The 938,561-nt window shown below is 41.6% G+C and overlaps 1 protein-coding gene and 1 pseudogene across 3 annotated transcripts; both read left to right on the top strand.

Annotated features, from left to right (window-relative positions):
• Nucleotides 1-363,033: 363,033 nt before the first annotated feature.
• LOC126297651 (proto-oncogene tyrosine-protein kinase ROS) lies at nt 363,034-877,047 on the top strand. Of its 3 annotated transcripts, none has more exons than XM_049988732.1 (38): nt 363,034-363,294; nt 521,161-521,217; nt 652,356-652,415; nt 657,161-657,251; nt 672,084-672,310; nt 678,298-678,537; nt 696,710-696,857; nt 700,722-700,847; nt 705,929-706,235; nt 706,415-706,624; nt 730,540-730,856; nt 734,282-734,601; nt 737,003-737,203; nt 737,295-737,484; nt 750,780-750,941; nt 757,496-757,657; nt 757,738-757,898; nt 758,155-758,364; nt 758,441-758,629; nt 758,785-759,054; nt 769,109-769,314; nt 773,477-773,587; nt 773,726-773,919; nt 778,134-778,328; nt 781,251-781,465; nt 786,522-786,669; nt 795,303-795,550; nt 795,739-795,887; nt 808,033-808,238; nt 814,428-814,649; nt 828,921-829,148; nt 829,812-830,122; nt 831,009-831,203; nt 837,380-837,618; nt 839,316-839,507; nt 852,727-852,878; nt 855,524-855,577; nt 875,186-877,047. In XM_049988732.1, exons 1-38 carry the CDS (start codon nt 363,163-363,165, stop codon nt 875,974-875,976), a joined length of 7,836 nt encoding a protein of 2,611 aa, XP_049844689.1. In that variant the 5' UTR covers nt 363,034-363,162; the 3' UTR covers nt 875,977-877,047. The 3 variants fall into 3 exon arrangements, with proteins under 3 accessions (XP_049844689.1, XP_049844691.1, XP_049844690.1); XM_049988734.1 differs by having other exon boundaries at nt 363,129-363,294; nt 678,298-678,408; XM_049988733.1 differs by lacking the exon at nt 855,524-855,577 and having other exon boundaries at nt 363,129-363,294.
• LOC126299640 (5S ribosomal RNA) lies at nt 421,567-421,684 on the top strand (annotated as a pseudogene).
• Nucleotides 877,048-938,561: the final 61,514 nt, after the last annotated feature.

Here is a 938,561-nt window from a genome sequence, read left to right as displayed (position 1 = left end):
GCCTCTCGTTCCAGGTTTCGCCACTGTAACAAGCTCATATACTATTTACGTGTTTCCCCAAACCTGTTCTCTTAAACTGCCTGGACTCGCATTCGGGAGGACGACGGTTCAATTCCGTGTGCGGCCATCCTGATTTACGTTTTCCGTGATTTCCCTAAATTGCTCCAGGCAAATGCTGGGATGGTTCCTTCGAAAGGGCACGGCTAACATCCTTCCCCATCCTTTCTTAATCCGATGAGACCGATGACCTCGCTGTAGGGTCCCCCCCCCCCCCCACACACCCGCACCCCCCTACTCCCAAAATAAACAACCCAATCTAACTTAAACTGCAGCATCCGAGTCACATTAATACTTTACTGGCCATTAAAATTGCTACACCAAGAAGAAATGCAGATGATAAACGGGTACTCATTGCACTAATTTATTATACTAGAACTGACATGCTATTACATTTTCACGTAATTTGGGTGCATAGATCCTGATGAATCAGTACCCAGAACAACCACCTCTCGCCGTAATAACGGCCTTGATACGCCTGGGCATTGAGTCAAACAGAGCTTGGATGGCGTGTACATGCACAGCTACCCATGCAGCTTCAACACGATACCACAGTTCATCAAGAGTAGTGACGCGTATTGTGACGAGCCAGTTGCTCGGCCACCATTGACCAGACGTATTCAATTGGTGATATATCTGGAGAATGCGCTGGCCAAGGCAGCAGTCGAACATTTTCTGTATTCAGGAAGGCCAGAACAGGACCTGCAAAATGCGGTCCTGCATTATCCTGCTGAAATGTAGGCTTTCGCATAGTTCGAATGAAGGGTAGAGCCACGAGTTGTAACACATCTGAAATGTAACGTCCACTGTTCAAAGTGCCGTCAGTGCGAACAAGAGGTGACCGACACGTGTAACCATTGGCACCCCATACCATCACGTCGGGCGATACGCCAATAGGGCCATGACGAATACACACTTCCAATATTCGTTCACCGCGATGTCACCAAACACGGATGCGACCATCATGATGCTGTAAACAGAACCAGGATTCGTCCGAAAAAATGACGCTTTGCCAGGTTCGTCGTTGAGTACACCATCGCAGGCGCTCCTGTCTGTGATGCAGTGGAGGATACATAACGCGTGTGGTGGGGACGCGCACAAAAGTGTAGTCGTTGTCGGAATGCGGAACGGAGCGATTTATCTGACGTCTGAAAGGGAGTATCAGTGGCTTTCGGGCCAAGGATGGAAGCATTTCCGAAACAGCTACTTTGTAAACTGTTCTCCCGTCGTCGCGATTAAAATATACTGCGCATGATAAAATGGCACTACCCAAAAGCGGTGATGTTTGCAACAGTGGTGCAGGCCGGCCGCTGTGGCCGACGGTTCTAGGCGCTTCAGTCGAGAACCGCGCTGCTGCTACGGTTGCAGGCTCGAATGCTCCCTCGGGCATTGATGTGTGTGATGTCCTTAGATTAGTTAGGTTTAAGTAGTTCTAAGTCTAGGGGACTGATGACATCAGATGTTAAGTCCCATACTGCTTAGAGCCATTTTTTAACAGTGGTGCACCACGGGCCATAGACGACTGGGTCGAACGACGGCTGCAAATAGACGTGCAACGGTTCAGCAACTGACCGACCACATGAACTAAGGGATTACCAGCAGTGTCTCCTCAACGGCCGTTCAGCTCACGTTGCTGCTTATGGGCCTCTGATGCAGGCGCCTGGCTCATGCACCCATGCTGACTGTTGTTCATCGGCGACGAAGGCTGGGATCTGCACGCCAGTATGCAACTGGACGTTCACTGAGCGGTGACAGGTGGCCTTACCGATTAATCACTTTTTATACTCGTGTCAGAAGTAGTTTACCTTGTAGTGAAATTGAAGTACAAAAGTTCGTGTGAATTAGTATGGGTAGAGTTTATACTTGACAACCGGAATAAATTAATAGCTAGCTCCTTCTAACCGACTCCCGGTGATTTCAATCTGCCCTCGATATTTTGACGAAAATAAATGTTTAAAGGCGGTGGTTGGCATAAATAATCGTCTGAAATCGTACTGAATGCCTCCTCTGAAAATTGCTGTAAGCAACTAGTTCAGGAGCCCACTCGAAGTGTACATTGTTGCGAAAACATACTTGATCCGTTAGTAACAAACAATCCTAGCCAAATAAGGAGCATCATGACAGATTCACAAGGATTAGCGTAACATCCAAACCCACCAAAAATAAACGCAAAATAATCTATTAAAAAAAGCAGATAAAAATCCGCTTGGCACCTTCCTAAGAGACAGTCTCTACTTCTCCCAGTCTGACTATGTAAGCGTAGCCTAGATGTGGTGTAAATTCAAAGAAATAATATCGACGGCAGTTGAGAGACAGATACCAAATAAATTAAAAAGAGATGATACTGATCTCCCATGGTGCACAAAACAGGTCATAACACAACTGTAGAAGCAATGAAAAAAGCACGCTAAATTTAAAAGAACAAAAAATCCCCAAGATTGGTGTAGTTATAAAGAAGCTCGAAATTTAGCGCGAACTTCAATGCGAGATACAATAGGTTGCACAACGAATTGCTGTCTCGAAATCTGGCAGAAAACTCGAAGAGATACTGGTCGTATGTATAGTACATCAGTGGGAAGACGCAGCCAATACCTTCACTGCGCGATAACAATGGAGATGTTATTGATGACTGCCACCAAAGAAGAGTTACTATACACGATTTTCTGAAATTCATTTACAAAAGAAGACGAAGAAAATAGCCCAGAATTCGAATCAAGAACAATTGCCAACATGAGTAACTTAGAAGTAGACATCCTCGGTGAAGCGAAGCAGAAACACTTAAGAAGGCAAGGCGTCCGGTCCAGATCGTGTATCAGTCACGTTCCTTTTAGAGTATGCTGATACTATAGCTCCATACATAGCAATCATACAGAAGCGCGCGCTCGTATGAAGATCAGTACCCAGAGACTGAAAAGTTGCACAAGTCACACCAATAGCCAGGGAAGGAAATAAGAGTAATCTGCTAAATTACAAACCGATATCACTAACATCGGTTTGTTGTAGCATTTTGGAACATATATTGTGCTCTTACATTATAAATCATTTCAAAAATAAAATTATTGACACGGATAAGGAAAATATCGTTCTTGTGAAAAACAACTAGCTCTTTACTCTCACGAAGTAATGAGTACTATCGACAGGGGATGTCACATTAATTCCAAATTTTTAGAGTTCCGGAAGGCTTTTGACACCGTCCTCACAAGCGACTTCTAATTAAATTTCGTGTCTATGGGGTAGCATCTCAATTGTGTGACTGGGTCGTCATTCTCAGTCAGAAAGGTCACATTTCGCGGTAACTGACGGAGGGTCATCGAGCAGAACGGAAGTAATATCTGGCTTTTCCCAAGGAAGTATTACTGGCCCTCTGTTGTTCCTGATCTACATAAAAGATTTAGGAGACAATCTGAGCAGTCCGCTTAGAATGTTTGCAGATGATTATGACGTTTACCGTCATGTAAAGTCATCAGATGATCAAAACAAACTGCAAAATGATTTAAACAGGGTATCTGCATGGTGCAAAAATGTCAATTGACTCTAAATCATGAAAAGTGTGGAATCATCCGCATGAGCACTAAATGAATCATCTAAATTTCAATTACACGATAAATCACACAAATATAGAGGCTATAAACTCAACTAAATACTAAGGGATTACAGCTATGAATAACTTAAACTGGAACAGTCATATATATAATATTGGGAAATCAAACCAAAGACTGCGATTTCTTGACCACTTAGAAAAAGTAATACGTTTATTAACACAGTGCTTATACTACTCTCGACCTCCCTCCTCTGGGGTATTGCTGTACCGTGTGGGATCCTCACTAGCTGGCTTTGATTAAGGACATCGAAAAAATTCGAAGAAGGGCAGATCGTTTTGTATTATCGCGAAACAGGAGAGAGAATGCACGGATATGCTACGCAAATCGCGGTGGCATTCATTGAAACAAAGGCATTTCTGGCTGCGGCACGACTTTCTCACGAAATTTAAATCACTAACTTTCTGCTCAGAATGTGAACATATTTTGTTGGCGACCACCTACGTAGCATGCAATGATCATCACAATAAAATAAGAGAAATCAGAGCTCGTGCAGAAAGATTTAACTGTTCGTTTTTCTCGCGCGCTGTTCGTGAGTACTAAGGTAGAGAAGAAGCTTAAAGATGGTTTGATGATCCCTCTAGAGGCACTTAATTGTGAACTCCAGAGTAATCACGTAGATGTAGATGTATATCGGACAGATGGCCGTTGGCGTATACCACCCAGCAACAAACATCGGAAGTTCCCAGGCCAGCGGAGGAGGCGTTATGGAATGTTTTGTGGCATTCCCTGCGTGATCTTGTTATTCTGAAAGACACATGCCCTTGGAGACCATGTCCACTGCCACATGCAGTTTGTTTTCCGTCGGCTCGGTGGCATCTATCCGTAGGACAATGGAACGTGTCGTACTTCTCCTGTTGTATGTGGTGGTTTGAAGAGCGCCGGAATGAGTTACCGTACCCCCATCTCTGCCAATCTTTTCGGATTTAAACCCAATCGAGAGTATGTGGGACACCTCGATCGGTCTGTTCGCACCAGGGATCTTCAAGCGAGAAACTTGGTACAGCTGTCGACGGAAGTGAAGTCAGGATGGCTCCAATCCCTCTCGGTACCTTCCAGAACCTCACTGACTCTCTTCCCCCACGTCTTACAGCGGTTCTCGCTGCAGATGGTGGTTAGTCAGGCTTTCGACAGGGGATCATATTAATGTTACTAGACACTGTACATTTGAAATAGTTTTCCTAAACGTCTTCGGATACGTTAGAAGTTAGGATACAGCGACTTTCACAACAATCGTAGTTGACCCTGTATCTATGTCGTATAAAATCTTAGTAGCATGGACCCATTTTCTTGCTGCAAATAACGATGGGACTTTGCATGAGAACTGCACTTGGCGGTAATTTACACTGCAGTTAGGCGACTTCAGTAGCCTTGCCTTTCAACTTTAGCACTATTTTCTGATACTTCTGCGAAAATTTTCAATGCCAACAGTAACAAACGTTGTAACATCTTATTCGTGTTTTCTTAAAAAAGCATTACATTCCATCTTAAATATATATACTTGCTTCATGGTATTAGTTTATGCAAGACTCGATCATACTTGCCACGCAACTCTACCTATCATCGAATGACGAAAACATCGTCTGGACATCTTGAAGCGTTCATGAAATGAAACAGGGCATGGTTTAGGTCGTCCACACTGTAGGCCTAGATTTACATTTGCATTTCACAAGCCATCGTACGGTGTCTGGTGGAAAGTACATAGTTTTCCAGAATGATTTCCCTCCCTTCCCCCTCCTTCCTATTCCCTTCACAAGTGGTACACAGGAAGAGCAGCAGTCTGTGCCCCTCATCGTAAGTTTGATTTTCCCTGATTTTACCGTCCCGATCATGTATGTTGGTCGAAATAATGTATAGAATTTTTTGATGGCGTAAATCAGCAACCAGCTACAAAATGGTTTTAGGTTACTTTATTGAAAATGTACCGTTAGCGCCTTCCATTTGATACAATCCACCATCATACGACTTGCATGCTTTCTGTAGCGCAACCATCATTATTACACCATTGTAACTGTGAACTATTGTTCATCGTAGGTCAGCTCACCAGTAAACCAAAATAACATGAGTTTTGACAAAGGCAAGTAAGCCGTTAGATGACGAATTGATTAGTTCGAAACCGGTATTTCCAATATAGAAACCGAAAACAAATTTGTGGCTTGTTGCTGCTTTAGCCATCAACAGTTTGCATCACGTAACAGCTACGGTCTCATATCATGTCTTTATTTGACAAAATCGCTTGAAGTAATGTACAGGGCTACCCAAAAGTCTATTCACAGTTGAGAATGCATTTATTCACGGAACAATGTGGGTAGAGAGGCAAAACTTGGAGCACATGCCTGAAATGACATGGCGTTTCATTGAAACCATAAACGAGTGCAAAAACCGGCCAAGAGATGGCGCTGTATAGCGGGCTGTGTTAGCAGACACAAAAATTATGTAACTCATTGTCGTAAGAGCAGACGTTCGTTGATTTTTTAAAACATATTTGCACTCTTCCGATTTTGGTCTTTTAAATATTTGGAGGGTTGTATCAGGCATGAAATTGTAATGTGGAAAACAGTAATTTCTGTTATAAAAAGTTTTAATACGATCGTAAATGGCTATAAACATTAAACTAAAGTTAAGTATGAGTTGTGCATCTAAGTGATAAGTTTATACGTCGGGGTAAAGTTGACTCAAATAAGAAAAGTTTGACACAAAAGTTATTAAGTTAAAGTTTTGAACAAAATATTAGGTTCATCCTCAGTGAAAACTTTTCGCACCTACAGTAAAGTCTTCTCAGCTCTACATTGGCATAATTCTTTTGGTCCCACCACCACAGATGTGGCATTGAATCCAGTCTTCTTCGAAGGTTTCATTGATCGTGCAATATTGGTTCCAGTTCATCATTAAATAGTCTCGGAAAAGGCTTGTTATAGCCACCTCTTCTTCGAAGTTTTCATTGATCGTACGATATTGGTTCAAGTTCATCATTAAATGTTCTCGGAAAAGTCTTGTTATGCCATCCCTTGATTTTCACGTAAAACGTTACGTCTACCACTTAATGTGCTTTTTGGAACAGAATAATACTCACTCACTTTCTTGATTTTCACTTCAACAAAATACGACGTCACAAAATGTCAGTCGCTATTTATACTGGAACGAGTCAACTCAGTTGCGACGTAACGGAAAGTCACTGCTATCTTCCCTGAACGAGAAAGTTGGAACAAAATATGACAGCTTGGTGAGGGCAATGCACGACCTAAAAATTTAGTATGGCTCGCTGAAGTCAATCGGGGATGGCCATGCATCTTCACTATTAAACTCAAATCATAGCACAATGAAGTGTCCCTAAAACATTTTATTAGCAGAAATAAGGATGAAACAGTTAAATTAGATCCCATAGGATAATACTGTGGGCTAAACCAGGTGGTTTAAAGTTGGAGAAAAACGTTTATTTGGGAGAAATGCACACAAATTTATTTGAATCGTGGCCTTACGTAGCCACAATTGGTAAAACGGTTGAACAATAGTGAATCCAGAACTGCAAAACGTAGTTATATAGTGCATGTAGAGAATTTACAAACAGTAACATGCGCAAAATAAGTACAAACAGCCGCTCATTAGCTCACGGAAAAACACTAGCAAAATCGTAAAGTCTAGCAGCGGAAAATATAAATAACATTCATACTGAAAGCTAAAGTTCATTAATCTCCAATTATATTAAGACAGACAGCTAAAAAGTGCGACACCCAGTTACAAATAATAGAATGTAACTAAAATATTAAAGTTCGCAATTGCCTTAAACTGTTTAAGCAACGATAACTTTCGCGTGGTCCCAAATGAGCAGTCTCTGAAAGCGACACGAAAATCGCTAAGTCGCAACAGAATCCAAATTCCAGAGCTCACTCTCACGAAATATTTCCCAGTTTTTAACTGGTGACCAACAGAAATTTACTGAGGCCCTTGAACACTGTCTTAAGTCATGCAGCACTCTGTCCACCCAAGTCCGACTCACGCATCTTACCACACTCACCACTCGGCAACGAAAGACCACGAGTTTGACTACGCACACTCTTTCAAGCGTTTAGTCCCGTGACTATTAACAGCTCAATCCATGTATTCGTAAATGACCACCGTTAAATTTTTAAACATTAATTTCACGTATATACACATACTACAAAATTCGGTAAATACTCAATGTCAGTTTGTGATCTCATATTAAAACATTTGTAAAATGTTCTAGTATCTATGAGTACATTTGCAAATATCTCGCCACATTCACCGCCTACAAGTGTTTAGATTTAAATTATAATCTACACAGAAGTTTTAAACACCGAATTATGATTAGTTAAACACAACAATTTGTTGGATAATGGACTAGGATACTGGGTGATCTCATACTATGCCTTCATGTGGAGAAAATTTAGTTATGGTACAATTTACAGGTGTAAAGTTTAGTAAACAGTTTATGTTTCTGTTTGACTGTGAAAGTAACCTGTTATAATAATCATTGGCGTCGTCAGCTTCGATCTGTATATTCCAGGAGTTCTGGGAACTGGTCTTCAGAAATATGTATACTGCATGATTGGTTCATTTGTTACATTTCCACTAAACTATAATAGAAAGAGCAATAATTTTTTAAGTTATGAGGTTTAGTCAGTTGTAAGTTTGCAGTGAGCTCATCCCTTTGCTTAGGACTCATCTACGGCTTTCTTCATGATATTTCCATCTCATTTGTATCGTGACTTCTCCATATTTTCTTCTTAAAAGAAAGCGACCGTAAAAATTTTTAATGTCCCTGGTTTTTTGGTCAAAACCAAAAAATTACTTTACTCGGCACCACCCGAACGTACCGCTGTGCTAGTTTAACATTTGTGTAGTTATCACTTGGGCAAGACAATGTCGCAGACTGCACCAAGAGAAAATTACACATATAAAAAAGTTTTCATCACACTGGTTCCCAGAACTCCTGAATAAAGACGTTGACTGTGGATATTGGATCACAGACACAGTCCCTTTGACTGTTCGGAGACGTCACTAAACCCGCCCAAAGATGTAAACAACCATACATGAGCAGCATCTATTAGACGAAGGGGGTCCGACAGCCGATCAGTTCCAGTCATTCCACCCGTAAGGAGTTTGACGACTTGTCTACAGTTCAACCATGCCTAGACGATCAATACAGCGGTTCAATCGCGTCCGCATTGTTACTTTGTGCCAGGTACAGCTCTCAACAAGGGAAGTGTCCGGGCGTCTCGGAGAGAACCAAAGCTATGTTGTTCGGACGTGGAGGAGATACAGAGAGACAGGAACTGTCGATGACATGCCTCGCTCAGGCTGCCCAAGGCCTACTACTGCAGTGGACAACAGCTACCTATAGCTTATGTCTCGGAGGAACCCTGACAGCAACGCCACCATGTTGAATAATGCTTTACGGCCAGCCACAAAATGTCGTGTTTCGACTCAAACAGTTCGCAATAGGCTGCATGATGCGCAACTTCACTCCCGACGTCCATGGCAAGGACCAGCTTTGCAACCACGACATCATGCAGCGCGGTACAGATGGGGCCCAACAACATGCGGAATGGACCGCGCACAATTTGCATTACGTTCTCTTCATCGATGAGTGTCGCATATGCCTTCAACCAGACAATCGCCGGAGACGTGTTTGGAGGCATCCCGGTCAGACTGAACACCTTAGACACACTGTCCAGTGAGTGCAGCAAGGTGGAGGTTCCCTGCAGTTCTTGGATGGCATTATGTGGCGCCGACGTACGCCGCTGGTGGTCATGGAAGGTGCCGTAATGGCTGTACGATACATGAATGCCATCCTCCGACCGATAGTGCAGCCATGTCGGCAGCATATTGGCAAGGAATTTGTCTTCAAGGACGACAATTCAAGCCCCCATTATGCACATCTTGAGAATGACTTCCCCCAGGATAACGACATCGCTCGACTAGAGTGGTCAGCATGTTCCCCAGACATGAACCCTATAGAACATGCCTGGGATAGATTGAAAAGGGCTGTTTATGGACAAGGTGACCCACCTACAACTCTGAGGGACCTACGCCGAATCGCCGTTGAGGAGTGGGACGATCTGGACCAATAGTGCCTTGATGAACTTGTGGATAGCATGTCACGACGAATACAGGCATGCATCAATGCAAGAGGACGTGCTATTGGGTATTAGAGATGCCGGTGAGTACAACAGTCTTGACCACCACCTCTGAAGATCTCACTGTATGGTGGTACAACATGAAATGTGTGGTTTTCATGTGCAATAAAAAGGGCGGAAATGATGTTTATATTGATCTGTATTTCAATTTCCTGTACAGTTTCCGGAACTCTCCGGACCGAGGTGATGCAAAACTTTTTTTGATGTGTGTATTAGTCGTATCTAAAGATGAAATAAAAATATTATATTACTTATTTCCAAAGGAAGCACAACAATCCAAAGTTAAAATCATGCACCTAAAACTCACAGTAAGTAAATAACTTGTTGCCATTATTAAACGCTCTAACGTTTCGATGCAGAATTGCGTTAGCGGTATTGTTCCTCTATAGTTAAAACTGCAGTGGGGCTTTTGGGGCGTCCATTAGCGCTAGGATCTATGGCGGACAGAGATTTTACACGATACTACACAATCTTTTCCCACGCGTCTCTGACTCACACCGGACCCTGTCTTCACGACCGACAATGACTTCGCTGCTTCAGTCCAGACGCCTATCTGTAACACAAGCATTTATACTTGAGTGGCTTACAGAAATCGCGGAAATCTGAATCAAGTTGCTTGATGACTATTTGAATATGATTACGCATCACGAAAACTGCCACATTATGTACTCAGACAATGCAAGACAGTTATCGCTGTGCTCTAAGCTGTATCTGGTTCCCATGAGAGTACAGCTGAGATATGTATCTCGTATCATCCATCGATCCATATATTACGAGCACCCATTTCCAGGAGAAAAAATCGAGTACAGACACTACAAGAAGTATTCGAAGTCTTCGATATTTCGAGACTGAAGCAGTAGGGAGACCAATCTTAAAATTAAGAGACTCACTGGTTGGAAATATGACATGCCGTGATGTTTATTTCTTATCAAACGTACAAAAAATTAAGGGAAGAACACATACACTGGTGTGCAAAACGTAAGGACGAAAGTGTAACGGCCGAGAAAAATAGCTCGGTGAAACTTGGACCATATATAGAAAGAACTGCTACAGTACAGTACAGCATGAAACTGAAAGAAATAGGCAATGACACGAACAGAAACAGCACTTTTATTCAAAGAAAATAATTACACTGACGTCGACGTGATTCATTATGGTCCTCTGGCCAATACAAAAGACGTGATATCTTTCGTGATGGGGTGTGTGATCACGACGGACAGCAATGCATGCTTTGCATCGTGCTTCTTCACTGGCTCTCTTCCTGCACGTCCGCGCTACGAAAGGTAGTTATTCGGGCTCTTGACAGGTGATCACATAAATGTGACTGAACCCGGTAGTTACCTGATGTAAGTTTTAAAATATCTCTGTCTTAGTAGTTGCTGTTCAGAGTGTTTCAATATGTAGTAGACAAAGTCGCATGTTACTCAATGCAATTTCTAACCAAAATACACCACTGGGCATTTAAATTGCTACACCACGAGGATGACGTGACAGTCGCGAAATTTAACCGACAGGAAAGAGATGCTGTGATATGCAAATGATTAGCTTTTCAGAGCAGTCGCACAAGGTTGGCGCCGGTGGCGACACATACAACGTGCTGACATGAGCAAAGTTTCCAAACGATTTCTTATACACAAACAACAGTTGACCGGCGTTGTCTGGTGAAACGTTGTTGTGATGCCTCGTGTAAGGAGGAGAAATGCGTACCATCACGTTTCCAAATTTGATAAAGATCGGATTGTAGCCTATCACGATTGCGGTTAATCGTATCGCGACATTGCTGCTCGCGTTGGTCGAGATCCAATGACTGTCAGCAGAATATGGAATCGGTGGGCTCAGGAGAGTAATACGGAACGCCGTGTGTCCGCAGCTCGTGGTCGTGCGGTAGCGTTCTCGTTTCCCGCGCCCGGGTTCCCGGGTTCGATTCCCGGCGGGGTTATCGATTTTCTCTGCCTCGTGATGACTGGGTGTTGTGTGATGTCCTTAGGTTAGTTACGTTTAAGTAGTTCTAAGTTCTAGGGGACTGATGACCATAGATGTTAAGTCTCATAGTGCTCAGAGCCATTTGGAACGCCGTGCTGGATCCCAACGGCCTCGAATCACTAGCAGTCGAGATGACAGGCATCTTATCCGCGTGGCTGTAACGGATCGTGCAGCCACGTCTCGATCCCTGAGTCAACAGATGGGGACCTTTGCAAGACAACAACCAAGACATACATGAACAGTTCTACGACGTTTGCAGCAGCATGGACTAGCTCGGGGACCATGGCTACGATTACCCTTGATGCTGCATCACAGACAGGAGTGCCTGCGATGGTGTACTCAACGATGAACCTGAGTGCACGAATGGCAAAACGTCATTTTTTCGGATGAATTCAGGTTCTTTTTACAGCATCATGATGGTCGCAGCCGTGTTTGGCGACATCGCGGTGAACGCACATTGGAAGCGTGTATTCGTCATCGCCGTAATGGCGTATCCCCCGGCGTGATGGTATGGGGTGCCGTTGGTTACACGTGTCTGTCACCTCTTGTTCGCATTGACGGCACTTTAAACAGTAGACGTTACATTTCAAATGTTTTACGACCCGTGGCTCTACCCTTCATTCGATCCCTGCGAAACCCTAGATTTCAGAAGGATAACGCACGACGACATCTTGCAGGTCCTGTACGGACCTTTTTGAATACGGGAAATGTTCTACTGCTGCCCTGGCCAGCACATTCTCCAGATCTCTTGCCATCTGAAAACGTCTGGTCAATGGTGGCCGAGCAACTGGCTCGTTACAATACGCTAGTCATTACTCTTGAGGGCCGGGCACGGTGGCCGAGCGGTTGTAGGCATTTCAGTCCGTAACCGCGCGACTGCTATGGTCGCAGGTTCGAGTCCTGCCTCGGGCATGGATGTGTGTGATGTCCTTAGGTTAGCTAGGTTTAAGTAGTTCTAAGTTCTAGGGGACTGATGACCTCAGATGTTATCCCATAGTGCTCAGAGCCATTTGAACCATTTTACTCTTGAGGAACTATGCTATCGTGTTGAAGCTGCATGGGCAGTTGTACCTGTACACGCCAAGCTCTGTTTGACTCAATACCCAGGCGTATCAAGGCCATTATTACGGCCAGAGGTGGTTGTTCTGGGTACTGATTTCTCAGGATCTATGCGCCCAAATTGCGTGAAAATGTTATCACATGTCAGTTCTAGTATAATATACTTGTCCAATGAATACCAGTTTATCATCTGCATTTTTTTCTTGGTGTAGAAATTTTAATAGCCTGTAGTGTACTTCCCACCCGTCCTCTGTACCGCTGAGCAAAACAGGCTGCGGATTGTGATCACCATGGTTGCATGTAACGCCTATCTGTGAGTCACTGTTGTACTAGTAATTTTATACATCCATGGATGACTTTGACGAACAGACTGGACATGCATTGGCATTATACATTAAGAACGAAAAACGTAGTCTTCATATAGATGCACTTACATACTTACAAGTCTAGTTCGACAAGGATTGGAGGTCGTGGCCTCGTGGTAGGAACCATCCTGGCATTTGCCTGAATTAATTTAGGAGAGTTACGGAAAATCTAATTCAGGATGGCTGGATGGGAAATAGAGCGTCCAGAATACAAGGCTAGTCTATTAACAATAGGACGACGTCGTTAGACTTACCCCAACACACAAGTTTGTTTCTTTCATATATACTTGAACAAAAATAATTTCATAATGTAAAAGCGAGTACTACACTGTTCTTTCATTTCACAATACTAGTCGCTGCACTTACTGTACACACTGTCAGAAGACATCGGGACCACGACGATGATTTTTTGTTTCCATTTTGTGCATCGCAACTTCGCACATGCTTGCCTGAAATACTGAGTCAGCAACTTTTCGTAATGACTCAGATGGCAAGTGCAGAAAGAGCATTAGATTTTAGCATTATACATTCCAGATCTTCAGTGTACGGGTTTCCAGAAAAAAATCTGTGTAGTGAAAAGTGTGTAGTTTAATGCCAGACGTGTTTTAACATCATTTACTTATGTTACACTGTTTTACCAAACAGCTAATCTGTGATGTCTAAGTATTCCTTTACTGCATAGAATGTATTGCTAAGCAGTGCGTTTTAACTGTCTTTTAAAATAAGTTTGCTTTAGTAATCTCTTTGTTCTCCCTAGGCAATTTTATCCTCTGGTAGAAAAATACTGTTTTGAATTTTTTTGTTCATTCTTTCTTGTCGGTATATTGTTCCATGGTCATAAATATAGCTATTTGCTCAGTAATTATCAGGCTTTTTTATAAATGTATTTAAATGATTAGTAAATAATTGTACTCACATGGTCCAGTTAAAACTCCCAATTTTTGAACAATTCTTTATAATGTGCGGCACTACTTATTTTCATTATTATTCTTACAGCTACTTTTCATACTTCGTAAACTATGACCACATTTTGTCCATTTGTACAGCAAAACTGAGTTCCGTAGCCATAAAATGAATGTACTTACGTATAGTAGGCAACTAAAAAGCAACTCTAAGGCCATACCATGCCGATGAAATCCTGTTTGCAAGTTCATTTGTCAATATCACTTCAATTTGATAAGCTTTCCTGCCTGTACAGTGTATACTCCAGCAGTAATACCCTGAAGATATTACCCTTCTTGTACAAAACTTTAACCCACGAATGAAAAAAGTGTTTATTACTAAGGGACCAAACTGCTGAGGTCATCGATCCCTAGTCTTACACACTACTTTAAACTAACTTATGCTAAGAACAACACACACACCCATGCCCGAGGGAGGACTCGAACCTCCGGGGGGAGGGGTCGCGCAATCAGTGACATTGCGCCTGTAACCACGCGGCCACACCACGCGGCCACACCACCCCGATCCGACTACTGTTAATGAAATATTAGTTACTAAACACACGCTATTAGCGCAACGGAATATATGAATGGGTCTTTAACATGTATTAAAGCAATGCAAAATTATAACCAAGACGTTCAATAATTGTAGCACAACACATAAGTGTAGCTGCGTCTTCTCTTGTAGAGAAAATGTGTGCAATGCCAATGTAAACTGTAGCTTGTACTAACTACACCTATTAGCAATATGCATGGATCACAAAAGTACGAACTTTCGATGTAGTCTGGACTGCAGCATGTGTCTCAGAGTCCTCTGCAGCTCATACCTACCTTATATTGACTGAAAATTGCATGTAAAGAAGAAAATATTCTGTCTGTTGAAAATCGCATATAATACAGGGTGTTTGCAAAATAACTCCCTAGTTTTAAGTATAAACTCAATGAGGAAATCAATGATAAATTACATCAATGAGTACATATCATGATAGAGAATTCCTTCAAGTTTTGTTTAATGTATGTTAGTTGACGTCTACGTGGGATACATTTGTTGCCCTGCACACGTCGAGACGATATTCCACTTCCCGCCACATATTCATCAACATTTCACGTTTGACTGTCCCAACCGCCGCGACGATTCTTTCCCGTTAATGATTAATGTCTCTGATCTTTTCACTGTACAACACATTTTTTATGTGGCCCCAATACCAAAAGTCCAAAGGGGTTAAGTCTGGACTTTGTGGTGGTCAAGGTTTTTGGCAAGCCCTGCTTATCCACCTTCCTGGAAAGCGAGTGGGAAGAGCCGGATGCAAATGCTTACTGTAATGAGGTGGAGCGCCATCTTGTTGGAAAAACACAAGCCCCCTTTCCGCCTCAATATCGTCCATTTGGGGATAGACAAACTCTGTCAACATATCGCAGTAAATGTCCCCTTTTATTGTTTTTTCTACAAAAATGAAAGGACCAATCACATAATCTTCCATCAAACCGCACCAGGCATTAACTTTGGCAGAGCCACGTTTACATTGAATAGCTTGATGTGGTTGCTCTACCCCCCAATTTCTGCAGTTATGACCATTACCTGTTCCACTAACATGTAATGTAGCCTCATTAGAAAAGAGCTGCTGTGCTCTGCATTGCACACACGCGTGGACTGAGCTGAGGGAACAGAGGAACAAAACAGCACTGGTGCCGTCTCAAGGTCAAACAGACCTGCCAACTGCAGGGGAGCCAATCTTGGAGCAGTAATGAATCAAACACCACAAACTAGAATTGTGTATGTCACTTTGTACAGATTCTAAGACACATTAAAATCAGGGAGTTCTTTTTCAAACACACTGTACTATTAATTCCGCTGAAGATTGCTATTTTTCCAATAAGCAGTGGTGCTATTGGCTTCTGAAGTTAATGAAGGATAAAAATGCACTTACAGATTGACCATAAGAGTTGCAAAAGTGAGAAATGGTTTCATGAGAGAAATAATTATAGAGACACCTGAGATTAATATCAATTATTATTCAATATACAAGCAAGAAGCATCACAGACAGTAGATAGGACATATTGTCTCCAAGGAACCACGAGGAAGTACAATACCACATGTTCTCAAAAACAGAAAATTTACTCCATATGCCTTTGAGTCCTGATAATACCATTTATTGAGAAAGAAATAAACCTGAAAATGACTGATATCTGGAGATGGCTCAAACAAAAGTTGGTACTAATCCTCATTATGTCAGACAGACGGTTACAAAGGTCTAATCCTGCTCATACTGAAAACACATGCATAGCTGAAAAATCATGTAATACACAATGACACCAATGCAATGCTAGCAGGCAACACTCTCACCATTAATCCAACTTACAAGGGAAACTTCCCTTCGCACCCCCTCAGCTTTAGTGATAAGAAGGCACAGCGGACAGTCCATCAGAAACTAAACACAGATCGAAAACAGGAAGAAGATCTAAGGAACTGTGAAAAAAAATCAAGACAGAAACAATTAACGGTCCAAGAACAGAAGTGCAATATAGAATGTCATGCAACAGCAATGGCGTCGTGGTTAAGTGGTCACGGTGTAGGACTGACAAGCGAACGAGCCTTTTTTTTTTGCGCTGTTCGCTGTATTCAAATTTGTGTCTGTGTCGTGGTGTAACGTCCGTTTGCAACAGCGAGGTGTAAAGTAGGGACCTATAAGGACAGTTGATTCTGCACAACTACTCTATTAGCAGCCGAAAGGAAGTGGCTTTCGAGTGGGAACCGCAAACGTTTGATGACAAGGAGACAAGTCAACCGAATCATCCACTGGAAAAAACGTCTGGTGTGTCATACACGGCATTAGTGACAGTAAGTTTGTCATGTGAGAGGAATCTCTTACAGACAGTTTGTACAACTTGTAAGCGAGGGAGATATATCTCCTTGCCTGGTTAAGATGTTCGTATGAATGTGAATGTGGTCACTCCCAAGGAAATGATGAAATCATAATAGTTTGTCACATAAGCTGCAACAAATGAACGCAACAGTTTTACAATTGCACAGTTTCTCTGTGCTCTGTCAAAGCATATGTTTTAGCGTTTTTAAAGTTGTGTTCTGTTTTGGAAGCTTTGACTTTCGAATTCCTTTGTTGTAACATACTTCACACCCTTTTATTTGCTGTTTTTTTATATCTAGAGACACCTATGAAGTGTCTCGCCTGCTCTCCGTATTTACTTGCGATGGTAACGTATTTTTACCACGTGACTCATATTGTATAACCAAAGTGATGTATGACAAGTGCCAAAACTACATAAAGAGAACAAACATTTCAATGACTAGACGTACAATTGATAATTATGTGGAAAAAATCAAAGTAAATGGCACGAGAGAGGTTTTAATACAGCAGGACCGAATGGCAGTCCAACACAGTGACTATTTAGCCACGACGCCGTTAATATTTTGGGGTTCAAAAATGGTTCAAATGGCTCTGAGCACTATAGGACTTAACATCAGAGATCATCAGTCTCCTAGAACTTAGAACTACTTAAACTTAACTAACCTAAGGACATCACACACATCCATGACCGAGGCAGGGTTCGCACCATATCGGTCGCGCGGTTCCAGACTGAAGCGCCTAGAACCGCTAGGCCACTCCATCCGGCAATATTTTAAGGATTTTTGTATTGCACTTCCTGTTCTTGGACCGTTCACTGTTTCTATTTTGAATTTTTTCACAGTTCAGTACAACTTCTTCCTGTTTTCATGCTTGATCTGTATTCAGTTTTTGACGGGTTATCCGGGCCATCTTACCACTAAATCTGAGGGGGGGGGGGGGGATTTCCCCTGTTAGAAGTAATACAAAAGCCAATTATGTCTGAGCTTAACAAGTACTACCCTACCACGACATTATTGCATTTGACCTCCTGTGGTCGTTATCAGAAACGCAGGGTGATATTACAGTAAACAAAAATTTTTTAAACAGTCGTATACCGAATAGCTTCAAGAACAATTTGTTTGGTCGTTATAATGGCAGAAAACATTCTGATTGGTTTCAAGCACACAGGAAAACATACGAGTCTACCGAAGCGCCCTCATTCCCGGCTGCAGTAATATTGTGGTCGACTAACGGACGATATTAGCTGCTGCACGCGACGACCACTGGATGAAGCAGAGCAGGAGACTTCGCCACGTGGCTCTGTTAGAACTGAATCTAACCGACTAGCCACCTGATTGGAAATGTGCTTTAAGCCGTGTCCTCACATTTGAGCCAACGTTGGCGCCAACAGTGTTTGCCCAATGTGTGGATCGATGAAACAGCATGGCACCAACGTTGGTCTCAGTGACGGTACGACAGCGTTGCCTGTCGGTATTTCGACCAAACATCGAAAGAACGTTATGTCAGTATCGATATATCGACCACACATTCGCGCGAACGTTATTTGCCTTCTGTATTTACTGTTTCGAAACCGAGTTTGTCTGTTCATTCTTTCGATCGTCGTCGCCGTCATATTTATTTCCAAGTTTAATTTTTCAAATGTGTCAGGAAGAGTGGAGCAATATTATTCACATTTAAGCAGCAAATGCAACGGCCGTGATCTGTGCGTCAGGCATGTTTACGCTGTCTCTATACGAATTCAACTGAATGTTGTCCCCCTCCCCAGTGTCTGTCCACTGTCCCTTAAATATTGGAAAGTGTTAGCTGCAGCGTTGGCGATATCGTGTGGACGAAGGGTTACCACAGAGCCAAAGATGTGAATTCCGCAGCAGACGAGTGCATTGAGAAGCTAGTCTTTGAGCCACCCAAGTGACTCGCAGTTCGCGTATGAAAGGCGTTTCTAACGGACGGCGTTCAGACAGTCAGACAATATTTATCTCGAGAAATTTTCTGTTCGTTACCCAAACTGTAGAGGTACCATCTACATTCATTTCACAGTATCGTTTTTCTCTTTCTCAAATTGAAATTCATATCACTTGTTTTCTTCATGTTTGATGTAAAATTATTAACCAGTTTTAAACTATTTTTCAGAGACTGCAGTGTTGCTGTCTTGAAAAGAAGCTTTATTTCTTGGCTAATACTGTTGAGAAAGTCACTGACGCATAACAATAAATGTACCAACCATAAAGTGCTATTCTTGGGTGTAACAAAGAAGGAAGGAAGGAAGATTAGGGTTTAACGTCGCGTCTGCATCGAGTACATTAGAGACGGAACACAAGCTCGGATTATTTCAAGGATGGGGAAGGAAATCTGTTGTGCACTTTGAAAGGAACCATCACGGTAATTTCCCGGAGCGAAGATCTAAATCTGGATGTCATGACGAGTACCTGAACCACCGTCCTGGCGAATGCGAGTCCCGTGTGGTATCCACTGCGCCAACTCACTCCCTTGTATTGAAGAGGAACTCGTCCGAAAACATTACACCTGTAGCTCATCACAGCAGTCACAGTTCTCATTTGCTTGTTGCAGTAAGAGGAGCTAGTGGTTTCTGGACAACAGTGTAATGTGTGCCGCTGCAGGGCTCCAAAGGGGAGCTCACATGTACGAAACCGTTACTGTCATGCCGACATGTTGTTATCTTATGCTATGGTCACATTGTGTACTACAGTGACTGCAAATTTCCATTCACTTATTTCACACATACAGCTGTCGAAGCAGCATATCCTGTACAGTCTGAAACAATTAAGCAAGTATTGGATGTTACTAAGGTATTCAGAATTACAAAGGTTATTTTACTTTCGATATCAGAATATTATTTTCAAGAGACGCATTATTCTGACCCATTGAATCTCGCTTGCACAGTAAAATTTTCTTCGTGGAGGCATACTGGCATTGCTTTCATGTTACCACGTCGTTTAACGGATTTTCATCGACTGTGCTTGGCAGCTTGCAATAGCACAAGAGAGAACGTATGCGGACATAAGTGTACGTCATACATCCGCAATCTTAATGGCAGTAATGCATTACTAGTGGAAGCATAGCCCAAATTAAACGATTAGAGCGATCCAAAATAGAGGGTGCCAGACGATGAGTCAATCCAGTTCCGACGTAGTGTGACAGCCCGGATTCCTCAAACATGTGCGTGCTAGAAACATCATACTGAATACACTACCGTCCCGACATTGTGGTCAAATACGTTGAGCCCAAAACTTCCTTCCATTTCTTTTGAAAACGTCCACTTTCGATTCATGACTGCCGAAGTAGAGAAGAATTATTCAACCTCACCAAAAAGGCGTACAGCCTATGTGACAAAACGATTCAGTGCGGAAAGTACGTCATTTATATTCGCTGGGAGAGTGCGTTTAAGAACTTACTTTTACGGGGCCCGCAGACTTAACGTGGCGTCACTGTTAAGGCCATGGCACAAGGCCAACGCGTCGTCTGTGCACGTTCATGGCGCTATTGAGGGCTAGGTCAGACTATAAAAACGTTTCGAGTTGGAAACAGTACTGCTAAGCGCAAACCGTCACTCATCCTGGGTTTGTACCAGGAACTGTTCTGACTCATGACAGTGACCTAAATTTCTCCTCTTTTTCCTCCAGTTGTGTGATGGTTCCACTGATTTTCCTACGTCGTCAACCTATGGTCACGCTATGAAAGGACTTTTAATGAGGATTTGCACAATTTAACGATGGGCCATTCTAGTCCGGTGATCGACAACTGTTTATAGAGCAATGAATGTCTACACTTTGATTTTTTGTAGAATGGGAAACAATGACCGCAATGTTTTCTGGGTATGAATCAATTTTAGCTTTCTGAAACATCTGGTCGTACTCAGATTCTTGCTCTACAGATGTGAGGGAGGTATGGTGAAAAATTAAAGCAGCATTTCCAAAACGCGGCGAATGTGATTTTAGTTTTGATAGAGACCAAGAGACTTGAAGAAAAAGTAACATCTGACAAAGATAAATGTCACAACAAATGAGGCGATTACTTTTGACATGATAAATCTTCAGTGAAACGTTATGGTGATTGAACTGTTCTTCCATGTCTGCCCTTAATATATTCGGGTGTGTTTTTATATCACACCACGTGCAGGTTAACCTATAAACCTTTTGTATCTATAATAAGGCAGTATTTAAATAATATGATGATAGCAACAGAACACATCCCCGAAACATTGTTCAATTTAGACACCAACAGCCGACAGTACAGCCGTGGAGTGTTTCGTTATCAAATATCCCGAAGAAAGAAGACCCAGAGAACTCACGTTACTAAGAACTCCAAAAAAATAAGAGTGAAAAAGTAAAGAATGATCTTAAGTTTGGAATTAAATTTTTTACGAAAAAGGCCAGGCCCCGAAATTTAATGTACGGAATATTCCTGGACTGCTGTTTCTCAAAATACTTATTAACTTCATTACAGTAACTCACTCGAAACTTTTCACTTATCGTCGATTACATACTACTAAAAAGCTTGATGTATAATCAGTTGGAGAAGTACGAGTACGTAGCAACTGTTTACTGTCTTTTATTGCAATCTACTGCGGCACTTTTTTTACAATACCCATTGACCATTTTACGCAAAAAATTTTACTTGGTTTATAATAATAATAATAATAATTATTATTATTATTATTATTTTCTGTTTTCTTCTCTTTGGGCGTTTGCTGAAATTTCTGTTTTACGATTTTTTCGTCTGAATTTTTTCCTTCCTGTCATGTCTTCTGTGGAGATAGTTTCTTGAGGTCTTCCATGGTTTTCTTTAAACAGTTTTCACTGTATTAGTCATCACCATATTGAAAATATTCTTGGGCAGTCCGTTTTCGTTCATCCTATCCTTGTATCCGTAGAACTTTCCCTGATGTTTTTTTATCGCTTCTGTCTGTTACTACAGCTTTTTGTCGATCTCTTTATCCAGATCCCCTGTTTCTGGACCGGCTCGTAGATCTCCCTCAGTATTTTCCTATCTTGTTTTTTCATCCCTTTGATTTTCATTCTTCCCTTGATTACGGTTGTTTGAACGCCTCCAACAAGACTACTGTATTATAGTGTCTTACTCTGACATTCTTGGAAATATTTCTTTTTTTGTAATGGTTCTATGTACACAGATCAGCCATAAAATTACGACAACCTACCTACTATCGATATAAGCCCGTCCAGGCGACAGCAGCGTCTCCTGGCGAGGAATGGCTGCTAGTCAGACACACGCACGGCGCATGTAGCAACAGTGAGCGTGCTGTCCTTGTATACAATGTGGAAGGCACGCGATCTACATGAGTTTGACCAAGGACTGATTCTGATGACCCGGAGGCTCGGCACGGGCATCTCGAAAACTGCACGACTTCTCGGGTGTTCAAGGACTGCTGTGTCTTCAGGACGTGACGAAACCAAGGTGAAACCACGTCCAGCTGTCGTGATGTCGGGCGGCCACCCCTCAGTACAGATGTCGGACGTCCTACGTTTGGCCGCTGCTAAAACGGGCCAAGCGGTGAACTGTGGCGGAACGAGCATCAGACTTTGATGCTGGACAAGTGTGTCTGAAATACAGTGCACTGAACACGCCTAACGATGAGTCTTCTCAAGCGACGATCCACATGTGCCATGTTAACACCCCGACAGCGGCAACTACGGCTGAAATTGGCACGTGACAATCGGCACTGGACGTTGGTGCAGTGGCAGAGCGTGGCACGGTCTGATGAATGTCGATACCTTCTTCATTACGCAGATGGGAGGGCGCGAATCCGTCTTCTTCCAGGGGTACAGCTCCTTGCGGGACGGAGACAACCTGGCATCGGCTCCATTATGCACTGGAGCATATTCACGTGGGCGTCGGTGGGTCCAATGGAGCTCGTGCAACGCACTGTGATGGCTAAGGAGTATCGTACACTGGTTGCAGACCACGGACACCCCTTCATGACGATCATGTTTCCCGACGGCAGTAGCATTTTTCAACAAGGTAATGCACCATGTCACAAGGCCAGCATTGTGATCGAGTAGTTCGAGGACCATAGTGGAGATTTCTAATTGATGTGCTGGCCCTCCAGCTCGCCAGATTCCCACCCTATCGAACGTATCTGGGACCTGATTGAACGTGGCGTCAGAGCTCATTGCCCCCTCCCCGGCGATTTCGGGAATTGGGTGACTTGTGTGCGCAGGTGTGGTGTCAAATACCTCCAGCGACTTACCAAGACCTCATTGCTTCCATGCCACGACGTGTCGCCGCTGTTGTCCATGCCAAAGGAGGACGTACCAGCCATCAGGTAGGTGGTCATAATGTTCTGGCTGATCAGTGTAAGTCTGTAAGCGTTTTTTAATTTTCTGATCCCTTCATGCATGTCGGGTTCAGTCATGTTTTCTGTATTACCTCTCACAGGTTTCTGAAAGTTTCTACTAGTGTAATCTTTCCATACTTTGTTACCATTATTGTCTGTCTGTGGATTTTGTGTCCATGTACTGTGTTTTTCCATATGAGATTTGTAGTCTTGTTTTGACAGAGATTTCGTGTAGTGTCTGTAAAGTTCATTTGGCTTCTTTTCTGTTATTTGTTATGATGGCAATATCATCAGCAAAGGCAATACATTTTATGTTGATTGTTGAAACTTTATGTCTTCCTCTCCTTACTCAATTGACTCGTTTGTCCCATTTCCTGGTTCAAATGGCTCCGTGCACTATGGGGACTTAACATTTGAGGTCATCAGACTAACCTAAGGACATCACACACATCCATGCACGAGGCAGGATTCGAACCTGCGACCGTAGCGGTCGCGCTGTTCCAGACTGAAGCGCCTAGAACCTCTCGGCCACACCGGCCGGCTCCCATGTCCTGATTATTTTCTCCAAAGCTGAGTTAAATAGAATGAATGATAGGCCATCACCCAGTCTCACACCTGTCTGTCCAATGAACTTCCTGTTGGGTGTTGTATTTGTTAATGTTTCCTGGATTGGTTTTCTGGTCTTATTGTCCAACTTAATTTCTTATAGTGTGTTAGAGAGTGTTACTCTATCTATGGAGTCTTACGCCTTGTTGAAGTCGACGAATGTTGCTATGGGGTTCCTGGACTTTGTCATTGTTAATTTTGTTCTCAGGCACCTGATCTGTTCACTGCATGGTTTCCTCTTTCTGAATTCAAAAATGGTTCAAATGGCTCTGAGCAATATGGGACTTAACATCTGAGGTCATCAGTCCCCTAAAACATAGAACTACTTAAACCTAACTAACCTAAGGGCATGCCCATGCCCGAGGCAGGATTCGAACCTGCGACCGTAGCGGTCACACAGTTCCAAACTGAAGCGCCTAGAACCGCTCGGACACATCGGCCGGATCTTTCTGAATTCCCCATGGTATTCTCCTATCTCTGAATCTATATGAGGCTCTCGCTGATTTCACAGGGTGTTGGAAAGGATTTTTTAGGTCACAGGCAATAGTGAAATTTATCTATAGTTATTAGGGTCTGTTTGTCTCCTTCCTTGTGGAGGAGATGTATTAGAGCTGACTTCCTTTCTTCTGGTAAGTTGTCTGTTTGCCAGATATTTCCGATGATTCAGTGTAATTGGTGTGTAATGTTTTGATTGTTTAATTTCCAGATTTCCGAAATCTATCCATCTTTTACAGGCGCTCTGTATAATTTTTCAATGATTTTACTTGATTTATATTTTGTAAGGAATTTAACTTCAGAACACATGCAAGCAGATTATGTAAAATAGAATTTCCAAACCACGGGTTATTGTGATTTTTATCAACAGAAAATCAGTCAAAAATGAATGTTTCTAACCTTAAAAAAGAGTGATGACTACGCACTACAGAGATACGTAGTTTCCTTTTCGAGAACTAATTCTGTCTAAAGAAGTGTTTGCAGAATTATGATACTATGCAATTCGCATCTAACCCTGGCTTTCCGAGGGAACAATGTAATGTTACGAAAAGATAAATGGTATGCACATGCATTTCTGGCTTCGCGCTGCGTTCAATACCGTCTTAGATGATGCAGAGAAATGTTCTGCGTACGGAAAAATCCTTGAGTTACAACCGATCACTAAAGACGCTGCTCTTAGGTAAAAGAACAATGAACGATATATAGAAATCGGTGGCGGTAGCGAGTACGTTCAGAGCGAGCGGGCGGTATTGGAACGAGATTGTTGGGTTGGCGCCATATGTAGGACGCGACGCGACGCGCCGCTGACCTTTAGAGAACAAAGAGCACGTGGGAGGCGGCCAGTGCGTTTTGCACAGCGGCCGTGGCAGGGCCACACGTGTGCCGGCTCCAGAAGAGAACGGACAGCTTTCCAACATTCTACTAGCAAGCATTCAACGGTAGCAATACTGAATGTCAACGCGTATACTGGTTTCGTCCAGGTTCACCCTTTAAGTGACAAATTGTTTCTTTCAAGCATAACAATGAAATACATGTTAGCATGTGCTCTTTGGGAATAGCAGTCAATAAAACCGTTCAATTTATTATTCAGTTATTAGCCCATTATGAAGTATGCGATGATAAAAATTCATACCACTGAAATAGGAGAAAAAAACGTTGTATATGGTAGATACATAGTAGTTCCAGTGATATATATCTTTAACAGTGTCAATTGTAGGCTACATACCGTAGAGTCTTGATATCCGACCTAAACCGGCCGCGGAAAGGTCGGATAACACGGGAAATAACACAAAAAAGCCACAAAAATTAAACTAAAGTAGGCCAAAAGAGTTAAACATTTAATACAATACAAATCAAATTAGACTGAATAGATACTTACTGTGTGAAGAATTTAGTAATTGTCTTTTGTTTTTCTGCTGTTTGCCGTTTTTTTGCCGCTAAATCGCGTAGTCTCTTAAGAAGTAAAACCTCGGTAGACGATGTTTCCTCCAGTTGCTCTACATGTTTTAAAGCAGTTTCTAAGGCCTTGTGGCCTTCGTTGTGAGAAATCTTGGGCGCACATTCCTCCACTACATCCGCTTCTTCGTCTTCTTCTTTTTCGTTTACCATGTTGACTATTTCTTCAGCTGTCACTTCAAATTCTTCATTTTGGACAACCCATTCATTTATGTCATCTTCTGTGGCGTCAGCACATCCGGGAACTTCTCGTAACCATGAAAGCAGGGTAGTATTTTCTGGTTCGGTCTGCTGCTGTAGATTTTCATCATCTGGAGAATTTTCTTGATTTTCCTGCATTAAAATTTTCCAGGATTTTGCAATTGTATTTGCTCCAACACTCTTCGCAGATTGGGTCATGTTATAAGCTACGTCTTTCAGATTAATACGGCGCAACTGCTCTAGCATGTCTTCTCCCTTGTCCATAGCATTAATTAAAGAGGAAAGCAAGTTTCTGCGGTAGTTTCGCTTCAGTGTCCCTTGGTCCATAGGCTGACATAACGATGTGACATTTGGAGGCAAAAACATGGCCTTTATATCTTTATCTTGAAGTTCATCTTCATTAGGATGACAAGTAGCATTGTCTAGAAGCAACAGTGATTTGCGGGTAAGTTTTTGGCTTTCAAAAACTTTCCAGTTTGTGGCACGAATTCGTTAAAAAACCATTCTTTAAAAATTTCTGGGCTCATCGAAGCATTTTTTGGTTGTAATATTTCACCGGTAAAGCATTTTTAGATACATTTTTAAATGCTCTCGGTTTTTTTTGCTTAGTTATCATAGAAAATTTCATTTTCAAATTTACTGTGGCGCTACTGCATGCAAAAATTGTCACTCTTTCTTTGCTACGTTTGTAGCCTAGCGCTGCCTTTCCGGCCTTTGCCGCTAATGTTTTTTTCCGATAAAATTTTGTAATTGAGACCAGTCTCGTCGCAGTTAAAAATTTGATCGCCTGTTAAGTTTTCCTTGTCCAGTACCTTGCGAAGTTTATTCCTAAACAATTGAACAGCTTCAAAATTTGCAGAAAGCTTTTCACCACAGACATTAAGTTGCCGAATTCCGTATATTTTCTTCCATCTATCGAGCCAGCTTACACTAGCTGTGAAATCAGGTTCATCTTCATTAAGTTCGTTACGAAACGTTAAGGCTTTTTCCTGCAAAATAGGTCCCGACATGGGTACACGTTTATGTCTATGTTGAGAAAACCATAGGAACAAAGCTTCATTTACTTTTTCATAATCACATTTTTTCATGGATTTCCGATCTTCCAGCCGGCCGGTGTGGCCGTGCGGTTCTAGGCGCTTTAGTCTGGAACCGTGTGACCGCTACGGTCGCAGGTTCGAATCCTGCCTCGGGCATGGATGTGTGTGATGTCGTTAGGTTATTTAGGTTTAAGTAGTTCTAAGTTCTAGGGGACTGATGACCACAGATGTTAAGTCCCATAGTGCTCAGAGCCATTTGAACCGATCTTCCAAAACAGCCTAGGTTGCTCGCTGAGAATACCACTTCTCAATTTCATTGTGGTTCCTTTTCCAGTCTCCAACTGCTGTTTTCCCGACGTTATAATCTAGCGCCACTTTTAATAAAGTTTCACGATTGTCTATTCTTTTTAAAGCTTTAAGTTTTTCTTCCATTGAAACGACCATCTTTTTCCATTTTGAAGCTATCGCCACAAATTTTTACAATAAAGAAAGTGCAACACGTCCACTCCACTACAGATCTAAGTTAGCCCTGAGGAGTGAGGAGTAGCAGACGGCGACAGTGAACTGAGTATCAACAAACAACACGTTAGTCACTGACCTGTCGTCGGCCAGCGCACGGCCGGCGCGGTGAAAGCGTCGGATAACACAGAAGGTCGGATAACGGAAGATCGGATAATCGAGACTCTACTGTACAACACAGAGACCGCAGCAGAGACGTGTATCCCAGTTTGAAACAGTAGAGTTTATAACAACACAACTCTGTGGATGATCATACATTTTCTACGTGTATTACGAAGTTCGTTTTATTGCATTGCATTGTATTGTATGTTAACCGGGGACCTAGATACGACGGAGAGGCTCCGTCCCCGCCGCAGCCGCAGTGGTCCACAATCCCACGACAACTACCGCAGTCCACTTCATCCCTCCGCCGCCCCACACCGAACCCAGGGTTATTGTGCGGTTCGGCCCCGGTGGACCCCCCAGGGAACGTCTCACACCAGACGAGTGTAACCCCTATGTTTGCGAGGTAGAGTGGTGTACGCGTACGTGGAGAACTTGTTTGCGCAGCAATCGCCGACATAGTGTAACTGAGGCGAAATAAGGGGAACCAGCCCGAATTCGCCGAGGCAGATGGGAAACCGCCTAAAAACCATCCACAGACTGGCCGGTTCACCGGACCTCGACACAAATCCGCAGGGCAGATTCGTGCCGGGGACCAGGCGTTCCTTCCCGCCTGGAAAACCGTGCGTTAGCCCGCACAGCCAAACGGATGGGCCAGTTGGTTTTATTAGTTGTTCTGAATATTATTCTTGTAAATACGTTGTCAAGTTACAAATGCTGATTGTTGTTCAAGAAAGAGAATACGCACGGACTGTTAACATTTTGTAAGTAGACACGCTGGCCTAGTCAGGGAAAAGCTATTGTCAAAGAGTGTGATAAGTTGTAAATGCATTATCGCTGGACGTGCGAGCGCGCCAAAAAAGTAGCAGTTCAGAGTCACGAGGAGACGATTAGTGACGTTGGTTTTGTGTATTCGCCAGTGTGCTATGCAATAGTGTGGAGGTAAAAAGTCTGTTTCCGAAGTGTGGAGCAGTGAAAACTGAAGTGGCATATTGGCGGATGTTTAATATGGACAAGCTATCGGTATGGCATTTATTGGGCACAGTACAAATGCAGCAAGAGTAATTCACATAACATCAAGAGTAATGTGGACCCCTGTTATTGGCTATGATATGGCAAGAAGATCAACCTGTGCCCTATTTTACCGCTAAATGGAGACGCTCGACAAACCAACGGCATCGTGAAGTGAAGGAACATCTACACATTTTATAATTAGAATTGTCATAGGCTGACAAGCGTAGTTGGAATTTTATTGCTTAAATGACATTGTTTTCGTGCATATTGTCACTTAAATAATTTTCCTAAGTCATTATCCAAGTAGTATGCATCCTATCTCTTTGTACGAAACGAGTTAATCAGAACACGAACTGAAAATGAAGTGCACATTAATTTATTAGATTATAAAAACATAATTTTTCCCGGTGGGGTCAGGAATTTTCTCTGCCTCGTGATGACTGGGTGTTGTGTGATGTCCTTAGGTTCGTTAGTTCTAAGTTAGTAATTCTAAGTTCTAGGGGACTGATGACCATAGATGTTAAGTCCCATAGTGCTCAGAGCCATTTGAACCATAATTTTTCCAACTTTTGGACAATTACGTAATCATGAAACCTAAAGAAAGTTGGTGGTAAAACTTTACGTAATTTGGACACCGAATTTCTCTGTCAAAGCAGAGTTCTAATTTATAGATTGTGGCATAATTTATAGCTTTTATTACAAAGAAATATCAGAGTAACTGCTAAGTAAATGACAGTTCTTACCACTCAGTAAATTCAAACAATCTTTCTGCTTGCTAAAATTACGGCAGTCAGTATTACAGTGAGTAAAACAACAACAAGTTTCTGTCCACAGCCAGTAGCCGCACGGTCTAAGGCGCCTTGTCTCGGTCCGTGACGCTCCCCCGTCGGAGGTTCGAGTCCTCCCTCGGGCATGGATGTGTGTGTTGTCCTCAGGACTAAGTTAGTTTAAGTTAGATTAAGTAGTGTGTACGTTTAGGGACCGATGACCTCAGAAGTTTGGTCATATAAGACCTTACCACAATTTTCTTCCACAGCCAATAAACAATCTTACTTAAATTGACCTTTAAAAATTAATGTAATATGTTGTATGTAACCGCTATTTGGTTATTATTTGACTACTGTGACATGTGTGGTATGCGTTGCGTACTGTTCCTACGTTATGACGCCAATAACTATTCTTACGTAAGATTGCTTACGAGTATAAACTTCAGTTTCAATTTAATTGGGGAACTGGCGACCGTTGGTTATTTTCATTAATGACACACTCTGAAAACCTTTTTTCCAAATTTTGCACTAACTACTGCTAATTAAAAATTAGTTTACGGAATAAAAATGTATAAAGATAACCGAACTTCGTTTTTAATCGTCATTGCTAAGGTACTGAGCAATGACGATTCGGTTATAACTTCATCTACTTCTCTCGATTTTGCATTATTCTTCGGAGTAGGTGCCTTTTCCCCACAGGTTAGGGACTTTGGGTACACGGTCATATAGAAAAGCCTAATTAGATGGAGAGGTGGGAGGGTTTTTGTTGTTTAGTTCAGAAGAGTAGGACATGACTTCCTGAACTAATATACCACGTGCAGCATCTACGTCCATACTGCGGAAGCCACCTTATATTATGGAGTGTGGCAATGGGTATTTTGTGTACCTTTGTGACTTTCTCCCTTTTCTGTCTCAGTCCGAATATTGCGCACAGAGGATGACCGTTGTAAGCCTGTCTGTGAGCTCGAATCTCCCTTATCTTACTTTTGTGCTATTTCCGCGAGAAATAAGTAGAAGGAAGGAATACGAGTATATCGGTTGCCTCTTCTCGGAACGCATGCTCTCCGAATTTTAACATTCAACGTCTTTTTTGTAGCATGTGTCGCTGGAGTTGAATGAGTATCTCCGTAGCACTTTCGCGCTTATGAAATGAACCTGTAGCGAAACGACCGGCTCTTCTTTGGGTCCTTTCTATATCCTCTATTAATCTCATCTGGTACGAAACTCGGACTGACGAGCAATATTAAAGGATTGGTCGAACAAGGCTATTGTGGGTGGCCTCATTTGTGGGTGGACTACACTTCCAATGAATCTCAGCCTGGTGTTTACCCTAGCTGCAATTAGTTTTATTTTTTATTGTCTTTCCACTTAAAATCGCTCTGTAAGCATGCTCCTAAATATTTTATGGATGTGACTGCTTCGGGTGATTGTTCTACAATTCGACTCCTTTCTTTCGTTTAATGTCAAAGACTCATTATCTCGTTATTCAGTTTTCTCTCTAACTACAGTAGTGAATTTTTGATTTGGTAGTAGTCAATACTTGTCACAATGAACTGTAAAGAACATTTACAAAAACACTGTAATAAAAATGCAAAATAACTGTTTTATTCTTCCTCATACCTCATTATTTGCAAAACTGCTGCCGCAAACAACCTCTGAAAACTACAAGAAATTGGGCCCTGATCATGCTAGTCAAGCATCTCATGCCTTATCACGTACCACTTACCTTTACCCTGATTTCTTCAGTCAGTTTATAAGAGAAAATTTCCCCTTTCTTGTTTTTTTTCCAAATATGAACAATTTATATGGTAGACTTTTCCCAATGTAGGTCCTAAAGCTTGTTAATATGATGAGCTTGTGATCAAAAGTATCCGGACACCTGGCTGAAAACGACTTACAAGTTCGTGGCGCCCTCCATCGGTAACGCTGGAATTCAATACGGTGTTGGCCCACCCTTAGCCTTGATGACAGTTTGCACTCTGGCAGGCATACATTCAATCAGGTGCTGAAAAGTTTCTTGGGGAATGGCAGCCCATTCTTCACGGAGTGCTGTACTGAAGAGAGGTATCGATGTCGATCGGTGAAGCCTGGCGCGAAGTCGGCGTTCCAAAACATCCCGAAGGTATTCTAATTCAGGCCAGGACTCAGTGCAGGCCAGTCCATTACAGTGATGTTATTGTCGGGTAAACACTCCGCTACACACCGTGCATTATGAACAGGTGCTCGATCGTGCTCAAAGATGCAATAGCCATCCCCGACTTACTCTTCAACAGTGGGAAGCAAGAAAGTGCTTAAAACATCAACGTAGGCCTGTTCTCTGATAGTTCCATGCAAAACAACAAGGTTGCAAGCCCCCTCCATGAAAAACACGACCTCACAATAACACCACCGCTTCCGAATTTTGCTGTTGGCACTACACACGCTGGCAGATGATGTTCATCGGGTATTCGAAGTACCCACACTCTGCCATAGGATCGCTACATTGTGTACCGTGATTCCTCACTCCACACAATGTTTTTCCACTGTTCAATAGTTCAATGTTTACGCTCCTTACAACAAGCGAGGCGTCGTTTGGCATTTACTGGCGTGATGAGTGGTTTATGAGCAGCCGCTCGGCCATGAAACCCAAGTTTTCTCACCTCCTGCCTAACTGTCTTAGTGCTTGCAGTGGATCATGATGCAGTTTGGAATTCGTGTGTGGTCGTCTGGACAGATGTCTGGCTATTACGCATTACGACCCTCTTCAACTGTCGGCGGTAACTGTCAGTCAACAGACGAGGTCGGCCTGTACGCTTTTGTGCTGTACGTGTCCCTTCACGTTTCCACTTCACTATCACATCGGAAACAGTGGACCTAGGGATGTTTAGGAGTGTAGAAACCTCGCGTACAGACGTATGGCACATGTAACTCTCTATCACCTGACCGCGTTCGAAGTCCCTGAGTTCCGCGGAGCGCCCCGTTGTGCCCTCTGATGATGTCTAATGGCTTCGGAAATTTGTGGTGAGGTCTTATGCGACGAAACTGCAGAGGTCACCGGTCCCTAAGCCGACACACTACTTAATCTAACTTAAACTAACTTACACCATGGACAACTTACAAACCCATGCCCGAGGGAGGACTCGAACCTCCGACGGGGGTGTCTAATGACTACTGTGGTCGCTGATGTTGAGTACCTGGCAGCAGGTACGAGCACAATGCACCTAATATGAAAAACGTACGTTTTTGGTGATGTCCGGATACTTTTGATCACATAGTGTATTCAACTTGATTTATCATTACTTACAAAATTCAATAGTTAAAACATTTAAGTTTGATCTGCCACATAAAACCTTGTCACCCCAACAAATCATACATTACTGGCCATGAAAATTGCTACACCACGAAGATGACGTCCTACAGACGCGAAATTTAATCGACAGGAAGAAGATGCTGTGATATGCAAATGATTAACTTCTCAGAGCATTCACACAACGTTGGCGCCGGTGGCGACACCTACAACGTGCTTACACGAGGAAAGTTTCCAACCGGTTTCGCATACACAAACAGCAGTTGACCGGCGTTGCCTGGTGAAACGTTGTTGTGATGCCTCGTGTAAGGAGGCGAAATGCGTACCATTACGTTTCCGACTTTGATAGAGGTCGGATTGTAGCCTATCGCGATTGCGATTTATCGTATCGCGACATTGCTGCTCGAATTGGTCGAGATCCAATAATAGTTAACAGAATATGGAATCGGTGGGTTCAGGAGGGTAATACGGAACGAGATCCAATAATAGTTAACAGAATATGGAATCGGTGGGTTCAGGAGGGTGATACGGAACGCAGTGCTGGATCCCAACGGCCTCGTATCACTAGCAGTCGAGATGACAGGTATCTTATTCCCATGGCTGTAACGGATCGTGTAGCCACTTCTCGATCCCTGAGTCAACAGATGGTTCTAGTATAATATTTTTGTCCTTATGAATACCCGTTTATCATCTGCATTTCGTCTTGGTGTAACAATTTTAATGGCCAGTAGTGTACAAAGTGACATCAGCTGGAACTTGGACGTTCTTCTATACCGGCTGTTTCTCCACAGACTACAGCAGGAGTACGTCCTACTTGTGAAAAAAGGCAGACAAAACCTTGTCACACTAAGAGTTCAATTTCTTCGATTTTGCCTGTTGAAACCTTGTCATTCCAAAGGATCGAATTGTGACATTATACAATAATGAGTTTTACTTCTACTTACGCACAATACGTTAAATTTGTTTACGTTGAGAATCATCTGCTAATCTCTGCACCATGCGACGAGCCTCTGCAGGTGTTCCTGAATATCGCTACAGTTTTCTATCATTGCCACTTCCCTATAAAATGAGGTGACAAAAAGCCACGGGACAGCGTCATGCACGGATACAGATGGCGGCAGAATCGCGTACATAAGGTATAAAAGGACAGCCTTCTGACGGAGCTGTCATTTGTACTCAGGTGATTTCCGTGAAAAGGTTTCTGACGTGATTATGGCAGCACGACTGGAATTGGTTCAAATGACTCTGAGCACTATGGGACTAACATCTTAGGTCATCAGTCCCCTAGAACTTAGAACTACGTAAACCTAACTAACCTAAAGACATCACACACATCCATCCCCGAGGCAGGATTCGAACCTGCGACCGCAACAGTCCCGCGGTTCCGGACTGCAGCGCCCAGAACCGCACGGCCACCGCGGCCGGCACGACTGGAATTAATACACTTTGAACGTAGAATGGTAGATGGAGCTATACACATGGACCATTCCATTTCGGAAGTCGTTAGGGAATACAGTGTTCCGAGATCCACAGTGTCAAGAGTGTGCCGAGAATAGCAAATTCAGTCATTACCTCTCACCACGGACAACTCAGTAGCCGACGGCCTTATTTTCACGACCGAGAACAGCGACGATTGCGTAGAGTTGTCGGTGGTAGCGGACAAGCAACACTGTGTGATATAACAGCAGAAATCAATGTGGGACGTACGACGAATGTATCCGTTGTGAAAGTGCGACGAATCTAGCGTTAATGAACTACGGCAGCAGACGACCGACGAGAGTGTCTTTGCTAATAACACGGCATCGCCTGCAGTGCCTCTCCTTGTTAAGAGCTGATGGTAGGGTTAGAGTGTGGCGCCGACCACAGGAAGCCATGGACCCAGGCTATCAACCAGGGACTGCGCAAGATGGTGGTCGCTGCATAATGGAATGGATTGTGTTTTTGCGTGGAATGGACTTTGTCCTCTGGTCCAGCTGAACCGATCATTGACTGTAAATGCTTATGTTGGGTTTCTTGCAGTCATTCGTGGACTTGATGTACCCAAGCAACGATGGAATTTTAATCGATGACAATGCGCCATGTCACTGGGCCATTGTTTGCGATTAGTTTGAAGAACATTCTGGCCAATTAGAGCGAATGATCTGGCTACAATCGAACATTTATGGGACATAATAGAGAGGTAATTTCGTGTACAAAATCCTGCACCGGAAACACTTTCGCAATTATAGATGGCAATAGAGGCAGCATGCCTCAATATTTCTGCAACGGACTTCCAGCGACTTGTTGAGTCCATGCGACGTCGAATAGCTGCACTATGCCGGGCAAAAGGAGGTCCGACACGACATTAGGTCGTATCCCATGACTTTAGTCAGCCCACTGCATTATAGCGTCATCCGCGAAAAGTTCTTGGGACTTCTGATGTTAAGTCGTTATATGTATTGTGAAGGTATAGTCCTATAACAATCCTATTAGTACCTCCGAAGATACTTTCACATCTGAAGATTTCCCTCCGTTAAGAATAATATGCTGTGTTCTGCTTCCTAAAAACTCTACAGTCCAAACACAAAGCTGCTCTGATATTCTGATTGTCATAAAGAGACTGCACCCAGAAAGATCCACCGTACCCATTTCAAACTGAGTGGGTATGTTGCACGCCATCAGATCTGCCAATGACTATTTTTGCACGGCCGGCCGCGGACTAGGGGAGCGTGGGTGGGCCGTGAAGTCGTGCCCATTGGTTGATGTAAGAGGGTCGCAACCGGCCGTACCGCCAGAGTGACAGCAGGATAGCGTCACTAGAGCATCATCTGAAATTGCATTATGCCCATGCACGGCACGTAGGATAAGGACGTCCGACACGCACCACAAGGAGGGAGGACTGACGGATTGTCCGCGAAAAGAACAGATGGCTACGATATGGGTCATTCAGCATGTTGGCCTGCATTCTATGCATTGTTAGGGACGAGTTCGGCTTCTGCCTTGGAAGTGACGACCACCGGGTCCTTGTGTGGAGGCGCATCGGAGAGCGCCACTCGGAGTGATTTGTGATCTCCCATGGCACGTCCTTTCAGCCTGGTGTAATGGTATCGGGAGCAATACCCCGTGGCGCCCGTTCACCGTTAGTGCTCGTAACAGGCTCAGTGACAACCTTAGTGTACGAGCGTGAGGTCCTGCCCCTGCCACCTACCGAGCACGCCTTGTGGTTGTAAATACTCTGCCATGGCCAGTTGCATCTCTCGACCTCTCCCCAGTTGAGAATGTGTACGGTGCCATCACGACTCCACCTCCGTCCACCAATTTGCTAAAACTGCGGGCTCAGGTGCAAGCCGCATTCGATGGAGTATCACAGGACTACATCTGAGACGTGTATAACTCCTTGCCGTGACGACTGGACGCTTGTATTCACAAACATAGAGGCTCGACACCATAATAACACGTACGTTCTGTAGTTGTGTAGCGCAATAAATGCTTGTCCTTCAAAGATGATGATGTAATGATTTCGTATACGTGGTGTCATCTATCTCTCTTATCGCAATCTGCCTTTACCTTCTGGGTGAAGCTCCTTTTATGAAGATCAATGTATTTTATGCAATAGGCAACAGTGCGAATCTGTCTCGAACGCTTTCTGTGGGGCAAATACACTCCTGGAAATGGAAACAAGAACACATTGACACCGGTATGTCAGACCCACCATACTTGCTCCGGACACTGCGAGAGGGCTGTACAAGCAATGATCACACGCACGGCACAGCGGACACACCAGGAACCGCGGTGTTGGCCGTCGAATGGCGCTAGCTGCGCAGCATTTGTGCACCGCCGCCGTCAGTGTCAGCCAGTTTGCCGTGGCATACGGAGCTCCATCGCAGTCTTCAACACTGGTAGCATGCCGCGACAGCGTGGACGTGAACCGTATGTGCTGTTGACGGACTTTGAGCGAGGGCGTATAGTGGGCATGCGGGAGGCCGGGTGGACGTACCGCCGAATTGCTCAACACGTGGGGCGTGAGGTCTCCACAGTACATCGATGTTGTCGCCAGTGGTCGGCGGAAGGTGCATGTGCCCGTCGACCTGGGACCGGACCGCAGCGACGCACGGATGCACGCCAAGACCGTAGGATCCTACGCAGTGCCGTAGGGGACCGCACCGCCACTTCCCAGCAAATTAGGGACACTGTTGCTCCTGGGGTATCGGCGAGGACCATTCGCAACCGTCTCCATGAAGCTGGGCTACGGTCGCGCACACCGTTAGGCCGTCTTCCGCTCACGCCCCAACATCGTGCTGCCCGCCTCCAGTGGTGTCGCGACAGGCGTGAATGGAGGGACGAATGGAGACGTGTCGTCTTCAGCGATGAGAGTCGCTTCTGCGTTGGTGCCAATGATGGTCGTATGCGTGTTTGGCACCGTGCAGGTGAGCGCCACAATCAGGACTGCATACGACCGAGGCACACAGGGCCAACACCCGGCATGATGATGTGGGGAGCGATCTCCTACACTGGCCGTACACCTCTGGTGATCGTCGAGGGGACACTGAATAGTGCACGGTACATCCAAACCGTCATCGAACCCATCGTTCTACCATTCCTAGACCGGCAAGGGAACTTGCTGTTCCAACAGGACAATGCACGTCCGCATGTATCCCGTGCCACCCAACGTGCTCTAGAAGGTGTAAGTCAACCAACCTGGCCAGCAAGATCTCCGCATCTGTCCCCCATTGAGCATGTTTGGGACTGGATGAAGCGTCGTCTCACGCGGTCTGCACGTCCAGCACCAACGCTGGTCCAGCTGAGGCGCCAGGTGGAAATGGCATGGCAAGCCGTTCCACAGGACTACATCCAGCATCTCTACGATCGTCTCCATGGGAGAATAGCAGCCTGCATTGCTGCGAAAGGTGGATATACACTGTATTAGTGCCGACATTGTGCATGCTCTGTTGCCTGTGTCTATGTGCCTGTGGTTCTGTCAGTGTGATCATGTGATGTATCTGACCCCAGGAATGTGTCAATAAAGTTTCCCCTTCCTGGGACAATGAATTCACGGTGTTCTTATTTCAATTTCCAGGAGTGTATTAATCGTTGGCCGCGGAATATCGTCTATCTTCCACGCGACATGTGCTGCCATCTTCTAGATACGTGTAACCGCGAAATTTATAAAAATATGCCGTATCCTGGCGTTTTTGACTTGTTTATTGACTCACCATCGTATTTAACCTTCCTTCACGATTCTTAAACCAAGTGCTGGAAATAATTAAATCGTAGTTTATGCGCAGTTGTACTAGGCGGCTTCTGCCTTTCATTCCTGTCCTCCGTTCCATGTTGTTCTATTTTTCCTTCTCTTCCCTTCCCCACTACCGCAGGTCTACTAAAGAGACTGCTTACACCACGCTTGTCCGCCCCATTATGGAGTATTGCTGTGCGGTGTGGGGTCCGCAGCAGGTGGAACTGACGGATGACATCGAAAAAGTACAAAGAAGGGCAGCTCGTTTTGTATTGTCGCGAAATACGGGAGGTAGTGTCACAGACATGATACGTGAATTGGAGTGGCAATCATTAAAACAAAGGCGTTTTCGTTGCGACGAGATCTTCTCGTGAAATTTCAATCAGCAGTTTTCTCCTCCGATTGCGAAAACATTCTGTTGGCTCCAACCTACACAGGGAGAAATGATCATCACGATAAAATAAGAGAAATCAGGGCTCGCACAGAAAAAGTTAAGTGCTCGTTTTTCTCGCGTGCCGTTTAAGAGTGGAACGGTACAGAGACAGCTTGAAGGTGGTTCATTTAACCCTCTGCCGGCCACTTTATTGTGAATAGCAGAGTAATCACGTACATGTAGATGTAGATGGGCACATCTCTCACTGTTGTCGCATCAAGGGAACCCGCATCAATGCTTGCCGAGCTGACAAGCAGCTGTGTTCCAGAAGTCATTACGCTGTCTCTGTGGATCAATATCTTGCTACAAACAAGCCCATTTCCTGACATACCTGCTCAAGCCTGCACAGCCTACCAAATAATATGTCTGTCCCCTCGAGAGCTAGACGAACTGGGCTATTGAGATCCTATATGGCGTTCAGTATGGTTCTCCTGAATCTATCGATTCCACATTTGCATGACAGCCGTGGTTTCCCGAATAACGGAAGCCCAGTATACCACAACAATAAATCGCAGTCTCGATAGGCCAGGATGCTGGCTCTGCCCTTTTTCGACATGTGCTGGTAGACATTTCTCCTTTTTACGCAAGCTATAAAACAACTATCTTACAAATAAACAACAACGCGAAACCCATTATGTAATATTTCCTTATATGCAGGAGATTAATGGGTTACTCCTACCGACGTACGGTTGCGCTGAAAATCAGATCATCTACATACACAAACATGTAGTACACTTCATACAAGTTTAACTTTTTTAGCATCCTACCTTCACCGTGTTGCTGTTTTAATGGCAAGCAGTGTAGAAGCTTCACCAGGGAAAAATGTCATAATTTCAGAAGTCACAATTCTTATAAATATTTAACTAAAAATAAATTTTTAACACGAGACTTTTTCAATCAGTCTAAAATGTGTGAAACAATTTCTCGTTGCCCAGTACAAATTTCTAATGCTATACATATAGTCCTGAAAATGTGTGCTTGCGAATTTTTAATAGCTATGACCATACTTGCAGGATTTGTAACGGAAAACGTGCACAGCAAGTAATATGTAATTCATGTATGAATAGTTCACCTCCTGACTATTATCTTCTGCATGCTCCCTACATTTCTCGTGATAAATCTTAAAAGTATTGTCATACCTATTAAAGATTCACAATCATAAATTTTCAGGAATTTCACACTTTTGAGTCACACTTAAAAATATGTTATATTAAAAATTTCTTTTCAGTCTTGTGTGTATGAAACTTCTCAATGGATTTCGAACATTTTGATGAAATTATATGTCTTATTTAAATAATAATAGCATGTTACCCACAGCTTTGTCTAAGTACCTGTATGTCACATATGCAGCACACATCTCCTCCTCTCCCTCTCTCTCTGTACTTCTCCAATTAGCCTTCTCTCAACCGCGCGGAATGGCCGCCTGGTTAGAGGCGCCATGTCACGGATTGCGCGGCCGCTCCCGCCGGAAGTTCGAGTCCACCCTCGGGCATGGGCATGTGTGTGTGTGTGTGTGTGTGTGTGTGTGTGTTGTTCTTAGCATAAGTTAGTGTAAGTTAGTTTAAGTAGTGTGTAAGTCTAGGAACCGATGACCACAGCAGTTTGGTCCCTTAGGAATTCACACCCACACATTACCCTCTCTCTGCTCAGCTGTGTCCCTCCGCCAGCATGCTTCCTGAAACTCCATTCCAATACTACGTGCGCAACACCCCGTTTCTGTAGGGCTCCTGACATGTCAGGCGTTACCAAACTTTTTCACCTTCACATCCTTCTCTACTGAACAAACCGACAAGAAAGCGATTTAATATTTGCAGTGTCATGCAGTTCTAAGCCATGTTTAATTTCAAGTCTATGGCTCACTAGGAAGTTATTTTAAAACCAACAGCAAAACTTGTACCAATCAGACAGACAAGAAAGTCGCCCAACAAAAACCCAAGCATAAGCTCTCGTAGAACGCAAATGAACTTCTCTCCGGTTCAGAGTATCGTACAGTACCATGCGCGTCTACCGGTTTTACGTGTGAATCTGCTGGACGTTGCAGTGGAAGAGATGCATGCAAAAAAGTAGAACACGTACTCGGTGCTGGAGTCACAACTGGGAAACAAATAAAGAAATTGTGTCCTTAACCCTTTGACTACCAATTTTATTTAAATAACGAACACTTACATCTTTTCGTACGAGCTCTGATTTCTCTTATTTTATTATGATGATCATATCTCCATGTATAGGTGGGCACAAACAAACTATTTTCACCCTCTGAAGAGGAAGTTGATGATTGAAATTTCATGAGAAAGTCCTTCCGCAGCGAAAAACGCCTTTGTTTTAATGACTGCCCACCCCAATTCGTGTACCATGTCCGAGGCACTCTCCTCCCTATTTCGCGATAATACAAAATGAGACGCCCTTCTCTGAACTTTTTCAATGTCTTCCATCAATCCCATCTGATGCGTATTCCACACTACACAGCTATGCTACAGAAGAAGGCAGATAATAACAGTGTAGTCTCTTTAGTAAACCTGTTATATCTTCTAAGTGTTCTGCCAATAAAGCGCAGTCTTTGGTTTGCTTTCCCCACAACATTATTTATGTGACTGTTCCAATTTAAGTTATTCGTAGCTGTAATCCCTAAGTATTTAGTTGAGTTTATAGCCTTTAGGTTTGTGTGACTTATGGTGTAACTGAAATATAGCGGATTCTTTTTAGTGTTCATGTGGATGACTTCACACTTTTCATGATAGAGTCAATTGCCACTCTTTACACCATACAGATATTTGTATAAATCATCTTCTAATTCATTTTGATCAGCCGATGACTTTACACGACGGTAAATGACAGCATCATATGCAAACAATCTAAGAGGACTGTTCGGAATGTCTCCCAAATCGTTTATGTAGATCAAAAACAACAGAGGGCCTATGAAACTTCCTTGGGGAACGCCAGATATTACTTCTGTTTTACTCAATGACTTTCCGTCAACTATTACGAGCTGAGACTTTTCTGACAGGAAATCATGAATACAGTCACACAACTGAGACAACACTCCATAGGCACGTAATCTGATTAGACGTTGCTTGTGAGGAACGGTGTCAAAATATATGGAAGCAATTTGACATCCCCTGTCAATAGCACTCATTACTGAGTGTGACAATAAAGAGCTAGTGATGTTTCACAAGAACGATATTTTCTGAAGCCCTGTTGACCATTTGCTCAAAAAATCTCTTTCTCCGATGTGCTTCATAATGTTCGAGCGCAGTATACACTATGTGATCAAAAATGTCCGGACACCCCCAGAAACATACGTTTTTCATATTAGGTGCATTATACTGCCACCTATTGCCAAGTACTCCATATCAGCGACCTCAGTAGTCATTAGACATCGCGAGAGAGCAGAATGGGGCGCTCCGCGGTACACAAGGACTTCGAACGTGGTCAGGTGATTGGGTGTCACTTATCATACGTCCGTACACGAGATTTCCACACTCCTAAATATTCTTAGGTCCACTGTTTCCGACGTGATAGTGAAGTGGAAACGTGAAGGGACACGTACAGCACAAAAGCGTACAGTCCGACCTCGTCTGTTGACTGACAGAGACCGCCGGCAGTTAAGAGGGTCGTAATGTGTAATAGGCAGACATCTATCCAGACCATCACACACGAATTCCAAACTAAATCAGGATCCACAGCAAATACCATGACAGTTAGGCGGGAGGATTTCATAGTCGAGCGGCTGATCATAGGACACACATCACGCTGGTAAATGCCAAGCGACGCCTCGCTTGGTGTAAGGAGCGTAAACATTGGACGATTGAACAGTGGAAAAACGTTGTGTGGAGTGATCACGGTACACAACGTGGCGACCCGATGGCAGGGTTTGGGTATGGCGAATGCACGGTGAACATCATCTGTCAGCGTGTGCAGTGCCAAGAATAAAATTCGGAGGCGGTGATGTTATGGTCTGGTCGTGTTTTTCGTGGACGAGGCTTGCATCCGTTGTTGTTCTGCGTGGCACTATCACATCACATGCCTACAATGATGTTTTAAGCACCTTCTTGTTTCTCACTGTTCAAGAGCAAGTCGGGGATGGCGATTGCATCTTTCAACACCATCGAGCACCAGTTCGTCATGCACGGCCTGTGGCGGAACGGTTACACGACATTGAGTCCTGACCTGAATCCTACGAACACGTTTGAGATGTTTTAGAACGCCGACTTCGTGCCAGGCCTCACCATCCGACATCGATACCTCTGTTCAGTGCAGCACTCCCTGAAGAATGGTCTGCCATTCCCCAAGAATCCTTCCAGCTCCTGATTGAACGTATGCCTGTGAGAGTAAACGCTGTCATCAATGCTAAGGGTGGGTCAACACCATATTGAATTCCAGCAGTACCGATGGAGGGCGCCACGAACTTGTAAGTCATTTGCAGCCAGGTGTTCGGATGCTTTTGGTCACGTAGTGTATGTTCCAAAATCCCACTTTAAATCGACTTTAGTGATATGGGCCTGTAAACAAGCGGATTATTCCTATTTCCTTTCTGGGTATTGGTTCAAATGGCTCTGAGCAGTATGGGACTTAACATTTGAGGTCATCAGCCCCTAGAACTTAGAACTACTTAAATCTAAATAATCTAAGGACATCGCACACATCCATGCCAGAGGCAGGACTCGAACCTGCGACCGTAGCTGTCGCGCGGTTCCAGACTGAAGCGCCTAGAACCGCTCGGCCACACCGGCCGACCTTGGGTATTGGTGTGACTTGTGCAAGTCTCTGGGTACAGATCTTTCTACGAGCGAGCACTTGTATATGATTGCTATGTATGGAGCTATACTATCAGCATACTCTGAAAGGAAACTAACTGGCATACAATCTGGAACAGAATCCTTTGCGTTTCTGAAGTGTTTTCAGCTGATTAATTAAACCAAGAATGTCTACTTCTAAGTCACTCATGTTGGCAGTCCTTATTGATTCGAATTCTGGAATGTTTCCCTCGTCTTGTTTTGTGAAAGGTTTTCGGAAAATTGTGATAGTTACTCTGCTTTTAGTAGCGCTATCATCAATAACATCATCAGTGTTCTCGCGCAGTGATGGTTTTGATTTCGTCTTGCCACTGATGTACTTTATAAACTCTTAGAGTTTTTTGCCAGAGTTCGAGACTAAATTTCACTGTGGAAACTATTAAAATATCTCGCATTGAAGTTCGCTTTAAATTTCGAGCTTCCGTAAAACTTAACCAATCTTGGGGATTTCTTTTTTTAAAATTAAGCATGCTTTTTTCGTTGCTCCTGCAGTAGTGTTCTGACCTGTTTTGTGTATCATGCGCTATCACTACTATCTCTTATTAATGTATTTGGTACATATCTCTCAATTGCCGTCGTTACTCTTTCTTTAACTTAAAACCACATTTGGTCTATGCTTACGTAGGCAGACTGGAAGGAGTGGAGACTGTCTCTTAGGCACGTGTCAAGCGAATTTGTATCTGATTTTTTAAATAGATGTATTTCGCGTTTATTTTTGGTGGGTTTGGATGTTACAGTATTCAGTCTTACAGTAACACACGGTGCATATTTTTCGTACCTGGACAGAATGCAGCGACAGTGTAGAGGTATCTGTGATACTAAATGCATTGTCATTTCACTAAAAAACGTTAGGGAGTGTACCAATACTCATATATCAAGAAAGGAATCTCTTGTAAAATATAACAGTTTATCTGACACGAAGGAATGATCATTTATCCATATAATGACAAATATAACATAGGCAGAGGACTACAAGTGTATATGTCCCAAGTATGAATGAGCAGCAGTCCAGGAGATGAGACTAGTGACTTACGGCTGCGCCACTTCGCTCGGTAGTAACTTTTAGCACTACGTATTTATTTGTCGGGTTCCGTGCCATCATACGAGCCAAAACTACTTGGACTTGGACAGAATAAAAAATACTGATTTGAAAATGTATGGACAAAGAACTGAATAATTAATAAAACAAGAAAGAGAGTGTATAAAAAATAATTCTTTACAAAGAAAAATTCTCAACTACTGCATGGAAATCAAGTAAAGAATGGGAGCAGTGTGCCACAAGGAAACGCTTCGTCTAGGGCTTGAATATTTTTTTCATTCTATTTTTTTTCTCTCTTGCAGGAAGAAAGTTGAAAATTAAATCTGCTGAATTGTGTATATCGTCCTCTACAGTGCTTAAAGCAATGTTATCCAAGAGAATTTCGTTTTTCCGTCCAGTGTTCACTGAATGAATGTTGCAGTTTCTTGTGAATGAGTCAGCGTTGTCAACAATAAATGCCATGTACAGAGATGACAAAGTTACAATTCCCAGACACTTGAACAACAGCCTATACGAAGTTTGCGAGCTGACCCTGCAGTTCAGCCTGACTGCCCACTTCTGGTCTGAGAAGCTAACAACAGAAAATAAAGTTAACAATATATATTTAACAATCTAATATAATATGTTAATTTACAGAAACGTAGCTTGTTGTATAGAATGATAGATTTTAACGTCCCATCGATGATGAGTTCATCAGAGAAGGTGCATCAGCTCGTATTGGAGAAAGATGAGGAACGAAATCGGCTGTGCCCTGTCAAAGGAACCATCCTACCATTCCATGTTAAAGAAAGTAATTTTCAAATGATTGTGTAGTAATATGCTCCATTACTACTGTTCAAAAAAACCCTTTCAGTCAAGTTTTTAAATAAGAACTCCGACCAACCCCTTACGCTTCTTCTATTGTGTAATATGATAAGTGCGTGGACTCTAACCCAAGCATGTCCATTATGAATGATTACAATAAATAATCATTTGAAAATGTGTTCACAGCTGAAAATGTGCAATCATTGTGTCAGAATCTTATCGTTCAAACAGTCTAATGTTATATGACGCCGCTGTCTCGGGGTCCAACGAACGGGACTCTACAGACACTATCATGGATCGGAAATTGTTAGATTAGTTGATGCGTCTTCTAACGGCTACATTGTGAACGGAGTTTGTCATGAAGGTATAAAATGACTAATTCGGTCCAGCAATTACGGATATCAGTTTGTAAGTTCATGAATGTAATGCTTGTTCCACGAGTCGTCTTGGCAGCAGTCTAATCAACTGAATGGAAATGATAACGAACCACACATTTATTGAGAAACATCGTTGAAATTGTGTGCATTTTCGTTTTCTGGGTTGTTGACGTTGTCACAAACTACAGCAGTTTCATCAACGAAAGGAATTAATGGAACGATTAACAATTAGCTACAGGCAAAATTGCGGTCATTTAGCTTCACCGTCTTCGTGAAGTCCTTGTAGCACTACTGATCAAAAGAATTGAGGTCAGGCTAACATGATGAGCGCCACAGTTTTGTGTGTTGAAATGTTTGGTGCGCTTCTCGCAAGACTTATAGCCCTCTATGCATTCCCAGGTAGTTCATTTATACGCTCAGAACCAACATGCTTGCAGATAACTATATCAGACCCACAAAGCTTAACGAGCCTTTGAAACAGAAAACCGCTACAGCACAATTTCCAAGTAGCAATAGCAATGTCTTAATCAGCCCGTAAATTTAATTTCGAATTACGCTATATGTGTATAAATGTGCGGCGTTGTTAGTCATCTATAACACTGTCACCTTCGTAAACGTGTAACGTGAGCATATAGATAATTATAAAAATAAATAATTATTTAAATAAAAATTAATTTTTAATATTCCACGTTTTTAAATCGGATTAAAAGGAACGAATAGTTTATACTAGCCCTGTACAGAGCCCTAGCCCAATACAGACAGTCCTGAAAATGAGTCACTGTGAATTTTTTTATAGCTATGAAAATACTTCTAAGATTTAAAACGAGAAACGTGGTGCGTATGGAACAGATAATAGTAGGGAGGCGAGCTATTCATGCATCAGTTAGTAAGTAGTGTAACAGTAAAGAAGTGATCTATTCATCCGTGAACTATGTATTGCATGCACCATTTTTTTTTCGTTTTAAATCTTACAAGTATTTTTACAGCTATTAAAAATGCACAATCACAAATGTTCCGAAGTCTGTGTGTAAGGTTAGGAATTTGTATGGGGCTAGGAGACATTATTTTATAATTTTTAGTCCGACTTTAAAACTTAGTACATTAATAATTTATTTTTATTTAAATAATTATTTTCTGCTTTTTAATATTGTGTGTGTAAAACGATTTCAAACATTTTAATGAAGTTACAACAGAGACATGTAGTAAATTTGGGGTTCATTTGTTTCTCTTCGCATGTAAAAATTTCTTGGAGACCTCTTGGATGCAGACAAGTTTATTTATTGTGACACGTTTCGATACATCATCTACAGAAAACTCTGGCAATAAAAGAAAATGTAAGAGTCATAATCCTAATCTTTATTGTTATTTGGTGGACTGTCAGGGGATGCAATTTGTTTCTTTTCATCCACATGAGAGCGAAAATTTTAAAAAGCATTGTATAAAAACTGCACATTGCGGATGACAAAAATGAATGTTTTACACACTAAAAAGACAGATCGTCAGTTGCATAAGTTAAAATATAAAAGGCTGTTTTGTTGATTAATTAAAATATAGACAAAGATGAATGGAAAATGAGTTTTGCACACGAATATATAAAAATAGGTAGATAGTTACATAAGGTAAAACATAGAAGACCGAGGCAGTGGCTGTTGAAAATAGATACATAGATGAGCGAAGTGACTGGCAGGGATAAGGACGTCATGGGAACGTAACATTCAAGGGTACTGTTTAGGAGGTGCTTTGTGTGGATGGATGTTTTGAGGAGGGATCTGGGAAGAGCGAAGAGCGATGTGGTTCCGAACCAAGATTTAGGAAACGGGTGGACAGGTGTGGAGGAGAAGGGAGCCCTGACAAGAGGAGGGTGGTACGGATTTCCTAGATCTGGTAGGTCGGGTATACATCAGGATGGATTTCATGGTCGAGTAAGAGAAGGCGATTAAAGTTTTGTTGAGACAGGACGTAGAGGGTGTGTCGGTGTAGCGTCGGAAGAATGTAGTGGTAGAGGCGTAGCAGAGCACCAGGATCGGTAAGTACGGGGATAAACTTTAGGGTGGATAGTGTCGAGTTTACAGGTGACGTAGGATATTCAGAGGTGTTCAAGACGGAAGAGTTGGGTGGGGAATTTTATAAGTTGGTACAGGATGTAGGTGAGGGAGGCCAATCGGATCCAAAAGGCTAGGTGGTGTGCATGGCGTTCGAGGATCTGTAGGTCGTAATAAAAGGAGGGAGGAGCGGAAGTCAATGCCACATTTATATAGCAGAGTAAGCATCAGATCAGGGCTTTGTATGTGTGGAGGACTGTGAAAGGGTGCCATCCTCTCATTCAGCCGGTTAGCAGTTTTAGTAATTTTAGTATATTGTGGGCTTCTGTTGAATGGTTAGTAGATGGGGCTTCCATGTTTGACGGCGATCAGATGTTAGTCCGAGGTATTTTAGTGTATGAGTTAACTAGATAGGAAGGTCGTAAATGGCAAGGTAAAAGTCGTGGGGGCAAAAGCTCCGGGTGGAATGGCTTATAATTATTGCCTGCTATTTTGTAGGTTTGATTTTGAGGAGCCACTGGTTGCTCCAGAAGGTGAACTGATTGAAATGAAACTCGAGGGATCGTTGGGATTTCTGGTGCGTACAGCAGAGGGCGAGAAGGGTGGTATCATCGGCATACTGGAGATGGACAAGAGGAGAGAGCTTTGGAATATCGACGGTGTAGAGGACATACAAGCCAGGAGAGAGAACAGAACCTTGGAGCACACCTGCAGTCGGAGGAAAGATACAGGAGTTTGCGTTGTTGATGGTGACATAAGACAGGCAGTTAGAGAAAAAGTATGCAATGAGGATGACACCATTTATGGGAAGTGCATAGGTCTGGAGCTTAAGGAGGCTGAAATTCCGTAAACAGTCATATGCTCTTTCGAGACCAATGGATACAAAAATGGGGGATTTGAGGTTGTTGATTTGGTGGGATAGGAGACGAGTAAAGTATACAAGTTGGTCATTGGAGCACAACTTGGGAAGAAAGCCACATTGATGGACAGGAATGGGCAGGTGTTTATGCATATGCTGGGTTAGAATGGCCTGAAAAGCCTTGCTAAGCAGGGAGGCAAGGCTGATGGGACGGTAGGAGGTCGCGTCAGTGGCAGCTTTGTTAGGTTTGAGGGAGAAAGGATTCGAGAGGTTTTCCATGGATCAGGATAGAAACCAGTGTGAAAGACTATTTTGTAAATGGTGGTCAGGATTTCTAGGAAGGAGAGGCAGCATTCTTTCAGGTGTCTGACTGACAGCAGTGTTGTTTTTGTTATGGAGTATCTGTTGAATATCTTGTGTTGTTAGTGGAGCATTGTGTTCTGTCTGTGGGATTTTGTTGAGCTACTGGATGGCTGGATGGTAGCAGTGAGGGGTGAGAGGGAGGTATTGGTGTGCTCAAAGACTGTCGGGAATAAGGAGTAACAGAAGTGGGGGACGTCTGTGATGGTGAAGATGTCAGAGAGATAGAATGCTAAGTGGTTGGTTTTGCTTAGGTTGTGGAGGAGACAGAAGGGGGTATGAGGGAGCATGTTTGCTTCCAGAAAGATGGTGAAATGTCTTCTAGTACGTGGAAGAGTTTATGGGCAGTGGCAGCTTTGAGGTTTGTACATGTTTGTCGCCAAACACAGCATTTATTTGCGTTCAGCAGATATCATATGTGTTGTTGCAGTTGTTGGTGGTGTGAAGTGTGTCTCAGTCACAGATCTGCAGGAAATATTAGGAAAGGCGATGGGATTGACAGAGGAGTAGGAGAGCAAGTGGAGGTAGTGTGGGATGGTGTGGGTAGGTGGACTTCATCGGAATGTGGTGAGACATAGCATCGGATAAGGTCTGTTGCAAGAAGCTGGCAGCATGGTGATGTCACCAACGTGTTGGATGGATGAGGGATGGCTTCCGAGTTCGATAGCAGTGAATTCCCTGTAGACATCCCAGCTGATACAGGAGTATTCCTGGATGTGTTTGGGAGAGGCAGGAGGAGGGAGTGCACTGGTAGGGTGCTTGGTGTAAGGGATGGTGTGTAGGACAGGGAAATAGTCACTTCCAATGAGGTCGAGGGCTGCTATAGTAATGCGCCCGTGGAGGTTAGGAGATATGAGGATAACATCAGGACTGAAATTGCTTTCAGAGTGGGTACGCAGTGGAAGAGGTATTATATCCACAGGGAGGGAGTCAATAAACCAACGCCACCACTTGAATTCAGCAGCTACTGATGTAAAGGTTAGTGGCAATAACAGATGTCGAAAAGATATGGTCTATGTAGCTGAGAATTTTTATGGGATTGGATGACGTCTTTGGATATAGATAGTGACATAGGCAAAGGTTATGGTTTTGAGGAAGAGAGAGACAGAATAAGATGTTCATTAGGACTATTGTAGAGTGGTTGTAACAGAACAGGGCTGTTCTTGTGAGGGCTAATAGCAACTCTGTCTTGGGCAATGGAGAGTGGGTTATCTGTTTGGTGGAGGATGAATGGAGAAGTACGGATGAGAGTGGAGGAAGGTGTCATTAAGGATGAAAGCATCAGTGTGGTGTTGGAATATGGTGTGCATTAAGACGTGTTTGTCGACTGAAATGGAGCAGGTATTGTGGAATAGGATATTATATTGCTGCTGTGCCATGGTTTGGGGAGAGGTGTGGTGTGGGTGGGTGGCTGGAGTGGGTTTATACTAGAGTGTCAAGATGGATGAGAGGGCAGTATACCGGTTTTTGCAGAAGTTGGTGGCTTGTGTGTTGAGCTGGAAGACAGAGGGGGCAGCAAGGGAAATTTGGTACACATTGAGTTTTCTATGGAAAAGGTAAATGTTTTAAAGAACTATGGCTATTGTTGGGGTAGATGAGCTAGTCAGTAGGTTTGATGGGAACTCTCAGCTCAGGAACAAAATTCATATTTTTTTCCTTTATTGTAATTTCATGCCCCTGCCCCACATGTACAGGGGAGGGCTGGCAGCGGCACAGTCCATCACTCTTCAGCCAAGTGGCTTTACAAAAAATATAAAATGGGGAACTCACACATAAAAAGGGTGAAAAGAAGGGGGATATAGTATCACAGTGGATTCCATTTTACTGAGACTGCTTGTGTGCACTGGTCTCAATACTCCACTGCATTATTTAATGAACCTGACAACCCCATGCTATCAGTAACAGAGACAAAATACTTGTTTAAATGGTTTGCAACACAACATGCGTTTGTTACCAGGGTTTCATTTATTTTTAGAGCTATTTGTTCCTCCTAATTTCTGGTCCTACCTGTCTCTGACTTAACTATATCCCATATTGTAATTTATTTTATTGCTGGATGTATTTATCTTCTTCTCATAATACAGGTGTTTAGATTTCTGGATAACCTTCTTCAATATTTTGCAGTAATTTTTGTAATGAGCTATAATGCTAGTATAAAATGTGTCCCTACATATCAGTTTCCTTTTTGTCTCACATGATACCTTTATCCCTTGTGTGATCCATGGTTTCTTATTAGACTTCTGCTTAATTTGAGTTACCTTCAGGGGAAAACAATTTTCAAATAAGGTGCTAACATTATTAATGAATGTTTTGAATTTTCCATTTGTGTCTTGGATGCTGTAAACATTTATCCAATTAATTTCTTTGAGCAATCTCCTAAATTTCTCAGTTTTTGACTTTTTTATTGGCCTTCTGTACTTAGTTCTTATGTTTTACCCTCACTATTTTCAAAATTTAGTGGCTGGTGTTGCATGTCATGGTCAGACAGACCATTTACATTTTGACTGACAATGTAACTGTTTTCAGTACTGGTTCACTGACAGTGTTTTTCAGGACATCTATATTAAAATCACCAGCAATCACTAGGTCTTTGTTTTTTTAAATTTTAGATGAGATAATAAGTTTCAAGACCGTTTATAAACAGGTTGAAATTTCCTGAAGGTACTCTGTATATGGCTACTATTTTAAAGGACCTATTATGAAATTCTATCTCTGTTGCACATGCTTCTAAGTGCTGCTCTAAGCAAAATTTATTAACGTCAATATTCTTAAATTTAAAACTATTTTTAACAAATGTGGCAACTCCTCCTTTCTCCATATTTTGTCTGCAGAAGTAAGAGGCTAAATTAAATTATGTAAGGTTTAACATATCTATACCAGTGACCACATGATGTTCAGAGAGGTAGATTATATTAACTGGGTTTGATGACTCTAATTCATTAACGCACATAAGTAGTTCATTAATTTTACTCCTAAGCCCTCAAATATTTTATGCACTAAAGGCAGTTGACATTTCACATTTACCAAGATGAAATCTGGTGGAAATAAAATTTCTGCTGACTGCTGCAAATTTTTAACCAACAGCTGTGTTCGCTGATCCAATGTTCCAAGATTATGCTGTTTGATTTCTTTCTCAAACTGAAGGTTTGTTTCAATCTTTACTTCTCTCAGAACTTGTCCTCGTTCTGTCCTACCTATACTAAAAGGTGCTGCTCCAACATCTATGACCACCTATTACCACTCATGGCAGTGCCTGCCCCCTTTACATTTCCTGCTATTAGCCAAGCCAGTTTATCCTTCCCTTTCCTGTTGAGATGTAGGCCATGTCTAGTATAATCCCACCTACTGAGAGAATCAACAGGAACCAAACCAATATGTGACCCTACACCTGACCCAAGTAGCCGTTCCAACCCCAAATTAACTCTCCCGACAGATGAGTTTATATGAAGTCGGTCATGGCGTCTCAGAACAGACACAGACTCAACACTGGTATGTCTCGTAGCTGATGCAATCTTTGCCAGGCCACACTCTATATTGTACCCAGGATCTCTTTCATTACTATTGTCCGGCCCACCCACAATAACCACGGTGTATTCCGTGGTTGAATCTTTACAGAGTGAACTTAAATTCTCTGTCACCTGACCCAGACCAGCACTAGGTTTAAAAAAATCAGTGACCTGGTATTCTGACCCTAACTGGTCCTGCAGAAGTTGACCTACTCCTCTGGCATGTGAACAATCTAACAACAAAACTTTCTTTCTGTTTGCTGACTTCCCTACATTATTATTCACTTTTCTACTGAAAGTTTGTTGTGCCCTATCTACACCTACCTCTGTCTGAGGCTCATCAGTTTCTAACTGAAGCAACAGGTCAAACTTATTCTTCACATTCACCACAAAGCTGTCTGACAAAATTCTAGGTCTGTTCCTCCTGTTATCTGTTGCCACTTCCCACCTCCCTTTACCCTTCTCCCTCCTTAACCTGTTCAGGTCTTCCCTAGCCTGCTCCAACTGTGCCTGAATGGCAGCAATTTTCCCCTCCTGTTCCACTATTTTCCTATCTCTACTGCATATCCTACAGAACCACTGATGAGTCTGATCCACTTCCCCATTTCCCACGCCGCTACAGTCACCCCAATAGACAAACCTATTGCAGCCATCACACCAAACCCCGGAGCTAACATTTCTACGACACGTCAGCACTTTTCACTCATGGTAAAAATCTTACATTAGCGAGAATAAGTCAAATTAAATTACTGAAAAACAAGAAAACACGATTGCAAAAAATTACGTCTAGTCTGAATCGTGTATAAACAAACTTACTTTAGTGACAATAAGATTATAAAAAAGAGGAAAAACACGTTTACAAAAATTAGACCTAGTCGCAACTGTATGTGAACAAAGCTACTACCCAGAATGAGATTTTCACTCTGCAGCGGAGTGTGCGGTGATATGAAACTTCCTGGCAGATTAAAACTGTGTGCCCGACCGAGACTCGAACTCGGGACCTTTGCCTTTCGCGGGCAAGTGCTCTACCATCTGAGTTACCGAAGCACGACTCACGCTCGGTACTCACAGCTTTACTTCTGCCAGTATCTCGTCTCCTACCTTCCAAACTTTACAGAAGCTCTCCTGCGAACCTGCAAGTTCGAGTCTCGGTCGGGCACACAGTTTTAATCTGCCAGGAAGTTTCAAAGCTACTACCGTATGTGCAAAGTTTCCAGATACCGAAACTTAAAATTTACCCTGTGTAGAGTTTAACAACAAAGTGATACGCTTTTCTTAACTTGCTGGAATGGAACAGAATAATTAAATGAGATTCTATCAGTTCTACTGCGCTACAATGTACGCAGGAATACGATTGTAACACTATTTTATGTTCCTTTCGCGTTTTCTGGAATAATACGCAAAGAGAAGTGAAACCTTTAATAGTAAGCCATTATTGCTTCTTACAACTCTCATAGGCTTTTTGTAGACGAAAAATGCGAAGTTGCGTGAATTGAAGTCCACGTGTAACTGTAGGCCCCCTATAGCTGACTGCAAACATCACTTCGAAGGTCGGAAGGCTTAATTTCAAAAATGGTTCAAATGGCTCTGAGCACTATGGGACTTAGCATCTGAGGTCATCAGTCACCTAGAACTGAGAACTACTAAAGAACCTAACTAACCTGAGGACATCACACACATCCATGCCCGAGGCAGTATGCGAACCTGCGACCGTAGCAGTCGAGCCGTTCCGGACTGAAACGCCTTAAACCGCTCGGTCACCGCGGCCGGCGCATAACTTCTCATAGTAAAGTCCTAGTTTTCAAACAAACCTTCACGATGAGGACTGTTATACTTTTGTATAAGTTTCGGCAAATGTAACAGTAGCGATTGAACCACTATGCACTGAAATATGGCCGGAAAACGAAGCAGTGGCTGAGAGGGACGTTGTATGCGTCGGTCTGGGGCTGCGTAGCATTTCAGTTTCACGCTCTGAGACACACCAGACGCTATTTGGCGCCCGATCGCAGTCATTAACCCGTGTGTCTTGCAATTGCCCCCAGTTATGCGGCGACCACTCTTCGATTGGCAGACAGAACAGCTGCCTCTTCTTGATCCGCACAACATGCCGATCCGATGACGTCACAATTCTGAGGCAGCCCCGGTTGCACCATTCGTCGCTGGATACACAATGCGTCCGTGCCAGCTGAACAGCGCATTAATAGAAGACGTGCTGCAGCGCTTAGAGAGCATCCGACTAGTGTTCGGCAGTAGCCAGGTTCAAATCCAGCTATAGGTTATACGTGGTTTCCTTAAATTCTGGCGTATGCCAGGACAGTTGCTTCAACAGGCCAATCCCTTCTCTCCTTTTCCATAGGAACGAACACTGCGCATCTCATGACCTCGTTAGTGACGAGAAGCTAAACTCTAAGTTTTATTTCCACTGTCTTTCAGATGAACAAACATATGTATTGGCCTTCTGCAGGTGTCAGCTCTAACGGCCTATTTCACACGCCGTTCCCGCTTCTAAAGTCATGACAGTATCACATTTGACTCGCATGTCTTTCTTCACAACAGTAAATATTTCTACTTGAACAAGGCATTGGCACCTGACAAGAATTCACGTTTAGCAGAACTGACATATTTTACACATCAAAAATGGTTCAAATGGCTCTGAGTCCTATGGGACTTAACTTCTTAGGTCATCAGTCCCCTAGAACTTAGAACTACTGAAACCTAACTAACCTAAGTACACAACACACATCCATGCCGAAGGCAGGATTCGTACCTGCGACCGTAGCAGTCGCGCGGTTCCAGATTGTAGCGCCTAGAACCGCTTCGCCACCCCGGCCGGCTTCTACACATCGACCACATTCTTTGAAAGTTCAGGAATTCTATCTCGAGAACGTGCTATTTACTTCTAGATTCAAACTAATTCAATATTTTTTTTTCAATCCGTGTAGCATTTCGTATTTTCAGCTCCTCTCACTTTTTCTGCACGATGATAATTCTCCAGTTCTGAAAAGAGGCAGTTTGCAATTTTGTAGGAAATCAACACATTTGATGATCTATTAGTCTGATAACAGCGAGTAAAAATGGAGATACAAACATGCGCTAGTTTCCACGTAGGAGTTACGGATTATGCAGGGCTAAGAAAACCCTTAATTTTTAGAGTGCACCAAAGTCGCCACAACTGATATCACCAGTACGACGAAACAACAGAAACCATCGCTGAGAGGTATTTTTAGCAATGCTTTTATGAAAATGTAAGTGGTGACAGCAAATATATAACTCTTATAACGAAATGGGTAAAAGTGCAATGTGCACAGACATAGCCCAAGGGGGGCTTTACAATGTCACTGGGAGCTGTTTCTCTGCTGCAGCTATGGACACGTTCTTTCAGCATGACGTGGCCCTGTAGAGATTCGTTGTGCGATGATTCGCTGGACGAATATAGCATTGCTTGAATCACGGGCAGCTGCCACTGTCACAGTCATTGACCGAGCTTCCACGGCGAAATTTCTGCGTATAGTAATGAATGCAAAGCAAGTGTTGACACGAGACATTAATTTGTCCTCAAGATTACGATCATGACTGTGTTCTTATAAGATCTACTGCAAAGAATGCTACAATTGTATTTACGCACTTTGTTATAGTTAATTAAAACCGCTATGTCATTTGAAATTGTATCAATAAGTCACTTGTGCGACCCTTAGTAAGTCTTATTGTAGGGGTAACACTGAAACAACTATGTCTCTATACTGTAACTTCTGTTAAATACGAACATCTTCACTCTGAATTTTCCTGACTGTTACCAATCAATATTTACTCTTCTTACAGTACTGATTTCATACATGACGGACTTGCTTCTCGTGTGATTCACTATCATATTGCTTATAAACTGGTAAATATTTAATTAATTCCCTACGCAACCACTAAACTGCGTTTTTCGAATCAGAATTCGTGTGACTTTCATGCAGATGAAACATCGTCAGTGACTTTATTTGTATCGCCTTTTTCTCACCTACACAGGGATCCACGCGTGTTTACGTTCTACTTACCGCATTTTCCTCGCTTTTATTATTTTTTTAATTTGCAGCACTACACATTTCCAAGACGTTGCACACCTTTCAGTGTTGTATATCTTGCGCAAATGACATGTTGCCGTTTATTTTTGAACGAGATGCTTACAGAGACCAACGATTTCAGTAGTAGCGTACACAGTATCAGTAACAAAAAAATCTTACTGAACACCAACTATTACTGTGGACACAAAAAACTTTAGCAGCAATAAATAAGGAAATGGATTATGCGTACTATAATAAACGAAAGCAAATAAAATTACAGTGCAAAAATAACTATCACATAGACAGTAAATGTCTGAAACTGAAGCGAAGTGTAAGTTGGAAGAGTTTTTATTGTGGTGCATATTTGCTGTGGCTACAGGTCTCGTGAGAATGGGTAAAGATTTGCCATACCTTCTGCGTGAGCCTCAGTTCACAGTTTCCTTCATAGTTGTGATCCTAAAGTAAATTTGGACATAATTTAATCAAATGAGGAGTTATTTTATTTTATTTGTGCTTTTACTTCACCTGGCAAGATTAGGGCCTTACATAATAAGGGGTAGTTGAATGTTCTGGACCAAAATAGGTCATGTGCTAATTACCCGCACGTACTTTCTGTAGCAGCATAGATCACAGTCGGCAGAGTTACGGGCACCCACTGTTGTAAGTCTAAGATCTATGCTGATGGAAGCACCCTTTGCTGAGCAGCCTCCTCCGTGGCGTCTATTTCCGCGAGGCAACAGCTGAATCCAGGACACTGACCAACCCTCAGGACGCTTCTACACTTCGACTCACTAATGCTTGGAAACCGCTGGACCTAACTCGCCGACTCCTGTACGAGACGCTACTGGGTGATATAGAAACGGGACTTCGTCCGCACGGTCAGCGTTCAAAATCTGTATTTAAATCACTGAAGCCAGTCTGTTATCATTGGTACAGCTGGGCCATGTTATGGCGCTCAGCTTGCGCCAGTTGACGCCAATTCACGATGTAGCTACCACCACCGTCATCGGAACGCAAACTACTGACTGTTGGCTGATCGCACTGAGAGCCAGCGATCCGCCGCCGCTCTCCATCCTGCCGCTCCATATTCATCACCGTGGCAGTCCCACTGGCCGAACCTGACTAACTCCGGCTAATAGTCAAGGCGCCGCAGCTCTGCCATCCTGACTTAGTAATAGCCACTCACCCCGTGTGTGTTACCGTTCACTACGATCATCTGCGTCGATGCACCCGTGCCTGCACGCTGGGATCCGCGGGTCATCGCCTGTCGCCTGTTGTCTGTCTGCTGCAGACACACTCTTCTACGTTTATTTATGATGTAAGTAGGCTGTTTAGGTTTTCATGTTGGTAATGACTGTGTACGAAAATCGCTGACTGCGCTGTGTGCAGTCTGTGGCTGATTGGACTCATTGTTGGAATATTCGCTTGTGAAGTGTTCGGCAGTTGGATGTGAATAGTGCGTAGCGTTGGGCAGTTGTAGGTGAGCCGCTGGATGTTGGGAGAAAGATGCCAGAGTTTTGAGCGGACGATCTGGACGTGTGTCCGTCAGAAAAAGGATATATATATATATATATATATATATATATATATATATATATATATATATATATATCCTTTTATTTAGCTCACAGTATTGTCGCTCGCTGTATTGCAGTAGTTCGAGTAACGAAGATTGTTGTGAGGTAAGTGATTCATGAAAGGTATAGGTTATTGTCAGTCAGGGCCATTCTTTTGTAGGGATTATTGAAAGTCAGATTGCGTTGCACTAAAAAATATTGTGTGTCAGTTTAGTGATGATCAGAATAAGTAAAGAGAAAACTGTATGAGTACGTTGAGTTTTGCTCAGCTCTTTCTGCATCAAATAACGTCAGAGTTTTTCCAGCACTGTCATTCATAATTTTTCAAAGGGGACGTTTCATAATGATGGCAAATAATCGTTTTTAGCAACAGATTTGCTCCCTTCACCTCCATCCACCTCCAGCAGTGAAGAGGTGACAATCCAGGAAACGATTAACATTTTCTGGATCTGGTAGCTAGGGCTGAAGCAGATAAGGAAATTTTTCATACGGAAATTGATCGCTGATAGGGTGAAAGAAGGGAACGGTCATCTCCTAGCGTATTCTGCCCACGCTTGATGCTCGTATGACCTCACAGGCAGCCCCAATTTTCCGATGAATCATAGTCCCTCCTTCCACGCCAGACTGTATGAGCGCGAGAAGGGGGAAGAAGATAAAACTGCATGCTACTTTGTTTTATATTTCGTATTTCTCAGCAACATAGGACATAAACAAAACATATTTTCAGTAGTATTTAATCGTTTTTGACGCTCTAAAGACGTAATATAATATTTATCTATTATAATCCTTCGGCTTACGGAGAGACGCAGGCAATTTCACAGGTTCCTCACTCAAGTTGTCAGCAATCACGACTTATTTAGTTTCATAGTCGAAAAAAGGTCTTTCACACAAATATATCGAACGAAATATTGTAGCACTTTTGCAGCCTCGTCATGGAGACTTGGAAACACTACTTGAGGAAAGAAATCTATACTCCCTGGACAGTTTCAGTTCCAAAGCAAAAATATTTGTCATTAAAACTGCAATTACCTTGCAGGTCAGTCAGTTACGTCTGCACATGCACAGTGGCGCTTCCAACTGAAACGACAAACGCTCTCGAAAACAGCTCGGAAGCTGTTGTACGATTGATAGTGTCCCCAAAATCTTTATAAAACTACCCTTGTAATTCTTCCGAGGCCACAATGAGTTCCTTAAACCTCGCGTTTTCTTTAACGCCAGTTAGCTTATGGAACTGGACGGTCTCTGTCGGAGTGTGTCCTTTCTACAACGCGATTTTCATTTTAAATGCACCCCCATCAAATCAAAAAGAAATTACCTTTCACTGTCTTACCGTGAGCAGTTTGGAGTCAAGTCCACTTAAAATTCGAAGCCTACACTCCATTCAGGATGTTCTAATATTCGTTCTTTCACTCCTTTGTCCTTCATAAATGCAACAATAGCGAGTTTTAAATCGAAAAATCGTTCCAGGCATTTCCCTTGGCTTAAACAACATATTTTGCATACTAGATTTCCAGAAGGCTTTTGATACCGTTCCTCACAAGCGTCTATTAATCATATTGTGTGCATATGAAGTATCGTCTCAGTTGTGGGACTGGACTCGTGATCTCCTCTCAGAGAGGTCACAGTTCGTAGTGATGGACGGTAAATCATCGAGCAGAACAGAAGTGATATCTGGCGTTCCGCAAAGGTAGTATCATAGGCCTTTTGCTGTTCCTGATTTACATAAATGATCTAGGTGATAATCTGAGCAGCCCCCTTAGATTGTTTGCAGATGATACCGTCTAGTAAAATCATCAGACGATCAATTCCAACTACAAAATGATCTAGAGAGAATTTCTGCATGGTGCGAAAAGTGGCAATTGACACTAAACAAAGAAAAGTGCTACGTTATCTACATGGGTACTAAAAGAAATTCGATAAATTCTGGGTACACGATAAATCGCACAAATCTAAGGGCTGTCAATTCGACTAAATACCTAGGAATTACAAATACGAGCAACTAAAATTGGAAAGAGCACATAGATAATATTGTGGGGAAGGCGAAACAAAGACTGCGCTTTGTTGGCAGAACACTTAGAAGCCTACATTACACCTGTCCGTCCTCTGCTGGAATATTGTTACGCGGTGTGGGATCCTTACCAGTTAGGATTGACGGAGGTCATCGAAAAAGTGCAAAGAAGGGCAGCTCGTTTCTTGTTATCGCGCAATAGGGGTGAGAGTGTCAGTGATATGATACGTGATTTGGGGTGGCAGTCACTGAAAGAAAGGCGGTTTTGTTTGCGGCGAGAACTGTTTACGCAATTTCAACCACCAACTTTCTCCTCCGAATGCGAAAATATTTTGTTGACACTCGCCTACGTAGGGAGAAATGATCATCATAATAAAATAAGAGATATCAGAGCTCGAACGGAAAGATTTAGGTGTACCTTTTTCCCACGCGCCATTCGAGAGTGGGATGGTAGAGAAGTAGTATGAAAGTGGTTCGATGAACCCTCTGCCAGGCACTTAAGTGTGAATTGCAGAGTAACCATGTAGATGTAGATGTGGAATATATGAAATATCCATATTCTTCGTTCAGTTCCATTGAAAACTGTTGCAGCTGATAGTGGCATACTGCATGCAAAGTCAGAAATTTTACTGTTTCTTCGCGCTCTCCAGGCATGCAAATTTCGCTCAAACGGTTTTTTGCTGTACAGAACAATGAATCCAGTTTGACGATAGTTGTAATTTTTTGCTCTTTCATAGTCAACTAAATCATGAAATTCATTCTGCGTGTTATTGTAAAGTCATTTCACAACAAATATGTAGTACCTGTCGTTTATGCGAATTGAGAATTCTCATCCCTCTCTTCTGACGTTCCCATTCATTTTAAAGGTTTATGAAGACAGATTGCCAGACTGCCTCTTTTTGTGCAAACAAACGCTGCACCTATGAACGTCCTTCACACCGTGAACAAACAGCGAAGGGTAAACAGCGCCGACGGTACGATTCTACCGAAATCAGGGAGTTTTACCGGCCGAAAAATGCCGCATTGCAATGCTAAATGGAACGTGGCGCTGTTCCGTGTGCTTCCGAGGAGGGCCGAACAAAGCCGAGTGACAGCCCAGGCTTTGGCTGAAGTGAGACTGAAAATTTTAACCAAGGCCAGGATTCGAACCCAGGTGTCCTGCCCACTATCCAGATACTGTAGCCACTACACCACCCTGGCCCAGCGGCTTTGCATAACTGCTTGGACTTCCCTAGCATGCCTCTCTCATCAGTCCGAATTCCCATTCACGCCTCGTCCCACTTGGTATTCCCCCTAAACTATTCCACCTAAACTATTTTAAAACAAAAGAAAGTAGCAAGAAACACGAGACAGAAGAACCGGTACAACATTGCAGAGACTGTACTGTACCAGTCAATGGCTCTGAGCACTATGGGACTTAATTTCTGAGGTCATCAGTCCCCTAGAACTTAGAACTACTTAAATCTTACTAACCTAAGGACAATACACACATCCATGACCGAGGCAGGATTCGAACCTGCGACCGTAGCGGTCGCGCAGCTCCAGAATACAGCGCCTAGAACCGCTCGGCCGCTCTGCCCGGCTATACCTGTCACTCCCGGATCTACGATATTTCTGAACCGTTCTGAACCGGGGCAAAAACTTGATAGTGGCGTACAATGCGTTTTCCGCGCTATTCTGAGAATAGAGCTTCAGCTGCTTCTAACCGGGAACTGTACAACTGGCGCTTTGTACTACAGTGATCTGGCAAAAATTCTGTCAAAATTTCATTTTCTTGGATACACCAAGAAGATAATATGTAATCTTTCTTACTTATTACTCCTGTTAGTCGTTTATTTCCACTCTGGTAGTTTGAATCTATGGATTTCGCTAATAATTATAACAATGCTTATCATTCGCACACCCTGTCAACCATATAACTAAAAACAGCGATTGGTATCCACCCGTCCGGGTTTATTCGGCTCAGTTCATATAGCCCCGTCCCCTTTGGTCTGCGAGAAAGTTATTTATTGCTTGATCCGAAGGGGATTCCCCTGGTAGAGACATCACGTACACTATGCACGCTTTCAAAAACCAACTTATAATTCCTTCAGAATCAACTTCTTGTGTGTTCAAAAAAGTTCAAAAACCAAGAGGGATGCGTTTCAAAATCATATGAATGATCTTAGACCAACGTGCGCTGCATGCTACGTGCTTTGTGAAACAAGTTTTTTCTTCAAGACTATGAATTTGGCACCCCCTGAAATTGCCTCCCGGAGCACATATCCCGGTTTGCCTCGCCCTACATCCGGGCCTAGCATCTGTTGCCGTGTGACATGGCCAATGAAACGGTATAACTATTTGAAACATGGAAGAGTTGACCTAATCCGGCCAATATGGCAGTTTCTCGCCGTCGACCTGTGGCATCTACGGTATTGCAGAATGGTACCATACCTACTTTTGATATATTTTACGAAGTCAGGTAGTAATTAAGTATAACGCTCCATTTCCTTTGAAAGATTAAAAACGGGAGAAGATACAACAAACTTGGGACATCGTATAAGTAGCAATCATCATATCCACATTGTCCGAATTGTGAAATGATTTGGGTGAAGGTCACGGTTAAAGCAGGCTCAGACATGGTAATTGGATGTCTCTATAGGCCCCCGGGCTCAGCAACTGTTGTGGCTCAGCACCTGAAGAATAATTTGGATAATATTTCGAGTAGATTTCCCTACCATGTTATAGTTCTGGGTGGAGATTTTAATTTGCCGGATATAGACTGGGAGACTCAAACGTTCATAACGGGTGGCAGGGACAAAGAATCCAGTGAAATATTTTTAAGTGCTTTATCTGAAAACTACCTTCAGCAGTTAAACAGAAAACCAACTCGTGGCGATAACATATTAGACCTTCTGGTGACAAACAGACCCAAACTATTTGAATCAGTTAATGCAGAACAGGGAATCAGCGATCATAAAGCGGTTACTGCATCCATGATTTCAGGCGTAAATAGAAAGATTAAAAAAGGTAGGAAGATTTTTCTGTTTAGCAAAAGTGACAAAAAGCAGATTACAGAGTACCTGACGGCTCAACACAAAAGTTTTGTCTCAAGTGCAGATAGTGTTGAGGATCAGTGGACAAAGTTCAAAACCATGGTACAATATGCGTTAGATGAGTATGTGCCAAGCAAGATCGTAAGAGATGGGAAAGAGCCACCGTGGTACAACAACCAAGTTAGAAAACTGCTGCGGAAACAAAGGGAACTTCACAGCAAACATGAACATAGCCAAAGCCTTGCAGACAAACAAAAATTACGCGAAGCGAAATGCAGTGTGAGGAGGGCTATGCGAGAGGGTTTCAATGAATTCGAAAGTAAAGTTCTATGTACTGACTTGGCAGAAAATCCTAAGAAATTTTGGTCCTATGTCAAAGCGGTAGGTGGATCAGAACAAAATGTCCAGACACTCTGTGACCAAAATGGTACTGAAACAGAGGATGACAGACTAAAGGCCGAAATACTAAATGTCTTCTTCCAAAGCTGTTTCACAGAGGAAGACTGCACTGTGCTTCCTTCTCTAGATTGTCGCACAGTTGACAAAATGGTAGATATCGAAGTAGACGACAAAGGGATAGAGAAATAATTAAAATCGCTCAAAAGAGGAAAGGCCGCTGGTCCTGATGGGATACCAGTTCGATTTTACACAGAGTACGCGAAGGAACTTGCCCCCCTTCTTGCAGCTGTGTACCGTAGGTCTCTAGAAGAGCGAAGCGTTCCAAAGGATTGGAAAAGGGCACAGGTCATCCCCGTTTTCAAGAAGGGACGTCGAACAGATGAGCAGAACTATAGACCTATATCTCTAACGTCGATCAGTTGTAGAATTTTGGAACACGTATTATTTTCGAGTATAATGTCTTTTCTGGAGACTAGAAATCTACTCTGTAGGAATCAGCAGTAGTTTCGAAAAAGACGGTCGTGTGAAACCCAGCTCGCGCTATTCGTCCACGAGACTCAGAGGGCCTTAGACACGGGTTCACAGGTAGATGCCGTGTTTCTTGACTTCCGCAAGGCGTTTGACACAGTTCCCCACAGTCGTTTAATGAACAAAGTAAGAGCATACGGACTATCAGATCATTTGTGTGATTGGATTGAGGAGTTCCTAGATAACAGAACGCAGCATGTCATTCTCAATGGAGAGAAGTCTTCCGAAGTAAGAGTGATTTCAGGTGTGCCGCAGGGGAGTGTCGTAGGACCGTTGCTATTCACAATATACATAAATGACCTGGTGGATGACATCGGAAGTTCACTGAGGCTTTTTGCGGATGATGCTGTGGTGTATCGAGAGGTTGCAACAATGGAAAATTGTACTGAAATGCAGGAGGATCTGCAGCGAATTGACGCATGGTGCACGGAATAGCAATTGAATCTCAATGTAGACAAGTGTAATGTGATGCGAATACATAGAAAGATAGGTCCCTTATCATTTAGCTACAAAATAGCAGGTCAGCAACTGGAAGCAGTTAATTCCATAAATTATCTGGGAGTACGGATTAGGAGTGATTTAAAATGGAATGATCATATAAAGTTGATCGTCGGTAAAGCAGATGCCAGACTGAGATTCATTGGAAGAATCCTAAGGAAATGCAATCCGACAACAAAGGAAGTAGGTTACAGTACGCTTGTTCGCCCAATGCTTGAATACTGCTCAGCAGTGTGGGATCCGCACCAGGTAGGGTTGATAGAAGAGATAGAGAAGATCCAACGGAGAGCAGCGCGCTTCGTTACAGGATCATTTAGTAATTGCGAAAGCGTTACGGAGATGATAGATAAACTCCAGTGGAAGACTCTGCAGGAGAGACGCTCAGTAGCTCGGTACGGGCTTTTGTTAAAGTTTCGAGAACATACCTTCACCGAAGAGTCAAGCAGTATATTGCTCCCTCCTACGTATATCTCGCGAAGAGACCATGAGGATAAAATCAGAGAGATTAGAGCCCACACAGAAGCATACCGACAATCCTTCTTTCCACGTACAATACGAGACTGGAATAGAAGGGAGAACCGATAGAGGTACTCAGGGTACCCTCCGCCACACACCGTCAGGTGGCTTGCGGAGTATGGATGTAGATGTAGATGTAGATGTAGATGTAGATGTTCATTGGAAGAAAAGGTAAATTTGATTGCTATACCTATAATTTTATTGAAGTGCTATACATTTTGTGTAATAAATCAACTCTTAATTTTTTGATTGCGTCAGAGTGAAAAATTGATGCCATCCATAAGTGACGATGCAGAGAAGTCATCAACTTTTGAACTTTCGCTCTCGCTGTTGGTGCACTTGTCTCCTTTACCTTGACCGTCTTTGCAGGAGACAATGAGACCGATTTCTGCACAGCCCCAACCCCATATCGATCGTGATCTCCTACTGCTTTACCTTCATTAGAAATTTTCAATCTTTGTTCGAAGTGTACGTTTACTACTGGAAGTAACAGCAATAAAAAAGCGGAAGATCAAATGGTTCTGAGCACTATGGGACTCAACTGCTAAGGTCATCAGTCCCCCTAGAACTTATAACTACTTAAACCTAACTAACGTAAGGACATCACACACAGCCGTGCCCGAGGCAGGATTCGAACCTGCGACCGTAGCAGTCGCAAGGTTCCGGACTGCGCGCCTAGAACCGCGAGACCACCGCGGCCGGCCGGAAGATCAGTTATTTCAAAAAATGGTTATTTAGAGCGAATTTTACTGTCAGGTTAAAGTGGAGACGAAAAGAAGCGGCGTAACAGGTTGTTTCAGCGATAACCGCCATTCCTGCTTCGTGATGCTACATGAGGAGGTACTCGCTCGAGGAATAGCGGCTCCACGGTCTGGAAAGTCTTCAAAGCAGCCAGCATGCCTCCATACCAGTGATGCAACAAACGACTGGTTTTAAAAACTTAATGTCCAGTCGACTGTTTTTCCATTCATTCGGCTTTTTCATTTGAATGAAACTAGTCTCTGCGGCCACGGCAGCTGTATGAATGTCTTTCACTCACTCTCGATGTCTGAGTGGTTTCACTCGATGTGAGACAACCGACTGACTCATGTCTGTGACGGGTACGTCGGCCATATGGAATGTTTCCACTCAGTCTCTGGGTTTGAGTGATTTCACTTACATACTTTTTCAGTATTTTCGGTTACACATGAACCATGACTAGGGTTACCAACTTTTTTTAGAGACAAATAACGAATATAATTACAAGGAGAGGTGAATAAAACGAAAAATTCTAAAAATATTAATTTTCTGGGGGAAGCGTTTTTCAGTTTAAGAAACTCTCACCAGAAAATTATTGGACAGTGTACAAGCTGTAAACGGCAACAGATGTGCTGAGAGCCACTTCAAATGAGCTGAAGGGTATTACTGCTATTAAGATTGTTAGTAATTGCAACCATTTTCCTCACTTTCTAACTTCAATTGTGTTATCATAAAGATAATTAAAATTCCGTCTTTTGCTACTGAATTTATTTCTGTGTTCCAAAGATGTTACACATCTTGAGTGATCCATATAATATACAGGGTGATACTCGAAGATATGCAAATATTTTAATATGTTATTCTAAAAGTAAAACTAAAGGAAAAATTCATACAATCATAGGTCCGCATATGTTTAGTTACAGAGTTACGACTAATATAACATTTTACCTGAAATTTAGCAACTTCGTTAATATGTGCCCATCGCAAAACTGTACGAGGTTAAAGTAAAGCACGATTTCCATTTATTTGGTTGTTTTTGGTCTGCTGAATCTAATAAAACATGTCCCAGCCCTGTATCTGCAGTAGCTTTCCGGAACATCCAGAGAAGCAAAGATTATTATACAAGTAAAGACGGAATTAAGAACAACCCCGTGAAACTGAAACGAGCAACAAAATCTGTTCATACACGTGCAGCTAAATGCATTGACTTAGGATGGAGACATTTTTGAACATTTATTGTAAATGTTGTGAAATTGTATGTACACCGTACAACTTCCTTAACACTGCGTACAACTTCCTTAACACTGAGCGTTGTGTTTTTTCGGTTTAACATGGATTCACGTGTGCTTTGGTATTAGTACAGGTAAAAGCAGAATATCACACACATTCAAACAGTTTCAGTTAACGTTATTACTATAATTTTTCCAAAATTAAATTCTCTACAACTTCTGTTGAAAACTTTGAGCAATTGTCTGGAATTTAAAAAACAAATTGGGCCAAGTAATTAATAAATCAAAAATTTTACGAAATTACGTTTTTTTTTCTTCTCTGGATGTTCTGGAAAACTGCTGCAGATACACGTGTGGGACATGTTTTATTAGATTCACCAGATCAATAACAACAAAATAAATGGAAATCGTGCTTTACTTTAACCTCGTACAGTTTTGCGATAGCTTCATTTTAGCGAAGTTGCTGAATTTCTGACAAAATATTTTATCAGCCGTAACTCCGTAACTAAACATTTGCGGACCTATGTTTATATGAATTTTTCCTTAAGTTTTTACTTTTAGAATAACATATTAAAAAATATTTGCTACCTTCGTGAATCACCATGTATAAAAAGATTATCAAATCACACATTTCTTGTGATTCTTTGGTAGATTTTTTTTCAAATCTAACTCTTTCTGTTCGTAACTAAATGGAATATAAGTAAAAAACACAGCTATATGGAATGTAAGTAAAAAACGCAACCATGTAGTTATAAACAGAGAAATAGCAAGATTTAAACAAAACAGCCAAAGAATCACCACAATTCTCATCATCAAGCAAGGTACGTATAATTAAATGACCTTATAGACGACTGGAGATGCCTGACATAAATATGCGTACCATGTCTGTGTGGTAAACAGAAACAAATTGAGCTGCAAAAGACAGAAATTATTACGTAGGGGCAACGACGCGAAACCAACCTTCATGTCGGCCAGGCAAGCAGCCGGCAGCAGCAAGTATCGGCTAGCGAGCGGCTGTTACTGTTAACAGGGGGCTCCAGCTAGCGAACGCAGGCGCTACCTCTTCGCTGCGCCTGCTGCCCTGGGCGGCAGCGTACGTGACGTAACAAGTCCCTTCCAGCAGTCCATAGCGTTGGCAAGACTGTGAAGGCTAAAAAGTGAAGTAGCGGTATATCAATGATAATAACAGTTCTTCTTTGTACCCGTGGAACACTACACCTGCTACTTTTTAAAGGCTGTAAAATGTAAACAGGTTTGGTGCGTGCACGTACGTCGTCGATAAAGTAATTCTTCTGCACAATATATTTACTTACCTCCCACACAAATAAATGGCTCAGTAAGCATTTAACTCTTTCGTGAGCCGTGGGAAACATGCTTCCCACTACAATGAACTCGTTCCTAGTCCCGTGGGATTCACAGTTCCCACCTCTGTACGGTGCTACCACCTAGTGAACAGTATAGGGTACTACTTCCAATCGGTAGTTACCGCCGTTTTTGCTGTACCTTCGCGCAGAGGCACTGTATAGCTGAGTGTTGCTCTGTAGAGGAGTCTTTCAGTGGTGTTTGCGTGACATTTTGCGATTTTTTTTCTTGAAAGTTATAGTATAAGGTAAATACTTTTGATTTACCCATATTTATGAAGGAAAATGTAAAATTGAAACGAGGAAAAGTCCAGTTTGAAACAAAAGGAGCCATTTCTGCAGTGAAATGAATGTATAACCGTCCAGTCACTTTCCTGTCCTCAATTCATGACCCATGAGAAACAGCCACAGTGAAAAGGAAAAACAACGATGGTACTAGTACACAGATTTCTTGTCCTGAAGTTGTGGCAGAATACAACAAAATAATGGGTGGTGTCGATAAGTTTGATCAGTTACGAGAATGGTATGCTATTGGGAGACGTTCTGTAAAATGGTGGCACAGAATATTTTATTCCCTTGTGGACATTGCTGCAGTGAACAGTTTTATCCTGTGGAAAATATATAAAAGAGAAAGTGGACAGCATGATCAGCTCACATACAGGATCCATCTAGCCAAACAATTGATCGCTTGCTTCTCATTCCAAAAAAAGGCGTGGACAAAAACCTGTCTTTCTGGCAAAAAAGGGTAAAGTACCTGAAGATTTTCGTCATGTGGCTGTAGGGGAGCATCAACCCATTTTAGGAGAAACCTTACTGGACGCGCCGTCATTGTAGTAAGAAAGCTGCGGAAAAGAGCACTCGCTGTGTTTGTACATATTGTCAAATGCTACTTTGCATAGACCCATGTTTCAGAAAATTTCATGGCAAGTAATTGTGAACAATCATCGTGACAAGAGAAGTAAATTTATCAAATAAATATGACATTTATTGAAAATGTTGTTTTTATCATTTAACTCAAAGGAAGGGCAGTTGGAAGAATACTTCCCACCTTGTTGTGTGACCTCACTTTCACAGTTGAAGCAAATTTGATATTATGTATGATAAATATACCTATCTGTTAACTACTATCTGCTCTCCATTCATTAAAAAAAACTGCTCAATAATTTTGCCCACGAAAGGGTTAAGGGTAACATTCACATCGTTTTAATTAATGGACATCATCAAATCTTTTCAGTAAAACTGAATGTAAACAATCGCTAATATTTGGTAATGTTTCTTCGTCACGTACCTCTTAGCGACTTTTATGCTCAACTTTCTAGCCCCATCAGCTTAATTAGTTACATGTTAATTGCATCTGGATCATTTTAATCCACAACAACGTATCAATCTGATATAAATGATGAAAAGAAGAATTAGTCCGCGTAGTAAATAGTTAAATGAACCCCCAGGGGGTATGTGTACCCCAGTTGTATAACACTGCTTAAGTTCAACTAATCAAAGTGCTACAGACTGGTTTGATTCATAAGAATCAATGGGTGAATCAGTCAGCTAAAACACTAAAACGTCGTTCGACCTGAAAGAACCAAAGAAATTATGGTTCGACGGACAGAAAATCTAGAATGAATAATTCAGTCAGTATGCAAAACCACAACGCGCTGTGACGACTGTTTTCATTCAGTTGCTCCAAAAGACTGGTTTCACTCAAAAGAATGAATGAATAGCGCAAACGAGTGAATCGACTGTTCTCATTCTGTTGTCACCATCCCTGGGGGTTCATTTAACTATTTACTACGCATGACGCCGCAAAGCAGAGGACAAGGTGGCCTTCACGTCCTGGAGCTCGTTTTTTATGTATGAGGAGAGACAAGACTGTCCACGAATTCCTCTAGCCATCTGTCAGCTGTCGGCATCTGGTTTACATTACGAGCAATAGCTTCTAAGTTTACTTAGACACTTTCAGACAGAAATATTGGAACTCTTATCGAACAGACTTACAAGAATTTTTGGACGTTGTGATGACATGTTGGCTTCTTCCTCTGCTTCTGATATAGTTTATTTGGGTTGGATATATCCTGTGGCCTGTGAACGCTGATCTCCGTGCAGCTATCCTATAGATCTACATCTACATCTACATGACTACTCTGCAATTCACATTTAAGTGCTTGGCAGAGGGTTCATCGAACCACAATCATACTATCTCTCTACTATTCCACTCCCGAACAGCGAGCGGGAAAAACGAACACCTAAACCTTTCTGTTCGAGCTCTGATTTCTCTTATTTTATTTTGATGATCATTCCTACCTATGTAGGTTGGGCTCAACAAAATATTTTCGCATTCGGAAGAGAAAGTTGGTGACTGAAATTTCGTAAAAAGCTCTCGCCGCGACGAAAAACGTCTATGCTGTAATGACTTCCATCCCAACTCGTGTATCATATCTGCCACACTCTCTCCTCTATAACGCGATAATACAAAACGAGCTGCCCTTCTTTGCACCCTCTCGATGTCCTCCGTCAATCCCACCTGGTAAGGATCCCACACCGCGCAGCAATATTCTAACAGAGGACGAACGAGTGTAGTGTAAGCTGTCTCTTTAGTGGACTTGTTGCATCTGCTAAGTGTCCTGCCAATGAAACGCAACCTTTGGCTCGCCTTCCCGACAATATTATCTATGTGGTCCTTCCAACTGAAGTTGTTCGTAATTTTAACACCCAGGTACTTAGTTGAATTGACAGCCTTGAGAATTGTACTATTTATCGAGTAATCGAATTCCAACGGAATTTTTTTGGAACTCATGTGGATCATCTCACACTTTTCGTTATTTAGCGTCAACTGCCACCTGCCACACCATACAGCAATCTTTTCTAAATCGCTTTGCAGCTGATACTGGTCTTCGTATGACCTTACTAGACGGTAAATTACAGCATCATCTGCGAACAGTCTAAGAGAACTGTTCAGATTGTCACCCAGGTCATTTATATAGATCAGGAACAGTAGAGGTCCCAGGACGCTTCCCTGGGGAACACCTGATATCACTTCAGTTTTACTCGATGATTTGCCGTCTATTACTACGAACTGCGACCTTCCTGACAGGAAATCACGAATCCAGTCGCACAACTGAGACGATACCCCATAGCTCCGCAGCTTGATTAGAAGTCGCTTGTGAGGAACGGTGTCAAAAGCTTTCCGGAAATCTAGAAATACGGAATCAACTTGAGATTCCCTGTCGATAGCGGCCATTACTTCGTGCGAATAAAGAGCTAGCTGCGTTGCACAAGAGCGAAGTTTTCTGAAGTCATGCTGATTACGTGTCAATAGATCGTTCTCTTCGAGGTGATTCATAATGTTTGAATACAGTATATGCTCCAAAACCCTACTGCAAACCGACGTCAATGATATAGGTCTGTAGTTAAATTCCTGCAGCCTAACAGAGGAGTCTCTCTGGCACGTTATAGAACATTTCTTTTGTACTGGTGTACGAGTAGGTAGCTCATCCCTAAATGATTCGATTAATATTCATATGTTTTCTGCGGGTTTGTCGATATTACAATGTTGCGAATCTCTGTACGTGTAATTTGGCGATACATGTTTCACAGTGCTTTACTGATTTCTAAACATGGTTTGTTATTCCTCCTTGGCGAGCGAGATAATTGATGGTATCGTTGGCAAATGGTGAGAGCCAAGTTAATCTGGTATAACTGCCAGATAGTAGTGTTAGCAATTCTGGTAGAAACGAGCTGTCAATGTCGAGGCCCAAACTCCTTACACAACAGTCATTTTCATCTGTTGTGGTAAACAGATTGTCACCATTTCTGTCTGTAAGAAAATCCCCCAGATTTTACGAGACGCACAGAAACCTATGTACCTATAGTACTAACATATAGTGAAAGAGTTTATTTGCAATTGGTTAGTGACCTGTACTAATTAAATTAAGGACAATTACGTAAGGGATACCTCTCGGGGGTAAATTAGCCACAAAACCGTTTCCATAAGCTCTGTCGGATCTTCTAACATCAATTGTTGATCGCACTTACTGTACTATATTTCACACAGACAAGCTACTGTTCTATTTCGGCTATATACTTTCTTTCTTAACATTCCGAGTAGGATCCAGCATTCCACCACAGTGCTACAGTCCAATTAATAATTAAATCCACTGCATCTACCTAATTATCAGCAACCTTCGGTTTAGTTACCATCACAGAAGACGTTTCGCTGTTTTTATTTATTCAATGATTATCGGAATAAATTAAAATATGCCGTCTGATAATTATTGGAGAGGAAACTCAGCTAACCCTATTTGGAAAACATTTCGAGGTATGTTGGGGTAACTGTGTTTGCAGTTAAGGGGAATTAATCGTCAGCTGGAGTACCGTATTTCAAACAGATTTCTGCACAGCTGTGTTCAGTTATTCGAGATATCTGTTTAATATTGGATTGAGTTTGCATGCTGCTAAGAACAGCAGTTACAGAATTTTCTGTAATTGTAGCAATACTGTTATGGGCGTATATAACACATTTTATTTAGGCAACACTTCAAACTGACTTGTTGATAAATTTAAATTGTGGATGGTTATGTTCATGAATCCAAAGGCCAATAATACAGGGAAGAAAAAAAAAGATTGTGGAACGTCACGTAAATCACGTTAACGTATAACCCTTTTTACTTCTATCGTTCACTTCACTTCTCGGCAATGAAATAAAATTTACATAACGCTGAAGGCACTGAAGGACTTCGACAAATTAGCGTGATCTGCAGTATGATTTAAATAAATGCTGTGACTGTTGATTACCGAATGTGTAACAAAATCCTTAAAAGAGCACTTGGATTGAGTAATAGATAGTGGTCTCTGCATAAATTCCTAACACTCAATACTCGAAGGCAGCGGCAATTTTCTTATACAGTGCTAAAAACTGATAGTAGCGCCTCTAGTGTTGGAAGACGACGTCCTGCAACTCCGTAGCAGTACATGTAGCCTCTGCCAGAGGGCAGAGAACGCCGGCGTCTGTGATGTTCGGATACCAAACACATCCGGGAGAGGGCATCCAATACACGTTACAGTGCTGCTCACATTTTACGGGCGGCAGTCCGCTCGCCAAACCGTAATTGGAAGGTCAGACGGCGTCTTTGTATCGAATGTTCCAGGGATGTACATTATAGATAATTTTTTCACTGACTGTGTCTGTTAACTGTTACCATTACAGTCAAGCAGGAACTTGAGACGCACAGCTGCAAATACGTCTTTATAGCTATTATAATTAGTTGTTCAATTAATCTTACTTTGTCCATAATGAAAGCCTGCGACTGTGAAAACAACGGGATTGTTTATAACTAACTTTTTTGCTACCAGTCTAGCTTTTCTTTTATTTATATTTTACACGACGCGTTACGGGAAGTGATTCATATTTTCAAGTGCGCTTTGCTCTGTGTACTATGTGATAAATACGCAAAACTGGCATAATACACGAAGAAAAACGCATTTCAAAATGGGAATCATTTCCCGAAACACGTCGTGTAAAATATAAATAGAAAATCGTGACTGCTAGCAGGAAAGGTATTTATAAACAAATCCATCGTTCAATTAAACCCTTATGTAACCGAGTTCCTTGTGTCAGTACTAAGCACACGTCACCTAATTGCCGTAAATGCCGGGGAAGAGTTCGGTGAGCTGTGACGCGAAGTTCAATCATATCCCAGATGTGTTCGATCGGGTTCAGATCTGGCGAGATGGGGGGCCAGCACACCAACTGGAACTCGCCATTGTGTTCCTCGAACCATTTCATCACACTCCTGGGCTTGTGACAGGGCGCATTATCTTGCTGAAAAATGCCACTGCCGTCAGGAAACACGATCATCATGAAGCGGTGTACGTGGTCGGCAACCAAGAGCTCCACTGGACCCATGGATGCCAATGTGAATGTTCCGCAGAGCATAATAGGGCCGTCGGCAGCTTGTCTCCGTCCCGCAAGGGCTGTTCTCCTGAAAGGCGACGGATTCGCGCCGTCCCATCGGCATGATGAAGAAGGTATCAGGATTCATCGGATGATACAACGCCCTGCCACTGTACCAACTTCCAACGCCGATGATCACGTGCCCATTTCAGGCGCAGATGCCCATGTGATGCTAACATTGGCACATGCATGTGTCTTTGGCTGCGGCGGCCCATCGTTAAGAGTGTTCGGTGCACTGTGTGTTCAGACACATTTGTACTCTGCCCGGCATTAACGTCTGATGTTACCTGTTCATACCAATTACGAGGAAGAGCGCCGGCCACGCGAAAAATCGGCACATTTGGAAAGCTGATATTTTCTGAATATTTCCAGATAGAGGTTAGGAAGGGAGCCATTCTGGGATTATTTTCTACAAACTTGCAGAACATGGAGGCATGCCGTATTTCAAGAACTCTTCCTTCTTTCTATTGTTGTTGGTAACAAGCGGATGCGATGCGAGTGAGTCGCAGAGAAACATTCGATATCTACAGGAGTAACTTTTCAACATATATCGCACGCAGAGGGGCACGCTCAAAATCTCCGTGATATTTTATTTAAAAAACAGCAATCATGAATTTTTTGAACAGCATTAACTTTTAATTAATACTATCACACTAAAGCATCACTTAGAATTTATTTTACATTTTTCTACCATTGTAAATATAAACGACCAAGTACTGTTTCACATGTTCGGTTCTAATATTGTGTCTTCGATCACTCAAAACATTTTTATAAGCAGAAAAGGACCGTTCTAGATCAACTAAGGTTACTTGGCAGTATTTGAATTTGAGTTCTATGTTGGCACGTATTGTTTCTGGTAAAAGTTCACCTTTCCCAGTAATAAAACAATTAATTTGGCACAAGTGTTCAAAGCCTGGGTTACTGTTTAAAGTGTTTTCAAACCTATCTTTAAGTTTTATTGTGACTACTTCCGGCAACAAGGAGTTCACTAGAATAATGTTATTCATTAACTGAATAGATTCATTCAACGCCAAACCACGAGTTTCCAGCTTTTTAATAGTTGCAGGTATATGGGAGTAATGAGTGCTAATCAAAGCAATGTCTTTTTTAGTACCGGAATCATTACAAGCTTCCTTGCACTCGCACTATCGAAGTCGTTTACTATCCCTCTAATGGCCTTGAAATGTTCATTGTAAAACAACACAGCTTCGACCCACGTACTCCAACGAGTTACCACTGGTACGGAAGGTAAAGGCACATTTGGTAGTTTTTCTTTATAGGTCTTGATGCTAGCAGGAGCCTTTAGAAACACTTTCTTTGAGGAAGAATTCAGTTTATTTACATTCAGAAACGTAGAACATACTTCTTCAGCAAGGCGATGTACTCCATGAGCAAAACATGTCACATGAATCAAACTGGTGTAAAATACTCGAAGGGCTTTTCCTGCTTTCATCATATAGGGAGCAGCGTCTGAAATAAACACAAACACTGTTTCATTTACAGAAGATTCTGGAAACATTTTTCTAATACCCTCATTCACAAATCTGGCGATCGCAGAATGATTTACTTTTTCACGTTCTTTGCAGGCCGCTAAATAGGAACAAGAAGGCTCTTTTTTTAAAGCGCCAACAATTTAATTTGCAATGTAACGGCAACAAGTGTCTGTAGTATCGTCAACTGAAATCCAGATAATGCTGTCCTTGAGTACATTGCGTATTGCTTCCAGAGCTTTTATGTAAATTGTCAGTATGGAATTTTTACGCAATATTGATTCATCTGCTATATTTTGATTCGTGCATTATTTGAGAAGGAAGCCTTTGAGGACAGGTTTTGTAAGTTTGTGAACAGGAATATTGCTTGGAATGAATGCTTCACAAAGATCCATGTTAAACCGACTTTTCTGGTTACCTTTCGACAAATTCCTGATACTGCAACTTGCTGTTGTCAGAAGTTGTTGTCGCGTCCTTTCTTCTACACCCTTGCGGTATGAAGACTTGTCTTCACATGCTGGTCTATTTGAAATGCTTTTTTTTCACGAAACGTTTTCCTCGCAAACTCGACAATATAAAACAGTTCCGTCATATGTAAAGGTTCCGGGATGGTCAGCTATCCACGAAACGACGTTTCTTTTTTCGGGCGGCATGGCGCACAACACGTTTCACACTATGCTTAGTAAACACGTTCAGCTGTGTACAGGTAAATAGAAAGCTAAACTGAAACAATGGACGTGCGACTAACGGCCTGCGTAGTTTAATTTAATTGTTGCCGACGCGTACGGTATGACAGCGGAGCGGTCTTAGGAGCATTGACTGTCTGCCTGTTCCTCTTCTGTGACGATTTCGCTAGGCTGTGGCCTCTCGGTTAGCGATTACACGCAGTTCTAGGTCTCGGTCAATCTGTGAAACGTCAAAACTAGATCGAGCTAGAGACCTCCCGTCTAAATTTTTAAAATACTGCAAGCATAGAGCGAAAATACGCATCTCACTAGTTTCTAGTTAAAATAAGCAATAAAGCGTGAAAAGGAGCCAAATACGCAAATGCATATGCAACGTGCAAATGCATTTAATTCGGTCTCTATTTATCACATGTGTGGTAAACTTATAGGGCATTTTTTTAAAAAATTCGTTGAAACATGTTTTTCCGTACTTAGAGCATCTATTTTCGTACCAGACAGGAATTTTATTATGTTGTAGATGGAAAATGAAAGAGAAGCAGTGGTTGGGAAGGGGGTAAGACAGGGTTGTAGCCTATCCCCGATGTTATTCAATCTGTTTATTGAGTAGGCAGTAAAGGAAACAAAATAAAAATTCGGAGTAGGAATTAAAAACCATGGAGAAGAAATAAAAACTTTGAGGTTCGCAGATGACATTGTAATTCTGTCAGAGACAGCAATAGACCTGGAAGAGCAGCTGAACGAAATGAACAGTGTCTTGAAAGGAGGATTTAAGATGAACATCAACAAAAGCAAAACGAGGATAATGGAATGTAGTCGAATTAAATCGGGTGATGCTGAGGGAATTAGATTAGGAAATGAGACGTTTAAGGTAGTAAATGAGTTTTGCTAAAAAAAAAAAAGAAAAAAAAGTTCAAATCGCTCTGAGCACTATGGGACTTAACATCTGAGGTCATCAGTCCCCTAGAACTTAAAACTACTTAAACCTAACTAACCTAAGGACATCACACACATCCACGCCCGAGGCATAATTCGAACCTGCGGTCGTAGCGGTCGAGCGGTTCCAGACTGAAGTGCCTACAATCGCTCGGCCACATCGGCCGGCTGACTTTTGCTATTTGGAGAGCAAAATAAACTCCTGGAAATGGAAAAAAGAACACATTGACACCGGTGTGTCAGACCCACCATACTTGCTCCGGACACTGCGAGAGGGCTGTACAAGCAATGATCACACGCACGGCACAGCGGACACACCAGGAACCGCGGTGTTGGCCGTCGAATGGCGCTAGCTGCGCAGCATTTGTGCACCGCCGCCGTCAGTGTCAGCCAGTTTGCCGTGGCATACGGAGCTCCATCGCAGTCTTTAACACTGGTAGCATGCCACGACAGCGTGGACGTGAACCGTATGTGCAGTTGATGGACTTTGAGCGAGGGCGTATAGTGGGCATGCGGGAGGCCGGGTGGACGTACCGCCGAATTGCTCAACACGTGGGGCGTGAGGTCTCCACAGTACATCGATGTTGTCGCCAGTGGTCGGCGGAAGGTGCACGTGCCCGTCGACCTGGGACCGGACCGCAGCGACGCACGGATGCACGCCAAGACCGTAGGATCCTACGCAGTGCCGTAGGGGACCGCACCGCCACTTCCCAGCAAATTAGGGACACTGTTGCTCCTGGGGTATCGGCGAGGACCATTCGCAACCGTCTCCATGAAGCTGGGCTACGGTCCCGCACACCGTTAGGCCGTCTTCCGCTCACGCCCCAACATCGTGCAGCCCGCCTCCAGTGGTGTCGCGACAGGCGTGAATGGAGGGACGAATGGAGACGTGTCGTCTTCAGCGATGAGAGTCGCTTCTGCCTTGGTGCCAATGATGGTCGTATGCGTGTTTGGCGCCGTGCAGGTGAGCGCCACAATCAGGACTGCATACGACCGAGGCACACAGGGCCAACACCCGGCATCATGGTGTGGGGAGCGATCTCCTACACTGGCCGTACACCTCTGGTGATCGTCGAGGGGACACTGAATAGTGCACGGTACATCCAAACCGTCATCGAAACCATAGTTCTACCATTCCTAGACCGGCAAGGGAACTTGCTGTTCCAAGAGGACAATGCACGTCCGCATGTATCCCGTGCCACCCAACGTGCTCTAGAAGGTGTAAGTCAACTACCCTGGCCAGCAAGATCTCCGGATCTGTCCCCCATTGAGCATGTTTGGGACTGGATGAAGCGTCGTCTCACGCGGTCTGCACGTCCAGCACGAACGCTGGTCCAACTGAGGCGCCAGGTGGAAATGGCATGGCAAGCCGTTCCACAGGACTACATCCAGCATCTCTACGATCGTCTCAATGGGAGAATAGCAGCCTGCATTGCTGCGAAAGGTGGATATACACTGTACTAGTGCCGACATTGTGCATGCTCTGTTGCCTGTGTCTATGTGCCTGTGGTTCTGTCAGTGTGATCATGTGATGTATCTGACCCCAGGAAAGTGTCAATAAAGTTTCCCCTTCCTGGGACAATGAATTGACGGTGTTCTTATTTCAATTTCCAGGAGCGTAACTGATGATGGTCGAAGTAGGGAGGATATAAAATGTAGATTGGTAATGGCAAGAAAATCGTTTCTGAGGAAGAGAAATTTGTTAACATCGAGTATAGATTTAAGTGTCAAGAAGTCGTTTCTGAAGGTATTTGTTTGGAGCGTAGCCATGTGTGGAAGTGAATCGTGGACGATAAATAGTTTAGACAACAAGAGAATAGAAGCTTTCGAAATGTGGTGCTACAGACGAATGCTGAAGATTAGATAGGTAGATCAGATAACTAATGAGAAGATTTGGGGAGAAGAGAAATTTGTGGTACAACTTGACTAGAAAAAGGGATCGGTTGGTAGGACATATTCTGAGGCATCAACGGATCACCAATTTAGTATTGGAGGACAGCGTGGAGGGTAAAAATCGTAGAGGGAGACCAAGAGATGAATACACTAAGCAGATTCGGAAGGATGTAGGTTGCAGTAGGTACTAGGAGATGAAGAAGCTTGCACAGGATAGAGTTGCATGGAGAGCTACATCAAACCAGTCTCTTGACTGAAGACCACAACAACAACATATGGAAAATCGAGGAAATTCCTAAATATTGATACTGCTGTTACTATTGCTAAATTCAAATTCTGTAAACGACTGTGAAGGGCATGGCACAGTGTACTTCCTATTGTACAACAACAAAAAATGTTCAAATATGTGTGAAATCTTATGGGACTTAACTGCTAAGGTCATACACACTACTTAACCTAAATTATCCTACGGACAAACACACACACCCATGCCCAAGGGAGGACTCGAACCTCCGCCGGGACCTGCCGCGCAGTCCATGACTGCAGCGCCCAAGAGCGCTCGGCTAATCCTGCGCGGCGATATTGTAAATCAAATTAGCTCTTTTTTCCCCATTCCATTCGCACATGGAATGCGAGAAGAAGTATTTCTTAAAATCGCAACACAAAAAATATTAATGAAGAGTAATGAAATTTCGTTAATACATTCATCTAGGTGATGTATTTAAGTGATTAACATTCCGAGATCACAAGTTAATGTAAACACGAGATAAGTCACTGCAAAAGTGAAATGCTGGTACAGTAATAACAGAGGAAACTGCCAGAATGTTGAATGCAAGCATGCAGACGTGCATGCATTGTGTTGCACAGGTGCCAGATATCAGGTTGTGCAATGGCGTTCCATGCCTGTTGCACTTGGTGCGTCAATACAGGGAGCCTTAATGCTGTTTGTGGATGAGGCTGGAGATGTCGTCCGATAATGTCCCATATGTGCTCGATTGCAGACGGATTTGGTTATCGAGCTGAGCAAGGCAACATTTCATCACTCTGTAGATCATGTTGGGTCACAAATGCGGAGTGTGGACGAGTGTTATGCTGCTAGAAAAAGCCACATGGATTGCTGTTCATGAACAGCAGTACAACATGTATAATCTGACGTGCAAATTTGCAGTATGAGTGCGTGGGATAACCACGAGGGTACTCCTGCTATCATACGAAATCGCACCCCAGACTGTAACTCCAGGTATAGCGCCAGTGCGTCTAGGCTGCAGGCAGATTGGTTGCAGGTCCCCTCAACTGGCCTGCTTCTAACCTACAAACGGCCATCACTGGCACCGAGGCACAACCAGCTTTCATCAGAAAACATAAAACGCTCTAGCCTGCCCTCGAGCTCTCACTTGACGCCAATGTATCTACATCTATACTCCGCTAGCCACCAAGCGGTGTGTGGCGGAGGGCACAATTCGCGCCAACGTCATATTTCCCCCACTCTGTTCCACTCGCGGATCGCGAGAGGGAAAAACGACTGCCTGAACGCCTCAGTACGAGCTCTTATTTCCCTTATCTTTGAATGATGATCGTTGCGCGATTTGAAAGTTGGTGGCAATAATATATGCTCTACATCCTCGGTGAAGATTGGATTTCGGAATTTAGTGAGCAGACCCTTCTGTTTAGCGCGTCGTCTATCTGCAAGTGTGTCCCACTTCAAACTTTCTATGAGATTTGTAACGCTCTCGCGATGGCTAAATGTACCAGTCACGAATCTTGCTGCTCTTCTTTGGACCTTCTCAGTCTCATGAATCAGACCCAACTGGTAATGGTCCATACAGACGAACAATATTCCAAGACTGGACGACCTAACGTATTGTAAACTATCTCCTTTGCTGAAGGACTGCATCGCAACAGGATTCTACCAATAAAGCGCAATCTAGATTTCGCCTTACCCGTTACTTGTGTAATCTCATCATTCCATTTGAGATCATTTCGAATAGCCACACCCAGATACGCCGGCCGGAGTGGCCGAGTGGTTCTAGGCGCTTCAGTCTGGAACCGCGCGACCGCTACGGTCGCAGGCTCGAATCCTGCCTCGGGCGTGGATGTGTGTGATCTCCTTAGGTTAGTAAAGTTTAGGTAGTTCTAAGTTCTAGGGGACTGATGACCTCAGATGTTAAGTCCCATAGTGCTCATAGCCATTTGAACACCCAGATACTTGACTGATGTTAACACTTCCAAAGACTGATCATTTATTTTGTACTCGTACATTAATGGAGATTTTCGCCTTGTTATACGCAGTAGGTTACACTTACTAATATTGAGAGATAACTGCCAGTCATTACACCACGCATTTATTTTCTACAAATCCTCATTGATTTGTTCACAACTATCGTGTGATACTACTTTCCTGCAGACTACAGCATCATCTGCAAACAGTCTAGGGCCGCTGTGAATACCATCAACCAGATCGTTTATGTAAATCGTAAACAGTAGAGGACCTATTACGCTGCCCTGGGGGACACCGGAAGTTACTCTTGTTTGTGTTGAAGTTACCCCGTTCAGGACGACATACTGCTCCCTGTCTGTTAGGAAACTTTCTATCCAACCGCATATGTCATTGGATAGACCGCAAGCGCGCACTTTTTGTAGCAAGCGACAGTGCGGAACTGAGTCGAACGCCTTTTGAAAGTCGAGAAATATGGCATCAACCTGGGAGCCGGTATCTAGAGCCTGTTGTATATCATTAATGAAGAGGGCCAGCTGTGTCTCGCATGACCGCTGTTTCCTAAAACCGTGCTGCTTTCTGCAGATGAGCTTCTCAGAGTCTAGAAAGGTAGTCGGAAATGGCGGTGGTTTGGGGTCAGTGGTCCGTCTGGCTCTGAGTTGTGCTTGAAGTAGCCGATTTGCAACATTTCGTTATGTCGCTGTAGTGCCGTACGATTCGTCAGAGCCGTACGTCGACCACGACCGTCTTCCCTCTCGGTGGTGCCACGCGACGGTCCGGGGCGCGGTCTTCTTGCAACCGAATATTCTCGTGACTACCGCTGCCAGAAATCATGTACAGTGGCTATACTCCTGCCACGTCTTTCTGAAATATCGCAAAAGAAATATCCAGCCTCTTGTAGCCCTACTACACAGCCTCGTTCTAGATCAGTGCGATGTTAATGATGGGTCATCGTCTCGTTGAAGGCATTCTTCACTAACATCAACTCACCACGCCCCACCTCAGAGGTAACTAGTGCTGGCCGAGCGGTTTTAGGCGCTTCAGTCTGGAACCGCGCGACCACTACGGTCGCAGGTTCGAATCCTACCTTCGGCATGCATGTGTGTGATGTCCTTAGGTTAGTTAGGTTTAGGTAGTTCTAAGTTCCAGGGGACTGATGACCTCAGATGTTAAGTCCCATAGTGCTCAGATCAAAGACGTAACTAGCACTCACGACCTGTTTTAGTGGCGCTTCTCTTACGCGACTGGTGCGAAATTTGAACAGTTGTCATCTTTCAGATGTATAAACACGCCTACCAACTTTCGTTTGTGTCGCACATCTCCTTCTTGGTGTTGCGGTTCTTCTCCGTCGGTGTGTAACGTACCAGAAGAAATAAAGAAAGAAAGACAGAAAGAAAAATTTCTTGAGACTACGGGGTCTTGTAAACGATCGAAACGAACAGGTCGGCTCCCTTTCCAATCACCAGAAAGGCAGCCGTGTACTTATGTTGTTGCTGGAATAAGGGAGCACACTACGTTTCCGACGTCGGTGTCCCGGTTAATCTATGTTGAGGTGCGAGGGCTATTCGTTTGTTAAAGTATGTAAGTAGGCTGTTTAGGTTTTTATATTGGTAACGCTACGTAGCGCTCTGTATGAATTTCACTGGCTGTGCTGTGTGCCGTCTGTGGCTGGGTGGCATTGTTGTAATATTCTCTATTGTAGTCTTGGGCTGTTGGCTGTTAACAGCGCGTAGCGTTGCGCAGTTGGAGGTGAGCCGCCAGCAGTGGTGGATATGGGGAAGTGAGATGACGGATTTTTGAGAGCGGATGATCTGTACGTGTGTCCATCAGAAACAGTACATTTGTAAGAATGGATGTGATGAACTGCTATATATATTATGACTTTTGAACACTATTAAGGTAAATACATTGTTTGTTCTCTATCAAAATCTTTCATTTGCCAACTATGCCTATCAGTAGTTAGTGCCTTCAGTAGTTTGAATCTTTTATTTAGCTGGCAGTAGTGGCGCTCGCTGTATTGCAGTAGTTCGAGTAACGAATATTTTTGTGAGGTAAGTGATTCATGAAAGGTATAGGTTATTGTTAGTCAAGGCCATTCTTCTGTAGCGATTATTAAAAGTCAGACTGCGTTGCGCTAAAAATATTGTGTGTCAGTTTAGTGTCGATCAGAATAGGTAAAGAGTGTACGTTCAGTTCTGCTCAGCTGTCTGAAAATCAAATAATGTAAGAGATTTATCAGCACAGTAATTCATTAATTTTTTTAGGGGGAAGTTTCAAGTATTAAAGTCCAATGGGTCGTGAAATAGAAACCGCAGTGAAAATTCTATGAAGCCTTGCACAGATATAATGGACAGTGTCTAGTATGGTCATCGATCACATCAAGTCGCTCTTCTCAAAAGAAAAAAAAATGGTTCAGACGACTCTGAGCACTATGGGACTTAACATCTGAGGTCATCACTGCCCTAGACTTAGAACTGTTCAAAAATGTGTGTGAAATCTTATGGGACTTAAATGCTACGGTCATCACTCCCTAAGCTTACACACAACTTAACCTAAATTATCCTAAGGACAAACACACAAGCCCATGCCCGAGGGAGGACTCGGACCTCTGCCAGGACCAGCCGCACAGTCCATGACTGCAGCGCCTTAGACCGCTCGAGACTTAGAACTACTTAAACCTAACTAACCTAAGGACATCACACACACATCCATGCCCGAGACAGGATTTGAACCTGCGACCGTAGCAGCAGCGCGGTTCCGGACTGAAACGCATAGAATCGCTCGGTCACAGCGGCCGGCCTCGCTCTTTTCAGTTTTGATCGCACAGTGAGCACGAAAAGATGCCTAGAAACTAATGTATGCCGCTAAGTATGAGTCTCTGCTGAGAGATTTCGCCTGATTTCATTCAGTCAGCATAACGTAACTGTTATGCATTTTCTTCTTCATGACAATTCTCAGCCATAAAATGCAGGAGCAATGAAGACGTTCCTGTCGCGTTTTCCATGGGAAAACAGGCCGGACTTGGCTCCCACTAAAATTTTGGCACAGACAACGAGTTGCCTACCAGCGTAGAAAACTGGCGGAAAACACAGGGCCGGCCGGGGTGGCCGGGCGGTTCTAGGCGCTACAGTCTGGAACCGTGCGACCGCTACGGTCGCAGGTTCGAATCCTGCCTCGGGCTTAGATGTGTGTGATGCCCTTAGTTTAGTTGGGTTTAAGTAGTTCTAAGTTCTAGGGGACTGATGACCTCTGAAGTTAAGTCCCATAGTGCTCAGAGCCATTTGAACCATTTTGAAAACACAGGTGGTATCTTCCTTTGCACGCTTTTTGATTCTTTAGTGGACATAGGAGTAAGGAACAGATTCGCTTCGTGGACAGAGACTTCAGATATTAATCTATTCTACATTAATATCATGTAGTAAAAGTAATACATAGCTACGTTTTCTGTAGTTGCAGCGTCGGTTGCTAACAGATTTGAATATTGAAATATACACAGATACAAAGATTTACAATTCAGTCACTCTTCAATACGAGGTGCATTCAATTTCTAAGGCCACCGATTTTTTTTCTCCGGACTGGAAAGAGATAGAAACATGCGCATTGTTTTAAAATGAGGCCGCGTTCATTGTCAATACGTCCCAGAGATGGGAGCACCGTACGGCAGATGGAATTTTACCGCCAGAGGCGAGAATGAGAACTGTTTTAAATACTTAAAATGGCGACGTTTTCCTTACTTGAACGGCGTGCAATCATTCGTTTTCTGAATTTGCGTGGTGTGAAACCAATTGAAATTCATCGACAGTTGAAGGAGACATGTGGTGATGGAGTTATGGATGTGTCGAAAGTGTGTTCGTGGGTGCGACGGTTTAACGAAGGCAGAACATCGTGTGACAACAAACCGAAACAATCTCGGGCTCGCACAAGCCGGTCTGACGACATGATCGAGAAAGTGAAGAGAATTGTTTTGGGGGATCGCCGAATGGCTGTTGAACAGATCGCCTCCAGAGTTGGCATTTCTGTGGATTCTGTGCACACAATCCTGCATGACGACCTGAAAATGCGAAAAGTGTCATCCAGGTGGGTGCCACGAATGCTGACGAACGATCACATGGCTGCCCGTGTGGCATGTTGCCAGGCAATGTTGACGCGCAACGATAGCATGAATGGGACTTTCTTTTCGTCGGTTGTGACAATGGATGAGACGTGGATGCCATTTTTCAATCCAGAAACAAAGCGCCAGTCAGCTCAATGGAAGCACACAGATTCACCGCCACCAAAAAAATTTCGGGTAACCGTCAGTGCTGAAAAAATGATAGTGTCCATGTTCTGGGACAGCGAGAGCGTAATCCTTACCCATTGCGTTCCAAAGGGCACTACGGTAACAGGTGCATCCTACGAAAATGTTTTGAAGAACAAATTCCTTCCTGCACTGCAACAAAAATGTCCGGGAAGGGCTACGCGTATGCTGTTTGACCAAGACAACGCACCCGCACATCGAGCTAACGTTACGCAACAGTTTCTTCGTGATAACAACTTTGAAGTGATTCCTCATGCTCCCTACTCACCTGACCTGGCTCCTAGTGACTTTTGGCTTTTTCCAACAATGAAAGACACTCTCCGTGGCCGCACGCCGCACATTCACCAGCCGTGCTGCTATTGCCTCAGCGATTTTCCAGTGGTCAAAACAGACCCCTAAAGAAGCCTTCGCCGCTGCCATGGAATCATGGCGTCAGCGTTGTGAAAAATGTGTTCGTCTGCAGGGCGATTACGTCGAGAAGTAACGCCAGTTTCATCGATGTCGGGTGAGTAGTTAATTAGAAAAAAAAAATCGGAGGCCTTAGAACTTGAATGCACCTCGTACAATGACTATTCCGTAGGTTGCGTGCGTTGACAGCTATAAAGTCTGTAAATACTATGAAATGGCAAACACACAAAAAGGGCTCTGTGCATCGATGTTTGACCTAAAGTTGCTCGGCAGCTGGAGCTCCGGAGAAGGCATGCTTGCATTATCATTGGCATCAGCGTAAGCTATAGCGAGAGAGTGGCCAACCGGACGATACGGCGGTCATTTTTCTGCCAAACTGCGGGCGGGACTTTTGAATGGCCAGTAGTGGAGTAGTGGAGTACACACTAACCGAATCAAAAGCACAAGAAAATATGGCGAAATCATTCGTTAAATGCCTCTTTACAGCGCTATAATATACTCATAGTAGCCTACTACGTACAGCACAGGAAAATTTGATACAGTGGCTATAAAAATTATTCGTTACTAGCATTTATCTCCTTTAAAGTTCGTTTACTAGACATATTACAATCAAAGTAACGTAAATAAAAAACATAGTGTATAGCATTTGTTTTGTATCGGAAGTGCATAACGCTAAAGATTTAACGTACCTGTATTACGTCATATGAATGAAAGTCGTAAGCAGTTGTTTACTTGTGACATGCAAAAAGTGTGACACGTATTAGTACTTCTTGACACGTCTTCAAACTTTTTGCATGTCACAAGTAAACAACTGCTTACGACTTACTGAATACCTCTCGTAGATAACAAACGAAAAAGATTACAAAAATCAGGTAATGTTGAATGTAGGCTACTGTAATGACGACCAAATATAACAAGAAAACTACCGTATCCCTTTTACCCCACAGTAGGTAGGCCTATTAAAAACTGTCTTCAAGAGTACCTAAAATTATTTACTACGAATAATGTTTCAGCAACCACAACAACTGCGGAAAACGTGCTTAGAACTTGCCTGCAATAATACTGAAACCAAAATAATGCCTAGTGTTCTGATTCGGAACGAAATAAAGTTTGACGCTATGAAGTCGAATGAGCTTGGCACAACAAGTACAGGAAGTTTTCGTTTCCAGCAATGACTGTCAGATATTGGCTTCAGAAAAGCTTGTGATGCTACCAGTATGCACGAAGTGTTAGAGAAATAAGAACTTGAAATGCAGTAAATTGTAATAGGCCTACTTGTTTTGCGTGACTATTTAAGATCGCAAACGATAATTACGTACTAAAAACGATATACAACTAAATCGAACATACATGCACAATGCATAAGTCTCTCAATAATTCAAATACCGTTTAATCATTTCCAACAGCCCTCTGAACTTCAATTCAATTCAAAAGCACGGCGAGCACAAGAAGCACTTGAGAAGTTTGGCAGAAAAATGGCGCCAAAGCTAATCAACCAATCGCGGGCAACTTCACCTATGGCCACTATCGCATAAGCAAGCGCTCTAGTAGCGCCCTCATGTCGCGGTGGCGGCTGTAGGAAACGCGGCGGCGAGGCTGGCGGCGCGCGTGGAGAGCGATCACGCACCATTCTCACCGAAGTAGACCTCAAAGGCTCAATAATATCGATATCTGGTGACAGTGGTGGCCAGGGGCAATACGACGATTCATCCTCGTGCTCAGAAAACCACTACTGGACAATGCGAGCTATGTGAACAGCGGCCCAGTCGCCTTGGAATACAGAATCACCATTGGGCAACAAACGTTGTACCATGGGATGGACCTGATTAACCTAAATGGTCACACATCCCTTGACAGTAACGTTGTTCTGCGGAGTAACCAGGGGACCCATGGAATACCACGATATGGTTGTTCAAATCATCGAACGTTTCGCTCTTGGAAAATTGGAAACAGCGTGAAAAGAACTCATCCGACCAAATGACATTCAAAAATGGTTCAAATGGCTCTGAGCACTATGGGACTTAACTGCTGAGGTCATTAGTCCCTTAGAACTTAGAACTACTTGAACCTAACTAACATAAGAAAATTACACACATCCATGCCCGAGACAGGATTCGAACCTGCGACCATAGCGGTCGCGCGGTTCCAGACTGTAGCGCCTAGAACCGCTCGGTCACCCCGGCCATCAAATGACATTCATCCATTGGTCCATGGTCCAGGTTTCATGGCTTTGGCACCACGTTTTCCTGTTAGGGGCGTATGAATCACTGATGGGTGGTTTTTTAACTCCAGCTCGCCCTGTTTACGGGGCTCCTTTCGTGTTGTTCTGTCACTGGTAGGGTTCGCTAGTGCGACATTCAGTTCTGCAATGACTTTTGCAGCTATCGTTCTCTTATCTTTCGTCACAGTCCCCTTCAATAACCGTCCGTGTCCCTCACGGTAGCTGTGTGGACAGCGCGCCAGCTTGTCATGCGTGAGTAGGCCCGGGTTCGATTCCCGGCTGGGTTGGAGATTTTCTCGGTTCAGGGACTGGTTTTTGTGTCGTCTTCCTCATAATCATTTCATCCTCATCGACGCGCAAGTCGCCGAAGTGGCGTGACCTCAAAAGACTTGCACCATGCGATCAGGTTTACCCGCCGGGACGTCCTCGCCACATAGAATTTCATTTCTACATCTGTCACGATCACTCAGCACATAGTTTCGTCCACCTTGTTGCTTAGGCCTGTATTACACTATCAAATTTCTTTGTCAAAGATTTGATTAAAGATGTGATCAAATATTCGTCAAATATATTTCACAAAGATTTTTGACGTGCCGCTAAAAAGGGGTATTACACTGTCTTCATGTTTTTCGTCAAAGTTCAAGATGGCTGACAACAACTTGTTATTAACCTCAGCAGTTGTATGTACCACAATTGCACTGTGTGCACATGCGGAAGAGAAGCGGGGGAAAGAAAGGAAACGTACCTAGGTGAAGCCAAGGGTTTTACGACGACACGATAAAAGCACTCAACAAAACTTGTTACGTGAGCTTATAGTGGAGGACGTCATGTCGTACATCAGTTACTTAAGAATGGATGAGCATACATTTCTGTATGTGCTCAGTGAAGTGTATCCTCATATCACAAAGCGCAATACTCACTTAAGAACTGCAAAAGACAGGCTCACTGTGACACTCTGATTCCTTGCTACAGGAGAGGGTTAGGTTAGGTTAGGTTAGGTTAGGTTAGGTTAGGTCAGGTTAGGTTAGGTCACCAGTGTTCTTAACCTACTTGTGTATTCAGGGTGCCTCATGTTGTAAAGCACCTCATCAGCTTCATACATCCCTATTAATTTTGTAGTTGTCGGTATACACCAATTGTATTTAGTGGCAATGTTTATAAAAACATTACAGATGACAGAACGGTGCAGCGATGCTAGCGCTGCACATGGTAACATGTCACATTGCAGTGAACAGAAGACAAGTGACTTCTTAGATAAATCTACAGCGAAACCCTACATTTGATCAAATAGTTGACAATATTTGACAAAGTTCCCTATTACACCATCAAATTTCCTTGACAAAGATATTAGACAAAGACACTGGACAAAGAAATTTGATACCGTAATACCGGCTTTAGCGGATGATGTTTTTCTGCTTTCTTCGTATGCAGTATAAATCTTCTATATGGTGCCAATTGAGACAACATACACTTCGGCTATTTGGTTACGGAAGCACCCAACATACGAGCTCCAACAATTCCTACGACACAACGCACTCACAAATACACAGGACACTGTTCTGACCATGACTGACACTTGCAACGTTGAGGACATTGCACAGATGCCGTTCGTGGTCAAATACAACAGCGCAACCTGCAAGCGTGAGTGGCATCTGTGTTTATGTTCGAGGATGCATTTTTCACTCTGTTTCCATTTTTTGTCCAGTCCTGTGTTGTCGCTAATATAAGGTCCCTCAAAGAATTCTGCTAATAACCTCTATCTAGTCTGAAGAAGACATCACTGCTGTTGATTCCTACAGACTCATTGCGTACACCGTCCAAACAAGGGTCCGCTTTCCATAGTAATCTAGACCTTTGGACGCTGAATGAACGTCCTTTGTGTAGCCTGTTGGTTTGTTCTCCTAAAGTTGCAAGTGTCAGACGTGTTTTACCAGTGCTAGCTCCCCATTGTACCGCAGCTCATAAGCACACTTGATGTGACACACAGTGTAAGGTGGCTATAATTTTGCACGTTACAAGCACTCATCCGCATACTTTGCCATGATCTACAACAACATTAGGCATTATTTGATAGGTTCAAAATGGCTCTGAGCACTATGGGACTCAACTGCTGTGGTCATCAGTCCCCTAGAACTTAGAACTACTTAAACCTAACTAACCTAAGAACATCAGACACATCCATGCCCGAGGCAGGATTCGAACCTGCGACCGTAGCAGTCGCACGGTTCTGGCCTGCGCGCCTAGAACCGCGAGACCACCGCGGCCGGCAATTGATTATCAGGAAAATGGTAAACCGAAATATGACGATATACAAGAGATGGACAAAAACACTGGTAGGAATGCATGTTTGTACAAAAGTTCAGATGTTAGTCAGGACTGCAGTAGACACTGTTCTATTTGACCACAAAAGGCACCTGTAAAACTTACTCAATATGTTGCAGGTGTCAGTCGTGGTTCAAAAATGGCTCTGAGCACTATGGGACTCAACTGCTGTGGTCATCAGTCCCCTAGAACTTAGAACTACTTAAACCTAACTAACCTAAGGACATCACACAAATCCATGCCCGAGGCAGGATTCGAACCTGCGACCGTAGCATTCGCACGGTTCCGGACTGCGCGCCTAGAACCGCGAGACCACCGCGGCCGGCATTTGATAGGTAGTACATCGTTTATATATGAATAGTTAAAGGACACTGACATTGTCATGTACACATTGTAAATAATTGTTAACGCTTATTGCACGATAGGTGACGGAGTGTCTATTATAAAAACGGCGTAATGAATGATTGCCCATACTAGTAGCACCTAAGCACTGGAGCACACTGGAGCACAATAGAATCGCGATCAACCGGTGTTGTAGCCGAACTGGAAGGATTATACTTCGGAAACGCTGAAAATCTTGGACGCAAGTGAGAGGAACGAAGAAGCGGCACCTCGAAAACCACGCAGGCTTGGTCATTACCAAGGATTTTTATTCAGAAGCGTACCATTGTACGGGTATAGGTTATTCCTCACAAACTTTCCGTCAGTTCGGAAGAATCTGTAGAGAGGGAGAATATTCCGTGGTTTCATAAAAACGATTAATTTCGGAATTACGAGGGTTGGCGAGCCAAGCCTTGCTGGGAAACCAGCGCTGGAGAGACGCGGGCTTCCATTGTGAGTGCCCGTGTGTGACGGTCGGCCAATATCAGCTTTTGTTGGTACAGACGGACTTGCTGTCTTTGCTCTCAGTAGAGTTTATAGTTAGAACAGATAGGAACTGTACTTTTGAGAACCAATACGATTTTGGACTTCACCTCCGGGTTGGAAGTCGTCGTTGAGTACGCAGCGTTCAGTAACTGAGAGGAATTCCTCTGCCTATACTTACGTTGAGACGTTACCTGAACGTCGTCATTGTGGTTGGGAGTTCACGTTTCTCGTCTGTAGAACACAGAGAGGAGAAGAGAGTATTAGAGTATGTTAGTCAGAGGACCGCCTTCTGCCGGCCGAGTGTTTGAAAGAATTTATTTGTGGCTGGAGTTCTTCCATCGTCGCAGACGAGTACGAGAACCATCACTTCGACGCACCGGACGCAAAACATACGGTGATATCGCAAATTGCTTCGGCTTACTAGGGCTATAAAAGCTAAACAGCTTTGATCGCGTTAGTTTATTTCCACTGAGGTTCCACACCACTGCAGATCATCTTTGAAAGTAGTGTCTTCTAGTGTTTGGTACGTAGATGATGGCAGTCATTTCGCGTTATTGATATTAGACCGCGCAGTCATAATAAGGGGCAGAGTTGGACAATTGATTAGTAATTTTACTTAGGAAATGTAACATTTGTAATATAAAGGTATTTTTTTAAATCTACAATAAATATATAAGCAGGAACAACGTATATCATTTAGTAGGATTAGTGGCCTTCATCATTCATTTATGTTAGGTTGTAATTTATAGAATTAAGAGATCCTGAGATCTGTTTCAGGGGGTGGTCAGACAGGCCAAATCTTCATTTCAGCGGTTATTATTCTCCGTTGCGCACTTTCATTTTACATCCGCCAGGAGTAGCATCTTGGAACACGAGCACGAGCAGTCTACTGAAATACTTCACCGAGTCGGTTCGGTGCTTTATGTCCAGTTAAAAGGCAAATTCTTTGCTACTCAATAGTGAACCAGCTTCTGGCATGAGTGCAGCCTTCTGTTCGTCCCGGCACTAAGAGGGGGAGGGTAATGAGCCCATCGTCCCGGTTCCTATTCATCACCGGAAACGATCCCCAGTTTCGATTCGATAGCAGGCTGAGTAGACCTGGGGCCGTCATGGAGCGACTGGAATGAGAGAAATTCTCCGCTCCTACTCGAGTGTAACGCGGAACCGGCAGGACTGGATTCCAGCACTCTATCCACTTATGTCCAGCAACGGGCCCAAAATCGCCTCGACGAGATTCTTCGGAACTTGGCACGCTAATTAGTCCTACGTTCGGTCCTGAGACGGTTCTGTTGTGCGCTTCTGAGCACCAACGTTTGGTACATCCACTGCTAGAAGACTGCCAGAATGACGTAACAGCGACTACGATGAGAAAGATCACTTTTCTACAGAAGAGCTTGAGTAGGCCTCAGAAAGTGTGAAACAATTGTGTACTTTTGTTCCAAAAGATTTGCAAGTACAGTGTAGTGTATACCGGGGCCGTCTGACGATTTCAACTTTTATTTTTGAAACAGATGTATTTTCTTTGCATTTATTAATAGAGTGAAGTTTTAGTCTACTGTACATATTTGTATATATTCTTATTTTAAACATTCACAGTTATTTTGGCGATTTCACAAACTAATACAATAAAATGGAATAAATATTTGTTGTTGGAGAGTATATGACGGAACATTAATTAATGAAACGCTGTTATCTATTTCTATTGTACAGTATATAACGAAAGGATTATTTTGTGGAAATGAAAATTAATTTAAGTTAAGAGCAGCGTTTTCATTAAGAAAATTGCCTCGTTCAAAGTATGAGAAATCTTCAAGCCACCATGTGTGAAATTTGCAGGGCTCTAGCCACTTTCCTGGTGGACTGTCACAAATGACTTCGTTACATGGGGGACGCTGCTCTACACTATCTTTGAAAGTCTTTTCTTTTTATTTTATTTAAACGTTATTGCTCCTCATTGTGTGCTTTCTTATCAGCCAACATCTATTTCATAGGTGAACTTGTCAAAACACTTGCAGGTTGTGTACTGTGACGTTTCTGTTTTTTCGCACATGATTCCTTTAGGCAATAGTTTAAAATCAAAGTTACTTCGGCAGTATTTTAGTTCCATAGGAACAGAATTTATTGAATGTCCTGGTCTACCTGATATTCATCAGGATATTCATTAGGAGTTTCTGTGGACTGGCGTTAGGCGCTGTATCCTGAAAAGCAGCATTTTGTGCTTCGGTATGGCCCATTAAAAGATCACCTGGTTTTTGTTGCAGCAAAATCATGTTCGTTAAAAACGATGGAACAATAAAGCTCGATCCTATTTTTTTAAAATCGATCATCTAAATTACCGTCTGAAATTGCTTTGAAATAATTAGTGATCGATAGATGACGAAGTCATCGACTTGCCCCCATAGCTCTGATAAAAAAAAAAGATTTTTTTCTAGGAGTGACAGAACCAAAACATGTGTAAATAATGACACTGAAACATGTACTACGTAATGTAGCCATGTATAGCAAAGCATAACCAAATACACTGACGGATAGAAAAATCTCAGCACCAAGAAATAAGAAACGTAGAGTAATGAAGTTTCGGGAATACACATCTCTAGGTAACATATTTAAGTAATTGCAAGATCATAGGCTGATGTAGAAGCGAGAAAAGCCATTGCAAGTGCGAAATGCTGATACATTAATAACTTCTGTAACGGCCAGAATGTTGAGTGCAAGCATGCAAATGTGCACGCACTGCGTCGTACGGGTGCAGGATATCAATTTGTAAAATGGAATTCCATGCTTGTTACACTTGGGCGGTCCCATACTTGCTGGATGGGGGACAGATCTGGTGCTCGAGCAGGCCCAGGTAACGTTGCGAAGCTCTGTAGAGAATGTTGGGTTACAACAGCGGAATGTGGGCGTACGTTATCGTGTTGGAAAACACGCCCTGGAACGCTGTTCGCCTGCCGGAGTGGCCGAGCGGTTCTAGGCGCTTCAGTCTGGAACCGCGCGACCGCTACAGTCGCAAGTTCGAATCCTGCCTCGGGCATGGATGTGTGCGTCGTCCTCAGGTTAGTTAGGTTTAAGTAGTTCTAAGTTCTAGGGGACTGATGACCTCCGATGTTAAGTGCCATAGTGCTCACAGCCATTTTTTGAACGCTGTTCATGAACGGCAGCAAGTCAAATCAGCTGAACTAACCTACAAATTTGCAGTCAGGTTGCATGGGATAGCCACTAGAGTGTTCCTGCTGTCATATGAAATCGGATCCCAGGTGCAGGTCCAGTACGTCTAAGCTGCAGACAGGTAGGTTAGAGGTGTTCATCTGGCCTCCTTCTAACCAACACACGGACATTATTGGCACCGAGGCGGAGCCAGCTTTCAACACAACAGACCTCCACCCTGCCCTCCAATGAGCTCTCGCTTGACCACTTCAATCGCAAGTGGCGACAGCTTGTTGGTCAGTGGAATGCACACTAGAAGGCGTCTGTCTCGGAGCTGTCCTTGAAGTAATCGATTTGTAACAGTTCGTTGCGTCACGGTGGTGGCAACTGTTGTTCAGACTGCTGCTGCAGGTACAATACGATGCGTCAGAGCCATACGCCGAACACGATGGTCTTCCCTCTCAGTAGTGCCACGTGGCTTTCTGGAGCCCGGTCTTCCAGCAGCCGTACATTTTCGTGACTAACCGCTGCCAGTAATCATGTACAGTGGCTACATTCCTACCAAGTCTTTTTGCAATGCCGCAGGAGGAAAATTCAGCTTCTCGTAACCCTATTAATTGACGTCGTTCAAACTCAGTGAGGCCTTGATAATGGCGTCTTTGTCGTCTTAAAGGAATTCTTGAGTGAGATCAACCCTCCATATCCAATTTTAAAGGTAACTAAATCTCAGGACCGTTGCAGCACATACTTAAAGCAAGCTTGGTTTGCATCCTCATGGCAGCGCTACTAGCGACATTAAGACGTCATCTTTCAGATGTAGGAATATTCCTGTCAACTTTCATTTATCTTGCACATCTCTTCTTGGTGTTCGGATTTTATTTTCAGGCAATGTATCTAAAAAATGGTTCAAATGCACTATGGGACTTTACACCTGAGGTCATGAGTCCACTAGAACTAAGAACTACTTAACCCCAACTAACCTAAGGACATCACACACATCCATGCCCTAGGCAGGATTCGAAACTGCGACCGTAGTGGTCGCGCGGTTCGAGACTTAAGCGCCTAGAACCGCTCGGCCACACAGAATGTATCTAACCTGTTATTCCACAAAAACTTACGTTGAAGTCAGGCAACGTACATAACAACTGCCTAACACATACTGTGGCTTCGCTGTGAGAACTTTTAGTGTCACCGTGTGCAGCGTTAACTGTATCCATAGGATGGTGCTGCCTAGAAGAATGAACTTAAAATAAGGGATTTAAAAAAAAAAAGATCTGGCTGAGTTATTTTCTTATCTTCATTTACTCGAGTGTCGTTCGATTTTCGTTACCGTTACTGTCAGGATGTTTAAGGCTATGAAGTGTGGGACTCCTTTATCATTTTTTCATGACATCTTCTATTCAATGAGGGTGGAGTTTTTGCGACCATATCGACGGAATCACCATAGGGTTTTCTTTGGATCCAGGAAGTGAAAACCTTTATATAGAATGCTTTTAAGCTATATCTATTGAAACTGCCCAGCTGAAACTTTAACAGCTCATACATAAGTACAGGGGGGTGTCCCCCCAGTATCGTGTCTGCATGACTGTGTTGTTTATGTTGTTTATTACGTACGCATTAGATGCGTGCTCCTCGCGCACAAGAAGCCAGCCGTCGCCGAACGTACACAGTCCACTCACATTAATGTGTCCACTTCCAACGTTCGACATCACCGTGGAATAACGAGTTGCACACGGCAGGTAGCAGCACTAGCTAGGGGGGGTACAGAATGCGTGTCAGCGGTGAGGGGGGGGGGGGGGGGGGGGGGGGAGGCGGAGCGATTAACACACTGACTGCCACGTGAGCCAATGTTGGCTCACAGTTACACGGGTTGTGACGCCACGTGAGCCAATATTTCTGGCTCATGTATACATTGTACTGTGGGCCGCGTGTGCCATAACTGTCTCACATGCAGGGTTGTGTTTAGAGGCCTCATGGGCCTCATAGGGCTCTCAGAAAACCCGTTTCAACGTTAGGTTTAAAATTGGTGGCTCCACTGAAGACATTAATGTTCGTAGCACTCAATATTTTGTGCAGTTGGTAGCCATGATGATTCCTAATTTGGCCTACAGTTAAATGGTACAGAAAGATCGTTTTTGAAATCCTTTTTGGAACATTTGTTGTAAATGCTCAAGTGCTGTACAACTTGGAAAACAAAGGATCCACGTCTTGCATAGAAATAATTCCTTTCAGGGAGCGCTTGACTCTACTGCTATTGAATGCCAACGATCCACAACCACGAGCACATCTTTAACCATTCCACGAAGATAACAGCCATCGCGTTGTGACAGTAGAGGGATCAAAGCAGAGCAGCCAGAGATGTTTGGGCTGTTATAAGCTCCTGCGAAGAACAAAAGACAGAAAGGATGCTGTAAGAAAGTGAAGAGAGTGTGTACTAAATGCAATAAATGTGACAGTTTTATGTGCAACGAGTGCTTTAGAGGCAAGGAAAGGGTTTCTGAAGAAGAGAAATGTGGCACAACTCGACAAGAAGAAGGGACCGGTTGGTAGGACACGTTCTGAGACATCAAGGGATCACAAATTTATCATTGGAGGGCAGCGTGGAGGGTAAAAATCGTAGAGGGAGACCAAGAGATGAATACACTAAGCAGATTCAGAAGGATGTAGGTTGCAGTAGGTACTGGAAGATGAAGCAGCTTGCACAGGACAGAGTAGCATGGAGAGCTGCATCAAACCAGTCTCAGGACTGAAGACCACAGCAACAACGAGTGTTTTAGTGGCATTCACAGTGTTCTGTTGAAGAAGTAGAATATTCTAAGGTCTTTATTCATAAACATTGTAAGACCAAGCAAACAAATCGTAAATAATATTATATGTAGCTAATATAATCAAATAAACTAAGTGTTTGAATCATTTTTTGAAAAACGATTTTTAATACCTTTTGTGGTTTTAAATCATGTGAGCCACGTGCGGCTCATGTGGCCACAGATCATGATAATGTTATTGTTGGGTCACGTGAGCCATATGTGGCTCACACTTGTTATCAGTCCAGATCAGCCATAAATTGACTTTTTATCAAGTAACGTAATTCTACATGTTCAAAAGAAGACATCTGATGAAAAAAGTCAATTTGACTTTAGAAGTAATATTCGTGATTGCAATGCGGCAAAGCAATGCATGGTGTAAATTTCATCATGGCAGTCAATGTGTTAATCTGACATTCCAAAAGGATATGATCACTGGCTTTCGGAACAAGGGTGGAAGCATTTCTGAAACGGCTAAGTCTGTAAACTGTTCTGCCGCCATGGTTAAAGTATACCGTGCATGGAAAAATGGCGCCATCCAAAACCGGCGCCGAGGTAACTGCGATGCACCACGGGCCATAGGTGGCAGGGGTGAACGACGGTTGCGGAGACGTGTACGGGCGAATAGACGTGCAACTGTTCAGCAACCGACCGACCACATGAACCAAGGGGCTAAAAACAGTGGCTTCTCAGCGACTGTTCAGTGAACATTTCTGCATACGGGCCTCTGGGCAGACACCTGGTTCATGCACCCATTTGGTTTGATTTGGTTTGGTTGTTTGGGGAAGGAGACCAGACAGCGTGGTCATCGGCCTCATCGGATTAGGGAAGGATGGGGAAGGAAGTCGCCCGTGCCCTTTCAGAGGAACCATCCCGGCATTTGCCTGGAGTGATTTAGGGAACTCACGGAAAACCTAAATCAGGATGGCCGGACGCGGGATTGAACCGTCGTCCTCCCGAATGCGAGTCCAGTGTCTAACCACTGCGCCATGCACCCATTTGACTGCTGTTCATTGGCGACGAAGGCTGCAATTTGCACACCACTACCGCAATTGGACTTCCAGTGAGTAGCGACAGGTAATATTTTCCGATGAATAAATTTTTATGCTCCATCGGACAGGTGGCAAACACATTGCAGCAATTATTGGAATGGTCCAGGCCGGAAGAGGAGGCGTTAAGGTCTGGGGATTGCTTTCATGTCATTCCTGCGTGATCTCGTCATTCTGGAAGGCACAGCGCATCAACACAAGTACGCATCTATCCTTGGGGGCCATGTCCACCCTTACATCATAAGTGCTGACATTAATTCCAGATAGACCCTCTGGAACTCAGACAGAACAGATGACAGGAGACGCATAGTCACCGACCTAATACAAGAAACACAATTACATGTTATGAACACGGAAGGACCTATACCAACATATGCAGGGTTCGATGGTACGAGCAGCAATATCGACTTTACGCCAGCAAATAATACAGTAATGTCAGACGTGGCAAACTTAACTGTACACGACAAAATAACCAGTAGTGATCACAGTGTCATAAAATACACACTAACTCACACTCGGAACACAACGACCAAATCACGCACCAGACACTTTTTGTTCCACAAAGCAGACTGGAACAAATTAACGGAAATTATCCGACAACACGATCCAGAAAACATCAATGTAGGTATGGATTATAGATCACACAAGTTAACAGAAGTAATACAACATTCACAAAACACATCGTTATCGACAGCAAAGGACACAAAACGCTCACCAGTACCATGGACCAAGGAACTCACGAGACTCAAACATGATGCCAGACGCAAATGAAAATTATATCAAAGGGCGACAGTAGATAGGGACAGACGCATAATACTTGAAGCATGTAGGGATACACAAGACTTCTACAGACAGGCCCTATACAACACGCTTAGAGAACAGTAGGAGCTATTTATGACAAAACAAACACAGCAAAATATATGGGGGAAACCATAGAAAATACTGACAGAGAAGATAAAAACCTCACTAGTTCCCGGAACTTCAAGGCAGGATGACGGCACGATGACGAGGGGATGGAGGAATACAGCGGAGTTACTGCTGTATAAACTGCTCCCTGACGACGTTATCGATACAGACACACAATATCAAACAACACTAAGAGAAAACCTACACACACCATACAACACTGCATTTGTCACCTGTCCTTTTGCGCAAGGTTGCGCTAGAAATCTCAGAGATCAAAAACAAGAAAGCACCTGGACCAGATGGTATCCACTCGGAAACACTGAAAAAACTAGCACCAGAGATCACCCCTTCCCTAACAACATTACTGAACGATGCTTTACTGCTGGGCAGGGTACCTACAGTATGAAAAACCTCCAAAGCAGTCATTATTAAGAAATTAGCGGACTGGTATCCTTCAGACCCAAAGACTTACAGGCCAATATGCCTAATAAATACCCTATCAAAGATTCAGAAGAAGCTACTGTGTAAGCGCCTGCAAACACACAGAGCTCTCAGAGGTATGTGCCAACACTAATTCGGCTTCAGATCTGGCAGGTCAATAGATGATGCCATCAACCAGGCCCTACACATAGTTAGTACTACAAAAGAGAAATACGCTATGGCAATAATGATTGACATTGCTGGATCATTCGATAATATCTGGTGGCCCGTACTGTTTCAGAGGTTAAGACATCTGGAGGTACCACAGTCACTGTACAACAGTTTCCTAGACTACTGTAAGGACCGAGTTGTCGAATGACAGATGGACAGCCGGAAAGTAATTAAAAGAATTACCTAAGGCTGTCCTTAAGGGTCGATCTGCGGCTCCATCTTCTGGGACATAACAAACGAACCCCTCCTGCAACTTCTGGATGGGGATGACAGGCCAGACGAAATTGTCGCCTACGCAGATGACCTATTAGTCCTAGTCACTGCAAACAGCAGAGCCCAGTATTAAGAAAATGCCAGTGGAATACTACAAACAATTACACAATGGTGTCGCAACAATAAATTCAGGATAGCCGAAAACAAAACACATACACATTACTCATAGGATCACTCCAAAGCAATTCTTTGGTTGAAATTGGAGACATAAACATCAAACGAGCACGTTACGCACTATCTTGGGGTACACATACATGAAAAATTGAATTTCCACTAACACATAAGGCTAATAACAGACAAAGCAGAAAAAATATTACACAAACTGTTGAGGCTAAATTAAAAACAGTACATATTACCTCTACAAGTCATACGGGCAGACTACTGTGCGCTCTTCGCAACTAGCACATGGGCACATAGACTGAACGTGGTCACCAACAAAGCATCGGTCAGACGAGGACAGAGAAGTGTCCTACTTAGGCTATCGGGAGTCTTCGGCACCATCTCAGCGGATGCACTGTGCGTGGTGCTCGGAATATGCCCCAAGATATCACGATCAAATACAGAGCTGTAAGGTACTGGTTAAAGGTGGGGAGACTAGATAAAGTACACACAATAACTGGTGTGCCAATAGAGACGATACATCTCTTAAAAGTTGGCGTTTGGATGCATGGCAAGGTGAGCGGGATGTAAGTGATAAGGGACGTAGGCTGCACGACTTCCTCCCTCGCATAAGGGAGCGGTTGAGAATGAAACATGCCGATCCCAACCGCTGTATGGTACATTTCTTAACCGGGCACGGACTTCATCCCACGCACTTAAACCGCGTGAGTCTGAGGCAGACACCTACATGCACATACGGGGAAGAAGGTTTCCCAGAACACACTGTCTTTTTCTACGGGCAATACGCGAACAATAGACATACACTACACTTAGACTACACAGATATAGAGGTAGATACATACACAGCAATAAGAGACGAAGAACAATGGGCACAGTTAAACGTACTGACAAACAGTATTTCAAAAACAACACATGAAGAGTACATGCGGACACGACATAACAGACATGCCTATGTGCAACGTAACAACAATCTCCAGAGGGTTAACAGCGATACCCACAGTGACAGCGAAAACAGTGACAATGGGGAGGAACAGGACAAGGAAACCGAGATGTGACAGTAAATAGGCATAAGGTGCTGGCGATCTAGCCAAGAAATCACCAAAAAGATGTTCAAATATTTGAATTCCTAAGGGACCAAACTGCTTTGGTCATCAGTGCCTAGGCTTACACACTACTTAAAGTAAGTTATGCTGAGAACAACACGCAAACCCATGCCCGAGGGAGAACCCGAACCTCTGGCGGGAGGGGCCGCGCAGTCCGTGACATGACGCCCTAAACCAGGCGGCCACTCCGCGCGTCTAAGAAATCAACAAATGCTGCTCACGGATGGGCACCTAAAGTTAAAACATGGGATTAGTAATAAAAAGGATAAGCAATATTATTTATCTACTAACAACTATTTGTGTGTGTGTGTGTGTGTGTGTGTGTGTGTGTGTGTGTGTGTGTGTGTGTGTGTATGTGCGCGTGTGTTTCTGTGTATGTGTGACTGGCGGTCAACGACTCGAAGAAATCATTCCGAGATATTCACCGTCAGTCACATTCGGTGATGGTACTAACAAATCTCTCCACTATCCTATCATCTTTTTGTATTCTTCTTGAAAAACAACAAAATTTTGTTTATATTTCAACCTAAAATTATTATTATTTTGAAAAGTATAATTCTCTGTAAATGTTGTTGGTAAAACAAAAGAAAAGAAAACTGAAAAAAGATAAAAAACTAAAATTTTAAGATGGACGACCTGTTTTAAAAATCAGGTAACACGTCTACAATTTGGCAATAAATAAATAATACATATGTGAAACCAAACATATAAATTTCTGTGCAGCTTACGAAATTCTTCCTTCGACAAATTATGGTAGAATTCGAGCAAACAATCCTTTGATGTAAAATAAATTCGTTTGGTGATCATCAGTTTGCAAATCGATCAGTTCGAAATGTAAATTGGGAGGCGCACTTTCAGTTGCTATCGAAAAGGCCTTAGAAACACATCAGGTATTGGCTGCAAGTTATTAATTTAGTGTAACAAAAACAAAACCAGATTAAGCGACAAAGTAGTTAAAGACATTAGCTGCCAGTGGGCTAAGTTTGAAAATTTGTGCTGGACCAGGATCGAACCCAGCTCCTGCTTACTAGGTAAATACACTGCCCACTACGCCATCCGGGCACACTGGTCAAAACAACTGTGCGAACTACCTCAGCACACTTCCCATCAGTCTCAAATTCTCAACTTACCACCACACACTACTGCATATTAGCCTCAGTATTCGCGGCATCTCGCAGATTCCCGTAAATGTTCGACCTTAGTGTGCATCCGCACTGAAGAGATCATTCATGTAGACAGAAACAAATGTTAATAAATGAAAATAATGTGTAAAGTTACTTTGAAGTACTGAAAGGCGATGTTTTCAGAAACAGGTACTGTGAACAACTGTTTTCAATTAAATGTTGCTCTTGTACTGCTAACAAATCCGACTTTATTTTGCTGTTAGTGACGTACCGGTACCTTACCTGGAACCGGTCGCCAAACTCATTTTCAAGGGAAATAACATCTCGGCGTATTTTTTAAAGTGCGCTCCTCCCACACAGGTGCTCTTAAACAAAACCATAACACCGTTCTGAGTAAAGCATTTTTTTAAAATCTGAATGCCTTATTAAAATTAAGATTTATATTTCGCTACCTAACTCAGGAAAGTGTTGCGTACCTTTCTCTGAAAGGATGTTTTCGAGGAGCTGAAGTATTCATTGGAAAGCATTTACTTTGTAGACCATATCGTTTTCTTTCTGAAGTTTCAGACTTACATGGTTTAAAAGAACCATCATATCTGCTAAAAATCCTAGATCAACTACACATTAAAGGTCATGTAAAGGGGCTCCGGACATCATTTGTCAAAAAATGGTTCACGTGGCTCTGAGCACTACGGGACTTAACTTCTGAGGTCATCAGTCCCTTAGAACTACTTAAACCTAACTAACCTTAGGACATCACACACATCCATGCCAGAGGCAGGATTTGAACCTGCGACCGTAGCGGTCGCGCGGTTCCAGACTGTAGCGCCTAGAACCGGTCGTCCACTATGGCCGGCGACATCCTTTGTCCTCCAAAAACTGAGCCGCGGTGTGGCGTAGTCAAAGCTCTGGATATCATTTTTCCTTCGCTCGACTAGCGTACTTCATCATGGTAGGAGATTTCTGAATATTCCTCTTCATATGATATCAAAAATTCTTCGGACTGGCAATGAATGAGCCCTTGAGAACTGTAGATCACGATAGGCATCACTACTTTCATCAAGGCTTGAAGACCCACAACTTTTGCAAATAACAAAACAATGAACGGAAGTTAAATTCGGCATGTTAATATTTGCAGTATGCCGATAAACCCTTTTATTTTACCGCGCATTGCTGGAGCCCGGTCTGCGGTTACGGCAAACAGCTTTTCGCAAGTAAATCCTATTCCTTCAGCTGCCATTTCGAGCGCTTCTAAAATATCCCTTGCAAAACATATCCAGGCGATCTTCCATTACATGTAGGTCGTCGCCCACACCACGCAAAAAAAAAAAAAAAAAAAAAAAAAAAAAAAAATGGCTTACTGAGCCGTGTCGCTAATATCCGCGGACTCATCAAGTGCGCTGCATTACGCTAGGTGGTTTTCAATTTCGGCCAACAATTGTTCATGGAAATTACCGGAATGTCGCTGATTCACCAGGATATTGTCATACTGGAAGGTGGTATTCTGCTGTTATGTGAGAGCTAATGTGGGACTGATTGTCTCTATTACGTCCAACAAAATATTCTTTATTAATGGCCCTCCTATAAACGGATTCCTAGCTCTTGCTAAACGTAGAGAAACTTTATAACTAGCTCTAAGAGTCCTTTCGCAGCACCCTTCATCTTCTTCGTCTTAAATTAGAGATAAAAGATTGTGTTAAGCGAAAACGAAAACGAATACAAGTTTGAGAGGAATGTAAGCAATCTTCAGTTCGTTTCGCAGTAGCTTTAACCAAAATAAAAGTGCTAAAGTACTGGTATAAACCAACTTTGTGGATACAGAATTCTCTACTGCAAGAGTTTGTAACTTCCTTAATTCTTCCTCTCCGGCTTCCCCTATGATTTCACTATTCCTTTTTTGAATGCAGTTTGCCATAATGTCCTTCAACAGCCGCTTTTCTTAAGCACGTAATTACTCACCCGCAGATTAGAAGTTTGGCTTCATGGTCACAACTAACAAAAAAATAACAACATTCCCACTCCGGTTTAAGTGGACTTTCGGAAATCTTTGCTTTTTTCGGAGTAGGTTGTCTCATTATGCTAGTAACTTGTGTTTATCTATTTCAGTGTTGAATAAGTGGTCTATGAATGCACTCGGCACCGCATAACGACGGCTTCACCATCCAAGCCGAGTGCAGGCGAAATGAGCCGAGAGTTAGAACGATGCACTGTGCAAACACTCTCTGCATCTCGCTTTGCACGAGAGCGATTTTTCGTGTGTGAGAGGTCCTATCTTAGAGTGTTCATCATCATATGATTAAATACAGGCTATCCAACGAGTTATGAAATAAAGCTAGAGCATGTGTAAAAAAAAAAATCGAATAAATTTAGGTTGGAGCAAATAATTAAAAAACTTAATAAGAAAAAATTAGAACAATCGAGGAAATCCATTTAGATATCAAGAAAAGTGCTGCATTAACACTCCTCGATGACAAGAAACAGGGTATTAACTTTAGAAACACTTTTCCCGCTTTGATGGTGCCTATAACACTTAGTTCTCCTACAAAACTTCATACCTGATCTCGTTACTGAATTTATTGCATTAATTCCATGCATTCCATTTCTTAATATTGACTGGAATAACTGAAGTTGAACGAAATGTGTTTTGAAAGCTACGTAAAGTGTAACTCAGCGCCAGTATAGGGGTGGACCTAGCTAGGTGGCGCAGTGGTTAGCTCACTGGTATCGCATTCTAGTGGACGACGGTTACAATGCACGCCCGACCGGTCAGATTGTTCCGAGATTGTTCTCCATCTATAATGACCTCGTCGTGGACGAGACGTTAAGCCCTGATCTTCCTTCCTTCCTTACGACTGTATGCACAAAGCTACCTCAAATTTGCCGGCGATTGTGCATGAAGTGTAGATGCACACACCTACAGTGTAGCATCACCATTTTCGCCAGAGCCTATTACAAATAGCGCAAATCCAAGGGGTCCCAGTGTTGGTGACCACACTTCGAAAAAAAAGAGGTGTATATGTATTCACAAAAGTGTCAGTTTCCAAATTTTGCGAGTAATTTTCAGAGAATAAAGCAGCATGAAGAAAACAGGTACGTTTAACACTTTTCAACCGCTTGCGCGAGGATGTGCCCACTTGGATGAGCTTGTACGAGAGTGTGTTGAAAAGTAATGCCTCCGAATTTTATATATGAAACTCTTAAAGCTATTTAAATAAAATAAAGGTTATTTGAATTATATATCTTTACTGTTTATGTCACCCCTTGGTTTGAGGAGGTTCGAGTCCTGTCTCGGGCATGGGTGTGTGTGTGTGTGTTGTTCTTAGCATAAGTTATTTTAAGTAGAGTGTTAGTCTAGGAACCGATGACAAAAACAGTTTGGTCCCTCAGGAATTCACACACATTTGAACATTTTTTATTGTTTATGTCTATATATTTATTTCTCTGCGTACTCCCTCTGACGACGATCACATTTCTCCCAACTAGAGACCAGTTTGTTATTACCGTCACTGTAAAACGTTTGACTTTGCTGATAAAGCCACCGCCTCACCTTTGCTTGCACCGCTTCATCAGTATCAATGAGAAGTCCTCGAAGGTGTTCTCTAAGTTTTGGAAACATATGAATATGGGATGTGGTCAAGTCGGGATTAAATGGAGGATGATCAATGACAGTGAACCCAAGGCGTCGGGTTGTTGCAGATGTCGCAGCGCTCGTGTGTCGCCTTGCACTGTCATGCCGAAGGAGAGGGTGCTTTTAGTTTTCTGAGCGTCCCGCAGTACCTTTCAGAGTTTGTGGTGGTGCCTTTAGGCGTGAATTCCAAATAAATCACATCTTGACATCTCAGACCACTGTAAGCATAACTTTGACTACTAATAGCTTGGTCTTGACCGTTTTTGGTGTTAGCGGACCTTTGTGGCGGAACCCCACTGATGCTCTCCTGTTTTCGGAGTCAAAACGGTGAATCCAGCTTTCAACACCTGTTGCATTGTTATTAAGGAACCAATCACCTTCACGCTCAAAACGCAAAAGAAGTTTTTGACAGATGTCCATTCTCCTCTGTTCGTTGTCAGGAGTGAGCATTTGAAGCAGCTACCGTGCAGTTTTCTTTACCGCACCACCGTTTCGTTCATTACGAGCATGAACAACACAACGACGCTTCTTGCAGATGTTGATGCACTCATCACCGTAAACAGCTTTCATTCTTGTATGGATTTCAATTCGAGGCACATTTTCTGCTGTTAGAAACACAATTACGGTACGTTGTTTCCCACTCGTTCACATAGTTACGTTGCACACCGCCATGTTACACGCTACAATTTGGAGCCCTCTGGCGGCAGAAGGTTGCAACTTGCGTCAGCGAAGCGAGAATTTCGGTCGAGTAATATCCCACCATGAACCATGGACGTTGCCGTTGGTGGGGAGGCTTGCGTGCCTCAACGATACAGATAGCCGTACCGTAGGTGCAACCACAACGGAGGGGTATCTTTTGAGAGGCCAGACAAACGTGTGGTTCCTAAAGAGGGGCAGCAGCCTTTTCAGTAGTTGCAGGGGAAACAGTCTGGATGATTGACTGATGTGGCCTTGTAACATTAACCAAAATGGCCTTGCTTTTCTGGTACTGCGAACGGCTGAAAGCAAGGGGAAACTACAGCCCTCATTTTTCCCGAGGGCATGCAGCTTTACTGTATGATTAAATGATGATGGCGTCCTCTTGGGTAAAATATTCAGGAGGTAAAATAGTCCCCCATTCGCATCTCCAGGCGGGGACTACTCAAGAGGACGTTGTTATCAGGAGAAAGAAAACTGGCGTTCTACGGATCGGAGCGTGTAATGTCAGATCCCTTAATCAGGCAGGTAGGTTAGAAAATTTAAAAAGGGAACTGGATAGGTTAAAGTTAGATATAGTGGGAATTAGTGAAGTTCGGTGGCAGGATGAACAAGACTTTTGGTCAGGTGAATACAGAGTTATAAATAAAAAATCAAATAGGGGTAATGCAGGAGTAGGTTTAATAATGAATAAAAAATAGGAGTACGGGTAAGCCACTACAAGCAGCATAGTGAACGCATAATTGTGGACAAGATAGACACGAAGCCCACGCCTACTACAGTAGTACAAGTTTATATGCGAACTAGCTCTGCAGATGACGATGAAATTGATGAAATGTATAATGAGATAAAAGAAATTATTCAGGTAGTGAAGGGAGACGAAAATTTAATAGTCATGGGTGACTGGAATTCGAGAGTAGGAAAACGGAGAAAAGGAAACATAGTAGGTGAATATGGATTGGGGCTAAGAAATGAAAGAGGAAGCCGCCTGGTAGAATTTTGCACAGAGCATAACTTATTCATAGCTAAAACTTGGTTCAAGAATCATGAAAGAAGGTTGTATACATGAAAGAACCTTGGAGATACTAAAAGGTATCAGATAGATTATATAATGGTAAGACAGAGATGTAGGAACCAGGTTTTAAATTGTAAGTCAGTTCTTGGAGCAGATGTGGACTCTGGCCACAATCTGTTGGTTATGAACTGTAGATTAAAACTGAAGAAACTGCAAAAAGGTGGGAATTTAAGGAGATGGGACATGAACAAACTGAAAGAACCAGAGGTTGTACAGAGTTTCAGGGAGAGCATAAGGGAACAATTGACAGGAATGGGGAAAAGAAATAAAGTAGAAGAAGAATGGGTAGCTTTGAGAGATGAAATAGTGAAGGTAGCAGAGGATCAAGTAGGTGAAAAGACGAAGACTAATGGAAATCCTTGGATAACAGAAGAGATATTCAATTTAATTGATGAAGGGAAAAAATATAAAAATGCAGCAAATGAAGCAGGCAAATAGGAATACAAACGTCTCAAAAATGAGATCGACAGGAAGGGCAAAATGGCTAAGCAGGACTGGCTAGAGGATAAAGTAAGGATGTAGAGGCTTATATCACTAGGGGTAAGATAGGTACTGCCCACAGGAAAATTAAAGAGGCCTTTGAAGAAAGAAGAACCACTTGCATGAATATCAAGAGCTTTGATGCAAACAGAAAGGTGGAAGGAGTATATAGAGGGTCTATACAAGGGCGATGTACTTGAGGACAATATTATGGAAATGGAAGAGGATGTAGATGAAGATGAAATGGGAGATATGATATTGCGTGAAGAGTTTGACAGAACACTGAAAGACCTGAGTCGAAACAAGACCCCCGGAGTAGACAACATTCCGTTAGAACTGCTGATGGCCTTGGGAGAGCCAGTCCTGACAAAACTATACCATCTGGTGAGCAAGATGTATGAGACAGCGAAATACCCTCAGACTTCAAGAAGAATACAATAATCCCAATCCCAAAGGAAGCAGGTGTTGACAGATGTGAAAATTACCGAACTATCAGTTTAATAAGTGACAGCTGCAAAATACTAACGCGAATTCTTTACAGACGAATGGAAAAACTGATAGAAGCCGATCTCGGGGAAGGTAAGTTTGGATTCCGCAGAAATGTTGGAACACGTGACCTTACGACTTATCTTAGAAGAAAGATTAAGGAAAGGCAAATCTACGTTTCTAGCATTTGTAGACTTAGAGAAAGCTTTTGACAATGTTGATTGGAATACTCTCTTTCAGATTATGAAGGTGGCAGGGGTAAAATACTGAGAGAGAAAGGCTATTTACGATTTGTACAGAAACCAGATGGCAGTTATAAGAGTCGAGGGGTATGAAAGGGAAGATGTGGTTGGGAAGGGAGTGAGACAGGGTTGTAGCCTATCCCCGATGTTATTTAATCTGTATATTGAGCAAGCAATAAAGGAAACAAAAGAGAAGTTCGGAGTAGGTATTAAAATCCATGGAGAAGAAATAAAAACTTTGAGGTTCGCCGATGACAATGTAATTCTGTCAGAGACAGCAAAGGACTTGGAAGAGCAGTTGAACGGAATCGACAGTGTCTTGAAAGGAGGGTACAAGATGAACATCAACAACAGCAAAACGAGGATAATGGAATGTAGTTGAATTAAGTCGGGTGATGCTGAGGGAATTAGATTAGGAAATGAGACACTTAAAGTAGTAAACGAGTTATGCTATTTGGGGAGCAAAATAACTGATGACGGTCGAAGTAGAGAGGATATAAAATGTAGACGGGCAATGGCAAGGAAAGCGTTTCTGAAGAAGAAAAATTTGTTAACATCGAGTATAGATTTAAATGTCAGGAAGTCCTATCTGAAAGTATTTGTATGGAGTGTAGCCATGTATGGAAGTGTAACGTGAACGATAAATATCTTAGACAAGAAGAGAATAGAAGCTTTCGAAATGTGGTGCTACAGAAGAATGCTGAAGATTAGATGGGTAGATCACAAATCTAATGAGGCGGTATTGAAGAGAATTGGGGAGAAGAGGAGATTGTGGCACAACTTGACTAGAAGAAGGAATCGGTTGGTAGGACATGTTCTGAGATATCGAGGGATGACCAATTTAGTATAGGAGGGCAGCGTGGAGGGTAAAAATCGTAGAGGGAGACCAAGAGATGAATACACTAAGCTGATTCAGAAGGATGTAGGTTGCAGTAGGTACTGGGAGATGAAGAATCTTGCACAGGATATAGTAGCATGGAGAGTTGCATCAAACCAGTCTCAGGACTGAAGACCACAACAATAACAAGAACAATCCCCCACTGCCAACAAAAATCCGACATTGTTCTTGAATGTACCAGCAGAATTGGCACAGCACTGAAACTGAAGTAAGAGAAGGCAGAAAGACTTTACACCACGCAAAAGAAGAAACAGGCAGACGGGATTCCTTAATTTAGGTAGAAACGACTGACAGAATCTACATTCCCCTCGTTTACACGTTCGCATAGCAAGAGTGTGCAGAGTTGTATTCATAATTTTCCACTCAGTCATATAAACGTGAATGCATACTTCGATTTTTAAGTTGTAAGAGTTTTGCTTTCGTGATTCTTAAAGTGATTGCACGAGATATGTACGTCTCAAATGTTCGGGTGGATGCTTTTCAGCTCTCTCTGAACTGCAGTTTATTGGATGTTATGCTAAATCAATGTACTGAGCACTAATGCAGGCAAATTATTATTATTATATTAAAGTATTTTATTATTATTATTAAAATCGTAGACATCCGTATCACGTAAGAAGTTGAGGTGACAGTAAGTTATATTTGATGTTTGGGAGCGGGGACGGGGGAGAAAGCAACAAAAGGGTAAAACTTTTTTTTTCCAGAATGAATACTTCAATATTTAATTTCTACCGCAAAACTGTGCAGCTTTGTGACTGATATAGCTTTTTATGCTTAAATGCTGAAAGTCGGGTCAACATTCAACATGTAGCTCTGCTGCAGTTAGTTCTTGCACAGTACTGCCATTAGTAATGGAAGCAACAATTACGTCCATTACACTTGAGGTGGTTGCGAAGTTCAGGTGGTAAAACGAGCCTTTTGATTTCTTAAAAACTTTCTGCTACTGCCCATAACTTCGAAGAACTGACTGACTGAAAGTAAGGTGACAAAAATAAGCTATATATGATGACCGTTCTGCAACAGAGCTACGTTTCCCAAAAATTTTCTTCACCCATTGGACAGCAAAAAAGTTATTACCATAGACTATTGGGGCAACTTTTTGACAGTACACATACCTCCAGAAAAAAAAGTGACAGATGAAATTGTATAAAACAAGTCTCAATTAAGTCAGAGATATTTGTGAAAGGTTACGTATAATAACTTTGTCTCTAAATATGAAATACAGTTGCTCAGCATTTTGTGTTAAATGTGTCATGACTTTGTTTTTTCTCATACCGCAGAACTTGTAAGTGTCTAACAGTTTGAGTTATGCAAGTGTTGCGCCTTTGTTTTTTTTTCTTTTTTTTTCGCGCCACGCGCTTCCGCTGAATAGTGAGAAGAAGTTTTGTTCAATGACCTTGCTTAGTGCAATTTACTTTTTTCTTACTTTTATTTTGTTGCAATGAGGATAGATCTATAATTATTTGGATTTTAAGAAAATTAGAAAATCTTAAGAAATGGGAAAGCTTTTTGAGAAATGCTCGGAGTATGGATAAAACAAAACTTATAATACTGGGCCGATTTGTAACAAACTTATACCTGTGTGTCGTTAAGAAACCTTTCCCACAGACGAATTTAACTCTACTTTCCCTGTCTTAGACTTCATGTCACAATGTTGTTAATCACATAGGGAGTAACTTTGTGACAATTAATATTCCATATTCCGAATGTCGCAATTCATATAAAACTTTATTTCTTTCAAAATTTAAGGATAAAGCTTATAAAATTCCATAAACGTGGAAATTACACATCGAAATATACATATTTGTATTACGTTTTGTAACAAAAAGTACTAAAAGTATCACAGAGTTGCTCCTTTTGCGGTACTTGATAGAAAAACAGAATGTAGAAAGACACATCAATAGCCGGCCGCGGTGGTCTCGCGGTTCTAGGCGCACAGTCCGGAACCGTGCGACTGCTACGGTCGCAGGTTCGAATCCTGCCTCGGGCATGATGTCCTTAGGTTAGTTAGGTTTAAGTAGTTCTAAGTTCTAGGGGACTGATAACCACAGCAGTTGAGTCCCATAGTGCTCAGAGCCATTTGAACCATTTTTTTGAGTCTCAATACTGAAGTACATTATCAAAGTTGCATAGCATGCATTACAATTTCTGACTTGAAATGTCCACAAAAATAAAATATAACTCTACTCAGAACAATAAATAACTGTTGGGGACTACCTTCACCGTTCACTGTAAATTAATCTGCTTACTAAGCACATCACCGGACAATTCTGACTGCGAACTGTTTCCTCGTAAGAATGCAAAGTGAGATCTGCCCTGAAGGAAAGTAACTTACCTCATGCGCAGCATGTTGTTTTCTTTGCTGTGTACTGACGTTCTCAAAAGCAAATAGAAATCAGCAGTTGCAGCAGCTGAAGAAAAAAAATACTGTCTGCAACATTCGTTTTTTGCTTGTCAGAAATAAAATGGAGCTTCGTGGGGCGTAAGGGGGAATGCACACATGAGAAAGTAATCAAAACTTTACTAAGAATGATGGAGGAGGGTTTTACTTTAAAGAAAGTCGCTCTTGAAAAAATAACAGTGGTTATTGTCGAAAAATACTGTGTAACATAAGAAGACACTATCAATTACGAAATTCTCTCAATACAAAAATTACAGACATTCCAAGCAATTGCATTATTTGTGACATAATAAAAACAAAGAGACCAAGTTTCCACTAATCATGGCTGTTTCTAGTTACCTGAGGGACAAAGATTTTCTTCAACTAATAGTTCTGACAAACAAACATTTCATTCTTACACATGCATTGGTTTCCTTGTAAAATTCCTCCAAAAAGCTTCTCCATCAACAGAATCAATAACAAACGTTTACAAACAAGTTTTCATCTCAATAATATAGTATTCCAAATAATTTCTCTCAGCTTTACAAACATCAAATCTCTTCCTCTAAAAATTAAACTGGTTGCTATTACGCCTCAAGCGTTGCACATCTAACAGGCGAGCAAGCGCACCACAGATCCAATTAAACACAGAGTCAAAACTGCAACTCCTGAGGCTCGTGATTTTTCTTTCAACAGCAGCAGCCATATCTGTCTTGAGCAGCATAGTAAACAGCATCAGTTCGTCACCTATGGTTTCTTCCAAATCATCTGGGTAAGCACTGACGATAATTGTAATTCTTCTCAAGATATCTTATGCTGTGAAAGACTTAAATTGCTGAAATACTTCAAATAAACTAGTCATTTGAGGATATTCTTGCATGCTTTTAGGTAATGCAGAGAGCGCGTTACAAGTTATGACAGTAAACAAATGAATTTAAAAATTTTGTTTGTCTCAGGTGTTTTCTCCAACTTCATCGACACCAAATAGCCATCATGCTCTCCCAACACTTATCATCTGTAGGAATTAATTTTATCGCACTGAAAATGAGCTCTCATAAGGATGAAATTTTAATCATAATATCTTAAAGGCCTAGAAATGTCGGTTTATCGGTTTGTTAACGTTCGTTTATGGTGTTCGTGGCGGAACGCTTTTCCTTTCCCTCAGTGAACATCTGAAACTTTCTTCGCAAAAGGCTTTTGAGGTACGAGCGCCTATGCAACAGAGGTGAAAGTAAACGTGTAGTGGGAGCGTGTTAGTCCTCTGTACGCTGTTCAATCGGTCTACATGCACAGAATCGTCATTTCAATCATAGACCATGTGCACTTTGCCACTTTGCAGCAACAAGGATTTCAAACACGGGAAGTTGTCCGCCGAATTGGCGAACTCCAACGTGACGTCGTTTCAACATTCAGGCGCTTTCGTGAGACACAAAACGGCGAAGATCATCGTCATAGTGGTCGTACAGTGCAAAAAACACCAGCTAATAATGACTGCTACCTAAAAATTATGGCGCATAGGTTCTGCGAGGAGAATACAACAGAACAGCGTTCTGCCCTTTTGAACGCAGCTGGGAGGACTTTGCCGACGAAGCCAGTAGGTAACCCTATCCTCTGGGTATTTTTTTTCTTGCCTCTAGGCTACCAAAACGACAACAATACAGACGAACCATGATTTTGGAGAACGAAGAAGTGGGGCAGGGGAACACCTGGAGTGGAACTGGGATCATTGGTGTTGAGTTCTCTTTACCTAAGAGTGTAGAATTTGTTAGATGCCTGATGACCCTCGTAGAAGGATTTAAATCTCATGCACGCAGACCTATGGGTTCAGAATGCAGGTGAGACATGCTTTTTATCTGATCATACAACGATTCGGACGCCTCTCATCGCAGTCGATGGTAATTTTAAGTCCGAGCGTTATTAGGACAGGATCCTCTAACATGTTATCCACCTTTACAGGAAACATTTAGACTATGCGTGTATCCTTTTAGACGATAATGCACAAACACATCGCGTCCACCACGTGATCACAACGCCTCCAGGAAAGAGGACTGAACCGAATTGCGATTGGACATGCTTGGGATTTTTAGCATGTCGTCGCAGGAATCCTCTTCGCATATTTGATAATTTCTTGACGATGCCGTTTCATAAGGCTTATTCACTCTTTCCCTCCCGCCTCCTCCTCACACACTTGAATCCGAGCAAAAATTTCACTTGCGATTTTCATATTAGCAAAAATCAATAAAGTTTGAAGTTATTTAGAAAAATACTGAAGTTCTAACTTCACATCACCGTTAAGGCGCAACCGGTCACGACGCTGAATCAACTCGACAAAACTCATTCGAGTAGCACAAGTTTCGGAAGCTGTTCTTGTGAGGCTTCTGTTGAAGTCATTCGCTTTATCGCTATCCAGGCTGTTACTAGCCTGACTGACTACCTCTACACGATACTCCACTGAAAAGTCTACGTGCAGTGGCCCGATATTCTCCATTAACTGGCTGAACCCAGGACTGTATTTTATTACATTAGGGGCTCGGTACTCATTTTCTAGCATTTCCTGTAACTGACAGTCTATACCAAGCCCATGGGGAAAATCTATCAGCAAAACATTCTCCTTTCTGACATTTCTCGCTGTCCCAGTTTTCTCTCTATTTAGAACTGAAGACCTCGGTCGTGAACAATGGCAAGGGACAGTCTATGAAAAACAGAGTTATTGTATGTAAAACATGGGTGATTAAGATGATGTGCTTTATTCATATTAGTTGACATTTCCATGATAAATCGAGAAATTTTAGCTTCACTAATGGCACCTGCGTCAGGATGTTGCACGTAAACAGTAATAAGTGCCAGAAACGTGGCTGCCAGTAGTAGTATGTTTGTAGTGTTCGTGCCAGGAAAATGGTTTTCAGGGAAGATCTGTTCAAAACCGAGGATGATGTGCATAGCTACGACTCAGAGAAATATCTTGAGTATGTTAGTTAACGCAAATGCGCTTCAAAGATCCTTGCTAATCAGGTAAATGAGAATAATTGTTTAAGCAAGTAAACGATGGTAAGTTATGTCCTCTACCATGGTTTACGTGAATTTATGTGACAGTGCGATGGCAAAAATGTTAAGTGCTATCGTTAACACTGTTTACGTGCTGTAGTAAGGCGACAATAAAATTAATTTAATTTTATATTGTGCTGAACAATGAATTAGTTTTTGAAGTTGTTATACTTTTTAACTCAAAAAATCGGTAATGCAAATATTAGTATCATAAACTGAAACAATTTGGACCTTTTAAATTTGTATTTTTGAGGCGTTTACATTAAAGCTTCTTTAACTCACCCAGCAAGAAAACAGTGGTAAGTCAATGTTAAGCCATATTAAGTGCACTCAGTTTGCAAGTAAACAATGTTAAGTACCCACTGACGTATTTTTAAGAATAAAACTTTAGACAAAATTTATGATTTTAAAAATATGTCGTTACTCTAGAAACATTCGAAAACAATTACTTACCTGAATAAAAAAATCATAACTGATGTACTTGAAATCTCTTATTTATCAGTTATTATTGCTGCGCAATTTCTCAAATCAGCCATTCATTGTTGACAGACGAGTTCTTCAATTCTGTTTCACTTTTATTACGCTGCTGTGCACTCCACTAGGACACCTGGCGACCCTATTACTCGTCTATCATATGAGTCTATCTGCATATGTTCTATTTCTACCGGCTGTTAGTTCCTTGTACTCTTCTTCTCTCGCTAACTTTCGAATTATATCTAATTATGTGTTGACATCCTATAACTATGCTTGAAGGGCACATGTCTTCACTCTGTACTCTATTGGCCTGTTCCTGCTGCAAAGTCAGCAAAACCAGGAGAGGAGCTTAGTGATATCCTCACTACATCACTTCAACCTCCTCCCTTATATGAATCCTCAGCATCACAATCCAAAAATTGGGGCAGCACTTTCTCTGGCAAAGATAAGTACACTGGTTTCAAACTTCTTACTCCATATAGGAAATGAAGTACTCATCCCTTAAATACAAAAAAATGTACTCTGTAATTCTACAGTTGTGCAAGGTGGATGACACTACGCTTAAGACACCGGGTTGATCACAGTTATACGGAAGTTTCTCTCTTCGCTTAGTGAATCAGGCGTCCCCAAACAGAAACGGAACATATCTGACGGAGTGGTTCCTGTATGTGGCGTCTGCTCTAACATTCAGACGAGATACATACTTGATGTCACTTCTGAGATGACTTTGGCACATTCTGTATGTGGCGTCTGCTCTAATATTCAGACGAGATACATACTTGATGTCACTTCTGAGATGACTTTGTCACATTCTGTTAACCAATGAGGTTCATCAAGGGGGCTGATTACATGAATTATTCATAGATTATTTCGCTGCGACCGTTGTATCTGGCATTAGTTTTAAAATCTTCTCAGAAGTTGTTGGTAAGAGAAATAAACTCCTAGTATGAGTCCACGATCAAAAAAAACTCTACTAGTAATACCGTATGTATCGTTTAGTAGTATTACATTATTACTTTATTTCATGTACACGTTTCTGCTGGTGCCATTAACAGATCCAATTTTGGAACTTCCGAAGTAATGTGTTTATTAATATACAGTGCAGCCTCTGCCAAAGAGGACTGGCATATTGATTCGGCATAGGATTTACTGTATATCGGCATTAAGCAATACAGACGGCATTACTCGTTAAATCATCTCAATGATACTAACAAATGAAACTTACGACCTACTATGGCAACAAAAATAAGTCATAATTTACATCTGAATAATTCCACGAATTTTGCGCCCGACGTACTAATACGCTGTGCTCTAAAATAAAATGAACGACGAGATAAAAGGGAAGTAACCAAAGGATGACATGGATGCTGGTGACCAGAAAGACCCATCTTACGGCATTACTGCTCACCATAATCCTAACTTGCTTCAAGCGACCAGCTGTAATAGTTATGTAACCTGAGTTTTACAACTTTTCAGTGGACAAGAAACTTTTCTACACATCGCGCACAGTACCTGAGAAAGCAGCAAATAAGCGATGATACAGGCATAGAAGATGGAACAAATTTTACCGTGGTACACAAATATAGCAAAATTTGTCCTTTGCTAATATAATACTGGAACACCAGGAGCCATAAGTAAACATAAAATTTGGTCTATTTTCTAAATAGATTAGATCACTCACGAAGAAAGGTATAAAATTATGTATATTGTGCTCGACCTATACCTGGGGAAATGTCAGTATACATTTGAGCAGACGACGGAGATAATGATTCTGATGCATCTGGAAGAAAGGACGAGCATTGTGAATTCACGGTCAGGTAGATCACCTGTTCCTTTTAACAAATTTGAAAGTCCAAAAGACACGCAAGAAAAGATACATATCAAAGGACACAAAAGAAAAGATACATATCAGATACGTATGTAAATTTCGATGTTATCGTGTGAACATGGTTTATGTATGTATTCCAGCCCGTTCGGAGAATCACAGTAACTATTAGTAACAGTCAAATGCTAAGGCGTCACCCCGCGTAGAATTAACGGCCCGAAAACCACCATCTGTTGACGATACTGAAAACACGGAGAACAAAAGACGCATAGTCACCAATTCCCAGATCGTCTGTTTTCTTTACTAACCGGTAATCAGATTTGCGATGCGTGTATTCATCTGACATCAGATGTGTGCGTGATTAAAGCGGGGGAGAGAAATGTTGTTCGTTTTTTGACAGCAAAAGTTGTTAGAGGGCTAGAAATCTGTCTTCGCATATTTTTTGTATATCGCAATGAATTGCACAGAATAGTCTTTTTGAGCTGTTGTCTCTAATATTGCCACAAAGCTCGATACTCCTGTCTAGGAACACCGAAGGGGTTCAGTGCATAACTCCTGGTTGCGGTGGGCATAAGTCATGATTATATGCCTACTGTCAATAACGTAAAATTTCCAGTCTGTACTGATAAAATGGTATGTACTGAGTAGCACATCATTTTACGGAGACACAAATACACCAAAGAATGACTGTAAATTTGGATCATTTATAACCATAACACACTGAGGCACATATATTTACGAAGTCAGCAGCAGAAGCACAGAGATTCTCTCCGTAGAAAATATCAAGCTTTGTGTATAAACTTCAGAAGAATTTAGTTTTCATTTGCACGCATCCACTTCTTGGCGACAGCAATGAATGACAAAGACACTGTCGATATGGAAGTTAATTTGCATGTCAATTATAAAATAAGCGATTTAAATCTCTATGACCATTTTCGAATTTGTGGCAATCACGAAGTATTCTGTTACAGTACGGCAGAAATAGGTTACCTGATAATACACGTGCAAAAAAGTTTGCTGATATCGCTGGACAAGTGTTCCTTAACACTGCGGAAACCTAAGCTCACTAGTATGCTCTTCGTCAGCACTATCTTCCTACATCACAACAATCATCCACACATTTAGAAACTTGTGTCTGTACCGGGAAATACGTTAACATCCGCCCAACTATCTCGATATTCAGCCATGTTGATAAGTGACTGTCATGAAACTGGCTGTATTTGCTCGGTATTTTGTGACAGTGTCAGCTCTTTGTTGAGCTAAACTCGCAGAAAGCAAAGAAACACAAAGCTAACTGTGATAGTCTCCGATAGTACCTGTTCTGTTGAAAACTTAAGGTTTCGGACGGCGAGCTAGAGTTGACTGACTGACGAATGTTCTCGGATGGAATCGCAGAACCACTTTGTCCAACGCTGGTCATAGATAAAGACTGGGCGATTGTTTATTTCGGTGTGATAGTCTCTTGTCTGATGGCCATCTTTGTAAGGCCATTATTAAGTAACACATCAGTAATATTCACGTCGGTGGCTTTGAAGTAATTGTTTTCTTGACTCATAGCTTCCTTTACCTTAAGAGGAGATTAACTATCTTTTGGTTCAAAAAATCGATTTTTTTAAAACTGCATTTTTTGGATCGGTAAAAGTGTTTAGAATCCACCCCTGAAACAGCTTTTCCGAATACGGAACGGAAATGTTTGTTATTCGCTGTTGAAAACAAAATTGCACCTGTCTGAAATCGGCCTTTTTCACGCACCAGTTTTTTTTCATTCGAAGGACGAGTTATTGTACCAGTGCTTGGGAGGAAACACACAAAATTCAAATGAAAGTTTCAACGCGTGTGTTTGGAAGTTAGTCCCCTAGCACTTGCATTCTGGTGCGAAGACTGTGGAGATTGCGACTTTCCTGGCAGTGAGCAGCTTCAACGAAGGGTATTCAGCAATTCTGAAGACCATGACAACGATGGACTATTCGACACAGTTCGCCACCGGATTCAAGTGGCCGAAAACCGCTTGTCACCAGCCGTACGAGCGGCTCTGGAGCAGCGCAGGATGTTCTAGATCGAGCAGAACGCCCCCTGTGAGGAAGAGGAAGGACTAGTTTATGGACCCGGAATAGCAGATTGAACGTAAGTTGCATAATATTGCATTTATATGTAGTCAAAACTTAAAACGCGTTTTTCTCGAAATGAGTTTTTTTTTATCGCGCGGTATGGTAACTTCAAATCTACTGAACCAATTGGCATGATTCTTTGTTTTCGACGAAACTAACTAAATTGTCTATGAGTTGTACCACTTTTATTCCGACCCATCAAGTATAAATATTTTTACTTGGCCGACGAAGTCGAAAAATCGATGAAAAAAAGCTATTTTTTTTCAAATGGTCGCCATTTTGTTACCTGTGGTCCAAATAACTTAAGGGAGGTACAGCTTCTACAGAATCTTATATACTTCGCTAACGTCTACTCAGTTTTGATTTCAGACGAGACAGCTGACCTGTGACATACCGCGCGTGGAGGTCTACATCGAAATATTGTTTCGTTCCGACGGCACTTCCGCCTTTGTTCTTCGACATTTCCGGTAGAAAAACTTCCAGTTTGTAGAGGAAGTATCAATAAACATTTTGACCAAATTTGACTTTGATATCTATAACACATCCCGAGAAAAAAAATCTCAATGTACATGCTTCTTTCGGGCCAAAGATAGTTACCGGCCTTTAATATTTTCCCAGGATAGGATAATAAATTATTCAGTTACTAACTAAAGAATTGACTTTCGTTCCTAACTGTTGAATAGAAGAAGGCAAAAGGTCTCACAGAAAAACATTATCCAGACACTGGTATGTAGTGGGGCATTGACCACTATACGTCACGAGACGCGGAGCCGCCAGTGTAAAAGGACGTGTGGTGTATTGCGTTGTCAGTAGGGAAGCCGTAAGAACAGAATGGCTCGGTCTGGACGGATCAGTGACTTCCAACGTGGGTTAGTGACAGATGACTCCTCAGTAACAAATCCATGAGTGACGTTTCAACCCTTGTATAGCTGCCCAAGTCGACTATTGATGATTTGACTGTGAAGTGCAAACTGAATGAACAACGCCGGCCGGAGTGGCCGTGCGGTTCTGGGCGCTACAGTCTGGAACCGAGCAACCGCTACGGTCGCAGGTTCGAATCCTGCCTCGGGCATGGATGTGTGTGATGTCCTTAGGTTAGTTAGGCTTAATTAGTTCTACGTTCTAGGCGACTGATGACCTCAGAAGTTAAGTCGCATAGTGCTCAGAGCCATTTTTTTGAATGAACAACCACAGCTAAAGCGAGACCAGGCCGACCTCATGTACTGGCAGAGACCGCCGAGCATTATGGAGGGGGGTTGTAAAACATTGCGTGAAATAGGCGGCGTGAATCATTCGTGAGTTTGAGTGCTGCCAGCGGTCCAACCAGCGCAGTGACTGTCAATGGGGAGTTCAAAAGGATGGAGTGCAATAAACCAAACGTTTCTGTTGTCAGGGCTAAGCGACGCTTGAGGTGGTGTAAGGAGCGACGCCATTGGACAGTGGATGACTGGAATTGAGAGATGTGGAGAGAAAAATCACATTATATTCTGTAGCCATCTGTTGGAAGGGTTTAGGATTGGCAAAGGCCTGTAAAATGACACCTACGATCAGGTGTACTACTGCGGCGGCGCTATTTCTTTCGTCCATTACCTGCACCTGGCCGACCGCTGTGACCAAGCGGTTTCTAGGCACTTCAGTCCGGTACCGTGCTGCTGCTACGGTCGCAGGTTCGAATCCTGCCTCGGGCATTGATGTGTGTGATGTCTGTAGGTTAGTTAGGTTTAAGTAGTTCTAAGTCTAGGGGACTGATGATCTCAGATGTTAAGTCCCATAGTGCTTAGAGCCATCTGAACCATCAGCACTTTCAGCTTCCAGACTGTAGCGCCTAGAACCGCTAGGCCACCTGTGCTGGCACAACGTAACTATTACAAGAATCGGGTAAAGGTCTTAATTTTGAATGAAAGGTGGAAATACGGGGAAAACGTCAGTATATTCTGAACTTTGATAATGTACACATTCACTGCCAAGCCCGAGCTAATCTTAACACAGTCACGCACAAACCTCTGCATTCACATCAGCGAGTTTATGGTGACGTATTTCCCGAAATCTGAACAGCTACTAAGCACGGATTGTTCTTAAATGAAAATTCTCGCCATACTATTAAGCTTATCGTTGTCTTATGCACTCAAGTTTTTAGTGACAGATCTGCTCAATATGTCACGCGGAATGACTGACTTTTCTCATACACAGAATTCCTTGAAAATTCCGTACTTTCTAAAAAAAAACACACCGGAATAAGTATGTATTCGCTTTAAAACACTTGAAAGATGTAGCGCAACTAAAACTGGCAAATTATAACTTCCTTCGGAGATGATGCTACACACCACCGTACCATTGAAAGGCTGAGCTTCTTAGACTGCTGTAAGCATTCTGTATCGCCTAGAGAGAAGACGCGCGAAGAATACTCCGCTCTAATTGGTCAGTTTTCTTTAAGGCCAATAGAAAAACATCATTTTCCCGCTTTAGTCCGCACTTTTCGCGACTAAGCAATCAACATATAACACAATTTCAAACTGTACTTTTTCCCGAACCTTCTGATAATTTGTTTATGCTTTGCGTTATTAACTATTTTCATTTGCACTCGAATTAACTTTCCTTTTACCATAAACTTATTTAACACATTATGATACAAAATCCTCCGTCGTCTGCATCAAACTATCTTAAAAGTTTCTCACACTAGTTCGTACAGCTTTCATCAGTAGCACAGTGATCTACATATTCACTTTAGACCACATTCACGCATCGTTCACACTACTAAAAGCATATAAAAAACTGTATAACATAAATAAACAAAAAAGCCTTCGGGAAATAAACAGAACAATTCGCAAAAGCATTCCCTTGACCTGTTTCTTGAATGTCTCTGTGCACTACTGCCCTCTAGCAGATGAAAATTAGAACTACGTACTCGACTAAACCCACTTCAGACCACCTATCACTGTGCACGCAAGAGTCATTCTCCCGATGCACATGCTCTAGACAGGCGCAATGTAAGGTGTCGCTCCCCACTGCCAACAGTAAAGTATGGAAGAAGAGGTGTCATGGAATGGAGGTGTTTTTCTGTGGTTAGGGTGTGAGCTCCTTACTGTGGTTAAGAAAACGCTAAATGTGAAAGGACATGAACACATTTTACATATTGTGTACTGAGTACACTGGAAAAACAGTTCGGGAACTTGGTTGATTGTATCAGCATGACAATGCCCTCTGTCGTAAAACAACACTAGTTAGGTAATGGTTTGTAGACAGTAACATTCTCAAAATGGACTTGCCCAGAGTCTTGATTAGACCCGAATGAAACACCTTTGAGATGAGTTAGAATGCCGACTAATCTCCTGACCCCAGCTTCCAGCACCATTACGTTCTCTGGTTTCGACTCATGAGGAAGAGGAATGGCCTCCCATCCGCCACAGACATTCAAACACCTAACTGGAAGTGTTTCCAGCAGGCATGGAAGTGTGTGATGTGCTTAGGTTAGTTAGGTTTAAGTAGTTCTAAGTCTAGGGGACTGATGACCTCAGATGCTAAGTCCCATAGTGCTCAGAGCCATTTGAACCATTTTCTTGTCTCCAGCAGACTTCAGACTGTCATAAAAGCGAAGTGTGAGCACATCCCATATTAATGTCCATTAACATCTGTGCAGATATTTTTGATAAAATCTTACCGAAATTACAATGGTACATATCCACAAACTGTTAACAGTTCTGAAAAGTTGTGTGTTTCCCAGTTACTGTAAAAAATGAAAACAATTTTTAAACCTGCTACTCAGAAGTGACGTCATCGAGATCTAACTGCTTACCGACTTTTACAGTCATTAAAGAAGTGCACGGTGTTTGCGGCAAAAACAATCACACTGCTCCCGATAAAAGCTTCATACGAGATGAAAGTTCCGAATAACTACAACAATCGTTAAAAACTTACAGGCTCTTAGGGAGATGAAAAAACGTACTACCATGGAAAATTAGCTTCATCGAGACCAAAGACCCCTCAAACAAATTTGAGCATAGGAAGTTCTGTTACACAGGTTCTAAATGGTATTCATCGGACGAAACTGGCCGTTTAGAGTAAATGATATCGACGTTTTATCTCAGCACTTTTGTATAAAATGTTTTTAAATGTATAAAAGATTCAGTTTCTCGAGATTCCCCATCAGGTGTACTTCCCACTCATTATGAACAAACTGCTGTAAAGCGACTATATCCTTGGACTCCTCTGTTGCCATCCCACATTTTTATTATGGAACAGATGATTATAATTCTTTGTAGTTAAATGAAGAATCGCATTTGTCCCTGAACTCAGTGCTCCTATGATGTAGTTATTTGGTTTCAAAGTATCGCAGAGAAAAAGAATTAGTCAGAAGAGTACTGTGCTCCTCTTACGATCACTTGCAAGTAGCATATTTTGTTCCTTTGCTGCTGCCAATCCCTGTGTGCTGTTCACATGACGACAGTGTGGAATGTAGGGATGCCACGTCATTGTGTGTCGGAAGGTAGCAGTGAGAGGACGGACCTGAATATGGATATTGTGAGAGTATGTGCGAAGAACTCTTAAAACTGACATTTGGGATAGGATGTCGGCGGTACACGAAAGATGCAAGTATTAGCAGCAAAATAATAAAACAAGTATCGAAGCTATTTCAGTGCCTAACTTGACTCATCAAGATTGTGCAATCGCTACTAGCTTTGTAGGATAACAGTTTGTGCTGAGAAGCAAAGTGAAGAATAATAATTCGAAACTCAGGAAAACGACTGATTGTCGGTTTCTTCTTTAGTTTAATCATCTTCCCACAAAAATTACTGCAACGAAAATTTAAAGTGACATCATCATGGAAGAGTGACGCCAAGGTTATTAAAAAGAACGTTGGGCTCGAAGCAATACGGACTTGGCTGGCGCAGTGACGTCACTGTTGGAGCAATTCGAAGTTGCGGCTGGCGGGGTGAGCACAAATAACTACTTATAACTGCAATTAGTTCTCCTGAAATGATTTAAAAAAAATTTCTTTGCCAGTTTAGATGTTAATAGTGGATAAAGCGTACCACTGCCAGGATTTTCGCTTCTGTGCTCCTGCCGCATTTTGAATTTCAGGCCGGCCGCTGTGGCCGAGCGGTTCTAGGCGCTTCAGTCCGGAACCGCACGGGTGCTCCGGTCGCAGGTTCGAATCCTGCCACGGGCATGGATGTGTGTGATGTCCTTAGGTTAGTTAGGTTTAAGTAGTTCTAAGTCTAGGGGACTGATGACTTCAGATGTTAAGTCCCATAGTGCTTAGAGTCATCTGAACCATCAGCACTTTCAGCTTCATATTAAGGAAGCGCATACAGTTTGATGACTTATGGTGAAACAAATCAGCATATTTAATTTGGACAGATTGTTTGTACTACATTTCTTTCCACCGAAATACTTTCTAAACAGCATAAGTCATTAAAAATATGTTCAAACTGTGACACCTTATGTAGACAATTATCTGTCGGAACTGTAAGTCTACTGCGAGATAGGACTTCAATCCAGCTAAAATGTTCCACAGCTGTTGCAGGAGGACTTAAAATATCAATAGACAGAGTTCCCAGTGTGTCATCATACTTCTTCGCACATTATGCGATGTATCGGAATCTTTCTGCAGAGCAGTCAGGTCCCTCTCAGACAGCTGACTCTTCTGGTGCAGGTTGAAGAGTAAAGTTAATATCTGGCATTTCTCTTTCATCATCTACCATATCCTGTGCTTCTATCATGTCGGGCAAAATTTCGTGGGACAAATGTGACGTCATCTGCCTCTACCGAAGTTTTATTTCATAGAAGAATATCATGAGCATTGCGCCTCAAGAGTAGCAGCCGTAATCGATGTTTCATTTCTGTTGGAGAATGTTTCAAGTGAAAATGACCTAGTCCTCATATCTCTGAGAAAATATTCTCCAGTGCATCTTGGTTCAATCGTGCAGGTGGTATATATTTCATTTGCAGTGACTGATGGCCTGAAAATAGTCTAAATAACAACTGAATAGTTGTCATGATGCCTTTCTGGAATGGGAAGATCTGTCATGCCTACGCGCATTTTTTCCGCACATATGTACAGTTCCCTTAACATTATTTTCTGTACATTCTTGTGTATCCCATAACCACAGCATAACGTATTCTTGTCGTTTTATCTTCGGGCATTCAGGATGTCAAATGAGTCGCTTGCAAGCTGAAAAGAATTTGCCGCTTCCTCTTCTTCGGGCATGAGATATCCTATGGCTTTAATCGTCGTAATCGAAAAACGTTGCATAGCTAATGAACCCTTTGACGTTCTCTGCTCTTGACAATGAGGTGAATTTGTGACAGTTTAGGACACAACTTCGTTTCACTCCTATCTAACACGAGTAGTTTTTCTGCAACAGGTTTGTTAACAGTTTTCCCACCTGGAAGACCGAGCGAGGTAGCGGTGTCGTTAACACAGTGGACTCGCATCCGGGGGGACGACGGTTCAAACCCGCGTCCAGCCATCCTGGTTTAGGTTTTCCGTGATTTCCCTAAATAGCTTCAGACAAATGCCGGGATGGTTCCATTGAAACGGTAAGAGCGACTTCCTTCCCTATCCCTCCCTAATCCGATGGGACCGACAATCTCGCTGTCTCGTCCTCTCCCCAAAACTAACCAACCAACCAACCACCTGGAGGTCTTATTCTGTCATCCAGAAATAACTGTAGAACATATGAAAACATCCAGATTCGTTTATTTTCATATTGCGGATTTGGAAAGCAGGAATTTGTCTCTGTCACTTTAAGACCTTTCCACACAGATCGATCTTTTGTTCGGAGGTCACACACTACCACAACAACGTTGTAGCCAACATCTTGTACGGAGCATATGACAGTGTTTAACTGATCAGCTGTTATTTGTGCGTCAAAATCGTAGTAGACCGTTTGCTTCCATCCTGGAAACAAACGGCCTACCACAACAAATAACACATTAGTGTGCGGTCCTACAACACGATCTTCAACAGAATCGTATGTAACCCTTCTGTCAACATTCATTTCGTCGAATGGGAGCACACATACACGTTATACTTTTGACAGTACAGATCACTGGGGTTTCATTAGTTGTAAAACATCTGTAAGCATACCAGGAAAGAATCTGAAAGAGCTTGTGTCCATATTTTCAGTGTTGATAGTCCTGAAAGTGGGAAACCAACCTGATTCCTTAAAAACAAATAACACTTCCTAGTTACGGCACGAAGCGTAATTGCCTTTACAAATGTCTTCTCTTTGCTCAAGTGCACTTTGCATTAGCTTCCTTGCCTGCAATCTGTCTGTCCTATTTGCAGAAACGGCATTATCTGCACTCGCATTACAACTTACTCTGGGAACACTTCCTGGTATACTTACACTCGGTACGGCGTCTGTTTTAAGAACTTTCCGAGATGGTAGATTAAGAAGTTCTGCTCGGAAGTCACGGTCGTAATCATCAAGCCTGAAATGTAAAGAACACACTGTTGATGTCGTAACGCTGAAGTGATCCTTTCGATGGCACTTCGTAATCAAAAATTTCTGCAACCGAATGTCTTTTGGGAACGAATGAGAGATTACATCCGAGTCTTTAATCTTCCTACTGTACAAGAGGCATCCCCTTACAGCACAGCCAGGCATTTTAAAACAAAACTTTTATCAAATACCGTAAAAACAAAAGCAAACAACACAACTCTCGTAATCGCCCCGATACGCAATGGAGCTGCGCACTCCCACGTGCTCCTATGATGACGATATGCGCGGAACGACAAACTGTTCAGCGATCTGCGCATCCCATTTGGGCTCACCCTGAGTGGCGCACTCAACCAGGGTTTTCCAACATGATGCAGGTAAAACAGAGCAAATTATTGGTAGACTCCAGAAACCATCCTCCAATTGCTGAAGGAGGATCAAAAAACACTTCGACATTAAGACTATGGGATTCAGTGCTCAACGGTAGATATTGCATGTTGCGGATTCTTTCACTAACATTTCCTTTTGCAGTCAGATTATGTAATGCAAATAAAAGGTTAAAATGATATTTGCAGGGTTTTAAATATTAACAGACAGTCCTTAAGCAATAGAATATCTATTCGAAGGTGATGAAATTAATTAATTATACACAAATCACAGTAATAACTCCACAATACTGAACCTCAGTCGAAGTATGCCGCTTTCTACACTTTAATGCTATTACATTCAAGGTATGCTTCCAGCCTGGCGAGCCAATATTCACTCTCGATCTAATATCCCATTCTGCCATCTGGATCGCTAGCTGCTGCGGTTCTAGGCGCGCAGTCCGGAACCGTGCGACTGCTATGGTCGCAGGTTCGAATCCTGCCTCGGGCATGGATGTGTGTGATGTCCTTAGTTTCGTTAGGTTTAAGTAGTTCTAAGTTCTAGGGGACTGATGACCACAGCAGTTGAGTCTTATAGTGCTCAGAGCCATTTGAACCATTTTTTCCCTAGCTGCTACCGCTTAGCCATGTGGACGGCAACCACATCCACTGTGGTTCCTATGTGAAATCGCCCTCAACAAACGTATGAAGCCTACCGCCCTAATGAAGGGACAAAACACGTAAGGAGAAGAAATGAATGATGTGACTGTGCACATCCAATGATTGAGTATTTTGAGGTAAACGAAGCGAAGTAAGAAGGTGTTAGAGAAATTTTTGCAAATAAACTTTTGTTACATGACAAACTGATAAAATATTGTCAAAGGAAAACAAAATTACAACATACATTTAACTGGGAAAAAATAACAAGGTAAATTCATAAAAGAACTCTAGAATCAACAGAATCGAACTCTATTATGAATTTATTACAGAATTATTTCCAATACACTTGACGACACTGGGAAACACATTCACTGAAAAGATTTGTAGAGTCCAGAAACTTAAGTAAAAAACACACCGTTTAAGCAAGTCGTAGGGAATCAGTTTTAGTTCAGGAGAAATTGCTCTTAACAACGGAGGCAGACGTGGAAGTAATGTTAGTGAGCAACTGAAACCACAGGGACTTTGCTCTCGGTAATGACAGTAAATTTGACTCAGGTAGGAAGGTAATCAGCAGCGCACTTAAATACTACTGAATACGGCAGATAACGACAAGAAAAAGAGCGCAAAACAAACAAAGTAGATGTAGTAGCAGATCAGACATTAAGGCAAGGACAAGGCTAAACATTATAATTCAAAACTGACTGAATGGCCACATAAAATGATTACTTTGCATTAGTGCATCGGGGAGCCGTAGGAACGGATACATTTAAAAACATAATCAACAATAAGGCAGAATGATTCAGCACAGACTAACTTTGGCCTTGAGCTAAGGGGAAAAAATCAGTAATTCATCCACTGAACAAGCTCCATCATACATTTCAGTTCGAACTGGTGATATGGCCATTGCACATCTACAAATGGTAGAACAGTTCCTTTAGCTATCACTAGCAGTAAAGTTGAAAGTTGCCAGTTATTACTGTCAACATCACAATCATTATGTTTCACATTTCCATTATCTCGAAAAAATAGTTTTTGCTATAGGATATGTGTCCGCTAGTCGACATATATGTTGGCACTACTGAGGCTGAGGAGATGATTCGTCTTAACTAGGGTGTTTGGGGCGAGAAATCAAGGTGGCCAGAGAGACATTATGGCCTATTGTTTTGAACAAGAACAAAGATGTCTATTCTGTTGTAGCAGTCTTCGTTTCTCATAATTACGTGATGTAGTGTGGAAAGAGACGTGTGTGCTCGGAAATATACTGAGAGGGAAGCAGATTGATGTGTAACTACAGCCTGGGTTTGTACATGTGGTAATATGATGAGAATTACAAACAGCATTTTCTCTGTGGATGAGTCGCAGTAAACGTGGTCATATTTGCTGCAACTGCACGCTTAGTGAGCCACGCTGAAATATTGTGTTATTGGTAGCGTCGATCCATTATGAATAAGAAGGTCATATTTGCAATTTCGGTTCATGTGGTCCAGTTCTCATGTCTTCTGTACGGCATATTTGATTTGGAAACGATCTGAGCAAAGAGGTTCTCATTCACCTAGCAATTAAATGAATTTTCGATGGTTTCCATAATATTTTATAAACTAAGTCTTTGTTTTCCGTCATGTAACCAACGTAACACTGGTTCTGGTAATTCATATAAAGTAACTGTATTAAATTGGTTCCAATAATTATCATGTTATTCAACATTCCTTACATTAACTTACTTACGTTCCTTTCCTTGAGAATATATGGTTTTATAATAATTGAGGAGCCATGATCCTATGCACTTGCACATTGGTCAGTAATTCTAATCGATTGTCATTTTGTGCCTTCAGCACTAACACTACTTCACTGAGAATTACTTTTCATATTTTATAGGCTTTTTGAGAGTGTGAGATTACTTGTCGATTTCTCAATAGATTCCTTTGAGGTCCCCGAAAGTAAGTTATCATATAAATAATTAGACTAGTAGTTACTATGTCATGTTCCATCCAATTTTGTACGAACATTCAATATGATCCTGTTCTCTGTAGAAAAGTGTTCTGTATGACTGTTATGAGCCAAGCTTGATCATCACACTTATTTTACCTATAAGGCGAGGCATGTAAAACTTGTCAAATTAAGTGTAAGTTCCTTTATTACGGACTTAATTATTACAGATAATTTATAAGTGTAGAGACCCAATTTATCCATCGCTCCAAGTGAGCTTGCCTATGTCAGCTTGTTCATGAAGTCAGACTGCGTTGTAATACTCTGCTGTGCAAAACTTAAGGATAAAACTAACTTTGTCATGATGTGTCACTGCCTAGTAAGAGCACGATGAAACTTCTAATCCCATTTTTCATATGCTTCACAGCTTTACAAATTTCTTGTGAAGTTTTGTATCATGTACAGGGATATTCGTCTTCTTTCGTAAAATTTAATATTCTATGTATATATTACTTTCTCTTCTCTGGGAGCAAGGCTATATAATAACGCAAAATTTTAGTAGTTCTGAGTTTAGCAATCCTGCATGATTCTTTGAACATATGTTGTTGAAAAATCAATTTCTATAAAATCCTTACAGTCCTGCCGGGCTGATTCGTATCTATCTTATGGAACTTCATTCATATTTCTGTCAAACTATTCTGGGTGGTCGAGTGTAAAATGACCTGGAAGGTTTCAAAGCTTATTATAGGAGTTAGAGTATGACAGCAGTGACGACAATAGTCACGGTATGAGTAGTAATCAGTTTGTTGATCCATACCCGAGGCCACAAAGGAGAAGGAATTGCGACTTTGAGTGGCATGATTCTCAATACAATGGATATGGTAATTGTAGGTGGAGGCCTTGGGATGAAAGAACCAACTGCAGTGAGAATGATGATTATAAGAGAGATTGAGGCAGTTGGACTAGTAGCCGTTTCGGTCACAACAGAAGTACCAGGGGTAACAGCGGCGGTAGTCACTGTAATAATGGAGTTTCAGGTCCATGCCTAGTCTAAGTGTAACCAGCTGATCCAAGGATAACGTGTATGCGGGGAGCCCACAGCCACGTTATTGACAAATACAGTCTATAGTCAAATCATTGGCTGTGAATGTGATGAACATTACCTATGAACAATTGGATATTTTGACTTTTGAAGATATGATGGAAATTTTGCTTGGCGAGAACAGGAAAGCGCAAATTTTTTTGTGAATCCAGTGCTTAAAAAGATATTAAAGGGACTAGTTTAGCTTGTGTTCTTGATGTGGATATCCTGGTGTCTGTGTTGAATGAGGCTGCATTTCAGAGGTGGAAGGTGTAGGTTCATGGCCTATTATTTCTTTACGGTGTACCAAGGTCAAAGGAGCAGTCCTTGGAAAAATTGTAGAGGTGAAGAGATAAGTGACTACAGAATTTCTTTGACAGGGTAACAAGTTCCCCGCAAAATTTGTTTTTGTGTCGAAGTTAGGAACTAATGCAATGTTAAGAGTTTATTTTTTGTCTAACCAGCAAACATTAAAGGATTTGGGTTGTGGTAAGTGTTGCTGAAGTGAAATGAGTCGACAGTGAAGTTAAGTTTTGATGAATGTGCATTTAGGGTGAAGAGTTTTAACAACTCATTAAACTTCTTACGAGATCTGCCTTATTCTTGACGTGAAAGCCTGCTGTGAGTGAAAACAGTGCAATGTAGATGTGTTACTAGACTGCCAACGAGGGTTTTGTACCTTACAGCAGATATGCAGATACGATGACTGCATTGAGAAAATATATGAAGTACTGAAAGAGAATTTGTTTGGTGCAGTTAGATGTTATTCACTGGTATTTTCTGTGCATCCCGGTATAATTAAGGATTTTTCCTATCACTGTAGGGTTATAGAGGATAAGAGAGATCTTGTCACGCCATATTCTGTCTCACTGCGTTATAAAGAAAGAATTGATGCTGAGGCTGAAATGGTTCAAATGGTTCAAATGACTCTGAGCACTATGGGACTTAACATCTTAGGTCATCAGTTCCTTAGAACTTAGAACTACTTAAATCTAACTAACCTAAGGACATCACGCACATCCATGCCCGAGGCAGGAGTCGAACCTGCGACCGTAGCAGTCCCGCGGTTCCGGACTGAAGCGCCTAGAACCGCACGGCCACCACGGCCGGCTGAAATGTTCAACAAGGGCTGTGAGTTCTTATCATACACTCTAAGACAGAAAAGAAAAAAAAACGACGCACCATGAATAAGTTATGTACATAGGGCGTTCAAAAAGCTTTGCACAGTCGTCTCTAATTTTTTTATTTCTTCCAGGAGGAGAATGACATTTTTTGTGAACATACTTGGGACATTTAGCTATACATTGAGCCTACTCAGTGTAGCCTTCATCAGCTGTGACGCATCTGGCGCCACGTTCTTTCCATGATGTAAATGCACTTTGGTAAAATTCTGGGGATTGACTTCTACAACATCGCTTGACACTTGAAATAAGGTCTTTCTGACTATCAGATGTTTTACCGCACAGGTGAGCCTTCAGACACCCAAATAGGTAAAAATCAGACGGAGCCAAGCCCGGACTGTAGGGAGGAAACGGAAAAATTTTCCAACCCGTTTTCCTGATTTTCTCCTGCATTTTAAGGGCTGTATGGGGTTTGGCATTGTCATGGTGTAGTCTGCTGAGCTGACCCTGAAGCTGTTGTCTGTGGATATTGATGGCACGTTTCAGCTTCAGCAGTGACAAACAGTAACGGTCCCGGTTAACTGTGGAGTCTGGTTCCAAAAAGTCAACGAAAATGACACCACACTCATCCCAGAAGAAGGAGGCTATCATCTTTCGGTCTGCTGTTCGTGAAAGCCTTGGTTTCTTCTTCCGAGAAGAACCCGGATGACGCCACTCCATGGACTGGGTTTTGCTCTCAGGTTCAGACAAAAACAACCATGTTTAATCCTCGGTAATGACGCAGTCAAAACAACGTTTGCACTCTTCAGTAAAGGTCTTCATGAGACCCTTGCACACATTCTCCCTCATCGTTTTGATTTCTCTTGTCAATAATCTAGGCACACAACGTGCACAGATTTTTCTGTACAATAGTGACTGTACCAGTGATACCACACTACCCAATGGCAAACGAGTCATTTCAGCAAGCTGTCGTGTCGTCACACATCTGTCATTTTGAATGATTTGATCAATGGTTTCCTTATTCACATCACTGACTTCCGTGGATGGTCTACCGCATCGTGGATTCTCCAGTAGAGAGAAATCGCCTTCTTTAAACCTCTGCAACCACCGCTGGATACTGCTGCGATCCACTGTGTCCTCCACTTAAACAAGAAGCAACTTCCTGTGAATTGATGTGGCGGAGTCATCGCCAGTCTTGAAGTGGAACTTCATCACCGACCGTTGTCGCAACCTGACATATATTTCACGGTCCATTATCGCTCACCTGTAAATAAAAGAAAATACTTTTATATACCAACTTATAGCTAAATGTTCCAAGTATGTTCACAAAAAATTTAATTCTCCTCCTGCAAAAAAAAAAAAAACAAAAAAGAACTGTGCAAAACTTTTTAACGCCCTTTGTAGATTGGTCACAAATTGGTATTCATACAGGTATCAGTGGAAAACGCAAAATTGCAAAATTGTAAACTTTGGATGAATGTGTGACGCTGCAATGCCATTTCACCACGCAGCTGGCAAGCATAGTAAGCAGGGGCATGTCGATACCAAGGCATAAAGGTATTGCGAATTTGCTTCCATGTATTCACTAACATGCCTCGCAGACAGGTGTGTGAACAATATATGCAGGCACCCACATTTGAGAGAGGATATGCAGTTGGACTCAAAGACGCTTATTGCAGTGATTGGCGAATTGTCCTATATTTGAATAGGAGCAATGCCACTATTTGACGATGTTGGCAGGAATGGGTGAACCATGGCCGAACACAGTGTTAAAAAGGAAGCAGTCGACCTACAGAGACGACAGAAACCAAGAGAGACGTCAGAACGTGAGAATCGAGCAGTCGTCAGAGAGGCGCCCAGAGCCACATAGCCATCATTATCATCGATCAAACGTGCAGCTAGTGTTTCAGTGACCACAAAGTGCACTAACAGGTAGCTCACAGAAAGGGGACTGAGCTCACGGCACGCCTTGCACTGACTATCGATGACCTCTGCACACCACCAATCATATTTGTAGCGGTTTCTGGCTCATTTGGCCTGGCATCTCATTTACTGCAATAGAAATGTCTTCAGTGACATGTCCCACTTGGAAATGAGCTCTGGTGGCAGCTAAGACGTCTTTGGAGACGACCCAAACAGTGATGGTATGGGGTGCGATTTCATTGCATCGCATGACCCATTTGGCTGTCATCCATGGTAGTCTTATAGCACAGCGGTGTATCGACGAATTCTACGGCCTATTTCGTTGCTCTTCATGGCAAGCCACCCTGGACTTACATTTCAGCAAGATAATACCCGTCCATCCAAGGTGAGGGTGTCTACTGCTTGTCTTTGTGCTTGCGAACTCCTACCTTGGCACAGAAAGGTCGCTAGACCTCTCGCCAGTCGAGATAGTTTGGAGCATTAATGGCACGGACCTCCAAACAGATCAGGATTTTGACGATCTAACGCGCTACTTGTACAGAATTTGGCACAAGATCCCTCAGGAGGAAATCTGGCAACTCTGTCAATCAGTGCTAAGCCGAATAACTGTTTGCATAAGGACCAGTGGTGGCCATTGCGTAACTTCCTTGCGAAGCACTTTATCTTGAATAAATGACCCAATTCTTCTGATTTAAGATATAATGAACAGTCAAGATCGCAATAATATTCGTTTATTTACCGGTTTCGGCTTATGTAAAAGCCATCTTCAGAATTTTCGGCCCCACACTCAATCGTAGTATTACGAGACAACCAAGGACCCACCAGCACCAGCCATAGAGGGCCAAAAATTCTGATGATGGCTTTTACGTAAGCCGAAACCGGTAAAGAAACGATTATTATTGCGATATTTACTGCTCATTCTAACTTAAATATAGCATCAGATCGCTGTTCTCCGTCGACAATGTTGTCTAAATTTATGAACAATTCTTCTGAAACTGTTTGTCAGTACACGTACGTCACATCTATCTATTTCCATTCCATTTGGATAATTCCTTTGTGGTGCGCTCTTTTTGTAGTGTCGATGTGTCGATAGTGATGACGAAGGAAGGAGATAGAATTCGATTTGTGTTGGATTCCACATAAATTAATACAGTATTCAACCAGAAACTGACAGACCATCCACATTAGATGCGTTATTGCGAAAATTTCGTGGTATCGAGGTCCTGTCTTCTGTTGACTTATAAGAGAGCTACTGGCAGACTGAACTGCATTTTTCATGTCGGAAGCCAACAGCATTCTTGTGTTATGCCTGTGGCCTTTCAGGCTCAATGTCAGATCATCTGCATTTATCAGAGAGATCAGAGAGCCTTTAATAACATTATTCCACAGGTTTGAGAAAGGGGTTAACTACCTATGTTGATAATGTGTAGATTGCACAACTGAGTTGAGAAAAGCAGAATGAGGTTTTTGATAGGTTGCCGAGCCTTTTCAAAAAGCTAGGTGTCATTGTTCCTTAAACATAGACTCAGATTAGAGATTTATGGGATTAATTTTTTTAAAAGTTTATTAATGTAAATATTTCGGCTATGCCATGATTGAGCCTATTGATGGGAAAGAAAAACTCCCTGGGGTTGGGATGCCAAGGTGCAGGCAGAAATTGAATATGTCGAACAGGCTCGTTTGAGAGCACCAATTCTGTCACATCCAGACTTCAGTAAAATTTTTGTCTAAATTAATGTAGTTCTGAGACTGGTATAGGTGTTGATCTCTCCCAAGAATTTGAAGTAGATGAAGTGTCATACTATTGATTTTGTGAGGCAGTTGCTCACTAAGTGTAAACACAGTTATTCAGTCACTGAGCTTGTAGCTCTAGCTATGGCGTGGTGTTCCATAAATTTCAGATGTTATTTGTGTGGCATTACTGAAGCTCTTAATGAGTACGAAGTTCATTCATGGTCATTTAGCCACATGGATGTGGTATCTCCAAGAGTCCGATATCGAAATTGTGTATATTGGTGCAAAAGATAAAGTCCTTGCCGATGCTCTTTAAAAATCTGCTCTTGGATTGGGTTATGAGACTGTGGATGGCAGTGTGAAAAAATTTCAGTGTCATGTTGTAACACTATTATCGATAGTCTTGTACCCTATGTGAAAAGTAGGTTTTCTGCATCGAGAAAAGTCATCCGAAATAGTTAAACTTCGTTGTGAACAGTGCTAGTACTTAGTACAACTTCACCTAATTGAGCTGGTGACAGTTTTCTTTTGCACAATTGCAGTTTACTTTGTACCTAACAGAACATTGATTCCAATCCAGTTATATTACTGCTTCCTTTCATTAGAGTTCATTCGAGACATGAAATTTAGTTCGATGCCTTGTCCATTACACATGATAACAGTCATTTCAAATTCCTTTCATAGAAGTAAAATAATGGACTATAATTAATTTAGTAAGTGCCAGTAGTATTATAATATGTTTATAGAATGTTCCTTTCAGTCATTCCATTGTGTGTGCACTTGAAACTATTTCTAGGTAACAAAACATAGATCCAGGATGGAAGGAGGTTAAGGAGGAGTGGAGTGATCGAGACGATGTTGCAAATAGACAGTTTTATTTGTAGCACATGGTATTTTGTTTAAGAAAAAAAGTGAGTTGAGTTGTATGAACTGTCCTGAAAATGACATGCACTACATGGATACACTTTCCTATCAATGTTGGTCCATTTAATGTGAGAAGTGTGACATACACATAGGGAATAGGACCAGAAACATTAAGAACCAGAAATCATGTTTGAAATGTGAAAGCGTTGTGTGAAAAATCGTATTAGGATGTGTAATGGAGACTTCATAGTACCTAAAAAGACTTTGAAGTATCATTGATATTTATGTTTTGTATAATGAAATAATTATATACAATTAAATTTTAGGATATAAGCAACTCCTATTGAATCCCAGTTTATTATAAGAGTGGTTGGAAACAAGAAAAAGAGAAACCTTGGCGAAAAGGAATGGTCTACTAAGGGCAAATTGTGAAGGTGTCTGGGACAATTTAATATCTGAAGAGGAAGACAATAGTCGGGGAGTGAATTCTGTAGTGAACTAATAGTACTGGCCAGTGTGAGAGGTGACTGTGATTATGTCAGAGATTTGATTTTGTTTTAATTAGTGAGTGGTTTTCCACTGTATTTTTGATCTGTGTGTTACTATGCGATGCCCGCATCTCGTGGTCGTGCGGTAACGTTCTCGCTTCCCACGCCCGGGTTCCCGGGTTCGATTCCCGGCGGGGTCAGGGATTTTCTCTGCCTCGTGATGGCTGGGTGTTGTGTGATGTCCTTAGGTTAGTTAGGTTTAAGTAGTTCTAAGTTCTAGGGGACTGATGACCATAGCTGTTAAGTCCCATAGTGCTCAGAGCCTACTATGCGATTATTCCATTTACGTGTTCTAAAATATGTCTAACTGCTTGTCTCTGGGACAAAAGGCCAATCAAAGAAGTGAATTAATAACGATTAATATTTTACAGGGACATAAATATTAGTGATTAACCAGTTAAGTTGTATGCTTCTTATTTGTTGGAACAAAGGATGTAGGCTTGATAACAGATGAAGTGAGAGTGTGAAAGATTTTGAAACTATATATCCTTTTTTAGAATTTACTGTGTGTTTTCTATACTTTTGAGTGTCTTATGGACATTTTCTCCGCAGGAATAGGGCGATTCGTCACATGATGTTGACAATGATAGGAATAATTTCTCTATAACATTGTAAATCATTCCAGATGAGTTCATTTCCTTTAGGTGGAGCAGATTTTTTTCTTGTGTGAGCATTTGACTATTTTCTGTACAGATGTAACTATTTTGAGTGTGAGAGGAAAGAATTAAACATTGCTAAGAATGTTATGGTAGGAGGACTGGTAAGAGGTTGATGACGTATTTGATGTTAGAAAGTAGTATGGATTATGTAGTTAGATGTACTGAGGAGTTATAGATAATGTAATGGGGTTCAGTATGGTGCACTGGTTGGTAGTAATCTGGCTAGTACTGATGGGATGTGATAAGAATTCGAGCTACCTATGAACAAATACTGCACTAGAGGAATTAAGCACGGAACGTGTATGCAAATATATTAAAATTATGGTAAAATATATTGAGACATATGAATGTCTAGAAACTGAGTGAATATGTCTTAATATATATATATATATATATATATATATATATATATATATATATATATATATATATAGCGTGTTACAAAAAGGTACGGCCAAACTTTCAGAAACATTCCTCACACACAAATAAAGAAAAGATGTTATGTCGACATGTGTCCGGAAACGCTTTATTTCCAGTTAGAGCTCATTTTAGTTTCGTCAGTATATGCTGTACTTCCTCGATTCACCGCCAGTTGGCCCAATTGAAGGAAGGTATTGTTGACTTCGGTGCTTGTGTTGACATGCGACTCATTGCTCTACAGTACTAGAATCAAGCACATCAGTACGTAGCATCAACAGGTTTGTGTTCATCACGAAAGTGGTTTTGCAGTCAGTGCAATGTTTACAAATGCAAAGTTGGCAGATGCCCATTTGATGTATTGATTAACATGGGGCAATAGCTGTGGTGCTGTACGTTTGTATCGAGACAGATTTCCAGAACGTAGGTTTCCCGACAGGAAGCGTTCGAAGCAATTGATCGGCGTCTTAGGGAGCACGTAACATTCCAGCCTACGACTCGCGACTGGGGAAGACCTAGAACGACGAGGACACCTGCAATGGAAGAGGCAATTCTTCGTGCAGTTGACGATAACCCTAATGTCAGCGTCAGAGAAGTTGCTGCTGTACAAGGTAACGTTGACCACTTCACTGTATGGAGAGTGCTACGGGAGAACCAGTTGTTTCCGTACCATGTACAGCGTGTGCAGGCACTATCAGCAGCTGATTGGCCTCCACGGGTACACTTCTGCGAATGGTTCATCCAACAATTTGTCAATCCTCATTTCAGTGCAAATGTTCTCTTTACCGATGAGGCTTCATTCCAAAGTGATCAAATTGTAAATTTTCACAATCAACATGTGTGGGCTGACGAGAATCCGCACGCAATTGTGCAATCACGTCATCAACACAGATTTTCTGTGAACGTTTGGGCAGGCATTGTTGATGATTTCTTGATTGGGCCCCATGTTCTTCCACCTACGCTCAATGGAGCACGTTATCATGATTTCATACAGGATACTCTACCTGTGCTGCTAGAACATGTGCCTTTACAAGCACGACACAACATGTGGTTCATTCACGATGGAGCTCCTGCACATTTCAGTCGAAGTGTTCGTACGCTTCTCAACAACAGATTCGGTGACCGATGCTTGTCTACGAACCCCGGTATCAAATGTAGAGACTCTTCGTGCTCGTATTGTGGACGGCTGTGATACAATACGCCATTCTCCAGGGCTGCATCAGCGCATCAGGGATTCCATGCGACGGAGGGTGGATGCATGTATCCTCGCTAACGGAGGACATTTTGAACATTTCCTGTAACAAAGTGTTTGAATGAAGTCACGCTCGTACGTTCTGTCGCTATGTGTTTCCATTCAATGATTAATGTGATTTCAAGAGAAGTAATAAAATGAGCTCTAACATGGAAAGTAAGAGTTTCCGGACACATGTCCACATAACATATTTTCTTTCTTTGTGTGTGAGGAATGTTTCCTGAAAGTTTGGCCGTACCTTTTTGTAACACCCTGTATATATGAACAAAGGTCACTGAATAGGGATAAGTAATAACTTATTGGACCAATTTTCTCACTATATAAGATAAGGGGAACTCCCTGGGAATGGGAGATAATGTAATGTTGTGATTGAAAATGCTGGTAACCAATTTTCTTATTATTTCAATATGTTGCATGTAAAACCACTTGACAGAGGAGGTGAGTAATTGAAGCAAAGGGAAGGCACATAAGAGGATAAGACAATTCACTTCCAACAGGTTGTTGATCCAATGTATATACTGGACCATTATGGATGAGGATCCACTAACATACTGAGGCCGAAACAAGTTACAGCTGGGTATCGAGGTAATATCTATCGGGCCGGCCGATGTAGCCGAGCGGTTCTAGGCGCTCAGTCCGGAACCGCGCGACTGCTACGGTCGCAGGTTCGAATCCTGCCTCGGGCATGGATGTTTGTGATGTCCTTAGGTTAGTTAGGTTTAAGTAGTTCTAAGTTCTAGGAGACGGATGACCTCAGCAGTTAAGTCCCATAGCGATCAGAGCCATTTGAACCATTTTTGAATATCTATCTTTAGTCAACTTCACCAAGAATACACATACTATGCTACATTCTGCTCTTGTGTCCTCCAAACTAAGCATGTAAGATCATTGATGACATGTCAATCAGCGATACAATAATGATTGAATATGTCATTTTAAATCCATTTGTGTGTTGCCATATTATGAAAACATTAGTGGAACTTCATCTCATCACATTAGGAAGCCCAATGGACGAACGATTTTGTCGTTGAGAACAGTTTCAATAAATTAGTTGACTGTGAAATCGTTTTCCTTCAGTTGCAAGGTAAATTTTTTGTATGTAATATTTTACTGTTAAGTAAAGTTTTATAAGAGTTTGGTCATTGAACATTCAAGTCCTTAATTTTCATTATAACGTTTATGTAAAGTATGACACAACTGCTTATATGTTCTTTGATAAGTTAATAAGATTATGGGGCAAAAACATTTCATTTTTTGTAATTGATCAACAAGAATTTGCTTTTACTGTACATCGTCATCTCAGTGCCTTATCTTGGGCTGTAAATGTGTTATTTGATTGTTTTGTGTATGTGCTAAGACATTTAGAAGTTGTGAGTACTTCATTCACTTTCAGTGAGGTCATAGTGAGGACATTTATAGATAACATTAATGTATACTTTGCTAGAGCTTTTTTTATATTATATGAGGATGTTTCCGCTGAAGTGTGTGTTTGTTGAGGTTATAGTGAGGTCATTTATGGATTTTTATAATGAATACTTTGCTGGAGCGTTTTGTGTGTTACATGAGCATGTTTATACACAACTGTGTGTTCACTGAGGGTACATTGACGCCACATTAAAATACTTTTCGACATTAATACTTATGTGACTTTTGTACAGTCATACATAAGCATATAACCATCAGACCACATCATGTACGGCAAACCTCAAAATTTTCTTTCTTCTCCCTAGACTTAATTTTCTTTCGGTTCATTTACTGCTTGCTCAATGTACAAATTGAATAAAATCGACGATAGGCTACAAACCTGTCTCACTACCTTATCAACAAACGCTTCCCTTTCATGGATGGCCCTCGACTCATAACTGACGTCTGGTTTCTGTACAAGTTGTAAATAGCCATCCACTCGCTGTATTTTATCCCCGCTACCTTCCGATTATCGAAGAGTATATTCCAGTCAAAATTATCAAAAGCTTTCTCTCAGTGTATAAATGCTATAAAAGTAGGTTTGCTTTTACTTCACCTATCTTCTAAGATACTTTCAGTACTGCCTCGCGTGTTTCTAAATTTCTCCGGAACCCAAACTAATCTTCCAAGAGGTCGGCATCCATCAGTTCTTTCATCTGTAAATAATTCGCGTTTGTAATATCCAACCATGCCCTATTAAACTGACAGTTCTGCAATATTCAGACATGTACGGCCTTGAGTTCTTTGGAATTAGACTTATTACATTCTTGTTGAAGTCTGAGAGTGTTTCGCCTGTTTCAGACATCTTGCCGACCAGATGAAAGAGTTTTGTCATGGCTGGGTCTCCAAAGGCTGTCAGTAGTTCTGACTTAATGTCGTCTACTCCTGCGGTCTTATTTCGACTTAGATCTTTCCGTGCTCTGTCTAATTCTTCTCGCAATATCATATATCCCACCTCATCTTCCTCTACGCCCTCTTCCATTTCTATAATACTGCCTTCAAGTTCAATTTCCTTGTACAGACCCATGCCTTTCACCTTTCAGCTTTTCCTTCTTTGCTTAGGACCAGTTTTCCATTTGAGCTCCTGATATTCATACAGCTGCTTCTCTTTTCTCCAGAGGCCTGCAGGCGGTATCTATCATTCCCCCACGAAAATGTGGTTTTAAATCCTTACATTTGTCCTCTAGCCATTTTGCGCTTCCTGTCAATCTCATTCTTAGACGTTTGTATTCCCTTTCGCGTGCTTCCTTTGCAGCTCTTTTATATTTATCCTCGATCAATTAAATTCAGTATCTCTTGCGTTATCCGAGGATTTCTACTAGACCTTATCTTTTTATCTGTTTGATCTTCTTCTGCTTTCACTATTTCATCTCTCAAAGCGACCCATTAGTCTCTTACCGTATTTCTTTCCTGTGTTCTAGTCAATCATTGCGTAGTGCTCCCCCTGAAATTCCCAACAACCCTTGGTTCTCTCAACTTATCCGGGTTCCATCTCCTTAATTTTCTATCTTTTTGCAGTTTCTTCCATTCTAATCTACAGTTCATTACCAATAAATTGTGGTCGGAATCTACATCTGCCCCTGGAAATGACTTACAATTTAAAATCTGGTCCCGAAATCTCTGTCTTACCATTACATAATCAGTCTGAAGCCTTAGGATGTCTCTAGGTCTCTTCCAAGTCAGCAACCTTCTTTCATGAGACTTAAACCAAGTGTTAGAGATGTAAAATTCACCCAGTCGGCTTTCTCTTTCATTCCTTTCCTTCAGTCAATATCCACCTACAAATTTTCCTTCACTTCTTTTTCCTACCATCCAATTCCAGTATCCCATCATAATTAAATTTTTGTCTCCCTTACCTATCTGAATAATTTCTTTTATTTCATCACACATTTCATCAGTCTCTACATTATCTGCGGAGCTAGTTGGCATATAAACTTGTACCACCGTAGTAGACGTCGACTTTATGTTTAACATGGGTACTATAATGCGTGAACTATGCTGTTCATTGTAGCTTACCTGCATTCCTACATTTTTATTCATTATTAAACCATACCTTTGATTACCAACATTTCGTTTTGTATTTATAGCCCTGTATAAGAAGTCCTCCTGCCACCGAACTTCACTAATTTCCGTTATGTCTAACTTCAGTCTGCCCATTTCCCGTACTAAATTTTGAAACCCACTTGTGCGATTAAGGGAGCTAATATTCTACGCTCCGTTTCACAGAACACCAGTTTTGTTTCTCCTGATGACGACATCCTAATGAGTATTCCCCACCCGGAGATACGAATGGGGGACTATTTTACCTCTGGAATATTTTACCCAAAAAGATGCTATCAACATTTAACCATACAGTAGGGCTGCATGCCCTCGGGAGAAGTTGTGGTTCTAGTTTCCTTTTGCTTTCAGCCGTTTGCAGTACCAGCACAGCAACGCCGGTTTGGTTGATGTTAAAACGCCACATCAGTCAAGACTGTTGTCCCTGCAACGATTGAAAAGGCCGCTGCCGCTCTTCAGGAATCACACGTTTGTGTAGCCTTAATTCACGAATACCCCTCGTTGTGGTTGCACACGCAATACAGCTATATGTATCACTGAGAAGCGCAAACCACCCCACATAAAGCAAGGTCCATGATTCATGAAGGGTAAATTGTTAGGAAATCTTATTACAAGGTATTTGGGTGTTGTGTAGCACTATACGCAAATGAAACATGGATGATAAGCAGTTGAGACAAGGAGATAATAGAAGCTTTTGTTTTGGCGTTACAGGAAAATGCTCAATATTATTTGTCGGGTGGATCGGATTACTAATGAGGAAGTATTGAAGCGAATTGGCGAGAAGACAAAATTTGTTGTACAACGTGACTAAAAGATAGGATCGGATGGTTTCGGAATAGAAGGAACTGTAAGGGGGTAAGAATAGTTAGACAAAAAATGAAAGATCAAAACAAATTTCTAAACCATTTAGAAATATACCAGTATGGCGCGACTATTGGCCCTAAATAACGAAAAGTGTGAGGTCATTGACGTGAGCGCTAAAAGGACTCCGTTAAACTTCGGTTACACGACAAATCAGTCAGATCTAAAGGCCGTAAATTCAACTAAATACCTAGGGATTACAATTACGAACAACTTAAATTGGAAGGAACACACAGAAAGGGAAGGCTAACCAAAGGCTACTTTTTATTGGCAGGACGCTTAGAAAATGCAACAGATCTACTAAGAAGACTGCCTCCATTACGCTTGTCCGTCCTCTTTTCGAATACTGCTGCGTGGTGTGGGATCCTTACCGCATATGATTGACAGAGTACATCGGAAAAGTCCAAAGAAGGGCAGCACGTTTTGCATTATCGCGACATAGGGGAGAGAGTCTCACTGAAATGATACAAGATTTGAGATGGACATCATTTAAGCAAAGGAGTTTTTCGTTGCGGAGCAATCTTCTCACGAAATTCCAATTACCAACTTTCTCCTCCGATTGCGAAAATATTTTGTTGACGCTGACCTGCATAGGGAGAAACGATTACCATGATAAAATAAGGGAGATCAGTGCTCGTACGGAAAGATAAAGGTGTTTGTTCTTTCCGCATGCTATACGAGATTTGAATAATAGAGAATTGTGAGGGTGGTTCGATGTTCCCTCTGCCAGACACTTATGTGATTTGCAGAGTATCCATGTAAATGTAGATGTCAATTTATTTGGAACCAAATTCATCGTCGAGAGCTCCTAAAATCTGTAAGATAAAAAAAAAACAAAAAAGCATTGTAGTGTTATCAGAAAAGGTATCACTGTCGAAGTCGCAATCTGAAATGGTCAGTTTTAAACAGAGAAAATAAGCCTTCTATAGAAATAAAATAAATTGATTTTTATTAGTTTTGAAAGTGAGTTTCACACGATTTCCTCCCATAAAAACATCCCTTCAATCCGACACTAAACTTAGATACTAAGTAGAAATTTAAAAATGTGAATTTTATTTTAGAAAATTTCAATCAACAAGAAGTATTTAATTTTTGATGCCTTTTGAATAAACATTAAGAGTAATTAACCAGCCCTCCATTTTTTAATTTATCAGAAATGAAAACGTTAAAACATTTTTAAAATAAACAAATTTTTTGACGTTTCACTTGTAAATCAACAGTAACAGACCTCTCATGAAGAAATAACAATAACGGTTTTCTGTTTCAAATTTCAATTTTTTTTCAGACAGGAGTAACTCTTTTTGATATACAGAAAAACCGGTAGACCTAAAAAATGTTCAAATGTGTGTGAAATCTTATGGGACTTAACTGCTAAGGTCATCAGTCCCTAAGCTTACATACTACTTTACCTAAATTATCCTAAGGACAAACACACACACCCATGCCCGAGGGAGGCCTCCAACCTCCGTCGGGACCAGCCGCAAGGTAGACCTAAAATACCGATATTTTACCACAGATACATTGTTAACATCAAGATCATTCAACCGGTTGACTGAAAAGTCGATATGTAGAAACTTCAGAAAGTTTTACTACTGGGTTGAAAATCACCGTATGTTCATTCAGATTTAAGTGTGCCGTGATTTGCGAGACTAATTGAAGGTGAACAGCGAGTTTTTCTTAACATGTCAAGGGTAATTTCCTTCCCCATCCTTAACCAATCAGACCTTATGTTCCGTCTCTAAAGACCTCCGGCTCCAGTGATTTTCTCTAGTTTGTGTTTCTTGTTGAAATAAGTCGCCTTGTACGGGGGATGTTCAATAAATAATGCAACTTTTTTTTCTCAGCCAAATTCAGTTTAAGAAGTGAGGAATTGTTTGTCAGACATCGTGCAATATTCCTGCTTCAGCTTCTATAGATTCATGAAGGTCCGATAGGGGGCACAGTTACACGGAGCCTTCAAAATGGCATCTGTGAAGGACGTGCGTTCCACGCAGAGAGCTACCACAGAGTTTTTTTTTTCTCGCGAAAAACTAAGGAATCGCAGATATTCAGAGGCCCTTGCGAATGTCTAAAGCGACCTGGAAGTGAACAAAAGCATGGTGAGTCGTTAGGCCAGGCATCTGTCATCATCACAATAAGATCACGCAAGCGTGTCCGACCTCCCGCGTGCCGGCCGGCAGTTGTGACTCCCGCACTGTTGGAACGTGCGGACACTCTCATTCGAGGTGATCGACGGATCGAAATCAAACACCTCACTGGACCTCTCTGTACACTCTTCCACCAATTGGGGTATTCAAAGGTGTGTGTTCGCTGGGTCCCTTGCCGCCCAACAGAAAACCATAAAGATCAACGAAGGAATGTTTTGGTCGAACATAGTCACAGGCGATGAAACATGGGTTCATCAATTCGAACAGGAAAGAAAACGGCGCCACACCGTCACCTCCGAAGAAAATGTTATAGCCGCGCCCTCAGCCGGTAAAATCATGGCGACGGTGTTGGTGGGACTCTGAAGAGTCTATTCTGTTTGATATCTGCCCTCATGGTGCAACGACGAACACTGAATTGTGTTGTGCTACACTCAGGAAATTGAAGAAACGACTGCAGAATGTTCGTCGCCACAAAAATGCAAACGAACTTCTCCGTGACAAAGCAAGACCTCACTGAAGTCTGCGCACCCGAAAGGAGCTCACTAAATTTCATTGGACTGTTCTTCCTCATCCAACCTACAGCCCGGATCTCGCACACTCCGACTTCCATCTGTTTGGCCGAATGAAGCATACACTCCGTGGGAAGCAGTACGTGGATGATGGGGAGGTTATTGATGCGACAAGACGTCGGCTCCGACGCCGACCAGTAGAATGGTACGTTGCGGGCATACAGGCCCACCCAGTAAGATGGCGTAAGACTGTCGCGTTGAACGGGGATTATCTTGAAAAGTAAGGTTTTGTAGTCAAAAGAGTGCCGAATAACATGCTGTATTGGAATCTTGAAGAAACCAAAATAATTTCATAAAAAAATGTGTTTCATTACTTACTGGAGCCCCACATTTTGCCGCGCGGTTAGAGGCGACATGTCACTAATTGCGCGGCCCCTCCCGCCGGAGGTTCGAGTCCTCCCTCGGGCATGGGTGTGTGTGCTGCCTTCAGCGTCAGTTAGTTTAAGTAGTGTGATAGTCTAGGGACCGTTGACCTAAGCAGTTTGGTCCCCTAGAAATTACACACACAGCACCACGTATTATGATTATCAGATAAATCTATTTAAATCTGCATATTCGCATATACTGTGATAATGATTTTATTGAACTTCATGGCCACGGTCTTAAGAAATTTCGCCTGAGTTCAGCTTTAAATATCTCAGTGGTACAGCCAATATGTTGTAAATTTCCAATATGAAGCAACATTTCACAGCACAGTCTGAAATTTGGGCATTAAATCTTTGAGTGCCAGTGGTTTCTGCCTGATACCACCATTTTAGTATTTTTTTTTAAGTACCAGTGCCTTTCGCATAAAACCATCACTGATACCGCTGGACACAGAGATCTGAGGTGCTTACGTGAATGTACTGCATTGTAGCAGTCACTTACAGCGTTCAAACCAAGAATCGGTGTGCACATTATGCTACCTGATTGCAAGAGACTGACACTTTTTTTATGATCATATAGAGGAGATCGTTGGCAGTGAAAATAAGTGTACTGCAGCGTACATCAAGAGTTTGCACTACTGGCTTTCGAAATGAAAGCACTGGGCAGAATGTACTTTTGATAGAAATTTATTAAATTTTAGGCCCATTTTTTTGCTTGCTGTTTAGGACTGTAATCTGTTGCAGGCATTATAAGTCCAGGAACTTTCAAGATGTGGGATTGTGTCTAGGATAAATGCTAAATTATTTTCAAATATGTCTGATGAAATCACGTGCCGTTAAAAAACAATATGTCCCGCTGCTTTCATAGTGAAACCTCCGCCTTAATACAATTGATTGTTTACTTTTTGCCAACTTCTCGTAATCGTTGCTTGCTACGATAATATGAGTTAATTTTGAGAAAAATTTTGACGTTATATTCCTGAGTGAAACCATCTTCTAAGAACATTTTTTGTTTACTTTTTGCCAGTTTCTTCTTGTATTCGTTTCTTACTATGACGATAAAAGTCAATTACGTACAAAATTTTAAAATTAAATTATGTTTATATTATTGGGACTCAAAGGGTTAATATATATCTTTTCCGCTTCATTTCTCGTCTCTACTTCATTTTCGTTTAATAGAGGATTTCAAAAAGTGATTTACACATTCTTATGACAGACCAAATAACTTTCATGGAATGCTGTGCTACACCTCAAACTTACACAGATTAATGACACTATTTTTCAGCATAGTTACCAAGTATCTGTAAACAACGTTCGGAACGTTCTACCAACCGTTCATTTCCTTCACTAATTTGCTTGTCCGCCATTATTACCATTTTTTCAAACATTCTTTGCAGCTATTTCCCTTTCTCAGGGTTTTTGACATTCGTTGTCTACTATAATGCATCAGCCGAACAGCAACTACGCTATTTCAGTTCCTATTCCTTGCAAGAGTTGCAGATGGTCACTAAAATAATTACTAAAATAATGCAACAACTCTGGTCAAGAACACAACATTTTTTTGATGTAATGCTGTCATTTTCATAAAATGTTCAAGGAAATCTGTACTCTGCTGAAGAGTAAAAAACTATCATCTCAGTAACATACTTGAGGCTACAATTAGGTGGTATTAAATATTCTATCCCAGGAGTTGTGGCATCGCAGCATCGTATGGAAGTCTATGTGCAGCTTGGGAAGGTATGTAGCGCAGTCAGTGGCAGGTCGAATCTTTGAGGCAGTCTACGAGATGGCTCCGACAGTGCACTTCGTAATGCACAGCTCGTCAAGTGCAGGAATTCTGCTTCAGATCCGTATTATGCGCACTGTTTTATCTAAAGGTGAAATAATTACTCCTGTTCCTTACAGAAATCAGAGCCATTTCACTCGGATGGCTTAGCGATAGGACTTTTGCCACTGACTTTCTCTGTTTCCATCAGTTTTGTCACATTTGATACCGGAACTGACTTTCCTTTAGTTCTAGGCAAATATCGCCTCATCTACTGAGGGAAATTATCTGCACGTATGTATTTCATGTTGTATAGTTCCAGGGTGTCTAAGACCATGAGAGACAATGCAATGCTGAGTTCTTTACGAACAAAAAAAAGAAACAAATAAATAATAAAGAATAGAAAAGAACTTGGCAAGTACATAGGAGCCTCCGCGCCAAAATTCTACAGGTATAAAGATAATGTAGTTTATCGGTATGTAATGGTGATATATTACTTTTGCACAGATGTCCTTCGTATCTTTTGGGTATGTTACTGATAATGATAAAACGCATTTTATGTAGTATTGGTGTAATACTACACCTTCAGACTGCACCGACTTAAACTGAAAAATGTACATGTTTTACTTCAATTGTTTTAATGTCCTACACCATTTCAGCACTTAACGTAGTTTTGGCTTCCAGTCACAATCGCATTTATACTTTTAAATTCCTTGTTTCAACCGTCAGAAACGATCGTCTAGAGATCAATGTGCAGGACAAAAGCTTAACCTCATGGAGTACTATGCACTCGACCTTTATTATGTTAACAACTATAGTAGGTAAAAATATCGTACTTCACAAGACTTCAGCTCTAGATATAAGCTCTGCTGACCAATATTTGTGGTGTTAAGTGTACCACTACCAACAGCCGACATTTTTTCCCACTTGGAAGTACATTGACAACCACAACATTGTTCTGTTGTTACGGCCGTTCTAGCTATTGCAAAGACAGCAGTCTCGAAATTGTCTCTTCTATCTTCGATAAACAATCTCATCGTTATGTGCTGGATGTATAGCTTCCATGGAGAAACTCACTCTGTTTTAAATTATGCCTTTCAGCCGACTCTCAGTACAATCTGCGTGGTCAGCAGAAGTCGCGTAGCCATGGTTACTACGTCAGAACCATGAAAGGGGCGTCACAAAGAGCCACTTGAACGCTCTGAGCTATTCTAGTCGTCTTTTTCATGCTCTCCGGACGCACGTCAGTAGCCCGTTATAAGAGCAATCATTGGCAGTTCACCAAGGACAGTTTAAACTATCACACTGTGGGTCAAGAATGACAGGTGGGGATGCACACTGGAGGTTGTCGCAAATTCGTGTCATTAATGAAATCCGATGGGGAACGCTAATTTAATTAACACAGATAATGATCTATGTTTGCCATGTAAAAACATTAATATGTTTACAAATTTTTAAAAGTATGATCATCAATAACAGGCAGAAATAAATGGGGGAAAATCACGTGCCGTGTTATGTTATTTTGTTACGTATCATGATCTTATTTTTATCTGGCGCTTTTCATACTACAAGAAAGTGCGGTTTGGTTGGTACTTGGCTTTGTAAGTGAGTTGTAGATTTCTGAAGGAATTCCTTCCTTATATCGTGTTGCTTTCGTCAGTAATACTACGAAGCAGACTGACTTTATGCCAATCGACTTACGTCTCTTCCTTCGTGAAAATACCCTTAAACAAAGTTATGCTGTCAAAAAGGCGTATTCCAGTTTACACTGCAAACAAAATAAACTTCGCAAGCTCATCATGAAGGTGTGATTATATGTCTCATTGAACGAACAGAGGTGCAAATGAACGATTAATGTGTCAGACCAACACAAAAAAGTGTTTCATAACATCCTTCTGAACTGGAGTAAGGCCTCCTTTACTTCAACCTATCAAATCAGAGAGATATTCGATGTGTTTCAATTGTATCGTCTACTGGGATGTTCGATTAGTACCTAAAGCGCTTTAAGAGTTACCAAATGACCACATCCCATTCATAAATTTTTAACTCGTTACGTGTCAGACCAGGCAGAAAGATTCACGCAAATATACTGCAGGGTACAATCGGGCTTTTCCACTCACGGGGCTAATCCATCTGAAATAAGAAATGTTACAACAAGGCAGTAGTTCCTCACAGAGTCAAGGTCAATAAGCCTTCAGTGTGTGTCATATGCCTGTGTCGCCACATGTGGTTGTAGCAGGGGTGTTTTCAGTTATGTTATTGACAGGACAGAAGAACAAACTCTAGAGTTCAGCGAATTGTGATGGATTATTGCCATAGTTAAAGAATACAACGTAACAAATTAATTTGTACCATCCACAATAACGTGAAATTTTAAGCTCTTATTGGCACTTGTATAAGAACACAGGTTATCAAGTGTGTGAATCAAAAAATATTGCTGGCTTTTTTCACAATGGTCTAATTTGCCACATCTTTCGAAATGTCTGCACGTTGGTCTGTTCCCCCCCCCCCCCCCCCCCAAACATGTGGGGCTATTCCTGCTCATTCAAATTATCGGTGTAACAGATGTTTTACTGAGAATTTCTACAGAACATGTTTTCTTGGTTTCTTTTCAGATTGTCGCTACATAGAAAACGAAAAAGCCAGGTACTTCATGGTCCTAGGAAGATGTGAAACAAGCAGTAAGAAGTGTTATAGGCAGCTATTCTGGATAAAGTGCCAGCAATGTGTTCATGGTTCCAGAAAGTGTGTGTGGGTGTAAAAGGACTAAAAAGGTGATTCTGACACTGAAAGACACTGGAATAGCTCAACTATTTTTATATCTTGTGATTTCAGCCTTCTTCAGACGTTTGTATAATACTGTGTTCCTTTAAAGAAATTTCGACCTTTTATGCATTGGAACACATTCACAGTTAACATAACATAATTCTATCACAAGGACAGATTTTTAAAAAAGTTTTATTTCATATTACATAGAGCTCACAGTTAAAATAAGCGAACTAACTCTGCTGTACCCTGAGAGGAGTCGAGTTGAAAGGGAGACTGGATGTAATGTACCTAATATATCACACATATGTGAAACCGTCTAAAGGAAAAAAACCTACATCTACATCCATACTCCGCAAGTGTGGCGGAGGGTACCTTGAGTACCTCTATCGGTTCTCGCTTCTATTCCAGTCTCGTATTTTTCGTGGAAAGAAAGATTGTCGGTATGCCTCTGTGTGGGCTCTAATCTCTCTGATTTTATCCTCATGGTCTCTTCGCGAGATATACGTAGACGGCGGGTGCAGTTATAACCACATTTTACGGGACTGCAAGACACGCAATCTCACGCTCTACAGAGGCACGGCAACTGCACGGAGGGGGACTCTTTGCCGACGACCTGCACTCTGTGTTCCATTGACACCGCACATCGGTGGCACAGTTTGCGGAGGTGCCAAGAACATAAGAACTGGACCACCGATGAGTTGGGTCGTGTGCTCTTTTCAGATGAGAGCAGATTCAGTCTGAGTAGTGATTCTGGACGTACGTTCATATGACGAGAGGTGGGAACAAGTAATGCACCGAGGTGCGTCGTGCAATATGATCGTTTCGGTGGTCCAGGCGTTGTGCTGTAGGCACAGACGCACTGACTTGCAGATCATTGAACACGGTACACCGACCGGTATTCCTTATCCGTGTGCATTTTTTGAGGAGTGCATTTTGCCCTGACTTCATTTTTACGGATTACAAAGCGCGAAAGCTTCGAATAGCACAGATGGAGAAGCTCTTGGAACGAGAGGATATTCGGTGAATGGATTGGCGTGCCCGTTCCACGGACTTAAATTGTATGGAGCATGTGTAGGATGAGTTAGGGGACGTATTGCGGCACGTCTACATGAGCCAACAACCGTCCAGCAGTCGACAACCGCGGTGGTGGAGAAATGGAACGCCGAACCACAACTCCTCGCCAATCTTGTGGCCAGCATAGCACCACGTTTCAGAGCATACAATGCTGTCAAAGGTGATCACACATCCTATTAAGAACCATACCTGACTGTGATTTCAAAGTAATTATTATCTTGGAATAAAAATTTTAATTCTTGCCTTCTCACTGCGTATTTTTTAAATTTACCTTCTTTACTATATTGTGCCAGTGTTTTGCATGTATGACCGAGGACTACAACAAAGGCAGGCCGCGGCGCGTAAGTCACGAAGGTAGTCCTGCGCTCGCTCTATCGCTCGCTCGCTCAAATCGGCAGACAAACTACGTTTCTACACCTGTTGACTCGTAACAAGGCGTGTCCGTACAAACTAAAACCGAATCTTCTACTGGAATCCACTATTGTGGAATCTTACTGTTATTAGTCATATAATGATGGGAAGTCCATGGGCCTACTTATAATTTGTTACGACGATACTGGCGTACAATAAAATAAAATCATGCTAAAATGATTGTCAGTTGTATAAGGCACCACTCCCAGCATGTACCGAGTACTGTTAAGCGGAAGAGACTAAATGCTAGAAACACGCCGTTATACCGTTTATGCCGGCCGGAATGGCCGAGCGGTTCTAGGCGCTTCAGTCTGGAACCGCGCGACCACTACGCTCGCAGGTTCCACTCCTGCCTCGGCCATGGACGTGTGTGATGTCCTTAGGTTAGTTAGGTTTATGTAGTTCTAAGTTCTAGGGGACTGATGACCTCAGATGTTAAGTCCCATAGTGCTCAGAGCCATTTTTACACCGTTTATATCGCGTATTGATCTTAAATTGAGTTTTGCCGTAGTACTGTTAATCAGTAAGACTTCATAATAGCAGATTCCAGTGGAAGATGCAATTCTCGTTAGTACTTACGCGCCCAGCTGCGAGTTAACAGGTTTAGATGCGCATTTTGTCTGCTGTGCTTATCGAGCGAACGAGTTCAGGACTACCTTCGTGACGTACGCGCCGCGGCCTGTCTTTCTCGTGGACCTCGGTATGGCACAAGTTTCATCGAGCTATGTTACTTGTCAGTGACATCATGCGAAAGTTACTTTCGTCCCTAGGTTTTGCATACCAGTGCATACAAGTTGATTCCGTGATGTTGTTACAAACTATCAGGGGAGAAGGGTAAATGTATCAACTTTAGTTAAGGAACCCTGGTCCTGGAACGACTGAGTCGAAACATACAAGCGAAAATCGTTCTCATACTTCTGACAGTTTAATACATGCACCGGTACTATTGTTGCTAAGACTGTAGGGAAGGCAACTTTCAGAGGCGGTGGTATGGAACAAAACAAGGAAAAAAGTGCACTAAATATGGGTTCTAAAATGCGTACTTTAAGATGTATGGGCATTTGTTCAATGGAAGAGATGTGTTCCACAGTTACGAAGAAAAACAAGTGCTTGTAGCTCTTAAGGTAGGTATTTGAGATACCACGTTTATGAGGCATTTTTTCCTTGTTTTGCTCCATTCTACCACCTCTGAAAGTTGCCTACCACTCAGTCTTAGAAACAACAGTATCGGTACATGTATTCCATTGTCGGAGGTATCAGAACGATTTTCGCTTATAAATTTCGACTAGATCGTTTCCGGACCTGGGTCCCTTGTCTCATACCGATACATTTACCCTTCTCCATCACCCTGGAAGTTTGTAATATCATCACGTAACCACCCTGTATAAAGGAAAATGAGTGAATGAACGAATGTTTGGTTATGAGGCAAAGAGGGAAGGTTATGCATTTATTTTTATTAGTTTCTCACAAACATTGATGTGAGAAAAGTCGTGGGATACCTCCTAATATCGTGTCAGACCTCCTTTTGACCGGTGTAGTGCAGTAGCTTGGCGTGGCTTGTATTCAGCAAGTCTTTGAAATATTGAGCCTCTTTAGTCGTTCATTGCGAAAGCGTGCCGGTGCAGGACTTTGTGCACAAACTGATTATGCCCCATGACTGTTCGAGTAATGTCGGGCGATCATGGTGGGCAAATCATTCGCACGAATTGTCCACAATGCTCTTCAAACCAATCGCGAATAACTGCGACCTGGTGAGATAGCACATCGCCACCCATGAAATGGTTCAAATGGCTCTGAGCACTATGGGACTTAACATCTGAGCTTATCAGTCCCCTAGAACTTAGAACTACTTAAACCTAACTAACCTAAGGACATCACACACATCCATACCCGAGGCAGGATTCGAACCTGCGACCGTAGCAGTCGCACGGTTCCAGACTGAAGCGCCTAGAACCGCTCGGCCACACCTGCCGGCAGTAGCCACCCATGAAAATGAAGTCAATGAATGGCTGCAAATGGTCTCCATGTAGCGGAATATAATCATTTCCAGTCAGTGATCGGTTCAGTTGGACCAGAGGAACCAGTCCATTCCACGTAAACATAGCCCACACCAGCTTGCACATCGTCTTGTTGACAACTTGGATCCATAGTTTCGTGGGGTCTACGCCATACTTGATCCCTACCAACAAGTCTTACCAACTGAAAGAAGGAGAGGCGCTACAGGCAATGTCAAACTGCAGCAAAGACTCCTCGGTCGTCTGCTGCCGTAGCCGATTAACGGCAAATTTCACCGCACTGTCCTAACGGACACGTTCGTCGTACGTCCCACATTGATTTCTGCTGTTACTCCACGCAGTGTTGCTTGCCTTTTAGCACTGACAGCTCCACACAAACGCTGCAGCTCTGATCCATAGTGAGGGGCAATGCCTACAATTTGGTAGTTTCGGCACACTCTTGACACTGTGGACCTCGGAATATCTACAATTATCATTCCGCGTTCAAAATCTGTTAATTTCTGTCGTGCGGCCATAATCACGTGGGAAATCTTTTCGCATGAATCGCCAGAGTACAAATGAAAGCTCCACCAATGCACTGTCATTTTATACCGCCATCTGTATGTGTACATGTTGGTATACCATGGCTTTTGTCACATTAGTGTATAGCAACAACTGTTTGAAGTATCTCTAACTTTTAATATCCTAGACCGACAAAAAGTCGAACACATACGGAAGAATCCAAATGACACTACAAAATTTAAATGAAAACAAAAAGACTTTTCCCTTCATGCGCTATCTGGTCTGGTGGTTTAGCGGTAAAGCGCGTGCCTCGAAACCAAAAGGTCGCGGTATAGAGTCGCGGTCAGGGAACGGATGTCTTCAGTCTGCCTTTAACGTAGCATTCTCCTCACAAAAAAGATTCGCCAAACACGATTCGTGATTCGGTTTCCACGTTACACTGTAGCTTCCCTTTCCCCGATTTCATAGCTGGGCTAGGTCAGGGATACCAAAGTCGCCGACATGGCGTCCAATTGAAAGACACACACCAGACTACTGAGCCACACGAAATTATTATTATTACATACTATTGATTGTATTTATACCCCCTTTTTTTCTGGAAAAATCTATGTCATCTTAAAATTTGGTGCTTATACTGAACAACGACGTATTGTATGATCCTACGAAGGAGCATAGAATATCACAGCCACTTAATAACAAGACTCCCAAAGCCATTTTGCCTAGAACATAGAACTACCGACAAGAGTAGACTGGTCGCTTTGAGTTAGAACTGATACCTGATAATCAAATGACCCTCCATAGTAGACGTCAGACATGGCAGTGGAGTGGTACACCTTTTGATCAAAAATATCCGGACACCCCCAAAAACATACGTTTTTCAAATTAGGTGCATTGTGCTGCCACCTCCTGCCAGATACTCCATATGAGCGACCTCAGTAGTCATTAGACATCGTGAGAGAGCAGAATGGGGCGCTCCGCGGAGCTCTCTGACTTCGAACGTGGTCAGGTGATTGGGTGCCACTTGCGTCATACGTCGGTACACGAGGTTTCCACTCTCCTAAACACCCCTAGGCCCACTGTTTCCGATGTGATAGTGAAGTGGAAACGTGAAGGGACACGTACAGTACAAAAGCGTACAGGCCGACCTTCGTCTGTTCACTGACAGAGACAGCTGACAGTTGAAGAGGGTCGTAATGTGTAATAGGCAGAGATCTATCCAGACCATCACACAGGAATTTCAAACTGCATCAGGATCCACTACAAGTTCTATGACAGCTAGGTGGGAGGTGAGAAAACTTGGATTTCCTTGTCGAGCGGCTACTCATAAGCCACACATCACGCCGTTAAAGGCCAAAAGACGACTCGCTTGGTGTAAGGAGCGTAAACATTGGATGACTGAACAGCGTAAAAACGTTGTGTGGAGTGACAAATCACGGTACACAATGTGGCGATCCGATGGCAGGGTGTGGGTATGGCGAATATCCGGTGAACGTCATCTGCCAGCATGTGTAGTGCCAACAGTAAAATTTGGAGCGCTGGTGCTATGGTATGTTCGTATTTTTCATGGAAGAGGCTTGCACCCCTTGTTGTTTTGCTTGGCACAATCGCAGCACAGGCCTTCATTAATGTTTTAAGCACCTTCTTGCTTCCCACTGTTGACGAGCAATTCGGGGATGGCGATTGCATCTTTCAGCACGATCGAGCACCTGTTTATAATACAGGGCCTGTCGCGGAGTGGTTATACGACAATAACATCCTTGTAATGGACTCGCCTGCACAGAGTCTTTACCCGAATCCTACAGAACACATTTTGGAAGTTTTGGATAGCCGGATTCGTGCCAGGCCTCACCGACCGATATCGATATCTCTCCTCAGTGCAGTATCCTGTGTAGAATTGGTTACCATTCACCAAGAAACCTTGCAGCATCTGATTGAGCGTATGCCTGCGAGAGTGGAAGCTGTCATCAAGGCTAAGGGTGGGCCAAAATCATATTGGATCCCAGCACTACCAATGGAGGACGCCACGAACTTATACGTCATTTCCAGCCAAGTGTCCGGGTACTTTTGATCAGATGGTGTATGTATGTGGCAGTTGGTTGTATGAAATGAGTACAGTTTGATGGCTTGACCTGCAGACGAGTGCCACGTGTTTTCATTGACTGTCGCTTTCAAACCTGAAAGGAATTATTGCTTTCAGTAACGCACGTCCTTCTCATTCAGTTTCCGATCGAACTTTGCGAAGCAATCTGCATGTAATGGACATTTGGGGTCGGATACCTCACCAAGGATCATCGCTCACTGTCTTCAATGTATCAATGAACCTAACACAGAAAGTGAAACTTTCGGGAAGATGTAACTCCTATTTTACCTTCCAAATCGTACACTTCTCCTGTATACCTTGAAGGCCTAAAACCGCTGGAAGAAAGGATATTGCGGAGAAATGGTTTAGCCACAGCCTAGGGGATTGTTTGCAGAAGTAGGGCAGTGGAGCACTTCGCAAAAGGCCAAGGTCCCGTTTACGCTTGCCGAAAATTTTTCCCAGAGTTAGGTCAACTGAGCACTTTCCCGCGTTAGGTCAAGGCACCATTTTCACTTGCCGAAAATTAAGGCCTGCGATATAATTCTTTAAAGGACGGTGGTGCTTAAGAAACAGCCTAACTGAAATTTACAGCACGTTTCACTTAGGCCGTGCGTTAAGGCATCTTTTCATCTTCTAAAAATATTTCAACCCTTGGAGGATATATATCACAGTCCTTAATTCACGGTAAGTGGGAACGGTGAGCCACAGCCCGTGCGCGATGCCCTACTTTCGTTTAAACATCGTCGTCGCTACTGTGTTATGAGTATCCAGATCTCTTACATTAAGCATACTTGTACTTACTGAATGTAATACCCAATTATTCCCTCGTACGGTGCCTAGCACAAATGTCAAATGTGGACCACTTCTGATCGATTTTTGCTTCTGAGTTAGATATTCCAACGAGTATTCTGAAGACCGTATCCACTACCACATTATTTCTTCTTCTTTGTGTGTTGTTTATTTGAAATTAGTTTTCCTCTAATATTAAAGCTTCTGTGATTAATTTACAGTTCTGTAGAAATAACAGAACTTTATAGACTATGTAGACCATTTCTTTCCTACTTATCAAAAAGCACTGAAGCCGTTGAAACTCCTAGGTTACCGCAAGAGCCTCTTTTAGCCCGATGGATAATTGTTTCTTGCATTAATCAACGTTCTACAGTCAAACATTACTGTACAATATACCTTATGTTGCCTTTTCTTCTAACAGTTCGTCTTCCAGCCCATAAGTTAACCAATTAATAGTTTTGTCAAAGTGTTCATAAAAACAGTATGAGTTAGCTTAATAGCGTAACACTTACTATAATTTTTCTTGTGTTGGTATTTGAGTACTCCCCATACAGCCATCTACGTAATTAAATCATAATGATATACGGTTGGTGTAGATATGAAACAAATTCATAAAAATTAGCACCAATGATGATGCATAAAACAAAGGTAAATGCATCTTGAAGTAACTTACTGAAATTACACAAAGTTATTTAGTTTATGCGAGCTGTGAAGTCTGCGGTTGCCAGTATTGTTGACACAGATGTCCGTAGCTGTGTTTCTTCCACACAACATTCCTTAGCTACATTGATGTGAGATCCTACCGGTTGATGCATCCAGAAAATCTAGATTTGTGTCTTCCGCTTTACCACAGTCACAAAGTGAAGATGGTGCTGTGCATATCGACAGCGGTCGGACTGCAGCCACGCGATCACAACTGCAGATTTCCGTGGCCACTTAAGACCATGGCACCAAGGCTTGGATGGTAGCATTGGTGTTATTTGCGTGTCGTATTTTCGTTTAGTTGTCTGGGAAGCTTGTCATTCTTTGGCCCACGCAGACAGAATCATCTCCTTGTAAATTGGTAATAGATCCACCGCTGGAATGTGATCTGACGTCACTGCCTCCTTCGCAAGAGTGGTAGTGGTATCGTTGCCCAGGTCGCTGATGTGCACTCTAGCGTACGGAGATCCTGCGGCCGTTCCATTCCAGTTGTTTTACGAATGATATTATCGAGTGAAATATCGAGCGGTTTTTATGCTCTCGACGATGGCCTATACTTGACTATGTTACATTCTGCCCCATCCTTTTCCGTCCAAATACACAGCTGCTATTTCCCGCTAATATCTCTCTCTGCGGGCTTTTTCGGCATCTGCCCAAATGAAAACTTGCGATAAGAGCTACTCGAGTCAAAAAAGCCTTTTACTTGCCTTTTTTTCTTCGGATGCAGAAAGTCTTGTATTGCTTTTAGGTACTCTGAGTTCGAACGAATATGTCCAAAAATTTGATTTCCAACTGCCTGAAGATAGATTTAAGCCAGTTTGCCGTAACGTCGTACAGAGTCACTTCAGATCTCAGTTCTTCCTCTACGTTGTCGTACAACTTCTAAGTGAACGCCCATATTGGAATATGTATCACCGATGTAAGCACATTGAGTTTCGTGAGAACGTGAATAGAGGCGATCTCCTGTATTCATACCAAAAGCCCTCGACTACAAGTATGTTGTAGCAAATTTTACTTTCTTCGAATTTCTTCAGGAACTCTTTCTTCTCTTATTATTAAGGGACTCTTAAAAGAACTACAGAGATCGCCTGAAAAGCTGCAAGGTGGATAGCGACCACTGTTTGCAGACAGGTAGAAATACGAAATGATTACGCTTTCAACTTTTAAAGGCAAATATTTACTGTGCGACACAGCTACAAAACGTACGTGTTAGTATGGGGTCTGGCCCATACGGTTGTGAATAGAAGCACACAGCACCACCATTCTCTGGGCGAATAAACCACGTCTGTTCAGTCGTCTGTAGACTGTGTGTCTGGAGACAACTGTTCCAGTGGCTGCGGTAAGGTCCTGAGCAAGGCTATCTGCAGTACTCCGTGGCCGTCTGCGGACACTGATGGTGAAATATCGGTCTTCGTGTGGTGTTGTACACTGTGGACGTCCCGTACTGTACCGCCTGGACACGTTTTCCGTCTGCTGGAATCGTTGCCATAATCTTGAGATCACACTTTGTGACACACGGAGGGCCCGTGCTACGACTTGCTGTGTTTGACCAGCCTCCAGTCGCCCTAGAATTCTACCCCTCACAACGTCATCAATATGTGTTCTTTGAGCCATTTTCAACACACAGTGACCATTAGCACGTCTGAAAACGTCTGCACACTTACTCTCTGCACCGTACTCTGACATGCACCAACACACCTCTGCGTATGTGGACTGCTGCCAACACCACCGCGCGACGACCGCAGGTCAAATGCACCGCATGGTCATACCCCGAGATGATTTAAACCCGCAAACCTCTCAGTAGAGCGTTGTTTCACCATGTATCAGCATTATCCTTAATTTATGAGCACGAGTGTATATGTCGTGTATACGTGCCTTCCTGCATCAGTGTCCGCCAACAACGAGTAATGGTGGTATCCGAACGACCGGTGCGGCGCGCATTTCGACGCTACGACCACCCAGCCTCCCGCAGACTCACGATGCGGCCCGTTCTCGGGATTGTATAACTGGGTGCTCGCATCTGTCGCGTCGCATGGGCAGAAGGCACGTTCGCGTGATGCTCTGGAGTCGCTACCCGTTGCCGTATTGGTTTGCAAGGCCGTTTGGGGCCCTCTCATAGCAACCGATGGGCACGATGTTACCGCCCCACCCACGCTCCCTGAGAGCGCGGCCAAACGTGCAAAAGTGATCATTGGCATAACTGATGGTGGGCAACACACCCAACCTGTTTGCAGTGAATCGGTGGGATCCATCTGGGTGCAGCTCTTTTTAAGACTATCAGTGTATAAGATGTCTCTTTTACTACTCATTGATCGCTTTTCAGATGATTCCCTCTTTGTCCAAGGTATTGGTAGGGCTTGGTTTTTAACAGTTTGCCCGTCTTTACTTTAACCTGTCATTGTCCCCTCTTCATTATCCCCTGTCTCCGACCAAAACAACTGAAAAATACACAACATTTTTTTTCACTTTTCGGTAATATTGCTGTAGCAGCAACTTCCTTCTAACAGTTGTTTTTGTCCCTTTGATCTTCTACAGCCAAATTTTATCTTTCCTTACCTTCATTCGGAATTCTCTCTCAAAATTCTGACTAGGCATTGTACTTGATCATCTCCCATACATAGGCCAGTTTCAAGTGCAGCCAGGTACCTTGTCACTTCGTCGCAGGATGCTGGATTTCGCAATGTCACGATAGGAGACGTGCTTGGAGACAGCAAAGAAACTTTAGCTCCTATCGCGCCTGCACCAGTCTGGACTTCATAGGTACACGGCCTGGTGGTGATGGCGCTTTAGGACCGGAGCAGTTTGCTACACGACGGACGGATCGTACCTGGGGTTTTTACTACATGTGATGGGGAGAGTGGCGCACCGTAGGGAAGTATGGCGATTTAGCAGTAATTGTCTTAGTGTGTGGTGCGTCGCCGGACTGGCCCTATACTCTGGGCTGCAGGTCTTGATACGCCTAGGCATTGTATCATTGCATCGCTACTAGTTCGTGTCGTACCGTCCTGTTTCTCTTCTAAAATGTACCAACAGTTTAGATAGCATGATTTCTATTTCATGAGTGGGTTTTCTAAAAACTTATCCCGCTCGTAGTCTTCTTCAAGGAAACTACCGGAGTTCGAATTACTGCTTTCCTCTAAACTTCCAGGAGCAGATACAGGGTGTTCAGAAGTTCTCATTACAGACTTCTAGGACTGGTAGAGGAGAGTGAGTACATAATATTCTGAATAGGAGCCCATGTCGGGGAACGTACCGTTCTAAGACGGTTTCAATTCACATGTGTGACGCTTCCTCGTCTACTTCCATTCAAACTAACTGGTCCTGCATACTTGATCTTCCTGCAAAACGTACCGGACCCGTTCTTGGGAGCTGTGCCACTGAATGTCCAGTAGGAAATGTGGTTTCAGCGTGATGGTGCACCACCTCACTTCTGACGTGCCGTTCGGGGACATCTCAACAGACAATAAGGGGAAAGTAGGATTGGCCGAGATAGTGCAGTCGCGTGGCAGCCGCGATCGCCGAATTTAACTCCTATGGGCTAGTTCTTGTGGGATCATATGCAAAGTTTAGTTTACGAGATTTCTTTAGAGCCAGCGGAAGATCTGCTATCACGACTTCTGGCTGCTGCACTAGAAACCGAAGAGCCACCAGGTGGGATGGAGAGCGTGAGCCAGAAAATGCTTCGTAGATACAATGACCGTAACAACGTGGTGTCACCACAATGAGCCGCTGTTGCACTGCATCAGTACAGTTCTGTACGTATAGTATGTTGTTTTTTTGTTTTGTTTTGGAATAATGTAATGTTTAATTATTAATACAAACAAACGTGCTTAAGTGATAAATGGATGTTTCGTTATATTCCCTCTTGAAATATACAGCGTCACGCCTAATTCAATTCCTCAAGCAGAAGTGAATGAGTCAACATCTGAACTGAAACCGTAGTAGAACAGAAACGATACGTTTCCGGACATGGGTTCGTATGTGATATACACTCCTGGAAATTGAAATAAGAACACCGTGAATTCATTGTCCCAGGAAGGGGAAACTTTATTGACACATTCCTGAGGTCAGATACATCACATGATCACACTGACAGAACCACAGGCACATAGACACAGGCAACAGAGCATGCACAATGTCGGCACTAGTACAGTGTATATCCACCTTTCGCAGCAATGCAGGCTGCTATTCTCCCATGGAGACGATCGTAGAGATGCTGGATGTAGTCCTGTGGAACGGCTTGCCATGCCATTTCCACCTGGCGCCTCAGTTGGACCAGCGTTCGTGCTGGACGTGCAGACCGCGTGAGACGACGCTTCATCCAGTCCCAAACATGCTCTATGGGGGACAGATCCGGAGATCTTGCTGGCCAGGGTAGTTGACTTACACCTTCTAGAGCACGTTGGGTGGCACGGGAGATGTGCGGACGTGCATTGTCCTGTTGGAACAGCAAGTTCCCTTGCCGGTCTAGGAATGGTAGAACGATGGGTTCGATGACGGTTTGGATGTACCATGCACTATTCAGTGTCCCCTCGACGATCACCAGATGTGTACGGCCAGTGTAGGAGATCGCTCCCCACACCATGATGCCGGGTGTTGGCCCTGTGTGCCTCGGTCGTATGCAGTCCTGATTGTGGCGCTCACCTGCACGGCGCCAAACACCCATACGACCATCATTGGCACCAAGGCAGAAGCGACTCTCATCGCTGAAGACGACACGTCTCCATTCGTCCCTCCATTCACGCCTGTCGCGACACCACTGGAGGCGGGCTGCACGATGTTGGGGCGTGAGCGGAAGACGGCCTAACGGTGTGCGGGACCGCAGCCCAGCTTCATGGAGACGGTTGCGAATGGTCCTCGCCGATACCCCAGGAGCAACTGCGTAGGATCCTACGGTCTTGGCGTGCGGTCCGGTCCCAGGTCGACGGTCACGTGCACCTTCCGCCGACCACTGGCGACAACATCGATGTACTGTGGAGACCTCACGCCCCACGTGTTGAGCAATTCGGCGGTACGTCCACCCGGCCTCCCGCATGCCCACTATACGCCCTCGCTCAAAGTCCGTCAACTGCACATACGGTTCACGTCCACGCTGTCGCGGCATGCTACCAGTGTTGAAGACTGCGATGGAGCTCCGTATGCCACGGCAAACTGGCTGACACTGACGGCGGCGGTGCACAAATGCTGAGCAGCTAGCGCCATTCGACGGCCAACACCGCGGTTCCTGGTGTGTCTGCTGTGCCGTGCGTGTGATCATTGCTTGTACAGTCCTCTAGCAGTGTCCGGAGCAAGTATGGTGGGTCTGACACACCGGTGTCAATGTGTTCTTTTTTCCATTTCCAGGAGTGTATTATGTACTCACTCCCCTCTACAAATCCTAGATGTTTGTAACGGGAATTCCGTACACCCTGTATACCATTTCCGACATTGAAGTGGGCGCTCCTGGATCACTGGTTCTTCGAAAGAGCCGCCATTAGTTCTTCCACCTTCTGTCAGTCTTTTCCAGCCATCGATTCCCAAGACATTGCCTCCCTTTTTAAGCTGCTTGAAACAAAGCATATCTTAACACCTACTGTGAGTCTTTCTATAAAAATCCCTCAAGATATTATCAAAACTGTCAACAGTACATACACGCACATTATAAGAAAAGTGCAAATTTACTGATTTCCTCGAGCCTTTCACAACAACCACGACCTTCTTCACGACGTATCAGTTGTAACAGCTCTAACCATATGACGTACGTGTTTGCGACTCACTCACGTCCTACATTTAGTCGCCACCCAAATCCCGGTGCACACTGCCAAACCTGACTCTGAGTCTCCTCATATTTCCATTAGAATATTTGGCCATATTGTACAACGTCACGCCTAATACAAGTCTTCAATCAGAAGTGGATTAGTCAACATCTGAACTGAAACCGTAGTGGAACGGAAACGGTACGTTTCTGGACATGGGTTCCTGATGTCGAGAAACAGAGGATCTACAATGAACTACCATCTAGAAAAAGCTGGGTAGCTATTTAGTCAGGTCTTGATAAAATTGAAAAACCCTTGTGGATTGGCAGGTCTAGATTGGGTGCCACGTCAACGCATTTCTGAAATGTAAATCTGTGTGACGTAACGTCCTAGCCAGCCGTTGTGACCGAGCGGTTCTAGGCGCTTCAGTCCGGAACCGCGGTGCTGCTATGGTCGCAGGTTCGAATCCTGCCTCGGGCATGGATGTGTGTGATGTCCTTAGGTTAGTTAGGGGACTGATGACCTCAGATATCAAGTCCGATAGCGCTTAGAGCCATTTGAACCATTTTGTAACGTCTTATGATCACAACAGTGAGTCACAACTGGAGTCAGCCTACTCGTACAGACACATTCCAAGAAAAGAAAAGAATTAAAAAAACCGAGACACCACGTAGGAGTTATATAATTTGGTCACAAATTGTTATTCATGCAGGTATCTACGGAAAATTCAAAACTGTAAACTTCGACAGCTCATGGATTTTTGTGTGATGCTGCACGGTAGTTTCACGGCGCAGCTGATATGAATAGTATTCATTTTACCCCTCAGGGAGTAATTACCCCCAGGTTGGGAACCACTGTACTAGAGCGAACACGTCACAAGAGCACCGACTGAACGAGCGCAACCACACTGTTCAAACGAGAGAGTAGTATCGTTGGGTATACTCCTGCATTCTTATAATAACAGTATTTGATTTGACCAGTATTTTATTTACTTTATTACAACTTACGTGTTTCGGCGTTTCGCCATTTTCAAATGATCTACAAAGAAATAGGTATTCATGAGAAATATGCGATAACATCCAAAATAGTAAGTGCACTATGGCAAGAGAAGGAAACTTAACACTTACCCAAAAATGTAGCACATTTTTTCTTGCATAACAAACAGCAGACTGAATCTGTCTAACATATGCAGATACACAATACCTCGTTATCCTTAATATCATGACACGTAGGTGCAAACTGATTAGAATGCACGCCTACTCAAGAAAGCTTCAAGAAAAGAAGCCGCCAGGTGATACTTCACGCATAGCCGCTACGACATATAATATTATTGCAGTACAAAAGTAATTTGCATTACGTTTTCATCATATAATAATGAACAACAAATGTTCATGCATCAACTTTTTAATAATATGAATTAAAAAATATTGGTTAAAGGTAACTCTGAAAGGTTAGATGCGTATGTTCAAAACTAGATAGTGCTGATTATCTCAAATGGTTCAAATGGCTCTGAGCACTATGGGACTCAACTGCTGTGGTCATTAGTCCCCTAGAACTACTTAAACCTAACTAACCTAAGGACATCACACACATCCACGCCCGAGGCAGGATTCGAACCTGCGACCGTAGCAGTCGCACGGTTCCGGACTGCGCGCCTAGAACCGCTAGACCACCGCGGCCGGCGCTGATTATCTCTACACTGTTAGTGAATACAGCGTTTGGAAAGTTTTGACAATTACAGATCATACACCAAAGCAGACACTGAGGAATACACAGGTATAGATGTGGTCAAACATGATTTGTACTGCACATGAAATTGCAAAGTTATATTTGTAAAGTTGTACGTTGGAGTGTGAGGAATGAACGTACTGTCTGAGGTGTATCGGCTGCTGGTGGCTAGTACTAAAGAGATAAGAACAGAACAGTAGTAATACATGTGCCATTGAAATCTGATTACCTCCACACAGCGCCATGAAATAACCCACTTAAAGACACGAATAATACATTGGACATAAAATCCACAAGCAGATTTACATAATCATTCCTGTTTACATACCAATAGTATTGGAGAAATTAAAAACAAGAAATAAAAGAGAGAATAGCTGTAACCTTATGACTGAGCCACTGAACTGTTTAAAGTGGAAACACCTTTGCAAATAGTCAACTTAAGGACTACTGATAAATGCGAGTATTGATTATTGGCCTCTGCGTCATATACATAGCATATAACTATCCAATACATTCAACCTGTTATGGAAATAGATTCCCGATGTGAATCTGTTTCTTGTCGTTTGACAACCAACGTACGAAACTAGGGTTACATTTTTGCAACATATACCATACATCCTCCTGTGTTAACGAGTTCATTGTTGTCCGATTGGTACCAACTTCTCCACGAATAAGATTTAAAGACATGTTATCTAATCTTCACCTTTTATTTTAACAGAATTCCGTGATTTCTCTTATTCTGTTGCTAGTGTGTGATTATGAGGATCCTCCAAACTTGAAAATAATTTTCCGTTGCCTCCAGTAAATAAGAGTATGGCGAATTCTTAACACAGCATCTTCAGAGTACTTGAAATTCTAGGACGCTTCACATTTAAAATTAAATGTACGTTACCATTATTACTAAAACGGCTGCAAAACCTACCTCTCTCAAAATTTTGCTTTTCGTGACTAACTTAAATTACAGAAAGAAACATTATGTATCCTTCCGCAGCTGGCTAACCAGTGGAGGGACCGTCCTGCTACCTGAAGACAAAGTTTTTCATTTTCTGTATAAATCTTGGGGTGCTATCCAGAACAGTAATCAATATATGCTTTTTATTTAGTGAAAATGTGATCCTTATTACTGCAGTTATTTCATGAACTCGTACCTGCACAAAAAAGTCATTAGGGTTTTCTGGGTTTTTTTCGCGAAATTTTGCAGAACTATTAAGACTTTGTACAGATAGCTCTAGAACTACAGAATATCTGTCAAAAACTATGGAAAAAAATGTGTATTTCTTAAAAGATCATGATCGCATATTTTCCTCGAAATTGTATAGTGTTATTCAGATTTTGTACAAAGAATTGTAGAACTATAGCATTTCTGTCAAGCACTCTGGAAAAATATATATTTCTCGAAAGTCAATTGCCAACTTTACCAGACCCTGGGCTTTCACCGGCGTGGCGTGGCAAATGACGTCACATGCACCGTGCCAGATGCGTGACACTGGTGTGGCACACCAGTACAAGTGAGCACCACGCCTTCTTCGGACGATAAAGGTATTCTGATTTTAGTCAACTTAATTAATGTAAATAAACAAGAGTCTAAAATAGATTGTTGGGTACAGTTTTACTGGAGACTAATGTGAACGAACGTTTTCGACAGAGCAAATGAAAAGCATTTACATTGAGGAAAGTGACAACTGATTATAATTTTCCACTTTGTTAATGATGAACAAAAAATTACATTCAGCTACGCGGTGTTCTCCAACAGATACGTTATTTGAAATCTGATTTTCCCTCTGTTGGAGATTTCACAGGTAAATATTCATAAAAAGGAAGTTGTCGGTATTGGAAATACTTAATATCCTTGCCGAAAGTGATTGTTCACTTGTGCTGTTCAGATGAAGCACTGATGACTGTCATTACCAAGATTTTAGCGCCACTTACTCCTGTTTATGCCTCTACAGCCGTCAATAAGAGCGAAAGTGTTGCCGGTGCAGGATTTTGTACGCGAACTGATCTCTCGATTATGTTCAATGGGATCCATGTCGGACGATCTTGGAGGTCAAATGATTCACTCGAATTGTCCAGAATGTTCTTCAAACCAAACGCTAACAATTATGGCACAGTGACATGCCGAATTGTCATCCATAAAATTTCAGTCTCTGACTAGCTGCATATGGTCTCCAAGTAGTCGAACATATAATTTACAATCAATAATCGGTTCATTCTGACCGGAGGGGCCAGTCCATTCCATCTAAACACAGCCACCATCGGCGTGCACAGTGCCTTGTTGACAACTTGGGTACATGGCTGCATGGGGTCTAAGCCACACTCGAATCCTACCAACAGCTCTAACCAGCTGAAATCGGCACTCATCCGATCAGGCCATGGTTATCCAGTCGTCTGAGGTCAAACACATACGGCCACGAGCCCAAGAGAGGCGCTGAAAGCGATGTCGTGCTGTTAACAAAGCCACTCGCGTAGGTCGTCTGCTACCACAGTCTATTAAAGCCAAATTTCACAGCACTGTCCTAACGGATACGTTCGTCGCATGTCCCACATTGGTTCATATGGTTATTTCACGCGGTGTTAGTTGTCTGTTAGCACTGACAACTCTGCGCAAACGCTTCTGCTGTCGGTCGGTAAGTGAAGGCCGTCAGCCAATTCGTTGTCCGTGGTGAGTGGTAATGCCTGAAGTTTGGTATACTCTTGACACTGTGGATTTCGGAATATTGCATTCCCTAACAATTTCCGAAATGGAATGTGCCCTGCGTCTAGCTCCAACCACCATTCTGCGTCCAAAGTTTTTTAATTCCCGCCGTGAGGCCATAATCACGTCTGAAACATTTTCACGTGAATAACCTGTCCTTTATACCTCGTGTAAGCTTTACTACCGCGATCTGCATACGTGAATACCCCTAATCCATGGCGTTTGTCATCTCAGTGTATATTTCGGTGACAAACATAAAAGTCACGCAGATATAATTACCATTAGGTGCAAGTGCAGAAGTAGACATATAGCACGATGCTGAATATTTGTGGGCGATAACGAAAAACTACATTTTTTATCTATAGAAAAGCAAGTACTGATAGGATATGTCGAGCAACAGGCATAATCTGTGGTTATGAAGTTTCTAATAGCATACAAATAATCATTTTGCTTTGTCACCAATAGAAAAAAGCCACTATGATACACAATGGTAACAAGACTACAGAATTCAATTAACAAGTCAAAGGTACGGTGCACCATAAAACACACATAGTAAACCTCTGGTATGTTGATCCGTGTCAGACAGATTCACTATCTTCAGTTGCCCTAACGTAATCCATAAATGCCCCCACATTTGAGAATGAGTGAGATCCCTCTAATACTTCGGAACAGTTGTCAGGAATGAACGTCAAGTGTGGCCTTAATAATTGATACATTACTTATACAGGGTGTTACAAAAAGGTACGGCCAAACTTTCAGGAAATATTCCTCACTCACAAATAAATAAAAGACTTTATGTCGACATGTGTCCGGAAACGCTTAATTTCCATGATAGAGCTCATTTTAGTTTCGTCAGTATGTACTGTACTTCCTCGATTCACCGCCAGTTGGCCCAATTGAAGGAAGGTAATGTCGACTTCGGTGCTTGTCTTGACGTGCGACTCATTTCTCTACAGTACTAGAATCAAGTACGTAGCATCAGCAGGTTAGTGTTCATCTCGAACGTGGTTTTGCAGTCAGTGCAATGTTTACAAATGCGGAGTTGGCAGATGCCCATTTGATGTATGGATTAACACGGGGCAATAGCCCTGGCGCTGTACGTTTGTATCGAGACAGATTTCCAGAACGAAGGTGTCCCGACAGGAAGACGTTCGAAGCAATTGATCGGCGTCTTAGGGAGCACGGAACATTCCAGCCTACGACTCGCGACTGGGGAAGACCTAGAACGACGAGGACACCTGCAATGGACGAGGCAATTCTTCGTGCAGTTGACGATAACCCTAATGTCAGCGTCAGAGAAGTTGCTGCTGTACAAGGTAACGTTGACGACGTCACTGTATGGAGAGTGCTACGGGAGAACCAGTTGTTTCCGTACGCTGTACAGCGTGTGCAGGCATTATCAGCAGCTGATTGGCCTCCACGGGTACACTTCTGCGAATGGTTCATCCAACAATTTGTCAATCCTCATTTCAGTGCAAATGTTCTCTTTACAGATGAGGCTTCATTCCAAAGTGATCAAATTGTAAATTTTCACAATCAACATGTGTGGGCCGACGAGAATCCGCACACAATTGTGCAATCACGTCATCAACACAGATTTTCTGTGAACGTTTGGGCAGGCATTGTTGGTGATGTCTTGATTGGGCCCCATGTTCTTCCACCTACGCTCAATGGAGCACGTTATCATGATTTCATACGGGATACTCTACCTGTGCTGCTAGAACATGTGCCTTTACAAGTACGACACAACATGTGGTTCATGCACGATGGAGCTCCTGCACATTTCAGTCGAAGTGTTCGTACACTTCTCAACAACAGATTCGGTGACCGATGGATTGGTAGAGGCGGACCAATTCCATGGCCTCCACGCTCTCCTGACCTCAACCCTCTTGACTTTCATTTATTGGGGCATTTTAAAGCTCTTGTCTACGAACCCCGGTACCAAATGTAGAGACTCTTCGTGTTCGTATTGTGGACGGCTGTGATACAATACGCCATTCTCCAGGGCTGCATCAGCGCATCAGGGATTCCATGCGACGGAGGGTGGATGCATGTATCCTCGTTAACGGAGGACATTTTGAACATTTCCTGTAACAAAGTGTTTGAAGTGACGCTGGTACGTTCTGTTGCTGTGTGTTTCCATTCCATGATTAATGTGATTTGAAGAGAAGTAATAAAATGAGCTCTAACATGGAAAGTAAGAGTTTCCGGACACATGTCCACATAACATATTTTCTTTCTTTGTGTGTGGGGAATGTTTCCTGAAAGTTTGGCAGTACCTTTTTGTAACACGCTGTGTACAATGTTTACACTTGTAATAGTTTTCTTTATACTATAAAAGTGAGAGGAAGGTGCTTCACATACACCTGCGGTAAAGAGGACAACGCAAAAGTCCAGTAAGCATATCTATGGGGTTTATGTAGCTGATGTGCAGTTATATTAACGGCTAGACATCATACAAGGGCAAAAGAATAGATATAGCTAATCACTTAAAAACGCGATAAAGTACCTCATGGTGTAACAGTCCTTCGAAACATGGCCTACTCAGATACTTAGGAACACGTAATGAAGGATACACAATAATGTCTTACACTTAGATGAAACAATAAGCTCCATTAGCAATTCATTATATGAAAAGACAAAAAAAAATAGTAATAAATGAATAATCTATAAAATAGTACCAGATTTATGGTAGAGGAAATTAACACATGACACGTGTAAAAATGCTAATGAGATCTCAAAACTCTGCTGTAGTAGGGCTGCGCTGTAGCAATAGAGAGAATATAAGAAACCTCAATACGAATCCTTGGAATCCTTAGCCTACCTCAGGCCATTCATTAATTCAGCACCTCAAGTTCCTTTCGCAACAAAATACATGAAGAGTGTTTAACACAAGCAGTTCCATATATCTGTTCAACATAAATCGCAGATAAAAGTGAATCAAGGATCCTCCTATAATTATCAATAGTACACAGTCTCTAGAAAGGGTAAGTAAAATGTCAGTGTACCCAACAAGAACGAAAAAGATTTCTGCTACCCGTGAATGATGCACTGAAGTGTCAAAAGGAAATCTAGATAAACTTTTACATTTATAGTCTGCAGAGCACTGTGAAATGCACGGCAGAGGGTACGTCCCATTGTATCAGTTATTAGGGTTTTCCGGCTCCATTCACCTATGGACCGCGAGAAGAATGGTTGTTCAAATGTCTCCGTGCATGCTGTAATTAATATAATGTTTTCCTCACGATCTTTACTGGAGCTATATGTAGAAGGTTGTAGTATATTCCTACACACACATTTGAAGCTTTGTAAGTAGGCTTTCTCTGAATAGTTTATGTACATCTTCAAGAGCCTGTCAGTTCAGTTTCTTCAGCACCTCTGTGGCACTCTCCAAAAGAACAAACAAACCTGTGATCATTCATGCTGCCCTTCTCTGTATACGTTCAATACTCTCTGTTAGTTCTGTTTGGTGCGTTTTCTACACACCTGAGCAGTATTATAGGATGGGTCACACGAGTGGCCTGTAAGCGATCTCCTTTGTAGACTGACTGAACGTCGCCAGTATTCTACCAATAACCTGATGTCTACCATCTGATTTATTCACGACTGAGCATATGTCCTCATTGTATTTCATATCCCTACAAAGTTTTGCATACAGCTATTTGTATAAGTTAAACGAATCCAGCTGCGGCTCATTGATATTGCAGTTACAAGGTACTACGTTTTTTTCGTTTTGTGGAGTACATAGTTTTACATCTCTGAACATTTAAAACAAGCTGCCAATCTGTACACCGTTTGAAATCATATGAAGATGTGAGTGGATATTTATGCAGCTTGCTTCAGACACTACTTCGTCACATAGCTGCATCATCTGTCAAAGTCCGAGGTTACTATTAATATCGTCCGCAAAGTCATTAATATATAAAATGGACATCAAGGGTCCCAAAACACCAGCTTTGGGCATACCTGAAGCTACTTCTAAGTCTGTTGATGACTCTCCATCTAAGATAACTTGTTGCGTCCTCCATATCAAAAACTCCTCACTCCAGTTACAAATTTCACCTGATACCCCATGCAATCGTACTTTTGATAATAAGCGTAGATGTCGTACGGAATCAAGTGGTTTTTGGAAATCAGTAAATACAGAGTCTACTTGACTGCCTTCAAAGTCATGGTGGATGTCATGGTTCAAATGCTTCAAATGGCTCCAAGCACTATGGGACTTAACATCTGAAGTCATCAGTCCCCTAGACTAACAACTACTTAAATCTAAGGACAACGCACACATCCATGGCCGAGGCAGGATTCGAACCTGTGACCGCAACAGCAGTGCGGTTCCGGACTGAAGCGCCTAGAACCGCTTGGCCACAGGGGCCGGCTGGATGTCATGGGGGAGGTAGTTCTGTCCGAGATTTTTCATTATGTAGGAGCTCAGAATATGTTCAAAGATTCTACAACACATCTGCGTCAGTGATATTGGACGGTGGCTTCATGGATACTTCTACAATCCTCCTTGTAAATGGGTGTGACCTATAGTGGGCACAGTTTTTTGACTTGGCACCATCCGACTTTCATCTGGTTCCAAATTTTAAAAAGCACCTTCCAGGACTTCACTTTGATAGTGAGGAAGCAGTGCAAAAAGAGGTGACGTGGCTCCATCAACCAAGTCAAACATTTTTTGATGCTAGTAACAAACTGGACTCTCATTGACAGAAATTTGTTTATCTCCAAGGTGAATATGTTGAGAAATAAATATTTAAACATGAAAAATAAAGATGTAGAATGTTAATAACGTTTATTTTACTTAAAAATCTTTCAGAGTTTTCACAAAAAATCAGAGACATTACTTTTCAGCACAGCCACGTATACAAGTTAGATCTACCATCAGAACGTCACAAAGTTACATTAAATGTGCAACACGTGACGTGAATCAATACCAATGTTTACAATATGAATACGAAGGTACCACACTAAGAACACTAGCCTTGACACTCTTTTCAACAGCGTAATATACAAAGTGTTCAGTATATAGGGTGGTCAGAAACACTCTAAAAAGTTTGTAACGGTTTTGCAGGGTAGGTTGTTCTAAGAAATAACTGTTAAGAAAAAATTCGATACTTTGCGTCATTTCCGAGTTAGTTAGTTTTGAAGTTAGTCAATCAAGCCGTCGCGAGCGCAAATTCAATGGCCCTACAGATACAGTTAGTGTAAGTTGTTCCCGTAGTGTAGACGATAGTGCACTAGACACCTCAGCCTTCGGCTCCGCTTCGATGCTTAGGATCAGCCCATGCCTAAATTTTGTATCGCTCTCTTGTTCAGTTTGAGGAAACCAAACGAGGAACACGTTTAGCGCCACAGTCTCTGGCGGACCATTTGAATATGCGCGTGCAGCAGCCTGACTGGCTAACCTCAGTGCTAATTAACTATGAAACGGCGCAACGCATCGAATTTTTTCTTTAACAGTTCTTTCTTAAAAGGGAGATTCTCATCGCACTCCACTCAGATTTAGTGGTAAGATAATCCAGCGGGCCGGTCTGTGTGGCCGAGCGGTTCTAGGCGCGTCAATCTGGATCCGCGCGACCGCTACGGTCGCAGGTTCGAATCCTGCCTCGGGCATGGATGTGTGTGATGTCCTTAGGTTAGTTAGGTTTAAGTAGTTCTAAGTTCTAGGCGACTGATGACCTCAGTTGTTAAGTCCCATAGTGCTCAGAACCATTTGAACCATTTTTGATCCAGTGGATAGCCCGTCAAAAATTGAAAACAGATCCAGCATGAAAACAGGAAGGTGTACAGGCTGCCTTTGGCTATGGTGAGGCGCACACGACTTGTTTGCGCCTCACCTGTTGTGCTGCTTGCTAGCGAGCGCTCGTTTGTTTACATCCGCGTAGAGGCTTGTTTCCGAGTCCGACTTCATTGATCATCATGGCGTTTTTCACCACCAAGCGACAATTAAATTAACTTTTCGGTTAAATCACGAACGACAGAAGGCGTATGAGGTCGAACGTTTTATACGGGAAGAAATGCGTCAACCGCCACAAGATGTTCTCGGAACACATTTTTCGATCCTCAGTACTACGGTGTACATAAAGCTGGCGAATGACGAGCTGTGCGCTACCGCCCCCTTCCCGACAACCTCAGTAATGCCAACCATTTCGCTTCCAACCATTCCGAGGTCTTCTCCGTCCTTGATGATCTGCACTTTGATTATTCTCTTTTCCCTCCGTCATGGAACGCGCCGATACATCGGTCGCTCCACTGCTCCCAGTCTGCAGTACTTGGGGCAGTTGACTCCCTCCGACATGAACACTCCAATCACAGCACAAGACATTACACTTATCCTCCGGTCAAAACGCAACACGGCCCCCAGTCACGTCTGCGTCACCTACCGCCACCTTAGAGAATGCCCCTTCATCATCCTGACTGTCCTTGCCAATCTCTACAACATCATCCTCTCTACCGGCTTCTACCCCGACCTGTGGAAGACTTCTCGCATCCTATTACTCCCCAAACCCAATAAACCCCCTTCCGTCGCCGGCCGAAGTAGCCAAGCGGTTCTAGGTGCTGCAGTCTGGAACCGCGCGACCGCTACGGTCGCACATTCGAATCCTGCCTCGGGCATAGATGTGTATGATGTCCTTAGGTTAGTTAGGTTTAAGTAGTTCTAAGTTCTAGGGGACTGATTACCTCTGATGTTAAGTCCCATAGTACTCAGAGACATTTGAACATTTTGTCGCCCTCCACGACGCCAACTCCTGTATCTTTTATCCCACTGATGGCCTCCCCCAGGGCACCGTCCTCTCCCCCCCTCCTCTATCTCCTGTACAGCACAGATATGACCAAGCCATCCCAACCTGTCCACCTCCTTCAATATTCTGATGACACCACCTTCCAGGCTCTCTATCCTACCCTTCAATTGTCCCAACTCACCCTCCAAACCCACCTTGACCAGTTCATCACTTTTTGTAACCAATGGTTCCTTCATATCAACCCCTCCAAAACCCAGGCAATTATCATAAGCTGCACCATCCTCAGCTTCTGTCTCAATGATTTCTATCTCACCATTTATGGTCATTCCATCCAGCTCACCCACACCCTGAGATACCTTGGCCCCACTCTCGACAATCACCACACCTGGACCCCTTATCTCCTGACCATCCAGCAGAAAGTCCATTCCTACCTCCACTTCCGGAAACTCCTGTCTGGCTGGATATGGGGTTTGAATCCTTCCACAATCCTCCACACCTACAAATCCCTCATCTGCCCTATCCTATGTTATGCCACTGTTGCCTGGATCTCCGCCCCCTCCCACTTTTATAAGGCCCTCCAAATTCTAAAACGCCATGTGCTCTGTCTTGCCTTCCTTATCCGCATTCCTTCCCCCACATGACTCCTGTATGATCTCATCCGCTTCCCCCACCTTCTCATTTTCCTCCAACATCTCTGTATCCTTTACACTGTCTGCAGGCTTGATCCCCGCCACCCCCTGGTTTCCTCCTTCCTCTTCACCCTCCGCCTATTGCCACCCTCCCTCCACCTCCACACCCTCCAACACCTTCATCAGGGAAATTTCCAGCACCTCCCCCTCCCAGATGTTTAACTTCGCCATGACATCTATCCTTCCTACCAACAGTAGCCTGGCCTTGTTCCCCCCTCCCCAGGACCTCCCTTTTCCTCTCCCCTCCTTTTCCCAGAGTGGATTTCCCTCCTTCCACCTGAGTCCATGCATCCCCTCCTCAGCTGTTTTCCTCTCCCTTACCTTCCCTCCCCAGCTCTCCTTCAGTATGCCCCCCAACTTATCCCCCTTCCTCTCCCCTACTTCTCTCCTCCTTTTCCCTTCTCTCCCACCCGTGTCTGATGTGATAGCCTCATTTTCTTTGTCTGAAGCTACCTATGGGCGCACCTACGGTAATGTTCCACTAAACCTATCCAGTGAAACGTCTGTCTCCTGGGCGGACGACGTCCATCCTGAGGGTGGACATTATGGAAGTGTACAGAACGATGGCCCACCCTTGGTGGGGTCAGCTCCCTCCCCATCACAGTGATGTGCCTTTCGCCGTGTTTGAATCGCCTGCCCTCCTGGCGATGGTAGCCTTCCAAACTTATTGCATAGCCACGGTCTCTGTCAACACTATTTGCATATGCCACAAACTGGCTTTATTTAATGACGTTGCTGTAGCTCTCCTTCAGGAGTTGCATGTTGCAACTCTCTGTGATACCCATGGTTTTACAGCACGTCTCTCATAATTCCCCTACTGGTAGTGTAGTGACGATCATCGTACGTGACAGTATCCTCGCTGATGCAGTTGTCTATCTCCCTGTGGCCAGAGGTATGGCTCTCACGTTTAGTGGCGTCAGGATCGTCAATGTCTATGCGCCATCTGGATTGGGTCGCTGCTGTGTACGTTCCTTGATTGGATACGGAAGGGAGGTTGCGGCGTGGAGGTGACGGACTCAGGAATTCTATTTCGCCATTCTCCGGGAATGTACTATGATGCCGTATTGGTCAGAGCGACAGGCGATGGTGAATCGTACTGAGGCACTGCTCACGTCGCTCTCTCGCCGCCACCTTGAAGGAGTCATGGTCAGAGCACAAGAGCGTCCATGTATGTATCATGTCATAGCGGAACGACGCTACTGTTGGAGGAATCTGATTAATGTTGTTACGACTGATGACAGGCAGCGTTTTGATACCCAAAGAGATATCGGGTACTCTGAACAACGTAACTGCTCTGTATACATTAAGGTGGTCTCCAGACTCTCCTTTGGCTCGATTCCCGTCGATTCGTTGATGGATCTGATAGATAACGTCACGGAGGACGAAGTTCATGACGCTATCCAGGCGGGTTCTATGAACAGGTCGCCTGGACCTAATGGCCTCCCACTGGAGTTTTATCGGACATTTTGTCCGCTTCTGGTGCCAAGTGCCAGTGAGACCCGAAATTTGTCAAGACCTTATGTCACCTTTCCTTGATGGTTTCCTCATTCCCACCCACAAGCCTCGGGATACCTCACAGATATGCGATTACCACCCCTCGACGTTACTTAACAACGATACAAAGATCTTTACTCGGCTGTTGACTGCGCAGCTTAAACGGACAGATCGGTACATGGCTTCCTCCGATCAAAATTCGATTGGGCGGTGCCAATAACATCCGCACTACTCTCTGCCGCTATCGGGACATAATTGCTCTTCTACATCTACATCTACATTCATACTCCGCAAGCCACCTGACGGTGTGTGGGGGAGGGTACCCTGAGTACCTCTATCGGTTCTCCCTTCTATTCCAGTCTCGTATTGTTCGTGGAAAGAAGGATTGTCGGTATGCTTCTGTGTGGGCTCTAATCTCTCTGATTTTATCCTCATGGTCTCTTCGCCAGATATACGTAGGAGGAAGCAATATACTGCTTGACTCCTCGGTGAAGATACGTTCTCGAAACTTTAACAAAAGCCCGTACCGAGCTAATGAGCGTGTCTTCTGCAGAGTCTTACACTGGAGTTTATCTATCATCCCCGTAACGCTTTCGCGATTACTTAATGATCCTGTAACGAAGCGCGCTGCTCTCCGTTGGATCTTCTCTATCTCTTCTATCGACCCTATGTGGCACGGATCCCACACTGCTGAGCAGTATTCAAGCAGTGGGCGAACAAGCGTACTGTAACCTACTACCTTTGTTTTCGGATTGCATTTCCTTAGGATTCTTCCAATGAATCTCAGTCTGGCATCTGCTTTACTGACGATCAGCTTTATATGATCTTTCCATTTTAAATCACTCCTAATGCGTACTCCCAGGTAATTTATGGAATTAAATGCTTCCAGATGCTGACCTGCTGTTTTGTAGTTAAATGATAAGAGATCTATCTTTCCATGTATTCGCAGCACATTACACTTGTCTACATTGAGACGTTAAGGCAGCTACCAGATGCTACGCCGTTGGTGGTAACCCATGCCAGTGACTCCCTGGCCTCAGCACCGCTGCGAAGAACGATGACGAGATCCTCTGTGTACGAAGTGCTGCTGAATACATGGCCACCGAGAGACATTCCAGAGAAGCGTTGATGAAGGTCGCACAGCAACGGTCCCACGGCGAATGCATACAACAGTGCAGAGAGCGGGCAGCCATGACGCACTGACAGACAGATCGAGATGGGAGGAGTAAGATGGCCATTGTAGGGTACACGTGACTTAGCTCCACGTAGGAGAAACATTACGACATCGACGGTAGCATCAGGGTAGCCCACACTGCGAAGCATCCCTTCCAGGAAGTCGTGATCGACTCGTTCGAACGCCTGACTGAAGTCAAGAGCTGCCAAAAGTCCAGGCATAGGACGAGCGTGAGCAAGTTGTAGAATTTTGGAACACGTATTATGTTCGAGTATAATGACTTTTCTGGAGACTAGAAATCTACTCTGTAGGAATCAGCATGGGTTTCGAAAAAGACGATCGTGTGAAACCCAGCTCGCGCTATTCGTCCACGAGACACAGAGGGCCATAGACACGGGTTCACAGGTAGATGCCGTGTTTCTTAACTTCCGCAAGGCGTTCGATACAGTTCCCCACAGTCGTTTAATGAAAAAGGTAAGTGCATATGGACTATCAGACCAATTGTGTGATTGGATTGAAGAGTTCCTAGATAACATAACGCAGCATGTCATTTTCAATGGAGAGAAATCTTCCAAAGTAAGAGTGATTTCAGGTGTGCCGCAGGGGAGTGTCATAGGACCGTTGCTATTCACAATATACATAAATTACCTTGTGGATGACATCGGAAGTTCACTGAGGCTTTTTGCGGTTGATGCTGTGGTATATCGAGAGGTTGTAACAACGGAAAATTGTACTGAAATGCAGGAGGATCTGCAGCGAATTGACGCATGGTGCAGGGAATGGCAATTGAATCTCAATGTAGACAATTGTAATGTGCTGCGAATACATAGGAAGAAAGATTCATTATCATTTAGCTACAAAATAGCAGGTCAGCAACTGGAAGCAGTTAATTCCATAAATTATCTGGGAGTACGCGTTAGGAGTGATTTAAAATGGCATGATCATATAAAGCTGATCGTCGGTAAAGCAGATGCCAGACTGAGATTCATTGGAAGAATCCTAAGGAAATGCAATCCGAAAACAAAGGAAGTAGGTTACAGTACGCTTGTTCGCCCACTGCTTGAATACTGCTCAGCAGTGTGGGATCCGTACCAGATAGGGTTGATAGAAGAGATAGAGAAGATCCAACGGAGAGCAGCGCGCTTCGTTACAGTATCATTTAGTAATCGCGAAAGCGTTACGGAGATGATAGATAAACTCCAGTGGAAGACTCTGCAGGAGAGATGCTCAGTAGCTCGGTAAGGGCTTTTGTTAAAGTTTCGAGACCATTCCTTCACCGAGGAGTCAAGCAGTATATTACCCCCTCCTACGTATATCTCGCGAAGAGACCGTGAGGATAAAATCAGAGAGATTAGAGCCCACACAGAGGCATACCGACAATCCATTTTTGCACGAACAATACGAGACTGGAATAGAAGGGAGAACCGATAGAGGTACTCAAGGTACCCGCCCCCACACACCGTCAGGTGGCTTGCGGAGAATGGATTTAGATGTCGATGTAGAACTGAGCTACGTCCGTACTGTGATACTGCTCGCACAACTGACATCCACAAAGGCGATCTATGGTTTCCTTCAGCAGCACACGTCAGCGAATGTGGTTGAAGGGAAGCTTCCCCAAATCGACTGGCATGCCGTTTGGTGATCGATGTGCGCTCCTTACCTCGTCCAATCTGCATCTTACTTAACTGTCCATGGGAAGCAAGTATGTCGGTTAGGCCTTCACAGGATTCACTACGCAGACACCCCGTTGTGTGTCGACTGTGATGTCATGGACACAGACGAGCACCGCCCGGTGTGCAGATCGGCGAGAGGTGTCTGGTTCTTGGTGCAACAGATGTTGTCCCTCATTACCCGTACGACTCCTCATCTGATACCAACCCAGCTTCTCCTCTTTCCGGACGCGGGATACTTGCCGCAAGCGAAAACGAACTCTGGGAGGTGGATTTGTGGGCACGCAGCACACTATTTGTTTGCTGAGGGCGAGAAAAGTATATTTGACTTTTGGCAGTTTCTTAATGAACGCAATGCAGTTGTCCGCAATCCAAAATACAGACAATTTTTCTCCAATTTCCTCTTCAGTGACTTCTTTAAATCAGCCCAGAGCTGGTGTGTTCCTATCATGAAGAGTTGATCCCTGGATCTTCCACACTTAGAACCGTAGTAATAGACGGCAAATCATCGAGTAAAACTGAAGTGATATCAGGTGTTCCCCAGGGAAGCGTCCTGGGACCTCTACTGTTCCTGATCTATATAAATGACCTGGGCGACAATCTGAGCAGTTCTCTTAGACTGTTCGCAGATGATGCTGTAATTTACCGTCTAGTAAGGTCATCCGAAGACCAGTATCAGCTCCAAAGCGATTTAGAAAAGATTGCTGTATGGTGTGTCAGGTGGCAGTTGACGCTAAATAACGAAAAGTGTGAGATGATCCACATGAGTTCCAAAAGAAATCCGTTGGAATTCGATTACTCGATAAATAGTACAATTCTCAAGGCTGTCAATTCAACTAAGTACCTGGGTGTTAAAATTACGAACAACTTCAGTTGGAAGGACCACATAGATAATATTGTCGGGAAGGCGAGCCAAAGGTTGCGTTTCATTGGCAGGACACTTAGAAGATGCAACAAGTCCACTAAAGAGACAGCTTACACTACACTCGTTCGTCCTCTGTTAGAATAATGCTGCGCGGTGTGGGATCCTTGCCAGGTGGGATTGACGGAGGACAACGAAAGGGTGCAAAAAAGGGCAGCTCGTTTTGTATTATCGCGTTATAGGGGAGAGAGTGTGGCAGATATGATACACGAGTTGGGATGGAAGTCATTACAGCATAGACGTTTTTCGTCGCGGCGAGACCTTTTTACGAAATTTCAGTCACCAACTTTCTCTTCCGAATGCGAAAATATTTTGTTGAGCCCAACCTACATAGGTAGGAATGATCATCAAAATAAAATAAGAGAAATCAGAGCTCGAACAGAAAGGTTTAGGTGTTCGTTTTTCCCGCTCGCTGTTCGGGAGTGGAATAGTAGACAGACAGTATGATTGTGGTTCGATGAACCCTCTGCCAAGCACTTAAATGTGAAATGCAGAGTAGTCATGTAGATGTAGATGTAGATATATTCACTAAAGATCGGAATATTCATCTCGGAAAACTACATGTTTGATAGTCTTAATTAGTCTGACGCCTTGCTGCGTCCTCCTCCTCGCGTGACGCCTATTTCTTGTTATTCTCGGATGTATTAATGACAAATAAATAAAAAATATAAATATAAAAGAACGAAAAGAAAAATAAGTAAATAAACGATGTTCATTGCACCTCTACCCCACGTTCCCTATGCTTTCCTTGTTTCCTGGAGGGTGGGAACGGGACATAGTGGCCAGGCCTCGGATTGCGATCCCTGCTCACGTTGCCCCCACACCTACCTTTGCTACCTTTGGGAGCCGGAAAGTTCCTTTAAAAAAAATAATAAAAAAAGTGTTAATGGTGTTGGACTACGAAGCGGGCGAGTAGTGTTTAATAGTCTCTCGTGCCACTATTTTTCTCACAACGTTATGTTCTGCCCATCCGGCTACTGAAATGTTTGTTCTTCTTCTTTAGTCTTGGCAGGTGTCGTACTGTACATTGGTTGTAGAATATGAGTCATGTAAGAATACGTTTCCTTCTCAAGTAAATGTGATGAATAGTGACAGCACGCGAGATACCATATAGAGGTCCCACAGAAAAGAAAGCAACAAATAAAAGGGTGTGAACTATGTTACAACAAGGGAATTCAAGCGTCAAGACTTCCGAAACAGAACGCAACTTCCAAACCGTTAAAAACATACGTTTTTACAGAGAACAGAGAAACTGTGTGATTGTGAAACTGATGGGTTCATTTGGTGCAGCTTGTGTGACAAACTATTAAGTTTCCATAATTTCCTTGGAAATGATCACATTCACATTCGTATGAACACCTATGTCGGGCAAGGAGGCATATCTCACACACTTACCAATCATACAAATTAGGTGCATCGATAAGATGGTTCAAATGGCCCTGAGCACTATGGGACTTAACTTCTGATGTCATCAGTCCCCTAGAACTTAAAACTACTTAATCCTAACTAACGTAAGGACATCACACACATCCATACCCGAGGCAGGATTCGAACCTGCGGTTCCAGACTGTAGCGCCCAGAATCGCTCGGCCACTCCGGCCGGCCGTCGATAAGAGATTCCTATCATATTACACATGTAATGTCACTAATACCGTGTATAACAGACCAGACGTATCTTGCAGTGGAGGAATCGGTTGACTTGTCGCCTTGTCATCAAACGTTTGTGGTTTCCATTTGAAAGTCACTTACTTTCGGCTGCTATTAGAGTAGTCTTGCAGAAACCACTGTCATTATAGGTTCCCTACATTGCACCTCGCAGTTAAAAACCAACGTTAAGCCACGATACAGCCACGAATTTAAATAAAGCAAAGAGCGAAAAAAAAATCGGCACGGGAGAGGTTTGCACACGGCTCGGGTGCTTGACAGTCCAATACCATAACCACTTACCAGCAACGCCGATTTCTCTTCCCGCCTTCTCTTTATTGCGCTCTTTTTTCTTGGACCTTTCACTTTTGCAATTTTGCGTCTTTTTTTCATAGTCCAGTTCACTTTTTCCTGTTTCCATGTTTGATCTGTGTTTAGTTTTTGACGGGCTGTCCACTGGGGCCGGCCGAAGTGGCCGAGCGGTTCTAGGCGCTACAGTCAGGAACCGCATGACCGCTACGGTCGCAGGTTCGAATCCTGCCTAGGGCAGGGATGTGTGTCCTTAGGTTAGTTAGGTTTACGTAGTTTTACGTTCTAGAGGACTGATGACCTCAGTGCTTAAGTCCCATAGTGCTCAGAGCCATTTGAACCATTTTTTGTCCACTGGGCCCTCTTACGATTAAATCTGAGGGGCGTGCGGTGGGGAGTTTTCCGTGTTAGCACAACCTACCCTGCAGCATCATCACAAGCTTTTCAGACAGTTTCTGACCACCCTATATTACTGCCAAAATGTAGAAATGTACACTCCTGGAAATTGAAATAAGAACACCGTGAATTCATTGTCCCAGGAAGGGGAAACTTTATTGACACATTCCTGGGGTCAGATACATCACATGATCACACTGACAGAACCATAGGCACATAGACACAGGCAACAGAGCATGCACAATGTCGGCACTAGTACAGTGTATATCCACCTTTCGCAGCAATGCAGGCTGCTATTCTCCCATGGAGACGATCGTAGAGATGCTGGATGTAGTCCTGTGGAACGGCTTGCCATGCTATTTCCACCTGGTGCCTCAGTTGGACCAGCGTTCGTGCTGGACGTGCAGACCGCGTGAGACGACGCTTCATCCAGTCCCAAACATGCTCAATGGGGGACAGATCCGGAGATCTTGCTGGCCAGGGTAGTTGACTTACACCTTCTAGAGCACGTTGGGTGGCACGGGATACATGCGGACGTGCATTGTCCTGTTGGAACAGCAAGTTCCCTTGCCGGTCTAGGAATGGTAGAACGATGGGTTCGATGACGGTTTGGATGTACCGTGCACTATTCAGTGTCCCCTGGACGATCACCAGAGGTGTTCGGCCAGTGTAGGAGATCGCTCCCCACACCATGATGCCGGGTGTTGGCCCTGTGTACCTCGGTCGTATGCAGTCCTGATTGTGGCGCTCACCTGCACGGCGCCAAACACGCATACGACCATCATTGGCACCAAGGCAGAAGCGACTCTCATCGCTGAAGACGACACGTCTCCATTCGTCCCTCCATTCACGCCTGTCGTGACACCACTGGAGGCGGGCTGCACGATGTTGGGGCGTGAGCGGAAGACGGCCTAACGGTGTACGGGACCGTAGCCCAGCTTCTTGGAGACGGTTGCGAATGGTCCTCGCCGATACCCCAGGAGCAACGGTGTCCCTAATTTGCTGGGAAGTGGCGGTGCGGTCCCCTACGGCACTGCGTAGGATCCTACAGTCTTGGCGTGCATCCGTGCGTCGCTGCGGTCCGGTCCCAGGTCGACGGGCACGTGCACCTTCCGCCGACCACTGGCGACAACATCGATGTACTGTGGAGACCTCACGCCCCACGTGTTGAGCAATTCGGCGGTACGTCCACCCGGCCTCCCGCATGCCCACTATACTCTCTCGCTCAAAGTCCGTCAACTGCACATACGGTTCACGTCCACGCTGTCGCGGCATGCTACCAGTGTTAAAGACTGCGATGGAGCTCCGTATGCCACGGCAAACTGACTGACACTGACGGCGGCGGTGCACAAATGCTGCGCAGCTAGCGCCATTCGACGGCCAACACCGCGGTTCCTGGTGTGTCCGCTGTGTCGTGCGTGTGATCATTGCTTGTACAGCCCTCTCGCAGTGTCCGGAGCAAGTATGGTGGGTCTGACACACCGGTGTCAATGTGTTCTTTTTTCCATTTCCAGGAGTGTATATTAAGTACTACAAGCATTCTTACAGTTCTAATAGCAGACCAAGGCAAAGGAAGAATGCATTGAGAACAACAACAAAATGTCCAAAATTACGACTCGGAATGGTACGGGTGCATGCACGTTATGTAAACAAAACGTCAAACTGACAAGAGGCGACCCCGGGGGTGATGTGGTAGGTCACGATGACAAGCGAAAGAATAATGGCCGCTTTATTAAGTTGATGTGAGGAGGATATATCCTGGGATGTGTGAGGGGTAGGCACTGTTAGGCCCTCGAGGTGGGGAAGGGCGGGAGGAGATGTGGCTCTGTTACGGACAAAGAGGATGCGCGGAGGGTGGAGGATTGGTTCAAAACGCTCTGAGCACTATGGGACTTAACTTCTTTGGTCATCAGTTCCAATAGAACTTAGAACTACTTGATCCTAACTAACCTAAGGACATCACACACATCCATGGCCGAGGCAGGATTCGAACCTGCGAACGTAGCGGTCCCGCAGTTCCAAACTGTAGCGCCTAGAACCGCTCGGCCACTTCGGCCGGAGGGGTGGAGGAAAGGTACGTTGTTACTAGAACTGTGAGGGTGGAGAAGGGAGAGAGTGCAAAAGGGAGAGGGACAATGGACAAAGCGTCCCTATAGGCTACAGACGTAGGTATGTTGGCCAAAATGGCCTTAAGATCATACGTACACGTAGGAGCGCATGGTAACACTAAATGATTGACAACTGACAGAATGACACCAATTTTGTACCTGAATTAAAGAATTTTAATTTGTATAGGACAGAAGAGCAAACATTGGTGTCAGTTTGTGCAGGTGTACTCGAAAACTAGAATAAGACAGCACAGTAGCATCAATTCGAAATAGGTAATGTTAGGAATAAGGTGACGTATTGCAACTCTGTTTTAAGATTTTTGTCTTCTCTTAGAGCATCTCTATGTTGAATTTCGTGAATACAAGTTTCCAAAAACTTTGGTCACCCATTTTTGAAATCTGTTGCCCCCATAAAAGCCATAGTGGAAATGCGCCTAGTTGAGAAAACATCGGTATGAGAAGAACTAGGGAAATGTGAGAGATTATAAGAACTTAGGTACGACATTAAATTCCGCAAAGTGAAGCAATCGAGAAGGAACAGAGTACATACACAAGCTAAGTAGGTTTTACAAAGAGGCGCAGAAGGATAACAACCGCTTCAGTGAAACAGTTAAATTGTAAACATGCGCAATTACCTCTAACTCTTATGCACGATGCGTTGAAGGAAAGAGCAGAAACAGATGTTTGGAAACATGAGACAGACGTAGTCATTTGCATAGCGGCATACTATTACGTATAGAGTGTTGATCATCGCTGCAGAGGAGAATAATTAGTACGAAGAATACGACTTTCTAGGACGGTTAGTCAGTATCGAAAAACTGGCTTCAGCAAACTCAATTACGACAAGAGGATAACGCTTGGTACAGGGGAAATAAAATCATTATACTTGAAACAGAAACCCTTATGACTTTTACATTAAACATCTACAGCAACCACTGCTTCCCAGTAATGTAAAGAAATGGTTGCAGAACCAGGAGAAAAGTGAATAGAGTATGCGAAAAAATGCTTTGTCTCCAACTTCACGGGTAATAAATGCCGTAACGTTATCGAAAAGAGGCAAGTTGAGGAATATTGTGCAGAAGACAATTAAATTTCAAACAGGGTTGTGGATGCTGCACTTGTGACATAAGGTATATAATAATATTTTGAAGGATTACCTCTTTACTATTAAAAATTGTTTGGCTGCTTAACAGAAACGTCTCACCATATTCTGTGTTACATACGGAAAGGTCTACTTAGGAAAAAGAGAAACAGGTTCTTTCCAAACAGGAAACAAACTCTACTAAACAGTTGAGCAGTGTAACATTGGTTCCAAGGATTTGATTGAAAGTTCTGGATACAACGAGCCATTAAAAATACACAGTCAACCATGCAGAACTGTAAACACTAGCCCTGTAGGAAAACTCTGATAGCAAGGCAGGCTTAATACATTCTTTCAGTTCCAAGGAGTACATAAGACTAATTTGAATGTCTAATGCGTACTCTTCCTCCCTACAAGGCAGTGTACTAAAACCGTTTATTATGATAAAATGACACTCTAATTTATCCCATACAATAAACGAGTGAGCCGGCCGGTGTGGGCGTGCGGTTCTAGGCGCTACAGTCTGGAACCGAGCGACCGCTACGGTCGCAGGTTCGAATCCTGCCTCGGGCATGGATGTGTGTGATGTCCTTAGGTTAGTTAGGTTTAATTAGTTCTAAGTTCTAGGCGACTGATGACCTCAGATGCTAAGTCGCATAGTGCTCAGAGCCATTTGAACCATTTGAGCCAATAAACGAGTGAGGATTCCTTTGAACACCTAAAAATCTTCGGGAATACAAAGCTCAATTAAATAGATACACACCTGGACAGTTCTTCTCACGAAGGCTACTAATGTTTAAAAGCCATTAAAACTTACGCAAAATATAAGGGTACACATGGAATATGAGCTAAAAGTATTTAGTACTTCTGCAAAATATAGGAGTGAATTAAATGCAACGACGAAAGCCTGAGAAGCTGAAAGGTGCACACAGAATTAACTTCTTACAAAATTAAATAAAAAACATGTAATCAAACTTAATTAAAAGGTCATCACTTCGAATCCAGCTTCTATCACTACACCAAAACCAACTTTCAAAGCGTAAGCTGCTTAATATAATAAAATGACAAAACCGATGATCGCTCAAAGCCCACACACAATGCAAAAGCCGGCTAAGTAGATATAAACATGAAAAATCTTTCTTAGGAAATTACGGTAAAGTTACGAAACTACAGCTCAACACAGACCGAGTATAAAGATTTAAAACCTTAGCTATTAATAACTCATCATCTACGTTACCACAAGGTCATTACAACCTACTTCAGCATAGTAAATAAAAGTTCGTAAGGTGAGCTCCTCGGTTCTGCGGACTTTCTTGAAGATTAAGGATGGTGTAACTGTGACAGGATGACTCGACCTAAACATCAGGATCAGAAGACTGAATGCTGTGATACAATGCTTGTTAACTCACAGGGAAAAGCGATGAGCAGTAGGGCAGGCAGCGCACTCCGCTTGGGTGGCTTATCGCCAGGCGACACCTGTGTGGCTCCCCACGTGTTCTCACCACGCGGTCCGCTGCTTCAGAGCAAGCATTCACAGCTGGCAGAGGTTGTGAAGTGCGTAAAGCAACTCCAAAGGTAAGCCGTTGCTTCAACAGGAAACTCAGTGCGCGGGAAGGTAAAACATATCTCTACCATGATACGGTATAAACGCTTTTACTTTTCCACAATAACAACAATATTAATTTCTTCGTAACCTGTAGGTACACTTCAGTCTTTAAACATATTTCCCTCGGTATACTTCATACCATCCTCATAATATTTATCATACTATTTACCTCCTCAAATCGATATCCCACAAACATTGGTTGTCATATAAACACAACAGAACATGTGTTGCGTTAACCACCTTTATTTTATTAGATTCAGCAGTGGGTTCTTCCTGAAACATTTATTGTGTTAACTGCATGAACCATTTTTTTCGCCTTGTTTCACAAATTTTATTATTATTGTACGACCTAGATTTCGCGTTACAGGCCCAGTTTCTAGTGTATTACTGATCTTAAAGATGAGCACCACGCTAATATAAATATGTTCACTTCTTATTTTTTCGATTCTTGACTTAAACTGTAAAAGTTATCTGTGTTAATAATTGTGATGGAGTTACATATGGAGCCACAAAATTAATTTGGATAACATTTACAACAACAATGATTAAATATACTTTGTAGGAGAGCTTTGCGCACCAATGTGGAGTTTTTGTCATTATCTACTTAGAAAAAGGCACCAAAGTGCTTCTCCCATGTATACCTTGTAACGTTGTCTAAAGGGGGTGAATAATTGAATCTAGTTTACTCATTCAATAATAAATGTGGGGATACAACGTCTGTCTCTTAATTTCTAATAGCTCTTACTAAGAGAGTTTTGCACCCATTCCCTCTATGCGAAGGATTTGTATATGTATTAGTTGTTGTAGGAAGATTCTGGTAGAATGTAAAAACTTTTGTATTTAGGGAGACCACAACCAAACAGGAGAAGCATTGATTAATGGATAGGCACCCACCCACTCACCCTCCCCCCCCCCCCCCCCCACTCACACACACACACACACACGCACACACACACACACACATAACTTGCTAGCTTGCAGATTAATCCTTTTTCGAACTAGAGGAAAATATACACACACACACACACGCTAGCATATACATGCCAGCTCGGTATCTGGAGTAGTTTGTGGGGGTTGTGTGAGGTGGAGGGGGGAGGAGTACAGGAGGAGAGAGGTGGGAGGCAGGGAAAGGTATTTGAGGTGGGTGGCTAACGATTCAGAGGGAAGCATCTGGTTTGCCGACTGGGAATGCAGAAGAAAGGAGTGGTAGGTACATGAGCAAGGCATGTGATACACAGATGTCATAGCTGATGGGAAACAGCGCATGCTGAAGGTGAAGTGGGAGCGTGTACTTTGGTGTGGATTGACAGGACAGAGGAAGGGGAAGCTATTGAGTAGGGACTGAGGAGACAGTGGGTTATCAGTAACTGAAGCCAGAACGATTACGGGAGCGAAAGAGGTGTTGCAAATATAACTCCAATATACATAGTTCAGAGGAGATGGTGGTTGAGGGAAGGATCCAGATGGGCTGGGTTGTGAAGTAGCCATTGAAACACAGCATGTTGTCCTCAGCTACACATTGTGCCGTCGTATATTCAAATCTGTTCTTGACAACAGTCCTGGCGGAAAACTCGTTTTTCTTCGTACCGACATAAAAAGCTGCACATTGCAATAAAGTAGGTATATTACAAGGGTGGTTTAGCAAGTTTGGTAAATTTCCATGAAAGAAGGGAACATCCTTGTTGTGCCTTCATGGTTAGTAAGCTAGATTGCTCCAAGAATCGTATAAAGAATTTCAGCAAAATACTGTGTACAGTTCGTTGTTGGGTCATTTGAATTGGTCAATGTGCCCACTGCAATTTAAAATGAAAAAAGAAAACGAGTTTTGTGGTTTCATTGAACATTTTCATTTGACGGGCTGGAGTGCCACACAGATCAAAATAGAACTGGATGAGGTTCATGCGGACTCGGTACCATCATTGAACACCCTTTACGTTTGGATTAATGATTTTAAACGTGGTCGGACAATTACTGAAGACGAAGCGCGTTACGGATGTCCAGCTGAGGTCAGCATAAGGGAAACCATTGACAAAATCCCTGATATGATAATGCAAGACCGCCGAATAAATATTTATGAGATTGCTCAGACAGCAGGCATCTCAACTGAGCCTGTGCATAATACTCGTATCTTGCACCGAGAATTGATTATTAAGAAGTTCTGTGCGAGGTGGGTTCCGCTACTGCCCGCAGTCGATCAAACGCGCATGCGGCACAACACTTCAACACAGTGTCTGACGATGTTTAATCTCAATCCACAAGACTTTTTTCACCGATCTGTGACTAGTGATGAAACCTGGATCCATCATTACACACCACTGCTAAAACGGCAGTCAAAACAATGAACAAAGACTTGTGAAAGTACACCAGAGAAGGTAAAGAACATTTGTCAGCTGGTCAGATGATGGCCACTGGTTTTGGGGACTACAAATGAATAATTATTCTCATAGATACTTGGAAAAATGCAGAATCGTAACTGGACTCTAGTTTGCTTCACTGTTGGATCGTCTGGCTGGTACGCAACAAAATTGTGTGTCCAACATAACAGCACTGACACTCTTGCCAGATAATCTTACATACCCCACTTTTCATGATAGTTGGTTGTTTCCTCTATTCAGAAGGTAAAGAAACGAGCACATACCCCTGTCTCCTAAATAGACTACAATCGTTCGTAAAATGTTGAGATCTGATGGCTGTGGTGGCCAGGGGATTTGCGACTGTTTATCCTCGCGCCCACAAAACAAGTCCTGGATGATGCGCGCTGTGTGATAAGCGGTGCTGTCGCCTTGCAACACAGCATCGCCATTGGGGAACAAACAGTATACCATGGGATGAATCAGATGAGCCAAAAAGGTCTCACAGTCCTTGACAGCAATGCTATTTTGTGGAGTTGGCAGGGGACCCATGGAATACCACGATATGTTTGCCTAAATCACCACTGAACCCCGCCAGGTTTCTCTCTTGGGAAGTAAACTCGGCTAGAAGTGAAACAGTCTGAAACAAGACTCATCCGACCCAATGATATTCTTCCATTGCTCCATAGTCCAGGGTTTATGGCTTCTGCACCACGTTTTCCTATTACAGCACTGATAAGCGGTTTTGGAATTCCAGTTTGTCCTGAAATCCCCAGATCACTGACTCCCTCTGTGTTGTTTTGGTGTTAAACACACACACACACACACACACACACACACACACACACACACACACACACACACACACACACACACACGCAGACACAGCACACGCACACTTACACGCACAAAAAGAAAACTTGCTAGCTTGCAGATTAATCCTTTGTCGAACTAGAGGAAAATACAAAGAGAAAACTCACTCACATGCACACACACACACACACACACACACACACACACACACACACACACACACACACACACAAGCAAGCATATACATGCCTGTTCCCCTACATCATGTCAGCTGGTGTAACAGTGCCATTGCTGCTTTCACAAGTGTTACATTAAGTTTTGTAGTGATTTTAGCAGCTGTCGTCCTCTTATTTTTCGTCGCAATCCTCTTTAACGACTGTCACTCTCACTCAACACACACTTTCGTCCACCTTGTGACTTAGTGGATGATGTTTTTTCTGCTTTACCCTCTTAAAACACCAAACACGTCAGCTCCCCTAGTTACAGAAGTACTCACCTTACGAGCACCAACAATTTGCCTACGTTTGAATTCATGTAACTCCGACATAATGCATTCACAACTACACAAAATACTGTTCTGACTGCGATTGATACTTCACACATTTTATAGGCACCGTTTGTGGTCAAATGCAACAGCGCAATCTGCAGGTTTAGCTAGCTTCTGCATTTATGTTGAAGCGTGCATTTCTCGCAGTTTTCCCATATTTTTGTCCAGCCCCTGTATAAGTGAGGGATGAGTTACATAACAGTGTCAAGGATACAGCAGCTCTGTGACGAATACGGGGTGACAATAGAACTAATGACTTCCTTAGCAAAATTTGACATAACTAATCAGTATTTTCAGTACACTCAGGAGATAACATTCGGGAAACTTAAAAAACATCAACAGTACTGAGTAGACACGACGGACACGTTTTCGTAGTGGGCACAAACGCGAAATCAACATTGTGGCATAGCAGAGTAACGGATGCAAAAAAACTATGCCTTCAGGACAATATAGAAGAATTTGGCCTTCATGTCATAAATACTCCTCTCAACCAACATACTTTCCAAAATCGTGCAGGTGCGGCAACAATTATAGATACCACCCTCGCAGACTCGAAAGTAAGTGATCACTTTGCAAACTGGAAGTTCTGTAATGGACTTACAACTTCTCATTTACTTAACAATCACAAACGCAGGTAATGACTTAGACGCTGACATTCAGCCCGAGCGACTGCACAATCTACGCACAGCAAATTGAGAACTTCTAAAGGCAGAATTCGAGTTACAAACCACTACAGGCGGATTTGATTTTGATGCCAAAGCAGACGACTTGGTGCGAACGGTCCAGACGGCGCAAGACAAGGTGATCCCAGCATTTGTTAGGAAGTCAGAAGGGCCTAAAATTCCCAGGAGCTGTGCCCTACAGTCCTTAAGACGCACAGAAAGGCAGGCGAGAAGACATTACCAAAGATCCTTAGGGGAAACAAAACGACAAAAAAGGCTGAGTTTCTATCGAACAGTCAAACAACAATATCAGTAACTACTACAGCAAACAAGAGTAGAAAAACTGGAGGCGTACCTTAAGGACCAACTGGTAACAGATGTTTGGATATTTCCATAAAAACTTGGAATAAACACAGTTCGATTACCCACTGTGTTATCAACCCTGCGACGACTCTACGGCTCGATGACGACAGATTGGGAGACATATGTACATTACCTAAGCAGAACTTCGTTGCCGGACGATACAACGATGGACGACATAGAGTACCATCAGCGTTATCACTCTGAATTACTAGAGCTGGGTGAATAACAGTGTTTTATTTACATTTGCCCAGGTGACAGTGAAATGGTTCAAATGTCTCTGAGCACTATGCGACTTAACATATGAGGTCATCAGTAGCCTAGAACTAAGAACTAATTAAACCTAACTAACCTAACGACATCACACACATCCATGCCCGAGGCAGGATTCGGACCTGCGACCGTAGGGTCGCTCGGCTCCAGACTGCAGCGCCTAAAACCGCACGGCCACTCCGGCCGGCGGTGACAGTGAGACTGGCAATAATTAAGTTAAAGAAGAACAAAGCACCAGGACCTGATAGAATCCAGACAGAAGTGTTGCATCAGCTAGTGGACCAAATTGTGCCATATATAACACTGTCATTAAACGAATGTCTTTTGTATGGTCAGTTGCTCAGAAATGGGAAAATCCCGAATATCATTATACTAAAGAAAGGGAAAGACAAAGACCCAAGAGAATCTAAAACTTACATGGTGATTTGTTTGGTAAATGCTCTTGCCAAAGTGCACCACATGCAGGAAAAGCTTCTGTGCTGCCGCCTAAGGGACCACAGACAGGTAGTAGCCGTGAACTCCTTGCAGTACGGATTCAGGAAAGGGAAATCCACCGAAGATGCGATAAATCACGCAATGAATATTGTGAACACCTCAGACGACAAGTATATTATAGGCATAATGATTTATATAGCTCGGGCGTTTGACCATTTGTTGAGGCCTGTCCTGTTCAAAAGACTGAGACAAATGAACTATCCCAGGTGTCTCTGTAACAGTCTACGAGATTATTGCACAGACAGGCAGGTGCAATTAGAACGTCCTAGAAAGAAAATAATGAAAGACATCAGAAAAGGCTGCCCTCACAGTGGTCCAGATTTCTGAGACGCTGGCATAGACCCATTATCGAACCAGCTTCAGAGTATAACAAACAGTAGAGGCTGTATCGTTTATGCATACGATCTGCTAATTATAGTATCTGCTAACACAAGGGCTACATTATATGAAAACAGGAGAGTAGTTGTTCAAAGACTAAGTAACTGGTGCATTGAAAACAAACTAACGATAGCAGCGCGCAAAACGGTTTATATGTTACTAAAGGGAATATTATCAAGAACGAGATATCACACAATCAGAATAAATGACCATCCTGTGAAAAGAATAGCAGTATTTAGGCACCTTGTAATTAACGTCTACGAAAAGCAAAACTTTCATGCACATGTGGAAATTGTCGGTCAGGGAGGGATTAAAATCCTAAATAAAAGATCAACAATTGCGCAAAGAAGTTTTCAGCTGCCGCTAAGTGCAGTAAGAACATACCACAAAGCAGTCTTACTTTCTATTGTAGTCTACAGGTCGAACGTTTGGGCTCAAAGAGCCAGAAAGGTGAGGACAGCACAGCCTCTACGGTGAGCACAGAGAAGTGTACTCTTGTGCCTAACATGTGCGTATACAACAACACTGACTGAGGCGCTGCTTGTGATATTAGGCTTACTACCTCTAAACATAGCAGTAAAAAAGAGAGGTGTACAATATTTACTCAAAAAGTTCGAATATAATACGTTACATAAGGCACTGGACACAAGAGCCATCTCGAATAAGGAAATAAAGGCATGCAGTAATAGAGAATAGGAAGAAATCTAGGACAGGGCGGAACAGGAAGGAGAACCTACCAAGAAAGACCTACTTCCTTCCGATCGAGGGAGATATACAGTTCCTGTCGGGACATGGTCTGTATCACAGCTACTTACTAAAAATACGACAGCGCACCACAGACGTTTGTGAACGTGGAGCAATCGGCACCCCGAATCACATCGTCTGGGAATGGGTCATTAGACAAGATGCTATAGACCAGGACAATAACGCATTTGAAAATGCAACAATCTACACTCCTGGAAATGGAAAAAAGAACACATTGACACCGGTGTGTCAGACCCACCATACTTGCTCCGGACACTGCGAGAGGGCTGTACAAGCAATTATCACACGCATGGCACAGCGGACACACCAGGAACCGCGGTGTTGGCCGTCGAATGGCGCTAGCTGCGCAGCATTTGTGCACCGCCGCCGTCAGTGTCAGCCAGTTTGCCGTGGCATACGGAGCTCCATCGCAGTCTTTAACACTGGTAGCATGCCGCGACAGCGTGGACGTGAACCGTATGTGCAGTTGACGGACTTAGAGCGAGGGCGTATAGTGGGCATGCGGGAGGCCGGGTGGACGTACCGCCGAATTGCTCAACACGTGGGGCGTGAGGTCTCCACAGTACATCGATGTTGTCGCCAGTGGTCGGCGGAAGGTGCACGTGCCCGTCGACCTGGGACCGGACCGCAGCGACGCACGGATGCACGCCAAGACTGTAGGATCCTACGCAGTGCCGTAGGGGACCGCACCGCCACTTCCCAGCAAATTAGGGACACCGTTGCTCCTGGGGTATCGGCGAGGACCATTCGCAACCGTCTCCAAGAAGCTGGGCTACGGTCCCGTACACCGTTAGGCCGTCTTCCGCTCACGCCCCAACATCGTGCAGCCCGCCTCCAGTGGTGTCACGACAGGCGTGAATGGATGGACGAATGGAGACGTGTCGTCTTCAGCGATGAGAGTCGCTTCTGCCTTGGTGCCAATGATGGTCGTATGCGTGTTTGGCGCCGTGCAGGTGAGCGCCACAATCAGGACTGCATACGACCGAGGCACACAGGGCCAACACCCGGCATCATGGTGTGGGGAGCGATCTCCTACACTGGCCGAACACCTCTGGTGATCGTCGAGGGGACACTGAATAGTGCACGGTATATGCAAACCGTCATCGAACCCATCGTTCTATCATTCCTAGACCGGCAAGGGAACTTGCTGTTCCAACAGGACAATGCACTTCCGCATGTATCCCGTGCCACCCAACGTGCTCTAGAAGGTGTAAGTCAACTACCCTGGCCAGCAAGATCTCCGGATCTGTCCCCCATTGAGCATGTTTGGGACTGGATGAAGCGTCGTCTCACGCGGTCTGCACGTCCAGCACGAACGCTGGTCCAACTGAGGCGCCAGGTGGAAATGGCATGGCAAGCCGTTCCACAGGACTACATCCAGCATCTCTACGATCGTCTCCATGGGAGAATAGCAGCCTGCATTGCTGCGAAAGGTGGATATACACTGTACTAGTGACGACATTGTGCATGCTCTGTTGCCTGTGTCTATGTGCCTATGGTTCTGTCAGTGTGATCATGTGATGTATCTGACCCCAGGAATGTGTCAATAAAGTTTCCCCTTCCTGGGACAATGAATTCACGGTGTTCTTATTTCAATTTCCAGGAGTGTAAAATATAATAAGAAATGAGGAATTGTGGCATAAGCTGAACTCGCTGACAGCTAAAATATTAGTTTATGAGCTGCAAGCCCAAATGGCTGAGAGACAGCCAAGAATAGACCATATAGTATCACAATAAGGTGACGCGCCGTGGCAGAACATCCACCTATAACAGTCAGGAGGAGTGAGGAGATGAGCCACAGGAAGGTCCAGGAAGTATTTCCTGAGATCCTGACAGCCGTCTCCCAGTCTCCACAGCTTGGATGGAACTGCAGCGCAGCTCCTATGAAACCTTAGTTGCACCTCAGTAGGCCGGGACCTAACCATCTTAACAAATGATAAATCTAGCTCGGTTCTGATATCAAGTACCGTAATACAGTGGAGTGGTGTGCAGTGTAGTGCTGTGTAATGTGGTTTGTCTAACAGTGTACTCCAGAACGGTGTAATAAGACTAGCAGCGTGTACCTTCTGGATTTCGGATGAACAGATATCTGTACGCTACATGGGAAAATGGTAGTATGTAAACTTTCTTTAATGTGGATATCCTTTGTATATTTTCCCCGCTTAAACGGCATAATGCTTAGTTTTTACTAACGCATTTGAAATTATATTAAAATATTGTGAGCTATGTTCATGGCAAATCATGTCCAACATGCGGTCTGTTCTTTTCTACAGATAACAAATTAAATAAAATAGCATAAAAATATAAATAATAATGAGATTCTGAATCACTTTATTTTAAAACATAATTTTGGATATACTCTGATTCGTTGTAGCGAACAAAATATGTGAGCTTAGAAATCGTGTATGCACAAAAAAATCCTTACTGGTTTCTCATCTCTGCAATAAGAATGGGCAGAAAAACCACTAAAATCTGTGCCAAGTACTCTCCACCGTGTACAGGATGGATACACTTTTGGAAGACTGCCAAACTGTGATTTAACAATGACAAAGACAAATGCTGACGAGAATAAGAAAATTTGCATTTTAAAATCAGGAGCATGAAATCGCCTGTATATCTCGAAGGCAACAGTTTTAATGACGAGAATATGAAGAAAGGCAGGTTAATAGTTCTCCAGAGCAATTATCAATTAAGCCTTGCTGCTACCCCTTCAATTATATTTTGCTTATTACAGCACCCACAGGTCGGCATTAATTTGTACAGTAACAGTTTCCCATAAGATGGTAACACAGAATGCAGAGCTGCTGTAACTGTAGGGAAAGATTCATTGGTTTAATACATGCATCCTAAATTTTTACCATGTCCCATTCGATAGTGTAATAAATTCGATATCGAATTTCAGATGGGATAGTGTGCATCTTAGTCCCACATGGACACATTACGTGAGTGAACTCGTCGCCCTGATAGTGCACTGCGTGATCCACATTCTGCCTATGCTATCTGATCAAAAGTATCTAGATACCTACTGGCGGACATCCACACTATCCAGTCACATCAATGTGACAACTTGTCAAAAGACTTAATAACCACATTTTGCAGTGAAGACAGCTGCGAAATGTTCTCGAAGAGAGTCAGTGAGATCCTGGAAGGTACCGTCAGGGATGTGGAGCCATGCCGACTACGGTGTTGTGGCCAGCTGAACTACGTTTTATTGATTGGTTCGCAGGAGAGCTTCTGTAAAGTTTGGAAGGTAGATGACGAGGTACTGGCAGAAGTAAAGCTGTGAGGACGGGTCGTGAGTCGTGCTTGGGTAGCTCGGTTGGTAGAGCACTTGCCCGCGAAAGGCAAAGGCCCCGAGTTCGAGTCTCCGTCCGGCACACAGTTTTAATCTGCCAGGAAGTTTCAGTGTGAAATTAGTTTGATGAAATCTCTGCCACGCACCTCAGTGTGAACTGCGGAGTAGTCAAGTAGATTTAGATGTAGACAGCCTCTTTCTGTACACGAGAGAAAGTGACGACATACACCGTGTGGCACACAACTGCCAGCAATCGGTCTGACATCAGAGAATGACAAGTTTTAGTATATTGCACAACTGATGTAAAAATGGTAACTGTACAGGTCTTGCTACAAAAAATATATTATAATGATGGAATGTTAATAACACATGTGGAGGTGGATGTTTATTTTTGTTATTTCAGGAATGGCACTACTGGTCAACTATGGTGTTTCCTCCTTAGATGTGAGATCACCATGATTACAAAGCACTGGAGCATGCAGTTCAGTAGTGACTGGGAATGGGCGCTGGGCCATAATGGTGTGAGTGGTGGTGGGCTATGGGAGGGGCCTTCCCACATTTTGTTTGTTTGTAATAACGTGCATTCCTCTCGCGCTCCAGTCCTGCTATGATACATGGCAATGTGGTAGTTTCAAAAAATGGCTCTGAGCACTATGGGACTCAACTGCTGTGGTCATTAGTCCCCTAGAACATAGAACTACTTAAACCTAACTAATTTAGGACATCACACACATCCATGCCCGAGGCAGGATTCGAACCTGCGACCGTAGCAGTCGCCCGGTTCCGGACTGCGCGCCTAGAACCGCGAGACCACCGCGGCCGGCAATGTGGTAGTTTGACAGCCAGTGAAGGATACAGTTTTTAAACGTGTGGCGATTTTCTTTTGTACGAGTCTACAGTAATGTCATGGCGTCAGACCCCTCTGAGATGGCCTGATAGTGAAGTGACAGTGTGTCAATAACTGTCTTCAACCCACCAATAATGCAAAAACAAGTTCCTTACAGTGAAACATTCCTACATAAATAGACTTGATACATTTCAAGAGTGTATTTATTTAAGTCATGCAGGGGTGACGCCAGCGGATTTGACCAATTTCTACATAGCAAAAGTATATTTGTCTAAATATCGCACTGTGGTAACTTTTAACGCTAAAGGTCCCGTATTTGTGACTGTGAATGACAGTATTGAAAAATAGTTGAAAGCAGTGGGTATTTGGAATATTGGTAGAAAATCAACTAAAAATTGTTACGAATTGCTTCGAAATTGTAACAAATTGCTCCAAAACATTAAATAGCAATGTAATGTGGTCATGCATTGCAGTGCCAATTTTGAAGTGCATGAGCAGCCAAGGCGTCACATTATAGTAATTCAGTCAATAAGATAATACCACTTTGAATTTCCAGTGTATACTCCAATATCAAAGTTTCTTGGCAGCCTTGACACCATTTTTTGGGTCATAAGTTATAGTAATTAAGATATTGTTAAAAGCATATGGGCATAAACTGTAGTTACGTAAACATAACTAGAGCACGAGTGAATGGGTTGTTTACATTAGTATAAGAGCGTAAGTAGACTACTTGGAGAGGAGGAGGGATGGGGGAAGGCAGCCAGTATGGATCATAAATTATTGTAACTAAAATAATCTGAGATTTTAATTTAAACTTACGTAAATATAACTTAAAAGCACACGTGAGCAGTTTGTTTACATTAGAGTCATAAATTAGCTTAAATAAAAAATGCAGTCGCTTGTAGGTGTGCTGTTTCATTTAATAGGGAGACTAGACAAAGTGTGCAGTTTGTTTATATAAGGTGAACAATGGATCCAATGATGCAGAGATGGTACAAGAGAGGGGGACGACCTTGAAAATGACAGGTAGTGTTTGTTTAATGATCACAGAGCAGTGGGGCAACTTCCCTGCTAACAAAGGATTCGTAAATACATGAATGAAAACACGACTTCCACCCCAGAGGATACATGACTTACACATACCACGAGGGCTACTGGTTGACTCCTCAATTTCGTCAAATCCAGCCCGTACTATGAAATAATTTAAGAAATTGGCCTTTCAGCCAATCTGAATTAGCAGCAGAATGTAGGCATACTCGTTGGCTATTTCCTGCTCCTGCTTACAGCATTTCTGTAGGGTGCTGTCTCCAGACAGGACATCAAGAACTTTCTCTACAACAGATGTTGGAAACACCAGTAATCTTGAGGAAAATACTTGCTCTTAAAATCAGCTCAGTCAGCGCCATTCAGCACCATTTATGAAGACTAGAAAAAGCCCAGTCCATCATCTTCAGCCAAACAACATCCCTCTTTCTTCTGCAAATGGAAATCCCCCCCCCCCCCCTCCCAAGGCGACTTGTATAACAAAATAGGGCTAGCCCATATGAGTCGATGGGAAACGATATGTTACCTTCATTTCTGAGGTAACTTTTATTGCATGTATACTCATATGCATGTTTCAATACACTGATGTTTTGACAGCTAGAAGGCACTCGTGCTTTTTTTTAATTTTTATATTGGTACACGGAAAACGTTGTACAATACTCATGTTACTGTTAGTGCTAATTTCTAATAGCTCTCCAAATATGTCTCAGCCTGGGCTCGTTATGCACCTACCCGCTTTTTCCTGCACCACCAGATTCACCTTACAATTTTTTTCCTAGTTGTTTTGTTTCTCTAATTGTCTCTTTTCAGTTGTTCTTCCACAGAATTACGATCCTGTACCAATGTTCTATTGTTGCCCGCTCACCTTGTGGCTAAATCGAGCATATGAACTAACAGAACTTGTTAAATCTGATAATGTTAACTTCAATGACAGCAAAGAAGATGGCAGCCGAAGTTACAGTGGTATGGCAAGCACATCACGCATATGCACACTGCAGATTCCAAATTAAAGTCAGTGTGCGAGTCAGCATGTAACATTTGTATGGCCATAGATGGCTTTCACTTGGTTGCGTCGCTAGGTGCGAAGGTATCGGTCATCTTTGGCACCTTCCACCAAGATACGCAAAGTTTATTCGCCCTCCCTCTTGCACACCGCAGCCACGTGTAGCCCACTCAGATGGGCCACACTCCTGCTGGTCTGTAGTTTACAGGTCGTATAATTTCCATACACAGTCCCGACAAAAGATGTAATGTATAACAGCTTCATCAGTTCTGCTTTGCTCCGCTCAAGTCGGTGTTTCTTCCAGCACACACTTAGCAAAGCTGGTAAGCTGGTACTGCACTGAGCAGTCACACTTGATTCCAAGTGTGGCCAAAAAGGTTGTGTTGTCTCCTATAGTGAAGCATGGGTTCTATGGTGGAAAACATAGAATGAGACTCAGAGCTACAGTAAAGAAAAAGTCGTTTAATTAATATCAGTGCGTTGCAGAACACAAGTGCAGTCAGATCTGAAGTACAGTCCAGGTAGTCCAAGTCCATAGCCAAGTCCATAATACACTGTAATCACTGAGAGAAGGCGTATTACATGTGACACAAAGAGGGCTGATGGAAACTTACAGCAGCCTCTTATACACTTTGAGAGCGGCACTTCTACGGCAGCCAAGGAGGGAGTGTCCGTGCAGTGGTTCTTGGTTCACAGCCATGGTGGTTGTGAAGCTGTCTCTGTATTTGGAATGTCTGGTGCCAAGCTATGAATTACGAACTGACACACTCAGCGTGGTGTCTGTGGCGAACAACACTGCATTCTCCCCCCCCCCCCCCCCCCTCCGCCTTCCCACCCTTCCCCAAACCTATTTTATTTACACGTCAAGGACCAAATTGAGGAGCAAATCTCTAAGGTCATGGAACGTGTCAGTACATGAAATTACAACGTTGAAGCAATAACATATAAAAATGAAATGTTTATGAACCCGAAAAAAGGGGAGCCATAAGTTTAAGTAAACGCAGTTAACAATACAAGAATCAGCTTAATTTTTCAAGAAACTACTTGACAGAACAGAAGGAAAGGCCCATGAGGAAACTCTTCGGTTTCGATTTGAAAGCGCGTGGATTACGGGTAAGATTTTTTAATTCTAGTGGTAGCTTATTGAAAATGGATGCAGCAGTATACTGCACACCCTTCTGCACAAGAGTTAAGGAAGTCCCATCCTAATGCAGGTTTCATTTCCGCCGAGTATTAACTGAATGAAAGCTGCTTATTATTGGGAATGAGCTAATATTATTAACAAGAAATGACAGTAAGGAATATATATGAGCTGGTCGGGGGAACAAAATGGTAAGCGCCAAAATCACAGTTTCGAGATACAGCGCAACTAAAGTTGCAAATCTGAATAATTTTTTTTGAACAGTCCTTTTATTCTTTAGTGATTTTAACATCTATCATCTACTATACAGACATAAATGAAACTCAGAACTGACTAAAACAAATGAAATATACAAAAATTATTACATTACCATACACCATTAACAACACATAGTCATAGAACATTATATATTAAATTTTACAGTAAGTCTTCAACACTTTACTAAAACTGCAAAATCATTCATCACTCTCATTACTAATGTCTTTTTCATCTAAAACTGTTAGCTTTAGTGACAGGAAAAATCCATTGTGGGCAGGAGGTATGTAATTTAGAAGCGACAGGACGTCAGAAACTTTCTTCTTTTCAATAAGCCTTGGTCCATTGTATTTAAGTCGAAGAATAGGAACTGGTCCTTGCCTTCCACGTTTTCTGAAGTTTATTTCATGCCAAATGTCATGACAAAATGTCTCGCTGATGAATAAAGATGATTGATTCTCGGAGGTCACCTTCCATCTACATATTTTCCTCAGGTTGATATCACGATCATCAACTGTCTTCTTTCTGAAGACAAAGGCTTCTTGAGAGTGCCGTATTTGATAGAAATCCTCTCTTTTCATATTATATACAAGCCGACTTCTTGATGATTTCGCCCCACTGATCTGGACTGTACACATCTTGTACTCGTCGGCGAACGTAATTTTCAATTGTACTTCAGGAACATAATGGTATGTACATGCACTTACCATTATGTTCGTGAAACGTACTAAAGACAGTATATTTACAAAATAACATACCTCTGAGACATCTGAATCGTTAGGAATGTTTTCTCGATCCCTCTCGAAGATATTAGTATCATTCGAAGTATATTCCTCGTCTTCTGCCATGTTCACTGTTGCCATAATCTAGGAGATGTTTTTACTTGCCGCCATTCTCCCTGTCACTTACTTTTATGTTTCCGCAACAGACGGACAGTGGCGTTTACCATTTAGCTCCTCCCTGACATCTGTTGAGTGAATTTGGAACTACTAGTAAGTTTACTGCATTGTGCATCCCACTGGTGGTGACATTAGCCATCTACCGCCAAATACAGGGCGATGGCGCTTACCACTGTGTTCCCCCGAGCAGCTCGTATATTGATAGTCCAATGTCAAAGTACCCTGACTCGTGAACAGCGGTCGACAAGAGGTTCGTGAACTTACACCACTTATTGTCCGATCCGCCTGTTTATGAACAAAAATATCTTTTTAGAACGGGAAGAGTTACCCCAAAATATAATACCATACGACATAAGCGAATGAAAATAAGCAAAATAGACTAATTTTCGTGTCGAACGATCCCTCACTTCACACACCGTTCGAATAGTAAAAATGGCAGCATTAAGTCTTTGAACAAGATCCTGAACGTGGGCTTTCCACGACAGTTTACTATCTATCTGAACACACAGAAATTTGAACTGTTCAATTTCACTAATCATATTCCCATTCAGTGAAATTAAAACGCCGGGTTTTGTTGAATTATGTGTTATAAACTGTAAAACCTGAGCCTTACTGTGATTTAGCGTCAGTTTATTTACTACATGCCATGAACTTATGCCATGAACTGCATTATTTGAAACCAAGCCAATGTTGCACACCACATCCTTTACTACCAAGCTAGTGTCATCAGCAAACAGAAATATTTCAGAGTTACCCGTAATACTAGAGAGGATGTCATTTATGTAAATAAGGCACAGGAGTGGCCCCAACACTGATCGCTTGAACACACCGCACTTCACTGTAACCCACTCAGACCCCATATCACAGCCATTCTCAACATTGTGAATAATGACCATTCGCTGTCTGTTGCTAAAGTGAGGTGGTGAACCAATTGTGAGCTACTCGCCATATTCTGTAATGGGCCAATTTCTGGAGCAATATTTTGTGATCAACACACTCAAACACCTTAGTTAAATAAAAAAAAAATATGCCTAGCGTTCGAAGCCTTTTGTTTAACCCATCCAGTACTTCACAGAGAAAAGAGAATATAGCATTTTCAGTTGTTAAACGACTTCTAAAGCCGAATTGTACATTTGATAGCAAATCGTGTGATATAAAATGATCGATTATCCTGAAATACACAGCCTTTCCAATAACCTTAGCAAACACTGGTGACATAGAAGTAGGTCTAAAATTGTCTACATCATCCCTTTCTCTTTTTATGAAGAGACTTTACTACTGAGTACTTTAATCGTTCAGGAAACTGACCATTCCTAAAGGAAAAATTACATCTATGGCTAAATACAGGGCTAACATGTGCCCACAATACTTTAATATTCTGCTAGGCTCTCCATCATATCCATGAGAGTCCTTAGTCTTCAGTGATTTAATTATTGACTCAATCTCACCTTTGTCTGTATTACAGAGGGTATTTCAGACATCAATTTCGGAAAGGCATTCTCCAAGAGACTTATATGATTCCCTGTAAAAACTAAGTTTTTATTTAATTCACCAGCAATACTCAGAAAATGATTGTTAAATACTGTACATATATCTGATTTATGTGTAACAGAAATATTTTTACTACGAACTGACTTTATATCGTCGACCTTGTGCTGCCCACCAGACACTTCCTTCACAACTGACAATATGATTTTAATTTTATCCTGTGAATTAGCGATTCTATTTGCATACCACATACTCTTTGCCTTCCTAATAACATTTTTAAACACCTTACAGTACTGTTTGTAAGGGGCTACTGTAGTTTGATTGTGACTGCTTCTAACATTTTTATGTAATTCCTGCTTTGTTCTACATGATATCCTTAACCCAAAGCCACGGGGGCTCCCGTTTACTGCTAGTACCCCATTTAAACGTTCTAATGGAAAACAACTCCCAAAGAGCATGATAAATATGTTGAGGAAAGCATTATATTTGGCATCTGTGTTATCGGCAGATCTGGACAGGTCTGGACGCGGGAATATCTGAGGAACCAAGAGCTAGAACGGTGGCTTGTGTTAAGCTCCTTCCCGCACCCCGACAGTCGCTGGTGAATGACCGGGATAGCAGCTGCAAAATGGTCGTAGGGTGCACACCCGTGTTTAGGAATAGGGTGTCGTCTGCAACTGCTGAAAACGTAGTGGCGACTGGCGGGTCCTCAGAGATGCGCTGAAGAGCGTCAGGGCACACTAGAGGAGTCCTCTGCAGCAGAGGCTGCTGAATCTGCGATGACGTCTGTGGCGCTGTAGCGACTTCCATGGCCACTCCGTCCGACGCCGGTGGCATGGAACTCGAGAGCAGTACTATTGGCCACAGACTGACAACCCGCCGCAACCCGCTGTGTGAAGGTTGGCCCACCCCATGCAGGCTGGCCTCTCGCTGACCCCCAACCCACTTCAGTCAGGCTGATCTCATGCTGACACTGGGCCGTGGCCTGCCCAGCCCGCCCACCTGTTGCTAGCGACCTGCGGCCAGGTCCAGGCCGCAACGCTCACTCCGTAAGCTACGTCTGCAGCGCTCAACTCATCCACATCTTTCAAGGTCACAAAGTTTCATATTACCTATCTAAGTGTGTAGGATATCTAAGGCTGGAAGAGCTGTTCTGCTAAAGCAAAAACAATCGGGTCTTTTATATTCCCATACAAGGGATTTAATGAAATATAATTGAAAAAGTGCATCCATATTAAATTTAGCTACCACAAAAATATATATCATCCTGAAGATGCAAGAAGCAGGGATCAGGAAGCTCGTTTTTATCATAAGGCCTCTGTATCTGGTTCAGCCTGAAAAAGAAATTAAAAACCTATTTCTTCATCCTATACTTACATGAAAGAAAACCATGAAATTTTACAGTACACAATTTTGGTAAGAATCTTACCGAATAATTGTGTATAAGTGTAATGTAATTCACGTTTTGAGCACTTATTGTACTCCTTTTTTGGGAAACAACGAGACCTGTGAGACTAAAATTGCGTTCTTCCGAGGTGCTGATGGCAGGAATGGCGAAAATCATGCATGCCAGTCTACAGAGGTTTGCAATGCAGTGCTGCCATAATTTCCAACAAGAAAGAAACATGTCTGACTCTTCGTTGCTTGGATTACCTGTCGTTAGGTAGAGCATCATCTCGTTCTCAGAACACATATTGACATACTCAGGTGTGTTATTGTCAGAAGCCCCGTCTCCACAACTGCTCTTTGATGACAGGCTTTTATTCTATTATGTACTTTTATCTTTCACATTTAAGAAAAGAAGAAGAGGCATATATTTACACGAAATCACTGTTAAATGGCTATTAAAGTAATTAAAATGTCAAATTGTTTCCAAAATTGCAAACTGTGTTCGACTAATAGAATAAACTTGTCACGGCACCGATAACATCTAGATGTTTTCCGTTCAGTGGCGTGCTCCTAAGTCGGAACTTACGAATAATCTTACCTTCTTTTAGCGAATGCAGGAGATCACGCACATGTTAAGCTTCTTCAAATGTCTTGTTAGGCCACAGGCAAGCCGCAACCAAATGTTCTCCCCTAATTTCCTATTTATCTGACACGAATGATTTCGCTCGTTCTATCAGGAAATGTTTCCTGCAAATGGATGTCATAGATCATGTTTCTAAATTTTACGTCTTTTACAAAAACTTAAAGAACCAGATGGTCAAATCTGCATCCACCTGAGATTCTAACGTATGTTCAGAGTAATGGGTAAATAGTTTATGGTAACGTATGAGCACAAACTGGAGAGTTGGATGGTTGCTGGGTTGTAGCTCTTCATAAACTTGCCGAAATTTAGACGGAAATGCAACCTAGTGTGTAACCAACTCTCCGTCCCAGCCATGTAAGCGATGTATTTCCCTCGCTCAAGTAGTTATCTGCTGATTTCTTCTCTCAGATTTGCAACTGATTCGATCATGCCAACAACTGTGTTACATTGCGTCTCCACTGTCAGTTTCACTGTATTTTCAAGTAATTTAGTCAAGCCACTTCTTATTAAATCTTCAGTCAAGTTTGTGCACGTTGCAGAAGATTTAGCACCCGTGGAGCCCTCTCTCTGAAAAACTTCTCCTCGTCTAGCGTGTGACGTAAAACAGTTGTAGGAATATGTGCAACGCAAGATAGGCGTCTAGGACTTGACAGAGTAAGTTTCATATTTGATGCCTGGTTGGTAACAAACGCAGTATTTTGTAAGTCATCTGTAGTAATATCATATTTCTCTTATTCTACAAGGATCTGTCTTTTAATATTTAGTCCTGTTTTTGCCTCCACACAAAGAAAATAGGTTGTATATAAAATTCCAGTCTTCATTTCGAAATCCTCGCTTATGTAATGAGTAGTTGCTGTCAAATAATGGCTTTTGGTGAATTTTCTCACCATAAACCAGCTTCAAAAGCACACGCTCCGTCAGTGAGGGTGCAAATTCAGTCTTCAGCTCAACAAATTCAGAAACATTTCTGGATATTGTTAATGGATGGGGCTGAATGTTACTACTCTACTCTTGAATGTTGGGCACCGTCGTCAAGGAGTTGCTAAGCTAGCTGGTGGAACCCGGCTCTGGACCTAGGATCTTACGATTTTGCACGAGACAAGGTGTAGCAACCACATTACACGAGAAAACGCGAGAAGTGTTAATTTTTAGCAATCGTTTGGATGTATCAAAAAAAATGGTTCAAGTGGCTCTGAGCACTATTGGACTTAACATCTGTGGTCATCAGTCCCCTAGAACTTAGAACTACTTAAACCTAACTAACCTGAGAACATCACACACATCCATGCCTGAGGCAGGATTCGAACCTGCAACAGTAGCGGTCACGCGGTTCCAGACTGAAGCGCCTAGAACCGCACTGCCACACCGGCCGGCATGTATCAACAACTGAGAGTATTTTACAGTGTACTTATAACTTCCAAATGAGTTTTGCATAGTTTTGTAATTATGTTAGTAAACGAATTGATCTTCTAAAAACTATCAAATCATCTGAGAAGTATGAGTGGTTCATAAAATAATCTATGTAAAAATTGTGTATGTAAGTTACTTATACTTTGTTATTCGCAAATATATTTATAGGAGTATATAGTCAGTAGTGACCCATAGGTTAACTTTTTCAGGCGTTTGAAGTCCCTCCTCACCCTCATCTTATGACTGGATTTATTTTGATTTCGTCCCATTTTTAGTACTAACATTTGTTGAAACTCTAAGCCTGACAGAAATGCGCTCGTAGTGATCATGTACGTGTCTTCCGGACCTCCAGCAGCACGTGCAGCTATCGGGCCCGCGGCGCATTTCATCCCTAGTAATGACCGACTGCTGGAAGCGCGCAGCACTCAACACGTGGACAGCTTACGCAATGTTTCGCTAATGGAGACTGATAGCATAACTGAAAATATCACTCCTACTTTAATGGAGCTTGGCTATTCTAATTTGACTACATCACTACGAGAAGAAGAAGTTAAAATTGTGTGGCAAGAATAAAAGTTACACAAAGTTGATTGCAATTGAAAGGTTTAGTGGAAGAAAAACGAATGACAGAGAGAACATAAGGACAAGAGACTGATGGATAGGTCGGTATGGCTCTTGCCGGGGTCCAAGAACAATAGGAAGCGACAATGCTCAGAAATGGAAATGATATAAGCATACTGACAAAGTCGATGTTTTATGCCATAGTACATGGCCTCCAGTTACCGAACCCAGCCACATCAACAAAATAATAAAGCCAAAAGAACTTCAATTTGACACCAGCGTCTTCCACGTATAGCATCATTTCTCTATGAATTCTTTCGCAACTGAGTTCTTAGGTAAAAATTACTCCGTTAATTTGCCCATTGGGATAAGACGACAAGCTTCCAATTTTGTAAGCTTTCGAAAGCCGGGATAATTTAGTCCAGTCCATAAATATCTCTTCCTCCTGAGGTAGTTCATCCGAATATTCTTTTCTTCGAATATCTAAATATTCACGACTTGACCCAATAACATACTCCGTAATTTCCTCTTCTTTTATTTGTGATAGAAAGGTGTTAACAGCGTTCGTACTTTACTCCTTAGTATAGTCTCTTTCTCTAGATTATGTCCACCTCAAAGCAGGCCAACTTAAATAACACTAATTAAAAATACGCAATGAATGTCGGTTCCCTCAGTTCAGTGGTACTAAATTCAAAATTGTAATGGTAGATACCCTTTTCTTTATCTATCAGATTTTTCATCTGACATCGATAAATAGTCTGTGAATGTGTTGTTTTCTCTGTGGGTAAAGGCATATCACTTCCACCAACTTCCTGGGATGATGATTGGAGCATCCATGCTGGACCAAGTAACAATTTTATATCCCAAGCCCGAAATGTTCTCCTTGTTGTTTCTGCAACCCATGCTTGCACGGTTAGTCACTCCATGTAAACAATGTTTATAAAAATTGTTAGTTTATTTTTCAAACAATTGATTTGGATATCCACAACAACTATGTTTACCAGATAATTACATCTTGTGTTACATCTACATCTACATCCATACTTCGCAAGCCACCTGACGGTGTGTGGCGGAGGGTACTTTGAGTACATGTATCGCTTCTCCCTTCTATTCCAGTCTCATATTGTTCGTGGAAAGAAAGATTGTCGATATACCACTGTGTGGGCTCTCATCTCTCTGATTTTATCCTCATGGTCTCTTCGCGAGATATACGTAGGAGGGAGCAATACACTGCTTGACTCCTCGGTGAAGGTATGTTCTCGAAACTTCAACAAAAGCCCGTACCGAGCTACTGAGCGCCTCTCCTGCAGATTCTTCCACTGGAGTTTATCATTTCCGTAACGCTTTCGTGATTATTAAATGACCCTGTGACGAAGCGCGCTGCTCTCCGTTGGATCTCCTCTATCTCTTCTGTCAACCCTATCTGGTACGGATCCCACACTGGTGAGTAATATTCAAGCAGTGGGCGAACAAGTGTACTGTAACCTACTTCCTTTGTTTTCGGGTTGTATTTCCTTAGGATTCTTCCAATTAATCTCAGTCTGGCATCTTCTTAACCGACGATTAATTTTATATGGTCATTCCATTTTAAATCACTGTAATGCCTACTCCCAGATTTATTCATGGAATTAACTGCTTCCAGTTACTGACCTGCTATATTGTAGCTAAATGATAAAGGAACTTTCTTTCTATGTATTCACAGCACATTACACTTGTGTACATTGAGCCCGCTTTCGATTCCCTGCGGGGTCAGGGATTTTCTCTGCCTCGTGATGGCTGGGTGTTGTGTGCTGTCTTTAGGTTAGTTAGGTTTAACTAGTTCTAAGTTCTAGGGGACTGATGACCATAGATGTTAAGTCCCATAGTGCTCAGAGCCATTTGAACCATCTACATTGAGATTCAATTGCCATTCCCTGCACCATGCGTCAATTCGTTGCAGACCCTCCTGCATTTCAGTAAAATTTTCCATTGTTAGAACCTCTCGATATACCACAGCACCATCTGCAAAAAGCCTCAGTGAACTTCCGATGTTATCCACAAGGTCATTTATGTATATTGTGAGTAGAAACGGTCCTACGACACTCCCTTCGGCACACCTGAAATCACTCCTACTTCGGAAGACTTCTCTCCATTGAGAATGACATGGTGCGTACTGATATCTAGGAACTTTTCAATCCATTCACACAATCGGTCTGATAGTCCATATGCTCTTACTTTGTTCATTAAACGACTGTGAGGAACTATATCGAACGCCCTGCGGAAGTCAAGAAACACGGCATCTACCTGGGAACCCGTGTCTATGGCCCTCTGAGTCTCGTGGACGAATAGCGCGAGCTGGGTTTCACACGATGGTCTTGTTCGAAACCCATGCTGATTCCTATAGAGTAAATGTTAGGTGCAAATGTTTCCCCTAGAGACGGAAAATAGAACGAAATATTCGCTGGATTGCAACAACCTCCGCAAAACGGTGAATGACAACAGTTTATTGTCAAAAAACAAAAGAAAACCATCTTTCATGATCAGTAATTTATATTTATTTGCTCAATTGAGTGACACTTCGAGGCAGCGCACACATAAGCGGACAGCCCATCCGGTGATGATGGGTGGCATTGGCTCTGTAGGCTAGCGAGTCACTCGGCGAGTTCAGCCGACTCTGCGACACGTGAGGTGAGCCGGGTAGGGAGGGCACAGCCGCACAGGATGAACGAGCGCCGGCAAACCGGACGGGCTGAGCACACGACCCCTACGTGAGTGGGTTAGCACGGGCTGCCAGCGCGCGATACCAACACCGACTCACAGGAAGGCCTCGGCGCTTGTTCGTGACGTCACGTCAGCTAGGCACGGCGAACGCCAGGTCTGTTGCGGGCATACTCATAATGGTGGTGTCTCCCTCTCTGACACAGGAAAATGTGAAACTATTGACCGACACACATTGTTCAGAGAGATTTCTGAAATCAATTAATTGTGCAATTCATTACCCTTCTTAAAATTAGTGTACTCCTGAACTTAAATTTCCACCTGTTTTAAGGATTGATATACAAACACAACTTCATGGTCCAACAGCAACAGAATTTGTGCTTCTTTACCTTATTTATAAATCTGAGGAAGTTACCTTTATAGTGGGTTGCTTTTACAATAAACTGAACATATTGTTGCTCTTCTTTAGGTATCTTGGTTGACTATGGGGGCCGGCCGGAGTGGCCGAACTGTTCTAGGCGCTTCAGTCTGGAACCGCGCGACCGCTACGGTCGCAGGTTCGAATTCTGCCTCAGGCATGGATGTGTGTGATGTCCTTAGGTTAGTTAGGTTTAAATAGTTCTAAGTTCTAGGGGACTGCTGGCCTTAGAAGTTAAGTCCCATAGTGCTCAGAACCATTTGAACCATTTGACTATGGGGTGAGGAGCAATGAATGTTAATGAAATATCTTGCGATTGTACACGTTGGTGGAGAGGGTGGAGGACAGAAGAAGAGGTAAAAGAGAGATACTTGTTTTATCAAATAAAATTATTTTATCTTGTAAAGTTTCTCCTTCCAGTTGCAAGAGGGAATATTTATCTTTTCTAATCTGCATGTTTAAAAAAGTTTAAGTTCAGCAGTATTTTTGATGTATGAAGCTATTTTTTTCCTGTTTAGAATTCCTTTCGTTGAAAACGACTGTAATCTAATGACAGGCAACAGTTGGACATTAATACATGTAAATTAGTTCACATTTCCAGTGACGATGTCAAAGGAAAATAAATAAATAATAGAGAAACGATTTCATTGTCAGGGGGTTGGGGTAAGTTTCGATAGCAAAATGGATCAAGTAAATATAGTTTCTAGAATGTAAAATTTCCGAAGCTTGCACTGGGGCAAAGCATCTTCTCATATTGATCTACGTTTGTTTCGTCAGAATTCAGTAATACATCGTCATTTGTAGCTCTACGACATTAAGAAAATCTTTCATCTAAATAAAACTGCTGAATCCAAAACAATACAAAACAGTTTGTCCAAAAATAAGAGATTTATAGTGATAAGCACGCCCAGGCGTTTCTGCCTGCAACAGACCTGGCGTTCGCCCTGCCTAGCTGAAGTGACGTCACCAACAAGCGCCGAGGCCTTCCTTTGAGTCGGTGTTGGCGATACATGCCATTGCCCGAGGGAGGCGAAGGTGGCTGGGGCTCCATCTCTGAAGCAGAGAAATCTGTGGCAGGATCACACAGCCGACAAAAGTGGAGCTAATTGTGATGCCGCCTGTGCAGTCCGGACGAACCCTACACGATGATGATGAGGTTTGGTTTGTGAGGGCACAACTGCGCGGCCATTAGCGCCCGCGCAAAGTCCCAATTTGTACACAGTCCAATTATTACGCAATACAATCTAGTCACGAATGGTGGTGATGAAATGATGAGGACAAGGTAATCACGCAGTCCCCGGGTAGAGAAAAATCCCCAACTCGGCAGGGAATCGAACCCGGGACCCCGTGATACCTACGCGAGGTAGAGTGGCCCGAGACTTGAATGAGAGTGCTCGTTTCCTGGCATCTGTTTATGCCAAACACTCGGAAAAACACTTAATCGTACACATTAAAGTTTGTGAACTGCGGAGGAAGAGCTAATCAGTTTGGTGAAGTCAGGAGATGCAGTAGTGTCCCGTGCCTGCGAACGTGCGACTTGTCGCTGGGTGGTAGGGAACGGTGTGAAGGCAAAGAGCTTGCTCGTATGTGTAGGAGGTATACAACTTGTCCATTTGCTTCTTTAATGTTCTCATAAGGTATTCTGTTTCACCATTATATTGCGTGTGAAGTGGTGGACTTGTTACATGATGAATGATACATCTAAATGTACATGGATACTCTGCAAATCACATTTAAGTGCCTGGCAGAGGTTTCATCGAACCACCTTCACGATTCTCTATTATTCCACTCTCCTATAGCGCGCGGAAAGAATGAACATCTATATCTCTCCGTACGAGCTCTGATTTCCATTATTTTATCGTGGTGATTGTTCCTCCCAATGTAGGTCGGTGTCAACAAAATATTTTCGCATTCGGAGGAAAAAGTCGGTGATTGGAATTTCGTGAGAAGATTCCGTCGCAACGAAAAACGCCTCTCTTTTAATGATGTCCAGCCAAAATCCTGTATCATTTCTGTGACATGTGACACTCTCCCCCATATTTCGTGATAATACAGAACGTGCTGCCCTTCTTTGAACTTTTTCAATGTACTCCGTCAGTCCTATCTGGTAAGGATCCCACACCGCGCAGCAGTAGTCTAAAAGAGGACGGACAAGCGTAGTGTAGGCAGTCTCCTTAGTAGGTCTGTTACATTTTCTAAGCGTCCTGCCAATAAATCGCAGTCTTTGGTTAGCCTTCACCACAACATTTTCTGTGTGTTCCTTCCAATTTAAGTTGTTCATAATTGTAATACCTAGGTATTTCGTTGAATTTACGGCTTTTAGATTAGACTGATTTTTCGTGTAACCGAAGTTTAACGAGTTCCTTTTAGCACTCATGTGGATGACCTCCAACTTTTCGTTATTTAGGGTCAACTGCCACTTTTCGCACCATTCAGATATTTTTTCTAAAGCGTTTTGTACTTTGTTTTGATCTTCTGATGACTTTATTAGTCGATAAACAATAGCGTCATCTGTAAACTACCGAAGACGGATGCTCAGATTTTCTACTAAATCGTTTATATACATAAGGAACAGCCTAGGTCCTGTAACACTACCTTGAGGAACGCCAGAAATCACTTCTGTTTTACTCGATGACTTACCGTCAATTACTACGAACTGTGACCTCTCTGACAGGAAATCACAAATCCAATCACATAACTGGGACGATATTGCATAAGCACGCAATTTCACTACGAGCCGATTGTGTGGTACAGTGTCAAAAGCCTTCCGAAAATCCAGAAATACGGAATCGATCTGGAATCCCATGCTTTACGAAACTACTTGAAGTAGTACTAACAATGAGACGTCACATTTTGGGAGCCCATCCCGACCCATGTACAGTGGTGTCAGGCAAGGTACTTTATATACACTGTGCCCTAAAGGTCTTGATGCAAAAGACGAAGAACTTCCTTTTGTAGAGACTGTGGAACTATCACACACAATTGATCGCTATCCACGTGAAGCAGAATGACACCCTGTTGTACAGACAAACCATGCTGAAGCGCAAATTATCAGCAACCCAATCGATCTCGAACAGCTGTGACAGTATGTGGTCAATCATGCACGTGTACTGCAGCAGAACTTGTAGATTTGGATCCGCAGGTGTTACCTGAGCAATCCCACAATTATTCATGAGGAATCCATCGAGATTTTCATGGTCCTGCATATCAAAATGCTAAAAACAGTCTTCAGATGCATCTAACGCTGCACTGCCGTCAACTGCTAAACGAAAGAGGATGTCAGCTTTGGAATGTTTCGCTCTCAGCCTATACATGATTTCATACTGGTAATTGGACAATACCAAAGAGTAGCATTACAGTTTCTGTACTGCACGTGGTAGGACTGTCATGGAAGGATTGAATAACAACGCCAGTCGCCTGTGATTGTCACCAGTTAAAATTCCCTTCTGTAAAGATACTGGTGGAATTTTGTCACACCATAGCTAATTACAAGAGCGTCCTTCTCTAGTTGAGAATAATTTTATGGACCCTTGGCCAGGTGCTTCGGTGTAAAAGCAATCAGTCTGTCCATAAGGCCAATTCTGTGTGAAAACACTGCGCCATTCCCATATAAGGAAGTGCTAACTGCTAGTACGACTGGTTTAGCGGGATCAAAATGCATTAAACATCTATCACTCAGCAATGCTTCCTTCATTCATGAAAAGGAGTTTGACATGCCCGAGACCATACTAAATGAGCATTTTCCCTGCGTAATCTGCGTAATGGAGCCGCAATTTTCGTTGCATTAGGAATGGAACGAATGTAGCAACTGAGTTTTCTTAGAACAGCGAGTTCACTTACATTGCAAGGTACTGTGAGGTCATGAACTTCAGTCACATGCCGGCCGCTGTGGCCGAGCGGTTCTAGGCTTTTCAGTCCGGAACCGCGCTGTTGCTACGGTAGCAGCTTCGTATCCTGCCTCGGGCATCGATGTGTGTGATGTCCTTAGGTTAGTTACGTTTAAAGAAGTTCTAAGTCTAGGGGACTGATGACCTCAGATGTTAAGTCCCATAGTATTTAGAGCCATATGAACCATTTGCAGTAAAATGAGACTGCGAAAAGTGGATGCTGATGACATGATGTAAGTACTCGATTTCAGTTTGAAGAAAAGAAGATTTGTCTTTGTTACACTTAAGCCCAGCAGCAGAGAGAACTTTAAATAAACTACTCAGATTATTGAGATGTTCTTTGGAAGTATGGCTCAAAATCACAATATCATCCAAATAATTGACGTACGAAGGCATTGCAGCAGTCAGCTGTTCAAGGTATCTCTAAAAAAATTGCATGCGCTGTAGTACTGCCGAAGGGCAAACGCAAAAACTTGAATAACCCCATGTTTGTGTTGATCAGAAAGAATTTCTGAGACTAATCGGCCAATGGAATCTGCAAACATGCATCCTGTAAGACAAATAGAAACTGACCACTCATTGCTTACCCATCAGCTCATCAGGCCGTGGTAATCGAAATGAGTGAATCACTATCCGAAGATTCACCATTGACTTAAAATCACCGCACACTCTTAATTTGCCAGAGGGCTGTATGGTCACTGAAGGAGGGGATGCCCACTGACTAGCTGCTACTATACTGGTTATGCCTCTATCCTGCCAGGTTAACAACTGTTCGCAGTTTCACCACTAATTACCTGAGGAATGGGCCATACGCATAAAAACCGAGGTTGTGCATTTCCGTTCGCTTTAATGTAAGCCTCAAAACTGTTTTGCTTAGGCTGTCCTGCAAAAGTTTACTGAATTCTGCACAAAGCTCTGACCACTGTACTGAGGCATAGAAAAATTCACAGAAAGTACATTGTCCTGAATTTGCAACCCAAGAAGACCGAATGAATCAATTCCAAAAATATTTTGACTGTCCTTTGAACACAACACTGCGAATGAAGCTGTCTTTATAAATTGTGAAAAGTGACAAGGAGGCTAGAAACACTAATAAATGGGGTATCATTACCGTTATAAGCAAAGAAACATGAATGTCACTTGTATAATTTGCAAGAAATGTACCCGCAATTGTAAATATGATCAGACTCCTGCTGCACAAGCACAATATATTGGTGACAATGAAAGTTTGTGCCGGTTGAGAAGGGTTGATTTGGGGAGGAGACCGAAGTACGAGGTCTCAAACCCACGTTTCCCGCTTTACACGAGTGGTTACCTTAACCACCATTTTTTCCATCCCTCACTTTCCCGATTTTAAAGGGAGCTACAAGAAAAGAGTCTATTGGCAACCACTCCTAAGGAAGTTGCAAAAATATTTCCTGTGTTTTGGATTATGGACAATGGCGCAATGTCTTTCATTCGCGGAAGTCCAAAAATCTAGAATTCTCTTCTCGCCAGTGGCAAAGAAATATTGAACTGAAAGGTCGTGGGGCCGTCCGGAGTGGCCGAGCGGTTCTAGGCGCTACAGTGTGGAACCGCAAGAGCACTACGGTCGCAGGTTCGAATCCTGCCTCGGCATGGATGTGTGTGATGTCCTTAGGTTAGTTAGGTTTAAGTAGTTCTAAGTTCTAGGGGACCGATGACCTAAGAAGTTAAGTACCATAGTGCTCAGAGCTATTTTTTTGGAAGGTCGTGGAATCAATTCACAGAGGGAGTCTCCATCTGCGGGTAGTACACGTCATACGGGGACAATATCGCGTGCATTGTTATTCGGTCGGGAGTGGCATGTATGAGAAAGACCAGAGTTCGTTCGCTGAACCATGCGCCAGACGTCTACTGCCGGGCCACAAACGAAACGATGGCCGTCCGTGTCTGGCACCCGGCACGCGACTCAGAGAGGAGAGTCAGTGGAGTGAACTCGGTGGAGACGAGAACGATTTGGTTGTTTCCCGATGATGGTGACATGCCACGTGGAGGGTGTACCAGTGTCAAGAAAAGGGGAGCTCACAGCCCGCCATATACTGCGCCATCTGTAGTGTGGGAGCTTCCGTACTGTGAAGTTGGGGGCAGTGGTCAGTTGCGTCTCAGTGCGTACTGCCTTCATCGACAATAAGCACACAGGCGGCAAAGAGGCAGAAAGGTAGCTGTGTTCCATAAACGAAGAGTCCGATGTCATAGAAGGACGCTGGGATCTCTGAAAACGTCATCAGTGGGGTCAAAGAGGTCGGGACATATACATTAGCATTAAGCTCGTAAGGCACATCAGGAAACACTGCCACACCATCGGCTGTGAGCTGAAAAAATGGGCCTTTATCTGGAACATCAGGAACCCAGACCCACTCAAGCCTGGGGAAGAGTGAAGGCTCGTATTGGACTTTGAAGATCATCCCCTGGCTAACAAAGGAACCCATTGCAGCTAACATGCGGCGAGCTAGGATGTGCGGGACCGGAAGCGTTTGCACCACGTGAGGGATCCGTGGTGCTGTGTGGGTATTGACATAGCGTGTACGTTGCAGAACGTCAGGGAAGTGGAGCTATGTTCAACAAGTTCAAACCTGATCTGCTGCAGCAGCTGTCTGCAGTTGAAGGCTGCAGGTTTGCTGTAAAATTGATGTCAATGCAGCTTAAAGTATGGCTCACACTGAGTCGGTCAACACTCCCTTCAGGTAGCCTGTGCCGAATGCCGTAGCTCGCGATTTACTTACATTAAGGGAGCCTGACATCTCACCGCAGGTTGCCACTCACGTAAGTGCCACCCAGGTATCGTGGGCACTTTGAAGGCAGAGGACCACATCGTGCGTATACGCAGTACAGCAGATGGATATCCATCTAGTGACCTTCCGGTCAGTCGATGCCGTAAGCCGCATAGCAATGGTTCAAAATTGAAAGCGTACAGCAGCGTCAACAAAGGGCACCCCTGTCGCACCGAGTGGCTGATCAGGATCGGTTGTGTAAGCTTACCATTATGCACCAGGGATTTCGTGCACCGCTGGAGACGTATGATCACTCCGACAATAGTTTCTGGGGGACTCCAAAGCTGTGGGCAATTGATAAGCTCGAGCGAAGGCAATCAGATCCCTGTAGAAGCAGAGAGCTGTCCGAATGTTGTACACTCTACCAAGCAATGAATGATCTTATGGCACGACATGGCAGGCCGTCCTCTTAAGTCGCGCTGTCAACAGACATGTAAAGATCTTCATGTCACTGTTTAGTAGGGTGAATGGACGATAGTCACTGATTTGTGGGCCCAGGTGGAGTTTATGAATAGGGACAATGAGGCCCTCTTGAAAGGCATCAGAGATTCTCACCAAGAGGGACATCAGTTCTCTGTAGATAACAGTCCACGAGGTCGCTGACGTCGGAAGGGGCGATAAAATTCAAGGAGGATGCTTTCAGCGCCAGATGATTTGTTAAAATCTCCCACTCGGATAGTATCGAGGAGTTTGAGACTTCTTCAATGACAGCCACTGAATGAGGGTTGTTATCGTACAACCTAGCACAAGGGGATGAGGGTCATGTCCAATGTCGTACTGGGTGTCAGGTTACCTGCCTTCATCATCAGTGATGACTCGAATCAGGCCCTGGTACCATCGCCACCTGTCTGCTAGAAGGTGGTACCGAACTTCCAAACCAATATGGCCACAAGTGCTGGCTTACACCACCGTCCCTTCAACGTAGCGGCGTGTCAGAGCTGTGATCTGTGCTTTGGCGCGGTTCACTATTGTACAGGGTGAATCAATAAGGACGTTACAACTTTATAGCGATAAAGACATTTATTAAAATAACTTAGAGAATCGGTAGATGTATCATTTTGTAGCAAAGAACCTCAACTTTGATTCACATAGTGCATCAGTACGCCATTCTGCCATCTGGAGCGCCAGCAAAGGGCTCGTTTAAAGTGGCTACTTTCACAGGTGCGGAGCATGTTAGCTGTGTGTTTTGGCTTCATGAAACGCACTCTGCAACAAAAGCTTGGCGTGAATTTCGCACCGAATACGCTAAAGCACCACCAAGCAGGCCTGCAGTTTATTCTTGGCACAAGAACTTTGTTGAGATGAATTGTTCATGCGACATGATAAATCACCACGTCGCCCACGTGTTGATAATTATGTCTACATCTACATCGATACCCCGCAAGTCACCGTACGGTGCGTGACGGAGGGTACCCTGTACCACTCCTAGTCATTTCCTTTCGTGTTCCACTGGGAAACAGAGGGAGGGAAAAACGACTGTATGTGCCTCCGGTTTTTTTTTTTTTTTTTTTTTTTTTTTTTTTTTTTTTTTGTCATCAGTCTACTGACTGGTTTGATGCGGCCCGCCACGAATTCCTTTCCTGTGCTAACCTCTTCATCTCAGAGTAGCACTTGCAACCAACGTCCTCAATTATTTTCTTGACGTATTCCAATCTCTGTCTTCCTCTACAGTTTTTGCCCTCTACAGCTCCCTCTAGTACCATGGAAGTCATTCCCTCATGTCTTAGCAGATGTCCTATCATCCTGTCCCTTCTCCTTATCAGTGTTTTCCACATATTCCTTTCCTCTCCGATTCTGCGTAGAGCCTCCTCATTCCTTACCTTATCAGTCCACCTAATTTTCAACATTCGTCTATAGCACCACATCTGAAATGCTTCGATTCTCTTCTGTTCCGGTTTTCCCACAGTCCATGTTTCACTACCATACATTGCTGTACTCCAGACGTACTTCCTCAGAAATTTCTTCCTCAAATTAAGGCCGATATTTGATATTAGTAGACTTCTCTTGGCCAGAAATGCCTTTTTTGCCATAGCGAGTCTGCTTTTGATGTCCTCCTTGCTCCGTCCGTCATTGGTTATTTTACTTCCTAGGTAGCAGAATTCCTTAACTTCAATGAGTTCGTGACCATCAATCCTGATGTTAAGTTTCTCGCTGTTCTCATTTCTACTACTTCTCATTACCTTCGTCTTTCTCCGATTTCCTCTCAAACCATACTGTGTACTCATTAGACTGTTCATTCCGTTCAGCAGATCATTTAATTCTTCTTCACTTTCACTCAGGATAGTAATGTCATCAGCGAATCGTATCATTGATATCCTTTCAACTAGTATTTTAATTCCACTCCTGAACCTTTCTTTTATTTCCATCATTGCTTCCTCGATGTACAGATTGAAGAGTAGGGGCGAAAGGATACAGCCTTGTCTTACTCCCTTCTTAATACGGGCACTTCGTTCTTGATCGTCCACTCTTATTATTCCCTCTTGGTTGTTGTACACATTGTATATGACCTGTCTCTCCCTATAGCTTACCCCTACTTTTTTCAGAATCTTGAACAGCTTGCACCATTTTATATTGTCGAAAGCTTTTTCCAGGTCGACAAATCCTATGAATGTGTCTTGATTTTTCTTTAGCCTTGCTTCCATTATTAGCCGCAACGTCAGAATTGCCTCTCTCGTGCCTTTACTTTTCCTAAAGCCAAACTGATCGTCACCTAGCTCATTCTTAATTTTCTTTTCCATTCTTCTGTATATTATTCTTGTAAGCAGCTTCGATGCATGAGCTGTTAAGCTGATTGTGCGATAATTCTCGCACTTGTCAGCTCTTGCCGTCTTCGGAATTGTGTGGATGATACTTTTCCGAAAGTCAGGTGGTATGTCGCCAGACTCATATATTCTACACACCAACGGGAACAGTCGTTTTGTTGCCACTTCCCCTAATGATTTTAGAAATTCTGATGGAATGTTATCTGTCCCTTCTGCCTTATTTGACCGTAAGTCCTCCAAAGCTCTTTTAAATTTCGATTCTAATACTCGATTCCCTATCTCTTCTAAATCGACTCCTGTTTCTTCTTCCATCACATCAGACAAATCTTCACCCTCATAGAGGCTTTCAATGTATTCTTTCCACCTATCTGCTCTCTCCTCTGCATTTAACAGTGGAATTCCCGTTGCACTCTTAATGTTACCACCGTTGCTTTTAATGTCACCAAAGGTTGTTTTGACTTTCCTGTATGCTGAGTCTGTCCTTCCGACAATCATATCTTTTTCGATGTCTTCACATTTTTCCTGCAGCCATTTCGTCTTAGCTTCCCTGCACTTCCTGTTTATTTCATTCCTCAGCGACTTGTATTTCTGTATTCCTGATTTTCCCGGAACATGTTTGTACTTCCTCCTTTCATCAATCAACTGAAGTATTTCTTCTGTTACCCATGGTTTCTTCGCAGCTACCTTCTTTGTACCTATGTTTTCCTTCCCAATTTCTGTGATGGCCCTTTTTAGAGACGTCCATTCCTCTTCAACTGTGTTGCCTACTGCGCTATTCCTTATTGCAGTATCTACAGCGTTAGAGAACTTCAAACGTAACTCGTCATTCCTTAGAACTTCCGTATCCCACTTCTTAGCGTATTGATTCTTCCTGCCTCCGTATGAGCCCGAATTTCTCGTATCTCACCTTCGTCGTCCTTACGCGCAATGAATGTTGGCGGTCGTAGAAGCGTCTGGCAGTCAGCTTCTAATGCTGGTTCTCCAAATTTGTATACTGTATACTGCGGCGCCTACCGTTGCCAAGAAATGTGGTTTTGTGTCCACATCTTTAGTACGATGAGCAATGAAGTGGCGACGAGCTGATGACGATTTTCCAAATGCCCAGATAGGCGGTGCTTATTGCGGTGCTGTTTGGGATTCTGACATTGACGCCGACATAGTCGTTTGGAATTGCATCAGTTTCGTCATTCCTTCCATAAGTTGTTGAATGCTGAGCCTGCAACCAAGTAAGAGGGATTACAGTCGTTTTCCGCGGTACGTTGGCCATGATTCAGTACATAAGAGACAACAAACAGAAACAAAATGTAAACACTGTTGCTGTAAGAATGTCTCTATTAGAAGTTATAGACAATAATATGCAGAAAAACATCAGTCTCTGTAACAGAAAACAAAGAAAACAGCAAGTTCCAGGTCGGAATTTCATGGAACACAAACAAAGTGAGTACACAAGCAATGCAGCGGGTAAACATGGTGTTTCTCAAAGAACTGGCGAGAAACACACACCAACTTCTTTGCCGTAGTGCAGCTGTCACAGCAGGACAGAGATCCATCAAATAAGAGGCAGACAAAGGACCAGTCTTTTCGCAAATATTGTATCCTGTAGTGAAGTGTAGCTTCTAAAGCAGAAAGCAGAGGCCGAGAGACACAGAAATAGTTATTGTAAAGTCCGTGGGCTGCTGAACACTAGTACAGTCAGGTCCGAAGTGCACTTTAATCACACAGAGAGGCTGAGTATTCGCAGGCCTGTAACACAAGACTCAGAGGGGGCTGATAATAGCTTATAGTGGCCTCATAGACTTCGCTAGCGCCGCTGTCTGCACCGGCCAAAGTGGGCGTTTCCGTGCAGGGCCTCGTTTGGCGGCCACGGTTGCTGTATAGCCACCTCTGGTGGCGGTAATCGGAATGTCTGGCGCCAGCCTATGAATAAAGGAATTGTATTGCCCGGCGTGATGTCTGTGGCAAACGACACCACAAGTTGGACACAGAGCTTTTCTTATTCCCTTTTTAGTTGAAAGGTCTGCTTTTCTCGTTAGAGAAGTAGCATTGGATTACAGTGCTGATGTAAGCAGAAGGAACTATAGTGCAGGAACTATAAAGTGGCGTTCGGCTGCGAGAGTAAACAAACAAGAACTTAGACTGCCTGAGGCAAGAGGAGCAGTGTGTGTGTGTGTTTGGGGGGGGGGGGGGGGGACGAGCCTCGCTTCCACATACCTCTCATTGGTCTAGCAGTCCACACCTCTGTAGAAGCAGAACTGACACATTGTCATAGGGTTCGCCGATATCTTTCGGTGTCGTGAGTGTCGTAATCACACCTGGTGATGGATCAGGATTAGTATCTTCACTAATTCCAATATACGAAAACAAAATAAAGAACAATGCACGACCCAAAGCATAGTGGAATACAAAAAACATTTGTAATGGCTACTGCACAATTATCTGCTTAGATCGGCAGTGTCATAAACATGGTACCTCAAGCGGCATCTTACGCAACCATAGTTCAAGACATGCCGCCAAATAAAACAGTCACTGACTGCAAAAAGCATCGTTTTGCTTCAGACGTGAACAGGTGCAGGAGAAGAGATGTCTGGCAGCGGTCCTTAGCGCCACACCTGTGGGTCACTGCTCGGTACACTTGCCCTGGTAATGGCAGACTTTTTGTGTCATTCATACATCGGCAACCTGATATATTCAGGCCAGCTTTGGGATGTTGAAGTACATTCGTTTTAAGTCTTACCATGCTGATTCTAGACAGAAATGTAACTATACTAATAACAGGTTTATGCTCTATGAATTTACGCAAGGGGCGTTCAATAGGTAATGCAACACATTCTTCTCTCCGACATTTTCTGTTCAAAACATGTTGAATTTATTGTGGGACATCGTGGAGTATACCTGCTTCAGCCCCTATAGTTTTGTGAAGTTCCGACAGGTGGAGGCGCTATATGTAACTCTCAAACTGGCGTCTGTAACGGAGATGCGTTCCAGACACAGAGCTAACATCGAGTTTCTTTCGACGGAAAGCTAGAGCATCGCAGATCTCCATAGGCGTTTGCAGAACGTCTACGGAGTCCTAGCAGTGAACAAAAGCACGGTGAGTCGTTGGGCGTGGCCTCTTGACATCATGGCAACAAGGTCGCGCATTCCTGTCCGACCCCACGCATAGAAGCCGGCCGCACATAGCCTGCAGTGTTGGACTTCAGCCTGTTCGTCGCCACAGAAATGAAATTCTCTTTCTCCATGGCAACGCAAGGCTTCACCAAGTCTGCGCACCCGAGAGGAGCTCACAGAAGTTCATTGGACTGATCTTCCTCGTCCACCCTACAGACGGTATCTCGCACCTTCCGACTTCCATCTGTTTGACCCCTTGAAGGATGCAGTGATGGCGGTATTCTATTCAACTTCTGATCCTCCATCAGGCTGTGGAGAACCCACCGCGCACAGATTTCCCAGAACTTCAGATGCTCCGTAATGATGGCGTGAACTGTGCCGTGACTGATGCCCAACATGAGCCGAATGTCTTCCACCATCATCGTCTTTCATTTCTGATAAGAGCATCCACCCTTGCAATGACACAAAGAACTACTTCTGACCGAATGCTGCCTTTCAATGACACCAGACTTTCTCGAAATCGTTTATTCCACACGAAGACACGTGCTCACGATATACTGTGTCCTCCATACACAACAAACGTTTGGACATTAATTTCACCTCCTGACCCTCCTTCCGCAGTCAAAAACCGCACTACACCTAGCTGTTCCTCTTTCCCGCCTTCCGCAGTGAAGTCGGTCGTACACACGACTCGCTGACCTCACGTCGAGTACGTCTAAAGGTCCTTTAAGACTGCCATATCATCTTTCAGTTCAGTTTCAGTTTCAGTTCTCGTTTCATTCCAGTTCGACTGTAATTTTGTTCTCACACGATCCTTTCAGTTCTGACACTGTTCTCAGTCGTTTCAGTTCTTTGTACCCCTGAACGGAGTGTACACGTGTTTCACTTTAATTATGCTTGTTTTAAGTAAGTGTACATATGCGGTACTATCACTCATGGATGAAGACTGTCTCGTTGCAACAAAAAAAAAAACCTTAACTTTTCCCGAACAGGCCATAAATGCCCAAAAGTATCAAAAGGCCGCCGTGTCATCCTCAGTCCACAGACGTCACTGGATGCGGATATGGAGGGGCATGTGGTCAGCACACAGCTCTCCCGGCCGTATGTCAGTTTCTGAAACCGGAGCCGCAATTTCTCAATCAAGTAGCTCCTCAGTTTGCCTCACAAGGACTGAGTGCACCCCACTTGTCAACAGCGCTCGGCAGACCGGATGGTCACCCATCCAAGTGCTAGTCACCCCGACAGCGCTTAACTTCGGTGTTCTGACGGGAACCAGTGTTACAACTATGCCAAGTCCGTTGGCTTTTCTCGTTGCAATAGCCTTAGCTTTAGTGCTGAAGAAAGAGCAGAAGAAAAAAAGCAAACGGATTAAAGGTTGTTGTTGTTGTTGTTGTTGTTGTTGTCTTCAGTCCTGAGACTGGTTTGATACTGCTCTCCATGCTACTCTATCCTGTGCAAGCTGCTTCATCTCCCAGTCCGTACTGCAGCCTACATCCTTCTGAATCTGCTTAGTGTATTCATCTCTTGGTCTCCCTCTACGATTTTTACCCTCCACGCTGCCCTCCAATACTAAACTGGTGATCACTTGATGCCTCAGAACATGTCCCACCAACCGGTTCCTCCTTCTAGTCAAGTTGTGCTACAAACTCCTCTTTTCCCCAATTCTATTCAATACATTCGCATAAGTTATGTGATCTACCCATTTAATCTTCAGCATTCTTCTGTAGCACCACATTCCGAAAGCTTCTATTCTCTTCTTGTCTAAACTATTTAGCAGCCATGTTTCACTTCCATACATGGCTACACTCCATACAAATACTCTCAGAAACGACTTCCTGACACTTAAATCTATACTCGATGTTAACAAATTTCTTTTCTTCAGAAACGCTTTCCTTGCCATTGCCGGTCTACATTTTATATCCTCTCTACTTCCACCATCATCAGTTATTTTGCTCCCCAAATAGCAAAACTCCTTTACTACTTTAAGTGTCTCATTTCCTAATCTAATTCCCTCAGCATCACCCGACTTAATTCGACTACATTCCATTATCCTTGTTTGGCTTTTGTTGATGTTCATCTCATATCCTCCTTTCAAGACACTGTCCATTCCGTTCAACTGCTCTTCCAAGTCATTTGCTGACATTTTCATAATTACAATGTCATCGGCGAACCTTAAATTTTTTATTTCTTCTTCATGGATTTTAATACCAACTCCTAATTTTTCTTTCTTTCCTTTATTGCTTGCTCAATATACAGATTGAATAACATCGGGGAGAGGCTACAACCCTGTCTCACTCCCTTCCCAACCACTGATTTTATTTCATGCCATCGACTCTTATAACTACCATCTGGTTTCTGTACAAATTGTAAATAGCCTTTCGCTCCCAGTATTTTACCCCTGCCATCTTCACAATTTGAAAGAGAGTATTCGAGTCAACATTGTCAAAAGCTTTCTCTAAGTTCACAAATGCTAGAAAAGTAGGTTTGCCTTTTCTTAATCTAGTTTCTAAAATAAGTCATAGGGTAAGTATTGCCTCACGTGTTCCAATATTTCTACGGAATCTAAACTGATCCTCCCCGAGGTCGGCTTCTACCAGTTTTTCCATTCGTCTGTAAAGAATTCGCGTTAGTATTTTGCAGCCGTGTCTTATTAAACTGATAGTTCGGTACTTTTCACATCTGTCAACACCTCCTTTCTTTGGGATTGGAATTATTATAGTCTTCTTGAAGTCTGAGAATATTTCGCCGTCTCATACATTTTGCTTACCAGATGGTAGAGTTTTGTCAGGACTGGCTCTCCCAAGGCTGTCAGTATTTCTAATGGAAAGTTTCCTACTCCCGGGGTCTTGTTTCGTCTTAGGTCTTTTAGTGCTCTGTCAAACTCCTCACGCAGTATCATATCTCCCATTTCATCTTTATCTACGTCCTCTTGCTCTTCCATTACCATATCATCGCCCTCAAGTACATCGCCCTTGTATAGACCCTCTATATACTCCTTCCACCTTTCTGCTTTCCCTTCTTTGCTTAGAACTGGGTTTCCATCTGAGCTCTTGATATTCATGCAAGTGGTTCTCTTTTCTCAAAAGGTCTCTTTAATTTTCCTGTAGGCAGTATCTATCTTACCCCTAGTGAGATAACCCTCTACATCCTTACATTTGTCCTCTAGCCATGCCTGCTTAGCCATTTTGCACTTCCTGTCGATCTCATTTTTTGCGACATTTGTATTCCTTTTTGCTTGCTTCATTTACTGCATTTTTATATTTTTCCTTTCATCAATTAAATTCAATATTTCTTTTGCCACCCAAGAATTTCTACTAGCCCACGTCTTTTTACCTACTTGATACCCTGCTGCTTTCACTACTTGATCCCTCAAAGCTATCCATTCTTCTTCTACTGTATTTCTTTCCCCCATTCTTGTCAATTGTTCCCTTATGCTCTCCCTGAAACTCTGTAAAACTTCTGGTTTAGTCAGTTTATCCAGGTCCCATCTCCTTAAATTCCCACCTTTTTGCAGTTTCTTCAGTTTTAATATACAGTTCATAACCAATATATTGTGGCCAGAGTCTACATCTTCCTCTGGAAATGTCTTACAATTTTATACCTGGTTCCTAAATCTCTGTATAACCATTATATAATCTATCTGAAACCTGTCAGTATCTCCAGGCTTCTTCCGTGTATACAACCTTCTTTTATGATTCTTAAACCAAGTGTTAGCTATGATTAAGTTATGCTCTGTGCAAAATTCTACCACGCGGCTTCCTCTTTCATTTCTTACCCCGAATCCATATTCACCTACTACATTTTCTTCTCTTCGTTTTCCTACTATCGAATTCCAGTCACCCATGACTATTAAATTTTCGTCTCCCTTCACTATCTGAATAATTTCTTTTATTTGATCATACATTTCTTCAATTTCTTCATCTGCAGTGCTAGTTGGCATATACACTTGTACTACTGTAACAGGCGTGGGTTTCGTGTCCATCTTGGCCACAGTAATGCGTTCACTATGCTGTATGTAGTAGCTTCTCCGCGCTCCTATTTTTAGTTCATTATTAAACCTACTCCTGCGTTACCCCTATTTGATCTTGTATTTATAACATTGTATTCACCTGACCAAAAAATCTTGTTCCTCCTACCACCGAACTTCACTAATTCCCACTATATCTAACTTTAACCATATCCATTTCCCTTTTTAAATTTTCTAACCTACCTGTCCAATTAAGGGATCTGACCTTCCACGCTGCGATCCGTAGAACGCCAGATTTCTTTCTCCTGATAACGACGTCCTCTTGAGTAGTCCCTGCCAGGAGATACAAATAGGGGACTATTTTACCTCCGGAATATTTTACCCAAGAGGACGCCATCATCATTTAACCATACAGTAAAGCTTAGCTTCTTAAAGGAAATTCATTGTCGCATGTAAATTTAATGAAGGAATTTCGCTAAGATCCATATGATTGGTTGAATTATTTACGCATGAATGAGGACGCATATCTCCTGTTATTTTGCCTTGCGACGCCTATTATACAAAAGCAGGATATCAGTATGAGGGAGACTATTACTCCTCATGAAATGCTAAGAGCGACATCGAGATTTTTAGGAAGTGAACTCAACGAAGTCTTAGTTTTCATGAAATGAAATCAACTGCAAGTCTAAGTAAAATGATACCAGAAGCTTGTAGTGCCATTATGCGGTACTAAAGGATTACATAAAGCTAAGTAATGACAAATGGCACAACTGTGAACTCACTGTTTCTTCCTGACTCTCAATAGAGGGCACTTCTGTACACACCTACCTGCGTTACCAAGATCAGCGCCATGCTCGTTATGTAGTCTGTCTCACTGTCATTTAGCTGCCCCTTATACAATAAGCAGCCCAGTGAGGGGGGGGGGGGGGGCTTGTTCGATTCCCAGTACTGCCAGGGGTTTTCCTGGGTGGGAGGACTGGACCGGGGTGCACTCAGTCTCGTGATGTCAGCTGAGAAGCTACATGATTGAGATGTAGCGGCTCCAACGTCGGAAAGTCGAGAACGGCTGGGAATGCTGACCCCATCCTCCTCCATACTGCATCCGATGATGAATTGCTGAGGCTGACAAGACAATCGGTCGACTATCACATAGTCTTCAGGGATTGATCGCGGTTTTCTTTTATATATGCAATACAGCTTATTACATCATTACCAGTATAAAACAAGACAATTACAAAGAAAAAATGAGAAAGATTGGTTTAGTAATGCAGTTCCACACAGTCTGCAGGCGACAGGAACAGAAATTGAGAAATGCGAAAGAGATTAAATTGTAAACTTTAAAAGAGGCTTGTTAAGAGAATTAAATAACCTCCTTGCGGTACGAGGCACACTGTATTTGTGTGAGAAACACTGGGACTCTAGCCTCGTGCCACGGGTCTTAGAATCTCTCCTGCGCGCTGTCAGTCGTAGAGCAGAGAGGGGTTAACAGCAGCATCAGAACCAATAGTACATCGTTCATATGCATCATTTAGTTTTCTTACGTGCACCTGAGAAGAAGTGAACAGTAACGGTTTATTTTTCCGTTTTAATAGTGCCGGGGGCTGTGGTCGAGCGGTTCTAGGCGATTCAGTCTGGAACCGCGCTGTTGCTAAGGGCGCAGGTTCAAAACCTGCCTCGGGCATGGATGTCCTTAGGTTAGTTAGGTTTAAGTAGTTCTAGACTGATGACCTCAGATGTTAAGTCCCATAGTGCTTACATCCATTTGAACCATTTTTTAAATAGTATTATTTATTTGTTCTAAAAGTTTGCATGTATTGAAATCTTTGGAAATGTGTAAGCTAACTTTCTACGGCTGAATTTAATGCTATTTTTTATTTTTCTCGTTTATATACTTTATTAACATCGAAATTTTAGTACATGTTCATGTGCATCTACATAGATACTGCGCAGGCCACCATACGGTGCGTGACGGAGGGTATCCTCTACCACTACTAATCATTTCCCTTTCTGCTCCACTCGCAAATAAAACGAGGGAAAAACGACTGCCTGTATGCCTCCGTACAAACCCTAACTTCCCGAATCTTATCTTCTTGGCCCTTGTCTGTTGGTGGCAGTAGACTCGTTCGGCAGTAATTATTATGTGTTGTTCGAACCTACCGGTAACAAATCTAGAAGCCCTCCTCTGAACTGATTCGATCTCTTCCTTCAATCCGACCTGGTACGGATCCCAAACACTCGAGCAGTACTCAAGAATGGGTCGCACGAGCACCCTGTACGTAGTCTCCTTAACAGCTGAACCACTCTTTCCTAAGGTTCTTCCAATAAACTGAAGTCGACCATTCACCTTCCCTACCACAGTTCTCACATGCTCTTTCTATCTCATATCGCTTAGCAACGCTACGCCCACATATTTAAACGACTTGACTGTGTCAAGCTGGACACTAGTAATACTGTAACCGAACATTAAAGGTCTATTCTTCCCACTCATCGGCATGAACTTATATTTTTCCACATTTAGAGCTAGCTCCATTCATCACACCAACTACTGCGTTAGCCGGCCGGTGTGGTCGAGTGGTTCTAGGCGCTTCAGTCTGGAACCGCGCAACCGCTACGGTCGCAGGTTCGAATCCTACCTCGGGCATGGATGTGTGTGATGTCCTTAGATTAATTAGGTTTAAGTAGTTCCAAGTTCTAACGGACTGATGACTTCAGAAGTTAGGTCCCATAGTGCTCAGAGCCATTTGAACCAAACAATCATCGTCTCTAAACTGTACGTGTGGCCGGCAGACGACACTGGACACGGTAGTTAACAGGCAGTGATTGAGTATAGTTTACGTAGCGGTGTGTTCTACAATATTTAAATATTTGTGGTTAAAAGTGGTGCAGTTTATGGAAGAAGCTGACGACTAGTATGTCTTGCAGTAGCAAGTCGTCTCAAATAAACTGTAGCCATGGCTGCAAGATCTTTGCAGGCAAAATTCGATGCTGTAAGAACTGCACTTTAGTTACATCAAGAACGGTTCCAAAATAAAGACAACATCGTATGTTTGTCCTCCTATACAATACGAGACGTGAAGATACTAAAAAAGCATATTTGCACTATACTGTCAACTACAATGCGTCTAAAAGAAAAGCTACCGACATTTTATGTCGTAACTATTATGTGTGCAAGAGAAACAGACATTTTAAAAATTGTGGTTTTGGGAAGTATATAGCAACAACTGGTGTTATGTTCTTTCACAAACACTTTATAATCATTTTTTCTTAGATTCTATGAAAATACTGTTTGTTAAATACAAAAGAGATTGGAGTTAACGTAATATTTGGCGTGGTAAATTTTCATAGGAAAGTGCTGAAGTTGTAATGGAACTATTCAGTGCTGCTAAATTTTTGACAGAAACTGGAGGATAGTGACATTAACTGATGGCATTACGCAATGGAATCAAAATCGTAACATTATATTTGTTGGAATTCAGAATAATATAACTAAAGTAACCTTACATTTTAAAAATAGAAATAATACGCAAACTGACATCAGATTTATTGTTGAGAAAACATAATTTTTTCGTGTTTCAAATTAAATTTGAAACTGTAATGATATTTGAAATTATCAGTGTCATTCTACAATTTGTTCTGCATAACAATTTAACAATATCTGTGAAGAAGTACTTGATGGTGTATTAATGCCTCTGGATGTAAATCAATATTGTTTAACATCGTTTTACTGCGGCTTCTTGTATCTTTGTACTTCGCGTCGAGTTAGTAGTAATTGTTATGTAGCTGTCATGGAATATTAGCTGTTGTTGTGGAGCTGGCACGAGACATAGTTATGGATAAGTTGATATGAAGTTGTTATGTTCAAATGGATGAACTGTACCAGGAAGGAGACCGAATTCTGAAATTATACTGAAATATGAAATGAAGAAAATAAAATGAATAATGAAGAAATTTAATCATGCAGTGTCCAAAATATCAAACTTAAAAGAAACTAACCAACCATACCACCTTGACATTGTTTTCAGCGATCCAAGTTTTCACGTGGTCATAATATCGACAAGAAGCTACAAGAAACAGACAGTTTATTTTAATTACTATTTTGAGCCTCCATCTCCCTTCAAATGACTGCACTGACTTAGTGTTACCATGCTTTAAAAAAAAGTACACTTGAGCAGTAACTGGTTTTTAGAAGTAATGGAGGGCTGTCCGTAATAACGTACAAATTTGATGAGTCGTATTGTAAAAGTACTCGATTAATTTATCGAGCTTAGTATGTCAAGACGAAAGTAAATCCAATCAGATAATGATAAGTAACCTAATTTTTATTTGAAAAATTTCGTAAAATTAATGGCTAAGAGACTGATGCTGAATGTCTTGTGAGTGTATATCCATTTGGTGACGTAGTCAGGAATGGAAAGCGTGTGGGTTTGTAATATACGGCACTCATGTTCAGAGAAAGAAACAATGTCATTTCATTTGTTCAAGGAGATTACATGGTGAGGACTGCCCTAAAACCATCTCGGAGGAGATGCAAGGGTAAAGAAGAATAAGCCACGTAGTGTCTGCTCTGGCCGCGGCTCGGAACAGAAGAGAGACGATTTTCGGCCGCGGCTCCGAGCGCCCCAGTCTCATAAGTCAGGGGATCCTAGTGAGTGATTTGATTGGCGGAGCGGCTTTGCTTGGCCTTGTGCCGCGTGGGACGGTCGATTGTTGTTGCATCAGCTGAAAGGTGACGGACGGAAAGACGGCCTCTTTGAAAAATTTAAATAATAAAAATTTCTCGCATTTGGGACCTGGGGGAACCACGTACACCTCATACCTTGTCCCTGAAAGAATTCATCACTGGTGAATTCGATAACCTCAATGATACCTTAAGGCTAGAGATAATAATATTTTAATTTAGTTTAACAATTAAAATCGTGAAATGTGAGTACAGTTGTCACGTTACCGTCACCGTGCAGTGAGTATAGTTTGCGACACGGGACTGAGTGATTGCGCTACAAAGGTAGCCCACGCTGGTTTCTGAAACGGTTTTAAGGAGTACAAGCAATTGAAACTTTCGGACGACAGATGTGAGAACGTAATGTGAAAGTAATCAAAACATGTTTACAGGTTGGTGTTTAATGTTAATGGAGAAACTAAATGACTGACTTCTAGCATTATTAGAGGAGGTAATGGGCTCGGTGTGATTTGCAATAGGCACCAGGGTGACACGATACGGTTGTCAACCTGACGATCAGGCATGTCGAAATCAAAAGCAGAATTTTCAGACAAATCACGTCGTTCAAACTGTGATTAAAGAGAATATACTTGGTTGGATTTATTTTACACTGAAGTTATAATGTGTTGGTGCAGGCTGAGAACAAGTGGCGAGACTGTGATTCTGTTTCCCCAAACACGCCGGAGCAGCAGTACTATAGCCCTTTCGCGATGTGTAACGCTGTCTTAGGTGCAAGCGCCTGCAGAGTAGCGATGGGCAGCGCTTGTAATTCGTTATCGCGGGTACGAAATGTTCCGAGTTGCGACTGGTGATCTGCTAGATGGATAGCAGTTACTCTCTAATGGAGCCCTGAAATCTCGTCAGATTCCAACGTGTGACACTCCGTTCGCAGGTCATACTGTGGTCTACTTTGACTCACTTATACGGCAGTGCGCACAAGGAGATTAAGCGCCAAGGCAGCAGACCTGACACGAATATGACTGACCTCAGCACAGCGAATTTTCTGAGTTGATTTACGTCTAAACTGTCGGTACAGCTAAGTCCTCACCACAGACTCCCCAGTCAAGACCAATGCCAGTACTAAGTCACTCTCAGTACGAGCATCCCAACTGCAACCCACTCATTACAAGGGTCAAAGCCAGAATCCTCTCCATATTAGAGTCTGAATCAGAAGACCTTGTTTCTCGACTCCTCACTCTTCATCAAACCTCGGTAAACTCCACAAAAGCACTCACTCAGCTGCCCCTATAAGGGCTTTGTGTCAGTCATAAGACTCCACGAACACCATGTCTCCCCTCTAACTCGTCTTTTCTACCCATCAACTAATCTTAATCAAAGTTAACAATATTCTTCCCTTTTCTGGAGAAGCAGCCATTTCCTGACTCGTAAATTCCTATGCAGAGAGGAGAAGTCATTGCTTTTTCCCACAGCCACTTTAGCCAGCATGTTTTGAGTTTCTGGTTAACCCTAAACTGAGCAACACATTTATCGCGCCGAACGCTACAGCGTGTATGACCAGGTGACTCGACTAAAGTAAGAGAAGTGCTTATGTGTCCCAACACAGACCATTTCATGGCCGCCATAAATGTTGCATTCCATTTTAAAATTCTTTCGAAGGCCTGAAGCTTCCAAAAAACTCAGCAGAGAGACGATATCACCTTATGTCTCCCTCGACAGCGTCCAGTCCACTTCCAAATTTTCGTGGCCGCCATCCCTGTTCAGAAAGGGCGTTTACAACATTGTCTAAACGCCTAGGCCGAGCGATTAAATTCCTCTTGCATTCCTGCCCCTGCAGAGGATAGAGGCGCCTAACAGGTAGATCCAAATAGGCAGTTTTTACGTCTCTTCCACAGAAAAGCACTGTCTGCACACCAGTGGGAGGAGTTCTTGGGATGAGCGTTCTGTCCCCAGTGAGTGCTTCGAGATGTTCCTTTCCCCAAACAGCTGCGCGTGGCTTCCAAGCCCCAAATGTCCATTACTAGATTTACTGTTAAGTGACCAAATTGCCTGTTTCTTCTCAACTCCACAAAATACTGTTCAAAGTACTCTAAAGATCCTACATGCATTTCCTGTTATCTCACAGAAATGATGTCTTGAGTGTAAAATCAACATTAAAGAGTAGCCTTGAATACGAAAAATAGTGAGAGAGTGGCTCGTCCTCTCTCAACTGAATGGGAGAGCTGTAGAAACAGAACACGATGATAAAACATCAGATGAACAAATAAGCACAATAATAAAAGGTTATTGATTGAAACAGTTTCATAAGCAAGCAGTACGTAGCAAATATGCAATACTTCTAATTAATGAAAACAGTCCTAGGAGGGATTAAAAAATTACAGTTAATGACAGTAGAAAAATAAAAGTTGTCATTACCTACGCACTTCACCTCGTTACAACCTTAGGGAACTAGGAAAAGACACGTGATCAGCTGGAGAGTTTATATGCGTTCTGCTACATAATTTGTAGGAGTTAACAGCAGTATACAGGGTGAGTTTTTTTATCTTGAGACAACGAAATATCTGAAAAGTTGTGAATCCGATTAAAAAACGGAAAAAAATACCTGTTCAGTATTTTTTAAAATGCCGTAGAGGAGTGTCCAGTTTTTATAGTGGATTTCGACTGCATGTCTATATGTAACATTTCTTTCATTGTGTGATAGATGGCGCTGTAACGATAAAAAACAAAATTGACTAAAACAACGGCACTGGCTCAAGAAAAGCGCATTGTTTCAAAAAAAGAAAACTAGACGTTTTCAGTAGTTGTGAATAAAGCTTGTTTGAGGTGTGTCCTCCGACCGCTCACCAACGGGTTACTCGTTTAAGACGTGTCCTCTCACATTTCACCAACGAAGTGCTTGTTTACAACAACTGTTCCACAGTAATTGTTGAAAAACGTCACCGCTCACTTCGATGTCGTACACTGAATAATTCGACACGGCTGAGAAGAATTTCCGTCGTAATCTTCTGATCTGCATTGGTGATACGCTGGGTCATTCTATCGTGCGTTGGTGGTGCATCGTTATAAATTTTACTCTTCAAGTAACCCCACAAACAAAAGTCAGGCGAAGTAAGATTTGGCAATCTTGCAGACCAAACACTGGACCGTCTCTTTCGAGCTACCGACGATTATATACGCAATCCAATACTTCCCGTGTGTTAGAGAATAATGTGCTGGACAACAATCATGTTGAAACCACATTGTCGTCCAAGGGAAGGTCTGCAAGCAATACTGAAAGATCGTCCTCCAATAATGTTTGATATTTATCATCATTTAAGGTTCCATCGACAAAAAAATGCACCAATGAGATTGTCAACAATTATTCCACACCAAACGTTCACATTCCAAAGACACGAATGTTCAACTTGGTGTAGTAACCAATGTCGATTCTCCAGCTTCCAATATCGCATGCAATGTCGATTAACCATACTGTGGTTCGTGTCTGTCAATTAACCATACTGTGGTTCGCGAAGACTGACTCGTCAGAGAACAACACTCGAGCAAAGAAATTGGGGTATCTCTGTATTTGTTAAAGCGACTACTGGCAAAATGTTACTCTGTTCTGAAAATCAATGCCATGAAGTTCATGATGAAGAGAAATATGAAACGAATGACATTTTCTACGTTTCAGAATTCGACGAACAGTAGTCTGTCTAATTCCTGATTTATGACGTCCTGATGTGGGGATTATGATACACTGCAGTGAATATCGCAGTTTCGTTATTCTCTCCGGCAACTGTTCTCCGACGGTTCGTTTTTCGTGGCTGTAAAGGACCCCGATGTATAGGTGTCGACTAACCCAACAGAAAGAAGCGCGTGATTACAACGTTCAGCATAAAGGTTCCAGCATTATCGACAATGCTGCCACTTTCCCCAGAAATGTAAAGCATTTCAGTTTCCTCTTCTCTAATAGCCTGCATTCTAACCAATAATGCACTCAATGGAAAAACGTATTTAAGAAATAAGATCAAGTCAAATAATTAATTAATTCATGTTTCAAAACAGTTAAATGGAGAAAAAACCGAAACAGTCGTTTGCTCACGTCTATTTTTGTATGTTTGATCCAATGCATTTTTTCGAGTTATGATTTTCGAACTCAATTGCGTTTTTTGCCGATTAAAGCGCTATGTATAACGCAAGTGCAAAAGTGTTGCACACTGAAGTTTCGTATTTTTTCCCATCGAACTATAAACATGGGATGTTCCTATTTAAGATTTCGTACTTACCCTCCACCCCACTGCTTGAGGCTGTCTCAAGATAAAAATCCTCAGCTTATATAGTCATGCTCAGTATCAGAACAGCAAGCAGGGCGAAAGTCACTGCACGATAGTTATGTTACTGACTGAAATATTGTGCTGGTGGAATGTCGTAATAGGGCGCCAGCTCGATCCAGCGTGATTTGTTACTGGTACTGTGCCATCAGCTGATCCAAGGACTTGAACAATTCGGTATTGACAGTAATACAGAATGTGTACTGAGAGAGAACTCAGATTGCGGAATGCATAACAAAAACTGTTAGATAGTGGAGTTAAAGGTTCTTTCATCTGTGTGGAGAACCGAAATGCAGGTACCAGGATATCACAATGGGATGCATTGAATAGAAGTCTGCTATTGTTCAGCGATACTCGATATGTATGTGGAGTCAAACTCCAATCGTAACACACGTGGAAACAGAATGCGGTATGGTACGGCGTATAACTGGCTGATTCTTCTGTGGCAGAACAGAGGTGGCGTTAACTCGACGGTTGTTTAGTTTTTGCTAATAATAGAGAAATCTCACATACAGAAGTGTTGACGTACAAAGTTAAATCGACACAAATATAGTCTGAACCACAATGGCAGTTTTTATCTCTCCAGTAGACAAAACTGAATGCGTCGTTCGATGGCGGCTGACTATTAATTGCCGCGCGCATTAAGCGCGCGGTCTCGGCGTCTTGTCACGGTTCGCGCGGCTCCCCTCGTTGGAGGTTCGAGTCCTCCCTCGAGCATAGGTGTGTGTGTGTGTGTGTGTGTGTGTGTGTGTGTGTGTGTGTGTGTGTGTGTGTGTGTGTGTGTTGTCCTTAGCGTAAGTCAGTTTAAGTTATATTAAGTAGTGTGTAAGCCTAGGGACCGATGACCTCTGCAGTTTGGTCCCATAGGAACTTACCACAAAAAATTTTACTATTAAATAGCCTTATGTTTTCCATACCATGTACTTGAGAGTAAATTTGCAGAGAATCGAGAAGACGTATAGCGTATATCCTTAAAGTTAGCAACATACAGAAGATGGTTGTAAGTGAAAAGTAATTCCGAATCAACTTCAGAGTAGTATAGGTATAATACAGTGGTATAAAACTGGAAGTGAGGAGACACATCATTTGAAGAGCGGGCTGTAGATGTGTTGGGATATTCATAAGGATATGAAGAAAAGGTTCGAGAGAAATTAAAATCGAACTGAGCTCTTTTGTAGGCCAGTCTGTATGGCCGACGCTAGTATATTCCCCAGGGCATGATCGGAGTTTATGTTATAACACATCGTTGATAGTACACGGGATATCGCTGAAGTTGTAATTATGTTGTTAAGTTGGTTTCGAATAGCTTCTACATTTTGATTTGTTATGTGGTGATGGCCTCCCATAATCCATGGACCTTGTCGCTGGTGGGGAGGCTTGCTTGCCTCAGCGATACAGATAGCCGTACCGTAGGTGCAACCACGATTGAGGGGTATTTGTTGAGAGGCCAGACAAACGTGTGGTTCCTGAAGAAGGGCAGCAGCCTTTTCAGTAGTTGACTGATCTGGCCTTGTAACACTAACCAAAACGGCCTTGCTGTGCTGGTACTGCGAACGGCTGAAAGTAAGGGGAAACTACAGCCGTAATTTTTCCTGAGGGCATGCCGCTTTACTGTATGGTTAAATGATGATGGCGTCCTCTTGGGTAAAATATTCCGGAGGTATAATAGTACCCCATTGGGATCTCCGGGCGAGGACAACTCAGGAGGTCGTGGTTATCAGGAGGAACAGAACTGGCGTTCTACGGATCGGAACGTGGAAAGTCAGATCCCTTAATAGGGCAGGTAGGTTAGAAAATTTAAAAAGGGAAATGGATAGGTTAAAGTTAGATATAGTGGGAATTAGTGAAGTTCGGTGGCAGGAGGAACAAGACTTCTGGTCAGGTAAATACAGGGTTATAAATACAAAATCAAATAGGAGTAATACTGGAGTATGTTTGGTAATGAATAAAAAAGTAGGAGCACGGGTAAGCTACTACGAACAGCATAGTGAAATCATTATTGTAGCCAAGACAGACACGAAACCCACGCCTACCACAGTAATAAAAGTTTATATGCCAACTAGCTCCGTAGACGACGAAGAAATTGAAGAAATGTATGATGCGATAAAAGAAATTCAGATAGTTTAGGGAGACGAAAATTTAATAGTCGTGGGGGACTGGAATTCGATAGTAGCAAAAGGAACAGAAGGAAAAGTTGTAGGTGAATATGGAATGGGTGTAAGAAATGGTAGAGAAAGTCACCTGGCAGAATTTTGCACAGAGCATAATTTAATCATAGGTTACATTTGGTTTTAAAATAATGAAAGAAGGTTGTATACGTGGAGGAGGCCTGGAGACACTGAAAGGTTTCATGTAGATTATATATAACACTCTCAAATCCAATGAAACATAACCTAAACTATTTACATGATCTCCTTTCTCAATAAATAGATCCTCATGATTTCCAAGTTTCCCTCCTCGAAGCACTAGTAGGCGTGTCCTTTTCGTGTGTCTGTGAAACATTTATTTCAAGATCAGCGCTGGATTCAGATCAAGTCGTATGCTGATTTCCATGGAAACGTCGCTTCTTAAAAGAACTCTTTCTTTTCATCATGTTGAAAAGAGGTATAAGAACATGTAATACAGTAGTACACCAAACCAGTATGTTTACAGTTCAACACCTATAAAACACTACACCCACAAAGTAAATCCACAAGATGCATGTGCAATCCTGCCATTTCTGTTTATACAGTGTATCCAACCTCTTCACACGAATTCAAGGAATAAACAGCTGAAAACCACAGCCTTGTATATTGAATAGTTCCAGAGATAGCAAGTCAATGCAGACAGACGGGATTTTTTACACTTGCACTATTAAATTTGAAATGTTAAAAGTACACTTCCAATTGGAATTAATCGACAAGCGACACATATAATTATTCAGGAGAGATCAAATAATATTAACAGACAATAACAAGAAAATGGCATTTTGACCAATTTTACCATACGTACTCCCCTTAAGGGACCTTCGTAGATATGTGTTCTCCGCCCAGAGTTGCTCCATCCTAGTTTGCAGTTCTGTATCAGTTTCCAGCTGTCCATGTGACCTGTCTGTGGCCATCCCTACAAACTACACTTCCAAAACAAACAAAAAGTATTTGTTGTCAGCACTTGGCGACGTCTCCTGGAGCATCGCCCTGGTGGCGTTTTCTCCCTAAAAGTGTAGGTGGTGACTTAACATTTTCTGATCGAGGAATGGCGTGGCAGTGTCGGGCAGCAATATGGCGATAGTGCCCGGTGTCGGGGTTGTGATCAGTTAGTGTACCCATGACGTGACCCTGCGCGGAAGAGGCAGACGTGGCGGGCGAGTTCAGACGGACTTTGTAAGTAGGCTGTTTAGGTTTTCTTATTGGTAACGCCACGTAGCGCTCTGTATGAAAATCACTGGCTGTGCTGTGTGCAGTCTGTGGCTGGTTTGCATTGCTGTTTGCCATTGTAGTGTTGGGCAGCGGCAGCTGGATGCTAACAGCGCATAGCGTTGCGCAGTTGGAGGTGAGCCGCCAGCAGTGGTGGACGTGGGTAGAGAGATGGCGGAGTTTTGAAATTTGTAAGAATTGGTGTCACGAACTGATATATATATTATGACTATTAAGGTAAATACATTGTTTGTTCTGTATTAAAATCTTTCATTTGCTAACTATGCCTATCAGTAGTTAGTGCCTTCAGTAGTTTGAATCTTTTATTTAGCTGGCAGTAGTGGCGCTCGCTGTATTGCAGTAGCTTGAGTAACGAAGATTTTTGTGAGGTAAGTGATTTGTGAAACGTATAGGTTAATGTTAATCAGGGCCATTCTTTCGTAGCGATTTTTGGAAGTCAGATTGCGTTGCGCTAAAAATATTGTGTGTCAGCTTAAGCACAGTCGTGTATAAATTGTTCTAAGGGGACGTTTCATATGTCGACCCTTACCCAAGGATACCTCACTGGAATCTTCTGATTTTTTCTTGTAGTTTGTGTAGTTAGTGTAGCCTTTGTTTATTGCTAGCGCGTAATCATAGAGAGAATTTCCTTTGTAGTTGCAGTCTTTCATTGTTGTACAGTAAAACAGTTGTGGCATGCATGTAGATTTGCACCAAGTATTTCGCAGCTTCGCTTGCAATTAACTAGATATTATTTTCAGTGCTATGTTAATGTGTTCTCTTATTTTTTGCTCTTCAAATTGTGCTTTTATGTGTTATCGTGTGAAATATTGTGACAATAATGGCGTGTGAAACACGTAGCACTAGGCTCCAAAGTAAACTGAGAAATAATAGTGACGACGAGCGTCGCTTATCAGCACCAATGTGTAGTGAATTAACAGACATTCGAAGTAGTAATTTGGTAATTGTGCATAGGGAAATGGAGCGGGCGGCAAATAATGGTGTAGACAATGAAACAAGTAGTGAACAGGGAACAATTATCGATCGATCAGTCGGCAACAGCTCGCCTCAGGAATCCGAAATGACAGAACACAATATTGCAAATACTGTAGACTTAGGTTATGGGTCCTCACAGTTTTCTCAATTGAGTGAAGACACATTTTTTGCCTGTCAAAATGTAAATGTTGCTGGTGAAAATGCACTGCCAAAAAGCATAGAAAAACAGATTCCAGACACTAATACATTATTATTGCAATTAATGCAACAAATGGAACAAAATCAGAAACAAATGGGGCAAAATCTTCAAAAGTTAGACACAATGGAACAAAATCAGAGACAAACACAGCAAAAGCTTCAAAAGTTAGACACAATGGAACAAAATCTTCGGAAGTTAGACACTACACTTGAAAAAACACGTGAAGATTTAACTACTGAGTTACATAACATTGAATCGAAATGTCAAAAAATCTGTAATGACGTAAAAACAAAAATTTGTGAGCATTTTCAACCTATTTTTTCGTGGCATGAAAACGCATTACAGAGTCACGAAACAGCCATAAAAGAATTGCAAACTGTTGTTCGTGAAAATCACGACACCTTGCAAGCTAAAATGGACTCAGTTGCATCCACCGATTCGGTTACGCAACTTGCAAGAACTCAGGAGAACTTAAAGGACACAGTAGATTCGATTTCAACACAAATGGACACTCTGAAACTTGGTTCAGAAAAACACACTGAGGAAATGTGTTCACTATCGGAGAAAGTAGCCGAACTTTCGGATCAGTTCACTAATTTATCTACGAAGGTAGATGATAATCTGAATGACACAAAACCGGTAGTCTTTAATGACACAGAAGAGTGGGAACAAATTAGGAAATTCAAACAAAGTCTGAATCAAATTAGTACGCAACACCAAAGAGAAATCCGGGAAGTACAAGATCAGCTGACACAGGCAATACAACAATTACGTATTTCAGAGGACACTCGCGCTCCAATACGGGAAGAGGGACATAGAAATACGGAACAGGGCACTTCGGAAATTATGGAAGACATTGGCAAGGTACACCGAATTTTGAGATGGAACCGCCGACACGACGTAACAGTGACCGACATGCGACTCGCCGACATGATGATTTTGACTATAAGCTGTTCATTACTACACGTAAATTCAAAACATTTAAGAATTCTGGCAACGACATTCATCCACAAGCGTGGCTTCATCAATTCTCTCATTGTTTTCCTCCCAACTGGTCATTAGAACACAGATTAGAATTTATGTGTGGCTACTTGGAGAATGAACCAGCTGTAAGAATGCGATCGGTCATTCACGATTGTCACAGTGAAGGAGAATTTTATCATGCTTTCCTCTCAGCATATTGGTCTCAAGCTACACAAGACAGAGTAAAACATAGCATAATGATGATGAAACACTTTGAACAATCTGAATTTTCCAGTCTTGTCAAATATTTTGAAGACATGTTGCATAAGAACCAATATCTTTCAAACCCATATAGCCCTTCAGAACTCATCCGCATTTGCATAATGAAATTGCCTGAACATTTAAGGAATATTATTTTGGCAGGGCGTTGCAAAGACGACATTGAAGCTTTTCAGGGACTCTTACAAGAATTAGAAATTGACACAGACAGTCGCGGGATGCGAAAACAGGAAAACAATCGCTACAGTTCACATCCGTCACAATTCCGTGACGACAGAAACAATAACTGGACACGACAAGTCTATTCTTACAACGCAAATCGTGACCAAAACAGACACCACCCATATGACAACCACTGGCGGAGTAATAATAGTTACACAGAAAGATCGCATTTCCGTAGTAATGACTATCACAGAGACAATCAGAGAAACAGACAATATGGAAACCAAAATAATTATTATCAAGGGAGACAGAATAACTTAAGACGCAACGGTCCAGCGCGCAGTTACGATTCAGGGAGAAATTCTCCACCACGTGACCGACAAGAAAGAAACTATGGAATCTACCGACATGACGACAGACGATATTATCGTAACGACAGACCTGAATTGCAGCAGAACTGGCGGGATTCAAACAGAGCAGGGCCCTCTCGACAAGGTGAATTTGTAGAAGTTAGGTCACCAAATCCCAATAACGACGCGCGCCAACAAAGACACAATAGGCAATGACTCATACCGCTGGCCGCCACAAAACGTACGCATGAAACTGACGACTCAGCTGCCGTAGCTAGTGATTACGTAAAAATGGAAGACATTAGGGACATCTTACTCCAGGAACACGACGTAAAACATAACAACATTGCATATCCTGTGATTCACATTACTGTAAATGACGTAAAATTTACGGCAGTACTTGACTCAGGCAGTCCCATTTCAGTAATTAGTGAAACAGAATTTAGCAAATGCAACAAATCGAACGATTGCCCCACGCTTCCATTACGCAAGATTAAATTACAAGGCGCGGTCATGGGAAAAAGTGTAGATGTACGTCAACAAACCAACTTAGAATTCTTTTGTCAAAGCCACAGCTTCCCTATGAACTTTCTTATTGTTCCATTATTGTCGACGGAAATTATACTGAGAGTAGACTTTTTGAATGAATACAAAGCAATCTTAAACTTTCACGATGCTGAAATAAGTTTAGGGAAAGAAGGTAAGTCAATAGCTTTGAAATTTGAAGATTGGCTCTCAAACCATGACGAGGAAATTAATCGGCTTTACCTTCTGTTAGACAACAGTTCGGAATTTTCTACGGAACTAGACACTAATAATCACTCTGCAAGTACTGACAGAGATGATATCGACGGCATATTTGAAACTAATGAGTTAATTCAGAATAAAATTCAAACAATTGTGAATTGTAATGACACTGATAGGCAGGACCTTTTTGAGATTTTACAAGCACATTCCACAGTTTTTACACACAATACAGGAACAATCAAGGGATTTCAGTACCAATTTCGTGTTCGTGAGCATACTAAATTTTGTGTTAGACCATATGTAATTCCAGCACATTATAGGGACCGTGTTAGAACAGAAATACAATCTATGCTTGACGAGGGCATTATTGAGCCTGCAGTAAGCTCATACAACAATCAATTACATGTTGTTGAGAAGAAAAATGGATTGATCAGGCTTGTATTAGATTCGAGACAAATCAATACTATCATTATTCCTGAAACAGACAGGCCGCAAACGTTGGAAGAACTACTTCAAAATTTTAATGGTGTAAAAGTGTTGTCTTCCATTGATCTCAGATCCAGCTTTTATCAGATCGAACTTCACCCAGAATGTAGAAAATACACAGCTTTCCTTTGTTTCGGTGTTTGTTATCAGTTTCGGAAACTTCCTTTTGGTTTGAACATTTCTTCGGCAGCATTCATTCGCGGGCTAAATTCCATATTACCTGAGTTCTTAAAACGTCACATCACCTTATATGTGGACGATATTCTGATAGCAGAAGCCTCATGGGAACAACATAATCGCATCCTCAACAGCGTGTTACATATTTTTGCAAAATCTGGAATTACAGTTAACTTGGAAAAGTCTGAATTCGGTAGGACAAAGGTGAAGTTTTTGGGACATATTATTTCTTCTGAAGGCATTCAGCCGGATCCTGAAAAGTTAGAAGCAATCAGAGCCATTCCAGTTCCATCCACAAAAAAACAAGTCCGCAGTTTTCTAGGCCTCGTAAATTTTTACCGTCGTTTTCTGAATATGCAAATTCTAGTTACACCAAAACTTTGTTCTCTCGCTGGAAAAAATACTATTTGGAACTGGGACGAACAAGCACAGTTGGAATTCAATTCTTTGAAAGAATCGTTACTTAACGCGCCAATACTAGCTCATCCAGATCTCTCACAAGATTTTTGCCTTAGCACGGATTCTTCTAAAGTCGGTCTTGGTGCCCATTTATTTCAAGAAGCCACAGAAAATGAAATTACTGTTCAGAAAACCATTTCTTTTGCTAGCGGAGTGCTAACAAAATCTGAAAAAATTATTCCGTTACTGAATTAGAAGCTTTAGCTATCGTTTGGGCATTTAACAAATTTCGTTTCTTTCTTTATGGTAAGCACGTAAAAGTATACAGTGACCATCGTTCATTACAATTTCTTATGTCTTCAAAATTAAATCATGAGAGGTTAAAACGTTGGGCATTGTTTCTGCAAGAATTCCACTTCACAATAGTCTACATTCCCGGCAAGGAGAACATTGTTGCGGACGCACTGTCACGCGCACCGGCTGGGCTCGAGAAAAGTAACACAGAAAGCAACCTCGATAAAAATTTCAGTATTCTTTACATTCAGAAAGTCGCCTTTGAAAATTTCATCACCACATCTTTAAAGGACATTGCTCATGAACAAGATAAAGATCCGATTTGGAAAGACATCAAAAGTAAATGGCATGAAAAGACACACACACAGATTCGGCATTATTATCTAGTTAGGAACAACATACTGTTCAAACGCTGCACTGTTGATGACAAGCTATGGGTACTTTGTATTCCAGACGATTTCGTTAATAAGCTGATTTGGTACATTCATTTCAGCTATGCACATTTTGGTCCACGAATATGTTATCATATTCTTCGAACGACTTGTCATTTTAACAATATGGAAAAGAGAATTCGAAGAGTCTTGTCTATTTGTAAACTTTGCCAAATGCGAAACCATCTACTGTCTCGCATCGTGCTCCATTGTTTCCTATCATTCCTTCTAAATTAAAAGAATTTGCTGCTGTTGATCTCTTGGGACCGCTTGTCAGAACATCGAATGGATTTTCGTACGTTCTAGTCGCTGTTGAACTTACTTCAAAATTTGTTTCTTTCACTCCGTTACGTAAAGCCACTGGACGGTCTATATCCAACGCCTTTGTTAAAAATTTCTTACGTGAAGTTGGACACGTTAGTAAAGTAATTTCAGATAACGGACCGCAATTCAGATCTGCTGTTTGGTCACGCATGCTTCGTAACCATAAAATCAAATCTGTTTTTATTTCATTGTACTCACCACATTGTAACCCGTCTGAACGGATTATGAAAGAAATCAATAAGCTTTGCAGACTTTATTGTCATAGAAAGCATCAGCATTGGGACAGATATTTACACTTATTTCAAAACGTGCTGAATGAAATGCCTCATAACTCCACTGCTTTACCACCTGTTCTTGTACTGAAGAATAAAGAACCACCGAACAGAATCAGAGAGCTTGTACCTTTTCCGAATACACGTAAACTTCGACACAAAGACATAATTGATTTGGCTATTAAAAATATAAATTCTGCTGCAGACAAAAGGAGAAAATTACACGGTAAAGCAAATGCAAAGAAATTATATATTGGTCAGAAAGTTCTCATTAAAGCTCATTCATTGTCACATAAGAAGAAACACTTGAGTCACAAATTCTTTCTAGTTTACAATGGACCTTACAGAATTCGACGTATACCACATGATAATTGCATTGAAGTTGAAACTCTGCGTACTAGGAAGAGTAAAGGTTTACACCACATTTCACATGTAAAACCGTTTGTTGAAAGATAATCTGCTTTTTAACTTTGTCTTTGCCATAAAATTTTTCACTTCACGCTACTAGTACAATTTGTCAGACTTAGAATCTGTTAACATGCAAACCATGTTTGAAGTTAAATATCCAGTCAAGAACCAAGAGAACTTATTTAAACAGAAATTACGAATGCATTGTTATAGTGAACAGACGTCACAGTGTTATTGTGCAAGTACATTCTTGCTTGTTAGTTGCACGATTACGTAACGACTATAAGGCTGACATATTTAGAACAGTTACAAGTACTGCTAATGAGATTTTAATGCAACATTTTGGTTTACTTGAAAATACATTCTGGATTTAAAGTACTTTCTGTGAGATACCAGATGACACAGTGGTTAGTTTATGTGACAGCTACACGATTTTATCACGACGCTACTAATGAGTGACAATTTACAATGTTGCTTTTGCAGTTTATCTGTTTTATATCTGTACAGTTTTTCTGAATTTTTCTGGAAAGTAAAACATGTTTTAGTAGTAACTTTGTGGTATAGCTGCAATGAGACAGCCTTTTCTGTAGCACAACAATACGTTACAGTACAGTACTTACTTCATCACGGCAATAAGCGTAGTAACTACGATATCTATACGCAAAGCATTTCACTTTTGTTTATCATGAGGTAAGTACATTGACTTCTGTAGAACTTATGATTTCGGAGGACGATAACTACGACACTTCCACAGAGATTATCTTACAACACGACGCACAGTTTAGCGCTACAGTACGCGTATTTGAGTGACTAATTTTGTACTTAAAGCATTTATTTTTAAAGATATTTGAAAAACAATGATACAAAGGTTTTCCGTGATACATTTCATTCCATTGCTGTAATCTGTAACATCTGAGCATATAATTACATTAATCCTCAGGGGGGTACACCCTTACTTTGTGTACCATGTGTGTGGCAAGCACAAGGAGCCCTAGCTACTATGGTATTTGCTTATACAACTTTACACATCGGTACCATATTTCTCCAACACAAAAATTACACAGAGATCTGATTATTTAACAGCGAAACTAACATCTTTTTACTATGTCAGTGACACATGTTTACGTAATTACACCGTTGGATAACTTCACACTTCCGAAATGGTATTTTATCTGTACTTTGTCAACTGTTCAAATATTTTTCGGAACCATTGTGATACTATGAGAGCTTTGAATGATGTATTTGGTATGGGATCATGATTTTTAAAGTACGTTTGAGGTAGATGACACTTTTGACATGAGCAGAGAATTTTTTTTAGGTTTTGACATTATTGCAGAAAGGTACGACGTTTTTGAGAGTTGACTGACTATGTGTATTATGCTGCTGAGGTATGTTTATGATCAATAAGCTGATGCTAAATGAGGAATTTGATTATGCTACTTATTTGTTATGATGAAATATTGAATAAGCGTCGACGAATATGCATATATGTAATAAGGTAAGGAACAATGAGTAGTGGTTAGGGACTCTGGTTTGTGAAAAAGGTTGTTGGAAACCAAGAATCGTACTTTAAGAGTTATGAAATGTGTGTATATGCTTGAATGTATCACTTTGCTGGCGAAAATTTTTTGGTCACTATTATATTTAAAGGATTTTGTTTCTACAGATTTGTAACGCAAATTCTCAACCTGTGAAAATATTTTTATATGAGATTGTCACTGTAGCGGAAACTGCTGTCGTAATTTTTTCAGTAAGAAAGGTAAGTGACCACCTGCACGTAATGCGTCGTGGGCACCCAGCTGTGCGACAGACGCCTGGAAAAAAGTCATTAGTGTGTGCCTTTCAGAGGCACAGGTGGAGAAAAAAGGAGGCCATTAACCTCGCTATTGACATTCCTTTGTAGAAAGCATCGCAAATACGACGCCAATACCATTATTTCTACAAGGACTGCACTGGGTCTGCACCTCTGGTGGCCCACCAATACCGTAATCTCTACCAGGACTACAATGGGTCTACTCTGTGACGACCTACCTACCAATATTCTTTAAAACTTCGACTGACTCTGCTGTGGGTTTGCTCTGTTGTGGCCCATTACCTGTCTGCATGTCAAGAGTCAGCACTCTTTCCGTTGAAAGGACAACACTACTTCTTCAAGACTACATGGAAATCCACTACTTCCGTGTGCATTTTCTTTTACTACTCAGACTTTGAGAAAAACACTGCAATTTTACTTTGATGAATGATCAGGACTGTCTTTATGGACTGTGAGAAAATTTTAGCTTTTGACCAACATTGTATCGATAAGTGTGTGCATTTCATTTCTTTGTCATTGTAATTATGAAAAAAATTTTTCAAATCTGTATTGGCCACTGCCCAAAACAATTTGTAAATTTTTTTTGTGGGGAGCATGGGGGCTATGTAAGTAGGCTGCTTAGGTTTTCTTATTGGTAACGCGACGTAGCGCTCTTATGAAAATCACTGGCTGTGCTGTGTGCAGTCTGTGGCTGGTTTGCATTGTTGTCTGCCATTGTAGTGTTGGGCAGCGGCAGCTGGATGCTAACAGCGCGTAGCGTTGCGCAGTTGGAGGTGAGCCGCCAGCAGTGGTGGACGTGGGTAGAGAGATGGCGGAGTTTTGAAATTTGTAAGAATTGGTGTCACGAACTGATATATATATTATGACTATTAAGTTAAATACATTGTTTGTTCTGTATTAAAATCTTTCATTTGCTAACTATGCCTATCAGTAGTTAGTTCCTTCAGTAGTTTGAATCTTTTATTTAGCTGGCAGTAGTGACGCTCGCTGTATTGCAGTAGCTTGAGTAACGAAGATTTTTGTGAGGTAAGTGATTTGTGAAACGTATAGGTTAATGTTAATCAGGGCCATTCTTTCGTAGCGATTTTTGGAAGTCAGATTGCGTGGCGCTAAAAATATTGTGTGTCAGCTTAAGCACAGTCGTGTATAAATTGTTCTAAGGGGACGTTTCAACTTGTACATCAGCAGCAATGGCGGCGGCGGTGGCGAAGGCGTTAGTGGCGCTGGGTGGACTGCGGCAGCCAGCCCGGCCCGACTACCCTACGCGCTCATCCGCTGCACCACAGCAGAGAACCGGACAGCCCCACACGGCGGTTTAACTCATCTGCTCGTAGCTTACAACGGGCATCTGCGACCTCGAACGCTCGGAACCGCACGAAACCACGTTTAGACTAACACTCGACTATAAATACAACAGCGGTCTGTTGTCCTCGACGAACATGTAAAAAGCAAAAAGAGCCTACTGCTGCGTGTTTCCTTGTCAGCTCATGCAGATCGCACGCTTCTAGATGCATGTTTTCCAGTCAAATATGTAGTGTTGAAAGTTGTTTCAAAACAGAACGACCCCCCCCCCCCCCCAAAAAAAAACAAAAGTACCACTAAGTACTTGAGAATGATTACGACTGCCTTAATAATAGTCAAACAGGTTTACTCGAGGTTAACCCTTGTAAAATAGCTTAGTTTAAGTAAAGGCAGTTTTTGAAGAGGATTTGTTAATCATTTTTTCGAGTGCATAGTTAGACTCTACAAAACCACTCAAGGTTGTTGCAAGGGAGCATAGTTGAACAGGCGCGACCAGCCACCCGTAATCACAGACGATACAATTTCACAACTTCCGCAGCGTTGTCGAAACAACCATGGCAATATGTAAGCGGGAATTATTATTCCACTACGCTGACGAAGTTTCGCTGGGAAGCCCTCACACATCCTCCATTCAGTCCGGTTCCTTACTCCTTCCAATTTCCATGTTTTTGTTGCCCTGAAGAGACATTCGTGGCCGTCGATTTACTTCGAACAAAGACGTGCACGCGTGGGTACAATTATGGTTCCGTAGGCAACCACAAACATTTTTCCATGATGGTACTGACCTACTTGTGTCGCAATAGGATAGATATTTTAACAGTTTCGGCGATTACTTTTGAAATAATAAAGAGTTTACTTACTATTTTCCAATCTGTCTCATTCTCAATTGAATACTAACAAGACAATGAATAGTCGTGCATTCAGTTACTAAGTTTCACAATGAAACTTTGTCTCGAAACGTGCCAGAAAATCCAAAGAGATTCTGATCGTATGTGAAGTATGTTAGCGGCAAGTAACAATCAATGCCTTCTCTGCACGTTAGCAGTGGAGATACTATCCAAGACAGTGCTGCCAAAGCAGAGGTTACTAAACACAGCCTTCCGAAATGCATTCACAAAATAGGACGAAGTAAATATTCCAGAATTCGAATCGAGAACAGCTGCCAACATGAGTAACGTAGAAGTAAATATCCTCGGAGTAGTGAAGCAACTTAAATCACTTAATAAAAGCAAGTCTTCTGGTCCAGACTGTGTACCAATTAGTTTCCTTTCGGAGTATGCTGATGCATTAGCTCCATACTTAACAATCATATACAATCGTTCGCTCGACGAAAGATCCGTACCCAAAGAGTGGAAATTTGCACAGGTCACACCAATAATACTCAAGAAATGTAGTAGGAGTAATCCACTAAATTACAGGCCCATATCGTTAACGTCGATATGCAGCAGGATTTTAGAACATAAATTGTATTCGAATATTATGAATTATCTCGAAGAAAACACGTCTATTGACACACAGTCAACATGGGTTTAGAAAACATCGTTCCTGTGGAACACAACTAGCTCTTTATTCACATGGCTTGTTGAGTGCTATTGAAAAGGGATTTCAGATCGATTCCGCATTTCTGGATTTCTATAAGGCTTTTGACACTGTACCACACACGCGGCTCGCAGTAAAATTGCGTGCTTATGGAATATCGTCTCAGTTCGTGACTGGATTTGTGATTTCCTGTCAGAGAGGTCGCAGTTCGTAGTAATTGACGGAAAGTCATCCAGTAAAACAGAAGTGATTTCTGGCGTTCCCCAAGGTAGTGTTATAGGCCCTTTGCTGTTCCATATGTATATAAACGATTTGGGAGACAATCTGAGCAGCCGTCTTCGATTGTTTGCAGATGACGCTATCGTTTATCGACTAATTAGTCATCAGAAGATCAAAACAAACTGCCAAACGGTTTAGAAGAAATATCGGAATGGTGGGAAAAGTGGCAGTTGATCTTAAATAACGAAAAGTGTGAGGTCATCTACATGAGTGCTAAAAGGAACTCGTTAAACTTCGGTTGCACGATTAATCAGTCTAATCTAAAAGCCGTAAATTCAACTAAATACCGAGGTATTACAATTACGAACAACTTACATTGGAAGGAACACATAGAAAATGTTGCGGGGAAGGCTAACCAAAGGCTGCGTTTTATTGGCAGGACACTTAGAAAATGTAACAGACCTACTAAGAAGACCGCCTACAGTACGCTTGTCCGTCCTCTTTTAGAATACTGCTGCGCGGTGTGGGATGCTTACCGGATAGGACTGACGGAGTACATCGAAAGTTCAAAGAAAGGCAACACGTTTCGTATTATCACGAAACATGGGAGAGAGTGTCACAGAAATGATACAGGATTTGACATGGACATCATTAAAAGAATAGCACTTTTCGTTGCTACGGAATCTTCTCACAAAATTCCAATCACCAACTTTCTCCTCCGAATGTGAAAATATTTTGTTGACGCCGATTTAAATAGGGTGGAACGATGACCGAGATAAAATAAGGGAAATCAGAGCTCGTACGGAAGGATACAGGTGTTCATTCTTTCCGCGCGCTATACGAGATTGGGATAATAGAGAATTGTGAAAGTGGTTCGATGAACCCTCTGCCAGGCACTTAAATGTGATTTGCAGAGTATCCATGTAGATGTAGGTGTAGATGTAGACTTAATAGCATAGGAACCGAGTTTCCATCCACTTTGTTATCATTGTCGTTGTTATAGTTTTGAATCCGGAGATTAGTTGAATACAACTCTTCACGATAATCAGTTCTGTGTAAGCCTCATATCTCTTCCTATTCAGGGTGTCTCTCCTAAGAGTCGTCAGGCGCGTTTGCTCTGGTGTTTCAACAGCTATTTGCAGTTTCGTTTTTTCATTGCGTCGCTGAATACAGGCCAAAAAAATAGTGCTCATCACATCTTTCGTGCGATGCCCAGTGTCGACGAAAAACATCGGTTTGTTTTCTGTTACAAACAAAATGATTTTTAAAGTTCACTTTATGTTCCCATTCGATAGAGCGATCCCAGATTAGTCTAGCGTCATATTTGCTTTATCGATACGTATTAACAGGGGCAGTAAAACTAGAAGAATAACGAGCACTCCAGCAGCTACAGTACTACCTAGGCCCGCGATGACTACTGCCGCCAAAAATGCAGCGTTACTGAGTCCCTGCTGGATTGCTGTTTATTCTTCCTCTTTTACGTTGCCTGTTAATACATATCGGTAAAAAGAATAGTGCACTAGACTAATTTGGGAGCACACCATCGAATGGGCACGTAAAATTCTGATTTACGAATCATTTTGTTTGTAACGGGAAACAAATTGACACTTTCTGTTGAGACTGGGAGTCACATGAAAGAAGTGAGGAACCATAATTGCGTGAGCTGACTCTAGCTGGACAGTGTAAAAACTAAATTGCAAATATCTGCCGAAACACCACAGAAAATTTGCCTGGCAGCTCTTAGGAGAGAGACCCGGTATACAGCAGCCTACATTTGAAACTGCTTCCCGTAATCCAGCCTTGGTCTTCCTCTACAATTTTTGCCCGCCGTGTTTCCCTCCATTACCAAAGAGACGACAGAACAAGATCTCAGATCTCTCACGACCAACGTAAGCAGCAGCGAAAGGAAAGATCACAGACAAAAAGTACTGGACGAGTTGACTATATTTTGCAGACTAGTGTAGAAGTATTGATAAGAGACGGTAATCTGAGAAAATTCCAGGTCAACTGGATGACAACTCAGCGGTCGGATGCTAGATTACAGAATATAAAACGATCTTAGTGCTCCTCTCAGATATCCATGGTTCCACAACAAATGTAAAATACAGCACCTTAGCACTTAATATTACATTGAAGTAACTTGCAAGATAATTAATGATGCAGATGTACCTATGATAAAACTCAAAAGCCTGACTGTTACATCAGCCAGCAAACCACCTAACATAAAGTGGTCATCAGCAGTCTTACCCACAGCCACTAGGCCAAGCGAATATGTGGGAGATTTTAACAGCCAATACATAACATGCAAATACATAAATATAGACGAAAATAGAAGAAGACTATTCGAAATGTTCGACGCACAAGAACTGTATCTCATCTACTACATCAAGGGATTTAAAACGTTCCGATAAGAGAGATGGCAAACCGATAGAATCCCTGATGTATCCAAATTCTCCATCGATTAGAACACTCTACCACTGGACCAAGCAAACTACTAAAACCTCTTTGGAAGAAGCCAGCACTGCCCCACTTAATATCAACATTGGTTTTGAAATATCAGGTACAAAATACACCAATAAACGCAAATGGAACTTTAAGAAAGGTAACTGGACACAATATACTCTGAAAGTGGACAGCAGGCTGTGCTGGGTGACTCCAAAGGCAGAAACCTACAAAAGTTTTTTGGGAATTATCTTAGGTGCAGCTAAACGGAATATCTCACGTGGAGTAAGAAAATATGATGTTCCAGACTGGCATTAAACTACCCAAACCCTCTGTAAAGAATACCAAGAGACAGCCAATTCCGAAATCGGTAAACAGATATTGGAAGAATTGACAACGGCCGAATACGGAAAGAGGTGACTTCCCAACTGAACTTTACTCATTAGGGTAGAAAAGCTTGGACACTTCTAAGGAAACTGGCTACATCAGTCTACACTGCAATCTGGAGCCGAGAATAACTCCCTCAGAAACGACATTACACATTAAATTTCATGCTGAAAAAAGTCCACTTTCAGTGCGATACCGAAAAACATACCAAGCTAAACCAAATCGATAAAGACCTACAGGATAACACCACCATATTACATCCCTTCAGTGAACAGGAGATAAACGACACCATAAAAACTCTAAAAACTAGAAAAGCAACAGGAAAGTATGACATATTTCCAGAATTTATGAAACATAAAGGAAAATAGGGAAGGACTTGGCAAGGAGAATCTTATCCAAATGCCTTGCACAGGGGGAAAATTCTTCGACAATTTAAAATCAGACGCACATTATCAATCTGTAAAGACGGGAAGCCTCTGGAAAAAGTTTCTATTGATCGTCCGATCTCACAGCCGAGTGTCAGCTTCAAAATAACGGAATGCTTACTTCTGAACAGGATTTGGGATATAATAAACAAATCAGCTCCTATGTTTTAGGCCGGCTAAGCAGTTACTGACTTAAACATGCTACTTAGAGGATGAATTACAAAAGAACTAAAAACATCTCTAGTTCTTGTCGAACTGACGACACGGTGCAGCTAGAAATGGCTCTGAGCACTATGAGACTTAACATCTGAGGTCATCAGTCCCCTAGAACTTAGGACTACTTAAACTTAACTAACCTAAGGACATCACACACATCCATGCCCGAGGCAGGATTTGAACCTGCGACCGTAGCGGTCGCGCGGTGTCAGACTGAAGCGCCAAGTACCGCTCGGTCACAACGGCCGGCGACAACACTTGTTAAAAACATGTTAATTATCGGGTGCTTTCAAGTTGCCATCGGATATAGAATGAACTGATCTTTCCCCATAAATAATGGATTTGTTAAAGGCTTTGTATTGGCCCCAGTACTCTGCAGTTTGTACACCAGTGACCTTCAAAATACAAGAAGCCATAAATGTTGCCATGCAGACGACTTAGCAATAGCCATCCAAGCGAAAACAGTGGAAGAAGGAGACGTTATTCTTTCCAGTGGCTAGAAACACTGAATCTAAATTATAAAAAGTGGAGCGTCTGCCAAAAATCGATCTAAGAGGAAAGCATGGACGTACCATTTAAATAACCGAATAGTTACCCAACTGCTCAACATCATATTTTGCTAAAAAAGTGTGAGACACAATTTGTACCCTAAATACCTCAGCATCACACAGACTGTTCATTCACTTACATAAAGCACTTGGAAAATACGAGCCAGAAAGACAAGACTCGTAATAGTATCGGAAGGAAACTTGCTGGGACCGCATGGGGAGCAGATGCGTCCACCCTTCACACTGCGACTTCGGCCATGGTATACGCAGTGGCCGAATGTTGCGCCCTTGTACGGCAAGGAGACAGATGTCCAGCTGAACGACTGTGTGAGAATCATTACTGTTGCACAGAAATCCACATTCATTCCTTGCCGTATGGCATTGTTGCTTGGGATATCCCACAGGGTAGGTTCAGCTGCCTTTCGAACAGAGTGATCTTCCTTCACGCACATTGGCTCCGTTCCTTACAGATATTTGATAGTTGTGTCGTGTGTGTATTTGAAGAGTGTCAGTGAGTGTAATGAATGCATGTATAGTGTAGTGATTTCGTGTTGTATTATGATGATAATCAGAGAAGAGGGAGGGCGCAACCAGGTTCCGGCACATAGGCTAGTCCTCTCGAATAGCACGAACCCATCCAAGAGACTAATACCGCCAACAATGTCACATGCCCTCACTTTCTGAGACACTGTGGAGAAGTATGGAATTTAATCCAGGACAAGAGCGCAAAAACTGTCGCTCAGGAACTTTACACCATCACCTCTCCTATGTTTGCCTTTTGACAGTAAATAAGTTTCATCCACCAGCAGGGTTCGAACCAGCATACTTCCGAGTCAAGCGTCACCGCACAGCTTGCGACCTCGGCTATGGAGGTGGAAATTTTTTTGAATAAATATAGCCTCATCGAGTGATGCCTAGAACGAAATCCCTCAGAGAAATAAATACATATCAGACAAAATGCAGCAATCCAGAAACAGCTCTCACAAAAGCTAGTACCACTCGTTTCATCCTTTTTAAAGCGCAGAATATCACACTGGGAACAAAAAGCCTTTCACGTCAGCGTGGCAGACCGGATGAAGGAATAAATTCGGGTCCAGCGAGCCTGCCGCGAGAAAGACCGCCGGTGGGTTTTCACATTCGTCTGACCGGATGTTTGTCAACTTCCTCTTGCCTCCCTAATTAGACGTGCCAAGTCACAAAACAACGCCATAAACTCTGCTGCCAGTGACAATATTTACTAACAGTGTCTCACTTTACGATTCTCAGTTAGCTAAATGATGGTTACAGACGCTGAAAACTGCCCACAAAAAACATACACTGTTTTAGAAAAAAGTGAGCTCAGGAAATGTGAACAAGTTTCTGGTAGGCCTGAAAGGCGTAGCATAACTAATAATACTGCAGGGCCATATTTGTATCAGATTTCAACATTTGTGATAGTGCTGAGTAATGGAAGCCTCCAGAAACATTAAACAGGTCACAACCTTGTGTAGGATTCCTAAGAATAGCTTCTAGCAAGCTGAAGCTGTCCACAGTAGAAACGAAATCACACCGTCGTAGTTGCTCAAGCGCCAGACTTTTTTGTTAGATTGACATGCTTACTCCCGCAAACGAATAAAACTTACCTATACACTATGTGCTGAAGAACAGAACAACATCAAACAAAATTCTTCAGAGGAAACAATGTCTTCCGAATCCAGTCCCCTCCAATCTGAATACAAAAATAAAAACTATGGTTACTGTTTAACGCTGATGAGAAATATCACAGATGGAAGCGTTGCAAAGCCTCGTAGAAGCTGCAAATATTAGTGCCAAACAGTTCAAATGGTCAATTGTTCATACATATTTTATTGTTTATGAAGTACTGTTGACAAGCAAAACTTCTGTAAAGAGTCGCTTCATTTAACAAATGAAGAAAGATTAGTGTTTAACACCCGGTCTACGTCGAGGGCAGTAGAAATGGTTTGGGTGAGGATGAGAAAGTTTATCTGATGAGTTCTTTTTACAACAGCCATCTCAGCATTTGACTTAAACAATTAAGGAAAACAACGAAAAATCTAAATCTAGATGGCCAGATAAGAATTTTAACAAACAACTGTTCACCTGAACTTCAATATACAGACAGTCAGAACATTGTGTAATGACTAACAGTAGACTATGTATAATGCAAAAATAATGCGATTTATATAAGTGTTCATACATATTTAACTGTTTACGCCATGAAAGGGAAGCTGCGGTTGGAAAGGGAGTGAGACAGGGTTGTAGCCTGTCCCCGATGTTATTCAATCTGTATGTTGAGCAAGCAGTAAAGGAAACAAAAGAAAAATTCTGAGTAGGTCCATAGAGAAGAAATAAAAACTAAGAAGTTCGCCGATGACATGGTAATTCTGTCAGAGACAGCAAAGGACTTGGAAGAGCAGTTGAACGGAATGGACAGTGTCTTGAAAGGAGGATATAAGATGAACATCAACAAAAGCAAAACAAGGATAATGGAATGTAGTCGAATTAACTCGGGTGATGCTGAGGGAATTAGATTAGCAAATGAGACACTTAAAGTAGTAAAGGAGTTTTGCTATTTGGGGAGCAAAATAACTGATGATGTTCGAAGTAGAGAGGATATAAAATGTAGACTGGCAATGGCAAGGAAAGCGTTTCTGAAGAAGAGAAATTTGTTAACATCGAGTATAGATTTAAGTGTCAGGAAGTCGGTTTTGAAAGCATTTGTATGGAGTGTAGCCATGTATGGAAGTGAAACATGGACGATAAATAGTTTGGACAAGAAGAGAATAGAAGCTTTCGAAATGTGGTGCTACAGAAGAATGCTGAAGATTAGATGGGTGGATCACATAACTAATGAGGAGGTATTGAATAGAGTTGGGGAGAAGAGGAGTTTGTGGCACAACTTGACAAGAAGAAGGGACCGGTTGGTAAGACATGTTCTTAGGCATCAACGGATCACAAATTTAGCCTTGGAGGGCAGCATGGAGGGTAAAAATCGTAGAGGGAGACCGAGAGATGAATACAGTAAGCAGATTCAGAAGGATGTAGGTTGCAGTAGGTACTGGGAGATGAAGAAGCTTGCACAGGATAGAGTAGCATGGAGAGCTGCATCAAACCAGTCTCAGGACTGAAGACCACAATAACAACAACATGTAAGTGGACTACAAACGCCTGTATATTTCGCTTAGCACGCGGTTGATAGTTCATTTTGGTTACTGCCCCTCCTAGATCGGATATAGAAACGATTTTAATAGGTTCTACTAAGAGGTAACACAGTTATATTTCAAATTAAAACAGAAATAAAGCGGTTATTATTCTATAAGTTGATTTAAATGCCACAGAGATTTACTAAGACAGTCTGCCAACTCTTTTTTAGAAATTCATTACCACTTTACCCTTTTGAAACAAACCCGTAACTATTATCCCGTTCCTTCTTTATATGTGATCGATGTCATTTGTAGCGCTAATCTATATGTTGCACATACTCGAACAGCATTCCTGTATTGTTCGTTAAATGGTTTAATCAGCAATATTTTTCTGGAGCGAAGTTCAGTTCCTGTAATCACAGTAATTAATCGAATTCTGCCACTTGTCTTTCGCACTACTAAGCTTTTATAGGCATATCACTGAATAACTCCAGTACTGTTACTGCGTGGTATTTGTATAATATGACTATTTGCGACTCATTACTTCTGAAGCCAACTTTTAGCACTTTGTTTCGTTCTGTGACAAGCACAGCTTTGCATTTATTAAATTTAGTGTCTGAATTTTCTAGTTACATACTGGGTTTCCAGTCCCCACTTTCAGTTCCAAAGCCATGGAATCACGGGCGATGCTATAAGAGGTACGGCGCATCGTATGGGAGACAAATCTCAAAGACTTTACATATACAGCGTTTACATTTTGCTTCATGCAACTCACGAATAGCCCAACACTTACAGAGCTCAAATTAATGGCTTTTAGGCATGTACAGAAATGTAAAGAGGCCATTTTTATGGTGTATGGTTTGCGAATCGAACTCTAACGCAGCCCTGCGGTGCTGTACGCAGAATTCACCAGCAGTTGGTAGACGAGACGCGACATTTAGCGATATATATTCCCTCAAAAGAACGGAAGTTGCCGTAGCGTAGTCTCTCTTGCAGTCGAGAGCGCTGGAGACGATTACGGAGAAAAGTTTCCCTATCCACTGCAGTGGACAAAGAAAATGTGTACTAGTCATGGCCCTGTGGGACATGTGAAAGATGTCGCGATTGTTAAAAAAAATATAAGAAGTTTAGTGAGCACAAACTGAATAGTTGCTTAACAAAGACAGCTGCTACGTCACGATACTACTGCAGTTAATAATGCTCACACGTAGTCATCTGGCTATAAAGATATGAAAGTACGAAAATGGGGGATAGATTTATACTAGGCATAGTTTGGAAAACTTTTCTATCTTTGGATCCACATTTTCTGAGTTCTTCTCATTATTCTCGGATCACCTTCTCATGGAAACAACTGATAAAATTGGGGACTGACCACTGCCATATCTAACACCTGTTCGCATCCCGAAAGCTTCAGATATCTGTCCAAAAATTTTAACTTTAGATTTTGTGTCTGTTAGTGTTTGCCGAAATACATTTATTGCTTTATCACCCGCACTAAACTCTTCTAATACTGGAAACAGAGATATTTTGTCAGCAGAGTCGTATGCATTTTTGAAGTCCACAAACGTATCAAAATAGGGCATACAACTTTATGTTCTGGCTTCGAGTATCAGCTTAACTTAGGATCTGCTCCATACATGATATTTCCTTCCTGAATCCACATTGATACTCCTCCATCTTGTGGTCTACCTGCTTCTCTAGCCTACTAAGTAGCGCAAAAATGGTTCGAATGGCTCTAAGCACTATGGGACTTAACATCTGAGGTTATCAGTCCCCTAGGCTTAGAACTACGTAAATATAACTAACCTAAGGAACTGTTAAGAGTAGACAAAGCTTCGCTATACCCTGAGTCCACTGAGTGCAATGTCGTGTGAAATCCTTAAAAGAATATGGCTCATTAAATTACATTCTAAAACATAAAAAACGACGCACCACGAAGGAATTATCCGAATGGGGCGGAAATTGCTTGATGTGATGTACATGTACAGGCAAACAAATGATAATTTCAGAAGAATTGGACGACTCATTCAAGAGGAAGAGTTTCACAAATCGAGCAAGTCAATGCGAGCGGGCGTTATCTTAGCGAAACGTAAACCCAGGATGGCTTACCAAAAAGGGAAACAAAACTGAGCGTAGAATATCGTTGACGTACAGCTGTGCTGTAAGGCTGCGGCGGATGACAACCAAAAGGGTCCTGCTATGAAAAGAAATGACACCCCAGACCATCAATATTGGTAGACATCAAATGAAATCGCAATTCAGAATAAGGACTACCATCGGCTGTAGAATGGAATGATGACAATGAAAATGTGTGCCGGAGAGCGACTCGAACCCAAATGTTCCGCATATCGCGAGTGGTCGCCTTACCATTTGGCTATCCGATGTGTTCCAGTGGGTACAGATCAGGCATATTTACTGGCCAAAACATCAATTTCAGTTAATTAGTATGCCACTCAAACCATTGTAGGACGATTCTCAAGTTGCGAAACGGACAATTATCCTGCTGGAAGATATCGCTGTAGTGCACAGCGGACGGGAGCACCTAGAACATCTAGTGCTCCCGTCCGGGATAACGCTCCGCTGGCAGGCTGAAATATTCTAAGTCCGACTCAAGGTCACGCGTTATCGGACTTCTATATAAGCGAGCGAGCGCCACGTAGCGGCTCAGTCGCGCTGCTGCTGCTGCTGCACAGGCAACTGCATTGAACGCTGCCAAGATGCCGTACAGAAGATACCGTCGCCGTTCTAAACAGATAGTGTACAAAATCATCGAGAACATCGAATTTCCTACAACAGCTGGAGACAAGAAGAACCGTATTCCAGTCAAGTCTGTCGCTACTCAAGCCCTTTTGGATGGCCCTTCTGTTTTCTGTAGTTGCAGACTTAATTTTAGTTTAGATATAAATGATTCATTTGGTCATGGTAACTTCAAGCACGAGGCGATGCACGTGGTTCTCGCAATAACTTCCACATAGCTCACTGCTGTCATTATGCCTTCGTTTACTACCACAGATCCAACGGAAGCCCAAATAAATGTACCCCTTAGTATAATTCTGCCCTCACCGGCCTGCATCTTTGGTGCGATGCGTGTTTCGTGCAGCCGTTCGTCTGGATGACGGCGTGTAAGGACCCAAACATCGACCTAGTGTAACAAAACATGCGATTTATTTGACAGGCGACACGTTTCTGTTGATCCACGATATAAACTCATATGCCGTGCCCAATGTAATCATAACTGAAGATGTCGTTGGCTCAACGAAGGAACACGTAATGGTCGTGTGATGTGGAGCTCAGTGTGCAACAATGGCCTTTGAACGGTGTGCGCCGAAACACTTGTGCCTGCATCACCACTGTACTTTGTCGTCAGATCTGGTACAGATCGCTGCCTATCCTGGATTGCACGGTGGGGGATTCTCGGACCTTTACGTTTTGTGATGAGACGTGCTCGTCTAGTACCATACGGCCTACTCGTTATTTCGCTATCCTTCGACCACTTTCCATAGGTGCTGGCGACAGCAGTATGCCAACAGGTGACCGGCTTCACAGTTTCAGAAATTCACGTTCCCAGCCGCAGCGCCACAACAATGTGCCTTTTATCAATACCGCTTATAGAGGTGGATTTTCGCATCTGCGGCCCGTTTCTTCGCTATAATGACTGCTCATTCGTCTCTGTTCCGCTCACATTGTTTCATTACTGTGCCACGAGTCCGCAAGATCACCAGGAGGCATTCAACCTCACTGTGGGCGGTTGTAATAACGTTTTGGTTCATCAGTGTATATCAGTGTAGTCAGTAAACGATTGCAAATCTTATAGGGATCGCGCAAATCCTGTACCAATTTCCTACTTAAATATCCTCAAGAATATAGGCTCCACTGCAGTGACAAATCAAGACAATGCTTGGTTAAACATAACGCCACCTTTATGGGCTGTAAAGAGCATGTCTCACCCATAGTAGAGGCAGCGGCAGATTACCTTAAAATGAAACAGAAAGACCTCCAATATTTGACTGGATTACAACTAGGTACCTGGCAAGTAAATCTTACGTCACGTTCCCCCCCCCCCCCTAATTCTACCACCTGTTCCCCCTCTCTTTATCAGTTTACTCCTTCCCCTCTCCCTGTCCATGTTCTTCTGCCCTCTCTCTCTATCCATCTCTTCCTCTTCGCTCTCCCTGTTCATCTTCTCCCCTTTCCTTCCTGTGTCCATCTCCTCCTCTCCCTTCTCTCCGTCCATCTTCTCGTCTGCCCTTTCTCTGTCCATTTCCTTCTCTCCCTCTGTCTGTTCATCTTCCATGACAAGTCGATGAAGAGTTTCTGCATGTGGGTGGTCTGTTGCATGGACCAATTGTTTAAGGTGTCTCCAGAGATAATAATCCTAAGGCCTGAGGTTGGGGGAAAGTGCAGGCTATGAAACTGGCCTTCCTCTACCTATCCATCTGTCATAATACATACTAGCTGGTGCATCTCCAGCATCGAGACTGAAATGTGCTGGAGTTCCATCATGCATAAACCACATGTTTCTTCTTATTTACAGTGGCACATCTTCTAGCAGGTCTTGGAGAGTGTTCTGAATAAAGTTCCTGTATAAAGTGCATGTAAGATGTGCTGCGAGAATGCACGACCCTGCAATCCAGTCAGCACCAACTCCAGCCCACACATTAATCTTAAATTAAAGCTGATCTGACCTGTAATGTAACATAAGAATTGTAATCGGCTCATACGTGTTGGCTAAGGAAATTTGTTAACCCATCTCTTCCAGACATTGCCTTGTGTGTATACAAAACTGAAGAGACAAACAACATGTGATGTCACCGCCACATATCGCTGAGCGATATTTAATTAATTTTCTTCTCATTTCTTGGCTATTTTTTTAGGAGAGTACAAGGCTTGCTAAAGCAGGAAGAAGGCTTCAGATTATTTGTTAAGAAACTAGAGGCTCCAGGTGTTCATCCTGTGGTCTGGCTTGACCACAGGAGGTAAGTAACGTAGGTTCTAGGGAAGCGAACTGTATCACCAGTGCACTGCAATAGCAGAAACGGTTAGCATAAGCACATGCTCTGTGCATTAGTGGCGAATGTGGTTTCCTCCTTCGAAGGCAGCTGCCGCTAAGTGGTGGTTGTTGGGATGTTTAAGGGGGACTAAACACGCTGCCGCTAAGCCACTGCACGTGCGTAGAGTAAAACTGTGCTTCACGAATTCACCTCCCGTGGGCCGCCATGGCGCTGCCGAGCCACCGTGAGAAATTTCGTTGCGTTTTCCTCCAAATCTTGTTATCCAATCAACTGAGACTTGCGTGCCACTTTCCTTAGCCACGAATGGCTCAACCCACGAGTAAAACATGGCTGTATCTACATCTACAGCATAATCCGCAATGGTGTGTGGTGGAGGGTACTTTCGATACCACTACCTGTTCTCTCCAACCTTGTTACACTCTCGTATAGTGCGTGGGAAGAAAGATTATCGTTAAGCCTCTGTATTGCCTCTAATTTCTCGATTTTTCTCCTCGTGGTCAATGCGCGAAACGTATGTGGGGAGAAGTAACATGTCAGACTCCTCCTGAAAAGTGCTGTCCCGAAATTTCAATACTAATTTTCTCTCCGTGATGCACAACGCCTCTCTTGTAACATCTGCCAGTGGAGTTTGTTTAGCATCTCCGTAACGCTCTCTCGCCAGCTAAACGATCCCGTGACGAAACACGCCGCTCTTCATTAGATCTTCTCTATCTCCTCTATCAGTCCTATCTGATAGGTATCCCAGATAGATGAACAATACTCAAGAATCGGGCGAATGAGCGCCTTGTAAGCCACTTCTTTCGTGGATGAGTTACATTTCCTTAAGATTCTTCCGATGAATCTGAGTCTGGTATCTGCTTTGCCCACTATTTGTTTTATGTCGTCATTCCACTTAAGGTCGCTCTGGATAGTTACGCATAGGTATTTTACGGCAGACGCTCTCTCCAGCTGTTTGTCATCAATATTGTAGGTGTACGGTACTGCATTCTTTTCCTGTGTATGCACAATATGTTACATTTATTTATGTTCAGGGTCAACTGCCAGAGCCTGCACCATTCATAAATTCTCTGCAGGTCGTTCTGCAAACTCTTACTCTCTTCTGGCGTTGCTACTTTGGTATAGACAACTGTATCATCTGCGAATAGCCTTAAAGAGCATCCGACGAATTCTACTAGATCATTTGTATGTAATGTGAACAGCAACGGTCTTATCACACTTCGCTGTGGTACTCCGGATATTACCTTTACATCTGTCGATTTTGTTCCATTAAGAGGGGCGTGTTGAGTTCCATCTGCAAGAAAGTCTTGAATACAATCGCAAGTCTGCTCCGATACTCCGTAAGCTCGTATTTTTTCACTAAGCGGCAATTCGGGACGGTGTCAAATGCATTACTGAAATCAAGGAACACGGCATCAACCTGAGCGCCGTTGTCCACTGTGCTGTGAATTTCATGGAGGAGCAGAGCGAGCTGAGTTTCCCAGGATCTCTATTTGCGAAATCCATGTTGATTTTTATAGTGGAGATGTTCATTTTCCAAAAACGTCATAATTCTTGAGCGTAAAATATGTTCCATTATTCTACAACTGATTGACGTCAACGATATAGGTCCTTAAATGTGTGTATCTGTCTTACGGTCATTCTTAAAGACTGGAGTGACCTGCACTTTTTTCCAGTCGTTAATTACCTTTTGTTGCTCAAGCGATCTACGATAAATTACTGCTAGAAGGGGAACAAGCAATTTGGCATAATCTTTATAGAATCTTATAGGTATCTCATCTGGTCCTGACGCCTTTCCACTACTAAGCGATTGTAGCTGCTTTTCAGTTCCGCGATCGGTTGTCTCAGTATCTGTCATTTCGATGTTCGTACGACGATTGAAATGAGACAGCGTTACGATCTTCCGTGGTGAAACAACTTCGGAAGATCGAATTCAGTATTTCAGCTTTCTCTCTGTTAACTTCCGTTTCGGTGCCGGCGTGGTCGCTGAGAGAATGAATAGATGATTTTGACCCACTTACTGATTTTACATACGACCAAAATCTCTTAGAGTTTTTACTCAAGTCGGTTGACAATGTCTTACTTTCAAAATCATCGGACGTTTCTCTCATTGGCTTTCACAAGGCCCGTTAATCAAGAGTGATACGATATAGCAGTGCCTATGTTGTTCTGATTACGATGCAAAGTTCCTTTGGACAGGCATACATGACCGAAGGAACAGACATTGCGGTGACCACAGCCGTTAAGAAACACATCAAATGAATACGCAATTGCGAATAAGGACTACCATCGGCTGTAGAATGGAATGACGACATTAAGAAATTGTGCCGGAACGGGACTAGAACCCGGATTTCCCGCTTACCACCTGGCCTTGGGTTGTGGGTAATATATTTAAGTGATTTAGATCGCAAGATCACAGGTTAATGTAAGCGCGCGATAAGCTATCCCAAATGTGAAATGTTGGTACATTAATAATAGGTGTAACTGACAGAAGGTTCAAATGGAAGCATGCAAACTTGCTTGCATTGTGTTGCCGGATATCAGTTTGTGAGATAGAGTTCCTTGCCTGTTATACTTGGTCTCTCAATACACAGGAGGTTCAAATGGCTTTAAGTACTATGGGACTTAACATCTGAGGTCATCAGTCCCCTAGACTTAAAACTAAGTAAACCTAATTAACCTAAGGACATCACACACATCCATACCGGAGGCAGGATTCGAACCTGCGACTGTAGCAGCCGCGTGTTCCGGATTGAAGCGCCTAGAAACGCTCGGTCACAGCGGCCGGCCGATACACGGAAGGCTCTTCCTGTTTGTGGATGACGCTGGAGTAGTCATCCAGTGATGTCCCATATGTTCTCAATTAGAGACAGATCGGGAGATCGAGCAGGCCAAGGCAACATGTCGACCCTCAACAGAGCGTGCTGCGTTAGAACAGCGGTATGTGGGCGAGCGTCATCTTGTTGGAAAACACTCACTGGAAAGCTGTTCATGAAAGGCATCACAAGTCGAATCACCAGATGGAAGTACGAATTTGCAGTAAGGGTGCGTCGAAGAATCAAGAGAGTGTTTCTGCTGACAGACGAAATCGCACACTAAACCATAACTCCAGGCGTATGTCCAGTGTGTCTAAAAATCATACAGGCTGGTTACAGGCCCTCAACTGGCCTCCTAACAAACACACAGGCATGACTTTCACCGGGGTAGTACCAGCTTCCATCCGAAAACACAGCACACTTCAACCCTACCCTCAAATGAGTTGTCGCTTGGCACCACCGAAATCACAAATGGTGAACTGCACGCTGCACGGAATCTGGCTCAGAGCCATCCTTCAAGTAAACGATTTGTAACAGTTCGTCATGTCACTGTGGTGCCAACCGTCAACAGCATTGCTGCTGCAGATGCAGTACGATGCGGCAGAGCCATACGCCGCACACGATGGTCTTCCCTCTCGGTAGTTCCATATGGTCGTCCCGGAACACTGTTTCATTGCGACCGTACATTCTCGTGACCACCGCTGCTAGCAATCTTGTACAGTGGCTACATTCCTTCTACGTTTTTCTGGAATATCGCAGAAGGAACACACAGCTTCTCGTAGCCCTATTACACGATCTCGTTCAAACTCAATGAAGTGTTGATAATGGCGTCTTTGTCGCCTTAAAGGCATTCCTGACATCAACTCACCACGTCCCGTCTCAAAGGTAACTAACGCTCACGACCGTTACAGGGTGTAATTAAAGGAAATATGATTTGCATTCTCATATTGGCGCTACTAAAGCCACTCTTACGCGACTGACGTAAAATGTGAATAGACATCACCTTTCCGATGTAGAAACACACCTTATATCACCCAAGTCCTTCCTGGTGGTGCGATTCTTTCCGTCAGTGTTTTCCATTTATGTGCTTCGAACGGTTAGATTCCGTGAAGGAGCAGGATGGATGCGTATCGATGAAGATTATAAAGTAGGGAAGTGTCTCCACGAAGCAGTGGATAAAAATGATGATGGTGTGATGATGACTGTGTTCAACACTGAGATGTTACGTGATATGGAAGGGTTGTCCAGAAAGTGAGTTCCGATCGGTCGCGAAATGGAAAACAGTGAAAACCAGAAACGTTTTATTTGCAACAGTTTGGTACACCTTCCACATACTTCTCTACATAGTCGCCGCTCCAACTTCGAGTGTTGTAGTGTTGCATCAACTTTCCAATATCCTCGTCATAGAAAGCAGCCGCTTGTGCTTTCGGCCAGTTTTGTCTTCATAGCCAGCGGTTCTTGTGAGCAGAGATGAGGCTCAGGGGGAGCCAATTACGGACTGTATTGTGGGTGATCAAACACTTCTCATCGGAAACGCTGCAGGAGCGTTATCATTGCTCCTGCAGTGTGCGGCTGAGAAATTGCATGAAGAAGGAACTGCTCGACAGTTGTGATATGTGGGCTGCATGACACAGGCGAAATCTCTAACCAGGCGTTCATACTTGGCGGGAGACGCTATTCCCTACACATCTTTACGTGCTCACTGTTCACTCAAAACTGCAAAGAGCGACGCGACGCGATCGACGGGAATACTAGAGACACTGCCCAACACATCTGTGCAAAGCTTTACCGGATTTTCCCAGTGGTTTCCATTTCACAATCGATCAGAACTTACTTTCTGGACAACCCTCGTATCTGCGTTATTGGACATGGATGCGGATAATTGTATTACTATCTCACTGATTAATTAAGATACATAATCATTGAAAAAGGAGCTTCAAAGCACTTAAGTCCAGTTTTTCTTCCGTTATTACTAACGAATGCTACAGAAGTACTGAGGTGTCTTACCGGATGAGTAATAAATAGTTTTAATTTTATAGAGATTCGTCCTAAGCATGTATTCACTGCCTAGGCATAGAGAGGAAAATAGAAATTATGGGTTTATAATTTGGCAGAATGTGTGATTAGAGCAATATTTTCACTATTGCTCCTCTAAAGAAGAAGGCAGGCTACCTAAGGAACTGAAGTGCCACAGAACAATAGGCATTGCATAGTGGAGTCACGTTTTTAAATGCAGTACGCAACAGACAGGTCGAGTGCCAACAAGGAAGAACCACTGATGTTGACTATTTAGTTCGTTACACGTTCAATAGCTGATCTGAACGATTCTTTCACTGAAATGATGTGGAACGAATCAGTTTACAGCATAAGTGTGCATGATTAGTCATGTTGCATTTAATACGACCGCAATGCAGAGTTAATTGATACACACCGTAAGAACTCTGTGCCTTAGGTGTCAGTGCAGCATGATGACATCATAGGGAGAGAGGGATACTGTCTTTGTGATGACCATAGAGAATGGGGTAAGAAGGCATAAGTGTCCTCAAGACTTTGACACTGGCTCTTCAAAATACGTCCACCACCTCTCCTGACAGGCAAAATTAAGACACGTTTCTGCTGGAACCAGGTGGCCAAGGGTGCTCGTAATGAATATGTCTGTTCTGGACTGCCACGTCTCATTTTTGTAAATATATATTTTTAACTCACTGTCAGATCTGAGATATTCGGGTAGGGATTAAATGATTCAGTGCTGATTATGTACTACCTCAGTGGTTGTGACAATTAAGTTACTAAATGGTTCAAATGGCTCTGAGCACTATGGGACTTAACTTCTGAGGTCATCAGTCCCCTAGAACTTAGAACTACTTAAACCTATTTAACCTAAAGACATCACACACATCCATGGCCCTGGCAGGATTCGAACCTGAGACCGTAGCGATCGCGCGGCTCCAGACTGCAGCACCTAGAACTGCATTAAGTCATTACTTCCCGTTTTTATTTTGCCTACTTTTTGGGTAGCTTTGAAAATTTCTGTAACTGTGTGCATCTGGGAGGCGTAATGAGCTCAGGAATCGGTGACTCTAAGATAGTTCCTAGGGGGGATATCCATCTCGTTCTCAGAGGATTGCTTCTGCTGGTTATCGGGACACGTACAAGGTACGTAGGCAGCCAGTCTATTTTGTTGGCCTGGTTCCTACATCCAGGGGTTATAGTTTCTTTCCTTGAATACACTGACAAGCGCAGAATTAGGGTGCATCATCTCTACCTCAAAACGGCAGTATAATAAGCCGTGACGAAAAGCTTAGGCCTGTGCAGGAAATTGTCCATTTTTAAAGCCGAAGCTATGCAGTCAGGCACCGGTCTATAAAATTTGTTTGCTGTGGGTGAGCAGCCTTCTTAGAAAGTAAGAGACAGGGACACTGCCCACAGATAAAGAGCACTGGCTTTTTCATGTGAAACGAAACAGCAGAGTTCGTTTTAGATGCCGTCACTAGATGTGGTGTCCTGAAAGAGTGAATGTTCCCCCGATCTGTGGAAAGTGCAGGATAGAACTTGGCAGTCTTAAAAAAATACTAGAGAGTCTAACATAGCAGCCCATTTTCAGAGCACTATAGTTATGAGAGGACCGCAGAAGGACTAAAATGTTTACATACATGTAGAAAGAGGATTTGACACTTAACTTCTAGAAACTGTGCTCGCAGAGACACTAGCCATTGGGTCGCTGGTAAATATTTCCTAAGAGGGGTGTTTTAGCAATTAGATTGCGAACAGTTTGGTTCGTCAGAAACTGACAGAATCTTTGCATTAATGGGGAAAGTTTTAGGAGAATTTTAGAGAGAGCAGGAGCACAGAGAATTATGCTGATGCAGTCGTGGGTCCGCCCGCTGTGGCCAAGCGGTTCTAGGCGCTTCAGTCTGGAACCGTGCCACCGCTACGGTCGCAGGTTCGAATCCTGCCTCGGACATGGATGTGTGTGATATCCTTAGGTTAGTTAGCTTTAAGTAGTTCTAAGTTCTAGGGGACTCATGACCTCAGATGTTAAGTCCCATAGAGCTCAGAGGTGTTTTTTTTTTTTTTTTTTTTTTTTTTTTTGCAGTCATAGGTGCAGCAAGGACTCAATTGCACCGAGGGGGTCTGATTCGACAGCTCAGAGAAAAGGGGTGCCAGTGTAACATCCCCTTAGAAAAATTTATGAATGACTGTGCTGGTAAACCTCTTACGTTATTTGGTTTTCAAACAGATGAGCAAAACTGAACGTACTCAGACATTTCTCTCTTTACTTATTCTGATCATCACTAAACTGACACACAATATATTTTTTTAGCGCAACGCAATCTGACTTTCAATAACCCCTACAAAAGAATGGCCCTGACTAACAATAACCTATACCTTTCATGAATCACTTACCTCACAAAAATCTTCGTTACGCAAACTACTGCAATAAAGCGAGCGCCAATACCGCCAGCTAAATAAAAGATTATAACTACTGAAGGCACTAACTACTGATAGACATAGTTAGCAAAATGAAAGAATTTGATAAAGAACAAACAATGTATTTACCTTAATAATATTCAAAAGTCATCATATATATATATCAGTTCATGATATACAGTATTACAAATTTACTCTTTCTGATGGAAACACGTCCAGATCGTCCGTTCAAAATTCTGCCATCTCTCTCCCCACATCCACCACTGCTGGCGGCTCACCTCCAATTGCGCAACGCTACGCGGTGTTCACATCCAACTGCCCTACACTACAATAGCGAATATTCCAACAATGCCAACCAGCCACAGACTGCACACAGCACAGCCAGTGATTTTCATACAGAGCACTACTTGGCGTTGCCAACATAAAAACCTAAACAGCCTACTTACACCTGTTACCAGTCTGTCGACGGGGGCTCATATCAATCCAGCTTGCAGTTTATATCATAGAGAGAAGCTGTGGCACAGGAGAAAGAGAATGAAAGTTTCAATCGTATGCTAATCTCGTCACTTCGATAAGTTAAATATCGGAAATTTTATGGTCTTGGGTAGCCTTACTCTGCTCATCAGCGCTTCAGTAACATACGGTAGTAGCGTGTGACATCGTATGCCTTGTGACAAAATCGAAGCAGCCGCGCATTGGGGCGCTGCTGTCGTTTGTTTTATCAATGATGCGTAAGAAACAAATGGTTCTGAGCATTATGGGACTTAACATCTATGGTCGTCAGTCCCCTAGAACTTAGAACTACTTAAACCTAACTAACCTAAGGACATCACACAACACCCAGTCATCACGAGGCAGAGAAAATCCCTGACCCCGCCGGGAATCGAACCCGGGAACCCGGGCACGGGAAGCGAGAACGCTACCGCATGACCACGAGCTGCGGACAGCGTAACAAACGTTTATTGTTTCATTACCATTCAGCCAGGAAGTTGGACATAAGTGGGTCTATCTCCTGTCCGTCTGCCTGTCTACAGTATCTCATGTAGCAGTTCCACCTGGGGACGCAACCGCCCTGAGCCGCAGCGCCGCCATCTGAGACTGATGGGCCTTGCGGTGCTCTAACCAGTGGATTCATGCTCTGTAATCATGGAGGCGTGCAGCTGCTGCCGCCCTCCTCCTCTTCCTGCGAGCAGTCTTCGATACTGCCGGCCATTCTCCTGTCGGCTGGCCGCAGCTTGACTCTGCACGACTACACACACTGCGCGCAGAACTATCGGTTGTGGGCTTTCAAATAAGTAAAATTAAATGTTGTGGTGGTGTTATGTGGCCCTCAACTACGTACCCTCCGACTCAGAGTTGAAATATTAAAAGTTTTGGCTGGTTTCGTTGTCTAGGGGCTGGGATTCGTAGTTGCCGCATTACAAGCCAAATACTGTTAGTCTACAGTACACAATATCAATATACACATGAATCGAATGGTCGAAGGCTCTTATCACTCGGCAATTGCGAATTTTGAACGTAATATCGACGTTTATAAATGAAAGATTGCAATTAAATAAAATCTGCAGGTACCCTATTTTAACGATTTTAAATGATGAGTAGAAGTATTTTTGAGAATGCGGTATATATCTGCAAAACACTTATTGGTGTCGATGGTCCGGCAATTAAATTAAATATAAGTTGAATAACAGGGAAACAATAGGTGCCTACTGCACGTAATTAGTCATGAACAACAACATAGCTGGCGAGATATTCCCTTCCAAACGCACACTACGTCTTCACGGTAGAAGCCACGAAAATCTCACAAGTGTACAAGTCGGCACTCCGAAGTATTTCTATCTGCCGCAACCACGCGCAAACCGCTCCAGAACGTCCAAGTCTCTGCCGCAACCGTGCGTCCGTCCCGCCGTCACGTCCCGCACTCCCTCCGTGTCCTGTGCGACCGTCCCTCGCGCCGCACTCTTCCGCACTCCCCTCCATTCACTTCGGTAGTCGCTTCCCTTAGACTGATGACCTCAGATGTTAAGTCCCATAGTGTTTAGAGCCGTTTGAACTACTTGATTTATTATGAGTAATGTAAAGTATATATTCTTTAATGTGTAATGTCTTTGCTCTACTGTAAAGAAATGTGAAGGCTTTGTGACATGTTTACTCTTTGCAAGTCAAACTCCTTGTATTATTTGGAGAAGAATAGCGTTTAATTATGTTTATTTGTGTTGACTTCTTAATATGCTTAAATGATGAGATTTTTTATAATATGTTTATTGGTAACTACATTGTAACTGGTTCATACATAGGGACTTTGCATTATATAAAGAAAAATCCAATGTAGTTCCCTCTGCAACGGAAGCGAGTTGGCGCGCTAGGAAAAGGTGGATGTGGCGCTCGTCTGGGCGCCAAATGAGAGAGCGCAGTAGTCAGTCGACAGCAAGTATACTACTGTCAATTAAAATTGCTACACCACGAAGATGGCATGCTACAGACGCGAAATTTAACCGATAGGAAGAAGATGGTGTATTATGCAAATCATTAGCTTTTCAGAGCATTCACACAAGGTTGGAGCGGGTGGCGACACCTACAACGTGCTGACATTAGGAACGTTTCCAACCGATTTCTCATACACAAACAACAGTTGATCGGCTTTGGCTGGTGAAACGTTGTTGTGATGCCTCGAGTAAGGAGGAGAAATGCATACCATCACGTCTCCGACTTTGATAAAGGTCGGATTGTAGCCTATCGCGATTGCGGTTTATCGTATCGCGACATTGCTGCTCGCGTTGGTCGAGATCCAATGACTGTTAGCAGAATATGGAATCGGTGTGTTCAGGAGGGTAATACGGAACGCCGTGCTGGATCCCATGGGCCTCGTATCACTAGCAGTCGAGATGACAGGCAACTTATCCGCATGGCTGTAACGGGTCGTGCAGCCACGTCTCGATCCCTGAGTCAACAGATGGGGACGTTTGCAAGACAACGACCATCTGCACCAACAGTTCGATGACGTTTGCAGCAGCATGGACTATCAGCTCGGAGGCCATGGCTTTGGTTACCCTTGACGCTACACCACACACAGGAGCGCCTGCGATGGTGTACTCAACGACGAACCTGGGTTGGTTGGTTGGTTGGTTGATTGGGGTTGAAGGGACCAAACAGCAAGATCATCAGTCCCTTGTTACAAAGGCGGTCAGTTCCGACAGAGGGACAGCTCAGAAGAGTCAAAAACGATAAAAGGTAAAAGGTAAAAGGTAAAAGGCTAAAAAAGTGCAGTTGTGTCGTCAATGATAAAAACACAAGGAGGGAAGTCAGTAAATGGGCAACCTCAAGAGAGGAAATATCCCACCTGTGATGCAGTACAAGCAAGACCACATGCTATTTAAAAGCGTTCAACCGCCAGAGTGTAAAGGGCGGATTGTAGAAGGGATTAAACAAACCTAAAAGGCGATAAAAACAGTAAAAGGGAAAAAAGAAGGAACATGGCCAGGGAGGGGAGTCAGGAATCTCCAAGCACAGCCTACAGTGGGAGACATCCGAACCCTCACCGCCCTGCCCCTACTCCAGAGGGAGATGAAAATCCTTAAAACTGAGAATAAAAACCACTTTCACGGAGGAAACTGAGAACCAGTTCAACCATCCGGGAATCGTCTGCTAATATTAAGGGTAAAGTGCAGGGAAGTCTGTACTTAGTATGCAGAGCTAAAAGAAGGGGGCATTCCACCAAAATGTGGGCCACTGACTGGAAAGCTCCACAACCACAAAGTGGGGGTGGCTCACCACGCAAAAGAAAACCATGGGTCAGCCTGGTATGGCCGATGCGAAGACGACAGAGGGTGGTTGAGTCCTTTCGCGAGAGGCGTAAGGAAGAACGCCATGGGACAAGTGTCACCTTAATCGCACGAAGTTTATTAGACAAGGAGGTAGCCTCCCAGGATGTGGCCCATGATTGCGTAAAAGTGGGATTTGAGATGAAGCCGTAAATCCGCCACAGGAGGGGTGACAGGGAATGGGGGATAAGTGACTGCTCCCCCAGCCAAACGATCAGCAAGCTCATTTCCCTGGATGCCCACATGGCCAGGGACCCAAAGGAAGCTAACAGAACAAGCAGCATGGTGGAGATCAGCGAGATGGTCATGGATGGAGGAGACCAAGGGATGACGGGAGAAACACTGGTCAAGTGCCTGAAGGCCACTCATTGAGTCTGTACATAACAAAACGCGATTGAGCTTGGACTGTTTAATAAAGGCCAGGGCCCGGGAGACCGCCATCAATTCCGCAGTGAACACCCCACATGCATTTGGCAGGAGATGATTTTCCATGCCTACAGAGGAGGTGAAGGCATAGCCCACACGATCAGCAGATTTAGAGCCATCAGTGTAAAAAACAACAGCATCCCGAAACTCAGATAAAATGCGGCGGAAAAAACAACGGAACACCATCGGGGGAACGGAATCTTTCGGACCTCGGCAGAGATCCATCCGAACTCGGGGCCGAGGAACTAACCAAGGAGGTGTGTTGGGGAGGGAACGTGGGATACAGGAAAAGGAAGGAAGCTGAAAATCACGGCGAAGAGACGCTAGGCGGAGCCCAACCGGTAAACCCGCCCGAGGACGGGAGTCAGGTGGGTGACTTCCTTGGGCAGGGAACAGGACAGAATAGGAAGGATGAGTGGGAGAGGAACGGACAGCGATTGCATACGAAACCAGAAGCTGGGAGCGCCGAACGGAAAGGGGGGGGGGATCCCAGCCTCAACCAGGAGACTATCAACAGGGCTAGCCGGGAAGGCACCGATGGCCAAACGGATACCACGATGGTGGACCGGATCCAAGAGGCGCAATGTAGAAGGGGCAGCTGAACCGTAAACTTGACAACCATAGTCCAAGCGAGACAACACTAAGGCCCGATAAAGGTGGAGGAGAGTGGAACGGTCAGCACCCCAAGAGGTGTGGGCAAGGAAGCGAAGGACGTTTAGTTTACGGAAACATCCTATCTTCAGGCGTCTGATATGAGGCAGCCAAGTGAGCTTGTTGTCGAAAAGAAGGCCAAGGAAACGAAACTGTGGGACCACAGGTAATCGTTGTGCATTGAGATAGAGCTCTGGATCGGGGTGGACTGTCACACGGCGACAAAAGTGGACCACTCGCGATTTTAAAGGAGAGAACTGAAATCCGTGTGAGATGGTCCATGCAGAGGCACGCCGTATAGCACCCTGGAGCTGCCGCTCTGCAGCGGCCATCGAAGAGGAACTAACCCAAATGCAGAAATCATCCACATACAGAGCAGGAGTGACCAAAGGACCGACGGAGGCCACAAGTCCATCTATAGCAATGAGGAACAGAAGTACACTCAATACGGAACCCTGAGGGATGCCATTCTCCTGGGTTCGCGGAGAACTTAAAACTGTACCAACCCTAACCCTAAACGAACGATGAAACAAGAACTGGCGGATAAAAATCGGGAGTGGGCCCCGAAGACCCCACTCATGAAGTGTAAGTAAGATATGATGGCGCCAAGCCGTATCATAGGCCTTGCGAAGGTCGAAAAATACAGCAACCAAATGGCGGCGCTAGGAAAAGGCCTGCCGAACTGCGGATTCCAAGCGAAGTAAATGATCGATCGGAGACCGTCCCTCTCGGAAGCCACACTGGTAAGGGGACAACAGACGCCGAGATTCGAGGACCCAAGTGAGCCGACGGGCTACCATCCGTTCAAGTAACTTACAAACAACGTTCGTCAGACTAATTGGCCGATAGCTGTCGACGAACAGAGGGTTCTTACCGGGCTTAATGACGGGAACCACGATGCTATCCCTCCATTGAGAAGGGAAGTCACCCTGGAGCCAAATACGGTTTAATACCCAGAGAAGATGTCGCTGTTGTGGAGCACTGAGATGTTGAAGCAGTTGGTTATGAATGGAGTCTGGGCCAGGGGCCGTATCATGAGAAGAGGAGAGTGCGGAAAGAAGTTCCCATTCAGTAAAAGCGTCGTTGTATGATTCTGACTGGCTGGGGGTAAAACATAAGGCGGAAGCTTCGGCCCGCTGTTTCTGGCGAAGGAAAGCAGCCGGATAGGAGGCTGATGCCGACGCTGTTGCAAAATGGGTCGCAAGGTGTTCCGCGAGAATCAACGGGTCCGTGCAAAGGCCATCCGGGAGGTGAAGACCAGGGAGGGTAGACTGCCGATGGCAACCTTGGAGAGAGCGAAGTGTAGCCCATACCCGCGACAGGGGGACAGCAGAACCGAGGGAAGAAACAAAGCGTTCCCAACACATCCGTTTGCTCCGTTTGATTAAGTAACGGGCTTTTGCGCGAAGGCGTTTAAAGGTAATAAGATTGGCAACGGATGGATGCCTCTTAAGGTGTTGCAAAGCTCGACGGCGATCACGGATGGCAACGGCAATGTCCGAACTCCACCAAGGGACCTGCCGGCGGCGAAATGGTCCAGATGAGCGCGGGATAGCAAGGCTAGCAGCGTGAACAATCGCGTCAGACATGTCACGTATGACATCATCAATACCATCCGACAATGAGGGAGAAAAAACGACCTGTGCAGTATACAGAGGCCAATTGGCACGTTGGAAGGACCAACGAGGTGATCTGTCCATGGGGGAGCGGGAAGGGAGCGAGAGAATCAACGGGAAGTGGTCACTATCGCAAAGGTCGTCGTGCGGTGACCATTTTAGGGAAGGGAGGAGGGAGGGAGAAGAGAGAGAAAGATCAATGGCAGAAAAGCTACCATGACCGGCACTGAAATGGGTAGGGGAGCCATCGTTAAGAAGGCACAAGTCGTGGTCGGTAATAAACTGGTCAATGAGATGACCCCGACTAGATGGAAATGCACTGCCCCACAAGGGATGATGTGCATTAAAATCGCCAAGTATAAGGAAGGGAGGAGGAAGTTGCTGAAGGAGGGCACTTAAGGAGGCAGGTGTAGGAGTTCTGTCAGGAGGGAGATACAGATTGCAAATTGTGACCCCAGAGTCCAGGTGGATCCTAACAGCAACTGCTTCCAATGTAGTTTGGAGAGGAATCCACGTGCTGGCAATGTCCGTTCGGACCAACGTGCAAACTCCGCCAGACGCCCGTAGGGGGCCGACCCGATTTCGACAGAAAGCACGGAAGCCACGGAGGGTTGGTGAGTGACCACCAGTAAAATGAGTTTCTTGGAGAACCACACAAGCCGCAGGGTAAAACGAAAGAAGGGATTGCAACTCCGGTAGGTGACGGTAATAGCCATTACAGTTCCATTGGATAGCCAAAGAACGATGAGTCAATTGGGGGGTGAACAGGCTAATGTCAGTCATGCCGGTGGGTCACCACCCGTCACCGACAAGGAGGGGGCGACATCCATGAATAACAGGTCAGAGTCAGGTTGTGAAGATGGGGACGAGACCTCTGGCGACACCAGAGACTCCTTGTCCCAGGACTTGTGCTTCTTCTTTCATTTTGTTTGGGATCGTGGAGGGCTGTGCAACAAAATGGAGCCAGCCACAGCAAGATCGGGAACAGAAAGAGAGCGGGCGATCTGGGGGCCCGCAGACCGTGGTTCTGGTGGTGGCCGCGTGGCAGCAGACCTTTGGCCAGGAAGGTGCCGGGAAGGGGGATCCCGCGAGGGGCGCCCATGACCGGCAGACGCCGAAGAAGCAGGACACTTCTCCAGCCGGGGAGAGGAAGCGGTGCCCGGAGAGGATGGTGTGGGAACCGCAGGGGGAGGGGGGAGGAAAGGGGTTCGGGACTGGGGTAAGGAATGAGGAGGATGGGGTGAAGATACTACTGAAGCATAACTAGTTGTCAGGGTCACTGGATGAAGGCGTGTATACTTTTTACGGGCCTCGGTATAGGTGAGACGATCAAGAGTCTTATACTCCTGTATCTTTTTCTCTTTCTGATACACTGGGCAATCCAGTGACCGTGAAGAATGATTCCCACGACAATTTACGCACACAGGAGGGGGAACACAGGAACTTCCCTCATGGAACGGATGTCCACAGTCACCACAGACGGGGGCCTGCGAACAGCGCGAAGACATGTGGCCAAAACGCAAACACTTGAAACATCGCATAGGTGGTGGGATGTATGGCTTCACGTCACACCGATAGACCATAATCTTGACCTTCTCAGGGAGGGTGTCCCCTTCAAAGGCCAAGATAAAGGCACCAGTGTCAACGCGGTTGTCCTTCGGACCCCTCTGAACCCGCCGAACAAAGTGAACCCCCCGCCGGCTTAGATTGTTCCGAAGTTCCTCATCAGATTGAAGGAGGAGGTCTCTATGGAAAATTACACCTTGCACCATATTCAAGGACTGGTGTGGGGTAATTGACACAGGAATCGTACCAAGATGGGTACAGGCACGGAGAGCTGCAGACTGGGTAGCTGAAGCAGTTTTAATCAACAGCGACCCAGACCGCATCTTGCTGATAGAGTCCACCTCGCCAAACTTGTCTTCGATGTGTTCAACAAAAAACATAGGTTTCGTATGAGTAAAAGTATCCCCATCAGTTCTGGCGCAAACCAGATAGCGAGGGAAAGGTTTCGCCCCCAGCCGACGAGCCTGGCCCTCCTCCCAGGGGGTAGCCACGGAAGGGAAGGCGGAAGGGGCAGAGGAAGCAGCACGTGAAGAATCTTTTCCAGTCAAAGAGACGGCCGGAGAACGGCCAGAGTTGTGGACTCTTATGCGTTTCATGAGCATAGTGTCCGCCCTGATACCACCCACTCCGATCAGGGGCTCTCCTCATAGGCGCCACCCAGCCACAGCAAGGGCCGTCTGGCACGGCGGCCATTGCTGGGAGTTCCGATGCTCCAGGACGACAAGCAACCACTCCTAGGCTTACATGAGGAGGTCACAGCTCAGGTATCAGACGTGTGATCCCTGTGTTTTCAGGGGGCTCAACCAAAAGGGTACATAGCGACCCCACCACACGGGCTGGCTACCGTGCTGGCTATGGACCCTAGCGTCAAACAACGACGTAAAGGAAACGATGGAATCAATGATGATGGCACACGCCGGAGACACTAGGTAAGGTGCTCTTCCCCAAATGGCTCACACTACGGAAGAAAATTTAGTGATGGAGGTCAAACCCCAGAGGGGACCAGAGAATACCAAAAGGATGAAGGAATTACAGAACAAGGCCGAATTGCAAGGTCAACAGAACCAGGAGAATAGCAGGGCCAACATAAGGAGGGACACCATAAGTAGGGACACCAAGAGAGGGAGAGGAGAGGTCGGAGGGAAGGATGACGGACAGGAAAGGAGGGGAAGGGAAAGGAAATGCAGCCCGGAAAAAGAAGGAAGGCTGCAATAGCTCGGGGCCCCGTGCTCGCCACGCACGTACTCACGAAAGGACCGCGAGCCCCCTGGGGGCGACGAACCTGGGTGCACGAATGGCAAAACGTCATTTTTTCGGATGAATCCAGGTTCTGTTTACAGCATCATGATGGTCGCATCCCTGTGTTTCGACATCGCGGTGAACGCACAATGGAAGCGTGTATTCGTCATCGCCATACTGGCGTATCACCTGGCGTGATGGTATGGGGTGCCATTGGTAACACGTCTCGGGCACTTCTTGTTCGCATTGACGGCACTTTGAACAGTGGACGTTACATTTCAGATGTGTTACGACCCGTGGCTCTACCCTTCATTCGATCCCTGCAAAATCCTACATTTCAGCAGGATAATGCACGACCGCATTTTTCAGGTCCTGTACGGGCCTTTCTAGATACAGAAAATGTTCTACTGCTGCCCTGGTCCGCACATTCTCCAGACCTCTCACCAACTGAAAACGTCTGGTCAATGGTGGCCTAGCAACTGGCTCGTCACAATACGCCAGTCACTACTCATGATGAACTGTGGTATCGTGTTGAAGTTGCATGGGCAGCTGTACCTGTACACGCCATCTAAGCTCTGTTTGACTCAATGCCCAGGCGTATCAAGGCCGTTATTAAGGCCATAGGTGGTTGTTCTGGGTACTGATTTCTCAGGATCTGTGCACCCAAAGTGCAAGAAAATGTAATCACATGTCAGTTCTAGTATAATATATTTGTCCAATGAATACCAGTTACTCATCTGCATTTCTTCTTGGTGTAGCAATTTTAATGGGCAGTAGTGTAACTGACGAGCAAACAGCGCAGGTGCCGAGTGAGGATGGGATGGAATGGCCTCGGATTTAAGATGCGGCTGTAAAATGGTGCTCTAGATTTGGGAAAAGGCTAACATTATTAATAACATCGCCAAGAAGAGGTAAATAGAGCTTATTATTGTCCATAGAAAGACCACCTAGCGGCCATAGACTCGCCACCTCGATTGCGCAACCACTTCGTCACACTCACGAAAGGTCAGAAATGTATTAATGTGTGAACCAGTAATGTTGTGTTTGTTTCTATGGAAATATAATCCTAACGTTCAAAAATGTTTTTGAATAATGTGTCCATCCTACGCACTTTTCCAAGTAGGATCCTCTCCGTTAAGTAATGAAATCCGAGAATGTCCTTCGCATAAAGAGTATTAACAATCCTAAAGTGCATTTTTTTAATGTGTGATACAGTTTTATGTCAGTGCTCTTAATGTGCTGGGCAAGAATTACTTATTTCTCATACATATAACAGTCACTGTTCATGTTTGAATGTTTTGAAACTTAACTAGAAAATGAACTTAAAAATCAGTTTAGGAGATGAGGGTAGTAATGTTTATTGATTTAAAATTGTTTCCAAAACTTACTTGTTTCACAAATGGTACTATAAACATTTTGTCCAGAGGTTGGTTGAAGTAAAATTTTACTGGAAATTGTCTCTGTTTTGTAGATGTTATTGTCTGGCTAAAGAGTGTTATAATAGTTGATGATCTCAGTTTGAAAGAATAATCCAATCCTACCTCAATGCTACATAAATGTGAAAGTGTATACAATTTTGTTGTTACCACGAAAGGGCTAGTTTGTGGGATCACCTTTCTTTTCTATCATAACAAAAGGAATAAATCAGCTTAGTGGGTTTCTAGCTAATGATTCTGGAAGTAACTACTGAGAAACAAAGGTAGAAGGTTTTGTATACTGTGTTTTTTTTCAGTGAATGTGTGTATAAATTATACTTGGCTATTATTATGTGCTATCTGGTCTTGTGTGGTTAGTGAAGGGCAGGTTTAAGTCGTATCAGTTAAAGACAAAAGTAATAATTAGAGAACACAAGAAAAGGGATCATTTGCAAATGTAGTTCGTTGCACTTCATAGAACAGTATTTAATGAAAGTTCGCTTTGAAGTAGTAGGTTCTTTATGAATAATGATTTTACATTATTATGGCTAATTAGGCTGGCGACCGAATAGCTATTTCAGTTACTTTTACTCCTTGAAAAATTATTTCTTTCTTTCATCTACCTACAGCTATCCTTACGAAATTAAGGTTCGATTCCAATTTTCCGTTAGGTGAACTCGGTCAAATTTCTAAATTCCTCTCAGAGGGTAACACTCACTGTGAGTTATAAACCATATTTGATAATTAATAGCACACGCGCAGGGCCAGTAAGCGTTGTGCAAGAAAGTTTTGTGTTCTCTTGAAGAGAAACGCTACTGAAACCCACGACGATGTGTAGAGAGTTGATGGGGACTCTGCAATACTCGTCGAGTTTGTTTCCATTGGCATCGCGCTTTCCAAAATGGCCGGGAAAATGCTGAATTGCAAGGAGGAACAGGTGCACCTTTTACTGCTATGACAAAAACAACTATCAAAATTTCAGGTGCCATTATTTGTGACGACTAACGTCCCAATGTGAGTCCAGATTTGGCTCTATGTGATCTTTATCTTAACCTGACAGCCAAAAAGTAACTTAAGGGACGTCGTTTCGACAACAAGACCAACACAGTCAAAGATTTAGAGTCGACCCTGATGAAGATGTCAAGGAGTGGCTTTCAGATATGGCGCAGTAGGTGGAACAAGTGGATTGTGTTCGGGGGAAGGAGGCGGAGTATTTTGATGGAGGCGAAGGTCTGTATGAGCTATTTGTTACAACAAATTGTTGTATAAGCATTAGTGCCACTCTTTATTGAACATTCCTCGTATGAAGCATGGAGAGATGAATCAGGCTTAGTAACATTAACAAGAATGAATATGCAAACTGCATTTTAAGTGACACTGTCCATTCTATGCTTTAAAAGAGAAGTAGGCTTAAAATGTTATCCTGGAAGAAAATTATGTGCCAACCAAAAGAAAGAGTATTCTGATTTTGAAGCCGTTCTTCCACATCCCCATGCATACTCCGCAAGCTACTGTAGAGTGCATGACAGAGGGTACATCCTATCAACTCGTCGATGCTCTCTCCAGTTCCACTCACGTACTGAGCGAGGAAAAATAACTGTCCGTACGCTTCTTTAAAGGCCCTAATCTCCCTTATCTTATGCTCATGATCCCTACGCGAGACGCACGTTGGTGGCAGCAGAATCGTCACATACACATCTTCGAATGCGGGTTCTATAAATTTCCACTGTGAATTTTCTCGACAACTGCCTCATCTTCCTTCCAAGGATTCTCCGAGCATTTCTGCTACACTTTCGTAATGAATATACCGACTTACGATTCTAGCAGCACGTTTCTAAACTCCTTTCATATCTGATATCATGTCTTGAATATTTTATGCCAACATGGCGAAGGCTGGCACCCTTTACCAACGAAGTATTAAGGAAAGCTATTTTGTTCATTGTATCAAACTATGTAATATTTCAGAGAATGATCACAGATTGTTTTGTATTCCATCTTTCTTGACTAAGGAAGGTTGAGGTAAACGACTTGGGACCAGTAATAACGCCCAGAAAAAAAAGAAAAAAATGATTCGCGAATCCAGTGAAATTCAAAAAGTAAAACACTTATATTATATGAAATACATTAAGTGCACAAATTTAGTAGGAGACGATTCCAACAAGTATAGAAACACCGAAGAACAGAATGCAGGTATTAGTGTTGTTCTTTCTTATATATGGCGAGGGCCTAATCGACCCTACTGTTCACTCAAGAGCCTGAATAACTACATTTTGCGGCGCGTAGTGCTACGGGAAGGAAGAAAGTATGTGAGGTTCTGGAAGGTACCGACAGGGATTGGAGCCATGATGACTCCAGTGCGCCCGTAGCAGCAGCCCGGTTCCGGATTGAAGCGCCTAGAACCGCTCGGCCAAAACGGCCGGCTATCTTCGGAAGACAACGGTGGGTTTCATAAGGGAAAACATTATGTAGAATAGTTTGCTTGCAGTATCACTCGTGATTTCTGAGGAAAGAGCAGCTACGATACCTGAATAAAAATAGTAAATGACAAAAGCATTACTTGAAAAACTGCCATGGAAAATATCGTACAGTTCTCACGGTAAGGTAGGTATATCAAAAGAGACCCGGTTTTAGATAAGGCCCACTGCTCGAAATTCTGAAAGTATGGACGACATGTGGAAGTTGGCAGCAGTTACTGAACCTTCCGCTAATAAGCACTCGATCTCGCTAGTAACGTGTTTCAGCTGTGATTCTTTACCCCCATTTTATTTATTTATTTTATTTTATTTATTTATTTATTGTTCCGTGGGACTAAATTAAGGAGAAGTCTCCATGGTCGTGGAACGAGTCAATACATGAAATTATAACACGATAGTAGAAACAGATAAAATGAAATATAAGAAACATATTCAGGCGACAATACGTAAATTTAAATAAAGAAAAAATCAACAATGTAACACTGGAATTTGCTTAATTTTTCAGATCTTCCAGGAGGTCCTCGACAGAATAGAAGGAGTGGACCATGAGGAAACTCTTCAGTTTAGACTTAAAAGTGTTTGGGCTACTGCTAATATTTTTGAGTTCTTGTGGTAGCTTATTGCAAATGGATGCAGCAGAATATTGCACTCCTTTCTGCATAAGAGTCAAGGAAATGCATTCCACATGCAGATTTGATTTGTGCCTAGTATTAACTGAATGAAAGCTGCTAACTCTTGGGAATAGGCTAATATTGCTAACAACAAACGACATTAAAGAAAATATCTACTGTGAGGGCAGTGTCAGAATTCCCAGAATATTGAATAGGGGTTGTTGTTTTCGAGTTCTCCGTTTGACCAGCTTCGGAGTGTGTTAGTTTTTCAGATATACGGAGTAATTTCTAAGTAATGTTCCGTGAATTATATATGAGTAGAAACCTCGTTTATTCATCTTTAAAACTGTATTTTTACAGTTACGAAACTGTTATTGACATGGAAATAGTCAATAACTGGACGAGGAAGAGTGGGAGGTCTGTAATAAAGCACGATTCAGCCTTTTAATAATAATAAGAGTGATAAGTTATGTTCACATCATACTGTCCTCTGCCGTAATTAATTCTTCCTTCTATGGGCAACTATGAACACTTCAGACAGGGAAGGTATTACGAAGAGTAGAGTTGACGATTTTAGTTTATATTCGTAAAATAAATGAGTCTACATTAATGAGTGTTTTTTCCTGCTTTGAGGAAAAAATTACTAAGGAAAAAGAAAAACACGACGCAACGAGATAAAGAAGATCCAAAGAAGAGCGGCGCGTTTCGTCACAGGGTTATTTGGTAAGCGTGATAGCGTTACGGAGATGTTTAGCAAACTCAAGTGGCAGACTCTGCAAGAGAGGCGCTCTACATCGTGGTGTAGCTTGCTCGCCAGGTTTCGAGACGGTGCGTTTCTGGATGAGGTATCGAATATATTGCTTCCCCCTACTTATACCTCCCGAGGAGATCACGAATGTAAAATTAGAGAGATTCGAGCGCGCTCGGAGGCTTTCCGACAGTCGTTCTTCCCGCGAACCATACGCGACTGGAACAGAAAAGGGAGGTAATGACAGTGACACGTGAAGTGCCCTCCGCCACACACCGTTGGGTGGCTTGCGGAGTATGAATGTAGATGTAGATGTAGATGAACACCATCGAATTATCCAAATGCGGCAGAAATCGGCAGATGCGGCCACCAAGGTCGCTGGATCTCTTGCTGAACGTTTGGCGCATTGTGGGCAGGGTCCTCCAACCATCTTGGGATTTTGACGATCTACTGCGACAATTGGACAGAGCCTAACACGATATACCTGTGTAGGACATCCAACAACTCCGTCAGTCAACTGCCTGCATAAAGCCCAGAGACATGTTCATTTTGTGAAGCTCCCCCTCTTGAATAAATCATCCAGTTTTTCGAAGACCGTAATCATTTGTATGTCTGTAAAGCGAAATGTGAGCACCGTGGTCACAAGAGGTATTACGTAGAGCGTTAGATGCAATTGCAGATGGAATGAGTGTGACAGCCATTGCTAAGAAGTTCACAGTCCTTCGAAAAAGTCTTTCTTTGCAGAATAAACATTACTGGTTCAGACCAAAGACAGAAAGATGTGCAAAGGGCAAAATAAAACTTCTCAACCTAAAGAAGTAAACTACTTGGAAATCTTGGCAGGCTAGGTGATACTCAAAAGGCAAAAGAAACAAAGGAATCATGACATTGGAAAGTCTGTCGAAAAGATCTGGTTATAGATGAAGATGTTGAACATTTTATACGTCTCGATTATGAAGATGATTTGTAACGTGGCAACTGAATATTTCACTAGCAGTTTAACTGGAATTTTCATTCTTGATTTAGACTTTCTTTTTTTCCATAAATTTTTCTGTTTGTAAATGCCAGCTGGTTCCTTTTATTCATGAGCACTACGACTTTTGTACCAACATGAGTCATTTACGATATTAGATTACTTTCATACAACAGTATAACAACATTTAATCTGGTGCTGTCTTTTATTTTCTACTTCTATAATAATTCATGACCACGAAATTTATCAAATACGCCCACAAAGCCTTATTTGGCGCCCGTAGTTTTAATAAGGTCCTCTTAATTACTTAAGAGAGTAAAAATTATAAAATTCTTAATATCTCTTTTTTCCCAGTAGAGAAACTAACCGACTTTCTAATATTGTAGACAGAATTTCCCTGAGTGTCCGAAGTAAATCACAGAAGCTGCCGAACCTTAAGCGGGTACACCTAGCTTACAATATTTACGAGCCAAGAGAGACTAAAGTTTTTAGCAGGTGTCAAGTCAGTACCTACTTTTTCCCAAAAGAAGCTGAAGTATTTTTATCTACCAGTTGCCCGTACTTCTTTATTTGTATGTATTAACAGTATTAATAGTTTTAATTCTCTAATAGAAAATGCAACACGCGCTCTCATAAATCCAACAAAATGGATGAACGTGTGTACGTACACTGGTGTCCAAAATTACACCAAAAAACCGTTATTTCCCGGTCCTGTGTCTAATTCACGATATAACCATACAAACTGTCGACCATCCGTAAGTATGATCGTGTTCTGCATGGAAGACGGCATTCCGATCAACGTACAAACATGCCAACAATCGGAGTACCTATGAAACGCGGTAATGCTTGCCGGGTAGCCCACATCCACAATCGCTCTATACACAGTCACAGATGGTGCAGTATGGCACAGAGAAGATGCCTACCAGACGCCCTGCGGTGGAGGGCCATAGAAACGGAAGCAGGGAAGTCGTAAACTGATGTGGCCCGATGGCTTAGTGTGAATTTTTCTGTTGTTTCTCGAATGTGGCGACAGTTAATAGAGACCGAAACCGCCTTGGTACTGCATGGCAACTGTCATGTGAGCTCAGAGCATCCACTGGATGTGCTGTATTGAGACAAACGGTATGCAGAGGGCTTCTACAGAGTGGCCTTTATTCTCGGAGACCTGTTGTATGTCTACCTCTGACGCGCCTTCACAGGAGAGAACGCCTAGAGTAGAGTCACCAACATGCCACACGGGCGGTCGGAAAGTGGGCCTATGTTGTTTTGACAAATGAGTCCAGATTTAGTGTGGAAGGTGACTTTTGATGGATTCGCATCTGGAGGGAACGTGGAACATTATTTCTTGACCCAAACGTTGTGGCAAGAGACCGATATCGAGGAGGATCTCTAATGGTATGGCCAGGAATTATGTCTACTACCCGAACCCCCCTATTCATGAAATTGTACGGGTGAATTGGCAAGGTTTAACTGCTGTCAGGTATCCTGACGAGATCTTGGGACCTCATGTGCGGTTGTTGCGAGGTGTTATGGGCCCAGACCGTGTTGATGGACGATAATGATCGACATTATAGAGCACAGGTGATTGATAATTTCTTGGAAACAGAAGATATTGCGGGCATGGCCTGCTCCGTCTCACGATTTGAATCCCATAGAGCATGTCTGGGATGTATTAGGGAGAAGGCTTGTATCACGTCAGCATCCACCAAACCCGCTCCAAGTAAGACCGCGAGCAGCTCTGCAGGAAGAATGAGCGTTATTTTCTCAACATGAGACTGATCACATCATTCACAGCATGCCCGATCGTTGTCAGGACTGTATTGCGACGAGAGAGGGTAACACCTCATACTGAGGACATTAACCAGTTGTCGGAATGTGTTAAGTTAGAAAAAACTAAGTACATTTTTGTCTACCGTTATGCATGTTGCAGTTGTTTACGTTCTGAATTCTCTTCATTGTTTCTACTTTACTATTACCTGTTTATATGGTTTTTTGACGAAATAAACACGATGTTGCAAATTTTCCATTGACGCTTTAATTTTGGGCACCAGTGTATATCTATATACACTCCTGGAAATTGAAATAAGAACACCGTGAATTCATTGTCCCAGGAAGGGGAAACTTTATTGACACATTCCTGGGGTCAGATACATCACATGATCACACTGACAGAACCACAGGCACATAGACACAGGCAACAGAGCATGCACAATGTCGGCACTAGTACAGTGTATATCCACCTTTCGCAGCAATGCAGGCTGCTATTCTCCCATGGAGACGATCGTAGAGATGCTGGATGTAGTCCTGTGGAACGGCTTGCCATGCTATTTCCACCTGGCGCCTCAGTTGGACCAGTGTTCGTGCTGGACGTGCAGACCGCCTGAGACGACGCTTCATCCAGTCCGAAACATGCTCAATGGGGGACAGATCCGGAGATCTTGCTGGCCAGGGTAGTTGACTTACACCTTCTAGAGCACGTTGGGTGGCACGGGATACATGCGGACGTGCATTGTCCTGTTGGAACATCAAGTTCCCTTGCCGGTCTAGGAATGGTAGAACGATGGGTTCGATGACGGTTTGGATGTACCGTGCACTATTCAGTGTCCCCTCGACGATCACCAGAGGTGTACGGCCAGTGGAGGAGATCGCTCCCCACACCATGATGCCGGGTGTTGGCCCTGTGTGCCTCGGTCGTATGCAGTCCTGATTGTGGCGCTCACCTGCACGGCGCCAAACACTCATACGACCATCATTGGCACCAAGGCAGAAGCGACTCTCATCGCTGAAGACGACACGTCTCCATTCGTCCCTCCATTCACGCCTGTCGCGACACCCCTGGAGGCGGGCTGCACGATGTTGGGGCGTGAGCGGAAGACGGCCTAACGGTGTGCGGGACCGTAGCCCAGCTTCATGGAGACGGTTGCGAATGGTCCTCGCCGATACCCCAGGAGCAACAGTGTCCCTAATTTGTTGGGAAGTGTCGGTGCGGTCCCCTACGGCACTGCGTAGGATCCTACGGTCTTGGCGTGCATCCGTGCGTCGCGGCGGTCTGGTCCCAGGTCGACGGGCACGTGCACCTTCCGCCGACCACTGGCGACAACATCGAAGTACTGTGGAGACCTCACGCCCCACGTGTTGAGCAATTCGGCGGTACGTCCACCCGGCCTCCCGCATGCCCACTATACGCCCTCGCTCAAAGTCCGTCAACTGCACATACGGTTCACGTCCACGCTGTCGCGGCATGCTACCAGTGTTAAAGACTGCGATGGAGCTCCGTATGCCACGACAAACTGGCTGACACTGACGGCGGCGGTGCACAAATGCTGCGCAGCTAGCGCCATTCGACGGCCAACACCGCAGTTCCTGGTGTGTCCGCTGTGCCGTGCGTGTGATCATTGCTTGTACAGCCCTCTCGCAGTGTCCGGAGCAAGTATGGTGGGTCTGACACACCGGTGTCAATGTGTTCTTTTTTCCATTTCCAGGAGTGTATGTGCATGTATGTTTCCCATCTTCTCCTAAACAACTGGACTGATTTCAGCCAAACTTGTTACCCATATCATTTAGAGTCTGTAAATAATGACTGTTGATGTAATGACCACCCACCTATCAAAGGGATTGGTGTGGGGGTGTAAAAACAGTGTAGCCCAAGATCCAAGAAGAATATCCATACTTTAGTCAGCGAGTATTTGAGAGTGATAGCACTTAGAGTCTTGCAACAAACTTTACACATAATTCCAGACCTTTACGGAATTTTTTCTTACTGACGTCCCCCAAAAATCTATGAAATGAAAAAAAGTTTCTCGCTCACTACATTTTCGCTGTTCATGCATTGAAACTGCCGCACGAAGCATGACGTATTAATTTATTACTTCATTGCGCTGCTGCTACTGTCGCAGGTTCGAAGCCTGCCTCGGGCATGGATGTGTGTGATGTCCATAGGTTTAAGTAGTTTTTAGCCTAGGGAACTAATGACCTCAGATGTTAAGTCCCATAGTGCTTAGACCCATTTGAACCATTTTTGATATTGTGGAGAAAGATGGGAGGACGAGGGAGAAGGAAAAGATAGGCACATGTAGGAGAAGAAAGAGATGGACAGAGATAGGGGACGGGGAAATGGAGATGGAGAGGAGGAGGATGCGATGGATAGAGAAGGGAAAGAGAAGGAGATGGTCAGAGAGAGGAGGAGGATGTAATAGGCAGAGAGATGGGAAGGAGAAGGATCAACAGACAGTGGGAGAGGAGTAAATCGACAGAGAAAGGAAAGAGGAGGAGATGAACAGAGAGGGGAGAGGAGGAGATGGACACATAAAGGGAAGGAGTGGAGATGAACTGGGAGTGGGGGAGGAGTAGATGGACAGACAGAAGGGAAGGAGGAGGCTGACAAAGAGGTGGGAAGGAAGAGATAGAGTTAGAGGTGGAGGAGGAGATGGCCAGAGGAAGAAGGAGCAGGTGGACGGGGGGGGGGGGGGTGGCGTGGAGAGGGGATGAGCAGATTGACAGAGAGAGGGGTAGGAGAAGACGGACAGAGAGTAGAGGGTGGAGAATATGGACAGAGAGACGGTGTGGAGGAGATGGACAGAGAGAGTGGGGAAGAGGAGCTGGACTAGTAGAAAACCGGAACAAATGCATATCTGAGCTATACTGGGTATTCAGATAGTAAGTCATAAATCTAAGCAAATCAGAGTACACCGTTGTTGATTCTTTGGTGTATGAGCTCTAGAGATAATGAAAACTATTATTAAAGAACAACAGTAGCATGGATTATGTCTTTACCGAAATACAGTAAAAACTCCAAATAATGGCATGTAAGTGAGAAAAATATATTCTGAGCACAAGAAAAGTTAGAGTGTTACGTGTATTGAAGACAACGCATATAGAACACATGTGCAGCCCATTTTTGAGCGCTGCTCGAGTGTTTGGGATCCGCACAGGGTCATATTAAAAGAAGGCATGGAAGCAATTCAGAGGCATGCTGTTAGATTTATTACTGATTCATTTAATTAACACGCGAGATTGATGGAAATGCTACGTGATCTCTAATGGTAATCCTTGGAGCGGAGAAGGCGTTCTTTACGCGAATGACTATTGAGAAAATTTAGAGAAGCAGAATTTGCGACGCACTACGTACTGTCACCGACGTGCACCTCGCTTAAGGACAGCGGAAACAAAGAGACATTAGGTCTCGAACGGAAGCATATGGACAGATAAAAATATGTGCCTCTAGACAGTAGTTTTTCCCTCGCTCCATTTTCGAGTTGAATAGGAAAGGGAATGACTAGCGGTCGTACAAGGTACCTTGCCCCTTGCACTGTTTGGTGGCTTGCGTCTGTTTGTATATGTAAATGACTGAGGTGGAACACTAGCTCAGCTGGGAGAATGTGAGGAAGGAAAAAGTCATGGTGTTGACGAAAAAAATCTTCCGCTATTCACCTGGCGGACTTAAGGAAACCACGACAGAAGCACAGTCGTGTAAAGCAAAATGCGGGCTTTGATTGTTTTAGCAAGATGCTGGGAAATGACAATTTCCCTTCTAAAAGGATAGCTTACGAAACATATTTTCGTCCCGCACTGGAATAATGATCGAACGCTTGAGATCCCTATCAGGTCCGACTAACACAGGAAGTCGAGCATACGCAAAAGAGCGCTGCAAATGTTCACGAGACCGTTTAACTGGCGGAAGAGAGCAGCAGAAAAGCTGAAAAATTGTAACTAGTAGACACGCGGGAAAACGCTACATATACCTAGTGAAAACTAGTTTAGAACACTGCAAGAATCAGTTTAGAGGAACCAGAAATGCGAATATTCTTCAGCGCCCTAATAACCAGTCTCGCAGAGACCGAATAGATAAATAAAGACTACCAATATCTCGCTCATAAGTAATCAGGATATCATTTCTCTCGTGGTTCCGTGAATGAACAGAGGAGAAATCTTTATATATCAACATCATATATATTATTTCTCAAGTCAACATCGCTTTTTCTCAACACATACTAATCGTACAGGGCTCAATGAGGTATTGTTAGAAAGGTATTTTAACCGGATTATGGCATTGCATGCCGATTTCGAACTAAAACTTACTGTTGGTGGGAAATTTTAACGTAAAAGAGACTTAACTATCTTAGACAAAAGAGCATGATGATTGCCCAGCTTCATACCTTTGTTTTACGAAGCTAACTTATTAATCACGAATAAGAGAATCCCTTTCATTTCGTCTTATTATTAGGCTTGTGCAAAAGTTCGCAACGTTTTTACATAATTTTATAAACACAACATATCACAGAGAATTTAGTCATCAATAATATATTCTCCTTCTCTACGTACAACAGTCTGCCAACGCTGGGGTAACTTTTCGGTTCCGTGACTGTAGAAATCACGTGGTTTTGAGGCGAAAAACTCGTCGGACCATGTTCGGAGCGCAGGTCATTATACGTGGAGTTGCTCCTTTGTTTGGGCTCAACCATTCCTTTCTTTTCCGTAGTTTAGTATTTAGATGCCTCTTCTCGTCACCTGTAACGATAGAGGATAAGAAGATCGGTGTTGTTCACGAGTCAACTGATGAGCAAACGGCCATCTGCTGATTTTTGTGATTTTAGCTTAGAGCATTCGGTAGCCGTACACCGGATTTTTGAACCTTCAGCATTGCATGCAAATATCGCACTGTGGTGGAATAATCGCAGTTCATCACATTTCCCAGTTCTAGAGTGACTTATTCCTAGTTCTGGCGTGACTTATTGCAGATTAATGCATTTCAAAGATTTCATCAAACCCCGAAAGCCTTCCTGAACTTGGAGACCATTGATTTCAAAAGGATGCTCCTTAAAATGGGAAAACCACTTTCGTGCAGTGCTCTGTCCACTGGCACTATTCCCATACACGGCACAAATGTTTCTGGTTGCTGTCACCCCTCTATTGAACTCAAACAGAAGAATAGGTCGGAAATGTTCCGATTTCTCTATCTGGCACACCATTGTCTAGCGTCCACATTTCCACTATCTCCAAATGACAAAATAACAATATGTCAACTCAGATAGCAACATTGAACTACAAATAACTGACAATCGATAAATTAACCCATAGGAACCGAAATACCAACATGCAAAATCAAAACGCTAAGAACTGATGCACCAATCTAATACAAGTACCATTTTACTTGTATTAAAGTACTTATTAACTGAATAATTTATGTACAGCGTTGTCATGGAAAATAACAGTGACCACCGCGGTAGTCTATTATCTCTGCCGGTCGTCCAAGCTGATTTTTCTAAACGAATATACTTTCCGAAACGCCGGCCGCGGTGGTCTCGCGGTTCTAGGCGCGCAGTCCGGAACCGTGCGACTGCTACGGTCGCAGGTTCGAATCCTGCCTCGGGCATGGATGTGTGTGATATCCTTAGGTTATTTAGGTTTAAGTAGTTCTACCTCCCCTCATGAACCATGGACCTTGCCGTTGGTGGGGAGGCTTGCGTGCCTCAGCGATACAGATGGCCGTACCGTAGGTGCAACCACAACGGAGGGGTATCTGTTGAGAGGCCAGACAAACGTGTGGTTCCTGAAGAGGGGCAGCAGCCTTTTCAGTAGTTGCAGGGGCAACAGTCTGGATGATTGACTGATCTGGCCTTGCAACATTAACCAAAACGGCCTTGCTGTGCTGGTACTGCGAACGGCTGAAAGCAAGGGGAAACTACAGCCGTAATTTTTCCCGAGGACATGCAGCTTTACTGTATGATTAAATGATGATGGCATCCTCTTGGGTAAAATATTCCGGAGGTAAAATAGTCCCCCATTCGGATCTCCGGGCGGGGACTACTCAGAAGGATGTCATTATCAGGAGAAAGAAAACTGGCATTCTACGGATCGGAGTGTGGAATGTCAGATCCCTTAATCGGGCAGGTAGGTTAGAAAATTTAAAAAGGGAAATGGATAGGTTAAAGTTAGATATAGTGGGAATTAGTGAGGTTCGGTGGCAGGAGGAACAAGACTTCTGGTCAGGTGACTACAGGGTTATAAACACAAAATCAAAAAGGGGTAATGCAGGAGTAGGTTTAATAATGAATAGGAAAATAGGAATGCGGGTAAGCTACTACAAACAGCATAGTGAACGCATTATTGTGGCCAAGATAGATACGAAGCCCACACCTACTACAGTAGTACAAGTTTATATGCCAACTAGCTCTGCAGATGATGAAGAAATTGAAGAAATGTACGATGAAATAAAAGAAATTATTCAGATAGTGAAGGGAGACGAAAATTTAATAGTAATGGGTGACTGGAATTCGAGTGTAGGAAAAGGGAGAGAAGGAAACATAGTAGGTGAATATGGATTGGGGCTAAGAAATGAAAGAGGAAGCCGCGTAGTAGAATTTTGCACAGAGCACAACTTAATCATAGCTAACACTTGGTTTAAGAATCATGAAAGAAGGTTGTATACGTGGAAGAACCCTGGAGATACTAAAAGGTATCAGATAGATTATGTAATGGTAAGACAGAGATTTAGGAACCAGGTTTTAAGTTGTAAGACATTTCCAGGGGCAGATGTGGACTCTGACCACAATCTATTGGTTATGACCTGTAGATTAAAACTGAAGAAACTGCAAAAATGTGAGAAATTAAGGAGATGGGACCTGGATAAACTGAAAGAACCAGAGGTTGTACAGAGTTTCAGAGAGAGCATAAGGAAACAATTGACAGGAATAGGGGAAAGAAATACAGTAGAAGAAGAATGGGTAGCTCTGAGGGATGTAGTAGTGAAGGCAGCAGAGGATAAAGTAGGTACAAAGACAAGGGATGCTAGAAATCCTTGGGTAACAGAAGAAATATTGAATTTAATTGATGAAAGGAGAAAATATAAAAATGCAGTAAATGAAGCAGGCAAAAAGGAATACAAACGTCTCAAAAATGAGATCGACAGGAAGTGCAAAATGGCTAGGCAGGGATGGCTAGAGGACAAATGTAAGGATGTAGAGGCTTATCTCACTAGGGGTAAGATAGATACTGCCTACAGGAAAATTAAAGAGACCTTTGGAGAGAAGAGAACCACGTGTATGAATATCAAGAGCTCAGATGGCAGCCCAGTTCTAAGCAAAGAAGGGAAGGCAGAAAGGTGGAAGGAGTATATAGAAGGCTTATACAAGGGCGATGTACTTGAGGACAATATTATGGAAATAGAAGAGGATGTAGATGAAGACGAAATGGGAGATACGATACTGCGTGAAGAGTTTGACAGAGGACTGAAAGACCTGAGTCGAAACAAGGCCCCCGGAGTAGACAACATTCCGTTAGAACTACTGACGGCCTTGGGAGAGCCAGTCATGAAAAAATTCTACCAGCTGGTGAGCAAGATGTATGAGACAGGCGAAATACCCTCAGACTTCAAGAAGAGTATAATAATTCCAATCCCAAAGAAAGCAGGTGCTGACAGATGTGAAAATTACCGAACTATCAGTTTAATAAGCCACGGCTGCAAAATACTAACACGAATTCTTTACAGACGAATGGAAAAACTGGTAGATGCAGACCTCGGGGAGGATCAGTTTGGATTCCGTCGAAATGTTGGAACACGTGAGGCAATACTGACCTTACGACTTATCTTAGAAGAAAGATTAAGAAAAGGCAAACCTACGTTTCTAGCATTTGTAGACTTAGAGAAAGCTTTTGACAATGTTGACTGGAATACTCTTTTTCAAATTCTAAAGGTGGCAGGGGTAAAATACAGGGAGCGAAAGGCTATTTATAATTTGTACAGAAACCAGATAGCAGTAATAAGAGTCGAGGGACATGAAAGGGAAGCAGTGGTTGGGAAAGGAGTGAGACAGGGTTGTAGCCTCTCCCCGATGTTATTCAATCTGTATATTGAGCAAGCAGTAAAGGAAACAAAAGAAAAATTTGGAGTAGGTATTAAAATTCATGGAGACGAAGTAAAAACTTTGAGGTTCGCCGATGACATTGTAATTCTGTCAGAGACGGCAAAGGACTTGGAAGAGCAGTTGAACGGAATGGACAGTGTCTTGAAAGGAGGATATAAGATGAACATTAACAAAAGCAAAACGAGGATAATGGAATGTAGTCAAATTAAATCGGGTGATGCTGAGGGAATTAGATTAGGAAATGAGACACTTAAAGTAGTTAAGGAGTTTTGCTATTTAGGAAGTAAAATAACTGATGATGGTCGAAGTAGAGAGGATATAAAATGTAGACTGGCAGTGGCAAGGAAAGCGTTTCTGAAGAAGAGAAATTTGTTAACATCGAATATAGATTTATGTATCAGGAAGTCGTTTCTGAAAGTATTTGTTTGGAGTGTAGCCATGTATGGAAGTGAAACATGGACGATAACTAGTTTGGACAAGAAGAGAATAGAAGCTTTCGAAATGTGGTGCTACAGAAGAATACTGAAGATAAGGTGGATAGATCACATAACTAATGAGGAGGTATTGAATAGGATTGGGGAGAAGAGAAGTTTGTGGCACAACTTGACTAGAAGAAGGGATCGGTTGGTAGGACATGTTTTGAGGCATCAAGGGATCACAAATTTAGCATTGGAGGGCAGCGTGGAGGGTAAAAATCGTAGAGGGAGACCGAGAGATGAGTACACTAAGCAGATTCAGAAGGATGTAGGTTGCAGTAGGTACTGGGAGATGAAGCAGCTTGCACAGGATAGAGTAGCATGGAGAGCTGCATCAAACCAGTCTCAGGACTGAAGACAACAACAACAACAACAAGTAGTTCTAAGTTCTAGGGGACTAATGACCACAGCAGTTGAGTCCCATAGTGCTCAGAGCCATTTGAACTATCTTTCCGAAACGACAAACGTATTTGTCTTTGTCGCCTTGAATTGTGATTTAGCTATTGCTACTATTGCCTAACGTGTTTACATAAAGTACGAAGTACAAATTAAATTCTCAGAATACAGTTAGATGTTATGTGCATGGAAATGCATATACAGTTCATTTTTAAAGATGTTATCATTCCGATAGCTAACCTTATCCCAACGACTTCACTTTGTCCAAACACTGTAATTATTTAAAACTACAAAAGTGCGACAGTTTGACTCGAGGCCCCTGTTGCCTCACGAAGCTTTAGGTGTAGACGTTGTCGCTGGATCGCGTGACGGCGCTGTCTTGCGTCACCGGCAGCCTCGCCCCTGCGCTACCGAGCAGTCAGCGAGCCCTAACTTCATTGGCGCCTGAATTTCCCGAACGTTGGGTAAATCCGGCCAATAAGCGGCGCCGTTGCCAACCACCTGTGGAAACGCGGCGACGTGGGGAATTCACTTTGCCTCCTCCGTAACTGTCGCTGCTACAAATTCAATTTTTACGGAGTAATACAGTGGAGAAAACACGCTTATGGCTATGAAAATTACAACACCACGAATACGTCATGCAACAAATTTAAACTGGCGTACAGTGTACCGGAAAATGCGAATTATTAGCATTTCAGTGCAGCCACACAAAGTAGGTAGGAGTAACATTATCTGCACTGTGCATATAAGGGAAGATTATGATGGCTCTCGCTCTTCCACCATAATAGAGTCCATCAACATGAGGTGGCAAATATGAGGTAGCAAAGGAGGTGGAAACGTGGGTTCTACTATGCCAAGACAGCCTGCTAGCTACAACAGGAAAATACAATTAATTAGCAGGAGTAGAAAATAAGAAAGTATTTATTACTTAACTTTGCTGTAGTCCACGATCAGTTGGTCGACAATTATAGAAGACGCGACTAGACTAAGCGTCTGTAGGATGACATAATTTACATGTCACAAATCTTGTAGTGACTAATTAATCTCTCGCAATCTTGAATGCCCCCGGAGTAGACAACATTCCATTAGAACTACTTACATTCTTGGGAGAGCCAGTCCTGACAAAAATCTACCGTGTAGTGAGCAAGATGTATGAGACAGGCGAAATAAATGGCTCTGAGCACTATGGGACTTAACATCTATGGTCATCAGTCCCCTAGAAGTTAGAACTACTTAAACATAACTAACCTAAGGACATTAGACAACACCCAGTCATCACGAAGCAGAGAAAATCCCTGACCCCCAGGCGAAATACCCTCAGACTTCAAGAAGAATATAATTCAAATCCCAAAGAAAGCAGGTGTTGACAGATGTGAAAATTACCGAACTATCAGTTTAATAAGTCACAGCTGCAAAATACTAACACGAATTCTTTACAGACGAATGGAAAAACTGGTAGAAGCCGACCTCGGGGAAGATCAGTTTGGATTCTGTAGAAATGTTGGAACACGTGAGGCAATACTGACCCTGCGACTTATCTTAGAAGAAAGATTAAGGAAAGGCAAACCTACGTTTCTAGCATTTGTAGACATAGAGAAAGCTTTTGACAATGTTGACTGGAATACTCTCTTTCAAATTCTAAAGGTGGCAGGGGTAAAATACAGGGAGCGAAAGGCTATTTACAATTTTTACAGAAACCAGATGGCAGTTATAAGAGTCGAGGGACATGAAAGGGAACCAGTGGTTGGGAAGGGAGTGAGACAGTGTTGTAGCCTCTCCCCGATGTTATTCAATCTGTATATTGAGCAAGCAATAAAGGAAACAAAAGAAAAATTCGGAGTAGGTGTAAAAATTCATGAAGAAGAAATAAAACTTTGAGGTTCGCCGATGACATTGTAATTCTGTCAGAGACAGCAAAGGACTTGGAAGAGCAGTTGAACGAAATGGATAGTGTCTTGAAAGGAGGATATAAGATGAACATCAACAAAAGCAAAACGAGGATAATGGAAAGTAGTCGAATTAAGTCGGGTGATGCTGAGGGAATTAGATTGGCAAATGAGACACTTAAAGTAGTAAAGAAGTTTTGCTATTTGGGGAGCAAAATAACTGATGATGGTCAAAGTAGAGAGGATATAAAATGTAGACTGGCAATGGCAAGGTAAGTGTTTCTGAAGAAAAATTTGTTAACATCGAATATAGATTTAAATGTCAGGATGTCGTTTCTTAAAGTATTTGTATGGAGTGTAGCCATGTATGGAAGTGAAACGTGGACGATAAATAGTTTGGACAAGAAGAGAATAGAAGCTTTCGAAATGTAGTGTTACAGAATAATGCTGCAGATTAGATGGGTAGATCACATAACTAATGAGGAGGTATTGAATAGAATTGGGGAGAAGAGGAGTTTGTGGCACAACTTGACTAGAAGAAGGGATCGGTTGGTAGAACATGTTCTGAGACATCGAGGTATCACCAATGTAGTATTGGAGGGCAGCGTGGAGGGTCAAAATCATAGATGGAGACCACAAGAACAACAATCTTGAATGTCGAATCCGGTGAATTTGAAGACTAACTTAGAACGGAGCTACAAAGAGTTGATGCCAGCAATGACTGAGCTGTAGACGATGACTAACATCGGCGCTAGCTGTCCACTGAGCGCGTCTATGTACTGTTGACTGGCACAACTGCTCTACTCTCCTGTTGCACATGAAGTGGGCTATCGGCGCCTCCCGGCGAGCATAAGTACTGCGACTGGCTGTGTACTCTGGCTAACACACCCTTTCTTCTGTTCCGTTAATCGAGAGAATCGCATCCTGCGGATCGATCTCTAAGGTGGCGGTGTGGTCGCATGACTGACGATATCACAGATTATGTAACGACTTCCTCATTCATAAATTACATTTGAATGTTGTTTGACTCGTGTAAACCAAACGTCCCCCAGCACGTCTTGGAAGCCGGCAGTGGCAGGATCGTGTCCTATCCAGGCTGTGGTTTATTATTCAGCGACATTGCTGCTGGCGTTGATAAGAAGACTGTCATGGATTCAAGTGGGTCATACTTAACACCATGCAGGATCTCAATTGACCTATGTGACTAGCGCCCGACAGGACATAGTGTTCATCCGTCCGTATAGGATAGTGTAGCAACGTTACAAACCTTGAATGAGAAAACCAGCTTCTTGTGAGTAAGGAAAGTATTCACACAGACGTGGTGATGATGTTTGATTTGTAAAGCGCTCAACTGCATGGTCATCAGCGCCCGTAAAAGTCCCAATTTTTACACAGTCCAGTTTTTTTACACAGTCCAATCTAGTCACTGTGACGAAATGATGATGATGATATGATGAGGACAACACAGCCACCCAGTCACCAGGTAGAGAAAATCCCCAACCCGGCCGGAAATCGAACCCGGGACCCCGTGATCCAGAGGCAGTAACGCTAGCCACAAGACAATGAGCTGCGGACACACCCAGACGTCTGGAGCGCCACGGACTATCAACATGGCGGCTATTGTTTTCTACTCTTGACTAGAGCTATAAAAGTAACGATTAAATTTTGTACCGTATGTATTCGGTGTTGTCGAGAAATAAGCCCATTATAAAATTACTCTTTGCTCGTTACTTTCGTTACTGAAAGTCATTACTGATGTATCTATTACTCATGTAACCATTACATGCAAATACTTTTTTCTTGGTATAACCATGATCTTTAATGTGCCGTTTCAGTGGGTTCTTTCTCCTGCACAGATGCGTCTCATCAATATAGTGAAGAATAGTCACCATGACAGTACTGGCATTAACGATAATTGCTGAAACTGTAAGTGTACTGTCATCCAAAGAGGGAGATACCATGGCAAGGGTGGCACTTCACAATGGAACCACACAAAACAACAGTCGCTGAACGCCATACCAAGGAATGAACAACGCCGGCGTAGGCACGCCACAAAGAACATCCATCCCCAAAGTGGGGGCGCAACGGGTAATAGAGGTGGGCGCTGGCTTTCATTGAAAGATTTATGTTTGATATTATGTGAGAAAAAGACTTCCGGTGAATAAACTGCTAGCGTTCTGATTTTCACTTCCATGAACCAAGTTAGGAAGCTCCCTCATCATTAATTTTCTACCTTATTTCATAAGAACTGACCAGTACAGATCATGTCAGCAGCAATGCTGAGAAAAGTCGCGAGTAATATTTCATCACACAACTCCTGTCACCGATAATTATCAGTGTTAGCTACTTACCAAACATTTAGCAGCCACTAATGACAATAAGCGAACATTTTGCGCAATGGCATTAATCAAGACACAGTTGGAAAGGGGTCTGCGAGTCGCTGTTTCAAAAATCCATGCAATCTGCATTCTTCTTAAATTCAAGCACACGCATCACACAAAATGTGCAAAAGTCAGAAAATTTAAGATTTTTAAACCGTGTAAATTTTTACTCTTGTTTATTTCCATTTTGGATGATCAGTTTGAATGTTACACGTTTTAAACTGGCATTTAAATGTTGGCTATTGTGCTGTCGTCATTCGCATATTAAAACATTCACAATTAAAACATTATAAATGGACTAAAATCAATATAGATGGAAATAATTTGTGAACTAATTTGTAAAAAGATATGTAGGAAACGCACGTATTTGCTCAGTTACAATAAACATACATAAAGCTGTCGGTATTTATGAACTAGTTGTAATTGTTGACTTCCACCACCTTCGAGAAATAGTAATGTATGATAATTTTTTTAAAGAATATTTAGCGATGATGTGATCGAAAGACACTCTCTAATTCTCGATAATGTTGTAACTAATAGTTGCAATAATTAGAGCTGTATGGATTTTCAGCCGTTTTTGTGCCAAGTATGAGAAGTACTGAGAAAGGAAAGAATAAGTGGGTGGGGGGGGGGGGGGGGGGGATGGTGAAAAATAATTTATGTTCCACAAGGGAGGCGAAACGGGAAAAGCTTGACAACCAGTGTCCTAGAGTTTCGCTACGCCACCGCAATCGATGTTCCGCTTATGGCTGATTACAGGAACGCTAGCCCAGTTCACAGTTACCGCCCGAGATGACAGCATTGTCTTCGACTGGGCAGCCAGTGTATTCTGTGTCTTATGTAGGACTATTTGTGAACATTGTCAGTCTACTTCAAGAGAAGAGACTTGTAAATTGTCCGTGTCTGGTGACACGTTAATATTTAGAAACACTTGCGAATACTCGTAATATTCCTGTGGAAATGTATTGTACAAAGTTAAGTAAATCTTCTTATTATTGTTGTAATAAAGTGAACTAATATTTTATGCGTTCTATAGATTTCACTGGATCTTCTCCCACAACAAATTGAAGAACCTACCGTTGTACCGGAAAGCGCATCTTCGTCCGGTGTAAGAATAAGGTTTAACTTATCGTCATGTCAAAATAACTGTAACAGATTAAGTTATAAGTGTTGAACTCACTGTCATAGCAAAATACACTGAAGAGCCAAACAAACTGGTACACCTGCTTGATGTCGTGTAGGGTCCCTGCAAACACGCAGAAGTACTGCAACACGACGTGGCGTGGGCTCGACTAGTGTCTGCAGTAGTGCTGGAGGGCATTGACACCATGGATCCTCCAGGGCTCTCCATAAATCTGTAATGTTACGAGGGGGTGGAGATCTCTTCTGAACAGCACGTTGCAAGACATAGCAGATATGATCAATGTTCATGTCTGGGGAGTCTGGTGGCCAGTGAAACTGTTTGAACTCAGAAGAATGTTCCTGTATCCACTATGTAGCAATTCTGGACTTGTGGGGTGTCACATTTGTCCTTCTGGAATTGCCAAGTCCGTCAGAATGCACAATGGACATAAATTGATGCAGGTGATCAGACAGGATGCTTACGTTCATGTCACCTGTCAGAGCCGTACCTAGACATATCATGGGACCTGTATCACTACACCTGCACACGTCCCACACCATTACAGAGCCTCCACCAGCTTGAACAGTCCCTTGCAAACATGTCGGGTCCATGGTTTCATGAGCTTGTCTCTATACACGTACATGCCCATCCGCTGGATACAGTTTGAAACGAGACCAGGCAACATGTTTCCAGTTATCGACAGACCAGCGTCAGAGTTGACGGCCGCAGGAGAAGGCATAAAGCTATGTTTCGTGCACTCATCAAGGGTACACGAGTCGGCCTATGACTCCGGAAGTCCTTATCGATGATGTTTCGTTGAATGGTTCGCACGCTGACACTTGTTGATGGCCCAGCATTGAAATCTGCAGCAGCTTGGGGAAGGTTTGTACTTTTGTCACGTTGAAGGATTCTGTTCATTCGTTGTTGGTCACGTTATTGTAGGATCTTTTTCTGGCCACAGTGATGTCGCCATTTTGATGTTTTATCGGAATCCTGATATTCGCAGTACACTCGTGAAATGGTTGTATAGGGAAATGATCACTTCATCACTACCTCGGAGATACTGTGTCCCATCTCTCGTGCGCCAACTACAAAACCACGTTCAAACTCACTTAAATCTTGATAAAATGGCTCTGAGCACTATGGGACTTAACATCTGAGGTCATCAGTCCCCTAGAACTTAGAACTACTTAAACCTAACTAACCTAAGGACATCACATACATCCATGCCCGAGGCAGGATTCGAACCTGCGACCATAGTAGTCGCGCGGTTCCGGACTGAGCGCCTAGAACCGCGTGGCCACCCCGACCGGCTACCCTGCCATTCCAGAATCAGTGACCGATCTACAACTGCGCCATTTTTTTCTTTATTGTTTCATTCCCCTGTCCCATATGGGCAGGGGAGGGCTGGCAGCGACACAATCCGCCGCTCTTCAGCTGAGTGAAAAAATTTCCAAATTTGTGGTAGGTTCCTATGGGATCAAACTGCTGAAGTCTTTGGTCCCTACGCTTACACAGTACTTAATCTAACGTAAACTATCTTACGCTAAGGACCACACACATACCCATGCCTGGAGGAGGACTCAAACCTCCGATGGGGGGAGCCGAGTGAACCGTGGCAAGGCGGCTACCCGGTATGGCTTAGCCGAGTGACATTACATTGAAGTAAAAGAGGGAACAATACATAAAAAGAGCGGAAAAAGAGGCATATACAAACAAAATAAATGGAAACAAAGGGGGTTAAAATATCCAGACCCTGGGACGTTCACTGTGGATCGACTGCGCCAGACACTTGTCTTAAGGCCGGTTCCCACTAGAGCGCGGCAGCGGCAGCGGCAAGCGTTTTCCGCTTTGACGCGGCGGCTCGCGGAATTGGCGTTCCCATCTGGAAGCGGCTGATGCTTGCGGTAGCCAATGACGGACAGCTACTGAGGTACGGGGCGTTTAATTAACTATATCTTACACCTACATGAAGGAAAGGCGAAGTTGGGTGAAGACATACCAATTTTTCATTTTCTCTACAATGTACTCTTTCACATATTTAATTATTCGTGTTTTCTCATTTCACCATAAACAGTTTTCATGACAAAAGTTCATGATTGTTCACTATCAACTAACACACTGAAACAATGTACGATAAAAGAGATTATTCAGATAGTTAAGCGAGACAAAATTTAAAATGTGATACCTGGTAGCAGGTACAGGAAAACAGTACGAACACAAAGGTTTGGGGGGTGGGATGACAGTGGAAGCCACAGAGCATAATGTAATCATCGCCAACACCTTGCTTAAGAATCATGAAAGAATAATACATATTTGGAACAGAGTTTTCGAAAGCAGATTTTAAATTGTGAAACATTTCACGGTGCAGACTCAACCTGACAATAATCTATTGGTTACGAACAGGAGTTTACAACTAAAGAGACAGTAAACGGTAGCAAATTAAGGAGATGGAACTTGAATAAGTCAAGACGCACAGTTTTTCGATAATCTTAAAGTTACGTAATGCAACGACTGACTGAAACCGAGGCAGGAGTCCACTACAATACGAGTGGATATCAGAGAAAAAGTGGTGAATGCAGCAGAGTATGTGAACGGGAAAAAGGTACAGTAGAAATCGTTGGAAAAAACGTGATATATTGAATTTGATTGACAAGGGGAAAACATAAAAATGCAGCAAATAAAATAGGTCATGGGAAATAAAAATGTCTAAATATGACGTTGACAGAGAGTCCAAAATCGCAACGCAATTTTGCACTTGGAAAACATAGGAGAATGAAAATGAGAAAGACGAAAGAAAACTTTGCTCAAAGGAGAAGCAACTGTAAAGAACTCATTTGGCAAGCCAGAGCTAAACAAATAAGAGAAGGCTAGAAAGTGGAAGGAATATGTAGAGAGGAGAGGGCGAGGAGTTATACAAACTAACATAAGCACAATGTTAGATTCCAATGAAATGTCTGAACACGCAAGGCAAGTGATCCTACCACTTAGCCAAGTAGACCGACTGACGAACTGCAAAACTGTGTTTATAGAATTTGCATGTTTAGAGAAAGGTTTTGACAATCTTAATTGGAAAACATTCTTTGAAGCTATGGAGATGTCATCGATAACACACAGGGACACAAGATTATGTACAATTTGTACAGAAACCAAACTGCATTTCTAAGACTGCAATCACTTGAAAGGGAAGCAGTAATTGAGAAGGCAGAAGTACAGAAGATATAAAATGAAGACTGTCAATAGCAAGAAAAGCGTTCTGAAAGAGAAAATTTGTTCAAATTGAATATAAATTTTAATGGTTGGGTACTATTTTTCAAAGGTATTTGTGGGGAGTGTAGCCTTGTATGTAAGTGAAACGTGGACGATGAACATTTCTGTCAAGAAGACAATAGACGCTTTCAAAATGTGGTGATAAATAACAATTCTGAGGATTGGATACAAGAATCGTGTAACTAAAGAAAAGGTACTGAATGAAATAGAGGAGGAAGAGGAAATTACGGCACAACTTGACTACAAGAGGAGTTAGTTGACAGGAAATATTATGAGGCATCAAAGAATCGTCAGTTTGGTAATGGAGGCTAAATGGCAGAGTGAGACCAAGGCTTACCAACGGTAAGCAGATTAGAATGGATGTAGTTATGTAGAGATGAAGAGGCCTACAGAGGACAGGCTACTGTGGAACACTATATCAACACACAGACGAATTGTGTTTCTTGCTAATGCAGCCAAACAACAAATAACATCACTTTTCATTAGGTGGTTACTTGCGTATTTATTGCTAGAATATTTGTTTAACGTAGCCCCTAGCACATACATTTGTGATGTATTTGTGTATACCTCTCCATTAGTCTCTGCAAACAGCGTTATGTTACGACAAAGCTACAACTTGAATGCAGTTTTCTTTTGGCGACTGTCAGCAAATGATGAAGTTTAATGACTGTTAAGGCCACTCTGCCATCTGTAGCATTTTCCATAAGACATGTATTCCTTCATGAAACAACATCCATTGACTTGTTACGTATTATTCATGACTTTCGAATAAACTGGCAGTCCTCTAACTGTGTAGAAATCATCAGAGGCAAATGTATCGTAATGCACTTTTACATATGCTGCCATACGTTTTTTGTGCAATAGAGGCTTTTCCGCTGACGTCAGATATCATGTGTCCATTCTCAGACATGTTAGAGGATGGTTCAATAGCTCTGAGTACTATGGGACTTAACATCTGTGGTCATCAGTCCCCTAGAACTTAGAACTACTTAAACCTAACTAACCTAAGAACATCACACACATCCATTCCCTAGGCAGGATTCGAACCTGCGACCGTAGCGGTCAAGCGGATCCAGACTGAAGCACCTAGAACCGCACGGCCACACTGGCCGGCTGTTAAAGGATGAACGAACGTCGTATGAAACTATTTTACAATCACCTTTTTTGTCGGGGAAAGCAGGTTAATCAAAAAATAAATAAGGTATTTTGGCAACCGAATATGGAATCGGCAATTGGATTATAACGCCTAAAGTGGTAACTGTGAAAGCGATTATTATGACTGGTCTTTCATAACTACTTGCAAGACTGATCAGTGAGACTTTACGGATATTGAAAACAATTCACATAACATTATATTTGGTGCTTTATGCCAAGGTGTTTGACACAAAGATTCGATCAGGGATGTAAAATCTTCGGTAAAAGAAATCGAGTTATCAAAGACTATACATCTAACTGTAAAGACTGTTTTAGTGGTTCTGGAAAGAGTAATTGGCAATCAGGTGTTTTTACATGTAATTATAAAGGATTCTAAACGTTGGAAATAAACAAAATATCTTAAGGCAAAACGAAATAATAAGAAATTTGTTTACGTGGCCATCACCTGCAGCAAGCACAGAAATATTCGTTTCGTATATAACAAACGCCATTTTCTTCCTGTGACATTTTATTTGTTCTACACGCTTTCCGCCTTTTACTTTAAGGCAGTTACAGTGGAACCTTTGTGTTATTTGTAGATTATGAAACAGTTCAAGTCGTAATTTTTTACGTGAATAAGTGATTACTGACAGTTAATCGAATATTTTGCTGGCGTCTGCGTCTCCTCTCATTTGGTCGCAAGCTGTAGGTAGCACTATAAAATCACTTACGAGACGTAAGCACATTAATGTCAAGTTAAAAACTTTTTTCCTTCTCAATTTTATGTTCTTTGCGCTAATTGGTGTGGAGCACAATTATTCTTCTGTCACTAGCTGCGAATATTTTACCGAAAACTGATTTAGAGTCTTAACTATTTGGTGCTCAATTTATGTATCTTATTTGGTTTGTGTATATACACGTTGCCAACCTAACGAAGCATATGCTGAAAACTAAAGTCTGTTCATTCTGTTTTCTTTATATCTGTTTGTGTGTGCGTGTAGTTAGTCAGGCTGAGCTGAAGAAATTGCATGTGAATGTGATATATGCCAGAGCGTTGTTGAAAGTTTTCGTGTTCTTCTGATTTGAACTGTCTGAAAATTACTGCATTCACTTTCAACTTTCAATAACTCTCACTGGCTAGCCATACACGCACACAGATATAAGGAGAACAGAAACAAACAAACGTTAGTTTTCAGCATATAATTCTTTAGGTTGGCAACGTGTACATAAACAAACCGAACAGGAAGGGACATGAGGTGAATACACTGTGGTTACGACTTTAAATCAGAGTTTCCGGTAAAATGTCTACAGCTAGTAACAGAAGAAAAAAGAGCGAACATGAAAACGTGCTTATGTTCCATAAGCTGAGATTTAGTTCAAACTTCAGCATGTGACCAGGTGAGGGGAAACGCAGATGTCCGCCAAAAACTCGATCAACTGTAAGTAATCAGTTATTCACGTAAAAAAAGTTATGCGAACTGTTTTATAATCTTCAAGTATCACATATCAAAACAAAACTGAATCATTCTAGATTCCACCAAAGATACCTTAAAGTAGAAGACGAAATGCGTCTTGAACAAATAAATTACACTGGAGCAAGAAAAAAACGTTTATTACTTACCATAGGAAATAATCAATAGCTGTAGAAACTTACATCTTATAACATACCAGCAAATTAGTTTCAGTTTAATTTCTATAAGTCTATATACAATATTGTAAATGTTAAAGTGTCCCATGTCTCTGTAATTCTCAATCCACATGCTATTAAATGCCGTTTAAAAAAATCATCGATCCATTCTGAAAAACTGTAGTTACTTTCTTATCTCGGTAGATAAATAGATTTTGGATATTTATCATACGAGGAAATACATGACATTTTACAAGTTATCATTTGCGAAAAAACACGTTTCGATTTCTTGAACCGTTTACGAAATTTGCAGTTGATACAACCCCATGGTTTACTACGAGCACGACGAAGTATCGGTGTCATCGCAAGAGACCCAAGCGCGTCCATCGCACAGCCCGTCCGCCGACATATCATTCTATATCTCGAGAACGGTGATAGCTATCGTTCTACTCTCAGCTTTAAAAACAGTTTCGATATGTTGACTAAATTTCATACCAATAATGTATTACCTAAAATGAACTGTATGCAAAGTCCACGCAATGCGTTTTTAGCTCTGCACACTCATTAAAATTTCGTGTAATGGATTACGTAAATGCGATAGAGCAGGTAACCACGACGAACAACGAAAAGAAATTAGGTCCTTTATCGGGAGAAGCTATCAGGCTGTAACACGCATAAGAATCAAATTTTTCTACCGAATAGTTTTCTAGAAATCGGATGATAAGTATTTCATAACTGTCGCCGCGGAAGTTCGTGTGGCCCGGGGTTCCGTACCTGACGTCACGATCAGCACCTTCTGTGATAGCAGGCGCAGACCCGCAGCGCAACAGGCGGCAGCGGTTCGACATGAGCAAACCGCGACGCAGACGCCGCTATGCCTTGCCGCTAACGGCGTTTCCATGGCAACCACGGGCCTTACGTGCGGTTTTGCCGCGCGGCAGCGCTAGTGGGAACCGGCCTTTATATAGGCGTAGCCGACCGCAGCGCCGTATTCTGCCTGTTTACATATATCTGTATTTGGATACCCATGCCTATACCAGTTTCTTTGGCGCTTCAGTGTAAGTACAAGCAGACATAACAGATCCACCATAGGGCGACAGGCATCGGTAGTGGCTAGGCACGGCAACAAGTATGCGTTCGCCGGACGGCAGTAGCTCTGATCCGACAACTTTCTGTAACTCTGATACAACTCTGTTAGAAACCGTGTTATATCGCAAAACCGGCGCTTCCACGTCTACATCTACATACATATTACGCTAACCACCATACGGTGCATGGCGGAGGGTATCCTATACCAGTACTAGTCATTTTCTTTCCCGTTCCGCTCGCAAATGTAGAGAGAGAAAAAGACTATCAATATGCCACCGTACGGGCCTAATATTTCTAATGTTATCTTCGTGTCCTAGCGCGAAATATGCATTGGCAGCAGTAGAATCGTTCTGCAGTCATACTTAAAAGCCAGTTCTCTAAATTTCCTCAGTGGTGCTCCTGAAAAAGAATGTCGCCTTTCTTCCAGTGATTCCCATTTCAGTTCACGAAGCATCTCCATAATAGTTGCGTGCTGCTCGAACCTACTGGTAACAAATCTAGTAGCCCGCCTCTGATTTGCTTTGATGTCTTCCTGTAATCGGACAGTAGTAGGGTAGTGGCGGCCTTGGTGCAATTTTGATATCAAATTGGTACGCAAATTAAATTGACCCCGCCCCCGACCACGCCCCCCAGCCCCCCTCCCTGGGAGGACGTCACGTATTTTCCCAGCTGCACGTGTGCCCCAGACCCCTCCTCCCCTTCCCCACCCTCCCCCCAGCCTACCCTAATGGCAGAAATTTTGAATTTTGGCCTGAATTTCGAATTTTGGTGGGAATTTCTTTGTCCTAGGGCTGTCCTGATGTGCCCTCCCCACGCCCCACCTAGGGATTGGTGGGAAATTAAAATTGGCAGTACCCTTTCTGGGTTTTGAACCCTGGTCCTCCTGGGGAGAAAGCCCAAGTGTACCCCCCTAATACGGCGCTTGGAACTGGCGAGAAATTAAAAACTGCGGTGACCTTTCTGGAACTCTAACCCTGATTCTACTGGATGGAAAGCCTAAGTGCCCCCCAAACACATGGAAACTGTCCAGATGCGGGAGAGGAAGGTTAGGTTCGTGTACTTTATTAATTTTGTTTGGGAAGCTGACTCAAAGATCGATCCTAATTACGTAATTAATCACAAATGTAGGTCTTAATTACACAACTATAAGCATAGCGTTGCACAAGGACGGCATCAAATCGCAATACAGCACAAAAACTTGCCATACCATACAACTCGTCTTATCCTGCTGGGGAAAATTTCGCAATACCACTCGCAACTGACCCAAATGGTATGTGTCCCCTTTAATACGACCTTGCACAATCCATATAAAAACTATTCTCAGGACGGGAAACGGGATGGCGAATCATGGTTGGTAGTCGTACTATGATTTACTCATACTTCTTTTATTAACATAAGGTTCCTGCAGATCATTCCCACAATCTTCACTACAAGGAGCAGTTCCTTAGTGTACGTTCTTGTTAAAGTAAAACAAGTATAACCCTGAAATGCATGTAAAACAGTTCAGAAACAACTAGCAAACCCAGCATTGCCGTGGATTCGCCAGACTTAACAAAAGCTTACAACTAACAGTACAGTTCTTATCAGAGCGGACCAGTCACTTAACTGCATTTAAATACTACATGCCCAAACAACACTTAAATCTTATGTCATTAACCGCAATTCACTAGAACATAGATATGAAACAGAAGCAAGAAAGATTGCCATGAAACAAACCCAGATTACACTTAGTTGCTGGTCTATCTATATGTAACACAAAAAACATTTGTTTGAACACCAGAAAATCACAAATTACAAAATTCGTTTTACCCGCCTTGGCGGAAGGAAAGATAAACTAATCTTTTGTAAGGGGTCTTCACCCAAAGCAATCCAGCAGTAGCAGGATTACCTACACACAGCAGGACCTAGGCTGCGGGTTACACCTCACTCCCCGCCAAGGCGTTGGCGCTTACAGTAACTTTTGACAAACACAGGACAATTGCAACTCTCTGAAACACACACAAAATACAAGGCAGAATCCTTGCATCAGACATACGTGCATCAGTCTATAAAATGTTCCATCCACAGTTATCACAGCACTTTAAATTGAAACAATTTAAGGACGGTTCACCAATAATAATGATATTACTTACGTGCAGTTTTCAATCACTTAATACAGTTATAGCTAAAACTTCACTGTGAAGCCAACATTTAACCAGATCACACGGGGCTCATCCACATACTTTTCGATTAACGGCTGTGTAAGTTCCACAATCATCTAGCGAGTGAAACACCTCTCAACGCGTCACTCAGCCACATACACTAACGGCCAACTTACTTGATGTTTGCACACAGCACAACTCAGCGGCTCAAACAGCTTAACCACATTCCTTCAGGGATAGAAATCAATAAACTTGGATCGCCGAGCTGCCCCAAAACACAGACTTGCCGGCCAATACAATTGCGCGGTATATAACGCTGATAGGGCACTACCGGTCGCAGTCGACAGTCCTTTCTCTGGAGACGTCCCACGTCTCTCTATGTTTTCCTTTTGAAAACCAACGGCCGACTCTTCAGGCCCGCCAACCAGGAAGAAAGCCACACGATATGCAAAGACCTCATATACCCTCCACAATCGATTGCAACGATATAACGAGCGTACCCGGTGCTGGTGCCAGTCCGCCACGGCTCACCAAATATCGATGTTAATTACGTATGCATAGCGCTACACAAGCACGGCAAAAAGCGCAATACGCCGAAAAAACTGACGGTACCATAAAACTGGTGATATCCTGCTGGGAAAAAAATTTGAAATACCACTCGAAATCAGCGACAGAAACATTCAAACCCTACCCTACACCTAGAAGCTGGCGGGAGAAAGGCTGAGGCGTGGTGATAGACGGCAAATCATCGAGTAAAGCTGAAGTGATATCAGTTGTTCCCCAGGGAAGCGTCCTGGGACCTCTGCTGTTCCTGATCTATATAAATGACCTGGGTGACAATCTGTGCAGTTCTCTTAGGTTGTTCGCAGATGATGCTGTAATTTACCGTCTAGTAAGGTCATCCGAAGACCAGTATCAGTTGCAAAGCGATTTAGAAAAGATTGCTGTATGGTGTGGCAGGCGGCAGTTGACGCTAAATAACGAAAAGTGTGAGGTGATCCACATGAGTTCCAAAAGAAATCCGTTGGAATTCGATTACTCGATAAATAGTACAATTCTCAAGGCTGTCAATTGAACTAAGTACCTGGGTGTTAAATTTACGAACAACTTCAGTTGGAAAGACCACATACATAATATTGTGGGGAAGGCGAGCCAAAGCTTGCGTTTTATAGGCAGGACACTTAGAAGATGCAACAAGTCCACTAAAGAGACAGCTCACACTACACTCGTTCGTCCTCTGTTAGAATATTGCTGCGCGGTGTGGGGTCCTTACCAGGTGGGATTGACGGAGGACATCGAAAGGGTGCAAAAAAGGGCAGCTCGTTTTGTATTATCACGTAATAGGGGAGAGAGTGTGACAGATATGATACGCGAGTTGGGATGGAAGTCATTAAAGCAAAGACGTTTTCCGTCGCGGCGAGATCTATTTACGAAATTTCAGTCACCAACTTTCTCTTCCGAATGTGAAAATATTTTGTTGAGCCCAACCTACATAGGTAGGAATGATCATCAAAATAAAATAAGAGAAATCAGAGCTCGAACAGAAAGGTTAAGTTGTTCTTTTTCCCCGCGCGCTGTTCGGGATTGGAATGGTAGAGAGATAGTATGATTGTTGTTCGATGAACCCTCTGCGAAGTACTTTAATGTGAATTGCAGAGTAATTATGTAGATGCAGATGTAGACTATCTTTATTCTTTTTGGTGAGAAATATGTACAACTGACTAGATGCTGGTGTTGGACATAGAGGAGCTAAAAAGCGAACTACCTGCAAGCATACAGTATCTATCGTTGTTTGACGTCAGAGTTCGCTACAGATGCCTACTAAAAATCACCCTACAGCCCAGCTAACTGAAGCCAATTCACGCTATCGCAGCTGATGGAAAAAATGCGTCATAGTTTTCATTACACTTCGAAATTGTCGTTAAAAAAACGAGCACTTGTATTGAGTGGGTCATAATGCAGCACATATGCTGGGGAAAATCGTCGTCCTGTAAGACTGCAAACATTCACGACGATAATAAATGTCCTCTTTCCATGAAAATAGACAAAGTCCATTTTCATTTAGTTTTGTGAGCAAAATCGGTATAGTTTCTTACGTTCGGCTGCACTCGCATCTCATTATTTTGTGACGCCCAGCAAATTGTACAGTCATCGATCACAAATGACCAGCAGAAACATAAAGCTACCGATCACCACAGAATCTCCTCATTATTTCGAAATTAAATTAATCATGATAGTCACTTTGCATGGTGAGTCCTTTTTTTCCGTAGTCGGATTACACTCACCAGGTAAGTCAAATGGGAATCCGTCGAGGGAACACGATGTTCTTTTTGAGGAACACTATTGAGAAATGACATCTGAAGCTGACCGCAGAGGATTTCTACAGCCCACAACATATATTTCGCGTAAGGACCGTGCTATTAAAAACGAGATCGGAGGGACCACGTTACCGCCACCCTGCATAAAAAGTGGTCTTCAGTCTACAGTTGCACACACAAGTCGCTGATAGTGTTACGCTTTGTGGTAGAAATGCTGTCAGCGATTTTGCATCAAGTCTATCCATTCAACCACTTACTTGCGTTGGATCCTGTAGAGACATGTTTTAATGATTACAGACACTAGTGAATCATATTCGTGGCACTTTCGTATCTCGAAATGAGTCACCATTTTCGAAACTACTTGCTAAGGACGCCATACAACAGAAACTCCAGCGCTGTTTTTTAGACAGTCCCTGTGCATCTTGCAACTGCACCTATGTCTATACCCCCGCCATCTATGCAGCTTAATCTATGTGATCGCACCAATTTAAGTCTGACCTGTACGGAATTCGGAGAGCGCTATATCTAAAACCTTCTGCATCCTGTATGGAAACAGGACGTGCTGAGTTAATGCGACGGGAGCGCGTGTTGACCACTCGGTAGGAATGAGACCATGATGACATATCTCCGCCAACCGTGTACAGTGTGTAAGTCCAACGGCAAACGAAACTTTCCCCTGCAGCACGAGGTAGTAGGAGAGGTAGTACGAGCAGTTACCGTGGTGTTTCTTGTTGGGAAAATTAGGAAGACTACACATCATTCATGGCATGGAGGAAGGATGAAGATTTTGCGACACATCTCCAAACTACATACAGCTAGTCAGCAGGAGATTTGTGTCTCTCAGTGTGCATTCATGTCCGTCACCCAAACGTATGTGGCGATCCTATTAAATATACAGGTATTGGTTCACTGGAGCAGGTGGTTCGTGATCGAAGTCGCTTCCACAGACCTGTGTAAAGCTTCATAACCTGTGGTGTAGGATGGCCATATCCAATAGACTATCAATCACACGAGAGGGTTCAGTTATTGCTCCTTCATAAGCAGTTTAATACATTGTTTTGTTTTTTTGTTGTAACACATCCATTCAGTGTACACTGCCATACACTTAGTTTTTTCTACCATGACTTAGGGACCCATGTCAGCTGCTGCTAAACCGACATTAACACGTTTCGATCCTCTGGCACCCACAGAAAACCGAACATCGCATGGCATCTGTACAGCTACCATACCACAGGCTGGTTAGAAATAAAACACAGATGTGATGTTTCTCGTTAACAAAAATGTGGAAGACATCGCAACATGTGGAAACTGGAAGAGTCTGTGGTATTGTAGAGCATTTCCAACTATTCGAAGGTGATTACTTGAACAATTAATCTCATCTTCCCATGGAAAGGGTAGCGGATGTCTCGGTGCTCCATTGTTCCTTCATTTTGCATTCATGTACAAGATTACTGTTCCAGTGCTGACCATCACCGGAAGGTGCTGTTCACAACACGCATTTTGTAGTACAAATAAAAAGAGGTACTGTTATATTATTGGCGAAAAACATAAAAATAAAAACATGTGTAGGGTATCACAGCATATCTAAATAGGACGAGTCTGTAGCAGTGAGGAACGCTTCCAAACAACTGTGTTAAGGTGATGGCCGCTACATTTAATCCCTTGTTCCACAGCGACAAGTACCAGATATCCAGTATTCCGTCAAGGTTCCTTCCTTTAAATGCGAACATTTTAGGTTAGGCTTTACCGTGGCTGTTATTGACATTCAATGAAACAACAAGTTAACTGTTACCAGTCACCGTTTTTATTTATTTCCACGACGCGTTTCAAAGGTATAAACCTCCATCATCGGGTGGACTTACATTAGTTAGAATGACATTTGTGTGTGTGTTGTGTTACGCTTTTTTGGAGGAAATTGTGGCACTTCCTAGTGGAGGAACAAGACACTATTTCAGAACATGGTTTTGGATTTATTCTGACAAAAACTTAAACTGATATCTAATGGTAAACCTGAAATAAGTAAACTAGAGTACCTCCAGTGGTCACAGGTTTCTTTCGCTGTCGTAACACAACACATATAACTGTCACATTTGTAAACAAATATGGCGTCTAGAATCTGCTGGGTGCAAGGTTCGTATGGCAGAAGAGAAGACATAATCGCAAAGTGCAAAGAATATACAACGTAACAACATTATTACAGAATAATTGTTTAAAGCATTTGGAGGTGTTTGTTTTAAGATGTCGAATATGTAAATGTTTTCTCTCATATAATCACTCTTTCCACCCTCTCTGTATCTCTCTCTCTCTCTCTCTCTCTCTCTCTCTCTCTCTCTCTCTCTCTCTCTCTCTCTCTCTCTCTCTCCCTCTCCATTTGCCTCCAGCTTCTCACATCTGGCTATTAATCCCAATCAAATAGTGTCATCTATGTATGATTTTACTGCTGTAGCCAATATGATTATTGTACTTCAAGTCTATAGCATTTCACCTGATTGTTATTAACAATTATGAGGTTCAAGCCATTTTAACATTTCACCTGATTGTATAAACGAGCACGAATGTTAAGCAGTTTTAATTTCTCAAAATTGGATTTATATGCCACCTGAAGTACACACACATATATTTGACTACTTCCCTGGCTCCTTGGCTTCTATGTCGAATTTATCTAGGATTCCTCTTGCTGTCGCATGCTTTTTCACATGTAAAAGGATTGTTCTGCGCCAACCAGAAAACACGCAATCACTTCCTCAATTTCCCCGCATTTCAGCGTATTTTCCCTCAATTTATACGTATTTCCCAACATTTTTCACAATTCTATCGATTGCAGCTGGGAAAACACGTGACGTCATCCAGGGGAAGGGGGTGGGCGTGGTCGGGGCGGGGCGGGGGTGATTAATTGATCAATTCAATTAATTTGCATATCAATTTGATATCAGAATTGCACTGAGGCCGCCACTACCCACTACTTCCGACCTGGTGCGGATGCCAAACACTCGAACAGTACCCAACAATAGGTTGCAGTACTGTCTTGTATATTATCTCCTTCAACATGTGCCACGCTTTCCTAAATTCTCCCAATAAACCAAAGTCGATCATTCGCTTTCCCTACTGCAATTCTTACGTGATCTTTCCATTTCATGTTGCTTTGAAATGTTATACCTAGATGTGTCATCGACGTGACTGTGTAACGCAAACCACTACCAATGCTGAACTGGGACATTACGGGTGTTCCTTCTCATGTGCATTAACTCTGTCGTACAGCGGGAACTGTAGTGTGTAACAGGAAGTAACTGGAGGACTACGAATACCGCTGTCGCGTCAAGTGTTGAGTTGTTTTCATATTGTATGGAGCAGTACTTGTCCAGACGAGCATGTATGTGGTGCACGTAATCGGCGAAAGTTGCATGGCAACATTGTAAGTAGGCTGTTTAAGTATTTTTATTGGTAACGCCAACGCCACGTAGCGCTCTGTAAGAAAATCACTGGCTGTGCTGTGTGCAGTCTGTGTTTAGTTTGCATTGTTGTCTGCCATTGTAGTGTTGAGCAGCGGCAGCTGGATGCTAACAGCGCGTAGCGTTGCGCAGTTGGAGGTGAGCCGCCAGCAGTGGTGGACGTGGGGAGAGAGATGGAGGAGTTTTGAAATTTGTAAGAATTGGTGTCATGAACTGCTATATATATTATGACTAGTGAGGTAAATACATTGTTTTTTCTCTATTAAAATCTTTCATTTGCTAACTATGCCTATCAGTAGTTAGTGCCTTCAGTAGTTTGAATCTTTTATTTAGCTGGCGGTAGTGGCGCTTGCTATATTGCAGTAGATCGAGTAACGAAGATATTTTTGTGAGGTAAGTGATTTGTGAAACGTATAGGTTAATGTTAGTCAGGGCCATTCTTTTGTAGGGATTATTGAAAGTCAGATTGCGTTGCGCCAAAAATATTGTGTGTCAGTTTAAGACCAGTCGTGTACAATTTTTCTAAGAGGACGTTTCATATGTCGACCCTTACCCGAGGATACCTCACTGGAATCTTCTGATTTTTTCCTTGTAGTTTGTGTAATTAGTGTAGCTTTTGTTTATTGCTAGCGCGTAATCATAGAGAGAATTTCCTTTGTAGTTGCAGTCTTTCATTGTTGTACAGTAAAATAGTTGTGGCATGCATGTAGTTTTGCACGAAGTATTTCGCAGCTGCGCTTGCAATTAACTAGATATTATTTTCAGTGCTATGTTAATTTGTTCTCTTATTTTTGTTCTTCAAATTGTGTTTTTCTGTGTTGTCGTGTGAAAAATTGTGACAATAACGGCGTGTGAAAAACGTAATACTAGGCTCCAAAGTAAACTGAGAAATGACAGTGAAGACGAAAGCAGTGTGTTAGCGCCACCATGTAATGAATTAACTAATGTTCAAAGTAGTAATTTGGTAATTGTGTGTAGGGAAATGGAGCGGGTTGCAAATAATGGTGTAGGCAGTGAAACAATTAGTGAACAGGGAAGCGTTATCGATCGATCGGTCGGCAACAGCTCGCCTCAGGATTCTGAAATGACAGGACACAATCTTGCAAATACTGTAGATTCAGATTTTGCGTTCTCACCGTTTTCTCAAATAAATCAAGACACATTTTCTGCTTTTCAAAATGCGAATATTGCCGGTTCAAATGCACTGCCGAAAAGCACTGAGGAACATGTTTCAGACACCAGTGCACTGTTATTACAGTTAATGCAACAAATGGGACAAAAGCTTCAAAAGTTAGACACAATGGAACAAAATCTTAAAAAGTTAGACAAAATGGAACAAAATCAGAGACAAACACAGCCAAAGTTAGACACAATTGAACAAAATCAGAGACAAACAGGGCAAAAGTTAGACGCAATGGAGCAAAAGCTTCAAAAGTTAGACTCAGTGGAACATACGCTTGAACAAACACGTGAAGATTTAACTACTGAATTACATGAAATCGAATCGAAATGTCAAAAAGTCTGTAATGACATAAAAACACAAATTTGTGAGCATTTCCAACCTATTGTTTCGCGGCATGAAAATGCATTACAGAATCACGAAGCAGCCATAAAAGAACTGCAAACAATTGTTCATGAAAATCATGAGACCTTGCAAGCGAAAATTGACTCAGTTGCATCTACCGATTCGGTTACGCAACTTGCAAAAACTCAAGAAAACTTAAAGGACACAGTAGATACTCTGAAAATTGGTTCAGAAAGACACATGAAGGACATTAGTTCATTATCAGAGAAAGTAGTTGAACTTTCGGATCAGCTAAATAATTTATCTACGAAGGTAGATGATAATCTGAATGACACAAAACCGGTAGTCTTTAATGACACAGAAGAGTGCGAACAAATTAGGAAATTCAAACAAAGTCTGAATCAAATTAGTACGCAACACCAAAGAGAAATCCGGGAAGTACAAGATCAGCTGACACAGGTAATACAACAATTACGTATTTCAGAGGACACTCGCGCTCCAATACGGGAAGAGCGACATAGAAATACGGAACAGCCACAAAATAATAACACAGGGCACTTCGGAAATTATGAAAGAAATTGGCAAAGTACACCGAATTCTGAGATGGAACCGCCGACACGACGTAACAATGACCGATATGCTACCCGCCGAGACGATGATTTTGGCTATAAGCTGTTCATTACTACACGTAAATTCAAAACATTTAAGAATTCTGGCAACGACATTCATCCACAAGCGTGGCTCCATCAATTCTCTCATTGTTTTCCTCCCAACTGGTCACTAGAGCACAGATTACAATTTATGTGTGGCTACTTAGAGAATGAACCAGCTGTAAGAATGCGATCGGTCATTCACGATTGCCACAGTGAAGGAGAATTTTACCATGCCTTCCTCTCAGCATATTGGTCCCAAGCCACACAAGACCGAGTAAAACATGGCATCATGATGATGAAACATTTCGAACAATCTGAATTTTCCAGTCTTGTGAAATATTTTGAAGACATGTTGCACAAGAATCAGTACCTGTCAAACCCATACAGCCCGTCAGAACTCATCCGCATTTGCTTAATCAAATTGCCTTAACATTTACGGCATATTATTTTTGCAGGCCGTTGCAAAGACGACATTGAAGCTTTTCAGGGACTCTTACAAGAATTAGAAATTGACACTGACAATCGCGGAACGCGAAAACAGGAACACAACAATTACAGGTCACATCCGTCGCAATTCCGCGATGAAATAAATAATAACTGGACACGACAAGGCTATTCTCACAACACAAATCGTGACCAAAACAGACACCACCCGTATGACAACCGTTGGCCGAGTAGTAATAATTACAGGGAAAGGTCACCTCTCCGCGGTAATGACTATCACAGAGACAATCAGAGAAACAGACAATATGGGAACCAAAATAATTACTATCAAGGGAGACAGAATAACTTTAGACGCAACGGTACAGCGCGCAGTTACGATTCAGAGAGAAATTCTCCACCACGTGACCGACAAGAAAGAAACTATGGAATCTACCGACATGACGACAGACGATGTGATCGTAACGACAGACCTGAATTGCAGCAGAACTGGCGGGAATCAAACAGAGCAGGGCCCTCTCGACAAGGTGAATTTGTAGAAGTTAGGTCTCCTAATCCCATTAACGACGCGCGCCAACAAAGAAACGGACAATGACTCGCACCGCAGGCAGCCGCGTGCGCCGGCTGGCTCAGAGAAAAATAACATAAGCTAAACTTGAGCAAAATTCCAGTGTTCCTTACCGACGTAACCACATGATAATTGCTTTTCAGTTGACAGTCTGCGTACTAGGAAGAGTAAAGGCTTGCACCACATCTCACATGTGCAACCGTTTATTGAAAAATAATCTGTTTTTTAACTTTGTCTTTGCCATAAAACATTTCACTTCACATTTCTAGTATGCTTTGTCACACTTAGAAACTGTTAACATGCAACAATGTTTTGAAGTTCACTATCCAGTCTAGAACCTACGGAACATATTTAGACAGTATTTACGAGTGCATTGTTATAGTGAACAGACATCACTGTGTTATTTCGTGTGTACATTCTTGCTTGTTAGTTGCACGATTACGTAACGATTATAAGGCTCACATACTTAGAACATTTACCAGTATTGCTAATGAGATTTTAATGCAACATTTTGGTTTACTTGAAAATACATTCTGCATTTAAAGTACTTTCTGTGAGATACCAGATGACACAGTGGTTAGTTTATGTGACAGCTACACGATTTTATCACGACGCTACTAATGAGTGACAATTTACAATGTTGCTTTTGCAGTTTATCTGTTTTATATCTGTACAGTTTTTCTGAATTTTTCTGGAAAGTAAAACATGTTTTAGTAGTAACTTTGTGGTATAGCTACAATGAGACAGCCTTTTCTGTAGCACAACAATTCGTACAGTACAGTACTTACTTCATCACGGCAATAAGCGTAGTAACTAAGATATCTATACGCAAAGCATTTCAATTTCGTTTATCATGAGGTAAGTACATTGACTTCTGCAGAACTTAGCTTTCGGAGGACAATAACTACGACACTTCCACAGAGATTGTCTTACAGCAAGACGCACATTTAGCGCTACAGGACACGCATTAAACTATTTATTTTTCAACATATTTGAATTACAAAGAAAGTTTTCCGTGATACATTTCATTCCATTGCTGTAATCTGTAACACCTGAGGATATAATTACATTAATCCTCAGGGGGGTACACGCCTACTTTGTGTACCATGTGTTTGGCAAGCACAAGGAGCTCTAGCTAATATGGTATTTGCTTATACAACTTTACACATCGGTACCATATTTCTCTAACACATAAATTACACAGCTCTCTGATAATGTAACTCAGAGAGACAAACATTTTATTACTACGTCAGTGACAGATGTTTACGTAATTACACCATTGGATAACTTCACACTTACGAAGTTGTATTTTGTCTGTACTTTGTGAACTGTTCATATTTTTTCGGAACCATTGTGATACTATGAGAGCTTTGAATGACATATTTGGTATGGGATCATGATTTTTAAAGTACGTTTGAGGTAGATGACACTTTTGACATGAGCAGAGAATTTTTTTAGGTTTTGAAATTATTAGAGGAAGCTACGACGATTTTGAGAATTTGACTGAGGTGTTATGATGTTATTATTACGATGACGATGTGTATTATGCTGTTGTGGCATGTTTATGACCAATAAGCTGATGCTATATGAGGAATTTGATTATGCTACTTATTTGTTATGATGAAATATTGAAGAAGTGTGGACGAATATGTATACGTGTAATAAGGTAAGGAATAATGAGTAGTGGTTAGGGACTCTGGTTTGTGAAAAAGGTGGTTGGAAACCAAGAATCGTACTTTAAGGGATGAAATGTATGTAAATGCGTGAATGTACCACAATGCCGCCGAAAATTTTTTTGGACACTGTTATATTTACAGGATTTTGTTTCTACAGATTTGTAACGCAAGTTCTTGACCTGTGAAATTTTATTATATGAGACTGCCACTGTAGCGGAAACTGGTGTCGTAAATATTTCGGTAAGACAGTTAAGAGACCACCTGCGCGTAATGCGTCGTGGGCACCCAGCTGGGCGACAGCCACCGGAAACAAGCCATTAGTGTGTGCCTTTCAGAGGCACAGGTGGAGAAAAAAATAAAGAGGCCATTACCCTCGCTATTGAAATTCCTTTGTAGAAAGCATCGCAAAAACGACACGTTCATTACTTGGAAAGATATTTTCTTACATATGCATACCTGACAATGACAAGCGTCTTTCTACGAGAGTTGAGAGAATTTGTACTAACTTATGAAATGTCACGTGACTATTGAATGATATTTTTATGCTTTGCCTTTCATAGTTGCTTGATTCATTTGATATCTGTTTTCCAGCTGTGTTACAGCATTGGTTTTATAAAATAAAAGTAAATGCATTTGCTAATGTGAAAACTTTCTGTCAACAGATCTGTTAAATAATAATTTTATGATCCACATTCTTAAAAAAAAAGGAGCACTTGGAAAGGAAAGAACAATAAGAAGGGACTAGTAACAGGAACTGCATACATAATTTTCTTTTCAAGTACTTGGTAATTTATTTAATAGAATAAGTTGTGGTGCACCACTTTAATTACATAGTCATTAAGATGTGATTATAACTTTCCCTTATCTGCATTGTTGTCTTTAGTGTACTATTTTTTCTGCTTGTGGGTTTGTCATGTTTAGGTATAAGTTATTACATTTATTGCTGCTTGCTATGCTTACTTGCATTTTTTATTCATTGCTGTTTGTGTTAATCGTTTTGTGCTGCTGCATTGCGTCGTCCCTTAGTTTAGCATCTGAGCTCAGTAGATTTTAAGTTAGCTTAAGAGGGGGTAGACTATATAAGAAACTAACTATGATGAATTGGAAGAGAAGCATTGAGAAGCTATATGAAAATGATTTGGCAAAAAAAAGTAGTGTATAGTGGAGAAAAACTATTTTTGAAAGAGGATGAGAAAAGTACAGAAAGCAGGTATAGATAGGACTTTTTGGAAATAATGAAGAAGGAAGGGAGATCTCCGAGAAGTAAAGAAAGTTTTGTTTGCAAAATACTGCAGTAAAACAAACCCTGCCCTTTCCTTGTGTTATCCCACTATGTGTTTGTGTACCCTTGTGTATTTATGTTCTTCCTGTCTTTAAATGTTTATCTGATAAGACTTATGTTGCAGAATTTTTCTAATACTAAGCTACATTCACTATGATGAGGGATACTGTTATCCTCAAATATAATTTGCATTAATAACATGCTATTTACTTTGTAAAGATGTTTACACATTATTTATTCTGTTTTGTTCTAATGCTCATGTGTGAAGTTGATGTTTCAAAAGTTATTCTGATCTTTTATGTATGTACTTATGTCATAATTTTTGTAACACTGATGTATTTGCTATTTCGATTCTATTGTAAAGCCTGTACTACAGCAAATGATATCTGTAGTCTTATGTTCTTTAAAGATGTATTTTGCACCTTTGTTATTGCATTCTTATGTTATAAAATTGTAATTGACACCAGTTCATCAAATTAAGTAACTTGTAAATTACATTTCACTGCACACGTTTCTGTTGGTCATAGTATATGGACAATATGTGAGAAGTAGGGACTGATAGTGTTTGCACTTGTGTTAATAATTCAGTAAGGGACTGGATAACAGCATTGCTGGTTGTAAGGACATTTCAAAAACAATTTTTGTGAGTGCACAAGTGGTGGTTATGGACTTGCTATATTATCCGCAAGACTCTTCAATGGTGATTGTGCACCTGCACAGTCAAACAGCTGGCTGCTGGCCATCTCTACAAGGACTACAGTGGGTCTACACCTTTGACGACCCACCGATACCATTATTCCTACAAGGACTGCAGTGGGTCTGCACCTCTGGTAGCCCACCAATACCGTAATCTCTACCAGGACTACAATGGGTCTACTCTGTGACGACCTACCTACCAATATTCTTGAAAACTTCGACTGACTCTGTTGTGGGTTTGCTCTGTTGTGGCCCATTACCTGTCTGCATGTCAAGAGTCAGCACAGTCTTTCCGTTGGAAGGACAACACTACTTCTTCAAGACTGCTTAGAAATCCACTACTTCCAAGTGCAATTTCTTTTATTGCTCAGACTCTGAGAAAAACACTGCAATTTTACTGTGATGAACGATCAGGACTGTCTTTATGGACTGTGAGAAAATTTTAGCTTTTGACCAACATTGTATCAATAAGCGTGTGCATTTGATATCTTTGTTATTGTAATTATGAAAAAATTTTTAAAAACTGTATTGGCCACTGCCCAAAACAATTTGTAAATTTTTTTGTGGGGAGCATGGGGGCTATGTAAGTAGGCTGTTTAAGTATTTTTATTGGTAACGCCAACGCCACGTAGCGCTCTCTAAGAAAATCACTGGCTGTGCTGTGTACAGTCTGTGTTTAGTTTGCATTGTTGTCTGCCATTGTAGTGTTGAGCAGCGGCAGCTGGATGCTAACAGCGCGTAGCGTTGCGCAGTTGGAGGTGAGCCGCCAACAGTGGTGGACGTGGGAAGAGAGATGGAGGAGTTTTGAAATTTGTAAGAATTGGTGTCATGAACTGCTATTTATATTATGACTAGGGAGGTAAATACATTGTTTTTTCTCTATTAAAATCTTTCATTTGCTAACTATGCCTATCAGTAGTTAGTGCCTTCAGTAGTTTGAATCTTTTATTTAGCTGGCGGTAGTGGCGCTTGCTGTATTGCAGTAGATCGAGTAACGAAGATATTTTTGTGAGGTAAGTGATTTGTGAAACGTATAGGTTAATGTTAGTCAGGGCCATTCTTTTGTAGGGATTATTGAAAGTCAGATTGCGTTGCGCCAAAAATATTGTGTGTCAGTTTAAGACCAGTCGTGTACAATTTTTCTAAGGGGACGTTTCAACATGATTGCAAAATAGTACTTTTATTAATGACATGCTGATTGGTTCTGATCTACCTGCAGGTAGATCTTATACACTCCTGGAAATGGAAAAAAGAAAACATTGACACCGGTGTGTCAGACCCGCCAAACTTGCTCCGGACACTGCGAGAGGGCTGTACAAACAATGATCACACGCATGGCACAGCGGACACACCAGGAACCGCGGTGTTGGCCGTCGAATGGCGCTAGCTGCGCAGCATTTGTGCACCGCCGCCGTCTGTGTCAGCCAGTTTGCCGTGGCATACGGAGCTCCATCGCAGTCTTTAACACTGGTAGCATGCCGCGACAGCGTGGACGTGAACCGTATGTGCAGTTGATGGACTTTGAGCGAGGGCGTATAGTGGGCATGCGGGAGGCCGGGTGGACGTACCACCGAATTGCTCAGCACGTGGGGCGTGAGGTCTCCACAGTACATCGATGTTGTCGCCAGTGGGCGGCGGAAGGTGCACGTGCCCGTCGACCTGGGACCAGACCGCAGCGACGCACGGATGCACGCCAAGACCGTAGGATCCTACGCAGTGCCGTAGGGGACCGCACCTCCACTTCCCAGCAAATTAGGGGCACTGTTGCTCCTGGGGTATCGGCGAGGACCATTCGCAACCGTCTCCATGAAGCTGGGCTACGGTCCCGCACACCGTTAGGCCGTCTTCCACTCACGCCCCAACATCGTGCAGCCCGCCTCCAGTGGTGTCGCGACAGGCGTGAATGGAGGGACGAATGGAGATGTGTCGTCTTCAGCGATGAGAGTCGCTTCTGCCTTGGTGCCAATGATGGTCATATGCGTGTTTGGCGCCGTGCAGGTGAGCGCCACAATCAGGACTGGTGGGGAGCGATCTCCTACACTAGCCGTACAGCTCTGGTGATCGTCGAGGGGACACTGAATAGTGCACGGTACATCCAAACCGTCATCGATCCCATCGTTCTACCATTTCTAGACCGGCAAGGGAACGTGCTGTTCCAACAGGACAATGCACGTCCGCATGTATCCTGTGCCACCCAACGTGCTCTAGAAGGTGTAAGTCAACTACCCTGGCCAGCAAGATCTCCGGATCTGTCCCCCATTGAGCATGTTTGGGACTGGATGAAGCGTCGTCTCACGCGGTCTGCACGTCCAGCACGAACGCTGGTCCAACTGAGGCGCCAGGTGGAAATGGCATGGCAAGCCGTTCCACAGGACTACATGCAGCATCTCTACGATCGTCTCCATGGGAGAATAGCACTCTGCATTGCTGCGAAAGGTGGATATACACTGTACTAGTGCCGACTTTGTGCATGCTCTGTTGCCTGTGTCTATGTGCCTGTGGTTCTGTCAGTGTGATCATGTGATGTATCTGACCCCAGGAATGTGTCAATAAAGTTTCCCCTTCCTGGGACAATGAATTCACGGTGTTCTTATTTCAATTTCCAGGAGTGTATTTCCAAACCATATAAATTTCTACATTGCCAAAATACATGGCATAATTTTGAAATAGATGAGATCCGAAGATTACAGCAAAGCACTATTGAAACCTGTCATCAAGTAAAAATAAATATTTAAATGAGATAAAGTATTTCCTCAAATATTACAAGTTTCAGATCGCTCCCTGACCAGGATGTCTGTAATATATAACAAAGTCTAGGAACGAATCTTGCTCGTAAATGACTGATAATCTTATCTGTATTAATGACCATTACTTTTTTTCGTTTAATTTTAAACGTCAGAACTTTCGTTTTGCAAAACTTAGCCGTGATTTTCAAGAAATTTTGTAAAAACACAGTTTGCACAGGTGAAAATCACGTGACATGAGCTATGACTGGCTTACAAAACTCATCGCAATCTCGATTTCAATGCTTCGGAAAGTAACATGCGCTGTTCGGTGGAATTCGAATTTATACTTTCGTAACACGAAAATATGCAACATACATGTCACTGCACATCAAAGATCTTTCCAAAACGTTTTTTCCCCCTGTGATTTGTTTTCTAAAGCGCCGGGAAATTCTACACCCCTGTATAAAACCATAACCAAAGGATGGATAAGTTATACAGTTCCGAGAGAAAATGTACTGTCAATGGTTCAAATGGCTCTGAGCACTATGGGACTTAACTGCTGAGGTCATCAGTCCCCTAGAACTTAGAACTACGTTAACCTAATTAACCTAAGGACATCACACACATCCATGCCTGATGTAGTATTCGAACCTGCGACCGTAGCGGTCGAACGGTTTTAGACTGTAGCGCCTAGAACCGCAGGGCCACTCTGGCCGGCCTTTCACCTGGGAGAAAATGTATTTTTAACCGGGAAATCCAGGACAAATCCGAGATTTTTTTCCTTTGTCCGCGTATACACCCTGAGAAACACTAGACCACAAAAGCACTAATTTGTGTGGAACGCTCATCTGTCCCTAGTGACGAGATACGCCTGACGCAGGCGAAGTGGCGGTAGGTGTCGCCGGTGTGCGAGCATGGAGAAGACTGCTCAGACTCGCGTAACAGGCGTGCGAGAATTTGTCCGCAAAGCCTGCTAGTGGAGACTAAGTGTGACAGAAGGGAGCTGCGTCCGCCCCCGCTTCACGCAGCCCGGCCACGTGCCATCATCACGACTCCTTCCGCTTCCTCCATTCACTCTCGCTGACAGCCCCCGCCTGCCTCTGCTACGCGGCATAACACTGATACAACCGCGTCGACTTTTACTACACACTTAATATTTCTTTCATGCTTTTTTCAGTGTCTCTTATAAAATCGATTACAATTTGCTTATTCTTCTCATCTTACTGAAGCACACAAATGATTATCATCAAATAAAATCAATTAGCTAAACGGGGAAAGATTTAAAAAGAAAATGAAATCAGTGATACGAAGTGATTACATCAGAAACATTGCAGCGCCTTTCGTGGGGTATGCCGGCACGCCCGTTTCTCAGTGTGAAAGTGGAATAAAACATCGAAATATGCTGGCATCGAAACACATTAGTACCTAAATTGTTCATTTGTAACAGCAACTAAATGTACGATCTAAACATATTTCACGTGTCAGAAATAAGATTTCTTATTTTTCAGATAATTTCGTTGTGTGATTTGTTCCTTCTCTTAAACTCCTTTGATGCAAGAGACTGAACTGTTCAAAACAGATGGTAGACACTGATCCAATTTTTTCTAAAAGGTAAGCTCAAAGGGATTTAAGTCGGAAGAATGATCTGACACTCCGTTTACAGAACTGTAGCTGTTCAGCGCAATCATCCACAAAACTATCTCTGTCTATGTCTACATACACATACATACCCTGCAAGACACCATCTACGGGATGGTGGAGTGTACCATCCCCTTTCCTGCTGCACTCGCAAATGGAGCGAGGAACGAACGACTGTCTATATGCCTCCGTCCGTGCCCTAATGTATCTTCTCTTTTCTTCGTGGACCTTACGCGAAATAAAACATTGGTGGCAGTAGAATAGCTCTGCAGCAGGGATGGCGGTCATAGCTCAAACAACCGGTTTTCGGTTATATCGGATTTACCTGATTGTTAAAATCGCTCAAAATAATCGGTTTCTGAAATAACCGTTTTTTCAGTCTTTTATCCCTGTAATTTCCTGCAATAAACGCAGAAATCGAACAAAGATTGAAAAATTTTGACTGCTTCAGTTTCAATAGACATAGAATCAAAATATTAAATTAAATAAACAAATAAAAGAGAACTTAGTCCATAATCGTGGCTCATACCACTATTAGGACCTTACGAATCGTCAGTCCTTAAGGGTGAAAACTGAGGTTGACGAACTCTATATTTCGCGTTAATTTGTCCGTTTTCATGGGCTACAAGCAGATAAAGGTGTGTTATGTAGACACAGGCAGTAGATCAACTGCTTTCCATTTTTATTGTAAAATATGAATGAACAGTTAAACTAATTTTTCTTCTCATATGATGTCGCAAATTTGGCTCCTACTGTTTTTAATCTTTTAAATCAAATGGGGCACTATACTTCATTGCTGCTGCACTTCGCAAAATACTCCAAAACTAGGGATAGTGCCATTCTGTAATACATCTTATGTCCGAAGACGATAGCGCGAAACTACCATATAGATCAGATGCACGCGTAGCGTACCATCTAATAGGCCATGCCACACAGCAGCGGGTACATTTTTGTCTCAGCAGTGCTGTACTAGCGCCGGCCAGAGTGGCCGAGCGGTTCTAGGCGCTACAGTCTGTAACCGCGCTACCGCTACGGTCGCAGGTTGGAATCCTGCTTCGGGCATGAATGTGTGTGTTGTCTTTAGGTTACTTAGGTTTAAGTAGGTCCAAGTTCTAGGGGACTGATGACCTCAGAAGTTAAGTTCCATTAGCTCAGAGCCATGTGAGTGCTATACGAGCTCTTATGTCACGTGTTTGTTGATCGTTTGTGTCGGCGTTGTTATTTAACTAGCACTGCTTTGTTTCCCATTTTCTATAATAACGCAATATTTCAAAGCAATGCAAATCTTACGAATAAGAATATTAAATTATGTATATATGATGACTTTTGAACATTATTGAGGTAAATACATTGTTTGTTCTCTATCAAATTCTTTCATTTTGCTAACTGTCTATCAGTAGTTAATGCCTTCAGTAGTTATAATCTTTTATTTAGCTGGCAGTATTTGCGCTCGCTGTATTGCGGTAGTTCGAGTAACGAAGATTTTTGTGAGGTAAGTGATTCATGAAAAGTATAGGTTATTGTTAGTCAGGGCCATTCTTTTGTAGGTATTATTGAAAGTCACATTGCGTTGCCCTAAAAATATTGTGTGTCAGTTTAGTGTTGATCAGAATAAGTAAAGAGAGAAATGCCTGAGTACGTTCAGTTCTGCTCAGCTGTTTGAAAATCAAATAACGTAGAGGTTTTCCAACACAGTAAAATATAATTTTTTCCAAGGGGAGGTTTCAATCGTAATCGATGACAAGCTTGGTCAAATTGGGAACACGTACAGGTCCCCTGCTGCAGAGTCTCCTGTTGAACAACGTGCGTTGAATGGTGGGCAATGAAACACTTACGCTTGCACCAGCAATGCACTTTGTCCGTTAGAACTGTCATAGATCGCCACCTTTACTGCTCTACAGGTCGGGTAAACTGCTGGTCTCCGCGTTCTCTGATGGATCGTGGACGTTCACCACTCGTGGTATACCGGCCTTCAGCCTCTTTCCATGTTAGCAGCCAACCAGTTCACTGTTTCCGAGACACACGCTTCCTGGCGCCGGGCCATAACAGTCTGCGTGGCATGCCAGCAATGGCATCAGATGGTATCTCATCTCGCAGTGGACAGTGATTCTATTTTTTGCTCATCAGTGGGATTACTCGCTGGCACGTTGTCCTTGGTTGTTCTTATATAAATCTTCTTTTCTTTAGCTGTGATATTACCGAAACTATAGAGCCCTATTTTTAACAAATTGTCACGAATATTGATTGCATTGTCCATAAGGTAACAGGATCGCCAACATTTCACCACCAGCTCACTTCTGTTTGAGTGTGTCTGCGAAATCTGTTGCGAATAGATTTCGCAACAAAGAAGCAATAAATTAAAGCGTTATGCCTGATGCGGCTGTTTTACTAAAGGAACAGCGAAAATTCCGTAAGCAATAAACTCTTTCCCTTTTATCGTTTCTTGGGGATTGTCAGAGAGAAAAAGTTTCGTTAATGTTTAAAATTATATGTAAAGTTTGTTGCAAATTTCAATGTGCTCTGGTTCTCAAATACTGGATGAATAAATCGAGTATTCGCTCGTCGTTGGCACTTCTTTTTCAACTCCCACCGCTTTGGTATCTAGCTAGTTCTTATCTCCACAGTGATTCCTTCCAGACGGTAAGCGATATGTGTACCAACTTTAGATACAGTCGGTCCAGTGATTTAGCGAGAGATATGGAACATACATACATACATTTTTATTATATTATGGATTTGCTATTTTAGTCATACTTGAAACTCGTTATTGTTTTCAGAATCTTTGTTTTGAAAGAGCATCTCCTTTGTGGGGAAACACATGTGTGTTATTTCTGTCATATATCCAGTGCCATATCGAAAGTGAGACTGATGTCCGAAAGGTTTGCTCCACGAGACAGCGGCGTTACCCTCAAATTACTTATGCTAGTTTTGAACAAGTAATGGTGAGTATTGCCCACCCAGAACATTTGCACCGTCGCCGAGCAACAGTATGTTGACATCAGTGAGACATTTCACACGTAACGACAGATGTTTGGAATCCGTTCCTGATGAAATGAACGTAGGCCTTTCCAGAGAGACTACTCAATGAAAAAATGCAGTACCGAGGTAAACTTGAGTAGTTCTAGTCTAGATAAAATTGTTCGACCAGTCTGTTCCAGACTGTAGCGCCTAGAACCGATCGGCCACCCCGGCCAGCTGCTGATTTTCTTTCCAATTGTAAAATAGAAACTCGTTACCACTTTGGCTTATACGTTTTAGTTTTTAATAAATCCATGCGATCAAGACGAATTAATGTTTTAATTATCTATCAGGTCGCTGTTAATTTGCATTAATGAGTTCAAAAGTCATCTCTGACAGTAGTTTCGAGAAAAAAAGTGGAGAGAAAAACTGTTATTTTGTGCTATCAAATAATTTCAACTTTGCTTCTTTGTTATACTGTTGTAACTCGTCGTCTTAGTTGCACTTTTAGATTTTCCCAAAGCACGCTGTATCCTAATTTCCTTAACAGGATGTCTACATTTCTGATTGTGTTAGTTTTATGATAGCAATTTCAAGAAAACTTAATTTCAGAGAATATTATCAAAGCACGATAATTTCCCTAAATAAACTACAAAACATAATTGTTAATTACTATTCTGTTTCAGGCCGTCACGTTAATTTGATGGACGTTTGTATCACCATTCGTACAGTCAAATAGTTCTAAACGCAGTTCTTTCAAAGATCAGTAAATAGCTGTGTGAATTACTTGGGAATCACAGGTCTTTTACAGAGTCCACATGGAGACGGAGGTAAATATTCAGCAGCTTACAGAAAATTCCTCATTAGTTTCAAGGAACTTCAGATGCAAATCCTGTTTGGTAAGCAACACAACTGAAGCCACGTCCGCGGTACAAAAAGAACTTTTTTATTGCGCTCCCAGCAGTAATCCACGCACTCCTTCATCTCATCGAAACAAAGTCAATATCCTCGTGCGGTTTCGCAGGGCGTGGTAGGCTTAGGCGGGCGGTATTCACACGTGGAGCTCCTGGGTTTCTAGGGCACAAGTCCAGAACTTGACCTGTGCTCTCTGTTGCGGATAAACTGGGCCCAGTGCGTGCCGGCACCCCCAACGCCAGCCATAAGACGCATTTGTATTCGGCAGGCGTCGGCCGTCCACACCGCTACAGTCGCAGAGTCTCCAGAAAATGTTGTGGCGGCTCCGGGCCTGGGGCTGGCTGACGTCACACACATCAGCCTCAGGGCGCCGAAGTAGGTCAGTGGACGTGACCTCACCCCTCACTTCGCCTTCGGCCGGCCAGGCGTCCGGCTGACAGAAAGCGCCACTCTCTCTTCGTGGGGATCAACACTGACTGTAAGCCACAGGTCGCCCTAATCCCTGACAGATGGACCTCAGGTCCCAAAAATAGTACTAACTCCATTATATTTGTCAAAATTGTAAAACTGAGAAGGATAAATGTCACTAGGACGAAGTATATACCTCAAATGAGGTATTTAACAGTAACAATATGGGAAGAAATGGAGTCTGAATATATTCGTGGAGAATATCCATCCACGTGATTTGTGTGAATGTCCATAAAGCATAAACAGTTGTTATTGCAGAACCGTGACTACCTGACAGGAATCAGTGGTAAATGTGCCCGCAGTTCTTTGTGCAAGGCTTATACATTTTTTCGATGCATGTGGTAAGAACTGACACGTGAAATTGTCTGTAGAAGTAACAAATCCCTCACGTAACGGTAGCTGTTCAGACTCTACTCAATATGTAGGAATCAAGATCGCATGCCGTATCCAATGGCGCTGCAAACCACAATAATGGCTTTTCAGTGTTAGCCGCTCTCTAATGTATATTGCCCGATTATAGTCACCATGTCAGATACTTAACACATATATGGCCATCACTGTAGGATAGAATGATCCGAATACTCAGCATTGCCTTATCAGCGCTGACTGGCCACTAATAGTAAGATTCAACTTGTTGTGTAAACTTGTTTTCTTTATGCGTTTCGGGCACGGCTCATCAACAAAATACATATCTGCATAAAACATCACATTCCTTTGGCCTGAGGTGGTTAAAGATATACCCGATCAAACAGTGGCATTCTCCCTTTCTCTGTTCACTTAGCCGGCCGGAGTGGCCGTGCGGTTCTAGGCGCTACAGTCTGGAACCGAGCGACCGCTACGGTCGCAGGTTCGAATCCTGCCTCGGGCAAGGATATGTGTGATGTCCTTAGGTTAGTTAGGTTTAATTGGTTCTAAGTATCTAGGCGACTGATGACCTCAGAAGTTGAGTCACATAGTGCTCAGAGCCATTTGAACCATTTGTTCACTTAAATACCGTTTTCTGTTTTTTACACAAATAATGATGACTAACTCCTTGTGTTTATAGCCCTTGAATTACTAGTGAAATGTTATGTGCTTCTGCGTATTCATCTAAACATGAAATTGTTTGAAATGTTAGCATTATTTAATGGTATTTGTAAACGCATGTCATTTCCCTATGTTTATCTAATGTGAAATAGAAGTCCTCTCATAAGGCCTATTTAACATTATTGCTCTTTTTCATTGCTTCTGCGTGATTTATAATTATTTTTAGAATTAGTTCAAAAAGGGTTCAAATGGCTCTGAGCACTATGGGACTTAACTTCTGAGGTCATCAGTACCCTAGAACTTAGAACTACTTAAGCCTAACTAACCTAAGGACATCACACACATCCATGCCTGAGGCAGGATTCGAACCTGCGACTGTAGCTGTCGGGCGGTTGCAGACTGTAGCGCCTAGAACCTCTCGGCCACACCGGCCGGCAATTAGTTATTATATGTGATTTTTTAGTGCTGTGGCATGATTAGTCAATAAAATATTCCCCCTGTACCCTCCCTCCGAACGCTCTGGTGCATACTCGCCCATGACCCTAGCCCTACATTAAAGAAATGTCATTTTTATCAAGCGTACGTGGTGGTACAATAATAGACTTATAGTGGGTATTTCCTCTTCAGCTATAGGTTTGCCAACGCTGTATGTGACTGGCTATCAGTCGCATGAGTTAGGATTGTTTCATGCCCATCCCAACATCTCCCTTCTTTTCTCGTTTCATTACCGTCCCAAAATACTTTCGCTCAAATCACAAGATTTAGCATGTACTTTTGATTGCACGCTTTCAATTGCTATTCTTATTTTTTCTAAAAGGACGTATTCATATTTTATATTTTTACGCTTGTGTCTTGTACTTGTTTTGTTAACAATTTTGCACCGGCTTTCATGCGGTGTCCCACCTCCAATAGAGCCATGCCAAGAGTGCACGTTATGAAGTTATTTTCGTAACGGCAATACGTAGTCAGCTGAGCATCACTGTTAATACAGATATAACTTTACAAGGTATTCTGTATTAAATTCTTTCGTTTACGTAAAATTGTTTCTCAATGAATTTCAGTAATTTATTAATTGACGTGTCAATCAGAGTTTCAAATAATATTTCCATTAGTAACTCATTTCGAACCCTTTCGTTCATTCTTAAACCATAGTCTGCATTGGAAAGTAAAATGTTACAAATAAAACATGAAACACAAAATTTTGAAACATTTTGTATGCACAGATTACAACAGTGCAGTAAACCTTTATGACATATATGTATTTGCAATGTTTGACTGTACGTAATACATCTGTTTTTACGTCAGCTCCATGTGACAAATGTTATTTGACTGCTTTGCGATTATCTTGGTACATTTAAAACTCGATAGGCATGTTTAGTTGTTTATACATAAAAATTTGACAGGTATATTCAGTTTCTCAGTGGGTGTTGATATGCTCTTTCTCTCAAGAGATCGTAATGTTGCAACTAAATACATAGATGCTGTATTTATAAACGTCTCAGACATTATCAGATTATTTTACTAATTACTAATATGTCAGCAGCAAACTGTTTTACTGAATCGGGAACCATTTTTGAAAAGAGCACAAAAAATTTGTTTTAAATTCGGACTGTTCGTTCATCAGTTTGTCCTGCTCCTTTGTCGTCCGTTTATACGTATATTTTCCATTCTTCAAGTACGAGGAGCATTCAGTAAGTAATGCAAAACATTTTTTTTCTCGGCGAGTTTCGGTTGAGAAAAGGCAGAATTTGTTGAGGGACATTGTGGAATATTCCAGCTTCAGTCCGTATAGTTTCATGAAGTTCCAGTAGTAGGTGGTGACTCCATACGTAACCTTAAAAATGGCGTCTGTAACGGAGGTGCACTCCAAGCAGAGAGCTGTGACTGAGCTCCTTTGACGGAAAATTAAAGCATCACAGGTATTCAAAGGCGCCTGCAGAATACCTACGGAGACCTGGCAGTGAACAAAAGCGCGGCGAGTCGTTGGGCGAGGCATCTGTCATCATCGCAAAAAGGTAGCGCAGATCTGTTTGATCTCCCGCGTGCCGGCCGGCCGCACGCAGCTGTGGCTCCTGCAATCTTGGAACGTGCGAACAGTCTCATTCGAGGTGACCGACGCCTCGCAATCGCGTTCCGCGCTCCTTAACTGCATGCAAGGTCTCACAGAAGTCTGCGCACCCGAGAAACGCTCCCAAAACTTCGTTTTACTGTTCTCGCTCATCCACTCCACAGTTCGGATCTAGCACCTTCCATCTCTTTAGCGTGATGAATCAATGAAGGATACACACCGCGGGAAGTAGTACTTGGATGATGGGGAGGTTATCATGCAGCAAGATGTTGACTATGGCGTCGACCAGTAGAGTGGTACCATGCGGGCAAACAGGCCCTTCCAGTAAGGTGGCGTAAGGCCATCACATTGAACGGAGAATGTGATGAAAAATAGGGTTTTGTAACCAAAAGTGTGGGAAATAACACAGTGTACTGGACTCCTCAATAAAACCAACCCGCTAGCAGAAAAAATGTGTTGCTGTATTGAACGCCCCCTCCCCTCGTATGTCTAACTTCATTCCTTTAGGTGCTACGTGTAAACGTTTCATAACAGTAATTGCTATACGTATTGTAGTTCGAAAATGATAGCCAGAAGCTATCGTTTTGTTTCGGCTGATATGTTCCTAGCGTCTAGTTATAAAATTCTGACCAGTTTGGCTTTCGTAAAAACGATGACACGTTCCACATTGGAATCTATACACAGCATATGGGTAATACTTTTATTCATATTTACAATTTTATGTCCTATTTTAAACTTTAATTGACCTACTATTCTAAATGCTATTCTGTACTGCTTAAGGAAAGCGTTCACTAACTTTTCCGAGTTGCTGATCCTGATACCAGCACAATCTTCTAATTATTTAAAATGGATTTAAATTTATTTGCTCTTAATAGGTTACCTATAATTTGTATTTTCATGATAACTATAATGGTTTTGCAGATATTCTGGTGATGAGCCAGCTAGAAAGTAGCGAATAAACCAAGTTTTAGCAACTAATGGACTCTTGATCCTAGCGAGCAATAACCAGTGATAAGGACGCGCTCAGCATTCATGTACAGGTTGCTGGCCTCCTGTGCGACTTAGTATGTCAAGTTGAGCTACACTCGTCGGAAAACACTACATCGTTGCTCTCAACACTCCAGCGACAATTGAATGAGACGGAAGAACGTGCGTGCCACCAGTCCAGCACATAGCATATGGCATGTATTTGTAGTTCTATATCTCACAGACAGCACTAGGGACGATGCTGCAGAGCAGTGTCGACCTGCTGTGCTGTGGTCATATTGCGTGTCCAGTAGCCGCATACCAAGTTGATGATGATGATGAGTCTCATACTTCTTTACAGAGCGTAGGGGAGCGACGCGGGAGACCCGCGCCGCCTTACTAGGCAAGGTCGTAGTGGAGGTGGTTTGCCATTACCTTCCCCCGACCTACCGCGAGACAACGAGCTATAGTCATACCAAGTTACTTATTATTATTATTATTATTATTATTATTATTATTATTATTATTTTGTTTCAGTTTATTGGATTTAGGGCATTCAGCCGTGTCAGTATTGGAGACGATTTTCATATCAGTTACGAATCTACGAAGAGAGGCAAACACAACACTCAGTTCCCGAGCAGCGAAAATCTCCGACCTATTCGGAAATCGAAGCCAGACCCCTGCGGTTATCAATGTGCCGCACTGACCGCGCAGCTACCGAGCCGGACGTTCGAGGTTCTGGCGCAGTTGCCCCACTATTTACCCACCATTCAGGTTGGTTTCATTTGGGCCAATTTTGCTTGGTATAGCAACTTACATAAAAGATAGCTCAGTTCTGGTATCTCTTTAGTTTTATGGCATCCTCTCTCACTTTTCCTCTTTTCCAGCTTATTCGACCGCATGGGATGTGCTGCTAATATCGGCCACACACGTAAAAAAAAGCTGTCACACGTGAAGCGTGCTAAAAACAACAAGAATTTTTTTGATCGAATTTTATTTATTCCTCAATTTTATCCCCAATAGATATTTTACACATATTCTAGCTTTTTTTCCAATCCCAGAAAAACTTCTTACACTCATTTTTTCGAGCAGCTTTTCCCTCACTCAGTGAGGCGTTTTAATCTCATATATGATTGTAAAATCACGAACCTTTAAGGATTTCTTCATTTTTATGAAAAGAAAAAAAACACATGGAGCTATTTCTAAGGAATATGGGGTATCATAAAGGTATTGTTTTTGGGCATAGACTCATTCAGAAGGTAAATTATCGTTGTGTAAAAGCCATGATCTGTATCTTCACAAATCAGAGCGTTTTTCCCATTGCTTCTCGCAGACGGCGTTGATCTTGTGAGTAGTACTCGTTATTGATTATAGCGCCTTGCTCTAGACCGTCAAAATCGAAGAACACAGGGAGTATAACTTTTAAATTTGACGGCACTCTGTCGAGCTATTTTTGGTTTTGGCGATTCATAATAATTCCACTACGACGATTGACCCTTAGTTTCAACGTCATATCCGTAAAATCATGTTCCATTTCCCCTTATGGCACGTTTCAGGAGTTCGCCATCATTCTTGGCTATTTTTAATTTGTTGGCTTTCGGGTCGCTTATGGCGATACCAATGTAAGAATAAAACAACACCCACTCCCTAAGTAGAGAAAATATCCGATTCCGAAATTCAGTCATTTTGGACCACCTGGTATTTGAGCATCATTAGTGGCTTCAAATGGTTCAAATGGCTCTCAGCATAATGGCACTTTACATCTGAGGTCATCAGTCCCCTAGAACTTAGAACTACTTAAACCTAACTAACCTAAGGACATCACACACATCCATGCCCGAGGCAGGATTCAACCCTGCGACCGCTGCGGTCGCGCGGGTCCAGACTGTAGTGCCTAGAACTGCTCGGCCACTACGGCAGTGCTACGGTCGCAGGTTCGAATCCTGCCTCGGGCATGGATGTGTGTGATGTCCTTAGGTTAGTTAGGTTTAAGTAGTTCTAAGTTCTAGGGGACTGATGACCACAGTAGTTAAGTCCCATAGTGCTCAGAGCCATTTGAACCACTACGGCAGGCTGAAGGTAAAATCTGTTTAGTCAGTTAGTTAGCTAGTTATGTGTTCCTTTGATCAGTCTCATGCAAACCGTTATGATATGGAATGTGTCAAGTGCATAAGAAATGCACACTTGAATCATGGTTTTTCTTTTAAGCTTAAAATTTTTGTTACCTAACCCATTCTCTTAAATAGCACAAAATGCGTAAATTATACTATAGATTTATTTACTCCTATTTAAGAATTCATCTATGGCACGGAAGGAGTTGTCAAGGAGATAAGATTTCAATTTATTTATGAAACTATTCCTGCTGTTTCTCTAATATTTTATTTCATCTGGTAATTTACCGAAAAGTTATACAGCAGCGTCTTTTACCCCTTTCTGTGCCAAAGATAGGTTAAGAAGAGTAGAGTGTAAGTCTTTCTTTCCTCTGGTAGTATAAGCATGAATGTCAATGTTGTTTTTAAATTGGTCCATGTTGTTGAGAACAAATTTCAACATTGAGTAAATGTACTATGAGGCTGTTGTAAGAAATTCTAACCTTTTAAACAGATACCTACAAGATGTGCGACTATGAACCCCACTGCCCGCTCGGCTAGCCGCGCGGTCTAACGCGCTGCTTCCCGAGCGGACCAGTCCCCAGCGCGAATCCGCCCGGCGGATTTGTGTCGAGGTCCGGTGTGTCGGCCAGCCTGTGGATGGTTTTTAATGCGGTTTTCCATCTGCCTAAACGATGCGGGCTGGTTTCCCTTATTCCGCCATTCCTCCTCCATGCAAACATTTGGGGTTACACTCCTCTGGTATGAGATGTTCCCGATGTTCCAAGGGGGGAGGGGGGGGGGGGGGAGCGGCGGCCACTGGGGGCCGAACCGCACAATAACGCTGGGTTCGGTGCGGGGCGGTGGAGGGGTGGGTGGACTGCTGTGGTCTGTTGTGGGGTTGTGGACCACTGAGGGCTGCGGCGGAACGAAGCCTCTCCGTCCATTCTAGGTCCCCAGTTCAGTACACAATACAATACACAATGAGCCCCACACATTATCCTAACCAATTTCTTTTGAACAGTGAATACTTTTTGCGTAAGTGTTGAGTTACCCCAAAATATTATTCCGTATGACATCAGAGAGTGAAAGTATGCAAGGTATGTTTGCTTGATAATTTTTATATCCTCAAAATTAGCAGTTATTCTGATTGCAAAAGATTCTGAACCTAGTCACTTTAGGACATCCAAAATTTGAATTTTCCAATTAAGATTCTCATCTATATGCACACCCAATAACTTAGTATGCTCTACCCTGGCTACTGACTCCTTTTCATGTGTTATATTTATTGAAGAAATTGTACTCCTTGCAGTAGACAATTGGATGTACTGGGCGAAGGAAGTACATATAATGACGGTAGAACAGAGGAGACAGTTCTTGTGTGTTGGCTATAGTGTGATAATGACTCATTACGTCTTGATGAAACAGAGCATTATAATTAACTACCTATGTCTAGGAAAACAAACTGAATTCTTATAACTTGCAATTTTCCTTGTTATTTGTATGTGACCCGTAGTAGACAGTACCATATACCCACGTCTGAATCGAGACATTTAGGTAGATTACGAGAATGTAGCCAATGACGGAGTCAGAACGTTTAATGCCTATGTTGAAATTAGTTTTTCATTTATGACAAGGTGTAATTTTGTCTTCTGAGTATACGCAGCTGCGATTAACACTTAGTTGCCCGTACCTAAGCCACGTACGTGGTTTGCTGTGCTTTGAAAGTCGATAGTTGCATGTGCCTGGCGTCCTGGGCGATATTTGTGTAGTAGAGTAGTTGAAGTTTTTTACTAGTAATCTTACGAAACAAACAAAATTTGCCACCGCCACTGATGCAGCGCAGGCTGAAAGAACGATTGAATAGTTACACTTATGGGATTTGATGTCCACTGCAAAATAATTAACTCCGTAAAAGTATGAAAAAAAAGCTGGTATAAATAGACCTTGTCAATGTTTCGGGAGTGGTCGTCATTTCAGAGGGGCCATTGCATTCATTTCACTTGAGATCAGTTCTCAGTTTCGAGGACGAATATCTGTTGCTCATAATGCATTTTGTTAAAAATAAAATACTGCCTTAATCCATTAAGGTTACATAATCTGTGAGGTCACGTTAGCATGAGGAAACGCGATAATTTGTTTACTTAATTTCTTCATACTGAAAGGACATTACCAAACCCACACCCACCGTTTGAGCTGGAATGACATCTTCTTCATAGAGGTGTTATACACTGAAATCCCATTCCATGTTTGATTCTTCCCTTTTCTACAGACAAGCGATGTGCTTACTACGAATGTATGACAGAACCAAAATATTGGCACGGATCGTTGTGTGGTAGGCATGCAGAATTGGTTGACCTCTAAACACAGGATTAATGTGGTGTTAGATACGAAACCAGTTAAAAATCGTCACAGAAAGTTGTCAACAAAGGGCAGTGTCGCTGGCTCGTGGAGATCGGAAAAATCGTCAACCTCTAGAACAGGCGTATCGTTGTTACCATCACTAAGATTCAGCGAGAATCCACTGAAATAAAGTGTATTGCGAAAGTGAGCAAACTGTGATGGTAAAATCAATCTTAAAAACTATCTGTGCACCAATAAACGTCCAACAATACTATTCTCCAAACACTGTGACCACGGAATGCGTTATACCAGCTCAAAACGGTTTAGAGAACTGAGTTTCCGGAACTGCTTCGGAATTTGCGACTTTGTCGACAAAACTATTATAATTAGACCAATTGAAAATGTGTAGGAATGGCCGCAGGTACCTGCGTGGCTCAGGATTACTCCATTTTCAGTTGTTGTTTCTATCCCTCTCCACCTACAAAAATACTGTTGGAAGATATGTGGAAAAGTCGCAAGACCTTGTGCGACCGCTACCTGGTCAGTGAGACAGCAGGGCTCTTCTTCATTTTATGCAAGAGTAATTCATCGCCAGATTTAACAATGGACGTCCGCAAATGTTTTCGTGATCATTTCCGAGGCTATTAAACTGGCAGGCGCGCCTACAGGAATGACCGGCTCGCCATGTAGATTTGTGACAGTGACATGCTTCTTTGCGGATGTAAAAAGGAAGAGGCGTACAGAGTATCTCCCAACCCATGAACTATTTGGAGAAATAAACACATATGGTATCTCTAATATTACACACTGCATGATGAGGACGGAAGTTGCAATCTTAGCAAACCTGTTATGCGGACATAATAAAGTTGAGACACTAGTACACGAGTGACTTCCTTGTTTCCATCAACTAATAATGGCCAGTGAATCTACTGCAGGATCCCTGACGTTTTTGTTGACACGTCGCGCGCCAAAATTGCGTGTATTGTGAGAGCTGTCTTCTGTGCTGTTGACACCCGAACTGTAAAATTGAGGTTATTAGGGACCACCCTTCAAAATCGAAATAGTGTAACAGAACTAAGGAACGAACAATGAAAATACAGTTTAATTAAGACATGTGAATGTTCTTAATAAACGTCATATATTATATCGTCCACATTGCTGGCAACTGAAAAATAGGAAAAGTGTAGTCACATCTTAAAACATCAGAAATTATGTGATCGAGAAAATACCAGGTTTTTATAATTAAAGTGTAGCTACTCTCAAAGGTCCAGAGTGGACTGTAAACAAGTGAGAGCGGCATAACGTTGATATTATTATTAACCGCCGCTTACACAATGTGTTCAGTGTGACTGCCGGAGACGCTGACGAGATGCATCCGTAAAACGACATGACCAGTAGTTGCTCGCACCATTTCGGATGAAATCTGTGCAACGTGTTCCTGTATACTGGCCTTCAGAACGGGTAGAGACCGATCGTGCCCCAGGTAAACGCCGGAGTGGCCGAGCGGTTCTAGCCGCAACAGTTTGGAACCGCGAGACCGCTACGGACGCAGGTTCAAATCTTGCCTCGGGTATGGATGTGTCTGATGTCCTTAGGTTTAAGTAGTTCTAAGTTCTAGGGGACTGATGACCTCAGCAGTTAAATCCCATAGTGCTCAGAGCCATTTGAACCATTTAGTTGCCCCAAAGCCAAAAATGACATGGATTCATATCAGGTGATCTTGCAGGCCATACCGCTGGAAAACCTATGGAGATAACACGTTCGTGGAAGTTTGCGTTAAGCAGATCTTTCACTGGGAAATCATGGGAACCCTCACAGTTGCGCTCTTCCACAGCAGGAATCACGTGCTGTACAAGGAGGCCTCGATAATGTCCAGACGTCACGGTACACTTGACAGGCCCTATGAGTGTACTCTGTTCAAAGAAAAACTGACTGAGAATGAAGGTGCTTGTAAATGCACACCACACAATCACATACGGCGAAATGACTCTTCCTGCACTACACACAGTTTCACAGTAACCCAAATTCGGCAGTTCTGTGTATTCACTACACCTTGTAACGTAAAATATGCCTCGTCTCTCCATTGATTATTGCCCGGTCACATGTCAACATCTTCGATCCGTGCCAAAACCAATGAGCAAATTCAGAACGTTGCTGCGTATCATAAAGTTTCAGTTGCTGTACTGTCTGGATCTTATACGGGTACCAGTGTAAAATAGACAGCAAAATTTTCCGTATGCTGACCGTGTGATGGACAATTCTCGTGACACTACACTACCACTGGAACGTGCTCTATGGTCAGTTACAGCAACATCATCATCGTAAATAACTTCCATCGGTATAGGACGCCTTCCTCTTTCAGGTGCCACATCAAGAACACAAGTGTTTTCGAATTTCATAATCATTTTCTTTAAACCATTTCACAATATCGGGGCTCTTCTCAGACCTTTCAGTCGGCGATGCCCTCTCAATGCAACACAGTAATTGCTGCCGTTCACATAAAGCAGTTTCGCTAACAGCGCACTCTCCCTCTTCTCGATAGTCGTACTGTTCACTCACGTTATGGCTTCTCAAATGACAGCGTGGATGTCGTACCGCCATACAAACAGTGTGCAGCGCCAAATCTGCACCTGGTTGCCAAAACCGAAACTAATTTTCTCCAGAGTAAATAAATTCCGCATTAACGCAATAGTACATTTACCAAGTTTCTCTACCATACGATAATTACCCCCCCCGCCCCCGGCCAATGAACGATGGACCTTGCCGTTGGTGGGGAGGCTTGCGTGCCTCAGCGATACAGATAGCCTTTACCGTAGGTGCAACCACAACGGAGGGGTATCTTTTGAGAGGCCAGACAAACGTGTGGTTCCTGAAGACGGGCAGCAGAATTTCAGTTGTTGCAAGGGCAACAGTCTGGATGATTGACTGATCTGGCCTTGTAACAATAACCAAAACGGCCTGGCTGTGCTGGCACTGCGAACGGATGAAAGCAAGGGAAACTACGGCCGTAATTTTTCCCGAGGGCATGCAGCTTTACTGTATGATTAAATGATGATGGCGTCCTCTTGGGTAAAATATTCCGGAGCTAAAATAGTCCCCCATTCTGATCTCCGGGCGGGGACTACTCAAGATGATGTCGTTATCAGGAGAAAGAAAACTGGTGTTCTACGGATCGGAGCGTGGAATGTCAGATCCCTTAATCGGGCAGGTAGGTTAGAAAATTTAAAAAGAGAAATGGATAGGTTAAAGTTAGATATAGTGGGAATTAGTGAAGTTCGGTGGCAGGAGGAATCATAATAAAAATTTAAACTTTTTACTCGAGGGAATACTTGAACCAAGGACCTCTCATTCCGCCGCTGCTCACGTTAACCACGGGACCACGGCGCTCCTGAGTTCACACTATCCATGATGTTGCCTATCTTGCCCATGGACTACTCAGTTTGTATATTTTGCTTATTTTTTTCATAGTTCCACACAACTTATTCCTGTTTTCTCGATATATCTGTGTTCAGGTTTTCAAGGCCTATCCACTGTGCCAACTTCTAACTAAATCTGAGGGGATTGCGATGGGGAGGTTCCCTTGTTAGGATAATTTTGGTGAAGTAGTGTGTAAGCTTAGGGACTGATAACCTTAGTAGTTAAGTCCCATAATATTTCATACACATTTGAATATTTTTGCGGAAGTTTTACGATACTGATGAATACGATAAAAGCTCTCTAGTATTGTCTACCAATACTGGGTTCGAGTCATAATTTTTTCTTCCTTAGAAACTTGTATCGCTCCAACAAAGCATATTTCTTCTGAAGAGAACAACAATAGTAATGATTATCATAGTGGCACGTTCGTTCTGAGGTATATATTCGAGGCGTAATAATTAACCATCACGAAATGAACCTTTATTTACAAATGCATTGATACGTGTATTGTAAATATACTGTACATTAATCAAAGCAACTACAGCCGCATACGACGTCACTGCGATACCCTTATGAATGTATCCATCAGTAAATATTCGTTTCGCCGCTATGAGTGTACCACAACAAATACCGTTATTATTATTTATGACAGCAACCGTGGTCACTATGCTGGATTTCGTTGTTTTTTTTTCTCACGCGGTCCAGTGACATTAATGTGACCACACCCTGTGTTCGACGGACGTCAACGTCCAATAACCACTCATAGACGACAGGTAGCAGAGGAGAGTGTATAAAGCGTGTCGGGGAAAGGTGACAACACTGCAGTCGTTATCGTAACGCGGAAACGAAAGGATCTATCTCACGTCAGAAAGAGCATGTGCATTGGCTTTCGTGTGAAGGGTGGAAGCATTTTGGAAACGGCTAAGTCTGTCGCCGTGGCTAAAGTATACCGTGGATAGCAAAATTGCACTATCCAGAACGGGACTGTATAAAGGATGTGTAAGCGTTTCCCAGCGAAACTTGTGCAGCGTAGTCCAAACAATCTGCCGGCTAAATGTCCGCCCACATGTTGCCAAGTTTATTTCGAGTACGCTACAGAAGTTTCTCCGGGAAGTCGTTTAACATCCCCCATACAGTCCCAATCTCTCCCCGTGCGATTCCCATAGTTTTGCTGCGCTGAAGAAATACGGTCCCGGCCATCGATTTGGTTCGTGCGAAGAGGTCTACGTCTGGGTACAATCATGGTTCTGTAGACAACAGCAAACATTTTTCCGTTAAGCCATTGACAGTCTTGTCTCATAGTGGAATAAATATTTTGACAGTTCCGGCATTTACCTTTGAAATAACAACAGCTTAATTACTTTTTTCCATGTGCCTCGTTTTCATTTGACTGCCCCTTGTAGTTGGCAGATAACTATTTTATCAGTGTCAATGGTTTCAAGTGCCCACTGAGATATATTAAAACTACATCCAGAGTGGCAGAACCACTGGGACCACTTCCACTGAGAGACGCTGTAGTTCGATTATCAAGTCCTCGTATCTTGCAAGTTTTTCAAGTTGTTTCTCGTCGATTCTGCTGACGCTTGGAATTCCAGTGTCCCTTATACACAATTTCTTTTCTCATCAAGTGAAACGTCTGGTGTATTGTATTCCTGCGTTCGATCTGTCTGAAGTTGGAACAATAATTAGGCATGTTCGTTTTTGACAACTTTTTCTGGATGGGTCCCACCAGTTCCGTGTCAACAGCACATGGTATCTTTGCCCTATGTTTCAGTGTATCACATCATTGTTCCCCTTCTTGTAGCCGGCTGTTGTGGCCGAGAGGTTCTAGGCGCTTCAGTCTGGAACCGCGCTACCGCTACGGTCGCAGGTTCGAATCCTGCCTCGTACTTGGATGTGTGTGATGTCCTTCGGTTAGTTAGGTTTAAGTAGTTCTAAGTTCTAGGGGCTGATGACCTCAGATGTTAAGTCCTATAGTACTCAGAGCCATTTGAACCGTTTCTAAAAAATTTAAATGGCTCTGAGCACTATGGGACTTAACTTCTGAGGTCATCAGTCCCCTAGAACTTAGAACTACTTAAACCTAACTAACCTAAGAACATCACACACATCCATGCCCGAGGCAGGATTCGAACCTGCGACCGTAGCGGTCGCGTGGTTCCAGACTGAAGCGCCAGAACCGCTCGGCGACTCCGGCCGGCGGACCATTTCTTCTTGTAATTAGTCTGAGCCTATCGTTTTGAACAGCTCAAGACCTGGACGACTGTTTTGTCAGCTTCTTTGCTGAGTCTGCACTTCCAGTCTGTTGCTGTTTTCTCGGTTGTGACTTCGATGTCACTAGTTTTATTGTCTCGTTTCTGTGAAGCAAAAATCAGTTTTTTTCAGTTTCGTTCTTTACGGTTGCGTTAGTCAGCCAAGACCTGGTAATGTCTTTATTTTTCTTGAATATTCTCAACAAAAAAAAAAAAAATCCCCATTGAATGTCTCATTGCGCTGGCTCTCAGTACATCATTGGAGTAGAGGTTTATGGTATTGATTCTTGGTTTGATGTACCTTCATAAGATTTCTGTTGTTGACTATAATCAGAGCTGATTCTTTGCTATCTTTCACGTAATCCTGATCATATTGAACACCACAGCTGACACTAACTCTAATGATTAATAAAATACAGCAGGGATACTTTTTCTTTATCATTAAAGTTTCATATAATTTGCCAATGCAAGCTTCTTTCCTTCCACTGATTGTCTTACTTACTTGCAAGAGTCCTCTACCACCAGCTTTGTGGGCCAGTACAGCCTGTCGGCATCATTGCGAGGAAGGAATGCATGGTGAATTGTAATGAGTTTTCTTGTTTATTAATATTGTTATTGTCATTATTATTGTTGCTGGGGTCGTTTCCAGAATAAACCTGGTTTGTTGTAAAGATACGCCGGCCAGAGTGGCCGAGCGGTTTTAGGCGCTACAGTCTGGAACCGCGCGACAGCTACGGTCGCAGGTTCGAATCCTCCCTCGGGCATGGATGTGTGTGATGTCCTTAGGTTAATTAGGTTTAAGTAGTTCTAAGTCTAGGGGACTGATGACCTCAGATGTTAAGTTCCACATCGCTCAGAGCCTTTTTTTTTTTTTTTTTGTAGAGCTACAAGTGTTTGCTGGAAGATTAAAGAGGTAAAAATAGAAAATGACATGATTCTAAGGTAGTAAAGGCTGACCTCAATTATGTCATCTTACTTGGAGAAATGCATGATAACACACCTGGAAATTGAAATAAGAACACCGTGAATTCATTGTCCCAGGAAGGGGAAACTTTATTGACACATTCCTGGGGTCAGATACATCACATGATCACACTGACAGAACTACAGGCACATAGACACAGGCAACAGAGCATGCACAATGTCGGCACTAGTACAGTGTATATCCACCTTTCGCAGCAATGCAGGCTGCTATTCTCCCATGGAGACGATCGTAGAGATGCTGCATGTAGTCCTGTGGAACGGCTTGCCATGCCATTTCCACCTGGCGCCTCAGTTGGACCAGCGTTCGTGATGGACGTGCAGACCGCGTGATACGACACTTCATCCAGTCTCAAACATGCTCAATGGTGGACAGATCCGGAGATCTTGCTGGCCAGGGTACTTGACTTACACCTTCTAGAGCACGTTGGGTGGCACAGGATACATGGGGACGTGCATTGTCCTGTTGGAACAGCAAGTTCCCTTGCCGGTCTAGGAATGGTAGAATGATGGGTTCGATGACGGTTTGGATGTACCGTGCACTATTCAGTGTCCCCTCGACGATCACCAGAGGTGTACGGCCGGTGTAGGAGATCGCTCCCCACACCATGATGCCGGGTGTTGGCCCTGTGTGCCTCGGTCGTATGCAGTCCTGATTGTGGCGCTCACCTGCACGGCGCCAAACACACGCATACGACCATCATTGGCACCAAGGCAGAAGCGACACGTCTCCATTCGTCCCTCCATTCACGCCTGTCGCGACACCACTGGAGGCGGGCTGCACGATGTTGGGGCGTGAGTGGAAGACGGCCTAACAGTGTGCGGGACCGTAGCCCAGCTTCATGGAGACGGTTGCGAATGGTCCTCGCCGATACCCCAGGAGCAACAGTGTCCCTAATTTGCTGGCAAGTGGCGGTGCGGTCCCCTACGGCACTGCGTAGGATCCTACGGTCTTGGCGTGCATCGGTGCGTCGCTGCGGTCCGGTCCCAGGTCGACGGGCACGTGCACCTTCCGCCGCCCACTGGCGACAACATCGATGTACTGTGGAGACCTCACGCCCCACGTGTTGAGCAATTCGGCGGTATGTCCACCCGGCCTCCCGCATGCCCACTATACGCCCTGGCTCAAAGTCCGGCAACTGCACATACGGTTCACGTCCACGCTGTCGCGGCATGCTACCAGTGTTAAAGACTGCGATGGAGCTCCGTATGCCACGGCAAACTGGCTGACACTGATGGCGGCGGTGCACAAATGCTGCGCAGCTAGCGCCATTCGACGACCAACACCGCGGTTCTTGATGTGTCCGCTGTGCCGTGCGTGTGATCATTGCTTATACAGCCCTCTCGCAGTGTCCGGAGCAAGTATGGTGGGTCTGACACACCAGTGTCAATGTGTTCTTTTTTCCATTTCCAGGAGTGTATATTTATTTACTACCTGTTTCGATCGAGGACCAACTTCGCAGTGGAAAAATATATATTGCATCAACTTCACGCGTCATACATGCTATTTAAATAGAAAAGTAAACTCCACTGCTGACTTGAAAATATTAAAATCGTACTTAACGCCATAATACCGGCTTCAGCAAGCAGTTCCTGTTTTCATTGTTTTTCTGTTCGCTTAACCCGGTATTTAGGCGTTAAGTATCATTTTAACGTTTTCAGGTCAGCAATGGTGTATACTTTTCTGGTTAATTAGCATGTATGACATGTGAAGTTGACACAATAGATATTTTTCCGCTGTGAAGATGGTCCATGATCGAAACCTATAGCGAATAAATACATTGTAAGATAGCACAGTGTGCTATCATGCATTTTTCCAGGTACATTGATGCTGTTGACAGTCAGCTGAAAAAAAACCTTTTCTTGTCGCCTTAGATGGTTGTGATAACGCCAGTGATCGACGGCTGGTGCTCTCGTATGGTATATAGGAGGCATATGTAACTTAACCTCGATTTCTCAAAAAGGCTTGAGAAGCGCATCGTACTAGAGCAACATCCATTACATCTAAAGATATATTACAACCATGCGAAACATGAGCAAAATCGGGACCTATCGGGTGTATGCTTCCCTAGCGCGGATTGCAGACAGATGGGGTCATGTGGGCCAAGACTATCCTCCGCCCGCAAAGAACATTTTAGTAAAAGCGCTATATTTTTCCGCTCACTGATTATTAAAAAAAATTCGAATAACATTCGGAGAATATAGTAGCACGAAAACTTTGAGTCTCGAAAATTCATTGTAATAAGTTATAAGCTTCGTTTAACACAGGATACTTTTCAGATACTTTCCTATGGGCCTGCCTGTGTTGATCGGTTACTGCCGCAAAAGGTTGATACCACCTGCTGCCAACAACAAATCTGAAACTACGGATCAGTCCGCAGGGAGAACCAGCAAACCACAGGAAGCTGTCTGAGGCATATTTAATACTGAATAACAAGTACGCTGTTTTCGTTCTACTGATTTTTGTTTATTTCAAATTAGTTTGTCATCATAGCCATAAACCTGTAATAATGTAAGATTGTGTGTTTTAATTATTGTGTATCGTTTCTCAGCCAATGTAGAGACCTCACAAACTTCATCATTATAATCATTTAATCTGTAACATTGTGTAGTTTAATTATTTATTGTGCTTAATATTGTCCGTTGTGTAAAGCGTACTTTCAACGTTAAGAAACAGTTTGAGAAGTGCAAGTGGAATGAATCTTTGGTTACAATGTTTGGTTACACGGTAAATCAGTCTAATTTAAAAGCCGTAAATTCAACTAAATACCTAGGAGTTACAATTACGAACAACTTAAATTGGAAGAAACACACAGAAAATGTTGAGGGGAAGACTAACCAAAGACTGCGTTTTATTGGCAGGACACTTAGAAAATGTAACAGACCTACTAAGAAGACTGCCTACACTACGCTTGTCTGTCCTCTTTTAGAATACTGCTGCACGGTGTGGGATCCTTACCAGATAGGACTGACGGAGTGCATCTAAATAGTTAAAGAAAGGCGACACGTTCTGTGTTATTACGAAATATGAGAGAGAGTGTCATAGAAATGATACAGGATTCGGACTGGAAATCATTAAAAGAAAGGCGTTTTTCGTTGCAACGGAATCTTCTCACGAAATTCCAATCGCCAAGTTTCTCTTCCGAATACGAAAATATTTTGTTGACGAAAACCTACATAGGGAGGAACGATCACCACGATAAAATAAGGGAAATCAGAGCTCGTACGGAAAGATATTGGTGTTCATTTTTTTTCGCGCGCTATACGAGATTGGAAGAATAGAGAATTGTGAAAGTGGTTCGATGAATTCTCTACCAGGCAGTTAAATGTGATTTGCAGAGTATCCATGTAGATGTAGAGGTAGATGTTACCTAAGAATTAGTGTCCCTTTCAGGCACTAGTCAGCTGTTTCCTCAAGATGGCCCAGTAACCCGAAAACTAGATTGAAATAAACAAAAATCAGTACGAGTGAAACAGTATACTTGCCATTCAACATTAAATTGCATTACACATAGACGACAAAGTTTCGGACGAATTCGTTTCAAATGTTGTATTTCTCTAAATTGCAATTTTTTGGTAGTTACACGTAAATAAATTGTTAAAGTATTTATTATTATAATAGTAAATAGTTTACATAGTGCATTGTTGCAATCCTAGTCATCAGTGATACGTTAAAAGCGGTGATGGCGTTAAGTTAGGTACTTACACACTGCCCAGCAGAATTAAAGGATGACTTTTTCGAAAACCCATAATTGCTATCCATTCCGACGCATAAGTTTGAAATTTTGCTCAGAGGTGCGTAATAACTTCCTCTGTAATGGCACAAAATTGTGGCGCCATGCGACATCACCCACAAACTCAGTGGCGTTTCCAAAGGCAAGGCGTCGACAAAAGAAAAAAAAATAGCAGTGCTCAGAAATACACCAAGTTTCACTAAAATTCTGCCCCTCGCAATCGTGGACGTGACACTCGATAGAAAAGTCGTCACATCGCCTCTTACCAAAATTTCACCGCCTCTGCGACGGTGGCCAGAACCGCGACACCCAGAGTTGAAATCACATGGTTTTCTTACGGGTGATAGAGGGAAACATTTCAGACACATCGCCGCTCAGGGGAGGAATAAAGGGCGTCAATGCAGCGACCCATTCCGTTGAGACGTTAATTCCCACACATTTCGCCGTCGAAAACGGCAGTTCGCTGTGCGGTGAGCAACAGGTCGACACTGCTGCCACCCCCTGGGAATTTCAACCCTACTCTAAGGACACCGTGTATCTGCAACCCCACTGAACGTGATCTCACCCCTTTGGAGTGTTGTGAGACCGCAATTTAATGCTCTGGTACACAAGATGGAATTACTAGGGACTGCTCAAAACCACTCGACGAAATTTGAAGGCGATCCGAAGCAGCAAATGGGTTCTATGCTTTTTCAGCGCTTCTGTTTCGCTCTCTTCTGTGACGTGATCACGGAGGTGGAGGTAGGCGGAGGTTGCTACGTTATCATGTGCATGAATAAAACGCTCCGGTCGCAGGTTCGAATCCTGCCTCGGGCATGGATGTGTGTGATGTCCTTAGGTTAGTTAGGTTTAAGTAGTTCTAAGTTCTAGGGGACTGATGACCTTAGATGTTAAGCCCCATAGTGCCCAGAGCCATTTGAACCATGAATAAAACGGTAAAGGGTCTCTCTAAGGACCCTCAATTCGGCACACCCTCGGTGGCTCCCACATACCTTGGTTGAGCACTTTAAAACGTGTATCGAGCGGGGTTGAGCAGTGGTTAGCACACTGGACTCGCAATCGGGAGAACGACGGTTCAAACCCGCCTCTGGCCATCCTGATTTAGATACATGAAATGAATTCTCATTTGCGAAGATGGACAACCATCAGCTGTATAACAGAATGATGACAATGAGAATTTTGCCGGACGGGGACTGGAAGCCCTATTTCCCGCTTATCGTGAACGGTCTTTTTACCATATGGCTATCCGAGCACGACAGACGCCACACCCAAACTTCCATATGTCGTCAGCCATGTGTCTGCAATCTGTACGCGTACATCCATTATGTATATTCCCGTACTGGGGAGACATTTTACTTGAAAAGTCGCTTGCCCGGTGTCGTCGGATAAATAGGATATTGCAGTGTAGTCCAGTATCGGGGTACTTTTTGCTTGCAAGAACCGACGTAGAAGATTTTACGTTTTATCCTGTGCCTACTATTGAGAGTATGTTGAGTCCAAGTTTTCGACCACCAGAGCCCTCGGGACAACATTTGTGGCAAAAAAAGAAATTTTTGAATTTTTTTCGCCTATTACTCGGAAACTATGCATCCCACTGAAAATGTTATCATTACCAAAATGAAAGAGCATCAAGTTGCGCGTCGAATGACCCACTCAGATATCAAAATTGGTGTAGCCGTTTAGCCACAGTCAGTTGTCAAAATTCGGCCACTTTTATCAGCTTGGTTATAAAGTCGGCTCCAACGCCTGTAACTCAAAAAGTATTACTCCTGATGGAAAACCTCAAGCTATCAAAGTTGTAGAGCATGGAATTTCATTTTACAAAAAGCATTTATTTTTTTCAGTTTTAGGTATTATTAAGCGTTCATACACTTGAAAGCCAAAGTGATTCCAATTGTTTTTCTTTTACTTTTCTTTTTTTTAAAGTCAAAGTCTTTCAATGAAATGAAATTTCCAGTGGGGAGCCAGCTCTCTAATGAGCAAATATGTGTTTTCCATGTATATCTTCCTAATTTTCTTCATTCACGTCTATTTTTATTCATTTTTATCTATGCCTTGATCTGTGAGAGTGGGTTGCTAAAATGAAAATCAAGTACACAGTAATTGCTTATGGAAACGAGCGTCTGGCGTAATTGGCCGGGAGGCCCCTTGCGGTGCAGGTTCGGCCGCCTTCGTGCAGGTCTTACTACTACATTCGACGCCACATTGGAAGACCTGCACGCCGCATGGGCATGAAAAGACGATGAAGACGACACAACACCCACTCCCTGAGCAGAGAAAAATCTCTGACCCAGCCGGGAAGCGAACCCGGGCCCGTAGGACAGCAATCCGTCACGCTGTCCACTATTTTGTTCTTTTTCGTTCGTTGTATCTGCTCGATGCGGACGGACGTCGCAAGACACCCGTTTCAGTTCGTCGTTGATCCATTAACTTTTTTTTTTATTTCGGGCAGCTGACCCCCTGACCAAACACGCTGAGTTACCGTGCCGGCCCACTCGGCTACCGTGGAGGACAGCAATGGTTCAAATGGCTCTGAGCACTATGGGACTTAACATCTATGGTCATCAATCCCCTAGAACTTAGAACTACTGAAACCTAACTAACCTAAGGACAGCACACAACACCCAGTCATCACGAGGCAGAAAAAGTCCCTGACCCCGCCGGGAATCGAACCCTGGAAGACAGCAATGGCTACTGTGTATTTACGTATGAGAAATATAAAAATTTGTGCAAATGAACAAATAAAAGGCATGACAATATTTAAAAGAAACATAATTAAAATATCAAAGGTTAACATTTCAATTCCATCGAGGTCGTTTGAGAGACTGCGGCGGGTACCGGCCCAGCATCTGATCTTCAGGATCCATTGCGGCCCCTTCACCAACTTACTCGCCCTGAAATGTATCTTATATCTCTTCCTCATCCTCGTCGAATTCAACTTCTGCGACGTTCTCGCAGCATAAGCCACAACAGCGTTTGCACATCGAGGAGCACTTCAGTCCACGTACTGCTGTGCATCCTGCGGTGCCGCATCTTTCTTCATCGTCACGGGAAACAAGCCTTATAGGGTTTTCTTCCAGCCCCACTGCCGGCCGTTGTGGCCGAGCGGTTCTAGGCGCTTCAGTCTGGAACCGCGCTGCTGCTACGGTCGCAGGTACGAATCCTGCCTCGGGCATGGATGCGTGTGATGTCCTTAGGTTAGTTAGGTTTAAGTAGTTGTAAGTTCTAGGAGACTGATGACCTCAGATGTTAAGTCCCATAGCGCTCAGAGCCATTTGAACCGCTTTGAACCAGCCCCACTGCCATGAATCAGTTTTCTTTCCAGCCGAGATTGCACCTGATTGCAGGCTCGCAATGAGTACCACCTTGCGGCGCCCGATGTTGGCGGTAGCCTTTTGAGTTTGACAGATTTTCTCGGGGCAGACTTTACAAAATACTCCTACTTCATCTCGTGCAAAATTGCAGTGTTAACATTAGCCGTTCTCCTGGCTCTGCTACTACATCTTGAGAGACTGAGGGTTTAACAAATTCAGCAGTTTGCCCTTTGAGGTGTGGCTGTTGCTCTATAAAGTTTAGTAATTACCCTTTTCCTTTGCCCAAAAAAAAAAAAAGATTATGTGCTATCACATTATGTGAAGCAATGGTTGAAAAGACATAATCCAGAATCGAAACTGAAAGAAAAACTGGAGTACCACGTTCCTGCTGATTTCCCTCTTCCCGGTTTATGGAAGTACAATCGGTTCTAGTTGTATCCTCGACCCATTAGGAGAACAAGCACATAAATGTCCTCGCTCACGATTGCCACACCGTCAGACTCAGCGACTTGGAAAATGACTGTTCCCATAATTAATTAATCCGCATCTTCTTCTGCCTGTAGGGACTGAATACCTCCATCCTCAAATTTCCGTATGAGCATCAAAATCAAAAGTTTCTCTTTGCCCTCGTTTGCGAGAAACTTCTCCTGTGCGACTGCAGCATTTGTATCTTCATCAAAAATGATATCTGATGAAGGACCTGGTGTCTTTAAAAGATGATATTTCAGAAGACGTTGCTCCCTTACGTGAAACATTACTTGGGTAGCCATCGAGTATTACTGTGATTTTGGATCCGTAGTGCTTTATCAAATAGGTTTCATATTCCATAAAGATGACTCCAAACTTTTCCCTGATGTGCCAAACAACCTCATGGAGCAGGTAACGACAGTCCACCACAAAGATTTTTATTTGGGGTACTTCATCCTGTCGGAGAGGTGTGAATGTATCATAGAGAGATAATTTTGTACTCTTATTGCGACCGTCTTCTGTGAACAACAACATGGGGTGAGGGAAAGTTAAAATGAGGAACAGAATTTCAAGTCTGTATCACATTGCTTGGTAACACACGGTCTGTGAAACAATGTTAATGGGTTTATGGTAGGAATCCTTTTCTTCCGCATCCTGACATCCGTCGTGCAGGATGCAAGTGTTGTTACTTTGCGGTTGCGTTGAAATTAGACGTTTTTAAAGTTCTCTCGTTTAATTCGGTGATCCCCTTAATTCCTTCTACTAATGCCTCATTACAGTTTAGCAGTTCATCACCAATTACTCCACTGCTTACTGACATAAGCACATGACATCTTGGAAAAGGTGGAGGTTTTACAGCCAATCATTCAATTTGTCACTGTCTGCTGCATTTCAAACTCTGCGTTGTAGCTCTTAAATCCACACGCAGCTCGCTTGTTCCTGACGACATACCACAGTATCCTTCAATTTTTTGGCAAACATCCTATTAGGATGTCATTCCTGAAGACTACTTTGTAATCACTGAACCTGAAAACCCACGTTCGTGAGTTAAACCACCTTTCGTTTTCGTTGTCTTCATTAAAGCTTGCACTGTTGTAATTTCAGACCATATGCCACACCAAAATTTATCTCTTAGCCTAATTGTGAAGTAGCCTTCAGTTGTAAATTTGTTGAAATCAGCAGTGTCCATTCGGTCTTCCAGTGCCAGCAGATCTTGAAATTAGAGGTGAGCGCTTTTAGCATGCTAGAAATGACCAGCAACATGAAAGTATGGGGCATTTTCTTAATGTGTTTCAATGCAGATTCCATTTTCCAGTACGCTCAGCCTCAGCGAACTGTTTTGTGAGTGTAGCCATGTGATAATATTACACCCGTTAAATTGTAAAACTAGATGCTTTTGTAACATGAAATTTCAACCTATCCAACTTTGTTGACTTGACATTTTTCACTTGGAGTAGCCGGTTTTGAGTCTCTAAGACGACGTTTTAACCAATTTGGTAAAAATGACCGAGCTTTGAAAACAGATTGAGCCCAAATGACTGCACCAATTTTGACATGTAGGTAGGTCATTCGAAGCAAAATTTAATGCTCTTTCGTTCTGGTAAGGGTATTATTTTCAATGGAATGCATAGTTTCCGAGTAGTAGGCGAAAATATGAAAAAAGTGCCAAAATTTCGTGTTTTTGTTGCCACAAAAAGTAGTCCCGAGGGTTTTGAAGGCCGAATACTTGGATTCTACATATCCTCAACTACACACAGAAAATAAAAAAATGAAATCTTCTACCTCATTTTTTGCAAACAAAGGGCCTTTTTTGTGACGCCGTTACTGTGTCATTCCGAATTACAATGCAATGCAAGCCATCCTTGAAGCCTTTTCTTGTCGATTCCGAGTGGCGATGTCTCTGTAATTTTTTCATCTGCCACCGATAAGAAAATTGCGTTATTTCAACCCTAGGTGTCGCGGTTCTAACCTCCATTGCAGAGGCAGAGAAATAAGGGGTGAAATGTGGGTAAGGGGCTGTGACGATCTTGCTATCGTGTGACATGCCCATAGTGGCGTTGGGCAGAATTGTGGTGAAAATGTGACATCATTAACCCACCTTAAATCTCACATAAACTTCTGAGCTATGGTCTTTTCGTTTTTTCAAATTTGAAGATTCCTTGCTGAGTCCTAGGGTGACTTCGCAGGGCGCCACACTTTTGCACCACTGCAGAGGAACGTGTAGGCACCGTTGAGTCAAATTTCAAACTTAGGCCTCGGAATGAGATTTAGAAAATTTTGTTGTTGTTGTGGTCTTCAGTCCTGAGATTGGTTTGATGCCGCTCTCCATGCTACCCTATCCTGTGCAAGCTTCTTCATCTCACAGTACTTTCTGCAACCTACATCCTTCTGAATCTGCTTAGTGTATTCATCTCTTGGTCTCCCTCTACGATTTTTACCCTCCACGATGCCCTCCAATACTAAATTGGTGATCCCTTGATGCCTCAGAACATGTTCTACCAAGCGGTCCCTTCTTCTTGTCAAATTGTGCCACAAACTCCTCTTCTCTCCAATTCTATTCAATACCTCCTCATTAGTTATGTGATCTACCCATCTAAACTTCAGCATTCTTCTGTAGCACCACACTTCGAAAGCTTCTATTCTCTTCTTGTCCAAACTATTTATTGTCCATATTTCACTTCCATACATGGCTACACTCCATACAAATACTTTCAGAAACGACTTCCCGACACTTAAATCTACACTCGATGTTAACAAATTTCTCTTCTTCAGAAACGCTTTCCTTGGTATTGCCAGTCTACATTTTATATCCTCTCTACTTCGATCATCATCAGTTATTTTGCTCCCCAAATAGCAAAACTCCTTTACTACTTTAAGTGTCTCATTTCCTAATCTAATTCCCTCAGCATCGCCCGCCTTAATTCGACTACATTCCATTATCTTCGTTTTGCTTTTGTTGATATCATCTTATATCCTCCTTTCAAGACACTGTCCATTCCGTTCAACTGCTCCTTCAAGTCCTTTGCTGTCTCTGACAGAATTACCATGTCATCGGTGAACCTCAAAGTTTTATTTCTTCTTCATGAATTTTTACACCTACTCCGATTTTTTCTTTTGTTTCCTTTACTGCTTGCTCAATATACAGATTGAATAACATCGGGGTAGGGTACAACCCTGTCTTACTCCCTTCCCGACCACTGCTTCCCTTTCATGTCCCTCGACTCTTATAACTGCCATCTGGTTTCTGTAAAAATTGTAAATAGCCTTTCGCTCACTGTATTTTACCCCTGCCACCTTCAGAATTTGAAGGACAGTATTCCAGTCAACATTGTCAAAAGCTTTCTCTAAGTCTACAAGTGCTAGAAACGTAGGTTTGCCTTTCCTTAATCTTCCTTCTAAGATAAGTCATAGGGTCAGTATTGCCTCACGTGTTCCAATATTTCTACGGAATCCAAACTGATCTTCCCCGAGGTCGGCTTCTACCAGTTTTTCCATGCGTCTGTAAAGAATTCGTGTTAGTATTTTGCAGCTGTGACTTATTAAACTGATAGTTCGGTAATTTTCACATCTGTCAACAGCTGCTTTCTTTGTGATTGGAAATTCGAAAAACTGATCTTTAAAAAGTGATCCTTTAATTTTGTTGTGCAGTGTATTTGGAAGACGGAAGGTTAGTGTTTACGTCCCATGGACGTCGAAATCGTTAGAGACGGAAGACTCGCTCGGATTAAGGGGGGTAGGACGTCAAACAGGCCGACTTCGAGAAGGAGAGGCACCACAGCACATTTTAATTTGAACTGTCTATACTTTTATAAATAAATTCATAAAACTTTGTCAGCATGGCCAGGAAGGATTCAGGATTCACACTCCTAGCAGTGTAAGTTCAAAAACACGAAAAAATAATATTTTTTAAATGTGAAATTTCATGTTTTTTTTTCACTTACTGTTGGCTGCATTTATTGTTATAGGTACACTTTTCTTCATAAGTAAGAGAGATTCTTCGATGAATTTTGCACAGCTTACAAACCATACTTACAGGTGTATGAAACTCTAGAATTTATTTAATCTATCGAAAAATGAATGGGCTGTTACGTTTTTAACTTCGTGTTTAGAGAAAACTCTAATTTTATAGTTAATTGTCTCAATTTTTGCCACAGTTTTTAACAGATTTGGTAATTTCTAGAGTGTCATACACCTGTAAGTATGAAACTTCCTGGCAGATTAAAAATGTGTGCCGGACCGATACTCGAACTCGGGACCTTGGCTTTTCGCGGGCAAGTGCACTACCGACTAAGCTACCCAAGCACAACTCACGCCCCGTCCTCACAGCTTTAATTCCGCCAGTACATCGTGTCCTACCTTCCAAACTTCACAGAAACTCTCCTGCGAACCTTGCAGAACTAGCACTCCTGGAAGAAAGGATATTGCGGAGACATGGCTTAGCCACAGCCTGGGGATGCTTCTAGAATGAAATTTTCACTCTACAGGGGAGTGTGCGCTGATATGAAACAGGTAGAGCACTTGCCCGCGAAAGGCACAGGTCCCGAGTTCGAGTCTCGGTCCGGACACAGTTTTAATCTGCCAGGAAGTTTCATATCGGCGCACACTCCGCTGTAGAGTGAAAATTTCATTCTACCTGTAAGTATGGTTTGTATGCTGTGAAAAGTTCATCGAAGAATCTCTCTTACTTATGAAGAAAAGTGTACCTACAGCAACAAATGCAGCTAATACCAAGTGAAAAACTGATGAAATTTCACATGTAAAAAAATTTGTTTTGCTATGTTTTTGAACTTCCTCTGCTATGAGTGCGAATTCTGAATCCTTCCTGGTCATGCTAACAAAGTTTTATCAATTTATTTGTAAACGTACTGACAGTGTAAATTAAAATGTGTTGTGGTGTCTCTCCTGCTCCAAGTCGGCCCGTTTCACGTCCTACACCCCTTAAGTGAGGATGGAGAAAGAAATGGGCAGCGTTGTTTGAAAGGGAACCATCCCGAAATTTGCCTTAAGCGATTTAGGGGAATCGCGGAAAACCTAAATCTGAACGGCCGGACAGGGATTTGAACCATCACAGTGTATTTGGGCGGTTGGTGAGGGGAAGGGTGGGGCGGGGAGGGGTGGGGGAATAGTAATATCTGAGACTCCCCTCAGAACTGAGCCTGGATTTCGCTGTATCTTCCAACAGGCTCAGGAGCAGTGTGTAGTGTGTTTGTGTAGCGTGCCGGTAGGGGCGCTGCGGTGCGCGGAGCCTCCAGAGGCGCGCAGCGGCAGCGGCTAGTGGGCAGCCAGTTGCGGGACGGCCGTCGCTGTGGCAGTCCAGGCCATGGCGCTGCTGCTGGCGCTCCTGCTGTTGCTGCTGCGCGTGGGTCCCGCCCACGCCGCCGCCGTGCGTCTCGCCGCCGCTCACCGCGAAGACAACATTGCGCTCGCCTGCAGCCTCGCTTGCCCACTACAGGTAAGTCGTCTCCACATTTCTGATGTGAATAATTTGCACTGCTAGTTCCAGATGTAGTACACAGTGACAGTAGCTCTTACTCTGTAATCACCTTCCTGGTAGCAAATTTCCGTGTACTTCGCTCACATAATTGAGAATATTTCTCACTTGCACTGCATTGCATTTTCGAGACAGTTGAAAAAATATCCTGCGTTCGTGCGTTAGTGAGATTACCTATGATACCAGCAGCTATAACCTTTGTCACTCACGCTGACTCCAGTTTCTTTCATATTAGGAGGTAGTTAATAAATTAGAACTTCGTATATTGTTCAAAGTGACACAACTTCGGAAGCCTACGGTTAGAAGTGTCATTCTAGAAAGTACGCAATACGCTGGAAGTCGGCAACTATTGTTGTATCAAATGTTGTCTAAATTCCAGACGAAAGAATCATCGTTGTCTGAGACTAAGGACTCATATAGTCATCTTTGTTCTTTTACGGGGATCACTGTATGAGGTCAAGGACAACACTTTACAGCGTAAACATAAAGAACTGTGTTTCTTAGGTCAGTTACAGTTGTACCCCCCAGTCAGATCAATGTAATTTGTCCAACTTTTTATAGCGTGCAGGTTCCAAGCCGGACGTTCGATTCTGGTATGTTCGCCATTTTCACTGGACCAAAAGTCGTAGTTGGTGTTATTTACTTACACTGTCCCTATACAAACTCAAATCGCTACAGTGCTATTTCTCTTATTAAAATTGTTATTTCTTATAAAACAAGTATTGTATGTAGAAAACCTAGTCCGTTGTAATAGGTCCCGATGGTCGTAATTGGATCGAGTTAAATAAATAAATACATAAAAAAATAATAAAAACGTTTGTAAATCACAAATGTATTTAGCTGTGATACGAGGTGTAAGTCATAATGGCCAAATGTGGGAAACAGGGTAGATACTCCAACAATTCGCACTCCATATGCCGCGGTTACAGTGTTGCGAAAACACCTGCTGGGGCAGGTGCAGTGTGATTTCTTTTTAATTTTGCAATCGATACATTTTTTCACATATTCTTTCCTTAATTTCCTCAACAAATTTGCATATTATTCACCACTTATCCTTTTACCCTTTGCAGTGGTAGCATTCAACATCTGTGGCACTCGTCCAGCACTGATGTTTCTCACAGTTAACTTTGCGTGCGAAATGTAATGCACTCTTTCTTCTCAAATGTCATTATGTTCAGCTGTTTCGGTACATCTTTCGTCTTCGATCGTACGATACCTTATCGTGTCCTTCCTCAAAGTTTTCATCTGTGGTAGAGGTTTCGGTATGTCTTCGGCATCTTCGAGAGACTTACGAAATTGCTGAACTCCGAAGTCCATTTCTTGATTGTTGAAAATAAAGTAGCAGTCTTCTTATAAACATCCATCAATCTTAATGCAGTTCCGTTGGTTATAAAGCAACAGATCTAAGGAATTATTAGCATCCACTTATTCCATATTATTCATTACACATAAAAAAACCTGTTCGATAGGTCTAGTTGACACAGCACTTAGATTATTGCGCTACATCGACCATTAAATAAACTTATAGCAGAAGACTACGCTTTTCTCAACTCACCATTTAAAGTTCAATCAAATCAAGATATAGTTAAAGAAAGAACACCGCTCGATATAATCTCCGTAACGGTACTTATTGAAAAAAAGGACAGTGCTGGATGTAATCTGTGTAACAATACTCATGGTTACTACCTCTCATACAACAGCTGACAATGAAAATCGAGGGTCATTTTTATGTTAACTTTGTCGCATTGACTTACAATCAACTTTTTAAAAGAGTGTTCGAAAACTGATAAAAAAATTTCGACGTTTTATTTGTGTTCTGGTTTGGGTCCGTGTATATGAACTACTGTTTTGACTGTTACCGAATATTTTTATTATTATTAAAATTCTAGGTATCTGTGGCATGTTAAATGTGGATGTGACATAAGTTATATTTTTTAGTGGATGGAGGGCGAGGGTAGGAGGGGATAGGTGCCACAGACTCTTACTGTTCCTCCCTGCCGCACTTCCCCCTACCCCCCCCCCCCCAAAAAAATGTAACTTACCGTCATTGGGTACCGGAGGGGGGGGGGGGGAGGGGGTGGTGATAGGGCGGAACAGCGAAGGGACCAACACACGAGCGCAGCGATTCGTCGCATGGGCGACTGATCACTTCGTAGCTCGGACGTGTGTGGGCAAATCTCGGAGGGAGGTCGCTGATCACCGATTTGATCGCATGGAAATCCCAGGCGATCTGATCGATAGCATATTATTGGTTCTTGCAGTATTGCTGCCTGGCTGGATAGCAGCGATGTGTGGCAAAATGACCGCCACTCGTTTCTCTGGTTATGAAGCGTAGTTGTGCAGCTCTGATTCGTTTCGCTTTGCCAACATTGAGCAAGAACTTTACATTAGAATTTATAATTATTCAGGGATCACGATTATTCAGGGATCACGAACTATTACAATTAATGAAGTGGAGGCTGGAGTTGCCATTTATATTAAGAAGTAATAGTACACCCTCCGATTTTCCAGTGGTTAGCATTTTGAAGGTTGTGCTATAGAAGTAGAATTGATGGGAAGTTCATAGTGATAGTTGTGATACGGTGGTCTCCACAGGGTGATCTGGAGTTATTTATGAAAAAATTACAGCGTTATTAAAATTTTAAACTTCTAAACAGAACGAGTAGTATGTTAAAAGTCATTTTAATTTAAATGTCAAGGGTAGATCTATTACAAAGCTACACTCAAGTAACTTGTCACTTCATATAATCTAACTCTCCCTCATGCAATTTATAACAGGAGTAATGATAATCAGTGGGAATGCTGTTGACAATGTCTCTATAGACGTGTCGAGGTTGCAAACAAATTGTGTAAATACTTGCAGTTAAACTATAAGACTAATAAATAAAAAATAGGAATCGAGGACTAATCTACATCTACATTTATACTCCGTAAGCCACACAACTGTGTGTGGCGGAGGGCACTTTACGTGCCACTGTCATTACCTCCCTTTTCTGTTGCAGTCGCGTATGGTTCGCGGGAAGAACGACAGTCTGAAAGCCTACGTGCGCGCTCGAATCTATCTAATTTTACATTCGCGATCTCCTCGGGAGGTATAAGTAGGGGGAACCAATATATTCGATACCTCATCCAGAAACGCACCCTCTCGAAACCTGGCGAGCGAGCTACACTGCGATGCAGAGCACCTCTCTTGCTATCACGCTTACCAAATAACCCTGTGACGAAAAGCGCCGCTCTTCTTTGGATCTTATCTATCTCCACCGTCAACCCGATCTGGTACGGATCCCACACTGATGAGCAATACTCAAGTATAGGTCGAACGAGTGTTTCGTAAGCCACCTCCTCTGTTGATGGACTACATTTTCTAAGGACTCTCCCAACGAATCTCAACCTGGTACCCGCCTTACCAACAATTAATTTTATATGATCATTCCACTTCAAATCGTTCCGCACGCATACTCCCAGATATTTTACAGAAGTAACTGCTACCAGTGTTTGTTCCGCTATTATATAATCATACAATAAAGGACCTTTCTTTCTATGTATTCGCAATACATTACATTTGTCTATGTTAATGGTCAGTTGCCAATCCCTGCACCAAGAACCTATCCGCTGCAGATCTTCCTGCATTTCGCTACTAATAAAGAAAAACAGATTATATTAGCACACTGGAAAGATGTACACAATCCACTTTGTGTCAGTGAAAAATTAAATATATATTCTTTAAAGTAAACCACAGTTCCCAAGAAAAGTGTTTCAAAAAAAGTTTAACAAATTACAGTTCCAGTTCCTTTACTTATTTTTTGCAAGTATTCGTAGGGATACGGAGATGAACTGCAACAGCTGCTAAAAGCAGTTCATTTTCCACTGCAGATCTTGACCCCACCGTACTGCTCGCAATGCAGGTTAAGATTGTTCGGCAAATCACCCGTGTATGGCGCGGTGGAGTCGAGAGATCAATTGCAGCGATATCGCATTCGACGTATCGCTGTCACCCGTCTCATGTGTGGGGTCCTTAACAGAATGCACCCCTCCCCCCTCTTGCCATCCTCCCTTCCCTCCTCTTAGACATAACCCTGGATCCGCACCTACCTGCAACGTTGTCAGTACTTGATGTACTTGACATTAGTTCTGAATTTCTATTTCGCTGTTTGCACATCGTAAATTGCGTGTTCTTCTTTTAGACTGCAGATATGTTTAAGTACACACTCGACTCTGTCTGACACTTGACATTTCGTTGTAACTAACTTCAACTTGCTATCAGATCTAAATTCTTCTTGGGGACCGCTGTTGAGGAGGCTAACGAAGAGCCTTTATTTCGAACGTTTCGCCTTCGCACAGCGAAACAAGTCCAAAACACTCGTAGTGACTCGATACAGCTGGTCAATATTTCACCCCAGAACATGAGATAATATCGTCTCAACTATCAGAAACAGTGTGCGTACTCCACATGCAGGCTCCTTCCGAGTACCCGCTCGAGACGCGTCGGAGTAATTACAAATGATTAGGAGAGGGCTGACGCAGCGTGCTGAAGCGTAGGCCCCTCCGTGGAAAGCACGCACTCTCCCACAGTCTTCATCTGCCACACACAACTCCACCACATTTAATCAATTACTTAACGGCATTGTACACACTGCAACTGTCGTGTAGCTGTAATCAGTTACCGTTTGCGAAAAAAACAGAGCAGAAACTGAACAGCCCACATCTCGTGGTCGTGCGGTAGCGTTCTCGCTTCCCACGCTCGGGTTCCCGGGTTCTATTCCCGGCGGGGTCAGGAATTTTCTCTGCCTCGTGATAGTTGGGTGTTGTGTGATGTCCTTAGGTTAGTTAGCTTTAAGTAGTTCTAGGTTCTAGGGGACTAAGGACCTAAGATGTTAAGTCCCATAGTGCTCAGAGCCATTTGAACCATTTTTTAGAAACTGAACACTACTTTCATATACACTCCTGGAAATTGAAATAAGAACACCGTGAATTCATTGTCCCAGGAAGGGGAAACTTTATTGACACATTCCTGGGGTCAGATACATCACATGATCACACTGACAGAACCACAGGCACATAGACACAGGCAACAGAGCATGCACAATGTCGGCACTAGTACAGTGTATATCCACCTTTCGCAGCAGTGCAGGCTGCTATTCTCCCATGGAGACAATCGTAGAGATGCTGGATGTAGTCCTGTGGAACGGCTTGCCATGCCATTTCCACCTGGCGCCTCAGTTGGACCAGCGTTCGTGCTGGACGTGCAGACCGCGTGAGACGACGCTTCATCCAGTCTCAAACATGCTCAATGGGGGACAGATCCGGAGATCTTGCTGGCCAGGGTAGTTGACTTACACCTTCTAGAGTACGTTGGGTGGCACACGATACATGCGGACGTGCATTGTCCTGTTGGAACAGCAAGTTCCCTTGCCGGTCTAGGAATGGTAGAATGATAGGTTCGATGACGGTTTGGATGTACCGTGCACTATTCAGGGACCCCTCGACGATCACCAGAGGTGTACGGCCAGTGTAGGAGATCGCTCCCCACACCATGATGCCGGGTGTTGGCCCTGTGTGCCTCGGTCGTATGCAGTCCTGATTGTGGCGCTCACCTGCACGGCGCCAAACACGCATACGACCGTCATTGGCACCAAGGCAGAAGCGACTCTCATCGCTGAAGACGACACGTCTCCATTTGTCCCTCCATTCACGCCTGTCGCGACACCACTGGAGCTGGGCTGCACGATGTTGGGGCGTGAGTGGAAGACGGCCTAACGGTGTGCGGGACCGTAGCCCAGCTTCATGGAGACGGTAGCGAATGGTCCTCGCCGATACCCCAGGATCAACAGTGTCCCTAATTTGCTGGGAAGTGCGGTGCTGTCCCCTACGGCACTGCGTAGGATCCTACGGTCTTGGCGTGCATCGGTGCGTCGCTGCGGTCCGGTCCCAGGTCGACGGGCACGTGCACCTTCCGCCGACCACTGGCGACAACATCGATGTACTGTGGAGACCTCACGCCCCACGTGCTGATCAATTCGGCGGTACGTCCACCCGGCCTCCCGCATGCCCACTATACGCCCTAGCTCAAAGTCCGTCAACTGCACATACGGTTCACGTCCACGCTGTCGCGGCATGCTACCAGTGTTAAAGACTGCGATGGAGCTCCGTATGCCACGGCAAACTGGCTGACACTGACGGCGGCGGTGCACAAATGCTGCGCAGCTAGCGCCATTCGACGGCCAACACCGCGGTTCCTGGTGTGTCCGCTGTGCCGTACGTGTGATCATTGCTTGTACAGCCCTCTCGCAGTGTCCGGAGCAAGTATGGTGGGTCTGACACACCGATGTCAATGTGTTCTTTTTTCCATTTCCAGGAGTGTATAATTATCACGTTCGCTGGTGGCTGTATACTAAAGCAAAGCTGGAGCTTTGAAACATATTGACATTGCGAACAACGGAAAACATAAGAATACAAGAAGGCCACAATAGGATCGTAGGCGTAGCAGAGGAGACAATGTGGACTCTCTCGATACGATATGAATATCGATGAGAAACTGTGGATGACTGAGGCTATTTCCTGATGTCATTCCTTGTGGGCCTTCACGCCTATTCCGTGCCAGGGTGAAATCCTCTTCCTCAAGACGATCGCAAGACAGTTCGGCGAATCTCTTCCCCGACGTCTCTTGCCTAAAGTTTGGAGCTCGAAAGTTACTTACTGTCCCCTTTTAAATGCCTCCGATGTCTTTATCTTTCTTTATTATATTGAAAACGACATATCGTACGGCACTGTCAAAGCACTTTATTAGTGGAATTAAAGAAAGGTATAAATCCTAAAATGTAAATAAGGGAACGAACAACTCTGCATGGGTACTTCGCAAGTTACCGTAAGGTTTGCGGTGGATAGTGTATGGTGTAAAAGAGTCATTTTACTACTTTTTGTCCTATTTCTTGGATAGTGTGGCAGAAGAAAGGATGACCACACCTCTCTGCATAAGCCAGAGTTTCTGTAATTTTATTGTTATTGTCGTCAAGAAAGGGGACGTACATTCTAGGAAGTAATAAGTTTCTTGCCTGGGACTAGAATGCCGACTATCATAATTTTGAGTATAAGGTTCTCCGTGGTGCATAACGTTTTTCTTATACCGTGTCGTAATGCAGTTCGTTTAACTTTTGTGTGACGATAAAAACCCATGGCAAACCTTTCAGTTCTTCTTTGCATCTTCTTTGTGCCTCCGTTTAATCCACATGGTAAAGGCTCCAGATCTATTAACAACATTAAAGAAGATTCCGACCACTTTCGTGGGTGAATTATATCTCCTTATGGTTGGTTGGTGGTTAGTGTTTAACGTCCAGTCGACAACGTGGTCATTAGAGACGGAGCGCAAGCTCGGGTTAGGGAAGGATTGGGAAGGAAATCGGCCGTGCCGTTTCAAAGGAACCATCCCAGCATTTGCCTGAAACGATTTAGCGAAATCACGGAAAACCTAAATCAGGATGGCCGGAGACGGGATTAAACCGTCGTCCTCCCAAATGCGAGTCCAGTGTGCTAACCACTGCGCCACCTCGCTCGGTTCTCCTTATGGTTCTTACAATAGGTTTCACGCTGTCATCTGCCTGAAACAGTGTATTTAATTACATTACGGGCAAGATTTGGGGCACGTTATAAATATGTGAATCACAATTATATTAACGTGGCAGACGAATTTTAATACTCCTGTTTGAGCTGACGAAAAGAAAACCAACTAATATATACCAAATACAGGCGTACACTGGACAAAATAGCTCCTACGAACCATTAGATGACTCGAGAGAGGTCTAAATCATGATCAAAATAAGTAGGGGACCAGTCAAGATATCCTGTTGTATCAAAGGAACATATAGTATATGTGAGGTTCTCACTCTGCAGCGGAGTGTGCGCTGATATTAAACTTCCTGAGAGATTAAAATTGTGTGCCGGACCGAGTTCGAGTCTCGGTCTGGCACACAGTTCTAATCTGTCAGGAAGTTTTATATAGTATATGTGGTTGCCTGGAGTCCAGATGCTTATTACAACCATTACGACAATAAAAATAACACGCATTGCGGCATAGTTGCAATAAGGTTCTCCAGAGTTCCAGGAACTGTTTATTCTATTTTATTATAAATCCATTCCAGTTACAGACCACAAATGTTTCTCAATCAGGATATTAATTTCGGTCAACGATGAGCATCTACATATCTGAGTAAATCCAGTACACTACACAGTTCGTGTCAGTGCATATTTTTGTGGTATAGTCACGTTAGTTGGCCATACAAGTAATTCTGTGATGAAGTTTGTGTGGCTAATTAATGTGACTGTACCATCAAAATGCACAGTGACACGAATTGTGAAGAGTAATGCATTTACTCAGATCTGAAGAGGGTCATCGTTCACCGAAATTGATAATCTGATTTATAAACATTTGTGGCCTATGACTGGCTTTATAATAATATAAAATAACCAACAATAACGATAACAACTGCTGCTACTACTACGACGACGACTACGACCACACGAAGAAAAAAAGTAACATTACCCTTACGGAGACAGGTGAATGGGAAGCAGGTCAGTTTTCAGGTACTGGAACCACACAGATTACTAAGACTCGGTGTTATTGTTCACTTCGGTACAACTAGAGACGGTGCTATGTGTTAAAAACACAATACATCGCAATCAGTGGCATAGGGGACTGGTGACCATAGCTGTTAAGTCCCATAGTGCTCAGAGCCAGCGGCATAATGAGGCAGTAGTATAAAAAAAGTTGCTTAGACATAACATGAGAAAGGGAATGTGTTTAGAATGTCCCTACAGTGTAATTTCACTACTATGGACTAGTCATCTGGAAACAGGTGTTATTACAATAAGACAAGAATAGAGCCGTTCGTGAGGAACTCTGCTTAGAGATGATAGTGAACTTTAACACACAAATGGTCAAAACAGACAGCAGCAATAGAAAGCAGAATGTCAGCGCTAGACTGCTCGTAGACGTCTTCGTGAAAATGGCTTCTACTTACTTCGAGCGATGGTGAATGTCCTGGTGATATAACGATAAGATACTGTCCGTCTACATCGAGTGACAGAACTTCTTGAAATATTATGCTGATAGTTTCATGGTCTTCCTAGAAATAAGTGCAGACATACTGATCTTCAAAAATTCTTATTTATATTCTCGAAGGTATAGGGATGGAATCGATCAACATTAATTTTTTACATTTGTGCTGTTGTCTGGTGCAATCGTAGTTTCTTTCTTTTTTTAAATGCAGATGTTCGTCATCACAGAAGGTAGCATTGGTAAGGAAAAAATATAAATGAATGTGCGGGACAGAAACCTAGTGCCGCTGACTTCTCTTTGTTTTTTTGTATGTTTGTTTGTTTGTTTTGCACGTAATTAGAACCGCACTTCGTTCAGTGTTAGTCCACCGTGTATTTTATATCCTTACAAAATATAAACTGAATTTTATAAGTAATAAAAATTAGTTGATTGCGTAACATCTGCGCTTTCAGGTAACCAAAGCGCTTACTTCTGATGCAAGTATAGTTTACACGCACGAACATAAAAATGTATAGAAATATTGTTTACTCATTAGAACGTTCTTCATCATGATCAAAAGCAAGAGTTTCCTGTTATTATTAAGAAGTACTAAAGTTGCTTGTGAATAACAGAAACGTATTTTATATAAGCTCGACATTGCGTTGAAGCGATGCTTGATATGTTTCCGTTTTGTGTATTTTTTAATTTCATCTTTTTTGTTTAAATTTGCTTCTTCTATAGCTTTATGAAATACGTGTATTATATATTTTTTTTTATATTTTTGCTACTACACCCCTTAGTTTCACGTAACAAATCAACAATTTTCGAATAAAACCTGAATTAAACATTGAGATTCTCAATTTAGCTTTTTCAAGTAACAGACAGCAAGATAACTATATGGAGCACAAATGTTCTTTGGGTTACATGGCCCTTTATATATCCTCACTCAGTTTCTAGAAGGCTCACCGCTTCCGGTCTCTAGGGGAATCTAGTATGACACTGATCGCATACACATACAAAGCGATCGAAACGAGGCAATGCCCGATAGGTGTGCAGCATACCTAACGTACAGGTACCGCGGTTGCGAAATTAACTGATCAAAGCTACCAGGAAAACTACCGCAGTCTACGGGTACTTACGACGGTCTACCGAAGTCCACGGTAGTTTTACAACCCTACACGGAGCACAAGCTGTGTCTGGGGGAGGAAATCTGCTGTGTTCTTTTCAAAGGAACTATAGTGACATTTGCATTAAGCGAATTTGGGAAACCACAGAAAACCTAAATCTGGATAGCGGGACGGAGATTTTAACCGCCTCCCTTCCAAATGCGAGTCCATTGTCTTAGCTATGAGCAGCCTCGTTCGGTTGTCGTCACTGAGTTCAGCATGTTACAAGCTGAGAGTATCAGTTCAATGTCGCGGCCAGCGTGCTGCCCGGCCTTGTACACGTATCTGGGGATTCCACGGGCACACGAACTGTAGCTAGGTCAGCACCTCACTGCTGTTCCACGATGGAGTCTAACAGCAAAATGTTCCTCAGTTACTCATCGATTCCGTTCACTCGGATATGTGCAAGCGTGAATAAGCGATGGTTACTGCAGTGAGCACACATCATATTGCGGAATAAGCATTATTGTTTGGGAAAATTAAAGCTGAAAGCTCCACGAACGACATGATCAGGAAGAATATCAGTGATGGAGAGGCTAAATCTAGATACCGGGCATGCCTTTGCACTTGGCTGTTCCCAGTCCAATCTCTTAATCTCTGTGTCATCTCATTCGATACTTATAATAACTTGCCCTGTTTCTGATCAACACACTGTTACACAAATCGTGTGTCGTGAAGGCAATAATTACAGAGCATCCACATCCATACATTCAGGCACATCATACAAAGATAAACTGTTAGACGTACCGCAGACATCAAGCTTATTAGAGATCAGGCCCTCGCTCTGATGGAAAGTATGAAAGGAACTATTTAGGGAACCAGGCTGGCATCCGTCACAAATAATTTATGGAACCAACAAAAATTTTATTAAATGAGAATTGTCGGATGGAGATTTCATATTTTATTGTCACTTACACGAGACCAGTGCTTTAAATAATGTGCATCCTCACTCGGTCTATATATCTTATGCGATATTATGAAACGTAACCTCATACGTATGAGATCTGGCAGAAGTATAACTTTAGCGCGTCATCAGGTGGAATATATTCCGCAATCCTCTGTTGTAACCGTTGTGTTTGCAAGATATACAAATAAATAATCAGTCTTCGTCCTTACTGCTCGTATCTGCGGAACACTTGAGCAAATCAGTCTTACGTCCTGTTGGTCCTCGCTGAATGCCAATCAGTCGAAATGTGTAATCACGTGACATGACACAGTAGTTAAGACATCCGACTTGTTTGCACGAGACGCCGAATCCAAATACCCGTTTGGCCATTCTGATGCAGGTTTCGTAGTTCCCATAAATAAGTAATGCCAGGAGGATTCCTTCAGCTGGTCATCGAAGATTCTCTCCTTTTTCTTCCCGCTTCCCTCTCCATCAGAACTGTGCTTCGGCTCTAATGACGTTAATATTGTCGAGGTGTTAATCATTAACATGTCTTTCTTCCCGGCTTAACTGAAGAGAGAAAAGAACGAATGTTGTTGAGATAGTGACTTGTTCTATGTAACCCTAGCAGTTAACTTAGTGCAAAGCACACGAAACGTCAATTTGCAGGAGGTTTTCCTACTAAAGGATGAAAATCTGTGATTCTACGTGTTATGCTATGTATCAGTGAGAGTTAGGTACACAGAAGTGGCAATACTGTTTAAAAAGAAGACATTTAATTAAGATATTGAAGAATTAACGTTACTTATACAGTGTCAGTCTGCCTCCATAGCTGAGTGTTTAGCGTAGATGACTGCTATGTGGAGGACTCGGGTTCGATTCCCAGTACTGCCAAGGATTTTTACTTGGTTAGAGGACTGATATGGGATGCGCTCATCCTCGTGATGCCAGATGAGGAACTACTTGACCGAATAGTAGCGGTTCCACGGTCTTGAGAGTTTGAAAGACGGCGGGAATAGCGGTGTGCTGACCACATGCCCCTCTATACCGCATCTACATTATGCAAAAAAAAAAAAGTTCAAATGTGTGTGAAATCTTATGGGACTTAACTGCTAAGGTCATCAGTCCCTAAGCTTACACACTACTTAACCTAAATTATCCTAAGGACAAACACACACACCCATGCCCGAGGGAGGACTCGAACCTCGTCGGGACCAGCGGCACAGTCCATGACTGCAGCGCCGCAGACCGCTCGCTACATTATGCCGCAAGGCAGAAGATGTCACGGAGGCTTGTACACATTCCTTGGGCTCTTCGAGAGCTGGTGAGGAGCTCTCGTTATTATCCAGCGTAAGCCTATCATTACTGTCTACAAGCTGCAATTTTTTCATTACGCATTTGGAAATGAGGATCTCTCAAAAAGCTGTATTCCTTTCCTTACATTCCCTTTTCTTAGTTTCACTAGCTAATGTTTTGTGACACTGCATAGGTACCAGTCCGGTATTCACCTAGTAGGATGCGGGAAACCACCTAAAAGCCACATCCAGGCTGGCCGGCACACCGTCCCTCGCCTTTAACCCGCCGGGAGGCTTCGATCTGGGGCCGGCGCACCCCCCTGTCCCGGAAGCGGCGCTTTAACACCCGCGCCTATCCGGGCGGTTCACCATCTTTATCTTACCCTGCGTTGAAGAAAATTATTTTTTGGATAACTGCAAAACCAAGCGTTCACGTCCGGCAACGTCTTAGAAGAAATTTAAAGAATACAGCTCTCCAGCTACTAATGTGAGACAATGTGACAAACACCTCAAGGACAGCAGAGCTGATCGTCTGAAGTAGCAGAGAGCACATGCGTAAGTCTGCTCCATTTTGCCGTGCCTACGATGCCAAGTCGACGCGCAGACGCTCCACAACATATGGAGTGATAAGGTATCAGTCTGACCCCAGGTCTCGAACTGTCACCCGCTTCTTTGGCACTTACACACAAAATCGCACGGCAACGTACACTCGCTGCCCTCGTTAACTTACGTGTCTGCAGCATGCACAAATGATGATTACAGATCGTACTTTATCAAAATCATAAGCCAAGAGGACCATAATGTGAAGGTCAGAGACCTGACAAGGTAGCAGATGATCCTGTTTGTCTTTTGGACCTGGAAATCACACAGCCCTTCCAATGCATCGGCCTCAAAGTACATACTGCACAATACATAGTATGTAAAATTAGCGTTTGTGAAGTTGTAAGAACGAAAAAAATAACCCTACTCAATGCAAACTCGGAGGGCAAGTAGAATAGTGAACCAGCAGTTTATTTTATTCTCGAGTCAGAAACATACAAATTTACAGTAGCCACACACACACACACACACACACACACACACGTGCCCAGTACTTTGCAACCTCCAAGGCGCTTGGAGTGGCTTGCAGATCAATCTTCGTGCAGGATGTAGGGCACAAATGGCACTGGAGCATGTGACTTGTGGTTTTGTTCTTGTCAACAATCACAGGACGTATCTTCTGTTATCATCTCTTCAGATTGTCTCTGGATCATCCAACTCCTGATGGTAATCTGTTTAAAGATTTCCACACCAGCCAGCTCTCGTTGTGCCCAGGTGGTAGTTCTTCAGCTTCTGGCGTCTGCAGGTGAGGCGTCGACTTCTTCCATAACTCCAGCCTTGCCTTCTCTGGTGAAATGATGAGCTTCTCGGATGTTCTCAGGAAGCTCTTTCGCGATCTCAGCCGTTGCTGTAGTGGATTATGTCCGTGCAGTGGATGGGCACTGTCCTGTTCCACTTTCAGTCTCTCCTTGTTGGCAGCCACTGTTCTGCGTACCCATGTTGGCGCTATTCCAGCCAGGCTGTAGAGCTTATCAGCTGGGGTAGGTCTTAGGCAACCTGTGATCAACCTGCAGGTTTCGTTGAGAGCAATGTCTACTTCTCTGGCATGAAATGATCTGTACCAGACTGGAGAAGCATATTCAGCAGTAGAAAAGCACAGTGCCATTGCAGAACAGCGAATAGTTTGTGGATGTGATCCCCACTGTGTCCCCGTTAGTTTGCGAGTTAGGTTGCTTCAGAGATTTTCATTTTGGTGTTCTTGCAGTGAGTTCTGAATGTCAGTTCTATCGAGAGTGACTCTTAAGTATTTAGGTCCGTGATGATGCTGGAGTTGGATGCCTGATCATGCAATATGTAGCTCACGATTAGCTTCCCTGTTCCGTAAATGAAAGTCACATACTTGTGTCTCCGAAGGGCTTGGTCTGAGTTGGTTCCGACTGTAGTAGCTTGACAGTGTTCTAAGTGCTGTTGTCAGGTTCCTTTCCTCTCTTTCAAAGCATGAGCTCTGCGTAGCAAGGGCTAGGTCATCTGCATATAAGAATCTCTTTGTGCCTAGGGTCAATGGCTTGTCGTTGGCATAAATGTTAAAGAGAAGTGGAGCCAAGACGGTTCCCTGAGGCAGACCATCTGTAAGGAGTTAGGACGGAAGGCCTGTGTATGGGCTCTGCAGTGACCTGACCTCGCCATTGTAACGGCAAGCTCAGTGACGATCCGAAGGATGCCTGTATGTCCCCTTGAAGTCAAAATCCGCAGAGCTATAACGGGGCAGAATGATCTGCCTCGGAAAATGAGTTTCTTACACCATGACAGTTCGTCCGCTATAGGAAGTAATGTTTCTATATTGATGTGTGCGTGTGAAACCATAACACGGGGTAAAACTTCCCATCCGATTAACACTGTGTGCTGGACCGGAAGTCGAACTCAGAACCTTGCCTTTGGTGGAAGACGCTGTACCGACTGAGCTTTCCAAGCCCGACTAACTGCCCATGAAAGGCAAGATCCTGGGTTCAAATCCTGGTCCGGCACACAGTTCTAATGTACCAGGGAGTTTCTACTCATCGCGCACACCGCAAAAGAATGAAAGATTGAGCCGGCCAGAGTGGCCGAGCGGTTCTAGAGGCTTCAGTCTGGAACCGCACGACCGCTACGGTCGCAGGTTCGAATCCTGCCTCGGGCATGGACGTGTGTGATGTCCTTAGGTTAGTCAGGTTTAAGTAGTTCTAAGTTCTAGGGGACTGATGACCTCCGATGTTAAGTCCCATAGTGCTCAAAGCCATTTGAACCATTTTTGAAAGATTGATTCTGGACACAACACGGAACGACTGCCATTTACTTTTTATGGTGGAAACGCACCAGAAAGTGTCGTTAAAAGTGTTGGCTCGACGCTGGGGCATTGCAAAAGCAGTGTACTTGGCTGCCTTAACGTTTTAGGGCTGTCTGTTGCCGGCTGAACTGTTGCATCGCATGCCATTGCATCTGTTCGTAAGGACGAAAACACACTTCTGACAACAAAGCCACATGATTAGCGTCACTCACGATCTGGTTGGTAAAGATGTAGGTGTCGGAAGTACAACCCTCATCACAGAACGTGGTGATCGGAGGCTTTTCCGCTCTGTAACGCGGGACAGACGGCGGTGTGTGGTGGATTTGATGGCAGAATACAATGCTGGTGCAGGCAAAAGTGTTTAAGAGGACACTGTTTATCGGACACTATAGTCCATGGGGGTCCGAAGCGGACGATCCGCACATGTTCAAATGTTGACCAACGACATCGTCAGTTACGACTGCATTAGGCACGAGGTCATCGAGACCGGACCGTGGAACAATGGAAACGCGTTGCCTGGTCGCACGAATAACGTTTCTTGTTGCACCTGGTCGACGGTTGCGTCCGGATACGCCGCCATCCAGGCGAACGGCTAGTCGGAACATGCACCGTGCCACGAACGCAGGCCCGTGGAGGCAGTATTATGCTATGAGAGTCATTCACATGAGCTCCCTTGGAACCTTCGGTAGTAATCGAAGGCAGTATGAGAGCTGTGAATTATGTGAACTTTGTTGCACACCATCAACAGCTACATGTCTCCCGCAGCGGCGGCCGCGTCTACCAGCAGGATAACTGTAAATTTCACAAACCAATAACCGTGCTACAGTGGTTTGAAGAACATGATAGTGAACTTACTTTGATGTCTTGGACATCATATTCTCCTAATTTGAACCCGGTGGGACGCAATCGGCCGCCAGTTCCGCACGCACTAATACTGGCACTTAGTTTATGGGAATAGCGTGATCTGTGCAAATAAATCTGATGGCACATACCTCCGGAAACCTACTTAGCCATGCGACACAGAACCGCTGCTATATTGCGTTCCAAACGCGGAAGAGTACGCTGCTAAGCAGATGGTCATAATGTCTTGGCTCATGTTGGACGCTATCGTGGAGACTACAGTCCTGTAGCCTGCACTGTCGTCACATTGTACAACACTAAGAATGATAGCCGTGCGCACCACTGGCTAAGAGGGATGGGAAAGTTTTCTTCCTAGAACAACGGGACTATCGCTTCTCATCTTACGTATACGGGATAAGGTGATGTGTAACTTTTCCTCAGGATGCTTCAGGAACTACTGCCGATGTTTTGAGGTTTAGTATAAAAATCTCGTGGACGGAGAAACGAATTTTCCTAAGTACTTTTCCAAGTTCTCTTTGTTTTCGTCCCACTACATTATGCAACTCTGATTGCAGCATGTAGGGCTACACACCATCCCATATTTTTAAAGTCAAAAATGATTTATAGGTCGGTGATTGCAGTCATTAATGTATTCTCATGTATCTAATCTGTGCTATTCATTTTAATCACGTGTATTTTTCGGTGTAGCAGTTTTCACAGACTTGAGTGTATATGGCAGAGAGCACTACTTTTGCTCTTACTCTTTCTATTTCACACACGGCTCCTGCGCAATGAAAATTATTTCATGTGTTACTTCTTTCTATGTCTAAATTTATCTAATTTTATCTGGTAAAATTATTTATGTTGTGAGACTCCCTTATTCTGAGAGGTTCTTGTAAGTCGTCACTTTCATAAAATATGTTGCAGAACTTGAGCAGAATAAATAGGTGATAGGCCTTTTCACGGAACCATTCTGGATTTTGCTTAACACTTTCACGCCGGCGTGCACCACTGGTGACCGACTCTAGATTCTCCCATTGAAAGGTGTGTACCAGCGGTGGTTTACGGTCGACTCTACCAGTTAAGCCACCAGCAATACAATAACGTGTGATGTGAACTACCTATCACCCAGGCGCAGCTTTTTGAACAAATAAGACATCACACGATTTGAAGTTAATTTAGTGTAAAATTATTTTATGTGATCTCCCGTGGTTTTAAAAATAAAAGTTCAATACATTAAAATAGTTGCGTAGGGCGTTTGAATACGACCGCCGTCCCACGGCGAGAAACACGAAAAGTATCACCGCCAGACAGAGGAAAGCATGAATACGCGCGCCGCCCCACAGCGAGGGAAATGCAATTCACAGCGCCAGCCTGAACGTGTTAAAGTGATCGACGAAATCCCGAATCAGGATGGCCGCGCAGGGCTTTGAGCACCGCTTCTTTCGCATATGAGTCCACTGCGAACCCTCACTCTTGTTCTTCTGGTGGAGTTCGTTGTGTGTTTATATAGCGACCTTGTGCCGAAAACAAACCTACCCTAGGTCGCGTAGATGATCCATGAAACTTTCATTTTCTGCGGCCGTTCCTCCTTGAAGAGTATCGTAGACAGAGAATAATATTGAAGGATAGCTTCCATAAGTTGCCTTTTAACTCATGCTTCCTTAGAAAGCTACAGATGAATAAGAATCCGGTATTTATTTTCCTGACCGTGCCCTTGCCAATCCACTTCCAATAAGATACGTGGGGTCGCTCCGTTTAGTATAATATAGTGATTTATTCATCCAGGGATAATTCTACAATGATATATAACTTGTAAGCTAAATAAAAGCAAGTAATACATACAGACATAGAAATACACTACTGGCCATTAAAATTGCTACACCACGAAGATGACGTGCTACAGGCGCGAAATTTAACCGACACTGTGATATGCAAATGATTAGCTTTTCAGAGCATTCACACAAGGTTGGCGCCGGTGGCGACACCTACAACGTGCTGACATGGTGAACGTTTCCAACCGATTTCTCATACACAAAGAGCAGTTGACCAGCGTTGCCTGGTGAAACGTTGTTGTGATGCCTCGTGTAAGGAGGAAAACTGGGTACCATCACGTTTTCGACTTTGATAAAGGTCGGATTGTAGGCTATCGCGATTGCGGTTTATCGTATCGCGACATTGTTGCTCGCGTTGGTCGAGATTAAAAATGGCTCTGAGCACTATGCGACTTAAATTCTGAGGTCATCAGTCGTCTAGAACTTAGAACTAATTAAACCTAACTAACCTAAGGACATGACACACATCCATGCCCGAGGCAAGATTCGAACCTGCGACCGTAGAGGTCGCTCGGTTCCAGACTGTAGGCCACTCCGGCCGGCTGGTCGAGATCCAGTGACAGGGTGCACGAATGGCAAAACGTCATTTTTTCGGATGAATCCAGGTTCTGTTTACAGCATCATGATGGTCTCATCCGTGTTTGGCGACATCGCGGTGAACGCACATTGGAAGCGTGCAATCGTCATCGCCATACTGGCGTATCACCCGGCGTGATGGTATGGCGTGCCATTGGTCACATCTTGTTCGCATTGTCAGCACTTTCAACAGTGGATGTTATATTTCAGATGTGTTACGACCCGTGGCTCTACCCTTCATTCGATCCCTGCGAAACATTACATTCGAGCAGGATAATGCACGACCGCATGTTGCAGGTCCTGTACGGGCCTTTCTGGATACAGGAAATGTTCGACTGCTGCCCTGGCCAGCACATTCTCCAGATCTCTCACCAATTGAAAACGTCTGGTCAATGGTGGCCTAGCAACTGGCTCGTCACAATACGCCAGTCACTACTCTTGATGAACTGTGGTATCGTGTTGAAGCTGCGTGGGCAACTGTACCTGTACACGCGATCCAAGCTCTATTTGACTCAATGCCCAGGCGTATCAAGGCCATTATTACGGCCAGAGGTGGTTGTTCTGTGTACTGTTTTCTCAGGATCTATGCACCCAAATTGCGTGAAAATGTAATCACATGTCAGTTCTAATATAATATATTTGTCCAATGAATACCCGTTTATCATCTGCATATCGTCTTGATGTAGCAATTTTAATGGCCAGTAGTGTATATACAGCTAACGTTGTCTGGGCGAGATCTATGAAGCACCTCTGCTGGGAGGATACACACGTCAGGCGTGTCTTTGTTGAAGAAACCATCACCGGAATAATTTCGGAAAACCACAGGAAATCTAAACCAGAATATCAGGACACAGCATGAATGCCTGTTTTCCAGAATCTGAGGCTAGTATAGTAACAAAGGCGCTGCCTCTTTCGATTTATACGTAGCGCATCACGCCGTATTGATTATAAATACTTGAAACAAATAAGTTCGCTAACATAAAAAATATCTGTACATTGTTCATTGAGTCTTTCAAAATTTATCACTGCACGCGCCGCACACACTTTCAGATGACTTCAGGACTACAGCCAAGCTGCCTCGCGCTTGTTACATCTCCAAATCTTCCCTTCTGCCTGTCTGAAAAACTGATTCAGAATCCCCCTTTACCGACTGTGATGTTAAGCTCACAAAGACGGTGAGATATTAATATAGTGCAGTACAGGCCTTAGGTTTATGATTTTCCTGTTAAAAAACGAGAACGAAGATTGTAATGTGAGATTATTTTCTTTAATAATGCAATAGGCATCATTTAAGAGGTACTTTTTTACTGCCTTTTTATATGAATGTAATTTAGTTATTTATAAGGGTCGATCAAACAGTTTCCGTTCGAAGGTCGTACTTAACCCCTTGTCTATATGTCGGTGCTTATATACCCGCATCGAACTCAAGATGAATTGCATATACGCTGCATCAATGCCCTCTAACGGGAACATTTTGATCGCTCCTTACATATTATTTCCTCCGGTAATTTATTACACAATTTCAGTCCCTGATATAAAATGCTAGTTAGAGTTTTTCACTTTGTTTCTCCTTTAAACGTTATAAATAGTAACGTCAACGTATCTTTTGCTGCACATATGAATGCTATGGCTTATGACTGATGCTACACACAGAAAGTATTGTCATCCTTTATTACTCTTTTCACAAAGTGAGTCCGTTAACTAACGTTATGCAAATGTACCGTAATGTCTCCAAAGTTTTCGTCAGAGACAAACTCTATGTAAATACAGCATCATGCGTGAATAATGCCCTCTCGTAGTTGTTTTTTATTCATTTCTTGTTTTACAATAATAATACTTAGCTGATTCCAGCCTGTTGTAAGATACTTTGCATCGTTGTGTGTCAATTTCGCGATTTGGTTTATCAAGCAGCTGCTCATGTAGCCTCATGAAGTTGAGTGGATCCCGATCCAGAACTGTAGTGGTCACAGGAAGTCGAGCCTCGTCAGGATCTAGCAATGTTTGCCGGTACACTACGGAGGAGTGGTGCTTTCTTTTTATTCAGGCCGATGATCCTGTTTGATTGGAACAATTGTATTTTTGAACATAAAGTTTGAACTACTTTCCCCCCTGGTTGCTACACCTCTAAAAAGGAATCAGTAACAACTTTGGGCAAAATTTCCAAAGGTTGTCTTCCTTCCCAACGTCGCGTTTCCGAGTGACTGGGGAGCCTGGATGTCGGATGCGGCAGGGACAAAGCTGGCGCTACGCGACAACGCCTCTCGCCTGCTTCTTTGTCAGCCAGCTCCTATGCAAATGTACCAATACAGTCACACTGACGCTGCCGGAGGTGTATTTCCTGTGACATGTTTACACGCCCAGCTGCCAAACATTTACAACGACTGCCGTTCATTTGCTCATTCTTCCAGATCGAAAAAAAGTGTGGTTAATTGTATCTCTCCCTTTGATTTATGACGTTGAAATTAGAATTTCAAGTTGTTTCTAAGGTATTTATTATTTCTCGGGTCCGGTTAGAAGCTGACAGTTGTTACAGTTACAGAATGACCTGTCGAATATGGAACTGGAAGTTCATAGTCGTAACTAGCCTTTTACTAGCTTTATATATATTAAGAAAGCTGGAAGCTGATTGTTGCAACACCTACAGCGCCCTCTATTAGTAGAAAGTGGCCTGATGTAATTCGTAAGAAATGATCCTAAGTACAGTATAAAGCACTGATAAGGAATTTAATAGCATTAACATACTTTAAAATAACTTTATAAAACAATTGTCAAAATACTTTTTTAAATATTTACAGGAGTCCTAACTGGTGTAAAGTTGGTAGCGCTCAAAGGTGCCCTTTGTGGACTAATGTAATACCTAAAAAATGTTCCTAAATGCAACAAATGAAACATCGACGAGGACATTATTATTATTATTATTATTATTATTAAAAACTTCGAAAGAGCTTTTCAGCACAGTAGGTACTGCGTCAGTAAGATTTCTAAAAAAGAAGAAAACCTGCAGCAGGCTAGTGTTTTGCTAGTTATAACAGTGAACTTTCAGTTCCACAGTCGACAGGCTGCTCTGTAACTGTAAGAAATTGTATCTTGCACAAATTTGTACTGTAACCAATTTCTTAAGAACCTTGTAGCTTTCCAAGCTTAAATTTTAAACATTTTGTAATTTGAACCAATTGTAATTAGAAAAAAAATTGTAATAGATCTGAAGATAGGCAGCTGGCCCGACACCGCTCAATGGATGTAAAGGATAGCGATCTGGAGATTGAATTTTGACACTTTTTTATAAGTAACGATCGCAGTAAGTCCATGAAGACGGATACGTCTGATTTTGATATAGATGATAGATGTGTAGACATTGTGGACAAGCGAAATGGACTGTTAGGACGCCTTACGGACACTGCAGCCCTCAAATAGTGAAGCAGGGATGCGGTAAGACATGTAATGAAACACGGCCTCCTGAGCGTACAAAAGTGTATTAATGTTGATTGTAAATCTTTAAAATATACTTTTTACTGTCCCTAATTGATTGTAAACTGTTTTAAATTTATTGTTCGCTGCTGAAAATATATTGTGCACTGCTGTTAACGTATTGTTAACTGTATAAATGTTTTGTAAACGTAGGATCTGCCAAAGGAATAAAATAACAGTCACATAAAAGGAAATTACTAAAAAAAATAATTTCGTAGTGATAAAAAGTAGCAAGTGATTTTATCGGGAACTTTTCGTTTAGAGCTTCTGTCCATACGAGCTACTTTTTTTTTAATGAGCATTACTGGAACCTCCCTGAATAGTGTCCTTTACTTGAGGAATATCCTGTATACAGTTACATCCTGCATGATTTGAAAATCCCGATTCAGGTAGTAACGTAAACGCCTCAAAATAAAAGCGTTGCACCTCCTCGTGACTGACATCATTTGTGTTTCTTTTTTTGTTTTCTCATTTTGTTCGTTTTCGTTCATTGCATCTGCTCAGGGCGGACATCGTAAGATATCCGTTGAAGTTCGTCGTTGATCCATTAACTCAGTCCTTAGGTTTTGCACACCTGCGTAATTTCATGAGACTTTGTCGTTCATTCCCCTAGCTCACGCACATTAGCCAGAGAGGCAGGTGGTGCAGAACTTTTTTGAACAGTTTATTTACATCGCACTTTTATTCTCTGAATAAATTTGATGTAATTTCCCAATAAAATCGCTAGTTAAATTTCTCAGTCTGTTGATAAATAAAAGGGATTAGTGCAGTATCCTTAATAAAGTAAACGATGCTTTTTAAATATCATTTTTTTAATCCTGGCTGCACAGTCAGGGGAGCCGAAGGATTTCCGAAACGTTGTGCCGTGACGTGGTACCTCTGTGAAGCTGAATATTTTGTCCTCCAAAGTTGCAGCAAATTATTTCCGACCCTCGATTACCAACTCTTCTTACACCTCCAGAACTGACTCGCTTCTCAAAGTTTTCGAGACAGAGAAAGATCGATTCTGAAAAATTTGGAAATTTGTGGTAAGGTCTTATGAGACCAGACTGCTGAGGTCATCGGTCCCTAAGCTTACGCACTAATGAAACTAACTTACGCTAAGGACAACACACAACCCATGCCCGAGGGAGGGCTCGAACCTCCGACGGGGGGAGCTGCGCGGACCGTGACAAGGCACCCCAGACCGATCGGCTACCCCGCGGGGCAGATCGATTCTGGACAGACTGGAATGCCATCTGGCAGAAATATAAAAGGGGTAGAAGAAAATTTCTGATTTCAGTATGAATGAGTATCGATTGCCTTCATATTTTGTGATTTTTTTTATCAAATAGACAAGGAAACCCACTGCCCTTCAGTGGGTCCGTCTACGTCTAAAAATAATATGGACCCCTCTAAAGAAAGACGGATATAGGACACATCCACATCACCGTGTCAGCACGTATTCATTGCTGCCATAATGATATGAGTATGTCCCGCAGTCCATTCTGACACATGCAGCCGCACCGAGAAGGATGACACCTCGGTTGACGGAGTGGCCGTGCGGTTCTAGGAGCTACAGTCTGGAACCGCGAGACCACTACGGTCGCAGGTTCGAATCCTGCCTCGGGCATGGATGTGTGTGAGGTCCTTAGGTTAGTTAGGTTTAAGTAGTTCTAAGTTCTAGGCGACTGATGACCTCAGATGTTAAGTCCCATAGTGCTCACAGCCATTTGAACGAATACGGTATACGAAGTCGGAACGTAAGTGCGAACCATTTGAACCTCGGTTGAGACGGTGGACTCTTACTTGGAACAAACGTGGATAATATCCCAGTGCGGCCCTCTAAATTTCCTATGCTTTCTGTGTCACCTCAGGTATCTGCCGTGGTGGCTCTTGCATGCAAAACGACGGCAGATTAATTCTACCCTTAGGGTCCAAACAAGAAACTATACCATCTCTGATATTTACATCGATGGTACGTTATAACCAATCCTTCTCATCCTCTTGTTATACAGCGTTGCCGGAACACTTAAGTTCTTCGTACTAAAATTTCTGCTTCCTGGTGTGTCTTTTCCCTGTTTGCGTGTCGTACTTACGATTTTGTTTGAACCCTTTGTATAAACCATAATAAAACTTTTTCCGAAAGCGTAAAATATATTTTGGAAATACATAGGTAAGCCTAAAATAAAATAACATAGAAATGAAATGTCGAGTAAGTATGTTTCAATCTCTAGAAGCTTGATGGTGGTACCGTACATTATTTGTCAGCTTCCTTTTATTTCCGCTCATCTGCGAAACATTCACGATCACAAGGTCATTTGCAAAAAAGTTAGTAGTGATAAAAAAGTCTAAAGATTTAGCTGTATCCAAATAAGATAATTGTGGGTTACGTAGTCCTTTCGACACTCCTTTGGCTTATCGCTAAACTGGCAAAACAACATTCCGTTCGTAGGGAGCGTATTCTACGCTAGAGAAATCCTTTGCACTAGCACTAGTAAACGTCTGGTTCAAAAATGGTTCAAATGACTCTGAGCACTATGCGACTTAACGTCTGAGGTCATCAGTCCCCTAGAACTTACAACTACTTAAACCTAACTATCCTAAGGACATCACACACATCCATGACCGAGGCAGGATTCGAACCTGCGACCGTAGCAGTCCCGCGGTTCCGGACTGTAGCGCCTAGAACCGCACGGCCACCGCGGCCGTCTAAACGTCTGGTATTGCAGGAAAAAATACACTGTGAGGTGATGAGATGACTGAGCGTGCAAACGCGTGGTTAAGTATTGTTTTCACTTCCTTCCTTATTTACATTTTTTCTCACACAGCCGCCAATTACTTTTACTAGAATCAGAACATCTGCTTCTTTGTATTTTGAATTTATAAGTAAGAAATAGTAGCTAAAAATTAATTATAATTCACAATACGGTTACTAACATTCAACACTACAACAATACGCACTCCATTTTTTTTTTTTTTTTTTTGGAAGCATAAGAAATTAGTATCTGATGGTGATGTTACATGGTGCTATCACAGATGAGTTAATTATTTGGAGGACCTAGTGAGATGCCTCGTGATGACTGGGTGTTGTGTGATGTCCTTAGGTAAGTTAGGTTTAAGTAGTTCTAAGTTCTAGTGGACTGATGGCCATAGATATTAAGTCCCATAGTGCTCAGAGCCATTTGAACCGATTTGAACCTAGTGAGAGATGTATTTTTCATTTTATGACTGGCCTTCAAAATTTGGCCCGGTGTAAAACAACCAAGTGATCGCCTGATCCGGTCGTGGTAGCTGTGTTTACATTCCAAGTACAAAATCAGTAACAGTCTTGCTTTGAAACCATGTACTCAATGTTCACTGTGAAATATATACTCAAGTTTGGTGTGCAGGATACGTGTTTAAGCGACTAAACGAATTGCTTGATTTTTATTTAACTTATTAACGGATTGTCTGAGCGCTACGGGCGACCTACTTTATTTCAATTAGCCATTAAGCACAGGAAGTGCCCAGGAGTTCGTTAAAAAAAAAAAAGGTACAGTCGCATAGCGTACGGTACCACGCCAGGCCTTCTTAGTCCAAAATTCGTGCATATAATCCCAGCAAGTTCTCAAATAGCAGTGCATCTATTTAAAATCACTGAAAGTTTGACATCGAAGAGGTTGAAAAAGATGCGCGCAATTCGTCACCGTTTGCTTAGTCAGAGTGAATGTGGCACAGAAACGTTCCAGTACGAGACGTTAAAAAGCGAGATGCGCCCGGAGAGGGCCTCACTTTCAAAATGCCGACAGCCTACCTTCCAACGAGTCAGCAAGCTTATTGCTTGAGTAATGACCCCAACGATGAAATTAGAAAAATTCTATCTCATATAGAGTATTGTCAACAACAGTTCTTCCCGCGTAAAGGCTAAATCTGCCCTCAACCCGATAGTTGGTTTGAATACCGTAGTTCTTTAATTTCTGGGCCCTATGGGATATGTCACACCCTTTCCTCGCCCTGATCATCGAGCTTCATTACGACCTTTACTATAAACAGGGTGCACACCTTCTCATCGCTGTCTCAGCAACATGTTCTGTACGAACCAAAACGTCTCGCAGTTACTGTTTACCACCCTCATGCTGATGCCCACATTGACATTGACACAGACGAGGCCGAATGGCACTTTCAAGTTTGCTCTTCACTGAACAGCGCTTCAATAAGTGAGACAGGCGTGACACTGACCTTTTACTTCACGCAGGAGGAGAGACACCGTGCTAGGTGGACGCGTGGCAACATTTTCTGCAGTGTGTTGTCACCTTTCGCGGGTACACTGTTACGCTCATCTATTGAGACGTATTTTCACTATTCCAACTAATTTTTTTTCAACTTTCAAAAGCATTAGTGCAAAATTAATATGATGTATTCCTCATATTATCCTTTTCCCAAGGCTCTGGGACAACTGTTTGCCATTTACCTGTGTTTACGATTTGATAGTCGCGTAAGATTGTAGTGTTCATGCCACGTGATTAATACTCCTCACCTGTACTGCTGTGCCCGGTCGTTGTGAATAAAAGCGGAAATTAGAAAAAAGCGAGATTGTATTGGTATATAAGCAATATTCCAACCATCCAAAGAATGTTAGAAGTATAAACAGTGTCTCGAGCCTTCACTCTGTATAATACTACTGACAGGTTATCAATTCTGTAATACTTCTGAGATGTTGGCAATTTATTGCAGGCCGTTGGTGAAACTGTGTGCTATTAAATCCTTCTTAAATTAACGACGAAATCATTTCTTTTTTACAAAACTAGATTTTGGACCAACTACCTGCAGTTCGCATCACCGTAGCAAACTTGCCGTGACCTAGCATAACTAATGCTTCAAACTGACACAGCGTGTGCTAAAGGTCCTATAGTACATTTAATGAAGTTTCCTCTTTCGTACATGGAAAGTATTGACGGTTATCTTAACTCATTTCTCTTTCCCTTGTGTCTTTGTCCCACATCTGCACAGGGCCGGTATGGTTATTAACGGACTTGGCATGGTAAATTCTTCGGGTGGCCGGATGCCCTTCCTGCCGACACTCCGTTACCCCCCAGGACGGAATGTGTGTATCCCAACTGTCTGCATGTAGTGTGATTGATGTGAAAGCGTGCGAAAGTTTCCATAAATATTTGAGAATCGTGTAACTGAGGTGGGACTTGGGTACCAGCCCGGTATTCACCTAGTCGGATGTGGGTAACCGCCTAAGAACCACATCAAGGCTGGCCGGCACACCGCCCCTCCTCGTTAAGCTGTCGGGCGGATCTGACCTGGGGCCGGCGCATCTCCCCATCCTGGAAGTGGCGCTTTAACGTGTACAGGTATTCGGGCTGTTTTTCTTAATCTTTCTTCACTTAAAACTATAATTATTACACGCTACATTTCATCACATAGAAATACACCGAGGTTTTTTCACAGACGCTTTCAGGCTGTTGTGCATGTAAAAATCTCTTCCTTCGATCGTTTCAGGAGTTCCATTGAGATTTCCTTTGTTCACGAGGCAAGGATCTTTCGTGGCCTGCGGAAGTTTGAGGAACTTCGCACTTACAATGAGCTTTTGGGCTGCCATTTAATTTCAGAGTTATGTGCTTTGTAGATCATCATATTAGCTTCCTATTACTCAATGATTAAGGTACCAGCAACACCCAGACCACTGAAGGTAAACTACGATAAATTAGATGTGTCTTACAGTAGTTCACCTTAGGCAAGAAAGTATTCGCAGTTCGACTAATTGATGGTACGTATGATCGTAATTCTGTTGACAGCGCACTAGTTAGGTACAAAACATTTCTAAAGAAAGATTGAGAATGGTCAGGAATAGTGCCACGCCCAGGTATTTTCATCGAATGATTGAGCTAAGTTTTACCAAATCGCTATTGTTTCTGTTCTTTTCGTGTTATTTCTAACATTTGTGGTGCTACAACCACAAACTTTGTCAGACTACATTGTGATATTTTACACAGCATGCCAAACGCCTTTAAAGCGTATTTATATATTTATATTTTTACCACAACACCATTGTTTATCATTAGTATTGTTATATTGTTGCTATATCTTTTAATTTAAATTAACCAAACCTGTTGTTCAGTATTTTAAATATATGTCAATCAATAGCGGACCTCAAAAGCATTTTGTTAAACTTGTGTGTGTATACTCTCATATTATGTTATCAACTTCTGTTTTGTACTGTACGTTAATCATTTACTTTTTAGCTGACTAAATGGTAGTTAGATGCCTATGGCCAAATAAATAATAATAGGTTTTTATCAAGACAGCAGGAACGGGTCAGCAACTTCGGTGCTTCCAGATATGAGTCCTGCCAATGCAGTGCGTAGGTGTACGAGTTTGGAGACAAGTCTTACGTGCAAAGTCTGACTGACATTTGAGACCTCCTAGTCTCGGTTGTTCCGCAAATAATACTCGCTTAGAACGGTACAAGCTGTACAGAGATCGAGTAAGTCCCATCAGTTTGTTTCATATTAAGTACAGTGTTAAAGGTGATACTTTTATTTATACATGCGTAGATACGTACATAGCATGAATGTGTGTGTGTGTGTGTGTGTGTGTGTGTGTGTGTGTGTGTGTGTGTGCGTGAGAGAGAGAGAGAGAGAGAGGGAGAGAGAGAGAGTGAGGATGTGGGCCATGATCGGTACTACATTGTTGGTATAACATTCACTATATCTAGATGTTCCGAGAGTAGACAAGACAGAAGTCATACTTCTTTCCCTTGAATTCAACTGGGTGTTTTTTTTTAGGAAATTTAACACCTTTTTTCGCACTCGGTTGCTATTATCAAATGATGACATCTTCAGTCAACGCTTAGTTTCGACCTCAAAAACAGATTCTTTCATTGTATTTAATACAAATTTTGATTTCGTCATATTGCCTCAGATAAATCGAATGTGACTCTGCCTTATGCTCACTATTCGACAATAGCTTGGCCGAATCGAAGCTATTTTATAAGCATGTGATTGCTACTAAATGTGACATATTCCTTGTCTCCAATAGGAGTCCGAAGTTTGAGATACATCTTCTTTAATCGTATTATTTCAACGTAAGCAGCGGCATCTGCTAATCTCCTAATATTTTTTAGTTCTACCCATAAGGAAACTGATTTATGAATGTGACAGTACGCGATATTTTCGATGCACTCTTTTTGTTAACAAGCCATCTTCTGGTATTTCTGTACCCAACAGTGAACCCCATAAATGAAATGGCTAATGTTGAAAGTATTTGTCTGGCCTCGATACAGCTTTATTAATTGTTGAACACATCATATTATAGCGACTGAAACGTTCTCAAGAGAAGTAGCCCAGTTGTTACAGCTTCTGGAAACTCTTTCTGTACGCGAACAGTGTCGAATTGTGGCGCGTTAAACCGTAGGCACGAATTATCTCTCTCATTAACGCAAGCACCATCTCAAGCGTCACGTGTAAGAAAGCTCAAAGCCTTCGGCCAGTTATTTCGGAATTTTGACGTTGTTATTTTCCACATTTCTAAAGGTCTTTATATTTCCCTCTGATTCCTTGTAAGATTACGGCAGTACTGTTCAACTGTGCACGTTCAGACATAAGTTTAAATCTTTATCTTTAGCTTCCAGTGCAAACAGTGTTAAGATCAAACGTGAGATTTGCTTGGTGTATAAATTCAAGTATTACGCTGAAGTAACAGGTATCTTATGATGGAAATAAATCAGAAACGCGTCCAATAAGCAGTTTGAGTAATAAAGCCATTTTACACCGGCTGTACTTTTTTTAAAGCGACCTATTCAGCTTCAGTACAGTACTACGTTATGATCGCCTGCCTCGTACGACACTTCATGTCTCAACTGTATTTCTGACACGAAGACTGCCTTCACTTCCTTTCAGCGAGCAACTCGTTTATGCAATTTTACATCGCACTTATGCAGTTACGCTCCGGAAACCTGTCGCAGAGGAGGAAGCGGCGCCGGTGCGATCAGATTTTCTGGAAATAGCGGCCGCGGCAAACATAGTGAGCGACCACTGGCGGCGCCAAATTAGCGACATCCTGTTCAGCCGGCCGGCCTTTCTACTTACTCAAAGCGGACGTTATCATTTGCGAGAGCTGTCTGCTGGCCGGCTCGCCGCCTCATCTCCCACGACACGTACGCCAGCGAACAGAACGTCTGTCGCCAGGTAACGCCGCGGCCACAGCAACTCTCACGCCATCGCTCCTCCTCACGCTTTTGTTTTCTTCGTTCAGAACTAAAAAAAAAAAAAATTACTCTACTAACATCCGGAGAGATACTATGTACAGCCCACCGCCGAGAATAACGGGTAACGTTCTTCCAAAGTCTTTGGACACGCATTTTTCTCTGCAAAAATGGAGCACGGCTGTTGCTGACGCAGTAAACAGCAGCCAAATCTAGCTTCAGGCTTCCCCGCTTGAATGAAACAATTGAAGCCACTGTGTTTCGGATTTAGACGCCCCAAACACAGCAAAACGGAAAACATGCCTCGAGTCAGTCGTCCACCTTGATATGTGGTAAAAGAGAGCACTGCTCTCCGCTACCGAGCGACTTGACACAGGGCTACCACATATGGAAGGAGTGAGTTTCTAATCTTCGTCCAACGATCCACTTTTAGGTTTCCCCTGGGTTTCTTAATACCATACGTGTTGCAAAACTTACACTGAGGTGACAAAAGTCATTTGATACCTCCTAATATCGCGTCGGAGTTCCTTTTTCCCTTTTGCAGCTCGACGTGGCATGGACTCAAGAAGTCTTTGGAAGTCCACTGCATAAATATTGTCCTTTGCTGGCTCAATAGCCGTCCATAATTGCAAAAGTGTTAGCGGTGCAGCATGTTGTGCACGACCAGACCTCTCGATTATGTCCGTAAATGCCCGAGGGGATTCATGTCGAGCGATCTAAGTGGTCACATCATTCGCTCGAATTGTCCAAAATGTTCTTCAAACCAATCGCGGACAGTTGTGGCCCAGGGGCATGGCGTATTGTCAACCGTAAAAATTCCATCCATGAATGGCTGCAAATGGTTTCCAAGTAACCGAACATAACCATTTCCAGTCAATGATATGTTCAGTTGGACCAGATCACCCAGTCCATTAGATGTAAACACAGCCCACACCATTACTGAGCAACCACCAGCTCACAGAGTGCCTTGGTGACAACCTGAATCCTTGGCTTCATGGGATCTGCCCCACACTCAAGCTCTTAGCACCAAAGTTCGCCTCCCTGTCCTAATGGAAAAGTTCGTCGTACGTCCCACATTGACTTCTGCGGTTATTTCAAGCAGTGTTGCTTGTCTGTTAGCACTGACAGCTCAACGCAAAGGCCGCTGCCCTCAGTCGTTAAGTGAAGGCCGTCGGCCACTGCGTTGTCCGCGGTGACAGGTAATACCTGAAATTTGATATTCTCGGCAGACTCTCGACACTGTAGACCGGGAAGAATGAATTCCCTAATGATTTCCGAAAAGGAACATCCCATGCATCTAGCTCCAACTGCCATTCCGAATTCGAAGTCCCGTCGTGCGTCCGTAATCACATAGGAAACCTTTTCACATGAATTACCTGAGTACAAATGACATCTCCGCCAATGCACTGCCCTTTTATACCCTGTACACGCGACACTACCGCCATCTGTATACTTTCATATCGCTATCCGATTACTTTTCTCACCTCAGTGTAATAACAAAATTCGTCTATTATCTTTCCAATAGTCTTTTTTCCATGACAATGCAAATTTAGAAGACACTAGTTCGTCATCAGGGCTATGGACGCTATGTGAGTATATTCGTAAAGGTGTCAACCCATCAGGAAAAACATATTTCTTTGAGATATAGCAATTTAATAATGCTGTTAATTGTAATGTGCGGAACTGTGGTGGAGTATACTCACACTTACAGAAGCATAAATGGTACTTTAGTTAGCACATCTTACTCCTATTCGGGAAAACGGTTGTTCTATTCCCCGTCCGACCATCCATATTTAGGTTTTCCGTGATATCCCTAAATCACATAAGCACTTTGAAAGGGCACTGCCGATTTCCGTCCTCATTCTTCTCTAATCTGAGTTTGTGCTTCATCACTAATGACTTCGTCGTCGTCGACGGGACGGTGAACGCAAATGGCTCAAATGGCTCTGAGCACTATGGGACTTAACATCTTAGGTCATCAGTCCCCTAGAACTTAGAACTACTTAAACCTAACTAACCTAAGGACATCACACACATCCATGCCCAAGGCAGGATTCGAACCTGCGACTGCAGCAGTCCCGCTGTTCCGGACTGCAGCGCCTAGAACCACACGGCCACCGCGATCGGCTGAACGCAAATCTCCACTCCTTTTGTTCTCGGGTACTTACATTGTTGGTTTCTCTTGTATTCGTAGGAATTTGTAAGTTTAATATATATATATATATATTCTTCACTTGTGTGTACTCCAATTTATATTTTGTTAAAGCCATAATAAGCATTAACCTCCGATGGACTGAGACGCGGGGGATTAGCCGAGCGCTCTTAGGACTGTGCGGCTGGTCCCGGCGGAGGTTCGAGTCCTCCCTCGGGCATGGATGTTCTTAGGATAGTTTAGATTAAGTAGTGTGTAAGATTAGGGACTGATGCCCTTAGCAGTTAAGTCCCATAAGTTTTCAGACACATTTTCCGATGGACTGTATGTCGATTTCGATCTTGTAGCGGCCTGAAAGGAACATTTCCTGTCTTGGCACCGTCACCAAACCACATTTTGCGGCAGCTTCATCGCAGCTGAGACTGCGATCTGCGTTTTAAAAGTTATCTACATCTATATCTACATGACTATTGTACAAGTCACACTTAAGTATTTGGCAATACACTATCAGACTCTCTCTAATAGCATGTGTGAAAAAAAACACCTAAATCTTTCCATGCGAGATCTGATTTTTCTTATTTTATTATGACACTTATTTCTTCCTATGTACGTAATGGTCAACACAATATCCTCCCACTCGGAGGAGAAAGTTTGCGACTGAAATTTCCTGGAAAGATCTCGCCGCAATGAAAAACATTTTTGTTTTACTGATTACCGCCCCCAGATCTCGTTTTGTCCCCTTAACATTCTCTCTCCTATTTCAAGATAATCTAAAATGAGCTGCCATTCTCTACACTTTTTTCGATGTTTAGCGTCAATATCATTTGGTAAGTGTCCCATACCGTGCAGCAATGCTCCAGAAGAGGACGAACAAGCGATGTGTAGGCATTCCCTTTAGCAGATTTGTTGTACCTTAGGAGTGTTATACCAGTAAGCCGTAGTCTTTGGTTCTCCTTCCCTACCATATTTTCTTTGTGATGGTACTAGTTAATACTTAGTTACGGGCTCCTGGGTGTTAACATAGCTTCTTTTATCTACGATGCTAGATCGCATTCTATTTCTCTATCATTTATCGTTTGAACCATACTGTCTCCATTTATGTAAAATTTGACTGGTATGCTATTTGGATCAGGGAATTCGTTATTGAGACCTAACAACAGGCAGCTAGCGTGCCAGCATCAATCCTGAAGTTTTCCAAGAAGAGTCTAATGAGATGTTCTGCGTTTTTCTTTCTTTTTCAAGCATCTACCACTTATGACTTCTCAACATTTCTTGTGCACTCTCTCACCAGACAAAAAAAAAAAAAAGAAGCTTGACGTCTACATCTACATACATATTCAGTAAGCCACTACACAGTGAGTGGCTAAGGGTACTTGGTGCCCATATTATTGGCTGTCTGTGCCAGTCTGATGTGGATTGTGGATCCCATACACAGGGACAATATTCAAATAAGCCCAGTCAAGAGTTTTGTATGCAATCGCTTTCGTAGACAAATTTCTGTTTCCCCATTATCCTACAGATGAATCGCAGATTGCCATGTGTTTTGGCTACAACTGTGCCTATACGGCCATTACAGTTCATACACTGATGAGATATAACATTTTGGCCCCTGATCAGCACTTCCTGGTTGCTCTGCGTTCACGTGACGATGAAAGGAAGGTGTAAGGTAACGGTGGAATATCATCTGCGAATCCGGCTCCAACCGAGAAACTGTAAATATGAGTGAGACTTTATGGTAGTAACCCAATGCTTCTGAGAATACCTGAATTATATACGTTCTCGAAAGAAAAGAGCACTATTACGTATAACGCAATTCCGATTTGTTGGAAAATCATAATTATAGTTTATAGCAATCATTCAATTTTCCTCTTCCTTTTTTCCTCCTTTTGGGACTATGCCTAACGTTTGGGCTTCAGTTTTTACTAAAAACGATACCATATAATTTAATCGTCGATAGCCGTATTTGTGTCTGTCATAGACTACAAAGAAACACCTCCCTCCCTACACCTGTCAAGGACTTCTGTAGTATACTATAACGTTTCAGATCCCTTAGCAAAGAAGGGAATCACGAAAGCAATATACGCCATATCTGGAACGTCATGAAGCAATTGTTTAGCTATGATGTTCATCAACATGTGGCTGCATAACCAAGTGTTCTCGCGTATTCATAGTGTGCGGCCGCTGTGGTCTAACGATCCTAGGCGCCTCAGTCCGGAACCGCGCTGCTGATACGGTCGCAGGTTCGAATCCTTCCTCGGGCATGGATGTGTGTGATGTCCTTAGGTTAGTTAGGTTTAATTAGTTCTAAGTCTAGGGGACTGATGACCTCAGATGTTGAGTCCCATTGTGCTTAGAGCCATTTGAACCATTTTTTTACTTCTAAATAATATACTTCAGCTATCAGTCGTCCTTTTGAAATTTTATTGGCAGATCAAGATTTCAGCTAGAAACAAGCCATTCTCAATGCACCATCATTTTTGATCAATGCATGTAGTACCTGTTGGTCGGGCTTCATCCACAGTTCATTGAAGCCTGACCAACAGGCATTACATCCACTGATCAAAAATGATGGTGCATTGAAATGGCTAGATTCTAGCTGAAATCTAGATCTGCCAATAAAATTTCAAAAGGACAACTGATAGCTGAAATCAATTAGTTACAAGTCAATATAACAGTCACTGCGCGCAACAGCATCCTGAATGGAAGGTAACCTGACCATTTTTTTATTCATCGTGTGCGGGAAATGAGTGATTTACTGTTCACCTGTGTTAATATCTTCAGCTATGGTTCCTATGGCTCTGACCACTGTGGGATTCAACTTCTGAGGTCATTAGTCGCCTAGAACTACTTAAACCTACATAACCTAAGGACATCACACACATCCATGCCCGAGGCAGGATTGGAACCAGCGACTGTAGCGGTCCCGCGGTTCCAGACTGTAGCGCCTAGAACCGCTCGACCACCCCTGCTGGCTCTTCAGCTATGACTTTCGCAGAAAAAGAATAATATTCGATGATGTTTCCGAGAACAGGTTCGTCCATTGAATGTTTGCAATAGTGTTGTATCACTGAGAAGATTCTCGTCCATAGAATTCAGCTTTTTGGCTTTATCACTGAGGTAGCTAATTTCTCTTTGGCCACTAAATTATGGAAACTAAATTAATCTTTGTGGCATGGAGTTTGCTGGAGGTCGTGTTTGTAACACTAGTACTAAAGACCTTTGACACGACACCACCGCCACGAGAGTAAAAGAAAAAGGAAGAGATAAATTTGATAAAAAATTTCTAGATGCGCGCGAAGCTCAGGGATCTGCAAAAATAGATTGGTACGCTAACACGACTGTTGAGATATATTTAATTAGACAGTTGCGTCAGAAATCTTTGATAAGTAGATCGACACTGCAAAACGTGTCACACGTCTCCGCTCTGCGTGAATTATTCTTGACAACAGTAGCTGCTAATTTCTGTGCCTCTGTATTAGCTCTTATAGATACGAGCGAGTTGCTTCAGATGGTGTAGATGGAAGATGTAACTATTTTGTTCGATAACCGTTGCTTTCTTCATGCATTCGGCGGAACAGGATCTTCAGATGTTTCGCAGAACTTTCTGCAGGGACGACAGTGAAGTGTCCAGTGAAGATTATGATTACCCATATTCGATCGCAAAAAAGAACATCTTAAAAGCTGATACGATACGTCGAATTCACAAAACATTTAACTTCCATATGGAATGTGGAGAAACATTTTTCGGATATGACAACTAAACCACTTCGAGCCAAATTTTTACTGTTTTTCTCTATCACACTACATTTGCTAACTATTTACAACCTCAATATTCTTTTTGTTGACGGAAATTATCAAGTAAATCACCGTGAAGAAAGGAAATAAGTGTATTCCTGTCATTGTTCCCCTGTTAATGCTCTCATTATATGCGTAAGAACAGACGACTCATTTTGTATTTACCACCTACAGAAGTTTGAAACAGATACTTTTGAAGTGTATTAATATTACGAGATCACTGTCTGTCTCGAAAATTATGAACTACACATTATCTGATCATAAATATCTGGACACCTATTAGTGGACATTAATTTGGTGTGTGTCCATCCTTCGCCTTTATGACCGGCTGAACCCTGCTACGGAAACATTCAGTGAGGTGCCTGAATGTCTATGGAGGATAACAGTCTATTCTTCCTAAACAGCCGAAACCACAGAAGGTAGTGTTGTTGGACGCTGGGGTCTGGAGAGAAGTCGACGTTCTTATTCATTCCGATGATGTTCTACATCTACATCTACATCCCTACTCCATAAGACACCTGACGGTGTGCGGCGGAAGGTACTTTCAGTACCTCTATCCGCTCTCCATTCTATTCCAGTCTCGTATTGTTCGTGGAAAGAAAGATTGTGGGTATGCCTCTGCGTGGGCTCTAACCTCTCTGATTTTATCCTCATGGTCTTTTCGCGGGATATACGTAGGAGGGAGCAATATACTGCTTGACTCCTCTGTGAAGGTATGTTCTCGAAACTTCAACAAAAGCCCGTACCGACCTACAGAGCGTCTCTCCTGCAGAGTCTTCCACTGCAATTTATCTATCATCTCCGTAACGCTTTCCCGATTACTAAATGATACTGTAACGAAGCGCGCTGCTCTCCGTTCGATCTTCTTTATTTCTTCTATGAACCCTATCTGGTACGGATCCCACACTGGTGAGCAATATTCAAGCAGTGGGCGAATAAGTGTACTGTAACCTACTTCCTTTGTTTTCAAATAGCACTTCCTTAGGATTCTTGTAATGAATCTCAATCTGGCATCTGCTTTACCGAAAATTAATTTTATATGGTTATTCCATTTTAAATCACTCCTAATGGCTACTCCCAGATAATTTATGGAATTAACTGCTTCCAGTTGCTGACCTGCTTTATTGTAGCTAAATGATAAAGGTTATTTCTTTCTGTGTATTCGCAACACATTACACTTGTCTACATTAAGATTCAATTGCAATTCCCCGCACCATGCGTCAATTCGTTGCAGATCCTCCGTTGGTTTCAAATCAGTACTCTGAACCGGCAAGTCCATTTCGGTTATGTTATTATCCACAAACCACTGTGTCACAGATGATGTTTTATGACAGGGTGCATTGTCATGCTGATACAGTCGCCGTTTCTGAACTGTTCCTCTACGGAACGCATTTAAAGTATTCTCTCCTTTCTCACCTATCGTTATCTTAAGTGCAATAAAGGGCACACCACCTAACCACGGAAAAGACCCCACACCGTAACCACATCCGTACTCACTGCTGGCGCAACTCATGATGGCAGGTAACGTTCCATTGGCCTAACCCAGACCCTTCCATCGAATTGCCAGTGTATAGAGTGATTCATCACTCCAAGTCACTCGCTTTCAGTCACCCACTGCCCAATGACGTCGCTGTTTACACCACATGAAGGTTGGCTAGCGCTGACTGCAGAAGTGTGTCTCTTATAAGGAGCTGCTCGACCATTGTACCCACTCTTTTTAACTGCCTATGCACAGTCATTGTGCTAGCTCGATTCCTGGTAGCATTTTGGAACTCAGGAGTGACTCTTTCCACTGATTTCATGTGGTTTTCATGGCCACCCTCCGCAATGCTTGACGGTCGCTGTTCGTCAGTACACGAGGTCTGCCTGGTCTTGGTTTAGCTGTGATTATTCTCTCGCGTTTCCATTCCACAATCAGATCGGCAACAGCTGACTTCAGCAACTTCAAAAGGGTTGAAACGTCCCCAATGGATCTGTTAGTCTGGTGACACACAAAAATTAGTACACGCTCGAATTCAGTGCGTTCAGCTGCCTGTTCTCCTGTTACTATATCTCTACTGTCAACACAGCCTCATTTTATACTGGCGCTTCAGCCTCTCTTGACATCTACTGGTCAGTTCCGCATTACGTACGGGTATTCGCATACTTTTGATCAGATAGTGTACGTGTATGTACACTCACGACCAATCGAATTGGAGATAACTGATATGTTGAAGAGAGAATACTCCCGCCGCAACGGTGAATGAGTTAATTCTGAGTGCCTCGTTTTTGGGACGTTGTCAAACCTTGTGCTGTCTGTTGGTGTGTCAGTAGAGCTTAGGACGGGCAAGAGTTGACGCGGTGCCAGCGCATTTAACCGCTGCCACATCGCAGATTCCCGGGAATGGGACATTCCATCTCCGAGGTTGCGTAGGCGCTGAGCTTTTGCGGTGCACCGTGTGAAGTATCAAGGGAAACTGTGTCAGAACGGGGTACTTAATGTTCAACAGTCATTTGAGGTACAAGAAAATTTTAATCAGCCGTTTTTGCCGATGATGCAGTAGTACAATGGAAAATTGCACTGAAATGCAGGAGGATCTGCAACGAATTGGCGCATGGTGCAGGGAATGGTAGTTGAATCTCAATGTAGGCAAGTGTGATGTGCTGCCAATACATAGAAAGAAAGATCCTTTATCATTTAGCTACAATATAACAGGTCAGCAACTGGAAGCATATAATTCAATAAATTATCTGGGAGTAGGCATTAGGAGTGACTTAAAATGGAATGATCATATTAAGTTGATCGTCGGCCAAGCAGATGCCAGACTGAGATTCATTGGAAGAATCCTAAGGAAATGCAATCCGAAAACAAAGTGAGTAGGTTACAGTACACTGCTTGAATATTGCCCACCAGTGTGGCATCCATGCCAGATATTGTTTATAGAAGAGATAGAGAAGATCGACGGAGAGCAGCGCGCTTCGTTACAGGATCATTTAGTAATCGCGAAAGCGTTACGGAGATGATAGATAAACTCCAGTGGAAGACTCTGCAGGAGAGACGCTCAGTAGCTCGGTACGGGCTTTTGTTAAAGTTTTGAGAACATACCTTCACCGATGAGTCAAGCAGTGTATTGCTCCATCCTACGTACATCTCGCGAAGAGACCATGAGGATAAAATCAGAGAGATTAGAGCCCACAGTGAGGCATACCGACAATCTTTCTTTCCACGAACAATACGAGACTGGAATAGAAGGGAGAACCGATAGAGGTACTCAAAGTACCCTCCGCCACACACCGCCAGGTGGCTTGCGGAGTATGGATGTAGCTGTAGATGTAGAAATTGATTCAAACCTCGTTGTTATACACTGAGATGACAGAAGTCATGTGATACCTCCTAATGTCGTGTCGGAACTCCTTTTTCCCTTTTGCAGCTCGAAGTGGCATGGACTCAAGAAGTCATTGGATGTCCACTGCAGAAATATTGACCTATACTGCCTCGATAGTCGTCCATAATTGCGAAAGTGTCGCCAGTGCAACATGTTTTGCACGACCTGACCTCTGTATTATGTCCAAAAATGTCCGACGGGATTCATGTCTGGCAGTCTAAGTGGACATTCGCTCGAATTGTCCAAAATTAATGGCAACAGTTGTGGCCCGGTGACATGGTATATTTTAATCTGTAAAAATTCAATCCATGAATGGCTGCAAATGGTCTCAAGTAGCCAAACATAAGAATTTCCTGTCAATGGACATTTCAGTTGGATCAGAGCACCCAGTTCACTGGATGTAAATACAGCCCACCCCATTACGGAGCAACCACCACATCACACAGTGCCTTGGTGATCCATGGCTTCATGGGGTCTGTGCCACACTCAAGCCCCTATCATCAGCTCTTACCAATTGAAATCAGGACTCATCTGACCACGCCACGATTTTCCAGTCGTCTAGGACGCAACCGATATGGTCACGAGCCCAGAAGAGACGCTGCAGACGATGTCGTGATGTTAGCAAAGGTACTCCCGTCGGTCGTCTGCTACTGTAGCCCTTAACACCAAATTTCGCCTCCCTGTCGTCATACAAAAGTTCGTTGTATGTCCCACATTAACTTCTCCCGTACTTCACGCAGTGCTGCTTGTCTGTTAGCGCTGACAACTCTACACAAACACCGCTGCTCTCGGTCGTTAAGTGAAGGCCACTGCGTCGTCCGCGGTGACAGGTAATGCCTGAAATTTGGTATTCTCGGCAGATTCTCGACACTGTGGATCTCGAAAGACTGAATATCCTAACGATTTCCAAAATGGAATATCCCATGCGTCTAGCTCCAACTGTCATTCTGCGTTCAAAGTTTGCTAATTCCCGTCGTGCGGCCATAATCACGTCGGAAACCTTTTCTGATGAATCTCCTTAGCACAGATGATAACTCCACTTATGCACTGCCCTTTTATACCTTTTGTACGCGAAACTACCGCCACGCCATCTGTTTATGTACATATCGCTATCCAATGACTTTTGCCACCTTAGTGTAATACTGGCTTTTAAAAATTACACCATATCAAAATTTAACTACCTAGCTTCCCATTTTTATTGAAAACTTTGAAAATTCTAATTTTATTGCGCCAGTGGTGGGGCAAAATGGGGAATAATGCTTGACATACTAAAATTAGTCATAAATGAGAATGATAACAGATTATGTATCGTTAACATACAAAAACTATTTATAAATGGCATGTAAGCTATAAACGTTTATGCTTCACATACAGTGCATAAATTGATATCCTGGTCTTCAATGTCAGCTTCCGTACATGAATTGTGAGCCAACTTGAGGCATAGCTACATCGAATCCAACCGTCGTCAGAGTAGTAAAAAGTAGTAAATGCTTTCAGCGGCTTCTTCTAATTCACCACTATCAATGGACGAATGCGGCTACTTTAGTTTTGAGGATGTTTTGGAACTTAAAGTACTCTTCTTAGTAATTTTCGCCGGCCGGAGTGGCCGTGCAGTTCTAGGCGCTACAGACTGGAACCGAGCGACTGCTACGGTCGCAGGTTCGAATCCTACCTCGGGCATGGATGTGTGTGACGTCCTTAGGTTAGTTAGGTTTAATTAGTTCTAAGTTCTAGGCGACTGCTGACCTCAGATGTTAAATCGCATAGTGCTCAGAGCCATTTTTTAGTAATTTTCGATCCAGATGTAGCTTCATTTTTTGCGTATTTCAGACTTTTTTTTGGACTTGTGGACTAATTCGAGGCATCTTTTTGCAGATTTAGGACTACATGGCTTGATTTTCTTCTTTGTTTCTTTTTCTCCACGCTAATTAGCTCGGTCTCATAAGGAGAAGGGATCAAAATATCTGTTTTGCGTCTATTTCTGTTACTGAAGTTCGCTTCGGTGTTTGCAACTAAATATCAGTGCTTGTTGTTGGTAAGAAATATTCAGTTCCAGAGACTTTCTTGTCAACAGTTCAAATTCCAGATTTTCTAAAGGCGTTAAGAGCATATACCCCATTCTGCCGCGAGACCACACTTTCAGGTAGGTAACATTCAGTGACCACCATGAAACATAATTAATATTTAATCTACAATCAGGAGCATGTTAACGATTTTGTTTAGCTGCAACAAACCAAAGTTTATTTCCATTTGGGACATTAAGCTCTGAATTTTGCAGAAATGTGTAGGAAAAGCACCTCGACACAGGAAAAAGGAAGAACACAGCACTTAATTGCGTCGATGCATTGCTAGATACTTCGTCTCGACCCTTGAAGATAGTTCTAACAGTATTCGAGAGATGGCAGCACACAGAAGGCAAAAAAACACCATTATCACGTTCTGCCACACCACCCCGTTCTGCCCCAAGTTCCACTACCGTGAGTACCTCCAGTTGGGGCAGATCACCGTCGGCCGAGCTAATTGCCATCTCGATAACATCGTCTATAGCGGATTGTAACACTTGTTTATTTATCTGTTGCTTTCGTTAGACCCACTGCCTCTGTTCATGTAATAGGTCGTGTTTTTAACATATTTGTGAAGTTGTTGCATATTGTAACCGATTACGAAGCTATGTCGCGCACAATAACAATAACAGTAATAATGATCGAGTAATATTTCCAGAATGAAATTTTCACACTGTAGCGGAGTGTGCGTTGGTATGAAACTTAGTGGCAGATTAAAACTGAATGCCGGACCGAGACTCGAACTCGAGAGCTTTGCCTTTCGCGGGCAAGTGCTCTACCGAGATACCCAGCACAACTCACGACCCGTCCTCACAGCATCAATTCTGCCAGTACTTCGGCTCCTACCTTCCAAACTTCACAGGGGCTCTTATGCGAAGTATTGTAAAAAATGTTATGTAATAGTAGCAATATTAGTTGAAAAAATTTATGCAAATATATTTGCTAAAAAACGAAAGCCGCGTGGGGTAGTACGTAGTTCTCGAAGGCGAGTGTTCATCAAAGACAAGCGTATGGTCGGGAGTTTCCCAGGGTAGTGTGGTAGGACTGCTATTATTCTTCGTGTAAATAAATGATATGCGGGTCAGGGTGAGCAGAAATCTGCGCCTGTTTTCTGAAGATGCTGTTGTGTACCGGGAGGTGTCGTCACTGAGTGACTGTGGGAGGGTACAAGATGACAGACAAAATTTCTAGTTGGTGTGATGAAAGGCAGGTAGCTTTACATTTAGAAAAATGTAATCTGATTAGGAAAAACAATCTCTTAATGTTCGAATAAGAATTAGTAGTGTGGTGCTTCACACAGTCACTTCGATTAAATACTTGGCGCAAAGTTGCAAAGTGATGTGAAATGGAACGAGCATGTAAGGATTGCCTTAGGGAAAGCGAATGGTCCACTTCGGTTTATTGGGTGAATTTTAGGAATGTTTTGATCATCTGTAAAGGCGAGTACGACCAATTCTTGAGTACTGCTCGAGTGTTTGGGATCCGCACCAGCTCGGATTAAAGGAAGACATCGAAGCATTTCAAAGGCGGGCTGCTAGGTTTGTTACCGGTAGGTTCGATCAACACGCAGTTATTACGAAGATGCTTCGGTAACTCAAATGGGAATCCCTGGAGGCGACGTTGCTTTCCAGGAACTCTATTGAGACAATTTAGAGAACCAGATGTGAAGTTGACTGTAGAACTATTCTACTTCCACCAACGTGCCTTTAGCGTAATGATCACAAAGATAAGGTAAGGGCACTTAGGGCTCTATTTGCGAGTGGAACAGGAAAGGCAAAGACTGGTAATGGTACAAGGTGCCCTCCGCCACGTGAATTACGGTGGCTTGCGGAGTATCTATGTAGATGTAGATATACAAACAAGATGAATGATTTTGTGGCTTACAGAGAGAAATGGCGACCTGATATGGAGAGCAAACGGCAATTGCTTCGACGTCCCTTACCTCTGAAGTCGGGGTCACCTTTGGAGACAAAATGTGTCCCTCGCAGTTGAATAGGAATGGTCCGTCCCAGCGGCGACGGCTATCGTCGCGACCCATCTGCCTCCTCTTTACGCCGCTAAAGGTCCTGACACGTGGTAATCTGTCGTAACCGAGGCCCTTACTGAATAAACATAACAGCCGGCGCCGCCTCTGAGGCCCTGACGTAAACCTCAGGTTGTCGCCTTATTTCAGAGAGTATTTTATTTGGAGCGTGATAAATGCAGAGCAGATTGTTACTAGCGTACCTGTGCGGGTTCTTTTTTTGTCGTTTTCGTCTAAAGGTTTAAAAAATTCTTAAGGCTCGCTTGACAAATATCTGCTGCACTGAATAAAACAAAAGCGAAACCAACTGAAATATCCCTTTTCATTAGCACTGTAGGCGAGGAACACTGGCTGCCGTCCTAGACGAGGCGAGGCCCCACGGTCAAGATTCTACTATCCAACGTAATTATCCGGTGGCATTCACTTTTTAAATAAGCATCGCTAACCTCGCTTTGAACCACGAGACAGGATTAATTATCTCAGGTCATGTTCTGCTGATGTTAACTTGTTGCTGTCTGACTGCTCTCAAAAAACCACTCATACGACCGCTATATCGATAGAGCTTCGCTTGCTAAACACTTAACCACATACAGTACTGGGTCTACATCTTCGATTCTCTGGATAGAACAGTCTTAGAATAATAATTCAAAAGATAAAAGACCACTATTCCATATATATAAACACGTTGGTTACTACAAGTGCAAGTGTTTTGTAACTATTATCAAATGTTGCCAAGTTCGTTCTTTCGACCGAAGCCTTCTTCCAGGTAACTATCAAATGTACAATTTGACAGATGATTACCGTCCGAAGGGACTGAGCACTATGGGACTTAACTTCTGAGGTCATCAGTTCCCTAGAACTTAGAACTACTTAAACCTAAGGACATCACACACATCCATGCCTGAGGCAGGATTCGGACCTGCGACCGTAGCGGTCACGCGGTTCCAAACTGAAGCGCTTAGAACCGCACTGCCACACCGGCAGGCCTTCACGTACTCAGCCCTGCAGTTACCCACTGATTATCGTAACCAACTTTCTAAAGATTTCTATCCCGTTTCCCCCATATACTTACATTAACTGCTGCCTCCTCGTAGGGCCCTCGTTACTATTATTTCAAATGTTTGACTCGTACCGTACTGTCCGCCCCGGTAGCTGCATGGTCAGCGTGACGGATTGTCAATCCTCTGGGCCCGGGTTCTCCTCCCAGGGGCTGGGTTTTGTGATGTCCTCGTCATCATCCTATCATCCTCATCGACTGCAGGTCGCCGAAGTGGCGTCAAATTGAAAGACCGACACCCGGCAAATGGCCTGCTCGACGGGGTCCTAGCCATACGATTAAATAAAATAAATAAATCATAGCGTACTGTGAAATTTTGATAACGGCATGACAAACTCCTGATACTTATGTCACGCCGGAAAATTCTCCGAAAGCATTCATTTATCTTTAGTTAGTATTCGTCGCATAAGCCAACTGCTGAAGAAGGAAGGCGAACTGCTTTTGAGCTACACAACGTACAAGTACCAAATGAAACCTCGCCCACCAAAATCAATATACGTAAAATTTACCTTGAACTGCTACTTCCTGACACACTACAAACGAATTCAGGTTATCCTGAATCTCGTAAAATTTTCTCATGACGCCGTACTTACCTTTACAGTCAGTTTAGATGCAAGTGTGTGGACGTTCAAAATTCAGCAGGTGATATCTATCCAAACATTCCACAGGATGCAGTCAGAATAAGCATCTCCGGTGCCCACAGAACAACGTCACTAGAATGAATCTTAGTGATACTTGAAACATATCCGACTGAGTTGCAGCTCAGGAGGTCGGATACCGAATATTGACTCCTAGAAGGCAAACTTGAAAAATTAAGGGGAACAAATGTTCTGAATAGGTCACCAAGTACTTATGCCATGAAATATTTATATAAATATGTGAATCTTCAGGCAGGAAGAGAACGTGAAGTTTGATTATGACCGACAGGACTGTCTCACTGAAGACCCAGCTACAGAAGAGATAGTGTAATGGCATACAGCAAATGTGACAGGCATATTGCTTTTAGGAGGTATCAAGAGTTTCCACTCCGGAGTTCATGAAAATGATCATCGTTTCGTGCCTGGTGTGCATTCCAAGACGAGAATTTATGCAATGTATTCCACCGAAAGAGAAAAGAAAGACAGCGCGTCAGCAGGGTCTAAAGTGAAGGACAACGTAGAGGACGACCGAAACAGTCTAAAAAAACTGTAGACCGACGTGGACATTTGTCAGAATGAAAGCGGTCACATTTTCAGTGCCACGCTGAGTTTCGAGCGTTCCGGATGTGGAATCATGAGCAGATGTGGCGGCTTGCCCTGTATCATCTGCAGACAGTACCATGTACACAAATTATGTGTAACATTGTCGCATTAATGTCTTTATATCTTTTTTGTAATGTTTATTCTCTGTAATATGATTATTTAGTTTGGCTCATTCTGCTCCTTTTTCTTACTGTATTCCCAAAACTTCTTCATCCTCTCACTATGGGGTTTTCTTCTTTCCAGCCTCTATGCGTTTTTTGAGTTTGAGATTACCGTCTGTCAGTTGTTTGGACGTGAACTTAACGAGAGCAGCTATTCTGGCAGTATATAGACTGTTAGTTGCGAATCGGTCAACAGCGACTTCTTTGACACACTTTTCGGTGTCAGACAGACGTCTTACTTTGGTTTCTCGGATCCAGTTTATGCTGTAGACGATTTCCTATGATTTGGGAGAATCATCCATTTCTGATAATATACCCCTAAAATTTAGGACGTTTTTCGTACAGTGGATCTATATACTTCCGTCAGGGACGTAGGTGATCTGAGTTTTTGCAGTTATCGCCTTAGACCCTGGCTCCGAATACCGAATACTTTTCTACATCTACATCTACATCCGTACTCCGCAAGCCACCTGACGGTGTGTGGCGGAGGGTACTTTGAGTACCTCTATCGGTTCCCCATTCTATTCCAGTCTCTTATTATTCGTAGAAAGAAAGATTGTCGGTATGCCTCAATGTGGGCTCTAATCTCTCTGATTTCATCCTCATGGTCTCTTCGCGAGATATACGTAGCAGGGAGCAATATACTGCTTTACTCCTCGTTGAAGGTTTGTTCTTGACACATTAATAAAAGCCCGTACCGAGCTACTGAGCGTCTCCCTTACAGAGTCTTCCACTGGAGTTTATCTACCATCTCCGTAACGCTTTCGCGATTACTAAATGATCCTGTAACGAAGCGCGCTGCTCTCCATTGGAACTCCTCTATCTCTTCTATTAACCCTATCTGGTACGGATCCCACACCGGTGAGCAGTATTCAAGCAGTGAGCGAACGAGTGTACTGTAACCTACTTGCTTTGTTTTCGGATTTCATTTCCTTAGGATTCTTCCAATGAGTCTCACTCTGGCACCTGCTTTACCGACGATTAATTTTATATGGTCATTCCATTTTAAATCCCTCCTAATGCCTACTCCCAGATAAGTTATGGAATTAACTGCTTCCAGTTGCTGACCTGTTATATTGTAGCTAAATGATAAAGGATCTTTCTTTCTATGTATTCGCAACACATTACACTTGTCCACATTGAGATTCATTTGCCATTCGCTGCACCATGCGTGAATTCGTTGCAGATTCTCCTGCATTTCAGTAGAATTTTCCATTGTTACAACCTCTCTATATACTACAGCATCATCCTCAAAAAGCTTCAGTGAATTTCCGATGCTATCCACAAGGTCATTTATGTATATTGTGAATAGCAACGGTCCTTCGACACTCCCCTTTTCTCAGTATCCGTCGTTCTATTTTCTGACGGAACTGGTGTTAGTTAAATACAATGTCTCAGCTGCCTAGAGTGCTTCTGGTAAACGACTGGCCGAAAGGGATTGCTTATTACATATATTCAAAGTGATTGTACAGACTTTGCACAATTCTTCTACACGAGTTTTGTTTGTCATTCATTCTTCCTCAATGTTCGTGATAATTTCATGTTAAATATTTCGAGTGTTTCCCCTGTATGATTTTTCCATATGTCGTCGTGACGGATACCAGGTCTGTATGCTTGGAACCTTTGTTGTCTCATCATCCACAGGATATTAATGTAGGGCATTAAAGAGTATGGTATGATTAGTTGCCGCGCAGGATTAACCGAGTGGTCTAGGCGCTGCAGTCATGGACTGTGTGACTGATTCCGGCGGAGGTTCGAGTCCTCCCTCGGGCATGGGTGTGTGTGTTTGTGCTTAGGATGGTTTAGGTTAAGTAGTGTGTAAGCTTAGGGACTGATGACCTTAGCAGTTAAGTCCCATAAGATTTCACACACCTTTGAACCTTCATGATCAGTTGGGCCAAAAGCTTTTTAAAAATTACCAAACATGACTTCTGTGCGAAACGACTGGCGGCGCTTAATTGGTTTTGATGTTTGGTTCTATATTTCTAAAACATTATGCTAGTTCTCTGAACTTTTGTGGCTATTCAAAATTTTGGGAACGTATGGAAGTGAAAGTAGAAGAATCCATCAAATACAGACAACTATCAGAATAATGGAATCCTCTAAAACATCGCTGTTTACATGGAGTTTCACAGCCTTTAATCTTTCTTGTCAGGTTTTAACCTTTCGTACATTAGTGGTACTGGTGTGCTACTTGCAGAGTACCTTCTGCATCCACATCTACATACATACTCCAAAAGCGACCGCACGGTACGTGGCGGAGGGTATCTCTGCTAATCTTTTCCCTTCCTGTTCCATTTGCAAATAGAGCGAGAGAAAACGGCTCTCTATATTCCTGTGTACGAGCTCTAATATCTCTTACATTATCTGCGTGGCCCTTAAGCGAACTGTACGTGGGCGACAGTAAAATCGTTCTGCAGACAGCTTCAAATGCCGGTTCTCTGAATTTTCTCAGTGAATGTCGCCTTCCGTCCACCGATTCCCACTCGAGTTTCCGAAGCATCTCCGTATTGCTTGCGTGTGGATCGAACCCACCGGTAACAAACCTAGCAGCCTGTGTCTGAACTGCTACGATGTCTCTGAGTCGAACTAGTGTTCTATACGCGGTCTCCATTACAGATGAACCACACTTTCCTAAAATTCTCCCAATAAGCCGAAGTCGACTATTCGACTTCCTAACTAAAATCTTTTCATGCTCATTCTTTTTCACATCGCCTTGAAACGTTACGCCTAGACATTTAATCGACTTGACTGTACCAGGTACCACACTACTAACGCTGTATTCGAACATTACAGGATTGTTTTTCGTACTCATCTGCATTAACTTAGTTTTTTCTACATTCAGAATCACATCAATTTTGTCTAAGGTATCCTATATCCTCCTATAGTCAGTCAACGACGGCACCTTTCCGTACACCACAGTATCATCAGCAATTAGCCGCAGATTGCTGCTCACCCTGTCCTTAAACTGTGTAGCACCTAGTCCGTCAGCTACGTTGTGGAATAAATTTGCACTATCTTTTCTGCTCTAAAATCGAAATTTATTCTCATAACAATTAACGCATGCCTATATAGAACTGACAGTGTGAATAGTAGCATAGTTGTCTACTATTTGTAGTGGAGTAGCATCTGTATCGATAGAGTGGGTGGCCTGAAATGCGAATATAGGAGAACCACAGATAGTGTGGGATACTTGCGTTTCTCGGGTTTGGCGCAAAACAGCGGACGCATGCAGTGCTTGGAATACAGTGCAGACATCACTCCGTAATTTGTTATATCTTGAGTGATGTAGATATTGAGTTTGTGTCACAAGTAAATTTTATTTGTCTCTGAGTGTCAACAGTGGTGAACAGTGTAAATGTAAGAAGTAACACTGTCATGCTAGTATTAACATTTAAGTATTTTGATGTAGATTTATCGTAATAATGAAATTCTTCTCACTCAAGCCGGTTTCCGTTTCTGCCATGCTTTAATGTGCAATGTGTCAGGCAGTACTGACTACACTAAAGTCGCGTAGTATGGGCCCTATAAGCAGTGTTTGTTTTTAAAACACGATGCCAAGGTGGAAGATGAAACGTGCCCGTGAGAATCGAGTGGAGTGATCCGAGACTGGAATGAAGCAAGCTATTTCAAGTGTTTTTGAATACAAAATGGCCGATAGTTTTAATGTTCTAGAACTACACTGCAAAGGAGATTAATAAAATCATTCTAGAGAATCTGTGGTACCCCATATGGGCTTTTCAAAACCAACATTTGAAGGAAATTACGAAGAAGTGTTTGTAGCACACACGAGAAATTTAGATTCCAGATATCGCTCGATGAGATTGAGTTTCAAAAGTTGACTTAAATTTGGCACAAATTTTAAAACTCCCTCGCAGATTTAACAGAGAAAAGAAATTGGCAGGTGACGATTTCTATAAAAACTTTATGAAAAAGAATCCAGAATTGTCACGTGGAAGTGCTCAGTCCACAAGTTCAGTGCCCTGTGTCACGTTCAGTAGAAAAGTTCAAACCAACTGCCTTTTTTTATCTTGTTATTTGGCTACCTAAACAGGTTAATTTGTCTTTAACCACAAAACACCTTGTTTATTTAAAAAAATTATGTTTTGTTCTATGGCCCTTGGCACCAGACACTTTTCCTAACATATCGTTTTGTAAGTCTTAGAAAATATTTTCTTGCTTTGTGTCTTTTTGGTTCGAAATCTTTTTTCTTTTAGTATTTACATCAAAACAAATGTTCAAGGACAGGTTTTATGCCACTATACTTTGTTTCAAAACAATAACAACTTTTTTTGCCAGATTTGACTTAAGGGTACCACATTAGCCGCCGTTCCCGTAATTCTTGTCCATAATCCGACATTAGAGAGCAACGAGAAGATCAATGAAATATCGTGAAATCGTGGTTCTCAGAAACGCATTTGTTACCTTCACGAAGCATTTCTTTCAAAGCATCAGCTTTCTTGGGGATGTGTCTAAACCACAGCATGGCAATAGCGTTGTGTGGAGTGGAATACGGACCATGATGAAATGAAAATGAAACGAGAAATTCAATGCAAATTACTGACGCAGGCAAAGATTATAATGTGTAACGTAGATTATCGAGGCTGTTTTTTATGGTAGTAGCAGATATATAGTAAAAAAAAATATTGACATACTATAATAAGAAATGGAGAGCAGGGGGAAACCATTCAAAACTGAGATATTGAAAGAAAGGAAACGAGAACAAATTTCCATTTCTCTATTTTTTTAGCCAGTTGCCAGTTATTGCACCAGGAGGAAATCTTCCGTAGTTCAGAATGGGGACTTCAGTAGGTGCTAGGATCACAAACCTCGTCTGTGAACAGTCTGAGCTTAGAGACAAAATTATTTACCAAGTAGTTTAGACATACTACTTAAGGTAGTGGCTATTTTCTATTTCCGAGAGGCGCACAAGAAGTTATGTACATCTTCCCCAGCAAATCATCTTCTGTTCTAAAGGTAGGGTTGTTATCAATCCAAAGGTTGTTTCTAACATCCGATTGCTTTATTATGCGTGGACCTACTGGAGGATGGTCTGTGGTACAGTAGAAGGTACTATCACAGCTGTGGAGTATATGAACATTACTGTGACCAACAGCATCCCATCATGCTTGATGTCATCCCCGACGCCAGCGACATCTTGCAGCAGAATAACTGTATGTGTAACAAAACCAGAATTGTGCTCCAGTGATTTGAGAAATTTTACAGTGAACGTATGTTGATGTGTAGGCCATCATATTCGCCTGATCTGAGCCCAGTGGGACACATCTTGAACGCTATCGGGCGGCAGCTACGTGTCCCCAAAAACGGGCCCCTAATGTGCGGGAACTGCGTGACTCTGGCAGAGACATCTGGTGCCACATACCTCCGGAAACCTACCAAGAACTTGCCGAATCCATACCACAAAGAATCGCGACTGTACTGCGTCCCAAAAGTGGAGCAGTACACTATTAAGCAGATCACAATCAGTTTTCTGCTATATTGCCAGGTCCTTTACGTCTCGATTTCATGCGATCCATTACTTCCTTCTCAATACCGGTGCATGTGCTGCCGTCCGTCACATCATTCAGAATCTGAAATCTCTTCCTCCTTCGCCACCTCTTTCCTTCCACATACCTTCTTAAGTTTGTCTTGTAAGCCTCTTCTTCATTCTTAATAGATGTCCAATCCAGTTTCGTTTCCTTCTATCACATCCAGTAATTGTTTTTGCTCTCCCAATCTTCTCATTACCTCTACAGTTTTCACTCTATCCATCCAAATTATTCTTTCAATCCTCCGCCATGTCGAAGTTTCAAAAACCTCAATCCTTGTTCCGTGTTTTTTCCTCAGTTTCCACGTTTCATACAGGAGGACACTCCTTACAAAACATTGTATTAGCCTTTTCCTTAAATGTAAAATAATGTAGTCTCCATTTCATATTAAGCTTTTATTCTCATCAGTTGTACCCTGATTAGTTTGTGCAATGTCGAGTAAAGTGTTGGTACGTAAACCATGAAGAACTGACGATTTCGGTAATCTCTAATAAATTTTCTTGATAGACTGCATTCTCCACTTTTAGTTTAGGACCGCGAAATCTTTTTATATGAGCTGTGAGCCACCTTATCACATGCAGCAAATGACCCACGCTTTTAGGTGAACGTGACATTCGTGCCTAAGTTGTTGGTGTACCTGCTCTAAATTTTATTTGTAGAGCACATTTTTAGGCAGAAATGATTCAGCCGAAGCAGTTCCAATTTTCGACAAATAATTATTTCATAACAGTAACCCAGAATAAAATGTGAGTCAGTTAAACAATATGAGTGAGAGAAGACAGCGACCGTTGTAAATCGATTCCTCTTACTCGACAGTTTATTGGTGCTAAAGCGAGAGGAACAGAAATGTGATTTAGAGCATGAGCTTCAAGGGAAGTGACTTAGCAGTGGGCGATCTGTTAGCTTACGCAATGGCAGCTGAAATGGACGCTTTGCGCTGCCATCGCGAGTTCCGTGCCACTTGTGGCCGCTGCCAGCTCCAACAGCGCAGTTCTGCTGACCGCACTAGATTCCTTCTCTGAACTTCTACCTTATTATTTCTGCCTGATGCTTTTATCTCGCACGAGACTGTTCGATTCGTCAAACCTACCCATTAAATCTAAGAAAATTACAATTATTCATCAGACGTTCGGATTGCATTTATGCATAATAACCTCTTCCATAGATTCTGTATTGATCTAAATGTAAGCGTAAGTCCCTTAGAATATACCGAGAATCGTCTCTTGACACGAGAGGAACAATCCATTCGAAACTCTTGGCGGCTGTATGTATTGTGATGTGGGCTCTAGTGTTCAATGCACAAGTTTTTCACTTCATATTTCATGTTGAATGTGAGCAGCAAATAAATTTTACTTGTCTGAGACAGTACCATAGCCTAACATATCACAAAAAATTTCCGTAAGAGGTGCCTCCTATAAATCCTAATGGTTACGTTTTCCTTCGGATGTTGCTCACAAAATTATTTAAAAATATCGTGCTGCATTTGCGAGTGTTTGATCTGCCTGGACATCGAGGCATTTGCCTCGGTTATTTTGCAAGTTGAGCCTCTGCGTTGCACGATCGAAAATAATAATTTAAACTGGTAATTTGATTCAGTAGTTGCATTAAATCTCTATCATTTCTGAGCACAGAGCAGGCCCATCCGTGAACTTCTTTTTACTCTCCGCTAGCTTCTTTCACCTGTAAAATGAATGTCTCTTCAACTTTTACTTCCTTCTCATCCAATACGATTTATATGTAGGGTAGTAATTTCCTGTTTGTTGTATGTTCGCACTTACGTTCCGACTTCGTATACCGTATTCGTTCAAATGGCTCTGAGCACTATGGGACTTAACATCTGAGGTCATAAGTCCCCTATAACTTAGAACTACTTAAACCTAACTAACCTAAGGATATGACACACATCCATGCCCGAGGCAGGATTCGAACCTGCGACCGTAGCGGTCGCGCGGTTCCAGACTTAAGCGCCTAGAACCGCTCGGCCACTCCAGCCGGCACCGTATTCGTAAGCAGGGAGAACAGATCGCTGTTTTCCTCTAAAAAGTCCCACTCCAATGAATGTTTCAAGTATTTAGAACATCCAAAAATAAACTATGTGTTTTACTTATTTTCTTGCTACTCCTGAACGTAACTCCGTTAGTTGGTTGTCTGAAGCCGTTATTTGCTCTAAACTGCACTGTTCGCTTCAGATGTTCCATCGGTAGTGAAGAATATTTACCGGACTCGTTCAAGGTACAAGACTTGACCTCGTGTAAAGTGCTGCTGAGGTATTTGTTCTGCCCTTTCATTACACATCTATTTTAGTGCATAACTTTTTTACGTTTTCGAATGGTTTTGCGTAGTTGTCATTTTGCTCTTTTTTGTAAATTGTCAGGATAACGCTGTAGGAATACCCCTGCCGCTTCATAACATTGAAAATTAAGCTATCACTAACATTCTAATTTCCGACCTGATTTTACTGATTTTCACTGCATATCATTGATTCCCTCCTTAATTTTTCATAATTGCCATTGCCTTCTAGTAGAGGCAATTGAAAGTTTCGTTCCGGGAAAGAGAGGGAAGGGCAGAAGAAGGCTACAGATTCTAGATGATGTCAGCAGGCTACAAAGAGGGTACCAAAGAATGAAGAGGAACGCAGATGAATGGAAGGCTATGCAGTCAAAACCTGCCGCAAGGTAGACGACCCAATGATGATGACGGTCTAAAAGAGAGGTCAAATTTGTGTTATAGGAGTCGCGCAAGATTTTTGCTCCTAACCTTTTCATCTGTCGTAATACTCAGGAGTAATTCTGCGAGGTATAAACTTACACGATTATCAGTCTGTTATTTCTTTTGTACTTAACTGAGGATGGTCAGTGACACCCAAACGGCGCCCCGTAACAGTCCATCCGCTCTCAGCGAGCACGGCGCACGATGAAACGTGACCCCAGACGGTCGGCGGGACAGGCTACAATGAGACCACGGACACAGACAATGGCCGGCGGTCGTTTCTCGGACGATCCACGTTTCAGCTTTGACTGCAGTAATAGATGCACTCGATACGGTAGCGGGTCTCATGTTCCGGCAAGCAGTATGAAGGGCCGTGCAAGATTGTCGTGTCGGGTATCATCGAGTGCCGGGGATAACGATCCCGGCAGGATCGATGCCTGGAACCTGTATGCCTCGACCACTAAATACGAAAAGTTATAAGAAGCCAATTTTTTACTGTTCTTCCCCCAAGTTAAGGCCACCTAATTCCATCAGTCAGCGTTCGTTCACTTGTTGACCGTAACACCAAAGCCTCGGTCACTGTTCAGCAGACATCGACCGTCGGTTGGCTTGTGCGGTCGCCGGATTATCACGTGTGGGATTTTGCGTTTGAGACATCAGTGTCATACAGGTGTCTGCTAGTTAGACAGTGCCCGAATCCAGTATACAGCAGTACAGTGGGTGATATGTTTCGGAACGGAATGACCAACCGATTTCAATCTCCGAAGAATAACCTCTGGCCCTTTATGAAAATAAAGTACACAGACATTGAAATCATTGTGATAGGACGGGAGATTACCCGATGGTACTATAATTACCATTAATGAAACCTTTATTACAATGAAAGATATTTGTAATTGTAATCGTAGTAAAAGCACAAGTGTAAGTAATTTTGCTGTATACAATCACAACAGTACAAATAGCTAAGTAGTAGTAGTAGTAGTAGTGGTAGTAGTAGCAGTAGCAGTTGTTCAGAACATGTAAGCTAAAATAGTAAACTATTAGTTCGAACGGTAATAAATTCTAACTGGTAATGATGTTGAACAAGGTACAAGAACTAAGGACAGTAGTAGAATACTGCCCAGGTAGAAACGTATGCCTCTTTTTCTGCAACAGGTAAGAAGATTGGAACGTGAATGAAAGTCCATGGAAAAGATAAGTGGTGCACCGAGTTAGAACATTTTTATTTTTATCATACTAAAAATTGGAGTAGATAAAAAAAATTTGAAATTTAAAATACAGTTTTCTGTCTAATAAATGTAAACTAAGTGTAATCTGTAACGGTCAATTTTAGCCATGTGGATAAATGATAAACTGGAAATAAGTGCACCCGAAGGTGATACATGAACTGCGTGTCTGATTTGCTGACAGGACGTACAATACCTCTTAATGCTACGCATGGTGAGTGGTGAGTTTCCACAATAGTTCTTTCATGCCAGTGAAAGAGCTTGAAACTTTATCGGCTTAGGCTTACATCACTGTTCGTCATCGTGTGATACTATTTTCTGTTAGTCAGTTAATTAATTTTATGCTCCGCGGAAAGACTCTGTTCACAGTCTGCATGTACATGCTTGCTTGTGTGGCTACATGCTGACCATCTACAGATCAAGAAACACAACAATGGCCAAAAGTCAGTTAAAGTGAGCGTATTAATCTTCGAGAGAATTCATGGCTACTTAAGTTTAGCAACAAATTAAATATCTTTCTACTTTATACTGCTCATGCTCGTAGTTATTATTTTAAATTAGTCCATAAAAAGAGAGAGTCGTTGAGAAGAAACTATTTGATATCAGATTTCAAATTTACCTTGTCGCCTGCCAATCATTTATTTTATTGAATAAATGACTGAAGATGTTTGTGACTGTATACTGAACACCTTTCTGAGCGCCTGGTAACTATAATCAAGGGTACTGGAGATAATTTTTTCATCTGATAATGTGGCGGTGGATATACTATTCACAATTATTCATGAATTGTAATAAATTAGAAGCACAATGTGGTGGATATTCTACAGTACTCATTTATTACGGTAAACTGTTTTGGACTCACAAGGCCTTCATCTGACTTTAACTGACTATCATCGCCAAAGAGTGTAGAATACTAGTGAACTACACAGAGAAAGAAAAACAACTGAAAACGATATTAGACAGAGAGCGGTGCAAACACATAGTCAGTGCACTCTCGATATGTATCATCTTTTTCAGTGTTGTTCACTATATTGCACACCCATTTGACGACGACAGTCACTTAAAATCTGATGATGACCTTGTACGCCGAAAATCGGCTTTCGAAATAACATAGTTACTCAATACTGTGCTTTTGATATATAATTATGTAGTTTTAGTACCAAGAAGCGACCGAAGGATCAGTTAACACGTGATGAATTATGCCTAACAGAGTCCTCGCTTTTATGCAAACAACCTGTTTTACAGTTATGAATTATCTCAAAAAACTACGACGTAAGACGTTAATGAGTGGAAATGTGGAACACCTATAAAATGTTTACTTTTCATAACTAGCATATTACACACAGAGAAAAAAATTGCTTAAATCAGTTATCTAGAGGCTCAATAATGCTTTTCCTCCCATTTAAAATGGTCCTCAAAAAGTATATTCAAACATCTACAACAGTCTACCCCAGTCATTCATACCTATTCGTGTGCTATGTTAACTGCCACTGTCGTTCTATCTCATGTGCAAAACTTAATATACTATGTTTCTTTTAACTAAAGGAAAGCCTATTTGTACTTTACAATACTTAAAAATTAGCAGTTTCGGCTGTTGCTGTCTTTTTAAAATGAGTAGTTATAACTCTGTGTCTCCTACAAACATTATCAACTGTTCCTGACGTTAAATGTTTATTCAGTCGCGACGTTTGTGTGTAATTATCAACTAACAGTAACAAATAACATGCAGCTGTGCCGGAAATGACGTAATTTCGCCCGGAACAGTGACTTCTTGTTTCCATGGATTGTAGTTAAAACGCCTCATAGATAGCTATGTAAAAATAAGCCCTAGAAAAATTTCTGCGCCTGGGGCACTGCGACTTTAATTCTCACGGCGCGAAAATGTCATCTGCATCTCCTACGCATATAGTGTGTTTCAGAACGAGGTTTAAAAAAAATTGCGGACAGGTTTCACGCACCAAAACAAGAAAATATGTCCAGTAAACATGAGCTCTAAAATGCAAACCTTAAGGACTATGAGCACTTGTTCATACTCCATACCACGAACCGCATCTCTTCTACTGCAAGCTCTTTGCTTTCCATATTTTGGGAGGAGGTAGTATGGACCAAAACAAGAAAAAGATGTTCAGGAAACATTGGCTTTAAAACGCTTACATTGGGAGTTACTAGCACTTGTTCAGCTTCTCTACAGTGAAACACATCTCATCTACTGAACAAGAGCTCATAGTCTTTAACGTATGCATTTTAAAGCCCATGTCTATAGGGCTTTCTCTTGTTTGGTGCAAGGAACGTGCCCTCAGATTTTTAAAACTTCATTTTCAAACACCCTGTAGACGGACATAGCATGCTGTCTACTGATTATGGCTCTGTAAATTTTAATCTGCTGCTTGTTGCAGATCTAATCATACTCTATGCTTTTTTATACTAACAAATCTAATTCTTTTAGACTTTCCACAAACAGTAGTACCTGAACTTTCCAACCATAACGTATGATAAGTCAATCTCTTATAAATAGTGCGTGTGTGAGTTTTCCTTTTATTTGTCGGTGGAAATTTAATGTTGTTGCCATCAAGTGTATATGCATTTATACGAATTAAATAAACCTATACTCACAAGTAATCTAAACGTAATAATTTTCGAAGTAGTTACATTTTGAGATATCTTGACGGAAACACATAGATGCTGTGTATTATAATAAGTGTTTATCGATGGAATTCAGAAATATTATTATCATTTTCTTCTTACTGTATAATACTTTTGCCAACGGCCTTGTCGCAGTTATAACACCGGTTCCCATCAGATCACCGAAGTTAAGCGCTGCCGGGCTGGGCTAGCACTTGTTTGGGTGACCATCTGGTCTTCCGAGCGCCGTTGGCAAGCGGGGTGCACTCAGCCCTTGTGAGGCAAACTGAGGAGCTACTTGACTGAGAAGTAGCGGCTCCGGTCTCGTAAACTGACATACGGCAGGCAGAGCAGTGTGCTGACCACAGGTCCCTTCATATCCGCATCCAGTGACGCTTGTGGATGACACGGCGGCTGGTAGGTACCGTTGGTCCTGCATGGCCTGTTCAGGCGGTGTTTAGTTTTTTATAACACTTTTATCATCATCATCATCATCATCATCATTTAAGACTGAAAATGCCTTTCAGCGTTCAGTCTGGAGCATAGTCCCCCTTATAAACTTCCTCCATGATCCCCTGTTCAGTGCTAACATTGGTGCCTCTTCTGATGTTAAGCCTATTACTTCAAAATCATTCTTAACCGAATCCAGATACCTTCTCCTTGCTCTACCCCGACTCCTCCTACCCTCTACTGCTGAACCCATGAGTCTCTTGGGTAACCTTGCTTCTCCCATGCGTGTAACATGACCCCATCATCTAAGCCTGTTCGCCCTGACTGCTACATCTATAGAGTTCATTCCCAGTTTTTCTTTGGTTTCCTCATTGTGGACACCCTCCTGCCATTGTTCCCATCTACTAGTACCTGCAATCATCGTAGCTACTTTTATATCCGTAACCTCGACCTTATTGATAAGGTAACCTGAATCCACCCAGCTTTCGCTCCCATACAACAAAGTTGGTCGAAAGATTAAACGGTGCACAGATAACTTAGTTTTGGTACTGACTTCCTTCTTGCAGAAGAGAGTAGACCATAGCTGAGCGCTCACTGCATCAGCTTTGCTACACCTCGCTTCCAGTTCTTTCACTATGTTGCCATCCTGTGAAAATATGCATCCTAAGTACTTGAAACCGTCCACCTGTTCTAACTTTGTTCTTCCTATTTGGCACTCAGTCCGTTTATATGTCTTTCCCATTGACATTACTTTCGTTTTGGAGATGCTAATCTTCATACCATAGTCCTTACATTTCTAATATAGCTCTGAAATATTACTTTGCAAACTTTCAGTCGAATCTACCATCACAACTAAGTCATCCGCATATGCGAGACTGCTTATTTTGTGTCCACTTATCTTAATCTCACCCAGTCAGTCTATTGTTTTCAACATATGATCCATAAATAATATGAACAACAGTGGAGACAGGTTACAGCTTTGTCTTACCCCTGAAACTACTCTGAACCATGAACTCAATTTACCGTCAACTCTAACTGCTGCCTGACTATCTATGTAAAACCTTTAATTGCTTGCAAAAGTTTGCCTCCTATTCCATAATCTAGTAGAACAGACAATAACTTCCTCCTAGGAACCCTGTCTTATGCCTTTTCTAGATCTATAAAGCATAGATACAATTCCTCGTTCCACTCGCAACACTTTTCCATTATTTGCCGTAAGCTAAAGATCTAGTCCTGACAACCTCTAAGAGGCCTAAACCCACACTGATTTTCATCCAATTTGTCCTCAACTAATACTCGCACTTTCCTTGCAACAATATCTGAGAAAATTTTACCCACAACGCTGATTAAAGAGATACCTCTGTAGTTGTTACAATCTTTTCTGTTTCCATGTTTAAAGATTGGTGTGATTACTGCTTTTGTCCAGTCTGATGGAACCTGTCCCGACTCCCAGGCCATTTCAATTATCCTGTGTAGCCATTTAAGACCTGACGTTCCACTGTATTTGATGAATTCCGACTTAAGTTCATCCACCCCAGCCGCTTTATAGCACTGCAATCTATCGACCATTTTCTCCACTTCCGCAAATGTGATCCTATTTCCAGCATAATTCCTATCCCATTGTACATCGAAATCTAAAAACATTACTGATTGTATTTTCACCTACATTGACCAACTCTTCAAAATATTTCCTCCATCTGCCCAAGGCATCAACAGGATTCACCGGCAGTTTTCCTGACCTGTCCAAAGTTTCCTTCTTACCTCCCTTTCGAAGAACGCTAATTACTCTCCAGAATGGTTTTCCAGCAGCTTGACCCAAAGTCTCCAAGCTGTTTCCAAAGTCTTCCCAAGATTTCTTCTTGGATGCTGCAATTATCTGTTTGGCTTTGTTCTTTCTTCAACATAACTTTCTCTGTCTACCCGAGTTCTAGTATTTAACAGTGTTTCATAATTTTAGCAACACACTCACTAACCCCAGGATTGTCGTCGTTTGTAGTATATCAGTCTTTATCTTTCTTCTGAATACAACGTAGAAAGTCGCATTTTGATACTCTTAATGAGAGAACTTAATGTGCTGTTGCATTCTGACGTTGATTGACCGTAATCACAGTATCCGACTAGGGCCCAATTCCGTCTCGTTATCTACATTGTGATTGCCTTTGTAAACGATTTTGCTCATTGGTATAAACCTTAGCTGTAATACGTCTTTATTTAATAATGAGAAAGAAACTTTAAAAAAGAACTTCTTTCGATTACTCTATATTATAAAATGGTATACCCGTCTGCCGTTGATATGACTAGAGCAATCATCAACTGCAAGGTGCTGAAGATGTTTTACGAACATGGTAGAAATAATAGTCACTATAAAGATCTTCGGCATTGACATTTTTTCTCCAGTATCGTGAGACAAGCTAGTCATATCCGCCTGACACTAAAAATAATAAAGTCTCTGAAATGCTTGGCTCAGCCAAAAACATGTATACAGTCATGGACTCAAGCTATTCGTGTCACACTTCAACTCATCGTCAAGTCACCATTCAGGATAAATTTTTATACTAAGTTTAATCCAATTTAATACTTCTTCACCTCTAAATTTAGATTAAATTACGTGCAGCAGATTATTAATTCATTCTGAATGACATATCGAAATGTGAATTAAGTTTAGGGTAAAAAAGTGTTCTCACCGTCGCCAGACGATGAGCTGAGCCTCGAAAGTGGTAGCGACATGTTAAACATGTTTACAAAAAGCTCACCGCATAAATTTATGAATCTTTTGTGACGATTGCTTGCACTGTAAACACACAATTTTCATTGTACAATCCTGTATTCTCTATAACCTAACATGGCAGCAGATAGGCTCAGTTTTCTGTAATGATTGTTACAATCATTAGTTAAAAAATGGAAAAGATAGCAGATTTCTATCCGAACTTACATGCAGAAATGCAGAAATTAGAAGAAAAGATTAGGACCCTTAGACATGGTTGCTCGGAGATCAGAACTCGGCTACGAATGCGTCGCCTCGCTCAGTAGAGAAATTTGTGGAACTTCCTGTTATCACTATAGCATCTTTGTAATGTTAAACACACAGTTATCATATCAGTAGGATAATCGAATATCAAAAACATGGACTAGTAGAATATTACCAGTTTTCCTGGTAATCAGCTTATAAATCACGTACAAGAGAAGTAACGAATAGCTGAGAGCATGCGGTTTGCCAAAGCACTGCACGAGATCACAGAGATGAACGCGATGTGTTGATGTGACTGCAGAGTCAATAACGTGATGTACACTTCCGCAGCATTGGCAAATTCAGTTACTTTTGTTCTACATACCCGTCTGCGGTTGGTTTCCGGGGAGCACGGATGTAGTTTCAAAACGTTTTTGTGCTAACTGCTGCGTTTGGGGATTGAGAGATACATGAACAGAAAAAGAGAAATCACAAAACAAAGATTAATACGGTAACCCTGTTGCCGTACAGTACAGTGAACTAAATAATTGTACAGAAGTAGCTTCTTATATCTACGCTTCAAAATTACGATATCCGGGAAAAAAATTAGTCTGCAAGTAGCATAGGGCATCTTGCATAAAATGCTCATGAAACAGCACTGGTCAATTTGGTTTTTAGGCAAAAGTGTGGACTTATGCCGGCCGGCGTGACCGAGCGGTTCTAGGCGCTACAGTCTGGAACCGCGCGACCACTAAGGTCGCAGGTTCGAATCCTGCCTCGGGCATGGATGTATGTGATGTCCTTACGTTAGTTAGGTTGAAATAGTTCTAAGTTCTATGGGACTGATGACCTCAGCAGTTAAGTACCATAGCGCTCAGAGCCATTTGAACCATTTTTTACATATACAGTTACAAGGTCTGGGCTCGACCCCTGCTTTCTTCAGTACACACTGATTGGCCTCCCATGAGTACCATATTCTTACGGCGCGCTTGCTCATGTCCTCCGATCTGCAAGTTCCACAGTTTACGCGGAAACCATTTGGCCTCCTGAGCGTGGAAAATATCTGATTACTGCATATGCCTCGCTGTCTTCCGGAACCGGAAATTGCATTGAGGCTTTCATTTTTCCTCTAACATAGTTCTAAACCGAGTACCTTCACAGCACTGTCGCTGCGCAGGTGTAGAAGCGAATATATAAGTTGTAAGAACCTAGCTGTTGAGTGCACTATACACACTCACGCACATGCACGCGCACACACACACACACACACACACACACACACACACACACACACACACACACACTCATGTACGCAAACTCATATCACCTGTTCAAATCTACATTGTTCATTCTGGCCATCAACACTACTCTCGGATACCATCGAAATTTGCCTCTCCCCTTCTACGAGGGCATGCTGATAAGTAATGCCTCCAAACTTTCTATGTGAAAACTCTTAAAGATTTTTAATTAAAACAAGCGTTATAAACAGTCTACACCTTTATTCTTGATAAGCACATATTTGCAGCCTCCTTCCGCTAGAGGACTCCGAACTATAGCGTGTAACATGGCAGTGTGTAACGTAATTATGTCGGTGCATCAGAAACTGTGTGCTGTAATCGAATTTCGAATTCCAAGAGTTCGTCCACACATGGGGGGATCGTCGGCCGCGGTGGCCGTGCGGTTCTAGGGGCTGCAGTCCGGAACCGCGGGACTACTACGGTCACAGGTTCGAATCCTGCCTCGGGCATGGATATGTGTGATGTCCTTGGGTTAGTTAGGTTTAAGCAGTTCTAAGTTCTAGGGGACTGATGACCTAAGATGTTAAGTCCCATAGTGCTCAGAGTCATTTGAACCATTTGAAGCACATGAGGGACTCTCTCTTTCAGCATGACAATGCCAGGCCACACACGAGCGCTGCGATATCTTCAACAATCCGACGTCTTGGGTCAACTGTCATCGATCATTCTCTATAAGTCCCGACTTGGCACCATCCGAGTTTCATCTTTTTCCACAGCTTAAAAACGCCTTGAAAACTTCATTTTAACAGTGATGAAGAGGCGCAAGCTGAGGTGCTGTTGTGGCTCCTCAAGAAAGTCAAACATTCTACTGTATCAATATCAACAAACTGGTCTCTCCTTGGAAGAAATGTGTTCGTCGCCAGGACGACTATGTTGAGAAAAAAATACGTAGACATGAATAATGTAGAATATAAATAGTGTTTATTTTATTTAAAAATCTATAAGAGTTTCCACATAAAAAATTCGGAGGCATTACTTTTCAGCACACATTCCCCTGTTTCACTTAAGACGTACCACAAAGTCGATGTATTAGTCAAGAGACAGACAGAGTCGCTGATTTTATTGTCTACATTTTTCCTAGCTTCCCTTGGCCGCTGGAACTGATCTCTTTAACACTCTGCTTTTTCTGCAGCGGTTTTTTTTTTCTTTCTAACAGCGTTGTCACTGGCTGTTCATTTATTTGTCCAGTAGCATGTCATTTAATATATCCTGGAGAGGAAGATCGTGTGCGCCATTTGTCTCTCAACCGTGGAACGCCCTTTTCTGTGTACTACTTCTGATTTTTTGTGACTTTATCAAGTGTACCCTGACGATTTTATAGGCACCTGTATTGGAAGCAGCAAGGATACGTGTAACTCAAATGTCCTTTGCCTATTATCTAAAAGATAATACGCAACTTCTTAGGCTTACAGAACTGTAAACGATCTCTAAGTTTTCGTACGAGGGTGAGTCGAATGAAAACCTTAAATATTTTTAAATATTATTTATTGTGCAGTAGTGGTACAAGGGTGTATCATTTTTCAACATAATCTCCCCCACGCTCAATGTAAGTCCTCCAGCAATTACAAAGTGCATAAATTCCTTTAGAAAAAAATTCTTTTGGTAGTCCGCGCAACCACTCATGCACCGCGTGGCTTACCTCTTCATCAGAACGGAAATTCTTTCCTCCCACTGAGTCTTTGAGTGGTCCAAACATATAGGAATCACTCGGGGCAAGGCCTGGTGCCTGGTGAGTATGGTGGATGAGGAAGACACTCAAAATGCCGGTCTGTGATTGTTGCAACTGTTGTACGAGCAGTGTGGGGCCTACCATTGTCATGTTCCAAAAGGACACCTGTTGACAGGAATCCGCGTCGCTTTGATTTGATTGCAGGCCGCAGATGATTTTTTAGGAGATCTGTGTATGATGCACTGGTGACAGTGGTCCCTCTAAGCATGTAATGCTACAAAAAGACGCCTTTTCGTACCAAAAGAGAGTCAGCATAACCTTCCCTGCTGATGGTTCTGTTCGAAACTTCTTTGGTTTTCGTGATGAGGAATGGCGCTCGCTCTCTTCGTTTCCGGTTGGTGTAAGTGAACCCAGATTTCGTCCCCAGTAACGATTCTTGCAAGGAAGCCATCAACTTCTCGTTCAAAGCGCCGAAGAAGTTGTTCACAAGCGTCAACACGTCGTTCTCTCATTTCAGGAGTCAGCTGCCGTGGCACCCATGTTGCAGACACTTTGTGAAACTGGAGCACATTATGCACAATGTGGTGTGCTGACCCATGACTAATTCGTAAACATGCTGCAGTGTCATTCAGTGTCACTCGGCGGTTTCCCTTCACTATGGCTTCAACTGCTGCAATGTTCTGCGGAGTCACAACTCGTTGAGCCTGACCTGGACGAGGAGCATCTTGCACTGAAGTCACACCATTTGCGAACTTCCTACTCCATTCGTAGACTTGCTGCTGTGACAAACATGCATCACCGTACTGAAACTTCATTCGTCCATGAATTTCATAGGTTTCACACTTTCACTACGCAAAAACCGAATAACAGAACGCTGTTCTTCCCTGGTGCAAGTCGCAAGTGGGGCGGTCATCTTTATACGGACACTGCGACGGTATGTGTGCATCTGCACTATGCTGCCACCTACATGCCATTCTGCACGCTGTTTGTAGCACGCTTACCAACTTACAGGATAACGGCGCGAAATTTCGATTTGTTATTACAAATTTAAGGTTTTCATTTGACTCACCCTCGTATTAACTATGATGCGAAATCCACTCATACTGCGATCACAGCCTTTAAGCGTAGTAATATGGAATCAAAGAGCAGCAGGAAAATCTCTCTCTGTGTGGTTTGTATTTGAGACCACAAAGCATCAGTCGTGATTATTGGAGGAGTGTAGTGAAAAGTTAGCGAACAGCCACATCCCAGACGCATATGATGGGTGATGTGCTGAGCAAAGAGGCACTGTTAGTCGTCACATTTCGAAGAAGACTCGCATATTCTTTGCCTCACGCAGCCAGGTACTTCCCAATAGAAATGTGGCTTGTGAAGTTGCCTGAATATGGTACAGTTCCTTGGGCTGTAAATCATCGACGATGTAGAAGTATTATTCATATTTCCTACCACACAAAGAAGTCAACATTACGTTTGAATTAAACATTTTGTCTTCTCATTTCACCCTTATGTCAATCAACAATCCATGCTAACAGATGGCTGTTGCCATAGTAGCGCCTAACATAGATTAAAGCGGAGACGTCTCTCCATTGATAACAACATGCTGTGTTCTGTTTGCTAAAAACAGCCACACAGCTGGTCTGATATTCCGTAGGCTCTGACTTTGTTTATCAGGCGACAGTGCGGAACTGTGTCGGACGCCTTCCGGAAGTCAAGAAAAATAGCATCTACCTGGGAGCCTGTATCTAATATTTTCTGGGTCTCATGAACAAATAAAGCGAGTTGGGTCTCACACGATCGCTGTTTCCGGAATCCATGTTGATTCATACAGAGTAGATTCTGGGTTTACAAAAACGACATGATACTCGAGCAAAAAACATGTTCTAAAATTCTACAACAGATCGACGTCAGAGATATAGGTCTATAGTTTTGCGCATCTGCTCTACGACCCTTCTTGAAGACTGGGACTACCTGTGCTCTTTTCGAATCATTTGTAACCTTCCGTTCCTCTAGAGACTTGACGTACACGGCTGTTAGAAGGGAGGCAAGTTATTTCGCGTACTCTGTGTAGAATCGTCTGCAGTTGACTGGAGTGAAAACAACCGTTTTGATAGTTGACGTCTTTTGGCGTGACAATCATCGAACACTCGTCTTCCAGAGCGCCCACGGTGAGCACACAGTGGCGTTTTGCCCTTCTCCTTCCAAATTTTGTTCTTCTTCGGGGAGTTTTACTTGGTGGAGCAATTGGTTGCACCTGCGTGGGTCTGGTGCTGGGTTGTCGTTTGGCGGTGGCTGCGTAAGTCCTAGTTCAACGAGTCCACTCTTCACGGCGTGTTCGACTGGTTTTCTATTACCCATTGGCATATATGGTTGACGTTCAAGTCTGCTATCTCTCGTGTATCGATCCGACATTTCTGACTGCCATATACTGCTGTACCTCTTCTTTTACTATTTGGCGTATGAGAGACGCGAGCTTATGGTGGTCTTCTCCAACTGTCACACAGACCACATTCGGCAGTCGTCATAACCAGAGACCGGATTTTAATGCAAATGCACATTTTTTTCTATTACTCGAGAAGTATGTTCTTTGTGTAATATCTTCTAATGACTTCTTTTCTTACGTTTAAGGCACTGTTTTATAGCGTACACAAAATCATATTTTTCCCGTTTTTTCAATAAGCATATTTTCGAAAATCTTTAGTCGTACTTCATATTTTGCGTGTTTTTTCAATTAAAATACTTATTAAGACACAAAGGAATTATAGACACTAGTTGCGAGCGGGCATTGATTGAAATCAATGGAAAAGGCTAAATATTTGCGCCGGACCGGGATTCTAACCCATATCTCTTGCTCACTAGACAGTTAGGCTGACCACACACTAATAAAGTAGTGCCCCTTGCCCATTGCCCATTGACCATCATCCTCACTACTCGTGGCATTTCGCCGATTCCCATACAAGTACGAGCCTAGTGTGCATCTGCACTTAAGTGATCATTAGTCGTCTCGCCTTAATTATATCTGTATATGTGGTGTCTGTTTTTTCGGATATGTCCTAAACAACATTTTATGCGAACTGTTTACCTACATATTTTATGTGCATATTTTAGATATTTTAAAGCATGTATGCACACATATTTAAGGGATTATTACTGCATAAAATCCGGTAGCTAGTCATAACTCTTTCGTCCGACTCCTTTCTTTCCAATTTCACGATTACACGGCACTACTTGATATATTCTTATGCCATTGTGACATCTTTCACCAGAACGTTTTGGTACATATCTTGTGCGACCTCTCGATTTTGTTGGCTACTATTATCTTAGTATTCACGATATGACGTAGGGCCAAAACATTGTGTCTATATGACTGTGTCGTTTCCCCATGACGTTGGGCCCTGTTTTTCAATGGTTGTTCCACTAAGCGCACCTGTTCCTGATTCTCGCCAAGTGTTTTCTTCATTTCGGACCGGAATTTGTCCCAGCTAATGACCTTCCCTTCGTTGTTCTCGAACGACTGTTGCGCTGTGCCGTCCAAATAAAAGTACGTACTTGCGAAGAATATCACACCGTCCCGCCTGTTGTTTTTGTCGGCTCGGTCGAAACCTTTCTGCCATTTCGTTGACTCCTGGCCAGATTTTTCGGAGAATGAATGCCTGATGTGCGGCTGACTTGCTGCTGTTTTGGAATCCATCCGTCTCCTGAACATACGGGTCTTAGAAACGATGCCTGCTTGTATTCCGGTTCCTATCCGTTTAGGTGACGGCTCTTATGTTGCCTAATTTGACCCACCGTAATACAAATCTTTTGAAGTACGTGGCGTCTCCACCAAACCAGCACGTCTAAAATGTAGCTGTAGTTTACTTCCTGCCTCAACAGCAAATTTTATGTTGGGGTAGAGCCTGTTCAAAACTCTTTGGAAGTCATCGAGCTGTTCCTAGCCGTAGTTCCATACGATGAATATGTCATCGACCTGTCAGCACCACCTAAGGTTTAATGACACTTCTTATGCAACTGATGGAGTATCCATTACTTCTCAGAACGGATTCCAGGTGCTGCATCAAGTCTCCGATGTGCTGCGGCAAGTATGTCCACGAGACCATCGTCGTGTGGAGTTGTGATGAGAAACAGTTCCGTGACTTCCCTAGTCTCCAGTCCAACATAAAATCTACTATGGAGGTAGAAAACAACTAGCAGTTGCCGTTTCTATAGTCCGATTACAATTTCTTGATAGTTGACACTCCGGGCGTTGTAGCTGGTTTCTTCCAATTAGAGCGCTCTACGTAACATCCGAACGGTTCGCCGTTGCCAAACTGTCACAATAATTAGTTCACTTCCAATTTCTTGTCCACCTTTCTTTCATGAAACGTTTGGATCGATCCCGAATCCTGGCTCTGGCTCTTTCATTTTGCATTTCATCACACATGATAACCACGTTAAAAACAACACAAACACATATACACAACGATGATAAGGAAATACACACGTTTCACACACAGCACTGTCCAAACACTACTGGGCCCTTCTGTACAAGACGCGATTCAGCGTCTCATATACAGTTATTATAATCACAGAGATCTGCTTACGTTAGAGAAGCTTCGCACGACATTGTGTGACGTCGAAGTTTTGAAGGCGTCAATTAAGCGGTGCTATTGGGACAGCGGTGTCATAAACAGAACAGCCTTTTGCACTGTAATGTTACAGCGTAGTTGTTAGCGTACAAACCTCACGTGGAGAAAGTCGACAGTTCGAATCACAAATGCAGCGGATCTTCTTATTTTTCTAAACCTAACCAAAAGATTTTGATTATCATTTTTATTCAGTTAATTGGTTTAAATGTAATTTTTTATTTCTAATACTTTGCCACGATATTTTCGTATTGACTTTTTTATTTGCTCTTATTTTTCTTCCTATCTTTTTTTTCGTTTGAAATCTCTTTGTGTCGCCTATAATCTGTAACCATGTGCCAACCAGGACTGCTCACCGGTTGGTAACGCGGCATCCTGTGTTGCCAGTATAAGGATAGTTTCAAGCAATCAATGACAGCGAGAAATTACTGTTTGCTTTTACCGCTAAAACTGAAAATTTTCTGTAGAAGATGGCTATGCAAGCAAAAATATTATGAAAATTTTCTGTCTTGAGTTTGCTTTTAGAGGTTAGCCGTAATCACTGTGAACAATGCGATCGAGATTTTAGTTCTGCCGCAGATTGTTATCGCCATTTTCTCTGTGTGCACATCACGAGGTTGTTCTTAGATTAGGACATGAGTTAAAATTCAGGACCTCAAAACGCCTCGTCCGACGCAGTTCAGTCATTGGTTACTTAAAATCAGCTGTTACACATTAAAAGCATTTGTGAAGCGACCCGCCGTGTTTGTGTCGTCTATTATGCGAGCGGTAGCCGGCAGCGAATGCGGCAACACAGTGGCAGCAAGCGACAGACTATCAACTATCAAGTAATTTTGATCGGACTATAGGTAGTTTGGATACGAGGAATGGTGAGAAACGTGGCCACAGTGTGTGTCGAACATCGAAAACACGCCGATAAGAGCGCAAACAGTCGTCATCGGAGCCAGAAAAGACTAATGATTAATGCGCTCGTAACGCCCGCGATACGAATATTTGAGCCTTAGCGCATCGGACGCGAAGTGCGACACCTGGAATCCGTTTTGAAAAGCAATGAATACTCCACCAGTTGTGTAAGAAGTTTCACGAAACCCAACATTCGGCGAACTGACACGCCAGAAGAACAGGTGTGGGATACGGCCTTACAATCCCGGGGCGACGGACAGACTGGGAAGTGTATTACGCAAACACGGAGTAAAGACTATTTACAAACCGACCATATAGATCAAAGATTTTCTTAGATCGGCAAAAGGCAAAACAGACCCACTCACAATTTCGGAAAAAAGCTCCATACTGTGTACGAGGGGAAAGTCTACTTTGGAAAGACTGGACGATTCATTTGTATCAGGATCAACGGACATAAACGGCATTTCACTTTGGGAAAGGTGAAAAAATCTGCCGTGGCGGAGCACTTGCTGTGTGAGACCGATCACATAATAAAATTCGCCGACACTGAGGTTCTCTCTGTGGAGAAGGGGAGCCATAGAAAGTTACAAATGACACAGTAGTTTCAACAAGAAGGAAGAAAGTCGCAAAGTGAACGGATCTTGGATTCTCGTGCTGCAGCGAAGGAGGGTTGCGAGTGTCAAGGGGAGACCTACAGCGGTAACGACCAGGAAAAAGCTCTCACAGGTTAGGCCGACAGCTGTATTTAATATCCGGCCGATGGCTCGACTTCAGTCCTCCACCGGCAACGGAGGGTGAACCTTCGCCAATACTAGCCAATCACGCTCGTGAAACGCCAGAAGAAATCTCGGGCTAAGATTCGATGTGAAAAGCCAAGAGGCAATACGTCACAGGTGACAAGTAAAGCTACAACAATTTTCAGCACATTTTGTTATAAAAACTTAAGTTTTGCAAAATTAATGTTATAACTAAGAAATGGCTCTCATCATACTTAAAAAGAATACAGATTGTCGTGCTATATACTTCATATTTTTCTTTCTATGGGAAAATCATTAGTGGAGTTCCGAATGGTTTAACATTGGGTACACTGTCATTTCCCATATATGAATATCACCTTGTATTTGATACATAGAAATCAGAATTAATTCCTTTTGTAGATGACACAGGTATTATAATGAGTCCCAACAGACAAACAGCAACAGAGGAAATTGTCGACAATGTACTAGGCGTCTGCCAATGGTTTCCCTCATTAGTAAAAATAAAAACAAGAATTTTTAGTTCTACATATGAAAGCAAACAAGAGCAATTATAAAACCTGGGCAAGATTTAATAATTAAGATAGAATCAGTAAAATTTTAGGCTCTACCTTTTACGAGAAACTGAAAAAAGAATTATGGTTCATCTATAGTTGCACATGTCACTGGAATTGCTGGAGAGAAACAGTCAGAAAGTGAACATACTTTATTTATTTTCGCTCAGTATAGCTTATGAAATAACGTCATATGGTAAGTCATCTTTAAGAAAGGAAGTTTTTATTGCATAATAAAATGCCATAAGAATAATATCTGGCCCTCAATCTCATTGATAGTGCAGTCAACTATTAGAATAATCAGATACAACACCATGGATTATCGTATTCACCCATAAAATTTGTAGTAAATACACTGAGCAACAGTATCAAATGATCATTTTTCTAACCCCGGTAATTTTCTTCCCTTTACGACGCAGAAGTCTGAAATTTGGCTCAAAGGCGCCAACAAATTTCTTCCGTAATGGTGCAGAAGCGTGGTACCGAAGTCACCCTCAGACTCGACGACGATTCAGTCAACAAGATGTCGTCGACACATGCGAAAAAAGGCTCACGGCTCAGAAGTTTATGCGATGTGTAAGATGGGTTAATGATCTCACATCGGTACCAAATTTCGCCACAATCCTGCCCGACGCCACCGTATGCGTGTTACGCGACGGGCAGGTCTCCACAGCCACCTTCGTATACACATTACAGGTCTTCTTTTAACGCCTCTGAGATGTAGGTCAGTGTTGTGTCTCTGAAATGTTTTCCGCGGCCATTCATAAGAAAACCGCGTGATTTCAACTTCGCTCGTCGCGTTTCTGACTACCATCGCAAAAGGGGTGAAATGTGAGTAAACGATGCTGTGAGACTTTCTCACCGTGTGAAACATTCACGGTGACGTTGGGCAGAATTATGGTGAAATTTGCTACCAATGTGACATCACTAACCCACCTTACACGTCACTTTTACTTCGGAGCTGTGGCCTTTTTCTCGCATGTTTCGATTCCTTACTGGTTGACGAGTCCTCGAATACGAAGATGACGTCGCAACAGAGGAAGCTTCTACACACCTTTGAGCCAAATTTCACACTTCTGCGTCGCAGGGAGAGACAAGTTACGGAGGTTCGAAAAGTGATCCTTTAATTATGTTACTCCGAGTAGCTCAACAGAGTTCGAACAGACTTACGATGTACATAACAACAGTACTAGAAGAAAAACAACCTTCACTACTCTTCAGCAAAACTCAATTCAGTTCAAGAACAATCGAATAATCCTTTTGCCAAAATCTTTGATGACTTACCGAAATGGAAGATAGCAAAACGAAATTTGAAAATAATATATGAAGTATTAGGCAATTACTTTTATTAAAAATAAACATCTCTATTTGGAGACTTGTAACTTCTGTAGTGCAAAAATACCACTTACTTCTATTGTCAAAATCAAAATTTTGCCTTTTTATGTGAACTGGTCAGTGGGCAAAGACATTTAAATATAAATTAATTTACTAGCTTGGATATTGGCTCCTTCCACGTCACTACAACATATGGTACAAATGACCTGTGGAACATGTAACCAACCAGGTTCTTCAGACTGTGTACGCTTTATCACCTATGTTACAATTCCGTATTTCGTCCAGTAATTAGCGATCATCAGAAGTCCATTTATCCCCAGAGTATTAAAAGTATGCACACCAACATTAGTGGTCTTTAAAAATAACTAGTCCCTCGGCCTCGTCTTGATGAAATTCGCATACGCATAAATCGTCTTGCTGTGGAAAGAACATCACGAAAAAATGTCTGTAAGTTACGTAGATCAAATGGGAAACGACTACATCTTCCACCAAAATTCATTTAGGAATTTTTATTTACAATTTGAAAAATTGTGCTTATTGTTTAAACGATTAGTTTAGGCACTACACTTTTAATCCGTTCGACTAATGAGTGGAAGAATGGTTTCTACAACGGCACCACGACTGATTTGCTCTGCCATATTTCTCCAACTGAGAACTGTTTTAACGATCTCGACGTCGGAGGGATATAGAAATTTAATTATATTTTAGTGTTCCCATCGAAAAGTCTGAGTTGCAGTATTTATACATAACATGTATAAGCTGTATAAAATAATACGACACAAGTTTCTGTATCCGCAACCTTTTCTCAGTTACGTGGTAACACGTCACCTAGACTGCCTTCTGTTATATTTTATTTATTTAAATATAAATTGCACTTTTCGTTTGTTCCTTGTTTTAAGATAGGCGGTGGGGTCAGACAGAACTTTTCTCTGGTAGAATTGTTTGTTACATTTACAGGATGTCCAGCGAATGACTCCCTGATTTCAAAATCAAGTATCTCGAAAGCTAAGATCGATAGACGAGTGTAACAAAAGGTACGTTTATTGAGAAAGCTGTGAGAATTTTATACAGAAATTATGCAAAAGATTAGATGCAAACAGATTTCGCTGAAATCTGCGCAGCTTGTACAGCAGACCTGACAAAGTGTCACTCGCGAATCATTCCCCTCCAGTAGGTGCTTCTCCCTCCAACTCGACCCGTACGTTGCTGTCACGGCTTCGCGGCAGCCACAGCCACGCCGGCCAAGTGCAACGACGACAGTCAGTCATCCCGGATTGCGAGCTGTACCTACTCGCTATAAGCAAACATAAATTCAAATTATTCAGCTGATCCGTAACATTTGTTAGAAATGCTAATCCTGAAAAAAAAGTGAACCCTTCACTTTGTTTTCAAGTTCCGAAGTATCCGATTTTACCTTATTATTCAAAAACTTGAAAACGTCTAAGGGAGAAATAAAGAACTAAACTGTTTCCTGCATTCAACCAACGATTATCAGAATGTAGAAATCTATCCCCATATACTGCGTCGTCTTCTAGTAAAAGTTGCTTAAACTTTCGATGAAATAGTAATGGATTTCCTCAGCGTATTATATCTGTAATTTTCGTTGCATTTTTCATTGCGGACAGCATTCTGACACTTTCCTCAGGCAGTGTTTCATGATGAATAACGCACTGAAAATTTAAATAATTTATTCAATTTTTTCATAACTGAGCATCGGAGATATTTATTACGCTATCGATCATATCTGGTACACTATCAGCACAAAATGCAGATCATTTTTGAAAACCATCAACTTTGTCGCCGAAATTTTTAAGTGTGTTAAAAACATCCAAACCTTGAGAAGAAAGCGCTGCCCCTCTCGACTGCAGATAAACAAGCGCCTCGTGAATAAAAATTAATTGTTGACTGAGATCTGTTCGATCAGTACTGTCTACCGACCGTTTGCAATTAAAGTCTTTAGCTTCCTGCTATGAACCATATGAAGAAGCACACTTTTTGTAGTGCTACGTTACATAGCAGCTATTCTTAAATATTAGTGACATCGTCGTAAACAAATGCTTTTGCAATATCTATCAGACATTCGTTTACGAGTATGCCATTACCGAAACATTTCTGATATTTTCCGAAAATTAAGCGTATCGCATAAGAATTGATGATTTAGGTAACATTTGTATTTGTTTTTAACTTATCCACTAAACCTTTTCGTTCGTCATGAGAGTGACACCTGTGTGTCCTTTCATGAAGCGAAGAGAAATTAGCAAGATTACCACCTTTCTTCTGACTTAAGCATTTTTTACATATCAAACGTTCTGATTTTTCATCGGAATTGTGTGCAAAAAAACTTAATGCCCCACTCCTCACTGAAACACGGTTATCAGTTTTTTTTTTCTTCTCGGCATTCTCAAAAATAGTAACAACCATTGAAACAACCAGAATCGAAACCAGAATAATAGCCACAATAGCAAATGAAATGACAACCTGAGCTGTAGAGAAGTGTTACGGAGTATAAATTTGAATAAGTTGCGGAGAGCAACCGACGGCTGTCAAGGTGCGAGAGCGTGTGCTTCGATGAAGCATTCGAAAAGAGATGTTGCCCCTCCCGACTGCAGAATAAACGAGACCGTCGTATGCTGCGGCGTGGCCGTGACCGTACAATACGAGTAGCCCTCGCTGAAGGCGAATGGCTTTCAAGCCAAGCTTTGACAGGCCTCTCGTACAGAATCAGTGTGCACGATTTAACTCATCCTCTGCAAGCTGTCTCTGTAATCACATGCAGTGTTTGGAGAAACAATGGAAAATAGACAAAATGTTAAAATAATAACAGATCCAAGAAGTTCATATGAAGAAAATAAAAATAATGTTTAGTAAGGCAATTTATATTGGAATGAGTATCCTAGGTATTTTGAAAATTAAAATGCATGATTTTCATTATAAAGATATGAAACCAAAATATGATGAAAATATTGATTTATGTTTTATGGTTATTGATGCTTTCATTTGTGACATAAGAACTGAAAATTTTTGTAAACATATGAAACCAATGATTGATTACTATGATACAAGTAGTTATCCACAAGGTAGCATTTATGTACTTCCACAAGTAAATAGGGAAGTTTTAGGAAAAAGGAAAGACGAAAATTGTGGAAAAATTATTTGAGAACATGTTCGTTTAAGATCAAAAGTGAATGCATTTAAATCGGTGATACAGGAGAGTAAAAAATCTAAAGGAGTTAAGAAATCGGTTGTGAAAAATGAAATTACTTTTGATGATTATAAAAAATATTTAACTGTAAAAATAAAACACTAGAAAAATTAGTTGTATAGATCATTTAAACACGAATTGTGTACAGTTGAATGTAATGAAATTTTTTTGAGTTCTGACGATGATAAACCTGCTGTGTTAAAATATGAAATCGATACATTACCATATGGTCATTATAAATTAAACCCAAATAAAATAAAAGATGATAAAATGGTTTCTTAAAAGAATTAAACAGTTACACAGAAGATTAGATAAAAATAAAAGAATGAATTAGTTTTCAATATTCTTTCATGATATGGTAATTTTTGATATTTACAAACAAATTTTCCACGAATATATCCAACTTTTTGATGGTCTCTTTCTTTATTTTTTTGATTTTTAAAGCCAATTTCCCATCTTCTGAGTGATCACACTTATGAATATACTTACAAGGATTTTTAACGTTCTTTCCGCATTTTTCACAAATAAATGTTTTAAAATGTCAATTACGAAGAAGTGTTTTTTGTTTATTTCTTTTGCAATCATTACAACCTGATTCTGAAGGTAAATTCTTTCTTGATATATTAATTTCCTTATAAATTTCTTTTTCTTGATTGAACAATGGACAAATCATTTCATTTTCATTTTCCGTTTATAAGGAAAAATTTATTGGAATTAATAAATAAAAATATATTAAATTTTTATATATAAGTGACGTCACTTGTGAATCTAAAAAGTAACAATAAACGTAGCGGTGAGCTACTACATGTGTCCTAGATAGAGGATCATTCCTTTCTTGAGATGTAATCATTTCTTCATTGCCATTCAATTAACCATCACTATCGATTTATTGAAGGAACTGGGATACTTTCAGAGCATGGTAGTGGTCTTTGTGTAGAAGGTAGATCCAGATAAACAATGTGTTTCTGTGATATCTTGCTTGTAAAACACCCAATATTTGTCAAACACATATATAAAAATCTGAGGTATGATCTTTTGGTTTTCTCTACACCATAGGTACAGCAAATAACTCTGCGTTTTCTTTTCATTTCCACCAGTTAATTAATTCTCAACAACAAGTCATGCAACATATATGTAGCGCCCATTCTTTATCCTGAGCTCCAACGGGTATTCCAAAATAATATTTGTAAGCCTTCTTTATAAAGGATGAAATTATCTCTCTATTTCTTGCAAATGTTATTTCCCCACAAATGTAAACCAAATTGTCGGGAGTACATCGACAGCGACGCCGACGAGGCATTTTCTTAGAAGAATCAAAAATATATCAGTATACTCATTAACTAATACTATATAAAGACATTCGTATTTACTTCCTTCTTCCTTATTAACTTACTTGATAACATGTTTTATTGAAAAGAAAAAAAATCAAAATTCATCACTTCAAATTAAGTAACACTTTAGGCCTTCTGACTGTGACTAAGAGTTTAGGTTGGATGAAATTCCCGTTTATGGTGGTACACAATGGAGGTGGGGTACCAATACCTGAATACTAAAACAGTTGTTATAAATAATGAAGTTAATATTGCCAAGAATTTCTTTACACTTTTTTCTTAGTTTACTGCAAATCATGGCTTTCTTATTATACAAATGTTCAGATTACTGGAAAACTATCGCTGCTAGCGAAATTCAAATTTCAGAACTGAATTTCTCATTAAAAATTGAAGTGGAATCACGTACGTTTATCCCAGAAATAGAACTTTTGAAGAACAGTGTTACTGATGATTAATCTTCAGTCGCGCGTTAACTTCTTCTGCATTGCCCGTAAATCGAAGTAGTTCATATGTGGACAATAGGGGAGCTGTGCGCTGTCCACATCGAGCACTTGAACTTCTGACTGCGTGTTTTCCCACCGTGCAGCAGAGGGACTAGATGACGCAGGTCCGCGCAAATTGGTGACGGCAACTCTTATTCCGCTTATTGCAGCTCAGCTGCAGCATCACTCCTTTTTTAACATGATGAACACCATTACTCCACAATATTTAGCATGCAAGCAGCACTGCAACTATCTTCCAGCTGCTATATAGGAAACAACACAAAACTATTTTCTGTGCACTGCACCGCCTTACACCGCCGAACTACAAACAGGTATAGATCTGGTTACAGCTTCTGTCTTGTCGTTTGTAAGCATTCTTTAGTTATGTGTTGTAGTTAAGGCAGTTACGTAGTGCGGCCATCAGTATGTAGTATTTTGTAGGGAGCACATTGTGCTCATGTGGGAGCGATCTAAATGGTTGTAACACAATAAACTGGTAGCCAAGATCGCAGGAATTCTTTTTATTCCATGATTACCGGCTTCGGCGAAACTAATGCCGCTATCAACGGATCTTAGGTCACATACAGGTTACAACATCAACCTGTAAGTGTCCTAAGATCCGATGATGGCGGCTTTAGTTTCGCCGAAACCGGTAATCATGGCTACCAGTTTATTGTGTTACATCAGTATGTAGCTTGTCTTTTGTTTATTTCTTCTTTGAACTTTCTACCATTTAAATGTTGGTGTTTCCAAACAGAGATTCTACTACATGTGGATATTCGCATGTCAATTGATAAGGTTATTTACCTCATCCTCTACTTAAACTGAATTATTCAAAAGTATACGGAATATTATTTTTGCTGGTAGATAGCTCTTTGCAGTTCTTCTGGCTACCTTTGTACCTACGTTACAAACTAATTTCCTTTGCTTACGGATATTGTGAGGTATTGACGTAGTCCACAGTGCCCAACTACCAGAAGCATGTCGAAACATACGCAGGTTAAAGAACTCCTGCTCATGCCTCAGCTTTGTAAGGTCTACAACAATGCCTTTCGTACCAGGAGCTCCACTGTGTCACAATTTTGATGTCCTTCCCAATACGAAGATTTCGAAATTGGCACGCTATGGTGGTGCGAAGGATGTCCGCTGTGGTCCATCCTGTCGTATTTTATGGTTGTAGTGGGATATGTAAGCAATTTTATCAGGGAAAATTAAGGAGTGAGGGCTGAATTGTTTTGTAATGTCACCTTCGTGACAACTGGCATGTCTAGAACCTCTGTATCCACTCCTGGAACGCCTGGGTCTTTACTGCGTGTTCTTTAACCCAAAGCATCTGGGCTGGCCTGCAGTCACACTAGGTTTCTACAGATGATGTACCAGCTCACTATGTGAAATATTGGCGTGATAGATTGTTATCTATTACACACGTTTAAGTTGGCATCCGCACTGTTAAATTATGGTAAGTACAACAAGTGTATGGTGATTTACTTTGTTGCCCAAATACAATGTTTTAATTTTTACAAATCAATCAGTGAAGACATTAAGCGTGTTAATTACAGGGAAAAGGAGGAAGATAGAAAGGTCCTAAGGCTTCTTGTGAAATCAGACACACGGTTCGAACTGGAATTTCTAGTCTTTACAGAATTGGTAACTCGTTTTTCGAATCCTTGACTGGTGACCAGGCACGTAAGCGAGCCACCAAGCCACATCTATAACGGAAACAGCGAGCGCGGTTGGATCTTTACACGAGTGGAAGCAAGAAAGTATTGTAGCTGAGGAAGGCGTAAGCACGAAGAAAATGTGAATCGCATACACAAATTCATGGAGTATAATCGGAACTCGATAGGCCTTGGAATTCCTGTGCGAAATTTATGAGCAATATGACAGTAGCGTCCTTCTTTAACCCCTGTCTTGACTGGTACAACGTACATAACTCGATTGAATAGAAGTGGAATCGGCGTCTGGCATGTCTTCCGGGGTCCTTATTGATCATACGTTTGCGTACAAACACACTGCAAGGTTTACATCACATTTTCTGCAAAAATCAGTTGTGGGTCAGTTTTGTGCTGATCCTTCCCGTGTCTGCGCTGCAATGGATATATTCGGTTGCATGAATTGGCTCAACTTTCGCAGTTTAATAGACATGAGAGCAGAAACGATTTCATTCAGTTGACGCCTGTGTTTCGATATCTGTATTCTAATACCCTAAGTTTACTTTTAGTCTTTGCCACCTTTCAGGATCTTCCCGCTTCTTCGGGTCCACTCGCCGTGGTCGCAAGCACCACCTAGGCATAGTGTTATTATGCTTCCATGGCCGGATGCAATTCTTGTAGACACATTTTTACTTTAAACTAAAACGCGAAGAAGAAAAAAAAGGGAAAATTACAGTTTAACGTCCTGTCGAAGATAACGTCTTTAGAAACCGACCAGAGCCTCGAATTAGAGGAGGATGGGGAAGGAAATTGCCCGTGCTTTGTTCAAAGGAACCATTCCAACATGTGCCTTAAGCGATTTACGAAACTCATGGATATCCTAAATCTGGATAGCTAGACGGGGATTTGAACCGTCGTCCTCCCGAATGCGAGTCCAGTGTGCTAACCACTGCACCACCTGGGACGAAAAGTGCGGCTGGTGAAAATTTCGATCTTTTGGGTTGTTTGTTTAACAATTTGTGTTTCGTGCTTGTGAGAAGGACACAGGGATTCGCCTGAAATGCGAAACCAAGACTGGCCATTATACCACAACAGCTTTTTTCATCCGAAAGCACTCAAAGGAAGCATAGTTTCGAACCTGTTCGAGACCAATAAATTATCCACTGATTAAAGAAAACATAACACTGAATTAAAGACACTAAGAAGAATAGCAAAAAGCAATGGCTACAACCCCCATTGTAGCCGACAAAATTTATACCTGAAAACTACATACAAATGAAAAGAAGATAAAAGACAACATTACCTTAACAGCCATAAATTATAGAAAAATTACACAGTTCACTATCACACCATAGTGGGGAAGATTTTCAGATAAAATCAGACTTGCACTTCAGAAAACCACCCGAAAAATAGGTCTCAGAACACAACACAGTGCGATCATAAATTTGTCTTACCGTAGAATATCGTATAAATATGCACATTCAGTTGTTTATAAGTTAAAATGAAAACTTTACGTAGAAAAAACTGGACGACATTTCAGAATAGTTTTTAAAGAATATCTGAACTTGATTGACATTTAAAACACAGTTAAAAGAACAAAACCACACAGCCAGTGACATGACACAATTCCTGTCATACGTATGCACATACGTCGTAAAAGCCAGCTTACTAAATGCAGGGAGGTCAGAACCTGTCTGAAAACTTTGTAGGGGTGTAGCAGGGAAGTGTGCTGAGAAATATTTATTAAGAAAAAAAATTGATACTTTCCACCGTTTCCGAGTTAATTAGCATTGAAGTTAGCAAATCAGGCTATTGAGCGCGCAAATTCAAGATGTCTGACGGATAGAATTAGTGTTAGTTGTTCTCATAGCGTAGATGATAACACAAGAGACAGCTCAGCATTTGGATCTGGTTCGATCATTAGTACCGTCCCATGAGCAATTAATTTTTGTATTCTCTTTTGTTCGGTTTTAGGAAACATAACTGAGGACACGTTTGGTGACAGTCTTTGGCGGACCGCTTGAATTTGCTCGAGCAACGGCCTGATTGCCTAACTTCAATGCTAATTAACTCGGAAACGGCACAACGTATAGAATTTTTTTTCTAAAAAGGTTGTTTCTCTGTACAATCTATCTTACACCGAGCTTACAAGCTTTTCACAATGTTCCTGATCACCCTGTATATTGGAAGAAGTAGAAATTTTCACTTATAGACAACGAGCCATCCTGACATTATTTTAAATGAATAGACCGATATGAAAAACAAACTTTCGTCGAACTTTTCACTAGTATTGTTTACTGAAAACACATTTTCTTCTTCTGCTAACAGAGATATTACAAATTAGACGGAAAAAAATCATAATCTTTGCGTTTATAGCAACTGCCAATGACAGCTTCGCGTATTTTTGTAAAAAAAAAAAACCTTCTGCTGATTGCATACTAAATATTCAAAACAGTTAAAATTCACGGATACACCAGGAATATGTGAACCAGCAAGGTAAAAACTTTTTTGAAAAGCGGATGCATAATGGCCACGAAATTAAAAATTATCCGTTACTCTTTGATCACACCTCGTATGTGAACATATATATCGTATAATCATATTATTAACCGTTGTTACCAAATATCGTCAGTGACCTACGCCAAGAAGAACTACGTAAAAAGCAAGTCACGTTAGACTGATATGAAAAATCACATACACATAAAACACTACTGTATATACATATACAATAAGTAAAATATTATAAGAAACCAGTAAACCCACGATCCGTTAAAGAATCGAACTCCCATGTATAAAATACATTCAACCGTGTGATCACTTTACAAATGAGCTAATGTGTTAAATATTTTAGGTCAAGCATGTAAGCGATAAAGACTTTGGAGGAAGGTTTAAATTACGCCACTTTTCGTTGGAAGTCGCTAAGGGCTCTTGTTCTCAAATACTGAATGAATAAAGTTCTGGCATTTACACGCTGTCAGTTACGTTGTCTCGAGGCAAACACACAGTTTCTAACTGTAATATTTGCCTTATTGTATTATTTTAACACAAGAGTTTACCCCCTGATGAGTAGCTTACGACAGCATTTAAAATCTTAAATTCTGTCTATAGTCACACGAAACATTGAAAATCGAATTTTTATTGGTCCTGTAAGCCGTTAGATATATAAACTGCAACTGGTTTTTGGTTCCGGGTTCCAGTACAGTCGTTTAGTAATATAGATATGTGTCTTTTGCAATACAGATACCGCCGCCGACGGGTGAAAGCCCGAAACTAGTCCGGTAAAATAAACTACTACCAACAAGCAGTTTACGTCAAACAATTATTTAGTAATAGGTTAGCAAAATTTTGTACATGGCTGCACGTTCAAAGACCGTGAATAGTTACAATTGAAAGAAAATCAGCCCTCGGTCACTATTTTTAACAAATTAACCTGGTTTCGACACTGCTAGGAGTGTCTTCCTCAGAATTTAAAACAAAGAATGGTCTATATTCTATAACATGGTCATAATTCTGTGACCATGTTATAGAACGTAGACCAATCTTTACAAGCTGCAGAGGATCAAATGTACAAGACACCAGTTCTCGTTAACGTGGCGCGTGGATTCGGTCAGAATTTAGCTCACCGTTTTCCAAATCGGCACATAAGCTTTTCATAACAGAAACATTCTTTTCCACGATCTCAGCATGCCCACGCATGAGGAAAACAATGTAAAAAAATTTTAAGTTGAAGAGTGTTTATTATACTTCCCGTGTATTGAATACAGTATCGTACACATCTGTTAATTATGCGTAAATGGTTTGTAAAGACTTACCAAATTAGCCGCAACATTCTCAGCAAATCTAAGTACAATATAGTGTCACTAGATCCTTCAACTGAACTGTGCATTGCTTACGGTAGATGGATATTTGACAATTCTGATCTACAAGTGACTGTCATCTCTGTTTAGTGGTTACCACAAATTCTTGCAAGAGCACGTTACTTAGGAAGCCATACTGTGAGCCAGTTGCTGCGCAGTCTTTACCAACGGCAGCTGATGCTGGGTACGCGTCATCTAGAAAAGAGCAACGGCCGAAAGGCGTGTGCCGTGGCGATGCATGCGTGCACGCATAGGCGGAAGCCAGCAATTGAGCGCCATTGGCTGCGCTGTGTACTCAGGATGCGCCCGAGGGAGACTCATACAAATGTATTCCTGCCACCTCCCTCTGGCCACGTGGTACTTTCAGGAAGCTTCAGAAACAAACGGACGACACTTCTTAGTTCAGAACCTGTAAGCATCCATTTTTAGAATGTGTTTCCTGTAGCAAAAGTCAAAAGTTTAATTATTCCTGCGTTATAGCTCCTCTTTGCTACACGAAATCGAATAAGAAATTAGTTTCCGCAAAATACTGAGTCTCTCCGCGAGCAGATGGATGTCCCTTTTGTACATTATCTGATCAAAAGTTTCCGGACAAGCCTGTGTAATCCAAAACGGACCACTACGTGGCAGGGGAACAGGCCCGCCAGTAAAAAAGGAAGTGAGGAGTGTTGTATTGTAAGTATAGAAGCCGTAGCCACAGAATGGATTGTTCAGGAAAAGCTACTTCGAAAAGTGGACTGGTCATATTGACGGACAGGGTCCGTCGAGCAATGCGGTAGGTTGTTGTAAAAATCGTATGAAATTAGTGGAAGGAATCACTCTTGCGTTCCAATGTGTTACCAGCAGTGCAGCTAGCACAATAAATATGCGTAGGGAATTAAAAAGAGTGGGGGTCGAGCAGGTCTTCAGAACTCACAGGTTTCTGAAGTCAATGCTAAACGACACTTGAGACTGGCGTAAGGAGCGTCACCAATAGGTAGTGGATGACTGGAAACGAATGATTTGGAATGATGAATGACGCTATACCCTTTGACATTCCGATGGGTAGATATGACTTTGAAGAATATTTGAAGTACGCCATCATGCGTAGTGCCAACAGTGAAGTACGGATGAAGTTGTGTTCCGGTACGGAGGTGTCTTTCGTGGTTAGGATATGGTCCTCTTATTGCGCTGGAGGAAACGCTGAATACGGAACGAAATGGATACATTTGCAAGAATCATGTGCTGCGTACAGTAGGGAACAATTCGGAGATTATGGATGTATCGGAATCACAATGCACCCTTTTATAGAGCAACATCTGTGACACAGTGGTCTATGGACAATAACATTCCCGAAATGGACTGGCCTGCTCAGAGCTCTGACCTGAAAGCAATGGAACACCACTGGGATGATTTAAAACGACGTTTTCGCTCCAGATCCCATCGCCCAATAAAACTAAACGTCTCTGGTCTTTGCTCTTGAGGAAGAATGGGTGCCATTCCTTTACACGCATTCAAACACCTCACCGGAAGTGTCGCTAGTGAAACTTCCCCTTTGAATGTAAAGAATAACTGTGCTGGTAAACTTCTACGTTATTTGATACTGAATCAGCTGAGTAAAACTGAACGTACTCAGACAGTTTTCTCTTTACTTATTCTGACCATTTCCAAACTGACGCACAATATTTTAGCGCAACGCCATCTGACTTTTAATAATCCCTACAAAAGAATAGCCCTGACTGACAATAACCTATACCCTTCATGAATCACTTACCTCACCAACATCTTCGTTACTCGAACTACTGCAATACAGCGAGAGCCAATACTGCCAGCTAAATAAAATATTCTAACTACTAAAGACACTAACTACTGATAGGCATATAGTTAGCAAATGAAAGATTTTGATAGGGAACAAACAATGTATTTACTTTAATAATGTTCAAAAGTCGCATGCAGTTTGACAAACTTCCTTTTTCTCACGTCCAGATCGTCCGCTCATATTAACATCTCAAAACTCTGGCATCTCTCTCCCCACATCCAAACCATCACTGCTGGCGGCTCACCTTCAACTGCCCAACGCTACGGTCTGTTCACATCCAACTGCCTAACACTACACTAACGAATAATCCAACAATGAGTCCAGCCAGCCACAGACTGCACACAGCGCAGTCAGTGATTTTAATACAGAGCGCTATGCGTCGTCACCAGCATAAAAACCTAACAGCCTACTTACACCAGCAGAGTTCAGACCATCATAAATACGAAGGGTGGACATACCATTTATTAATGTTCACTAGCACGTGTCTTGCCTCAGAGGTAACACTGGTTCCCGTCAGATCACCGAAGTTAAGCGCTGTCGACCTGGGCTAGTACTTCGATGGGTGACCGTCCGATCTGCCGAGCGCTGTTAGCAAGCGGGCTGCCCTTGTGAGGCAAACTGAGGAGCTACTTGACTGAGAAGTAGCGGCGCCGGTCTTGTAAACTGACACACGGCCGGGAGAGCGGTGTACTGACCACATGGCCCCCTCCATATCCGCATCCATTGACGCCTGTGGGTTGAGGATGACACAGCGGCCGGTCGGTACCATTGGGCCTTCCGTGGCCTGAGCTTTCGGAGTTTAGTTTTTAGTAGGTGTCTGGATACTTTCGACTAGATACTATATGTGGACGCTCTAACATGATAGTATGCGGTATCGAGACCGTTCTGTACACTCATACAGGACCATTCTCGGATACTATCGCCTTTCCTGACCACAAGCAGGTGCATGTAAAAATCTCTCAGATGAGGGTGCGCAACATTGACGTTCGGAGAGGTGCACGAAACCATTCGCTGTGGACTAGGCAGTCGTGGGACACAACGGCCTTTTCCGATGAGACCCGCTCCACTCACCACCCAGAATATACTGACAGTCGTGTTTGGAAGCAAGAGGCCAAAGTTTACACTCTAACATAATCGTAAACAGCCACCCTCATCGAGGTGGTTCTACCACGTTGACTACTCCTATAGGATCAAGAACTGATTACATGTAATGATACTGTTAGATTTTCCTTACGCGGTCGGCCTGGGTGGCCGAGCGGTTCTAGGAGCTACAATCTGGAACCGCGCGACCGCTACGGTCGCAGGTTTGAATCCTGCCTCGGGTATGGTTGTGTGTGATCTCCTTAGGTTAGTTAGGTTTAAGTAGTTCTAAGTTCTAGGGGACTGATGACCTCAGAAGTTAAGTCCCATAGTGCTCAGAGCCATTTGAACCACTTTCCTTACGAGTTCCAACGTCGATACGGAATATTTTCTAAAACACGTGTATGGCTAAAATAGTTTTTTCGTCGATGCAACCTGTTTCGTTATAGTGGTTCACTGAAGGGCGAATGTTAAAAAAAAATGAAAATAGCCTCTAGTATTTCCTAATGAAGTGTAATACAACGCTAGTGTTGACAATAAGCAACGTTCTTACAAGTGTACAGCGCCTACTCGTAATCACAGGCTTCGCCCAGCTTTACAGTATACGCAGATCTTGCCCAGAAATGAAAGTGGTAGAAGCGAGAGGTCCAGATGGCCAAGCGTTGAGAAAAACAAGCATTTTCGTCGCTGCTCGGTCGAGGCATGAGCCACGTATGTTAGCGTAGCTTACAGACAGCGGTTAGCGCAGCGGATAGTGTACAGGCTGGCTCTCTGCCGGTTGTAGGGTCAAGTATCTAGGCCGAAAGTTTATTTTTTCACCTTCATTTTTTACGTTACTTAACTGCAAATAAACCGAAACAATGATCAGTATATTGTATTTACTAATGTCTTCACAAAAGGCATTAATAGGAAAGGCAATGGAAAATGCTGGGGTGACATACATCGTACAAACAGGGGAAGCAGGAATTTTCTCGGCATCTTGCACGCATTATCAACGCAAAATTTCTACAGTTCCATGGTTGTTTTAAAGTTTTTGTAGAAAAACGACATTCTCGATAAATTCACGTTTCTCGATCGAGAGCTAGCAAGTAAATGAGCTCCGTAGCCGTAGCTAGCGTTGTCCAAAACGGCCGACCGGACGATCCTACCTGCACCAGAAACATATTGTGCATGCAGCTGCCGCCGACGACGACGACTGCTCGAAGGTCAAAATGAAACTAACGGAATACGAAGCCCTATACGCATTAATTACAATCTCTTCTTGGAAAGTTATTTGGAGAGCCCTCTTCCGTTTGATATCTATTTGAAATTCTAAATTTTCCTTATCATTCTTCTTCTTCACACCTTTTGCGAAAATATTAATAAATACAATCCATTTGCGGTATTAGTAAAGTAAAAATCGCAAAATTTAAAAAAAGTTTCCAGGTAGGAACTCCGATTACTGTTCTTTACACTTTCTGCTGCACCGACCACTCCCTAGGTACTATGTTAACATAAATGGCCCATGACGCGCCCAATCCGCGCCATAAGCGATATACACTGAAGAGCAAAGAAACTAATATCGTATAGGGCCCCCGCGAGCACGTAGACGTGCCACAACACGACGTGGCATGGACTCGACTAATATCTGAAGTTGTGCTGGAGGGGATGGACACCATGTATCCTGCAGAGTCCCTGCCTCACAGCCATAACATGCCACTCTCCAAATATATGCTTTGAAAACCTTCTCTTCATTTCAAGACTGGTGCTTTTGGAAGTTAATAACTTGTTCTTCTTGTCAATTTTTACTTGAGACGTGACTTCTGCTTTACTCTCTCCATCCCCACTGATCTCACTTTTTAGGCAGATAAACGAGTCAAATTGCTGAAACAGCTCAATCTTACCCATGACCTAATCCATTTTAATTAACAACGCTTCAATGTCTTCTGTACTTTCAGACAGTATGTCTTAGCATACCTGTTCTTTTTCGGTGTATTAGCATACCGGTCTCTGACTTTTCTCTGACTTTTCAAGTCCCTCTTTTATAGATATTGTAATATAAATTGGTTACATATTCTCATGTATTGCATTTAATTGTTATGCAAAAATATGTGTGTCCATTTGTGCGAGGAAAATTCTTTCCTCCGTGCCACATGTATGTTCATACTATACGTTTTTGTAGTAGGGACACACATTTTTTGCGTAACAATTAAAGACAATATAAGAGAATATGTAAGCAATTTGTATTACGATAAGTCCCTAATCTCGACAGCGTAAACAAACGAATAAAGACACAAATAAGGTGCCTGTTTCCACTAGCAATGACATTATGCTGAAAATAATCTTAATTTAGCAGCTGGTATGTTGCTTTAATGTAGATTTATGGGGTTGGAAGATATTGTCCTGCGAATGTCGACGTTCGGAAAGGCTGGCCATTGTGGCGGAGTTACTGGCGTGGGAACGGCTAGTAACTTGATAGCAACCTGAACCGGTATCCGGGCGTGCGCTTAGCTCCACTGCCACCCAGCGATCTACCACTCAAACAAGAAACCTCTGAAGTCACAGACATGCGCAACAAATCGGTATAATAAACATTCAGTTTTGTAAGTCAAAAATACTGTACAACAGTTGGCTTAAAGCCGCGAACGTTGTTCATACGAACTCAATTTACAGAAGTCGCTTAAGGCAAACATTTAGTTGTGATCTTTTTAAAAAATTAAATTTAAGGTCGTTGGTATATAATTATTAATCAGAAAAAGTGAAAAAGAAGCGAAAATATTTTTGTATCAGTCGTGAACATTGCAATAGACAAAACGTGTGAGCACTCCGTTCATGCGAGAAAGGCCCTTTCCTCCGTGAGAAATAAAATGTATCGCGCTGCAGCTGTGCAAGTGGGTGTGCACGAAGATGTCCTGATTTGTGACGCTGCATAAAGAGATGGATTCTCGCAGCAGCACAGTATGAGAGCTCTTCCCATTCACGCGTAAAGGTGATGCGCGAGTGCAAAGACCAGAGAGTCCCGTTGCAAAGACCAGTAGATTTGTTTCCTCTGTTAAACGCAGTACGTTGGGAATTCTCCTATTAGCGGACCCATGCGAGGCCTCACAACTGTTAATACTGGAGGGGACGGGGTGCAAGACAGATGAAAATTTATCGTGATTTCCGTTAGTTGTGATTCCGAAGTACAGTGATCAAAATAAATGTTGCACAGTGCTTTATTATCAATACTGGACATAATATGAAACCAAAACTGATTTCTTTCTGTCAGGTACAGTCATAAGACAATAAAAATAAAAAAGATAAACACGTTTCCACTTGTTATTCTTGAGTTTCTCCCGGCGTATTTGATAATCAAAATATCCACGGGTGTACTGCCGGTCTTTAGTGTCCAATGGGCACAATATTTCGGCGATCAAACATGTCGCTATCATCAGGTGAACGATCACGGCGGACAGAGCCATCACACTGACGTCATCTCAGACGCCGTCGCAATCTGTTCCACCGCGATACCGTGGCGCGGGGCGCGGACGGCGGAGGGAGCGCGCCGCGGGCGGAGGGTATTTAAATCGGCCGCCGCCGCGACCGAACCCAGTTCCCCCTGAGCAGCCATAGCGTACGGATCTCCGTGCCGGCACGTTCACAGGAGCTCAGTCCGTCAGTTCACCTGATGATGGCGACATATTTGATCGCCGAAATATTGTGCCCGTTGGACACTATAGACCGGCAGTACACCCATGGATATTTTGATTACGTTTCCACTTGATAAACATAAACAAAACGTGTACACCTTACAAACTGTCCAGGTAAGCCTGTGGAATATTGTCTCTTTTCTTCTCAGTGATTTCCCATTATGCACAGCGGCCTCTATGATGCCCTGTGATATCTCTGGTGGGACACGACGATTACAGACTGCTCGTTTTAGAAAGGCCCGTTCGTTATCAGTGCAGCTGAGATCTGGAGAATATGGAGGCCATTCCATCCGACTGACCCTATGCTCTACTAGGAATGCATTCACAACATTGTGACGATGGGAGAGTGCATTGTCATCCATTAGCGTGAATCCCGCTCCAGCGTGTTGACCAACTGGTGTCACAATATGTGCAAGGATATCGTCCCGATACTTCATTTCAGGCATCCTGCCATGTTTTGGCATAAGGGGTATCCTGTGGCCATACATATTTCCACTTCAAAACGTGGTAGAACCACCTCGATGAGGGTGGCTGTTTACGATTATGTTAGAGTGTAAACTTTGGCCTCTTGCTTCCAAACACGACTGTCAGTGTTTTCTGGGTGGTGAGTGGGGCGGGTCTCATCGGAAAAGGCCGTTGTGTCCCACTACTGCCCGAATGGTTTCGTGCACCTCTCCGAACCCGATTTAAAGGAGGAGCCTTTAGAAGTCTTCTGACACGCAATCCTTGCTCGTGGAGCCTACTTGGTATCGTTTGTGTTGACACCAGCGCTTCTGTAGCTGTCTGTAACTGCCACCGTAGACGTGTAGCATTATGTTGAGGGTTTTTGCTTGCTGTTATTCGCAGTAGGTTGTTGATCGAAAGCAGACTGCAAGAAGGAAATGTCGGACCCTGGTGCAAACAAATAGAGGAGCCTTCTTCAGAGTCTGCCACGTCTCTACGGCAGCTGAGAAGTTAATAAATTGCTTAACTTTGATCTATGTCTGTGGCAGTGGAGCGGGAGTAAACGGCGGAACATGACTCGGATGTAGTGCTCTACTTATCAGTTAAATGTCACTCACTCTTTCAGAGTTAGGACAATGACTAACTGACTAAGCAACTGCGTTTTTAGCTACTCGACGGCTATTTTTGTGACTGTTAAACGTACTAGTTGCGATTGCCGTGTTGTGTTACGTAAGGTTTGACACCCGTTGTGTGGACTGTGATGTTATGGACACAGACGAGTACGCCTGGTGCGCAGATCGGCGAGAGGTATCTGGTTCTTGGTGTTGTCCCTCATTACCCGTATGACTCCTCATCAGATACCAACCCAGCTGCTCCTCTTTCCGGACGCGGGATACTTCCCGCAAGCGAAGCCGAACTCTGTGAGGTGGATTTGTGGACACGCACGGTGGCCGAGCGGTTGTAGGCGCTATAGTCTGGAACCGTGCAACCTCTGCGATCGCAGGTTCGAATCCTGCCTCGGGCATGGATGTGTGTGATGTCCTTAGGTTAGTTAGGTTTAAGTAGTTCTAAGTACTAGGGGACTGATGACCTTAGAAGTTAAGTCCCAGAGTGCTCAGAGCCATTTGAACCATTTTTTTGGACACGCAGCACACACCACTTGTTTGCTGATGGCGAGAAAAGTATACTCAACTTTTGTCAGTTCCTTAGTGAACGCCATTGTGCAGTTGCCCGCAATCCAAAATCAAGTCAATTTTTCTCCAGTTTCCTCTGCAGTGACCTCCTTAACCCACCCCAGAGCTGGGGCGTTCCTGTTATGAAGAGTTGATCCCCGCCTCTTCGACACTTAGAACCGATATATTCACTGGTAATCTTTATGTTCTTTCGTATATATATATATATATATATATATATATATATATATATATATATGTGGCTCTGCCTACTTTGCCCCCACCCCTCCCTTTGGGCGCTGGGAAGAAAAGAAAAGGGAGGTTAAGACTAAGGCAACCGTTCTAGAGAAGCGGAGCATCCGGTCCGCTTCTCGGTTGTTACCGTGCCTCAATAATCCGCGCGCGCGCCTGCACACTCACACACACACACACACACACACACACACACACTCACACACACACACATTTTATAAAATACAGGCATATGCAAAACCCATAATACTATTACCCAACCAGGATGGGTTTTTAGCAGACATTTAGTAACACGCATGTACAACAAGAAACCAGCTCTGGAGTATAAGTAGAGTTTAATTTCCGGTCCACTGGTCATAGCTTGGAATATGCGTCAGTCAGATGTTTAACGTGCATCATATTGGTAGTGTCACAGTTGCTGCTGTTTAACCTCGTTCCGGCAGTCGATGTGAGGCTGGCAGGCACATAATTACACTTCTGGCCGTAAAAACAACACCACAAATAGTTTAGTGTGTTTAGTGCATAAACAACAGCGTAGGAAGAATACGTGGCAGGCAAGAACATGACCATCGCCTATTAGACAGCGTATAGTGAAACGCGGCGATGTTCAGACTAGGTCTTATGAGGATGATTATATTGTTTATCTTCGAACTTCGCTGCTTGCTCGACCAGCTAGATCTGGCGGTAACTACTTGAAATTGGCGCGAAGGTCATCGAAACGGCGCCATTACGGAAGATCTACACAAGACAGATGAAAGACATTTCACACTGCCGTTATTAAATTCCACCACATAGTACATGTAACATTCAGATGTTTTGGTTCATTTCGAATAACAGCGGAGAGGGAAAAAGTGTTACAAGTTCGAATTTAAACTCTCGACGACACGGAGGTAATTAGAAACGAAGTGATAGCTCAGTTAGAGAAGATGAGTAAAGGAATCGGTGTGGCCTATTGAAGAAACAATTCCACTATTCACCTGCGCCGGTCTGAAGTTTGAACAAAGCATGGAAATCCAAAATCTGGAGGGAGGATTTTCTTGCTGGGTGATTTTTTTTTCAACCTGTGTCCACAGTTGCTTTGAATCTTTTTAACGATTCAGGGCTGCCTGCTATAATTAATTGTTGGTTTATTTTCGTACTACTGTACAATTTCGTCTTTGAGCCACTTTAAAGTACACTATCTTTTTACTAAAAATATTATACCTTTAGTACATCATTTTTAGTCAATGTTAAAAGCAGTTACTAAATAGAATATAAGTTTCTCTAGATACAATGACTTACTCGATATATTTGTTATCAAAATGTTTGTGATGCCAACGGTACACTTCCAAATATCATATACACATGTCATTGGTATTCTATATCTGTCTAATAGCGTGCATATAGGTTTAGGAGCAGAGGGCAAATTGAGTGAAATTTCGAGTATAGCAGTGTATAAATACCAGTTAAAATCAAACAAAAAATATGGAAATATTTTACACCTGCATATTAAAATCACAGTCTCACGATTCAGGTATCGTAAAGCTCGCCGGCATTATCTTGGCGACACACGACAAATGTAGACGCAGTACTTACGATTACGAATACACCTGAATCCTATGATGGTTGTTTTAATAAGTAGTTATAAAATAGTACAATGTTTCATTATTTTCCTGTAACAGGTATATTATACATTCTTATAGTTGAAACACCATTAAATTAACCACCTGCTCCTAGCCATATATGCACCCTGTTAGAAGGAGAGGAAGGAACAAATATCGTCATTGGTCTAAATATGGACTAGGAGACCTGGGGCCCAGTAAATCATGCTACCTGCCTGGAGAATATGTGTATCTAATCCCCACTACCTCCGAGGATACCTGTAAACAGTTGATTGACTCTATATTGTTTGGGTGCAGAGAATTTTTACGCCTTAAAAACTCGATTCTGCGGACTACAGTCTGTCGAAAGGTATGTATCTAAACGTTTCCTTTAGATTTTGACTTAATTCTGCATGAAATGCGTTCTTAGAACTGTGTTGCTAACATGTTAAACTAGCTGTTACCCAGTTTCCGTACTTCCATCTGCATTTCGCAACGACTATCGTGGCCATTTTGTGGGACTCATAGTATGCGCCAAATATGGGCTACCCGGACGGATCTGTTTATTGGTTAGCCTGTATTTGTACCAGTATACATTCCTATAACTTGTGCTGAAAGCTACTCCAGATTTGTAGTTTCAGGACGCCACGTAACTAGTGTGTGTGTGTGTGTGTGTGTGTGTGTGTGTGTGTGTGTGTGTGTGTGTGTGTGTGTGTTGTCTATTTTCGACGAAGGCCTTGCTGACAGAAAGCCCACTTTCTGACAGTCTTTTTGTTGTGTCTATCTACCACTCAGAATCTCCGCTATGAAGAGAGTAGCAACTATTCTTTTCGTAATATTGTTAAAATCCAAAGACAAAGCGAAGATATGGGACCCTTTGAGGATGACTAATACCATCACTTCAGCAATGTCCAAGAAAATCGGGAATTTAAAGGCTGCAACAGTGTATAATGTACCCAACTGTAACTTGCAAACTTAAAGCAAGAAAACAGATCTTACTCGAACTGCTGCTGCCAGTATAAACATTGTAAACCTTCTGTTTTAGGACAACGTCTGGTAGAAGAGTTTATTCCTTACTCCTTGCTCATGGAATAAAAGCTTTTTGCTTTCACGTTGTCCGATCTAAAGTGAATAACGTTTGTTTTAGCTGAGAGCAATGGCATTAACGCACCTGTCAGCACTAACGAATCTGGTAGAGGTTGGACAGATCGGTTTCTGAGTCGCGATTCATCTCGCCTATCAGTTTGTAAGTCCTGTGGCATTTCTTTTCCAAGAACATCGGGTATCAACAAAGAAAAGTCACAGCTTCTTAAGAGCTATTAGGAGAGGCTAACAATGAACACCTTTACCCACCAGATCACATATATAACGTTGATGAGACAGGTTTGAATATTGTGCAGAGTAAACTGTCTAAACTAATCAGGAGAAAAAGAAAGAATCAAATTGCACCCCTTACATCTGCAGAAAGAGCTTCGACTGCCATATTCATAGCTTGTATGAGTGCATCAGAAGAATTTGTTGCTCCATATATTATTTTTCACAGGCCTAGCATGTCAGACTAATTGATGAATGGAGCCCCTCCAGCAAATGTCGGCAGAGTCCGCCTAACTGGTTGCGTTCGGACCCATTTGTTTACAGAGTGGCTCGACCACTTCATGGAAACAATCAAGCCAAATGAAGATTCACCAGTTCTCTTGTTTTGGACGGCCACTACAGCCACATTTGAAGCCCTCAGGTGATTGTTAAGGCCAGGATGAACCACCTACGCGTAACTTCTCTAACACCTCACTCAACACGCAAGCTCCAGCCCATTGATAAGACTTTTATGGGACGATTTAAGGCTTATTACAGTGAACAAACGAGACAGTACATGTTGCATACTCAGAAACCTATTATACCATATGAGGTATTGGAACTGTTCAGGAAAGCTTATCTACAAGTTCAAATTGGTCACACCACAGTAAATAGCTTTAAAGCTACAGTAAGTAGGCAGGTTAATTCTTGTATACCCTTCGAAAAGCATCTCTTCACTGACGTCGATTTTCTAGTTGTTCGGCAGGAAGCTCAAAAATCTTGAAACTACACTCCTGGAAATTGAAATAAGAACACCGTGAATTCATTGTCCCAGGAAGGGGAAACTTTATTGACACATTCCTGGGGTCAGATACATCACATGATCACACTGACAGAACCACAGGCACATAGACACAGGCAACAGAGCATGCACAATGTCGGCACTAGTACATTGTATATCCACCTTTCGCAGCAATGCAGGCTGCTATTCTCCCATGGAGACGATCGTAGAGATGCTGGATGTAGTCCTGTGGAACGGCTTGCCATGCCATTTCCACCTGGCGCCTCAGTTGGACCAGCGTACGTGCTGGACGTGCAGACCGCGTGAGACGTCGCTTCATCCAGTCCCAAACATGCTCAATGGGGGACAGATCTGGAGATCTTGCTGGCCAGGGTAGTTGACTTACACCTTCTAGAGCACGTTGGGTGGCAGGGGATACATGCGGACGTGCATTGTCCTGTTGGAACAGCAAGTTCCCTTGTCGGTCTAGGAATGGTAGTACGATGGGTTCGATGACGGTTTGGATGTACCGTGCACTATTCAGTGTCCCCTCGACGATCGCCAGAGGTGTACGGCCAGTGTAGGAGATCGCTCCCCACACCATGATGCCGGGTGTTGGCCCTGTGTGCCTCGGTCGTATGCAGTCCTGATTGTGGCGCTCACCTGCACGGCGCCAAACACGCATACGACCATCATTGGCACCAAGGCAGAAGCGACTCTCATCGCTGAAGACGACACGTCTCCATTCGTCCCTCCATTCACGCCTGTCGCGACACCACTGGAGGCGGACTGCACGATGTTGGGGCGTGAGCGGAAGACGGCCTAACGGTGTGCGGGACCGTAGCCCAGCTTCATGGAGACGGTTGCAAATGGTCCTCGCCGATACCCCAGGAGCAACAGTGTCCCTAATTTGCTGGGAAGTGGCGGTGCGGTCCCCTACGGCACTGCGTAGGATCCTACGGTCTTGGCGTGCATCCGTGCGTCGCTGCGGTCCGGTCCCAGGTCGACGGGCACGTGCACCTTCCGCCGACCACTGGCGACAACATCGATGTACTGTGGAGACCTCACGCCCCACGTGTTGAGCAATTCGGCGGTACGTCCACCCGGCCTCCCGCATGCCCACTATACGCCCTCGCTCAAAGTCCGTCAACTGCACATACGGTTCACGTCCACGCTGTCGCGGCATGCTACCAGTGTTAAAGACTGCGATGGAGCTCCGTATGCCACGGCAAACTGGCTGACACTGACGGCGGCGGTGCACAAATGCTGCGCAGCTAGCGCCATTCGACGGCCAACACCGCGGTTCCTGGTGTGTCCGCTGTGCCGTGCGTGTGATCATTGCTTGTACAGCCCTCTCGCAGTGTCCGGAGCAAGTATGGTGGGTCTGACACACCGGTGTCAATGTCTTCTTTTTTCCATTTCCAGGAGTGTATGAAGTTGGTTTGTGGGGCGCTCAACATCGTGCTCATCAGCGCCCTTACAAATTCCAAGTATTTCCATTTCCAGTCTCAGCACTTCCTAAATAATAATGTGTTCTTTACAACTTATTTCAAAACTACTGACTGTCTGTCCATTGTAAAATTTTGGGCATGTATCGCATCTGAGTTTGTATATTCCTGATTTACGGTAGGGACTCTTGGAGGTATTTACATCATGCCCAAAATTCTACATTATACAGACAGGCAGAAGTTTTGAAATTAGATATAAAGAACACATTGATGCTTTAAGACTTGGTAACTTGAACAAATCCGCATTTGCAGCCCATATTGCTGAAGAAAACCATTCAGTGGGAAACATTGAGGACAACTTAAAAATTTTACATCTAGCAGAAAAAGGAGCCACTATGAAGATATTAGAAGAAATAGAAATACACACACACAAAAACAGCACCCCAGACTATATCCTTAATGAAAAAACGGAGTTAGCTAACACTCCTTTCCTGAAAAATTTCCAAAAATTATTTTCCAACCTCCAAAGCAAATAATATTAGATCCCCTATCTGCAGATCAAGTAGTAAATTTATATGTTACTATAACTCTCATGATGCTAAATGTAATTAAATAATGTACTATTTTACCTATGAACTTTATAACTAATGTAACAACATCAACTCAAAAACTCAATGTCTCTGTACCAGTGCAAAAGGCATTACAGTTGCGTAAATGAATATATGATCTTTTACAAACATAGAACATCATCGTCAAATGTTACGATATATCATAGCATCTTTGATACTCATATGTTTGTAAGCTCTTTGTATGTATCAAAACATGTGGTGCTTGATAGAAATCTTCTCAGTGACAAATCTAAAGTGTTCAGTGAGAAAAATTTACGTGTGCAACAATAAGAATGCAGTGGGAATGTATTCACATCTGTTGGACGAATCTTATGAAAACAAACACTCCAAAGCGACATTTCACGTAAGTAATATGCAACGAAAATCTGTAACGCAAACATCTGTGTGTGGCATGTTTATAATTATGTATTATTTATATTTTAGGACAATTAATCTATAAAAAACACACCACATGTCATAAAGAAAGCGTGTAAACCGTATGAGGATGAATCACTACGATTCGAAACCGGTAACGGTACCCTTTGAATAAAGGAACTGAAAGTAAATTTGTGGCTGGTTGCTGTCCTAACACTATCAACATTTGTCTCAAACAACAGCCACGGTCTCCATCATGTCATCATACGACAAAATTGCAAATTGAAGGAACACCAGTGTGTGTATGTAATTGCATGTGTGTGCTCGAATGCGATTCAGGCTGAGTTCAGAGCATATAGGAAACAGTTATTTGCACTGTACAGTATGAAAAAACTGAATGATTGTGCGATGATGAATACATATACGTAAATAAAAAAGAATAATATAAAAAATTATTCGTTTTGTTCACCCACCATATGATTCAAATCCATCCATAACATAGCACAGCTGTGCAGTCGACTGATTTCCTTGTATTATTTATGCTGATGAAGAAAAGATGCACATTGTAAATAGTAATAATTACAAATGTTTTTCAAATGATTTTTGGACTTTTTTTTGTAAATAATAAAAGGGATATAACAACAAGTAACAGTATTCTGTCCTGGAGCAACAATGATATAAGCATTAACACCATGAATTCTCTTTCTTACTGACTCATAATACCATAAATAAATATTGATTGATGATCATGCCTTCAGTGACTTGACAACTGCTCTGTTATGGAAGTGTTGTGATCCTCTTTCCACCTTGTGTCACGGCTGCCATTCGTTGGTAATGCTTATATTGGTGATAAGGAATAGGTTCTAATATAGATAATCACACAAGTGAAGGGAAGATGTACTGTGGGCCCCATGTAGCATAGTTAAAATGTGTGCAAAAAATGGTTCAAATGGCTCTGAGCACTATGGGACTCAACTGCTGTGGTCATTAGTCCCCTAGAACTTAGAACTACTTAAACCTAACTAACCTAAGGACATCACACACATCCATGCCCGAGGCAGGATTCGAACCTGCGACCGTAGCAGTCGCACGGTTCCGGACTGCGCGTCTAGAACCGCGAGACCACCGCGGCCGGCAAAATGTGCGCAAGTTTAATATATATGTGCAATGCCACATGTGTACGGTGAGGCTATGAACAATAGATGCCATCACAAACTCATGCACGAGAGGTGCGTAGAGTAGCTGCAGTGCCAATGCCCACGTTGACACTAGCATTAACTCTGGCATCGACACTGCATCGCAAGTGGTGATGTCATTACAACACTTTCCTCTGATCGATCATATGATTTTTAAATAATTATATGTTAAAAAAATGACCGAAGGGTCCTCGCACAACAGAGCACAGAACTTGAATGATTCGTATTGGATGGGTGAAATATAGGTGGGGGGGGGGGGGGGGGGTTGGAGCTCAGTTCACACTGGATGACATACCCCTGTCCCTCCCCACCCTTCTCTCCCCTCCCTTGGATGACCTTGCAACGTGCCGACAGTGATCTTCAATATGACATGCAAAGCTGTAATGGAACACCATTCAAAAACTGCTGACATATGTTGAGCCAGCGATCTGGGCTGGAATGGACACTGCCCATCTACCTCTAGTAGCTCATTATACATATCGGAACTTATATTCTGTGACTCTTCAGTTTCTCTCGGCGGATTCGTTGATCGAACAGTCAAGTAGTGTACTGCAGGTTCATGGTGTCCAGAGGGTCGCCATCGTCAGGTGTGTAACATGGAGAAAAAAAAATCGTCTTGTGGCCGCCCAGTATAATACAGGTGTTACAGGAGAGCGTGAAAGATGAAGGGTGGGGTATACCAGATTGAGTGGCAGCGTGGCAAGAAATATATTGGACAAACAGTGCGCATCATCGAAGAAAGTTGTCGAGGGCACCAGCTGTACATTCGATTAATGCACCCTAAGAATTCAGTGATCGCAAAGCACTGTTTGTCCGAGACGTTCACACGATGAAATAGCAACACAGCACGATTTTAGTGCATCGAAATACTGGGACAGCGTCGTTAAGAGAGGTCATCGAGATACGCACCAGGGACAATCTTATAAAGCGGGACGGCGACTGTAGTCTCAGCAAAGTTAGGGGAATAGCACTGGGTCAATTTAAGGAGACACTCAGCAAGTGAGCTGTCAGCCAGGCGGTCGGAGTTCCTACATTGATGGTGGCGCAGCCGAGGCGCCTCGCCGGACTTTGCCGTCCACAGCCGCCCACGCAATCGCCTTCTCTGCCGCCGACGCGCGCCTCGGGCGCGGACTGCCTACGGAGCGGCCCGCGGGAAGAGGAGATGTACTTGTAAGTCAGTCTTGCGCCCCCAGGAGAATCCTATCTGGCAAATATCAACTGTAGAGTCCATGAATCAACAGAATTATCTGACGCATTGGCTCTTCAAGTAGTTGTTCCACAAGGAGGAATACTATACCCACCATTGTACGTGTTGTACACTGCTGATATACCAGCCACAACACCTGACGAGACAGTCGCGCTATACGTAGATGGCACTGCGTGTTGTTGCACTGCTACCAGCACAACGACAAGACAAAGAAAGACAGACACTTACCTAAGAAAATTAGAAGACCCGATAGCTAAGTGGAAAATTAAAACGAAACGCAACAAGTCCAGACATAGATAGCTGACCAAAAAGAGAGAGAAAAAGACTATACTGACATACAGCTCACTCTATGGAACACGCCACTGGCGCTTAATCACATTACTATATATCTAGCCCTGTTCCTAAACAAACATATGAACTGGAAAACGCATATAACATACCTGCTAGACAGGACAAGACAAGGACAAAATTTAATCAGGCAATACAAGGACACTTCCAGGGCTGCAATACTGCGGCAGCAATTATCGCTTGTAAAACTTTCATTAGACCTGTATTTGAGTACGTAACCACCCCACTAGCAAGATTATCACGGAAAGACAATGCAACGCAGAACGATGACTGCTCCGTAGTATAGCAAAACTCCCGAATTTGACACGCAGTAACGACGTATACGTCATCAGAAATGAACCAATGCAAATAAGAATGACAAAACTACGTGCCAACTACAGATTACATAGTATAACGAAACGTCCGAACGTGTATGAACTACTAACAAATAAGAAGTGAATAAACAGACGACCAAAATTAGATGCACTTATCCTCGGCGCGTACAGAGGCGCAAGGCATCTTTAGAATATCCCCCAACATCGCGCCCATCGTGAAACTACTGAAACTGAAGTCATTTCAACTGTATACCAGACAATAAAACACACGCGCACACATATCGAACTACAATGCCGAATTCAGCAACGAAAGTCACTAACCAAAAGCATAACAGTATAACAATTATAAATTTAACTAACACCTAGTCAATGATCCCTAATTTCACAACTATGTTCTGATTCCCTCGCTGTCAACAACCAAATCCTTATAATATATCCCTCGCAGCAAATACCCTATTGCTTGTAATAACAATTGTCTTCATTCTCATTTCTTATGTTTATCTGTATTCTTCCCTCGTAATTGCAACAACAATTCTACAACAAAAATTACATGTCAGTCTTTGTAATAACTAACGTAATTAAAAAACATATAACCTGTTTCTGATCTGTCCCCTGTAATGATTGCTACATTCTCCACCCTTGCAAACCGTACACTAAAGATTGCTCTAATACAGCTCAGACTAAACTCCACCGTCTGGTGAGTAACATGTATGAGACAGGCGAAATACCCTCAGACTTCAAGAAGAATATAATAATTCCAATCCCAAGGACTGCAGGCGTTAACAGGTGTGAAACTTACCGAACTATCAGTTTAACAAGTCACGACTGCAAAATACTAACACGAATTCTTTACAGACGAATGGAAAAACTGGTAGAAGCCGACCTCGGGGAAGATCAGTATGGATTCCGTAGAAATGTTCGAACACGTGAGGCAATACTGACCCTACGACTTATCTTATAAGACAGACTGAGGAAAGGCAAACCTTCGTTTCTAGCACTTGTAGACTTAGAGAAAGCTTTTGATAATGTTGACTGGAATACTCTCTTTCAAATTCTGAAGTTGGCAGGGGTCAAATGCAGGGAGCGGAAGGCTATTTACAATTTTTACAGAATCCAGATGGCAGTTACATGAGTCAAGGGGCACGAAAGGGAAGCAGTGATTGGGAAGGAAGTGAGACAGGGTTGTACCCTGCCCCGATGTTATTCAATCTGTATATTGAACAATCAGTAAAGGAAACAAAAGAAAAATTCGGAGCAGGAATTAAAATCCATGGAGAAGAAATAAAAACTTCGAGGTTTGCCAATGACACTGTAATTCTGTCAGAGACAGCAAATGACCTGAAAGAGCAGTTGAACGGAATGGACAGTGTCTTGAAAAGAGGATATAAGATCAACTTCAACAAAAGCAAAACGAGGATAATGGAATGTAGTCGGATTAAATCGGGTGATGCTGAGCGAATTAGATTAGGAAATGAGACACTTAAACTAGTAAATGAGTTTTGCTATTTGGGGAGCAAGATAACTGACGATGGTCGAAGTAGAGAGGATATAAAATGTAGACTGGCAATGGTAAGGAAAGCGTTTCTGAAGAAGAGAAATTTGTTAACATCGAGTATAGATTTAAGTGTCAGGAAATAATTTCTCAGAGTATTTGTATGGAGTGTAACCATCTATGGAAGTGAAACGTGGACAGTAAATAGTTGACACAAGACGAGAATAGAAGCTTTCAAAATGTGGTGCTACAGAAGAATGCTGAAGATTAGATTGGTAGTTCACATAACTAATGAGGAGGTATTGAACAGAATTGGGAAGAAGAGAAATTTGTGGCACAACTTGACTAGAAGAAGGGATCGGTTGGTAGGACATGTTCTGAGGCATCAAGGGATCACCATTTTAGTATTGGAGGGCAGCGTGGAGGGTAAAAATCGCAGAGAGAGACCACGAGATGAATAAACTAAGCAGATTCAGAAGGATGTAGGTTGCAGTAGGTACTGGGAGATGAAGAAGCTTGCACAGGATAGAGTAGCATGGAGAGCTGCATCAAAATTGTCTCTGGACTGCAGATCACAACAACAACACAAGGTGTGCCAGGAGGAATGGTCAATATTGAGGGATATGACAGGAGCGATCATCTGAAGCAGAAAGGTCTCGTAAATATTAGCTCTAAAATGCATACCTTAAGAGTTATGAGCACTTCTTCGTCTTCGATGCTGTGAAACAAATCTCTTCTACTGCAAGCACTTTGCGTTCCATATTTTGAGAGGTGGTGGTATGGACTTAACCAAGAAAAAATTTGCAGTAAACATAAGCTGTGAAGTACATACCTTTACAGCTATGAGCACGTGTTCGTCTTTACTAAGTGATGCAGATCTCATCTACTGTACAAATGCTCATAACTCTGAAGGAATGCACGTCAAAGCTCATGTTCACTAAACAATTTTTATTATTATTTAATCCTAGGACCTGCTTCCAACATATGGAAAGCAAAGAGTTTGAAGTAGAATAGATTTGTTTCACAGTATCGAAGATGAAGACTTTCACATAGCTCATAAGATATGCATTTTAGAGCCCATGTTTACTACACTTTTTTGCTTAGAACGACTCCGTCATAAATTTGAATATTAACCCTTTCTTCTGGGACACCCTGTATATGATTTATAATTTGTCCCACGTAATTATACCAATATCCTTTACCCCTACAAAGCCTATACCAAATACCAAATCCGTTATTATAATTGTATTATTTGTCTTTTGTTATGTTCCGTAGCAGTAATTTTACTTTCATTGCTAGAAACTATTTGTATGAAATTACTGCCAAATTCAACCAAATATTTCGTATGATATATTAACAAAGTGACTAAAAAGCACTTCATTGCAACCAATATGTAAACATTAGATAAAAATTAAATGTTGAAATAATAAAAATAGGCCACTCTTTCATCCTCGGGAGAAGGAACTCAAACATGCTAAAGGAAAAAAAAGAAGCACGAAGTCAGTTCCTCAGCGTACCCATTGATGGTGATGTCTGATTGCCGAAATATTGTCCCCGCCGTATAACATGAACCGGCTGTACTCCTGTGAACTCTTCGATCAACTTACATTCTGTTTAGTCATTTCCTATAGCTTTATTTGACGTATTATGCGCTGAAGAACTAATATTGTTTTATTTAGAAAAGCCTTTAATAAGGCGCTTTAGAGCGGCCTAGGGCCGAAATTGTACAATAGTACGAAAATAAAACTTTAGAGTTGCAGGCAGCATGGGATCCATACATATTACAAAAATGATGTACATATTTCTTATGCATGTATGTTCGACATCTCCTCCTAAGCTACTGGACCGATTTCAACAAAAACTTCGTACGTATCAGTTACTATCTGGAAACAACCACTGTCGCGGTGAGAAGCACCTACCTGTCAAAGGATCTGGGATGGGTGTGAAAAAGTAGCGTAGCTCACTACGCGTAACAGCCACACTACATTCATCCAGTATTTGAGAACGAGAGCACTTAGCGACTTACAACAACTTTACGCATAATTTCAAACCTCTGCGAAACTTTCTCTCGCTGACAGCCCCCACAAAGTGATGAAAGGAGGAAAGTTTATCGCTTACTACATTTTAGCTGTTCATGCTGTAAAATTGTTGTATCAGGCATGACGTTTTTATTTATTACTTCTTTGCTGTTAACTATATTCGTGACATATTTTGCAGACAGCATTCACATATAGCACTGAATGTTGTAGCAAAATTATATCATTGTATGACATTTAGTTCAGGAAAAATGACGCCTTAAACTCTGAGATGCGCGACAAACTGCTGTATCATTAATGACTTTTAAATTTATTACATCTTTGCTACTAATTCTATTCACAATACATTCCGCATACGGTATCCACATATTTACTATAGCCGACATACGTATTCGTCTCGTGATAGTAAGCAACATATTTAAGATAATTACCGTGTATTGTTGGCCAACGACCTTGCCAAGGTGGTAAAAGCGGTTTCCGTCTGATGACCAAAGTTAAGCGCTGTCGGGCTTGGCTAGCACTTGGACTGATTACCGTCTGGGTCTGCCGAGTGCTATAGGAAAGCGGGATGCATTCAGCCTTGTGAGGCTAATTGACCAGCTGCTTAATTGAGAATTAGCGGCACCGGTCACGAAAACTGACAACGCCGGGGAGAGTGGTGTGCTACCCACATGCCGCTCCGTATCCGCATCCGGTGGCGCCTAAGGGCTGAGGATGACACGACGGCCGGTCGGTACCTTAAGCGCCTGTTCGTACTGTATTTGCTGTTTCGTTTATTGTTGAGCCTCAGTTGCACAGTTTTTAGGCTGGGGTGCAGACTGTCTACCGTACATACAGCAAAACTGCAACCAACTAGAAGCAAATGCAATTGACCATAACAGTCACGCCATGTTCCCTGCAACTTAAGTTGCTGCACATAGTTTCACTTTCATAATTTATTGTTTTATACTTTTTACCATTTTATAATTTCAATGATTTTTTAAAATTTGTAATATTTAATGACACTTCATGCAGTTCTAGTTCCTTTACGTAATTCCACTCTTGTAAGTTCAAGAGTTCTACCTCTTTCACTGTTTATTCATCCAGTGTTCTAGGCCCGTGTGTTAACATTTTATCAAATAAGTTTATACAATTTTATTTTTTATACTTTCAGGATAAGACCTAATAGTTTTTTACTTTCCATGTTTCATACTTTTAGTACCTTAAGACACTAATGCAGTTTTAGCTAGTTTATTTCCAATTTTATAATCTACTATTTTATCACCTTTTACAGTTTTATACAACCCATTGGTTGACGCTTCTGGTATTTTAACAGAAGGCTTTTACATAACTGACTTTTTGCAATTTTAGTATAACTCCCTCTCTTATTAGAACTATAGCACCCCTGCCTGACACTATCCGTCCCTCCCCTATCCCTTGCATTCTTTCCCCGCTATCAATCCCCTCAGTAATTTTATAATTTTACTGTTTAATGCCTTTAATGTCCTTTACATTTTACAATACATACCCGTTGCTCTACACTATTAGTATTTTAACGAAAGTTTTTACATAATTATGCCTTCTAAAAACTGCCATTTTACGACATATAGTTCAGGAGATATGACGTTAAATACTGACCACCATAACTGTTACTACATTTATTGCATTGTGAGTAAAGACGGTCAGAGCCTTCATGGAAAAATGTTTGCTGTAGCCTACGGAACCATGATTGTTCCCAGCCGCACACCTCCTCGCACGAAGCAAATCGACGGCACCTAATGTTTTACTTCAGGTCTCTAAAAACATGGAAATCGCTTCCCAGAGGAACTTCTGCAGCGTACTCGAAACAACGTTGGCACCATGTGGGTGGGCCCATGCTGCAAAAGTGTCGCTGGGAAGCACCTAGACATCGTCTATACAGTTCCGATTTCTGCTCATGAGATTTCCATATTTTTAGAGACCTGAAGAAATACATTCGTGGCCGTCGATTTGCATGGGTACAACCATGCATGGTTCTGTATGCAACCGCAAACATTTTTCCGCGAAGGCATTGACCGCCCTCTCTCAAGGTGGCATAAATGTTTTAACAGTTACTTTTGAAATAAACAATTTAGTTACTTTTTCCAATTTTTCTCGTTTTCATTTGACTGGCCCTTGTAGAAGCATATTTCCTTACGACCTGCTGCACAAACAGATTGTCTTTGGATCTGCACACAGGCTATATCTGATAACAGACTCGTCAACCAAAGTATTAGAAACGAAGAAAATGACTAGAGTTACCTTGCGGAATGATTCTAACTTTGATGGGCGTATACTAAAGCAGTACGTGGAAATTTATGATAGTTGGTGGACTGTGAACACTTATGCACTGCTTTTGTGCATAACTGTTACGTTATAGTCATTTAGGTAGACAAAAATCTATGTTACATATGTAGCAACAGTCACTGTAATGTATGTATCAAATGAGATAAACTGCATTTACTCTAACTACACTACGCAACGAGACCAGTGATTTTGTGTTCAAAGTAATATCTCAAGTAAAGAAGCATTGGAACTATTGGATTAAAATATCTGACGCCAATATCGTTACACTTCGAATTAACTACGCACCCATATTAACAATAAGTTTGCTCGTTAGAGCTGCGAAAGGAATGTTTTCACTTATCAAGGCAAAATGAAACCACCGTTAACAACCAGAACAGGGACAGGATACGAGAAGCCGGATCGTGTGTGTGTAAATGAATGATGCAAACTGTATCAGACGCAGGCTGAGACCTAGCACACGTCTAATTACCTACGAGGTAACTCGCGGACGAACAAGTGGACTTGTGCTACCCTTTGGCACCCCGGATCCAGCGAAGCAGAACGTCCACACGAAGTTGATGGCTAATACGCAGTTGCACACTGTTTTTGCGCGTTGGATATACCCCTACACTACTACATTTACTTAGGCCATAACACGTCTGCTTGTGGCTGAGACAACTCTTTTCTAATATCTACGAAGGTTGATCTTTAAAAATGTTGTATTACTGACTTTAAAGCAAAAGAAATGACCATTGAAAATAACAGATTGGATAGAATTGATTTAAAGTAAAAAGGATAGCACTTGCGTCGCCACAAGCGAGATATTATTGGGAAATTCCATTAGTTCACTGAAGGTGACCAATGTAACATAAAACGCCACATGAATTTATAATAGTTGGCAATGAGAAAGTTATAAAAAACAAAATGAAAAACATAGTAAAAATACAATGAAAACAAGGCAAAAATCAGAGACAAAACCTAAATAAATTAGAATCGACAGACCGAAAGAGTCCTACGAAACATAACTGAAAGGTCGCAAGTTCCGTCTAAATTACACGACAAGGTGAGTGACCAAGTGAAAAATTACGCAACGAAAAAGGATGTAGTAACTTGTATGAGCGATGCCCCTTCCTCTCACACATCTGGGATGAGTGACAAAGTGAAGTCTGCCTACTTGACCTAACGAAGCTATTAGAACGATCAGCGCTATTCCTAACATTGCACTGCTGTCTTACAAAACACTCGCGTAATGCTCGTGGCAGCAGAGCTGATGTGCACCATGCCTCCGCCAAATTCATCTAAGTCCCAGAACTCGGAACCCAGTGCAAGAGAGGCACCAGCTCCAGACCAAGGAGTGTTGACTGTTACAACCATAGAACAAGAGACTGTTATCTGAAATGAAGTCTGAACCCAAAATGTCTTTTCCAATCTCCCTTAACTTCCCTCATGAACTTTGTTGAGGCTCTCTCTCTCTCTCTCTGCCACTACGACCAATCGTAGGGCATGGCTCGATTCCTCAAATGACAGAATTATAAGAGTAAAACTTTGCTCCCGCCAAGTTCGTAAAATCTGAGCCGGCCAATCGCCAGGCTAGTGTGACAGTATTGCTATATTCTCTATATACATAAATGATCTGATGGACAGGTTGAGCAGTGGTCTATGGCTATTTGTTGATAATATTGTGGTGGACGGGAAGGTGTGGTCGTTTGAGTAACTGTGGGAGGATACAAGATAACTTAGACAAATTTTCTAGTTGGTGTGATGAACGACAGCAAGCTATAAATGTACAAATATGTTAATGCAGATGAATAGGAAAAGCAATCCCGTAATGCTCGTAGTGTGCTGCTTGCATCGAGGTATAGCGTTGCAAAGCGATATGAAATGGAACGAGCAAGTAAGGACTCTAGTAGAAAAGGCGAATGGTCGACTTTGGTTTATTGTGAGCTTTTTAGGAAATTGTGGTTCATCTGTATAAAGGCGACCACATATAGAACACAAGTGTGACCCTTTATTGAGTACTGCTCGAGTGTTTGGGATTCCGACCATGTCGGATTGAAGGAAGACGCTGAATCAATTCAGAGGCGGGCTTCTAGACTTGTTACCATTTGGTTCGATCAACACGCAAGTATTGCGGAGATCCTAATCACTATTGAGAAAACTTATAGAACCGGCATTTGAAGCTGACTGCAGAAAGTATCTACTGCCGCCAATATACACTTCGCGCAAGGACCACGACGAACAGATAAGAGAAATTAGGGCTTGTAAGGAGGCACATAGACAATCGTTTTTCCGCACTCTATTTGCGAGTGGAACAGAAAAGGAAATGACTAGTACTGCTACCGGGTGCTTTCCACCACTCACCTTACCATAGCTCACGGAATCAATGTAAATTTAGTAGTATACATATTACACCACTATGCGAGAGTTTCGAGGAAGCTACCACAAAGCCCACTAGGAACCAATCCGTACCAGTTATAACTTACACCAAGAGAGGGCACTGGGAGAGAGAATAGCTTTGTACATGGTCCATTCACGTTAATGTGACCACGGCCAGTATTAGACATCAACATGCAATAACCACTCACAGATGGCAGCATCAGAAGTGGAGGGTGTATAATGCGTATGGTTCAAATGGCTCTAACAAGGGAACCTCCCCATCGCACTCACCTCAGATTTAGTTGTATGTTGGCGCAGTGGCTAGGCCTTGAAAAACTGAACACAGGTCAATCGAGGAAACAGGAAGAAGTTGTGTGGAGCTATGAAAAAAATAAGAAAATATACAAACTGAGTGGTCTATGCGCAAGATAAACAACATCAAAGAGAGTGTGGGCTCAGGAGCGCCGTGGTCCCGTGGTTAGCGTGAGCAGCTGCGGCCTGAGAGGTCCTTGGTTCGAGTCGTCGCTCGTATGAAAAGTCTACTTTTTTATTTTCGCCAAGTTACGATCTGTCAGTTCGTTCATTGACGTCTCTGTTCACTGTTCACTGTAACCGTGCGATTAGTAGACGGAAGGACGTGCCTTTCCAATGGGAACCGAAAACTTTTGAGCGCAAGGTCATAGGTCAACTGATTCCTTCACAGTAAAACACATCTGATATTTTCTATACGACACTGGTGTCGGCATGTGCGTCACATGACAGGAATATTTTGTCGACCCACCTAACTTGTACACTTGGCGAATGGGTAAAAAGATTCTTTTACTTTGCCCGATTTAGGTTTTCTTGTCGATGTGTTAATCACTCCCAAAAAAAGCGATGAAAACATAAGAGTTTGTCAGATAATAATCGTCTGAACATAAAAAATTAAAATTTTCACTCGAGGGAAGATTTGAACCAAGGACCTCCAGTTCCACGGTTGCTCACGCTAACCACGAGCCCATGACGAGCCTGATCTCAGACTATCATTGATGTTGCCTGTGTTGCGCATAGATCACTCAGTTTGTATATTTTCTTATTTTTTTCATAGCTCCATACAACTTCTTCCCGTTTCCTCGATTGATCTGTGTTAAGTTTTTCAAGGCCTATCCACTGTGCCAACTTATAACTAAATCTGAGGGGGATGCGATGGGGAGGTTCCCTTGTAAGCACTATGGAACTTAACATCTGAGGTCATCACTTCCCTAGACTTAGAACTACTTAAACTTAACTAACCTAAGGACATAACACACATCCATGCCCGAGGCAGCATTCGAACCTGCGACCGCAGCAGCATCACGGTTCCGGACTGAAGCGCCTAGAACTGTTCGGCCACAGCGGCCGGCTATAATGCGTATGGGGAAACGCGGAAGACAGTGCAGTCATTGTGACAATCCGGAAAAGGAGCGATTTATCTGACATCCAAAACGGCAAATGATAACATCAAACATGTGGCACTGAAGGAATCAGTGTTGATAAAGCTACACAGCTTCTCTTTGCATGCAGAGACGGGCAAGAAAATGTTGTACAAAATGGACGACACTAAAGTAATTCTGGGAGACTTCAATCACACCACCTGGCTTTGAGGTTTAAACGACCGACTAGAGACGGCCTGCTGCTGGATTGAACCAATGATGATAATTTAGTAGCGCCGAATTGCGGCTTGGTGATTCGCTTCAGTATTCCTAATCAAGCAAAGCTCGTAGCTGATCTAGCCTTTGCTTCCGTCGGACTGGCTTATGTCATGACTTGCGACATACTACAAGATCCAGTAGGATCGTATCACTTGCGAGTTCTAAGGCTCCTGTAAACTGTTTTAACTATTCCTTAGTTGTTTCCCACGTATATGATTCTTACAACGTCTAATACCAATGACGGAAGAACGTTCATGTCGGCAAATCGACCGTGATATATCCAGAGAAGTGTTTCAAGTCCATGGAATGATGTGGAATATCATGACTAGAGAACTGCGCATGGAGGTGAAACAAGGAAGGCAGTGGGGGAGAACGGGAGAGGTTGCCACGATGTAAGAGTTTTAATGTTTCAGGAGGCAGTATTTGCACTTCCCCTTTCTAGCATTAGTGTATCTCGTAGTACGTCTCATAGGATATATTTTTCCCACAGTTTTAAGGCTACTGAAGCATGTTCCACACTTAACACTCGCCGTTACCAAAACTATGTATTATGTATACAAACCTTCCTCGTGACCTAGTCTATCTATTAATGAAAACCGTGTCAAAATTCCTACAGTTGTTCCTGACATTAGCCTTCACATACAGAAAGAAACGTGGCGACAGAATTCCGTTTATGATGTGTATCGGTATAAATAGTAACATAGTATAATATGGCCCTCAAAGCTTTAACCAGTGCGCTACCTCACAACATATCACTGACAAACAAAATGATCTTGTTGCTCTAAATTCTTTACTACATAGCGACAGAATATTGTCCAACATATTACGACTGTGATTGCGGTTTTTACAGCGTTTATATTTCGTTTATAATTCCTGTAGAATGGAAGGGATTGTGGTTGTTCAGTTATCTTGCTTGTGCTATAAAAAAAGAGTGTTAGATGTCGGGTGTTCCGTCGCCTCAAATGGCCTTGCCACTTGTGCTATCAGGGAGGACACTGCCTGGCTGGGAAGATATTTCAACGCGCGACGTCGCGATTTTGTGTCCACCGTGGTGGCCGTCGAATCTGTCTCTTTAACCTATCCCTAATAGGTTCAAATCTTATTTCTGATGTGATGAGTGACGCGTTCATCATATTTCGTTCAATGATAAATACTGTGTCCGTGAGAAATAATGCCTTCACTTCGCACTCTTATTACATCATGATGCCTTGAACTTATTGAATCAATTTTTACCTTGAAATGGAGTTTCTGAATGTAAAATTTCCTCTCCGCTTACTAGACTGCTTTGCTAGAATGCGTCAAAAATAGTTCAGCGGCGGTTTCCTCGCTGCAAGTTAATTACACCTAGAGATGTGGACCGTGTAACATAATCGCAGTTTGTCTGGTTCCCAGACATGCATGTTTCGTGTGTCCTATTACACGATCGCGTTTCTGGGCTTTTCTTCTTCGTAGAGAACACCGTAAAAGGAGACCTTTGTCTCGATGTGCTGAAAATTTGTTTTCCTGCAAGCTGAAAGTTTGGGAGCTATAAATGGAGATTATATTTTGTTAGTGCAGGACAGAGTTCCTCCAGATTTAGTAAAATTTATGTGCAAACATGTGTTTAACAATAAGTGTAAAACAATTTTATAATGCCGGTACCCTTTTTCGATGATCTGCATTAATTAGCTAACGCGAAATGAAAATCGTGGTTACAAGTGGCATAGTTAGAGCTGGGATCCACTGAAGAAAGAAACAAAACCTCAGTGGAGGGCCATCTCTTTTTGTATCTAACCACTGAATTCGAGGAACGGTGACTTGCTCCTACTGAGTGAATTCGATGTGTATTTTTGAAAAGCTCCAAATTATATTTACGAGCAACAGGATTCCGCATTCTGAGTTCAGAATGGACTCTTTCATTTCACTATGTAGCGAAATGTGCGCCCTCGAATGAACATTTCTAGCGCATGATAACTTTGTGTTGGATGCAGGTTAGATTCCTGGACGTGGCTCCCGCAGTAATGTTATAACAGATAAGACATAGCAGAGTACCATCAGCTACAGCAACTGTCGTATTTAAGCTGGTCGCGCAAAGGCTCCGCTGTTCACCTCATTGGACATTACGTTTCTCTGTGATACTGCATTAGATCGGCAAAATATGTCACAAAACGTCCGTGGTGGGCAGATACGATATTCATCGTTAACGTGTTTTGAAGTGTGGTGGTAAATTCCTATGGGACCAAACTTCTGAGGTCATCGGTCCCTAGGCTTACACACTACTTAATCTAACTTAAACGAACTTACGCTAAGGACAACACACACATCCATGCCCGAGGGAGGACTCGAACCTCCGACGGGAGGAGCAGCGAGAACCGTGGCAAGGCTGTTTCGAAGTGTGTCTTAACACACTGAGCGAGGTGGCGCAGTGGTTAGCACACTGGACTCGCATTCGGGAGGACGACGGTTCAATCCCGTCTCCGGCCATCCTGATTTAGGTTTTCCGTGATTTCCCTAAATCGTTTCAGGCAAATGCCGGGATGGTTCATTTGAAAGGGCACGGCCGATTTCCTTCCCAATCCTTCCCTAACCCGAGCTTGCGCTCCGTCTCTAATGACCTCGTTGTCAACGGGACGTTAAACACTACCCACCACCACACCATGTGTCTTAACACTAAAATGGTATGGATATGAGGCCACTAAGCGTATTCTTGTATCCTGTCACACTGGTTAATCGTGTTACTTTATATAACTGTGTTTCTATTGGAATATTATACTAGGTCACAAATCTAGGTGACATCGCACAACCATACCGAGTAGTACACTCTACACTCCTTTTATTTATTCTCTTTACCTACGTGATAAACGTTTCTTCTTCTATTAGGAATTCCCAATTACTTGCACCAAAACTAATTAAACAGAAGATGTGTAGAGAGAGATGATACCACAGAAATCGCTGGTCAGTTGGGGATTGCTCGACAATGGGCCAGGGTTGCGCAGTAGATACGCCGTGGCGCCGTCAGCAGATAACCTCGGCCGCGACACAACGGTCTGGCCACATCTACGGAGCGCTCTCTCTCTCCCGCTCTGTTGCTGTACTCAGAACATCCTCCCTCAGTTTCAATTTAAACTAAACTTATTGACGTTATATCAAGATTTTGCTACCGCAGCCAGTGGGATATATTTCTCTCGGTTACATCTAATGCCAAAAGGCTTTTATCAAAAGATACTATTCGGTTTTTACGCCTGATCTTTTCCGTGGCATAGAATCAAGGGTCTTCTCCTTATTTACAAGGCTAGGTGAAGTCCCATATCGAAGCAAATGTGACAATTGATTCCATTTCACGTGAGGTCGGGCGATATTTCTTCTTCCTTTGGCTTGGGACAAGTAAACTTCTCATGGAATTTTGTCGTGGTTTATCGTATCTCGATATGAGCGTCATTGCTGTTGGCAGCTCCCTATATTTTCAGAGACGTTGTTGGATTTCGGTGCATCTAATTTATTTTACTGTAAAATTCTCTGAATCTATGATTCAAACAATAAAGTTGATAGGCCTCAACTACACCTTACCAACTGATTCACTACTGTAAAGTCGTTCCTCTTAATGACTATAAACATTAAGCCTCTTTGATCCAATTAATATCTGATAGAGTTGATTATATTAGTTTGTGCATGATACGAGAGCGTGCTGAAAAGTACTGCCTCCGAATTTTTGTATTCTATTCTCAATATCGTTTGAGATATTACATGTCAAGCTTATTACTCGGTCGACTTTGCCGCTACGGTGAGGCATATTGCAACGCTCTGCCGCTAGATAGCTACAGATTGTAGCCACCGCAGCCGACTCAGCTTCACTCCAGGCATAGAAATACAAGAGACTAATAGGAGACAGTCAAGAAATGCGAAACACACAAAAGCATGACAACAACGCCGAAGACAAGAGGACATACATGCGCCGGAGTGGCCGTGCGGGTCTAGGCGCTGCAGTCTGGAGCCGAGCGACCGCTAAGATCGTAGGTTCGAATCCTGACTCGGGCATGGATGTGTGTGATGTCCTTAGGTTAGCTAGGTTTAATTAGTTCTAAGTTCTAGGCGACTGATGACCTCAGAAGTTAAGTCGCATAGTGCTCAGAGCCTTTGAACCATTTTGTAGCGCCTAGAACCGCTCGGCCACTCCGGCCTGCCTCGATTTGCTGGAATGGGTCTTTCAGTACTGCAATGGTCAGTTCTTTTCTTCCTGGCTGATCTCCCATGCTAGTAGTCGACGCTGACTCTAAACTCCCTTTCTTTAGTCGCTTGTCTTCCGCTTGCGTTTTAGGTGTCACAAATAAAAGACCTGTATCTCTTCTCTAGTAAATACTTTTCTACCCATTTCTAGCCTACTTCTTCTGTTTTTAAGACACTGTTCGAACACAGTAATTAAATAAGGTAGCAGGAAATCCACACATCAAGAAAAAGAGGCCGACTGGAGTGGCCGAGCGGTTCTAGGTGCTTCAGTCTGGAACCACGCGACCGCTACGGTCGCAGGTTCGAATCCTGCCTCGGGCATGGATGTGTGTGATGTCCTTAGGTTAGTTAGGTTTAAGTAGTTCTAAGTTCTAGTGGACTGATGACCTCCGATGTTAAGTCCCTTAGTGCTCAGAGCCATTTGAACCATTTTTTTTTTAAAGAAAAAGAGACAGTTTTTGTGAGCGGAATCACAGCGTCTTAATGCAAAAAAGGTAAATTTTCCTGGAAGACGTTAAGATTTCGCATCGCCGAGTCATGTAGACTACCGCCATTTCCATTTCTTGGGCAACATTCCTTACTATTTCATCACGTAATGCGGCATCTCCACGTCGTGGTCAATATTCAGGAACACGGCAACATGTGTTCTGATTTACACGGTTTGGAAGTCGAATGTCTCTGGATTGTAAGAAAAAATTCTCATCTCATGGCTTGGCATTCACAAGATACTGTCATTGGTTATACTTCCGATAAATCTTTCACCATTTCATGTTATCTAAGTTAGAGATTTCCGAACATACAACTACTTCTTATGAGTGAGGTATATTTTGCAGTGGTGAAAGCTTGAATAACGGTTCTTTAACTATCCCTACCCATTACATTTAAACCCAAAGATTAACCTATCATTAAACGAACGCCTTGGCTCTAACCGCTAAGTCTCTGTGTAGTAAATTACAAAGAGCGTAACGCAGGACAAAAATTGGCAAGTTCAGACGTAAATTGCAAAGGTTTACCCAAATGTTAGTTGCGATAGCCTTTTGAATACAATTTTTGCAATAGATCAACTTTTTTAGTGTTCTACAGGATCAGCTGTTCTTGTTAGATTCCTAGAAAGCAGTTGTCTTTTATATTAAAGTTCTTTGTGTCTTTGTTTTTCGAGCGTAACTTCCGATCGACTCGAAGGGGTTAAGTTCAAAGCCGTAGCTGTTAAGGAAAGAATCTAGCTTCGTCCCCTTGTAGGCCAATAACATTATATTCCTACTTCGTTAGACAACATTCAAATTACGAACGCAAAACGAGATTTACAGCCATTGTCCTACCGTTTCGAAAGCAAGCGTGAGATTTTACCGCTGTTTGTGAAATAAATGAATATTTTTGTGTCAATGGAATCGCCGTATCGTCTACGCCTAAATGCTACTGCAAGAACTTCTAAGTGTATTGCATGATATGTGGACGTGTTTCTAACGTAGTTAGAGATCGAAGTTGATGAAACCAAATGTAATTTGTAAGTTAGTAAACTCTTATCATCTAGCTGTTCTGGCTGATAAAATCTTTTTAGCAACATCAGAGTCACAATAAATTGCTTCATTTAATTTTGGAGTATAATCCATTGATCTGTAGCTAAAATGATGCCTAACATTATGGAATATTAATGCTCCATCTCCAGCAAGAACTCTGTGGCTTATAGCAGAAGTAGATTGTTGTTGCTGAAATAATATCTCTATCCTAGACATTGAACTGGAAGCCTGAAGGTTTTTCTTATGCTTCTGAGTGGCAATCTGATGTTCAAGATCTTGGCCACCTGTTCAAGAAATTTAACGTTTCAGTGACAAAGCAACATGCATTTCGTTTTACAGCGATCAGGTAGCCAATAAGATTGCGTGTTTCTGCCGGGAATTAAAACTAGTTGTCAGCTGTTGCTGATGGTCAGGTGGTGGTTAACTGAGCAGTATAAAAAAATTAAAAACATTGATTGTGGTGACAGTGTGGCGTCAATTGTTTTGTTATGTCAACAACACGGAATTGTTTACAAAGCGAAAAACGTAAGACCATTCACCTCGCTTCATTCGACGCACCGCTACCAATATTTACAATTCAAGCAGCAGCTGACGACATATAAACTGCACTTTAACCTTCCGAATACAAATAAATTGAATGACTATGAAACATTGAAATAAAACCATGACAGTTAAGGTATTTCTTACCTTTATTGGCCACTGAGACATACGTCCCAGCTGCACAAATATTACATTCCGCTTCAAATTCATTACTCCCTTTCTTGAAAGCCGGATATTTGCAGGAAAGAACATCAGAAAATGTACACTTTCGTTTAGGCATAGCCAAATATTTTACGTAACTCACTCGGTTAAAAATTACACTCATAAATAACACGTGCCCTACAGGAAGCCAAGCCGATACAAAACGAATATACGAAACGAAAATTTTAAATAATCGATATTTGCATTCGCTTATAGGTCGATCAAAGATAACATCGACGATCCTGGTGCCACCTACTAACACCGCCTTCGTGCGTGTTTATCACGAAGGCTGTGCCAATAGTTAAAGTATTTAAGAAAAGAGCAATAGAACGGTACGAATTGTAAATTTAACTGTATTACGCTCAACTTTGCGAAAAAGCCGGACACTGTATTAATCCGCCCGGACCCTGGACAAAGAGCTAAAAAGGAGGACATGTTCGGATTAATCCAGACGTCTGGCCTCCCTACCCAAATACGATGCTAACGTCTTACCCACTCAGCCACCTCGTCGATGTTATCATTGACATTCCCTTCAGGGAGTTCGTCCTCTGCCATGACAGTGCGTTGCAAGTTATGCGTTATGTAATAGACGACGTCAGTGTCATGTGCATTATACATATGGCGGTATCTCTGTCTCTGGTTAGCGTTGTTGTTTCGTACATGGAGGTCGTGTCTGCCTTAGGACATGTGCTTCCTCTAAATACATTGAAGGTCGTAAAAATGCACCACAAAGGATTTACGTACCGAAATGAACTATATGCGACTAAGTAAATGAACGGTAATACACAAATGAGCTGTATAACAGAACTACACATCACTGAGAATTACGTACGATGTGAAGCCACTACTACTGTAATCGTTGGAAATGGAATCAAAGAGGATCTCGATATGTTGCTCATGAACCGCTTTCCATGTGGTCTGCACGTTACTCTCGAACATAACAATACATGCTGCGACCGCGAAGAGAAAATTACCAACCATTCATATCCCAGACATGTTCAATGGTGACCGAGCGAGGTAGAGCAGTGACTAGCACACAAGACTCGCATTCGGGAGCACGCCTGTTCAAATGCCCGTCCAGCAATTCTGATTTAGGTTTTCCGTGATTTCCCTAAACAGCTTAAGGCAAATTTCAGGATAGTACCTTTTAAAGGGTACGGCCGACTTCATTTGCGTTCTCCGTCTCTATTGACCTCAATGTCGTTGAGGCGTTAAACGCTAATTTTATTTTATTTATTTATTTTTTGTAACTGTTGATTAGCTATTCCTTTATATGCAGGAGTTGGAACTTCAGGTTGAATCCAACAGCATCCCTCACTATTCCACTTGATGTTTGTCGGCTCTAAGGCTCTACAATTCAGGATGCCCGGCTGCAGTCCCAACACCTGTAACGCGTATCCCACCATCACTGAAGGACAGAATGAAGGAGGAACTGGCCAAGAACATAACATTTTGCCACTCATTACGCTAGAGACGGTGTTCGTTTGTCCATTGCATCTTATATGTTTGTGGTTTCCGTGTAATGCAAACCAACATGAAGCCATCTGTTTCACCAGTGAAGATCGTAACAGACGGCTTTCGACGGTCGACGCACGTCGGTGCACTCTCGTTACAGAGCGGTATAATCGGGCCACAACTGTGGACGAAGCTGTACAGTCCAGTACTGTTGTGCTGCGGTCTCCATGAGTGATCCAGTCCCCGATCGAAACTGCCATGACCGTTTTCTACCCACTGATTTCGCACCCATCACACTGTCGTAGCAACTTTACGAACGAAAATGTTGCAGTATGTCTAAGACATTCCCAGAGATTGACTACTCAATTCTGTCTGAACTCACACATATTCTGATACACTCCTGTTTGAAACCGACGATGCGCACTGGCACTTTTATGTTTTTAATGCATTTGACGACTCTTCACTGACCGAGCTCGGTGTGTCGCTGACCTTTCCGGACTCAACAGAGGGCGGTGCTTAGCATACGTGTGCGTCTTCTCATTGCTGACCTATTGTTTGCCCACTGTTCTATCGATCCTCTGAGTTTTAAACCTTTCAGGTAATTCATTCTAGCTGTTGCCGTTTTCATGATGGTCAGCGTTTGTTGTCAGTCAATTAACAGAATACACTGAAGTAGAATCTAATGTGCTGTGTCCTCTAAACACATGACGAAGTAATTCGTAGAATACATTTGATTCGAACTTAAATTTTTAAAGACTGAGCAGAAATGTTCTGAGGCCAAATTTATAAAAAGTAACAAAAAACCAGGAAGCCTTGGTATTTGTTATGAGCAGCGAGCGAGATAGCACGGGAGTATTCCAGCACGACTCAGTGATAAGTGGGCCCCCCGTACAGTGGCCTGGATGTGAAAAAAAGTGGCCAACAATCGAAAAAAAGTGATAGTCACCGAATAAGTTGACTACTGTAGAATCTTGTTGAGTAGACTTTGGTGCATGTTGCTACGAAAGGAAAGTGGGATATCTTTGATATCTGAGTCGCTATGTTAGTTCGAAGTTAACTGTTCTCTGCATAGCGTTAACGACGTGTAGGAGCTCTGAAATATCACTGTTATTGAAAGCGCGTACAACTTTTTACTCGAGCGTCCTATTTCAGTTCTGTTTGGTGAAGGGTATTAAGGAAGGTACGTAGAATATTAGCATATATAATGTTTTCATTAATTTACACTGTTGTGTGTTATAAATCAATGTCAAAAATGTGTTTACATAATGGTTTTCCTTGTAAACATTTTTACCGAAAATTAGCCAATAAGTTATGTATTCGGCGTTATTTAGTAATTTCCGAGATGGGGCATATGTCTTATGGCGGTGGTCTCGCGGTTCTAGGCGCGCAGTCCGGAACCGCGCGACTGCTACGGTCGCAGGTTCGAATCCTGCCCCGGGCATGGATGTATGTGATGTCCTTAGATTAGTTCTGTTTAAGTAGTTCTAAGTTCTAGGGGACTAATGACCACAGCAGTTGAGTCCCATAGTGCTCAGAGCCATATGTCTTATGATGTTTTGTAATAAAACGTTAAAAGAAAATTCTGGCGTCTCCGCCCCTGTACTTTTGAGATTGCAAATAAACGACACCTAGAGACGCTGGGCATCTATTTGTTGCCCTTTTTTATAATTTTAATGTATATAACGGGTGTCTTACTTTAATGAATTATCGAATTTTTATCATTAGTGTAACTAATAATTCTAATGGAGATTATGTTGCAAATATGGAAGCATGTTCGTTATATGGAAACGTGTAGTATCTTCCCTCTAGAGGGCTGCACTCCAGCGGGATTTGCAGGAAATAGTTGTAATGGTTCCTATTTTTCACACTAGAAAGCAGTTAGTAAAATTAAATTGCATTATGTCTGCAGTTTTTATTCGCATATTAATAAAATAATCTACAGTCGTCGAGAACTGTTCGAGGTTGTGCCGTACAGAACAATTTCAACTCGAACTTAGACACGCATCTTAAATGTTTAGAGCTACACTTTGCGACAAAGATGAAAAACTGTTGCCAAATACTTGACGAGGATAGACAGTCTTTGCGGGTGTTGTTACCCATAGGTGGAAACAATTTCAAAGAACACTTGAACGTTTTCAAAAGACTGCCTTTCTTCTTACGTGATTATTAAGGTGAATATTGAAATTGAATACAGAAAAATGGAAATTTAATTCTAACTAGTGCAAAAACTTAAAATAAGATCAAATTCCACCCAATAATTCCACTATGTACTCTACAGATTGTGTCGACGACTAACGGAATACCTGCGTATTCGAGTACAGCGACAACTAGTACATCGAAATCAAAACCCACGAGATCCAAGAAGCGTAGTCGGCCAAGGATGCAGTTTGAGAAACTTCACAGTAAATGCTAACAGCCAAACAGTTGCAGGATAATGATTTATTAAAATCCTTCACCACGGTTTCGGTGTATCTAAATATACCTTCTGATGAAGAATTTCAACAGTTGCTGTTTCAGACATGTTTAAAATTTTGGAGTTCGAGAAAGCAAATGATCGAAGTAAAATAAGAAAATCCGATGATTTACGTAACACAGTAAGCAAATTGGAATTATCGTTGGCCTCTAGAATGAGCCTTCGTTCTTCTGGTACCCCTACTGCTGTCAGTGTCACGGACAGAAATTATAAAAAAGTAGCCATCACGAATTAATTAATACAGAGCAGCGCTAAAATGATCAGCAGCTGACTTAGTCATTAAAATATTACCTGATAGTGCATTGTCTGATGTGAGTGAAGGAATTTTTAAAATCTCAGTAATTTTTTATTAGAAATTCAACGAAAAATTACAATGCTCTTATCTATCGGGCTTACGAGAAAGTAGTAGAAGCCAAAGGTAGCTGTTACCTATCAGATATACACATAACTGAGACTTGCGCAGAAGTCAGTGCACAAGCACTCTTAAGTCACACATCAGAAAGAATTGTGCATGTTGAAACGAACGCTATGTAAACGTTACATACAGAAACTATAAAAATTTCAAGTCTGATACTATAATGAAGTTCTGATAGCTCTTTGGGGCACAGTGAGTACAAAAAAACGGCTCTGAGCACTATGGGACTTAACTTCTGAGGTCATCAGCCCCCTAGAACGTAGAACTATTTAAACCTAACTAACCTAAGGACATCACACACATCCATGCCCGAGGCAGGATTCGAACCTGCGACCGTAGCGGTCGCGCGGCTCCAGACTGTAGTGCCTAGAACCGCTCGGCCACTCCTGCCGCCACAGTGAGTACAAATAAAAGTTTAATAATGTAAGTGATTCGGATGCTAATGTTTTTATCACTTCATTGCTTCTATTGCAACTAGTATCCACAGATAATCTCTTACAAAAAGAAGTAGTGATATGGGAAAACCCTCCGTCTTTATCACCTCGTTTTGGTAGACCTATAATGCTACAATTTTTACATGAAAATGTAAAGTCCAATTTAAACGAGAAGAAATATATCGACGACCATATTGCGTTTCTACGACCTTTTCAAACTGTTGGGGAAAGAAAAGAAACAATAAAACATTTTGAAATGTTTTTCACAATGACTGATGGAAAGGTCTGTAACGCTGTAACATCTACATCTTTGCATTGCTACTTGTGCGAAGCAACGTCAAAACAATTTTCAAATTTCGATTTTGTAAGAAATATAGTGATTAATGTTTCCAGTTTACGTTACCGATGATCAACGTTACACGCATGGGTTTGTTGCTTTTAGTATTTACTTCACCTTGGATATAAAATGGAAAATAAAAAATGGCAGTCGCGATCAACGAAAGAGAAAAATCGTTTTGACATCAGCAGAAAAAAAATTCAGAAGGAGTTTCAAACTCAACTAGGGCCTCTTGTTTGTCGACCAAAAGTTGGATGCGACGACTCAAATGATTCCAATACAGCTCGTTGTTTTTGAAAAGTCGTCAGTGTCTGCTGAAGATCTGGGGCTGGACGAAGATTCCATTCATCGATTTCAAGTAATCTTGCAGATCATGCCATGTAGCTATAACGTGAACATCGAAAAATTTTGAAAATATTTTCAAGACTCTCTGGTATTACACTGCATAAAGTGTTAATGCACGGTGTTCAGATTATAGAATCAGCAATATTACCAATACGTCAGTTATCACAAGATCGTCTGGAAGCCAGAAATAAAGATTTCAAAACATATGGTGAAGAATGTTCCAGAAAAAGCTCAGGCACAAATACAATGGAAGATGTATTCCATTGGCTCCTGATATCTTGGGAGCAACTTATTTCGTGCCTCGGAATACTGAAACACAGGAAAACTAAAAATTTGTCAATCGGCACCTTAGAACTTTTACTTTTTCCTGATCAAAGAACAATAAACTGTTTTTTATTTCGCGATTATAATGTTATAATCGTTATTTATCTGTTTAATTTTGAAGTTACACTCCTGGAAATGGAAAAAAGAACACATTGACACCGGTGTGTCAGACCCACCATACTTGCTCCGGACACTGCGAGAGGGCTGTACAAGCAATGATCACACACACGGCACAGCGGACACACCAGGAACCGCGGTGTTGGCTGTCGAATGGCGCTAGCTGCGCAGCATTTGTGCACCGCCGCCGTCAGTGTCAGCCAGTTTGCCGTGGCATACGGAGCTCCATCGCAGTCTTTAACACTGGTAGCATGCAGTGACAGCGTGGACGTGAACCGTATGTGCAGTTGACGGATTTTGAGCGAGGGCGTATAGTGGGCATGCGGGAGGCCGGGTGGACGTACCGCCGAATTGCTCAACACGTGGGGCGTGAGGTCTCCACAGTACATCGATGTTGTCGCCAGTGGTCGGCGGAAGGTGCACGTGCCCGTCGACCTGGGACCGGACCGCAGCGACGCACGGATGCACGCCAAGACCGTAGGATCCTACGCAGTGCCGTAGGGGACCGCACCGCCACTTCCCAGCAAATTAGGGACACTGTTGCTCCTGGGGTATCGGCGAGGACCATTCGCAACCGTCTCCATGAAGCTGGGCTACGGTCCCGCACACCGTTAGGCCGTATTCCGCTCACGCCCCAACATCGTTCTGCCCGCCTCCAGTGGTGTCGCGACAGGCGTGAATGGAGGGACGAATGGAGAAGTGTCGTCTTCAGCGATGAGAGTCGCTTCTGCCTTGGTGCCAATGATAGTCGTATGCGTGTTTGGCGCCGTGCAGGTGAGCGCCACAATCAGGACTGCATACGACCGAGACACACAGGGCCAACACCCGGCATCATGGTGTGGGGAGCGATCTCCTAAACTGGCCGTACACCTCTGGTGATCGTCGAGGGGACACTGAATAGTGCACGGTACATCCAAACCGTCATCGAACCCATCGTTCTACCATTCCTAGACCGGCAAGGGAACTTGCTGTTCCAACAGGACAATGCACGTCCGCATGTATCCCGTGCCACGCAACGTGCTCTAGAAGGTGTAAGTCAACTACCCTGGCCAGCAAGACCTCTGGATCTGTCCCCCATTGAGCATGTTTGGGACTGGATGAAGCGTCGTCTCACGAGGTCTGCACGTCCAGCACGAACGCTGGTCCAACTGAGGCGCCAGGTGGAAAAGGCATGGCAAGCCGTTCCACAGGACTACATCCAGCATCTCTACGATCGTCTCCATGGGAGAATAGCAACCTGCAGTGCTGCGAAAGGTGGATATACACTGTACTAGTGCCGACATTGTGCATGCTCTGTTGCCTGTGTCTATGTGCCTGTGGTTCTGTCAGTGTGATCATCTGATGTATCTGACCCCAGGAATGTGTCAATAAAGTTTCCCCTTCCTGGGACAATGAATTCACGGTGTTCTTATTTCAATTTCCAGGAGTGTATAATATGGAATTCCTTTTCAGCAACCTCAAAAACCATTACATACTAATTTTAATGAAAATCGGAAGAATTTTGCATGAAGTGAATATTGGATCTGCTAGTCGAATTTTGGAACTATAATATTAAATTCGTTATCAGCGACCTCTGTAAGCCTTTTGTACCTATTTACGTTTAAATCTAAAGCTTTTTTCTATTTTTGGCCAACTTTCCTAAGACCCAAACCACTATGGGCTGTCATTGGGAATTAAAGCTTGAATCTTCTCTCGCGTGTTCTGTAATCATCATATGATGGCTTTTTATCATTGTCTCTTATAAATTGATCTAATAAGTAGCTTAATGTTTATGGCATAATCTTCAGGTAAAATTTCAGTGGAAATATTGAATTCTTCGTTAATTCCTTAACATTTGTGCTTTCGTCAGTGATCAAAATCACTCATTTAACTGGAAATTTTGTCTCACTTTGTGGTCTTATAGCACCAAGCAGCCTGTGGAGGTACCTTCTTCGTTCGAGGAGTTACTTTATAGCTTAAAACAGATCCAAAGATGCACATACAGGGCCGAAACCCTTCATTGGAATAAAGATATGTATATTGTCTTCGTAGTTGAAAATGAGATTGTTTTCAAATAAACCACATTTGATTAATGTCCGACTCAGAGCCATCAGAGCTGTTCTTGTTTATTTCTTTCTTCCACTCTGGTACAGGACATTGGCCTGTTTCTATTCGTAACTTTACCAGCAACCATTGAAAAAGTCCGTCCAGTTGCGATGATCACCGTGTGCAGATGGCGCACTGATTAGCGGATGCGCCTCGTAAGCAGGACACCCAGGTTCGAAAACCGGTTCGACACAAATTTTCAACTTTCCCCATTGATTTAAATAAATGTCCACTGGCAGCTAATGTCATTAATTCCTTTTTGTCTTCAATGATTCATAATGACTTCGGGATCAAAATTGTCTCTTTTCTTTTGGGCACGTCCGAAGGAACAGACACCACATATTGAAAAAGTCTGCACATGTATCACGTCTTTCATTTACACAATTGGAATAAATTTGTGGAACTAGCTGGCATTTTGCGAGTTTACTGAGGGTCGCCTGACACACACACACACACACACACACACACACACAACGTTGGTGTTAGTAATGCCAAATGAATGTCACCGCAGCAAGTGAATTTTCAGACATTTTGTGGATAAGTTCTACTCAACTTGACTCTTATGGATTTCTTTAGTAGATCGATAGGTATTTTGCTATTATGGCACAAATATGAGAAGTTGAATACCCGTTGCTAGCAGAATATTTTATATATCATGCCACATGATCTACCTGTACATTTTTTTGTGTTGGAAAAATATCAAGCGGCGGAACGGTTCAAGTTTCACATTACCTGTAGAGTCACCTATTACTGGCTGTGTTCGGTTGCTGTCTTGTCGGAGAAAGATAAATGTCTATCATCTCAAATAGGGCCAAGTCCAGAGAGTACATTTTTAATCTGATAATGATGATTACATAACTTATTAGTGTCATACAGTGCCGGTGTGTCAGTACTACTTCATTCCATTTTTGACTAGTCAAGGGGAATGAGAATCATTTACGTGTCGACGAATTTTCTACCTCTTGCAATTTTTGTCAGTTAATTTCACGAATTACTTTACCGGCCTTAACCTGCAGTAGTGATGTCCTGCTTCTACTTCTTAAGTTGTTCTTAATTTTTATCCTTTAAAATATTCTTCTCGAACCTATTACGACACATTAAATGTATACTTCGAGTTATTATTCTTTCTTCCAAGGTTTTAATCAACATCCTTTTCTCAGTAACTTCCTTCAGTACTTTAATGAGAAAAATACAGTGCTTAACTTCATAAAATAGGTTAGGGTCTAAGTAAATGCACACTAAGTTCATCATAACAGCTCCCTGAGGAACATCGTAGTACAAATTATTTACTTGACATACAGAAACAAATGTCTTGTCCATATAGTGGTTTATTAAAATTTATAAATGGTTTTGGCTCTGCGGCCACCATCAAATCTAACGAGTAGAGCAGCGACATGTCAGTATATATCAACTACACGCTTTCATATCGCTGCTGCTCTCCGTGGATCTGATGATATCTGCAAAACCGAAAACACACAATCAAGATACTGCTTTCTATTTATTAATCCGTTGCAAAAGTCACTGTCTTGTCCAAGAGGCCTAACTTCGCAGCTTTGGACCATAATTAAGTATTACTTGTAATCAAGATAACTTTTGCTGTCATGTGCAATATCGTCAGGTAATTGGCTGCCACTGTTTATTGCAAAGCCAGGGCGACGAAGCCAACGCGTCGAGCCAGGCCAGCCAGGCAAACAAAAAATTCTCGTCTCGCCAGAACAGACAAGGCTACTTTAAGACACTTAATTCTTCTCCTGGCTGGAGAAATTCTTGCAGACAGGCTTTCTGCCACTTGAGAAGCGCGTCGCGTAGGAGGCGCCAGTGTCATCGTCGGCGCTCTCCCCTAGCATCAACATGTTTAACAAAAGCCACTTGTAGTCGCCGATATATCATACTAGTCTGGGTATGCTTTACGTACGCTTGCTTACCTTTACTCGAATCTCCTTCGCTCTCAAAATGTATCCGTTTTTCGTGAAATGATCGTATTTGTTCTCGTTATGGTACATGTTTGTTCACACTTCATTACGTAGTTTGTGCCTTCTGCTTCGACTTTTTATCGGAACTTGAGGAATGCTGTGAATTTTAAGCTGGGTATAACATATTCCTACTGATTACGAAGTATTTTTTCATACGAAATTCGAATACAATTCTTACAACCTTCTAGGAGATAACAAGCCACGTCCCAGACCATTAGAATTTATGTATCTGTAAAGTGTTCCAGTAGATCATCATCATTAACGACCACACATACGTTGGTATCATTTGGCTACAGGATAGCAGTCCAGTCATCGTAGTCGGGAGTCGAAACTTGGAGCTGTAACTCACGAGGCTGTGAGGTTGTGCTAACAGGTGATTTCCTTGTGCTGTACCAGCTCAGCCGTGCGAGGCCCACCTTCCTCTCCAGGAACAACACGCAGTGCCCTTGTCTTTCTAGACAACGAGACGAGAATTGCAGATTTTCGCTCAGCTATTTCGACCCCGTTGACTGCAATGATGCGCTGTGACTTATTTACAGATTTACATCTCCTAGCCCATAACTTGTCCTGCTCAGAACAACGTAACTACAGAATGTTACGCCATCGGTGGCACTATTACACTGAAGAGCCAAAGAAACTGGTAAACCTGCCTAATATAGTGTAGGGCACACGTGAGCACGCAGAAATGCCCCAATACGACGCGCATGGTCTCTACTGATGTCTAAAATAATGTTGTAGGGAACTGACACCATGAATCCTGCAGGGCTGTCAATAAATCCGTAAGAGTACGAGGGGGTGGAGGTCTCTTCTGAACAGCACGTTGCAAGGCATCCCAGATGTGCTCAATAATGTTCACGTCTGGGGAGTTTGGTGGCCAGCAGAAGTGTTTAAACTCAGAAGAACGTTCCTGGAGCCATTGTGTAGCATTTATGGACGTGTGGGGTGTCGCATTGTCCTGGTGGAATTGCCCAAGTCCGTCAGTGTCCACAATTGACATGAATGGATGCAGGTGATCAGACAGGATGCTTACGTACGTGTCACCTCTCAGAGTCGTATATAGACGTATCGGTGGTCCCATATCATTCCAACTGCGCACGCCCCACACCATTACAGAACACCCACCAGCTTTACGAGTCCGCTGCTGACATGCAGGGTCCATGGATTCATGAGGTTGTCTCCATACCCGTACACACAATCCTCTCGATACAATTTGAAACGAGACTCGTCCGACCAGGCAACATGTTTTCAGTCATCAACAGTTCAATGTCGGTGTTGACGGGTCCAGACAAGGCGTAAACCTTTGTGTCGTGTTGTCATCAAGGGTACACGAGTGGGCCTTCGGTCCCGAAAGCCTATATCGATGATGTTTCGTTGAATGGTTCACACGCTGACACTTGTTGATGGCCCAGCATTAAAATCTGAAGCAATTTGCGGAAGCGTTGCACTTATGTCAAACTGAATGATTCTCTTCAGTCGTCGTTGGTCCCGGTCTTGCAGGATCTTTTACCAACCGCAGCGACGTCGGAGATTTGATGTTTTACCAGATTCCTGATATTCACTGTATTCGTGAAATGGTCGTACGGGAAAATCCTCACTTCATCGCTACCTCGGAGATGCTGTGTCCCATCGTTCGTGCGCCCACTATAACACTACGTTCGAGCTCACTTGAATCTTGATAACCTGTCATTGTAGCAACAGTAACCGATTTAACAACTGCCCCAGAAACTTGTTGTCTTATATAGGCGTTATCGATCGCAGGGCAGTATTCTGCCTGTTAACGTATATCTGTATTTGAATACGCATGCCTATACCAGTTTCTTTGACGCTTCAATGTATAAATCATTTGACTCGTAATTCCCTAGGTCTTTCATCGAGTTAAGATTGTTATTTTTTGTGATACTTCTAAATCTCTTATCACTTCGCCTTAACAAAATAAGGAAGTTAAGTTTTACATTATCTTCCTGTAAGCCAGCTGTTAGGCTACGGTAGAGGTCAATGGTTTTCTCCGAAAACTTTGGGTTATGTCTTAAACGCATCTGCATCTTACTGCACCTCTTTTGTGTAAGCCGTAAGAAGAGCCATCAGATGTGGTTATCTACTATCCTGTTAGTATATCAGAACTCTAAAAACCTAGAAATCTATGGATTTTGACATTTACTTTTAGTTTTTGGTTGTGGTTAACCAAAAACATGTTTGTTCTAACCGAGTAAATATGCACTGCCACATTCATACTGCTGGGAGAACATTGAGGATTTATTTTGAGACAAACGTTCGACTGAAAACACTTCTCCGCCTACACAGTAGCACAACCAACCATTCTGTCTAATCCAGAATTCCAGTACTGCGGGACGCAGCAAAAGGTGAACTCTCGTCATTGTCTATAGTTCATTCCTACTTCTGGGAATCCAGCTTTAGCAACATCAGTTCCACACTTTATTCGATGTGAAAGTTAACATCCTTGCCAAGTCTATACTACACGAACATGACCAAATGGTTCACTGTTTTGTTTTGTTCGGCTACAAGTTCATTTAGGCTTTTCGCCCTTTTTCATTGTAGAGACCTAAATGCCAATGGTCAAGCACAATTTAAATTGGAATGCAATCATACATAGTATGCTCCTTTCTATTATTTTAATTCCGTCTATGTAATGACATATACTGAGGTAACAAAAGTCATGGGATACCTCCTAATATCGTGTCAGACTTCCTTTTGTCCTGCGTAGCGTAGCAACTCAACAAGTCGCTGGGAATCCCCTTCAGAAATATTGAGCCATGCTACCTCTATAGACGTTCATGATTGGGAAAGTGTTGCAGAGGCAGGATTTTGTGCACGAACTGGCCTCCTGATTATGCCCCATAAATATTCGATGGGCTTCATGTCGGACGATCAGGGTGACCAAATGATTCGCTCGAATTGTCCAGAATGTTCTTCAAGACAATCACGAACAATTGTGTCCCGGTGACATGGCGGATTGTCATCCATAAAAATTCCATCGTTGTTTAGAAACATGACGTCCGTGAATGGATGCAAATGGTCTCCAAGTAACCAAACATAACCATTTCCAGTCATCGATCTGTTCAGTTGGATCCATGTAAACACAGCCCACACCATTATAAAACCACCACCAGCTTGCCTTGTCGACAACTTGGGTCCGCCGGCCGCAGTGACCGAGCGGTTGTAGGCGCTTCAGTCTGGAACCGCGCGACCGCTACGGTCGCAGGTTCGAATCCTGCCTCGGGCATGGATGTGTGTGTTGTCCTTAGGTTTGTTAGGTTTAAGTATATCTAAGTTCTAGGGGACTGATGACTTCAGATATTAAGTCCCATAGTGCTCAGAGCCATTTGAACCATTTGAACAACTTGGGTCCATGACTTTGTGGGGCCTGCGAAACACTCGAAACCTACCATCAGCGCTTAGCACCTGAAACCTGGACTCCTCTGAACAGACCACAGTTTCCCCATCGTCTCGGTTCCAACCGATATACTCACGAGGCCAGAGAAGCGCTGCAGACGATATCGTGCCGTAAGCAAAGCCACTCGCGTCGGTCGCCAAATTTCGCTGCCTTGTCCTAACTTATACGTTATTCGAACGTCTCACGTCGGTTTCTCCGTTTATTCCAAGCAGTGGTGCCTGTCTTTTAGCACTGACACAGTCGTCAAGTGAAGGCTGTCGGCCACTGCGTTGTCCGTGGTAAGAGGTAATGCGTGAAATTTGGTATTCTCAATGTGGGTCTCGGAATATTGAATTCCCCCATTTCCGAAACGGAAAGCGCCATACGTCTAGCTCCAAGTACCAGTCCGCGTTCAAATTCTGTTACTTCCCGTCGAGCGGTCATACTCATGCCCGAAACAATTTCACATTAGTAGCCTGAGTAAAAATAAGAGCTCCGCCAGCACACTGCCCATTTATACCTTGTGTACACGACATTACCGCCACATATATATGTCCATATCGCTATCCTGAATTTTGTTACCTCTGTGTATTTAAAAACCCATGCCAAATCCCGAGATGGGATTCTTAAGATACTGTCTCCGGTTTTCGCGAATGCAACTTTATATATATATATAGTTTTAGTACGAAAACACGCACGGCTTTTGTACCAATAGGCGTATATATGCAGATCTCGCTTTAGGGTTGTTCTCCTTGTCTGTGTGTTAAATTACATTAGTTTTCTCTGCCTCAATCCTGCACTTTTAGTTTATTTGTTTAGTGTACATTTACTCATGCTGTGAACATGTTTTTGTTGTTGTGGTCTTCAGTCCTGAGACTGGTTTGATGCAGCTCTCCATGCTACTCTACCCTGTGCAAGCTTCTTCATCTCCCAGTATCTACTGCAACCTACATCCTTCTGAATCTGCTTAGTGTATTCATCTCTTGGCCTCCCTCTACGATTTTTACCCTCCACGCTGCCCTCCAACACTAAATTGGTGATCCCTTGATGCCTCAGAACATGTCCTACCAACCGACCCCTTCTTCTAGTCATGTTGTGCCACAAACTTCTCTTCTTCCCAGTCCTATTCGATACCTCCTCATTAGTTATGTGATTTACCCATCTCATCTTCAGCATTCTTCTGTAGCACCATATTTCGAAAGCTTCTATTCTCTTCTTGTCCAAACTGTTTATCGTCCATGTTTCATTTCCATACTTGGCTACACTCCAGACAAATACTTTCAGAAACGACTTCCTGACACTTAAATCTATACTCGATGTTAACAAATTTCTCTTCTTCAGAAACGCTTTCCTTGCCATTGCCAGTCTACATTTTATATCCTCTCTACTTCGACCATCATCAGTTATTTTGCTCCCCAAATAGCAAAACTCCTTTACTACTTTAAGTGTTTCATTTTCTAATCTAATTCCCTCAGCATCACCCGACTTAATTAGACTACATTCCATTATCCTCGTTTTGCTTTTGTTGATGTTCCTCTTATATCCCCCTTTCAAGACACTATCCATTCCGTTCAACTGCTCTTCCAAGTACTTTGCTGTCTCTGACAGAATTACAATGTCATCGGCAAACCTCAAAGTTTTTATTTCTTCTCCATGGAGTTTAATACCTACTCCGAATTTTTCTTTTGTTTCCTTCACTGCTTGCTCAATATATAGATTGAATAACATCGGTGAGAGGCTACAACCCTGTCTCGCTCCCTTCCCAACCACTGCTTCCCTTTCATGTCCCTCGACTCTTATAACTGCCATCTGGTTTCTGTACAATTTGTAAATAGCGGTGCACATATAGATGTTGTATGAATTCTATGACTCGTGTATTGATGAATCTTAATTTATGGTGTAGAGAATATCGTTTTCATGTAACGTTGAACTGTCAGCTGCTTTCGAAAGGAGCAGGGTGATAGTTAGTACCGGAAATTACCCTCTTCCATAACCATCAACAACACAAACACGATACGACACTATAAATGCACACACTATAGTCACCTGCATGAGACGGATACACTTAAGAAACCTCACGTGCAAGTCACCGAAGAGTCGTCGTTTAGAAAAGGCTTATACGAGGCCGTGTGCCATACAAATTCATTCAGTAAAGTTTTCCTACATATTTGTGAGAGAAATGAGCAGACTCACCGTTTCGGTTAGTGCCACGTTTAGCAAAAGCATGAAGATGAGCGAAGGACGCGGCTGCGGCGTGTGATTGCGGGGGCACCTGTTGAACGCCGGAAGCAGCAGGTGGCCACTCCACCCACTTCAATGAAAGCCAAGCTGCCCTGTTAACTCTGGCTGTGCTGCACGAGCCCCGCTTACCCGCAAGTAGCAGGCGGCGACGTTATTTCCCGCCAACTTTATTTTCATCTTATTTCGTTAGAGCGTTCCCTTCCACCGTCGTTGCATTGCTGTGAACATCACGGTTGACTAAACGTGACACGCATCCCGCGTGGCGAAAGACTTAATCAGATTCTAAGAACTGTGCATGCGTATGAGCAACCTCTCTCAGGAGATTTAGCCAAGCGGTTCCCTGCGTCAACTTCTGCACAATGTCTGTGGACAGTATGTGCGGAGAAATTTCATAGATAACACGAATGCAAATCGACTTATCATTTGTTTTTGTTTTTTTTTTTTTTTAATCTGTGTAACGAGGAGTAAGAGTAAGTGCATAACATTTTATGATTGAGACAGTATTTGTAACACGTTGGAATTTAAAGTCTTAAGTAGAAAATGCAATTTTTCAGTCTCACACAAGTACTATCTGTATTCTGTAAACTGAAAGTTCAGGAAGCAAAGAGAACAATATTAAGACTGAGAGGACAGTGAGACTTAGCTTGAACAGGGACCCATGGATGAATATGAATTTCACTTTTAAGGAAAAAAATTTACAACGAAATATTTGACAGAAGTCTAGTACAAATACACGAAAGATTTGTTTCGTTAGAATATTTGTTATATGCTTTCCCCTTAGATCCCTCGTAGTATGAAATACAGACAGCAACTTTTCTGTCGCTGTGTATGATAATCTGTCATAAAAACATAAAGCTACCCTAGATTTTGTCCGACTAAAGAGCGCACTTGTGCTACGTTCATTTGAAGAATTCGTTGAAAAACTCTCCACCACTTAGCGGCTTTTAAATAGAACAAATATTACTAATAGTTTACATCTTTATTCTTCAAGTCTACATATTTATTTCTTCACATGGTCACTTTGAATATGTACACATTTCTCCCAACGTGAGACCAGTTTGTTGATACCGTCACTGTAGAATATTTGATTTTGTTGACGGAGCCACAACTCCACCACTGTTTGCACCGCTTCATCACTATCAAAGTGAAGTCCTAGAACGTGTTCTTTATGTTATGAAAACAGATTAAAATCGGATGGTGCCAAGTTGGGACTGTAAGGGGGATGATCGATGACAGTGAAGCTAAGGCGTCGGGTTGTTGCAGATGTCGAAGCGCTCGTGTGTGTTCTGGCATTGTCATGCTAAAGGAGAATATGTCCCATGTGTGGACGAATTCTTCAAATTCGAAACTCTATTACAATATGCTGTGTCTCAAATGTTTGTGAATTCCTAAGAGACCAAATTGCTGAGATCCCTAGGCTTGCACACTACGTAAACTAACTTACACTAGCTTACGCTAAAGACAAGACACACACCCATGCCCGGGGGAGGTCGCGAACCTCCAGCGGGAGGAGCTGCACAATCCGTGACGTGGCGCCTCAAACCGCGCGGCCACTCCGCGCTGCACCCTGTTTCTCAGGTGCCGACACAGTCACATACACACCGCCATGCTACACGCTACAATTCAGTGCTCTCTAGCGGCAGAAGGCTGCAAATGTGTAGACGTGAAGAATGAAGAATGTTAATAACATTTGTTTTATTTGAAAAGTTCCACATGAAAAGATCGGAGACATTACTTTTCAGCATGTCCTCGTAGGTAGTCACGCAAGAGCATTATATCATCAACCGTATTACATTGTGTAGTGCGACACTATTAGAAGTAATTCAGTTTTTTCTGTAACCCATTTGAATTTGAAAGGGGTAGCTCTGCTAGTCTCTCCTGTTGCCCTACAATGTCTACGGTACTCCTTGTTTCATGTTAGCGGTATGTAGGCAACTTCACTACATTTCTTATCACTTCCATCTATCCAGCTATGTCTCAGTTACAATTAGTACCCTTTGACGTATTTTGGCCAAACTAATGTTTCCATGTACTGTGCAAAACAGGCAACACATTATCTCGGCAGCACATTGCACTCCTTGTTCCGTAACTTCTACGTGCGGTATGAAGTGGTTCTTATGTGCAGCAATTCTTCTTTGGTCGTCCCATTGCAGTATCAAAAATTCTCACCTTTAATATATAAAATGAGTACAGCTACTGTCTCTAACTCTCAGAATGCAGACGCATCATTTCCGCACTCCTGTGTCCAAGTGACCATCGCCGAGAACAACTCAGCAAGTCAAGCAAAGCAGGGTTGTTACAAGTAAGAGTCAAAAAGCAGGAAAAAATACGTGAATTGTACAAACAGTGAAGCAAACTAACTCGCTGTGTGCCCACTAAGTGCACTATTTGATTTAAATTACCCGGACACCAATTATTGGACATTACTGTGGGGTATATCCGTCCTTCACCTTTATGACGGCTTGAACTACTGGAGACACTTTCAGTGAGGTGCCTGTGGAGGAATGGCACCTGATTATTCCTGAAGAGCTGAAACCAGAGAAGTTAGTGATGTTGGACGCTGTGGTCTGGAGCGAAATCGACTTTCTAACTCGTCCCAAAGGCGCTCCAGTGCACTCCGGTCGACATTCTGCGCAGGCCAGTCCATTTCAGGATTGTTATTGTCGGCAAACCATTGCCTCACAGATGCTGCTTTACGAAAGAGTTGCAGTGTCATGCTGACACAAACAATCAGCGCGAACTTTCCTCTACTGTATGCAGTACATAATGCTGTAAAATAAGCGGAATAAGGAGACAACATCCTAACCAAGAAAAACATCCTCATACCGTAACATCACCTCTTCTGCACTTCACTGCTGGTGTTACACGTGGTGGCAGATGACGTTCTCCAGGTATTTGCCAAATCAAAACCCTTCCAGCGAATTGCCACAGAGTATGGCGTGCTTCATTTCAAATCATTCGTTGCCAGTCATTTCTGAGCTTCGGACGCACAGGCCACTCCATGAGATGTGACTAATTTTCAGCAGTATCTCGGGTCCTAAGGAGCGCATCGCTTCGCATTTGCCTCAGTCTTTCACATCGCCGGGCACGTTGCTTGTTATTCGGGCCTATAAACGATCAGTGTATCCGTGACATTTCCAAATAATCGCGTTTTCCGAAAGAGATGATGAGAAAATCACGTGCTCTACAGCTTCTCTTCCCACCTATTTCTGTTTCACTACCACCACTGAAAGCTATTTGTAAACAGTAAGCATATTTTTGCAAAGATTCTGACACTTCAGGTTAATGCACCACTGAACAACATCTTTGTTGGCACAAAGCGAGTTTGCTTAGTATAACGCGTCTCATTGCACGTTACATAGCGTGCATTATTTCGTGTACTTTTCTTAATGTCTGTTTATGTTGACCGACAACACTCTACAAGCAGTCGCTGACGGATATGTGATACAATACATCGAAGTTTAAGATTCGGGAGGAATAATAGGAGAGACGATCATAGTTTAATGTATTGTTTGTGTTGAGTCATTCGGCGACGGGACATTGACTTAGTCGATGAAGAATGAAGAATAAAATCGGTAATGACATTGCTGAAGGAACCATTCCGCTACTAGCCGAAAGTTCTTCAGGGAAAACTTCAGTCAGCATGCTCGGGGCGCTATTTGAATGCTGCTAATCAGTAATATGTCAACCTGCTCAGCTGTCAGTGTGTCAAAAAGCAGGACCAGTGTTCAGTTCCCCGAATTTCCAATAATTGACTGAAAAGGCTTTCACTCAGTCTTCTGAGGAAGCCGGCATTAACTGCCGGAACAGAAGCGTGTTTACCACATGCTCCTCACTGCTAACGCTAAAAACCTACAGTTTTCGAGGATGATATAACGCCGAAGATGCACGATGTCGACAAATGACCTAGTCGTAGACTTATGTAATCTTATAAACTCAAATATGAATCTTCTTAGGTTTCTGATGAGTAAGTGTGATTAACTTCTTGCTATAAACGTCGATGAAAAGAGTACAAATAATATTACAGCAATAAATGTCTCTCTGTTCGATGAAGTACAGATATTTACGCCAAGAACGTACTTAAATAAATAACCCCATTGTGAATTATACATTCATACATGGATACATTCCATACAAATACTTTGAGAAAAGACTTCCTGACACTTAAATCTACACTCGATGTTAACAAATTTCTCTTCTTCAGAAACGCTTTTCTTGCCATTGGCAGTCTACATTTTTTATCCCCCCTTCTTCGACAATCATCGGTTATTTTGCTCCCCAAATAGCAAAACTCATCTACTACTTTAACTGTCTCATTTCCTAATATAATTCCTTCAGCATCACCTGATTTAATTCGACTGCATTCCATTATCCTCGTTTTGCTTTCGTTGATGTTGATCTTATGGCCTCCTTTCAAGATATCTCTTATAACTGCCGTATGGTTTCTGTAAAAATTGTAAATAGCCTTTCGCTCCCTGTATTTTACTCCTGCCACCTTCAGAATTTGAAAGAGAGTATTCCAGTCAACATTGTTAAAAGCTTTCTCTAAGTCTACAAATGCTAGTAACGTAGGTTTGACTTTCCTTAATCTATCTCCTAAGATAAGTCGTTGGGTCAGTGTTGCCTCACGGGTTCCCACATTTCTACGGAATCCATACTGATCTTCCCCAAGGTAGCTTCTAGCAGTTTTTCTATTCGTCTGTAAAGAATTCGTGTCAGTATTTTGCAGTCGTGACTTGTTAAACTAATAGTTCGGTAATTTTCACACCCGACAACTCCTGCTGTCCATGGGATTGGAATTATTATACTCTTCTTGAAGTCTGAGGATATTTCGCCTGTCTCGTACATGTTGCTCACCAGACGGTGGCGTTTTATCTGAGCTGGCTCTCCCAAGGCTATCAGTAGCTCTAATGGAATGTTGTCTAGTCCCGGGGCCTTGTTTCGACTTTGGTCTTTCAGTGCTCTGTGAAATTCTTCACGCAGTATCATATCTCCCATTTCATCTTCACCTACGTCCTCTTCCATTTACATAACATTGCCCTCAAGTATATCGCCCTTGTATAGACTCTCTATATACTCCTTTCTCTTTTCTGCTTTCCCTTCTTTGCTGAGAACTGGTTTTCCATCTGAGCTCTTGATATTCATACAAGTGGCTCTCTTTTCCCCGAAGGTCTCTTTAATTTTCCTGTAGGCAGTATCTATCTTACCCATAGAGATATATGCCTTACATCCTTCCATTTGTCCTCTAGCCATCCCTGCTTAACCATTTTGCACTTCCTGTCGATCTCTCTTTTGAGACGTTATTATTTCTTTTTGCCTGCTTCATTTACTGTATTTTTATATTTTGTCCTTTAATCAATTAAATTCAATATCTTTTATGTTAACCAAGGCTTCCTACTAGCCCTCGTCTTTTTGCCTAATTTATCTTTCTCTGCCTTCACTATTTCATCTCTCAAAGCTACCCATTCTTCTTCTACTGTATTTCTTTCCCCCATTCTTGTCAATCATTCCCTAATGCTCTCTCTGAAACTCTCTACAACCTCTGTTTCTTTCAGTTTATCTATGTCCCATCTCCTTAAATTCCCGCCTTTTTGCAGCTTCCTCAGTTGTAATCCACAGTTCACAACCAATTGATTCTGGTCAGAATCCACATGTGCACCTGGAAATGTCTAACAATTTAAAACATGGTTCCCAAATCTCTGTTTTACCATTATATAATCTATCTGAAACCGTCCATTGTCTCCCGCCCTCTTCCACCTATACAATCTTCTTTCATGATTCTTAAACCAAGTGTTAGCTATGATTAAGTTATGCTCTGTGCAAAATTTTACCTGGCGGCGTCCTCTTTCATTCCTTTTCCCCCATTCCATATTCACCTACTACATTTCCTTCTCTTCCTTTTCCTACTATCAAATTCCAGTCCCCCATGACTATCAAATTTTCGTCTCCCTTCATTATCTGAATAATTTCTTTTATCTCATCATACTTTTCATCAATCTATTCGTCATCTGCGGAGCTAGTTGGCATAAAAACTTTTACTACTGTGGTAGGCATGGGCTTCATGTCAATCTTGGCTACAATAATGTGTCCACTATGCTGTTCGTAGAAGTTTACCCACGCTCCTACTTTTTTATTCATTATTAAACCTACTGATGCATTACCCCTATTTGACTTTGTATTTATAACCCTGTATTCACCTGACCCGAAATCTTGTTCCTCCTGCCACCGAATTTCACTAATTCCCACTATATCTAACTTTAACCCATCCATTTCCCTTTTTAAATTTTCTAACCTACCTGTCCGATTAAGGGACCTGACATTCCACGCTCCAATCTGTTGAACGACAGTATGGTTTCTCCTGATAACGACGTCCTCCTGAGCAGTCCCCGCCCGGAGATCCGAATGGGAGACTATTATACTCCGGAATGTTTTACCCAAGAGGACGCCATCATCGTCTAACCATACAGTAAAGCTGCATGCTCTCGGGAAAAATTACGGCTGTTGTTTCCCCTTGCTTTCAGCCTTTCGCAGTACCAGCACATCAAGGCCGTTTTGGTTAATGTTATATGCCCAGATCTGTCAATCATCCAGACTGTTAGCCCTGCAACTACTGAAAAGACTGCTGCCCGTCTTCAGGAACCACAAGTTTGTCTGGTCTCTCAACAGATACCCCTCCGTTGTGGTTGTGCCTACGGTACGGCTATTTGTATCGCTGAGGCACGCAAGCCTCCTCACCAACGGCAAGATCCATAATTTCTGGGAGGTCTAAAGTAATGTAACCGAAATAATCCCTTGTGTTGATACCTCTAGTACCTTCTGTACCGTTATTTGAAAACAAAGATACAAAGGCGGGGTTACGTTCCAAGGCTACAGTTGTATACAAAGCGACTGTGAGGTTGAATCGGTCAAGTCTACCAGTGGTAGTGCTCGGGCCTACCTGCGCTCGAGGCTGTACCCAATGTGCACTCGGTTCTATGCTCATAGAATCTAAACTGTTGCGATTTTCGCTTTGAAATTTTGACAGCGTATTCTTGGATAGCTAACTAACGATTTATGCAACAAAAATCGGATTTTTAAACTTCTTAATGTGATTTCCCCCCTTAAGTTAATGGTAACTCCCGCTACGAAAGCTGCAGTTACAAGTTTCGCAATGCTAAAAATACACCACGCATTACACAGCAAGTTCTGAGGTGCGGCATGTTGAAACTTAACCTTTTTCGCAGAAAATGTCGGAAAATTAGCTTAATCCTGGTGGTGAAGTTTACCCTTCGTTCTAATAAATGTTTTTAATCTCTTATTTATTTCTTCCTTATTCTTTCGGTTTATTGATCCATTATTTATGTGTTTCACTATGATAATTATAGTATGTCTTGATATGATGGGATCTATTCGCGGTCTCTATTTTGTCTGCGTATGGCCGGTTTTCCTTTGCAATTCAACGAGTATTCGCGATACAATACAAGTTGACGGTTACCTGGTTTAATCACATTTCTTATATATATATATATATATATATATATATATATATATATATATATATATATATATATATATATATCTGAGAAAGAGGGTGCAAATACTCGAAACGCCCGTAGGTATTAACCAAAAGATGTGTAACACACGCAGGTAATTATTGTAATTTTTCTTATATGTGGTCATGTGGTCATTTCACTTTATACTATAAATGAGGAACAGACGCGGAATTAACTAACTTTGGTAAGATTACATACGTTAGTTGCCTTTCAATTACCAGTTATGCACCATAAATTCTTATACCTTTAATGTAGTAAAAAACATCCAGTTTACTTCATATGGCGAAAACACGATCCATAAGGAGGGAGAACGTGTAAGCATTTATAAAATGAAATAAGTATTTACCTGACTCAGATACTGCAAACCTGTAGCACAGAACAAATCTGTAACATCAGCAGAAGCGCCGAGGGGATTACTTACCCGTCTCTCTGACGCCTGCCTGAAGGGATTTGTGTACTGTTTCAGTTCAGTGATCAGTAATCTGTTACCATATTACAAGATTCTTTAGCGCAGTGAGAAACAATAATTTTGATAGCGACTTATGTGCGAAATAAGCAGTAGCAGTTTTAGGTACGAAGCTCATCCACCTCATGGGAAGATATAACCGCCATTTGACTGTATGATTTGGTTTATTACACGATCTAGATTTCAGCCTTAGGTCATTTTCACGTATTACAATTGGAATAAATAAATACACAATAAAAGAACAAATAGCTGAAAAGTAGGGCAAAAATATAAGTAATGTACATGTTACATAATTTGCTTTCTTACTTATTTTTAGCCCAGTTTTCTAAAATAATAGAACTATAACTTCTGTATGAAACATTATTTAAAAAGTGGAGATTGTCCTTTATATTTTATTATTTTTTAAAATAATGAAAGTCGGTCGTTGTGGCCGAGCGGTTCTAGGCGCTTCCGTCTGGAACCGCGCAACCGTTACGGTAACAGGTTCGAATCCTGCCTCGGGCATGGGTGTGTGTGTGCTGTCCTTAGATTACTTAGGTTTAAGTAGTTCTAAGTTCTAGGGGACTGATGACCTCAGATGTTAAGTCCCATAGTTCTCAGAGTCATTTGAACCATTTGAACCAAAATAATGAAACAGTTGGTGTTTCGTACTACATTACTATATTTATAAATGAAGGATTGTCCATACATTTTATGCTTTCAATTTTAGTACATTTGTTAACTGTCATACAGTACGATCTTTACCTTTTATATTAAGCACATGCCTAAATAATATTGTACTACAGATTGAATACATGGATAACACCGTGAACATTGCGTACATTGGTTTCCTCCTTTCTCCCCCTCCTTTTCTTCACCTGTTGTATCAGACAACCCCACTTTACTCCTTCCACCCCTTCTCCATTCCTTACTTTCTATGATTCATTTCTGCTAACTTCAATCTGCACTTTAACCTCACCCGCTATGCCCCCTCCTCCCTAATTTTTTTCCCTATTGTCTTATTGAATGTTTGATCTTTTATGAGAATCTTTAGAGATTTCTTGTAAAAGGGACTGTAACTTTTAACGACGTTTATAATCATTTACTTTATATTATAGACATCTATCAAACATGCTCTTATGTAAGGTAGTTGTAATCCTTAACGATGTTTGCAATTATTTATTTTTATAACGGACCATGTGTCATATATTTAACGATCTCACAAGGCTGAGCATCTGTGCCTCTTAAATTACAATGGTGTAAGTCGCGACCTTGACATGCACACTGTGAAGTTCGTTCTACATGCCATATCATGTAAATACTGGTATCTTGTACCTATTGCAAAGTTAATGTAACCAGCCTGTAAAATAAACAGCTCCACTGCCTCGTTCCCTGGCATAACATAGATCGCACAGTGCAGACTGTAATGTCTCTGTGATGATCTTTCATGATCGTTTTACTTATGGTTATGTTATATGCTGCTTAGACACAGCGAAACAAATTGTAAACCTGCTATTTGATCACCCGTTTTATTTCACAGCCTTATCCTGCTAATAAGTCATGCAAGTCACCAGCCAATTAACATATCGCAAAAATGTTCTTACTTTTACTTATGAAACATGAGATTTATATAGCCGAAGGTACATATCATAACGATGACTTGTACACCATGCAAGTCGGATGAATTTTGACAAACTTGACTAGAAGGAATCGGTGAGTAGGACATGTTCTGAGGCATCAACGGATCACAAATTAAGTATTGGAGGGCAGAGTGGAGGGTAAAAATTGTAGAGGGAGACCAAGACATGAATACACTAAGCAGATTCAGAAGGATGTTGGTTGCAGTAGGTACTGGGAGATAAAGAAGCTTGCACAGGATAGAGTAGCATGGAGAGCTGCATCAAACCAGTCTCTGGACTGACGACCACAGCAACAATAAGTAAGAAAACAAATCATATGATAGACACATTAATTATATATTTGCGCTACTTTTCTGCTATTTGTACTATTGTTTTGTATTAATTTATTCCGGTTGTAACACTTGAAAATGGCCTAAGGCTGAAATATAGATCGTGTAATAAATACATACAGTCAAATGGCGGCTATATATTTTCGTAAGTTTTATATGACTGTGGCTCCACATGAAGGAAAAATCATCTGCTACGTCACTTTCTTCAATATCGCCAACGTCTGAAATTCATACTCAAATGACAAATGTCCACGTTTCTCATCTTGTCTTTCCATATGAAACGTTCGACTGATCTCAATAACCTCATTTTCTCATTCTGGATTCTGCTTTGGTCCTCTCTTTTAATAGCCACTGCTTACTCCCGTACAAGGAGCACATTACGATTTTTTTTTTGTAGAGTTACATTATTCTCTCTTTCCTCGTTGTTTCGTCCAATGTTAGACTAAGGATTACACACGTATAATTCAGCTTTCGTGGCTTACATTCAGTTCCATATCTTGTATAAACTATATCCGCCAACCTATAAACGAGTGTCCTTTGGTATTGATTCAAAATATTTACTTCCATCATATTGATGAGGATCTTCTGAAGGGCATTACTTTGGTTGCAGATATAGAACGTTTTTGCAATGATTACGCAGGTAATTCGAAAAGCCCTGGTAAAATTTGTTCCTGGTTTGATATAGTTTAATCACCTACAAACATAAAGGTGAAAATAAAGTTATTTGCAATTATTGCCACATTAAAATTTTAATCTTTGTGTTTGCTCTTCTATCTTGAGACGACATTGCGAAAATACGACTAAAAAAGAGTGGGTGACGAACTGCAGAACTACCTTCTCCACGTTGTCAAAGGCGGTCAGATAACCTATGAATAGAATTTGCTTCGCATTATTAAGCTCTATCTCTATTCCGTGAGTTGCCTTAGAATGAAGACGTTATTTTCAAGGATCGTTCTTTAGCGAAATCCTTTGCTCTCTCAATATTATATCTTCTATAATGTGTTTCAATCCAACAGTTATAATCTTAGCATATAATTTTCACCCTATATGTACTAGAATATACAGAGCTATCGACATTCTACCGATACGCTACATTTTAACATATACTGATCCAGAAATGTAAATTTAGCTTCTGCTTCAGCACTTTTAAAAAGGTCATTAATCGAGTTATCCATACCTTGATAATCTCTCCCTTTACATTTATTTAATGCTTGATGTCGACACCAGCCTGCAAAAGTTTCTGTTTCATTATAGCCTTTGATTTCAATATTATCTTAAATATTCTAACAAGTTTTCTTCGTCGATTATTTTTATACCGACACTGTGGATTCTGTCTCACGTAAATTACTAATTTACGCGTTAGGCTAATTTGTATGCGTATCATTTGCAGTATATGTTTTCTCTCATCATTTGGAGCACGTTTCCCCATTTAATAGTTAATTAGACTGTCAGACAGGGAGACAGACGATGGTGCGAGACAAGGTGTTTCGTGTTACTGGACAGGAAGTCGCAGAATGAGTGAAGGCGGCAAGTCTCGGCGCACGGCTCCTCAAGCACACATATTTTTTCGCTGAGTCACACCACGCTCTCTGCTAGTAGGCGTAAACGCAAGCCGCGTTTCTTTGTTTATTGCCGATTAAGATAAACCACATAAACATTAATTTTATTCAATAACTACAATCAAAGCGTATAAATAGCAAAAATAATAATAAAAGAAAAATTATACCGTACTGCAAAAGTAAATAGGCAAACTGTTGGTAACCTTACTTTCGTAGCTGAATAAAGGACCTGTGGTGGAAGTCAATTTATCAAATATAGGCTGTGTAAGCTGTCGCAGCTTCTGCCTTTATAAACTGTGCCAAATTCTACTCCCTTTCTCAGATGAGAGGATTGCAAGTAGTGTTAATTATGACAGCAAATGGAGAAAAAAGAGAGGGAATTCCCTTTCATAATCTTTTAATAGAAGAAAATTATATAATGGCGGATGAGCAAGGTATAAAATGATACAACAGACATATGGTGTTAAAATCCTCTCTCTCTCTCTCTCTCTCTCTCTCTCTCTCTCTCTCTCTCTCTCTTCTTTCTCTCTCTCTCTCACCTCCCTCTCCCTAAGTGACACATCCACAGACACACGAGTCAGCAAAACAGCACCTGGTGATGTCGATGGCAACGATGGTTAACAATAGCCGAATTTCGATGTGAGAAGCAGTAAAAACAATGCTATTATTTTCCTATAAAAAGAAATTTTCTTTCCTACTAAAATCCTCTTCTCGGAAAAATTTGGGAATTTGTGGTAAGGTTCTATGGTACCAAGCTGCTGAGGTCATCGGTCCCTAGGCTTAGACACTAATTAAACTAACTTACTCTAAGGCCAACACATACACCCATGTCCGATGGAGGACTCGAACCTCCGACAGGGGGAGGGGGGGGGGGAGAACCGCGCGGACCTTGACAAGGGGCCATAGACCGCATAGCTACCCCGCGCGGCCCTCTTCTCAGAAAAAAGAACCTTTATGTGCACTCATATATTGCAGTTGGACAGTTTAATGCTTATAAACTACTTCTTTCACCGAATCACGGAACTTCACACAACAAATCTGTTAAGCAGAGTTTGCTTCTCATCTTCGTTAACCCTTGTAAGTACCGTAAAGCATCTATAACTATCAGTGTGATAACAGTAACAATAATATTAAACATAATCTTTCAAAATTCCCTGTTCCATGTCTGTAAAAGCATGCATACTACATAGCAAATAACTGTTATCACTGGCGAGAGCAAAAAGATTTAAAGCAACATCAGTAGGTATCATTCGATAATAACTGGAGTGATAACGATTGAATGTGACAGTGGAGTGTTATAGCAGACGTAACCAAGAGAGTAACCACACTTCGGAAGAAAAGAAGATTGACGAGAAGTCGATTGTTATGATAGGAGCAGGACCACATAGTATCTTGTAAAGCTAAAGTATGTGGACGAATGAGAGTACAGATTCCAGCCACAGAGGGAGATGTTGACAAAACGGTTGTGTGATGCAGTTATACTATGTGAGGTGAGCAAGGGTTCTGGAATATTTTCTGTTGCGGAGCTCAGACTGTATTTCAGTAAATGCTACAACATGTTCCGTATGGAAAAATTATAAATAAATGTCACGTCACTGATGATTGGAAAATGAGTCATTCACGATTTACGAGGAAGTCACAGATAGTAAATATGTTACAGGAACCGGTTAGGCCTTGCCATTTACTGTATCTTACCAGCAGTTCACAACACCTCATGCTGAAGTGTTCAGTGCCTGCACAGGAGCTTCCCATTGTTGCCGCAGTGAGTTGTAAACACGTTTGAATACGTCCGAAACATTGATTACTCCCTTACATGCATCGACAAATCGTGCAGACAGAAATGTTTCGTCAATGAGAGGTGCTATCTAGACAGTCGACTTGAGAAAACCTCACATAAAAAGTCCTATGAGTTTAAGTTAACTGAGCGTGGAGGTCAAGGAGTTGGTCCGGCTGTGCCGACCCACCGGCCACCGTAAGGTGCACGAAAATACGCTCGGTTAGGCACACTGTAATGTAATTAGCCAATGCTATGACCAAGAAATTTTCGTTTTTCTCTGCTGTAACCCTATTTGACATGATGTAGTACTGCACTGAAGCTTGCAAGAACCCCCACTCGTACTAAACCTCCAGAAATGTCTCAGTCAGTAGATGGTGGTGAATTCGTAGATGGTGGTATAATAGGCTTACAATATAACTGACCACACTTTCCCACCCGAGTTTTGCGATAATTATGCCAGTCCGTCCTTGAAATGACTTAGTGAATCGAAGCGTAGGAATTCTTCCTACCTGTTGTGTGGAAATGCTCTCGTAGTTTTATGTCCCATTACAGAGCCGTAGCAGCGCCGTAGGATTCTGAAAGTGCAATACTAGTTTTATGTCTAATGAAGCGGCAAGAAGTTTTCTGTGCAAATAATTTTTACACAGAATGCCATTATGGTGCGTTTATTTAAGAAACGCATTAAAATGAACTTGTTCACACCGATTATAAGCCAACTACTAGGGTCGTCCACAAAGTTCCGTTTCTATTTCTATACGCGGCAGAGCTACGATCGCAGTTCCGAGCATGAGCGGCAGTTACTCTGACTCAAGGAGGAGACATGTATGCCATTTTCAGATCGCTGTTGCCGACGTGTGCCTTTAAGTCCTTCTTTATAATGTCAGCCGTAATTGAACATGCCGTCGCGTGTGGAATCAGATCTGTGATTGGTTTTTTAAATGAAAAGAAAGCTAAACCAAAGGAAATTCATCTGCAAATCTGCGAGGTTTACGGACAAAATGCTGTGAGTGATTCAATTGTTAGAAGATGGGTCAGACTGTTCAATGACGGACGTGGTCAAGTGTACGATGAAGAACGAAGTGGACGCCCGTCTGTGGTTACTGACGAACTGGTTCACACAGCTGAAGAGAAGATTAAGCACAACCGTAAGTTTACACTTAGTGCCCTTGCTATGGAAGTTTCGCAAGTCTCACGATCACTAATTCATGAAATTGTTACTGAAAAACTGAAATTTCGAAAACTTTGCTCACGTTGGGTACCCAAAATTCTTACTGAACAACACAAAAAACAACGGATGGGCAGTGCACTTCAGTTTTTGACACGCTACAATGAAGAAGGCGATGGTTTTCTTTCTCGGATAGTCACGGGGGATGAAACTGGATTGGAGGCACACTTCATCCTCTACGAAGGTTAAGCCTAAGCAAATCTTGACACCTCGAAAAGTCATACGCACCGTTTTTTGGGACAGAAAAAGCATTTTGCTGATTGATTTCTTACCACGAGGCCAAACAATCAATGCACATGGTTACTGCGAGACCATTAAGAAATTGCCCCGCGCAATACAGAGCAAGCGCCGAGGATTACTGTCAAAAGATGTTGTTTTTTACACACGGCGATTGTGACCAAACAACTGTTACGGGAATTTCATTGGGGCGCGTTTGAGCATCCTCCGTACAGCCCGCACCTAGCTCCTAGCGACTTTCATCTCTTCTTATACCTAAAATCGATCCTTGGTGGTCAACACTTCAACGATAATGACGATCTGAAAGAACATGTTACCACATGGTTGAATACACAGGCGGCAACCTTCTCTGAAGAAGGCATACAAAAACTTGTGCCAGGCTATGACAAGTGCCTACAAAATTTCGGAAGCTATGTAAAAAAGTAGTTTAACTGTTGTAGATTTTTGTACAATATATATTTTTTTCTGTATCTGTACACGTTTGTTTTATATAACCAAACGGAACTTACTTTGTGGACATACCTCGTATTAACGATACGAGAGCATGCTGTACCACATGCGTAGACCGAAAGGCATCCTATCGACGAGTGTCGACTTGAGCGTTCACTCGGTATAAGATCGTACGTCTTCGGTTATGCCAATGTTATTCATTTATTAATTAATATAAACATTTCCTGGCATTGTAAAATTACTGAAATGTTGTGTTTATGACCCGCAGACACCTCCTAATGTCTGAGTGGCAAAACACAACTTTTGTTAGCAAATATTTATTAATAACAATTACTTGATTCGCGCCGGAATAAATGTACTTTCCCTACAATTCTCTTTGCTGACGTCATGAACGATTTCTGCCTCGCCAACTCATTCCACTGTCTCTGAAAGCGCCAAATGACCAACCGTTTCTGCTAGCGACCGTGGGAACCTACAAATCTACAAATAAGTGATACCTTACAAACTGAATAGGTCGCTTTAAAAAAGTCATACAGCAGGTGAAAAATCGATTTATTACTAAGATGGCTGATTTTTCACCGGTGGTATCACTTTTTGAAGTGACTTATTCAGCTACAATACAGTACTAAATTGTAGTGTAATCATTGTGGCCTGCGTCTTCCGAGATTTCGTTCCTCAACCATAAATTTATTTGACATTACTTGATGTCCCAACGAGTGATAACCAACAATGATATGCCCACATGTAGATTGAGAATTTCTGTTGATGTTAAGTTCATGCAGTTGCTTTGGGAATTAACTGTGCCAGTTATGGGGATTCTATATTCCTTGTGACATGGAAATGGAATAGTAGCCGTAGAAATTTTCAATGCTATTCAAGATCGGGATCTTAAGAATACGCTGTAAAAATTACAGCCATTTGCAATGCAAAGCCATCTCTGAATCCGCGGCTGGGTTTTGGTACCCAAAAAACAAGTTTCTGGGGTGTTTCTAGATAACGGATACAGACTTTTGAAAATGGGGAGTTTGTACTTCTAGAAAAAAGCCTAGAGAAAGTGCCGCTAAAATTTGAGCTATTTGCTACGGTTATTTATTCTTTAAATTTCGCCTCATACCGGATTTTACATGTAGAAGTCGGGTAACTTTGAATCTCTGTATCTTGGAAATGGATGAAGATATCAAGAAAATTTTAAAAGTTGTACGAGAGTGCGATCTTAGGAATATATCGCAAAAATATCAACCATTTGCTATGCATGGTCTTCTTGGAATCCTCGGCTGAGTTTTGGTCCGCTGGTGACGGTGAAAATGTCGCAAAAAGGAAGTCAATTTGTGGGGCTTTCCGAGGAACCACCCGTGAACTATTGTTGCCTCCATGACTACCGTCAAGCCCACCGTAGGCCATATCAAATGCCAAAATAACCAACCGATTTGCTGTCGCATGCATACCGATAAGATTTCTAGGTGAGAAACCCGTCGCGTAATCCGTCCTTATCTCCTTTGTGCGGTTGGGAGAACATCCTGATCATTTGTAATCTAAGCCAGTTTGACGCTTGTTGCATGCCGCCTTGTTGGCCTGTATTGAGAACGACGTGTGAGGAAGTGAAACGTGGCTCGCATTGTCGGCACGTGCAGCGCAGCGAGGCCCGGCTCGCGCCCCCTATAAGCAACACCACGGCGGATAATTGAGCTCGCCGCTAACAACCAATTGAGCGCGCCGCCATCAGCGGCGTCGGGTTCGTCGAGACGGAATTCTATTAAGGCAGGCCACGGACACGGACACGGTTCTCCGGAAACCGGACAATACTTATTTCCTCTACAGGTTTATCGTTTACCTCACTCGTTAGCAGACCCAATACGTCCCTCAATGAAGTTTAAGTGATTATAACACGAATTTAGTTTATACGTTTCGTTAGATATTTCCCGTCCTTGTATTTAAAAAAAAAATAATGGGACTTAACTTCTAAGGTCATCAGTCCCCTAGAACTTACAACTACTTAAACCTAACTAACGCAAGAACATCACACACGTCCATGCCCGAGGCAGGATTCGACCCTGTGACCGTAGCGGTCTCGTGGCTCCAGACTGTAGCGCCTAGAACCGCTCGGCCACTACGGCCGGCCCTTGTATTTCAAAGCTCCCATTTCTTAAGCCCTCATCCGAATATCCTGTTATAGTCATATAGCCGTTGAAGGACACGGTCTTTGAAGGATAACTGTCACCGTGTTAATACACTCTTTCGTCGTTATTTATTCAAACAGTTTCTTTTCAGAAATAAAAAATAAAATCATTACTGTTCTGATGCAAACACACCCATTGCTTCCGTTGTCACGTCATATTATCTTCTCCGAGGCAGCAACAACGTATTACTCTCATATTTTGCTTCTTTGGTGCTAAATTACCACCGCTTTTATGTAATATAATTTCTTAAAACAGGGACATAAAGATAGCAGATAGTAGATAACATGCCTATCTTGTTGTTTCAGACAAAGCTTCGGGGGGGGGGGATCAATATCCTTTGGAGAGAAAATGTTCATATTCACAATATGCTCCAGTACGAAGAGTTTACGACGTAGAACACATTTTATCTACGCTGGATCTTTCGTTACTGGTGCGATTCCTGTTGTGTCCATTTATCTTCTTTCATTTATTTGAAAATAGTTTACATGAAACACTAGATGATAACGCGTTGGCAGAATATTTCCAGCTTGACAATTTCCCATCTTATGCTTGCACACGGGCGAAATAACATTTCAACTACATTTTCCCTATTCAATGCATTGGTGATGGTAACGTCGTTCATTATTTGGCCACCGCGATCAAGAGAACAATGACCGTGAAATTTTTGTTTATGGAATCTAATGAAGATAGGAGTGTACTGAAGAGCTGTAGACACGTGAAGTTAACTGGTGAGTCATTTCAAGAACACTGCTGCACTCAAAGTGGAACTTACAGATACACTAAGACGATCGTTAGAACATGGTCTCATGAGAGTATAAAACTGCAACGAATTTGATGAAAGATTTTTTGAAATTTTGTGGCGAGCTTTTTAAAACTGATTATGAACAGTTGAAAATTTACTGTGGAATGTCGAAAATGTGCCTTGAATTGTTGTAAACTTATCTGCAAATGTCGAAAATGTTTCATGAACCGTAACAAATATGTAACCTGAAGTGACTGGAACAGATAAATAAACCAAAAAATAAAACCATTTCATAATGGTAAAGATACAGAAGCCTTTGCATCGGGAGGCATTCTAAATAGAGCGTATGTCTGTACGAAACTGATGCTTCAAATGACATTTGACTTATTGCAATATTCACCTTTCATCTTGAAAGATCCTATATTACATATCATAATGGCGTGCCATGAAAGAATACAAAATAAAGTAATAGACTAATCAGTAATTCATTCATAAAACAGAAAACAATCACTTTTTTCAAATAGTGTTACACATGCCAGTCCTGCATTACTTCACTTCTATGCGGATTTCGGTGATAACTACATTTTGTGTGCTGCAGCTCCTTTTCAGCGTTTTTAGCGAGTATTGTCACGTATATGAAGAAACAGCAACCATACTGTTTTTATCATTCAGTATGTTCCTATCTCTTCTAAATTAATAGATGTTTCACTTTCAATGTAATTATACAGCTTGACACCATTTTTACACGTCATTTTAGGTATGTAAATATCTTTCAGTTTCACAGAAATAGTGTAACTTGACACAATTTTTATGCATCGGTATTATGCCAGAGGTCTGTATGTGTACACAAATATCCCAGACTTTCAAGGAAATAATGCCTGTCTTCGACTTTCAATTGAGAGTTATACAATTTTCTAGTGCATATCTGGCGCCTTCTTACGTAGCATTTTTGTACTACGTCCTGGTTGGCTATAGATGAGGTAGGACGGTGGTGTGGCTTGAAACATGATAGAAAATAGGGGCCGTGGCTTGTATCATGATGAGTAAGAGGGGGCGTGGCTGTCACTGAGCCGCCGGGTCACGTGATGTAAACCAAGTGGGTCAGAACACGCAACGTATACAAAGTGCACTGGAATCCTCACAGATATGCTACTCACAATTAATCCTGCAGACAAGAGACCACACCAGACTTATGCTCTTCGTAGATAAACATGCCGCCGCGCGGGATTAGCCGGGCGGTCTAGGGCGCTGCAGTCATGGACTGTGCGGCTGGTCCCGGCGAGGGTTCGAGTCCTCCCTCAGGCATAGGTGTGTGTGTCTGTCCTTAGCATAATTTAGGTTAAATAGTATGTAAGCTTAGGGACTGATGACCTTAGCTTAAGTCCCATAAGATTTCACACAAATTTGAAGATTTGAACATTTGATAAACATGCCATTCTACTGTTACGTACGGATTTTAGTTAGCCAAGTACTCGTTGTCATTTCAGTTAATTGTGTCTTTATGTTTGAAAGTCGCTTCATCAGACCAAAGAATTAGATGTTGGAAACGTTCACCATCTTCACATATGTTGATGAGCCAATCACAAAATTCAATTCGCCTATTGGGTTCCTTCTCGTTCTGAGTGTAGAGAAGTGTCAGAATGTAATCTTTCCAATTACCAGTCCACAGACCTCTGTAAACACTGGTTTTGCTGATCCCAGTCTCACGAGGACACTGCCTCGTAGAGTTTCCCGATGTGTGTGTGTGTGTGTGTGTAGTCTGTGTGAGTGTTTGTGTGTGTGCGTGAGTGTACGTCTGAAGCGCTTCGCCGGCCGCTGTGGCCGAGCGGTTCTAGAAACTTCAATCCGGAACAGCGCGACTGCTATGGTCGCAGGTTCGAATCCTACCTCGGGCATGAGTGTGTGTGTGTGTTTAAGTAGTTCTAAGTTCTAAGGGATTGATGACGTCAGATGTTAAGTCCCATAGTGCTGAGAGCCATTTGAACCATCACACACATCCATGCCCGAGGCAGGATTCGATCCTGCGAACGTAGCGTTCACGCGGTTCCGAACTGAAACGCCTAGAACCGCTCGGCCACACTGGCCAGCTACCACGCACAAAAATTATTTTTATCTGTTTTAATAAAGGAGAGATTCAGTTTCAAAATATACATACATTATTATGGGACACCCCGTAGTAAGCCGATTTCAAACGCAACTTGGCTAAAAGGGAAGGAGACTCCGGGAAGGCTGCTAAACACCGGTGCATGAGGTAGACAGGTTTGCAGCCATGGTGGATAGGTGGACAGAGTTGCAGTATCTGCGAACAGCGATTTATTTCCGTCCGTACAACACACGGCAAAGTTGGCGTGGGGCGCGCCTGAACGCCTGCTTCCGGCGTTCCGGGCTGAAGCGGGCACGTGCCGTCGTTCCGCCTGCCTCAACACAGGCTTCCTCTCGCCATGGGCTTCCAACAGGTTATAGCCAAACAGTTTCGTGTTTCTTTGCGACTCGCGATTTTCAGAAAACAAACGTCATCTGCTATCATTAACTATGTGGACGTGCTGAAAAGTACTGCCTTCGAGTTTTTAACCCTACAATACCAACGCGTAATACAAAAAAAGGGGGGGGGGGGGGGGAGGACTTTGCGCTCACCATCAAACAAAACCTAAGGAAAACTAATTTAGTTAATTTTTTCAAACTTTTATTAATAACGTAATTTATAAATAAGTACTGATGTGTAAGTGGAGTAGAGAAACTGCAAATATCTTTTAGCACAATCTTAGCAACACCAGACTATTTACCGTAATGTTGCACCGAGTGAGATGCTACTTTACAACCACCACAAAAATTTAAAACAAGTACAAATTTCGTTAATTTTCACTCGCAACATACCTTTTAAAGTTATGTAGATGCGTAATAAGGATTCCGAACTGAAAATATGAATATGACATTTTGTTGCGAAAAGTAACATTCACTATTAAGACTTGAATTTTTGGGTAAGCTTTGCTGAATAATTTAGTTACGGAATCTGAAATAATATACCGGTACCATTAAAAACAATTTTTTTATCAAAATTTTAAAATACAAAGTATCAGACTAGACTACGGTAATTTCAAAAGGTATTGCGAGGGTTAGTAGGGCCCTGATTTTATGTAATACCACATTACGAAATATGTATATAAAATCCAAAATGTTATTATTTTGCTAGAAAATGTAAGTTCAAAGGTAGATTAGTCAAATACCTATGTCAATTTTTAATTAGTTCACTTCTGTTACAAAGTACTAAAATGCAAGAGTCTCCTATTCAAGTATTAAAGACACTCTGGGACGAGTGCCTAGTCAATCATGATATCTTTCCGAATGTTCTGTTGCCATCACAGTATTCTATCAGACAATATGTTCTTATAAATAGAGGAAGATACCTCAACTTCACAAGACATCAACGGTGCATATTTATAAAGAGGAATTGCGCTAGAATTGATATTCTCAGAGTGATGTACAATTTCACCATTAAATAGGCGAGACAAAATAACAAGATTAGAGTATTCCCGGTTCTTATACAGCATAGATTGCAATTTTCTGGAAACTATACCACCCGCTTCATCTGATACCACGTTGACCTTCAGAACTGCATCTTCCATTATTCTCACAGCCTCTTGGAGACGCATACTTGAAGTCTTCAATTTCTTGTTACTGTCGGAAAGCGAGCTAAAGTGACTTGTGGTGTATGAAACTGAAATGATCTCTTTAGAGCTGTTGAATGCTGACAAGACTTGTCACAAGCGCTGCCGGATCATAAGAAAAGTTCCCCATCACTGACTTCACAGCTCAAAGTGCTTACTGTAAAAAATCATGGCTTCATTCCATGTTGCTCCCCTTGATATCATTGGCTTCCGGAGGCAGAGGTGCATCAGGTAGGTGCTAATTGTTGCGTTGTGCACGATGAAGGCATTTCAACAAAACCTTCTTCATTGCTGGTATCAGCGTATTTACTCCTGCGGACTGATGTCTACTTCGTTTTAATGCATCAGCCTTACATATAATATGCACTAAATTGGGATAAAATTCATTAATCGATTTTCCCAGATCAACGTGTATCCAGCAGCATCTGTGCAGGCCAATAGGACCATCTCTTCTTTTTTCCATTCGGCCATAGTACCTAAGTCCATCATTAATGAATCTAGAAAGTGTTGACCTATTTGTTGGCTCCAAAGTTTTACAATGAATTAAATAGGGTTTAGATGCAACCTCAGATTCCACCTTGCCCACAGTTAAGATTAGCGATGGAACGGCCTGTAGCATCCGTTGTCTCATCAGCAGAAGTTCACATAGAGTATTTGCCAATGTCAACCCTGATTTTTCTATGTCAACATAGCAAGAATCCAGGTAATTCTTCCTGACAGTGGACTCGTCGGGAATGTTGCGGATGGAGTATTTAAGTAACAAATGTTTAAATTCTGGTACCTGAAGTTTGTTCGAGGCTATGTTCAGTGCAACCAACGAAAAACACTGTTCTTTGTAAAATTTATTGTTAGATGATGTAGGCTGTTACTGCAACTGTGTAAGTAGAACCTGTTTATTTGAAGAAATACGTTGTTTATTCCTAATATGTAGATTCCTTCGTAAATTTCGATCAGTTTGGGATTTCATCGGACATTCTATACGTCTGGCAGAGGACTATTTCACCATCTCTGGTTAAAGCACTGTCGACAGAAATCCATGCTTTCAGCTTTGCTGATAACAAAGATGTAGCTGGTGCCATGGTTAATTTAAACACAACTGGCTGTTACACATTGTGAAGCGTTTGAGAACAAGAAAGGAAAGTATTTAAAATAAGTCATTGTTGTCCGCATCGAACTTCCGCCGTCCAGTTTTGAGTACAACTGCGTTGGCGACATTATGAGAAACACAACAATAAAATTTTTTTTCCTTTTTTGCTATGCAACGAAAATGTTTGGGACTTAAGAAAATGTATAATAATTCCTCAATAATATTAAAATATGTAAATTATACTCTCTTATAACTACACATAAAAGAACAGAAAATGTAATTATATAAAATTCGGGCTCTAGTCAGTCTACATCTTTATTTCTCTTGTCTACGTATTTATTTCTAAACATAGTCATCCTTGCGACGAACACAGTTCTCTCAACGATAGACCAGTTTGGTGATACTGTCACCGTAGAAGGTTTGACTTTTTTATTGGAACCACAGCCTCATCTCTGTGGTGTTCTTTAAGTTTTGGAAACAGATGAAAATCGTGCGGGACCAAGTCGGGATTGTGTGGAGAACGATCGACGACGGTGAACCCAACGCGTCAGATTGTTGCAGCTGTCATAGCGCTCGTGTGTGGTCTGGCATTTTCATGCTGAAGGAGTGGTTGCTTTATCTGTGGACGAACGCTTCGAATTCGAAACTCGATTACAACACGCTGTTTCTCACACACCGACATAGTTACTTTACACACCGTCATGTTACACACTACAATTCGGAGCCCTCTAGCAGCAGGGGGTTACAAATATGTAGACATGAAGAATAAAAATGTAGAAGGTTAATAACATTTGTTTTAATTATAAAACTTTAAGAGTGTCTACATAAAAAATTCGGAGGCATTACTTTTCAGCACGTCCTCGTATTTGTTGTCTTGCAGTCATCAGTTGCGTGTAATATTATGTTGATAATTATTGCTTTAGATCCGTCTAATTATAACTGAATAAAACAATTTTTCTTACCATACGTGCTTCGCCTTTATTATTTGAAAGGCATTTTCAGTGGTCTGGAGTACACACGGAAAAAACACAATAAAATACAATTTTTGCATAATCACCTACTCATACTGAAACACACACACACACACACACACACACACACACACACACACACACACACACACATACACACGCACGCATAGAACACTAACATCACAAAGACACGTTCAACAATTGGTAATAAAATTCAACCCCATCCAAAACATTAACATAAAATACACAAACGTTCATTTCCTAGTGCTGTGAAAACTAAACTTCTTATGGCGGAAAACAGGAAAATGTGCGCATGTAGACAAGCATCTACGAAATTTTTAAGTAGAAATTTATAGTATCACTACATAAGATAAGCAGAAAGAGCCAGAACCGTTTCTAACCTCAATACATAATTCCAAAGATGAAATCAAAATAGTTTAAACACAAATATGTATGTATTCCAGGCCACTGAAGATGCCTTGCAATAAATAAAGATGAAACACGTATGACAAGAGAAATTTCTTTCATTCGGTTGTGACTGTACTGATCTTAAGTAATAGTTATCATTATAGCAGTTTGCTGTTTTCGTCTGCATGGCTACACTAAAAACTCTTTATGTAAGTATTATATTAACCTCCCTCGCCATTTTACTATTCTACTGTGATCCTGAAATATTTTGGGGACGCTGTTTTGAACAAAATAGCCAAGTTTTATTGTTTTTCAGTGTTTTAACCATCATCAACTGGTTCATCTTAATTACTGTAGAAAGTAACCTGTACTGACAAACAAGTACTAAACTCCTGGCCACTGTCCTCAGTTACATTGACTCTTTTTTTTTTAAATTGTTGAACATTAGATTGACATTAGATTGTTTTATGGCTCTCTGCTTCGCAGCTGCACACTATCTCCATTTTGCCATCAGTAACTAATAGGCCCAGTACTTTTAATTTAGCACACTTTATGTGGTGAGATTTAAACTCAAAAAAATATTACAATTTCATTATTTGAATTTAATGTGCACATTTTGTGTTATATTTTATAACTTAACCTTCCCTGAAACGTCTTTCAAAATGCTGTCTACATGTTCTCAGACGTCCATTCATGTCTTAGGTTGCCCGATCGTTTGCGAGAGTGTTCCTGAAGTATTATTTACGTTCACATTTGTAATTTTTGCGACTAATAACGGAGGTGTTCATATTTTGCTAGAACGTTCAGTGAACTTGACGGAAGCAACCAACAAATCGACTAATTGTCATGTTTTTAGGACAGGTTTCGGCGATGTGTTGTGTAATTACAGCATTGTGCATTAAATAGTGTTATAGTTCAAATCATACTATATTTCAGCTCATTGTTCGTTCTGTTGCAGAATGATACTGAAGGAGATTTCGATGTTGGATGCGGGAGTATATGCAAAATAGAACAGGTACTGTATCGTAAGTAATTAGTTTCATTACTTTCCTGAATACAGGAAACTTAAAGAAACTAACAGTAGATTATGCTTAACATATCACGTGTCTGTTATATTTACTAAACTAACAGTAGGCTATGCTTAATATATCATGCGTCTGTTATATTTTCTTAGTATACCTGCATTGTTTCTATGTTTTTCGTTTTTTCTCCTTGTTCGTTTTTTTTCCCTTTTGGGTTTAACGTAAACTATTACTTCCCTTTCTTGCTTCGTAAAATGAAGGTAAGGAAGATACAGAACACTAGCTACAAATTTGAAAAGTTATGTGGAGGAATGACCCAGTTGAAGAGCCCAGCTCAGTATTCAGGTGAAATGTTCAAGGACATTACTGGCAGATATGATCAGATCGGTATTTCAACCAAGGTCCTCAGAAACGATCCAGCATTTCTCCTCTGTGATATTTGTCTCGTATCATCGTTTAACCACAAGCTGGTTCAGTACTACATATCGCTGCTTGTTAGTGTCTGCCCTAACGTCATCTGCGGTGGGAAAATTTACGAAGAGCAATATGCTCTGTCTCTCACTTAACAGTGTTTTGAAGGGTACAACATTAGTGTAAGCTCTGGATAGCAGTTTTTGGTTCTTATGAGTGTATACGCTACCCACTTTCATCCTCAAATTGTGCTGACCCGGATAGCAAGCATAACTTCAGAGTAAGTATTACACTTGTAACAGTAACATTTCGGCACATGCTGTGAAATTTTCAGCTTTACTCCTCCGTCGTCGAAGAAATGAGCATGCAATCAAGTGCTCACTGGGTATCGACACTCGAAAGCATTTTTTTAGCGAGAACTTCAATTTAGCTCTCATCATGACACAGCACAACGTGCTTCACTTTTATGTCCTAGAGGATCAAGCAGCTGAGGCAACTTGGACTGCGTCATTTGCACACAAAAATTTCAAATGCAAGTCACCTCAGAATGCTGCAACAAATTCAAGAAACAAATGAACACCGTACTTGATTTTTCCTTAGTATAGCATGTCGTTTCAGACAAACAGCTGTGGAGCCGCAGGCACGAGAGAACAACACGAGGTAAGTTATATTTCACCATAGGAAGCTGTGCGTAAATTTAAGAAGTACCTTTAATCGGGAAGGCTTCACAAAACTATAAACGGAGGAGACCCAACTCCCCATCCCTACGTCACAGCAGGTAAAAACAGGATTCCGCAAACACCGCCTCCTCTCTGGCGAAAATAGAGATAATATTCGACCTTCCTACGTGCTCACACACTACGTACTACTGAATCGTAACAAAAAGACAACAGTCACTGCTTCCTGATAGGGAAGTATGGGAAGAAGTACAGTTCAAGTATTTTCGTTTAGAGTAAGCTATTAACGAAATGAAATTTGGCAATCAGTTTGCAGTATCACTCCTGGATACTCGTAATTGTGTAATACTTAAACATCTACATCTATATCCACATGTATACTCTGAAAATCACACTTAAGTGCCTGGAACTTTCACAATAATTCCCTATTGTCACAATCTCAAACATCGCGTGGAAAAAAGGAACATCTGTATCTTTCCGTGCCAGCTTTATCTAATTTCCCTTGTTTTATTATGATGATCGTCTCTCCCTGTGTAGATCAGCGTGAACAAAATATTTTCGCATTCTGAGGAGAGAGTTGGTGACTGATATTCTGTGAGAAGATTCCGCCGAAACGAAAAACGACTTTAATGATATGCACCCCAAATCCCGTATCATGTCCGGGTTCCGCTTAACAGGTCAGAAGTCCACTGCACACAGGAAGCGGCTACACGGGTAGCGGGGCCTGTGTGGAAGGGACTAGGCGGTTTTTTAGGTTAGAGGGATCTCAGGAAACAACAGGAAGGGCGTCCGTGTAAAAGGGGGCAGGTAAAACACAGTAATCTAGTTGTAGAAACGATCGGTATTGTAGTTGTAAATTGTCGTAGCTGTGAACCGTAGCCGCTGCACTATGCTCGCTGGCCGAAACAGCGGTAACATTGCAGATATAGAAGATGCGCATAAATAACACTTCGACATCGATTTTCCCGGAAACTGAAAAGCCGATAGCTAATTTCTCACTACAGGTCTTTCTACAACATGTCTAAGACCCATCAAAATCCGTGATTAACAGGTCTCATGGTCCCCTTGTAAGATTTTCCTGCGAAACTGAATTGAGCTATCTTTATAGAAAATACGTTCTTCCCTAAGCGAATGGGTATATGTGTAAAGATTATAAAGACCGGTGCATTATATCCCCAGTTGTTTCAGTTGTACCATCAAAGAACGGAGGAATTTGATTTCCACAGATCAATTTCTGCCTTCGCACATTCATCTGAAACTAAAGTAGTAGCCGATACAATGACAAGGGAATTTTGAAAAGCGACCAGTTTGGTGGTGGTGGTGGTGGTGGTGGTGGTGGTGGTCGTGGTCGTGGTCGTGGCGGGCTTCTGGTCTGGGAAAGAGTCAAACTGTTGCAGCTTAACATCTTCATTGGTTGTCTGGGGAATATTGTTAAGGCTCACACGTACAGAGATAGGTAGGCCTACTACAGCCACATACATATATGACTTATCTCTAGTGCAGTTGATCCAGACTTTCTATACAGAGAAGTTACTTCCCATTCGTGTCAAGTCGTTCTGGCGAATGAATTTCCTACAAATGACGATATTCACGGCGTGGACTAGCCAGCGTAGCCTCATCGTCGGGAATCCACAATAGCCTCTATTACCGAAAACTTGACCTTAATCTTGCGAAGGAAAGAGCGAAGAATCCAGCCATTAAAATAACTGACCACCTCCTTTGTGACTGAAAGTGCTCTCAAACAACGAAACTCTTCAAAAGAAATAGATATCATTGCTGCTTGACAGCTCCTCTTACGCCATACATTAGTTTATGAACAGATAATATCTTTGGTCGGATTACATTTCTGGGATCTTATTGCAGCTTAAAGTAAATATCCATTAATCTAAATAACCAACTGAAGCCATGTTTTTGGGCAGAAAATGCATCTCATTTGTAGCCTTCTGATACGTTCCTTATTGCAGCGTGGCGTCGCAAATACGATCCACGGAACATGCAAATAAATAACTACCCCTCACACACGGCATGGCGGACGATTTTCACAGAAACAAACCTCTTTCCTCCCAGAGCATTAGAGATACGAAAATCAGCTGAGGCGAGGTGGGATGGCTGTTTTGTATAAGCAAAGCACTCAAACACAGCTTGTAGAAGCTGGAAAGTATTGCTTGGCTGTACAGAGCCTTGTACAGTCTTCTTGCGAAACGTATACCAAAAGTCAAAATATTCTTCACTGGAAACTGATCGCTCCATGACTCTCAGACAGATTGTTCTCGTTGTCTAATTCGAAACAAGGGCGACGACACGGAGCCCGCACTTGTCCAGTACAAGTAGTTGTGGTAATTGGGTGAAGTGACTCGGCAAGGGGAACTAACGAAGCACCCTTCAACAGAAGGGAGCTAAACTCGTAGGCGCAGACTTCGTGCTTTCTTTTTCAGCTTCTGACCCGTGCATTTCCTTTGTCTTAATCAAGTGTGCGAAGAAATTCTTAATACACGAATGAGATACCTTACTGAATTTGCTGTACATAATGCACGCCGTCCTCTCAATTTCCGCTTTAGCCGACAGTGAGCTGTGAAACGCCGTTTTTCGCGTTTTTCATGGTCGAGAGTTCTATTCCCTCCCTTCTGCAGCTATTCATAGCACCTGATCCGTAATCACTATAATTACTCCCGTACAAACTGCGTTAAACGCCTTCAAAAATTATATGTGAAGTAGTAAGGTTGGCCAGAGATAACTCACACGTAGTGCTGCCGTTTACATGAAAGTGACTCATTGCAAGTGTCTGGTAGAACGGCTTCCAGCTGAATCAAAGCATCAACAAATGTCCTGTGAACTTCCTCCATATTATTTGAGTATAATATCAGCGATATTTGACTAGCTGTGAAATCGTTCAGTTAACTGGGACCGTCTTTCGAAATGATACGAAGTTGAAAAAGCCCAAAAATCTTATACACACCACTTTATCCCGGGTGTCGCAGGAGTGTCCGCCTCTGTAGCCCTGTTGCAATATCTGCAGAACACAAAGCGAACGTGAAGTAAAATGCAGCGGTGGTCGATACACAGCTTTAGTGCAAGAAGGTATTCCAGGACAGCTAAATAAAATATACAGATATGAAACAATTCATACCTTCTGGAACAGCTGCGCTTTGGAATTGCTATAATAAACAAAGAAGGCATTAAAGTGACGCAACTTAAATTGCCTGACAATGGTCGCGGCATATTTTGTGTGATGACAGGAATACGCACCGACAATGTATACGCGCCACCCGTAAATCAAAACAGGGAACCACGGAAACACTTCGATAAAACTGAAACAATCAGACCTTATTATAGCAGGAGATTTCAACTGTGTTTTGTCACCGGAAGATCAGTCCCGAATTGCGACCGTAGCGAAAAATTTGACTACCTCATTTTCAATTAAGATTTAGGGATACCTAGGAAATACGTCACGACGGCATCCCGGGTAAACATCAGTAACAGACCAATCAGCCTGCAAGCTAGACCGCATGTACATGTCCCGCAACATACCGTCTAAACTGACTGGAGCAGAAATTTGGCTACTATGTTTTTCGGATCACAGCACTTACCACTGTAAAATAAATCTAAATCGCCAGAATATTTATAGCGGTCAAATCTTCGGGAAATTCAGCACATCGGTCTCAAAAACAAGCGAAAACACTTCGATAAAACTGAAACACTCATCATACTAGCATCGCCTTATGATGACCTTTTATAGCAGGAAATTTCAACTGTGTTTTGCTGATGGAAGACCAGACCCGAACTGCAAGCGTAGTGAAAAATTTGGCAACCTCATTTACAATAAAGGTTTAGTGATACCTAGGAGGTATGTCACGACGGTTATCTCTATGAGGTACAGCGTCACTGGTAATAACGCAGAAGGCAGATGGAAAGCTACGCAAATATTACACAATAGTGGATAAAATACGCGAAACCAAAAATCAGAAGAACATTAATGCATTCCGCTCGAACTATACGTGAATACGAAAACAGTAAAACAGAATTTCTGTTCCACGCCCTGAGAGACTTATACAAGAAAAATGACGTCACTAAATATTCGAAAGATATTCTGAAAATAAAGGCGAAACTAGTCAAACTTATAGGGAAAGAAATGTTTGGATACCAAGTGAGTGCTAGAGAATATTCTATGATACAAGCCCAAACTTCTACTTACAACGACGTTCAAGAAAGGCGTAACGCGAAGAGAAAATTGATATCCGAAATAAAAATATCTGATGGAAGAAGTGTCACGACCCAGTGAGAAATACTGAAGACAATGGCAGAAGATCTGTCAAAATTATACGTAGAATAACTGACAGACGAGACTGAAGCCAAAAAGATGATAAACTTCCTTTAAGGAAGGTGTCAGAGATGATGAAAATGCATCCTTGGAGCAAATCACCGAACAAGAGGTGTTCGACGTCATCAAAAGGAGCTCCAACAACAAGACACTTGCTCCTGACGGTCTACACATAGAATTCGGTGTGGAATATTGGGGTATACTGAAAAATCTACGTACAGAAATGTGTAACGAGATGCTGCATACGAGTCACGTTCCTGCTGAAATTCAAGAAGGACTTATAGCCACGATTCCTAAAGAGGCTGAAAAGGAAAACATCGAAAAATATAGACCATTAACTCCAGTTAATTCTGATTTTAAGATATCTGCGGGAAGAATAAAACCCTTATCAAAAGAACTTTTCGCCAAATATCGGACCTGTGTTGGGATCAAACGTTCTATCATTCATGCACTACCATTCAGAGTTGCGGTAGCAGTTTTGCATGCTGCTAACGTTAAATCGGCAATTCTGTCGCTTTATTTTCACAAAATATTTGATCGTATAAACCATAATTACCTAAGTAAAGTCTCTGAAAAAATGGGTTTATTTGAAGAATTATGCAATGTAATTCTCGCTTGTGCTATAGAGTCGTTACTTGCAACTATTCACCTAGAAACTATTTAGCTGCCATATCAAGGAGAAAAATCAACTGAGTGTGCTTACGCTGATGATGTCAGCCTATCAGCAACACAAGACGAAGATATTGCAAATATCCGGGAACTATTTGGCAGCTTCTGCAAAGGCTCTATTGCAACATTAAAACATACAAAAATCTCAAATTATGAATATAGGGTCTGAAGCAAATTACATTATAACTGACTGGATAGAAGCCTCTAGCACTATGGAGATACTAGGCCCGCATTTCACAACAACAACAACAACAAAAAATGGCTCTGAGCACTATGGGACTTAACTTCTGAGGTCATCAGTCCCCTAGAACTTAGAACTACTTAAACTTAACTAATCTCAGGACATGACACACATCCATGCCCGAGCCATGGCAAGTGCTTCTCAGCGCAGCACTCCGTGAAGAATGGGCTGTCATTCCCCAAGAAACCTTCCATCACCTTATTGAACGTATGCCTGCGAGAGTGGAAGCTATCATCAAGGGTGGGCCAACATCATATTGAACTCCAGCATTACCGATGGAGGGCGCCACGAACTTGTTAAGTCATTTTCAGCCAGGTGTCCGGATACATTTTATCTCATAGTGTATATGGGTCCACCACTTCACGCTATAGACGAAACAACAGTCTAAATGAAGGGTAGGTAGAGGTGCTCTGCATAAAAAAAGGCGACGTCTATTTCATCTGTTGATAAATGTATGGGCAGTCTATTACGGAAGGCAAAATTAATTCCTCTCTTTGATTATCATGCAAAGAATAAAACAATAACTCATAAATTTAGACAACATTATCTGTGGAGCGCAGCGATCTGGTGCTAACTATGAATGCTATGCCAGTATTTTAGATAAGGTGGATGAAAAAATACCTCAGTGCAGAAACAAATTACAAAAGGAAAAGAAAGAACACTTTCATCTGGGCAGTGCAGCTGGCCACAAGGAGTAAACCTGAGGAATTACGAACAGAGGAATTTGGAATACGAATTGTTGGTACATCCACACCATTCATCAGATTTGGCATCCTCTGACGTCCCTTGTAGCGGGAAAACATTTTGACGTTTTGAATCCACTGAAAAAGTTATGGCAGCCGCCGCTGGGTATTATGCAAACCATCCAGAATTGCACTCCATGGATGGAGTCAATCCACTGGAATTTAATGTGCCAGTTCTGTTGACCTTGATGTCGGCAAGAGTTTAAATTCCCTATTCTTATGTGAAGTCTCAACATATAAATATCTTATGCATCATTTGTAATGTTCTGTATGAATAAGGTTACTTCAATAAATTAAATTAACATAACTCTGAATTTCATGATTTTGTGGAAAAATATCCCTATATAGATCTTCCAGCGTTTTCCTACAACCTCTTACAGTTAAATGTACCGTCTTTGTAATAAAACTGATGTCCAAAACTTGATGTTAGGTATTAGCAATGTAATAGGAACATGGAACTTCGCTGGATGCGGAACACTATGATTAATATTTCGGATGCGTGTGCATAGATTAATGATAGCAGCGGAATATACACTACTGGAAAAAAAATAGTGCACCTGGAAAGACGACGTTGATTTTGATCCGATGACGGCAAATGCCACTTACAGGATAGTAGATGTACTGATGATGGTTACAAAGTCGTCCGCGAGAAAGAGATAGCGTAGTGGCATAGCTACCAGAACGCCATCTGTGTCTATCATTTAGCAGGGAATACTCAGCGCCAAAAGGCTCAGTGTGGTGCAAGCGTCTGAGGCAGACAGGTTACCATGTCACAGAGACGCACTCGTGCTTCCTAAAGCCAATTGTGGCCTTACGAGTGGCGGGATAGTCCTTTCGGAGAGCTGCCACACAAGATGGACGTGCTGCTCCAGTTGTGCAACGATGCTGGTATTGAACATTCTCACGCCCGTAGCCGAGGTTCTGGACCCACGCAGCACAGACGTCCGCAAGGATCGTCGTATTCTAAGGGCAGCATTGGCAGATCATACAGCTTCCACAGGACAGATAAGAGGGCTTTAGCGTATACGAGTCAACACGAATTGTTGCAAAGCGGCTATTAGCAGTGAGACTACGAGCACAGATAAGTCTAGCTCCTCCTCCATTCACGCCTCAGCATCGACATTCGCGGCTCGAGTGGTGCCGTCAGAGGATCACTTGCAAGATGGAATGACGCGTCGTGGTCTTCAGAGATGAAAACAGATTCTTCCTGCATGAAAGTGATGGTTGTTATGACGTAGACATGGTGAGGGCTGAATTGTAGAGTGCATTCGTCCAAGATACATTGGCCTCATCCCAGGCTCTTGGTCTGGAGTGCGATAAGCTACAACTCTCGTTCACATTTGGTGTTTCTGGAGGGGACGCTAACCAGCGCTCGGTACGTGAAGAATGCTGTTGGACCCGTTATTTTGCCGTTCTTGCAACAGAAAGATGATGCATTGTTCCAACAGGATAATGCTCGTCCTCACACTGTCCGTGAAACTCAACTGCTCTGCAAGACGTGCAGCAACTTCCTTGGCAAGCACGATCTCAGGACTTGTCTCCAATTGAGCACATGTGGCACAACAAGTCTTACAGAAATACATGAACAGGTCGAGCAGGCCCGGAATAACGTCTCACAGGACAGTACTCGCCATCTGTACTATCAACTGGGTGCCAGAGTCAGCTCCGACATTGCCACAAGTGGAGGTTACACTACGTACAAATACGGGTGTTTCGGAATGGGTCGATACCTGTTACGTCAGAACCGCTTGTGCTATTTACCTGTAAATTTAATTATTTTATGTACTCCATATGCAAAACTGCAACAATAAATCATGAGTGGATTGGAAACCTCTAAAAGACTGTCCTTTCTTTCGGCAGTGCAGTATGAAACACATTTACAGTTATTAAAGCCTACAGACACGGTGAAGTGCCGAAATTTTTGAAGATTTAGCAAATGTAAAGTCCTGTTACTTTCATTCTACATTTCTAAGATCGTCTGACAATCGCTCATAGGTAGAAATACCTCCGTCCGATTAACCGCACTTAGGTTTTTTGTGATTTATCTAAATGGATAAAATCGAAGGTCAAAATACCTATAAAAAGGCTAAGCCTGATTCCTTTTTAATCTTTGTCCAGTCCGAGCTTGTCTTTACTTTTAATTACCGTTCTCTTCCGTCATTGAGAGCTAGGTGTGATAAGCACCATCACAGCTTCATCACGGTGAAACAGATGACCGGACAGGAATCCTTTCAGGGGTCAGGAAAGAAAGAAAACGCTAAGATAAAATAAGTACTCTAAGCTAGATGGCTGAATACCTGTAAAAAATCAGTTGAGCTCTGAGCCGAAAGTGGCCGAGGATTTGCGTAGATTAGCACTATACATGCTTCGAGCGTTCAGCGTCTCGTGCCATGGAAATTTGGAAATTTGTGGTAAGTTCCTGTGAGACCAAACTGCTGAGGTCATCGGTCCCTAGGCTTACACACTACTTAACCTAGCTTAATAACTTACGCCAAGGACAACACACACACCCATGCCCAAAGGAGGACTCGAACCTCCGACGGGGTAGCCGCGCCAAACGTGGCAAGGCGCCTTAGAACACGCGACTACCTCGCCTTTTGCCATGAATGGCTCTTTGCTGTCTACAACATCAAAATATCTCCTGGAAGTGACTGCTTGAATTCCAAAATCGTAAGGCTACCGTTGGCCATGTGATGTATCTCACTAATGAGGAACTGCAGCGCGCTGCGCTCTTCATATAGAACACTTCCAAGACCTTCAGAGAACCTCCTGCAGCCTCAGTGACGCAGCATACGTACACCCAACAGAGATAACGCTGAAATCTGATTGGCGCTCCATTCTGTATGTTTGGAAAGTTATACATCTATGAGGCGCGATAAACAATCAAAGAAGCCCTTTTCGGTCGCTAAAACGGCGATACTTTAGCGTTGGAAAGTGCAAATTGTCACATACAGTAGCAACGTACTTCATCTCTCAAATATGCGCGCTTGTTTCCTAGTATACAATTATCTGTCAACAGTCGCAAACACCGTCTGGAGGACCGAAGTGTGCAGTTTTTTTTTTTACATATTAACAGTTTAATCATTTTATCTAAGTACGGTATTCAAACCACCTATCGTGTTGCCTCTGTACGAGTCAGTAATGTTCATTTCCGACTGCCTTATTTATATTCTCTTCAAAAGGACTGCTGTCGTCTCTGACTGATAGTTGCGTAGCCAACAAGTCGGCGGAACTTAGATGTCGAGTATAATTAGCCGCAACGAGAAATGTACGATGGATAGAGGCAACAGCTACACTACACAAATACTCCGTGTCCATCCAGGAAGACTAATGCAGTGGCTGACAGCGCTGACATCGAAGCTCCATTGGACAGACAATGACCAACGACGATCAGTTGTAAGAATGTAGAAACGTGTGCCTGTATTAAGAGCATAATTTACTGCGGAGCTCTATCAGCAGAAAGACGGCCAGATACTGCAGTCAGTTGAGACTGGACTTTGTGTGCCGTGTTATGCGACGGCTTATCTCTCTGGGTCCCTCAGCTTTAAGAGGACAACAGCTCGTAGACGGCACAAGCGGACGATTTCGATTCCTTGCCAGTTACATGTACTATACTGCGAAGATGTCAAGCTGCAAACGTTAGTCACAAATCACAGCTTGTCGTAAACGTTTGGAACAGTTTCAAAATTGTCCAATTACTACTTGTCATTTGGTCGTTCTGTCTTCTTATCTTTTCTTGGTATATTCTGCAGGAGCTTGTCACAGAATATATCCTTTCTTAAATATCTAGAGCGAACGAAACTGACTTGGTTCCATTGTCTTTTAGCCACCAGTTTTTGTTGGGATTCCGAAAAGCTCCACTGAGAAAAGTTTTGCAATTACATTTCTCTCATCTCTCATTGACAGTAAAAGTAGGCGTTTCCATCGGCGTCGGGCTGTAGGAGGACAGGCACTCCTTTTCTAGGAACGATGCGTGGCAAAGGGGTCTTGGGGTATCATAGTAATTTTCTCCTCTTTCCTATACCTAAAGTCGTCGATAAGTGCGAAAAAAGAAAGTAGGTATCTATCTGTGTAAGTCCCCCGTTCTCTCATTTTATCATCACTGTCATTATTCCAGATGTTTTTTGGACTCCTCGACTGGTATTCGAACGAGGTTACTCGGATTTTTGAGAGTAATAGTCTCCACGATGCGCAATATACTTCTTGTTGCGTATCGCACAATAATTTTTTTGAGTACACTAGCGATCCAGTGCGGCTCAGGAAGATATACAGATTTCCATACGGAATACCAGTCCTCGGACATTTTAGGCATCCTCGCGAGATAGTCGACATCTTTCCCCCAGAGTCGCCTGTTACGAGTTGTCAGAATTTTCGTTAGATACTACTGCTAGGCAAACATCTTCTCGTCGATCTTCGTCGTATACGCTCAATATGCCCTGTTAGATCCAATATGAATCACCACATTTAAGTATTGTTCCACTATAGACTATACAAGCGTTCTAGAAGAAATTGCTTTCGCAGACCCTCTGTCGTTTCCTAGTATCCTACCAACGAATGGAAGCTTGTCATACGCTTTAGCAGCAACTCAGTGACAGCTACCTTGTACCCCAACACGTTCGCAGGTCTATATATGACATGAGTGACTGACTGCAGCTGTATCTCATCAATACTGTAGCCAAAGGCTACGACATTTCATAAAAGAGACAACTTCACATTAGGACTGACTACCGGTCTACGAACAGATCATCGACACTCAAGTGCATTTCCTGAAACTAATAAATACTCCGGCCAGCCGCGTGAGGTAGCCGCGCGGTCTGAGGCGTCTTGAAACGGTCCGCGCGGCTCCCCCCGTCGGAGGTTCGAGTCCTCCCTCGGGCAGGGATGTGTGTGTCGTCCTTAGCGTAAGTTAGTTAAGTTAGGTTAAGTAGTGTTTAAGCTCAGGGATCGATGGCCTCAGCAGTTTGGTCCCATAAGACCTTACCACAAATTTCCAAATTTTTTACTCCTGCCAAATGGAGATGGAACCACAAACTAATAAATCTTTATCATGAAAATTAAGTTACCAAAATACACGAATCTTTCCCGTAGAAAGCTGCATATCGACATATTTCGTGAGATACTCTCTTCCATGCCTCTTGGTCATACCTATGGCAAGTTAAGTGGACCAACACAGCCAACTTTACCGGCTTTTCTGGCATATAATCGAAAGGTCATTAGCAGGCTAAAGGAATATAGTTATTTAAATTCTTGTGGCTCAACGGCATGGTGCAAATCTTTCAATTAGGCGCCACTTCGGTGACTTGCGTGTCCCTAACCTACTCCAGTTACCCAACCGTGGAAAGGAGATCGACTGTTTAACGTAGAATTCGCACCACGTTTCGTTTCTAGCGAATCTACATCTACATCACCATAGTTATTCCACAAGTCACAGCTGAGTGCCTGTCAGAGGGTCCATCGAACCACGTTCAAGCTATTTCTATCTAAAACGAGCACTTAAATGTTTCTGTGCGAGCTCTGATTTCCCTTATTTCATCATGACGATCGTTTCTCCCACTGCAGGTGGGCGTCAACAGAATATCTTCTCAGTCGGTGGAGAAAGTTCGTGATTGAAATTTCACGAGAAAATTCTTCCGCAACGAGGAACGCTTTTATTTTAATGATTGCCACATCAGTTCACGTATCATGTTCGTGGCACTCTGTCCACTATTTTGCGAGCTGCCATTCTTTGAACTTTTTCGATACCCTCCGTCAGTCCAATTTGATGCGAATCACACACCGCACAGCAGTACTCCAGAAGACAGTGGAAAAGTATGGTGTAAGTAGTCTCTTTAGTAGACCTGTTGCACTTTCTAAGTGTTCTGCCAATAAATCATAATCTTTGGTTTGCTTTCCCCACAACATTATCTATGTGGTCGTTCCATACCCTCCGTCAGTCCAATTTGATGCGAATCACACACCGCACAGCAGTACTCCAGAAGACAGTGGAAAAGTATGGTGTAAGTAGTCTCTTTAGTAGACCTGTTGCACTTTCTAAGTGTTCTGCCAATAAATCATAATCTTTGGTTTGCTTTCCCCACAACATTATCTATGTGGTCGTTCCATTTTAAATTAGTCGTCATTGTAATCCCTCAGTAATTAGTAGAATCTGCAGCCTTTATGTTGTGTCTAGGAATCCTTCATATTTGGTTCGCTAGACAAACAATCAGACAACTCGTATTAATGAGTGACTAAACTTGACGCTGCTCAGCTCCACAAGTCGGGTGCGGTGCTTACGTTGTGTGTGAAATCTTATGGGACTTAACTGCTAAGGTCATCAGTCCCTAAGCTTACACACCACTTAACCTAAATTATCCTAAGGACCAACACAGACACCCATGCCCGAGGGAGGACTCGAACCTCCGCCGGGACCAGCCGCACAATACACGACCGCAGCGCCCTAGACAGCTCGGCCAATCCCGCGAGGCGATGCTTATGTTCTCTTCATCTAGGGGCCACAACTGTCGCGTTGTCGTCTTGGAGGGAAGTCGATCAGCGTGTGGCTGAACTCTTCCCACAACCGTCTCTTCTCTATCGTTCCCGACATGCGTTCCGGCGCTGACTTTACGCCATAACACTTTCTATTTGCGTAACTTGTCGTGTAAACGAAATTTAGCGGATTTCTTATAGTACCCATGTGAATGACTTCACACTTTTCATTATTCAGAGCCAGCGCTGTGGCCGAGCGGTTCTAAGCGCTTCAGTCCGGAACCGCTCTGCTGCTACGGTCGCACGTTCGAATCCTGCATCGGGCATGGATGTATGTGATTTGCTTAGGTTAGTTAGGTTTAAGTAGTTCTACGTTCTAGGGGACTGATGACCTCAGATGTTAAGTTCCAAAGTGCTCAGAGACATTTGAACCATTTTTTTGAGGGACTACACTCCTGGAAATGGAAAAAAGAACACATTGACACCGGTGTGTCAGACCCACCATACTTGCTCTGGACACTGCGAGAGGGCTGTACAAGCAATGATCACACGCACGGCACAGCGGACACACCAGGAACCGCGGTGTTGGCTGTCGAATGGCGCAAGCTGCGCAGCATTTGTGCACCGCCGCCGTCAGTGTCAGCCAGTTTGCCGTGGCATACGGAGCTCCATCGCAGTCTTTAACACTGGTAGCATGCCGCGACAGCGTGGACGTGAACCGTATGTGCAGTTGACGGACTTTGAGCGAGGGCGTATAGTGGGCATGCGGGAGGCCGGGTGGACGTACCGCCGAATTGCTCAACACGTGGGGCGTGAGGTCTCCACAGTACATCGATGTTGTCACCAGTGGGCGGCGGAAGGTGCACGTGCCCGTCGACCTGGGACCGGACCGCAGCGACGCACGGATGCACGCCAAGACCGTAGGATCCTACGCAGTGCCGTAGGGGACCGCACCGCCACTTCCCAGCAAATTAGGGACACTGTTGCTCCTGGGGTATCGGCGAGGACCATTCGCAACCGTCTCCATGAAGCTGGGCTACGGTCCCGCACACCGTTAGGCCGTCTTCCGCTCACGCCCCAACATCGTGCAGCCCGCCTCCAATGGTGTCGCGACAGGTGTGAATGGAGGGACAAATGGAGACGTGTCGTCTTCAGCGATGAGAGTCGCTTCTGCCTTGGTGCCAATGATGGTCGTATGCGTGTGTTTGGCGCCGTGCAGGTCAGTGCCACAATCAGGACTGCATACGACCGAGGCACACAGGGCCAACACCCGGCATCATGGTGTGGGGAGCGATCTCCTACACTGGCCGTACACCTCTGGTGATCGTCGAGGGGACACTGAATAGTGCACGGTACATCCAAACCGTCATCGAACCCATCGTTCTACCATTCCTAGACCGGCAAGGGAACTTGCTGTTCCAACAGGACAATGCACGTCCGCATGTATCCCGTGACACCCAACGTGCTCTAGAAGGTGTAAGACAACTATCCTGGCCAGCAAGATCTCCGGATCTGTCCTCCATTGAGCATGTTTGGGACTGGGTGAAGCGCGTCGTCTCACGCGGTCTGCACGTCCAGCACGAACGCTGGTCCAACTGAGGCGCCAGGTGGAAATGGCATGGCAAGCCGTTCCACAGGACTACATCCAGCATCTCTACGATCGTCTCCATGGGAGAATAGCAGCCTGCATTGCTGCGAAAGGTGGATATATACTGTACTAGTGCCGACATTGTGCATGCTCTGTTGCCTGTGTCTACGTGCCTGTGGTTCTGTCAGTGTGATCATGTGATGTATCTGACCCCAGGAATGTGTCAATAAAGTTTCCCCTTCCTGGGACAATGAATTCACAGTGTTCTTATTTCAATTTCCAGGAGTGTATATCGAAACCGTCTGGAAATTCAAAAATATGGAATGAGTTTGACGTCCACTGTCGATAGCACTCATTACTTTGTATGGATACAGAAAAAAAAGTTCAAATGTATGTGTAATCTTATGGGACTTAACTGCTGAGGTCATCAGTCCCTAAGCTTACACACTACTTAATCTAAATTATCCTAAGGACGAACACACACACACCCATGCCCGAAGGAGGACTCGAACCTCCGCCGGGACCAGCCGCTATGAATAAAGAGCTAGTTGTGTTTCACAAGAACGATATTCTCTGAATCAGTGCTATCTGTCAATAAATCGTTTTCTTCGCGGTATTCATTATGTTCGACCACAGCATGTATTCCAAAATCGTACTGCGAATCGACGTTAGTGATATGGGTCTGTAACTCGGCGGGCTACTCCTGTTTCCTTGCTTGGATACTGGAGTGACTTTTGCAACTTTCCAGTCCTATGTACCGATCTTTCGACAATCGAGCGGTTGTCTATGATTGCTAAGTCTGGCGCTATTGTATCAGCATATTCTGAAAGGAACCTGACTGGTTTGCAAACTGGACCGGAGGCCTTGCCTTTATTAAGTTATTTAAGCTGCTTCGCTACAGCGAGGACATCTAATTTTAATTTACTCATGTTGGCAGTTGTTACAGATTCGAATTCCGGAACATTTACGTCATTAAGAGGTGAATTCTACGTTAAAAAGCAGCCTGAAAAATCCGTGGTTCGAGCGGGATTGCAGCCCACAACTTTTCAGTTTCCAGCAGGTGCTTTCCCGCCATTATTTTTTCAATTTTTTAATTTATTTATCGCTAGACCACCAGGTCCAGGAATTGTTCGATTGCGATACCCCGGTGCGGAAAACGCGAGCGTGTTGTCAGGATTTGTAATGGAGGGGTTTTCGGAGGATCCTGTGATTAGAAGCGGTGTGGAATGCGACGGGCAGGTAGAGCCGACGTGGCTGGCTTCGCATCAGCCATCAGTGCGCGCAGCTCAGCGTGGTTCCGCTTCCTGCCGCCTCGCACCTCCCACCCCCTGCCTTCCGCGCGCCGCCCCGGAAGCTGCAGTCTGAAGCCGCGTCCTTCCCATTGCTACGGTTTCCAATACGTACGCTTGTTCACGCTTCTCTTCATACGCGGATGACACGTACCTCTGCGGCGATCACCCTCTCGAATAATTCATAATAACGAACACTGAGTTGACAAAAGTCACTGGTTAGCGATATGCACACGTGCAGACGGCGGTGGAAACGCGTACACGAGGTATTAAAGGGCAGTCCATTGGCGGAGTTGTCATTTGTTCTCAGGTGATTCATATGAAAAGGATTCCGACGTGATTGTGGCCGCAAACGGGAATTAACTGACTCTGAACGCGGAATACTTGTTCGATCTAGACGCATGGGTTATTTCATTTCGGAAATCGTTAGGGAATTCAATATTCCGAAATCCACAGTGTCAAGAGTGTGCCGAGAATACCAAATTTCAGGCATCACCTCTCACCACGGCAGTGGCCAGCGGCCTTCATTTAACGACCGACAACAATGGCATTTGAGTAGACTTGTCAGTCCTAACAGGCAAGCAGTTCTACCTGAAATAACCGCAGAAATCAATGTGGAACGTACGACGAATTAGGACAGTACAGCGACATTTGGTGTTAATTGGCTATGACATAGATGACCGACGCGTATGCCTTTGCTAACAGCACATCACCTTCAGTGCCTCAAGTGGGCTCGGTTGGAACTGGTCAGATCAGTCCCGATTTCAGTTGGTAAGAGCTGACGGTACGATTCGAGTGAGGCATAAACCTCACGAAGCCATGGATCCAGGTTGTCAACAAGTCACTTCTCAAGCTAGCGGTGGGTTCAGAATGGTGTGGGCTGTGTTTACGTGGAATGAACTGAGTCCCCTGATCTAACTGAACCGATCATTGACTGGAAATGGTTGTGTCGGCTACTTGGAGACCATCTGCAGACATTCACGGACATCATGTTCCCAAACAACGATGGAATTCTTATGGATGACAATGCGTCATGTCGCTGGGCTACAGTTGTTCGCGATTGGTTTGAAGAACATTCTGGACATTTAGAGTGAATGCCTTGGACACACAGATCGTCCGACATGAATCCCATCGAACATTTATGGGACATAATCGAGAGGTGAGTTCGCGCAGAAAATTCTGCACCGGAAACACTTTCGCAGTTATTGGCGACTATGGAGGCAACATGACTCAGTATTGCTGCAGAAGACTTCCAAAGATTTGCTGAGTCAACGCCACGGCAAGTTGCTGCAGAATACCGACAAAAGGCTGTCTGACACTATATTAGGAGGTGTCCGATGACTTTTGTCACCTCAGTATGCATTAATGCTAAATAGTGTTGAGGGATGGAATTTTTATTCTCTGCAAATGAATGTGCACGGTTCTTTACTTATTCTTTTGCTTATATGCATACTGGAAGGTAACTGCGTCCTGCAATAAGATCCAAACAGAGGTCAACTCCAGACGGTCTGGACTCGACCTACATTCCTGTCGGATATACGTTACCAGCGCACCACACGATCACATTACCTCTTCCTACGGACTAGTATCCCGATTACGTACGTTCTGAAGGCGTGATCACCACGCACTTCGCTTGTATCGTTGGATCCTCATTAATCACAATCCCATTTAAGTTCGCCTCGAATACAGCATTCCCACGTTACCATCGCTCACGGGACACTTGATTTTTGTATTCTAAATTACTTCCAGCCTCCTCTCCATGCTAGTATCCCTTTTCCATTCCAAGCACTCGACTATTAAATAAGCAGTCTCTGAACATTAGCTGCGTCTTGGACACGTTTCGTCTCCCTGCCTTATTTTTCTCTCCGTCTTTTTGTCTTCTGTTTTCTCGTTCTCCTTTCCTTATTGAGAAAAGTTTTGATGTTTCTATTACTGTCTTTACATTATAAGTAACACAGTTATTATATTACAAACTAGTTGAGAAACCCTGCGTTATCAGGAAATTTATTTATAGCTGTGCATCCACGCCCTTCCCACGCAGCGTCTGGCCTTGTCCTTAATGTTTGTGAAGTCGTCTCTCCTGAAATGTGTGTTGTAAAATGATATAATTTTATAAGAGCATTAAACGGCATATGCGGATACTGTCTGCAAAATATACATTTTTTCAGGGTTCTCATTGTCTATGACATCATATCTCTTGAACTTAATGTAGTACTATGATATAATTTTGCACTTACATTCAGTGGTATATGTGCATACTGCCTGTAAAATGTGTCGTGGATACAGTTAGTAGTAAAGAATTACTAAATTATAACATCATGCCTCATGTGGTACCTTTACTGCACGAAAAGCGGAAAAGTAATAAGTGACGAACATTTTCCCTATAATTATCTTGTAGGGGTTGTCACCGATAATTTTTTTTTGTGAAGGTTTGAAATTATACAAGTCGCTAAGTGTTCTCATTCTTAAATCGTGGACGAATAAGCTCTGAAAATCCACCTTTCATGGCCACGCTGTCCGCAGCTCGTGGTCTTGCGGTAGCGTTCTCGCTTCCCGCGCACGGGGCCCCGGGTTCGATTCCCGGCTGGGTTGGGGATTTTCTCTGCCTCTTGATGACTGGGTGTGGTGTGTCTTTCATCATTATTGACTCGCAAGTCGCCGAAGTGGCGTTAAAGGACTTGCGATACGGCGGCCAAACTTCCCCGCATGGGGCCTCCCGGCCAACAATGCCATACGCTCATTTCATTTCATGGCTACGCTTCTATTTTACCCCCTCCCTCCCCTTTCATAGGTGGTGATTCTTATCCCTACATTAATCTCCACCTGACATTAAAGTACATGTGTATCAAGTTCGGTTGAAATCGGCCCAGTGGTTTGGGAGGAGATGTGGAAAACACACACACAATTCCTCCTCTTGTATGTTTGGGCATTATCAAAACTGTAAATTAAACCACTTTTTATTAATAAGTACGCTAAGTACACTTTACACACTTTTCACACATCATTTTCGATTTATATTCATTCACTGTATCACTTTGACTGTTCACACTTCACTGTCGTTTTTATTCATTCGCTGCACTACTTTTTCGGTTCCTGACGTACGAACCCACGACGTATCTTGCTTTATATACCCCTGCAAATGACTAGCCCTACTAGTGGCGAATTCCAGAACGAACCAAAATGGCTTAGAATGGTCCACAATATTCCGGAATATTGCACAACATTAGAAAGTTTTCTGGAATGTAACCAAAATGATGTTGGATGTCCTGGGACGTTTCCAAACATTCTGGAATCTCCCCGGATGTTCCAGACTATCCCTGAACATTCCAGTACATCATGGATCTTTGTGGAACATTTTGGAATGTCGTGGAATGCTCTCAAATACTCTCGGGATGTTCTAGAAATTTCTAGAGGGCGGAACTTCTCAACCCTTGTATCTTCAAAGACGCCCTTCAGGTAAAAACGGGAACCCTTTTCATGGGCGGGGGACGGAGAACTGCCACACCATATGAATCCCTGGATCGTACTGGGACACTTTCTGAGTTTTAGAAGCACTCACGTCGTAAACTTTCTTTTATAATGGATATTGATTAATTACATTCTATCGTGGGTTGCTATAATTATAGCATAGAATTATGTATGTCTACAGTGTAGTCCGTAGGGTGTGTAGTCTTCCATAATACATGTGGTCAGGTTAAGTAAATAAATGAGCAAGTGGAATAAACAAACCTGTATATGAGGAAACCAAATGGTGTGGGTCCCGAATTTTGTCTAGTGTTGGACTTTTGCGCTTTATATCATTACCTGCTAGGAAGACACGGAAGCATCTAAAAATAAAATGAATGAAAATGATGAAATTTTAATCCTGAATCTATCGGTAGCAGCGAACTCTGGTCTTCTAATAATTCTCTATGAGTGCTCGGCCACAATTTACCGGACGTTATCAATTGGTGAGAGATCTGGAGAATGTGCTGGCCAGGGCGGCAGTCGAACATTTCTGTATCCAGAAAGGCCCGTACAGGATCCGCAACATGCGGTCGTGCATTATCCTGCTGGAATGTAGGGTTTCGCAGGGATCAAATGAAGGGTGGAGCCACGGGTCGTAACACAGCTGAAATGTTCAAAGTGCCGTCAGTGCGAACAAGAGGTGACCGAGACGTGTAACCAATGGCACCCCATACCATCACGCCGGGTGCTACGCCAGTATGGCGATGACGAATACACGCATCCAGTGTGCGTTCACCGCGATGTCGTCAAACGCGGATGCGACCATCATGATGCTGTAAACAGAACCTGTATTCATCCGAAAAAATGACGTTTTGCCATTCGTACACCCAGGTTCGTCGTTGAGTACACCATCGCAGGCGCTCCTGTCTGTGATGCAGCGTCAAGGGTAACCGCAACCTTGGTCTTCGAGCTGATAGTCCATGCTTTTTTTGCAGATTGTTGTTGTCTTGCAAACGTCCCCATCTGTTGACTCAGGGATCCAGACGTGGTTGCACGAACCGTTCCAGCCGTGCTGATAAAAATGTTCAAATGTGTGTGAAATCTTATGGGACTTAACTCAGTCCCTGAGCTTACACACTACTTAACCTAAATTATCCTAAGGACAAACACACACACCCTTGCCCGAGGGAGGACTCGAACCTCCGCCAGGACCAGCCGCACAGTCCATGACTGCAGCGCCTTTGACCGCTCTTCTAATCTCGCACGGCATGCTGATAAGATGCCTGTCATCTCGACTGCTAGTGATGCGAGGCCGTTGGGATCCAGCACGGCGTTCCGTATTACCCTCCTGAACCCACCGGTTCTATAATCTGCTAACAGTCATTGGACCTCGACCAACGCGAGCAGCAGTGTCGCGATACGATAAACCACAATTGCGATAGGCTACAATCCGACCTTTATCAAAGTCGGAAACGTGATGGTACGCATTTCTCCTCCTTACACGAGGCATCACAACAACGTTTCACCAGACAACGCTTGTCAACTGCTGTTTGTGTATGAGAAATCGGTTGGACACTTTCCTCATTTCAGCACGTTGTAGGTGTCGCCACCGACGCCAACCTTGTGTGAATACTCTGAAAAGCTAATCATTTGCATATCACAGCATCTTCTTCCTGTCGGTTAAATTTCGCGTCTGTAGCACGTCATCTTCGTGGTGTAGCTATTTGAATGGCCAGTAGTGTACATCTCCTAGCGGTGGACAGTGTAACACGCTGATCCTCAACGTTGGCCCAAGTTCGCTGTCGGGAATCACCGCTTTCTCGATAGCCAGTGGCGACAGTACCTTCCAAAGTCCTATTCGGCAGGACGCTGGTTCAAATATCTGCGTTTAGGTTTTCCTCGAATTCCCTAATACGCCTAAGCCATAGCTGGATTAATTCTTTTGAAAATGGCGGCTGATTTCTTTCTTTGCTCTCTGCTAATCAGAGCTTGTGCGTCGTCTTTACTGAGCTCGTCATCAGAGTGTGGCGAGATCTGGCGCCCTTTCCTCGCATCGCTCCGCTGCTAGCCTCACGTAATAGACACACCGCGCGTTTCGTCTTGAGCGGGTTGCCAGCCCCCCGCAGGTGACTGTTTCCTCCCAACACGTGCCACGCTCGATGAGCGCAAACAGGTGGCCGTTGCAGAGCTGTAAGCCTTCCGGCTGCAAGCAAGTACCTGCGCAGTTGGCGCTGCGCTTCCGACCGTGACGGTCGCATCCTACTATACAATACGAACAACTCGCAGAAGATTAAAACCAATACAGCTAACAGCCGCCACTCGCTTGTAAAATATTTGCTTATTTCCGTTCACTAGTTTGCGAAACTATTCAGCTTCATCTTCAGATTACGCTTGCAGAGGTTACATATTCACATTTGTACCGTACTGCTGCGCACAAGAGGTTGCTTCTCTGTGACAAGAAGATGAAAACAATTTCATCTGTCACCTTATATGTTAGTTATATGACAAGTTTTGCCGGCCGGGGTGGCCGGGTGGTTCTAGGCGCTACAGTCTGGAACCGCGCGACCGCTACGGTCGCAGGTTCGAATCCTGCCTCGGGCATGGATGTGTGTGATGTCCTTAGGTTAGTTAGCTTTAAGTAGTTCGAAGTTCTAGGGGACTGATGACCTCAGAAGTTAAATCCCATAGTACTCAGAGCCATTTGAACCACTTTGACAAGTTTTGTCTAACGACCAATTTCTTCACTTGCAGCGACAGAATGGGCGTTATTAGGATATTATTACATCCAACTGGTAGCTTCCGTTTTCATTACCATCAAGCACTATTCACTATAAACACTGACTATCCAAAAAAATAATAATAATAATCTGCCAGCACACAGCATGCGCTGTACAACCAATATATACTACAAAGACCTCAGTTCAGAATTGGAACATTCGTCGCTTGGAAACAACCTAACTACACCTTGTATACATATAGTTTACACCTTAAGTATTTGTATATCAAGTTAAATGTTCTCTCTCTCTCTCTTTCTCTCTCTCTCTCTCTCTCTCTCTCTCTCTCTCAGATAATGCATGTGAAGACAGCTGTCCAGCGTCGAGTCAAAATTATGATGAGGTGTTCCTGTAAAAAAATTGAATCTGACACAGTAGACATGGTTTGTTCCTGATCCCCCGAATAGATATTGCTGTATTTCCACCAAAATGGACAGAGCACAAAATGCAGTAGCAAGCAATACGATATTACATGCTGTAAAAACAATTGAAAATTAATGTTCAAAAAGGCGCAAGGAAACAGACCCAACAGGGGAAGGGTCATTTGGCAGTTGACAGTCAAGCTATGAACCCCGTATGCAATTCATTGCATAAATAAAGTGAAATTTTGTAAGCAGATGAGAAGCAACGAAGTTTTAAACGTAATAAATCTCTCAGGGGCCTAGTAATAATATACTGTGAAGAAATATGACGGGAGTGCAAGAAATAACCTATACATTGTTATGGCAGGTCACGTACCTTTCGTTGAATGCTTACTTTTCATAGTGACACACATTATTTTTCAACTTAGTCACGAAGTCTCTGCAAACAACGACCAGAGTGTGCTACCAATCGGTCTATTCCTTTATGACAGAAACCCACTTCTTGGACATGGAGCCATTCAAGAATCACGTTGTGAACATCTTCATAATTGGAAAATCTCTTTCCCCTTAGATGTCCTGGCAGCTTACCATAAAGGTGGAAATTACATGGTGCAATATCTCGATTTCCCGGTCATTATCAGCCACATCTGCGCAGCCCTGGTCAATTGTTTGCAGAATTTCACTGCGGTTGTATGTGACATTGCATTTGGTCCTTGTAACGCCAGAATTCCACGGTGAATCTGTGAGCCATTTAGACGTTTTGTCAACAATAAACGTACAGCCCCGCGTACTTCACCGTTGGAGTATGTTTACAATTGCCGGTCGTTTCACTGCCACACTGTGATGCACCTGTTATCCGTACCGTAACAGAACTGTATACGCAGGAAACCTGGAGTATGCGCTCTCTTGTCTCAATGTGCCACTCCTGTTGAGCAGTGGTCTCGGCGTGGGACAGGCTAAACATCGGTACATTGAGAAACTTCCAGTCATGGACAGTGCGGCTGATCCCGGCGGAGGTTCGAGTCCTCCCTCGGGCATGGGTGTTTGTGTTTGTCCTTAGGATAATTTAGGTTAAGTAGTGTGTAAGCTTAGGGACTGATGACCTTAGCAGTTAAGTCCCATAAGATTTCACACACAATTTTTTTTTTTTTGAGAAACTTTGTCGAGAAGCAACTTACTTTTATATGAAGTATTGCATATCAGTGTTAACAAGTTAGTCCTGTTCTTGTCTCTTTTGCTGCGTGTTTTACACCACGCTAGAGCATAGGCCCCTCCAGAAGATGAAGTCAGAGCCTTGTTAACTAAGTGGCGGGCCGCCATCCTTCAGGGTGTGCGTGGAAGATTATTAGTTAGCAACTGGAGCAATAAGCTGAGTCACTGGCCACGTCATCTAAAGCGAGCCGTCTTACAGCACGATCGAACGACGTCGCACTGTTGGTAAGAGCCTGGACCCGCGTTCCATTTCAGAGGTGTTCACATCCCCGTCCGTCTATTCAGGTTTAAGTTTCCGTAAATCGCCGTAAGGCACTTGCCGGGATGGCTCCTTTCAAAAGAACACGCTCGATATCCCTCTTCATGTTTCCGCAATCCAAGCATGTGCTATATCTCAAATGAGTTAATAATTGATGGATCATTAACCCATACTCTCCCTTACTTCGTCTTCTTCTCCTTACAGCATAAGTGGATCTGAGATGTATGACAGTTATCTGTACTGCCGGCCGGGGTGGCCGAACGGTTCTAGGCGCTACCGTCTGGAGCCGCGCGACCGCTACGGTCGCAGGTTCGAATCCTGCCTCGGGCATGGATGTGTGTGATGTCCTTAAGTTAGTTAGGTTTAAGTTGTTCTAAGTTCTAGGGGACTGGTGACCTCAGAAGTTAAGTCCCATAGTGCTCAGAGCCATTTGAAGTTAACTCTACACAAACGCGAAAGGAATAAATAAAGCGGTAAGGTAAAACGAAAGTTACCTTTAGAAGAAAAACCTACGTGAGAGGGCGGGAAGGTATAGGTGGGAAATAACGTCTGTTACACACTGAGAGTAACTACGTTGGCTATGTTTGAATTGATAAATATACCACCCGCATGCTTCAGAATCCATGGCTAGTTTACGCCGAGGAAAAAAAAGGAAGTCCAGTAACTTATTCTGGTTATGCAGAGCTGTGCAAGGTAAACATGAGAGGATTAGAGGGTGCTTTTTCTCCTTTGGTTGTGTGCGCAAGCAATCGAACACATCGAATGCACACTTACGTGCTAGCTAATTATCAAACGTCCATAAGCGGCGCCAGAAAACACTATCACTATGAACCAGCTTAATTCCCTTTGTTTGGTCGATATGATGATTATTTTTCTGAAAGTAGTGTAATCCTTAACCGTAGAATACTAAATCCTCGTAAAATTTACGATTGCTGTAGGGTATAAAACAGGACATTATGTACTTAGTTTGGTATTAATATATCATTGGAGGCATAGTAATTGTAATTAATTAAAGCGTAACCTATAAATTATTACCTCCTTTGGATAAAAGTTGGGGTAATACACTTAATGACAGTTTAGTAGCGATATCATATTTCCCCCCTTCAGTGTTCTAGGGTCAAACACGTGGTTGTCGGATAGACTTACGTTTACGTTTATCCTGATATGTTTCCACACTGCTGTGGCATTGGCGATGGAGTCTTATTATTTATTCTCAAATTTTTAAAATTTTTCAAAACTTTTACGTTATTTCATTTATATTCCCTAGTATTATTCTTTCTTCTTCATGCCCGTAAGTAAGATTTAAGCTGTCACGAGAGATTTTCGGAGCTGTAATTTTTACACGTACAACTGCAGCGCTTATCTACAAACACGTAAGTAGGATTTAAGCTGTCACGAGAGATTTTCAGAGCTGTAATTTTTACACGTACAACTGCAGCGCTTATCTACAAACACGTATATTTTTATGAAAGCTGTCTAAAGTTTACTATAGTTACTCTTACATGAAAGTCGTAACAATTATATGAAACAAATACAGGTATGAAATCGGCTTGAATATAACGTTATATCGCAATCATGATGATGAACCACTTAATGACGTTCCGATAGTATGCAAAATTTCTGATGCTGGTAAAATGAACTAAATACAAGTTACGCTCTTATAAATCATGTGACAGCTCTCGATTTTCTGGATTGGGCTCTTTATCCTCATCTTCAGTTCATTTTCGGTAGAACGAGCTAGCTAGAGCGGTGATTAATACGCTGGAACCAAATTCTGGAGTAGCTGGGTTCAAACCCAGTGCAGTCACCTAATTTTAAATTCCCTCAGTCTTCCTGAATTGTTTAAGCTGAATGCCAGGATGGTTTCTGAAAGAGACCATGGCCAGTTTCTACCCCAAATCTGATTTTGGCTCTATATGTAATGATCTCGTCGCCTACGATGCGTTAAACTTTAATTTTCCTTCCTTTACAATTTTATTTGATGTAGAAATTATAATATCCAGCTCAAGATTGTGAATAGGTAGAAGTGATACTTGCTTTCCCTCGTCGTACTGCTAAACAGGCGACATACAAGACTGGGATGGCCAATTTAATCACTTTTGTATTTTTCTTTGTTCTTCGGCTTTGATCCCACCTGTGGCGGGTCCGCTAATGTTGAGCGAACGCCTATTCACGATTACCTAATATTTTTATTTTTATGTTAACTCTGTATCTGAATGCTCTTTCTGTTGCCACAAATGTCAACTCTTGTGCGCCACCAGTCAGTAAGCTTTGTTCAATGTTTCAATGTGTGTGTGCGTGTGTGTGTGTGTGTGTGTGTGTGTGTGTGTGTGTGTGTGAGAGAGAGAGAGAGAGAGAGAGAGAGAGAGAGACATAGAGGGGGGGAGGAAAGGGAGAGAGAATTCCTCAGTTACGTATCCGTGATTTGTGTTTGGAAGGAGTTGACAGGGAACTTCGCTGCCGTGTAGAACGGCGTATAAAAAAGGCCTGACAAGACCGACGGCCGGTAATCCGGCACGCGATGTCTGGCTGTCTTTTCTCGCCAGCTCACTAGCCAGGGGACATGTTTACCCAAAAGTGCAGCTAAAATGTCCAACAGATTTCATAAAGCATGTACTCGTTCGTAAAGTACTGTAGATGTAGTAACAAGAGTGGGTAGCACTTGCACTGAAAATATATTTTTTATTTGTTTGGCCTTCTGAGAACCATACAAAATCACTTCTGTCTTCTTTCCTGTAGTTTTTAGTTCTTCTGTCCATATTCCGCATGACGTTTTTTTTTTTTTCGTTTTCCCCTGGATGCCCTTGAAAACTTTTACTTGTCATCTGAACTTTTGTTATTTCTTCTTCCGATATTTCCATTTCCCTCAGGAATTGCGCACATTTCACATTCCATTCATTACAATAACTGTGTTTTACGTTAATGTAATCTGGAATACAACATACAGAAATTACTATAGCGCTGAAAAACACAGTTTACGTTCATTCATGAGACGCATAACAGTAAATAGTCCGCCATCGGTGCTGGGGGTTCAGGGGCGGCTGATCCTTGTGGAGGATCCACGTTCGATCCCCGGTACTGCCTATTGTAAATTCCTTTGCACGCTTTGTGGTTCTTTAGCGGATACAGGAGCGAGGAACAGATGCGGTTCGTGGACAGAGAATTCAGATACTAATTTATTCTGCATTTAATATCAAACAGTTAAAGTAACGAGTAACTTTGTTTACTGTAGTTGCAGCGTCAGTTGCTAACAGTACATTTAAATGCTAAAATATGTACAGATACAAGAGGATTACAATTCAGTCAGTCTTCAGTAGAATAACTATTCCTTAGATGACGAGTCATGACCGCTATGAAAGTCAGCAAATGTTATGAAATGGCAAACACACAAAAATGCGCTCTGTGCATCGATGTTTGAACTTACTGGACCCGCCGCTGGAGCTCCGGGGAGGGGATGCTTGCATCTCATTGGCAGCGGCGCAAGCGTTCGTGGCAGCGCCGTCATCACGTGGTGGTGGCTGTAGGAAACGCGCGTACAAAAAAAGTTCGCCTGACCGGTTGGCGGCCAATTCCGCACTACCAAATAGACATGTCCGTTAAGGGTTACTACGCGGATGGTTTTTATCTAGTTGGGAGATAAAAGAGCGTTCTATTGACTGTAAAATTACAACGGGTTTCAAAATAGTGTCATACATTTATTATACAAGATGCAGCGAAATTCGCGCACTCGGGCTTCGCAGCGCGACTTCTTACATGCCAGCGATAAAAAAAAATGTCTCTCACAAACTTTTGTCGGGTGAGTATATCCTGCAGAAGAAGGATGTTAAAGAGTGGCAATCTGGCAACACTGTAACCACATGTACGGTAATTACCTCTGTCAGGGGAAGTTATTTCTGCTGTACAGTTAGTGCAGTGGTTAGAGTTTTGGGTTAGCATGCAGGAGGTCAATGGGTCGATCCTGGTTTGAGGCATATGATTTCAATTTGGTAAATGTAGTCCAGGCGGTAGGGTACCTGGTATCTTAATCGGCATCGACTGCAGCGGGTCCCCTAGAAAACATTTGCGCTTACAAAATACAATCGTAGAAATGGGAGATTGGTCAACTTTTAAAACAGCCCTTTCCACGTCGTGGGCATGAATTTATTCGCACCACCTCATTTACTAGATGCGAAACCTGTTTTCTTTGTATCCTTCTCCAATGGTACCATAAATTGGTACCAAGTATTATTCTTGCCTTGTTCAGGTCCATTACATTTCGTTAGAGCCTTACGTCACCAGCAGGACTGGTTGGCTCTGAGCACTATGGGACTTAACATCTGAGGTCATCAGTCCCCTAGAACTTTGAACTACTTTAACCTAACTAACCTAAGGACATCACATACATCCATGCCCGAGGTAGGATTCGAAACTGCGACCGTAGCAGTCGCGCGGTTCCGGACTGAAGCGCCTAGTACCGCTCGGACACCGCGGCCGGCTACCAGCAGGACTAGCAACGTGCTTTGCGAATACTGTGAATGGTTCCAACAAGAACAGGAAGCCAACGACGACTTCATGAACACCATAATATGGCCGGATGAAGCAGCATTCACTCTTGAGGTTGTCTTCAATACGCCCAATGCCTACCATTGGTGTGAATTTAACCTGTACATCACCTGAAACCGTGGATATCAAGTTCGCTTTGGTATCAACGTCTGAGCCGGGATATTGGGCGACAGGTGTTTGGGCCCTACATATTGCCTGACCGACTGACTGCACGAAAGAATCATGCATTCCTCTCAAACTATCTGCCTGATGCGCTGGAAGATGTTCCACTACATGTTTGGCACAGGATATGGTTCCAACATGATGGTACCCCTCGACACTCTGAAAATAAGGTGCGACAGTATGCGGACAGAACATTTCCAGGGAAATGGCTCGGACGTGGAGATCCAGTTGTATGGCCACCGCATTCACCTGACCTAAATACCCTGGATTTCTTCCTGTGGGGACACATGAAGGAGAACGTGTACTCTACTCCGCCAACGAATATGGAAGAATTCGTAGTGCGTCTTCATGCTCCTCTTTTTACTGTGGATGCAGATTTTATGCGAAGGGCCCAGAGCTGTCTGATCCGGCGGGTTGCGCAGCGGTTGGACGTACAGGGAGGTCGCCTTGAGCATCTGTTGTTCTGAGGACTAAATATTCTGTTGTGAAGGTCATGCGGTCATTAATTTGGACATTAATACCGTCACTGGTTGCTAATATGCGAAATCTGAGCGCTCATATTATATGTAGTATATATGACAAGTAGATGTTGTGTTATTGTACTCTGCTGTCCTCTTTAGCATCTCGAAATTGATATTGTTTTTGTAGTTATTCTGTCCTATGACAGGTCATTTGTTTCAACTGTCTATGTCTTATTTGTCTAAACACGTATTTGTTATATTCAACATTACAAAATGGTGGAAGTTTAGGATCATGTAACCCAAGAAACGGTGTATATTATAGTATGAAATGTCAGAATGAAATTAGCAAATAATAAAAAAAAAAATCCCCCCAACACAGGGCCGAACCCTCGACCTCCTGTATGCTAACCCATAACTGTACAGCACGACTAACATGTGCTGACAGATATTGTTACCAAACATATTGTTACAGTATTGCCAGATTGCCACTCTTTAACGTCCGTTTTCTGCCGGATGTACTCACCGGACGAAATTTTGTGACAGACATTTTTTTTATCGCTGCCATGTAAGGAGTCGTGCTGCGAAGCCCGATGCGCGAATTTCGCTTCACCCTGTATAATATATGTGTGTATGCTTACAATTTTTTTAAAAATTGTAGTGTTCTTATAATTCATTCTCATATTAATTCTTATATGTTATTCTTATGTTTATCCTTCGTCCCTTGGATGAGCCGGCCGTGGTGGCCGAGCGGTTCTCGTCCCTTGGATGAGCCGGCCGTGGTGGACGAGCGGTTCTAGGCGCTCTAGTCTGGAACCGAGCTACCGCTACGGTCGCAGGTTCGAATCCTGCCTCGGCCATGGGTGTGTGTGATGTCCTTAGGTTAGTTAGGTTTAAGTAGTTCTATGTTCTAGGGGACTGATGACCTCAGACGTTAAGTCCCATAGTGCTCCGAGCCATTTGAACCCTTGGATGATAGCGATCGGAGAAACATTCGAAACACAGAAATTCCGAAAACCACGAGCATCGCACAAATGCAGGTTTGCCATAGTAACACTTCTTCGAATGAATATCACTCGAAAAAGGAACGTCGTCGATATTGCTAAAGATTTCAAGCGTTGGAAATAATTTCGCAGCAAGCCATGCATAACGGATCACTCTACCGAAAACTGGCGCTTGCAAACGATTATGAATCAATACACGCTTCAGGAATTACACCGAAAAACATTTAGAATAATTTTCTCACTTATTTATTTATTTTAAAGTCATTCACCAGACATAGAAGTGATATGAATAAGGACAACGTTATTTCAATATACATTGAAAAACATTCGTGTAGTAACCTTCTACGGACACGGGTAGATAAATGAAAAACAAAAATTAAAGTAATAATCGGATTTCGAACACTGGGTGCAAAAGTGAGAAATCGCGACACTAGCCACTGTGTCATCGCTTCCTTCAAATTATTTGTTCTCCACAAGACACATAAAGTACCACGAAAACTTTGACTGTCGTTTTCCCAGAAACGGTCGAGTAGACTGCGGATAAACCGAGATGCGTGTTCGCTTATTTTGATCTCTCTTACAAGTTTCTGGGGAACTGGGTTACGGCATCTGCCCACCCTCCCCGTCAGTTGCAATGAAAATGAGCTAAAAGTAAAGCTACAGTCTGTATTTAGTTCTCAGTACTGATTAATAAAAGAAAAAGTGCACCTGTGCTCGACCCTTAGGTTAGTTTGAGCATCACAGTGGCTTACTGGATATGATCCTGCTGGAAGGGTCACGCCCCTGCATTCCTCCAATCTGCGAACTGACTTACACAGCCAATTACTGGGGGACCAAAAGTTTAGCATGAAAAATTAATAATTAACTACGCTGCAGTATCAAAAATTGGTTCAAATGGCTCTGAGCACTATGGGACTTAACATCTGACGTCATCAGTCCCCTAGAACTTAGAACTACTTAAACCTAACTAACCTAAATACATCACACACATCCATGCCCGCGGCAGGATTCGAACCTGCAACCGTAGAGGTAGCGCGGTTCCACACTGATGCACCTAGAACCGCTCGGCCACACCAGCCGGCACTGCAGCATCCAGGCATCTTAAACGCAAACAGAGCATTTTAGGAGGTGGAAAAAAGGCAACTGACGGAAGAAGACATTGACAGAGCGAGAATCGACTGAGCACCTTGGGCTCTTTGGCCTGACAGTTCCCTACTCACATCCGCGTCGTCGGAAATTGGCGGGATTCCCGCGCGCCGTCCGAAAGGAAAGCGACGACGGCTTCCGTTGTAGAGGCCATTGTTTGCTGTGAAATCCGTGCGGGTGAGGGTGCTGACTGTTGACACGGCGGTCTTCCCTGACTGCCGCAGCCACAGGTGGTTGGCGGGGGCGCGTGGAGCGCAGGGCACAGGGAAGCCCGGCGAATGCACGCATCCGCCGGATGTGCGCAATGAAGGCACGGCAGCGCCGCGCCGCGCCGCGCCGTTCGTGGGAACCCCACGGCGTAAAGTCCGGCCACGCCTCTTCTGAGCGCCGCTCATCCTAGCGTCCCGGCCCCGGACGTCCGTCGGCCAGCGGAAACGCAGCCTAGCACTCGTTTTTCAGGCTCAGCTTCCCGCACACTGAGGTCACAGCCAGTGCATCACTTGTCGGTCACACGTCGCGACAAGGTGCCGCACGTAGTAGTGGACTGCCTTCTTCTCATCCCGTGTCCGAATTATTATTTTTTTTTAATTCATCCATCATTCAGTGTTACAGCCTAGTAACTGGATAGATAAAATAGACGATACAACCCACATACTTGTGTGTTTTTAAAGGCATATATAATTATTATTAGTAACTGCTAGGTGGCCCCGAACCGCTACAAACATGTTTTCGAAAAATTAACTGTGGTATCGTAGCCAGTCGATACCACACAGCGGGCAATGGTTCCGAACACGGAGGTTGTCCCTGGAGGTTGCGCTGTTGTCCGACAGCGGCAGCACCGCTCAACCGCTGGTCGCACATGTGCCACGCCCCCTGAGCTGAGGCGCCAAGGATCACGTGGGAAACAGACCGGTTGGCTGCAGCTCTAGTCAGTTCTAGGCGCCAAGGATCACGTGGGTAACAGGCCGGTTGGCTGCAGCTCTAGCCAGTTCTAGCCCAGTTCTTGCTGCGTTGTTACCCAGTAGTGGAGCAGCTCCAGTTAGCAGCAGGCGAGGATCGTCATAGTGCAGTCGCAACTTTCTCTACGAAAGTAGTGCATCAGAACTGGCCTCAAGACTTATGTTTATTTCTATCTAGTTAACTGTTAAAGTGTTTAAATTATACTGCCTTTGCCAAGGACTTGCAGATGGACTTCTAAAAGGACCCTCTGTCCCACAGTTGAGTATAATACAATATTTCTCTTATTCTTTTCGTTTCTGACCCAGAACCCAAGGACCGTCCGGGCGTGAAAAAAATGGCTCTGAGCACTATGGGACTTAACATCTGTGGTCATCAGTCCCCTAGAACATAGAACTACTTAAACCTAACTAACCTAAGGACATCACACACATCCACGCCCGAGGCAGGATTCGAACCTGCGACCGTAGCGGTCACGCGGTTCCAGACTGAAGCGCCTAGAACCGCACGGCCACACCGGTCAGCCTCCCGGCGTGACATTGCGCTTTTGGAGACGAGACACTCTTGCTCACTTCATTAACAAAGTTCAAAAATATAAATGTCTTGGACAAATCATTCAGAGCAGTGGACTGACAAAAGAAATAATCAAATCCATATTCCAGAAGACTGGGAAGGCGTTTCAACTCTCCACGGACACCTAAAATTTAAGAAACAATCTGTCTCCATCATCGAAAAAAATAGACACTATGAAACAATTATAAAACCACTGGCGCTCTATGCTGCCGAGTGGATCATCACAGTTAACGTACGAGTAATAGAAAAAATAGAGAAAAAGATAGAAAAATTCTGGGATCCACCATAGATGAAAATGCCAACTACAGATTAATAAGTAACGATGGACCCTGTTAAAAAATTCCCAAACTCTCATATACTAGCCGGAGAGGGCGGGTCAGTTTCTTCGGACATATGAAAAGAGAGGTGGACATAAGATTAACAATAATAATCTTATAATATTCAGAAAAAAAAGAACGAAAATCAGTTGATCGAAGTAACTGAAAATAGATGTGTCAGGTAGTATGGGCCACACAACAAAACATAGAATTTTAAATAAGAAAAGGTGTTTTTCTCACACACAAACTAATTTAATCTGTTTATATATCAAAAGTAAAGTATGATAAAAAAAATTAAAATAAAAACTGGAACGTAAATTTTACTATGGGAAACAATCTTTTGGTTCTTTCACGTGATGCAAGTTAGTTTTCTTCGAAAAATTCCCCACAAACCCTGCTGGTTGGAAAGACCCCATCTGAGGTGTCATAGATGTCTGTTGATTCCATTCAGTGATTTTAATCTTCATGTAGCGTAGTTCCAGGAACATTAAAACGTTCGACAGCAGCCCTTTCGGTCACTTCGCCTTCCGAAGCGCTTGAAACCGCTTGCTCCATTGCAATCTCAGACCACTCTACTCGACCCTCACTGCCAAACTTCTTGTAACTTACAATCGTGCTCCAAAAACAAAGAAAAGATTTACTTACGTGGTCTCTACCACCCGACTTCGGTGTGGTCCATACTAACCGGCTGACACTGCACATTAAAACATGGCGTGAACAGAAACCGGCTGGACCGAGCGGTATTTCATTATTACAATACGGTATACATTATACTTCCTAAATATGAACAGTATAGCGGTTGTCACGAAAATATGCACCTAAAGGTCATCTCATAGTCCTGCAGTATTGCCAGTTACTGATAATTTCAAATATTAGTAAAAATTCAGAAAAAAATATGTGATGCCTCTATTTTTACTCTAGTTATGGGGTCGTTTCCAGAAGAAAGCTTGCTACGATAAAAACATAATGTTTCAAGAATTTTGAAGAAAAATATTTTTTTACTTCAACCTGTGGAAAAAAACAGAATCACTGACATATTTGGACTGAGAATAACATATGAACATTCCCAAAGTTTATAGATGCGTGTGATACTTGTCATACTCTGAGATAAAAAATAAAATAGCGTAACAGGCGTGAAACAGTTCCATCTGTGTAACGAAAAATCTCATCGCTGAGCAATTTATGTTCTTTTGGACTTTGTAGAAACAACCTGCTATAAAGTTGTAAAGAAAACTAAAAATTTAATTTTTGTAACATCTGAAACGTCAGTATGGTATCGTGTCACGTATGAACGCATTTCATTTAAGAGTGAATCCTTGCGCGGCTGTCCCCAAGTGCTCGTTTGCCGCCGCCAGGATTTTACTACGACGGGCCGCCGTAATGCGACCGAGAATACTCCCTACCTCCCGAAAGTTTCTTGTTTGCCCCTCTTACACACATTTTGTCACCGTACCCATCACCAGAATCGTCGATATACTCTATATGCCTGAGTGATGTCCGCTTCAATCGAAGGACTCCATGCGTCCACTGTCTAACGGCACGCCAGCCGCGGTGGTCTCGCGGTTCTAGGCGCGCAGTCTGGAATCATGCGACTGCTGCGGTCGCAGGTTCGAATCCTGCCTCGGGCATGGATGTGTGTGATGTCCTTAGGTTAGTTAGGTTTAAGTGGTTCTAAGTTCTAGGGGACTGACGACCACAGCAGTTGAGTCCCATAGTGCTCAGAGCAATTTTTTTTCTAACGGCACATCTCAGAAGGACCAAGTGGTCCATACTTCTTGCGAGCCCATACTAACCGCTGTTATACTACGTGGTAAACCAAACTGAAGACGTGTCCTATGCCGCAGCAGCGTCGGATTTACATGGGGTAGAGGAAATAAAAAATGGCTCTGAGCACTATGGGACTTAACTTCTGAGATCATAAGTCCCCTAGAACTTAGAAATACTTAAACCTAATTAACCTAAGGACATCACACACATCCCTGCCCGAGGCAGGAGGCTGTAGCGCCTAGAACCGCTCGGCCACACCGGCCGGCGGTAGAGGAAATAATATAGTTGTTGTTGTTGTTGTTCTGGTCTTCATTCCTGAGGCTGGTTTGATGCAGCTCTCCATGCTACACAGTCCAGTATTCTTACAAGCCAAGCGTTGACATATGCTACACTTCCGCACGCCACTGCCCTGCATAGCCCAACAATTAAACACTGATCGGCACTCTTGTTTGACATTACCGCACACCATGACAGGGTCAAGTGCAACATGTATGAATCCACGTGTCGTCAGAATAAACTAATTTTATTTTGATGCTTATTTTTTCGTAAACAATTAATGTAATATGCTCTCTTTGAAGCAATGTCGTCTCATTCGCACACGTGACCACTCCTTTATTCTTGCACATTTCAAAACCGAATCTCAGATTTTACTCGATAGTCAGTTCTGTGCGATAAAAGAAGAGAACTTTTCATAAAGTTGACATTTCTTTGTATTGCACATAATACTGTACCACAGAAATTGCTGCCCAATAACTATATCATCAACTGGACATTTATTGTGTGCACTTTACTTCTTCTTCTTTGGGGTAGTTACTTGAATACCACCCCACACTCGCGCACCTGTCCGCGGTTTTCTCTTTTTGGTGTTTTGTTTTTCACTACGGCTCACTGTTAAAAGATTTGCCTTTGTGTTACAACTTAGGCCAAGTGATCTACGGAGAAACACCTGAAATCTGAAGAATATTATTGTGAATTCCCTTTTTTGATGTCGGTAGTCTCGTGGATTAAGAAAGAGGAGTGAAAGAACATGACTGTTAACAGTTCACAAAAAAAGGACGGACTGGAAGCACCAAAGGCAAACTTAAATAAAATAAACAGCCTCTGTTCGTATTTGAAACGAATACATGTTGAAGAAGAGGAACGATTCTGTGGCTCTTCACGTGCCGTAGCCGTCCTGGTTCCTTTATGAGCCACTTAGATTCATAAATAGTTTGCATCTAAGAAAGTAAGTAATGAACACTGAAATTCTTTCCACGGTTGTGTTGGTACTGCAGGACAACATGTTTGTTGACGAAGTGCTGGAAATTTCCATCTCACTTCAAAACATTCAGCTGTTCCTCTGTATGGCTTGGAGGTTGGAGGTAAAGACAAAAAAAAAAAAAACTAAATAATCTAATTAAATGCTTTTGACAAAATAAGAGCCTCCCCCCCCCCCCACAAACATGAACACATGTGCATATTCAGGAACTAACACATATTCACATATTTTGGGGCTATTGACTGTAAACGGAAAGTACGAAATAAACGTTTCGTTTTCCAGAGAAACAAACGTGAAGTGGTCATCAGCGTACCTTAATGTAACTTGTCAGGGTTTTCCCCGGACCTTGGCAAACTTCTGGGATGATTTTAGATTTGTATGCGGTAGACTCATTGAACTAGACTTCAAACTGGGGTAATTGTCCACGGTAGCCAGAATTCGAAGTGTCTACATCTACATCTACATCTACATCCGTACTCCGCAAGCCACCAGACGGTGTGTGGCGGAGGGTACCCTGAGTACCTCTATCGGTTCTCCCTTCTATTCCAGTCTCGTATTGTACGTGGAAAGAAGGATTGTCGGTATGCTTCTGTGTGGGCTCTAATCTCTCTGATTTTATCCTCATGGTCTCTTCGCGAGATATACGTAGGAGGGAGCAATATACTGCTTGACTCTTCGGTGAAGGTATGTTCTCGAAACTTTAACAAAAGCCCGTACCGAGCTACTGAGCGTCTCTCCTGCAGAGTCTTCCACTGGAGTTTATCTATCATCTCCGTAACGCTTTCGCAATTACTAAATGATCCTGTAACGAAGCGCGCTGCTCTCCGTTGGATCTTCTCTATCTCTTCTATCAACCCTACCTGGTGCGGATCCCACACTGCTGAGCAGTATTCAAGCATTGGGCGAACAAGCGTACTGTAACCTACTTCCTTTGTTGTCGGATTGCATTTCCTTAGGATTCTTCCAATGAATCTCAGTCTGGCATCTGCTTTACCGACGATCAACTTCATATGATCATTCCATTTTAAATCACTCCTAATGCGTACTCCCAGATAATTTATGGAATTAACTGCTTCCAGTTGCTGACCTGCTATTTTGTAGCTAAATGATAAGGGACCTATCTTTCTATGTATTCGCATCACATTACACTTCGCTACATTGAGATTCAATTGCCATTCCGTGTCAGAGCTAACCTTGTCGCCGCTGCTATATGTCTCTTTATTTCCCGTTCCCCTTCCTTGTCAGTGGTCCGCCGTAGTAGAGGGATAATAGCAAGGAAATTATACGCCATATGTTGGAAAGCAACAAACCAACGTTTACTCTTGGAAAAGATACGATGAAAAGCATTGCTAAAAATTTTCAGGGTTGTGTAAGACACAGAGTAACTGATACCATAGTCTAAATCACACACCCTGCAAATGCGGTGCCTTTACACTGCTGCGCTCATGGAACCAAAGTTTCGAGAACGGTGATCACCTTACTTCCTTTGGGGAATATATTTCTGAAAAAATTATAAACCTTGGCAGCACATGTTTCCAGTCTCTAGCAGAAGTGCGCGTCCATAAAGTAATTTTCGATTTGCAACTGGACTCGGAAACCGAACATCTAATGTGTGACATTTCGTCATTAGTCGCCAGCCTGTCCTATGTTGCAAATCCATATGAGTCTACTGGAGAAACTGTTCCTCTCCGTGCTTCATAAATTTCAACCCCCGAGGTATCTTGCTTAGCTAGCGAATCTACATCTACGTGATTACTCTGCATTCACAATTAAGTGCCTGGCAGAGGGTTCAATGAACCACCCTCAAGCTGCCTCTATACCGTTCCCCTCTTGAACGGCGAACGGGAAGAACTAGTACTTAATTTTTTCTGTGCGAGCCTTAATTTCTCTTATTTTATCGTGATGATAATTTCTCTCTATGTAGTTGGCTACCAACAAAATGTTTTCGCAATCGGAGGAGAAAACTGGTGATTGAAATTGCATGAGAAGATCCCGTCGCAACGAAAAACGCCTTTCTTTTAATGATTGCCACTCCAATTTACGTATCATGTCTGTGACACTATCTCCCCTATTTCGCGATAATACAAAACAAGCTGCTGTGTTCTTTGAACTTTTTCGATGTCATCCGCCAATCTCACCTGATGCGGATCCCACACCGCACAGCAATACTCCAAAATAGGACAGACAAGCGTGGTGTAAGCAGTCTCTTTAGTAGATCTGTTGCACCTTCTAAATGTACTGCCAATGAATCGCAGTTCTTGGTTTGCTGTACCCACAACATTATCTATGTGATGGTTCCAGTTTAGTTATTTGTAATTGTAATACCTAAGTATTTAGTTGAATTTAAAGCCTTAAGATTTGTGTGACTTACCGCATAATCGATTTTATTAAAGCCAAAACAAAGTGCCCAGACGTTTAATTCTTTCTAATGCTTCAGTCTATGGGCTCTCCAAGCGAAGAAAACATATATGTTCATGATAGACGTTTAAGGACTACACAATCATGTTAACTTGAAAACTGTTACTTTTTTGCTTAATATAAAGTTTTCTCATATTTAGAACTCATTAGTTAGCTCATACGTTTTGTGGGCTTAAGTAAAATACACGTACTTGCCTATTCTTGACCTGTTCGTTGTAAATGTTAAGAACCTAGCAAATGTTTTGTTCCTCAAAGAAGTGATGATAGGTTGTTTTCAGTCTGCCTTTACAGGACATGTTTATGCTGCAGCCTCGTTGATGTACGTCGTTGGTACACCAGGCTGGTTCTGATAAACAAACACAGTGCCCACTGCCCAGCTACACAGGGGCATTTAACCTGTAGCTGCAGCTGCAGCTTGACCACTGTAGTAGCGTGCATGCTACTCTCTAGGTATGAATGGCGTCACTCATGAATACATGTTGAGAAAGGGGGTCATCACCTACACTCATACGTCGACTTGCGTGTGGGCCAAGTAGAGGCGCAAGGCGACTATGCGCAAAGTTCACAAGTATAAAATCAAAATGGCTCTGAGCACTATGGGACTGAACATCTGAGGTCATCAGTCCCATAGGACTTAGAACTACTTAAACCTAACTAACCTAACGACATCACACACATCCATGCCCGAGGCAGGATTCGAAACTGAGACTGTAGTGGTTGCGCGGTTCCAGACTGAAGCGCCTAGAACTGCTCAGCTATAAAAGCAACTTTAGAATGTAAAGATATAGTTTCTGGTGAGTACTGACGCTGTGTGAAAGCTGTAATTGATTGAAAATATGTGGAGCTTTCATTGTAGAGGAATCGATGTTGCAAACAAAAGTGTGTTAATCGTAGTTCCGGACTGTGCACAGTCAGGAAGGGTTAATGTGATCGTACAGAATCACACGCCTCTGGAGCTGCTCTATAGGTGGAAAAAGTAAGTAAGAGTAATACCTGAGAAACATGATACGAAAGATTTCCTCTCGAAATATTAAATGTGCTTCGTAAGCGACTCTCTAAAGACAAGCTGAGTGATGGACGTGCAAAAATATTGACTTGGAGGAGACAAAGATCAGCCAGGCCCTTTGAAGGGCGCTGCGTTTGTTGGCTTCATAAACGCCGCGAAATGGAAACATGGCTGGGCAAGTGGAAGGGAAGCGACAGGCAGGTGGCATTGTAGCATGACCTTGCCTTCCTAGTTCACGCATCGCCTACCTTGCCCTGCCGCAGGGCCATGCCGTCCTCTGCTCAAGTTGGCGCTCTCGCCCTTTTCCTTTCACAGTTATGGCATTCTTTTAATACGAGCAGATGGATAACACTTACTGGATACACGACTACCGTACGCTGATCACTCTTCCCGAGAGACATTTCGCAGTGAGAGAGCGCGACATTTTGCTTCGTGTCCCTGATTGCTCTAGTTGCTCGTTATCATATCACGTCGATCTTCATCTACATTTACACTCTGAAAATCACTATAAGGCCAGTAGCAGAGGGTAGTTTTGATTTCACTGAACTTGAGAATATCCTCACGATTGTATTATGTTCGGAGCGTCTGCAGAATTATTGTTTGCACGTATCTGTGCGAGCTGTTGTTAGTCTTATTTTATCGTCCAGATCTCCAAGAGGCTGATAAATAAGTGGGCTTACAATATATCCGGGATTAGCCTGGACTGTTCTGGTTTTTAGTGCCGTCCGGGGTAATGTCTTGGTTTGCAAAAATGTCGGTGGTTTGAGAGCTTTATAACTGATGAGATGTTTTTTTTAATTTTCGGCTTGTATGTTCGACAAATAAAAACTTTGAAGTTCGCCGATGACATTGTAATTCTGTAAGAGACAGCAAAGGACCTGGAAGAGCAGCTGAACGGAGTGGACATGGTCTTGAAAGGAGGATATAAGATGAACATCAACAAAAGCAAAACGAGAGTAATGCAATGTAGTCGAATTAAATCGGGTGATGCTGTGGGAATTACATTAAGAAATGAGACACTTAAAGTAGTAAATGAGTATTGTTATTTGGGGAGCAAAGTAACTGATGATGGTTGAAGTAGAGAGGATATAAAATGTAGACTGGAAATGACAAGGAAAGCATTTCTGAAGAAGATAAATTTGTTAACATCGAGTATAGATTTAAGTGTCAGGAAGTCGTTTCTGAAAGTATTTGTATGGAGCGTAACCATGTATGGAAGTGAAACACGGACGATAAACAGTTTGGACAAGAAGAGAATAGAAACTTTCGAAATGTGGTGCTACAGAAGAATGCTGAAGATTAGATGGGTAGATCACATAACTAATGGGGAGGTACTGAATAGAATTGGGGAGAAGAGAAATATGTGGCACAATTTGACTAGAAGAAGGGATCGGTTGGTAGGGCATATTCTGAGGCATCAAGGGATCACCAATGTAGTATTGGAGGGCGGCGTGGAGGGTAAAAATCGCAGAGGGAGACCAAGAGATAAATACACTAAAACAGATTCAGAAGGATGTAGGTTGCAGTAGGTACTGGGATATGAAGAACCTTGCACAGGGTAAAGTAGCGTGGAGAGTTACATCAAACCAGTCTCAGGACTGAAGACCACAACAACAACATGTTCGACATCGTGTTTTTAAAGTTATCTTACTTCCGTGAATTTCTCAGCCGACCTCGGAGCAAACACTGACATCGATGACTTAAAGTTATTTGGCAACACAACAGGGGCAATCTGTTAATGTTGTTCTCGTGCGAAGTAAATCTCGTCTACTCGTTTTCGGTCATATCTGTTCGTATTTTCTCTTATCGTTTAGCAATGGGTGAAAGAAATTGTGTGCTAATGTCAACATGCAACAGTAGTGCAAATTTTTGAAATTGAATAATAAGAGTAAAAATGAACGTGTTTATTGTACACTACGCACTAAAGAATTGTCTGTTACACGTGAAGGACAGGGTGATATTATCCACGTGAAAACATATTACCATAGCAGAGCTACATTAGAGACCTTTTTAAAGCTGATAATGAGAATAACACTGATTCGCAGTGTGCTACTAAAGACGTTTTATTTTCAAACCATACTGCTGACACATAACATCAGGCTGCACATTTAAACTAGTTAAAAGTTATATGATCCGAATTCTCACCAGCTAGAACCAAAACCGGGGCGATTTGCGAAACACAGCTTGGTCTTTTCTCACATGACGTAGCTGTGAACTATGTATTGTGTTGTATTGTATGGAACTGGAGACCTAGAAACTACAGAGAGGCTTCGTCCCCGCCGTGGCCCTCTGTGGTTGACAACCCCACAACAGGCTTCAGCTCACCGCCGCCCCACACCGAACCCAGAGTTATACTCCCCCCCCCCCACCTCCCCCCTCCCCCCCGGGAACGTCACACACCAGACGAGTGTAGCCCCTATGTTTGCGTGGTAATTATGGTGTACGCGTACGTAGAGAAAGTGTTTGCGCAGCAATTGCCCACATAGTGTAACTGAGGCGGAATAAGGGGAACCAGCCCGCATTCACCGAGGCAGATGGAAAACCGCCTTAAAAACCATCCAAAGACTGGCCGGCACAGCGGACCTCGACATTAATCCTGCGGGCGGATTCGTGCCGGGGACCGGCACATCTTCCTGCCCTGAAAGCAGTGCGTTAGACCGAACGGTTAACAGGGCGGGCGAACAATGCATGAATGGCAACAAGCAGAGTCCTTATTTCTAGATTTACGGAAAGCGTTTGGCACGGTGCCCCATTGCAGGCTGTTAACGAAGGTACGAGCATATGAAATAGATTAAAGGATATATGAGGGACTCAAAGACTTCTTAAGTTACAGAACCCAGCATGTTGTCCTCGACGGCGAGTCTTTAGCACGGACGAAGGTATCGTCAGGAGTGCCCTAAGGAAGTGTCATAGGACCGCTATTATTTTCTATATACATAATTCGTATGGCGGACAGGGTGGGTAGCAATCTGCGATTGTTTATTGATTATACTGTGGTGTACTGTATGCTGTCGAAGTTGAGTGACTGTAGAAGGACTTAGATAAAATTTCTGGTTGGTGTGATGAATGACAGCTAGCTCTAAATGTAGAAAAACGTAGGTTAATGCGTATCATTGGGGACAACAAACCCTTAATGCTCGGATACAGCATTAATAGTGTCCTGCTTGACACAGTCACCCCATTTAAATATCTGGGCATAACGTTGCAAAGCGATGTGAAATGCAACGAGCATGTGAGGATTGTGGTACGGAAATCGAATGGCCGATTTTTTTTTATTTGGGGAATTCTAGGAAAGTGTAGTTCGCCTGTGAAGGAGAAAGCATATAGGGCGTTAGTACGACCTATTCTTGAGTACTGCTCGAGTGTTTGGGATCCTTAGCAGGTCGGATTAAAGGAATACATCGAAGCAGTTCACAGGTGGACTGCTAGATTTGTTCGAACAACGCTCAAGTGTTACGGAGATGCCTAATGAACTCAAATGGGAATCCCTGGAGGGAAGGCCTCATTCTTTTCGAGGAACACTGTTGAGAAAATTTAGAGAACCAGCGTTTGAAGCTGACTGCAGAACGATTCTGCTGCCTCCAACATATATTACATGTAATGACCACAAAGATAAGATACGAGAAAATACGGCTTTCACAGAGGCGTATAGATAGTCATTTTTCTCTCGTTCTATGTGCGAGTGTAACTGGAAAGGAAATGACTATTACCTTCTGTACGGGCTACCTTCTGCAACGCGCCGCGCGGTGGATTGCGGAATGTCGATGCGGCTGTAGATGTAGAATTAGTGTTATGTCTAGTGAAAAACTGAATAAATGAAGTTCAATGTTTCAGTAAACTGTTAAGACTTTAAAGTAATTTCAAAAATACACGACGGAAAGAAACATCGCACACCAAGAAGTAGTTATCCAATATAAACGAAAGTTGGAAGGCGTGTTTCTACATCTGATAGAGGTTGTCTATTTAAATTTCGCGCAGGATGCATAAGAGCCTCTGAACTGCTTCGATGTATTTCTTTAATCCGACCTGCTAAGGATTCGAAACACTCGAGCAGTACTCAAGAATAGGTCGTACTAACGTCCTATATGCTTTCTCCTTCACAGACGAACTACACTCTCCTAGAATTCCCCCAATAAAACAAAATCGACCATTCGGTTTCCGTACTCGTTGCATTTCACATCGCTTTGCAACGTTATGCCCAGATATTGAAATGGGGTGACTGTGTCAAGCAGGACACTATTAATGCTGTATCCGAGCATTAAGGCTTTGTTTTCCCCAATGATACGCATTAACCTACGTTTTTCTACATTTAGAGCTAGCTGTCATTCATCACACCAACCAGAAATTTTATCTAAGTCCTTCTACAGTCACTCAACTTCGACAGCATACAGTACACCACAGTATAATCAATAAACAATCGCAGATTGCTACCCACCCTGTCCGCCATACGAATTATGTATATAGAAAATAATAGGATGCAAATCAGGTATGCTTTAAATAGGCGCTGTAACGGTCGTGAGCGTTAGTTACTTTTGAGATTGGACGTGCTGGGTTGTGATAGTCAAGGCGACAAAGACGCCATTATCAACGCGTCACTCAGTTTGAACGAGATTGTGTGACAGGGCTACGAGAAGTTGGATGCTCCATCTGCGATATTGCAAAAAGGACTTGGCAGGAATGTAGTCACCGTGCTGGTAGTGGTGAATCACGAGAATGTACGGTCGCAAGAAGACCGGGCTTCGAAGGGCCACGTGGCACTACCGAGAGGGTTCAAAAATGGCTCTGAGCGCTATGGGACTTAACTTCTCAGGTCATCAGTCCCCTAGAACTTAGAACTAATTAAACCTAACTAACCTAAGGACATCACACACATCCATGCCCGAGGCAGGATTCGAACCTGCGACCGTAGCGGTAGCGCGGTTCCAGACAGTAGCGCCTAGAATCGCTCGGCCACACCGGTCGGCCTCCCGGCGTGACATTGCACTTTTGGCGACGAGACACTCTTGTTCACTTGATTAACAAAGGGGGAAGATCATCGTTTTCGGTGCACGGCTCTGGCGCGTCGATCTGCTTTTGCAACAGCAATGTGAGTAGCAGTTATCGCCACGGTGACCCAACGAACTGTTACAAATCGGTTACTTCAAGGACAACTCCGAGTTAGACGCCCCGTAGCGTGTATTCCACTGAATCTAATCCCCACCATTTGCGACTTCAATGGTATCAAGCGATAGCTTATTTGAGAGCAGGGTGGAGGTCTTGTGTTTTCTGATGAAAACTGGATCAGCTTAGGCGCCAGTGATGGTCGTGTGTTGGTTAGAAGGAGGTCAGTTGAGGACTTACAACCCATCTCTCTGCGTGCTAGACACACTGGGCCTACACCTAGAGATATGGTCTGGGGTGCGATGTCGTGTGACACCAGGGGCTTTCTAGTAGTTATCACACGCACCCTAGCTGCAAATTTGTACGTCGGTCTGGTGAATCGACCTGTAGTGCTGCCATTCATGAACGGTATTCCAGGGGGTGTTTTCCAACAGGTTACGCTCGCCCACGTACCACTTTTGTAACCCAATATGCTGTTTAGACTGTCGACAAATTGCCTTGGCCTGCTCGATCACTACATCTTTCTGTAATCAAATGGTTCAAATGGTTCAAAAATGGCTCTGAGCACTATGGGGCTTAACATCTATGGTCATCAGTCCCCTATAACTTAGAACTACTTAAACCTAACTAACCTAAGGACACCACACAACACTCAGTCATCACGGGTTCAAATCGCTCTGAGCACCATGGGACTTAACTACTGAGGCCATCAGTCCCCTAGAACTTAGAACTACTTAAACCTAACTAACCTAAGGACATCACGCACATCCATGCCCGAGGCAGGATTCGAACCTGCGACCGTAGCGGTCGCGTGGTTCCAGACTGTAGGGCCTAGAATCGCTCGGCCACTCGGCCGGTTGTCTGTAATCGAGCACAAATGGGATATCATCGGACGACAACTCCAGCGTCATCAGTAACCATTACTAACTGTCCTGTATTGACCGACCAAGTGCAACAGGCATGGAACTCCATCTCACGACCTGACATCCGTGACTTGAACAACACAATGCGTACACATTTTTAAGCCTGCTTTCAACATTCTGACGGTTACACCGGTTATTAATGTACCAGCATTTCACATTTGCAATGCTTTCTTCGCGCTTACATTAACCTGTGATCTTGCAATGTCAATCATTTAAATATGTTGCCTGGACAGATGTATTCCCGAAATTTCATTACCCTACATTAGTTATTTTTTGGTTTTGCGACTTTTTTTCGTCAATGTTTATCCTAGGTTGTATCCAAAATAACATGATGATATGTCCTGGGCTGCATCCAAACAATTATGGTAAGCCTATACATAAGCTGCTGAAGAACATTCTTAACTTGCACCTTTAAAGCCGTGATATACGGCGTCTCTCTTCGAATGTTTGCCAATTAAGATTTTATCATACTTCTACTGATCCCTCGACAATCAAACGAAGCTATGACTATTCAGGTTGCCCCGAACTCCCTTTACAAGGGTTAGTCATACAGTTTTGATTATCGCCTCAAAAAATTAAGACACATAATTAATTTTGCTTTCAAGTGCATGTCTGCAGTCCCGGTACCCAATGAAATCCCGGGGCCGTATTTCCGGAGTATGCCGCTAGAGAAGCTAAAGCAAAATGGGAGAGACCATTTACAAAGTTTTCAGCAGAGGCGGAAATGTTGCATCTGTGTCAGATCAATCCAGACGGCTAAAGAAGTGATATCGATTGGCTTAACGCAGCTGCAACGTTTCCGCTTATACTGTACCAAAAACGAAGCACTGCACGGTAGCACATTTTACGTAGGGACGCTTTTTTTCAATTCACTGGCTTTCGGCCCGTTCTCATTCAGCCATCTCAGTAATGGCTCTGAGCACTATGGGACTTAACTTCTCAGGTCATCAGTCCCCTAGAACTTAGAACTAATTAAACCTAACTAACCTAAGGACATCAGTAATGAGGTTAATGACGACGATAAGAGCGTAAAGATGTCACAACACCCACTCCCAGAGCAGAGATAAATCTCCAATTCGGACGAGCATCGAACCTGGGCCCTTTCGCTTAGTAACCAGCCGCACTGACGGCACTTCTACTGAGGCGGACAACATAAGGATTTCATAATATAAATTACACATGTCATCCCCCGCAACAAGAGTGGCGCACTATCCGAGTTTGCAGCAGGCATAGTTCTGCTGTCGTATGGATAAAAGGTGCGTCACAGCCTGCGGCTGAAATGGCGCGACAGCCTGAAACGTAGTCCAATGCTGAAGCACGCGGGACAGTACGATTCTTGTGAACAAAAGTCTAAACTGCACACAGATTCACCGTAAAATTCTGGCGACTAAATGCAATGTCAAGTCCAGCCGTAGTGAAATGATGCCAACAATTTGACCAAAGCCACCCAACGTGGGTGATGGTGATGAGAAGATCCATCTCTTCTGCAAGTTGAAAGAACATCTTGGGGGCGAAATAGATTTTCCAGCGATGAGAATCGCTAGATGATAAGGAGTGGATTTCTGTCGTCGAGGAATTCAAAAAGTGGCAGAACGTCGCGACCGTTGTTTAAAGAGACTTGGTGACTGTGTTGAAAAATAGCGTCATTTATCTGTGTCACTTTGAAGTATAATGCAGCATTCAGTAAAGAATACTGGATCCGCCATAATAATGTGTACCTTACTTTTTGAAGTTCCCCCATATAAATGGGGTGCACCATTATATTTTAGCTCCCCTGACGGCGTATTACGGCACTGTGGCGCGGAAATTTCATTGCGTACGGAGACTGCAAACATGCACCTGCAACCAAACAAAAAATCAATTACGTAACTTTATTCTTTCGACATAATTAAAACTTTAAAACTACACCACGTATTTGTGTACTGTCAATGTCCGCTGTTGGCTCTACCTGACACGAATCCCACTCACCTGATCAGTTCTTTAGTGAGGGCCCAATGTAAGTCTACTAGAAACTACACTCCTGGAAATGGAAAAAAGAACACATTGACACCGGTGTGTCAGACCCACCATACATGCTCCGGACACTGCGAGAGGGCTGTACAAGCAATGATCACACGCACGCCACAGCGGACACACCAGGAACCGCAGTGTTGGCCGTCGAATGGCGCTAGCTGCGCAGCATTTGTGCACCGCCGCCGTCAGTGTCAGCCAGTTTGCCGTGGCACACGGAGCTCCGTCGCAGTCTTTAACACTGGTAGCATGCCGCGACAGCGTGGACGTGAACCGTATGTGCAGTTGACGGACTTTGAGCGAGGGCGTATAGTGGGCATGCGGGAGGCCGGGTGGACGTACTGCCGAATTGCTCAACACGTGGGGCGTGAGGTCTCCACAGTACATCGATGTTGTCGCCAGTGGTCGGCGGAAGGTGCACGTGCCCGTCGACCTGGGACCGGACCGCAGCGACGCACGGATTCACGCCAAGACCGTAGGATCCTACGCAGTGCCGTAGGGGACCGCACCGCCACTTCCCACCAAATTAGGGACACTGTTGCTCCTGGGGTATCGGCGAGGACCATTCGCAACCGTCTCCATGAAGCTGGTCTACAGTCCCGCACACCGTTAGGCCGTCTTCCGCTCACGCCCCAACATCGTGCAGCCCGCCTCCAGTGGTGTCGCGACAGGCCTGAATGGAGGGACGAATGGAGACGTGTCGTCTTCAGCGATGAGAGTCGCTTCTGCCTTGGTGCCAATGATGGTCGTATGCGTGTTTGGCGCCGTGCAGGTATGCGCCACAATCAGGACTGCATACGACCGAGGCACACAGGGCCAACACCCGGCATCATGGTGTGGGGAGCGATCTCCTACACTGGCCGTACACCTCTGGTGATCGTCGAGGTGACACTGAATAGTGCACGGTACGTCCAAACCGTCATCGAACCCATCGTTCTACCATTCCTAGACCGGCAAGGGAACTTGCTGTTCCAACAGGACAATGCACGTCCGCATGTAACCCGTGCCACCCAACGTTCTCTAGAAGGTGTAAGTCAACTACCCTGGCCAGCAAGATCTCCGGATCTGTCCCCCATTGAGCATGTTTGGGACTGGATGAAGCGTCGTCTCACGCGGTCTGCACGTCCAGCACGAACGCTGGTCCAACTGAGGCGCCAGGTGGAAATGGCATGGCAAGCCGTTCCACAGGACTACATCCAGCGTTTCTACGATCGTCTCCATGGGAGAATAGCAGCCTGAATTGCTGCGAAAGGTGGATATACACTGTACTAGTGCCGACATTGTGCATGCTCTGTTGCCTGTGTCTATGTGCCTGTGGTTCTGTCAGTGTGATCATGTGATGTATCTGACCCCAGGAATGTGTCAATAAAGTTTCCCCTTCCTGGGACAATGAATTCACGGTGTTCTTATTTCAATTTCCAGGAGTGTATTTCTTTCGTTGGACATCTGCAGTTTCACAGTATCGTAATGTATCGGAGTGTACCATCCACATTGCCTACAAATGAGCCTGTGTAACCGTTCCCCTTAATATCTCTGCAAATTATGACTTCCTGATTTTCATTCGACTCTATAAGTCCTGAGTCTTCGACTAATGTCAATTCGCAATGGTCTTCATGCTATGTTGTACAAGTATCTAAAATATGTTAATTATATGTGTAGTTCATATGTTCACACTAAATGTAACGGTAACGGTAAAATGGGAACATATTTTTTAAAATTTGAAACATGTATCTCATAAGTATAACTGGCGGCTCGCCTCCCCCATCTGTCCTCCGCCAGGTTTTAAGTACACTGAGGCGACGAAAGTCGTGGGATATCGATATGCACATACACAGCTGGCGGTAGTATCGAGTACACAGGGTATAAAAGGGCAGTGCATCGGCGGATCTATCATTTCTACTTAGGTGATCCATATGAAAAATTTCCCGACGTGATTATGGCCGCACGATGGGAATTAACAGACTTTCAACCCGGACTCGTATTTGGAGCTAGACACATGGGACACTCCATTTAGGAAATTGTGTCAGGGGTGTGCCGAGGATATCAAAATGAAGTCACTAACTCTCATCACGGGCAACGGTCTTCACTTAACGGCCGAGAGCAGCTGCATTTGCGTAGTGTTGTCTTTGCTAACAGACAAGCAGTACTGTCTGAAATAACCGCAGAAATCAGTGTTGAACGTGCGAGGAACGCGTCTCGTAGAACAGTACAGCGAAATTTGGCGTTAATGGGCTATGACAGCAGACGACCAACACGAGTGCTTTTGCTAACAGCACATCACCTGCAGCGTCTCTCCTGGGCTCGAGACTCTACCCGTGGGATCGTAGACGACTGGAAAACCGTGGCCTGGTCAGTTCCGATATCATTTGGTAAGAGCTGATGATACGGCTTGAGTGTGGCGCAGACCTCACGAAGCCAAGGACCCAAGTTTTCAACAAGGGATTTGCAAGCTGATGGTGGCTTCAAACTGTGTGGGATGCGTTTACGTGCAATGGACTGAGTCCTCTGGTCCAAATGAACAGATCATCGACTGAAAATCTCTATGCTCGGTTACTAGACACCATTTACAGCCATTTGTGGACCCCATGATACCAAACAACGATGTCATGTCACCAGGCAACAATAGCTCGCGATCGGTTTGGGGAACATTCTGGATAATTCGAGTGAATTATTTGGCCATCCATCGAACGTACATGAAACATAATCGAGAGGTCAGTTCGTGCACAAGATCTGGCCCCGGCAACACTTTCGCAAATATGGACGGGGCTATAGAGGTAATATGGTTAAATATTTTTGCAGGGGACTTCAAACGACTTGTTGAGTCCATGTCATATCGAGCTGCTGCACTGCGCCGAGCAAAAGGAGGGACCACACAATATTAGGAGGCATTTTTTAATTTTTATGAAATTTGTTATTTTTTCACTTTTGCTAAACATTGAGTTGTTATACACACGTGTTACAGCAGCCGTTCTGGCGCCGTTCTCGTGGGTTCGATTTCTGACCATTTAACTTTGCCTTAAATGTAGAGGATTAAAAGTACTCTGCAAGTTTGCCATGGGTTACCATATTTTTCTCTTAATCGATTTAGTAAGATAACTCAGGCACTGAATGATGGGCTGCAGTAGAAGATTTCTTTATTAAATAAAATTGAAGCAAGTTGCATATTCCACTGAAACAGCTCGCCTGCTTAGGCGTACAATTCTTAACATCCTATAAACTATTATTATCAGTCCTAGAGATAATTTTCACAACCTTAAACTTGGAAAATGGGAAGGAATGCGTGTGAATGGAACATATCCGACACAACTTCGTTTTGGTGATGACTTTCTGTTTGCCTCCAGTATAGATAAACTTCAACAACTAATTAGAGAGCTTCGTAGAGAAAGTCTGAAAGTAGGCTTGAAAATCAATAAACTAATTTATAAGCTTCGGAAAGAAAATAGTATGAATTCACATGAAATTCGTAGAACCCTTGGATGAGTATTCCTACATACATGGCTATAGAAAACAAAGAGTGAATGGGCTGAAATAAAAATAAACGAAAGAGTAATACTTCATTGGAGTGCTTTTGATAAAATGAATAGAGTTTTGAAAATTAAGTTTTCGATGTGTTTGGATAGAAAAATTTACGTACAGTGCGCAGTGCTGGTATTGGCTTATGGCATTGTGATATGGGCATACAGTGAGTGTACCTGTGCAAAACCTGATTGTTCCTCGGGGAGCAATGGGGATGAACGATGTAAACTGCTAGGAAATCAGATAAATGGATCAAGGAAGAGCCTGAAATGGAAGGCGTAATCATGACCGTAACAAGAATGAAGGTAAAATGAACATAGTCGGGACACGCAACCAGGCGACTGGAAGACGGATGGACCTACCAAGTTTTAAGCTGGAACCCAAGACACGGACGACGATGTAATAGAGGTGGCTAGATGACATAAGAAACATGGATGTATGGAGCTGAAGTCACCTCAGAAGGATGTGTCAGTAGACAGGCATATTCTCTCCACTTGTGAGACGCGTTTGCCTATGTTTCAGTAGCAGGACATATTCTTCTCGTTTGTGAGACTCTTCTCATATGTGAGACTCTTCGCATTTGTGGACTTCTCATTTTTTATTCACGTTTTCCCATGTTTCAGTAGCGGGGCATATTCTTCTCGTTTGTGAGACACGTTTGCTTGAAGCGTTGATCGGAACGTAGAACATTTATCTGTGTTTCCTTTTGTAGTATGACGTATTGAGATTAGTCCCCAAGTGGTGCTTTGTAGAGATAACCCGTGCAACTGTCACTTATTTACGGGTGAGCTGATAGTGTACGGAGCTCATTATGCGACAAAAAGAGAAGAATAAGAAATATCAGCAGCATTTGACGAGATTTATGCGTACTCCGTGTGTACCACACAGTAGCTGAGCATGAAACAATCGGAGAGGTGATTCTTCAGTTCGATAGGAAGACACAGATGCTGAGATTTGATATCGAACATGACCTACTTTCTTGCATAACCAGACGCATTAACACGTGAAAGACAACGACTCCGATATCGCCCAATACTCAGTGTGAATGACTGTAAATGTAAATCTATATGTGTCTGCAAAAATTTACTAATTATTCTCCTACAAAAGAGGACTGTTTGGTGACGCAGCGTGGATACCTGTCACCCTGTGCAAATCCTAATTTACCCTCCTCCCCCTCAATTTCGCAGCTGAATAGAGATCTTTGAGAATACGTAGCAACAGTTGGTTAAAGCGTAGCAAAAGAAGAGACGAATGTTGTCATTTATTTTCCCTGTATAATGTATTGCGCCTCTTCTATACTTATCTTTATGCAGAACAAATCGTTTTCGAGGATTATTTACATAACCTATTTGTGTGAGTTGTCCGTAACTGCAAAGAAAAACTTCATATATTTAAGACAGTTATAAAAAAGAAAACGTATACATTCATGCATTGAGAAGTAAGTAATTTGTAACCTACACTGACGGACAAAAAATAACCACACCAAGAGCGAATCGTGCGACATAAACGAAAGCTAGTAGGCATGTTTCTACATCTGAAAGACGATGTTTACTTAAATTTCGCGCCAGTCGCGTAAGAGTGGCGCTAGGAAACTCCACTATGAGGATGCAAATTAGGTTTGCTTTAAATATACTCTGTAACGGTCGTTAGCATTAGTTACCTTTGAGATCTGACGTGCTGAGTAGTGCGAGTCGTCCTTAAAGCGACAAAGACATTATCAACACCTCACTGAGTGTGAACGAGGTCGTTTAATGGGGCTACGAGAAACTGAATATTTCTTCTGCGGTATTGCAGAAAAACTTGTCAGGACTGTAGCCACTGTGCATGCTTGCTGGCAGTGATGGTTACGAAAATGTACGGTCGGAAGAAGACCCGGGCTCCGGACGGCCACGTGCCATTACCGAGAGGCAAGACCATCATGTTCGACGTATGACTGTCACATCGTAACTGCATCTGCAACAGCAATTTGAAGAGCAGTGACAGAGCGGACTGTCACAAATCGATTACTTCAAGGACAGCTCTGAGCCAGACGGCCTGTAGCGTGCATTACGCTGACCCTAAACCAACGCCATTTCCGACTTCAGTGGTGTCAAGCGAAAACTCATTGGAAGCCAGGGTGAAGGTCCTTTGTGTTTTCTGATGAAAGCTAGTTCTCCCTGTGTAAAACTGATAGCCGTTTGTTGGTTAGGAGACCAGTTGGGGGTCTGCAACCAACCTGTCCGCGTGTTGGATACGCTGGACCTACACCTGGAGTTACAGTCAGGAGTGCAACAGCAGGAGCACTTTCGTCGTTATTTCACGCACTCAAATTGCAAATTTGTACGTCAGTCTGGTGATTCGACCTGTTGAGCTGATAGTCGTGATCAGCATTCCAGCAGGTGTTTTCCAACAGGATAATGCTCGGCCACATAGTGCTGTAGTAACCCAACATGCTCTACAGAGTGTCGACATGTTGCCTTGGCCTGCTCACTAGATCTGTCTCCATTCGAGCACATATGAGTCATCATCGGACGACAACTCCAGTGTCATTCACAAACTGCATTAACCGTACCTGTATTGACGGACCAAGTGCAAAAGGCATGCAACTCCATACCACAAACTGACATTCGGCACTTGTACGACATAATGCATGCACGTTTGCATACTTGCATTCAAAATTCTGGTGATTTACTCGTTATTAATGTACCAGCATTTAATATTTTTAATGGCTTATCCCGCGCTGTCATTAACCTGCGAACATACAATGTTAATTACTTAGATACTCTGCTAGCCATTAAAATTGCTACACCAAGAAGAAATGCAGATGATAAACGGGTATTCAATGGACAAATATATTACACTAGAACTGACATGTGATTACATTTTCACGCAATTTTGGTGCATAGATCTTGAGAAATCAGTACCCAGAACAACCACCTCAGGCCGTAATAACGGCCTTGATATGCCTGGGCGTAAAAAAAAAGGTTCAAATGGCTCTGAGCACTATGCGGCTTAACTTCTGAGGTCATCAGTCGCCTAGAACTTAGAACTAATTAAAGCTAATTAACCTAAGGACATCACACACATCCATGGCCGAGGCAGGATTCGAACCTGAGACCGTAGCGGTTGCTTGGCTCCAGACTGAACCGCACGTCCACTCCGGCCGGCCATTGAGTCAAACGGAGCTTGGGTGGCGTGTATAGGTACAGCTGCCCATGCAGTTTCAATACGATACCACAGTTCATCAAGAGTAGTGACGCGTATTGTCATGAGGCAGTTGCTCGACCACCATTGACCAGACGTTTTCAGTTGGTGAGAGATCTGGAGAATGTGCTAGCCAGGGCAACAGTCGAACATTTTCGGTATTCAGAAAGGCCCGTACCGGACCTGCAACATGCGGTCGTGCATTATAGTGCTGAAATGTAGGGTTTCGCAGGGATCGAATGAAGGGTAGAACCACGGGTCGTAACACATCTGAAATGTAACGTCCACTGTTCAAAGTGCCGTCAATGCGAACAAGAAATGACAGAGACGTATAACCAATGGCACCCCATACCACCATGCCGGGTGATACGCCACTATGGCGATGACGAATACACGCTTCCAATGTGCGTTCACCGCGATGTCGCCAAACACGGATGCGACCATCATGATGCTGTAAACAGAACCTGGATTCATCCGAAATATGACGTTTCGCCATTCGTGCACCCGGGTTCGTCGTTGAGTACACCATCGCAGGCGCTCCTGTCTGTGACGCAGCGTCAATGGTAACCGCAGCCATGGTCTCCGAGCTGATAGACCATGCTGCTGCAAACGTCGTCGAACTGTTCGTGCAGATGATTGTTGTCTTGCAAACGTCCCCGTCTGTTGACTCAGGGATCGAGACGTGGCTGCACGATCCGTTACAGCCATGCGGATAAGGTGCCTGTCATCTCGACTGCTACTGATACGAGGCCGTTGGGATCCAGCACGGCGTTCCGTATTACCCTCCTGAACCCACCGATTCTATATTCTGCCAACAGTCATTGGACGTCGCGATACGATAAATCGCAATCGCGATAGGTTACAATCCGACCTTTATTAATGCGGGGAACGTGATGGTACGCATTTCTCCTCCTTACACGAGGCATCACAACAACGTTTCACCAGACAACGTCGGTCAACTTCTGTTTGTGTATTAGAAATCGGCTGGAAACTTTCCTCATGTCAGCACGTCGTAGGTGTCGCCACCAGCGCTAACCTTGTGCGAATGCTCTGAAAAGCTAATCATTTGCGTATCACAGCATCTTCTTCCTGTCGTTTAAATTTGGCGAATGTAGCACGTCATCTCCGTGGTGTAGTAATTTTAATGGCCAGTAGTGTATTTTACCTAGCCAAATGTACTCCCGAAATTTCATTACTCTATATTAAATATTTTTTGGTGTTGCCATATTTTCCCTTCTGTGTATAGTTTTTGAGCCTGCAGGATATGGGCTTTAACAGTAAATTACGCTACTCTCATTTATGTTTGGGGAGTAATTTTACGTGTATTTAGTGTACAATAATTCCTTGTCAGTATGTGCTCAGTGGGCATTTCGAGTGCTCGTTACACGAGGTGCATGGGCAGTCATGCTCCATTTGTTGGCTTATCACAACCTGATGGGGTGGACTCAGTTTAACCAGGCTTTGTTGGGTTCATGAGAATTCCACCACTCATAAAAGCTTACCTTGCAGGTATAAAATTTTCAATTTTTCGTAGCGTTGGGATGTAAATAATAGGAACGAGTGGTTATTCTACGAAGCGTCCGCAGGGAGGAAAGTGCTAGCAGCATGAAGGAGAGCACTAACAGCAGGAGAAGGGGACGAGCCAATAGGAATGCTTCTGCAGGGTCAGAAGTCAGTCATCCTTCTACCACAACACTTGTTGGCTGAAACATTGAATCTAAAATGAATCTACTTCAGACTAGAGATTTAGAGGACCTAATAAGAAAGGCCTGCGGAGTCTTGTGCACAAGTACGGATCCTGCAAGGTACAGGGAACAGATGGTAGATTTTTTGACACCTCTGATTTTCGAGGGTGAGTACTTATGTATTAACTTTAATATGTTCGGTACCTTATGGTGGCAGCCATATGTTTGACTGTGGAGCTAAATAGTTAGTTGAAGGCTTCTGAAAGAGAGAATGGACTGTCCTATAGCTAAGGCTAAAAACAATGGCAATCGTCTACGGAATTAAAGCGAATCTTTAAGTATTTCTAGAACAGTCGATAAAAATTTAAGTACGTTTCCTTCAGCGATGGTGATGTAGTTAAGGTTACATAGCGTAACGAAACAAAATGCGTCTCATGTCACCTGGAGCATGCGTCTCATGTCACCTGGAGCACAGGAATGAGGTCAGCGGACTTTCTCACGGACGTCGCGAAAACAAGAGAAAGAACGTTACAATTTTACTACGTTTTGGATTCGATCCAGGAGTCTTATCAGAGAACAACGAATTCAAATAAAGCTGCATTATTATCATGAAACTTAAGAACACTTACTCCACAGCATCGACGTGCTCGACTCGACTGGTGCCGTCAGTGGATCACTTGGAAGACGGAATGGCGCGTCGCTGTCTCCAGCGATGGAAGCAGTTTCTGCCTGCACGCAAGTGACAGTCGTTTGGGCGTACGACCTAGACCTGGTGAGCGCTGCCCAGCAGAGGGCATCGTTCATGGAACGAAAAGTGCCTCGTGCGACTCGTCAACCAACAGCTCTTACAGAAGTGCGTGAGCGGGTCGAGCAGGCATGGAATAACGTATCCAAGGATAGTGCTCGCCATCTGTACAGACGACTGGATTCCAGAGTCAGCACCTGAATTGCCGCCCGTGGAGGCTATGCTTCATCATAGGTCGATAACCGGTGCCTCAGAACCGCTTATGCTATTGATCCGTAAAAGTAACCATTTCATTTACTCCATATGTACCGTTGCAACAACAAACCTCGAGTGAATTGGAAACCTCTAAAAAGGTGTACTATTTTTTATCCAGCAGTGCAATTAAGATGAGATATGGAATGTTTTTGTCGTGCCACAATACTGCGTCGGACGTGCTAACAGCGCAAGTTGTTCTTCGAAAAATGTAGGGGGTGCAGGGCTACGTCGAGTAATTCGTGAAAAAACCGCTATCATTTTCCCCAAATCGTCTCCTAACATAGGGTGGTAGTGGAATGCTTACCTCTTATCTTGTGTATTTGTCTTGTTACCCCATTGGATTTCTTCTTCGTCGGTCGGAGGTTCGGACTTGCATTCATTTAATAGTGAATCTTTTCTGTACTGTATGGGAATATTCAATACAATGGTAATGAAAGTTCAAAATATTCGGATGCCACCTGAATTTTGTTATTTTTTTATCGCAAAATCAGGAAACGAAATATACTGTTCAATTTTATGAGCCAGTCTAGCATCAAAATTTGCATAATAAATCGTGGTATCTAATTACCACTTATCGAGCACCGTAATAAAATGTTGCAAAAGTTCACAAAATGGTCATGGAGGATCGCCAATTGAAAGTGCGTGAAATTGCTCACACGAGCTTGTCGAGATGTTGTAACCACACAAGAACGTTCCTGAGGCAATTTAAACAAATAACTCAGTTTTTTTCCTAACTATCATAACATCCTCTGCACACACGTACTACCTCTCGTAATCCTTGTCGCAGATTATTTTCACAAACGTGTTCCGGGGCTCGTTTAAACTTTATTTCGTTTTTAAGTACGTGGTATTAGAACTTGTAATGCAAACATACCATGAAAACTAGACACGAACTCTTTAATAAGCTACATTCTCTGCACATACATACTGCCTGCCATAAAGCTTATTCTAGACTGCCTAAGTGAGTTAGCCTTCATTTTTGCACGTGCGCACTCAAGGTGCACACACGATTCATCAGTTCAACCCACTAATGACAAATGAGATTAATTAAAACCCCTAACTAATTTTGGAGTGTGAAATTAGAGTTACTGAAATCGTAATTAGAAACTCAGCAGCTTGGATAAAATCATAGCCCAATTGGAAATCTACAGAAATATTTGAACAGTAAATATAAGTGATTAAAGTTTCGCGCTTGTAGCCAGTGCTAATGGGTGAATCACAGCTTCCTCTGTGTATGCTTCAGTGCGACACAGACTCGTTCTCCCGCTCTCCGGCCATCTGTCATTTGTGGGATTGGGTACTCTACTGACTTCGCCTGGTTGCTAACTCTCAACAGTGTGAGCCTTTATGCACTGTATGATAAAAAATAACATATGGGCTCAAATGATGCATAAATGTCAGAAGATATCATCCTCAGTCTCTCTCTCTAAAACAACTAACACACTGAAGTGGGTACATACTAACGTACCAACGATCATACGAGGGTAGTTTGAAAAGTTCTCGGAATCACCACGAGAGGTCAGCGCTAACGCAACGAATTGTTCACGTGGTATTCATTGGACTGTTGCCTGTGAACATGTGCCACGTCAGTGCTCTTGGAAGAGAGCTGCGCCAGTGACGCGTTTCTGTTGTTGTTCCCGTATAGTGATTTGCGAAGATGGAAAAAAATAGAGATTTGAGCAGTGATTAAGTACTTCGTAAAGAAAGGTATGAAAACAGAGGACATTCATGCCCATTTCCAGAATACACCGGCGGACTCTGCTCCCTCATATCCAACTGCTGCCAAGTGGACAAATGAATTTAAATTTTGTCAGGAGAGCTTAGATGATGATCCGCGCAGTGGTCGGCCAAGATGTGTCACTATTCCATAAATCATTGCAAAAGTTCACAAAATAGTCATGGAGTATCGCCAATTGAAAGTACATGAAATTGCTCACACTTGCCAGAAGTCATCTGAAAGGGTATATCACATTTTAACTGAAGAATTAGAAATGAAAAAATTATTTGCAATATGGGTGCCGCGACTCTTGACGCTGGATCAATAACGCGTGAGAATGAACATGTCGGAACAATGTTTGGCCCGTTTTCGAAAAAAGAACAAGATTTTTGCGCCGTTTTGAGAGCACAGGTGAAACTTGGGTGCACTACTATACCCCAGAGACAAAACAACAGTGAAGTCAGTGGAAACATGCTGATTCACCGCGTCCAAAGAAAGCAAAGACAATTCCTTGAGCGGGAAAGGTCATGGCATCAGTGTTCTGGGATGCGAAGGGGATTTTGTTTGTAGATTATCTTTTCACTGGGACAACAATTACTGGAAAATACTATGCTAACCTCCTGGACAAATTGCAACAAAAGATACGCGAAAAAATACCAGGTTTAGCAAGGAAGGAAGTCATCTTCCATCAAGACAATGCCACCTGCACACATGTGCCATCGCCATGGCAAAATTACACGGACTAAGGTATGAATTGTTGCCACATCCGCCTTATTCACCTGGTATGGCTCCATCACCAGTCCATCTCTTCCCAAAACGGAAGGCCGGCCGGGATGGCCGAGCGGTTCTAGGCGCTACAGTTTGGAACCGCGCGACCGCTACGGTCGCAGGTTGGAATCCTGCCTCGGGCATGGATGTGTGTGATGTCCTTAGGTTAGTTAGGTTTAAGTAGTTCTAAGTTCTAGGGGACTGATGACCTCAGAAGTTAAGTCCCAGAGTACTAAGAGCCATTTGAACCAAAACGGAAAATTTTTCTTTGTGGACGAAGAGTCACTTCAAACGAAGATTTGATAGGCGAAGTTGACAACTAGTTTGCAGGCCTGCAGGAAACTCATTTTCGAGATGGGCTCAAGGCACTGCAACATCGTTGGACCAAGTGCATTAATCTGAAAGGAGACTACATTGAAAAATAAAGTTTCAGTAATGTAAGTACTTTTTTCCTATTTCGTTTAGAGAACTTTTCTAACCACACTCATAATATCTAAACTTACACCCCTATTACCATATATCTATTATTAGTACTTGTGAAGTTTACTGTTCATGTGCCGGATTTGGTTCCCCAGCAGCGACTGAACAGTATTACTGCATGGAGAGAGAGAGAGAGAGAGAGAGAGAGAGAGAGAGAGAGAGAGAGCAGCAGCATTTATGTACGTATATATGTATGTCTGGGATCTCCTCCTGAACTCCTCAATTGATTTCAAGCAAATTTGGCACACAAACAGCAAACTTCACATCAGTACTATGGGATTTGGTAGCTCCAACCTCCAATAGGTATGGGGATACAAGCAAAAACGTGCTTTTCATCTGCCTGCTATACAGGCTGCTCTGCATGACAGCTATATTGTGTGGGAATAATATCGGCCTCCCTTGTCTTTCAAAATGGTTCATATGGCTCTGAGCACTATGGGACTTAACATCTGAGGTCATCAGTCCCCTAGAACTTAGAACTACTTAAACCTAACTAACCTAAGGACACCACACACATCCATGCCCTAGGCAGGATTCGAACCTGCTACCGTAGCAGTAGCGCGATTTCGGATTGAAGCGCCAAGAACCGCTCGGCCACCGTGGCCGGCTCCCTTATCGTCCTGCTTTGCATGGCAGCCTACAAATCAGATGAGAAAAGTGTTTGAAGGTGCCGACATGTGAGTTGCTCTGCAAAACAAGCATATTGTGTCAGAGATTGGCCTACTTTATAGAGCTGCTTTGCATGCCAACTTGCATGTCAGGAATAAAAAAGGACAGGATGGTTAGTGAGAGTGGGGAAGGAAGAGGTAGTCATAGAGAATGGAGAGAAGAGAGTGTCAAAGAGTAGAGGAAGGATAGATGGTCAGAATGATGTGGAGTAGGAGATGCACAGAGATAGGAGAAGGATTGGAGAGACAGGCAGAAGGAGATGAACAGAGAGAGGGGGAGGATGAGATGGTCAGGGAGACAAGAGGAGGATGAGATGAGATGGATAGATAGAGAGGGGAGGAGGAAGTTGTGTGGATACTATCAGTACTATCAACATGCCATACAGGCACTACATATGCAGAGGGATATTGATGATAAGCAGAGACAAAGGAGAAGATGGGCTGTGAGGGAGGGAAGGACGAGGTAGACAGAGAAAGGTGGGAAGAGAAGATGGGCAGGTAAGGGGGGAGGAATAGATGGACAGAGAAAATGTATAGGAGGATATGGACAGAGAGAGTCAGGGTTGGAGAATATAGGCTGAGTGTGGGGAGTAGGAGTTGGGAAGAAGGGGAAGCTGAGATGGACATAGAGAAGGGCAATATGAGATGGAAATAGACATGTAGGGGTGGAGAAGATGGACAGAGAGCAAGGCCAGTTTTAAGACCTAAGCGACACAATCAAAAGGCGCCACAGCCTCAAGATTTACATACAGGACATATCGCAATTAGTAGCAGTCACTTAGGCCTTCGCACTGATAGGCACACCAAAATGCAAAGTTCAAATGCAGTGCAGATCACTATCAGAAGCGAAAACTGACATGGGTGAAAATGTATGAGGGAAAAGGGGGCGCCAAATGATTAGTTGCCTGTGTGAAAAATTATTCTTGAATCAGCCCTTACAGACACAGTGGTGAGGAGGAAACAAACAGTAATCTTCACAAATATCAGCACTGTGAATTTTATAGCCTACTTGTTCCAATAAGGGCAGAGATATAGGGAAAAACAGCTATTTTTTTGGGGCTACTATCAGCCTCCTTTATCGACCTGATTTCCAAGTTGGCGTACTCGTCAAAGCTAAGAAACAGTTTTCCAGCCCCCAATGTGTTGGCTACCCTGCACAACAGGTATGTTGTGGGAGTAGTATCGGCCTGCTTTATTGACCTGTTTTGCAGGCAATAGACAGTGAGATGGGCACTGCTGGAGGAAAATTGAGATGGAGGGAGGAGAGGATGGACAGTGGGAAGGGACAGTAGGGGATGGATAGGGGCAGAGGGCGACAGGAGGGGATTGATATGGAGATGGTAGGAGGGTATAGACAGAGGGAGATGGAGGTAGATATGGTAGGGGAGAGGAAAGACAGGAGCAGGACAAAGAGAGGGGGAGGAAGAGGTGACCAGACAGAAGGAGGCGGGAGAATGAGGTGGGTGTAGAGACTGGGGAGGAAGACGTTGACACAGAGAGGGGTGAGGAGGACATGTGTGCAATATATGTGCTGAACGTGTACGCGAGTGAAGCTGCAAGGAAGAGGCAAGTACATTTCGATAAAATTTCGCACTAGAGTAATTTGGGCACGTAAAATTATGCTTAAAAAATCATTTAGCTAGGAACGGGAAACTAACCGACGCTTTCCGTCAACACTGGGCATCGCATGGAAGATTCGATGAGCAGTATTTGTCTGGGGTGACTCCACTACACACTGTAAAAACGAAATTGCAAATATTTGCCGAAACACCAGAGAAACTGCGTCTAACGACTCTTAGGACAAACATCCTAAAGAATGGTAAAGCAGTAGCTAACCCAAAGGTTGGTTTCAACGCCGCATTGCTGTACATAGTCCTTCATCCAGTTTGGGAAAAAATCATCTTTTTACTTATGGGGGAACTTAAAGTTTAGAGTTCGAATTGAGACCCTTATTGCAGATTTCTTTAACGATACTGGACGCTAGTGGCTCCGTGGGTACATATCAAGTTTCAAATCAAAACGTTCTTGATACGACCCAAGCCGAAGCTTTTTCCTGGATGCTGTCCTTAGTTTCCACTATGTCAGTACTTTTTATGTGTGAAAAATGGCAACTTAAGCCACGATTTAGTTTCGACGTTAAGTTACAGATCATCCTATTTCTTTCCAGATAAGTTGGTTGCAACATCGATCTGACATCGCAAGTGGACCACTTGCAGCAGGATCACGCAACTAAAGCGTTGTCGTTCTTAAGGCAACCAATCCTGATGACCTCATTTTTAATTCTTTGAAAGTAATTCACAAGTGTCGCGGATAAGCCTATGATAAACAACGTAACGAACAACCTTAGAATTAGTAACCCACGTAGCTGGAGTATAAAATTATTTTATAACATCGTTCTTTTACTGAAATGTACGACCTACGAAATCTGAGTACAAAAGTAAATTATTTCTAAGACAGATTTTTGGTACGGAGAGAGCTTCATGCGTGAAACCTCTGAACAATTAATTTCGTGTTGTAAGACAGGATGTTGAGCTCTATTCTTCCAAAACTCGTTTTTTATGCGCTGTGATGGATTCATCAAAGGCATAGTTGCTGTGAATGAAAAAAAAATTCAAAATGACTGTCAGGTTCTGGAAAATTTAACACCATTAAGAATGACTGGTCTCACCATTCACATAATCCAGAATAACATTTGTTGAGTTGACTGTGTCGTAGCCCATCTTACAAGAAAATAGTGACCGACGAATTAACTGTCGAACCTGGGCTTGAGTCCCGCTCCGTACATCTGTTTGACACTTTTGTTCCATTTCAGCCACGCCTCACGAACGCCAAAATTCCCTGGGACGAACACCTCCTTCTGGAAAACATTACTGAGTGGCTACTGAAACACAAAATTTGACTGATTGATAAGGCTACGTGAGTTTGCTGCGCATGGAACTTATAGATTCGGTTTATGTATTAGACCAGTACTTGAACTCTGTTTCTATGGCTAGTACTCTTCCTGTCGAGCCATAAGAGGACGCTTCGCGGACTGACAGGAACTTCGATCTGCATAATTTATGTCAGTTTCATACTTAACTGAGGCTTTTCCACGATACTTAACTAATAGAAACTTCAAGAGTAAGAAGTAAATCCTAGTCAGTTTGGGATTAAGATGGTATCTTCCCCTCGCTAGTGCAGTGAAACTATTAGGTGGGGGCATGACTGCAGCCCAGCTCACTACCCTGGAGGAGTTTTCAGTAACAGAAGATGAGCAGTGGCAGACTGAAGCTTGCTGTCGATCCGTGAATCATGCCGCTCCGGAAAGGCAGGGGCGCAGCTTATAGTCCCAGTACAATCTTTATGAAAGAGGCAGCGTAATTTATGTGACTAGACAACTTTCTTGGATTGTTTCACGCTCTAAGGACAGCCTTCTCATGTAATCTGAAATCGAATCTGACGGTATCGTTGGATCAACAAGAACAGACTTGCGGATTGTCAACTACGGAGGCTGTAAAGACCCACGTGCAATGTGCGATGAAAAGTATGGTTTTAGTTTAACGCCTCTTCAACGAAGCGATCATTAGAGGAGGAGCTTCGCTCAGATTGGACAATAATAGGAAAGCAAACCAGCCATATTATTTTTGAAGGCATCACATCGATATTTGTCTTAAACGATTTTGGCACACGACGGAAAAAGTAAGTACGTATGGAAGCCCTGGTAATTGAACCGCATTGCTCCACTATACAAGCCCAGCGCCTTAACGGCTGCCTCGGTATGTGCAGTGAAACGTGTGCTTTCTCGCAGTGCTCTTCAGCTTCTGCCCGTCCTGATCAGCGCCCGGGGCTGAGATTAGGATGTCTGTCGGCGGTTTCATCATCATTCATCCACTTGTGAGCGATCCTAATGAGGGCAGCCCACGAGTGTCGCCACTTCCATTGCACTCGTTCTCAGCAGCCGGGCTATCAGAAGCGTCTATAACGTAGTCGGCCGCCGAATGCTTTGGCTCTAAGGGTGGCACTTTCAGTAGTGCATGCTTGTTCCCATGAAGGAAGCTGACCAAAATGCACGGTGTTAAGAGTGACGACTGTCGCTTCCATTCCATTTACCTCTCTCTCACCTCGTGATGACCTGAATATTGAGATCATGACCCTCCACCACCACCAAAGCCCATTAAATAAAAAAGTTTAGTGTGTCTGGTAAACTCGTAGAATCCATTAAAAAGCCCTAGCAGGATAATGGGTACCGTCCGATCGCCGTGTCATCCCCTGCTAATGACGTTATTGGATGCGGTATGAAGGGGCGTGGAGCCAGCGCACCGTTCTCCCAGTCAACTTTCGTGATCTGGAGCCGCTACCACTCTGTCAAGTAGCTTCCTGATTGGCCTCACGTGTCTGACTGAACCTCCTTCCAGTCCTCCCAACGAAGAAAATTCCCTGGCAGTGACGGGTCCGTCGAATATCAGTCAGCCAAGCTGATTACTCAGATACGCAATCGGAGGTTTGTTTTTATACATACGAGGGTTGGAACTTTAATAGCGGCAACTATTTATTTATAGCTCGTACAAAATAGATACGAGTTTCAAAGTTTTACTGACCTTCAGAGTAGTCACCAGCATTGTGTGTAACCCGTTGCCAGCGACGTGGAAGTCGTACGATACTCTTAGCAGAGCCAATTGTGTTGACAGTTCGAGCAGAGGGGTCTATTGCCCGACGAGTTTGTAGCAGTTCTGAAGCGAATGCCGTGAAGTGTTTCCTTCAGTTTAGAAATCGTGTTGAACTTACGAGGGCTTAAGTGAGGGTAGTGCAGTAGGTGGCATAGCACTTAGCAGCCCTATCAGTTAAACAAATCAGTAACAGCTTGCACTGTAAGTGCTTGAGCATTGTCCTGCAAAATGGTGGTCAGGTCCTGCAGAAAGTGTCATCACTTCTGTGTCTAAGTTGGTCGTAGGTTGTGTTCCAAAAATGAACAGCATAGAGACAGAAGTGATGACACTTTCTGCAGGACCTGACCATCATTTTGTAGGACAATGCTCATGCTCAAGCATGTACAGTGCAAGCTGTTACTGATTTGTTTGACTGATGGCGATGCTAAGTGCTATACCACCTACTGCACTCCCGTGACTTAAGCCCTCGTAAGTTCAACTGGATTTCTACACTGAAGGAAACACTTCACGGCATTCGCTTCAGAACTGCTGCAAATTCGCCGGGCAATAGACCGCGCCGTTCGAACGGTCAACACAACTGGCACTGCTAAGAGTATGTTACGACTTGAGGGTTGACGGGGGAGAGAAGATCCAAAGAAGAGCGGCGCGTTTCGTCACAGGGTTATTTGGTAACCGTGATAGCGTTACGGAGATGTTTAGCAAACTCAAGTGGCAGACTCTGCAAGAGAGGCGCTCTGCATCGCGGTGTAGCTTTCTCGCCAGGTTTCGAGAGGGTGCGTTTCTGGATGACGTATCGAATATATTGCTTCCCCGTACTTATACCTCCAGAGGAGATAACGAATGTAAAATTAGAGAGATTCGAGCGTGCACGGAGGCTTTCAGACAGTCGTTCTTCCCGCGAACCTCACGCGACTGTAACAGAAAAGGGAGGTAATGACAGTGGCACGTAAAGTGCCCTCCGCCACACTCCGTTGGGTGGCTTGCGGAGTATAAATGTAGATGTAGACTTCCACATCGCTGGCAACGGATTATACACAATGCTAGTGACTACTTTGAAGGTCAGTAAAACTTTGAAACACGTATCTATTTTGTATGACTTGTAAATAAATAGTTGCCAGTATTAAAGTTCCAACCCTCGTATATCAATTTACAGGTTTCGCAGGCACATTTCGGAGACTAAAGCAACATGAAATCTAAGCTCACTGCACAAAAAATTGCCAGTCCAGGAGACATAATTAAACGCATCATTTAATACTGTATAATTCGCCCCTAGAATTGATAACCGCCTGGATTCGTATAGGAAGTGAGGCCACAAGGTTGTGCAAGTACGTCGCAACCAGGTTAAGCCACTCGTTGAGGATTTAATTGTGCAATTCCACCGAACTGCGTTTTGCTGATGCCTGATTTTTATCCGCTGTTCCAATATGCCCCACAGATTTTCTATGGGGTTCAAGACAGATGATTCCGCAGACCAGTCGAAATGTAATAGGGTGGGGGAGTGTTCAGAAACCGTGTCATATATTATTCCTGCCCAATGAACTCACCTGTTGTCGTCTTGAAAAATAGGTGTATCAATAGCATACTCATCATGCAGAGTTTGTCTGAAAGGCAACACCTGATCATTGAGAAAGTTTAAATAGATACGAAAAACACCCCCAAAACATCACAGATCACCTCCGGCTTGGAGCTGATCATGCACGCATTCAGGATGAAATGCTTCATTTGGTGTTCAGTGTACTCGAACACTTGCGTCATTTGAATATAGGGAAAAACGTAATTCGTCAGAATACTTTGCGTTCCGGCCACTCACCTGCTGTTCACGTTCTATGATAACTAGTCCATTGAAGACGCGCAGCTTTATGCGCCCGTGTGAGCAATGGCCTCCGGCGACATGATCGACTCCAAATGTTCATTGCCCGCATTTGTCGTCGCAAAGTTCTCCCGCTAACTGGTTGGGAAGGACGCTCATTCACAGCCTGCAGCAATTCCTGTCGGGTTTGGAAGCCATTTTAACTCAAAAGCTGTGAAACGAGTCTGTGGTCCCTCTCAGTCACGATCTTTTTCCGGCCATAATTCTAATGTCGCGTTTCGTGGCCACGTGTGTTACACCTCTGCTTGTTGAAAATTCCGCCGCGAAACCCCAACAAATCCGGCAACTTTACACAACTTACGGGTATGGGCACGGTCAAATACGATTGTCCCTCGTTGCCACTCTCTCACGTCATTATACATATTCCCATGTTTACGTACAATGTCCGCTTGAAACATAAATGTCTCACTGATCGCTACTTCCTTATGTCCATGTAGTGGCAGTGTGCGCCCGGTTGAGCACGCCATTCAATCTCTGCGCCATCTACAAAGACGTAACGATTCACCCGTTCGGGTCCACTGGGGTGCCTAATTCTTTATCCAGTGAGCTTATTAGACTCTCGAAAATAGCTAGCTGTTCTAGAAAATTACGAGCTTTATTTAACACAGGACACTTCTGAGTCGCTTGCGCGAGGGCTACCCGACGTGGATGAACTTGCGGCACGGCCGGCTGCAGAAACACTCCAGCCAATAAAAGCTGCCAGTCACAGGTTGACGACAGCTGCTGCAAACATAAAATCCGACAGGGTCTGAGCCTGTCCACAAATAGAATCGGCAAATCACTAGAATTACGTATAAGAGAGAGAAATATCTACATGTATATCTATATACATACTTCGGAAGCCACCGTGTCCTGCGTGAAGAAGACTACCCTGTACCACTACTAGTCATTTCCATCCCTGTTACGCTCGCAAAAAGAGCGAAGGAAAGACGACTGTCTACACTGACGGTAAAAAAGCAACACAAAAAATATATAATGTAGAGTAACAAAATTTCGGGAATATATTCATCTAGGTAACATACTTAAGTGACTAACATGGCAAGATCACAGTTAATATAACCTCGAGATAAGCTATAGCAAATCTGAAATGCTGGCGCATTAAAAAATAACCTGTGTAATGGTAGAATGTTGACTGCAACCAGCCAACGTGCACGCATTGTGCCGTACAAGTGCCTAATGTCAGCTTGTGGCATGGTGTGCCATGCCTATTGCACTTGATCGGTCAGTATCAGGGACAGTAATGCTGTTTGTGAATTAAGTTGGAGTTGTTGTCCGATGATGACCCATATGTGGTCGATTGGACACAGATTTTGTGAGTAGGCGAAGGCAAGATGTCGACACTCTGTAGGGCAGGCTTACAACAGTAGTATGTCGGTGACAGTTATCCTGTTCTAAAACACTCCCTGGAATGCTGTTCATGAGTGGCAGTACAAAAGATCGAATCACCAGACTGTCGTATAAATTTGCTGTCAGAGTGCTTGGGATAACCATTAGAGAGCTCTTGCTGTCATACGAAATCACATCTCAGACCAAACTCCAGCTGTGAGTCCACTGTATCTAGCACGCAGGCAGAATGGATGCAGGTCTTCAACTGGCCTCCCTCTAACCAACACACGACCATCAATGGCACCAAGGCAGAACCATCTACATCAGAAAACACAACAGACCTCCACCGTGCACTCCAATGTGCTCTCGCTTGACACCACTGAAGTCGCAAATGTTGGTGGTTTGGGGTCAATGGGATACACGCTACGAGGCGTCTAGCTCGGAGCTGTCCTTGAAGTAACCGATTTGTAACAGTTCGTTGTGTCACTGTGATGACGACTGCTGCTCACATCGCTGCTGCAGATGCAGTACGATACGCAGACCCACATGCCGAACACGGTGGTCTGCGCTCTCTTTAGTGCCAACTGGCCGTCCGGAGCCCGGCCTTCTTGTGTGGCCATCGCTGTCATCAGCTATGTACAGTGGCTACTTTCATGCCAAGACTTTCTGCAATATCGCAGACGGAACATCCAGCTTCTCGTAGCCCTGTTGCACGACATCGTTCAAATTCAGTGAGGTGGTGATAGTGGCGTCTTTGTCGCCCTTAAGGCATTCTTGACTAACATCAACTCACCATGTCCAATCTCAAAGGCAACAAACGCTCACGATCTTACAGCGCGTTCTTAAAACAAACTTAATTTGTATACTCATAGAGGCTCCACTAGCGCCACTCTTATGTGACTGGTGCGAAATACACACCTGGAAATTGAAATAAGAACACCGTGAATTCTACATCACATGATCACACTGACAGAACCACAGGCACATAGACACAGGCAACAGAGCATGCACAATGTCGGCACTAGTACAGTGTATATCCACCTTTCGCAGCAATTCAGGCTGCTATTCTCCCATGGAGACGATCGTAGAGATGCTGGATGTAGTCCTGTGGAACGGCTTGCCATGCCATTTCCACCTGGCGCCTCAGTTGGACCAGCGTTCGTGCTGGACGTGCAGACCGCGTGAGACGACGCTTCATCCAGTCCCAAACATGCTCAATGGGGGACAGATCCGGAGATCTTGCTGGCCAGGGTAGTTGACTTACACCTTCTAGAGCACGTTGGGTGGCACGGGATACCTGCGGACGTGCATTGTCCTGTTGGAACAGCAAGTTCCCTTGCCGGTCTAGGAATGGTAGAACGATGGGTTCGATGACGGTTTGGATGTACCGTGCACTATTCAGTGTCCCCTCGACGATCACCAGAGGTGTACGGCCAGTGTAGGAGATCGCTCCCCACACCGTAATGCCGGGTGTTGGCCCTGTGTGCCTCGGTCGTATGCAGTCCTGATTGTGGCGCTCACCTGCACGGCGCCAAACACGCATACGACCATCATTGGCACCAAGGCAGAAGCGACTCTCATCGCTGAAGACGACACGTCTCCATTCGTCCCTCCATTCACGCCTGTCGCGACACCACTGGAGGCGGGCTGCACGATGTTGGGGCGTGAGCGGAAGACGGCCTAACGGTGTGCGTGACCGTAGCCCAGCTTCATGGAGACGGTTGCGAATGGTCCTCGCCGATACCCCAGGAGCAACAGTGTCCCTAATTTGCTGGGAAGTGGCGGTGCGGTCCCCTACTGCACTGCGTAGGATCCTACGGTCTTGGCGTGCATCCGTGCGTCGCTGCGGTCCGGTCCCAGGTCGACGGGCACGTGCACCTTCCGCCGACCACTGGCGACAACATCGATGTACTGTGGAGACCTCACGCCCCACGTGTTGAGCAATTCGGCGGTACGTCCACCCGGCCTCCCGCATGCCCACTATACGCCCTCGCTCAAAGTCCGTCAACTGCACATACGGTACACGTCCACGCTGTCGCGGCATACTACCAGTGTTAAAGACTGCGATGGAGCTCCGTATGCCACGGCAAACTGGCTGACACTGACGGCGGCGGTGCACAAATGCTGCGCAGCTAGCGCCATTCGACGGCCAACACCGCGGTTCCTGGTGTGTCCGCTGTGCCGTGCGTGTGATCATTGCTTGTACAGCCCTCTCGTTCTTTTTTCCATTTCCAGGAGTGTATGAATAGATATCAATCATCTTTTAGATGTAAGAACACGCCTACTAAATTTCTTCTATGTATTACAATTCCTACTCGGTATGACGATTCTTCTTGCCGTCACTGTATATGCCTCCGTATGAGCCCTAATCTCTCTAATCTTATCTTCGTCGTCCTCACGCGAAATGTACATTGGCGGCAGTAAAATCATTCTGCAGTCAGCCTCAAATGCCGGTTCTCTAAATTTTCTCAATAGTGCTTCTCGAAAAGAACGTCACCTTCCCTCCAGTAACTCCCATTTGAGTTTCCAAAACATCTCTGGAATACTTGCGTGTTTTTCGAACCTACCGGTAACAAATATAACAGCCCACCCCTAAATTGATTCGATGTCTTCTCTTAATCCGACCTGGTGTGGATCCCAAACACGCGAACAGAACTCAGCAACTGGTCGCATTAATGTCTTATCGCTCTACTAAGAAAAAAAAACCATAAAAACTGATTCTTCGGACCCTATGAAGAAATGATCATCATTCTCCCCATTTACGGGCTTGAGTAGTCCTCAAGTTCTGACCTATTTTCACAGTGAGAGAGGGAAGAGTGTTAATCTGGAGGCTAGTGCACCGAAAACATGTTCCCTGGTCGGTGTTGCAATGTAGTGACCGATTTTAGAATCACTTGCAGGAATGCGCACTACAGAGCGCAATAAGCAGTTTCCAGCATGTTCATCTGTTTTTGTTGTTGTGAGTCATAAAGTTGTGTTTCGTGCAGCATTTGTAAACATTTCGTCTTTGACGCATGTAAGTTCTGTATAATTTATTAAAGTTGTTTGGAAGATACTGTTAATTCTTCAGTTAAAGAATTTAATTGTGAGTGAAATTCTTTATAATTTCAAAATTAGTTTTGTAACGTATGGACGGTTAAGCCATACTTCGTGTCGTGCGTCATCTTCTACCTTGAAACGTAAAAGGATCGTCTACCGTGGAATAGGTGATACTTGCAAATAAACTGAGGTTGTATGATTATTTAACAATTTTACCAGCCTTGAAAAATGAAATATGCTTTACTCCGCAATAGATAATACATAAAAATGTATTCAACTTTTAACTGGTTTTTGATAATATTTTTGATAATTTGATTTCATTTACCGGTTATTGATGCGTAGTAGAGAAATTATGTAACAGAGAGACTATTAAAAACAGTATTGACAAGATTTTCACGACTGTAACACATTTAAATTTCTATGGAATATATGTTCCTAGGTACATGACCTCGTTGCACCGTGGAACATATTTCACATCACAAAAAAAAACCTTAATTTTCTCAGGTAATGTTTGTAATTTCACAGAAAGACTGCAACACACAAAAAGTGAATGGTATCATTTAAGAATGGAATAAAAAAATACGTTGAACTCTTATTGGCCTGGTTAGAGGTGATGGTCTGAAAAGTGTTCAATAGTACAGCACACTTCCTTACAGATAACAGTGCGTGCACGTTTGAGTTTACATCGCTTATTGTATGACGTTGTCAAAAATGTAAAAGAATTCTTAATTCAGCTTCATGGTACATGAACTTCGCAGATTTTCGGAGAAATCTTTTAAAATGATATTTTTTCTGCATTACACTGTACAGCAAGTTATACTGAAGCAATGTACTAAGTACTAATGTAAACAAACAACTATTATATTTAAACATTTTATAAACGTATTTTACTGTTATTATAATTACTGAAATCGTAGGCATCTGTGGCTTGTTAAAATTTGCAGTGGCAACAAATTATTTTGGGGAGGATGGAGGGAAAGGGAGGGGGGAGAGAAAGTAATAGGCTATGACCACTCTCTTCTACGGCACCCAACTGTTTCGGTCTCAGTCTCCGTAGCTGTTCGTACTGTGGTACAACGCGTCTTCTGCTCGTACTTATCTCTCGAATAAAACACTTGGCATGTGTTTTGCGTATCATATCAGGTTTTCCGTTCTGTTTCCTACTGTTTATGTAAGCTACAACGGAGCATCTGCACCGCCCCGTTAGACAGATCCTTGTTCGTCGCACACGAGATGGATACTTTACATGTTTTCCATAAGTGCAGCTACTAATCGTACCTAAGGCGTGTCGAGAGATTTTCCGAGTGTGTGCAAACAGACCACAGTTTCTCCCTTCTCAAATATACAAGTAAATGTGTGTAAAGGAGACTTTCTAAGAATAGCAAGAAGAGATTGTACTATTACAGAGTAATAGCTTCAAAAATATTAATTCTGGAGATGTATGTCTCGGTTCACACCCATTATGCATCATCGAGGAGTACAAAACTGAAGAAATTTGCTTAATGTCATCTTTCGTCAACATTTACTCTTCTGTAGAAACATAATGAACGTATACTACAATGTAAAGCAGGAATGGAGATGTACTGTGTCTCTGCCCGAAATGGCTTTAGGCGAAGCACTATTTCTATGGTGCTCATTCGAGGGGAAGTTTCAATGAAACGTTAAAAATATATTAAAAGACGCTGGTAGCGAAAATGGTGGCTCCTCATATGGAATTGGTAACGTTACAATGCATTGCTGCGAATAGTATGTCATCCGCTGTTGTTGTTATGACCTATTTTGTATTAAGTATTTCAGAAATGTGTCTGGTGATGGTTGTTATACAATCGAAAGCGATAACCACCAGAAAAAATTAAAATTAATGTGATTTGGCCTGGAAGTTCTTATTCACGTGAGGTACAATTGTCAATGTTCCAGCAAGATCTCAGTTATCCTTTTTATTAAATAAAGTAAGGTGCTGATTCCACTTCTTGTCTGTATTATTCTGCATTCACCATACGTGCAACAAGTCCTACATTCTCGACGTAGAAATTGACCACTTGTGATGATAACACGTCAGCCAAGCCATCGTGGTTTGCTACGTAGAAACTGGCGAAAGCACGGAAACTGAAATCTGGTCTGTATTGTGCGCGAGAAAATCCTTCACTACGAAGAGTTGCGGTTGTTCTGTTGTGGGCGAACATTTTAGTGAAGTTGACGAACACCGTGGTAAGCACGCCAAGTGCTTTGTTGAGGCTTGTCCTGTCCACCTTACAGATCTGACGAAGATAGTACATTCAAAAAATCGAATCTTTGCTCGAATTCCACATGCGGCTGCTGTTTGGAATTTGTTTCTCTGCATACAAACGCGCCATCATTCGTTAACACCACAGAGTGGGAAAAATGAAAGCTTAAATCTTTACTTACGAAATCTGATTTCTCATATTTTATTGTCATGATCATTTCTTTCTGTGTAGGCTGACGTCAATAACATATTTTCGCATTCAGAAGAGAAAGTCGGTGATTAAATTTCGCCGCAACGAAAAACGCCTTAGTTTTAATGGCTGCCACCCCAGCTTACTTATTATATCTGCGACACTCTCTCCGGTATTTCGGGATACCACGAAACGCGCTGCCCTTTTTTGGACTTCCTCGATGTCCTCCGTCAATCCTACCTGGTAACGATCGCATACCGCTCAGCAGTACTCCAGGGGGGTCAGACAAGCGTATGCCAGGCAGTCTCTTTCGAAGTGTTCTGTCAATAAATCGTAGTGTTTCCTTTGCTTCCCCCAAAACAACAGTTTAAGTTGTTCGTAATTGTACTTCCGGAGTATTTAGTTGAATTCACAGCCTTTAGATTTGTGTGGTTTATCGTTAACTGAAATTTAATGGATTTCTTTTAGTACTACCATTAAAGTTTTCCAGTCCCTGATATAAATCACATTATTTCCATATCAACAGAGGAAGCATAACAACGCGTGCTGAGACCAGCAGTGGCTAACTGAAGGTTGTGTCCGTCTGCCCATACATACCAAGGATTCGAGTTACAGACAGCTTTTTAACTGGCACTAAGGTTGACAACTGTCAATATTTGAAAATTTGCAACTAAAATACAGAACGTCGTGATTCATATTCGTACGTGTGCGCTTGAACTATCGGCATGGAACAGCTGGCATCAGCTCACCGGCTCGACAATAGTGGAGTGTCGTCAGTGTGCAACAACCACGGTATACCTCAGGTATTTTTCGTTCGCCGGTTTTCTTTTCCATTGTCACAAGACAAGATTCAGTTTCAAGTGATTTTGCTCTGGCGCACAAATTATATTAATTATTTTACAATTTTTCCTCAGTAGCTTGAGAATTCTCATCAAGTAAAATAGTTTCATTTTTTTTATTTTTTACATCACTCTGCAATTCTATTCAAGACGAGCAAAAGTCTACAATTAAAAAATAAGACAAGAAAAGCCAATGCCGTAGTGAGCTTAAATCGCCTGGTACCACCACCTGGAACTATCGATTGATCCTCTTTGCTATTGATCTGAAAGACGAGGGGACGATTTTATACTATGTTAGAATGTAAAAAGCCTCAACAAGCGATATTGGAAGTAATCTATTTGCCTGCTGTAGAGACATATTTCTTTTTTGTGCTATGACGCTGTTTGTTAGTATTTTTATTTTTATTCTGTGGCAATAAGCTTGTCTTTTCGCCACCAGCATCATTGATCTCAATGGGAGAAATAGGGTGCACTATCTGACTGTGTAATTTTTACACTTTTTGCGTGTTTTTTTTTTTATTTTAACTGATTATACCTGATTTTCTGAGGTGGTCAGGGGGATCATCGCAGCAGTTATCAATACAAGTGTGGAGAGCTACGTAAAAGTCACATTCAGGTTAAACTGTGTGCCACACCAAAGATCGTTCATCCGACGTGCAGATTCGATCGTGTCTGGCTTACCTCCCTGTCGCGAAAATCAGCGCACTGTGCATTACGCTTCAAGACCAGGTCCTTCGCTAGCTATTTCAGAACTGCTTAATTTCGTTCTAAGCTGGATCAGCTGACAATCCTACATTACATATGTGAAAAGATTCTGATATCTCTGCTTGCTGTAGAACGATCTCAATCTGGAATTGAGAAAGGATGTGGAAGGAAATCGGCCGCGTCCAGCCCGGATTAACCACGGAAAACTTCAAGTTGGGTCGTCTGGCTGGGATCTTAGCACAGCTGCTCCGGAATGCAGCTCCTGTGCCTAGAACCGCTGCGGCAAATCAGCCAGTAACATCAGTGGTGAACTATTACAATGTCACACCATTACAGTTAATTTACAGCCACAAAATCATAATCAGAATAACTTCCGAAACTATCTGCTTTTGAAATTCTTAATCAGTGGAAGCATGAATTGTAGTTTCAGACACAAGATACTCGGATGAACACAACTGGCGGTTATTTATGTAACACACGTATTCACTGATGAGATGTACGTGTCTTAAGAAAGAAAGGAAAGGAGATTTTGAATTAAAGCGTCATCAACGGCTAGGTCATTAGAGATAGAGCCTATCCTACATCTACATACATACTCCCCAAGCCACCATACTGTGCAGGACAGAGTGCACCACGTATCGCTACTAGTTACTTTCTTTCCGGTTCTGTTAGCAGAAGGAGAGAGGGATAAACAACTGTCTATATGCCTCTGTAGGAGCCCGTATTTCTCTTGTATTCCCGGTACTTACGCGGAATGTACTTCTCTGACAATGGAATCGTTCAGTAGTCTGTTTATCGATTCGTGAAAAGAACGTCTTCTCTCCTCCAAGGATTCCCGTTTGAGTTCACGGAGCATTTCCGTAGTACTCTCGTGTTGACTGAACCCACCGGTAGCAAATCTAGCAGCATGCAACTGAAGTGCTTCAATATCTTCCGATTTGGTGAGCATCCCAAACATTCTAGCATTACTCAAGAATGGCTCGCACAAATTTTACTTACGCCGCCTCCTTTATGGGTGCAACATTTTCCTAGAATTCCTCCAATATGCCGAAGACGACTATTCACCTTCCCTAATACTGACCTGATGAGATTTTTCCATTTCTTGTTGCTTTTCAAGGGAACTGTGTCAACATTTGCCTTAAGGAATTAGGGGAAACCACGGATAACTTAAAACTGGGGACCTGAACTGACGACCTCCAGAATGCGGCACCAGTGTTTTGCTACTGCACCACCTCGTTCAGTTTTTAAAATGTGAGTCAACCACAGGAGCACCAATATTATAGTCACATTTGCATTTAGCCTTCGTTATCGGAGAAATTTTTGAAGGGTTTCGTGGAAAGAGGCATCGGCGCCAGCTGCTTATCGAGTTATGCAGGACATTACTGCGGGGCTCGTAATCAGTGGCGCAGAGGGCAAGCTGCGCGCGGTGACACGGGCACTGCTATCGCAGTTACAGCAGGGGCCTCAGTAGTGCGCGCAACACAGGCGACGCATCAACAACGTTATCTCCCAACTGCGGGGCATCTTCCTAATAGTCCGGCGTATACATTTAGATCTGCAGAAATCATCCCAACACTGACGGATTGTACTATAAACGTGTGGTGTCCAACAGGTACCACACACGTATGGTGTATCTGTAAGATTGACTGCTACGAATTATCAATTGGGATGCACAGTATGGTCCGAACATTTTGCGGGAATGTGGGAAACAATGAGCACAAATGAGATAAGTGGTCAGGGATGCTACTTCGTAGTATGTGGCAAGATGAGAATATGGATCGGCCGGTAAGCGTGCTCGGATAGCCGAAACGGTTAAGACGACATAAAGCGGGAAAGGGTGGTCCGGCACAAATTTTCAACTTTCGTCATTGTGTTTTTTTTTTCAGTGCCCATTTACGGCTGTTGACCGTACACTCCAGAAACGCTAACGGATAGTCTCAAAAGCAGATATCTGACAACAGAAATGCAACAGGTACCATTACTGTTTCTATTCTGCCAATGCCAGCAGTGCCAAACTAGGTAGCGGAGTCAGGACGCTCAGCTGTTATCCGCAAGGGTCGGGAACCGACTCCTAGTTAAGCTAGTTAAGTCACATTGCTCCGCACAGCTCTCTCTTTTTTTCTTTTTTTAAAAAAAATAAAATCGATTGCCAGTATAGCTCAAGAACTACCCGACAGGGAGCATTCCACATATCTGGCAACCAGGTGTAGCAGCTAGGTGTAACAACAGCCGCTGTTAACTGCTTTCATATTGTGAAAGAGAGTTTGCGTGTTTTAACCTTATTGAAATGTGTTCTTTGGTATCAGAACTTTTCTGATTACACGTTTTGGATGCTGTTGTGTAGTAAATTTGTTGAGATTAAGCTTCACATATTTCTGTAATGCTTCTGATACCTTGTTCGGGAAATACGCTTTCGTTTTTCGAACTGTGCTTAGCTTTCGAACTCTAATTTATGCTCTGGATCTTCTCAACAAAGACTGGTATACCACAATGTCAAGCATCTGGACTGCTGTATCTTCATCGTTATGCTGTCACACTTCATCATCTCGTATAACTGTTAACTCATTTTGATAAATAGGGTTAGGCTTCATGTTCTACATTTGCATAGACCTGTAATATACATTCCGTAGCAGCCTAACATTTTCTAAAATGTATTTCCTGCAGTATAGCACATTTATAATGTCCCTATCACGTCTTTCACGGCGCTAAACAAAGGAAAAAAGCACGATGTTCGAATCATTAGCGACTGGGTAGTAGCGTCATTGAAAATGGTAAGGGAATAAGCTGTCCGTGATATTGCTGAAAGAACAATTCCGGCTCTTGCCTGAAGCGATGTAGGAAACGAGACAAACCTAAATCTGGATAGTCTAATGGTGTTTGAACTCTGCCCCTTCGGAACGCTGATACAAAGTTGCAACACTGCACTACCTCCCTCATTAAGAGCAAAATGAATGTTTTCTTTGACAAAACAAGTAGAAATTGGCTATAGCTGAACGTAAAATTATGTGTATGTTCGTAATATGATGTCTAGTTACTTTATAAAATAACAGTTGAAGAGTGCTAGAAATTTTAGCGTTTTACCTTTCTGTGGTTGCAGTATCACTCGGGCAGTTGTTTACAGAGAGCTGTGGAACATTAACCTCGGGCTAAATCCTGTAAAAAATTTCGCAAAAGAAAAGTCAGATGGTGTCATCGGAAACGACCCTCCAGATACTATGTATCAACGGGTCCGCCACTTCTCTGTGATGGCAGACACTGAGCTCCTTGCTGTTTTCGAGCTAGCAAACCTTTATAAATTTTTAAACACACAACAGGGAACAACATTACTACACAAGCAGGATGTGGCCGCTATCGGAAACACGTGGTGACCTTACAGTAAACAAGTGCACTGATGAGTAAGGAAAAGAAATCGCGCTGTCAATGCTTTTAGGTCAGCTGTGCGTATAATATCAAGAGATTCAGCGCATCCTCATGAAATATCGCGATAAAAACTCACGATAAGCTTACCGAAGCGCCTGCACTACTAGGTGCAATATTGTGGTCGACTAGTGAGTTGTGGGACAACTTTTACGTACAGTAAGTGTTATTATGAACTTCACAGTAAACAACTACTACGTACGGCTCATCCAGCCGATACTGCGGGCGAGCTCTAAATCGAAAGGGCGTAGTGGAGTTCGATCAGGGGATGGCGGATAGCTGCGTGCTGGCAGAATGTGGTTGGACCGGGAGATGAAAAGAGTAACCAAGGGTTTGACGACGAGGATAGTAGAGGCAGAGCGGAAACTCGGGTTAAATAAGATGTTGAATGTTGTCAGGATGGTCGATTGGGGATTTGGCCCAGTTCCCTCCGAATGTTTGCTATTCAAGAGGCAGTGTTTTGAACGCCTCCCGGCTAACGTAGCTTATACACTCCTGGAAATGGAAAAAAGAACACATTGACACCGGTGTGTCAGACCCACCATACTTGCTCCGGACACTGCGAGAGGGCTGTACAAGCAATGATCACACGCACGGCACAGCGGACACTCCAGGAACCGCGGTGTTGGCCGTCGAATGGCGCTAGCTGCGCAGCATTTGTGCACCGCCGCCGTCAGTGTCAGCCAGTTTGCCGTGGCAGACGGAGCTCCATCGCAGTCTTTAACACTGGTAGCATGCCGCGACAGCGTGGACGTGAACCGTATGTGCAGTTGACGGACTTTGAGCGAGGGCGTATAGTGGGCATGCGGGAGGCCGGGTGGACGTACTGCCGAATTGCTCAACACGTGGGGCGTGAGGTCTCCACAGTACATCGATGTTGTCGCCAGTGGTCGGCGGAAGGTGCACGTGCCCGTCGACCTGGGACCGGACCGCAGCGACGCACGGATTCACGCCAAGACCGTAGGATCCTACGCAGTGCCGTAGGGGACCGCACCGCCACTTCCCAGCAAATTAGGGACACTGTTGCTCCTGGGGTATCGGCGAGGACCATTCGCAACCGTCTCCATGAAGCTGGGCTACGGTCCCGCACACCATTAGGCCGTCTTCCGCTCACGCCCCAACATCGTGCGGCCCGCCTCCAGTGGTGTCGCGACAGGCATGATTGGAGGGACGAATGGTGACGTGTCGTCTTCAGCGATGAGAGTCGCTTCTGCCTTGGTGCCAATGATGGTCGTATGCGTGTTTGGCGCCGTGCAGGTGAGCGCCACAATCAGGACTGCATACGACCGAGGCACACAGGGCCAACACCCGGCATCATGGTGTGGGGAGCGATCTCCTACACTGGCCGTACACCTCTGGTGATCGTCGAGGGGACACTGAATAGTGCACGGTACATCCAAACCGTCATCGAACCCATCATTCTACCATTCCTAGACCGGCAAGGGAACTTGCTGTTCCAACAGGACAATGCACGTCCGCAGGTATCCCGTGCCACCCAACGTGCTCTAGAAGGTGTAAGTCAACTACCCTGGCCAGCAAGATCTCCGGATCTGTCCCCCATTGAGCATGTTTGGGACTGGATGAAGCGGTCTGCACGTCCAGCACGAACGCTGGTCCAACTGAGGCGCCAGGTGGAAATGGCATGGCAAGCCGTTCCACAGGACTACATCCAGCATCTCTACGATCGTCTCCATGGGAGAATAGCAGCTTGCATTGCTGCGAAAGGTGGATATACACTGTACTAGTGCCGACATTGTGCAAGCTCTGTTGCCTGTGTCTATGTGCCTGTGGTTCTGTCAGTGTGATCATGTGATGTATCTGACCCCAGGAATGTGTCAATAAAGTTTCCCCTTCCTGGGACAATGAATTCACGGTGTTCTTATTTCAATTTACAGGAGTGTAGATGCGTTGCAGAGAGGGGTTCCCTCGCTCTGGGGCATTTGTCATCTGCCCTGTGCTAGGCAGCGCGACATTTGATTACGAACAGCGTGAAATGCTACAAAAACATCCAGCTTTCTTCTTTTTTTATATCTCTTTCTATAATCATCAGAAAAAGATGAAATTTTAGACAGACTTTCTGATTAAAACAGCTTTTTGAATACGAAGTTTGAGAACTATAAGTTCAAAAGTATTCCGGTTGTACAAATTTACCCGAAGCAGTAAATTTTAAGCTTTGGAGTAATATCCAGATTTTCATACTTGGTAACTTATTAAATATGACCTATAGAAGGAATTATCTTGTGTAGCTTTTCTATAAATAATCTAATTCAGACAAAAAAACAATAGAGTTAGCTTGTAATATAGATACATTTGATCAACTTTTCACTTTCATTTGATATGGGTTTTTGTTAATAGTGCTTAATATTTTGGATGTCAAAGTAAATGAGTGAGTGAATGATTAGTGTATGTGGGTATCTACTGAACTTATCGGGATAAGTGCACCAATTACGAGGGTTTTTCGCCAAATAATGCCCCCAAAATTTTTTTTCACAACATATTTATTCCCAAGAATTAGGATTTGGTGACAATATAAGTCAATTCTCCTTTTCATGTAGTGTTTTTCTACAGAGTCTCCGTCACGTTATGTGGCCTCTCATCAGCGTTCTGTAAGCTCTTGTATTAGCTGTGGGTTAAAGCTCTTGTCCTGTGTTCTTAGACGCCTGCTGTGGCCGAGCGGTTCTAGGCGCTACAGTCTGGAACCGCGTAACCGCTGCGGTCGCAGGTTCGAATCCTGCCTCGGGCATGGATGTGTGTGATATCCTTAGGTTAGTTAGGTTTAAGTAGTTCTAAGTTCTAGGGGACTGATGACCTCAGATGTTAAGTCCCATAGTGCTCAGAGCCATTTGAACCATTTGTGTTCTTAGCCATGCTTTGACTGCATGAGCTACATTCTCATCGTCTACCAAGCGAGTCCCACGCAGGGAATACTTAAATGGCCCAAATAAATGGAAGTCAGAGGGCGCCAGGTTGGGCTATTAGTTGGGTGAGGCAATGATGTCTAATTCGATTTGCAGAGGTGTTCCTGGTTTCTGATACTTGTGTGTGTTCATGTTAGGATAAGATTTATTTTGGATTCTTGTGGGACAGAATATGTCACAAACGGTTGATGTGTTTGTTCAGAGTCTTCACATATGCCACTGAATTAATGGTTGATCCTTTTGTCAACACATTTACGAGAATGGCATCATCACTGTCCCAAAAGGACACGACTTTTCCAGAAGAGGGTGCTACCTTGAATTTCCTCTTTTGTGGTGTGTGAGCCGCTCCAGTAATTACCGTTTTGTTTCCAGCTGAAAGTGATGCACCCAAATTTCGTTATTTTTAGCGGCTTCTCCACTGGCATGAAACTGCTCCAACAGTTCAGAAGAAATGAATTTACTTTGAATCTTGAGGCCTGTTGTGAACATTCGTGGAACCATCTTCAAAAAAATGGTTCAAATGGCTTTGAGCACTATGGGACTTAACATCTGTGGTCATCAATCCCCTAGAACTTAGAACTACTTAAACTTAATTAACCTAAGGACATCACACACATCCATGCCCGAGGTAGGGGAACCATCTTGAGCACACCTTTGAATACCTAAGAGTCTCGATCGCTGTAATGCACTTCTAATGCCCTACGATAGCTGTAACGCTAGCCGTCGAGTTGTAATGTCCGGTCACCACGAATAATGGCATCCGCGTGATTCACCATGTCGAAGCAGTGGCTGTGTCAGAACGTCCCGAACATGGCCGATGATGGAGCTCTGTTTCTCTGTTTCCTGATACTTTAGCTCTCATTACCCATCGCCCAACAGTATTCCTATCAATTGCATCATTATCATACACTGCAAGCAAACGATTATGGATGTTAGCCACAGTTTCTTATTCCTCAACCATGAATTCAGTTTTCAGAGCGTTACTTGTAACGAGCCCCTGCGTAGGCGCCATTTTGATCATTCAGTACAGCTCTGCTATGCGTTGTAATTGTTCTAAACTTCTCACTCGGGCGAAAGAAACGTCAAACTTGAAGCACGTAAAAGGGCGTTTTCCTGTACACATTCACTAACGGAAAAATATCTCAACACAAAAACATAACTAATGAAGTGTAATGAAATTTAGGAAATATGTTTGTCTAGGTGAACTATTTAGCTGATTAACATTGCAAGTTCACAGGTTAATGCAAGCGCGAGATACGCCATTGCAAATGTGAAATGATGGTACATTTATAACCAGTGTAACAGCCAGGATGTTGAATGCAAGCATGCAGACGTGAATGCACTGTGTTGCTGGTGTGAGTTTGTGGGATACAGTTGCATGCCTGTTATACTTTGCGGTCAATACAGGGACCGTTAACGCTGGCTGTAGGTGATGGAGTTGTCTTCCGTTGATGTTCCATATGTGCTCGACTGAAAACAGATCTGGTGATCGAGCAGGCCAAAGCAACATGTCGTCACACTGTAGAGCATGTTGGGATACAGCAGCGGTATGTCGGTGAGCCTTATACTCCCTGGAATGCTGTTTATGAATGGCAGCACAGCAAGTCGAATCACCAAGCTGACGTACAAATTTGCAGTCAGACCATAACTCTAAGTATAGGTCCAGTGTGTCTAGTAGGCAGATAGATTGGTTGCAGACCCCCCAACTGGCCTACTTTTAACCAACACAGACCATCACTGGCGCCTAGGCAGCTCCAGCTTGCATCAGAAAACACAACAGACCTCCACACTGCCCTCCAATGAGCTCTCGCCTGACACCAACACCACTGAAGTCACAAATGGCGGTGGTTTAGGTTCAGCGCTACAGGGCGTCTGACTCGGAGCCGTTCTTGAAGTAGCCGTTTATAAAAATTCGTTGTGTCACGGTGGTGGCAACTGTTGCTCATATGGCTGCTGCAGATGCAGAACGATGCGCCAGAGTCATACGCCGAACACGATGGTCTTCCATCTCGGTAGTGCCACGCGGCCGTCCGGAGCCCGATTTCTTGTGACCGTGTATTTTTGTGACCACCGTTGCTAGCAGTCATGTACAGTGGCTACATAGCTGCTAAGTCTTTCTGCAGTATCGCAGAACCAACATTCCGCTTCTCGTAGCCCTATTACTCAGCCTCGTGCAAACTCAGTGAGGTGTTGATAATGGCGTCTTTGTCGCCTTAAAGACATTCTTGACTAATATCAACTCACCACGTGGAGTCTTGAGCGTAACAAACGCTCACGACCGTTACAGCGTGTATTTAGAGCAAATCTGATTTTCATCCTCATAGTGGCGCCACTTTTATGCGACTGGCACAAAATTTGAATAGACCTCATCTTTCGTTCAATTGGGAGGATTATTTATAGAAACAACCTTACAGTAGGCGGTACAGTTGACATGCAGACAATAGGACGCGAAGAGATGCGCAATGCCGCAAGTGCGCTCCTTGCCGTCACTCAACGTTATACAGAGACTGATTTTTCATTGAGGGCGTTTGGCCGCCATCACCAACACCACCACTAACATCGCGAACACTAATGCCACCATCTATGTCAACCTCTAGTTGATATGGCAGTGTGGGCTGCGAAGATATCTTAGGAGTACAATAATACTTTACTGGCGTGATTATCTTTTGCCGTTAGGTCAGACGATAGAAATGCCACGTGCACGCTTAGAGTAGCAGATTGACGGTGACCAACTTTAAAAAGAACTTGATTAATTTTCACACATATTTATTAAAATAATAAAAAGAATAGATATTACGTAACTTGATTCTGGATGATGTTTACAATTGACAATCTGAAGTTCCTTTGGTTTTGGTACGTTAATCTCATTCTCACATATCTCTGATACTTGACAAAGCGTCTATTCATTTATCTTCATGGCTATGTACAGGAATATGGTAATCTTATTAGGCGCAGACTGAAACTTGACTGCAGACGAATGCAGACTGATGCAGACTGACTAATCGGAGGTCTGTACACTCGTTATAATACTTCGCGTGTTCATGTATCACTGCGCGAGTGTGATTCGCGAGGAGAAAAGGTTCTACGTTAGCAGCAATCTCATTGGCTGCGTTACATATTAATACGCGGATCGGCGGAAGCAGAATTTGGTCCGTCTCTAAAGACAGCACCATCTCGTAGTGCGGAGACGGACGAGCGCTGCGCCTGCGTTGTTGTGCTTAGCGGGGCGCGTTCTAGTGGGAAAGTTGTGTACGCGCTGACTATGCGGAACTATATATACAACAGTTTTCTGAGCTTTTGATATGGCGTGTATAATTGTGTCTGTTCTTGTTGGCTTTCTGTAAATATCAAATCTTTGTGTATTTTCATCTCTCTTTATTGTTGTGTGCAAGAAGTGCATTTATTTTTTGTTTCTTTTTCTGTGGCGAACTGGTATTTATATGTGTACTGTTTACATACACATGAAGTTGATTTATTTTATCTGTTGGTTCACCTACCATGCAGATTTTATCATTCACAAATCTGTACAAGTAAACAGTTTGGTATCCGTTCATTGATATTACTACTATTATTATTATTATGTGCGATTAGACCCTCTTGGATCGCGCAAAGCTTCTTGATTCTATTTCCTTTTCTTCCACACTGCTCTCAGTTTTTCTGCATGGGCTCTCTTCCTTCCCTCTGTCCATTTTGTTCCTGCTTTCTTCGGAGCTCCGTTTTCTGACTTAACTTCCCATAATGTCAACTTTCTGCTTAAATACCTTTCTGTCCAAAATATCTGAATAATTTATCTGAGCTTTTTGTAGGTCCTTTTTGACCGCTTGTACCCAGGGGGAAGCCTAGAGACGTGCCCATAAAATTTTAATTGCCTTTTTCTGATGCCTACTGCAAGGTTGGACAATTTCTCAGTTTACGATAATGGTCGAAGCATAAGAATTTCTATTGTTAAAGTTATATTTATTTCTCAACAAAGTCCAAATCGAATACTTTAAATAAATGCAATTCTCGCACCAAAAAATACTTGCGTACAATCCCACGGGCTAATTTGTTCACGAATGGGTCCACAGCCTCAAGCCGGCCGTGGTGGTCTCGCGGTTCTAGGCGCGCAGTCCGGAACCGTGCGTCTGCTACGGTCGCAGGTTCGAATCCTGCCTCGGGCATGGATGTGTGTGATGTCCTTAGGTTAGTTAGGTTTAAGTAGTTCTAAGTTCTAGGGGACTAATGACCACAGCAGTTGAGTCCCATAGTGCTCAGAGCCATTTTTGAACCACAGCCTCAATGTAACTTCTCAATGACGAAACCATTTTGAAAATCCACTATAAGCTGTGTTTTATTAATTCCCACATGCGTTCAATATCCAGCTTTCAGCTTCTTCGGTATATTTACCACTTCAGTTCTGTATCCATTTAAATATTTTATATTTATTCTTTTCACAGTTTGTTATTTATTAAAAAGTCTTCTTTTGGGACAAGTAGACTATTCATCAGTACCGTCAGTTGACGACCATCCGCACTTCTTTCCAATCTCTTTTTCCTTGAGTGTCTGCAGAAGGTTTACATTCATTTGGTGATTTCATAACTACTTTCACCCTATCATGTAGGCTTCTTTTCAAATAAGTATGACAACTCTTACAGTTCCGTGCACATAATATCTGTCCAATATGTAATATTTTCACTTGTTATAGTTGACATCCTACTTGCCAGTGAGTCTAGTCTGTCTTTTCAGTACACGTACTAAGTCTTGTTAAGGGTTTTGTTGCTTTCAGCTTCGTGTTCGCCAAGTTTTCGACGAGTAATAATACATGAGTTATATTTTCTTTCTATGCGAGAGATGAATTCTGAAATTTTGTCGAAACTGTTGTAATGTTGTCGCTTTAATTTGTTATGTGAAAGCGGTGCTGATAGACAATAAAAGAGGGTTAAAAGCTGTGAGCTATCTGAGGAAGTTAACGTTGCATTACTGAGCAACTGTTTCACCAGGTATCCAATCTAGCTTACCAAATTTCCAACCAGACTAACATTAATTATACTCTTTTAATAGTCATACGAAAACCGGTGATACATATATAAAAAAGAGAATTTAAATAAAAATAAATAAATCTGTTTATATTTGGAAATTTATTTTAACATTGATCATTGAAATTTCAGCATATTAAACTTGAGTCATAACTAAGCTGGTGCCTTATTTTGGATTGTGAAAATGTGAGTTTGTAATCTTACGGAACACATCAAATAGGGAGCCAAGATTGGGAGACTGCATACAACACTACATTCATAAAATAACACACGAAGAACATTGAAACATATGTAAGAGGAAATTAACCACAACCAACCGATTCAATTTTCACCCAAAGAAGTAACGTTCGTAACGCAATCCTGTCCGTCATGTAATTACCACACCCTGGTATACTAAATTCATACTAACTCTCTGTGAAATTTTCCCGAAAAGAATAGCTGAGAGCTACTTTGATGATTACACCACATGCTTCACGTGGTTAACTTGCTTCACACAAAGAGTGTAATGCCACAATAATTTTGATAATTAAAATAAATTAGATCGAAAAGCAATTTACAAAAGAAAGACCTCGAAATGGTTACTATCGTCTTACTATTAACCTGATGGGTCAAATAATTGTATAAGCACGTGGTACTGGTCTCACGAAGTACACCCCACGTGGATTGAACATAAAGAAAAGTTGCTATATTGAAAAATATTGTTAAGGTGAGACGTTATAATCTCACGCACATTCGCATTTAAGATTGATGATCTTAGTTAGAGTTACTGATCAACACGTGGTTCCACTTTACTCACAAACTAGTGACAAAGCAACTACTGTAAAATAATCTGAAGTTCGCACTCGAAATACACTGCGTTGCAACTTAAGATAACATTAGATATTTTAGAGCTAAACCTGAAATAAAGTTGATTAAATTTTCAGTTAGGCTGAACTTAAGAAATCCATTGTCCTGCGGACTTAGCAGACACACGCTTAGCCGGAGATCTTACCACTTCTGACGCTCGCCGCGGACAGACTGACCTGCGCTCCTACCGAGCGTGATTCCCGATACAAAACGGAAGTGACCAGAGGGGCAGCTTCCTATACCAACATGACAAGGGACGGACAGAACCATACTAAGGATAGAAACCTCTTTGCTTTTAGAAAGCATAGCTACCTGTTCCGACGTTGGTCCTACTGTTCTCTAGCAGACAGGCTTGTCTGTTACCCTCAAGCATGCAACTAGAAATACATTTGCTCATTCATCCTCTCACACAGAAGGGAAGGGGGATGACAGTATCTTATCATACACAGTACATAAAAGAAAGCGGATGTAGGTTCCGTATGAGACTGTGTGACATGAATTGCATATAAACTGTGTTTTAAAGTGTAGCAGTGTGACAGATCGTTCTTGTTTATATGGAAAAGTAACACTGCTCAGTCTCCTCCCAGATAGTCAGAAACACCACAGTGAATTTAGAAGAGGAATTTGTGCCGTACATGGCCACAGATTTAAGAAATTAACATGAAAGGAATCCAACAGAGACCTTTCACTGTCAATCTGGTAACTACGTGGGTAAATCAATTATTATCCGCAATTTACTTATATTTTTGTTTATTTTGGTAGTACTGACGTTTTACGTTGACGTCGCATACTTTGTGAGTTATTAAATTTTTGCATTTTTCTAGCTGCTAGGTTAGCTTTGTTATCGCTGCCATGCTGTTGTTAATCATGGCTGCACCAAATAAGAGCAACCATCAGTGATCCGTTTTTTGTGGTAGGAAGGCGAATCAGGGGCCGAAATTCATCGAAGACTTTTGGTACAGTACGTGAGCAGTGTTTTGTCACAACGGAGTGTCTACGAATGGATTGAAAAATTCCGAAATGGTCGCACAAGTGTTATGCACGATGAAGGAGCTGGACGACCGTTTACCGCCATAAATGAAGAAACCATGTAGCGTTCACGCGAAATGATTCTCTTAGACAAACGATTAACTATAGACGAAGTGGCACATCGTCTGCCAATTAGTCACTGTTCTGCCTACGAAATCATCCACAACAGACTTGGGTTTCATAAAGTCTATGCAAGATGGTTCCCAAAACAACTCACACAGTTGCATGAACAGATGAGCTCGGACATCTGCAAAAAAACAAATGGTGACGAAGCATGGATCCATCATTACGAACCGGAGAGTAAACGCAGAGTATGGAATGGAAACATCCGAATTCGCCGTGCAAAAAAATGTTCAAGACCCAATCGTCCGCAGGGAAACTGATGCTTACGGTTTTTTGGGACTCACAAGGTCCAGTACTGGAACATTATGGGGAAAGGGGCACAACAATGAACAGTTTACGTTACAGTGAGACGCCTACTGCCCTTTTAAAGTCTGCAATTCGAAGCAAACGCTGTCAAAAGGTGTTGTGTTGTTGCACGACAATGCCGGTTCGCATACTGCTGCCCACACTGCTGAAACGCTCCAGAAACCCAAATTTGAAGTACTGGATCATCCTCCATACAGTCCAGATCTGCCTCTTCTGAGTTTCACTTGTTTGGTCCACTCAAACAGTCATTAAGGCGCCGTCAGTTAGCCTCGTGAAAGCAGTGAAAGAAGCGCTGCATTCCTGGTTCGCAGCTCAACCGAGAACCTTCTTTTATGAGGGCGTCAGGAAGCTTGTACAACGATGGACCAAATGCTTTAAAACGCATGGAGAGTATGTCAAAAAATTATGTTCTTTCAAGTTTCCTATTTGATTACAATAAAATTTTATAACTACTTTGCGAATAATAATTGACTTATCCTCGTACATATTGTTTGATGCGTTTTCAAGTACTTATTTTCTAGAGCAAATAAATGTATATGTTCTGAAATGTTTGAATGGCACCATTCCTACTCTTTCAGGTCTCAGGAGTGTGAAGAATTTACCTCACAACCTTTGACAAGAACTTCCACTATGAATTCTGCTTTGGGCATTAATACACTGCTGTACAAAATTAAAGCAACAAACCGCTATTTCCTCCGTTCTGTGTCTAATTCACGATATAATCATAGAAACTCTCAACGATCTTGTTCTGCATGAAAGATGACATTCCGGTCAACGGACAACCATGCCAACGGTGGCGTCATGGTACCTATCAAACAGGATAGTGTGTACCGTGTAGTCCCACATCCACTAACCTAAGGACATCACGCACATCCATGCCCGAGACAGAATTCGAACCTGCGAGCGTAGCGGTCGCGTGGTTCCAGACTGAAGCGCCTAGAACCTCTCGACCACCACGGCCGGCTGGCCGTAAGGGCACGACGGTACCGCCTTAGTACCGCAAGGCCACTGCCATCTGACTGCAGCATCCACTGGACGTGTTGTATCGAGGCAAATGATGTCCAGAAGGCTTTGGTAGAGTGGTGTTTATTGTCAGATTCCTACTGTATGTGTACCACTGACGCTTCTTCACAGAAGGGTACGTTTAGAGAGGAGTCGTCAATATGCCACCTAGACAGTCGAACAGTGGGCCAATGTTCTTTTCACAGGTGAGTCTCGATTTCGTCGGGAGAGTGATTCTCGGAGGATTCAGGTCTGATGGAACACATAGTGGAAAGAGGCCGATAACGAGGAGGATCCCAAATGGCGTGGGCAGGGATTATGTTGACAGTTCGAACACCCCTTCGTGAAATTGTACGGGGTAATTGGCAAGGTTTAACTGCTGTCAGATGTTGTGACGAGATCTTCGGACCTCATGTGCGGTTTTCACGAGGTGCTGTGGGCCCAGACTTCGTACTGATGGACTATAATGCACAGCATCATAGAGCACGGGTGGCTGATTTTTTCTTGAAAGCGGGAGATGCCGCACGCATGGCGTGGCCCGCTCGCTCTCCCAATTTGAATTCACCAACCGTTCTCTAAGACTTGCAAGCAGTTCCGCACGAACAATGGGCGTTGTTGCCTCAACATGAGATTGATGACATCATTCACAGTATGTCCTGCCGTTGTCAAGCCTGTATAGCTGGTAAAGGTCACGACCCGTACTGAGCACATTAAACAGTTGTCAGAATTTGCGTACAAATCCGTAAAATTGGAGAAAAACGAAGAATGTTTTTGTCTACCGTTATGCATGTTGCAGTTGTTCATATCCTGTATTCTTCACATTGTTTCTACTTTACTACCACATCTTTATTCTGTTTTGTGGCAAAATAAACGCAACCTTGCAAAATTTCCGCCTGTTGCTTTAATTTTGGACACCAGTGTAAACTCTATTGCCATTGCTTGTTTCTACGTTTTGTTACTATATTTCGACTTTTATATAAAAAGTATAGTCCCTCATAACGTCAGTTCACCATTCAAATGCCAAACTGCACAGTAGACAGCTCTCACAACACCGACAGTTTCGGCGCTCACGTGTAAACGGAAATGACCGCTCAAAACAGACAAGACTCAGTATGGGAATAAAACGGCAGGAGCTAGCAGCACGTGGTCTAGTGGCTAGCGTTGCTATCTCTGGATGAAGGGGCCCTGGATTCGATTCCCGGCAGCGTCGGGGATTTTCTTTGCCCGGGGACTGGGTGTTTGTGCTGCCCCCATAATAATTCGGGAAGTGGCGAGATGGGAACTGGAAAGATTGGGAATTTGTACGGACACTGATGACCACGAAGTTTAGCTCCCCACAAACCAACTTCATTATCATCATCAAAACGACAGGGACGCTACAGTATACATAATTGTCTCGAACAGTCAGTTGTGATAAGAAAGTCGATCGTGTACCCCAGTCCTGCACGCAGATCCCGACTGCCTCCACTGACAGCACAGCGTCGGCTGGTGCGTGACGTGAAGGCCGGTTCCCACTAACTAGGGCTACCGTGCGTAAGGCCCGTGGTTGCCATGGAAATACCGTTATAGCGTCTCGGCATTGCGGTCTCTGCGTCGCGGTTTGGCCCATGTCGAGCTGCTGTCGCTGCCGAGTGACGCGCTGCAGGTCCGCGCCGCCAATCACAGAACGCGCTGCGCGTGACGTCAGGTACGGAACCCCGGGCCACACGAACTTCCGCCGAACCGCTGGCGCGGACGCGGCGGCAGCTATGAAACACTTATCACCCGGTTTCAAGGAAGCATTTCGTAGAAAAATTTGATTCTTGTGCATGTTACAGCCTGATATCTTCTCTCGATAAATGACCGAATTTATTTTCGTTATTCGTCGTGGTTACTTGCTGTATCGCATTTACGTAAACCATTACACGAAATTTTAATGTCTGTGCAGAGGTAAGAACGTATTGCATGAACTTTGCGTACAGTTCGTTTTAGGTAATACATTATTGCTTATGAAATTTAGTCAACATATCGAAATTGTTTTTAAAGATAAGAGCAGAACTATAGCTATCACCGTTCTCGAGATATTCAGCAGCACGTAGCGGTCGCGCGGTTGTAGACTGAAGCGCCTAGAACCGCTCGACCACCAGCGGCCGGCGTATAATCTACTCCAAAGTACTAAAAACAGTGTGTTCAGGCACAGAGAACATGCCTTTATTTCCTATTTTGCAACTGACAGAGCACTGACATTTCGCAGTGACGTCGCTGGCCTAATGAAAGTGTTGAATTTCACCTATATTTAACAGGAGAGGAGACTTTTCATAGATGTGTCGGAAACTAGTCTCAAGGGCATTTTGCTCCATAACAGAAATAAAATACCCTCTGTTCCAATAGCTTACGCTAGTTTGACCAAAGAGAATTACGAATTCGTACAAAGGATGCTAAATTCATTACAATACAATGAATACAAATGGAAAATATGTGCAGATTTCTAAGTAATTGCTTTGGTACTGGGAATGCAACAAGGCTACAAGAAGTATGCCTGGCCTGTTTTCTTTGAGAGTTGGATAGTCGAGACATAAATTCTCACTACGTGACATGAAATGGCCTAGACAGAGATGGAAAATGGGCGAAAAGAATGTACAACGTGAAAGTCTAGTCGCTCCTGAAAACATACTACTTCCACCGCTTCACATCAAACTTGGCCTAATGAAACAATTCGTAAAGGCCATGGATCCAGCTGGCAGTGGGTTTGCATATCTAGGTAACAGATTCCCCCGTATTTCAGGTGCAAAAATAAAGGAAGATGTATTTGTAGGCCCACAAATCAAGGAGCTGCAGAAAGATGCAAATTTTAAGCACATTTAACTGACAAAGAAAAGTCAGGATGGGACTGTTTGAAGATGGTGTCACAACTTCCTCGGAAGAAGAGCTACTAACTACAAAGCAATAGTGAATGACATGATCAAAGAATATCAAGGTCTGGGGTGCAATATGTCTTTGAAGTTACATATGATGGACTCTCATTTGGACTACTTCACAGAGAGTTGTAGTGACGTATCGGATGAACATGGCGAAAGATTCCATAAAGATATTTCTACCATAGGAAGCAGTTTTGAAGGGAAGTGGGTACCTTCTATGTTAGGAGATTATTTCTACTATATCATTCGAGAGAAGAAAGATTCACAATACAAGAGAAAAAGTGATGTGCATTACAATAGAGAGGCTTTTTTTTTTAATAGTGTTACGGAGTGAACAGAGATTGGGTTAGTGTCTTACCTGACGCAACTGGGATATACATTTTCTTTTTGAAGATGGTCACCAAGGAAGAAGTTATTCTGATGTTTTTCGATTCACTGAGACTCATGCAGGAACCGCTATAGAAACTTGCTGAAACGATGCGTCATTATGACTTACAAGGGTGTTCAGCAAGTAACACAAAGCATTTTTCTTCTCGACCAGTTTCGGTTGGAAAAATGCGGAATTTGTTGTGGGACATCATGGAATAATCCTACTTCAGCACCTATTGTTTCATGAAGCTGCTATAGGTGGCAGCTTTATACGTATCCTTCAAAATGGCGTCTGTAACAGAGATGCATACCAAGCGGAGAGCTGTCATTGAGTTTCTTTTGGTGGAAAACCCGAGCATCGCTGATATTCATAGGCACTTGCAAAATGTCTACAGATACCTGGCAGTGAACAAAAGCAAGGTAAGTCGTTGAGCGAGGCGTCTGTCATCATTGCAACAGTGTCGCGCAAAACTGTCCGATCCCCTGCGTGCCCGCTGGCTGCACACAGCTGTGACTCCTGCAATGTTGGAACGTGCGGACACTCTCATTCGAGGTGATCGACAGATCTCAATCGAACACCTCACTGCTCAACTGGACGTCTGCTGCTAGTGCTGACACACTCATCCACCAGTTGGGGTACTCAACGGTGTGTGCCCACTGAGTAGCTAACAGAAAATTGTAAAGAGCAACGAAGAACCATCTGTGTGGAACTGCTTGCATAGTACGAGGCTGGTCGTGGCAGTTTTTTTGTTGAACATCGTCACAGGCCAAGAAAAAATGGTTCAAATGACTGAGCACTATGGGACTTAATATCTATGGTCATCAGTCCCCTAGAACTTAGAACTACTTAAATTTGACTAACCTAAGGACAGCACACAACACCCAGTCATCACGAGGCAGTGAAAATCCCTAACAGGCCACGAAACAAGGGTTTGCCTTCGAAATGGAAACAAAATAACAATCCACGTAGTGGCGCCACATCACGTCTCCTGCAAAGAAAAGAGTTTAAGGAGAGACGGAAGGCAATTATTATCCCTGTTCTGCCAATGCTATTTTACCCTTTGAATAGGTACACTTTTCAAAAGAACTATAAGTGATAAAACAATGAAATTTTTACTGCACATATATAAACATATATGCTTCAATTTACAAGTAAAATGAACATAATGCCTCTTATAGTTTTGAAGAAAAAAAATTTATTCTTTCACCAGTAAAATTTAACTTTTTCTGTACATTAATTATTATAAAGCAGTTTCTGATTGTTTGGTGGTTCTCAATTTATTTGTAATAACTTATTACCATCTGCAGTACAAATTGACCAAATTTCATGTTTCTAACCCCATTAGTTTATCAAATAATGGTACCTGAAAGCAAAAAGATGTACTTTTGAGAAAATCCATTTAAAGTTCAATATTGCAATTCTAGTATAGTTACAATGAAATGAACGCCCTTAGCTACTTACAGGCGTTGACATACGTCAACGGGGACAGATGAAAATGTGAGCCCCGACCGGGACTCGAACCCGGGATCTCCTGTCAGACGCTCTATCCATCTTTGTTTTTATCTAATTTTGTTCGTTGCATCTGCTCGGGGCGGACGTCGCAAGACATCTGTTTCAGTTCGTCGATGATCCATTAACTCAGGTTTTTTTTTTTTTGTTACAGAGGGCAGCTAACCCTCTGACCGAACACGCTGAGCTACCGTGCCGGCTCCCATCTGAACCACCGAGGACACAGAGGATAGAGCGACTGCAGGGATTTATCTCTGGCACGCGTCCCGCGAAACCCACATTCTCAACGTATTGTCCCGCACTACATTCGTAGTGCTCCCGCCCATTATACTCATTACTCGCGGCCCGTTGCCGATTCCCGTAAGAGTTCGGGCACTGTTTGTGCATTCGCACAGAAGAAGAAGATGGTCAAGTGGCCAGTGAGCCTTAACTATATATATACTAAGATGGTATCTAGTATAGTTATTGATGGGAATTATTTACCACTAATATTTTACTGCACCATACTGAGCATCGTCTTAATCATACTGATCTTCTTTTCTTCTCTTGGTCCGTCTTCTTTTCTGTCTGGCTTCTTTTGTGCAATTTAAATGAGCAATATCTGCTTTGCGGATTCTCTCTTTATCTATTTACTCCAAGTATTTTGCAGCATTTCCACTAGTTTTTATGCCCAATAATTCCAAAACATCCAGTTTTCTAATTACACCATCATTTAAGCATAAAATAGCATCGTAAACACCAAATTTGAGGCTTGTAATCTGAACAAATACAGTTTTCGGTAGCCGATTCCAAATGTCAGATTTCACACATTCATTTAAATTTTGGGCTTTCCCATGAAGACATTCCTTCAACAAGGTATCTTCACAAAGGTCTCTAAATACGGGTTTAATTTCGTTCATTACTGATGCAGGTAAAGAATGTTTCTGGTCATATCTGGCACTTCTCTTGTCCTTGCACCAAGTGTCAGGATAATTCAGGCAAAGACCGTGCACTGGATTTTCATTTGTGGAAAGCTTATGGAAAAAGATAGCCCATACAGCTTTTTTCATGTTTTCTAAATTCCCTGCATTTCTTCTTATAGCCAAGCCAAAATAATTCTGTAATTATCTACTTCAACATTTGTCAGACGACTTTTACCACCTATCTTCTTACCATCTTCCAATACTATTTTTGACTTTTCTTTCAATAATCTTCTCAACCTGGACCCCATTCTCTTCTGAAATTGCCCAATGCACTCTAATTTAGAAATTGTGACATTAGGACCATTGGGTTGTTCTGCACAAAACCGGTCATAATCCTTGCTGTCACTGTCCCCAGGTTGCACAGACCGTCAGGAAAACCATCATATCTCATGAAAAAATTGTCGTATTTATGTAAAACAAAAACTGTTTTACGCAGGAAAGACCAGGCATTTCAAATATGCTAAAATCTAAAGTTAGAATTTTTGAAGCCCACTTGCTTTCCGTCTCCCCTTAAAGCTGCACCCTACGCCGGTAAAATTCTGTTTGATGTCCTCCTTCATGTTGCCACGATTAACAGTGAATTGTATTGTGCTACATTCAGGAAATTGAAGAAACGACTTAAGCGTGTTCGTCGCCACAAACATGCGAATGAACCTCTCCTTCTCCGTGACATCAGAAAGCCTCACACAAGCCTGCACACCTGAGAGGAGCTCACTAAACTTCACTGGGCTGTTCTTCCTCATCCACCCTACAGCCCGGACCTCGAACCTTGCGGCTTCCATCTGTCTAGCCTAATGAAGGATGCATTCTGCAGGAAGCAGTAAGTGGATGAACAGAAGGTTATTGATGGAGCAAATCGTTGGCTCCGACGACGACAAGTAGAGTTGTACCATGCGGGTGTACAGGCGCTCCCAGAAGGTGGCATCTCGTACTGCAAGAAAGGAAGAATCAATTGATTGTTGATGTTAATAACTATCATCCTCCATTACCTCCTCTGCATTACTGCAGATGACGTCTCACTGATCACATTTGTTCTGTGCACGCAATACAAGTGAGGCGCCTAGTTGTTTCTACTGCACTGTGTGGAATACGAAGGTTCTGTTATAGTTCACTAACCTGCTGTCTTCAAGTTGATATCCCCAGTGCAGAAAACAGCACGCACGTCGGAGGTTCTGTATCTTGAGGCTGAAACTGATTTTTAGCGAAGTTCTGTTCTGAAATAATGTATCACTTCTTTGGGATGCCACTCGCGTATTTTAATACAGCCACACTAGAAGACTACATGATCTTAATACAACACCCTCTGATACAGCAAAGTACATGATCAAACACAATGTTTACGAAAATGTATCTTTACACTATTTGTGGAGCCGGCCAGTGTGGCCGAGCTGTTCTAGGCGCTTCAGTCTGGAACCGAGCGACCGCTACGGTCGCAGGTTCGAATCCTGCCTCGGGCATGGGTGTGTGTGATGTCCTTAGGTTAGTTAGGTTTAAGTAGTTCTAAGTTCTAGGGGACTGATGACCTCAGATGTTAAGTCCCATAGTGCTCAGAGCCATTTTGAACTATTTGTGGCAGGTGTCTGTGCGTCGTGACTGCCGGAGTGAATCTTTTAATACTGAATACTGGCAAACACATCCTGCGACAGACAACATGTCTGTCCTTCTCGACTGCCTAATCCAGAGTGACGAACAGCCCGAAACACTTTGCGCGCCATACCAGAAAAGGCGTGACCCGAACGCTTCCGAAGTGCTTCGTCTGCAATTTCCTGTCTTTTGTTTTTGATTTAATTTTTTTTAATAATTCAGAAATGACAGATTGATAGTCAGCTGTTGAGAGATATTTATATTAAAAAGTGAAGTCATTCCAATGAGTAGTTTAACTAATAATAATAATTATACTTTAACGTTTTGGCGCCCTTGCTCCGAACACAGCAGCCAATGACAGAGCCGTAGCATTATGCAGGCGGTCTTTCTCACGGCAATGGTACCGAATCTAACATCTGCCACAGGTACCGCACACCACATTTCGTCATCTATATACTTCTTGCATCTCTACTGCTCTGGGAACAGCTTCATGGAGCCTAATATGATTGCTGACTAAGCCAGAAATATTACAGCATAAGGCCGTCACACTGAACAGAGATTCTGTTGAATAATAGGTTTTGTATACAAAACAGTGGGGAATAATATGGTGTATTGGCTTATGAATAAAAGCAACCTGCTTCCAGAAAAAAATACGTTGCATTAACTATCGAACACCCCTCGTACATCTCATTCGAGCTGCATTTTCCAATGGTGCTAACAAAGTATACGAATATCTGGATTCGTGGGAGAAACTCAACGAAATTACACTCCACAACATAACCGTATCCTCCAGCAAATTTTCAAGCACTGCCATATTGGGTGTAGTGTATGAGCTTGCGGTGAGTTCAAGCACTGCTACATTGGGTGCAGTGTGTGAGCTTGCTGTAGATGTACGGCAGGAGTTCGACATCCCTAATTTGAAGAAATATGCGAAGCTTTATATGGACGCAGAAGTACACTTACTTGCAGATATTTGCGAACGATTCCGAAATATATGCATGGATAAATACGAACAAGACCCTGCCTATTACTGCACCACTGCCTGTCATGGGACACTATGTTGAAAAGGGCATGTGTCAAAATTGAACTCTTGTCTGATATTGACATTCCGTTGTTTTTAAAACAAGGGATTGACGGCGAACTTTGTCATTTTGTCCATAGGCACAGCAAGGCAAACAACATGTAAATCCATGAACAAGTCGATGCATCTGGTGATTTAAGTAACATCATGTTCTTGGATGTACACAATTTATGCGGGCAAGCCATGCAGAAATCTCTACCTGTTGAAGGGTTTTGATGGCTGCGTAATAAGCCATGCTCCAGGTTAGGTAAAAACTTCAAACGTGTGCGAGCAGATTCCGAATCATGGTACGTTTCAGAGATAGACTTAACGTATACTATTAGTTTGCATGACGAGCACAGCAATTTACTATTGTGACCAGAGCACCAAGTTCTGGGAAGCAGTTCCCACAAGCTGATGGCAACGCTGAAGGGAAAACAGGTACATACGACGTTTATCATAATCTCCAGCAATCTCTCAAGTTGGGGTTCAAACTGAATAGTCATCCGAATTATTTCCATCAAGCAACATCCATCATTGAAGGAATATATTGATTTAAACAGAAAATAGGGCTCTTGTGACGTGAATATTTGAGAAAGATTTTTGCAAATTTACGAATATTGGAATTTTCGGCAAAGCTATGCAAAATTTCAGAGAACATCGCGAAATTCACTTAGTTATGTGTAGGAAGAAGCGATATGGCGCAGCATATTATATCGCCAGGCCAAATTTTAAATGGGCCACAATCTTAAACAAAGATTTCGTTTCCAGATTGAGATTTTCACTTTGCAGTGGGAGTGTGCGCTGATACGAAACTTCCTGGCAGATTAAAACTGTGTGCCGGAGCGATACTCGAACTCGGGACCTTTGCCTGTCGCATGCAAATGCTCTACCATCTAAGCTACCCAAGCACGACTCACGCCCCATCCTGATCTCGTCTCCTACCTTCCAAGCTTCACAGAAGCTTTCCTGCTAAGCCATGTCCCCGCAATATCCTTTCTTCCAGGAGTGCTAGTTCTGGAAGGTTCGCAGGAAAGCTTCTGTGAAGCTGAGAAGGTAGGAGACGAGATACTGGCAGAAGTAAAGCTGTGAGGACGGGGCGTGAGTCGTGCTTGGGTAGCTCAGATGGCAGAGCACATGCCCGCGAAAGGCAAAGGTCTCGAGTTCGAGTCTTGGTCCGACACACGGTTTTAATCTACCATGAAGTTTTAAAGATTTCGTTGCTCTGGAGATGGCTAAGGTTTCGATAGAGTTCATGAAATCTGTTTGTGTGGGTATGTATATATTAGACTCCACATGTGCCAGTTACATTATACGATTGCAAAAATTCATTTTGTAAATCCAACGTCACTTTTTGACGATACCGACAGTTTCATCTATTGGGTGAATTGTTGTGATATGTATGAAGTAATAAGGTGCTACCCCAACACATTCGACAAGCCTTGATATGCGGCCGATAATCCTCGTGGCATTACACCTGGCAACAATAAGGTTATTGGTTTGATGAAAGACGAGGCAGATGGGTCGCCGATTGTGGAGTGTGTGCCGCGCGGGATTAGCCGAGCGGTATCAGGCGCTGCAGTCATGGACGGTGCGGCTGGTCCCGGCGGAGGTTCAGGTCCTCCCTCGGCATGGGTGTATGTGTTTGTCCTTCGGATAATTTAGGTTAAGTAGTGTGTAAGCTTAGGGACTGATGGTTTTAGCAGTTCAGTCCTATAAGATTTAACACACATTTGAACATTTTTGTGGAGTGTGTAGGTCACCGCTCGTAAGTGTATGCATACTGTACAGGGACAGGTATCAAACTTAGATGGGCTAAGGGTGTGCAGGTGCAAGTCATTTGTGCTGACGGGATCAAAATCCTACTGTATGCACACTATTCACTTGGCTGATAATGTGTGGGGTGTTACATGTATTATGACAAATCTGTGTGTGTACTTTGTTTTGCTGTACACCGTGTGTCTATTATCTGTACAGTAGGTTAAATTTGACTGCTGCTGGCTATACCAAATGATATCGCATTTAGTTTAGTGTTATGTCTCACAGGGGAGTGCTGTAAATAAGTATTCCATGTCAAGTGTTGTTAAAATATAGGAGTCTTTCAACTGTAATTAAATGTTTTATGTCAAGTGTGGTTAAAATGTGTAAGTCTGTCAACTCCACTATGAGTACTCCAAGCTGCTGGAAGAATAAAAATGGGTCAACTGTACGTAAACTGTGAGAGATGCTTGAAAAAAGAGGAGAACATAACCTGTGAGACTTATTTTGTAGATGTATTCCAGTAAATCGTTAAGTTACTTTTTGTAAATATTGCATACAGTTTTTGTACCTTGTTTTCCTATGTATTATGTAAATGTGAGGCATATCCTTTAACTGTCTTCAACATCATGTAAAAAAAATGGAATAGTGCAACATGTGGGACATATTTTTTTGTAAGAAAACATATTAACTGGAATTTCTTTTCATCATATTTTTTTCTATTCAGAACAAATACATTACATGAAACAAATGAAGTAATCGAATATGTTGAACATATTTTTGTAAGAAAAAACGTATTACCTGCAATTTATTTTCATGAAAAAAAATCTATTTGTTAAGCTCCTGTCACTTGTTTTCTTTCATTCTGCCCTGTCATATGTATACAGAACTGTTTACAGTGTGCAGTTGCGTTTGCATTGCACGTGTCCTTTCTATAACGGGGATGCATTTACACCTCAATTTAGATAGACACATAAAGTGTTAAATTTCTTTTTACAGTAGGCAGAGACATCTGCATTGCATGCACCCTTTCTATGACAAGAGATGCATTAGAACTGTTAAAATATGAAAACATACACCTAAGCATCATAGTGACAAAGCGAGTCGCCGGTGAATTGGCCGGCTGAGGTGGGGCAGCAGCTGCTGCCGGCTGAAGCGCCCGCGTCCCGGCGGCAGTAGCGGTCGTTGTTGCTTCACAGCTGGCCCGGCCCCGGAGTGGCACGGAGACACAAGGTGGCATGGTGCATTTGGGGGCGGAGGCAGTGCGGGGCCCTCTCCCTTCCCCCCACCCCCACCCTAGACGTGATATTAAAAAAACACACAACTGTACCTATTACACAGTATACAGTTTCGATTTTAACTTATGATGCTGTATGACATTGTGTACTGACCAAACATAAACAACTGTTCAGGCTAGGAGAAATGCTTAATTTAGGATGGAATTACACAGTGATTTCACGGCTATAAATAACCCTACAAGTCTCTATAGGGAAGTTACTTCACTTCGTCCTGGCATCTCGGATTCTGATATCATAATAGAGCTGCGCCAGTATTTGAGGCCTCGGATTCTGACGTCAGTCATACTAAGGCTGCACCAGTATCCCAGATATCGGTTTCTGATGTCATAGAGCTATGTCAGCATTCCTTGGTAGCCATGTTGGATTGTCATATTGTGTTCTAGGTCAAGCCATCTTGAATTCTGACATCGTACTAAGTCTACATCAGTATCTCATGTCTCGGATTTTGACGTCATAGATCTGTGGCAGTATTCCAGGTCAGCCAGCATGACAATGCAGTATCCTCGATTTTTAATTTCTCGCTTATTTATACTTAGGACAACCTGCTTACACATTAGTAGGGGAAAACACTGCCAATCCGCCTTTATCAGATGGTGGAGGGGGAGGGGGGAAAATACCATGACTCATCGATGAAATCACCAATGACGTCAAACCAGAAAAGCACGCCAGAATCAGCACAGCATACCTACTCTCCGAAATTTGACATGTCTTATGTCACTGTGGCTCACAGAATATTCTTCATTTTTCTCCATTGTGCTAAACGATCTTTCATCCTCACCCACAGAATGCAAAATAGTCTTAGAGTAACGCAAACGTTTGGGAAAATGTAGCTCAGGGATTATACTTTTAAGTTGAAGTCAAATCAATCACCGTAGTTGAACTATAAATTGCTTTCAAGTGATTCCTTCATTCCACTGCATAATCTCACATGCCTCTTACATATCAGACCATATTTTGGTCTTATTATCAAGATCTGCTGTTGATAAGCTAGGATACAGGCACAAGAAACTGTACTTGTTGTTCACACCATGCACAACCATATAGCGGTCCGTGAGGTAGCGGTTTGTGAGGCTGACATTAACACAGTCCAGAACAACGTAATCTTACCATGGGACACCGTCTTATCGCAGACACCTTTATTATTGGTCGGGAGTCTTTGTGTGAGTAGGGCCACCGAAGCTGGACAGATGAGTGTGTCCCACATCATAGAGCTCTAAAGTCGAAGAGAAGCCAACTCCTCCAGGACCGGGGTTGGGCGTGGGACAAATAACACCACAGTGAAAAAGAGAGAGAGAGAGAGAGAGAGAGAGAGAGAGAGAGAGAGAGAGAGAGGTCATTTTACGGAACCACGACAAGAGCCTCGGATAATGGGTGGGAGATACAGAACACGACTCCAGCAAAAGAAAAGGACTAAAGATTTAGCAATAATAACTTGAAATATAAACAATGTAAAGCGCCCAGATAGCTGCGCCCGTTAGAACACCGCTTCCGGGATTCGAGGAGATGCCCCGGCCTCGGAATAAGGACGAGGTCCAGTGTGCTGGCCAGCTTGGATGAGGTTTTAGGCGGTTTCCCACATCCTACTAGGTGAATAACGAGCTGGCACTGACGTCCCGCCTCAGTTACACGATTTGCAAACATTTAGAACTCGTTCTCACACTTTCACATGGGATAGCACTAGATGCAAACATAGTGTACACAAATCCCCTCCTGCGAAGGGGTTCGGGAGGGGGGGGGGGGGGGAGGTGGCGACATGAATTGCGACCGGCCACCTCACCCTCGACCACTGATAGTGTCAAATCAAAAACAAACATGTCGACTCCGTGAAGACACAGAATAAAGCCAGAAACAAGAATAATAATAATAAGAGGAAGAATATGCAAACAATGTCGAAACATGGAGAAATGAAAGAAACAGTTGAAGGAATCATGAATTTTAAATGCACTATACTGGCAAAATACAAGAGATGAAGAAGAGCAGGTCTATTTGGAACAGGATTTGTAATAATAAATGGATTAGGAGAATTGTTTTGGATTTTTAACCTATAAACAAGAGACTCGGCAGACTGAAAATAAAAGGGAAATTTAGGCGTGTAACGATAATAACAGCATACACACCAACATAGGAAGCAGAAGGAGGAATAAAAGAACAATTTTGTGAAGACTTTTAAAGTACATGCAGTGAAGTTCAAAACTACGACCTATTGCTAGTTCTGGGAAACTTTAATGCAAAGATAGAGAGAAATTACTGTGGGAAAATATCAGGGAAATACACTTCACATACAGAAAATAATGAGATTGGAGCTATGTTATGTCAGTTTGCTGGTAGAAATAATCTACTAATCAAGAGTGTCTGTTTTCCACACAAAAGAATAGACCCTGGAAAATGTAAATCTAGTGTTAGTGAAGTAGTTTAACCACTTAGATCAAAATGCTAGTATAAGTACGATATGCCTCGTCAATTATGGATGTACAAAGCTGCAGAGCTTCAGACTGTTCTTGAGATCTGTAGTGAGAGAGAAGTTAGCTACAACACACAAAACTGGAATGAATGCCGAAACTATAAAAACATATCAAATAAAAATTAAAGATCAAATAACTAACGGGAATGCAGCCGGGCGACGCCTTCGACAACCGTCGTTATTTCCACAGGAGTACGTGCTGCCATTTTCAAGGCATAACTGTTGCAATTAAGTGCTGTGGAAGGGATTTGGAATTTAGTACCTCGGTTTTCAGAGAAACTCCGACGATCTCTCTCTCTCTCTCTCTCTCTCTATATATATATATATATATCACACACACACATACACAAACCGTAACGCCATCACAAACCAAAGATGACCGACGCCAGAAGTTATCCATAGCGAAATTAATAATCAACGGTTGAGATAGCATTAGCACTGTTCCTCCGTATTTTGACAAGGGAGAGAGTAGGATTCCATGCATAATTTAAACAAAAACCACCATCTCTAGTTATAAGGTTACTTGTTAATTGAATTTCAACTGCTTTCTTAATAACACTATCCCAAAAGCTGGAAGTGGATGTCAGAATCCCCATGTTGTTACAAGAAATAGGATGACCAGTGCCAAGACAATGTTCTGCAATGGCGGATTTGTTCTGCTGTTGCAAGCATCTGTAACACTTATACTCAGTACATTGGTTCTACACAGTTCTGATAGTCTGACCTTATAGATGACAGCAAATCCATGAGAGGTAGAGGGTTGGAGACTAGGATACAACCATGATATACAAGAGCTTATACAGGGGAAATATATAGTAAAATTTATTAAATGTCAAATAATACGCTTTTTGTGATATATGGAGAGCATGGCAGATGACATGATGTCCAGACTGTATTGCACCAGAATGTCGGGCCGACCAAAAGCTAGATGGCTTGACAGTGTGTTGGCTGACTTTACCAAGATAGAGATCCAAGGATGAAAGAGAGAAGCAGGGAACAGAGATGTATAAAGGCAGACTGTTGACGAAGCCAAACACCATCAAGCGCTGTAGTGTCAAAGAAGAAGAACGACACAACGTAAACACAATTCGTTGTAATACACCCTGTAACCAAGCTGACAACCATATGTGGGTAAAGACAATAAAATGAGACTGCAACTGCAAGACACGGAAGAACGTTTTTTTTTGGTTTCATTGTTTCCTGTGCGGGAGAATGGCTCGCAAATGAAGGAAACACAGTGCTACTCTTTCCCACTATTTTCTAAAAGAAAATATGGTACTCTTATCGCCATAAATTCACACCTCTTTAAATTGAACTCGCCGTTCTTACATTCACACAGTTTTGCAGATAGACCTTTCCATCAGTCAGGGCTCCGAGCATAGACTCTCCCCCCTCCCACACACACACACACACACACACACACACACACACACACATACTTCGTAGGGCCTGGCCGTCGGCCACCATCGCGGATTTCCTGAACGAAATTGCAGACCAAGTTCTTTCAACTGCTTCCAGAAATGAACTATTAACACGGGACTTTCAGTGATTGTGTTACTGCCTGGCTGAATCACGAAATGACTACATGGTAGGAGAAAGACGAGTTAAACTGGTGGTGAGATACGACAAATACCTGGCTGTCCGAGGCGAGTATTTTAAGAAGCAGACGAAGATAAGTCACAAGTGGCATGCACCACATTTTCCTGGTATGAGGCACTTTTATATTTTTACATGTATCAATTTCCAGATTTCATAGCTAAATTTCGTACAATAAAGTAACACAAAAACCAAGAGTCTCGAAACTGCAAGGAATCCCAGAACTTACAAGCTACGTGTAACACAGAATACTTTCCACTTGCTGATGTGAGGACCTGTGCGGTTTTACGGCCTGACCGCTAACATTCCAGCCAGGCTAAGGTGCATGAGCAGAGTCTTACCTAACAGCTATTAACAAAAAATCTAACAAGGTTCATAAATCCACTGTTAGAACCACCAAACCATTGGAAACTGAGTAACGGCAGACAGAAAGTAAAGATCCTCCTCTAGGACAGAAAAAAAAGAAAAACGAAAAACTCGCTTGCCGAATGACTGAAAGAAACAGGATTCGCCTCATTTACATGTTCGGATACCCATAGTTTATTGAGCACCGTTTAAAGTATAGTGCATGGTGAAACACTGATTACTGTTTATACAAGCTGCGATTTTACGAGGGCATGCTGAAAAGTGATGCCTCTGATTTTTTTATGTGAAAATGCTTAGAGCTTTTTAAATAAACATTATTAACATTCTACATCTTTATTAATCATGTCTACGTATTTATTCCTCAACTTATTCAGCCTGGCGAGGAACACAGTTCTCACAACGTGAGATCAGCTCGTTGATACCGTCACTGTTGAATGTTTGACTTTGTTGACGTAGCCATAAATGGTTTAAATGTCTTTGAGCACTATGGGACTTAACAGCGGAGGTCATCAGTCCCTTAGAATTTAGAAATACTTAAACCTAACTAACCTAAGGACATCACACACATCCATGCCCTAGGCGGGATTCGAACCTGCGACCGTAGCGGTCGCGCGGTTCCAGACTGAAGCGCCTAGAACCGCTCGGCCACACCGGCCGGCCGCAGCCATAACATGACCTCTGCTTGCACAGCTTCATCACTATTACAGTAAAAAGTGTTCTTTAAGTTTTGGAAACAGATGAAAATCAGGGGGCCAAGTCGAGACTGTATGGAGGATGATCGATGACAGTGAACCCAATGCTTCAGATTGTTGCAAATACCGCAGCGCTCGTATGTGGTCTGGCGTTCTCATGCTGAAAGAGAGATTGCTCCATCTGTGGGCGAACTCTTCGAATTCGAAACTCGATTACAGCGCGCTGTTTCTCAAGCACCGACATAGATAGGTTACACACCGCCATGTTACACGCTACAGTTCGGAGCCCTCTAGCGGCAGAGGACTTCAAATATACTGGGTGGTCCATTGATAGTGAACGTGCCAAATATCTCATGAAATAAGCGTCAAAAGAAAAAACTACAAAAAAACGAAACTTGTCTAGTTTGAAGGGGGAAACCAGATGGCGCTATGGTTGTCCCACTAGATGGCGCTGCCATAGGTCAAACGTATATCAACTGCTTTTTTTTTTAATAGGAACCCCCATTTTTATTACACATTCGTGTAGTACGTAAAGAAATATGAATGTTTTAGTTGGACCACTTTTTTCGCTTTGTGATAGATGGCGCTGTAATAGTCACAAACATATGGCTCATAATTTTAGACGAACATTTGGGAACAGATTGGTATTTTAAATTAAAATACAGAACGTAGGTACATTTGAACATTTTATTTCGGCTGTTCCAGTTTGATACATGTACCTTTGTGAACTTATCATTTCTGAGAACGCATGCTGTTACAGCGTGATTACCCATAAATACCACATTAATACAAAAAATGCTCAAAATGATGTCCGTCAACCTCAATGCATTTGGCAATACGTGTAACGACATTCCTCTCAACAGCGAGTAGTTCGCCTTCTGTAATGTTCGCACATGCTTTGACAATGCGCTGACGCATGTTGTCAGGCATTGTTGGTGGATCACGATAGGAAATATCCTTCAACTTTCCCCACAGAAAGATATCCTGGGACGTCAGATCCTGTGAACGTGCTGCCATGGTATGGTGCTTCGACGACCAATCCACTTGTCATGAAATATGCTAATCTCTACCGCTTCAACCGTACGCGAGCTATATGCCGGATATCCAACATGTTGGAAGTACATCGCCATTCTGTGATGCAGTGAAACATCTTGTAGTAACATCGGTAGAACATTACGTAGGAAATCAGCAGACATTGCACCATTTAGATTGTCGTCGATAAAATGGGACCCATTTATCCTTCCTCCCATAATGCCACACCATACATTAACCCGCCATGTCGCTGATTTTCCACTTATCGCAGCCATCGTGGATTTTCCGTTGCCCAATAGTGCATATTATGCCGGTTTACGTTACCGCTGTTGGTGAATGATGCTTCGTCGCTAAATAGAACGCGTGCAAAAAATCTGTCATCGTCCCGTAATTTCTCTTTTGCCCAGTGGCAGAACTGTACACGACGTTCAAAGTCGTCGCCATGCAATTCCTGGCGCATAGAAATATGGTACGGGTGCAATCGATGCTGATGTAGCATTCTCAACACCGACGTTTTTGAGATTCCCGATTCTCGCGCAGTTTGTCTGCTACTGATGTGCGAATTAGCCGCGGCAGCAGCTAAAACACCTACTTGGGCATCATCATTTGTTGCAGGTCGTGGTTGACATTTCACGTGTGGCTGAACACTTCCTGTTTCTTTAAATAACGTAACTATCCGGCGAACGGTCCGGACACCTGGGCGATGTCGTCCAGGATACCGAGCAGCGTACATAGCACACGCCCGTTGGGCATTTTGATCACAATAGCCATACATCAACACGATATCGACCTTTTCCGCAGTTGGTAAACGGTCCATTTTAACACGGGTAATGTATCACGAAGCAAATACCGTCCACACTGACGGAATGTTACGTGATACCACGTACTTATACGTTTGTGACTATTACAGCGCCATCTGTCACAAAGCGAAAAAAGTGGCCCAACTAAAACATACATATTTCTTTACGTACTACACGAATATGTAATAAAAAAATGGAGGTTCCTGTTTAAACAAAACACAGTTGATATCAGTTTGATCAATGACAGCGCCATCTAGCGGCCCAATCATAGCGCCATCTGGTTTCCCCCTTGAAGCTAGACGAGTTTCGTTCTTTGTACTTTTTTTCGTTTGATGCTTATTTCGTGAGATGTTTGGCCCGCTCACTATCAATGGACCGCCCTGTATAGACATGGCGAATAAAGATTTATAATGTTAATAACGCTTGTTTTATTTTAAAAACACTTTGTAAATTTCTACATAAAAAGTTCGGAGTAATTGCTTTCCAGCATGCCCTCTTATGATGCGCAACTTATAACTTAATCGAAGTGGTGAGAGTTTGTTTATACTATATTTCTTGAATTAATTCTGTGATACATGTTAATCTCATACTTTCGGGCCGGTCGGTGTGGCCGAGCGGTTCTAGGCGCTTCAGTCTGGAACCACGCGACCGCTACGGTCGCAGGTTAGAATCCTGTCTCGGGCATGGATGTGTGTGTTGTCCTTAGGTTAGTTAGTTTTAAGTAGATCTAAGTTCTAGGGGACTGATAACCTCAGATGTTAAGTTCCATAGTGCTCAGAGTCATTTGAACCATACTTTCGGAAATATGCTTTTCAATGGTATTTACCCGATTTCCAATTTCTTGAACTTTACGCCAAAGCTATATACTTATCCGTGACACGTTAAGAGTGGTAGTGGTGAGGGTGGGGACAGAGGGGGTCGAGGAGACAGAGGCAGTAAGAAAGAGTGCTCTCCCCCCCCCCCCCCCCACACACACACACACACACTCTTCCCGCTCCTGGTACCAGTACCCAACCACGGATCCGCGCCTGTATTATAATATACAGCCTGAGGTAATTTACAATGCGTTAATCATAGTTACTGAAATACGTGGTATTTGTGGCCAGTATGAAGAAGTTGCGTAGGATACGTCTTTGCAAGTTTTAAAGTGGCTGCGACAGAGAGACCATTAGAGGAAAATTCGCCCTGGAGACAGATATTAGGAGCTGGACGCTGAGGTACAGAGAACTGAACGATCTTTTCTTATATATATATATATATATGCTTATAAAGAGTGTGCTAACGGATTGCCCCGTTTCTAATTAAAAATTCTGTGTGTCGTCAGGATTAAAATCGCCGAGGAGTCTGCAAATCTCAGAACAGCGATGCAGTATACCAAGAATGCGAAGTGTATACATTGTGAGTAACTCGGACTACGAAAAGATTTTCTTTCATTGCTTTCAAAAACTGAAGCAGCTGGACGGAGATGTCTGCCGGCAGCCGGGCGGACCGCGGCTAATTCCCCACTTCCTTATTAGCGAGGAGCGCTGGCGCCTCACACCAACACAGCACCGCTTTCACCTCACTCCCATCTGCTCAGCCACAGCAGGTCCATTGTCACTTATATCGATGACAATGAACACTCTAGACTCAAAGCAGACATCAACTCCAAAAAACATCGAGCAAGTTAAATACGCGGTGCAGTCACACTGATGTGTCATCCCCTATTTTCGATGTCAACGTGCAAGAATCACTTATAGATGGCAGGTCGGCAGGTGGTAGCACTAGCAGAGAAGGGTATACCGGGTGTTACAAAAAGGTACGGCCAAACTTTCAGGAAACATTCCTCACACACAAAGAAAGAAAATATGTTATGTGGACATGTGTCCGGAAACGCTTACTTTCCATGTTAGAGCTCATTTTATTACTTCTCTTCAAATCACATTAATCATGGAATGGAAACACACAGCAACAGAACGTACCAGCGTGACTCCAAACACTTTGTTACAGGAAATGCTCAAAATGTCCTCCGTTAGCGAAGATACATGCATCCACGCTCCGTCGCATGGAATCCCTGATGCGCTGATGCAGCCCTGGAGAATGGCGTATTGTATCACAGCCGTCCACAATACGAGCACGAAGAGTCTCTACATTTGGTACCGGGGTTGCGTAGACAAGAGCTTTCAAATGCTCCCATAAATGAAAGTCAAGAGGGTTGAGGTCAGGAGCGCGTGGAGGCCATGGAATTGGTCTGCCTCTACCAATCCATCGGTCACCGAATCTGTTGTTGAGAAGCGTACGAACACTTCGACTGAAATGTGCAGGAGCTCAATCGTGCATGAACCATATGTTGTGTCGTACTTGTAAAGGCACATGTTCTAGCAGCACAGGTAGAGTATCCCGTATGAAATCATGATAACGTGCTCCTTTGAGCGTAGGTTAAAGAACATTTTGCCCAATCGAGACATCACCAACAATGCCTGCCCAAACGTTCACAGAAAATCTGTGTTGATGACGTGATTGCACAATTGCTTGCGGATTCTCGTCAGCCCACACATGTTGATTGTGAAAATTTGCAATTTGATCACGTTGGAATGAAGCCTCATCCGTAAAGAGAACATTTGCACTGAAATGAGGATTGACACATTGTTGGATGAACCATTCGCAGAAGTGTACCCGTGGAGGCCAATCAGCTGCTGATAGTGCCTGCACGCGCTGTACATGGTACGGAAACAACTGGTTCTCCCGTAGCACTCTCCTACAGTGACGTGGTCAACGTTATCTTGTACAGCAGCAACTTCTCTGACGCTGACATTAGCGTTATCGTCAACTGCACGAAGAATTGCCTCGTCCATTGCAGGTGTCCTCGTCGTTCTAGGTCTTCCCCAGTCGCGAGTCATAGGGTGGCATGTTCCGTGCTCCCTAAGACGCTGATCAATTGCTTCGAACGTCTTCCTGTCGGTACACCTTCGTTCTGGAAATCTGTCTCGATAAAAACGTACCGCGCCACGGTTATTACCCCGTGCTAATCAATACATCAAATGAGCATCTGCCAACTCCACATTTGTAAACATTGCACTGACTGCAAAACCACGTTCGTGATGAACACTAACCTCTTGATGCTACGTACTGATGTGCTTGATGCTAGTAGTGTAGAGCAATGAGTCGCATGTCAACACAAACACCGAAGTTAACATTACCTTCCTTCAATTGGGCCAGCTGGCGGTGAATCGAGGAAGTACAGTACATACTGACGAAACTAAAATGAGCTCTAACATGGAAATTAAGCGTTTCCGGACACATGTCCACAAAACATCTTTTCTTTATTTTTGTGTGAGGAATGTTTCCTGAAAGTTTGGCCGTACCTTTTTGTAACACCCTGTATAATGCGTGTCCGGGGAGGGGGGGGGGCGGAAAACAGTGCAGTCGTGGTCGTTATTCGGAAACGGAGCAATTCATCCGACGTCCAAACGGGCATGATCATTAGCTTTCAGGCCAAGGGTGGAAGCATTTCCGAAACGGCTAAGTCTGTAAACAGTTCGCGCGCCGTCGTGTTTAACGTGTACTGTGCGTGGCAAAATGGCGCTATCCAGAAACTGGCGCCAAGGCAAATGCGATGGAACGCAGACCATAGATGACATGGGTGAACCACGCCAGGAGAGATGTGTATTGGCGAATAGACATGCAACTGTTCAGCAACAAACCGCCCAGATGAACCAAGGGGCTACCAACAGTCTCTCCTCAACGACCGTTCAGTGAACATTGCTGCATATGGGTTCCACAGCAAGCACATGGTTCATACACCCAAGCTGACTGCTGTTCACCTTCGACGAAGGCTGGTATTTGCACGCAATTACAGTAAGTGGACGTCCACTAAGAGGCGACAGGCGGCCTTTTCAGTTCAAACACCTTTTATTCTCCATCGGGCAGATGGGAGTTGGTGTGTTCTGCGAGGAACCTCTGCCGGTCGCTGGCCGAGCGGTTGTAGGAGCTACAGTCTGCCTCGGGCGTGGATGTGTGTGACGCCTTTAGGTTAGTTATATTTAATTAGTTCTAAGTTATAGGGGACTGATGACTTCATAAGTTAAGTCCCATAGTGCTCAGAGCCATTTGAACCATTTGAGGAACGTCTGAATGCAAACACACTGCAACCAGGAGGGAGCGTCGTGTTCTGGGGAATGTTTCCGTAGCATTCCCTGGGTGATCTCGTCATTCTGGAAGGCGCAACGGATCAAGACAAGTATGCATCTATTCTTGGGGATCATGTCCATCCTACATACAGTTCGTTTTTTCCTCGGCATGATGGCATCTACCAGCAGGACAATGCAACGTGTCACAAAGCTCGAAATGTACGTACGTGGTTTGAAGAGCAACAGGATGAGTGTCCCGTACTCCACTGGCCGCCAAACTAACCATATTTAAACCCCATCGAGAATGTGTGGGACCAGCTCGATCGGACTGCTCTACATCTACACTACACAGCTCTCCACAAGCCACGTTACGGCGCGTGGCGGAAGGTGCGCTGTACCACTACTAGCCATTAGGGCGAGGGAAAAACGAGTGTCTATATACATCCGTATGAGCCCTAATTTCTCGTATCTTATCTCCATGGTACACACGCGCAATGTATATTGGTAGCAGCAGAATTTTTCGGCAGTCAGCACCAAATAAACTTTCTCAGTACTGTTCCTCGACAAGAAAGTCGAATTCCCTCCAGGGATTCTGAATTGAGTTTCCGAATCATCTCCGTAACACTTACATGTTGTTAGAACCTACCGCTAACAAACCTGGCAGCCCGCCTCTGAATTTTTTCGGTGTCTTCCTTTAATCCGACCTTGCACGGATCCCAAACACTCAGGTCGCACCAGTGTTTCCTTTACAGATGAACCACACTTTCCTAAAATTCTCCCTATAAATCGAAGTCGACCATTCGTCTTCCCCACCACGATCCTGACACGCTCGTTCCATTTCATACCGCTTTGCAACGTTACGCCCAGATATTAAAACGACGTGACTGTGTCAAACAGGACACAACTTTTCCCATTTTTCTCACACTATTTTTCCCACTTATCCTCATTATCTTACAGTTTTCACACACTTAGAGGTAGCTGCCATTCCTGCATCCTCCTACAGTCACTCAACTTCAAGACTATACTGCACACTACAGCATCATCAGTAAGCAACCGCAAACTGCTACCCACTCTGTCCGCCAAATCATTTATGGATATAGAGAACAACAGACGTCCTACTACACTTCTCTGGGACACTCATGACGATACCCTTGTCTCTGCTGAACACTCGCCGTCGAGGGCAACATACTCTGTTGTACTTAAAAGGTCTTCGAGCCACTCACTTATCTGCGATCCTATTCCATATGCTTGTACTTTTCTGTATATCACGTGAGAGAAGTGCAAGCTGAGTTTCCCTCGAGTGATGCTTCCTAAAACTATGCTAATTCATGGACATAAGATTCTCAATCTTAGAAAATATATTATATTCGAACTGAGCATATGCATGAGGATTCTGGAGCAAACTGAAGTTAGGGATATCGGTCTCTAATTCTGCCGGTCCCTTCTGTTACCCTTCTTATATACGTAAGTTATCTGCGCTCTTTTCCAGTCGCTTGGGACTTTGCGCTGGACGAGAGATCTGGACCTCAGACTACTCTTTGTAAAAACCGAATTGGGTTTCCATGCGGACCTGATAACTTATTTGTTTTCAATTCCTTCAGTTGTTTCTCTAGGCTAGGGTTGCTTATTACTAAGTCGCCCAGATGGGAACCTGTTCAATGACCAAATAACGGTATGTTTTTACTATTTTCCTGCGTGGACACTTTCGTTTTGCTACCTTTAACTGCCACACCAGACTGGTCAACAAGTGACTGGATGGTAGCCTTAGACCCGGTTAGCGATTTCACATAGGACCAGAATTTTCTCGGGTTCTCTGTCAGATCTTTTGCTAAGGTATGGTGGTGGTGGTTCTTCCATGCTTTTCACGTAGATCTTTTCTCAGATGCACGAATCTCTACTAACATTTGCTTGTTGTCATTTGTGCATATTCTTTTGAACCGAGAGAGCAACAGCCTCTGCTTCCTCAGCATTTTACGAATTTCTTTATCCAGTTACTAAGCACATAACTATTCAGCAATGATTTACAAACTGCTTTAACTTTGAACATAATTCTTCTACGCCCATCTTAACGGAACTAAGCGACGTCAGTTCACTGCCTGCTCTGTCTAGCAGAAACGTTGTCCTAGCCTTCTTGACTGATTTATGAGCTTTTAATTTCCTTTATAATGACATCATGATCGCTAATTGACGTTTCTATACTGACGCAGTCAAGGCCCGACGCATTTGCAGCCACAGGGTTTAAGAGATTTCCATTACATGTGGGCTGCCAAATAGCTGCTCAGAACAGTTTTCAGAAAACGTGTTCAAAAGTATTTCGCACGACTGTCTGTCTGCACCCCCCACAATGAATGATGCATGGGCTGTTCGCGCTGTGCATCCTGAACCCAGAAACCTCGCGCAGCTGCCCTTGGCATTGGAGTCTGCGTGGCTCCACATCCCTGACGGCACCTCCCAGAAACTCACTGATTCTCTTCTTGTACGTCCGCGCAGCAAACGGTGGTTATTGAGGCTTTTGTGACAGGTGGTCACTCTAATGTGACTGGACCGTATAAAATACAGCACAAGAAAATAATGAACCTGCGAAGAGAGAAACAATAATGAAATAGATAGAAAAACAACTGCCTTAAATTTAATAGTTAGCATATTGGACTCGCATTCAGGCGGACGACGGTTCAATCTCGCGTCCGGCCATCCTGATTTAGGTTTTCCGTGATTTCCCTAAATCGCTCCAGGCAAATGCCGAGATGGCTCCTTTGAAAGAGCACGGCCGACTTCCTTCCCCATCCTTCACTAATTCGATATCACCGACGACCTCACTGTTTGGTCTCTTCCCCCAAACAACCTAACCCAACCTTTAAATTTATATTGGCTACAGCAGTCCTCGCCGTAAATTACGAGTGGTGTGGAATAAACTTAGTAATACCCACACTGATGAGCCAAAACTTCATGATCGCTGCTAACTACGAGATTGGATGCCGCCTTGTAGCGTTGCGGGCACGTGATGCGAAGAGGAAAGTATATAAGCTGAGACGAGTAGGAATCATTCTAGAGACGATACGGGACGCAAATGGGAAAAAGCACTGACATAAGCGACTTTGACAAAGGGGAAGTTGTTATGCCCGACATCTGGGAACGAGCATCTCGGAAACGGAGAAGCTGGCCTGCTGTTCACATGCTACTGTCATGACCATATATGGAAAGCGGCTGAAGGATGGTGAATCCACGAACAAAAGACAAGCTGTTGGACGTCCATACTTGATCACAGAATGTGTGCGCACTCTGAACAGCAGGACAGACCCCGATCTGTGGCGGATTTGACGATAGTCTACAATGCTAGTGCAGACATAAGTGTTTCGGAGCACACCGTTCAGGGCACACTGTTGGACATGAGTCTCCGCAGCAACCCCTAAGTGTCCCCATGTTGACCCATGACTCGTCAGTTACGATTACAGTGGGTACGGGATAGTCAGGATTGGGTTGTGGATCTATGAAAACTTGTTGCCTGCTGGGATGAACCACGTTTTTTGTTATGCCAGGACGATGGTCAAGTCTGGATATGTCCAGGGACGACGAGATATACACTACTGGCTATTAAAATTGCTACACCACGAAGATGACGTGCTGCATACGCGAAATTTAACCGACAGGAAGAAGATGCTGTGATATGCAAAAGATTAGCTTTTCAGAGCATTCACACAAGGTTGGTGCCGGTGGCGACACCTACAACGTGCTCACATGAGGAAAGTTTCCGACCGATTTCTCATACACAAACAGCAGTTGACGGGCGTTGCCTGGTGAAACGTTGTTGCGATGCCTCGTGTAAGGAGGAGAAATGCGTACAATCACGTTTCCGACTTTGATAAAGGTCGGATTGTAGCCTATCGCGATTGCGGTTTATCATATCGCGACATTGCTGCTCGCGTTGGTCGAGATCCAATGACTGTCAGCAGAATATGGAATCGGTGGGTTCAGGAGGGTAATACGGAACGCCGTGCTGGATCCCAACGGCCTCGCATCACTAGCAGTCGAGATGACAGGCATCTTATCTGCATGGTTGTAATGGATCGTGCAGCCACCTCTCGATCCCTGAGTCAACAGATGGGGGCGTTTGCAAGACAACAACAATCTGCACGAACAGTTCTACGACGTTTGCAGCAGCACGGACTATCAGTTCGGCGACCAGGGCTGCGGTTATCCTTGAGTCTTGACGCTGCATCACAGACAGGAGTGCCTGCGATGGTGTACTCAACGACAAACCTGGGTGCACTAATGGCAAAATGTCATTTTTTTCGGATGAATCCAGGTTCTAGAATGAGATTTTCACTCTGCAGCGGAGTGTGCGCTGATATGAAACTTCCTGGCAGATTAAAACTGTGTGCCCGACCGAGACTCGAACTCGGGACCTTTGCCTTTCGCGGGCAAGTGCTCTACCAACTGAGCTACCGAAGCACGACTCACGTCCGGTACTCACAGCTTCACTTCTGCCAGTATCCGTCTCCTACCTTCCAAACTTTACAGAAGCTCTTCTGCGAACCTTGCAGAACTAGCACTCCTGAAAGAAAGGATACTGCGGAGACATGGGTTAGCCACAGCCTGGGGGATGTTTCCAGAATGAGATTTTCACTCTGCAGCGGAGTGTGCGCTGATATGAAACTTCCTGGCAGATTAAAACTGTGTGCCCGACCGAGACTCGAACTCGGGACCTTTGCCTTTCGCGGGCAAGTGCTCTACCAACTGAGCTACCGAAGCACGACTCACGTCCGGTACTCACAGCTTCACTTCTGCCAGTATCCGTCTCCTACCTTCCAAACTTTACAGAAGCTCTTCGCAGAAGAGCTTCTGTAAAGTTTGGAAGGTAGGAGACGGATACTGGCAGAAGTGAAGCTGTGAGTACCGGACGTGAGTCGTGCTTCGGTAGCTCAGTTGGTAGAGCACTTGCCCGCGAAAGGCAAAGGTCCCGAGTTCGAGTCTCGGTCGGGCACACAGTTTTAATCTGCCAGGAAGTTTCAATCCAGGTTCTGTTTACAACATCATGATGGTCGCTTCCGTGTTTGGCGAAATCGCGGTGAACGCACATTGGAAGCGTGTATTTGTCATCGCCATACTGGCGTATCACCCGGCGTGATGGTATGGGGTGCCACTGGTTACACGTCTCGCTCACCTCTTGTTCACATTGACAGCACTTTGAACAGTGGACGTTACATTTCAGTTGTGTTACGACCCGTGGCTCTGCCCTTCATTCGATCCCTGCGAAACCCTACATTTCAGCGGGATAATGCACAACCGCAAATTGCAGGTCCTGTACGGGCCTTTCTGGATACAGAAAATATTCGACTACGGCCGTGGCCAGCACATTCTCCAGATCTCTCACCAACTGAGAACGTCTGGTCAATGGTGGCCGAGCAACTGGCTCGTCACAATACGCCAGTCACTACTCTTGATGAACTGTGGTATCGTGTTGAAGCTGCATGGGCAGCTGTACCTGTACACGCCATCCACGATATGTTTGACTCAATGTCCAGGCGTAACAAGGCCGTTATTAAGGCCAGAGGTGGTTGTTCTGGGTACTGATTTCTCAGGATCTATGTACCCAAATTGCGCGAAAATGAAATCACATGTCAGTTGTAGTATAATATATTTGTCCAGTGACTACCTGTTTATCATCTGCATTTCTTCTTGGTGTAGCAATTTTAATGGCCAGTAGTGTAGATATATAACAGATTGATTAGCGAGAACTACGCTGGTTAATTTCTCTGAAAACAAGCACTTAACAAAGTATGCAAAGCTTACTCATTGGTAAATTAATTTGAACACAATGTTATGTGAAACACAAATAACAAGGCTGATGAGGCTGAAAAAGCTGCTAAACAATGAAATACGAAGTATAATAATTTTTAGAGAATCTACTACACATATAATTGAAAAGTACTTAATTTGGAGTCGATCTGTAGCACAGACACATATAACATATACCTGTTAATCTGAATTACCTGTACTGACAAAATGATACCATGTAGATAGTTTTTCACGAAAAATGTATTTTTGAAAACAACTAACACGCAGAGGATGATTTTTATGGATTTTAAGCCGATGTAGGTATGTCACTTAAATTCGCTCATTTTTTACTGTCACTTATTTTCAAAACACGGTAATCTTTCATGATTCCACAGTTGGAGAACGTGCTGCAACCCAAGGTTGACTGGCCAAGCATTAGACGACGGGATGTTAAACTCTAATCTTCCTTCTTTTATAAGCATTGTTTGTGTCTTGTGTGGAGGGCAGCACTGTGCTAAATTCTGTTGTGTCGGTGATTTAGCATATTACTGGGAGATTAAATGTGTCTATTAAAAGAATTAGTTGGCAACTTAATGGCTATTTTCTTTTACTTGAATGCAAATAAAACGAATGTAAAACATTCCCTCTTGGGACATCACTGTGAACGATCCAGCTGAATATACGAATTTCCCTGTCATTCTCATTGCTGATGTTGCATTATTTCGTGATATAACAAAATATGACACTACTGGCAAAAAAATAAAATCTACTCCCTTCTTACTTGCACTGGTCTTGCATTCCTTCATGCTGCAGTAACAGTCCATTCCAATCCTCACTGTCATCACCTATTCAGCTGACCCAACACCTAATAGTTGTACGTGCTCAGGTAGAGAAGGAGCTGTGGAGTATCGATTATGATTAGTACACTTTGGAATCAATACAACAATGAGATGTGGGCGACAAAAATTTTTCTATTTGCGTGAGATATTGCACCGATGTAAAAGGGTTTGTAACTGTAGACTTTCTTGGGGTAATAGAGTTTGAGAAAGCAACGGCAGTGATTTGCTATAGGGCACTTAAGCAGTATTTGCAGAAGTTATTGGATGCAAATAAAATGGGAGGGATGGGAACAGATGGTGGTAGCAGTTTATGTGGGGTATTGAATTCAGTTTTTGCTCTGCTCAGAAAAGATAATGCTAAAACCCAATTCATTTGGTGTATTCCTCATTCAACTGGCAATGCTGTATCACAGGCTTCTGAAGTACTTCCTGCAAACCTAGATTTAATGTGGACGAAAATTTACAATTTGTTCCATTACAGCCCATTATGAGAATTAGAATACCAAAGGTCATTTAAAATTCTCAGTAATTATGAGAAAACATTTCAAAATTTTGAATGGATAAGCATAGCTGGATGGTTATATAGATGTAATGTTATAAACATAACATTAGAACAGTATGAATAACTAAAAGTTCAGTTTCATACTGTCGTAGACAAAGAAAAATGCTTTATGGCAAGGATACTGAATGAGATGATGCAAGATGATGCCAACAATATATATTTAACAGTTTTGAAACCCATTATTTTTGGGCTAAATAAAGTCAGTCTAATGTTTCAGCACACAAATGTTGAAACTGGACCTGAATATGATGATCTTAAAATGTTGATCATGTTACTAGAACTGTTTTCAAACCCATTTTTGTGCAAAATGATTTGCAAGAAATAATTTATTCTATTGATAACGATCTGGCATACATAGATAATAAAGACATTGACCTATATTCAAAATGTTATCATGCATTGTCAAAAATGAAGCTCAAAGAAGTTAAGTTGCTTCAGTTGCAGATAAGAGCAAAGCAGTATATCAGGATATTAATCTACCAACTCCCAAAAAGATAGCCCGTAAATTTGACTCGTTTTTAGAATCCCCAGAACTTTGATTCTAAAGCCTGTCACAAGCCTCAGAAGTGAATTTCAAAGATTTGTCATTCACTGTTATTTACATAACAAAATAAATGGATATTATTGAGAAATAACAAACTCTGTTGGTCAAGTTAGCTGGGCTGGGTTTTAATGCATGCAACTTTTTGACTAGTTCGTACAGATGCTAAGCAAAAGTTTTACACTACAAAAATGTTGAAGGCACTTGACATTTGAAACAGTTAGCTGCATTCACATCATTAATGATGTCACTACATATTTATAATGCCATAGTGAAGACAGTGTTCATCATTATGGATGTAATAAAACCAAAGGTCATAAATATAATGTAAACAGAAATGCTTTTAGTAATATATTGTTACAAACTGAAGTCCATCTCAACCATAAGTGTTGTAATGATTTTGTGTATACTAAAGAAATGTTTGAAAGATTTTTGAAGAAAATGAAAGTGATTGTGTGTATTCAAAGGTATGTTTGAGAATATTGCTTGTATAAGTGTGGAATAATGATTCATGAACCACTTTATTTATAAGTGCAATAAGTTCTAAAATTAATAAATATGATACTTAAACGTAGCTGATAGGAATTTAGTGGCTGCTGTATCTTCTAAATTCCCCTTACTGCACTTACAATATGATTATATTTTGGCTGGCTTCATAGCTCAGTCGGTAGTGTGCCTGTGTTCAGTTCCTGTCGACTCAAGAAATGTTTGGTTGTAGGAGAAGATTCCACAGTATATCCAGTCTAGTGTGTGTAAATGGGAGCGAACTGGAGTGTATGTTACTAGTTATTGAACAACCAGCCATCCTGTATTAACCCAAAGCACACAAATAAGAAAATCAGAAATTTTTGACAAGAAAATATAGAAATGTTCGTCTATAAAATCAGCCTCATCTCATGGCCGTTTACTGCTAAGTCCTCAACAAATGAGAATTTCAATAACTTTCTGGAGGCCTTCTTGATGGTGTTCAATGAATGCTTCCCTTTTGTAACTATAAAAACGACACACCTAAGAAGGGTTCATGGATAACAAGGGGTTTTCAGATTTCAAGCATGAGGAGAAGAGAACTTCATGTGGAGGCGAAAGTGAATTGGGACCAAAAATTCTTAAATTATGTAAGACAATATAAGAAAATATTTGATAACAGACAATCCAAAAAATTGGCGAATAATAATTACATTTCAAACGCTAAAAATAAGTCTAAAGCAATATGGACCATTGTAAAGAATGAAATAGGTATAAAAAAGGCAGACAACAGAAATTTGAATTGGTGCTTGAAGGTGAGACTGTTTGGGACCCTACACAAATATGTGAATAATTTAAAAGCCACTTCATAAATTCATGTAAAACTGATGAACTTCTACTGCCAAATGTGTACTCTGTTTCCAGTTAATGTAACCCCACTAAATTTAAATTCACCCATATATCCTATTCTGAAGCAGTTGATACCATAAAGTCCTTGAAGATTTTAAATTCTGTAGGCTGGGATGAAATCCCTACAAAAATTATAAAGGCAGTCACACATAGTATTGCACATCCTCTGTCACTTATAATGACTCAATCTTTTGAGGAAGGATGTTTTCCCAATAGACTGAAGTATGCTGAAATACGACCCATTTAAAAAAAGGCAGACACGATGAAGTGAGTAATTATTGACCAATCTTATTGTTATCAATGTTTTCCAAAATATTTGAAAGAGCTGCATTTAACCATTCAGTTAACTATAATAATCTGTGTAATATTATCCAGAACAATCAGCATGGTTTCCAAAGAGTATACTGCACCGTGCAAGCCATTAATGAACTTATTACAAAAATTAGTAGTAGTGTAAATAAAAATATGAATGTATTCGTCATATTTTGCGACCTAAGTGAAGCCTTTGACACCATATATCACAAACTACTACTTTGCAGGCTACAAGCATATGGTTTTAAAGAAAATTCGCTGAGATGTATGTCATTTTACCTATCAATCAGGTAATGAAGAATAGTAATAGAAGAAACTAATAAGAGATTCTTCTCAGTTTGAAAAAAGACAGAGCAAGGTGTGCCACAAGAATCTATTCTTGGGCCAATATTGTTCTTGTATTATATAAAAGACAACATAAATTCAGACACTATTCTTTATGCAGATGACTATAGCAATAGTCCGTTGCAAGAAAAGTGAAAATTTAATTAGTCATCTTCAGCAGTCTCTGGCTGAAGTCAAGGCCTGTGTGAGAAATAATGGTCTGAAATTAAATCTAACAAAGCTGTACAGGAAATACCACAATACAAGCTGTACAGGAAATACTAGAAATACCGTATGAGGACAATCAGCTTGCCACCACAAACTTAGCTGGCCGCTGAGGCCGAGCGGTTCTAGGTGCTACAGTCTAGAACCGTGCAACCGCTACGGTTGCAGGTTCGAATCCTGCCTCAGGCATGGACGTGTGTGATGTCCTTAGGTTAGTTAGGTTTTTGGTAGTTCTAAGTTCTAGGGGACTGATGACCTTAGATGCTATGTCCCATATTGCTCAGAGCCATTTGAACCACAAACTGAAACAAATTTCGAGGTGTAATACTGAACAAGAATTTATTATGGACAGACTGTATAGATGCCATGTGTCACTGTCTAAATAGTCTTAATATTTGCAATGAATGTTATAAGCAGTATAATAGAAACACCGGTCAAAAAAGTTATATATCATGCATGTCTTGTATCTGTGATTAGATATGTCATAATTTTGGGGGGATCAGAGGAAACAAACTTACAGAGAGTCTTTAGGCTACAGAAAAAATCATTAGAGCGATGGCAGGTGCAGAAAAAAGACAATCCTGCAGATCTCTGTTCAAGGCCCTTGATCTTATGACTGTTCCTGGCCTCTATATCTATGAAACAATTAAGTTTTCTAAACAAAACCCACAACTTTTGAGGATAACCTGTTTAAGCATGAAACAAGAAACAAATATCAGTATTAGTTACCAACTCATAGGCTAGAACAGCTGGAGAAGACACCTTGCTATATGGATATGAGGCTGGGAAATAAAACCTGTGAAAAATTTAAAAGTTACGAACCAGAAGAATTTGGACATCATTTAAAAAAAATACCTAGCAAGTAAACATTACCACAGCGTAGAATAAGTTTTAACCGACTGTCACAAATAACTGTGCTTGGCGTTACATTTTTATTCTATCATGCTACTTTATTTTCAACATGATTATTTTAAATCATTTTGTGGTACTTAAAATTACAAAATAACTGTAATTATTCTGTATACTTACAATTACAAGTAGCTTTAAACTGACGAGTCACCTATGTCCCAATCATCTGACTGTATATGTCATGTTATGTGACAATAAAGTTTCTATTCTATTTTCATTTTCAGGATTGTTGCTGTGAAGTCACTTGACTAGAATTAGGACAATTAAAGCTGAGTTCACATGTGCAACTTACGTGACACCACAGATTGTAGTTTTTGCAGGGACACCTTGAGCTAACGTTCACACAGGATGCCACGAGTTCTATGCAGGTGCAGAGCTTTCAGTATGGTGTCAATTGAAATCATATAGGCGTGTATCAGTGTTATAGTACAGGTTATGATACAAGATATGTGACAAGGGTTAAGTACAAGGTAGACAAAACCCAAATGTTGGATCTGAAAATAGATTTCACATAGGGATAAGTCAAGAGACACAAACGCTTTTTTAAAATAAATAACTATTGGAGACGAAAATGCTGTCTTATATGCTAAACTAACCAGCAGCTTGCGTGTAAATGCCATCTGCAGACACACCACTCTTCCAATGTATTCGTTGGTGTAGGCATTTTGAATAACTAATTTCTTGTTTAACAGCATCACATCACAGCACACATCACACTTGCATGTAAACCACAATTTACACACACACACACACACACACACACACACACACACACAGTCTGCTTCAGAAAATCAAACATACATTTTGTTCTTGTTCTTCCAGAAGCTACGAAAGTGTACCTGCTGACATCTGTTTTCACTTTTTTCGGTAATAAAATGAAAACACAATTAAACTGAATGGAGAACAGCAGCAATTATTCCAGTATAGCTGCGACAGAATGTTCGTGTTTGAAAATAAATCCACCAGGCATCAGTGGTGGAAGGAAAGTAGCGTAACAAAGTACAACCAAGCTGAATTTTTTTGTGGCATGACAGAAGTTGCGCCTCTGAAGTTGTGCCACTAACTACTGGGAGCTCACAGTTGGAACTGCAGTATGCCACTAGTTGTTCACAGAAGTTGCGTTTCGTAAGTAGCACAACTATAAACTGGAGCCCACAGATGAAACTACAGTATGTCATTAATTGTGGCGACACTTTTGTTTCGCGTGTGAACGTGGCTTAAATTAACCGACTAAAAATGGCAATATTTTGGCTGGTTTCATCAGTAGAAATGTGGCAATATTTTGGGTATTTTTTGTTCATCAGTTGGCTGCAGAAGAAAGAATAAATCCTGTCAACCATGTTGGCATACTCAACAAAGCATCATGATTGTCGACATATTGTTGAAGTGGTTGACGTATGACATGTATACTAGCCTGAACCGTGATAGAGAGAGAACTCAATATACGACTTACGACCTTTCTTTTCTGTAAAAGTGTGTCCTGTGTTGATAAAATTAGGCTAATAACAAAGAGCGAGAGTTTGTAAGTTGCTAAAGTAATTGAGATGAATTGTCAAGGAAACTGAAATGTATATTTTATTTATTTATTTGGTAGAATTACGTAATGGAGCCCTCTTTTATTTTACGCATTTTATCTACCGATATGGCAAATTATATGTTTCAAATTTCTTGTGAAGAGTTGTACGGTACATTATCTATTATAGGATGTCAAAATTTATCTAGCAGTTTTAGCTTTGATAGGGAAAAGCCCTTTAAACACAGGCCTAGACATTATGGTACGCTACAGATCAGTCTGTTATCACGAGCAGTTATTTCAGAGTCACATTCGTTGGCTTTGCCTAAACTCAGCTAAATTATCACAAGCCCACATAACGTAGTTTAAGGATCTCACAGCGAAAGATTGTTTATCATCACATTCCAGATGCTAGGGGAGAGGGAGAGGGGCTAGCCTTCGTTGTTCTTTAACCGTTTAACAAAATATTGTAGGACGTGACATTACATCCCGTATAAATAGCAACAGAAAGCCACTGCAAATGAAATATTTTCACATTTCGTTCCAGTTTCTGAGTAATGATTGGCGATAATCAGTTTTATAAATTATATGCCGGTAGCTTCACAATAAAATTATTTTCTCACACACCCTAAGCACATGCCTTACTTCAGTACTGTAATAGGCTATAACCCTCAACAATTCTGTATGTGAATTTGTATCCTGCGCATCTGCCTATGCTTTTTTCCCCCATTTGGTCCAGTGTCATTGAGATAATTATGGAGGTTGTAAAATAGTTCCTTTGAAAGTGCCCACTTCTTGTCACTACTGTAGTCTATTAGAGACTGATAGTATATCACAGACTCTTTATGTATTTATAAGGTCCATGTGAATTTATGTGAAGAATTTCCTGATAATGTTTCTTAAGAACCAGATATCCAGCTGCATTCAAACTTAATTAGGCTAAACTTGAATTTTGGTTTATTTATAGTATGTTAAGTTTTTCATATTATTGTCTATCACTTTATCAGATTTACATGATGGTTTTTCAACGAAGACTGTGTCCAAACTTTTTCCCATTCTTGTCATAATGTGTATAGTGTCTTATCTCCCTTGATTTTGCCACTGAAAAAATAAAATAAAATAAAAAAACGTAGTTGTGTTTATGTTTTCCAAATTGAAATTGCACTGAAATGGTGTTTATCAATTCCATTTCACACCGAAATTTTCCTTTCTCATATCTCCATTGCTTGTGTAACTTCTGTGCTCTGTGTGACTAGTACGTTAATAATTCTGTGGTTGGTATAAAGAATATTTATTGACCTCTGAACATGTTTACATGCGATCAGTCTTATCATATGCAATTTATATACACTTATAGTTACAACATTACAGTGATTTTACTTGAATCCTTACCTAATTATGTTACAACAAGGCTTTTAAATAACAACTACTTTAGAAAAGTACACTATTTTTGCATTGAACTAACACACATGCAATAATGAGTCAGCATATCACACTAATATATTTGTATCTATGTAATATGTAAGTAATTATAATCATCATAAACTTTATCTCTGTATTACCTTACAGCACAGTGAATCAATATACCACACTGGTAGCTTTGTAAAATTTTACAATTTGTAATTTTGTATAGGCCTATTCCCATTTCAGAACTCCAAGTCACCTATGTACATTCTTCAAATTCCTTCACTGTATAGAAGGCTTTACTTCTTACCCACTTTGTTATTGCACTTTTAAATTCATTCAGGGACACTGAGTGGGCATTTTTACCTAGTGTGTTAAAATATGCGAGACTAAGATATTTATAGCTGTTGTAGATTTTTGCTAGTCGGGCATGTGGCTTGTCAATTGTATGTCTATGTCTAGTGTTATGATGGTGTATTCACATCTGAAAGTCAAAATTATTCAGGTTTTCTTTGGTGTGTACTAGGCAACTATAAATATATAAGCTAGGTACTGTCATAATATTCGTTTCCTTGAAGTGGTGTCTACACGAGTCTCGTGGTGTGAGTCCCACAATGCATCTAATGGCCTTTTTTAACCATTTAAATATAGTCTTAAATCTAGGTGAGTCTCCTTATTGAAAAGTTCAGTACAGTAGCAGAGTTTCAGTTACACAGCCTCTCAGCTTATGTAGCAGATAAATCACTTTTACGAATCTGGAGCATAACTTATCCATATGTGTATCCCAGCTTAGACTTTGATCAATATGGTATCCAAGAAGTTTCACTGATTTATTTTCATTATTGGAGTCATTCAGATTAAATACAATGTTTTCTGTTTTGCTGCTATATATGTGTAATGCATTAGCTTGAAACCAGGAGGTTCACTTATCTATTCCTATTGCTACATTCAGTTGTAACTCATCCGTGTTGTTATTCTGATCAATTAATGTGGTGTCATCTGCAAACAGTACATCATGTCATTTATGTATGTAATGAACAGAAAGGGCCCAAGGATGGAGCTCTGTGACACTCCTTTTTTTAACAGGTTAAGGATCTGATTTTTGGTTATTTACACTCACTAACTATTTTCTATTGCACAGGTATGACTGCAATAGGAGAAGAGCTTTCTTCCCTAATCCTAGCATTGTAGCTTTCTTATTAGGATAGAATGGAACACAGTATCAAAGGCTTTCCTTAAATCCAGTCATGTCGCACAACTTATTGACTGATTCTCAAAGCAGTCATATAATTTTGTTATGATCCTGTCAGCTACTTTCCTGGTGGAGGGTAGATGTAAAGCCATACTGTGCAGGATGGGTTATGTTATTATATTCAAAATATTGTTTTATCTGCTAATGTAAAGAGTGCTCTGTTATTTTATAAATAATTGGTACCAGTGAAATGGGTCGGCAGTCACCACACGATGGATACACTCTCACTGTTAATATTTTGTTAATAACATTATTATCTTTTTTGTATTTGTTTAGTAATAAAATTAGAAAAGCCGTATTGTTTCTCTGTTTGGGAATTACTGTATTTAACTATTGCTTCACTGACATGTTGGCAAGTTAAGTGACTCCATTCAAAACGTTCAGTTGCTGTAGTGGGTAATGGCTGATGTAGTGCTTCTGCATTGCTCACATCATTTTGATGTTGATTTCTGATACAGGATGGGCAAAGTATTTACTTAGTGCATTGGAAGGAACTGGGACACTGTAATCTTTCTTTTGATAATTTATTTCAGTCTTAATGACTGTCCGTGTGCTTTACATTTATTTGATGAGTTAAGAATATGTCTGTCATTTGGATTGCATTTTTCTGTCTTGATTGCAGATCTGTAGTGCTTTTTATGACCTTGAATTGATTCTTATATGCTGTACTGTGCTGTGATCTATCACAATACAGAAGCATCAAGATTCTTAAACTATTTAGTTGTGATTTGTACCAGTGTTTTAAACTTCCTGGTTTGGAATGAGGATTAAGCTTGTAATGTTTCTTATAATGTATATGACATATTTGTTCAAAGATTTCAGTTACCAATTCAAAAAAATCTTTTGATTGTCTCACTAGCATCCATATCATGTGTAAGTAGTCCTTTCCAGTCTATTAATTTTAATCTCAGTTTCAGTTTGTTCAGAATGTGCTAATTTGTGGACCTGATGATTCTTTCATGACACGTATCTGTTTTATGATCCAGATGAATTCTAATCCAGAGCTCGTCATCGTAAAAAAATACTTAGTTTGATTGTATTAAACTGATATCTGCTCATGTGAAAATTACAGATAATGTTATCCAGGCATACAATCAGTCTGATGGGCTTGTCATTTATATAGTACTGACCTTAATATATCGAGTAAATTGCCACAGTTCTACTACTAAACTTATGTCTATATTAATGTCACCAAATATTAAAACTCTGCAAGTTTTATACATGAAAAGTAAGACTATAAGTTTCTGAACACTTTCTATAAACAAATCTTCATAATGATTGGGAGGGCGATGTACAGACACTGCTGCAATTTCCGGTCTTGGCAACAGTATTGCTGCAACTTCAAAGATAGATTCTATACAAAGTTCACTTACATACATAATTTCATAATTTAGCTTTAGTGTTTTGTTAATTTAGTTAGACATGCCACCATGTTTCACATTTGTTCTGCAGTAACCTGTAACTAATTCATAACCATTTGATACACTTAACTCTAATTCTGTATCTGATAACCAGTTTTCATTTATCATATGAATGCTGCAGTTGAATTTTTCCAGCCACTATTTTAGTTCCAGAAGTTTATTTTTTAATGACTGTACATTTACATGAAGGAACATAAGTCTTTTTTCATAGAAAGCTGTTGTTAATAAGTCTACATTAGAATTCTCAGGATCACTTAGTCTACTTGTTGGTTCTAGCTCTACATTATTTTCTTCTAAAACAGAGGAATATAAAGTTGCAGATGACTTTATCATTCATTGTAGTTGTTGTTGATGAAACACTGCTGTAATGTTTCTTTTCTCTGAAAAAGCTTCATGATTATAACATATGGCAATTGGTTCCTTCCTCTTGCTGAATAGGGCGCAGCGACCATTTATTTTGTCCACTAACCTTATTATGCCTTTCATGTTCATGTGAAGTGTGTGCTGTGTGTGTTCATCCTCATTGAGTTTGCTGATATCTACTAAGTGTACATAGCCGAATATTTTCACAAGGCCACTCTGAGAGGTTGCACCATACTGATAAGCTAGTTTTGACAACATTGGTGTGGTAAAACTGTGGCAATAACATTTTGTTACTTTGCAGTGCTGATTTGCCTTAATTTCTGTATATGTAACTTGCACCTTTTATGATCAAAGTACAGCCATCTTTGTTCAGTTTGTTTGTTTCTATGGTTAAATTTTCTATCGCAGAATTAAATGTAGCACCAGGTTCAACCTTAGCAAACACAGAAAAAATAGAACTTTGTTGGATGTCTTGCTGTGTATTGTTTTGTCTATGCTGGCAGATTTTTTGACTCCTAAATTTTGAAGTGGATAGTTAGATAACACAGGTGGAGGGATGAGACTTACTTGTTCTGATTGCTTGTGCATTTTCTTTGGTAAACTGCACTTCTGCTGTGATGAGTGAACACTTTTAGCTTCACTTTCTTGGGAATAACTGATGAAGTGTACATGCTACTCTTCCAGTCCAGTGCCTGTTTTTTGTCCTTCCTTACTGAAGGATCCAATTTTCAGCATTGGAAATGGAACTTTTTATTGCATTGATTACAAGTAAAACCAGTTTTCACTGTTTTCATGCATTTCTTACATAGCCGATCTTCTACAGTACCTGTAGCAGTCTTGAAAATGCAGTGGACACTGTAATGCTCTGTATTATACACTTATTTTGCAAATTAAATTCACACTCTTGTTTTCCTGTAGTATAGTTTCATATTTAGTTCCAGCCCATAATCTTATTTAGTAACACACTGATTGCTTCTTGTTCATTTCAGTTCTAACAGTGTCACAAAATGACACAATGATATGTATTTCCTGTTAAACTTGTGTGCAATGTGTGATGATCAGTAAGCTAAAAAAGCTATTAGTAATGTATTTTAGTGTTTATAGCTAGTGTTATGGACAGATTATATGATATATGTGTATTGAATTTTAGAGGACGTGCAGTATGGCTTTCAGAATGCTTCAGGAATTTAGTCAAGTTGATCTTGTATCTTTCAGTGTTCAAGAGGATGCTCATCATGGCAACAGGCTCTCGAATCATCCTGTCAGACCATTTGTGTGAGTAACACATTAGTTCTTGGCTTAATAATGTGACCTGCGTAAGTAAGAATAATAAAATCACATGACTATTTATATGTCAGCATTTAAACTATTTGTCTTAATACTAGGTGTAATCAATCAGTGATTGCTGAATATACTTAGTCAGTGGTCCAAACCTGAATCTTTATTCCCATTCTCAGGGACCTGCAAGATCCTGTGGAGAGGTTTGAAATTTAATCTATTATATTCGCACACACATTGATGATTATGAACTTTATGCCACTATGTCTCTTACAACTTCCAAACAAGTATTGGTTGTGGAAATTTTTTCCATCAGAATTTGTAACCTCAACAACTTTGGTTGATGAACAGCAGAGACACAGAAAAAAGATTACTAGTATTCATGAAAACAAATATGTTAGAGTGGAGTATCTAAAATTTTATGAAGGTGGTCCTTTAGCCTCACTTCTGAATGAGTTTACAGTTGTGAAGTAAGGAGGTGTATACATAATAGAACTCATGGCATTTTAACTTTCTATTTAACAGTCCTTTCAGTAGTTTTTATGAGTAAATACTACTGTTTTGGAAACATATCTCTGTTCTCTGCAGAACAAAAATCTGTTTACTCCCTGTAAATAAAACTGTCACCTTCCAACCAATTGTAGACTTGGGGTTACACTACAGATTAGTCTGTCAGCACAACTAAGACTTTCTGTTCATGTTCGTTCCACTCACCAACCGACCACCAAACTGTCACTTTCCAACCTAACCTAGAGCGTGGTCTATGCTACAGATTAACCTGTGCAAACTCACTAGTGATCAATCAGGTTTTTTTAAATAATCTGCACCTTAGGCTATATTACTGCTATGTCTGTTACCAAAAACCAAAATTTTGTATTTGATACAAAAGCAATTCACCCTACTTATCCAAAAAAACATTGCATTTTTTATTTATTTATTTATTTTTGCTTGAGATTGTCTGCTTGGACTTCACTTTCTTTGGTGGTGATCAGTTCCTTGTATTGATTTGTCAATTCTGGTGCAGCGTGAGCTACACGTGTCTTACTATACTGCTCATGGAAATTGAGAGCACTGGATGCTCAATTGGTTTTGTGCACTACTGTCAGCATTTTAAGTACCCCTTGTGATCACAGTTCCTGGTATTTTCAGTGGTCTGTAAGATTTTCATAAAGAACATTTCTTGAAAGTTAAGGAAACTTAGTACGTAAGGATGAAATGATGAAGTATGTGTTTTATTAAACTTTTGCGTAAACTTCCACTACCAAAAATTCAGTTATGACAAATGGTCAGCCACTTCACACTTCATCATATAATGGGCGTCTTTAAATGTTCTAACCCATTTTTGTTCCATTCTGCCTCTCATAATATTTTCTCCATTAAATTCACTTTTCCATTTATGAATTTCAACTTTTTTCATATCTTTTGCATGTACAGAAAAAGAATCAATGTGTATCTTTCACACTCATCAAGATTTCACATTAAATAAACAGGCACAAAAATGTAAATTCACATGAATATTTCAATTATTGCACTTTTTAGTAACCAATAGATGAAGATGATATGGTTTGCAGATCACTGGCAATACAGTTCCAGCATCCAAATTTAAAAACAGTGCTTTAGACACATGCGTTTTATATTATAGTATGGCGATCCACTATGGAATTTAAGCACTGTTCCATGATATCTTTACTTACTGAGTTTGCCAGATAATATTGCCTTCACTGTGCAATCAGTGCTGATGAAGGGGTGGTATTAAAATTTTCCACAGGAGTCTACTGGCCTCACATCACCAACACCTGTTCAGGATCAAGTACTCTTGCCAAGTACCTGAATCTAAATCATATAAATCTAATCATCCTGTCTCCTTGAGTGTTTCACTATCATCACATATTCAATTTAGTGTTATGACACTGATCTATCTGATGTGGTTTCTCCACACTTTAGAAACCTGAGCTTGTCTCTATGATTAATTGTCTTGCACTCATGCAGACTCCACTGGGCCTCCAATTAACAGCCCAGAATCTAATGTCTCCATAAGTAAGAAGCTGTTTATTATGCACAGTAGTCATAGGAAGCTGACAAAGGCAGTGCAATAGTGCCGCTATGATCAGTCAATTACTGACATAAGATTGAGATGCTGTTACAAGATTCAGCTCACAAACCAGTACATAAGGATCATACACCAACCATGAATAGGAACATCATCTCACTCCTAAACAACTCAGGTATGGACAAAGGTATGCTCTGAAGACTGTACCCTAGAGCACTTATACCACTGTGCAAATATAGTGTCCCAAAATAATGCAAGAAGGAAGCTCCAATATGTCCAGTGTGGACATGATAAATTCACCAACGTATGAAATAGCTAAACACTTGGTGCAGTCACTAAATCCTCTTGGGGGTCACTGAACACATCTTGTCAGAAACTCAGCTGGGTTTGTAAAGGTACATTAGGGGATACATCTGGACAAGGGTAATCTCCTGGTCAGTTTTGATGTCACGTCTCTCTTCATACAAGTACTGCTGAAGGATTCCTTGACATTTTAGGGAGCCACTTTGATGAAGACACTGTGGAACTATTCTGCCATGTGTTCACTACCACAAACTTCCAGTGTGCTGGAAAGTTCTAGCAGCAGTTACATGGAGTCGCTATGGGATCCATCTTGCACCAGGCATCAAAATCCCGTACATGGAACACTTTGATGGAATGGTTATCAGAATGGTGTGTTTGAAGCCAAAGACATTCTGCCGATATGTGAATGACACATTCGTGCTGTGCTGGCAGGGATAAGAAAACCTAAAGCAATTTCTTGACCACCTTAATATATAGTTCACCATGGAGGTAGAAGAAAATAGATGCCTGCATTTCCTCTATATGCTGATAATGAATGAAACTGATGGCACACTGGGACATTCTGTCTATAGAAAAGAAAGACACACGTAAACCTGTACCTAAATGCCAGTAGCTGCCACCATCCAGCATAGTGCAAATCTATGCTCACCACCCTGATGCTCAGAGCATGAGACATATGTGACAAGGAGAGTCTACCCACCAAGTTTTAGCATCTGAGGGAAATCTTCACAAGAACAGCTACTTGGAAGCACAGGTAAGAGACACCCTCCAACCGAGTGAGAAGAAGAAAGAAGATGATACAGAAGAAGACATAAATTGCCCGAGTTCCTTCCGTATGTTGGCCTGCCCATGCCATAGATTTCCAGGATATTGGAGAAGAACAGCATTAAAACCATTTTCCACTCATTGGCTAAAATCAAAAATATGCTTGGCTCAATGGAAGAGAAACTAGGACTAAAGACACCTGGAGTCTCCAGCATTAGTTGTGGATGTGACAAGCAGTATATTGGCCAGAAGCAATGGTGTATTTCACAGAGAATGCGCCTTGGACAAATGGGCAAATCTGCAGTGGTAGAGCACAGCCTCAATGAAGGTCATATGTTTTATTTTGAACAGACAACAGCGGTGTTGTGCTGGACGAATAATTTCTGTCACTCGATCATCAAATGTGGCAGAGGTGATACAGGTCTATGATGATCTTCTCAACCAGGATAGTGCTTTCCATCCGCACTCTGCATGATATGTAGTGCTAGAAAGAATACATCAAGAGTGTTCTGATGTGAAAGCAGCAAAGACAGGGGAAAGAACGGACAGGCAACACCAGGATGCGATGCCAGGACCCTATAACACACCGGGGGTAATCTGCTCTACTTCTGCTGGTAGCAGGTTAAAAAGACACTTTCTGATTGTAGAGTTTGATATGAAATGATTATTTTTCATTCATTTTGAATTTATAGAGGAAGATAATTTCATTATAACTGAAAATCCCCTTTCCGGGCTGTTTTTATTTCATGGAGTGAAATAGCATGCATTAAACTATCATCTATCTGCAGATCCCTACTACCACCATCTGTGAAACCCCTTCCAGAGGTGCACGGTTGGCCCAGTCACTGCAGACAAGGAGGAGGAGCGAGCATCCAGCATCTGTAAAGACACAAACTGGATATAAACCTAACGCCTCACCTGAAGTTGAATAATGAATAAGAAACTTGTTGAACTGTTGGCACAGAATTATGCCTTGACTCAGCAGATAAATATTTTTTGGAAAGACTTATGGGTGTGATAAAGGGCAAGACTGAGACCCTTGGCATGATAATTAATGACACAACTATGTAAATTTTCATTTATTTTCTAGCACTAGACTGTGGGACACTAATGTACATAAATCTAATTTTGAGATTGCTATTTTACTTCTAGTAATCTGCTCTACTTCGGCTGTAGCAGGTTAAAAAAGACACTTTCTGATTGTAGAGTTTGAAATGAAATGATTATTTTTCATTCATTTGGAAGTTATAGAGGAAGATAAGATAATTTCATTATACCTGAAAATCACCTTTCTGGGCTGTTCTTATTTAATGGTGTGAAATAGCAATCATTAAACTATCATCCACAAATTATTTTGAAGTATTATATTTGATTCTTCCGAAAACTGTTAGACTGTTAACTTTGCTTGTCGAAGTGATTCCAAGTGACCAATGACTCATTTCGTAATTTCTCTGTCAACATTGAGTATAGTTCCACGTACACCAGTAATGTCGTTCATGTTGATAAAGTTTCCTGTGCATGTTGTACTGCACCTTTAGTCCTCCCAGTTGTATGATATTGGTAATACTGATTTTCAAAACTTATGCAAATGAAATTAATTGTGTCACACTATTCTTTGTTGTAGAATGGCACTCAGACCTTGTTGCCACCAAAGCAGCTTTACTGTTTCATTGGCTGCAATGATGCGCTTAGTCGCTATTTTCAGTTATTAAAAGGTAAGTACTGTTATGAGGCAATTATTTCCTGAATTAACTTAACAGTAAAGTGCTTATCATGAACCATTCACCTGTAACCTTTTTCTTATATTTTTCATTTCACTGATCAGTATAATGCTTTTTATAAATAGAGTTACTGTTTTTATTGCAATCTGTGTTATTTCACCCACATAAATAAAAATTCAAAATCTGGTAGTTTATGAGCTCTTTCTCTATTTCATTTTTTTATTAATGACCCATAAAATCATAAGTTCCAATTACAGAAGGTGCAGAAAATCATGGCTGGACCATGGAACAAAGATAGAAGTTGCTTCATCATATGATTGAAGCCTCCTATTAGTTTCCTTCAGTGTTTGTGGCAGGGGTACTCCATCTTCCAGGAGAATACACACTCAGAACACCCACAGTGACTTGGATGCAAGCCAGTAGTGAGCTCATTATACTATAGGACCATGTAGATATGTCTGCCTTGGACATGTGTTTATTATAGGTGCCACCATGAAAATTTTGTACCATGTCAGTAGTACTGCTAATGTCTTCCTCACCAACCATTGGAGTTTCAAACAAAATGGTTTGCTTGTAGTATAACTCTGGAATTAGGCAAGTGTGGCCTGATGAGTGCGGTAATATCCTGACACATTATGCGGTGCCTATAAGTACTGCTAAACAGTTATTGAATGCCAGTTCAAAGCTTACAAATGACATTCTCATAATATATATGAATTGGTGGTACGTGCTTGGTCATCTGGTCATAGTTACCTGTAGCCATGTGCTAAAAACTGTTAGAACCCAAATCCCAAATAATTGCAACAGTTTTTGTGCAAATAGTGAATTACCTTAATACTAGTTTGATGGTCATAATGTTGTAACTGATCGGTATACTTCCATTAGTTATAATATTCATATAATAATGTATTATATTGGGATCACTTAATAATTATAATGTTTACATTACTGGTTTTGGCATTTTGGCAGTTAGTTGCCATTATCAGATGTGATTAATCCACTGAAAGCTTCATCATGATACACATATAAAAATTCCAGTTATGCTCTTTGAACATCGTCATATAAAATATGTCAGTGAGTTATACACCATGTCATCACATATTAAAAGACTCTTAAATATGTGATGACATGATGCTGATTTATTGACATATTTAATACTATTGCATGATTTTCAGAGTGAATAGTTGGATTTTTTATCATGCTGAAGCCGTTAATGGATTAATCACATCTGAAGATGTCAATTAGTTGCCGAAACTGGTAGTGTGAAAATTATGAGGTTCATTCAAATGAACGCTGGTCAGTGTGTTTATATTTGCCTTACACGTAAGGTGGCATCATGTAACTGCGGGTATGGTGGCACCATCTATTGGTAGAGAGACTGACACATGCACACTGTTTGATGTTACCAGTCTGGTTTCATGCCGAAGAAAAGGTGGTCACACAAGTTATCGTCCACTACCAAACATGCAGGCAAGTAAGCAGGAACAACAAGGAGTGATTCAATTTCTGGTGGCGAAGGGAGGTGGAGGCTGTGAAATATATCAACGGATGAAGGTTGTGTATGATGAGTACAGTCTGAGTCGTTCAAGTGTTGTGGAATGGTGCAAATGATTCCTTGAGGGGCGGGCATCACTGGAAGACGATACTCGTCCTGGACAGGCTCACCATGTCATCACACAAGAAATGGTTGCGAAAGTGAATGCTTTAGTCTTGGACAACCGCAGAATCACCATGGACAAGATCCGTTGGTTACTGGATATTAGCTTGGGCACTGCCCACACCATAATGTACCAACACTTGAACTTTCGAAAAATCTGTGTGCAGTGGGTTCACCACCAACTGACCACCGAATAGCATACTACTCGAATGGCGCTGTCTTTGAGTCATCTGCAACATTATCATGAGGAGGAATATGGCTTTCTGACATGTATTGTCACACACAATGAAACATGGTGTCTCTATTTTGAACTGGAAAGCAAGCATCAGAGCAAGCAGTGGAAATGTACGGCTTCACCACCTCCAAAGAAATCAAAGGCCATGCTCACCTGTTCTGGTAAGGTCATGATGTCCTTCTTTTTTAACCACAAACTGCTTGTCAAGTTTCTGGAACAGGGAACCTCCATCAATGCCAAGTGCTATCAGTCCACTTTACAGAACCTTAGACAAGCCATCAAATTGAAAAGCCAAGGCATGTTGTCCAATGGCATTATCCTCCTGCATGATAATGCCCACCCACATATGGCCAAGCCGATGAAGACGACATTGCAACAGTTTCAGTGGGAAATGCTGGAACATCCATCGTACAGTCCCAACCCTTCACCTTGTGACTTTCATGTGTTTGGACCACTAAAACAAGCTATTCACGGACATGGGTTCGCAGTGGATAACAAAGTGTGTGACCAGGTCCAGGCCTGGATCCGACAGCAGCCTACTAGCTTCTTCATGGATGGAATCGACCGGCTAGTGTCTCAATGCAATAAATATGCCAACAGTTTTGGCCGCTGTTTTTGAGTATGTATACTGTGTATAACTAAATTTTTGAGTTAATAAAATCATTACCATTACTTTACACTAATCACTGGGTTTCATTTGAATGCCCCTTATATAATTATTGAGCATTCTTTACGAAAAAAATTATTATTAAAACATTTAAAAGGTCACGTACATCCATTTGGCAACACATCAGTTTCTAAAAAGTTGTATCATTTTTCCTTCTCATATATTACTTTTTCGTTTTGATATAGGAACTGCTAATATTAAAATTCAAGATTCATTGCCTTTGATCTCATCTATTATCATAGCTACTAAAATTGTTCCAGTTATGGCATTTTTCAGTGAAATTATCTTCTTCCCTGTATCATATTTTTAGTTCTTATCATTACTTTTGTTTTTTGGTTCTCTTAAGTTCACCATGTCCATTGCAGTAAGAGTAAATGTTATAACTTATGTCGAATTAAAGTGAGTACTTCTGCGACAAAGTGAAATTACTTTTCAACATAGTGTTTAAAAATGTGTCCCATATTGTACAGGACATGTTCAGTGTGGTTGATAATCTCACACATCCTTAATGCTATTCCTCAAAGAATCACAAACTCACATGGATACACCTGATAGCCACCTGAGTTGGGCACATATGTGTCATATACACCCGTGTGCAATGTGTGCATTGTCAATGCATGTGAAATACACCACTGCACTAAATTATCCTATGGCCAGAAATCTAAAGGATTAAGGCCAGGTGAATGGGATTGCCATTCGACTGGACTTTTTTGATCAGTCTATCACTAATGCAATGTTTGTGTTGGGCACTGTCATATTACGTGTAAAGAAGTGGGTTAAGCCCCTTTGTCCATAAATCACATCAGTTGTCTTTCTGCATAGATAACATACTCCAATAGTGTAGGTAATTTGTTGCACTGAAACTATTTGTCTGGTAAAGTTTATGGTCCTATGAGTCGGTCACCCACAATTACTGCCCGAACATTATACTTAAGTGCACCTAACGTCTTCCCTCTATAATTGCTCTAGGCTTTGCATCTGCCCACATGTGTTTAATGTAGTAATTTATTATCCAATTTTATGTGAATACTGCCTCATCCTTAAATAAAATGCAAGCTGTGAACTGTATATCTTCAGTGTTTCGTCATATAGTCTGTTGGCAGAATTGTAATCTAACTTAGTGGCGTTTTGGTATAAGAACTTGGTCACACAGTAGTTGATGTGGATAAAATAACTGTTGATGCAGACTTGACAATGCAAATGTATAGTTTGTGCCTTTGGCAGCTCATATTTTGAGTACATATTATCAGTTTCGTCTTTACTTGTTGCATCACTAATTCTTTCATGTCACACGTACAAATTGGGCAAGGCTTTTTGCAATTGCTTGTCCTTGTTGTGAATGATCCTTTTGCCTTCAAATCATTTGAATAACCTGATGAACATTTTTTCTGATGGAGTATGGCGTTGAGAACACTGTTCCGTGTACATATACATAAGTGTCATTTAACACCTCTGACTAAACAGTAGCAGCTTATGATATCTACCATTTACCAAGTGAAATAAGATGCTATCATATCAGTGTTTACATTATTCACAGTCCATGGATTATATAATCTTGTTCTGATGTCAGCACAACTTCAAAATTATACATATGGGATGGCTGTCTGACAACAACATTACAGTCAGAGGAGTAAGTACAGAGACAAACACAACCAAAAATAAATGAGCAGTAAATATCTATAGAGGGACAGCCTTCACCTCGGATTATTGACTATTCTTTATGCAAGAAAAATGGCCCATATCTTAAAAATTACTTGTTTCCAGACATATGTTTTGTGGATTTGTTTCCTACTTTTGATCACTACTATCTCCTGTAAGAATATGAGACACTTTTTAAAAACACCCTGTTGAAAAAAAGACACTGAAAATATAAGTGAATAAAATCTGCCAAAATAAACCAATCTAATCCAAAACAGCATGTACTGCACAGGTGCTAGATATAAGAAATTAGAGAGAACAACTGAAAAAACTGGCATAGAATGCACACATAGTGTTTAAAATGGGGAGGGGAAGCATTCAGTGATAAAAAATCTGTATTTCTTTTATTTATAAACCAATCAATGCTCTTATTAAAGCCCAAGTGTGTGGCTGGACAGCTTCTGTGCTGTACAGCTATTAAATAAGTTTTGTATATCTGTCCCTTGATTCACTCAGTTCATGAGTTGTTGAGCTGGTCAGCTGGATAGAAATATACCACGGTTAAGAACTGCAAAAAATACTTTAACTTAAGATTTAATAAGATATAAGTGTAATCTAAATTACATAGGGTGAACTCGAGCCCCACTGACAAAATTTAGGATGTTTTCAGGTATATTTTCTGAGTAACTGATAATAACAGACCCATGGTCTGCAGTTGCTTGTTACACAGTAATTGCATTTTTTCTTACCCCATTTTTTATCTACACTGTCGAGTCACATTAATGTGACCACCTGTCAAAAGCCTGAACAACCACTAGATATGCGGGAAGAGAACCAGTGAGGTTCTGGAAGGTACTGACAGGGATGTGGAGCTATGCTGATTCCAGTGCCATGTTTCTTGGTCGAGGATCCCTGATGCGTGCCGCCTGATTGAGGTGATGGTAAACTCATTCTGGTGCTCATCAAACAACACACGTACACTATGAGCTGTGTGACATGTTGCATTGTCCTGCTGGTAGATGCCATTGTGCTGAAGATAAGCAAACTGCATGTATGGTTGGACATGGTCCCCAAGGATAGATGCACAATTGTGTTGATCCATTGTGCCTTCCAGAATGATGGGGTGACCCAGGGAATTCATCCCCTAGACCATAACACATGCAGTGTGTTTGGTTTCAGACTTTCCGCATCATAGATGCCAATGGCCCTCCGTCTGATGGAGCGTAAAATGTGATTCATCTGAAAGGCCACCTGTTACCATTCAGTGGATGTCCAGTTGCTGCATTGCCATGCAAATTGAAGCCTTCATTGCCAAAGAACAGTGACCAGTATGGGTGTGTGAACCAGGTGCCTGCTGTGGAGGCCCATTTGCAGCAATGATTGCTGAATGGTCGTTGACAAGAGACATTGGAAGCCCCTTGGTTCATCTGGGCATCAGTAGTTCAACAGTCGCACGTCTATTTGCCTGTACTCATCTCTGCAAGCCTCTTTCACCCCTGCCGTCCATGGCCTGTGGTTCACAAAAGCTGATGGTGCCATTTTTCCATGCTTGGTGTACTTTAATCACAGTGGCATGTGAACAATTTACAGACTTAGCCGTTTCGGATCACTCCATTTCCATGTTACAACAATGACTGCTCCATTTTCTGCATCCACTCGATGCACATTATATACCCTCCATTACCAGTGCTGCTGCCTGCCATCTGTGAGTGGTTATTGCACATTGATGTGGAACATAGGTGGTGGTCAAATTGATGTGACTCCGTCTATAGTGCACTGAAAATATCAGTGTAGCAGTGAAAATATTAACAGTATACGCTCTGTGTCATCTGTGTGAATGAACTTGTTCCATCAACTCACAGTACTTGTTGTAAATGCCCACCTTACTCTTTGCCCTCAGGCTTGTGTTCTGTACTGCTCAGTTTTGCCCATGTTTGTTTTTCTAGCAGTGTTTGTTGTATGTTAACAATGATACACATATGTTTTGTTGATTGAGTATTACAGGCATTTTGACTGTTGTGAAGGTATTATAGCTGATCCTCGGGATGGTGGCATGGCAACATGGTCAGAAGGTTGAACAGCTGGGTGGTGGGATGATGACATCCCAGAGATAAGCAGCTATCAAAATAAATAATTCATTTTCTATTTGTACATCAGCACTGTGCCGAAATGGGTAGACAACACCACCATTGTCCCAAGTAATGAGAGCTGGCAGCAGGACAGGTGGCTGCTAGTGATGAGCCAGCTAGCTGAAACATGTGCTCCTGCATTGAGTTCTGATGCCTGCACTCAGGCACATGCCCCTGTTGCACGAGCCACAGCCCCAATGCCAGTGGCACTTTGAGAAATACAGGAATCTTGCAGAAGTAGCCAACTCCACAATGAATGATTGCACATGGGCAGCTGAAGTGTGCAGTGAGGTGACATGCCCCCCATACTGTTGGAAGGGAGCTGCTGTGCCCGGTGTGTAACCCGCTCCTCCTGGGCAGGATGCTGGCTGATGCTGGAGTGAGCTGGGAAGAATCACCACGCTGTGGCACCAAGTCCAGAGGATGGACTTAGTGCTGGAAGCTGGTACTACAATGGAGACTTGAACCCATGGCTGCTTATGGTGGCTCCATGTCGCCTCCTCGTTTTACAGAGCCCCTTCGTCCTAGTAAACTGCGGGGCTGCCAATGACTTCGTTACAAAATCAGCAGCTGCTTATTTCAGATAGCAGCTTACCTGTTTTGCCAATTCACCATTTCTTGTCATGTATGTGGCAACACCACCGAAACCCTGATGGTATAGGAATCCTCTTGCCTCTGCCATGCATTACTGCTGTGCTGGCACATTACAAAAAATGAGCCTAGCAGCTACCGATGGCTAATGCAGTATTCCATTGCACCTTCTCAGAGATTGCTGTTACAGTAGCCTACAGAAACCAGTTCATAGATTTGCGACTGGAGTTCATCCCCTCAGCGTCAGTTAAGGCCTGAAGATGGTGTATTGAGTCACCTAAATGGGTAGCTACATAATAAATAGCATCAAAATGCTGGCTGCAGGTATTCCATTTTATTACATAACATATTAATTCACCATTAATATATTACAATTTGATACTTAGCTCATAGTACTCTAAATATTCTCTCTCTCTCTCTCTCTCTCTCTCTCTCTCTCTCTCTCTCTCTCTCTCTCTCTCTCTCTCCCTCTCCCTCTCTCTCTCTCTCTCCCCCTCTCTCTCTTATACACGCACACAAACACACACACACACATACAAAATAAAATAAAAATAAAAATAAAGAAAGAAAGAAACTACTATTTCCTATTATTGCATTTGTCGCTTCTTGAACAGGTTCACCTATGCTTTCACATGTACCCTTCTGCTTCTTGCTTTTTGCCTCTTTCTCTGGCTCTGCAGTGACTACCCAGAGGGTCAACTCCACAGCACCTCTGAACTGTCACAGGTCGACTTTGTTGGCAACTGTAGCCTAACGTTGACTGCTGACATAGTTTCTATCACTTGGGAGAGTCCACGGTACCTTTTGACAAATTGCTTTGTCTCAACCTTCAGTGTGTTAGGGCTCAATAACATCCCTCACTGCCCTACTGTAGAATGCAATAAGCTCCCTTTCCATTTCACAACATCTGCCTGTTTCTTTAGTGCCTTTCTGTTTGAATTACTTGCTTCCACACCTCTCTCACTATTCTTGCGAATCCACAGATCGATTCTCCATCCTTGCCTTATTTCACAGATCAATTCTCCATCCTTGCCTTATTTCACCTTAATCATATCAAATGGTGACAGCACTTTCCCTCCATATACCATCTTGTTCGGAGACAACCCTGTACTGATGTGCATCTTTAAACTTCTGTGGCAGTGACTAATGAAAGATATATATCCTAATCATTATGGAATGAGTTCACATAGTAATTTCACATCTTTCCAATTGTCCCGTACACCTATTCTGTCCAACTATTTAACTCTAGGTGGAGCGGACTCGTTCTTAATTTCTTCATATGTAACAAGTGACATAATACCTTCATCAGATATGTCATGAAGTTTGTCCCTTGATCTGTAATCATCATCTCTGGTACCCCAAACTTTTGTTTCCACCTATTGACCATTGATTGTGTCACTGCAACTGCTTGTTGGTTTGGCATAAGAATCATCTCTGCACAGTGAGAGAAGTGATCTGTTAACATCAGCACAAAACGATTCTGCACTGGAGTTGAGTTAAGTGGTCCTAACATGCCGCCCCCCCCCCCCCCTTCCCCAATCATTTGAGACTGCTTTGACACTTCTGGCAGTCTCTGGAATGGTACTCATTTGTGACTCAAATCTGCATGCTGTGCACACTGCACACAATTACCTACATACTGAACTAAATGTCCCTTTAACTTAGCTGGCACCACCACCTGCGATCCTACCTTAATTACCGTACACAACAGACTGTTACACATTTTGAACTGTGGTTACATCTTGTACAGTTTGCAGTGACTGTCGCACTCTGCCCTGCTCGCCATTCAACAAGGCCCTGACCCAGTGCTTGCACAACTGCTACCTTTCTGTGTAATGCATCTAGATTTCCATGTTTCTTTCCTATCTTGTGAAGCACTCTGTAGTCAAACTCACTGAGTCTCAATGCCCACCTTGTTAGTCTGCTGGACAGGATTTACGACCCTAACAACCATTTTAGGGCAACATGATCGGTCACTACTTTAAAGTTCTTCTCATAAAAGTAACATCAAAAACACATCATTCCATATATGAGGCTAAGCATTTCCTTATCTGTTACCAAATAGTTTACATGGCTCAACTAAGCTGTCTTGATGCAAAAGTCAAAGGATGTTGCTCACCATTAAACTCTTGGCCTAGGACCCTAGAGTGTGATTGTATGCATTGCAAGATTCAGTTCCTCAAATGCATCCTGGAATTCCTCTGTAGTTCCTCAAACACATCCTGAAATTCCTCTGTTTGTACAAACTTTGCACCATTTTTCAACAGTTGTGTAAGTGGTCATGCTATATCAGCGAACCCTCTCACAAATTTGCTATAGTAGTTTGAGAGTCCCAAGAATGATTGTAGGTTTTTACTCATCTTTGACAAGATAAAGTCTTGTACTGCCTCCACCAGTCTTGGACTCATTCTGACCCCTTCTTTACTGATCACGTGTTCTAAGTAGCCTACTTCCTCCAACACAGAATGACCCTTATCCACACTCAACATCAGAAGTGCAGCCCAAAACCTCTTAAATATCTCACTCAATCATTATCTATGTTCTTCCATGTCTCTTAAGAACACTATTATATCATCCAGGTAAATTAGATACTGCCAAGGCTTCGACCCCCTCAGTATTCTGTTTGGCAAATGCTCAAACATCACAGGGGCATTCTTCAGCTCAAAAGGCATTCTGATGAAGGCCCCAGGATAATGAAAAATCTGTCTTTGTTCAGTCTTGTGGAACCAGCTCCATCTGATGGTATCCAATTCTTAAATCCATGGTATAGAAATACCAGTACTGCCACAGGTCTCTGTGCTGTTGTGTATAGGGTATGCATCTGCTACAGTATTAGTATTAAAATGACAATACTCACAGTAGATTATGTATTTCTTCGAACCATCTATAGGCTTCTTTGGCACAATCACAATTCCTGCCCCCCCATGCACTGTTTGCCAAACTCCAGAATCAGCTGTAACGCACGCCCATTGACACATCAGTCTCTTCATATTCTGTCACTAATGTAGCAGCTGAATGGAGATCCTTAAGTGATCCTGTGTACACTCTTCTAGACATATGTGGTGACAAGCCTCTTAATAAAGCATTACACATCTTCTGCCAAAACTTCATTTGCTTCATCACTCTTACCTAGCTTATACATACATGTGTCCATTTTCCTTATTTGATTTGGAAGCTGTGATCCAGAAATCACACTGCATGTACGATGCACCCTCTGATTCCCACTCAAGATGATGCCACCACTTCTGAAATCAATTTATAGCTGATCCTGGATGTGATGGGATGAATACATAGTCAGGATGTCAAATGGCTAAGGGTTGGGGCTGGGTGGCTAGCCAGTGAAGGCTCAGAGAGGAGTGATTGTCAAAATAAATAATTTATTTTCTATTTCTACAGCAGCATTATGTCAATATGGGGAGGCAACCACAACCCTTCCCCACAGAAAGAAGACCGGCAGCAGTCCATGCCCCTCCTCATCTTGCATAGTCCGTTCAGCCGTTAGACTGCTGGGCTGCGAATGCCTGCTACAAAATCAACAGCTGTTTATGCCAGACAGTAGCACAGCTGTTATGCCAGTGCTCTGCTTTTGGTCACATATTTGGTAACATCACAAAAAACTGAGTGATGGAGTAACCCCATTGCTTGTGCCATGCATTACTGATGTGCTGTGCTGTGCTGGGAGATTGGGGTTTACACTGTATATTTTAATGAAGTTCATCTTGTTCAAAAAAACTGCTGTTGTCAATATGGAAAAGAGCCTTAAAACTATACTAAAGAGTGTTAAGTCATTTTTATGTGGTTTCTTTTAAATTTGCCACTAGAGGTTTGCCATAGTGCGACTTGTGCCAAATTCAAATGAAGATGGCTTATATTGTTGGAATCTGCAGGAGAACTACAGCCATCATCACTGTCAACATATTGTCATTAGAAGTACATGCACAACCATGCACTGTGGGTTTATGAACCATATTATGTAGCAAGGTAAATAAAAGTTAAACTACACAATAATTCCACGTTAGAAATAGTGTAGGTTGTAGTCTGTTTGACACACCTGCTTGGGAAGCAAGTGTGACAATTGTGTGCCAGGTGATGGCCTGAGAGTGGTACTATGTCCTGAAATTGCGACTATAGACCAAAACTTATATTATTTCTGAAGGGAACTGGTCCCTGTTCCAACAGACAGTATATAAACAATGTGTAATAATCCCACCATTGAAATCAGGCTGGAGGATAAAATGAGAATCACCAAAAATTTGCCCGTCACAGGAATGTCTTGTATTTGTTCTGCCAGCAGTTTTAGGCTTATGGGCAGAACTAAAGGTCTTAAGGAAACTTACTGACTGAACAGTCTCCAGATTAACCAAAAATGACAATACAGTACCATAGTCTGCAAAAGAAGGAATATGCCCCCCTTGCAAAAACATTTACTTATCAAGCATAAGCTTAGCAAACTTGATTATTTCATAAGTCGTATAGATGATAAAACTGTGTCCTGGGCTTCTTCACTTAATTGCTTCAGGACAGAATACAGACAGCTGCATTTTTAAAAAGAAAAGGAGGAATTCAAACAGTGGAATTAGTATAGGCAATTTCTTAACACATAGCGGAAGTGTTGAGCAGTGAATAGGCCCATAAACAGGAACCCGAACACAGTAACTTCAAATTGTGTGCATATGTGTGTGTGTGTGTGTGTGTGTGTGTGTGTGTGTGTGTGTGTGTGTGTGAATGCACTGAAAAAGAGTGCAGGTTTTTGTGTATGTGCCTATCCACTGCTCAGCTACCTGGCAAATTGGTTATTATTGAGTATTCTTCCATTTGTATTTCACACAGGATTTAGGATGAGGAACATAATCTGTAAACAATGACAATGCTTGAGTTTTCTCAATATTAGTAAACACATTTTTGCAAAAATTCTGCTGTCATTTTATTGTTCCCATCCCATCAACCATTGCTCTTGGGTTAATAGAAATAAAATTAAGGCAGTGCTAGAGAAACATTCAGGCTGGATCATACTCTGTTTCTTCATATAGATAACACTATTCAGAAGACTACCATCATCAGATCTTTTATTTGGTACACAAGGGATAAACATGGTATTCACTTGGTTTGCCTTATAACAGATCTGATAAGAGCAGTGTGCTGAAATGCATTTACCTATATGAAGAAAAAAAGGCAATTCAGACAGACAATTTTGTGTAAGTGCATCACAGTTGTAGACCTCTAGAAAGACTTCTTGTCTCCCATTATTCTAGAATGGTCATGATGGGCAGTTATCAACACATTAGAAACACATTTCAAGTAGATGAAATTTTACCTCCCTAGCATTAGGCCAAAGTTGCTGTAATGTAAGCTACAAGAAGTGTACCCATTTCACTGTACATTGATACAAAAGAAAAATACAACAGTGTTAATTAGTGAGATGGGATATAATATACACTGAAGTGCCAAAGAAACTGGTACAGGCACGCGTATTCAAATACAGAGATATGTAAACAGGCAGAATATGGCGTTGCAGTCGGCAGTGCCTGTATAAGAAAATAAGTGTCTGGTGCTGTTGTCAGATTGGTTACTGTTGCTACAATGGCAGATTATCAAGATTTAAGTCAGTTTGAACGTTGTGTTATAGTCGGCACACAAGCGATGAGACACAGCATTTCCAAGGTAGCGATGAATTGGGGATTTTCCCTTATGACCATTTCACAAGTGTACCGTGAATATCAGGAATTCGATAAATAGCAAATCTCCAACATCGCTGAAGCCGGAAAAAGATCCTGCAAGAACACTGCAATGACGACTGAAGAGAATTGTTTAACATGTCAGAAGTGCAACCCTTCCACAAATTGCTGTAGATTTCAACACTGGGCCATCAACAAGTATCAGCACGTGAACCATTCAATGAAACATCATCAATATGGGCTTTTGGAGCCGAAGCCCCACTCATGTACCCATGATGATTGTAGAACACAAAGCTTTAGTTCTTGCCTGGCCCTGTCAACACTAACATTGGACTGTTGATGACTAGAAACATGTTGCCTCATTGGACGAGTCTTGTTTCAAATTATATCGAATGGACGGAGCAGGTATGGAGACAACCTCATGAATCCGTGGACCCTGCATGTCAGCAGGGGACTGTTCAATCTGGTGGAGGCTCTATAATGGTATGGGGCGTGTGTGCAGTTGGAGTGATATGGGACCCCTGATATGTCTGGATATGACTCTGACAGGTGATATGTATGTAAGCATCCTGTCTGATCACCTGCATCGATTCATGTCCATTGTGGATTCCGACGGACTTGAGCAATTCCAGAAGGACAATGCAACACCTCACTCATCCAGAATTGCTACAGAGTGGCACCAGCTACACTCTTCTGAGTTTAAACACTTCCACTGGCCACCAAACTCCCCAAACATGAACATTATTGAGCATATTTGGGATGCCTTGCAACGTGCTGTTCAGAAGAAATGTCTACCCCCTTGTACTCTTACGGTTTTATGTACAGTCCTGCAGGATTTGTGGTGTCAGTTCCCTCCAGCACTACTTCAGAAATTAGTCAAGTTAATGGCACATTGAGTTGTGGCATTTGTGCGTGCTCGTGGGGCCGTACTTGATGTTAGGAAGGTGTACCAGTTTCTTTGCCTCTTCAGTGTAATTTCTTAATCTAAGATAGCTAAAAGACTCAGGAGATCAGTGTTTGAATAGGTGCTGTATTTCTAACTCACATGAAACTTTTGATATACCTAAGCATGATCAATGAGGAGGTATAATACATTAGGAATATTTGACCACATTATTATACTTGGATTGATACATTTTTGAGTAACACAACTTAGTGTGTAAATCTGACAGGAAAATGTCATTTTGGATTTGAGATCTACATTTGCCTTTCATGGGACTTGAGTGGATTCTTTATAGTGTACAGCATGTAAATGATCTTCAACTGTCGTCAGTTCCCTGTGACAATAGTCAGAATATCTGTGACAGTAGCCACTAAAGTTGTTTTCTATGAGGTATAATTCTGTGAAAAATGTTCCAAAACTAGAAAATTAGCACTTTGCATAATATCTGTGAGCTCAACCTGAACTTAATTATAAGAAAATTTAACTTACTGTACATGAACACATCAAAAGCACCACATTTCTTTGATTATTGCATACGGAATGAAACAGTAGTCAGTCATGTAGGTTAGATGTACAGTAATAAATGTTGACAGCTATGGAAAATATTGTATCCATTAGAAGGAAAGGCAGGTCCAGACTGTGGTCAACTGAGAGTTTTGTGGATGTGCAGAAATTCACTTGCAAATTAACTCGTGTGACTAGTTCTTGGGTTTTTATCAGGTCAGAATGAAAAAATAAATTGCCAAAGTATTAAAAAAAACCACACACTTAACTGTCAGTTTGTCAGAATTTTATACACACTCAGTAAACACACAAGAAAAGCACTATATCCAGTATGAAGAGTGGCAGTGAAAACACTCCAGAGTTAAGTCTGAGTGTATATTATTCCCTTATACATAAATGATATAATAGTTGTCATTTATTGGGTACTATCTATATATCATATAGGAAGGGGCTAGGTGATGAGAAGATGAAGTATTCTATATTATAAATTACATAGCAGTATGCAGAGTATAAATGCATGTACACTTTCAAATGTGCATTTTGCTCAGATGAGGATGTTGCCTGTGTCTTCTGCCTTTCAAGGCAGCCAATATGTCAATCAGCTGTACTAGTGTGTCAGCATGTGTAGTTTTCAAACAGTACCAATTTTTATCAAGTATGATGTACGTGCAATGCCATTTTATGTTATTATGTGGTTTGTATTATATCAAAAATTATTGGAAACATTTGTTGATACTTAATGCTGAATTCAGATAGTAATGTTCTTTCTTTGTGTGGTAACTTGTAGAGAATTTGGGACAATTGCCTGCTCCTGCCCTTGTGGCAGACTCACTAACTGCAACATCCCTGCGGCTTGATTGGGATGGTCCACAGCCTCCAAATGCAAGTATCTTCGTGCAGTCGTTTATTGAGGGCTCTCCAGCTCTGCAGTCCTGGCACTACTGTCAGAATCAGACGTGGATCTCTCCCTCTACCATCTCAGTAGAAGGCCTCACACCATACACCAAATACAGAGTGAGCTACTAAACATTTTCTAATTTTTATGTTTCCTTTCTTTGGTAGCTTCAATGCATGATAACAGTATATATAAATTAGGAAACAAATAACTGAGAAATATTGTGTTATTTTTAAGAGTATCAGTTTGTTGGTTGCAGTTTCTTTATCTTATTTGTATGATGATGGAAAAAACCAGGATAGGATAGTTCTTTACTCACTAGACTGAGAATGCATTTAAAACAGAACACATGGATCATTCCATGTAAACTCACCTAGGCCTCCTGCTGAACCGTCTCAGATTTCATTGAAATTTTATGTGAACATTTGCGCATATCCCCAATGAAAATTGGTAAATTTAAACGTTCATCAAAGTAATACAGACCAAGATATAGTCATTTGTTTGACTCCATGCATGACTTTGCATAGAGTGAGCATGAATTTCTGTCAGCATTGAGCTGCTATATCTTGGGCAATACTTTGTTCAAAGGATTTAATTTGGGCTGTTTTGCGGAACTTAATGTTTTCTCTCAAGAATAATAATGAAAAGAATTTTACAAGCAATGTACAGCCAGAAAACTTTAGGCAAAATAACCTGAAAACATGTCAAAGTTTGGCTTCTTGTCTCTCATTTCATTCACGTCTAACTTTCCAGTACTGAATAAATTAAGCGCTAAGTTGAAAATTTTGTAAAAACATAAAAATGCAGTATTTTCAACATGATTTTGCAAAAAACTATATTCTATAAAACTCTCCATACTGGTCTCATTGAAAGACCACGGTTTCAACTGCTAAACAAAGTGTATTAGATTGTCCAATGATTGTCCAATGTGGGCTAACAATGCTAGATAATTTTAATCAAAATTAGTGTGAAAATCATGCCATGAAGAAAATGTGATCTTTGGGTGCTTATATCTCATAGAGTAAATGCATGCTGAACATTAAACTTAATATGAAATGGCTTGGTAGCATGAGGATGTGGAATATAAAATTTCATTCATGAAAAGAAGGTATATTTGACCTTTTCTTTTTGCAAATACTGTCTTGTATTAATGCTTCAAAACCAGTCTCATTCGAAACAACACGTTTTAAGCCCCTAACCCCCCACCCTCCCCCACCCCCCTAGAACAGTGGGTTTAATTTCCAGTGTGGGCTAAGAAAGTTACATAAATTGTGTCAAAGCAGCCAGGAAAATGATGCTGTGAATGAAGTTTTAAATTTTAAACTTTCCTGGCAGATTAAAATGGTGTGCCGGACCGAGACTTCAACTTAGGACCTTTGCCTTTCATGGGCAAGTGCTCTACCTACTGAGCTATCCAAGCTTGGAAAGGCAAAGGTCCCGAGTTCGAGTCTCGGTCCAGCACACAGTTTTAATCTGCCAGGAAAGTTTCATATCAGCGTACACTCCGCTGCAGAGTGCAAGTTTTAAATTTGGTTTCTCATATCTCATTGTCAGTGTTTCAGTGCATGTGGTTTCTGTTTTTAAATTGGCAGATAATATCTCACTATATTTTAGTGGGCCATGGTGACATTGTCATGACCTGTTCAAGATCATGAATTGGCAACCCCTTCGTCATAGGGGTCATACAATACCAGACACGAGTTTCATCCAGGTTTCCAAGCCAATAACGCTGTTTTTTAATTTAGCTTCCAAAGCCCTGTTCTGGTACCTGTCTTGCAAAACCATTTGCTAAGTAGCTTATCTCTGATCATCAAATCTGTACGAGTATCTCACATAGGTGTCAAACAAAAAGTAATATCGGTTTTTATTTTCAGCTACTTAACATTATGGTTTACATTTTTCAAAATTTTTGAGCTACTTTCTGCCATTAATTATATGGAAATTGTTACAGTTGGTCAGGATGATGTTGAAGGAAAAGAGTGTGCGAAAATGAGTTGTTGTTCTGGTACTCTGCAAGCATCTTGTTTTTTGGACCATTAAAATGAATGAGCTGAGGACCGAGAACGCGTAAATTTTATCAGAGCCTCATTTTGGTCCATTGATATGTCAATAATATTGCTATTGCATTATTCACTATCATACATAGAGGCAGCGTAACAGCCTGGTAACTATGCTGTCAGCTTGAGGCTTAGCATGGCTGCTGACAACAAAATTTATTGTTAACAACAAAATTTATTTTGTCATTAAAAACTTTTCTGATATAAGTTGAGCCTGGGTCAGGTGGTACAAATTGGTGATGTTCTCTCATATGGAAAACCATGCTGCTTTCTTGCCATCTTATTTCTCGAAAATTTCTTAGATTTCTTGTTTTGGAATGTATGTATATTTGATGCTGTGTACACTTTGCCACAAAAATTGAACAGATCTTCTGGTGTCAATATTTGATTCGATGGGGCCTCTGTAGGCTTGTGTTGAGTAGCCAATTGCCTGGTTGTGCTACCAGTCCTATCACACAGAAATTTCTGTGACTGGTACTAAAAATGTTACCTTCCATATCGACACTGAAACTGTTTTTGTTGCTACACATATTTAAAAAATTCTTTTAATTTTTACAGTGTGCAGCTGAGATGCAACAGAAATAATATATTTTATTGATTTTTGTTTGAGTTGACAAAAAAACGTTCAATTTTCAAATAAACACATGTACAGTTACTGTATCATGTCGTCAGCAATCTGAAATAATCTAACAATTAACACTTCACATCATTCTCTCGTTGACATAATAACCTACAAAAGGATGTAATGTAGCTTGTGAATTTTCACAAAGAAACCCCTGAGCAGTGTCTTGAACAACAAACTAATAATTTTTAATAAGTCTTTGGAATCTAAATTAAAAGACCATATCACAGGCTTTGGAACCTGAATAAAGAAACCCACTTGCTGCTAGTACTGCATGACACTTTGGGAGTGGGGTTGCCAATTAATGTTCTTGAACAGGTAGTGACAATGTCACCATGGACCACTACAATATTGTGAGATATTACTTGTCAGTTTCAAAACAGAAACCATATGCAATGAAATGCAGAAAACATGCTGATGCAATGTAGCCTGTTGCTGTGGTAAATTCTCAAAATTTGTCCATCATTATCTGGTACTGTTAGCATACATATGAAAACAGAAAGTGATTGTATAGGTACTTGAAAAACTTTCCAGTTGTGATCAGTTTCGAATCAGTTGTAGAAAACAAATTTTCTATTTTTGTAATTTTTATGGAAATCCAAAATGAACTGATTTTGTACAAGTGTGGAAAGCAGTACATGAATAATATTTTATATTGGAAAACCTTACACTGCTAAGTTGTTCCAAAATTTCATGTTTATCATGTATTTAGTCAAGGACATGCAAGAAGCCAAAGATAAAACTTTATTCACAGTGCAATTTTTCCAGCTACTTTGTCACAATTTATGTGACATTGTTAGCCCATGTTAGAAATTAAACCCACTGTTCCAGGAGGGAGATGGTGGGCTCAAAACACGTTATTTAAAATGAGACTGGTTTTGCAGCAGTAAAATAAAATGGTTTGTGTAAAAGACATGTGAAATACATCCTATTGTGTATTAAGTTTAATGCTTATTTTACTCTACAAGATATTTGAATCCGAAGTTTACATTTTTTCCTGTGCCCTTTTAGCGTTCAACTTTGATTCAAATTATCTATCATTGTTAGCCCACATTAATTAATCAAATGAACTTTGTTTTGCAGTTAAAACCAAGGTCTTTCTAATGAGTGCAGTTTGTATAGTTTTACAGAACATAGTTTCTTGCAAAATCAGGTTGAAAATACCTCATTGTCGATGTTTTTACAAAATCTTCAAATTTGTACTTATTTTATTCTGTGTAGGAAAGTGATATGTAAATGAAACTTTGTATTTGAGGACCTTGTATTGTTAGGTCACTACATGCCAAGTTTAATGTTCATCATACATTTAGTCCCCGAAATATAATAATCTAAATTTTGACATTTTTTGGGTCCCAACATTTTTGGGAGATTTTGCCTAAAATCTTCTGGCTGAATATCACTTGTAAAATTGTTTTCATTATTATTCTTAAGAGAATGCATTAAGTTGCACAAGATGGTGAAATTTCATTTCTTTCAGCAGAATAGTGCCCAAAATATAACAGCTGAGTTGCCAGAAATTCACGTTCGCTCATTACAAAGATACACATACTCAAACAAATGACTATGTCAGCCAGTATTGCTTTGATGAATGTTAAACTTTACCAATGTGTTTGGGGACATGTGAGAATGTGCACATAAAATTTCATTGCAATCCTTGATGGTCAAACAGGAAAATGTTCTGAAATTAGTGATTTGACATGGAATAATCTGCATGTATGTGTAAAGGATGTTTACTAGCGGGGCTGTTTGACAAAATCCTCATTTAGACAGTCACCTCTCTCTCTCTCTCTCTCTCTCTCTCTCTCTCTCTCTCTCTCTCTCTCTCTCTCTCTCTCTCTCTCTCTTTGTGGGGGGGGGGGGGGGGGGGGGGGGAGGGAGGGTCAGTGGGTGGGTGTGCATCCGTGCGTGCCAGCCTGCCTGTGTGCTTTTCGAAGAAGGACCAAGAAATAAAGCTAGGTGATGGTTGTCCTTTCATACAGTGTGTTAACTGTAAGTTGGCAGGTTTCAGAAGGGGGGAGTGGATAGTGAGGAGCGGAGAAAGCAAGCTTGGCCCCCATTTAGACTACCATGGGATGAGGAGCCATGTGGGGTGAACAAGCCACACCTGACCCCTGCATTGCTGGCACCATAAACTGCACTTCATGCTTCTGTGAACACAGAAGTTATGCATGGATTTAAAAAAAGCCATTTAAGTGTTTTTCATAAACAAAAATGAAATCTAATAATTTTTTCATAATGCGGGGCCACAGTCATAATATATTTCTTTAAAGTCAGTACTGCCATTAAACTGTTGTGTATTTACAGTGTTACATTTACACTTACACAATGATTTCGGCTTTGAAGTGCCATTATCTGTTTTAAGTGTAAAATACGGTAGTATACCATCATAGGCAATTTATAACACTTAAAACACTTGATAATGGCACTTTGAAGCTGAAATCATGATTGTGTAAGTGTAAATGTAACACTGTAAATAAACAACAGTCTAGTGGCAGTACTGACTTAAAAAAAATTGACATGTTTAATAAAAATTATAACTGCAGGAGTTACATATTCATATTGCAAGGAAAGGAAACAGTATGAAATACAGTGAAGTACATAAAAGTAACACAGCATATAATGGTGGCTACCTTACACAATACTGTCAGCTAGCTAAGGTTGTCTGCAGCCAAAAACAAAATACTATTGGTCAAAGCCTTCTGACTTCTACCATTTCAGGGGTAGGGAGTGGGTCAACCAATTTAAAGTTAGCACATTGTGTGTGCCTTTCTACTGCTCTATGTCTCCTCAGTTTGAGAACTACTGGTATTTTTAATTTATTTATTATGTACAGTGATGAAGCTGATAATTGTAGGTTACTTATGTTGCAATAGAGAAACATATTTTATGAAATATTGTGACAATTACTGTAAATGGTTTTTGTTAATTACAAGTAATTTAGTACTATTAATATCTGAATAATGTTGTAAATTAGTCTGTGCATAAGCTTTCAGTTATTTACAAGACTTCCTATGATAAGCTTATAAAGTTGAAAAATTATAATACACCTTTAATAAAATTGGCAGAAGTAGCAAACCAGCACAGTAAGAAGCTTAATAAATGTATTTGGAAGCTGTCAACCTATGTCCTTTGAAAATTTGGTTTCACTTTGCCTATCTCTTTCCTGTTCATGAGCAGCGCCGAATTTTTTGTCAGTGGTTCCTCTTATCAGACACTTAAACTTGATTTAATACAACATCAAGTTCCAATGACTTTTTCAAGAATTATGAGATTGTACCTCTCAGTTAATCTTGTTATATGATTGGAACATAATTAAATTGAAAGTAATTTCAAAATAATTTAACAAAGAAATTACAAATTCTGTGCATGTTCTGTATTGCTTGAGTTGAAGTGGAAGTAACAGAATTTTTAAAATTTTTTGTTACAGTTTCGGATTGCACTTCTTCTATCACCTCACTTTAGTGAGCCAGTGACATCAGAACCAAGTGTGGTCATCAGTACACTCCCAGCTGGTGTACCATCATCACCACCACAAATTGTGAGAGCAACAGCTGTTGACAGTAGCCGCATCTCTGTGTCATGGCAGCCTGGTCCCTTTCCCAATGGACCTGTCTTGTCTTATGTGTTACATATCAGCGAAGTGCTAGGGGGCTATTCTGCCCTCAAGGTGAGGTGAAGAGGACCACAAAAGCATGCACACAAGATCTCCTGCACGACAGCGTTTCTTCACTGTTTGAGAAGAATAAACTTTTCTGGCACATTTCCAATCTATTACTTCCACTAACTCTAATCTCTCCTGCAGCCATTGGACTGAGAGAAAAATTGTGTTACTAAAGTATAAAGGTTTAATTGCAAAATGCTGGACATAGAATTACCTTGTGTGAGAGCATTCCTAAGCTATGTGAAACAGATTATAAATAACCTGAAGGAGCAACAGTGGTTAGTGACTTAGTCATGCAACAGATAGTTTAGAAAATGTACTGTGGCCATATGCCAATAGTAATCAGGGGAGAATATTTTGTCATACTCATGAGAATTGATATCATAGGGGTACAGACCATTGAAGACAATGAGATATCAAGCTGGAGAAGTGTTTCAAACTGCAGTCTAATGGGAAAAAGAATTGAAGTAGAAATGGAAAGAGAAATGTGAGGAAAGCAGTGATCTGTAAATGTAATGTCATTGACATGCATGAAGGGAATGTGGGGCCAAAGTGAAGCAGAAAAATTTCACCTTCTTCAAGCAGATTATTAATATTGGAAATGTTTTAGAAGTTTCTCAAGGAAAAGTGATTTACACGATATATCTGTACGGTGTAAAAGTGGCAATTGGCTCTCAAAAGTGTGAAGTCATCCACATAAGTACTAAATGGAATCCATTAAATTTTGGTTATGTGGTAAATCACACAAATGTAAAGGCTGTAAATTCAACTGAATACTTAGAGATTACAGTTATGAATAACGTAAATTGGAGTGATCACATAAATAATGTTGTGGGGAAAGGAAACCAAAGACCCGCATCAGATAGGAATGACAGAGGACATAAAAAAAAATTCATAGAAGGGCAACTCATTTTCTATTATTGCAAAATAAGGGAAAGAATTCCGCAGATATGATACATGAACTGGAGTGGGAATCATTAAAACAAAGACGATTGTCGTTGCAGCAGGATCTTCTCATGAAATTTCAATGACCAACTTTCCCCTCTGAGTATGAAAATATTTTTTTAGCAGTCACCAACATAGGGAGAAATTATCATCATAATAAAATAAGAGAAATTAGAGCTCACAAGGAAAGATCTAATTGTTCATTTTTCCCACACGCTGTTCGAGAGTGGAACAGTAGCTTGAAGGTGGCTCGATGAAACTGCTCCTAGACACTTAATTGTGAATTCAATTTTAAGAATGCACCATTGGAAAATATTATTTAATTGTGTGCAATATTTATAAGCTGTAACAGTTACCTATTTCTTTGAGACAGACAAGAACCAGCTTCTGAAACAGGGGCAATTCTCTCTCTCTCTCTCTCTCTCTCTCTCTCTCTCTCTCTCTCTCTCTTATCTCTGTCTGTCTAAGTATCTATCTCCCCCATCTTTGTCTAACACACACAAAAATTATGGGGCCACTCATATTAGTAAAACCATTGAATAAAAAAGCATTATTAGAGATTTGTGGGTGCTGACATGTATGTTGTAGGGTATGACTGGATGAAAACTGAAGGTTCCAAATTGAAGGTAATAAAACTGAACTGCCAAAAATTGATAGGTCAAAAATAAATGTTGAACTTACTTTAAGGTGCCAAATGGAAAAAATAGCAAATGTAGTGAAAAACAGAAAAATATTAAAAGAATATGGGTGTGGGAAATGCATAGAAAATAAAGAAAGAAGGAACACATAAAAAAAGAAGACATGTTCTCATATAGCAGCTAAGAGAGAATACAGATTGTAAATACAAAAGGGGAAGAAGAAAGACTTTGGAGGAGGTTTGAAGAAGTTCAGAGGGAATAAAAAGGCAGGTGGGTGGTACAAGGAGTAAAAATGCAGATGGATGGTAAGAATTGAGATTTGGGGTCTACCTCTAATATCTGGAGTTCAGAAGTTCCAATGTAAAAGACTCAGTCTATGTTTTTCAATTGATGAAATAGATATGTGAATCCCTACCCGCTCTGTAAAAGGATTTTAAATGTTCCAGGTGTAGAAAGGGTGCATTTGTCATTACTGAGAGCTTGTCCTTATAATGAATTGGAAGTACTTACAAATCAATTTGAGGATCATGTGTTCTTCTTGCTCACATGTTTTCATCTCCCAGATTATGTTTATTTTTCTAGTGATGAAGATGAATTGTGTGGTATTGGCAGGGTACTTAAGGTAGTTTTACAATGGGACCACACCAAGCGAGGTGGCGCAGTGGTTAGCACACTGGACTCGCATTCGGGAGGACGACGGTTCAATCCCGTCTCCGGCCATCCTGATTTAGGTTTTCTGTGATTTCCCTAAATCGTTTCAGGCAAATGCTGGGATGGTTCCTTTGAAAGGGCACGGCCGATTTCCTTCCCAATCCTTCCCTAACCTGAGCTTGCACTCCGTCTCCAATGACCTCATTGTCGACGGGACGTTAAACACTAACCACCACCACCACCACCACCACCACCACCACTACCACCACCACCACAATGGGACCACTCATATGAGTAAAGGCATTGGATAAAAAGGCATTATTAGGGATTTTTCGGTTGTGGCAAGTGGTTTGCAGGGCATTGCTGGATGGAAAATGGATATTTTTGGAAAGTAGGGAGAATTCTTCTCATTTTGGCTTCAGGAGATGACTAAAGGGGTCCCAACCTTAACAAAAACAGCTATCAATATATTATACTCTGGGATGCTCATATGTACGAGGTGCATTCAAGTTCTAAGGCCTCCAATTTTTTTTCTAATTAACTACTCACATGAAATCGATGAAACTGGTGTTACTTCTCGGCGTAATCACCCTGCAGACGTACACATTTTTCACAATGCTGATGCCATGATTTCATGGCAGCGGCGAAGGCTTCTTTAGGAGTCTGTTTTGACCACTGGAAAATCGCTGAGGCAATAGCAGCACGGCTGGCAAATGTGCGGCCACAGAGAGTGTCTTTCATTGTTGGAAAAAGCCAAAAGTCACTAGGAGCCAGGTCAGGTGAGTAGGGAGCATGAGGAATCACTTCAGAGTTGATATCATGAAGAAACTGTTGCTTAACGTTAGTTCGATGTGTGGGTGCGTTGTCTTGGTGAAACAGCACACGCGCAGGCCTTCCCGGATGTTTTTGTTGCAGTGCAGGAAGGAATTTGTTCTTCAAAACATTTTCATAGGATACACCTGTTACCATAGTGCCCTTTGGAACGCAATGGGTAAGGATTATGCCCTCACTGTCCCAGAACATGGACACCATCATTTTTTCAGCACTGGCAGTTACCCAAAATTTTTTTGGTGGCGGTGAATCTGTGTGCTTCCATTGAGCTGACTGGCACTTTGTTTCTGGATTGAAAAATGGAATCCACATCTCATCCATTGTCACAACCGATGAAAAGAAAGTCCCATTCATGCTGTCATTGCGCATCAACATTGCTTGGCAACATGCCACACGGACAGCCATGTGGTCGTCCGTCAGCATTCGTGGCACTCACCTAGATGACACTTTTCGCATTTTCAGGTCGTCATGCAGGATTGTGTGCACAGAACCCACAGAAATGCCAACTCTGGAGGCGATCTACTCAACAGTCATTCGGCGATCCCCCAAAACAATGCTCTCCACTTTCTCGATCATGTCGTCAGACCGGCCTGTGCAAGCTCAAGGTTGTTTCAGTTTGATGTCACACGATGTTCTGCCTTCATTAAACTGTCGCACCCACGAATGCACTTTCAACACATCCATAACTCCATCACCACATGTCTCCTTAAACTGTCGATGAATGTCAATTGGTTTCACACCACGCAAATTCAGAAAACGAATGATTGCACGCTGTTCAAGTAAGGAAAACATCGCCATTTTAAGTATTTAAAACAGTTCTCATTCTCACCGCTGGCGGTAAAATTCCATCTGCCGTACAGTGCTGCCATTTCTGGGATGTATTGACAATGAACGTGGCTTCATTTTAAAACAATGCGCATGTTTCTATCTCTTTCCAGTCCAGAGAAAAAAATCGGAGGCCTTAGAACTTGAATGCACCTCGTACTGTATAGCTTGGGTTTAGCCATTCTAATTTGAGGAATATACTCACAGAACAGTTCTCTTGGATAGTTCCAGAACTCCAGAGTATTCATGAAGTTGCTGGTGTACTTATAGAGAAGGCCAGAATCATAATAGATATGTCTCCTCTGTTATTTTTATGCATTTAGAGTTAGCTCTCATATTTGACATAAGGGTTTTTCATTCTCATTATTTATACTTCAGAATGTTACTCTCTGCTGCTAGATCATTGTTACTTCCAATATGATTCCATGTTCTTCCTTCATCCAAAACTCAAATTAACTTTCATACTACGGTAACTGTCAGCGCACAAAAACACAGATCTACTGCTTGATTTTCTGCGAGAGAATACTTGAGGGACCATCAATTTGGTGATAGCGAGTGGCAGTTTGGAAAGTTATTCCTAGCTTCCAGTTGGTGTTCAAGATGTCAGAGTCTAAAGAAACAAATGTGTAGTAATGCTGTAGGTAATCAAACCTCGAGATGATAAGGATTACAACCAGTGAGCTGCAGTGTTTTACTTCCTTTCAAGAGATAGACTCTTGTGGAAGGCATTGACAAGGAAGACAGTCTGAGATGCTTGCATTTTTTAAAGTCATGTGGCATCTGGAAATAGTGTGAATGAGGAAAAACATTGTTTTGTGAGTAGTGGAGGAATGTAGGTATTATCAAACTTGTGGTAGAAGTTCTTGGATTTTGCAGTGGAAGTACCACCTGTGGTGGTTGTCCTTAGATCTGTTGTAGATCAAACTGCTTCCTTTTGCTTGTCAAGCATGACATGACCCTCTACTCTTCGTGTTGACATTTGGAACCTGAAACAATGTTAGATTGTAGCCACGTGAGAAAAAATATTATTTCACTCTTTAGGTGAAACAGAATGTATCATTGAATTTTCCTATTTTACTGATGTTTTGTTCTCGTGACAAAGAAGCTTTTTAAAAGTTTCAAAAGCAAGAGATTTAACTGTTTCTTTTAGAAAATACATCTTTTAGCACTGCACTGGTAGTTCCTGTTTCAGTAGCTGTTAAATAAATAGCTGTCTTCAAATAATGTTAGCATTTGTCAGATGTTTTCACCAAGTGGTTTCATATTTTTTTCATTAAAAGCTGAGTAAGCTTGTTAACTTCAATTAAGCTGTTTGGTATATTTGTTATGGAGGCTGGGAAGGGGATAGAGAATTTTTAACTTATTCTCTTAACGTATGATTTATTGTAACATTCTTGTCTAATAACTGCTCTTATTGGTATTATATTCTTTATTTGTTTAGCCAGTGCACGATGCCAACTTCCTTCACTATGATTATGGTCACTCATTACTCCCTTTGTTTTTTAAAAAAATTGCTGCTTTTGATTGAGTTAATAGTTTAGTTTGAATGGAGTTCAACTGAAATGGATAAATTACATAAAATAAAATTTAGCAAGCTACACTGTTAAGGACGTTTAACAGAACACCAGAACAGAGCTTAAAAAAGGGACAGAAATCATCAGAACTTCTCCACTTTCAATAAAATGCTGAAATTCACGCCATGTTCACGCACTGTTCTAGTGACTTGTACACTTCTGAGTAGATTGTGAAAAAGATTATTTGTGCAGTGTACCCACAAACATGTACAGAAAGACACTGCTGTAAGTTTCAGCACCTCATCAAAAAAACTGGGGAATAGTAGGATAGATCACACTCAGAGAATCATTTTTGCCAAGGAATAAACCATTACCATCTTGTCATTGAGGCATTATGTGCATGATTTTAATACCTTGGGTATTGTTTGCACTGCAACATAGCCAATGTGTAGTTAGTTATTGAGTTGTTTCTAATCCTTCACTGTGCCTTACTAGTTGTTTACAGGTGAGATTCTGGTTCCATCATCGAGTATAAATTGTTTGAATTCATTGATGTGACTGTATAGGTTAGGTGATAATGGAGGGGATGCATGTCATATCTATGAGCAGGTTTAGAAATAGGCTATATCCACAGAAAGTCTGGTAAGCTATTTATGCCTTCAAGAAACAGAGTCTCCATACTGAGCATGTGGGCTGTGGAAGGCATGATATTAGAACAATGGGTGTTAAAGACCTCAAAGGTTTAGTAGCACAGTTGCAACCTATATGTGTGCGTATGCTATTGACATGGGCCATGTAACCATTTGGAGAGTATTTCAGCAGTATGTGTGTGTACAATCTTCATGAGATGTAGACACTAGGACTACACAATATTCCATATCATATATAATTTGTGCAGTGGTTTCTTCATTGAAATGTTAATGATACTGCCTTCCATACACATATTATTGAAATATAAGATTTACTTTACACATGAACGCTATTTGAAGAGGCAGAATAGTCCTTAAACTATAAGAACCCACCTGATACTGCTGTGTTATCAGCCTTATAAAGTATGTCTAAAGAATCTATAGTCTCCTCAGTGGCTTCACAGTGTGTGTCTGCCACCTGCTTTCAGCTGTATCAGTGCTGATGCAGTGGAACTGGTGCCTTTCAAATCTTCTTTGTAGAGTACCCTTGCAGTCAGGTTACCATTACTAAAATCCTCTATTCTGATACCTAATGTCACTTTGGTCCTGAACAGTGGCTCGTCTTTGAATAGACTTGAGTTCCTAGCAAAATCATCTCCCGAAATATTTCCTGATTGTGTGGTTTGTATCTAAATATTGGTACATGTCACAATCCATTTGAAAGATTATTGAAGTCATTCAAGAAAACAGACTTCAGTAACATGAAGACATTGATCCATCCTAATTTACAAAGGATTTGATGCTATCATTCCAGGTAATAGCTTTCTAGAAAACTGTAGCAGCCTGGTCTCAACGGATCTGTTATTTTACTTTCAATTTCGTTACCTCTCCTCAACTTACACCATGCCTTAGTTGCCAGTAATATGACTTTCATCTATGTTTCTGGATATCTAGTCCAAGATTGCTTTGTGTACATTGTCTCTATTTCCTCCCTTGTGTAGATCCCACCATCAGTGTCATGTAATTTGACATCCTCTGATCACTAACAGGAAGAGGACACAGATGTTTCCTTAGTTTACAGGTATATTATGAAGAATGGCTCCTAGCCATCCTTCACAAAGGGTGCCAAATGTGGTTCTTTTCTTCTCCAGTATCCATTCAGTTCACATAGTGCAGCAAACACATTAAATAACAATCTTTCATGGAATTCCAAGTCCTAAGTGACGTTTTAGCTCCATACGATCTGAAACTGACTGCGTGTAGCAACTTTCTGGTGTCATGCAGCCATTAGTCATCCAATTTGAAGTCTCTGATCACTGGGATATTCAAGTACCATAGTGCCTAATAAAATACCATTGGATTCATCATGACTTGGTACACAGGTGTCAAACCAGTGATACTCATGCTTGACACTCAGTATAAAATTTTGGTTTTCATAACATACTGCTTCTAAGGTACACAGTAACAAAAAGTCCAGCTCTTCCATTATTATTCTTGTACTGCATCGTGAAATATTTGGTCTATATTTTATAACAATCTCATATGTCCACTGAATTGATTATTCAACCAGAATGACACATAAAACGGATGCCATTCCTCTTACATGCTGCACAGTAACAGCCTATACTTGGTGACAATGACTTGTAGTATAACAATCACCTCACATCAAAGACAACATATTCTAGATGAAATCAGGGAAATGAGTTTGAAAGCAGACAACATGCATTGTGTCACTATTTCAAAATTGTGCTATAGTTCCTGAATTTCCTTATCACACTTTTAATAAAGTGCTTGGTTTTAATGAGAACAGCACGTACAACAAAATACTGAAAAGTAGATACAAAAACTACTGTGAGTATTTTTGAGTTCTTACTTTTATATCTTATTTTATTGAGTAGTCCTAGTTTTTTAGATGTGAGAGAGAACATCATGCTTCATTGGTGGAAAAATCGTGTATGGAAAGCAGGTGGGGTCTGTTGCTGTTGAATATTTATAGTTTCCAAAGGATGAGTAAATGATGAAACTATGAAGATAATCCACTGAAGAGAGGAAATAAACCAACTTAGTTAGCTTCTTCTTGGGATGCGGAAAAGTTTTGAAAAAGATTGCATGATAATAACAGTAAGATGCAGTTGCCAACACAGCAGCATTGTATTGGAAAAAAGCAAGAAGGAGAAAAATATATGCAGAAAGAGAACTGTTGTAAGGACTGGGAGAACCTTGTTTATGTGAATCAGTTGAGAAAACAGTGTTGATTAGATATTCATATGATACATTACTGCTGACGATATATAACCGGTATTGAGTGGCAGACTGTCACTAGAAAAGAACAATTACAGCTAATCTATAAGAAAAAGTTCTTCAGAGAGCTAATAACACACACACACACACACACACACACACACACACACACACACACACACACACACACACATGAAGAACAGTCACTGTTGTTTCCTGTCACTGTAGCTTGACTGGGTCAAGTAGTGCACCTAAAACCTGCCACAAAGGGACATTATCTCGCTATTTGGTATCATTCATCACTGGAACAACTGAACCACTCATTCACATCAGGGCTTTGACTACCTCTCACCATGTGCTGCAATGACAAATATAGTTTCCTTCGCAAGTGGAAGTAAACTGGTAATTTTAAAACTAAGGCAGCCATAGCTGAAGTAATTATACATGCTTCATTGAACAATTTGTACAGCATAACAGATGTTAAGATATGGGCGTTAAAACTATTAAAATATTGAACTGAATGAAAAGTACAATAGTCCACTTTAGGTGTATTTATTTAAGTCCATTAGAGACCCAGACAACCAGTTTCACAGATTTTAAGTTGTATCTTCTGGTGTATATAATGCTATGTCCTATGTTATTGCGAGTTATTATAGAATGCCACAGAGTAACGGCTGGCATGGCTAGGCGAAGATAAAAACCATCATCAGTGATGAATATCTAGTCTGTATTAAAATCATGAACTATTATCACTTTACCAATTAAAATGTGTTCCTGTGTGCATATGTCAAGCAACAGACGATGCCTCTCATAAATGTTATCCAGGAAAATATTGAGTCTGGAAGCCAACATGCTTTTGACACCCATAACTTGTGTTGTCAGCTGCTGTGACAAATATATTTAAGGGTGTCAGCTTCCTGAACCAATATTTTACTGGATAACATTTATGAGGGGCATTGTCTGTTGCTTGACATAAGGCTCTGAGCACTATGGGACTTAACTTCTGAGGTCATCAGTCCATAAGCCCTCAGGAACATTTTTTAATCAGTAAAGTCATGACAATTTGTGATTTTAGTACAGGCTAGACATTCATCATTGATGATGGTTTTTACCAGTGGAAGAAGGCTGGGAACTGTGCCTAGCCATACCAGCTGTTACACTGTGGCATTCTGTAATAACTCCCTATACCCTATGACATAGCATTATATACACCAGAAGATGCAACTTAAAAGTTGCAAAACTGGTTTGTGAGTCTCTATTCGACTTAAATAAATATAACTACAGTGAACTGGATTTTTGGAGGAAGAAATGAGGTGGAAACAGGGCTAAAGTACTGTGAACAAGTAAATATTATGCAGAAATCACTAGGGCTAACCTTCAAACATGAAAATAAACAGATTATGAGCAGGTATTATAATCTACTATCTGCTGCAACCTATCTCCACAATGCATGAACAGTGGTGATTTGCTTTAATGAGTATGAAGGTTCTTTCACACACACACACACACACACACACACACACACACACACACACACAAACAAACAAACACACCTGCTGTACCACCTCAGTTACTAGCCTCCTGAACCATGAATCACATCCCTGTGGAAGACCTATTCAATTTTTGTGTGTGTTTCTGATAATGTTCGATTCACAATACTACATAAAATGAGGCTTATTCTGCAACATTCATAATCTGCTTTTATGTAATGGAATGATTAACGTAAAAACTTTGCTTAAATTACTGCTTGTTCTAAAAATTTACAAATTTAACTCTACTAATTTGATTCCTTGCCATTTACATGGAATGTAACTATATTTGTGAAGCACCAATGAAAGTTGTGGTGTTCTCAAGAATTAACGTTGCTGAAAACTTGTACATATAATGTGTTGTTGGTACTGTAATCATATGTTGTTATGGACTCCAAAGAGTGGAGTCACATAAGGAAAAATTGGTTTACCTTGATGTTTAGTGTACTCCTCACATCTGATTGAATGTAGGCTAGCATAAAAAAAACCACACAAACTGAAATCATTTTTTGTTTGTAGACTGCACTTTAGAAGCAGTTTTCATTGGTAAAGAGGAAATAAATGCAAAAAAGACAGCAGCTTATTTATGTTGATTAGAATATGTGTGCTATGTGTAATTGAGTTTCTTTGTAATCCAATGATGATATTTTATGGTTTTTATGTTTGTGAGAGATCACAGGGAGAGTAATAAATAAATACAGATGTTGAAGACTAACTACAGGATTTAATTTGTAGGTGTGTCTCTCCAATTGTTTTTAGCCATGTGTGGTGTAGCAAAAAGTGCAGCAAGGCTGTATCAAAGGGTATTTATTGTGCAGACAACTATGTGTTCATTAGAAAACAGAAAAACTTCAGAAATGAAATATTTAAAAAATTGCAGTATTAATAATAATATAAAATGAAGCATAAAGTTAGGAACTATGGGAAATACTTGAATGGAAATTCCCATGTCAACTTATCAACTCAGTGAACTGCCATAGAAAATTAGTATGTTATCTCCAAACCAACATATTAAAAAAAATTACAAAATTATCAGACATGCGATCAAATCCGACAGTTAATTCAGGGAATGGCTTCAAAATCTATGAGGCATCAAAGCGCTTTGCAGTTCTTCCTACTGTACATATGTGAAATGATAAACTGGGAGAGTGTGGAACACGTGTGCTTTTTGTCATATCCTTTTTCTAAAATTTGAACGTGTTGAGAATATAGACACAGTGGGACTCAGTCACACTGACTGTGCTGCAGAATTCGTAAACACTTCCTCAGTTCAAATATAATACATTTCCTTGAGACAGGAAACCTTCTGTCCACAAATCATCATGTCTTAGAAAGCATCACTTGTGTGAAATTCAACTGGCTCTTTTCTAACACGTTACTACTTGGTTGAAGGGCAACTGATGGATTCCATATTCCTAGATTTCCAAAACATATTTGATTCAGTGTCCCACAGCAGACTGTTAATGAAGGTGTGAGCATATGAGATAGATAAAGCAAGTGACAACCATTTGTTCATTGCTGACATTAGAGTTGCACTCTACCAAAACTAGTTCATCTACCAAAACTATAGTTTGGTAGCTTTGGTACAGTACATTAAGTGATATAGTAAATGGTAGGATTATCAATAGTTTTGGTAGCATTGCTAGGGAATGAAACACAAACAAATGTGTGAAGAGAAACTGGAAGCCGATGAATTTTCTTTGTTGTTTATTTCTTTTGCACATAATTAGAACTGCACATCATTGAGTGTTAATCCATTGTGTATTTTATATCCTTGTAAAATATCAGTTGCATTTTACAAGCAATAAAAATTAGTAGATCATGTAACTTTTGCACATTTAGGTAATCAAGGCAGTTACTTTTGCTGCAAGTACAGTTTACATCCACAAACATAAAAAGCTATATAATTATTGTTGTTATTTTGACCTCAATAGAACAGCAAGGCTAGAGTTTCCTGTTATTGTTGATAAGTACAGAAATTGTTTATGAATAACAGAAACATGTTTTATATTTTTTCATGGGAGTACTAAAGTGATGTTTTTTTTTCTTTTTTATCTGTTTTGTTTTTGAGAAAATTACATTTTCTAGTGCTATATGATAAGCCTGTATTTTTTATTTTTACCAGAACAACACTCTGTTTCATGTTAGAAATCAACAATTTTTGAATAAAACCTGAATCAAACATTAACAGTTTCAGTTTTGCTATAAATACCATTATTTTTAATTAACAGGCAGGAGGATAGCAATGTAGAACAAAAATGTTCCATGGGTTACATATGCATATACATATCTATACTCAGTTTCGAGATAGTTCAAAGCTTCTGTTGATGGTTCACCATTTCCGGTTTCTAGGGGAATCTAGTAAGACACTGATTGCATATGCAGATAAAGAGATCAAACTGAGGGAACACCTGATTAGTATGCAACAAACCTAACATACAGGTAATGCAGTTATGACCTTAACTGATGAAAGGTACTTGCAAAACTACCACAGTCTGCACCTACTTATGTTAGTGTATGGTATTCCATGGTAGCATCTTTACGGAGATTGTGCTCAAGTATGCAAGATCAGTGACAAGTAGGGTTCACAGAGAACATTGAACATTTACAAAGGAGCAACGTGAATGCTGGTAGACCTGTATGATTCCCAACAGGGTGTCATGGAAAGACAGAAAAATTTTGACTGACAGATATTCTAACAAGATCTAATAATAACTTGTGAAAACTTTGTCAGAAAACCCAAGAGCCAATTTTTAAATTGGACTTTGCTAGTATCTTCAGCCCCCCATATATGACTATAGTAGGGATCAAAATATAAAATTAGGTCACAAAGGGTAAAATGGGTAATCATCCTTCTGACCATCTACCTGTTAAAGGAACAGGAAGAAATTTTGATGCTGCACAATAAAAAATATTAAAACATCCTGTTGCTACAGAAGTTGCCTTCTTATTGTACAGTCTAATACCCTGTTCAAAAAAGTTAAAAAAGTAAGACATGCAACAAGGTTTGAAGTCATGCATACTGTGAAAAACATATGGGCTACCAAAATCGGTGAGGCATGTCTTTTGTGAACATTAATCAATAATTGAATTATGAAAGAAACATAGCATTTCACATAATGATGTTAATTCAAAATTTCTGTAATCCACAAAACACCTTTATGACAATGGAAACAATCAATTATTGATAAAATTAATTCGATGGATAAAAATATACTCACCAAGTGCAGCAATACACTCACATAAAAGCCTGTTGTGATTGGCAAGCTTACGGAGCCAGTGGCTCCTTCAGGCAGAAGGGTTGAAGGGGAAGGAAGAAGGGTAAAGGAAAAGAAAGGATTGGAGAGGTCTAGCAAAAGGGGTAGAATTTGGAAAAGTCACCCAGAATTGTAAGTGAGATGACACTTACCGCATGGTATGTGGAAGAAAGACATTGTCGGGGACTGCATTGGATGAGGTTTGAAAACCTGAGAGCTTAAAGGTGGAAGACAGGATAATATGCAAGACAGAGATTACTACTAAAACATCATGAATGAGTTAATAAGAGTGAGAAGCTAAGTGCATTGTACATAACAGAGGTGGGAGGGGGCAGTGAAAACATACAGAAAAGACAATGAAAGATGTAGAAAACTAAAATGGAGTGAAACAAAGAGTAGTTACAGTGAAGAAAAGCTGAGATGGAAGAAATTAACGTAAATTAAGGCCAGGTGGGTGGCAAGAACAAGGACATGTTGTAGTGCTAGTTCCCTTGCAGAGTTCTGAGAAACTGGTGTCTGGGGGAAGAATCCAGATGGCGCGCATTGTGAAACAGGTGTTGAGGTCACGAATGTTATGTTGAAGAGCATGCTCTCCAACAAGATATTGCAAGTTGCCAGTATATACCCTCTGCCTGTGCCCATTCATCCTAATTGATAATTTGGTGGTAGTCATGCTGATGTAGATGGCTGAACAGTGTTTACATAATAGCTAGTATATAACATGTTGTTTCGCAGGTGGCGTAACATGTACTGTCAAAGGTGAGCCACCTGTGAGACAACACGTCATATACAAGCTATTATGTAAACACAGTTCAGCCTTCTACGTTGGCATGACTACCACCATCTTATCAATTAGGATGAATGGGCATAGGCAGAGGGTATATACTGGCAACTTGCAATATCTTGTTGCAGAGTGCTCTACAACATGTCATTCGTGACCTCGGCACCTGTTTCACAACACGCGCCATCTGGATTCTTCCCCCAGACACCAGTCTCTTATAACTCCGCAAGGGAACTAGCACTACAACATGTCCTTGGTTCTCGCCACACTACTGGCCTTAATTTACATTAATTTCTTCTGTCTCAGATTTTCTGACCTGTAATTACTCTTTGCTTCACTCCGTTTTAGTTTTCTACCTCTTTCGTTGTCTTTCCTGTCTATTTTTCATCGCCCCCTCCCACCTGTGTCATGTACACTGCACTTAGCTTCTCACTCTTATTAACTCGTACATGATGTTTTAGTAGTATTCTCTGTCTTGCATATTACCCTGTCTTCCACCTTTAAGCTCTCAGGTTTTCAAATCTCTTTGGATGCAGTCCCCAACAATCAGTCTTTCCTTCTCACCCCATATGGTAAGTGTCCCCTGACCTGCTGTTCTGGGTGACTTTTCCAAAATCTACCCCTTTTCCTAGATCTCTCCAGTCCTTTTCCTTCACCCTTCTTCCTTCCCCATCAACCCTTCTGCCTGAAGAAGGAGCCACTGGTTCCAAAAGCTTGCCAATCACAACAGTCTTTTATATCTGTGACAAAATAGTTTTAGTTACTTATTACAGACTGAAAAATGAAAAGAGTAAGAATATAGTTGAAAACGAAATAGCAAGCATTTGCATCGTAAACAAGTAATAATGATAAAGCTTAGGGTGCCAGGTAGGCTGTGAATCAGTAGTGCGGAAAAAATACTGACATCAAAAAGTTTTGCATCACCTCAGTTCTCAGAGATCCGGAACCTGTACAGAAAATTGGAATAGAGATCAACATAAACATTATTTGCACCCTTTTTATTGTTTATGAGAACCACACATTCCATGTTTTAGCACCATACAGCGAGACCTTCGGTGGTGGAGGTCCAGATTACTGAACACAGCAGTACCTCTAGTACCCAGTAGCACATCCTCTTGCATTGATGCATGCCTGTATTCATCGTGGCATACTCTCCACAAGTTCATCAAGGCACTGTTTTTCCAGATTGTCCCACTCCTTAACAGCAATTCGGCATGGATCCCTCAGAGTGGTTGGTAGGGCATGTCATCCATAAACAGACCTTTTCAATCTATCTCAGATGTGTTTGATAGGGTTCATGTCTGGAGAACATGCTGGACACTCTAGTCAAATGATGTTGTTATCCTGAAGGAAGTCATTCACAAGATGTGCATGATGGGGGCATAAATTATCATCCATGAAGACGAATGCCTTGACAATATGCTGCTGATACGGTTTCACTATTGATCGGAAGATGGCATTCATGTATTGTACAGCCATTACAGCACCTTCCATGACCACCAGTGTCGTACATCGGCCCCACATAATGCCACCCCAAAAGAGCAGGTAACCTACCCCTTGCTGCAATCACTGGACAGTGTGTCTAAGGCATTGAGCCTGACTGGGTTGCCTCCAAACACATTTCCGATGATTGTGTGACACTCATTGGTGAAGAGATTGTGATGCCAATCCTGAGCAGTCCATTCGGCATATTGCTGGGTTCATCTGTACACCACTGCATGGTGTCGTGGTTGCAAAGATGGACCTCACTATGGATGTCAGGAGTGAAGTTGCGCATCATGCAGCCTATTGCGCACAGTTTGAGTCATAACATGATGTCCTGTGGTTGCACGAAAACCATTATTCAACATGACAGTATTGCTGTCAGGGTTTCTCCGAGCCATAATCCGTAGATAGCGGTCATCCACTGCAGTAGTAGCCCTTGGGCGGCCTGAACGAGATGTGTCATTGACAGTTCCTGTTTCTCTGTATCTCCTTCATGTTCAAACATCACTTTGGTTCACTCAAACCACCTGGACACTTCCCTTGTTGAGAGCCCTTCCTGGCACAAAGTAATAATGCGGATGCGATCGTACTGCGGTGTTGACCGTCTAGGCGTGGTTGAACTACAGACAACACGAGCCGTGTACCTCCTTCCTGGTGGAATGACTGGAACTGGTTGGCTGTCAGACCCCATCCATTTAATAGGTGCTCATGCATGGTTGTTTACTTCTTTGACCAAGTTTAGTGACATCACTGAACAGTCAAAGGGACTGTGTCTGCCATACAATATCCACAGCCAACATCTATCTTCAGGAGTTCTGGAAACCAGGGCGATGCAAAACTATTTTTGATGCGTGTAGAAAAAAATGGGTTTTTGCAATCTAAATAAATGAAGCTTAAAATAATGTACGGGAATCATAAGCAATTATTTTTATGTAAATTTATCTTGTTATGGTTATGCTGCAGTGATTTTTCTGGTACAGAATTTTCCACTGTGAGGTACTTTTAGTTCTTAACTGTGAACATGTTTTAGTCGTCCTCTTCAACTTATACACGAGAGTGTTATTTTCACTTATGATTGTGTTTCCTGACAGTGAAGAATATTACTAACCCATGATAGATTCCATGTTTATGCTGCTGCCTGCGCTATGTGTAAAACATTATTTGTTCCACTTTCTGACTTTATAACTACCATTCTTCATTCATTTAGCACCTGTCTCTAATGCATGCCTCTTTCCTTCTCTAATAAGCAGCTTGAAAAACTAACATCATTCAAATAATTATACACACTGAGGTGACAAAGGACACGGAATAGTAATATATTACATATACAGACAGTGGTAGTGTCACGTACACACAGTATAAATGAGCAGTGCATTGTCGGATCTGTCATTTGTACTTAGGTGATTCATGTGAAAAGTTTTCCACCATGATTATGGCCTCATGACAGGAATTAACAGACTTTGAATGGGGAATGGTAGCTGGAGCTAGATGCATGGGGCATTCCATTTCAGAAATGGTTAGGAAATTCAATATTTCAAGATCCAAAGTGCCAAGAATGTGCCCAGAATACCAGATTTCAGGCATTACGTCTCACCGCGAACAATGCAGTGGCCAACAGCTTCACTTTATGACCAAGAGCAGGAGCATTTGCATAGAGTTGTCAGTGCTAACAGACAAGCAGCACTGCATGAAATAACCACAGAAATCCATGTGAGACATACAACGAATGTATCTGTTATGACAGTGAGGCAGAATTTGGCATTAATGGCCTATGGCAGCAGATGACCAATGCAAGTGCTTTGCTAACATCTTGACATCACCTGCAGCAGCTCTTCTGGGCTCCTGACCATATTGGTTGGACCCTAGATGACTGGGAAACTGTGGTTTGGCCAGATGATTCCTGATTTCAGTTGGCAAGAGTTGATGGTGGGGTTCGACTGTGGTGCAGCTCACACAATGCTGTGGTCCCAAGTTGTCAACAAGGCACTGCACAAGCTGGTGGTGGTTCCATAATTGTGTTGGCTGAATTTACACGGAATGGACTGGGTCCTCTGGTCCAACTGAACTGATTATTGACTTGAAATAGTTATGTTCGGCAATTTGGAGACCATTTGCAACAATTCATGAACATGTCACCAGGCCACAATTGCTCGCAATTCATTTGAAGAACGTTCTGGACAGTTTGAGATAATGATTGACCTCCCAGATTGCCTAACATGAATCCCATCTAACATATCTGGGACATAATCAAGAGGTCAGTTTGTGCACAAAATCTGGCTGTAGAGCCCCATGTCTCAATATTTCTGCATGGGACCACTAACGGCGTGTTGAGTCCATGCCAAATCAAATCGCTCCTCTATGCTGATCTGTGCTGGACAAAAGGAGGTCCAGCACAATATTAGGAGGTATCCCATGACTTTTGTCACCTCAGTGTGTGTGTGTGTGTGTGTGTGTGTGTGTGTGTGTGTGTATCTGTGTGCATGTGTTTATATATATGTACTTTATTTTTCTGTTTTCAGTGGTTGCATGAAATGTCTACTATAATATGACTATCATTTAATGCAAGTGTAAGGATCTATGTTACAGTTTCAGTGTTGTGAAGTACATAAAGAAAATGAAAGTAGGACATAAAATGGGAGGGGGCAGAGAGAGAGAGGGTCAAATGAAGAGAGAGAGAGAGAGAGAGAGAGAGAGAGAGAGAGAGAGAGAGAGAGAGAGAGATATGTTTATTCTCCTTCATTCTATGTTAACATGTTATATATTTCTCATTTTGGGCTTCCGTTAATTAGTATTTTGGAAACCTTTGTATTATGTGTCTTAAAGTTTCTAGTGCTTACTGCCTGTTTCTATAGGATGTGCCTGCATCAGAACAGACTGGATCATATATGTTTACAAACGTGGAGGCAAACAAGACATATAGTTTATCTGTTGCAATGAGAAACTCTGTTGGTCAAGGACCTTCAGTTTCCACTTTTGTAACGACTCCTCCGGAGCAGAAAGGTATGTGAATTTTGTTACTGACAAAAAAGATTAGAGAGCTCCTGTATATGAAGGCATGGTGAAAAGTAATGCCTTTGAATTTTTTATGTGAAAATGCTTAAAGATTTTTAAATGAGACAAAGGCTACTAACATTCTACATTTTTATACTTCATATTTTTTGCAGCCCTCTGCCACTAAAGGGCTCCGAATTGTAGTGTGTAACATGGTGGTGTGTAACGTAACTCTGTTGGTGCATGAGAAACAGATTGTTGTAATCAGGTTTCAAGTTCAGAAAGTTCCTCCATACATGGAGCATTCTCTCCTTCAGCATGACAATGCCAGATCACACATGAGTGCTGCAACATCTGCAATAATCTGATGCCTTGGGTTCACTGTCATCAAAACTTAATGAACATCTTCGAGGATTTCACTTTGATAGTGACGAAGCAGTGCAAGCAGAGATGAAGATGTGTCTCTGTCAACAGAGTCAAACATGCTACAGTGTTCCAACAAACTAGTCTCTTGTCGGAAGAAATGTGTTCGTCCCTGGGAGACTGTGTTGAGAAATAAATTTCCAGACATGAGGAATAAAGATGTAGAATTTTCATAACATCTGTTTTATTTAAAGAGCCTTAAGACGTTTTACATAAAAAATTCTGTGGCATTACTTTTAAGCACACGCTCGTACATTTTGGATTGCTTAATATCGTCATAATGGTTAATATTTGTATATGCTTCTAGATTTTTAAATTGTTTTGACTAACGGAGTGTTTTGTGTGTGTGTGTGTGTGTGTGTGTGTGTGTGTGTGTGTGTGTGTGTGTGTGTGTATGTGTGTGTTTATAAGCAAGCCTAATGAAACACTGTGTTTGGAGTTTGAACCAATTGCAGGGAGCTATAACAATTATGATTAAGGGGGATGGATATAGCCAGTACAATGAGATGATTTTATTGAAGGAATGTCTGGGGTTTCCCTTCCTAATCAGATTAATTCATTGAAAATTTTTTAACACAGTTATGCTTGGATAATGTAACAGTTAGTCATTTATAGTCAGCAGTACATCCATAAGTACAAAAATAATGGGTACTGAAGGCGTGAATAAGATTGTTTAAAATGAAGCAAATAGGTATCACTTTGCCTTTCCATGCATTCTAAGCAACATAATGTGTACTGATTACCAAGTATGACTGGTTATAAAAGTGTGTTACATTTCAAGGATCTGTCACTTTTGTTTCTGTAGTCACTGCAGCAGCCAATTTGGAAATATGATATGATTTGATCATTTCGATGAGATCTGAGGTACCCAGAGAGATCGTACCCTGGGAGTGAAGACTGGAACAGTCAATAGATCGTAAATTTGCTGGTATCTCCATTCTCAGAAAACCAAATGTAAATGAGATCCCCAGTGAATTATCCTGTGTTCAGTTACACCACTACCTGATGTCCACGATGGTAACACTCCACTTTATGACAACTTTCTCCTTATTTGCATACCAGTTTCAGCAAGGTTATGTACAATGATACATAAGAGATTCAAATGCAGATGCATGCTATTAGTGTAAGCCAGCCAGTAGGTAATCCTTGTTCTGTAAGTGTTGAGTGGACCACAGGACCTGTGTGCAGAAGAATCGTAACCTGCACACTTATTTTTTAGGCACTATACAGTTTAAAGGACCACTGATTAGATTAGATTACATTTACCTTCATTCCAATTGATCCGTAGTGAGGAGGTCCTCCAGGGTGTGGAAGATGTCAGAAAGCCGCGCGGCATTAGCCGAGTGGTCTAAGGCGCTGCAGTCATGGACTGTGCGGCTGGTCCCGGTGGAGGTTCGAATCCTCCCTTGGGCATGGGTGTGTGTGTTTGTTCTTAGGATAATTTAGGTTAAGTAGTGTGTAAGCTTAGGGACTGATGACCTTAACAGTTAAGTCCCATAAGATTTCACACACACTTGAACATGTCAGACAAACAATAATACATGACAAATATTTACAACTAAAACAAATAAGCTAATGTACCTTCCACATCTCCCAAGTGGAATTATCATCATTTTTTTTAAATGAACACTATATGAAAGGAACATTTTAACATTTTACAACACTCATTCACTAAGACTGCATTAATGCACTGAAATTAAAATTTAAGAAAAAATGTTTCTCTTATTTGTAAGGTAATAAACATATAATAGAACTACTACAATACTTATTTACAATGAACACATTATTTCACTGAAATGGTGCAAAAGTTAGATGGTAGTGTGTGTATTGGTTCTACTGAGAAATTCATCAATTGAGTAGTAGGAGTTGGCCACCAATAAATCCTTAAGGCTTCTCTTAAACTGAATTTCATTGGTTGTTAAGCTTTTTATGGCTGCCGGCAAGTTATTGAAAATGTGTGTTCTTGAATAATGACACCTTTTTTTTTACAAGAGTAAGTGACTTTAAATCCTTGTGCAGATTATTCTTATTTATAGTATTAATTCCATGAACTGAGCTGCTCATTTGAAAAATTGATATATTTTAATGACAAATTTCATTAAGGAATAATATATTGGGAAGCAATAGTTAGTATCCCTAGTTCCCTAAACAGGCCTCTGCAAAATGGTTGGTTGGTTGGTTTGGGGAAGGAGACCAGACAGCGTGGTTATCGGTCTCATCGGAGTAGGGAAGGATGGGGAAGGAAGTCGGCCGTGCCCTTTTAGAGGAACCATCCCGGCATTTGCCTGGGTTGATTTAGGGAAATCACAGAAAACCTAAATCAGGATGGCCGGACGCGGGATTGAACCGTCGTCCTCCCGAATGCGATTCCAGTGTCTAACCACTGCGCCACCTCGCTCGGTCTCTGCAGAATGTTCTTGAGTTCACATCACATATAACTCTTATTGCACATTTTTATGCCCAGAAAACTTTAATTTGGCTTGATGAATTGCCTTGATGAATTATATCAAGAGACTGAATGCAGATCATAGAAACTATCCTATTAGTCGCAGTGTCACAAAATATCTTCCTTGTAGAACGTGTATGGTGAGTTTGTATATAGCCAACAGAAACACTTCTGTATGTGGGAACTATGGGTGGTGATCCAAACTGTCTCAGATAAATTATCAGAGCATTTCATCACACACATGTATGAATCCATCTTGAAATGTCCAGTAAGCAGTTTGCAAAATGAAGTGGGCAGTGTGAGAGGTTTTCATGTATTGTGCACAAATATTGCAGAGTGATCACTTAAATTGTCATAATTCCATATCACTGTTATTGTGTTCTTCAATCACAAAATTCACTGCATTTGGATTCAATGTTCTGGGTACAATTACAGTCTGTACAGTGAAAGTAATTCCAAGCAGTTTAACCGATCTTGGCATGGCTGCTTCATGCTTCTGCAGCAGCCAGTCATATACAGAAATTTTGTATATGTCTCTTTGGAAAAAAACTCAGTTTTGACACAGTTCAATAGATGACTTTAACACACCAACTGCCTCTTGAGATTCACAGTTTAAAACTGACAACAGTGTTACCAGCTGTCAGGGATTTTCTTTTGCCATATGGAGTATAATTTTCCTTCCTGTTTTGTCACTAATTGTATTTTCTGAACCGCACGCTTATTAGTCTGACCAGCAGTTTGATGGCTAAAAAACCTTGTATAAATATGCTTGAGTATGAAACATAATCAAGAGCAGAATATGTAGAAACAATATCACATGTGAAAGCAAACAGATAGTTAAAAGGGTTCTGTTTGCCTGTGAAAAGAAAGAAATATTATCCCATTGGGTGATATGTTTTCCTATTTTTAAAAGGTTATTTATATTTTGTTGCCCATTTTCCAGAGACATTTAATGAATTTTATGTATAGTTATTCATATTTCTTTATTTTCAATTTTTTTTCAGTAAATGACAGCAGCACAACAGTGCAGCCAGTACTTATTCTTGCAGCTGAAGATGCTATTATAAGGCAGTCAAGGGATATGGTGGATGAACCTGTTGTCATTTATAAGACAAAAGAGAAAATTAAGGGTAAATCAACAGTGAATGTGAAATAATGTACCTTACTTGCCTTCTGTTGTTATGCATTTTTATTAATAGAAGTAAGCAGAATCTATGAATCACAGTTCTAAAACAGTTATTACACAGTTACTTGCTTATAGGATGATCAAAGGAAAAGTAAATTGTTATATGCCTTGTGTATGCATGAGGTTCACCAACAAAAATTTTAAAATAAAATAATTATTTTATATTTTGAATGCTTAGTGTACTTACAACTCCCCATCATGTAGAAATTTTCAGTCAATTATTTTACTTGCTCTACTCTATTAATAATATAAGCTCAATTGTTACTCAGATTTTTGTTGTTGTGAAAACAAAAATTACAGTTACGCAATACAAAATCATGATATGAAACATTTAATGTGGCATTAACAAGCATAAAAATGTTACATGGGTTGACGTTCAGAGTTATTCTAGAGTGAGTAGATGCATTATGCTATTGTTCCAATTCTTCTTCCACTAAAGCCATCAATAGTAGTGAGAGTGTCTCTTAAAATCTGTTATTCTTGTTGTCTAAAGACTACAAGAAAGTATAAAGAATGTATGTCTGAGATTATTATTGATTAAGGCCAATGTCTGTGTTTTGGATCACATTGTGTTGTGAATTTTATGATATACCTCAGCAAATAATTTTGAAAGTCTCGAGTGTGTTGGATAAATTATGTACCATTTTCAGTTATAGCTCAACGTAGAAATTTATCTGCCATGATCAGTCTTTTTCTTAGGTTTCTTGTAATAATCTTTATTCTCAGTGCCCCTACTTCTCTTGAGTATTAAACATACACACTTCACTTCTTAATGTTGCGCACTGTCTCTGGTAGTTCGCTTGAGATCTTGATGTGTGGTAGTTCCATTGAGACCTCAGCGCATATCAGAGATATCAGCCATTAGCAGTATTTGGATTTCAACCATTGGTCTCAGGCCCATCATAAATTTCTCTATAACATTGCAAGTCATAAAAATATGTATTTAGAATTAATATTTATGATGATACATACGATTCTTCTATTCCTATTTTACTCAATTGTACAGACCCATTAATTAAAGGTTATTCATACCATCAGTCATTTGCTACTCAGTAATGCCTTCTAACATTCTCCCTCAATAACCTCAATCCTGACATGAACATTTAGCCAATTTTACTCCATATGTGTGAAACTGTGTGGGTGGAAGCAGTTCCATGTGTTGTTTTGTGTAAGCCCTCAAATACTTCTTTCTCCTATACATATATTCTGTGGTTATGTTTAGTCTTGGCCACAACCATTAGTACGTTGTGTTTTCATAATTGCTTTAATTAAATTAAATTAAAAATTGAATGTTGGAAGGATTAGGGGGGGAAAAACAAGGGACAGGAAAGAGTGGATAATAGGAAGTTTATTGGATAGAATGGATGAACACAGCAATTAAAAAAATGACAATTTGGATTAAGGCAGAAGCCAGTATAGAAAACTGAACAATAAACTAAGAAGGTTAACTTACCAGTCTAGAGAGGATTGAATGAGGGAACACTGTGAGCAATTAGAAGAATTGGAAAACAACTGTAAATTGGAAGAAATTCACAGAAAAATGAAATCTTTAACAAAAAGAGAAGTATGGTGGGTTAGTTAGTACCCCTATTGGGCGCTTCCTGGGTGGCGGATAGGGGAAAGTCTCCTAGATTTAAGTGGTACTGGGGAAATGAAATACCCAGGGCAGACCAAAAACTAATAAACATCACAAACCCACTGGCATCTGTTTGGGATCCAACAGCCACTGGTCAGCGTCTGTTCCTCTAGTTGAGGCAGCTGCACTAAAGTCTTCTCAAACTCAATAATCGAGTCATATACATGTGATCTCAGTCGAGATCACCACAAAAACTGAAATTCTACTTGAATTCATGATGGAAAAAGACAATCATTGAACCACTACTCCAGGCACTAGTCGATAGACTGGACTCACCTGATCATCAGATTCTGGAGGGGGAGGGGGGGGGGGGGGGTCAGAGACTCAGAGACACCATGCAGGAAAGAATAGGAGCTCCTCAAGAACTCTGAACTCCCTCAAGGCTAAACATAAGAATTTTATTGGCACAATTAATGTAAACACTCTTACCAAAACAGGCAAATTAGATTCACTAACACCCTCCAAAAATTTGACAAAAAAATCACTGCATGCTAAGAGACTAGATTTACTGACAAAGTACATTTCAACACAGAGAAATTCAGAATCTACAAGGGTAAGCCTGCTATAAAAGTTAGAAACAAACTACAAACTACCACTCCTGGGAACTGGATTCACCGTACACGACTCAGCACTTGACTCAGTTATTGACTTCACCTCTCCCAATGAAAGAATCTCATTACTGTCAGTGAAATCAGATAATAAGGCTTAAACACTAATCAATGTACATAACAAACTGATCCTGAAGCCGTGGATAATTTCTGGGAAACTCTGGAGGAAGAAACCAACAAAATACCAAGGCCCCATGTGAAAATCCTATTGGGCAATTTTAATATACAGCTAGGAAAAGAGAGAAAATTCAGAGATGTAACAGGCCCTTATACCTGACACAAATGTACCAACAAGAACAGTGAGAAACTAATTAACTTCTGCAGGAACTTTGGATTTAAAGTTAAGAGCACCCAATTCCAAAAACCTACACACAAGCTAACCACATGGAGATCTCCCAATCTGAAGCAGTGTGAATACCAAATTGATTGATTTGTGATTTCCAAGGAAAATATGAAAGAAATTCTAAGTGTCAGGCCTTGTAAAGGTGCTTTTGAATCAGAACATTATCTCCTACAAATAAAGACAAATTTTCAACCAAATAGAAGGAAAAAATATCCACCCAAAAACACAAAGCCAGATCCAGAATTTCTGAAACTCAACAAAGCACACATCATCAAACAAATTAATCAGGAAAAATCAATAGACTGGAAGAAACTAACAAGGAAAATTCAGGAAGCCATGAAACTAGGACAACCCCCTCGCATCAGAAAACACCACTGGTGGAACAGAGTTTTGATCAGGCAGTAGACAACCGAATAACAGCCTGGAAAAAATTCAACAGCCACAAAACCAAGGAAAACTGGGACATCTTTCTTAGAACTTGAAAACAGACTGCAATAGTGATTCGAAAAGAAAAATGAGGATATGACAACAATAGACTCCATGAAATCCAATAGGATTTTGACAAAAATAATACAAGAAATTTCTACATGACATTTAGAGAAAATCTTCAGGAATACCAAGCACCCAGTCGGTGCTTCAAAAGACCGACAGCTTGTTGGAAACCAACTCAAAAAGAACTGCAAAACATTAGCACAGTGTTTCTGCTCCCTTCGTAACTGTGAACCACCACAGGAAAAATTTGACTTCATACCCCTGGTATTCACACACCTGGACTCGAAAGCCCCACATCATACATAAATTACGGCGATAATCAAGCAGCTCAAGAACAGCAAAGCACCAGGAGAAGATGGGATTATCACAGAACTCTACACTGACACAGAAACTTCATCACCTAATCTCAGATATATGGGAGACAGAGGAAATACCAGAAGACAGAAATGTACTCTGATGCATCCGTTACACAAAAAGGGTGACAAGATTGACACCAACAACTACAGAGGAATCTCTCTGCTCCCAGTGGTGTACAAAATTCTAAACAGAATAGAGCCCCAGGAGAATCCAGTACTTGGTGCATACCAGGCTAGATTCAGAAAAGAGTGATCATGTATGGAACAGATTTGGAGCCTAAAGATGATACTACAAATGAGAAAATGCAAGGATATAGTAACTACATTCATTGATTACTAGAAAGCTTATGACTTAATAGATGTTGAAACCCTCTTTAAAACCATGGAGAATTCAGAATCAACCGAAAGACCCAGAAAATCATAGAACTTACAAGAACAACTTCCAAAGTGAAATTCATCAGTGAGATATTGGAACCCTTTGAAATTAGAATGGGAGTATGGTAGGGGATATGGATTGTCTCTGATTCTTTTCAATATTGTTCTAGAAAAGATCATTAGAGAATGGGAACCTCATGTAAAAGGTGTCCAAATTGGTTTCAGAAAAGAAAACTGTACTAAAGTAAAATGCCTTGCCTTCACAAACAATATTGCTATTATCAGAAAAAAACAGGAAAGAAGTGATTCATGCAGTTAAAAAACTACACGAAATTGCACAGAAAACGGGATTTCATATGAAAAAACCTAATATGAAAAGATGGCCAGAAAATAAGTCCCCACTAATCACGAAACACGGTAACATCACACAATTCACTGGAAATTTTAATATTACTTGTCCAGTGTAACATGCATGGATGATATCTTATCTTTCTCTTATGTGAATATATTTGTGTGGCCAGTGCTGTCATATGGTGATATAAATTACTCAGGGTTGCTTTTCTGCTGATATGTATCATATTTGCAGAAAGCAATACTATCTAGTGTATTTCTTCAGTTTCTTTCAACCATGTAGGATAATGGGTGACTTGTTTAGTATGTTTTTTTCTTCCCAGTACCTGTTCATTCCCTTGCTCCACCAGGTTTTCTTTGCATCAGTGATCTTAATTTTGATTATGGCATCAGTCCACCTATGACCTGTAGCTGGATGTATTGTACACTCATGCATATGGATTTTTTTTGCTTACTCCAATTTTCTCTTATCCCTCCCTCACTTCTTTCATCTGTTTTTCACTGTTAAGCTTGTTGTATTCCATATGGTCTTGGTCAACATGTGCTCCATCCTCATGGTGTGCCCAGCAAACCTCAGTCTTCTCTTCTGTGTCATGCCTGAAACTGCTTCAACAGTCTTATACATTTCCTGCCTTGATCTATGTATCCAGACTTCACCTTATTTTTTGTATTCCAGATGTCTCTCAGGATCTTTTATTCCTCCACTGGATGCAGGCTGTCTTACCCAAGACCGTCATCTCTGTTGCACACAGTGCAGTTTTTCTGGTTGTTGACTTGTAATTCATGTCTAATTAGGCCTACATATAAACTAATTTATTTCATGTCAGTTATTTTTGCTACAATGATAATGTTTTCTTTATACAGGGATAGCAGTTCACACATGGAAGAGACTGCTGTTTGTGTCTGATTCTGAAGGCTATGTTTTGAGGACATCAATTTCTCATTATGATTCACCAGTTACGATTCTAACTCATGCTCATACAGGCTTTATGCCGTGGGATCTGAGTGTGGACTGGCTAAATGATCAGTTGTACATGCTAGCAGAGATATCAGACTCACCAAGAAAACGATGGCAAATTGCACGGTGCAGTTTGGATGGTCGAAGCCTTACCATTGCAGTTGCTGGCTTTTTTACTAAACCACATCATATTGAAGTTGATCCTTACAATGGGTACGTGTCCATGTCAGGAAATTACAAATAAAATTTTACAATTAATAAAAACCCTAGTGTAAATTATTAACAGTGTGCATTACATGTGGTAAATCAAGAATTTGTTCAATTTTTTTAAATTTTTCGAGTGATTTCCGTGTTTTACAATAAATTATATTATGTCTGTTTTAACTTTCCAGATATTTATTCTGGGTGATAAAAGGTACTTCAAAATCTGGATTGTACCGATTAGATCTTGCTAATATCAGCAATGGAGTTAAACATGAAACACGGCCTGACATTATTCTAGAGGATCATTACTTGGGGGCTTTCACAGTTGACCACACTAATTTCCATTTGTTGGTGGCAAATAAAACTCAAAACACAGTTACATCTGTAAGGATAGACGGGTAAGTTTAAGATACACAAGTAAGTAAACTCAGGCATCATGGATGTACTATGAAGTGAAGGTCAGTCAAATCCAGGGATGTATTGACACTGACACGATATAACATAAAAAAGTTTTTCAGGCATGAAATACATGTTTGGCAAAAATAATTTTTAAAATCTATAGTTAAGTAAATGTACAAGTGAAGTAATTATTCCACTCTATTGCTTGAAATAGTATGACTCATTAGGGAAATCTGTCAGAGGGAGGACAGTAATAAGCATCTTACACACGAAATAAATTTTTTGTGTATGTTTGTGTGTGCATGGGGGGCAGGAAACAGGAGGCAGAGGTGTGGTAAGCACACATGTGCACACACGACGTGTGTGTGTGTGTGTGTGTGTGTAAGAGAGAGAGAGAGAGAGAGAGAGAGAGAGAGAGAGAGAGAGAGAGAGAGAGAGGGGGGGGGGGGAGGGAGGGGGGGAGGGAAGGAGAGACTTTGTATGTATGCTGAGATTGTATGGAATCATTAACAATCTGACATAAAAATTAAAAAACAGATACAGCATTAGGACATTTAACCTATTTGCTCTTCCATCTTGTATTTTATGTGAATTTGACTTGTTACCTTTCTTGTCTCAAACAAAGTAAAACACATTGATGTGTTACAAGAGAAAATAACGATGGTTCAAACTCTAACCAACAATGTACTAAGTGGAAACTGGTATCAGGAAGCTGTAGTCTAACAACAGTGTGTAGATCTAATACATAGCACACCCACCTTTTTGGTTATGCATCTTCGAACTGCAACTGCACCATCCACACCTGTGAAACATACATGATCTTACAGGACAGCTAAGAGCATTTTGCACATGTACATATGAACTCTGAGAATGAATGTGGGACAAAAATAATACTCTTGGAAAGCTGTTACACTCTTCAATAAATCACAGACAAATCTGGTAAAAGCTTAATATATTGTCATGCCCTAGTGTCATCTAATTTACTAAAAGTGCATTCACTACAGCAGCTACGCAAAGTTGCAGGTGCTTCGATCAGAATTCACAGTGCCCTCAGGAACATAACTTATGACTCTCAACCTGACACTAACAATACACAAGAAAAAGTTACTTGCTTCAGAAAACACAATACTAATCTACTACAGTTTTGCTGTGCTTTGAAGCCTGTGCCTGCCACACATGTCTGAAAATTATAAAGCTCATCCTCAGTTGGGAAAGGGAGCAAAGATGTAACGGTTGAAGCATACTGCAGAAGTCAAGAAATCTCTCCTCTCAGGTCCTTTTGATTATTATATTAACACTATAGTCCCTGACAGCATTTATGGCCACTGGGCCACAGGTGCACAATAGACAGCTGCACATCTAGCCAGTCAGTGCTCAGTCTGTTTCTACTTTCCATACTATGTAAATTTCCATCATATTTGAACATTCTGTTGTGTTTTATGTGCACAGAACTATGATTGACTAATTTCCATGGTAGCCTGTGTGTTCTGAGAGCTTCCTCATAATGGCTGAAACACCTGGAAGGTGCCAAGTGTTTCACAAACAAACAAGGGATGTGATTTTTAAAATGTACTCATTCTTCAGATGTGAGGCAGATTCAGATGAGCTAGTCTGTGACATTGCCAAGATGCAGGGCTATAATGTAGTTCCTGTCTATTCACTTTCAGCAAAGTTGACAATACAGCATTCTTGTGAGCTGTACAGCCAGGGCCACGGATGCATGTGAAATAGTGCAGTGAGGTTTCATTTAAGGTGGCAAATTATGCAACAAAGTAACTGTAAATGAGTGAATAATTAGCCATAAAGAAATGATATGAGTGCAGTTCAATGTATTAGTCTAAGTTTAGACTAGAGATATTTTATAATACGTCAACTCGTAAAGGAGATGGAAAAGCCAGACTAAGAAGCTGTAATATATAGAACAATATTTAGGGCAAAAAAAAAAAAAAAAAAAAAAAGGATGAAAATGAATTTTATCTACATAATTGCATTATCACAAAAGGATGAGAATGTAAGTATTGTTATTTTAAAATTTGTGGAAGGTTAAGTCCACTGTTCATACAATTTTACTCCTTGTCTGTAATCAGATAAATAAATAAAGAAAGAAAGAAAGAACTGAGGAAGTATAGGTACATTGAGCTGTAAAGAGAATTTTATTAGAAAACTTGTGATGAAAACCACAATGTGGTAGAGCACTTGCCCACTAAAGGCAAACGTCCCAGGTTCAAGTCCTGATCAGGCACATGTTTGTAGTCTGAGCTGTAAAGAGAATTTTATTAGAAAACTTGTGATGAAAACCACAATGTGGTAGAGCACTTGCCCACTAAAGGCAAACGTCCCAGGTTCAAGTCCTGATCAGGCACATGTTTGTAGTCAGCTAGCAAGTTTCAGCAGCAAAACATTTTGCCTATCTGGCTTTACCTCTGGAGCCAACTGTTTCTCACTGTCATCTGCCATTCGTTGTGAATCATCAATGCCTGCTAGCAGTGAATCACTTAAATTAATTACCAGTGGTTCCATTTTCACTTCTGCGAACTCTACAATATTTGGAGTTTCTAAGCCCATTTCCTCTTCATCTAAAATTCTTGTTATAGTTCTTTATTAATCTGATCCATGTCAATTATACCTTCTATTTCCCCTATTGATGTGGATTTTGCTGGATCTGTCAGAACCAAAGATAACATTGTTCAGTGGTCCTATCTGCTTCAGCCAAAATGCCTGACCTGTTACTACACTAATCCTTTCCTCACCACAAGCCAGATGCCTTTCTAGCTTCACATACTACTCCTCAGTGTTAGTGTGCCTCTTTTTACTCTACCGTCTTGTAAAACTTTCTTGCTACTTCCTCAGTAATAATGCATATCCTTTTAACAATACAACACATTATTTTGAAATTGTATTTTACTATCTCTTCAGCAATATTCAAACCATTTCCTGGCTACTTATGCACCACTTCGTAATATAATCACTCTTCCATCTTGTATTTTATGTGGATTTGACTTGTCACCTTTCTTCCGTCAAACAAAATAATACACATTGGTATGCTAGGAGGGAAAATAATGATATTACAAGCTCCAACTGACAGTGTACCACATGTAAACTGCCTGTATTAAGAAGCTGTGGTCTAACTGATGTACATGGATCTAGTGCATAGTGCACCCACCTATTTGGTTCTGCATCTTTGAAGTCCATCTCAACCATCCACACCTGTAAAACTTACCTGCTCCTATGTACAGGACAGTGAACAGCACATTGCACACCAGCATATGAATTCTGAGAATGAATGTGCTGTGGAAAAAAAATTACTCTAGGGAAGTTGTTACACCTGTAAATGAATCACAGACAAATCTTATAAAATCTTAATATATTGTTACAGCCCTGTGTCCTCCAAACTCATAGGTGTACATTCTTTACAGCAATTGCATGAAGTTCCAGATGCTTCAATCAGAATTCATAGTGCTCTTGTGAATGTAACTTTTGACTATCTGCTTGGCACTGTTGTTACTGACACCAGAAGGCACTATAGGGAGTGTGCAAACTGCTAGTGCTACACTCTAGTGGATATCCTTGCAACAGTTGTGAAGGAGTAAATGGCTATGCAAAAAGCAGTGTGCTAGTGTAATGATATCTGATTTAGACCTTAAGACTGTAGGAAGGGTAGTTGTATTTGTTGTGTCATTGGTTGTAACTTCACAGATCGCAATTCTCCACCTAAAGTGAAGTTGTTTTCCTTTCCAAATGAAAAGCAAAACACAACTAGACAGAAAGCTTGGACCACAGCACTGAAAAGGAATAAAGCTGATTGTAAGCAGTAGATTCTTGCAAAACATTCTCATGTTTGTAATTGTTGTTTCATCAGTGGTGTGCCCACAAGAGAACCTGACAGCTCAGATATATGTACCACGATTGCACATGACATCAAAATTATCTTGGCTAGAGGTTGTAACAAATGATATTACTGTGAGGTAAAAATGAAGAAAAGGGAGACACAGCAGGGAAGAAGAATCTGTTGGGAACGACAACGATGTACTTTTTTGTGAGTCTGAAACGTCCTAAGCAAGTAATCCAGATGGAGTAGAGTAATATAAATCCTTCTAATAGCATAAATACATTCTTTTCAAGATTGAATGGTGACTATGGGGCAGAAATTCAAACAAATTTGCAATTGCAACAAGTGAATAAGCAATGAATTGTTGAGTGTTGCCTAAAGACCAGTTGTGGTGTTCAAGCTGAGTTAGTAAATCCTGACACATTTCAAGGTTACATGTCTATAAAAAATAGTGAAGAAAATCTCACTGCTGCACCTGGTGTAAAATTAGTGTCTGATATTTTATCTTCATTGTTACTGTGTTTTCATCCAGATTGCATATCAAGCAAAGAGAATATGCTTCTCCCCTTTCTAATAAAAATTAAATGAGGAATTAGTTGTGCAGCTCTTTCATTTTTTTAACTGTCATAGGATAACAGTGCCTTCTAGTTTCAGATTTATTCTGTATCACTTATATGAAAAACCTAAGGTGTGGATATTTGGGTCAGAAAAAGTCTTACGATACACAGCACTATGCCAAACTCATTGAAAAAGCATTTTGAAAATGATGATTGTATAATAGACTGCAGCAAAATTAACTGTGAAAACCCCACAACTGTACGACAACACATCTTAATGTTCTCTCTCTTCAGGAGCATTTTCACAATAAACTTCCCTGTTGCTACCATACCATCAGGATTTCTATGTCTTCTTTCAAGATGTTACAGTGCTAGGGCCACGGACAGTTATATAATCATTTATTATAGTATTCTGAAGTAAATATTAATGAAGTAGCAAACTGCAGAAATATGTAATCAGTGTCCCCACAGGTCTGATTTACACTTGCATTCATTTAGGAATACCTTTCTGTCACAGCCTATCTTGGGGGAAAAAGTGAGCTACTGCAGATGCCACTTATTAACATTACACATATAACATTCATATATTACACAATTTCAATAAATATATTTAAGCAAAATAATTCGATTTTAACCACATAAGATTGCTGATTAACACTAGTTTCTGTTAAACACTTGTGTGCTTCCTTCCCCAATATTTTCTTCACTTCAGAAACATGGCTACTGTTTTGAAGGTCTATATGTTTCTTCATAGTGGAAGACCTGAAGTACAATTAGTCCCATTTTACATTCTGAACTTAAATTAGGCTCATAGTAATGGACGCCATACTCGTGATATGCACTGGAATGTAGCTGATTTTTTGGTCTCTCATTCAAACAGTTTTCCTCTCATGATACTAGAGGTACTCACAGTCACAAATGCTGCATTCACATGATCCATATTCTAATCTTCCTTAATTGTACTATGCTTTGAAACCTGTATCTGCCACATGGGTCTTGCTACCACACCACCTGGATAGTTTAAAAGATGCTTCCACTTTCTCAGTAAACTCAAAATAACTGAATTCTCTCCCTGTTGCAAACAAATGGTCATCAGTGAGGATAAATGCACAACACTGAGGCATTCCCGACATTATCAAGCTCTTCTTTTCCTGTGACTTTTTATGTCCCTGTGGACTGTTCCACCCACTCTGAAAACAGGGGTGTCTCCCACTGCAAATTAGCAGCATTTTTGTCTAGGACCCAGTCCATACGCATCTGCCAACCTTTGAAACTTTCCAGATGCCGCGGCTTCTCCCACACTCTGATGACCAGTGTTATCTCAGCTGATACTGCCCCATCTGTGACAATGGCAGAGCCCACTCACTACTGGCACTTATAAATTTTGATCACTCAGCTAAATTAATGCTTGAATATCTCATTATTCATTATTCATATCAGGCTGTGGTTTTCATCATAATTATTCTAATAAAATTCTCTATACAGCTAGACTTGCTTATACTTGATCAGTTCTTTCATTATTTTAATATTTCCAATTACGGATGATGAGTACAAAGAGTGGACAGACATAACACTTCCACATCTCAGACTGTCTGTAGAGAAAAGCATGAAGGAGAAAAATTATTTCCAACTTCCCAGAAAAATCAGTAAAAACCTAAACATTTCAGCACCAGTCATATTAAGTAGATTATTTGACTCAAAACAGTATGAGAGATAACCATAAAGTTGTAATTATCTCCCGGAATAAATGATGCTGTGACCATGAATGTTGGCTATAGTGTTACCCTTCCTCTACATATTCACCATTATGTGCAACACATTTTACTCAGTGATGGATGACTTTGCACAGACTATGGTTGAGAAGTATGTATTGTGGCTGTTCAGGAAATTTTCCACCTCAAACATCACCTCGTCATCATTTTGAAAATGCCTGTCGCCCAATGGTTTCTTCATCCAAGGAAAGAGGAATAAGTTACTGGGTACCATGTCAGGAGAATACGGGGGTAACACAGAATTTGATAACCCAAAGATGAAGCATGTGGGACTATGTCCCATGCAGAATGAGCTGGGTGGTTGTTGTGGAGCAGAAACTCCTCCTTGGATGACTTACTGTAATGCTTCATCTTTATAGCCTCCTGCAGCCTCATCAGAAAATTTTGATAGCATCCTCCTGTGATTGTTTGACTCTTATGAGCACACTCTGTTAGCATCTGTGGTGCTGAATCCACATGTTTCAAATGTGTGCTTTGCTCCTTTGTCTCGGGTGATAGTGATATGTCCAGCCCTCATCTATGGTGAAAAATGCTACCGAAGAATTCCAGAAATATACCAATGATTACTGAATGAAGAGAGCTAAGAAGCTATAAGAAACTGCATAAGTATATTCAGTTGAGAGATGAACTATCTTCTCAAGGGGTTTCATCTTGAGAGTTGACAAAGTTATAGTGTCACAGGCAGACCAAGTGAAGTTTCTTGAAACTGTGTATAAAGGATACCCAGGAAACAAAAAGTATTAGAAGAAGCAAGAAAATTTGTTTATTGCTACTTGACAACCTAATATGTGCTTCATATGAGATGTGTTAGTGGAAAATTTAGGTCACAATATTGTCATCCCAGCTCTAAGTGAAACAGTGAAATATGGTGCAAATATACAGAGGGACCAAGATCAGGCCAGTGAAAGTAGCTCTAACAATTTTATTATTTTTCGCCAAAATACCAAAGATCTCAAAAATAAATTAGGTTTTTTATCAACAGTTGTAGGTGAAATGGATCCATGCACATATTTTATGTCTCACTGAGTACTGTATGACAATTGTAATTTAGGGGCTGTAGCTTGATGGTTATCATTTAGGTATTCTTATGATTTATATTGACAAGAAAATTATTTATAAACCTTTATACTGAAACAAATATTGTACAGATCAATATTTCGAAGTCTGTGCAATAGAAATTACTGCAAAAGACACATTGGTTACGGTCAATATGATTTCCACAGGAAATGTTAGAATTCTTCTAAATAAGTTAGCATCTTTTTTACCTTTTTTTTTCAAAATCAGGAGTTTAATGGTTACAGCAGACTTTAACATTAACTTTGTAACTAATAATAATTGTAAGACTGATTTATAGCATTTAATGAATTCATACAACTTGGCTACTATGGCTAGCTTCCCCACTAGTGCAACAAAATTTCTTATGCCTATCAGTCCTTTAGATGTGTAAATACTGAAACTCTTTCTTCCTTTAATTGCCATTTGTCACAAACAGATTGTATATAGTAGAACTAATGTAAACAATAAATTTAACATTTTCTTAAATGAATTCATCTTTACATTTGAAATGACTTTTCAAAAAAGAGCTGGCAGGGAGAACATTGAGGTTTGTTCCAGTAAACCAAGGTTATTGAAGGAATTAAAATTTGTTACTGGAATAAGAGTGAATTACATTGCTCATTTATAAAATCAAATGATCCTCTTGAAATATATTATTATAAATTGTACTGTAAAGTTTTAAAAACAGTGATAAAACAGTCCTGAAGTTTATATATTAAATCTAAAATTGATAACTCTAAGAACAAAATAAAAACAGTTTTGATTGTCATAAAGGAAGAGTGTGGTTAGAGCTATAAGAATGATAATACCATAGAGATGACCTGCGATGAGACAAGGTTGTACATACTATATTATGTTTTTAACTTCACTAATAGTGACTGAATATATATAAAACAAAAATACCACAGGTATTGACAACATTTCATCTAAAGTTTTGAAACATTGTAGTTATTATATATGTCGAGTCCTGTGCTGTATTTTCAATGAATCTTTGCAGGAAGATGCTTTCCCAGAGAGATTAAAGTGTGCTATTGTGAAATCACTTTTCACAAAGGGTTAAGAAACTAATTTGTCCAACTATGTCCAATATGCCTGCTAAGTTTCTTCTCAAAAATTTTAGAGCAACTAATGTGTAAAAGAATTGTAGACCTCCTCAATATTCACCAACATCTTCCATAGAGACCAGTTTGATTTCCAAAGAAATGGATCTTCAGAGTAGGCAATTTTCTCTCTTACAAATGAAATTATTGTGTCAATAAATAACAAAATGTCACTTATTGGAACTTTCTGTGACTTCTCAAACACCTTTGACTGCGTAGATCACAACATTCTCTTAAGGAAGGTCAATTTTTATTGTTTGAATGGTAGAACCAGTAGGTGGATTGAATCATATCTACACAATAGAAAGCAGAAGGTAATTCTTAATGGTATTGATGGCTGTCCTATTTATCTGACTGGAGCTCATTTAAGTGTGGGGGGCCTTTACTGTTTCTTATCTTCATCAGTTATCTCCCACTTTGTGCAAACATTGAGAACAAATTTACTCTTTTTGTTGCTGGTGCTACTATTCTGCTTGAAAGCCGAACAATGAGAGAACTAGAAAATAAATGTTGTGCTGCACTTGTAGACATCTTACATGATGGAAGTCCAATCAATTAACTCTAAATATTGAAAGAAACTCAATATATACAATTTTATGCATATCAGGAAGAAAATGAAGTAATCCACTTGAACTTTGATAACCAAAATATTTTACATTGTGAATCTTCTGAGTTCCTGGGCACTAATTGGTGACAAGCTAGACTGGTCTGGCCATGTTATCATTAAAAAAGACTCACTGTGGCAACTACGCCCTGCATGGAATTACCTCTGTTGTTAATGCCAAAAATACTTTTATTGCACAAAAGAGAACAATTAGAAACATGTGTGGTGTTCATCTAAGACATTCTTACATAAACATGTTCGCATTGCCCAAAAAATCTCAATACTTATTTTCTTTGATGATTTTTGTCTGTAATAACTATTCTCTTTTTACATTTAATTGTAAATACCATGATCACAATACAAGGTGTAAAAATGATTTACATGGGGATCTAAAATATATAAGTCTTGTACAAAAAGTATTCATTATTCTGCCATTAATGTCCTGCCTACTTTTAAATTTAAATTAATAAAATACCTGCTGATTGATAAATCCATCTATTCTCTTGATGGGTACCTGCAGAAAAATAAGTGCTTGCATTTGTAAAATTGTATTTTCCTTTATATTTATGTCTTGAGACTTTCCAATTAAATGTGTTAGCTGTAATTTGTCTTCCTTGTTTATGATGTATAAATATTTTATTTTTTTTGTTGCCAAAGTTATTTCAGTAGGTTATGTCATGGTTACTTAAACTTCAACCTTCATGCTTATTAATCAATTGCCTACATTTTTGTTATTGTTCTTATGTTTATTGTATCTGTATAAAAATGTAAACCTGATTTTCTCCACATTCTTGTGATTCAACATGATATGGGTCCATGGAATTTGAAATAAATGAAATATCAAAGGACATCTCTGAAAGCTAGCTGAGTTTTCTTTCTTTTGTGTATGCCTGTTGACAACTCAACACTTCAACTTTTCGTTGAATGGTCTCATTTAATCCAAAAGTGTTTATAAAATACACTAAAACATTCATTGAAGATGAATCCAGGGTACAGCAAATATAGAAAAATCCCTGTTCGTGTTATCAGTCATTTTTAGTTACAATATGGGTTTCATATGATTTCGGAGATGTTACAGCATATTATTAAGTGAAAATAACAGCAAGTGTGTTGGTTCAACACTATAAGAAATGAGCAATTCAGGGCTGTGTGACAGGATGGTACGGAGAATGTTCTGTGGTGACACTTTCAAACATTTGTCAATTAATTTCATTTAATAGATTAAAAAGGTAAAGCAGTAAAATAATACTTTCATGTGAGCAATCAATAGTAAGTTATATTAGATAGCCATACATTTAGAGACAATTCCTTTTCAGTAGATGAGCAGCTGGCTTGCTGATAAGATATGACAAACAATTTCTACTAGGCCACTCAGTACACATGTGAACAATAGTTTGACGTGAGGCTTTTGTGACCATAGTATATCACTTTAGTTTCAGATCGGCCTCTAAATACAACTTATATGCTGATAGAGTCTGCTCATCTGAAACGAGAACAATACTGCCCTTTGGCAAAACAACAAATTACACCACCTAGAACCAATTTGATGAAATGATCCTCAATTTCTTACTATATGGCTACCCAAGGCAGGACTTTCAGGTTAACATGAACGTAAATTCCCTAGTAACCTTAAATAAATGACAGCCTTATTACACAAGATACTCCTTACAGAGTAGTATACACATCTTATAAGAAAACTCAGTTTAGAACCCAGTGTCTCATTTAAAATTCCTTAAGGGGGTTGCCCACCCTTTTTGAATGCGACAGATAGGTGATTTTTCATAATTTTTTTTTATCAGCCAAATTAAAAAGTAATGCTAAATCTTATGATATGCTGTTATTTCTTAGACTTTTTTGTTTAAGAAATCATTTTCGTGTCCACGTCGAACAAACCCTGTCACCATTGCACCAAGTGGAAGGACGCCTTGCAGCATGAACAGTGTCATTGAAGGGAATTCACAAAGCCTTCTAATTGGATCTGTAACATGCTAGTTTTGTATAGATCATTTTCAATATATTTTCTGTCAGCATATATAGGGCAATTGAAAATATTAAGTTAAAACAAAATTGTGACATGCTGAAACAAATGTCATGTTTTTTGCCCAAACCATAGAGACAAAAGCGTGAAGTGGAAATCGACTTTTGAAGTTATCATAAGATGGCTATGTATGCTCATAGAGAACTCAATTTAGAATTCCAGCATTAAATTCAAATCAAAATCATATGTACCATTCTCAAGTTACATTTCTTATCTAGTTGAAATTTATGGTTGAGAGAGAAACATGTTTAAAATTTTGGATTACATTTTTTGTAGTTAAATTAAACATACCTTGAGCCAGTGACCCCAAAACCATACTGTAACCCTTCCAGATCTAAAGGAGGTCCTCCTCCATGTTCTTCTTGACCACAGTGATCCTGCAGCCCTCTATGGCAGCTTGTGTTGTCTGCTGCGCTTGCTTGATACACTTTTTATTCACTTTTGTGCAGAAGTTGTAACAGGCTAGTCCAGTCTCAAGTTTGAGCACATTCATATACCTGTAAGGCCATCATTGAAGTTACATGAAGCCACATTGTCTGTGATGTCAACTGTTTTCTCCCCCATTGTAAATGATTTTTGGATATACTTTTTCACAAACTCAATAATGAAGTTTCTGGCAAACTTGGGATGAACACCACAATAAAATAGACATCCCAGAGAACATTTTGAGCAAGAGCAATATATAATCAATTACAGTACTGTCCCTGACAACCAGCACAGCAAATACAATAGACAGTAACCTTAATAATGTCATGTATACACACATGGGAGGCACCATATTACTAAATGCTACCACAATGTCAGCTGTATGTTACAGAACCTGCTGTAATTAGTTATGAGTGCAATGCAATCAGTAGACTAAACACAACTTCATTCCTTGGAAGCATTATCAACTTGAACACAGTATTTAAGTAACACAAAAAGTAGTAGCAGTACTTATAGAGAACTGAGGCAGAGTGTATCTAGCCTTAAATAGACTGGGATCCATGGTGGGCTCCCCACACATCACTGCATTCCTCCTCTCTTAGGGAGATCATGGATTCTTGGGGCGTCCATGTTGTCCTCCTCAACTACATTCTGCACCCACCCATGTCAAACCATACGGCAACACTGGGACTGTTTCAATGTCAACGCGAGGCATTGGCTATGGTGATGGTGCTTGCAGTGCAGATGATACCGATATCAACAGCTGCTCAGGAATAGGTGACAGAATCGCTGATGATGGTGTCAGAAGCAATTCAGGAAATTCTGGTATGGCCACAGAGGACAGATGCTCTCGCCCGCACAGGAGTGGAGAATGGGCAGCAGCAGGTGATGTAACACCTGATGTGGTAGGGCTTGGAGGTGATGGTGTGATATCAGGGGGCACCCAGCCATCCATGTGAAGGTGAAGCTGATCATGGTGCCTCAAGCAGAGACAGTTCTCCACGTGTCACAGAGATACCGCCCCCCAACATCTGGCAAAGACAGCTGGAGTCCATTTAGGGCGATGTCCAAAACCATGCATTTAGACAGCTACATCCAGCTGGAAGAGGCGCAATGGCTGCACAGATTGATGTCCAGGTGGAGGATGCAGGAGGTGTAGCAGTGTTCCTGACTGCCACCCATGGAGTAGCTCTGCCGAGCTCTTCAAGCTGAACGGTGTGAAATAGTATGAAGAGAGAAACCAAACTAAGGCAACGTTGAATGAAGAGTTGGCAACATACTTCTTCATCTGAGTTTTGAGTATACTCTCTGGGCTTCCACCTCACTATTACATTCTAGATGGAATGGTGGGGTGAGAGTGTGATGGATACCATGGGAATCGCAAAATGCTTCAAACTCTTGCGATGAAAATTGGCGACCACTATCGAACACTAACATCATGGGCAAGCATTTGGGTGAAAAAAATTTAGAACAAGGTTACAACAGTGGCAGTTGTGGATGTGGAAACACAATGAATGGCACACAGAAAATGAGAATGTGCATCAACAACCAACAGCCAATAAGCATTGCGAAAGGGAGCAGCAAAATCCACGTGTATACAGTCCTATGCATGAGACGGCATCGTCCAAGGAGACAGTGATGTCTGGGGAGCTGCTGGATTCATCGCACACTGTGGGCAGGAGGCAACCAGGCAAGTAATATTACTGTCTAAGCTGGACCAAAGCATATGTTGACAGGCCAATGCTTTTGTGCATGGTACACCCCAATGGTTTGCATGTAATAAATGGAGAATCTCCGAATGAAGTACTGAGGGGATTACTGCCAGATGGGCCATGTGATCCTTGTCTGAAAGCAGAACACCATTCACAACAGAGAATCGATGCAAAGGATGTAATAATTATGGAGGGGGTTGGACACACGAGAAAGTAGTGAATCCAGCCAGTGATGTTATACAAATGTTATGACCTTTCAGAAAAGTGGGATCCGAAGCTACAGCCTTCACAAGCCATGGGATAATTAGGAAAACCATCAAATGTCTGCTGTGTGGTGACATCACTGTGAAAACAGAGCAATTCATCCTGATCAGATTCCAGGTCTGGACGGGCCAGCAGGTGAGACAAAGCATCGGCATTTGCATGGCCTTAAGGGTGGAAAACGCGGTTTCACAAACCAGCGACCAGCAAAACTGATTCCCTCTGTGCAGCAGCACATGTAACGGGCTACTACCATAACGGTGGTGGCTGGTAGTAGGTGTTTCTGCCTAGAAAAACCTGAAGTGCTTTGACTGATGTAGGAAAGCAACAGAATAGCTGAAACATCTTGATATAGTGGTTTGAGACCCTCACAAGGAACTTCAAACACAAGACAAATCATAGAAGAATGAAAAAAATTGACATTTTTCTGAATTATCTTTCAAGCTGGCTGCTGGGAGTGCAGAAGAAAGAGTACAGAGAATTTGTAAATGTTCCTGAGTGATTCTCCAGAAACTACAATGTCATCCAATTAGTTTGCACAACAAGGCACAGATGCTGTAAGTTCTACCAAATGAAGCTGAAAAATAGCGAGAGTGCTGGTAACACAAAAAGGCAACTGCAAGTATTGGTATAGTCCAAAAGGGGTATTGACAACTGACATACGTTGTTACTCTGCATCTCGAGGGAGTTGCAAATAGGCACCTGACAAGTCAGTTTTTGAGGAATATTAAGCACTTGATAACTTTGTAAAGAGTTTGTCTGGCTGCAATATAGGGTATGTATCTGCTATAGATTGTACATTCTCAAAAACTTTAAAATTATCACAGAGGCGTAACCAGCCCAACACATTCTTTACTATAACTAATGGGCTAGACCATTCACTTGATGCAATAGGCTGAACAATGCCGGATTCCATGAGGTGATCTAATTCTTCTTTCCCTTGTTCTCTGAGTGCTACTGGAACTGGATGGACCCAGAAGAAACAAGGCTGAGCACAAGGTTTCATGGTAAGGTGTGCTTGAAAATTGTTGGCACACCCCAGTCAAGGAGAGAACAAAGAGGAAAACTAAGAACATAATGAATCTAACTGTGTATGTGTCACTGAATTCACTTCATCTGAAATGGTAAGACCAAACAACTTAAAAGCATCTAATCCAAAAAGATTCTGTGTATGCATGTTATCTACAGTGAGAAATGTAAGAGACCGGACTACTGATTTGTAGGTACCTGGGGAAGAGAATTGGCTGAGAACAGGAATACCTGTTTATTGTAATTTACTAACATTCATGACACAGAGAAAAGTGACTGGGAGCCAAAGTAAGTTTGTGAGTTTAACACGGTTATCGCAGCTCCTGTATCCACTTGCATGTGCAGAACCTTACAAAAAACCATAACATCAATAAAAAGCAAGTTTGGCATGACAGAAATAGCTGATAGAATGTTTAAGTTCATATCTGCATCAGGATCATTGTTCTGAAGCAATGCGACCTTTTTTGTTACAATTATGACAGGTAAACCCAGCGTTTCGGGCTGTTGGGTGCTCATTGTTAATGAAACAATAAGGGCAGGATGGGTGTGAGGAAGATGTATATTGCTGTTCACTGGCTTTGTTGGTGTGGCTGCTGCTGGGACTGAGGCCAGCTGCCTTGACGCTGTGATCTGATTGTGTGTGGACTACTGTGACCTTATTTTCCCCCTACGAACTGTCTGAAGCTTAGTGTGGAGGAGAGGGTTGGGTTTCTGATACCTTATACCATGACTCAGTCTGGTTACCTGCTGCTCACAATATGTTGAATGACTGTGCAATAGTTAAGGGGATGGATTTTCAAATTGGAGGGCACACTCTTGCATCACATCATTTAGAGCTAAAAGAATGATAGCATCTATCACCATCTGATCAGCATACAGCTCTTTATGCACATCAGAAATGAAGTGACAATGATGACTGAACCCCTGGATGTCAGCCACCCATGCTTGATAGAATTGATGTGGTTGCTTTGGACAACTGTAAAACTCAACCCGGGATGCATTAACATGGGTGCACTTACAGAAGTATTTTGAAAGAAGCTCACACATTAGATGAAATGTTAAATAAGGTGACCTGAAGATGGCAAAATAAACTGCTGAAACTGGTTACTTTCAGAATAAAATAAAATATCTTAAAGTGCACAGCTGTTGGTAAAGTTTATTTACATTGAAAAGATCATGCAAAGCGATGAGTTGACATAGGACATGATACATGCTTGGCGATATCCATGAAAGTTTTGTTGTGAACATGTCTCATATGCATCCCATTCCTCAGTGGATGCATCATATGTAGGAAAGAGGGTCAGATAAATCATGGAGGCTGCAGAGGGCAAAACAGCAGTCAACACAGGCTGAGGAACATGCTGCCTACACAAAACAGAAGCCAGTGATTGAAGTACCTGAGTTTGATTGTCCAGCATATGTGATCAGTGGTTCAGCGCTGTGGTGAATGGTTCTTGCTGTTTGACCAACCAACATAAAATATTCTCTATAACACCCTCAGCTATTGTGAGAATAAATGGAGGACCAACCAGAGTAGAAATTTGAATGGAGAGCAGAACCACACTCATCTCTAATTATGTTGTAATTGGGTATACATGCAACATGACCACTATACAGAACACAACTTTATTCCATGGAAGCATTAACAACTTGAACATAGTATACAAGTAACATTCAGAACCAAGTACATACACAAAGAGCTGTAGCAATACACATAGAGATCTGATACTGAGTGTACCTTGGCTAGCCTGAAATAGACTGGGGCCTGTGGCGGGCTCTGACAGTGATTACGCACATGCGTGCGCGCGCATATGAGTGCGCGCACATGCGCACGCGCGCGCGCACACACACACACACACACACACACACACACACACACACACACACATTCCTCTGCAGATAACATAGCACTGCTGCATTGCACTGCACTGCAGAACCAACTTAATGTCTCTCTAGGAAGCATAACACTAGAGCCATTCAAGTCATTATCTACAAGATGAAAATATTATTCTAGTTAACTGAGCCACACCATTTCAGACATAACAATGAAAGCTCAAATGGTTCAAATGTCTCAAAGCACTATGGGACTTAACATCTGAGGTCATCAGTCCCCTAGACTTAGAACTACTTAAACCCAACTAACCTAAGGGCATCACACACATCTATGCCCGAGGCAGGATTCAAACCTGCAGCCATAGCGGTAGCGTGGTTCTGGACTGAAGCGTGTAGAACCACTCAGCCACAGCGACTGGCTCAATGAGTGTTAATGTGAAACTTCAATCATGTAAGGTTCTACAGTGTTGTTTAAGTATATACAATTATTTGTTCTCCTTACAGTTCAGCCTTCAAATTCAATTTCCATCAGTCACCAACAAATGAAGTCCATTTAAGTTTGGTGTTAATCCAAATTCCAATGCCATCATGAAATGGAACACCCAACACAGTCCATCTCAAACTCTTTGTTCGCAAGTGGTAATTTGAAGTGTAATAATGTCTACTACGGAACATACCCATTGGACAAACTAGCCAACCACAGGTGACGCTAACTGTGACCTCGAGTCAGTGCTTGTTCATCAGCTCACGCCAACTGACAGGCTCACATGTTCCATGCCCAGCACCCAGGTGCCATTCACAGGTGACACCCGTGTCACAGCAACGATGCACTGCTAGCAAGATGTGCTGTTTAGTGCCACAATGCTGTATTCTGATCTGAGTAATTTGATTTCAAGTGGTAATTTAAAATTTTAAAATGTTACTGAGCGAGTTGGCGCAGTGGTTAGCACACTGCACTTGCATTCGGGAGGATGTTGGTTCAAACCCACATCCAGCCATCCTGATTTAGGTCTTCCATGATTTCTCTAAAACACTTCAGGCAAATGCCAAGATGGTTGCTTTGAAAGGGCATGGCCGACTTTCTTCCCATTCCTTCCCTAATCTGATAGGACCAATGATCTTGCTGTTGGGACCCATCCCCCAAATCAACCAACCAGTCTTAAAATGTCAAAGATATTGAACAGTATTGGATTATAGTATGAAGGCAAGGTAAAATGACTATTGAAGACATGCAAGCTTAACAGGAGGGATCAGTAACTTTACTTCTTTAAACTTGCATGTCTTTAGAATGTCCTGACACTTGAGGATTGCCCAGATATTATCTTCAACAATTCTTTATTGCATATAGTGGGAATTACACACACAAAAGAATGGTGTTTCATGTGGACACCCTGTTTTTCCACGTAATCTCCATCACATTCTATGGCCTTCCTCCAGCTTGAAACAAGGGCATGTATTCCATGTCAGTACCAATCCCTGTCCTGGTGGCAGAGCCAGTGTTTCACTATGTGAATCACCTCCTCATTGTCCTCAAAATGTCTTCCATGAATGGCATCCTTTAATGGCCCAAACAAGTGGAAGTCTAAGGAGGCTAGGTCAGGGCTGTAGTGTGGTTGGGGTAACACTGTCCAACCCTGTTTTGCGATGTGTTGAGCAGTCCTCAGACTTGTGTGGGGCTGAGCATTATCATGTTGCAGCAAGACATCTCCTTGGGTTGCTGTGGCACTGAAGTTGCCAGAAGTGAGTCTGTAGCTTTCTTAATGTGTTGACATATGCTTCTGAATTAATGGTACCACCTCTTAGCATCATATCAATGAGAATAACACCTTCACAGTCCCAGAACATGGAGATGATGAACTTACCGGTGGATAGTTGCTTCTATTTTTTTTTTTTTGGGGGGGGGGGGGGAGGGGGGGAGGGACTGGAAATTCCAACAGTCATTTTGTTTTGGGCTCAGAATGGTGAACCGAACTTTCATCACCTGTCACAGTCTGGGATAAGAAGGCTTCCCCCTCAACTTCAAAACTTTGTAACAAGTCAAGACAAATTTTTGATCCACTGTTAACCCATCTTGTGCACTCTTTTGAATATCCAAGAGAGCAGATAATTGTACCCACACTTCCTTTGCTGATTGACAGATGCAGCGCCAACTGCCAAATCATAATCCATATGATCTTGTGAATGACATCAGCTCGCTGCAACATGTCGGGTGTGACAGCCGTGGATGCTCTCCCTGAGTGCTGAAAATCATGGATCTCTGCTGAACCACCTTCTGATGACCCCACCCTCCATGCCCAATGACTAACTGTACTTCTGTTGACAGCAGATGCTCCATAGACTTTGCGCAAGCGAGTGTGAATATTCCCCACAGTTTCCTTCTCTGCAGTGAGAAATTCAATGACGGCATGTTGTTTGTAATGTGCATCACCTACAGAGGCCATTTTGAAACTGTCCTGCAGCTACATTATCTGTTGTAAGTGAGACTTTAAGGAGACTTCAAACAATACATAGATAATGTTTTGCATTCGTAGCATTGTTTTTGGCTGAGAAAAAGAATGTGATGCATTACTTTCTGGGCAACCCTTGTATATTCACATCAGTGGTGAAACTCGTTGAAACAAAAACAAAAATTTCCTTGGTAGTTACAGGTAATTTGTTAACAAGAAACCCAACTCATTACTGTATTGGAAAGTCTAATTCCATGTTTCCAAGTCATTACATAAGACATCACAACTGCCATGGTAGGCCAAGGTAAGCAGTTCTGCTATGCGGGCAAAAAAGATGCTATTGCTACAAGGATCAGACAAAAAGTAATGTCTTTTTTTCTCCTTAAATAAAATTTGTTGAGCCCATTGCAGTAGTTTCATTCTGCATCAACAAATACCAGTACTTGCCGTTGCTTGCAAAATGACTGACGTTGATGTTCATATTAGACAGCATTCTGTAATAGAATTCTTGAACGCAGAAGGTGAAATGACTATTCACATTTATGAAAGACTGAAAAATGTGTATGATGATGCAACAGTAGATATCAGCACTCAGCACTGTTAGATGATGGGTTCGTCACTGTAACTAAGCTGAAGGGCAAACCCCACTGGCTGCTGAAGTGGGGAGTGGCAGGCTAGTGACTGCAGTGACTCCATACAATGCGAGACAACGGCATCATGTGGTGACCGTTAGGTGACTGTAGATGATTTGTGTCACATTCCCTCCTTCAGCAAAGGCAGTGTGATGACAATTATTCAATAGCTGAGATACTCAAAGGTTTTTGCAACTTGGGTAGCAAGAACATTAATCAACCAGAATAAAGAGACAAGAAAAACAATTACCTCCCAACTCCTGCAGCACTTCCATTTGGAAGGAGAGGAGTTTCGAGAAATAATTGTGACCAGAGATGAAATGTGGATTTATTCTTTTGAACCAGAATCAAAGAGGCAGTCAGTGGAATGGCATCACAGAAACTCACCAAAGAAGAAAAAGTTCAAAACTGTGTGATTTGCAGTACAGTATTCTGCAATGCAGAGGGTGTGATTATGGTTGATTTTTTGGAGCAGGAATACACAATACATTCAGTCCAATACATCAGAACCCTCTAACAGCTTAAAGCACATCTTCAGTGAGTTCACCCAACAAAAGTGAAGGTGGAGGTTCTTCTTTTGGGTGATAATACAAGACCACACAACAGTTGTCACACCACTGAAGAGACTGTGAAAATGGGATGGAAAGTTTTGCCTCATGCCCCTACAGACCTGCCCTGGCCCCATCAGAGTCCCATCTTATGAGGCCAGTAAAAGGAGCTCACCATGGGATTCACTTTGAAAATGTGGAGCCATGAAAACGTCCATTTGTCAGTGGCTTTGGAAGCAGGGCCTTGTGTTTTACCAGACTGGAATACATTCCCTTGTTAGAAGATGGACTGAAACTGGAGAATGAATGGAGATTATGTTGAAAACTCATAAATTAATTGAAAATATTGTGATTTTCAAACTAAGTAGTTGCAAGTTGTATAGGTTAATTAGTGTCTTTTGCAACTGTAATGAAAGTCTTATTAAGGCCAGACAGGGTTTGCTTTATTTTAAATCACCTTCAATGGTGAGATCTTTTGTTGTTTACTGTACTCTTCTTCTTCTTCTTCTTCTTCTTTGTCTTCCAAGTATATGTGTTGGGTTTTTGCACACAGCACTTTCACTGCACAAAATATGTTCATATTTTTGTGTTGGGAAGCGTAACTGTGTTTTGTTTTGCTATGAAATGGTGAGAGGACAGTGGTGAACTAAATATATCCACATTTCTCTGTTGGAAGCATCACTGTCATCTCACCATTTCATGTGTTTTGTTTTACTATAAAATGGCAAGAAGACAGTGATATTTTCCAACACAGAAATGTAAATATATTTAGTGCAGTGAAAGTGCTGTATGCAAAAGCCCAGCACATACACAGTGAAGTAGTAGAAGAAGAAGTAGAAGAAGAATGCAGTAAACAACAAAAAACTTGACCACTGACAATGCCTTAGAATAAAGTGAAATGCTTCTTGTCTTAATATGACTTTCATTACAGTTGCAAAATACGGTAACTAATCTATGCAACTTGTATATTTGCAACTGCAGAAAAAAGAGGTTGGAAAACAAATAAGACAAAATGTACATATACACATTTGATATCCTTGACAAATAAAAATATAAATAAACGAATAAAAAAAAGTAGGGGCACTTCTTTTTGACTGACTCTTGTATTTACTGATAGTATATGATTTTACTTTTTTATGTTGTAATTCATGTAATTCACTGTTAATGTTCCATATTAGCTAGTAGCCTCCTTTTTGAAAATTTATGCCTTGGATGCTATGGTCTATTTATGTAATTTACCTATCAGCATTAGAAACACCATCCCTAATGAAACTTTTGCCTCTGTACCTCAGAGGCAGGTGAGATTTTGTTTTTACCTGCCTTTGCAGAATCCCAGGATGCTGTGATGCATGTATACCAACACATAAGTGCAATGTCATGTTACAAGATAGTATGCCTGTATGGCTGTCTCGCTAGATGTGTGGTGACAATTTAATCAATAAATCACTTAAATGTGAGCTAATTTAGGATGCCTGGAGATCATGTTGCGCTCTCTCTCTCTCTCTCTCTCTCTCTCTCTCTCTCTCTCTCTCTCTCTTTCTCCCTCTCACTCTCCCTCTCCCTCCCTCTCTCAGGAAAACTGATCAGTCATTGTTTCTTATTACAGACGTATGACTCACTCTTTCCTAGCATGCACCTACAGTACAGCATCCACTGGTTTTCATCATTTGGTAAATTTGTTTTATCGTTTTCCTGACATCACACTTGGTCAGTTAACGTAAGAGAGATAAGTCATCTGCTCCACCTGTATGTATAATGTGTAAACATTTTAAATAACCTTTTAACTCTTTGTGTATAGTGTTTTCTGAGGTGAAGATTGGTGACTAGCCTAGCATTAGCTTAAATGGGTCAGGAAAAATGACTGAAAACCACACACAGACTGTCTTGATAACAGCATACAAAACTAGCTTTTACATTACTGTGAGTTGGTGCACTGCTAAAGTAACATTAATGTTTGTGTAACATTAACGTTTCAAGGTTTTTAAATAAAAAAATATTATTAATGTTCTAAATCCTTATTTTTCATGCCTATATATTTATTTCTCAACATAACCACCTTGGTAACGAACAAATTCCTCCCAGTGAGAGCCAGTTTATTGATACCGTTACTACAGAATGTTTGGTTTGGTTGACAGTGCTACCACCTCACCTCTGCTTGCACTGCTTCATTACTATCAAAATGAAGTCCTAAAAGATGTTCCTTAAGCTTTGGAAACAGGTGAAAATCAAATGGGGCCAAGTCAGGGATGTATCGAGGATGTTCAGTGACAAAGAACCCATTGCATCAGTTTGTTGCAGATGTCCCAATGCTCATATGCGGTCTGGCATTGTCATGCTGAAGGAGAAGATGCTTCATGTGTGGGTGCACTCTTCAAATTCGAAACTTGATTACAGCATTCTGTTTCTCACTCATTGACATAGTTATGTTACACGCCACCTTGTTACATGCTAGAATTCAGAGCCATCTAGCAGCAGAGAGCTGCAGATATGTAGACATGGAGAACGAAGATGTAGAATCTTAATAATGTTTGTTTTATTTAAAAATCTTTAAGGGTTTTCACATAAAAAATTTGAGGGCATTCCTTTTCAGCACGCCCTCATTTAAAGCTTCCATAACCTTTGTTACACATGGAAAATGCTGTTTTCTTTGTATTCTCTCCTAATCTGAAACAAAGATACACAGTTGCAGTACATTAAATTAACTATGACCCTTGTAAGTCTTCATGAGTAGCTGCAACTTTGTATGTGATTGTCCAAATAAACAGCACACAGAATCAGTTATCCTGAGAGAGATCTGCTAAGACTTCAAAACAAATGTCACAAGAATGAGACAAAAAATTGTTTGCTGCACAAAATTTATTCAGGGTAAATGGCTACACGACTCACCTGTGAAGGTGTTGTCCATCCTTATTGCATATGAAAGCAGCTCATCTTGTAATCATTTTTCTGAAGAATCTAAGAGGTTGAAGCACTCAAAATCCACAAGCACAAGTATCACAGCAGTTTCAAATATTTCCCTAAAATATGCTGACACCACTAAAGTGTTTGACAATTTTCTGTACAAAATTGCATTAAAGTAGTCTCTCCAGTTTAGTAATGGGCTCACCAATTTCAACTGAAGATTGTCAGAAGTTTGATGAACACAGTTGTGACACACATATTCTGCTGATGGGGTGGGTTAGGCTGTGAAGGAGAATGAGTGAACTCCAAAATATGTGACACAGTTGTCAAAACAGATGGTAAACTGTTGAAAATCTTACAACACAAGACACATAGAATGTAGATATGATGAAAAAATGGTCTACTGAAACTTCAATTCATTTAGACACCAGTAATAGGAATGGACATTGCAAAGGAAAGAGATGAAGTGAAAACATAACTGATTTGGGAAATAATAGCTAGTACTCTGGCCAAAGGAGCAGCAGCTATTACATTTTGAGACATCTGCAACAGAATAAGAGTAAATTTTTTGATAATACCAGAAACATGTTAAAATTAGTAGCAAAAGTAACCTTTAGATATTTTTTAAATTGATTCCTTGATGTATAACATTGTATTGTCATTTTATTTATCTGGTTTTTGACGTTAGAATTGTTTTACTGTCATGGCAGACAGCCAAGTTCATTAGCAATGATGTCTCATTTGTTATGAATTAAAACACTCAGTGGTATTTACTGTGTTTAGTTCTGTAATATAATTCATCTAGTTATGAATCATTATTGTGTTGCCAACTGTTTTGGTAAATCAGAGACATTGTGTGCAAAACATTATTCCTCATGCATGGCTAGAGTGATTTCTTTGAAAGACCTTGTCTAACTCAGACAGAAATACTTCATGTCTGTTTATATTTGTGTGAATTGTTAAGCAGTAACAGTTAGTCAGTAATGGTCCAACTAACTGTAGCATCATTATCAGCAATAATTACAGTGATATTTGCTATAAAAAGTCCACAGATTCCTCACACTGATTGTTAAACAACGTTTTTTAAAATTTTCTTAAGGCACTAATATTCCATTTAAAAATGTTATGTTCTATGCCATAATATATGATATGGATTTTTGGTTCAATAGGCATGAAGTGTACGATTTTCGCTACAACACCCAACAGCCAATGTTTCAAGATGTGGTGTCACTTGCTCGGGCAAATGGCTTATTCTACTGGACCAATGGAGTCCAAATATTTTCTGAAGAGTATCATAGAGAGACAAATAGTTATTATCATTTTGCATTTCCTGAAGTGGATCACAGATATGTTGCCGTCTGTGTAGACTTACCATCTACACAACCAATGCCAGTTCCAGTAAATCCACCAACAAATGTTCAAGCCGTTTTAGGTACAGATATTGCAAAAGTGTCCTGGCAGGCACCACATCTGCTTGGAGGGCAAGGTAAATATGTCTGTATATATATTTTTTTGCAGTTATTAATTTCACAGGAAGTCTGTTTGTCTGTATCTCCATTAAATTGTGTCACACATAAACATCACATTATTGTCATGATGTACTTGTTGTAAATTAAGGAAAGCAAGTAAAATATGCATTATAAAGTAAATTTTGTTTCATGTGGTACCTATATAACTGGATTTGTATTGTCAGTAGACAGTTTACCTATGAAAATATTGAAATAAAATAAAATTTTCACATATCAGTAATACAAACTGAAAATGTTCAATTTCAGCTCTAATAATTAATATAATCACTCTGAAGACCAATACAAATCTCATGGTGAGACCATGTTCTGTTGGGAACTGTTTTTGTTGATGTCTATGATTATAGTCTTGTCAGAGCATTTTACAACTCTTGTAAAGTTCACAGACAGGGACAGCGTTAGCCAGACATCAATAATAATATTCTACAAGTGTTAAATAGGATGGTTATCTGAAGCCAAAGCTGGCCACTTCATGTTTTAAGTTCCTCAGAGAAAAGCCACCCCAAATAATTACACTTGTACCTTGTGCATATTGAATAGGTGGTAATGTATTCTGGATTTGTTCCAGGTCACTTTCTTCAAGAACATATTTGTAGAAAAACTGAAATTCATTTACAAGCATGATTAAGTGGCACTGCAGTTTAATACTGTGTGCCAACCAGGCCTCAAACTAAGAACCTTGCCTTTAATGTGCAAATTCTCATAAGTTGATCACTACAAGTTCTAAGTTTGACTCCTGATTTGGTAGACAGTTTTAATGTGGCAGGAAATTTCAAATCAGCACACATTCTGCTGGGGAGTTAAAATTCCTTCTGGGAAATGACACTGCATTTGGATCTAATACAGATCTGATCAAGCCTATTTTATTATAGCTGATAATGGGAATCACAGTTTGTTCATGAGACACATTACCTTAACTGATTCATATTTCTGGTGTACAAATGATCATGGAATGAGCACTTATCAGTTTTGCAGCTTCCTATGTTTGTGGCCTGGTTACAGCTTTCAAATTGCATTCTGCAACAGGTCATTGCTGCCTGCTAGTTATCAGTTGTGTTTTTGTTCACTGTTGCACTACATAAGCACTCTGAGACAAGTCTTGGCTGTGTAAACAGCCAATCTCATTATTCCAACATATGTGCTAGCACACCAGTTCCACAACTGCTAAACTGCTTGACTTTGGAATGTGTCCCCATATTTTAGTTTATATTAGTTTGAAGTGGTTGCTTTCCTTCTGGATAATTTAAAATGTATTTAACATTTTCTTTTCATTCCTTAAAATACGACAAACAAAGGAAGATTTTCATAGGTAAACAACATTATCATATATCAAAATGATATTGGAAAATCCTGAGAGGAATGAGTAAAATGGGTTCATCATATTGTTGTGGTCCTGAGCAGTCAGTGAGAGAATAATCTTGAACTTGATCATTTTAGCTCAGATGTAATGTTCAAATTCCTGGTTATATACCTATCAAGCATGTGAAGAGTAAGCTACATTTATGACTCCCCTGATTGAACTGACTAAATTGTTTAAAGATATTTACACTACTGCTCTGAAATCATTTCACAAAAGCTGGAATATTCTGATATCCTTTGAAATTTATGTAGATGTTTTGATATGTTTCAATTTTTGTTTATTTTACTGGAACAGAAACTGTCAAGCACCAAGTTTAATTTTATCTGATTAACAGAAGTTCATCTCATAAAATGAGTGTAATAAAGTTCAGATTTTTGTATTTTCTATTTTAAATGTATAGGTGTATACACTCCTGGAAATTGAAATAAGAACACCGTGAATTCATTGTCCCAGGAAGGGGAAACTTTATTGACACATTCCTGGGGTCAGATACATCACATGATCACACTGACATAACCACAGGCACATAGACACAGGCAACAGAGCATGCACAATGTCGGCACTAGTACAGTGTATATCCACCTTTCGCAGCAATGCAGGCTGCTGTTCTCCCATGGAGACGATCGTAGAGATGCTGGATGTAGTCATGTGGAACGGCTTACCATGCCATTTCCACCTGGCGCCTCAGTTGGACCAGCGTTCGTGCTGGACGTGCAGACCGCGTGAGATGACGCTTCATCCAGTCCCAAACATGCCCAATGGGGGACAGATCCGGAGATCTTGCTGGCCAGGGTAGTTGACTTACACCTTCTAGAGCACGTTGGGTGGCACGGGATACATGCGGACGTGCATTGTCCTGTTGGAACAGCAAGTTCCCTTGCCGGTCTAGGAATGGTAGAACGATGGGTTCGATGACGGTTTGGATGTACCGTGCACTATTCAGTGTCCCCTCGACGATCACCAGAGGTGTACGGCCAGTGTAGGAGATCGCTCCCCACACAATGATGCCGGTTGTTGGCCCTGTGTGCCTCGATCGTATGCAGTCCTGATTGTGGCGCTCACCTGCACGGCGCCAAACACGCATACGACCATCATTGGCACCAAGGCAGAAGCGACTCTCATCGCTGAAGACGACACGTCTCCATTTGTCCCTACATTCACGCCTGTCGCGACACCACTGGAGGCTAGCTGCACATGTTGGGGCGTGAGCGGAAGACGGCCTAACAGTGTGCGGGACCGTAGCCCAGTTTCATGGAGACGGTTGCGAATGGTCCTCGCCGATACCCCAGGAGCAACAGTGTCCCTAATTTGCTGGGAAGTGGCGGTGCGGTCCCCTATGCCACTGCGTAGGATCCTACGGTCTTGGCGTGCATCCGTGCGTCGCTGCGGTCCGGTCCCAGGTCGACGGGCATGTGCACCTTCCGCCGATCACTGGCGACAACATCGATGTACTGTGGAGACCTCACGCCCCACGTGTTGAGCAATTCGGCGGTACGTCCACCCGGCCTCCCGCATGCCCACTATACGCCCTCGCTCAAAGTCCGTCAACTGCACATACGGTTCACGTTCACGCTGTCGCGGCATGCTACCAGTGTTAAAGACTGCGATGGAGCTCCGTATATCACGGCAAACTGGCTGACACTGACGGCGGCGGTGCACAAATGCTGCGCAGCTAGCGCCATTCGACGGCCAACGCCGCAGTTCCTGGTGTGTCCGCTGTGCCGTGCGTGTGATCATTGCTTGTACAGCCCTCTCGCAGTGTCCGGAGCAAGTATGGTGGGTCTGACACACCGGTGTCAATGTGTTCTTTTTTCCATTTCCAGGAGTGTAGAAATTTTTCTTGTTTTGTTATCATATTTTATGTTTGTGATGATTTCATTCACTGTAACAAGTTATCCTTGAAGAGAACAGTTATAAATATATGTTTTCTGTACTCGTATTTTATTTAGAGGTGATGTTAGTTTTACCTTCCCTGAGGAAAATAGAAAACTAAATGTTTTATTGTTCTGCAATGGTTGTTTACAGGGAAAGGAGCATGGCAGAACTGGTCATATGAACTCCATATTGAAGATGTAATCCGTAATGTGACAATATTCAAGCAAGGAATTAACACTACTTCCTGTACTGTTCAAAATTTAGTGGGAAATAGCAAATACATCATCAAAACTGCAGCCTACACTAGTGCTGGAAAAGGTCCTTGGTCATCAGAGTTTAAAGGGAAGACACTGAAATCTCGCACTGATGGGAAATACCCATCAGTAATCTGGTCTGCTGCAGAGGGCTTGCTAAAATCAGATATTATGGGTGAAAATGTAGAGACTTTGGTACACAAATCAAATTTGAAGGTAAAACTTACTTCAGTGCTCTTTTACAATAAAAGATTTCCTTAGTCATTGTATTTATTATTTCTTTACATGTGTTATCAATATGAAGAAGTTTATATCACACATTTTCAGTGGCTGCAAATCTCATTTTGTATCTATATCACTGTGTCCCAGCAAGTTGTGATTAAGTGAAGTTGTGTGTTTGAAACCCTACCTCTTTCCTGTGCTCAACTACTTGACATCCATCCATAAACAACTAAACTTCATTGAAAAATGTAACTCATCAGTTCTGCAAATTTTTCTTCTTCAAACAGAGCAAATAAATAATAGTTTCTTGCTACGACAAATTATCATCTACACACATCAAAAAATGTTTTGCGTCACCCTGGTTCCCAGAACTCCTGAAGATAGACATTGACTGTGGACATGTTATCACAGACACAGTCCCTTTGACTGTTGAGAGATGTCACTGAATCTGCCCAAAGATGTAAACAACCATGCATGAGTAGTGACTATTAGATGGAGGGGGTCCAACAGCCGATCAGTTCCAGCCTTTCCACCAGGAAGAAGACACACTGCTCATGTTGTCTGTAGTTCAACCATGCCTAGACGGCCAATACCGCGGTTTGATTGTGTCCACATTGTTACTTTGTGCCAGGAAGGGCTTTCAACAAGGGAAGTGTCCAGGCATCTCAGAGTGAACCAAAGCGATGTTCTTCAGACATGGAAGAGATACAGAGAGACAGGAACTGTTGATGACATGCCTTGCTCGGGAAGCCCAAGGGCTACTACTGCAGTGGATGACTGCTACCTACAGATTATGGCTCAGAGGAACCCTGACGGCAACACCACCATGTTGAATAATGCTTTTTGTGCAGCCACAGGACATCATGTTATGACTCAAACTGTGCGCAATAGGCTGCATGATGCGCAACTTCGCTCCCGACGTCCATGACGAGGTCCACCTTTGTAACCCCGACACCATGGAGTGCAGTACAGATGGACCCAATGACATGCCGAAGGCACCACTCAGGACTGGCGTCACATTCTCTTCACCGATGAGTGTCACATATGTCTCCACCCAGACAATCGTCAGAGACGTGTTTGCAGGCAACCCGGTCAGGCTGAATGCCTTAGATGCACTGTCCAGCGAGTGCAACAAGGTGGAGGTTCCCTGCTGTTTTGGGGTGGCATTATGTGGGGCTGACGTATGACACTGGTGGTCATGGAAGGTGCTGTAACAGCTGTATGATACAAGAATACCATCCTCCAACTGATAGTGCAACCATATCGGCAGCATATTGGTGAGGCGTTCATCTTCATGGACAACAATTCATTCCCTGACCATGCACTTCATTCCCTGACCATGCACTTCATTCAGGATAACGACATCACTCGATTAGAGTGTCCAGCATGTTCTCCAGACATGAACCCTATCAAACATACCTGGGATAGATTGAAAAGGGCTGTTTATGTACAACGTGACCCACCAACCATTCTGAGGGATCTATGCCAAATAACCGTTGAGGAATGGGACAATCTGGATCAACAGTGCCATAATGAACTTGTGGATAGTATGCCACAATGAATATAGGTATGCATCAATGCCAGAGGATGTGTTAATGGGTATTAGAGGTATCGGTGTGTATGGCAGTTTGGACCACCACCTCTAAAGGTCTCGCTGTATGGTGGTACAACATGCAATGTGCGGTTTTCGTGAGCAATAAAAAGGGCAGAAATGATGTTTATGTTGATCTCTATTCCAGTTTTCTGTATAAGTTCCGGAACTCTCAGAACTGATATGATGCAAAATTTTTTTTGATGTGTGTAATTGATTTACTATAAGAATCTGATACCAACAGTCTTCCCTTTGTGTATCATAGTGTGTATTCTAGTGGTATTATGTGTGCTGTGTGATTAGAATTCCACCGTGAAGCAAAGAAATTATACAGAGAAGGAACAATATAACATACTAGACAGTTGTTGGTGGAGTGTAAATAATGCAAGGCATGAAGGTAATGACTTACCATATAACTGAAACACTGAGTGATTAATGGACACACAAATAAGTCTGAAAACAATCTTCAGCTTTTGAAAATTGTTCTTCTTCATAGTTAACTAATACAAAACACACACATAGAAATGCATGGCTACATTGACCCATTAGACTACGATGTCTAGGTGCTGCAACACCTTTATCAACTATCTCTGAAGAAGGACATTGTCTGAAAGCTCAGCAACATTTCAATCACATGTTTTTATGTGCCTGTCAACCATGCATCACCTCAACTATACAGCGAGTGTTTACTCCCTTCATTAGTAGAAAAATATAAACAATATACTACTTCACACACATGTGTTCTATTTTTATAGAATTATTTTGGCATGATTTACATTGTTTAAAACTTTTTCATGGTTTCAGGATGAACATGGTGAATATCACATCACAGACATTGCTTGGTATGATGATAAACTGTACTTAGTTACAAATACAACTCATGTTTATTGGTTCAATTTAACAAGTCATAAGAGAGGAAAAATAAAGGAAATTGATTCCGTTGGGAGTATTGCTGTAGACTGGTTGGGAAAAAAGTTATATTGGTCCAGTCCTAAACAGCAGTTGGTAAGTGTTAGAGAGTCACTGAATTCGTTTTGAGCAACAAGGTTTGACAAAGATATCATTAATATGTGACAATGCATACATTATATTTCAGATCATTAGAGGAAACCTGAATGGTACTCACCAGGAACCATTACGAATTCTTACAGTAGCAAAGGAACTAAATATTGATTCTGTTCATGCTTACATTTATTGGTCAACAGGTCATTCTGTTGAATGTTCCAGGCTCAATGGTGAAGACAGGCATTCATACTATCCTGCAGAACTCTTTTCTGGAAAACAAGGTATCCTCTGTATTCTTATGCTGCTGTTATTAGTGTAGGATACAATCCACATACAGTCTCTGTAATTAAAATAAGTAATGATATATTCCTTTGTGTAGTGTGTTGGCAGTGTAAACAGTTTAGTTGCTGACAGTTCCCTGTGATAACTGCTGTTATAAACCCAGTGAAGCCGGCATATGACAAAGGGGATGTTAAGTGTACAGTATTAAATGTGAATGTTGTATGTTTTGTTTGCCCTTTAGTATTGGTCACTGTTACCATATTATATGGTTTTGTATGTAATAATTATCAACATTACAGTGAATACCATTACTGTTTTACGCAGTTACAGGGGAGAGTGGACTACATTATTTGATACTGTAGCACAAAACAATGTTTCTGCTCATGAATTTCTGTGAAACGGATATCTGGTATAACCAGAATATGACTCAGAGAGTTTAGTGGCAACTTAGTAATACTCTGTGTAGTGACTGACAGCTTCTATTTTAAAAGCTCTGAGCTGACAAATAGCAGAATATGCAGACATGGTGTATCTGGTGATACCTTGAGTAGGTTTCTGTCATGCTACAACCATCTGTTATACATTCAATGACTGCTAACCTTTCCTCTTTAGTACGGTGAATGGTAATGTGTATTGATATTCATTAAAAGTATTAAAAAATGGCTGAGTATGTCAGTTAGCAGGTTAGAGGAAGGCAATGGCATACCATCTCCAATAGGACATTGTAGTAAAGCACTGTGGTCCTCAAACCAACCTTTGGGTTGAGGACAGCTTTACTTTTTAACACACTTTGGTGTCTCATTCACTTCTATTGCCTGACACCAATACTCACTGCTCTAATTATGATATTAATACCAGCCTCAGAGGAACAAAGCCTATCTGCCAAGTATAACACTGTACTATGTTTGTGTTTTATCCAGATACTGCTCAAGTTGTTGGGATGGTTTTTCCAGCACAGTAATTAAAACCTTTATATACCTCAACAGTTGTTGCATCAGACAAGGTATGTGTTTCCCAGTGTTCTGAAGAGGATCGTTTTTAGCCCAATACATAAAAAAAGATCAAAGGAGGAAGGATTTTTGAGTCAGTGGTGCTGGTACAGCTTAGTGCATTTTTCACAGAAAACAATTTCCTTGCAGGACTTCAACATGGATTTTGAAAAGGCTGCAACACCACAATTTGCCTCAGAGTTTTTGCATAAGTAGGTATCTGACGGAAGGACAGAATAGTGTGGGCATAGTTTTAGATCTCAAAAAATCTTTTGATGTGGCCAAACATGCACACCTTTTGCAGAAACTGAGAGCATACAATGCAGTATCGCAGACACATCTCTTGAACACCTTTCCATGCACCTAAAAAGCCATAAACAATGCAAAGATAAAAATTATCAAAATGGAGTGAGAATAATCAACATTCAGTCTATGACTGAAACAGTACTGCAATACTGGAACCATTTCTTTTTCTTGTGTATGTAAATGATATTTTACAGTCTTCTAATTCTCATATAATTGCTTATGCTATGACAGCTTTGAGCTGTTTTATAGGGACAGTGAGGAATATGTAACATTTTTCATCACATGGTGCATCAAAAGTGACTAAATATTTAGTAACCAAGACCTGGAACTCTGTATTACAAAATCACAGGAAGCAGGTGACACACATCACAGATGCGTAGAAAATATTTGTGGAATTTCAAATACAGGCAAAGAAGGTTGAGATGTACCTGGATAACAAATTTTGATAGAAAATCCATGTATGCAGGAGAATAAGCAGTCATTGCATTTGCTTAGCCAACTGTCCAAAACTGAGTGTAATAAAATGCTGAAAACAGGATACTGTGGGACAGTTTTCCCATTTACAAGTTATGGAATAGAGCTGTGAATGTATGCCACTGATGTGCAGTTGAACAGAATGCTGGTGCTACAAAAGAGCACTGTTAGACAAATAGACAAAGACCTGTTGTGATGCTCTTGTCAAAAATAAATAACTCTCTGTATACTCATTGTGTATATAGTGACTTATAGTATTTTTTTCCAGCCACCATAGTGACACATACAAATGTTGTGATGTATATAACCTCAACAAAAGAAATAAGCACAGTTTTTACAGAAAAAGAACCAAATTAAAAGTAACATACCTCAATGAGGTACAACAAATTGCCAGAATCCAAAATAGCTCATACTGGGTATCAGTTTAAAACAGAATTAAAATGTTTTCATATAAATGTCTGTACTGACCAAAAGAACTCTTTTTTTTGTACACATATAGTGGTATTTACTATACCCTTGTAAACAATATGGCATGTGCAATAGTTATCGTGTGACAACTATACACAGAAAGAAATGTAAATAAATAAACAATTAAATTCTGTTAAGAAATATATCATTTCTGTGTGGTTTGCAAAACAATGCCTCATAAACTACTGTGGCAATATGCAAGCACAGACCGAGCATTTGAATGAAGAATATCAGGACTTGCTGGATAAAACACAGAAACCACTGAAAGTTAAGTTAATGTGGCTTTATTCAACTTAAGAGCCCAATAGAACTAAATCAAATCATATTATGCTGTATATGTATTCACTGTCATTTGCACCACACAAACATGCAAATGGAACCAATTGTTTGCAGCTTTGACAGTCCTTTTCTAACCTAATCTTCTCAAACTTTAGTAGATAATATTATCTCCAACTACTGTCAAAGAGCTTGTAAATTACCTGAATGTTATGTTTCACTACTTACATCATAATAAATAAATAAAACTTTGAAATCTCAGTATGTACCCCTGTGTTGTATTGCAGATTCAGATTTTCTGAAAAAAAACTAACTATGGTGTTTTAACATTTTTTCATTGTGTGATAGATGGTGCTGTAATTGACAGAAACCAAAAAGGGTTAAAAACCATTGAAAGATGGTAATATCTCAAGCAAAATACATTAGATTAGGAACTCCAGAGGTAGAAAGGAAGTTATTCTAAAATGATTATTGAGGAATCCATTTTTTATTGCAGAAAACTTGATTCTACAGAATGTAATATACTATTTTGTCCACATTATTAGCATAATTTCTCTTACAGATAATACTTGACTTTCAATAACCAGTGCGGATTCTCCACTGACTAATAATGCACATTCTGCCAATTCAATTGATTATTGGTGTTGTATCCAATTGCAAAAATTCAAGCAGTTTTGTAAGATGTCCCCATGTACGTCTTGACACAATAATAAGTGATGTGGATGGAATTCATGTTCATGTGCCATGCACAGAACACTTACTCATGGGTTCCCTGAATCTCATGCAATGTGTCAAGGAACAATATATTGCGTGTTTAAAAAAACAGTTTCTCACTAAAGAATTTAGAATAACTTTATTTCTTACCTCCTAGGATCCTAATCTGTTGCACATTTATTGAGTATTATCATATGAACAGATACTCATCTGCATTGAGCTTCTTCCTTCTTCTTGTAGACAGAGTAAACAGCTTGTCTGTCACCAAAGTCCCATAACGAACTTCAGCAAGGAGTCCAGTACTCTCTGGTATACTCCATGTATTCCAACCCAAGATGTTAGCATTTGGAAAAGCTTCAAGCTCACCATAGTCTGCGTGGTTGACCCATACAACTGCCAAGATAAGCCGTGTACTGCCTCCAAAAACCGCTTGAACATCAGAAGTGAGCTGCTTTCATAGTCCATGAAACACATTTGGACTTCCCATCAGTTGCCCGTGAAAGGTAAAGGTCCAGAGTTGAGTCTTGGTCTGGCACACAGTTACAATTTGCCAGGAAGTTTCATATGGTCACATAATTCTTGGAAGTAATGGTACTTTACAGAGCAACCATGGGACTGTTGGAATACTACAATATGCCCAAATAATCACCAAACCCATGCCAGGTTTCGCTCTTTAGATGTCAACTTTGCCAGAAGCTGGAAACAATGTCAAACAAGATTCATCTGACCAAATGACTTTGTTCCAATGCTCCATAGCTCAGGTTTTATGGCTTTGGCACCATGTTTTGTGAAGTAATGCAGATACACTTGAAAGCTGTGTGCATCAGCTGTGTGTTGTCATCCGAGAGAGTGAGCCATGAAAGAGGAATACTGTGGGCTTCCACAGTGGCTGCCTCCACTTGCGAGTTCCTATTTAAGCCCTGCCGTGCTACAGTTGCACTCAGTTATCATATTATTAGTGCTCGCATACCTTTGCCTTATTTTATTATGTTCAGCGTATGTTATGGTGGTTGACGTAAATGCCACAGTCTAATAAAGTTTTACTAAAATTCTTTATTGTGTTGTGTGTCCAATTTACAACACCAGTGACTAAAAGTCTGGGATTGCTCTCTGCACACTTTTCTTTCTCTGGTTGATCCTCCATTGCATCGACAATGTTTGATGGTGCTACTGATGAGTTTTTACGCCAGTTGGTTGATCAGCAAGGGGTTCTTACTGTGACATTGCATCATCTCAGTCAACAGGAGGAGGCGTTCACGATAGCATGACACATTCAGACCCAGGTACTGCAAACGCATTCCTCTGTTTTGCCCAGTTTGGGTCTGTCTCAATCTACATCGCCTGCCTCATCACCCCTTGTAACTCCTGTTTTCCGTTTGCTACCCTGGACATTTAACCTGCCCATTCTGGCTTACAATGAGTCTTTCGAAGAATGGGAAGCCTAAGAAAAACAGTTGCAGCTGCATTTTCGTGTGTTTGGTTTGACTGCTGTTTCCTTATGTCATGCTTTCTTTTTTTTCTCAGTTATCACCTAGTATGTATCAACTCCTTTGCCAACTGTGCCCCCTGGAGGTTCTATCTTTACCCCCTTAGTCACTTTCAAGAATCTGTTGGGATGGTTAAGCCTGTGTGGTGATTTCAAAGTTTCTGTCAATGCTCAGTCTATCATTGACATGTATCCCTTGTTGCGCCCTGATGAATTTCCAAATATCAACCTCTCTGATGACTAGTTGTAGCATTCCGTTGATGCTGACTCTCAATGGCTCTTGGTCATTACCATGCCTTTTGGCTTGTATCTATGCTTGCATTTAGTATTCGGCATGGCCAGTGCCCTTGTTATTTTTCAGTGGCTTCTTGAACAACTCATGAGGTGTATGCCTGGCTGTGCTAACTCTCTTGATGGTATTGTGGTCTCCAGCTCCTCCACTTCTGAATATCTCAACAACATACATACACTCTGTTTGGTGTTTCAGGCCGCCAGTTTAAAATGCAATTGGGAAAGAGCCACTTCTTTCAGGCTCTATTGTTTAATTTGTGTTTGAGGTCTCCAGCACTGGAATCAGTCCCCTTCATCAGAATGTCCCTGCCATTGTTGCTTTTCTGCATCCTATGTTGGCCAAGGAACTCCAGGTTTTTTGGGTAAGATTGATTATTATGATCAGTTTTTGTGGGGTATGTGTTGGTTGCACAACTGTTACATGTCTTGGTGCAAAAGGGGACATCTTTCCACTGGCCGCAGGCAGATAATAATAATGCAATGTGGCTAGGTCCTCCTGTCGGGTAGACCGTTCGCCTGGTGCAAGTCTTTCGAGTTGACGCCACTTCAGCGACTTGCGTGTCAATGGGAATGAAATGATGATGATAAGGACAACACAACACCCAGTCCCTGAGCGGAGAAAATCTCTGACCCAGCCGGGAATCAAACCCGGGCTGTTAGGTATGACATTGCATCGCACTGACCACTCAGCTACGAGGGGCGGACTTCAGGCAGGTGAAATGGTGTGTTCCAAACAGAAGTCCATGCTACAATCTGCACTTTGCCTTGTTTGCCTTGTAACCTACCAACAGGGTCGTCATTTAGTATTGGCAACAGGTGAGTCCCAGCTTGGGCTGGGAGTGATATTGGCTCATAAATATTCTGATGGCTCCAAGCAACCTGTTGCATACGTGTCAAAGACATTTAATCTGGCTCAGACTAAATATTCACAAATAGAGAAGGAAGCCCTCACCATTGTTTATGCCTTAAAGAAGTTTTATTTTTTCCTGTGTGGTTTAAAATTCCATCTCATCTTGGGTCACAGGTCATTAATTTTGCTGTTTAACTCCTCAATATAATTGCCAGACAGACCAGCACATTGCCTTCAACGTTGGCACTGTTCCTCTCTCATTACAACTATGAGATTCTCTTCTCCCCATGGCTAAACATGTGAATGCTGTCCTGTCTTCCAGTTGGTCCAGATCTAGTTTTTGATTGGGAGTAGTTACTCTGTTTCTATGTTGATGCATGTGCTCAATGAACTTTCGATGGTTTTCCAATCACTAGTGCTCAGGTAATGCAGGCTAATGCTACTGATCTGATGTTAGGGAAAGTGATTCATTGTGTGCAACATGGCTGGCCTGAGGAGCCTCCATTGTGGGCATCTGACCCCCTCCATAACTACTAAGTGTTTCGGCATCATTTCTCTGTCATGATGGTGTTCTGTTTCTTGATACGGACTATTCAGCTCCTTGTGTTGTGGTTCCCATCCTGAGATCCTGCTATTGGTACACGCCAATCACTGGGGGTGGGGTGTCATTTTTTTGTGTGAGTTGGTTTGGATGCCAACATCACTCATTTGGTAACGTCATGTTCTCAATGCACATTGCAGCAAGCTGCCCTGCAGGCAATGTTGTCTCCATGGCCACAACCGTTGCAGGCCTGGGCCGTCTCCACATCAGTTTCGCGGGCCCTTTTCTTAATGCATACTGACTAATAGTAATTGAAGCATTCTCTTGGTTCCCATATGTTGTTCATTGCCCGTCAGCTTTGTCCTCTGCCACTGTGGCAGTCCTGTCGAAATATTTTTCCATCAAAGGGCTTCCGGCAATGTTGGTCTCTGATAACAGCCCTCAGTTTGTGTCGCAGGATTTTCCCTCCTTCTGCAATGCCCATGGGATTCACCTTGTTTTTGCCCTGATGTTCCATCAGCAGTTCAATGGTGAGGCCAAAAGGTTAATTTGAATATTCAAAATGCAAATGAAGAAGTATGTGATTCAATTGCTATCTGACATTGCCTTGGATCAATTTCTGTCTTCTTATTGGTTTATGATGTTCGGTAACAACAGTCCTGCTGAACTACTCTATGGGAATCAATCCTGGATACTCCTGCATCTCCTGTGGCCTGGACAGGACTGCCAACCCTACAGCTGTCATCCCATTTTAAGCCCAGTGGTGTCCTTCTGGGAATGCAGGTTTATTTGTTGCCCACAGTGAATTCTCGCTTTCATCTCCCAGTGCTGCAGCCACTGTCTCTGTGACATCTGTAAGGAGGAGGGCCTCTTTGCATGTCATTACGACCAGTTCCACCTTCACTTGGTCAACTGTACAATCCTGACCGAGACACCAATTTTGCCATACATGTCTGTGTCACTTGATGAATCACCTGATGCAGCTGGGTCTCTGCTACAACATATGAGGAGTCCCCATCACCGGTGGATGAACCAGGTACAGCTTCTCCAATACCGCTACCATTACCAATGCAGCCATCATCCACACTGGAGCCATCTCCTCCATCTCAGCCACCAACTGTGGGGGCACCACCACCACCACCACCACCACCACCACCACCACTACCAAGCCCTGGACCTGATGTGGATGTGGGGCTTGTGCCGACTTCATACATCCCGCCATATGGGTTGACATAAGAAGGAGGACTGCAATGCTGTCCATGCCCCAAGTACCTCTGACAATATGCCCCAGTATCAGCACGTCATCTCAGTCAGAGCCTCACAGAGGTAGATGCCATGGACATCTCACAAATCTGAGCTATTCCCCAAGGAAAGAGGGATGAAGTAATGTGCACACACTTAAAAGCCATGTGCGGTAGCAGTGTTGTCATCCATGAGAGTGCGTCACAAAAGAGCAATGCTGCGAACTTCAGATAGAGCCTGCCACGGGCCGTTGCCTATTTAAACCCTGCCATGCTATGCTCAACCTCAGTTCTACATCTACATCTACATCTACATTTATACTCCGCAAGCCACCCAACGATGTGTGGTGGAGGGCACTTTACGTACCACTGTCATTACCTCCCTTTTCTGTTCCAGTCGCATATGGTTCTCGGGAAGAACGACTGTCTGAAAGCCTCCGTGCTCTCTGATTTTATATTCGTGATCTACTTGGGAGGTATAAGTAGGGGGAAGTAATATATTTGATACCTCATCCAGAAACGCACCCTCTCGAAACCAGGCGAGCAAGCTACACCGCGATGCAGCATGCCTCTCTTGCAGAGTCTGCTAAACATCTCTGTAACGCTATCACAGTTACCAAATAACCCTGTGACGAAACGCACCTCTCTTCTTTGGATCTTCTCTATCTCCTCCGTCAACCCAATCTGGTACGGATCCCACACTGATGAGCAATACTCAAGTACAGGCCGAATGAGTGTCTTGTAAGCCACCTCCTTTGTTGATGGACTACATTTTCTAAGGACTCTCCCAATGAATCTCAACCTGGTACCCACCTTACCAACAAATAATTTTATGTGATCATTCCGCTTCAGATCGTTCCACACGCATACTCCCAGATATTTTACAGAAGTAACTGCTACCAGTGTTTGTTCTGCTATCATATAATCATACAATAAAGGACCCTTCTTTGTATTTATTCGCAATACATTACATTTATCTGTGTTAAGGGTCAGTTGCCACTCCCTGCACCAAGTGCCTATCTGCTGCAGATCTTCCTGCATTTCACTGCAATTTTCTAATTCTGCAACTTCTCTGTATACTACAGCATCATCTGCGAAAAGCCGCATTGAACTTCTGACATTATCTACTATGTCATTTATATACATCGTGAAAAGCAGTGGTCTCATAACACTCCCCTGTGGCACTCCAGAGGTTACCTTAACGTCTGTAGATGTCTCTCCATTGATAACAACATGCTATGTTCTGTTTGCTAAAAACTCTTCAATCCAGCCACACAGCTGATCTCATATTCCGTAGGCTCTTACTTTGTTTATCAGGCGTCAGTGCGGAACTGTATCTAATGCCTTCCGGAAGTCAAGGAAAATAGCATCTACCTGGGAGCCTGTATCTAATATTTTCTGGGTCTCATGAACAAATAAAGCGAGTTGGGTCTCACACGATCGCTGTTTCCAGAATCCATGTTGATTCCTACAGAGTAGATTCTGGGTTTCCAAAAACGACATCATACGCGAGCAAAAAACATGTTCTACAATTCTACAACAGATCGACGTCAGAGATGTAGGTCTATAGTTATGCACATCTGCTTGATGACCCTTCTTGAAGACTGGGACTACCTGTGCTCTTTTCCAATCATTTGGAACCTTCCGTTCCTCTAGAGACTTGCAGCACACGGCTGTTAGAAGGGGGGCCAAGTTCTTTTGCGTACTCTGTGTAGAATCGAATTGGTATCCCATTAGGTCCAGTGGACTTTCCCTTGTTGAGTGATTCCAGTTGCTTTTCTATTCCTTGGACACTTATTTCCATGTCAGCGATTTTTTCGTTTGTGCGAGGATTTAGAGGAGGAACTGCAGTGTGGTCTTTCTCTGTGAAACAGCTTTGGAAAAAGGTGTTTAGTATTTCAGCTTTACGCGTGTCATCCTCTGTTTCAATACCATCCTCATCCTGGAGTGTCTGGATATGCTGTTTTGAGCCACTTCCTAGGATTTTCTGTCAAGTCGGTACATAGAATTTTACTTTCGAATTCACTGAACGCTTCACGCATAACCCTCCTTACGCTAACTTTGACATCATTTAGCTTCTGTTTGTCTGAGAGGTTTTGGCTGCATTTAAAGTTGGAGTGAAGCTCTCTTAGCTTTTGCAGTAGTTTCCTAACTTTGTTGTTGAACCATGGTAGGTTTTTCCCGTTCCTCACAGTTTTACTAAGCACGTACCTGTCTCAAATGCATTTTACGATTTCCTTGAACTTTTTCCGTCAACACTCAACATTGTCAGTGGCGGAACAGAAATTTTCATTTTGATCTGTTAGCTAGTCTGAAATCTGCCTTCTATTACTCTTGCTAAACAGATAAACCTTCCTCCCTTTTTTCATATTGCTATTAACTTCCATATTCAGGGATGCTGCAACAGCCTTATGATCACTGATTCCCTGTTCTGCACTTACAGAGTCAAAAAGTTCAGGTCTGTTTGTTATCAGTAGGTCCAAGATGTTATCTCAACGAGTCAGTTCTCTGTTTAATTGCTCACGGTAATTTTTGGATAGTGCAGTATAATGTCACCCGATGCTCTGTCCCTACCACCCGTCCTAAACATCTGAGTGTCCCAGTCTATATCTGGTAAATTGAAATCTCCACCTAAGACTATAACATGCTGAGAAAATTTATGTTGAATGTATTCCAAATTTTCTTTCAGTTGTTCTGCCACTAATGCTGCTGAGTTGGGAGATCGGTAAAAGGAGCCAACTATTAACCTAGCTCGGTTGTTGAGTGTAACCTCCGCCCATAATAATTCACAGGAACTATCCACTTCTACTTCGCTACAGGATAAACTATTACTAAAAGTGAGAAACACGTGACCACCGGTTGCATGAAGTCTATCCTTTCTAAACACCATATGAGCCTTTGTAAAAATTTTGGCAGAATTTATCTCTGCCTTCAGCAAGCTTTCTGTACCTATAACGATTTCAGCTTCGGCGCTTTCTATCAGCGCTTGAAGTTCCGATGCTTTACCAATGCAGCTTCAACAGTTTACAATTACAATACCGATTGCTGCTTGGTCCCCACATGTCCTGACTTTGCTCCGCACCCTTTGAGGTTGTTGCCCTTTCTGTACTTGCCTATGGCCATCTAACCTAAAAAACTGCCCAGTCCACGCCACACAACCCCTGCTACCCGTGTAGCTGCTTGCTGCGTGTAGTGGACTCCTGACCTATCCAGCGGAACCCGAAACCCCACGACCCTATGACGCAAGTTGAGTAATCTGCAGCCCACACGGTCGCAGATCCATCTCAGCCTCTGATTCAGACCCTCCACTCGGCTCTGTACCAAAGATCCGCAGTCAGTCCTGTCAATGATGCTGCAGATGGTGAGCTCTGCTTTCATCCTGCTAGCGAGACTGGCAGTCTTCACCAAATCAGATAGCCGCCAGAAGCCAGAGAGGATTTCCTCTAATCCATAGAGACACACATCATTGGTACCGACGTGAGCGACCACCTGCAGATGGGTGCACCCTGTACCCTTCATGGCATCCGAAAGGACCCTTTCCACATGTGGAATGACTCCCCCCGGTATGCACACGGAGTGCACATTGGTTTTCATCCCCTCTCTTGCTGCCATATCCCTAAAGGGCCCCATTATGCGCCTGACGTTTGAGCTCCCAACCAGCAGTAAGCCCACCCTCTGCGACCGCCCGGATCTTGCAGACTGAGGGGCAACCTCTGGAACAGAACAAGCAACCATGTCCGGCCAAAGATCAGTATCAGCCTGAGACAGAGCCTGAAACTGGTTCGTCAGACAAACTGGAGAGGCCTTCCGTTCAGCCCTCCGGAATGTCTTTCGCCCCCTGCCACACCTCGAGATGACCTCCCACTCTACCACAGGTGAGGGATCAGCCTCAATGTGGGCAGTATCCCTGGCAGCCACAGTCGTAGTCAGATCAGGGGATGCATGGGACGAGCTGGCCGTCCCCGACAAACCCCCATCCGGACCCCCACAGTGATGGCCATTGGCAACAGCCTCAAGTTGTGTGACCAAAGCCAACACTGCCTGAAGCTGGGAGAAAAGGGATACCAACTCAGCCTGCATCTGAACACAGCAGTTGCAGTCCCTATCCATGCAAAAAAACTGTTATTACTGCTTGCATGCATTTGTCTTATCTTATTGTGTTCATTGTATGTTATTGTGATCGCCGTACATGCCACAGTCTAATAAAGTTGTACTAATATTCTTGTTTATGTTGTGTGTCCAAGTTATGACATTTGCATCACTGATGAGTGATGTTGATATTCATGCTCACTCTGCATTTTCCTGCTCATGGATTTCCATGTATGTTGTTTTGTTGTTGACAGGATTCGTGAGTTTTGCAGTGACTTTTGCAGCTGTCATGCTCTCATTTTTTGTCATAGTCATCTTCAGTGACTCTCATGATCACTCAACACACACTTTTGTCCACATTGTTACTTAGCAGTTGATGTTTTTCCACTTGTTTGTATGTGGTATAGATCTTTGATGTAGTGCCTCTTGAAACAGCAAGCACTTCAACTACCCAGCTGCCCTCTTTATGGAAGCACCTACCATACAAGCACCAACAATTTGCCCACATTCAAGTTCATTTAGCTCTGACATAATGAACTCACAGCTATACAATACACTTTTCTAACCATGACTGGCACTGACACGTGCAGTGTATTGGGCATTGCACAGGAGCCATTCATGATCAAATACAATAGCACCAGCAGCTGCACTTATGTTCAAATCATATATTGTTCATAGAGTTTCAGTATTTTTGTTCAACTCCTATATACTGCAGTCTCATTGATTTTTGGCTTCAAAAGCCATTTCTTTATGACCCTGTTAGGAATGCTTACAATGGTTACTGTGTGTTTATTTTTATTTCATTCATAGCTTTCGCTGTTTTCAGTCTGGGTACGTAGGTAACAAACACTGAATGGTGTTTTTGTTTTTCCAACTATTTGCATGTTTTTGTTGAAATGTTCATGCGTATTGTATACAATGCAAGAAAATTCTAACAAATCAGTTGAAGCTCTGTGATCCAGAAGTAGTTGAACAGCTTTACGTATTTGTACAAAAGGTCTTTCACAAGAAAGAAACTCTTTGAATCACTGCCATCACACATAAAAAAGTTAAGAAAATGATCAGGTTTTATAAAATACTTCTAGAAAATAAGATGTGATTGGCAGGAAACGCTATAATATTTCTACAAAAATAGCAAGGCTATCAAGAGAGTTTCTTTGTGGCACACATTTTAACAAAGGAAAGCCACTGCTCAGAAACTGGCATTCCCCCCACCCTCACCCCTCCCTAAAGAATTTCATCTTACATATATGAATTAGTCAAGTCATTTGGCTGTGCCCCCTACTGACAGGCATGCATTCCTAAGATGCACTACAGCTGTTGATGCACTTATTCCACAAAATTTACACATTAATTTAAGATGTATTACATATGACCATTATTTTTTCACTTTACAATACAAGATATTTGTGGTAAAATGCTTTTGAAAACTTTGTTGCTGATGTTTCATTGAAGAAATACAGAATTTTCATAAAATATGAAAATACTTTCGAAAAACAGATTCCAGCAACTTTGATTCAGTGTTGAGATACGATAATAATTGGTATTGTTTGTTTATCTTTTTTGTAGTTATGGGCTTAACTCTGGATATGGATCAGCAATTGGTGTTTTGGATAGTGAGAAGCTATGAAGGTTCAAAATTGTTTCAAGCTCCAATGGCAAGTGATTTAAGGACTAATATTGATAGCTTGGAAATTGTGACATCAGAGTTACAACATCCAAATATGCAGGGTAAGTAAAAATATATTTGTTCAAAAGACGTACAAAGTATCTTACAAGATGTTAGTTGTAGGGTAGTTTTTGTGTAACCTTGATGACACCATTGAACCACATTGCTATAACTACCTCCACATTTGATGCAGTGAAATAAAGCCTACTGTCTACAGCAAATGTCCTGAACTGATATGGTAGAAATATGAGGTATACTTCTACATCTACATGCATACTCCATTAACTAGTATACGGTGCATGGTGGAGGGTATCTTGTATCATTAGTACTCCCTTCCTCTCCTGTTCCACTCACAAAGTGAGTGAAAGAAAAATGACTGTCTAAAAGTCTCCTTATGAGCCCTAATTTCTTGCATCTTATCTCCATGGTCTTATGCAAAATGTACATTGGCGGCAGTAGAATCATTCTGCAGTCAGCCTCAAATGCCAGTAGTCTAAATCTGCACAAAAGTGTCTCACAGAAAGAGCATCATCTTCCTTCCAGCAATTCCAATTTCATTTCACAAAGCATCGCCATAATACTATTGTGGTGATAAAATCTACCTGTAACAAATGTAGGGTTTGCCTCTGAATTGCCTCAGTGTCATCCTTTAATCTGACCTGGTGCGGATCCCAGACACTCAAACAGTACTCAAGAATTGTTCGCATTAGTATTCTGTATGCAGTCTCCTTTATGGCTGAGCTACACTTTCCCAAAATTCTCCCAATAAAATGAACTCAAGAATTTGTCTTCTCTACTATGAACCTGACATGCTCATTCCATTTCATATCGCTTTGCAACATTAAGCCTAGATATTTAATTGAAGTGACTGTGTCAGCCTGCACCCTTCTAATGCTATGATTGAATATTACAAAACTGTTTTCCTACACATCGACATTAACTTGCATTTTCCTACATTTAGAGCAAGTTGCCATTCATCATATCAACTAGAAATTTTGTCTAAGTTATCTTGTATACTCCTACAGTAACTCAATGATGACGCCTTTCCATACACCATTGTGTCATGAGCACACAGCCATAAATTGCTGCTCACACTGCCTGTGATACTTCCTGGCCAGTCCTGGTGATATGCTTGTCTCTGATGAACAGTCATACATCCTGGACACTGTCTCTGATGAACACTTGTCATCAAGGACCGCGTACTGCATTCTACTACTTATTAAGTCTCTGAGACAGTCACATATCTGGGAACCTAAACCATAAGCTTGGACTTTTGTCAACAACCTGCAGTGGAGCACCGTTCCAAATGTTTTCGGGATATCTAGGAATATGGAATTTGCCTGTTGCCTTCTGTCCATGGCTTGTAGGATATCATGTGAGAAATGGGCAAGAAACTTTATGATATCTGAACCAAGAATGTGTTCAAGAATTGTGCAGCAAGCCAATGTTAAGGATCTTTTTCTTCTTCCTGGCTCTGCAGCTCTTGAAAGGCCTTGGTCTGCTCTAGGACATAATTCCACTTTTTTTGGGGATCTCATGTTCTATGCAAAAAAACATGGCCAATCCATGTCAGTTTACTTTAATGAACTTTGTTATTTCAAGATCTTTGTATAATGTGTAATGTTCAAAATTATATCGCCTATGCTCTGCTCCATCTTTTGTATGACACCTATCATTCAAAACATCTTATTCATTCTTCACACTGGCGTGTCAGTGCCCAGGATTGTGAGTCATATGTTAATAGTAGACATTTTAAAGTTTTATACAGTTGACAATTTGTTCTTCTAGACAGATTTATGGAAATAAGTTGTGGGGCCAACTCATAATAGCATTTATTACCTAGGTCGAGATGGTGCTTTATTTCCATACTAGTATCATTCTGTGATGTTACCAGTGTTCCCAGATAGACAAATTCACTAACAGATTTTATTTGTGCCTGATCAATTTATAACATTGTATTTATTTCAGACTGTATTGTTTGCATGTATTTGGTTTTATTAATGTTCACTTCCAGGCCCATTTCTGTTGCTGCTTCCACCAGTGCCCTATATGTTTCTTTAGCAGCTAGTTCTTTTTGTTGCAATAATATTCATATCACCTGTATAGACCAGCTCCTGAACCATTCTATTGTATATTGTACATAAGTTGCTTTACGCTGTCCTTATTACTTTCTCTAGTACTACGTTAAAAAGTATCCGTTGCCTCAGTCCATCATTAGTTTCAAAACTTGGTATTAAAATTGTATCCCTACTTTACATACTATTTTTCCCATAGTCAAACTTATAAGACATATTAAATGTTGTGGTATGCCCAGTTCATTCACAGCTTCAATAAGCCTATTTCTTTTTATAGTATCATATGCTGCTTTAAAAGCAGCAATTATAGTATGTGTTTCTCTACTTTATTCTCTTGTTTTTGCAATATCTGTCTCAGGGTGGATATTTTGTCACTAGTTGATTAACCAGACCTGAAGTCTGCCTGATATCTCACAATTTCTGCTTCATCTACATCTATATCCATACTCCGCAAGCCACCTGACGGGTGTGTGGCAGAGGGTACCTTGAGTACCTCTATCGGTTCTCCCTTCTATTCCAGTCTCATATTGTTCGTGGAAAGAAGGATTGTCGGTATGCCCCTGTGTGGGCTCTAATCTCTCTGATTTTATCCTCATGGTCTCTTCGCGAGATATACGTAGGAGGGAGCAATATACTGCTTGACTCTTCAGTGAAGGTATGTTCTCGAAGCTTCAATAAAAGCCCGTACCGGGCTACTGAGCATCTCTCCTGCAGAGTCTTCCACTGGAGTTTATCTATCATCTCCGTAACGCTTTTGTGATTACTAAATGATCCTGTAACGAAGCGCACTGCTCTCTGTTGGATCTTCTCTCAACCCTGTCTGGTACGGATTCCACACTGCTGAGCAGTATTCAAGCAGTGGGCGAACAAGCGTACTGCAACCTACTTTCTTTGTTTTCGGATTGCATTTCCTTAGGATTCTTCCAATGAATTTCAGTCTGGCATCTGCTTTACCGACAATCAACTTTATATGATCATTCCATTTTTAAATCACTCCTAATGTGTACTTCCAGATGATTTATGGAATTAACTGCTTCCAGTTGCTGACCTGCTATATTGTAGCTCAATGGTAAGGGATCTTTCTTTCAGTGTATTCACAGCACATTACACTTGTCTACATTGAGATTCAATTTCCATTCCCTGCACCATGTGTCAATTCGCTGCAGATCCTCCTGCATTTCAGTACAATTTTCCATTGTTACAACCTCTCGATATACCACAGCATCATCCGCAAAAAGCCTCAGTGAACTTCTGATATCATCGACAAGGTCATTTATGTATATTGTGAATAGAATTGTTTTACATGGGAACAAAACAGGGAGGAAAATATTTTATATGGGGTGTTCACTAATGTCCCCTGTAGTTTGTAAATTTCAGGATACCCCCTTTCTTATGCACAGCACATATTACACCAGTATTCCAATCATCTGGGATGACTTTGTGTTAATATATCTGAGATCGTAGTATGCATGCAGCTAACTAGATGTTCTCCACCACACTTAATAAGCTCAGCTGGCAGGTTGTCATTGCCAGGTGACTTATTGTTGGCTAGTTTCTGTATTGCTAGTTGAATTTCTTGCATCAAGGACATCCCATTTTCCTCTTCTTCCACTTGTTGGTTATCAGTTAGTTCTTGAGCTTCAGCATTCTCTGAGTATAATAATTCCCTAAAGTACACTGCACAGCAATGTAACACTCTTTTGTGTTGTTTTTGGTTGAAATTCTTTTCTTAGATTATTGACCTTCCTGTAGAATTTTCCGCTCTCATTAATATTATTCAGTGATTCAATGTCCTGAAAATGTCTTTTGAAAAAGCTTCTCTTCTTTGCTTTCAGAATCCACTTTTCTGCACACCTTTTTTCTCTATAGTCATCTACTAGCATTCTTGGTGTTCTGGCCTACATCTTTCTTTATGCTTCATTCTCCTCCCCTCTCCCTCTCGGTCCATATCCTCCTCCCCCCTTTCTCTCTGTTTATCTCATGCTCTCCCCTCTTCCTTTCCATCATGTCATTACACTGTGTTCACCTCCTGCTCTGCTCTCTCTCTGTCCTCCTCCAACAGTCTCTCTGTCCTCCTCTTGCCCCCTTCCCCTATACATCTCCTCCTGGCCCTCTCTCCCTATATGTTCTCTTCCCCATCTCACTCTATTCATCTCCTCTGTCACCCTCTCCCCATGGATCTCTTTCACCCCCTCACCACATCCATTTCCTCCTCCTCCTCCTCCTCTTCTTCCTGTCTCTGTCCTTCCTTCTAACCTTCTCACCCTCCCCTCCTGCCTCCCTCTCTCCCTCTCTCTCTACCCATCCCCTCCCCCCTGTCCCCTCTCTCCTTGTGCCGTGCCTCTTCTTCCCTGGAGCTTCACTTGCATATATCTGTCTCACATATAATGTGCACATCTCTTGGTTCATCTCCTCTTCTCCTCTCTCTCTCCTTATCACTTTCTTGCCTCATTATCTGTCCATCCCATCCTCTCACCTCTGTCCATCCCCTCCCATTTTTCTGTCCTTTTTATCCTCCACTCTTTCTCCCTGTCCATTTCTTCCTCCTCTCCCTCTTTGTCTTGAAATTTCCTCCTGCTGCCACTCTCTCTTTCCATTCCCTCCTACCACCTTCTCTCACTATCCATCCCCTCATGCCTCCCCCCCACCTCTCTTCTCCATCTTCTCATCTATCTATCGCAGCCTGGCTCTCTGGAACTCCAATTAAAGAATTAACCTTGTCATCATGAACTGTATCAATTTTGGTGTCATCGTTTCCACTATTATGAACAGAATAAGCACCACTTTGTTCATTCTCAGATGTGTTGAGAATATCATCAACAGCACTGTCATGGTCTGACTCTGATACATAATCTTCTTCAGGAACATAAGAATCGTATGAACGATAGCCATTATCACTCTCGTTGAACTGCTCTAAAGGCAGTTGCACCATTCTTTTGCTACTTTGTGGCACATGAGGTATCCCACCACTAGCAGGCATCCAGAAATAATGAGATATTTGAAAAGTCACCCATGGAGAAAAAATCTTACCTTTACAGTAACATCCACCTGTGAGACAAAGTGGCTGATGTGTGTCGCAAATAAAACAACACTATCACAAAAATGAAACAGTCAATCAATAACAAGTTTAACTCACAGGTGATGTGTATCTGAAGTATCGGATCAAATTAACAATGCGTGGGTGCCAACTGTATGTTGAGAAATTTTATACCCGTCCATGAGACAGGTGTTACAAACTGAGAGTTTGTACATTGTCATACTCTCTTTTGAATGTTTGATGTTCTCCTATGGAAGGGGACTGCTGCAATTGTTGGTACTTGTTCCTTTTACTATGTTCTGGCTAGATGTGTCTTTTCATTTTGATCCAATTTTTTTCTTTTTTCTTTTAAGTGTGGCAGGTTTGTTAGTCGATAATAATGATGTCTTGAGTGTAGTCTAAAGTCAGCATGCTGCAGGGAACTGCGCCCTGCTGGAATACCAGCTTGCAGAACTTTTGTGAGAACTAAAAGACACATGGTTTGATTCTATCACAGGGCTGTCAGTGTTGATGGCTGTACAATTAGAAGGCCTTGGAAATAATGCAGACTGATACTTTTCACCATGAAACCATCTGCTTTTGAAGACTGATGCTTCAAAATAAACATTTGGTTTTCATGTTGTGACATCTTTATTTATAAACTTATGTCCAAATGCAACTGTAATTTGTTCTTGATAACTCCTCTATGCCATTCCACACATGGAAAACATTTATTAGCTCCCATGAAAAACTATAGTGCTGTTTCCAATGACAGGAAGAAAAAATACAGATAATTTAAAAAGAATCATGTGGAAGTGGACTATATATATGTTTATTTATTAGTACATATATGTAAGTATATTTTGTCTATGGATCCAATAAATAAATAAATAAAATCTGCAATAACCACTCGCAGCAAAAATACTGATGAATCCGTCCTTGTTCTGATGTTGATTTAGAGCAATACAATTGACATCAAGAGTAGTAATATCATTTTGCATACTAAGATAATATTAACACAGAACTGTTCATTGATGACATAGTGTTTCTCCAGATGGTGGACATAAATGACTAGGAATCAAAAGGCATTTGACAGTAAGTGAGAACTTCCTCTTGTATCATTGTCTGTTACAGGCCTCCAGAGGATACCTCATTATTTCCACTGATTGTAATGCACTAAGTAGTCAGAAAAATGTAAGTAGTGACCTGCTGATATACATCCTCAGGCTGTGTCCCTGATCCCAGCACTGTGATCTCATTCAGAAAGGTCTACCTGTCCAGAACATTATCAAATGCTATTTTGTGGCATGATGCATACCTGTTCTTCTTCCCTCTGCTTATTCACAATGATTAGACTTCCTTGTAGATGACCAAAAGGCAATTGGTTGTATAAATATGTATAGAAATATTATGTCATGTTTTACAGTACTTTTTCAACATATTTTTCCTTTGTTCTCCCACGTTATTTTGAAATATACTTTGGAATAGGTAGAATATGTAGATTGTTCTTTTTTTCTAATTGCAGGACCACTTTGTTACTTTAGTAATCGACTTTTGTGGCTTCAAGATGATAGAAATGCAGTTATTGGTGATATGAATGGTCAAAATGCTGCTGTAATTAGAGGAATGAGTATTTCTGGACTCAACATGGTGGCTGTATTTGATCCTTCTTTGCATTATTATCCTGGTATGTTCGTTATTCACAGAAATATCTGATAAGCTTAGCTAATATTTGTGATTTTATTTCATGTGCATAATTTGTTCCAGATCTTGACTGTTGTGATGAAGTAACAGTGATTCCATCACCTATAAATACATCATCAATAAGAATTAATGGCACATGGAAGTCATTTGCCATAGTTTGGGATCATGTTTCAAATGTGAACTATGGAAAGGTCTTCTATGAAATTAAAATCAATGATTTCATTGTAAGTCATTTAATTTTACACATGATTTTCATTTCTGAAGAATGAATATTCCTACACAAGATGATGTTATTGTATTAAAGACATGTTTTAAATCGAATTAAAGTAGATTTGCTTCTTGTCCATTAAATTTTTTCTCCACATGTGGTTGAGAATTTGTCTTCAACTGAAAGACTTATGAGAATTTGCATGGTATAAGAAAATTCACATTTTAAAATGTTCTCAACTTGTGGATTTATGGCTCATATTTTTTTTCCAGAAAGTTGTAGATGTCCCATACCTTATGTATGAGATACCTGAACTTCTGGCACCATATTCTCAACTGTTTATTGTGATCAATGCCTTCACATATTGGGGAACATCTCCTCGAGCTGAGAAGAGGCTATACTCACCACCATCAGTTCCATCAGTTCCAACAAATCCTCGTGTGTTTGTGATGTATGAGAGAAATCCTGTAAAAGTGAATCATGTAAGTGGCTTTCCAGTTGTTACTGAAGCTGGTATGAATTTTATCATAAGAGTTTGTAATTGAAATCTTGTTACAGAATTTTATGGCAGTTTTCCGTTGGGATCCTCCAGAAAATCCAAATGGCATCATACAAGGCTACATTATACGGGCATGGTACATATTGGATAATTCTTCAACCCACACATTTATGTCAACAGAAGTGGGGTCCAAAGTAGGAGAATATAAGGTTTACAATCTCCTGAAACACACAACATATTACTTTCAGGTATGCTGATTCTGACTAAATATATTAATTTCTTCGGGTGCTTTTATATGGAAGCACTTCTTTCATTTCATTGAAAAATTGTAATTGTGTATAATTTTCGATTATAATGCTTATGTAATTTTAAATGTCAGTGCAATTGAGTACTTTCAATGCAGGTAGAAGCTTATACAGAGGTAGGCAATGGAATTGCAACGGATCCTGTGAAAGCTGATGGTGACATAGAGACGCCAGTTCCTAAATTGTTGTTGTCAACTGTGGATGCTGTAAAAATATCTGACTGTGATAAACATGAAAATGAGACCCTTTCAAGGAGTGGTGGCCCACCTATTGATTTAGCATTTATTAGCAATGAAAACAAAATATTTTGGTTGAATGAAATTCAAGAGCTCTACTGGTCAACAGCTGAAGGAAAAAATAGAACAAAGGTATGTAATTAACAAAAATTAAAGACATTGATGCTCTAAATGAAAAGTTAGCTAAAAAATAAATTTTATGTTTAGAAGTGTAGTTCAGTATTTTGTGTGCATTTTTATATAGTACAAGCAAAGAATGTTTTGTGGAGACAGAAAAGATAAATATATTTCAGGAAATCTCAGTGAGAATTACCTTTAAAATGAAAATATTTATGATCAAATGCATATTTCTAATTATAAGACACAAACTTGGTTTGTAATTGTATGGAAGGCTGTATGGTAGAATGGAAAGTTTAAAAAAAATACAGAAACTGTATTAATTCATGAATTATCAGTACCATCATAGGCTAGGATGTGTATTTTCATGGGGAACTTCTTTTTCTATTTATCAATTTACATGCTGCTTTCCTAATGAGTCAATCATCATTATCATTTTCTATGAAATAACAGATCATCTAGAAATCTGCTACCAGAGATACAGTACATACATGCTGTATGTTATTGAACTTGAGCTTACAATTCACTCTAATTCCAAAGAGTAACAACTAAATAGTTGACTGTGACTACGATATATTGTGGGAGGTTGCTGCTACCTTCATCTGAGGCTATACACATATAAACTCCCACTTTTTGTTTTCTTTTGTTGATTATCTTCTGATGTACAGTATTTCCATCAGATTTTTCCTTTTGTGGATATTGTCTTCAAAATGTGAGTTGAAGTATGAAGTAGTAAATTTAAACGTCATGTATGATGTAGCAGTGTTTCACGCACCTCAGTGTTTACGATGTCATATCTTCTGAACTGTGTACTGTACAATGATATAATTTTGTAGGTATATTCAGCGGAATATGTGGATGCTGTCTCAGAAATTTATTGTAGCTAGTGTTAGTAGCAAATAAGTAATAGTTTTAAACATAATGAACAGCGAAGATGTAGTAAATGATAAACTTCTTTATTTTCATAATTTTGTAGGGGTTGTGAGTGAGAAAAAGTTTCATAAAGGTTTGAAATTATGTATAAAGTTTCTTTTAACTCACCAAGTGCTCTCATTATCAAGTACTAAATTCTGTGTATTCACGTGTCATGAGCAACACTTCTCTTTCACTCCCATCCCTTCCCCTTTGATATGTAGGTGGCACTTAACCACCACAGCGATTCTTTCCAGACAGTAAGTGATATATGTACAAAGTTTGGTTGAAATCAGCCCAGTGATTTAGGCAGAGATGCGAAACAAACATACATGCAAATGTACACACAGTACAAACATACATACATTTGTATAATATGGATTAATGCATCTAGGAGGACTGGAATATGTCTCAATCTCCCTTTTGCAATAAACTGTCACTATCAAGTTCATATAATGTTGTCCATTTTTGGTGGTATAATTATGATGATTGATAAATTTATGCATTATATGTCTAAGCAATATTGGGGATGGCACGGGGGCAAACTGGAAAACTGCCTAGAGTGAAGAACTTAGTAAGAGAGTTTATTCTTACAAAGACTTCTATGAGCTATTTATGCTTTTGTCAGATCTGAAGAAGATAAGTCCACTTGATATCCAGGAAGTGTCCAGGCTTTAGCAAGTCTACAGTTCAGATCTAGAAGACTCAACATTTGGACTTGAATGTTTACACTTCAAAAGCTACGTCTCTGTCGTAAAGACTGAAAATGATTCATACTATTTTCCAGAACTGTGCAAGATGCTAAATGGCTCTGAGCACTATGGGACTTAATTTCTGAGGTCATCAGTACCCTAGAACTTAGAACTACTTAAACCTAACAAACCTAAGGACATCACACATATCCATGCCAGAGGCAGGATTCGAACCTGCAACCGTAGCAGTCGCGTGGTTCCAGACTGAAGCGCCTAGAACCGCTTGGCCACTCTGGCCACTCTTGAACATAGCTCTTCAAATATATTTGAGTAGTCCTGCTTCCTGTTGCTCAACAGGAAGGTCATTTTATGTTGTTACATGTATAAATAATTATTTAAGGACATCACAAAAGTGGGATCATCTAAGTTATCCTGGTGGTCCTTGCTCCTGAATCAGACTTGAGAGTGAGACTGGACTATGAAAAAGTCATAAACTTATATGCCAGTCATAGTGCAAGGAAAAACCCTTCTTATTTAAATAACCATTTTTTTGTCCCCTAGTATGTTTCTAAATATAATGTAAGTTTTTTTTGTTTATATTTAATTTTACTAAAAGCTCAATTATAATGTTTGCATTTATATTTATTGTGTGACACTTTACTAAATATTTCTAGTTGTAGTTTTTATAAGCACAATTTTAGGTTTGCAGTCCATAGTTAAGTATTACACAGACAAGAAACAAGCCCCACACAGTAGACAAACTTTGATAAATATCAGTCTTTCAAGTTGGGTGATGGGTGGGTGGGGGCCACCAGAGATAGGAGTGCTGAATACAGGCCCATGTCTCTCTGTCTACATGCAAATCAGTTTTTAATTACGATTAGTATCACCCACATACTTAATTTAAATATTGTTGTGATAGTGCCACGACATTTAACAGTGCCGCCACGACAGTACGCACAAACGGCGATAGAGGCGCTCCGCAAATCAGATGAGCGCGGGAGCGCCACCTAGCTACGAACGGCACCGGCCGCATGTCACGGCACAGCAGTCGAATACGAGAGACTGAGTTGTAATCATGTGATCAGCTATTGTTTCTAAGAGAGAGTGTGAAAGTCCACGCAATTATTGTGATTAAAGGTTATAACACTTTTTGGCGACGAGGTCGGGATATTTTCACCGCGTTGTGGATTTGCGTGTTCGTGACGGGGCAGACACGGAACAGCTTATGCAAGCGCTCATTGAACAACAAACACAGCTGACGGCAGCGATTCAGGCGTTGTCGACGTCGCTTACTCATCGTCTGTCTTCCTCTTCTCCGCCTCCATTCCCTCCTTACGACGAGGCCGCTGAAGACTGGGAGAATTATGAGAAGCGTTTGCGGCAACACTTCTTGGCTTTCGGCGTTGTCGACGCTCCTATGTGTAAGTCGTTATTTCTATCTTGGATTTCCCCTCGGGTCTATCAGCTGCTATCTCAGTTAGCCCCTCTGCGGGAACCAGCCTCCCTGTCCTTCCAAGAAATGTGTGACTTATTGTCTGCCTATTATCGAACAAACACCCACGTCGTTGCCACCCGCGTGGCGTTCTACCGGTGTCGTAAACAGCCCCATCAATCTTACCAGGCTTGGGCGGCGGAACTACATGGCCTGAGTAGGAAATGTCAGTTTGTCACGGACACTCATCACGAGTCTTATGCGGATTCAATGGTTAGGGATGCTATTCTACGGCTTGCTCCTGATAAAGAAGTTCGGCAACGTGCCCTACAACTGCCAAACCCGTCGTTGTCGGAAGTTCTAAGCATCGCTCAATCCTTTGAAGTGTCTCACGCTGCTGGCGCATCTCCACGGGTCGTGGTGCCAGCCTCTCTTCGCAAAGATGTTCTCAAACTGTTGCACGGAGGCCATTGGGGTATTTCTCGGACTAAGTCCCTGGCCCGCAGGCACGTTTATTGGCCCGGCATTGATTCGGACATCGCCCATATGGTTGCTGCATGTGGCCAGTGTGCTCAACAACTGGCGGCACCTCGTACAATGCCCTCTCCGTGGCCTGATCCAGCTCAGCCATGGGAACGGGTGCACGCCGACTTTGCTGGCCCCTTCCTCGGTACTTATTGGCTACTGTTGATTGACGCCTTCTCGAAGTTTCCATTTGTTGTTAGATGTCCGTCGCCCACCACTGCGGCGACGACGCTGGCTTTGTCCAAAATCTTTGCGCTAGAAGGTCTTCCCTCCACGATCGTCACGGACAATGGCCCTCAGTTCTCTTCGCAGGCCTTCCGTGATTTTTGTACTGGACAAGGGATTCATCATGTTACCGCACCTCCCTTCCATCCGCAATCGAATGGGGAGGTCGAGCGCCTTGTCCGCACTTTCAAATGCCAGATGAAAAAATTCCTTAGTGATTTTTCCACAGATGACACCCTGCTGCAATTTCTGAGTTCTTATCGCTTCACGCCTCTGGGTGATCACAGCCCTGCCGAACTCTTGCATGGCCGCCAACCGCGCACTCTACTGCACCTGCTTCACCCTGTCAGGCCTTGTACTGTGTCCCCTAGTGCGGGAAAATACTCGGTGGGCGCCGACGTGTGGGCACGAGGGTATGGATCTCGCCCTAAATGGATTCCAGGGGTGGTCAAGGCTCTTCGTGGCCGCCGACTTTGTGAAATCCGTACGGGCGACGGCACGGTTGTTCGCCATTACGACCAGATGCGCCCACGAGTGGTGGCCACGCCTGTGCCACCGCCCCATCCTTCGCCTCCACCAGCTCGAGACGCCAGTCCTGTCGCTGCTGCCGATCTACCGTCCGTGTTGATGCAGCCGCCGTCGCTGCCGCTTCCAAGTACTCCGGAACCGGCCCCAGTCGCGACGCCGCCTTCTCCGGGACCCATCTCGCTGGAGCACACTCCCAGGTCAATGACACCTATGGATGCTGCTCCGGAGTTGTCACCCATCATCTCATCCAGGAGACACGTTCCTCGCACGAGCTTCCGTCCTGGACATTTTCGACCATACTCCCGTGTCTCTGTGCGGGATCTCCTCGGGGCCTCACAAGAGGCCATGGATGTCTCTGCGCTGTCCATGTCTCCAAGGAAGTGAGTGTTTATTTTTTTCAAGGGGGGAAAAGTGTTGTGATAGTGCCACGACATTTAACAGTGCCGCCACGACAGTACGCACAAACGGCGATAGAGGCGCTCCGCAAATCAGATGAGCGCGGGAGCGCCACCTAGCTACGAACGGCACCGGCCGCATGTCACGGCACAGCAGTCGAATACGAGAGACTGAGTTGTAATCATGTGATCAGCTATTGTTTCTAAGAGAGAGTGTGAAAATCCACGCAATTATTGTGATTAAAGGTTATAACAAATATAATCATACAAAACAGTGAATATAAACTACTTGCATTTCTGCTTTAACTTACAGTGTAGAGTGAACTGAAATCTGTAGCTGGAAATTAAAAAGAGAGACAGAGAGATCTGAACCACGTAACATCTCACACCCCTTGCAATCAAACTGAGAATAAATTAGTAGCAGAAGGGTCCAGAAGTGTGGAGTGAATATCTGTGTTATAGATCTGAAGAACAGCTTCATGGCTTATAATTGTTCACAAACTTTAGAGATCGCTTCATTCACATTGCAAAAATGTAGGCCATTAGACCACAAGTCTTAAACAGTATAATAATTATAATTATAATGAAGATGTCACATACTTCACAATTGGACATCTTTGTTGGTAATATAATCAGCTGCATTTGGTGTCAACAGAAAATCATTTCGTGTCCTCCGTATGCCCTCAGGTTGCAGTGTTGTGTGATATGACAAATCATCTGTTTCTCAGCTCCACGGATACACTACAATGTAGGTATTATATGCATCAGCACACCTGCCACTATTGCTCCTCATCCATTTGAGGGTTGATCATGTCTTATGTGCTATTGGAGGATCCTCATATAGTTTTTTAATGATGTTATTTCTTATTTGGAGTTTGTGGAAATGTTTGTTGTATTTTGTTCAAAGGACAGACTCCTAAGCAGTTTAGACATTGATTGTAGATATAACAGAAGTAATTTCCTAGGATGTTCAAGTAATCTGTTAGTGTTTTCTCCATGCTTCCGTTGCTTTGCTTCTGGTTGTTGCAGCCCAACCAGTAGGGTAGCCAAATTTTCTGAATCTTATTACTGTCATATCGGCAGTGTTACAACCAAAGAGGAGTGGAATTAAAATAGCCTTGAGGAAGGCCATTATCGAGTTTTTTTCCAATTGCTCAGGATCATTTAATAATTGTGAAAGCGTTATGGAGATGATAGATAAACTGCAGTGGAAGACTCTGCAGGAGAGACACTCAGTAGCTCGGTACGGGCTTTTGTTGAAGTTTCGAGAATATACCTTCACCGAAGAGTCAAGCAGTATATTGCTCCCTCCTACGTATATCTCGCGAAGAGATCATGAGGATAAAATCAGAGAGATTAGAGCCCACACAGAAGCATACCGACAACCCTTCTTTCCACGAACAATACAAGACGGGACTAGAAGGGAGAACCGATACAGGTACTCAAGGTACCCTCTGCCACACACCATCAGGTGGCTTGCGGAGTATGGTTGTAGATGTAGGTCATCTATGACTTATTAATATAGGAGATAAATTCCCTGTATGAGGCCACAGTCACTGTGAATATTTTGTGAATAAAACTGTCTAGATGATGTAATTAATTTCTTTATTTACTATGCCATTTTGGTTACTGCCATCATAAGATATAAAAAAAACTGGGAACTTCCAAAATGAGGTATGCCTAATCAGGATGCTCCAATGTGGCAAAGGCTTGAATGAAGTAAGGAGCTACTTTATGTTTATTTATTCGCTATGTGTTGAATGAACCCATATACTGATTATTTGCCCAGGATGAGAAATGTATCAAAATGGTGACACCTTTGTAAACTACAGTTATTTATGTTTAATGTTATTCTTTTTGTGTAGATTTATTCTATTGTTATTTATGTTTTTCTGTTGCTTTTATTTCACTTACTGAATGATTTATAATGACATATATAGTGCTGCAGTGATGTTCATCAGTGTGACAAGGTTTTTGTTTTAATGTTACATCTGCTGTGAAAATTGAATTTGGGGCTAGGATGAAAGGAGGAGGTACTTTACATAATAATATACTGTATTTATTTTGTTTATTTATTGAATATGTGTCTCATGGATCCGTGTAGTGATTATTTGTTCAGGATGAGAAATATACCAAAGTGATATGTATTTATTTACACACCAGCATTCATAATTATACCTGCAGTTGACTTCTACAGAAATTCTGTTTTACATAAAAAATTATGTAGAGTAATAAAACAGATACTTGTTAAACATTAACCAGCTGGAAAAGAAAGACAATTTTTGAGAAATAACATTAATACATGATGTGTACAAACCAATATTATCCTTAAATGGTAACAGTCATATATACACAGTGTTTATGGCAACAGTCTAAAAATAAGAGCTGCATCTGATGTTAAATTACCTATTAAACTAATATTTAGAAACTTGTCAACAGGTTAGAAAGAACAATTTAGAAAAGAGGGATTTCTGTTTTGCTAAGCTTTTGAGCCCTGTGGGTAGGAATTGAATATTTTGTTGTCAGCACAGTTGACACCTTAAGAGACCTTGGAATATGTGCTGGTTACTCATCAATTCATAATGACCTGCAATACTATCAGTATTTCATGTGTCTGTGTGGGAAGCAAATAAGTCACACCTCTAAATATTGTCTTTGTTTTATGTATTTGGGTGTACAGTAAATATCGTACTCATGTACAAAAATGTAGTATACATACATGTCATTACTGACACAATGGAGACAATAGAGGATGAGTAGAGATGAAGCAAAACTGTTCTTTAAACCCAACAAAATGTCATAAATATATTTAATTCTGCTTTTTGAATGTCATTTCAGCAGTTATTGGTAACCGATAACCTGTGGCATTAACTGATTTGAATCACATTTTAACTTCAAAGCAAGTATTAATTCTTCCTGGACAATGTTCAAAGATGTAGAACACTCCATTGTAAGTATTTTCTTTTCGCACATCAAGGTTGTGAATGACTCATCTTATCTCCCACTACAAACATATTCCTGCAGAAGGAGAAACCTGCGTATGAAAGCTTTAGAATGTTTAGCATTCTTTTATCTCAAAGGAACAAGTGCATTATTAAATTTGAGTGTGAAAACTGGACAAATCATGCCAAACAGTAATCAAAGGTTATCTGGTGTATAAAACAGAGGAAAAAATGAAAATAAGACTTTATTTTTAATAGAAAAATTAATAATATATGTATTAATAATATATGTGAATCCTTCATTGGCACAAAACCTCTAACTGACATAAATTTGTGTCTGAAAACATTGCCAATATGCACATGCATTATTGCCCATGCAGGCAAAGTCTCAGCTGAATAAATAAGGATAATAATACATCCTATATGGCTACAAATTCCTTCCTGATGTAGTCCTTGCATAAGAAATTCTCTGTTGACTTGCAGTGTTAAATTCAATTACAATCCCAAACTTTCACTGACTGCCTCTGTCATTCTCAAGAGGAGTATAGTTTTCAGCAGTAATGAAGGGGGCACTCATTAGAAACGTAGTATTTTACCCAAAATTGAAGGGGCCAGTTAACCAAAAACTTTTTATCCTGCAGCATATCTTGGAGTACTACATGCCTTTAAGTATAGCCAGTAAAAGTACCTCCAGAGATATTACCACCATTAAATTGATTTGTTTCCACAATGTTCCTGAAATTAAATCATGTTCCAGGTTCTCAAATGAATATACAAGATAAATCCTTGGAAAACTGAGTCTCGATGCATCAGTGAACTGCATTGTACTGGATTTATTCACCATCCAAATTTGATAGCACTGTCTTGAATGTAAAGATACCATTGTGTGCACTGGAGAACCTGGGGGAAACATAATTGGATATCTGATCCAGAGACCATATTTCTTGGAAAGCTCAAACTGATATAAGGGTTACAAGCTTGATTGGCAGTTGAGTTACAATAAACAATAGGTTTAATTGGGCAGTAAAGCCATATAGTGGTGCTGCATAGGATTTGTTGCTTTTGAAAGATGTTGCACTACCTTTGAGAAATGTGTCAGAAGCCTTGGAATTGTTGTGGAGGTGACTTGCTTGCAGTCATCCAGTAGTTAATTCCTTAAAATAATGCTGTATCTAATACCTGATACCCATTCATACTGTACAAAAATATTATTTCAAGAAATAGGCTTCTGATTGCAGTGAGTGAAAGGTACACAATGAGACATTTTCAGTGTCAGGTGTTGCCATTTATCTTTTTTCAAAAGGGTTATGTAATACTGGCAGTATTCAAACCTGTAAATTGCTTTCTATGCTTGAAAGATGAGCTATGTTCCTTAAATGTTTATAATGATCATGCAGTGCTGTCTTCTTCACAGCAGTACTTTTTTTAGTATAGTTATCTATTCAATATTTTTTCATGTTAGTATAACAATGTTTAAGTTTCATTGACATTCTCATAATCTTAAAAATGATGAATTTAGGTCTGCTGACAATTTCTCCTTTTCTGTCATTTACTTTCTCTGTAATAAAGGAAATTTTCCAGAATCAAACTATGGAAAATCCAGGTTGGAATATCAACAATGCAAGAAGTGATAGATTGTTGCTTATTGTAAGGCCAACACATTAAGTCGCAGACAGATACAGTCAAAAGACACGTACGCACAAACTTTTGGCCACAGCCTTCATCATAAAAGTGAAGAGAAACACACACCATTCATTCACACAAGCAAACACACCTCACGCACATGTGATTGCCATCTCCTGCAGCTCAGACCAGATGCCAAATTTGTAGAACATTATTAAAAATTGTAATTTATTTAACTCAGTCTCAATTATTTCACTTTTGTAAGTTAATATAACATTCTTCATTAATGGATGAATTATATTCTGTTTGTTATTGTAAAAGCTGCTTTCTTCTGTAGAATGTGACTTCCTTTTTAGGGAAACTATTCATGTTAAATTCCTTATTTGAATTGCACAATACAAATTAAAATAAGTCAAAAATATTAGGCTACATACTAACCACATGATACAATGATACATTGCTGTAAATGGAATTAAAAACTAGACAGTCTCATTAAAAACATAGTTGTTCAGAGAGGTAGGAAATGGAAGAGTGTTGAAGATATGTTGCAGCTCTTAACTTTACAGACATACCCTGTATCTCTAAGAGTTAAGTGTGTGTTTATTTTCTGTTACTTGAAAAAGGTGGTTTCTGTACTTGTGCATCTACTGGAATTCCCTAATTTGAAGTGAATTCTGAGGAGCTTGTGGTTTACTGTTTGTGTTTAGTAATTAAGGAAAACTCTGCTAAAGTTCTATGTGACTGAATGAAAAATATTTTCCTTTAAAAATCTGTTTTGTACATAATTTTCAGCTTCTGATGCTAAATGGAACTGGTACAAGTATTACCATTGACTGGGTTTCACGACATCTCTACTGGTCAGAGATAGACGATAAGAATATTGGATCTTCAATATATAGCTTAGACCTGAATCAGGTTGAGAAAGGTATTGTCCAACCAAGAAGAGTTGTAAGAAGGCAGAGAATTGTGCTGAAGATTGATGTTCTACCATCAAAAAGGTAACTGTAAACTGAAAATGAACTAAATAAATAAAAGAAAGTAATTCAAAATAGGACTAGCTGTGTAGTTGAGGTAAATATTGTCTGTAACAGATGTACAGTTGTCCCCAGAAGGACATTTTCCTCTTTCAGAGATACACTGTGTTGACAAAAGTCATGGGACACCTCCTAATATCATGCTGGACCTCCTTTTGCCCAATGTAGTGCAGCATCTCAACATAGCATGGACTCAAGAAGTCGTTGGAAGTGCCCTGCAGAAATATTGACCCAAGTTACCTCTGTAGCTATCCATAATTGCAAAAGTGTTACCAGTGCTGGATTTTGTTCACAAACTGATCTCTCAGATGTGTCCCATAAATGTTTGAAAGGATTCATGTCGGGTGATGTGGTGTGGCCAGACCATTCACTTGAATTTTCCAGAATGTTCTGACATGGCACACTGTCATCCATGGAAATTCCATCATTTTTTGGGAACATCAAGCCCATAAATGGCTGGAAGTGGTCTTCAACTAGCTGAACATATCCATTTACAGCCAATGACCAGTTCAGTTTGACCAGAGGACCCAGTTCATTCCATGTAAGCACAGCCCACAAAATTACAGAGCCCCTACCAGCTTTCACAGTGCCTTGTTGACAACTTGTATCCATGGTTTTGTAGTGTCATATGACCAGGTCATGGTTTTCCAGTCATTTAGGGTCCAACTGATATGGTCACATGCCCAGGACAATCACTGCAGTAGATTTCATGCTGTCAGCAAAGGCACTCGTGATGGTCGTCTGCTGCCATAGTCCAATGAAATTAAATTTCACCACACTGTCATAACTGATATGTTTTTTGTTGTCCCACACTGATTTCCCCAGTAATTTCATACAGTGTTGCTTTTTTGTTAGCACTAACAACTCTAAGAAAATGCTGCTGCTTTCCGTGATTAAGTGCTGGCTGATATCCACTGCATTGTCCATGGTGAGAGGTAATACCTGAAATTTGCTATTCTTGGCTCACTCTTGACACCGTAGGTCTTGGAACATTGAATTCCCTTATGATTTCCAAAATGGAATGTCCCATGCATCTAGCACAAACTAACATTCCACATTCAAATTCTATTAATTTTCACCGTGTGGCCATAATCACATTGGACATCTTTTCACATGAATCACCTAAGTAAAAATATCAGTTCCACCAATGCACTGCCCTTTTATACCTTGTGTACACAATACTACTGCCATATGTATATGTGCATATTGCTATCCCACCTCAGTGTAGTTTGCATAGTGCTGTGCTATGAATTCATACATTTACTTGATAACATTCAGGAACTGCAGCTTGACTCACAGTTTACAGTTATGGAACATTGTGGGACAGAGGTGTGCTGGATAAGGCATATACATAATTTTATTCTGTAAAATTTCTGTGAGGAGAAACCAGGTATTTCTGCAGGCAGTGGGATAGTGTCTAAAGGCTACAGCCAATCCCTTGATACAGTAGCTATTTTGTGTGTGTGTGTGTGTGTGTGTGTGTGTGTGTGTGTGTGTGTCATCCTACTGAAATTCTGTAGCAGGGAACAAGGCCAGGAAGTATAGGAAGTCTGGCTACTTGATCCCTTCATTGTACATGCATGCATTTTAAGTCTCCTGAAACAAATACAAGAACTTAATTTGCATTGTATACAATCACATCCCACACTCTAACATCTTATTTTCAAGTAGTTCATTGCATGTCTTATACGTTTTCACTTCTCAGTGAACAGGGCACTTTCACAGATGAATTTTCTTGTCTTCTTCATGTAAGAGGAAGTGGTATTGATTGATGAGCACCTGGTGCACTTATCTGTATCTTTCTAACATGATATATTTTCATAGTTTACTGAAATTAGTGGGCAATATGAACAGTCCAACTAATGTTTCATAATGTGTTTCTGTTTTGATACAGACACCCTGCCTGTCTCTTGCATGTGCTAACATAAATGGTATAAGGTTGCCAGTATTTAGGAGGAGGAGATTAGTGTTAAATGTTCTGTTGACAATGAGGTCATTGGAGATGGAGCACAAACTTGGATTTGGGAAGAATGGAGAAGGAAAGCATCTGTGCCCTTTTTGTGGAACCATCCTGGCATTTGCCTTAAATGATTTAGGAAAGTCAAAGAAAACCTAAATCAGGATGGCCTGACTCGGGTCTGAACTGTCATCCTCCCGAATGTGTGTCTAGGATAATCTTTAGGCAGGCAGTTGGTACTGATGACAGCTTCATTTCATCAGAGTGGTAGGCCTATTTGTATGTGTGTATGCTGTCTCATACATAGTAGGTGAGCATTGGGATTCTGTAAGCAGTTGCAGGATAGGTGGTTTTGTTACAAGGAAATATCATTACTCTGTCAAATATAATATGAAGCAATACTGAAGAGCTCCATGACTTGGATTTGATAACTTAATGCATCACTTCCAAATGAACAGACTATCAACTGAATTTGTGTATGCAATTGGGTTTCAGAAAATAATTTGTGAAATACTTAGTATTTGACATTGCACTCTATTAATTTCTGGGAACTTATGGCCTTGGAAATAAGGCTTATGTGATTATATCTCAGAAGTGGTGAAAAATTTGTACTGCTCTTCGCTGTCACCTATGTTGATGTGGTAGTAATGTCTCCTGATCATTCCAAAAAGTCAAGATGTTAAAACCATTATGCACAGACCTTATACATAAATCCACTTTGTAACAATCATAATAGGTTGGCATCCAATCCCTCCATGAGGAAGCATCCTTTAATGCTCCACATTTATTTTCACTGGGAAGTAAGAATCTATTCTCAATTCCAGAAGACTCATGCTTTACCTGCGGTTCTGTTGTTACCATTTCTCTATCTCTCTGATGTATCAGTCATACTTATGTCTGTAAATATGATATCATTACTTTGATGTCATAACTTTGCTTTAAATGTGTCTCATTTTCAGACAATCCTTCAATAAGAGCGACTGGTCGTTCTTATGTCATACTTCCTCTTTTCACTCCACCAATCAGTTGCACATTCTTGTTAGACTGACATGGACAGATTCTACAATTTCCTGTACAGGAACTGTGGCATATATAATCAAGAATTTGATATAATGTCAATCGTGTGGCTATCTTATCACAGTAATCATACTCAGACATTAAATGGAGGACATAGATGGGCAATGTTCAATATATAAAATATCTTACCAAGATTTGTTCAAGAGAGTTTTATCAAATGTCTCACTATATGTATATACTTGCAAAATGTTGTTACATCTCATGAATTCAGTACCTCTTGTGTTGTGCAATGGTCTTAGCATGGGATGACATGTGTTACTTACTTCCTGTTCTTTCTGAAAAATTCATATCTTACACGGCTGCTGCTGTAGTCTTCGGCCCACACAGACAATTGAATATAAATGGTGACTATATTAGTGATCAATGTAAACAGTAAAACCTTTCTCTAAATGTTCAAAAGTGCTGTGAAACTATATCTTTTGTCATAGCATGCCCTTAATCTCAGTTTGTACTGTTTATTTTATTCAGATGGAAGTGAGCAATCAATCATATATTGTCTCCACAAAATCAGTTTTACTGAACAGAGTAAAATAGAGAAAAGTAGTCATCAATACATCATATGAGTTCTGAATCTGCAGTTCTATGTTTCTTATGCAGTAATGGTGGTTATGTAGACAGCTCAACAAACTATCCCATATCATTTTCCCTGCTTACAAGAATGTATTCATGTAATTTACAGAAAAATAGCTTTTTTAGAGTAAATTACATGATGATCTGGATAATAACTGAGAATGCTAAATCCACAACATTGTGGGCATGTCTTCATTAATAAATAATTCATAAATTTGATAATGGATATCTAAATTCTGTAGAATGATATAGCCTTATGTTAATAAGAGATGAATACTTTTCACTTGGCTACATCTACAGTTTTGCATCTACAAAGTTGAGTAGAACCACAGATAAAGCCAAATACGTTTAAGATGTTTTGAAAGAGAGACTAAAAGGTATTCTCACTAATTGCAGTGGCTAAGAAACTTACTTATTTAACCAGAAGGTACTGATAGTTTGGTGTAGTTATTTCTTACTTATTATTAATACAACTTAATAGACATTGTGCACAGTACTTATTACACTTTCTTCTGTTGGCAGTTCACTCTACTGGATTGAGATTAACAGGAGTTCTATCAGCAGTCTCATGAGAAGTCGAGTAGATGGAACCCATGTTGAACCATTCTTTTCAGTGAATAAAAAGAGAAGGAGGTTAGAAGAACTATAATATATGAAATTCTCATATTGTAATCTGGACCTATTCAAGCTCTCAAAATAACTATCATTAAATTTGCTATGCATCCTTCATTTATTGCTACAACATGAGTTGTTTATTCATTTTACTTGCAGGAGGCAGAATTTTCGGAGTGATTACTGTAACTGTTCTGGTAATCCTATTTTGGGGAAAGCAATGACAGTTGATCCAGCAGACTTCATAAATCCAAAAATCTTTTGGGTGGATGGTTGGCAAAACCAGATATTTACATCAGATATTGATGGCTGTAATTGCACAGTAATTGTGAATGCCACACATGGAAAAGCAGGTATGTCTTTTTTTCCTTATTTTCTTAGCAGAACAGCTAACACTAATGTAAAAATTATGTGTGCAACACTCCATAAGTGGTGCCTGGACACAAGGAAATGTAATTTGTTCATTTCATTGTATAAAATTTTCAAATTCTTTGACTTGTACAGGAGACATCTCATGATAGACACTGATATATTTTTATCAGAGCTATACAAAAATTTTACAAACCTTATTGTGATACAGCTCCACATGGTCTACAATTTCAAACTGTGAAATTTTCATCCATGAATTCTTCAAAAAAGTAACAGCACTTTTCTACTAGAGGAGTGGAGAACAATCTTTTCAGTCAATCAAGCTGCATGTTGTAATGAGCATGGATAAGCCAAATTGTTATGACCATTGCCTACCTCAAGACTGAATGACACCTGGTGACAGTTTGGGCATGTTACATGATAAGGGAAGTACATAACACACAGCAGAGATGAATGGGGAGTAATTCTGGGAATGTAATAGCTGCAAATAGATTAATCCACTGAAATAAGCAACTTTGAGAGTTGGTATTTTTTTTTGGTCTGGCAACTTGGAATGACTGTTTTGGAAGTAGCAGAGCTGGTCAGCAGTTCAGGCGTTACTATTGTGAACATCTATGGAAAGTGGTTACAGGATGGTGAAACCACAAGTTCTTGACAAAGTGTTGGATGTCAAGACCTCATCAGAGAACATGGAGGTCAAAGGCTTGTGTGCCCTGTAAAACTGGGTAGATGGTGATCAGTGACAGATCTAATTATGGTATAGAATTCTAGAGGAGGCATAAGTGGTTTTGAGCAAACCATTCAGTGCAAATTGGTGAACATGGGACTCTGCAGCAGATGATGTGTAAATGTTCCCATGTTGATCCAATAACATCAGCCTTTAAAATTGCAGTGAACATGGGATCATCAAATTTGGTCCATGGATCAATGGAAATGTGTTAATTGTTGGGTGACTCTTGTTTGTTGTTACATGGGGTCAAGTGGTTGTGTCTAGATATGCCATCATCCAGACAAAGAGCTGCTTGAAACATGCACTTTGCCACATTTTCAGGCTGGTGAAGGCTGTGTTATGGTGTGAGGGATGTTCACCTGGGCTTCTTTGTGACCAATGATAGTAATTGAAGACACCTTGACAGCAGTGGACTACATGAAAATTATTGCAGTCCATCTGCTTCCCTTCATGCGTTATGTCTCCCAAGATGGTGATGGAATCTTCTAGCAGGATAACTGCCACATCACAAGACCAGAAACATGCTACAGTGGTTTGAGGAGCATGACAGTGAATTCACATTGACATCTTGACCGTAACATTTGCCTCAAATGAACCTTGTGAAATATATTTGGGACACTATCGACTGCCAGCTCCGTGCCCGCAAACCACCAGCCCATAATTTATGGGAATTTTGCGGAACCACTCGGAACTTTAATCTTGATGGTAGAATGAGGATTTATATCTGGGACACTGTCAGATGTCAACTCCATGCCTATATACCACCAGCCCATAATTTACAGGAATGTTGAGGAAGGATGGGAGGAGGGGGATTTAAACTTCATTATTCTTGAAACAAGTCCAGTGCCTTCACTATTGCATCTCCTTATTAGGTATAATTTAGAAGAAGAGGAATGAACTTTCATGTTCATTTCAACTTTTGGACTATACTTACGTGTCCTTTATAAAGATCAACAATAGGACAGTCAGTGATTGCTTGCTTAACATCATGGATTGCTTTACTCATTCATTTGTTGCTGTACTACCACACAATGATACCCAACCGAAATTTTTGTATAATTCTTAATTTGGTATCAGTTTCAGCTTTTTCTTTTTTTCAAATTTAAACAAAACTGCAAATACTCTTCTCGGGTTTGCCGCCGGATTGTATTGCGTAACTCGCACAATATTTCGTCGATGCAACTGCTCGACATCATCAGGTGGAGGTAGCTGCTGTTATCACTGCTACAAGGTGCTACTGATGATAATCGCACGGCGGCGACGGAATTTATCATGCCGGGAGCAGGCAATACGCGTGCGCGGGAAGACGCTCGTAGTTGGAGGAAAGCGGCGCTCCTGGTGCCCCCTGCTGGGAGCCGCAGAAAGGACATCCGTGCGTGCGCTGTGGGCAATGACTGTGCTGTCGGACGCTCCTGTGTTTAAAGTCCGAACTAAACCTCAGTTGCGTGTTTCGTCACTTGACGGATCGGAAGTTCTTGTTTCCCTTTTCTTCGATTTAATGGCCAAACATCTTGCTACACTGTTGGGTCCTCTCGTAGGCAAGTGTGATCACCACATCCGGAATTCAGAGGACTTCATAGAACGCCTGAAGTCACTTAAGCTACAAGCGTCGGATATTTTAGTTAGTTTTGACGTTATATCTTTGTTTACGAAAGTGCCTCTGCAGGAATCGTTAGAGCTTATCAGCAACCAGTTTGAGAGAGACATGGTGGCATTATTTAAACATGTGCTTACCTCAACCTATTTCTCATTCAATGACCAGTACTTTTAACAAGTGGACGGTGTTGCCATGGGAAGTTCTCTATCTCCCATGGTGGCCAACTATTTTATGGAAGACTTCGAGGAAAAAGCACTGCAGTCAGCAAGTCTCAAACCTTCTTGTTTCTGGCGGTATGTAGACGATACCTTTGTGGTGTGGCCCCACGGAATGGAAACAGTACCTGTGTTTCTCCGGCATCTGAATTCGCTCCATCCCAACATTCAGTTCACCATGGAAGTGGAAAGGGATGGCACCTTACCATTCCTCGATGTTTTAGTCAGGAGAAAAGCGGATGGTACACTGGGACACAGCGTCTACCGCAAATCAACTCATACGGAGCTATATTTGCAGGCGACAAGTTGCCATCACCCTGCGCAACGCGGTAGTGTCCTACGCTCTTTGGTGCATAGAGCACATGTAGTCTCAGATGCCGACAGTCTACCTGGTGAGCTACAACACCTGAGAACGGTATTCCAACAGAATGGCTATTCCAATAGGCAGGTACGCCACGCATTCCGTTCCAAGCAAATTCGAAGCAGGGATGTAAATGAAGATGAGGAGGCACCCACTGCAACAGCGTTCTTGCCCTATTTTGGCGGCATGTCTTCGAGAATAGAAAGAATCCTCAAAAAGCACGATATCAAGTGTGTATTTCGGCCACCAGCAAAATTGAGGAATTTATTGTGCTCGGTCAAAGACGATCTTGGCCTTAGGAAACGTGGTGTGTATAAAATCCCATGCCAATGTGGAAAATCTTACATTGGACAGACATGCCGAACCGTGCAAGAACGTTGCGTCGAACACCATCGTCACACATGCCTGGGGCAACCTGATAAATCAGCGGTAGCGGAGCATTGCCTGGACACGGGACATCGTATGCTGTACAAACAGACGGAAATTTTATCCCCAGCGTCATCTTTCTGGGACTGTGTTGTTAAGGAGGCCATACATATCCGAACAGCTGACAATCTTATCAACAGGGATGCAGGGTTCCAGCTAAGTGCCACCTGGAATCCAGCACTGGCTGCCATTAAATCGAAGAAAAGGGAAACAAGAACTTCCGATCCGTCAAGTGACGAAACACGCAACTGAGGTTTAGTTCGGACTTTAACTACAGGAGCGTCCGGCAGCACAGTCATTGCCCACAGCGCACGCACGGATGTCCTTTCTGCGGCTCCCAGCAGGGGGCACCAGGAGCGCCGCTTTCCTCCAACTACGAGCGTCTTCCCGCGCACGCGTATTGCCTGCTCCCGGCATGATAAATTCCGTCGCCGCCGTGCGATTATCATCAGTAGCACCTTGTAGCAGTGATAACAGCAGCTACCACCACCTGATGATGTCGAGCAGTTGCATCGACGAAATATTGTGCGAGTTACACAATACAATCCGGCGGCAAACCCGAGAAGAGTATTTGCAGCAGATCCGTCGGGAAAGCATGAAAAGTCACAACTTAAACAAAACTGTTTGCATATCCATTTTTCCACAGCTTCAGACATTTCAAAATTTTCAAAAATAGTAAGTACAGTGTAAGAATAGCAGTAAAAAGTAATAAGAAATTCACGTAATTGGAATGCTGCTATGTTACAAATACTTGTTGGAATACTCAACAAGAGGCACCTTGTGTAAAGTGTATAACTCATTTTGCAAGTAGTTTGACCATGCTACTTATCTAATAAACATGTTTTTTTTTCATTTTCCTCAATGAAAAGGACTGCCACCAACATCATTGACTGTGGATCATAAGTTTGTATACTGGTCTAATGCAACTGAAGGGCGAGTGTACTCTGCTGTTAAAGATTTGGATGATTTGACAAGGGCAGCTACAACTGACAAAGTAAAATCAGTTGATATGTTTGGTGTCCAGCAAATAATTGCCCTTGGATCTCATTTGCAACCATTTCCATGTAAGTACAACAAAAAGAACACTTAATTTTCATACTTTGCATTGATTATGATTTGGTTTAAATACACTGCTTGACACAAAAAGTAAAGAACTCAAAAGGGAGAAAGAAATCGAATGAAGCTTCATAAGTTGAGAGGGAATGTGATGTTATTTTAGTGATTTTAAAACTGTATTAAATTTATGAAGAACCTGGCAGTATGAGCCCACTTATCACTATGAAATTGCACACCTTGGTCTAGATGCATGCACTGATTCAGTTGGGATGGGTATCATAAATCCATTGTATAATCTTCTGAGGTTAGCTGGCCCACAACTGTTGTAACTGGTTCTTGAAATCCTGGACGCTGTCACTGAGATGAAGCTTACATCAGGGACATATCTGGGGATCTTGCTGGCTTCAGCAGTACCTCAACATACTGCACACAGTTCATAGACACAGATGTCTTGTGGACAAGCACTGTCCTGTTGAAAAATGGCATCACAATACTGTCACATGGATGACACGTGATGACACAAGATGTCCATGACATACTGCTGTGCCGTCAGAGTTCCCTCAAGCACTACCAGTAATGACTTGAATTTGTACCTGATGGCTTCCCACACTATGACACCTGAAGTAACACCACTATGCTTCTCCAAAGCATACTGGCACCTCTCCCCAGCTCACTCCCATGCTTGCCAACAACAGACATCTGTGGGGTAGTGCAGAATGATGATTCATCACTGATGCCATTCATCAGCAATCCATGCTTCCCAGTCATGGTACCACTGCAAATACAGTCATTTGTGTTGCGGTGTTAACGTCAACCTACACGTGGGATGGTAATTCCCTAGTCCAGCTTCTTCTATTATCTGACTAATGGTTCAGGGTGTTACAGAATGTTATAGGGAGTCCATTACTTGTGAACAGATTATGATGTTCTTCTTTCTATGCAGTCCAACATTGGGCCACTGTCACATCCAAATGCTCCACAGATCTAGATACTGTGCAATTTGACCTGTGAACAAAATGGAGATCCACAATGAGGCCCCTTTCAAATTCTGTCAGGTGCTGGAAATATTGACTCATATGAGTACACGGCATCTCCACATCCTTCACAATGACTACTGAGCATCTGACACACTAATGTGCCCTGGTGCCCATCATTGACATATGCACCAGTGGTGTGTATGTATATGAAGTGACATTGACATCTGAACACATCTTCTGTGTGCTTCACTTTTGCTGTCAGGCATTGTAATTACATTGTAGACCATTTGAAAAATAACAACTAACTATTTCTCTTATATGGCACTGATATTACATGTAGAGTTGCAGTATAAACATCCAAATTGTTATTAAAGTCGTTACCAACATTTACATGTGTAACTGGTTCACACAGAGTAAATAGATGTAACTATGTTTGGTTCATGTGGCGTAAGTAGATATAACTATGTTGATGAATATGAGTCCTTGAAATGCATTCACAATGTACCACAGAAGAAACAGTAAGTATGAGTATAAAAATTGTACAGAATCATAAAGAAAATTAGCAAATGAACCAGTCTATAGCCATACAGACTGGACAAGTGTTAGAAGTTAGCTAAAATGAATAGGAAAGGGAAGGAAAAGAACTTACCTGTTAGAAGCCCCATACAAGGCATTTATCATATAAAATGTTGCAATATAAAATAATAAGCAATTTGAGGGAAAGGAGACTTGTACAAGATGCTTCAGACATTGCCACTAGGAGGCAAGTTATGTCTCTGTGACAAGAAAAAACTATGGAAAACTAGTGATAAGAGTCTGAAGAATGTGAAGGGGGCTGACTGAAATGTGCTAAATGTGACACTAAACAAAATGTGTTGGAAAGTGCTGCATATGGACAAATGGACAGGATGCAACATAGGAATGTGAGACAAAACATTTGGCCATGAAAGCTGTGGTATTAGGGATGGGTCGCAGTAGGCTGCTTGATAAAGGATTTATCCTACATATCTGTTTGAATGTATTACTAAACTTGCTTACTTTCGTCATCAATGTGCAGTCATTATATTTTATGTAAAATTTTGGGAAACAAGTCAACTACCTTATCAGCTAAGTAACCAGTGTAGTTTCATATGTAAATGTACTATCTTCTGGACTCCAGATCATATAACATACAATGTACTGTATGTACGTGAAAAACTACTCTCTCCCTCACATTTGGGAACTAAGGGGGTGCATAAGTTAGAACAAATTTGCGATTGCAAAACCAAGGTTGACACCAAGTTGATTGTCAAAATCACAGTAGTAATGGAGAATTATGACACAAGTAACGTGAGCCTAAATTAGTATAGATGAAAAAAGCCATAATTGGCTTACACAGTAACATGCACACCAACAATGTTCCAAAATCAAAATGCAGGTACAAAAAGTGCTGTAGTGGCTGCTTTTGAGTCTTGGTGAACCTATGGTTTCAGTAAAAAAATATCAACTGGTTGATATGTCTGCCATGCTGGATAACTATTTCTGATAAAGGACTGACTTCCATCCCCATAACATTGCCATACACCCTATAGTTGCAATGCCAAAACCAAAAATAGGAGCCATACAAATTCCCTGAGTCTGTCTTCATATTGCTGGAGTGCCAGAATATTAGAGTTTATGCAGTCTGAACTGAGGAATGTGTATCATGTGGGGATGTTGTGACCTGTGCAGTGTTCCCTGTATAATTCTGTTGTAAATTACACTTGTGCTAAATTCATTCTCTATGTTATCCCAGAATGTAAAATTTGTGTATTGGATTCACATAACATATGATTATGTTGCTGTGAATAGCTGATATATTCATCTAGCACTTTAAAAAATCTAATTAAGGAGTTATTTTAATAGCCCATTATTGTCATTATCAAACTGTATGACATGTATTTCAGTTAACATTGTTGTGTTTATATCTCGCAGCTCCAGAATGTTTAGTTCCCATGCAAACAATGCACATGGTGAAGTTAATTAATAGTACAGATAAAACACTGAAGTTAGAACTCCCAAAGCCAGACAGATACCCTCACTGTGAAAATACCTCTCTGGCAACAATTGAATACACAGTGTACTATGGACTGGTGACTGATGACGGAACCTCCGATTGCAGAAAACATTTATCTCGTTGTTGGAAAGTGGTATGTATAACTATTGCACATAAGTTATTTCTGTAAAGTTTCTTAATGAAATGTATGGTGCATGACATGTCTTGTAATGCCATAGAACTCAAGTCAGTTTACACTGATGAGCCAAAATAATACACTTACTGCTCACCACAGGATTGAATGTATACCACCTGGTAGCATTGCAGGAACTTGATGCAGCAAGGAAAGTATACAGGGTAGTCCATTGATAGTGACTGGGCCAAATATCTGATGAAATAAGCATAAAATGAAAAAAACTATGAAACTCATCTAGCTTGAAGGGGGAAAGCAGATGGTGCTATGGTTGGCCCGCTAGATGGCGCTGCCATAGGTCAAACGGATATCAAATGCATTTTTTAAAAATAGGAACCCCCATTTTTTATAACATATTCATGTAGTAAGTAAATAAATATGAATGTTTTAGTTGGAACACTTTTTTCGCTTTGTGGTAGATGGCGCTGTAATAGTCACAAATGTATAAGTACGTGGTATCACATAACATTCTGCCAGTGCGGACGGTATTTAGTGATACATTACTCATGTTAAAATGGACTGTTTACCAATTATGGAAAAGATTGATATTGTGTTGATGTATGGCTATTGTGATCAAAATGACCAACGGGCATGTGCTATGTATGCTGCTCGGTATCCTGGACGACATCATCCAAGTGTCCTGACCGTTCGCTGGATAGTTACATTATTTAAGGAAACAGGACATGTTCAGCCACATGTGAAACGTCAACCATGACCTGCAACAAATGATGATGCCCAAGTAGGTGTTTAATTTTGTCATGGCTAATCCGCACATCAGTAGCAGACAAATTACATGAGAATCAGGAATCTGAAAAACGTCGGTGCTGAGAATCGATTGCACCTGTGCCATGTTTCTATGCACCAGGAATTGCATGGTGATGACTTTGAATCTCGTGTACAGGTCTGACACTGGGCACAAGAGAAATTACGGGACGATGGCAGATTTTTTGCACATGTTCTATTTAGCGACGAAGCATCATTCACCAACAGGGGTAATGTTGACTGGCATAATATGCACTACTGGGCAATGGAAAATCCATGATGGTTGTGACAAGTGGAACATCAGTGACCTTGGCAGGTTAATGTATGGTGCAGCATTATGGGAGGAAAGATAATTGGCCCCCATTTTATTCATGGCAATCTAAATGGTGCAATGTATGCTGATTTCCTGCGTAATGTTCTACTGATGTTACTACAAGATGTTTACTGCATGACAGAATGGCAATGTACTTCCAACATGATGGATGTCCGGCACATAGCTCGTGTATGGTTGAAGTGGTATTGAACAGCATATTTCATGACAGGTGGATTGGTTGTCAAAGCACCATACCATGGCCCACACGTTCATCAGATCTGACATCCCCGGATTTCTTTCTTTGGGGAAAGTTGAAGGATATTTGACCCGGTCACGATCAATGGACCACCCTGTATATAAGCATAGCAGAGGCGAATGGGGAATCATTCAAGTGCTGCTAAAGGCCACAAATGAGAGATTCCCTTGATGTAAGTGGCTTTTACAAAGGGCTTATGGCCCAGCACCTGTGAATGAAGGAAGTGGGAAAGCTGGTTGGCTGTTCATGTGCTATTAATATGATAATCTGCAAAAAGTGGTTGAAAGATGGTGAAACTCTGAGGAGGTGGCAAGGTGTTAGATGTTCGTGCCTCATCATGCAACAGGGAAGTCAGAGGCTTGCCTGTTCTGTAAAAAAAGGTTAAGTGATAATCTGTAGCAGATCTCACAAAACACAGTGCAGTTGCAGGCACAAGTGTTTTGTTACACACCATTCATTATACAGTTTTGAACATGAGGCTCCACTGCAGGTGACTCCTGCATGTTCCTATGTTGACCCCATGACATTGTCAACTAAGATTGCAGTGAGCGATGGATAATTTAGATTGGACTTTGGATCAATGGAAATGTGTTGCACAGACAAATGAATTGCATGTTGCAGAAGGTCGATGGTTGTGTCCGAATACACCATCATGCAGATGAACAGTTGCTCAAACAATGCACTGTTTCACAGATACAGGCTGCTGGGGACAATATTACACTATGAGGACATTCATCTGTGCATGTTTTGGACTTGTGGTAGTAATCCAAGGCAGCAGGACATGACGTCTTTCCCATCAGTGGAAGCATCTCCCACCAAGGTAACTGCCCATATTACAAGGCAAAATTGTGCTATAATGGCTTGTGCAACATTAAAGTGAAGTCATGTTGGTGCCTTGGTCACAAAATTTGCCTAATCTGAACTTGATGGAGCACATCTGGGATGATAGCAGGCATCAGCTTCTTCACCAAAAACTGTCATCCTGTAATTTAGAGGAATTGCATCACCTGTCCATAGACATTTAATGCCACATACCTCCAGAAAGTTACTATCAACTTGTCCAATCCAAAGAGGAACCAACTTGCAGGTGATCGTAATGTTTTTGTTCATAAGTGTGTTTTCACCTTCATCCATAATGCATCCCCCCCCCTCCCCAAATATATAGTCCAGTGATCAATGTAGCCATGTCACAAGCAAAGATTTCTGTTTTACTCCAAAAATCCTTCCTGAATTTTGCTTGCTAGGAATTTAGTCTCATTAGATAAACTGATAAACTGCTTGTGCAAAGAAATGATGTAGAAATGTTGTGTGTACTAAATGATAAATCTGACAATAGATGAAAATAACTCAGAAGTGGTTTGTGTCCCCCTCTCAGTTAATAGTCACTGAACACTTGCAGATTTAATTTAGTGCATTCAGAATACAGTGTAATTTGAGAAACATACAGATAATTTGTTGACACATGCACAGATTATTTGGAGATTAGGAAACAGGGTTGTCTTCATTTTCACATTATATCTGTGGCTATAATGGAAATATTGAAAGCTATTGCTTTAATAATATATACCTTTCATCACACACTTTACAGTGAACCATCAAATTTGGGTATGTGGAATTGACAGAAAATGCTCTAAAGAAATTAACAGAAAATACTGTAATGAGCCACTGTGGTTACTATGTCATATTGCATGTAAATACAAAACTGGCATTCTTAAACACCATAAAATGAAGTGAATATGGACAATGCTTATCAATAATGACCATACATATGAAAAGAAATTGATTCTTATGAATGATAGTAGCACTTGTCCAGTTCTTATTTAATTGCTGGTATCAATGAGATTTGTATATTTATTCCGCCAGAAACAGAACTGAAAATAAATATTTGTTATCAAGATTAAGCTGCAAATGATTATGTTCACTGATTCACAAGGAAGGAAACATTTACTAGCAGAAAATTATGTAAAAGAAACAGCAGCTCATCTTTGCATATATTTAGGTGTTTAGACACATTTGCACTAAAGACCTAGATGTTTAATGACAAAAACAAATCATATCTTCATCGTCATCATCATGAACATATTACTTAAAGTTTGCAGTGCCAAAAAGTATACATATTACTTAAATGAGCTTTATTCTACAGATCAGGTACCAGTACATGATAAGACACAAATTAAGATGGCAGAACTGTTGATTTTATCTTTGACTCTGAGGGTTCAGCTCTATATTTTATGAAGCCCCCACATGAAGAAATCAAAGCCTAAAAATTGTAATAGCCTCATGTTTGGCTTTATAAATCTTTATTTCCAATCCAAATTTTGTCAGACATTGGTGATGTAAAAATAAAGAAGCTGGCACACTTTGCTTACTTTCATTCCTCTGTCTCATGTGACACAATTTTTTGGGGTAACTTATCACCAATGCAAATTTTTTTTTTTTGACTGAAGCAAGCACAATGGATTATTTATGATTTGAATGCAAGAATGTACTGCAGAAACTTGTTGAGAGAACTGCTTGTCCTCAGTACTGCTTCTCACTGTCTTTGTCTATTAATGAAATTTATAGTAAATAATATAACTCTCTTTCACGCTTAGTTCACATAATCAGTACCGTGTATAAGAACAATATACATAAAGACCAAAAACTGTGTACTTTGGTCAAAAAATTGTCCATTATTCAGGAGCAAACGTTTTCAATAGCTTTCCAGAAACAATAACAAGTTTGGCTACTAATGAAGTATAGTTTAAGAGGAGCATTCCACTCCATGGACTTGTTTATCAACCAATCAATTTCCAAATTATTAAGAATATCACATAACATGAATCAGACTTCTGCACCTCTTCAGTGGCATATTGTGATATGTGTAAGCAAGCACTGTTATTTTCACAATGCTGGGATATGATAAACAAGAAATTATCTCTTTATTTTAGTATGTGTGCATTTAAATGCCTGTGGTAAGTTTTGTAATAATTTCCAATTGAAAACTTTACAACTTTTGAGACCATTTCAGTTAGAATCTCTGAAAGGAACAATTGCACGAGTTTTTTTTTAAATATACATTTTTAGATTTTCTTACATGTTCAACAGTCACAAGGATTTCTGAATAATAGGCCCACAGACTGACAATATAGCTGATCTGATGTAAATCATTTTGTAATGCAGAATTATTTAGCCCCCCCCCCCCTTTTTTTTTTTTTTTTTTTTTTTTTTTTAAGTGCAGATTTTATGTGCGGAAATAGGAGAGAATGTTGCTGGTTGTCAGTCATGTTTGGGAAAGGGGGAGGGGGCAAATATTTGAAGGATAATGTAGTAATATGGTCTCCAAAGGCAGGATTAGGCTGCTGCACAAATGTTATGAAGTTGTTGCCTGCTTAGAGTATGGAATCAGTTGTAGTAATATTTCCTAGAGAAACATGAAGTTTGTGGCACAAATTGAGGTATATACTATAGACTAAAGGAGCAAAATACTAATTATTCTGAGACAGATGTAATTTTCTTTTATACATGAAGTGTGGTTTACATTTACAGTGTGTCTTACTGTCATATAAGACTGTTAATAATTATATTTGTTGTAAAGCTGTCAAAATTACACTTCTTAGTTTTGTATATCTTTTTATAATATATATAATCTAATTTTTTGAGAATTGCTATGTTACTAAATATGAGGTAACTTGATTTAATTACAGGTCACTTTTAACAGAATAATAACAATTTCAAATCTGAAGCCATACTCCAAATATGTTTTTATATTAGAACTGAAGAACTACTACAGTGAAATGGAAGGAGTTAATCATATAGTAGGTGCACCAAAAGAACTGAGAACAGCTGCAGGTGGTAAGTTGGCAAAAATTCTGTTTATGTTGTTTATTGACATTTTGAGTTTCTTCTTAATTACAGGATGTAGCTTTTTTTATCAAATATTAAAACAAGGGGTTCCTGAAGAAGCCAATCAGATTGTATATCTAGACCAATGTTTGAGCTTCACATTTAAGAACAGAAAAGATATGTTTTAATTTTATGAAATTTAGAATGGTCTTAGAAAGTAACCAAACAGTCTTCTTTATGTTATCAAGGACATTATAATAGCTAAATTCTCATTGGTACAGAATTCATCCTAAAGGTAGAGCTGCAGGATAAATTCACTTACAACTGAAACAGCTATTAGTTGAACAATGTACTGCAGTTTGGACAATTTTTTAGATATTAAAAAACACTTGTTTATTATCTTTGATAATAAAGTCAGAAGCATCATATTTAAAAAGGATGAACTTTCCATATCCATACAGGAAAATGATATGGCAGATAGAATGACAGTAGATTTGTTGTACTTACTCAACATCACATGGAAACCACTGAAATTTGCACACATATGTGTTGATGCCTTTGTACTTACCCAAAAATCACATGGGAACCACTGAAATTGCACACATATTTGTTGATGCCTTTGTGAGTGGTTATTATTTCGTAATAATAGCCTGTCTAAGAATGTGGTTGGTTCTCCAGTATGGTTGTCTGACCCATCATTGGCTGGATAACAGGCACAGGAAAGGAAGTAAGAACGTGTTAAATAACTGGGCTAGCAGTTCATAAAATCTGTGTGTCACACTACTTTGTGATGCATACTCACATTGACACTTATACAAACAGATGCAAATTCAAAACACAAAGGCATGTCTTGGTGATTTTTTGATGTGATACTTTGTTCAAATCCTAAGGCTGTCTGTCAGTTCCACTAATTTCACCAAAACCTGACCACAATAGTTGGCAATTATGATGTCCATATTTGCATTCTGGCTGCTTTTCATGAAATCATGAATTTGTGCTCTGTAACCAGAGGATGCTCTCTTGGGATGAGCAGTCATGTATTCTGGCCAACAGGCATATGTCAACTCATTTCAGGTGAAGTGGCTGATCATATGCAATAAAAGTAGGGTTCCATTTAAGGACACCAATGAAATGAACTCACATAATATAAAAATTGCAACACCATACAGAACAATAGTGATGTTGGCTCATAAAGACATGTCTCTACAGCCAGTGTTGTAGTTAGTTAGTTAGTTAGTTATATTACTTGTTCCATGGATCATGAACACGATTCTTTCGTAATGATGTGGAACCTGTCAAAGTACAAAAGATTCATTTATCCCAAATAATCTTTGTTAGTCTTATATACGGTACAATTGTTAATACTTACTGTATTTCTTTAGCCTATGTCTAAAAATTCATCTATGGAGTAGAAGGAGTTGTCATTCAGGAATTCCCTCAACTTACTTTTGAATGCTGATTGGTTGTCTGTCAGACTTTTGATATTGTTTGGCAAGTGACCAAAAATCTTTGTGGCAGTATAATTCACCCCCTTTTGTGCCAATGTCAAATTCAATGAGCGGTAGTGAAGGTCACCCTGTCTCCTAGTATTGTAGCTGTGGACTGTGCTATTAATTCTGAAGTGATCTGGGTTACTAACAACAAATTTCATTAGGCTGTATATATATTGTGAAGCTACTGGCAATATCCCTAATTCTTTAAATAATTGTCTACAAGATGATCTTGGTTGAGCCCCAGACATTATTCTGATAACACGTTTTTGTGCAATAAATACATTCTTTCTTAGTGATGAATTGCCCCAAAAGATGATTCCGTAAGAGAGCAACGAATGAAAATATGCATGGTAAGCTAACTTACTGATATGCTTGTCTCCAAAATTTGCAATGACACTAATAGCATAGGTAGCTGAGCTCAATCGTTTCAGTAGATTGTCAATGTGTGTCTTCCAGTTTAAATTCTGATCAATACAGACACCCAGAAATTTTGAACAATCTGCTTTAGCTAAAGATTTTCCCCCACACTCTATATTTATTTCCGGTGTTATGCCTTTCCCTGTACTGAACTGTATGTACAGTGTTTTTTCAAAGTTCAATGAAAGTCCATTTGCGGAAAACCACCTAATAACTCTTTGAAAAACATTATTTGCATTTTCCTCAGCTGATTCTTGCTTTTTAGGCTTGATTACAATACTTGTGTCATCTTCAAAGAGAACCAAGTTTGCATCTTCATGAATATAATTAGGCAAGTCATTAACATATATTAAAAACAATAACGGCCCCAAGACAGAACCCTGTGGTACCCCATTCTTGATACATCCCCAGTCTGAATAATCTGATGCCCTTTGTGTACTATGTGGGTTTACTGTTTCAACCTTCTGCATTCTACCAGTTAAATATGAAGTGAACCATCTGTGTACTGAACCATTCATTCCATAGTACTTCAGCTTATCTAAGAGGATTTCATGATCCACACAATCAAAAGCCTTAGAGAGATCACAGAAAATCCCAATTGGTGATGTTCTACTATCCAGAGCATTTAAAATTTGATCAGTGAAAGCATGTATAGCACTATCTGTTGAAACACCTTTCTGAAAACCGAACTGACATTTTGTTAAAACGTTATTCCCACTGATGTGTGAAGTTACTCTTGAGTACATTACTTTTTCAAACACTTTTGAGAAGGATGTCAGAAGTGAAATAGGATGATAATTGTTGACGTCTGCCTTGTCACCTTTTTTATACAAAGGTTTAACTATGGCATATTTCAATCTGTCAGGAAATATTCCCTGATTCAATGAGCTATTACATATGTGGCTAAGAACTCGACTTATCAGGTGTGGACAAGATTTTAGTATTCTATTGGAGATACCATCAGTTCCACGTGAGTTTTTATTCTTAAGTGAATTTATTATTTTCTTAATTTGAGACGGTGAGGTGGGTAGGATTTCAATTTCATTTGTTTGCACCGGGAATGCCTCTTTCATATAGAGTTCTGCCCTATCTGGTGAGCAGCTAGTGCCTATATTTTCCACTACATTTATGAAATGATTATTAAAAATATTTTCAACCTGTGATTTTTCATTTATAAGCTTTTCATTGTGCTTAACAGTAATACTGTTGTCCTGTGACCTTGGTTGCCCTGTTTCCCTTTTAACGATATTCCATATTGTTTTAACTTTGTCATCAGAGGTGCTATTCTCAGACTTGATACACATACTTCTGGATTTTTTTATAACTTTCTCTTCTACTGAACAAGTGCTCACAGCTCTTAAGACATGCATTTTACAACCCAAGTTTACTGGACTTTTTTTTCTTGCTTTGGTCCATACTACCTCCTCCCAAAATATGGACAACAAAGAGCTTGCAGTAGAAGAGATGTATTTCACAGCATTGAGGAAGAACAAATGCTCATAAGTCTTGAGGTATATATTTTAGATCCCATTTTTACCAGACACTATTTCTTGTTTTGGTGTAAGGAACCTGTCCTAGGGTTTTCTAAAAGCATTTTTCAAAAACTTCATTGTGCTTAACAGTAATACTGTTGTCCTGTGACCTTGGTTGCCCTGTTTCCCTTTTAACGATATTCCATATTGTTTTAACTTTGTCATCAGAGGTGCTATTCTCAGACTTGATACACATACTTCTGGATTTTTTTATAACTTTCCTTAGTATATTACAATACTTCTTATAATGGTTGAGCTTTTCTTCATCTCGACTTATTCTAGTGTCATGGTATAGTTCCCATTTCCGGCTACAAGAAATTTTAATCCCTTTAGTCAGCCATGTTTTTTTATCAAGTTTATTTGAGTTATGATTCACTAATTTCTTAGGAAAACTGCTTTCAAATATACCCACAAGTTTATCATGGAATAAGTTAAATTTAACATTTGCATCAGGTTCCCGATAAACATCCTCCCAGTCTACCCGTTTTAAGTAGTGACTATACCACAACAATGAAGTGTGTTTTATACAAGTTTTTGAAAAATGCTTTTAGAAAACCCTAGGACAGGTTCCTTACACCAAAACAAGAAATAGTGTCTGGTAAATATGGGATCTAAAATATATACCTCAAGACTTATGAGCATTTGTTCTTCCTCAATGCTGTGAAATACATCTCTTTTACTGCAAGCTCTTTGTTGTCCATATTTTGGGAGGAGGTAGTATGGACCAAAGCAAGAAAAAAAGTCCAGTAAACTTGGGTTGTAAAATGCATGTCTTAAGAGCTGTGAGCACTTGTTCAGTAGAAGAGATGTGTTTCACTGTACTGAAAAGGAACATGTGCTCATTGTGGTTACCACCTAGATCACACTGGCACCTGGATGTATGTTAGGTCAACAGGATACGAGATGCAGTACTGTCATGTATTAATTCAACTAGCCCACACTTATGCAAGATGGCTAAATTTCATCACCAGTGACTTTGCTTGGAAATCTGTAACATGTTATGTTATATAATCCTGCAGTAGATTGGTTTTTCTCTAATTGTGTGATGATTTATATGCTTGTTAACTTTGCTCCACTCATGGAACACAGTATGTCGTACAGGTACATAGCTGGCTATGTAAAGGGATGATGTATTGAATGTGTTCATGATGTCAGCATTAAAGTGACTGCATATTTTTTGGTGTACTTGTGGGTGTTACTACTCATAGCTTTTAAGGTATGAAGTTTGAAGCCCATGTTTACTGGATATTTTTTCCTCATTTCTGTCTCTACTACATCCTGCCAATACATGGAGAGCAAAGAGTTTGTAGTAGAAGAGATGTGTTTCACAGTATTGAAGATGAATAAGTGCTCATTGCTATTAAGACATACATTTTAGAGCCCATATTTACTAGACCTTTTTTGTTTTGGTGTAAGGAGCCTGTCCCCAAAGTTGGTAAAACTATTTTGAAACACCATGTATATGCTGCCATCTCATGGCATGCATAATTCAAACATTGCTGTATTGCATGTAAATCTTTATTTGCTGTACATCAGTTCTGGTTATTGATATTTCCAAGCCTTTCCAGTCACCTCTCACTATCAATCAGCATGACATTAATACTAATAATAAAAGTGGTTTATAGTGTGCACAGCTCTTGTGACAGCAGTGCAACCACTGATTTTCTGTTTGAAACTGATTGAAAGATAACTAAATATTTGTTGAGAAATATGAGGGTGGTTTAATTATTTTGGTAAAAAAGGAAGAAAAAATGTTTGTTTCATAAACAACTCACCTTACTTCTCGTCAAATAGTCTCCTTTGTGGGATATACACTTGGTGCAGTGATCCTCCAGCTTTTTCATTGCATCAGAAAAGTCGGTTCTATCAAACTCTGCAAAATGCTCATTAACTGCAACTCTGACTTCCTCATTTGATGAAATTTCTTCCCAGCAAACCAGAGTTTCAAGTTTGAGAACAGGAATAAGTCACTTGGCGCTAATTCTGGTGAATAGAGTGGATGAGGAATCAATTCAAAGCTCAATTCATGCACTTATGCTGTTATTATCACTGATGTGTGGGATGCTGCATTATCCTGGTGTAAGAGCATTTTCTTGCGTGCCAACATACCATCTACCAAATGGTCTTTGCCTTCTTCAGTGCACTTTCACCAGCCTTTTGTCTAATTTTTTGACTGCCATGTTGTCTCTGGTGTGTAATGATGGACATTGTGATGAAACGTGCCGGATGCACTTGTGGTCAACTGTGAACAATCACAGTGCCCACCTTGCACTCAGCTTCTACGTAGCCAATTCTCTGTGCAGTTCATGTTATGTACTCACACAGTTGAGATGCCTAAAATGTCAGCAAGCCCATAAATTTTTATTTGGTGGTCTTTCATTACCATATGATGGATTTTTTCAGTGGTTTCCATTGTGGTAGTCTCCGTTGGATGGCCAGAGCGTGCTTTGTTTCTGGTACTTGTCTGACCACTTTTAAATTCATTAATCCAAAAGTAAATGGTCTTTACTGATGGTTTGGAGTCCATGTAAACTTCATCCAACTCTGTTTTGATATGTGCAGCAGTCCAGCCCTTCAAATGAAAATGTTGTAGAACAGCACTGGTTTTCTCCATTTTCAATCACTGTCCCATTCAGATGGCAGTCAACAATGAAATGTACACTGTAAATTATCAAAATTCTTTATACAGTACTTGGAATAATTAAGCTTACCAACCATGAAGTTGCAACAAACATGTTCCATTCTTTCAGGAAATTTACCAGACTTACCGAACCTTCCAAACTGGTATCAAGTGTTTACACATAATTATGAAATTAGTTTTATTTCTACTGTTGCAAAAATATGTAATACTGATACAGTGTTCCAAACACACACACTCTTTTTTTTTTACATCATGCACCTTAAAGTTAAGTATGACAATTGACAGCTCTGTGGGTGACAGACAGGCTTAGACATTTTTGCAGAAAACTGGACCATAGTTAGGAATGGGTCCTGTCTTATACTGATATATTTTGAAAAGTGATGCAGATTTAATTAGACTTTTAAAATGAGAAAAGAGAAGAAGTAGTATACTATGACTGCAGCTTAAGAAACCTTTTACAGTGGTGAACTTAAAACTGCAGTGATCTGTCCATAATAATTTTCTGTGTTAAATTTGTATAAAATGCATTCCACAGATGGTACAATTCTTGCTCTGCAGTTGAAATACATTAATCAAATCAGATTGAATTTGAAGTATATGGATGTATTTGTCAGTGTGAGTTCAAGAAGTGGCTGACAGTGATGCAGAATTTTTATGACTTAACCAAGAATTGTGAAGGGATTTGTTCTCACAAAACAGAAGAAAAGTGTGATGTGTGGAAACTGTAAAATTTTCCTTTTCCATTTCGCCAGACTTTGATGTGTCTGCCACAAGATTTCCTCAACTAAACATAGCTCTTTTCATATGTAGTGCAAAGCTTCCAGATGATTATTGAAAACAAACAAATAAGATAAGTAGCAATCTACCATCTAGCTGATTATGGGCATTATTGTGTATGACTGGGTGTGTGGGAAAATGTGCTCTTCAGTTATCTTTGTATGTTTTTCATCTTTGAATGAAAGCAGTCTTTTACCCTACATTTCATTTTCAAAATTAGGCCGATCTACAATTTACACACAAGATTCCCCAAACCAGCAGTTTTATTTTTTATATATGTAACAACCACTTTAGTTCACTGTTTTATCTTTATCTAACATGGTAATTTTATTTTTGGACTTTTCTTTTGGAGGTAATTATTAATTAAATGTGACAATATTAACCCATTGACAAATTCTTCTGGAATATAACTATCTTAAGTATCATCAGCACCAGCAGATTTGCTGTTTGCAACATTAACTGCTTCAGTTATTCCTAACCATATGTATACAAAGCCATGAACTGAGATTTCTCTTGAAAGAATGCTGTTCCACCTGGCTGCAGTTCTCTCATCATGCTCACTACCTACCTAAACAACCGATAGTGATATGCGGAGGTGTTCAACTTGTCATAAATGCCAAGCCCAAAAAACCATGGTTATCACAATTTTTAAGTATTTTCTATGTGTATCATCTGCATTCTAAGTTGTATTAACAACTAGTTGCAAAAGAAGTACATCAGGTTTCAATATGACATGATTGTCCAATCCCTTATTAGATGATTGTTTGAACACCCAGATTGTGTTCCTGTTTTCAGTAGTCAGAGCAAAGAAAACTTTTCTGAAGTGGCAGTAAATGTTACAACTTTCCTCTTAATTTATGTAACATGCCATGCTGGATGATGAGTGTCCAAAAAAAAAAAAAAAAATCAAATAAGTACAATCAGCAAATTTGTAGGTTGTAAATGGATAGAGATTAAGGTATTTTTATACATGTAGTTAGGTAGTGATGTCATATAGGTCAGTGCCTATAAGTACAAAACTAAACCACAGCTTATATATCTGTTTGTTTATCAACAATGAGATATAACTATAAAATATCAAACAGTATTTATGGATAAGGAGGCACCTTTTGAATGTCTCGTATTTGAAACAGATGGTGCCCACTGATGCTCATTTACAAATTGTATTGTTAAAGCACCTTGACATATATACATTTTTTAAAATGAAAAAAAAATACATTTTTACAAAGATTCTTGATCACAAAAATCTTCAGACTGCTGTTTAGTGTAGAAATAGAGGGTTATAAATATGAAAGCAAAGATCTCCAGGTTCCCTAAATAGCCAATACACCTTTCCTCTTCCCAGGTTTGACTTTTTAATATTATTAATGAGCACTAAACATACCAACATAGAACAACAGCAGAGGGAATTACTGCCTCTGTGCTTTCCATTTGCCTGGGATCCCCACTGGTACAAATCCGATCAGGCCAGGAGGCCAACTGATTTAGTGATCAACAAAGAAAAAGTTTTGTATCTGTAAAACACTAAAAGTTGTTGATTTGTCTTTCATTGTAAGTTTTTTGAGTAACCTTATATTTTTGCTGCCCACCTTTGCAGAATAAATACTTTATTGATTCTTGCTGCATCTCTCCAGAAAATTATCCAATGGGACTACAGGGAACAAAAGAAATCTCTTTTTTTCACCAATTCAGCACAATGAGTTGTATATTGAAGTTTCTTCAAAGTAAAAAGCATAGAAATAAAAATTTTGCAAGAAATACATCATTATTTTAAATTTTCAGCTCCATCTCCACCACAGAATGTTACAGTCATTGTTATAAATCCAACAAAGGTTAAGGTGCAATGGCTATCACCAAAAGAACTGAATGGCCAGTATGTTTTGTATGAACTGCACTGGCGAACAGAAGGTATGGTCGCAGGAGTCCGACCCAAAGCACAACCAGTTCGTGGAAATAAACAGCATGAGTCAACAGAATTTCATTCAGCTGATTTAGCTTCACTTTTACCAGGACACAGTTACATTGTTTGGGTAAAATATGTTTTATTCATTGGATTTCATGTTAACAGTATTGTTGAACGTCATCTTCTTAATTACATATTGATCACATTAATTGTATTAGTTTATTGTGCATCGTCTTAAAGTGTTATCCATATTAAACTGAGGTGTACGTTTTTCTCATCTTTAACAACTCACCTGTTGGGGTCACATTACCACAGGTTCGTGCTTACTCAACAAGTGCGCTGTCATACAGTGAGAGTGATACCACAGAAGTGAGAATGTTCCCAGAACCTGACAATATTACACTTATTGATCGAAGTCCGTATCATCTGAACTTATCATGGAGTTCCACAAGTGATATCACCAGGTAAGATTTATTCCCATGGCAGTTTACTTATAGTTTCTGTTAAACTTCTTCTCTTTTTTCTTTTATGTTAAAAGGCTAAAATGTGAAATGTGAATGGCATTAAAATTTACTTTGAACCTGTCTAAATAATTGTGGAAGCAATATAATTGCAGTAGAAAGGTAATTGTAAACAACAAACCAAATATCGCAAGAATACTGAGCTTTCGGTGGTAAAAGATGCAACATCTACTGTAACACTGCCTTCTATTGCTACTGTTTGAACTAAGATTTTGTTGTAAGCTAGGGATTTGTTTCTTGTTTAAAGAATATATTAACCTTTCCATGTAGTGTCATATGATTAGATGGAAGAAATTTTCATGGCAATTTGCTGACACCTTTGTAAATTACTTAACAAATTATGTAACAACACACCATGCCACTTTATATGACACCAAGTAATAAATATTTATAGCTTCCAAAATCCCTGTACGAAGTATTAAATGTGTGAAGATGTATCTCAACATGGATGTGGAATGTTATATATTCAAAGTATAAAGAAAAATGAGTATTCTATACTTCATAAAAGCTGTACATAATACACTACTAGCCATTAAAATTGCTACACCACGAAGATGACGTGCTACAGACGCAAAATTTAACCAACAGGAAGAAGATGCTGTGATATGAAAATGATTAGCTTTTCAGAGCATTCACACAAGGGTAGAGCCACAGGTCATTGCAAGACAACAACCATCTGCACGGACAGTTTGACGACATTTGCAGCAGCATGCACTGTCAGCTCGGAGACCATGGCTGGGGTTACCCTTGACGCTGCATCACAGACAGAAGCGCCTGCGATGGTGTACTCAATAATGAACTTGACTGCACGAATGGCAAAACGTCATTTTTTCAGATGAATCCAGGTTCTGTTTACAGTATCATGATGGTCGCATCTGTGTTTGGCGACATCATAGTAAATGCACGCTGGAAGTGAGTATTCGTCATCGCCGTACTTGCGTATCACCCGGTGTGATGCTATGGGGTGCCATTGGTCACACGTCTCGGTCACCTCTTGTTCGCATTGACGGCACTTTGAACAGTGGATGTTACATTTCAGATGTTTCACGACCTGTGGCTCTACCCTTCATTCGATTCCTGCGAAACCCTACATTTCAGCAGGATAATGCACGACCGCATGTTGCAGGTCCTGTATGGGCCTTTCTGGATACAGAAAACGTTCGACTGCTGCCCTGGCCAGCATATTCTCCAGATCTCTCACCAATTGAAAACGTCTGGTCAATGGCGGCTGAGCAACTGGCTTGTCACACTACGCCAGTCACTACACTTGATGAACTGTGGTATCGTGTTGAAGCTGCATGGGCAGCTGCCCCTGTACACACCATCCAAGCTCTGTTTGACTCAATGCCCAGGCGTATCAAGGCTGCTATTATGGCCACAGGTGGTTGTTCTGGGTACTGATTTCTCAGGATCTATGCATTAAAATTGCGTGTAAATGTAATCACATGTCAGTTCTAGTATAATATATTTGTTCAATGAATACCGGTTTATCATCTGCATTTCTTCTTGAAGTAGCAATTTTAATTGCCAGTAGTGTATAACATGAGAACACATCTGTAAATCCTTAGGTATGAAGATATCCAAGCTCATGTGCCAGGGTGCCAGAGATGGAGAAAATTTATAGATGCAGTTCTTGAGTTGTTGCTATAGGGTTGGAGGGTCTCACGCCATTAGATCATGTTGCTGTTCACAAAATTGCAAAGTAAGTCTTAGTGGTTCACCACTCCACTGCAGAAGCTCCTATATTGGGTTTAGTTGCAACACATAGTCCCAGTAACATTAGTTGTAGGACAGATAGCCATGAAGATCCATGGTGTATAAGGGGAAATTTTAAAGTATGATGCCACTTTTCTGCCACCTTGTTACTTGGCTGGTGAAAGCCGGTGGTGTCTTTGGTCAGTTATGAGACTGGTGTGACATCTGAATCAAGAGATAAAAGTGTTTAGGAAATTATGTGCCACTGTTTCTGTTGAAATGTCCATAATAGGAACTGGTTACACCCAGGGGGTAGAGCTGTCATTAGCCACAAGAATGTATCTAAAACCTTGTACAGGAGTGAGAGATCCTGCCAGTTGATGTGGTGTGTCAAAAATGCTGTGTAGGCTCATTGAAAGAACGCACAGGTTTTTGGACATAGTGCCCCACAGTAGCCATTTGACAAATCAAACAATTCTTCACCTGTGATCTACAGTTATGCTTGGCACCTGGCCATACATATCTATCAGTCACTATTAGTATTGTGCAGTTGGCTCCAGAATGTGTGTGTCTGTGGATATAACCAGTAACTTGTTTCCCAAAAACCAGCAGAACAAGAGGATGAGTTAGGTTTTGGGAAGTGTCATACCACACTAGGGACTTGTGCATTGGAAGTTTATTTAGCTGTAGCCCAGTAGTTTTTTTTATGACAACCTTCTGTAATTCCACATCAGAGTCATATGCCATTGCCAACCACTTTAAGTTGCTGTCCATAGAAACTGCATTAATTTTAGAAAAATAGTCAGTCACAACGTTATCAGCCCCATACACTGCAGATGTCGGTAGTAAATTGACTGATGAATTCCAATTGGCAGAACTGTTTTGGCAAGAAGGATTCATGTGGTGCTTTGAACACAAAAGAAATACCTTGTGATCAATGAAAAGTGAGAAGATAAGTGCCACCACATGCGCTCTGAAATGCGTAATGGATGCTATCATAGTGCAATGTTGTCATTACTGTGAGCTCTTCCTACATAAATAATGTTTACTCACTTTGTGATTTTTTTCTTCTGCAATCTAGTTCACATGACTTTCCTGTTAAAAAGGAATGATATTCATCTACTGGAAAAGCTATAGTAGAACCAGTAGCATTATATGAATCTAGCAGGTGCAACAAATGCTTTTCAGTATCAGATTAACTGAGTGATTAATTGAAATATAGTTTGTGTGTGAAAACTTAGATATATTGGCACTTGTTTGACACAAAAACCCTGGAAAGCCTGTGCTAACCTTCAGTTCTAGTTTGAACCCTCACATTCAACTATAGTCACTTGTAACAGCCAGTTTATTGTTACCAAAGGTATTATCAAATGAATTATCTGTGAGAGAATGCTCGCTCAAATATTACACAGTTTTTCCACTACAAATTTTCAGTTTGTCCTCATGGCATGTACGACATACCACACAGATTTTGGTTTTTCAAAAGTTACAGTTTACATATTAAAGCTGGAATTTCATGTGTTCATTTTTCTAACAAGTTTGCATTCACTTTGTGGCACTTCATGGTCAAGTTATAATCATTATTCTGCAAAATTATCACATGTATTCAGAGCGCCTTATATCCGAACCTGAACTTGCTGATGGCTGAGCTTCAAACAGATTCTTTAGACTTAACAAAGCAATCCTTTAACCCAGAAAAGATGTGCAAATGTACTGTCCTCTGGCTGATACACATCATAGCAAATTCAAGGTTAGTATTAAATTGCGCAGTCCTATATCTTTTACATTTTACCAATCACTACTTAATAGTTTTTATGAAAAATTTGCTAAATGAACAATTTTAGAAATTCCAGCAATATCAGACTAACTCCTTCTTTAAGTCATTATCATAAAATGTTTCTTGTTTTCCCAGTCCCATGAACTGGCTAGTTGTACATTATAAAATTCCTCTGAAAGTATAATTTACTTTCTCTGTATGATCACATTTCTCTTACTAACTTGTACTCAGTTAATAGATGTAACAATATTCATTTAATATCTTACTTTCCAGTCACACCACCATTCACATTAATAAACAAATTAGCAATAAGTAATGGAATTCATGATAACCACAATAACTACAATTGTGTTTCGAAAACATGTTTTAACTACTTCATAATTTCATAGTCCATAAGAAGCTGACACCTTAAGGCCACAGTCATAATTACTTACATCTAGCTACTGGATCAGAGTACATCTATCATGTGATAAACATGCCTTCTTGTCTAAAGCTCTGCCTGCTAACATATCTTACTTAATGTAGGCACAATATGAAGTACTACGCCTCAGTAGGAGCACCTTAGTTTGCGACTGGAATAGTTTAAGAAAAAGAAAAACAGCTAAAATGCTGCCATGCACCTCATATTTGCCACCCCTATCACTGCTGGGCTAACATCTACTAAAATGGCAAGAGGCACAGAATGGACAGGGTGGGCTAAAAGGATGTTGTCACTTAAACTGGATTTGACACTGCCAAATGCCTGCAACATTTTTTTAAGTCCAAGTCATGAGGTTTTCTCTTGACTTTGCTTCTGACAGTGAGGCCACTGCTGAGGAAGATTGCACCTATAGAAGCTCACCATGCCAACAAAATGGTGTAGCTGTTTGAAGGTATCTAGAATAAGTAGACTGAATTATTTCAGCTTTATGCTGCAAAAATGTGATGCCACAAGAGGTAGCCAAACAGCCTAAGAATTCCATCTCTCTCTTCCTGAGAACACATTTGTTCATTTGGAACCTATTCTTTGAATGTCTATCAAAAATCATTTGTAGATGTCTGTCATGTTCTGATGTCAATTTTGAGAAAACTGACTAATGTCATCCAAATACACAAAACAACAGGGCAGACCACTGAACACTTCATCGTTGAAATGCTACAACTTCTGGGCAGCATTCTGGAGTTCAAATGGTGTGATCACAGCCGGTTTTTATATGTCTACAGGTGTCACGGGAAACTGGTGGTAGCCCTTCTTGAAATCAGACACATAGAATATATGTGCACCTACTAATGCTCCTGTAAAGTCCTTTATGTGGGAAACTGGGACCAACATGAGGTCACCAGAGTTATATCACATAAAACTTTCACCAGATGTATCAAGTAAACAGTTTTGTTTTTGCAACCCAAGAAATAAACTCACAGATTTGGGATTAACACAATAACTAATGTCTCAAGAACAAAAATAGAAACTTTCATAACTTAGTGAATGCTTAATAAGTTCCAAAAATTAACAGTCACATGTTGTGTAGGAGAAGTAGCAAAACAGAATAACAAGTCCTCTCCACTCAGCAGTGTCTGTTGGCCAGTCCCACTTCACGGAGAAGACAAAGAGTAGAAGAGCTGGTCATGGTAAAGTGTTGTCCAGGCAAGATCTTCCCCAATAAGTAGTCATCTCATGAAATAACACTTCTGTTTGATTGACTCAAACTTATTTTTGATGGAGGTAGGAAATAGTTCAACATGCGCATACTGATTGGAGTTGCATGTGCACCTCAGAGCTTCTGCTGGCAAGGCTATTGGTGTTGTCCTCCGTTGATCTGCTAGTAAGCTGGTTGGCATGAGTTTCTGCGCTGCACGAACTGGAGTACCACTGCTGTAATGTATGTTGTGGGAGCTGCTGTTGGTGCCTGTTGCACTTGTTGCAACAGCAACCAGGATCCATCCTTTTTCTTTACCAAGTATATGAGAGACATTCATGGGCTGCCAGAGTGGTAGATAACACCTATGGTTAATAATTCTTTGAATTCTTTTTTTGCTGCAGCATATTTTTCTGGCACTAATGTGCAAGTTTTGAAGGCAACTGGTTGTCCTGAAGTAGTGGGAATGTGGTAGCTGTTTTGTATGTGGCACCAGCGATGGGTTCAGATTGCTGTTTATTGACTGCCTAGGTAGCTGAACAGACAGAAGACGGAGAAATGTTTCCACTTAAGCTCTGAATTTCAGCTTGAACCTTCTCCAGGTCTCTGATTCTTTCATGATAATTTGTTGTAAGTGCACGCTGTTGTATGAAGTTCCTCTCTCAAAAAATCTTTAGTGTTAAGAACAGAACCCCTCAAAATCTAATTCAGTTGTCACTGCACCTGAAGCAGAGGTGTGATTCAGTGCATCAGGGCTCCTGGAAGAACCCATAGTCCATAAACAGTCTCGCCATTCATGTGGATTTGAGCTTTCTGGGTAGGACACATTGTTGTGTGGCAAGAATGGGCTCAGTGACATCAGCAACTAGGAAAGTCCCCTTAATTGTGTCTTGAAACCCACCTTCACCACTTCAATACATTTTCCAAAAGTAGGAACTTTTAGTGTTAGCTGTAGTGAGTAAGGAAGTAATTGAAAATTTATTTGCTAGTCTTACTGGTGGAATAGACAGCTGGCTAGTGTAGCCAAACGGTTCTAGGCATTACAGTCTGGAACCGTGCGACCACTACGGTCACAGGTTCGAATCCTGCCTCGGGCATGGATGTGTGTGATGTCCTTAGGTTAGTTAGGTTTAAGTAGTTCTAAGTTCTAGGGGACTGATGACCTCAGCAGTTAAGTCCCATAGTACTCAGAGGCATTTGAACCATTTTTTTTTTGGAATAGACCTCTGATCCTGAATCGATTAAATATGTTTATGAAACAAGTGCCCTGGACATACAAGTGACATGGTCTACTGAGACTGCTAGTAACAGACTGTTGATTTGGCATTTGTGAGACACTCACATTGCCAATACTGAGAAGGAATCTGTCATCTGGAGTTAATTCGGCAGAAGTTGGCTCCACGTCATATGAAGCAGTAGACCGGTGTGTACTTTGAGTGTGGTTGTTAGGCACTTCAGTTCAAAGTGACTGATCATGCCTGTTCGTAGTTGCTGTTGTTTGGATAGCTGCAAGGACTTGCAAGGACTTGTGCCTCAGGTGTTGTGCTCTGGATTTTCATGAGTTGCTGCTTTCTCTGTAACTTGCTTGTACTGTTGCTGGATAGTGCTCAAGTCATGCTGGAGTGAGCTGATTCATTTAGGTAGTGGGAGCTGCTACCCTCTAGCAGTGCCTGCAGTAACTAAACCTATGATGCCATTACCATTTTATGCGGCCCCCACCATGTCATCATATGCATTTGGTCTGCTACCAGCAATCAAAAATCCAAGTCCATGGTGTTATTTGAAATCACAGCACTTTTAACCCTTTTGCTGCTGTGGGCTACACCATTCCCCAGGAGTTGTGGGACATGTATATGCACACCAATTGGTTTTTCCTACATGCTATGGATGTCTGAAAGTGCCCTGACCTGCTGACCTCTCATTACTGTGGACAAGTTGCTTCTATATCTCAGTGAATAAAAACATTTTGAGCATTTATCATATGACATAGGTGCCTCATTGTGGTCTATCATTTGCTGAAAATATCATTTAAGTATCTCGAATCATTTATAAGGTATGATTATCGTTGTGACCACATGATGTGCAATGTGTAAGGACATGAGAGGGCATGTCACACACAAGTGCCGTTCAGATATGATCTCCAATACCTTGAGAAAGACATGAGATATCCTTCTGCTCTCAATTTTAAATTAAATTTTGGTGTCTTGCATACATTTCATTCACTGCAGTTTTTCAGCTAACATGAACCATATGCCAAATTTACACACTGCGTATCTTATCTACATTTCATTCACTGCAATGTACAAGCTAAAATTAACCATGTGCGAAGTTTACACAAGGAGTTTTTCCCTCTGTGAACTCTTTAAAATTTTGTGCAATGTTTTACTTAATTTGATGCAGCACAGTAAGTGTGATGGATAATGGAAAGGAATTCAGTTCTTTATTGAATGGATATGTCAGACTGTAAGATGTGCAAAAATCAATTTTATCATATTAGCCACGATGCTGTCTCTCAGCACCAGCACCAGCATTAATGTGAGCAGTACAGCCATAACAAAAACCATTTCAGAACAGAATGCAAAGAGCATGTCAATAACAGTGAAAGGACTAATAGCGAGTTTTAATGTTGCCTTGGAAACTTCAGGTTCTGTGACTAGTGATCTTAGCTGATACCAGAACTCCAGATGGAACTTTTTCACCTATAACCTCACTTTTAAAAATTTGCTGAACACTAGGTCTCTTGATTTGTCAACACTATGAACACGTAATCTTTAAAGTGTGCATACATGCACACATAGGCTGTGTAATGGATAATGTCTGATGGTAACAAAGTAGTCTGAGTGTCTATAGCACTGATGGTCAGGACAAATTGTAGACTGTCATCACGTACACCACAGGCAGAAAATAAAATTTCCACTGGTTTGAACCACAGGTCTGGCTGCTATGGCATGTGCAGCAGAACAACGATTGTGCTTTCCGATGTAGAGAACATGATGAAATTAACTGATGAATTGTCCATGGGCTACATATCATGCAAATTATCAGGCAATCGTCCATCATTTGGGACCACTGGAAGAATAGGAGCTACAACCACTTCCTCCAAGTTGCACAATAACTGCTCTGATGAGATGGCATCCATTGTAGCTGGCATAGTATGTTCACACTTACTGTGTTTCTCATGATACATGGCTTTCTGTGAGGTCACCATTTGTGGGAAACATCAATGCACAATATGTACAGTGTGTACTAGTTGATATTAAAGCCACACACTTTATTAACATTCGATCAGAGACGTGTGAAACACAACAGCAGAAATCACTCAAAGAAAACATGGCAGTCCACAACATAGAAAAACAGAGTGCATAAAAACAGATATAATTTACACTTCACAACTCCAGAGATAGTTTTTGACTAATTGTGTTATTACAATTATATTATTTCATTTACTAAATATAAAACTAATATTGCACATAGTCCCTCCTTCTGGTAGTATTCTATCAAATCCAATTTCTCTGCAAATTTAACACTGTACGTGATTGCATTAATTACCAGGAGAAACAACAATAGTTTTTCACCAATTGTCTCGCCACAATGATATCATTTTATTTACTAAAATTTAAAACTAATATAGCATATGGTCCCTTATTACTGCAATATTATACCAAATTGAATTTCTCTATAAATTTAACAATATACAGGTGAAAGCACACTTTGTAAGACATACTCTTATCTTGTATTCAACAATGAAAAATATTCAACATTTTGAATTTACAGGTACTAACTGAAATAAAACTAAACCAACACCAAATATTACTTTTTTTTATAAAGTTGGTAGAAATAGACCATACTATTTCTTTAAGTGTACCAACTAGGTTTTCAAATTAACCATGAATGTTAAAATTCCATTAAATTACTAAATTTATTGGCAGAAATCTTGCTTTTATTTTACTATGTGTTTCTACTTTAATCACAGATGTTTGTTTTCAGGCACATATCATCCCACTATTATTTAATACTGTGGATCCATCATGAGGGTATTGGGGCAGTATGATTCTTAGAATGAAAAGGCATTAGTAAAAAATTCAAAATGACAATCAGGTCCTTATAAATACCAGGAAGGGTATTAGTTTACCTATGGTTATTTGGTTAGTCTATATACATCTTAATGATGTGGGATAAGTCAGTTTACAAACTATGTCGAAAAAATTTAGATGTAATTACAAGCTGTCCAGTAACAGATGAGAATATACACTAGATATAAATTTACACAATAAAAAAATGAATAATGATATAAATTGTGAATGACATTCGATTGAATATATAAGAAAAGACAGATCAGTCACCACTTAGGATAGTCATTGATATTTTGATATAAACATAAAGAATGTGTTTATTACAGCAACACAGCTATGAGTACTGGGATAGTGCTATGCAGTAACTGATCAATCAGTATCTGCTGGCCGTCAGCACAACTTAACTTACAAATGGTATCAGTTTTGTGGTACAGTAATAAAACACAAGACTTGTGTATCTGTTGGTAAATTCTCACATTACTTTTCAGAACTTCATTTCTGCATATCCCTACCAAATTTTCATGGTTTCACTGTTAATGACATGGGGGGGGGGGGGGGGAGGGGGGGATGTAAGCTTGTTTTATACAATCCTGTGATCAAGTCCACAACTCTTTGCCTTCATACCACAAGTGTAAACTGCTGTCATTGGGGAAGACTTAAATGATCCAGTAATTAATATTTAATGCTTTCTCTGAGAATTACTTAGAACAGATACTTCGGACACCCACTTATGATGGAAACGTATTAAATCTAATGGCAGCAAGTAGACCTGATCTCTTTTGGAATGTTCACTTCGGGATTGGTATCAGTGTTGATGACAGAGTTGTTGCAACAGTGGTTACCAAAACACAAAGGCAACTAGAGAAGTAGCAATGTTTGTATGTTCAGTAATAGATAAGGTCCTGATCAGTTAACTTTGGTTAGGAGCATATAGAGGAACTGTAACTGAAGCTTAGATAAATAAGTGACCATCACTGGACAGATACGTATCTACTAGAGAAGGTCATGATGGGAGAGACCCTGCATAGTATACAGATTGTGTAAAGAAACTACTCAAGAAACAATGTTGCACAATATATGTGAAACAGAGCATAGGGCTATAGATAGAGATATGCTGGAAGGCAAACACTTGGCTGTTAAAAGGGCAATATGTCAAACATAATTAATTAACATAGCAGAATCTTATCAAAAGACTTTCCACAAATCTCAGAGAATTGTTGCCATATGTAAAGACTGTCTTTGTGACTGAAGTTAGTGCCCAGGGACTCATGGATGCTACACAAACTGAAACTGAGGGTAGCAAATCAGAAGTAGAAATGCAGAGATCCACATTCAAATGTTTCTGTACAAAGGAGGATTGATGCATACCATCCCAGTTTAATTCCCACACCACTGCAAAGGTGAGTGTTGGAAATGTCAGTATAAGTGGCATTGAGAAACAGCTGAAATTTCTGAAATTTAGCAGTGCCCCAGGGCCTGATGAAATATCTGTCAAGTGCTATTCAGAATTTATGGCTGAGTTAGATTCTCTTTTAACCATACTATACTGTAGACCCTTCAAACAAAAGAATGTGCTGAATAGTTAGAAGAATGCACAGGTCATACCTGCTTGCAAGAGGGAGTAGAATTTTAGAATATATTCTGAGCTGAAATATGATGAGGAATCTCAAAGAAAATGACCTCCTCCATTTCAACCAGCGCCAATTTTGAAAAAACTGGTCATGTGAAGCCCAAATTGTGCTTTTTGCCCATGACATCTGGAAAGCCATGGATCAAAGCAGTCAGGTAGATGTATTATATCTTGTCTTCTGAAAGTCATTTGACTCAATACCACACCAATACATCATACATGGTATTAAACAAAATTGTTGACTGTGTTGAGGATTTCTTGGTCGAAAGGACATGGCACATTATCTCGGATGGAAAGTCGTCAACAAATGCAGAAGAATTTTCAGGAATTCCCCAGGGAAGCCTGTTGAGGCTCTTGCTGTTCTTGTTGTATATTAATGACCTGGTAAACAATACTGCAAATGAAATAGCTATCTATAATTCATCTGAAAAACAGCTGCACAAATATTCTGTTAGTTCTTGATAACATTTTAAACTGATGCAAGATTGGCAACTTGCTTTAAGTGTTCAAAAATGTTAAAAAGTACTCTTAATAAAAACAGAAAAGTAGTATCCTATAATTACAATATCACTGAATCACAACTGGAATCAGTCGACTCTCAACTATCTGTATATAACAATTTGTGGGAATGTGAAATGGTATTATCACATAGGCTCAGTCATAGATAAATCAGGTGGCAGACTTCGGTTCATTGCCAGAGTACTCGGAAAATTTAATCAGCCTACAAAGGAGATTCTTTAAAAAAACTATTGTGTGACCTATTCTAGAATACTGCTCAAGTGTGCAGGGCCCATACCAAATGGAACTAACACAGGGTACTGAACTTATGCAAAGAAGGTTAAACTCTGTGATAGGTTTGTTTGGCCCATTGAAGAGCATTAGGGACATGCTGAAAAATCTTAACTGGCAGATACTTGAAAATCGATGCCAACTATCCTGTGGAAGCCTGCTCACAAGTCTAGTTAGACAATATTTGACCAATTACACCATGCACAGAGGCAGTTAAGCAGCCATTCTTCCTATTCTTCATATGCTAGTGGAATGGGCAGAAATCTGGATAAACAGTACTATGGGAAGTACTCCTACCATAGATTTCAGAGGGTTGCAGTGAATGCCTGTTGACAAAATAACAAAGCTATAAGTGTTGGTTGCAGTGGCATGAAAAATAATTGTTTTTTCAATATCATTCGGAAGTCTCAGTTATTGCTTTTTCTGGAATATATTTTGTTTGTAAAATGAACATTTAATGTTTCATTAATTAAAAAAATTAACTGCCCTTTCTCTTAAAATATTACAGCTTTGAACTCCTTTGCTTTGAAGCTTCAACTGAGACTCTCATAAAAAATGTGTCATTTATTAATAATGAAGAGGAGGAATATGTTTATGCTCTGAGTGACCTAAAGCCTAAAAGACGATACATGTTCAAACTGGCTTTATTTTATCCAACATCAGAAGAATTCTACCTGTGGCCTCCAGATGGAAGATTTGTATTTGAAACATTAGGTATGTAATGGAACAATTTCTGTAAAAAGAGTGCTACTAATTTTTGTTCATGTAGTATGCCTGGGACTTTATATGTTAGTATTTACACTGTCCAGTCACATTAATGTGACCTTATGTTGAGAGCCTGAATAACCACCCTCTGCAGCACAGACTGCAATGAGACATGCAGGAAGAGTGTCAATGAGGTTCTGGATGGTGCAGACAGTGTCATGAGACCATGCTGACTCCAGGGCCATGGTCAGCTGCACTAGGTTTCTCAGTTGAAGATCCTGGTACATACATCCCAATCATGGTGGTCCCACAGATTTTTGATTGGGTTTAAGTCTAGGGAGTACTAAATATTTGTTCCTGTATAATAAGCCCAGTCTGATCTGGAATTTGTGGTGTTTCACTGACTTAGTATATTTTTCCAGAGAGACTGAAATATACCGTTGTCAAACTGCTATTTAAGGAGAGAGATTTCTATAACTACTGATCTGTTTCATTGTTGGCATACTTTTCCAAAATTTTTGAGATCATGTATTCTAGAATAATATAACACATTAGTGACAATAATATCTTCAGCAAATCACAGTTAGGATTTCAAAAGAATTGCTGTACTAAGAATGTCATTTACATGTTCAGTCTCCAAATTTTACAATCATTAAATAATGAAATAATGCTGAGTGGTATTTTCTGTGATATATCTAATGCAATTGACCGTGTGAATTACAGTTTTCTCATAGATTAATTAAAATTTTATGATGTTGATAGTATAGCCAAACAATGGATAATGTCATATCTGACCAAAAGAATGCAGAAAGTTGTAGTTGGTAATTCAACCAATGCAGTCCAAAGACATAATTCTGACTCAGTAGAAATCACATATGGGGTTCCCAAGGATCAGTCTTTGGTCCACTGTTGTTCCTCGTATTTATTATGTGGGCAACTTTCTGTCTAATATACAACAAACAGAATTAGTTATTTTTGCAGATGACAGTAGTATTGTAATCAATCCAAGTACACATACAGTAACAGAAGAAATGGTAAACAGTGTTCTTAAAATTATCATGGACTGGTTTTCTATGAAAGGTCTCTCCCCCAATTTTAAAGAGACACAACATATTCAGTTCTGCACGTCTATGTGAGGAAATAATAAACAGGGTGAAAGCTTCAAAATTCTGAGGTGTCCATATTGATGAGAATTTAAACTGCAAAAAGCACATTGTGGAACTCCTAAGACAACTTAGTTCAGCCACATTTTCATCTACTTAGAATCATTGCAAATCTTGGGGAAAGACAAATCAGTACATTTACATATTTTGCATATTTTCACTTGCTAATGCCATATGAAATCCACGGTCATCTTGTAGTCATCTGTTTAAGGAGTTGGGCAGCCTGACTATTACTTCACTTAATTCCTCATGAAGTTTGTTGTAAATAATCCACTACAGTTCAAAAAGGAACAATGATGTACACAATTACAATACCAGAAATAAAAATGATATTCATTACTCCACATTGAGGTTGTCTTCAGCACAAAAATGGATGAACAATGGTGCAACTAAAGTTCTTGATCACTTACCCTGTAATATCAAATGCCTTACAGACAGCAAAGTAAAACTTGAAAACAAACTGAAAAAGTTTCTCCTTGACAACTCCTTCTGTTCCATAGAAGAATTTCTATTATTACAATGTATAAAAGGTGGTGGACATCATTACAGTTTATCATGCAGAATGATCCATGGAGCATGAAACTAACATATGAACTCCATCAAAGTCACAGGACTGTAACTCTTCTTTAATTCTATCACTAATGACATTTGTAACCAATTCAGTTAATTCATGCTAAAGTGTGCTTGATGTTCCTTTGAACCCCAAAGTGCACTACAAGTGATTATGAATAAATTGTTCTGTCTAGACGAAAGTTCTAGCAATTCAAAGTAATTACCTTTGTTGTCAGAATTTTCATCTTCAAAGTGTCCTCTGAATGCAAGCTCTTGCTTGCTCAAGAGACAAACAACATCAATAAGTCTCTCCATTATGACTCCTATTTTGTTTCACCATAACATTATGATTTATGGCTATAACTTTGGCTCCTCCAGAAATTGAATGTTCAGTTCATCCATTACCTAACAACTGGAAACTCTCTTGATTCTGAAGATATATTATTGATTTGTGGTGTTTATTGGCATTGCTGTCAAAACATTTTGTCACACATATCTGAAAGAAGTTGACATCCATTCTTTTTTCATTCTGAGACCATCCAAAAAAAATACATATGTAACAATGTAATCTATTTCTTACAGAGGAATCTGTATGTCAAGGATATTCTTTATACTAAGAAAATGTAAATTTCTGTTTTATATGCCATGAGCTATTTTAATGTCTAAATATGATGCCAATCACATATCTTTATAACTGCCCTTTGTTTTGCGAGCCCATCTTGAAAATGGTTTCTCACCTAATTTTTGAAATAAAGATGTAAGTGTTCCCTCTGCAGGAGCTGTAATGTAATCAGTTAATCACATGTACTCATGAATTATATTACTAAAACAAGTTTTGTTAAACCAGGACTAAACAGTACATGCAAAACAATACACAGTTTCACAGCTGAGGCAAGCCTCATTGCCACACTCCTATGACACTCGTGACTCCCTGCCAGTGCCACATGGAAACCAAAGGCTACTTCTAGAAGCTCCAGTGAACTACTAAACTGGATATCATGCAGAATACAGTAACTCCCAACTCGTGGATGGAGCGAATAAAACTGTAATAACATACAAAACAAACTTACACTGTTTTCAACACATTGTTATATTCTAACTCTAATTGTAAGGTTCGTTCAAATTTTTTTGGTATGATAAGCCTCAAAAGCCTCTGAAGTGCTTCACCACTGTGAACAAGATCTTTCTTTACTATGTTAATTGTGTAATTATTCATTTCCTCTCTACTTCTCTTCCACCCATTACTCCTTTGCTGGTTCTTAAAATTATATTTTAGACTTCTATTGTAATATGCCCCAATATGGTCCTCTGGTAAAGCTTTATTCACTTTTCTTGATTTCTTCTTGGTGTCTGTAAGTGTTTACTATTCCTATCCTCAAACCCAACTACTTTGATTCCTTGAATTAATGTAACCACTCCTGGGTGTGTTAGTTACTACTCCAGCTGTTCCATTTCTGGATATTGTCAACTCCAGTTCACCTCAACTCTATTAACATTGCTGTCTTATGTATCCAACTGGCCTCTGTTCTAAAACTCCTCCCACATATCACTCCCTTGTACCTTTAAAAAAAAAATCAAGAAAATCTGTAACACTACCCCTTACTGCAGATATGAGCAACTCCTTAATTTTCATTGTCAACTTATTATCACAGGCCAAACTAACCGTTTCTTGAAATTTTCTGGTAGATTAAAACTGTGTGCCACACCATGACTCAGACCTGGAATCTTGCCTTACATTGACAAAGCTCTTCATGGCTAGGCTATCCAGGTACACCTCACAGCTGACTGTCACAGGTTTACTTCCACTAGTACCTCTCTCCTATCTTCCAAACTTCACAGAAGTTCTGCTGCATACCTTGTGTCAATAATAGCCCTGGAATAAGGATATTATGGAGGAATGGCTTAGCCACAGCTAGAGAGCTGCTTCTGGAATGAAACTTCACTCACTGCAGCAGAGTGTGTGCTGTGTTGAAACTTGCTAGCTCATTAAAACTGTGCGCCAGACCAGGACTCACATCATGTAGCTTATTATTTAAGTAGCTGATCATGTCCACCATTTGCCAAATTCTGGTTAAATGGGTCATTGGTCCATTGTATGGTTTGTGTAATCTCATTGACCCCCTTCCTCCCCCCCCCCCCCCCCTCAACTCTGCCACAACCCCCAAAAAAATCTCAGAATAGACTTACATTTTATTGGGCCAAAATTTTGTTAAGTATTTACTTTCAAATCCAGATGTTGGTTCACAGGAATCTGTCACATCAACAGCACATCTGCTGCAGAATGCTGTTTAAAAAAACACAGATCACGCATCTTTAAAAATCTTCCACAAATCCTACAGGATGAACACTACCACCACCACCATCACCACCATACTATCAGCGTTCACTCTACTAGCAATTATAGGCACAGTGATCATTTGATTGATGTGAGTTTGTAACTCTAAATCTCTGGCTTAATGAGCTTCTACCAGTTTTTTCTATATTAACCAGTACATTCCTCTTTAATCTTTTTACAGCTTTCAAAGCAATAGGCTTTAACCTATACATTTGTAGATTTACACTTTTCTTGCAAAGACTGAATGTGAATTTGCATTTAAGAGCTATGCCCATTAATCTTGCAATTTTTCTGCCCAATCTTGAAAATTGTTAGTAGCTGCCTCTGTTTGACAAGACACTGCAGTTTCTCCTTGTTAACACATTGTTTGAATTCATCATTAAATATTCTGATCACATCATTAATCTCAGATATTAATGCTCCAAACGCCATCCTTACATTTTCATTACTTCATTTTATCTCATCTATTTGAGACCACATCCATTCATGTTGGAGCTGCCCACAGCACAATTTGGGGTTTCCATACACCTACTCTTCACTATCTGTTGCTGCAGATTGTCATCCAACATTATGTCCACAAAACTGATATTTGCCATATTATAGTTTTATTTTTATTTATTGCACACTGTTCCTATACATGTGTGTGGCTTGGTTCTTGTCCACTGGCTGAGTCATTAATTATCTATTGAATTCCTAGCTGATGTATCTTTTGGAACATATTCAGTTTTACACAACAGTAAATCATACTTGTTCATTCAATAACAAAGAATATTCTTTTGAAATGAAGTGAGAAATATTGTAAATACATCAATGGAGCACATCCAAATGGCTATTTAACCATATTTTAGCCACACACAAAATGGAGTTCAACATTCTCTTACCCAAATCAAATGTGAACTGCTGCTCTTAACATTCACCTCCCCTTCCTACAACAGCATTACCAGAAGTAGTTGAGGAAGCAGTAACCCATACTGGGATGGCCAACCTGACTGCTGGTAACCTGATATATTTCAACATAACATAAAAAATAGTCTTGAATTCTAGTCTGTGTAAAGTACTCGACATATTCTTAGAGTGAAGAAAAGAAAGAAGTGTGAAACAGAAATAGAGGAAACCAAAATTAAAGTATTTCTGCATTGATCAGTCACTTATATTAGATGTTTGTACAATCTGCTCCTTTGTTCTTGACAGCCATCCATTGTAAAACAGATCCTTGTTCTTACATGCAGTATGTAATATGACCCATCAAGAGAAGAGATAGCTAAAGGAGTTTTTCCCATCTTCATGGTTATCGCATAGATCTAAGTACATCATGTATTTGATTGTACCCTAGAAATGAAAGTCAAGGACAGTCCTAGCTGCTCATGCAACATTCATACCTGTTCCTATTGTTTTACCGAGAAAGGGATCTGCGTTGTTGGCACTCTGGTGCATTGCAGGGACAGGGGACATCAAGTACATCTCTTGTGTCCTCAAGAGTGGGCAGTTCTGTTTGGAGGAAGTTATATATGATCTCCTGTTCAACAGTCTTCAAAAAATGGGTGCCAACAACTTGCTTTCAGATGATACCACCCCAACAATTGACAGCCTGTCAGTGTTGATTACTTCCCTGATGCAGTAAGTGCAATGCATTAGATTATAGAGGCCTATTCCACTGGGTCCATATCACCAGTCTTTTTAGTGGACTGTAGTACAGTCTTAAATATTTGTATACCAAGTTGACTTCCTTCTCATACTTAGTACCTTTCAGTAGAAATCGTAGGTGTCTTTCTGGAAAGTATGTTACATATTCATAAATAGCTAAAAGTGTGGTCTACAATTCCATAAGATGGAATTCATCAAAGCAGATGCACACCAAGAGCAATTTTGTATATGCAGGAAGTATCTTCTACACATAATTTGTATGTTAATCCCTATAAAAGAAAATATCTCTTCTCTTTGAAATTTTCTCTAATGTCATAGTATGTGCTTCAATTTGTTTATGCGTCAAGATGCATTCATGCGTGAATAGTAAATAACATAAAATACACCAACTTGCTACCCAAAAACTACTGAAAACCAAACTTAGTTGAGTGTTTCATGGATTGCAGGTACTTACATGCTACTCGAAAAGTTTTGGCTTGTTATTTTAATGTATTGTTGTTGCAGGGGATCGACCTGGGCTGCCAGGAACACCTTCAGTGACAAATTTGCAAAAAGGTGTGTACAGAGTGATGTGGACACCATCTGATAGCAATGGAGCCCAGCTAGAACTCTATAGTCTTGAGGTGAAAGTGGATGGACCCAAACATGACCAAATAGACATGAATTCTACCCATGAACACGATGATACTGCACTGGAGGAATGGGTTACACAGTACAATGGAAGCGGTAAGAAACTGTTGAACACACAAGTAATACTCATGAATTGGTCACTCAAGAGACATTTTTGTGCTGCACTTTCTCAAAATATCTGAGAAAATTGAGCTCTTGACTAATTTTATCCTATAACTGATTTTGCGTGTTTATTTCACTTTATAACATTATTCCTACATATTAAATTGATATGGCAAAGCCTAAAGGTTCATCACTTATGTTGTAATTGAGTACTACAGGAATTCTTATGTTGTTTATGTATTATGTTACTCTTATTCAAAGTCACATAGGTTTTCCTCAATTTTTCTCCATGAAAAGCTTCTTTCAGTTACTGTTGCTTGCCTCGAATTATGTTGCTATGCTCATTTGATCTTGCTTCTAATTTTTTGGAAACAAAGAGCAAGCAAGATGTTGTCTTATTCGGAATACTATAATTTATCGTTTGTTCTTTGTGTTCTAGCCAAACATCTTCATTGATTTTTCTTGCTTTTCATAAGCTAATTGGAGTGCTAGTGTTACAATTATAGCATGTGCAAGTTATCGTAGGGTGCACAGTATTCAGTTTAATGTGTTTATTCACTGTTTTTATGTTTAAAAATGCACATAAGTTGTGCAAGATAAAATCACATGTGCTCAGATTTTATTTTCCCTTTTAATAGTTTCTCTTGTTAATAATTTAAGCCTGTGGCATAGTTTTTATATTAATTTCTTATTGTTTTTAGTATCAAAACTGTAGTTATTCTCTTCACAATATGATTCTGAATTTGTTCTTGAGTGTCTAGAATAAATTAATTGTATTACATTTTATTTAAATGGAAGTGTGAAAAGGAATTCTTTGGTTTTGAATTTCACTGATTATTTTCAGATTTACTAGCACAGAAAACCAAAGTCTGTGGGAGAGCAAGCGAGACACACACACACAGAGAGAGAGAGAGAGCGAGAGAGAGAGAGAGAGAGAGAGAGAGAGAGAGAAACACAAAGGGGGTGTGGATACACTTAGCACTGTCTCTGTTCCTAAGTATTGCTTGTTGTAAAACAGGATGCATTAACACAGTAAAGTTCTTGGCGGAAAACACAGCTGTTTTGTGAGCAGATAGATATGACATCCGGGATTTTTGTTGTTAAATATTTCTGTCCCTTAAGTAATAATGCAAGTCCAAATTAATGTCAGTGCTGTAATTGAAACATGTTCAGGGTAATTATTGACCTCAGTATTGCGAAGATACTTTTAATTTGCAAAAGTGCCACTACAGACCTATCAAAATTGTGGTGCAAGCATGAGTACTAGTAATTTTTTTTACATATTTATAAACAGCAGCTGAAGGTTAAGCTTTTAAGCTGGGAATCTGAGTACACAGTCATGTGCCATGAGTATCTGCAGTGTTGGTAACTAGGAAACCATTCACAACCCTCAGTATCACGGGTAAAACTATAATTCTCTGCCTTCCATTTATAATAATTGAAATGCAGAGATAGCTGTGTTGACACATCACTAAAATTTTTATTGAGAAGTATTGAGTCAGGAAAAATCAGAAACTATAACCTTTTCTCATGGAAAGAAAAGAAGGTGAAATTGTTTAGATGGCCAATCAGTATTTCAATATGAAATGCTTTCTTTACTTATCAAGCCAATGGGAATTTAAAGGAAAATGTACATGTACGTTTATCATAACAGATCTGTTGGAAACTCTTGGAAAGAGGCTGCACTATATGACTGTGTTCCCAAAATAATAATAATAATAATGATAGTAATAATAATAATAATAATAATAATAATAACCCCCGTGGAGGCATGGGAAAAGAATAGGCCTCTGGTATGCTCTGCCAGTCGTAAAAGGCGACGAAAAGAACAAACCACTAATAGGGCTAACCCCCCCCCCCCCCCCCATTTAGTGTGATTAGTTGGTTCAGGACAGAACTAATGAAGCCTCGGACAAGCGCTGTCATGGTCGAGGACGATGCTTGAACCCTATGCCCGTCCACAATGGTAACGACACTGCTAGCCACACGGAAAATTATTTAAATCCAAATAAAGGTGTTTTGCAGGATATGCTTCCTGCAACCACTCTAGAAGGAAAACAAAGACAGAGGATGAGATGGTCAGATGAAGTTAACTGACACCTCATGTTCTGTTATTACCAAGCAACAAACTTAGTAACCAACACAACTGGATACAGATCACAAGTATACACAACATTTATTACCAGATACCCAGAATTAAATTTTTTCACAGAACAACAACTAGCCGATCAGATCCGTGTAATAATAAAAAATAACAGGATACCCCAGTCATAATTAGAAAACATCAAACAACAGGTATAACAAATACTGGAAGAAAATAATGTGCTATCAGAAGAAGAAGAAAATACAGTAATGGACTCAAACATACTAGAGCAAACAAACAAAGAACACCACACATCAATTAAACAATCAGAGGAAAACGACATCTTAAGATGGTCACCAGAACAGGCACAAATAGAACACGAAGTGACACACATGTTACATATAGAAGAAAAATTTCAGCTGACATATATAGAATACAAAGACACAAATACAGACATTAGACCATTCTTGCATAGACCACCAAATAACCCATAAGTCAAAACAACAATAACAACTATCAACACAATCATACACAACAAAATAAATGAAAATACAACTATGGAAGAGTTACAACTACTGATATATATATATAGGAGCACTCACTACAGTAAATATACACACTAGGCAGAGATCAGAACCAACCAACACACAGAAGAAACCCACAAAACCAGCATGGCAACACAGGCTACAGATCAGAATAGAAAAACTAAGAAAAGACATCAGACAGCTAACAAAATTTATAAGAAATGAAATATCAGACAAAAAATGAAAAAGGTTAGGTAAAATCTCACAACAAGAAGCGATAGGGAAAACACACTAAACCAGAAGATTACATATTGGATAACCACAGCGACTGCATAGAAGCGATGGAAAAAACAGATGCCTATAAATATCTAGGATACAGACAAAAAATAGGAATAGATAATACAAATATTAAAGAAGAACTAAAAAAATGTAGACAAAGACTAACAAAAATACTGAAAACAGAACTGACAGCAAGAAACAAGACAAAAGCTATAAATAGTTATGCTATACCAATATTGACCTACTCATTTGGAGTAGTGAAATGGAGTAACACAGACCTAGAAGCACTCAATACACTTACATGATCACAATGCCACAAATATAGAATACATCACATACATTCAGCAACAGAAAGATTCACATTAGGCAGAAAGGAAGGAGGAAAGGGCTTTAACGACATAAAAAACCTACATTATGGACAGATAGACAATTTAAAAAAATTCTTTATAGAACGAGCAGAAACTAGCAAAATACACAAAGGAATCACTCATATAAATATATCAGCTACACCACTACAATTTCATAATCACCTCTACAACCCTTTAGATCACATAACATCAACAGGTACGAAGAAAGTAAATTGGAAAAAGAAAACACTACATGGCAAGCACCCGTATCATCTAACACAGCCACACATAGATCAAGACGCATCCAACACATGGCTAAGAAAAGGCAATATATACAATGAGACGGAAGGATTCATGATTGCAATATAGGATCAAACAATAAACACCAGAAATTACACCAAGCATATTATTAAAGATCCCAATACCACAACAGATAAATGCAGACTTTGCAAACAACAAATAGAAACAGCAGATCACATCACAAGCGGATGTACAATACTAGCAAATACAGAATACCCCAGAAGACATGACAAAGTAGCAAAAATAATACATCAACAGCTTGCCTTACAACATAAACTTATAAAACAACATGTTCCCACATACAAGTATGCACCACAAAATATACTGGAGAATGATGAATTCAAATTATACCGGAACAGAACCATTATAACAGATAAAACAACACCACATAACAAACCTGACATCATACACACCAATAAAAAGAAGAAATTAACACAACAAATGGAAATATCCATACCCAATACAACAAATATACAGAAGAAATCAGGAGAAAAAAATTGAAAAATACATCCAACTGGCTGAGGAAGTCAAGGACATGTGGCATCAGGATAAAGTTGACATTATACCAATTATACTATCAACTACAGGAGTCATACCACACAATATCCTCCAGTACATCAACACAATACACCTACATCCAAACGTATATATACAACTACAGAAATCTGTAGTTATTGATACATGTTTAATTACCCAAAAGTTCCTAGATGCAATGTAACATATACTGTACAGTTAAAAGGAAGTCATGCTTGATCAAGGTCTGTGTCACTTTCCATTTTTAACCAGACATAACGTCTGAGAAAAGAAAGAAATAATAATAATAAAACATCTATGTGAAGTGATTTTACCATCTGCCCACTTTGCATTTTCTTCCTTTCATCTGACCAAGTTGTTCCTGTCTTGAATTTCTTGACATCCTGGCTCACTTTCGACATAGGTACTATATACTTGAATGTTTGCCTGTCATATATATCTGACACTGTTATGCCAGTTTCTTTCAGATCTTTTCTCACTTTGGTGAACCACTTCATGTTCTTAATGCTTTCTTTGTATTCTAGAATCTGTTTAGTTTGGGTGTCTGACATTCTCATGATATGCCCATAAAATTTCAGTTCACATTTCTTCATGTACTACATTAGATATCTGTTTGGTCTCTTGTCTCCCACAATTTTTAGCCTTTTTCTGTCTTATTGGGCCCTAGGATTTTTCTGATGATTCCTCTCTTTGTTTTTTGATTTTCTAGTGCACCTTTCTGATCCATGTCCAACATTTCTAATGCATATAAGGTTTTTATCTTGATGACACTGTTGTGACATCTCACTTTTACATTATGTGTATGTGATTTATTGTAGGTAATACCATCACTCTGCCTCACTTCTGCTTTAATCTCGAAGGCTTCTGATAACTCTAATATGAATTTATTTCAGGTTTGGTATTTGTTAAAGTCTGTTTGATAATTCCCACTGTCTTATCGAGGCCCGCCTCTTCCAGTTCTCAGATCAGAGGTGGTCTGTCTATAGAGCATATGCCTTTTTGAAATCTACAAAGGTGCATAAGGTTTCTCTGCTTCTCATTGCTTGGTATCTCAGGACTGTTTTTAAACTGAGTATCTATTCAGCACAAAATCTTCCTGGGCTGAAGCCTGCTTGGTATTCTCCTATCTAGTTTTTCAGTTGTAATTGTGTTCTATCCAGGAGGTATTGTGACAGAGTTTTACATGCAGCAGGCAGTAAAGTGATCCCTCTGTAACTTTTAACATCAGTCCTGCTAGAACCCTATACATAATACTTGGATGTGCACTGTGACACTAGGCCACCAGTGTGCTACACTTTGAATATTCCACCAATGACATCTGCATTGGCCAGTCACCAGGGGCCACATGTGGCAGGTCACACAACTTGTGCACATGGCATGGCATCTGCTGCACCATGTACTGAACCCTCCTGTTTATAAGCACAATGGGAAGGCGCTCACTCTGATATTGTGTTATTACTTATTGCCAGCAACTTCTTGTGTAAGTATCTGGATTGTTTCTATGTTTATGTCTATGTTCTCAATCTTTTTTTGTTTGTATGTGGAAGAAGAATAAACTTTGGTTCAGTGTGGCTGTACTGTTGTTTGTGTTGTACGTTATGACACAATTGGCAATGAGTGTGGTGTTCACTTCCATGTACTCAGTCCATTGGTTGTTCTTTCAGTTCTGCTGGTTGTGGAGACAGTGCTCAACTCCCTCCTCAAGCAGGAGCAGACTTTTACAGTTGCTATCATGAACTTGTTGGGCACATTGACTGTGCATGCTCCCATGCCATCAGTGTACCTGCTGCCCTTTTCCCCTTTTGATGCGGCCAGAGAGTGGGAGACTATGAGAAGCAGCTTCAGCAACACTTCCTCCCCTTTGATGCCACTGATGCAAACATGTATGAGGCTTTGTTCCATTCTTGGATTTCTCCTTTAATCTACCAGTTGTGGCATTTAGTCCTGCCCCAGGAACCTGCCTCACTTTTGTTTGATGAAATGTGTAAGTTGTTGTCAGATTATCACCACAAATGCATGCCATTGCAGTGTGTGCAAAGTTTTATCAATGTCATAAACAGGCCCCAGTCCTGCTGGGCATGGGCAGCTGAATGCTGTGGCCTCAGTCACAAATGTCAGTTTCTTACCCACACTCACCTTTATTCGTATGCTGATTCTATGGTCCATGATGCCATCACTCTGTTGTCTCCTGAACAGGACGTGCATCAGTGCACACCACAGAGTGAGAATCCACCTTTGCCTGATGTGTTGAATACTGATCAATCTTTTGAGGTGTATCATGCTGCAGATGATCAGATTGAGGTTTGGTGTGACATCTCCACGGTGGCTCCTGTTCCTGATGGTTGGGTGTGAGTCACTTCTCTGTAGAGGGGGGGGGGGGGGTAGGGGGGTAGGGGGGGGGGGGGGACTTTGTAGCTGTACAATCGAATCGTGCCCTCTGTGCTGCCCTGGACAATGATGTTCCAAACAAGGAACAAGGACAACCACAGCAACGGCAGCACTCTGTGCTCCCATCTTGCCTATACTGTTTCGTGCAACATGACAGGGCCACGTGCCCAAAGTGCCAGGCAATTTGCAACAACTGTAGGAAAAAAGGACATAAAGCATCTGTGTATTGTTCTTATCCCCCTTCTGTGGGCATGGACATAGATATTAATTGCATGCCTTCAGTGCTTATGAATGATAACAAATAGTTTATTGAAGTGCAAGTGATGGACAAAGTACCTGGTCTACAATTGGACACAGGTGCAGCTGTGGCCTTACTGAGCTCACAAACTTATTTGAATGTGGAATCTCCAGCATTTTCTTTGGTTACTCAATGTTTGGTATTTTACAAAAAGAAGCATATATCAATTTTTCAGCAATTTACAGCTTATATACACTATGTATAAAACTGTGGTTTGTTCCTTGAATTTTTTAGCAATGGATGATGCTGATGCCATAAATTTTTTTGTTCTGGATGCTTTCAGTGCTTTTGGTTTTTCCTTTTTTGATACAGCGCACCTCATTGCTGACCTGGTCCCTTACCACCAGTTAGATTCTCTGTGTTTTGAGTTCTCGTCTCTCTTCTTGAATGGGTTATGTTGTGCCACTAATTTTGTGGTCCACATTGTCCTGAAACCAATGGTGCAACTGTGTTTTTTCAGTGAGTGCCCTGTTCCAGTGGCTTTTCATGATGAAATTAAAGTGGAATTGGACATGCTGATGTCACTAGGGGTCATACAGCCACTTACCTTAAGTGAATGTAAACAAACCAATTCGACAGCTTTGCCTCTGCAGCAACTTTAAAGTTTCAGTTAACACTCAACCTATCATTGACACCTACCTTTTGCCCTGTTTGGGCAAGTTATTGGCTAAACTTGTTGGGGACCAATTTATCTCCAAAACTGAAGAATCTCTAGCCTATTTACAGGTTCCGTTGGATGAGGATTCTAAATGGCTCCTTGTGGTTAACATACACTTTTGGTTGTACCAATGTCAGCACTTCCTGTTCAGTGTGGCAGGCACCCTAGCAATTTTTCAGTTTTTTTTTGGAACGATGTCCATTCACAATGCATTAAGTGTCTCAATGACATTGTTGTGATGGGTGAATCCACAGAAGAGCATTTGCATAACTTATGCACCTTGTTCATGGACTTACATATTCCAGGGTTGAAATTCAATTTGGCCAAGTCACACTTTTTTCAACCATCCATGGTGTATTAGCAGTTTGAAGTTCCTCAGGATGGTGTTAAGCCTTTACGTCATCATGTCACTGTGATCACAACTGTGCCTCACGTACAGATGTCAAAGAACTCCAAGCACTTTTAGGTTAAATTGCTTACTATCACAAATTCATTCTGGGTACAGCTGTGTTGGTCCATCTCCTCCTTGTGTTTCTCCACAAGAACGTTCCTTTTCAGTGGACGCTGGCCTGCAAGCCTGCATTAATGCTTTCGAAATCTAAATTATATTCTGCTTCTTGTTTGACTACTTTCCATCCTGGCCATCATCTGGTTTCGGCTATGGATGCCTCCAAATATAGACTCAGGGCCATTCTCACACATCATCATAAGGATCATTGCAAACATCCAATAGCTTATGCAACAAAAAATACTCAACTCCACTCAGCAGTACTAGTCCAAAGTTGATAAGGAATTACTTGCTACCATCTACACCCTCAAAAAGTGTCTTTTGTTCTTGTACTGATCACAAACCCTTGGTTTTGTTGTTTAATCCTTGTACTTCATTGCTTGACAAAGCAGCACATCACCTACAGTGTTGGGCCTTATTTTTGTCTCGCTACAACTATGAAATACATTTTGAATGTACAGTGCAGCATGCCACTGCCAATGTACTGTCCTGGCTTCTTATGGGGTTGGATCCTGCTTTTTATCAGGATGAACTCCTTTGTTTTCATTTAGATGTTGAGATGTGATATACTGTGTAAGGATTTTGCATTGCAGATTCCTGGATCACAGCTGCTCTCACTGCTGATCCAGTTTTGTATCAAATTGTTGATCTTGTTCAGCATGATTGGTCAGACTGGGCAAGGCTATTTTTCCCTCCATCACTACCTCTCAGTATTTGATGATGTTGTTCTCTTAGCTATGGACAGGCTGTCACTGAGAGTTGTGATCCCAGCTGCCTATGGTGGAATGTGCTTGAGCTTCTACACCAAGGACGTTGGTGGGTCTTGCATACCATTTTATTGACCCTTCACCATTTGTTTTGGCCTGGAATCGATGGTGACATCATACTTCTTGTCACGGCTACTCTCAGTGTGCTACCCAACAGGCGGCGCGGGATGGACAGCAGTGTGTCTGTGGTCCACACTACAGCATCCATGGGAATGTATGTATGTGAAGATGGTATCTGTTCTGTCAGACATGTCCAAAGGAACAGATACCATCTTCATATAGATAAGGCTTACTGGCCAATGATCTTCAGTGCACATGCACTCACATTGCTCAAACTCTTATGAGAATTGGTAGATTGACTGCCGTGAGTAATGAGTATAGTGGGCATGAGCACTACAAATGTAGTGTGTGGACAGTAAGTTGGAAATGTGGGTCTCACGGTGAGTGCGCCAGAGGTAAGTCTCTGCAGTCACACTATCCTCTGTGTCCTCGATGGCTCAGGTGGATAGAGTGTATGCCATGTAAGCAGGAGATCCTGGGTTCAAGTCACTGTTGAGGCACACATTTTCAGCTGTCCCCGTTGATATTTATCAATGCCTGTAAGCAGCTAATTGTCTGGATTTCATTGTAATTTCATCCATGTTGATTTTGTGGGACTGTTCACATATTCTTACTGATTGTTAGTTGTCGATGTTTTCTCTAAATTTCCGTATGTTATCCACTGCCCTTCAATGTCAGCTGTAGCTGTGATTCAGGCCATCTCCAAGATTTTTCTCTATTGATGGCTTACCTTATATGCGTGCAATGCATAATGCTCTACAGTTTTTGTCTCAGATCTGCTATGATTTCTGTGCCTATCATGGTATTCGCAATGTGACTGCTCCTCCTTTCCACCCTGAATCTAACGTCAAGGTGGAACATCTCGTTTGCATGTTCAAGGTTCAAATGAAGAAGTAGGTTCCAACCTCCTCCATGTGCAATGCCTTGACATGCTTCTTGAATTGCTATAGATTTATGCCAGTGAGTTAGTAGAGTCCAGCCGAAGAGCTGCTTGGCTGCTAGCCATGCACCCTCCTGTATCTGCCCATGATGCCCCACATCACATGGCACAGCCCTCAGTGCAGTTTGCTCCTGGCTCTGTGGTCCAAGCTTGAGGGTTCAGCCACTGTCTGAAATTGATTCTGGCCATGGTCCACAGCTGTCAAGCCCACTGCACCTTTATGGTGTCCATCAGTTACGGGCCAGTGGTGCGCCACCATGATCTGCTGCATCCTCATGGCACAGGAAGGGCTGTGGATCTGCCACTAGCTTTGCCTCCTCCTTCAGTCCCTGTCCCAGCCTCCTGTTATGTCCCTACTGTGGGGGCAGATCTGCCACCCTTGTGGATGTCACTGCCTCCTGCTTCTCCTCCTGTGCGTGCTGCCAGACCTTCTGCAATGCTTCGCTGCCACTGGAGACACCAGTGCTGGCTGAGATAGCACCTTGGGGTCTTCCACACTGGTGCTCTGTACCGAATGGCCAGTGCTTTCACCATCGGCACAGTTCCACCACATTTTGAAATTGGACATTGATATGTGACCAGCACCCTTGTTACTGGTCCTCTCTTGTGGTATTATACAGGGGAACAGTCACTGTGCATGTCCACAGCCATGCCACTTTATCTGCTACTCACTGGTTCCAAACTGGAGTCTCCTTCAGCTGCCACTGACAGTGAAGTGCCCTTTCCCCAAGGGTGGAGGGGTTCTATAATCCTGTGCATAATACCTAGATATGTGTCAGAGCACCAGGCCATGGGTGAACTACACTTTGAATATTCCACCAACATCATCTGCACAGGCAGGCCACCAGAGCCCTCCCGTGGTGTGCTACATGACTTGTGCACATGGCACAACATCCATTGCTATGTCTGTTAGGGCTGTGCAGTAAGCACTCACTCTCATATTGTGTTCTTACTTATTGTCAGCAACTAATTGTATTAATATATGGATTATTTCTATGTTTGTGTCTATGTTCTCAACCAGGTGCAGCTTGTAATTAAGGGCTCTAGGGCAGAGCCACACCAAAATATTTATTTAAAAAAGTTTCTCAATAACGTATTACAGGATTTCAATATTCAGAACGCATTTCTCATATTTAGCCACATGGATTTAATTAATGTTGATCGATGTTTTTGGAACTGTATATATGTAATATCAAGCAATGTTTTTCAAGCAGGTAGTAGCTAATTTTAAGGATGAGCCTTGAAATGCCACTTAGCTCTGTGTAGCAGAGGTTTGGGGGCGTGGCTTCATTGGAGTACATCTCTTATGGGTATCCCAAAGGCTCTGGTGTTTCAGCCTAAGAATATCCTACCAACCTGCACATAATTTTCATGTTCCACTCTTTACAGCAAAAGAGAATGATCAGAGTTGCTGAAACTTTGCTATCAAGTCTGGATCTCTGTATATCTCTGTTATGCTTAATTTTGTCATTAATCATCATTTAGTATTATCATTTTGGTTGTGTTTTAGACAGTTTTTTTTGTTTCTACCATTGGCTATGCTATCCACATTGGAATAAGTTTTCAATTGTCTCATCAGAGTATGCTAGACTAAGATAACATAAGTATTACCACCTAGCAACTGTCACAAATGATTAGCAGAAAACGCACATGTAATATATCCTGTGTATGTGATGTGTGTCCCGTTACTTTAGTTTCCTTGCTTGCAGTCTGTGGGTAATGTTGCATTATCAGCACATTTATTTTTGTGAGTGTATTATGCATGCGTTTAGTGAGTTATACACTCTTGCGAATTACAGCAGCATATCACAAGCTTGAAGACAACAAAATATGAATTCAGTTTGCAATTTATCAGTTAAATATATGGAACATGTGGTTACGATGAAAGTGTAGTAACTTGGTGCCTCCAGGCCAGATGTAAATGTGGGTCAAGAATGAAAGCTGTGTAAATCCAGGCAAGGGTGTACATGCAGTTTTAACAGAGAAGTGTACAATGTGGCTGAGTGGTTGTCTGTGCATCACCACTTAAAATGCATATTCTTGTAATATACTACTATAAATATGACAGATATGATGTGTAAATTGCCATAGCAGTTGCTTGGGTTGCTCATATCAGTCAGTCACAACATAAGATCTGTGAAATCATGGAAACATTACTGTTTTGCAGGTGGACTCATTAACACCTCAATTTGAGCGCACAAAACACTAAAAATTTGTAGTTTGGAAATGAAAATACCAAAAACATTAAGCATGCAGTGAAGCTAACATTTACTGCATTAAAGATCTCTCCAAAATACACATTTTAGTACGATTTGTTGTGGTAAACTTTTGGGAAATGTGAATATGAGTTTGGCTGTACTGTTGTATGTGTCTTACATTATGACAGGTCTTATCCCTACTTATATTTAGAGGGTATATAACTGCTCACTTCCAGACTTCTGGTATTACTTCAGTCTCCCACATGCCGTGTATGATATTTGTAATTTTTGATGATGATTACTTGGCATGTCAGCTATGATACCATCCACTGCTGTTCTGCCATTTTTCAGTTTCGTGATTTGCCTCTTGATCTCCAGTTCATCTGGTGAGTCCAACTTATAATTTTTCTTGGTCTCTTTGCTCCTTAGGAATCCTCAACTGGTGCAGGATACTTCAGTAGTTCATTGAAGTATTTAGCCAACATCTCACAGTTTCTTTGTTGTTGAGTGCCACTTTTCCATCCTTTTTACTATAAAAATTTTGTGGTTGGTATCCTGTGAATCTGATTTTGCATGTCTTGTAGATGTCTCTCATGTTATAGGCTTGGAAATCCACTTTTATTATCTTTAGTTGACCCTTTTCATATTCTTTTGATTCTCCTGATGTGTTTTTGTTGTTCGCTTTCTCAACTCTACATACATTGCCAGATTAAGTTATGTTTTTTTGCTGTTCCAATTGTTGTATGCTGTTTTCCTGTTCTCAGTTGCTTTATTGCATGTGTCAATCCACCATAGAGGTGTGGGTTTTATTATTATTATTATTATTATTAGTAGTAGTAGTAGTAGTAGTAGTACAGGTATTTTTCCTTTACATTACTGATTACCTTCTCTTTGAATTCTTCCCAGGTCATGACTGTCTCTTCCTCCCAATAACTTTTTATCTTTGATTTTTTAAATTTTGTCATATCTAAAATTGCTGTCAGTGTGATCTTCCTACTCATTCTTTTTAGTGTCAACCTGATTTTGATTCTGATGAGATAATGATCGGATTCTACCTTTGCCGCTCTTCTGACTTGTACATTTATGATTTCTCTACAGTTCTTGTGTGTAATTACTACGTGGTGGATTTGGTATTCTCCTCAGGATTTGACTGTTGACCTCCAAGTCTTAGCTTTCTTGATCTCATTCTGTAAGTGAGTTGCATTTATCATCATATTGTGTCAGTAACATAGCTCAAACAAGTCTCTGGTTATTCTTGTTAGTGAACCTATGTCCTGGATACTGTCCTATCATTCCTCTGAATCTCTTTTCTCTCACTAATTGTTAATTTGAATCACCTAATACAGCTTTAACATCTCCTTTAGGGATTTTTCTTGTGGATTTCTCTAGTTCATCTCACTACTTATCGGCACCTTCTTTGTCTCTCTTGTTATCTTGGCTTACTGGTGCATGTGCATTGATTATCAGGTAAGATTTATTAGTACATTTGAGCCTCATTGTCATCAGTCTGTTATTTATTGGTTCCACTTGCCTTACTAAGCAGAGAATCCCCTTGTTGGCTGCAGAGGCCATTCCCGCGAGCTGAGATCACAGGCTATTTTTCCATCTGTCTTGCTCTGAACAGCCTGTAGTTACCAAAGTCTATAGTGTTGTTGTCTATTATGCGGGTCTCTTGAATTTTCAACATCAGGATCTTTTGTTTGTCAGGCACCTTTTCTAATTCATATAGTTTCCCTGTTCTGATTACTGTACTGACATTCATAATGTTGTTATGTATGTCTTCACTTTGGTAGAAAGTTTGCCAGTCGTCTCCGACTCCCTCTGTTTTCTTGGTAGGCAAAACTCCTTAGAACCCGATAGTCTGCTTGTGGTGCTACTGTGGGCAGTGGTGGATTGGTTACCACCTGGGGTATTGATAGCATTCAGAGTAGATGCTGAAAGGGTTTCTCTGAGAGGGTCTTGCATTCTCTCTACAATTGTGAAATAAAACTCCTCTTCTACCTTTGACGCCACTGATTAGGTTTCAACTGTAACCTTAGGCAGGGGCCCTCACAGAGTGCCACCACCCACAGCCAGATGGACCCAGGTTGTTTAACAAGTATTCTCTCCCAGTCAGATTAATGAGGCACACTCTCATGATGCGTACATGTGGGAATAAATTTCTAGTACTTATGTTTTATGTTGCTGAAGATAATTTAATGAACAAAATTTTAATTCATTTAATTAATTGTTAAAGATCCATAAGTAACTGACACCAAATATTCAGATGATGCTGAATTTTATGTAATAGATGTAAAATATTCACTGTATCTTATTTCTTCTCACTGATATTAGTACTTCTCTTGCTATTATTATAATATGTGCTCTTTTCTGGGTTACAGACAATTATTGGATTATTTCGGACCTTAGTCCAAGTTTTAGATATGTATTCCGTGTTCGTTCAAAGAATGTATATGGATGGAGTGAATACAGTGAAGTGAGTGAACCATTTGACTTGGCAGAGGCAGCAATGCTTGCAAATGAACCAGATACTGGACTTGTGCTTGGGATATCAATTCCTGTGGCTTTACTATGTATTACTGCTATTGTCATATTAATAACTGTATGTGGTAAGTCTTGACATCCATCTAATAATTTGCATTCAATTTATGTATTTATTCTTGAGATTCACAGCATTGTGCAAAATTATGTAGTTTAAGCCATTTTGGCAGCTTGTGTATCACATATTGTTAGCATAACTGTTTAGTGCAGATACTCATGATAAGTGTGTGCAGAGTGTAGTATATTTGTATTGTTGCTGATGACGATTTTGGAGAGAGAGAAGAGATGAGGTGAAACGCATTGCCAGCACATATCCTACTACACTTAAATAACCCTAAAAGGCCTCTGAGCTAGATGTTGAAATCCAATGATAACTGTCAACAATATTACATATCATTTTTTATCTTGTTTTTATCTATTTTTTTCTGAATTCCGTGGATACATATTGTGATGAATAGTAACAAGACAGTTGAAGAGGTTTCAAATTCAATCCAGATTGTTGCTACAAAGTCTGGCGATCAGGAAATACATACCACAAACTCTTCTCTCCCTTTTATCACCAGAACTTAAATTTACTGCCTGTAGGCAGTGGATGATCACACTGTCTCACATTAGCTATTTTGGCTCTCAAAGCAGTAGAGATTAGAAAATTTTATTCTGATTTGACCAGTACCTGATGACAACTGATCTATTTTATTCTAAATAGTCATTTGTAAAATGTTAATTTTTAGTCTTGCGACGTCAAGTGAAGGAAAAGAAACATCTTCAAGCTGCAGCATATCCAAGCAATCGACGTCTTGATGTTGAGCTAGCAACCCTAAGAGAACTACCTCGAAGAGGGAACTTTATTCAGAACAGTAATGCTCTGTATTCAGCAAATTACATTCCAACTGAAGAGGATCTTGCACTTTTGCCTCATATCAGAAGAGATCAAATTACTCTTACAAAGTTTTTGGGGAGTGGTGCATTTGGAGAAGTTTTTGAAGGGAATGCAAAAGACTTGGAAAACTCAGGAGGAATTATAACAAGAATTGCTATCAAGGTTTGTAAAGAAATATTTTTGTTTGAAATAAAATGAAATAATATGTTTTTCCAAAAAATATTTTTGTGATACTTCTATTTGAAGTTTAATTTGTACTTTAAATGTGTCTGCAGTTATGTTAATTTTGTTTTTAGAGGTGAAGAAGGTAAACCTTGTTTAATAATTTATGTATTCAACATGAGACCACATCTTGTGTTACACATATATCATGATGAATGTAGTATTCTTCTTCACTGTGTATCTCAAATGCATTTGGTGAAGGTCTTTATCTGAACTGCATCATGTTTATGAATGGAAACAGTAAACTATGCTGCTACTATTCAACAATTTCTAAAGATGAGATGTCTCTTTTCTATTAATTTAGCATTCTTTAACAGCCAGGACAAAAAACCATAATTATACATAGTGAATATGCAGAAAATTTATTGTAGTATGTACATAACCTAAAATAGTATCTCACATTTCTCATTTCTTGAATTAGTTATTTTTCCATACTTTTGATAACAATTTAGTGCCACTTCCTTCCATTATTACTCTTGGAAAATTTGGACCTTTCTTCCTTTTACTATAGCTAATTTTTTTGGCCTATGTGTGCTGTTTTCCTATTATAGTATGATACTTAAAACACATAGTTTACATTTCTGTGATTCTCCTTTTCACTTCCATTCTTTTCTGTTTGATGATATGTACTTTAGTCACTATATTGAAATGCTTTTGCATGAGTAATGTGGGAAGGAGTAAGTTATTCCACCCAGTGCAACATGTTCTGTTATTTTGTGAAGACCATTACAGGTTGTGTACTGGAATATTACTTTGAATTTGTTGCTGTGATGATTTACTATCATTTCCATTAAAATCTAACAACCTTAATTTTAATCTGCTCCAGACATTGCGGAAAGGAGCTAATGAAGAAGAGAAAGCAGAATTTTTGAAAGAAGCACAACTGATGAGCAATTTTAAGCATGATCATATTCTACAGCTCTTGGGTGTATGCTTAGACAATGATCCTAATTTTATCATCATGGAATTAATGGAATGTGGTGACCTGTTGAGTTACCTTAGGATCAGTCGATCCAATATTGTAAGTTGTGGACTGAAATGTTTTACTTTATGTCACTGTTGTAATGTCAAACAAATTATTAAAACATTCTAAAGTATTTTGCAGATGATATCTATTGTAGATTCATATTTATTTTTAATGTTGTATGTAGTTTATGGTTAAATCCGTGATACTAGTTTGTTTTCATGCACATTTGTTGAAGAGTGCACAATTCTTTTATTACAGTAATCTGATGTTTTCCATAACTGAGTTGATGATGTTTTGTTGTTTCAAAATAATATAAATAACTGAATAGCATGTACATTTTCCCATATTAAATGTACTGTAGGCTCCTCCTTGGTATCAGTTTCCATAGAATCACTTCATTAGGGAGCTATACAGATTGTCCTTAAAAGTTTCTAACTTCTTAGCTTCAGGAATGAAGTGAAAGGTACAGAAAAATCATTACATGCAATGATATATCCCATGATCTGGACTGGAGACTCACATCCAGTTGTGCAAGCCTTTTTTGTTTAGAGAACACAAGCATATCATACTCTATGGGTATTTGAATGCAACTGGTCCATACTGAGGGTAAAAATCTAATAATTTTGGATTGGCCTACTTCAACTTGTCCTACAGTGATTGTCTACTATCATGCTGACCACAGAGAGGCTGGTTTCATTGTTGAGTAGCATAACAGCCACCAAGTGTGATGCATGTTTGCCACTGAATTCAACATGCGCCCTTGATTTCTATGCATTGAGAACAATTTCTGCAGCAGCCACTATATCAGAGAGATTTCAAAACTCGAGACACTGCTCCTCTTTCAGTAAACTCAACTAGTTAAATTTTTGCAGGAAAATACCCAATAAAATGTTGAAATGTTCTCTGATGAATATTGAGTACCACTGCATCCATGACCTCCACATTTGCATGTCACATCACTCACTGAAGTTTACAAGGACCTAGTTTGTCAGCAACAATCCTACAGTGATCCTTACTGATGCCTTGTGGGCTCGCATACAAATTGTGTGGACATTTCTGAGGAACATATCCAGATTCTTTTTTATTCCATTCCATGATGTGTGTAGCTTATGAATGTACTTTATAAGATTTTAGACCTTACATAAATGAAAACTTAAAACGAGATCATGCACAGTTCTGTAATCCTCATAATGTTTTTATAATAATGTGTGTCTACTATAATGTTCATTTTAGTCTTTATGTTGAAATTTTCACAATTGTTAACACATACAAAGTTATGGCATCATCATCATGAAAGTTGGTTTGATTGGCATTGTACCATAATAAGCATAGGCCTGTTGCAAATGATATGCTCTTGTCTCTTGCTGGCCCATGAACCAACTTCCAAGTGTAGAAGCACCTACAGTTTACTGTGGAACTCAGCCAAGGTGTAGCTTGATTTTTCTTAAACACAGTGTGATCTCAGAGGTGAAATTCACATTAAACTGATTTATATCTCATCACATACGTCCATTAAAAAATGTACAAGAGAGAAGAAACAGGTACTGACAATGATTTAAAATGTCTCTATCAACTTACTGGTAATGGTTAGAAAATGTCTCTGTCAACTTTAGATTGAGAGAGTCACAGCTACACAAAACCAGTAGATATCAAAGAGCAGGAGAGATCAAGTAACAGAACTGTTAAATAAAGACACTGTTTCAGAGTAGTCAGTAAATATTTAAGTGATAAGGAAAGCAAAAATTTGGAAGTGCAATTCAGAGGCAGATGAAGAAAAGCAGGCACGCATAAGGAGAAATAAAAATTGTAATGGAGCAGGCACTAGAAGAAGCCAAAAATGAAAAGAATAATAAGTAAGAAAACTACTAGGCAAACAAAGCCTAGTAAGAAGTGTGGAGGTGGGAAAGTAATGGAAATATGTCAGAAAAAAGGAAATGTCATGAAAAATTAGAGTATATATCTTTAGAGGCCAAGGATTTGTGACAACCAAGCATGTGTTGCCAATAAAGCTCATACTTACTCAGATTTTCACATCTTCTCCTAGACTACTGGCCATTAAAATTGCTACACCAAGAAGAAATGCAGATGATGAACAGGTTTTCATTGGACAAATATATTATACTAGAACTGACATGTGATTACATTTTCACCCAGTTCAGGTGCATAGATTCTGAGAAATCAGTACCCAGAGCAACCACCTCTGGCTGTAATAACGGCCTTGATATGCCTGGGCATTGAGTCGAACAGAGCTTGGATAGCGTTTCAGGTACAGCTGCCCATGCAGCTTCAACACGATACCACAGTTCATCAAGAGTAGTGACTGGCATATTGTGACGAGCCAATTGCTCGGCCACCATTGACCAGACATTTCCAATTAGTGAGAGATCTGGAGAATGAGCTGGCCAGGGCAGCAGTCGAACATTTTCTGTATCCAGAAAGGACCGTACAGGACATGCAACATGTGGTCGTGCATTATCCTGCTGACATGTAGAGTTTCACAGGGATCGAATGAAGAGTAGAGTCACGGGTTGTCACACATCTGAAATGTAACATCCACTGTTCAAAGTGCCGTCAATGTGAACAAGAGGTGACCGAGACTTGTAACCAATGGCACCCCATACCATCACGCTGGGTGATACGCCAGTATGGTGATGACGAATACATGCTTACAATGTGCATTCACCATGATGTCACCAATCACGGATGTGATCATCATGATACTGTAAACAGAACCTGGATTCATCTGAAAAAATGATGTTTTGCCATACGTGTACCCAGGTTCATCGTTGAGTACACCATCGCAGGCGCTCCTGTCTGTTATGCAGTGTCAAGGGTAACCGCAGCCATGGTCTCCAAGGGGATAGTCCCTGCTGCTGCAATCGTCGTCAAACTGTTCATGCAGATTGTTGTTGGCTTGCAAATGTCCCCATCTGTTGACTCAGGGATCAAGACATGGCTGCACGATCTGTTACAGCCATGCGGATAAGATGCCTGTCATCTCGACTACTAGTGATACAAGGCTGTTGGGATCCAGCACGGCATTCCGTATTACCCTCCTGAACCCACCAATTCCATATTCTGCTAAGTCATTGGATCTCGACCAAAGCAAGCAGCAATGTCACAATACGATAAACCTTAGGCTCCAATCCGACCTTTATCAAAGTCAGAAACATGATGGTACACATTTCTCCTCCCTACACGAGCATCACAATGTTTCACCAGGCAACGCCGGTCAACTGCTGTTTGTGTATGAGAAATTGGTTGGAAACTTTCCTCATGTCAGCACGTTGTAGGTGTTGCCACCGGCGCCAACCTTGTGTGAATGCCCTGAAAAGCTAATCATTTGCATATCACAGCATCTTATTCCTGTTAGCTAAATTTTGTGTCTGTAGGACGTCATCTTCAGGGTGTAGCAATTTTAATGACCAGTAGTGTAGTAACTTTAGTTATACAACTATACCTTAATGTAAGACAAACCTCCTGGATTGCCTAAAAACTGTCTCTTTTCCTCTTTCTCATCATACCTCATTTGTTACTGCTCGTCGAGCTCCATCTGTACTAATATACCTCACATGCGAGGGATAGTTATAAATTTTTAATTATCATCTCGTGAGAAATCTAGATGCAACCATATAAGTTTGTTATGGTGTTAGGACTTCTCTATATCTTCACCTTTCAATGTGACACTTTTTTCCCAACTATGGACAATTTGGTGGGGACCTTCATTGTAGAAGTCTGCATTTTGGCTACTCAAGAAATGCTTCACCTAGAAGAGCATCTCATAGCCATTCTGGAAACACTTGCCATACCATGGTTTCTTCATCTGAGGAAGCAGGAATAAGTCACAGGATACCATGTTACGAGAATATGGGGTATCAAGTCAACCTTGAAAACCCAAAGAAACAGTTTAGTGGACTATTCGAATGGATGTGAGCAGCCACAGAATCCAGTGAGTGGAGAGAGTCTTGTCCAAAATATCATGCACGATATTGTTTGAAATTGAACCATGACCAATTTTAACTTCTCCCACTATCGCCTTGATTGTGATAGGCCTTTCTTCAAGTACTGAGGCCTCTGCACCTCATAAAATTCCTGGTTTCTCACAGAGAGGTGGTCTGCTGCTTCCTCCTCCATCATTCAGATTTGTTTGACCTTGTGGGAAACATCTGTACCACATAGCTACTGTGTTCTAGAATGCATTGTTGCCATACACTGCCACAATCTCAACACTGATTGTTGCAGCATTGTTCCATTAAATGTGGAAAACAAATTACCATATGGGATTCTTCTTTATCATTGAGCTGTTCCATTTTGTTTTGCTCCTCTGGAGTCTTACTATGGTACAATGTCTCAGAGATTTCAGTGTGCACCAGCCGACAAACCATAATTTAAACATGTAACTTTATGTTTCTAAGGCTTTATGACTATTCCTCATATAATGACATCACTTTCTAATAATTAGCACTTCCTCACGTAACAGCTAACTAATGTCAAACTCATAAGTGTTTACCTCATCAGCAAGTCAATCTAAATTTTATCAACAGCATCATATGAGACATGTGTATCATGTCTTAGCAAGTGATAAACCACACAACCCTCATGATTATTGTCAATGAAGGATCAGAAGTACTGCACTGGAAACCAGAATGACTTTACCATATGCTTATCATTTCAGTGAAATAACTACACATATAATTTCTGGAGTCCCAAGGCTACCCTCTCTTAGTAGTCTGATAGTCACTGGTGACACCATCATTCAGATTCATGAGTAACTTAAACTGTTAAAGTTTCCTCCCACAGCTTGATTTTTTTTCAGTGTTAGTTCTCCCATATTTTTACTTCAAAAGTCATAGGATCGCACCTAATGCTGAACCACAGCTTACTGGTGACCATCTTTATAATTATTTGCATGCTGAACTGATGTACAAGCAAGCTCGAAAAGTACTAGCAGTACTCACACCCTTTGTATTCCCTATAAGCTTAATTATGGATATAAATAGTAATATTAATAATTATTTCATGCAGCTCAGTGACCTGATGCAAGTCTTTCTATTGGACACCACTTTGACAACTTGTGTATCCTTAACCTACCCCAGTTAACCAACCCGGGAAATGGGCCATACAGTTTAACATGGAGTCTGAACCACGTATTGATTCTGGCAACTCCTCAGATCATTGAGAGGCAAAATCAAGGTTAAAATGAAGATTGAAAAATCTATGGTCTGACCATGATTCAGTCCTGCCACCTCTCAGTTTCAAGGTGCACACTTTACAGCTGTACCACCAGAATTGACATGTATACAGATAGTTCATTTGTAGGTTTTGGTGGGTGAACTTGCGAGTATCAAAATAGGTGACACATATAGCCATATCTTTTGATTGCATTGGCTTAGAATCTTAAATTATTTACACTGTCAAGGGACCACAGACCTTAGTATTTGACACAAATTTCAGTTTGATACCTCTACGTATTCATGAGAAAAAGGGGTCTTAACAGATGGACAGACAGACAGATTTAAAAAAAAAAAAAAAAAAAATCTTTCTTATGTTATATAGTTACAATTTTTTTCCTTTACTTGTGCATCAATGGAAAGTATCCTGTAGGTTTTGATGAATGAATTTGTGGCAATTGAAGTATGTGACATATTTTGATTACACTGACATAAATGCTTAAATTTTTCACCAAGGAACTGTAAACCTTAGTATGTAGCATAAATTTCAATTTGATACATCTCTTTGTGCCTGAGAAAAGGGATCTTAACAGACATATAGACTGACAGACAACATGATTCTGTGTTGGTACCATTTTTTGAGATACGGAACCATAAAATAAGTGTTATTCTCATTAGGAAACTCGCCAACCATATCCACTGCCAAGGCTAGTTTTCTAGAATGGTGCCCTGAAAGTGGGCCAAAAGTAAAAACATTTTGCTGCTGCTCCATCCATTGTTTACAACATAATGCTGCTGTAGCAGTGTGTTGAATTCATGTGGCCCTTCCTTAATCTCTCTCCTTGTTATGTGAGTCACACTCTTGTGGCCACCTTCACTGCACAGCATATTGCATAAAGATACCTGTAAAGCTGGTGATGTATCACATGCACTGAAAACTAATTTCTGTTCATATTATTGTGGATTTTTGTATAACTTTGTCAACTTCCAATTTAATTTTGCACATGTGATGCTTAAATGGACATTCCCAAAAAGTGCTTACAAATATCTTTATTTTAGCATTCCAGCAATGCTCTTACATTGTTTGACCTGATTGCCATGTGTGTTGACGTGGCAAAGGGATGCAGATATTTAGAAGAGATGCATTTTGTTCATCGAGATCTTGCTTGCCGCAACTGCCTTGTATCATCTAATGATCCTCAGACAAGAATTGTAAAAATTGGTGATTTTGGTCTTGCAAGAGATATATACAAGAATGATTATTATCGGAAAGAGGGTGAAGGTCTGTTGCCTGTTCGGTAAGTAACAAAACACATAAATGAAAGCTTTTAATCTTTTCAAGTGCCCTTTTTATTATTATTTAATCTGACCAAGTAAAATATGAACTAAGTTATTAATATTATTTAAGTATTTGGTTGTATTGTTATGTTATGCCACTCACATTTTGTTTGACAATTTCAAACTACTTTCTGTCATCAAATAGGTGTTCGTGGATTCAATGCTTTAGTAATAGGATGGTGAATATATGACTACAGAGAATATTTTCTTCATATTTGTGATAATTTCCACAATATTGTATGTTTTTGATGTCAGTAATTTTTTTATTAGTATCAGATTGTAGAATTCGTAGGAAAACTGTGATTAAACGTGAAGTAAACTCTCCATGAATCACTTCACAAAAGTAAACATATGCAAATAATAATCATTTCTAAAATTTGCTGGTGACTTGTGCAAAACTGAATGAAGCACTAAAATAAGATCTAGAACAGACAAATGGAGTGTCAGTGGATATCGTAAATATGCTTTATACAGATGCTTGGTCTATTTCTGTTGACAAGTTAATGTCTAATGGGTGCAGTCGTTTACCATCCATGTGGTATTTTCTGTCAGTAAATGCAAGACGTTGGTATATTTGTTCCTCCATTTATCTTATTTTATCATTGTACCTGGGTGTAAAAGGTATATATAGAGAAATTTAACATTTGTTTCATCCATACTGAAGGCAACAATCTAGAATAGTTGAGATTGTGGCATTCTTTCAGTTCCAACCATGCATGAGTGATTTGATTTTGCTCCAACTTTCCAAGCAAAGATCTGACACTTTTACAGCAATGAAGAGTAAGACTGTGTTATTTTACAGAACTTGTACAGGATGTTGAAGAACAGTGTACAAAGCTCAGTGCAGTTGTTCAGACATTGGGCTCATATTCAGGAGGATGTCTGGCCATCCTGATTTAGTTATTCCATGATTCTCATAACTCATTTCAGGAAAATGGCTTGGTTCCTTCATGAAGTCCACAGCTAACCACCACTCCATCTTCTTAAAGCATAATTAAATATTTTGTATGTACAATTTTGACTATTTATTTGAGTTGTATTATAATGACAAATCCAGTATCACTGTAAGAACGTGATCACAAATATTATAGTTTCTTTTTTCTTCTTTTTATTGTATTTTGTTTTATTTTTATTTATTTATTTATTTATTTATTTGCAATCTACTGCCCTGACCTGTTGCATTTATTTTAAAGAATATGAGGGTTCCAACAATGTAGAGACATGATAAAGAAAGAATGCCAGATATCTTAAATAGAGCTTTATATGAGTCAAATGTGGCATCTTTGCACCTGTGTTGAGATCATTTTATATAGATTTTAACTAGATTACCAATTGTTTACACAAGAACATTCATATAATAGGGTTGGCTATTGCACTGAAACAAATCACACTATATCAGCATACAATTAGGATTTCTGATGTTAATTTTTCACAGCCCTACAAATATCACACTTTAGAATTAAAATACCAACACTGTATGCAGGTGTATGTTACCATTTCTTAAAAGGAACAAAATAAAAATATTTTTGTATTAACGGTGTCCATTACATTTCAGAATTTCCATTGCGCTCTTCTGATGCAAACATAAAGTAGTCAACTACCATTTAGTGCTTGACATGATGTATATAAGAGCATCTTCTTAAATTATAAATTTCAGGTGGATGGCACCAGAGTCTCTAGTGGATGGTGTGTTCACGACTCAGTCTGATGTCTGGTCTTTTGGTGTACTGACATGGGAAATAATGACTTTTGGTCAACAGCCATATCCAGCAAGAACAAACCTGGAAGTGCTACATTATGTGAGAAATGGTGGACGACTTGGAAGACCTAACAGCTGTCCTGATGAATTGTGAGTTGTTATGTAGTATTATTTTTTCACAAAATAGTCATTTCATGTGTGGTCTCTGTGGCGCACAAACAACACAGGAGTGCATGCACTGCTGTCACTTCTTTATCCCACTGGGTTTGTCAATGGTATGTTTGCATATGACACATCAGTAGTGTGTTGGGGATTGCTTTGTGTTAATTGTGAAACTAAGGTGCTTCCTATGTCTAGCATGCATTTATTATCTCTCAAGGCACTATTGCTTCATCTCTGGTATAGGACCATTATGCCATATTCATCCCCCCTCCCAAAGAGGGATACATACAGATGGAGACACCTGGATTTGTGCCATATATTACAAAAGTGTAAAAAATGGCTAAAGGCATCCCACTCAGTTGTGAGAAAAATCTTCCCAGATTTGGATATGTCTCTTCCTCCATTCCAACATTCAGCAGAGGGAGCATCAATTACTATACATTAGTTGCAGGCATCAACAGCATAGAGCCTTCTGCAGTAGCCAGCAGTGAAGCAGAGCTCAGAAGATTGACTCTAGTATCCAGAAAGAGTCCAGGTCCATGGGAATCCTGTGATCTAGAGTGAGAATGGTGGGTTTATTAACACTGGTAGAGGCCTGAAGATGCAGAGTGATGGTAATGGTGATGAAGGTACAACCAATACGTTAGCCATCTTACAGTGGTCAGTGGCCAGTGGTGGTGGTTACAGAAGTAGCATCATGAGGCAAAGTCAATTCAGGTGATGGGACAGTTGGCCATCCTCAGCAGAGAGCTGTTCAAGTTCCCATGGTTGCAGGCAACCATGCTGGTTCATGCCCAAATGTGCAACCCCAGGATATGTCAATGGGGGTGATCGATATGTGGTCGAGTTTGCAGAGGTCCTGAGGTAACTAGCTATAGTAGGTAGTGTATGTTGCAGTTAGGTCACCTATGGAGCACATCTGTAAAACTGCCAGCATAACACTACATGCACTCATAAAAGAGCAGCAGGCTCTGTTGGTGACCTTTTGTATGCATTTAGCACATGCACCTTGAAAGTCCACTCCATCTTCTGAACTTTACCAAAGGGCTATCATCATGTGGTTTATGCAGTTTTGTGTTCAAATGTCAGTGAACTGATGTGACGTAAACTGTAGCATATTGATGGTCAGGCCAGTTTCATGGCTTTTGCTATGTTGGGGCCAATCCAGATGAAGAAAAGAAACTTTGATAATGTGTTGACCACAACAGAACACAATGCCATGTAAAAAGGCTATACACAATCAAGCTGCATGTACTTCAGTGATTGGCTGGTTGTGATCTGAAAATGGACCACTTTCTGGAAGCCAAAATAGAGATGGGAGCCCATAAGGAAGTTAGGAAGGGCATCACCATTAAAATTACGGAAGGCTGGCATGAAATGGATCCCATAATTATGTATACTTGAGGACTATACATAGCAATGCAATCTTTGAGCCATATTCTGTCAGATGTGTTCTGGGACTGAAAAGGGTCAACATTTTATTTTGATCAGTAACAAACTGGAATTTCATGCTCGTTTTTCCTATCATTAGAACCTCCTTTACAGTTGGTGAAAAACTGATCTGCATATCCTCGGCCATTGATGCATGCACAATAACGTTCTCCAAACTTCCTGCATCATGATGCAAGAGCACAGCTGCGACATTATATTTTGATGATCATTTACTCACTCTCATTCACTCATCCATTGTCTTCTGTGAATCCCATCATGGACTGCAGCCTTTAGTGGCATAGAACAAGTGAAATTATACATTAATACGAAGATGTAGTCATTGCAGGAAACTTGTATGGAGTGTGTTAACAGCAAATTGTGACTAGTGCTAATCTACATACATTGGTAATCATGATAAGTACTTTCAGGTTACTTTATATAGGGAGAAAAACAGCTACAGTACTTTGAAGGAAAAAGCCAGTGCACCCCTTTGACAATACTCAGATTCTCTATTGATCTAAAACTTCAACTGAAGCAATTAACTAACTTTGTTGAGAACACTATCAGCTGTCCCTATACAGGCCAAGTCAAAATCTGTTCAATATAAGCATTAGAGATATGTGAACTTTACACCCCAGAGTCTAAGTATCCTGATACATCAAAGTAGGACTAATAAGGTATTCTGTGACATTGTTTTTGAATATCTGATGATATTCAGTTTCCTGCATGATGTCTACCAGCAACATATATTCTTGCACAAAAATACAAAACATCATTCTAAACACTAGACAGAGATACAAAACCTATATAGAAATTATTTTTACTTCTAGTATTATAGCATAGTTTATACTAAATAGCAAATAGCATTAGGGAGTAAATATATTGATATGTAAGTGTGAGAATCTCCAGATCCTTATGCAAAATATTTGGCTGTCAACTATACACAATATTCTCATTGTATGCTTCTCTAGAATAAATAGTTTTTCAGTCTTAGCTGCCTTGCTAGCAAAGTATGCTAGCAAGTGCCTCTAATAGTTAATATAATGAAAGAGAATTCTAAATGCAAATCAGGTAGGACCAAGTTTTTTTAGTTACTCATGCACATTCTGGTGCTACCTCAGTTAAATATCCATTTGGATGCCTAAGAACATCCAGTATGCTCCTTGATCTCAACCTGTGTTAGCTGTACGTAATTTTTATTTGTTTGGAATTGCATAATGTCAGTATTTGTAATATTGTCATTAACCAGTTGTAAACTATTCTCCTGGCTCTGCATATTATGGATATGTTTGGATTTCTATCTGTATACTTGTGCCAGTGGCAAATACTACAATTTTTGAACAGTCCTTCATTATCCAACATCCAATATCCAAATTTATGTAAGCCAAGAACAAAAGTCTTTATTACATCTTATTCAGTCTTTTTTCCTCCTGTTGCCCAGGACCAGGAATCTGACAGTGTTATTGTATTATTAGTGTATCACTCAAAATTAGTCACAGAACAAGTTTTTTTTCAGTAATGTAAGTTTTTTGCCACAAATATTATTTAATTTTTAATCAGTTATATCTCATGTGCATTCCTCTCTGAAGGCAATGCTTTATTCCATCAGTATAGGAAATTAATTTGTTTGATTATACCAGTCCCAAGGCTACTGACAGCTCTAAAGATTTCTAATTTAGTCACAGTGAGACACATTTATTTACTGATTCACATTTACTTAAATTAAATTAATAGAATCAATGGGGAAGAAATTATGGGAAAGCAGTGACATAAACTGATGTTAGTAAAATACATTCAGAAGTGTGAACTCTACAATACAATAAGCATGCTGTGAGAAATATAAAATTGTGTCAGGCCATGATAAAAACCTACAGCTTCACCTTATAAAGAGCTGTCTCAGTTACCAACTAAGCCACCATATTTGCCTCCAGCATGTGAAGTTGTGCTTAAATGGTGTAACTGGTTAAGGAGACTATTCATTCTAAGTAGGAGATCCATGTTCAAATCTGAGTCATGATGTGTATTGTAAACATTTCTCTTGATATGACTTCTCTTGTTCTTCTCAATGAAAGTGACTCAAGGTATACATGAACAAAAAGTAGACTGTTTTACTCTTTGAATTTGAGGCACTTAGAAGAATTTTCGGCCTAGAAAACCAGTTATTTATGCCATTATTTAAAGTGTTTCTGGCACACATATTTTTGATATATCGTAAAGGGTAATACATACCAGTATTAAAAAAGACCAGGCTCCAAGGTTTATTTTTCATATTTACTTTAGTTCTTTGATAGATTACAAATTTTAAAATAATCAGTATAATCATGAGTATAATAATCCTTACAAAACCGAGCAAGGTGGCGCAGTGGTTAGCCCACTGGACTCGCATTCTGGAGGACAACAGTTCAATCCCACATCCTGCCATCCTGATTTAGGTTTTCCGTGATTTCCCTAAGTCACTTCAGGCAAATGCCGGGATGGTTCCTTAGAAAGGGCATGGCCGGCTTCCTCTCCCATCCTTCCCTAATCCAATGATACTAATGACCTCACTGTTTGGTCTCTTCCTCCCGTATCAACCCAAATCGTTACAAAAAAGTGCAAACTGAGTTACTGAACAATTATGAATAGAATTCTCTTTTGTATGGAAATGTCTCAAGTATTCTTGCATGCAGAGAGGAATGTAGCAATCAAGGTGATACTAGTTTGTTTATTTCATGCTTGTTTTGCCAGTAAATTGTTTCATCCTCTCCAAACAAATCTTAGAAATCTGTGTTAGATTCTACTTTCTCATGAGATTTCTCTGTAAAAAATGAAGAGATTAAAACAAATGAAACAAAGCTAAAATGTAAGTTCAGCAGCAGTGTGTATCATATTAGTGATGAAAAGTTGTAGCAGACTGCAGTTTACCTGAACATGAATCTTTCAGACTATTTCCACTCAGATATTTCTCCCTCTGATCCAGAATCATTGAATTCTTCCTCTTGAGCTTCCAAAATGCCTTGCTCACTTAGAAAACATGACATATTTGTAGCAGAATTACAGAAAACTGCAAAATCTGAGTTCACACACAAAATTACAGTAATGCAATTCACAACAGCAGCTCTTACATTTGCAATTGTTTCTTTTGAAATAATTCTAGAAATTGAGAACAGTAGGCAGCACCCAGCAGAGGATTACAGCCAGAGCTATTGCTTCCTTTGCCATATTAAATAACTACTGTTTTTGTGCTACTGTCTGCTTAGTATTTAATCAACTTCTTAAAGAATAACACTTATAAATGTACATACACTATCGTAGTTTGAGGCACTAAGAGGTCCTTCCTTGGGAAGCAGAGAGGTTAGGTTAGGGACGGTGAAAAGGAAAGGTAGGTCACTTGGACATCAGGAAGAGAGGGTATCGTAGTTTGAGGCACTAAGAGGTCCTTCCTTGGGAAGCAGAGAGGTTAGGTTAGGGACGGTGAAAAGGAAAGGTAGGTCACTTGGACATCAGGAAGAGAGGGAGTTCTCCCCTTATCCTCAATAGAGCATATTAAATTAGGATATTACTAGCTACCTGCCCAGCTTCATGTGGGTAGCACTAAATATCTATGGCTAGGTGACTTGTACAGTGTAGTGGTAATAAATTATGTACACAAACTTTCATTTTGATCAGTATATCTATTAGTGTAAACTATATCAAAATCCTTTACAACCATACCTGTGCCTAACCTTCAGTGGGAGACTTTAATTTAGTAATATATGTACGTGAATTTGTCAATGGAAATGTGCTTAAGATCCAAGACATTGATTGAGTTGTTTATGTCATACATTATATAATTTCATTTCTAAAGTGTATCACAAAATTTCTGAACAAAGGAATGTACACTCCTGGAAATGGAAAAAAGAACACATTGACACCGGTGTGTCAGACCCACCATACTTGCTCCGGACACTGAGAGAGGGCTGTACAAGCAATGATCACACGCACGGCACAGCAGACACACCAGGAACCGCGGTGTTGGCCGTCGAATGGCGCTAGCTGTGCAGCATTTGTGCACCGCCGCCATCAGTGTCAGCCAGTTTGCCGTGGCATACGGAGCTCCATCGCAGTCTTTAACACTGGTAGCATGCCGCGACAGCGTGGACGTGAACCGTATGTGCAGCTGACGGACTTTGAGCGAGGGCATATAGTGGGCATGTGGGAGGCCGGGTGGACGTACCGCCGAATTGCTCAACACGTGGGGCGTGAGGTCTCCACAGTACATCGATGTTGTCGCCAGTGGTCGGCGGAAGGTGCACGTGCCCGTCGACCTGGGACCGGACCGCAGTGACGCATGAATGCACGCCAAGACCGTAGGATCCTACGCAGTGCCGTAGGGGACCGCACTGCCACTTCCCAGCAAATTAGGGACACTGTTTCTCCTGGGGTATCGGCGAGAACCATTCGCAACCATCTCCATGAAGCTGGGCTACGGTCCCGCACACCGTTAAGCCGTCTTCCGCTCACGTCCCAACATCGTGCAGCCCGCCTCCAGTGGTGTCGCGACAGGCGTGAATGGAGGGACGAATGGAGACGTGTCGTCTTCAGCGATGAGAGTCGCTTCTGCCTTGGTGCCAATGATGGTCGTATGCGTGTTTGGCGCCGTGCAGGTGAGTGCCACAATCAGGACTGCATACGACCGAGGCACATAGGGCCAACACCCGGCATCATGGTGTGGGGAGCAATCTCCTACACTGGCCGTACACCTCTGGTGATCGTCGAGGGGACACTGAATAGTGCACGGTACATCCAAACCGTCATCGAACCCATTGTTCTACCATTCCTAGACTGGCAAGGGAACTTGCTGTTCCAAAAGGACAATGCACGTCCGCATGTATCCCGTGCCACCCAACGTGCTCTAGAAGGTGTAAGTCAACTACCCTGGCCCGCAAGATCTCCGGATCTGTCCCCCATTGAGCATGTTTGGGACTCACGCGGTCTGCATGTCCAGCACGAACGCTGGTCCAACTGAGGTGCCAGGTGGAAATGGCATGGCAAGCCGTTCCACAGGACTACATCCAGCATCTCTACAATTGTCTCCATGGGAGAATAGTAGCCTGCATTGCTGTGAAAGGTGGATATACACTGTACTAATGCCGACATTGTGCATGCACTGTTGCCTGTGTCTATGTGCCTGTGGTTCTGTCAGTGTGATCATGTGATGTATCTGACCCCAGGTATGTGTCAATAAAGTTTCCCCTTCCTGGGACAATGAATTCACGGTGTTCTTATTTCAATTTCCAGGAGTGTATTTCAGCACTACAGATTTATGAGAAAATTGGTAGAATTTTTGATGACTTTTTTTGTTTTTTAGATCAGTCTGTTTGTTCAAAATAACATTTGGATGTTTTGTCAGATATGTGGAAATTTATATTTATTCCCAGGTATTTAACGTGCTACCTTTTTTTGGTCATGTGTAGGATTGACAGGCTTTGTGTTATATCACTGCCTGTGGGTTTTTGTTCTTTTAGGTGTGATATAAATGAAGACATTTTTATGCAAGTGATATTCAGATGTTGTCTGAATCTTGTTTTGAAATTTCTTCCTGTTTGTTCTGTGTATGTTTCCTCACAGCTCTTGTATTTTAACTCATAACATCTCAATGGGTAAACTTAAAGGAATGACAAATTCACAATTGTACTGTGTTGTACATTCTGAAGCTTATTATCTGGTTGATTTTTTGAAATGCAAGTTCGATTTTATCTAAAATTTTCCCCCTTTTGCCTGCTTATATTTGCACCAAGATATATCACACAATTCATGTACTGGCTTCTCATCAGTTGATAACTTGTGACAAAATATTGCCCACACTGCCTTCTGCATTGCCTTAAAATCTCCATTGTTTTGTCTTATTGCTTTGCCATAATATATTTGCAAATTGTAGATCTCTCTGTAAGACAGGCATTGTGGCCCACCCAGTGGCTTACTATCTTTGAGTGTAATACCTTTTTGTTCTCGTTTCAGTTTCAGGAGTATCCTGCCCATCCTCTTCTGAATGTGCCCCACACACTCTAGCTATACAGTGTTGTATCAATTTCCATCAGGCTTGCTTTCTTCAACAGCTCTGAAAGCACTAGAATCTCCATCACCAAGATATTTCACATAACTAACTCCATGCGTCATTTGACTCTGATGAAATATTAGTTTCATTCATGCTGGCTCCATGCTACCACTAGAACAATCATAATTCTTGCTGCAAATTATTTTGTGTTTTATTTGCCATTGTCTCTCTTTTACCTTATTGTCTAGTGTCTTCCTCTGTGCACAAATAGAGCAATGGGCAGAGGTCATTGTTGGCAACTGGAATAAAATAATAATTTGATCCTTTTACCGACCTCCCAATTCAGATGATACAGTTGCTGAAAGGTTCAAAGACAACTTGAGTTTGATTTCGAACATGTACCTGACTCATACGATAACAGTTGGTAGTGACTTTAATTTACCCTCGATATGTTGGCAAAAATACATGTTTAATTCTGGAAGTACGCATAAAAAAATTATCCGAAATTGTGCTAAACACATTCTCTGAAAGTTCATGAGCCCACGCAAATAGTGAACGGTTGTGAAAGCACACTTGGCCTCTTAGCATCAAATAATCCTGAATTAATAACGAACATCAAAACCGATTCAGGGATTAGTGAACACAGGGTTGAGTAGCGAAATTGAATATTGTAATCCCCAAATCCTTGAAAAATAAGCAAAAAATATACCTACTCAAAAAATCAGATAAAAATTCGCTGGCTGACTTGCTGAGAGACAATTTCCACTCATTCCAAATTAATAATATAGGTGGAGACCAGATATGGCTTAAATTCAGAGAAATAGTATCGGGAGCAATTGAGAGATTTATACCAAATAAATTAACAAATGACAGAGCTGATCCTCCTTGGTACACAAAATGGGTTATAACACTGTTGCCAAAACAATGAAACAAACATGCCAAATTTAAATAGACGCAAAATCTTCAAGATTGGCAATCTTTTACAGAAGCTCAAAATTTAGCGCGGACTTCAATGCAAGATGCCTATAACAGTTTCCACAATGAAACTTTGTCTTGAAACCTGGCAGAAAATCCAAAGAGATTCTGGTCGTATGTGAAGTATGTTAACAGCAAGAAACCTTCTCTGTGTGATAGCAATGGAGATACTATTGAAGACAGTGCTGCCAAAGCAGAGTTACTGAACACAGCTTTCCAAAATGCCTTAACAAAAGAAGACGAAGTAAATATACCAGAATTCGAATTGATAACAGCTGCCAACATGAGTAACGTAGAAGTAAATATCCTCGGAGTAGTAAAGCAACTTAAATCACTTAATAAAAGCAGGTCTTCTTGTCCAGACTGTATACCAGTTAAGTTCCTTTCAGAGTATGCTGATGCATTAGCTCCATACTTAACAATCATATACAACCATTTGCTTGATGAAAGATCCGTAGCTAAAGACTGGAAAGTTGCACAGGTCACACCAATATTCAAGAAATGTAGTAGGAGTAATCCACTAAATTACAGGCCCATATCGTTAACATTGATATGCAGCAGCATTTTGGAACATATATTGTGTTCATACATTATGAATTACCTCAAAGAAAATGGTCTATTGACACACAGTCAACATGGATTTAGAAAACATCATTCCTGTGAAACAAAACTAGTTCTTTATTCACATGGAGTGTTGAGTGCTATTGACAAGGGATTTCAGATAGATTCAGTATTTCTGGATTTCCGGAAAGCTTTTGACATTGTACCACACAAGCGGTTTGTAGTGAAATTGTGTCCTTATGGAATATCGTGTCAGTTATGTGACTGAATTTGTGATTTCCTGTCAGAATTATTGAGATCTATTATAGCTGGTTTGTAAGACATATGAGAAAGACAAAATATCCTCAAAATGCAACAGGAATATAATAATTCATATCACAAAGAGAGTAGATGCTGTCAGCTATGAATATTATTGCACCATCAGTTTAATGAGTTATAGTTGCAAAGTACTGACATGAACTGATTACAAAAGAATGGAAAAACTGTGATGACTGTGCTGAAGATCACTTTGGATTCCAGAGAACTGTAAGAAAACATGAGGCCATTTTATCCTCATGGTCTCTTCGCAAGATATACGTAGGAGGGAGCAATATACTGCTTGACTCTTTGGTGAAGGTATGTTCTTGAAACTTTAACAAAAGCCCGTACCGAACTACTGAGCGTCTCTCATGCAGAGTCTTCCACTGGAGTTTATCTATCATCTCCACAACGCTTTTGCGATTATGAAATGATCCTGTGACCAAGTGCGCTGCTCTCTGTTGGATCTTCTCTATCTCTTCTATCAATCCTATCTGGTACGGATTACACACTGCTGAGCAGTATTCAAGCAGTGGGCGAACAAGCGTACTGTAACCTACTTCCCTGTTTTCGGATTGCATTTCCTTAGGATTCTTCCAATGAATCTCAGTCTGGCATCTGCTTTACCGATGATCAACTTTATATGATCATTCCATTTTAAATCACTCCTAATGCATACTCCCAGATAATTTATGGAATTAACTGCTTCCATTCCTGACCTGGTATTTAGTAGCTAAATGATAAGGGAACTATCTTTCTATGTATTTGCAACACATTACACTTGTCTACATTGAGATTCAATTGCCATTCCCTGCACCATGCGTCAATTCGCTGCAGATCCTCCTGTATTCCAGTACAATTTTCCATTGTTACAACCTCTCGATACACCACAGCACCATCTGCAAAAAGCCTCAGTGAACTTCCGATGTCATCCACAAGGTCATTTATGTATATTGTGAACAGCAACGGTCCTATGACACTCCCCTGTGGCACACCTGAAATCACTCTTACTTCGGAAGACTTCTCTCCATTGAAAATGACATGCTGCGTTCTGTTATCTAGGAACTCTTCAATCCAATCACACAATTGGTCTGATAGTCCATATGCTCTTACTTTGTTCATTAAACGACTGTGGGGAATAGTATCAAACACCTTGCGGAAGTCAAGAAACACGGCATCTACCTGTGAACCTGTGTCTATGGCCCTCTGCGTCTCGTGGACGAATAGCGCGAGCTGGGTTTCACACAACCGTCTTTTTCGAAACCCATGCTGATTCCTACAGAACAGAACAGATAGTAACACAGAAGACAAATGTATGGAGATTTGAAGGGGTTGTGTCTTGAACAGAGGCTATAAGATGAATATCACCTACACCTGAGGTACAGGCAGAATTTCCCCAGTACGTACAAAGCTGGGTGCTATTCCAAAACTGGAGATCCTTGACAACACTGACAACTTAAGAAGGGAAGAATGGGATAAAGGTGTGAATCAAAGTTTGTGTTAGGGGTGGCACTGGAGTATGATAGTCCATGCAGTTGTTTTAGCTTCACTGCTATGTTGGTGTAATGGCTAGCAGATCTGCCTAGTAAGCAGGAGACACAGGTTCAAGTGCTGGCAGTGGCACAAATTTTAATTAATTTTTTCTTCATAAAAGTAAAACAAGTGTAAGGGAAAGTAATCCAATCAAATCAGGTGATGTTAATAAAATTATATTAGGAAATGAGACACTAAAAGCATTCAACAAGCTTTGATCATTGGCAGCAAAAGATCTGATGATGACCAGTGTAGATAAGACATAAAATGCAGACTGACAATAGCAAGAAAAGTGTTTCTGAAAAGGAGAAACTTCTTAACATTAAATAAAAATTTAAGTGGTAGGAAACCTTTTCTGAAGGTTTTTGTATGGAGCATAGCCTTGTACAGAAGTGAACAGTGTAGAGTAAGCATTTCAGACTAGAAGAGAACAGAAGCATTTTAAATGTGGTTCTGCAGTTTTGTAATTATATTAAGTGTGGAAGGAAGTGGGGGGGACAGAAATTGTAGAAGTATACCAAGGGTTGAATACAGAAAGCAAGTTCCATTGGGTGTAGGTTATAGTAGTTATGCAGGGATGAAGAGGCCAGTGCAAGGTAGACTATCATGGAGAGGTGCATCAAACCAGTCTTTGTATAGAAGACCACAACAACAACAATTGAAAAAGAGAATAACAAATTAATTAATATTTTCTTGATTTTTTTCAGACATCTATGGAATTCCCAGAGCCATGAAAGTAAAAAGAGAGGTTCAGTTGCAGCTTGAGACATCTTTGAGTCATCTTAAAATTTGGGACTGCTGTGTTGTTCATTAATTTCAACAGTTACAGCTCTTGTATATAATAAAATTAACAAATTCTTTGAAAATTGTAGGATTTTGGAGATGCAAACACCAGTTGTCGTAACTGGAACAGATACAGCTCTGGAAACATTCTAGGATCTTTTGTAATGCTATCACCTGCAGGTGATAAGTTGAGCCAAGTTTGAGTCCAGTGTTCTTTCAGCAGCTTATTGGCTATTTCAGCAGACTTCTAATGCAGCATATGGGAGTTGAATTTGAACCACTTGAATGTGGCTGTGGAAATCCACTATAAAGTGCTTTAATAATTTGATTGAGGAGTGTAGAGTTCATGTTGTATTTCCTATGCCTTCTCATTACCATTGCCGTTAGTGAGAAAATGAAGCTAATGTGATTGATTATCTCCACAGTTAATGTTCCACTTTCATAAAAAGTGGAGATAAGAGTTGGATCATTGTAATCAGTCACTAAAATGTTGTATATTTTCTAGTAGATTAATCACCTGGGCATTTACCTATAAAACCATAAGCAGGATGGCTTGATCAAGTACCCATTCATGAATGCATTTTACATAAAACAATTTGTCCTTTTTTGAGCCATTTCAAAGAGTTCCAATTACCTAATATGACTTTGTAGATCTGATTTATTCTTTAATGGAAAAGTTTGCTAAGGGTAAATCATTCAGCTTAAATTTGAAAATGTATTGGTTAATTGTGCTGAACCATGTGGCTTTTAGTATATGTTGTATGCTACCTGTGTTCAGTATCTTTATCTACCACATTCCATCAGATCTCCCCATTAGTTTGACCTACACATGGACACCTGCACTGATGAATATGAAACGCACTGTCATGTTTTCTAACTATGAAGAATGTGTAATAACTTCCTTCACTTAGAAAATAAACAGAAGCTACAGTACATGTATGATAAGTTCTCAGCACCATCTGTATTTGTCTTGCTGGAGGAATGATATTCTGTGTGTTCCTGTACCTTAGATATTTTGTGTGTATCTTTGTCATGTAATTAACATTAGTTTTCATTTTAAAAATGGCTGTGATTTTTTGTTACTGTGCCAACATTTTTCATAGAATTTCCTTCTTATAACCATGAGACAACAGTTAATTTTTCTGGTGTAAAACTGTGCTGTATTCTTTGGAGTTAAGCCCATCAACCTCAATGAAGTTTTCATCTGAAATATATGTGTCTGTTTCACCCTCATGATGAGATCTGTAAAATGTTAATTAAGGTGAATGGATGCCACTCAGCTGGTTTCTTGAGTTTAATTTCTATCAGTGTGAATAAGAAATAATGCATCACTGGAGTTTATAAATGAGAATTCATTGTATTGATTTTATTTTACATTTTTCTGGGGGCACAGTGTTGAGACAGTAGGTTTACATTTTGGAGAATTGGGGTTCAGATATTCTTCTGACTATCCTTTTTAAGTTCCCTATGGTTTTTTAAATCTCTTCCGGTGAAAGTCAATGTTATTCCTTATAGAAGGCCTTGACCAGCTATCTTTCCATTATTACAAATTTATGTTAGTCTGTTTCAGTGGCTGGTAAACTAATTTAAAACTTATATTTATGTTTTTAGGCATGACCTTATGCAGAAAACATTTAGCTACAGTGCAGAAAGTAGACCCACTTTTAAATACTGTTTGGAAGTTTTGGAGAATTTGAAAACACGGATCAGAGATACTAGTGCTGCTGTTCCTATGGGCCACTATGTGACAAGACTTCAGAATGGTAAGTAAAAAGAGATTTTTCTCTTATTATGGCAAGGTAGTCATGCATCCCGTGAGTTCAGCCTTCATACCAACTCATAAGCTCATTGGTGCCTTGTATCATACTCACAGCCTTTAGATGCATCAGGGCAGGAGCCAGTCACTGACATGGTGTAGTGAGTCTGCAAGTTCTGATTGTGCTCATACTGCTTGTAAGACTCATTGATAATTGAGTGCTGTTTGTCACATTGCTATCATGATGAAGATTGGTGTTCTATGGAAGTTAACAGGTGTCACACACTTTCTGCTGGACAGACCTAGAATATACCAGGGTAGTTCCAGCTGGAATAATTTTGAGGTCATATTTGTTTAATTTTATTAGAGATTTGTTTCATTTAATGCTAGACGAACATGGTCCTGAGCCATTGTTATTTGATTTTCCTAAAGTTTTCTGTGTTCGTACCTACAACCTTTTGAGATGAGAGTGCCTAAGTTTATTTTCACATTTCTTATTGTTACTTCTGAACATCGGCATGCCAAAATAGTAAAAAGTGATGCTTTTTTTTTCATACATAACCTTATTTAAGTGAAGTTATCTCAGTTCCACATAAAGCTGATAATCTCAATTATGGGCAAAGATTTGGAAATACCCCCAGATGTCGCATTTAAAAATTTAAAAACAAGATTATAATGCAAGCTGGAAAGTAAAATAAATTTTAATAGCATATTTAAAACTAATTTGAACAATATTTCTTATTTGCTAACACAACTGCGCACTGAGTTTCAGCTTGGGTCCATTTTGCTTATAATCAGCATAATGTTTTCATCTTTGCTCTTTTCTTGACCTCTAGTTTCAAAAAATGTGCTTAATTTTTTTGAAGTGGTAAGACACTGATATCTTTGACGACATATATGTGTATTAGTACTATTTTTAATTTCAGATACTGGCTGAAAGCAGTACTTGTAAATCTGAGAGTCACATTTAGCACCAAAAAGAGGGATGTCACATGCTAAATAGTATAACTTCTTGTACTGATCAGTCACAAAATAAGTTCATAAATTGAGTATGATTGTAGCAGATAAAAATATTTCTACTAGGCACCTGCTCAACTAACAAAAGATTATGTTTGTAAACACATTGGGGGGGGGGAGATCAGAAAGTGCAAAGATCAAAATGTTGTGAAGATGAAATAATATATTATCACACTGTGCCTACCCCACTCCTGAGCAGCTGCCAATGTCATGAGTAACAAGTGAACTTGATGAGTTTGTTGACTATATATATATATATATGATGTAAATAAAATAAAATGGAAGAAACTTCCACATGGGAAAAATATATTAAAAACAAAGATTCCAAGATTTACCAAGCGGGAAAGCGCCGGCAGACAGGCACAATGAACAAAACACACAAACACACACACAGAATTATTAGCTTTCGCAACCGATGGTTGCTTCTTCAGGAAGGAGAGAGAAAGACGAAAGGATGTGGGTTTTAAGGGAGAGGGTAAGGAGTCATTCCAATCCCGGGAGCAGAAAGACACAAGCAGATATATTTTGCCTAAATATGTCTGCTTGTGTCTGTGTATGTGCGGATGGATATGTGTGCGTGTGTGTGTGTGTGTGTGCGCGAGTGTACACCTGTCCTTTTTTTCCCCCCTAAGGGAAGTCTTTCCGCTCCCGGGATTGAATGACTCCTTACCCTCTCCCTTAAAACCCACATCCTTTCGTCTTTCCCTCTCCTTCCTGAAGAAGCAACCATTGGTTGTGAAAGCTAGTAATTCTGTGTGTGTGTTTGTGTGTTTTGTTCATTGTGCCTGTCTGCCGGCACTTTCCCGCTTGGTAAGTCTTGGAATCTTTGTTTTTAATATATATATATATATATATATATATATATATATATATATATATATATATGTGTGTGTGTGTGTGTGTGTGTGTGTGTGTGTGTGTGTGTGTGTGAGAGAGAGAGAGAGAGAGAGAGAGAGAGAGAGAGAGATAAGAGTTTGCATCATAAGAAACTACATATGTTTCGTACATAATAATTTTATTTGCAAATGTTGACACCAGGAGTCTGTCCTATTTTTGTGATGAAGTTTTGAATGTAACAAATTTACATTTTTTATGCACACTCTAGGTGTTTTCAAAACCTATTTAATCAACACAAAATAAGACAATCACTTTTTTTTCATTTAATCCACAAATGTATATTATTTTCTGGCCCCTGTACATCAATTTTTATTCAAGAGTAAATAAATCAGAAGAATAGTAAAATACTGTTTTTATGTTGAACTACCAGAACATGACTTGTTGCAAAATGAAGTGAAATGAAGCATATAATGCTGTGCAACAACAGAATTGTCCAAGTGCACTGTTTGATGTTTCTGTTGTGGTTATTTTGTTCATTTAGTACTCAGGCCATGCAGTATAAAAATATAGTGGTTAGATAGAGCCAATGTTGCTAAAGAGTATTAATAAAGAAGTTAAATAATTTTTGACTGAAGATTTATTTCTTACCTGAATGTACAGTATTTTCTTTAAATTTCACTCATCAATTTTGTTTTGTTTTAATTTTGTGTTATGCATGGAATATGTTTCTCTCATTTGTTAGGTGGAATTGATAACAATTTAATGTTATGCATGCCATATGTTTCTCTCATTTGTTAGGTGGAATTGATAACCATGGCTTCTTTGAAGATGAAAGGCATACCAACAATTCAGGTACAAGTCATGTCATATATCAGAAGATTTGGTATTTTCTTACTTATCATAAACACTTCAGTATTGTTTGTTCAAACTCACCTGCAGCACAAACATCTGGAGCAGCAAAACTTGCACTGACAAACATGCAGACATGCTTTTACACTTTCCAAACTCTATGTGCCAGTGTTACAGTGTCTTTTAATTCTAACGGGTTTCTGGAATTTCACGTCTTCTGGTCTCACAATTGGTACTTATTTCATAGCATATGACAAACCTTTTCTATAAGCATTTGTTACCACACAAGTAGTTAGTCTGTGAGCATATCCAAAAAAATATTTTTAAATTAAGTAAGCTGAGTAACCAAGTAGAGGTGTTCAGGTTGTTTAGTGGGAGTATTTTCATTGCTGCAGACAAGGCTTTATCATATTTTATTTCATTCTTCTCTTGTCTTTATTGTGGCAATAATATCTATAATATTGATAATAATAGGAGTAATAACAATCACCAACACTGACTACTATCACTCTTTTATACACTTTCTACAATCTGACAATGGTCTTCTTTGTAGCCATTTGTAATCATTTGATGTTTGATGATACTTTTTTAATATTTTTTTTAATTTCTTTACACACTTCCCCAACCACCATACACCACAAAGTATTTCTCACTGATAATTGTTATCTCAGAAATCTGCTTGTAAATTTACAACTTGCATTTCCTATGCTGTATATTTTACCTTTGTGATCATCACATCTGTGTCCCTAATAAGACTTTTCTTCTCTGTTTTAACTTATTTATCTCTTCCTTAAATTTCTCATCCTTCACTACTGGCTCAGTACTTCATTACTAATTTTTTTAATTGGTATGCCATACATAGGTATTTTGTTTCATTTCTTCCCATAATAAAATCAATATGGAATTGTATTAAAAATAAGAAACACAGATACATCATTCTAAAAACAGTATACTTCTAATCATCATAATGTTGCAATCACAGTCAAGAATAAAATAAGCTGACAACAAATACATGTGGATACTTTACACAGTTCCTAATTAGCAAGTGAGGCATTGTTCCCCTGTCTGCAGCACTTTGTTATCAAAGGTACTTCAGAATTCTGACTACAGGATTGGGCTCCCAAGTTAGTGCTTTTTGCTGATGAATATCATGATAAAGTGAAGAAGCAACACCGTAAGTGTGGGAATGTTACTGATTGTATGACTAGCTATGTATTCCTCCTCAATCTTTCAGGTAGCAATTGAAACAGAGAGACATTAAAAGCATATCTGTTGTTCATATGAGAGTGTAGTTACATTATAAAATAATTAGGCTGTTTCAAGTAGTGATTTAAACTAAAAACTGTGTCTACGTTTTGACTGTAGATCACAAACCCTAGGTAAAGTCAGAAATTGTAGTTCTAAAATTATTATTTTGACTTATGCTTTTATTTTTCACAGAGCTAATGTTAATAATTGGTGTATCTCACAGTATCTTTATTAGTGAACAGGTTCTTCTCTTCATCCGTAGATGACTGGTTGTGTCATTTGTCATGAAAATTAGCTATGCATAAAACAATTTTTTTTCCTAGTACACAAGAATAAGATAGTCTAACAACATTTTCACCTAACTGCCATAGTTTAAAATAGCATATTACCAACTTCAGAGGTATCTCCAGAAAAATGTTACAAACTGCCCTTTCACAGTACTGTAACAAATCGCCTTAAGAACAAATAATCTACTGAAATCCACAGGCCCCTCCCAGAAGCTCTCCCTTGAGTCCATCTTCCTCCACACAGTGACACTCCACACACCGATCTTCTGCATGCTCCCCAAAATTCACAAACCCAGCAATCCATGATGCCCCACTGTAGCTGGCTGTTGTACTTCCTCTTGACCAACATCTCCAACCAATTGCCTGGAATCTAGCCTACGACAACAAAGACATTAACCACCTTCTTCACGTGCTCTTGACCCCCATCCCTTTACTTCCTGGATTCCTGCTCATTGCTGTTAATGCCGCCTCCCTATCCACCAACATCACTCATGCCCATGGTCTTGTTGCTATAAGAAACTACCTCTCACAACATCCTTCAAACACCAAAACCTCTTCCTCATCCAGTATACACCTTACCAAATATAGTGACAAACAGCTACTTTTCCTTTGAAGGGAAGGTATACATACAAATCTGTGGCACAGAAATGGGCATGCATGGCAGCCTCCTGTACCAAACTGTTTATGAGTCTTCTAGAGGAAATCTCCTTAGCCTCCCAAAACACCCAACCCCTGGTCTGGTTCAGGTTCATTAATGATATACACTCCTGGAAATGGAAAAAAGAACACATTGACACCGGTGTGTCAGACGCACCATACTTGCTCCGGACACTGCGAGAGGGCTGTACAAGCAATGATCACACGCACGGCACAGCGGACACACCAGGAACCGCGGTGTTGGCCGTCGAATGGCGCTAGCTGCGCAGCATTTGTGCACCGCCGCCGTCAGTGTCAGTCAGTTTGCCGTGGCATACGAAGCTCCATCGCAGTCTTTAACACTGGTAGCATGCCGTGACAGCGTGGACGTGAACCGTATGTGCAGCTGACGGACTTTGAGCGAGGGCGTATAGTGGGCATGCGGGAGGCCGGGTGGGGCGTGAGGTCTCCACAGTACATCGATGTTGTCGCCAGTGGTCGGCGGAAAGTGCATGTGCCCGTCGACCTGTGACCGGACCGCAGCAACGCACGGATGCACGCCAAGACCGTAGGATCCTACGCAGTGCCGTAGGGGACCGCACCGCCACTTCCCAGCAAATTAGGGACACTGTTGCTCTTGGGGTATCGGCGAGTACCATTCGCAACCGTTTCCATGAAGCTGGGCTACGGCCCCGCACACCATTAGGCCGTCTTCCGCTCATGCCCCAACATCGTGCAGCCCGCCTCCAGTGGTGTCGCGACAGGCGTGAATGGAGGGACGAATGGAGACGTGTCGTCTTCGGCGATGAGAGTCGCTTCTGCCTTGGTGCCAATGATGGTCGTGTGCGTGTTTGGCGCTGTGCAGGTGAGCGCCACAATCAGGACTGCATACGACCGAGGCACACAGGGCCAACATCATGGTGTGGGGAGCGATCTCCTACACTGGCCGTACACCTCTGGTGATCGTCGAGGGGACACTGAATAGTGCACGGTACATCCAAACAGTCATCGAACCCATCGTTCTACCATTCCTAGACCAGCAAGGGAACTTGCTGTTCCAACAGGACAATGCACGTCCGCATGTATCCCGTGCCACCCAACGTGCTCTAGAAGGTGTAAGTCAACTACCCTGGCCAGTAAGATCTCCGGATCTGTCCCCCACTGAGCATGTTTGGGACTGGATGAAGCGTCGTCTCACGCGGCCTGCACGTCCAGCACGAACGCTGGTCCAACTGAGGCGCCAGGTGAAAATGGCATGGCAAGCCGTTCCACAGGACTACATCCAGCATCTCTACGATCGTCTCCATGGGAGAACAGCAGCCTGCATTGCTGCGAAAGGTGGATATACACTGTACTAGTGCCGACATTGTGCATGCTCTGTTGCCTGTGTCTATGTGCCTGTGGTTCTGTCAGTGTGATCATGTGATGTATCTGACCCCAGGAATGTGTCATTAAAGTTTCCCCTTCCTGGGACAATGAATTCACGGTGTTCTTATTTCAATTTCCAGGAGTGTATTTATGATCTAGGCTCAGGGCCAAGACAACCTAGCAGTGATGAGAACTTCCTTTATCAGTATGCTGAATGTCTCACAAGCACCTTCAGAGACAGGCACTACTCCCTGAAACATATTCCACGAACAGATTTCCCATGCTGTATCCTCACACACCCAAAACCTCCCACCACCCCCAAGAATCAGCTACAAAGGAGCAACCTGCTCATCACCCAGTATTACCCTGGATTGCAACAAGTGAACCATACCCTTCACCAGGGCTTTGATTATCTATCAACATGCTCTGAAATGAGAGATCCTTCCTACCCTTCATGAAGTGTGTTGGGTCACCTATCTAACCTCCATAGCATCCTAGTCTATCACTATGCCACTGCCACTCCCAACCCCTTGCACAGAGATCATATTCCTGCGGAAGACCCAGGTGCGAGACCTGCCCAGTCCACTAAGCTGTACTTCCTACTCCAATCTTGTCACTGGCTTATCATACCCTATCCGTATCCAGGCCATCTGTGAAAGCAGCCCTGATATACACTGACTCTCCTACAAACACTGCACAGATTTTTATGTTGGAATGGCTACCAACCAGCTGTCTACCAGGATGAATGGCCAGTGCCAAGCTGTTGCCAAGAACAAAGTTGACTGTCTGGTGGCACAATGTGCTGCTGACCATAAGTTGCTCAAGTTCAGTGGCTGCTCCACGTCCCAAGCCATCTGGATCCTTCTCTTGACCACAAGCTTCTCTGAACTCTGCAGATGGGAGTTATTCTTGCAGTGCATCCTTCGCTCTCTTAACCATCCTGGCCTGTTTATGTTAACCCAGTGCCCCCATACCCTCAATCCAACAGTTTCCCCTTCCTCCGTCTTATCAGCCTCTCCTGTTTCATTTCACCCTCAACATCTGCTGCTCTGTATCAGCTCCAATACCCATGCATCACATGTGTAGCCCGTATGACTGTCTCCCCTCCCTCATGCTTTCCTAGCCAGCAAATTTGCTGCCTCCATCTGAGCCACTAGCCATCTACCCCAACCCATCTCCCTGCATCTCACATCCCTCTCCATCTACTCATACACCTGACACAATCCTCACCCCTAACCTAGTCCATCTGCCAAAATGCAGCACTGGCATTGTTCTACCAGTTGGCACCATGCAGGGGCATAGGCATATGTATGCAAGTATGCACAAGCACGAGCACATTTTATGTGTGTGTGTGTGTGTGTGTGTGTGTGTGTTTGTGTGTGTGTGTGGATTTTTCTGTTTGTATTTGTACTCTAGCTTGAAAAAGAATTACTTTGAAAGCTTGTAAATTTTCTTTCTTTTTTGTGTATGCCTGTCGACTCCTCAACGCTTCTGCTTTTTGGTGAGTGGTCTCCTTTACTCCTAAAGTACTTAAATGCTGTCACAGATTGTCTGAAACAATGTTTCAGTTGCAATTGTTGGTAAACTAATGTCTTTGTAATGTCATTGTTACGACAATACAAAATCTATAAACAGTTTACCAACTGCAGTACAAATGTTTGTGGGATTATTGTCAAACGCATTTACATTTGATAGAACTATCATTAGTTTGCAACTCACATACATTGACATGTCCTTCATTTTCTGCTGTTCACTTTTTTAGTTCTGATATTTCTTTATTCTAATTCTAAATCAAAAACAACCATATTCATTTCAATTAAAAATGTAAACCATTTGTAAGACAGGGATTAAGGTGAGGTATGGGACACAGCATAAAACTAATAATATGATGTGGTATTTAAATTTCGAGTTTTCCTAGCATTACAGAAACATATTTAAGGAAAAAGGTAGTGACTACTTTTGTGGGACTTCATTTAAAAATAATATAAAATACGTGTAGAGAACTTATAGTTAAAATGAAAAGTGGAGCAGGGATAGAATCAGACATTGTATATAAAATATATATGAATAATGCATCTTCTGAAAAAGAAACACAAACAGGAACATTTTGTACATTATCAATACATGCAGCTGTTGTGAAGAGATAAGTAGATGGTGACGATGAAATGTTGTAAATCTGTTATAAAAATATAGTTCTATAAATTTCTCACCAGAGCAGGAGAAAAAGGGAGAAATGAAAGGCACATTAGGATTTAATATTCAAATGATGCTGAGTTTGTAAAAAACAGAGTACTAGCACAGAGTGGGGAAAGAATTTGGCTATGTCCTTTTTAAAGGATCAATCCTGGCATTTACTATAAGCAATTTAGACAAACTGTAGAAAACCTAAAACAGGATGATTCGACAGGGATTTGGACCATTTTTCGCCAAATGTGAGTCCAGCATCTTTACACAGACATAGTTTATTCAGCTGTTGAATTAGATTGTTTCTTTTATGACTGACTTATGGAATAGACTAAGCAGGGTGACTGTTTTTGTATAAAGCATTTGCAGTTAACAATCAAAGCATAGTTATGGTGTGATACTCCATTGTTTTAAAAGACTTTGTGTAGATTGAACACAAAGAGAAGTAAACTTGTAAAACATTAGTCAAGCCCATTTTGGTTTCTAATATGTGAAATTCTGATAATTTCTAAAAAGAGAAATCAGTCATGTACATGCATAGCTTAGCAGAATTCTTATGAATAAATTAGTGTAACAAAAACTTCAGTTTAATTTACTTTGAGTTTGATCTATAAGGCGAGCTTTCCTTTTTGGTTTAGTATTGAAATCACATTGCTGCATTTGAAATTATGTTTGTGTTTAAAAAGGGGCATTGTCATGTGGTCTATGCCATTTTTGTCTAACAGTGTAAAAAGCTGTAACATAGTAAAACTATTTTGGAAATATATTAAAATCATGTTTAGCATCTTTATTGAACATTATAAGTGGAATACAGGAAAACCTCTCACCCTGTGGAGTAAGTTTTGAGCATTAGGTAGGCACATAAAACAAGAAGAGGAGAATTGGGATACATTTTATTGACCATCTAGATTGCATATTTTTCTAATGTTATAAGTGGTTTCTGTTCCATCAAACCATCCTCTGATCTGTAGAGATAAAAAAATTAAGTAACTAGCCATAATATAACGAGATTTGTTTTTGTTGTTGCAGTCTTCAGTTCAAAAACTGGTTTGCTACAGCTCTCCGTGCTAGTTTATCCTGTACAACCCTCATCTCTGCATAACCACTGCAACCAATATCCATTTGAACCTGCATACTTTAGCTGAATCTTCATCGCCCTTTACAATGTACATAGTAGGATGTATTGAAGAACTGATTGTTTTGCACAAATTTTAGCAAACATTCCTGATGTGGGGAAGTAGAGCCTAGCATTGTATGCCTCTGGGTGTATCACTTCAACTGTTTCCTTCTTTTAATAAACTTGTACCATAAATATATTTTCTCGGCAATTTGATTTAATACTTCTGCATTAATTATCCAGTCAACACATTTAATTTTAACTTTTTGATGTAACATTGCATTTCAAAAGCTGTTGTTCCCTTCATGTCTAGACTGTTTATTGTCTTCATTTCACTTCCTTACAAGGTTACACTGCAGATAAATACCTTCAGAAAAATCTTCCTGACACTTAAATTTATATCTTATGGAAACAAATTTCTCTTTTTTACAAATGCTTTTCTTGCTGTTGCCAGTCTGTGTTGTATATCCTCTCTACTTTGGCCATTGTCTCATCTACAACTTTTAGAGTATAATTTTCTAATCTGATTTCCTCAGCACCACCTGCTTTAATTCATTAATTCAATTATATTCCATTATGATTGTTTTACTTGTGTCTCATTTCATGTTATAGCCTGTTTTCAAGACACTATCCATTCCATTCAACTGATCTTCAGAGTCCTTTGTTATCTTAGACAGAAATACAATGTCAACAGCAAACTTCAAAGCTTTTACTTCTTAACCCTGAAATTTAATTCTCTTTCCAAATTTCTCCATGATTTGGTATACAGACTGAATAAAATTAGGGGTAGGCTACAACCCTATCTCACTGATTTTTCAACTGCTGCTTACCACTTTTGGATCTGCAGCTCTTGTCCTTTCTTTCCGCATTGATAGTTAAATTATAGGATATGGGTTCTGCCTTTTTGCAAACACACTGTTTTTTTTCTTTTTACTCAAACATATTTCAGTACTTCTGTGCCATCATCAGTGGGTTTTTGTTTATTGAAAACTCTAAAAAGTGAAAATATTTTAGGTTATAACTGACTTGACAAAGTGAGACCTCAAGAATGATGTAAAATCATGGTAAGAAGCAAAAGGAACAAAAATTTTCTCTCACTTTTTACATTTTTCTATTAACAAAAACCCACTGATGATGCCACAGAGGTGCTGAAACATGTTTGGGTAACTAGTGTGTCTGCAGCAAAAAGATGGAACCCATACCCTATAATGCTGTTTGCCTTTCATGTCCTTGGACTTACAACTCTGCAGCCTGATTTTTTTTATAACTTACAGATAATATTTTGCCCCCTCTTTTTTTATTATTGGGGATTTAGCATTTCAAATAGCCTATTGCACTAACCATTGTCAAAAGCTTTCTCTAAACCTACAAATCCTATAAATCTTAGGTTGCCTTTCTTCAACCTACCTTATAATTTAAGTTGTTGGGTCTGTATTGGATCATATGGTCTTGCATTTCTCTGGAATTCAAACTGATCTCACCTGAGTTAAGCTTCTGCCATTGCTTTCTGTACCTGTAAATAATTTGTTTCAGTATTTTGCAATCATGACTTATTAAACTGAGAATTCAGTATTATTCACACTTGTCACCACTTGTGTTCCTGGGAGCAGGGATTAACTCATTTGTCTTGAAGTCTGAAGGTATTTTGAGTGTCTCATATGTACTGCATATTGAGTGGAATAGTTTTGTTGTGGCTGGCTCTCCCAAGACTCTAAATAATTCTTAGGAAGTGACATCTATTTCAGATGTCTTGGTTGGACTAAGGTCTTTCAATGTCCAGTCAAATTCATCTCACAGTATCATATATCTTTTTTCATCTTCATCTGCTTCCTCTTCCCTTGTGTAGCACTTCTATGTATTCCTTCCACCTTTCAGTGTACCCATTTTTTGCTTATTACTGGCTTACCATTTGAGCTCTTGATATTCATACAGCTGTTTTTCTTTTCTCCAAAGGTTTCTTTAACTTTCTCTTATGTGGCATCTATCACTTCAATAGTTATGTGAGCTTCTATAACTTTGTGATTCTCCAGTATCCATTTCTATTCTCTCATTTTGCATTTTGTGTCAGTCTCATTTGTTAGATGTCTGTATTCCCTGTTGACTGCTTCATTTACTGCTATTTTATAGCTTGTCCTTCCATCAATTAAATTAAATGTTTAATGTGATAGGACTATCTAGGGATTCCTACAGGATATTGCCTTTTTATGTATTTGATAATCTACTGCCTTCACTGTTCCAGGTCTCAAAGTTATCCATTCGTCTTCCATTGTATTCATTTCTTCCACTTTAGTTAGTTGTTACGTAATGCTTATTTCAAAACTCTCCAAGGACATTTCTTCTTTCAGTTTAGCCATCTCACTGCTCCTTCATTTTGTATCATTCTGCAGTTTTTTCAGGTCAATATGTAGTTCATAATCAGGGCATTATGGTCATAATCATATGTAAAGCTAGAAGACATATAAGCTTTTATTACTGTGGTAGGTGTCCACTCAAGAGAATGTACCTGATAATGTCAGCTATAAAAATAGCTAATCAGTTTATACAATCAACATGAATGTGACATTATGGAGTAATCTAGTAGTGTAGCTGTGTTTGCACTGCCAATGTTAGACCCCTAGGAAACTGCCAATAGGTGGCATGACTGCTTCAGACAGAACTCATTTATTATATCTGTTACATTTGCACATGTAAATTAAAGACACTTTCAGGCTTAATTAATAAATTTTACTTGTAAGTTCATTACAGTTTAAAGTTACTACCACAGACAAACTACATGCATTTCAGTGGATTAAAGGCTTTAAGAATAATGATTAGTGTGTTCATGATTAAAATGTATGGTTAATCAGGGATAAAAATAGCCTCAAAAACATATAATTAAAATAGCAGATGGTTGCCCATTGCTGTGATAACACATTCGCTCTTGGGACCACTTCTTCTGCATTGTGCTGTGTACACTCATCTGAAAACTAGTTCCATGGATAGAGAGCCACACAGAAGAGACCTCACACTGATCAGAATGCAACACATGTTCTCACTCTCCCATCACATGTGATCCTCACTATTACCTTGGACATCCATAAGCAGCAGCCATCACCTTAATACATTTTTATAAACACTGAAATAGTCATTGCGATTAAGTTGCTCTTGTCACTCTGTATTAGTTCCAGATTTTGTTTATTATTTTTTTTTTCTGTTAAGTTCAGGTTCTTCTAAGATTATCCTGGACTGTTGTCTTTTGAGCTCTTTTTAAAGTGTTCAGCATTATGATCAGTGTTTCGGATGGAGTAGCATATATTGCCTTATGTGCCCAAAATGCAGTTTTGTTTTGTGTGTTTCTGCACTCTCTGAATCAAGTTTCAAAACTCCTCTTTTCTGCCCTATGCACTGTTTACTGAGGTCATTGCTCTGTCTTTTAGTTATGTCTGTCTACAACTTAACATGTCATCTTCATTGTAAGCAGCAATCTGCCTTTTCCTACATTGTTAATTAGTAATAGCATTCACAGATGAAGAGAAGTATAAAATTATGAACCTGCAAATCCATGAATTACATTTGCAAATAATCTCTATAAGAGAAAAATTTGTAAGTCCAATTACAAGTAACATCTGTTGCTCAAGTTATAGAATAAACAGGGAATTGAATAGTAAACTAAAGGCAACAATTTTAATATTAAGAACAGTTATGAATTTTCTGATGAAATCAAAGATATACAGAGTAGTAACACCTGATGACTTGTCAATGCCATCATTAGGCTTTGCCAATTAATAGAAAAAAATCACCATGAAAGGAATTATTAAAATCATCAAAAACAGTCTTCATGCATATACAAAAATAGAAAAAGGGGTAGCACCTGCACTGGTGGAAATGTTCTAACAGTGTCTCATAATTATTTCACATTTAATGGAAAATTTATCAACAAAAGGATGAATGTGCAGGTCTTTGCTGATATTTACATAAATAACATGGAAAACAAATTATTTGATGAGAATCATGATAGTAATGAAAAATTAAATTTTTCAAGAGGTATGTAGATGATCTGATTTTTTTTATACAAAGGAGATAAAAACAACACTCAAAATATGGTGCAAAAATTAGATCTCAGCATACAAAGATAAAGTTTTCAAGTTAGTTTGAGAAAGGGAACTATATAAACTTATTAGATTTGACACTAACATAAAAGGATGGAAGACATGAATTTAGCATATTTAGGAAACATGTATGTGTGGATGTCATCATCAACGAGTTACCTATAGTAACCAAGTAATACATGAACCCAATCAAAGTAACACAAATATGGGTTTATTCATAAACCTCTGAAGAATAATGGAAATAAACCTCTCATGACTTCACGTGTAACAAGACAAGGGAATCATGCAAAAGATTCAACATAAGCAATACGTGGAGCAACTGATATGAGCAGTATAAACTTAAAGAACATAGTAAGGGTGAGTCAGCATTGCTCCATGCATGTGCACCGGTAGATAGCGTGGTGGAGACCGTGCCATGTAGCACACTTCCTACAGGCAGCCTCTGGTGGCTGGGCCACACTGATACAGTTGGCAGTTGATTTAAGTACACACATGTGGCAACACTTCACTTGGCATGCTCACACTCACATGCACTTGTAGTAGGATACAGCACACCTCTCCACTGTGCAATGAGAGTGCCGAGGTGATGGAGGAGATGCTGGCGGGGACAGGATGATTGTCCAGATGGATACCTGAGCATAGGACCAGAATGTGCAGAGATGCAGACACACCCGAGAGAAATAGCCCACACAGCACCTGACAACAGAATCAGGGAGAAGGGTGCCATCGCCATCTCTGTCATCATCAGCAGGCAGTTCTCAGTGCAGAGGAGACGGGGCTGGACCCACTGGTGATGATGTCTGAGGTGATGATAATGAGCTGGAGATAGATGCCAGTGTTGGGAAGCTGGAACCTCAGGGTACTGCATGTGGAGAAGGCAGCTAATGAAATGGGAATACCTCCATAGCAGGTAATGACAGGCTCAAGGAGTAGGGTGGCGGGGTGGGCTGTAATGATTGGGGCCACACCTGCGAAAATGTAGCTTCCAGTTGTGAACATGGGCATAACTGATGAAAGTGGCATGCCACCAGCCAATCAGCTGTACAGACATCAAATAGATGGTGTCTCTGATGGTGTACAACAGTGGTTGGTATCCACTTGGCCTGGCAACCGAACTCTTACACCCACACCAGTGATCCTGGTGCAAAGCGAGTGGTCGAACCTGACTGCAGCAGGTGTGGCGCAGGCCGCAGAAGGTGGAGGAGCATGTACAGCTGCCAGCTGTGAAGTGATTCAGCTCATTCCACTCCCCCATAGGTGTGAAGTGATAGGTGATTATAAAATGGAGAAGGGCATTGTCCGGTGAAGAAACGCAACATACTTTTTCATTTGGGACTTGAACCTATGGATGAGTTGTTCAACCTCGCCATTTGATTGAGGGTGGATTGGTGGAGCCATAACATTATGAATGCTGTGGTGACAACAACAAAAATTGAAATGTGTGAGAAATGAATTGGGGTCCATTATCAAAAACTAAGGTACAGGGCAACTATCGAGTAGAAAAAACCCTCAAAAGCATATGAATTGTGGCCTCAGCCATGTTGCCGCACAACTGAGAATGTAAGGAAACTTTGAAAATGCATCCACAACCATGAGCCAATAGGAATTCAAGAAGGGACCCACAAAGTTCACATGATTGTGTTTCCATGGCTGGCTTGGAGCTGGCCAGGGGATCATAGATGCCCAGGGAAGTGTCTGTTGTCAGGCACACTGCTCACAAGCTGCAAAAAATGGACAATTTAGGCATTAATCTCTGGCCAAGAAACATGTCTCCTAGCTAACAGTTTATTGTGCGAAACTCTCCAATGGGCCTGGTGGAGAAGGTGTAGAACCTCTTGCCATAACATGGCAGGAGTAAGTACTCTGGAAGAGAGTTCTTCCATTTCCAACAGCAAAATGGCGTCAAAAATAGGGAGGTGACACCACACGGAAAAATAGTTGTGCAAGGGGTCCAAAGCCTGACCTGATGGCCTATCTGGCCAGCTCTATTGAACAAACTGAATCGCCGAGTGCCAGACTGGGTCAGTGGCAATGGCAGCAACAGGTCCTTTAGAGCCATCGTCATATAAGTGTGCTATGACCACTCCAAGGCTAGGACTTCGCTGAGGCTGCACTGTGATGCATCAATAGCCAAAATATATGTTGATCAAGAGAGAACATAGCTAAACAAGAGGCCAAGAGTAGTTTGAATTTTGGCATGTAAAAAGCATGTTCACAGTCCAGGCCCAATCAAAAAGGTTCAGTCTTGCATAACAAGGCATTTCAACATGTTGGTTAATGTGGCTGCCACCAGCAGGAACTTATGGAATTAGGCTATCTTCCTCAGGAAGGCCTGAAGCTCCTTCATGGACAAGGGGCGAGGCATAAACATAACAGCAAAGATGTGATGTGTCAGAGAGCGAACCCTATCCCATGAGACCTCGAACCCCAAATAAGCAATACAAGTTTGAAAAAACTGAGATTCATGATGTTACACCGTACGCCTGCAGACTGTAAGACAGAAAACAAAGCGTGGAAATTTTTCAAATGATTGACTGTGGAGTGTGGAGGAGCCCTTAACAAGAGTATCATTCAGGTAATTAATGGAACCCAGTACAGGCATAGTCAATTGCTCTAAAAATCGTTCGAAAATAGCACCAAAAGGAAGGCAGAAATATTGATAGAGACCAAAATGAGTATTCAAAACAAGAACTTGACACTCTTCATCCAATTGACCCTACAGATTCACTACAGTACTGGTCACCTGACTTTTTCACCAATAGTTCCTCCTGGCATGAGAGAGGATATGTATCCACTATCGACTGTGTGTTGACAGGAGTACTGAAGTCATCACAGAGGCAAAGTTCTCCAACAGCTTCTGAACTACAATCAGCGGAGATGACCATTCATTAACCATAACAGGTTGCACCACTCCTAGAGATTGAAGTCTTTCCAATCCCGCTTTCAATTGATCTTTCAGGGTAACAGGAATAAGATGCCCATGACAATAACGAGACTGTCCATGGATTTCAAGAAATATGAACAGAAAATTTTGTAGCACGTCCTATACCTTCTGGAAACAAGTCCACAAACTCCTCACATAGTGTTTCCAATTGAGAACATGCTACCTGATCAGACACAAGGTGAACTGTGTCAGTGATAGAAAATCAAAATGCCTGAAATGTGTCCATCCTGAACATGTTCTCAAAAGCAGCCTCAGCAACCACCAAAAATGTAATGGAACGAACCACTGACTTGTAAGAAGCAGATGCCGTAAATTGTCCCAAAAGTGCAATTTTCTGTTTGTTATAATTGAGTAGCTTCCCTGTGGCCAGTGTCAGGTTTGAGAATTCAATAACATCACTACTGCACCTGTGTCAGCCTACAGCTGGAGCACTTGGCGAAAAACATTTAACTTGATAAGCAACTTGGGAGAAGTCACAAGCGTTCAAGTTACATAGTTTACACCTGTGTCCATATCCTGAGCAACCTTCGGTGAATGACACACAGAGGTGATGTGGCCTTTCTTCTGGCAAGCATTACAAGTACCCAGCACTTATGGTACACCAAATGTTTGTGCTGGACAAAACGGAAAGGACAAGATGGAAACAGAGAACACCGACACTGGCGCGGCTGCTTGGGCCAGCCATGATCTGCTTGGCAATGGGCCCGTTTACCACTGGCACTGCCACTTTCTTGCGCAAGCAATCTTTCATCCTAGTGGGCACATCTTGTGACACTACTACCACTTTGCCCCACACTTCAGTTTGGTCGCCCACTGCCCGAGAGACTCCAAAAGATTGTGCTGTTTGCAAAACTTCTGTCACTGGTTTTTTTTTCACAGAGTAATGCCTTGTGACATGCTTCCTCATTTGGACCTAAACAGATAATTGCATCACACACCATAGAGTCTGCATAAGAGTCATTATGGGCATCAGTAACAAACTGACCCTTACAGCTATGTCCTTGAAGTTCTACTGCCCGGCCCCTGTATGACTGGTTTGCTTTCTTGCAGCATCAGTAGAGTTAACTCCCATTGCTATGGCATGTTCATTTGCAATGATAGTTGGACAATAAACTGCACGTGTATTCAAAAGTGAGAGCTGACGGTTGTTGTAAAGGGACAAGCTGACACAGTAATTGATACACCTTAGGTGGAATCAGTAAGGGTTTTCACAAATTGGAGTCAATCACACCAAAAGTAAAAAATGCTGTCTGAGTCTTTTTTTGTAAGCTTCCCAATCCTTGACTGAATCATCATGCAGAGGAAAAGTGGATGGATAGGCTGGTGGAGCAGTACCCTGTCTGTTAATGGAAGCCAACAGATTGGTCACTGACAAAGTAAGCTGTTCAGTCAGGGGTGGTAGCATGGCGTACATAATGACTAAACCAGATGAAACAGCACATAAAGTCTGCACACACTGAAACTACATCTACATCATACTCTGCAAGCCACCCTGTGGTGTGTGGCGGTCCGTACTTTCAGTACCACTATCTGATCCTTCCAACCCTGTTCCACTTGCGAATAGTGCGTGGGAAGAATTACTGTTGGTTTGCCTCTGTATTGGCTCTAATTTCTTGAATTTATTCCTCATGGTCAATATGCGAGATGTATGTGGGGGGAAGTAATATGTTGTCCAACTCCTGGGAAGTGCTGTACAGAAATTTCAGTAGTAAACCTCTCAGTGATGCACAGCACTTGTCTTGTAATATCTGCCAGTGGAGTTTGTTTAGCACCTCTGTAACTCTCTCTCGCCAGCCAAATTATCTCGTGATGAAATGTGCCTCTCTTTGTTGGATCTTCTCTCTCTTCTGTATCAGTCCAAACTGATAGGGGTCCCAGACATATGAGCAATACTCAATAATCAGGTGAACAAGTTCCTTGTAAGCCACACCTTTTGTGGATGAGTTCCATTTCCTCAAAATTCTTCCGATGAATCTGAGTCTGGTGTCTGCTTTTCCCACTATCTGTTTTATATGGTCATTTCATTTAAGGTCACTGTGGATAGTTACGCCTAGATATTTTACGGCAGGTGCTATCTCCAGCTGTTTGTAATGAATAGTGTAGCTGTACAGTAGTGGATTTCTTTTCCTATGTATGCACAATATGTTACATTTATTTACATTCAGGGTCAACTGCCAGAGCCTGCACCATTCATCAATTCTCTGCACCGATCATTCTACAAATTCTTACTATCTTCTGGCGTTGCTACTTTGGTATAGACAACTACATCATCTGCAAATAGCCTTAACGAGCATCTGACGCTTTCTACTAGATCATTTATATATATTGTAAACAGCAGCAGCAGTACTCCGAACATTACCTTTACGTCTGTCGATTTATTTCTGTTAAGAGTGACGTGTTGAGTTCTGTCTGAAAAAAGTCTTGAATCCAATGGCAGGTCTGCTCTGATACTCCGTAAGCTCGTATTTTTTTCATTAAACGGAAATATGAGATGGTGTCAGATGCCTTACTGAAATCAAGGAACACAGCATCAACCTGAGCACCATTGTCTACTGCACTGTGGATCTCATGGAGGAACAGAGTGAGCTGAGTTTTGCAGGATCTCTGTTTGCAGAATCCTTGTTGATTTTTATAGAGGAGATATTCATTTTCCAAAATCGTCAGAAGTCTTGAGCATAAAACATGTTCCATAATTCTGCAACAGATTGATGCCAGTGATGTAGGTAGCTAATTGTGTGGATCTGTCTTACGGCCTTTCTTAAAAATGGGAATGACTTACATTTTTTTTCAGTCATTAGGTACCCCATTGCTTAAGCGATCTATGATAAATTACTGCTAGAAGAAGAGCAAATTCTTTCACATAATCTTTATAGAATTTATAGGTATCTCATATGGTCCTGAATCCTTTCTGCTACTAAGCGATTGTAGCTGCTTTTCCATTCCGCTATCAGCTATCTCAATATCTGCCATTTCAATGTTTGTACAATGACTGAAAGGAGGGACAGTGTTACAATCTTCCATGGTGAAACAACTTTGGAAGACTGAATTCAGTACTTCGGCCTTCTCCCTGTTACCTTCCGGTGTGATTGCTGAGAGAATGATTAGATGATTTTGACCCACTTGCTGGTGTTACATATGACCAAAATCTGTTAAGGTTTTTATTCAGGTTGGTAGACAGTGCCGTGCTTTCAAAATCATTGAATGCTTCTCTCATTGCTTTCCTTACACTCATTTTCACTTTGTTCAACTTTTGTCAGTCAGTTAGGTTTTTACTTCTCTTGTGGCTGAGATGAAGTGCTCTTTGTTTACGTAGTGCCTTTCTAATATGGTTATTAAACCATGGTGGATCTTTTCCTTCTCTTAACTGTTACAAACTCATCATCAATCATGTAGTAACTAAGTAATACATGAAACTGATCCAACTAACACAAATATAGCTTTATTTGTAAACCTCTAAAAAGTAACAGAAATAAGTCTTTTGTGACTCCACACTAACAAGACGAAAGAGTCATACAGAAGGTGCAACATAAGAAATACATGATACAAATGTTGTGAATGATACAAACTAAAAGGACATAGTGAGGATGAGTATATAGGTGCAAGTCACTGGTAGATAGTGCTACGGAGACCATGCTGTGTGCACACTTTGTACAGGTGGCCCCTAGTGGCCAGCCTGCACTGATAAAGTATGCGGGTGATTTAAATAGACATGCTTGGTGACACTACACTTGGTGCACTCACACTCACATGTGCTAGTAGCAGGATACACCAATCCCCAACAGTAAAAGTGGTCATATTTTAATGCAATGGTTTATAGATTCCTGTGCTGCCAGCATGAAGTTGAAAGGGATCTAAACATTTTAAAGCAGGTGATAGTGTAGAACAGATATAAAGGTGGGACAAGACGACAATTTGTTGTAAGATAAAGAAAATAGAACTGTAGCAAAAGTGCAAAGATTATATCACAATTAAAAATAACAACAACAAAAAACATATGCCTCTGACTTACAGCGGAAAGTCTTACAACAAAACCAATGTATGCATTCATAAAAAGCAAATGTAAACACTGGCATTCAAGTGAATAACATGATAAAATTTAGTCTGCAGTATAGAATCCGTAATGGTGGGAATAGGTTTCTGTATTCAGGAGTGTATAAGATTAAGTGCAACGGCTGTTATATACAGAAGATATGGCAGACAAGGAGGAGGTTTGAAACTCAGTTCAGGGTATAAACATTCTTGTGAAACAAAACTATATTTGGGATACATGTTGCAACATTAACTCTGTCAACAACTATGATACTCTTACAGAGCTCTAAAGGGACAGTTTCTGATTATCATAGAAGAATTCAAAATTTACACTCACAAAAAACAAAATGTTGGTCAAAGAGAGTGAATTTAGTCATAATGCTTATTTCAATATTTATGAAGATTCACTAAGCACATGGTTGTTGTATACGAATCTCCAAGGTGATGGGGGAGTGTGTTTAATGAGACCATGAGAACATTTGTGTTCTGCTCAGATTGGTGAGTGGTCTCTCTCTGAAAACAATTGTTCATGGCACAACATAGAAGAAGCAGTCACAAGACATAGTGCACCATGTCCATAACAGGCCTACAGCAATTCTCAAGATATATTTGTTAATGAGAATAGAAACTATTTTTAATTTATATGTGACAGTTGTACCGGGCATTGTTCATTTGAAGCAGTCTTACCACCTACTAGCAGTTGCCTACAAGAGTGCAAATGCTACAATGTAACATGCATATTGCTTACAGAAACTGATGAGTTACTCTTGTAGTCACCATATGTTGTTATGTTCTGCTACATTTGGTTTCAGTATGGTAGAATAGCAGCATTGTGTATTTCACTTAATATAATGGTTAGTTACTTTATCTTTCTTATTTATTTAGTTCTGAAGATGGTTTGATGGAACAATAATAAGTGATAATGTTAGAAATAAGTGCAATCTAGATGGACAATAAAATCACCTGACAGGTGTTGCAATAAATGTTGCAAAGAGAGAGAGAGAGAGAGAGAGAGAGAGAGAGAGAGAGAGAGAGAGAGAGTTGGTTGGATGGGTGGGCAGCAGGTGGGCACATGCACATGCACACACATGGGGCTGGGTGGCTAGGTTGTCACGTGTGTAAGTGTGTGTAATTATGTTTACTTTATACATGAAATAGCTACTAATACCCAATGAAAATTCTTTTTTTATGAATAAATTTGTGTCTTCTACCATAATGAATTATAACATCCATTCTCAATAGTGATTTCCCTAAGTTGCTTCAGGCAACTGCCGGGATGGTTCCTTTGAAAGGGCATGGCCAACTTCCTTTCCCATTCTTCCCTAATCTGATGGTACCAATCTCAATAAAACACATGAATGGTTAACATGAGTAGAATTAAATAAAATAATTGATAAGGTGATAGTGAAATTTTATGTACTTTTTATAACAATATCGGGATGGTGGAAAGTCAGAAAATATGACCATCATGAGATCCTCAACCAGTTGGAGTAAAGGAAGGGATGCAGGAAACATATCTGTTTACTTTTCATTTCCCCTGTGTACTTCTGCAGGCTTTTCCCATGTACTTCACAACTTTCCTGTGTATGAACTTTTTGTTAACTTAAGTGTGTAATTCATATAATTTAAAGTACTGAAGGATATTTAGGGTATGTATGTAAGGGTGAATTACTTTCCATGAGTTGATGACGCTATGTTTTCTGTTTATAGGTGGTTCATGGAAGACAGTGAATGAAGCTGATGGCACAAATCAAATCCCATTTTTTGGTATATTAGGAGAAAATCAAATGATGTCCATGGCAAATGAGCATGTTGGAGACATTGATATTCCAAAGTACCTTGAACTAATTTGTGAATCTTCCCACATATCACAAGTTCCAGTGAGTGATGGTTATGAGGTGCCACGGCCTGCCCCTATGGCACCAAGTACAACCACAAAAATTCTTGAAGCTGTTGGCAGGAGTCGAACACTGTCCACATCTTCAACACTCAGTGACTCTAGTGTTTCAACCACTTCTTCATGTCAACGTGATCCACTTCCCTTGCAAAAAAGTAGTAGTATTGGTGACTGCAATGACAGTATTACTAGTAGCAGCAATAATAGTAGTAATATGAGGTTTAATGTTGTGGAGACATTGCCTGATGTTGTTGAATCATTACCTGATATTGTGCAAGATAATGATTTGAATGGCAGTCAGTTTTACTACCCCACAAAAACTAAGAAGAATGGTGAAAGTGAACTAACTTCTCTTGAACATTTGTTACCTCCAGCTGTGTCTTTTAGTCAAATATTGGTTAATAATGCTGACTTAAGAGACAGGCATGTGAACAGCCATGTTGGAAATAATTCAGAACTGTCATGTTACAGTAATGTTGGTAATGAGTGTGTATTGGAAGAGAAACCTAATGTAAATACGTACAATCTCTGCAATGGCAACATTTGTGTTCCATTTACAGAAAAAAGTCTGAAAAAATCTGAAAAGAGTGTGGTTCAGAATTAATCATATTAAAATATGAAGATATTGATTAGTTCATGTGTGTGTGTGTGTGTGTGTGTGTGTGTGTGTGTGTGTGTGTGTGTCAGAGAGAGAGAGAGAGAAAGAGAGAGAGAGAGTTGTTGGCGTAATTTAAATTATTTGTGAATGTTAAAGTACAACAATCAGTGAAATCTAGTTCTCCTGCCATTATTCCTGTACAGATGTTTATTTTTTAAATGAGGTATCCATTTTTTATCATTTGTACATAAAATCATATTTCATATTGAAACATTGTGAATAATGTTGAAGCTTTGTTTATATATTTTCAATTTAATAATGACTGATGCTGCATTAAAGTTATTTTTTAGTGAAATCTGTTGCAAAATTAAGTGTAAAGTAAAGGATGGGTTTAACTTTTTTAGGTTCTTTATTGCATTCTGCAATTCACTGATCAGAGTAATGTTTCTGACATAAATATTCCCCTTGGTTTTCCTTTTGTGAACCACTGTTTAACTTCATAGTTTTTGTGTTTAACACTCAAGTATCTAATCTCTAGTCCATACCATAAAGATTCTAGAAAATGTTAAGTCCTACATTAAATGTGTAATAAGAATCATGCAGGTAAAAACAAAAGTTCACTATTTTGTGATAATTCAGAGGTCACTTTTCAAGCTGTTAGGTATTAGAAAAACTAGATGTGAGGTAGAAGGAGAAAGTTGTAACGGCACAGGTAAGCTGTAGTCATATTCTGAAGGATGTATTGTGAATACACTGTGCATTATCTTGTTGCTAAAACTGTTCTTGCCATCAAAGCAGCCAGTAATAAACATGCACACACGGCATTGTAATTAGCATGTATACACACTTAAGAGCAAAAATGTAAGTACAGAAGAAAGATGGAGGGGAAAGGGATAATGTACAGAACCTATGTGAGTAAATTAGATCTTATCAAAAAAAATAATGAATAAAGTCAGGTGTGATATCCACTTTACTTGTGTTTTGAAGAACATGCTCACTTTTCCATAGCTTGTAAGGAAGAGATGATAATTTGTAATCCTCAAATTCGAAAAGAAATATATGTGTGTGGAAATATGACCATCTGTTTTTTTGTCAATATTTAAAGTATGTCTTTTGTAATGACAATTACGTATCATGAAGACTTTAGTTGGAGGTGATGATCTGTGGTCTCATGTTTTACTATCATGTGATATTTTTAAAATCTTCCTCTAGATATTTTTTCTATTAACAATCAGTTATCTTCCACATATTTACTGCAAAAGGCTATACATGTTCATCTATACTCTGCAAGCCATCTTAAGGTGCATGGTGTAGGATATGTTGTTTCCCAGTCACTGTATGCAGTTCCTGATACAATCGCAAATGGTTCACAGGAAGAATGATTGCTGGTAAGATTCCATGTAGGCTTCACTATCCCTAATTTTGTGTTCACAGACTTTTCTTGAGATATGCATAGGAGCAAGCAATATATCAGTTGACTCTTCAACGAATGTACACTCTCAGAACTTTAACAGTAAACCACACCACATGCAGAAAAGTTTCTCTTATAGCATCTGCCACTGGAGATGGCTGAGCGTCTCCAGAATGTTGTCATGTGTACTAAACAAACCTGTTATGAAGTATGCTGCTCTTCTTTGGATCTTCTCTATTTCCTCTATCATTTCTATCTTGCATGGCTCCCAGACTGACAAGCAGTATTCAAGTATTGGTTTGAAACTGTCTGGCAGATTAAAACTGTGTGCTGGACTGAGACTCAAACTCATGACCCTTGTCTTTTATGTGCAAGAGCTCTACTGAATAAGCTACCCAAGCATGACTCACAACTGTTCTTCATAGCTCTAATTCCACCATTATGTCATCTCATACTTTCGTGTTTGGGTAGCTCAGTCAGTAGAGTACTTGCCATTGAAAGGCAAGGGAGTTTGAGTGTCAGTTCAGCACACAATTTTAATCTGCCAGAATGTTTCATATCAGCACATATTCCACTGCAGAGTGACAAATCTCATTCTGAAAGTATAGGTTCATTTGTGAAAGTTCCTTCACTATTCATTTAAAAATAATTTATAAAATAACACTGTTCTGTCATGTATTCATGAAAATAAATGCATTCGTTGAAAATTTATATTAATTTTATTTTGGAGTAACTGATCTGGTAAACTAAAACACACATTTTTAAAAACAACAATTTTACAAAGAAAGTGCTGAGTTCTGTGATAACAATATCTGTCCTACTTGGCACACAGTTTGTGAGGCATCCATAGTGACACCTTGAAACTACATTTAATCAAGTTCTTGACTCATATTACAATCTTATAAAATAGAAAATGAATCTGGCTTAGTTAGCTAAAACCAAAAAATTTACTCACAGATTTATTACAGTTGCACTCTCACTTTGTACATATACCTATAAATGATTTTGAGTTGTAATTATTGCTTGGAAAGGTACATAAATGGAGATTCATGACTTTGAAGAGATCCGGGTTGACAAGACAATCTTCTCAGACAAGAAATGCTGGTTGAGGTATCTGATATTGCCTGTTTTATCCAATACTAGCTGTAGTCCTACTTCAGTAAATCCTGTGATAAGACATCATGAATATCACTCTGCGCCCATTGTAGCAAATATGCAAAAAGTCAGCTGTTGCCCCCTGAAACTTGAGGTAAATGTAATTGATTATATTAGGTAAACAGAAAGATGATATTGTTTTTTAATATATTTTTCCGACAAATCTTCTTTTCAAAAATTAATATTTACATCTATTTAAAATGAACAAAATAATGGAAGAATCTGCAAGAAAGACATATTTTCATTAGTAACTTCAAGATAGTTAATTTTGTATGAAAACTTTGAAGTATTGTTCAGATAAACTACATAAAAATCCATAAATGTGGCAAAAATAAGAAGAAGAATAAAAATGACATGTTGAAATTTGATGGGCTGTGCAGTCAAATGTAATATTGCAGAGCTACTCCAAGTGCAAGTGTAATACCAAAAAAGTAAAGGAAATACAAAAAATTTATAGTATGATATTTAGGAAAAACACTTGATTACTATGTTCTTTTCAACATACTTATTTCCCTAGTGGAGTACTGTCATACACAATTATGAGTCATGTCATTCCATTTATTTTTTCCATACGAGATTCAGTGTTGTTAACACAATTTTCACTTGTAACTGCAACTATGTAATATACACCATTCTCTTTGCTGCTGGAGTGGCAAGCATGTGTGGCCATAGGCCCCAGTTAGCACGTTGATGATGGCATGTTGTCATATAAAATAGACAAATAAAACAGGACAGTGCTGCACTGAGTGTAGTCATTCAGTGATTGAATGTGTAAGTCAGTTACCATCATAATTTGAACTCATAACATATTTTCAAATAATTTGTGTGAATCAGTACGTACAGCACAAGGCTTGTTTTTGGTTGCCCAGAATAACTCTTCCAAAACCTATACTATAAACAACTCATATTTTGAGAGTGTAGGGAAGCTTGCTATGAACGCACAATAAACAGCTGTTCATTGGCTTTTTTCAGCAGTACTCTCAGAGTGACAGGGTCCACAACTCATTTGTACAGAATGGCCTCTCAACCAATCATTTCTCCTTTATTCCTGATAAATTTGTTCTTACTTGCCTACTTTATGACAGGTAGTCCAATGATAGAATAACACTGTTCTTTTCGTACAGCACTAGTGCTGTAATGTGGTCAATTTTTTTACACTTAGTAATAATCATCAGATTTTCATTTTATATTGTGCTTTAAATAATCTTCTACGGAAAACATTGAGGAATATTACCTCTCAGAATCTAATTACTGATTATGAAGTGGAATATCAAATTGTAAGCAGCCAGTTATCAGTGACTGATAACAACTTGTTCAGCTTCTTCATAATCAGTCAGCATTAACAATTGTGGAACACAAGTATTGAGAAGAGTGTATTGATCAATTGAGTTTGCACTAAAAATTGATTGAATGTCCTGTTGCAAGGCTACTGTTTTATTATTTGATGCGTGAGAGAGCATACTTGCTTAGTGTACAGATGTGTCTCATAGTTCTGAAGATACAGTGTGTAATCCCATATGAATTAATATGTTTTTAATTACTATGGATTATCAGTTTGTGCTCTTTCATTCGTAGTGATAAGAACATGTTCCTTGTGGCACTTTTTAGCGTTTGTAGTGTACATAAAATATGATGAACATATTCTATGTGTCTCTCACATGGATTCTTTAAAGTTGTTTACATAAGAGGTATTTTTAATACCATGTTTAGTATTCTCAGCATAACTTTTTTAGCAAATACTGTATTTATGTAACCATATCTATTCTGGTAATCAGCCGTAATATTATCGAGTAAATGGAACAACTTATGATTATATCACTCTTTTTTTATAAATAAACAGTGTGATGGCATACAGAAAACTATGGAAAGAATTTAGAAAGGAGAACCAGCTGACTCTTGTAGATAGGGACAATCACATTTTCATTATTAACACTGAATAAGCATTTTATATTGGTTTCTCATTTTAAAATATTAATCTAAATATATATGGGCTACCCAAAGTATTTGCAATATAAAATACAAACTTTGAAATAGAAAGGAAGTCAATTTTGTAATTTGATAGTTAGTTCCCAAAAAACATCTATTTAGAAAATATTTGTGTAATCTCAGCTTAAGAGTGGATATGCTAAATTCTGTAGACACGTCAGAGCTATAAACCACCAATGGTTATTTATTATGTGAAAAAAAGTCTTACTGAGAACCAATACATGATGTTATTTACAAACAAAATATTAAATGAGCAGATAACATTATCTGCTTATTATTTTGACCTCTTTTTTTGAATGGACCACAACTAATTTTTTTCAATTTATAAGGAAAATCTTCACAACTATTAAATATGTAAAAACAAACAAATGAAGACATCTTTATTTACTAACAGTAACAAACTGTATTTTTTGTGATTTTTATTAAAAATGGAAATGAATTTGAATTGTTACCAATATAATAAAGATATAAAAATTGATTTAATTTAGTGTTGTGTGTTCTAAATGCGATTCTCAACAATTTGGAACTGAAAATTCTTATATTTCAGTAGTGACACATATTTTATGCTGTCATATATTTTCTTTCTGTTTCTTTTTCATTACACCATCACCATAAGAAATTATTATACCTAGTCATAATGATTAGCAGTTTAAAATTTTATCCTGTAAATATGAGGTAATATTATTTTTTCATAATAATTTAAAATCTGGATACAGTGTTTTTTGTTAATACACTTGATAAAGTAGAGGCTACATTATATTACACAGTTTGAGATGACATAACTGAAGGAGGGTAAATGAAGTTAGAAAATATGCAGGAGTGATATGGATGCATATAGCTGAACACTATAATACACGGAAAAGTATCAAGACGAACTTTTTCACCAGTAGATGTAGCACTTTGATCCACTTTTGGAAAGCAGTACAGCAATGATTCAGCATGGCATGTATCTCACAAATCTTCTATAGGTTTCTCAAGGTATGTGCCACCAGACATCTATGCACATAAAACACAGTTTTCATAAATTATGGGCCAGTATTTTGTGGTTGTGAAACTGGCACCTGATAGCATCCCAGATGTGTTCCATCAGGTTAAGAACAGGCAATATTGGTGGAAAAGTCATCAACATCAGTTCACTGTCATGTTCCCAGAGCACTTTAGCAAGATTTTAGCCTTGTGACATTGTCAGTTATTGTGCTGGAAGATGCCATCACTGTTGGAGATGACATCAAGCACGAAGGAATGCAGTTGGTCCACAGTAGTGTTCACACAGTCCATAGCTATCATGGTGCCTTTGATTACTATCACAGGTTCCATGGAAGTCTAGATGATTGTCCACTGCTCCCATTGGCCTGCATAATTGTGGTGAATGTATCAAGAAGTCTAGATAATGGCGTATCCAGACAGAACCATTCACCTGTTTAACAAGAAACATGATTAATCTAACCACATGATTGATTTCCATTGATCCATGGTTATATCTTGATAATCTCATGCCTACTGCTATTGTACTTGGCAATGTCATTGAGTAAACATGAGGTCAACATGGAAACATGTAGTGGTCATATGCTGTGGAGGCTCCTGTTCAACAATGTGCACCAGACAGCATGTTTCAAAACACTTGTTCCTGTGCCACCATTTTACTCTTTCATCAGATCTGCAACAGGTCGCTGCCTATCCAGATTTACAGAGAGAAGCCTATGAAACTCTGTCTCAAAACATGGCAGAAAATCCAAAGAGATTCTGGTCGTATGTGAAGTATGTTAACAGCAAAAAACAATCAATGCCTTCTCTGTGTGATAGCAATGGAGATACTATTGAAGACAGTGCTGCCAAAGCACAGTTACTGAACACAGCTTTCCAAAATGCCTTAACAAAAGAAGACGAAGTAAATATACCAGAATTCGAATTGATAACAGCTGCCAACATGAGCAACGTAGAAGGAAATATCCTCGGAGTAGTAAAGCAACTTAAATCACTTAATAAAAGCAAGTCTTCTGGTCCAGACTGTATACCAGTTAGTTTCCTTTCGGAGTATGCTGATGCATCAGCTCCATATTTAACAATCATATACAACCATTCGCTTGATGAAAGATCCGTACCTAAAGACTGGAAAGTTGCACAGGTCACACCAATATTCAAGAATGGTAGTAGTTTTAATCCACTAAATTATAGGCCCATATCATTAACATCGATATGCAGCGGGATACTGGAACATATATTGTGTGCGAAGATTATGAATTACTTCAAAGGAAATAGTCTATTGACACACAGTCAACATGAATTTAGAAAACATTGTTCTTGTGAAACACAAGTAGCTCTTTATTTACATGAATTGTTGCGTGCCACTATTGATAAGGAATTTCAGATTGATTCTACATTTCTTGATTTCCTGAAGGCTTTTGACACTGTACCACACAAGCAGCTTGTAGCAAAATTCCATGCTTATGGAATATTGTCTCAGTTATGTGACTGGATTTGTGGTTTCCTGTCAGAGAGGTCACAGTTCATAGTAATTGATGGAAAGTCATCGAGTAAAACAGAAGTGATTTCTGTCATTCCCGAGGGTAGTGTTATAGGCCCTTTGCTGTTCCTTATCTATATAAATGATTTGGGAGACAATCTGAGTAGCCATCTTAGGTTGTTTGCAGATGATGCTGTTGCTTATCAACTACTGTAATAAAGTCATCAGAAGATCAAAACAGATTGCAAAATGATTTAGAAAAGATATCTTAATGGTGTGAAAATTGGCAGTTGACCCTAAATAACAAAAAGTGTGAGGTCATCCACATGGGTGCTGCAAGGAATCCGTTAAACTTTAGTTACACGATAAATCAGTCAAACCTAAAGGCTGTAAATTCAACAGACCTAGGAATTACCATTATGTACAACTTAAATTAGAAGAACACATAGAAAATGTTGTGGGGAAGGCTAACCAAAGACTGCGTTTTATTGGCAGGACACTTAGAAAATGTAACATATCCCGTATGGAGACTACCTACACTACACTTGTCCATCCTCTTTTAGTATACTGCTGCGGGGTGTGGGATCCTTACCAGATATGACTGATGGACTACATCGAAAAAGTTCAAAGAAGGGCAGCGCATTTTGCACTATCACAAAATATGGGAGAGTGTGTCACTAAAATGATACAGGATTTAGGCTGGACATAATTAAAACAAAGGCATTTTTCACTGTGATGGAATATTTTCACGAAATTCCAATCACCAACTTTCTCCTCCGAATGGGAAAATATTTTGTCAACACCAACCTACATAGGGAGAAATGATCACCATGATAAAATAAGGGAAATCAGAGCTCGTACAGAAAGATGATGGTGTTCGTTCTTTCACACTATACAAGATTGGATTAATAGAGAATTGTGAAGATGGTTCGATGAACCCTCTGCCAGGCACATAAATGTGATTTGCAGAGTATCCTTGTTGATGTAGATGTAGATGACCTTCCTGTTCTGTGATGATGCATGGATGTCCAACATGTTGTGACCTATTTGTGGTTTCACCATCCTTCACCCACTTTCCTTAGACATTGAACCCTTTTTCAAAGTCTCTTCCATCAGTAAATTTCCCTATTCACATCGTGTATTGTAACTAGAATAAATCCGCACTTGTCTGTTTCCATTTATATACTTTCCTCACCACATCACATGCCCACAACACCACCAAATGACATTAAATTTCACAGCAGGCATTGTTCATAATGTTCTGGTTACCATTATATAGTTTCAAGAGAACAGGTTATGATCTTTCTAATAGTAGATGCTATGAGTGCTACATGTAATACATGTCTACTTATTTGATATAGCCAGAAGTTCTTTTGTCTTATAAAAATGCTAGGACCTGACATATTAAGGTTGCACAATTTAATATAACTATAAGGTGAATGTTGGCATTTGCATCACAATGCTGTCAGTGAAAGTCAGAATATAATATCGAGGAAGGAAAAGAAAACCAAAGTTGCATCTTGAAACTGAGAAGGTAAGGAAAAACTTGTATTTTTGTGTGTGTGATGGGTCACAAATCACAAGTGTAGTGCAAGAACAACTAAAGGAGTCAATAATAATAATAATATTGTAAGAAAGGTGATTTTTAAGTAAATGTTAATATGCGAAGTCCTTGTTGTTTTGAAAGTAAGAGATGTAGCAGAACAAGTGGTTTCACCAAGTTTCCTCTATAATATGCAAAATGTCATATCCTATCAGATTTTTCCACAACTCACAAATATGTGCGAATAAAAAAATGATTTTTTAAAATAATTGTGTTATATGACAATATATGTACCATGCAACACTGTTCTGGGGAGACATATTACAAATGCTTAACGAATACATATTTCAAAGCAGACAGGGACATTTACCACTAAAGCTCCCCTTGAAACATCCTCTTTTTGTGTTGTATTCAATGTTTGTCTGTTCAGTCACTTTCCAACCTCCAAAAGTAGTCAGCTTTTACGTGTCACTTTCTATTGTTTCTCTTTTCTTTCATTAAAAGAAAAGTCTTATGCCATTTTTGGTTGGAGACTCCAAAGAGCAGGTTCAGCTACATAATTGGAAAAGTTTTACTGTCCTTCATGCACAGTGGCACCTTATCTTCTCAAAGTGTGAGAATTGTGTGTTTAAATGTATCTGATAAGTGTAAGTGACTGTAATTGATATGTGTAGTTTGGCGTAATTTTTGTATTGGATGATGATGAGAGAAGAAAGAGGGTGAAACCTTGTGCAACCACATATCCTACTCCTGTTAAGTAGCACTAAGGATCACTGCAGTGCCAGCACATGGCTTATTACTGTCAAATAGCAGCAACAGGCCTGCCAAGCTTAATGTCCCCATCTGACAGATGGATAGCCATCACCAGTGTTACATGCTGTCCTTTCGTGAGTTGCTGTGCGGAGAGGTTTGGAATTTAATCTAGGACATTGACACAAAGTGTTATAATCAGGAACTTCACACCACCTCCCATTGTGCCCTTTGACCTAAAGTCAAAGGGAAAGCAATTGAAACCATGTGGTGTACCCAGACAGTTACCCATCCACATATTGGCCACACCTGATGTTGCTTAACAGTGGTGATCTGATTACAACCAGTGCAGTCAATGAGACAAGGCTGTTGACTTTTAGAACTTTCTCCTCCTTTTTTTCTGAGGTATGATTGATTGTAACCTAACACCAAGGTTCTATAAGCATTTACTTTCTCTGCTTAAATCTGTTACTAGTTGATTCACTTAGCCAACTAGTTAATATTTTAGGTATACATGTGGCAACAAGATTTTCTAGATATCAGTAAGTGGAACTGACACATTGTTTTTTCCGCCAATTCTGGTTGTACTTCTCACTGAGCACCATTTCCAAAGTCAATGTTCACTCCTTGTTCTGATCAACAAAAAGAAAGGAAATTTGGTTTTCCCTCCTTGTTGATCTCCATACACATGGACCATTATGAAGCTTCCAGCAGTTATTTAAGGTTTCTGTTATTCTGTTTCAGAGTCACCCAACGTGGATTTTAGAATGCTGTATTAAAGCATTTGGTAGACTTAATTTTCCAGTATCGATGAACAGCCTCCATTGCACTGAAGTGTATTTAATGTTGAAGTGTTTCATGACTGCCGGAATGTATTGATAATGTACCCGAATGCCTTCAGTAGCAAAAACAGGACCAGTCCTGAGTGTTAGATTAGGAAAAACTTATATCAGAGCACAGTAAATTCTTTTTAAAAAGTTGTGATTGAAAATCTCTTCTTTTTTCGTGTAACTTCAGATTATGAACCAAATCGTGTAGTTCATACTCTGTAAATGTCACTGGGGTACATTCTTCATAGTACATGAATGGTATGTACATCTCATGATTTATATCACCATTTAAAATGGCATATGTTGGAGGTTTCAGATTTGATGGGGACAGATAGGGATGGATTCATTTTGAGGAACTGGTTCTATGGCATATGAGATATTAGGATACACAATGTTGTATTTACTTATACTAATATGGAACATGATCTTCACCATGTGTCAGATTGGCATGCAGTCTCAAGCTTTTAGCAACTTACTCCATCATCATCAAGAGTTATCCTTAAGTCATGTGGTACTTTAATTATTTGGCATGTATTCAAGTTTATTAAATTACTGGTAAAATGGACTTAGGCTTTTCACTGCCTTAGCAGTTTCTAACTGCTTTATAGGGTATTTCAATAAGTGTGTCTTAAATTTGGGTCCCCACCTCCAGCACTGTCAGTCTTCCAATGGATAGCACTACAGATGCCACCAGAGAACATCATCTGCACTTCTCTTCCCTGTGTGCAATGTATCCATCCATATGTCTTTTTAAGATGCCACACACCGAGCTCCACCTCAGATCTTGGAAGTCTTGCAGTAAGACAACAACAACCATGAGCTAGTGCAACACCATTGATATTTGTTGATAGATCCTCTTATTGAGTGATCAACATTATTGTGCAGACAATTCAGTTATTATACAGAACAGCAAAGCAAGAGACTTCAAGTTACGTATAAGTTAAAATACATTGTATACAGTGTAAATAAATAAGCTCATGTTTTACTCATTTATTGAATGTCTGTAGTGTGTATGCCACCTCTTACAACTATAGACACAATTTCACACTACTGTTACACTAGTGATAAATGTACAATTTGGTATGGTATCAAAACTCTTAAGCACTTACTTGATCATATTTGGTTCACTGTCAAGACTGAGGCAGGAGGAATGGTGACATGTTGAGATGTGTTTTTCGTAGAACATGTTCCAGATGAGCAATTCAGACACTCTACACATGGTGATTCACGAAGATATACAAATATTTTAATATGTTATTTTACAAGTAAAACTACAGAAAAAAGTGCATATAAACATAGATCCGCAAATATTTAGTTACGGAGGCACGGCTAATAAAATATTTTGCCTGAAATTTAACAACTTTGCTAATATGAAGCCATTGCAAAACTGTACGAGGTTAAAGTAAAGCACGATTTACATTTATTTTGTTGTTATTGATCTGATGAAGCTAATAAAACATGTCCCAGATGTGTATCTGCAGTAGTTTTCCAGAACATCCAGAGAAGCAATGCCATTACTAGACATTTAAATGAACATTTCCCCCAGAAATGGATTGGTCGTGGTGCTACATGTCTGTGGCGACACAGATCCCTGGGGATGGAACGTGGGTGAGGCATTGCTGCTTGTCAACAGACATTTGGTGTAAGCTACTGCACTTACTCACAGGGACTGTGAGTAAGTGGGGGAGGGGGGGGGGGGCTGCGTAGTGAGTGGATAAGACTCTGGAGGATCAGGCTGAGCCATGCTTGTTCTTCATTGTTGGTGGCACGTACTGCGTTGCCTGCTGATGGGCTGCTCGGCATCACGGTAGCTGCCACCAGCAACCTAGGACAACGAACATCACCAGCAGATCGGATCAGCAGCATTTGCAAGCACACAGTGCAGCCGTGAGGATGGCTGGGGTGCTGTATAAGTCTGCTTGAATAAGCGCCTTTCAATACCCCCACTGTTTAACTGCGTTTTCCCTCACCATTTCTCTGACTCATCCTGATGCGCAGCGGCCTTGAATAGGCCCAGTAGTTACAGTTGGTGTCAGCAAGTGGTCGTTACACTTCATGACACAGGTTGTGTCAGGAAGTGTTCGTCCAACGTCCAAATGCTACGGTGTGGTGAAAGAAATGATTGTTTGGCAACTCTTGACACCCAAACACTGTGGTTTGGTGTCGAGTAGTAAGACTGGGTACTGGAGTCAATTACGCACGAACAGTGGCACTAGGAATGTCTCCAGTTCAGTAGCATCGGCTCAGGACAGTGGGATGCGGCCAGTCTCACTTCGTTTATATTTGATTCAGTGTGTGTTCTCAGTTATTAGACCTAGTTTGTAGAGTACAGGATAGAGTATGTTTAATGCTACGTTTGTGAAGCCACATGAACTCGTGAACTTACCATTGTTTAAAGGTAGGCCTAATTGTAGGCCTGATAACCTATTACCAGTAAGGTGTCAGTTTTGCAGTCTCACAGTGCACGATTGTCGTGCACTAAGGCTGTAGCAGCAACATGTTTTACGTGTGAACGTGTAGATCATTTGGCTCGCGATTGTTCAGAGAGTAGGTGGGTGATGATACACAGGAAAATTAATTTACGAGTATAAGGCTTTTCGAGTATATTAGGGGGTTGTTTGTATTACTGGTGTTAATTACAGTAGAGGAAAAGTACGCAAATGGGTAGATACACGTGTCGGACTACTACAGAATCTGTTGCTGCTCTAACAGGAAGTGCGGGTGTTAACAGAGGAAACTTCTCACCAAAAGCAGACCATGAAGGCCTCCTTCGTAGATCTGAGGCTTTCGTAGCCGGTCAGGTACAGTGACAGCCTGAGGCCAGAAGAAAATAAGGCAGAGTTAGGGGTAGCTTCTTCTTCTTTTGATCCAGCAGTAGCCACACTTATCTATCCCTTTTCGGGTAAAACATTGGAAGATGTGTCGGTTTTCATTAATGATGTTACAGCTACTGCTGCAACGAGTGGTTGGGCAGACGAAGAAACCCTTCGTTTGACTAACTTGACTTTTACAGGGGAAGCCAAGATTTATGTGTTATGCCATGACACCCTCAGTAACGCACAGAAGTTTCAGCAGTTGGTCGCTGGACTACGCCAGCGCTACCATAAGGGCTTACTGCAGGAGGCAGAAAACAGGGCGCTAGTCGTTTTCTTCTGCGGAATTCCCGCACAAATGTGACGAAGAGTTCGCATTGAGAACCCGAGTGATTTAACAGCAGCTCTTCGAATTTCGGCGAAATTGAAGGAAACGGATTTTGCCACTAAGCTATGGGTAGATTACCATGTGTGTTCTTTAGTGAGATCAGCGTGGATTTAAGGGTCATAAGCGGAATCAGTGTAAGCAACCAGAGTATTACTCATGTGGGGAAGAGTGCCACTGAACGTTTGATTGTCATAAGAGAAAGAACAGGAAGCCTCATCGGGAGGAGCAGCTGTTAAGCCCAAACGGGAATGCTTCGACTGTCGGAAAGCAGTCCCGATAGACCCTCCTAACACTGCACACATTAGTGCACAGACGGAATGCTGGTTAATGGGCTTAGTGAGTGGTGTGTAGCAGACGTTTCTTGTTGATACGGGGGTGCGCGTGTCCAATATCAGTCTGGACGTGGTGAGCAGGAGGAGACTGGCGCCACCACGAGATATGTTACGTAGGGTTGGCGATAGTAGCGTTGAGTAGTTGGGTATGGCAATATTTGAGTTAACCAGTGGGGAGACTAACAATAAGTTTACTCAGCATATGGAAATTTTGGCCTGTGTGGGTGAAGGATATTCAGTGGTTCTCGGACTAGATTTTCTTGACAAATAACATGCAGAGGATTGATCTTTTGCGACACACGATCGAGCTCAGTGAAATTTTGTTTCGTTTGTATGATACAGCTGCAAACGAAGCTATGTCGCAAGGCTCGCCTTGCATGAAGCTGATTCCAGCTAAACTACAGATGAGTTCGTTAGGGATTGATCAGTAGGAAATGTAGTGTGGGTTTCAGTGAGTATCGATCGGTCTTGTGGAACTTCGTACGTGGTTGAGCCACTCTCAAGTAATGAAGAACTGGATAGTGCACATTGTTTTGTGCATACAAGCATAGTGCGCAAGGGTAATGTTAGTGAGGAATATATGATTCCAGTTAGCATAAATAACTTTGGCAGTGGTGAAGTTAGTTTGTCAAAAGTTATAGTTGTACCCACTGTGGAAGTATTAGAGAAAGGAGAATTTAGTAAGTCGAGACTGGATAGAAGCCGCAGTCAAACCGTCGAGACGGCAGCGTTATGAGAGAAGTGTGATCTCTTGAAGTGCAGTGATTACACAGCTGTGGAAAAAATACTGTTGAAGTTTAGCAACTTGTTTTATACAGGTGGGAGGTTACCAGCAATTCCAGTGACTCAGCACAGTACACCGATTTATAGGAAACGTATTTACAGCCATCCATTAACAGAAGAATTCAGTGAACAGCATACACAAGGTGGGGTCATATAACCTAGAGACTTTCCCTGAAGTGCAAATATCACAATCGTCCGTAAGAAATCATTCCATGGAACGGAGAAATGTAGGTTTTGCTGTGATTATAGGTTTCTGAATGTACAGACCGTTACAGACGCTTATCCAATCCCGAATATTACGGAAACCTTGGATAATTTGGGTGACCGTTTTTATTTTATTATAATGGATCTCAAAAGTGGTTATCATTAGCTAGAATTAGCGCTTGAGGATAGGCCAAAGACAGTGTTTACCGCGCCAAGCGGACATTATCAGTATAAGCAGATGCCGTTCAGTTTAAAAATTGCACCTGCTACTTTTCAGCGGTTGTTAGATGGAGCTTTAAGGGGGTCCGATGCTGACTGAGCATGGAAAGTGTCATTTTGCTCAAATTCGAGTTAACTATCTGGGACACTTAATTTAAAAAAATGGTTCAAATGGCTCTGAGCACTATGGGACTTAACTTCTTATGTCAACAGTCACCTAGATCTTAGAACTACTTAAACCTAATTAACCTAAGGACATAACACACATCCATGCCCGAGGCAGGATTCGAACCTGCGACCGTAGCGGTCGCGCGGTTCTAGACTGTAGCGCCTAGAACCGCTCGGCCGAACCAGCCGGCACACGTAGTTAGTGAACATGGCGTGCAGACCGATCCTTGTCTTCCAAAAGCAATTAAGAATTTTCCAGCACAGTATATGACCAAACAGATACGTTAGTTTGTCGGTTTGTGCAACTACTACCGTAAATTTGTAAAGGATTTCGCAAAAATAGCTGGTTCTTTGAACAGATTACTCAGAAAGGGTGTAAAATTTCAGTGGACGCAGGTCCACCGATGCACCAGTTGCCAGTCGAATGGTTAGCCAGCATAGGCCAAGGTAACAGTTGTTGAAAGTAAGTGGCATAAGCTTGAGATTAAGCTCATTCAGTTCAGAGTAAGCTCATGTTAGTAGTGGATAAGAGAGAAATTCATCTGGGACAACTCATGGCTGGAGCTGGGTGTTGCCATCAGTACGGAACGGAGTTTTTTTTTTTGTGTGTGTGTGGGGGGGGGGAGGGGGGTTGGGTTGAGAGTAATTTTAGTTAAAAACTCGTCCTGGAAGACTTGGGAAGAATCTTTCGAAAGAGGAGACCTGCGCTGGGTCCCGGAAAAGATTGGCACGCGAATTGTGACTTTTTAACGCTTTATTCCTAACGCGGCCAGGCAGTAGAGGCTAGCCCGGCCGACGTACAAATCAGGCAAACTAGTGGACAGTATTGTTGACATTAGGACAAAACAGTCCAGGCAGAGGGGAGTTTGTGACACCGGTTAACGGTCGAGCGGATGGAACAATTGACGCAATGCGACCAAGAGCGAAGTAATATTTTGTAACTCGTGCTACTGAGAAAGTCATACGTTGCAAATTTAACAGGACCTAGCAACCTGTGCTCAGGGCACAGTGAGCTAGGAAAAGCTGACCGGACAAGTAATAGGCAGCAAACTTACTCCGCTAGGACAACGTCAGAAGTGTAGCTATAAGGTTATAAATGATCGAGTTTATGGGCTCAAAGCATTCAGTTATGCTACCATTCTGTCTGTATCTGGAACTGGAGAGAATGACGGGCTTTCGAGTTTTAGAGAAACAGCGACCCAACCCTGGTGATGAAGATTGGTTGGCTACCTGCCCGCTGATTGAGTCATCGAGTCCCGCAAGGCATGTCTACGTAAGTTGTAGTGGTCACGGGACTTGCTTGAAACTTCCCGGTGCGGCGAGCTGATGTGTGGCCACCGTCCTTTTTTTTTTAAAAAATATAGGATGGGGCCCCTCCTCGCCCGCACCAACGTGGTGACCAAACCAAAAGTTCTACTGTCACCTCCGTATAACACGTTAGTTTTAGAATCAGGAGTCACAGGATGCAGGCTGTGATGTTATCCATGCGTCTGGGTAAGATTACTTATTTACATGGTCCATCGGGAGATAGAAGTGGTCGAAAACGATCGAAGGGTAGCGGTTGTAAGGGCAGAGGGAAAAAAGTGCCAAGGCAAGCGCCAAGGGAAAAAAACCTCTGCGACAGTAGGACGGGTAGTAAGGGCAGTAGCGGATTGCTAGCTGCGACAGCGCATGCAAGGTGTGGTTATGTTAGTGCGAGGTATCGTGCATCGGTACCGTTGTCGTTGCTGGCGCTCGTTCCAGGATCTGCTGTTGCTGCGTCCCTGAAACATTTCATTGTCGTCATATATTAGTGGGCGATCGGTCATAGATCAGCTCACAGTGTGGGGGGTGTGTGTGGCTGGTTTGCGTGCTGTGTGCAGTACGGTTTCCCTGCGATTGCCGGTATTTCGGCGGGTTAAGCATCTGGTGTTGCCAGTAGTAGCTGAGTTGCAGGGGCTCGCCAGTACTGTCATGTTAGCGTGCTATGGACCATAGATGTTCAGTTTCGTGCTAATAGTGTTTTTGGTCTATTATGTTTCCATCTATGGTTGTGGTCGTAGTTACCCAGAGAAAGGATAAACGGGTTACGCGAGTGTCTCGTGTTTCTGTATAGTCGTGTGGAGAGTTTTTGGAATACCTGCAAGATGGTATCTAGCCGATATTCCCGGTGAAGGTCCGCGGTGCGCGTGTAGCGCGGAGCGTTGCTTATGATTCTGAGTACTTTGTTCTGTATGAGCTGCAGACGGCGCACACGTGTGGGCGCAGCGTATCCCCAAACGGGAGCAGCATACGTCATCAGAGGTCTGATAAGTGTGGTGTACATGGACCTGGACACCCTCCTATTCAGTGTGCTACGCCTGTTAAGCATAGGGTAGAATTGTTTGAGCCTCGCGTTTGCTTTGTTGGTCACGTGTTGGATGTGGTCCCCCCAGAGTAGTTTCCGGTCCAGCCAGACACCGAGGTATTTGACCTTCTCTCGGAAACGTATTGGGCGTGCGTGTAGTGTTATTTGATTGCAGTGTTGATGTTTGCGCATTAGTTTCGGTCTTCTGGTGAACAGAACGGCTTCGCACTTGTCGACGTTTACTGTAACACGCCACTTCACCAACCAGGGCTCTGCCGTTCTGAGTGCGGTCTGTAGTCGTGAGTTAATGTTAGACGGCTTCCAATCTTGCGCTAGGATGGCAGTGTCATCCGCGTACATTGCCATCGTCGTGGTATGTGTATCTGGGAGGTCGTTAATGTAGAGGTTAAACAGTAAGGGCCCTAGGATGCTTCCTTGGGGTACCCCTGCCTGTATACCATGTCGTGTTGATTGTTTGCCCTGCACGTCAGTGTTGAAACTCCTGTCCGTGAGATATGAGTGTATGAGACGTACGAGCCCGTCGGGGAACCCTGCGTCGTTTAGTTTGCGTATGAGGCCGTTGTGCCATAGACGATCGAAAGCCTTCTCGATGTCCAGGAACACAGCACCAGTTGCTTTGTTCATGTTGTATCCGTGTGTGATGTATTCAACGACGCGGAGGAGTTGTTGTGTTGTCGAGTGGTGATTCGTGAAGCCGAATTGCTCCGGCCTCAGGGTGTCATTTGTAATGCAGTGCCTAGTGAGTCGTTTTAGTATTACCTTCTCAACAATCTTACTGAGCGCGCTCAGCAGGCTGATGGGTCGGTAATTTTGTGGGAGGGAGTGGTCTTTCCCCGGCTTCCTGAACATCAGGACCTTGGCCGTCTTCCAAAAGGCGGGGAAGTGTTGGTGTTTGAGTATGGCATTCGTGATGTGCGTGAGATAGTCTATTGCTTTATCCGTGAACTCCTGGAGGACACGGTTTTGAATGCCATCGTGACCAGGGGCCTTCCTAGCTGTGGTATGCATGATGGCCCATTTCACTTCAGCTGTGCTAGCCTGGCGGATGTTGTTGCGCGCTGGTTGGGCCAGGATGCGAGTGACCTCCTGGTCTGTTGCAAGTGTGAACGCTGGATCTGACGGGTCCATGTTCGGTGTGAATGACGCTGCAAGTGTGAGGGCCATCAGTTCAGCTTTTTCTTCCGCAGAATATGCCGGTCCGTCGGGTCCTTGTAGCGTGGGTGTGTAGTGTTTCTCCCTGGTGAAGTGTCGGGCCATCTGCCACACGCCAGGTCGCGTGGTGTCTAGCCCTGCGAGTTTTTGGTCCCACTGTTGTGTTTTAAATGTTTGTATTTTGTCCCAGATTATTCCCTAGAGCCTGTTAATGTGCCGTTTGAAGTGCTGGCGCCTGGTACGCTGCCAATACCTCCTGAGGCGGTTCCTCATTGAGATAAGGCCCAGGATCTCCTGGGGCAGGGCAGCACTGTATTGTTGTGGTGTGCGGATTGGTATGGTGCCGGCTATTGCGTCTTGGACGGCGTTAGTAAGGGTTTCAACAGCATCATCTATTTGGGCTATCTCATTAATTGCGTGGGTAGGTGGGATGTGACTGTCAAGCGTTTCCTTGAACAATGTCCAATTCGCGCGCTTGTAGTCGAGCATCCTGCGTTGGTCAATGTGCTGCAGTGTTTCTTCGATGTATAGCATAACGGGTTGGTGATCTGAGGGCAGATCGTTTTCAACAGCAACGTTGAGTGTCGTTGTTATGCCCTTGATGAGGGCCATGTCTAATACGTCTGGCCTGTGTCCCCTCCGGTAGGGAATGTGCGTCGGTTCGGTCGGCGCTAGTGTAATGTAGTTTCGTCCTAGCGCGTGTTCGTATAGTTTTTTGCCGTTGGAGTTTCGTATACAAGAATTCCAGTCTGGGTGTTTCGCGTTAAGATCTCCAGCGGCTATTACGCGCGGTGATGTGTTGAGTATTGTGCTGATGTCGCGTGTCTCAATGTTCTTAGGACTGTTGTATACTGACACCAGTGTGGTATAGGCTCCGTTGAACTTGACCCTGACGGCGGTTGCCTCTAATTTTTCAAGTTCAGGGAGCACTATGTTTGTGTGTTCAATGTCTTTGTGTATAATGATGGCCGTTCCACCGAAACCAGAGCCGTCCGGTCGGTCGGTACGATAGACGCAGTAGCTGTAAAGTTTAGGTGGTTGTGCGGTTTGAGTTTAGTCTCGCTCAGTAGTGCGATAAGGATGCCCTTACGCTCCATGAACGCGGCAAGTTCCGCCCTTTTGTTGTTGATCCCGTCTGAATTCCAGAACAGGATCTGTGATAGTGTCTGGTAGTTTGCGAAGGGGGCCGGGTGTGGCGTGTTATCCATGTAGGGATGTGAACAGTGTGGTGAGAGCTGTTTGTATGGCAGTCAAGTACTGTCCGGGTTGAGCAGTCATGAGCTGTGTGAACAGTGTGGTGATGACCGAGAAGATCCTGGCAAAGATCTGTTGGGTCGTATGCTGGGGGAATAGTGTTTTCAATATTCCACCTTGTGTTGTGTTTGTGTTGTGCGTGTCGGCCTGTGGCTCGTTTGAGGTGTTAGCGGCCGCTGGTGCGGGTGTTGGCGTTGTGTGTGGGCTGGCGCTTGTGTTGCTGTTGTGTGCTGCAGTTTGTGGTGCCTGTGTTACAGTTGTGGTGACGGGTGGAGTAGTGTGTGTGCTGGTGTCGCTGGCTTGATGACTGGGTGCCTGCGTTTCAGTGTTCTGTTGTTGCCGAGTGGTTTGTTGTGGCGATCTTGTGTACCCTTTCCTGTTCCCTCGAGGTCGCCTACGCCTTCTCTGGGTTTTCGGTTCTGGGGTTCCTTGTGTGGGTGCGTCTTCCTGTGCTGGCCACCGTCCGTCCTCTGAGGGACTTAAGCGGGCGGACTGCAATCTGTCTACGGTCTGGCTGGCAGACGCGACCTTCCCGCCTCATGGGCACCTAGAAATCATCATCCATCCTGATCGATCTTTGGGGGAGGAAGGGGGGGGGGGTGACCAGGGCATTAGTGCACGACAATGGACATCTTGTGTCAGGTACCGCACCTAAGCGCACGACATAGATTCAAAATGGTTCAAATGGCTCTGAGCACTATGGGACTTAACATCTGAGGTCATCAGTCCCCTAGAACTTAGAACTACTTAAACCTAACTAACCTAAGGACATCACACACATCCATGCCCGAGGCAGGATTCGAACCTGCGACCGTAGTGGTCACGCGGTTCCAGACTGAAGCGCCCAGAACCGCACGGCCACACCGGCCGGCGCACGCACGACATGGGGACCACTAGTAAGCGTGGGGTGTGTAGCTGGCAAGAATCCGGAGGACATGGGCGGACCACGCTCGTTCTTCACCGTTGACGGCATACACGATGTTACCTGCTGGTGGGCTGCTCGGCTTTATGGTAGCTGCCGTCTGCGACCCATGACAGCGGACCTCACTGGCGGGTCGGGATGTTAGCGTATTCCACAGTCGGCTGCGTTTGCAAGCACACAGTGCGGCTAAGAGTATGGCAGAAGTGTTGTACAAGGCTGTGTGAGTAAACGCCTGCCAATACCACCACTCGCCCCGGCGTAAATCTGCCCTTTCCCTCACCATTTCTCTCGCCCATCCTGATGCATAGTGGCCTGGAATAGGCTGGAACGTTACAGTACAAAGTACGACTAAAGTACGTAGGAGGATATGTAAGTTCAGCCAACTAGATAAAGAAGCAGTAGTGTCATATCTCAGTGAGGGACTTGAGACTTTTAGTACAGGACATGAGCATGTAGGTAAGCTATAGCGCAAGTTTAAAGGAATAGTTAACCATGTCCTGCATAGATATGTATCAAGTAGAACAGTTCATAATGGGAGGAATACTCCATGGTATACAATTAAAATAAAGAAACTACTAAAGAAACAGAGACTCTGTGTAATAGGTGTAAAACAAAGCATAGGGCTACAGAGAGAGAGAGAGAGAGAGAGAGAGAGAGAGAGAGAGAGAGAGATGCTCAATGAAAGCATTTGGTTGCCAAGAGAGCAATGCGTAAAGCTTTCAGTGACTACTGGTTTACTGGTAGAATGCTGGGGAAATGCAATAACTACAAGGGAAATCGCTTACAAATCACTCGTACGACCTATTCTAGAATATTACTCATTTGTGTGTAACCTGTACGAAGTAGGACTAACAGAGGATATTGAACATATACAGAGAAGGCAGCACGTGTGGTCACAGGTTTGTTTGACCCTTGGGAGAGAGTCACAGAGAGGCTGAAGAAACTGAGCTGGCAGGCTCCTGAAGACAGACGTAAAGTATGCCTAGAAGACCAATTTACAAAGTTTCAAGAGCCTTCTTTACATTATGACTCTAGGAATATGCTATAACCCTCTATGTATCACTCCCATAATGATCGTATAGATGGACATGTGGATCGTCGATGCTGCAGTAACGACAACCTAAACCACTGCATTATCCACCCATGAAAGCATTACTACTTTAAGACAGGGGCTAGCGACTATGTCATGTCTGCTGCCGTTTCTCCCTGCTGACGTCACAGCAGGCAGCTGCGGGTCCAACGAGATAATGTATGTTCTAAGAACAGCCTGTGACAATCATATCAATCAAAAACCTCAAAACTTAGGAGATGCCGGTCTTAATGAAGGCACAATAGCGGAAGGCTATTAGCAGTTCGAATTATATCGTGAAAATCAAACTTACAACATGGTTATCACACCTAATGTGAATGACGAAGACAAACGAACGAGGCAGCCCTGAGACCTGGCTGACTAAATTTCGCGCAGGAAGCCGGAATCCACCCCGTACTGACTGAGCGATCCAGCCACAAGCGTACAGCTTCACTCGTGCCAGTACTTCCAAACTTCACAGAAGCTCTCCCCCATTCCTCGATGAGCTAGCACATCTGGGAGAACCCTAATACAGCACACGGTTTTTGTTTGCCAGGAAATTTCAAAATTGCATACACTTCATTACAGAGTGAAAGATTCATTCTAGAACCAAGGGCATATAAAAACCGTTATTTAGAAAAATCAGTGGTATCTCATCACAGCGTCACGGATAAACATAAAATTGCTATTGATGTAATAAAACTCTTGCCCTGTATATTAACCAACTGGGAATAAAAGTCAAACAAGTAACAGAAATCAAAATAAGAACTTTAACTGGGACAGCAGCTATAATCTTAGTGGTGTGTGGAGGTGGGCACTGGACATTGAGAGGGACTGATAGAAGTAGTGCTGTGGTTAGCACACTGGACTCGTGTTTTGGAGGACGACGGTTCAGATCCCCGTCCAGTCATCCAGACTTAGGTTTTCCGTGACTTCCATGAATCGCTTAAGGCAAATGCCAGGATGGTCCCTTTGCAAAGATCACAGCTGATTTCCTTCCAATTGTTTCCCTAATCCGAGCTTGCACTGTGTCTCTAATGACCTCGTCGTATCCCTCCTTCCTTCCAGTATGAGCAACTATAGAGAAATTTGCTGTATTCTCATGTCTGCCACTAACATGGCAGACATCAACATGATCTCTGATTGAGTAGCGCCACGACGACATAGGTCGACCAATTACAAATGATATTAAGTTCATCATAGCAGCAGTTACGACAGTCAGTTATATGTTATGAGGATCATGGAAGTATTCGTAGAACATTCAGATTTTATTGCAATTGTATAACGGGATGTCTACTGTTCCTGGAATCTTCACACCTCTTTCTCATGAGTGAGTTCAAGTGCGGATGCAAAAAATATTTTACTAAAAGCGTTTATATTTCACATATATTAAATTCTCAATTTCCAACTAACTTTCGAAGAATACGGAGGTGTGTCCCGAAAATGTAAAAAAAAAAGTCTAAGAAAAGTACAAGTTTCGGTTGGCATATAATACATCTCCATTGTATTCCTGAGGATTAGCTCATGTGGACTGGTTTGCCGTTGTTTGCCATAGAAAACATTTCAGCAAGGGAAAGCGTCTATTCGCAGACTGATCGAACCTGCTCAAAACAATTAATAATAATAAAATAATATAAAAAATGTGACAAGGGAATATCAAAACCTGCCATGATTTTTCTCTTTTTTTGGCTCTTATAGTTAATTCCAGTAAAATACACATGCAAAATTTCAGCGCCCTACATGAACTGGAAGTTACTGGAAAACAATTCCAGTTATAACATTTCTCGCATAATTTCTGCTCTTGAAACTGCCTAGTATACATGCCTGAATTTCACCGCTGCGCGATGCCGCGCAAATTTGTCACTGTTTGCAATGGCTTACGAATAGAGTTGTGGGAGTGCTGTACGGTGCCATACACCAATGAGCCAAAACATTATGGACATCTGGTTAATAGCTTGTTAGTCCGCCTTTGGAACGAAATACATAATTGATTCTGTGTATTAGAAATCCGACAGTTTATTGGTAGGTTTATGAAGGTATGTGACATTAGATGTCTACGCACGGGTCAAGTAATTCTCATAAATAACGAGCCGTTGATTTGCGTACGCGCTGATGGTACCCGATATCGGCCCAGATCGGTTCCATAGAATTTACATCAGGCGAATATGGTCGCCGGGACATCAATGTGAGTTCACTATAATGCTCCTCAAACTGCTGGAGTACGGTTTTGGCTCCGAAACACATATAATTATACTGTTGAAAGACGACATCGCTGTCAGCAAAGACACCAAGCATGAAGGGATGCTGGTGGTACGCTGCGTTCAGCGTGTCTTCGATCACTACCACAGGTCCCGTACAAGCGCATGAGAATGTCTCTCGTAGCATAATACTGCTCCCACCAGCCTGCGTCCGTGGCGCGCTGCACGTTTCGAGTTGCCGTTCACCTTGATGACGGCGTATATGGAGACGACCATTGACCTAGTGTAGCAAATATGATTCACCGGAAGGGCGACACGTTTCCAGTGATCGACGGTCGAATCCCCATGGTCCCGTGCCCACTCTAATCGTAATTGACAATGTCGTTGGGTCAAAATATGAACCAGTTGGGTTGATCTGCTGTGGAGCTCGATGTTCAACAATGTACGACGAACGGTGTGCTCTGAAACACTTGTAAGTGCACCAGCATTGTGCTCTTTCGACAGAGATGCCACAGATCACCATCTATCCTAGTTTACAGAAGAGACAAGCCCCCGACTCCCACGTCCTGTGAAGAGTCGCGAACATACAACCATTTAGCGCCTAGTGGTAATTTCACTGTCCTTCTACCTATTTACGTAGATACTCAAGACATTATCACATGTGGATTCGACCGGCTTCGCCATTTTCGAGATACTCGTTCACGGTTCTGTGTAACAATAATCTGCCCTTTGTAAAAGTCACTTATCTCACCGAATTTACACATTTGCAGCCCCTATCTCCAATAGGGTAATCCCCTGTCCGTGTCTTCTCCGCTTACGTGCTTTTGTTATCGCGTCACGTGCTTGCAACGCCACCGGGCGGCATCCAACGTCGCGGTGGACGGTGGTCATAATTTTTTATTAGCTTTGGTCAGTTAAGTCATAACAGCATTTCTTGTACGTCATGTCCGTTGCATACCAAACGGGCGTTACCTCATTTTGACCGATTTGTAAGCGTACGCGATCAACGTCTTTTTCAAAAATGGTTCAAATGGCTCTGAGCACTATGGGACTGAACATCTATGGTCATCAGTCCCCTAGAACTTAGAAATACTTAAACCTAACTAACCTAAGGACATCACACAACACCCAGATATCGCGAGGCAGAGAAAATCCCTGACCCCGCCGTAATCGAACCCGGGAACCCGGTCGTGGGAAGCGAGAACGCTACCGCACGACCACGAGATGCAGGCCAACGTCTTATTAGACTCCCCTAGAAACCAGAAGCAGTGAAACGTCACCGAAATCGGGAACAGTCCAGCAACTGAGTGAAGATATACAGGGTGTTACAAAAAGGTACGGCCAAACTTTCAGGAAACATTCCTCACACACAAAGAATGAAAATATGTTATGTGGACATGTGTCCGGAAACGCTTACTTTCCATGTTAGAGCTCATTTTATTACTTCTCTTCAAATCACATTAATCATGGAATGGAAACACACAGCAACAGAACTTACCAGCGTGACTGCAAACACTTTGTTACAGGAAATGTTCAAAATGTCCTCCGTTAGCGAGGATACATGCATCCATCCTCCGTCGCATGGAATCCCTGATGCGCTGATGCAGCCGTGGAGAATGGCGTATTGTATCACAGCCGTCCACAATACGAGCATGAAGAGTCTCTACATTTGGTACCGGGGTTGCGTAGACAAGAGCTTTCAAATGCCCCCATAAATGAAAGTCAAGAGGGTTGAGGTCAGGAGAGCGTGGAGGCCTCTACCAGTTCATCGGTCACCGAATCTGTTATTGAGAAGCGTACGAACACTTCGACTGAAATGTGCACGAGCTCCATCGTGCATGAACCACATGTTGTGTCGTACTTGTAAAGGCACATGTTCTAGCAGCACAGGTAGAGTATCCCGTATGAAATCATGATAACGTGTTCCATTGAGCGCAGGTGGAAGAACATGGGGCGCAATCAAGACATCACCAACAATGCCTGCCCAAACGTTCACAGAAAATCTGTGTTGATGACGTGATTGCACAATTGCGTGCGGATTCTCGTCAGCCCACACATGTTGATTGTGAAAATTTGCAATTTGATCACGTTGGAATGAAGCCTCATCCGTAAAGAGAACATTTGCACTGAAATGAGGATTGACACATTGTTGGATGAACCATTCGCAAAAGTGTACCCGTGGAGGCCAATCAGCTGCTGATAGTGCCTGCACACGCGCTGTATATGGTACGGAAACAACTTGTTCTCCCGTAGCACTCTCCATGCAGTGACGTGGTCAACGTTACCTTGTACAGCAGCAACTTCTCTGACGGTGACATTAGGGTTATCGTCAACTGCACGACGAATTGCCTCGTCCATTGCAGGTGTCCTCGTCGTTCTAGGTCTTCCCCAGTCGCGAGTCATAGGCTGGAAAGTTCCGTGCTTCCTAAGACGCCTATCAATTGCTTCGAATGTCTTCCTGTCGAGAGACCTTCGTTCTGGAAATCTATCTCGATACAAACGTACCGCGCCACGGCTATTGCCCCGTGCTAATCCATACATCAAATGGGCATCTGCCAACTCCGCATTTGTAAACATTGCACTGACTGCAAAACCACGTTCGTGATGAACACTAACTGTTGATGCTACGTACTGCTGTGCTTGATGCTAGGACTGTAGAGCAATGAGTCGCATGTCAACACAAGCACCAAAGTCAACACTACCTTCCTTCAATTGGGCCAACTGGCGGTGAATCGAGGAAGTACAGTACTCACTGACGAAACTAAAATGAGCTCTAACATAGAAATTAAGCGTTTCCGGACACATGTCCACATAACATCTTTTCTTTATTTGTGTGTGAGGAATGTTTCCTGAAAGTTTGCCAGTACCTTTTTGTAACACCCTGTATAAAGGCCCGCGTAACCTATGGAACTTTTTGTCCTATATAGTAGTTATCCTCCCGACTGTTAATTACAAATAACATTATCTATGGCAAAATTGAAATTTCCAATGTTTAATTGAGGTTTCATTCGAGAACTGTTGATTTGTACCATGAAACAGAGTGATGTAGTAAAAAAAAAATACGGGCTTATCATATAGAGCTAGAAACAGTAATTTCCTCATAAAAAGGTAAAATTTAAAAAAAACGCAAAATAAATACATATAAAACGTGACTTCAGTACTTCATCGAACATATATGAAACATATTTCTGTTATTCGTAAACAATTTCCGCACTTATCAATAACAACAGAAAACTTTAGCCTTGCTGTTCTACTGTGGATAAAATAACAATAAATATTATCTAACGATTTTCTATTTGTACGTGTAAACTGTAGTTGCATCAGAAGTAAATGCTTCGATTACATAAAAGCGCAGAAGATACTCGATCAAGTTATTTTTATTGCTTATAAAATGCAGTTGATATTTTATAGGGATATAAAATACACAATGGACTAACACTGAACAATGTGCGGTTCTAATTGTGTACAAAACAAGCAAACAAACAAACAGAAAACCAAGACAAGTCGTCGGTTCCCAGTTTTTCTTCACACATTCATTTATGTTTCGTTCCCCAGCAATGCTACCAAAATTTCTGGTAATCCTATCACTTTCTACGCCACTTATGTACTGTGCCAAAACTACCAAACTGTAGTCTGGTAGAGCGCAAGTCTTCTTACTGGGCGAGCTCTGAATCGCCGCTTGAAAGCGATTAGAAGACAGTTAAACATTAGGAGCGAAATACGACTTATATTTTACGTATAACGTTTTTTTCAAACTGTTCTCGAGTACACACTATTGAATATGAGTTCGCAACACGTCGTCATTAATTTTATTCCTGAAAAAATTAAAATATGTTCCATACCTTTTTTTTTTCCACCGTGCGATACAATTAAGGACGAAATCTGACAGTTCAGCGAGTCGCATACAGACGATTTAGACCAAACTGTATCAGAGTTAGAAATGAATCTGGACTAATGTCGGTATATTTTGAGAAGTGCTAACATACTTCATTAGACTTTAAAACCGAGGAGATGAAAACTAATACCGGTAGTGTACCAGTGACTGCATCTTGAGAATATTTCCTCGGTGGTAGTCTGAAAACTGCAGAAACCTTTTCATAATAAATTTTTGTGTTAATGTTCTATAAAATATCTTACACTAACAGAAAGATTCTCTACCTAATGGCTGAAGTACGTCCTTCGTACCAGGTGCGATCTGAAGTATTTTTGTTTGTATTGATGTCAGATGTTCACAGCCACTTGCAGCCGTTTTTGTAACACGATATTCCCACAGTTTACCTTGCCGTCATCTTCGGGTGATACCTGTAGAAGAGGCTCTTTACTACAGCCAGCCTACTTTATACTATTATCGCCCCCCACCCCATCCACCAATGCCGTTCGCACGCCGCAACGGGTGGACTGCTATGGGAACGGCGCCGGCGCGAACCCTGGTCACCCCGTACTACTGTGGCACGTGTCGAGCGCAAAAGTCACTGTCGATCGACACTGTGATTTTTCGAGGGCAATCCCAAAAGTAAGGTCTCCTATTTTTTTTATAACTACAGAACTCTATTTGTGTGGCAGTTGGTCACACTGTTATGAAGAGTGCTTCACGCGCTCTGTATAAACACACGCACGCAACGCTGAGGCGCTGTCTTGGGTTGGCAGCCGTTGAGAATGGAGCTCCCGTTGGATGTTACCGCCAAGTGCAAACTGTGCGTAGTTACACGGTTTTTGAACGCAAAGGGCACTGCACCGGCTGAAATCCAGCACCAATTGACGGAAGTGTATGGTGAGTCGTGCATGGATCTCAAAAATGTTCGTAAGTGGTGTAGATAGTTTGCAGCTGGTCGGACTGAAATTCACGACGAACAAATCGGGAAACCGTCAATTTCTGAGGAGACAGTGTTGAAGGTTGAGCAAAGCATGCGTGAAGATCGGCGGATCACCCTGGATGATCTCTGCACGTCAGTTCCTGAGGTTTCCCGAAGCACCGCTCACAGAATTTTAACTGAAACATTCAACTACCGAAAGGTGTGCGCAAGATGGGTGTCACGCATGCTGACTGAGGACCACATGCGGCAACGAGTTGATGCTTCCCGCGCATTTCTTTACCGCCTTGCAGCCGAGCAGGACAACTTTCTGGACTCAACTGTCACAGGTGACGAAACCTGGGCATACCACTTTACACCTGAGACCAAGCAACAATCACGCCAGTGGTGGCATCCTTTCTTCACCAAAACAGGTCCATGTACTTATAAAGAAGTAGGAGACCTTACTTTTGGGATTACCCTCGTAGTTAGCTGAGTGCTGGGTCCCAAGCTTTGTGAGTGTGAACCCAGTGTCTCTGTTCATCAGCCCGCCAGCCGCTCGTATTTCAATAGCCTCTTTCGGAACACAGTTCCGAAACGAAGAGGTACATCTAAACGACGAGGTCTGTCTTGACACTTCCGTTACTTTGTACTTCACTGAGTCCACTGTAACCCTACGGTGTTCTGCAACCGCAGATTTTGTTGGCTGCTTAAGTTCTGTGCGTCTTCTGGGTTCCTTGCATCTGTCTTCGACGGTCCGTACGGTTTCCCCGTTGACAAATGCAGCTGTGGCGAGGATGATTTCGAAGTTCGAAGCCACGTGTTGTTTAGACGATAGACCCCGTAGTGGCCGACCGAGCACAAGGCGTAATGCTGCTGAGACAGTTCAGGAAGAAATGGAGACTGTAGCGGGTTCGTCTATGCACGGGGAAGAAAGCGCTCGTGCAGTCGCACGTCGCACCGGCATTCCATACACTACTGTTTGGTTGGCACTTAGGCGTACCCTCCGATGCTTTCCGTACAAAATCCATTGGAATCATGAACTGTTATCTGGCGATTTAGTGAAGCGGAGGGCATTTGCGGTTTCGGCGTTTCAAAAGATGGCGGAAGATGACGATTGGTTGAGTAACGTGTTTTGGACCGACGAAGCTCATTTCACGCTCCGAGGGTCTGTCAACGCCCACAACTGCAGAATTTGGGCTACCGAAAATCCTAGAACTGTCGTGGGAACTCCATGGCGCGACAAGAAAGTCACGGTATGGGTTGGATTTACCACATCTACCGTTATCGGGCCATTTTTCTTCGAAGAAATGCGTGATTCTGGTTTTATAACTGCTACCGTGGCGCGTGAGAGGTACGTCGATATGTTGAAGATTCGCATCATCCCCAGCCTGGTTGATAACACCTGCTGGAACGTACGATGTTCATTCAGGATGGCGCTCCACCCCATATTGCTGGACGCGTGAAAGATCTCTAGCGCGCGTCGTTTGATGATGATCGTGTGCTCAGCCGCCACTTTCGTCATGCTTGGCCTCCCAGGTCCCCAGACATCAGTCCGTGCGATTATTGGCTTTGGGGTTACCTGAAGTCACAAGTGTATCGTGATCGATCGGCATCTCTAGGGATGCTGAAAGACAACATCCGAAGCCAATGCCTCACCATAAGTCCGGACATGCTTTACAGTGCTGTTCACAACATTATTCCTCGACTACGGCTATTGTTGAGGAATGACGGTGGACATATTGAGCATTTCCTGTGCAGAACATCATCTTTGCTTTGTCTTACTTTGCTATGCTAATTATTGCTATTCTAATCAGATGAAGCGCCATCTGTTGGGCATTTTTTTTAAACTTTTGTATTTTTTGGCTCTAATAAAAACCCCATGTCATTCTAAGCATGTGTGTCAATTTGTACTTCTCTATCTACATTATTCCGTGATTCATTCAGTTTTCTAATTTATACTGACGTGTAACTTGCCGCATTTTGAGCGGCGGTTGCGCTGACCGGGGAGAGCGATCAGGGTTTTCTGCGGGACTTGATCTTTGAACAACACAGTTACAGAAATTAAATATGAAACACTTTCTTCAAATACAGACATGACTGTCAGACCAATGAACGTCACTGGATCAAGAAGAAATAGGCCGAACTGACGGTACTGAAGACAGAGTTTGAAAACCGATTATCAGATTTCAAAGCAATGAAACGTGTTCTAGATTTCATACCTCATCTTTTCCAGAAAGTGGATGTGAAAGATATTTGAAGTAAAATTAGTGCTCTTATCTTTTGTAATGAGACTAAGCTTGAGAATGAAACAATTCAATTTCAAAATGACGGTTCCTTAAAGTCAGTATACAGTGAAGATAACTTTCGGAAATTAATAAATGAAAAAACTTACCCTAACATTGTGAAGGAGGCATCGTGTGTTTTATTGTTTTTTGGTTCAACTTATCTATGTTCCGCTGCCGTTTCACCGGTGAGCGTAGTGAAATCTTAGTGTAGAAGTAAACTGATTGGTCCTCCCATACTGTATAAGGTTGGCTCTGACAAATTATCGACCAGATTATAACAAGCTTGGCAACGATACGCGAAGCCAAGTGCGTCAATAATTTTTTTTAACATTTATGGTTTTTATACATTAATATTTTTCACATGTGCAACTCCTTGAAAATTGAGTAGAAGATTTTAATGGAAAGAAAATTACCTTTCATGTTTTTTGTGTCATTAAAGTGGTTAATTTTGGTTACGGTGTTGTTTCGTGCTTAAACCTTTACAATTTTTTAAGCCAGTAGATCTCTAAATATATTTAGTTGCATGTAATAGATCTCAAGCCTAAAGAGGTTGAGCACCCCTGCTCTGAAGGAAGTAGTGGAGTTTTTAAAGTGTAAGGTTACTATCTGATTTATCGTCATTGACATAAAGCCAAGTTTACTAGTAACTGCGACCGAAAGACTACCATGACGGATGGAGACTGGCGGTCTGCGTCCCAGATCGTGGCTAGTTTTTGAGCCCCTACGGTGAGAGAATTGCTATAGACTCATAACGCTGTCCGTTCTAACCCGTCCCCGAACGAATAGATCGGAGGAAACTGCGTCGCATAGACATTTTGAGTGGAGTTGTAGAAGAGACGCTTTTTTCTCTATTCACAAAGCAGGCCGATTGCGTCAGGCGAATCTTTTTTCTGCCTGTTTGCGAAGGAAGCGCGTCACTCGTATTCGTAGAAGCCGTCTGGAAAGATTGTGCGCGAAAGATGGTGCAAGAAAAGATGTTCTAGTGATCTTTCAACAACTGCAAGGTAATCAAATGGCTCTCTAGAGCTGACTGACAACCAGGTTTTGTCTTTTGTGCAGCATCATGACGATGAACCTAACGTTACTGTTTCTGTGTACCGGGATAACACTGTACTCGCGTCAAAAACGTAAGGAGAAGCAAGACATGTCCCTTCAAGGGGTTTTGTTATAACATGCCAAGGAGTGGCGAATACTCCTTTACTAAACTGTTCAAAATCAGTTTTGCACCAGCCTTATGATTTTCAATGTTTGTGTTTCCATTTGCTAATCAGGAAGCTCTTTCTTAGTACTTTTGACCAAAGGAAGTGAGTAAAAGTAAATCTTTATTCTCATTGGAGTTCAAGGTGTTATGGTTTTGCTTCGTTTAATATATACAGGGCGATTCACGAAGATATGCAAATATTTTAACATGTTATTCTACAAGTAAACTAAAGAAAAAAGTTCCTATAAACATAGGAGGTCCGCAAATGTTTAGTTATGGAGTTACAGCCAATAAAAGATTTTGCCTGAAATTTAGCAACTTCCCTAATATGAAGCCATCGCAAAACTGTACGAGGTTAAAGTAAAGCACGATTTCCATTTATTTTGTTGTTATGGATCTGGTGAATCTGGTGTTATTGATCTGGTGAATCACGTCCCAGACGTGTATCTGCTGTAGATTTCCAGAGCATCCCGGGAAGCAAAGAGCTCATTTGGTAAAATTTTTAATTTATTAACTACTTGGCACAATGTGTTTTTTAAATTCCAAACCACTGCACGAAGTTTTCAACAGAAGTTGTAGAGAATTTAATTTTGGAAAAATGATGGTAATGACGTTAACTGAAACTGTATGAATGTGTCAGATAATCTGCTTTTATTAATACCATAGCACACGTGAATTCATGTTGAACAGGAGAAAAACAAAGAGCTCAGTGTGAATGAAGTTGTACAGTGTACATACAATTTCACAATACATTCACAATAAATGTTCAAAAATGTCTCCACCGAGTTCAATGTATTTAGCTACACGTGTGTGTGTGTGTGTGTGTGTGTGTGTGTGTGTGTGTGTGTGTGTGTGTGTGTGTGTGTGTGTGTATTAGCGAATTCTGTTTAGACGGTGAATGAATGTGCGTGGTGGTGGGACATAGGGGAGACTTTGTTGTTGCATCTTTAGTAGGATGTCCAAGTAAGGAGCTGTTTCTGTGAGCCCGCTGATTGGTGGAAACAGTTAGGAGGACAGTTTGAAATTGGAAAGAAAAATTTTGCAGAGAACATAAAAAGGGGTAGAAGACTCGAGCTAAAAACAAAATTAAAAAGAGAAAATAAATTTATACAACTTATAAGTATGTAAATACGACTGCGGTGGCCGGCCGGGGTGGCCGTGCGGTTCAAAGCGTTACAGTCTGGAACCGAGCGATCGTTAGTTTCGCAGGTTCGAATCCTGGCTCGGGCATGGATGTGTGTGATGTCCTTAGGTTAGTTAGTTTTAATTAGTTCTGAGTTCTAGGCGACTGATGACCTCAGAAGCTAAGCCGCATAGTGCTCAGAGCCATTTGAACCATTTTGAACGACTGTGGTACTACACAACAAGGCCATTGAAGGAACAGCCAACAGCCGGAGGGCATTATTGTGTAGAAAACAGAGCTGCTGACAATGTATCTCTAGAGAAGTGAGCGGACCACCGGGGAAAGTTAAATGTGTTGCCTCGTGACGTTGTGGAATAGCGTCGTGGATAAGCTTTATTAATTTTACAGAGAAGCGACGTGAGAGTTGATACATGACCGTATTTCGCGAATTGTCGCACAATGATAGAATGGAACGGTCTTTCGTAAATTGATGGAAAACTGTGAACTACAGAGAATGATCAACAAACAGTAAGTCGGGAGTGTATGCTGCATGCGTATCTTTCATCATTTAGATCGCGACTCTGTCCATAGCAGATTAGGCTATCTGAATGCAAATTGTGCAGGACTCTCGGCTCATAATAATTTGTAATACATTAAGGCCGATCATCTAAAATGTGATTTAAGCCGAAGATGGTTCAAATGGTTCAAATGGCTCTAAGCACTATGGGACGTAACATCTGAGGTCATCTGTCCCCTAGAACTTAGAACTACTTAAACCTAAATAACCTAAGGACATCACACACATCCATGCCCGAGGCAGGATTCGAACCTGCGAGCGTAGCGGTCGCGCGGTTTCAGACTGAAGCGCCTATAACCGCTCGGCCACTTCGGCCGGCCTAAGCCGAAGAGAACCGACGCAAGCATAACGCGTTGTATCTCTAATCGTGAATGGCACAATGTGGCATGTGTATGCTGTTCTGTCTGATACCATGCCTCGAAGGATCATTTCGAGTATAAACTGTACCCGCATTGTATTTTATGGCAAGTATTGTTAGCACGGGAAGGCTCCTGTCCAATTGGCGTATTCCACAGCAACATCATTCCAACATTCAGCCAGTGTCAGATCTACCCCATAGTGATCAGATGATGACCGCTACCTGCAAATCATGGCTCGAAGCTACTTACGGAGAACAGCGCGCTGCCCTTTCGGGGGCACCTGGTCGGACTGCGCTGATCCAGACAGGTCACAACCGTCTTTACGCGGCTAATTTGATGTATCAGCGTCCGTTAGAAACAACAACAGCACTGTGATGCGCAAAGTGGGTGAACGAGGGAACACCTTGAATTGAATCGGGATCAGTGATTTCAAATTCTCTTCACCGATGAGGGCAACATTTGTCTGGTGCCTGATGATTATCGCAGAAGCGCGTGGTGTTATCTAGGTAGAAATGCAAGCCTCTGGCATGCTGTCCCATGGATTTAGTAGTGAGGTTGGTCAGACATATTTTGGGCTAGTATCATGTACGAATGCTGGACGCCTCTCATGGCCATCGAAGGTAATTTGAGCGCTATGTAGTATCGGGACAGGATTCCCCAATGTACCGCGCAGCACTACAGTCAACATTGCGGCGATGGGTTAGTCTTTGAAGAGGATAAAGTACGAGCACAATGCGCCCACGTGTTGCAAAGACTGTTTTGACTACGCTGCAGAATTTTCACTGGGAAGCCCTTACACATTCTCCATACAGCTCCGATCTCTTCCCATGCGATTTCCATATTTTTGGTGCCCTAAGAAAAGCCATTCGTGGCTGTCGATTTGCTTCGGACGAAGACATGGGAACAATCATAGTTCCGTAGTTAACCGCCAACATTTTTCCGTGAAGGCACTGTTCGCCTTGTCTCACAGTGGGATAAATGTAGTACGAGGGTAATCCTAAAAGTAAGGTCTCCTATTTTTTTATAAGTACATAGTCCGCCCCCGGTAGCTGAGTGGTCGGCGCGACAGACTGTCAATCCTAAGAGCCCGGGTTGATTCCCGGCTGGGTCGGAGATTTTCTCAGCTCAGGGGCTGGCTATTGTGTTGTCATAATCATCATCATTTCATCCCCATCGACATGCAAGTTGCCGAAGTGGCGTCAGATCGAAAGACTTGCACCAGGCGAGCGGTCTACCCGACGGGAGGCTCTCGTCACACAAAATTATTATTTATTATAAGTACATAGACTTGTTAAGCTCTACAATGGTTTACATCAGTTTACAGCTTGAACATTTAGCTAATTTTCGACATAATCACAATTTCTGTCAATGCATTTTTGTAGACGCTGTGGCAGTTTTTGTATGCCCATATCACACCGCCTCGCCGCCATGCTGTTCAGAAAGTTATGAACCTCTTCTTTCACCTCGTTGTCGGAGCTGAATCGCTTTCAGGCCAAATGTTCTTTTAACTTAAGGAACAGGTGATAGTCACTGGGCGCCAAGTCAGGACTATAGGGTGGGTGGGTGATTATGTTCTACTGAAACTGTTGCAGGAGAGCAACGGTTTGCCGGGCGATGTGTGGGCGAGGGTTGTCATGGAGAATGTGTACGCCCTTGCTCAACATTCCTCTTCTCCGGTTCTCAATTGCCCGTTTGAGTTTTTTCAGAGCCTCACAGTACTTGTCAGCGTTAATTGTGGTCCCAGTGGGCATAAAGTCGACCAACAATACGCCTTTCCGATCCCAAAAAACGGTTGCCATTACTTTACCGACAGACTGTGTTTGTTCGAATTTCCGCGGCTTTGGTGAAGGATGCCACCACTGGCGTGGTTGTTGCTTTGTCTCAGGTGTAAAGTGGCATGCCCAGGTTTCGTCACCCGTGACAATTGAGTCCAGAAAGTTGTCCTGTTCGGCTGCAAGGCGGTGAAGAAATGAGTGGGAAGCATCAGCTCGTTGCCGCATGTGGTCCTCAGTTAGCATATCCACGTGGCACCCATCTTGCGCACACCTTCCGGTAGTTCAATGTTTCCGCTAAAATTCTGTGAGCGGTGCCTCGAAGAACCTCAGGAACCAACGTGCAGAGATCATCCAGAATGATCCGCCGATCTTCACGCATGCTTTGCTCAACCTTCAACACTGTCTCCACAGAAATTTGACGGTCTCCCTCTCCTTTGTTTGTCGTGAATTTCAGTTCGACCAGCTGCAAACTCTCTACACCACTTACGAATATTTTTGACATCTATGCACGATTCACAATACACTTCCGTCAATTGGCGATGGATTTCAATCGGCGCAGTGCCCTTTGCGTTCGGGAGCTCCATTCTCAAGGCTGCCAATCCAAGACTGAACGCCTCAGTGTGGCGTGCGCATGTTTGCACACAGCGCGTGAAGCACTCTTCATAACAATGTGACCAACTGCCACACAAATAGAGTTTTGTACTTATAAAAAAATAGGAGACCTTACTTTTGGGATTACCCTCGTAATTATTGTCACGATTACGTACTTAGAAATAATACACATTTCACTTACATTTTCCATCTGTTTCGTTTTCATTTGACTGCCCCTTATAAAAGCTAGTACGAGTCGTATAATCGCCTCACTGTTTCCAGAATGAGATTTTCACTCTGCAGCGGTAGCTCAGATGGTAGAGCACTTGCCCGCGAAAGGCAAAGGTCCCGAGTTCGAGTCTCGGTCGGGCGTACAGTTTTAATATGCCACGAAGTTTCAGCCTCACTGTTGTTATTGAATAAAATATCGTTCTCCGTGTATGCGCGTTCTTTTAATTAACGTAACGATGCTTCATTAGGGAGTGAGATCAGGTCAGCCAATGAAAGAAGGAAGTTGGATGTGAGTTTGACGAACTTCAACGACGAGATCATTAGAGAATGTGCACCAACTCGTGTAGGATAATTATGACGAAAGAAATCGGCCGTGTACTATTCAATGGAACTATTCCATCATCTGCGTTAATCGTTCAGGCAGCCCTGAAAAGCCTTTGTATGGATGGCAGGACAGAGATTTGAAACTTGCTCCTCCTGTCATAACCACTGTGCCGTCATGTCAGGCAATTCCTAGCCGGAGGCTGTATCAGTTAACAAATAAATTAAAATACACAACGCGCAAATGTAACAGCAGCCAATGCGATGGAGAATAAATTCAAACAGTCTGGTCCAGTGTCTCGAAGGAGGGTTTTAATCTCGTTTACTGTTCATGGTAATGTCAAAGAGAGGATTACTTGGAATTTCCTTCTAGTGAGTTCCTGTTTACCACCATTTCGGCAGTGGACGTTATTCGTGTAAGTATAAAACAACACACGTTCAGTAGCTCATTGGTTGTAGAAGAATGATGCCACAACAAAAAATACCGGTTAAAAGAGTATGAATAGTTCAGCAGCTGTTTATTCTCACTGATACGATAGCTGTTGTCCGATGATGGGCTTGTTAGCCAAAAATCGCTTAACTAAATAAATTAACAGTGTTGAACATTCACATATTTGTTCTTTTCATTTCAAAATATGAAGTTATTCTACCAAGCAAATTCAGTTAACATGAAAGACAGGCAGAATTAAATTCTTGACAATACGTCTTGGTAACAAATTCAGTTGGGAGGAGCGTACCATGGGACTTCTCAAACATTTAACTAATCTTAAATTTCAATGCTAATGTTGTCAGATATAGGTGATATGAAAATAAAAAAGACACCGGAGAAATGCGAGCAGGATTCACGCTCTCAGGGTTCTGCACAAAATTAATTACATATATAGGTAGTTCATCTAAAGGTTCTGATGAGTTAGTTTGCGTGTATGAAAACATGTGACTTAAGTGATCGTATCCTTTGACTGCACTGACTTAGAAGCTTAAATTTTTAACATCGCCAAGGACATTAGACCTTAGTATTTGACATATACTTCAATTTGATATCGCTACCTAATTCTGAGAAATTGGGGTCTTAATAGGCGAAAAGACAAACAGATGGACACTAAATAGCAAAAAATATTTAAATGTGATGTAATTACTAATTAATAACTTTCGGATGTTTTTCCTTTACCTTTAATGTGAATCCTTGCTTTCAGCCAATTTTCATGATTCTAGGTCATGCATGCATCCCAAAGGAACTTTGCATCGTAATTCGGAATAACACAACCGTTGCAACATTGTTAAGATCATTTTCAGCCATTAAGTCATATTATTCGACCGGTGAAATGTTTAGCAGTTTTTCTTTGATGGAACACTTCAAATACAGGGTGTACATAAAGTCCGGGAACACTTTCAATGATTTATTGCATAAGAACCAAACTTTGTACAGATATCATACATATGTTGTTTTGAAGAGAAATTCTGAAAGGTTTTTTTTTTTTTTCCATGTAGACCGCCACAGCATAGTTTGGCAATTTGCCGATAGTCAGCGCTAGTCGAAAACATGGTGAGTTCAGGTGCGGAACGAGCTTTCTGTGTGTTGGAGTTCTACAAAACAAGTGTGCTACAGCTGTTCAACGGATGTTTAGGACCAAGAACGGTAAGAAGCCATCAGCAAGGAAGGCCATTTATCACTGGCACAACAAATTCGTTACTATGGGTTGATTGTGCCCAGCAAAGAGAAGCGGACGTCCCAGTGTACGTGAGAATGAAGGAATCCAAAGAAATCGGTGCGTCGTGCATCCAGTGAACTCATAATGGCTTCAGTGGCACTGTGGAAAGTCCTGCGACAGAAGCTGTCTATGAAACCATTCAAATTGGAGCTAGTGCAGAAGCTCAATGACGATGACAAAGACAAGAGTTTTGAGTTTTGTTCGCAACTGCAATAGTTCAATGAGGATGGGGATGGCATTGTTGATCGCTTAATTTATAGCGACGAAGCCACGTTTCACACTAATGGGAAAGTGAACATGTATAATTGTCGAATCTGAGTACAAAGCATCCACACGAATGCACTGAATTTGAGCGTGAATACCCAAAGGTTAATGTTTTTGTGCCTTGTCACGTCGAAACCTGCATGGGCCATTCTTCTTCGCTTAGAGCACTGTCACTGGATATTCCTACTTGGACATGTTGCAGCAATGATTGATGCCTAAAATGCAATCGGACCCTCGATTCATCTTTCAGCAGGATGGGGCTCAACCCCATTTTTATCGTGAAGTTCGTGGGTACCTGAACACGTTGCTGCCGCATCGATGGATCGGCTGTGCTACAGAAGAGGACAGCTGTTTCATGAAATGGCCTCCCTGATCACCAGATCTCAGTCCGTGCGACGTTCTTCTGTGGGGACACATTAAAGATCTGGTGTATGTACCGCCTCTACCACGTGATGTAGCACAGCTCCGGGAGAGAATATGGGAAGCAACTCTCACAGTCGACGATGCCATGCTGGGACGGGCATGGCAAGAATTCGATTACTGTATTGGCGTCTGCCGGGTCACTCATAGTTCGCATATCAAGTGTCTGTAAAAAAACCTTCAGAGTTACTCTTCAAAATGCCATATGTATGACATGTGTACAGCAATAAATAATTGTATTGACTAAAATGAAAAATTTCACAACGAAAACTTCATTCATCGACATAACCTCGATATTTTTCACAAAATTTTCACCTTTCTGTTAAGAGTTCTTTAGCGTCTTGCTTTACTATATTGTTTGTTAAAGGTAAGGAAAGTTGGGACTAGTTCGCAATACTTTCCTTCTCGCTTTTCTAGGTCTGCTTGTAGCTGATCAACAACTACAGTAAGTGCCAAACTAAAGTTATCACGTTCACTCAATTCTTCTCATTTTTTTTCCATCAGGGAATCTTCTTATTTTGCATTTTATTTCGTCGCTATATTTTTGATACATATGCTCACTTAAGCTCCTAACTCGGTTTTCATATTCATCAAAATTTTCGCTGACATGGCTCAAAAACGGAATGAACGATAGCAACGCTTGACATCCACTAATTAAGTCCACTCCAGGCTTTTACAAATATTTGTTAGGTTTCTCCATTCGAGACAACACGTCATCCCAGAATAAAAATCAATATCGCTGTCTCCAGTATTTTTAGTTTTTTTCCGAAGCGATTGTGCCTTATTTCTTGTCGCTGCCTTGTCTTTTTGTTCTTGACAATTTCTTCAAGTGACACGTAAACGGCATCGAGATTATGTCGAACAACTGATAATGCTCCGTCACGGCACCACCATTTAGTATCGGACTGTGTCTTAAGTCGCCATTATTCTTCACAAGAATGTACCAACGATGAGTAGAAGCAACGAATAAGTCATACAGTCCTTGCAGAACTTGAAAAAGAAAAACCATCTGTTTCTAACGATTCCTCCCCACTGTTCTGGACCACGAGATTTAACGAGTGCGCAACATAGGGCCCATAAAAGCTAATGAATTCAATTCCTTTATCTTTGTACTTAAACCGGAATATTTCTCTCGCATGTTACTGGCATTGTCATAGGATTGCGAACTATAATCTTCTATCCAAACATTGTATTTTCCAAAGAAATCTAGCATAGCTTTCCTAAGACTTTCTCTTGTATGTCTGTGTATGGGAACAAAACAGGAAAATCTTTCGTAAACTCTTTCGTAAACTCTTTCTTCAAAGTAATACCTTACTATAACGGCTAGTTGATCTTCATGTGCCGTATATATGAAGACAGTAACTGTTCTTGTAAGAACAGATACCATTTATGACCGTGCAGCTTCTCTAGAATAAATGATAATTAATTGAAACCCAATCAATTATCATTTATCCTAGAGAAGCTGCACGGTCGTTAATGGTATCTGTTCTTTCAAGAACAGTTACTATTGCCATATATATAGTTGAAGGCTACCCAGCCATTGACCTTCGTCCGTGCGAATGCGCACAGGTTGCCCGAACTCTTACGGGAATCGTCACATTAGTGTGCGCGAGTAGTGAGTGGATGGGCAAATATCTATTAGGTACAGGGATAAATCCCTGCAGTCGCACTATTCATCTGTGTCCTCGGTGGCTCGGATAGATAGAGCGTCTGCCATGTAAGCTGGAGATCTAGGGTTCGAGTCCCGGTCGCGGCACACATTTTCAGCTGTCCCCATCGAGGTATATCAACAACACCTGTCGGCATGTGAGGGTTTCAATTAATTATAATTTACTCATGTGCCGTGTCTAGTAATCCCTCTTATTGCCAAATGTTTAACTACTTCCGTGCCAAAGCACTTCTTACCAATAATTTTCCTTTGTTTTAATCATATGCTGCAATTCAGTGTCGATACGTCCCTCGTTCTTCGATCGCAGAAGCACGTTACTGAATTTTTGCGATGATTAGAACTGTTTTCATGAGACGTCACTTTCTCTTCCCCCTTCTTCCACACAGCAAATCCACAGGTTGAGAATGGAGTACACACGTTGTCCAAGTCCATGCTGGCGCAGAAAATACAAAATATGTTTCCTGTAGGGTCGGGATACAACTTTCATTTTCTTTCATTTTTCTCTCTATTTAGCAGGAAAAAGTTGATGGGTGTGTAGTTTTTTGTAATTTGTAGGCACGTTCAGATTAATTTAGATCATCTAAATTGTTCTTAAAATAGTCTAAATCTTTCGCTAAACAGTTCCATGAATTAGTTTTTCACATTTTTCCATTTCGCCAGATCTTTCTCTAATTTTGGCGACTTCACTAATTCACTGTCAGTACTATCTTCGGTTTCAGTTTTCTGATCGCCTAGTTTAACATCCGCATTCATCACTGCCTCACTTACGAAATACTGCTCCACAAAAATTTCAGAATCATAGGAACTTGTCAAACACTCCTTAGAAGCAGTAGGCACAGGCGCAGGGGGTTCTGATTCAGTACATACTTCACTAACGTTACCAATGGAGTAACCTTTCTTGGTACAATACGAAGTAGCTTTTGGCAGTTTCTTCACAGATTTAGATGCTTCTTTCTGTGCTTTCCTTTTCACCATTGGAAAATTTTCTCACGCGAGAAGTTTCCACTTCGAGTCCCGAAAGCCAGATATGAAACTCAAATACGAGTTACACACTAACTGTTTACAGTAAGCAAGATCACCACACATACTAATAACAACCAGTCTGGCTGGCTGGAGTGGCCGAGCGGTTCTAGGCACTACAGTCTGGAAGCGCTCGACCGTTATGGTAGCAGGTTCGAATCCTGCCTCGTGCATGGATGTGTGTGATGTCCTTAGGTTAGTTAGGTTTAAGTAGTTCTAATTTCTAGGGGACTGATGACCTCAGAAGTTAAATCCCATAGAGCTCAGAGCCATTTGAACCATTCGAACAAACAGTCTGCAAATATGCTATACACTACAACGTTCTAACCAATACTGCCATACCAATTTACAGTTCAGTTCTACAACAGACAAGTGATTAAATAGCGAACAAAAGAAGGAAGGGGCGAGGGGTGAGTTTATCTCAAAAAAGAGTACTAAAGTGTTTGAAGTAACCCTCCTGTTGTAGTGATCAAAAATTTCTACCCGACTCCACACATACGGACTTCATAAATAGACGGAACTTGTTGACGTGAAAAGAATATAACCTGTTGCGCAACTACGCAATGACTTAATTTTCCGCTGGATTTGGACTGCGTATTATATAACTACATGTGGCTGCAGGACACTTCTGTTCAAAGAGAAAATATGAATCACGATTATCATGTAGTATATTCGATCTTCTGTTTTAAAACTGATATCTGCTAATTTATTGAAATGATGGTTTAACAAACGAAGAAATTTGTTTAATATTTTCGGTCATATTTTATCCTATGATCACGTTGTACCTTGAATGATTCTTATTAGACAGCCTGCTGAGAACTCGACCAGAGTGCAGTACCCCGGACCCCTTAACCCCCCCCCCCCCCCCCAAAAAAAAAAAAACTGAAAGTTTTTGAAAAAATGAAAAAGTCCTACATTTTCAGTTTTTTGACTACAGAAAGTTAGGCCGACATAAATTTTGTTGGCAATACTTAGTTCTCCAATCTTTCGAACCATATGAACGAAATAAAAAAGAAAATCTCCAATCCTGTCTTTTGCAACGTATATCTACTATTTGACTGGACTGTTCTGAAAGATAATGGACAGTACGACGACGCCACGTCTGGAGTTTCACGGGTTGTCAGCACGGCGACCACTGTTGCAGCGGCATGACGCGGCAAACGATGTTCCCAACAACACTGGACACAGGGGTGGCTCTACGCCATCTTTCCATCTTTTAGGACGAGTTCAGGTTCTGCACACAACATCACGAAGGAGGAACCCGTGTGTGGAGGCTCCAAGAAGAACGAGCGTTGCCAGATTGCATTCGTATCTTCATACGGTCTCAACACCTGGCGTGGGAACACAGCACGATCATGTTGTCGGGAAGCGCGAGTAGGGATTTCTTCGAGACGCCCCCCCCCCCCCTCTCCCCGCCAGTTTTTAGACACGCAACCAACCGTTCTGTCCGTAATCCGATCGGATAGCTTGGCGGTGACGTCACAGCCTGTTGTGAAGTCATTTCAGAGTTGCTAGAGAATATATGTGTTGTGAATATAATGTTACCAATGAACAGAACGTACACAACAAGGGTGTCATGCAAAGTTTACTTCAGGTTAAACATATACGACGTAATCATCTTCGAGTTGAAGCTCTTTTTTCCGTGTTTGCTTTAACATTACGTATGTTTTCGGATTGGGTCCGCCTTAAGCAAAACACAGTTTTGTTTTTTAACCCTAACATGTTTCACTGTTGTGGCAGTATCTTCAGTGGGCTTTCATTTTATGGCTATTAAAGATAAAGAATGTTCTTTACTGTTTGTATATATGTAACTATTAGTTTTTAAATCGTACTTATGGATATCTGAAAAAACAAATAAAATTATGAATTCATACCTTTTTACAGCATGGTGTAGTTTTTCTGATGTGTTGTGTTTCTACAGTGACTGTTTTATTCCCCAGTTTGTCATCTGCAACCACTTACACCTTAAAGTAGATAAATTGTCTAAGCCAAAATTACGATTTGAAAATTGTTATTTCTATCCTGAAATTAATTAATTCTATGTGCGTGTGTGTGTGTGTTTGTGTCTATTTACATTATGTTTCACTTATATTTTCTTTTTCATCATCTTCATTACTGTTAAACACTATATTGAGTTGCCACTGTCACTGTTTTACTGTTTACCAGCTATAAAAAAAATTAAAAACAAACCATGGCGGGCAGTGGAATAGTTGAAGGTGTAAAAACAAGATGGCTGACAGTGGAACAGTTGAAGGTGCTCCTGGCGGTTGTTTGGGTTAAAGAACAAAATTGTGTTTTGCTAAAGGCGGACCCTATCCAAAAACATGGACATGTACGACGTCTTTATGGCAGCTATGGTATAGCGTTAGAGAGCTGTATTTCAATGTAATGTGTATTTCATATAAAACTAGCACTTCTCGTGTTCATTTAGAAATACTTTCAGTTAGAGGAAGTCATTATCAAATTAATGATTTTCTGGAAATGTAAAAACCTGTTTAGATCTACTACCCTTCATTTTAAGTCGAAATGAAATCTACGAATTCTTTCAGAGCCCAAAGCTGAACATATCACGTCTTAAAAAAAATCCTGTTCCTGTCTTGTGCAGACTAATGTAATAATTTTCACTGGGCTTCACCTAGGGAAAGATCCTCGAATGTTAAAAAAGTTATCAAGCTATAGCAGAGACACAAATGAAAACGCTTTGATTGATATAGTTGGTCACGTGATTCACATTTGCTCGGGGTGAAAGCTGCCACTTCGGCAGATGAAGGGCGAATTCCTCGTCTACATCTACATCCGTACTCCGCAAGCCACCTGACGGTGTGTGTCACCATCAGAAGAGAGTCGTTGTGAAACAAGGATGCAATTACTGCTATACTCTGCACTCTGCCTCGCAAAGAAGTTTTGTGTGTTGACTTAGAAAATACTTCATCATGCTAGGTGGCAGACTTACGAACAATCTATTCGGTTTTGAGTTCTAATTTTTATCGAATAGTTGAAGTACTTTACACATCATAAATTGTATAAGTTTTCTATGCTGGTACTCGGATGTAACTTTTTCATCTTTGTTCTGTGAGTGTCTAAGTGTAATTACTCACAAGAAAGTTACCAGGTTTACATCTAGGTCAGACCTTTAGACTTTCATCTGGCTGTGTACGTAATCTAACTTTATGCTCATTAGTTGCTGTATGTAACCATTACTCATATTTCACGTGAAGTTTTTTGTTTAAAGTAATTACGTTCATTATTGCGTACACTGTAAGCAGTCGCTATGAACAACATACGTATGACCTACCACACTGATAACTACACTGAAGCGCCAAAGAAACTGATGTAGGCATGCGTATTCAAATACAGAGATACGTAAACAGCCAGAAAACGGCGCTGAGGTCGGCACCGCCTAATAAGACAGCAGAGGTATAGCGCAATTGTTAGATCGGTTCCTGCTGGTGCAATGGCAAGTTATCAAGATGTAAGTGAGTTTGAACGCGATGTTGTAGTCATCGCACGAGCGATGGGACACAGCATCTCCGAGGTAGCAGCGATGAAGTGGGGATTTTCCCGGACTACCATTTCACGAGCGTACCGAATCAGGAATCTGGTAAAACATCAAATCTCCGACATCGCTGTGGCGGGAAAAGATCCTGCAAGAATGGGAGCAACCACGACTTAAGACAATCGTTCAACGCGACAGAAGTGCAACCCTTCCGCAGATTGCTACTGATTTCAATGCCAACCATTAAATGAACGGGAGGACGACGGTTCAATCCCGTCTCCAGCCATCCTGATATGGGTTTTCCGTGATTTCCCTAAATCGTTTCAGGCAAATGCCGGGATGGTTCCTTTGAAAGGGCACGGCCGATTTCCTTCCCAATCCTTCCCTAACCCGAGCTTGCGCTCCGTCTCTAACGACCTCTTTGTCGACGGGACGTTAAACACTAACCATCGCCACCACCATTAAATGAAACATCATCGATATGAACTTTCGGAGTCGAAGGCCCACTCTTGTACCCTTGATGATTCCCAAACACAACGCTTTACGCCTCGTCTGGGCCCGTCAATACCGACATTGAACTGTTGATGACTGGAAACATGTTGCCTGGTCGGACGAGTCACGTTTCAAATTGTATCGAGCATATGCACGTGTAGGGGTATGGCGAAAATCTCATGAGTGCATGGACCTTACATATCAGCAGAGGACTGTTCAAGCTGCTGGAGGCTCTGTAATGGTGTGGGGCGTGTGAAGTTGGAGTGATATGTGACCCCTGATATGTACAGATACGACTCTGACAGATGACACGTACGTAAACATCCTGTCTGATCACCTGCATCCATTCATGTCAATTGTGCATTCCGACGGACTTGGGCAATTCCAGCAGGACAATGCGACACCCCACACGTCCAGAATTTCTACAGAGTGGCTCCAGGAACACTCTTCTGAGTGTTACTCCCCAGACATGAACATTATTGAGCATATCTGGATTGCCTTGCAACGTGCTGTTCAGAAGAGATCTCCACCCCCTCGTAGTCCTACAGATATATGGACAGGCCTGCAGGATTCATGTTCTCAGTTCCCTCCAGAGCTACTTCAGACATTAGTCGACTTTGTGCATGATATATCTACAGTAAAAAACCATTACACAGCCCCTGAGACAAACTACACCGGAATGTGAACGTGATCCGAGTGGAGAATCACAGTTCCCTAAGTGCGCAACACAATGTTAAACTCTGGCCCTCATAATCACTATCGCTTACCTGCGCGACAACCTCTCAACTGCCTGCCTGTCTTCATTTAAAATAATCTTGTCATGTGCAATGCAAGACAGTGTGCCAGCCTAACGTACAATTAACACTCGGATCTCACGAGCTGCCATGGGAGTTCAAAATGCTTTTCTCTTAAAATTTTTGAATAGCAAGTTGTACGCGTATATCGAGACTTAATATCGAATAATTTGTAAAGCCAATTACAAATAAAGTTTGTGTTTTAATCAGCGAAATTAAAAAGGTGTTAACAAGACTGCATTACTGAACATTGTTACTATACTGTGAACACAAAAATATAAAGCTCTTCTATAAATTAATGCTTTAGGTAAAACTTCAAACATTCATAGCATTAACTCCTTGTATAAAACTGAAATTGAGTTTTTAAAGACGAAAAGAGGTAAAGAGTGATGTATTCCTTTCCAGACTTCATGCATTTACGAGGTAATGAAACAACAGTACCGTAATAGTCAATCAATGCAAGTAACCAAGATTTACACATCAGGGAGAATATTCCCTAAACGCGACATTCCACTTTCTGCAAAGCCAACGTACGCGGCGGGATGTTACTTTCTTTACTAAACTCCAGGTTACAGAAACAGCATTCCGAAATTAGACCTCCGCACCAGTTCGCACGTCTGCTTCCAACCACGCTTGATATCCAAGTCTCTCTCTCTCTTTCTCTCTCTCTCTCTCTCTCTCTCTCTCTCTCTCTCTCTCTCTCGGACTGACTACTTAACAACAATATAAACTATGGAATCCATGAAGTCTCCTTTGCAGATGTACTCAGGAAAAGTGTTTACTGTAGAACTATCACAAACAAACTACTTCTCATGCTGTAACAACTTCTCAACTCTTTCTCTGTAATTTCGCCGTGTACTACCATATAGCAAGAGGATTCTTTTTCTATTAAGAAACTTTCATTGAACTTTATGGTTTTAAGGTTCGGCTTTACCATAAACTGTCAACCTGTTTGCCGACATAACTTGCAAATTCTCTGTCAGTTTTTAAAGCTATGGTGAGTGGGTCAGCAATGAGAACTCTGACGTGTCACTGCAGAAAAGATTGCTGTAAAGGACTTGATCGCATTGCTAATTTTTAAAGATTTTTTCCATGATATATATAGTGGTCTACAAGAGTGTATTTTTCTTCTTTATAGTCAGTTGCCACCTCACTGAAACTACGTGGTCCAGTCACATTAATGTGAACACCGTGTACATTCGACGTCAACGTGCAATAACCACTCGCAGAAGTCATTTGGCTCAACTAGCAGTGGAGGGTACACAGTATACAGGGTGTCGGTGGGACGCAGAAAACTATGCAATCGTTGTCGTAGTGTGGAAACGGAGCGATTTACTCGACTTCTAAAGGATATGATCATTGGCTTTCGGGCCAAGAGCGGTAGCATTTGTGAAACAGCTAAGTTTCTAAACCGTTCGTGTGCAGCCATGGCAGAAGTATACCGTGCATAGCAAAATGACGCTATCCAAAACCGGTGCCGAGGCAAGTGTGGTGCACCAGGGGCCATGGATGACAGGGGTGAACGACAGATGTGGAGATGCGCACGGACGAACGTTCAGCGGACGTTGCTGCTTTGGGCGTCTGCGGCAGACGCCTGTCTCACGCACCCAGGCTTACTGCTGTTTATTGTCGACGAATGCTGGAATGTCTTTCAGACAAATGATCACTGGCGTGTACGTCATGAAGGAGGGAGCGTGTGGTCCAGCGAATGTTTCCGTAGCATTCCCTGGTTGATCCCGTCACTCTATAAGGCACAATGAATCAAAACAAGTAAGCATCTATCATTGACGACCATGTGCCCCCCCTTCCTCATACAGTTTGTTTTTCCGCGACACGAGGGCATCTACCAGCAGTGTACATCCGTATTTCGAAGAGCACCAGTATTAGTTTCCCGTACTCCCCTGGCCACCAAACTACCCGGATTTAAACTTAATCGAGAACCTGTGTGAGCACCTCAACTGGGACGTTCGCGCCACGGATCCCAACCAAGAAACCTAGTGCAGCTGGCAACAGCACTGGAGCTGGCATGGCTGCACACCCCTGTCGGTACCTTCCCGAATCTCACTGACTCTTAGTGCACGCCTCGTAGTGGTCCGTGCTGCAAAAGATTATTCGTGCTTTTGACAGGTGGTTACATTAATGAATCTGAACAGTGTATTTCCTAACTGCAACACGTGCTTCTTTTTCAGGAAAACCACTGGACGGACTTGCAGGTAGGGAGACAGTCAGCGTCACTGATTCTTCTAGTTATTTTCTAGTGGTAACACCATCCATCTGAGCCGCCTTTGTTAAGTGGGATGGAGAGGTCACAGTGTTGTAACTACAACCAAAAACACTAGAAGCACGCGCCGCGCCATACATGGTGCACTGGACGGGATTGCTTTTTAAAACCTGGATCGTTTTCAGACTTGAGAAAGTTATGGAAGATAGGCAAACATTAGTGCAGCCATCCAGGAATTTGATATTGTAAGGTGGCTATAATTTCGCACCTTACAAGAGCCCATCCACATATTTACCGTGATCTACAAACACAATTAGGTATCATGTGATAGGTTGTACATCGTATATATGAATATATAAAGGAGTCTGACATTGTCACGTACACCTTGTAAATAATTGTCAACGCTTATTGCATGAAAGGTGACGGAGTGTCTTTAATATCGTACTAGTAGAGGTTAGAACGCCAGTGGAGATGAAACGGCAGGCAAAACTCAAGCTCTGGGTGAAAGGCCAGCACAGGCGTTGGTCATTCTTTACCACAGGAAGTAGCTAGACGGACGTCGTGACATCTGAGCTCTGGAGCACAATAGGGTAATGGCCGGCCGCTATTGTAGTAGGGCCGGAAGGATAACCGGATAATACTTCCGAACTTTGCAAATCTTGGACGCAGGTGTCAGGAACGAAGAAGCGGCACCTTGGAAACCCCGCAGGCAGGGTTATTTCCAGGGATTTTTACTCACAAGCGTACCATTGTACGAGTATAGGTTTTTCCTCACAAACTTTCCGCGCTGGACGACAAAAGACTAAAATATGGTTGGTCGGCGTTCGGAAGAATCTGTAGAGAGGGAGAATATTCCGTGGACATGGGCAAAAAAAATGGAGAATAACAGTTAACAGCGACAAAACACAAGCGATCATGCTCACACAAAGAAAAGGCAAACGATCCATTACACACCGTCGCAGACAGAACGCAACACTCAGGCTCCAAAGGCGTGAAATCCCGTGGAATAAAACGGAGAAGTTCCTGGGGGTCACTTTAGACCAGCGCCTTACCTGGAGAACGCATATAAGCGATCTCCTGAATAAGGCAAGCGCCAGGTTAAACGAGCTATATCCACTGCTGAACAGCGGCAGCAGCCTCGCAGCGACAACTGGAGTCAGGCTCTACTGCTGTTTAGTAAGACCGATACTCGAGTACGCCTGTCCGGTGTGGGGATATGCAGCTAAGTCGCACATAGCGCGGCTGCAGAGAACTCAAAATAGGGCACTGCGACGGGCATTACACGTCCCCTCTCGATTCCCCACGGCAGACACACACGAAGCCGCGGGGATGAAACTGCTGACACAAAGATTTCAAGAACTCGCGGCCGCGTTCTACCGAACCGCGCGCAACTCCAAAAACCCCCTCATTAATACACTAGGGAACTACCCCAACAACACAACAAAATTCAGGAGACCCAAAGCAATCCTGGACTAATCACAAAACATCTGATCACCAATGCATAAAAAATTAGGCCAGAACGAAAAGTTAGGGGCATGCCCTGCATGCCATAAATCACTGCACAGCCAGCTAGAAGGAAATGCCAGAAGACAATACCCATCAACACAGACATTCTCAAGTAGGTGAGAAAATCATATATGCAACTAGAGAGGAATATCCCGTGGTTTCGGGAATATGATTCGTTTTCGGAATTACGAAGGTGGGGAGCCGAGCCTTGCTGGGAGAACAGCGGTGGAGAGACGAGGTCTTCCCTTGTGAGCACCCGTGTGTGACGGTCGCTCGATATCAGCTTTGTTGGTACAGACGGACTTGCTGTCTTTGCTCTCAGGAGAGTTTATAGTTAGAACAGTAGGCACTGTACTGTTGCGACCCTATACCATTCTGGACTTCAACTCCGGGCCGGCCGGAATGGTCGAGTGGTTCTAGACGCTACCGTCTCGAACCGCGCGCCCGCTACGGTCGCAGGTCGAATCCTGCCTCGGGCATGCATGTGTGTGATGTCCTTAGGTTAGTTAGGTTTAAGTAGTTCTAAGTTCTAGGGGACTGATGACCGCAGAAGTTAACTCCCATAGTGCTCAGAGCCATTTGAACCATATTTTTCACCTCCGGGTTGGAAGTCGTCGTTGAGTATGCAGCGTTCAGTAATTGAGAGCACTTCCTGTGCCTATACTTACGTTGAGACGTTATCTGAACTCCGTTCTTGTGGCTCGGAGTTCGCGTTTCTCGTCTGTGGAACACAGATAGGAGAAGACAGAATCAGAGTATATTAGTCAGAGGACCGCCTTCTGCCGTACTAATGTTTGAAAGAGTTTATTTGTGGCTGGAGTTCTTCCATCGACGCGGACATGTACGAGAACCAGCACGTCAACGCGCCAAATGCAGTACGTATGGTGATATCGCATATTGCTTCGGCTTATTCGGGCTATAAAGCTAAACAGTTGTGACCACGTTAGCGTATTTCTACTGAGGTTCCACACCACCGTAGATTATCTTTGAAAGTCTTCTAGTGTTTGGTACGTAGGTGATGTCAGTCATTTAGCGTTATTGATATTAGATCGCGCAGTCATAATAAGGGGCAGCGTTGGGCAGTTGATTAGTAATTTTACTTAGGAAATGTAAACTTCTAATATAAAAGTTTTTTTTAATCTACAGTAAATATATATCCAGGAACAACTTTTACCATTTAGTAGTATTAGTTGCCTTAATCATTCATTTATGTTTGGATTGTAATTTATAGAATCAAGATATCCTAAGATCTGCTTCACGGGGTAGTCAGACAGGGCCAAATTATCATTTTAACGTTTATTATTTTCCGTTGCGCATACTCATTTTTACACCCGCCTGGAGTAGGATCATGGAATATTGACAGGGCTTCTTAAGGGTACATTGGTATTGCTACGTAATAAACAGGGCTTAGGAAATGAATAAGACAGTTTGAGTGCAAACTAAGAAAAGTGTGTTCGCTAGTCGGCGTGTGTCTTTGTGTGTGCTGGACAACGCAAGCTCCGTAAAATTCTTCGGAGAGCTACCTGAAAGCCGCAGTCTAGGGCAACGTGTTTTCGGCCTGCTAATGCGCTCTGACTACCCGGTGTGTCTGCCGCCGCTCCAGCTGATCGTCAGACGTCAAGTAACCCAGAGAACCGGCGTCACATGCCGCATTACGCAGCATCGGTGCACGCCGCACCGCGATAGCAGCAAAAACGACGTCCCAGAATAGGTCGCGCCGAGGCCGAGAGGTGGTCACACTGTTTTCGTTGTTTCGCGAATTGTTCTAAAAAGCTGGTTACAATGGATTCGGAAGCAGAAGACATTGAACTGGAGGAGGTATCAAAAGAGAAAGAAAAGTATTTTCAGGATTCAGAGAACCCTTTAATGGATCGATGGTAGACAAAATCATTACACCAGTGCAGGGGCACCAAGAGCCCCTTAGCATTGAAAGTATGGTAAACGCTTTTCTATCTCAGGTAAGTTTTAAAAGTATACCAGTGTTTTTAGTCGAGCTGAAATTGACAGGAATTCTATTGCTAGTACCAATGATTCAAATTCAAATATAGATGTTAATAACGCTTCTTTGAGAAGTGACAGAAGTGAAAGCAACTAGCTCACCTTTTAGAACCGGTTTAAATAAGAAATTTAGAAGCTAACAAACCAGATTTTAAGGCAGATGTAGAGCAGAAGCTTGTTAGGCAACAATAAATGGGGAAGTCCGATTTGGACTATCTGAATTGTAACTTTAAGGAAGAGGTAATGGAGACCAGAAAAAAAATGATAGAGTGTATTGCCGATCTCGGACACGGGTAACAGAAAGGACTGATGAATTATCTGAGAATTGCTTAGAAAAATATATATCTTTCGAAAAATGAAAAGGAGGCAGGTGTGAACAGAAAATCACGAATGTTGGTACTGAATGTGGGAAGCGACACAAAAAGAGCCAAGGAGCTCTCATTTGTGAAAGTGAAGTCAGAGTACAATGAGCAAGTAGTATTTCTATTAGAGTCATATCTGTTGAAAATAATGTTGTACAGTTAACTAAAAAAGTAGAAAGTAGTGTAAATATGTGTAGAGATTGCACGCATAGTCTAGAAGAAAAGGTAGCGTCTAATCCACTTGCTAAGACTAATGTTACGCACATGGTATGTCTTGATGCAGCTTTCGTCAACTGTCATCAATTTCAGTGGTTTCATCCTAATAAACAAGCCGTCCCGTCCCCCAACCCTTTAGACTTCTGAAAGTATTTAGGGGGTGGTCGGAATGGGAGAAAATTTCGTTTATTAGCAGCTATCTTGATGGAAGTGCACTATGATGGTCAGCCGAGATTATGTTAAAATTCAACACTTTTGTGGAATTTAAAACTGTGTTTCTGAATAAATGTTGGTCTTCTAACAAACAAAATAATCTTCTGCGAGATTTCTGGAAAGGAGTAAAGTTTATTTGGGACGAGAATCTGTGACAGAGTTTCTAATGATTATCTACTTTGTTACAGTTAGATGGAAAACGTAAACTTGAACCGATAATCATGGGTACCGAAAGTAAGTTGCTACGGTATTAGTGTAAATGAATATTTTCGTCACCTAGAGATAATACTGGCATGTTTATGTTGTATTTGGAGTATTTTTCTTTTCTGTGGTTTTGTTTCTTAATTTATTGGCTTTCGCAATATGCCCATACTGCCATTTGAACACTGGAAATATGATTTAGCTGTTTGTTTTGACAATGGAGAGTATATATTACTTGTAGTTTAAGTCATACCGTGCCACGAAGGTACATATGTTTAACAAAAAACTTTGGAGTGTGCTGAGCGAGTTGCTAGGACTGAGGTGCAACACCAACAAGGTAGCAGACCGCCACAGGGAAAGAGGCAATGGGGGAATGAAAGCGAGTGACACTTGGAGGTATCTAGACAGAGAGAAAGCTAGGACAGAGGACGGTCAGACTACCCAGGTTCGCCAGAGCCTCAGCATCTGATTGACCAGCCACAAGAGTATGCACCCATAAGGGAAGCAGTGCAGGCAACACAAGTACACAGGAAAACTAGCCTCTGTCATACAAGACGCTGGCACAGATAAGACGAAAGATATGGTCTCACTAGCAGTACTACCAGAGGAAGATGTACCGGAGACAATAGCTAACATGAATTCACCAAGCATAATGGCAAGGTGGAAAGTGTTGAAAACCTTGAGAGCATGTTAAAGAGAGAAGTTATATGGACAGAGGGAATATATAGTGGAATGGAACAAAATCATGAAGTAGCAAGTTATAACAACACAGAATGCGAGACCACTGTAAGCACAGAGACAGTAAGTGGAGGTTCAGAGAAGGAAGAAGAAGAAATAGGTTCGTTTATTTAAAATGATAGTGACATTTTGACAGCCAGAGTGAAGTTTAGCTAAAAAGGTACCGCTATAACAGCTGTTACTAGAAGCCCAGGATATAGAGGGGTCAGTATCAGACAAACGTACTACGATTGCAATCAAACTAACAGCAATAATTGACAGGTCAAAAGATGGCCTGTTATCAGTGACGGAGTATTCCACAAAAGTGCAGCCATAGAAGTACACCTTAGGAGACTTGTGGAAGAGGGTCCTACCTCTCCTCAAACTAAATGCACTGGCGTTTGTAGTTGCTTAGATTTGTATATGGTTGACAAGTTTAAAACGCAATGGAAGAAATTGTGGAAATTGATTCAATAAATATTAACATGATCAGTATCGATGCAGAGCATTTTGGTAGACAAAATGTGTAATGGTTCTCTTAAAGGAAGAATATGTGATTACTATGTGTAACAGAGTTCTCCATCCAGTGGTGGAGTTGGAGGTATCTGGAGTGCCAACTTGTCAGGGAGACACTGGATCACTGTCTTGTACTATGTTGTAAACATTTCTGGAATTCACCGTAAATGAGAAAGCACTAGTTGTGCATCCAGTAATGGACATACATGTAGTTGAAGCAACTGGTGGAAAAATTACCAGATTTTTTAAATATGGGCCTTACTGTCTCTGCAGTTAGGATACAACATATTGGTTGTTTCAGGGCTTAGTAGAGATGTACATAAAGGAACCAATCTCTTGTCGCAGGTCCAGGGAAAGTACGATTTCTATAAAAGAACAGTGGCATTATTTTTGGGAGGGAAACAAGTTTTGTTGTCGTTTCTTGGCTAACCCAAAGCCACAGAGGAGGAAGATTTGGATTTGCCGGTGAGGGTCATAAGGCAAAAGAAATATGTAGATAGGTATGTTGAATTCAACAATATGATACAAGAATCCGAAGACGAATCTCAGGAAGAAATATAGGAATCGGTCTGTGAGTTTAAGAATGCCTGCAAACAGCAAAGGGCAGAGTTTTTTAAAGCGCTAATGAAATATTAGCATGTTTTTCTCGAACTGACCTGGTATTGTTAGAAATTTTGAGTGCCACTTCATAGTAAAATCAGACCAGGACTTCTTTCAAAAGCCTCACTCAGTACTAGTTGCATGCTAAGAAGCTTTGAGGAAGGAGATTCATCACATGCTCCAATGGGGAGAGACTGATCATCCCAAGAGTATCTACAACAATCGGCTCTACATTTTACCTAAGCAAAACAACAGCGTATACCTAGTACTAAACGTAATTAGATTAAACGAGATAGTAGTACGCAAAAGTGACCATCCTTAGAATGTTGGAGAACTACCAGACAGATTCTAAGGAGCAACTTTATTTACATCGATGAATGTGTCTTGTGGATATTAGAATCTTCTTTTCGCAAAGCAGTCCTGGAAGGGCACTGCTTTTCAGCATGAGGGTTAGCGTTACCAGTACTGAGTAGTACCATTCAGCCAAATCATTTCTGATGTGTATGAGGCTTTGTATTATCAACTGGGGGTCGAAGTGGCCGAGCGGTTCTAGGCGCTACAGTCTGGAACCGCGCGGCCGCTACCGTCGCAGGTTCGAATCCTGCCTCGGGCATGGATGTGTGTGATGTCCTTAGGTTAGTTAGGTTTAAGTAGTTCTAAGTTCTAGGGGACTGATGACCTCAGAAGTCCCATAGTGCTCAGAGCCATTTGAGCAATTTTGTTATCAATTCTGGGTAGTTCCATTTGGGCATAACATTTTTGCATATGTGTGTGTGCGAGCGATGGCACAAATGCCCAGAGACAAACTTTTGAAGCAAGTGAGATGTATGTCAATGACCTATCCCTCACAAGTCTCATCTGGGAGGAAAATTGTGACTTATAGGGGGTGTTATATGCTATGGAAGAGGGAGAAATTATACAGAAACTAGCACAATCGGAATTCGTCAAGAATGAGCTGTATTTTAGAATGAAAGTGCTGTGAAGTATCAAAGGTAGGAGACGAGGTACTGGCAGAATTAAAGCTGTGTGGACGGGTCGTGAGTCGTGCTGGGTAGCTCTGTCGCTAGAGCTATCGCCCGCGAAAGGCAAATATCCCGAGCTCGAGTCTCGGTCCGGCACGCTGTTTTGATCAGTCAGAAAGTTTCATGAGCTGTATTTCTTGGGTCATATGGTCACTCAGGTGAGATTGTCCTTGTGCCATCAAAGCTGAAGGCTATTCAATAATTTTGGGTGCTGAAGAATAAAAAGCAACTCAAGGCAATGTTTGGTTTGTTCGGGTTTTCTATGCTTTACGTCTCAGGCACCATGCTTACATAATTTACTGAAGTAGAACCAATGATAGGTGTGGTACGAGAAGTGTCAGGTTGCATTTGAGCAACTTAATGCAAGAATACTGGATAGTATATTGCTGCACTATCCAGATTTCAGTAAACAATTTTGCATGGCATTGGATTCACGTGAGTATACGACTGCAATCAAATCGTTCCAACTAGAACTGCGGGGTGATTCTAAAGTAAATAAGTAAGTCACTGCAACCTGGTGAAAGGAAGTACTGTATTTCAGAACAGGAAGCACTTGTTATAGTATTTGATTTCTAGAAATTAAAACACTATCTGCCTGGGCACTGTATCATAGTTTACAGCGATGATAAGGCTCTTATGTTTATGGGAAGGTTACGTTGAAGAACACTGGGATAACTAGATGGGCAGTGTGCTTGCAATACTTTGACACTGAAAGATATTACATCCATGGAAAAGAAAATGTGGCAGCAGCTGGACCATTGGGGAGCTGAGAGCTGTGCAGTTGCCAGAGAGGCCTGAATGCTGATGGAAATGTAATGCAGATACTTCGATCTCTTGACCAAATTAAATCGGAACGAATATTAAGAAATGTCTGTAAAAATATAGAGAGAGTAATAATAAAAATGATAATTTGAGATTGAGAAGAACCTACCTTGGAAACCTTCAGTACTCAAATGGTGCTCATTATTACTGTACGTATAAAGAAATGTATTGTCTCAGCTATGGAAGCTGGATCCTAAACAATGGAAAGTTATCGCAAAAGCAACAGAGAATGTAATTTTTGACAACAGTGTCGAAGAGTAACTAAGAGACTTGTCACCTTTGTCTTATGCCAAAAAGTAAGAGGAAATAACGCTGCTGGTGTAATGTATTCAGTGGAGCTTCATTAACCAAGGGAGTTGGTGGTCTAGATTTATTTGGGACATTACACACATTTCCGTGTGTTTTTATGAAATATGTCAAGTTACATCCAATAGAAAACGAAAGCACTTAAAAATTGATTGATAACGTAGAGAAGGGCTATTTCTTGAAAGTAGGGGTAAAAGCTAACATTCTTTCAGACAATTGATCACAGTTGCTGCAAGAGTAATTTGAAAAGTGTTTAAAAAGGTAACAAAAATCTCCACATAAAAATTTCAGCATATTTTCCCTAAGGAAATATGTACAAGTGGGTAATGTGTGAACTATACAATTATGTTGTTCTCATTGCTCTCACAGACACCCCACATGGCCGAATTATATAGATCTGATGCAGGCCTTGCACCACATTAGCTGATGATAGATAAACAGGCACAAAATGCCTTCTTTTCTATGAGTGAGTTTCCAGCACTACAAGGTGCATCTTTGAATGAATAAAGAGCACAAACATGAAACAATATAAGGAAATGTGACAAAGATAGAAAATGCAGAAATGCTGCTGGGAACCTACCTGCTAGTTTAAAGGTGGAGATTTGGTCCTAGTAAAGACCAAACAAAAATCGAAGAGGCTACCATAACAGACTAAAATATTTATACGCCTATATCATGGCTCATTTAGAGTTTGTGGTAAGCCGCATGCTGCCTATCGGTTGGAATATGTCCGAAATAAGAGAGAATTTGGACCCCAAAACATTATAAACCTGAATAGGTCTATGGATGATGGAAGTGATCACAGGACATAGAGAGTCTACCACTACTGGCAGGCACTCGAATTTGTTGATTTGTGAATCTCAAATTCCGTGAAGTCTTTTCCATTTTCAAGTCTCATGGCCATTCATCTTTTCTATCCATAGTTGTAGAAACATGACTTATTAAATGATTGCACAATCCAGTAAAATGGTGCATCTCAAAGATAAGTCTCTTTGAGATGTAGCTGCAGACTGTTGGCACTTATTATTTGAAACCTTTTCAAAGATATTAAAACATATTTCTTTGTGAGTGGGGAATGTAAACGTGACACTTGGATGCATATGGCCAGAGAGAAGGCTTTTGTGGAGGAGACCACAGTAAAGATTCCAAGCTTTTATGTACTCTTGAACGAAATTTAAATTTGGAACAGCAGTCTTGTGAATTTGAGTTTTTAGAAAAGCAACAGATTTCTAGTTCCTTCAAGTATATTCATAACAGAGTAAAAAAAAATATTTTATTCAGCAAGAGAGCAATTTATCGTTGTCACAAATTAAATTCAGGACTTTATATTACCCAACATTTTAAAATTCTAGGGGGAACGTAATTTAAACATTCCTTGAGATTAGAAAGGCAAGAAGGCTGATGCAAAATATTTGTTTGATAGGCAAGCTGGAGCCCTGAGGAGCAACCAGAGCTGACACATATCAGCTGATGTGCCCCTCAGAAGGAGCGTGTGATGGACAACTACTAGAATGCCATCATACATGTGCTGTTAGGTTGTGTGTTATGAAATTTTGTAGTTTTCTCTCTTTCGAAGACCTTGTTTCAGTGTTTCCCTCTCTCAAAGTGATTTACGTGATCTTTCTTGTTTCGTTAAAGGTGTACTCCATTCTCAGTAGCAATATTTTTATGCAAATGTTATTGTGCTTAGAAGTACCTGTTGCAGTAGCATATGAAACTTTCTGTGTAGCAGTAATAAGCCTTACCATCAGGTCTATAGCTTACAGTTTTACGGAGATTTTTGGCAATTTTCATATGTGTAGTGTTACACTTCAAGTAAGGTTAAGAAGTTTATGCATACCAATAATAGAAGGGGCTTGATTACCCTTCATTATTTTTAATTTTGATGCATATACGTTACTCAGGATAAAAAAGTGTGTAGTGTGGGGAAACTAGACAGAATTTCTCCAAGATGCCACCAGTTTTTAGATACATGGCCAACCGCTTTGTCATTGTCTGCATGGAAAGCTTAGCGCTGATATCACAGCTTGCTGCTAAATCAGTTTAGTGCCACTAAAAATGTGCAGTGAATATAATGTTATCAGTGCCTGTACTCAGAAAGCGTGTTATGAAAAGTTTACTTCTAATTAAATATACTTCTGAAGATACTGATGTCGTTTCCGATGATTTTATGGCTGCTGGAGAACGGTGTTAGGGAGCTGTAATTAAAAAGTAAGATGTAATCATATAAAGCAAGCATTCGTCGGACCCATTTAGAAATGTCTATCAGTTTGAGAGAGGTATTATAAAAATAATTATTTTCCTTAAATTTTGTAAAAATCTATTTAGATTTATCATCCTCCCTTTTAATTCCTCAGTATATATATATATTGTACAGTATAGAAATTCGCAAGGATTTGTGGTTTTGAAGAAGTCTAAAGCCATTACTGCAGCCGAAATAAAGTCTTTATGTGTTCTTTCAGAGTCCAAAGTTGACAACGTCGCGTCTTAAAAAAAAAGACTTTGCCTTGGGTTTGCAGACTAGTTTCTTAGTGAAACTATCTGATGTATATGTTATTGATAGTGATATCAAATAATGTCAGTTCTACGTAACAACTGCGCCTGCATAACTTAAGTGAAATGATTTACCGTGATAATGTAAATGTAAATATTTAAATTGTGTGTTGCATGGAATCAGTAATGTAGGAGTTATTTGGTTTACTTTTATATACATAAATCAAAATGTGTACAAGTTTTTGTTAATCTGAAATGAAATTGTGTTTTCGTGTGTCTGAGTTTTTCCTCATTCTCGATAGCCACTTCATTTGTGGAAAGAAAATCAAAGCATATCAATTCTTATGTAAAACATGTATTGCATATTTTGTGTTTCTGACGTCTGCATTTCTTCGAGGATCTTATCACTATGGATCTATTGAACAACGTGTCCAGTACAATCCAACCAAATATTCTGATGTAACCATAACTAAATATATATGGCATACCTGAAACAAATAGTTGCCCTCGTTCATATCAGATTTACGTGAAACTAGCCTTCCAATCTCTTGGAAGTCTTGTGTCACTATGCTGGTAAGAGTGGAGGATGTGGAAAGACAAATGGTGGACCAGGTCCTCAGCTGACTCCACCATGGAAACAATCTATGACTCTGGCATGAATATTTAACAAATAATCATATTTTTTATCATCATCTCCAATTAATTCTACGTTTAATTAATTTGGGTTTTGGGCTATAATTAAAGAAGACGGAAGGTCACGACAAAAGCTGTCCTTCTGGTGGAGAGCGATTTTTATTTTACAAATCTGTAAATCTTAATGGCTAACAATCTCGGCACTATTAAAAAAAAAAACTGAAATGTCCCGCAAAATCCTTGTATGCGTTGTTTGTTGCAGGCGAAAGAACCACTGGAGGAATTTGAGCAAATGGCATGATTCATCGGTAAGACAATAGCCCCGGCACAGAAAGAGCCCCTGCAAATTGGCTGCCACAAGGCGCGCCGCTTAAGGAGGGGAGAGAGCGCGGTAATTCAATTCCGCTGGCCTGCGATAACGCCTCCACCATCTCTAGCGCCTACAGTTCTGATGCTCGTCTCGCTCCAGTTCACGCCGCTCCATCTGCTAGCCAGAAGCGAGCTCCCTGGCGGAAAACCTCTCACTGCAGTTTAATTCTTAGGACTGCAAGCAGCTTGCTTTCCATCAACGTCTGCGCAAAAACTAAAAATTGAGTGGAAGAGGGTATTTTGGATTGCATCGCGTTGCAAGTAATTACGCGCTTCCCATTTATTGTTAGACTACGAGACGTTAAACTAAAACAGGCAATGAGAATAAATAGCGACACTACTAAATCAGAACAACTCCCATTGTTGCCTGTGTTATGTACCATCGTGCCACAATCAATTAGACGAGAAGCAGCAGTTGTCTGAGAGTTTTAAAAATGTGCAACTCATCAGAACTCACTTCTATATAACCAGCTACAGAATACGCTGAGGTGACACAAGTCATGGAATACTTCCCAATATCGTGTCGGGCCACTTTTTGCCAATCGTAGTGCAGCAACTCGACTTGGCACGGATTCATAAAGTCGTTACAAGTCCCCTGCACAAATACTGAACCGTGCTGCCTCTATAGCCGCCCGATAAGCGAAAGTCTTGCCGGTGCAGGAGTTTGTGCACGAACTGATCTCTCGATTATGACCAATAAATGCTCGATGGGTTTCATGGCGGGCGATCTGGATGCCCAAATCATTCGCTCGAATTTTCTTCAAACCGATCGTGAACAACTGTGCCCCGGAGACATGGCACATTCTCATCCACAAAAATCCCATTGTCGTTTGGGAACACGAAGACCTTGAATGGCTGCAAGTGGTCTCCTAGTAGACGAACATGACCATTTCCAGTCAATGTTCCATGTAAATACAGTCCACACCATTATGGAGCCGCCATCAGCTTGAGCAGTGGGTTGTTGACAACTTGAGTCCATGGTTTCGTGGGGTCTGTGCCACTCTCGAACCCTACCATCAGCTCTTACCAACTGAAATCCTGACTCATCTGACCAGGGCACGGTTTTACAGTCGTCTAGAGTCCAAACGATATGGTGTAAGTAGGCTGTTTAGGTTTTTATGTTGGTAACGCCATGTAGCGCTCTATATGAAAATCACTGACTGTGCTGTGTGCAGTCTGTGGCTGGTTTACATTGTTGAAATTTGCCATTGTAGTGTTGGGCAGTTGGCTGTTAACAGCGCGTAGCGCTGCGCAGTTGGAGGTGAGCCGCCAGCAGTGGCGGATGTGG

The sequence above is a fragment of the Schistocerca gregaria genome, chromosome X, assembly GCF_023897955.1.
Source record: "Schistocerca gregaria isolate iqSchGreg1 chromosome X, iqSchGreg1.2, whole genome shotgun sequence".
Taxonomy (NCBI): domain Eukaryota; kingdom Metazoa; phylum Arthropoda; class Insecta; order Orthoptera; family Acrididae; genus Schistocerca; species Schistocerca gregaria.
This window is presented reverse-complemented; position numbering and strand designations above follow the sequence as displayed.

Excerpts from the sequence above, each read along its gene's own strand:
- LOC126297651 (XM_049988732.1), top strand. The coding sequence starts at position 363,163 with ATGGCGCTGCTGCTGGCGCTCCTGCTGTTGCTGCTGCGCGTGGGTCCC. Across the intron at positions 795,551-795,738 it reads GACACAGTTACATTGTTTGG|GTTCGTGCTTACTCAACAAG; the intron begins GTAAAATATGTT and ends ACATTACCACAG. Across the intron at positions 829,149-829,811 it reads CATATTAATAACTGTATGTG|TCTTGCGACGTCAAGTGAAG; the intron begins GTAAGTCTTGAC and ends GTTAATTTTTAG.